A 951,551-nucleotide genomic window follows, 5' to 3' on the forward strand; every position below is an offset into this window, starting at 1 on the left:
GCTGTGCACACTCACTGGCCTCTGGGACTCTGGGATGCTTGGAAACCCACCTCAAGGTAGGTAAGAGTCATCGATGTCCATAGGAGCAGCGAAGTTCCAACTGGGTCACTTGCAGTGTTTCAGGTGCCTGCCAAGTAGGGGGGTAACTCCTTTACCCCAAGGGAGATTTCTTCATTCAGCTGTGCGGCAGCAAGTCGAAGTTCAAGTCTGTAAAGTCCAAGAATAATATGAGGCTCTGGGGACCCTGTATTCACCTTTATCCAAGGATTAGGGGAGTGTCCAGATCAGAGCCCACCAATGAGAGTTCAGGCGGGAAAGGGTGGCTACACCCTCTCCCCTTTGTGTGTTTTCCCGCCCGGGCAGGGGACAGGATGCCCCTGAACTGGTTTGAGGCGGTGTATGCAGAAGTAGGCACTGGAGAAGCCTACGTGCAAGTCTGAAAGACATCCTATGGTGCACCCACCCAATTCCAATCCACATAGTCTGTCTGGGAGGTGGGAGCACCTCCCTGCAACAAGATCCCTATTGTCCAGCTGCCATGGCTGGAGTTCTGCCCAAAGCAAAACCAAAGGAAATGATGGACGGAGTGTTGAACATTGCAAGCACTCACCCCCAGTCAACTGATCTGGGTTTAATCCATCACCGTTCTTTAGCCCACTCTGCCACCCCAGTTCAGACATGGCCATATGCAAATCAGTCTGACCCTGTACCTCATGGGAACAGTCCAGCACAAACTGCCAAGTCATGTCTTCCCTGGACCGGAAACAAGCTTCCTAGCACCGGTTTCTGGCATTTCAGCCATCTTCAGCCAGGCTTGCTTGAATCCAGTGGCAAAGTGAGCAAGGGACTCACGTCTGAGCATACCCTGCCAACTTATGGCAAACAAAGCAAAACCAAAGGAAATGATGGACGGAGTGTTGAACATTGCAAGCACTCACCCCCAGTCAACCGATCTGGGTTTAATCCATCACCGTTCTTTAGCCCACTCTGCCACCCCTGTTCAGACATGGCCATATGCAAATCAGTCTGACCCTGTGCCTCATGGGAACAGTCCAGCACGAACTGCCAAGTCATGTCTTCCCTGGACCGGAAACAAGCTTCCTAGGACCGGTTTCTGGCATTTCAGCCATCTTCAGCCAGGCTTGCTTGAAACCAGTGGCAAAGTGAGCAAGGGACTCACGTCTGAGCATACCCTGCCAACTTATGGCGAACAAAGCAAAACCAAAGGAAATGAAGGACGGAGTGTTGAACATTGCAAGCACTCACCCCCAGTCAACTGATCTGGGTTTAATCCATCACCGTTCTTTAGCCCACTCTGCCACCCCAGTTCAGACATGGCCATATGCAAATCAGTCTGACCCTGTGCATCATGGGAACAGTCCAGCACGAACTGCCAAGTCATGTCTTCCCTGGACCGGAAACAAGCTTCCTAGGACCGGTTTCTGGCATTTCAGCCATCTTCAGCCAGGCTTGCTTGAATCCAGTGGCAAAGTGAGCAAGGGACTCACGTCTGAGCATACCCTGCCAACTTATGGCGAACAAAGCAAAACCAAAGGAAATGATGGACGGAGTGTTGAACATTGCAAGCACTCACCCCCAGTCAACTGATCTGGGTTTAATCCATCACCGTTCTTTAGCCCACTCTGCCACCCCAGTTCAGACATGGCCATATGCAAATCAGTCTGACCCTGTGCCTCATGGGAACAGTCCAGCACGAACTGCCAAGTCATGTCCTCCCTGGACCGGAAACAAGCTTTCTAGGACCGGTTTCTGGCATTTCAGCCATCTTCAGCCAGGCTTGCTTGAATCCAGTGGCAAAGTGAGCAAGGGACTCACGTCTGTGCATACCCTGCCAACTTATGGCGAACAAAGCAAAACCAAAGGAAATGATGGACGGAGTGTTGAACATTGCAAGCACTCACCCCCAGTCAACTGATCTGGGTTTAATCCATCACCGTTCTTTAGCCCACTCTGCCACCCCAGTTCAGACATGGCCATATGCAAATCAGTCTGACCCTGTGCCTCATGGGAACAGTCCAGCACGAACTGCCAAGTCATGTCTTCCCTGGACCGGAAACAAGCTTCCTAGGACCGGTTTCTGGCATTTCAGCCATCTTCTGCCAGGCTTGCTTGAATCCAGTGGAGTTCTGCCCAGCAACAGGCAGCCAGAGTCGTGTGGGTGGAGGGTAGCATCCATTTTGTACTACGTGTGCACTTTTAAATTGGTGTCTAAAATCTGCCGCTTTTACCATATCGTCCCTCTAGCAGGGGGGAATCATGCCCTCACTCCCATGGTTGGATTGGGGGTATGATTCCTACATGTTTGACACCAAACACAACATGGTTCTGTGCAGCCACACTCAAGTTATCACGTATCGCGATTACTTATAATGCGGTTAAGAGTATATGGTATGGCTGCACTACAAACAACCCAGCAATAGTTTTACGAAGGTTGCAGAGGGGCCCTACTCAGGTAGGGGTTCCCCCTCACACATATCTCAGCACCCTGCCTTTTAGAATTAGCAAGGCCTGCCTTAGGGGTGACATATGAGGATATATGTGTTGTATTAAGTGGGATACAGGATACCTATATCTCTGTAAGGGGTGCAAGCACCACCTTACCCAGACTACAGTAGTGGTCTGGTGGTATCAGTTTGTATGGCTGTCCCAGGGGTGGCACAATAAGTGCTGCAGCCCCTGGTAGGCCTCTGAGGGACCCATGCCCTGGGTACCTAGGGTACCATCTACAAGGGGCTGATAGGGTGTCCTCAGTATCCGATTGGGATGTACCTAGGGTACTCACATCAGTTTAGAGAGGAAGCAGATAGGCTGGGGTCCTGGATAGCAGGGCCACGGCCTGGCTAGAGTCAGAAAACAGTCAAAACATCAGCAAAAAGTTGGGGGCAACTATGCATTTGATGCCACTCTCCTACATAACCCCCCCCCCCCCAAACGCAGGGACATCAAACTAACCTTGACCAGTTGAGTCTTCATGTTCTAAGTGGAAATATCTGGAGAGGCCATCTGCATTGGCATGGTTGCTCCCAGGTCTATGTTCCACTATATAGTCCATCCCCTGTAGGGAAATGGACCACCTGAGTAGTTTGGGGTTTTTACCCTTCATCTGTTTTAGCCATAGGAGGGGCTTATGGTCGGTTTGAACAATGAAGTGAGTGCCAAACAAGTATGGCCTTAGCTTCTTCAAGGCCCAGACCACAGCAAAGGCCTCCCTCTCTATAGCTGACCAACGTTTCTCTCTGGGGTCAACCTTCTGCTAATTAAAGCTACTGGTTGATCCTGGCCCTCTTCATTCAGTTGTGATAATACAGCACCTACCTCCACCTCAGAAGCATCAGTTTGAACTATGAATTCTTTGGAGTAGTTGGGGCTTCGGAGCACTGGAGCAGAGCACATTGCCTGTAGTAGGTCATCAAAAGCTTTCTGACAGCTGACAGTCCACTGAACTTTCTTGGGCATCCTCTTAGAGGTTAAGTCATTTAAGGGGGTCACAATGGATCCATATCCCTTTACAAATCTTCTGTAATAACCAGTCAGGCCTAAGAAAGCTCGGACCTGAGTCTGGGTGGTTGGAGCAACCCAGTCCATGATGGCCTGGATTTTGCTCTGTAGTGGTTGAACCTGGCCTCCACCTACAAGGTGGCCCAGGTACACAACCTGACTCTGCCCTATCTGGCACTTAGTAGCCTTGATAGTGAGTCCTGCCTTTTGCAGGGCTTCCAAAACTTTCCTCAGGTGGATCAGGTGATCTTCCCAGGTGGAGCTGAAGACAGCAATATCATCTAGATATGCTGCACTAAAGTCATCCAGGCCTGAGAGGACTTGGTTCACCAACCTTTGAAAAGTGGCAGGTGCATTTTTCAAACCAAAGGGAATTACAATAAATTGATAGTGCCCACCAGGGGCAAAAAATGCAGTTTTGGCTTTTGCAGATTCAGTTAACCTTATCTGCCAGTAGCCAGCTGTCAGATCAAATGTGCTCAGATATTTGGCTGAGGCCAATTTATCTATGAGCTCATCTGCTCTGGGAATGGGATGTGCATCAGTCCTAGTGACGGCATTGAGTCCTCTGTAGTCTACACAGAACCTCATCTCTCTCTTGCCGTCTTGGGTGTGAGGTTTGGGTACCAGGACTACTGGGCTAGCCCAAGGGCTGTCTGAGGGCTCAATAACTCCCAATTCCAACATCTTTTGTACTTCTGTACTTATGCAGTCCCTGACTTGATCAGGTTGCCTGTAGATATTATTCTTCACAGGGAGAGTGTCCCCAGTGTCCACTTCATGAGTGCACCAGGTGGTCTGACTTGGAGTCAGTGAAAACATATGCCTGAATGACTGGAGAACTTGTCTGTAGTCAGACTGTTGCTGGGCAGTGAGGCTGCCTGCCAAGGCTACACCATCTACTGACCCATCATCAGGGTTGTGAGAGAGCAGGTCTGGGAGAGGGTCACTCTCCTCCTCCTGTCCCTCATCCGTTGCCATGAGCAAGCCCATGTCAGCCCTGTCTACATATGGTTTCAGTCTGTTTACATGAAGTACCCTGTGGGGACTTCTGGGAGTGCCACGGTCCACCAAGTAGGTGACCTCTCCCTTCTTTTCCAATATGGTATGGGGTCCACTCCATTCATCTTGGAGGGCTGCTGGGGCCACTGGCTCCAACACCCATACCTTCTGTCCTGGCTGGTACACCACCAGTACAGCCCTTTGGTCATGCCAGGCTTTTTGCAATTCCTGACTTGCCTCAAGGGCTTTTGTCGCCTTCTTCATGTACTCAGCCATCCGGGAGCGGAGACCAAGTACATAGTCCACAATATCCTGTTTAGGGGGTTTGAGAGGTAACTCCCATCCCTCCTTCACTAGACAGAGTGGCCCTCTGACAGGATGGCCAAACAAAAGTTCAAAAGGGCTGTAACCAACCCCCGTCTGTGGCACCTCCCTGTATGCAAAGAAAAGGCAGGGCAGAAGAACATCCCATTTTCGCCTAAGCTTCTCTGGGAGCCCTTTGATCATACCCTTTAGGGTCTTGTTAAATCTCTCAAAAAGCCCATTGCATTGAGGATGATAAGGGGTGGTGAACCTGTAGTTGACACCACACTCCTTCCACATTGCCTTGAGGTAGCTACTCATAAAGTTTGTACCTCGGTCAGACAAAACCTCCTTAGGGAAACCCACCCTGGAAAAGATTCCCAGGAGGGCCCTTGCCACCACAGGTGCTGTGATGGTCCTAAGGGAAATAGCTTCTGGGTATCTGGTGGCATGATCCACTACCACCAGAATAAATCTGTGCCCAGATGCTGTTGGTGGGTCAAGGGGACCAACTATGTCAATCCCTACCCGTTCAAAGGGAACCCCCACCACAGGTAGTGGCATCAAGGGGGCCTTTGTGGATTTACCTGCCTTGCCACTGGCCTGGCAGGTAGTGTAAGAGCTACAAAAGCTCTTACAGTCCTCACTCATTTGAGGCCAATGAAAGTGAGGGACAATTCTGTCCCAGGTCTTATTTTGGCCTAGGTGTCCTGCTAAGGGAATATCATGGGCCAGTGTGAGTAGAAACCCCCTAAACTTCTGAGGTATGACCAACCTCCTGGCTGCACCAGGCTTGGGGTCTCGACCCTCAGAGTAAAGGCGTCCATCATCCCAATATATCTTATGGGTTCCACTAGCATTCCCAGCAGCCTCAGCAGCAGCCTGCTGTCTGAGGGGTTCAAGAGTGGGACAGCTCTGCTGCTCCAGGCTCAAGTCTGCCCTAGAAGGTCCACCTGTCCCCCAGAACTCAACCTGATCAAGCTCAAGTTCATCTGGGACAGTTCCTTCTTCAGGTGTCAGATCCTCTTCTGCTATAAGAGTCTCTTCAGACTGATCCTGGGGGGAAGGCACTGCCTTACCCCTGCTACTCCTTCTCTTGGAAGGTGCTTGGTCCATTTTTCCAGGATCCAAGGCCTGTTCAGTTTCTGTCAGCTTAGCTTTTGACCTTGTCTGGGCAAACACTTCCGCAGGGATATCCAGCATTGCTGCATGGGTAGTCAGCTCCACCTCAGCCCATGCTGAGGTCTCCAAATAATTCCACAGCAAACATTCTACTGGTAGGTCTGCACTCACCACAACCTTCTTTAGGCCAGTTACCCCTCCCCAAGAGAAGTTAGCAACTGCCAGAGCATGGTTAGTACTGACATTGCTTGCATTGGTCACTTGGTAAGTTTCCCCAAGTATGATCTGGCTAGGGTCCACAAGGTCCTTAGTCACCATGGTGACACTAGCCCCTGTGTTCCTGTATGCTAGAGACTCCCTTCCATTTATCCTAGGCTGTTGTTTGTATTTGCCCAGACCACTGAAACTCACCAATAGGGACAGGTCCCCATCACAAACTAGCACAGCCTGAGTAGGTGTTCTGACTAGGCCAGAGTCCTCTCCAGATCCCAGGGTCAACCCTACTATACCCTTATTCTGTGTACCACCACCTATAGCTGAACTAGGGGGAACAGATGCCTTAGGGGCAGGTGGAGTGGCAGTTGTGGAGTCTTTGGCCTTGTTACAGTCTGAAGTCCAATGGGTTTTCTGCTTACAGATTTTACACCATGGCTTCCTTGGCTGTTTAGCTTTGTTGGATTGGGAATTATCAGATGCTGCTTTTTGGGGGCCTGTTGAAGACTGCTTGTATTTTCCCTTTTCCCCACCCTTCTCAGAGTTTTGGGCATCTTCCTTTTTAGTTGCACCCCCCAAGGGCTGGACCTTTTGCTTGATCCTGGTTCTGACCCACTTGTCTGCCTTCTTTCCCAATTCTTGGGGAGAGGTCAGATCTGAGTCCACCAGGTGCTGATGCAATAGCTGATTCTGACAATTATTGAGGATCTGCTCCCTCATGATGAGATTGTATAATCCTTGGTAATCATTTACTTTACTGCCAGTTAACCAACCTTCCAGAGCCTTGGTAGCACAATCTACAAAGTCTACACAATCTTGATTCTGTGCTTTCTGGGTATCTCTGAACTTTAACCTGTATTGATCAGTGATTAGACCAAACCCATCTATCAAAGCATCTCTCAAGATATAATAATCATCTGCATCCTCTTCCCTAACAGAGAGGAGCTTGTCTCTTCCTTTGTCTGCAAAGGAGAGCCACTGCCACTGCTCTACTGGGACCCTCTGAACTTTACAGGCCCTCTCAAGTGCAGTGATCCACTTATGGATGTCATCCCCTGTCTGATAGGGGGGCACAATCTTATGCAGGTTCCTATGGTCAGGAGCTTTCTCTCTAACTCTAGGGGTATTATTACTGCCACCAGGGGTCTCTAGACCCCACTTTCTTGAAGCTTTCTGAAGCTCCAGGGACTCCCTGTCTAATGCTAACTGTTCTCTCCTGAGCTGAAGCTTAGCTTGCTCAAACTGGATCAGTCTGCTTTTCCTCTCTTGGGAGGACTCTCTTCTCTGAGAAGAGGCAGAGGTGTATCTCTTAGAATGGTTAGATTCCTCTGAGGGGGATCTGTCCCTTCTGTTTGGATCCACCACTCTCCCATTAGGGATGGAGGGAGTGCCTCTTGGGCCATCACCTCCATGTTGTGAGTGGTCTGGTTCATCCAGGTCAAGTTCATTGTCCTCTTCCTGGTCCTCATCAGAGTCCACCACCTGGGTGTCCTCTTCTGTGGGATGCCCACCCAACCTGTCTACCCCATCAGACACTAAAGTCTGCTTGAAGTCTGCAATGAGCAGAATTTCTCTGAGACGTTGAGTGTTGGCACCTTTGGTTGTCTTCAGATGTCTAGCAGTGCACATCTCCCTAAGCTCAGCAAAAGTGAGATTGTCATACCTGTCGACTGGGCCCTTTGAAGGTCCTTCCAGGGCCTTATGGGCTCCTGATCCTGAAGACATTTCTAGTGTAGTGGTACTGGTGTATCTACCTACACTAGGTGTGGCCTACTGAACCCTTTCTTGAGTTGTAGTCAAGGTGTGCTAAGCCCTCTACACACAACTCCTAAATTCAGTACAACTTATTGTAGTCTAAGCTTAAATGTATATGTACCTTTAGTACCAAGTGGCTTTCACTTTAGAAATTCAATTTGTTATTTGGTAAAACAATGGCAAGCTTGAATCCAACCGCTGCACACCAATGTGAGAAGTTGGCCTGGCATATGCTGTCCACTAGTTATAGGGGACACCTTGCACCAGTCCAATTCCACTCTTAAGGTGATAGGTTAAAAGACAACCTTTAAAGAAAGCTATCCTAGTGGTAGCTGTGGAGAGCAGCCTTCAGGCTAAGTCTTGAAGGAGTGTTAAGCTTATTGTTTTACCATAGATATACTCCTGAATAACCAAATGAAAGAGTAGTCCACACAGGTATATATATAAAATATATGTATTTATTCTAAGAATAATCCCACTAGTCTCTTTATGAGGCTGGAGGTAAAGATACAATTCAAACAAGCATTGATAGTTACAATAAATAGCACTGGAATCATAGGGCCCCAGATGGGGACCAAACCATATATTAAAAAAGTGGTATAAGAACCACGACAATTCTACAGACAATGCCTAGGGCATTTAGGGTCGCTGGCCCCTTGTGAAACCACCCAAGGTAGTGAGGAAGGGGACACACGGGAGACGCGTGCAGTGGTATAAGCTACTGTCGGGATCTCTATTAAAGCCTATGGAGAATGTCGCGGTTTAATTTTACAATATTAAAAACACTTCTAGCAGGAGTTCAAGTTCAAGAGTTTAGAGTTAAGCTTTTGAAGGGCCCACACCCACGAGAGTACCGAGGTACCAGTGTTACCTGCCCCAGGGAAGCCGGGTGCATAGGTCGTTTTCGATGTCGGGTCGCGGGCTGATTTTCAATGGCAAAACGTGAAGAACTGCTGATAGCAAGAAGCGTCATCGATGTCGTGAAGATTGAAGATGTAGATCTTGAAGAGAAGGACCTGAAAGCAGAGGGGACAGAGTCTGGGTCACGGAACAGTGACCAGGGGGCTCAGGAGAAAGAGCCCTTCAATGTCGGGTGCTTCCAGGTGGTCGATGTCCATAGGAGCAGCGAAGTTCCAACTGGGTCACTTGCAGTGTTTCAGGTGCCTGCCAAGCAGGGGGGTAACTCCTTTACCCCAAGGGAGATTTCTTCATTCTTCATTCAGCTGTGCGGCAGCAAGTCGAAGTTCAAATCTGTAAAGTCCAAGAATAATCTGTGTCCAGATCAGAGCCCACCAATGAGAGTTCAGGCGGGAAAGGGTGGCTACACCCTCTCCCCTTTGTGTGTTTTCCCGCCTGGGCAGGGGACAGGATGCCTCTGAACCGGTTTGAGGCAGTGTATGCAGAAGTAGGCACTGGAGAAGCCTACGTGCAAGTCTGAAAGACATCCTATGGTGCACCCACCCAGTTCCAATCCACATAGTCTGTCTGGGGAGGTGGGAGCACCTCCCTGCAACAAGATCCCTATTGTCCAGCTGCCGTGGCTGGAGTTCTGCCCAGCAACAGGCAGCCAGAGTCGTGTGGGTGGCGGGTAGCATCCATTTTGTACTACGTGTGCACTTTTAAATTGGTGTCTAAAATCTGCCGCTTTTACCATATCACCCCTATAGCAGGGGGGAATCATGCCTCAACTCCCATGGTTGGATTAGGGGTATGATTCCTACATGTTTAACACCAAACACGACATGGTTCTGTGCAGCCATTCTCAAGTTATCACGCTATCGCGATTACTTATAATGCAGTTAAGGGTATATGGTATGGCTGCACTACAAACAACCCAGCAATAGTTTTACGAAGGTTGCAGAGGGGCTCTACTCAGGTAGGGGTTCCCCCTCACACATATCTCAGCACCCTGCCTTGTAGGATTAGCAAGGCCTGCCTTAGGGGTGACCTATGAGGATATATGTGTTGTATTAAGTGGGATACAGGATACCTATATCCCTGTAAGGGGTGGAAGCACCACCTTACCTAGACTACAGTAGTGGTCTGGTGGTGTCAGTTTGTATGGCTGTCCCAGGGTGGCACAATAAGTGCTGCAGCCCTGGTAGGCCTACTGAGGGACCTATGCCCTGGGTACCTAGGGTACCATCTACAAGGGGCTGATATGGTGTCCTCAGTATACAATTGGGATGTACCTAGGGTACTCACATCAGTTTAGAGAGGAAGCAGATAGGCCGGGGTCCTGGATAGCAGGGCCACAGCCTGCTAGAGTCAGAAAACAGTCAAAACATCAGCAAAAAGTTGGGGGCAACTATGCAGTCGATGGCACTCTCCTACACCCATCCATCCTTTTACTGATCCATCCACCCTTTTACCCATCCATCTTCCCTTCCACCCATACATCCATCTATTTACCATAATCCATCCATCCTTTCTCTAATTATACATCCATTTACCCTTTCACTCATCCATTCATCCTTTCACTAATCCATCTAGCCATATACCCATTCCTTCACTTGTTCACTTACCTACCTTTTCACATTAATTATGAGCTGAGCCTTTGTCTACTGAGTTGCAGACAGAAGAGACCCATAAAGAACTTCACCCTCGCTGTAATTCCTAAAGCAAGGTGTGAGGTGGGGGAGGGTTCACTATGCCCCTGCGCATAGGCAATCTGAAAACTTGGAAGTCATGAGACATGCATGATGCACAGTGCAAGACGTGAGGTGACTATGATATGGTGTTGTTTCCAGGGCTTTAAGTGGAATAAAAAAAACTGAGGGTCTCTCCAAGGGGCGTGTCTGATGTAATTAAGGGCGTGGCTTAAAAAACCTAAGCTAAAAATATGTGCTAAGCATAATGTGTCGCCCTACTGGTATTTTGCTGCTTACATCATTGCATCCAGTAACATAAGACCTACAACATGCCATGACTATTGGCTCTGTCAATGGATGTCGGTTGCATAACATAAATAAAAAGCAGCAACTATGTCTGTGTAAGAACTATAACCTCTTCTTTTTAATTTCTTTCGCCAGCTTCATTTCATTAACTGGCACATAGCAGAATGGGCGTTTTTGTACATTTGCATTTCTTTTGTACATTTCTTCCATCTAACCCTAACAGAATGCCCTGCCCTAGACCGCGGCAGGAGGAGGCCACCACATGCTGTAACAGCTCAAACTGCCCCATTGTCATTCTGTATGTGACAACCAGCCAGCATACAGAATGACAATAGGCGGGTTGGGGCTGCTCTTGTGCCCTGAGGATGAGGGAGAGGCAGCCCCATCAGGGAGCTGAGGCCTCTCGCAGAGGGAACAGCTCTGCTCCCTGCAAAGCCCAAAATTACAGACAAAAGGCGTCCGTAATTGGGATCCTCACAGACATGAGATCCAAATTACAGATGGTCCGTGAAATTTACGGATGGTTGGTCAGCCTATTCAAATCGAGAAAGTTTTAATAGGGAGAAAGAATTGATTTTCGCTTCAAAATCAGCCCGCCTCTAAACTGAGGTGTTGGTACCAGGAATGTAAAACAGGATCCATATTCCCCATGGCGAGAAGGCCCCTTGCCTACTGGTTGTGAGATACCTTAGCTACCTGTCATCTTTACCCCATACTGGATGCATATATTGTAAAAGCCTTCTGAGACAAACTTTTTAATTTTTTTCAATTAAATTCAGTGTTGCTGTGGGGCATTCAACAACCTACCTCACAGCCTCCGCTCCCTTGGGCTTCATTACTCCCATGGTTGTATGGGAAATTTTTGTGCATTTATAAAATTATTCATTATTAAATGTGCATAATATGGGGACATTTTTGTGTATTTATAAAATTATGCATTATTAAATGTGTAGAATATGGCTGTACACATGAATGTACATGTATATACTTATATTATGTGATTGCCTTTGAAACGATTTTGCTATGACATGTTAAAGTCCTTTTTAGGTCTCGGCCTAGGCAGCGCATGAGCTGTCTGGTTGAGAGATGCTGTATACAGTATAGTGGGGGAAGCTCCGCCCACTTCCGCCTATCATTTTCATTGGCCGCAATTCTAAATGCTGTGTTTTGATTGGTTTTCGGTAACTTAATCCCGCCTCCTCACGGCCATGTCGAGGCTATCGGCCCCTTTACTTCCACAACAGTTTTGTTGCCCAGCCTTTCCCCGCTCCCTCCAGTAGTCCGTAACTTCTTGGACCATCACCACCCACACCACCCCCTCCCGTCCATGCCTTCTTTCACGCACGCACTTCTGTTGAAAATGCAATAGGTCTCTCGTAAATACGCGTCTTATTGCATTTTCAGTGCTTGGTTGTCCTGTGATTGGTCCATGGATTCGCACTCTTTGTTGGACAAAACAGTGAGCCCGCAGCGCGTGCACCCACCCCTCAGCCACAGCCGCTCCATCCCAGCGTCAGCCTGCCGCAGCTCTCCTGCTGCATAATGCCAGAGGCACAAATTAAAATTCGGTTTGCCACAGGCGACACCGAACACTTCCGGGTATGTTGAGCTGTGACGCCTTGTTGCCAAACAACTTTGAGGGCATATAATCAGGCGACATTTGTCCCACCTCCGGAGCGAGACTTTAAACTGGTCGACCCATTCCCTGTTCCCTTGCTTAGTTTCTGAGAAGCTAGCTCATTAAAGTCATCGGAGGCGCACTTACTAAGGAACCGCCGTGACTTTTGTACCTGCAGGCTTGGGTTCTGGGTGCAGTCACAAACCCTGACATAATAGGAAGGCGGACCCGGTATCGGACATGCCGCATGTATGGTGGTTGTGCCGGCCCCCGATGACCACATAGGGGAGGGCCTGTCACGCGCAAGGGTGACGCGACAGGCGCGCCCCGCCAATGGTTGGTCTCCGGGTTGTTGGTGCGTGCCCCGGAAGTGATTGTCATCACTTCCGGGGCACGCGTCGCATCAACGCTAGGCCGGTTAGAACCGGCCTGGCCTGATTAGGTTTAGAATAAAAGGCTGGGGAGCGGCGGAGTCTACCTCTTTGCTCACCACTCCCACAGCCTGCCCTTAAGGACAACAGCCTCGCTAGGAGGCTGTATTTTAATTTCTGTCCTTCTCTTTGCAGGTTTTTTCGTCTCGTACAGAAGGAGGCATTTTCGTCTCGTACAGAAGGAGGCATGTGGGGCGATCGGCGTGCTGTGTCTTCCAGCAGGAGTGATGTCTTTGGATCGACACCGGAGCGGACAGCGGCTACTTGGGACTCCACCAGCGCTAAAATTTCCGAGGGCGCTTTACTGATTTGCGTTGGGAGCGCGGTGATTGAGGTCCGGTATAGTAGATCTGCCTGGTGCGTGACTATGTTGCATGGAACCTCTTTTTATCCTTCATTGGGGACAGAGGATGGTTCCTGTGGGGTATCAGGCACTTGCAGCCTGCAGGCAGCACACCTCTACCTGGTGTGCGATTCCTGGGTCACAGAGCGCGGGCGAATGGGATCGCGCCCGAGGCTGATTGAGATTTGCACGCAAGAGGTAGCGTTTCGGTGCAGGCGAACGGCCGCGAACTCTTGCGGGGTAATGCAAGTGGAGTGATGGAGGGGTGAATATTTGGTCATATAAAAGTGGCAACTGCATGCTCTGTGTGATTTGCAGCGCGTCCCTGGGCTTCCTGACAAGCCCCGTGTGTCTGCTGTGGGTTCTGTTCTGAAACTTGGCAACCAGCGCCATGAATTTAAAAGAGTTGGTGCAATGAATTAGAGGCGATTCTGTGAATTATTAACTGATTATAGGGCGGCGATGAATTTTGTATGTGCGAGTGTTTCCAAGTACTTTCATTATGACTGGAACTTGGGCATTAATTAGGCCAGAGAAATGCCCTTGCCGGCTTCAGCGCAGGATAATTGCCTCTGAGGGAGTGGGCACCCCGAGGCCAGGAGATATATGGCTTGGTTTGTAAAGAGCTGCGTCATCATTTGCAGGCCGCAACACACACACGTTTTAATTATGAATTATTTCGTTACGGATTGATCAATTATTGCTCTTTTCTCTTTTGTAAAGCAGTGCTAGTGCAGTCATGCCTGCAAAGTAGAGCATCACAGCACAGCCTGTCATGACTTGCTTGAGTGGTAAAAGTGAGGGGCCATTCGGGTGAGGTGCGTTTTGTCTCTCGGCCCAGGAGGGAACCGTGTGGGCCAGAGGCTAGTGCCCTAAGATTTTACCCATGCCAAGGGTCTCAAGCTCTTGTGCGGCCCTCATTCCATTCTTGGGGAAAGATTGGGGGCCAGGGAGCTGCACAAACAGTAGCGCATTTTTGTAAACATTTTGCAAAATGCAATAGTAATACAAAGCAATCACATGAACTTCAATGGCCCAATTCGTGTTGATAGTACCAGACCTATTTTCTATTGTTTCGCGTTGTCTGGGGCACAGTGTATCATAATAATATCCTGCATAGAAAGTTTGCAGGCCTGTAGGTATGAGGAAGGGAGGCCATTTATTTCACTTAATGACTTTGGAAGGTTAGTTGCATTTGCGGAAAAATGTCCATCTTCTTGCCTCACTGTGCTTCTTCCCCTTCCTCCTATACATATCTTCCCTTCACATCTCTAACTGGAAGATCCGGAATGCGTGCATTTGTTATTTAAAAAGTTTAATAAATAGGGTGTAACCATGTTTGACACAGGATACACATAACACATGGTACATAGTACGTTGGTGTATGTGTCCGTGCACCAAACACATGATAAACATGTGTAAGGTTGATAGTGAATTGTATGTTTTAAGCACAGGATAAAAAAGGAAACAGAAATGGGCGCACTCCGTATTTAGACAATGTAGGTAATTTAACCAGGTAATAGGTGCCAACGAGTATATCCCCCTGAGTTGGGAATTCAAATGAAAATTGAGTAAGCACACTCCTGGGAGAGGAGGGTGTCACCCGCGAACTTCAATATCACCGCAGCACCCTGCGAGCGTTCTTCCGTTAAGTGATGGTATCTTGATTCTACAACTTTACCGTAAGTTGATGCCCGACTAACCACCCGCGTTAAGACCTCTCGATAACAGTTCCCTACCCACCTGCTCTTTACTCCTTGGTTTAACGGGTCTAAACCTCACGGATATCGGAACATTACTCTTGCAATTTACCACCCACTGGGCGCCACAAACTCTGGACAACAGCACGTTCGTTCGTTATTAGGAACCTTTTTCTTTACTCACGCGCTCACCAGTTTGTAGCACTACCTTCATCTGCACATTGACGTTTTGTATACCCGGTTGTTTGTAAGCACATGACACACGTTGCACCTTGAATAATTTCGCCTGTACTCAGCTTGGTTTTTCACTCTTGGTTTAGAAAACTTTATTGTTCACCGCATTCTCTCGCACAACCCACGCTTTACTCTATTATGCTCGTTTAATTGTGTATGATTCGACAAATGAGTCCTGCTTCCTTGTTTCCTCCGCAGTGCCGCCCCTGATGAAGGGCTTGAACGGCCCGAAATGCATTGGGCATTTGATCAATGGACATTTGATCAATGAGTTGATTTGACACGAATGATGATAATTCTACATCCTTTGATGAATATTATGAATAAACTCAATTGACCCTGGATTACCGTTTCATTTCTTGGAACAAAACCCTTGGACAAGGAGAACCTTGATTCTCTTTTTGAGTGCCACGAGTGACACCCTCCTCTCCCAGGAGTGTGCTTACTCAATTTTCATTTGAATTCCCAACTCAGGGGGATATACTCGTTGGCACCTATTACCTGGTTAAATTACCTACATTGTCTAAATACGGAGTGCGCCCATTTCTGTTTCCTTTTTTGTGCATTACTCCCTTCCTGAGTAACACAGAAAAGCGCACCACTATCCCGATGGATGAACTTGAGAATACCTCCGATCGGAGAACAAATACCTTCATGTACACCAATGAAGAAACTCAACGTATTTACGCACTTTTCGAGGACACTACAGGACCCAGCACCAGTACTACATCCATCCAATCAAATATCAAACAATTACTATACACATCCAAACGAGCAATCAACCAAAAGCTACATGCGAGTACTCTCATACGATACCATAAAGTTCAACGAATTCCAAGAGGACTCAGAATCGCCCTAAAGTCCACCCTGTGTAAAAACAATCCACGTTTTTCCGAAAAATGGGAAGCAATCCTCAACAAATGCTCCTTGGATTTAATACTACTTATCGTGGAAGAATTATCTAAACTACTTGAAGACCTCAACCAAGAACTTGACGAACTTCGGCAGGAAATCTCTAACAAAATGTCAGACACAGATTGGAATGCCACTTTAGGAGATCTGAATAAACAACTGGATGACTACACCAGAGAGATTAATGAAAGAAAAACAAGAAAATTCAAACGCGATAATTTGGATTACAAATTAGGAGAGGTATATACCTGGGCTGAGGCTTATGCCTATAAAAGGCAACAACGTAAACAAACTGGACAAAGATCAGAGACAGACGCAACATCTTCTGATGACTCTTCATCCAGGGATAGGACCCCCCGAACCTTCTCGACCTCACACTCAAACCTAGGATCAGCTGAAACAGGAGATCTACAACCAGCAGCCAGTGAGGAACCCACCACCAGTGAACCAAGACAACCGCATTTTTTAGGGGCAGGCACAAGGCCACTAGAAGATCCAGGAGGAAAAACACACACAAAATCTGTGGCGAAAAATACACGCAGCCAGAAAATCTTGTGATCAACATTTCCAGTCATGGTCTTACCAAACTTGAAACTCTGACTCTACAAAAAGGAACCTCTTTTGTTCCCACTTACCATTACAACCAACTGGAGACTGAAATCAGCCTCTTTAAATTCATGCGTGTACTCAGACTTAAGCATTATTTCAGCAACATACTAAAACTGCCAGACATCCCAAGACAGAACACCTTATTAGGACTTCGAAATAAAAGTACCTACACCGCACCCACAAGTCACAAAGTACTCGACGCCTTCGAGACCATTGTTCAAAAGGAGCTCCAAAAAACTGGCTATCATAACAAAAATAAATTTAAAAACATCACCAAAAAAGAAGAACAAATCTTGAATACACTAGCAAACAGGTCTGAAATAACCATACGTCAAGCTGACAAAGGAGGGGCACTAGTAATCATGGATACAACCTTCTACGTAGAAAGTGTGAATGAACATGTTAAGGATGCACGAACATACATGCCTATACTTACTGATCCTACAAACAACTTTCTTGACATTCTCAAAACCATCGTCAACACTGCTCTCGAACAAGGAACCATTTGTGAAGAAGATAAAAAATACCTCATCAAAACCAATCCATCCACTCCCTACATCTACATGCTGCCTAAAATCCATAAGCATGCCACAAAACCTCCCTTCAGACCCATTGTTTCTACTGTCAATTCACTCCACGAACCAATTGGAAAGTATTTGGACAAACATCTACAGGCCTCAGTACAATCAATGACCACCTACATAAAGGACACCACTGATTTCCTCAACATTCTGGAATCCATCCGTGGGTTGATAACAGCAAATACCGTTTTATGTACAATCGACGTCAAATCACTTTACACCTCCATTCCGCATGATAAAGGGATTGAAGCCATCGAATCATTTCTGATCAACACAGACAAATCTAATGACCTTAAAGTGTTCCTCTTGGAACTGATGCACTTTACCCTCTATCACAGCTACTTTGAATGGTCTAACACTTTTTACATCCAATGCTCAGGTACCTCCATGGGAAATTGCGCTGCCCCATCATACGCGAATCTCTTCATGCATAGATTTGAATTGGACAACATCTTAACTAACAACGACTGGACCGAACATCTGATCCTTTATAAAAGGTACATAGACGACATCTTTCTTCTATGGAATGGTCCAATTCAACAACTCGAATCTCTCATTACCATTCTCAACACTGTCGACCAACGCATCGAATTCACACATCTTACCAACACAGAATCCATAACTTTTTTGGATACTTGCATTACCATCCAACAAGGAAACCTCACTACACAAGTGTACACAAAACCCACAGATCGTAACAACCTTCTGCACTTTCACAGTTTTCATCAGCCATCGCTCAAAAATCACCTGCCATATTCACAACTTCTCCGACTAAAAAGGATCTCCAGCACCAATGAACTGTATGAGTCCAGTAAAAACATGTGTATTTCCAAATTTAAACAACGGAAATATCCAAGCGACATCCTTGATAAAGCGGTGTTGAAGACAGATAGATTTCCACGACAAATACTCCTTCAACCAAAACGACCTATACCCACACCACAGAGAATGACATTTGTGTCCAAATATTCCACCCAGAGCTTTTCCATCAAGAAAACCATACTGAGATACTGGCCCATGTTAAGTACAGAGGCGGACTTCAACAACGTTTTTGAGACACCTCCCAGATTTGCATATCAAAGATCTCGCAACCTTAAACAAATTCTTTCTAACACCAAAGATTCCGCCACAAGTTCTTACAAAGGCACTCAGCCCTGTCTTAATTGTGGAAATTGCAATTGCATCACCAAGGGAACCACAATCCAACACCCACTATATGGTTACCCCATTAAGCTCAGAGTAACAGCAACTTGTAACAGCCAAAATGTCATTTACTTACTGAAATGCCCATGTGGCCTGGCATATGTGGGAAAAACTGAAAGAAAAATTCGTATTCGGATAAACGAACACAAAAGTAACATCAGAACTCAACAGGCCAAATCACCCATTGCCACTCATTTCCATGAACATCAACATAACATATGTCAACTCCGCTTCCTCATCCTTGAACAGATTCCTGTATTGAAAGGACGAGACAACAACAAATTCCTATTACAGAGAAAAATCTTTTGGATCCACAAACTTAATTCTACCCAGCCTAAGGGTCTCAACGAACGTTACGATTTAGGCTGCTACTTGTAACCCGATCTCCCATACGGTTGAGAAGATGACTGTATATAATTTTTACCTCTGGAATTCATTGTTCATCTACCTACAATCCTTGAAACGACAACGATTTCCTTTGATTTGACTGACTTTGCTTTTTCCATGTATCATATCACTGTTCATTACGTTTTTTTATGTGACACTTGTGATTACACTTCATTTTTGGTTCCTACTTAGTACACCCCTTGAATACACAGGTTACATTTACTCTCTCTCCGCTCCTTCGAGCACATCCTTTAGACGAACTACCAGTCTGTTTTTTCTGTCTATCTTTGTAGTTCACGTATACGTACACTCACTTTCTTTAAATGAACACGCCCCCCTATCACATGATTACGACCCGCGAACTTCAATATCACCGCAGCACCCTGCGAGCGTTCTTCCGTTAAGTGATGGGATCTTGATTCTACAACTTTACCGTAAGTTGATGCCCGACTAACCACCCGCGTTAAGACCTCTCGATAACAGTTCCCTACCCACCTGCTCTTTACTCCTTGGTTTAACGGGTCTAAACCTCACGGATATCTGAACATTACTCTTGCAATTTACCACCCACTGGGCGCCACAAACTCTGGACAACAGCACGTTCGTTCGTTATTAGGAACCTTTTTCTTTACTCACGCGCTCACCAGTTTGTAGCACTACCTTCATCTGCACATTGACGTTTTGTATACCCGGTTGTTTGTAAGCACATGACACACGTTGCACCTTGAATAATTTCGCCTGTACTCAGCTTGGTTTTTCACTCTTGGTTTAGAAAACTTTATTGTTCACCGCATTCTCTCGCACAACCCACGCTTTACTCTATTATGCTCGTTTAATTGTGTATGATTCGACAAATGAGTCCTGCTTCCTTGTTTCCTCCGCAGTGCCGCCCCTGATGAAGTGCTTGAACGGCCCGAAATGCATTGGGCATTTGATCAATGGACATTTGATCAATGAGTTGATTTGACACGAATGATGATAATTCTACATCCTTTGATGAATATTATGAATAAACTCAATTGACCCTGGATTACCGTTTCATTTCTTGGAACAAAACCCTTGGACAAGGAGAACTTTGATTCTCTTTTTGAGTGCCACGAGTGACACCCTCCTCTCCCAGGAGTGTGCTTACTCAATTAAGCACAGGATAGACATACCACACTGTTTAGTGTCTGCGTGTGTGCACAAAGCACCTGACAATCATGGGTAAAGTTGACAATTGTCATGTATGTTTTAAGCACAGGATACCCATAAATCATTGTTATAGCGATTTTATGTGTGGGTGCACTAAGTACAGGATAAAGTTGTATGCGCTAGATACATCATGTTTCTGGTACGTCTGTGGGTGCACTAAGCATATTGCATATGCACTAAATACTCAAGGCAATCACTGCCATGTTTACAGTTTGTGTGTGTGTGCACTAGGTCCATGAGATAGCACAGTTGCATGTTTACAGTCTGAATGTGTGCAAAACAAAATCCGAGGAACTACATAGTACGGTATTTATATTTGGACAGGTTGACTCAGGACATAATGCACATACTACCATTTGTATAGTCTGTAAGGTGCACTGAGGATACAAGAACATACATAGTCCGTGTGTGCACCAGGCACGATACCAAATGACATACTCTGTTTGTGTTACACTGGGGACAAGGAGAAGCACACAGTGCCGGGTTTGTAGTCTGTGTATACACTGGGCACATGATACATGCATACTTAACCCCATGTTTATGGTCTGTATGTGCAATATGTATATATACACTTAGTGTCATATTTACAGACTGAATGTGTATGACTAGATCTGACGACAATAAAATAGTTACGCAGGGAGGGCCTCCTCCCCATGCACACGATGGTGGGTTGGTATTTTAATAGGTGCACTGAAAGGGCACGCACGAGGTAACCCCTCATCTGTGGATTCTGCCTTGATTGGTACCAAGCGTTAGGAAATATTGTGTGTGTTTGGATGCATTTACGTTTAACAAGGATTTGGCAATACCAATAGCACCGGCTTGGCAAGGAATGTGCATTTCGTGCCATGGCTTCAGCCTTTATTAAGTAACCATGAATGCGCTATCACACTCCACTCTATACCCCATACCTTCCTTAAGTAACCATGAATGTGCTATTATATTCCACTGTATACTTCTATTCGTTTATTAGTGGGGCACTCGCACACGTGGAGTACACCTTCGGGAGGGCCGGGTACATGATATGCTGTTAAATATAAGCCTAATCTGTAACAAAATTAATGGATTGCATTCCCCTCTAGTCGGACACAGGGGTTAGCCATGAGCATTTCACTTTGTTGCAACACTTCTCATAAGGGTCCAAGATGGGAGATGGTACTTGTCCTTCCCCTTCAAAGGCTTCATTTATCGGGTCGTATCAATGACATTGACACGGGTAATGCTGAGAAAATCATTTAGTCTCTTGCGGAAATATATGAAGAGGTCCCCATGTATGCAACAGGTGCTATGCTAGCCACCCTCACTGTAAGCCTAATTTCAATGTTCCCCAAGTAATACAATTGATGCTATGCTAAGCGCTCGCAGTTGAAAGTCTGTGGGTAATACAACTGGTGCTATGCTAGGCGCTCTCATTAAATGTCGCATTTCAATGATCTTTATGTAATACAACTGATGCTATGCTGGGCCCTCGCAATAAAACGTTAGGGCAAGGACCATTCACGGTTAAATTGAGTTTGGACCGGTTCACTAGAAACACAAGCTATATATTCAGCTTATTACCGGTTACTCTTATGGTTGCTCCATGAACTAACCTTTGCGGAAGCAAACATCTCTTCGTTCGCTAAAAATATAGGGGTCTGTGTCAAAAGCATCTAGGCACTCATTGTAGGTACACCTATGCTTCAGAAGCGTGTTATGGCACGCAGTGCCTCTACACCGGTCCGTTCATACAGGTAGGCATTCTATGCCGGTGGTTTGTCACATTGGTGCATGTGCACCCTCGTGCCCATAGAAGTATGCACAATAATGTATGAATGTATGCACATGTATGGGTGCAGTATCTCTGTACCCATGTGCCTGAGCGCTTGTGCATGAAATGTCCGGGGGGCGTCACACGGTACCAGGGCACCCCTGTGCTGGTACAATGCAGCATTATATGCCTGCGGTTTGTCACGCGGTATCTTTGCAACCTTGTGCCTGAGCGCTCATGCGGTGAGATGTTTCTGGGCATGTACAATTCAGCATTCTACTCCTGTATTGTGTCACACTGTACCTATTCCCTTGGGGCTTGTGCACATTTGGTGCACTCGGATGCCTAGGTTGTCAGACAGTACCTGTGAACAATTGGGCGCGTACAATTGCACTGGGTACATGTGTAGTAACGCACAGTATCGGCATCTGGTTGCCGGCACATTACATGTCCGCGTGTCGCAAAGTACCTATGCACCCTAGGCTGGGGGTGTGGGTGGAAAGAAGGGGGGACTGTGTCACGAAGTAGGACTGGCATGTGCACTGTATCTGTTGTTCAATGGCACAAGCACTAATCAGTTGTGTTTGATTTTCATTTATGTACGGTGGGACCCATGACGGTGATACCTGGGCAAGTGCTCCACACCACAATGACTGCAAAAGTGGACAGCCAAGGGGTCCGGAAGATTCGGAACGTGAGTGGCAAGTGAAGACATCAAGCGTGATGGGCGAGCAAGTCAACGGCTCAAGAGGTGCCAGCATGCATGGGTAAGATGGCGCGGCCCATGCACTGTTTTGGTAGGGTATAGGTATGACAATCATATCTTGTGTCAGCTAGGTAATTTAGCGATACACTGCTTTACGGGTAGTGGGCGGATGCAGCACCTCAACACCCCTGTCTTGGAAATGTATTCTGCTTCTACGGCGCTTGTGCTCACAGATGCCACTCTAGCGGACACTGCAGGGTGTTGGGATGCTCCGCAGTAGGGGGAGAAGCCTGTTCCAGAACATAGTGACCTAGGGTAGGTTTAGGTTGTTCGCGCATTCCTGATTGTTTATGGGAGATCTTGGGGCCTCTGGGGCACTCCCTGTGTAGCCTTCCAAAGGTTACAATTTTGGGAGTCAGTCGATCATTCCAATATGGCTTCCACTCTCTTGAGATGGGTGCAGTTGCACCAGGAATGAGTATCAGTGTCTCGGGCAACGTGCCACTTAGGGGCTCTGGGATGGTATGTCAATCTCCCCTTAGTCAGCCAGCCCTAGAACTAGTATATCACACTTGGGTGGGGGAACGACATGGTATGCCTGCGTATAAGGGGGGGGGGGCGGGTCGAAACACCCATTACTGAAGTAAGGATGGTTGGCACGTCTATGCCTCGGGGTACACCCTGGTCTAGTAACAGATGGTGCAGAGATTACACTGCTGGGAGGGGAGTTTATGAGGGCATAGACAGCACTCGCTAAAGGATTTATGGACACAATTTTGTGACTATCTAGGGCTCTACATTTGTAGACTATAGCTCATGGGTGCATCTGGGGGGAGTCGGGCTTCTTAAAAAGACGACGCCTATTTGTCCAAATGAACCTAGGGGGTTGTTTCCTCGAGGATGAAATCTTCAGAAAGGTTCTTCTGGCCTGGTTAGTAGTGTATAGGGATAGGGCATGACCTTTCAGTGAGCTTTTTGGGGGTGCCTGATAGTCGGGCAACTATGCAGGCCTGTGGCGGTAAGGTCATGATTGGTGAGCAGTAAATTTAAGGTCCTTAGAGGGCGGCGCCATTCTTGAATAGGGTCGCCCAAGGGGGAGGGACAAGTGGTCTCTCATACTCTCATAGAACTCCAGGGGCAGTTACAGCCGGGTGGATGGATGGGTGCGGGGGAGGGGAAGTCACGCTTTTCCAGTAGGCTGCTTGGCCACCCCGCACAGCACAATGGCAGAAGTAAATGGCGCATAACTGCAAGGACCCCTTATGAAGATAATTTACAGGACGTACGGGGGTGACCTGGGTGGGAGTACCCTCGTGGAGAATGGGCCCTCTGCGCATGCGCACTATGGTTGGAGGGCGGGCATAAGGGCGTACAGGGGCGACCTGGGAGGAAAGTACCCTCACGGTAAACGGGCCCCCTGCGCATGTGCACTCTGTTGGAGTGCGGTCATAATTTGATAAGGATCTGGCACCAGTTAATGACCTTGCCGTAGGCTCAAAATAGGAATAAGCAGAAAATGAAATGTTATTGTTATGATTATTGATTATGGAATGTTTAGATTTGGATAGGAATATATTTGTATTAGAGATATGTTAAGGTTAGCAAAAATTACATCTATACCTATCCAAGTAATCAATGTAATGGTTTTTTCTGCGTATTGTTTAAATATTATAATTAAAAATTGTTGATTTAATTTTATGTTAATAAATCCGGCCGGGGTTTACGACTTCCTGATCCCAAAAATTCCTTGGGCTAAGCGTGTTACTGTCTTAGTATTGATAAGGGAGGAGGGGGTCTAGGCTGTCCCTGGCCATACAGGTTCCTGTGTATTCAAAGGCACAGCATTACCCTCCCTGGAGGGCTGGGCAAGCCATGGAGATATCTCTATGGAAACGACAGAAATTTCAATGGAGTTTGCCAATTAAGTCAGAGGATACTAACAATAGGTCTGGGTCGGTACACCTGTGGGTAGGGTAATGAAAGGTAATGAACGCTCTCCCACACAGCACAGTATCTGGCCAGGGTTCATATTTCTTAAACTCTGATTCATGTTTCTCAACTTTACGCCGTAGAGAGAGAGCTTTTTGCGCGAGGCATTACAGCCGTATAAACAACAGGTGCACCGCTGAAAGGAGATGAATGTCTCTTTCCATAAGCACAGCATGCACTCTATTAAACGATAACATTGGTACGGACCCAGCCAGAATATAAAACAGCACCCCAGGGCAGGGTGTGAAATATGCTGCCCCTGACCCTCTTACAGAACTTTGACCTGTCCAGCTTTCGATAACTATTTTGTTTACTCCGGTTGTGCTAGCGCTCGTGTAATTCTGTGCTCATTAGCATGTAAAGAATCGGAGAGGAAATATTAAATTCACTTCCTGGTCTTAGCTGCCAGTCCTATGGGCCTTACAGTGCGTTCAAAAGAAGCTTAAATTCAATCTTGGTTCATGGCTTTCCCAGTCCACCATGGCAGGGCGAAGGCCACATATGACTGTTGTTTTCTTATCCCTGTAAATGCGTATAGAATAAGAACTTGCACAACATCTGCAAGTGGAAGGGAAAGGGCATAGTAAATATATTAGTTAGACAAGCGAGAGCTTTATATATTTGTGGGCGGCATCACTATTACCCTAGAGCATCTGAAAGATATATATATATATATATATATATTTAATTGACAGTGACTAAACATATTTAGAGAACAGCAGCACAATAGTAAGGTGGGTTGAATGTATGTTGTATTTTTTGTAGCTTTATTAAAAATAAAAACAGTGTTTTTTGTTTGAGAACACCACAAATTAATGTTTAACTGTATATTTTTGGTTACAAAAGTTTATTATTAAATAAAACATTACCTCTGCACCACAAACACATTTATCGAGAAAGTAAAACACACCAGCTTCAAATAATCCAGTTTATCAATCTCATGCATATATAAGTGCAGACAATACCATCACTCCTTCATCCTGCAAGGCAGTCGCATGGCTGAAGCACTGGCACTTCCATCTCCAGGGGCTAAATTTAATAGTCCTACAGCTGTAACTGCACAAGTACACTAACAGGCCCAACAACCAAGACAACACACACCCAATAGGCGTAGAAGAAGGCCAAGAATGATCAAGAGGTATCTCAATCCTTTAAATGTGTCCAGGGACTATATCCTTAACAACTATCTCCTTGACGGGGACACCATCCTCAGTTTATTGGATGGCAAAGGGACTGCTTCACAGTCCAATATTAGAACAAACTCTGCCTTTCCACCACTTTTAAAATTGCTGGCAGTGCTAACTTGTTTGGCGACAGGTGGGGTTCAAGCTCCACTACGAAGACTTCATGCAATGTTACAGCCTACCTTATCAAAAGTTTTGAAGCAGATGATGGGTGCCCTATTCTAACTTGCACCACAATACATTGTTGCTCATTGCTGTGCCTGTTTCTCCGTATCAATATAGGTTTCCATGATTTTAAGAAATATTCAGATGCCTTACACCATGACAAGATATCACTCATAAAAAATACAAAGAATACGGCTGTTAGGTGAGTATAAAGCCACACATATTTATTTTTTATTTTTAAAGGGACAGGCTATTTCTACATATGATATCTATAATATTTTTAACATGTACTTGTCTGCTTAATTTTGACTTAGGTGACTGTTTATCCTATATGTGAATACTTATGACACCCGTGCGTGACCACATCATTCAATCTCAAAGCGGAGATAATGAGATGCACTCTAGGACAAGAAATGTAATTGAGTTTGCATTTGGACTTCTTAAAACCTGCGTTAGATCCCTCCACTGTAGTGGTGGGGTATTAGCATTTACACCAGAGAAAGGGAGTAAAATTACAATCATATGCTGCATGCTGCACAGTGTTGTTTTGCCTTGACGCGTGGCCATGCTAGAAGATCTAGACAAGCCAGATTATAGCTCAAGTGACCAAGAGATTAGCACAGATGGTGTACAGGCCATACAACATTTACAACTAAAACTGCTGCATTACTATTCTGCTACTTCTGAAGCCATTGCTAACCTGCTAAATTATTCATCTGATACTAAACACAGTATATTAATATATTTATAATAGTAACTACACCACTAAACTCATTAATATGCCGAGACCAATTGGCATTGCCAATGCTTGTTCTGGTTTATGCTAACTGGGCCTCAGTTAGACCTCAACACCATTTTATTTAAAAGGATGCCTCTTCCTGCATGTTCACTGATTATTATTTCTGCAGCACCCAGTCAAGTAAATGAATTTTTGTTTATATCCATTGACATGGTTCTCGAAGAAAACTTTTCCAACATTCAACTGCTCAAGGTCTCTTCCATCTGCTCGCTGAACTTAATTCATTCATAATAGTTCACTGTTGTTTCATGACTACTTTGTCCTGCCATTTCCAGGTGACATTAGCATAGAAGGACTGAATCAATATTCTTTTAATGGGATAGCACTTGGATGGTAAGGCAATATGACGTTTAATAATTCTGTGCTCTGATTTGTCGAAATTATATTTCTTTTGCTCACACCTTGATGGATTTTCATGTTTTAGCTATGTTCTATGAGAAGATATCCTATAAAAACTGTACATTTTGCGTGTAACCCAGAGACCCTTCCGATGCTACTAGAAATGATATTCAATTTCTTACAATTTTGCTGCTCATTTTGGGACATATAATATTTTTTATTTTGACTACTTAATGTACTGCTGATTTTATTCTGTCTAGGTTGAGCGGACAAGATTTTTATTTTTTATTTCTCTGTGCTCAGTGAGTAAAAGGATGTACATTGTTCTCCCATTCAGATGCGCTGTGATTGGGTGAATGACCTGAGGAGTCACACTGAGATTAGTGAGACATCACTACAGAGTAGCACTGTCATTCAGAATCAGAATAAAGTTTATTGTTTTAGTTAATTAAAACCATAACAATGTGCGATAAAACGCAATACATAGCACCATTAAAATGTACATTAAAATATATGCTTAAAAAGTTTCTTATCGCAGAAGTTCCCTCTACATTCAGTTACGAATAAGCGAGGTATAGGATAACAGATGAGTTATGGTTTCTAGAGTGCCATCGTGCTACTCACATGACATTTTATAATTATGTACAGTGATAGCTAATTTATTAGTTGCGTATGCACAGTTTTAACATGGTAGATGGTTTATGCAGTCCATTATACATTCTCTCAAAAAAAGGCCGTTTTGCCATGCCACTAGCCTTGTTTCAATACTTCCTCGTGATTAATTACAAATTTTATTAAACAACAGTTAAGCTGTAGATCATTCGGATCAAGACATTTTAATATTGCAGTTCTACTAGAACGAATGCCTCCTGCATTAAATGGGCCCTTTGGCATTTTACGGCGATCCTGGCTTAGAGCTGGGCAGATGCAAATTAAGTGAATCAAATCCTGTGTTGGTGATCCACAAAGACTACGGACCAGATATACGACCGTTTTTGCAGGCGCAAACAGGTTTGCGAACCAATGAGGGTATGTACCATTCTAAAATATCGAGTCGCAATTTATTTGCGACTTGCTATTTTGGAATTGCGAGTCACTATTAGGAAGGGGCGTTCCCTTCCTAATAGCGAGCGCAACCCCATGTACAAATGTTTCGCGACCGCAATTGCGGTCGCAAAACACTTGCAAATTACCACCATCTTCAAGAGGGTGGTAATGGTGTTGCAAAAGGGAAGGGGTCTCAAGGGGAACCATTCCCCTTTTGCAAATGCAGGGAAAAATATTTTTTAAAGGTAGGCAGTGGTTCCAGGGACCAATGCCTGCCCTTAAAAAATTAAACAAAAACTTATAATTTGTACTTTTTTAAAAATGCCTCCCGTTTTCCTTTAAGGAAAATGGGTTGAATTAAAAAACAAGCATTGGCATAGCCAATAGGTCTCGCTTTTGGGACCTTATAAGTATTTAGTTATGCAGCACAATATCCTTGGTGCACAACAACTGTTGCATGGCTAAACACTTATAAGCTCCCAAAAGCGAGACCTATTGGCTATGCAATGCTGTTTTTTTTTGCTTTCCCCTGAACAGGTACACATTTGACACTTCTAGAGGAAACCTAGCCATCTGGCTGGTGCGGCCTACTGCGCCTTTCAGTAGCTTTACTCACACAAAGAAACATCACCCATTGCAGGTTTTTGATTAACGGCGACCGCCAAATTCATATTTTGCATAATTGCATGCCACTGAGAAACCGAGCCTATTTTAGCAGCAAGGGTAACATGGGCAATGAGCAAGACAACCACGTGCACAAGTTTAAGCTAAACTCAACTGATAAACTTATTATTTTTGACATTGTTTTATGGTGATACATTTGATTATGCGAAAGCTATAATGAACAGAAGCAGACCGGGAATTCTGTTTACAGCGACTTATCTTGCATAGGCACCTAGTGCGAGGACATTTCAATCAGTGCATACATTTATATAAAGAATTTGGGACCACAGAGCTCACTCTGCATCGAGGCCGGTGATGTTTGTTGGTGCTCCAGCCGGACACCGACCCCTCAGCACTCGACATCCTTTGTGAGACAGCTCACCTCCAGATTCTGGTTATCCTCAACGTCTCCTGGTCCGCGTGGCTGCAGAGTCAAGCATCCCTTCTTAGCACCTGAAGCACCCGACATCGGTGGGCATTCGACTACCGAGCCCCCGGTCACCTGAAGTGACCCAGACTCTGTCCCTCCTGCTTTCAGGTTCCTCTCACCTAGGATCCAGGCTTAGATTCCACTGGACACTCTTCGCCTTCCCGGCAGATGCACTTCTTTGCAACTCCCCATTGAAAACGACGAAGGTTTCCGACACCACCTGATCTCTATGCACCCGGCTCCTCTGGGATAGGTAACACAGGTACCTTGGTACTAACTGGTGGGTTAGCTCTAGAACCTCTTAAGTTCCAAAGGGTTTGCTTGAAGTCCTCGCAGAAGTGTCCTTAAACTTTAACTTTGCAACCGCGACTTTCCCATAGAGTTGTACGGAGCACGTGGTCGTGTTTCCTCACTGCACCCGTCCTCCGTGGGCGCCCTGTGTCATTACCTTGGGTGGTTCCTTGGGGTCCCAGCAATTCTATGTGCTCTAGGCACTGTGTCTAGTCAATTCGTGATTGTTATACCATTTTTTTAGTATATGGTTCGGTCTCCCCCTGGAGCCCGCTGTGTATTGTGCTTCTTACGAATGTTCTATTGATTCAGTATTGTGTGCTTTATGTTCTAATCTCATGTAGAGATTAGTAGACAGTGTTATAGTAATAAATACATATTTTTATATAACTACTGTGTGGTTCTCCTTCATTTAGTCATTCAGGAGGTGATATTCTGGTAAATCAAGCTGTTTTACATTCCTTCAAGATTAAGCCTGAAGGCTGCGCTCCACAGCTGCCACTAGCATACCTTTCTAAAGGTTATCTTTGACCTCATACATCATAAGGGTCGTGTGGACTGGTACAAGGTGCCCATTTTAACTAGTGGACAGCATATACCAGACCACCTTCTCACACTAACCACCCTCCCCTGGTAAGAAATAGTTTATTATAAAAAAGAAGACCTCTGGGCTTTATCAGCAGACCCCATACCTCAAGGCCTAGATGAAAGGTTTACATCATAGGAACAGCACAGCTCTTCTCTCTTCAAAGATCTCTCTTCAAGTGTGTTAACAGCATGCCTCGCTGTAATATTAAACACGTGACTTTCAGTAGTGCAGCTGTGTGTAGCATGTTATTTCTAGGTGCTATGGACTGACCAGAACAGAATAACAAGGGGCATGTTTATCAACCATGTACATTGTGTTCAGACTAAACCCCAGAGAATAGCAGAGAACGTGAAACGCAGACAGTTCTCATGTGAAAGGCATAAACAGAGTCTTGCAAAACAAAGTCGTGCAGTAACGTGTGCAAATGCAGCCTCATGGCAGCGAAGCTCATCCTAACTTAGCAATGTGGACAATGACCTTCATCAGTCTCACAACAAAAGTGGGTAGAAGTTTTGTTTTCATAGCTTTCATAGTGCCAAAAGTGGGGTGAAAGAGGGTCCTTTTAGACTTTTTGATATTGAACAAAATGCCAATGTCAGGCCATTTCCCTTTTTTTGTATTGCCTCATTCTGCTTTTGAAAGCTTAATCTTTTGTCCAAATGTATCCCTAGATATTTGTAGCTGCTAACTACTTCGAGTTTCGCATTACTGGGTTTAAATGGTGATTGTTTATGGATGGCACAACTTATAATCATAGCTTTAGTTTTTATAACATTTATCTCTAGCAAGTTCTTCTTGGCGAAGTTCCCCAGTTTGTCGCTCGCTCTTTGCAGGCCAATTGTACTGTGGCTTACAAGGACTATATCATCGGCATAAGATAAAAGTGTAATCCGTAGTGTTCCCAAGCGAGGGGGATGCGAGTTGATTTCATCTAGCCTTGGTGATAAATCAGCCACAAATAAATTAAATAGGTGTGGTGCTAGGACTCCTCCTTGCTTTAGGCCCTCATTTGTGTAGATTTTTCTGGTGAGCCTCTTTCCGTCAGCTATTTTCACTTGCATCCATGTGTCAGTGTATAGTTCCATTTTTGGTCTCAGTCTTGCTTCCGGCAGGCCCCACTGCTTTAGCTTATGCCATAGGATGCCTCTGTTGACTCGATCGAATGCAGCTTTGAAATCGATAAAGCATAAAAACAGCTTATTAGATCTGCCAAGATTAGTGAGGCGTAATACTTTGCTTCAGCATCAATTAAGGGTATCAATCGGTAGTTGGCTGGGTCAGTTCGCTCCCCACCCTTAAATAATGTATTTATTATTGAGCCTCTCCAACTCTATGGCAGGCGGTTTATGGTGCTCACCTCATGAAACATGTTTTTGTTGTTCATTATTTTCACTTTCACAAGTGTATGTTTAAAGTATATTAGCACTTTTTGAGTTATGTATCTTTAAATGTCTCAGACAAAATTGAAATGTTTTATAAAAAGTTGTTTCTAAAAGTGTAAATCATGGAGAAATGATTAACTAGGCCCAAAGACTAAATGTATGGGCTTTTAGTCTGCTGAAATAAATGCAGCAACTAAAATTGGTAGCCAGGTCTCTTTTCCTTTCAAACTTTAATCACGTCCTACCTGGCCACCAGTTGGACGTAACCCCCCCAATTGATACTCACCTCATGAAACAGGCGGGATAACGGTACTGGCCAAAAATTGGGGTCTTGAATGTATGGGCTTTTAGTCTGCTGAAATAAATGTCAGGAACTAAAATTGGTAGCCAGGTCTCTTTTCCTTTTAAACTTTAATCACGTCCTACCTGGCTACCAGTTGGACGTAACCCCCCCAATAGATACTCACCTCATGAAACAGGCGGGATAACGGTACCGGCCAAAAATTGGGGTCTTGATTGTAAATTGCTTGGGGTATGCCGTTCGGGCGTGGGGTGCTGTCTGACCTGCCCTTGGTTATAACTTTGGCAATTTCGTCTTTGGAGTAGTGTATGAATGAATGTTTTATACTTCCTGAGTCATTGGAGGTCTTGATTGTGATATACGATTTGTCCTCCTGTTTTTGTGTTCCTGCAAACTCTATTATTGATGTTTTTTTTCCTTGATTAGTTGGACTCGAATGTCTTAGTGTGATTTGTTCGTTTGCTGGCAGGGAATATGGAAATACCTACGCTGTAGTCACTCTCTCAGATGTTATTGAGAAGGTGGTGATTAGATGATGTGCCCAGGCTTGTTCTGTCATGCAGGTCATATTTATCACTTTTGGAGTTCTTACAAGGGAGCTTACTTCAACCCAAAAGGCTCTGGGATTCGGTCTTTTAGCTTCATACAAAAGTTTCAACCAAAAAATGTTCTGATGCGTTTTGTTATCATCCCAGATTTGTGTTTTAAACCGCTTTTTAAGTTGTTGTATTTGTTCCCATTTCATTTTTTTAATTTTTTTTTAAAGAAACCTTTATTACACAATAAAATACATACAAGGGCCTACAACCACCAAGGCCGGCCGCTACAGAGCCCGAGGGCCCGCAATGAAACGCCACACATTCAAATAAACCAGAAGCGAAGCTCCTGGCAGTTCGTGAGCACATGCAACAGGCCGTGGCCATAGGCCAAGAGCAATCGGGAAAAACAGTTTCATTTTCTGTTAAATGCAAAACACACTCAAGGCAATGAGAGTCCGAAATAGCAGCGTGCGCTTCCCAGGACGGGGGACAACGTAAAGTATCAGAAGCGGTTCTTGACAGGAAGTGGAAGTGGGGGGCAACGGGAAGACAAAACCTGGAACACACTTCACATAATCCCGCAGAATGCGCGGCTAGGGGGACAAAGCAATATCGACCTCTAACGGCAGAGGCGGGGTGCAGATATGACCACGATATGAATTCCATGGGCCCCATACCTTCGTCCACTTCCCAGGCTTGCCTCTCGCCACATACACCTTCTTTTCCCTAAACATACACCAGTCCATATTCTCCTTCCATACCGCGATCGTGGGCGGCCTCGGGGAGCCCCACAGCTGTGCTATGTTACGCTTAGCCACCATGTACCCCAGAGTCACCCACTGCGTCTGTGCCACATTATAGTCATTCGGTTCCCAGACATTCAACAAACAACTCCTAGCCTCCGGCGACAGAGCAACGTGCGTGACCTCCTCCATTACGGTGTGAATACCGTTCCAAAATCGCACAACCTCCGAACATTCCCATAGGATATGAAGAAAGGTACCCGACAGGCCACATCCACGCTTGCACATTCCATCCCTCGAGTAACCCATACGTAGCAAACCGGGCCCCGTAACATACACTCTATGGAGGATCTTCAGCTGTACGAATCGTAAGCGGGCCGGGATCGCCACCTCTTTCGGGGAGGCCACCGCCGATACCCAGTCCTCATCGTCCAGTTCCAAGCCGTCGCCCGTCCATGCCTCCCGCAGACGGATCAGCAAGTCCGCGCGATCATTAATAAGTTTTTTGGAGATCAGAGAAATAGTGCTGTCGGGCACAAAGCCATCCAACACTCTATCCTCCAGCGGGGAATATTCGGGGATAGCAGCAACGTCCGGAAAGACCGAACACAGCGCATGGTAGACTTGTGCATACCGGAAGTACTCTCTATCATTTAATTTGTATTCAGTTTTAAGCATTTCAAACGTTTTGAAAGACCCCTTCGTCCAAAGATCACCCACCTTACATATACCAATCATATCCCATTTCTCAAAGCCTTTCGTTTTCCACAAACAACCCAGCCGCCCGGAGGCGTACAACGGCGTCGCCCGAGTCAAGCGATCCCTCCACCCCATCGCAGCATTTGCCGCATGCCACACACGTACCGCGACCTGCGTGGGTCCTGTCAACCGCGCATCCAGGGTCACCGAATACAGCGCCCTATTATAATCCCCACCCGGGAGCAGTAATTTATCCATCTCGAAGGCCGGATTTAAGGCAGGACCGTATATCCCGTGGTTCACCGCCGCCAATTGAGACGCCCAATAGTATCTTTTAATATCGGGGAGGGCGACCCCCCCATCGTACCAAGGGAGCGTCAACTTGGCGAGAGCGATCCGCGGCCGCCCGTCCCAAAACAGTTGGCGCTGAAGACCCTCCACCTCACGAAAATAACGGGCTGGCACGACATCTAGAGTGTTTTGCAAAGCATACAAGAAGCGAGGTAGCGACATCATTTTAAACAATGCCGCCCGTCCGAGCGGCGAGAGCGGCAGTCGTCGCCACCTCGCGACGTCGGCCTTCAATCGCTGGAGGGGAGGGAGAAGGTTTCGCTCATAGCGGACCGCGGGATCCAGAGAGATAAAGATTCCCAAATATTTGAACCCCAGTGTAGCAATCTGGATAGGGCAATCCCGCGGTAGGAGGGGGGCCTCGCCCGAGAGGACGTAAACACATGACTTGGCCCAGTTGATAACCAGGCCAGAGTTGCGACCAAAGGAATTCAACACATCCACCAATACATTTAGCGACTGTCGGGGAGAGGTAAGATACAGAAGGATGTCATCCGCGTAAAGGGAGACACGGTCCTCGAACTCCGGCGTCCATCTAATACCCCGCAGCGACGGCTCCCAACGCAACCAAGCGGCAAGAGGCTCCAAAGAAAGTGCAAAAAGAAGGGGTGATAACGGACAACCCTGCCACGTACCTCTCCCCAGTGCGAAGGGAGCCGACACCCTACCATTCACAGCAACCGGAGCCAATGGGTCAGTATACAGTAATTTTACCCAACCAATAAACTCAGGGCCGAACCCGAATTTCGCCAACACGGCCCAAATATACGGCCACTCCAAAGTGTCGAACGCCATAGTAGCATCTAAGGATGCCAAGATGGCCGGCTCATGTATAAACTCCGCTCTAGCAAGCACGCCGTGCAACCGCCTCAAATTCAGGGCGGTATTCCGATGGGGTATAAAACCGGACTGATCCTGATGAATCAGGTCACCCACGACCCGAACCAGCCGATTAGCCAATACCTTAGCCAGGATTTTGGGTTCTGCGTTCAACAGCGAAATGGGCCTATAGGAGGCGCAGCGATCTCGCGGCTTCCCCTCTTTGTGTATCACAACTATAGTGGCGAGACGTTGGTCAGGGGGAAGGAAACCCGCCGCACGTGCCGCGAAAAACATGTCCCGAAGATACGGTGCTATCTTATCGGGACGCAACTTATATAGTTCAATGGGAAGACCATTGGGACCCACAGCCTTACCAGACGCGATCGAGCGAGTGGCCAAAGCGATCTCATCTGACGACAACTTCGCCTCCATCAGTGCTGCATCAGCCTCCGATAGGGTTGGCAGTGCGATGTCTCTAAGCAACAGATGAGAATCCTCCTCCGAACGCACAGAAACCGGAGAGTATACCCCGCGGAAGTAATCCGCGAAGCAGTCAACAATCTCCACGGGGTCAGTCACACGGACTCCATCCATTCTCTCCACCACGGGCACCACCCTGCTCGCTCTCTCCTTCTTATACAACCAAGCAATCAGCTTTCCGGCCTTATCCCTCACATCATACAGTCATCCTTGCTGCTCTCTACTCATCCCTTTAGCGGCATCCGTGACTAACGCTCTATAATCTGATTGTTTGAGGCTGAGAACGTGCAATTTCTCGTCAGTGACCCCCCGCGCCAAGTCCTCCTCCATTTCAGCTATTTCAGTTTCCAGGCGAACCACCTCTGCTCTCCCGCACCTCTTAACATAGGAGATAAGTGACACGGCCTGCCCTCTGACCACCGCTTTATAACCCCCCCATAGGGAGACAGCCGACGATACCGACCCCACATTATCGTGGAAGTAGTGATCGGTGGACTTGACCATCTCCGCGCGGATCTTAGGGTTACGTAAATACAAGGGGTTAATGGGCACTACTCTCCCCTCTGTCTCAGGGACAACCTTCAGTTGCAACCATACAGGGGAATGGTCAGAAATACCTCGGGCCAAATGACGCACCTCCCCAATCATCCCAGCTTGGATCGCCGGCATGAGCATGTAATCGAGTCTCGAGAGACTCCCGTGGGCCCCCGAGTGAAAGGTGTACTGCGCCTGTCCCGGGTGCATCAATCGCCAGCAATCCACAAGCCCCAAAGCGTCCAGAAAGCCACCCAACCAGGCCTGAGCCCTAGGGAGATCCCTGGGGGGGCGACGGTCCTCCAACCCGGATACAACAGCGTTAAAGTCACCCCCCAACACCAGAACCCCCCCCAGGGAGTCCCAGGACCAGACGCCCCAAATCAGCAAATGTAGCCGTCTGTAACCCCGGAGGTACATAAACAGCAATGAGCGAAACAGTCCTACCCTCCCATCTCCCCACCAGTGCCACATAACGCCCCCTATCATCGTGAAGGACCTCGTCCACCTCCAGTGGGAGAGAGGCCCTCACCAAAATGCCCACTCCCCTAGAGCCAGAAGTGAAACCAGAGTGAGCAGCAAGGCGATAGCCCCTCCTATTTAGGGCATGGAAGGAGTTCCCAATCAAATGTGTCTCCTGCAGGAAAACAATGTCGGGTGAAATCCGTTTCAAAAACTGCAACACCACCCCGCGCTTGATCCTGTCCCCCAATCCATTCACATTCCACGAAAGGATTCTCAATCCCCTACCCCCCACCCCAGCCCCGTGCATGGTACCCACATCCCGGAAAGCACAACCCGGACAAGTCAGCAGAGAACTTCACATTGCCTTGCGAAACAAACAAACAGTCCCCAACAACCCCCCTCCCCCACAATCCCCAAACCACAACTCCCCCCTCCCTGCACCCCTGCTTGAGCCCAAACAGCCCCCCCAACTCGCAGTGTGCCTGTCGCCCTAACATATACCACGAAAAGAACCCCAGAAGGAGGAAAGGGCCCCAATAAGCTCCCCACAACCTCCAGGCATTTGAAGGGCATATTATGTCTAACTAGCGTCCAGTGGAGCCAAGGTACAAAACGTCACCAGTCTAGTCCATCCCCAGGAATCAAGTTCTAGTCCTGCTCCACCAAATCCTCTCCGCTCTCCGCCATCCGAGTGTCTCGATCCTGTCCCCGAGGCAGGGCATCCAACCAGTCTCCAACCGCCTCCGGCCGATCGAAGAAGTGTGAGCGACCCCGGAACTCAACCCGCAGCCTAGCCGGGAATAACATTGCGTATTTCAGCTCCATGTCCCTCAAGCGCCGTTTGACGCCCAAAAATCCCAGCCGTTGTTTTTGAACCGCTTGCGTGAAGTCCGGGTAAAAGCTGACATTAGAGTTCTCAAACTTCAGCGGCCCGGCCACCCTCGACGCCTGAAGGATAGCATCCCTATCCCGAAAGTTAAAGAGTCGGGCGATTATAGGCCGCGGGGGAGCACCCACTTTGGGCGCACCACCCGGAATCCTGTGGGCCCGTTCCACCGCAAAGAACTTGCTCAGTCCCTTGGGCGCGAGGCGATTGAGCACCAGATCCTCAACAAAAAGATCAGCAGCAGATTCCTCCGATCTTTCCGGCACCCCAATAATACGAACATTGTTCCGTCTAGCCCTGCTTTCGGAGTCCTCAAGTCGACGATCCGTCAGGTCACTGGCTAGCCGCAACCTACGGACCTCCGTCTGCAGGGCGGCCACATCCACAGTTAGGCTCGACGCCGCTTGAGTCAAGGAGTCGACCCATTCGTTAGTTTTGGACAGGTCTGCCCTGACCAAATTCACATCGATCAGGACCGCGTCCAATTTATGAGCCAGGGTATCAAACCGCTGACCCACAGCAGCCTTCATCTCCTCAATGGCGCCCATGATGTCCTGCAAGGTCAATTCTGACGATGGGCCCGAGACCTCTTTGGACCTCTCAGGCGATTTATTCGAGCCACTAGGGGATCCCTTTGGCTGCGCATAACGATCCATGTTGTTGACCTGAGTATAGGCGCCCCTCCGGGTTGACTTAGGTTTCGACTTGTCTCCGTCTAGTCTCGCCGCCATCGTCCGGAGGCCACCAAGGCCGGCACCCGCCAGCACCAGGGACAAGGACCAGGTAGTTAATTCAATGGAACACAGCAGTCGCAGACAGGAAGCCCGTGTATAGTCCGAAAGTCAGGCCAGACACTCCGCCATCCGCGCTCCTCTGAAACACCAAAGTCCCTCAGCCGGTATCAGAAAACAAACTTGAAAACGAAAGTGAAAGTGCGGGGTACGTGGCAGGTCAAGCCCAGCATGCCGCTGTTGTTCACTTCGTACCCGGGCACCTCACCAACTCGAGATCGGGACCAAGGCAATAGCAGGCCGCAAACTTCGGGGCGCAACCATTCGGGTTCCCGGCGTCCGATCTGAATTTGGAAAACGGGTGGCACCTCAGCGCAAGTTCATCAGCAAAAGCCCGTCAAATTAACCAGGATTTAGTCAGGATAGACGTGGGAGGTTGCGGAGGCCCTCGAGAGCCGTAAGCCTACGCGGCCATCTTGGTTGCGCGCTAGGCTCCCCCCCCCCCATTTCATTTTTGATACATTGTTACCCCTTGTGGATCTGCTCGTAGTTTTTTTCTTAAGTTTCTAGCTGTCAGACTCAACAATCTGCATTGGTTGTACATCGTACTTCAATGTAGATTTGTTATTTTAGAATCCTCAGGGAGATTTGTTAAAAAGGTAACCCAGGTTTCTATCATCGAGCCTTTTTGTGAGTCATGAGATGCCATCAGTTCCTTTGCCCTCTCTGCAATTTGGGGAAGTGTGCTACTAGACCATCGTAATCGTTTAAGATTTATCGTTGTTGTGGTACCGACCTTGAGTGCTGCTTTCACATGCCTTGGAAATGAGGTTAGCAGTTCGAGATGTTGACTGGAGTGGTCACTTTCTGTGGAGTTTACAATTGAAGATGCCTTTATTTGCACTAGCAGCGGTAAGGTACCAATTGTATAGTCTAAAATAGAGCTAACATTGGGGCCGTGATAAGTGCAGATAGATGGTCTTCCCTGCGCCAATCTGCCATTTAGTACTCGAATCCCCAGGTGTTCAAGGTCTGTCACTAGTTGTTGCCCACTCCGATCCGTCCGTGTGGAGGTGGGTTTCACTTGATCTTGTACTGCCCATATTGCATTGGCTGCAATTATATTATCGTCTTTCTCTGGAGTATGTATCAGGTTTGAATTGAAATCTCCTGTTAGAATTATTTCCCATGCGGGATGCTCGAACCGGAGTTCTTAGATGGTGGAAATTAGAATTTTGAATAATTATTTTTTCATCTTATGTTTTCGAAGTGTGTAAAGATTGAGAAGAATAATTGTGCTTGCATCTTTGTTAATCTTCCAACTTATTCTGAGGAATACATTTTGAAAATTAAGAGTGGACCTTCACTTTTGGGACCCACGGCCATCACACCTGTTGTAAGTGAGGCCCAAGCATTGCTGGATGAATTGGAGCAATGTAGAAAGAAGCATGTTCGCACTACTCTTCATGCTTTGATGATGACAGAGTATTTGAAAAGGGATACGATCCCAGTGGGTTTGCTAGTACGCAATGTACCTCTGATTTTTACTAACGATCCCAAGTTTAGAAAGGGGTTCAGCCATATAGGGGTGACTTGTTCCTGCCTTTGTCTTGTCCATGGTATAGATACGGTTTTGGAACATAGTAAGAAGGAATTGGAGATCATTGCCGATCTGGAAAGGAGTCTAAGTGAAGGCAATGTGGTTTCTGATGCGAAAGCTGCATTAGAAAAAGTTAATAAAATCATTGCGGAATTTGAAAACATTGAACGTACTAAAAAAATTAACAAGATTCAAAAGGATATTGCTAATTTTGATAAAGTCAAGGCACATCCATACCTTCTTGACGAATTTCATTCTCAGCCCAAACAACAGTACTCCACGAGCTATCAAACTTGGGGTCGTTTCAGGAGAAATACGGCTATTACATTCTCCGAATCCTCTGCAAGTTCTGCTGAGGAGTCTGACACTGGCTCTAACCCAGGGCAGGGACCCTCAATATCAGCCTACAATCCTTTTTTAGGCCAGCGCGGCCATGGGAGGGGTCATGTGAAAACCAGACCTCCAACCCAACAATGGAATTTCCAGGCGGGAGAATGACAAACCCGCCGGAAATTCTATCAGTGGGGCCCCCTCAATAAATGATATAACCACAGATAAAACAACAATTGACACCATTCCGATTTTTTATTTATTGGAACATATTTTATCCTCTGCCGAATTTACTTTACTAAGTAAAGGACTTAGTTTTGTACCCACTGACAGGACTTGTCTTTTTGACACACAAATTGAATTATTGCAATTAATTCAGAAATTGTGCTTGAAATACTTTTTTCGGGACACTGATTATATTGAGAATTTTAATCCCTGAAAATTGAGACCTCCTTCAATGTTCAATCCTCCAGCAAACAAAATGCCGGTTGAATTACTGTCCTTCAAGACCATGCTTTTAAAATTTGTTACGTCTTTGGACAAGTGTTTTGAGTATGTTCCCCACAATATCTCTTTTTTGGAGCGACAAGCGTTATGTACTCTGAAAACTAATCAGGAGGTAATTATAAAGCCCGCCGATAAAGGCAGTGGTATAGTGATTTTACCTATGGACAAATATAAGGTTGAAATTCAAAGACAGCTTTCTACTGTACATCACTATACCATGTTGAGATCTAATCCTCTCCCTGAAATCCAAAGAATCGTCCTGACAGTGACATCTGAGGCCAAATTGGCTGGTTTCCTGAGTAATAAGGAATTTGATTATCTTAACACCAAAGCTTCACGGACCCCAGTCCTGTATACCCTCCCGAAGGTGCACAAAAATCTTACTTGACCCATAGTCTCGGGCTGTGGGTCGGTCCTGGAACCACTCTGTTAAAACATAGATGTTTTCATCAACGATTTGGCCCTCAGCACCCTTAGTTATGTACGAGGCAGCGGTGATATTATTACTCAGCTGGAGCAAATGCACTTTATGCCTGAATCTGAATGATCGGTGTGTTTGGATATTGAATCCTTATACACCAATATTCCTCAATAGGAGGGTATTGAGGTAATCAGGCGGGCCTTGGACACTAGACCTGGTCCTGCAAGTGTGCCCACTAGTTTCATTATCGATCTGTTGACCATCTCCCTCACTCTGAACTATTTTGAGTTTGATGAGAACTTTTTCCTGCAAATCAAGGGAACTTCGATGGGGGCTTCTTATGCCCCCGACTTTGCAATATTGTACGTTGATAACTTTGAAAGGACTTTCATTTATGATCCTGACAATAATCCTTACTTTGAAAATGTCCGCCATTAGCAGGCGTTATATTGACAACATTTTCTTTGTTTTGACTGGCAATACATCAAGCCTTGCAGTTTTTTTAGACTGGCTTAATTCACATTCTTTGGATCTTAAATTCACGTCTCATTCCAGCAATGAATTTGTGGACTTTCTCGATCTTACCATCGTTCCCATGAAGGTAAATTAGCCAAAAAACTTTACACCAAACCCACTGCCCGGAACACATTGTTGGAATACACCAGCCAGCATCAAAAAAGTTTGAAGGATGGCCTTTCTTATGGGCAGTTTCTGTGGATTCACAGAAACTGCCAATTTCAGGAGGATTATTTTCGTGAGGCAGACATTCTATCTAAGAAGCTGCAACATCGTGGCTACCCTAAGAGACTTGTCAAACGTTCTTTAAAGAGGGCCTGGTACAATCACCGGGAATTTTTATTCTCACCTCGGACACCCAAAACTATTGAACGTATACCGTGTGTTACAATATTCAGCACACAGAGTAACAAGATAACTAAAATAATCAAAAAAGATTGGCCTTTGATTCAATCCACTAGCATCCATAAGGAGCAACCCCTATTCTCCTTCAAGAGAGGAAGGAATATAGGTGACCATTTAGTTTGTGCTGCTTTAACTACTATTGATCCACCTGATTTGACCACACTATGGAGTCTTAGTAAGATTGTAGGCCACTATCGTTGTGGCAACTGCCTTATGTGTGACTCAACTTTTAACACCAAACAGTTTGTACACGGTGCAATAACCTATGATTTGCGTGACCACACTAATTGCAATTGACATAATATGGTCTATGCCATATGGTGTCCCTGTCAGCTCATTTATGTGGGGCAAACTACTCAACGAATTAAGGTTTGTTTGTCTCAGCACAAAAGCCGCATTAGGTGCAAAAATTGACATGTGCCCCTTGTATCTCATTTCATTGAACACAACCATACGCCTTACGAACTACGTTGGCAGGTGATTGAAATGGTTAAGAAACCATCTAGAGGTGGTGAATTGCAAATATATTGAACAAGCTGGTGGGACCGGGCAAAGCCAAGAGGGGCCGTGAGTACTATTCTGGCTTATCTTGCTTTAGTTTTTCTTTGCTAACTATTTTCTGCTCCCTTTGTTGCCATCTGTTATCGACTGCAATAAGTCGTATCTCTTCCCTTATAAAATTCAGGAGGGGCTGGTTCTTGTCATTACTTATTTTCTGCACTTTATCGGTATGGCATACTTCGTTATGATTATTGCAGTATGAACATCCTCCTTACGAGGTTGTCGTATTCATACCCTCTCCTATCCCAGATAAGTCTAATGCTGGAGTGTTTTCTTTATGCTCAGTACCATTTTTTTTTCAAAATCTGTTTATTGAATTTTATTGAAAGGTTACAAACATTTTGTAAAAATCATAGTGCGTTCAATCCTTTTCCACAGGAGCATAATCCAAGCAGTAGATAGCTATATTACAGACACAGTTTTGTAACAAGATTCGGATTGTTCCCATGAACAAACCGGAGAGGAGAACCCTGCGGTGAATCCGAATGTGAACATATGAATCTCCGAACCAGTGGAGCACAGGGCCAAAGAGCTGATTTCTAAATTATTTGAACGTCTTCATGTGTAGCGAAACAAAACAGCAGTAATAAGTGAAAAGAAAGAGATGAAAAAAGAAAAAAAAAAACCAAACCCAGGGAAACACAGGCTTATAGTCTTATATGTGGAGAGGAGTCGAGAAGCAGTCTCCCTGCGACCAGCGCAGGAGGGCTCACATGTGGGGGGAGACACCTGGGGCCCCTACCTCGGTGGAGGGGAATTCTTTTTTAAATCAGTAAGATATGTACTGCCCTTAGCCTGGGGCTGCATGCAAATAGTGGGAGTCCCTCCGATAAATAGCTTACTAGCGGGTTCCAAACATAGTCGAAGCCCTTGCGAGTGTCATCAACGATGTCGGACAATCGTTCCAGGGCCAATGCGCGCCATAAGCGGGCATGCCATTGTGTGATTGAGGGAGCTTCAGGTTTCTTCCAAGCTGCCTCCAAAGCCATCTTGGCTGCACCTAGACATAGGATTCTATGTAAGATAGCGCACACCAAATTTCAAAAAGTGATAGTCAATATAGTTACTAATAAGTAGATGAAGCGTGCAACTCAGACACGAGGTAGCCCACCTCGTAACTCAACATGAAAACTGCTGGTGTGCATACACCAGTATACTGAGTGCACTGCTGGATGTATATACAACACAATTACAACATGTTAGCTAATGTAGAAACAAAACTCAAACAAAGCAGTGAACGATCTGAATAATATGACAGTTTGATAATCCATTGAATCACGAAAGTTTGTAATAAAAGACTGTATTTGTCATGCAATCGCATGAGAAACATAAAGATGTACAAGACATTGATTGAAAAGTAACTCAAACAGAAATCCGCATTAATACAATCAAAATATCTGCGCTAAGGCAGAGAACTTAGTCGTCAGTTCTTGCAAGGAAGCCCAATGCATTTCGGGATGTTTTACATCCCTTCTTCAGGGGCAGCTGTTGGAAAAAAAGAATGAATTTCAAACCTTTTACTTCAGGAGGTAACTGAATATAACATAAATGGATGGCAGTACAATACAGGGTGCAACAAGTCGGTGGCCCAAGCGGAAATACTGCTGGTCTATTTCAAGCTAGAGCAATAAAAGAAATGAACCCAATGTCATGCTGTTTATGCTTTAAGAACCGCACCGAGGAAGTGAAAAGGAATAAAAGTGTATGTAACGGTCATGCACCTAATCATTAAAGTGAACCTCCAAGAGCATGAATAAAAAAGAAGAAACGACATGACAAGTGAGTGATAACGCTAATGAGCTAATAAAGACCTGGAAGGTTCTTGCCAGATGAATAAAACGGCTGTAACAGAAACGGAGTACACAGGAGTGGTTGAAGAGGCTGAGCTGGGGCTGTGTACCTAATGAAGGGAAACAAAGGGAAGCTGTGAATAAGAAATGAAATGAAACTGACAGTGAAGCCAAGGGTTAGCGGTAAAGTCGGGACTTACTGGAAATGGTTTCAGTGTGAACAAACCGCTGGAGTGGAGGAATACTGAGGCACAAGTATTCAGGGAGATGGGAATGGGTTCAGTTGTGTGTGGAGGAAACCATCGTGTAATTGAAAGCTCCACAGGCTCTGCAACCAGAAAGGGGAACCATTAAAAAAACCAATAAGAATAATGTAAGAACAACGGGCAGGGCGCTGTGTAGACTGCTTACCAGGCGTGCTTGACAGGCGAGGAAAAGAAAAACGGTTGCGGCTCCTATGAACATCCGAGAAGGTGTGTGTCCAAGACGAGCTCTACCAGGAAGTTAAATGCGTGTACGTAGTCACATGATTAGTGTGAATGAAATCATAGAAATGGGACTGCTGGTGCCTCTGGGAGTGAATACACAGGCTGGTGCTACGGAATCGAGCCGAGCACAAACTCGAGTGGAGAAGACCACTGAAATTAGGAATTGAGGAATGGGGTAAATAATCGTAAATATGTGGAAAAAAAGAAAAAATGATATAAAAAAAAAAAGTGAGGGTCTGAAGAATGTGATGGACAAAGGATCCAGAGAAATTAATAACGAACAAGTTGATCTGGGAAGCTAGTGTACATGGAAAAGTAGCTCAGGCATGCAGGACCTGCAGGGTGATAGTTCCCAAATAGCAGAAAAAAGTTGAAGTGTGCTGGTGAATAGAACAGAAAAGCTGCGAGAAATGATAAAATTAAAGATCCCAGAATATGGAGGAATAATTTTGCTCAAGCTGAAAAAAACGTACAATCTATGCAGAGAAAATGGAGGCAAGTTGCTAGTAGAAAAGAGAAGAGACATGACTGTGAGATAATATGCTTGGTGGGAGAAAAAGTGGCATAAGCTGGAGCGAACAAACAATCTGGAAATCAGATGACAATTACTGACGTGTTTTTTATAAAAAAACATTGCATTTCAAGTTTGTCATTGAGCCCAAATGGTAACAGAGTATGCAAAAACTTGGTCCACCAAACTTCTCTCTGAGATAAAAGCCTTTCTGTATTAAACTGTGTATTACGGGGCATCATCTCAAGGATGGTGAATCTTAGCTGTGCGATGGTGTGGCGATGTTCTAACCAGTGTGATGTGAGAGGGGATTTGAGACTTCTGGTCCGAATAGAACTTTTGTGTTCTGAGATCCTCACTTTCACTTTTCGGGAAGTTTTCCCCACATACATGAGTCCGCAAGGGCATTTGATGGTATAGATAACATTGGTAGTGTCACATGTACCAGTGTATCTGAGTTGAATGGTTTTGCCTGACCGTGGGTGGTGAATGACATTACCGGTGATGACATTGTGGCAATTAACACAGTTCTGACATTTCTGCATGCCTTTGTGCTCAACGACTTCAATCGTGGGTGTGGCTGACAATAAATCTTTGATGTTTCTGCTGCGAGTGTATGCAAAGATGGGATCGGAGGAAAATAATCCATTGAAGTCTGATTCGTATTTGAGAATGTCCCATCTGTTTCTGATGATCTGTCTAATACGTCGTGAGCTAGTAGAGAATGTGGATACAAAGACATGTTTGTTTTGAAGATTCTTGACTGGAGGAATAAGCAGTTCAGTACGTGACTTCGTGTGAGTTCTAGACATAGCGGACTCGAGAACTGATTCAGGATACCCGCGATCTCTGAATTTGATGACTTGGTTTTGGAGCAATGGTTCAAGATGTTGACTCTCGGAAACAATTCTCTTTGTTCGAATTAGTTGGGAGTACGGTAGATTGCGAATGAGTGACGGAGGATGAAAACTGGAATACTGAAGAAGATTGTTTCTATCAGTAGGTTTAGAATAAATTGATGTGATTACTGTATTGGATTGTTTTGTGATCAGTACGTCCAGGAAAGACAATTGTACGTTGCTGATGGTATGCGTGAACTGAATGCGGGGATTCTTTTTGTTAAGTTCACCAATGTGTTGAACCAAGGATGCTTCAGAGTTTTTCCAAACTAGAAAAATATCGTCAATGAATCTTACATAAAATGCAAGATTATCATTCCAAGTGTTGTTTGTGAAGATGTGGTCGTATTCGAACTTTGCAATGAATGTATTCGCGTATGCAGGAGCACCGGAAAAACCCATGGACGTACCGCTTATCTGCAAGTAAAAATCATTCTTCCATTGTAGATAACTGTGTTGGAGACAAAAAGTGAGAATCTCCAAGATGAAAACTTTGTTTATTGTAGTTTCTGGTAACTGGAGAAGTGCCCATTCGCAAGCTTCTAAACCTTCAGATAAAGGAATCGATGTGTATAATGCTGTCACATCAATCGAGCAAAGTAACCATGTTTCCGAGAAATTACTGTGTATCTGCTCAAGTAAGGTTAGAAAATGAGTGGTATCTTTAATGAAACTTCTCCATGTTTGAACAAACTTTTGTAGAAAGTGATCAACTAGTTGGCCTGCCGGCATGAAGATGGAGTCACAGCCGGACACAATAGGTCTAAATGGAGGATCTTGTAGATTTTTGTGTATCTTCGGCAACATGTACAGTCTGGGTCGTCTGGGATAAGGTACTGTAAGAAAACTGCGAATTTTCTGGTTAATCCAATCCATTTCTTCAGCATGGTCAAGAATATGCGCAAGTGTATTTTGGAATGAAGTTGTCGGGTCTTGATCAAGTTTGATATAGGTGGTGGTATCTTGTAGGTGTTGGAAGACTTTATGTTCGTAAAATGTACGGTCCATGATGACCAAGGCTCCGCCTTTATCTGCTGGTTGAAGTGTAAGCCTGGTATCCTTTGCTAGGTTTTTAATAATGGCTATTTCATGTTTCTTCAAGTTGGTTGGACGTGGTTGACGAAAATTAACTCGAGAGAGATCATTCCGAATGAGCGTTTCAAAAGAATCCAATGTTTTGTGAGACACTGGTGGCATGAACGCTGATTTAGGTTTAAATCGTTGTAGCTCAGGATCAACATCTTCTGTTAGGTTATGAGTGGAATCTTGAGAAGGTACCACGTTGGAAAAAAAGTGCTTCAGTCTTAAATTCCTCATGAATTTAAACAGGGATATCTCTACTTCTAAGGGCCTTAGCGCAGATATTTTGATTGTATTAATGCGGATTTCTGTTTGAGTTACTTTTCAATCAATGTCTTGTACATCTTTATGTTTCTCATGCGATTGAATGACAAATACAGTCTTTTATTACAAACTTTCGTGATTCAATGGATTATCAAACTGTCATATTATTCAGATCGTTCACTGCTTTGTTTGAGTTTTGTTTCTACATTAGCTAACATGTTGTAATTGTGTTGTATATACATCCAGCAGTGCACTCAGTATACTGGTGTATGCACACCAGCAGTTTTCATGCACCTAGACATAGCCACATGATGGATCAGTCCCACTGGGGCTGATATTTGAGAATTGGATTGCGATGCTTCATGGAGTCGCCAATCGGGTACCCCAGCATTAGCTTAATCTGGGAGAGTATTTCCTTCCAAAAGGGCTGTATAGACGGGCAATCCCACCATATGTGTTTAAAATCCCCCAGAAGGCCAGAACCTCTCCAGCAGCGATCATTTGTGTTGGGAAAAATTGAATGTAGTTTTTTCGGGTAGAGTTACCAGCCTTATAACGTTTTATAGTGGGCCTCTCTCAAAGACATGGATCGATTGTATCTTGCTATATCTTTATACAGGTTTCCATATTGCTTGTCTGATGGCGCAGTTGGCAGAATGCCCTCCCAAAATGCTTCGTGGCACAGTGATAGCTGAGAGCCCAGTGTAAGCATGAGTGTATAGAGAAAGGAGATGCAACCCCCTCCCTGTGTTGCCAATTGGACACATTTCTCTAATGGGAGCAGTTCTCTAGTGGCTGCCTGTCGCAACTGTGTATAATTGAAGCCTTCAGTTGGTGGGAGCCGAAAATGGTTTATGCAGTCTGGGAAGGAGCGAATCTTCCCTCCAGTGAAGAGGTCGGAAATCATGAGGCAACCTCCCTCCATCCAATGATCAACGGACCCTTCATGTAGCGCTGGGAGGAAGGCAGTGCTAAAGTGGATGGGAGGATAGGGTGATGGAAACGTAGTCACCGGTAGGGTTTTGGGCACCGTGACCCATACCTGGAGGGTCGTTGCTGTGGGTATGCTCAAGTAAGTGTTGGCTGACCGGTCTGTTCTCTGTCGCCAAGGTAAGTCCCAGATGGTTCTACCCGTCACCTGCCTCTCTATGTGAAGCCACAGTTTCTCCGACTCCCTCAATGACCATTTGCCCAGAATCCTCAGCTGGGCTGCTCTGTAATATATTAAAAAGTCTGGAAGAGCAAGCCCCCCCTTGAGGTGAGGCCTCGCCAAGAGGTGGTGAGAGAGACGCGCCCTTTGCCCCTGACAAATAAAGTTAATAATCATGGACTTCGGTTCTGGAAATAACCCCATTTCAGGTATGATAGGGAGCCCCTGGAAAAGATAGAGGAGGCGTGGAAGCACGTTCATCTTTACTGTGTTGATTCAGCCTATCCAGGAGATATAGGCTGCGCTCCATTTTTTAAAATCAGTTTTAAGCTGTCTAAGCAACGGGGGAAAGTTAGCCTTATAGAGATTGCTCAACTTGGGGGTGATTTGTACCCCAAGATATGTAATTGCCTTACGTGCCCAGCGAAAGGAAGACATCCCCTCAACCGTTCTTTGTAACTCCGGGGGCAGAGTTAAGTTTAATACAGAGGATTTAGAGAGGTTTAGAGAGGTTAACTTTAAAGCCTGAAGCCCTTTCAAATTACAGTAGCTCCTGGTGTATTTCGATCAGTGAGGCCACCGGGTTAGTTATTGGCAGGAGTACATTGTCGGCAAATAACGAGATTTTGGGATGACGCAATATCATTGAATAGCACAGTGAGCTGAGGGGCTAAGTCAGTGGCAAAAGTTCGATAGAACTGCGCCGTGAACCCGTCCGGGCCCGGGGCTTTATGTCACTTGAGTGAGTGAATGGCTACCGGCACTTTTTCTTGGGTTATAGCGCAGCCCAACTCCTCGTTGGTTGATGCTGGGACCTGAGGAAGCTCCAAAGTACCTGGCTATTGCGTCTGGTCCGACTCTCTGGGAAGTTCTGCCTGGTATAGTGTGCTATAAAAATCATGGAACACTCTGACCTTCCCCTCCTCACTGGTATGTGTGACCCCATTCCTGTCAAGGATTTGCTTAACATAATCTTTCTCCTGTTTAGCCCTTAGTTGCCTCGCCAAGGGAGAGCCCACCTTAACTTTGCCCTCGTATCCATGGGCCTGGAGCCGCAGTATTGTGTTTTCCGCTCTATTAGTGTAGATGCATTCAACTTTTCCCTGAGGGCTGTGACCCTTCTAAGGGTCGGAGCTGAGGGTGTAGCCTTAAGTGTGTCTTCCGCTTTGAGCAACTCTTGTTCCAACTCCAACTGTTCCTTCGTTTGGAGTTTCCTGAGGGAGGTGACTAGGGAAATGTAATGACCCCGTATATGTGCATTAAAAGCATCCCAGTTGTTTGCGGCAGATGTATCGGCGGGATCGTTAATAGTTAAGAAGTAGCTAATAGCTTTACGAATGTCATCTCTGTGCAGTCTATCTCTGCACAACACCTCTGGGAAATACCATCTGGTCAATTTAGAACATGGGGCTGGCCAATTTAATACACAGGTCACAGGAGCATGGTCCAAGATAGCTATGAGGAGGAAGAGGGAAGCCGTACACGTATAAATGAGTGATTGACTAAGAAAAATGTGGTCTATCCTCAAGTATGACTTGTGGGCGTGTGAAAAGAAGGAATAGCCACGCATGCTGGGATACAGGGTCCTACAGATGTTTAGAAGGCCCAATTGGTGCATTAATAGTTTCAGAGCCTTGCTGAACACCCCTCCGCCGGCTCTCTGTGGATGCGTAGTGTCCATCTGAGAGTCCAAGATGAGATTAAAATTACCCATGAGGACAATTTCTCCCGAGGTGAATCCCGCTAGGGACAAGAGAAAGGCCGAGACAAACTCTGCCTGTCCTATATTAGGTGCATATACTACGGCTATCGCGCAGGGCCTTCCCAGTAGCAAGCTCCTCACCATAATAAACCTCCCCTCCTTGTCGCTTTTCGAGGCTTCAAGGAGAAAATGAGCTGAGGAATGGAACAACAGGGCAACTCCATTTTGGTTTTTGGGGTTAGTTGCCCGAAATAACAAGGGACAGTGTTTGGGCTTCAGCCGCACTTCCTCCCCCTTTTTAAGATGTGTCTCCTGCACAGCCACCACCTGCAAACCCTGATCCCCCAGAAACGTCCAGAAGCTTTGCCTTTTATTAGGGGAGTTGAGGCCCCTAACATTCCACGACATTATTTTAACCACATATAAGCAGTAGCGGGGAACCCCACCTTCACCCCCCCGCACCTCCCCATCACGTTTAGGTTGTGATCCCTGGGTAAAACATGTAACAGCACAACTACATGAACGAAAAACATGAACTGTTCAAGAGTCTGCAAGGTCCCTTGGGACCGCATCCTCGGACAGCTACTGGGGCAAGATGACTCCCGCACCCAGAGCCCAGTGAGAGATCTCCGGGAGAGGGTTCAATATCGTCCGTCGCCTGTCTGGGCAGACAGATGCTTCTGTAGGCTGAGCAAAGAGTGAGATGGGCATAGAATCTCATCACAATGACTTCTTGTTTGCTTTCCTAGGTGTCTGCCAGGCCCCCATAGCTCCCCAGCCTGGGGGCTTGTCAGTAGGGGCTTCCCTCGGTGCTGTCTCTGTGTGTGATGAAGAGCTCTCCAGACCAAGCAGGGCCACCGCCCCCTCCACCTCCGTGAAGTGCTGGTGTTTGTTATTGTAGGAGAAAGCCAGACCGAAGGAGTAGATCCACCGATATCTAATGTGGCGCTCCCGCAGGGCAGACGTGATCAGTCGAAATTGTTGGCGTTAACGCAGATCTCTTGACTGGGGATGAATGTTTTGATTTGTTCTGCATTCCATCCATCAATTGTGTGTCTTTTGCTTTCTCGCCCTAAGTGCGCCAGGTGTGCCCAGACGTGGGTCCTGGGCTCACTGTGCCACTAGAATCAAGCTATCCTGGCTGAAGAGGGGTGAAACCCTGAAACCGGTCCTAGGATGCTTGTTTCCGGTCCAGGGAGGACCTGGCTTGGCAGTTCGGGCTGGACTGTTCCCATGAGGCACTTGGTCAAGACTGATTTGGCCAGGTCTAAACTGGGGTGGCATGGTGAGCAAAAGAATGATGGATTTAACCCAGATCTCTTGACTGGGGGTGAATGTTTTGATTTGTTCTGTATTCCGTCCATCAATTGTGTGTCTTTTGCTTTCTCGCCCTAAGTGTGCCAGGTATGCCCAGACGTGGGTCCTGGGCTCACAGTGCCACTGGAATCAAGCTATCCTGGCTGAAGAGAAGTGAAACCACGAAACTGGTCCTAGGATGCTTATTTCCGGCCAGGGAGGACCTGGCTTGGCAGTTCGGGCAGGACTGTTCCCATAAGGCACAGGGTCAAGACTGATTTGCATATGGCCAGGTCTAAACTGGGGTGGCATGGCGAGCAAAAGAATGTTGGATTTAACCCAGATTTCTTGACTGGGGGTGAATGTTTTGATTTGTTCTGTATTCCGTCCATCAATTGTGTGTCTTTTGCTTTCTCGATGCATCTGCGTGGCATGGGCTACATCCTGGAATAGTGCACAGGTCGCACCTTGGTATTCCACCAGGTCTCGGTCTCGGGCCTTCCGGAGCACCAGTTCCTTGACCTTAAAGGAGGTGAATTTGGCTAGAATGTCTCTCGGGCGTTGATTCCTCCCCTGCAAAGCCGGGCCCACCCTGTGGACACGTTCCAGAAGCACTTTGCGTGCCCCCTCACCTAAAATGCTGGTGAATAGGCCCACCATGTAGGTTTCTATGTCCGTTTCTTCTTTCCCTTCCTCCAGGCCCTGCACCCTTATGTTCTCTCTTTGGGAGCGGTTCTCCAGGTCCTCACACTTGAGAAGCGCTGAGTTCAGCTGGGCAGTAAGGGATTCCGCCCCCTACTCTAGCGGTTGGATTCGGCCTTCCAGATCTTGGCATTTTGCTTCTAGGTCGAGGGTGCACGCCCCAACTGAGTCCACATCTGCCTGAAGTGCCGTAATTATAGTGCCCATTTCCAATTTGAAAGACTCAAAGGGGGCTCCTATAGCTGCCTTTCTGTCTTCTCTAAGTTCTCTTTTGAAGTGAGCGCCATCCTTCCCATCTCCTGAGTATCTTCCTCTCCTGCTTTGGATGCCCCGAAGTAGCTGGAGAGTGGCATAGGGGCAGCTCTGTGTCACACCTCGAAGCCCTCCACTCTAAAGTCACAGGGTCAAAGGGGAGAAAGCGGCTTTGTCGAAAGCAATCTGTAAAGGCACCAGGTTCAAAGCACCCCCCCACCTCCAGGCGGGCCGTGTGGTTCTTTGGTGGCTGCTCAGGTATGGCATCTCCCCTCCCGTGCGATGCGTGGGCTCAATGATCACGCTTCGCGCTGGGCTTCGCATGTGTCAGCCTGGCACCATCTTAGGCCGGCGCCATCTTAGGGTCAGGCAGAAGGCCAGGCATCACCTTTGGGGGTTCTCCCCTCCCTCGACACACAGTGTGGCCCAACGCAGCCGGTTCGGGCAGATCACCCTCTTCTCTGCCTGCCCTTAGCTACGCTTGCTCATTGCTTGTAGCCCCAGCGATTACTCGCGCCCCAGGAAAGGGGCCCCTCTCACCTTCCTGCGCCGCCTCGGCCGGAGGGCCCGTTGGCCGCCCGTGGTCACACATCAGCAGGTGCACTCGTCTGGGGGGCGAAAGCTCACCACGTGACCCCCTCCAGGGAGCCGACGCGGTCCGCACCTCCGGGGAGCCTCCTATGGCTGCTGGGTGTTGCTGCTGTGCGCGGCCGCCATTTCAGGAGCTAATGGACTCAGTCTGGTCACTTGTGCCGGTCGCCTTCGCAAAAGTGGAGTCCCCAAGCATCCGCTAGGCATCCGGTGTCCTAGGAGAGCCATCCAGCCGCCCGCGCCCCTTTCGATCAGTGGGAAGCAAGCAATTACATCTGCAGAGGGATCCGTTCCCCATTTTGACTAGGCAGCCACGGTCCCGATAAGATTACAAAAAACGCTGCTTCGGGTCTCCGCTCACCCGCATTGGCTGCCAAGGGAAGATCTCTGCCAATTTAAAGTCCAGTCCCTGCTCTCCTTTGGCATCAGTCCGGGACTGGACCCAGCTATTCTCACTCTCACGGGGCTCTTTCACGGAACCAAGCAAAGTCACGTCTTCGCGGCCATGATGGTTGGCCACGCCCCCCTCGGTACCTTTTTGTACATTTCTTTTGCACCTTTTTGTACATTTCTTTTGCATTAATATAAAAATAATTTTTGACATAATTATCGCAGTGTGAACATCCTGCATTATGAGGCCGCTGGGTTCCTAAATCCACATTTATTTATGCTGAGTTTAGTGCCAGAGTGGCCTTTGTATACTTAGTACATCCTTTTAAGAACACATACACTAAATGATAATCCCCTTGATAGTTCGTCCACCTTCTGACATTGGTCTTTGTACATTTTCTTGTTAGGTAAGCCCATCGCCTGTGATCTCCTATACCAGCCCGGTTGTTTAATTCTTCACTAATTACATCCACTAGTAGGTATAGTATGTTTTGATTGTCCACTTCAGGGTAGCACTACTGGTTATTATGCAGTTCTTTATTTTAATTGTATTTACTTTGCAGTTTTGGACCCGTGGAGAACAGCTCATTTAGTCCTGTCACCTTCAATAATTTTTACGTCCTCTGAACTACTTTGTCATCTTTGGCCCCATGAATTGTCATAATTCAATGAGGCTGTAAGTATTTAGTTTAGACAGCCCATTATATTGTGTTCCGGGTTGTCATTTTCTTTATCGTTCCTTCATCTTTTTCACTTTGCAGTTTTAATACGGAACGGTTCAATTTGTATCCGTACAGAATTTTGTCTCTTCATGTGATTTCTCATCTGTATTAGTTCCTGGATAAATCATTTAGTAGGTTTCACTCAATTACTTCTCTCTTTGGAAATGGATTGTCTGACTTGACTGACTCTTCTTTTTCTTTGCACATTTATTCTAAACTTTCTTGCGCTATATTTTCTAAATAATGACTGTTGCTATTTTAAATATTCCTGATACCCATGCACATATTTTCTTTTTTAGATGTTTTATTGAAAATTGCTTGGATGCTCCTAAGTTTATTGTCTTGTCCTGATGATGTCCTTCTAAGCTAATTTTTGGTCGAAATGCCGTTGACGCTTTAATGTGGCTCTAAATGAAGAGGACACATTCTTTTGCTGTGTGCTGTTTCTGTTTTTTTCGGAACCCCGCCTTTGTATTTTGTCCCTCAGCCACTTTGTTTGATTATACACTGTATTTTTTGTACTATTTGTGTAAACCTATGAGCGCCATTATTGTCTTACAATTGTTTGTCTAACTTTGTTAATAATAATAAACCAAAAAAAATTCTACTTCATTGAAATATTGTATATATGGGTATCCTGTGCCCAAATAAAATTGGGCTGTCTTTTCTTCCCTCTCTTCCCCTTTTTAGGTCTCGCCTGGCGTTAGCAGCGCACATGCGCTACCCTCGCCATGTGAGTGCTTCTTGGAATCGATACGATTCCAGAAGCTTGCTTTCTGCTCTGCCCGTGTTTTATATTGGTGCGCGTCATTTTGCGTCACCAATTATGCAAAATCGGGTGTTATGATTGTCCAGGAGGCTTTTGAGTCCCTCCTGGCTACCACTCTGTCCGCTTTTGGCCCTGCCAACCGGGATTGCATCTTTTACTGGCAGCAGGAGACAGTGTCTCCAAATTAGCCGCTAAGCACTTTTTTCTGTTCTTACTGAGCTACTGTCACTGCAGGCATGACGTGCTCCTGCAGCTGTTTTTGAAAAATGTATTTAACCAGCTGACCTATTCTTTATTGGTCGCTCGCTATATTCAGGCTTACAGACAAATGTTTTTGTTTTTTAAAGCACTGCACACGCTGCAGTTTTAACATGGTGAGCACACTTTTCATTTGTGCTGGGGCTCGCCAAAATCAACTTACAAAGTCCATTCTTATCCGTTGTAATCCTTCTTCAAAAACACCAGTCTGCAAATTAGCAGCTTACTGGTAAACTTCTTTCACCATGGAGGAGTTACAAAGCAGAAAATTACACGGAGTTGCTGCTCAGCGGGGATGGTATTATCGGAAGGAGGGGAGTCCGGACAAGGGTGGCGAGGGGGAAAAGCACTGACGACCGGGTGCATTGTGTAGCCCGATTAGGATACTGGACTGCTGGGTAAGCATCCCTTACCCTGTTCCTTCAAAATTCCACTTTGCCAGTCATGTGCTTTTCTATTGGATATCGTTTTTATCGGGTGTATTATTCCAGCTGATTGAATGAAAGCAAAGTAAGATTGCAGTTCCTAGAGCGCATAGGTTGGCCGATGTAAAACGAGGACTGGAATTAAGGTGCTATGGCCACCTAGATGTGGAAAACATTTCATATGAAACTTCACAGTAGTAGCGTCTTTGTGGCAATTTCGGCCTGTCGTTTTATCCTACTTTCACGCTACTTTAGTGTCTTGCTGAAGGTCAAATGGGCTCCACCACATGTGGGAATATAGACATCCATTGAACCTAGTTATCTGTGTGGCAAGACTTGTTAATTTGATGTTTCCGAGCTTCCCAGACCTGTCTTGTGATAGTTCTGGAATTCTAACAAAGTTCTGAAACTTGCAGTCTTGATAGTTAAATTAAATGCGCACAAAGTGCTGTTGGTTTAAAATATTAGTTTAAGATGTCACACTTGCCATTAGTCCACTTGGCAGCTGTACCCTGAGAGTGCTCAGTTTGTATCCATCATGACCCCCATTTCAGTGCATTTTTTATTTGCAACACAGGATGAATTAGTGTTGTCAATGGGCCTTGTAACACGTTACATATTATGTTTTTTTTATATCAAATGCTTTTTGTTGATATTTACTTAGAAAAACCGTTTCCTTCAATGTGCAACTAACAGTGGCACAGTTAACTGGAAAATGTCACTTTTACACCTTCCTTTGTTGACTATGTTTATATATATTTTTTGTTATTGCAACTGTGTCAGAATCTTGTGAGACATGTTCCATTTTAGAACAAAACCGTACTTTCTGGTGTCAGCTAGCGCTGAATTCCGTGTTTGCAGCATGGATGGTGAAGGGTTGGGAGGAGGTCCAGGGCCTCTGGGTCTGCTGCTCTAGATGTTATGGTTGAATTCTGTTCCTAATGAGTTTTTCATGCTCCTCTGGGAGGTCTTACTTTAACGTGTCCTTGTAGTCCTAGATTACAGGGATACATAAACAAGCATTTGCAATTCTATAGGTCTCACATTTGCAACAGTTTGAGCTCTTGGCATTGTAAATAACAATGCCTTTTATGTGTTGGTTTTTAAAACATAAATAAAAGGCATTATCATTTACAATGCCAATAACTTAAACTCTCGCAAATGCGAGATCTAGTGCATTGAAAATGCAATAGGTCTCGCCTTTGATTAAGTTAAAACCATTTGCTTTGCTAATGGTATTGTATAGCAAAGCAAATGGCTTTAACTTACTAAAAGGTGAGACGTATTGCATTTTCAATGCTTGTTTTCTTATATGTCTCCTTTTTAGGTGGTTTAATTATTTGAGTTTTATACTTAAACCCTTGTTTGGATTCCTGCGTCTTTATTAAATCACAAATCAATTTTTATTATTTGCATGTCAGTTGTTGTGGTGGGCAATTGGGTGGATGTAATGTTTAAAGTTGTCAAAATATAGACTGCTAGGCCACTCTTTGGTCTGCCATATCGCTGGGGCATTGTCGCCTTTACATGGTGGAGGATGTGCCATGGGATCTGGACTTGAGGTATTAGCCATGTGTGGGAGGGCAGGTTTGATATGCAGACGAGGAGGCTGTATATATTTTCCAAATGAAATACTTTTATTTTCACTAGTGGCAATGAGAGGTCGTGCATATACAGTTCGTTTTGGTTCTCCTCCTGTTGCTCCCTGAGCTGGACCCAAAGGTGATGTTGAACCCGAGGGGTAGGACTCCTCTTCGTCGCTCGTATTGATGTCTTCCCGGAGGCTCATAGGAGGAAAGAGAAAAGGAGCCGTCAGTTCTACGCTGGTTATACTCTTTTGGGTATTTTACTCTAACCGTCACCACACCCGGAAGTGCTCTCTTGGATTCTCTTTTCCTAAAGGGTGTGCGGGAGGCGAACGTGCATAACACAAAAGGAAGGCAACAGAAAACAACTGCGACTTTATCGGGTTCGATAGTTAGGTGGTTTCTTTTGTCTCAGAGGAACCGATAACATCAGGAGAGGGTTAGGGGTACGCTGAGGCCGTTCGTCTCTATGGCCAAGATACGTTCTACTCAGTGTGAGGCTAGGAAGAAATATCTACGGGTCACACCTTGTCAGGCCAGTTCCTCCCCCCCCTCTCTCCTCTCGCCTCCCTGGATCCCTGGGGATGGTTGTACTCACAGGCTCCGCCGCAACTCTCCAGAGTTGCGGCCGCTCCCCAGCATCCTCCGTCGGACACCACCAGTCCTCGCACCACTGCTCGTCCGGGTCTCCAACGTCGCCGCCTTCCTTCGAAGCGTCCTGGTTTTCGCCTCCGCCTTCCGCTGCCGTCGTACTGGGTCCGCCTTCTCTCTGTTGCTCGTCGCGTCGTTCTCCGTCTTCTCTACCACTGTTCTGCCACCCCAGCTCTCTGCTACCGCCCTCTTTCATTGGGTCTGGGATACAACTTCCTGGGTCAACCCCGCCTACTTCCGATGGCTCCCGGATCTCCTTCTGTTGAGAGACAGGGGGGTTGTATGGGTAATGTAGTCTTTGGCAGTCCCGTTTTCCTGTAAGACCGGGAGGATGGTGTTGACTACGAAACGAACCCTCCCCGGGTGCTCTACGGGTATGTCCGTCCTGCAATCTCTCACATCCCCTTTCCCTTGCTGTCCTTCTACTAAGAGTTTGTTCTTGGGGAAACCTGGACAAAAAGTCTACATTTCCTTGTTCACTCCCTTTTCGGTGCTTGGTGTGGAATCGATAGGGTTGAAGGGACAGGAACCATCTAAGGACTCTTTCGTTGTGTCCCTTGTTCTGGGCTAACCATTCAAGTGGGGCGTGGTCGGTATACAAGGTGAATTCGCGACCATCTAGGTAATAGCGTAAAGTATCTATGGCTCACTTAATGGCCAGGGCTTCTTTTTCGATAGTAGCGTAATTTCTTTCTCTTGGGAAGAGTTTCCGGCTAAGGTATAGGATGGGCTTTTCTCCTTGTGGGGTCTCTTGGGACAAAACAGCCCCTAATCCCTGGTCCGAGGCGTCGGTTTGAAGGATGAAGGGGAGTGAGTAATCCGGACTGATCAAAACAGTGTCAGAGGTAAGTGTGGTTTTTAAGGCCTGGAAGGCCCGTAGAACATCAGGAGGTGGATTCTGTAATATCTCTTCGGTTTTGACCTTTTTCTGGAGTTAATTAGTCAAAGGGGCTGCCAGGTGGGAAAACTGAGGTATAAATCCGCGATAGTATCCTAACAACCCTAGGAAGGCTCGAAGATCTTTCTTAGTTTTGGGTAGGGATATTTGAGAGATTGCAGCTAATTTAGACGATTGTGGTCTAATAACCCCCTCCCCCAATAGATACCCCAGATACTGAACAGTCTGGGCTGCAAGATGGCTTTTGGCGGGATTTATTTTAAGACCGTATTGTCCTAAGGTTTGGATGACTTGGAAAAGATGTGATGGGTGTTGTTCCCACGTGTCGCTATATATGATTATGTCATCTATGTAGGCACCTGCATAGGACTCATGGGGCTGTAAGGCTATATTCATTGCTCTCTGGAAAGTCGCTGGTGCCCCATGAAGTCCAAAGGGTAACACCTTGAATTGATATAATCCTTCCGGGGTGGAAAACGCCGTTTTCTCCCTATCCTGTTTTCTCAGGGGGACCTGCCAATAGCCTTTGCATAAATCCAAAGTGCTGATATATTTCGCTTTACCTATTCGTTCCACCATCTCATCGACTCTTGGCAGGGGGTACGTGTCAAACTCCGATATTTTATTGACTTCTCTGAAGTCGATGCAAAAGCGCACCGATCCGTCTGGTTTCGGTACGAGGACAATAGGTGAATTCCATTCACTTATGGAAGGTTCAATGATGACCATTTGTAGCATCTTTTGAACCTCTTCTTTTATGACTTGACGACGGGCTTCGGGAATCCGATAGGGTTTCAAGCGAACCCGTTTTCCTTGGGGAGTTTTCAGGGCGTGCTCTATAAGGGTAGTTCGGCCAGGAGTGGTAGACAAGGTATCTTTCAGGGGTTGTAAGACTCGTGAAAGGTCATCCCGTAAGGTAAGAGGCAGGTCGGGGTCGATGCACTGGTCGAACAAGGGAGATCGTACAACCGCTGTACACATTGAGACTGGCAAAGGACCCTCCCATTTCTTTAGCACATTAATATGGTATATTTGGGTCGTATGTCTAGCGGGATCAAGTTCAAGACGGTAAGTCACAGGGGTTACCTTTTCTACTATTCGATAGGGACCCTGCCATTGTCCTAACAGTTTTTGATCCGAGAAGGCCATCATGAGTAACACTAAGCCACCCACTTGGAATGTCCTCTCTTTGGTTCTCTTATCGTATTGGTTTTTTTGTGACCTCTGGGCGTCTTCTAAATTGTTCCGCACTATAGCCCTGATCTGGCTTAAGTGAGTACGTAAGGAGGCTACATACTCGGAAAGGGGTTTAGAATTGTCTTTTTCTTGTTCCCACCCTTCTTGGGCCATGTCTAAGAAGGTACGGGGTTTATGGCCATATAACAACTCAAACGGCGAATAACCGGTGCTTTTCTGTTCTTTGCACCTAATGGCGAATAAGGCCAGAGGTAACATGTCTTCCCATTTCCTTGCTTCAAGAGCTAACAGCTTCTTAAGTGTGGTCTTAATGGTGGCATTGTACCTTTCCACTAAACCATCGGTTTGTGGATGGTACGCCGCTGTTCTTATCTGTTTGACCCCTAGCTGGGAACAGACCTGCCTCATCAAGCGGGATACGAAAGGGGTCCCTTGGTCAGTCAATATTTATTTGGGGAAACCCACCCTTGTGAAGACTGTGATCATGGCTTTCGAGATATTAGAGGCATCGGGTCGACGTAATGATATGGCCTCTGGGAATCGAGTGGCGTAGTCTACTAGGACCAGAACATACCGATAACCACTGCGAGAGGGTAACAAGGGACCTATGATGTCCATGCCGACGCGGTGGAAAGGCTCGTCTATTATAGGGAGGGGTCGAAGTGGAGCTCGGAGAGGATGGTATCTACTGTTCTTTTGACACACTGTACACTCTCTACAATATTTCTTGACCTGCTGGTAGATTCCTGGCCAGTAGAACTACTCCATTATCATTTTCTCCGTTTTCTCCGCCCCAAAATGACCCCCTAACAAGTGGCTGTGGGCAAGAAATAGTACTTTTTCTTTGAATGGACCTGGAATCAATAACTGGGCCTTCTGGTTGGGGGATCCCTTTCTATATAGTAAACCCTGTTTCTTAAAGAAGTAAGGACCTACGCGTTGTGGATCTTCTTGGTCTAAGGCTTGGTTCCATGCTTCCTGTAATACTGGATCCTCTTGCTGCGCGGCATGGAAATTTCTATCGGCTTCCCATGGATTTTCCTCCAGAAGGACGGGTAATGCCACGGGGCTCCTGGACTTTTCGGCTCTCCGTTGTTTTCTACTTTTCCTCTCTTTGGAAGGGAGCCACTCATTATCGGTGTCTTGAGAAAAAGGGGCGGAGGACCACCACTCGTCCTCCCGGGAACTGGTCCCGTGTAATAACTGAGGCAGTTTAGGGTAATCATTCCCAAGTATTGCTTGTTCTGGTAAGTGTGGTATCAACCCTACAGTTAGGGTTGTTCCTGAATCGTGTGGATGTTGGATTTGTACTCGAGCCGTGGGATACGGCTTGGTATCTCCGTGAACACAACGAATGGATACAGTTCCGTCAATGGGGCCGATTCGGTCCCCCAGTTCTTGAGGTCGTATTACGCTGTGTAAGCACCCCGTATCAGCTAGGGCAGTCATTGATTTACCATTCACGGATACATTGCACCGATAGGGGGCTTTTCCTTTTTCAAAGGGAGAGCAGTAATAATTACCCGCCATCCCTATTTCCATTGGTTTCTCTTTCAGGGGACAAAACCGGGCGATGTGTCCCATCCCTCCACACTGGAAACACTGGGGTCCCATTGTCGGGGCCCGAGGGACTAATCCTCCAGGAACGATGGTTATGGGGTCCGGTCTTTTTACCAACGGAGGCCGCAGAGGACGTTGGGCCCCATGAGCCGTGGGTTTCCCGGTAGCTTCCTCGCGACCCTTCTGTGCCTCCTGGGCCCTGTTAAAGGCGCTAGCGATTTCCACTGCTGTTTCAAGTGTGAGGTTGGCCTGTTGTCGAACCCACTTTTGGATAGGAGGGTGAAGAGATGACAAATATTGTTCTAAGTATATTTTTGCCATGATTCCCTCCTTATCTGTGGTGGCTGGTTTTAACCACCGATCGGCCATATCTTTTACCCTAAAATATAAGGCTCGAGGGGTTTCTTGGGGTCCCTCCCTCATTTGTCGTAGTTTCCGCCGATAGGTCTCATCATCCACTCCCAGCCGTTCCATAATACAGCGTTTGATGTCAGAGTAGGGAACCACCCCCTGTACCGTCGCAGCCTGGTATGCGGCCTGTAGGTCTCCTGACAGGAGGGGACCCAGGTATTGGCCCCACTTATCGACTGGCCATGAGGCCGCAGTCGCCATCCGTTCAAAATTGGTAAAGAAATCGTCTGGATCTTCTCCTGCTACGTAGCGTTGTAAGACCACAGAGGGAAGGGTGGCAGGGCCTCTCTGGTGTCCAAGTACCTCTGTGATTTTATCCATAGCTGCCCCGTGTGTTTGGTTCTGACCCGTAAGTACTTGTTGTAACTTGCCCCGGTCTTCTTATACAACAGTCAGGAAGCGTTCCATTACTTTCCCTAGATGTTCCTGGTTTTCTGCCATCTTGGCTAAGGCAGCCTCCATATCGCCTTTCAATCCCACTTCTGACACCACTTGTGGGAGGGCAGGTTTGATATGCAGACGAGGAGGCTGTATATATTTTCCAAATGAAATACTTTTCTTTTCACTAGTGGCAATGAGAGGTCGTGCATATACAGTTCCTTTTGGTTCTCCTCCTGTTGCTCCCTGAGCTGGACCCAAAGGTGATGTTGAACCCGAGGGGTAGGACTCCTCTTCGTTGCTCGTATCGATGTCTTCCCGGAGGCTCATAGGTGGAAAGAGAAAAGGAGCCGTCAGTTCTACGCTGGTTATACTCTTTTGGGTATTTTACTCTAACCGTCACCACACCCGGAAGTGCTCTCTTGGATTCTCTTTTCCTAAAGGGTGTGCGGGAGGCAAGCGTGCATAACACAAAAGGAAGGCAACAGAAAACAACTGCGACTTTATCGGGTTCGATAGTTAGGTGGTTTCTTTTGTCTCAGAGGAACCGATAACATCAGGAGAGGGTTAGGGGTACGCTGAGGTCGTTCGTCTCTATGGCCAAAATACGTTCTACTCAGTGTGAGGCTAGGAAGAAATATCCACGGGTCACACCTTGTCAGCCCAGTTCCTCCCCCCCCCTCTCTCCTCTCGCCCCCCTGGATCCCTGGGGATGGTTGTACTCACAGGCTCCGCCGCAACTCTCCAGAGTTGCGGCCGCTCCCCAGCATCCTCCGTCGGACACCACCAGTCCTCGCACCACTGCTCGTCCGGGTCTCCAACGTCGCCGCCTTCCTTCCAAGCGTCCTGGTTTTCGCCTCCGCCTTCCGCTGCCGTCGTACTGGGTCCGCCTTCTCTCTGTTGCTCGTAGCGTCGTTCTCCGTCTTCTCTACCGCTGTTCTGCCACCCCAGCTCTCCGCTACCGCCCTCTTTCATTGGGTCTGGGATACAACTTCCTGGGTCAACCCCGCCTACTTCCGATGGCTCCCGGATCTCCTTCTGTTGAGAGACAGGGGGGTTGTATGGGTAATGTAGTCTTTGGCAGTCCCGTTTCCCTGTAAGACCGGGAGGATGGCGTTGACTACGAAACGAACCCTCCCTGGGTGCTCTACGGGTATGTCCGTCCTGCAATCTCTCACACCATGTTTCCTGAAGAACTATTATTTCGTAATTATTCCAGTACTCTGGGGATACATTGTCCTGCAGGTCGCGCTTTGCTCCTGCTATATTCCACGACAGGATGTTTATCGGCCAATGCTCAGCTGTGCTGTGCATCCGTCTGGGTCATTCTCTTCGAGCTGGCGGTAAAGGGTCCTTATTGTCCTCTTTACCTCTTGCACCACGTTATACAGAATGAATTGGCCTTATGCTGGAATGGTTGATCGTGATGCTTTGCTGCTGTAGCAGGGGTAGGGATAGACAAAGATATACCCCAAGCCTCAAATTGAGGAGCGTTGTTTAAAATGGTTAAAACAAATTCTTCAGACTTCCAAGTTGACAGAGTTTTTCCATTCCTTTGTTGCCCTCCTGTTGGATGAACTCTATTGATAGCAGGACGGTTGAAGATAGGTGCTTTAGGGCCTCATGTAGGTAAATAAATTTTACCGTTTCTTAAATACCGAGCCGTACCGAATCGGTAAATTAGAATCGGTAAGTTATATGTAGGTAAAAATTCGGTAACAGTTACCGATTCGGTAACATTCGGTAATCACGAATCGGAATTCACTGAATCGGTAAATACCGAGGTGGTATTTACCGAATCGGAAAATACCGAGGTGGTATTTACCGAATCGGAAAATACCGAGGTGGTATTTACCGAATCGGAAAATACCGAATCGGTATGTACGGAATCGGTAAATAAAATCACATGACTTGACGAAACAGCTAATCCTGTGCAACCACAGCCCACCCAACCAGGAAGTGGCCACACCCAGGCAGGTGTACATAATTAGCCGACCCTGGAGAGGCTTGGAGTGCAGAGGAGAGGCAGGGAGCCGGTGCCTGTGCGAGCGGGAAAACGAACATCATGTCCAGCCAGAGAACACAGAGAGACGGAGGGGAAAGGAGGAGGAAGCTGAAATTTAGCCCCAAGGAACTCCAGGTGCTGGTGGAGGAGGTGGTGAAGCAGCACCAGAAGCTGTTTGGAAGGCAATCCCTGCAAGTGCCTGAGGCTGAAAAGCGCAACATATGGCTGGCCATCCAGGCCCATGTGAATGCTGTGGGAGTGACCCACAGGGACATAGAGGTCCTAAAGAAGCGCTGGTATGACCTGAGGATTGTAACCAAGAGGAAGATGGGCGACATCCAGAAGGAGGCCAGCCAGACTGGAGGTGGAACCAACAGGGCACCTGCCCTCACCGAACTGGAGGAGCTGGTGGGGGCCACAATCGAGCAAGAGAGCGTCGTGGGTCTTGGGGACGCCGACAGCTCTGCCAGAGCCGCCACACAACAAGGTAAGACGAAAGCACAGCAATGTAGCACCCCCTATCCCTATCCCACATCCCCCATTGTGAAACGAGAATCACACTGCAGTCCACACGTGTCAGTGCAGACAGGCAATGCATTCCGGGAGATGTAGTCAGGGAAACACCAACCATGACGTAAATGTTACAGGGCAACAAGGCATGTCACGCACTCGAGGCACAAGGAGACAGAGGACATTTTGGAATGTGAAATTATTTATTGTGACGCTTTCAATGCAGCCCTTCGGGGACACTGAGCCAATGTTGTATTTCTGTCCACAGATGTGACATCATGCAGGACAGGGCATGCTGCAGGAGAGACGGCACACCGGCCACAAATATCACCTCCAGCCAGCACAAGTTCAGACCAGGGAGCAGGCCCACTGGCAGCCGCACCACCAACACAGGCAGCCTCGCCGCAGCCAGAGCCAGCATCACCTCACCCAGAGCCAGCATCACCTCACCCAGAGCCAGCATCACCTCACCCAGAGCCAGCATCGCCACTCATGTTTGAATCACCGGCCACATCTCCGCTTGCAGGTGTGGGAATGAGGAGGCGTCCAGCAGCCAGGCTACGAGCCTTAGACACCTCGTCAGACGACAGCATGGGCCCTGAAGAACTCACCAGGCCCCAGGAAGGGAGCCATGCCACTGTGCCCCACACCTCACAGGCAGCACAGACGGGAGCAAGAGGGCGCCGCAGGTCGCGTGTCCAGAGTCCACCAGCACCCATTGACGGCCATGGTGTCTTCTTGGGTCTCGAGGGCCAAATGTTGAAACAACAGCGCCTGCAAACAAAGGCAGTCATGACAGTCCAGAGGCACATGCGGGTGATGAAAACTACATTAGTCAACATGGACAATAACATCAGCGGCATGGCTGCGGGCATTCGGGACATGTCCCAGTCAATCCAGCAGTTGTGCAGCAAATTAGATGCTGACATCGAGGCACGGCGCCGGGAACGGCAGAGAAGGGACACTACCAACAGGGCACTCAACCGTCTGGCAACTGCGACTTCTCTACTGTGCCGGCGCTCTGTGACGATGCAGGAGGGCCTAACACACTGCTGCAGCGACCTGTCTCGGGGGATGGTGCAGGTGACAAGTGCACTAGGGGTGCTATTTACTAGTCAGGCGTCGACAACTGCTGCAGGGGATGCTGCGGAGAGCATCGACACCAGCAGCAGGAGCAGCATCACACCCCCCGTCCCAGAAGGACGCAGGAGCAGCAGGCGGCTTGGGGTTGGCTCTAGTGAGGATGCACAGGCCGTGCCATCCACCACTGCAGCGCGTATGCGCAAACATTGATGTGGCCCTGCTTAGCCACTTCCCAATGGGTGACGTAACCCTGGACATACTCCTTGTATAGATGGTATATTGCCAGATTGGCTTGTTCATGTGTTCATGGCGTGGTGCCACATTAAAACTACGTCATGACTAATCACAACTGGCTGTGTCCCCTTACTTACTCAGAAATAGTTGCATGTGATCTCTGTCCGTCTCTCTCTCCCATCGATTGCAGTTGGCACTCTAGCTGCGTTGCCCTGTGGCTGGCCTGACTCATCCTCGTTGTCCTCAAAATATGTTAGTTCCACATCTGTACCTTTTTTCGTGGCAAGGTTGTGCAGCATTGCACAAGTGGCAATAATCTTGCAGCAGGTGATGGGTGTGTACTGGCGTGCGCCTCCGCTCTTGTGGAGGCAGCGGAACCTGCTCTTCAGTAGTCCAAACGTGCGCTCCACCACATTGCGTGTTGTTTTGTGTGCCACGTTGTATCGTCTCTCACTCTGGGTTGCTGGGTGTAGGTAGGGAGTGAGGATGAATGACCGGCATGCATATGCACTGTCGCCTAGATGAGTTAAAGGGAAACATCAGTCACATGCTTCTTTACACTATGATTTGCAGGTTGCAAGGGGCGTCACTGTTATTCACCTAGCAGGTATCCCTCTCCAAATTCTCCGGCACTCAGTCGTGTGTAGATCCCACTATTCTGGAAGATGTACGAGTCGTGGGTGCTCCCAGGAAACTTTGCAACAATATCTGTGATGATGTTCCCTGCATCACAGATCACCTGCACATTGATGGAGTGGGTGGACTTCCTGTTCCTGTAGATGTGCTCTGTGTCAGCTGGTGGACAGATTGGGATGTGTGTACCATCAATACAGCCGATGACATGGGGGAACTGTGCCATGTGATAAAAGTCTGTTTTTGTTTTCTGCAGTGCAGCCTGTGTGTTGGGGAAGCTGATGTAGTGGTGCATTCTCTGCATCATGGCATCCAGGAACTTCCTGAAGAAACGTGACAGGCAACTCTGGGATACACCACCCACCGCAGCTATCACCACCTGATAACTGCCGGATGCCAGCAGATGTAGGCTGCAGAGCACCTGCACATGTGGGGGTATGGCGTGCGCCCTTCTTATTGGCTGGTCCAGGAGTGGGTGAAGGTCCCTGATTAAGTCCATGATGGTTTCGGGGTGTAGCCTGTACCTCTCATGTATCTCTGCATCAGTCAGGTGGAATAGTGTGATGCGCTGTCTGTAGATGCGTTCCTCCCGTCGCCAAACCCTCAGTCCTGCTGCCTGTAGACGTAGGCGCCTTGCAATGACATACATAGCGGCCATGTTGTCCACGCAGTTGCATTTTGGGATTGCTTATATGCACTGTTGATGGTTACCACCTGCTTTCAATCCGTGTTAATTACCGACTCTTATTTACCGATTTTCTTGGATTTCTTAATTACCGAGTGCTCCTACATGTCATTTTAATTTTTACCACTTCATATTTACCACTTCATATTTACCGATTCGTTAAGTATGTATTCGGTAAATCTGATTCGGTATTTTAGAATTCGGTAAATATGATTCGGTATTTACCGCCTCATATTTACCAAAAAGTCGTTTTTGGACTCCTACATCTCACTTGTCTGAATACCGGTCGGTAACGGCATATTTACCGAAAATCGGCCGTTACCGACCGGTATTTGGCTACCTACATGAGGCCCTTAATGTTGGAATAGCTGCCTTTAGGCTCAGGACATTTCCTCTATTTAAGTAGTCTTGTGGGCCTTGTGAGGTGTAATGTGGGGTTAATAATATCTGATTGTTTGAATGTTGTGTTCGGTCATTGGTTCTTGGTTGAGCTGTAAGGGCTGGGCTACTGCTTTGATTTCAGGTTTCCCATTCAGTTCCTGGCTTCTCTCTTTAGCAAGCTGTAGATTTATTCTTATCAAAACCTGATCACTCGGTTCTCTACCAGGTTGGAACCCTTTCTGTAATATGATTTCTCGCTTTCCTCTATGGGGGATGTTCGTCTTAAAGCGAGGACGCAAATCATGAACTTGACTTTTAGTCTTGGGCCTGGCCTTTTCTACGTTTTTTTAGCTGTTTTCCGGCGTAGGTTTGTAACTCCGCTGCTTGTTCTATTTGATGTGTCATCAATTGCTCTTATGCTATTCGTGGAGGGTGACCTTTTACTAGCCATTGGATTCCTTGTTGCTAAATGAGTTGCATTTGACATGGGCCCACTGTTCGGGCAACACTTCTTGTGTGTCTTTTTTAAGCCGGATGAGTAGCTTAAAATAAATGAGTCTCCAGCTGATAGGCTTGATGTTTCCAATGTCACCTGTTGATCTTTGAGATGCTTCGCCCCTATTGCTTTGTGACCTCTATTTGTTGCAATAACGGTTAAGGACTGATTTTTTTCCTTCTTAAAGTTGAAAATTGGATAAAGTCCGTTCACCTGATGGTCGATTTGCTTGCGATTGTGGAGGTGCTTTCTGGCGTTCCTAGCACACTTCTTCTGTCTTTTCGTTAGAGCTGCTGGAGGTTTATTTGAATGGTCAGTCTTGGGGTTTGTTGGCCGGTCCGCTAAGTTTCTGTGCTCATTGTCACGTGTAACAGGTGGTAATGAATGTGGTTCTATAATGAAAACCTTGTTGTCCCTTCCTTGCCTGTGTGTCCCTTTATCAATTCATGAGAAATCATTGTTGTGACTTTTTCGCGAAGCTAAAAGTTTAGGCATTGTTTGCCCGTTCAGTGGGGCAGCCACTGCTGTATTGTGCATCACTGTTGGTTGTGTCTTATTCCCATATGGTGAATATCTCACAGCTGTACGTTGTGACTCTGGTGGCTGGGCAGACTGTTTGAGTTCCCTTGGAATATAGCCTTATAGCCCGCCGTAGCGGGCTATACCGGCTGTTAAAGGCCCGCTGCAGCGTTAAAGGCCCGAGCCGAACGCGAGGGACTTTAACAAAGCAGAGGGACTTTAAAAGCCGGTATAGCCCTGCTACGAAGGGCTATAAGGCTATTAGAACATACCACCACTAGAGGGCAGAATGTTCTAGCAAAACAAAACCTTCAGGGAGCGCGAGGGGATTGAAATCCCCTCAGGCTCCCTGAAGTCTTTGTTCACAGCCAGAGCTGTGAACAAAGAAGCATTGGAATGTTGGCGCTCCAGGCTTATACCAGCCATTATAAGCCCGGAGCGCTCCATTGTTTTCAATGGAGTTGCCAACATTCCAATGTTCTAATATTAATTAAAATGCTCGATAGATCACTCACTTAGATTTTCAACTATAGAGCAGCACACACAGTTAGTTACAGGAGCTGGTATAGGTGTGCTGCTTTTAGCGATCATTTGGTTTGTCAATGAGTCTAGTTTGATATTTATATCAGTGATATAATCTGCTATGATGTCCATCAAATTAATTCAAACATTGAGATTGTTTGACTGCATATTGAGTGAGCTAATTGACGTTTGCAGCGTTTTATATTAGGGAGGTATGCAGGTTTGTGAGGTCTTTTATCTTTTCATCGATTTTGTGACTCCTTCCCATTGCCCGATGACTGGCGTTGGAGTGCCTTTGTGCATTTAGCTCCAGTGTAAACCCAGCAAGTTTGGGTATGCAGCCTTTGTCAGATGTGTCATCCTGGTTACAACTAGGTTTGTTTTTTTCCGTTATTGTTATTTACTGGGCTAATGACGTCTTTGTTGGGGTGCTCGAACGAGATTGACATTTCTATTATTGATTGTTGTTGGGCTTCCTGTTGGGGAATCAGTTTTTTTCTAGATTGTACATTACCTGGATTCGTGATGATAGTTCAGGATGCCTGGGATACTTCTGTGTTCTTCATAATTGTGCATTGCTCCATGCTATCTCTGTCAAGTGTGTCCTCCTGGTTGGGCTTCTGCTCATTATATGTTTTGTTTGTATTGTGATTATTATTTACAGGACTTGTTACAACTTTTTTAAAGTTCTCAAGGAAGCTTTATATTTCTGTTACTGATTGTTGTTGGTCTTCCAATTGAAGTGTAAATTGTGCCTGACATGGGTTCGAAGTGATGGTTCCAATCGCCTGCATTAAATCTGTGTTATCTGTTATTGAGAGAGACTCAATCCAGGAATCGCTAGGATTTTGCACATGATTGGTGACTGCCTGGGTGTTGTTTTTCTCTAGTTGTTGTCTAGGAGTGGAGTGGTCATTAGGTTTACTGGTGTTGCAGGTAACTTCCAGAATTTTATCTGTCACTAGTTAAAACCTAGGCGTGGACCGGGCTGTATTGATAGTATGCACTTGAGCTTGGACGATTTGCTTATTACTGCTGCAATGATTTATTTTGTTCACGTCTGGCTGTGTGTCAACTGCCATTGGATTTAGATGATGGTGGTGGCTTGAGCCTGCCCCCTCTTCCATTACTATCGGTGTTGTTACTGTGCTACCTTTTAAAACCTCCTCCTGTGTAGATTTTAGTTTATGCGGCGTCAGAGGTTTGGGAAGACCTGTGATTTTGACTGGTGTAGAATAAATAACTGCTGTTGGATCCTTTAGGGACGTACATTTTCCAGTGTGATTAATTGATCCGAAAATTGAGTACGTTGGTGATATTAGCATAGCTCGAGGAGTTTGAGATAATTCTGTTGAGCTTCCCGATGGGCTCTTGGTGGTTTTTGGTTTTTGTTTCGGCTTTGGTTGCTTTCTGATCCTACCCAATCTCTTTTTTCATCAGCTAAATAGTAGCTGAATGGTAGAGTTGTCTGACGATAATTATTAAAATTGCGAATTACTTGTTTTCTTTCCTGGACTGCTTATGTGTGTTCAACCATCCCCCCCCCCTCATTGGTACTTGATGGACTGCGTCCACTCCTTGCTTGCCGCTACAACAAAATGCAAATGCTTCTGCCAATTCACCCTGGGCTCTCTCTCAGCATCTGCCCACTAATGCTGGCCGTGCTCGCTGCCCACAAACTACACCAACCACCTACCGGTGTGCTCGTTGTTCACTGTTGTTGCTTGGGCTTGAGGCTACCACCTCGCAGCTCCTCCGGCGCTCCGCCAGCACTGCCCTCTGCTCTCCAACAACAGCACGGCACGGGACAGGGCGAAGTGTGTACAGATGCAGCGATGACAAAATGTGAGATGAGGCTGACAGGAGCACTGCGGGGGGGCGAGACTTGGTCGCGCTCGTGCTAGATCGCGCTCGTGCTAGATCGCGCTTGGCTTTCCGGCCACCTGCTGCTGGATGGTTGTTCGTTAGGGCCCCCACTGTAAGGAAACAACAAGCATTGCCATAGCCAATAGGTCTCGCTTTTGGGACCTTCTAAGTATTTAGTTATGCAGCACAATATCCTTGGTGCAACCACATCAACTGTTGCATGGCTAAACACTTATAAGGTCCCAAAGGCAAGGCCTATTGGCTATGCTAATGCTTGGTGTGGTTGTGTGTGTGGTTGAGTGTGAGGTTGCGGTTGTGTGTGTGTGTGGTTGTGTGTGTGTGTGGTTGTGTGTGTGTGTGATAATGTGTGTGGTTGTGTGTGTGTGGGTGTGGTTGTGGGTGTGGTTGTGGGTGTGTGTGTGGATGTGTGGTTGTGTGTGGTTGTATGTGTGTGGTTGTGTGTGTGTGGTTGTGTGTGTGGTTGTGTGTGTGTGTGTGGTTGTGTGTGTGGTGGGTGTGGTTGTGTGTGTGTGTGGTTGTGTGTGTCTGGTGTGTGTGGTTGTGTGTTTGTGTGTGTGTTTGTGTGTGTGTGGTTGTGTGTGTGGTTGTGTGTGTGTGGTTGTGTGTGCATGGTTTTGTGTGTGTGTGGTTGTGTGTGGTTGTGTGTGTGTGGTTGTATGTGTGGTTGTATGTGTGGTTGTATGTGTGGTTGTGTGTGTGTGTGGTCCTGTGTGTGGTTGTGTGTGTGTGGTTGTGGGTGTGGGTGTGGTTGTGGGTGCGGGTGCAGTTGGGGGTGTGTGTGTGGATGTGTGGTTGTGTGTGTGTGATTGTGGGTGTGTGTGGTTGTGTGTGTGGTTGTGTGTGTGTGGTTGTGTGTGGTGGGTGTGGTTGTGTGTGTGTGTGTGTGTGTGGTTGTGTGTGTCTGGTGTGTGTGGTTGTGTGTTTGTGTGTATGGTTGTGTGTGTGGTTGTGTGTTTGGTTGTGTGGTTGGTTGTGTGGTTGTGTGTGTGTGGTTGTGTGTGTGTGTGGTTGTGTGTGTGTGGTTTTGTGAGTATGTGGTTGTGTGTGTGTGTGGTTGTTTGTGTGGTTGTGTGTGTGGCTGTGTGTGTGTGGTTATATGTGTGGTTGTGTGTGTGCGGTTCTGTGTGTTGTTGTGTGTGTGGTTGTATGTGTGGTTGTATGTGTAGTTGTGTGTGTGGTTGTGTGTGTGGTTGTGGTTGTGTGTGGTTGTGTGGTTGTGTGTGGTTGTGTGTGTGTGATTTTGTATGTGGTTGTATATGTGGTTGTGTGTGTGGTTGTGTGTGTGGTTGTGTGTGTATGTGGTTGTGTGAGTGGTTGTGGTTGTGTGTGTGTGGTTGTGTGTGTGGTTGTGTGTGTGTGTGTGGTTGTGTGTGTGTGGTTGTGTGTGTTGTTGTGTGTGTGTGTGTTTGGTTGTGTGTGTGTGTGTGTGTGTGCATGTGTGTGTGTGTGGGTGGGGGTGTGTGGTTGTGTGTGTGTGGTTGTGTGTGTGGTTGTGTGTGTGTGCGTATGCGGTTGTGTGTTTGGATATGTGTGTGGTTGTGTGTGTGTGGTTGTGTGTATGGTTGTATGTGTGGTTGTGTGTGTGTGGTTGTGTGTGTGGTTGTATGTGTGGTTGGGGTTGTGTGTGTGGTTGTGTGTGGTTGTGTGTGTGCGTGGTTGTGTGTGGGTGTGGTTGCATGTGGGTGTGGTTGTGTTTGTGTGTGGTTGTGTGTGTGGTTGTATGTGTGGTTGTGTGTGTGCGGTTGTGTGTGTGGTTGTATGTGTGGTTGTATGTGTGGTTGTGTGTGTGGTTGTGTGTGTGGTTGTATGTGTGGTTGTGTGTGGTTGTGTGTGTGTGGTTGTATGTGTGTGTGGTTGTGTGGGGGGTTGTATGTGTGGTTGTGTGTGTGTGGTTGTGTGTGTGGTTGTATGTGTGGTTGTATGTGTGGTTGTGGGTGTGGTTGTGTGTGTGGTTGTGTGTGGTTGTGTGTGTTGTGTGTGTTGTTGTGTGTGTGGTTGTGTGTGTGTGTGGTTGTGTGTGTGGTTGTATGTGTGGTTGTGTGTGGTTGTGGTTGTGTGTGTGATTGTGTGTGTGGTTGTGTGTGTGTGTGGTTGTGTGTATGTGTGGTTGTGTGTATGTGTGGTTGTGTGTGTGGTTGTGTGTGTGTGGTTGTGTGTGTTTGTGGTTGTGTGTGTGTGGTTGTGTGTGTGGTTGTGTGTGTGTGGTTGTGTGTGTGGTTGTGTGTGTGGTTGTGTGTGTGTGCTTGTGTATCTGTGGTTGTGTGTGTGGTTGTGTGTGTGTGGTTGTGTGTGTGTGGTTGTGTGTATGGTTGTGTGTGGTTGTGTGTGTGTTTGTGTGTGTGGTTGTGTGTGTGGTTGTGTGTATGTGTGTGGTTGTGTGTGGTTGTGTGTGTGGTTGTGTGTCGTGTGTGTGGTTGTGTGTGTGTGTGTAAGACCAGCCTCGTGGCGTGGGCCCTCCCGACCAGCAAGCCACCCTGCAACCGCACCAATCCTCGATGTCACAGACTTCCGGCCACCATGGGCCAACATCCCGATGGCCGGCCAGACCCAACACGCATGCCCGGCCGAGGGAGAGAGAAACCCCCCAAGCCAGACCGAGAGGAGCCGACCCTGTCACACCTCTGGTCTCTTCCCCAAGGAAGGTTTCGATCGGCCACCAGGCCCCCGGTGAGCGGGCGCCTCGCCTGCTGGGTGTCTGGAGTCCCTCCCGGACCCACCTGAACAGATCAAAGGGCCGAGCGACAGGAAGCCCCGACACACCGCCCCCAGGCACCAAGACCCCTCTCGGCGAGGACTCCGGACTTCAAAGAGGAGGGGAAGTATAACAAGGGGTGCGGAAGGGACGGGAGGCAGAGAAGACCTGGACTGACGAGAGCCTGCTGACCTGGTCGCGGCTCGATCGCTCCCCGAACCGAAGAACGCTACCCGAACTCTGAACCATATGAGCCCTGCTGACGCTGTCGCGGCTCCCCGAACTCTGAACCATCTGAGCCCTGCTGACGCTGTCGCAGCTCCCCGAACTCTGAACCATCTGAGCCCTGCTGACGCTGTCGCGGCACCCCGAACTCTGAACCATCTGAGCACTGCTGACGCTGTTGCGGCTCCCCGAACTCTGAACCATCTGAGCCCTGCTGACGCTGTCGCGGCTCCCCGAACTCTGAACCACCTGTGCCTGCTGAGTGACTCACGGCACTCTCCTCCAAGAGAAGCAACATCCCCGCAGGATACTCCGCAGAGACACTGACTCAAAGACTGTCCCGCTACCCCCATACCCCCATCACGAGATCTCCGCTGATTGTGGCGCTGTACCTGCATTTCGGATCATAAAGGTCCCTTACGTCTACGATAAAGTACACTGTCTTACGAAGAACTACTGTGTGGTGTCCCTCTGTCAGAGAGTGCAGGCGCAGCGTGTGCGATCCTAGGTACGAGACCCTTCCAGGAAGGGCCTCCCCGCCCTTGCTCGGCTCAAACTCTGAGGGAGGTGGGTCCACGCGTGGTCAGGAACGTATTCCGAAGCCCCCCCGGTGAACTCCTTCCAACATTTGGTGGCAGACGACGGGATCCGAGCCAACACCTAGAGATCGTGCAGTAAACGGCTGACGCACTACCGGAAAGAAATGGAAGGAGAAACCTCCCTAGGTGCCGCAGGTACCAACACAAGCACGACATTCCGAGAGGACCAGTTGGAATGTTATACGCACCGAGAACTGAAACAATTCTGCAAAGACCTTGGAATCGCTACCACCGGATTAAGCACGAAAGAGGATTTCCAGGGAGCATTGAAGACCTGGGTCGAGGCAGGAGCTTCCCGGGCACAAACAGAAGGAGAGCCGCCAAACGAACCACGAAGCACCCCGGGGAGGAACAGCGCCCCAGAGGGGGGCCTATCCCCGGAGGAGCTAGCGGACCGAGAAAGGGGCCGCAACCACGAACTAGAGCTAGCAAAACTACAAATCGAAGGAGAGCTAAAACTGGCCGAGAAGAAACTGGCGGTAGAACAATTACGCCTACGAGGAGAACTCGAGGTATAAGAAGCGACAGAGAGAGAACGAAGAAAGAAAACTCAAACTAGAACACGAACGCAGCCTGAAAGAGATCGAACTCAAGGCTAAAAGTGAGGAGGCCAGACCCTCGGGAACTCAACCCCTCTCCTCCGTCGTGGAACCAATGGTCCACATCCCCAAGGATGTGGTGAAGGAATACTACAAGAACGACGACATCCAGCAATGGTTCAAGGCCTACGAAGTCGCCATGACCTCCCACCGAGTCCCGCAGAAAGACTGGGGGGCTGGGTTGTGGGGCCGGTTCCTGAGCGAAGGGAGAGATACCCTGCTAGATCTACCCTCCACGGTGCTGAACTCCTACAGTCACATGAAGGAGGCCCTAGTAGCCAGATATGGGCTCACCCCCGAAATGTACCGGCAACGATTTAGAGACTGCAAGAAGATACCCGGTACCACATGGGTGGAGTACGTGAACTTTTACAGCAGGGCCTTGGACGGGTGGATCAAGGGCAGCAAGGTCTCCACCTTTGAGGAGCTGTTCGACCTAATCGCGTGGGAACACTTGTCCGCCAATTGCTCTGTGGAGTTACGCCAGCACCTCCTGGACAGCAAGCTCACGGACCCTCGAAAACTGGCCGTCGAGGCTGATCGATGGGTGAACACCCGGGCCTCACGGGGTCCCGTGGGAGACTACGGTCGCCACAGTCAGGGACCCCCCCGCCAGAGGGGCGGAGGGAATCAAGGCCGACCAAGAGAGTTCCCAGGGGGATCCCAGCACAGTCCCCCCAGAGGACAACCTCCGCACTTTCCAGCCCCACCTCCGGCCAGAACCGGGCCACCGGGGAGGTGCGGGCCCCGAGTGTGGATCACCTGTTTCCGCTGCCAACAGACCGGACACTATGCCAGTGACCCTCAGTGTCCCATGTACCAACGACCCGCCACGACAACCCCGCCGGCTCGACAAATGGCCTCCGTAGCCCCGGGGGAAGAGATGGAAGACTCCGAAGAATGGGAGCCAGCCGCCATGGCCTTGGTCTCCCTAGGGGACCGAGAAATGGTCCCCGGAACGTCCCTGCCCACCAACACGAAGAAGTACCGACAGCAGGTGACGGTCAACGGTCACCGCGTCGAGGGCCTCCGGGACACGGGGGCGAGTGTCACAGCGGTCCACTGTCACCTGGTCTCCGAAGACCAGATCCTGCCCGACGCCTTTTGTCCAGTCATATTGAAGGACAATTCCGAGAGCCTCTGCCGGATGGCCCTGGTCCCCTTCGAATGGGGGGGAGTCACCGGCAAGTTGAGGGTGGCAGTCCGAACCTCCCAGCCCGTAGACTGCCTCCTGGGCAACGACCTTGAGAATTCCCCGTGGGGACAAGAGGAACGAAGAGCCCATCTAGAAATGATGGGCCTACCCGAATGGGTATGCGCCACCACGTGCTCTATGACTCTCAGATTGCCTTCCTCCGAGGGAGGTGAGGCCATCCCGCTGAACACAGTCGCCATCCCCGAGGTCCGGGACGCACTACCCGAGCCCGACGACCCTCTTCCGGAAGAAGCAACCATTCCCGATGATGGGTCGGTGCCTCCAGATCCCGAACCCCTGACCGAGCTCGGGGACCTGCCAGAGATGGCCCAGTGGCACTGCGAGGGAGGTCCCTCCCGAGAAGAATTCTGCCAGGAACAAACCACCTGCCCTTCTCTCATTGGACCCCGACAGCAGGCCGAGGCACAAGCTGCAGGCGACTAGTCCGGAACCCACTGGGTATACTGGGAGAACGGCCTCCTGTACAGCGAACAGAAGTCGGCCAAGTTGGGATCGGCCCGAGTACTGGTGGTACCCCTGCGCTTCCGAAGTCTCCTCCTGGGCCTGGCCCATGATGTACCCCTGGCCGGACACTTAGGCCAAGATAAGACCTACCAGCGACTCGTTACCCACTTCTATTGGCCCAAGATGCGAGCAAATGTGGAGGCCCACTGCAAGTCCTGCCTCACGTGCCAGGCCAGCGGAAAGAGTGGGGGGGAAGCGCAAGGCTCCGCTACAACCCTTCCCTGTCGTCAGTACCCCTATTGAGCGGGTGGGAATCGACATCGTGTGACCCCTGGACCCCAAGACCGCCCAGGGCCACCGGTTCATCCTCGTCCTGGTGGACCATGCCACCCGCTACCCCGAAGCCATTCCCCTCCGCACCGTGACGGCCCCCGTGGTAGGCCGGGCCTTGATGGGGATCTTCTCCCGCGTGGGGTTCCCTCGCGAAGTCATGAGTGATCGTGGCACGAACTTTATCTCCAAATACATGAGGTCCCTATGGCAGCAGTGCGGAGTATCATACAAGTTCACCCCCCCATACCACCCCCAAGGGAATGGCCTAGTCGAGCGATTTAACAGGACCCTGAAAGGAATGATCATGGGCCTCGAAGAACCCCTACGCCGGAGATGGGACGTCCTCCTCCCTTGCCTCCTGTTCGCCTACCGAGAGGTTCCACAAAAATCTCTGGGGTTCAGCCCGTTCGAACTACTATACGGGCACCCCGTCCGGGGACCCCTGAGCCTGGTCAAGGAGGGTTGGGAAACGACTCTCCGGGGGACCCCTCCGGATGTGTTCCGATACATCCTGGCGCTCCGCAACCAGACCTGGAAATTCCGAGAACTCGCAGAGGCAAACCTCGAGGCTAGCCAGGAAGAGATGAAGCGCTGGTATGACCAGAATGCCACGCTGGTCGAATTTCAGCCGGGCCAGCAAGTCTGGGTCATGGCCCCGGTGAAACCCTGCGCCCTCCAAGACAAATGGACTTGTCCCTTCAAGGTGGTCACCTATCTCGTCGATGTGCAGTCCCCACGGAACCCCCTCCGGGTCCTCCACGTGAACCGCCTCAAACCCCACTTTGTGAGAACGGAGTTGAGTTTACTCCTGGCCACCGACGATGGGACTGAAGAAGACACCGAGCCCTTTCCAGACCCCCTGGGTGCTAAAGAGACCGATGGATCCGTGGAGGGGGTGAGACTGTCAACCGCCCTCACATCCCAACAGTCCGACGACTGCCGCCAGCTACTAAGGCAGTTCACGGACATCTTCTCCCTAACCCCTGGGGTCACCGACTGGTGTGTCCACGACGTAAACACCGGCGACAGCCCGCCAGTGAGACACAGAGCCTACCGGGTCCCTGATCGGGTCCGAACCTGCATCCAGACCGAGGTAGCTAAGATGTTGGCCCTCGGGGTGATTGAACCCTCCGACAGCCCCTGGGCCAGCCCGGTAGTCCTGGTCCCGAAAGCGGCTGCCCCTGGTGTCGCCCCCGAGCTGAGGTTTTGTGTGGACTACCGAGGACTCAATGCGGTCACCCGAGCGGACGCTCGCCCTATCCCCCGCGCCGACGAGCTCATCGACCGCCTCGGGGCCGCTCGCTACCTCAGCACCTTCGACCTAACCTGCGGATACTGGCAGATTGCCCTCACGGAGGGAGCCAAGGAGCGCTCCGCCTTCTCCACCCCGGATGGGCACTACCGCTTTAGGGTGATGCCGTTTGGAATGAAGAATGCCCCGGCCACCTTCCAGCGACTGGTGAACAGGGTCCTGTCCGGACTAGAGGGGTTCAGCGCAGCGTACCTCGACGATATAGCAGTATTCAGCTCCCAATGGACCGAGCACCTCCAGCACCTCCGACAAGTCCTGCTGGCTCTGCGCCAGGCCGGCCTCACCATCAAAGCCAGCAAATGTCAAATTGGACAAGGCTCCGTAATCTATCTGGGGCACCAGGTGGGAAGCGGGCAGGTCGCCCCCTCCAGCCGAAGATCGACGCCATCTTGTCCTGCGAACCCCCAACGACCCAAACGGAAGTCCGGGCCTTCCTGGGCCTCACCGGTTACTACCGGTGGTTTATTAAGAACTATGGCAGCATCGCAGGCCCCCTAATAGAGCAAACATCCAAGAAACACCCCAAGAAAATACAATGGACTCCCCCATGCCAAAAAGCGTTCGACGCCTTGAAAGCCGCTATATGTACTGCTCCGGTACTTAAAGCCCCCGACTACTCTCAGGAGTTTGTGGTCCAGACGGACGCCTCGGAACACGGCATCGGGGCAGTCCTCTCACAGTTCAACGACAAAGGCGTAGATCAGCCCATAGCCTTCATCAGCCGAAGGTTGCTGCCTCGAGAACAGCGGTGGAGCACCATTGAAAGAGAGACCTTCGCAGTGGTCTGGGCCCTCAAAAAGCTACGGCCCTACCTGTTCGGAACACACTTCCGAGTTCAAACAGATCACCGACCATTGCGGTGGTTGATGCAGATGCGAGGAGAAAACCCCAAGCTGCTACGCTGGTCAATCTCCCTCCAGGGGATGGATTTCACTGTGGAACATCGCCCCGGGATGGACCACGCCAACGCGGACGGCCTGTCCCGATTCTTCCGCTTCAGCGAGGAGAACCCCCAAGTAGATGGGTAGTTCTACCCGCCTTTCAGCTGGGGGGGGCACGTGTAAGACCGGCCTCATGGCGTGGGCCCTCCCGACCAGCAAGCCACCCTGCAACCGCACCAATCCTCGATGTCACAGACTTCCGGCCACCATGGGCCAACATCCCGATGGCCGGCCAGACCCCAACACGCATGCCCGGCCGAGGGAGAGAGAAACCCCCCAAGCCAGACCGAGAGGCGCCGACCCTGTCACACCTCTGGTCTCTTCCCCAAGGAAGGTTTCGATCGGACACCAGGCCCCCGGTGAGCGGGCGCCTCACCTGCTGGGTGTCTGGAGTCCCTCCCGGACCCACCTGAACAGATCAAAGGGCCGAGCGACAGGAAGCCCCGACACACCGCCCCCAGGCACCAATACCCCTCTCGGCGAGGACTCCGGACTTCAAAGAGGAGGGGAAGTATAACAAGGGGTGCGGAAGGGACGGGAGGCAGAGAAGACCTGGACTGACGAGAGCCTGCTGACCTGGTCGCGGCTCAATCGCTCCCCGAACCGAAGAACGCTACCCGAACTCTGAACCATCTGAGCCCTGCAGACGCTGTCGCGGCTCCCCGAACTCTGAACCATCTGAGCCCTGCTGACGCTGTCGCGGCTCCCCGAACTCTGAACCATCTGAGCCCTGCTGGCGCTGTCGCGGCTCCCCGAACTCTGAACCATCTGAGCCCTGCTGACGCTGTCGCGGCTCCCCGAACTCTGAACCATCTGAGCCCTGCTGACGCTGTCGCGGCTCCCCGAACTCTGAACCACCTGTGCCTGCTTTGTGACTCGCGGCACTCTCCTCCAAGGGAGTCGGCAGAGATTGCCGAGAGAAGCAACATCCCCCCAGCTCAAGGATTGAGAGCTGTGCGCAGGATACTCCGCAGAGACACTGACTCAAAGACTATCCCGCTACCCCCATACCCCCATCACGAGATCGCCGCTGATTGTGGCGCTGTACCTGCATTTCGGATCATAAAGGTCCCTTACGTCTACGATAAAGTACACTGTCTTGCGAAGAATTACTGTGTGGTGTTCCTCTGTCAGAGAGTTCAGGCGCAGCGTGTGCGATCCTAGGTACGAGACCCTTCCAGGAAGGGCCTCCCCGCCCTTGCTCGGCTCAAACTCTGAGGGAGGTGGGTCCACGGGTGGTCAGGAACGTATTCCGAAGCCCCCCCGGTGAACTCCTTCCAACAGTGTGGTTGTGTGTGTGGTTGTGGCTGTATGTGTGGATGTGTGTGGTTGTGTGTGTGGTTGTGGTTGTGTGTGGTTGTGTGCAGTTGGGTGTGGTTGTGTGTGTGGTTGTGTGTGGTTGTGGTTGTGTGTGTGTGGTTGTGTGTGTGTGTGGTTGTGTGTTTGGTTGTGTATGTGGTTGTGGTTGTGTGTGTGGGTGCAGTTGTGGGTGTGGTTGTGGGTGTGGATGTGTGGTTGGGTTTGGTTGTGTGTGGTTGTGTGTTCATGTGTGGTTGTGTGTGTGGTTGTGTGTGTGTGGTGGTGTGTGTGTGGTTGTGTGTGTGGTTGTGTGTGTGGTTTTGTGTGTGTTTGTGTGTGTCGTTGTGGTTGTGTGTGTGGTTGTGTGTGGTTGTGTGTGTGTGGTTGTGGATGTGGTTGTGTGGGTGTGGTTGTGTGTGTGGTTGTGTGTGTGTGGTTGTGTGTATGGTTGTGGTTGTGTGTGTGGTTGTGTGGTTGTGTATGGTTGTGTGGATGTGTGTGGTTGTGTGTGTGGCTGTGTGTGTGGTTGTGTGTGTGGTTGTGTGTGTGTTTGTGTGTGTTGTTGTGGTTGTGTGTGTGTGGTTGTGTGTGGTTGTGTGTGTGTGGTTGTGGGTGTGGTTGTGTGTGTGTGGTTGTGTGTGTGTGGTTGTGTGTGTGGTTGTGTGTGTGTGGTTGTGTGTGTGGTTGTGTGTGTGGTTGTGTGGTTGTGTGCGTGTGTGGTTGTGTGTGTGGCTGTGTGTGTGGTTGTGTGTGTGTGGTTGTGTGTATGTGGTTGTGTGTATGTGGTTGTGTGTGTTGTGTGTGTGGTTGTGTATGGTTGTGTGTGTGGTCGTGTGTGTGTGTGTGTGTTTGTGGCTGTGGTTGTGTGTGGGTGTGGTTGTGTGTGTGTGGTTGTGGGTGTGGTTGTATGTGTGGTTGTGTGTGTGGTTGTGTGTGGTTGTGTGAGTGGTTGTGTGTGTGTTTGTGTGTGGTTGTGTGTGTGTGTGTAGTTGTGTGTGTGTGGTTGTGTGTGTGGTTTTGTGTGTGTGGTTGTGTGTGTGGTTGTGTATGTGGTTGTGTGTGTGGTTGTGGGTGTGGTTGTGTGTGGTTGTGCGTGTGGTTATGTGTGTGGTTGTGTGTGTGGTTGTGTGTGGTTGTGTGTGTGGTTGCGTGTGTGGTTGTGTGGTTGTTGTGTAGTTGTTGTGTGTGTGTGGTTGTGGGTGTGTGGTTTTGTGAGTGTGTGGTTGTGTGTGTGTGGTTGTGTGTGTGGTTGTGTGTGTGGCTGTGTGTGTTTGGTTGTATGTGTGGTTGTGTGTGTGCGGTGCTGTGTGTTGTTGTGTGTTTGGTTGTATGTGTGGTTGTATGTGTGGTTGTGTGTGTGGTTGTGTGTGTGGTTGTGGTTGTGTGTGGTTGTGTGTGGTTGTGTGTGGGTGTGGTTGTGTATGTGGTTGTGTGTGTAGCTGTATGTGTGTGTGGTTGTGTGTGTGGTTGTATGTGTGGTTGTGTGTGTGGTTGTGTGTGTGGTTGTGTGTGGTTGTGTGTGTTGTTGTGTGTGTTGTTGTGTGTGTGGTTGTGTGTGTGTGGTTGTGTGTGGTTGTATATGTGGTTGTGTGGGGTTGTGGTTGTGTGTGTGATTATGTGTGTGGTTGTGTGTGTGTGGTTATGTGTGGTTGTGTGTGCTTGTGTCTGTGTGTGTGGATGTGTGTGGTTGTGTGTGTGGTTGTGGTTGTGTGTGGTTGTGTGCAGTTGGGTGTGGTTGTGTGTGTGGTTGTGTGTGGTTGTGGTTGTGTGTGTGTGTGTGGTTGTGTGTATGGTTGTGTATGTGGTTGTGGTTGTGTGTGTGGTTGTGTGTGTGGGTGCAGTTGTGGGTGTGGTTGTGGGTGTGGATGTGTGGTTGGGTTTGGTTGTGTGTGGTTGTGTGTTAGTGTGTGGTTGTGTGTGTGGTTGTGTGTGTGTTTGTGTGTGTCATTGTGGTTGTGTGTGTGGGGTTGTGTGTGGTTGTGTGTGTGTGGTTGTGGGTGTGATTGTGTGTGTGTGTGGTTGTGTGTGGTTGTGTGTGTGGTTGTGTGTGTGGTTGTGTGTGTGTGTGGTTGTGTGTGGTTGTGATTGTGTGTGTGGTTGTGTGGTTGTGTGTGGTTGCATGGATGTGTATGGTTGTGTGTGTGTGTGCGTGTGTGTGGTTGTGTGTGTGGTTGTGTGTGGTTGTGTGTGGTTGTGTGTGTGGCTGTGTGTGTGGTTGTGTGTGTGTGGTTGTGTGTGGTTGTGTGTGTGGTTGTGTGTGTTGTGTGTGTGGTTGTGTGTGTGGTTGTGTGTGTGTGGGTGTGTGTGTGTGTTTGTGGCTGTGGTTGTGTGTGGGTGTGGTTGTGTGTATGTGGTTGTGGGTGTGGTTGTGTGTGTGGTTGTGTGTGGTTGTGTGTGTGGTTGTGTGTGGTTGTGTGTGTGTTTGTGTGTGGTTGTGTGTGTGGTTGTGTGTGTGTAGTTGTGTGTGTGTGGTTGTGTGTGTGGTTGTGTGTGTGTGGTTGTGTGTGTGGTTGTGTGTGTGGTTGTGGGTGTGGTTGTGGGTGTGGTTGTGTGTGGTTGTGCGTGTGGTTGTGTGTGTGGGTGTGTGTGGTTGTGTGTTTGGTTGTCTGTGGTTGTGTGTGTGGTTGTGTGTGTGGTTGTGTGGTTGTTGTGTGGTTGTTGTGTGTGTGGTTGTGGGTGTGTGTGGTTGTGTGTGTGGTTGTATGTGTGGTTGTGGGTGTGGTTGTATGTGTGGTTGTGGGTGTGTGTGTGGTTGTGCGTGTGGTTGTGCGTGTGTGTGGTTGTGTGTGTGACAGTAATACTAAAAGCATATCAAAATAAAGGAACACAAACATCGAGTTTGTGGAAAGAGAAAGCACATTGTGGTTGTGTGTGTGGTTGTGTGTTGGTTGTGTGTGTGTAGTTGTGTGTGGTTGTGTGTGTTGTGTGTGGTTGTGTGTGCGGTTGTGTATGGTTGTGTGTGGGTATGTGGATGTGTTTGTGTGTGTGGTTGGGGTTGTGTGTGGTTGTGTGCAGTTGTGTGTGGTTGTGTGTGTGTGGTTGTGTGTGTGGTCGTGGTTGTGTGTGTGTTTGTGTGTGTCGTTGTGGTTGTGTGTATGGGGTTGTGGGTGTGTGTGGTTGTGTGTGGTTGTGTGTGGTTGTGTGTGTGTGTGGGTGTATGTGTGGTTGTGTGTGTGTGGTTGTGTGTGTGGTTGTGTGTGTGGTTGTGTGTGGTTGTGTGGATGTGTGTGGTTGTGTGTGTGTGTGTGTGGTTGTGTGTGTGTGTGTGTGTGTGTGTGTGTGTGTGTGTGTGTGTGGGTTTGTGTTACTATCCTTGTGGGGACTTGGGTGTGATAACACACTCGCGCTGTGGGGACTTGATTGCACTGTGGGGACCTGAACCCAGGTCCCCACAAAGCAATGTCTTCTTAATGATAAAAAATGACTTCAGGAACATCTGTGCCAATTTTTACAACTTTTAAAAAAAATTACCTTGTGGGGACCTGTGTTTCAAGTGTGTTTATATTTCTGCTCAGCTCTGCCCCCGTAGACACTAGGCGGTACTGCAGTCTTAAACACACTTTGCATTTAAACACACTTTGCTGACCAGAAAACACCCAGTAGCAGCAGAAAGGACAGATATTTCGAAGGAAAAGCTCATAAGTTGTGTTTATCCAAATATTTTTCATCCATATTAAACTTTTCTCTATTTATTTAAAATAAAACTTTATTTACATGAAGCTATTGATGTTAGATTTTTTTGTATCTAAAAATTATTAGTGGTTTTATGAACATTGCTAAAAGTAATTTGGGTCAGTTTCAAATCCCAACATTCTTTGCTTTTGCCATTTGATCCTTATTTGTAACTAAACAATGATGGTGCACTACACTGTGATTCAGTATAAACTGAATTGATAATTTTTGTGCACATAACCTACAGGCATCAATGCCTATTGTTACATGTTAATGTCTGTACCAGGAATTCAGAATTGTATGTTGCTTTTCCTCAGTTTACATATTTATATGCACACTGTAATATGTTTTTTTAGATGATGGCTAGATAAGCGAGTGACTAAGCTTCCACTTTGCTATGGGTTACATTCTTGCAGACAGTGAACTGAAGTATGTTCTTATAAAATGAATGAACTTCTTAGAAGATAAATATTCTATTATTATCATATTATGCAATTACATTTAAATTGTTTGAATTGCTTAATTTAAAAACTATTCCTAAAGCTTTACAAATAAGCATTGGCAAATCCAATAAGTCTCACCTATGCGATTGCTATTGGCTTTGGCAATGTGTTTTAGCCATGTTGTACACCACTGCGTCTGCTGTTCAGCAAGGCTAAAAGTTCATGGGGTGGGGTAGGATAGACTGGAGAGGGGTAGATTGGGGTATAGTGGAATAGGCCAGATTGGGGTAGAGTGGAGCATGGTAGACTGCCATACATTGGAGTGGGGTAGATTGGGGTAGAATGGAGTGGGGTGGATTAGGGTAGATTGGAGTGGGGTGATTGTAGTGGGGTAATTTAGAGTGGTGTAGTTGGGTAGATTAGCGTGGTAGATTGGAGTGGGGGCAAATTGAAGTGGGGTGGGTTGGGGTGGAGTGGGATAGATTGGGTTGGAGTGTGGTGGATTGGGTGGAATATTGTAGACTGGGGTGGAGTGGGGTTGATTGGAGTGGGGTAGATTGGAGTTGAGTAGATTGGAGTGGGGCAGATAGGAGTAGGGTAGATGGGGTAGATAGGGTGAATTGGAGTGGGTAGATTGGACTGGAGTGGGGTAGATTTGAGTGGCATCTGGTAGTATGGAGTGAAGGCGAGTGGGGTAGATTGGCTAGAGTAGAATAGAATGTGGTATATTGGGGTAGACTGGTGTCAAGTAAATTGGGTCGATTGGAGTGGGTAGATTGGACTGAAATGGGGTAGATTACAGTGGCATTTGGTAATCTGGAGTGACGTGGAGTATGGTAGATTGGGTAGAGTAGAATTGAGTTTGGTTGGTTAGGGTAGAGTGGACTGCAGTGGGGCAGATTGGATTGGACTACATTGGACTGGTGTGGGGTAGATTTGAGTGGCATGTGGTGGTATGGAGCGAGGTTGAGTGGGGTAGATTAAACTTGAGTGTGGTTATTGGAGAAGAGTAGAGTGGGGTGGATTGAGGTAGATTGGAGTGGAGTTGGCATGTGGTAATATGGAGTGTGGTAGATTGGGGTATAGTTGAGTGGGATAGATTGGGTGGATTGGGGTGAGTAGATAGGATTGGAGTGGGGTAGATGTGAGTGGCATGTGGTATTATGGAGTGGAGTGGAGTAGATTGGGTGGATTGGAGTGGGTTACATTGGACTAAAATTCAGTAGATTTGAGTGGCATGTGGTAGTATGCAGTGAAGTGGAGTGGGGTAGCCTGAGTAGAGTGGACTGGAGTGTGGTAGATCGTAGTAGAGTGGAGTGAGGCAAATTGGATGGATTGGAGTGGGGAAGACTCGACTGGGGTAGAGTGGAGTGGGATAGATTACAGTGGAGTGAGCTAGGTTGGGGAAGAGAGGAGTAGAGTAGAGTAGGATAGACTTGAGTGGAGTGAAATGGGATAGATTAACATGGAGTGGAGTGGGGCAGATTGGGTGGATCAGAGTAGGGCAAATTGGAATGGAGTAGGGTAGATTGGAGATTGCCAGACCTTCACTTGACCAAGACTGGTCCTACCCATGCAGTGGGACACACACTGGACCTAATTTTCTCTACTCTCCACTCTCTTCAAGCTAACACCCCAATTTCCCTAATCTGGACCGACCATTTCCTGATACGTTTTCAGATTCCTACCAGGATCAGATCTGCCAAACCTACAGTTCAGAAGGGCATTAGTTTGAGACAATGGAAGCAGATTACTATGGAAACTTCCCAATCTGTTTTTACTGCTCCCAATTTAGACAATTCACAGGACATAAACTCAGCTTTGGCCCTATTCCATGACACCTTTTCAGGAGGCACTTGATATCGCTGCCACTTATAAGTAACTTCCCGCAACAATGTCTAGGCCTAATGCTTCGTGGTACAGAGCTGATCTGAAAAATGACAAAAAAATGCACGGAAATGGAGAGCTACTAAAACAATTACAGACAAACAAACATATAAATCTGCCCTTCGAACCTACCACTGTTAAAGATCACCCTGAAGGCATTTCCTTGTCAACCAAATAGAACAAGCAGGCAATTCCTCCAAAGAATTATTTAAAATCTTATACAACTTTGCTAAACCTCAAGCCTGCTTAGCGGCCATACCTGCTTCTCAACTACTCTGTGACACCTTGCAAGACATTTTCACACTAAAATGGGCAATATTCACAATAGTTTTAATATACTGACTAATGCACCAGACCTTTCTATAACCAATGGGTCACCTCAAACGACTGCATCAGTAATATTGGAAAGATTTAACCCTATCTCTAATACACAGACGCATGACCTGCTGCATAATGCAAAATCTGATTCTCGTTCTGACCTCTGTCCCCCTTATATCATTGCCACTCTCTCTTCTCTTGTTGCTCCAGTTATCACAGTTCTATGCAACCAGTCCCTGACTCAAGCCTCTATTCTGCAACATTGGGAAGCAGCCCAGGTTACATAAATACTGATAAGAATAAATGCAGACCCGAGCAATCCAGCTAACTATTGCCCGAAATTCTTCCTCCCTCTATTGGGTAAAGATCTGGAGACCCACATCAACAAACAATTGTCTTCGTATATGGAGACTTATGGCCTGTTGGATGCTTCTCAAACAGGTCACAGACCTTCCCACAGCAGGGAGACGACCCTTCTTGCCTCAGCAGATACTATCAGGCTATCCCTTAATGCTGGAAATCCAGCCATGTTGGTTTTGCTTGATCTGTTGGTGGCATCCAATACCATCTCACATTCCATGCTAACACAAAGGTTTTGAACAGATTGGCATCAAGGGTGCCGCACTCAACTGGCTGAAGGACTTTCTTATGACAGGGTCTAGACTGTCTCTATTGGCCCTTATCACTCTAAACCACCTGCTTGGACAAGAGGTCCCTCAGGACTCCTCCTTGAGCCCCTCACTTCCTTCCCCTGTCCCATATTTAATACAGATATTTGCCCTTGCTGTGCCTCCCTTGGAAAGGCATAATGTTTTGGTGCATTCTCAGGTTTACCAGTTTTGGTAAATCTGGTGATGCATCAAAAACCATGGGAGTTGCATGGGAACAGCCAGGCAACTCCTTCCCAGGGCAGAGTAATGCAACGCAGCTATTCGCAATTTCCATTGTGTTACTCCAGATTTTTGGAACCACTCAGCCATGCAAAGTGGCTTTGCATGGCTTCAAAAATCTGACTTGCCACCCAAAAACCCACACAAACACTAAACCCTAAAAGATTATTACCACCCAAAGACCCATACCCACACTAAACCCTAAAAGTTCACTTGCCAACCAAAACCTATGCCTAACCTAAACCCTAAAAAATCTCTTACTACCCGAAAACCTATACCCACCCTAAACCTTAAAAAATCCCTCTCCACCCAAATACCCATAACCACCCTAAATCTAAAAAATTCAGTTGTCACCCAAAAATCCATACCCACCCTGAACGGTAAAAATTATTTTGCCACCCATAACCCCATACCCACCCTAAACCCTAAAAAGCCCTTCTCACCCAAAAACCTATAATCACCCTAAAAAATACCTTACCAGCCAAAAACCCATACCCACCCTAAAACATAGAAATTCCCTTGCCACCTCAAACCCCATACACACACTAAACCCTACAAAAGCCCATATCACTTATAAAAATCATACCCACCCTCCAACCTAAAAAGTCCCTTGCCACCCAAAAACCCACACCCACCCTAAACCCTGAAATTCCCTGGCCACCCAATAACCCATACCCACAATCAACCCTAAAAAGGCCTATGGCTCCCCAAAAACCTACACCCACCCTAAACCCTAAAAAGCTCCTATCACCTAAAAACCTATATTCACACTAAAACCTAAAAAAATACCTTACCACCAAAAACCCATACCCACCCTAAACCATAGAAATCCTCTTGCTACCCAAAAAACCATACCCACCCAAAACCATAAAATTTCCCTTGTCCCCAAAAAACCCACACCCACTCTAAACCCTAAAAATTATCTTGCCAACCAAAAACCCGTACCCGCCCTAAACCCTAAAAATCCCCTTGCCACACAAAAATCCATACCCATCCAAAACCCTGGAATTTCCCTTGCCCCCCAAAAACCCATACCCACCCATAACCCTAAAAAATCCGATGTCACCTAAAAACCCATACCCACTTAAACCTAAAAAATCCCTTACCACTCAAAAACCCATACCCACCCTAAACCCTAAAAAATCCCTTAAGACTCAAAACCCTATACCCATCCTAAACCCTAAAAATTCCCTTGCCCCTAAAAAACCCATACTGACCCTAAAAAAATCCATGCCACCCAAAAACCCACACAAACACTAAACCCTAAAAGATTATTACCACCCAAAGACCCATACCCACACTAAACCCTAAAAGTTCCCTTGCCACCCAAAACCTATGCCTACCCTAAACTCTAAAAAATCCCTTACCACCCAAATACCCATACACACCATCAACCCTAAAAAATCCCTTACCACCCAAAAACCTATATTCACCCTAAACCCTAAAAATTCCCTTGCCACCTAAAAACCCATACCCATCCAAATCCTTAAGAATTCCCTTGCCACCCAGAAACCCGTACCAACCCTAAACCCTAAAAAAATCCCTTACCACCCAAAAACCCATACCCATCCGTAACCCTATAAAATACTCTTGCCATACAAATGCTAAACCCTAATAAAATCATTATCGCCAAAAACCCATACCCGCCTTAAACCGTAAAGGCTCCCTTCCCACCCAAAACCCATACCCACCCTAAAACCTATTAAATTCCATACCACCAAAAAACCCATACCCACCCTAAGACAGCTTACCACCCAAAAACCGATTACCACTCTAAACACAAAAAATTCCTTATCACCCAAAAACCCAAACCCACCCTAGACCTTAAAAATTCTCTTGCCACCCAATAACCCAAACACCCTATAAACCCTACAAAATTCCTTCCCACTAAAAATCTCACACCCACCCTAAACCCTAGAAATTCCCTTGCCACCCAAAAACCCATACGTGCCCTAAAACGTAAAAATGTCCATATCACGTAAAAACGCATACCTACCCTAAAACCTAAAAAATCCCTTGCCACCCAAAAACCATACCCACCCTAAACCCTAAAAATTCCCTTGCCACCCAAAAACCCACCGTAAACCCTAAGAAATCCCATATAACCTAAAAACCCATACCCACCCTAAAACATAAAAAATCCCCTACCACACAAAAACCAATACCCACCTTTAACCCTAAAAATTCCCATGCCACCCAAAAACCCATACCCACCTTTAACCCTAAAAAATACCTTACAACTAAACACCCATACCCACCCTAAACCCTAGGTGTACCTTCCTGCACAAAAGCAATCCTGCTTTCAACGCACGCACCCTTGCACCATGACGCAAAGGTGACTGCGTTTGTGTTAGGCAGCACATTGTGCGCCAGCACAAGGAAAAGACAGGAATGCATCATATAATGTTAAATACAGCGCATTCCTGCCCTTTCCCTATCGCGCAGAGCAGCAAGGTGGGATGCTGCGCTGCTTGATTTCTTGATAAATGTGAACCCAAGAACGTGTGTGTCTAATGCCCTCTTGTTTAGCTGTTCAGTATTGGGAACAGATTGAAAGCAAAGTAGACCTAGATTTACTAAACTTTAATGAGCGAGCACATGCGAATCAATTATAGCAGTGATAAAGTTCCTCTTTAAAAAGGAATTTCTATGTGAAAGTTGATGCAAGCACAGTGACAAATGCAATGCTTTGTATAGCAGGGCAATATCCCTGTGCAAAGAGAGAGGAGGTGATAACAGTGAAATCACCTCTCAGATTCCATGGAAAGCAAGATCAGCCAAAGTCTTGATAAGTAACGTAATGAAATCAGGTGCAAACAATGGACAAAGGAAATTGTACAAAAACGGAAAAGAATTTATGCTGACAACAAAAAAATGTGTTCCTTAGCTGCTCCATTTTATGTACATTAGGTCATGAATTTTAGTGTTCCAGTTTCATGCAGCATGAAGAGTTGCACACTCACAATATTTTATGAAGGATGAATACTGATTTAAATGTAATGCAGACTCTTTAGTTTCTCGCCGGAGTATCCCGCCATTATTTGTATTTTCTTCTACTTGTTTAAAATAAAGAGCCAGGACAAAAACATGTAGGAATGAGAATAGTTTACAGAAAACAAGCCCTGACCAATGCAACTGTTCCTATTGACAGTGAGAACCCCAAGCAGCGCTTAATTTAGCCCAGCCAGCGACGTGCAAATGCACGATCGCGCATAACAAAACACTGATTAGCATGACCAGAGGCCATGGCTGTGAAAGTCCCTGAACTTGCTGAAAACCGGCTGGGGGAAGGGCCCTGCTGGAACTGAGCACACCTTTACAAAGCTGGCAGACAGGGCAGCAGTATGACTATCTGGTAAATCTGACAACAGCAACGATGGGGCCGAGTCAATGTATAATAGGCCCTCCCAAATCACCGCTCGGACCTTTTTATGCTCTCACGAAGCAGAGACAGTAAAAATGTCAAGTGGCCTGCCAAACTTTACATTCACCTGGTCACTTAATTGTTGTTTCAATGCTACCTGGTAAATAAACAACGCTTTTCTCTTGCGCAAGCAGCAGCTGTGTTTGTGGTAAGGCTCAGTGACAGGAAAACGTCTTGGTAATAGTTTATTGGAGATATGTGATTGTTTGTTTTGAAATGGGTACATTTTGGATGATTTTCTAATAACTAGATCGTAGCAGTAGCTGTTGCTTTTCTATATTGGCTTTACTAAATTCCCCTGGAGAGAGCGCCTAGCCTTTCCCACCTCCTTTTCTCTTCAAGGGACGGAGAGCAATAGTGAACGATTATACATCAAAATACCTGCGTGGGGTGGTGGCATTGAGGGTGGGGGGATGACATAAATACAATAGATTTCCTTGGCATTTTTTAAATTTAAACAAGAGTATAGATGGAGTGAAATGGGTTACAGAGAAAGGTATGTAGGGAAGAAGGAGAAGTCGGAAAAGTCGAAGTGGAAAATAGAATATGAAAATTAAGATCCATATAGAGGGGAAAGACGAAGAAGGAGGAATTGTAAAGACCTGGAAAACTTACCTCCTAAGAAGAGACGTGATAGTGAGGCACGGACAAAGTGTATATTACACTTTGGACAAAGTGTATATTACACTTGATTAATCGTCATAATTTTGGGAATTTCCGATTACACTTTTTATGTAAAATTCCTTAAATTACTCTGTGATGCCACTTAGCATATTCACAAACCATTTGTGGGAAAAAGTTACCATAAACGCACGGTAAAAACAGGACGTGGGTAACTGCTCTTCATGGTGCTATAGTTGTTTTGCACTATTTTTTGCACGAAATGCACTTCACATCAAAAATTGATGTGAGGACACATTTTGAGAAAAAACAATATAGCATAGGATGAAAGATTTGCACTTAATGTAATTTTGTGTAATTTCACAGAAATTTCACATAGTTAAATGACAGCAAATTTCTCACACCCCTATTGATGGCACAGATAGTAAAAAACAGAACCCGGTGAGTAAAGAGGCAGGTGCAAATTAAAGGTAAGGGAAGGAGCAACTTCAGGGAGAAAGAAGGGTAGTCAGGAAACAATTCATGTGTGTGAGCCAACAAACTAACAGGGAGATCCGAGCCAGAACCGAGCCAAGGGTCAGCTCTGGCTCCAAGTGCCCATGCATGAGTTGAGCCATGAAAAAAGTTGGCATGCAAATCATGTAACAACAATATAATGCAGTCTCTCCAAAATGCACTTTTTAACATACTGAAGGGTTTCATTTTACATTTAGATTATTTCACTAAACAGAGAGGCATTTACTAAAAATGATAGTTATTGAACTTGAAATTATAAACATTCCTGCCCTCTCTTGACCAGTCTCTTCGGGTAGCCCCTTTGTACAAGTCGGTCGCTCAGCTCCTCAGATTCCTGCATGAAGTCTTCTTTCTTGGAGCAGTTCCAATGGATCCTCAGGAACTGCCCGAAGGGCAAATTGTCCCATAGGCCCCTCAGGTGGTGGCTATTGTAGTGAAGTAATGAATTGCGTTCCGATGGCATCCGATATAATGTAGTGTATAATAAATTGTTCTCATTCCTGATGGTGATATCAAGGAAGTCAATCTTGTCTGAGTCACAGTGTATGGTGAACTGAATATCCTTGCTCCTCTGATTCAGCCATGAATGAAAATTGCCGAGCTCAACTGAATCAGCGGTCCAGATCATCAAGATGTCGTCTATGTAATGCCTCCACAAAGTAACCCGAGTGTGATAAGGGTTACTTGTGCAGAATACGTGTGAATGTTCAAAATGGTCCATAAAAATATCGCTAGGTCTGCAGCAAAGGCCGCCCCCATCAGTACACCTTTAGTCTGAAGGTAAAAATGGCCTTGGAAAAAGAAGAAATTCTGCATCATTGCGATACAGAGTAGTTTGATAATAAACTCAGTAGGTACAGCCACGGGTGCTATTCTCCGTTCCAGGGCTATCTTCATCACTTCAAGGGCCTGTTCTTGGGGTATACTGATGTAGAGTGACATGATGTCTAGGGTCACTAGAAGTTGTTGGACCAGGTCGATAGGTTGCTGGTCCACTAGGTTGATCATCTCCATCGTATCCCTTACGTATGCCTTAGTTGTTTCTGCAATGGGCTTAAGAAAGAAGTCCACGTATCTACACAGAGGTTCGAGCAGAGATCCGCAACCTGAAACAATGGGTCATCCAGGCGGGTTCTCCATATCCTTGTAGATCCTAGGTAATGTGTAAATCGTTCGGTGGAGAGGCTGCTGTTGATTTAGAAACAGAAATTCCAAGTTGGAGAGGAATCCTTGCTCTACACCCTCCTTTGTGATTTCCAAGATCGCTTTCTCCAGTTGTTTTGTGGGGTCTGACCTCAGTCTCCTATAGCTGATTCCATCTTGCAATTGGTTGAAGATCTCAGTTGTGTATTTGGTAACATCCTGCACTACAATAGCACCGCCCTTGTCAGCTGGCTTAATCATGATTTCCTTATTCTGCTTCAAGGACACTACGGCTTCTCTTTCCGTTTTGGTGACGTTGTAGTTAACGTTTTTTTTTTGTCTTTAAGAACCTTGGAAACATCTCCCAACACAACGCTCTCATAAGCTAGAATTTTACTGGTCATGGCATGGGACTGTTGAAAATTGAAACAACGATGTGATTAAGCATTCACTAAAGACATGAATTCCCCTTCTAGATCGAGTTTCTTCTGTTATGTTGGCTAAAGTCTGGACTCCATTTTATATTGTCATGTCTCCACGTGCTCAGCACGAGAAGAGTCCTATCTTCGTGTTAGTTGCTCTTGTAATCTGCCTAGTAACAGTCTATAAATAGCTCCTTTGTCCGTCTGGCGCATGCCCAGACTTGACCACATCTGTTATCAGTTAGTCCTTGCTTGACCATGTTTTCGCGGGCTCAAGGAGTGTGTTAGCTCCGCCCATATATTGATTCTGTATCGAAAATGACCATAAAAGGTAACGAATGTTGCCTCATGTTGTATCCACCCACTTATGAACCCCTCTGTTGTGTATAAAAGGGGACCGTGTACGCAAGTTTTTTGTGCTACTCTATGCAATACTGAAGAGTGTTGTATGGATTGTAGGACCACCCTTAAGGGTTAATAAACTTTGTCTTTGTACTTTGCAGTTTCCGTGCCAACTTCCTTGTAGATTCCATTTGCAGGAGAGCGAACCCTTGTGTCCTGCGGGCCTAGCTGGGGCCTGTATTCATCAGGACGGTGGGACAAAAGTAGATGGTATCCTCAATCCTAACTGGGAAGTCACCCCGGTGCAGGAGATTGTCTGAAGAAATAGCGTAAGCAAATCTTCCTCAAAAAACGCTGGGGCCAGTATTCATCAATTGGCGCCCGTCACGTGGGGCTCATCGGCGACTCGGATGCTCGAAGGACTGGTCGTGACAAAGGTGAGGAATTTGCCGGGGATGTGATCACTGCCAGAGGCATTTTAGTCCTGGCATCCCGAGGTTTTCTTCCTTCCCTTCCGAACTGACCATCTGGGTGGCGCCGGTCCTCGACTGAGACCTCTTCTGTCGGTCCTGCCGTGACAGCCGTTTGGGCGAACTTTGGAGCTTGGCAGTTGGAATCTGGACACTCTTGATTGGTAAGAACCGTTGTACGGTACTTGCTCCGAGTTTTTGAAGCCTGGGTTGGCTATTTGAGTTTGATTTGTGATGACCGGTCATATCTTGTATTGATTACTGTGAGGATATATGCGTTGCAACACATATAGGCAGGTAATGTGGAGATATTTCTCCGGAGCTGTGTAAATTTGAACGGCGCAAAGTTTAAGTGCCATTTTTGATAATACTGCATATTTTGCATTATTTTTGAGCATGCCTGCTTTTAGCGCACTCCGTAAGTGGTGCTGCTGCTTTGGAAACCGGTTAAACCTCGAGGACTCTGCTCCAGCCCCCCCAGAGGGGACTCCTAATAGGGATATGTATGTGAAGCATGGTCTTTCCTCTATAATGTACAGCACAGTGTGGAGGAAATACACCAAAAAGGATCCTGAGTTACGATGGCCTTTGTATGGATCGTTTGATATGCGTAAGATTGAGTATGTGGAACAGTGTATGTGTAAACGGCGTGCTCGTCAAGATATGTTTGAGTGTGTGCGGTTATGGGTGAAGGAAGTGCGTGAGTGAGAAAAACGTGAGAAAGCGCTGTTTGATAAAGAGCAACGGAAGAATGATCATGTGCGAGCGCAGGAAGCGAAGCGTCGGGAGGAAAAAGAACAGGCGGAGAGACAAGAGAAAGAGCGTAGGCTGCAAGTGTCGGGTCAATATGCTGTTCGGCAGCCTCTTTATCCTGTCCTTACTAATCTTGATGATGATTTTTTCCTATTAGATCGTTCCCCGCCACCTTATGTAGGTGCGTCTGCTCCGACAGTTCAGGATTCTGGATCGGGTAAAGATAAGATAGACACGTGATCCATGTTATCTCTTGAGCGCTTGGGTGAGCTTCGGAAACTTTGTTATCGTGCAGTTTCAAATAAGCTGTCGTTTGCAGAGCTGTTACCGGATCTGGAAGGATGGCAGGATAGGGAGAAGTTGTATTTTGCTGCCATTTTTTTCTGATGAAGTAGTTGCTGCCTTTCGCAAATATTCTGATGTTTTTGAGCCACAGGAGATAGTGTCGGATTCTAGAGCACTACGTAATGGTACTTTCTCTCCCTCTCAGGTGCCTGATGCGGTCCGACGTCTATTTGCGCTACGGGATGAGATGCTTTGACTGCGGGACAAAGCGCGCCGGAACAAGGAGGAGGAGAGCTTGACCTTGCAGGCGGACGACCAGCAGCCGTCTTCCTCCCAGTCAGATAAGAGCGAGCTAGTGCATGCTAAACCCATGCGAGAGGCGGCACCTTTGTATGTTCCTCCTAAAGGAGCGGGAACTAGTGCGGATATTACCTCTGCCGATGCTAAGGGATATTTTGTGTACAATTGGGTTTATACTCCCTGGCATAGGGCTGATGTTATGGCATTAAAGAATGCATTGCCTGATCCCCGCAAGAATCCAGCGGCCTTTTACGAAGAAGTCGAAGGGGCCTTGAATTCTTGTACTATGACCTTAGCGGATATAGATCTGTTCTTTGGGCTTATCTTACCACCGGATATGTGGCGGTCTGTACGGAAGGTGGATGATCAAGCCGCTTTTAAGGCCCGGTGGTCTGAGCTTGAGGATGAGGATAGGGAGAGAAAGCCCGCGCAGAAACCGCCTCAGATTATCTTAGATCTCCCCGCTGCTATTTTGACCAAGTTAAAAACAATCATTCCCCCTAAAAAGATTGACTGGAACATGTTAGCTTCGTGTAAACAGAAAGTTCATGAATCAGTTGCGGATTTCTTTACGCGCTTTGAGGAGACATTTCATGATTTTAGTGGACAGTCACTTACGGATGATACGGGTCGGCACCTTTTTGCTGATAAATATGTGGCGAATTTATTACCGGCAATAGCAGCTCGTCTAAAAGCGAGTGAAAGTTCTTGGTCCACCGCGTCTCCGACAGCCCTCCTGACTATAGCTCAGTATTATGAGCGTCAGGAACAAGAAGCGAAGGGGCAGGAGGAGAAGAAGTCGAAAGATTTAAAAACGAAGGTGATGTTAGCGCAAGTGTATGGTCCGCCCCGTCGGGGTGTCAATAGAGGTAGGGGAGGATTCTATGGTCCTCCTTCGGGTCGATCAGATTTAAATAGGAATCAATGTGCGTATTGTAAACAATCGGGACACTGGGCCAGAGATTGCCCGGCGTTGTATGCATCGCGTCAGGGGCATAATCAGGGTGGACCGAGAGGTAGAGGGGGTTCCTCGAATTTTAGAGGGAATTCTAATGATCATGCTCGTTTTGAACCTACCGGGCAGCAACGAGATAGACCTAATATCTTTGATCGACAGCACCAGTATCAAGTGTCAGGGACTGACCGCTCTGGGTACCATGATTCACAGCATGCATAGGAATGCGTTGGATGGGGGTTAGAATCAGTTGAGGTGCCGGTTGATCAGAAGGGTCCTTATGTATCAGCGAAGGTTTTGGGTTCTACTGATCAGTTCCTAGTGGATACAGGGGCGACTCGTAGCGCGCTGTCTAAACAATTGGTTCCGAGGGCTCCCCCATCTGGCTTAATGGTTACATCGGTAGGGTTTGATGGTACACTCTCCCGAAGCCCTCTTTCTCGACCCCTTACATTCCAGGTTGATCCCTTTTCTGCACCCTGTCCGTTTTTGCTTGCCCCGAACACGCCTGACAACATTATGGGTCTTGATATGCTCAAGCACTTCAGAGCTACGATCCGCTGCTCCCCCGCTGGAGTACGTGTGATATTAAACGATAATCACCCTCTGACTGAACGGATGTGTGTGGTTGCAGAGGATACTGTGTTAGCTTCTCTCCCTCGTACTTTGTGGGCCATTTCGGATACCGATGTGGGACAGATGGTGATTCCGCCTGTCCATATTCGTGTCCAGGAGGGGGCGGTGTTACCACGCCTCCCGCAGGATCGTATTTCCCAGGAGGGGGAGGAGGCTCTTATACAGATTGTGCAGGATTTGATTAAGGTGGGAGTAGTGGAGGAAGTTCCCTACAACGTCTGTAACAGTCCGATTTTACCCATCTTGAAGAAATATACGGATGCCAAAGTTTATCGGTTTATCATTGATTTGAGGGAGGTGAACAAGATCGTGATACCTCAGTATCCAGTGGTTTCTGATATCACGACGTTGCTCACTTTGGTCCCGCCAACGGCGACCACGTTTTCGGTTATTGATTTGAAAAATGCCTTCTTTTCGATTCCTATTCATCCTGATAGCCGATACCTTTTTGGTTTCACACTGAATAATAGGTCTTATCGATTTTGTAGAGTTCCTCAGGGCTACACAGAAAGCCCTAGCATTTACAGTCAAGCCCTGAAAAGGCAATTGGACTCCTTTGTTCTGCCCGAGGGTGTCGCCCTCATACAATATGTCGATGACATCTTGTTGGCGGCTGACACTCCTGAGTTGTGTGAGGAAAGTACGTTATCCTTGCTTTCCTTTTTGGCATCGCACAATCACAAAGTGTCTAGGAAGAAATTGCAATTCTGTAGACCAAAGGTGACTTATTTGGGTCACCTTTTGTCTAAGGAGGGGCGTGCACTCACACCAGATCGTATTCAAGCAATTTTGGACACGCCAGTGCCTTCCACGCAGAAGGACATGCGCGCATTTTTGGGTCTTGTTTCTTTTTGTAGGCAATGGATATTAGGGTTTTCACACATAGCTAAGCCCTTATTAGCCCTATTGACAAAAGACACACCTATTCCTCTTCCCTGGTCACACGAGTGTGACATTGCCTTCCAGCAATTGCGACAGACCCTTTGTTCAGCACCAGTGTTAGGGACTCCTGATTATACAAAACCCTTTTCGCTGTATGTGCATGAGAAAGATGGATGTGCATTATCAGTTTTAGTGCAGATGCACGGCGACAAGCAGCGCCCTTGTGCATATTTTTCGGCTGTACTTGATCCTGTTGCCCGAGCATTACCTGGTTGTTTTCGCTCGGTTGCAGCGACAGCTGTGTCAATACGCCAAAGCGAGGGAATTGTGTTATCTCACAAACTGTTGGTATTAGTCCCCCATGCTGTTGATGCCCTGCTTAATCAGACAAAAACGCAGCATTTGACCAGTGCCCGTTTAACGGGATATGAGTTGACGCTTTTGGCTCCTCATATTACGTTAAAGAGGTGTGTAACGTTAAATCCGGCCACATTGTTGCCGTTCCCGGAAACTCAGTCTGAAGCACGAAAAGCACATGATTGTATTCTTGTGACTGAGGAACAGACAAAGGGTCGTATTGATCTCCAGGATACGCCCTTTCCAGATGTAGATGGAGAATTGTGGGTGGACGGATCATGCCTGAAGCTACCAGATGGTACGACTTCAGCAGCGTATGCAATTACCACACTGCAAACAATAGTGGAGACAGCACGCATACCACAGAAATCAGCTCAGGCAGCGGAACTTATAGCATTAACACGAGCATGCGAGCTCAGTACAGGATTGTGTGTGAATGTTTATACAGATAGCCGCTATGCCTTCGGAGTAGCGCACGATTTCGGCCTACTCTGGAAGGAGAGAGGGTTTCTAACGTCGCATGGAGTACAGATAATGCATGGAGAGTTAGTTCACAACCTTTTGACTGGATTGACATATCCGAAGAGGATTGCTATAATTAAATGTAGTGCCCATAAGAAAGTGGTTGACAAAGTTGGAGAAGGGAATGCTTTGGCAGACCGGGTGGCATGGGAGACTGCAATGCAGCCTGGTACTACTGCCATGTACGTAGTGAAGTCGCAGGTAGAAAGATGGCACGATGCGAAAAGAGAAGTGCTGGAAATACAGAGGACCGCTTCTGACAAAGAACGGGAGCAATGGTCCAATGATGGAGAATTGGATGATGAGGGTTGTTGGAGAAATAAGCAGATGGATAGGTGGAAGTTACCCACAGCTTTTGTACAACCTATGGTTCAGATGGCACATGGGCTAGCACATGTTGGAGCTTCCGCAATTATAAAATTGCTTACTCAAGTCTGGGAGCATCCAGAGATTGCTAGCACGGCAAAGAGGGTAGTGCAGACCTGTATGATTTGCCTGAGGTACAACCCAGGAAAGGGTACTCGAACTCCAGCAGGAGGATTTGTGACACCTACTGCACCCTTTGAGGTTTTGCAGATGGATTACATCCAGCTTGAGCGCTGTAACAATTTGAAGTATGTTCTAGTAGTGGTTTGTGCCTTTAGTAAATGGGTTGAGGCATACCCTACGAAAGATAATACTGCAATGACTACAGCCAAGATGCTATTGAAGGAGTTCTTCCCTCGATATGGCGTTTGTAGACTGCTGTGGAGTGATAACGGACCCCACTTTATAGCGGATGTTATAAAGTATGTCCTGAAGGGTCTGGGCATCACCCAGAAGTTTCACGCAGTGTTTCACCCTCAGTCTGCAGGACTGGTCGAGAAGTATAATGGTACACTGAAGCTCAAGATCGCTAAGATCCAAGCTTCGACTTCTTTGACTTGGCCAGATGCTTTACCACTGGCATTATTGTCAATTAGATCGATACCGCATTCTCGAACCGGTCTTACACCGTACGAGATTGTTTTTGGACGCCCAATGAATATTTGGGGTCCACCACGGCCTAAGGCTGTGTATGATGTACCTTGTGTAATGATGAATGATTATCTGGCACAGTTAACGGATAACTTGGTTTCTATTCATCAACAGGTCCGAGAGGCGCTCCCTGATCGGTCCACAGGCGAAGGTCACAGTCTCCGACCTGGAGACTATGTTATGCTGAAGATTTTCGAAAGAACGAACAGCTTGGAGCCGAGATGGGTTGGTCCTGAGCAAGTCCTACTTGCAACGAGGACGGCTGTGCGGGTTTCCAACCGAAAGAATTGGATCCATTCCCTGCACTGTCGCAAAGTGCCGTCTGGGTTGGTGGAGCCTGCTGTATTGACCGACCATCGAGAAATTCTGACTGCAGAGAAAGGCCGTGCCGTGGAACCGAACGACACTGAGGAGCTCTTTCCGGACCACGTGATTCCTGGAGGAAGACGATATCATCTCAGACCAAGGAAGTGAATTCTTCAGTATCAGGACAAGTTGTCGGAACGGCCCTTAGGTTAGTGAAACGGAGAGCCGATGTGGCAAGGGGGGGGGGATCAGCCCTGCATTAGTGTAGCGACACCCGTCTTGGCCCGCTGGTGAAGAAATCAACCGCTGCCTAAGGGGAAGAGTTCTGACAACCTTTTAGTTTCAGGAAGATATTGACTTTTTTTTTTAATTCTAAAATGGAGAAAAAGAAAATCTTTTGTGCAACAGGTTTTATTCTTACAGTAGCTATTGTTGGGATAACCACATGGTTTGTGGAGGATGTGACTCCTGTTCGAGAGTTGCTTGTTTTGACTACTCCAGTGCCTACGGAGCACTACTTTTATACCCTTCCGTATCAAGAGTTGAAGCATCGCCAGTCTTATTTGAATAACACTTTCATCCAGATGTTGCATCATACCCATGTTGCCACTAATGCTACGAACTGTTGGATATGTGGCATGATGCCGGCTCACCAGAAGAAAGGAGGAACTCCGTTCATACCTCTTCCTTTTTCTCATAATGGCTCTTGTAGAGCATGGTACACTTTGCTTTTTGCCACACGGAAGCCTACAGTGGGACGGTTACTCTTCAGACTTAATAGGGAATGTCATCAAGATAAAGATGGTTATCCACAAGCGAATGGGACAATTTGGGAATGGGAAGAGTATCGACCAGACAATGAATCGATTCCCTATATTTTCACGAACACTAGAGACACTGTGGGGAAAGACCGATTCGTGATTCAAGTGGCACAAGCTCAAGCGGACCTGTGTGTCCAGAGTGTGGGTTATATTCCTGTTGGTGTTAGTGATTGCATCACTACCTTAAACATCGACGGGTTGAATAACAGTACCTTCTTAGCATCCCATAATACATACTTCGTATGTGGAAATAAAGGTTATTATCGTTTGCCAGCCGGTTGGTCTGGAGTATGTTATGTAGCATTCCTATTACCTCCTGTATTCTTGGCACCTGCATCTTATCATAAAGATTTGAAGTTGTTGAATAATGTGACTGTAAATAGGTATAAACGTACTCTATCGATTGATGACGTGGACCAGACCGATACTAGCCTGCAGCAGTATATTGATTTTAATTTAGGATTGTTCTTCTTTGTTGGAGCTGCCCTAAATAGTAGGAAAGTTCGCAGGTTAACAAGAGTTGTAGAGGCTGTGACAAATCAAACCGCTGCTGCTCTTGGGAACCTTACGGAAGAATTGCAAATTACTAGAATTGTTGCATTGCAGAATCGTATGGTGTTAGATGTTATGTTAGCTGACCGAGGTGGAGCATGTAAAATTATCGGAAGTAGTTGTTGTGTGTTTATTCCTGACCACACGCCATCAGTCTATAATGCTATTAATAAATTACATAAAATTGCAGCTGAAATCCATACAGGAAATGGCACTTGGACCTTTTCTGGATGGTTTTGGGCATTGATCACCACATGGGGATGGAAGGTTTTAACTGGTCTCTGTATTATTGTAGCGATTTTGTGTTCCTGTTGCATTTGTATCCAATGTGGTCCTTTACTCTGTTCCCTATGCATGTCACTCTGTATTCCTGATAAGAAAGCTATTGCCAATGTCACTTACCAGAAACATTTGACTGAAGAAATAGGAGAAATGATGAAAATTGACATATACGATGATTATTCTAATAAACCGGATGTCTTCAGTAAATGCTGAAAGGGTCGTCTGTTGAAAATTGAAACAACGATGTGATTAAGCATTCACTAAAGACATGAATTCCCCTTCTAGATCGAGTTTCTTCTGTTATGTTGGCTAAAGTCTGGACTCCATTTTATATTGTCATGTCTCCACGTGCTCAGCACGAGAAGAGTCCTATCTTCGTGTTAGTTGCTCTTGTAATCTGCCTAGTAACAGTCTATAAATAGCTCCTTTGTCCGTCTGGCGCATGCCCAGACTTGACCACATCTGTTATCAGTTAGTCCTTGCTTGACCATGTTTTCGCGGGCTCAAGGAGTGTGTTAGCTCCGCCCATATATTGATTCTGTATCGAAAATGACCATAAAAGGTAACAAATGTTGCCTCATGTTGTATCCACCCACTTATGAACCCCTCTGTTGTGTATAAAAGGGGACCGTGTACGCAAGTTTTTTGTGCTACTCTATGCAATACTGAAGAGTGTTGTATGGATTGTAGGACCACCCTTAAGGGTTAATAAACTTTGTCTTTGTACTTTGCAGTTTCCGTGCCAACTTCCTTGTAGATTCCATTTGCAGGAGAGCGAACCCTTGTGTCCTGCGGGCCTAGCTGGGGCCTGTATTCATCAGGACGGTGGGACAAAAGTAGATGGTATCCTCAATCCTAACTGGGAAGTCACCCCGGTGCAGGAGATTGTCTGAAGAAATAGCGTGAGCAAATCTTCCTCAAAAAACGGTTGAGCTCTGTCTTTATGGTGAAGTGATTCGGATGGGCAGTGGGCACAAAGGAAAGACCTTTGCTCAACACCTTAGTATCTTCTTCTTTGAGAGTGTAAGAGCCGATGTTCACTATTGGGTTCTCCGGTTGTTTTACCACCTGTAGACCCGGCGGCGGGTTTGAATCTCTCCATGGCTCTCTGGTTGGAACCGGACCTGTTTCTGTGCTCTCAAGCAGCCTACTTTAATTTGGGGTCGAAACGTCAACAGTGTTTCCCTTGTGTGGCAGTTTGGTCAACAGTGATTTTTTTGCTGTGCATGTACAAACAATGGCTATGTATTCGCTATCTGCTAACAGTGAGGCTGATGAAAGCCGTTTTTACAGTAAATAATGGTGTGATGCATTTATTGTCACTACTTCTTCTATTCCCTCCTTCAACCCTCACTTGATGCGCACTACCTTTCCCCTTTCTCCCGCCTTTTTACGTGGGGCACTTGTTTGGTACAAAACTATATTTTGTGTTGATATATGAGCATCAGTTCAATGTGATTAAATAACATTGGACTATGAATTATGGAATTCTAAGAGTGCACCCACCCAGCTCCAAAACACTAAATCCTGTCTGGTAGGTGGTGACACCTCCCTGTGACAGGATACCTTTTGTTGGGCTTCCTCCACTGCGAGTTTCGGTCAGCAGCAGGAGGGCAGCCCAGTGTCTGTGCTGGTGGCATCCATTTTGTGATGCCAGGGCTCTAGGAGATTTCTACCGTTTAGTACAGTGGGTACATGTCATCCCCTGTAGAAGGGTGGGATCATACTCTCACATCAGTTACTGGTGTGGGGGTATGATTCCAAGTTGTTTGACACCAAACCCGACATGTTTTGATGCTGTCATTCCAAAGTTAGCATTTACCGCGAGGTTATAATGCACTTAAGAGTATATGGTTTAACCGCATCCAAAAACAGCCACAGAGAATAGACTCTGCCAGCTGCAGAGAGGTCCTGTTCATGCAGAAGCACCCCCTCACATAGTAAACCAAGAACCCTGCCCTCCGGATTGTTAGGGCCTACAATAGGGGTGGCTGATAGGTTTATATGTGTGTGTATGGTGAGATATAGGAACCTATACCTCAGTGAGGAGTGCTAACACTACCTCACACAGGCTGCAGTAGCAGGCCTGTGGTGTCAGATTGAGAATGCTTCCCAGGGGTGGCATAATACATGCCGCAGCCCCTGGTAGGCCTGTGAAGTACCAATGCCCTAGGTACCTAAGGTACCATATACTAGGGGCTCATAAGGTACCACAGTATCCAATCACTAGTGCATCTAATATGCACACCAAGTTGTTTAGAGAGATCAGTGAGGCTGGGGCCCTGATTAGCAGGGACCCAGTCAGACTATAGCCAGAAACCAGTGTATACATCAGAAAAAAAGTGGGGGCAACATAAGTGCAGATCCTACTCTCCTACACAGATGGCTATGTTACATGAAGAGGGGTCGACACAGGTCAGGATAGAGGTAAATAGAGAGACACATTGCTCTAGATAGAAATGCATTTAAATTCAATTCAGAGTATCTTTCCTTTCTTTCTTTCTTCTTTACTCCTTCCTGTGTTTCTAGTATGTCTCTTCAACCTGTCCCTCAGCTTATCTTACACTTTTCCTGTCTTTTCGTGTCTCTCCCCATTTCTATGTTATATTTCTCCCTGTTTTTCTCTTTGTCTTTCTTCCTGTCTTTCCATCTATTTCTGTCTTTTGCCCACTGTTTTTGTCCCCCTTCCTGTCTCTCCCTCCTTATGACTCTGTCTAACTTTATTTCTCTCTCCCCAATTCTAACTCTGTCTTTCCTTGACTCTCTCACCCATATGTCTCATATCTCCCAATCTATCCCTATTTTCCCTCTTTCCTTGTCTCTGTTTCTGTCTTACATTTTCCCTGTCTATTGCTGTATATCTATCTTTCAATGTCTCTCACTATATTTAATTTATCTGCCTCTCCTGTCATTCTTGCGTCCTACCCTGTCTCCCCCTATATCTCCAACTTTCTCTCCCCTGTCTATCTCTCTCACTGGTTTTGTCTGACTTTCATTATGTCTAAATCTCTCTCTCCTGTTTATGCCTATCTTTTTATTTATCTCTCTGACTTTTACCTCACCCTTCTCTCCCCAAAGCTGACTCACCTTGGTTCTCTCCCAGTCTCTCTGTGTTTTCTCTGATGTTTTCCATTTCTCCCTATGTTCCTCTTACTTTATGAGGCTGTTTTCCTCCCTCTTCATTCTCTCCCCATATTCCTTTACCTGAGCCTTTCTTACTGTCTTGGGCGAAATGCACATTAGAGGCGCAATGCTTTATTTTCAGGTACTCAGTCATTTATACTAACTGAAAGGAGATGAAGAGGATGTGGCATTACTTCCAGAGCTGCCGACTGCAGAAATGGGAAGCCAGGTTCGATTCTCGGCGTCCGCTCAATATCCTGTAATTATGGGCAAATCACCTAACCTCCCAGTGCCTACCAAAAATGAACGTGTCTTTGTGTAACGTAACTGATGGTCATTTAAAGCACTCCAATACCTCACGGGAGAGTTGGTGCTATATAAACCTGCAAAGGTTTCAGCCCTGAAAGGTTAGAACTGCAAAGCTTTGGGTTTAGTTGCTTTCTATCTGTGTTATACATGAACTGAAACAAAGTGAATAGCACGACTGTTCGCAAGGGTACCAGATTTATTAGTTTGTCACTTTGTTTCCGAGAGTTGGTCCAGAGTTGCCGGGAGCAGGGGATAGTGGACAAGTTGCAAATAAATACATGCTTACATTGAAGGATGAATAGCTAGAGTCTTGAATTGTCAGCACGTAGTGCACCAAAGTCTTCCCTCTCGTTTGCTTCACTAACAAAAATTACGAAAAAAACAATTTATCAAAAACGATTGACTTTAGTTTGTGCGTTGTCAATCTGGGCATTGCAGTGCATAATCATATGGTTATTGGTAGACTGCAAAGAAATAAATTGCAGTTTCTTCTTTTCGGGCAGCCCTTGTCAAACGCCTATTAATTGTGCAAACTGTCACTTGCAAAATACATTTTTTTTCAAAAGGGTTCTTCCGTGGTTCGTTGTTAAATTCAGTGTCTGCACTAATTACAAACCCCTTGCGACACCGATGCGTCACTTTTAATTTGGAAAAATGTGAGTACCGGCGGCACAGGGGGCTTGTAAATAAGCCCCCATGTTTTCAAGAGTTTTTCTCATTGCTGCAATCAACCTGTGTTTGGATGTTGGGGGGGGGGGAGAGGTGTTCCTTTCATTCCTAACTTAAATGCTCACCTCTGTGATCAGCCGAAACACAAAGGCTGCGATCTGCATACATTAACACTTTGACGGCTGCTCAGGAAAGTGCTCTACCTAGAAGGAACTGCGAACCACCTGCTCTTTGACCTGTCGCCTGAGAAAGGATAAAGATTTAATTTCTTAATTTTCTTTAAAGCCGATTTGTAGGGCCCGCATTATGACGAGCATGTTCTTGCTGTTGAAATTATTACTTGCTTTTAAACGGTGTAGCATGAGCCAATTTTTCTGTTTTAGTGCTTTTAAACATTATACGTCAGTTTGTTTGACGTAATGTAACTATGATAGATAAAAAGACAATATCACGTACCCTCAATGTATTATATTTTACATTTTTCAAACTATGCCACCTACTGTTATTTAGCATTGTAAAGAGAAGGAGACAGATGTTGGAGGAAACGTCGAATTGTCTCTTCTCATGTGTGATAATGCAGATTTTGAGATCAATGTTACACGCCCCAAGGCCTCACATTCTGTGGGAAGTGGATAGAACTGTCTTTTGTCTCCCTTTGAAGGGACAAGGCTGTGGGTCTGACAGCACAAGTGCACTGTAGCACCTTTCAACTCGTGATAGAGATCATTGTAAATGTTCTGAAGAATCTTGCTGCAGGTCTGGTAAACGTGTTTGCAAGGGTTGAGTAGATGTTTACTTTATGAAAAAGGTGTGCTCTGCAAATGGTACACTTCTCTCAAGGCATAGATTAGGAAAATACTTTGCAAAGATGTAGACGTATTTGGGACTGAGTGCTTTTGAAAAACAGCACTGTGAGTTGTGTAGCTTAGATGTGTTGCAAGTGATTGTTTTGCACTGCCTAAATGGTAGGCTGCTAAGATAGTTCAGAGGGCTGAGCGTCTCTCCCCGGAAACATACGGGTCACTGCTGGTTTAAGTCCTGACAAGGATGTCTATACAAATATCTAGAGTTATGGTGGCATCTTGTACGTAATTGGCTAGTTTTTTTTATTGCACACTACATGAATAAGAAATATTGGTCACCGTTCCAATATTAAAACTGTGGTTGCACCAACAACAAAGGAATGATGGATTGACTAAGGCAACAGTATATACTTTTATATAGTAATATGGTGCCTCGAGCTGATCTCATGCACACAAACCCTGATAAATTTAATCTCACAATTCGCAGGTTCAAACTGCCCAAATAGCGAAGCCACAAATGTGTGCTTCCCTACGGCATAGTACTTATTGGTGTACAATTTGCATCTATTTCTCATGTGCATCACCCAGAATGGGAAACTATACACAACATGCATATAATTCATCAACTCCCAGGTTCAAAAACTGGAATTTCAATTATATACACACCTTGAACCTGCAATTTGTGTCAGGTTGTACCTAACACAAATCACAGGTGCAAAGTCCTGCTTCATACCCATTTAAGATTTTGTGCCCAATGTGCTTATCTAGAAATAATGTATGGCGTTTGAAAAAATCGACTACGTAAAGAGTATACCTATAATTGGCCTTTACAAACAAAATCTTAAAACTACACCTTTATATGCACTCCGAGATATGGACATATGTTTTTTTTTCTTATTCACAGAAAATTCCATTGTTCATTTGGCAAGCTGCCCAAGGTGCAGGTTTCAAGCATACATCTGTACATGTCATGCAACCTTTTTTTTTGTAGGCCTTTCACCAGTGCAGAAGTTTACACTCAATCTGTATCGGAAACACTTTTAAAAAAATCTCTATTGGGGAAATATTTCTCTGTGTGGCAAAACCTGCTCTGAACTAAAATGACCACCATGAATCTGCTCCAGTGTGTATAGTCCTATATTTGAATTAAATAGATATCTTTTTTTCTTTCAGTAATTTATTCGTATTTAGGATAGAATACGTAATACAGGCTATTTCAAGAAGAAAAGTACATGGCATTCATGCTCATTAAGGCATTTTGAGACGACTGTTATCTTTATTGTGATATTATCAGATAAATCACTTAATTTATGTAAGTGTGTGAGAGAGAAAGAGAGAGAGAGAGAGGGAGAGAGAGAAAGAAAGAATAGTTCTAGAGGGAGAGGAGAATAAGGGGTACAGATGTTTAATACATGGGATTCTGCAATTCCTGTGTATAAATTCATCTGTATAAACTCATCTCCAATTTCTTTATAATAGGCAACTTGTCACGCACCCAGACATCTATTATAAAGAAATGATGTCAGAGCTCAACTGTACGAACTCGTTATAGTTGAGGTCTGGCATCACAATGCTTGTTAGCAGGCGAGAGGAGAGTCAAGTTAGCTCACAGAACATAACTAAAGCGGCTGTTTAAAGTAGTAAACAAAAAATATTGCTTTTATTTCTTCTGCTTTTTTTTCTAGCTGTACAGGGGCAAGCAGACCGGCAACATGTTTAAGTCAGAATCTTAATGCATGTTTCAACATATTCTGAGCTACTGCGCCTTTTAAAAAAAACTGATTCGTATTAAACTGATTCTAATATCTTCTTGTAACAAATATGCAATTAATTTCTTCATGTTTAATTTTGCAACTATTCTTCATGTTTGCAAACATTCTTTCTCTTTCATATGAATGAGCTACCACCAATGAATCAAGTGGTTTGTGGAAATAGTGATGGTGTGACCATTGGAAAGAATAAAGTACCCCTTGCTGTGCATGATAAGGATATTGAAAGTCACCTTGGATTTCCATGACCTTACAAAAAAACTCAGCTTTCAGCCTTATATCTCTATAGGCAGTGGCGACTGGCAACATTAATTAATGGTGAGACACTCACCATAAAGGCTGGCGGCTACCGGGCACTTCAAACCGATGCTCCTCTATCCACGCCGATCCTGGGGGTGACGAGGAGCAGGAAGGAAAGGGAAGGATTTCCCTCCTTGCGCAACACAAATCCAACCAATCCTGGAGCAGCAGAGCAGTTCCAGGATTGGTTGGAGCAGGCTGACCCAGCACTCATTTTGAGGCTGGGGGTCTGTGCCTGCAATCCCTCAGCTGTTTTACACTGCTGGGATTGCGGGCATTGAAGTGCGCATGTCAGATTGGCAGGCGGCAGGCAGTATTGAGCACCTACAACAATGTCATCCTACAATCTGCAGGAATCTGCCCCCTCCCCCCCATTCACTCACTATGGCCAGCAGCAAACAGAATAATAAAATAGTAATGACCATTTTATTATTATGCGTTTACCACTGCACTCTCAGCAAGTAGAGCAACACCGTTCCGCCCACAAAGTGAAGCCACCCTTGTCTAAACAACCAAGGAACTAATCAAGGACTTGCAACATCTCCAGTTGAGATCAATTAGGGGCAAGAGGGTAGTAATCAACACTTTTACAGTGGATTAGAGTTTCGGCTGTGTTAGACCTGTCAGCCTTAGGGTGGTCTTCCCCCAAACCTTCTGCTTTTGTCCTCCATTTTTTGCAGATCTTTCTTTTTGTTGGTCTTAGGACTTTGCGCACTTTACGACTGCTAAGCAGTGCTAAAGTCCTTGTGTTCCCTCTTTTAAACATGGCAAAATTGTCTTACACCCACTTGGCACATTTAATTCACGAGTAAGCCCCTACTAAACTGGTACTACATGTACCAAGTGTTGTATTCCGCTTTAGGTGTCCGTATATAGGTTTTCCTGAATCATGTCCTTAGATAGGCACAATTTGCATTGCCCTTATATAGGCATAAGATCCCAGTCCTTATTTAGGCATTAGCCATGCTATCCAAATACAGACATGGTCACCTACATCCGTTCACCCAAACGTCACAACGAGTTCCTAGAAACCAGACTTTTATACAGTTGGGAGTTTCCCTAGCCCAGGATTATTGATTTATCCAAGAACTAATTTATTATGCATGAACCGCTATTCCTTAAGGGTTCATTCATGACGTCTTCCCCTGCCTGACTTTACGTCAGTGCAAACATTCCTAAGCACCTTCCAGATATAAATTTACCTTCCCTTGCCACGGCAAGGAGGGCAAGTACGGAGGAGACCTCGACTTTAGAGGAGCCCTTGTCCCAGCCTGACGCACCGACAAGAGATGCGGTCATCCCTGCCCGCAGAAAATCCAGCTTCCAGTGTTCTGACTCCCTTCGCGGGGTGTTAGAGTTCGAGACCCGGAAAGAGATTCCCACCTCTCTCATTCTCAAGGTATGGAGCTGACTAGAACCTAGAGGGACTCTTGGCATTCTATACTGAACTATAGAATAACATCCTATAGAATACAGCACCTACTTCTTACATAGTACTACACTTAGGTTAGGTACACTGGGGTAGAACTAGTTAGAGAAGCATCTCATGAGTACTCACATTTTTAGCCTATGTTATTTATGTATATGAATATATGTGTCATAGCTAAAAGATAATGCTAGCGCAGTATTATTTCTTTCTACTGCTTACGCTGTACATAATATATCTTGCATACTGTCTTGTGATTATAACAGCTCATATCTCTTACACGAGAAACAACTGTTCAATAAATCATTTTATTGAAACACCCGTCTATTCTTTCTGTGTAACTCTGAAGAAACTAAGCATGCACGATTAGCTGAGCGAAACTGTTATCTGCTGTTTCCACGATTCTGAGAGTGTTCCGATTCTAAAGGGAAACAAAGTTGTCATGTTTATGCGGTAGCCAGAAACTACTCCCTTCTTGTTTACAGGGAGTTTCCAGTGGCCCCTGAGTTAGCTGGTACAAATGAATTAAGTTTAATATACTCGATAGGGGCATACTGATCTCAGTCCTATGCCAAATCTATAGGGTATATTATTCCAATGCGCAGAGCCTATTAGAGAAATAGGAACTATACTATACCAGGGCCTGTAAATTAAATGCTTGTAGTGGGCCTGCAGCACTAATTGAGCTACCCACATAGATAGCTCTTTTAAACAGGTCATAAGTCTGATAATGCAGCCTGTATGTGCTGTTTTAATTATTCTATTATAACCTTGCAAAATAAACCTCCTTTCAAAACATATGTCACCCCAAGGGTAGGCCCTAAACAGCCCACAGGGCAGGGTGGAGAGTATTTAAAAAGTTGGACATGTACTTTTAAGCTTTACATGTCCTGGTAGTGAAATTCATCAAATCCGCTTTTCACTACTGCTAGGCCTACCTCTCGTAGGATAACATTGGGTTACCTTAATGCTTTGAACAAGCGATAGCTTTCAATTGGGAGCAGATAGGGATATTGACTTTGGTGTCTAGAGAATAGAACTTTAAAGCCCTTTTTAATGGTAAAGTTGGATTTCAATTCACAATTCTGAAGATGGCACTCTTAGAATGTTGACGTTTTCTTATTCCAAACATTTGGTGTCTGCAGCCTTTATCCTGGATCACATGACTAGGTGTAGTTGGCAATTGGTCTGTGTGTATTGCTCCTAGACAGTAAGAGAAAGAGGAATAAGTCAAGTCAAGTCAAGTCAAGTAAACTTTATTTCGGAGAATCTCCATAAAAGTACATAAAATGAGTATAAAAACGTTTAAGAACAATTGATAAAAATGGTTACAAGTTATTGGTACAGCCGCAAGGCTAGATTCCTGGCAGTTACATACAATCATGTGCCTTAATAACAGAGAACAAGACAGATCATGTTGACATATTTAAGTACCGCTTCCGTTTGTGCCATAAAGCCCCCAGAAATTTTGCCACAGAAAACACAATGTGTGGAGTCATTTCACATTTAAGAATTCTAAAGGCTTCGTGGCATCTGGTAAAACCCAGATTCCTGCAAACGGGAATGATCCATTTTCTGCGCGCCTCAGTATAACCCGGACAGAAGAATATTAGATGCAGCTCAGTTTCATCGCTTGCACTGCATGCCGGGCAAATACTGGATGTCGGCGCGGACCAGCGGCTAGTAAGAGCACGAATTGGTAAGGATCCATGCCTCCATTGCAAAAAAAGCTTCCTGATTATTGCAGGGTGAACATTGTCGAGGGCTAGCTCAAAACTATATGTGGTCTTCATGTCAAGAAATTGATGTGTTAGCGACCCTAGCGATTTTGGAGGTTGAAGTAAGGGAGCCTTGGAATCATAGTATAGTTTGGTAAGAGCTTTTTTAGGAAGCTTAGAGCAAGCATTCCCAGGGTCATTCCAATGTGCATCAAGACCCAGGCTCACCAAACTATTCCTTACAAACTTGAGCCAGGGAATGTTCCCCGCATTTGGGATGCCAAGAACTTCCTGCAGACCCTGTCTATAGTGGATCAGTTCAGGCACCGTCCATAATCTACGCCAATAGATCACGGGGCGAAGCGCCAACTCTTCCTCCAAGGGTCTAATGCCCAGGTCAAGTCTTAGAGGCACTAGAGGTGTACTCGGAGGAAGAGCTACTAAACGCCTAAGGAATCTGTTCTCCTCCTTTCCCATACTGACCAGGACTTTGTGACCCCATAGTTCGCTGCCATATGTGACTGCTCCTCTGGCTTGTACTCTATAAATATGAAGGGGTGGGCCTATAGGTTTGAGGGTCGACCTATTCCTCCCTATCATCCTTAATATTCCACTGGTATGTTGCACTAGTTTCATCCTGGCTTTCTCCTGGTGTGGACCCCACCCCAGTTCCTCGTTAAGGGTAACACCAAGATATTCAAAGGTGTTTACTCGTTCAAGTATGTTGTTCCCTATACGTGGGATGCGGCTAAGCCTGGGTGGCGGATTGAAGGCCATAAATTTAGTCTTTAAAGTATTGATCTCGAGTCCATGCTCCCTACAAAAGTCCCCAAATCCATCCAACACACGCTGGATTCCCATCGGTGACTTGGAGAGAAGGAGGGTATCGTCCGCAAACATAATTGCCGGAACCCTCCTTCCCGCCAGCTTCGGGACATCCGAATCGGGGACCCCGTTGAGGTGGTCAATGACACCGTTGACAAAGAGGCAGAACAGGGTTGGTGCGAGTACGCACCCCTGTCTTACCCCTCTGTCAACGGGAAACTTATTTGACAGTACTCCATGTCTACCACACCTCACACGAGCATAGGTGTTTGTGTGGAGGCGGATGATCATGGTCAGGAGGTCAACTGGCACCCCAACATTCGCCAGCACTTCCCAAAGCTTACCGCGTGGGACCAGGTCAAAGGCTGCCCTTAGGTCCACAAATACAGTATAGAGACTGCCACCCTCCAGCTGTATTGTTTTCCAGTGTATAAGGGACAGACTAAAGACCTGGTCTATGGTGGAGGTCTTCTGGCGAAACCCAGCCTGAAAGGGACTTAGAATGTCCCTTTCTTCGATCCAGTCTAATAGTCGATCCAACAGAAGCCTCGCGAAAAGCTTCTGTGTGACGTCAATCAGACTGATCGGTCTGTAGTTGACAGGGAGCAGAGGTGAACCCCTTTTAAAAATGGGCACAATCTCCGCCCCGAGCCAGGTTGGAGGGACCGCCATCCCATGGATGATAGCATTAAACAATACCAGGAGGTATGGTGCCCAAATTTTTACCTCATGCTTTAAGAGGTCACCTGGGAGCTTGTCAAGGCCTGGCGCTTTTCCTGTGGAAAGGTGAGTAATTGCCATTTCCAATTCCTCCAGGTTGAAATCTTCAATCTCAGAGGAATTGTCCATGATTGTAGTGACTAGGGTCCCAGCCTGGTTACCTATTTTGTCTGTCTCGGTCCTGCAATAGAGCGATGTAAAGTGTTCCTCCCATACTTCAGGCGCAATGTTGCCCTCTATAGCCATGACAGGTTCCACTGAGCCATGTTTGACTATATGCCAAAATTTCCTTGAGTCTCTGGTTTTGAGAGTAGTTGTAATTTCTGCCCAATTCTCCCAGTCCCAGTCGATTTTGGCATTTTCAAGGAGAAGCTTGTAAGCCACCCTCTTTTCCCTAATTACCGAGGGGGCCTCCTTATTTTTGAACGCTCGGAGGAGGTCTTTCTTAGCTCCCCTGCAGGTGGCATTGAACCATGAGGCTCTTTCTCTCCTCACTTTCCTGTCCTGAACCACGGGGTTCAATACCTCGGCTAGATTGTCACAGAGGGTCTGGTGAATGTCCTCAAGGGGGGAACAACCGTCTTGCGAGGGCAATTGGGAGAGGAAACTTTCCACTTTTTCAAGGGCTAATGCCACTTGCTCATATATGCTCCTTAAGCAAGTTGGTTTCTCTAACAGTTTGTCCCACCTTATTCTTCGCCTATTACTGGATAAGGTGAGGCTGGGGGCAGATAGTCTGTTTCCTAAAACAGCACCCTTTAGGAAACCGTCAGCGGCTAATGAAAGGATTAAGGGATTATGGTCGCTTTCTGCCCTGGGGACTATTTTAAAGTCTAAAACCAATTTCCAATCCTTGATTGGGAACATTATATAGTCTATCCGAGACTCCTGGCCTGGTCTATTAAAAGTTGGTTGCGGCGGTATATCCCCTTGGAACCTACCATTGCAAGCTCTAAGAGAGTTTGCCAGAGACAGTGTTAGAACTTGCAGTAAGAGAGGTGATGATGACCTAACTGGCGGTCCCACAATACTTGGGATTTCCCAGAGGTCGTCCTCTTCACTGCTAATCCCATCCAGATGAATCGGGAGAGGTTCGAACTGGATATTAAAATCCCCTCCAAGCAGCAATGTTTCTGAGCCAATAAAGGAATCGAGAAAAATCATTAAGTCCTCCATTGTCCCTGAGGTTGCCGCGATTCCAATCGGTCTAGAATATATATTTACCAAGGTCAGGCCCGTCCCAGTGGGCCAACGCAATGACACACACAAGATGTCGGATGAGTTGGTTTCTACCATCTCAGCCGTGCAGCCTAGATGGCTAGCGATCCATATTGATAAGCCTCCAGACGGGCGTCCCTTCCCACCCCATCTGGCTGGGACATTGAAAGTTGCGAACCCAGGGTAACAATGGTTTTCTCTGGCCCATGTCTCTTGAAACATACATATGTCATATTCTTTAATAAAGGTTTCCCAGTCACTATTATCCAACTTATTTGGTAGCCCTGCCACGTTCCATGATAGTATTTCCAATGACCTTGCAGCCCTACATACGGTCGTTGGCGTCTCAGTCGAAATGCTTCCTGCCGGCCGTGATAGGGCACAATCCCCCACATCATCACGTACCTTAGTTGACGAACCCTGTGCCAGAACAATCTGTCCTGCCGGACAACCATCCTGCGCCTTTGTTGTTGTTTCTTCTGCAAATACTCGAGCATATTCATGGGGCGCTGTATGGAACTCAAGTAGGGGGAGCCCAGTAGTGGAGTGTTGTGGACAAATAATCTGCGGCTTGGGGATCAGATCCATGTCCCCAGCCTGGAATACCAGAGTGCTGGGCCCGTGATGGAGAAAACTCCTATGTCAGTCGCAGTCATCAACTCCTGAAAAAGCCCCAAATCTATTTACGACTTCGAGGGGAGTAAATAATAGGCCTTGGTTTGCCTTCCATGAGCCATATCTGTGACTCCCAGGGCGCATCGTAACCCAATCTGATGCGTTCCCATGAGTCGCAGTTGTAGATGCATAGGTATTGCAATGTTTAACAGAGGGGACAGAGGTTACAGAAAATGTGTGGGGGCGTGTCATCATTCGTACTGGGGCCCTGGGATACACATTATAGGAGACTACAGGTCTTGGATAAAAATAGGATAATTCACGGGGGTTTATGGACCCACAGATGTTACCCAAAGGGTAGTCTAAGATGTAATTGACTGCTCTGGGGTCTCTGAAATTGATGATTATTACCTCCCCTGCAAGATCCTTAGTTCTACGCCCTAGCCAAGTGAGTCTCCGGACATGTAGTATCTCCCCATTGATGTTAGGAGGGAGAGGTCTGTTTGACCTAAGCCAATGCATGGTCTTGTTCTTTAATTCATAGAAGCCTTCAGTTTTGCCCTTTTCCAAGGGCGGGACTTCTGTAAGCACTACCACATACGGAACCGCCTCTGGGGGTAGATCAACTAGGTTGTTAGGTTGGTCTCTTGCCCTAGCTAGTTGCTGGTTCCCACCCCTCTCATTTGGAATCGTTTCTGAGTTGGGATTTGTTACTTCCTTAGTTTGTTCGCCCACATTGCTTTGCCCGTGATGTTGGTGAGCTGCAGTGTTGGGGGACTTGGCCCTATGCTGGCAATTAGAGCTGCCCATGTCATTTTTCCTGGTGTAAGTAAGAGATGGAACTAATACGGTAGGAGGGGGCAAGACAGGGTGTACAAGATCTTTACATGGCCCCGGATGTTTTGTAATTAAGGATTCTAGGTCCCCCAACCTATGCTCTATATTTTTTAATCGTTCAATGATGGGTAGAACAAATGACCTTATCAGTTGCTCCATGCCCTCGAGGTATGGAAGCATCAGACCTGCATTGGGCATGGGCAACGGAGAACAGGTCAGATCAGAGGGGGGGGTTCCAGTGTGGTAGAAGGTGTTGTGGCCTTAACATGTAATAATGGTGATGTAATTATAACCTTTGTACGAGATATTGTACCTGGATTATGGATTGGGCCTTTACCAAAATCAGTGTGTTTAATCTTATCTCTTGGTATATCACCTAGCCTCTTTCTTCTTTTGGAGGGAGGGGGCCTTGGGGCTTTAGACGTCAGCACCCTCCCGACCTTCTTGCTAGAGGCCTTAGCCTTGGGTTGAGATAAGATAGTGACGATGTCCGTTTCCTTAGTAAAAGTACTAGAGCTGGGGGGGTGTAGATCAGTTGAGCGAAGCGAACAGGTTATATTGTCGGATGTAGGATCAATAGTTCTGAGCAACACAGGAACATTGACAGTGTCTAATGCCTCCTGCGTAAGAGTAGGAGAACCTAACATAATATGAGTCAGATTTGTAGGAGACATGTTATCCAAAGGTAGCCTATTTTTGATACACTCTATGGAGCGACGTCGCTCAGCCCTACGTTCGGCGAGCGTGGTCTCCTTGACCGATGCCGCAACAACCTTTTTAAAATAATCGTCCAGTGTTCCTTTAGTTGGGGTACCAATTGTAATAGGTGCATTAGTAGGTACAGTCTCAGCCATGGTGATACTCAGAATAGTGAACACACAACTCACGGTTGCTGGAATCTCCAGGGAATTCCCTCGGTCCGGTCTCCTCGTGTCTCTGAGGGCCTCAGAGGGCCCGCTCTTTGCCCGGTCTTCGCCCGAGCTGCGACCGCGCGCGTACCGCTAGCGCGTATGGGCGGGGACCTTAATAAAGATGAGGGGGCGTGTAGGAGGCGGTGCAGGGAAGAGGTTCCAGGTGTGCTGTGCAAGGTTGGAGGCGTGCACCCTGGACCTCGCAGTCCCGTGAGCCTAGCCTCCTCGCCGTTCCTTCCACGCTGCTCAGGGCGACCTGGCCTGATCCAAGGGCAGAGAGTCAGTTGCAGTCCCAGCTCACTCGTTTCGAGGGCAGCAATTAAATAGTTGGCGCCTTCGAGCGGCCCCCGCTTCGCGAGGCGCGGGATTGGTTGAGGCGGTGCAGGGAAGAAGTTCCAGGAGTGCTGTGCAAGGTTGGAGGCGTGCACCCTGGACCTCGCAGTCCCGTGAGCCTAGCCTCCTCGCCGTTCCTTCCACGCTGCTCAGGGCGACCTGGCCTGATCCAAGGGCAGAGAGTCAGTTGCAGTCCCAGCTCACTCGCGGGGGCCGCGAGGCGCGGGATTGGTTGAGGCGGTGCAGGGAAGAGGTTCCAGGTGTGCTGTGCAAGGTTGGAGGCGTGCACCTGGACCTCGCAGTCCCGTGAGCCTAGCCTCCTCGCCGTTCCTTCCACGCTGCTCAGGGCGACCTGGCCTGATCCAAGGGCAGAGAGTCAGTTGCAGTCCCAGCTCACTCGTTCCGAGGAATAAGTGAAAGCAGGATGGGCCACCTCTGACTTGATGAGTGGGAGTACACTTTTGTTGTGTATATTTGATACTAACAGTGAGTGGTAAACATATATGTTTGCCTAAATATGACACACTATGTATATTATTTTCATGCTGTTACTGACTGAATAACTGTTAACTATAGACTTTGTTCCTTTGTTTTGTTGCACTTTGATTATATATTTCACTTATGATGACCTTTACAGGTTGTTGGTGATCTTAAATTTTAGAGATTGCCTTAGCATGTTGCATATGTAAGATGAATTCCGATAATTTGGTATAGTATTAAGTGGCTTGGTTATTTGTTGTGTGATATGCCTGATAGATTATCTAGTTATTTTACCCTGCATAGCTTTTCGTGGGCTTGTAAATATGGCCCCTTTTCACACTGCACTTTGTGTGAAAGGAGCGTGCCATGGGTGTTCCTGTGTGTGTTCCCACACAACACTCAGGGTTTCTGCGGCATTCCCAGATTTACAATGTTTCATAATCCTGGGAATGCGTCAGAATCTTACGCCTCTCCAGGGGAGGTGTAAGGAGGTGCAACAATGAGAAATACTTTTATTTCCCCTCATGTTTTCCTCTTTCAATGCTGCACACATAGAAAGAGGAAAACACCTCTGTGATTGTTTTTGTGCAGGAAGGGATACCATCCTGCACAAAAACAATCTCCGCTAAAATGCAGACACCCTTGTGCCATGGCGCAAGGGTGACTGCATTGGCGCATGGCTGCCAATTGTGCACCGGCACAGGGAGAGCTCAGGGATGCCTCATGTTGTTGTAAATATGACGCATCCCAGTGCTTTAAAAGTGACACAGCATGGTGCAGCCAAACGGCTTGCGGTTTCCCCGCTGCATCACTTTCTTGTAAATAAGGCCCTATATCTTTTCTAAATTTGTCCTCCCCATAACATAGCGCTTGGGTGGCCACAAGTCAGACTATAAGACTTAGAATAATTTTCCTGCAAATCCAGGTCTTCCATATAAGTAAAACATAAATCTAGAAGACATGTAGGCCATTTACTTTGTGGGCAAGAAGCACTGCATCATCCGCATATAAGAGAATTGGTACTGGTTGAGATCCCATGCGAGGAGTTCTTTGCCTTTATCCACTAGATGTTTGTTGAATCCATTTATAGAGCAGGAAAGTAAAGAGCGCCAAGATGCATCCCTGTTTAATACCCCTGGCGGAACTAATATGAGGAGAACATTCCCCAGAGGGGCCCAAAACAGACCCTAACTGTAAAGTCCTGATTAAAGCACCTTATGAGGACAAGGAGTTACATCACTTCATTCTATGTCACTCATCTGTACGGCAGCACCCAGTGCCAGGAACCCTGGTCCAAATACCTCCCGCAGCTACACCACTGACGAGCTCCACCTGCTCAACCCTGGACGCCGCTACAAATGTTGCTGCCGAGCCGCACCTCAGTCCACAGTGGGCCACTTTGTCTGCTCACATTGCCACTTCACCTGTCTCCACACCCCCGCGCCCACCGCCCATGCACATGCTGCACTTCTCAGCAAGTAGGAACAAAACAATTTAAGGTAAGTCCTAATTGGGCCGTGGATCACGCGAAAAGGCATCATAGATGGGAGAGTAGCCTATGCTTTTGATGGTGAAGGTGTGAGTGTGACCTGAAGGGTATATCAAGCTTCTGAAGTAGTGGTCCTAAACGCAGGAGGCTGAGACACCCTGTGGGACCCAGGGTTGGTGAAGTATAAGCACAAGGGAAGTACAGCTATGGCCTGTCAGTTAGAGGAGGTCATCTGCTGTTTGGGTGGTAACCCTGAGAGGTGACCCCCATCTCCTGTAGCACTCCAGAGTAAGTATCTCCATTTTCCAAGGCCTCAGAGGAGGAACTCCATGGTCACCAGAGCATTTGTGGAATGTAGCTGCTGGCACCTGGGTTAACTGCCTGACGCTATGGACCTACTTGACCCCCAAGGCATGCAATTTACGCTTGACTCCCCAAAAAGAGGCCATCTGTCTCGGGACTGTCAGTGTATAGAATGCAACATGCAGTGATTGTCCACAAGTATGGGATCAGTACTCAGTGTCCTATCTAGTATTGCATCCCAGTCATTATAATTGAGTATTTGGGCCACTATGAAACATGGAGGGCCTCCCGCTGAGACCCTCCATGCTCCATGGGTGTGAAGCTGTGGTGGGGGACCAGGTCTTTTTACCAGGTAGTCAATAATATTGCTGCTATGGAAACATTGTTGAGACATGAGCGGTCCTCCGAATCCTCTGCTCTTTGTTCCAGAGTACGAACCATGTCCTGTAAGCCCTGTACCCAAGTATGAAGGTCAAACATAGGTGGCTGTAGCTCAGCCAATGTTCTCTCAGAGTTGGTGACGCACTCCGCAAGGCACCTGTGATTTTTCAGCAGGAGTTTCACTTTGGTTGCCACAGAATCCCACTGAGAGGGCTTGCAGCCCTAGGTCGTGGCTAGTCTCTCTGGACTGCGGCTCTGCTGACTTGCTGTATGGGTACTCTGACTCTCGACAGTGATCAGCAGTAGGGGACCACAGAGCACCAGGGCCTCCTGGGACCAATTGATTTCCTCCCGGAAGCATTCCGCGGGTCACTTTACCCAGCTGATAGGGGCCTTGCCAGGTCGAGGTTTCCCCGCTTTGCCCACAGCAAAGATGGACAAAGAACCAGGCAGTGTTCCACCCCCAGACCCTCCAGCACTGCACCACAGACCTGGGGATGAAATCTCCCTTGCATGGATAGATAATAGCCTGATTAAAAAAGCTTTGAGCTGTGAGGCTTGCTTCAGGTGTCTGTCGTGTTTGCCACGCAGGCCATGCCTCCTAGCATGAACATTGGTGTAATCACATGCACTCTTTAAGGGGCCTTTAACTTTACTATATCAACACACTATCTGTGTGGGTACTTGATCATGATTTCCTTCAAACACTGTCTCTGAGGGAATGTGAACATTCTTATCATTACACACAAATCTGTTTGGACCTGAGCATCATTATCTTCAAACGCTCTGTGTGAGGATTTAAGCATTGTTTTTACACACTATTTTTAGTGGGGACTTGAACACAATCATCTTCACACTATATCTCTGTGGAGACTTGAACATCATTATAATAACACATCTTTGTGGGGACTTGCAAATCACTATAATATCATACTCTCTCTGTGGGTGCTTGAGCCTTCCTATAATTACAAAAAACCTCTGTCTGGACTTGATCATCATTAACTTAACACTCCCTGGGAATTTAATCTTTGTCATTACACACTATTTCAGTGAAGACTTGAATATAATCACCTTCCCACACTATCTCTTTGGGGACTTGAACATCATTATAATAACACTATCTTTGTGGGCATATGAACATTACTATAAGAGCACACTATCTCTGTGGGACATACACATCACTATAATAACATACCATCTCTGAGGAAACTTGAACATTTCTATAATTACATACAGCCTGTGTGCAGACTTGCACATCATTAGTTTCCTACTCTTTGTAATGAGATTTAAGATTTGATAATACACACTATTTCAGTGGGTACTTAAACACAATCATCTTCACACACTATCTCTGTGGGGACATGAATATCACTATAAAACACACTGTGTTTGTGGGAACTTGAAAATCACTACAGTAACACACTATTTCTGTGGGCACTTGAGCATTCCTGTAATTACACACAACCCTTGTTTGGACTTGAACATCCTTAACTTCACACTTACAGTATGGGTATTTAAGCTTTGTCTTTACACAATATTTCAGTGAAGACTGTAATACAATTATCTTCCCATGCTGTCTCTGTGGGGACTTGAACATCACTATGATACCACATTATCTCCACAGGGACATGAGCATCACTAAAATGCCACACTATCTTTGAGGGACTTGAAAATCTCCATAATAACACACTAACTCTGTTAGGATTTGAACATCACTAGAATAACATACCATCTCTGTGGAGACTTGAGCTTTCCTATAATTACACAAAACCTCTGCGTGGACGTGGCCATCCTTAGCTTCACACTCTTTATAATGGGATTTAAGCTCTGAAAGTACACACTATTTCAATAGAGACTTGAACACAATCATCTTCACACACTATCTCTGTGGGGACTTGAACATCACTATAATAACACACTATCTTTGTGTGGACTTGAAAAAACACTGTAATAACAAACTATATTTGTGGTGACTTGAAAAAACACTATAAGAACACACTATCTTTGTGGGGACTTGAACATCTGTATTATAACACACTATCTTTGTGGGGACTTGAACAACACTATAATAACACACTATCTTTGTGTGGACTTGAACATCTGTATAATAACACACTATCTCTGTGGGGACTTGAAAAACACTATAATAACACACTATCTTTGTGGGGACTTGAGCATCACTATAAGAACACACTATCTATGTGGGGGCTTGAACATCTGTATAATAACACACTATCTTTGTGGGGACTTGAAAAACACTATAATAACACACTGTCTTTGTGGGGACTTGAACATCACTATGATCACACACTATCTATGTGGGGACTTGAGCATCACTATAATAACATACCATCTTTGTTGGGACCATAACATTACTGTAATTACACACAATCTCTGTTTGGACTTGAACATTATTAGCTTCACATTATCTGGATGGGGATTTAAGCTTTGTCTTTACACACTATTTCAGTGGGGACTAGAACACTATGCACTAATGCTGGGGACTTGAACATCCCAATAATCAAACACTAACTCTATAGGGACTTGGATATGATTACATTCAATCATTATCTCTGTAAGAACTCCTATAATCATTTGCTATTTCTATGGTTTACTTGAATAAAACTATCTTAACATTCTAACTTTGTGGGAACTTTCATCACGGCTGAAGCCACCATCTCTATATAGACCCTGGTGCTGCTATAATCACATAAACCTCTGATGGCATCATCACACACCATCCCAATCCAGTGTGTTAGAGTGTTTTAGTGTTTTAGTGTTAGAGTGTTTTAGTGTTAGAGTGTTTTAGTGTTAGAGTGTTAGAGTGTTAGAGTGTTTTAGTGTTTTAGTGTTAGAGTGTTTTAGTGTTAGAGTGTTTTAGTGTTAGAGTGTTTTAGTGTTAGAGTGTTTTAGTGTTAGTGTTTTAGTCTTAGAGTGTTTTAGTGTTTTAGAGTGTTAGAGTGTTAGTGTTTTAGTGTTTTAGTGTGTTAGAGTGTTTTAGTGTGTTAGAGTGTTTTAGTGTGTTAGAGTGTTTTAGTGTTTTAGTGTTTTAGTGTTAGAGTGTTTTAGTGTTTTAGTGTTATAGTGTGTTAGTGTTTGTGTTTTAGTGTTTTAGAGTGTTAGAGTGTTGTAGTGTTGTAGTGTTTTAGTGTTTTAGAGTGTTTTAGTGTGTTAGAGTGTTTTAGTGTTAGTGTTGTAGTGTTTTAGTGTTGTAGTGTTTCAGTGTGTTAGAGTGTTTTAGTGTTTTAATGTTTTAGTGTGTTAGAGTGTTTTAGTGTTTCATTGTTTTAGTGTTTTATTGTTTTAGTGTTTTATTGTTTTAGTGTTTATTGTTTTAGTGGTTAATTGTTTTAGTGTTTTATTGTTTTAGTGTTTTAGTGTGTAAGAGTGTTTTAGTGGTTAGAGTGTTTTTGTGTTTTAGAGTGTTTTAGTGTGTGTTAGTGTTTGAGTGTTTGAGTGTTTTAGTGTTTTATTGTTTTATAGTTTTATTATTAGTGTTTTTGTGTTTTTGTGTTTAAGAGTGTTTTAGTGTGTTAGAGTGTTTTAGTGCTTTAATGTTTTAGTGTGTTACTGTTTTAGTGTTTTAGTGTGTTAGAGTATTAGAGTGTTAGCGTGTTTTAGTGTTGTAGTGTCTTAATATTTTAGAGTGTTTTAGTGTGTTAAGAGTGTTTTAGTGTTTTAATGTTTTAATGTTTTAGTGTGTTAGCGTTTTAGTGTTTTAGTGTGTTAGAGTGTTTTAGTGTGTAAGAGTGTTTTAGTGTGTTAGAGTGTTTTAGAGTGTTTTAGTGTGTTAGAGTGTTTTAGTGTTAGTGTTTTAGTGTTTTTGTGTTTTAGTGTTTTAGTGTGTTAGAGTGTTTTAGTGTTTTAGTGTGTTAGAGTGTTTTAGTGTGTTAGAGTGTTAGAGTGTTTTATTGTTTTAGTGTTTTATTGTTTTATTGTTTTATAGTTTTATTGTTAGTGTTTTTGTGTTTTAGTGTTTAAGAGTGTTTTAGTGTGTTAGAGTGTTTTAGAGTGTTTTAGTGTTTTAATGTCTTAGTGTGTTACTGTTTTATTGTTTTATTGTTTTATTGTTTTATTGTTTTAGTGGTTTATTGTTTTAAGTGGTTTATTGTTTTAGTGTTTTATTGTTTTAGTGTTTTATTGTTTTAGTGGTTAATTGCTTTAGTGTTTTATTGTTTTATAATCACATACAACCTCTGATGGCATCATCACACACCATCCCAATCCAGTGTGTTAGAGTGTTTTAGTGTTTTAGTGTTAGAGTGTTTTAGTGTTAGAGTGTTTTAGTGTTAGAGTGTTAGAGTGTTAGAGTGTTAGAGTGTTTTAGTGTTTTAGTGTTAGAGTGTTTTAGTGTTAGAGTGTTTTAGTGTTAGAGTGTTTTAGTGTTAGAGTGTTTTAGTGTTAGTGTTTTAGTGTTAGAGTGTTTTAGTGTTAGAGTGTTTTAGTCTTAGAGTGTTTTAGTGTTTTAGAGTGTTAGAGTGTTAGTGTTTTAGTGTGTTAGAGTGTTTTAGTGTGTTAGAGTGTTTTAGTGTTTTAGTGTTTTAGTGTTAGAGTGTTTTAGTGTTTTAGTGTTAGAGTGTGTTAGTGTTTGTGTTTTAGTGTTTTAGAGTGTTAGAGTGTTGTAGTGTTGTACTGTTTTAGTGTTTTAGAGTGTTTTAGTGTGTTAGAGTGTTTTAGTGTTAGTGTTGTAGTGTTTTAGTGTTGTAGTGTTTTAGTGTGTTAGAGTGTTTTAGTGTTTTAATGTTTTAGTGTGTTAGAGTGTTTTAGTGTTTTATTGTTTTAGTGTTTTATTGTTTTAGTGTTTTATTGTTTTAGTGTTTATTGTTTTAGTGGTTAATTGTTTTAGTGTTTTATTGTTTTATTGTTTTAGTGTTTAGTTACCGACCGGTATTCAGACAAGTGAGATGTAGGAGTCCAAAAACCACTTTTCGGTAAATATGAGGCGGTAAATACCGATTCATATTTACCGAATTCCAAAATACCGATTCAGATTTACCGAATACATAATTAACGATTCGGTAAACATGAAGTGGTAAATATGAAGTGGTAAAAATTAAAACGACATGTAGGAGCACTCGGTAATTAAGAAATCCAAGAAAATCGGTAAATAAGAGTCGGTAATTAACACGGATTGAAAGCAGGTGGTAACCATCAACAGTGCATATAAGCAATCCCAAAATGCAACAGCGTGGACAACATGGCCGCTCTGCATGTCATTGCAAGGCGCCTACGTCTACAGGCAGCAGGTCTGAGGATTTGGCGACGGGAGGAACGCATCTACAGACAGCGCATCACACTCTTCCAGCTGACTGATGCAGAGATACATGAGAGGTACAGGCTACACCCCGAAACCATCATGGACCTGATAAGGGACCTGCACCCACTCCTGGACCAGCCAACAAGAAGGGCGCACGCCATACCACCACATGTGCAGGTGCTCTGCAGCCTACATCTACTGGCATCCGGCAGTTATCAGGTGGTGATAGCTGCGGTGGGTGGTGTATCCCAGAGTTGCCTGTCCCGTTTCTTCAGGAAGTTCCTGGATGCCATGATGCAGAGAATGCACCACTACATCAGCTTCCCAAACACACAGGCTGCACTGCAGAAAACCAAAACAGACTTTTATCACATGGCACAGTTCCCCCATGTCATTGGCTGTATTGATGGCACACACATCCCAATCTGCCCACCAGCTGACACTGAGCACATCTACAGGAACAGAAAGTCCACCCACTCCATCAATGTGCAGGTGATCTGTGATGCAGGGAACATCATCACTGATATTGTTGCGAAGTTTCCTGGGAGCACCCACGACTCTTACATCTTCCAGAATAGTGGGATCTACACACGACTGAGTGCAGGAGAATCATAGTGTATAGAGGCATGTTACTGATGTTTCCCTTTTACTCATCTAGGCGACAGTGCATATGCATGCCGGTCATTCATCCTCACTCCCTACCTACACCCATCAACCCAGAGTGAGAGACGATACAACGTGGCACATAAAACAACACGCAATGTGGTGGAGCGCACGTTTGGACTACTGAAGAGCAGGTTCCGCTGCCTCCACAAGAGCGGAGGCGCACGCCAGTACACACCCATCAACTGCTGCAAGATCATTGCCACTTGTGCAATGCTGCACAACCTTGCCACGAAAAAAGGTACAGATGTGGAACTAACATATTTTGAGGACAACGAGGATGAGTCAGGCCAGCCAGAGGGCAACGCAGCTAGAGTGCCAACTGCAATCGATGGGAGAGAGAGACGGGCAGAGATCACATGCAACTATTTCTGAGTAAGTAAGGGGACACAGCCAGTTGTGATAAGTCATGACGTTGTTTTAATGCGGCACCACGCCATGAACACAAGAACAAGCCAATCTGGCAATATACCATCTATACAAGGAGTAAGTCCAGGGTTACGTCACCCATTGGGAAGTGCCTAAGCAGGGCTGCATCAATGTTTGCACATACGCGCTGCAGTGGTGGATGGCACGGCTTGTGCATCCTCACTAGAGCCAACCCCAAGCCGCCTGCTGCTCCTGCGTCCTTCTGGAACAGGGGGTGTGATGTTGCTCCTGCTGCTGGTGTCGATGCTCTCCGCAGCATCCCCTGCAGCAGTTGTCGACGGCTGACTAGTTAATAGCACCCCTAGTGCACTTGTCACCTGCACCATCCCCCGAGACAGGTCGCTGCAGCAGTGTGTCAGGCCCTCCTGCATCGACACAGAGCGCCGGCAGAGTAGAGAAGTGGCAGTTGCCAGACGGTTGAGTGCCCTGTTGGTAGTGTCCCTCCTCTGCCGTTCCCGGCACCGTGCTTCTATGTCAGCATCTAATTTGCTGCACAACTGCTGGATTGACTGGGACATGTCCCGAATGCCCGCTGCCATAGCGCTGATGTTATTGTCCATGTTGACTAATGTAGTTTTCATGACCCGCATGTGCCTCTGGACTGACATGACTGCCTTTGTTTGCAGGCGCTGTTGTTTCAACATTTGGCCCTCGAGCCCCGAGAAGACACCATGGCTGTCAATGGGTGCTGGTGGACTCTGGACACGCGACCTGCGGCGCCCTCTTGCTCCCGTCTGTGCTGCCTGTGAGGTGTAGGGCACAGTGGCATGGCTCCCTTCCTGGGGCCTGGTGAGTTCTTCAGGGCCCATGCTGTCATCAGACGAGGTGTCTAAGGATCGTAGCCTGGCTGCTGGACGCCTCCTCATTCTCACACCTGCAAGCGGAGATGTGGCCGGTGACTCAAACATGAGTGGCGATGCTGGCTCTGGGTGAGGTGATGCTGGCTCTGGGTGAGGTGATGCCGACTCTGGGTCAGGCGAGGCTGCCTGTGTTGGTGGTGCGGCTGCCAGTGGCCCTGCTCCCTGGTCTGAACTTGTGCTGGCCAGAGGTGATATTTGTGGCCGGTGTGCCCTCTCTCCTGCAGCATGCCCTGTCCTGCATGATGTCACATCTGTGGACAGAAATACAACATTGGCTCAGTGTCCCCGAAGGGCTGCATTGCAAGCGTCACAATAAATCATTTCACATTCCAAAATGTCCTCTGCCTCCTTGTGCCTCATGTGTGTGACATGCCTTGTTGCCCTGTGCCATTTACTTCATGGTTGGTGTTTCCCTGACTACATCTCCCAGAATGCATTGCCTGTCTGCACTGACACATGTGGACTGGAGTGGGATTCTCGTTTCACAATGGGGGATGTGGGATAGGGGTAGGGGGGGCTACATTGCTGTGCTTTCGTCTTACCTTGTTGTGTGGCGGCTCTGGCAGAGCTGTCGGCGTCCCCAAGACCCACGACGCTCTCATGCTCGATTGTGGCCCCCACCAGCTCCTCCAGTTCGGTGAGGGCAGGTGCCCTGTTGGTTCCACCTCCAGTCTGGCTGGCCTCCTTCTGGATGTCGCCCATCTTCCTCTTGGTTACAATCCTCAGGTCATACCAGCGCTTTTTGAGGACCTCTATGTCCCTGTGGGTCACTCCCACAGCATTGACCTGCGCCTGGATGGCCAGCCAAATGTTGCGCTTCTCAGCCTCAGGCACTTGCAGGGACTGCCTCCCAAACAGCTTCTGGTGCTGCTTCACCACCTCCTCCACCAGCACCTGGAGTTCCTTGGGGCTGAATTTCAGCTTCCTCCTCCTTTCCCCTCCATCTCTCTGTGTCCTCTGGCTGGACATGATGTTCTTTTTCCGTTCGCACAGGCACCGGCTCCCTGCCTCTCCTCTGCACTCCAAGCCTCTCCAGGGTCTGCTAATTATGTACACCTGCCTGGGTGTGGCCACTTCCTGGTTGGGTGGGGTGTGGTTGCACAGGATTAGCTATTTCATCAAGTCATGTGATTTTATTTACCGATTCCGTAAAAACCGAATCGGAATTTACCGAATCGGTAAATACCGAGGTGGTATTTACCGATTCGGTAACTACCACCTCGTTATTTACCGATTCGGTAAATACCACCTCGGTATTTACCGATTCGGTGATTTCCGATTCTTGATTACCGAATGTTACCGATTCGGTAACTGTTACCGAATTTTTACCTACATATAACTTACCGATTCTTAAATACCGATTCGGTACGGCTCGGTATTTAAGAAACGGTAAAAATGATTTACCTACATGAGGCCCTTAGTGTTTTAGTGTGTTAGAGTGTTTTAGTGTTTTAGTGTGTTAGAGTGTTAGAGTGTTTTATTGTTTTAGTGTTTTAGTGTTTTATTGTTTTATTGTTTTATTGTTTTATAGTTTTATTGTTAGTGTTTTTGTGTTTTAGTGTTTAAGAGTGTTTTAGTGTGTTAGAGTGTTTTAGAGTGTTTTAGGGCCTCATGTAGGTAGCCAAATACCGGTCGGTAACGGGCGATTTTCGGTAAATATGCCGTTACCGACCGGTATTCAGACAAGTGAGATGTAGGAGTCCAAAAACCACTTTTCGGTAAATATGAGGCGGTAAATACCGATTCATATTTACCGAATTCCAAAATACCGATTCAGATTTACCGAATACATAATTAACGATTCGGTAAACATGAAGTGGTAAATATGAAGTGGTAAAAATTAAAACGACATGTAGGAGCACTCGGTAATTAAGAAATCCAAGAAAATCGGTAAATAAGAGTCGGTAATTAACACGGATTGAAAGCAGGTGGTAACCATCAACAGTGCAGATAAGCAATCCCAAAATGCAACAGCGTGGACAACATGGCCGCTATGTACGTCATTGCAAGGCGCCTACGTCTACAGGCAGCAGGACTGAGGGTGTGGCGACGGGAGGAACAAATCTACAGACAGCGCATCACACTATTCCAGCTGACTGATGCAGAGATACATGAGAGGTACAGGCTACACCCCGAAACCATAATGGACTTAATCAGGGACCTACACCCACTCCTGGACCAGCCAATAAGAAGGGCGCACGCCATACCCCCACATGTGCAGGTGCTCTGCAGCCTACATCTGTTGGCATCCGGCAGTTATCAGGTGGTGATAGCTGCGGTGGGTGGGGTATCCCAGAGTTGCCTGTCACGTTTCTTCAGGAAGTTCCTGGATGCCATGATGCAGAGAATGCACCACTACATAAGCTTCCCAAACACACAGGCTGCACTGCAGAAAACAAAAACAGACTTTTATCACATGGCACAGTTCCCCCATGTCATCGGCTGTATTGATGGTACACACATCCCAATCTGTCCACCAGCTGACACAGAGCACATCTATAGGAACAGGAAGTCCACCCACTCCATCAATGTGCAGGTGATCTGTGATGCAGGGAACATCATCACAGATATTGTTGCAAAGTTTCCTGGGAGCACCCACGACTCTTACATCTTCCAGAATAGTGGGATCTACACACGACTGAGTGCCGGAGAATTCGGAGAGGGTTACCTGCTAGGTAAGTAACAGTGACGCCCCTTGAAACCTGCAAATCATAGTGTATAGAGGCATGTTACTGATGGTTCCCTTTTACTCATCCAGGCGACAGTGCATATGCATGCCGTTCATTCATCCTCACTCCCTACCTACACCCAGCAACCCAGAGTGAGAGACGATACAACGTGGCACACAAAACAACACGCAATGTGGTGGAGCGCACGTTTGGACTACTGAAGAGCAGGTTCCGCTGCCTGCACAAGAGCGGAGGCGCTCGCCAGTACAAACCCATCACCTGCTGCAAGATAATTGCCACTTGTGCAATGCTGCACAACCTTGCCACGAAAAAAGGTACAGATGTGGAACTAACATATTTTGAGGACAACGAGGATGAGTCAGGCCAGCCAGAGGGCAACGCAGCTAGAGTGCCAACTGCAATCGATGGGAGAGAGAGACGGGCAGAGATCACATGCAACTATTTCTGAGTAAGTGAGGGGACACAGCGAGTTGTGAGAAGTCATGACGTAGTTTTAATGTGGCACCACGCCATGAACACATGAACAAGCCAATCTGGCAATATACCATCTATACAAGGAGTAAGTCCAGGGTTACGTCACCCAATGGGAAGTGGCTAAGCAGGGCTACATCAATGTTTGCGCATACGCGCTGCAGTTGTGGTTTGCACGGCCTGTGCATCCTCACTAGAGCCAACCCCAAGCCGCCTGCTGCTCCTGCGTGCTTCTGGGACGGGGGGTGTGATGCTGCTGCTGGTGTCGATGCTCTCCGCAGCATCCCCTGCAGCAGTTGTCGACGCCTGACTAGTCATTAGCACCCCTAGTGCACTTGTCACCTGCACCATCCCCCGAGACAGGTCGCTGCAGCACTGTGTTAGGCCCTCCTGCATCGTCACAGAGCGCCGGCACAGTAGAGAAGTCGCAGTTGCCAGACGGTTGAGTGCCCTGCTGGTAGTGTCCCTTCTCTGGCGTTCCCGGCGCCGTGCTTCGATGTCAGCATCTAATTTGCTGCACAACTGCTGGATTGACTGGGACATGTCCCGAATGCCCGCAGCCATGCCGCTAATGTTATTGTCCATGTTGACTAATGTTGTCTTCATCACCCGCATGTGCCTCTGGACTGACATGACTGCCTTTGATTGCAGGCGCTGTTGCTTCAACATTTGGCCCTCGAGCCCCAAGAAGACACCATGGCCGTCAGTGGGTGCTGGTGGACTCTGGACACGCGACCTGCGGCGCCCTCTTGCTCCCGTCTGTGCTGCCTGTGAGGTGTGGGGCACAGTGGCATGGCTCCCTTCCTGGGGCCCGGTGCGGTCTTCTGGGCCCATGCTGTCGTCTGACGAGGTGTCTAAGGCTCGTAGCCTGGCTGCTGGACGCCTCCTCATTCTCACACCTGCAAGCGGAGATGTGGCCGGTGATTCGAACATGAGTGGCGATGCTGGCTCTGGTTGTGGTGATGCTGGCTCTCGGTGAGGTGATGCTGGCTCTGGGTGCGGCGAGGCTGGCTGTGTTGGTGGTGCGGCTGCCAGTGGGCCTGCTCCCTGGTCTGAACTTGTGCTGGCTAGAGGTGATATTTGTGGCCGGTGTGCCGTCTCTCCTGCAGCATGCCCTGTCCTGCATGATGTCACATCTGTGGACAGAAATACAACATTGGCTCAGTGTCCCCGAAGGGCTGCATTGCAAGCGTCACAATAAATCATTTCACATTCCAAAATGTCCTCTGTCTCCTTGTGCCTCGAGTGCGTGACATGCCTTGTTGCCCTGTAACATTTACGTCATGGTTAGTGTTGCCCTGACTACATCTCCCGGAATGCATTGCCTGTCTGCACTGACACGTGTGGACTGCAGTGTGATTCTCGTTTCACAATGGGGGATGTGGGATAGGGGTAGGGGGGGCTACATTGCTGTGCTTTCGTCTTACCTTGGTGTGTTGCGGCTCTGGCAGAGCTGTCGGCGTCCCCAAGACCCACGACGCTCTCTTGCTCGATTGTGGCCGCCACCAGCTCCTCCAGTTCGGTGAGGGCAGGTGCCCTGTTGGTTCCACCTCCGGTCTGGCTGGCCTCCTTCTGGATGTCGCCCATCTTCCTCTTGGTTACAATCCTCAGGTCATACCAGCGCTTTTTGAGGACCTCAATGTCCCTGTGGGTCACTCCCACAGCATTGACCTGCGCCTGGATGGCCAGCCATATGTTGCGCTTTTCAGCCTCAGGCACTTGCAGGGATTGCCTTCCAAACAGCTTGTGGTGCTGCTTCACCACCTCCTCCACCAGCACCTGGAGTTCCTTGGGGCTAAATTTCAGCTTCCTCCTCCTTTCCCCTCCGTCTCTCTGTGTTCTCTGGCTGGACATGCTGTTCGTTTACCCGCTCGCACATGCAACGGCTCCCTGCCTCTCCTCTGCACTCCAAGCCTCTCCAGGGTCGGCTAATTATGTACACCTGCCTGGGTGTGGCCACTTCGGCTAATTATGTACACCTGCCTGGGTGTGGGCACTTCCTGGTTGGGTGGGCTGTCGTTGCACAGGATTTGCTGTTTCGTCAAGTCATGTGATTTTATTTACCGAATCCGTACATACCGATTCGGTATTTTCCGATTCGGTAAATACCACCTCGGTATTTTCCGATTCGGTAAATACCACCTCGGTATTTTCCGATTCGGTAAATACCACCTCGGTATTTTCCGATTCGGTGAATTCCGATTCGTGATTACCGAATGTTACCGAATCGGTAACTGTTACCGAATTTTTACCTACATATAACTTACCGATTCTAATTTACCGATTCGGTACGGCTCGGTATTTAAGAACCGGTAAAATGTATTTACCTACATGAGGCCCTTAGTGTTTTAATGTCTTAGTGTGTCAGTGTTTTATTGTTTTATTGTTTTATTGTTTTATTGTTTTATTGTTTTAGTGGTTTATTGTTTTAAGTGGTTTATTGTTTTAGTGTTTTATTGTTTTAGTGTTTTATTGTTTTAGTGGTTAATTGCTTTAGTGTTTTATTGTTTTAGTGGTTTATTGTTTTAGTGTTTTATTGTTTTAGTGGTTTATAGTTTTATTGTTAGTGTTTTGTGTTTTAGTGTTTAAGAGTGTTTTAGTGTGTTAGAGTGTTTTAGAGTGTTTTATTGTTTTAGTGTTTCATTGTTTTAGTGTTTTATTGTTTTAGTGTTTTATTGTTTTAGTGGTTAATTGCTTTAGTGGTTTATTGTTTTAGTGGTTTATTGTTTTAGTGGTTTATTGTTTTAGTGTTTTATTGTTTTAGTGGTTAATTGTTTTAGTGTTTTATTGTTTTAGTGTTTATTGTTTTAGTGGTTAATTGTTGTATTGTTTTATTGTTTTATTGTTTTATTGTTGTAGTGTTTTAGTGTGTAAGAGTGTTTTAATGTTTTAATGTTTTAGTGTGTTAGTGTTTTAGTGTTTTAGTGTTTTAGTGTTTTATTGTTTTATTGTTTTAGTGTTAGTGTTTTTGTGTGTTAGAGTGTTTTAGTGTTTTAGACTGTTTTAGTGTGTTAGAGTGTTTTAGTGTTTTTGTGTTGTAGTGTTTTAGTGTTTTAGAGTGTTTTAGTGTGTTAGAGTGTTTTAGTGTTAGTGATTTATTGCTTTAGTGGTTTTATTGTTTTAGTGGTTTATTGTTTTAGTGGTTAATTGTTTTAGTGTTTTATTGTTGTATTGTTTTATTGTTTTATTGTTTTATTGTTTTAGTGTGTAAGAGTGTTTTAGTGTTTTATTGTTTTGATGTTTTAGTGTGTTAGTGTTTTAGTGTTTTAGTGTGTAAGAGTGTTTTTGTGTGTTAGAGTGTTTTAGTGTTAGTGTTTTAGTGTTTTTGTGTTTTAGTGTTTTTGTGTTTTAGTGTTTTAGTGTGTTAGAGTGTTTTAGTGTTTTAGTGTGTTAGAGTGTTTTAGTGTGTTAGAGTGTTAGAGTGTTTTATTGTTTTAGTGTTTTATTGTTTTATTGTTTTAGTGTGTTAGTGTTTTAGTGTTTTAGTGTGTTAGAGTGTTTTAGCGTTTTAGTGTGTAAGAGTGTTTTGTGTGTTAGAGTGTTTTAGTGTTTTAGAGTGTTTTAGTGTTTTAGAGTGTTTTAGTGTTAGAGTGTTTTAGTCTTAGAGTGTTTTAGTGTTTTAGAGTGTTAGAGTGTTAGTGTTTTAGTGTTTTAGTGTGTTAGAGTGTTTTAGTGTGTTAGAGTGTTTTAGTGTGTTAGAGTGTTTTAGTGTTTTAGTGTTTTAGTGTTAGAGTGTTTTAGTGTTTTAGTGTTAGAGTGTGTTAGTGTTTGTGTTTTAGTGTTTTAGAGTGTTAGAGTGTTGTAGTGTTGTAGTGTTTTAGTGTTTTAGAGTGTTTTAGTGTGTTAGAGTGTTTTAGTGTTAGTGTTGTAGTGTTTTAGTGTTGTAGTGTTTTAGTGTGTTAGAGTGTTTTAGTGTTTTAATGATTTAGTGTGTTAGAGTGTTTTAGTGTTTTACTGTTTTAGTGTTTTATTGTTTTAGTGTTTTATTGTTTTAGTGTTTATTGTTTTAGTGGTTAATTGTTTTAGTGTTTTATTGTTTTATTGTTTTAGTGTTTTAGTGTGTAAGAGTGTTTTAGTGGTTAGAGTGTTTTTGTGTTTTAGAGTGTTTTAGTGTGTGTTAGTGTTTGAGTGTTTGAGTGTTTTAGTGTTTTATTGTTTTATAGTTTTATTATTAGTGTTTTTGTGTTTTTGTGTTTAAGAGTGTTTTAGTGTGTTAGAGTGTTTTAGTGCTTTAATGTTTTAGTGTGTTACTGTTTTAGTGTTTTAGTGTGTTAGAGTGTTAGAGTGTTAGCGTGTTTTAGTGTTGTAGTGTCTTAATATTTTAGAGTGTTTTAGTGTGTTAAGAGTGTTTTAGTGTTTTAATGTTTTAATGTTTTAGTGTGTTAGTGTTTTAGTGTTTTAGTGTGTTAGAGTGTTTTAGTGTGTAAGAGTGTTTTAGTGTGTTAGAGTGTTTTAGTGTTTTAGAGTGTTTTAGTGTGTTAGAGTGTTTTAGTGTTAGTGTTTTAGTGGTTAATTGTTGTATTGTTTTATTGTTTTATTGTTGTAGTGTTTTAGTGTGTAAGAGTGTTTTAATGTTTTAATGTTTTAGTGTGTTAGTGTTTTAGTGTTTTAGTGTTTTAGTGTTTTATTGTTTTATTGTTTTAGTGTTAGTGTTTTTGTGTGTTAGAGTGTTTTAGTGTTTTAGACTGTTTTAGTGTGTTAGAGTGTTTTAGTGTTTTTGTGTTGTAGTGTTTTAGTGTTTTAGAGTGTTTTAGTGTGTTAGAGTGTTTTAGTGTTAGTGATTTATTGCTTTAGTGGTTTATTGCTTTAGTGTTTTATTGTTTTAGTGTTTTATTGTTTTAGTGTTTTATTGTTTTAGTGGTTTATTGTTTTAGTGGTTAATTGTTTTAGTGTTTTATTGTTGTATTGTTTTATTGTTTTATTGTTTTATTGTTTTAGTGTGTAAGAGTGTTTTAGTGTTTTATTGTTTTGATGTTTTAGTGTGTTAGTGTTTTAGTGTTTTAGTGTGTAAGAGTGTTTTTGTGTGTTAGAGTGTTTTAGTGTTAGTGTTTTAGTGTTTTTGTTTTTTAGTGTTTTTGTGTTTTAGTGTTTTAGTGTGTTAGAGTGTTTTAGTGTTTTAGTGTGTTAGAGTGTTTTAGTGTGTTAGAGTGTTAGAGTGTTTTATTGTTTTAGTGTTTTATTGTTTTATTGTTTTAGTGTGTTAGTGTTTTAGTGTTTTAGTGTGTTAGAGTGTTTTAGCGTTTTAGTGTGTAAGAGTGTTTTGTGTGTTAGAGTGTTTTAGTGTTTTAGAGTGTTTTAGTGTTTTAGAGTGTTTTAGTGTTAGAGTGTTTTAGTCTTAGAGTGTTTTAGTGTTTTAGAGTGTTAGAGTGTTAGTGTTTTAGTGTTTTAGTGTGTTAGAGTGTTTTAGTGTGTTAGAGTGTTTTAGTGTGTTAGAGTGTTTTAGTGTTTTAGTGTTTTAGTGTTAGAGTGTTTTAGTGTTTTAGTGTTAGAGTGTGTTAGTGTTTGTGTTTTAGTGTTTTAGAGTGTTAGAGTGTTGTAGTGTTGTAGTGTTTTAGTGTTTTAGAGTGTTTTAGTGTGTTAGAGTGTTTTAGTGTTAGTGTTGTAGTGTTTTAGTGTTGTAGTGTTTTAGTGTGTTAGAGTGTTTTAGTGTTTTAATGATTTAGTGTGTTAGAGTGTTTTAGTGTTTTACTGTTTTAGTGTTTTATTGTTTTAGTGTTTTATTGTTTTAGTGTTTATTGTTTTAGTGGTTAATTGTTTTAGTGTTTTATTGTTTTATTGTTTTAGTGTTTTAGTGTGTAAGAGTGTTTTAGTGGTTAGAGTGTTTTTGTGTTTTAGAGTGTTTTAGTGTGTGTTAGTGTTTGAGTGTTTGAGTGTTTTAGTGTTTTATTGTTTTATAGTTTTATTATTAGTGTTTTTGTGTTTAAGAGTGTTTTAGTGTGTTAGAGTGTTTTAGTGCTTTAATGTTTTAGTGTGTTACTGTTTTAGTGTTTTAGTGTGTTAGAGTGTTAGAGTGTTAGCGTGTTTTAGTGTTGTAGTGTCTTAATATTTTAGAGTGTTTTAGTGTGTTAAGAGTGTTTTAGTGTTTTAATGTTTTAATGTTTTAGTGTGTTAGTGTTTTAGTGTTTTAGTGTGTTAGAGTGTTTTAGTGTGTAAGAGTGTTTTAGTGTGTTAGAGTGTTTTAGTGTTTTAGAGTGTTTTAGTGTGTTAGAGTGTTTTAGTGTTAGTGTTTTAGTGTTTTTGTGTTTTAGTGTTTTAGTGTGTTAGAGTGTTTTAGTGTTTTAGTGTGTTAGAGTGTTTTAGTGTGTTAGAGTGTTAGAGTGTTTTATTGTTTTAGTGTTTTATTGTTTTATTGTTTTATAGTTTTATTGTTAGTGTTTTTGTGTTTTAGTGTTTAAGAGTGTTTTAGTGTGTTAGAGTGTTTTAGAGTGTTTTAGTGTTTTAATTTCTTAGTGTGTTACTGTTTTATTGTTTTATTGTTTTATTGTTTTATTGTTTTATTGTTTTAGTGGTTTATTGTTTTAAGTGGTTTATTGTTTTAGTGTTTTATTGTTTTAGTGTTTTATTGTTTTAGTGGTTAATTGCTTTAGTGTTTTATTGTTTTATAATCACATACAACCTCTGATGGCATCATCACACACCATCCCAATCCAGTGTGTTAGAGTGTTTTAGTGTTTTAGTGTTAGAGTGTTTTAGTGTTAGAGTGTTTTAGTGTTAGAGTGTTAGAGTGTTAGAGTGTTTTAGTGTTTTAGTGTTAGTGTTTTAGTGTTAGAGTGTTTTAGTGTTAGAGTGTTTTAGTGTTAGAGTGTTTTAGTGTTAGTGTTTTAGTGTTAGAGTGTTTTAGTGTTAGAGTGTTTTAGTCTTAGAATGTTTTAGTGTTTTAGAGTGTTAGAGTGTTAGTGTTTTAGTGTTTTAGTGTGTTAGAGTGTTTTAGTGTGTTAGAGTGTTTTAGTGTTTTAGTGTTAGAGTGTTTTAGTGTTTTAGTGTTAGAGTGTGTTAGTGTTTGTGTTTTAGTGTTTTAGAGTGTTAGAGTGTTGTAGTGTTGTAGTGTTTTAGTGTTTTAGAGTGTTTTAGTGTGTTAGAGTGTTTTAGTGTTAGTGTTGTAGTGTTTTAGTGTTGTAGTGTTTTAGTGTGTTAGAGTGTTTTAGTGTTTTAATGTTTTAGTGTGTTAGAGTGTTTTAGTGTTTTATTGTTTTAGTGTTTTATTGTTTTAGTGTTTTATTGTTTTAGTGTTTATTGTTTTAGTGGTTAATTGTTTTAGTGTTTTATTGTTTTATTGTTTTAGTGTTTTAGTGTGTAAGAGTGTTTTAGTGGTTAGAGTGTTTTTGTGTTTTAGAGTGTTTTAGTGTGTATTAGTGTTTGAGTGTTTTAGTGTTTTATTGTTTTATAGTTTTATTATTAGTGTTTTTGTGTTTTTGTGTTTAAGAGTGTTTTAGTGTGTTAGAGTGTTTTAGTGCTTTAATGTTTTAGTGTGTTACTGTTTTAGTGTTTTAGTGTGTTAGAGTGTTAGAGTGTTAGCGTGTTTTAGTGTTGTAGTGTCTTAATATTTTAGAGTGTTTTAGTGTGTTAAGAGTGTTTTAGTGTTTTAATGTTTTAATGTTTTAGTGTGTTAGTGTTTTAGTGTTTTAGTGTGTTAGAGTGTTTTAGTGTGTAAGAGTGTTTTAGTGTGTTAGAGTGTTTTAGTGTTTTAGAGTGTTTTAGTGTGTTAGAGTGTTTTAGTGTTAGTGTTTTAGTGTTTTTGTGTTTTAGGGCCTCATGTAGGTAGCCAAATACCGGTCGGTAACGGCCGATTTTCGGTAAATATGCCGTTACCGACCGGTATTCAGACAAGTGAGATGTAGGAGTCCAAAAACCACTTTTCGGTAAATATGAGGCGGTAAATACCGAATCATATTTACCGAATCCTAAAATACCGATTCATATTTACCGAATACATACTTAACGAATCGGTAAATATGAAGTGGTAAATATGAAGTGGTAAAAATTAAAATGACATGTAGGAACACTCGGTAATTAAGAAATCCATGAAAATCGGTAAATAAGAGTCGGTAAATAACACGGATTGAAAGCAGGTGGTAACCATCAACAGTGCATATAAGTAGGGCTCCCGGATTTCCGTATTTACGGATTTATACATATAAATACAGACGGAAATCGATATTTCCTTTGTCTGTATTTATATTTATAAACGGTAAAATACGAGTAAATGTTGCCGCGCTAGTCTCCCGCCTCCCGATTCCTGCAAGCAAAAACCCGATGCCTCTGGGTTTCAGCTGACAGGGCAGTATTGTGTAACGTGCTAATTCTTCCAGCAAAAGTCGAAGTGGCGATGCAGGGGCTCTAGAAGGGGTGAACAACTAACAAAGCCCCATTAACAAGCGAATGGTCTTTTAAAGACCTGTGAAGTGCTCGGGGGTGGCTGTATGTAAGCTGTTTCAGCCCGGGCTGCCATAAACGTGGGGGGGGGGGAGGTACGCACTTTGCTCCTCTGATTCATAATAAATGACACCGGGCTCTGAAGTGCAGGCCGAGTGCATTGTGTCTGGTGTCCACTTGGTGGTGCATTGCTGCCTTTTGACGACACACCGAAGAGCAGGAGACATTAAAGTTGGCAGTCTTCTCTTCTGTAAAGCCTGCAAGTAGTTTGAAAAAAAAAAATTTCCCTCTCTGACGAGAACCACACCAGGCCGCACCAGAATATAAACTCCCACAGCCCCGAAAGAAATTGCCAGCCGCACTTGGGCCGGATAGCAGGCTACACCACAGCATCTTTTTACTGAGTTAGCTGTAAAGGCAAAGTTCTCACAGGCTGTAGTTGCAGATTCCACCGCAAGCACTGGAGTGGCGAATAGTCAAATCACCATAACGATGAAAACAAAACATACTGGTCAGTGTCTTCAAAAGACACGCAAGCTGTAAACTCCCATGGACTAGCACGTTGCCATTCATGTTTACATGCAAAGTGTACGGGTCTTGCACCATTTCTGATTACTTCAGTTTTCCGTCACCCCATCGATCTGTGCAGCGCCTGAACCCTTGGAGTGACAGAGCCAGATTACTGTGGAGCTTTCGACAGCAACCAACAAGGGCAGAGAGGAAGAGGAACTCCTAACATTTAAAGAGCTGCTGTTCATTTTAATTCAGAGGTAGGGGCGAGTGTGAGCAGTTGTTACAGATGCTTAGCCCATCAAAAGTGAGCAGATGTTTTGATTCCCGCAGTAGAGTACTACGGAGCGGTTATTTCGAGAGTTCATGTTAAAGCCTGCATTGACCTCTGCAAGATAAATTGGGGACGTTTAACTGATGTACAACAGGGTAAAGAGAGTCTTTTAAGTGTAAAAATGCATATTTAAAAATGCGTATTTTTCAATTGTTTTTTCAGTTTACCTTTCTGTGTAAATTCTTGCTTGCAGGACACTGTTCTGGAGCAGAAATATTTGGTGGAAACTTAGAAACTAAGAGAAGTGGGTGCTTATCACAGCGTGGAGTTTCTTCTATCAGCAGGGGTCAACTAGTGAGGTCAATGATCAGCCAGGAGATTTAATTGACTCAGCAGCTCAAAGCTGGCTCTCTTATTTTTAAAAGAGAAACAAAACACGATATTCCCCCGAAAAGAGCAACTCACACCTGTACACTAGCCTGTAATGAAACTTTACCCATGTGAGTAAGTGGCACACCTATTTGCAGTACACTGTTTTCACACACAATAAGTACATGAGCATAATTTATTTAAAATCCAGATCTTTCATAACAAATAAAACAAAGAATAGAGATGACAAGCTTTTATTTGTTAGCCTACATGCCGGATTTCTTTTGGTACATGAACCAATTAGTTCTTTAAGAGGGAAAGGTTTGATGTGAGTGGGAATGAAAAGGGGCAAATAAGGCATAGGAAGACTAGGTAAAGTGAAACCAGTGGACATGTTCATCTGAAATGGTAGAAGAACAGGTACAGTAGTGGTTCCCAAACTTTGCACCGCAGCACCCCGATGTCCCTGGCTGGTTTTGACCAGGATTAAATTGAGATTTGTAATTGATGCAGCAGCTGATTTTCAAGGTGTGCCAGTGGAGTTCCAACAAGTATGTGAATGATGTTGTCATAGCTCTTAAGGCCCTGTGTTAGATTTGCCATTAAGCAGCAATTTACCATCATCCACGTTCAAGAGTACCAGAACTTGAGCAGACGTTCTGAAGTGTCTTTCTGTGAGGAATAGTTGAATTTTCTTTAGTAAAAAGACCTGGTACCCACACAGTGATATTACCCTTCTTTCCCTCTTGAAGCTTCCTCTCTCCTTGCTCAAGCCCTATTATTTCCCATTTCCACTTTCCCCTGTAATCACACTCCTCTCCTTGCCTCTTTCATTCCCTAACCTTGACTTCCTCCTTCCCACACACTCCCTGCACTTGCCTTCACACCTTTCCTTCTTCCCACTACCTCCTCTGCACCTGCGTCCTTACCTCCTATCTTCCAGTCTTCTTTGTAACTCCTTCTGCAAAGGCCTCACCTTCCCTGTGCTTGGTCTGGAAAAGCACAAACTCAGAGTCGAAAAAGAAAAAGCATAGTTGGGAGGTTTTTTTCAATAACAATAATCGAATTCTAGCCAAATTAACCCTTTATACAACATTAATCAATGTTCTAATGTATACTTTGCAGTGGGCATGCAGTCCTATGATGAAAGTTAATAGCTCACTGTTGAATATTAGGACTTTAAATTATAAATTGCAAGTAACAAAAGGATGTCTTTTTTAAAAGCAGTAACCTGCTGATCTGTTTACATTATATGCACTCTGTAATGTACTTGGTACACGTTCTTTGCAGCAGGCATGTTAACCCTCTGCACTAACTTAACATAAGTTAAAACCTCAACTATACAAAACACTGATCTCTCTCCAGGAAGATAATTAATCACACGAGTTTTCTTGACATTTTTGTGAGGCCTGGTAATTACCAGAAGAAAGAAACGCTGCAGCAGGTGCTTGAAAAACATACTAAACTTGCAAACACGGTGCCCCCAGGAAGGCAGCACCCGGTGCGGTGGCACCAGTCGCACCGCCCTAGAGCTGGCCCTGTGTGCATTGTCAATTTAAATAAATGTGCAAAAATACTAGCTGTAGCGTTGGCTTTTGTTTGTGGCAAAAATAAATGTGGATAAATACAGAAAAAATGCCCAAAAAATAAATATGGATAAATACAGACGGAAATGGCAAAAAAATAAATACCATAAAACCGGGAGCCCTACATATAAGCAATCCCAAAATGCAACAGCGTGGACAACATGGCCGCTCTGTATGTCATTGCAAGGCGCCTACGTCTACAGGCAGCAGGTCTGAGGATTTGGCGACGGGAGGAACGCATCTACAGACAGCGCATCACACTCTTCCAGCTGACTGATGCAGAGATACATGAGAGGTACAGGCTACACCCCGAAACCATCATGGACTCAATCAGGGACCCGCACCCACTCCTGGACCAGCCAATAAGAAGGGCGCACGCCATACCCCCACATGTGCAGGTGCTCTGCAGCCCACATCTGCTGGCATCCGGCATTTCTCAGGTGGTGACAGCTGCGGTGGGTGGTGTATCCCAGAGTTGCCTGTCCCGTTCCTTCAGGAATTTCTTCCCCCATTACATTGGCTGCATTGATGGGACACACATCCCACTCTGTCCACCAGCTGACACAGAGCACATCTACAGGATCAGGAAGTCCACCCACTCCATCAATGTGCATACCGAATGGAATGATATTGTGAATGGTCCCGTGGGTGGCAGAACCAAAAGGTGCGCGTATGCTATTTACAACGAGGTCTGCAAGTTGTCGCACAGTGAGGCGGCTTCCAGACTGAGAGCTATTGACCAAGCAAACATGGAGAAGGCCTAAGCCGTTATAGATATTAGCTCTAGCACTCTCACTTCTAGGATTCATACATGAGACAATAGGCACATGCAAGTACACGGCGCATGCAATGTACAAGCCCCGATTTTGGCGTGCGTCCTACGAGGTATCCCAGTGCCTGTGATTACACCTTCTTTCACTGTGCTTGCAAACGGTATTCATTTAATTATGATTAATGAAGTTTGCTGCGGGATGTGAGTGGTAATCCCGTACATAACTGTCTCGCATGAAGTTGTCTGCTGCAATACTGTTCTTTTTCCACCCCCGCATGGGCGGCGGGATGTTTCCATCTGGCCTTCGATTCCAACCTTGAAAGCAGAGTCCAACAAGTTGAGCAGAATAGAGCGCCATTGTCCCACAAAGAGGTGCCTTTGACTTCCTCTCGTGAAATATTTGTCCTTCACGTTGCTACTACGCGCACTGAGGAACAGGCGCCTCTGAATACTGACCTCCCCCTGCATTTCGGCTCTTTGATCCAAAGTATTATCAATGCCTCGTCCACGACCGGCCTGGCTCAATTTTTTTTAACATGTGGGGCTCGGGTCTCGTGACCTCTTTCCAAACTACTTTTGGTGTAATTCCGGCATTTGTTCATTCACTGTTCTCGAGCATCTTTGGAGGTGTTCCGCTGCTTCTGGCGCTGGTGGCAGGTGTGCTGCTTTTACTTTTCATACTACGGAATGGCTGCTCCTTCTGTGCCACACGAGCACCTGTCCCGTCTGCATCTTCTTCGTGATAGGATGCTTGACTTCTATGGTACTTTGCCATTGGCGACTTTGAGCCTGGCTTATGGATTATCCTTCAGGTATTCCTACTTCACCTGCGTACAACCTGTATTACACTGCCTGGATTGTCCCTTTGAATGGCCTCTGGATTTGTGCTTGACCAACATGGTGTCTCCGGTGCCGGATTTCGATCGACTGATGCGGCCCTTAGTGTCTCACGAGTTGTCCTGTTCTGGTGTCCGGATCATGGCGTGTGGAGCGGCGCATGGTATCCTGGGTAATTGGGACATCTCAGCGGCAGCCTACGACTTCTTGTCCATGAGCTATTTGGAGGAACATTCCGGGTGCCCTCTGATTGTGCTAGAGGCTCCGTTGGTTGGAGAACACGTATGTTCCTTTTCTTTACTCAATTGGATGGCTGAGACTTTTAGTGGCCCTGAAAACGATTGCTTGTTGGAAGCCGTGGCCACATATGCTGCCTATACATTCATGGATTAACTGGATTGTCGTCCATTGCGCCTGTGCTACTGGACAGCACCCTGGCGCAACATTTATTTCTTTTATTTCTCGTTTTTCTCTTCCTGATGGTCTGCTTGAGTTTTTTACTATACTTGCATTGTGTTTTTTGGAATTGTATGCTGCAATTAATTGGACTGTAGGACTTTGGCGCTGCATTGGTTACGCCCTGTTCTGCTCTGACGAAACTGAACTCTGCGTTCTCTCTTTTCTTGCCTATTACATATTGCTTCGCTCAAGGGGGCGTGTAGTGAGTTCTCCCTGAATACGTACATGCATTGTTCAGTTGGCATAACCACGTTGAATGTTATGTAGCCATATTTGTGTCTTTGCACACGACACTGCGTTTACATGTTCTTTCTTGAATAAACTGCTGACTCGAGACTTCCTTCAGACGAGTGCATTCTGTTGTTCCCATCCCAAGCTCTGCGCAGCGACCTTGGTCTGTACATGCTGTGACACACAGTCTGGAATTTTACACAATGCATGTTTTCCACTCTAGGTTGTTCGACCCACGATTTAGCCATGGCACACGCGCAGCTGCACATACCTGACAGTTGGTGCTTTTCATATCTCAGACATCATGTTTATTATTCAGACCGAAGACGAGCCTTCCTGCGAGGAGACTCCTGATGCTCCTGTGATGTGATTTCACTAAGCTGATCTTTGAGGTATGGGGTCCCCTATTCAAGCCTGAGAGACCTTCTATAATGACATGATTATGATATTGGCTACTTAGTTAAGGGAAGGTGGTAGTATCCTCGGTATTTTCCGATTCGCTAAATACCACCTCGGTATTTACCGATTCGGTGGATACCACCTCGGTATTTACCGATTCGGTGGATACCACCTCGGTATTTACCAATTCGGTGAATTCCGATTCGTATTTACCGAATGTTACCGAATCGGTAACTGTTACCGAATTTTTACCTACATATAACTTACCGGTTCTAATTTACCGATTCGGTACGGCTCGGTATTTATGAACCGGTAAAATTTATTTACCTACATGAGGCCCTAAGTGTTTTAGTGTGTTAGAGTGTTTTAGCGTTTTAGTGTGTAAGAGTGTTTTGTGTGTTAGAGTGTTTTAGTGTTGTAGAGTGTTTTAGTGTGTTAGAGTGTTTTAGTGTTAGTGTTTTATTGTTTTATTGTTTTATTGTTTTATTGTTTTATTGTTTTATTGTTTTATTGTTTTATTGTTTTATTGTTTTATTGTGTTAGTGTTTTAGTGTTTTAGTGTGTTAGAGTGTTTTAGCGTTTTAGTGTTTTAGAGTGTTTTAGTGTGTTAGAGTGTTTTATTGTTTTAGTGGTTTATTGTTTTAGTGGTTAATTGTTTTAGTGTTTTATTGTTTTAGTGTTTTATTGTTTTAGTGTTTTATTGTTTTAGTGGTTTATTGTTTTAGTGGTTAATTGTTTTAGTGTTTTATTGTTGTATTGTTTTATTGTTATATTGTTTTATTGTTTTAGTGTGTAAGAGTGTTTTAGTGTTTTATTGTTTTAATGTTTTAGTGTGTTAGTGTTTTAGTGTTTTAGTGTGTAAGAGTGTTTTTGTGTGTTAGAGTGTTTTAGTGTTAGTGTTTTTGTGTTTTTGTGTTTTAGTGTTTTTGTGTTTTAGTGTTTTAGTGTGTTAGAGTGTTTTAGTGTTTTAGTGTGTTAGAGTGTTTTAGTGTGTTAGAGTGTTAGAGTGTTTTATTGTTTTATTGTTTTATTGTTTTATTGTTTTAGTGTGTTAGTGTTTTAGTGTTTTAGTGTGTTAGAGTGTTTTAGTGTGTTAGTGTTTTAGTGTTTCAGTGTGTAAGAGTGTTTTTGTGTGTTAGAGTGTTTTAGTGTTTTTGTGTTTTAGTGTTTTTGTGTTTTAGTGTTTTAGTGTGTTAGAGTGTTTTAGTGTTTTAGTGTGTTAGAGTGTTTTAGTGTGTTAGAGTGTTAGAGTGTTTTATTGTTTTAGTGTTTTATTGTTTTATTGTTTTAGTGTGTTAGTGTTTTAGTGTTTTAGTGTGTTAGAGTGTTTTAGCGTTTTAGTGTGTAAGAGTGTTTTGTGTGTTAGAGTGTTTTAGTGTTGTAGAGTGTTTTAGTGTGTTAGAGTGTTTTAGTGTTAGTGTTTTATTGTTTTATTGTTTTATTGTTTTATTGTTTTATTGTTTTATTGTTTTATTGTTTTAGTGTGTTAGTGTTTTAGTGTTTTAGTGTGTTAGAGTGTTTTAGCGTTTTAGTGTTTCAGTGTGTAAGAGTGTTTTTGTGTGTTAGAGTGTTTTATTGTTTTAGTGGTTTATTGTTTTAGTGGTTAATCGTTTTAGTGTTTTATTGTTTTAGTGTTTTATTGTTTTAGTGTTTTATTGTTTTAGTGGTTTATTGTTTTAGTGGTTAATTGTTTTAGTGTTTTATTGTTGTATTGTTTTATTGTTATATTGTTTTATTGTTTTAGTGTGTAAGAGTGTTTTAGTGTTTTATTGTTTTAATGTTTTAGTGTGTTAGTGTTTTAGTGTTTTAGTGTGTAAGAGTGTTTTTGTGTGTTAGAGTGTTTTAGTGTTAGTGTTTTTGTGTTTTTGTGTTTTAGTGTTTTTGTGTTTTAGTGTTTTAGTGTGTTAGAGTGTTTTAGTGTTTTAGTGTGTTAGAGTGTTTTAGTGTGTTAGAGTGTTAGAGTGTTTTATTGTTTTAGTGTTTTATTGTTTTATTGTTTTAGTGTGTTAGTGTTTTAGTGTTTTAGTGTGTTAGAGTGTTTTAGTGTGTTAGTGTTTTAGTGTTTCAGTGTGTAAGAGTGTTTTTGTGTGTTAGAGTGTTTTAGTGTTTTTGTGTTTTAGTGTTTTTGTGTTTTAGTGTTTTAGTGTGTTAGAGTGTTTTAGTGTTTTAGTGTGTTAGAGTGTTTTAGTGTGTTAGAGTGTTAGAGTGTTTTATTGTTTTAGTGTTTTATTGTTTTATTGTTTTAGTGTGTTAGTGTTTTAGTGTTTTAGTGTGTTAGAGTGTTTTAGCGTTTTAGTGTGTAAGAGTGTTTTGTGTGTTAGAGTGTTTTAGTGTTGTAGAGTGTTTTAGTGTGTTAGAGTGTTTTAGTGTTAGTGTTTTATTGTTTTATTGTTTTATTGTTTTATTGTTTTATTGTTTTATTGTTTTATTGTTTTAGTGTTTTAGTGTTTTAGTGTGTTAGAGTGTTTTAGCGTTTTAGTGTTTCAGTGTGTAAGAGTGTTTTTGTGTGTTAGAGTGTTTTAGTGTTAGTGTTTTAGTGTTTTTGTGTTTTAGTGTTTTAGTGTGTTAGAGTGTTTTAGTGTTTTAGTGTGTTAGAGTGTTTTAGTGTGTTAGAGTGTTAGAGTGTTTTATTGTTTTAGTGTTTTATTGTTTTATTGTTTTAGTGTGTTAGTGTTTTAGTGTTTTAGTGTGTTAGAGTGTTTTAGCGTTTTAGTGTGTAAGAGTGTTTTGTGTGTTAGAGTGTTTTAGTGTTGTAGAGTGTTTTAGTGTGTTAGAGTGTTTTAGTGTTAGTGTTTTATTGTTTTATTGTTTTATTGTTTTATTGTTTTATTGTTTTATTGTTTTATTGTTTTAGTGTGTTAGTGTTTTAGTGTTTTAGTGTGTTAGAGTGTTTTAGTGTTTTAGTGTTTCAGTGTGTAAGAGTGTTTTTGTGTGTTAGAGTGTTTTAGTGTTAGTGTTTTAGTGTTTTTGTGTTTTAGTGTTTTAGTGTGTTAGAGTGTTTTAGCGTTTTAGTGTGTAAGAGTGTTTTGTGTGTTAGAGTGTTTTAGTGTTTTAGAGTGTTTTAGTGTGTTAGAGTGTTTTAGTGTTTTATTGTTTTATTGTTTTAGTGTTAGTGTTTTTGTGTGTTAGAGTGTGTTAGACCTGACATCCTTGGCGTGGGTTTTTCCCCTATCTTTTGCCTCTGCTACCTGGATTTTTGATGCTGTGCTGGATTTCGATTTGCTGGTTTAGATGCTTTGGACACTCTGTCACTGCTAATCAGTGCCAGAGTGTAAGTGCCCCCTGTGTAAAATATCGCATTGATTGGATATACCTGATTGGCACATCTGTATCACCATGAAGTCCCTAGTAAAGTGCACTGTGTGTGCCAGGGCTGGTGATGACGGATGCTACTAGTGGGTCTGCAGCGCTGATTGCGCCACCCACCTGTGTAGCCCTAAAACAGTGTCTCAGGCCTGTCGCCGCAGGCCTGCCTGCAGTCCCCGGACTGCCATGTCCCCCCTGGCCAGTGTCCACACTGGCCGGGCCTAACCCTTCCCTTTTCATACACGTCAGTCATCCCTATGGAAGGCCCAAGGTACCCCCCTGGGCAGGGTGCAGTGTATGTAGAAGGTAGAGCATGTACTAGTGCAGGTAACATGTTCTGGTAGTGAACCCCGGCCATTTTGTGTGTTCACTACTGCAAGGCTATCTTGTTCCATAGGCTAACATGAGGGAGGCGGGTGCCAATGGCTATCCGCCTATCTTCTCATACGAACAAGATAAGACATGAGTGTTTGATATCCCTGAGCTCAGCATTTAATAACACATCTTTTAGGAGAGATTGTTTTTAAATCCTGAGTTGGAGAACAGTACTTTTTAGAGAGTAGCTGTTCTCTTGTCTGACCCTTCTGTGTGCCTGGGCGCTTGTGGATTGACTGTCTGGTTTGAGAGTGACAGGGGCTGGGGATCCCCCGGGAGGTTGGCCGAGTCAGCCCTCTGCTGAATGGCGACAATCGCAAGGAGAGTGGAGGGAGGAGATAGCACCTGGGGTTGAATAGGGCTGTGCCTGCCTGCCATTCCGCTGGCTCCACCTCCTGCTGGGCGGCTGACGACTCTGCCCCTCGCTCTGAAAAGAATGTAGAGACCAGGAAAACAAAGTGCTCCAACAACACCCAGAACTGGATCAGACCGGGCTCAGGACCCACTTGCACAAAGACTTCAAAGACTTTTAGGGGTATAAGTACAAGACCCCTGACAACAGATTTTTAGATTCGACCATCAAGAGGAACCTCTGCTGAAAGACGGACCGCTGAAGAACTAAAGGAAGATTGCCGTGCTGTGTGCTCTAAAGGCTGACCTGTTCTGCTGTGCAACTGAAGCTGAGGAGGAGAGGGGGTCTTGCTGTGTGCTGACCCTATCCACTTGACCAAACAAGACTTTGCTGTGTGCTGTGTCTTCAACTGAATCTCCAAGGGCCTGAGAAGAGCTGGCCTCCTGTTTCGCAACCCAGGGATAGAAAGGTTGCCAAGAACTCAAGACTCTGCTGTGTCCCACCTGCGCTGCTGTGTGCCGCAGGGACCGTGGACTGTTCTACCAAGCTTCTCAACATCTGCCTGTGAGGTGGGCTGGCTGCTCTCTGTCTTGTTGGAGAGTACCGCACCGAGCCGGGCCTGACACCGGTTGCCGCATCAAGAAGATCGACGTGCTCATCGGCACGTGCCTTGCCGCGACCCGGAGGCCTGAAGCAGACCGAGAGTCGTATTTCCCTGCTCTACGAAGCCGCGCAGTGAGTGGCTGACTCCGGTGACGTCGACATCGTCACTGGGGGCTCGTCGAGGGAGTTGTGGAATCCCTGCATCGAACAGCCCGAGGAGCGCTTGTGCAACGAGCGCAGTGACACCGCCGGAGCAACGTAGCTGCCTAACCATCAAGGGCCTACAAATTGATTCATTCTCAGTGAGTATCGAATCACTCAAGAGACTAGAGACTATCGTCTGACGATCCCGACCAACCAAGAAAGCGATTATTGTGTAAACCTGTGATGCTTGATTTCAACTGCGGAAACTAGATAAAGATATATTATTTTTGATATAACTCACCTGTGTGGTCTAAGTTTGTGGTGTGCGGAGGGGGGGATCATTGTGGTGTCTACGTGCAAATACCTTACACATTGCCTTGGGGATAAGCCTGACTGCTCGAGCCAAGCTACCTAGAGGGTGAGCAGGGGTTATCTACCGTGTGTGTCCCTGTACCCTGACTAGAAGCAAGGGTCCCTATTTGGTCTAAGGTGAATACCTCTGCCAACTAGAGACCCCCAGATCTAACATTGGTGGTCAGCGGTGCGGATTAGAACCAGTATTTGCACTTGACCTACAGTGATTCTTCGTACATCACTAATCTAGTAAGCAGTTGCATCGCACGAAGTTTTTTTTGCGAAGACTATTCTTGGAGGATCGACGAAGCATCATGTCTCTGAACGGAGTAGGCGAGGAGCCGGAGTTGCAATTCGAGGTGAAAAAGTTGCTCGAGTATAAGAAGGAGCAACTAAAGCAATTCTGCAGGCAGCTTGGATGCCCAGTGAAGGGCAGCGCCAACAAGACGGAGCTACAGAAAGCTCTAAGGGCCTGGTGGGAGGCCAAGAATGGCGCAACCGAGGAAACTACGGAAGGGGATGGCACACCGGAGCACGGATTTGGATCCGATGATCTGCCAGTGAATAGGCCAGCGTCTAGGGCTGGCAGCACCCATTCCAGTAGGAGCCTCTCTCCAGAGGAGCTGGAGGAAAACCAAAGGGTTAGAGCCCATGAGATTGAACTTTTTAAGCTCAAAGCTCAAGCGGAAGAAAGGAAACTGCGCCTTGACAGTGAGAAAGAGGCGGAGGAGAGGAGGAATGCTCTTGCTTTGGAAGAGAAGAAACTCCAGTTGGCTCATGAGTTGAGCATGAGGGAGCTGGACATTAAAGCCAAACAGGTGGCGTCCAGTCCGAATGGTGGCAGCGCACAACCAGTACAGGCGGGTAAAGTATACATACCGAAAGATCTGGTGCAGAATTATCAGAGGGGTGAGGATATCTATGCGTGGTTTAGATCCTATGAGCTTGCCTTGATGATGAATGAAGTGCCCGAGAAAAGTTGGGGAGCGGGTTTGTGGAAGCATTTTGAGGCCTCTGGGAGGGATGTCTTAGCACCCTTAGAAGCAGCAGGGACCTTAACCTACCCCACGATGAAGGAGGCCTTATGCCTCAGGTATGGGCTTACACCAGAACAGTACCGACAGAAGTTTAGGAACTTCAAGAAACTTGATTCGAGTACGTGGGTGGAGTGTGTGAGTATGTACACGCGTGCACTGGAAGGTTGGATAAAGGGCAGCAAAGTTACTGATTATGTGGGGTTGTGTCACTTGATTAGTTGGGAGCACTTGAGTAGTCTATGTGTTCCAGAGCTGCGCCAGCATCTTTTAGACAGCAAGTTAACTGATCCCAGTGAGCTTGCTAAAGAGGCAGACCGCTGGACTAGCACCAGGGTCAACAAAGGGGTGGTAAGTATGCCAGCCAAGGGTGGACAGGGTCCCCAGCAGAAAGGTGGGGAGGACAAGGGTAACAGTAAGGAGTTCTCTAAAGGGCCCCAAAACAGTTCCCAGGAGAAGGAGACCCAGGCCCCCAAGCCGAAGAGGTCCTGGCCCCCTAAGGGCAACAGACCACCGCCTACTTGCTATGCTTGTAGGGAAGTGGGGCACATCGCCCCTAAATGTCCCAACAAACCCCCAGCACCAGCTGCTGCTCCAGTCCCAGGGTTAGCTAGTGTAGCTTTGGGAGGGGATTTGATTTCCCGTGGGGAAGAGGGATTAGCTATGATGACCCTTGTCTCGTTAGGAGACCAAGAGATGGTCCGGGATGCCTTGATACCCGCTAACACTAAGAAATACGGGCAGAAGGTGACCATCAATGGGAGGGAGATAGAGGCTCTGAGAGACACCGGGGCTAGTGTGACATCTGTCAGGTGTCAGTGGGTGTCTGAAGAGCAAGTCATTCCCAATGTGCTCCGCCCAGTAGTGGCAGCTGACACTTCAGTTCGCCTCTGCAAGATGGCGCGTGTTCCCTTTACATGGGGGGGAGTCTCTGGTACCTTGGAAGTCTGTGTCAGTGATGCCTTGCCGGTAGATTGTCTGTTGGGTAACGACCTGGAGAGTTCTCCATGGAAGGACGTAGAGCACAGAACTCACTTGGAGATGTTAGGACTGCCAGCGTGGATCTGCGTATCCACACGTGCCATGACAGCCAGTAAGGGTGAATTAGTAGAGCTGGAGCCTGGAACAATGGCCCAGGAACCTGCCAGGAGAGGAAGGGGCAGAGGGCGCGGGAAACCGGCCCCCGCTGTTCCCACGGTCCAGGAGGAAGCAGAACCTGAGGGGGATGCCCTGGAACCTACAGGGGAGCAGGTGGCCGAACTGGGGGAGTTGCCTGAGCTGACCCATTGGCAGCAAGAGGGTGGCCCCTCCAGGGAGGAATTCTGCCAGGCTCAGAAGGAGTGCCCTTCTCTCATTGGTGTGCGGCAGCAGGCTGCAGACCAGGCAGCAGGCCTAGGGTCCAAGGAACATTTGATCTACTGGGAAGATGGCTTACTGTATAGTGAGCCTAAGTTCGCTGAGCCCGGTGCAGCCCGTGTGCTGGTGGTACCCGAGCGCTTCAGGAACTTCTTACTGGGTCTGGCTCACGACGTGCCTCTCGCAGGACATCTGGGGCAAGACAAGACCTATCACAGGCTTGTCACCCACTTCTACTGGCCCCAGATGAAGAAGCACGTCGGTACCTTTTGTAAGTCATGCCAAACCTGTCAAGCCAGTGGTAAGAGCGGAGGGAAGTGCGTGGCGCCCCTCCAGCCGTTTCCTGTAGTGAGCACCCCTTTCGAGCGGGTGGGCATTGATATCGTAGGGCCCCTGGATCCCAAGACCGCCTTAGGCAACAGGTTTATCCTGGTCTTGGTGGATCACGCCACTCGGTACCCGGAAGCAGTCCCTCTCAGGACAATCACAGCCCCCGTGGTGGGCCGTGCATTGATGGGGATCTTTTCCCGTGTAGGGTTCCCTCGAGAGGTGGTCTCCGACCGGGGTACCAACTTCATCTCTAGGTACATGAAGTCTCTGTGGGAGGAGTGTGGAGTAACGTATAAGTTCACCACTCCTTACCACCCTCAAGGAAATGGGTTGGTATGATTATGGGCCTAGCGGAGCCCATGAGACGGAAGTGGGACGTCTTGTTACCATGCCTGTTGTTTGCCTACAGGGAGGTGCCCCAGAAGTCCTTAGGGTTCAGCCCCTTTGAACTGCTGTATGGCCACCCTGTTAGAGGACCTCTCACACTGGTGAAGGAGGGGTGGGAGAAATCCCGTGGGAAGACCCCCCGAGAGGTGTTCAGCTATGTGCTGGCCATCCGCAACCAAACGCAGCGCTTCAGGAAGCTCGCTCAGGAGAACCTAGAAGCCAGCCAGGAGGAGATGAAAAGATGGTACGACCAGAATACCACTCTGGTAGAATTTCATCCCGGGCAGAAAGTGTGGGTAATGGCGCCGGTGGAGCCCTGTGCGCTCCGTGACAAGTGGACCGGGCCATATGAGGTGGTAGAGCGCAAGAGTGAGGTGACCTACCTGATCAACATGAAGACTCCTAGGCAGCCCCTTAGAGTCTTGCATGTAAACCGCCTCAAACCCCACTTCGAGAGGTCTGAAGTGACGATGCTCATGGCTACCGACGACGGTGGGGAAGAGGATAGTGATCCTCTCCCTGACCTCCTGGCAACCAAGGAGCAAGACGGGTCAGTGGATGGTGTGGTCCTCTCGCCCACCCTGACCCCAGAGCAGCAGAGCGACTGTCGCCAGGTGTTGGGTCAGTTTGCCTCCCTGTTCTCCCTGACACCAGGTGTCACCAATTGGTGCGTCCATGATGTGGACACTGGAGATAGCCTGCCTGTGAAACAGAAGTTTTACAGAGTAGCTGACAAGGTCAGGGCCAGCATCAAGGAAGAAGTCTCCAGGATGTTGGCGTTAGGGGTAATTGAGCCCTCTAGCAGTCCCTGGGCTAGCCCAGTGGTCCTCGTTCCCAAGAAATCTGCTACACCCGGTGGCCCGTCAGAACTTCGGTTTTGCGTGGACTACCGCGGGCTCAATGCGGTCACCAAGACTGACGCGCATCCCATCCCCAGAGCTGATGAGCTCGTGGATCGGTTAGGAGCTGCCCGGTACCTCAGCACCTTCGATTTGACTTCAGGGTACTGGCAGATTGCCTTAACTGACGGGGCAAAGGAGAGGTCGGCATTTTCAACGCCAGAGGGGCACTTCCAGTTTCGAGTCATGCCCTTTGGATTGAAAAATGCCCCTGCCACCTTCCAGAGACTGGTCAACCGGGTACTGACCGGGCTGGAGCAATTCAGCGCCGCATACCTGGATGACATTGCTGTGTTCAGCTCCACTTGGGAGGAACACTTGCAACACCTCTGTGAAGTGTTGAGGGCGCTGCAGAAGGCAGGCCTCACTATCAAGGCTAGTAAGTGCCAGATAGGGCAGGGATCAGTGGTGTATTTGGGACACCAGGTGGGGAGCGGCCAGGTGGCGCCCCTACAGGCGAAGATCGATACCATTCTGGCTTGGGAACCCCCCAAGACGCAGACAGAGGTGAGGGCCTTCCTAGGACTCACCGGGTATTACAGACGGTTCATCAAGGGATACGGCACCATTGTTGCCCCCTTAACGGAACTAACCTCTAGGAATCAGCCCAGGAAAGTGAATTGGACCGAGGCCTGTCAAACTGCTTTTGATGCCCTGAAAACTGCAATGTGCACAGCACCGGTGCTTAAGGCGCCTGACTTTTCGAGTGAGTTCGTAGTGCAGACAGACGCTTCAGAGCAGGGCGTGGGAGCAGTACTCTCACAGATGGACGACGAGGGCGGGGACCAACCCGTAGCTTTCATTAGTAGGAGGCTACTTCCCAGGGAACAGAGGTGGAGCGCTATTGAAAGGGAAGCATTCGCTGTGGTCTGGGCCCTGAAGAAGCTGAGGCCCTACCTGTTTGGGACTCACTTCCGTGTTCAGACCGACCACAGGCCCCTCAGATGGTTAATGCAGATGAGGGGTGAGAATCCAAAACTGTTGAGGTGGTCCATCTCCCTACAGGGAATGGACTTTACGGTGGAACACCGTCCCGGTACAGAGCACGCCAATGCTGATGGTCTGTCCAGGTTTTTCCGCCTTAGCGATGAGAACTCCCAAGAGGGTGGGTAGTTCTCCCCGCTTTCAGCTGGAGGGGACACGTGTTAGACCTGACATCCTTGGCGTGGGTTTTTCCCCTATCTTTTGCCTCTGCTACCTGGATTTTTGATGCTGTGCTGGATTTCGATTTGCTGGTTTAGATGCTTTGGACACTCTGTCACTGCTAATCAGTGCCAGAGTGTAAGTGCTCCCTGTGTAAAATATCGCATTGATTGGATATACCTGATTGGCACATCTGTATCACCATGAAGTCCCTAGTAAAGTGCACTGTGTGTGCCAGGGCTGGTGATGACGGATGCTACTAGTGGGTCTGCAGCGCTGATTGCGCCACCCACCTGTGTAGCCCTAAAACAGTGTCTCAGGCCTGCCGCCGCAGGCCTGCCTGCAGTCCCCGGACTGCCATGTCCCCCCTGGCCAGTGTCCACACTGGCCGGGCCTAACCCTTCCCTTTTCATACACGTCAGTCATCCCTATGGAAGGCCCAAGGTACCCCCCTGGGCAGGGTGCAGTGTATGTAGAAGGTAGAGCATGTACTAGTGCAGGTAACATGTTCTGGTAGTGAACACCGGCCATTTTGTGTGTTCACTACTGCAAGGCTATCTTGTTCCATAGGCTAACATGAGGGAGGCGGGTGCCAATGGCTATCCGCCTATCTTCTCATACGAACAAGATAAGACATGAGTGTTTGATATCCCTGAGCTCAGCATTTAATAACACATCTTTTAGGAGAGATTGTTTTTAAATCCTGAGTTGGAGAACAGTACTTTTTAGAGAGTAGCTGTTCTCTTGTCTGACCCTTCTGTGTGCCTGGGCGCTTGTGGATTGACTGTCTGGTTTGAGAGTGACAGGGGCTGGGGATCCCCCGGGAGGTTGGCCGAGTCAGCCCTCTGCTGAATGGCGACAATCGCAAGGAGAGTGGAGGGAGGAGATAGCACCTGGGGTTGAATAGGGCTGTGCCTGCCTGCCATTCCGCTGGCTCCACCTCCTGCTGGGTGGCTGACGACTCTGCCCCTCGCTCTGAAAAGAATGTAGAGACCAGGAAAACAAAGTGCTCCAACAACACCCAGAACTGGATCAGACCGGGCTCAGGACCCACTTGCACAAAGACTTCAAAGACTTTTAGGGGTATAAGTACAAGACCCCTGACAACAGATTTTTAGATTCGACCATCAAGAGGAACCTCTGCTGAAAGACGGACCGCTGAAGAACTAAAGGAAGATTGCCGTGCTGTGTGCTCTAAAGGCTGACCTGTTCTGCTGTGCAACTGAAGCTGAGGAGGAGAGGGGGTCTTGCTGTGTGCTGACCCTATCCACTTGACCAAACAAGACTTTGCTGTGTGCTGTGTCTTCAACTGAATCTCCAAGGGCCTGAGAAGAGCTGGCCTCCTGTTTCGCAACCCAGGGATAGAAAGGTTGCCAAGAACTCAAGACTCTGCTGTGTCCCACCTGCGCTGCTGTGTGCCGCAGGGACCGTGGACTGTTCTACCAAGCTTCTCAACATCTGCCTGTGAGGTGGGCTGGCTGCTCTCTGTCTTGCTGGAGAGTACCGCACCGAGCCGGGCCTGACACCGGTTGCCGCATCAAGAAGATCGACGTGCTCATCGGCACGTGCCTTGCCGCGACCCGGAGGCCTGAAGCAGACCGAGAGTCGTATTTCCCTGCTCTACGAAGCCGCGCAGTGAGTGGCTGACTCCGGTGACGTCGACATCGTCACTGGGGGCTCGTCGAGGGAGTTGTGGAATCCCTGCATCGAACAGCCCGAGGAGCGCTTGTGCAACGAGCGCAGTGACACCGCCGGAGCAACGTAGCTGCCTAACCATCAAGGGCCTACAAATTGATTCATTCTCAGTGAGTATCGAATCACTCAAGAGACTAGAGACTATCGTCTGACGATCCCGACCAACCAAGAAAGCGATTATTGTGTAAACCTGTGATGCTTGATTTCAACTGCGGAAACTAGATAAAGATATATTATTTTTGATATAACTCACCTGTGTGGTCTAAGTTTGTGGTGTGCGGAGGGGACGATCATTGTGGTGTCTACGTGCAAATACCTTACACATTGCCTTGGGGATAAGCCTGACTGCTCGAGCCAAGCTACCTAGAGGGTGAGCAGGGGTTATCTACCGTGTGTGTCCCTGTACCCTGACTAGAAGCAAGGGTCCCTATTTGGTCTAAGGTGAATACCTCTGCCAACTAGAGACCCCCAGATCTAACATTGGTGGTCAGCGATTAGAACCAGTATTTGCACTTGACCTACAGTGATTCTTCGTACATCACTAATCTAGTAAGCAGTTGCATCGCACAAAGTTTTTTTTGCGAAGACTATTCTTGGAGGATCGACGAAGCATCATGTCTCTGAACGGAGTAGGCGAGGAGCCGGAGTTGCAATTCGAGGTGAAAAAGTTGCTCGAGTATAAGAAGGAGCAACTAAAGCAATTCTGCAGGCAGCTTGGATGCCCAGTGAAGGGCAGCGCCAACAAGACGGAGCTACAGAAAGCTCTAAGGGCCTGGTGGGAGGCCAAGAATGGCGCAACCGAGGAAACTACGGAAGGGGATGGCACACCGGAGCACGGATTTGGATCCGATGATCTGCCAGTGAATAGGCCAGCGTCTAGGGCTGGCAGCACCCATTCCAGTAGGAGCCTCTCTCCAGAGGAGCTGGAGGAAAACCAAAGGGTTAGAGCCCATGAGATTGAACTTTTTAAGCTCAAAGCTCAAGCGGAAGAAAGGAAACTGCGCCTTGACAGTGAGAAAGAGGCGGAGGAGAGGAGGAATGCTCTTGCTTTGGAAGAGAAGAAACTCCAGTTGGCTCATGAGTTGAGCATGAGGGAGCTGGACATTAAAGCCAAACAGGTGGCGTCCAGTCCGAATGGTGGCAGCGCACAACCAGTACAGGCGGGTAAAGTATACATACCGAAAGATCTGGTGCAGAATTATCAGAGGGGTGAGGATATCTATGCGTGGTTTAGATCCTATGAGCTTGCCTTGAAGATGAATGAAGTGCCCGAGAAAAGTTGGGGAGCGGGTTTGTGGAAGCATTTTGAGGCCTCTGGGAGGGATGTCTTAGCACCCTTAGAAGCAGCAGGGACCTTAACCTACCCCACGATGAAGGAGGCCTTATGCCTCAGGTATGGGCTTACACCAGAACAGTACCGACAGAAGTTTAGGAACTTCAAGAAACTTGATTCGAGTACGTGGGTGGAGTGTGTGAGTATGTACACGCGTGCACTGGAAGGTTGGATAAAGGGCAGCAAAGTTACTGATTATGTGGGGTTGTGTCACTTGATTAGTTGGGAGCACTTGAGTAGTCTATGTGTTCCAGAGCTGCGCCAGCATCTTTTAGACAGCAAGTTAACTGATCCCAGTGAGCTTGCTAAAGAGGCAGACCGCTGGACTAGCACCAGGGTCAACAAAGGGGTGGTAAGTATGCCAGCCAAGGGTGGACAGGGTCCCCAGCAGAAAGGTGGGGAGGACAAGGGTAACAGTAAGGAGTTCTCTAAAGGGCCCCAAAACAGTTCCCAGGAGAAGGAGTCCCAGGCCCCCAAGCCGAAGAGGTCCTGGCCCCCTAAGGGCAACAGACCACCGCCTACTTGCTATGCTTGTAGGGAAGTGGGGCACATCGCCCCTAAATGTCCCAACAGAGTGTTTTAGCGTTTTAGTGTGTAAGAGTGTTTTGTGTGTTAGAGTATTTTAGAGTGTTTTAGTGTTTTAGAGTGTTTTAGTGTGTTAGAGTGTTTTAGTGTTAGTGTTTTATTGTTTTATTGTTTTATTGTTTTATTGTTTTATTGTTCTACGTGGTTTATTGTTTTAGTGTTTTATAGTTTTAGTGTTTTATTGTTCCACGTGGTTTATTGTTTTAGTGTTTTATAGTTTTAGTGTTTTATTGTTTTAGTGTTTTATTGTTTTAGTGGTTAATTGCTTTAGTGTTTTATTGTTTTAGTGGTTTATTGTTTTGGTGGTTTATTGTTTTAGTGGTTTATTGTTTTAGTGTTTTATTGTTTTAGTGGTTAATTGTTTTAGTGTTTTATTGTTTTAGTGTTTATTGTTTTAGTGGTTAATTGTTGTATTGTTTTATTGTTTTATTGTTTTATTGTTGTAGTGTTTTAGTGTGTTAGTGTTTTAGTGTTTTAGTGTGTTAGAGTGTTTTAGTGTTTTAGAGTGTTTTAGTGTGTTAGAGTGTTTTATTGTTTTATTGTTTTAGTGTTAGTGTTTTTGTGTGTTAGAGTGTTTTAGTGTTTTAGACTGTTTTAGTGTGTTAGAGTGTTTTAGTATATTTGTGTTGTAGTGTTTAGTGTTTTAGAGTGTTTTAGTGTGTTAGAGTGTTTTAGTGTTAGTGTTTTATTGCTTTAGTGGTTTATTGCTTTAGTGTTTTATTGTTTTAGTGTTTTATTGTTTTAGTGTTTTATTGTTTTAGTGGTTTATTGTTTTAGTGGTTAATTGTTTCAGTGTTTTATTGTTTTAGTGTTTTATTGTTTTAGTGGTTTATTGTTTTAGTGGTTAATTGTTTTAGTGTTTTATTGTTTTATTGTTTTATTGTTTTATTGTTTTATTGTTTTAGTGTGTAAGAGTGTTTTGGTGTTTTATTGTTTTAATGTTTTAGTGTGTTAGTGTTTTAGTGTTTTAGTGTGTAAGAGTGTTTTTGTGTGTTAGAGTGTTTTAGTGTTAGTGTTTTTGTGTTTTTGTGTTTTAGTGTTTTTGTGTTTTAGTGTTTTAGTGTGTTAGAGTGTTTTAGTGTTTTAGTGTGTTAGAGTGTTTTAGTGTGTTAGAGTGTTAGAGTGTTTTATTGTTTTTTTTTTTTTTTTTTTTTTAAAAACCTTTATTCGTGCATCTTAAAAGAACAAATACGGGCCTACAACCGTCAGGCCGGCCACGATACAGTGAAGCACTGATACCCACATTACATCCCCCGTGCGTCAATGGTCAGGATTAACAACGAGTTATGAGTCACATACTGGAGATATTGTGTGTTAGAGTGTTTTAGTGTTTTAGACTGTTTTAGTGTGTTAGAGTGTTTTAGTGTTTTTGTGTTGTAGTGTTTTAGTGTTTTAGAGTGTTTTAGTGTGTTAGAGTGTTTTAGTGTTAGTGTTTTATTGTTTTATTGTTTTATTGTTTTATTGTTTTATTGTTTTAAGTGGTTTATTGTTTTAGTGTTTTATTGTTTTAGTGTTTTATTGTTTTAGTGTTTTAGTGTTTTAGTGTTTTAGTGTTTTATTGTTTTAGTGTTAGTGTTTTTGTGTTTTAGTGTGTTAGAGTGTTTTAGTGTGTTAGAGTGTTTTAGTGTTTTAGACTGTTTTAGTGTTAGTGTTGTAGTGTTTTAGTGTTGTAGTGTTTTAGTGTGTTAGAGTGTTTTAGTGTTAGTGTTTTATTGCTTTAGTGGTTTATTGCTTTAGTGTTTTATTGTTTTAGTGTTTTATTGTTTTAGTGTTTTATTGTTTTAGTGGTTTATTGTTTTAGTGGTTAATTGTTTTAGTGTTTTATTGTTTTAGTGTTTTATTGTTTTAGTGTTTTATTGTTTTAGTGGTTTATTGTTTTAGTGGTTAATTGTTTTAGTGTTTTATTTTTGGATTGTTTTATTGTTTTATTGTTTTATTGTTTTAGTGTGTATGCGTGTTTTGGTGTTTTATTGTTTTAATGTTTTAGTGTGTTAGTGTTTTAGTGTTTTAGTGTGTAAGAGTGTTTTTGTGTGTTAGAGTGTTTTAGTGTTAGTGTTTTTGTGTTTTTGTGTTTTAGTGTTTTTGTGTTTTAGTGTTTTAGTGTGTTAGAGTGTTTTAGTGTTTTAGTGTGTTAGAGTGTTTTAGTGTGTTAGAGTGTTAGAGTGTTTTATTGTTTTTTTTTTTTTTTTTTTTTTAAAACCTTTATTCGTGCATCTTAAAAGAACAAATACGGGCCTACAACCGTCAGGCCGGCCACGATACAGTGAAGCACTGATACCCACATTACATCCCCCGTGCGTCAATGGTCAGGATTAACAACGAGTTATGAGTCACATACTGGAGATATTGTGTGTTAGAGTGTTTTAGTGTTTTAGACTGTTTTAGTGTGTTAGAGTGTTTTAGTGTTTTTGTGTTGTAGTGTTTTAGTGTTTTAGAGTGTTTTAGTGTGTTAGAGTGTTTTAGTGTTAGTGTTTTATTGTTTTATTGTTTTATTGTTTTATTGTTTTATTGTTTTAAGTGGTTTATTGTTTTAGTGTTTTATTGTTTTAGTGTTTTATTGTTCTAGTGTTTTATTGTTTTAGTGTTTTAGTGTTTTATTGTTTTAGTGTTAGTGTTTTTGTGTTTTAGTGTGTTAGAGTGTTTTAGTGTGTTAGAGTGTTTTAGTGTTTTAGACTGTTTTAGTGTTAGTGTTGTAGTGTTTTAGGGTTGTAGTGTTTTAGTGTGTTAGAGTGTTTTAGTGTTTTAATGTTTTAGTGTTTTAGTGTGTTAGAGTGTTTTAGTGTTTTAGTGTGTTAGAGTGTTTTATTGTTTTATTGTTTTATTGTTTTATTGTTTTATTGTTTTAGTGGTTTAGTGGTTTAGTGGTTTGTTGTTTTAAGTGGTTTATTGTTTTAGTGTTTTATTGTTTTAGTGGTTTATTGTTTTAGTGTTTTATTGTTTTAGTGGTTAATTGCTTTAGTGTTTTATTGTTTTAGTGGTTCATTGTTTTAGTGGTTTATTGTTTTAGTGGTTTATTGCTTTAGTGTTTTATTGTTTTAGTGTTTTATTGTTTTAGTGTTTTATTGTTTTAGTGGTTTATTGTTTTAGTGGTTAATTGTTTTAGTGTTTTATTGTTTTAGTGTTTTATTGTTTTAGTGGTTTATTGTTTTAGTGGTTAATTGTTTTGGTGTTTTATTGTTGGATTGTTTTATTGTTTTATTGTTTTATTGTTTTAGTGTGTATGCGTGTTTTGGTGTTTTATTGTTTTAATGTTTTAGTGTGTTAGTGTTTTAGTGTTTTAGTGTGTAAGAGTGTTTTTGTGTGTTAGAGTGTTTTAGTGTTAGTGTTTTTGTGTTTTTGTGTTTTAGTGTTTTTGTGTTTTAGTGTTTTAGTGTGTTAGAGTGTTTTAGTGTTTTAGTGTGTTAGAGTGTTTTAGTGTGTTAGAGTGTTAGAGTGTTTTATTGTTTTTTTTTTTTTTTTTTTTTTAAAACCTTTATTCGTGCATCTTAAAAGAACAAATACGGGCCTACAACCGTCAGGCCGGCCACGATACAGTGAAGCACTGATACCCACATTACATCCCCCGTGCGTCAATGGTCAGGATTAACAACGAGTTATGAGTCACATACTGGAGATATTGTGTGTTAGAGTGTTTTAGTGTTTTAGACTGTTTTAGTGTGTTAGAGTGTTTTAGTGTTTTTGTGTTGTAGTGTTTTAGTGTTTTAGAGTGTTTTAGTGTGTTAGAGTGTTTTAGTGTTAGTGTTTTATTGTTTTATTGTTTTATTGTTTTATTGTTTTAAGTGGTTTATTGTTTTAGTGTTTTATTGTTTTAGTGTTTTATTGTTCTAGTGTTTTATTGTTTTAGTGTTTTAGTGTTTTATTGTTTTAGTGTTAGTGTTTTTGTGTTTTAGTGTGTTAGAGTGTTTTAGTGTGTTAGAGTGTTTTAGTGTTTTAGACTGTTTTAGTGTTAGTGTTGTAGTGTTTTAGTGTTGTAGTGTTTTAGTGTGTTAGAGTGTTTTAGTGTTTTAATGTTTTAGTGTTTTAGTGTGTTAGAGTGTTTTAGTGTTTTAGTGTGTTAGAGTGTTTTATTGTTTTATTGTTTTATTGTTTTATTGTTTTATTGTTTTATTGTTTTAGTGGTTTAGTGGTTTGTTGTTTTAAGTGGTTTATTGTTTTAGTGTTTTATTGTTTTAGTGGTTTATTGTTTTAGTGTTTTATTGTTTTAGTGGTTAATTGCTTTAGTGTTTTATTGTTTTAGTGGTTCATTGTTTTAGTGGTTTATTGTTTTAGTGGTTTATTGCTTTAGTGTTTTATTGTTTTAGTGTTTTATTGTTTTAGTGTTTTATTGTTTTAGTGGTTTATTGTTTTAGTGGTTAATTGTTTTAGTGTTTTATTGTTTTAGTGTTTTATTGTTTTAGTGGTTTATTGTATTAGTGGTTAATTGTTTTAGTGTTTTATTGTTGTATTGTTTTATTGTTTTATTGTTTTACTGTTTTAGTGTGTAAGAGTGTTTTGGTGTTTTATTGTTTTAATGTTTTAGTGTGTTAGTGTTTTAGTGTTTTAGTGTGTAAGAGTGTTTTTGTGTGTTAGAGTGTTTTAGTGTTAGTGTTTTTGTGTTTTTGTGTTTTAGTGTTTTTGTGTTTTAGTGTTTTAGTGTGTTAGAGTGTTTTAGTGTTTTAGTGTGTTAGAGTGTTTTAGTGTGTTAGAGTGTTAGAGTGTTTTATTGTTTTTTTTTTTTGTTTTTTTTTAAAAACCTTTATTCGTGCATCTTAAAAGAACAAATACGGGCCTACAACCGTCAGGCCGGCCACGATACAGTGAAGCACTGATACCCACATTACATCCCCCGTGCGTCAATGGTCAGGATTAACAACGAGTTATGAGTCACATACTGGAGATATCGTTGACACCCGGGGAAGGAGAGGTGAAGGTTAATTTTAAGTTTTTTAGATAATTTTATCGGAGAAAAAAGTCAGAGAAGGATAAGAACAAAGGAGATTCGAGTCCGCAAGATAGCTTCACCACACGGGAGAGCAGCAATTTATTGTTTTAGTGTTTTATTGTTTTATTGTTTTAGTGTGTTAGTGTTTTAGTGTTTTAGTGTGTTAGAGTGTTTTAGCGTTTTAGTGTGTAAGAGTGTTTTGTGTGTTAGAGTGTTTTAGTGTTTTAGAGTGTTTTAGTGTTTTAGAGTGTTTTAGTGTGTTAGAGTGTTTTAGTGTTAGTGTTTTAGTGTTTTATAGTTTTAGTGTTTTATTGTTTTAGTGTTTTAGTGTTTTAGTGTTTTATTGTTTTAGTGTTAGTGTTTTTGTGTTTTAGTGTGTTAGAGTGTTTTAGTGTTTTAGACTGTTTTAGTGTTAGTGTTGTAGTGTTTTAGTGTTGTAGTGGTTTAGTGTGTTAGAGTGTTTTAGTGTTTTAATGTTTTAGTGTTTTAGTGTGTTAGAGTGTTTTAGTGTGTTAGAGTGTTTTAGTGTTAGTGTTTTAGTGTTTTATAGTTGTAGTGTTTTATTGTTTTAGTGTTTTAGTGTTTTAGTGTTTTATTGTTTTAGTGTTAGTGTTTTTGTGTTTTAGTGTGTTAGAGTGTTTTAGTGTGTTAGAGTGTTTTAGTGTTTTAGACTGTTTTAGTGTTAGTGTTGTAGTGTTTTAGTGTTGTAGTGTTTTAGTGTGTTAGAGTGTTTTAGTGTTTTAATGTTTTAGTGTTTTAGTGTGTTAGAGTGTTTTAGTGTGTTAGAGTGTTAGAGTGTTTTATTGTTTTAGTGTTTTATTGTTTTAGTGTGTTAGTGTTTTAGTGTTTTAGTGTGTTAGTGTTTTAGTGTGTAAGAGTGTTTTTGTGTGTTAGAGTGTTTTAGTGTTTTAGAGTGTTTTAGTGTGTTAGAGTGTTTTAGTGTTAGTGTTTTAGTGTTTTAGAGTGTTTTAGTGTGTTAGTGTTTTAGTGTTAGTGTTTTAGTGTTTTTGTGTTTTATTGTTTTAGTGTTTTATTGTTTTAGTGTTTTAGTGTTTTATTGTTTTAGTGTTTTAGTGTTTTAGTGTTTTAGTGTGTTAGAGTGTTTTAGTGTGTTAGAGTGTTTTATTGTTTTAGTGTTTTATTGTTTTATTGTTTTAGTGTGTTAGTGTTTTAGTGTTTTAGTGTGTTAGAGTGTTTTAGTGTTTTAGAGTGTTTTAGTGTGTTAGAGTGTTTTAGTGTTTTAGAGTGTTTTAGTGTGTTAGAGTGTTTTAGTGTTAGTGTTTTAGTGTTTTTGTGTTTTAGTGTTTTATTGTTTTAGTGTTTTAGTGTTTTATTGTTTTATTGTTTTAGTGTTAGTGTTTTAGACTGTTTTAGTGTGTTAGAGTGTTTTAGTGTTTTAGCAATGGTCCAATGATGGAGAATTGGATGATGAGGGTTGTTGGAGAAATAAGCAGATGGATAGGTGGAAGTTACCCACAGCTTTTGTACAACCTATGGTTCAGATGGCACATGGGCTAGCACATGTTGGAGCTTCCGCAATTATAAAATTGCTTACTCAAGTCTGGGAGCATCCAGAGATTGCTAGCACGGCAAAGAGGGTAGTGCAGACCTGTATGATTTGCCTGAGGTACAACCCAGGAAAGGGTACTCGAACTCCAGCAGGAGGATTTGTGACACCTACTGCACCCTTTGAGGTTTTGCAGATGGATTACATCCAGCTTGAGCGCTGTAACAATTTGAAGTATGTTCTAGTAGTGGTTTGTGCCTTTAGTAAATGGGTTGAGGCATACCCTACGAAAGATAATACTGCAATGACTACAGCCAAGATGCTATTGAAGGAGTTCTTCCCTCGATATGGCGTTTGTAGACTGCTGTGGAGTGATAACGGACCCCACTTTATAGCGGATGTTATAAAGTATGTCCTGAAGGGTCTGGGCATCACCCAGAAGTTTCACGCAGTGTTTCACCCTCAGTCTGCAGGACTGGTCGAGAAGTATAATGGTACACTGAAGCTCAAGATCGCTAAGATCCAAGCTTCGACTTCTTTGACTTGGCCAGATGCTTTACCACTGGCATTATTGTCAATTAGATCAATACCGCATTCTCGAACTGGTCTTACGCCGTACGAGATTGTTTTTGGACGCCCAATGAATATTTGGGGTCCACCACGGCCTAAGGCTGTGTATGATGTACCTTGTGTAATGATGAATGATTATCTGGCACAGTTAACGGATAACTTGGTTTCTATTCATCAACAGGTCCGAGAGGCGCTCCCTGATCGGTCCACAGGCGAAGGTCACAGTCTCCGACCTGGAGACTATGTTATGCTGAAGATTTTCGAAAGAACGAACAGCTTGGAGCCGAGATGGGTTGGTCCTGAGCAAGTCCTACTTGCAACGAGGACGGCTGTGCGGGTTTCCAACCGAAAGAATTGGATCCATTCCCTGCACTGTCGCAAAGTGCCGTCTGGGTTGGTGGAGCCTGCTGTATTGACCGACCATCGAGAAATTCTGACTGCAGAGAAAGGCCGTGCCGTGGAACCGAACGACACTGAGGAGCTCTTTCCGGACCACGTGATTCCTGGAGGAAGACGATATCATCTCAGACCAAGGAAGTGAATTCTTCAGTATCAGGACAAGTTGTCGGAACGGCCCTTAGGTTAGTGAAACGGAGAGCCGATGTGGCAAGGGGGGGGGGATCAGCCCTGCATTAGTGTAGCGACACCCGTCTTGGCCCGCTGGTGAAGAAATCAACCGCTGCCTAAGGGGAAGAGTTCTGACAACCTTTTAGTTTCAGGAAGAGATTGATTTTTTTTTTTTATTCTAAAATGGAGAAAAAGAAAATCTTTTGTGCAACAGGTTTTATTCTTACAGTAGCTATTGTTGGGATAACCACATGGTTTGTGGAGGATGTGACTCCTGCTCGAGAGTTGCTTGTTTTGACTACTCCAGTGCCTGCGGAGCACTACTTTTATACCCTTCCGTATCAAGAGTTGAAGCATCGCCAGTCTTATTTGAATAACACTTTCATCCAGATGTTGCATCATACCCATGTTGCCACTAATGCTACGAACTGTTGGATATGTGGCATGATGCCGGCTCACCAGAAGAAAGGAGGAACTCCGTTCATACCTCTTCCTTTTTCTCATAATGGCTCTTGTAGAGCATGGTACACTTTGCTTTTTGCCACACGGAAGCCTACAGTGGGACGGTTACTCTTCAGACTTAATAGGGAATGTCATCAAGATAAAGATGGTTATCCACAAGCGAATGGGACAATTTGGGAATGGGAAGAGTATCGACCAGACAATGAATCGATTCCCTATATTTTCACGAACACTAGAGACACTGTGGGGAAAGACCGATTCGTGATTCAAGTGGCACAAGCTCAAGCGGACCTGTGTGTCCAGAGTGTGGGTTATATTCCTGTTGGTGTTAGTGATTGCATCACTACCTTAAACATCGACGGGTTGAATAACAGTACCTTCTTAGCATCCCATAATACATACTTCGTATGTGGAAATAAAGGTTATTATCGTTTGCCAGCCGGTTGGTCTGGAGTATGTTATGTAGCATTCCTATTACCTCCTGTATTCTTGGCACCTGCATCTTATCATAAAGATTTGAAGTTGTTGAATAATGTGACTGTAAATAGGTATAAACGTACTCTATCGATTGATGACGTGGACCAGACCGATACTAGCCTGCAGCAGTATATTGATTTTAATTTAGGATTGTTCTTCTTTGTTGGAGCTGCCCTAAATAGTAGGAAAGTTCGCAGGTTAACAAGAGTTGTAGAGGCTGTGACAAATCAAACCGCTGCTGCTCTTGGGAACCTTACGGAAGAATTGCAAATTACTAGAATTGTTGCATTGCAGAATCGTATGGTGTTAGATGTTATGTTAGCTGACCGAGGTGGAGCATGTAAAATTATCGGAAGTAGTTGTTGTGTGTTTATTCCTGACCACACGCCATCAGTCTATAATGCTATTAATAAATTACATAAAATTGCAGCTGAAATCCATACAGAACATGGCACTTGGACCTTTTCTGGATGGTTTTGGGCATTGATCACCACATGGGGATGGAAGGTTTTAACTGGTCTCTGTATTATTGTAGCGATTTTGTTTTCCTGTTGCATTTGTATCCAATGTGGTCCTTTACTCTGTTCCCTATGCATGTCACTCTGTATTCCTGATAAGAAAGCTATTGCCAATGTCACTTACCAGAAACATTTGACTGAAGAAATAGGAGAAATGATGAAAATTGACATATACGATGATTATTCTAATAAACCGGATGTCTTCAGTAAATGCTGAAAGGGTCTTCTGTTGAAAATTGAAACAACGATGTGATTAAGCATTCACTAAAGACATGAATTCCCCTTCTAGATCGAGTTTCTTCTGTTATGTTGGCTAAAGTCTGGACTCCATTTTATATTGTCATGTCTCCACGTGCTCAGCACGAGAAGAGTCCTATCTTCGTGTTAGTTGCTCTTGTAATCTGCCTAGTAACAGTCTATAAATAGCTCCTTTGTCCGTCTGGCGCATGCCCAGACTTGACCACATCTGTTATCAGTTAGTCCTTGCTTGACCATGTTTTCGCGGGCTCAAGGAGTGTGTTAGCTCCGCCCATATATTGATTCTGTATCGAAAATGACCATAAAAGGTAACGAATGTTGCCTCATGTTGTATCCACCCACTTATGAACCCCTCTGTTGTGTATAAAAGGGAACCGTGTACGTAAGTTTTTTGTGCTACTCTATGCAATACTGAAGAGTGTTGTATGGATTGTAGGACCACCCTTAAGGGTTAATAAACTTTGTCTTTGTACTTTGCAGTTTCCGTGCCAACTTCCTTGTAGATTCCATTTGCAGAAGAGCGAACCCTTGTGTCCTGCGGGCCTAGCTGGGGCCTGTATTCATCAGGACGGTGGGACAAAAGTAGATGGTATCCTCAATCCTAACTGGGAAGTCACCCCGGTGCAGGAGATTGTCTGAAGAAATAGCGTAAGCAAATCTTCCTCAAAAAACGGTTGAGCTCTGTCTTTATGGTGAAGTGATTCGGATGGGCAGTGGGCACAAAGGAAAGACCTTTGCTCAACACCTTAGTATCTTCTTCTTTGAGAGTGTAAGAGCCGATGTTCACTATTGGGTTCTCCGGTTGTTTTACCACCTGTAGACCCTGCGGCGGGTTTGAATCTCTCCATGGCTCTCTGGTTGGAACCGGACCTGTTTCTGTGCCCTCAAGCAGCCTACTTTAATTTGGGGTCGAAACGTCAACAGTGTTTCCCTTGTGTGGCAGTTTGGTCAACAGTGATTTTTTTGCTGTGCATGTACAAACAATGGCTATGTATTCGCTATCTGCTAACAGTGAGGCTGATGAAAGCCGTTTTTAAAGTAAATAATGGTGTGATGCATTTATTGTCACTACTTCTTCTATTCCCTCCTTCAACCCTCACTTGATGCGCACTACCTTTCCCCTTTCTCCCCCCTTTTTACGTGGGGCACTTGTTTGGTACAAAACTATATTTTGTGTTGATATATGAGCATCAGTTCAATGTGATTAAATAACATTGGACTATGAATTATGGAATTCTAAGAGTGCACCCACCCAGCTCCAATACACTAAATCCTGTCTGGTAGGTGGTGACACCTCCCTGTGACAGGATATCTTTTGTTGGGCTTCCTCCACTGCGAGTTTCGGTCAGCAGCAGGAGGGCAGCCCAGTGTCTGTGCTGGTGGCATCCATTTTGTGATGCCAGGGCTCTAGGAGATTTCTACCGTTTAGTACAGTGGGTACATGTCATCCCCTGTAGAAGGGTGGGATCATACTCTCACATCAGTTACTGGTGTGGGGGTATGATTCCAAGTTGTTTGACACCAAACCCGACATGTTTTGATGCTGTCATTCCAAAGTTAGCATTTACCGCGAGGTTATAATGCACTTAAGAGTATATGGTTTAACCGCATCCAAAAACAGCCACAGAGAATAGACTCTGCCAGCTGCAGAGAGGTCCTGTTCATGCAGAAGCACCCCCTCACATAGTAAACCAAGAACCCTGCCCTCCGGATTGTTAGGGCCTACAATAGGGGTGGCTGATAGGTTTATATGTGTGTGTATGGTGAGATATAGGAACCTATACCTCAGTGAGGAGTGCTAACACTACCTCACACAGGCTGCAGTAGCAGGCCTGTGGTGTCAGATTGAGAATGCTTCCCAGGGGTGGCATCATACATGCCGCAGCCCCTGGTAGGCCTGTGAAGTACCAATGCCCTAGGTACCTAAGGTACCATATACTAGGGGCTCATAAGGTACCACAGTATCCAATCACTAGTGCATCTAATATGCAAACCAAGTTGTTTAGAGAGATCAGTGAGACTGGGGCCCTGATTAGCAGGGACCCAGTCAGACTATAGCCAGAAACCAGTGTATACATCAGAAAAAAGTGGGGGCAACATAAGTGCAGATCCTACTCTCCTACACAGATGGCTATGTTACATGAAGAGGGGTCGACACAGGTCAGGATAGAGGTAAATAGAGAGACAGATTGCTCTAGATAGAAATGCATTTAAATTCAATTCAGAGTATCTTTCCTTTCTTTCTTTCTTCTTTACTCCTTCCTGTGTTTCTAGTATGTCTCTTCAACCTGTCCCTCAGCTTGTCTTACACGTTTCCTGTCTTTTCGTGTCTCTCCCCATTTCTATGTTATATTTCTCCCTGTTTTTCTCTTTGTCTTTCTTCCTGTCTTTCCATCTATTTCTGTCTTTTGCCCACTGTTTTTGTCCCCCTTCCTGTCTCTCCCTCCTTATGACTCTGTCTAACTTTATTTCTCTCTCCCCAATTCTAACTCTGTCTTTCCTTGACTCTCTCACCCATATGTCTCATATCTCCCAATCTATCCCTATTTTCCCTCTTTCCTTGTCTCTGTTTCTGTCTTACATTTTCCCTGTCTATTGCTGTATATCTATCTTTCGATGTCTCTCACTATATTTAATTTATCTGCCTCTCCTGTCATTCTTGCGTCCTACCCTGTCTCCCCCTATATCTCCAACTTTCTCTCCCCTGTCTATCTCTCTCACTGGTTTTGTCTGACTTTCATTATGTCTAAATCTCTCTCTCCTGTTTATGCCTATCTTTTTATTTATCTCTCTGACTTTTACCTCACCCTTCTCTCCCCAAAGCTGACTCACCTTGGTTCTCTCCCAGTCTCTCTGTGTTTTCTCTGATGTTTTCCATTTCTCCCTATGTTCCTCTTACTTTATGAGGCTGTTTTCCTTCCTCTTCATTCTCTCCCCATATTCCTTTACCTGAGCCTTTCTTACTGTCTTGGGCGAAATGCACATTAGAGGCGCAATGCTTTATTTTCAGGTACTCAGTCATTTATACTAACTGAAAGGAGATGAAGAGGATGTGGCATTACTGCCAGAGCTGCCGACTGCAGAAATGGGAAGCCAGGTTCGATTCTCGGCGTCCGCTCAATATCCTGTAATTATGGGCAAATCACCTAACCTCCCAGTGCCTACCAAAAATGAACGTGTCTTTGTGTAACGTAACTGATGGTCATTTAAAGCACTCCAATACCTCACGGGAGAGTTGGTGCTATATAAACCTGCAAAGGTTTCAGCCCTGAAAGGTTAGAACTGCAAAGCTTTGGGTTTAGTTGCTTTCTATCTGTGTTATACATGAACTGAAACAAAGTGAATAGCACGACTGTTCGCAAGGGTACCAGATTTATTAGTTTGTCACTTTGTTTCCGAGAGTTGGTCCAGAGTTGCCGGGAGCAGGGGATAGTGGACAAGTTGCAAATAAATACATGCTTACATTGAAGGATGAATAGCTAGAGTCTTGAATTGTCAGCACGTAGTGCACCAAAGTCTTCCCTCTCGTTTGCTTCACTAACAAAAATTACGAAAAAAACAATTTATCAAAAACGATTGACTTTAGTTTGTGCGTTGTCAATCTGGGCATTGCAGTGCATAATCATATGGTTATTGGTAGACTGCAAAGAAATAAATTGCAGTTTCTTCTTTTCGGGCAGCCCTTGTCAAACGCCTATTAATTGTGCAAACTGTCACTTGCAAAATACATTTTTTTTCAAAAGGATTCTTCCGTGGTTCGTTGTTAAATTCAGTGTCTGCACTAATTACAAACCCCTGGCGACACCGATGCGTCACTATTAATTTGGAAAAATGTGAGTACCGGCGGCACAGGGGGCTTGTAAATAAGCCCCCATGTTTTCAAGAGTTTTTCTCATTGCTGCAATCAACCTGTGTTTGGATGTTGGGGGGGGGGGAGAGGTGTTCCTTTCATTCCTAACTTAAATGCTCACCTCTGTGATCAGCCGAAACACAAAGGCTGCGATCTGCATACATTAACACTTTGACGGCTGCTCAGGAAAGTGCTCTACCTAGAAGGAACTGCGAACCACCTGCTCTTTGACCTGTCGCCTGAGAAAGGATGAAGATTTAATTTCTTAATTTTCTTTAAAGCCGATTTGTAGGGCCCGCATTATGACGAGCATGTTCTTGCTGTTGAAATTATTACTTGCTTTTAAACGGTGTAGCATGAGCCAATTTTGCTGTTTTAGTGCTTTTAAACATTATACGTCAGTTTGTTTGACGTAATGTAACTATGATAGATAAAAAGACAATATCACGTACCCTCAATGTATTATATTTTACATTTTTCAAACTATGCCACCTACTGTTATTTAGCATTGTAAAGAGAAGGAGACAGATGTTGGAGGAAACGTCGAATTGTCTCTTCTCATGTGTGATAATGCAGATTTTGAGATCAATGTTACACGCCCCAAGGCCTCACATTCTGTGGGAAGTGGATAGAACTGTCTTTTGTCTCCCTTTGAAGGGACAAGGCTGTGGGTCTGACAGCACAAGTGCACTGTAGCACCTTTCAACTCGTGATAGAGATCATTGTAAATGTTCTGAAGAATCTTGCTGCAGGTCTGGTAAACGTGTTTGCAAGGGTTGAGTAGATGTTTACTTTATGAAAAAGGTGTGCTCTGCAAATGGTACACTTCTCTCAAGGCATAGATTAGGAAAATAATTTGCAAAGATGTAGACGTATTTGGGACTGAGTGCTTTTGAAAAACAGCACTGTGAGTTGTGTAGCTTAGATGTGTTGCAAGTGATTGTTTTGCACTGCCTAAATGGTAGGCTGCTAAGATAGTTCAGAGGGCTGAGCGTCTCTCCCCGGAAACATACGGGTCACTGCTGGTTTAAGTCCTGACAAGGATGTCTATACAAATATCTAGAGTTATGGTGGCATCTTGTACGTAATTGGCTAGTTTTTTTTATTGCACTCTACATGAATAAGAAATATTGGTCACCGTTCCAATATTAAAACTGTGGTTGCACCAACAACAAAGGAATGATGGATTGACTAAGGCAACAGTATATGCTTTTATATAGTAATATGGTGCCTCAAGCTGATCTCATGCACACAAACCCTGATTAATTTAATCTCACAATTCGCAGGTTCAAACTGCCCAAATAGCGAAGCCACAAATGTGTGCTTCCCTACGGCATAGTACTTATTGGTGTACAATTTGCATCTATTTCTCATGTGCATCACCCAGAATGGGAAACTATACACAACATGCATATAATTCATCAATTCCCAGGTTCAAAAACTGGAATTTCAATTATATACACACCTTGAACCTGCAATTTGTGTCAGGTTGTACCTAACACAAATCACAGGTGCAAAGTCCTGCTTCATACCCATTTAAGATTTTGTGCCCAATGTGCTTATCTAGAAATAATGTATGGCGTTTGAAAAAATCGACTACGTAAAGAGTATACCTATAATTGGCCTTTACAAACAAAGTCTTAAAACTACACCTTTATATGCACTCCGAGATATGGACATATGTTTTTTTTTCTTATTCACAGAAAATTCCATTGTTCATTTGGCAAGCTGCCCAAGGTGCAGGTTTCAAGCATACATCTGTACATGTCATGCAACCTTTTTTTTTGTAGGCCTTTCACCAGTGCAGAAGTTTACACTCAATCTGTATTGGAAACACTTTAAAAAAAATCTCTATTGGGGAAATATTTCTCTGTGTGGCAAAACCTGCTCTGAACTAAAATGACCACCATGAATCTGCTCCAGTGTGTATAGTCCTATAGTTGAATTAAATAGATATTTTTTTTTCTTTCAGTAATTTATTCGTATTTAGGATAGAATACGTAATACAGGCTATTTCAAGAAGAAAATTACATGGCATTCATGCTCATTAAGGCATTTTGAGACGACTGTTATCTTTATTGTGATATTATCAGATAAATCACTTAATTTATGTAAGTGTGTGAGAGAGAAAGAGAGAGAGAGAGAGGGAGAGAGAGAAAGAAAGAATAGTTCTAGAGGGAGAGGAGATTAAGGGGTACAGATGTTTAATACATGGGATTCTGCAATTCCTGTGTATAAATTCATCTGTATAAACTCATCTCCAATTTCTTTATAATAGGCAACTTGTCACGCACCCAGACATCTATTATAAAGAAATGATGTCAGAGCTCAACTGTACGAACTCGTTATAGTTGAGGTCTGGCATCACAATGCTTGTTAGCAGGCGAGAGGAGAGTCAAGTTAGCTCACAGAACATAACTAAAGCGGCTGTTTAAAGTAGTAAACAAAAAATATTGCTTTTATTTCTTCTGCTTTTTTTTCTAGCTGTACAGGGGCAAGCAGACCGGCAACATGTTTAAGTCAGAATCTTAATGCATGTTTCAACATATTCTGAGCTACTGCGCCTTTAAAAAAAAAACTGATTCGTATTAAACTGATTCTAATATCTTCTTGTAACAAATATGCAATTAATTTCTTCATGTTTAATTTTGCAACTATTCTTCATGTTTGCAAACATTCTTTCTCTTTCATATGAATGAGCTACCACCAATGAATCAAGTGGTTTGTGGAAATAGTGATGGTGTGACCATTGGAAAGAATAAAGTACCCCTTGCTGTGCATGATAAGGATATTGAAAGTCACCTTGGATTTCCATGACCTTACAAAAAAACTCAGCTTTCAGCCTTATATCTCTATAGGCAGTGGCGACTGGCAACATTAATTAATGGTGAGACACTCACCATAAAGGCTGGCGGCTACCGGGCACTTCAAACCGATGCTCCTCTATCCACGCCGATCCTGGGGGTGACGAGGAGCAGGAAGGAAAGGGAAGGATTTCCCTCCTTGCGCAACACAAATCCAACCAATCCTGGAGCAGCAGAGCAGTTCCAGGATTGGTTGGAGCAGGCTGACCCAGCACTCATTTTGAGGCTGGGGGTCTGTGCCTGCAATCCCTCAGCTGTTTTACACTGCTGGGATTGCGGGCATTGAAGTGCGCATGTCAGATTGGCAGGCGGCAGGCAGTATTGAGCACCTACAACAATGTCATCCTACAATCTGCAGGAATCTGCCCCCTCCCCCCCATTCACTCGCTATGGCCAGCAGCAAACGGAATAATAAAATAGTAATGACCATTTTATTATTATGCGTTTACCACTGCACTCTCAGCAAGTAGAGCAACACCGTTCCGCCCACAAAGTGAAGCCACCCTTGTCTAAACAACCAAGGAACTAATCAAGGACTTGCAACATCTCCAGTTGAGATCAATTAGGGGCAAGAGGGTAGTAATCAACACTTTTACAGTGGATTAGAGTTTCGGCTGTGTTAGACCTGTCAGCCTTAGGGTGGTCTTCCCCCAAACCTTCTGCTTTTGTCCTCCATTTTTTGCAGATCTTTCTTTTTGTTGGTCTTAGGACTTTGCGCACTTTACGACTGCTAAGCAGTGCTAAAGTCCTTGTGTTCCCTCTTTTAAACATGGCAAAATTGTCTTACACCCACTTGGCACATTTAATTCACGAGTAAGCCCCTACTAAACTGGTACTACATGTACCAAGTGTTGTATTCCGCTTTAGGTGTCCGTATATAGGTTTTCCTGAATCATGTCCTTAGATAGGCACAATTTGCATTGCCCTTATATAGGCATAAGATCCCAGTCCTTATTTAGGCATTAGCCATGCTATCCAAATACAGACATGGTCACCTACATCCGTTCACCCAAACGTCACAACGAGTTCCTAGAAACCAGACTTTTATACAGTTGGGAGTTTCCCTAGCCCAGGATTATTGATTTATCCAAGAACTAATTTATTATGCATGAACCGCTATTCCTTAAGGGTTCATTCATGACGTCTTCCCCTGCCTGACTTTACGTCAGTGCAAACATTCCTAAGCACCTTCCAGATATAAATTTACCTTCCCTTGCCACGGCAAGGAGGGCAAGTACGGAGGAGACCTCGACTTTAGAGGAGCCCTTGTCCCAGCCTGACGCACCGACAAGAGATGCGGTCATCCCTGCCCGCAGAAAATCCAGCTTCCAGTGTTCTGACTCCCTTCGCGGGGTGTTAGAGTTCGAGACCCGGAAAGAGATTCCCACCTCTCTCATTCTTAAGGTATGGAGCTGACTAGAACCTAGAGGGACTCTTGGCATTCTCTACTGAACTATAGAATAACATCCTATAGAATACAGCACCTACTTCTTACATAGTACTACACTTAGGTTAGGTACACTGGGGTAGAACTAGTTAGAGAAGCATCTCATGAGTACTCACATTTTTAGCCTATGTTATTTATGTATATGAATATATGTGTCATAGCTAAAAGATAATGCTAGCGCAGTATTATTTCTTTCTACTGCTTACGCTGTACATAATATATCTTGCATACTGTCTTGTGATTATAACAGCTCATATCTCTTACACGAGAAACAACTGTTCAATAAATCATTTTATTGAAACGCCCGTCTATTCTTTCTGTGTAACTCTGAAGAAACTAAGCATGCACGATTAGCTGAGCGAAACTGTTATCTGCTGTTTCCACGATTCTGAGAGTGTTCCGATTCTAAAGGGAAACAAAGTTGTCATGTTTATGCGGTAGCCAGAAACTACTCCCTTCTTGTTTACAGGGAGTTTCCAGTGGCCCCTGAGTTAGCTGGTACAAATGAATTAAGTTTAATATACTCGATAGGGGCATACTGATCTCAGTCCTATGCCAAATCTATAGGGTATATTATTCCAATGCGCAGAGCCTATTAGAGAAATAGGAACTATACTATACCAGGGCCTGTAAATTAAATGCTTGTAGTGGGCCTGCAGCACTAATTGAGCTACCCACATAGATAGCTCTTTTAAACAGGTCATAAGTCTGATAATGCAGCCTGTATGTGCTGTTTTATTTATTCTATTATAACCTTGCAAAATAAACCTCCTTTCAAAACATATGTCACCCCAAGGGTAGGCCCTAAACAGCCCACAGGGCAGGGTGGAGAGTATTTAAAAAGTTGGACATGTACTTTTAAGCTTTACATGTCCTGGTAGTGAAATTCATCAAATCCGCTTTTCACTACTGCTAGGCCTACCTCTCGTAGGATAACATTGGGTTACCTTAATGCTTTGAACAAGCGATAGCTTTCAATTGGGAGCAGATAGGGATATTGACTTTGGTGTCTAGAGAATAGAACTTTAAAGCCCTTTTTAATGGTAAAGTTGGATTTCAATTCACAATTCTGAAGATGGCACTCTTAGAATGTTGACGTTTTCTTATTCCAAACATTTGGTGTCTGCAGCCTTTATCCTGGATCACATGACTAGGTGTAGTTGGCAATTGGTCTGTGTGTATTGCTCCTAGACAGTAAGAGAAAGAGGAATAAGTGAAAGCAGGATGGGCCACCTCTGACTTGATGAGTGGGAGTACACTTTTGTTGTGTATATTTGATACTAACAGTGAGTGGTAAACATATATGTTTGCCTAAATATGACACACTATGTATATTATTTTCATGCTGTTACTGACTGAATAACTGTTAACTATAGACTTTGTTCCTTTGTTTTGTTGCACTTTGATTATAAATTTCACTTATGATGACCTTTACAGGTTGTTGGTGATCTTAAATTTTAGAGATTGCCTTAGCATGTTGCATATGTAAGATGAATTCCGATAATTTGGTATAGTATTAAGTGGCTTGGTTATTTGCTGTGTGATATGCCTGATAGATTATCTAGTTATTTTACCCTGCATAGCTTTTCGTGGGCTTGTAAATATGGCCCCTTTTCACACTGCACTTTGTGTGAAAGGAGCGTGCCATGGGTGTTCCTGTGTGTGTTCCCACACAACACTCAGGGTTTCTGCGGCATTCCCAGATTTACAATGTTTCATAATCCTGGGAATGCGTCAGAATCTTACGCCTCTCCAGGGGAGGTGTAAGGAGGTGCAACAATGAGAAATACTTTTATTTCCCCTCATGTTTTCCTCTTTCAATGCTGCACACATAGAAAGAGGAAAACACCTCTGTGATTGTTTTTGTGCAGGAAGGGATACCATCCTGCACAAAAACAATCTCCCCTAAAATGCAGACACCCTTGTGCCATGGCGCAAGGGTGACTGCATTGGCGCATGGCTGCCAATTGTGCACCGGCACAGGGAGAGCTCAGGGATGCCTCATGTTGTTGTAAATATGACGCATCCCAGTGCTTTAAAAGTGACACAGCATGGTGCAGCCAAATGGCTTGCGGTTTCCCCGCTGCATCACTTTCTTGTAAATAAGGCCCTATATCTTTTCTAAATTTGTCCTCCCCATAACATAGCGCTTGGGTGGCCACAAGTCAGACTATAAGACTTAGAATAATTTTCCTGCAAATCCAGGTCTTCCATATAAGTAAAACATAAATCTAGAAGACATGTAGGCCATTTACTTTGTGGGCAAGAAGCACTGCATCATCCGCATATAAGAGAATTGGTACTGGTTGAGATCCCATGCGAGGAGTTCTTTGCCTTTATCCACTAGATGTTTGTTGAATCCATTTATAGAGCAGGAAAGTAAAGAGCGCCAAGATGCATCCCTGTTTAATACCCCTGGCGGAACTAATATGAGGAGAACATTCCCCAGAGGGGCCCAAAACAGACCCTAACTGTAAAGTCCTGATTAAAGCACCTTATGAGGACAAGGAGTTACATCACTTCATTCTATGTCACTCATCTGTACGGCAGCACCCAGTGCCAGGAACCCTGGTCCAAATACCTCCCGCAGCTACACCACTGACGAGCTCCACCTGCTCAACCCTGGACGCCGCTACAAATGTTGCTGCCGAGCCGCACCTCAGTCCACAGTGGGCCACTTTGTCTGCTCACATTGCCACTTCACCTGTCTCCACACCCCCGCTCCCACCGCCCATGCACATGCTGCACTTCTCAGCAAGTAGGAACAAAACAATTTAAGGTAAGTCCTAATTGGGCCGTGGATCACGCAAAAAGGCATCATAGATGGGAGAGTAGCCTATGCTTTTGATGGTGAAGGTGTGAGTGTGACCTGAAGGGTATATCAAGCTTCTGAAGTAGTGGTCCTAAACGCAGGAGGCTGAGACACCCTGTGGGACCCAGGGTTGGTGAAGGATAAGCACAAGGGAAGTACAGCTATGGCCTGTCAGTTAGAGGAGGTCATCTGCTGTTTGGGTGGTAACCCTGAGAGGTGACCCCCATCTCCTGTAGCACTCCAGAGTAAGTATCTCCATTTTCCAAGGCCTCAGAGGAGGAACTCCATGGTCACCAGAGCATTTGTGGAATGTAGCTGCTGGCACCTGGGTTAACTGCCTGACGCTATGGACCTACTTGACCCCCAAGGCATGCAATTTACGCTTGACTCCCCAAAAAGAGGCCATCTGTCTCGGGACTGTCAGTGTATAGAATGCAACATGCAGTGATTGTCCACAAGTATGGGATCAGTACTCAGTGTCCTATCTAGTATTGCATCCCAGTCATTATAATTGAGTATTTGGGCCACTATGAAACATTGAGGGCCTCCCGCTGAGACCCTCCATGCTCCATGGATGTGAAGCTGTGGTGGGGGACCAGGTCTTTTTACCAGGTAGTCAATAATATTGCTGCTATGGAAACATTGTTGAGACATGAGCGGTCCTCCGAATCCTCTGCTCTTTGTTCCAGAGTACGAACCATGTCCTGTAAGCCCTGTACCCAAGTATGAAGGTCAAACATAGGTGGCTGTAGCTCAGCCAATGTTCTCTCAGAGTTGGTGACGCACTCCGCAAGGCACCTGTGATTTTTCAGCAGGAGTTTCACTTTGGTTGCCACAGAATCCCACTGAGAGGGCTTGCAGCCCTAGGTCGTGGCTAGTCTCTCTGGACTGCGGCTCTGCTGACTTGCTGTATGGGTACTCTGACTCTCGACAGTGATCAGCAGTAGGGGACCACAGAGCACCAGGGCCTCCTGGGACCAATTGATTTCCTCCCGGAAGCATTCCGCGGGTCACTTTACCCAGCTGATAGGGGCCTTGCCAGGTCGAGGTTTCCCCGCTTTGCCCACAGCAAAGATGGACAAAGAACCAGGCAGTGTTCCACCCCCAGACCCTCCAGCACTGGACCACAGACCTGGGGATGAAATCTCCCTTGCATGGATAGATAATAGCCTGATTAAAAAAGCTTTGAGCTGTGAGGCTTGCTTCAGGTGTCTGTCGTGTTTGCCACGCAGGCCATGCCTCCTAGCATGAACATTGGTGTAATCACATGCACTCTTTAAGGGGCCTTTAACTTCACTATATCAACACACTATCTGTGTGGGTACTTGATCATGATTTCCTTCAAACACTGTCTCTGAGGGAATGTGAACATTCTTATCATTACACACAAATCTGTTTGGACCTGAGCATCATTATCTTCAAACGTTCTGTGTGAGGATTTAAGCATTGTTTTTACACACTATTTTTAGTGGGGACTTGAACACAATCATCTTCACACTATATCTCTGTGGAGACTTGAACATCATTATAATAACACATCTTTGTGGGGACTTGCAAATCATTATAATATCATACCCTCTCTGTGGGTGCTTGAGCCTTCCTATAATTACAAAAAACCTCTGTCTGGACTTGATCATCATTCCCTGGGAATTTAATCTTTGTCATTACACACTATTTCAGTGAAGACTTGAATATAATCACCTTCCCACACTATCTCTGTGGGGACTTGAACATCATTATAATAACACTATCTTTGTGGGCATATGAACATTACTATAAGAGCACACTATCTCTGTGGGACATACACATCACTATAATAACATACCATCTCTGAGGAAACTTGAACATTTCTATAATTACATACAGCCTGTGTGCAGACTTGCACATCATTAGTTTCCTACTCTTTGTAATGAGATTTAAGATTTGACAATACACACTATTTCAGTGGGTACTTAAACACAATCATCTTCACACACTATCTCTGTGGGGACATGAACATCACTATAAAACACACTGTGTTTGTGGGAACCTGAAAATCACTACAGTAACACACTATTTCTGTGGGCACTTGAGCATTCCTGTAATTACACACAACCCTTGTTTGGACTTGAACATCCTTAACTTCACACTTACAGTATGGGTATTTAAGCTTTGTCTTTACACAATATTTCAGTGAAGACTGTAATACAATTATCTTCCCATGCTGTCTCTGTGGGGACTTGAACATCACTATGATACCACATTATCTCCACAGGGACATGAGCATCACTAAAATGCCACACTATCTTTGAGGGACTTGAAAATCTCCATAATAACACACTAACTCTGTTAGGATTTGAACATCACTAGAATAACATACCATCTCTGTGGAGACTTGAGCTTTCCTATAATTACACAAAACCTCTGCGTGGACGTGGCCATCCTTAGCTTCACACTCTTTATAATGGGATTTAAGCTCTGAAAGTACACACTATTTCAATAGAGACTTGAACACAATCATCTTCACACACTATCTCTGTGGGGACTTGAACATCACTATAATAACACACTATCTTTGTGTGGACTTGAAAAAACACTGTAATAACAAACTATATTTGTGGTGACTTGAAAAAACACTATAAGAACACACTATCTTTGTGGGGACTTGAACATCTGTATTATAACACACTATCTTTGTGGGGACTTGAACAACACTATAATAACACACTATCTTTGTGTGGACTTGAACATCTGTATAATAACACACTATCTTTGTGGGGACTTGAAAAACACTATAATAACACACTATCTTTGTGGGGACTTGAGCATCACTATAAGAACACACTATCTATGTGGGGACTTGAACATCTGTATAATAACACACTATCTTTGTGGGGACTTGAAAAACACTATAATAACACACTGTCTTTGTGGGGACTTGAACATCACTATGATCACACACTATCTATGTGGGGACTTGAGCATCACTATAATAACATACCATCTTTGTTGGGACCATAACATTACTGTAATTACACACAAGCTCTGTTTGGACTTGAACATTATTAGCTTCACATTATCTGGATGGGGATTTAAGCTTTGTCTTTACACACTATTTCAGTGGGGACTAGAACACTATGCACTAATCCTGGGGACTTGAACATCCCAATAATCAAACACTAACTCTATAGGGACTTGGATATGATTACATTCAATCATTATCTCTGTAAGAACTCCTATAATCATTTGCTATTTCTATGGTTTACTTGAATAAAACTATCTTAACATTCTAACTTTGTGGGAACTTTCATCACGGCTGAAGCCACCATCTCTATATAGACCCTGGTGCTGCTATAATCACATACAACCTCTGATGGCATCATCACACACCATCCCAATCCAGTGTGTTAGAGTGTTTTAGTGTTTTAGTGTTAGAGTGTTTTAGTGTTAGAGTGTTTTAGTGTTAGAGTGTTAGAGTGTTTTAGTGTTTTAGTGTTAGAGTGTTTTAGTGTTAGAGTGTTTTAGTGTTAGAGTGTTTTAGTGTTAGAGTGTTTTAGTGTTAGTGTTTTAGTGTTAGAGTGTTTTAGTGTTAGAGTGTTTTAGTCTTAGAGTGTTTTAGTGTTTTAGTGTTTTAGAGTGTTAGAGTGTTAGAGTGTTAGAGTGTTTTAGTGTTTTAGTGTTTTAGTGTTAGAGTGTTTTAGTGTTTTAGTGTTTTAGTGTTTGTGTTTTAGTGTTTTAGAGTGTTAGAGTGTTGTAGTGTTGTAGTGTTTTAGTGTTTTAGAGTGTTTTAGTGTGTTAGAGTGTTTTAGTGTTAGTGTTGTAGTGTTTTAGTGTTGTAGTGTTTTAGTGTGTTAGAGTGTTTTAGTGTTAGTGTTGTAGTGTTTTAGTGTTGTAGTGTTTTAGTGTGTTAGAGTGTTTTAGTGTTTTAATGTTTATGGGCCTCATGTAGGTAGCATACAAGTTACCACTTCTTAAATACCGAACGTTACCGAATCGGTATTTAAGAAGTGGTAACTCGTATGTAGGTAATCATTCGGTAAATATTACCGAATCGGTAAAATTCGGTAATTACCGAATCGGTATTTACCGATTCGGTAATGAGGCATCCCTTCCCATTGATGGGAAGGTATGCCTCATTACCGAATCGGTAAATACCGATTCGGTAATGGGGGGAACACATGCAAGGGTGGCAGGGTGTCACATTGACACCCTGTTGCACCCCTGATTCCTGCATGTGTGCACGTGTGGCACACATACATGCCCTAAGGGCATGTATGTCTGCCACATTGCTCACTTGTAGGCGCTTTAAAATGCATTTTCACATCCATTCTACATTTACCACCAACTATTAGTTGGTGGTAAATACCGACTCATAAAAACACCCACACACTCCCCCTACATCTCATTTCTGTATTCGGAATTTACCGAATCGGTAAAATTACCGATTCGGTAATTTTACCGATTCGGTAAATTACCGAATACAGAAATGAGCCCCCTACATCTCAAAAGCCAAAATACCGGTCGGTAACGGTATAATTACCGAAAATCGTCCGTTACCGACCGGTATTTGGCTACCTACATGAGGCCCTTAGTGTTTTAGTGTGTTAGAGTGTTTTAGTGTTTTATTGTTTTAGTGTTTTATTGTTTTAGTGTTTATTGTTTTAGTGGTTAATTGTTTTAGTGTTTTAGTGTTTTATTGTTTTATTGTTTTAGTGTTTTAGTGTGTAAGAGTGTTTTAGTGGTTAGAGTGTTTTTGTGTTTTAGAGTGTTTTAGTGTGTGTTAGTGTTTGAGTGTTTGAGTGTTTGAGTGTTTGAGTGTTTGAGTGTTTTAGTGTTTTATTGTTTTATAGTTTTATTGTTAGTGTTTTTGTGTTTTTGTGTTTAAGAGTGTTTTAGTGTGTTAGAGTGTTTTAGTGCTTTAATGTTTTAGTGTGTTACTGTTTTAGTGTTTTAGTGTGTTAGAGTGTTTTAGTGTGTTAGAGTGTTAGAGTGTTAGCGTGTTTTAGTGTTGTAGTGTTTTAGTGTTTTAGAGTGTTTTAGTGTTTTAATGTTTTAGTGTGTTAGTGTTTTAGTGTTTTAGTGTGTTAGAGTGTTTTAGTGTGTTAAGAGTGTTTTAGTGTTTTAATGTTTTAATGTTTTAGTGTGTTAGTGTTTTAGTGTTTTAGTGTGTTAGAGTGTTTTAGTGTGTAAGAGTGTTTTAGTGTGTTAGTGTTTTAGTGTTTTAGAGTGTTTTAGTGTGTTAGAGTGTTTTAGTGTTTTTGTGTTTTAGTGTTTTAGTGTGTTAGAGTGTTTTTGTGTTTTAGTGTGTTAGAGTGTTTTAGTGTGTTAGAGTGTTAGAGTGTTTTATTGTTTTAGTGTTTTATTATTTTATTGTTTTATAGTTTTATTGTTAGTGTTTTGTGTTTAAGAGTGTTTTAGTGTGTTAGAGTGTTTTAGTGTTTTAATGTCTTAGTGTGTTAGTGTTTTATTGTTTTATTGTTTTATTGTTTTAGTGGTTTCTTGTTTTAAGTGGTTTATTGTTTTAAGTGGTTGATTGTTTTAGTGGTTTATTGTTTTAGTGGTTAATTGTTTTAGTGTTTTATTGTTTTAGTGGTTTATTGTTTTAGTGTTTTATTGTTTTAGTGTTTTATTGTTTTTGTGTTTTATTGTGTTAGTGGTTTATTGTTTTAGTGGTTAATTGTTTTAGTGTTTTATTGTTGTATTGTTTTATTGTTTTAGTGTTTTAGTGTGTAAGAGTGTTTTAGTGTTTTAATGTTTTAATGTTTTAGTGTGTTAGTGTTTTAGTGTTTTAGTGTGTAAGAGTGTTTTTGTGTGTTAGAGTGTTTTAGTGTTAGTGTTTTAGTGTTTTTGTGTTTTAGTGTTTTAGTGTTTTAGTGTGTTAGAGTGTTTTAGTGTTTTAGTGTGTTAGAGTGTTTTAGTGTGTTAGAGTGTTTTAGTGTTTTAGACTGTTTTAGTGTGTTAGAGTGTTTTAGTGTTTTTGTGTTGTAGTGTTTTAGTGTTTTAGAGTGTTTTAGTGTGTTAGAGTGTTTTAGTGTTAGTGTTGTAGTGTTTTAGTGTTGTAGTGTTTTAGTGTGTTAGAGTGTTTTAGTGTTTTAATGTTTTAGTGTTTTAGTGTGTTAGAGTGTTTTAGTGTGTTAGAGTGTTAGAGTGTTTTATTGTTTTAGTGTTTTATTGTTTTATTGTTTTAGTGTGTTAGTGTTTTAGTGTTTTAGTGTTTTAGTGTGTTAGAGTGTTTTAGTGTGTAAGAGTGTTTTTGTGTGTTAGAGTGTTTTAGTGTTTTAGAGTGTTTTAGTGTGTTAGAGTGTTTTAGTGTTAGTGTTTTAGTGTTTTAGAGTGTTTTAGTGTGTTAGTGTTTTAGTGTTAGTGTTTTAGTGTTTTTGTGTTGTATTGTTTTAGTGTTTTATTGTTTTTGTGTTTTATTGTTTTATTGTTTTATTGTTTTAGTGTTAGTGTTTTTGTGTTTTTGTGTGTTAGAGTGTTTTAGTGTGTTAGAGTGTTTTAGTGTTTTTGTGTTGTAGTGTTTTAGTGTTTTAGAGTGTTTTAGTGTTTTAGTGTTGTAGTGTTTTAGTGTTTTACAGTGTTTTAGTGTGTTAGAGTGTTTTAGTGTTAGTGTTGTAGTGTTTTAGTGTTGTAGTGTTTTAGTGTGTTAGAGTGTTTTAGTGTTTTAATGTTTTAGTGTTTTAGTGTGTTAGAGTGTTAGAGTGTTAGCGTGTTTTAGTGTTGTAGTGTTTTAGTGTTTTAGAGTGTTTTAGTGTTTTAATGTTTTAGTGTGTTAGTGTTTTAGTGTTTTAGTGTGTTAGAGTGTTTTAGTGTGTTAAGAGTGTTTAGTGTTTTAATGTTTTAATGTTTTAGTGTGTTAGTGTTTTAGTGTTTTAGTGTGTTAGAGTGTTTTAGTGTGTAAGAGTGTTTTAGTGTGTTAGAGTGTTTTAGTGTTTTAGAGTGTTTTAGTGTGTTAGAGTGTTTTAGTGTTAGTGTTTTAGTGTTTTTGTGTTTTAGTCTTTTAGTGTGTAGAGTGTTTTAGTGTTTTAGTGTGTTAGAGTGTTTTAGTGTGTTAGAGTGTTAGAGTGTTTTATTGTTTTAGTGTTTTATTGTTTTATTGTTTTATAGTTTTATTGTTAGTGTTTTTTTGTTTTAGTGTTTAAGAGTGTTTTAGTGTGTTAGAGTGTTTTAGAGTGTTTTAGTGTGTTAGAGTGTTTTAGTGTTTTAATGTCTTAGTGTGTTAGTGTTTTATTGTTTTATTGTTTTATTGTTTTAGTGGTTTCTTGTTTTAAGTGGTTTATTGTTTTAAGTGGTTTATTGTTTTAGTGGTTTATTGTTTTAGTGGTTAATTGTTTTAGTGTTTTATTGTTTTAGTGGTTTATTGTTTTAGTGTTTTATTGTTTTAGTGTTTTATTGTTTTTGTGTTTTATTGTTTTAGTGGTTTATTGTTTTAGTGGTTAATTGTTTTAGTGTTTTATTGTTGTATTGTTTTATTGTTTTATTGTTTTAGTGTTTTAGTGTGTAAGAGTGTTTTAGTGTTTTAATGTTTTAATGTTTTAGTGTGTTAGTGTTTTAGTGTTTTAGTGTGTAAGAGTGTTTTTGTGTGTTAGAGTGTTTTAGTGTTAGTGTTTTAGTGTTTTTGTGTTTTAGTGTTTTAGTGTGTTAGAGTGTTTTAGTGTTTTAGTGTGTTAGAGTGTTTTAGTGTGTTAGAGTGTTAGAGTGTTTTATTGTTTTAGTGTTTTATTGTTTTATTGTTTTAGTGTGTTAGTGTTTTAGTGTTTTAGTGTGTTAGAGTGTTTTAGTGTGTAAGAGTGTTTTTGTGTGTTAGAGTGTTTTAGTGTTTTAGAGTGTTTTAGTGTTTTAGAGTGTTTTAGTGTGTTAGAGTGTTTTAGGGTTAGTGTTTTAGTGTTTTATTGTTTTAGTGTTTTATTGTTTTATTGTTTTAGTGTTTTATTGTTTTATTGTTTTAGTGTTAGTGTTTTTGTGTTTTAGTGTGTTAGAGTGTTTTAGTGTGTTAGAGTGTTTTATTGTTTTATTGTTTTAGTGTTAGTGTTTTAGACTGTTTTAGTGTGTTAGAGTGTTTTAGTGTTTTAGTGTTGTAGTGTTTTAGTGTTTTAGAGTGTTTTAGTGTGTTAGAGTGTTTTAGTGTTAGTGTTGTAGTATTGTAGTGTTTTAGTGTTAGAGTGTTTTAGTGTTAGAGTGTTTTAGTGTTAGAGTGTTTTAGTCTTAGAGTGTTTTAGTGTTTTAGTGTTTTAGAGTGTTAGAGTGTTTTAGTGTTTTAATGTCTTAGTGTGTTAGTGTTTTATTGTTTTAGTGGTTAATTGTTTTAGTGGTTCATTGTTTTAGTGTTTTATTGTTTTAGTGTTTTATTGTTTTAGTGGTTAATTGCTTTAGTTTTTTATTGTTTTAGTGTTTTCTTGTTTTAGTGGTTTAGTGGTTTATTGTTTTAGTGGTTAATTGTTTTATTGTTTTATTGTTTTATTGTTTTAGTGTTTTAGTGTTTTAGTGTGTAAGAGTGTTTTAGTGTTTTAATGTGTTAGTGTTTGTGTTTTAGTGTTTTAAAGTGTTAGAGTGTGAGAGTGCTAGAGTGTGAGAGTGTTAGAGTGTGAGAGTGTTAGAGTGTTAGTGTTTTATTGTTTTAGTGTCTTATTGTTTTAGTGGTTTATTGTTTTAGTGGTTAATTGTTCTAGTGTTTTATTGTTTTATTGTTTTAGTGTTTTATTGTTTTAGTGGTTTATTGTTTTAGTGGTTAATTGTTTTAGTGTTTTATTGTTTTATTGTTTTATTGTTTTAGTGTGTAAGAGTGTTTTAGTGTTTTAATGTTTTAATGTTTTAGTGTGTTAGAGTGTTTTAGTGTGTAAGAGTGTTTTTGTGTGTTAGAGTGTTTTAGTGTTTTAGAGTGTTTAGTGTGTTAGAGTGTTTTAGTGTTAGTGTTTTAGTGTTTTAGTGTTTTAGTGTGTTAGAGTGTTTTAGTGTTTTAGTGTGTTAGAGTGTTTTAGTGTGTTAGAGTGTTTTAGTGTTTTAGTGTTTTAGAGTGTTTTAGTGTGTTAGAGTGTTTTAGTGTTAGTGTTTTAGTGTTTTTGTGTTTTATTGTTTTAGTGTTTTATTGTTTTAGTGTTTTAGTGTTTTATTGTTTTATTGTTTTAGTATTAGTGTTTTTGTGTTTTAGTGTGTTAGAGTGTTTTAGTGTGTTAAAGTGTTTTAGTGTTTTAGACTGTTTTAGTGTGTTAGAGTGTTTTAGTGTTTTTGTGTTTTAGTGTTTTAGTGTGTTAGAGTGTTTTAGTGTTTTAGTGTTGTAATGTTTTAGTGTGTTAGTGTTTTAGTGTTTTAGTGTGTTAGAGTGTTAGAGTGTTAGCATGTTTTAGTGTTGTAGTGTTTTAGTGTGTTAGAGTTTTTTAGTGTTTTAGAGTGTTTTAGTGTTTTAGAGTGTTTCAGTGTTGTAGTGTTGTAGTGTTTTAGTGTTAGTGTTTTAGTGTTTTAGTGTTTAGTGTTTTAATGTGTTAGTGTTTGTGTTTTAGTGTTTTAAAGTGTTAGAGTGTGAGAGTGCTAGAGTGTTAGAGTGTGAGAGTGTTAGAGTGTTAGTGTTTTATTGTTTTAGTGTCTTATTGTTTTAGTGGTTTATTGTTTTAGTGGTTAATTGTTCTAGTGTTTTATTGTTTTATTGTTTTATTGTTTTATTGTTTTATTGTTTTAGTGTTTTATTGTTTTAGTGGTTTATTGTTTTAGTGGTTAAATTGTTTTAGTGTTTTATTGTTTTATTGTTTTATTGTTTTATTGTTTTAGTGTGTAAGAGTGTTTTAGTGTTTTAATGTTTTAATGTTTTAGTGTGTTAGTGTTTTAGTGTGTAAGAGTGTTTTTGTGTGTTAGAGTGTTTTAGTGTTTTAGAGTGTTTAGTGTGTTAGAGTGTTTTAGTGTTAGTGTTTTAGTGTTTTAGTGTTTTAGTGTGTTAGAGTGTTTTAGTGTGTTAGAGTGTTTTAGTGTTTTAGAGTGTTTTAGTGTTTTAGAGTGTTTTAGTGTTTTAGTGTTTTAGTGTGTTAGAGTGTTAGAGTGTTAGAGTGTTAGCGTGTTTTAGTGTTTTAGTGTTTTAGTGTGTTAGAGTGTTTTAGTGTGTTAGAGTGTTAGAGTTTTATTGTTTTAGTGTTTTATTGTTTTATTGTTTTATAGTTTTATTGTTAGTGTTTTTGTGTTTTAGTGTTTAAGAGTGTTTTAGTGTGTTAGTGTTTTAGAGTGTTTTAGTGTTTTAATGTCTTAGTGTGTTAGTGTTTTATTGTTTTAGTGTTTTATTGTTTTAGTGGTTTATTGTTAGTGGTTAATTGTTTTAGTGTTTTATTGTTTTAGTGGTTTATTGTTTTAGTGTTTTATTGTTTTAGTGTTTTATTGTTTTTGTGTTTTATTGTTTTAGTGGTTTATTGTTTTAGTGGTTAATTGTTTTAGTGTTTTATTGTTGTATTGTTTTATTGTTTTATTGTTTTAGTGTTTTAGTGTGTAAGAGTGTTTTAGTGTTTTAATGTTTTAATGTTTTAGTGTGTTAGTGTTTTAGTGTTTTAGTGTGTAAGAGTGTTTTTGTGTGTTAGAGTGTTTTAGTGTTAGTGTTTTAGTGTTTTTGTGTTTTAGTGTTTTAGTGTGTTAGAGTGTTTTAGTGTTTTAGTGTGTTAGAGTGTTTTAGTGTGTTAGAGTGTTAGAGTGTTTTATTGTTTTAGTGTTTTATTGTTTTATTGTTTTAGTGTGATTGTGTTTTAGTGTTTTAGTGTGTTAGAGTGTTTTAGTGTGTAAGAGTGTTTTTGTGTGTTAGAGTGTTTTAGTGTTTTAGAGTGTTTTAGTGTTTTAGAGTGTTTTAGTGTGTTAGAGTGTTTTAGGGTTAGTGTTTTAGTGTTTTATTGTTTTATTGTTTTATTGTTTTATTGTTTTAGTGTTTTATTGTTTTATTGTTTTAGTGTTAGTGTTTTTGTGTTTTAGTGTGTTAGAGTGTTTTAGTGTGTTAGAGTGTTTTAGTGTGTTAGAGTGTTTTAGTGTTAGTGTTGTAGTATTGTAGTGTTTTAGTGTTAGAGTGTTTTAGTGTTAGAGTGTTTTAGTGTTAGAGTGTTTTAGTCTTAGAGTGTTTTAGTGTTTTAGTGTTTTAGAGTGTTAGAGTGTTTTAGTGTTTTAATGTCTTAGTGTGTTAGTGTTTTATTGTTTTAGTGGTTAATTGTTTTAGTGGTTTATTGTTTTAGTGTTTTATTGTTTTAGTGTTTTATTGTTTTAGTGGTTAATTGCTTTAGTTTTTTATTGTTTTAGTGTTTTCATGTTTTAGTGGTTTAGTGGTTTATTGTTTTAGTGGTTAATTGTTTTATTGTTTTATTGTTTTATTGTTTTATTGTTTTATTGTTTTAGTGTTTTAGTGTGTAAGAGTGTTTTAGTGTTTTAATGTGTTAGTGTTTGTGTTTTAGTGTTTTAAAGTGTTAGAGTGTGAGAGTGCTAGAGTGTGAGAGTGTTAGAGTGTGAGAGTGTTAGAGTGTTAGTGTTTTATTGTTTTAGTGTCTTATTGTTTTAGTGGTTTATTGTTTTAGTGGTTAATTGTTCTAGTGTTTTATTGTTTTATTGTTTTAGTGTTTTATTGTTTTAGTGGTTTATTGTTTTAGTGGTTAATTGTTTTAGTGTTTTATTGTTTTATTGTTTTATTGTTTTAGTGTGTAAGAGTGTTTTAGTGTTTTAATGTTTTAATGTTTTAGTGTGTTAGAGTGTTTTAGTGTGTAAGAGTGTTTTTGTGTGTTAGAGTGTTTTAGTGTTTTAGAGTGTTTAGTGTGTTAGAGTGTTTTAGTGTTAGTGTTTTAGTGTTTTAGTGTTTTAGTGTGTTAGAGTGTTTTAGTGTTTTAGTGTGTTAGAGTGTTTTAGTGTGTTAGAGTGTTTTAGTGTTTTAGTGTTTTAGAGTGTTTTAGTGTGTTAGAGTGTTTTAGTGTTAGTGTTTTAGTGTTTTTGTGTTTTATTGTTTTAGTGTTTTATTGTTTTAGTGTTTTAGTGTTTTATTGTTTTATTGTTTTAGTGTTAGTGTTTTTGTGTTTTAGTGTGTTAGAGTGTTTTAGTGTGTTAGAGTGTTTTAGTGTTTTAGACTGTTTTAGTGTGTTAGAGTGTTTTAGTGTTTTTGTGTTTTAGTGTTTTAGTGTGTTAGAGTGTTTTAGTGTTTTAGTGTTGTAATGTTTTAGTGTGTTAGTGTTTTAGTGTTTTAGTGTGTTAGACTGTTAGAGTGTTAGCATGTTTTAGTGTTGTAGTGCTTTAGTGTGTTAGAGTTTTTTAGTGTTTTAGAGTGTTTTAGTGTTTTAGAGTGTTTCAGTGTTGTAGTGTTGTAGTGTTTTAGTGTTAGTGTTTTAGTGTTTTAGTGTTTAGTGTTTTAATGTGTTAGTGTTTGTGTTTTAGTGTTTTAAAGTGTTAGAGTGTGAGAGTGCTAGAGTGTTAGAGTGTGAGAGTGTTAGAGTGTTAGTGTTTTATTGTTTTAGTGTCTTATTGTTTTAGTGGTTTATTGTTTTAGTGGTTAATTGTTCTAGTGTTTTATTGTTTTATTGTTTTATTGTTTTATTGTTTTAGTGTTTTATTGTTTTAGTGTTTTATTGTTTTAGTGGTTTATTGTTTTAGTGGTTAAATTGTTTTAGTGTTTTATTGTTTTATTGTTTTATTGTTTTATTGTTTTAGTGTGTAAGAGTGTTTTAGTGTTTTAATGTTTTAATGTTTTAGTGTGTTAGTGTTTTAGTGTGTAAGAGTGTTTTTGTGTGTTAGAGTGTTTTAGTGTTTTAGAGTGTTTAGTGTGTTAGAGTGTTTTAGTGTTAGTGTTTTAGTGTTTTAGTGTTTTAGTGTGTTAGAGTGTTTTAGTGTGTTAGAGTGTTTTAGTGTTTTAGAGTGTTTTAGTGTTTTAGAGTGTTTTAGTGTTTTAGTGTTTTAGTGTGTTAGAGTGTTAGAGTGTTAGAGTGTTAGCGTGTTTTAGTGTTTTAGTGTTTTAGTGTGTTAGAGTGTTTTAGTGTGTTAGAGTGTTAGAGTTTTATTGTTTTAGTGTTTTATTGTTTTATTGTTTTATAGTTTTATTGTTAGTGTTTTTGTGTTTTAGTGTTTAAGAGTGTTTTAGTGTGTTAGTGTTTTAGAGTGTTTTAGTGTTTTAATGTCTTAGTGTGTTAGTGTTTTATTGTTTTAGTGTTTTATTGTTTTAGTGGTTTATTGTTAGTGGTTAATTGTTTTAGTGTTTTATTGTTTTAGTGTTTTATTGTTTTAGTGTTTTATTGTTTTATTGTTAGTGTTTTTGTGTTTAAGAGTGTTTTAGTGCTTTAATGTTTTAGTGTGTTACTGTTTTAGTGTTTTAGTGTGTTAGAGTGTTAGAGTGTTAGCGTGTTTTAGTGTTGTAGTGTTTTAGTGTTTTAGAGTGTTTTAGTGTTTTAATGTTTTAATGTGTTAGTGTTTCAGTGTTATAGTGTGTTAGAGTGTTTTAGTGTTTTAGAGTGTTTTAGTGTTTTAGAGTGTTTTAGTGTTTTATTGTTTTAGTGTTTTATTGTTTTAGTGGTTTATTGTTTTAGTGGTTAATTGTTTTAGTGTTTTATTGTTTTATTGTTTTATTGTTTTAGTGTGTAAGAGTGTTTTAGTGTTTTAATGTTTTAGTGTGTTAGAGTGTTTTAGTGTGTAAGAGTGTTTTTGTGTGTTAGAGTGTTTTAGTGTTTTAGAGTGTTTAGTGTGTTAGAGTGTTTTAGTGTTAGTGTTTTAGTGTTTTAGTGTTTTAGTGTGTTAGAGTGTTTTAGTGTTTTAGTGTGTTAGAGTGTTTTAGTGTGTTAGAGTGTTTTAGTGTTTTAGTGTTTTAGAGTGTTTTAGTGTGTTAGAGTGTTTTAGTGTTAGTGTTTTAGTGTTTTTGTGTTTTATTGTTTTAGTGTTATATTGTTTTAGTGTTTTAGTGTTTTATTGTTTTATTGTTTTAGTGTTAGTGTTTTTGTGTTTTAGTGTGTTAGAGTGTTTTAGTGTGTTAGAGTGTTTTAGTGTTTTAGACTGTTTTAGTGTGTTAGAGTGTTTTAGTGTTTTTGTGTTTTAGTGTTTTAGTGTGTTAGAGTGTTTTAGTGTTTTAGTGTTGTAATGTTTTAGTGTGTTAGTGTTTTAGTGTTTTAGTGTGTTAGAGTGTTAGAGTGTTAGCATGTTTTAGTGTTGTAGTGTTTTAGTGTGTTAGAGTTTTTTAGTGTTTTAGAGTGTTTTAGTGTTTTAGAGTGTTTCAGTGTTGTAGTGTTGTAGTGTTTTAGTGTTAGTGTTTTAGTGTTTTAGTGTTTAGTGTTTTAATGTGTTAGTGTTTGTGTTTTAGTGTTTTAAAGTGTTAGAGTGTGAGAGTGCTAGAGTGTTAGAGTGTGAGAGTGTTAGAGTGTTAGTGTTTTATTGTTTTAGTGTCTTATTGTTTTAGTGGTTTATTGTTTTAGTGGTTAATTGTTCTAGTGTTTTATTGTTTTATTGTTTTATTGTTTTATTGTTTTAGTGTTTTATTGTTTTAGTGTTTTATTGTTTTAGTGGTTTATTGTTTTAGTGGTTAAATTGTTTTAGTGTTTTATTGTTTTATTGTTTTATTGTTTTATTGTTTTAGTGTGTAAGAGTGTTTTAGTGTTTTAATGTTTTAATGTTTTAGTGTGTTAGTGTTTTAGTGTGTAAGAGTGTTTTTGTGTGTTAGAGTGTTTTAGTGTTTTAGAGTGTTTAGTGTGTTAGAGTGTTTTAGTGTTAGTGTTTTAGTGTTTTAGTGTTTTAGTGTGTTAGAGTGTTTTAGTGTGTTAGAGTGTTTTAGTGTTTTAGAGTGTTTTAGTGTTTTAGAGTGTTTTAGTGTTTTAGTGTTTTAGTGTGTTAGAGTGTTAGAGTGTTAGAGTGTTAGCGTGTTTTAGTGTTTTAGTGTTTTAGTGTGTTAGAGTGTTTTAGTGTGTTAGAGTGTTAGAGTTTTATTGTTTTAGAGTTTTATTGTTTTATTGTTTTATAGTTTTATTGTTAGTGTTTTTGTGTTTTAGTGTTTAAGAGTGTTTTAGTGTGTTAGTGTTTTAGAGTGTTTTAGTGTTTTAATGTCTTAGTGTGTTAGTGTTTTATTGTTTTAGTGTTTTATTGTTTTAGTGGTTTATTGTTAGTGGTTAATTGTTTTAGTGTTTTATTGTTTTAGTGTTTTATTGTTTTAGTGTTTTATTGTTTTATTGTTAGTGTTTTTGTGTTTAAGAGTGTTTTAGTGCTTTAATGTTTTAGTGTGTTACTGTTTTAGTGTTTTAGTGTGTTAGAGTGTTAGAGTGTTAGCGTGTTTTAGTGTTGTAGTGTTTTAGTGTTTTAGAGTGTTTTAGTGTTTTAATGTTTTAATGTGTTAGTGTTTCAGTGTTATAGTGTGTTAGAGTGTTTTAGTGTGTTAGAGTGTTTTAGTGTTTTAGAGTGTTTTAGTGTTTTAGAGTGTTTTAGTGTTTTATTGTTTTAGTGTTTTATTGTTTTAGTGGTTTATTGTTTTAGTGGTTAATTGTTTTAGTGTTTTATTGTTTTATTGTTTTATTGTTTTAGTGTGTAAGAGTGTTTTAGTGTTTTAATGTTTTAATGTTTTAGTGTGTTAGAGTGTTTTAGTGTGTAAGAGTGTTTTTGTGTGTTAGAGTGTTTTAGTGTTTTAGAGTGTTTAGTGTGTTAGAGTGTTTTAGTGTTAGTGTTTTTGTGTTTTATTGTTTAAGTGTTTTATTGTTTTAGTGTTTTAGTGTTTTATTGTTTTATTGTTTTAGTGTTAGTGTTTTTGTGTTTTAGTGTGTTAGAGTGTTTTAGTGTGTTAGAGTGTTTTAGTGTTTTAGACTGTTTTAGTGTGTTAGAGTGTTTTAGTGTTTTTGTGTTTTAGTGTTTTAGTGTGTTAGAGTGTTTTAGTGTTTTAGTGTTGTAATGTTTTAGTGTGTTAGTGTTTTAGTGTTTTAGTGTGTTAGAGTGTTAGAGTGTTAGCATGTTTTAGTGTTGTAGTGTTTTAGTGTGTTAGAGTTTTTTAGTGTTTTAGAGTGTTTTAGTGTTTTAGAGTGTTTCAGTGTTGTAGTGTTGTAGTGTTTTAGTGTTAGTGTTTTAGTGTTTTAGTGTTTAGTGTTTTAATGTGTTAGTGTTTGTGTTTTAGTGTTTTAAAGTGTTAGAGTGTGAGAGTGCTAGAGTGTTAGAGTGTGAGAGTGTTAGAGTGTTAGTGTTTTATTGTTTTAGTGTCTTATTGTTTTAGTGGTTTATTGTTTTAGTGGTTAATTGTTCTAGTGTTTTATTGTTTTATTGTTTTATTGTTTTATTGTTTTAGTGTTTTATTGTTTTAGTGTTTTATTGTTTTAGTGGTTTATTGTTTTAGTGGTTAAATTGTTTTAGTGTTTTATTGTTTTATTGTTTTATTGTTTTATTGTTTTAGTGTGTAAGAGTGTTTTAGTGTTTTAATGTTTTAATGTTTTAGTGTGTTAGTGTTTTAGTGTGTAAGAGTGTTTTTGTGTGTTAGAGTGTTTTAGTGTTTTAGAGTGTTTAGTGTGTTAGAGTGTTTTAGTGTTAGTGTTTTAGTGTTTTAGTGTTTTAGTGTGTTAGAGTGTTTTAGTGTGTTAGAGTGTTTTAGTGTTTTAGAGTGTTTTAGTGTTTTAGAGTGTTTTAGTGTTTTAGTGTTTTAGTGTGTTAGAGTGTTAGAGTGTTAGAGTGTTAGCGTGTTTTAGTGTTTTAGTGTTTTAGTGTGTTAGAGTGTTTTAGTGTGTTAGAGTGTTAGAGTTTTATTGTTTTAGTGTTTTATTGTTTTATTGTTTTATAGTTTTATTGTTAGTGTTTTTGTGTTTTAGTGTTTAAGAGTGTTTTAGTGTGTTAGTGTTTTAGAGTGTTTTAGTGTTTTAATGTCTTAGTGTGTTAGTGTTTTATTGTTTTATTGTTTTAGTGGTTTATTGTTAGTGGTTAATTGTTTTAGTGTTTTATTGTTTTAGTGTTTTATTGTTTTAGTGTTTTATTGTTTTAGTGTTTTATTGTTTTATTGTTAGTGTTTTTGTGTTTAAGAGTGTTTTAGTGCTTTAATGTTTTAGTGTGTTACTGTTTTAGTGTTTTAGTGTGTTAGAGTGTTAGAGTGTTAGCGTGTTTTAGTGTTGTAGTGTTTTAGTGTTTTAGAGTGTTTTAGTGTTTTAATGTTTTAATGTGTTAGTGTTTCAGTGTTATAGTGTGTTAGAGTGTTTTAGTGTGTTAGAGTGTTTTAGTGTTTTAGAGTGTTTTAGTGTTTTAGAGTGTTTTAGTGTTTTAGTGTTTTAGTGTTTTAGTGTGTTAGAGTGTTAGAGTGTTAGCGTGTTTTAGTGTGTTAGTGTTTTAGTGTGTAAGAGTGTTTTTGTGTGTTAGAGTGTTTTAGTGTTTTAGAGTGTTTAGTGTGTTAGAGTGTTTTAGTGTTAGTGTTTTAGTGTTTTAGTGTTTTAGTGTGTTAGAGTGTTTTAGTGTGTTAGAGTGTTTTAGTGTTTTAGAGTGTTTTAGTGTTTTAGAGTGTTTTAGTGTTTTAGTGTTTTAGTGTGTTAGAGTGTTAGAGTGTTAGAGTGTTAGCGTGTTTTAGTGTTTTAGTGTTTTAGTGTGTTAGAGTGTTTTAGTGTGTTAGAGTGTTAGAGTTTTATTGTTTTAGAGTTTTATTGTTTTATTGTTTTATAGTTTTATTGTTAGTGTTTTTGTGTTTTAGTGTTTAAGAGTGTTTTAGTGTGTTAGTGTTTTAGAGTGTTTTAGTGTTTTAATGTCTTAGTGTGTTAGTGTTTTATTGTTTTAGTGTTTTATTGTTTTAGTGGTTTATTGTTAGTGGTTAATTGTTTTAGTGTTTTATTGTTTTAGTGTTTTATTGTTTTAGTGTTTTATTGTTTTATTGTTAGTGTTTTTGTGTTTAAGAGTGTTTTAGTGCTTTAATGTTTTAGTGTGTTACTGTTTTAGTGTTTTAGTGTGTTAGAGTGTTAGAGTGTTAGCGTGTTTTAGTGTTGTAGTGTTTTAGTGTTTTAGAGTGTTTTAGTGTTTTAATGTTTTAATGTGTTAGTGTTTCAGTGTTATAGTGTGTTAGAGTGTTTTAGTGTGTTAGAGTGTTTTAGTGTTTTAGAGTGTTTTAGTGTTTTAGAGTGTTTTAGTGTTTTATTGTTTTAGTGTTTTATTGTTTTAGTGGTTTATTGTTTTAGTGGTTAATTGTTTTAGTGTTTTATTGTTTTATTGTTTTATTGTTTTAGTGTGTAAGAGTGTTTTAGTGTTTTAATGTTTTAATGTTTTAGTGTGTTAGAGTGTTTTAGTGTGTAAGAGTGTTTTTGTGTGTTAGAGTGTTTTAGTGTTTTAGAGTGTTTAGTGTGTTAGAGTGTTTTAGTGTTAGTGTTTTTGTGTTTTATTGTTTAAGTGTTTTATTGTTTTAGTGTTTTAGTGTTTTATTGTTTTATTGTTTTAGTGTTAGTGTTTTTGTGTTTTAGTGTGTTAGAGTGTTTTAGTGTGTTAGAGTGTTTTAGTGTTTTAGACTGTTTTAGTGTGTTAGAGTGTTTTAGTGTTTTTGTGTTTTAGTGTTTTAGTGTGTTAGAGTGTTTTAGTGTTTTAGTGTTGTAATGTTTTAGTGTGTTAGTGTTTTAGTGTTTTAGTGTGTTAGAGTGTTAGAGTGTTAGCATGTTTTAGTGTTGTAGTGTTTTAGTGTGTTAGAGTTTTTTAGTGTTTTAGAGTGTTTTAGTGTTTTAGAGTGTTTCAGTGTTGTAGTGTTGTAGTGTTTTAGTGTTAGTGTTTTAGTGTTTTAGTGTTTAGTGTTTTAATGTGTTAGTGTTTGTGTTTTAGTGTTTTAAAGTGTTAGAGTGTGAGAGTGCTAGAGTGTTAGAGTGTGAGAGTGTTAGAGTGTTAGTGTTTTATTGTTTTAGTGTCTTATTGTTTTAGTGGTTTATTGTTTTAGTGGTTAATTGTTCTAGTGTTTTATTGTTTTATTGTTTTATTGTTTTATTGTTTTAGTGTTTTATTGTTTTAGTGTTTTATTGTTTTAGTGGTTTATTGTTTTAGTGGTTAAATTGTTTTAGTGTTTTATTGTTTTATTGTTTTATTGTTTTATTGTTTTAGTGTGTAAGAGTGTTTTAGTGTTTTAATGTTTTAATGTTTTAGTGTGTTAGTGTTTTAGTGTGTAAGAGTGTTTTTGTGTGTTAGAGTGTTTTAGTGTTTTAGAGTGTTTAGTGTGTTAGAGTGTTTTAGTGTTAGTGTTTTAGTGTTTTAGTGTTTTAGTGTGTTAGAGTGTTTTAGTGTGTTAGAGTGTTTTAGTGTTTTAGAGTGTTTTAGTGTTTTAGAGTGTTTTAGTGTTTTAGTGTTTTAGTGTGTTAGAGTGTTAGAGTGTTAGAGTGTTAGCGTGTTTTAGTGTTTTAGTGTTTTAGTGTGTTAGAGTGTTTTAGTGTGTTAGAGTGTTAGAGTTTTATTGTTTTAGTGTTTTATTGTTTTATTGTTTTATAGTTTTATTGTTAGTGTTTTTGTGTTTTAGTGTTTAAGAGTGTTTTAGTGTGTTAGTGTTTTAGAGTGTTTTAGTGTTTTAATGTCTTAGTGTGTTAGTGTTTTATTGTTTTAGTGTTTTATTGTTTTAGTGGTTTATTGTTAGTGGTTAATTGTTTTAGTGTTTTATTGTTTTAGTGTTTTATTGTTTTATTGTTAGTGTTTTTGTGTTTAGGAGTGTTTTAGTGCTTTAATGTTTTAGTGTGTTACTGTTTTAGTGTTTTAGTGTGTTAGAGTGTTAGAGTGTTAGCGTGTTTTAGTGTTGTAGTGTTTTAGTGTTTTAGAGTGTTTTAGTGTTTTAATGTTTTAATGTGTTAGTGTTTCAGTGTTATAGTGTGTTAGAGTGTTTTAGTGTGTTAGAGTGTTTTAGTGTTTTAGAGTGTTTTAGTGTTTTAGAGTGTTTTAGTGTTTTAGTGTTTTAGTGTTTTAGTGTGTTAGAGTGTTAGAGTGTTAGCGTGTTTTAGTGTGTTAGTGTTTTAGTGTGTAAGAGTGTTTTTGTGTGTTAGAGTGTTTTAGTGTTTTAGAGTGTTTAGTGTGTTAGAGTGTTTTAGTGTTAGTGTTTTAGTGTTTTAGTGTTTTAGTGTGTTAGAGTGTTTTAGTGTGTTAGAGTGTTTTAGTGTTTTAGAGTGTTTTAGTGTTTTAGAGTGTTTTAGTGTTTTAGTGTTTTAGTGTGTTAGAGTGTTAGAGTGTTAGAGTGTTAGCGTGTTTTAGTGTTTTAGTGTTTTAGTGTGTTAGAGTGTTTTAGTGTGTTAGAGTGTTAGAGTTTTATTGTTTTAGAGTTTTATTGTTTTATTGTTTTATAGTTTTATTGTTAGTGTTTTTGTGTTTTAGTGTTTAAGAGTGTTTTAGTGTGTTAGTGTTTTAGAGTGTTTTAGTGTTTTAATGTCTTAGTGTGTTAGTGTTTTATTGTTTTAGTGTTTTATTGTTTTAGTGGTTTATTGTTAGTGGTTAATTGTTTTAGTGTTTTATTGTTTTAGTGTTTTATTGTTTTAGTGTTTTATTGTTTTATTGTTAGTGTTTTTGTGTTTAAGAGTGTTTTAGTGCTTTAATGTTTTAGTGTGTTACTGTTTTAGTGTTTTAGTGTGTTAGAGTGTTAGAGTGTTAGCGTGTTTTAGTGTTGTAGTGTTTTAGTGTTTTAGAGTGTTTTAGTGTTTTAATGTTTTAATGTGTTAGTGTTTCAGTGTTATAGTGTGTTAGAGTGTTTTAGTGTGTTAGAGTGTTTTAGTGTTTTAGAGTGTTTTAGTGTTTTAGAGTGTTTTAGTGTTTTATTGTTTTAGTGGTTTATTGTTTTAGTGGTTAATTGTTTTAGTGTTTTATTGTTTTATTGTTTTATTGTTTTAGTGTGTAAGAGTGTTTTAGTGTTTTAATGTTTTAATGTTTTAGTGTGTTAGAGTGTTTTAGTGTGTAAGAGTGTTTTTGTGTGTTAGAGTGTTTTAGTGTTTTAGAGTGTTTAGTGTGTTAGAGTGTTTTAGTGTTAGTGTTTTAGTGTTTTAGTGTGTTAGAGTGTTTTAGTGTTTTAGTGTGTTAGAGTGTTTTAGTGTGTTAGAGTGTTTTAGTGTTTTAGTGTTTTAGAGTGTTTTAGTGTGTTAGAGTGTTTTAGTGTTAGTGTTTTAGTGTTTTTGTGTTTTATTGTTTTAGTGTTTTATTGTTTTAGTGTTTTAGTGTTTTATTGTTTTATTGTTTTAGTGTTAGTGTTTTTGTGTTTTAGTGTGTTAGAGTGTTTTAGTGTGTTAGAGTGTTTTAGTGTTTTAGACTGTTTTAGTGTGTTAGAGTGTTTTAGTGTTTTTGTGTTTTAGTGTTTTAGTGTGTTAGAGTGTTTTAGTGTTTTAGTGTTGTAATGTTTTAGTGTGTTAGTGTTTTAGTGTTTTAGTGTGTTAGAGTGTTAGAGTGTTAGCATGTTTTAGTGTTGTAGTGTTTTAGTGTGTTAGAGTTTTTTAGTGTTTTAGAGTGTTTTAGTGTTTTAGAGTGTTTCAGTGTTGTAGTGTTGTAGTGTTTTAGTGTTAGTGTTTTAGTGTTTTAGTGTTTAGTGTTTTAATGTGTTAGTGTTTGTGTTTTAGTGTTTTAAAGTGTTAGAGTGTGAGAGTGCTAGAGTGTTAGAGTGTGAGAGTGTTAGAGTGTTAGTGTTTTATTGTTTTAGTGTCTTATTGTTTTAGTGGTTTATTGTTTTAGTGGTTAATTGTTCTAGTGTTTTATTGTTTTATTGTTTTATTGTTTTATTGTTTTAGTGTTTTATTGTTTTAGTGTTTTATTGTTTTAGTGGTTTATTGTTTTAGTGGTTAAATTGTTTTAGTGTTTTATTGTTTTATTGTTTTATTGTTTTATTGTTTTAGTGTGTAAGAGTGTTTTAGTGTTTTAATGTTTTAATGTTTTAGTGTGTTAGTGTTTCAGTGTGTAAGAGTGTTTTTGTGTGTTAGAGTGTTTTAGTGTTTTAGAGTGTTTAGTGTGTTAGAGTGTTTTAGTGTTAGTGTTTTAGTGTTTTAGTGTTTTAGTGTGTTAGAGTGTTTTAGTGTGTTAGAGTGTTTTAGTGTTTTAGAGTGTTTTAGTGTTTTAGAGTGTTTTAGTGTTTTAGTGTTTTAGTGTGTTAGAGTGTTAGAGTGTTAGAGTGTTAGCGTGTTTTAGTGTTTTAGTGTTTTAGTGTGTTAGAGTGTTTTAGTGTGTTAGAGTGTTAGAGTTTTATTGTTTTAGAGTTTTATTGTTTTATTGTTTTATAGTTTTATTGTTAGTGTTTTTGTGTTTTAGTGTTTAAGAGTGTTTTAGTGTGTTAGTGTTTTAGAGTGTTTTAGTGTTTTAATGTCTTAGTGTGTTAGTGTTTTATTGTTTTAGTGTTTTATTGTTTTAGTGGTTTATTGTTAGTGGTTAATTGTTTTAGTGTTTTATTGTTTTAGTGTTTTATTGTTTTAGTGTTTTATTGTTTTATTGTTAGTGTTTTTGTGTTTAAGAGTGTTTTAGTGCTTTAATGTTTTAGTGTGTTACTGTTTTAGTGTTTTAGTGTGTTAGAGTGTTAGAGTGTTAGCGTGTTTTAGTGTTGTAGTGTTTTAGTGTTTTAGAGTGTTTTAGTGTTTTAATGTTTTAATGTGTTAGTGTTTCAGTGTTATAGTGTGTTAGAGTGTTTTAGTGTGTTAGAGTGTTTTAGTGTTTTAGAGTGTTTTAGTGTTTTAGAGTGTTTTAGTGTTTTATTGTTTTAGTGTTTTATTGTTTTAGTGGTTTATTGTTTTAGTGGTTAATTGTTTTAGTGTTTTATTGTTTTATTGTTTTATTGTTTTAGTGTGTAAGAGTGTTTTAGTGTTTTAATGTTTTAATGTTTTAGTGTGTTAGAGTGTTTTAGTGTGTAAGAGTGTTTTTGTGTGTTAGAGTGTTTTAGTGTTTTAGAGTGTTTAGTGTGTTAGAGTGTTTTAGTGTTAGTGTTTTTGTGTTTTATTGTTTTAGTGTTTTATTGTTTTAGTGTTTTAGTGTTTTATTGTTTTATTGTTTTAGTGTTAGTGTTTTTGTGTTTTAGTGTGTTAGAGTGTTTTAGTGTGTTAGAGTGTTTTAGTGTTTTAGACTGTTTTAGTGTGTTAGAGTGTTTTAGTGTTTTTGTGTTTTAGTGTTTTAGTGTGTTAGAGTGTTTTAGTGTTTTAGTGTTGTAATGTTTTAGTGTGTTAGTGTTTTAGTGTTTTAGTGTGTTAGAGTGTTAGAGTGTTAGCATGTTTTAGTGTTGTAGTGTTTTAGTGTGTTAGAGTTTTTTAGTGTTTTAGAGTGTTTTAGTGTTTTAGAGTGTTTCAGTGTTGTAGTGTTGTAGTGTTTTAGTGTTAGTGTTTTAGTGTTTTAGTGTTTAGTGTTTTAATGTGTTAGTGTTTGTGTTTTAGTGTTTTAAAGTGTTAGAGTGTGAGAGTGCTAGAGTGTTAGAGTGTGAGAGTGTTAGAGTGTTAGTGTTTTATTGTTTTAGTGTCTTATTGTTTTAGTGGTTTATTGTTTTAGTGGTTAATTGTTCTAGTGTTTTATTGTTTTATTGTTTTATTGTTTTATTGTTTTAGTGTTTTATTGTTTTAGTGTTTTATTGTTTTAGTGGTTTATTGTTTTAGTGGTTAAATTGTTTTAGTGTTTTATTGTTTTATTGTTTTATTGTTTTAGTGTGTAAGAGTGTTTTAGTGTTTTAATGTTTTAATGTTTTAGTGTGTTAGTGTTTTAGTGTGTAAGAGTGTTTTTGTGTGTTAGAGTGTTTTAGTGTTTTAGAGTGTTTAGTGTGTTAGAGTGTTTTAGTGTTAGTGTTTTAGTGTTTTAGTGTTTTAGTGTGTTAGAGTGTTTTAGTGTGTTAGAGTGTTTTAGTGTTTTAGAGTGTTTTAGTGTTTTAGAGTGTTTTAGTGTTTTAGTGTTTTAGTGTGTTAGAGTGTTAGAGTGTTAGAGTGTTAGCGTGTTTTAGTGTTTTAGTGTTTTAGTGTGTTAGAGTGTTTTAGTGTGTTAGAGTGTTAGAGTTTTATTGTTTTAGTGTTTTATTGTTTTATTGTTTTATAGTTTTATTGTTAGTGTTTTTGTGTTTTAGTGTTTAAGAGTGTTTTAGTGTGTTAGTGTTTTAGAGTGTTTTAGTGTTTTAATGTCTTAGTGTGTTAGTGTTTTATTGTTTTAGTGTTTTATTGTTTTAGTGGTTTATTGTTAGTGGTTAATTGTTTTAGTGTTTTATTGTTTTAGTGTTTTATTGTTTTAGTGTTTTATTGTTTTATTGTTAGTGTTTTTGTGTTTAAGAGTGTTTTAGTGCTTTAATGTTTTAGTGTGTTACTGTTTTAGTGTTTTAGTGTGTTAGAGTGTTAGAGTGTTAGCGTGTTTTAGTGTTGTAGTGTTTTAGTGTTTTAGAGTGTTTTAGTGTTTTAATGTTTTAATGTGTTAGTGTTTCAGTGTTATAGTGTGTTAGAGTGTTTTAGTGTGTTAGAGTGTTTTAGTGTTTTAGAGTGTTTTAGTGTTTTAGAGTGTTTTAGTGTTTTAGTGTTTTAGTGTTTTAGTGTGTTAGAGTGTTAGAGTGTTAGCGTGTTTTAGTGTGTTAGTGTTTTAGTGTGTAAGAGTGTTTTTGTGTGTTAGAGTGTTTTAGTGTTTTAGAGTGTTTAGTGTGTTAGAGTGTTTTAGTGTTAGTGTTTTAGTGTTTTAGTGTTTTAGTGTGTTAGAGTGTTTTAGTGTGTTAGAGTGTTTTAGTGTTTTAGAGTGTTTTAGTGTTTTAGAGTGCTTTAGTGTTTTAGTGTTTTAGTGTGTTAGAGTGTTAGAGTGTTAGAGTGTTAGCGTGTTTTAGTGTTTTAGTGTTTTAGTGTGTTAGAGTGTTTTAGTGTGTTAGAGTGTTAGAGTTTTATTGTTTTAGAGTTTTATTGTTTTATTGTTTTATAGTTTTATTGTTAGTGTTTTTGTGTTTTAGTGTTTAAGAGTGTTTTAGTGTGTTAGTGTTTTAGAGTGTTTTAGTGTTTTAATGTCTTAGTGTGTTAGTGTTTTATTGTTTTAGTGTTTTATTGTTTTAGTGGTTTATTGTTAGTGGTTAATTGTTTTAGTGTTTTATTGTTTTAGTGTTTTATTGTTTTATTGTTAGTGTTTTTGTGTTTAAGAGTGTTTTAGTGCTTTAATGTTTTAGTGTGTTACTGTTTTAGTGTTTTAGTGTGTTAGAGTGTTAGAGTGTTAGCGTGTTTTAGTGTTGTAGTGTTTTAGTGTTTTAGAGTGTTTTAGTGTTTTAATGTTTTAATGTGTTAGTGTTTCAGTGTTATAGTGTGTTAGAGTGTTTTAGTGTGTTAGAGTGTTTTAGTGTTTTAGAGTGTTTTAGTGTTTTAGAGTGTTTTAGTGTTTTATTGTTTTAGTGTTTTATTGTTTTAGTGGTTTATTGTTTTAGTGGTTAATTGTTTTAGTGTTTTATTGTTTTATTGTTTTATTGTTTTAGTGTGTAAGAGTGTTTTAGTGTTTTAATGTTTTAATGTTTTAGTGTGTTAGAGTGTTTTAGTGTGTAAGAGTGTTTTTGTGTGTTAGAGTGTTTTAGTGTTTTAGAGTGTTTAGTGTGTTAGAGTGTTTTAGTGTTAGTGTTTTAGTGTTTTAGTGTTTTAGTGTGTTAGAGTGTTTTAGTGTTTTAGTGTGTTAGAGTGTTTTAGTGTGTTAGAGTGTTTTAGTGTTTTAGTGTTTTAGAGTGTTTTAGTGTGTTAGAGTGTTTTAGTGTTAGTGTTTTAGTGTTTTTGTGTTTTATTGTTTTAGTGTTTTATTGTTTTAGTGTTTTAGTGTTTTATTGTTTTATTGTTTTAGTGTTAGTGTTTTTGTGTTTTAGTGTGTTAGAGTGTTTTAGTGTGTTAGAGTGTTTTAGTGTTTTAGACTGTTTTAGTGTGTTAGAGTGTTTTAGTGTTTTTGTGTTTTAGTGTTTTAGTGTGTTAGAGTGTTTTAGTGTTTTAGCGTTGTAATGTTTTAGTGTGTTAGTGTTTTAGTGTTTTAGTGTGTTAGAGTGTTAGAGTGTTAGCATGTTTTAGTGTTGTAGTGTTTTAGTGTGTTAGAGTTTTTTAGTGTTTTAGAGTGTTTTAGTGTTTTAGAGTGTTTCAGTGTTGTAGTGTTGTAGTGTTTTAGTGTTAGTGTTTTAGTGTTTTAGTGTTTAGTGTTTTAATGTGTTAGTGTTTGTGTTTTAGTGTTTTAAAGTGTTAGAGTGTGAGAGTGCTAGAGTGTTAGAGTGTGAGTGTTAGAGTGTTAGTGTTTTATTGTTTTAGTGTCTTATTGTTTTAGTGGTTTATTGTTTTAGTGGTTAATTGTTCTAGTGTTTTATTGTTTTATTGTTTTATTGTTTTAGTGTTTTATTGTTTTAGTGTTTTATTGTTTTAGTGGTTTATTGTTTTAGTGGTTAAATTGTTTTAGTGTTTTATTGTTTTATTGTTTTATTGTTTTATTGTTTTAGTGTGTAAGAGTGTTTTAGTGTTTTAATGTTTTAATGTTTTAGTGTGTTAGTGTTTTAGTGTGTAAGAGTGTTTTTGTGTGTTAGAGTGTTTTAGTGTTTTAGAGTGTTTAGTGTGTTAGAGTGTTTTAGTGTTAGTGTTTTAGTGTTTTAGTGTTTTAGTGTGTTAGAGTGTTTTAGTGTGTTAGAGTGTTTTAGTGTTTTAGAGTGTTTTAGTGTTTTAGAGTGTTTTAGTGTTTTAGTGTTTTAGTGTGTTAGAGTGTTAGAGTGTTAGAGTGTTAGCGTGTTTTAGTGTTTTAGTGTTTTAGTGTGTTAGAGTGTTTTAGTGTGTTAGAGTGTTAGAGTTTTATTGTTTTAGTGTTTTATTGTTTTATTGTTTTATAGTTTTATTGTTAGTGTTTTTGTGTTTTAGTGTTTAAGAGTGTTTTAGTGTGTTAGTGTTTTAGAGTGTTTTAGTGTTTTAATGTCTTAGTGTGTTAGTGTTTTATTGTTTTAGTGTTTTATTGTTTTAGTGGTTTATTGTTAGTGGTTAATTGTTTTAGTGTTTTATTGTTTTAGTGTTTTATTGTTTTAGTGTTTTATTGTTTTATTGTTAGTGTTTTTGTGTTTAAGAGTGTTTTAGTGCTTTAATGTTTTAGTGTGTTACTGTTTTAGTGTTTTAGTGTGTTAGAGTGTTAGAGTGTTAGCGTGTTTTAGTGTTGTAGTGTTTTAGTGTTTTAGAGTGTTTTAGTGTTTTAATGTTTTAATGTGTTAGTGTTTCAGTGTTATAGTGTGTTAGAGTGTTTTAGTGTGTTAGAGTGTTTTAGTGTTTTAGAGTGTTTTAGTGTTTTAGAGTGTTTTAGTGTTTTAGTGTTTTAGTGTTTTAGTGTGTTAGAGTGTTAGAGTGTTAGCGTGTTTTAGTGTTGTAGTGTTTTAGTGTGTTAGAGTGTTAGAGTGTTTTAGTGTTTTAGAGTGTTTTAGTGTTTAGCAGCCTCATGCATCAAGCCAAAATCCAGTCGGTAAAATACCGATTCGTTATTAGCTCCCGGTAGCGAGTCCCAAATACCCAATCCCAATGCATCAACCCAAAACGTGAGCAAATAACGAATCGCAAAATAAATATCCGCTAACATACCGAATCGCTAATACCCAAAATGCTAAATTATCGAATCGCTATATACTGATTTTGCAGTTACCGAAACACTAACAGCTCCCGGAAAGTGCCAATAGCAAATAACGAATCGCACCCCAATGCCAATGTTTTAGTGTTTTAGAGTGTTTTAGTGTTTTAGAGTGTTTTAGTGTTTTAGTGTTTTAGTGTGTTAGAGTGTTAGAGTGTTAGAGTGTTAGCGTGTTTTAGTGTTTTAGTGTTTTAGTGTGTTAGAGTGTTTTAGTGTGTTAGAGTGTTAGAGTGTTTTATTGTTTTAGTGTTTTATTGTTTTATTGTTTTATAGTTTTATTGTTAGTGTTTTTGTGTTTTAGTGTTTGAGTGTTTTAGTGTGTTAGTGTTTTAGAGTGTTTTAGTGTGTTAGAGTGTTTTAGTGTTTTAATGTCTTAGTGTGTTAGTGTTTTATTGTTTTAGTGTTTTATTGTTTTAGTGGTTTATTGTTTTAGTGGTTTATTGTTTTAGTGGTTAATTGTTTTAGTGTTTTATTGTTTTAGTGTTTTATTGTTTTAGTGTTTTATTGTTTTATTGTTAGAGTTTTTGTGTTTTAGTGTTTAAGAGTGTTTTAGTGTGTTAGAGTGTTTTAGTGCTTTAATGTTTTAGTGTGTTACTGTTTTAGTGTGTTAGAGTGTTAGAGTGTTAGCGTGTTTTAGTGTTGTAGTGTTTTAGTGTTTTAGAGTGTTTTAGTGTTTTAATGTTTTAGTGTGTTAGTGTTTTAGTGTTTTAGTGTGTTAGAGTGTTTTAGTGTGTTAGAGTGTTTTAGTGTTTTAGAGTGTTTTAGTGTTTTAGAGTGTTTTAGTGTTTTAGAGTGTTTTAGTGTTTTAGTGTTTTAGTGTGTTAGAGTGTTAGAGTGTTAGAGTGTTAGCGTGTTTTAGTGTTGTAGTGTTTTAGTGTGTTAGAGTGTTAGAGTGTTTTAGTGTTTTAGAGTGTTTTAGTGTTTAGCAGCCTCATGCATCAAGCCAAAATCCAGTCGGTAAAATACCGATTCGTTATTAGCTCCCGGTAGCAAGTCCCAAATACCCAATCCCAATGCATCAACCCAAAACGTGAGCAAATAACGAATCGCAAAATAAATATCCGCTAACATACCGAATCGCTAATACCCAAAATGCTAAATTATCGAATCGCTATATACTGATCTTGCAGTTACCGAAACACTAACAGCTCCCGGAAAGTGCCAATAGCAAATAACGAATCGCACCCCAATGCAACAAAACTCGCTAATAACGAAAATCCCAAAAATCGCTATTTTGCAAGAGCTAAATAAGGGGAATCAAAACCTGGAGGTAAAGTTAAAAAAAAAAAAAAGTTAAAAAAAAAAAAATTCTACATGTGCAAATGATTGAGGCAATCACTAAACCCTTAAATGTGGCCCAGGAGACCCTGTTGGCTCCCACAAAATGGCTGCCCTCTACGTGCTTGCAAGGAGGATGCGGATCAATGCAGTAGGACAGCGCAGGAGAAGGGTCCAGGAGCGGGTTTTCAGACTGCACATAACCTTGCTCGGGCAGAATGAGGACGAGGTGTACCAGAAGTATCGCCTCAATCGTGCCATGATCATGCGCCTGATTGCAGACCTGGAATCATTACTGCAGCACCAGACACACCGGACAAATGCAATCCCTGCGCACGTTCAGGTCCTATGCAGCCTGCACCTACTGGCCTCAGGGAGTTTCCAGAGGGTAATTGATGTGGCCGGAGGTGTTTCTCAAAGCGCACTGTCACGCTTCTTCAAGAAATTCCTCGATGCCATGCTGACAATGCTCCACACACACATCAGCTTCCCCACAACCCCACAGCAGTTGGACCGCACCAAACAGGCTTTCTACCAGGTGGCACAATTCCCACATGTGATTGGATGCATCAACAGCACGCACATCCCCATATGTCCTCCCGCAGCAAATGAGTACATTTTCCGGAACCGCAAGTCATACCACTCGATCAACGTGCAGGTTGTGTGCGATGCCAATAACATCATAACGGACCTAGTGGCACAATTCCCAGGGAGCACACACAACTCCTACATCTTCCGCCACAGTGGAATGCACAGGCGACTAATCAACGGAGAATTTGGAGAGGGACTCCTGCTAGGTACGTAGAAATACGCTTCCCCACACCAACACCACACATGTATGTACATCACCAATGCTAAGTCTATGCTTCTATCTTCTAGGTGACAGTGCTTACGCCCTGCGTGAATACATACTCACCCCATACTTAAATCCAGCAACCCCGCAGGAACATCGCTACAACGCTGCACACATCAGCACTAGGAATGTGATAGAGAGGACATTTGGGATTCTCAAGAGCCGCTTCAGAATCCTCCACAAGACTGGCGGCGCCATGCTATACCAACCTGAAACATGCTGCTGGATAATTGCTGTATGTGCAATGCTGCACAACATTGCCACCAGAAGGGGGATACCCATAGAGGTGGACAGGGATGCGGAGCACCGGGATGACCAACCACCCGCCCAACAACGACAGGCACACATCCCAAACACAGCAGAGGGCCATAGGAGGCGGACATACATAATGCTAAATCATTTTTGAAACATTGGAAAAGGAGACATTACAAGTTAGTTTGGGGTGCAACTGTTTAATGCACAGTAGCACAGAGGATTGTGCAACAAAACTAGCATTGTAAATCATGCTCCATTTGCATTAATGTAAATTAAAGGTGCCTTAAAGTCACGCATGTGCATACACAGTATTTGGATGGCCATGGTTGCCCCACCATGGTCCTGCATGCATGTCCAACTGTCTAGTGGCACTTCCCACGTACCCCAAGCCTCCGCTCAGGTGTATCCAATGCCTCACCACGGCCTGTCCCCGTGGAGGCACATGAAATGCGGCGCCTGGTGCTGGCCTGTGCCAGTGACACGCTGCTGACACTGGAGGCAGCCTCACTTGTGTCATCCCCTCCCAATGCAGCAGCACTGCATGTGCTGCTCTGTAGGTGTTCCATTGCAGTGGTGATGTGTCCTAGTGACTTAGCGACATCCCCGCAGAAGTGCCCAAGGTCCACCTGCAGGGAGACTGAGCGGCGTGCCAACACCGCGGTGCTGTTGCTGTGCCGTGTTATGGCCTTGGTTGCGGCGGCGGAACGCAACAGTTGCTGCCGGTGCCTCCTCTTATGGCACTCATGGCCCTCCCTCATGGCACGGGTGAGATCATGTACCTCCTCCCTGAGCTGCGCATTGCCCTCTGCAACCGCAGTGGTCATGTCCCTGACCGCCGTGCTCATGTCCGTGACTGCTGCAGTCATGGCGCGCATCTCCCTGGCAAGGCGCACGATATTGCAGCTAATGCTAGCCACATGTCGTCCCTGCAGGCGCTGTGTACGCAGCATCCTCTCCTCAATTGCAGAGGTTGTTGGGACATCCTGTTCGGCTGAGGAGACGGAACTGCGACGAGCTCTGTGCCGCCGTGTGTGTCTTGCGCCTCCAGGTGGTGCATCAGGTGGTGTGTATGTGCGCTGCCTGGGTGCCAATTGCGAGGAGGGTGTTTCCATCTCCTGCAAGGGCGCAACTTGGGACCTGTGCCTCTGCGCTATTGTGGCTGTAGTAGCTGCAGCCTGTTTGGCTGGTGCCATTGCTTCTGGCGCTGGTGCTGGTGCCGTTGCTTGTGGCGGTGATGCTGGTGGCGTTGCTGGTGGTGCTGGTGGAGCTGGTACTGTTGGTGTGGCAGGTGTTGGCGATGCATGCGCGTCCTGCGCTGTCTCCTGGTCTGACTCTACGGGTGTTTCCGAGATGATCAGCTGACCGCTGTCGTCCGAATCCCCAGGTGATGCATCTGTGTGTGAAACAGTGCATGGTTAGTGGGATAATTACAACTACATAGTGTTGTACACATTAATGTCCCTCTGTGGTCCACTAAATGAACAGTCTCCATCCATGTTCAACTGCTGTGGTGTATGGTCATTGGATTTACGCCTGTACATGCACACTGGGCTGACTAGACTACAACTCCCAGGATGCACTAGTGTCATGTGTAAAGCTGTCTGTGCCAGCGCTGCAGACACACTGAGATCGGGCTGGGGGCATGGAAATGGATTTACGCTACGCTGGGTGTGGGCACAGGCATGCATCTTACCTTGGGCACTTGTGGCTGCGCCGGACGTGTCCATCTGGGTCACCCCCACGACGGCTTCCCGCTCTATCGTCCCTTCCACAAGGTCCTCCAGGGCTGTGTTGGATGGTGCTGTAGATGGTCCGCCTCCAGTCCTGCTCGACTTCCGGAGCCTCTCCGCAATCCTCTCTTTGGCACGCTTCCGCAGGTCGTACCACCTTTTTTTGAGGTCGTCGATGCTGCGGGTGGTGACGCCAACTGCATTCACCCTCTCACGGATGCGCAGCCATATGCGCCGCTTCTCCTGCTCAGGCACCTTGAGGGACAGCTTGCCAAAGAGGCGATCATGTTTGTTGGTGACTCCCTCGATTAGGTACTCGAGCTCCCTGTCCGAAAACTTTCGCTTTCGCTTGCGTGCTGACTCAGCGCTGGATGGCACTTCCTGCGCCATGATGTGTGTTTCCTTGGATTTGCTGAGTCGGTGTGGCCTCACTCTGCACAGGCAGTCCTCCTTCCCAGCTCCTGTCTGCTCCTCTGTCGAGGCTATGTGGGTGGGGCTGCAGTATTTCCTGGTTGGTGATGTCATCTGCACGTTCCCGGAGCGACGCGGCAAATTGCGATTTCGCTATTACCGATTCGGTAAGAGCTAACTCGGTATTACCGAACTCGCTATTAGCTAATTCGGTATTACCGAACTCGCAATTTGCTAATGGGAGTTTGCATGCCCCGCTATTGAGAAATCGGTAAATTTAGCGATTTTTAAGGAATCGCTAAATTTTACCGATTCTGTTGATGCATGCCATATACCGATTCCTTAATGGCGATTCCTTATTTTTCGCTATTAAGGAATCGGTATTCCTTTGGTTGATGCATATGCCCCTTAGTGTGTTAGAGTGTTAAAGTGTTAGCGTGTTTTAGTGTTGTAGTGTTTTAGTGTGTTAGAGTGTTTTAGTGTGTTAGAGTGTTAGTGTGTTAGAGTGTTAGAGTGTTAGAGTGTTAGAGTGTTAGAGTGTTAGTGTGTTAGAGTGTTAGAGTGTTAGTGTGTTAGAGTGTTAGAGTGTTAGAGTGTTAAAGTGTTAGCGTGTTTTAGTGTTGTAGTGTTTTAGTGTGTTAGAGTGTTTTAGTGTGTTAGAGTGTTTTAGTGTGTTAGACTGTTTTAGTGTTTTAGAGTGATTTAGTGTTTTAGAGTGTTTTAGTGTTTTAGTGTTTAGTGTGTTAGAGTGTTAGAGTGTTAGTGTGTAAGAGTGTTTTAGTGTGTTAGAGTGTTTTAGTGTTTTAGTGTGTTAGAGTGTTTTAGTGTTTTAGAGTGTTTTAGTGTTTTAGAGTGTTTTAGTGTGTTAGAGTGTTTTAGTGTGTTAGAGTGTTTTAGTGTTTTATTGTTTTAGTGTTTTATTGTTTTAGTGTTTTTTTGTTTTATTGTTTTATTGTTTTAGTGTGTAAGAGTGTTTTAGTGTGTTTTAGTGTTTTAGTGTGTTAGTGTTTTAGTGTTTTAGTGTTTGAATGTTTGAGTGTTTGAGTGTTTTAGTGTGTTAGAGTGTTTTAGTGTGTTAGAGTTTTAGTGTTTTAGTGGTTTATTGTTTTAGTGGTTTATTGTTTTATTGTTTTAGTGTGTAAGAGTGTTTTAGTGTGTTAGAGTGTTTTAGTGTTTTAGAGTGTTTTAGTTTGTTAAGAGTGTTTTAGTGTGTTAGAGTGTTTTAGTGTGTTAGAGTGTTTTAGTGTTTTATTGTTTTAATGTCTTAGTGTGTTAGTGTTTTATTGTTTTAGTGTTTTATTGTTTTAGTGGTTTATTGTTAGTGGTTAATTGTTTTAGTGTTTTATTGTTTTAGTGTTTTATTGTTTTAGTGTTTTATTGTTTTATTGTTAGTGTTTTTGTGTTTAAGAGTGTTTTAGTGCTTTAATGTTTTAGTGTGTTACTGTTTTAGTGTTTTAGTGTGTTAGAGTGTTAGAGTGTTAGCGTGTTTTAGTGTTGTAGTGTTTTAGTGTTTTAGAGTGTTTTAGTGTTTTAATGTTTTAATGTGTTAGTGTTTCAGTGTTATAGTGTGTTAGAGTGTTTTAGTGTGTTAGAGTGTTTTAGTGTTTTAGAGTGTTTTAGTGTTTTAGAGTGTTTTAGTGTTTTAGTGTTTTAGTGTTTTAGTGTGTTAGAGTGTTAGAGTGTTAGCGTGTTTTAGTGTGTTAGTGTTTTAGTGTGTAAGAGTGTTTTTGTGTGTTAGAGTGTTTTAGTGTTTTAGAGTGTTTAGTGTGTTAGAGTGTTTTAGTGTTAGTGTTTTAGTGTTTTAGTGTTTTAGTGTGTTAGAGTGTTTTAGTGTGTTAGAGTGTTTTAGTGTTTTAGAGTGTTTTAGTGTTTTAGAGTGTTTTAGTGTTTTAGTGTTTTAGTGTGTTAGAGTGTTAGAGTGTTAGAGTGTTAGCGTGTTTTAGTGTTTTAGTGTTTTAGTGTGTTAGAGTGTTTTAGTGTGTTAGAGTGTTAGAGTTTTATTGTTTTAGAGTTTTATTGTTTTATTGTTTTATAGTTTTATTGTTAGTGTTTTTGTGTTTTAGTGTTTAAGAGTGTTTTAGTGTGTTAGTGTTTTAGAGTGTTTTAGTGTTTTAATGTCTTAGTGTGTTAGTGTTTTATTGTTTTAGTGTTTTATTGTTTTAGTGGTTTATTGTTAGTGGTTAATTGTTTTAGTGTTTTATTGTTTTAGTGTTTTATTGTTTTAGTGTTTTATTGTTTTATTGTTAGTGTTTTTGTGTTTAAGAGTGTTTTAGTGCTTTAATGTTTTAGTGTGTTACTGTTTTAGTGTTTTAGTGTGTTAGAGTGTTAGAGTGTTAGCGTGTTTTAGTGTTGTAGTGTTTTAGTGTTTTAGAGTGTTTTAGTGTTTTAATGTTTTAATGTGTTAGTGTTTCAGTGTTATAGTGTGTTAGAGTGTTTTAGTGTGTTAGAGTGTTTTAGTGTTTTAGAGTGTTTTAGTGTTTTAGAGTGTTTTAGTGTTTTATTGTTTTAGTGTTTTATTGTTTTAGTGGTTTATTGTTTTAGTGGTTAATTGTTTTAGTGTTTTATTGTTTTATTGTTTTATTGTTTTAGTGTGTAAGAGTGTTTTAGTGTTTTAATGTTTTAATGTTTTAGTGTGTTAGAGTGTTTTAGTGTGTAAGAGTGTTTTTGTGTGTTAGAGTGTTTTAGTGTTTTAGAGTGTTTAGTGTGTTAGAGTGTTTTAGTGTTAGTGTTTTAGTGTTTTAGTGTTTTAGTGTGTTAGAGTGTTTTAGTGTTTTAGTGTGTTAGAGTGTTTTAGTGTGTTAGAGTGTTTTAGTGTTTTAGTGTTTTAGAGTGTTTTAGTGTGTTAGAGTGTTTTAGTGTTAGTGTTTTAGTGTTTTTGTGTTTTATTGTTTTAGTGTTTTATTGTTTTAGTGTTTTAGTGTTTTATTGTTTTATTGTTTTAGTGTTAGTGTTTTTGTGTTTTAGTGTGTTAGAGTGTTTTAGTGTGTTAGAGTGTTTTAGTGTTTTAGACTGTTTTAGTGTGTTAGAGTGTTTTAGTGTTTTTGTGTTTTAGTGTTTTAGTGTGTTAGAGTGTTTTAGTGTTTTAGTGTTGTAATGTTTTAGTGTGTTAGTGTTTTAGTGTTTTAGTGTGTTAGAGTGTTAGAGTGTTATCATGTTTTAGTGTTGTAGTGTTTTAGTGTGTTAGAGTTTTTTAGTGTTTTAGAGTGTTTTAGTGTTTTAGAGTGTTTCAGTGTTGTAGTGTTGTAGTGTTTTAGTGTTAGTGTTTTAGTGTTTTAGTGTTTAGTGTTTTAATGTGTTAGTGTTTGTGTTTTAGTGTTTTAAAGTGTTAGAGTGTGAGAGTGCTAGAGTGTTAGAGTGTGAGAGTGTTAGAGTGTTAGTGTTTTATTGTTTTAGTGTCTTATTGTTTTAGTGGTTTATTGTTTTAGTGGTTAATTGTTCTAGTGTTTTATTGTTTTATTGTTTTATTGTTTTATTGTTTTAGTGTTTTATTGTTTTAGTGTTTTATTGTTTTAGTGGTTTATTGTTTTAGTGGTTAAATTGTTTTAGTGTTTTATTGTTTTATTGTTTTATTGTTTTATTGTTTTAGTGTGTAAGAGTGTTTTAGTGTTTTAATGTTTTAATGTTTTAGTGTGTTAGTGTTTTAGTGTGTAAGAGTGTTTTTGTGTGTTAGAGTGTTTTAGTGTTTTAGAGTGTTTAGTGTGTTAGAGTGTTTTAGTGTTAGTGTTTTAGTGTTTTAGTGTTTTAGTGTGTTAGAGTGTTTTAGTGTGTTAGAGTGTTTTAGTGTTTTAGAGTGTTTTAGTGTTTTAGAGTGTTTTAGTGTTTTAGTGTTTTAGTGTGTTAGAGTGTTAGAGTGTTAGAGTGTTAGCGTGTTTTAGTGTTTTAGTGTTTTAGTGTGTTAGAGTGTTTTAGTGTGTTAGAGTGTTAGAGTTTTATTGTTTTAGTGTTTTATTGTTTTATTGTTTTATAGTTTTATTGTTAGTGTTTTTGTGTTTTAGTGTTTAAGAGTGTTTTAGTGTGTTAGTGTTTTAGAGTGTTTTAGTGTTTTAATGTCTTAGTGTGTTAGTGTTTTATTGTTTTAGTGTTTTATTGTTTTAGTGGTTTATTGTTAGTGGTTAATTGTTTTAGTGTTTTATTGTTTTAGTGTTTTATTGTTTTAGTGTTTTATTGTTTTATTGTTAGTGTTTTTGTGTTTAAGAGTGTTTTAGTGCTTTAATGTTTTAGTGTGTTACTGTTTTAGTGTTTTAGTGTGTTAGAGTGTTAGAGTGTTAGCGTGTTTTAGTGTTGTAGTGTTTTAGTGTTTTAGAGTGTTTTAGTGTTTTAATGTTTTAATGTGTTAGTGTTTCAGTGTTATAGTGTGTTAGAGTGTTTTAGTGTGTTAGAGTGTTTTAGTGTTTTAGAGTGTTTTAGTGTTTTAGAGTGTTTTAGTGTTTTAGTGTTTTAGTGTTTTAGTGTGTTAGAGTGTTAGAGTGTTAGCGTGTTTTAGTGTTGTAGTGTTTTAGTGTGTTAGAGTGTTAGAGTGTTTTAGTGTTTTAGAGTGTTTTAGTGTTTAGCAGCCTCATGCATCAAGCCAAAATCCAGTCGGTAAAATACCGATTCGTTATTAGCTCCCGGTAGCGAGTCCCAAATACCCAATCCCAATGCATCAACCCAAAACGTGAGCAAATAACGAATCGCAAAATAAATATCCGCTAACATACCGAATCGCTAATACCCAAAATGCTAAATTATCGAATCGCTATATACTGATTTTGCAGTTACCGAAACACTAACAGCTCCCGGAAAGTGCCAATAGCAAATAACGAATCGCACCCCAATGCCAATGTTTTAGTGTTTTAGAGTGTTTTAGTGTTTTAGAGTGTTTTAGTGTTTTAGTGTTTTAGTGTGTTAGAGTGTTAGAGTGTTAGAGTGTTAGCGTGTTTTAGTGTTTTAGTGTTTTAGTGTGTTAGAGTGTTTTAGTGTGTTAGAGTGTTAGAGTGTTTTATTGTTTTAGTGTTTTATTGTTTTATTGTTTTATAGTTTTATTGTTAGTGTTTTTGTGTTTTAGTGTTTGAGTGTTTTAGTGTGTTAGTGTTTTAGAGTGTTTTAGTGTGTTAGAGTGTTTTAGTGTTTTAATGTCTTAGTGTGTTAGTGTTTTATTGTTTTAGTGTTTTATTGTTTTAGTGGTTTATTGTTTTAGTGGTTTATTGTTTTAGTGGTTAATTGTTTTAGTGTTTTATTGTTTTAGTGTTTTATTGTTTTAGTGTTTTATTGTTTTATTGTTAGTGTTTTTGTGTTTTAGTGTTTAAGAGTGTTTTAGTGTGTTAGAGTGTTTTAGTGCTTTAATGTTTTAGTGTGTTACTGTTTTAGTGTTTTAGTGTGTTAGAGTGTTAGAGTGTTAGCGTGTTTTAGTGTTGTAGTGTTTTAGTGTTTTAGAGTGTTTTAGTGTTTTAATGTTTTAGTGTGTTAGTGTTTTAGTGTTTTAGTGTGTTAGAGTGTTTTAGTGTGTTAGAGTGTTTTAGTGTTTTAGAGTGTTTTAGTGTTTTAGAGTGTTTTAGTGTTTTAGAGTGTTTTAGTGTTTTAGAGTGTTTTAGTGTTTTAGTGTTTTAGTGTTTTAGTGTGTTAGAGTGTTTTAGTGTTTTAGTGTGTTAGAGTGTTTTAGTGTGTTAGAGTGTTTTAGTGTTTTAGTGTTTTAGAGTGTTTTAGTGTGTTAGAGTGTTTTAGTGTTAGTGTTTTAGTGTTTTTGTGTTTTATTGTTTTAGTGTTTTATTGTTTTAGTGTTTTAGTGTTTTATTGTTTTATTGTTTTAGTGTTAGTGTTTTTGTGTTTTAGTGTGTTAGAGTGTTTTAGTGTGTTAGAGTGTTTTAGTGTTTTAGACTGTTTTAGTGTGTTAGAGTGTTTTAGTGTTTTTGTGTTTTAGTGTTTTAGTGTGTTAGAGTGTTTTAGTGTTTTAGTGTTGTAATGTTTTAGTGTGTTAGTGTTTTAGTGTTTTAGTGTGTTAGAGTGTTAGAGTGTTAGCATGTTTTAGTGTTGTAGTGTTTTAGTGTGTTAGAGTTTTTTAGTGTTTTAGAGTGTTTTAGTGTTTTAGAGTGTTTCAGTGTTGTAGTGTTGTAGTGTTTTAGTGTTAGTGTTTTAGTGTTTTAGTGTTTAGTGTTTTAATGTGTTAGTGTTTGTGTTTTAGTGTTTTAAAGTGTTAGAGTGTGAGAGTGCTAGAGTGTTAGAGTGTGAGAGTGTTAGAGTGTTAGTGTTTTATTGTTTTAGTGTCTTATTGTTTTAGTGGTTTATTGTTTTAGTGGTTAATTGTTCTAGTGTTTTATTGTTTTATTGTTTTATTGTTTTATTGTTTTAGTGTTTTATTGTTTTAGTGTTTTATTGTTTTAGTGGTTTATTGTTTTAGTGGTTAAATTGTTTTAGTGTTTTATTGTTTTATTGTTTTATTGTTTTATTGTTTTAGTGTGTAAGAGTGTTTTAGTGTTTTAATGTTTTAATGTTTTAGTGTGTTAGTGTTTTAGTGTGTAAGAGTGTTTTTGTGTGTTAGAGTGTTTTAGTGTTTTAGAGTGTTTAGTGTGTTAGAGTGTTTTAGTGTTAGTGTTTTAGTGTTTTAGTGTTTTAGTGTGTTAGAGTGTTTTAGTGTGTTAGAGTGTTTTAGTGTTTTAGAGTGTTTTAGTGTTTTAGAGTGTTTTAGTGTTTTAGTGTTTTAGTGTGTTAGAGTGTTAGAGTGTTAGAGTGTTAGCGTGTTTTAGTGTTTTAGTGTTTTAGTGTGTTAGAGTGTTTTAGTGTGTTAGAGTGTTAGAGTTTTATTGTTTTAGTGTTTTATTGTTTTATTGTTTTATAGTTTTATTGTTAGTGTTTTTGTGTTTTAGTGTTTAAGAGTGTTTTAGTGTGTTAGTGTTTTAGAGTGTTTTAGTGTTTTAATGTCTTAGTGTGTTAGTGTTTTATTGTTTTAGTGTTTTATTGTTTTAGTGGTTTATTGTTAGTGGTTAATTGTTTTAGTGTTTTATTGTTTTAGTGTTTTATTGTTTTAGTGTTTTATTGTTTTATTGTTAGTGTTTTTGTGTTTAAGAGTGTTTTAGTGCTTTAATGTTTTAGTGTGTTACTGTTTTAGTGTTTTAGTGTGTTAGAGTGTTAGAGTGTTAGCGTGTTTTAGTGTTGTAGTGTTTTAGTGTTTTAGAGTGTTTTAGTGTTTTAATGTTTTAATGTGTTAGTGTTTCAGTGTTATAGTGTGTTAGAGTGTTTTAGTGTGTTAGAGTGTTTTAGTGTTTTAGAGTGTTTTAGTGTTTTAGAGTGTTTTAGTGTTTTAGTGTTTTAGTGTTTTAGTGTGTTAGAGTGTTAGAGTGTTAGCGTGTTTTAGTGTTGTAGTGTTTTAGTGTGTTAGAGTGTTAGAGTGTTTTAGTGTTTTAGAGTGTTTTAGTGTTTAGCAGCCTCATGCATCAAGCCAAAATCCAGTCGGTAAAATACCGATTCGTTATTAGCTCCCGGTAGCGAGTCCCAAATACCCAATCCCAATGCATCAACCCAAAACGTGAGCAAATAACGAATCGCAAAATAAATATCCGCTAACATACCGAATCGCTAATACCCAAAATGCTAAATTATCGAATCGCTATATACTGATTTTGCAGTTACCGAAACACTAACAGCTCCCGGAAAGTGCCAATAGCAAATAACGAATCGCACCCCAATGCCAATGTTTTAGTGTTTTAGAGTGTTTTAGTGTTTTAGAGTGTTTTAGTGTTTTAGTGTTTTAGTGTGTTAGAGTGTTAGAGTGTTAGAGTGTTAGCGTGTTTTAGTGTTTTAGTGTTTTAGTGTGTTAGAGTGTTTTAGTGTGTTAGAGTGTTAGAGTGTTTTATTGTTTTAGTGTTTTATTGTTTTATTGTTTTATAGTATTATTGTTAGTGTTTTTGTGTTTTAGTGTTTGAGTGTTTTAGTGTGTTAGTGTTTTAGAGTGTTTTAGTGTGTTAGAGTGTTTTAGTGTTTTAATGTCTTAGTGTGTTAGTGTTTTATTGTTTTAGTGTTTTATTGTTTTAGTGGTTTATTGTTTTAGTGGTTTATTGTTTTAGTGGTTAATTGTTTTAGTGTTTTATTGTTTTAGTGTTTTATTGTTTTAGTGTTTTATTGTTTTATTGTTAGTGTTTTTGTGTTTTAGTGTTTAAGAGTGTTTTAGTGTGTTAGAGTGTTTTAGTGCTTTAATGTTTTAGTGTGTTACTGTTTTAGTGTTTTAGTGTGTTAGAGTGTTAGAGTGTTAGCGTGTTTTAGTGTTGTAGTGTTTTAGTGTTTTAGAGTGTTTTAGTGTTTTAATGTTTTAGTGTGTTAGTGTTTTAGTGTTTTAGTGTGTTAGAGTGTTTTAGTGTGTTAGAGTGTTTTAGTGTTTTAGAGTGTTTTAGTGTTTTAGAGTGTTTTAGTGTTTTAGAGTGTTTTAGTGTTTTAGTGTTTTAGTGTGTTAGAGTGTTAGAGTGTTAGAGTGTTAGCGTGTTTTAGTGTTGTAGTGTTTTAGTGTGTTAGAGTGTTAGAGTGTTTTAGTGTTTTAGAGTGTTTTAGTGTTTAGCAGCCTCATGCATCAAGCCAAAATCCAGTCGGTAAAATACCGATTCGTTATTAGCTCCCGGTAGCAAGTCCCAAATACCCAATCCCAATGCATCAACCCAAAACGTGAGCAAATAACGAATCGCAAAATAAATATCCGCTAACATACCGAATCGCTAATACCCAAAATGCTAAATTATCGAATCGCTATATACTGATCTTGCAGTTACCGAAACACTAACAGCTCCCGGAAAGTGCCAATAGCAAATAACGAATCGCACCCCAATGCAACAAAACTCGCTAATAACGAAAATCCCAAAAATCGCTATTTTGCAAGAGCTAAATAAGGGGAATCAAAACCTGGAGGTAAAGTTAAAAAAAAAAAAAGTTAAAAAAAAAAAAATTCTACATGTGCAAATGATTGAGGCAATCACTAAACCCTTAAATGTGGCCCAGGAGACCCTGTTGGCTCCCACAAAATGGCTGCCCTCTACATGCTTGCAAGGAGGATGCGGATCAATGCAGTAGGACAGCGCAGGAGAAGGGTCCAGGAGCGGGTTTTCAGACTGCACATAACCTTGCTCGGGCAGAATGAGGACGAGGTGTACCAGAAGTATCGCCTCAATCGTGCCATGATCATGCGCCTGATTGCAGACCTGGAATCATTACTGCAGCACCAGACACACCGGACAAATGCAATCCCTGCGCACGTTCAGGTCCTATGCAGCCTGCACCTACTGGCCTCAGGGAGTTTCCAGAGGGTAATTGATGTGGCCGGAGGTGTTTCTCAAAGCGCACTGTCACGCTTCTTCAAGAAATTCCTCGATGCCATGCTGACAATGCTCCACACACACATCAGCTTCCCCACAACCCCACAGCAGTTGGACCGCACCAAACAGGCTTTCTACCAGGTGGCACAATTCCCACATGTGATTGGATGCATCAACAGCACGCACATCCCCATATGTCCTCCCGCAGCAAATGAGTACATTTTCCGGAACCGCAAGTCATACCACTCGATCAACGTGCAGGTTGTGTGCGATGCCAATAACATCATAACGGACCTAGTGGCACAATTCCCAGGGAGCACACACAACTCCTACATCTTCCGCCACAGTGGAATGCACAGGCGACTAATCAACAGAGAATTTGGAGAGGGACTCCTGCTAGGTACGTAGAAATACGCTTCCCCACACCAACACCACACATGTATGTACATCACCAATGCTAAGTCTATGCTTCTATCTTCTAGGTGACAGTGCTTACGCCCTGCGTGAATACATACTCACCCCATACTTAAATCCAGCAACCCCGCAGGAACATCGCTACAACGCTGCACACATCAGCACTAGGAATGTGATAGAGAGGACATTTGGGATTCTCAAGAGCCGCTTCAGAATCCTCCACAAGACTGGCGGCGCCATGCTATACCAACCTGAAACATGCTGCTGGATAATTGCTGTATGTGCAATGCTGCACAACATTGCCACCAGAAGGGGGATACCCATAGAGGTGGACAGGGATGCGGAGCACCGGGATGACCAACCACCCGCCCAACAACGACAGGCACACATCCCAAACACAGCAGAGGGCCATAGGAGGCGGACATACATAATGCTAAATCATTTTTGAAACATTGGAAAAGGAGACATTACAAGTTAGTTTGGGGTGCAACTGTTTAATGCACAGTAGCACAGAGGATTGTGCAACAAAACTAGCATTGTAAATCATGCTCCATTTGCATTAATGTAAATTAAAGGTGCCTTAAAGTCACGCATGTGCATACACAGTATTTGGATGGCCATGGTTGCCCCACCATGGTCCTGCATGCATGTCCAACTGTCTAGTGGCACTTCCCACGTACCCCAAGCCTCCGCTCAGGTGTATCCAATGCCTCACCACGGCCTGTCCCCGTGGAGGCACATGAAATGCGGCGCCTGGTGCTGGCCTGTGCCAGTGACACGCTGCTGACACTGGAGGCAGCCTCACTTGTGTCATCCCCTCCCAATGCAGCAGCACTGCATGTGCTGCTCTGTAGGTGTTCCATTGCAGTGGTGATGTGTCCTAGTGACTTAGCGACATCCCCGCAGAAGTGCCCAAGGTCCACCTGCAGGGAGACTGAGCGGCGTGCCAACACCGCGGTGCTGTTGCTGTGCCGTGTTATGGCCTTGGTTGCGGCGGCGGAACGCAACAGTTGCTGCCGGTGCCTCCTCTTATGGCACTCATGGCCCTCCCTCATGGCACGGGTGAGATCATGTACCTCCTCCCTGAGCTGCGCATTGCCCTCTGCAACCGCAGTGGTCATGTCCCTGACCGCCGTGCTCATGTCCGTGACTGCTGCAGTCATGGCGCGCATCTCCCTGGCAAGGCGCATGATATTGCAGCTAATGCTAGCCACATGTCGTCCCTGCAGGCGCTGTGTACGCAGCATCCTCTCCTCAATTGCAGAGGTTGTTGGGACATCCTGTTCGGCTGAGGAGACGGAACTGCGACGAGCTCTGTGCCGCCGTGTGTGTCTTGCGCCTCCAGGTGGTGCATCAGGTGGTGTGTATGTGCGCTGCCTGGGTGCCAATTGCGAGGAGGGTGTTTCCATCTCCTGCAAGGGCGCAACTTGGGACCTGTGCCTCTGCGCTATTGTGGCTGTAGTAGCTGCAGCCTGTTTGGCTGGTGCCATTGCTTCTGGCGCTGGTGCTGGTGCCGTTGCTTGTGGCGGTGATGCTGGTGGCGTTGCTGGTGGTGCTGGTGGAGCTGGTACTGTTGGTGTGGCAGGTGTTGGCGATGCATGCGCGTCCTGCGCTGTCTCCTGGTCTGACTCTACGGGTGTTTCCGAGATGATCAGCTGACCGCTGTCGTCCGAATCCCCAGGTGATGCATCTGTGTGTGAAACAGTGCATGGTTAGTGGGATAATTACAACTACATAGTGTTGTACACATTAATGTCCCTCTGTGGTCCACTAAATGAACAGTCTCCATCCATGTTCAACTGCTGTGGTGTATGGTCATTGGATTTACGCCTGTACATGCACACTGGGCTGACTAGACTACAACTCCCAGGATGCACTAGTGTCATGTGTAAAGCTGTCTGTGCCAGCGCTGCAGACACACTGAGATCGGGCTGGGGGCATGGAAATGGATTTACGCTACGCTGGGTGTGGGCACAGGCATGCATCTTACCTTGGGCACTTGTGGCTGCGCCGGACGTGTCCATCTGGGTCACCCCCACGACGGCTTCCCGCTCTATCGTCCCTTCCACAAGGTCCTCCAGGGCTGTGTTGGATGGTGCTGTAGATGGTCCGCCTCCAGTCCTGCTCGACTTCCGGAGCCTCTCCGCAATCCTCTCTTTGGCACGCTTCCGCAGGTCGTACCACCTTTTTTTGAGGTCGTCGATGCTGCGGGTGGTGACGCCAACTGCATTCACCCTCTCACGGATGCGCAGCCATATGCGCCGCTTCTCCTGCTCAGGCACCTTGAGGGACAGCTTGCCAAAGAGGCGATCATGTTTGTTGGTGACTCCCTCGATTAGGTACTCGAGCTCCCTGTCCGAAAACTTTCGCTTTCGCTTGCGTGCTGACTCAGCGCTGGATGGCACTTCCTGCGCCATGATGTGTGTTTCCTTGGATTTGCTGAGTCGGTGTGGCCTCACTCTGCACAGGCAGTCCTCCTTCCCAGCTCCTGTCTGCTCCTCTGTCGAGGCTATGTGGGTGGGGCTGCAGTATTTCCTGGTTGGTGATGTCATCTGCACGTTCCCGGAGCGACGAGGCAAATTGCGATTTCGCTATTACCGATTCGGTAAGAGCTAACTCGGTATTACCGAACTCGCTATTAGCTAATTCGGTATTACCGAACTCGCAATTTGCTAATGGGAGTTTGCATGCCCCGCTATTGAGAAATCGGTAAATTTAGCGATTTTTAAGGAATCGCTAAATTTTACCGATTCTGTTGATGCATGCCATATACCGATTCCTTAATGGCGATTCCTTATTTTTCGCTATTAAGGAATCGGTATTCCTTTGGTTGATGCATATGCCCCTTAGTGTGTTAGAGTGTTAAAGTGTTAGCGTGTTTTAGTGTTGTAGTGTTTTAGTGTGTTAGAGTGTTTTAGTGTGTTAGAGTGTTAGTGTGTTAGAGTGTTAGAGTGTTAGAGTGTTAGAGTGTTAGAGTGTTAGTGTGTTAGAGTGTTAGAGTGTTAGTGTGTTAGAGTGTTAGAGTGTTAGAGTGTTAAAGTGTTAGCGTGTTTTAGTGTTGTAGTGTTTTAGTGTGTTAGAGTGTTTTAGTGTGTTAGAGTGTTTTAGTGTGTTAGACTGTTTTAGTGTTTTAGAGTGATTTAGTGTTTTAGAGTGTTTTAGTGTTTTAGTGTTTAGTGTGTTAGAGTGTTAGAGTGTTAGTGTGTAAGAGTGTTTTAGTGTGTTAGAGTGTTTTAGTGTTTTAGTGTGTTAGAGTGTTTTAGTGTTTTAGAGTGTTTTAGTGTTTTAGAGTGTTTTAGTGTGTTAGAGTGTTTTAGTGTGTTAGAGTGTTTTAGTGTTTTATTGTTTTAGTGTTTTATTGTTTTAGTGTTTTTTTGTTTTATTGTTTTATTGTTTTAGTGTGTAAGAGTGTTTTAGTGTGTTTTAGTGTTTTAGTGTGTTAGTGTTTTAGTGTTTTAGTGTTTGAATGTTTGAGTGTTTGAGTGTTTTAGTGTGTTAGAGTGTTTTAGTGTGTTAGAGTTTTAGTGTTTTAGTGGTTTATTGTTTTAGTGGTTTATTGTTTTATTGTTTTAGTGTGTAAGAGTGTTTTAGTGTGTTAGAGTGTTTTAGTGTTTTAGAGTGTTTTAGTTTGTTAAGAGTGTTTTAGTGTGTTAGAGTGTTTTAGTGTTTTAATGTTTTAGTGTGTTAGTGTTTTAGTGTGTTAGAGTGTTAGAGTGTTAGCGTGTTTTAGTGGTTTAGTGTGTTAGAGCGTTTTAGTGTGTTAGAGTGTTTTAGTGTTTTAGTGTTAGAGTGTTTTAGTGTTAGAGTGTTTTAGTGTTTTAGTGTGTTAGAGTGTTAGAGTGTTTGAGTGTTAGAGTGTTTTAGTGTTTTAGTGTTAGTGTTTTAGTGTGCTAGAGTGTTTTAGTGTGCTAGAGTGTTTTAGTGTTAGAGTGTTTTAGTGTTTTAGTGTTAGTGTTTTAGTGTTTTAGTGTTTTAGAGTGTTAGAGTGTTTTAGTGTTTTATTGTTTTAGTGTTTTAGTGTTTTATTGTTTTAGTGTTTTAGTGTTTTAGTGTTTTAGTGTTAGTGTTTTAGTGTTTTAGAGTGTTAGAGTGTTTTAGTGTTTTAGAGTGTTAGAGTGTTTTAGTGTTAGAGTGTTTTAGTGTGTTAGAGTGTTAGCGTGTTTTAGTGTTTTAGTGTTGTAGTGTTGTAGTGTTTTAGTGTGTTAGAGTGTTTTAGTGTGTTTTAGTGTTTTAGTGTTTTAGTGTGTTAGAGTGTTTTAGTGTTTCAGTGTTTCAGTGTTTCAGTGTTTTAGTTTTTTATTGTTTTAGTGTTTCAGTGTTTTAGTGTTTTGGTGTTTTGGTGTTTTAGTGTTTGAGTGTGTTAGAGTGTTAGAGTGTTTTAGTGTTTTAGTGTGTTTTAGTGTTTTAGTGTGTTAGAGTGTTTTAGTGTTTTAGTGTGTTAGAGTGTTTTAGTGTTTTAGTGTGTTAGAGTGTTAGAGTGTTAGAGTGTTAGAGTGTTTTAGTGTTTTAGAGTGTTAGAGTGTTTTAGTGTTAGTGTACAGGGCCTCTAAGGGTGGCACAATGAGTGCTGCAGCCCTTAGAGGCCATTACTGGTCACAAGGCCCTGGGTACCTAGGGTACCATTTACCAGGGGCTGACATGTGGCTAGGGTTTGCCAATTTGGGTTTTGGCTGTTAGGCAGTTTTTAGGAAAGGAACACAGGCCCTGGGCACCTGATTGGCAGGAGCCCAGGGCACCACAAGGAAAAGTGCATCAGCTATTAGGCAAAAAAGGGGGGGGGGGGGTTACTGCAACAGAAACCCACTTTCTTACAATCATCACCAGGCAAAGCGCGGGTAAGTAGCAAATCTGCACCGCCAACGGCACAGGGGCGGCTGGGTGCAGGGTTGAAAATTGGAATATGGCACCAATGTAATCCAATTGAGAAAGGGGATAGTCGAAGAGATTCTGCTCACAGGTGAGTAACACTGTTTGGTAACCCATTCTCCAGGACTTAAGGTAAGCATGGGGAGGGCCACAAGGCAGCACCAAACTTACACCCACAGCGGTACAAGGGTGGCCGGTGCAGAGTGTCACCAGAGAGTTGGGTGCCCATTTCAATTCACTTGGGGAGATCAGTTTTGAAAAGAGGCTGCAGGCGCTGGCCAGGAGGCCGGAGGAAGAAATCCCCACAGCTGGCCAGGTAAGTAGTGATGCTATGGGATGTAGGGACACTGCTGGTCAAGTTCCCCAAGGCCCAGGGGCTTTGGGTGCAGGGCTGTCCTATGGCGTCGGGAACTCTTACCAGAGCAGATCGTGGTTGGGGGGAGTCTTTGGATTAAGGCAGCAGGCTCGGGACTGAGTCCGACAGGGGTCTGCCCATGGCGGACTCTGGCTCAGAATCACTGTGGGAACCTTTGCAGGACCGGTGGGCCACACGGTTCCTCAGGGCAGAGTTCTTTATCTTTTAAAGTTGGTTTCTTCTTGAACAGGTCATGTTCTCTGGAGAGCTTGATATTTGTCGAAGGCAAGCAGTCCTCCCAAGGATTTGGAGGTCACTGGGCTACAGGACTGGTTTTCTTTTGGTGCAGGATCATTGGGGGCTGCAGACAGGCCGGTAGGGCTTTGGCCTAGTCAGTTAGTTTCTACAGTCTTCTCTGCAGGTGCAACGCTGTAGTGTCCAGCTTTTTTTTTTCTTCAAACTAATTTTTATTGTGGCCTTACAAGTGACACATATAATATCAATCAGTATAGACACAGTCGTTGTCAACGTACAGATTAACATCCAAACAACCCGTGGCCATTTTATACAATGAGGTGTACATTTTGACGGACTTAGCTGGAAGGTGCGAAACATTTTTATACATTGAGCAGTTGTGTTGCATCAGTTAGTGTGTTGTGTTCCCTCGTACGTAGATATTGCAGCAGGGGTTCCCAAATATCTTTGGGTCTGGAGGTGGTCGGGAGCTCCTCTGCATATAAAGTTAAGGTTTCACGACAATATACCATGCCTTTCAACCACAGCTCGGATGTAGGGCTGAGCTTGCTGTCCTATACCATGGCCACCCTTCCTTTGGCTAGTAGTAGCGCAATTTTCACAAGTCTACTCGGATTACCCTTTAGAGATGGTATTAACTGCAACAGGCATACTTGGGGTGGGGGGGGGGCGGTGCAGTGAAGCTGTAACATGGTCATTTCTTACAAAGTGACAATGACCCCTTCCCAGTAGTCCCTCACTTTTCCGTATTCCCTTGCCAGATGTCTGCACCTGCGCAACCACATCTTTTACAGGTGTCAGTGTCTCTTCAGCCATATTTGAATAATCTATGTGGTGTGTGATACATTTGATGCAGATATTTGAAATGTATGATGCGTAGGTTTCCATTGGGTATAAGTGAATTAGTTAATTGACCACAATGTTCCCAGTCTTGTTGCGTTAGTTGCGTATCTAGCTTCAGGTTCCATTGCCCTGTTATGTGGTAGCAGTGTTTCGTCTCTTGCAGCCCTATATAGCTTAGTTATCATTTTGTGCCTCGTGGGGCTGATAAGTAGGGCATGTAAGGAGCTTAATGTAGGGGGTTCTGATGGGAATGTGAGGTAATGCGCTTGCAATGCTTTTTTTCTTCTGTGTAGTGTGAAAATGAACAGTGGGGTTTGATTCTGCACATAGCTAAGATCTTCTGTTGTTAAAAAGGTTCTGTTTGGGAAGAAGTACTGTATTTTTTCAAGCCCTACAGATGCCAATATACGCAGAGCCACTCGTTCATGTGTGACCGAGGCAGCTGCATGATGTGACCAGGGTAGAAGCGGTAAGTATAATGGCAGTTTCATCGCTCTTCGGCCAAGTGCTTGCCAGGCTGCAATCGTGGAGTCAACTGAGTTAATTTCTATCTTGGGTGTACCTCTTTGTGTATGAGTCAATATGGAACCTAAAGGTATAGGATGTGTGTCTCCGTCCTGTATGGCTACGGATAAAGTCATGTGTATTATACCAGTTGAACGCGTATTGAGCTTGAGCGCATAGATAGTATAAGTATATATCCGGCACATTGAACCCTCCACTTTAATAATCCAGCATGAGCGTCGTCAGGTTCACAATGGCCGGTTTGCCACCCCATATCAGCCTGAGTAATAGCGAGCGAACCGCCTTAAAAATGGTAGTAGTCAGCTGTATCGGGATATTACTAAAGAGATATAAAAACTTGGGTAGTACTACCATTTTTATCAGTGCCATGCGGTCAGCCAAGGACAGCGGTAACCGTATCCTCTTATCCACTTGTTGTTCTAAATGAGTGCAAGCTATTCCATAATTTTCACGGTTAACTATCTCAGGGTCACGGTGAACCCAAACCCCAAGGTACTTCAGTGGCTCCAGCGACCACACAAGGGGGAATTCAAGCTCATACTGCGAGGTGACTTCAGTGAGCGGCACCACCACTGACTTTGACCAATTGATGGTAAGTCCCGAGAACCTCCCAAATCGTATATATTCGCGTAATATTGGGTTCACATATAAATAACTGCATGTCATCTGCGTAAAGGGAGATGCTCACTGGGCGGTGAGCAAAGCGCAGCGTTTTGTGCCGTTGTCTGATGACGCAGGCAAGTGGTTCCAGCGTAATCGCAAATAATAGCGGTGATAGAGGACAACCCTGTCTAGTTCCTCTTCGTATCTGTATAGGGTCTGAGGTGATGCCTTCCACGCGTATCCTTGCAATGGGGGTATGTGTACATTAATTGTATCCAGTTAATAAAAATGAGGGAACCCCATAGTGTGGAGTATATAAAATAGGTATCCCTATTCGATGAAGTCGAAATCTTTTGGGCGCATCAAGCATCACAGCCACTGCCTTTAACTTTGGATCAAGAATATGATATATGTCAAAAAGGGTGTATAAATTATGTGAAGTAGATCTCTCGGGGGATAAAGCCAGATTGATCCGGCAGGACCAATTTAGGCATTAATGGCTGTAGTCTAGTCGCTAAAATGTTTGCGAGTTTCTTCGCTTCCATATTTATTAGTGTGAGTGGGCGATACAAATCGCAGCTGGTAGGCGGTTTATCTTCTTAGGTCTCGCCTAGCGTTGCAGCGCATGCGCTGCTCGCTCTGTGAGATCTATTGTCGTCGAGTTGATTTCGGAAGTGGAGTGCAAACTCCGCCCATGCTTTTGATTGACGCGTGTCACACTTTATGCTAAACGCTCGCTTTTGATTCAGAGTGAGGCTTGTTTGTTCCCTCCCTGTCTCCTTTTCGGCTCGCCCATACAGACTGGATTTTGCAATCGAGGCGTAACATGGTTGAATGTATATGTTGCTTCGGTACTATTTTATACACACATTTGCCGGTATGTAACTTCCTCACACTTCATGGCGTTTCACGTGTTTTTTTTTTTTGCTACATCAGTGTGCAGCGTTTATTGTGTGTTGTATAACGTTTTCCATCTGCGCCAGCCAACCAGTTTATTTACAGCACGTTTCTCACTGGGCCGTTGAGCTGTTTGCCAGTACATGGCACGCTGCCTCGCTATAATAATTAAACGCGCCTCACTTAGTTCAAATCGTGTCAGCTGCTGGTGCGGCCGATCCTCCCCACATATGCCTCTGCTGTAACAATGCCGCCCAATAGTTATAGTTCGGGTGGCCGCTATGCTACGAGCTACCTGTCGTGTCGCGTTATCTCCAGGAGCTCACCCGGCGTTATGATCACCGTCAGCGGCCCCCGCGAGGGAGTCCTCTTCCTAGGAGTGCTCATGTTGCAGCTCGCTCCGGTATTGCTGCTCCCCAGCCGCACACGCACGTGGGGTCCTCGAGCCCGGAGGCTTGCTCGACACAGCAGGCGTTTCACTGGGCCGTGTGCGCAGTATACTTCGGGTCGGTCTCCTCTTCGTGCTAGCAGGATTCTCTGCTGGACATCGATGCAGAGCCCACCAGTTCTTAATTCCTAGCGCGGGGCACTAGATAAACGGCGGCGCCATCTTCAGACCACGGTCCGCGCCTTAAATGTTTTTTTGTTTCCCCCTATTACGGGCGGTCACCGCTAATATCTGTGGATCTTCAGCCGCCAGGGGCAATCCACAATCAATACACTTGGTTTATGGCTGACATAGGAAGCAGGAACTGCAGAATTTTTAACGATTATTGTCTCCGTCCGGCGGAGCTGTGCTTTCACGCCGCCATCTCGCTAAGCGCCCTCTAGCACCCCCGCTGTAGTTTCCAGCTCTTCTTACCTAATCACAAACCTGATTTTTGAGTCTGGGGAAGCCACCTAAATACTAGATTTAGGGGTGTTATGGGGGTAACAGGTAGGGTAACCTGGGGTATCTATTATGGCACCCACCTGTGGGAGGGGGCATAGTCTTATCCCCTGTCCCACCATTTTCAAAATGGTGGGCACTGAAAAATGTGCTTCACTTCTCCTCCAGCACCTGAGGGGTGGAGTTGACAAAGGGGGGCACACCTCTTTTTGATTAAGTTTTCCTGCCAAAAGTAGGGGTTTGGACCGGGGACTGCCATCTGCTGCTAACAGCAGAAGCTGGGGTTGCATTACAAAGGCAACAAGGTCTTTGAAGCTTCCCTCTTGAGCAGTGTGCTCATCCTAGGGGAGGCGGTGTGACACCACTGCCCGGGATGGGCTTTGCTTCTGGCCTCCAAGAGCACAGGCTCTTGACCCAGGGGTCCACAACATGTCTGGTGGTGGCAGGCTGCCTAAAGTTGGTCAGAGACCACACCAGAGTTGGAACGTGTTCAGGGGGCTCCTCTAAGGTGCACTCTGAGTGCATATTTTAATAAATCCCACACTGGCATCAGTGTGAGATTATTAAGAGGAGTTGTCTGGTACCAAACACTCCTGGGTTCAGTGAAATCCTCATGGTGCTGGAGAACTCAAGTTGTCAAGTTTCCATCCCAAGCACTCTCTATGACAGCCCTTTGTGTGTGGAAAGGGCACCGCCTGTATAGATGTGAGGCTGTGCCCAGCTCCTTCCTCCCATCCTGTCAGGATGGCCCGTCACTTCACACCTAAGCTCCCATTTTCTGTGGCTGTCTAGGGGGAATACACAAAGCACAACTGCCAACTACACCCAGACATGTAATCAGAAACAGTCGGCAGGCACCAAATGGCTAAGGCAAGGAAATGCCCACTTTCTAAAAGTGGCATTTTCAGAATTTCAATTTTAAATCCAACTTCACCCTATGTTAGGATTTTAAATTTGGATTCCAGAGACACCAACCGTGAACTAGTTATATCGTCCACTTGGAAATTACACTTCTAAAATATAATAAGGTAATCCCAATGTTATCCTATGGGAGCTATAGGCCTTGCAGTAGAGGAAAATTAATTTTGGAGTTTGTCACCATCAGGACGTGTAAAACTTAAAAGTACATGTCAACTGTTTAAATAATGCACCCTGCCCTCTCGGTTGACCTGGGCCAACCCTGGAAGTGACGTAAATATATATGAAAAAGGAAGGGTTGGGCCTGGCAAGAGACTTATCTTGCCAGGTCGACCTGGCAGTTTAAAACTGCGCACAAAGGATCTGCAATGGCTGGCCTAAGACATGTTTAAAGGGCTATTTAAATGTGTGGCACAATCGGTGCTGCAGGTGTTTAATTTACATGCCCTGGGCACAGGTAGCGCACATTAATAAGGACTTATAAATAAAATAAATATGCTGATTGTGAATAAACCAATGTTACCACGATTTACGGAAAGACCACAATCAATTTAGAAATTTTCACGAATCCAGCAAATAGTGGAGGGAAAATGCAAACAGTTCGGGGGGTGACCCTGGAGAAAGGGCCAATTCCAACACCTATTAAAGGATTTATTTCTTCTAGAACTTAAATTAATACCAGCATATTTTTTGCAGAAAGTTACAATTTTGAAATCAATACAAGGAGACATAGCATTGTTCGTGATTTTGAACTAGATAAAAATGACCGCTTTTAAATTAAATAGAGAATAAACCACTAGGAAAAATTACATGGGAAAAATATATGAAGAGAAATGGGATTTTGTTTAAATAAATGGTAATTAAATTGCAGAGAAGATATTAAATATTGCTTGGCCTATGTAATTTTGTTGCAAAGATATTTCACAAGTTAAAATAAATAGCAGTTGCGGTTGACTGTATAATTATTCCTTGTAATTCAGTTGCGTTTCTGATTTGATGCTAAATCTTCTACTTTTCTCTTACAAATTCAGAATGCCCTGGAGGCTCGGTGCATTGCTGAAGTCACTCCTCAGACTTGTATATGATGTGGCCACTGACTGCAGTCTCACCCCAGGAGAGGTGAAATTGATTCTACTTGAAGAGGCTACAGACTGTCTTATCCTCCTCGACCGATGCTCACAGCGACAAGTAAAGGTGAGTGGAGAGAAGTGAAAAAGAATGAATGTTCATAAACCCAAAGAGGCCACTTTTACCATTGAACAAGCAGGCAGGGGTTGTAATTTTGGGCCTATATGTAGAAAATGTGGGCATTGCGAGTTCCTAATTGCAATTCTTGCCGAATCGCAATTCGGAAATCATAATTCCTGATGTATGACAAAGTGCAAGGCTTAAATAGTGATTCCCAGTGGGTCACAAATTGACCTACCTTATGAATATAAATGAGGTAGGTCACAGTTTGTGACCCATTATGAATCGCAACCATGACAGGGATGGGGGCCTGCTGGAATCGGCAGACGACCAGGTCTATGATTTCTTTTAAATAAAACAATATCCCTTTTTTTTTTTTGTTCTTTGAAAATGCAGCCAGTTTTCCTTAAATTAAACCAGGATGTGTTTAAAAAAAAGAAAATTTAAGTTTTCAGTTTTTTAGGTGAAAAATGAATGTTTCCGTAATTTGGTCGCAAAACATTCAGACATACCACTGCAATTCGATATTTGGAAGGGAAGCTCTAAACATGTCTCTTTCAAATACTGAATCACTAAACGAAATTGTGATTTGTTAACAATATACCGACTCGCACTTTGGTATATGTACATTAGAAAAAAAAGTTTTCGGTCGCTAATAGGTTGATTTCAACTGCAAAAACGTTTTGTACATATGTTCCTTGCTATCTTAATAGTTGAAAATGTTTAACCTCTTCGGAATCTTTTATCTTCTTGTGCCTTAAATGCATTAGCAGGCTGACTCAAGTATTAAGTGATATATATATATATATATATATATATACGAAGTGGTGGGAACAAAAATCTTTGTCTAAATATGTGGAGGCAGGAAGAGTCCCAAGAGGTCTAAGGATTTTATTGGCACCAAGCTACGAAAGCCCTAACCCAAACATGCTAAGGGAGTGGGGCAAGAGCAATTTACAGGCATCAACAAATTTGGTGAAAATATTGGTGAAGTACGCAGACATTGACAGAGAAGCTCTTATGCGAGAAATTGAACAAATTAATGAGAGCTTAAGCAAAATAGAACCTAACGAGTTTATTTCCAAAACATGGGCAGAAATAAAGGAGCGGCTACAAAAGAAGGAAGATAAGATTAAGGCTCGCAAAGCTTTCAAGTTCGCCAGGGATAAAGCGGATTATGAACAAGGCAGCATTTATACTTTTGCTCGAAAATACGAAACAGCTATGCGAAATAAGATCAGCAATAAAGGAAATAAACCACAAGAACAAGGCTCCAGCAGTAATTCCAATTTTGAAATAAATGAACCAACAGTCATATCAGATATAGATTCACTAACAAGTGAGGAATCATCTGATAGAGGAAGCAGTGGGGAAGATCAAGCACACAATAGGGTGCTAGATCTGGGAGAGGAGGTGGATTTTTTAGCATTGGATCGGCGCCAGACGTTACGACCGAGGCAACCAACGAGGAGAGAAGAAGAAAAAGAAAAAACATACGAAGGAGGAAAAGGCGGAAAAATTACAAAAAACACAAAAACGCAGAAAATAAATATGAATGACAACACCATCATTAATCTGTCCACCATAACTCTCACGGAAGCTGAAAACCAATTACTAGCGTTAGGACTCTCATTCTGTCCTGCCAGTGACTTCAACTACACTCGCACTAGAGTCGACATATTTTGCTTTATCCGTAAGCTTAAACTTAAAAAGTTCTATGCTATAAAGGAAGGTTTGAAGAATACACAAACAGACGAAAATACCAACAAGGCCGAAACGGAGCTACAAGCCAAGGATGTTCCAACTCTTTTAACCTTGCATCATCTGTTTGAGGACAGGCCCAATGTAGTACAGGAGGACATTGAAACTTCTACTACACAGGAAAGTTTGACTGCATTTGAGATCAAACAAATCGGAGCAGGCATTAGTCCTTTCAAACCCAAATCACAGTTTATTCCCATGATGCCCAAAGATGCCATTGACATTTTCCATGAGGTCATAATAGAGGATATCAAAAAATTGCATCATCAAACTAAACACAAAAAACGCCATAGGAGCAATCATGAATTGCAGTACTCCCAACTTATGAAGAAACTTGGGACGAATCATGAAATCATTGTTAGACCTGGCTCCTTGGCGCGAGTTTCCTTTCCACTTTTTGCTGATGTGCCTCATGTGTTTTGTTGGTGTTAGCTGCTCAGGTCACTGTGCCACTGCCAACCAGTGCCACAGTGCAAGTGCTCCCTATTAAAAGTGTATACATTGATTGGTGTCCATGTTTGGCTTATTTGGTTTACTATCAGCCCCTAGTAAAGTGCACCAGGAGTGCCAGGGCTTGTAAATACAAATGCTGCTGGTGGGCTTGCAGCACGGTTTGTGCCACCCACAGAAGCGGCCTAGTAAAATGTGTCTAAGGTCTGCCATTGCAGAACCTGCGTGCAGTCTGGTACTGTCATGCTGACTGCGCAAGTGCACCTACTAGCCAGTCCCTAAACCTTCCCTTAACTACATATTAGTCACCCCTATGGTAGGCCCAAGGGCAGGGTGCATTGTAGGCATAAGGTAGGACATGCCCTGATGTGTGTGGCATGTACTAATAGTGAATTACAGCCATTTTCGTTTTTCACTATTGAAGGCTACCTGCTCTCCATAGGCCAGAATGGGCTGCTGGAATTATTACACTCTATAATCCCAACGGACTCAGAGAGCATGGTAGAAAGTCAAGTTTAGTATGCCTGAACTCAGAATAATAAAATACTTCTTTTAGTAAAGTTTATTTTAATATCCTGTGTTTGTAAATACTACTTTTAGAAAGTTAGTATTTACTTGCTTAGCCATTTCAGTCCGCCTCTGCTGTGTGTGTGTGTGTGTGTGTGCGCTGCCTAGTTTCAGTGAGGGGAAGGGCTGGGGAATTCCAGGAGACAGGCTGGCTGCCAGGTGGTGGGTAGAGAGATTACACCAGGATGGGTGGGAGGAGTACAACTTGACTCTGAACAGACCTGTGCTCTGCCACCACAATGCTGGCTCCGCCCCCTGTGGAGCGGCTGATGTCTCTGCCCTGTGCACTGAAAGGAAAGAGCAGAGTCACCACAACAAAGGGCTCCAAAACCGGACTGAGACAGGCACAGGCCCCCTGGCGACAAAGAACAAAAGAAACTGTGTATAAAAGAAGGAGCCCTGCTCCTAAGAAATCAGATCCTGTTTACGCCAAGAAGAAACTCTGCCTGAAGAGGAGGACCTGGGAAAGCTGCATGGAGGAGTACTGTCTCTAAGCCTGAGAGACTGGCCTGTGGTGGGTGCCTTGCTGCAAGAAGGAGAGGAAAAGACTGAGAGAAACTTTTGAATCAACTTGTGCTGTGTGAACAATCTCCAAGGGCTTGCTGGTGAACTTGCCCCCTGAACTGCGCCCCAGGAACAGTGGGCGCTACCCCTCCCTGGAAGAAAGGAAGCTGCTGCTGGTGATTTGCGAACGCTGACCCCAGAGAACTTGTGGGCCCCCACCTCGCCGAGCAACGTGACCTCTGCCCGACTGTGCTGCTGTGAGCACCGTGACGGCCTGCCCCGCCTGGCCTGATCAAAGTGAACTGCTGCCCCCTCGAGCCAGAGCTCGCACCGTAAGGAAAGACTGTTTGACTCCAAGCCCCGAGCCTCTGTGGCCCCGAGCCGTAGAGACCACTGCGAGGATCGACGACCCTCAAGTTCGCCATTTCTGGAGGATGCCGACAGCGCTGCGCCGCTGAAATCACCCCCGAGCCGCCCCTCGCTGTGGAAGTCCCGAGGTGCCCCCCCAAGCACCGTGGTCCTCTGCAAGCGAAAACTGCGACGTGGGACGCCCCTCCTCTGACTGCCAAGGCCACCACAAACTCTCTCTAAACAAATCAGGTACTGTGCGCTCCGAACGATCCTGTGCGAAGCGTACCCTCCGCTGTACGGTCCCTACTGCGCTGTACGCCACCCTCCCCGTACGCTGCTCACACGGGAAGCGTGAAGCTTAGAAGGACTCGTACCCAGCCCGTACGGAGCGTACTTGCGACTGTACGGTCCGTACGGTTTAAATTTCTGTACGCTTGCTCACGCGGGAAGCGTGAGGTAACGAGGGAATCGTATGTGTGGTGTACGAAGCGTACCGAAGCCGGTACGACGCGTACCAACGCCGATACAAAGCGTACAAGCAGTGCTACGGTGCGCACGAACCCCAAAGAAGCAGAAATTGCACCAAACTTTGCTATTTTTAAGAACTGTGGCCTCCTGAAAAGCAATTACAAGTAGCTGGAACCTCATTGCAAAGTGAAAGACTGTATTTAAAGCCTGCCTAAGAGTTTTTATATAAAGAACCTTATTTGTATAAATACAGTCTTGTGTCTCTGTGTGGTGGGTTAGTGGTTGTTGTGTGGGACATCTTAAATGCTTAACCTTATGCCCTCTGGGATTTAACCTGACTGCTCGCGCCACGTTACCTAGAGGGAGAGCAGGGGTTATTTTTCAAGAGGTAATCCTTTGCCCTGACTTAGAGGACAGGGTCCCTGCTTGTCGCAAGTGCATACCTGCGCCAACCAGAGACCCCGGATTCTAACAATCATCATTACCAAATCAGACAAAGGGGGCAATATTGTCATCTGGCCTCAAAAAGACTACAAAGTTGAAGCTCGCAGACACCTTGATGACCAGTCATGCTATGAAAAGTAGATTTAAAAAAAATAGCCAAGAACAATCTAAAAACTAAGCTGCTACAATGGAAAAGAGATGGGTGTATATCATCTGAGGAATATACATTTTTACATGTTGAGCATCCAATATTACCAAGGCTATATTTGATTCCAAAAGTTCACAAATTAACTACCCCGGTGCCAGGAAAACCAATCATAGCAGCTATTGGCAGCATGGGAGAACATATCACACAGTATGTGGACTTTTTTCTACAGGGCCTAGTCAAAGAACTTCCTACCTTTATAAAAGACACCGGAGATCTATTGAACTAACTGACATACAATGGGCAGATTATTTGTTGCTCATAACGTTAGATATAGAATCTCTATATACTAGCATCGAACATGAAACGGGTCTAAATGCCCTAGCACATTTTTTAGGAAATGTATACTCATAATAACATGCTATTAGACCTAGTAACCTGGTGACTTTTTAACAATTTTTTCATGTTTGGTAATGAAGTCTTTTTGCAAAAGAGAGGTGTGGCGATGGGGGCCTGCTTTTCCCCCAGCTATGCATGTTTACATGTGGGCTGGTGGGAGGAGCAGGTCCTCAAACACACCTTTCAGGATGAGTACCACAACCACGTAGTTCAATAGTGGCGGTATATTGATGATGTTCTTATTGTCTGGAGGGGGGATGAGAAAAGTGCCAATGATTTCATTGACAAAATTAACATCAACTCTATCAATCTTAAGTTCACCTCACAAATAAGTAAACATCAAGTGGATTTCTTAGATGTTAAAATCTTCGTTAAGAACGGTCATATAGCTACCTCTCTCCATAGAAAGGTTACAGCGGGAAATACCAGCTTACATGCCAGCAGTGCGCATCCTCACCACACTATCAAGAGTATACCTCTTGGAGAACTAACTCGCCTCAAACGCATTTGCAGTACAGAAGAGGACTTTGAAGTCTGCAAACAAGAGGCTCTAGAAAGATTTAAGAACAGGGGTTATAATAAATCAACACTGACTGAGGCTGTATTAAAAGTAGATACTAAATCGAGGGAAACACTCCTTTCTACTAATGACCATTTGGAACAAAATAACACCATTAACAATACACCTAGACTCATCACTGCCTACAATAAACAGGAAAGGAAAATTAGAACGATCATCAAACGTAATTGGTCCATCATTATGACGGATGGAGTTCTGGCTCCTATCCTACCGTCTCAACCCACAATTACACATAGGAAGGGACCTTCCATGACTACACAGATTATTAATACTTTCCCCGAACTTGCTACAACAAGACAATGGTTACAACCTAAGCAGGGGTTCAGTAAATGTTCCTCCTGTAGAGCTTGCAGGTTCGGAGTCAACACTGCCTCATATTCTACTCCTTTTAGTCCTGATTTGGTTAAAATTCGAGGCAGTTTTAAATGCAAAACTGAATTTGCTGTGTATGTTCTGACGTGCACCTGTGGCCTAAGGTATGTGGGTAGTACCAAGCTGCAGGTGCACGTCAGAATACTACAGCATTTGCGAGCCATTGTGAATAACGACTCCACGTATCCTGTGGCTAGACATTTTAAAGCTATTCACAATAATGATCTGAGTTGTTTAAAATATTTTGTCATGGCAGCCGTTCCCAAACCCCACCGAGGAGGGAACAGAGAAAAGAATTTGAGACAACTGGAATCCAAAATGATTTTAGAGCTGGACAGTAAAACACCGAATGGCCTCAATAATACAGATGAGATGTATCATTTTCTATAAAATATGTTTCAGGACAGAGTTTTCCCATTACATGTAAGGCTCGTTGAAGGTACCAGAGTGACTACTGTTCTAGAAACGTGGTTTTAGCCCTGTTTTTAACTTTGTTGAATAGGGTTTTAAACTTTTTTTAACTCAGGTGTTTTTAGCCGTAACACATTTTATTATATAGCTTGTAGCACCAGCACTTTATTGGGATCCATTAAGGATCGTAGGATTTGCACTTAAAAATACTCAGGTATGATACGTTGCGAGCTTTGCACATTGTAGTCATGGAATTATTTCTATTTATTTACAGCATTCAAGCTGAAATTAGAAGACAACTTAGGTTCTTATAGGACTACCTTGAAAGAACAGTTACTCTTATGCATTCATATTATTTGCAGTATTTGCACATGTTTTAATTTTATAAGCCTATGCAGGAACATCATGTTGCCATCCAAGTTAAATATGTAGCACATGATGAATATTTGCACAATGGTAACATTTTCTATAATGACATTGCAAGCATCAAATGTGATTTATGCATAAGGGATTTGCACACATCTTATTCTATTTATATGAATATTTATATGCTTTTAGAACAAATTCAATATTTATGTATTTATTTATTTGTTGATTAGTTCTAAATAGATACTGCAATAAGAGAATATCGCATTAGTTGCATTTAAGCAACAGTGATTTTGATTTGTGACTAACTGGCAATGATCTATAAAGCTATGTTGTTTTCACGGTTTGGAAAACAGACTCATGACAGCCTGAGCAACAGCCAATAGAAGTATTTTTTCTATATTGTTATATCACATGGTGTTGGCACTTGAATACTGATTTGCATTTAAAAACGATGACTTACATGTTTCAAAATGACTTGTGAGCAAGGGCACTTGTTGCCCGCAACGCGTCAGGTTCGAGGTTCTGAAATAAATATCTTTTGGCCTCACATCGCTGGGTTCGCGTCTCTGTTCGTCAGTGCTCGGCGGTGCAGAGAATCAGGATTTATATATATATATATATATATCTGTTTAAAGTCTAAAAACTATAAAGAGCCACCCACTTTACACCATTACTTTTCATAGCCTGTGTATTATACATCAATGAAGACCTTTCTGAGGAACCAGGCATGCTACAGATTTTTTTTAATTGCAAATTCTCAGGGACACCAACAGACTTTTATTATCTGTTGTACTTTCTAATGATTGAAGTTAGAATAAGATCGTAAGTAGTTTGATCGGGAATAAAACTAAATATTCACACACAAATGAGACCAGAGGCTCGTTACCATATCAAACCACCAGGGAACAATACAACTCAAACTTTCATCCAAGAAGATCTCTACCTAGAAATAGTCCGTAAAAAAGGGAGGAAAAACTTGCCTTCCTGGGCTTTTCTCTTGCGATGTTCCTATATTTTGTCATGCTGTTGTTTATACTAATTTAGCAGTGTAAAGCAGTGACAAATCGCACTTGCGTGTCATCCGAGTATTGTTGTGAAAGTTTACATAATGATATTCTTGTGTTTTTTCGTTCTTCAAGTTCTGCTGGAAGGAGTTTCCAACACCTGTACAGACCAACAAGTATTAAAATGTTTGGCAAAAGTTCAACAAGATGTATGATTTGGAGTATCGCCAGGAAATCTAATTTGATCCACACTAGTAAATTTTATTTTTGTACCAAAATCGAAGTTGTCCTGGAGATTTTGTGCAAGTGAAATAACTGAATGAAGAGTAACACATTTATGTAAATTTAAGGAGGACATTACCGCATTGAAAGATTTTCCTCCTGCTCTACGTCCGCAAAGCTCCCTTGCCCCTGTCCATCATCTTCATACGTGCACTGGAGAGATTTGGTTTTCATATTTTCCTGGTAATGGTAAGATTATATATTCCCCAAGGGAAGTACCATTGCCACAAATGACCTGATAGAATGTTTTCACATATTGTTTGTACTTCCCCACTATTATGAGTGAGACTAGCGTAACTTTATTATTCTTTTTTTAAATAAAACCATGTAAAAAAGAAGATACCAAATTTGCAGTGAAATCTGAAGTGTGCCATTTATGGATACTTGCTAACCTTGCCAGAAGAATGAGCAGGTATCAAAGGAAGCAATAAGCCAGCTGCATACAATTCAATCTTGAAGAAATGCAAACTCTTTATCCGTCTGCGGGAAGGGACTCCATTGGAATATGCTGGATAGAGGCACTTGACCCAAGAGTGATTTCCCATATGGACTCATGCTTAACCTCTTGTGGCAGGAGTCCCAGGTCAGACCAACATAACCCCAAACCCTTCTTCAAACCTTACTGTAAATATGGAGCTTTCTCAGATGCCTGATTGCCATCAATCAGTGTTACTTTGAGTTGACCTGTGCGTTCCAGACAAAACACAGACCCACTTTAAGTACAAAAATGCTGAAACTGGAGCATTTCATTGGGTAAATATAGTAGATGGCAGACCAGGTACATTAAAATAGAAAAAGCGAGGCTTGGTTAAGGAAAGACGGGTTTGAAAATTTGACAATGTTGCAAGAAGGCAGTCTGTGTATGAAGATCACAGTGCATTGTGTATTTGCCCTACTGATCCTCCTTGTGTTGGAGTGATCTTGCTGGAAGAGACTTTTCAATATATATTTCTATTTGTCCATACATATACCTTCACTGTTTTCTCACTGCTCATTGAGATCATCAAGATCTAGGGACACACCTTCAGTGGATTGGGGTCCAGCTGGTTCCATAACTCTTCACTTCGACCTATTTATAAGAGGCATTTATACCTGGTTTATCTAGGAAAGATACTGTACACTCTAGGTGGGTGAGGCCACTCCAGTGGGGTTTTATTCAGTGTAGACCAATATGGCCTCCACCTCATTAACCCCTGCAGAGAAAGTTTACTACTGGATACTGTGGTAAACTGTTATTGGAATAGTGCATCTTCAAAGTACTATGGGGCATATGCATCAACCAAAGGAATACCGATTCCTTAATAGCGAAAAATAAGGAATCGCCATTAAGGAATCGGTATATGGCATGCATCAACAGAATCGGTAAAATTTAGCGATTCCTTAAAAATCGCTAAATTTACCGATTTCTCAATAGCGGGGCATGCAAACTCCCATTAGCAAATTGCGAGTTCGGTAATACCGAATTAGCTAATAGCGAGTTCGGTAATACCGAGTTAGCTATTACCGAATCGGTAATAGCGAAATCGCAATTTGCCGCGTCGCTCCGGGAACGTGCAGATGACATCACCAACCAGGAAATACTGCAGCCCCACCCACATAGCCTCGACAGAGGAGCAGACAGGAGCTGGGAAGGAGGACTGCCTGTGCAGAGTGAGGCCACACCGACTCAGCAAATCCAAGGAAACACACATCATGGCGCAGGAAGTGCCATCCAGCGCTGAGTCAGCACGCAAGCAAAAGCGAAAGTTTTCGGACAGGGAGCTTGAGTACCTAATCGAGGGAGTCACCAGCAAACACGATCGCCTCTTTGGCAAGCTGTCCCTCAAGGTGCCTGAGCAGGAGAAGCGGCGCATATGGCTGCGCATCCGTGAGAGGGTGAATGCAGTTGGCGTCACCACCCGCAGCATCGACGACCTCAAAAAAAGGTGGTACGACCTGCGGAAGCGTGCCAAAGAGAGGATTGTGGAGAGGCTCCGGGAGTCGAGCAGGACTGGAGGCGGACCATCTACAGCACCATCCAACACAGCCCTGGAGGACCTTGTGGAAGGGACGATAGAGCGGGAAGCCGTCGTGGGGGTGACCCAGATGGACACGTCCAGCGCAGCCACAAGTGCCCAAGGTAAGATGCATGCCTGTGCCCACACCCAGCGTAGCGTAAATCCATTTCCACGCCCCCAGCCCGATCTCAGTGTGTCTGCAGCGCTGGCACAGACAGCTTTACACATGACACTAGTGCATCCTGGGAGTTGTAGTCTAGTCAGCCCAGTGTGCATGTACAGGCGTAAATCCAATGACCATACACCACAGCAGTTGAACATGGATGGAGACTGTTCATTTAGTGGACCACAGAGGGACATTAATGTGTACAACACTATGTAGTTATAATTATCCCACTAACCATGCACTGTTTCACACACAGATGCATCACCTGGGGATTCGGACGACAGCGGCCAGCTGATCATCTCGGAAACACCCGTAGAGTCAGACCAGGAGACAGCGCAGGACGCGCATGCATCGCCAACACCTGCCACACCAACAGTACCAGCTCCACCAGCACCACCAGCAACGCCACCAGCATCAGCGTCACAAGCAACGTACCAGCGCCACAAGCAACGGCACCAGCCAAACAGGCTGCAGCTACTACAGCCACAATAGCGCAGAGGCGCAGGTCCCAAGTTGCGCCCTTGCAGGAGATGGAAACACCCTCCTCGCAATTGGCACCCAGGCAGCGCACATACACACCACCTGATGCACCACCTGGAGGCGCAAGACACACACGGCGGCACAGGGCTCGTCGCAGTTCCGTCTCCTCAGCCGAACAGGATGTCCCAACAACCTCTGCAATTGAGGAGAGGATGCTGCGTACACAGCGCCTGCAGGGACGACATGTGACTAGTATCAGCTGCAATATCGTGCGCCTTGCCAGGGAGATGCGCGCCATGACTGCAGCAGTCACGGACATGAGCACGGCGGTCAGGGACATGACCACTGCGGTTGCAGAGGGCAATGCGCAGCTCAGGGAGGAGGTACATGATCTCACCCGTGCCATGAGGGAGGGCCATGAGTGCCATAAGAGGAGGCACCGGCAGCAACTGTTGCGTTCCGCCGCCGCAACCAAGGCCATAACACGGCACAGCAACAGCACCGCAGTGTTGGCACGCCGCTCGGTCTCCCTGCAGGTGGACCTTGGGCACTTCTGCGGGGATGTCGCTAAGTCACTAGGACACATCACCACTGCAATGGAACACCTACAGAGCAGCACATGCAGTGCTGCTGCATTGGGAGGGGATGACACAAGTGAGGCTGCCTCCAGTGTCAGCAGCGTGTCACTGGCACAGGCCAGCACCAGGCGCCGCAGTTCACGTGCCTCCACGGGGACAGGCCGTGGTGAGGCATTGGATACACCTGAGCGGAGGCTTGGGGTACGTGGGAAGCGCCACTAGACAGTTGGACATGCATGCAGGACCATGGTGGGGCAACCATGGCCATCCAAATACTGTGTATGCACATGCGTGACTTTAAGGCACCTTTAATTTACATTAATGCAAATGGAGCATGATTTACAATGCTAGTTTTGTTGCACAATCCTCTGTGCTACTGTGCATTAAACAGTTGCACCCAAAACTAACTTGTAATGTCTCATTTTCCAATGTTTCAAAAATGATTTAGCATTATGTTTGTCCGCCTCCTATGGCCCTCTGCTGTATTTGGGATGTGTGCCTGTCATTGTTGGGCGGGTGGTTGGTCATCCCGGTGCTCCGCATCCCTGTCCACCTCTATGGGTATCCCCCTTCTGGTGGCAATGTTGTGCAGCATTGCACATACAGCAATTATCCGGCAGCATGTTTCAGGTTGGTATAGCATGGCACCGCCAGTCTTGTGGAGGATTCTGAAGCGGCTTTCGAGAATCCCAAATGTCCTCTCTATCACATTCCTAGTGCTGATGTGTGCAGCGTTGTAGCGATGTTCCTGCGGGGTTGCTGGATTTAAGTATGGGGTGAGTATGTATTCACACAGGGCGTAAGCACTGTCACCTAGAAGATAGAAGCATAGACTTAGCATTGGTGATGTACATACATGTGTGGTGTTGGTGTGGGGAAGCGTATTTCTATGTACCTAGCAGGAGTCCCTCTCCAAATTCTCCGTTGATTAGTCGCCTGTGCATTCCACTGTGGCGGAAGATGTAGGAGTCGTGTGTGCTCCCTGGGAATTGTGCCACTAGGTCCGTTATGATGTTATTGGCATCGCACACAACCTGCACGTTGATCGAGTGGTATGACTTGCGGTTCCGGAAAATGTACTCATTTGCTGCGGGAGGACATATGGGGATGTGCGTGCAGTCGATGCATCCAATCACATGTGGGAATTGTGCCACCTGGTAGAAAGCCTGTTTGGTGCGGTCCAACTGCTGTGGGGTTGTGGGGAAGCTGATGTGTGTGTGGAGCATTGTCAGCATGGCATCGAGGAATTTCTTGAAGAAGCGTGACAGTGCGCTTTGAGAAACACCTCCGGCCACCGCAATTACCCCCTGGAAACTCCCTGAGGCCAGTAGGTGCAGGCTGCATAGGACCTGAACGTGCGCAGGGATTGCATTTGTCCGGTGTGTCTGGTGCTGCAGTAATGGTTCCAGGTCTGCAATCAGGCGCATGATCATGGCACGATTGAGGCGATACTTCTGGTACACCTCGTCCTCATTTTGCTCGAGCAAGGTTATGCGCAGTCTGAAAACCCGCTCCTGGACCCTTCTCCTGTGCTGTCCTGCTGCATTGATCCGCATCCTCCTTGCAAGCACGTAGAGGGCAGCCATTTTGTGGGAGCCAACAGGGTCTCCTGGGCCACATTTAAGGGTTTAGTGATTGCCTCAATCATTTGCACATGTAGACATTTTTTTTGCATTAACTTTTTTTTTAACTTTACCTCCAGGTTTTGATTCCCCTTATTTAGCTCTTGCAAAATAGCGATTTTTGGGATTTTCGTTATTAGCGAGTTTTGTTGCATTGGGGTGCGATTTGTTATTTTCTATTGGCACTTTCCGGGAGCTGTTAGTGTTTCGGTAACTGCTAAATCGGTATATAGCGATTCGGTAATTTAGCATTTTGGGTATTAGCGATTCGGTATGTTAGCGGATATTTATTTTGCGATTCGTATTTTGCTCACGTTTTGGGTTGATGCATTGGGATTGGGTATTTGGGACTCGCTACCGGGAGCTAATAACGAATCGGTATTTTACCGACTGGATTTTGGCTTGATGCATGAGGCTGCAAATGTTTTGCTAGCATACTACAATAACTAAGTACTCCCAAATAACACCGAAAGGCCACATTATTTTCTTTGTTATCCTAGTGAACCTATTCTACATCTTTAACAATATTGGCAGCAATCCTTTCTCTTCTTGATGGCATCCTCACCTTGCAGGAGATTCTAGCACATGAAGCTATGAAATGGAACACTCCTTTTAAGTAAACTCAATTCTGATCCTTAATCTACAAGAAGCTGCATAAGAGCCTCATCACCACCTTGGATGTCACTTGTTAATTGGTTCCCTGAGCCGAAAATGGCCTTCTTTCTGTCATCGCTGTTAAAAGCTAAGTTGCTTAAGATGTTAGGCTGCCAGAGCATAATTAAGCCTTTCTCTGAGCAGACCAACCTCCTGATTATATAGTAGTATGAGTGGTAAGGAAGCACTTTTTATCCGCCACACCAACTGTGCCGATTGACGAGGAGTGCAGCTCGTCTAAGGCCTTAGGATAGAGCCCTTTGGAAGATGATATGAAGATTTCCTGATGATTTAGAATAAGCAAACCATCAAGAGTTCACAGAATTAATGCTTATTTGCAACTAAGTACAACAGCTGATGTGGTAGACGTAGTCACTGGTGGATACTGCCTTGGGCTATCAATATATGGATCAAGGCTTCAGTTGCAGATAGATAGTTCTTTCTTGAGCGATTAATTAAAATCATTACATTTGAGCCATGGTTTCTTCAGCAAAATGTGTATATAAATAGGTGTGTTAGACAACGGTTAAGTACAAATTAAACAACTCCGGTGTCAATATATGCTTACACTGGCAATTGTCAAGATCTTAAAGTACAGATTCGTCCTCTTGGTAAAAAAAAAAAAACACCAACTCTGAAGCTCAGGTAAAATGCAGAGAGCTATGTTCATCCACTTTCAGCTGTGCTTGCAGAACCATCTTGTAGATGCTTAAAATGCAAGTTAGGTTCTGCTAAGATAGCCAGCTCTGAGATGGCCATGTAATTTAGAGCAGATCACATACAGCGGCCGTGCCACTGTCAGTCCTCCCGCAGGGAGTGCAAACTCTGCCAAGTTGCTATGGAGCCTTTCAGGAATTAAAAAACTCTAGCCACTAGTTGAATTGATTCTCCTTTTAGACATGCTTGCACAGCATCTTGGCAGGTCCTGATGTTTATTACCCTCCATATTGGGTACAGCCAGAACTTTCTTAGCGGGAGCAACTTTTCTCAAATCCAGAGAATGTGGGAAAGAGATTCTTCTTCCTTTGCACAAAATCTGAATTGTTTATTATCGTCCTCCTACTCCATCCAGCCATACCAATAGGCTTTGTAAGAAGGGGATTTTATTTCCTTGCTGAGGTATTGTGAGATGTAAATGTATGTGTCTTGTAAAGCGCACTGCTGCCCTGAGGTGTCGTGGCGCTGTAGACCGCTGGGGAACCTGTCCTGGATATCCCTGTGAGATGGTCCCTCCTGGGTATCTCCAAGGTGAAACCAGGCATCCCCAGTGAATGTGGGGGGCCGTTGTGGAGATGAGGCAAGCTAATGCCCAGAGTTGCCGAGTGTGATCCCTGGTTAGAGTAGGCAACGAGGCGAGAATTATCGAGTCCGCTGGCCCTGATCCACAACCCTGCCGCGTCGGGAATTGAACCCTGGTCCTGGGCAGTCCTCTGCTTCCGGGTCTGCTGCCTCTAACCAGTGAGCCACACCACTCCACTCCAGAGGTAGAATGGATGACGATCTGGGCCGTACAGACTTGCTGCCCAACTTCCATGAGCTTTGAATTAGTTTTGCCTGTCTGACCAGCAACTTCGATACTGAAGCCACAGGAAGATCACTCGTCCAGATCTCACAAGCGTCGAAAGCATTCAATGAGCTGTTCAAATAGCGATGCCATCTTGTCTGTGGGGTATTTATTACTTCCCAGATTTTGTATGCTGAAATGTACCATTCTTCGTTTGCTTGGCTTTTAGGCAATAAGCGAAAACATTGCTTTTAGTGTCAAGTGCTGCAAGAACAGGCAGAATTCTAGCCAAATTTGGTTGTGTGAAGTACAATCTGGTAAGGAGAAGGTTCTTCTATAGCAGATCGATTGAGGCCTGTCTAGCCAATCTGCTAACTTATCTTGGAACATCATTGCTCCGTACGAAATAGTGTGTAGGAGATTGTACCTTATCATTTTTAGGAAGGCTGTAGATCTGGATTCACCATTGGCTTTTGTAGTTTGTGGAAAGACCACATCAGGGAGTTTGTAGCAGCTTGCTAGGCCTGAATGTGTGGCGCCGTGCCACCCCCCTCCTTTACAGTCCAGCCATACCCCTAAATATTTGTAGGTGTCCACAATTTCCATCTCAATTCCCTGAATGAACCAAGCTCCCCTTTTTGTAAGCCTGCAGGATATGATCACAACCTTCGTTTTTGCAACGTTGGTCTTTAAATTATTGGGTTTGCAATCTGTGGCACATGCATTAAAAAGTCTCTGTAGGCCTGTTGGTGTTTGATTAAGAAGAATCGTGTCATCTGCATAGGGGAGGACCTGAATTCTAAAGCTGGCCATCTTTGGTGGAAAAGCCCTCTCCTTTTCAAGATGATCTTTTAGATTGGCCAAATAGGGATTGAGTTACCTCCGAGCATGCAGCTTTGCTGTAGACCTTTATTGGTTGCAATTTTTGGAGTTGTGGACCACCCTGAGCTTAATTTTATCTTTACCCAGGTATTGGAGTACAGTGTTAATGATTGCCCTTAATAATTGAGGTGGAATACCCCAGCCATTTAACTTTGTCCAAAGTTTTGCTCTTGGGACGCTGTTGATTGCGGTTTTAAAGTCTATAAACCATACATATAGGGTCTTTCTCTTGTACGCAATTGTTACTTCGTTCAAGTGAGAGATGCATATTAGATTGTCTACAATATGTCAGCCCTTTTTTAATCCTGTATGATTTAGAGGGATATTTTTTTTCTTTGATGCTTGTAGTTTCCTATTGAGGAGGCTTGCATGACATTTCCCCTCTTTATCCAAGAGTGCAATCACCCGATAGTTGCATGGGAAGGAATCGGGCCCTTTCTTGTATAGAGGTTACAAGAGTGAAAATCACCATGACTCGGTTATGGTTGGAGGCCGGCCCTGGCTGATGAGCTTGGAATATGGAGGTCATTACTGTGGCTCATCTTTTGAGAGCCTATTAAAATATCACTACTAGAATGCCACTTGGACCTGGTTCTCCATTTGTTCGCATAGTTGAAGACTTTTACCACTTGGTCCTGGCTAAGTTGGATTCTATCCACATAATTTTTGCGGCATGAACTACATATACAATTTCAATGTAGCACTCAGTTTGCTGAGACCACCTGCCATTTTGGGGCTAAGGTGCTGTTTGTCCAAATCTGGGATTTCCTCCGGTCTTCCATGCGATTGAGCCTATATGATTGTTTCCTCCTTTTTTTTTTCCTCCACTGAAGAGAGCTTTCTTGTATCTGGTTGTCATCAATGAGACCCTACTCCACAGCCACTTATTATCCTCCTTGTCGTGGTTCTGTGCTTTGAGAGCTGTATTTAATTCTTTCTTTAGGGCGGCTGCTTGCGCCTTAAGATTGCTTATATATGCCATGGACTTCTGCAGTCCAATGCCATTTCCAGTTGCCTGGTGCCAACTGCCTCCATCATTCTCCCTTATGAAGAAGGCTAAAGACACCCATCAATTTGGATTACGGTTGACATCTGTTGTCCTTCTTGATATTTCTTTCAAAAACCGATCCACTCAAACTCCCTGCCCTGTTTGGGCATCCATATTCCATTCTTTTTATGGGCTCTAGCCCCTCTTGCTTTCCAGTGTGGGTTACTTTCAATCGGCAGGTCATTGGGGCCTGGACTTCACAATTCAAATTGCATGGTCACTACCCAGAGTTAGTTAGACTTGAAAATTGCTTGACTACCGGAAGTGGGCTCAGGACACCCAAATGTAGTCCAGGGTGGCCAACCTGAAACACGAACAGTGGGTGCAGGCGGAAGGCATGTCTGAAACTAACCTGTCATTTAAGACACATAGACCTAGTTGAATTGAAATGCTGCCTAATACTTTGTCCTGTTTATCCGGCCTTTGCTATTGTTTTTGAATCTGCGGTATAGCCCAGATTTCATCTTCAAAATCCAAGAGCATGTCAGTCGGCCCTAAGCTCATTCAATCACCATTAAAATCTCCTATAATGATCCACATTTCCTCAGGATGGGATTGATTTAGCCTTCTCATTGTTGGGTGCAGTGATGAAAGTTTAGACTCCCTTTTGTCCTTAGCAGGATGGAGATAGATGCTTCCAATAATATAAAAGATGTCGTGCTCTGACTTGTTATTTACTTGAGCTGCCAGGAGAAAAATAAACTCTCCCTTTCTCTTACTGTCATTTTTACCATTAGCTTGTTTTTCATGCAGATTGTGACAAGTCTTGAGACATGCCCATTGCCTAAGATTTGATTGCTGGGGCTGCATATACACCATCCCACCAGACATCACCTTCTTTACAGAAACATGAACCGACACCTCCTCCGCCCCGACATTGCCACTGCCATCCCCGGCAGATACAAGATCCAGAGGAAGGACCGCCCCAACCAACCAGGAGGAGGACTCTCCCTTACACACAAGAGCTCCCTCCAGACCAGCCCTAGAACAACACTTTGCGGCACCCTTGCCTACAGAGCCCCTGCTCCTCGCGCCTCATTCACCACGACCCTCGCAGATCTCATCGCACCCCATGCCATTGCCTCCATGGACTACCTACTCATCGGAGACCTGAACTACCACCTCGACAACCCCAACTCCACCACCCTCCTGGACAGCCTCTCCAACATCGGCCTAAAAGTCACCACACCCACCTACAAGGCAGGACACACCCTCAACGCTATCTTCGCAGGAAGCAATAACATCCACTTCAGCCACACCATGCAACCCCCATGGACAGACCACCACTGCAGACACTTCCACATCAAAAAAACCACTCAGCCCAAACCTGCACTCGCCCTCCATGAAAGAACTGAAGCAAAATCACTGAGGAGCTGCTCAATTCCACTCTCAACCGCGACCAACCTCGCAGCCAAAGAACTCCACGGATGGATCTCCCAACTGCGCAGACGAACTAGCACCCCTACGTAACTCCGACAGACAGCGCCCCAGGAAGGCCACCTGGTTCACCACTGACCTCCAAGAATCCAGACGCAACTGCAGAGGTCTCAAGAAGAACTGGACAGCACCACCTACAAGAACGCAATGACAGATTACCACAAGCTCATCAGATCCACCAAAAGGACCTTCATCCAAAATAAGATCATCGCCAACTCCAAGGAATTCTTTACCTTCATCCAGGAATTCACCAAACCCCCCCCAGCAAAACCACTGATATCACCCCCTCCCAGGACCTCTGCAACAAACTCTGATCCTACTTCTATCTGATAATCAATAGCCTCTACGATCACTTCAATGACATGATGCCAACACCTTCTCCTTCTCCAGCAACACCAGCCAGTCCACCATCTTTTCCTGGACCCTTCACCACCAAAGACACCATTTCAACCATGAAACGCATACATGCAGAAGCCCCCATGGACCCCTACCCGCCGCACATCTTCCACAGAGCCGCTGCCACCATTGCTCCAGAACTACAATGCACCATCAGCGCCACCTTCAAAACCAGCACCTTCTCTGACTACTGCAAACGAGCAGAAGTCCAACCCCTGCTCAAGAAACCCCCAGCAGACCCCCACGGACCTCAAGAACTAACAACCTATCTCCCTCCTCCCTTTCCCGGTCAAAGTCACCGAGAAGATTGTCAATGCCCAGCTAACAAAATTCATTGAAGAAAACTCCATCCTCTACCCCTCCCAATTCCGCATCAACCACAGCACCAAGACCGCTCTACCCACTGGCACAGACAACATCTACACCCTCCACGACCAAGGAAACACCACGGCACTCATCCTGCTAGACCTCTCCGCAGTACTTGACACTGTCTTCCCACCGCACTCTCACTGCCAGACTCCATGACGCCGGCATACAGGGAACTGTCCTCGACTGGATCCGCTCCTTCCTCACATGCAGAACCCAAAGAATCAGATGCCACCCTTCTTCTCCGATCCCACGGAAATAAACTGTGGAGTACCCCAAGGATTGTTACTCAACATCTACATGGGCCCTCTTCCCGCCATCGTCAGACAGCATAGTATCCTATGCCGACAACACCCAGCTCATCCTCCCCCTCACCAAGGACCCAATTAGCACCAGACTTAACTTCCAGGAAGGAATGAAGGACGTTGCATCCTGGATGAGCAACAGCTGCCTGAAGCTCAACTCGGAGAAGACAGAGGTCCTCGGACCCTCCCCCTCTTCATGGTACAACACCTGGTGGCCTACCGCCCTCTGCAGGCCTCCCCCAACTGACCACGCCCAAAAACTCAGCATCATACTCAACTCCTCCCTCTCCATGACCCGCCAGGTCAACGCCTTCGCCTCCATCTGCTTCAACACCCTCCGTATCCTCCAAAAGAGCTTCAAATGGATCCCCACAAATCAAGGAAGACCATCACCCACGCACTCTTAACCAGCAGATTGGACTAAGGAAACACCTTCCACGCCAGGATCAATAAGTCTCTGCTCCGAGAACTCCAGACTATACAGAACACCGCAGCCAGACTCGTCCTTGGCGTCCCTCGACACGAACCCAATACCTGCTTAACCTCCACTGGCTCCCCGTTGAGAAGAGATTCACTTTCAAGGTACTCACCCATGCCTACAAATGCCTCCACAACACCAGACCCCAATACCTCAAAGAGAGACTCTCCTTCCACGTGCCCAAGATAAACCTCCGATCCGCCGTCCTCGTCGAAACCCAGCGCATCAGCAGAGCCAGAACAGGTGGAAGAACCTTCTCCTACATTACAGCCAAAACCTGGAACGAGCTCCTGATCGACATCTTCAGGAAGACACACAAGACCTGGCTCTTCAACTGATAGTTTTAGTATTTTAGTGTTTTTGTGTTTTAGTGTTTTATTGTTTTAGTGTTTTAGTGTTTTATTGTTTTAGTGTTTTATTGTTTTAGTGTTTTGGTGTTTTAGTGTTTTAGTGTTAGTGTTTTTGTGTTTTAGTGTTTTTGTGTTTTAGTGTGTTAGAGTGTTTTAGTGTTTTAATGTTTATTTGTTTTTGTGTTTTAGTGTTTTTGTGTTTTAGTGTGTTAGTGTTTTAGTGTTTTAGTGTTTTATTGTTTTAGTGTTTTATTGTTTTAGTGTTTTGGTGTTTTAGTGTTTTAGTGTTAGTGTTTTTGTGTTTTAGTGTTTTTGTGTTTTAGTGTGTTAGAGTGTTTTAGTGTTTTAATGTTTATTTGTTTTTGTGTTTTAGTGTTTTTGTGTTTTAGTGTGTTAGTGTGTTAGAGTGTTTTAGTGTTGTAGTGTTGTAGTGTTTTGGTGTTTTAGTGTTAGTGTTTTATTGTTTTATTGTTTTAGTGTTTTAGGGGTTTAGTGTTTTAGTGTTTTATTGTTTTAGTGTTTTATTGTTTTAGTGTTTTATTGTTTTAGTGTTTTAGTGTTTTAGTGTGTTAGAGTGTTTTAGTGTTAGTGTTTTAGTGTTTTATTGTTTTATTGTTTTTGTGTATTATTGTTCATTTTAAAATAAACTATTACAATAAAATCATTCTTTATACACCCTAACACTTTTCTTGAATTATATGTCCGAGCTTCAGCAAATGCAAAACATGACATGGCAACAGGATAAGGGGAGAGGAAAGTATACGGAGATTGGACATGGAGTTAGAGATCTCGGCATCGGCTCAACATCTTTTGATTCTGGGCAAATAACCTAATCTTCTTGTGCCTAAAAAGTGAACGTAACCTTGTGTAATGTAATTGGGGCTCAAATAAAGCACTTAAATACCTTTGGGTATAGATTGTGCTAAATGCAAGTACAAATTAAAAAAAGGCAACAGAACTTAATTTTGCTGATTAGTTAAATTCAAACACTGGAAAAAAGAACATGAGGAGTCATGACAAGGAGATGACGGAAGCTTGAAATGGAGGCACATGTGGGAAAACAAAGACAACACAAACCATGCATTGACAAAGCCAATAGGTCTCGCCTATGCAAGAGTTATTGGTTTTGCCAATGTTTTTTTAACCATGTTGTACACCAGCATGGCTGCTGTTCAGCATGGCTAAAAGTTAGTGGCATAGAGAAGAGCGGAGTGAAGTGTCACAGAGTTGAATAGTGAAGAGTCGAGAAGAGTGTTGTGACATAGAGTGTCATGAATTGGAGTGGCGGAGTGGAGTCACTTAGAGTCTCGTTCACTGGAGGGTTGTAGCATAGAGTGAGCTGGTGTGGAATGCGTTGGCATAGAGTGTTGCAGAGTATAGCGGCATAGAGTGCAGTGGTGTAGAATACAGAGGCATGGAATTCAGCAGCATACAACACAGTGTCATATAATGAAGTGGCATAGATTAGAGTGTTGAACAGTAGAGTGCAGTGGTGCAGGGTGAAGTGGTGCTGAGTAGAGTGGTGTAGAGTGCAGTGGTGCAGGTTAGAGTGGAGCTGCAGAGTGTAATGGCATAGAGTGGTGCAGAATAGAGTGGCACAGAGTGGCGCACAATAGAATATAGGGCTGCAGAGTGCAGTAGCATAGAGTGGAGTAGAATGGAGTGGCCGGGTCTGGTGACTTAGTGGACTGATGTATCTACTGTAGGGGCCAGTGTTTGACCATATGGTCACAGGTTCAAATGGTGGTTTAGAGTGGAGTGGCATAGAGTGCAGTGGCATAGAGCAGAAAGGGGCAGAGTTGAATAAAATGACATAGATTGCAGTGGCATAGAGTGCAGTGGCATAGAGTAGATTGTTTTGGAGTAAAGTGAAGTGGCATAGAGTGTAGTGGTGTAGAGTTGCATAGAGTGCAGTGGCATAGAGTAGATTGTTTCAGAGTAGAGTGAAGTGACATTGAGTAGAGTGGAGTGGTGCAAGGTAGAGTGTCAGAATGCAGTGGTGTAGAGTGGCATAGAGTAGAATGGCAATGGGTACAATGGGGCAGTGTAGAGTGCAGTGGTTTAGAGTGCAGTGATGTAGAGTGCAGCTGTTTCGAGTAGAGTGACGTAGAGTGCAGTGGCGCCAAGTGGATAGAGTGATATAGAGTGCAGTGGCATAGAGTAAAGTGACGTAGACTAGATTGTTGCAGAGTAAAGTAAAGAGCCATATAGTGTAGTGGCACAGAGTGAAGTTGAGTGGCATAGAGTGCAGTTGCATATAGTACAGTGGCGTAGAGTGGATTGTTTCAAAGCAGAGTGAAGTAATGTAGAGTGGAGTTGTTTAGGTAGAGTGCAGTGGCATAGAGTGTGACAGCATGGAATTATGCGGCGTGCAATGAGCGTCATAGGATGCAGTGGCGTAGATTAGATTGGTGCAGAGTGGAGTGTGCTGAGTAGAGTGGCATAGAGTGAAGTGGCATAGAACGCAGTGGTGAAGAGTAGAGTGGCAGAGAGTGCAGTTGCAGAGAATGGTGCAGAGTGGAATGGTGCAGAGTGCAGTGGCATAGAGTGGAGTGATGTAGATTGCTGTCATGCAAAGTAAAGTGTCATAGAGTTCATTGGCATAGAGTGCAGTAGTGCAGAGCAGAGTGCCGTAGAGTGCAGTGGTGTAGTGTGGTGAAGAGTAAATAGGTGTAAAGCACAGTGGCATAGAGTGCAGTGGTGCAGAGTGGAGTGCATTGGCGTAGAGTGCATTGGCGTAGAGTGCATTGGCGTAGAGTGCATTGGTGTAGAGTGCAATAGTTTTGAGTAGAGTGGCATAGTGTAGTGGCATAGAGTGGAGTAGAGAAATAGAGTGCAGTGGCATAGAATAGATTATTTCAGAGTAAAGTGAAGTTGCGTAGAGTGGAGTGGTGCAGGGTAAAGTGCTGCAGCGTAGAGTGGAGTGGATTGGTGTAGAATTAATAGGGCAAAGCGTTGCGTGTTACAGAGTAAAATGCATTGGCATGAAGTCTATTAGCATTATGTGCAGTGGTGCAGAGTGGTGTAGAGTGGAGTGGCATAGAGTGGAGTTGTGCAGAGTAGATTAGTGTGAGCTAGATTGTAGTGATGTAGAGGGCAGTGGCGAAGAGTGCAGTAGTGTAGAGCAGAGTGGCATAGAGTGCATTTGAATAGGGTAGAGTGCAGCAGAATAGAGTAGAGAGGTGTGGAGTGCAGTGGCGTGGAGTGCAGTGGCATAAAGTGAAGGGGTTTAGAGTGGAGTAGAGTGGACTGGCACAGAGTGCAGAAGCATGGGGTGGTATAAAGTGGAGTGGTGCCGAGTAGAGTGCATTGAAATGGAATGGTGAACAGCAGAGTGGAGTGGAGTATGCATGGTATGGTAGCACACTGCCATTACAGACAACACATTTTCAATTGAAATGTCCATTACATTTGCACAGACATACCGTTTTACAAATAAAGCTATACAGTACACAAACAATATTGTGTGGAAATTCCATCACCTAGTGTATTGATTTGTTTTGACCTTATTAAAGAATTTGTTTCCAAAACACTTCAGAATTAACAAGAAATGTGCTTCATTTGTATGTTGCTATTTTGCAATATTCTGAAATACTTGCAGTTATTTTAAATGTTGTTGTGTGCTAGAAAAAACCTTTCTTACATCTAGTATCCAGCATGAGTGTCACATAAATCCTCTCACTTTTATGTCCGAAAAAGAAAAGTAAACACTAAGCTCCCTCAGAAGACAGAGCCTGACATTTGACCTCTGTCTTTGAATGCAGAGCAAATGGGACGCATCCCTATAATCCCGTACTATCTCTGTGGGACCTGGGCATCAATATAATCACACACTATCTTTGTGGGGACTTGAACATGGCTATCACCATGCACTAACTCTACAAGGTCTTCAACATGTCTATCAAAAAAGATTATCCACACACAGACTTGAATTTGACAGTCATCAGACCATTTCTCCACAGGTCTATAATCGCTAATTCTATGAGGATGTGACCTCCCTGTAATCCTCATTATCACTGTGGGGACCGGAGTTTCACTATAATCACACAATATCGCTACAGGACCTAAACAAGAATATAGTGACACAATATTTGTGCTTAGATCTGGCCTTCACTATGAAAACATAGCATCTCTGCAGGGACTTCAGTTTGACTATTATGAACCAGTGTCTCTACTAGGACTTGAACATGACTAGCAGAACACTCTCTATGTGAGGACTTGAATCTGCTTAAAATCACACACCATCTCTGTGGGTATTTGAACATAACTATAATCACATACTACTACTTCTGCGGGTACTTGATCATGAATATAACCCAATACTATCTCTAGTTGGACTTGAGAGTAACTTTAATTAATTGTATATTTGTGTGGATTTAGTGTAATAAAACCCTATTTCGACCTGGGATTTTACATGACTAGCATAATACACTATTTCATTGGGGACTTGAACATGACTAAAATCAAACAATTAATCTGTGGAGACCTTGGCATGACTTTAATAAGTCACTATCTCTTGGAGAAGTTGAACATGACTATAATCACACACTATATGTGTGGCGACCTGAACATCAGTCTCATGACATACTACCACATATGGCTTCAACATAACTATCATCACACACTATCTATGCAATAACTTTAATATTACTATAATCACACACTATATCTGCAGGGACTTGAACATAAATATAACCACACACTATGTCTACGGGGCCAGGAGAGTGAGTATAATTAAATGCTATCTCTGTGGGGACCTGGGCATCAATATAATCAATCACACACTATCATTATAAGGAATTGAACATGACTATCATCACACACTATCTCTGTGGGGACTGGGGCATCAATATAATCACACACTTTGTGTGGGGACCAGGGCATCAATATAATCACACACTATCTCTGTGGGGGCCTGGACATCAATATAATCAATCACACACTATCTTTATGAGGAATTAAACATTACTATCATCACACACTATCTCTGTGGGGGCTGGGGCATCAATATAATCACACACTATCTGTGTGGGGACCAGGGCATCAATATAATCACACACTATCTCTGTGGGGGCTGGGGCATCAATATAATCACACACTATCTGTGTGGAGACCTGGGCCTCAATATAATCACACACTATCTGTGTGGGGACCTGGGAATCAATATAATCACACACTATCTCTGTGGGGACCTGGGCATCAACATAATCACATACTAGCTTTTTGAGGAAATGAACAGGACTATCATCACTCATTATCTCAGTGGGGACCTGGGCATCAAATAATCACACACTATCTTCGTGAGGAATTGAAAATTACTATTATCACTCACACACTACCTCTGTGGAGACCTGAGCATCAATATAATCACACACTATCTCTGTGGGGGCCTGGATATCAATATAATCAATCACACACTATCTTTATGAGGAATTAAACATTACTATCATCACACACTATCTCTGTGGGGGCTGGGGCATCAATATAATCACACACTATCTGTGTGGGGACCAGGGCATCAATATAATCACACACTATCTCTGTGGGGGCTGGGGCATCAATATAATCACACACTATCTGTGTGGGGACCTGGGCCTCAATATAATCACACACTATCTGTGTGGGGACCTGGGAATCAATATAATCACACACTATCTCTGGGGGGACCTGGGCATCAACATAATCAAACACTATCTCTGTGGGGACCTGGGCATCAACATAATCACATACTAGCTTTTTGAGGAAATGAACAGGACTATCATCACTCATTATCTCAGTGGGGACCTGGGCATCAAATAATCACACACTATCTTCGTGAGGAATTGAAAATTACTATTATCACTCACACACTACCTCTGTGGAGACCTGAGCATCAATATAATCACACACTATCTTTATGAGGAATTAAACATGACTATTATCACTCATTATTTGTGTGGGAACCGGGCATCAATATAATCACACACTAGCTCTGTGGGGACCTGGGCATCAGTATAATCACAAACTATCTGTGTGGGGACCTGGGAATCAATATAATCACATACTATCTCTGTGGGAGTTTTGGGCATCAATATAACCACACACTAGCTCTGCAGAGACTTCAACGGGACTATCATCACACACTCTGTCAGCTCTAGAAACATTACTATAGTCACATGCCATGTATTTTGTAACTATTATTGCAGAGTCCTATAAAGAAGAGGAGGCCTAGTGGTGAAGGTAATGAAAAAAAGCAGGTTATGCCAACTTGGCTTTCCCATTGGACCACAATGTAGGATCTTTGGCATCTAATTTAATTTAACTATGTGCTGTTTCCTCATTCCTTAACGTGTGTGAGCACACAACAATAGACTAAATATGCACTTGATATGCTATTGTTTTCTCCTGAAAAAAATGCATTATCATTAAAATCAAATGTATATGTCCTTATGACACATAGGGTTGTTCCTATAAGACTAAAATATCATGTAATTTAGGTATAGCACTGAAAAATTCTATTTAACAATTTGCCCATGACTGTATTCAATCACAAATTAAAAGTTTGGAGTAAGTCCTCACAAGGATAGTAACGCGCGTTTAAGTCCCCATAAGGATGGTACTGTGCGCATGCAGAAATAAAGCTATATTTTCACATTTGAAGCAGGAACCTGTATCTTGATTTTTTTCTTAACAATTTTCTGTAATTATTATGATTTGAGACCATTGGGAAAGGTTAGTCCCCACAAGGCAGGTATCCACACATAGTCCCCACAAGGATGGTAACACGTGTATGTGTGTGTGTGGTTGTGTGTGGTTGTGTGTGGTGTTGTGTGTGGTTGTGTGTGTGGTTGTGTGTGTGGTTGTGTGTGGTTGTGTGGATATGTGTGGTTGTGTGTGTGTGTGTGGTTGTGTGTGTGGTTGTGTGTGGTTGTGTGTGGTGTTGTGTGTGGTTGTGTGTGTGGTTGTGTGTGTGTGGTTGTGTGTGTGTGGTTGTGTGTGTGGTTGTGTGTGTGTGGTTGTGTGTGTTGTGTGTGTGGCTGTGTGTGGTTGTGTGTGTGGTTGTGTGTGTGTGGTTGTGTGTGTGTGTGTGTGTTTGTGGGTGTGGTTGGGTGTGGTTGTGGTTGTGGGTGTGATTGTGGGTGTGGTTGTTTGTGTGGTTGTGTGTGTGGTTGTGTGTGGTTGTGTGTGTGTTTGTGTGTGGTTGTGTGTGTGGTTGTGTGTGTGTAGTTGTGTGTGCGTGGTTGTGTGTGGATGTGTGTGTGGTTGTGTGTGTGGTTGTGTGTGTGATTGTGTGTGGTTGTGGGTGTGGTTGTGTGGATGTGTGTGTGTGTGGTTGTGTGTGTGGTTGTGTGGTTGTTGTGTGGTTGTTGTGTGGTTGTGTGGTTGTGTGTGTGGTTGTGGGTGTGGTTGTGTGTGTGTGATTGTGTGTGTGGTGGTATGTGTGGTTGTGTGTGTGTGGTTGTGGGTGTGTGTGTGGTTGTGTGTGTGGTTGTGCGTGTGGTTGTGTGTGTGTGTGGTTGTGTGTGTGGTTTTGTGTATGACAGTAATACTAAAAGCATATCAAAATAATGGAACACAAACATCGAGTTTGTGGAAAGAGAAAGCACATTCTAAGTCAAACGGGCGCAGCAAAGCATTAACACAACAACATGTTCTTTGATGTTTGTTGTTCTTTGAACAAGAACATCAAAGGGGCGCCGCGAAAATGATTGCGGGCAAAAGTGAAAGTGATCGCGGGCGCTTAATGACCATGACGAGGTTTGCCATATGGTGCCTCTGCTCCTAAGCGTGCGCTCGTGCACATGCACTGTAGCTCTAGGCTGGCCATGGTAGCATTTTTTGAGCCCTCACTAAAAGTCTCGCCAGACCAGCGCATGCACTGGGTCTGGCGAGACCTAAAAATCAGCGGGAGCCGCGAAACAGCAATTCCTCCTCCCCACTCGCTTGATTGCAGTCTTGCAGTCAGTGTGAAAACAGTACATGACGCACTGTTCTCGGTTGTTGTTCGTTTGTTTTTGTGCAGTTTTTAGAATATTTTGAGTAAGAATAATGAGTGCTGTGTTGAAGTCTAAACTCCTAGTGTACATACAAATGCTGACAGATGTTGAGCTTTATATGTGTACCTAGATTTGTGATTGGCATAATTATACTTCGGTGAAAAGGACTAGTAGTTTCTTTTCTAGGGTACTTTTAATATTAGAAATCTGGATTTCCTGAGACACACAATGAATGAGAGAAAGCCACTACATAGGCCCACATAGTTTGAGGCATAAAATAGATGGGATCATATAGCAACAGATAAACAGAGAAAGAAAATTAAGAATCAGTATAAGGGTTTATTGAAGCAGTGGTTTGAAAAAAAAGTGGGATATTCAGGAGAGATGTTGGAGATAGGATATGGTAGAGGGAGTGAGAGGTTTTCCTACAATAGTTAAAGGAATAACAGACACGAAGAAGGCTAAAGAGAGTGACAGGGAGAAGCAAGACAAAGAACAAGATTCAGATGAGTAGGGTAACTTTTAAAGTTATCTTTTGAATTCCAGCCCTCCTTTGTGCACATAGGTACCAGGGGTTTTTACTCTGGTACCTGATATGGGTCCATTGAATGAAACGAGTATGAATGCACAGGGATTGCAGCACTTACAGTGACAAGGCAAGTACAACAGTGAGTGCAAGTGCCACACCTGAGAATGCAATGCTAGCTTTGCCAAGTACTAATAGTGATACTAGTGCTGTTTCAACTTTTGTCTAAACCGATATGTCTGCTGCTGGTCATAACCCTTCGAGAGAAAGGGAGGTTAATATTGGGCTCTTAAAGATTGGAACAATTGGTTTAAATAGACTGATATCATAATATGAAGATGAAATGAGATCTGATCAGAGAAGCAGCAAGATGTGTGAAAGAAGCACATGATAAATGTGAAGAATTAGCTGATGAACACTAGGTTCAGCAGAATGAGGACTCTACAGAGAAATTACAAAATTGAATTGGGTGAAGTGGAGATAAAAGAACTGGGCTTCGTGACATTGCGAGCTTGAATATAGATTTAGTTGAGAAAACTAAAGACTGGGGAGACCTAAATAAATACAGAGAATAGTGGAATAAGAAAGTTACTAAGGAAAAGGAAAGTACAGGGACAAAGGCAAGACACAAACAGTGTCAGAATTTCCTTTGAGAGAAGCGCATCAAGGGAATGATGTGCTTGTGCCTTGGAACAGGAGTGATCTTTATGCCTTTATGACAAATGTTTGAAAATTGAGAGAGGAACCTGACAAGTGGTACAGCGAGGTTCCGAGATTGATGATGATTTTTAAAATGCATTCCATTGATTTGGAAACACTATTTGAGAAGTGAATTTGGCAAAGATTATGAGCGCTACATGAAAGGTGAAAGAGTCAGAGCATGCTTCTTATGAGAGTCTTGTGCAGATCTATAGCAAGTACTGCAGAGTAGAAGAGCCAGAGAAAGAAGGTGTCAGCAGATTCATATCAGCTTTCAGTTTGGGTGTGCATCTTCAGCTAAGTTCTCAAATTCAGCAGAGTATGATGTGCTGGCAAACCAAGGGTAGTGATGAGATCTTGAAATACACTAAATATTGCAGTGACTGTTTTGCCGCTAAGTGGAAAAAGCACAAAAAGAAGTTGATGATTGCACAGACAATGCAGATTCAGAGAAACATCAGAAGTGAGAAATTGAGCTCTGATTCAAATTTTACTCTGCTTGAAAAGTTGGAATTATGGTAAGGTTTATAATCACTCTATGGAAACTTTTAATAGATGGAATCGATTACACCTCTCTACAAGCCCTAGGTGCACTCTTATTAAAATGATCATGTTACCTAAGTATCTGTATCTCTTTAGATGTATGCCATTATATCTCCTCAAGGACTACTTTAAAAAGATTGAATCACTGTGGCAATGGTTCATATGGAGCTATAAAAAGGTGAGGTGTAAGATGCATTATCTCCAGCTGCCATGGGAGAGCGACAGGATGTCCCTACCTGCTATCCGAACCCATTACCTAGCATGTTTTATTTTCCAACTTACTATGGTCTGGGCAAGGAGTAATGGACGCTTGGATCAATATTTTCAGACTATTTAGCGTGGGGGATAAATGTTGAACCACACACAGGCATTAAAGACACAGTCTACTTCAAGCAGACTAGGTTTAAGACTCTATGGGTTTATCATCAAGTCTGGGTTTATTTTAAGAAGTAATTTCATGGTGCCCCCCAGTATAATCAATATACACTATTAGGTTTTAATCCGAATCGTTCATTATCCTTACATGAAAGTGTACTCAGCTGCTGGGGGAATCTGGAACTACGTATGTTAAAGTAACTGTTTGGAGGCACTAAGACAGCAGTTCTCTCTTCCACTTTAGAGCTTTTTTAGATTTCTTCAGCTTCCTCATTTTCTGCTGGGACTGGAAGTGGGAGTGATTTATTTTGCATAGAATGTATTTCTTAGAGTGGAAGGGAGAGTCAACGACATATGTCAATTTAGGGCCCCAAAGCCTCTATGAGAGGTATGGTGATGCTGAACAAAATTCAAAGTAATAATATCTTGGCACATACAGTCCACAATGTATCTCGAGTCAAGGTCCACCATTTTACGTTTCTCAATGATTTATACTATACCCTATACTGGTTACATAAAATGAGGATAAGGCAGGTCGGTCAATGCTTTAGGTGTGGGGTTGACGGTGCTGGTGCAGTTCATATACTAGGGGTATTTGGACACTACTTTCTGGAAGCTGAATGGGCTATTTTTTTTGTTTTTTTTTGTTTTAAAGTTCTTTATTGTTTTAAAGCAAAGACATCCTCAACCCACCCCCCACCCCCTCTCAGACAAAATAATACATTATAATAGTATTCACATATGTCAAATAGGGAACATAGAGGAGAAAAAAAAAGGTATACATACATATATATATATTAAGTACTTAATTCAATATCATTAGAATTTTATCCATTGGGTTAAAGGATCCCATATCTCTAATCCTTTTAATCTCTTATTTTTCCCCTTTCTTCTATATATAGCTAATTCCAGGCTATGTGTCGCTAACATTCGATAACGCCATTGTTGAAACACTGGTGGTGTTGGATCTAGCCATGCCGAAGCTATACATATTTCGCTTGATCGATTATTATCATCAATGCCCAGCAAGATTTCCCCCACAGAGATTTCAATTTTAGTATGAAAAATTTCGGATAAAAAATCAGAAATATCTTTGATCAGTCCCTGTAGGGTGTTACATGTGGCGAATATATGTACAATGTCTGCTTTGTAGAGATTGCATCTAGGGCATCTTGTTCCCATTCCGGTCCACCATTTTGATATTCTGCTAGGTGTATAATATAACAGAAAGAATGTTTTATAATATTGTGCTTGTAGTCTGGTGGACATTAATAATGTTTGAGAAAGTTCGAATGATTTAATCACTGTGGTGGCCGACATATCTAAAGTTTCCTGCCATTTTATATAGTATTTATCCATATCATCCGGACATAGGCCCAAGAGGTGATTATATATTTCTCCTATTTTAGTCCACTTTCCATGTTTCACAAATTCTATGCATTGAATCTTTTCAAATTTCGATCTGCCACCACCTTTCCTTGATATAAAGTCCCTGATTTGGAGATATTTGAAAAAGTCTCTATAACTCATCATATATTCTTTTCTAATTTCTTCGAAAGATTTTATACCTGTAGATGTAAAGAAACAACCCAGGTGTGTAATCCCTGCTTCTATCCACCTTTTCATATATATATCTCTAAATAGCTCTGGTAGGTTGTTGTTATCTAATAGTAATGTATAGTAAGAAAACCTTCCGATCCCCAATATTTTACGAATATTACTCCATGCTTTATGTATTCCTAGGAGAGTTTTAAATCGTACTTTTTTATAGTAGCTGTCATATAAGTGTAACCAGAGATACCCTCTAGTTTTTTCCCCTAATATTATTTCTTGTGGTGTTGGGATTCCGTTAATTGGTCTATTTCCTTGGGTGATGGATAATAGCTCTCTACAGTATGTCATTATAGTTGACCAATAGTATAGTTTGATATTAGGCAGGGAAAGTCCCCCCCCTGTCTTTTGATAGTGATAGAAATTTGGATGATCTACCGGATCTCTTGTATCCCCAGATAAATTGCGAAAACATACTTTCAATGCATTTGAACCATTGAGGTTGAAAATCAAGACAGATGGTTCTAAATAGATATAAGAATTTAGGCAGATAAATCATTTTAATCATATTGCACCTACCTATAATAGATAGATGAAGATTATTTAATCTTCTTAAATCTTTATCTCTTCGTTGTATTAGTGGATCAAGATTAATTTGAATAAGGTTGTCTAGTTTCGCTGTAATATTAACCCCTAAATATATGGCATTATCCACTACTCGAATATCATTTATTTTAAGGTTTTCGTTAAGCACTATCTGTGTTTTGTTTTGGTTCAGCTTGTATCCCGAAATCTTGCCAAACATTTCAGCCTCCCTTTCTATGGCCTGAATAGAGGCTGAAGGGTTTGTTGTTACCACCGCTATGTCATCTGCAAAGACAAGTGTTTTAGTTTCAATATCTCTTATCTTGATTGGGTTGATTATAATATTATTTTCGAGTCTGTTGATAAACGGATCAATGAAAAGTGCGAATAGTAAAGGAGAGCATGGGCACCCCTGTCTTGTCCCTCTAGTTATATTGAATTTTCCAGAGGCGGATCCATTTACCATGACTACCCCCTGAGGTTTGATATACATCATTTGGATTGCCTTGATAAAAGTTGCCCCGAGTCCAGCTCTTGACATGACTGACCAGAGATAGGTCCAGGAGACCCTATCAAACGCCTTCTCAGCGTCTAGCAGTATAAGCGCCATAGGGTCTCCTGATACCTCGGTCATGTCAAACAAGGTAATTACTCTTTGTATGTGATCCACGGTGGATCTTCCGGGTATAAACCCATGCTGTTGGAGGGACACAATCTTATTGATGATCGGAGCTAAGTGACTAGCTAATAGCTTTGAGTATATTTTGGAGTCGCCATTAATAAAAGTGATAGGGCGATAAGATCCGAGTTCTTGGGCCTCCTTATTTTTTTTTTAAAAAACGACAATTTTTGCATTAGACCATGACTCAGGGGGCCGTTCACCTTGGAAGACGTGGATAAATAGATCAGTTAAAATTCTCTTTAGGGGTGCACTAAAGGTGACATAGAATTCTGTAGGGATTCCATCAGTTCCAGCTGCCTTTCCATTTGTCAAATTGTTCATAGATAGTAGTATTTCATCCCAAAATGGTAGGTAACTAAGGCTATCTAAATCCTCTTGTTCTATCTTAGTAATGGAGAGTTGATCTAAATATTCATCGATCTCATCTTGTTGTTTACCCTCTTCCTTATATAGCTCTTGATAGTATATTTGAAATGCATGTTTTATCTTATTTATATTCGTTGTGAGTCCCTCTCTTGGATCGTTTATTTCTTTTATTATATTGGCAGAGTTTTTTTGTCTGACTTGTACCGCCAATTGGTGCCCTACTTGCTCACTTAATTCATATACTGATTCTCTATTTAATGTTGCTTTAATTATTGCTTTCTCGGTATAGATATCTATGATAGCATTTTTAGCTATTGCCACCTGTCTTATTTGATCTTCAATATCTTCTCCTATTTGTACTGCCATTGCTAGGTGTTCCTCAGCATTTACTAGAATATTATGGAGAGTCTCCATATGTTCTTTTGCCCTCCTATTGTTATTAAATGAAAACCGAATGGTTTCCCCCCTGATTCCAGCCTTCAGGGCATCCCACACTACCTCAATCGTGGTGCTACCAAGGTTGTCCTCCAAAAATTCGGGTATCCATCTATTCATATGCTGACAAAACTCTTTATTCAGCAGCAGTGCTCTTTCGAATGTCCATTTTTGGATCTCCCTACCCATTTCTCCTTTCTCTAAATTAAGAATTAGGGGGTTATGGTCTGACAGGACTCTTGGTAATTTATCTATTAAGCAATTTTCTATCAAAGAACCAGACATCAGCATATAATCTAATCTAGAATGTTTTAGATGGGGATTAGAAAAGAAAGTGAAGCCAGGGTCATCTGGATGTTTGATTTGCCAACAGTCTATTAAGCCATGTGTTTGACACATCTCTTTAAAGGCCTTATATACTTTTGGTTTCCTACCCTTAAAAATATATCTGGTGTCCATTGACGAGTTGCATGAAAGGTTCAAGTTAAAATCCCCACAAATGATTATTGGCAGTGGCCATTGTACCAATTCGTTAGAGACGGTTTCCAAAACACTTGGATCGTCACTAGTATTACCATAAATAGTACATAGAGTTATTTTATTGCCATTCCCCTGTGTACATTCTGTAATTGCCCAGCATCCTTGATTATCCGCTATCGATTTGGAAAACTATATCTCACCCCCTTTATATAGGATTGCCACTCCTCGTGTTTTTGATCTTTGCATTGAGGCTGTGATTAATTTATATCCCAGTGTATTTAGGAGGTGCTGTTTTGAGCCTTCAATATGTGTCTCTTGAAGACAGATAATATTGGCCCCGGTTGCTTGTAGTCCTATCGCCACCCTTTGTCTTTTATTTTGGTCATTAAGACCGCATATATTCATAGAAAGAATCTTTAGCCTAGCCATATATACATGGTTTTCTCTTTTCCCTTTTTAGTAATTTTGTCTGGTGCAGTATTCAGTTGTGTATTCAGAAGCAGATGTATAGGAGTGTATGGTTCCTCTTTATACCTTTGTATTACTTCCCTTTTTAGAGTTAACTTCCCATTTTTGTCTGAGATTACTCTCCTCCACCCATAGTCCCCCCCCGCCCATACCTCCCCCACCACCCAAGGTGGCAATCTGGTTCAGAAGGAACCAGTGTGATGACGTCTGTGCAGACGCGTGCCCGCGTCCCGTTCCCCCCCTCACTCCCATTCCACCCAACTAGATCTGTACAAATATACATATTATAGAAAGTTTTCTCAGCCCTCTAATTCTTTTGAGCTATAACTTCCAGTTTAGGAGAAAGTTTTACATATATCAATTTGCGTGTTAATAGAATGTCGCTATATACAGTCTACAAGGTCCATTCTAAGATTATTAATTATTGTTCTGTACTTTTCAGTTTTAGGTTGGACCTTTATAGATACCCTTGTGGATATCTTTTAGTTCGTTTAAATATGTTTGAGCCTGGATTTCCGAGATAAATGTCCGTGTTGTGCCATTGATAATAATCTTTAATCGCGCTGGGTTTTGTAGGTACACCGTCGCACCAATTTGTTGAAATGGTGAAAAAAGCTGACGCATCCGCCACCTTCGTTCCACTGTTGCGTGGGCAAAGTCAGGTCGACTAAAGAAGGAATAACCATTGTATTCTCTCTTTTTATTTGGTCTTGCAAGATCAAAAACTGATTGGCGTAATAAAAAGTTGCCAAAGTAGATTAGCATGGCTCGTGGATATTGATCTGATGTTTGTTGGCGTTTTGGTAGGTTTAGAGGAAAACGATGTGCCCGTTGGATCTCCCGATCCCATTCCCATGTTTGCAGCTCTGGGAATGTTGCTTTAAGAAGTGTCACAATATATGTCCGTGGGTCGTTCCCTTCTACTCCTTCAGGGATTCCCAGCAAGCGTAGATTGTTCCGCCGTGCCCTGTTTTCCTGATCTTCCACTTTGAACATGATGTCCTTAATAATGCCATCGTGTTTTGACTTTGTGATTGAAGGGATGAAACATCTTTTTCTATGGACTCAGTGCGGGCTTCCACCAAAGCCATGCGATCCGATATTTCAGTGCAGGTACTGCCCACTTTCTTTAATTCAGCCTGTACTTTACGAATTGTTTCCTGATTTTTCCTGCTATCAGCTTTGATATCTCCATGAAGGCTTTTTATAGAGTTCAAGATATCTGTCAGAGAAGGCTCATTTTTCTTGGTGCGATCTTCTTTCTCTTCTCTTAGATGTCTCTCTATGATTGAGTTATTTTGTGAGCACAAGGTCCGGTCTGAGGGAGTGGTAGTGATAATTTGTGATGATGAGTAATTCCATATGGGGCTATGATCTCTGTTACTATCACTCTCACTTTCTTTGCCAATGGACCCTTCTGTCCGACATTGCTTGTTTTTTTCTGTTTCTTCCGTTTGCTCTTTTTCTTCAGCTTTCTGCCTCGCTCCTCAGGTTTTAGCTCCCGCCTTAAACCATCATTTTTAGCAATTATGTCCGTGCTGTTATGGTGGTGATTGAGGCTATTGCTTGACGTGGAGATCCCTGTCTCGTATCTCTCAGAGTCATCGGTTGATGTGGCAATTGCTGTGGCAATATCAAGGGCTATGGGATCAGCTGATGGACCAACAGAGAGGTCCGTGCCATCCTCATCTTCATCCTCATCTTCATTGTCATCCTCATTTTTTCTCTTCATCTCTAAGTAGGATGGTATCCTGCTGATGGTCTCTCTGGCCTCTCCAACCTTGATAGATGTGTCTTTTCTTGTCCCAGTACAACTCTCATGTATCTTGGGAGTGATGATAAAGGATTCCTCTCCATATGATTGGCTTATTGCTTGTAGCTCCTCTGGTAGTATAGGTGGTATAGATATTGTCTTTGATGTTGTCTTTGATGTCTTTGATGTCTTTAATATGGCAGGCGTGGTTCTGTCCTTGTGGGTCAGAGGATTTACTGGTACAACCTTATTTGCCCCCTTTGAGGTGTCTATGCCGCTTCCCATGACCATGGCCGATTGATCCTCACCAGTACCTCTCTCATGAGCCGCTATCTTATTACAAGTTTCAAATCCAGCTTCAGGGGCCAATGATTCCCTCCCGTGTACTGGTGTAAACGTGTTAGTTATCAGGGTTTGCCTGTCCTTTCCCTGTTCGGTAGTAGATCGGGGGGTTGCACTTTTCATGTTTTTTATAATCTCCACTCTCTTTGCTCTTTTGATCGTTAGATCTTCTTTGCCGTCTGCTTTCCTCCTGTCCTGACCATCATTTTCCCTTCTGCTCTTTAAAGCGCGTGTCTCAGGTCGTCTTGATTCTGGCTCTGACTCTAGCTCTGGCTCTGGCTCGGGCTCTGGCTGTGGCTGTGGCTGTGGCTGCTGTTGTGGCCGTGGCTGTTGTGGCTGTGATTCAGGTTCAAGGCTTGTTGTTTGCTCCCCCTGTAAATATTGGCCGCTCCCGACTTGTAGTTTGAGCTTGCCTGCCTTTCCTGGATCTTTTCCCGTCATGACCAGTCGTCGCTCTCTCTGTGTCACACCCCTGTAACAGAATAACCAGACTCTGATTACCCCTGAGGAGCACAGTCCAGCTAATCCAGCTAATCTTGCCACTTCATACCCTCGTTTGTATCTAAAGTCGCGGTTATATTCTCTGCCGTTTTTTTTTTCTTTCCTTTTTCTTCTGCCTTTTTCGCCGGTTGCTATGGTGACTGTCAAGCCGTTTCGCAGATCGAGTGAGTGAGCACGTAGGCACTGCTTCTGACTCTGCGTCCGGTGAGTATACAGAAATCGTTTCTCTCGGTTGCTGGAGGAAAACTGGGGATTTGCCAGGACCCAGAGAGTATGCAGGGGGTTTGTTATCTGTGAGGGTTGTATGGACTGTCGCTCTAGCTCTGGCATCAGCGCATACAGCATACCCAGCATACCCAACGGCGGGCGGGCGTACGGGGCAGTCAAAAAACCAGATCTGCTAGTTGTTATGTTGTCCAGCTCGTTTTTAGCTCGTTTTTTTAGCCTCTTTGGGCTATTTTCTATTGATTGTCTGATGGGACTATAAGATGATAATTCTTGAGTATTCACCTTGGATCCCATCAGCTCTATTAGGGGTTTACTTTTCTGCTATCACTTTGGCTAAGCTGGTCTTGGCACAGCACTGGTTACTAGCCAATGCCCCTGATCCTCAGATGTGGTTGCAAGAATTTCAGAAAATGTGTTTGCTTGAAATGTCAATTCTTGAAAATGATCAGCACAGAATGAGATTAAGTCATATTTCGGACCCATTACGAGGTTGGGAGTCAGAGTCACTATGGGATTGACATGTCAAGGCCAGCCAATGCTGGCCATGACATGTCAATCCCATAGGGTATTATCCTATTATTCTATGGATTTCTTCTTCTATGATGAATGTATTTATTGATATGTATACTGATGCATGCAGCACTTTCATGAATTTCACTTTTGATATGTGTAAATATTCTTTTTTATCATGTATGCTTTCTGGTGCCCTAAAAAAAAAGAGATTGTTGGAATGAATGGAGGTGGTTTATCTTGGTCATTACATTGAAAAGGGAGCAAGAAAAGTCTCAAAGAAATGCTTTCCTGCAGTCCTTGAAGATGTATCATCCAGCCACCCAGAGGAAGATTAAGATTGTTACATAATCACCCAGACTGATATTTACATGCATGGTAAGAAGAACTCCAGGAACCAGGATTCACCTATACAATAAACTGCTTTAGAACATCCCATGTTTACTGTCAAATCTTTGTTCATTATAATCTCCCAAAAGGTACTCACATAAATACATTTGTAACTGTATCACAATCTTCTTCTTTTTTTTGCAATAATAGCCCTAAAGTATATATATTTTCAAATTTTACGATTCACCACTACGTGAATTCCATGCATAGTTACACCCCCCTATTCCTCCAGTTAGTATCTAATCCCAATCATACCCTCTAGTCTATCAACACAACAACAAAAATCACACACAGTAAGGTCCATGAATTGAGCACAACCCATGCAAGAAGATAAAATGGGAAATGAGATGGTGCAGACTACGGGCCGTGGTAGAACAAATGTGAATTATTCTGGAGTGAATGCAAATGTTAGTTTGCAGAAGAAGAGCACTGCTTGTCATTTCTATGGTAAAATTGGGCACTAGAAAAGCGAGTTTTCGCAGATTTCAGATCAAATCCAGAATGATTTTGTTCCCCAAATGCACAGAAATACAAATCAGATGGTTGGTTGCCCAGACCAATTGACTTCTGCGCAGAATGTGCAAAATCAAGGGTGATTCCATATGAATATGCCTGCAGCACCAGTGTTGTAGCAAAACATATGAAACAAGGGGCCAGATGTAACAACATTGGATTTTGCGAGTCTATAATAGCGAATTTTACCGATTCGCTATTATAGACTCGCAAAATGCAATGTTGTAGGTTTTTGCAAACATTTTGTAATTCCTACATATTTCCTAATAGCGAATCGCAATTTGCTCCCCATTCATTCCTATGGGCCTAGAGGCCCATAGGAAGGAATAGGAATTGCATGCGCAATTTGACAGTACCAAATAGGTACTCGCAAATTGTGCATGCATTTTCAAGGGTGCAAGGCCACCCTGATGCACCCCTGAAATATGTATTTGTGCACATGTGGCGCACATATATGCCCTAAGGGCATGTATGTGTGCCACATGGCACTTAGAAAAATGCTAAAAAGTGCATTTTTCAAGGAATTAGCAAATTAACACCAAATAGAAGTTGGTGGTAATTTGCGATTCCTTAATACTAATTCTCAATTTGTGATGGCTACAAGAATTGCATTTAGGGAATTCTAAATTGCGATTCCCTAACTGCATTTGCACTTTAGGTAATCGCAAATAATTGTGATTACCCATATTGCAATTTAAAAATGTTTCATACATTGCAAAGCATATTTTTGCGATCACAAACGGGCCGATTCTGCGAAACAGCCCGTTTGCGATGGCAAAAAGCGATGATACATCTGGCCTAAGATGCGTTACAATCCAGGGTACAAACAGAATTCACTGATTCTGAATAATGATTTTCCTCAGTTCTCACCAAATTCACAATAGTGGTGCCTGAGGTGGGAGGAGGATTTCATGCTTGGTGCAGTCCTTGAGGTAGGCCAGAGTGGTCCTTATGTAGATAATAAGGTGAATGACCACCCTGTATCATTCTTGATCAATACTGGTACTGCTCAATCTACAGTTCTTTCTGTGGAGCCTCCATATCTACCCTTCTCTGGAAGAGAAGTCCAAGTTGTAGGCATTGGCAATAAACAGATTGTTAATCAGGTTACAGCAGCTGTCTCAGTTAAAATAGGGTCAATTGAGAACAATCATCAGTTCATATTGTGTGATTCGAGTCCTGTAAATTTGCTTTGCAAGATGAACTGTGTGATGTACTGTATACCTGATGGTGTTGCAATTGAAATCCAAGATGAAGATTACGTGTTTAAAATCACGTTAAAAGACTCAGGAGTTCAGTTGTTCCCAATTGTTATAAAAGATGACCGTCCTCTGGATTTAAAACACACTGTCAAAGAAAAGGTAGGATATTTCTCAGGCAAAGGGAGAGGATTGAATAAAGTGCCAAACCAGTCTGAATTCAAGTCTAACCCAATGCTGTTCATCCTAGGATTAGGCAATACAAACTTTCAAAACAAGAAGAAGCAATGAAGCCAGTCAAAGAAAAAATTATAGAATGATTCCTGCAGATGCAGAATGGTATACAGTTATTGACTTATACCAAGCGGTCTTCTCCATTCCTCTGCATGAAGATAGTCAATATTTGTTTGCATTTTGGTTCCAAAATAAAATCCTTGCTTGGTTCCAAATTTCACAGGGGTATATGGAATTTCTCTCGACTTTTTTGGCAAATCCTGAAGAAAGATTAGGAGAATTTGAAGTTACCCTGTAATTCTGTCTTGGTCCAATATACTGATGATCTGCTTGTGGCATCCAGGACAAAAGAAGACTGTAAACTAGACACAATTGCACTTCTAAATCATCTTGCTGACAATGGTCACAAGGTTTCACATACAAAGATGTAGTACTGTAATAAAGAGGTGGTTTATCTTGGTCATTACATTGAAAAGGGAGCAAGAAAAGTCTCAAAGGAATGCTTTCCTGCAGTCCTTGAAGATGAATCATCCAACCACCCAGAGGAAGGTTAAGATTGTTCCTGGGAATAGTTATCTACTGGATTCCAAACTTTTCCCTGACTGCGAAGCCTTTAATTAGACTGACTCACAGTGATAGCAACAATGCAGTACCATTTGATGACAAATGCATGATGGTCTTTAAGAGAAAATTTGTGTAGTGCACCTGCTTTGGAATTTGCAGTTTTAGTTATTTTCTATGAGAAGATTTTCCATATAAACCCTCAATTTTGGGGGTGAACCAGAGACATTTCCAATGCTATTAAGGAGGCTGTCCAATTCTTATTGATTTTGCTGCTTGTTTGGTACTTAGAATATAATTTTTTTGCCTACTATTTTGTATTGCTCTAATATTGGGAGCCTTCATGGCAATTACTTTATGTATCTGCACTATATAATTTCTGTATTGTTTCTTTTGAATTTTTGGATACATCCTTCTATAGTTTCTAATTCCGTCGTAGAACTCACTTATTGAATCTGTCCTTAATTAATTGATTGTATTTTTGATATATCGTGTTGGGCCTTATCTCGAGACACATTACCTTGTTGAATTCCGCTTTAGGTGTCCGTATATAGGTTTTCCTGAAACATGTCCTTATATAGGCACAATTCGCATTGCCCTTATATAGGCATAAGATCCCAGTCCTTACTTAGGCATTAGCCATGCTATCCAAATACAGGCATGGTCACCTACATCCATCCACCCCAACGTCACAACGAGTTCTTAGAAACCAGACCCTTAAGCTCTTGGGAGTTCCCCTAGCACAAGATTATTGATTTCTCCAAGAACTCATTTAGTATGCATGAACCGCTATTCCTTAAGGGTTCATTCCTGATGTCTTCCTCTGCCTGACTTTACGTCAATGCTAACATTCCAAGGAACCTACCAGGTATAAATATACCTTCCCTTGCCCAAGCAAGTAGGAGGAGACCTCGACTTTAGAGGAGCCCATGTCCCAGCCTGATGCACTGACCAGACGCTGTCTTCCCTGCTCGCAGAGAATCCAGCTTCCAGTGTTCTGACACCCTTCGTGGGGTGTTAGAGTTCGAGACCCGTAAAGAGATTCCCACCTCTCTCATTCTCAAGGTATGGAGTTGACTAGAACCTAGAGGGACTCTTGGCATATCAGACTTGGCATATCAGACTTAGCATATGAGAATATAGCATACCATACTATATTATACAGCACCTACTTCTTACCTTGTACTACACTTAGGTTAGGTACACTGGGGTAGAACTAGTTAGAGAAGCATCTTATGAGTACTCGCATTTTTAGCTTATGTTATTTATGTATATGAATATACGTGTCATAGCTAAAAGATAATGCTAGCCCAGTATTATTTCTTTCTACTGCTTACGCTGTACATAATATATCTTGCATACTGTCTTACGATTGTAACAGCTCATATCTCTTACATGAGAAACAAGACTGTTCAATAAATCCTTTTATTGAAACACACGTCTATTCTTTCTGTGTAACTCTGAAGAAACTAAGCATGCACGATTAGCTGAGTGAAACTGTTATCTGTTGTTTCCACGATTCTGAGAGTGTTCCGATTCTAAAGGGAAACAAAGTTATCATGTTCATGCGGTTGCGAGAAACTACTCCCTTCTTGTTTACAAGGAGTTTCTAGTGGCCTCTGAGTTAGCTGGTACAAAATAATTAAGTTTAATATACTCGGTAGGGGCATACTGACCTCAGTCCAATGCAAAATCTATAGGGTATATTATTCCAATGCGCAGAGCCTACTAGGGAAATAGGAACTACACTACAACCTCATGAAATTGAGGTTTAACACCATTCCCGGCCCATCCATCTGTCGGCGTGCTATTGAGGTGACTTTTTGGAGTGTAAGAATTTAGGGATTCTCCATAAATAGTCCTTATTGTTTAAAATGGCTATGTCGTCTTGTCTGTGTTGTATCAGCTAGTTATTGGCCATCCACTACCAGATGTAACGCATAAGCTTTGAAAAGTTTCCTGATGGGCACTAAAACCCTCCAGCCAAAACAGAATCTGAGAGTCACAAGCATAGTTGCATAAAATACAAATTGTGGCCCGAGTTCTTTGATGAGAGGCCTCACATAAAGATTAAAGTGGTGGAGTAGAGAAGTTCCCTGAGGCACCCTACACTTAACCTGAACTGCGGTGGCTTTACATGAGCGCAGATTTGTTTAAGTGTAATTATTTGAATAAGATCTGATCCACTCAAAAGCAGGACCTTTGATTCCTACAGCTTCCACAGGGCCGACAAGTATTTTTGTGGTTGATCATGTCGAAAGCCGCTGATAAGTCCAGCAATATCATGGCTACTATTCGTTCAATGTCACCTGCCATAATACACATATTGTCAAGTACGTAGCAATGACCTGACTTGCATTATAGGCTGGCTGAAAACCTGCCTTGAGATGATCAAGAAAGTTGTTTTTCTCTAGGTGGCAACATAATTCCTGTTCCACATGCACTTCCCTAACTTTAGAAGGAAACTGTATTAGAGAAATAAGGCTGTCATTTTTTTTTAAGAAAGAGGTCTTCACCTTGTGTTTTTTGCAGCTGTATAACAATAGCTTCTTTAATGGAGTTAAGTACTTTCCCTTGAGAAGAGATTGTTAAGGGCTATCAATTTCAGATGGAAAAAGTTTTAAAACGCATGAAGGGCAATGGCCTAAGGGAGTACCAGATTTCATCTTAGATATCAAAAGAGCTCAGCATTCTTTATCAATAGGAGAAAACCCATGCATAGTAGTGATATTTCTATCAGAGGACGGCTGTAGCATCTCAGACCCAATAGGAATGATAGGGATACTGTCTGTAATTTCGTTTATTTTATCTATAAAATAATTGTTAAACGGGTCACAAAACTCCTGAATAGATTCGACTGTATGGACTATTCTGTCAGATGCTGACAGTTTATTTACTGTGTAAAAAATATTTTCTTACCTATTAGTAGGTGCCATGATCTTATTGGTAAAGAAGGAGACTTTAGTTTGATTTAATACAATGATATATTCAGTCATTCCTTTCTTTCCTAAATATCATCCTAGATTCCGCACTATAATCAATGATGCTTTGTTCTGCTTCCAGTGACCTGCGGAATCAGTACTGCTGCTTCTGGCACAGTTGGAAGAATTTGGAGTGGAGGGGTAACAGGTCTGCCCATTAATAGGGAAAAGTAATTGCTGATTCCTCTGGAGGTGAGATGAGAGCCCACTTCTTTCCAGTACCTTGGTATCATGGTGGGACATACACTGGACAGTCAGAGCCAACACTGCATTGAGCCACTAGTGAATGATTGATGAACTCTATTCGCTTTTGGAACATATTGCTGCTTTCTATGGCAGGGAGATTAGCGGCGGCGAAAATGGTGTTCCTCCCCAGATGTCTGTATCTCCAAAATGCTCTTTATATGCTGCTGTGTAGTCTGTTCAAGACACTGTACAGCTTCATGATCTCCTTGGTGTGGGATGGGAAGATGAGTCGGGTATCATTGCCATAGCGCAAGTGAGACCGGTTGGATGGCGGCATGGGCCTCCCGGACCAGGAACTCTACTTCTACGCTTCCAAGCTGCAGCATACATCTAGGTGGATGTAAGGGGATGACAAATGGGAGACAAGACTACTGCGCTGGACTTACATGGCAGAGGTGTGGAAAAGAGTGGTCACCAGGGTATTCAAATGACCACCCTTCATTAGGGAGCTAGTCCTATGGATGCTGCTCCCATTAAGCCATATGCGGGAAGAAATGTCTGGGGTGAGATCGAGAGAAGGGGGTGTGAGATGCTGGGTGAGTGCCAGAGGGTACATGGTTATTGGTTACAGGTGGTTGCACATTTGAGGGAGGTGACCACATTGACAACTGAGGAGTCACCCCAGGTGTTTCTGCTTGGTATCATTAAACGATCTAGAGGGGGTAAAACGTATTGGAGGTTCCCACAGGTGGCATTAGTTTTGGCTAAAAGGAGGGTGGTCATAGGATGGCTTGGAACAAGGGCCCCTCCATCAATCTGTGGTGTAAGGACGTGGACAAGTGGGCAATAGCCGAGGAGGTGCAGAGACCTCTTCGGGATCGAGGTGAGTGGTAGGACCTAGGAGAAGAGGTGGAATAGTGGCATTCACCTATTAAGTGTAGCAGGGCCTGATTGTCTACGTGTTGGGTGACAAATTGCTGTAGAACTGGTGACACTGGAGGGAGTCCCTGGGGATGACACTAACTGGAGGTAGGAATAAGACCAACATCTTTGTGTATATAATTGAGGATGATGAACATGCACAGCAACTGTACCATTAACTGTTATTGTTTTACCTTTCATTGGAAGGGATCCGGATACACATGCAAATGTATCCTACTGATTTGATGTTTTGTGTGGCCCTACTCTTGGGCTAATTGCTGACCAATGACCAACAGAAAGAATTACAAAAAAAACTGTTTCCGAGTGCAAATGAGAATGTATTGTTTATATGCCTTTTCCTTTGGGTCTCATAAACTGTAAAAATAACATTTGGGGTACTCTGCCATGACAGCAAGAGAGGCCGCAATAGTGGTACTGCCTAAAATTGGGAGAGACCCTTAAGACATTAGATGCTACAGATCACTGTGCTTTAAAATATTGGGGGAAATGGTAGCTAATAGACTTTCACTTTAGGTTATTTAACATCCCTGTTATCCGTTAGTAGTTAGGGTTTTTTTCGGAGAGAGGGTCATCCTAATAATTTTGAGAGGTCGTCTCACCCTTAACTTATCAAGGTATATTCATCATTTGACATCCTCTCACACTGGAGTAGGAGCAATGCCACCTCGGCGGACTCAACCGAAGCCAGCTACTCTTACTCCTGGGAGTTCTTAGAAATCTGTTGCCAGTCCAATCAATATCTTAGGTCCTGTTGATTCGGCAGTAGAATAATTTGTTAAAAATACCTAGAGGTATACCCAAAACCTACTTTAAAAACAGGTACCTCTGGTATGGTTAAAAACACGGACGTTGGTTCATTACGTGAAAACCAATGAATCACTTGACCCCAACCTATTAATCTATTATTAACATGTTTCAGCCCCTAGGCTAGCCTAAAACAGGTCTTGGGTCTTCATCAGGGTAAAATAATTATAGTTAGTGATATAAACATACTGTGTATGCAGGTTAAGTACTAAACCCTATCAGTTCCCTTGTGCTACTAGTGCAACCTTCATAAAGAAATTATAAGAAAATAAGGGAATTGTTAACATTAGATGGTCCACTCCTTCACTTTAATTTTTGTATTTCAAGGATTTGCAATACAATTAGTAAATATTTCCACTAAGCAATTGTTTCCAAAGAGATATCCCCCACCAAACCATCATCAGCAGTCATGAAACCAACCCATAGTGATATAGTGCCATCACAAACAGTAGTACTTTTTTACAACAAGCATATCTAAGTGACAATATTTGCTTTGTTGTTGACACCATTCATAGCCAGAACTCTAGATATTGGTTGAATATAACCTTAAGTGTTACCCTGTATCTCAGATGGCAACCCAGGACTGTACTATTTAATTAGTCATCCCAAACTTGCTCCATGCAGAAGGATATGGTAGATTACTTACCAGAGGCATACTTTACTACGGGCATCATGGTACATTGTGGGGGGCGCCGCCTGCCTAGTCACACACTAATGATAAAAACCGATTAGCACAGAGAGGCTAACTAGTGTAATCTCAAAAATAGCACTGTAGCATTAATTTAGTGAAATTCATGTGCATTTAGTGAAGGAGTAAAAATATTGAGGACCCAGTCATGCCGGTCTCATAATCATACACCCTAGTCTAAATTCAAGGTGTGCGTGTGTATCATGTGTCAACCATGCTGGGCGAGTATATGTTCTCTCCCTTCGTATTGCCCATCGGTAACGTCATGCACCAGTGACATATTATGTTAAGTTGCTGCTATGTCAGCATTGGTAGTTCATCATAGAAGGTGTCAGCAGATTCATATCAGCTTTCAGTTTGGGTGTGCATCTTGAGCTAAGTTCTCAAATTCAGCAGAGTATGATGTGCTGGCAAACCAAGGGTAGTGATGAGATCTTGAAATACACTAAGGGCCATATGTAGGAAGCCTAATACCGGTCGGTAACGGCCGATTTTCGGTAAATATCCCGTTACCGACCGGTATTTAGGCTTTTGCTATGTAGGGGGATCATTTCAGGATTCGGTAATTTACCGAATCGGTAAAATTACCGAATCGGTAATTTTACTGATTCGGTAAATACCGAATCCTGAAATGAGATGTAGGGGGAGTGTGTCGTTGGTGTGGGGATTCGTTATTTACCACCAACTAAAAGTTGGTGGTAAATGACAAATACCTGTAAAAAGGCATTTTTTTGCTATTTGAAGTGTGCCATGTGGCAGACATACATGCCCTTAGGGCATGTATGTGCGCCACATGTGCACACATGGACGAATCAGGGGTGCAACAGGGTGTCAATGTGACACCCTGCCACCCATGATGATGCCTCCCCCATTACCGATTCGGTATTTACCGATTCGTTAATGGCAACTGGCTTCCCATTCATTCCTATGGGCCTCCAGGCCCATAGGAATCAATGGGAAGCCAGTTGCCATTACCGAATCGGTAAATACCGATTCTAAAATACCGACAGACACCGAATCGGTATTTATTTACCTACATTACATTTACCGATTCATAAATACCGAATCGGTAAAATTTGGTATTTAAGAATCAGTAAATGTAATTTACCTACATATGGCCCTAAATATTGCAGTGACTGTTTTGCCGCTAAGTGGAAAAAGCATAAAAAGAATTTGATGATTGCACAGACAATGCAGATTCAGAGAAACATCAGAAATGAGAAATTGAGCTCTGATTCAAATTTTACTCTGCTTGAAAAGTTGGAATTATGGTAAGGTTTATAATCACTCTATGGAAACTTTTAATAAATGCAATCGATTACACCTCTCTACAAGCCCTAGGTGCAATCTTATTAAAATGATCATGTTACCTAAGTATCTGTATCTCTTTAGATGTATGTCATTATATCTCCTCAAGGACTTCTTTAAAAAGATTGAATCACTGTGGCAATGGTTCATATGGAGCTATAAAAAGGTGAGGTGTAAGATGCATTATCTCCAGCTGCCATGGGAGAGCGACAGGATGTCCCTACCTGCTATCCGAACCCATTACCTAGCATGTTTTATTTTCCAACTTACTATGGTCTGGGCAAGGAGTAATGGACGCTTGGATCAATATTTTCAGACTATTTAGCGTGGGGGATAAATGTTGAACCACACACAGGCATTAAAGACACAGTCTACTTCAAGCAGACTAGGTTTAAGACTCTATGGGTTTATCATCAAGTCTGGGTTTATTTTAAGAAGTAATTTCATGGTGCCACCCAGTATAATCAATATACACTATTAGGTTTTAATCCGAATCGTTCATTATCCTTACATGAAAGAGTACTCAGCTGCTGGGGGAATCTGGAACTACGTATGTTAAAGTAACTGTTTGGAGGCACTAAGACAGCAGTTCTCTCTTCCACTTTAGAGCTTTTTTAGATTTCTTCAGCTTCCTCATTTTCTGCTGGGACTGGAAGTGGCAGTGATTTATTTTGCACAGAATGTATTTCTTAGAGTGGAAGGGAGAGTCAACGACATATGTCAATTTAGGGCCCCAAAGCCTCTATGGGAGGTATGGTGATGCTGAACAAAATTCAAAGTAATAATATCTTGGCACATACAGTCCACAATGTATCTCGAGTCAGGGTCCACCATTTTACGTTTCTCAATGATTTATACTATACCCTATACTGGTTACATAAAATGAGGATAAGGCAGGTCGGTCAATGCTTTAGGTGTGGGGTTGACGGTGCTGGTGCAGTTCATATACTAGGGGTATTTGGACACTACTTTCTGGAAGCTGAATGGGCTATTTTCTATTGATTGCTGATGGGACTATAAGATGATAATTCTTGAGTATTCACCTTGGATCCCATCAGCTCTGTTAGGGGTTTACTTTTTTGCTATCACTTTGGCGAAGCTGGTCTTGGCACAGCACTGGCTACTAGCCAATGCCCCTGATCCTCAGATGTGGTTGCAAGAATTTCAGAAAATGTGTTTGCTTGAAATGTCAATTCTTGAAAATGATCAGCACAGAATGAGATTAAGTCATATTTCGGACCCATTACGAGGTTGGGAGTCAGAGTCACTATGGGATTGACATGTCAAGGCCAGCCAATGCTGGCCATGACATGTCAATCCCATAGGGTATTATCCTATTATTCTATGGATTTCTTCTTTTATGATGAATGCATTTATTGATATGTATACTGATGCATGCAGCACTTTCATGTATTTCACTTTTGATATGTGTAAATATTCTTTTTTATCATGTATGCTTTCTGGTGCCCTAAAAAAAAAGAGATTGTTGGAATGAATGGAGGTGGTTTATCTTGGTCATTACATTGAAAGGGGAGCAAGAAAAGTCTCAAAGAAATGCTTTCCTGCAGTCCTTGAAGGTGTATCATCCAGCCATCCAGAGGAAGATTAAGATTGTTACATAATCACCCAGACTGATATTTACATGCATGGTAAGAAGAACTCCAGGAACCAGGATTCACCTATACAATAAACTGCTTTAGAACATCCCATGTTTACTGTCAAATCTTTGTTCATTATAATCTCCCAAAAGGTACTCACATAAATACATTTGTAACTGTATCACAATCTTCTTCTTTTTTTTGCAATGATAGCCCTAAAATATATATATTTTCAAATTTTACGATTCACCACTACGTGAATTCCATGCATAGTTACACCCCCCTATTCCTCCAGTTAGTATCTAATCCCAATCATACCCTCTAGTCTATCAACACAACAACAACAATCACACACAGTAAGGTCCATGAATTGAGCACAACCCATGCAAGAAAATAAAATGGGAAATGAGATGGTGCAGACTACGGGCCGTGGTAGAACAAATGTGAATTATTCTGGAGTGAATGCAAATGTTAGTTTGCAGAAGAAGAGCACTGCTTGTCATTTCTATGGTAAAATTGGGCACTAGAAAAGCGAGTTTTCGCAGAATTTAGATCAAATCCAGAATGATTTTGTTCCCCAAATGCACAGAAATACAAATCAGATGGTTGGTTGCCCAGACCAATTGACTTCTGCGCAGAATGTGCAAAATCAAGGGTGATTCCATATGAATATGCCTGCAGCACCAGTGTTGTAGCAAAACATATGAAACAAGGGGCCAGATGTAACAACATTGGATTTTGCGAGTCTATAATAGCGAATTTTACCGATTCGCTATTATAGACTCGCAAAATGCAATGTTGTAGGTTTTTGCAAACATTTTGCAATTCCTACATATTTCCTAATAGCGAATCACAATTTGCTCCCCATTCATTCCTATGGGCCTAGAGGCCCATAGGAAGGAATAGGAATTGCATGCGCAATTTGACAGTACCAAATAGGTACTCGCAAATTGTGCATGCATTTTCAAGGGTGCAAGGCCACCCTGATGCACCCCTGAAATATGTATTTGTGCACATGTGGCGCACATATATGCCCTAAGGGCATGTATGTGTGCCACATGGCACTTAGAAAAATGCTAAAAAGTGCATTTTTCAAGGAATTAGCAAATTAACACCAAATAGAAGTTGGTGGTAATTTGCGATTCCTTAATACTAATTCTCAATTTGTGATGGCTACAAGAATTGCATTTAGGGAATTCTAAATTGCGATTCCCTAACTGCATTTGCACTTTAGGTAATCGCAAATAATTGTGATTACCCATATTGCAATTTAAAAATGTTTCATACATTGCAAAACATATTTTTGCGATCACAAACGGGCCGATTCTGCGACCCAGCCCGTTTGCGATGGCAAAAAGCGATGATACATCTGGCCCAAGATGCGTTACAATCCAGGGTACAAACAGAATTCACTGATTCTGAATAATGATTTACCTCAGTTCTCACCAAATTCACAATAGCTGTGCCTGAGGTGGGAGGAGGATTTCATGCTTGGTGCAGTCCTTGAGGTAGGCCAGAGTGGTCCTTATGTAGATAATAAGGTGAATGACCACCCTGTATCATTCTTGATCAATACTGGTACTGCTCAATCTACAGTTCTTTCTGTGGAGCCTCCATATCTACCCTTCGCTGGAAGAGAAGTCCAAGTTGTAGGCATTGGCAATAAACAGATTGTTAATCAGGTTACAGCAGCTGTCTCAGTTAAAATAGGGTCAATTGAGAACAATCATCAGTTCATATTGTGTGATTCGAGTCCTGTAAATTTGCTTTGCAAGATGAACTGTGTGATGTACTGTACACCTGATGGTGTTGCAATTGAAATCCAAGATGAAGATTACATGTTTAAAATCACGTTAAAAGACTCAGGAGTTCAATTGTTCCCAATTGTTATAAAATATGACCGTCCTCTGGATTTAAAACACACTGTCAAAGAAGAGGTAGGATATTTCTCAGGCAAAGGGAGAGGATTGAATAAAGTGCCAAACCAGTCTGAATTCAAGTCTAACCCAATGCTGTTCATCCTAGGATTAGGCAATACAAACTTTCAAAACAAGAAGAAGCAATGAAGTCAGTCAAAGAAAAAATTATAGAATGAGGAATTCTAAGGGAGGTGCTTGGTAGTCCTTGCAACTCTTCTGTAATGTGCATTAAAAACTGAGTGCTAAGTAGGGGATAGTGCAGGATCACAGAAAAGTTAATCATATAGTGATCCATTGTTATTTGTGGTACTGAATCCTGCTTCAATATTGTTTCAGATTCCTGCAGATGCAGAATGGTATACAGTTATTGACTTATACCAAGCGGTCTTCTCCATTCCTCTGCATGAAGATAGTCAATATTTGTTTGCATTTTGGTTCCAAAATAAAATCCTTGCTTGGTTCCAAATTTCACAGGGGTATATGGAATTTCTTTCGATTTGTTTGACAAATCCTGAAGAAAGATTAGGAGAATTTGCAGTTACCCTGTAATTCCGTCTTGGTCCAATATACTGATGATCTGCTTGTGGCATCAAGGACAAAAGAAGACTGTAAACTAGACACTATTACACTTCTGAATCATCTTGCTGACAATGGTCACAAGGTTTCACTTACAATGATGTAGTACTGTAAAAAAGAGGTGGTTTATCTTGTTCAATACATTGAAAAGGGAGCAAGAAAAGTCTCAAAGGAATGCTTTCCTGCAGTCCTTGAAGATGAATCATCCAACCACCCAGAGGAAGGTTAAGATTGTTCCTGGGAATAGTTATCTACTGGATTCCAAACTTTTCCCTGACTGCGAAGCCTTTAATTAGACTGACTCACAGTGATAGCAACAATGCAGTACCATTTGATGACAAATGCATGATGGTCTTTAAGAGAAAATTTGTGTAGTGCACCTGCTTTGGAATTTGCAGTTTTAGTTATTTTCTATGAGAAGATTTCCCATATAAACCCTCAATTTTGGGGATGAACCAGAGACATTTCCAATGCTATTAAGGAGGCTGTCCAATTCTTATTGATTTTGCTGCTTGTTTGGTACTTAGAATATTATTTTTTTTGCCTACTATTTTGTATTGCTCTAATATTGGGAGCCTTCATGGTAATTACTTTATGTATCTGCACTATATCATTTCTGTATTGTTTCTTTTGAATTTTTGGATAAATCCTTCTATAGTTTCTAATTCCGTCGTAGAACTCACTTATTGAATCTGTCCTTAATTAATTGATTGTATTTTTGATATATCGTGTTGGGCCTTATCTCGAGACACATTACCTTGTTGTATTCCACTTTAGGTGTCCGTATATAGGTTTTCCTGAAACATGTCCTTATATAGGGACAATTCGCATTGCCCTTATATAGGCATAAGATCCCAGTCCTTACTTAGGCATTAGCCATGCTATCCAAATACAGGCATGGTCACCTACATCCATCCACCCCAACGTCACAACGAGTTCTTAGAAACCAGACCCTTAAGCTCTTGGGAGTTCCCCTAGCACAGGATTATTGATTTCTCCTAGAACTCATTTATTATGCATGAACCGCTATTCCTTAAGGGTTCATTCCTGACGTCTTCCTCTGCCTGACTTTACGTCAATGCTAACATTCCAAGGAACCTACCAGGTATAAATATACCTTCCCTTGCCCAAGCAAGTAGGAGGAGACCTCGACTTTAGAGGAGCCCATGTCCCGACCTGATGCACTGATCAGACGCTGTCTTCCCTGCTCGCAGAGAATCCAGCTTCCAGTGTTCTGATTCCCTTCTTGGGGTGTTAGAGTTTGAGACCCGTAAAGAGATTCCCACCTCTCTCATTCTCAAGGTATGGAGTTGACTAGAACCTAGAGGGACTCTTGGCATATCAGACTTGGCATATCAGACTTAGCATATGAGAATATAGCATACCATACTATATTATACAGCACCTACTTCTTACCTTGTACTACACTTAGGTTAGGTACACTGGGGTAGAACTAGTTAGAGAAGCATCTTATGAGTACTCGCATTTTTAGCTTATGTTATTTATGTATATGAATATACGTGTCATAGCTAAAAGATAATACTAGCGCAGTATTATTTCTTTCTACTGCTTACGCTGTACATAATATATCTCGCATACTGTCTTACGATTGTAACAGCTCATATCTCTTACATGAGAAACAAGACTGTTCAATAAATCCTTTTATTGAAACACACGTCTATTCTTTTTGTGTAACTCTGAAGAAACTAAGCATGCACGATTAGCTGAGTGAAGCTGTTATCTGTTGTTTCCACGATTCTGAGAGTGTTCCGATTCTAAAGGGAAACAAAGTTATCATGTTTATGCGGTTGCCAGAAACTACTCCCTTCTTGTTTACAAGGAGTTTCTAGTGGCCTCTGAGTTAGCTGGTACAAAATAATTAAGTTTAATATACTCGGTAGGGGCATACTGACCTCAGTCCTATGCCAAATCTATAGGGTATATTATTCCAATGCGCAGAGCCTATTAGGGAAATAGGAACTACACTACAACCTCATGAAATTGAGGTTTAACACCATTCCTGGCCCATCCATCTGTCGGCGTGCTATTGAGGTGACTTTTTGGAGTGTAAGAATTTAGGGATTCTCCATAAACAGTCCTTATTGTTTAAAATGGCTATGTCTGTCGTGTCTGTGTTGTATCAGCTAGTTACTGGCCATCCACTACCAGATGTAACGCATAAGCTTTGAAAATTTTCCTGATGGGCACTAAAACCCTCCAGCCAAAACAGAATCTGAGAGTCACAAGCATAGTTGCATAAAATACAATTTGTGGCCCGAGTTCTTTGATGAGAGGCCTCACATAAAGATTAAAGTGTTGGAGTAGAGAAGTTCCCTGAGGCACCCTACACTTAACCTGAACTGCGGTGGTTTAACATGAGCACAGATTTGTTTAAGTGTAATTATTTGAATAAGATCTGATCCACTCAAAAGCAGGACCTTTGATTCCTACAGCTTCCACAGGGCCGACAAGTATTTTTGTGGTTGATCATGTCGAAAGCCGCTGATAAGTCCAGCAATATCATGGCCACTATTCGTTCAATGTCACCTGCCATAATACACATATTGTCAAGTACGTAGCAATGACCTGACTTGCATTATAGGATGGCTGAAAACCTGCCTGGAGATGATCAAGAAAGTTGTTTTTCTCTAGGTGGCAACATAATTCCTGTTCCACATGCACTTCCCTAACTTTAGAAGGAAACTGTATTAGGGAAATAAGGCTGTCATTTTTTTTTAAGAAAGAGGTCTTCACCTTGTGTTTTTTGCAGCAGTATAACAGTAGCTTCTTTAATGGAGTTAAGTACTTTCCCTTGAGAAGAGATTGTTAAGGGCTATCAATTTCAGATGGAAAAAGTTTTAAAATGCATGAAGGGCAATGGCCTAAGGGAGTACCAGATTTCATCTTAGATATCAAAAGAGCTCAGCATTCTTTATCAATAGGAGAAAACCAATGCATAGTAGTGATATTTCTATCAGAGGACGGCTGTAGCATCTCCGACCCAATAGGAATGATAGGGATACTGTCTGTAATTTCGTTTATTTTATCTATAAAATAATTGTTAAACGGGTCACAAAACTCCTGAATAGATTCGACTGTATGGACTATTCTGTCAGATGCTGACAGTTTATTAACTGTGTAAAAAATATTTTCTTACCTATTAGTAGGTGCCATGATCTTATTGGTAAAGAAGGAGACTTTAGTTTGATTTAATACAATGTTATATTCAGTCATTCCTTTCTTTCCTAAATATCATCCTAGATTCCGCACTATAATCGATGATGCTTAGTTCTGCTTCCAGTGACCTGCGGAATCGGTACTGCTGCTTCTGGCACAGTTGGAAGAATTTGGAGTGGAGGGGTAACTGGTCTGCCCATTAATAGGGAAAAGTAATTGCTGATTCCTCTGGAGGTGAGATGAGAGCCCACTTCTTTCCAGTACCTTGGTATCATGGTGGGACATACACTGGACAGTCAGAGCCAACACTGCATTGAGCCACTAGTGAATGATTGACGAACTCTATTCGCTTTTAGAACATATTGCTGCTTTCTATGGCAGGGAGATTAGCGGCGGCGAAAATGGTGTTCCTCCCCAGATGTCTGTATCTCCAAAATGCTCTTTATATGCTGCTGTGTAGTCTGTTCAAGACACTGTACAGCTTCTTGATCTCCTTGGTGTGGGATGGGAAGATGAGTCGGGTATCATTGCCATAGCGCAAGTGAGACCGGTTGGATGGCGGCATGGGCCTCCCGGACCAGGAACTCTACTTCTACGCTACCAAGCTGCAGCATACATCTAGGTGGGTGTAAGGGGATGACAAATGGGAGACAAGACTACTGCGCTGGACTTACATGGCAGAGGTGTGGAAAAGAGTGGTCACCAGGGTATTCAAATGACCACCCTTCATTAGGGAGCTAGTCCTATGGATGCTGCTCCCATTAACCCCTTCGGTGCTCATGACGGAATGGTTCCGTCATGACCCACGGTTGAGCTGTGCTCATGACGGAACCATTCCGTCATGACCACGCCCGCGCAAGATTCCGCCAGCACAGCGGCGGAATCTGCGCAGCATCGAAGGGGTTAAGCCATATGCGGGAAGAAATGTCTGGGGTGAGATCGAGAGAAGGGGGTGTGAGATGCTGGGTGAGTGCCAGAGGGTACATGGTTATTGGTTACAGGTGGTTGCAAATTTGAGGGAGGTGACCACATTGACAACTGAGGAGTCACCCCAGGTGTTTCTGCTTGGTATCATTAAACGATCTAGAGGGGGTAAAACGTATTGGAGGTTCCCACAGGTGGCATTAGTTTTGGCTAAAAGGAGGGGGGTCATAGGATGGCTTGGTACAAGGGCCCCTCCATCACTCTGTGGTGTAAGGACGTGGACAAGTGGGCAATAGCCGAGGAGGTGCACATGAAGATCAACCGTCAGGATCATACATTACAGGAAGGACCTAGAAATCTTGGCCACACTACTGGAGAACATTCACACGGGTCGGAATGGGGATGATGAACAGGGTACGCAGTCCCAAGGCACGGAATCTTCTAACACACAAGTACACAACCTAGAGAGTGCGGGGGCAGCAGAGACCTCTTCGGGATCGAGGTGAGTGGTAGGACCTAGGAGAAGAGGTGGAATAGTGGCATTCACCTATTAAGTGTAACAGGGCCTGATTGTCTACGTGTTGGGTGACAAATTGCTGTAGAACTGGTGACACTGGAGGGAGTCCCTGGGGATGACACTAACTGGAGGGAGGAATAAGACCAAAATCTTTGTGTATATAATTGAGGATGATGAACATGCACAGCAACTGTACCATTAACTGTTACTGTTGTATTTATTGTTTTACGTTTCATTGGAAGGGATACGGATACACATGCAAATGTATCCTACTGATTTGATGTTTTGTGTGGCCCTACTCTTGGGCTAATTGTTGACCAATGACCAACAGAAAGAATTACAAAAAAACTGTTTCCGAGAGCAAATGAGAATGTATTGTTTATATGCCTTTTCCTTTGGGTCTCATAAACTGTAAAAATAACATTTGGGGTAATCTGCCATGACAGCAAGAGAGGCCGCAATAGTGGTACTGCCTAAAATTGGGCGAGACCCTTAAGACATTAGATGCTACAGATCACTGTGCTTTAAAATATTGGGGGAAATGGTAGCTAATAGACTTTTACTTTAGGTTATTTAACATCCCTGTTATCCATTAGTAGTTAGGGTTTTTTTCGGAGAGAGGGTCATCCTAAGAATTTTGAGAGGTCGTCTCACCCTTAACTTATCAAGGTATATTCATCATTTGACATCCTCTCACACTGGAGTAGGAGCAATGCCACCTCGGCGGACTCAACCGAAGCCAGCTACTCTTACTCCTGGGAGTACTTAGAAATCTGTTGCCAGTCCAATCAATATCTTAGGTCCTGTTGATTCGGCAGAAGAATAATTTGTTAAAAATACCTAGAGGTATACCCAAAACCTACTTTAAAAACAGGTACCTCTGGTATGGTTAAAAACACGGACGTTGGTTCATTACGTGAAAACCAATGAATCACTTGACCCCAACCTATTTATCTATTATTAACATGTTTCGGCCCCCAGGCTAGCCTAAAACAGGTCTTGGGTCTTCATCAGGGTAAAATAATTATAGTTAGTGATATAAACATACTGTGTATGCAGGTTAAGTACTAAACCCTATCAGTTCCCTTGTGCTACTAGTGCCACCTTCATAAAGAAATTATAAGAAAATAAGGGAATTGTTAACATTAGATGGTCCACTCCTTCACTTTAATTTTTTTATTTCAAGGATTTGCAATACAATTAGTAAATATTTCCACTAAGCAATTGTTTCCAAAGAGGTATCCCCCACCAAACCATCATCAGCAGTCATGAAACCAACCCATAGTGATATAGTGCCATCACAAACAGTAGTACTTTTTTACAACAAGCATATCTAAGTGACAATATTTGCTTTGTTGTTGACACCATTCATAGCCAGAACTCTGGCAACCCAGGACTGTACTATTTAATTAGTCATCCCAAACTTGCTCCATGCAGAAGGATATGGTAGATTACTTACCAGAGGTATACTTTACTACGGGCATCATGGTACATTGTGGGGGGCGCCGCCTGCCTAGTCACACACTAATGATAAAAACCAATTAGCACAGAGAGGCTAACTAGTGTAATCTCACAAATAGCACTGTAGCATTAATTTAGTAAAATTCATGTGCATTTAGTGAAGGAGTAAAAATATTGAGGACCCAGTCATGCCGATCTCATAATCATACACCCTAGTCTAAATTCAAGGTGTGCGTGTGTATCATGTGTCAACCATGCTGGGCGAGTATATGTTCTCTCCCTTCGTATTGCCCATTGGTAACGTCATGCACCAGTGACATATTACTTTAAGTTGCTGCTATGTCAGCATTGGTAGTTCATGCAGTATCCCCCTGATTTTTTCAGTCTGTTTTTCCAGGGTTTAAGGAAATTACAAAAATATATGATGAACCGTCTTGTACTTGGCGTTTGCATCCTCCTCGTCTACAGATTATTTGGTGGTAAAGGGAAAGCAGGAGAAGAAAGTGGAATAAGGCGAAGAGATGTCCCAAGACCCCGGTATCACTGCCAATGGCTGGGAAGACCATGTAAGGAACCTCTACGCAACAAAGGACACTAGCTCACTTAACAAAACGCTATGGGCAACAAACGAAACGGACCTAGGTAACCAAGTGGGTTCCCAGGAAAGTTTAAAAAAGCTTACCGACCTGGACAAGGAAAAATGGGAACGCGATCAGCCAGTACTGACATCCTGTAAAAGTGTAACAAAACTTATACAGAAACTAAAACCAAACGGACTACCGACTGCTGTATTTAAATTGAACGAGGACTTTTGGTCCAACCATCTAACAGCTATGTTTAACCAAATTTTTATCCTTGGCCGCATGCCAACATCGTGGAAAGGAAATATTATCCACCCCATCTATAAAAAGGGCAACAGAAGAAACCCAGGGAACTATAGGCTGATCCCTCTTATAGATGTGGAAGGAAAATTGTATGCCTCATGTCTTTTAGAGCAGGTCCAAGAATGGGTAGAAAATAACAATCTTCTTCCCATTTTCCAAATTGGTTTTAGACAGGGGATGGGGACAACAACAAACCTGACGACATTGGCTTTGCTAATGGAGAGAGCCGAGAAAAAGAACCAACGATTGTATGGGTGTTTCATTGACATAAGAGCAGCCTTCGATCGAGTGAGCAGGTCAAGACTATGGAAAAAGCTCAAAGACTGGGGGATGCCAAGGATGCTACTAAACGCAATAATCCGCCTATACACCGACACATGGGCAAGGGTCAAACTTGGCCAGGGACTGAGTTTAATATCTATAATTAAAACTCAGGATGGCTTAAAACAAGGCTGTGTCCTGGCTCTGTGCCTATTTAACCTGTTTTTGGCAGACTTAGGTAGCAATATAGGGCAAGTAAACAGCCACGCACCTAAACTAGGGAACAATTATATTCCAATATTGCAGTTTGCCGACGATATTGTTTTACTAAGTAAAACGCCAATAGGTTTACAACGTTTAATAAACAACCTTCAATCCTACTTGGAACAAGAAAAACTGGAACTAAACAGGGAAAAAACAAAAATACTGCGACTAGTGGAGCACAAGAAGATCAAATTTAAAAGGACGATTGACAAGTCAGCACTGGAAGAACAGAACTATTACCGGTACCTAGGCGTGACGATTGGGAAAGGCAATTCAAAAAAAGAACACATTAAGGCCATAAAAGCGAAGTCCCAAACGCTAATCTATGCATATAGACAGCTCCAACTAAAAATGGGGGGTCCTAACTACACGCACCTCCTTAGGGTAATGTCTGCCCAAATTCAACCTACATTATCATATGGATTAGTGACCTTGCTCGGAGGCGAGGCCAAAATCTTAAACGAACTACAGAACAAAATATATAAATCTGTGTTCAAACTGCCAAAATCAGCATCTGCGGCTCAAATCCGCCTCGAATTTGGTTTACAAAACCAACACCAACGTTCAATGTCAATGTTTGTAAAATGGTAGCCCAATCCAAGTCCATGGACCACGTCTGTTGGCAAGAGAGAAGCATTGAAGACAGAGAGCCTACCGGAAACTCTTGGGCAACCCACTTGAATTCCTGTCTGTTCGAACTTGATCTCCTTGATACTTGGAATAAAGAAATAGACCACGTTTCCTTTTGTAAAATAGCCAACAGAGTGGCAAAAAGAAAATCTTTATTAGAGGATAAAACAACATTGGCTAGTCGACGCCACGCTTGGACCGTAATTTCCTCCTACACTTATCAGAAACCGCAGATTTACTTAGCAACCCACTTTAGCCAATACTTTAAAAAAAATCTTCATCGACTACAGACTGGGTCTGCATTACTCAAAAGACCTAAGACCGTCTTGGAAACATCAGAAAGAAAGTCTCCAATGTAGACTATGCGGATACCACAACGAAACTCTAAGTCATCTGTTTTGTGTGTGCCCAGCGCTAATGAAATTAAGAAGGAAATATTTATGTGCTATTTTGATCAACCTGAACATAAAAACATGTCGGCAAGCGATAAGATCTTGGTTGAGTGGTTCTTCACCCATTTTAGCTTGTCGGGGACTCAAATTTATGACAGAAGCAAAAAAACTATTCCCGGGCAAATGAGTAGTCCCACATTAGAATCAAAGAGGAAAACAGTGATTAAGGCCGGATGTCTAACCACGTGATTTTAACTCAAAACACAATAGACTAAGACTCAGAAATTAAAAGAACAATCTTTCGGGGACCCTGTGATATGGTTTAAAAAAAAAAAAAGAGAGAGATGAAATTAATTATTTATGAATGTAAGTTTTTATAATACGTATTGCTTTTATATTAAATGTGGATTGTAATAATTTTGATTAATTATGCAATAAACTTGAACTTGGACTTGGAAAGTGGAATGGGAAGTTTCAAACAAAGAATGGATAACACTTTACCACACACAAAAAAGTGACAAGGAATTTCGGGTTTATATTCACACAATTTAATTGTTTACACCAAACCTACCTGTCGCCTATGATGATAGCCCGATTGTCAAAATCAATGGGGAATGGATCACTTGTACCTGCAACAAGGGTCCGGGTGTTCTAGCGGTCAGTACTTAAAAAAACCCCATTCACGTGGACAGGTGGTGGGCAAGATGGCAGCCGGCGGCTGGGCTGAATAAGCGCTCGCTGCAACTCTCCGTGTTCGTCTCCTCTGATGCGGTAGCATGGGCGTATGAACATATGGCTACGGTTAATTAGCGAGATATCAGTAGGAGTTTTGACCGGAGGAGAAAAATATTGCAACTACTCCATTCGGTATGCTGTGGGTGTTTCTTACCTTACGGCGTTCCTCACTAATCGGCTCACCGCGTCCGCTGCAGCCCTGGTCCTGGCCGTGTGATCCCCGGAGTGCTTTGCTGCGGTGTCTGGCGCTACATGTGTACACCTTTGGTCTTGCAAGAAACAGGATGCCTCCGAAGAGTGCGAGAGCAGGGAAGACCCGAGCTGCTGGGGGGAATACACCGCTACCCTCCAAAGCCATGGGAAAAGACCAAAACGATCCAAAATCACAACGAGGTGGATCAACTACAAAAGATGCTCAAACAACCAGCTCTGAGGCTCCAAAAAAGACTACTCCTGCAATTTTCTTGGTGCCAAAGCACAGAGGGAAGCAAAACCTGAACACTAGTAACGCTAAAGACGGGGAGGCTCTGGAGAGATCTGTGGAGACGGAGGTGAGCGCAATCCTGAGTGGGGCCACAGTGCAAAGATTAGAGGGTCATTCTGATGATTTAATTAACAGACAGACAAATGAGGGCTTGGCAAAACCTAAACCAAATAAATTGGACCCCTCGAAAATTGGAATGGAGGAGGTAGCCGGTGAGCATAGACTGTCCCAGGAACAGAGAGAAAACTTTATTGGGAGGCTAGAGAACGAGACAATCAATATACAAGAGACAGATATAGAGGGTCCCTTTTTTTCATTGTCCGATCACTCAAGCTCTTCTGGGGATGAATCCCTACAGGTATCTGAGGATCCCCTTAATCTATCAAACAGACGCTGGAGCAATACTAGTAGCATATGCCTGGAAGAGGAAACTCTGAGAGGTAGTGATAGAATATACACTACCGGGACTACCGGGACTATACGCAAGAGAACAACCCCACAGATATCAGTTAGCAATCAAGTGGATCAAGCAGTTTCAAGCGAGCACTCTGTAGGAGGCGTCACTGAGCAATCAGGAGGGATTTCCCTAACCCTTATTTATGAGACAATGATGGCCCATAGGGAAGAAAGTCGGGCAGAAAGCTTAAAAACACAAGGTGCTTGCAGAAAGCTGCAGAACTCTGTCCGACGGATGACTAAAACATGCTCTGAAATTGGTGAAAGAATAACAGAAGCAGAGACTCGTATCTCCACTTTAGAGGATGAAATTGTGGCACAGAGGATGTCCACAGAGGCACTAATAACTCATAGGGATGACTTACGGTGGAAGATTGAGGACATGGAAAATCGCCTGCGGCGGAATAACTTAAGAATTTTGGGCATACCCGAAGGGGTTGAAGGGGCAGACCCCCCACAAATTTGTCGGCAAACTTTTCACCGAGGCATTTCCTGAGTTAACCCAATGGTCCTGGGAAAGTGAGATACAACGGGTCCATAGATTTCCGTTCCAAGTGAAATACCATCAGGCCAATACTAGACCCAGAGCTATATTGATATGCCTTTCTAACTATTTGGCCAGACAGGCAGTATTTGACCTAGCTAGGGGAGACGCAGCGCCAGCACCGGGGGACTCAGCGGAGCCTACAGTGTGCAAAACTACATGCCCCAGACAGCCGAGGGCCAGCACCAGCAGCAGAGGTCCCGCCCCTTGTTAACGGGGACTGTATTTAATCACCTCGCGCCTCCCGCTTCGCGGGAGACGCAGCGCCAGCACCGGGGGACTCAGCGGAGCCTACAGTGTGCAAAACTACATGCCCCAGACAGCCGAGGGCCAGCACCAGCAGCAGAGGTCCCGCCCCTTGTGAACGGGGACTGTATTTAATCACCTCGCGCCTCCCGCTTCGCAGGAGACGCAGTGCCAGCACCGGGGGACTCAGCGGAGCCTACAGTGTGCAAAACTACATGCCCCAGACAGCCGAGGGCCAGCACCAGCAGCAGAGGTCCCGCCCCTTGTGAACGGGGACTGTATTTAATCACCTCGCGCCTCCCGCTTCGCGGGAGACGCAGCGCCAGCACCGGGGGACTCAGCGGAGCCTACAGTGTGCAAAACTACATGCCCCAGACAGCCGAGGGCCAGCACCAGCAGCAGAGGTCCCGCCCCTTGTGAACGGGGACTGTATTTAATCACCTCGCGCCTCCCGCTTCGCGGGAGACGCAGCGCCAGCACCGGGGGACTCAGCGGAGCCTACAGTGTGCAAAACTAAATGCCCCAGACAGCCGAGGGCCAGCACCAGCAGCAGAGGTCCCGCCCCTTGTGAACGGGGACTGTATTTAATCAACTCGTGCCTCCCGCCACGCGGGACGCGCGCGGGCGGCGCCGGGCTAAGCCCGGGCAAAGGGCGGGCCGTCTGTGGCCGTCAGGGGCAGAAGGAGGCAGGGCTGGGCCATCCCTCTGAAATTTGACATCAGGGCATCTGCCCCATATCAGGTACTGCTGTTGTTTCTTCCATATTGCTCCAGGTGTGTTGCTGCGGAGTCGGTTCGTGTTAGCGTACATTGGCAGTAATCTGGATACTGTTTGCGGTAACCGCTATACACCTTCTTGCCTGCTTGCAACTCCTTGATTTCTGATAATTGCTATGCAAGAGCAGTGAAACCAACTGCACTAAGATCCCGGGAGAGTTAAACCGCGCCTTATTACCCGGAGTAGTCTGGGTTAAAGGCTGTGTGACTTTGCAGGCTCATACCCGGGTAACTTGGCCTTTTGAGTCTGCTGGCAGTTAGACTGTAGTTAAAGCTGACATTTAACCACGTTCCATTTTCTACTATGTCAGGCTCCAAGAAAGACAAGGTGGTCACGGGGGCAGGCTCCATGAATAATTTCCTCGTCAAAATGGTGAACAAAATTAATGATGATAGAAGGGCCTCTTTGGGTAAAGTAGCTGCTCTAGACTATGACCCCCCTCCAGCTAGAGCTGCTACACCGGAGGATTCCCAAGAGGGCGAAAATAGTGCGGACTGTACGTTAGGAGACCAAAACGCAAGCAAGCCAGCCAGCATTATAGTAGCTTCCATCCACCGGGAGCCTGATACCTTAACGATTGATCCTACAATGCTTGACAAGGTATACTCTGACTCTGAGGAAGAGGCGGAAGTAATGGAAGAAATTAAGGGAAAGCGACCTGTCAGAACATGCAGAAAGCAGCAAAGCAAGAGGGGGGGTAAGACCATCCACAGGAGAAGAGGGGAAAACCACCTGCCTGATAGCCACATCTCCCCAAAATCCAAATCAAATGTAGCGATCACAAAGGAATCCAGTATTACACTGAGCCCTGAGCAGTTTGGTTTGCTAATAAAACGTATAGAGGCTGCTTTTGATCTAAAACTTAAGGCTTCCATTGACTGCCTTGCAGTCAAATTGGACACCGCGAATGCGGAGCTTAAAAGACTAGGAGGTCTTTTGGACCAACAGTTGGCTAAACTATCCCAGGTGAATCCCTCACTCCCTCCAACTAGTTCAGTGAGCCCCGAAGTCATAGGAAAAAGTGCCACAATAGCCCCCAACCCACCCTCCTTGATTCCTCAGGTTAACTGCACGGTTAACAATCTTACTGTTCCCCCAGCCATCCATCCCCCACCAGTAGACTTGGATGTTGATCAGGCTGGGCGCTTTCAGAGCTCTGGTCCCTTATATAACACAAATGCCGTACAAGGCAGGCGCAATAATACTATTAATCTGCCCCCGGATTGCGCCCCCTATGTCGTTGTACTAGCCAATGTTCCGACGTATAGCCCAGGCAATTCTGAGCCACAAGAGGAAGCGCATGATTCTCTTAAAAACAAAGTGGTGGCTTGGCTAGGTGCTAAATGCGGTTTTCCCACTAAACGTGTTGGAGATATCATCACGACGAGGAGAGTGAACTGGATTGGCCCATCGAGGAAAACATGTAGAGGGGATTGTGTGGTCGTGAACTTTAAATACCCACAACATGTGGCCACAGTCCTCCTACGGGCAGCATCCCTGTCGGAGGACAGTAATGGTATCCGAGTGCGCCCGCTTGGGTATTTCTACAACCATGTCAATTTTCCCTCTTTGTCCAGACAAAGACTAAATCCATTTACCCCGGTGGGGCCCAGTTTGGCTCATCAAAGATAGTTGCAGGGCCGAGATAACCCCTGTATATTTGGTCCCCCCATTACAACCTATAATAGATTTAATGCGCTCTCAGGCCTCGACCTCTGTGATTGACGGGGTGAGGGAGAGGGTACAGTGGACGACGCCGTAGCGGTCCCAACACCAGCGGTCCTTGTATCTTCTTCTGAGGCGGTCAACAACAGTTCATCAGAGATCACTACTGATAAAGGGGACACGGTTAGACTGTTATCTTGGAACATCGCTGGGTTGCGGTCTAAGAAGGGAGACCCTAATTGGGAAATTTTTGTAAAGCGCTACGATATCATCGCTTTGCAAGAGACTTGGGATCTGGAGTGTGATTACTGGTTAGACGGTTTCACATCTTATTTCGTACCTGCTTTGCCTTCCCCTGCAGGCCGGAACAAAGGAGGTCTTATGACGTTGGTTTCGGTGAACATAAAAGGTAAAATTATCCCGATAGACTGTGCCTCCCATAGTTTCATTATTCTGGAGTTAACTTTAGAGGATGGTTGTAAACTACTTTTGGTTAACTGTTATAATGCTCCAAACAGCAATCCAGAATCTAGGCATTTTAAATGGCTATCAGACTTTTTAAATCTCTACGGAGACCAGCAATCCACTCTGTGTCGATTCATTTTAATGGGTGATTTTAATGTTCATTTGTGCTCACATTGTGTCCTAGAGGAAGCAGACGGGCCAGATAGCGTGTCCCCCCCACATTTAGAACATACACAGAAGGGTCGGGCGCTTGAATATGTATTGCAGGAAAACGAGCTATTTGAACCTGAATTTTATGATAATAGTACACGGGTTGCCACCTACACGGGAAGGGCTAGCGATTCGATAATTGATTTTATTTTTGTCTCAAGATATTTTCTTAATTATGTGGTTTCATATAATGCAATTGCTATGCCTATGAGTGATCATAACCCTGTGGGATTGGTGTTAACGAACAGCTCCTTCTTGTCAAAATCTGTTGCTCTCCATCGGACTATATTGCCTATAAAGGAAAAGGATCAGGGGAGAAGAATTAAATGGGAGATGGTCGTACCGGACAATTTTTTCTTAACTCTATCCACCTCAGTCTCGGAAGAGCTAATTGTGTGTGCCAATCCGTCAGCTGGGAACAAGGACATCATATCTTCCTTTGAAGATATTTGCCGGTTTGTGTCTAGCAGTCTCTCAGCCAAAGGGCAGGGGGCCAAACAAAATCCGGTTAAAGGTTGGTTTGATAAAAATTGCAGCAAAGCCCATAACCGCCTTAAAAAAGCCCTCAATACTCGCCCAAGGGACAAGGCGCTAGTGGCGCGATTAAGAAAGGATTATAACACGGCCACTACTTTGCGTAAAAACGAATTAAAAAGCAAAGCCTGGGAGGATTTTAGGGATAAAGCCACTCTAAAAAACAGTGCTGAGTTTTGGACAATAATAAATTCCCCATTACTTACAGGTGTCCAAAACTCAGTGCAGGAATTAAACATTTCAGAGGAGGACTGGCTTCGACATTTCGAAAAAATTTATGACAGTAACAGGGAGCCGGAATCTTCCACAATCCCTGCTAATGAGATCCCCCTGGAGCCCGTGAGATTTGATACCAGTGAGGTACTTAGAGCCATAGAGGAGACAGCAGGTCGCAAGGCCCCGGGCCCCGATGGAGTGCCAGCGGACATGTTCAGGGCAAATCCGCTGTTTTGGGCTAATATTTTAACAAGAGTTTTTAACGCTGCTGCAGTAGTGGGATTCCCTCAGACTTGGTCTTTAGCTACAATTGTCCCAATATTCAAAAAAGGGCAGAGAGGAGATCCAAAATGCTATAGACCAATATCGCTGCTGGACTCCTCGGTAAAAATCTTAGGAAAGGCTGTCCTGGCGAGGATTTCTGCGTGGGCTAAGGGGAACAACATCCTGTCCGAGGCACAATTCGGCTTTAGGTCAGGGAGGAGCACTGAGGACCAATGCCTCAACCTCCACCTCATACTCTCTAAATACACCAGAGCAAAAGGGGGCAGTTTATTCCTTGGTTTCATGGACTTGTCCACAGCCTTTGATCTTGTCAATAGATCTAAGCTGTGGGCAATGCTCCTGAAGATGGGACTCGACAGTTCCTTGGTACACTTTCTGGCGGAGCTCCACAAAGATCTGAGGGCCCGCATCAGAATGACCACCGACGGAAAGTGTACCGAGAGTTTTAGATCAACTAGAGGGGTCCGCCAGGGATGCATCCTGGCGCCAATGTTGTTCACGCTTTACGTGAACTCTTTGGAGGGCTACCTAACGTCTGCCACAAAGGATATCCCGAGCATGGGGGGCGCACTAATTCCGGTGCTCCTCTATGCCGATGATGCGGTGCTTATAGCTAGGACCCCAGTTGCCTTACAAAAGCTACTCGATGCCTTTGGTAATTTTATGTCTAGTCTTGACCTGGTGATCAACAAAAACAAATCGCATACCATGTCAGTAGGATGTGGTAAGCGTAAAGAAAAAACCTTTTTTTGCGATGGAGAGGTGATCACAAGTGTCAAAGTCTTTACTTATTTGGGTGTGATTTTTGACCAAAGGGGAACTTGGACACCGCAGTTAACATCTAAAATGAATGCGGTAAGAAGTTCATATGCTGCAATTCTGGGGTTTGCTAAGAGATTGGGGGGGAAACCTATGGAGGCCATTTTGGCCGTCTATAAAGCCAAGACAGCCGCAATCGCTAGATATGGTGCAGCTGTCTGGGGTTATGTTAATTCAAAAAACATCCAGATTGAGGAAAATACATTTCTTCGTTCATTGTTGGGTTTACCCCAGTCAACTGCTACCCACTCAGTACATCTTGAGCTGGGGATGGGTTACATCCTAGACACTATCAATCTAGCTCCACTCTTGATGTGGATTAAGGTCTGGCTTAACCCGAACCTTAGCCTTAATCATCGGATCATCAAAGATTGTCTTGCACTTGATCACAGGAGGGATATTCAGTGGCTGTCTTACATTGAATCTATGGCAGCACTTCTGGGACGCCCTGAAATTTTTAGTAGCCCAGAAGCCCTGTGTAAAGCTGATTTGCCGTGGGTGAAGACCAATTTCTTTAGAATACGTATGGCCGAGCGCGAAGCTTATGATTTATGTAAACCCTCTGTGAGGGCTCATGTATTGATAACCCCATCTTGTGAGCTGGCTCCTTATTTAACAGTGGTAACTAATTCTTTTCACAGATGGCTTTTATCCAAATTTCGGTTTAATCAAATTTATACGGTACTGTGGGATGAGAAAGACTGGTGCAAGCTCGAGGAATCGTCTCCATGCAAATGCGATGGTTTCTCTATTCAGGATAATGCCCATTTTCTGTTCTTTTGTTCCTTCTATCACGAACCTCGCACCAGATATTTAAAATCTATTCTGAAGGAGATGGGTTTTATCCAGTATAAGCCTGCTTTGTTATATTTACAGATGTTGCTTTCTCCATTAATCATGTACTGCACTGCTAGTTTTCTGGCCGCATCCGTCAGATGCAAGAGATCAAGGTTAAGATTGGAAGAACAGTTGATGATAGATACTTGAATCCTCGTTTATCGCTTAGCTGAGTGCAATTTGTAATGTATTTTGTGTAAATAATGCCTTTTTAACCCGCTTTTTAAATTTACCAATTGTTTAATACTGTTTTATATGAATTGTAAGATATTTGTTGTAGAATACTTTTATGATTTTAATTAATTGAATAAAGTGGATTTTGACTTGACTTGACTTGACTTGACTTGACCTAGCTAGGCCAGCTAGACAGAGGAAAGCGTTAGGTACTGAATTGTTTGTTCGCCCGGAGTTGTGCCCCACTACAGTGGAAAAACGATGGCAATTTAGACAACTAATTACCCCTTTTCAAGAGAGGGGGGCACAAGTATTTTTGCTAGCCCCTGCCAAGCTAAAAATTATCTACAAAGATAAAACAAGATTTTTTTCTTCCGAGCTGAAGGCGAAGGAGTATTTGCAAGAGATTAAGCAATAGGCAATAGGGGAAAAAGCATATATGCAGAAATTATAATCTATAAATTGTTTGTGCCACCATTTCAAGATAATTGATTGCTAATGAGGACTTTTTTCCCCCTTTACCTTATTATATGTCCATGTAATGCGGTTCTTAAGGGGGAAAAAAAGGGGGGGGGGGAAAGAGGGGTATCTCTTTTTTCCAAATGTGTTACCTACAGGAGGAGATAGTGGTAGTATGCATCGGGGGGACACGGGGAGCAGGGGAGGCGGCGAGGCTATCCATCACAGTAGACCTTGGGGTCTATTAGCCTACATATTGGGGAAGGGGGGGAACTGCTTTCTGCTGGCAGGGGAGGCAGGCAAGGGAAGGGGGGTGGCCTTTTAGTGGTGGGGAGGGGGGAGGCTGCCAGAGGGGGGTGTGTTTGGGGGTAAAAATGGTGATAAAAGTCAGTGACCGTCTTAGGATCTATGAGGGAAAGATAGAAAGAGAGAGAGGCAACCAAGAAGAACAGGAAGGGCTATATGCTAATTCAAAATCAGATCGATGGCATGGTTAACAGTGTGCACATTTAATGTGCGGGGTCTTAATGATAGGGGAAAGCGGCAAAGAGTGGCGTACGAAATAAAGAATATGTCGCTTGATATAGTTTGTATCCAAGAGACACATATTCCTTGGAACAAACATAACTTTTTGAGAGAGCTCGGTTTGGAGATGCAGGTGTGTACTACACAAGGGACTACCACTCGTGGGGTCGCTATACTCTCTAAAAAGGGTCTCTTAAAAATAACTAAAAGTGCTGCAGATAAATATGGACGATGGGCCATGATGGAATGCATTGTTGCTAATAAAATGTATACAATATGCTCTGTCTATGGCTCTAATCATGATGAGGAGCATGTAATTCAATATCTTAATATGGAACTAGCTAATTGGACAACTCCAGTGATTCTGACTGGCGATTTCAATATTCAATTGGAAGATATTATTAAAAGTTCTGGGGATGGTAAATATAGTGGTAAAAAACCTAGAGTCTATAAAGCTCTACAACAGCTTCTTCATGAACACAGCCTTGTTGACGTGTGGCCTAGGCTGAAACATCCTGAACCAGGCTATACGCATTATTCATGCTCCCATCAAAAGTTCACCAGAATAGACTATTTCTTTATATCTAAAATGCTCCTAAAAGATGCACAAATATTTATTTATCCCCGTATAACTTTGGATCATAATCCAATTATACTGAAACTTGCAATATCTGGTTTAATCCGACCTAGAAGTACATTCTCCTTTGATAAAAAGTTACTGTTAAATGAAGAGTTTGTTGCTCATATTCGTAAATGGGTGATAGAATTTTTAGCTATAAATCGCGTCTCTACTAAATTAGGGATGGTATGGGATGCGATGAAAGCCGGACTAAGGGGAGAGATAATCGGGTTTGGTCTACGCATTCAGAAACACCTTAGACAACATCAGATGCAGTTATACGAGGAGTTACGTTGTTTAGAACGCAGACTAATAGAAACTGTGCGGGATAAGGCGGACATCGCACAGGCACAAACAGAGGTGGCCTGGGGTAAATCTAAGATTAATGAGGAATGGGCTAAAGATATTGCCCAAAAATACCATTTTTTCAGGAGAGATTGTTATGAGTTTGGGGAAACAACTGGCAGATGTTTAGCGAAAAAGATCAGATGCAAGGAAGTTAAAAATTTTATAGAGACAATTGAGGATTCATCAGGGAACATAATAGAAACACCACAGGGCATTTTAGAAGTATTTAGAACATATTATGAGAAGCTGTATTTTGAGGAGGACCATAGTATAGATGATCAGGAGGAGTTATATAAGGACCCATACAGGATAATTCTAGATGAAGAAGATAGGAGGGCATTAGAGAAGCCAATATCAATACAGGAGTTAGTAGATGCTGTGGGCTCATTGGCTATGGGAAAAGCTGCCGGGCCAGATAGACTCCCATTAGAAATATATAAGTTATTACTATCTGAAATTAAGGTAGATATGCTTGAGGTGTGACGGGAGGCACAAAAAAGCACTGCTCCGCTACCCTGGGATGAAGCAAGTATTATAGTATTTTAAAAAAAAGAAAAACCCCCTACACTCCCAGGATCGTTTAGGCCAATATCGTTAATAAATTGCGATTGTAAAATTTATGCAAAAATTTTAGCGACACGATTATCACATGTTATTAAGACTTTGGTTTCAGCTCACCAGCACGGGTTCATACCAGGTAGAGACACGGTCAATCATATAAGCAGAGTAACAACTTTGCTAGACATTGCCAACACAAGTAAGCTGCCATGCGGGGTAATATTATTAGACGCAGAAAAAGCGTTTGACCGTGTCTCATGGGAATTTCTATGGGCCACACTTAGGTTGCATGGCGTAGGGGCAGGGTTCATTCAGGCTATAAAGACCATGTATAGATCCCCGAAAGCACGTATATGTACATTAGGGTTAGAATCAAAACCATTAATTATATCAAGAGGAACTCGCCAAGGATGCCCATGCTCCCCGCTGTTATTTGCGATATATATCAACCCGCTCTTGAACCTATTAGAGCATAGATTAAATGAACAGCTGTCAGGCCCTAGGCTGGAGCGGGTTGATATACTTGCTTATGCAGATGATAGTGCAATAATTACACCGGATCCTGCAATCACATTGGTGCAGACGGAACAATTGGCAGCAATATTTGGGAGAAGTGCAGGTTACAAATTGAATTTAACTAAGACACAGGTAATTTGTACTGGTCAAACACAATTTAGGGATCAGAGAGTTCAAGAGGTGACCATATATTTGGGAATACGCCTGAATGCGTGCCTAGATACGATGGTTAAACTTAATTGGGAACCCCTTCTTAATAAGATTAAAAGAGATTTGGACAGGATGGAAAATTTACACTTGACATTACTGGGAAGATGCAATGTCCTTAAAATGAATGTGCTTCCAAAGGTATTATACTTTTTTAGGGCAGTACCGCTGGAAATAACAAAAAAACAAATGCAGAGACTGCAATCTATCTGCAATAGCTTTTTATGGGCACAGGGGAAACCCCAACGGGCACAAAAATTTATGACTCTGCCACGGGATACCCAATTTTCAATTTTATTACTGGGCTTGTTTATTTCAACACATTGGAATCTTATTGGTGGGAACTTGGGTGAAACTCTAGGAGATGTACCTCATATATATAAGCTACTATTAGGTGCAAGGACAGAGAGAACATTCTTTAAAATTATAGAGCCAAGTTACTATAAGAAGACTCGTTTTCAAGTCCTCCAGGTAGCCTATAAGGTCTGGCGCCAAATAAAGAGGCAGATAAATATGGGTAAAATAAACTATTATACACCCACAGATGCAGTGACACTACTTCCTTCTATCTTCTTAGATGGCATTATGAATAAATGGAGAAGTAAAGGTATTATAACTTTGGGCCAGCTGGTAGATAGTAATGGTGTTAAAACTTACGATACATTGATGACCAACTATGATCTGCCTAAAGCGGATTTTTTAAAATATTTGCAGATCCGGGACTTCCTGTGCCGAAGGAGGGATATCTTATGCTTAGCCGAGAAAAACAATCTTTTAGAAATTGTGAAGGCCCGGGGTAAAATTGGGGATATATATCAGGCACTTATTAACATACAAAAGGACGATGTTGAGGCACAGAATGATAAATGGAAATTGAGAGTGGCCGCAGAAGGTAATTTTTTGCAAGAATCCATTTATCTAGCTGAAAAACTTTTAATATCCTCAAATTTGAAAACCCAACAATACAAAACCATGTTTAATCTATATTATACACCGGCCAAAATGGCACGTTGGGGTGGAGTAAATGAGGACAAATGTACCCGATGTGGCGAGGAACAGGCGGACATAGTCCATATGTTTGCTACATGTTCAGAGTTGAAATTATTGATAAATAAGATACAGACATTTTTACAGGAGAACATATTGAGATAACTCCATTAGTTATGATGCTGGGGGTCATAGAAAATAAAACACCTATACATGGAATGTATACATATAGATATTTTATACATATTGCGGTTGCAGTAGCAAGGTTATGTATAACTTCATTGTGGCGTTAGAAAGATCCCCCTACATTTGAGATGTGGAGAGGCAGGTTATTTGCTATTAGTAAACTTGAGACTAATTTGTATGCCATCAAAAGCTCACGTAAACTTGGTGAAGAGATTTGGGGGGCTCTAACGAAACATCTCTCACCGACAATATAAGATCTCAGTTCAGCCCCGCTCGGTTGGTAGAGACTTTATCCTCTCTCTCTAATTCAAACAAATATTTACCCTTTATGGTTTTATGGGAGGCCTATTGGATAATCAGTATGTATAGATGTAGATGAAATTTACAAGTAAACAGTGTATAGGAGGCTGGGCCTCCCGGAAAGGAAGCCAAAAAGATAGATACATATTAAGACTCTTGCATTAGAATTGCATTTAGCAGTACTTTACTTTATGATGTGATATATGTACACTTCTTCTGTATTGTTTGCTCCTTCCTGTTTTATGTCAATTTTTATATGATTTCACAATGCTCGGTTCTCTCCTCTGGCAATTTAATATGACTGTACAAAGTTTCTATTCTCTGTTATGATGAACAAACCGTGTGTTTTCCTATGATTTGCTTTATTGTTCTGTAGCGGTTTACTGACTTAATAAAAATTTTTACAATTTTTTAAAAAATTCACGTGGACAGGTCGTTTGGCGGTTTATCTTGATTCTCCGCCTGTATCAGATACGTGACAGCATTATCATTGGGTCTCTTTTTGTATGCTTCCTCCACCTGGAGTGAACCACTGGTTATTTCATTAGTGATCAGTAATGGGTGATGAGTGGAAGTGCTCAAGTGGGGTGAATTGGTTAAAATGTGATCCTCATACTACCTAAACTGTAACTTTATTCAGTTCGGTGCATGAGGAGAGTTTAAAAACAGTGTTGTGCAAAAAGGACCTATTTATAAGTCTACTGCACTCAATAGTCCAGATAGATGGTCAACATGTTTCAGCCCCTTTGGGTGCCATTGAGGGGTCAGGGGGCTTTCTTCAGGACCTAGAAATCGATGTGGGAAATGGGTGATGTCCTATCCCTAAGGCATATAGTCAGAATATTATTTATCTGAATGTAAGGTCAATAGTACCTTACGGAGTCCTAATTAGGGCTTCATCGGGAGACTGGCAGCGCTAGGCCCTGCTAAGTCAGCAGGTTGCACGACTTGTGCTGCTGCTTCTGTCAGGAGCCCGATTGAAGCAAGGAGAATCTGATGCTATACAAGCAGATGTCATAAGGTGTGGGACTGTAATGTGTTCAGGCAGTACTGGCTAGAGACACTTGAACTTACCCCACTAATATGTCTGCTAGAACACATTCCCAGGCCCAAGCAACGTGTGCAAATTTGTGGACTTAGCATTGGTGATCGCCAAAAGATATATAACAATGAACTGTAAGGCAAGCAGAGCTCTAAGAATTAAGATATGGTTATATGATATTCAGAAATTGAGCAGAGCTGAATTAACAAAGCCCCTGAAACAACGTATGCCAGGAAGGGGAAGGATAGCAAGTGATCGGGACACCATCCTGTTGGACATATCAGCTAATGGAAAAACAACCACCTTGTGGGTCCTATACACAACTCAGATCATATATTAAAGAATTTAAATATGAACTCTCGACTCTACAAACATAAGGGGTCACGTGAACAGTAGCTTATATAAGTACTGAGTACTGAGAAACACTGCTCAATAAGAGCTACCATGGACTTTCGAAAGTCCGGAGGATGAAGTGCCAACTTTGTCGCTGTATCTAACCAAGGATACTGGCTGCTACAATGGCCACCTGAATTGTGGGATGCTGAATGAAATATCGCAACTTAGAATCACTTTACAATTTATGTCAAGATCGCAGGATATCTTCTATTTTTATATGGTCCAAGAGTACTTTGTGGCTCCAATATAAAGGCAGATCGTGCCTGGAAGATAATAGCTAAGCCCTGATGAAGTTCCAGCTGTGGAGCGAAATGCGTTGGCTGATGTCCAATTTTTAAACTTCAACGACAATAAAGATATACTTTTTTGGATAAGCTTGGAGTTAACTGACTTTGTTCTGGTGCACCTTCCCTTCTACACAAAGTTTAACTATCTGGTTTCAAGTGGAGCGGAAGTGCGGTGAGCTCTGGAAGTAGTTGCACAGACTCTCTAATTATTTATATTCACTTGGGAATTGTAGTGCTGAACTGTGGTCGGCCGCACTTTGTTTTCTTTTGTAAATTAAAAAAATTATATCTGGGGTGGATAATTATCTGCACCCTTGTGATTCTGCAACAATTACCCAAAGACCAGATTGGACATTGAAGAGGCAACAGCGACATTCTTCCCTTCTGATAGCACAGGCCACCCCAGAAAAACCACAGAAAATCTGTGAAACTTGTTCTCCTGGCCAATGGTTTTTGTATAAACTAACATGCTAAGTGGAAGTAAGGCCTATGTGTGTATGTAATAGAACGCATGAAAAAATGAATGCACTCTGGAAAAATCTTATTACCAATTTTTATATATAACATACCTTTACAGCGTGCAGAGAGCCAACTGTTGGTGCAGGAATGTCCTGTGCTTTTTTTGTTGCAGTTTTATATAGTGCACACTTGACCTAATGGTATTGGAGCACTTTCCATAAGCACCAGATTCGTTACACAAGGACACATTCATTTTTGGTAGGCAGGGGAGATTAAATGATCTGACCAGAATCACAGGGTGTTGAACCGATGCGGAGGCTTGAACCTGGTTCCCCAGCTCTGCAGCCGGCAGCTCTGACCATTACACCACATCTGTTCTAAGTGAACGGATGTATCCCCTGCACTGTGTGCCCATCTGCGAGCATCTGGTATTCCATTTGTGGGATTTTGATACCAGCCTCATGCTCATCTGGCCTGTACATGAAGGCCTAGGCATGTACTTTCACAAGAGTTCAGTCCTGACCCCTCCTGGACTTAAAGGGACATGCCAAATGCGCTCTTGTAGCAGATTATTACTGTCCTTGTAACGGGACAGTAATCCCCTGACATTAGTACAATTGTGGCAGCAGACTGTGTTTTGGGAAATCCTAGTAAGACCTTTTACCTGTGTTACAGAAGCAGAGGCCTAATGGCCCATTAAAAAAAGTTACACTATTACAGAAAAGACGGAATCCTTGCATTAAGATCCCAAGCACATAGGTGTAGCTAAAGTGTATGTGGTCTGTGTGTTACACACATAAGCAGTGCTTTGAATGGGAAAAGATAAGTGCAGGTACTCATTAAAATGAGTTAGAGGTGTGGCAAATGGGCGGGGCTAAGGGCAAGCTATGATGATACATAATGACTTCTGTACCAGTTGTAGCATATATCAAAACGCATGAGAAATTGGTTTATGTAAACAAATCAGGTTAACTCATTAGACAAAATGAAAGCCAAACAGGACAATATGTTAACATTTCCTTGTTTTGTAATATTTGCTGATTCTTAATGCCATATGTTATTTGTTGTTGTTTGGCACAATACTATTTATTCTCAAGCGTGCACACACACAGAGAGCGAAACAAGCTGAGATGAACACAAAAGCATTCCACCCATTCCCTATAAAATATCTCCTGAGTGTTTTGATTTTCTTCCTCTTTCTCTCTCTTTTCTCTCACACAAAAATAGGCACACACAGGTCGGCAAGCACACAGACATATAAATATGTATGTTTAAACGATTATTACATTTAACAAGAAATGCCCAGGATTTTTGACTGTACACAAATTTGTGTTACAATACCATTTCAAAGCTCATTCATGATTTCAGAACTCAACAAATATCTGGTATTTTTATGAAAAGAGTGGCAATCCTAACTTCACCTGTCACCTCACTTCTATACATTCATCCCTCCCCCTTCCTTCTATGCTCATCTTAACTTACACTCAACCAAATCCATTTGCCAGTTGTCCTGGAGCTCATTCCTGGAGTGCTGCAGCGTTCCCTGCTGTTCATTTCTCTATGGGAAGGGCCAGTACTTAATTTGTAAAAAAACAAGTGCCAGGGCTCAAAGTTTTATCTCAGAACCTCTTTCCAGCGCTGCCGAATGCGAGGTAGACATTTGTTTCATCCACCACTAAAAACTCTCTTCCTCTTTATCTCAGTTTTGCAGGTACTTTTGACTCCTACTTTTCCCCCTTGTCTCTATTTTCTAGTTGTTACCTTCTTGCATCTTTACCCATTTTTAGGTCTTGCCTGAGACAGCGCTTTAGCGCTGCTCTCGCGAGAGCTTTTGTTAAAGGGGGATCTGGAAGTGCAAACAAGTGCTTTTCAGGCCTCCAAATACAGTGCATGTGCGGCGGGCGAGCGCACCATTTGGCAGCCTGAAAAGCACTGCGTGATCACTTTCACTCACGGCCGCTTTGATGTCCTCAGTGAGCCGCGCGGCCACTGAGGACATCAAAGCGGCCTTGAAAGTGCACACCATTTGCCACCCCCTTCCTGCTTGTTTTATCAGGTTGACTGCAGGCTGTAAGACTTTCACCAGGTGTGTGGCAGAGATGCTGGGTAGGACAGCATTGCCTCTGTCGAGGTGGCCGGAACCGGTCTGAAAACCAGCACGGAAGAAAGGACTTGGCAGCAGTGACATTTGATGCCTGGTGGCTTTTGTCGTGTCTGGATCTCGAGGCAGAGATTGGTGGCAATGTCATTATACATTACTTAAACTGAACGATACTCCTTTTTAGTGATCCCAGAAATAATAAAACAGTGAGTCCGCATTGCCTAACCTATTTTTCCCATCGCGCACAAGAGGCAGCCAGCCTATGGGAGGTGGTGTTGTTATTGAGAAAGCACTCGCTCCCCCGCTGACCCCCCCCCCGCCCTGCCCACTCACCCGTTCTAGAATCCTATTGTCTATCACGGAGGGAGGTAGGCTTGTCTGGGAGGGGGTTCTTCAGAGGGCGTGGGCGAGGTCAAGGGTCAGCTATCTCCTTCCTTACTGCTGTTCAATCTATCCCATCATGACAAACGACCGCCATGAGATATTTGTTGGTGGTGTTGAACAGAGGAAAAACAACCCCCCTCACCCGTCCTTCCCTCGCGCCTTCTCACATTCGCCTGAGAAAATTGTGAGGATTGTAAAAACCCAGTAGTGTAAGGATAGGATCCCAGCCTCGCCGTGGGAAATGAACCCCATAAGGCATTCTCTACTGGGGTGCTTCCAGCTGTCTCTAGGACGAAACCTGCAGGCTGCTGATAGCACGCATCATGCTTTTTCGCATCGGTGCGGGCATGTTGCTGACCCGAATACGTCGGGTACCTGACTAAAGGTATAGCAGGCGTCAAAGCCGAGCTGCAAAACACCGAGCCGTCGCTTTCAGGAGATGTATTTATTTATGAATGCATTTATTTATGAGTTTTTATATAGCGCGTACTTTACCCGAAGGTGTCGGAGCGTTTTACTATAGCACCATTTACATTACATAAGCACTCCAGAGTACATGAATTACAAATAGGATAGGAAACCGATACATGCGCCTAAAATCAAAAAGAACGGTGGGTAGTGGCAGTACATGCATCTACTACAGTTGCTCATGGTGAGAGTTACAGATATACAAGTTGCAAATTCACTCAAGATTACTTATTAAGAAAAGTTGAAGCAATTAGGATTGGACACATATATATATATATTACATATTCACAGAGCATGATCCTCTCGCCCTTGCCGGGGTTCTTGCGGTGCTCGTTCAGCCAGGCCTTCAGGGTGCTGGTGCTCTCATGGGTGGCGTTCTTGGACCTGGAGGGATCCCCGAACTGATACTGGCCATAAGGGTAGAAGGCCGGGTGGTGGTGGGCAAAGGTTCACTTGGGAACATCCTTTTTATTTTTATTTTATTTTATTTTTTTTAACTTGTTTGTTGTCTTTAAAAGCACAAATTTCACCCAACTGGCTTCCAGTATGCATCACGGAGAAGATGTAAAGGGAGGCAAAAAAGTTAATCATTTATGAGCTAACGTAATTGAACAATTTATTTTTGCACAAAAAAACCACATTTGTTACGCTATTTATTGAGGGAAAGAATATTACACTAGACACAGAGATGCGAAACAACATTCCACAAATAATATAGATTAATTACACTTTCTGCTTCAACAAAACGATCTTGCAAAGCATCAACAGATAGCTGAATATGCAAATGAATAATAAAAGATTCACGCAGAAAGTGTTCAGTTCAGCATCAACGTTAACTGCTCTTGCAAAGCACTAACTTCTTGAAACTTGAAGTCAAGAGAGATCTATCTTTCCAACACAGGAAAGCTTCAGCGAGAGATATTTTGGAGATTCAGAGCTGTGACTGTCAAGAAAGCAGTTCTCACGAGGCTGCATGCCTCGATAGGGAGCCATTTCATGTAATCAGAGCCACTGTCATAATTCGATTGTGCAGGCGCAGCGATTTTCACATAATTATAGATTAGCAGTATTTATCACATAATCCATCATCTGCTGCATTATCTGCTGATTTTTACCACCAAAAATGTGCTTCTAGATTAAACTGTTCAAAAGTTACTGATAATGCGGCAACACATGTTGCTGTGCAGTGGAAGGTGTTTTGGAAAGGTCACTGGTTGATTATTGCAATATGTGGGTGTTAAATTGAGGTGCAACCAATGCCCAAACAGAGTTAACAAGTGTAACAAGCATTTGCAATGCAATAGGTCTCGCATTTACACGAGTTTAAGCTATTGGCATTGTAAATGACAATGCCTTTTATTTATGTTCAAAAAACAAAAATAAAAGGCTTTGTCATTTGCAATGTCAATAGCTCAAACTCGCGTAAATGCGAGACCTATTGCATTGCAAATGCTTGTTGCCTTTCTGTCTCGTTCTGAACCAATCTCTAAAAATAAGTGCTACTGGGCATCACCTGCAAACACCAGCTAACATTAAGCACTGGAAATAGGATTTGTGGTGGTAGTGTGGGCCTAGACTTTGGCTCTCTGGGCCTGTCTTGATTTTTAATATAAAAAAAACACACACATATTTGTTACCGAGGCTAAGTTGACAATAATTAGTTATTGAAAGGTTTATTTCTTTCTGTGTAGCCGAGCATGTTCAACCAGGCCTGTACAGGAGGAGGCAGAAACAGACATTCACTGGCAGAATCACAGTGAAGTGCATCCCAGCGGTCACATCCAGCCCATCTCCCGCAACAAAGTGCCCACAAGGCTGTCCCAGGAATTAGATATATGCAATGGCAGGTCACCACTGCACAAGACGGCGAAGGAAACAAGAGGTCCAAAGTTAAGGCACTATTCGTAATTGAAAAAAGAAGGCACAGTGATATTTATCCGCCTACCTACCCTCACCCACTACGTACATTTCTGTAGCACTCATGACACAGACAGTGTCTGAGGGGTGAGAACAGGGCACAAGTCTTAAACAAGCATTTACAATGCAACGGTCTCGGCATTGGTAAAGTTAGAGCTATTGGCATTGCTCATGACATTTTTTTTGTTTATGTTTTTGTTTTTAAAACATTTAAAGAAACGGCATTGTTATTTACAATGTCAATAGCTTAACCCCTTCGATGCTCATGACGGAACGGTTCCGTCATGAGCATCGGTTGAGCTGTGCTCATGACGGAACCGTTCCGTCATGGCCCCGCCCGCGCTAGAACCCTTCAGCACCGCGGGGGAATCCGCGCAGCGCTGAAGGGGTTAATCACTCAAATGCGAGACCTATTGCATTTGCACCCACACAGAGCCACCCACACACAGAGCTGCGGAGGCATTAACAATGTGGAAAAGTCAACAATTATCCCGATGCAGCAGGAAAAAAAACACAATGTCTACAAATAAACACACGTACAGCTGGTAAGACGAAAAGGAATTCAAGCTTACAACAGGTGAGACACAGACTGTGTACACAACTATATTTATAAAAGACCTTCGCAAAACCAGAAGGAGGAGCAGATAGATACCAGTGATGACCAAAAAAAAGGTACATTTACACGCAATGAAAAACAAACAGAGGAAAGGCATGCATATTCAGAGGCCGTGGGCCGGGTATCTGTGTTCTGGTATACACAGCGCAATATACATGTAGTTCTTCCATTGAAAAAAATACCATAACATCTCCAAGAACATACCTAAAGCAGACCAAAACATACACCGACAATAGTGTGAAGGACTGTTTCGCGTGCTGACAGGCCCGTGTACACGGACACTACAGACAGTTGCACAAAGCACTGGGAAGCCTCCTAGGCTACAGCTGGTGCCACCAAGGTGCAGCCTCGGTGTATAACCAGTGGTAGTGTAAGGAGTGAAGATTGCGGGCACAGACCGGCATGTAGAGCCGATTAAATGCAAACAGCAAGGACAATCCGCATAGGAGCACAAACATTTTGTTACCATATACAGATGTAAAATACATGACAGCAGTGGAGGCGCAGTCTATCAAGGCACGCACTGCTGAGGCACACGTATACTGCAAAATAAAGGTCTGCAGTGTACACTATATATATTACCTGTGTGTACATATATTACCTGTGTGTACAGAGACTTGATACACACAAGCAGCCTGTATTTTAAGGCCCACAGAATCAGCTCAAGCAGCATGTGGGCACAGAGAGTACATTTGCACGCAATTTAAGAGGAGTTATCTGTGGGAGTAGCGGGTACACGAGACACAGGCGAAGCGTTAACATAAGATATGCGCATGAGATCTACGCTTGTGCACAGCCACGCGATCTATGTATGTGCACAATGTATAAGTGGTTAGCACATGTGCAGACTGAGCCTAAGGAATGTATGAGCAGAGAGAAAGTTATCTGTGCATGTTCAAGATGAAGTAGCAAGCTGTAAATATACAAACTATTACAGTAATCGATACTTGAGCATTGTATCAAACATAACCAAAGCATGAGCAATCGGTACGGAGAAACTGAGCTACCGCAAGCAGACACAATAGCCCAGTCCGTCCATGCATTAAACAGAGAAGTGACACCCTGTGCTTGTAAATAAGGAGCTTTTGCCGCTTGTACATGTCTATAGGTGTGCACATTGTAGTAGCTGTACGCACTTGCATGGCTTGTAAAATTAAGATACTCGGCTGTGGCTAGTACTCTATGCTTGAATGCATGGCTCATTAGCAGTACGTACACATGCATTCTGTATGTACATGCACTTTTAGAACAGTCTGTGCATGCGCTGTTTACAGTCGTAGGTGGTGCGAGGCAAGTTCCACACGCTAAAGGTGCTGTAATAGACCCTAAAGGTCGGTCTCATCGTGACAAAGTGGAGTGTGCGTGCATTTGGGGGCCATAGCAATCAGTGCGAGACACACTGTGCTTTGAACAGCGCCTGCAGCCAGGAAGATGCCAGAGAGCCGCACAACGCGGCTCCGGGACAAAGGCAATGGCTCCCTCCAGCTCTCAACTCGCCCGAAAGTTCCTGTGAGTGCTGTAAGGTGACACCACGGGCGCGGGAAGCGGCTTCCGCAGCCGCTTCCCCAGACATCTCCCTGTTGCGCCCTCACGTCTAAACATAGCCCCCCATTCCCCGACTGTAAACCGGACTCACCGCCAGCGAGCAGCAGCAGGCCGCAGCTCCCCAGCACCAGCAGCGGGAGGCACGGCTCCATGGCCGCCTCAGGCCGGGGGCTCCATCAGGCTCTGCCAAGCTCTGTGGCCTTTCTTAGCGCAGTTCCCGGGACACAGGGCAGAGGGGGTCGGGCCGGGCTGCTGTGGCAAGAGAGACCCGCCCCTGACACCAGGACACGCCCCACTGCAAGAGCCCCTCACAAACACAGGCCCCTTCAGCGCTGCTTCTGTGCTAACCACGCCCTCTAGGGTACGCAGGTCGCTGAAACCCGAACCCGCCCGCCGTAACCTTCCTGAAAGACAGCACCTCTCTTTATTTATCCAGTTTGCTGTAGCGCGAACATGTTCTGTGGGCATCACAGTGCTTTCACAAGTGATCTAAAGTCCAACAAAAGGTTGCAAATGTGCGTAAACAAAAAGGTAGGGTCAACTATGGCGCTAGACTTAGCCTTTTGAACCTACTGGATACTGGCCCAGACGCCCCTTTGAGTAGAAGCGCTGCCTACTCAAACTTTGCAGTTGTATTCGTAACAAGTCGGTCTGTCCCCACCTCTCGGTTCTTGCCACACCCACGTGCCCCACCTACACGCTGGGACACCACGCCCCGCACAGAGTAGACTGCGCCTGCCTTTTTCCGATTTTAGCCACGCCTCTTTTAGCCTAAGACACTCCAATCTTTCTCCCTTGAAAGCCGAAAACTTTTTGTGCTGGCGGAATCTTCCTATGGAAATGACATCTCGCGAGAGTAGAAAAGGCGTTTCAGGTCGAGACAAGAAGACTTCCGGCGTGCATCTGTTGCGCTTATATTTTCGTAGCAAAGTGAAGTGTGACGTTTGTCAGAATAGTAAGTCTGTAGACCGTTCACCATCGCGTTTTATGTGTTTTTTGGGCAGTTTTATACACCGCAACCTCGACCCGAAGGTATTGGTGCGCTTTAAGTGAGCAACAATTATTTTACACAAGTGTGGTGACCTGGGCAGGCCACGCTATCAAGACGCTTGACGCCCGACACCTGACACTGCGTTATGCAGGGATTATGTAGTGAGTGGGGAGAAAACGCCGCCGCCTTTCTCCGAGGCGAAGCAGAAATGCCTCGGAGAAAGGCAGCGGCGGTTTCGGATTCGGGGGCGTGTTTTCCTTTCTCTCCTCTTGCCATTGGCTGGAGGTGAGAAAAACACGCCTAAACAAAAGGCGTGGCTAAAAAGTGGAAAGAAGAGCACGGAACACACCCCCGAATCTGAAAAAAACGGAGCCTATTTGGAGGGACGGCTCTCTCCTCCAATGGCTGGCCTCCGTTTAGGAAGCCAGCCAATGGAGGAGAGGCAAAAAGAGAGGCGGGCTAAAGAGCCACTCTAAGGATCATAAGATCTCCGGACTTCCGGTTCTGCCTTCGGCAGACAGGACGGTCCTTCGACCTAAAAAAGAAGTGGGGGGACACTGACGTCACGACAGGAAGTGACGTCATTAAAGGGGGCTTGCACCATCAGACTCATTGCCTCCCCTCGCTCACCCCTTAGATGCGATTGCATCAGAGAAGCCAGCGCGTGAGCAGCGTTCTGCATGAGCTCCGATCTCGCCCCAGAGAGGCCAAAGAGTAAATGTGTTGCTCCAGTTATCGAGATCCCGGTAAAATAAGTGGGGGAGCGCCGTCCATCCATGTGGTACCCCGACTCGAGCCCTGGGTGAGAAGATCTGTGGACTCCGCCCTACTGCCGGCTTAGCTGAGGAGACACAGCCCTAGGCCTCTGTGCAATATTTTATTGCTAGGTGCTAAGCACACAGGCTACCGTAATGTACACATTTTCGTGTGTTTGTCACTTTCCTTCATCGTCATCGGCTTGCTGTTTTCAAGCTTGCCTCGCCCCAGCTGAGTCACAAGCCAGCCCCTGGCAATAATTATCCCCAATTGGAGGCTCAGGCAGGGTGCAGGCCTTTTGATGAAAAGGGTAAAAGTGAAAGCACCTCGGAAGATGATTTAGGAAAATACATCAACCCTGCTGCGTTCATTCCTCTTTGAAAAATGATCTGCACTACAATTGCCCGCATAAAAGATAGCTATAGTTTCGGCCCTGGAAATTAAGTGCCGGTGCTGAGCACCAGAAACCACAGGCACAAATTAAGCACTGAAGGGCTACGTTTACACCCATGGAGCCAGTACCCAGGTCAGTCACATTGTCATGCAAAGGCAGTGATTAGTGTTGGAGGGGCACACAAAGGAAAGCAGCCTCTGTGCTGAACAAAAAGAAAAAAACTGGCTTTGGGGGAGGTAGATGATTGTGTGGTGCTGCCGCTCACTTTAGTACGGCCAGTGCATTTCCCTAAATGGGACAGGATTACTGACTGGCAGCCCCAGCCCATTTCACACGCCGGAAGGGGGTGGGCCTTAACACTTTAAGGCTAACAGCCAGGGCGCAGCTGATCGACAGTGCAGGATCTGTCTAGACCCTGTCCTGTTGATCACAGCATGACGCAAGGCAAGCCCTCTCAGACCCCTGCAGTCTGGGGCCATTCAAGTAAGCGCTGCTGGAATCTCCAGCAGCGACTCTGCAAAAGGTCACTGAGGGGCTCAGTGACTTGCAAGCTCCTCTGAAGCAGAGCAGCGTCTGCCCTGAGCTGGAGGACATACCTAACCGGAGCCTGCTGTGCTCTCAATGAGGGTACCGGTACTCTCCCTGACCTAAGAAAAGTGCCGGTACTGAGGGCCAGAAAATTCGGTACTCAGTACCGGTGAGTACCGGCCTATTTAAAGCACTGCACATAAGTGAGTGTCTCAGTGAAGCCGAGGGACGGGACTGCTGGTTCCATTTTGGAAATCTCTGGCCTGTTAATGGGCACAGAATGGAGGTGAGATTAATTTCACTGACAGTGTAAGTGTATTGCTGACTTTCCTGAGACTGGAGGAAGAGAACCTAGACAATGTAATGTGGAAAGAGGAGACAGGCTTTCCCTTTGAAATTTGACTAGTTCCTTTTGATTCAGAGGGCTGCTGATTAGCCTTCCTGAAACTGCCATTTGATAGATGCTAGTGGTGAAGTGTGAGGCTGCAGTTCCTGTTTCCAGAGTATAAAGATCCCTTTAGAAGGGGGTAGAATTTTGTTTCTCTTCCTGATCACTGTAAGGTATGACTGTTGATAGTCAGGTGCAGAATGCTCAATGTCCACCCCTTTTGTGCCTCGACTGTGGGAGTTCCAGCATGGAGACAACCTTGCTATGAGGATCATTAATCTGGACAAAATATGAGTTTGGAAGAGAGCCTGAGAAGGACACATGAAAGAAGAATTGACTCAAACCTGTTCTGAAAGTGCAGAAAGTATATAAACATCCCCGGTCAGACATTCATGTATTAAAATGTGAGCTGTTGATCCGAGTGTTTTTCCGGTTCCAAATTCTCTTTGACCAAAGAAGGGGTGTTTTTCACAGAGTACCCAGAGGACTACTGTACAACCAGAGCTGGTGTCTGCCTTGCAGCTGATTTACCAGGGGCAGGGAACATCACCTGTAGTCTGATCTAGAGGAAGAGCTGTTTCCCAGTCCCGCAATGCCTGGAAAGTCCTGCCTGCCAGAAGGGGGAAGGAGTGATCTATCCCTCCAGAAGAAGATGAGTACTGCTGTGCCCGAGAAGAGTTGACCCAGTGCTTTGCGTCCTTCCAACAAACATTTGTGAAGAGTGTAAATGGCGTGGTACTGGCTCAGAGCCAGTCACTATCTCCAAAGCGGAGAATTCAGGCACTGCCAAAGTGTGCCCAAGCAGACTGCCACATTGACCCTACTATCACAGCTACCGCACTTGCCTGAGGATGCCTGAGCATTCTGCGCTGCTGAGGAAGAAACATTTCAAGCCATGGCACTTGCACCAAGTGTTCTGGATTGAATGATGATGTGGTTGGCTCCGCTCTTGCCAATCGTGTGCCATACTGATTATGCCACTGGAAGAAAAGCTGCCACTCTGAGGGACTTGTCAACGTGTGCTGAGGAACCGAGTGGCAGCCCATAGTGCTATCGCAAAGGCCTGATCTAACCCAGCAGCCACTACCCCATATTGCCTTAAAGCAACCTGGCGGCCGACCCCCAGACCTGTGCCTGAAAGAAGACTGCTTCTACACTTCAGTCAAGGAAAGCCTAGTGGCTGAACCAAAGATTCACCCAGTCCAAAGGCGGGAAACCCAACTGTGACCTAAGGGTTGCGTGGACTTTCATGGGCCTTAGAAGAGGGCCGCTGCCTGAAGACAGCCATCCGCCACCTCCAGAACACAGTGGAGCGGCCCACATTTGCTTGCCAGGAGCAGAGCAGCTGCTTGGCACGATGCCACACGTCCTCACCCGTCGAGGAAGGAACACCAACTGAAGTGCTTGAGGCCAAAAGGAAGCTTACAGCGAAACCAAACTGAGAGTAAGAGACCGAGTGCTTGCAATTACTACACAGGACTACTAACCCATCAGGTTAAATAAAGGTAACTATTAACCAAAAGGTGAGAGCGTTGCACCTGCACTGACACTCATACCTTAGGTACCTACTACTTACGATGATAGTGTGGAGTATTGGGTTTTACAATGTAATAAAGTACATTTCTTTTTAAAGGATAATTGCTAGGCTGGACAATCATGTTATGACTCTGATGGGTGTCTGTTGAGGGCTGAGCATTTTGTACTCCCTCACAATTTTTGGTCAATTACGATCATTAAAGTACACAAAAAAACATTGATATAATTCATTACGCACATACATAAGCAATACAAAGTGCAATTTGCAGAGTGAAAGTTATGATGCAAAGGATGATTTACACAACTGATAGAGAAAAGAAAAAGGTAATTGCTATCAGATAGACTTGAACAACACAAGCCTTTCAACAAAAACCTCAGCGTGGTTCTGCAGGGGTGTTTGGATCCACCGCATGAGCCATCATATTCTTCATCATTGGTAATAAGTTACCTTTCAGGATAGTAAGGTGTACTGATTCATTTGATCTCCATTATCCATAGGTGTCCAGTTCATTCTAAATGATCATAAACACACTTGTTTAGGCTTGTGCAATTGGCAATTAAAAGATACAATGGCTACAGTCTACTGTAGATGCATTGCAGTTTTACCTTAATTAAATAAAATCATTTGAGGGCAATAAAAGTACTCATCCACTAAAGTATGACATTTCATTCGAGGGCCTCCTGTAGTGGCGCCCATGATCGATTCCTATGTGGCTCCCGCTTCCTTATGCATTCAGATACTGGTTTAACAAATATGTCTTAATCACAGTAAAAATAAAAATAGGGCAGGAATGCACCATAATAATGAAATACAGCGCAGCCCTGTCCTCTCTGCCTGTACACAAATTGGTACCTAGTACCAATGCAGGCACCCTTGCACTATGGTGCAAGAATTTCTGCGATGTTGGCACAATTGTTTTTATGCAGGAAGGGACACGTTCCTGCACAAAAACAATCAATGGAAGTTTTTTCCTCTTTTTATGTGTGCTGCAGAATGCAGTACTGCGTGCTAGTATTATTTTGGAGACATACCCGTCTATAGATAAATGGCGTTCCAATGGGTGTCAAGTGGGAGACCCTTCTGTATGGGGAACAAACCTGATGTAAATATTGTATATATTTACTGCAAGACCTTTCCTGCTCTTAATACTTACTGAGGATATCCTGTCTTTCTATTGAATGCCGCTTTATGTGGCAATCAAGTGCAATTCTAAGCCAAATTAATAGGCCACCAGATGGGCGACCGCCTTAGATGGTGTTACCTCGATACTGATTTAGGGTTTTTCAAGATCAATTTGATTGTGTCAAAAAAAATTAAATTGTGTTCCTGCCTCTGTGCAAATGTGAGGTCGGAGTGTATCAACCAATAGATTTGCGGTTGTTGCATATCCAATGCATGACCTTGTTAGTGACTCTGCATTTCTCTCTGTCCAGCCCTCAGAGTGGGGACTTTGATCATTAATATAGGTGTTTCGCTTGGCCTGTTTGTGCTTTCGGGAGCCAGCGATGAACACATGCCGTAGGAGTAGAATTATTTTGCACTGCCCCCACTGACCGCCTGTTGGAGTACATTCACCGGGCCCTCATACCTAACAGGATGGTTTTATAGCAGGGCAAACCATTGCTGTCTTTGGGATTGGATATATGCGCTGCTGAAGATTGGGTTGAGTCACTATGGTTATTGTGTCCTCCTTTGTAGTTATCGTTGAATTCAGTTGTCTCCATCATATACATCCCTGGTACCTGCTAGTGGTTGATGATTTTCTGCCTATTTTAGTTTTATGTGAGTTGAGGAGTTTAATATTTATTTCCAATATTTCAGCTAGGATTTTGAAGACGGCTAACTTTATTTCATTTAGGTCTCTGGTGACTGGATTTAGTTATGTGTGCATGTTTAGATCTCCGGACCCAGATTGGATTTGCATCAGCTGGAGGGTGGAGGGGGAATCTGAGTGTCACTTGTGGATTCTGCTAATGGTGCATAGCAGTTGGTGCAATATATGGTTGGTAAATAAACCTGGCTATCTGTTTCAGGAATGGACGTGGGTTCCCTGCTGGTTGGGTTATTGGTCTAAGAGGTTATCGTTTGTACTTGGGACAAACCTAAATTAGGCAGTGACTAATTGATTGCCTGAAGCACTGGGCCTACTGAGATGCACTCCCGCCTCCACAGACTTGTTATGGTTGTCGGTGTTTCCATGTTTGGTTTTGGCCTGCCCTTATAATACTTTGTTATGCTCTTGGATGGCACTTTTCTAGCAGTTTCGGGCAAGTGTTGAGCATGGTTTCTATTTCTGCTATCAACACATCTATATCTTGTGGGGTGCAGTTTTCTGCAGCACACCTGGCAGACTTTGATTTATTATTCACCCCTGCGGGGGCTTCCAGAAATTTCCATTTCCCCATTGTGCTGGAAGTTAATTGAGACGTTTTATGCGGTTTTCCATTTTGAGGTTTCGCCTGCACATCGTTTGCGCTGTGATTGTGAAATCTCTTGTACATAATATATCTTAAATGGGGGCTCTAATCAGGTCCCATAGTCGAATTACTGTGTTCATTCGCTTTTTGTGGAACTTTCTTTTTGCTAACTTCTCCTGGCTGCAAGCATTCACGATACTTCTACTAAAGCTGTTCACACTGGTTACCTTCACTGTCAAGATAAGATCTCTTCCCACCGAAAAGACAGAGAGCTTCTTACAGAAATGCTGGAATGCTTGCTTTTTTATTACTTAGTTGTGTAAAGCAGATGCCTTAGCCTTAGAACGTTTGTGGCATTTCCCTTTCATGCCTTAGTACCTTTCTTTGCACTTTGTAGGCATTATCGGATTGATTTTTCCAACTTAATCTATTAGGTTATTATGATCAAATCCTAAATGTTGTAATAAACATTGCACGCTAAAAATAAAGTTAATATACAAGAGCTGTGCTATATTTTACTACTAAGCAGACAGCCACAAGTGCAGTTACCTTGCAGACCACAGGGTCATTATATGAATGGTGAAGCAGGTGTAGTGGCACCGGCGACAAAAGCTCTAGGGACCCCACTAAACCCAGATTATTGCTCAAGTTTAAAACTAAACAGGCAGTCACAAGTGCAGTTATGTTGCAGACAACAGGGTTATGATTTAAATAGTGCAGCAGGTGTAGTGACACCAGTACCAATAGCTCTAGGCATCCCACTAAACACCTAAAATAGCTATATTTTACGACTGTACAGGCAGTCACAATTGCAGTTCCCTTGTAGTTGAAGGCTTGATTTAAATGGTGCAGCAGGTGCAGTGGCACCGGGGCCACGAGTTGTCATAACTCCACTAAACACCAAATATTGCTATATTTTACAACTAAACAGGCAGTCACAAGTGCAGTTTTCTTTCAGACACTAGGGTCATGATTTGAATAGTGCAGCAGGTGCAGTGGCACTGGGCCAAAAAGTTGTCAGAACTTCTCTAAACACCTAATATTGCTATATTTTACTACTAAACAGGCAGTCACAATTGCAGTTACCTTGCAGTTGAAAGGGGCTCGATTTAAAAGATGCAGCAGGTGCAGTGGCACCGGGGACAAATGTTATCATAACTCCACTAAACACCAAATATTGCTATATTTTACTACTAAACAGGCAGTTACAAGTTACGTTATCTTGTAGGCAACAGGGTCATTGTTTGAATGGTACAGCAGGAGCAGTGGAACCTGGCCCAAAAGTTGTCAGAACTCCTCTAAACACCTAATATTTACATATTTTACTACTAAACTGACAGTCATCAGTGCTGTTACCTTGCAGTTAAAAGGCGCTTGATTTTAATGGTGCAGCGGCACTGGGGCCATATGCCCTAGGGACCCCAATAAACCCAGATTATTGCTAACTTTTACTACTAAACAAGAAAGTCACAAGGGTATTTTTCTAGCAGGGAATAGGGGCATGATTTGAATGGTGGAGCAGTGCTGTAGCATCAGGACCAAAAGCTCTAGGCACCCCAGTTAACACCTAATATTGCTATATTTTAATACTAAAGTGGCAGTCGCAAGTGCAGCTACCTTGCAGACAACAGGGTCATGATTTGAATGGTGCTGCAGGTGCAGTGGCCCCGGGCTTAAAATTTGTCATGACCTCCTCAAAACACCTAATATTGCTATATTTTACTATAATACAAGCAGACATAATTGCAGTTACCTTGCAGTTAAATGGCGCTTGATTGAATGGTGCAGCAGATGCAGTGGCACCAGGGCCAAAAGCTCTAGGGACCCCACTAAACACAGAATATTGCTAAACTTTACTACTGAACAGGCAGTCACAAGTGCAGTTATCTAGCAGGCACTAGGGCCATGATTTTAATGGTGCTGCAGGTGCAGTGGCACCTGGGCCAAAAGTTCTTACAACTCCTCTAAGCACCAAATATTGCTATATTTAACTAAAAATAAGCAGTCACAAGTGTAGTTACCTTGCAGGCACTAGGGTCTACATTTGAATGGTGCAGCAGGTGCAGTGACACCGGGGACAAAGCTCTAGGATCCACTCTAAACACCAAATATTGCAATTTTTTACTACTGAACAGGCAGTCACAAATGCAGTTAACTTACAGGCAATAGGGTCATGATTTGAATGGTACTGCAAGTGCACTGGTACAGGGTCCAAAAGTGGTCAGAACTCCTCTAAACACATAATATTGTTATTAATTACATCAATTAATTTAATTATTTCCCTCTTTCATTTCATTTTTCAAAATGTTACTATTACTTACCTGCACTATATATACCACTAGTAACAGCACATTATATTGCCTTTTTGTACATAAACAAGTCATAACACTTTAACAGACTTTCTGTAATTTATATTGTACAACTACTCAGCAATCTACATCTTACAACAAAAAACAGCTTATTAGTAATCACGTAGGCAAAAGCTAATGCATTTACCAATGCTTATTTCCCCTTGCAATCGGATGGAGACTAATGCACAAAAACAACTTAGTATATGTATACCATTAAACGCAACTCAAAATGTGCCAATACTTCTTAAATCCAAACATTTCAGGGTCTCCGGTTAACCTCACACATCTCTCGCACTTCTACAATACGTGGCATGCAGCAATAGCACAATAGGTTGTACATAACCAGTCGCCCCAGCAGGTAAGTTTCAATATGTTAGACTTTGTAACCACAATAATGATAGTGCAATAGGTTTGTGTAGTAAGTGGAAAGTATCACAATGACACAAGGTTACTTTAGGGTTGCCGAAGACACAGAAATGTTGAGCTAAAGGAACGGGGCCAGGGCCGGACTGGGAACCAAAACCGGCACGGGCAAAGTGCATGGCCAGCCCCCCCTCCCCCGCCCCACCCTCCAAGAGCCAAGGCTGGTTTTGGCCGATTTCTTTACAGGGGCTGATATTGCAGCAAAAACGGTCCTGTAACAAAAACGGCCCCCAGGGGCCTAAAACCATCCCCCACCCTGGCGGCCCACCGGGGAAACGCCTGGTGCCTGCCACAGCCAGTCTGGCCCTGGACGGGGCCCTGCCTCTTCCTCTAGCCTGGATGCAGGGGGAAGGGCTTTCCTTTTGTACCCCTGCTTGAAGAGGCAGGGGGATTTGGGGCTTGTAGTCCACCTTTTGCCTTCTCCTGTGAGCCTGAGCCAAGTGCTGAAGGGGTTGTACCTTGCTCAGTTTGCAGTCATAGTAGGACACTCCCCGGGACATTTGCCGCTGTTAGCCCCATGACCCACCTGAATGGGGTCTGATCCCATCACTATCCTGGCATAATCACCTGGGAACACATGGCCATCACTGCACTGTGATAGGAATATTTTGTAATGCATTTCCGAAATTCATGAAATCATTATTATTAGGAAAACGAATCACCTTAATTACATAATCGAGCAGGTTAATAAAGATCACTCAGAATCTTTAGGACTATAGACACTCTCCTCCAATCACAGCCAGTAATACAAGTTATTCTATGTCATACTGTAGACTACTGTACTTCCAGGAAATAAATATAGATTTTCCACTCATTTAAAAAACATAACATAAAGCAATGGATGATGTGTTTTTGGCCACAATGATGTTTTTCATAATGTACAGTCATGCCCGCCCCCCCTTCTTAAATGATAAAGTCGAAAGTTTGGAACTTTATTTTTGGAGAATCAATTTAGTTATTTCACACTCTTCATAAAGAAGAGTCTTCATAAAAAACATAATGATCATGAAATAAAATATTAATTTCTCAGTAGTTGAACAGAAAAATATAATAACTTAATATTTTCAGCAAAGCAAGTTCATTTTGCAGTTACCTGTCAATCTTACAATTGGGAGTGGGTTTGACTTCATCAAAAATCCTGAAGTCATCCTGTTTTCAAAGCGCTGCCAGTCGCTGTAACGAAGGTAGTACTTACTACCAACATTGATCTCAAATCCAATCAAGGTACTAACTGCATTGATTGTGTCATCATAAATCAAATATTCCCAACTCTGTGCTCCGTTTCCGCCTCTGACTCTTGACACCCAAGATGAAATAAAGGATGAAATAGAGCCACCCCATGATCTTTCCGGCCTACAAAAAAACGCCAACAGTCTCCAGTTCTACCTGACTCACCCTCCCACTCTGTCTTTTTCGCTTTTTTTCCCCGCCCTTTCTTCTCTGCTTCCTAACCGCTCTTCCGCGTGATTCACACACCGATGGACATTGCTATCTGCATCATTGACAAAGCCGAGCATCTGATGGTCAGGAACAAGTTCTCCTTTTGGTGTAACACTTTGAATCATTCCATGGTTGGGAGGTGGTTTTGTCACAACACGGTGCACGTGGACGATTTGGCGCCAGTCTTGGATCCTTTGCCTTTGGTGGACCCCTCATCTTTGGCTGCTGACGCGGTGTCTGCTGGAGTTGGGCTGCTGGCTTGGGCTTCCAGTTGTGCCTCTCTGTATTCTGCATCTTCATTATTTCCTTGGTAAGCTTCATGTTCTGCAACAAAGAATACATTATTTAGAATGCTGCCTGGCTGTGCTGAATATGTGTACTGAGGGCTACGTCATGGTCTAGGGGGAAAGCCTAATGCCAGAGTTTCAAAAGTACAATATCATTTTCAAACCGTGCATTTCTTGCTGATCCGTCAAATAATAATTTCCACTGCCACGATGAATTCAGTGCAAATAGTACAGCTAGTTTACCAGCTGCAAAACAGCATGTTAGATTTGTTCTAGAAGTAGGGCTATCATGCTGAATGCTTCTGATTCAGCACATCATATCCAAGCGCTGAGTAGTGGTGTATAGAAGAGTAATCTCTCCGGAAATGGTGAATTGGCAGTTAACCAGGATAACCTGACCCTGGCTTGTGATAGTCAGAAGAGAGGCTACCAAGGCGGATGGATAGCAGAAAGACAATCTGTAAAGGCCAACGAGATTTCAAGTACCAATCCCAGGCACCAGGAGAGGTGTATTCCTACTAGGCCTGGGCGGAGTTCGCAGAGTTCCAGTGACCAAAAAACTCCACCACACTACACGGAGTTCCACAAGCGGCGGTGTGCGTTAGGTCACGCCATTTGTGCTGATTTTTAGCGCCGGGTGTTTGTCACATGCTGGAAAATCAGCGCAAACTGCACAATGAGCAGTGTAAGAGGGTGCCCCCTTCTTTCTGCCACTTGAGTAAATGTTCTACCTGAGTGGCACCTTCCTCAACATGAACGGATGCTTTCTCAATGCGAGTGATCGCGACCATCCGTGACCGCCCACGTTGAGAAATCCCGCTGGGAGGGGGTCTAGTGTTGGATTTTCCTTGCGTGCCAAATTAACATTGGTGAGCGCGTGCAAGGAAAAAACTCAGTTCTGCTTTGCAGAGCAGAGATTTTTGGAACTCTGCATACTCCGCAGAGTGCAGAAAACTTCGAAAACTCTGCGAACGGAGTGGCGTTCACAGCCCAGGCCTAATTTCTAACAGGGACCCTTCACCAAAGCACTTGGTTAGAGGACGTTTGAGTGCTGGCCACTGCCTGTGTATTTATACAGTGAAGCTGTCACTGTTTATTCTGGCTAGTGTTGCTTACCCTCTATACTGACTCAGGCCAGTTTGCTTTTGTTACTAATGTCACTGTGAAAACAAACCCTGAATGGTTTCACCAGTGAGGATTTTGTAAGTTTTTTCAGGGGTTCTACTTCCACACAAAAACAGGGAGGAGGTACTGAAATCTGTTTAATTTTAATAATGATACTATTCAGTACAGCAAACCCACTGAAGCCTGTTTCAGTGGAATAACAAGAACCAACAACCTAGACCAATTCATTTTTCATGCACAGTTTTTTTGTATGCAGATTTTGTTTGCAGCCACACACTCGATGCTAGGTAAGCCCCCTGGCCACTTACACGTTCTTGTCTCCTTGCCATGTCAGCACGCACCATCCATAGGCAGTGTGGCGGAGGAAGAAGGTGATGTGGGCAGGAAACCACTGTTTACAAAGGGTGAGATGGGGTTTGGAGTATCCTCATAATACCTTCTTAATAAATATCTGTTTTTTTAAATGAGTTATTGGAGAGGCGCTCTACAGAAGCACATTTAAGCTTCATTTCCGAGTCGGTGCTCGCCTCCATATACCCTGGTAGAGTCACCTCCTGCTCTTCACAAAAGGAAACAGAAAAATTCCAGGGAATGGTGGCATGTCGAAAAAACAGGTATGCATGAGGGATAATATGTAGGAGGGTCCCCTTACAATAGAAAACATTTTTATCAAATTTCTCCGGCAAGCTGCTGCCTCAATGAGTTACAAGCAGTAGGAAGTCCTAAAACCACACGTTACTTGTACGTAAAAATCTGAGTTTGTCATTGAGATCTTATACCGCTCAGATCTTAGTTGGGATTTTTGGTTCCAATTAAATATCTTGGGAGTTTAGGGCTTGATGTAGCAAGTGTTTTGCACTTTCAACCCCTACGATTTGACAATTCAGGGGCTTTGCGACCTCAAAAAAGCAAGAACTAAAGGACCATTGAGAGTCAGAAATGCTCTTTATCAGTGTGGATCATTAAATACATTTGGTAGGGTTTCTGGAAGGTTTTTTAGGACACAATGAGACATTCTGCCATTTTATCTAAACTTATAATACATGTCAAAAATAATTATACAAATCTCAATCTATAACAATAGAAATTAATGTTAAAGGTTCAACTATAACAACAAATCTTCTTGGGACCAGACAGGGCTGTCTCTCATTCCTATTTTTGTTTTTCTTGCATTTTGAACTTTTGGTATTTGGTTTGTCATTGAGAATCAGAACTTAAAGGATTATCATGTAAAACATTTGTGTGCAAACAGCTAGGTAAAGATGTGTATTTTTCCAATTTGGGAAGGGACTGACTTGGAAATCAATGAATGACTTTGTCTGTGTATCAATATATACATTAGATGCAGATAAAACTAGTATTCGTAAATTACTATTTGGATTAGCAAGAAAATGAATGTAGAAAATACAAACACATTTAGGTATTTTGCTATTCTAGTCCCATCCGACATTTGTAGCAATGGTACGACTAATAGATTATAAATCCTTGACCAGTTAATCAGACTTTGTTTGGTGAGACAAACTGAAATTCTCCATAATCAGTCATACATTTATTAAAATGGTGGCCTTTCTGAGACTGCTGTCCCTGTTTGAATATTTATATATACTCACTTAAAGTATGCTCTCAACAAAACATGGATGCAAAAAGAAGAAGGGTCCCCACTGGTGAAATGTTATCTATGTTGGAGCCAGGAAGGGTATGTGCGTCTAAAGCATAGGGAAAGGTGGGGAAGACCTTTTCTTAAAGAGAACCCTCACTCACCCTAAGGTGACATGCTTCAATTTAGGGTTCCCTTCTCACATCAGGGCTGCAAGGTCCCTGGTGTGGGCTACAACTCTTCTGGTCTAGAAGTGGAGATGAGGTGTTGTATATGGAGAAGGGACCAGAGATGGGGAGAGTGAGGGGCAGAGTGCGGAAAGAGATTTTTTTAGAATAAAACTGGCTCTGGAAGACTAATGTCTTTAGTATGCGGTCTCGCAGGACAGGATTAAAAGAGAAGAGGACTAGGGGTTATCAACAAATATACCCCTAAATTAGGTCAACGTGTTTCTGGCTGTATGTGACCCTAGCCAGGGTTCAAAGGCATTCATCAGGACCAAAAGGGTTAGTCACTCTGCAATCAAATCATTAAGATAGTATTAAAATTGTGTATCAGTGTATAATGGCCATAACAGAACAATCACCAGTCTTTGCGAGCGATTGGCCCCAGGGTCGTTGTTACCGGGGTATACCGTTGCATCTGGTAGGCAATTTTCAGAACCTCTCTTCGGCCTAATGGGTACCCCACTATGTACATGGTCGTAAAGCAGTCCGTATTTTCAGGTAGTGAGGGGTCACTTTTTAACATTAAAATGAACAAACAGAGAGTGGGCTAAGGGATGAGTCAACATGGAGGAGAGAAGGGCAGTAGAGAATGACGTGGGTGGGCAGAGGAGGACATGCAATAGATAGTTGGGAAGTATGGAGACAATAGAGGGTGGCTGGAAGGTTCTTGAGAGGCAAACAGACAATGAGGAGTGGGAGGGAGGAGATGGGCCAGCAAGTTCACAAAGGAAGGTGGCAAGAAGGGATAGGACAGCAAGCTGAGAACCGAGGGTGGGCAGAAGAAGATGGAGAAGGTAGTGGACAATGGAGTGTGGGTGGGAGGGGATAGGGTAGCAAGCTGACAACAGAGGCTTGGCAGGAGGAGCCGAGGCACCAAGTTGGCAACAGAGGTTGGGGGAAGGGAATGGGGCAGCGAGCTGACAACAGATGGTGGGCGAGAAGGAATGGCTCAGCAGGCTGACAGCAGAGTGTAGGCAGGAGGGGTTTGGGCAACAATCTAACAATAGACGGTGGGTGGGAGAGGATGGTGGAGCACACATACAATGGTGGGTGGGTGAATTGGGCTGGGAAAGCAAATTGAGAATTGATGGGTGATGGGGGAAGCACTCTGACAACAGACAACGGAGGGTGGGTGAAAGGAGCTGGGTCAGTACATGGTCAACTGAGGGTGGGCGGGCAGGGAACAGGGGAGCACACGGACAAGAGAGGGTGGGCTAAAAGGGATTGAGGATTTTAACTTACATTTATATTATTGCTTGACTTACAAAAGATGTGTCCTTAAATTGACCTTTTGTCCTGAATGTTGACCCTTTAACTTGTATTTTTACAGTCCTTCCCAAAATGTGCCTCTGTGGCAGGTGGGTCAACCTACTCATAACTAGTGCCTTTGTCTTCTTCCGCTTGTTTTGTTTCTCTCCTTGCTGTCTTCCTTCTCCTACCTGCTCCTCTGCACATGTCAATTTTTCTCTCTCGCTTCACATTGCCAAGTTGCTTCCAGCCCTCCCACCTGTATCTCTGTCACTTTTCATGCTAACTCAACATCTCGGGCAGTCAGCCAGCTTTCCCGCTTGCACTGGCTAAAGGGCTCATCACTTACATATACATCAGACAGTTCATGCTTTCGGAACAAGCCTTTGCCTCTCTAGATGATGAGCATAGGTGTGTTAAACAACTTTAATACACCTTAGGCTGTTACAAAAAAGTTGACTTTAAACCTAGGAAATATGGATATTATTACAGGTGTTTTCTCACAATCATGCTCTTTTTCTTACCTGATTTTCTGGTGCTGGTTAGATCGTCTTCTTGGTCGTTTTTCAGCTTTTGGGTTTTGACATCTGGCCCAAAACAAAACAAATTCTACTAGTTCATAAATTTTTTGAAATGTTAACTGGTTTTAATTTCCTTTCTGAACAGTGACCTATACCAGCTCTAAAAGAGAATTTTGTTCTGTGGTAAAGTGTGCATTGTATAAAACAGAAAGTGCAAGATCCTGACAATAGCCTCAACACTGAGAATGTATCCTTCCTGGCACTAGATAATCTTCTGACTATGAAGAGATCTGATAACTCGGGTAGATATCCAGCCAATGCAAAAACTATGGAAATGACATAAATACCTATAAGTCTTTAGAAGGCCACTGTTTAAGTCCTTACCTGGTTTAATCTGGAACGGGAGAGAAACTCTTCAGCTTGACAGACTCTTCAATCAGTGGCAGCTGGCATCTGGGGGGGGGGGTGGGTTGTTGCGGAAAATATTATAAATAAATAAATACATATAAAACTTACCTGATGTGATGTCCTTGCTCCGAACCTATTTATGACTGGACCCGAATGCTGGAACTCCCTTGCCCAGTCCTGGCGCTGCTCACGTGCAGCACGTGAACAGCTCCAGCATTGGTGGGAGCAGCCTCACTCGGCGCTCCACAGCACCGAGTGGAGGCCTGCACTTACTCTCAACCCAGTTGTCTTAAGACAACTGGGTTGAGAGGCATAAAGTACGCATGTGTGGCTGGCCATCCCAAGACTGTCGGCCAAAAAGACATGCACACTTTAAGCAGTGCATTAGCCAGCCCACTCTCCTCCCTGCTGCTCCGCTTGGCACGGGGGATGACAAATAAAATGGTAATAAATTAAAATTTAATTTTTCTTTTCTGGGGCTTTGGGGAGGGGGAATTTTAAGTGAGGTGACACCCCTGTCTTCAATGCTAAGAGCCACTACCTCACCAGACCTGTGCTCCAGAAATGCAAGATAAGGAGAACTAGAAGCAATTCTTCGCCCCTCGTAATCCCTCCTGCTAATCAGAAAGGAGCTTAAACTTGGCGTCTTTAAGAAGCATATCTACCAAACCATATACATTTACTACTCTGCAACTAAACTCAAATGCCTGCTTCCAAGAGACCCTGCCCTGATAGCTTCTTCTCTGTTGGCCACCATGTAACCCTGGCCTGGCTCTGTACCTGCTGTATGTCTTTCTTCTCTTATCTTTGCTTGTGCTAATTGTTATTCGCCTCCTACAGCATTTCATTAACTTCCCACAGCTAGGGTTGCAGTCAATAAACATCCATAATAAAATCAGTATGTAAAAAAGAGTTAATGTGGCAGATAAAATCCTTGTCATATTCTGGACCCTCAGTGAAAAGAAATTTTGCGGCCCTGAAGCAAAACAATGTAGGACCACCTCTCTAGTAACTCACGCATGACACCAAAATGCTTCCAAAATAGGGACACATGAAATACAACATGCTGCATATCCAAAAGTTGTGCTTTGGTGGCCCACATCAGGGTATGAAGCGCTGTATAAACACTGCACTACTACTTCATCGTGAAATTGTTAGCAATAAGGTTACTGCACAACAAAGCATTAAACCAGAAGCTCCTGATCTTCAGAGATTACATATGCTACTATGGAAAGTAGCTTGGCCCTTAATAACCACAAACAGTTAATATTATTGCTAGAATATAACAAATTAATCTGGAGTGCTACCTGATTTCCTCGGACTTGCTTGATCTTGATGCTGTTCATTTTTCCGTTTTGGGGTTTTGCCATCTGTTCCTAAACAAAAATAAGTTGTTTGTTACTTTACAAGCCCTCAGAGAATTGCTATCACAGGTATATATGATTGTTTTTGTCCTTTTACTGATGCCTATGAATGACTGCCTTAAAAAAACAAAGCTGTTTCCTGGTTTTAAATCAGAATTTGATAAGTCCGCAAGACTCTGGTATAAAAAGGCTGCACTCTGGTTCACTGTCAACATTAAAGATCGCGTGTGGTACTGCTTGGGACTAGTGATGATCCAAGACGTGGGAAGAAACCTCTGCTGGCGTTCAGATAGACTGCATTTTATGGCCTTGTCAGGTTTAACTTACACTGAGCCTAATTCCCAACTACTCTAACAGGCTCTGCCCGATCTGCATATATAAATGTAACCATGTTTTTTTCCAATTGGTGAATTGGTGACACTGTTCTTTCTTAGCAAACCCATTGGTGTACTCCGCTCTTGCATACTATGTTTATCTTAAGCTCCAGAAATAACATTACTGAATCCTTTCTGAGCAGAGGTTGTGCCATAAGGACTCATGGGGAGATTTACCATTGAAAATGGAGCAGTGTAATATAGGCTCCACCCATTTGGGATTTATTAGGCCACATATAAGTTTACGTATGGCCTTATTTTCATGTGATGTATCATTTATTCAATGTAATATAGTGCACTTGAATAGTTACAGAGAGTGCATTTACTGTGTAATCTCAACATCTATATGAGCTTGCTTATTAACGTTTCCTTTACAGTAACAACAAATTGCCGTTCTCACATATACCTGCATTTGTGTGGTTTGAATAATGTTCTTGCTTCATATATAAACATACCTGTAATACTTGAGCAAAATTCTCACCATGTGAGGAGGGGCAGGGCCTCGTGCCGATAGAAGTTCCTAAGAGGCACTTTTATAACCCACCCTGCTCCCAAACCCCCTTCTCCACTCAAAAAAAGTGCTTACTGAGACTGGTGCTGATGTCCTTGGGTGTTTTCACACTCCTTAATGGAAGTCGGCAGTTCAAAGCCTCGGAAAACAAGCTGGAAAACCACTATATACAGTGATTTGCAGCCCTTTTTCCCTGCCACTATGTGATATCGGCTCCACACCGGGTGACCGTCTGATGGGAACCGATATCATGAGTCACACGGCGGTACCATGTGAGTAGGCAGGTATGTCTATATTTACGTACTCATTTGAATAATACTTGCATTTATTTTAAAATCGGAAATTTATTCATTTACTTAGCATTTTACATTTATATTGTAACCATATATGTATCTGAAATCATGAATTTAATCGTGCATTTAGATGCTCGCTATACTAAATTGGCCAAGGCCTTATGCTTTTGGAATTCACAACGTCTAGCCTTCAAAGTGAATGTTGCTTTGGATGCAATGTTTTTCTCCCTTCTAAAGGTGCAGGTAAATGACCACATGGTTAAAGAAAGGCACATTAGAAGTATCCTATGGCAAGGAGGAGAAGTTTTAACGAATGCAGGGAGGACTACTGTCCATGCGCAAGGAAAGATGGGAGAAACCCAAGGACGATTTGAATGAGCAGTCTAAAGGAAAATAAATCTCGAGTGTAGTTGCCAAAATTTATAGTGTTAAGATGAGAATGAATTGGACATGTGACTTAGGATTCTCGAATGCGCTATTGTAAGTTTAATTAGAGAGCACACTCCAGCTAGATTTAGATTCCCCTATAGATTCTAAGAGGTAGAGACCTCTTTGTGACATATCTGTTTTGTGGTTTTGTGCTATACAATATTCTTACCTTTGAGAACCTCTACAGAAGTTCTGCTATGCCGACACCTTTCTCTGCTTCCCTGATTTAATATGGTCTCCCTGATCCCTAGCTAGAATAGGGTTTGGTGGGTCTCCTTAGATAACCTAATGTATAGGCAAGAGGATTGAAACTTTCAATCTACGCATCAGACTATATTCCTTATTCTGTGTATTGCAGCTACAGAATTTCTCATTTGCTTTCTGTTATTGAGGATCAACTTTACCCACTGCTTTGGACACCCTTTTGCGATTCAGTATTTTTACGCTATGTTTCTGCGACTGATTTATATCAGCTTGGCTTTGAATTTGTAATAAATCCATGCTTATTCCCATCAATCGACTCTGAGCTTTACTGTGTGACCAAATGTGTTGCACTGTAAATTGTAGTTGATCCTAACTTCTTTATTCCACAGGCACCTAGACCTTTCCATTGCAAGGGGCCAGGAAGAAGGAGTGCACAATTCAATGCATTCTCCAAAACAATGAGCCATACACAATGCTTCAAATCTAGGATCCAGGGGAAACAGGAAGATTGCATTTAAACACAGTTTCTAAAAACTATGCAAATTAAAGATAAATTAAAGACAAATTGAGATAGTAAAAACTGAACAGGGAAAAAACAAAAAAAGAGAACAGGATTGGTCCTTTTACTATTTCTACCACAACTGAACTTGGGGTTGCATAGAAGGAAGGCAGAAGAGCCATGTAGAAACTGGAACAGGTGAGTCAGAAAAGGCAAAGGCAGAATGAAGGAAGGAAGTAAAACGGTAAAGGAGAGTTATGGAGACAGGATGAGAGAACAGAGGGGGAAGCTAATAGGAGGAAGAGAGTAGAGAAGTTGTAGGGGGTGCCTTGATCTGCAAATGAAGGAAATGGGTGCAGACGTGTCTGAGGGGCACACACCCTCAAACACAGTAGAGGATAATGAATGAAGAGTGGTGGACAGAATAAGAGGACATGAACACAATAAAAGGAAGTAGGGAGGTGGCGGAAGCAGCTAGTTGGAAAAACAATTCCCTCAATCACAAACGCAAAAACACAGGGGTAGTGGGGTATGGCTGTGTTGAGATACAAACTCTTCTGAAAGGAAGTAGTAACGAGAAAAAGAAGTATATGTGTCCTTTCTCATAACTGAATTCTATTTAAGGCAGATGAGAAATCTGACCCGATATTGATAAATAAATGATTTTTTAGGCCGTATTCATCAGGATCGATTCGTCCAAGAGGAGATTCTTGAAGCTGATTTTCACCAATACAACACAGAAGGGAATCCATACAAACAACTGAGTAAAAATCAACAAACCACTTTTAACAACGTTTATGTAGAAATATTTGCATTTACCATAATGGTTTAAAAAGTCTTTACAAATTGCTACTACTTTTACCTCTGAAACAAATCCTCAGAACTTCAACTAATCCATTTAGGGATTACTTTTAGTCCCGTAGTTGAATTTAGACTGCTAAGATAACAAATTAAAAGGGCATGATAAATGGAATGAAAGAACGTCAGATGTATTTTTTAAAATAAACTAATATCACAATATTTAAAAAATAATACCATCAGAGAAAACACATATCAAAGGTACTGCCTAATCTTGCTTGCAATTTAATTAAAACAAGAATGGTGATACATTTGTACTTGAGGGGTTTATTTCATATATATTTTCCAATGTCTTTAATATAATTTTATTTGACTTTAAGTCTATTTAAGAAGTAACTTCCCAGAAATTGGGGTCCGAATGAGTTCCCTTTGTAATAAAGAAACAATAAATTAATTATTTCCGAAAATAAGCATATTAGGTTTTGATTTTGTGGATTTTCCATTCCCACCAATTGTTTCTAAATCAGGCTCTTTATCATGTTGCCACTTTTCTCATTCATAACAATGCATTCTTTTCACCCAATGACATTGATCTTATCTACATAAATCAAAGTCAAATAGTATGGCCAGCAACTGCTCCATCGAATCATAAAGTTATCAGCATGCTGCATCTTAGCTTTGTAAGTGCCTTTATGGAATGAAGATACAAAACGATCAAAATATACCAGATGAGGAATGCAAGCATGTTGAGCTAATCTCAGTACAAAGTTAAATGTGGTGTGACACGTTGAACAAGCGCATAGGTGTCTCACAAATTAGATTTCGAAAAATATAACATTATGACAGCACGTAGATAGGCAAGTAGCTTGTGAAGTAAGCATTCATGGGAGAAGCCAAGAGTTAAGCTACAAGAATTAGATGTCCTGAATAAAAACCCCAAACAGTATTATGATACATTTCTCATGAAATTTGTTTAGGTTTGTTTACGTTTTGTGGTAAGTTATGAAAGCTTCAAAGAAGCTGTAGGTTTTTAGTAGTCACAGGAAAATAGAGAATCTGGAGATGGACTGAAGGGACATAGTATTTCCGGCTGGTGCACGTAGCAGCCAGAAATTCATGTTAGCTCAGCACGTGGCGTCATCTGATGCAGGTACTACAGTTGCAACAACCATGTTTTTGAGTTAGAAAAACAAGTTGGAGTGACATTACACAGAGCATGCACTGCCAATGAAACATGTTTACTCTTTGGACACTAAAGGTTTAAGGGAAATGACAAAGAAACAAGCAGATTAACTACTCAGGTCCAATTCACAAAGTGAGTTTTAAATTTGCACTAGTAAAAGCACTGGTGTCCAAAGGTGCAGATTTTTTTTTCTACTCACGAAACTCAGCAATGCTGCACCTAGAAAGTCGTCCCAGTCACAGCTTTCTAGGTGTATTACTGAGTGAGTCGTGATTTTTAAAAAAAATAATGCTACTTCCCCAAAGAAGAAACGGGAGAAGGGCCTAATTATGTAATAAGGAAAAGAAGCTCGTTGTGTAATTGAACTTTTTTTTTCTGGGTAAAACATTTTCCTCTGTGGACAAACTGCTCCCCTCTAAATCCCCACAACCTTGGAGCTGTTGAACTTTCCTTCTCACCATGGAAGGGGATTTACCACTGCTTTTGCTGGAGTCAATCCCTGACCGTTTCCAGGGTGGGAAAGGGTCGTAGAAAGGTTGGTGTATGTCCACAAACTCACAAGTTGCTGAGTATTTATAAACTCTCAAAGAAAACCACATATTGACCCCCCCCCCCCCCCAATTCCCTATCCCTTCTGTGGAGTTTACTTCTGTCCATTCTTTTTGTCAACCAGGCTGGGCTGATGAGTGGGGAGCTGAGTGGAGATGCGCTGACAAGTAAGGAGACCTGCAGATGATGACGCTGTGATCATCGATGCCAGACACCAAGGCAGCATTGCATTGCATTTGCAATACAGGAAGCAAAAGGCAAACATTTCTATGAATGCATAGAGTTTTCAGAAGATCCTACAAGAATAGAAACTGAAATACCATCTGATCCTCAAGATGTTCCCACATTTTTAACAAAACATTTCAGCTTGGTTCATTCACAACTAGAACTACCTCACCTTTCCTATAATGCCTCTTGGAAGAAGAAGAAAGAAACAAATGGAGGCACTAATTCTACTGGAAGATAAATAACTATATCTGTGCGAAACAATTTATTGGATAAACTTAGGTGGAAGTTATCCACTAACTTAAGGATTCTGATTTGGAATATTTCTGGTTATATGGCCCTTCTTAATTTGAATTTATATAAATCTATTCTTGCGAAATATTCTATTCTAGTTTTTCAGCAAGCTTGGTGCTGGAGAGCCCTTCGTTCGACAATTATGTCGTCTGGGCAAAAAAGTGCTTAGCCATCAACTTGGTGGCCAGCTCATTTTGATTTCGGCTCTTTGTGAGAAGATAGTTTAAATGATAGAGACATCATGTAATTGGTTGCTTGAATGTTTCATATTGCAGAGCAATCTGCTTAGTGATAGCTGCTACTTAGTTTGTTTGAATGTTTATATTTTAGCAAATGCTTTACCTTTTATGAAGAATTAATTAAAGATCATGATCTGGCAGACTTACATTGCCGTTTTCAAACTTCGATATTCATTTTGACAGGAGATATTAATAAAAAAATGTCACTTTGCCTTTTGGATGAATTCTTACAATATTAACTTCATTTGTTTGAAATACTACATTTGGTATCAGTTGAGGTGAATAGAAAGGATAGATCTAATCAGGTGTTCTAGTTTAACATAACCTAATCAATATCAATGGTTGTTTTATAAGCGCCTTCCCAGGAACTGCAACCTTTCGATACTACAAGAGCAGAGTACCTATAGACTATTCATTTGTTTCTACTGAGCATTTCAATTTAATTAAATACATTAAGGTTGTTGAATCGGAAGCTAGTGATCCTATGCTATCTATGGCAGTAACTTTGAATGAGCATTACATAAAAGAGAAAAACTCTACATTTGAGTTGAGCATGGTTTATACCCATAGAAATTGGGTCTCCAATAGCAAAGATAATTTGCAGGATCTATTTAGGATTAAAACTGAAAAGTCATTCCTAAGCCCTATTGGCTTTTGTCAAGTGGTGTAATTGGCTCATTGAAAGAGTGTTGAACTGTTTGAAAGCGGAGTATAAATTTAGGCGCAAAGAATGCAATTGAATAGTATCTATTGCAGAATAAAAAAATAGAAGCAATGTTATTAAACGTGAATTTATTTATCTGTAAAAGAAATACAACTCATTGCTATCACTGAAAAAAGAGTTTCATGAGTTTAACTGGTGTGAAACATTAAGGGCCATATGTAGGTAATTTTTTTTTACCGATTCATAAATACCGAATTTTACCGAAGTTGTATTTACCGAATCGGTATTTACCGAATCGGTAAATACCGAATCGGTAATTCAAATACACATGACTTGATGAATCAGCCAATCCTGTGCTACCTAAACCCCACCCAACCAGGAAGTGGCCACACCCAGGCAGGTGCACACAATCCACAGACTCTGGAGAGGCTGGGAGTGCAGAGGAGAGGAACAGAGCAACTGCCTGATTCAGCCCTGGAAACTGCAACAATGGCCAGCCAGGACACAGAGAGGGATGGAGGGGAGAGGAAGAGAAAGCTGAAATTCAGCCAAAAGGAGCTGCAGGTACTGGTGGAGGAGGTTGTGAAGCAGCACCAGAAGCTTTTTGGCAAACAGTCACAGCAAGTGGCTGAGTCAGAGAAACGTGAGATCTGGCTTGGAATCCAGGCACAGGTGAATGCCATGGGAGTGACCCCCTGGGACATAGATGTCCTCAAGAAGCGGTGGTACGACATCCGTATCATCACGAAGAGGAAGGTGGCAGATTTGAAAAAAGAGGCCAGCCGGACAGGAGGTGGACGCAACAGGGCACCAGCCCTGACAGAACTGGAGGAGCTAGTGGAGACCACCATTGAGCCAGAAAGCATCGTGGGGATTGGGGACGCTGACAGCTCCGGCAGAGGCACCTCGAAACAAGGTAAGACGCTTGCACAGCAATGTGTCCCCCCCTACCCCTATCCCAACTCCCCAAATGTGCAATGAGAATCCCACTCCAGTACAGGTGTTAGTACATGCTAGCAATGCATTATGGGAGATGTAGTCCCTGAAAGCCCAAACATGATACGATTAGCACAGATTAACAAGGCATGTAACACACAGTAGCGAGAAGCAGGCAGAGGACATTGAGATACTGTTTAAACAAGCATTTGCAATGCAATAGGTCTCGCATTTGCGGGAGTTTGAGCTATTGGCATTGTAAATTACAATGCCTTTTATTTATGATTTGAAAACCCGCAAGCGATGCATAAACACGCACTTTGTATGTATAGTCATTGCTTATGAGAAGCAAAGCTGGCAGTAACTGCACCACTTTTACTGCCAGCCACGCTTCTCATAAGCAAAGACCAGAAGTACAAAGTGCGTGTTTACGCACCCCTTGCAGGTTTTTAAACACACAAATAAAAGACATTGTCGTTTACTGTGCCAATAGCTCAAACTCTCGCTAATACTAGATCTATTGCATTGCAAATGCTGGTTAGTATATTATTACTGCTTTATACTTTATATTTTATAGTTAGCTATGTTTTACATCTAGCACTACACTTCCGGTGTGAAGTACTCTGTTGTCTATTGGATCCTGTCTGTGGTATATGAGAGCGTTAATAAATAATATTCACCCGTTTTCACTACATTTGGGCTGCAGCAGCTGCCTTATGGCTTTCTTACAAGAAAGATGGTGCCAGATCGCATCAATAGCCATAATCACAGCATTTCTGGTGGTGAAAGGGCGCTCCAAAATAGCAATCAATTATATGAAGATCAGTAAATATTATTCATGACTATCATTCATTTGTAACTTTCAAACCCCTTGCACTGGCCCTGCTGAAATCTGACAGAGCATCGAAACATTATGTAACTGGCATTGAAGAAAGGGGTCACAGGGCTTGACATGAAGTAGATGAAAACAAGTCGAATTCTAGGAAGCTGTTGACACTTCATCCCAGACACGGGCTATGCAATTACTGACAAGGCAGACAACAGAACTCAGTGTGCCTGCAAACACCAAACAAACTCAACAGCCTTAACTCATTCGGTTATTTCGAGCCAGCCTCGTCGCCACCGAGTTCCCCCTCCCCCCACGGGTTATGCAGCAGCCATGTGAAAATAGACCCAGATGCTGCAACACGGTTCCTATTTAAACACGAGCTTTAATTAATTTCAGCCAAAAAAAATCACTTTAATTGTGATAATTACTACGGCCATAATAACTTTTTGTTTACCTGTTTACTTACACGGAAGGTCAGGGGCCGGGGTGTAGATGTATTTGGAAGTTGATCTAACAGATTCCATCTTTGACGTGCCTCCAAAGCTCTTCGCTTCTACCAACGCCTAATAGAGAAATCCCTCTGGAGTTAACGCACTTTATCAACCAGAACACCGAAGAGCAAATAAACACTGGAATGAATTCCAAGATAAGACAGGAAGTGTCCCATAAGTGTCGATCCTTTGTCACCACTCACACAGAAGGACGATCCTTAATGTTTGGAAAGTATTCCCTCACAGTGAACAGTTTAAAGAAAACAAGCCGAGCTCTGTGAGTGATTGCAAAGGAGGGGAGGAAAAACAGAGAGTGGGGTGGAGGAGCTGGGAAAAAACACAATGAACGTAATACCAGCGCAGTGTTCGTGAAGCAGATGCCCCGCTGATTATGTATGTCAGTAAGCTCCTTCCATCAACGAGAAACGGTGATAACTGCTTCTCGGCTGTAAGTTAATTCTCAAAAACACGAGGAGCGCATTAAAAGTCATGACTTTCAGAGGTGGGTGTGCATACAGCTCATTCATGCAGCGTCGAGATTGGCTTTAAAGGAAACAAGCGACACAGCAGAATTTAATGAGGCGTGAATGAGGGCTGCGACAGCCGGACAATGGAGCTCTTCACTGAAGGGGAAGGGAATGTTTAAAAATATCTATCTATCTACATATCTTTGTATGGAAGATGGCGAGATCCCGGAAAGCAGTTTACACTCAATTTTAGTAAACTATTCTCCTTCCTACCTCCACAGTACTCCGCTGCGTGTTCCAGGGACCGCAAAGCGCAGTTCGCCCTGAAGTACACGAAGACGCTCTCGCCATCGAAGGAAACAATGTGATGACTCTGGGTAGGTTTAAAACAGTTTACTTTGTGAAATGGCGCTGCGCGGGAGTCTACCAGCCAGGCTCGCCGTCTGTGCACTCTGAAAGCACCCCAAGCCCTGCACCTTCGCCGATGGGGATGCACTAAGCCACCAAATCTGGTTAAAATTGGACTCAGCATACATCCGAGAGCCCCCAGGACAGGGGCACTCACTCACAGTGTCCATCCCGCCTGCCTCTCTCGGCCGTTTCTGGCTCAAGCACACGGAAAGACTGAAGCTGAAAACAAATCAAACAATTTATAAAGGGAGCGATTCGGAGCTGGAAGCGCTCACACACCCAAGAAAGAGCAGAGGCGGGCCGGCGCACTGCTTGCAGGAGGAGTGAGACACTCCCACGGAGGCCGGCCCGGTGGAGCAAAAAACCCTCCAGACTCCACGAGTGGATGGAATGCTGAGAAAGGGTCCATGAGGAGGCACCAGGCAACAACAAAGTAGTCCCTACATTCAAAGATACTGCCTTGCAGGGTAAGGTAACTGTAGTTGGTCGATGCTGCTTCCTCCGAAATCGGAAGAAAACGGAAGTGACGCATCGGCCCATCAGCCAATAATAAGCGAGTTTAAAAGAGCAATGCCACATTAAAACCAATGGCAAGGGACAAAACAAAAAAAAACGCAATGGGTGGAGTTTCACCCTTAATACTAATTACTTGATGCCTCGTAGAGGCAGCGCATGCGCGCTACCCATGCGAGACCTAAAAATGTATTGTCATGGCAGCAAATCTATGCTTCAGGTACACTTAGCTGATGTTGCATTTCTGTCCACAGGCACTACTGCGCACAGAACTGCCCATGACAAGGGAGAGAGGGCACACCACAAAGACAGCGCGGAGAAGGCCACCACCAGTTCTGGCCAGGGAACGGCACCACAGGCAGTCACACCACCCCAGCCAGCATCGCCACTCCAGCCAGCATCCCCACTCCTGCAGGTGTCACCACCATCTTCACCACCTGCATTGCACAGGTCGAGGAGGCGTGCTGCTGCCAGGTTGTATGTGACAGACTCATCCTCTGAAGACTCGAGGGGGGCGGAAACGTCCACTGTACCCCTGGATGTAACCCATGCCAGTGTGCCTTCCGACTCTGAGGGAGCACACACAGGTGGCAGACGGCGCCGCAGGGCTCGGCCGCAGAGTCCACCTCCCCTAGGGCTGGGCCATGGAGTCTCCACAGGGCTTGAGGCCACCATGGTGAAAATCCAACGCATCCAGGCAAGGGCAATGGTGTCCGTACAGCGACAAATGCGTGGCCTCAATGAGACATTTGTTAACATTGACAAGGGCATCAGCGCCATGGCAGGGGGAATGGCTGAGATAGCAGCGGGCATGCGGGACATGTCCCAGTCCATCATGCTGCTGTGCTCAAAGTATGATGAGGACAGGGCAGCACGGCGCAGGGGACATCAGAGAAAGGATCAGAACTCAAGGGCAGTGAACCGGCTGGCAACTGCCACTTCGCTGCTCTGCAGGCGCTCTGTGGCGATGCAGGAGGGCCTTGCGCACTGCAGCACAGATGTGTCAAGGGGGATGGTGAGGGTCACGAGTGCACTAGAAGTGCTGCTCACCAGCCAGTCTGCAACAACTGGCGCTGTGGATGCTGGTGACACCGAAGACACGACCAGCAGGAGCAGCATAACCCCCCCTGTCCCAGACACACGTCGGAGCAGCAGGCGGCAAGGTGGTGCCACTGGTCCCACAGCCTGTGAGGACGCTCACTCAATGCCATCCCGCACTGGTGCGCTTGGGCGCAAACACTAATGCGTCAGGAAAAACAAAGACACTATTGGGTGAAGTAACCCTTGACTGACATATGTTTATTTCTCAATGTTGATGGTAAAGGTTTCCCTTTGTGTTGTGGCGTAGTGCTGCCTGATTAAACTACGTTATGGCATCCAACTACTGGCTGTGTCCCCTTACTCATTCAGAAATATTTGCATGTGATCTCTGCCCGTCTCACTCTCCCATCTGTTGCTGTTGCCACTCCTGCTGCGTTGGCCTCTGGCTGTGCAGACTCATCATCATTGTCCTCAATATATGTCATTTCGACCTCTGTACCTCTCTTCGTGGCAAGGTTGTGCAGCATTGCACAAGTGGCAATTATCTTGCAGCAGAGGATGGGTGTGTACTGGCGTGCACCTCCGCTTTTATGGAGGCAGCGGAACCTGCTTTTCAATAGTCCGAACGTGCGCTCCACCACATTGCGTGTAGATTTGTGTGCCACATTATATCGTCTCTCACTCTGGGTTGATGGGTGTAGGTAGGGAGTGAGGATGAATGACCGCACGGCATATGCACTGTCGCCTAGGTGAGTAAAAGGGAACCATCAGTCACATGCCTCAATACACTATGATTTGCACTAAGTATTATGGAGCGTCACTGTTACTTACCTAGCAGGTATCCTTCTCCAAATTCTCCGGCAAGCAGTCGTGTGTAGATCCCACTGTTCTGGAAGATGTAGGAGTCGTGGGTGCTCCCAGGAAACTTCGCAACAATATCAGTGATGATGTTCCCTGCATCGCAGATTACCTGCACATTGATGGAGTGGGTGGACTTTCTGTTCCTGTAGATGTGCTCAGTGGCAGCTGGTGGGCAGATTGGGATGTGTGTGCCATCAATACAGCCAATGACATGGGGGAACTGTGCCATGTGATAAAAGTCAGTTTTAGTTTTCTGCAGTTCAGCCTGTGTGTTTGGGAAGCTGATGTAGTGGTGCATTCTCTGCATCATGGCATCCAGGAACTTCCTGAAGAAACGGGACAGGCAACTCTGGGATACACCGCCCACCGCAGCTATCACCCCCTGGTAACTGCCAGATGCGAGTAGATGTAGGCTGCAGAGAACCTGCACATGTGGTGGTATGGCATGCGCCCTTCTTGTTGGCTGGTCCAGGAGTGGGTGCAGGTCCCTTATCAGGTCCATGATGGTTTGTGGGTGTAGCCTGTACCTTTCATGTATCTCTGCGTCAGTCTGTTGAAAGAGTGTGATGCGCTGTCTGTAAATGCGTTCCTCCCGTCTCCAAATCCTCAGACCTGCTGCCTGTAGACTTGCAATGACATACAGAGCGGCCATGTTGTCCACGCTGTTGCATTTTGGGATTGCTTATATGCACTGTTGATGCTTACCACCTGCTTTCAATCTGTGTTAATTACCGACTCTTAATTACCGAATTTCATGGATTTCTTAATTACCGAATTTACCTACATATCTTTTCCCGTTTTACCACTTCATATTTACCACTTCATATTTACCGAATCGGAAAATATGTATTCGGTAAATATGAATCGGTATTTTAGAATTCGGTAAATATGAATCGGTATTTACCGATTCATATTTACCGAAAACTGTTTTTTGGCCTCCTACATCTCACTTGACTAAATACCGGTCGGTAACGGGATATTTACCGAATTTCGGCCGTTACCGACCGGTATTTAGCTACCTACATATGGCCCTTAGTGCAGTATAACACAAGAAACGCTTGGCGGCTGGTCAATACTGAGCTAATTACTTCCTCCTGAAATTTGGAGGCCCTAGTAGGTGAGACACAATTAGTCGAATACATTTGGGGGGGGGGGGGGGAATTCTTTTTTATTAACATTTTGCTCAAAAGACCACATACAATCATGGTTATGACAATAAGCCCCCAGTTGCAATTCAGTCCAATCACCTGCGATTTCCTGCAAGGCAGAAGGTTGTCCATAGCATTATTTGCAGTAGGTGCAAGGCCCATCTCATGTGTACATAAATCAGGTTAAATCCCCCCAGTAGTAATGATTGAGCTTCTTCGTCTCATGTCCCCACTTCACAATTGATCATTGCCCAGATCCAAACCCGCCTATAGTTTCGCCACAGAGCCCATATTTTCTCCCACTTTTTGCTACATCCTCTCCCTTTATACACCATCTTTTTTGCCCTCTGGCACCAGTCCATGTCACACTTCCATTCTCTCAATGTGGGCGGCAGGGGAAACCCCCATCTACGTACAATGTTCCGTTTGGCGATGCCCGCCGCCATAGCAAGCCAGATTTCAGTATACCGTGACCAATCTGTATCCCCCTTGATCATTGGGAGTAACCATTTTGCGTCCATGGGGACGCTTGAGCCGGAGACTCAGAGTCGAATATATTTTCGAATTAAATAAAACCTCATCTGTTAATGCCACAGCTCGGCGCAATGCTGATATTTTCATGAATCTTCACTTAATGTTGCAGCAGGTAGTTGGAATAGTTTTTGAAATAACTGAGAATATGAAGTTGTCACATACAGGAGTCCTGGAGAGTCACACTGCAGCAATATTTAAAGTAGATCCCGGGGGAGATACTCAGTCCTTTCGATAAATAAATCACACTTACTGGTACGATAACAGATTTCTAGGTGAATCTCAATTATTAAGTTGATCCATAAGAAAGGTAGTTAGATAGATCCTGCAAATTGTAGTCTGATTTCTTAGCTTGACCCCACATCTCAGCAAAAACTCTTTTGGACCATCTTGAGAATTCGGGAATGGGAACAGGGTGGATTCAGAGAAACTACTCCACTGTGGATCCTTTATTGGTCCTCTGAAGAGGTCTAAGAAATCGATTGTAACAGTAGGCAATCTGTGCTGCTGTTTCGAGGTTCCCTCCAAATGATGGTGTGGCGGATTATAGGCAATGCTGGATGCTCCCAGGCCTTTCGCAACATGCTGAGTTCCTCCTGTCCAGGGCGGGGGCGGATAGTGCTACAAAACGATACCATTCTTCCCAGATGAGATGGGTTCATTGGTGTCTGTGACGGGGTCTGGATCCCATGGCCGCATATATAGTAAAGGTCTTGATTTTTCTCTCCAGCCTGATGGAGAATGGGCTAGTGTACCATTCGATTAACGCAATGAGGTCTGCCATATCTGCAGGGCATGCCCCTGTCGACGAGGCTCCAGTGGAAGAATATTCCTTTGTTTGATGGCCACTTAGAGGCATCCACCTTTACCTCCCCCCAGAACTACGTTATTCAGTACTGTGGGATGTGAACCTGAACCTTTTTCTGTCCTGGCAGCCGAACAGGTTTTTATCCAGATAGGAACTTTAGGCTAAATTAGCGATGCTGCTATGCCTTCTTTCATCAGATAGGTCTCGGATGTGAAAGCCGTGGATATTTCAGCCAGGGTATTTTCCTAGGACGTTGTAGTCTTTACTGTAAGTAGACGTACCAAGTTGAATACTCGTGCAATCTCCTACGAGGAAATGACTCAAGAGGCCCGCCCTCCGGCTGAAAAGCAGCTTCTCATAGCATTAAGAAAACCATATGTGGTATCCTCCCCTACAATAGCACGATGCATCAGATGGGTAGTGCAAGAAGTGGGTATGGATACTGATGGAGCAGGGTTTTCGCGAAATGAAACCTGCTCAAATTGAACCCTCAGTAACACTTATTAATCGTATGCTGTGAAAAACTTATGCGTAAAAAAGGCCCAACATGACGGAAAATGCTACTGCGTAAGTGAAAACTAAAGCACTGGAATAGGCTGCAAATGCTCTTAACTAAAGTAAGGTAAATGGACTAATGCTGCTTTAATGCATTTATTAATATTTGGGCGGAAAATAATATTAACTCGGGTTGCGCATGGGTAAATGCAACACAGGGTGGGTGTGTTATGGTATAGCATTTTAAGTGATTAATAATGCCTGTGTTTGTTTTCCATAGAAGTATGGTTTTCTGCTCTGCAGGAAACGTTTGGGTTAGTGAAAGAAATAAATGCAGTTTAATTCTGAGCGAGAAGGGGAAGGTGGAAGACAATTGTCCTTCACGGGTCCTATGTGCCTGCCAAGAGTTTGCATAGAGAAACAAAATAATTTTCGAGAGAAGGAATACTTCCTTCGAGAGCGGCGCAAATGGACAAACGTGACACAGAGTTTGTTACATGACCGGGATCGAGGAAATGTATACTATGACAAGAGCTCGAATTTTTATTTCCTGGGCTGGAAGTTGATAAGACCAATAAATGAACAATGAGGTCCCTGAACAAAGTGACATGACGAGAGTGGTGTGACAGTACACCCACTTCCTTAACCAATTGAATGAGGAGAAATTGTCAGTTCTGACACAATCGTGGGTTGGTCTTTTGGGTTTTAGGGTATAATGGAGGTTCCCGGTGGGAGGGGTTGTGGTTGTTGTTGTAGGGTTAGGAGTTGCTTGTTTTCTTACCTGCGTGAGGAGAGGCCCGTGTTGCAGTCTCCTATTCTTGAGCTGGCTGCTCCTGTCTGCTGTTTCCTGACTTAGTATTTGCCTCTTCAAACCTTCCTGAGGGGCCTTACTGCTCTCGTGGCCAGAGAGTAGTTTTTACTATTTCCTATTGGGTTAGTATAGACAGAAAACTGCATTTGCATAATCATTTGCAAAGGTATTTTGTCTCTGAACCTTTTGTATGTTCGCCTTTTCACTCCTTTATGCACAATTTATTGAGATGTGATCTATTGTTATTTCTCTATACTTGTTTCTCATGATGGTCTAGGATTCATACTATATTTAGTATTGATGAGCATTTTTTTCACATTATTTGGATAAAGTATTATAAATATACAAATGAGTTTGCCTTTTTTAGAGGTGTTTATTCTTTATTTATAAGTACAATAAAATCAGGTATTAGTTTGCCAAACCCCATCAACATAAATAAAAATTGCATCGCCACAAATTATATGCAGAGATGACGAGAGAAAACTTGATTTTGGTAAGTTTGGTATTTCACTCACCCAGCGTGAAGGAACTTGTTGGGCCTTGTCTGTGAAAATTTACCAGCCCCTAATTGCTGGATCAATACCAAAGTGCTTGGAGCACACCGTGCAAGAAGAGGAATGGCCTCCACGGCAATCTGTCTGGGGGCACGTCCGGAGGACATAATGTGTCCGCAGACTCAACCTTCAAGTGCCTTTACTTTAAGCCGGTGGTGCAAGTGGCCCTTTTGGTGGTGAGTAAGCCTTGAACTAGCATAATCCTCGCCTCCGGTCCTGACATAAAATGAACATTTGTGAAGGTAAGTTTCAATTCTTTTAAGGACACAGAGGCAAGGATTATCCCACCTGGCGATTATTATGAAGCAGACTCTAGCGGTACTGTACTAAGTACATTTGTTTGTCATTGGGGACATTTCAACTGAACCTTCTGGTTGTTAATGTTTTGAAGTTTCTCTGTCTTTTTACGAAACAAATGTTTGCGAGGTGACCTGTTGAGACAAATTACGGTCAAAAATGATTACTGACACTGTGTGGAAATGTTGGACGTAACAGGACTCATGAAACTGAACATGATTCGTGTGAAGAAAGAGGGGGTCCAGGCAGCAACGAAGGACTATACGTGGTGTCATGTTTTGGACATTATAGATAGACTCATGAACTGTTTGTTGTTTTCCCTGATGTTCATGGGAAAAGGAGTTTTTGAAAATCATAAAATGGTGCCATTTGAAGATATGTTATTAAAGCGAAGGAAGATGAAGTATAATCCTCGCCTCTGTGTCCTTAACAGATTTTAAACTTACCTTCACTTTGTTGGGCAAATGTTCATTCAACACAGGACAACACTTTTGTTGAGGGATATGTATGCACAATCGAAATTTTGGCAGTCTAAAATTACGAGTCTAGTTCTACAAAAGATATATTTGCAGGTTTATTTTCCTAATTGAAGAACCATTCCTACATTTCAATTGCAAGTATTTCACACACTCAATGCTAGTACGTACCTGATTCTCTCTGGTTTTCCTGGTGCTCCCGGTGTTGATGTTTGTGTTTTTGTGTTTTCACATCTGCTCATAAAAAGAATTGTCATCTTACTTATATATACATTCTAAGTAAATGATTTACTATGCTACAGAATGCAAGCAATCCATGAATCACATTTTACAATGCATCACAAAGCAAAAAATTAAGAGCATATGGGGAGCATGGCTGTTTGGTGGGCTGTTTTAAGGACCTTCTGGTGCAGAGCTTTTAACTGCGTGGCCCGTGTTCCGTCATTGCGGGACTCTGGTGCACAGAAAAATGTACTGTCCGGCAATAAGGAGGCTGCCAGGTGATGTGAGGTGAGTGAGAGCTGGGCTCCGAGTCCTTCAAAGCAGCTCCTCAATGTTATTGTAAGTAACAAAAGTTACATAGCAAACAACTTCACTGGGCCCAGGCTGATTTCCATAGCAACCAGTGTCTCTTCTGCTACACTTCCGCCTAGTGCCGGACGTCAAGCACGCTCTTGGGGGGAGTTCAGTTACCAGAGCTGCAGCGCCTCGTCACACATGGACTGGAGCTCACTAGTTATGCGTGACCGTAGCATTTTAGTGCGGTGATGTGGATACAAGCACTAACATGTGTTAATCTAACCCATGATGCGTGGTACTTGGGAGGGCTGAAGCAGGGGGAACACACTTCGCTTCACAGGGTAGGGTGACGGTGCATATCAAAAGGGTGGAAACTGACCTCTGTCTTCCTGCCCAAAAAATTAAAAATGATGCTACATGATTTGCAAAACTGAAAATAATGGACCACAATATATAAAACACGATCACTAGCTCACTTAGCTCATGATAAGGTTGCAAACTAGTTTGCAAGTTTCACGTATGTTATCAGAGGACACTGATGGCAGAGGGTCTGGGCAAGGCTACATATTGAGCTGTAGACGAAGTGGAACTGGGCACAGGGTGTAGCCAAAGGCCATGCCCAGTATCAGGAGCCCCTTATGCACAAGTGAAGGGCGTGCTCTGCGGACACGGGATACAGGGGCTCTAAATGTAGGGCATGGGCAAATGCCATGAACATTGTCTAGTGATAAATGTGCATGGCAGATGCTGTGCCCTCTGAGATCTTCGAGTGTAAGGACTAGGTGCAGGAAATCCATAATTATAAATTTCATCAGCAATACCTTTACTGGTGAAATGACATATCACAACAGCATTGAAATCATCAATGACATAATTGAAGCTACAAATAACTGCTCTTTTACACATCTCGTAATTGTCAATACAGCCTTGGTTTTATTTGCATACTTTGATTTGCAGACTTTAAAAGGCCATAGCCAAAGGTCATGCCCAGTAGGCTAGGAGTCACAGGCACAAAGTGCAGGGCCTGGTCACTATGATATTTTATCACTTCACTATTCCAACACTCAATCTTAACAGTGCATTCCATCCATTAAACTATACCAGACAAGGAGAGTAGTCATTTTTCACTACTGTTCATCACAATTGTAGACCTTTCTGAAGCACATTATATGTTAAACATTCTTAAATGCCTCCAGGTGACTACAGGTCTTTGTCCGTGCAGCAGGTGCCTGACCCCGAACGATAGACTGTAAAAAGCACATCCCCTCTACAGGTACCAACCTGCATTTATTCCTTTGCCCAGGGGTGTGGCATGTGTCACTGGTTTCAGAATTGATCACAGAGAGACTTACACTTCACTTGTGTCCAACGAATCACAGGTCTCATGAAGATAAAGCTTCTTACCTGCTCCAATAGACAGATCCTTAATAGAACCTCTTAAGGTTGTCTGACATTAGGTTTGCTAGTATTTCAATCCCTGGTCCTCTCGGATTTGCCACATATTCATGTTGTTGATTTTTACGCATTTGAGTTTTTCCATCTAGCCAAACATTTGTAACAGAAGTACAGTTTGCTAATTCATTACTATAGCCTTTCCCGCCATAGCAGGCTATACTAGCCATTAAAGGCCTGCTCCCGCGTTAAACAAGGGAGCGGGACTTTAATGCGCACTTTTCCTCGTAGGGCATGATACATTTCAGTAGTCAGGGTTCTACTCACTAGGAGTGTTTGCCTGTATCCCCATGTCAAAGACCCCTCCCGGCTGTCTACCACTGCTCCCCAATCGGCTGCCTCTCTGCATGGTCACCAGTATCCAGCAGTTCGCAAAATTCCGACTTATCATCCTATATAACTTTATTTGATATTTTGTAAAATCATACAAGTTTACATAAAAGCTCAAGAGTGCAAGAAGAATACAAAACTGAGCAATAGCAGTGTTAAAAAACGTTTTCATCAGTAAATAGAAAAGAAGAAGCAGCATCATATACAAATCATCTGTAGACAAATGGCGATAAATATGATGACTCTCCTGGAGAATCCTTAAAAATAGATGGGATGAAGATAGCAGCGTCATACAAGGAATACACATCAAAATAAGTTAATATCTACAACTAAAAACCCCAGCCAGAAACCAGGAGACATAAAAACAAATTGTAGGTGTGAATAAAAGCTGTAAATATAAAAAGGTGGGTCTAACCTGTCTCAAGTCAGTGATTGACAGGAGGGGCCTAATTACTTTACGGCGAAGGGTATTAAATCTTGGACACAAATGAACACTGTGCAAAGTATCTGAGGTCCAAACCTCCTCGCAGACACATACCGAGAGATCAGTCTTTTTGAACCAGGTACCTTTTGCAAATAAAAACTGATGGAATAACCCAGTCCGAAGTATGTCAGGAGACGCCAATGATGACTGGGCATCTCTAAGAGGTCATACAGTTCTATACCTTCAACAGTTTTCACCAAACAATATAGACCCATCAACTATTCGACTAAGGCAGCGGCCTCCCTCTCAGCTGCCAAGCACAGGAGAAGGCCTGCATCAACCAAACAATATCAGCTTTGGTAATGCCCTTAGGGTTAGTAAATAGCTCTGGCTTCCCTAGAGCTTTGAAATGTAATTGTATGTAGTGCAGCCAGGGTATATTGGACATATTGTCCAAGGTTAGGCAATCTCATATGACCAGCCTATTTAAACTTAACTCCTCCTTAACCCAAACTGAACACCACAATAAGAGGGGGTAAAGGCAAATAAAATCAGTGATATAGCCCATGTCCAGTCCATCATGAATGATCTCTGGGTGTGCCTTGCCCCACACCTAGGAGGCCCCTCATAAACTTGCTTTTCCCCGCCTGAGTTGTGGCAATATTTGCATAGCCCCAAATCTCACAGCCAAACATTGCCACAGGGATATACTTGGCTTTAAAAACATTTACCATAGTCTTAATTGGTTTGTTCCCCAGGCGATTAGAAAATTAATTTAGACTGGCACTAGCCCTCTTAAGACAACCTATGTTCTGTTTAATCAAGGACTGGCAGCTACACCCTGAATCTAATAAAATCCCGAAATAAGTCAAATTGTTGACCTTACGTAAGACCTGCCCTTGTCCTGAAAAACTGGAGGATTGTGTGCTCCTAGGGCCTACCACAATAAAATGATTTTTTTAAATTACTTACCGGATCCAGACTATCCAGAAATAAAAACAAATCTAAAAGTCTGACGAGGCTGCTGGCTGGAATTACAATCAGGACTGCATCGTCTGCATAGAGAAGAGCAGGGAGCAGACTCCCACCTGCTCTCCGAATGTCAAGGCCCTGTTCAGATAGCAGCCCTTGCAACCAATTGATGTACATAATAAAAAAGAAGGGTGTGAGGATGGAACACTTGTGCACTCCTCGGTTGAGGTTAAAATGCTTAGTGCATTCCCCCTCCGCATTAAAGACCTTAGGGATAACCTTGTCCCATCTAGGTCTCTGGCCCTGATCACTCACACTGCCTGGTGTTTGGAAAGAAGAGTTTGTGTCCTTCTGCTTCTTATCCAAATAAAATGTAGCAGAAAGTGGGTTATGGTCGCCCAAAGTGTTTCAATCCACTGACAAACTGATCAGAGAGGCATCTAATCCTTTATGGGTTCCGAAGTAGCATGCTACTCGCCGAAGAAGCACTTCAACACCCCATCAAGGGTAGCAAGCGCTGTATAAATACTAACCTTTTTTCCTCTTCTATCTCTCCACTATCCAAATAACTAACATATCCAACACTCAAAGTACTTTCATATTCTCACTATACTAATTCACCAATTATCCTTTATGGGTTCTGGAGTAGCGTGCTACTCGCCGAAAAAGCACTTCGACACCTCGTCAGAGGTAAAAGCACTATATAAATGCAATTACAATACAATACATTATAGACCTGCTGATCCGTAAATATAATCAATGTAAGAACCTATACCAGGACTTTCAAAAGTTAGGGTTCTAACATCAGAATTCAGTACCTTTAAACTCAGGAGAGGTTCACTAGATTATGGTCCTGGGCCAAGCTGTTCATCAGTACCCTCTGGGACGTATGTTTGAGCTGTACCTGGTCCACTAGATTGTTATCCTGATCAGACTGGAAATATAGACAACAATCCCTGCATGGATGTATATTGAGATCTTCCAGAATCACCAAAGCTGTATACAGCGGGGACAAGGGGTGTAAATGTCTTTGAAATGTCTATCAAATAGTGAAAGACCATCACAGCTAGGGACCCTCACTGCAAGCCAATGAGCAAACTTATTTTTAAGGGAAGAGGTGTGGCGCGGCGGCCAGGGTGACTGACTCCGGAATCTGGGGATCACAGTTCGATCCCCAGCGCCGGGGGCAGATTAGCCCAGCACCATGTGACTCTGGGCAATAGCTTGCTTAATCTTCCCGACGGCCCCCAGTGCCTAGAGACCCTTACGAGTGATTGATCGCGCTTTACAAAATGTGGATTATTATTATTAAGCTGCGGGATGGTACTTTGACCAGAACTAATATGTATGGGGTACAGGCTAGGGGAATATACAAGATAACATCTGAGGGGGTAGTACCGCACATGGGCCCAGGTGAGGCAAGAAGGATTCTCCTTTGGGCCTCTTGCTCCAGAGCTGGACCCAAGAGACATACCATAGCTCTTTCCCCCACATCCAAGTTAATAACCCTCATTGGTGCTGGTTGGGCTGGGAGTAGGGTGGTTAAGCAGTCCATGGGGTTAGGCAAATTATTACCTGAGGTGCCTAAGTCACCAAGCCCTGAAACAGCCTTAGATGTTGGAAGAACTCTGGGGCTATGAGATCCAGTGCTAGCAGGAGCGTCATGAATGGGGAGTGGGTTATCGGGACAAGAATTCTACTAGAGGTGGCATCATACTGCATCCGAAGAAGCCCCACAGAGTTTCCTGGAGCCCCTACTATTGCCTCCACTTTTGTGATTCTTTTTGTTAGAGTCTCAAATGCGGAGGAGATTTTTAGGTCCAAATTACTTAACATGTCCTGTGTCAAGCAGTTCTCTGGGTAGGAGTTCAATTAGCCCATTTTTGGCCCTCTGTTGGTATCAAAGCTCGCTGAGAAGAGGGTCCCTTTTTATGCTTAAGCATCCCTCTTCTTTGATTCCCCCAGGCAATTGTTTTGAGGTAGAAGCTAGATCCTGTTATGACCTGTGTTTCCTGTGCTCCCTGCTGGTCCCCGATATCAGAGGGCTCCTGAGTGCTGCCAGCCAAGGTAGAACGATCCCCTTCTCTCAATAACAGGTCTGACTCCTGGCGAGTTTGTGTCAGCTGTTCTTCAACATAGAAGATTTCTTCAGAAAAAGCACCCACTGCATTGATTAGAAAAGATAAGATGGTGCTGCAATTTCTAGGGTGTTTGTCAACCACATTAGATACTTCAACTTTTCTTTTCCCCATGATGAAAGAGAAAAATCAAACCACAGCAACAAGTAGAGTGGGACCCCCTCAAAGTTCAGAGTTACCATCTCCACCGTAAGCGGCAGGCAGAGGTAATGGGCAAGATCAAATCAAAATCTAGCAATACCCGAGCCCATCAATAGCTGGGCAGGGAAGAAGAGGTTTAAAGAGCCACAGCACCGTAGGTGCCGAGCCAAAAAGGGGGGTGGCCCCACCATCGTTCTTCCTGCTGCTGACGGGCATAGGACGAGCCCACCCTTGGCCCTGCCTGTGCCCACATGGGGCCCGCGCGCAACCCACACTCCAGGGGGGACATGTACGCCATATTGCAATTGCCGAATCACCAGGTGGCAACAATTACGGGGCCCTCCTCCACAGCCCTCGGGTAGCTGGGACTCGTGGTGCGTCTGGCAACAGGAATACTGGCACTGACAAAGGCTCCTGAAAATTCCTACTCCATTTTTCAGTGGACTAAACAGGGCTGATGCACCCACTCTAGTCACTGAGAAGGTGCAGGGCTTGATGTGCCCAGTTGCACTGGACAGCAATGAGTTTGGGTGGGCTCGGAGAGACAGCAACTAATGGCACATTCTCTCACCAGCCCTTGGGTATAGCAGGGCTAGGCACCAAAACCTGCCAGGTCTGAACTCCTGGTCCAAGCCCCAGGGCACACCTGGGGGGAGGGGTGCAGGGACACAAGTAGGGGCTCACAGGACTCGTGACTGGCTTGAATCTGGACCAACCATTGGGCATGTCAGAGACCAGGTCTACAGGTATTCCAGCTGCTGATGGGTCATGACTAAACTTTTTAGCATATGACAAGGGGTTTCAAGAAGCTACCTGCATCATCGAAACATTCCAGGCCCCCTTCACATTTAATCCCAAATGAACCTGTGAGAAGTGGGCTCTTTACAGCAAGTGATTGTTCAGTTCCCTGGACTAGGCCAGGCCAGAATGCTCCCTGTGCTCCTGATGGACCTGCATCGGGCGCTGGGGGGAATATTGGATGCTCGACAAAAGCAGGGGCCAAACGATCTAAACCGGTACCCAAATAAGGAAATGCTGGAAAGCAAATGGAAGCGTCAAAATCCCCCAAAAGTAAAACAAAGAGGGGATAAAGCATTGCAGGGTGCTGCTACTGGATCGCTTCGAGCTGTCTATAAGAAACTCGCATGGGAGCAACGCACTAAACGAATAGAGGACGCCTGGCTTAAAATGTTCGCTCTTCTCAAGGAAAAAAATCCAGCTCCATTCTTGAAATATATTAATCAAGTCAGCCATAGTGGCCAGTCGAAGGAGAATGGGGTACCCGAGAATGTCTGGGTGAATCACATCAATCAGCTTTACAGCAGCGGGACGGGGGTGCTGCCTGCCCTCTATTCACTCCAAGCACCAAATCATGAAAACATTCAGGGTCCGGACATCTTTGAAGCAGAAGTAATCAAGATCATTAGTCACATGAGGAACGATGGCGCGCCAGGGCCAAATGGAATACCCGCTGCAGTCTTTAAATCAAATCGATCCTTTTGGGCCGAGCTCCTCACACCGCTCTTTAAACAAGCCTTTCTTACAGCCACAATTCCATCTACCTGACAGGGCTCAATATTACATCTAATCTACAAAAAGGGCAACAGCTAAAATCCGGCCAATTATAGGTTAATAGCGTTATTGGACATCGAAGTTAAGGCCTACGCCTGTGTCCTGCTGGCAGAACTCAAAAACTGGGTTACAGAAAACAGCATCCTCCCCTGTACTCAGTCAGGCTTTAGATCAGGCTGCTCTACAACAGCTAACATAATATAGCTGTCTTACTTGTCCTGGAGAGCCACTCTGGCCAATCATCTACCTCTATTCTGCTGCTTTGTGGACTTTAGTGCAGTGTTCGATAGAGTCGATCGAGGGATGTTATGGAACAAGTTAAATTCCTGGGGGATACCCTCCACACTTCTCTCAAAGTGATGTCACGAAATCAGAAAACTTGGGTAAAGATGAAAAACTAGCGCTACAACAGTATCTGCAAAAATTGCAACAAAAAATGGTCTAAAACAAGGCTGCGTATTAGCCCCACTACTTTTTAATCTTTATACTGCCGACTTGCCTAAAGCATTGGCAGGTGCAACCTTGGTTGCCCCAAAACTGGGCAGCGCACGACTACAGATCATGCAATACGCTGATGACATTATCATTATGGTTCATACAAAAACAGGACAACAAAAAGCGCTGTCTTGGCAAGTAGGTGGTCTACAAAGAGCGACCTTCACTGTCTATAATTATCTAGAAGTGTGGTTCAATGAAATATCAAACCAAGTGGCCCATCTCAAACATCTTCGGCCCAAGGGAGCTAGGGTTATACATAGTCTGAGGCGCTTGAATCGGCATTTGCACAGCCCCACTGCGTGCCAACTTTAAGGGTCTTACGCGCCAAACTGCTCCCTGCATTGTCTTATGGTCACTTGGCTTTCCCTGGCAAAATGGACTCATTCCTAGTGAATTATCATACAATGGCCTATAAGAAAATATTTTCGGCTCCCCAGCATGCAAGGAGGGCCAGGTTGAGACTCGAGCTGGGCCTGGCAAGTGCAGATCTTCACTGCCTAGGAGACTTAATTAAATTTTACATCTACACTCTGCGCGCATCAGCTCAATCCATGAAAGAACAATTGCAATCATTGTTCACGGACGAACTCTCTCCTTGGTACAGACAGCTGCACTTGGCCATTTCCACACTGAAGATTGAAACCATAAACCTCCCAATCATTCCCCTGTCAACGTGGAAAAAAACAATAAAAAGCCAAATTGCCCTAGTGTCATTTGAGAGAGACATCGCTCGGCTTCCCAAAAAGCCACTCCTCACAGCTCTGGATGCCTCGTATATCAAGGGGAAATCTCAACCATACTTTAATTACTCTCTCCAACCACAGACTCGCAATAAAATTATTTATATGAGGCTGCTAGCCCTTCCAATTCACGATTTTAACCCGCTGTGGGCTCGGAGGAATGGTCAGCTAACTTGTAGGCTCTGTAATTATCCACATGAGTCCTGGTTACATCTGCTATGTTGCTGCCCTCATCTTGCTAATGACCGTCGACGTCTACTGGTCCCAGTCTATTGGGAAAAGTTACTGAGGCATTGCAGGGAAGCATCTTATTTGTGCTTCAGTAATAATTCAGCTCAAGTTCAAGCAAGGGCTGGGAAGTTTGTTAATATTATTTTAACTGCATTGCACACAGTCCAGCACTAAGAAATGGACAAGTTCTATTTTATATTATTATTGTACAAATTAACTTTGATGAAAGTTAGCTATCGGTATCTGTAACAAGCATTGGGACATTTTTGTTATTCGCGATGTCAAATCTCAAAACCAACAGAGACATCACGATTAAACCAGCGGATAAAGGTGGGGCCACAGTGATCCTGGACACAAACGCATACGATCAAGAGTGCCTGAGACTATTAGTCGATGCAACCAGCTATGAGGTTTATCAGACGGACCCTACTGGACGCCTAATGACCAAAATAAAGTCCATCGTGGTAGAAGCCACCGCCAACAACTGGATTACACAACATGAAGCAGACTTCCTCATTAATGAGAACCCTAGGATGCCCAGGTTCTATACCCTGCCCAAGATACATAAAAACAGGGTCCCACCACCAGGAAGACCCATAGTCTCAGGGATCGGTTCCATATTAGAACCCCTATCCCAGTTCTGTGACTGGTTCCTGAGACCTATTGTCCAAAATTCAAGAACCTACCTACGGGACACCAAGGATGTTCTCTGTCTCCTACGTGACATGCCTATCAATCATATGGAAGACACCCTGGTCACCATGGATATTGAAGCGCTATATACCAGTATACCACAGGAGCGCACTTTACAAGTGGTAGAGCAAATAATTCTAAACCAAGATTGGAACTATGTCACACCACAACACTTCATAATGGAATGCGCAGAACTGGCACTATGTGAGAACTTTTTTGAATTCAAGGACGTGATATACCACCAGATCAAAGGTACTTCAATGGGGAGCACATTTGCTCCCAGTCTGGCATGCCTCTACGTACACCAATTTGAGGAGGACCATATCTTTAAGGAAACCAACCCCTACCTTGATCAAATCAAAATGTGGAAGAGGTACATCGACGACGTTCTGATCGTCTGGAGGGGTACCAATGAAGAAGCACAATCATTCGTGGAATGGGTAAACAGCATTGATCCACATTTGAGATTCACACATACCATCGACAAAGAAAGAGCAATATTCCAGGACCTTGAAATCAACCTATCTTCAGAAGGCCTACGCACAAGAGTTCACAACAAAGCAACCGACAAAAACAGCCTTCTGCTTTTTGAAAGCTTCCATCCCAAAGCCCTAAGACAAAACCTCCCGGTAGGGCAATTTCTGCGCATCCGCAGAAATTGATCAGAAATTTTAGACTTTCATGAACAAGCAGACACCCTGGAAATGAAACTCAGAGCAAGAAATTACCCCAAAAAATTGGTCAAGAATGCCAAAAAAAGAGCTCGAAACAACAACCGGGCAGTTCTTTTAGAAAATACGCCAAAGGAGCCGGCGAACCGGATGGTGTGTGTCACCACCTTTACCCCAGCGTCCAACAAAATTCAGAACATTATTCAAAAGAAATGGCGCATATTAAACACCACCGACAAAGTCTGGACCCAACCCCTATTTGCGTACACACGCAGTAGGAACATCAAGGATGAACTAGTCCATACAAAACCACCAGCCGCTACAGATGACAACCAACTGACACTATGGGGCCACCAACGACCAACTGGACATTACCCCTGTGGCGATTGCGTATCATGCCAATTCACGGCCACCACAAAAGAAGTGGACATAGGTACTGAGCGGCCATGGACTCAGAAGAACTTCTCTAACTGCAACACAGAAAATGTAGTGTACCTACTCAAATGCCCTTGCCAACTCATGTATGTTGGCATGACTACTAGGCATGTAAAGATCAGAATTAGTGAGCACCGGAGCACTATCAGAAGGAAGAAAGATAACACCAAATTAACAAAACACTTCCTTGAGAAAGAACACTCTGATAAAGATCTAAGATGGACGGTACTGGAAGTAGTACAGAAGCGCAATGGCTGCCTCTCACATGTCTTACATGTTAGAGAACAGCGTTGGGTGTTTCGCCTTGGGACATGGAAAAACGGATTGAACGATGATATCCCATGGCTACAAATGAAGTAACTTCCCTTAGCGCTCACTAAAACATACACTTTAACAGTACCCATTATAAAGACAATAAACACAAACAATAGACACAGTAATACATGTGAATAGAGCTACACGCAGTTTCCCTTACTCCCTAAAACTAGAATCATCTTGATCAGCAATCATGCGGTAGCTGTAAAATCAACTTGTGCACTAATTGTAGGTGTATGGCAGGCGATCTCATTGGACCACAGCTGGTCCCGCCCCACCCCAGGAAATCATCTGAGGTAATGACGGGACACAGGAAGCGGCGTGTCATAGAGCAGCGCCATGTGCTGACACACCCCAACGAGGGTCAGGCAACAAACAGGCAACGTGCAGTCCTTTCTGCATGCTTCGGTCAGGACACAGGAAATGCAGCATCATCACTGTGCGCCACGCTCACCTGAAACCCATATCGCATGCCACGACCCCACCCAACAGTATAAAAGCTTGCTGCGCACTACACTTAATGTCACCGGGGAGGAGGCTGGACGCATGCAGCACTAGGTTTTCTAGCGGTGAGTACGCCTTGAACTGTAAGTCATTGTTCTGATTTCTTCTTCCAACAGGTTGAAACTATAGTAGACCAAGCACGCCCTGACGGTTTTTTTTCTGCTAACTAATTCAGTATCTTTGATATACCTTCCCAACCAGTCTGGTTTTTAACCCTTTTGTCTTCATCCTTTATCGTCTCCCACCAGAATGTGGCCACAAGGATTTCCCCCCTACCCCTCCCATGGGGCAAATAGGTTTTTCCAATAGGGTAAGACTTCTATATTTGTTTCACATGAATGTCAGAGTGAACACAGATGCCTGACACTCATAAACATTTTTCACCTTTTCACTTTAGGAGAGAGCAGTAAGTATGGAGCGTGACTGTGACACATCAAGGTCTACCAAATGACAACCATTTTGAGTATTTTATGTTTGTCTCACCCCCTCTCTCTTACAGGTTTCTCTAAACAGGTGGCAGCTGGCTATAGGCCTACGCCCCCAGTGGTAAGATTGGAGCCCAATATTTAAGGTCCTGACGAATGCCACGTACCCAAGTGGACAATACAGGCAGAAACATGTTGACCCCCTATTAACAATCACTGATTCACAGCGGCGACGGGATGATAAGGTCCCCACTCACCGCACTTATATATTTTAATCCCACATAGTAACCCCATAGAATAAAAATTGTTCAGGTATACTATGATGGTTTTTAAATTCACTCACTCCTTTTTTTGTTTGGGCCCCCACTTAGTCTAGAAGTGCATCCCTGTCTTCAGGTGTATGCCCACCCTCTATCAAACGCGGTTTTTAGAGGGCGAGGACTGGCAGATGATGAAGCATGACACCTGGTGGTGTGTGATGCCAGTCCGTCAATTTTTGTGATTTGCCCCCACTAAATTGGGCATCTCTTAAGACACAACTAGGGACGGTCCTTTCTGTGGTTCACATTTTTGTTATTGCCTTCTGCACTACACACTTCCCTTTTGGACTAAATGGCTAATTGTGATATATTGTCATCAACCTGAAATGCTGTTTTTGGAATTAACATGTATCTTGTATTGCTAGATTTTATAATGTGTATTCAACTTTTAATCCTTAATTTTATAAGTACCAATATGATGTTTGTATGTTACGGTTTTAATTAACTGTATAATAAAAGAGAGAGATACCCTAGGAGTATAAATGTATAAACGCTGTAAAGTAGCTCAGGTGGTTTATAATTATAAACTTAGCGCATACGTCTATGCGTAATCTGTTCGTCAAAAGTTTATTTTAAATCGTAATGAAGGAGCTTAAAGTGTTAGGACGGATGAGACTACCCATTTATAGGGTCTTCGCAGCAAAGGACATGCTGGTGAGGCATATGTCCTGGGTTACTTATTAAGAGCAGGAGTGCCCCAGGTTCCCACCTGGGTAGACTCTAGGAAGGCGGCCTTACTAATTTAGTTCCTTAGTCCAGGATAGCATGACCCAGGGGTATGCCCCATGTACACCTTTTTGTGGTTCATATTTAGCAGCGATGGGACACCTCCCAATGCTCTCCCTCTCCAGCTAAAGAGACATCTGTCTATGTCTCCAACTCAATCTGCATTTTAAGTGACCTCTGATATCCAGCTGTTCTTATTTCCCCGGAAAAATTATATAATCTGCCATCCTGTTTACCACCCCGATGTGGGAGGCCATATGGGCTATTAGGGAAAGGCCAGAGGTGAGGATTCCCATTTGGGCGAATAGACTATCCAGATGCAGCAAGATGTTGAAAAGAAACACACCCCCACAGACTATTTTCTTTATTTGTGACTGTGCTCTTCATGTCCTGGAGTGTTTGTAGCCACTCATCACAGGGCGCAGTTCTGTTTTGGGCATATTATTTCTCTGCATCTTGCAAGGTACCATTTGTATCAGAGAGTGGTATTAAGCAAACCTCCAGAGTTTCCAAAAAGGCTAGCTGATCTCTGGGGCCTTAAGACTGTATTTAATCTGCAGTCTTGCCAGACCCATCCTCCCTATTGTCAGTCTGAGACCAGCTTCCTAGCCACCATCAACCAATAAGATGTCCCTAGTGTTCTCCCAACTCGTTTTGCCGCTTCTGCATTGCTCACGCTCTCCAGCTGTCACGTGTATTCACCTGTCACATCAGTTAGAGCCAAGCACCAGTGCGCTTCAGTCCCAGAGGGGGTGCAGTTTTACATCAGGTTTGCACCCTATCATGTAACCAACATGCTTTGTTGGTAAGACTTCTGTCCAGACTGTGAGTAAAACAGCATGCGCACCAATGGGCCTAATCATTCCCAGAGTGCACTCTGGGTGTGAACTTTAAAGAAATTCCCAAGAGGCTCCATCTCACCAAGGTACTGGTATGTGTATAATTGCTAAGTGTACAGACAATGTACATAATACAGTATATATCTTATCTAAACTGATTTTCCAGACAGAGGGACTGATTTAAGCCTTGGCGGTCTTTAAGCCGTTCACCAGGGTGGCATTGGACTTTATGTTCACCACCCTGATGAACAGATGGCTGCCATATTTCATAGTTCTGGCTGGCCTGGCGGTAATCTCTGTGAGATCACAAGAATATGGACTGAATCAAGTAGCTTCTTATTTCATTTTTCACAGACTGGGATGATGAGATCCCTGAGGAAGGGTCATTAAGGACCCGAAATGCATTGGGTTTGAGACTAATTCACAGTCTTAACTATAAGAATGACCAAGACATTATTGGTGCAGAAGCAATTTCTTTAATGTAAATAAAAAAGAAACCATGCAGCATTGATCATTTTGGATTACTGAATTCGTTGGAATATATTTTAAAAAACGCTGACTTAAATACAGAGAAGAAAACAAGATAGTTTACGTGATAAGTGCTCCCGTCAGCCAGGCAGCGGTTTCAAAACCTGGCACTCTTGCTTTCATCAAAACACAAAAGAGGCCACGGGTCCAAAGAGAGTGGTGTAGAGTCCAACAAGGTCTACTCAACCATGTACCGGAGAGGGATCCCTTTAAGGACGGTTCCCCTCACACACCAGAGGAAGTCTTCTCTCCACCTGACATGCGTATGATCGGCACTACTTAAATACGCCGGTCAAGCACCCAGTGTTTCTTGCCTGCGGATTTGTGCCGTGCGCTTCAACGCTACCATAGAGCGGTAAGTTGGCCCTCCTGCCACCCGGAGCCATTCTGCCAGCATACTTTCCACCGGCTCCCTGTCACCCTTGCAGCGCCATTATGATGTAAAACTCTAGCTCACAACATGTCTCCATGCCCCTCCCTGGGTCTAGCAAGCACCCTGTCCAACTCCCGCTACGCATCCTAACCGTGAGGGCCATATCGGTTGGCCTGGCCAGTACCCGCGCCCCATTGTGCCTCCCCTTATGCGGGACACACCCGTTTGATCAACTCGGGCCCCCATTTACGGGACACCAGCAGCGGCTACCCAGCCCGTTCTAGGTCCAGCGAGCACCCTGGCCTTCCTCCGCCACGCGCTTACACAAAGGTGGTTGCTTGCCGGCACCCACGCCCCACCCAGCGGGACACCAGAGCTTCTATAGCAGGTCAGTGCCGATGCCTCAATCTCGGTCATTTAGCAGACCAGGCCCTCCTGCGCAACACCCGATCTCTCGGTGTGTCCACAGATTGGCTGTGCCCTAGGTTCAGTACATCACTGCACAGCACCGGCCCTTGTTAATGGGATACCCCCTGCGAGTTGCCATCCTCGACATGTCTACGGGACACAGCACAGCGGGTTGGTGCCTTTTCTATATGCAAGTCTGCATTCTTGCTCACCTGCGCCCACCGGCCAGCACCGGTCAATGCTTCTTACGCATGACAGTGCCTCCAATCACCTGCCATTTCTCCCTTGCCAGCCCCAGAAGTCCGCACCGGCAGCTGAGATCTCCCTTTGCTTCCGGCCTTGCAACAACTGGGATGTCGTTGTTGATGCTCTCACATGCACCCAAAGCCATCTACCACACAATTTGTCTGGGTCAATTGGATCCTCTTGCTCCACGTCACACTTGCCACCAGCTTTAAGATATGCGCAAACAGGATACATTATCCATCCTCTCCTCCTCGCATTCTGAGCACCAATTGAATGCGTTCATTTTGCGGGCACACAATACTGGTTTTCTTCAATTACTCTATTTTGATCTCCTTCTTCCACTTTAACACCACAACCCTTACTATTAGGTTGGCTTGGCGCATGTACCCTTTGGCTAGTATGCCAGGACAGATGCGGCGAATTCTCTAACCAATGAGTGTGAGTCACACATCTTTGTTCTAATTCTCATATGTACTTAATAGTGGTATGTTGTCCAGTGTTGTGACTCATAAGCGGATATACTGCATTTCTGCTCAACTTAGTCTTTCATGCACTGTCTAAATTGCACTTGCTTTACTGTAAATACTGCATGTTTTTTTGGCTCACCGCAGGTTCCAAGGTGAACATACTGAACAGCAGGATTACTGGTTCAGTATAACACACCGTTAACACTGCACATTAATTTTTACATGTGCTTGTATTTCACTCAGTTGCAGTAGCTGTACACTTGACCCTGATGAAGGCCATGACACTCTAAACAGGTCCCCAGGCCGAAACATGTTGGTTATACACTAACACAGAAGCCTCTAATGACGGCAGCTGTGTTATCGGCTATTTGTTTTTAATTCTGTCACAAGGTAGCCAATTAAAGTTGTTACATAGCTAACCTTGTAGCCAGTTTTAACCATGTTCACCTTAGCACTGCACTTTTCACTATGCACACCAAGCTCACAGGGTTTAAGTTCATCCCGCCTCAACCATACCAAAACATCCCTGTGCTCCTCCCTCGTAGCGAGGGGGTTGTAGCCCGCGTCGAGACTAGGTCTTTCACGCGAGGAGGCACCCCGATGATGAAGCATGACACCTTTGGTATTTGAGGGGAACCGTCCTTAAAGGGATCCCCCTCCGGTACATGGTTGAGTAGACCTTGTTGCACTCTACACCGCTCTCTTTGGACCCGTGGCCTCTTTTGTGTTGTGATATTAAGAGGGGGAGGTGGCCCACGCAGGTCCTTAAATCTTTAGCCCCCCTAGTGTGTATTCACTCTTGCTTTCATCACAAGAATCACCGCCACGACACTAAGTGCCAAATTACAAGTCTGGCGATCCAAGGACTTCCAGATTCAAGGGGGCGCGGCAGTGGCGATCCAGCCAACGCTGCACTTACAGTCTGACCGCCCCATTACGAGTTGAGCGGTCGGACCTCCATTGCACCACCGCAGCCGCCAGGGAACTGCCATTCCCTGGCAGTGGCGTGCTGTCAGGGCCTCAGTAATATGCTGGTGGTGCTGCTGTGGCACCACCATGCATATTAAGAGTTTCAGGACTGCCAGTGGTGACTTGGAGGTCTTTACTCCATTAAACATCTGGTGGTTCTGAAACACAGGGGGCCCTGTCCATTTGCATGGGATGCATGCAGGGGGCACAATATGTGCCCCCATGTCTGCATGCATCTCAGTTCCTGCACAGCATGGACTTAACAGTCCAACTTTTTGGGGTGTTGCCATTGCGGTGACCATTTTCAGAGGCCCCATCGTGGGACCACCCAAAAAAGCCCATCAGACACGAGAAAGATTTTCTGGTGGGTGGGAGGCAGCGAGTCTTGGCAGTGCAGGAGCACAGCAGTGGCATACCACCTGCACCACAAAACTCGTAATCAGGCCCTGAATCAGGCCACCGCCACGCTCCCACACCACCAAGACTTGCAGCTGCCCACCAGATTACGAGTGTTTCTCATGTCTGGCAGGCCTTTTTTGGCAGTCCCATGGCGTGCCTTTGAAAATGGGTACCGCAATGGGAACACCCAAAAAGGTTCCTGCACGGCATGGACTGCAAAGTCCATGCCGTGCAGGAACTGGGGTGCACGTAGACACGGGCACATGTTGTGCCCCCCTGCATGCACCCCTATGCACATGGGCAACAGGGTGCCATGTAGGGATCCCTTTGTTTAAGGACCAGCAGCCTTTTCATGGAGTAAACAACTCCATGACACAGCTGGCGGTACTGAAACTCGTAATATGCATGGCGGTGCCACAGTGGCACCACAAGCATATTACTAGACCCTGACTACCACGCCACCCCCAGGGAACTGCAGTTTCCTGGTGGCTGCGGTAGTGCAATGGCGGTCAGACCGTTCAACTCAGAATGGGGGTTCGGACAGCTGGTGCGGTGGTGGCTGGACCACATCCATAGTGCCCCCACGAGTCAGCCAACTCATAATTAGGCCCTAAAAGTTTACTCATTACTGCAGTCTTTTAGGTGACAGCGCACCAAACATTTTAGTTTTTCAGAAACAAACTCTCAAAGTGGTTTTGTTTCTGGAAAACATAAAACAAATAACTCCACACCCCCTGTGATATTTCTCCCATGGGTGTGTGTGTTATACTTTTTTTCTGCTCCTGAGCGCCAGGTTTGACCGGGGGGTGACAAACTGAAAAAAAGCATATTAGAGGGCCACTCTAAATAGAAGAAGGTGGGCAGCCAATGCTCTTAACCCACTGTTGGGAAACTGATGGTCCACCCGACTCAAAACAGAGCATGTGGACCAGGGATTTAGCAGGCAACCCCATCACGTCTGTCCAGTCCACCAATCTCTACACTTATTTTTGGGGACTGGCACTTATTTTTCTGATCAGCCTTAGACCCAGAGCAACAGTGGGAGCAACACACAAGGGGAAAAGCTGGACGAACAGGAAAACAGAAAAAAGGCACAAAGGAAGAAAGCAAGACTGAGATAACGAGGCAGGAAGTGTCTGGTGAGGGGTGAAAGAGGGATGATGTGGAATCAAGACTACAGAGTCTCGGCACGCAGCACTCCCATCATTTGATACCGCTGGCTGCAGGATTTTAAGAATACTTTGGGCCTCAACTCTTATTCCTTTACAAATTAAACATTGGTATACCCAATTAGGTACATTCAGGTGCAAGAAGAAAGTTGGGGTTGGTCATCAGCAATAGACAGCCACTCCTATCGGTAGCAGCCCCCACGCTATGGAATCCCTGCCCACCTTTATTTTCAATGCAGACTCTTATCTAGTTTTCAAAAAGCATCTGAAAACCTGGCTCTTCACATCTTGAGTGGCTGTAGATGTGCTTCGTCTCTGCTTCCTTGTCTTTGTCTGTTCAGCCCCTTGACACCCTCGGGTATAAGTGTGCTCTATAAATATTATCCTATCCTATCAAACAAAACAGAATGTCCCTCAGCACAGGGTAAGCGAGAATGTCAGTTCCAGTTGCAGATTTTGCATTGTCTGCTGTCATGTGAAATGTTCCCTCCCATGGACAATATTGTAGTTCTTGGGAACTCATCACTGACAGGTCTAATGAAGGTTTATGCCATGTTGCAGACTGAGGTAGAAACTGTGGATGTCCACTATTTGACCGTGTTTTTGACTGGGACCTTGACTGAAGATATGTTGGAAGGCTGCTAGAGATGGATGCTTCCCAATTTCTTGTCCTGAGTTAACATTTTTTTTTTGCATTCTTATATAGCGTGATCTCGACCCAAAGATATCAGAGCACATTACATCAGCACCAGTTGCATTACAGACGGACAGATTTGCAGATCTTTTCCGATATGTTTCATGGGGATCGTTATATACTTGATGTATATGTTTTGATGAAAGAGTCTGAAAGTTACATGAAACAATTCTAGATGTTCGTATCACATTAGATACACATGTCAACAGTGATGACATCACATATTACATCCTCTCCACTCCTCTCTCATTATAGGGCCACAGGAGAGACTTCTCCATGACCTCGCCCAGGTTCCAGTACAAGTAATTGAGCCCTTCTCCTTGCAGTACAATAGGAAACTCTGCAGCAACACAAGATGGCTGCAGAGTCCGCTCTGCACTGTACTTCACTCAATAAAATGGCGTAGAAGTATAGACTGTTTCATGTGTGCTCTCCACTTCAGTGGGTTAGTAATGGTTGTATTGGCAGAGAAATGTCATGAGTGGCCTCTACTAACTTTCCTGTGTGATTGAACTGCCAGAAGTGAGACAGCACTGCGAATGATTTCCACCCTACACCCTCGTACATATTGTTTCTCTACTGCACTTTAGCATCAGAAGCCTTCTACAGACAGTCAGACCTGTGGGTTGGTGCTTGAATGAAAGTGGCAGGCAGCCAGGATTGGCACGCTCTATGCGCAGCGGCATGTAAGGACCGACAGAGTGAAATCATACAAACTGTGACATCAAAACCCAGTGCCATTTCAAAATGGCTTTTTCACTAAACGTGCAAGTAGTTGATGCTATCATTTGTGATGCGGAAAGCATTGACATCAATGAGGACTTTGAAGGAGCCTCACCCCACTGCTGCACCCAGCAGAGGCAACAGCGAAAAAGAAAATGATAATAAAATAATTTTATTATCATGTTATTTGTCACCGTTGCGTCTGCTGAGTAGCAGAGTCACAGGGCGGGTCCGGGCCATCCTCCCGAGCTTCAGGAGGAGGAGTTGTGGGCACTAATAGGTGCACATGATGGTTTGGCCAGATGTTTTAGGCCGTACAAACCAACATGCGCACTTAGCATTTCTCCACCCAGCTATCTTCTACAGCCGGGAGGAGAAAAGCCACAGGCTCCCACGCACTGTCTGAGCTGCAAACTAGGCCACTAAGACCAATCCCAGGGCTTCTCTCATGCTGAGAATAGCATTCCCAGCATGACAGCAGTGCTGGAATTGGCATCTGGGAGCCTGCGTAGTGTGCGCCAGTCGAGGGTCAAGAGAGGAGGAAGATGGAGCGGACGCACCATCAGGTCAGTCATAATTTTTTTATTTTATATATTTTTTTATGTATTTATGCCCCCCTTGCCACCCTACCTAGTTGCATCATGAGCAGCAGCCACTGAAAGTCATTGGTAAAGTTGGGGTAATTAGTGTTTTTTGATGCCATATGTTATGTCAGCGACAGTGCTCATTAAGAACCTGAGAGTAGTGGACTACTCAGGAGTCATGTAGTAGCTTTGCGACATTCCTGCCCTTCACGTCACCACATTCTCCGGTAGGGGACAAACCCTCAGAAGGGGTTTTGATTATATTTCCAAGTATACTACTTGGGAGGCACCACCTTAAAGCAGTGTAATGAGAGAGAGCAGCTTGAGGCTTCCCACAGAAAGATGAAAATGAGAAGCCATGAATATAATTCTCTACATTGTTGAAGGGCACCTGAAGAAAGTAAATCACGAGTCTCTTTCAGCCAAAGCGCCCAATCTCTTGGGACTGTACACAGGATTAACATTATTTTTTAAGCTCTTCTGGAAAGTTGCATCACATATACTAACCAATGGCAGCTTACACTGTTAAGGGCATTTAAGATGCCACATTGGGGTTCACACCTGATATCCTTGGACTTCCTGCTCTTTCCTCCTGTTGGATTTTCCGCTTCGGGGTTTTGCCATCTGCTGAAAAAAACAAGCTAGAGTTATTTTTTGATTCTTGCATCCAGTATTGCAGAGAGTACTTAACATGTGTGGGTGGCTGCAGGTGGTGGGCACAAGTGCTTATTTTTTGGGTCCGGGGCTTATTTTTCATCATCAGACTTTGAACACAGAGAGAAATAAGGAGGAAAATAATTATAGGAAAACAGTGACAAAGGAGGAAAGCAGAGATGAAGATGGGTCTGCAAGACTGAAATAAAGAGACATAGAGATGGGGGTGGTAGAAGAGGCATGAGGTGGAAGCACAAGCAGGCAGCTTTGGTATTTGTTAACCCTGGCATTCCAGTGGCACCAGTAACATTCTCCTGAGAAAAACTTTAGACTCCTGCACTTACGTTTTTACAGATTGGGAGCGGCGTACAAAATAATTAGCCATGTTATGGATTGAACTGCCCTGCTGGTTAGATCTTTGAGATGAGTATTATTTTTAGTACTAACTGAAGGTAGTAGGTTGGAAAAGGCCCAACTAACGGTAACAGTGGAAGCAGTGTCATAGCGCGGGGGCACAGGTGAGGTCGCCCTGGGCTCAAAATTCCTACTGGGATTTTTAGGGGGGCAAACTTTTAATAGGGCTGAAAAATTTTAAAAGAAGAGTGGAAGGATACTTGCTTTGCCCCGGCGCTGGGAACCCATGAATTTCTTACTGTGGATATTAGGAGCTTCCGTCAATCTGACTCGAGTCCTAGACACAGAAAGAACACGAGCATGTGAAGCTCCTCTGGCCTTAAATCGCCCTTAATTAAACCAATCTCAATAAATGGTTTAGCCAAATCACAACGCACATGCCTTAAATAAAACCCGGCTGGTAGGCAGCATCGACTTGAAGAGATTTCAATGTACATCAAGATGGAGATCATAGCAATACGGAAAATATAGTGCGAAAAATGGCAAATGTCTTTGTCGGGTTCTCCATCCCTTTCGATTGTGGATGAATGAAAATGGCCTTATCCTGAATCTGTGCTGATGAAGCTTCTGCTGATTCATAACAAGGTCCACATCATTATCTGGGACAAGAGTTTGTGGCCCAGTGCCAGAGGCAACTGTTCTTATTGATTCACACTTGATTCTGACTAATCAAATGTCTACAGTGAGAAAAAAAACATTTTAAAGCCATTTCAAATTCTATTCCCTTTTCAGATTTTGCACAGAAGATCCTGGTAGCAAAAGCCTTCATTCAGTCCCGTTTGGATTTATTTAAATCAATTTTAAGCCAGCCCTGCAAATCATGAGTAGATGGCAAAACACACAAAGAGCTCGATTCCCTTTTGGACTCCATAATTGTGAATAATCTCAGCATAGATGCCTAAATGCTTTTAAATCTTCCTTCTGTGAAGCAGATTTGTTTAAATGTATCTGTGTGATGCACAGACTTTTGCACTGCATAACCTTTCTTATTAAACGAATGGTGCAATATCATCTTAAGACATTGTGTGCTTAGCGTCTCGTCATCTATTTGCTGTCCCAAAATTCAGCCGTGGATTATGGGTCAGAGTATCTTTTAGATTACAAGGTGTGAAACTCTGGAACTCCCTGCCCATTCAAATTCAGTTGATAGCCAACCACTTGTTCTTTAGAATACAAAATAGACCAACCAATCTAGTCCAGTACATCTCTGCGAGATCCTCTAGGCAGTTTCGATTTTCAATAGCACCAAGAGACCATCATTGATTGATAGATAGATAGATAGATAGATAGATAGATAGATAGATAGATAGATAGATAGATAGATAGATAGATAGATAGATAGATAGATAGATAGATAGATAGATAGATAGACTCACGAGCCCATCATAGCTATCAAATATGGGGGCGACCTTGACATAGTTCAAAATGATAAGCCTTCGGATAGCTTACTGTAATTCATAAATGCATCTTTACTGCTGTAACATTGTATTATATTTACTTTTGAAGTACAGTTACCTTGGCTATTAAATTTAGAATAACCTAGAACTTTATTTGCAAAAAAAACATTAAGTGCTGGGGCTTGAAGTTTTACTTTGGAACTCGCTGCCCATGCTTATGAATGCCGAATTTATTGACTACCAAGGCAGGCTAGTCTTGATTCTACCCGATACCTCTTTCTCCCACCATCATACAGCTCAGCTCTCATTTTGTCTCCCTTGCACGTCCATTTCATCCCTGCCTTTTCCCTTTGTTTTATTTTCCAGTTATTCTCTTTACAGATCTTTCAGTAAGGGTTCTAGCATCAGGGCTGTAGAGGAGATGCTTCAAGTCTCAGGTGCACTGCGAGGTGTAGGGATTTGTAAATCTCTGCTGGGATTTGTGAGTTGATGTGTCCTTTGAAACAGAAGAAGTCAAGAGACACTCAGAGGCGTTTCATTATTTTTAATAACGGGTATTCCGCTCTGGCATTATGCACCAACCATCCCAGAGGTGCTTGAACAATTTTCAGAGTGGGGGTGCTACCATCAATGTTAGATCACTGAAGTTACAGGGATTCTGAAAACTCGAAGCATCACACAAAGAACAAGTGTCGCAAATGAGCCACGCCCATTCAGCATGAGCCTGATAAGGGTGCATTTTAGAGTACGCCCTCACAAATATATTACTAAAGCATGGTGTGGTAGCAAACGAGCATTAACAGCACATTTTCCACTGGAATAATCACAAAATTTGCACAGACATACAGTTTTACCGATAAACCTATCTAGTGCGCAAATGATAACGTGTGGAAATCGAGTTTCAGAGAATATTTGTCATTTGCGCATCAGTAAGTAAGTGTCGTAATATCTTTTGATCCTATTAAAGTCTGTGTTTCCATCACACTTCAGAATCACAAAAAAGAGCTTATTTTATGTTTTTCCAACTGCTTACTTATTTTGTTGTGTGTTCGAAACAATGACATCCTGCAGTCCCTCTTTTCACACCAGCAAGGCTGTCATAGTTCACTTGACAAAATCCTCTCAGTTTGTAGTCAGAGAAAGAAAAGTAAAAACCAATCTCCATGTAAAAAGAATACACAGCCATTTGTGAGAACACAAGCTTGGCATTTGACTTCTGTCTCAAAACACACATAGCAAACCTGACAAGATAAGAACAAAATTTAAAGTAATCTTTAATGCTCATTCTCTTTCAGAACTCTAGCATGGTTATTTGGGGGGTTCTGCAGCACCCCTACTTCCAGCTACTATGAACCAACCTGAATCCACCCAGGCCGTTATGGTTTTATAGTGGTTATTTACAGTTTAGGTGTCCTTCTCTAATGTACCAGAGAGGTATAATCAGCTTCGCATTGATAGCTATTACTAGCAACAAATCATGCACGAGGTACATCTAAATACTGAAAAAATAAGGCAATAGTTGACGCCTTTGAAAGTCCTTGACTAAATGCAAACTAAACCTTTCCTGTTTCCAGGATAGGGGAGAGCCAACTCATTACTTTAGAAAGGCCTGCATAATGCTTCCCAAGTATGCTAATAGAGTCTTCTAGTCAGTAGTACTAAAAATAGCAAAATAAGCATTGCCACTATCAGTGATGCACCTCCTCCGCATGCCTCTACAAACAACTGATCCTTAACATCAAAGAAGGACTCTAACTTGGTGTAAACCAAAATGGCAGCCCCTTTACAAAATGGACGCCATCTATTTGACCTGTCCTCAGCAGCTAATTAATGATTGTGACACAAGAAAGAGGCCAGGATCTGTGATATTTCAATTCTCTTGAGGATGTATTTGTACAGATAGCCTTCACCCTAGAGTAGTCCTAAATTTAGAGCACTACCTCTCTCGTAATGACTTAGGTTGTATTGGTAAGTCTGAATCCAAACCTCTATATATTGCTGTGGGTTAGGAGGTGAGTCTTGTAGTTCTTTGGCACAGATGAACAACAAAGATCCCAATGTAGATGCATAGTGAAAAGGATGCCATTTCCTAATTATAACGAGAAGAGTGTGGGTAGAACTGATTAATAAGTGAAAAACTATACAACACTCATTATCTGTTAGAAAATGTACTGTATGTTGACGACTGATAGCAAAGAATTGTGAAAAGATCTCGTCATAGAAGAAAGGAAGCAGAGAAGATGCCTTAGGATGATTCATATTCTGTTTATTACATTTCAGGAGCATTTTGCTTTAAGGGAGTTTTTCCATTAGGAACGGTGTTGACGGGGGCGTGGCCAAGCAACATGGCCGACAGGACGTGAGCTCCTTCGGCTCCCGACCGTCCAGCCGCCAAAATCCTTCATTATCCGGCCTCGTGACGCCCGCGACAGTATCCCTTGAGCGGCGGGGACACTGAAAGGTGCGGGAGCACCCTGCAGAGGAGTGGGCTGGATGGACGGCCTGGAACCGGCCAAACCAACCCCGTCCTTCTCGGCCCGGTCGGCCATAATCATGTGAGGCCGGGGATGTGGCCTGCGCCCGCCTGAAGTGTGCACGGGCTACGGGGCAGTCCACTCCCTCTCCGCTTGTCCCGCGGACCCGGCGTCTGCTGAGGGGGCTCCGTACATCATCGAGAGCCTCCAGAGAATTTCCACTGTGGCCTGCGTCATTGGGACTGGATGCGAGTGAGGATCCGCAAGGGACTGCTTTGGGCATCTGGGGCCAGGCCTGCCTTCGCCTGCCCCAAAGGCCCGGCACTCGTCGAGGAGATGTCCGTTGCCTTTGGGGGGCTCTGGGAGTGAGTGGTGATCCTGCGCCTTCCTGCTAATCAATCAATCAATCAATCAATCATTTCTAAAGCACACTACATACCCGTGAGGGTCTCAAGGCGCTGGGGGAGGGGGGGGAGGGGTGGGGGGTGAAGCTGCTACTGTTCGAAGAGCCAGGTCTTGAGAAGTCTCCTGAAGGTCAGAAGGTCTTCAGTCTGCCGTAGGCGGATCGGGAGGGTGTTCCATGTCTTGGCGGCGAGGTGGGAGAATGATCTGCCGCCGGCCGTCACTCTACGGATGCGGGGGACGGTGGCGAGGGCACGGTCTGCGGAGCGGCAAGACCTGCAGTAAGCTACGGACAACAACCCGGGCTCCGGGGTGATCCCGAGAGAGGAGGCCGGAGAGACGGTGATCAGCAGTGACCGCCCGGTGATATCGAGCGGTAGTGATCTCACCCCTGTTGTGTAGAGGAACCTGTGGAGGTGAGGGGGTGCGATCGGCCACGTTGGACCAGAGTATCCACACCTCCTGAGGTGCGCCGCGACTGGCTGCTTTGCCTCATCGGTGAGTCCTCCCCAGATCTTCCTGTTGGCGTCCAGTGGCCCCCTGGGGTCCCCGAGGGACAAATAACTACTGACAGCCTGTGGCCCTCCTGGGAGGTGGCCGCCTTGCGGCAGGGGGACTAATCCTGCCCGGGCCCCTGTATTCTTTGCCTGGCCTGCCTGGTGATAGTGGGGGTGTCTGACCCCACTGGGGACCCTCAAACGGCCTTCCTGCCTGGGGAGGGCCGCAGACGTGACGCTGGTGTCCGAGTGTACTGCAGACCCCCTGGCTGATGAGTGTGAGGTCCGACTGCATCACGCTGGTGGCAACATCGAGGTGAGAGGCCTTGGGATCTTCGCTAGACCGCCTGCTTGGCCCTGTCCTGAGGCGCCACGGCCCTGGGGCCCCCCGGATGTGTCGGCTGTAGACGTATGCCCTTTGGCCCCTGACCTGGTGCCCTATAAACAGAGCTCAGTGCTTGCGCCCTTTTGGGGTCCCCCTGAGTGCTTCGTTGCTGCCTGAATCATGGGTAAGGATAGACTTTCTCGCACCTCCAACCCAAACACCATCACACAGTACACCACACAGCACCTCTCCACCCAACGAATCATGCGTCAGACGGGCCAAGATGGTGAAGGCAACACCTCCAACGAGCCGTCCCAAGCTGCGCTCCTGGAGGTGATACAGGGGTCCCGCACCGCCCAGGAAAAACAAATAGAGACAGTCTCCATTGACATAAACCTATTACGGGCGGACTTGCGGAAGGTGGCAGACAAGGTCTCCACAGCAGAGGGGGACATCGTCCAGCTCAAGGGGGAAGTGGCTTCCCTGAAGCAACAAGTGTCTCAGCTCACCCATACTACTGGAGCACTGGAACACCGAGTGGAAGAGGTGGAAGGAAGGGCCCGTCGAAGCAACATCAGGGTCCTGGGTATCCCGGAGCACTCGGAGCGGGGCAATGCGGAGCGGTTCCTGGAGAACTAAATACGGACTACGCTGTCGGAAGTCTTTGTGGTAGAGAGAGCCCACAGGGCACTGGTCCCTCCGCCGCCGCTGAGGGCCCCCCCTCGGGCCCTCATAGCCAAAATCCTGAATTATCGGGACAGGAACTGTATCCTGAAAGTGGCGAGAGAAACGACAGACCTCACTTTTGTCAACGCCAAGGTCTCCATTTATCTGGACTATACCCGCCAGGTGCAGGAGCAGAGGAATCTTTTCTTGGCGTCAAGCAGAAGCTACGCGAACTTCACCTACAGTACATGTTACTGTATCCCGTGAAACTTAAGGTGATATCCCAAGAAAAGGCAAATTTTTTCGACGCACATGAGGAGGTATGGGAATGGCTTGAAATCAGGGGAGAGGCCCTCCCCCCAGCGCGAACAGAGGAAACTCCGGAGTGCTTGGGGGACCAGACATCCGGGGAGCCGCGGAAGAAGGTGCAAGAGTCGAGTCGAGGGTGATGCTCAGGTGGAGCGACAGCGGATTACAGTGGGGGACGATGGTGCCCTGCGCGTGGAATCTTCGGACTCCGACGACTCTCCCCCGCAAACTGTGTTGGAGATTCCCAAAGAGAGACTGGTACCAGAGACTCTCCCGCCAACCTCTCATGTGATTCCAGAAACTGTCATGGACCCACTTACACCCACTACAGCTCCGATCTGAAGACTATATCCTTTTTATTTATTCTCTTTTCACATTGCTGTGGTAAGCAGGAGCCGTTCATTTGAGGCCTAGTGATCATTGACTTACAGTGACTTGGGAGAAATGCTTATTGAGAAACTGTTGATGCCATATGTATCTTGGGGGCGATGCCGCACAATCTGGACCCATTGTTTCGCATGTTTAAAACAGGGCAGTTCAGGTCATTGATCTATACCAGGTGGCGGCTGGCCTAAGTCGAGAGTTGGTTCGAGGGGGGGTGGGGGTTCTTATAGTTTTTTGTGGAGTATCTTTTAGCCGCGGTTGGGCTAATGGGACAGCTGTGCACGTTCTGGCACCAGCATGGGAAGGGCATTCCTTCATATTTTGTTGTCAGTATATTGCTCGTAGGAGGGGGGGGTTTAGGGGGTTGTTTTTTCAGGCATCGTATGTACGGCATTTGGGGCTCAGGGTCTATGTAGCTCGAGGGACGTGAGACCCACGGAGACTGGTTACTTTACCATCCATGGGGTTTAAATTTTTAGGCTGGATTGTGAGGGGGCTGGGTTCTTGCACCAAGAGATATAGGGTCCTGTCCTTCCTCCGCAGACATCAGGTCTCGATAGCATGCCTCCAAGAAACTCACCTTACTGAGGTAGGAGCCCAGAGGTTGACGAAGAAATGGCGAGGACACGTTTTCCACTCTTCATTCTCTTCCTACGCCAGGGGTGTACTTGTGTGGGTGGCCCCAGGGACCCCATTAGCCATTCAATATGTAGAAGCGGACATTAATGGGAGATACCTGCTCCTTAGAGCTAAGCTAGATGGCAGAGATGTTGCAATAATGAACACCTATGCCCCAAACACAAATGACCCGGACTTCTTTCAGTCCCTACAGGAGGTTCTGATATCGGAACTTGAGGTCCCATTGCTTTGGATGGGGGATTTTAATTGTGTCCTAGACCCCGACCTTGACAGGTTCCCGTCCCCCACGGGTACGAAACCTAGGATGACGACGAAACTCCGAGAGGTCATGGGGAATATAGGGGCTCACGATATATGGCGCCAGGGACACCCAGCCCAGAAAGTGTATACTTGTTTCTCGTCCACCCATAATACATACAGTCGCTTAGACAGGATTTTACTCGTTAACCCGGATGCGGCTATGTCCTTTGAGGTGACCCATCAAGTACGATTCCTATCTGATCACTCCCCTGTGGCATGTGTGGTTGACTGGGGGGCCCGATAACTCGCCCACGGACTTGGAGGTTGCCAGCAGAGGTTTTTGAGGATCCAGTAGGGAAGCATCACATAGAAAATGCCATAACTGATTATATTGGGTCGGACTTATCACAAGCCATGAAGTGGGAAGCCCTCAAAGCGGTAGTAAGGGGGGCCTGCATAGGCCTTACATACAAGGTTCGGAAACAGCTCCAACGGGAATTGCAGGAGGAAGAGCGTCACCTCTTGGAAATACAGACTCGTGAAGTCCCTGACGCAGCGGGGAGGGATGGGGAGCGTGGCATCCAGGAACGTATCCATGACATTTGGGACAGGCTTGACAAATACACCCTCACACAGTACAGATAATGCCTTCATAGGGAAGGAGATAAATCGAGCCGGCTTTTGGTTTGGATACTCCAGAGGGAACGTGCCTCTGACACGGTCGTGGCTTTGCGGGAGCCCACGGGAGGATCGGTCCACTCAGTGGTGGGACTTCTCCAGGTCCTAAAATCCCATCTGCAGACGATCTATACCGTGGACCCTGCGATTTGCGAGGCATGCTATCTCCCTTACCTCCAAGACCTGACACTACGCGCTATCCCCAAATCAGCACAGAAAGAGCTCGATGAACCCCTAACACTGGGAGAGATACAATCTGCTCTGCAGCACCTACCACGCGCCAGAACCCCGGGGAGCGACGAGTTCCCCCCGGAGTTTTATCAAGCCTTCATGGGCACAGTTCCCCGCCTCCTATTGCAGGTCTACCTTGAGGCGTTTGAATGCGGAGTTCTCCCCCCAAGTATGACACTGTGGGAAATATGCATGATTTTAAAGCCTGGAGGGGATGCTCATGAGCCTTCATCATATCGTCCAATTACGATGATGAACACAGATGTTAAAATCGTATGCAATCTCTTGGCTACACGATTAGCGCCTTACATGCCTCACTTGGTCCATGAGGACCAGTGTGGGTTCATACCCGGACGCAACACAGCTATGAACCTGCGCCAGCTTAATCATATCATGCATGAGGTGCGTGATCGAGAGGAGCATATGGTCTCGGTCTCCATTGACCTTGCCAAGGCGTTCAACACAGTGGATTGGGGATACCTTCATGAGGTCTTACGCGCTGTGGGGTTAGGCCCTACATTTTGTCACTGGATTCGCATCTTGTATACAGCACCCCACGCAAGGTTAAAACTTGGGAGAACGAGATCGGAGGACTGGCAATGGGAAGGAGCACTCGCCAGGGGTGTCCCCTCTCGCCCTTTTTGTTTGCCCTGGCCATAGAGCCCTTCGTGGTCCGCATCAGGACTGACATGGAACGGTGGGGAATTACATTGGGAGACACGAGTCATATCATTTCCCTATATGCTGACGATGCCCTGTTTTTCTTGACTTCTCCCCGGGACGCACTACCGGTCTTGCTGCACCACTTAGACAGATTTGGTGAGGTCTCTGGCTTGCGACTCAACCGCGGTAAGTCCCTGATCTTTCCGTTGGTGGGATTGGCCTCAGTGCCCCTGGGGGATCTCCCAGAGCTGGGACTGGGCTGGGAACAGGTGGAATTCCGTTACCTTGAGATACAGGTGGCCCCGACGGACACACAGGCATTAGCCCGGAATGTAGACTGCATAATCGAGTCTCTACAACAATCGGTGACATTTTGGAACACTCTTCCACTGTCATTGATGGGTAGGCTGGCCATCTCTAAGATGGTGATGCTTCCCAGGACACTATATGTACTCCAGAATTCCCTATGTCCGCTGCCGCCACGTGCCTTCAAAACCCTCAACATGCTGCTCACATCCCTGCTCTGGGCAGGCGTGCGCAGTAGAGTAGCTCTCAACACACTTACACGCAGCTATGAGGATGGCAGTCTGGAAGCCCCATGCTTTGACTTTTATTATTTCGCGGCCCAACTGCAACATGTGGCACGCTGGCTGACAGACGCGGACAATTGGCAGAAACGCCTTCTATCCGACATGGTGGATACTCAGGCACTGCAGGAAGCACTGATGCAGGGCAAGGGGTCCGACACATCTCTTCCCTACACAGTGCGACATACAGCCGGTATATGGCAGCGTTTTGTCGAAAAAGTCCTACAGAAAGCACACTTTCACAGGGAACTCTCGATTTGGATACTGGCCCGCTTCATAAACATGGGACGATACATGTCCTTTCAACCTTGGAGGGAAGGTGGATGCGAAGTTCTAGCCGACCTTTTTCCCAATGAGACCTTCATCACTTACAAGCAAGCAGAAGAGAACTTTGGCCTCGTACGGGGCCAATTCCTACACTTCCGGGGAATTCAAGATGTAGTGAAAACCACCTGGCCACAGTTCCCAGATATTCCACCCCTCACACACACCCTAGATAGCCTGCTCATGAATGGTACAGGTCGCAAACTGATTTTCTCCTCTACAAGGCTATGAAACAGGACTCTGCCCCCCCGGTGCCGCTATCTCCGGCTGCATGGGAGAAGGATCTTGCACTCCAGCTGGAAGAGAAACAATGGGCATGCATAGGCGCCCTCACGTGCAAAGTTTGCTGCAATGCCAGGTTTAAATTAACACACTTTAACTTACTGCATCGGACCTACCTAACCCCGGTATCCCTGAACCGCATTTCGCCTGCTAAGGGAGATAGATGCCCTAGATGTGCCACAGAGAAAGCGGGCTTTTTACATTTAGCATGGGATTGTCCACTGGTCAAGCAGTTCTGGGTGGAGGTGTTGGGCAGGATTGTTGCGGCCACAGGCATTCAGATGCAGCTTGAACCCTTGAATTGTTTACTTGCATTTATCCGGAAGCCTAAGAATAAGAAACTCCCATAGAAGCTCCTACAACTAATGCTAGTGCTTGCTAGGCGAAGAGTAGCTATAACCTGGATGGGCAGAGGGGCCCAGAAGTGCCCATCTGGCTTAAAGATGTTCAAGAGTGATCCCTAGCTGAAGAAACACACATGCAACTCGCCCGAAGGGACGAGAAGCTGCAAGAAGGCCTAATGGTTTGGTGGGAGTTGTGTTCCTCTGAGTTGGCGGAGAGGGATTCCTCCTCGCAGGACATAACTGATGGTGAGGAGAGTGGGTTGGATGTAGAAAGTGGGCCTCCCCTTAACACAGAGTGAGAGGACTGACCCCAGTTATATATGCACACCGGGAATCGGTGCTATGCCTCATGCTCCGTCCTCACTGTAATATGCTTCTGAATACTCATGTGACCCCATAGTACCTTTCCTCCCCGATGTGACCATCTGTGCTACGTGCCATTGATAATACCAACAATATGTCTATGTACGCTGTATTAATGCCACTTTCTTTCTGTATTTGTAGAATGCAAATTCAAAAATAAAGTGTTGACAAAAAGTACGGGACTGAAAGGGATTTCACTTATTATTGGGACCCTGCTTGGCGGAAGCTGCAGTTTCCTTCATTCCATTTACTACCGTGGCTTGTTTTTTCATGGGGCTGAACAGGTAATATTTCCTTCTTAGTTAAATCCGGAGTTAAGTGTTAAAACAGTTAGACACGTGGACCAAAGTCGTGAACAAGAGTTTGTTTTAAGTTTATTACAGAAATGCAGGGGAATGTATCAAGACTTCCAAATAGTTCAGATCATGAATCCTTATGAACTAATGTTAATTGATAGAAGTAAAGATGTAATCTTTAATACTATTAGCATCATGTACTTCGCTGATCTGTTAAAGTTAAATAGAATGATATAGGCCTATTTTGTGAGTGGACAGTATTTTGTTGACTGCCACGAAGTAATGAAATTCAAAGGTATGGTGATGTCTTTGCCCATCACTATATCTTGATCTATAGCTATATCAGTATCAGTATCTATTTATCTCTCACTCTCCCTCTCTACACACACACACACACATATATATATATGTATATTCACACAAAAAACAAAGGTTCAGGTATTATTGTTAGGTTCAGATTTTACACACACAAAACCATATAAATTCAGCAGTTATAGTTATATCAAGTAACTATAACTTGTGCCCTAAGGTAACTATAGCTCAACCCCTTCACCAGGCACAGTTTTCTGATCAATAATTTTACAGCAAATGTTGCAGTGATTTCTTCAATGATGTCACAGAAGATCTCATGAGTGATGTAATATGCGGTGTAATTAGCTGTGCATGGCGAGGGCACGAGTTATAGTTGTGTGAGATAACTTTAACTACACCTGCTGGATTTGTATGCTTTTGTGTGTTTATAATCTGAACCTAACTATAAAGCTCCTGTAACCTTTTGTTTTTAAGTGAATTTCTACATTAAAAAAAAAAATCTATTTCCTATCTATAACGTCCCTGTAACCTTTGGTTATTTCATCGAATTTCTACATTTTTTTTTTTTACATTAAATAATATTTAATTACCATCTGCTAAAACAACCACTGCTGCGCATGGCCTTTGGCCATGCACAATGGGGAGTTGGCTGCTGGGCCTGGCCCCATGGCCCAGTGTATTTTTTAGTTGGGGGCACAGGGCCCCCTTCCCTGGCAGCATTTGGCCCCAGCGACCTCATCACCCTGGGCCACATGCCAAATCCAGCAACATATTTCAGGGGGAGGGGCACACAGCAGTCACTGAAGGAGAACGATATGCACCACAACTACCAGCATGCCATTGTTTTGGCCACGCCCACTGAAGCGGAGTAAGTTGAATATTTAGGTTGCCGCCAAAAAGTGCCTCACGATTGACTTTGATCCCAGAGCCCCTGAAGAAGTGTTTTTAACATGAAACGTGTTGGGAGGGAATTGAGCATCTCGTGTGGCGAAATGTACCTGTTTGAGTGGCGTCTTCTACAGCAGGCAACTCTTCGTGATGGATGTTAGCGGCTTTGCCTGAGCCCCAGAAGACTCCCCGGTGCTGTTTACAGCATCCCAGCGAGTTTGTCAAACGGCGGACTTGCCTACGGAAACAGGTGCCATTGTTGTGGGGAAAGCTAGCAGCACGAGTAACTCTGAACTGGGCCACTTGGATAAAAACTTTTAATTATGCAAAGCAATTTGTGATGCCGCTCACTGAAGGAGAACGACGTGCACCACAACTACTAGCATGCCATTGTTTTGGCCACGCCCACTGAGGCGGAGTAAGGTGAATATTTAGGTTGCCACCAAAAAATGCCTCGCAATTGACTTTGATCCCAGAGCCCCTGAAGAAGTGTTTTTAACATGAAACGCGTTAGGAGGGAATTGAGCATCTCGTGGGCTGGTCCCTGGTTCCGTGTTGCTTCTTACAATAAAGAAAGTGTGGCGAAATTTACCTGTTACAGTGGCGTCTTCTACAGCAGGCAACTCTTCGTGTTGGATGATAGCGGCTTTGCCTGAGCCGCGGAAGACTCCCCGGTGCTGTTTACAGCATCCCAGTGAGTTCGTCAAATGGTGGACTTGCCTATGGAAACAGGTGCCATTGTTGTGGGGAAAGCTAGCAGCACAAGTAACTTTGAACTTGGCCACAATCCACTTGGATAAAATCTTTCAATTATGCAAAGCAATTTGTGATGCCGCTCACTGAAGGAGAACGAAGTGCACCACAACTACCATCATGCCATTGTTTTGGCCACGCCCACTGAGGGGGAGTAAGTTGAATATTTCGGTTGCCGCCAAAAAGTGCTTCACGATTGACTTTGATCCCAGAGCCCCTGAAGAAGTGTTTTTAACATGAAACGCGTTGGGAGGGAATTGAGCATCTCGTGGGCTGGTCCCTGGTTCAGTGTTGCTTCCTACAATAAAGAAAGTGTGGCGAAATGTACCTGTTTGAGTGGCGTCTTCTACAGCAGACAACTCTTTGTGTTGGATAGAGATAGATAGATAGATAGATAGATAGATAGATAGATAGATAGATAGATAGATAGATAGATAGATAGATAGATAGATAGATAGATAGATAGATAGATACTGAAACAGGAAAAGTGGTGGCACTATATTTAATAGAGATCACATAAATTACGCAATGTATGACTGTTGTAGAGAATGCCACCTTACACACTGGGATTGCCATGTGGATAATAGCTCATGTTAACTGAGCCAGAAGGAACTCGGAGCATGATCCACTCTCCAATACTGTGCAGTTTTTTAGGTTTACCTTTGTTTTTATTGGCATTCAGCAATAAAATAACATACAGTTCCAGAATTCTGTGCTATGCTTCCGCAATACGGAACCTTTTGTAATACATACTAATTCTTGACGAGCAATAAATGGGCGCCCCCAGTATGGCCCCGAGTGGACCTTCTATAATGTCTGTATTGTCTCTATGCTTTTTGGAATCTTGCGCCGACTCTTATACAGCAATGCCATGGAATAGGAAAAATGAAGGAAGAACAATAAAAGAAGAGCAAACCGCCCCCCTCTCACCCTCCCTCAAACTGGTGTGCTTGGGTGCGGCTGATCTAACCACTATAAGCGACGCAAGCATAAATGTACTGTAATGTTACTAGGTCGGTGATAAGGGGTCCGGGAGGCGGAGGAGGCGCAGGTATCTAGGGCATGTGATTTCATTAATTTCAGTTGACAAAAGTGAGAACAGCGGTTGCCAGATTTCGTTAAAACTTGTCATTGAGTTGGTAAGTCAGGCCTGTATGCGTTCCATACCTAGAATGTACCATAGCCTGTGCAGCCACCCTAAATATGTCAGTTTTACCTGTGTTCCCCAATGCGATAAAATGTTTTGGAGAGCCACCCCCAATGCTAGCCTCATGTGCTTCCCTTGCTGGGATCTTAATGGATACGTCAGCGGGTTAGGCAGGCCCAGCACCACATAAGCTGAGAATCTCGTGATCTGCGTGTCAAACTGGCGATCCACATCGTCCAGGATCACCAATAGCGCGCCAATTCTGTGCACTCCCACAACAAGTGCAGTAACATGCCGTCTGCTCCACACCCACGCCAGCAGGTTGGGCTGCGTTCAGGGTTGCCCCTATTAAGCTGGACCGAAGTCAAATACCAGTACATAGCTATCTTAACTGCCGTTTCTCTGCTAGCTGTATTGCGTGCGGTGTGGGTAGCACGATAGTAGAGGTCTGTCCACTCCTTAGCTGTGAGGTCTCTCCCCAATTCTCCTGCCCATTTTCTCTGTCCTGGCATGGGTTCTTTTGGGGCTTGAGGGCGTAGCACCTCACTACACTCAGAGATAATTTTCTTATCCGTGTTCTTTGTATAAAGCCATTTCTCAAATTTCGTCAACTTCCGAGAGACCTTTGGTAGCACCTCAGCATTGAGCAACCAGTGCCTAAGTTACAGATAGTGAAACCTTTCAGTCTCTGGGAGGCCATATTCTGCGCGCATGCCATGGAAAGAAAGGATCCCCTCTAGGTCAAAGAAGTGCCCTACTGCCTTGCTGTCCGTCTCTCTCCATTTCGGGGAGGCCCTTTCGTCTGCCCCCGGTGAAAAGTCCTTGTTGTCGAGAATGGGAGTCATGGCCGAAGGGAAAGAGGACAACCCTTTTTTGATGACGACTCCGTCCCAGACCCTAAGCAATGAGTGCGTGATGGGGAGCCCCTGAGATTATGGGGTCGATCTCCGCTTTTAAGGAATGGGACCTTCCAAAGCGATAGTTTGGCCAGCGCTCTGTCTTGGAACAGCCATGCAGGTTTTTTAAACTGAAAAAGTAATGTGACTTGGGCCTTTTTGGTAACATCATTCAGAGACATGTTGGTGTTATTAGGATGTAAGTGTGATTGATGTCACAATATTTCTGTTAGAGGTGCAGCAGAGGAGAAGGTGCTGAAATCACGTCAGCGTTTTGATGCAATAAAACCACTTAAGAGCCATAGATAGTTATTCACACAAACTTAGAGCCCGATTCACCAAGGTAAACTGAGACAAAGTCTAGGTTTACGACTTTCGGTATTCACAAAGGGCATTTAGAGTAGGAAAGTTAGACTTTTGGCTCCGTTTAACTTAAGTGTTTGCTCAGTTTAACTTAAGTTTTTTATCAGTTAGAGTTAAGACCAAAACTTAAGTTAAACTGACACAAAAGTCTAACTTTACTACTCATAAATGCCCTATGTGAATACCTAAAGACATTAAGTTAGACTTTCATCTCAGTTTACCTTTTTGAATCAAGCGCTTAAAGTTTTAGCTTAAACATGTTGGCGGAGTATCAGAAGCTCAGACACTGTTATTGGAAGCCTCTGGTGTCTCTGAAGAGCAATGGGAGGCTGTCACATCGCTGTGATTCCTTCTTTCAGCCACTTAGGGAGAAGGTGATACTAGGATGGACAGAAAGCACTGGGCAGAAACCAAATATGGCTACCTCACACAAGGTAGGAGAAAGATAGGTGTTCATTTGCATTAGGAGAAAAGGTGTAGGTGTATTGGCACGACTATAGGCTGTGCATCTATATAGCGACAATGTACTCAATCCATTTGAGGCAGAAGACACCTAGGCTTGCATGGAAGATCTGCCGCTCCTTTATGTGAAACACTGCCTTCTGGGCTTTCCTGACCGATAAGTGATGATGGTGGAGTTGTATGTGGCCCCCTGAAGAAGCCTGGGAGTTGCGAATAAGTGTACTGCCTCATAGAAGATCATTTGAAAGCGAAGGGATAGCAATCATGGCTATAGCCGTGAATCATACTGAGCAAATAACACAGCAAGGAGGCAATGCCTTCTCCTGGACTAGACCTAAAACTCACATTGGATCTATATCCCCCAGGCGTGGCAGAATAATAGGGAGAGAAGTGTACAGACAATGGACTGCGCATGAGATCATCCATGGCGAATGGTGAGGGTGGGCATCAGGGAGCATACTAAAGATATGTAGCCTGCGATGAGAAGGGCCTAGGTCTCTTTCCCCATGTGGACTTTGGTGCGGATCCTCACGTTACAAGCAGCCAATGTTTTAGTATGTGAATGTGGGTTGACCGACAAGCGTGTGATTGCCAAATGTAGCTCTGAGGATGGAGGTGTGCTGGCTGGGATTGAGGGTGTGGGAGGAGGAATACCTCCTTGGGCCTGTTGGACACCACATGATTCTTTTGCTGACGTTATATAGCTCAAGTAATCCTAGAAGTTTCTGCCAGTTAGATGAAATCGAGGGACAAAACTGCACTAAGTCAAATTGGTTAAGCCACACCTTGCAGCCATCTGATACTCTGCAATGGCAAAAGCTCCGAGAAGGTCAGGAAGTTGCACGTTTTCAAAATTAGTGTCTCAGCTTCTGCATGTACTTTTAGATGGAGCTATAGAAGTAAAACAATTCTTGTAGATTCATTTTCTACAGCCTCATGAAATGCTGGGTGGACTTTAAATACTGCTTGCTGGGTTCTACTACATCTTTACAGCACAGCAGTGGGGGTTCAATTGATGTGCCAGGGTCAGCACCGTTCTGTATAGTCGCTGTGGACTATGTAGAAATAGCTTCCAGGCACACAGCTGCTTCTCTGCTGGGATCCTGTCTGCAGTAACTCGTCTTAGCCACCAAACATTTTCGGAGAGATCTCCAGGCTCTAGCCAGTGCAGCAAGTCAGGGATCATGTCTCTTGAAGAAGAGCCAGTACTTGGATAAAAAGAGGCAGTAGTCCAAGATGGTACGAGTTGGATGTGGTACAGCTTGGCACATTTATATAGAAACCTTACAAAGGTGGATACCCAAACAAGTGCTTCATTTTGACCTCTTCACCTTTGCACTGCTGTGATTAATAACCCTTTGTTAGAGGAGGGGTGTCAAGATACCAGACTGAACCGCAGGAGTCGAGGATGGTCCCAACGCCCCTCCGCTGCTACACCCTCCAGAGCAAGTAAATTCTGGAATGGCGCAACCGCAGGGGGGAAAGGGGAAGTGGACAGAAAGAGAGACTGCCTTAACACGAAGACTCGGAATGCTTCTCCTGGTCTCCACTACTCTGCTTGGGTCTGGATACTCAGCACCTGTGTAATGACAATGCATTTAACATTCTACTCTAACATCTCTTAAATACATATATATATACATATTAGAATACAATTATGAAATTACCCATTTAGTCAAGGCTTTTGCTTCTCTCTATTTTAACTTTTCTGAGGTTGTAGGAGGATGAGTATACTGTTTTAATGTTCTTGTAGCTTGGATGCCAAGAAACTCTCCTCTGAATATTACAAAAATAAAGTCTTGTATCACAGCAATGAAACAATGAAGAAAATTGTTGTACCTTATCTTCTTGCTGAAATATTAGCCTTTTGAACTGCTTACCAAAATGTTCAACTATGCTTCTTCCGAAGAAAAGAAGGTAATTAGTTATGCAAAATATTTCAGTTAGGAGAAAAACCCTACTAGCGCGCTAGCATAAAAAATGTTCTTCACAAACTTCTGAACTTGGTTAATGTGCAGTGAAACCTTCTCTTGCTGTTTAGTGGAAAAGTGACTACTAGAAAATAATTCTTTCGAGGGTTGCAGTGTACACACATTAACACTGAATGAATTCCAGGCGAAGTCCAGTTTGACAGGAACCTCATAAAAGTGATGAAAGCCAGATGCTTGCCTGAATGTCTTTTTCAAGTTTAACTGAATGCGCTTTAAACTGTGAAATTATTATTTCCTAACTTCTCTTGACAGGAACCAATTAGGCATGAAGAATGCCAGACACCAGTTTAAATGTCTTTTTCCAGTTTTACTAAATATGTGTAGAAAATATCCGGAAAGATTACTTAGCTTTTCAGAGCCAAAGCGGTGACAGGAAATAGTCGAAAATACAGCTGAAATCTTCTTCCAGGAATTTCTGTCAGAAGCCAGAATGCAGAGAGACGTTATCGTGTCTCAAATGTCAGTTGAAGTGCACTGAGAGTTCGCAGCGCGAGAGCTTTTCTTCCAGCTAGAGGGCGCAAGGGTCAAAACACTAGACTGCTGACCTAGCTTTATCGGTCTTGACCTGATTCTTTCTCCATTTTGCTTCTGAAGACAAATGACCCTTGTCTTCAAGGTTTGACTGGTTGATGATCGTAATCTCTTCCATCTTGGGTATTTGCTTGCCTTTTTGAGCTCATTACTGATTTTCCTTACCTGACCTCCAGACGTAATTACGACTGCAGAGGTCTTGACAAGGGGGTACAAAGCCCTATACGAGACGTATTCTGAGGAGTGTGCTTTTAAAAAACAGAATCTCACATTTGTAGGAAAAGAATTCTGTCATTTTATGTCTATATCCATTTATGTATGAAAAGAAAAAAAACTGTAATTTTTATATCCATTTATGTAACAATCGGAAAAAAATCTGTAATTTTTACATCCATATATGTAACAAAAATAATAAGGAACAAAAGTCATTGTTTGCTGCCCTCCGGAAACAAATATTTAATAAAGTTATAATAACAGTGTGGCTGAAGGCTGGTATCCAGGGCCGGACTGGCTACCGGGCGATTTGGTGTGCTGCCAAGCTGGGGGCTGATTTCACTGCGGTGGGGGCTGATTTCGTTGACGCAGGTCCCCATCAACGAAATCATCCCCCAGCTTGGCAGCTCACCAAAACGCCCGGTAGCCACACCTGCCCTGCTGGTATCGTCTTCATGCAGTGCAGCAACTGTGTGATACATAAAACTAGGTTTAATGAACATATAAATAAGAATGAATGAATGCCAGGCATCCATTTATAAATGTCCTTTTTAGGTCGAGCCTAGCGCAGCGCGCATACGCTGCCCTAGACAATTACCTCTTGCAATCACTTCAACTTTTCAGCAAACTAGTGTGTGTGGCTAAAAAAAGCAACACACACAAATTTGCTGAAAAGCTGAAGTGATTGGACATTGTGTGTGGCTTTCAAAAATGAAAGCACGCAATTGGCCAAAGGCGGGTGCATGTCCCACCTTTCCCAGTAAATGTTTAGCCGCCATGCTTGTCTTCCTTACAGCGTGCGCGCACCACTCGCGGGAGGCTGCAGCTGCATTCCTCGCATCCCACGGTGTTTTGCCTGCGGGAACAAGCAGCTGCAGTGCCTCATTGTTTATTACTGCTTTAATGTGCAGACTAGCACTGCGAGATGTGATTGGGTGCCGACAGGTAGTAGGCGCATCCTCCTCTTGTGGCTAAGGGTCTGCATACATTCTGCACCACGATCGGAGTTCAAACGTAGTGGATGGGGGAGGGGTGGGGATAGCTGAATGGGCCACAGACCCTCCAGCCAAACTTTGTTTTGTTTGAAAGAGGGGTCTGTTGTCCTCTTTGTGCACGTCCATCTGTTGCGGGTTGTGCAGTCTCTGTCTGCTGTACTGAAGTGTACAGAGCCCCCCCCCCCCGTGACGGCGAGGAGCGCTTTCCACAGTAGAGACTAACATTCAAAGTCACCCCCACATGCCGAGGACAGTCTCTGTTTGAACTTGATTATCACGCTGTGATATTTCTCTTGGCAGCCGGACTTGCGTGGGTCACAAGCAGTTGTATTCACGTTCTTTTCAGAGCCCGCTGTGCAGGAAGGCAAACCCAGGCGATTGCCTAGTGTAGTGTGTCACCCTGCCACCAGCAAGAGGGCACATACCGCATGCTATGTGGCACCTCTGTCTTGCACGCAAATCCACATTTGCTTTTTGCGACCAAGAAATCAACTTATTGAGTGTCAAAGCGTTCCTATTTTACACCTCGTAAACTTCGAAGCGGGCGCCTCTCAGGCCTCGGGAAATGGGTCGCACCCTCTCGCATGGAGGATGTCTTCGTGAAGTAATCTCAATGCACGGTTCGTTTTAGAGGTGCTTCAACGAATATTCCATCGTATATCCTAACGTTTCCTGATTGTCTGTGTCGATCGTTTAGATTGTTAAAATAAAAACGTTTGCAAGATGTGCACCTCATTTGCATTATTTATTTTCAGACATAATTGTTTCCATAATCGGGTAAAACAATCCAAGATTGTATCTATACAGTTTTAACAGCACCAACCTTGTGGGATATCCCACCAGAAAGTGGCCTCTAACATGGGCGTCGATTCACCAAAATGCCAGGGGTAGCGGAAGTGACATCACATGTTTTGACCCCAGTGACATCACAGGAAGTGATGTCATATGGCTTTTGACAAGGTGTCACCCTCCCCTCAGCTATTTGTGATTTGTCTAACTTTTCTATTAGCGGTCAGGTCTTTCTCAGCTGTTGTTGACTCTTGTTCACCCCTTCTATCTATCTTAACTGTCTTTCTCTCTGATCTCCTTATAATACGTGTTTTCCCCTCTCTCACTGATCTCCTTTCTCACCGGTGCGGTCTCTTTTTTCACTCTATTTCACCTTTCTCCCTCTTCTCCTAATCCCTTATCTGTTCTTTTGTCACTTGTCTATGTCACAGTATTATTGCCGTCTTTCATCCCTCTTTCTTTCTCAAGCATCCATCCTCCTGTGTTTCTCTCGATCTCTCACCCATCTCTCTGTAGTGTCTTCTTCCTTTCGTTATTTTACCCTTATTTCGCCTCTAAGTCTTTTAACTTTACCTCCTGTCTCCTTCCTTCGCTCCCCTGCATTTGTTTCTTACTCTCTCCACAAGCTCAGGAGCAGCGTGATGCATGTAGATGATCCACACCACTTGGACCAATACATTATTTGTTAAGTTAGCTACTGTCCTTTGTGGTCAGAGAGTCGCAGTGACAGTGCTAGGTGTCGCAGGAGACAAGCCAAGGGTTGCAGCTGCGACCCCTAAATGACGTCCATGACCTCTAACCACTAGTTAGAATACTCTATTAACCCCTGATACATCTAAGTTAATATAATGTGTGATGTCAGTTTAGACCTTATATGGAGGTAACATTACACAGGAAAAACACAGCTATTTATGTAGTTATACATAATCAGACGCCCAACATAACTACCCACCCTTTAATGTCTGCTAGTCCATGATACATGAGATCAGTTTGTTTTTGACCAGTCCCTTAGCTGTTTGAAATGGCAGTTGACACATATGCAATCCCCAAACTGGAAGCATGGGAAGAGGAAGGACACTGTGAGAAAGGGGAGGGTCTACACTTTCTGACCATGGTTCTTGTCTTTAACGTTGCTCTAAGCCAAGTTATTGCCTCATATGCAGTCTCAGAAAACCCTGGTGCCCTTACAACTTCTACTGGTCCTGTTGTGATTCATAAGCCAATCGCGGCAAGGACATCCTTTGAGAGACTCCCTGCACTAAGATATCCTTCCTCCATCTTTACCGGCCCTGGGTAGGGAGGTAGGTTCTGGCCAAAACTCTATAGCTCTGCCCTCACGTGGCATAATTTGATGCATCCGTGCTTTGGCAACCAAGTGATCACATGAGCTACTGATGTCATCGGTCAAACCCACCTTTGCGGTACTAATTCTTTTGGGTACTTTGGGAAGTGTCAGGGATGGTTGGCATGCTCATCTTATGGCCTGTTTACGATGAGGACCCGATGGGATTTGCCACCTGAATCAATCTCTTTTGTTTCACTCATATGATGGCCATTCCGTTTAGTCTATGGCTGCCGGTGCAGCAAGCCCTTTCGCTGGTTGTGCTTGAAACCTGTTTGAGCTTTACTTTTCCCCTCTGCTGTAGGTGCAAAGACACAACCATCTCTGACCAGAATAACCTGCAGCTATACCTATAGTTACACTCAGTATTACATCAAATGGAGGAAAATATTCTGCAGGAGCAGAGGGATGGAAGAGAGATGGTCCAGCGTGGAGGAGAGGGATGAAGGTGGGGAACAGAGCCAGCAGGAGAGCAGAAAAGGTGAACACATGAGGGTTAAGATGAAAGTTGACTACTTGGAGGAGAAAGAGGAAACATCCAGAGTGAAGGTGCAGTGGTGCACTCCTGTCTCTTCTAGTTCATCCACCTTATACTCTATTGGATGATTTCACATGTCCTAATTTTGATTAATTTGTGTTTTAAACACGACTAACACAGACATGCAGCCTCCAGTTGTCAGTTTGGAAGTTATTTTCATGCACATTTTCCATAAATTATTTAAATAAATAAAAAACCTGATATGCTTGCATTATTACTTTGTCGATATGATACTTTTAGGTTGAGCATGGCTGACAGCGGTGAGTCCTCGTAGATGCTGGGTCATGTGCTTGTGGCGCGTGTCCTGAGGATGAGTCTGGCTGCGGGGTTCTGGATGGTTTGGAGTTTGTGTAGAAGAGTTTTGTTGATTCCGGCGTAGAGGGAGTTGCCGTAGTCCAGTCTGCTGGTGATGAGTGCGTGGGTGACAGTCTTTCTGAAGTCGGGGTGGATCCATTTGAAGGTCTTGCTGAGTATGCGGAGGCAATCGAAGCTGGTGGAGGCGACGGCGTTGATCTGTCGGTTCAATGAGAGGGAGGAGTCCAGGATAATGCCGAGGTTCCGAGCATGGTCTGTAGAGGTGGATGGGCTCCCGAGGGCAGAGGGCCACCTGGTGTTCTCCCAGGCGGTAGTGCAGGGTCCGAGGATGACGACCTCGGTTTTCTCTGAGTTAAGCTACAGGCAGCTGTCCTTCATCCAGGCTGCCACGTTTTTCATTCCTTCCTGGCATCCTCTGGATTCTTCGTGAGCAAGAGGATGAGCTGAGTGTCGTCGGCGTAGGATACGATGTTTAGTCCCTGCTGTCTGACGATGGTGGCTAGGGGGGCCATGTAGACGTTGAAGAGCGTGGGGATGAGTGATGATCCCTGGGGTACTCCACAGCTGATTTCCGTGGGCTTGGAGAGGAAGGGAGGGAGTCGGATCCTCTGGGTTCTGTCTGAGAGGAAGGATTGAATCCAGTCGAGGGCGGCTCCTTGTATTCCTGCGTCATGTAGTCTGGCTGCGAGCGTGCGGTGTGAGACGATGTCGAAAGCTGCGGAGAGGTCTAGAAGGATGAGGGCCGCGGTGTGTTCTTGGTCCAATAGCATACGGATGTCGTCGGTGGCGGCGAGGAGGGCGGTTTCAGTGCTGTGGTTGCTGCAGAATCCGGATTGGGAGGTGTCCAGGATGCAGTTCTCCTCTATGAAGGCGGTCAGCTAGGTATTTACGATTCTCTCAGTGACTTTGGCTGCAAAGGAGAGGAGAGAGATGGGCCGGTAGTTTTTCAGGTCTGTAGGGTCGGCCATAGGTTTCTTGAGGAGGGGTTTAACCTCTGCCCGTTTCCAGTCGTCTGGGCAGATGCCTGATCTGAGGGAGGCGTTAATGGTTCTACCTAGTTCGGGTGCGATGGCGGCCCTGTGGAATATGTGCAGTGGGCAGGGGCCCGTAGGGGCTCCTGAGTGGGTTTTCTTCATGGTCGTGATGATGAGTTCGACGGTAGCGGGGTACCAGGATGTGATGGTAGGCTTATCGGCGGTGGTCGGTAGGGGGGTGGTGTTCGTCGTTGGTTCAGTGAAGTTGTTGTAGAGTGCCTTGATCTTGAGATGGAAGTAGGAGCTGAGCTTGTTGCAGAGTTCCTGGGAGGGTGTGATGTCCGTGGCTTCACAGGTGGGTTTGGAGAACTGCTTTATGACGTTGAACAGTTTCTTGGCGTTGGTCACAGTCTGGACCTTGTCTCTTATGAAGGTCCATTTGGTGTCTCTTATGCGTTGGTGGTATTCCTTCAGGGCGCTCTTGTGGTTGTTCCGTGATTCCGTGGTTTTCAGGTGTCGCCAGGTTTTTGCAGGAGCATCTGGCTTCTTGAAGTTCTGTGGTGAACCAAGCGGCTTTTAGAGGGCGTTGTTTGGCAGGGGGTCGGAGGGGTGCGAGTTTGTCGGCGCAGCAGGAGATCCAGTGGTGAAATTCCCTGGCTGAGGAGTTGGTGTTGCGCGTAGTGATGGGCAGGTTTTGATGGAGGGTGGTGCTGAGGTGTTCCTCTGTGACCTTGTTCCAGTTCCGTTGTGGTGGGCGTGGGGCGGGTTTGGGTGCGGTGGTGGCGTTGAAAGTGAAGTGGACGCAGTGGTGGTCAGTCCAGTGGGGCTGGGTGGTGTGGCTGAAGCGGATGTTAGTTCTTTCCCGCGAAGATGGGGTTGAGGGTGTGACCCGCTTTGTGGGTGGGCGTGTTGACGAGCTGCTTCTGTCCAAGGTTGGCGATGTTGTCTAGAAGAGTGGTGGAATCAGGGTCGTTCCCATTGTCGAGGTGGAAATTCAGGTCCCAGAGTAGAATGTAGTCCATAGAGGTGATGGCGTGGGGTGCGGCGAGCTCAGTGATGGTGGTTGCGTGGTGCGTGCGAGGTCCTGGCCACCTGTAGATGAGGGTGCCACGTAGCGTGGTCCTGGGGCTAGTCTGGATCTGGAAGTGGAGTTGCTCTGTGTTTGAGAGGGGGGTCACTCGTGCTGGATGTGGAGAGTCGGAGGGGGTCTTGTATGCGATGGCGAGTCCTCCTCGTGGGCACTGCGGATGGTCCTTTCTCTGGATCTTGTATCCATCGGGGATGGCCGTTGCGATGTCGGGGCCGGAGGTGGCGTTGGTCCAGGTTTCTGTTAAGAATGCGACGTCGGGCGAGAGAGTGTCGATCTGGTCTCAGATCTCTACGGCGTGATGGTGCAGGGAGCACACCTTGAGAAGGATGCAAGTAAGGGTTTCGGTGGTGCGTGCATCAGGTGTGCCCTCGGTGGTCGTGCGAGCATCGTCGATGGTCAAGGATCTGCGGCAGGGTCTGCACGAGAACTGCCCGTGGGTGGTTTGGCCGCGGCTCTTGTGCAGTCGGCAGTTCTTCTCGGGTTTAGTGTGTGGAGGGTGGTAGTCGTACCGGTGGGGACTCCGAGAACCAGGGTTCCTGGCGCTGGCTGCGGATTGGCTTGCCTTAGGCACGCCTTCGGCGCGCCATCGGCGTGACCACACTGCCGTCACCATAATGTAGGGGAGGGACGTGCAGCTGGTGGGGGGAGGGGTCAGAGGTCAGCGACGGCGGGAAACGGAGGGGGGACGAGGGGGAGCACCAGTGAGGGCAATGGGCAGATAGGGAATAGAGGAATCAGGCACACTGAGTACAATTACAGCAGAGAAAATAAGATCACAAAATAAAAACCAGAGAAAACAATATCACAGAATGCGCTAAAGATTAACCTGACACAGGGTGGTCTCAAACCCTGCTACTGAGAGGCGGCTACCAGAGGCAACGCAGAGTACCGCGGAGCTGCCGGGAAGAGTGCGATCCAAGGACCGAGGTCTGAGGATTCACACGCGCTCCCCTGCAGCGGTCGCCATAATGTAGGGGAGGGGGGAGGGATGTGCAGCTGGGAGGCGGGAGCAGGGTGGTGGGGGGAGGGTCAGAGGTCGGTGGCAGCGGGAAACGGAGGGGGGGAAGAGGGGGAGCACCAGCGAGGTCAATGGGCAGATAGTGAACAGAAGAACCAGGCACACTGAGTACAATTACACCAGAGAAAATAATATCACAAAATAAAAACCAGAGAAAATAATATCACAGAATGCGCTAAAGATTAACCTGACACAGGGTGGTCTCGAACCCTGTTACTGAGGGGCGGCTGCCAGAGGCAACGCAGAGTACTGCGGAGCTGCCGGGGAGAGTGCAATCCAAGGACCGAGGTCTGAGGATTCACACGCGCTCCCCCGCAGTGGTCGCCATAATGTAGGGGAAGGGGGAGGGACGTGCAGCTGGGAGGCGGGAGCGGGCTGTAGGGGGAGAGGTCAGAGGTAGGCGGCGGCGGAAAACGGAGGGGGGACGAGGGGGAGCACCAGCGAGGGCAATGGGCAGATAGGGAACAGAAAAACCAGGCACATTGAGTACAATTACACCAGGGAAAATAATATCACAAAATAACAAGCATTAAAAATGCAATAGGTCTCGCCTTTTATTAAGTTAAAGCCATTTGCTTTGCCATACAATACCATTATCAAGGCAAATAGCTTTAAGTTAATCAAAGGCGAGACCTATTGCATTGTCAATGCTTATTACTCACATTCCTTCAGCTATCACTCTTGATCCGATATGTCTCACCACTTGACTTCTGAGGGCTCCCAGCACACACTTTACTCGCCATCCTGTCACATGAATCACTGCATATCTGCGAACAGTTTATCTAACCAGGGGTATGTCTTGTGCAGGAGGGAGCTCTGGTAACGTGCCACACTTGACAACAGGAAGTCCGCGTGAGGTGGAGTCCTGAGTGCCATCCTCATGGCCGTCCCCGAGTAAAGACAGGATTAGTCGATGAGGTTTCTCACCTCCGAGGAAAGGTGTCCGCATTCGGGTGGATAATTAGAAGCTTTTTCTTTTTTTTTAGAAACACATCTACTTGCTACGAAAATAAGACAGGAAGTGCCCACTCGAAATGAACACCCCCGGCGCATCCGAGATTAGAACCCTGGTCTGCTGCTTCCACATGCAATAAGAGAAGCGTAACCACACCCCCTCCCTCTGGTGATCACCTCCCTCTGAAAGTGTCCATGAGAGCTTGATCAAGGCTATTCTTAGAAGCGTGGCTGCCAATAGTGCAACAGGTGTAGGGGCACCAGTACCCAAAAGTGTGATGGGCTCACTACACCCCACCTATGGTTGTTAGCTACTTTTCAGCTGTGAGAGGGTGGAGGGGGGACTACTTTCCTTGCGCCATGTCACACCACTGACTAATCCAGCAAACAGCTACACAGGAAATGTCTCATTATTCTGTATTACGTCTACAGCTGTTTATGCCTCATGCTAGCAGAATCAAAGTGCTACGCATGTTATGCACCTAAAATCAATAGTAGCCATTTTGTGAACTAGAGAAAGATGACATAATTCACGGCAGGACTTGCAATTTTCACCTAGACTGCAATATTCAACCTTGTGGACTATTTTACTGTTATCTCCTGACTGTAATTGCTTATTTTTATATGGTGGTCTTTCTACTAAACCTTCGCCATCTCCTGCACTGGAACGACATGAGTTTCTGATAACGAATTCACCTGACTTCAATTTGTCAGCTCGACAGGGTGAAAGACTGATTCAGTCGTGGCAGAATTTGTGATCCGCAGGTTTCACGTTGATATCAGCTGCAAACACTGAATTCACTGAGCTGTCTTACCATCACGCCCGACCGTTTTCAAATTTTAAGACGAAGAAACGCCAGCGCTCTACACAACCCATTGTCCATATATCTAGTAGGAAAATGTGGACTCATCCCTGCCAGATCAAAAACGCGATTATGTACAGGTTTTTCCCTAGCAGTGACCTGCCGCTGTTTCTGCTGTGGGCCACTAGGCTGCAACTTGCCTCCTGAGAAGCCATAGCGCAGCGACCTCATTAATTAACTTATTAATTGGGGGTGGGGGGAACTTAACGGGGAGGTAAGGCCAAATATTCCATTTTAAGGATTTTTGGGCCCCCTGACAAATGACAGGTTTACATTTCGGTTTTTCCTCTCGCACACCACCGAGGCCATTTTTAGTCTATTACTTTTTATGTAAATACCTCTTGAGGCGTCTGACAGACGTGGCCTCGATATGCCTTTTCCACAGCTAGCGAGATAAGAGAAACACAAGGTTGAATCTGGTGCATTTTTACATTTATTCTGAACAATATTTTGAGAAAATCTAAAAAGTGGGCGGTCCTCTGTGACAATTTGCATACCCACATATTCCTACTGCTTGATTCGGGGGAACTGCTCGAATTGTTAAAGTCCTGCTGAGAAGCTGTATAGCTGTAAAGTCATGGGGAATACGCAATGGTCACTTTACACTGTTCCTTACTTTAATGTATATCACCATATCCTAGAGGGAGTTTGAAAACAATAGGGTGACACTTTTGTGTATTACTTTAAGTAAGGCATCCAGGTAATTTCTAAGCCTTTGCACAGGGAGGGGTTTCACCTCTGCGCTTTGTTTACTATATGGCGGCACAGTGATGGTGCCGCTTCAGATCTTTTGCAGTGTCCTACCTGGAAAGCGTGCGCAACTCTTGGCTTTTCAGGAACTGGAGTCGAGCGTTCGCCAAGTAGCAATGGTCTATATTTGAATCTATTTTCACATAATATGGAGAGGCCATGCGGCTGGTTCAGATCTCCAAGCGCCTTATGAAAGAAGCGCTCGCGATGACGTTTTCATTTTGCTTTTTTTCTGCCGTCCCACTTGGACGGCCTCGCCTGCCAAAAGGTTTCTTATCTTTATGGGGCCATGTGTTTGGCCCCATAAAGATAAGAAACCATTCACGGCAGAAGGAAGGCAGACGAGCCCGTCCAAATGGGACGGCTCAGAAAGCCGAGCAAAGACGTCACCGACACCTCTTTTCCAATGGCTGGCCATCGTTTAGCATAAACGGTGACGCCGGCCAATGGAAAAGAGGGGCGGGGCTTAATGCCCCTTACAGAAAATACCCCATCTCATTAAATCTCGCCAGCGAGACTGCACATGCGCGCAGCCTACGCCAGGCGAGACCTAAAAACCAGAGAAAATAATATCACAGAATGCGCTAAAGATTAACCTGACACAGGGTGGTCTCGAACCCTGCTACTGAGGGGCTACTGCCAGAGGTGACGCAGAGTACCGCGGAGCTGCCAGAGAGAGTGCGATCCAAGGACCGCACAATGACACAGTGTGTGAAAATGATGGATTGGAATTCTACCCAAGCGATTGCCACTGGGTAGACTACTTGCAAGCATTCATCCAATGCCTTTTTGAGTGTTTAATAGCCAGACGTATTCCTGGAAACGTAGATTGGCACAGCTTTCCAAGCCTACTACTGTCAGTATTTGAGAATTCCAAAAAGAAGTAAATTTGCACCCATTCAAAGAGTACTTCTATCGGTGCAGATTTACTACTTTTTGATAAACTGGTAACTATAAATACTTAAGGTCTTGATCGAAAAAATAAACACGTTAAAACCTCCTACTGAAATGAGAATGTCGAGAAAAACGGACACAGATATAGCAGACCCAACTCACAGGCCCCCGGACCAAACTACCACACCAAAAATGTACTTGAAGAGTATCATACCAAAAACACCCCAGCTGATGCTACACCTCTGCCTGCCAACCTGTTCCACGTTTCTAGTCCTCGTCTTTTACAAATCATTTTATCAAGTAAATGACAGCCCCATGTACCAAGCCCCAGTCGCAAACATAGGATGTCGTGCAGGCAAAACTAATAGGGCGAGCTGACATGAGCTAATGGTCTGGCTTGTCTCTAAGAGTCCATGCACGAGCCGAATCATGAGAACGTTAGGCATGTATATGTGGCAAAACAATTTAAGATCGTTCCTAACGCCCACTTTTAGCTGGCAGCAAGAGCCATCACAAAACAACGAAGATTCTGTAAAGTGCGCGAAATTAGCAATAAACCAATTTACATACATTGTTCCTAATTTTTTGTGCAAAAACCAGGTGAAAATGCTTCTCGTGCCTAGGTTGTGCTTGCGCCTCATTTTTATATCTGATTATTGTGGTAAATGACATTCTATACCATAATGTGTTCCCGTTACGCTCCACTTTGTTGGCTCTTTTCTGTCTCTGTTTTAGCAACCTCCCCTGGTCTTACTGTAAATTATTTACAAGAAGGGAAGTCCGTGTATTATTAATCACGCCTTAAGAATCCCTTTGTTGTGGGTCTGCCGGAGTTTCTGCAAGTCACTATAATTAAAGATGGCTTTAGGTGGGGCTGTTCGACAAATCAACGTTAATGATATACCTGCAGACACAGTAATCCATTGTGCCACAGTAAGGACACTACACGGCCCATTCAGGATTATATATTGTCCACTGTTATTCTTAGACGCCTCGAGGTACTTCTCGCATGAGGACATGACGCAGTTGTGTTGGTATGTATCTTGATACTGTCCACAAGAGGCCGCAATTGTCTCACTAAACAAAAACGTCTCTGCTTCTTGTGTGCCTGGTAAACAGTTCAAGTGGAAACAGATTTGAAAGCAATCAATTACAGGTATCAGACTGCCGCACCCGACTAGCAAAAGGAAACGAATGCTTGATTAAGTGAGGTTTTTAAAGCAGAAGGAAGCGGTTTTCTAGTCTCCATCTCATAATCAAAAGGATTAGTAAAGTCCATAGTCTGGCTGTAATGTGGGATGTCTTGGGGAGTCTCCCTGCTCGACGTCTGAAGCCGGGTAGAGTTATGAATTTCGTCTGCAGTGCAAGCCAACGCCTAACATTATGCTTCAGTGGCGTAACAACAGCCCCCGCAGTGCGGGAGGCGGCGGGGGTGGGGGTGGGATGGGGGTGGGGTGGGGGTGGTGGAGGCGTGCGAACTACTGGGGCCCTTCAGGCACCGAGCACGGGTGGCAGGTGAGAGCTCCTGACTGGTGTAGTGAGCCACACGGCCCCTACCACAATTTGTAACACACAACTTCCTGGGCCGGGCGCGGACCAGGGAGTATAAATAAAGCTGACGTCAGGGGCACGTGACCTGGTGACACAGACGAACGGAGAAGTGGTCGTGTCCTCTATGTCCTGCGCCGCATGTGTTAGGCCCCATATGACCCCCTACTAAAGTTATCACCTCACGACCCACCTGATCTCCAACAGTGACCCCGTAAGATCACATTGGCGACGAGGATGGCGATCGCCCCACGCGTTCGCACCTCGCAACTCGAATCGGCTTTGAGGGAGCGCAGGGCGAGAGTCGCTGCCGGTGAAAGTGAGCGCTGAGCCGTGCAGTGCTAACCGCGACCTGCTGTGACGGCGGTAAGACAGCACAAAGGGAGCTTAAGATCTGGGGAGTGAGCGGCCGGCGAGAGGCAAGTCTCTGCGAGGTGCAGGCGACTACGAGGGCTGCAGGCCATTCGTGAAGTGCGCGCTTGCGCAGACGTCCAGCTGTCTGGAGAGCCGCGTGTGGCTGAGACATGCGTGTTGGGGTTGCACAGGCCTTGCTGCAGCGATGGGGGAAGGCACAAGGGGCCCTGGAGAGGAGCCACTGACGCCGCGGGGCAGCAGGAGAAGTGCATCCTCAGTGCCCTAAAAATACAGTTGAGCAGCCAGCTGAAGGGAGTGTACTGCCTATCCTGAGCACCAAGAGTGTTGGTGTGGTGCAAGCAGAGGAAGAGGGAGTGTTGCAGAGAGGCAGTGGGGCAGAAGCACGTGGGTGCAGGTGTGGACGGCTGGAAAGGAGCAAAATCTTTCCACCATGACTACGCCACAGGCCCAGGCGGCTGCGCAGGAGGTCAGTGCTGCTGGAAGACCTCCCAGTTCACGCATGGCGCTGAAAACACTCCCGCCTTTCAGCCAGTTGGCAGACCCAGCCACGGCAGCGCCTAAGTGGCGGAAATGGATTGGCCAGTTGGAAAATTACTTTGTGGCCAACAGGGAGACTGACAATGCGGTCAAGCGCTCAACCACACTGCTTATGGGAGGTGATGAACTCTTCGACCTGTTTCAAGATCTGCCCGACACGGGGGATGGCACGACTATGACAAGACCGTGAGGGTGCTGGATAGGCACTTTGACCCACAGGTCAACCCAGATTTCGAATATTTCAAGCTACGCAAGGCGAAGCAGAGGGAAGATGAGTCCATAGACATGTTCTTTGTGCGTTTGAGAAAGCTGGCGAGGTCCTGTGTGGGAATTGACCGTCCATTTGAAACCAGAGCACAAATGATTGTGGGGTGCAAGTCATTGGAACTGCGCAAGTTAATACTGCGCCAACCAGGAATATCACTGGATGACATCCTTATCCTAGGAAGGTCCCATGAATTGGCCGATGCGAGGGCTGGAAAAATGAAATCGGCGTTGGCGCGACGGTCTGCTACCCCACAACTTATTTACCCGACGCCGATAAAGGAGGAACGAGTGGAGGCTATAAAGAAGGCATACAATCGAGGAGGAGCCAGCTCTGGAGGCACTAGTGATCGTCAAGGGAAGCCAGGGTGCAGGAACTGTGGTATGGCAAACCACTCCTAGAGAGGATGTCCAGCACAAGGCCGGCAGTGCCTGAAATGTAACCGCTATGGGTATTTTGCAAAGGTTTGCATGGGATCAGCCCACGCCGGATTGGGACACAACAGGGGCACGAAGAACCAGCAGAGTGCAAAGACGGTGCAAGAGGTGGAGGATATGGACAGTCGGTGCCAGAAAATGCACATCACGGACTACGACAAAGATGATGAAGTCTTCGTAGTGTCAAATATACGGGACGTCAACACCAATAAGAGGCCTCCGCCCGTGTGCCAGATATGGATCGTAGATAACAATGGGAAGGCCTTGATTGACACCGGCGCATCGGTAAATATCCTCGATGCAGATCAATATAAAGCGTTGGTACCCAAACCAACCATGCTAAGGACAAAGGCCAAGATATTCACCTATGGAGGTGATGTGCCTATTCCTCTTCAAGGCGTGATAGAGGTGGATGTCAGGCACGGAAACTGGTCGATACACACGAGGTTTCATGTCACCTGTGATCGGGCTGGATCCGTTATTAGGCTGTCACTCGGCGGAAGACCTGGGACTAGTAGTGTTTGCAAGACACATCCATCAGTCGCAGGCTGAGGGCATCCTGGCTGAGTTCCCGGAGCTGTTTCGGGGTTTGGGATGCATGAAAGGTGTCGAAGTGCAACTCCATATTGATGACACTGTCAAGCCCATGGCCCTGCGGCACAGGAGAGTGCCGTTTCATCTACATCCCCTGGTTGAGGCTGAGTTGGTGCGGCTAGAGAAGGATGGCGTAATTGAGAAGGTATCGGGGCCAACACTGTGGGTGTCACCATTGGTGATCGCGCCAAAACCCAATCAGTCCGGGGTGATAGGCCTCTGTGTAGACATGAGGCTGCCGAATAAAGCGATCCGAAGAGAGATACACATTACATCCACCATCGACAAAATCATAGCCGACATTAACGGAGCCCAATGGTTCTCGAAGGTGGATCTGAATGCGGGATACCATCAGCTGGTGTTGGCACAGAAAAGTAGATACATAACCACCTTTTCAACACATGTGGGACTCCGACGATTCAAACGTCTCAGTTTTGGAGTTTCCTTGGCGGCGGAGGTGTTCCAAGATGCGGTGAGAAAGGCCCTCTCAGGATTGGTGGGCGTCCTAAATGTCAGTGATGACATTCTAATCTTCTCTAACTCTCTGGAAGATCACCACACTTGACTCAGGGCTACCTTGAGGAGACTAGTAGAGCAAGGACTGACGTTGCATAAGGCCAAGCGCAAATTCTCTGCCAATGAAGTGGAGTTTTTTGGATATAAGTTCTCGGCGAAAGGTTTGCAAGTTAATCCTGCTAAAGTAGAAGCCATTAGAGCGGCACCAATACCTTAGACCCGGTCAAAGGTCCAGAGTTTTCTGGGAATGGCCAATTACTGTGGCAGATTGATATCTCACCTCGCCACGCTCTCAGAACCACTTCGAAACCTCACAAAGAAGGATGTGCGTTGGCAGTGGTCCAGCAAAGAGGCAAAAACGTTCAACGACATCAAGAAAGCATTGCTGCATGAAGCCACAGGGGCATACTTCAAGCCTGGACAAGCCACAGCGCTTGTGGTAGATGCCAGTCGCGTGGGTCTAGGGGCCGTGCTGCTCCAGAAAGATGAACAGGAGGAGAGGGTGCCCATTGCATACGCCAGTCGGGCGTTAACCGCTGTGGAGACCAGATACGCCCAAATGGAACGCGAGGCATTAGCTATTCGTTGGGCCTGTCAGCACTTCGACATTTACTTGTGTGGGCATACCTTCACCGTGGTTACGGACCACAAGCCTTTGGTGCCGTTGTTTGCGGGCACTGCTCGGGGAGGACCACCCCGGATTGAACATTGGGCGGTGCAAATCCAACACTACAAGTTCGACTTAGTATATCGCCCAGGGGTCAACAACCCGGCCGACTATCTATCAAGACACCCGTTGGCAATCGGCCCTGGGACCCGGGGTGAAGTCGATGAAGGCACGGAGTCATTCGTGAAGCAAGTGGTGGAAGAGGTCCAAGGAGCAACCAAAGAGGATGGGTGTCTGCAAGCCGTGACACAAGCATTATGCAACCATCAGTGGAAGCTATTCCTTCAGGGGTCTGGCGGATTCACAGAAGCTGAGAAAGAGTACCGACATGGGCTGTGGAGGTGTCGCAAGGAACTAAGCAAAGGATGTGAGGGTGTCCTGCTCCGGGGTGCCAAGATGGTAATTCCGGCCAAACTGTGAAAGACGACAGTGGATCTGGCCCACCAAGGCCATCAAGGAGTCGAGAAAACCAAGGCGCGACTCAGGGCGAAAGTTTGGTTTCCAGGGATGGATCACATGGTAGAAGAAAAGGTCCGAGGATGCCATGTATGTCTGATCACCGGGGCTGAAGCACCCCCCGCCCTGATCATCACTGAAGCACCCAGCATGACACCGTGGAACCACATCAGTCTCGATTTTGGCAGCTTTCCAGACGGAAGACACATGGTGGTAATGGTAGACACTCATTCCAAATTTCCAGTGGTGGAAGTGGTGGCGTCGACCGCATTTGAGAGCATCAAGCCCGTACTGGAGAAGATGTTCGCACTTCTAGGAATGCCCACGGAAATACGCACTGATAATGGCCCTCCATTCCAAGGATAGGAGTTCCGAGAATACATGGTCTTGAATAACATCCACCACCGCCGAATACCTCCCCAATGGCCTCAAGCTAACGGGGATGTGGAGAGGTTCATGAGGACTCTCAACAAAGCACTGAGAATTGGAGTGGATCAGGCCGAAGACCTTGAAGGGTGTTTACACCGGTTTCTGCGAGTCTATCGCCAAACTCCACACTGTACCACCCGGTGAGCACCTAGTGACCTACTTATGCAGCGGGCCGTGAGGGATGTAATTCCCACCAGTGAGGAATTTTCACCTGCCGAAATAGACCCCGTGCGGACTCAAGACAAAAGACAACGCACGAATGACAGGGCAAGTCAAAAGCGGAGAGCCAGGCCCACGTGGATCCGTCGGGAAGATTATCTTGTTGTTAAGGATCGACACCCGGGATCTAAGTTTCGGACACCGTTTGAACAAGAGCTGTGGGAAGTGACTTACGTGAAAGGGACAATGATCACAGCAAAAAGAGGCTCGTACCAGTTGGTGCGGAATGGGGCTTGGTTCAAGAAGGTTCCCGCGCCGGCAGCTATGCTGGAGGTAGAAGAAATTAGAGAAACCGCGAGGAGCCAGAGCCAACAGAATCCAGCAATCCCCGAGCAACCTGAGCCGGCATCGAGTGTGGAAAGGAGCGAGGAACCAGAATCTCTGACAAGCGAGGGAACAGAGATAGGACCAGAGGAGAGCATTAAACTGAGAGGAGGGCAGCGGTACCAGCTAAGAAGCAACCCCCAGCCCAGCACTAGACTGAAGGGCTTTGTGTGTTGAAGGACTCACGAGCTGGGAACAGCAGCTGTCTGGCTGCGAACATTTCTCCATGGGGCCATGCCCGTTTGTTACGTTAGTTCATTGTTTTAGTTTGTTGTTTTGTTCGCCCATTGGGTAGATGGGATGTAGTGAGCCACAAGGGCCCTACCACAATTTGTAGCACACAACTCCCTGGGCCGGGCGCAGATCAGGGTGTATAAATAAAGGTGATATCAGGGGCACGAGACCTGGCGGCACAAACAAACAGAGAAGTGGTTGTGTCCTCTATGTCCTGCACTGAATGTGTTAGGCCCCATATGACCCCCTACCCAGTCCACCTCATGACCCACCTGATCTCCAGCAGTGACCCCATAAGATCACAACTGGGTCCGGAGCATGGGGTCCCCTTATAATGCACTTTGCAGGGAGGTCCCCTCCAGTTTCGTTACGCCACTGGCTTCAGTTACAGCAATATAACAAGCAGGCACTCTTTCTGCGTCATTGAGAAGTATGTCGTGGTGAAACACACAAACAACCTGAAGGGCTGACACAAAAGGAAAAAAATATTTTGCTGAATGTAAGCAGTGGAAGGAAGGGTACACGTTAGGGACGGAAAAACCCACGAAGAGGCAAGAAAGCCATCCCCTCTCTTTAGCTCAAACATAACTTAATTACTATTACAAAATTAATAGGAAAACCAGGTCTGGATTCTTCACATTCTCAACGCACACTTTAAGTTCCACATAGGTACTCTCACACTCCACGGGACACCACACTCCCCAACATTCTGCTGTTCACTTCCCCATCCATATAAAATATCTTCCTCCTTAAAATAAACAACACAGACAAACTAAAAGATGCTAAGGAGCTCCCAACAATATGAAAAGCACAAAATCCAAACTAACATCCCATTAAAAGGAAATTATATTTACAAGGCAACCTCCGGTTCCTGCAGCCGCTACAACTCACACTACACTCTGCATGGTAAGTAGATTAAACACATACATTCTTCATCACCACCTCTACCCTAGGTGCACATTGCATTCCAAGGTAACTTCCTTGCACATCATCCAGTTCATGGAACTTATCGTCACCAACTAACTCCTTCCTCCTCTTTGTGTTTACTCACTTGTCCTCTGCTCATTGATAGGCTTCCTAGATCCCAACTCCTACCGTCTTCTAACGTTAGCTCACTTACTAATGCTTCAGTCACTTTAATAGGATGTGACCACCTCAATCACCCTTTCCCACTATCGGAGTACTTCTTAATATCCAGTTTTCTCTTTAATACCACACTTTTGACTCACATACTTGATCATTCTCCTCTATTGTTTGTCAACGCTTCCCAAAATGTCCTTATGCCATTATGCTTCATTTAACAAGATCTTTCAGACAACCACCAAGTGCACAAATCTGTTGCAGCCATCCTGTCCTCAACAATTCAAAGGGTATCATTCTAATTTCAGAAAATGGTGGTGTACTGTGCGCCAAAAGTGTGATTTGAAGTGCTTTCCCTAGCATAATTAGATTTTTACATCTAATTGCATAGCTTTCGTAACGACAGAATTCATACACTCAACTTGCCCATTACCTTCAAGATTTGTTAAAAAATGTCCACATTTTCCCAGAAACCACTTGAACACCATTATCCAGAACAATTGCCTGAGGGATACTTTCGAAAACCAATCTCCAAAAACTGAATTACAGTGTTAGTGTCCACGTCTCCTACCATCTTGACTTTGGGCCACTGTTTGAGTACTAATCTATAAACACCAAGGCTTAAAACACATTTGGTGTCAATGTACCTAAAGGAGAAATTATATTGATTGCCAATTTATGCCATGGGCCCGGCAAAATCAACTGCCCCTGTAGGGACTTTGCAAGCATTAGCAGACTTCTCAGTCATGGCACACATTCCACAATTCAATGTCAGGAACTGAGGCTTCATATTATGCAGCCTCATCTTCACTGTTTATTCTCAGCAGCCATAAAATCTATAAGCATAAAACAATATATTCATGCAAAAAGTAAAAACAGCAATACCCATGAATACAATAAAAAACAAATCCCAAAGGTCCAATGAATAGAGGCCAATCAGCATTCAATGACCATATAACCCGTAATGCCCAATACAAATCACCCTCTTCTTTGCTGCTCAGTGGTCAGACAACTCTTTAGGCATCTTATGTCTTTTAAATACATGTTTTTAAGGATCACGCAGACTTTTATCGGCGATTACACTTTATTTAAATATTCTTTTTTTATTGTCCCTTTGATGGTCAGGTTGAATCATTCCAACGTGGTCATCGCAACTGGTGCCATTTTACATGTGCATTTGTTTTGTGGCATTCGGTCATGGGTAACATCAAGAGTCAGCATTTTTAGTATTTTTTCCTCAACTTCATTTTTTTGTATATCGACTTTCATTGTTAGACATGTTAGCATCCTTCAAATTCTGGCAGCGCATACATTTTTTTTACACCGCTGCATGATACAGCTCCTATGCTTGCCAGCCCACTTGTCAGGCCCCTCCTTAAACTCTGCCTTGAAATCCCCTACAAGAGCAAATATCCTCCCACTTCATGCCTACCAGGCATTCAACAGATATTTACCTTTTCATTACCTGCTTTTCAAATATTCTTGGGGACGCCTTGAAATGAACAAGGAATTTCAAGATTGAAATAATTATTAATTTATTGTATTTATACATTGAAGTGTTCTTGGTAGATAAACATGTCACAATCTGGCATTTAATTGTTTTCTCTTGAATTTACAGATTACATCTGTAGCAGTAGTGAGATATCCTTTTTATTATACGGGGTGTTAATACATCATAAATGGCTTGAATTGATTCATGCCTAATAGCAGGATGTATGACGTTACAACGCACACTTTTACAACGCATGCACTTACAACGCATTTTTTACAACGCATAATCCATTACAACGCATAACATTACAACGCATGACACTACAACGCATTTTTAAAAAATACCTTTACAACGCATTGCCATTACAACGCATACTACCTTTACACCGCATACCATTACAACGCATTATATTAAATTACATTTAAGGTAAGTATTAGATAGTATAGGGGTAAAAATTACTATTCTAACTCCAGGGGGTGCAACAGTAGGGTAAGTGTTGGATAGTATAGGGGTAAAAATTACTATTCTAACTCCAGGGGGTGCATCAGTAGGGTAAGTGTTGGATAGTATAGGGGTAAAAATTACTAATCTAACTCCAGGGGGTGCAACAGTAGGGTAAGTGTTGGATAGTGTAGGGGTAAAAATTACTATTCTAACTCCAGGGGGTGCAACAGTAGGGTAAGTGTTGGATAGTATAGGGGTAAAAATTACTATTCTAACTCCAGGGGGTGCATCAGTAGGGTAAGTGTTGGATAGTATAGGGGTAAAAATTACTATTCTAAATCCAGGGGATGCATCAGTAGGGTAAGTGTTGGATAGTATAGGGGTAAAAATTACTATTCTAACTCCAGGGGGTGCATCAGTAGGGTAAGTGTTGGATAGTATAGGGGTAAAAATTACTATTCTAACTCCAGGGGGTGCATCAGTAGGGTAAGTGTTGGATAGTATAGGGGTAAAAATTACTATTCTAACTCCAGGGGGTGCATCAGTAGGGTAAGTGTTGGATAGTATAGGGGTAAAAATTACTATTCTAACTCCAGGGGGTGCATCAGTAGGGTAAGTGTTGGATAGTATAGGGGTAAAAATTACTATTCTAACTCCAGGGGGTGCATCAGTAGGGTAAGTGTTGGATAGTATAGGGGTAAAAATTACTATTCTAACTCCAGGGGGTGCATCAGTAGGGTAAGTGTTGGATAGTATAGGGGTAAAAATTACTATTCTAACTCCAGGGGGTGCATCAGTAGGGTAAGTGTTGGATAGTATAGGGGTAAAAATTACTATTCTAACTCCAGGGGGTGCATCAGTAGGGTAAGTGTTGGATAGTATAGGGGTAAAAATTACTATTCTAACTCCAGGGGGTGCAACAGTAGGGTAAGTGTTGGATAGTGTAGTGTAATATTATGCGTTGTAATGGTATGCGTTGTAATGGTAGTATGCGTTGTAATGGAATGCGTTGTAAAGGTAGTTTTTAAAAATGCGTTGTAATGGTATGCGTTGTAATGTCATGCGTTGTAATGGATTATGCGTTGTAAAAAATGCGTTGTAAAGGTAGTGCGTTGTAAAAGTTGCGTTGTAAAGGTTGTTCCCCCTAATAGCATATATTTATATATACTGGGTATGTCAAAAACAATTCTTTCATCTATTCCTGGGTATTTATCCTCTGAATCCATTCAGAATTTATTTTTGGGTCTGATAAATCAGTGTTTGAAAAAGCTTTAAAGAATTATATTCATAAATCTGTTTCTTCGGGACCTGTGACATATCAAATAAAATCTTTGTTGTACTATGTACAAGACCCAGTTGAAGAATTTGGCATTTTAATTTTGAAGTCTAAAAAGCTTGTTTAAAATCTGGTGCTCTAGAAAATCTAAAAAAAAGTAATTTAGACACATTTCCAGATACTTCTGAACAAGAAGATGATAATAATTATTTGAACATTTTTCCTTCAGGGAATATTTTTGATGACAATTGTGACTGATTTTTCTGACAATGAAAATAAAAAGTTTTGTGAAGTTAGCAATGCTGGTTGAGGCACTTCCAATTCTCAGTCTTCATTTCTACTTTTTGATACTTTGATCCAGAAGAAATTATCCATCCTTGTTCTGCAGCATATGTTGAGGACAGATTGAGGAAATCTTTTCCTAAAGAAGTTCACAATAAACTCTGAGCTGAATGCCCAACTTTATCACGTCATGTTGCACACGCAACTGATATTGATCCTAAATTGGTGTTTTTTCTAGGAAAATTCATTAAAGACCCCAAAAAAGTATATACATGTCTTGGAAAATCTATCAATACAAACTATTAGATTTCAAAGGTCCTTTTTAAAAATGTCTAGACCTTGCCTTCATATCCAAGGATCAAGGAATGTGCCAAGCACCTGGGCTCAGATAGCTATTTGCGTTCTGGGGAATGCAAATTTTGCTTGATCTAGTGAATGAAGAAAATACAGTCTTCTGCCTACTGACCCCAAACCCTGTGATTTAACAACTAATGAAGCTTGTCCATCAACTGATGGTCTTTTATTTGGAGAATTATTTGTCAAAGTAGACTCCGAATTCACCAATACCTTTATTTCACTAGACAAGGCACAATCGGTATTGAGTAAAGTATTTCTACTCCTTTTCATAAGGGCTAGCAGAGGCTGCTCCACCAGCCATTTCAAACATCAGGCTCCAAACATAGGATTCCCTCGATGGAGAGGATTTTGCTATGAAAGCCAGAGTAACGTTCCCTTGTTTCCCACCTGAGAAATAAGTTACAGAAGAGACTTGCCAAGTAGCAACTAATGTGCAAATTTATCACACAATTCCTTTCAAGGTAAGACACCTGGATTGTAACAGTGCCTCGTGAGTTTGTTGAAACCTATTTCTTCTGTTTAAGGATTTATAGGGACTGTTCGGGCGCTTCCGCTAGTGTGCTATGCATACGGTGCCATGACCACTGTCAGTTAACAGCAACTGCCTTTAGGAGTGTTATCATCTTAGGCAGGGTCCCTGATACCAACTTTAGGTAAAGGGGAGGTACTCTCATGGGGCTTGCATGTCAGACAGTTTTAGCTTATCGTCTGGAATTCTATTTCACTCCTATTCGGACAAAACTCCTCAAAAAGATATTCTTCACAGAACTCAAACAGAAATTCACAGATCAGTAAATATAATCCCTTATTCAAGAAGAAGCTATCACTCCATATTCTCTTAATCTCAGAGAATTACTCAGCAACATTATTCTTGTGGACGAAAAAGGAGCAAGATTTTGTTTAGCATTAAATCTCAGAGATCTCAGTTCTTAATTTTCATATTTCAAGATGGAAGGAATCCATCTTCTGAGGTACCTTTCAAGAGAACCATATTTAATTGTCTGACTGGGTTGGAAAGATGCTCACTTAGGAATTCTAATTTATATCCCCCCCACCGGAGTTTCCTCCAATTTCAATTGAAAAATCAGATTTATTAATTCTCAACCCTTCTCTTTGGTCTTTCTTCAACACCATGGTGCTTACCAAATTGTTGGAACTAGTTGTAGATTCTCTGAGAGCCAGAGGACTTTTACTAATTATTTATTTAGACAATATACTCATAATGTCTCAAGATCCCTTCAACAACAATTGAATTTGACTGTAACCCATCTTTAGAATCTAGGTTTTGTAATAAACAAACACAAATCAGATCTAATTCCAGCAAAGCAAATGACTTTCCCAGGTTTTGCCATTGACTCCATTTACATTTCTTCATCCTTACCAATTAGGAAGTTTCAACTATCAAAAAGAAGATTTACAAAGTTCTAACAAAGAATTGGATTACTCTTTGTTGGTTAGCAAGAATAGTGTGTCTTATAGCTTCATTAATCCAGGCTATTTTTCCGGGTCCTTAACCTTATTGTGCCCTCAAAAGATTAAAAGTCATCCGTTTGGGGAGAGGCTTCTCGTATTCAGATTAGATACAACTTCCCTCACACATACAGAGAGTTATAGTTGTGGCTTGATCACATGAATGCATGGAATGGCAGAACCATTGTAGACCTCATTTCAGACATGATGATCGAATCAGTTGTCAGTTGATTTGGCTGGGGTGCAAGATATGAAGAACTAACAACAGAAGGCAGATGGTCTCTGGAAGAGCCCTCTCTTCATATTAACTGCTTGAAACACTTAGCAGGTTATTTTGCAAATTCACATTTTCCAGCCAAAAGTCCCATTGTTGTAGTCTTTTGAAAATGGACAATGTGTCGGCAGTCTAATACATCAACCATTGTGGAGGCACAAAATCTCGCCTTTTGGCAGAGATTTCCAAGGAGTTTTGGCATTTTAGTTTTTCACACATTATTTCAGCCATAACAAGGCATCTTCCAGGGATAAAAAATCAAAATTGCAGACTGGAACTCTAGACATCTCAAATATTCCAGGGAAGGACATCATCAAAACGAGGGCTGAGTCCAAGACACAACACATATCATTGAGCATGAAGCAGATGGTCTAGCTGATGTTTGGAAGGGGGTTTGGATCCAGTGACAACAGACATATCCATTATAGTGATTTATTTGGTGTCTTTGGTTTCTGAAGGTCTTTCTTATATAACAATAAATTCTTACACTTCAGCCATTTCTGCAGGCCATTTACGGATAGCTAATCATCCAGTTGGTAAATATCCTTTAGTTTGTAAGCTTTTGAGAGATATCCAGTTTTATTTTCATCCTTGTCCTAAATATTCAATGTTATTGAATGTTTCTGTTATTTTAAAATTCCTTAAAAAAAGCCACATAATAGATACCTTTCCATGAAACAATTATCAGCCAAAATATCTATCTTACTTTGCCTAGTCTCTTGTAAAAGTGTAAACTATATTTGTGCTTTGGATCTTGCAGATATAAAATGTATCTCCTTCAGGAGTAAAATGCCTATGTCCAAAATAACAAAATCTGCTTTCAAACAAACATCTTACCATACTTTTCCCAGGAGATAAGAAATTATGAGTTTAGAATCTTCTGAATGTGTACCTGAAGAGTTCCAAACTTCTCAGTCTGGACAGTGACTTCAGTTTCATGTCCTATGTTAGCTAGCTGGTTTAAGTTGATTTCATCTGAAACAGGCATTGACATCTCTATATTTAGAGCTCGTTCTGTCAGAGGAGTAATCGACTCAAAATATTTTAATGCTGGTATTTTGCTTACATACGTTATCTGTAGATTGTTCATCAGACTCTATGCTCAAGGAATCCTATTTGAAACCTGTAAGTAATGCTTTTTCTATAATTTCTGGAAAGCTTTAAACTTGCCTAATCTGAAGCCTCTGGTCCTGACATAGACTAGAAACTTTTATAGCATTTGTGACCAAGAATTTTCAGTTCTATATTTGTTTTTAATAATTTTGACTCATAATTCTACCTTTCATATTTTGACTATTTAATTAGTTAACAGCTTCTTAATTCTCCATTGTGTTCAGTACCAGATCATAAACAAAAATAAACCTTACAGTCACAATTTCCCGAAGACTCTGGATCCTCTCAACATGAAGAAGGAGATTTATATTGGACGTTCATGATTTATATGTTCACCTGAATGCTGATTGGCCATTATTCATTGCACTTTTGAGATTTGTAGTTTTATTATATTCTTGGTCATTATAATTTTTTACATAAATACACTATGTTATTTGTATATGTTTATGGCTGCTGGGAATAAACAGTGGAGAGGAGAGGGCATAAGCTACGCCTCCATGTCCTTAGTCGACCTGGAAATTCTTGGTCACGAATACTATAAAATTTTCAACTCGGCACCTCCCTATATACTTCAGCATCCAGTCAGTGCAGGCCACCAAAATATAGCTGAATACAGCATTTCAAACACAAAAGTCCAAAATGTACCTTATCTTTAATCAATTTCAATATTTCACAGGCTTGAACAACATACTGACCTGAACAACCGTATCGTTTTCCAAAACCAGTTCACCATTAATCATTGAAAATAATTGAAGCTCTCCTCTTAATCTCTCACTTCGTCATAACCATTCTTAATAATTTCCTTCACTTTCACCGAAGAGTGACTTTCAGTATGATTTCCAATCGTTTTTTGAAAACTCACTTCCTTTGCCAACATCAATTTCTTCTCAACCAATACTCTTGAAGGCCACTTGACACTTCTACTCATCTTCCCAGCTGTCATCGCATGAAGATTCTACAGCTCACTGAGACATAAAGTCACTGTGGACTTTTTTGATCTAGAAATATACTCAATAGCTAAGGAAAGCACTTGCATTCTAGCTGCAAGTTGAACCAACCTTAACATTAGTCCTGGCCTCACATGGCGAAAGAACACTTTAAAAAGGGCTTCTGAATAGGGCAAACCATGAAGGATGATTTCCATAGAAGGCTTGAAAATGCTCAGCTGATGAACATGCTAATAATTCTTTCTTAATTCTGACATTATTTCTTTTACTGATATCTAAAGTTCATGACCCAAAGGCCACAGTCCATTCACTTTCACCACATTTCTGGGACAAAAATGCTTCCAACCAACAGTTGCTTGCATCTTCGGATAAAATGCATTGCTCTTCAATCAGAAAGGATTTCAAGGATGGACTATTTATAATCCATTTTTCTAAAATCAGAAGCATCACATTGTTCCTGTTGCCACAGAAGTGTTTCATTCTTCTTAAGCTAAAGTTAAAACAGTTATGCTTAGCTTGCAAAATCCTTTACAAACTTATAATAGATTCTGCTAGTCCTAAGAATGAAACAAACTGTTCTTTAGAACTGCCTTCTTGCACTTTTAAAATGGCATCCGCTAAACTCTTCTTTGGCTCTATTCCCTTCCCTGAAACAGTCTGCCCCAAATATTCCACTAAACTTTGATCCAACTTGAATTTACTATGTTTTACAGTAAGGCTGTTAATCTCTAGGATACCCAGAACTGACTTCAAATTATTTTTATGCTCTTTCTGGCCTTTGCCAAAAAGTCAATGTCCTTGAAAGCTAGAGATCCTTTCTGACTGTTTAAAATGTTGTACATACATCTCTGAAATACAGACATTGCACTGGTTAGTACAAATGGTAGATGTTGATACTGAAATGAACCGACATGTGACATGAAAGCCGCAAGTTGCTTTGACTCTTCCTCGAATTCCACGTAGTAATAGGAGTTTGCTAAATCCAAGGTAGAAAACACAGTTGCCCCAGGCAAAGATGACATCAGTTAATGAATGTAAGGCAAAGGATAATTATTCACCCCTATGCACTCATTCATACTCGTTAAGTCAACACATAGGGACCGATTAAAATGTTGTGCAGAAACTTTCAGCCCTACTCCGTCTCGGAATTGGGACCGACCGACTTGCGGTCAGCGGTTCTGCCTGACTGTTTACGATGCGACCGAACACTGTTTGGTCAGAGTCCCATTGATTCCTATGGGAGCCCGTGTTCCGCCCGACAACACAGGCTCCTATGGGGAAATGGTGGGGTGTGCGGAAAACTCTGCACCCTGTTGCAGGCACCCCTGACAGACAGTGCAGGGTTTTATAGGAGGTCCCATAGATACCCCCTTGGCCCCCAACCGGAGGCCGCAGGATGAAAGGGAGCCTGCCAGGGGCCCCATAGACAGGCTGTCTCGGAAAGGCTTTGTAAACCGACATTGTAATTGCTCAGTCGGAAACGCTGTCTGTAGAGCTGTACAATGCGGGTCCGACTGACAAGAATACTCTGAGAGCCAATTGGAACCGATTCAGAAAGACCGTGCGGTTTGCAATCCGACAGCAAACCTCATAATCTGTCGGGCAGATTGGAAACCGACCGAGTCAGGCGGAAGGGTTCCAACATGGTCTTGGGGACTCCGACTGTGGTCAGAGCTTTCTGCACAACATTGAAATCAGCCCGATAGTGTCATATCACTTGACAATTTAAGGGAAAGTAAGACTGGAGAAAACCAGTCAGACGACTCAACAGGCCCTATTATAACTTTCATACAAAGATCGTATAAATCTCTTTCGATTTGTAATTCAAAAGCTCATTTCTAACATGGCGTCTCACAGGTATGGCATCTCATTTCAAAATGATATGATGTTTGAACCCCACAAACCTGCCTAAAAATCCACTAAATGTGTTCTTGAATCCCTTTAACTGATTAATTGTAAATGCTTATCAACCTTCCACCCCATTGCTATAAGACTTCTGTTCAATGTATAATTCATCATTGACAATGTAAACAGGAGGGATCCTGGTAAGCTGACCACCCTAACCATTTCTACCCTTTCCTCACAAATAAACTTTCTTTTGGTCCTCCTGTCTTGAAATGTAAAGTCTACTGACAAATACCCAGTAAATTCCAGCTTGTGCCTATGTAGTTACCTGGGCAAATATCTACAAGATATGAACTCCTGGACCCCCTAGCTTGTTCACCAGATCCTCTTATATAATGATATACCAAGTCCTTTGGCATCTAGTTTGTTCCCATGTCCTTCTATATAACAGTGAGGTCTCTTGCCATTCCTATTACTGGCACCAATGCATAAAACAATACTATTAAAACTGCTATCTTCAAGACTACTGCTTTCTTCTTGACACTGTTCATTCTCAATTTTTTCATGTCTATACAGAATCTTCCAAAATGACCACTGCATTTCTGGGCAAAACCTATAACTAGCTAAATGTGATTGAGTGTCTCAACGATAACCTATATCTTTCTTCCTGTGATGAAAATATGAATCTTTTCCTTTGTCCATTTGATCTTTGCTTTTTTCTGAAACCTTATTTGACACAGCCTTAATCTCTGATCAACTTTTTGCTTGTATTTCTTTGAAATAATTTTCAAATTGTTCAATTCTTCTAGCTGTGTTTATAATTGAGTTTAACATATTGTCAGCCCTTCAGCCCCTAACCTCTCTTGAACATTCAAACTCATGTTTTTTATTAGGATTTAATCTATTATTACTTGTTCGTCTGAGATGTTTCTAAAATCATGCAATGCTACTAACTTCTTCAGAAGAGCTATCTACTCATCAATGTCTTAACCTAGTGTTTGACAATGAGAAAAAAGCTTGTTATGTTCTCAAACAATGTTAATCTTGATCTACTTTTCAAATCGTTATTGCATTTGTTGAACTGCATATTCCTACACACAAATTCCCTTCTCAGCATCAACCAAACGAGTTAAATGTTTCAACTCCTTGAGACCTTTAGCCCAAAGACGCAGCTTCACTAGACAAATGTCTTCCCATATTGTTGTATGTCTTGGCGAGAAATGTCTTGTAGGCCACCTTCCGATGCTCTGCACACAGGCAGTTGTGTGGCCTCGCAAGTCGACTTACAAGCCAACTTTTTAATGGCTACTTCTCGTTCATACACACACAGCTTCTAACAGTTTGACTCTCCAGGTCAGGGTAATATTGCTGTCAAATTTGATCAGCTCCTTTCTGCAGTACGAAATCCAAAGAAAAGGGAAGTCCAGACTACTCTGCTACAGCCACAGAAATACAGGAGTCCAGCCTAATAAGTCGCAGATCTTTTGGTTGGTCCACATGATCTTCTGGTGCCCGCTCCTTGCCAATATTATAAAGTGAAAAGGCTCACAGGGTTGGATTCTTCAACAAATAGGTCATATAGTATTTGAAGCAAGCAGGCGACGCACCTTTTGGCAATGTGCTCCTTTTCAACTATCAACATACGTTCTCACGTAAATTGTAAGTTCTATTCCACATTTATCTTGCACTCCCCTACACAAAATACAACACTCACAAACAATCCGTTGTTCTCTCTCAGAAGCCACAACTACCTTGAGAAACACTCAGCGGAGTTGAAATAGTGCATGTAAATATGTATGGCTTTCACTGTTTTGGGTGCCTTTTCCATCCTACCATGGGGTATTGTTCCAGTTACTCACTCATTACCAGCAATGAATCTGAGCCTCCAACATTTGTGAAGGTGGTGAACTCCACAAGAGTTTTGGACCTAACGAAACCCTCTGAACAGAGTCTGAGTCGAAGGTAATCTTTAAATTTGTCCCAATCACGATGTATTTCTCTTAACGCGGTAATGTGATTTGTAGAACCATGCTGAGGGTCACAAAAAGATTTGCCATCAGAAATAATGGCACACGGGTGGGGGAGGGGGAATGCAGTGACTGAGACACCATTGCACAGACTCAGTGCTCAGAAGAACTTGATGACTCGTGCCTGGAATCCTTTGATGCTTTGGGGCATTGCTATACTTCCCGTCACCACAGTCTGCCACATCAACTAAATGTTACTTTGTTGTGTATGATGTGTTTATTTTGCATGTGGTGTGTTTACATTTGCTTGAAGGTTAGCTTGCACAATACATTGGGAACTAACTGTATCCAGGGCATGGCCAGTTATGCTGAGACTGATGGCTGCCTCTGGTTCTGCCTTTGCCCCCTGTGGAAATGTTAGAGTGGGAAGATAACTCTCTTTGTTCTGCAATGATGATCTTGAATCTGAAATAAATTGTTAAGGCCTATAGGTTAGATTCCCAAAATAGGCCAATGGATAACCCAGAAGCCCTGTGATTCATTTATTGGCAACAGAGTAGTCCCTGTAAGTAAAAAAGGTGGAACCCTTCTATGTCAAGACTTGGCTGAACTTTACAGTCACAACTTCCCATTTACTATTGTCAAGAAGTTGGAACGGGTAACTACAAATGGCAAATTGTGTAAAGGAAAACACTGGTAAATTTTGCTCCAAACAATGTATAAGTGATGTGAGGGCCATAGTCCTGCTGGGCTCTCAAATCCCAATTACAAATAGTGGGTCAAGCAATCAAGATTTCCAAGGATGCATTGTATTTGGGAGAGCAATACCACATTGTCAGATTCTTGCACTGTTTGAGGAAAATGCTTCTGAAATTATTTGTACTTCATGCTAGATTCTGTCTTAAAAATGAAGGTATGAATTTGGATTGACCTGTGTTGAAGGATGGGTGATTTTCGCACCAAAGTGAAAGGAAAAAAAGAGGAACCGTATTTATGCTAGCTAAATATGCGTTATCACTTAGAACGCCTGCTGCTAACTTGTCCTCCATCCAATTAACAGAAAAGTTGTTTTTGAAAACACCTAATGCATTTTGCCTATAGGTCCTTTAAGGAAGGGGTTGAAGTACAATTTATTATTAGCATAAAACGAAAGATTAAGATTCTTGGTTTGAACGTGGCCATTTAAAAAATAAATATGTTTCACACTGTAAGGAAAATGTTTTATGAGTGAATTATTTATATTTTATTTTTCTCAACCAGTTGGGCTTAAAGAAACAATTGTATACTACTGCTGGGCGAATACATCCTCTGCAGGGCATATCTTTGCAAGATTTTTTTGAGGTAAAGGATGTCCAAAACTGATAAAATTCACTGAATTTTTTTAAAATTTCAGTTTAGGTAATCGCTTTCAGAATACCTTTCAAATTATCCTACGTTTAGAGGAACTAGTGGCTACCAGGTCTCAACCATTGTGCTGGTGCCGAGACACAAAACTATTTGGAAGAGCTGGAAGTAAATGCCTGATGTTTTGAGAATTCAAGCTTCAATTGTAAATCCAGTCTCCTGAACTTCAGACACAAATAATCTTTGCTTCCCATCTCAGCCTCTCTAAAGCGGTTGCCATCTTGCTTGCCCTACATTGTCACCACCTCCTGCTTCGCTTCTAAATCACCATCAGTGCCCCATGGGTGACAGCACACACCTCCTCCTTACCTTTTGTTGTGTTTTGATGGTTGGTAACAAGCTGCGAGTCCTCGGTCTCCAAGAGAGCTTCATGGTGGTTCGCCCCATCCTTTGAGAAAGAGAAGAATAGGTTTACTCCCGTGGCCAGTACCAGGGCTAATGGTATAAATCTTTAGGTGTGGATCATGTGGCAAGTGGTGGACCATTCTGGCCGACGTGTCGTTTGCATCACAGAGGCAAGTTTCTTACATAATATTTTCTATTGCCACATTGTACTCAACATATATAAGAACTATGGTCATGTCGTGAGGACCCACCATCCTTCCATTACCTCAGCATTCTCGGATTTTGTTACATAGGAATGAGCAAAAAACATGAAAGAAGAAATCTTGAGGTACCCAAGGACAACTGGTTTTTAGACCGTTTTAAATAGCCATAATGTGATGAAAACATTGAAGGAAGAACGCTATTGTGTCAAGTGCTTATCTAGGAAACAGACGTTTTTAGATAATATATGTCAACAGGTAGATGGATGGGTTTGAGGTTTAGCAGAACTAGCAGTCATAGAACATTCAGCGCCATAGTGTTCACACATTCACTCATCATCTCAAGGTTGATAACTACTGTTGAAATGTAATTATATGACTGTTAAAATGTGTTTCACAATTAAATATGTGTACAGCAGAGTGCTAGTCTGGTCTTCCCAACGTAAAGCAAGTAATCAAAAAGCTAGATGTCATTCAGAATCGACAACCAATGTAATGGCAATAGATTTTTTGAATGACTTTGAACATAGAATATTTCTGTCAGACAATATTTTTGCATAACCATATTTTGACACACAATCCTAATAAATGTACCTTTCCGATATTGAAATAAAAGTCTGTTATTTCACAATGTATAGCTCTGAATGGACAGTGACTGAATATATTGTGTGTGCTTACTGTGTCTTATTGTGTCACAGCTGCAAAGGTACCACTACCAGGAGAGTTAGGGGTACAGAGTACTTAAATTGAGACATGGTAATGGAGGACCTAAGACACCAGTGGTAACAGCAAAGGCTTGGATCCCAAAGTGAGCATCAGCGCGCCAGAGCTATGACCCGGAGAAGGCTAGAGAGCACAAAATGTGCACACAAGGGTCCCTGAAGTCTGCTGGCTCCAAAAACAAAGGGATGAGGGAAGAACATTAAAATTCCTGCCAAAGGAGCACCCGAATGAGATTAGCCAGCAAAATCAATATATAAATTTTAAAAGAATTAAAAGTGCACAAAGAGGTCACCTTCCACCGGGCAGAGAAGAATCCTCCACTTCACGACAAAATAATTCCCCACACATCTAAAACAATGAAATGGGTGTGAAGGGCATGATCAAAAATGATTTAAGTCGCAGTAGAATAATAGTAAAGAGCAAGTAAACACTTCGGGATAAAGACTGTCTGGGTCACAAATTCGCCAGAGAGAGACCATACATGAACACAGCAGGCCTTCGGATGCCAAAGGGCAGGGCCAGCTGGAAAACAAAATGATGAGTTACCTCCCAAAGCAGAGATGGCACTCGCAGCCCAAACCTGCCTGGAGGCTGGCGCGCAGGGACAGGCTGATGGTCAACAAGCTAAGCCTAGAATCTGTAGGAGGTATCTACCAAAATATAAATCAAAGACATTCACATCATGTATTCCAAACGAAAGGTGAAGTTTATAATTAATAAATGTTGCTTCATAATATTTTAATGAAAATTATTAAAATGATTAACCATCTGCGAGTGGCCACTTGAATTGCTTGCTCTGATAGATCTGCGACCATTCATCTGCACAATTTGCCTCAGCCATTGCACAGGTTGGCAACATGGGGTTGATGGACAAGAGTGGCGCAAGAGCTCGGGTTACTGGTGTCACGCATCACAGATAACGTCCAGCTCCAGCTGACTGCACCAAGACACGGAATACAGACCTTACATTAGGTGGGTGGGGTAGGTGCAGGACTGTGGCCATTTCTGGACAGGACTCCCAACATATTTAAGTTAACACCCACAAACTCTAGGTTTTATGAGCAATGAAATACCTCTTATAGGTAATTTCACACTAGGGAAATACACAAAAATTTGCTCCTGTGGAAGGCATGAGTAAGTGTCTTTGTAGAGCGGGAAAAGGAGCGTTTTACTATTTAATGCCCTCTTGAAAATGAGGTTTCATTAAAAATATTTTAACCATTGAGGAAAAAATTGTAAGCCCTTATCTACATATTAAAGTCATGTGGAATTTACCACCGAGCGAAAATTCTACATATTTTTAGGTTTCACCAGCAAAGCACTTGCGCTGTGTTTGAGACATCTATTGTTTTTAATATAAACTTAAAAGGGACTTACATCCGGCCTCCTCTCTTTCCTGGCTTCTTATGGGTGCCTGTGCGTGCCACTCACCCTTGCTCCATTTCTATTGGCTGTGCATGTTTTCCTGCATTTACCAGTGCTTGTTCCTCGTCTGCTTCTCTTAGTTTCCCGTGGCCGAAATACTGTTAACATCGCTTTGGTGGAACTATATTTTCATATAGTTTCACTTTTTACAATTGCAGCACATTCATATAACAATTTATCACCCGAAGAGATTAGTGATTTGCATGGAATCCAGATGTGTTGAGCAGCACCACCGAGACTTAAATCGGGAGGTCAGCAGCTCTGACCGCTGTGCCACATCCTCTCCACTCATGTGTTATCCTAAGGGATCTCTTTCCTTCTACTGGACGATGATTGTTTAAAACTGTTTTTTCATTGATTACATAGGTGAAACCGATGCATAACCAATGTTTGTTACACAGTGTAATACTTTCCAAAAATCGATGACGTCATGCTTGTTCTGGGTTACCCCTCGAGTCCTTGAGAATCCCTACAAACGTTCTTTCATTACAGCAGATAACCGACGTTTTATTCCAGGTGTTTGCAAACGAGGACTGTTGTGGTTTGGGGCCTAGAGTTGGTAGAGAAGAGCGCCTCTAGTCCTGACCCACAGAGGCAAAACATGCTTTGTCTAAAAGGATTGAACAGGACCACTAGAAAGGAAAGCGTTGGCCTGGAACCGATGCCCAATCAGGAACACTGACATATCCCACCTCTTATAACATGGCAGGCACAGACAATCTATTCCATTCGCCACTCACACTACCATCGATAAAGGAACAGCAGAGGAAAATAGAGTGCCAGGTTATTTATTTATTTATTTAATGCAATTTTATTTAGCGCGGACTTTACCCAAAGGTGTCAGAGCCCTTCACAATAGAACCAAGTACATTAATTACATGAGGAAATTTACATACTTACATATGAAAATGATAAACACTAGATGGCATAGGTTAGCAACTACTACCCGAGGTACATGAATCCTTCCGCGCCAGCAGGGAAACGCGCGGGCAGGCGGGGGAGCCGCATCCAGCTGCTCACGCTCGAGGCATAGGTGCCGCTAATTAAAAGGCCCTGGTACGCAGCTCCGAGTCATGAATATTTATTGAGGTAAACAGGTGTACCGTGTAATACAAGAAACGGGCGCGAGCGCAGCGTCTCCGTGCTTGGAAGCTGCGCCCCTTCGACACAGCAATGCGCTTATTTATAAAAAAAACTGAAAGTCGTGAGTGATGCTCAAGGGCCGATGGTTTTTCTCAGGCATTTCATAAAATAATTTAGGATGGCCTTAAAAACCAGGCTTTTCTCGCAATATCAACAATCCTCGTCCCATCTCCTTCTTAAGCCACTTAATGCAAAGAGACTTCTAAGGAGTGATAGTTCTACTTTAAAACAACATTAAATAAACAAATAAAAGCCCCTGTAAAAGGGTTCAGACTCATTTCTTTCAGCTTTCCTTTTGTAGAGCGATCCAGAAAAAGAGACTGCGAGTTCCCCTGCTATTCCGTTTCTCTTCTCCGATCACTCTGTAATGAAGGCATTTTCTCTCTCAGCTCTTCGTCTTCAGTAATTTCACAGGCATGTTGCTGGAAATATGAATCATAGTGCCAGATGTACTGCCAGTGCTTAATTTGAGCCTGAGGTTGCAGGTGGGGCCACCACTCGCATTTTTAAGAAACCATTTATTTTTCCTCATCAAACTTTGACCCAGAGCAAAAGAGTGAAAATGGCGGACAGCAGAAAGAAGAGAAATGCGGAAACATGCGACAAAGGGTGATAGAAGGAACCTGCAAGAATGAGATCCAGGGGCAGGGAGTGTCTGGTGCATTAAAGAGGTATGAGGTGGAATACTACCTAGCCTTGGTGTTCAGCACGCTGACATACAAAAGTGCCACCCGCTGGCTTTATTTGTAGCAATCAAGATCTTACGTCAGAGGTCAGAGCTTCTCCATTCACATAAGTGACACAACAGTCTCTAAACAGCACTGTAGGAAAAGGTTCATTACAAAAACCGGGGCAATTGTGTGGCAGTGGAAAAAGAGTCTAGGGGGCATTGTCTCCTACACTGGCCACAGAACCTCCCAATGATTAACTTACATAAGCAAATTTAAAAATGAACCCATTCACCATTATTAGGTTAACTGAAAGACTAGTGCCTCCATGCAAAAATTGCGACTAAGACAACAGCACCATATATGTTTTATCCTGCCATCAAGCTATGCATCAGTTTTTAACATGCCTATGCAAGTGTGTTCAAATGCATTTTTATTGGATTGTGTAACTTAGAGTTTTGGACATACTTGTGTAAATTATGCACACATGCAGTCAGTTTGCAAACGTACTGAGTATACAAACAGTGTAATCCACTAGACAGGCTTGTGATTAGCTTCAAAGCAATTAGGGTAGCCATGTTCATTTCCTGGCCTGAGTTAACGGTATTTTTTGGAGAGTACCTTCTTGTGACTATTTATTTAATATTTGCAAATCTTTATTTCTTAGATATTTCACAACGAATCCTTAACTTTTTTGGTGTGCAAGGTTTTGAGCCTTTCTGTCACACAGAACGCAACCCCGAACTGGGAGCGGTCGAGGGGATGACATTTTAGAGGCGGACACAGTTCCCCCCTTTTTTTTGTCTGTCTAGATGGGTCGGACCCACTGGGATATGTCTGCATAACATTTAGCCTTAAGAGGGGTGAACGTTGTTGGCCATCAATATACAATGAAACATTAGCATTATGCGTATTTGGCTGAGCATTCATGTTTTTTAGAAATTGGGGGTATCGGCAGTATTAGTTAGGTTGTTTTTTCGTAATTAAAGGTTATATGAGTATTGTACCTAATTTGATTATTATGGATGATGTCCAGTACCATTACATGTGCAGTCATAAAAGAGTCACATGTCACCTGTAAATGAGTAGATAGAGGTAATAGATATGCCTGAGGTATGAACTAATATGGAAGTATGGTCTCCTTCCTTTTCTTCTATAGGTGAAGCTGTGGAGGCATTTAGAAAAAATATTCTTGTAGGAAATTTGTCACAGTCAAGCAATTTATACCTCCATTTTTTGAAATAGTCTGAATTATGACCATAGCTCCAGTGGTCTGGACACTTTGGATCAAATATGCAGGTATGAGATGGTCCATATATACAGAAATGCATAGTTTCTATGATCAAAGTATTGATGCTCATGAAACCTCATGCACAATAGTAGACTTAATATTGTTTGATTTTATTTTAGTTCTAACCTATGAGGCTGTGGTCCTTGGCTAACGCTGCTTTTACCTTGGTTTAAATATTTAACGAAACCAAAAAAGGATTCGATAAGGTAAAATGTTTAACATATTCAAATGTATTTCCATATAGTCTCTATATGGAGGATACATATTTTTTTCATGAATCAACAAGGGATACTATAGGGAGTCAACTTTGAGAATAATATTATTCTTAGCTCATGATTATTATTCTTATTTCTCAGGGAGGATATTCTGTACCTCCGAACTGAGCAGCTAAGTCTCGGGTTTATCCCTCAATGAAACTGTTTTGTGTAAAAGAAGAGACAGACTGTCCTCCATTACTCCTAAATTCGGGTGGGTAATACCCCTGATAATGTTTGACTGTTGTATGGATGAATGAGGTTGTCAGTTAGTTAAATTATTATGTGAGTATGGAGAGCACCATTTGTGAAATCTAGACCGTAAATGTTGAAAGATTTATATATTTTTTTTAAATTATATTTTTTAATGTTCTTTTGAAATAAATTTGGCATTCTTGTCAAATATGTAATGGAACGTATGAGGAACATGTATTCCATGCAATGTATTTAAATGAAGGTTGTTGTGAAGAAATTTATAACGTATTTTTTTGTTATTATCTTTTAGATATAATGATCTGGGAGATGTGTTAGTATTTATTGTTAGCCTGAAGAAGGTGGTGAATGACTATGATACCACCGAAACGCGTTTCCCTTTTTTTATGAAACATTCTGATAACATCTGGTTCTAATACAATAGGCCTTATAAATATCCGGCCTGAGGAGAAGACACGAAATGGACTTAGTACACTAAATTGGTATTAATAATAATACTCAATTCCAAGTATTTGGAGTGCTCTCTGAGATTGAGCAAGCCGTTGGTAGTTTGACGTGCTTTGAACATCATAAGGTTCTCCCGCTGTATTATGAATGTATGTTTTTAATATATGTGAACAAATGTGATTAATGAATTATATGCCTTTTATACATTTTATGATATTTGTCTATTGAATAAAGATACAAGATATATTCTTTTACATTATGCTCTTGGTTTCTATTTGGTGCTGATAAATGGATATTGATTGAATGTAGTTGGTTTGAATTGGTTTGCACTGTATGCTATATAAGGAACCTAAAGGGACCCTTTCGTTTGACCTATTTTAGAGGATGACCCATGGCATGTTCCCCATATGTCTAATAAAAGCAATGGGTTTCTCTATTTGCAGCCCATGCCTGCCAGTCCAGTTCCCAACTACATGTCGGACCGTTTGTCCTTTAGGTATGTGGAAACACATGAGGTACAAACTTGACAGGATTCACTGGATGACAGTCCCTTTAAGTGTGATGAACAAACCAGTTGGAAGCATGATGATGAAGAAGTCAATACGGAGGAAGAACCAATGAGAAGTAGGATAAAAGCGGAATCGTGTTTGACGGAGGCGTGCAAGCAGGACGAGAAGGCGACGGACAAGGGGACGGAAGGAGAAACCCTGCAAAAAAGGCCAGAGAGTGAGATGCTGAGTTCCACAACACGAAAACGGCAACGTGACTGCAAAGAGGCATGGAGGCAGCCCAAAGACCTGCCAGGCTCCTGGAGGAGCATGGCCAGCCCAGGTGCGTATCCCTATACAGGGATTTGGGAGCTGGGGAAAGGGAAAATATGGCATTGCCAATAGCGGGGGTGCCCGATTCTACCAAAAGGATAGACCAAAGAATCTTCTCCACATTGAAGTATGCATGAGCAGGACAGAAAGTGGGTCTAATACAGTTCTAATTCACTGGAGTAACCAAAGAGTGATCCATAACGAGAGTATCTAAATATCTAAATGATTCTTTACTACGTTGATTTTTTTGGGAATAGAAGGAACACCGAATGATTATTCTCCCCCCCCTACTATTCGAGACTGCTAATTGCAAAGAAAGCTTTATTTCTTTTGTACCACTGGATGTCGGGTTAGGTTTGGTGGCATTGCTCTCACAACCTTTCCCCCAAGAAGAAAACCTATTAACATTAAACAACAACCTACTCACCTGTGGCACTCGCTTTGTTCCTAGGGGTTCCTGATCTGCCTGGTGGTCTTGGACGCCTCCTCTCTGCAGAAATAAGGAAAGGCAGAATTACTTTACGGTGATTGGGACTATATGCCACAATAAAGACATACATTATAATTAGGGCTCCCGGTTTTATTGTATTTTTTTTTTTACATTTCTCTCTCTAATTATCCATATTTCGTTTTTGGCCATCTAATTACTATTTATCCATTTTTATTTTGTGAACAGATGAGGTGATCACTCGTATATTTCTGCATTTATTTAATGGATAAACGTGCACTCATATTTTGATGCCTGTCAGGTCTTAGCATATTACACAGCCACCAATAATAAAACAAGAAAATAATAAACCCGCATAAAAAAATTGTATAATAGCACATATACATGTTGAGATATTCTGTAATTTAAGCACATCTCATTGAGTTTTGTAGCTCCCCATGCTGCCATTATGTACAGCTATTGGCCTGAAAGTCATTAATCTCAGCATGGTGAGTCACTCAAAAGAAGCCAAATTGTCTCTATTTTTCTGCTTTTAAAATAAATACAGACAGGAAAGACAGTGTTTTCTGTCTGTATAGCTCTGTAAAAATCGGTAAAAACAGAAAGCAGGGAGCCCTAGTTATAATTACAAGTGAGTTTGTCAGACTAAACTATACCGCCAATTACTAACACAGCGTGGAGAATGTGGAAATAGCTCCATTGGTACCCGAAATGGAGAACCTAGTACAACAATTGATACAGGGCAAGAGGAAGCGGGAGTGGGCCCTTGAGCGTCCGACTCATCGGCAAAGGCCGATTGAGAGATATTTTGTGACACCATGAAGTCGCAGGTAGAGGCTATACATAAAGTAGCGAAGCACCAGTTACAACTGGCCTCTCCTGTGCAAGGGACTCATATCTCCCACCCTGGAGTGGCATTACAGAAATACGCTCCAGGAGAAGACCCTGACGCATTTCTCTTGAACTTAGAGCGGGAAGCCAGAGCATGCACTTAGCCCATATAAAAATGGCCTTTCTTCCTACCCCACTATTAACCAGAGAAGGCCAGGCTGCCTATCAGGTAGCAAATCTATGTGGCACTACATCATATGAGGAGATCAGGAATATTCTGTTCAACCATCTGGGTATGCACACCTAAGCATATAGGGTTAGGTTCAGGAAAGAAAGAGGGTCTACTGGAGATAACCCAAAGACTCTATTTTTCAAATTGAAAATGGCCGCAGATAAATGGTTACACCCTACCGAAAACTGTAAAGAGGAGATTATCAACTTGAAATATCTGGCCCTCCCCTCTGCAACACAACAATGGTAAAGACAGCATCACCACCTTCTCAAGAGCACAACCTGGCATTTCCACTGGGAAGAGTGATAAAGGCTATCGCCAGAATAATTATAGAGGAAAGCCTAAAAAGAAACCTTGGAAAGCTGCTACCGAGCCTGTGATTCCCAAGGGAGCCGGTGATTTATAGAGGGCCTCAATGTTTTGATTGTAGTGAATCAGGCCATATCGCTAGAATGTGTCTCCACAAGAAACCCACGGAAGAACCCATGGATATCAGCTATATTCCTAAATCAATTTTGTATACCAAAGAATTGGGGCATTGTTATTATATAAGTGTGCATGCTAATGGCTGTTGGGTCACTGCCTTATTAGATTCAGGCTACAGACTGTCTGTCATACAAGGGGAACTGATTAAGTAATCTCAAGTTGTCCCGGGAAGATTTGCCAATATACGTTGTGTACATAGAGATGTAGGAGTAAGGGGTTAAAGATGCACTCCTAAATAAATCTATTGGTTATCTAGTTATTTGGTATTAACTAATTGGTGCTATGGTACTTCAACCGCTGTCAAGACGGATAATTGGGAAATAGACACAAGAGATGAAGCAGGAAGACCTGCTAGTACCATGCACTGTTCACTAGGTTTTTTGCCAAAAACCCTTTTAATTTAAAATCATAAAGAACCAAGCTAAGCGAATAAATTAACTGTCGCTGTAATCAATTTGTACAAAAAATACATCAATACATGACAAAAGATAACATTTGTAATACAGAACAATGTTTTTGCGCTTAATGATGCATTTCATTAATCATTCTTAATGATGCAAACAAAACAAATGACAGTTTTAAATGAGTCAAGAGCGTAGTGATTCAATTCTTCATCCGTATTTGGCGTACGGCCCGATGCATTTCGGGACACAGAGTCCCTTCCTCAGGGGCAAACCTATAACAAATATTCTTAAATTACTCTAGATGTCAATCAATTAAAGGTGGAAATTATACACTGAATAGCTGATAGCCTGATTGGCCTGAGATCAAGAAGAAAAAGTGTGATCAACACTGAAAGTCTACACCTGTGGGTCTAAAAAGAAACCCCTCTATGCATATACGAGGGCCAACAACTTACGAACATTATTGTCATCTTCCTCACAATCAGCAATTTCTGTTGAATACCATAGAACCACTAAATGTAACAATTGCATTCATTGCAATAATGTAATCACTGGTAATGTCCTTACTCATCCACTAACTGGTAAAAAGATCAGCCTTAAACATACAAGTGACTGCAACTCTAAAAATGTAATTTACTGCATCAAATGCCCATGTGGCAAGGCGTATATTGGCAAAACAGAAAGAAAACGTAAGATCAGGATAACAGAACAGAAAAGTAAAATTAGAAATCACAGTTCTACGTCTTCTTTAGCAACACATTGGGACGAATCTAGACACGTAATTTCCCAACTAAGGTTTCAAATTGTAGAATCTTTGACAAAAAACCCAGGGGTAGATATGACCAAAACATTTCTTCAAAGAGAGATATACTGGATTAAGTTTCTTAATACCATGACGCCCCTCGGGTTAAATGACCGATTAGATATGAGTTGTTTCCTATGAATCGAAGTCATTATCATAATTGTTTTGAGGTTCATTGCATTAATGTTTATACTTAATGGTTTTATGGTGACATATTGGAGTTGTTTGTTCATCTACATTTTTTTTTCGGATGAAGAATTGAATCACTACGCTCTTGACTCATTTAAAACTGTCATTTGTTTTGTTTGCATCATTAAGAATGTTTAATGAAATGCATCATTAAGCGCAAAAACATTGTTCTGTATTACAAATGTTATCTTTTGTCATGTATTGATGTATTTTTTGTACAAATTGATTACAGCGACAGTTCATTTATTCGCTTAGCTTGGTTCATAGAGATGTAAGGACATACCCCATGGCTATCCTCTCCATAACACCCCTTAATGGTTCCCGACCACTATAGAAGTAGGAGTCCTAGGCAATCTTCCAGAAGACCTTATAATAGGAACAACAAGCCAGCCATTCTGGAAATGTTCTTGTCTACCGTAGGAAAGGTACCAGCAGACAGGGACAAACAAAACAATGTTAAACCCAAAACCGCCCTTATAAGTCAAGAGCCCTGGTCCCTAGATAAGAATTTTGGTCAGACCCAATTGAATGATGCCACGTTGTACAATACATGGCAAGAAGATCAAAATAATGAGAAGAATCCTAGTAAGTGATACCCTCAATTTATAATAAGAAAATGTCTGTTTTATAGGATAGGACAAGCTGGAGACAACCACCAATTATTAGTTCCCTATGAATTTTGGGATCAAATCCTATTCTTTGCCCATTCCCACCTTCTGGCGGGAAACATGGGCACTCATAAAACAACCCAGAATATTTGTATACATTTCTACTGGCCTGGAATCTATGCAGCCATTAAGTCATATTGTCAAACGAGAAATATGTCAGAGAAAAAATCCCTATTACCGGGACCCATACCACTTCAACCACTTCCTATTGTAGGGAAACCTTTCAAATGTTTCGGAATGAATCTTCTAGGTCCCCTCCCAAAGTCCAGTAAAGGGAATACCCATGCTCTAGTAGTGATAGACTATGCTACCCATTATCCGGAGGCTTTTCCCCTCAAAAGCCACACTACCAACAACATCGCTGAGGAACTGATGGAATACTTTTCTAGAGTTGGGTTTCCACGTGTAATACTCATGGATCAAGGCTCCCCTTTTGTCTCTCATCTTATCAATCAGGGGAATTGTAAGTGCGCTACTTACCCGTGAGGGTCTCAAGGCACTGGGGAGGAGGGGGCGGGGGGTTAAACAGCTCCGTTCAGTCGAAGAGCCAGGTCTTGAATGTCTTCCTGAAGATGATCAGGGAGGGGGCATGTCTGATGTTGAGCGGGAGCTCGTTCCAGATTTTGGCTGGGATGTAGGAGAAGGTTCTTCCACCTGTTCTGGCTCTTATAAAACAAGTCTGTAAGGTCTTAAATCTAACCCATAGGAAAACTTCTGTATATCGTCCCCAAATGGATAGTTTAGTCGAGAGATATAATGGGATTCTCAAACTTACTTTGAAAAAAATGCTAGCAGGAGAAGGAAGGCAATGGGACCAAATCTTTCCTCTTGCCCTCTTTGTTATTCGAGGACAAGTACAGACTAGTCTTGGCCATTCTTCTTTTGAATTGCTGTATGGAAGTCAACCCAGGACCCTATTGGAAATGACCCGAGAAGCCCGGGAGAAAGACCAAGGGGAGGAAGCGGGGAACCTACTAGAATATACTAAACAATTAAAATCCAGGATAGGAAAACTTAGAGAGCAGGCTCATTCCAATTTAGAAAAAAGTCAAAAAAGAAAAGTGGCATTTTAAAATAAAGGGAAAATGTGGCACCATCTCCAGTAAACGATAGGGTATTAGTACTCTTACCCACATCCCCAGCCAAGATTTGGTCAGAGTGGAAAGGGCCCTATAAGATAGTACCGGAAATCAGGAATACAACCTACTGACTACACATGTCCCCACAAAAGCAACAAAATTATCATATTAACCTACTTAAGAAATGGTTAGGTCCACCACCGGAGACGCTCAGATGATTCCAACTACGTACCCACCTCAGTGTACCTTAGACAACCTGGTTGTTAACAAAATGTTATCCACTAATCAAAAGACCACCCAACATGAGATTCTCCTCCCTTTTTCCTCTCTGTTTTCAGATAGACCCAGTAGGACAGGTTTTGCTCAACATTCCATAATAACCTCTCTGGGATTGGTAGTTAAGCCAAAGCAGTACTGAACAGCGGTTGCCCGGAGGAAAGCCATTAAAACCAAGATAGAGACATGTTACAGATGGGGGTCATAGAACCTTCACAAAGTAATTGGTCTACACCTATTGTCCTAGTTCCCACATCAGATGGATCTATAAGGTTTTGTATCGATTACAGGGCAGTGAATTACATCTCCAAATTTGATGCATGTCATTTTCCTAAGACAGATGAGCTTATGGAAAAATTAGGAAAAGCATAATACATATCCACACTGGACTTACCAAAAGGATACTGGCAAGTACCCCTTAGGCCAGAAGACCAGGAAAAGACAGCCTTCTCCATACCAGATGGTTTATATGACTTCACAGTTCTTCCCTTTGGTATGCATGGAGCCCCCACAAACCTTTCAATGAGCTATGAACCAAATTCTTAGGGAACACCACTCATATTCCTCAGCATATTTGGACGACATTGTAATTTTCACCCCTGCGTGGAAAGGCCATCTTATACCTTGTTGCAAGATACTCCAGACATTATATGATGCCAACCTCCATATTAATGCCAAGAAACCCAAAATGGGATTCCATAAAGTGAAATATCTAGGATACCTACTTGGAAGTGGGATGATGGAACCACAGGAGGAAAAAGTAAAAGCCATCTTAAACTCCCCCTTCCCCACTACAAAAAAAAGAAATAAGGGCCTTTTTAGGATCATTAGGATATTATAGGCGATTTATACCCAGTATTCGAAAATCGTAGAGCCTTTGATGGATCTCCTAAAAAAGGGGGATTTCGAAACAGGTTAGGCATTCTCACAAGCCTGGAGACGGTCGCGGATTTGAGGCGCGAGTCAGTCTAACCCCCGGAGCTCTTTAAAGTTAAAGTTATGTTCAACGCTATTGGCATGGAATCGCATCAATTACCTTGACGCCACCGGGATCTATTCATTGAAAACTAAGCCTTAAGATTACGTTGGATAAGCATATCCACTCTGTTGGATTCACTAAAGGAACCATGGACTCCAGTTCTTACCTTTAAATGACGGGTTGCCCCGCCCTGTCCTGATGAAGATCCGCAAGGCCGAGTAATTAATCGCCCTCTTGACTACAAGTCGGATCGAAACGTCGACGCCCATCTAATTCAGCCTGGACCCTTAATCTTATTTTTCACGTGCCATCCTAGAATTGATTTCTAGTCTGAACTGATATAAAATCTTTGTGATTGTATTTTGGCCAGGTTATTTAAGGACGGTGATTTGTAACCGGTCTCCTTTTGCTTTTGCTTTGACATATCAAAATTTCTTATGTATTTCTGTTGAAATATTTCTTCTTATCACTTCACTCTCGAGCACCCTGTTTCTCTGCACGTCTCCCTCTGGAGCAACCCGTTTTCAAATTGCTATTTGTATTACTTACTGTCTGGTTTTCACCAATTGATTTAAATAAATACATGGTGATCCAGAATGTGGTCGTTTTTGCACTTTTTATGTTGAGTACTTAATTTACAAATATGCTGAATCATAATCATTGATTGATTTAAAATATAGGTCCAGGACCATTGTCTTTTGTACCAAACATTACCCAGGTACTTGACTATTTTGGGTTACCCCGTTCTTTGTAATGGTAATCCCTTGCCCAGAGCTCGTGAGGCCGTCCACCTCCTAAAACAAGCTATCACCACTAGTCCAGTATTAGTCTCCCTGGATTTTGATAGACTCTTCATCCTATAGACTTGATGCATCTGAGATAGGGGTGGGGGCTGTCTTATCTCAGATATTCAAAGAAGGTTCAGAACAACCCATCCTTTACATCAGTCGCAAGTTATTCCCTCATGAACAATACTAACCAATTGTAGAGAAGGAATGCCTGGACATTAAATGGACAACAGAAAAACGTTGTTATTACTTGAAAGGTCGACCTTTCATACTTTATACAGATCATGCTCCACTGACCTGGATAAGTTGTAATAAAAGCAACAATCCTTGCGTGCTTCGGAGGTTTCTATCTCTTCAACCTTTCCAATTCGAGGTTCGACATCCAAAGGGTTCGAATGATGGCAATGCTGACTTTCTTTCTAGAATCCCTCTTTTTCCCAATCAGAAAAATCTTAGCGGGGAGGTGTGTCACACAGAACGGGACCCAGAACTGGGAGGGGAGGACATTTTAGAGGATGAACCATGGCATGTTCCCCATACGTCTAACAAAAACAATGGCCTTCTCCATTTGCTGCCTGTACCTACCAGTCCAGTTCCCGGCTACATGTCGGACTGTTTGTCTTTAAAAGATGAGGAAATTCGTGAAGTACTAACTCAACGGTATTCACTGGACATAAGTCCCTATAAGTGGGACGAATAAACCAGTTGAAAGCATGATGACGAAGACATCAATACGGAGGAAGAACCAATGAGAAGTGGGATAAAAGCAGAAGCATTTTTGACAGAGCAGGATGAGAAGGCGATGGACAAGGGGATGGAAGGAGAAGCCCCGGGAAAATGCACAGAGAGCAAGACGCAGAGTTCCATGTTCCAAAACCTGTAGCATGCCCGTGAAGAGGCACAGAAGCAGCCCGGAGACCCAGGACCCTCCGCATCGCCCCACCATGCTCCTAGAGGAGTATGGCTGGTCTAGGTTCGTACCCGTATGAGAGGACTTGGGAGCTGGGGAAAGGGAAAGGACGGCATTCCCAAAAGCAGGGATGCCCGATTCTAACAAAAGGATAAACCCAAAAATCCTCTCCACATTGAGTATGCGTGAGCAGGACAGAAAGTGGGTCTAATACAGTTGTTATTCACCAGAGTAACCAAAGAGTGATTTATAATGAGAGTACCTAAATATCTAAACGATTCATTAATATGTTGATTTTTTGGGGATAGAAGGAACACCAAATAATTTTCTTTCCCCATACTAGTCAAGACTGTTAATTGCAAAGAAAGCTTTATTTCTTTTGTACCACTGGGTGTCAGGTTAGGTTCGTTGGTGTTGCCCTCACACCCTTTCCCCTAAAAAGAAAACCTATTAAACAACAACCTACTTACCTGTGGCACTCTCTTTGTCCCGAGGGGTTCCTGATCTTCCAGGTGGTCCTGGACGCTGGCTCTCTGCAGAAATTTGGAAAGACAGAATTGCTTTAAGTTGATTTAGACTGTATGCCACAATAAAGCCATACGTTATAATTACAAGTGACTATGTCTGTCTAATGTATCCCGCTAATTTCTAACACCTCCCTTTGCAGTGTTTTGTATATCCCAAAATTCTTTTTTGTTTCCCCGCTAGTTGTGTACTATTAGTGAACTGTAAACACTTCACACTTCTAACACCTGTAGTGTCGTGGGACGGCCAAGCAGGACACCGACACGTGATTACTTCTGAGGTATTTTTATTTCGTTCTCTCCTCTGCCATGCTACTACACTAACTGACTCTCCCCGTCTCCGCTCCTCCTCTTCCATCCCTGGCTATCCTCCCACCTCGTGGGCTGGTCCTAGCACCCAGCCCTATCACGACATTATATCTTCCCCCTTCTTAAACAATTTGAAATACTTAAAGTGTGTCCATGCATGTCAGTGTATACAATAATAGAAAACACCATAGTTACAGTTCTTCAATCAGGTGAGCGGGTCTTCGATGAGTTTGCTGCGGCCGGAGGGATATTTCTTGAGCCACCCGGAGGCATCGCAGGTCGATGATTACTTGCTGACTCAAATGCATCTCCTTGAACCACATTACGGGGTGCAGTTAACGCTTCTCTGACCTGGGGCGTGCACTTCTGAAAATGCGTCACATTCCTAGTGATTCTCTTGTCTTCCGATTCAACTGTGATCATGGTCCCTTTTTGTTTCGTCACCACTAGGGGGCATGGGTGATAGCGATAGTCTGCTTTTCTCTGTTGTTCTTGTCATACTAATACCCAGTCTCCTTCCTGGATACATGGTTATGCAGCGTTTCTGCATCTGTCTGTGTATTCCTTCATCTTCTCCTTTTTCAGTCTGTCTCTTGCTGCTAATTCTTCGGGCTCAGAGTCTTGAGACATGCCACTGGCTGCGTCTTCCCAGACTGGTATTCTTGTGCGCACGGTGCGACCCAGCATTAGTGTTGCCGGACATCTGCCTGTGGTAGTATGCGGTGTGGTTCGATATGCACTTAATACCTCATTTAAAGCCACCTGCACATCACATTTGGACAGTTCTGCTTGTTGAATGGTCTTCTTTAGAGTGGCCATAAATCTTTCCACCATTCCATTGGCTTGGGGCCATAAGGGAGTAATCTTTGATCTACAGTGCACAATAGCTTGCCATGCCTAAAAATGAACGCACATCTCCAGCGTCTCGCGGCCTGGGGCTAATCTTTCAAAGCAGCAATCTTTTCTGGATCAGGTTTCATTCCTGCTCCTGAGAAGATGAGTCCGAAGAATTTTAGTGTGGATTTGTGAAATTCACATTTGTCTTTGTTTAAAGTGAGGTTGGCGCCCAATAGAGCATGACAGACTCGGTCCAGCTCCGTGTCATTTTCTTGCAGTGTCGCGCAATAAACGAGGATGTCATCACTGTAGTTCAGCGTGTTGGGAATGTGATGAATTACCTTCCTGATGGTCTCCTGAAAAATCTCAGCGGCAGATGAAACCCCAAAGCTGAGTCTTTTGTATCTGAACAGGCCTTGATGAGTCGAGAATGTGGTGATATATCTCGATTTCTTGTGTAGCTCCAGCTGGTGATAGCCTTTGTTAAGGTCTAGTTTGGAGAATGGAGATGCAATCATCTCACTGATGTGAGGCCCTGGGTGCCGTTCTCTTTCAATGGCGGTGTTGGGTGCTCTCATATCTACACAGAGACGCACTTTGCCAGGTGAGCCCTTTTTGGCACTACAACCACTGGAGAGACCCAGGGAGTGGGTCCTGTTGTCCTCTCGATGATGTCAGCCTGGAGAAGGTCCTGCAGTTCCTCCTCGACAGACTGTTGAAGGTGAAACTGAATTTTCCTGTGATGTTGAGCTATGGGAGTCACACGTTCATTTATGTGCAGTCGAACCTGACAATGAGCCATCTTTCCAAGTCCGGTGAATAGCTTAAGAAACTTGTGAATTATGTCAGGTTCATCATCAACTTTGTACAAAATTTCAACTAGTCGAAGTCTTTCCGCCGTTGGTAAGCTAAGAAGACAATCTGCTTCAGGACCATCAATGACATGAATGCGGGCTGGAATAGTCCTACCTTTGTATGTGAGATTAGTCGGGAATTGTCCCAAGCACGGGAGAGGTTCCTTTGACATCCAGGTGTACACCCGCACAGCAGCTTTATGCAAGTGCGATGGCGGATTCATTTTCTTGTATTCTGCAACTGAGATATAGTTGAGAGATGCCCCACTGTCCAGCACAAACTTGGCTAAGTGCGTGTCCATACTAAGGTTTAATCGCGGGTATTCCTTCAGCCGGTCCGGATCCGCAACCATACAGACATACTCATCACTGTCTTGCGATATTGGGGACAGCGACCTTGACTCGCGAGATTGATATCGACGGGATTGGTATGTCCCATGAGAATGACGGCTGGACTGTGAAGACCCAGTGGACGAATCTCTGCGGTCCCACACTGCCTTGGCATGATGACGAGTGTTAGCCTGTCTGGACTGTCTGTACTTGTCTCGGTGATTGTCTTTGCGTGGTGCTCCGCACACATTCTCAAAGTGGTTGTCCCTTCCACACTGCCTGCATTTTTGGCCCAATGCGGGGCAGGTCTCCATGTGAGGGAAGTCATATCCACAGCGATAGCACTTAAGCTGGCGCTCCTGTTTTTGTCAGTACGACGACGGTAATTTGTATAATGAGACTGCACTTTGGATCTGGATGATCGTTGCCTTGCAGGGGAGGACCTTTTAGTGTCACGAGATTGGAGCCTAAATGCCCGTTCACGTTTTTCGCCTCTTCCAGCTTCCATTCTCTTGTCATGTTCTTCTGCTTGATCATGTACTCGCTTCATTTCTTCAATTTCATCCAGAGAGTAGCTTTTCTTTAATAGACGTCTACGTAGCGATACAGACTGGCATCCTTCTATGATTTGCAGGCGAAGGGCATCTTCCGTCGTGAAGGAGTCAAATTCACAGTAGCGAGCCAAACGTCGCAGTCGCGTAATGAAAGTACTCATGGGTTCATCTTTTTCTTGAGATGCCAAGTTGAATGTGTATCTTTCATAATCAATGTTTCGTTTGTGAAGAAATTTTCTTGCCAGCGAAGACCCATGCCTCCCCCGATATGAGGACTAGGGTTTCCGGCGGGCGTAGAAAAGGGACTCCAATCATGCCAAGTCTGTGTCCACCCATTTGCACGGTGGACATAGGCGACTCCGGCCCGGTGCTGGTACCCACAGAGGCATGACCCTGTCGCAATGTGGGTGATCTGGACATGATATACATCTGTGTAACAAACAGTTGAACCACTCCCTTGTAGTGGACAGTCTAGCACCGGAGTCCTCGCAGCACCTGTCACTCGGCGTAAATCACTGTATGTGACGCTTATTCGCACTTGTAAATTGTGTAGACATACCAGCAGGGAGCCCAGGAGCGATGCAGACCACATATGATGCTACTGTGGTCCTGTAATGTAGTGCAAAACATGCAGCAACTCTTCAGCATAACATTTGCCAATGCTTAATGCCATTTGTAGCCATTGCCTGACTCCAAAATGGCCACCGGGCACTTCTCACAAGGGGATTGGTGGAGATGCCTGCCTCAAAGATGGCCGCCGTGAGATCTCGCTCCTCGCGAGACTAGCAGAGCCCAATTCACACGGTGGCAGCAGCTTGTAGCAGCAGGGACAGAGACAGGCATAGGTACCTCAAAGCAGATGAATTCAGCTACTGGGCGCCTCACGCACTCTTCCCTCGATCCCTCGATGTCAGCAGCAGGACGGGCACTCACTGCCCAGACCACGCAACTGGGGTGGACGCCTGGGTCGCGAACAGCAAGATGTACCTTCCTGGGCACACACGCGACCGGGTTGGACTCCCGGATCGCGACAGGAACAGTAGGACCCACAGGAATGACATGCGGATGGGGCGGACTCCCCAGGGCACGGCAGAGCTCAGAGGCAGCGGAGCCGATGAGCAACTCGGCAGGGGGCACGACCCGACCGGGGTGTGCTCCCGGTCCACGAAAGAGGACAGGTCCAAAGCAGCGGAGCGCACACAGGATGCACGTAAGGGAGGCAGCGTCCACGACCACTCCTCGTCGCCAGTTGTAGTGTCATGGGGCGGCCAAGCACGACACCGACACGCGATTACTTCTGAGGTATTTTTATTTTGTTCTCTCCTCTGCCCTGCAACTACACTAACTGACTCTCCCCGCCTCCGCTCCTCCTCTTCCGTCCCTGGCTATCCTTCCACCTCGAGGGCTGGTCCTAGGGCCCAGCCCTATCACGACATTACAACAGATACAGACATTCAGCAGTAGGGCTACATACATGTATGTGCATGCTGGGTGCCTTTCATACACTCCAACCTCTCTTTTATCTGCTCTTGCTGGGTGGGAAGATGCAGCTATTAGAACAAAGTCAGGAAAAGCATCTCAAAGATACACGAATGAGATCAGGGTCCTAGCTAAGAAGAAAAGAGTCCTGGAAACCACTTGAACATGGAATTTTCCACTTGGGTCTATCGAAGGAGAAGCACATGGAGGGTTTTATAGTTTGCTGGGGCTTCATCATCAGCAGAGAGGAGACAAGCTGATTATTAGCAATCAGTGGGCATCATTATAAGTATCCAGGTAATCCTTCTTGCACTCTGTCCCCTCGAGCATCAATACTGTGGTACTGGGGGTACCAATAAATCCATGGGGTTACAGTTATACCAGGTGGCCATTACAAGTGGAACCCTGGGAGTCCCCTTAGAAATCAAGAAATACTGGGTCCAATTCCCCCAGTAATTCCTCATTCTGCACTGGAGTTCCACCAGGAGATTTTAGCTGCTTTCAGCCACCAACATTTCCAGACGAGACCAAACAGATCTGTGGTGTTCCATCTGATCTCATATTTCCGAAGGGGCTGGTTCTTACCCGTGTCATCGTAACTAAAAGGGACGTCTGAAGCCCTCTGTCTCGGCAAGGATGAATTTGTCTACTGAATAGAAAAGGTACATGAACATTGTGTATGGCACAAGCTAACTACAACAGGTACAGAGGATATTAAAGTAGTGCTCTGACTAATTTATAACCCAGAAAAGTCTTTCAATGTCCCCAAACAAAAATACTGTTTTCTCTAACTTTGCACACAGATTTGATTCTCTATGCGAACAGTTACGGCTACTGCCGCTATGGAGTGGTGGGCGGCAGGGCAGCAGGAGCGTCGAGGGGGGGGTGAATAAAAAGTAAAAAAAATAAACCTACCTATTCCTGTGGCCGCCTCGTGCTTCGGTGCTCCTCCATTCTGCCGCTCCCAACAGTCCCTGGGACCACAGACTCTCCATCCAATCTAGACACTGCTCTCATACTGCTCTCATACTATGAGAGCAGTGTGGGGATCGGCCTGAGCGGGCTGCTTTTACGTTCCACTCAGGCTCAGGGAGTCTGTGCCTTTCTGTAACACAGCTGTAGGATACAGCCAGATTACAGAAACCTAAGTGCGCAACAATCCTCCTCCGCCCTCCCATGGCCTGGCCCCGCCCCTCCTTACGCACGCTGGCTCAGAGCCAGCAGCCGAAAAATAAAACAATAGTAAAATATTGTTTTATTTGTCATCCAGGGCCGGCTTTAGGGCAGTGCGACTGGTGCGGCCGCACTGGGCGCTGACCTGTGGAGGGGGCGCTGAACTCATGGGGGAGGTGCTGTGTTTAACCATAACTTATGAATGGAGAGATGTGGAGCACTTATGCCTGGTGGTAGTGAGAGAATCAGAGGAGGTGGTCATGGGGTGTGGGGGGAGACAAAAATGATTCTCTCACCGGGTGCCACCAGCACTAAAGTCGGCCCTGTTTTCAGCTGCTGGATCTGGGCTAGTGGGGTAATGCTCTTCCATTGTGGAGGAACTGCTGCTGTATGCAAATGTTAGTTTGAAAACATTTTGCCACTATCCAATTTCTTTTTAAGTGCTCACGTTTTTTCAACTCATTTTAGCACATACATGCTTCCAATCATAAATCCAAGTAAAGCTAACGATTAATTGCTTCTTTAACAATACAATAGTATTTGGGCCATATGTATGAAGGCAATTTTGCAATCGCAAACGCCGAAATTCGCAGAATTTCGGCGTTTGCGATCGCAAATCAGCAGTGTCCAATGTATGACACAAAACACCCCTCGCAAAATAAGGAATCACAAATTTTGCGATTCCCTATTTTGCAATTGCATTTAAGGAATCGCAAATTGCGATTCCTTATATACAATCTAAGAAGCACAATAAAAGTGCAATTTGGTCATAAGGAATCGCAAATTACCACCAACTTCAAGTTGGTGGTAATTTGCTATTTCTTTGAAAAATGCACTTTTTAGCATTTTTCAAAGTGCCATGTGACTCACATACATGCCCTTAGGGCATGTATGTGTTCCACATGTGCACACATGCACATTTCAGGGGTGCAACAGAGTGTCCTTTTGACACCCTGGCACCCTTGAAGTTGCATTCTCAATTTGCGTTTCTCTAATTGCGAATCGCAAATTGAGAATGTCTTCCCATTCATTCCTATGGGCCTCTAGGCCCATAGGAATGAATGGGGAAGTATTCCTTAATTGCGAATCACAATTTGCGATTCCCAATTAAGAAATATGTAGGATTCGCAACATTTTTTGTGAATCCTACATACATAGCGTTTTGTGATTCTCAAATAGCGATTCGCAAAAAATAGCTATTTGAGAATCGCAAATGGACATTTTCATACATATGGCCCTTTGTTCGATAGTAGACTTTAGGGATGCCCAAATCATTTTAGATGGACTAGTAAAGTTTGCTGGTCAACATTAGTTAACTTATGAACAAGTAGATATCACAAGTGTTAATGTTCCATCTGATGAGCATCCAAGCCTTTCCATTAGTCCCCCCACTGACATGCTGCGTTTGGCTGAGCCAATCATGATGCTTGGAACGCTGGTCATAAATAATCATGGTTACCTGCACTCTGTTCAGTGAAAGTGTGAAGCAAGGTCATGGAACACAAAGGAGCAGTTGGCCGGTTAGTTTCACTGTGTTAAATGAGATTATGTATATTAACAGCTCCTGATTGTCATTTCTGTATTTGGAGGTGGGCAATTAACAGTGGTCAAAACTCTCTGCAGCGGGCAACAGGGCCAAATTATATCATCTCCGGCAGTACCTAGAAATGTTTGTCTGACACTAATACAATTAAGAATGAGAAGGTGAGTCTTAATGAAGATGTAAGGAATTCTTTATTAATAGCATGCTTTCAGAATTAATGGCATGCATAGGTTTGTTCCCGTAAATACTGTCCATGTCAGATCTTGTTCGAGGGGTCAAAGAGCCAGCTGATGCCAGCTAGCCGTAAAGAGTCAGAGGTAAAGGTGGCTCGCTCAGTTAATTCAGCAGCAGAACTCAGCCTTCCTATGATCTATTGAGGCCTTGTCCACTGGGGTCATCCTAAATTACTCTGGATGGGGCACCAAGGGCTATCTTGCTATAGGAGTATGTGCCCACTATGAGGCTGAAGGGTGTTTGTGATGTAGACCCCAGAATGATATCATTACAGAGTAAACATCAGCATTCCCTTTTGTCCCTGCTGGCATCATGGTGGCATTTACAGTTGACTGTTTTGAAAGCATGGTGCAGGAATTTGCATTGCATTCACAGGGTTAGCAGATGGTTTGTTGATTCTGTGGCCAAGCAGCTAAACTAGTATTGCTAGAATCTATTTTCAGATCTTGTTGACATTTGTTTGATTCCCCCTAGAGCTGCCAGGAGTGGGAGGGCGAGCTGCATAGGTCACCACCATAAGCAAATATAGTAGCTTCTATATTTGCTGCAGGGAAGCCCAGCAAAGGAGTTTATCGTCTTTAAAAGAGCCTAGTGGTGATTAGACTATGTTGTTAGCAACAAGCTAGCATAGCAAGTTCTCAGTACGCATTTGCCGCATAGTAAAGTTTGGCTGCTTGACATGAATAGAAAGTATCACCATGCACTCACAGGATGAGGATTTGATTGGCAGCAATAAGGAGAGAGAACCCTTTTGAGTTGATGGTTTCTGAACAACAATACAAAGAGATGCAGTGTAGTTGGGAAACATAGTTAACATCGCAGTCAGTACACCGCGATGCTGTTACCACGCGATCCCATTACAATGCAAGTCTGTACATCGACTTGCGCTAGATGGCGTGCTAACATTACAAATAGTGTAGTTTACTATCCCAACACCTTCCCTACTGTTAAGTGGACTGGAGTTGGAATAATAAATTACGCTTTTCTAATGTTAGCACGCCATCTAGTGCAAGTCGATGTAAAGACTTGCGTTGTAATGGCATAGCGTAGTAACATCGCAGTCGTTGTAACGACCGCGATGTAACTGCACGCGTTGTAATGACTCGCGTGGTTACGTCATACATCCAGTGTAGTTTGGTTGTGAGGCAGCCCCATCAAGGAAATGAAGGTAATGCAGAGCACAGCGAGCATACCAAGGGCCCGATGTACTATTTCCATTCACAGACCTTGGTCGTGCAATTTGCAAACCAAATGGTTTGTGAATGAAAATGGATTTTGAGATGTGATCTATTTACAAATAGGGCACATGGCAAAGTGCCCGTTCGTAGCAGGCCACAGAATGATGAGTATTCATTAGACAGGGCTCATTTATCAACCCCCTGTGATTGGCTGTGAATGCAGGGATGGAGGGCTGCAAGGAAAAGCAACCCTCTATCTCTCTACTCGTACTTCGAAAAACATTGTTTATTTTCCATTTGGGAAAACATTTTCTGGTAGTGGACCTAACAATCCATCAACCCCCTGGCCCAGAGGTCACATACACCATTCCCAAAGTAGGAACTGTCCAATGGGGACAGCTTCCGCCCCCACATGATGCCTCACATTTTGAGGTGTTGGTATCTGTTTAATGGTTTGCGATATCCCATAGAAAATTACAAATAGGAGTGGAAATACCTCTGTTATTTGCAATTCAGAACATTTTGCAAGCGCCCTTTTATGAGGCGGAAAGACTTATTCCAAATTGTAAGAGTGTTTTTGGAAACAGTAAAACGATGTTTCGACGCTTTAAATCCGGAATCACGGGCTATAAGACCCCAAAACTCATTCATACATCAGAATCCTGCCTAGGAGTGGGTTCGGATACATTTTTTCTAGTATATTATTTTTATAGAACAGCCCAACCATACACTGGTAAGATATTTCAGTGAATTAAACACTCGTTGTTGAGATCTGTGGCAAATTTGGAAGTCACAAGTTTGAATCCCAACAGGACGGGGGTTGATGAGGAAGCAAGAAGTAGAAACACGACTTGTTGTTACTATTGCTTCATAGCATGCACACCCCCAGCCCCGGTACTGCAACTCAGAAATAATTAAATACCTCTGTGAATGCACCTCAATCTTTCTGCAGTATCCAGAGTGAGTTCAGTACCGGGTCACAGTCATGACAAAGCACCTCAATCCTGACCTAGACAACTCTGTAATCCCAAAACTAGGACACAGCTCTATCCGAGCTCCTTAACGCTGCCCTACAGCACTTCCTGCTATTCTTATACTAGGACAGCAAATACAGCTCCATCAAACGCTTCGATCACGACTAGCAGCACTCTCCGACACATAACAGAAAGACACCCAAAACAGCTCTTTCAAACGCTTCGATCATGACTAGCAGCACTCTCCGACACATAACAGAAAGACACCCAAAACAGCTCTTTCAGTGCCCTTAAATGGTAGCCCAAACCACTCAGTTACCCTTTCTAGTGCACCTCAAACCTGAAAAGCTTCCCTCTCACCGTTACCATTTCTGCTATACCACACAGGCCCTCATTAGGAGAGACCCCCTGATGGGGCTGTAATCTGTTTAGCCAGCAAAGTTACGGGGGGCCTGTCACATTTCCCATAGATTTTGACTGCTGAAAGCATCTGAAATCTCTGGGAAAAACGGAGGGTGAGAAAGAGGAAATACTCAAGGAAATCAGACCCAGAGTTACAGATTCCCCCAGTAATTCCTCATTTGGAACGATCTTCCCAAACACCTCAGGGCCGCCTCATTGCTCCAGGAATTCAGGAAAGTACTCAAGACCTGGCTGTTCGAGTGAACAGATCTCCTCGAAGCAGCTAGCAACTCCAGCGCCTTGAGAATCTCACAGGTGGTTTGCCGAGCTTTATAAATCCTGATTGATTTTTCCCTGGAGTTACTGGGACACTTGATATATTTAACACTGGAGGTGAGGGATTAAACCCCTGCCATCTCTCCTCTCTGTCTCTCCCACCCCACCCCCTTTCTTGGGCACTCGTACTGACGCCAATAGAGCTCTCCCAGTGAAACTGAATCTTGAACTTGAGCACACCTTGCTAATCTCCTCAAAACTTGAAATTACCAAAACAATGTGAAAAAGTCTGTTGAGGGATGCCAAAATTACAATTCATATTTCAATTCCTGCTTCAGTGCTTGTACAGAAAATTGAGAAATCTTAACTTTATCCCACTTGAAATTTACCAGCAACGGCTCCTCGGCTATGGCGGAGCATTGTCAACCCCCCCACACCCCACCAGCACCCACAAAAACATGGAAAATAAAATGACAATAAAATAGGTTTAAAACACGTTTTATTTTTCTTGTGCTGAGTCTTGGGGGCGGGGTCAGGGGGATGACAGTACTGGAGGCGGAGTGGTGGGCACTGTTATCCGTGCGCATGACGGTTTGGCGAGCTGTCTCAGGCCGGCCAACCAGTCATGCACACTGAAGCTCTTTCCAACCCGAGCTGCTTTGCCAGGTTGAAGAGAGCAGGCACAGACTCCCATTCTGTCTGGGAGCGTAAATTCACTGCACTCAGGCCAATCTTGAAGCTGCTTTTATGCATGAGAGAAGCTTCAGGATTGGCCGCAGGGCAATCTAGGAGCCTGTGCCTGCCTGCACTGGAGAGGAGAGGAGCAGAACAGAGTGATGCTGAAGGATGGCAGGTAAGTTATTTTTTCTTTTTTTTCTTTGTCTCTGTCGTTCTCCATCCACCCCCTCCACCCGGGATCTCTACCCCCGTCCACCCCGCTCCTGAAATTTACATTACTTTTATGCACTTAAGAAGAATAAAAGCATGCCAATGAAGAAGCAGCAACTTCAGTTTTTGATATCACATGTGGTCAACATTGCAGAAAACAGATAATACGTCACAAGGGTGTGAACCTTGGTCCACCTCTGCTTTGGGTGGGAGTGTAGCACCTTACCTGCAAACTTCCCTCGATATATCTTTTTCGGGCTTGAGGGAAAGATTCCAAGTACCTTTGAAAAAAGCAAAAGATCACAGAGTTTAGTCAGACTTTGTATGTGAGAAGAAATCAGGGGTGCACTCTATTGGCTAAAGTACCACATGAGAGAGATTCTGGCCTCTCGCTTGGGAGAGGGTAGCCTAGGGTGGTGATTTTTAATGGTAATTTCAAGAGAAGAGATGTCCATATTCAGGGTCGAACTGGACTATGAGGCAGCCTGGCAGTGGTAAATGGACCAGTGTGACAGGTCAGTGTCTGAGCCAGTTTTATCTCTGTGTAAGGGCCGCTTTTATGGAGAGGTGGGGTGGTGCTGTAAACAGATTTAAATGAAGACAAGGTGGCAATAGGTAGCAGCAGTGTGCAGGCTGTGGATGCTGTTATCTCATCGCATGCAGCGTGGATAGACCAATTGAGCTTTGTGGGTAAAAGATCAGAGATGTGTCAATGTGTATATCTGTCTGATAGAGAAGGGGTACGGTGAATTTCACTGCCGCATTTCTCTAATATTTCCTCACAGATTGGCCATGGCCAAGCAAAAATGCCTGCAGTTCCCCACCACTCAAAGAACACTCAGACAGCATGTCTGAACAAATTCCTAAGTTTCTCGCTTTACAAATGCTGGACTCCGTTTTTTTACTCCCCAGTTCATAAATGTGGGCCACTTTCATTTTGGTCTGCAGCCTATTTTCTGCTCCAGTCCGACTGAAGTATGGGGGTATTATTGTTATTATGTTCGATTTTCAGTTATATGTGTCTTTAAACATTGTTGTGTATATATTAGAATGTTCTTCAGTCATGATGTTGGGGATATCATTCGACACCTACCCTGCCCACTTACATATGAATCATTTACTAATCTGGAGGCATTGAGGGGTGCAACAAGTTGGGTGATAGCAGGAGAGGTCTGGGTGGTGTTGCTGGGACTGTTGCCTCTACCTAAAAGTAAGAACCTCAGTCGGAAGCTAGTCCTTTTGGGGCTGGCACTCGCAAAGCGGCGGATAGCCATATCATGGATGAGTCGACGTTCGCCCAGCTTGTCACAATGGGTAAGGGACATGAAGGAATGGGCGACCACTGAGGTGGTCCGAATACAGCAGACCAGCTGCGAGGAGAAACTAGAAGATGATGTACAGGCTTGGAGAGCAATGGTGGCGGAGTTGGTAGCCGGGGGAACAGACGGAGCAGACAGAGATGTAGCAGGGGGGAGTATACAATCAAGACATGAGAGAAACAATACAGAGGAGATGAGAGAGGCAGGGTAGCACAGTACTGTTGGAGTGGGTTACGAAGGAGTAGAGACGCTAGGTCCAATAGGGTACATCAACAGGGAGGTCACACTAGACATGGATGGGGGGGTGGGGGATTGAATTGTGCTGGGGAAGGGGGGTGCGGGAGGGAGTTAGGTTGGCTGATCCATAGTACATAAGCCTGGGGAGCATGCGCCACAGCAGAGATCTGCGAGAGTGTTCAGGATCAAGACATCAAATATAAGATACAAGGGGGGAGATGTCCGAACTCGGATGAAGCTTGATGCGGCTGTATTTGGGATACGGCCGATCATATTTGGAGTGTGAACAATTGGCATTGTATGCACATTGATCTGGCACATGTCACTATTTATGGTGTTTGCCTGTACAAAAGATCAATAAAGATATATAAAAGGAGACAAAACTTGCTCTGTATCAGAGCACAATAAAACATTAAACGTTTATGACATAGGTATCAAGCTTCTACACATTAAAATCTTTCCAAATTGAAAAAATAAAAAAAAATGAATCATTTACTAATGTATTTACTATTCGGCGTAGCCCTGCTGGCCAGCATCCCAGAGTCCAACCTCACACCTTTGAAGATTGTCCTACCTGCGGACGCACATCTTGTTACAGCGTTTTATTAACACAACAGAATCACACATCACTGACCGAACTCCAATGGCTACCTCTACCCAGACACATCACATTCAAGACCTGCTGCATCATCTACATGGCAGGCAATGGCAACACTCCAACATAACTGACAATCAACACGTAGCATGGCATGACTAGCCTGAACAGAAGCAAAAGCAAGAAGGAAAAGAGAAAACACCAAGCCTTCTCCTGCTATGAATCCAGAGCTTACAATGACATCTCATTTGCCAAGACCCTTCACTTCTCCACTTTCAGAAGGAGCTGAAGACCCATGGTTTCAAACAGCACTATGCCGCAATATACCCACACATGGTCTGTACTCTCTATGGAGCACTCCACTATTAGACCCTTATAGCTGAAATCTGCCCAATGCCCGTCTCTGCCTACCTGATCTTCTCCCACTCGACCCCATGAATGTGGTGCCTTCTGGATATCACTTCCTAACAGCCCTCTTCAACTACCCTCCTCCTATTTGCTCACTGTGCCCACCTGATTCCTGTATTGTACATTGTCTCTTATTTTATTTATTTAATATTTTTTTAAACTGTTTAAACCTTAAATTGCCCTGTTAGAACAATCTTATGTAGCTATCACTGCTTTATAGTTATGTTTTAACCATACAAGTCTACTACCCAGTGGTGGCTCCTCCGCTATGGCGGTGGAGGTTTGCCCCACTGCTTTTAAGTAATGCCAAGTAGAAACATAAAATGATAATGCAAGCTTATATGTCCCTATATTGCCTTTACCATTAAAGAACACTATAAGTGATGGATGGTCCATAGAATAACATGGGCTGGCACCCGGGCAAACCCAAGGTTGGCAACTCCATTGTGGTTTCGCCTAAATATGTCATGTTTGCTATCAAACAATGTGCCTCGTCACCCCTGACATGAATGTTGTGTCGTGGATGATGCAGCATGCACCCAGGGGGCTACCTTATAGGTTGCCCACCTGGTTGCTCCAGCCTTTTCTGTGCTCTGGCAGACAGCCCAAGGTTGCGAGAACCAAAACAGGAACCTGACCCATGCCTGGAGGTGTGAACTCTCCCAGGTGAGAAAATTAGGTATTCAGGAGGTGTACAGCCCCAGAAGGCTAGCCACACCTCTAGGGTGGGCCACCTGGTCTGTACAGCTAAGGAAGACTTCTGTCATTTTTAAAAGTGGTAGAATAGTGGGTTCAGGGTAGAAAAGGTGACCTACAACCCCGGATGTGGTTATCTCAGGGGTGAATTAGCCACCGGGGCTAGTAGCTCATTGGCCACTTGCACCTACACCCCTAAGACCCCTAAATCTAGGATTTAAGGGCTACCCTGACACAAAAACCTCAGTTCTGAACCAACCTGCATCAAAGAGGCCAAAGAGGAGACCCAGGACTGCAACAACCAAACTTGCAAAAACCAAAAGAGAAATACTCTGTTCCTGTGGCAACACTCCTGGAACTACATGACTGAGACTCGTCCTAGGCTAAAGCTCAGTTCACCCAGACAGAGGAACCCTGCAAGAGCTAGAAGTAACCTCAGACTCCCGTAGACTAGTGACACTAGTCCCCTGCAAATTGCAGGTAAAACAATGCACCAGATCAAAAGAATTGCTGGCCATCCGGCCCTCCAAGAAATCCCCCAAATCCAGATGGTCTAGTGCATTGTGGGAACTGTAGTCATGCTCTCCATGAAGTTTCAGGCAGCTACCGTGTTTCCCGGGACCTCTGGACGTCGAAGTAACCATCTGCTGTGCTTACTGTTGCCAAGTCATGTTGGTCGCCAGTCCGGCAACTGACCCCTTCAATTGATGCTGCATCTAGAGGGACCTCCATACATCTATATTCCAACATCAGCAGCAGCCACGTTGCTGAGATTTTGCACCCTGTTTGCACTTTGTAAACGGTAAAAGCAGCTCTCCCACAGCTTCCATTCAGCACCATGGACAGCCAGGACAACTCTGCATCCATGCTCTACGGGCCAGGTAAAATTGAACTGACTTTTGTGGCTTAGTCCTTGGACCTGCATCACCTTCACCCTCCTTGGGTTCCACGCAACTCGACCTGCAAGTGACCAGTTGTCACTATCACTTTTTCCTATTGACCACAATGCACAAGTTCTGCAGTATTGAATTGCTGTGATTTATGTTTTCTTCTAAAATCCATAACTACAGTTATATGTATCTAATCACGTTTTTTTGGTGTCTAAATGAATATAAAAATCTGCCTTCTTTTTGTAAATTGGTGTTGAATTTAGTTTGAGTTGAATTAATTACTTATCGTCCATGTTGGTACTCTGAAATGCTTAACACATGTTCCCTTAGTAAAGCCTGACTGTTCTTTGTCACACTACCAGGATTGAGATAAGGATCTATTATTGGAAATCCAAGGACCATCTTTTGGGTCTGTGAAAGTATTGCATGGGGAAGCCTAACAAGTATCACCACATAATACTCCACCTTCCTACAGAGACTGAATTTTAAAGTATGTGAAAACTGCTAGACAGAGCACACTGTGTCTATCCATGTGCCCTAATCCCCCTTTGGAGAGTACCATTACAATTCAAAGGATCACTGGTACAATCAGGTCCAAATCAGTGTCCGCTCCTCCACCAGGATGGAGGATTGTCGCCCCACTGCTTTTAAGCAGTGCCAATTAGAAACATAAAACAATAATAGCTTCTTTGCGGGTGGGTGTTGCTGCTCTGCTCTCGGAGCAGGGGAGGAGTGGTTTGCCCATTCCTAAGTGTGTAGTGACTGTTTGGTTGGCCCTCTTGGGCCGCCCAAACCAGTCATGCACACTTTCCTCGTTCTCCATGCAGGCTTCATTACAGCCTGCATGGAGAACATGCCCACCCCTCAATGATCCTTCTTCTATCCTCTAATTCATCAACAAGTTTCTTTTCAATTGGAATCAATGAACAAGTTAATTTCTGTCTATAGACAAGGGCAGTGTCAACCTCAGTTGTGGACCTACAGAAACTCCAAACTGTCTCCATTTCTGTGGCATTTGGATGGGGGTTCAAATGTTTATACAAAGGAACCTCTGAAATGACTAAGTCATAGTTTGGAGAATAATACGCAAAGTGACCCTTTCGGTACAAAAGGGTAAGCAACATGCTACAAGAGACACCATAGGTAAGGAGAATGTGATAATAAGTGATACCCTCAGCTACTGAAGTAGGCAACTGTGTGCAGACATAACAATCCTTGGCACCCATTGAGTCTTTATTCTCTTAAAGCAATCTGAAATATGTGTTTGTTGAAAAATCCCCATTTGAAGCATTCTTGTGTAATAGCTTAAAATCAAAACTGTGTATAGGTGATGCATGGTTACTGGAGTAGGTGTAGATCTAATGGGCCCAGTGTCTACTGTGAAACTTAACCCTATAAGCAAAGCAGCCATGAATATGATAGCAACTATTAATACTCCACCTACTATTAACCTACACTGATCAGGGGTGAGGACACCCATGACTTCTCTAGAACCAGACCTATAAAATTAGAGTTAGCAGCAAGCAGATTTAGAAACTCTGCAATGTTTCTACTTGTGCAAAAATTATCTTCAGTGAGATGATGAGATTAACTTGTGTACAGTAATCTTCGTGAGACATCCCTAGCCCTACTCCACTTTCCCTTATATTGATAACTCTACTCTTCTATAACAGTTTTGGCACTAGGAAATCTTCGTAATTCAGTAAAGCAAAAGTCCATCAGACTTTAGACAGTTGAGATCAACAAAAATCAATTGATATACACAGTTCATTTTGTTTGTTGTACATCAATCCAGTGACACAAGCTTCTTATTTTTGGCATCCGAAATCACAGATTGGTACTGCACTTATACCACCCACATTATAGATGACCTGATCAAGTTCACTAGTTGTGTAATAAGTCCACTCAAAGGCAGAATATCTCCTGCAAGGCACTCTTGCTCCTTTTGAACTCCTGAGTCAGTTTCTTTGGCGACAGTTCAGTGTATGAGCTCGGCAGACAAGCTCGGTCTCAATCACCCTCGGCCATTTGGCCACTTGTTTCCTTCTCGGCTCCCTCTGGTTAGACCACTCAGCCGTTCGCCAGGATCAATATTGGCAACCACTTGTGCATGTCGCTGGTCCTGTTTAGTGACTTCAGACGTACTCACTACACTACGGGCTGAGGACTCGCCTCAATTAAACTCAATTTAGGATCTTGAACCACATATGGACTCTGAGGCTTTTGATCACTCTCTTCACCCCCCTCTGCTCCTTTGAGGTGATCTAAAAGCTGTGTTTGTGGATCAGAGACAGGCATTGTCACTTTCTCCTGCAGACATCTCACTCACTGAGTATGCAATGCATGCCTCCAGGTAGGCAGTCCACCACACTTCACAGCTGTGTTAGTCAAAAGGATCACCTGGAAGGGTCTCTTCCAGTGGGGCTCTAGGCACAACTTCCAAACATGTTTTTTTTAAGAGCACCCAGTCTCCTGGACAAAGGTCATGACACTGCTCCTGGTACGGGAGAGCAGCAACAGCTCCAACCTGATCAGAGACAGAGTGCACCACATCAGCCAGCTCTTTGCAGTAGTTAAGAATCATATCATTTATGATATTCGTAAGTGCATAAACAGACACAGTAGGTACTCTCATAGCTCGGCCCATGAGAATTTCATCGGGCGATAATCCTGTTTGCCGGTCAGGAGTACTTCGAGGACTCATCTACACCAATGGCAATGCATCCAGCCACTTCAAAGAGGTAGACACACACCCCTTCAAGCAGCAGGGACATTAGCATTTCACAGAAGGCTGAAAGTGCAATCTTTCATTCCCACCATAACAGTTCCAGCAGGGAAGACTGGTACAAGCTTTCACCGGTCACAGAATATGTACATTTAAGGCATGAGTGACATGCAGGTTAAAGTGACAGATCTCTGGAGCGGGTACTTAACTCACTGAGGGGAATGTTTAGCTGGTTGATTAAATGAATATGTGAGTTCTGACACCATTCTAACTTGGGTGATATTAAACATCAATACACTGAAAATACCAGTTTTCCACATATTGAGAAGTGGCTGTTAAATCATAAGTCATTGTTATTTGTAGCAGCCTAGTCACAGCCAAAGGAACTATGCTCTATACAGGCACACGGGGAGCAACCTCTTCAAAATGCCTTTCAATGTGTGTGCATCAGGTGCTATCAGGGTCAGAGTTGCCTATATGGCAATCAGGAAGTGCTCAAAGTGCTGTCCTGACAGGTCAGTGTGTGGGCAGTTTTATTTGGCTGTTTGCGGGCCTGCCTTGTGGTATATTGGGCCGTTTTTATGTCGCAGCCAATCAGACAGTGCAGCTGTGAGGTATACAAAAGATATCTTGGGGAGCTTCAGAAAGTTGACCTGGGAATGCATTCTGCCTGTTGCTTACCATTGGCTTTGTGGTTTGCAACTCACATTTTCTGGCTATCAATTTGCTTGTTTTTTTTGCTTTAGGCTGTTAGATTGAGTTTGTACCTCACAACACCAAAGCTGTGTTTACAGTACTCTCCCATGAACTTGTTTTCTGTAATAGCCAGGCCTGTACATCTTGATCTTATGTCATCACATTTGCTAGGCATTCAAAGACTGAGATCAAATGTCAAGCTGTGTCTTCCAGGGAGCATGGTGTTTATTTTGCTTTCCACTGATTTCAAGGTGAGAGCGTTTACAGGAAAGAGGAATGCAGAATACTTTCTCCATGGAGCCTGCTTGTACCTTTTTTTATTTGAGACATAGTCATATCAAAAGGTATCTCGTTATTCAGCTGCACAGTACATTTGCTTTTCATTTGTGGGGCATGAAGTTCATTATTAGCATGGTCAGAGTGGGTGGAAGCATGAACGTTTCTAAAATCATGTTTGAAAAGTGTTACTTACATACTAGTTACTTGCTTTCTTTCAAGTGGATTAACTTGTAAATAAATGCTTGCCTGTTTTTAACAGGGGACCGCATGCAAAGTTCGGAAGGGCACTTGCAAACCGCACTGATTTAGCCTGATGTACTAGTATTACTAAGATAAAACAGTTCTGCATGTGAATGAAATACTTTTTGGGAATCTTTGCAGAGACTTTTTCATATTTAACAATTTTTTTGCAAAATTCCTCTTCTCTGGTGAGTCCATTTAATTTATGAAACTGCCTTTTAAGGAATAAAATACAACACTGCATTTCAGTTTCAGCATCAGCCGAACATATGGTGATCTTGGGCAATATACACTGTTTATGGAAAATTCACTGTCCAGCACAGAATAAGATCTTTTCACAGGAAAGAGCCAGCCAAATTGTAACAATTTAACAATGCTTGGTTTTCACTTTGTTGATTAGTCATATGCTTTATGAAAGCGGTTGTGTTTAAGTTTAGCTACACAATAAATATGTATTCTGTCTGCAACTGTGCATTTTTCCGAACACATATATTACTGGATATGAACAATTTTCTCATTTGCCCATGCAGGCGCTAGGGTCATGATTTGAATGGTGCAGCAGGTGCAGTGGATCAAGGACGTCAAGGTCTCAGGTACCTACTGAACACTGAGTATTGCTCAATTTTACTACTAAACAAGCAGTCACAAGTGCAATTACCTTGCAAGCACTAGGGCAATGATTTGACCGGTGCAGCAGGTGAAGTGGCACAGGGGCCAAAAGCTCTTAGAAACCCACTGAACACTGATTATTGCCATATTTTACTAATAAACAAGCAGTCACAAGAGCAGTTACCTTGCAGGCACTATTGTCATGATTTGAATGGGGCAGCAGGTGCAGTGGCACAGCGGACAGAAGGTCTAGGAAGCCCACTGAACACAGATTATTGCTGTAGATTACTACTGAATAAGCAGTCACAAGTGCAGTTACCTTGCAGGCACTATTGCCATGATTTGAATGGGGCAGCAGGTGCAGTGAGCCTAGGGCCAGAAGATCTAGGAAACCTACTGAACACTGATTCTTGCTCTATTTTACTACTACCCAAAACTCTGAATCAACTCTAACTGATATCTGCTCTCTCCCTACCGACCGTCTGCCGTCCCAGTGCTCCCTGTGGCGCAGTGTGAGCTCCGCCTCCTCCATCGCTGCGCTCCTGACCCTTCCTCAATCCCTTCACAGACTTCCTCCCTTACAGGCTTCCTCTTCTCCTCACCTAGGAGAGTGGCACACCTTAAAAGTGTTCGAATCACCATTTTTCACATTATGAGTAGCTGTTTAAAAAAGCACTTAAAAGTTCTATCATGATTTTCAGCGTTTTATAAGAACACCAGTTATATTGCACACAGACACTTTTTTATGGCACTGGGGAGATTACATGATTTAGCCAGGATCACAGGGTGTTGAGCCGATGCCGAGACTCGAACCTGATTCCCCAAGTCGACAGCTCTTTCAGTTATTTCATATCTTTATTATAGTCATCTGCAACATGTACCAAAAACATTGACAAAGACAATAGATTTTACGTTGGTGAAATCTATTGGCTTTGCCAATGCTTCTTATTTATTATTACATATATTATGATCTTAAAATACATACCTTTAGGATGTTCACTGTACGAGAATGTCTTCAACATTTGATTTTACTAAAATGTTGTCCATGTGTAATAGCAACCCAGGCCATCCAAAGGGTGCACATAACTGACTTGCTATAGTTCACTATTGACATTGTCAGGGTGGGAGGAAGCATGAACATTTCAGAATTCATGTTTGAAAAGTGTTAAAAAAAAATAAAAAATACTTGCACTGATTTAGAGCCTGATTTAGATATTGGCGGATGGGTTACTAAGTCCCGTTGGTCAAAATCTAAATACCATAACGTCCTGTAGGATTCCGATTTCAGCGGACAGGCTATCCGTATCCGTTGTGACGGAGTAACCCGTCTGCCGATATCTAAATCAAGCCCTTAGTCTGATGTACTACTATTACTAAGATGAAACAGTTCTGCATGTAAATAAAAGACATTTTAGAAATTTTTTAAGAGACTTTTTCATATTTTACACGTTTGTTGCAGAATGTCTTTAAAAATGAAGGTAGCCCAAAACTTAACTGTGCAGGACACCCTAGTTACTCGCTTTCTTTCATGTCAAATAACTTCTAAATAAATGCTTGCCCGTTTTGAACAGGGGGCCGCATGCAAAGGTCAGGAGTGCCCTTGCGGCCTTCAGAATATAGATCTACAGGGACGTGATAGTATAGATTATACAGAAGGCTCCCTGTTTTCCGTTATTACAGATTTTTACAGATAAATACAGACAGAAAACAATGTGTTTTCTGTCTGCATTTATTTTTAAACGTGGATAAATACAGAAAATAGTGTTTCTTTTAAGTGATTCTCCTGGCTGTCTTTCATGAATTATAAATTGTTTCTACTGTTCCGGGTGAATTTATAGAAGTGATACGACGCTCAATAGACCAGTGTGATATTATTGTAAATCTGTAAAGTGTGTTGCAGTGCTTAGAGGCTGGGAGATCACTCTCCTCCCTAGTAGGTTTAACAGTTTCTGCCCTCCCACACACGGTAGTTTGCTCATGCAATTATCAATTTATTGATGTTTCATCTGCCCCCAAATTATCCAAAAGTGCAACCATAACACCGTTTCCCCTATAAAACATGCTTGTGTAGAGCCCTATGCTCCCATGCGTATGAAACAACTTTCTTTTATTGTTACAGTTGTCAAGTGCTTTTCCAAAACCCTAAACATCATGGGTTCATACCTGTAAACATATATCGTGATAATCCTTATCTAAAGTAATTAAAAATATATAATCAAGAGATTCCTTAATATAAGGGCATCAGTCTGTTTATCAAACGACCGATACAGAGCATGTTTTATAGAGGAAATTGTGTTATGGTTGCACTTTTGGATAATTTTGGGACAGATGAAACATCAATAAATTGATAATTGCATGAGCAGATATGTATATGCACAGCCACATCAAACAACAATCTCGATGGTCATCGTGTCCACAAGGACGATATAATGGTTCTTTATAATTTGTCTACACAGTCAAAATGATTTTAGACGCACAATTATCAATTTATCTGATGCATGGATTGCCACCAAACAATTTGGACACCATCTGCTACAGAATCATTTTACTCACGCCAATCATGTCTCTCAAACTATCAATAGAGGTTTAAACCGACAAGAATGTCACCTTAATATAAATGAGTATATGATAATCAATACATCAAATCGCATAAGTGTACATTTCCATGTATTTTAGACCTGATGAAGTTGCGGGATTGATTCCCCGAAGCGACGAAACATGTGTTGGCCAAGGCCAAAGAACATAACAAGAAAATAAAGAACAGATGAATGAAAGAGTTTGGACAATTTCGTGTAATTAGTGCTAAACAACTATATGAGGACACTTTCATGAATTATAGGCCTGCAGCTGAGCATATGGACAGCATGGGTAATTAAAACAAGCATTGGCATAGCCAATAGGTCTCGCCTTTGGGACCTTATAAGTGTTTAGCCATGCAACACTTGATGTTGTTGCACCAAGGATATTGTGCTGGATGACTATGCGTTTACCCATACTCTGGCTAAAATTAAGCCCCTTTTATAACACTGTGGTAAAGGTCTGAAAGTAGAGAGGACAGGCTTATGGGGGATGGAAGTGTTAGCAAGTAATCGTAAACAAAAGTCTCCGCTGAGGGGAAACAGGAATAAAGGAGGATGGCTATGTCTGGCTTGTGCCACACTGGTGCCGCTGGTCTGTTTCCTGCTGACACTTCTAAACTTAGCATTCTAATGTAAGTGCGGAAAAGCTGCGCTATCTGCATGTTTGCACAACTAACACTAAATAATGGTTAGGCGACCTTGCTGCAGGAACACAGGGAGTGTCTTAAAATGCATCCATGTAACAAATAATGTGTGACAATAGATAGGCATGGAAAAGCTTGATAAATACCTTAGTGATTTGAGCAAAAGACACAAACTTTGAGTTATATGTTATAACTACACAGCACTCTAATGAGACCGCTCGAGAGGCTCCTTGTGTGCGGTGTAGATTTTTACAACCTGCAGGCCAAAGAGGAGGAAAGTGGAGGAGCCACTACGAGAGAGAAAGAATGGAAGAAGGAATGGCAGATGGAGCTCAAGTGGGAGAGTGAGTGAGAGAAAAGAGAGAGTGAGAGGAGAGAGAAAGAAGGGGAGAGAGAGAGAGAGAGAGAAAGAAGGGGAGAGAGTGAATGAAGGGGAAGAGAGAGAGAGAGAGAGAGGAGAGAGAATGAAGGAGAGAGAGAATTAGAGAGGGGGGAGAGTGAGAGAGAGAGAGAGAGAGAGAGAGAGAGTGTGTGTGTGTGTGGGGGGAGAGAGTGAGAGAGAGGGAAGAAGTGATGCTAAAAAAGTATCAGCCAATGTTGCCTTGTCCTGTGGGAGAATTAAAAAAAAAAAAAAGCAAGAGATAAATTGCGAGCCAAATAGAGTGAATAAGGAGGGGAACAAAAAACATAAAAAAATATCGAGAGAAAGTGAAAGCAAAACACAAAGTGAATGTTAAAAGAAAAAACGAGAGAGAGTGCACAATGGAAAAAGTGATGCGAAAAATATAACAGCTAATGTTGCCTTGTCCTGTGGGAGAATAAAATAAAAAAGCAAGAGACAGAGTGCAAGCATAATAGAGTTACTAAGGCGGTGAATAAAAATATAAGACAAATAGCGAGAAAAGGTAAAAGCAAAACACAAAGTGAATGATAAAGAAAAAGAAAGCAAGAGAGAGCACGAGGGAAAAAATGATGAGAAAACTGTCACAGCTGCTTGTTTCAGGAGACAGCCGTGCACAAGGGAATAACTAATGCTGCTGTCTTAAAATGCATCCATGTAACAAATAATGTGTGACAATAGATAGGCATGGAAAAGCTTGATAAATAGTTTAGTGATTTGAGCAAAAGACACAAACTTTAAGTTATATGTTATAACTACACAGCACTCTAATGAGACCGCTCGAGAGGCTCTTTGTCTGCTGTGTAGATTTTTACAACCTGCAGGCCAAAGAGGAGGAGAGTGGAGGAGCGAATACAAGAGAGAAAGAATGGAAGAAGGAATGGCAGATGGCGCTCAAGTGGGAGAGTGAGAGAGAAGAAAGAGCGAGAGGAGAGTGAATGAAGGGGAGAGAGAATGAAGGGGAGAGAGAATGAAGGGGAGAGAGAATGAAGGGGAGAGAGAGTGAATGTAGTAGAGAGAGAGAGAGAGAGAGAGAATGAAGGGGGAGAGAGAGAGAGCGAGAGGAGAGAGAATGAAGGAGAGCGAGAATTACAGAGAAAGAGAGAGAGAGAGAGAGAGAGAGAGAGAGAGAGAGAGAGAGAGAGAGAGAGAGAGAGAGAGAGAAAGCGTGGGGAGAGAGAGAGGGAAGAAGTGATAGGAAAAAAGTAACAGCCAATGTTGCCTTGTCCTGTGTGAGATTTAAAAAAAAATAAAAAACAAAGCAAGAGACAGAGTGCAAGCAAAATAGAGTTAATAATGCGGTGAATAGAAATATAAGACAAATAGCGAGAAAAGGTAAAAGCAAAACACAGAGTGAATGATAAAAAAAAAGAAAGCAAGATAGAGCACGAGGTAAGAAGTGATGAGAAAACTGTCACAGTAAAAGCAAAACACAGAGTAAATGAAAGCCGTGCACGAGTGAATAACTAATGCTGCTATTTTGAAGCACACGCGTGCTTGTCACAGTAAAAGCAAAACACAGAGCAAAAGATAGCCGTGCACGAGTGAATAACTAAAAGCAAAACACAGAGTAAATGATAGCCATGCACGAGTGAATAACTAATGCTGCTATTTTAAAGCACATGTGTGCTTGTCACAGAAAAAGCAAAACACACTGCTGGCACTGCAATCGCCTGCTCGCTCCCGCAAGGTGGATGCCGCCACAAGCACGAGCATGTGCTTCCAAAAAGAGCACAGCGACAGCTAAAGGTCCTACTACGTAGCGCGGGCAGCGCATGCGTGCTGCGTAGGCGAGACCTAAAAAGGAAAAATAATAATTTTATATATATATACAATCCTCACCCATTCTAATAGTGGCATGATTCATCATCGGGTGCACCCTGACCCCTATAAGTCAGGGAGGGCTCAACCATGTTCCAGGGAACTCTGTATATTAGCGTGTTGGTGGAAATAATGTGTAAATAAAAAATCCTCATCCACTCCCATGGTATCCCTTTATTAGCGAGATGGATGGGAAATTATTAAAATAAATTGTAGAAGGGGCAACAAGAATACAATGGTCTTATGACCCTTATAGTGCCAACATATCTCTGCCATACACTGATGGCCTTACACAGTCTTTGGCATTCGTCAGAGCGGGTCTGTTTTACTAATACTCCACGGGGGACGTTTCTGTTCTCACAAGTTTCTTATTATAGCATGCACACTAAATTATAGGCATGCACAGGCAGTTAATACTTGCCAGTCCAAATGTACCCTGGCAGAGGGCATTGTCAAACTCCTCAGGAAGGTGGAAGCAGGTTGGTCTTGTTGTCAAACCTTCGTCAAGAGTTCCTACCGTCCGTGTACCTACTATGGTCCTCTTGCACCGGGCTTGAGGACAATGCCTATCAATTCTCAGTCAACTATGTAAGATGTTGCCTTCGGTAAATTCAGTTTTTAATTTGTTGACTGGGAATTGATGGGTCTCCCCATAGGTAGGGAGTTTGAGGGGAATTTCTCATCAAAAGCTGCTGAAATAAGGGTGGCAGGTTCTCCTGCTTGGCCCCTGCTTCTTGCTCCCATTTATTTTTGTTTAACATATGTCTGTGCTGTGCTTTTCCAGCGATTTGTTTCTTTAAAATTAACTGCTACCTGTTGTTTTACTAATAATGCGTTTAACTTTATAAAATCATTACACACGACTTTTAACATGTGATTAAAAGGTTTGGCCCCGTGCCTAAAGTGTTATCAAATGTATTTATCGTAAGCAATGCGATCAGTTAAAGAGTTTTTCTAGATATTTACATTACTCGCTGTCATTTTTTTTAATGGTGCTTTTCACAACCATAATAACACTGCTATTTGCTTCCCTGGATTAACTTCAGAAGCATCTGCATTTGAAAATGGATGTACCTTAAAAAAAACATTGCCATAGTGTTAGTTCAGAAAAAAACATTCAAAGTACTTCAGCACATTTCAATTTCAAGAACTATCCGACAATGTAATTTAGCACACAGGTATTCACAGACCAGACTAATTATAACTTCTATTTCATCACATCATGTTAAGACGTGGATTCATATTTTCACTGAGGGCAAAGTGTATGTTTGGAATTTGAATATGGCTGAAATTCTTTTTCGAATTGGCAGAGGTCACGACTGCGGGAATTCAGGTTTTGTTTCATACTTCCCTCTCCTGCCACTGTATATTTACGACCTAAAAGGCAGGGTCTCGATTGTGTTCCATCCTTCCCCTCCAGCCCTTGTATACTCTAGGCCCACCTTTAACTGCCTTGTTTTTGTTCCCCCTGCCGCTCCCATCCTTCTGTATAGGAAATATAGTGGAGAATCTTGTACCTGGTTCACGCTACTTTCTTTCGACCTGTAAACTTAAGGCGTGCATTAAGAGGCACATTCCTGCCACCTACATAGAACTGCGGTAACAAGGAAGACATAGCTCACCACCCATTAGCACTGATTAGACTTTTCAATATGCCCCTCAGTAAGCCCTTATTTAACCTGAGCTTCCATGTGCACCACAGACAGGTATCAGATGAAAAATGCATAACATTAAAGGCAGAAAAGAGCGATTCAGCACGTGTATATGGTTACGTAAGAGGAGTGCATGCATGTGCGTTGTCTGAAGAGGAAGTGTTCTGATTGGTAGGTATAAATGTGTGTTGTGAGACACATGGTTACATGAAATTTTAACACGGAGTGAAAGAGTGACAATCAGTATTTATTAAGGATAAAAACATATGGAGTGCAGAACTGGATCTCAGGGAGACCACGATTAAAGCATTTACAGGGGGAGGGGCTCCACACTGTGTTCCACAATGCATATGTTCCAAGATGCGGTCCTAGAATAATACAAAATTATATTGCCCAAACATAAAATATGTTAAGAAACTCTATGGATTTCACACATCTACAGAATAACTGATGGAGGTGTCACTAAAACAAAACACTTGGTTATATGACAATGTATTTCTCACTTCCTGCCAGTGTCTGGTGTACTCAGGATTGAGAACAGTGGGGTTCTCACATATTGGCAGTGTCTGGTACCCTAGTTGGATACTGTTTTGAGGGTCTTTCAAAAGTGGTAGACCCTGTCTACTAACACAACTCAGGGTGGGGTAAGGCACCATGCCAACCTCAAGGGCATATGCCAACACACAACTTATGAAATGCTCGAGAGACCAACACTGCTAATTACGGTTTAACACGTGCAGGATGCCAAAAAGAATTTCACACTGGCATATGTTTACGGACTGAACTGCAGATATAGCTATGCCAGTGTGCTTTATGAATGAGGAAATAATTACAAACTCCTTGATAACGAAATGAGAGGCCTATTTAAGGGTCAACAATAAATGGTTCAATAACTTCTCTTACCAGTGGATATGTTTTTTTTTTTTTTATTTAAGATATTTATGGAGTGAGAAACTGACTCTGAAAAGAAAGCGCAGAGCTATGCAAGCAAGAGTGGATTTATGACAATTAAATACCTGTCATCACAGGTTCACAATTCGGAGACAATAACTAAACCTTATAGAAATTCAGAAGTAGAGAAGGAAAGTGCCAGAATCATTATCCTGTTCCAGTGTTAAAAAAAAGTCCCAGTCCGCCATGTTGTCTCCTGGCTATAACAAAGGCAGGAACATACTGTAGTAATAGAATGTGGTCTTTATAAGCATACAAAAGTGTACATTTCACATCAAAAGAACATAGTAAAAGGTAAACAAGCATTGGCCACGAAAGTCATCGCGATCACGATCGCTGTGAAAGCGAAAGTGATCGCGATGACGCGCTAAAACATGCAAGGGATGCGCACGCAAGTGCGCATCCTTGTTGCGCGTTCTAGCAAGCTGGCTAAAAAGCTGGGGGGAAAAATGCTACCGCCGGCCACAGCTTGCGGGCGCCCGCGCACATGCACTGCAAGCTGTAGCAGGCGGTAGCATTTTTTGAAGCCCTCACTTACTAAAGTCTCTCCGAGCAGCGCATGCGCGCTGACTCAGCAAGACCTAAAAAGGATGACATTTCGTTAAATAAAGGCATATGTCAACATACATATATGGTATAATGCTAGTGTTTACTAGTGGATGTATTGTTATGTAATATTTGACAGCTTAAATAGCTAAAACACGACAGACATCAAAGTATGAGTGCGTGTCTATCAGTTAAATAAATATGGAAATGTCGTTTTTCAAATTCATTTATACGCAAAACACAAAATAAATATGGATAAATACAGATAAAATGGCCACAAGAAAATGGATAAATACAGACGGAAATGTTAAAAAAATAAATACGTTAAAACTGGGAGCTCTAATTATACAGCAGTGCTAGCTTCAATGCTGCATAGCTGCAAGTAAAGAAAGAAATGCTATAATGCAGTCAATACTGCTGGCTGTGTCATAAAGTTGTTTTTATTTACTTCATCCATTTGCAACATGGCTAAAAAACATTAGCAAAGCCTAGATCGCACATAGGTAAGACCTATTGGCTTTGCCAATGCTTGTTTTCTCTGGTATTGCAACAAAATTGATTGCAAAAAGCACAAATGCATGCAGTTGCCTAAACACATACACAGCTTGTCTTTACAAGCTCATAATTACCCTGATTTGCAAATGTGGGCCACTTGTTTAACTACATGATCAGCAATTGGGGGCCACTTTGATTGTGGTTCCCGGACTATTTTCTTTCCCAGTTCGACCATGGGTGCTCTGAAATCCAAGCCTTGGTGTTGCACTTGGTCAAAATGTTGAAGGCTGCTAGTGCTACCTGTCCAAAAACTCTTGAAACAGTAAGCATTTCAATATTAAGGTACTGACACATTACAACACCTGTATTTAACAAGTTTCTATGACGAGAGCAGGCTGTACCTTACAAATGCATTAAATGCGTCAAAAGTTATATTTGTAGGCTGAATATCAGCCAATGTCCACCTTCTTTGCCTTACACCCCAAAATATCGTATTGCACAACCGTATTAATATCACCTATCATGGAAATTTAGTATTACATTTTCAACTTTAAGATTTGGCCAAAGTCAATAACTGAATTAATGGACGGGCTTGTAAAGAAGGGGCATTGCTGCAAAGTGTGCACGTGCACAGCGCAAGGTTGTTTCTCTCCAAAGCAGTAGTTGTCTACAGCGCCCCCTGGAGGTGGGTGCTGTATATGCGGGCATTGAACCGAGGTATAGCTACCTGGGGCCAAAGGGTGTGGTGATGCTAAAATGTCTAAGACGCTAAAAATATCTCGAGACAGCCCTGCGCAAGTGAGACCAATTTAAAACGCAAACCGCTGTTGTTTATCTGGTATTGCGTCCTTACGGGCTTGGTTGCTGGCTGGCAAAGTCCTCCCTGGAGGCAGGTTCACAAACGGTAAACATTCCATTCAGACCATGCGCTGTGTTCAAGCTGCGCAGTCAGGCGCCAGGAAGCTGAGTGGGTAAGAACCACACACCCCTGCCTAAACTTTGTTATTAGTGTCTAATAAAATTAGACACTTACATTACGAAATTGTGCAGGTAGACCGTGTGCGTTAAGGTCACTCATCTATTTTAAATGTTCAATCAATATATGTCTTTCAGACCAGTAACTTTGGATTTGAGATGTAACCTGGTTTTGTCTTGATTGTATGCACCGAAAACTGGGCTGTAATGTTTAAAGCATTTTCGTGAAGCAAAAGACAAATCCCCTCATGAGAACACAATAGCAGTGCTTCTTAGAAGACTCTTTGATGAAATGTGGCCTGGGTTTCTGCCTAGCTATCAGTGCTCCTGCGCGCGTCACGCGGGCCTGCAGGTGCAGCGACTCTAGCGAGATGAAGACTTGGGAGTGCGTCCTTAGGATACTGCCTGTGGAGTGTGGACTCAACCCATTTCCCCCCCTCAGGAGACATGTTGCAGGCGCGCCTGCTGTCGGTGGCACCGCTCCTCTGGTAGGACGCCCCTGTGCCCAGCGAGAGAGCGTTACCGAGCAAAACCAAGGACCAGAGAATTACTCAGACAGTTAGACTATACCTTTTCTGAAGTTGTAACGGATCTAAACAATATGGCACCAGGGCAGGAAGGGGCAAGCAGGAAAGGGGTGTAGGCTGAGGATGCGTTGGTTGGGCCCACAGAGGCAGAAGAGCAGTCTGTGATCATTGTGTTCCCATGGGGCTCAGACAGCTATGACGTGGCATACAGCGGAGGCCCCATCCACAGTCCCCACAAAGGGCCCAATGCAGGGGACTGGAGGACGCTGTCTGCCTGAGAGGCACAATGTCTGCTGTGGGGCTTTGACAGACAGTGGGAACGCTGGTCTCCAGTCCAAGCTGTCTTACAGCACTGCACCGCCATAGCGGACAGGGAAATGCATAAACCAGAGGCCAACATTAAAGTGAAAGCGCGTATGGTGCGCTTTCACCCAAAGCAAAAAAAAAAGAATTTAAAAGGTTCTGTAGTGCAACCGCTAAAGTGAAAGCAGCCAGTGCTGTTAATTAAATAAATAAATAAACGTGGCCCCTAAAGTGAAAGTGGCCCGTGCTGTAAATTAAATAATTAAATAAGTGTGCTGCTAAAGTTAAAGCGGACTGCGCTATAAGTCAAATACAAATAATATAAAAGCAGGTGACCTGCTGCAATGCCGTGGGTGGAATATGGGAAGATCATTAAAGAAAATAGTGCTCAGTGACTTATAAAGCAGACCGTGTAACAACAAAAGTAAAACGTGAAGTCGTTATGGGAGTTTACAAATGTAGACGAGGCGGAGACGAGGGACTATTAAGCCTATTCACAAATAAAAAGCAACAATTTTGCAAGGACAGTAACAGGAGCCAATTGAAAAGATGGGCAGGGCTTCTATGTCATACCTCAATACAGCATGCCTTGCAGTGCAGCGCATGTGCTGCCTAGGCTCGACCTAAACAGGGCAGTGCACTCTTCTGGGAATAGGTGAAATGTTTTGAAATCAACTTTCAGACTACATGGAAACAAGGCAGCAGAGACCAACAAGATAGAAAATGTTGTGAAAGCTGCAACCGGGAAATTAGAGGGTCTCGCTGGCAGACTGCATAGAATGAAGCAAGAACAACATTTTTTTTTGTGTATTTTATTTTTGGTAACAAAAAGAAAGAAAAAAGAGTGCAAAGTTACAGTGGCATGGAACTCAACACCGGGAAAAAATACCTAAGTGAGGGAAGGCACAAATGGGTGTCAACAATTAATTGTGACATGCACATCATCCAGCCAGTACAGAGCCTAGCACAAGCAAACTTCTGGCACATCAGTGGCACTGCTGGTTGCAGCTATAGTCTGATATAGCCTGGGCTGACACCTAGTGCCCAGGCAGCAGCGGTTTCTCTTCATGGGTGGAAGGAAGTGTCGCCCCACATGCTGCCACCGCGGTAAACACAGAATAAGGACATGGCCATCAACATTCTATTATTCTGTGAGCTGCCGGCCCGCACTGCTGGAGTGTGAGTGTGGGGGCAGGGCAGATTCCTGCGGATTGCAGAATGTCTCCCAGGGCTCTGTGCGCATGTCAGATAGGCCTACTGTCCACAGCCGGCCTATCAGACATGGGCACTTCAGACCCAGCAAACCCAGGGCTAAGAAACAGCTGAGGGATTGCTGGCACAGGCTCCCAGCCTCAAAATGAGTGCTGGGTTAGCCAGCTTCAACCAATCCTGGAGCTGCTCCCATGCTGAAAAGAGCATGACAGCAGCTCCAGGATTGGTTAGACTAATGCTGCACTTGGTAGGAGGTCCTTCCCTTTCCTTCCTGCTCCTAATCACCCCCAGGATCAGCACGGGGAGAAGAGCACAGGACGGAGGGCCCGTAGACCAGTAGCATTTATGGTGAGAGCCATACCATTTATAAATGTTGCTAGCCACCACTGGAGTTACCTGCTTCTTGAGCCTGGGGGGCAGCATTCCAATAAGCTCAAACATTAAGTTTATCCAGTACTGTGCCTAGAGTTAACCAACTGACACTTCCTGCTAGCCCACATTTTGCAAGAGGTATGTTTCGAAGGTTTCCAAATCTCTCTCGGTGTGGAGGAGGGAGGCACCATGCTGCATATATTTCAAATTTTTCATTGCAGTACACCAGGTCCACAATCATCTAGTTAAACTTAGGGGCTTGTCCCCTGTCCCACCTACAGACCACCAGTCTCTTCGTCAGCAGCAGTCCCCGTGCGACAAGCTTTCTATTTGCAATGTCCACATATTTCACATAGCCCAGGAGACCCACATGTGGATCCACCTCCATTTCACAGCTAGTCATCGTGAATAGGGCAGCAAAGACCTCCAACCCAATATTAATGTACCCATGCTCAATGCAAGAAAAACGCACCCAACCTCCCACATCGCAAACAGTGATCATCCTGTGTTAAGCCATATCTGTGTAATGATATCTAGGGGTATGGTATGCGCGATGCAGGAATTTATAATGTATGATACGAAACCTGCTGCTGCTGGAGGAGGCCTGACAAGTGCAAATGGTCTTGACAACTCCCCATTGATCCTGACGTTTGCTATAGGGTTTGTGTGTAGGCGGTGTATCCATCCCATGAAGGGTCCAGGGAGTCCCATTCTCCCAAGGATGCATAAAAGATAATTCTACTAAGGGAGTCAAATGCCTTAGTTGCATCTTGAAATATTGCTGCTGCTTCTAGGTGCGGATCAAGTGTCTACAGAAGTGTAAAAAGGGTGTGCAAATTATACACTGTGGAGCACCCTGGTATGAATCCAGAATGATATGGTCTGACCAAGTGAGTCATAAGCAGCGCAAGTCGGTTGGCAACTAATTTAGCTAATATTTTGTTAACACTGTTAAGACGCGATAATGGCCTATACGAATCGCATAGGGTCGGGTCTTTATTGGGCGCGATAATCACTGCTTCCCACATAGTTTGGGGGAGGGAGCCCCTCTGCCGGGCCTCCTCAAACACCAACAAGAGCCTGGGACCCAAGAGCCCACTGTAGAGTTTATAAAATTCTGCTGCCAGGCCATCTCAGCCCGGCGTCTTACATGTGGGCAAGGAGTAGAGCAAAGGTACAGCAACAGAAGCTCCTGACTGGGACTCCCTGAGGAAGCATATAATGTTTTGTAGTATAGTAAGGAGGCATCTCTAATACAGACAGGGTCCTGACAGGACCCATCCCTCTCATTAAGTATTCCTGGTATGTCATTAGCAGGTCTTGGGTGCCTTATCAGCGTGGCCAATGATTTTTCCCCCTCACCATACCTCCTAGCTCACACATATTTGCCTCTAAATTTGCATTCTTGTGTGGCGGTCTCATTGTATTCAGTAATTTTAGTTCTGATTTGCTTTAGTGTTCCCCTCCGTCCATCCTCCTCCAGTGTCCTCTCGAGTATCTTAACCTCATCCTCCAGCTGCGTGAGATGTCCAGGAAGGGCATGGAGGATTGCACGGAGTTTAGCTATACAGTTACCTCGAATGGTAACTGTGAAAGACTCCCAGACCATGCCATAGGAGGTAAATTTGCCTTAATTTCGCTTAAAGAAATCCGCTATTTCCCCTGCAGCTTATCTGCAAAGACCAGGTCAAGTAGGACCACAGAGGCGAGGCTCCACTGCTACCACAATCAGGATATACAATGGACCTCCAAGCTCAACAACACAAGCGAGTGGTCAGAGAGTGTGTGTGCAGCGTGATGTACGTTTTGCACCCACGTGGCAATCTCTCCCGTTAGCAACCAATAGTCACTAAGTGACCATCCCCGTGTACCCAGGAGTAAAATGTGCCTTCATGTACAGTTGGGTGCCTGAACCTCCAAATATCGCACAAGTGGTGCTCTTTTATTGTCTCTTGTAAATGCCTGGATGCTAAGCTACGGCAACTAAGGAGGATGTGCGATCAATCAAGACCTTCGTGGAGCACACAGTTGAAGTCCCCCTCAGATCAATGAGAGCGGGTCAGTGGAGAGAATTTTTCCTCATAAGCCGTCAAAGAAACACGGGTCATCTGCATTCAAGCCATAGCAAGTGGCAATCATCGCTCTCCATGTGCCCGACCTACCCCAAGTCAAGGCACAGCGCCCTAGGTCAACTATAAGGGATCCAAGTTTCCACTTTGTGATCCCTTGTTTGATTATTATGGTCCTTCCCTGGCAGTATGATGAATACAATGACAGCAGTCAATATGATGCCCATTCAGTAGCAAAGCTATTCACCGTGGCAGGTGTTAAGTGCGTCTCCTGCAGGAGAGCAATCTATACCTGGTGCCTATCCAAGTATGATAGTACTTGCCTAATGTTACAGGGATTATGCAATCCCCTAATGTTCCAGGATTTACATGTCAGTGGCCTAGGAGAAGCCTATGTTTGCGCAAATTCATGGTATGAGCTGCAGGGTGTCAACATCTATGTATGATCTTTTTTGCATGTACTGTGCCCAAAATAAGTGCCATGCAGCAAAACATCTATGAACAATTGGTTTTACTCTCCGTTAGTCCTTCCCCAAAACCTCAACCACCCTCACCCAAAGTGGGAGCCCAATCCAATAGAACAAAACTCCCCCCATCATACGAACCATGCAACCTACATATAAATCATAATCTTGACTTTGGAATGGGCAATGTAACCATAATGTGAGGTTAACCCAATGGAGAGACCAAAGAGCCTGTAAACAACCCCCAATCCAAGTTGGAGGCATCAGAGAAATCTATAGAGCCTCCTCAGTCCGCCATGACATGCCATCAATGTCTACAGGGCTGCCTTTTGAGTGAGACTTTAATGCCAAGCATACCACCACCTCTGCTGGACTGCTTCTTAGGAGCCCCATTGCAGTATGTCTCTCAATTCTCTCACCCTAGAGGGCACAAATATTTCTATTACCGCATCAAGCATCAAGCAAATTGGGGAGGATCCTCACCCTCCACTTCCCTACAACTAACCCTAGCCAAGCAATGCTTAATCTGGATTAGCCAACAGGAACGAGGCCCGGGACCCAGTCGGTGAGTGGGCTCCCCAGCATTCATTCCACAACAGCTTACGCAAATAGCCTGTAGCCTGCTGCAGCATTTGAAATATCTTTTGTTTTCCCTGGTATGTGACACACAGCCATGCCGGGTGTAGCATTGCGTATTGTATGTTGGCTTGTTGCAGCTGCTGTTTGACAGTGGTGAATTTCCATCTCACCTCCTGTACTACAACAGTAAAGGCAGGGAAAAGTCATCAAAGTTTAATGTCTTTTTCTCTCTAGCCATAGGAAGGGCAGTGTTGCACACAGGGCAGTGGTCTACTGGCCAAAGATCTATGTGCTCTTTCCACCACCAGGACCAGGGAGAAAACATCTGAGCCAGAGTGATCAGCATCTTTTCCACATACTCTTGCATTTTTTCCATGATTGTGGATTCTGGTACTCCCAGTATGTGAATGTTGTTTTGGCATGATCTGGCCTCTAAGTCTTCATTGTTTTACAGCTATCACCTCTGGTACTTTTCCCACATTAAGAAGAGACTCACCCTTCATTGCAATCTCATATTCTGTGTTGGATATACGCTGCTCAGCTTCCTGCAGCCAGGTGTCATGCTGTTCCAGTTCATAGAAAATCATGTACATTCTAGAACCCAGCGCATCCACTTTTTTAATGCCAGACTGCCCTGCATCACACGTAGGAGAGTTTTCACATCCACCTCATCATCATCCCATTGTCCTGCATAGCTGCCTGATCCGTAGATGAAGCAGATTCAACACCTGTTGTACACTGACTCTTGCGTACTAGAAACTGCAGTTTTAGCTGCTTGCCCTCTACCTTCCCCATTTCTGACTCGTTCGTCTCCATGGTTCGTACCAGCATTCAGCACAAGGTGACCCAGGCAGTAATATAGTTCCGCAGCGGTGTGGCCCACTGTTATCTGAGAAGCAGAGGGATGCCCAGCACACCAGGAATGTTGGGGGGGTGTCCTGAAATGACAGTTTCCTAGTGGCACGTGGGGTGGTCCCACCTCACCACCTCACATACGCATTTCTCCACTATCTACAAAAGGGGGAGCACAAGCAGACCGTGTGGAGGTCCCATGTCTCAGGAATAGGTGCGTCAGATGTGCCATCACAGTGTGGTTACCTTACTTTAGGCTCATACCACCCACAGGGCTCCAGACTGAACGCGGCTCATGATTGTTCCCCGTGTAAGCATTAGGGCCCACCGCATGACCCAAAGGATGGTCCCGCCTCACCACCTCACAACATCACTCCACTGGCCTCAGGAGGTGGGGCACGAGCAGACCATTCTCTAGTACGATGGGCTTAGGGCCAATTGCAGTAAAATGAGCCGCGCAGGATGCACTAAAGTGCAGACCTCAAGCTGCCAGAGATTGTGAGGGAGATTGTCTTCTAATATGCAGTTAAGAGTGCAGGCCGCCCCTACAGTAGTCCACCTGCACCACATCAGTGTCTCCAGTAGCAATAGAGGAGTCCTCTGACCACCAGTATTTATTTATAAAGTTTTATATAGCGTGAACTTGACCCAAGAGGGTATCAGAGTGCTTTACATTTAGGATCATTACGATAAGAGTTACATCAGTTACAAGAGCATAGAAAGGTACAGTACACAAAAATAATGTTGCAATCATTCGTAGGAGGAAGGGAAGGAAGGAGTCAGTAGCGGGCAGACGAGGAGGAACTGTGCCCAATGTCCGGCTGGGTAGGTGACGGTCCGGGGGAAACCAGGGCCCCTCTCCTCAATACCTGTCTAGCAGCTCCACCGGATATCAGCCATGTTGCCCAGGTCTCAGCGATCAGGGGAACCAATTTTGAGTTTATTTGACTTGATAAGTTTATATAGCGCTGGCTAGCCCCAGAGGTATCAGAGCGCTTAACCAGAGGATCGTTGCATTAAAAGGTACATCTAAAAAGATTATATATAGCGCTGGCTAGACCCAGAGGTATCAGAGCGCTTTACCAGAGGAACCTTGCGTTACAAGTTACATCAGTACCATAGCGTGGTAACGTAGTAAGGTACAATAAACAAACAACGAGGTCGAGAGAATTTGGAGGAGGGGAGGAAGGAGCCATAGCAGGAAGACGAGGAAGAACTGTGCCCAATGTCCGGCTGGGTAGGTGACGGTCGAGTGGGAAACCAGGGCCAATCTCTTAATTAGCTGTCTAGCAGCTCCACGGGCATCAACCATTTTGCATGTCTGTGCGTGCTGCGTGATCCAGTGTGGCGACTCCGTCCTCTCCAGTCTCACCGCCGCGAAGGCCACATGCCAAACAAGTCCTCCATGGCCTAGTCCCGGCCCGAGGTCTGCCATCTCCAGCATCTGGCGCCTCCTTCCAGGAACTGCCAGAAAAGGTCCCACATCGAGCAGCCTCACCTCCAGCAGAAGCGGGCCCAGCAATCCAGTCCAGTGTGTCTCCATCTTCCAGAGCTAGGCTGCAGGGCCTGCCACAGTAGAGCAGGCATGCCACTCGCTCCATAATCTGGCTAGTAGTGTTTTTAGTCAGCAGGTTGAATCTCATCCCAGTGTATTCAACAATAGTGTACGGGACACAATGCGCTCCCCAGTATGGCCCCCAGCATATTAAGGAGTGCAGATTTTTTCAGATAATATCCTCTGACTGCAGCAGCCTCAAGAGTGTGAGGCCATCATGAACACTGGTTTTCTGCCGTCCACACAGCCAAAAACAGGAGAAGTCAGCACACAAGATTCAGAGGCTTGGATGCCAGATGCCTGTTCGGGAATACATCATACAAGACAGGACTTCATTTAAATCATGTGGTTGTGAACATCACCAAGTGAGAGTAAAGAATTCAACTTATGAATAATTTAAACAGAGGGGTACTTAGGCTGTTAGTATTCCCAGTGCAAATCATGTGTCACTCTTTGTTGGGGGAAATGTCCCAAAAGCTTTTGGATCTGAGTGCTGCTAGGAGTTTAAGCTGGGAATGAGCAATAATTCATAAGGTCTGAATATAGATTGGCGCCAAAAATTGTAAACTCAAACACAATCAGAATAATGAAGCTTTCACAGAAGTTTGTAAAATGAGGGGAAGAATCTTGTGAGCAGTGGTGAGACAGAAAGTGGTGCAGAAGGGAAATGCCAAGCTCTTAGTATTTCCTGATCCGATTCTTAGTAGCTTATCAATGAACACGTCATCAATTACAAACAAATGGTGGTGAAAGGGATGACCGCATCAGCCGGCTTCTCATTGAAGCTCACGTTGGTGCACTGAGGGAAATGTAAGTCTTTTCATAAGCAGAGGTGCCAACAGCTATTCTAGAAAATGTGAACTTGGATTCTTGGTCACTGTAAGTGAGATGAAACTAATGATCCTGCTTTGGGGGCCCTCTGGGATGTTAGAGGCTGGGGGATTCTAGTTAACATGGTCTGGGCATCCACTCTTCTGCAGGAGGTGTGAAAATTTGGATGATAATCAATTACAAATTAGAATGTCTTCAATTTCTCTTTTTTTTAAATGTTGTTTCTCTGCCCCTCATATTCTCTACTTTTTCACTCATTAGGGCCTGTTTAGACCTGGTGTGTCATGTTGTGATGGGCTACACATGAAACATATTATTTCTTTTTCCTTTTCAGTATGCCCAAGAATGAGATTATTTATTACTTAAGGTATATTTAATGTGTTATCAATTATGAATCTTGTAAGGTAGTAATCAATCAATCAACCAGTAGATCTGTAGAGCACTTCTTGTCACCCGTGAGGGTATCCAGGTTCTGGCAGGGTCATGTTGATTAGCGGAACAGCCGGGTCTTCAGGTACTTTTTGAACTCTAAAAGAGATGGGACGGTGCGTAAAAGACTTTAACTTTAGACATATAAAGTTAAAGCGCAGAATATTGCAAAGGCTGCAAAAGCCTAAAAACAAAATGCTCACGCTCGGTCCTTAAGCCACTGGGTAACAGAATTTCAATATTAGGTCTTAATGAAAGGGTGCAGTACCAGAGGCTGTAACTAGGTGTCCCTTTGGTACTGCACCCTTTCCTTCATTAGTGAAGTTTATTTTCTTATTATGCTACTACTGGCATAATTTTAAACGAAAGAAAAATGTGCATTTGCAACGCCGATAGCTCAGATTTTCACTAATGCGAGACCTATTGCATTGCAAACGCGTGTTCTGGTGTAGCTGCCAAGGTGACTGGGCTTAATGATCAGCATGACCTGAGCAGAGGTTCCTGGGCGGGTGACAGGATTTCATGACTTTATAAGATTAATAAAGACAGCAGCATAATGTAAACATTGCACCGAAGGCACAGCTGTGTAATAGCAAATTACTGTTTTGAGAGATGCTGTTTTCTTCGAAATTATTGTGAGCACTTCATGAGAGGCATTATTCGATTCCCGCTCCCCTTTCTACACATTTATACTCATTGCAGGGGGCATGTTCCAGTAGCTGAAGAAATGTGCAGGAAATACTAATGTGATACTTAGCCCACGTGCAGACAAATTTCCGCAATAAAGGGACCTGTTGGGACGCATTACTCATAATCTTTAAAGTGTTTGGAGGGAGGTGGCTGTACAGCATGCTGGTGGTGTAATATCAGTATGGGGTTGAAATATGAGCAAAATAAGAAACCCTTACCCAATCACTGTTTACAAGCCTTCAAAGTGTGAATTTGGGAAATGGATCTTTATTTATATTAAAATAACCAAAATTAATTTGGGGGTAGAGAAGCAAAATTGCATTTTTTGACTGAACTACCCCAAAAAGAGAGAGGGTGGGGCGGGAGGACTTTTGGACGGGCATACTTGAGAGGGAGGCACAGAGTAAGAGAACTGGGGTGAGGTGAAAGAAAGAGGAAAAAGGAATGGCAAAAGAATATTGCCAAAAAAACAAAGAACAAGCATTGTCAAAGCCAATAGGTTTGGCTTTTTAACAGCACGTGTATACAGTACACAGAAACACACAACACCCATATATACAGTGACATTGATTACATATGCATACACACATAAAGAAATTAATTCACAAACAGAGTAACAGAAAAACAATGACGCACAAATGAGGAGGGGATGTGGCCTAACTAGAGCGGTCGACCTGAAGGTATGTATTTTAAGATCATATTATATTTAATAATAAAGAACAAGCATTGGCAAAGCCAATAGATTTCACCTACGTGAAGTCAATGTTTTTTGTACATGTTGCAGATGACTATAATGAAGATATGAAATAGCAGAAAGATCTGCTGACTTGGGGAACCGGGTTCAAGTCTCAGCAGGGACGCTCAACATCCTGTGATTCTGGGCAAATCACTTAATCTCCCCGTGCCTAACAAATTTAGGGGCATATTATCAAGCACGGCGTTAAAATTATCGCCGCTTTAGCGGCAGAAAACTGCCGCTAAAGCGGCGATAATGGGCTTGATAATATGCCGCAGAGAATTCCCATAGAAGCCCATGTTGACACCAGAACATGGGCATCTATTGGAATTCTCATGGGCATATTATCAAGCCCATTATCGCCGCTTTAGTGGCAGTTTTCTGCCGCTAAAGCAGCGATAATTTTAACGCCTGTTTCTTGATAATATGCCCCTCAATGTGTCGGTTTGTAACGCAACTGGTGCTCAAGTAAAGCGCTCCGATACGTTAGAATCTAGTTCGCCTATATAAAACTAAAAACAAAACGAACAAGCATTGGCATAGCCAATAGGTCTCGCCTTTGGGACCATATAAGTGTTTAGCCATGCAACAGTTGCATAGCTAAATACTTATAAGGTCCCAAAAGCAAGACCTATTGGCTATGCCAAGCGGCCGCGAAAGTGAAAGTGATCGCAATCACGATCAAACATCAAAGCGGCCGTGCAGCCGCGAAAGTGAAAGTAATCGCGGTAAAGCGCGGCGCGCGCGCACATGCACTGTAGCTCTAGGCTGGCCTGGTAGCACTTTTTGGAGCCCCCTTGTAGGAACCTGGGGTCACCAGGCCCTATAGGCGGTAGCGTGGCGCGAGCCGGTCGGGCAACCAGAGGGCTATGTGTTAAGCAACCATACACCACACGCTTCTCATGGACTAGAGTCACACACAATAAGGGACGCCACACCGTTTAAATTATGCAAATACTTCAAGTTTATCCAAGTATAGCTGGTCAGATGCAGTTCAGGAAATAACAAGGTAATACATGAATCATAATACCATTGTGACATTACATTCGACACTCTGGGTGATATCTATGCAGTGCCTAACCTTGTTCTAGCGCCGTGCGCGCTTACGTAAAGTCTTTCCCTGAACCGGCCGTCTAACTAAGCGTAATACCTGAAAGGGGACACATTGGGTTCACTTAACATGGCGCCTGTAGAACTGAGCGCTCCTCGTGATCAAGGGCCCCTAGTACTGTGAAGCAAGGCATATAAACATAGCGCTACGCGCACTCAGTTGCATGTGGATACGTTTGCGTAGAACATTTAATACATCGCGTAACTCGTAATCAGTCGCATGTCATTACCTTTGAGCAGAGCATATAACACAGTGCGCTACTCGCATTCCTGGGCATGTGACTACTTTCGAGCAGAGCATATAACACCATGCGCTACTCTCATTCCTTGGCATGTAATTACTTCCGAGCAGAACATGTAACACAGTGCGCTACTCGCATTCCTTGGCATGTAATTACTTTCGAGCAGAACATGTAACACAGTGCGCTACTCGCATTCCTTGGCATGTAATTACTTTCGAGCAGAGCATATAACACAGTGCGCTACTCGCATTCCTTGGCATGTAATTACTTTCGAGCAGAGCATATAACACAATGCGCTACTCGCATTCCTTGGCATATAGTTACTTTCGAGCAGAGCATATAACACAATGCGCTACTCGCATTCCTTGGCATATAGTTACTTTCGAGCAGAGCATATAACACATGGGGTTACTCGCCGTCCCGGTCTCTCCGGCTGAGGAAGCAGAGTCGGTGGCGTGAAGCGCCACACAAGAGTAATGTTAGTCAGTACTTTGAACGGCTTCCAGCGGGGAAGATTACTGGACTTGAGGAGCGAGTCCCTATGCTCCGGTGCAGTTCACAGAGCACCGCGCTCAGTAACACAGGAGGGGGGACACGGACAGGATCCCTCGGCGGGGTCTCTCCGTCGCGCAGGCAGGGGAGGGGATTCCCACGGAGGGGACAACCCGGGCCAAGTGCGGTGTGGTTTCCAGACCAGCAGGGGGCGCACCAGGGGGGATCTTGGCCTCCGGGCTTACCTCCGTCTCGGCGTCAGCAGGCGTCCGTCCTCACGACGTTGGGGGAGCTCGGCCCGACCTTGCGCTTCTCCTCACACGGCTGCGACGGCAGCGACGGGGCCCCGGACTTCGCCTGGGCCTCGCGACACAGCAGGGCACTCCTCCAGGCCTCCAGGCCGCGGCGGTGAGCGCGCTGGCTTCGTCGTCGCAGGGGGGGGGCTCAAATTAAGGATGGGGGTAAAGTGCTCAGCGGAGCACGCTGCCGGGGGTCCCAGACCAGGACAGGGAGCGCGGGGGACACAGCGCTAGTACCTGGTCGATCCCCGGTGACTTGGCAATCAGCTTAGTATTTTGTTCACTAGGGTAGCTTGGACATGCAGTCTCAGCTCTGGCATTCAAGGCTTACAGCTCGCTCTTGTCATGCAGTCTCAGTTCTTAAAGTTAGGTTTCAGTTCTCAGTTCACAGATGAAGTCTTTTGGCGCAGATGTATCTGGCGCCCTTAAGGGGTTCTGTTACAGGGGTAGGGATGGAGAGGGCGACTAGGTCCTTCCTAGTCAGGCTGGCAGAGAGTCTCTGGGTCCTCCTACTACTGGGCAAGATCAGTGGGATTCACAGGGCACCTCACTCACTTAAGAGGCAGTACCTAAATCCTGTCACTCTCAGAGGCATAAGTCCCTGGCTAGGCCCTACCGCCTACACTCCTGGTGGATTCTTCCAGCTCTGCTTCACCCCAATGGCCAACTCACCACACAAGTTTCCCTCCCACTCTTAAGTAGCCCTAGGTCAGGTGACCTCTAGCCAAGGCGGCAAAAGTAAAACCCCACCTCCCTTCTAGAAGGTTCCAGCTTCTTCCAGGAGCTTCCCCACTCTAACTATGGGACAAAAAGGCGGGCTGGTATCGCAACATTGTTGTGGGTCCCAGCCAGCTCCTGGCAGCTAGGGTGCTACTATGAAAAACGACCACCCTGCAGTAGCAGGGGTCTGTGGCAGCCATCTTGGGAGAAGTGAGCACCTGCACCTTAACACTGCAAAAACGAAAAAAATGAGGGAAAAAGGGCCAAGTCCAACATAACCCCCTTCCAGCCAAAAGCCAGGGTAGACCGATCAATGCCTTGATGGTCTTCCCTGCTTGGGGCGAGAAAAGGTGGACGCAGGCCCGCAACGGCAGGAGCACCCGCAGGTTCTCCGCCGCTCTGGAACCCAATGGTTCCCTAACAAACCTTCCTGGACCAACGAAACCACCCCACTGGGGCTCCCTAGCTAGTTGTGGCCAGGACCGGCCCCTGGGCCGTCCAGATGTCTCTGGCCCGGGTGATCTCGCGGAGTGGGGGGCAGTAGCCCCAGGCCTGTAGTGCCTGTTGACCACTCCGGTCCTCCTCCTTGCAGTCCTAAACTGCCTCTGGTCCTTCCTCCTGGGGTTCACACCCTTAGGCTGACCAGCCTTCAGGGGCGAGGTTCTCCTCCCCCTAACTCTCCTTCTGGGGTTCCTCACCCTACCCTGCGAGGCACCCTCAGACCACCACTTCCTCCTCAGTCTAGGGCCTTGACTCCTCAACTGATCCCTCAACCTAGGGTCTAAACCCTTAGGCTGAGTCGGTGCCCGAGGCGAGACCTTCCTCCCTCTGCACCCCCTCCCAGAGTTCCGCACCCTCCCACCGGGAAAGGTACCCCTGGAAGTCAATCCTGGGGGGACACTGCTGATAGATGTCCCACCCGCCAGGTCAGGCAACCCCTGAGCCTGGCACCCCAGCACAGGATCTAAACCCTGAAACTGGGCCAACCCCAGAACCTCAGGCGCGCTGGTTACAGTCGCCCTGGGTCCTCCTGACACTAGGGGCTCCCCTGCACTGGATGGCACATCGGGACAGCCTAGGCTCCCAACCTGGGGCTCCCTTGCGGAACTCTCCAGGCCCTGAGACTTCGGTTGGGGCACCTCGGGACACCTCCCCGTCTCACGCCTTCCTACAGATAGGTCGTGAGGCCCTACAACCCTCTCTCCCTGGGACCTAGCTGGGCTATCTGCCACTTCTCCCACCTCGCTGGGTTGGGAGATCCCTGCACCAACCCCTTCAGGTTCACACCCCAATGCCTCCTCAGACACCCTGGTGATGTCATCCTGGAGTAAATAAACTTCTAGCTCCTGTGGAGCTTCCGGTATGCTGCCACCAGTGTCCTCACTGGACACACTCATCTGGAGGGCACGCAGCTCCAACTCCTTCATCCGAAGCTCGTGCGCCATCCTCCTCTCCTCCATTGCCCATTTCTTATTCTCCCTTTCCCTTTCTTTTTCATGCTCCAACTTGGCTAGTTCCCATCTTAATTGCCTCTCTTCCCTTCTGTCCTCATACTCCTTTGGAGACGCGCTCCTACTAGACCCTGTCCTACTACTGGCCCCAGAACGTCTTCCTGGGGGCACATTCTCAGACATGTCTACATTCAAGATGTCTAGGACTTCCTGGGCGCTCTCCCCCTGAGGTGCGTCTGGCGCCCCCTGTCCCTCATCCCCTCTCCCTTCTGGGTGGGCTTCTACCCATGCCCTAATGGCGGTACGGAGTTCCGGCGCTTTAGCCTTCTGCATCCCGGGCACCCCCAACTCCTGCGCGAACCCCCTTAGTTGCTTCACTGTGTACCCCTCGAGGTCAGCTAACTGGGATTCCATTCTGGCAGGTGGGGACCTAGACACTAAGGAGAAAATTCCTAGGGTATAGGCAACAGTTACCGGCTCACCAGGCTTCTTGCACTCTCAACCTGGACAGTGGAACTAACAATGCAGCAATCAATGTTTTTAGAGCTTTGGAACACAACAGGCGTTTAATTGTGGCGCCCTTCGCCTCACGGAAGGGTGCTGTATGGTCACAAGTCCCAAGGATCCCACCGCTGGCCAACAATGTAGGAACCTGGGGTCACCAGGCCCTATAGGCGGTAGCGTGGCACGAGCCGGTCGGGCAACCAGAGGGCTATGTGTTAAGCAACCATACACCACACGCTTCTCATGGACTAGAGTCACACACAATAAGGGACGCCACACCGTTTAAATTATGCAAATACTTCAAGTTTATCCAAGTATAGCTGGTCAGATGCAGTTCAGGAAATAACAAGGTAATACATGAATCATAATACCATTGTGACATTACATTCGACACTCTGGGTGATATCTATGCAGTGCCTAACCTTGTTCTAGCGCCGTGCGCGCTTACGTAAAGTCTTTCCCTGAACCGGCCGTCTAACTAAGCGTAATACCTGAAAGGGGACACATTGGGTTCACTTAACATGGCGCCTGTAGAACTGAGCGCTCCTCGTGATCAAGGGCCCCTAGTACTGTGAAGCAAGGCATATAAACATAGCGCTACGCGCACTCAGTTGCATGTGGATACGTTTGCGTAGAACATTTAATACATCGCGTGACTCGTAATCAGTCGCATGTCATTACCTTTGAGCAGAGCATAGAACACAGTGCGCTACTCGCATTCCTGGGCATGTGACTACTTTCGAGCAGAGCATATACCACCATGCGCTACTCTCATTCCTTGGCATGTAATTACTTCCGAGCAGAACATGTAACACAGTGCGCTACTCGCATTCCTTGGCATGTAATTACTTTCGAGCAGAACATGTAACACAGTGCGCTACTCGCATTCCTTGGCATGTAATTACTTTCGAGCAGAGCATATAACACAGTGCGCTACTCGCATTCCTTGGCATGTAATTACTTTCGAGCAGAGCATATAACACAATGCGCTACTCGCATTCCTTGGCATATAGTTACTTTCGAGCAGAGCATATAACACAATGCGCTACTCGCATTCCTTGGCATATAGTTACTTTCGAGCAGAGCATATAACACATGGGGTTACTCGCCGTCCCGGTCTCTCCGGCTGAGGAAGCAGAGTCGGTGGCGTGAAGCGCCACACAAGAGTAATGTTAGTCAGTACTTTGAACGGCTTCCAGCGGGGAAGATTACTGGACTTGAGGAGCGAGTCCCTATGCTCCGGTGCAGTTCACAGAGCACCGCGCTCAGTAACACAGGAGGGGGGACACGGACAGGATCCCTCGGCGGGGTCTCTCCGTCGCGCAGGCAGGGGAGGGGATTCCCACGGAGGGGACAACCCGGGCCAAGTGCGGTGTGGTTTCCAGACCAGCAGGGGGCGCACCAGGGGGGATCTCGGCCTCCGGGCTTACCTCCGTCTCGGCGCCAGCAGGCGTCCGTCCTCACGACGTTGGGGGAGCTCGGCCCGACCTTGCGCTTCTCCTCACACGGCTGCGACGGCAGCGACGGGGCCCCGGACTTCGCCTGGGCCTCGCGACACAGCAGGGCACTCCTCCAGGCCTCCAGGCCGCGGCGGTGAGCGCGCTGGCTTCGTCGTCGCAGGGGGGGGGGCTCAAATTAAGGATGGGGGTAAAGTGCTCAGCGGAGCACGCTGCCGGGGGTCCCAGACCAGGACAGGGAGCGCGGGGGACACAGCGCTAGTACCTGGTCGATCCCCGGTGACTTGGCAATCGGCTTAGTATTTTGTTCACTAGGGTAGCTTGGACACGCAGTCTCAGCTCTGGCATTCAAGGCTTACAGCTCGCTCTTGTCATGCAGTCTCAGTTCTTAAAGTTAGGTTTCAGTTCTCAGTTCACAGATGAAGTCTTTTGGCGCAGATGTATCTGGCGCCCTTAAGGGGTTCTGTTACAGGGGTAGGGATGGAGAGGGCGACTAGGTCCTTCCTAGTCAGGCTGGCAGAGAGTCTCTGGGTCCTCCTACTACTGGGCAAGATCAGTGGGATTCACAGGGCACCTCACTCACTTAAGAGGCAGTACCTAAATCCTGTCACTCTCAGAGGCATAAGTCCCTGGCTAGGCCCTACCGCCTACACTCCTGGTGGATTCTTCCAGCTCTGCTTCACCCCAATGGCCAACTCACCACACAAGTTTCCCTCCCACTCTTAAGTAGCCCTAGGTCAGGTGACCTCTAGCCAAGGTGGCAAAAGTAAAACCCCACCTCCCTTCTAGAAGGTTCCAGCATCTTCCAGGAGCTTCCCCACTCTAACTATGGGACAAAAAGGCGGGCTGGTATCGCAACATTGTTGTGGGTCCCAGCCAGCTCCTGGCAGCTAGGGTGCTACTATGAAAAACGACCACCCTGCAGTAGCAGGGGTCTGTGGCAGCCATCTTGGGAGAAGTGAGCACCTGCACCTTAACACTGCAAAAACGAAAAAAATGAGGGAAAAAGGGCCAAGTCCAACACCCCTCAATAAGTCTCGCCAGACCAGCGCATGCGCTGGGTCAGGCGAGACCTAAAAAAATCATAGGACATACACGCACACAACTGACACACCATCAAGCGGCAAGTGAATATTCTGGGCACGCCCTGACAACTACTTAGCAGTAAGTGGCACATGGTGCTGCCATTGAAGACTGCTGACTGATGGAGCACACATCTGGGTACCTACTGACTATTATTACTGTGCGATTCTCACTGTAATGAAAACTGCATGTTTAATTACTGGAAGTGCACTCCTAGAAGTAGACAGCACCATATGGAAGGGCGGGTGAGAAGCTCATGTATAACACTGGAACGTGTATTCACGGAAAGCCAGGCAATTGTGTATGACCTTGTCCCAGTCACAGTGGTAGAAAAAGCATGACATAATTCAGAAAGTTCCTGTATATTAATAAAAAATGGAAATAGTAATTAGAAAGAAAAGTCACGCTTGCGACTAAGGAGGGTTTGTGAGTCATTTTCATTTGCAGGCAGGAAATGAGAATAGCAGATGGAAGTCATAGTCTTTGAGTTACATTATACACAAAGTGCATGCCTAAATACAAACGTGAATAATGACTGAGCAAGAAAAGGTAAAACTGGAACCAAGCAGGGCCCATTACGTGAAAAGTCAAGTTAACAGGCGAAAGTGAAGGCACCAGCCGTCTTTCTCTGCTGGCGCAGTCTATATTTTTCTGTTACTAGTCAATCACTTCTTCTAAAGGTTGGCATATTTGCATGCTCTTTCTATATTTGGCCTCTTTGCTGTACTCATTTGTACATATGTAGCCCTGCATTTTGTGCATGCGCCACTGAATGAACATATATCCGTCAGTGATAGGCTTGTTTCGGGTAACAGCCTATAAAACAATATTAAAATACAATAAAGCAAACATTTAATAAAACATCACAAACATAGAATAGGCTAAAATGCAATTTGATCAAGAATCAATGGAACAGCATCCAATAATCCTGGCAGCAAAGAGGTAGCGTGACTCTGCAAAGACCAAAATTCTTATTGTATCCATTTTACTAGGTCCAAAGCCAGCCTCGAATTGCAAACCCCCAAATTTCTCATCGGTGAAACAAACAAAAAGTGCATCTCGGCCTCTACCCAAAGGAGACAATTATAAAATGTCCTAGTCTGGCCAGTTAAAGATCCCCGCTATGGGTAAAGCAGTTCTAAGGTATAATCCAGCCGTAAATTTAACATACAAGACCTTTTACAATGTAAGATAAGCCTCGTTCAAATAGCTTGGGAAGATGGGCATACATTTTTTAGATAAATACACTTAAGCTGGGCTCCCTTGGGGACACTTGCAAATTATATTTCTAGGAGCCATAGTTTATACATAGCTCTGACTTCAGTTGCTAAACTGATCATAATAAACTCATTGGAGTCCATGGGTGATGCAGGCCTATGATAGGCCGCCTATCTACTCATGTAGTTCACTGACAGAGTGACCCGCCACCCGTAGAATCCAAGAATGACACTGGGGCTCCCCAAAGTGATTCATCTCGGGCACCCCCCAAAGCCTGACCCAGCAAAAAAGATGTCTTATCTTAGAGTGGCAAAGCTTGCGATGCCAGGATCAGAAAGCAGTGGGATGGTGCGGGTACTCGGTGGCAGCCTCAGTGGAGTAGCAGCAGAATTAAAGATTATCTATTTTAGGATTTTAATCACAAACTGGTTTCCCATTCTTTATTTTGTAACTGGATTACACTGTACTGTTTTTTGATCACCTTTGATTTTATTAATGGTCCCCCTGAGTTTTGTCTTCAGCAGGTTTCCAACGGCTTGCCAGCCTGATCACTGAAAAGGACCGTGTAATGTGATGTGGACCTCTGGTCTGAGATGACCCCATAATCATCTAGAACTTGGCAATAAGTGATCAATCCTCACAGGATGCAAACTTCTATTTTCACTTACATCAACTACAGTGGGGTCACTGGTAGGGGGGAGGGTGCCCCATCTGTAAATGTCCTGCCCCCAACACACACGTGGGCGGCACCCCCAGTGACAGCCAGAAAAACCATACTGTCCTCTCAGCATGGGAAGAGCGATGTTGTTCGTGTTTACATTTCACATTATATTTACTGTTGCATTCCCTAAAAGCATTTGATTTGTGGAGGATGGCGTGTTTCTGTAGTTTTTTTCATTCAGAAACTTACTCATGTATAGTGCACAGGGTGAAAAGGTTACTCCTTTATAGCTGTGTGAGGTCAGGTTGTGAGTGGACCAAGACGGACTGCTGTGGAGTCAGTGGGTGATGATGGGTCTCAGAATACATGTTAATAAAATCCCTAGACTCTCCGCAGAGCACACAGAGCGATGGTCATGTGTGGCAATTGTAATTGTGATTCTTTGTGAAGGTGAGTTAAAGGTACACAGCTGTCAAAATGGTGACAGGGCAAAAGTTTAAAAAATGCACTGCGAGTGGTGAATGGGCGCATTTTGTGTCTGGGGGTGTCACAATTCGCTCCCTGCGCTCTCGTGCCCACCACCAGGGGGCTGCATAGTGGGACTTTCCAGTGTTCTAATACGCTTCCAGACACTCCCCTGCAGGCATATCCTGACTTCCAGCTATTTGGACACTACTTGGGAATTGACATGGATTCGCAATCCATGCTGGGTTTTGTGGAAGCCAGTCTGCTCATGCTGGAAACCCCATTACCTATAATCCCTTGCTCACTGCTTCGTCTCCACCCCTGCTGGTCAAGGATGGGTCGAGGAATTCAGCTCGCCTGTGGCTGGCTGCTGCTAGCCTGCTCACACCTGATGCATGTGATTACTGTGAGCTCTTTTAAGCCCCAGCTCCCTTTAATCCAAGGTTTGTCAATGTAGCCTTGTTCCGGTGAGAACGATCCTTGTTTCCTGAGCTTTTGATATCCTTGTTTCCTGAGCTTTTGATATTCCTTGATTACTGAGCTGTAGATATTCCTTGTTCCCGAGTTGCAGCTATTCCTTGTTCCAGACTAGCACTGCTTGCAGTGCTCTCTTGATTCCTGAGTATAGCCATCCTTGTTCCTGAACTAGCACTGCTTTCAGTGCATCCTTGATTTCTGTTCCTGAGCTGTAGCTATCCTTGTTCCTGAACTAGCACTGCTTTCAGTGCATCCTTGATTTCTGTTCCTGAGCTGTAGCTATCCTTGTTCCTGAACTAGCACTGCTTTCAGTGCATCCTTGATTTCTGTTCCTGAGCTGTAGCTATCCTTGTTCCTGAACTAGCACTGCTTTCAGTGCATCCTTGATTTCTGTTCCTGAGCTGTAGCTATCCTTGTTCCTGAACTAGCACTGCTTTCAGTGCATCCTTGATTTCTGTTCCTGAGCTGTAGCTATCCTTGTTCCTGAACTAGCACTGCTTTCAGTGTTTCCTTGATTCCTGTTCCTGAGTTGCAGCTATTCCTTGTTCCTGATTGGCACTCCTTGCAGTGCTCTCTTGATTCCTGAGCTATAGCTATCTTTGTTCCTGAACTAGCACTGCTTTGTGTGTCCTTGATTCCCGTTCCTGAGCTGTAGCTATCCTTGTTTCTGAATTAGCAACTGTCTGTAGTGTTACCTTGATGCCTGTTCCTGACCTATAGCATTCCTTGTTCCCGAATTAGCACTGTCTTCGGTGCTACCTTGACTCCTGATCCTTAGCTATTCCTTGTTTCTTTGATTCCTGAACTAGTACTATTTAATGCACACTTCAATCCGCTCTCCTGTATTTCCTTTGTCCTAGTTCCTGCTTTTCTTCCCATTAACTCTGTTTCAGTCCTTAGTTGCTGTCTTCCTGTTCTACTGTCTTGCTTCTAGTTTTCTTGTATGTTTTTTACTTGCTTTCTGCAAAGTGCGTCCTTGTTTCCCTTCTTTCCTGTTCAGCACCTCCTTGCTTGCTCCTTGTCTATTGTGCTTGTATTTAGTTCTACACTCTTGCTGTTACCGCCTTGCATGTTCCTGTTTGATTGCCAGGATCCGTGGGCAGAGCTGACAACATAGGTGGAATTTCTTGTCTACTGTGACTATTGCCTTTGAGTTACTCTTATAACACCACCTTAAGTATCAGCTCCACAGACCCTGCCTTTGCATGTATATCCTATATGTGGGTATTTGCAATCAGAATCTGTAACAGCAATTGTGGGTGAGGAACTTACTGAGCTTCGGTCTTACTGTGTTAAATCTCAAACTTGATTATGTACAGATACACCATATGTTCAGATAAAGTAGATCGCATATAAAGGGACAATCATAGTCCCGATGGCAATAGTGGAGAACCGTCCAGCAATAGTCCCTCAATCCGGCGACGCCATCTGGCCAGGCTCGTTTCATTCACACCAGATTCGAGATTTCGCAAATGTATAACTACAGGACTGTCTAATGAAAGGTGATAAGGAACTTGGAGTCGTGGCAGGACTTTGGTCAATTTCGCGCTGATTGATTTCCACACTTTGACTATAGTGCCCTGAAGAAGCCCTGGTTTATGGGCGAAATGCGTTGGTTGCATTTGTATGCCTGATAAGTTCAAAGGACGTACCTAAAGAATAAAGAAATATTATACTAAAACTGGGAGTTATGGACTAAATTTGTTTGAAAGCTTACTTTTTACTAGACAGAACTAAGTGTGCTTTTTATCCCTTTTTATTCGTGCCTAATTTGTATTTGTTTTTAAACTCTGCAAGTGCACCTTAACATTTGTTGTTCTATAGCGTTTCACTTACCCGCACCATAAAATCAATCTGCACACGCTATTTTAGCGTGATAATCCTCTGCTTCTTACAGTGCCGCCATCTTGGGTGTGTAACTCTTTTCCATTGTGCCACTACTCGCCGCCATTTTGCGAGGCGCTCTAGCGGTTGGGAATCTTTGCTGAGCACCTATATAAAACCACCCGATGCAAGCGCGCAGCCTAACCGACTGAGGCTTTCACCGAGTGGTAGAACGAGCGACTGTTGTTTTATACACTATTTAGTTAGGGCGCCGTGTGGTGCTGCTTTTTATCCCTTTTTATTCGTGCCTAATTTGTATTTGTTTTTAAACTCTGCAAGTGCACCTTAACATTTGTTGTTCTATAGCGTTTCACTTACCCGCACCATAAAATCAATCTGCACACGCTATTTTAGCGTGATAATCCTCTGCTTCTTACAGTGCCACCATCTTGGGTGTGTAACTCTTTTCCATTGTGCCACTACTCGCCGCCATTTTGCGAGGCGCTCTAGCGGTTGGGAATCTTTGCTGAGCACCTATATAAAACCACCCGATGCAAGCGCGCAGCGGGCGCGCGCAGCGCGCACGCCGATGGCACGCCGGAGGCGTGCCAGAGGCAAGCCCGTCTGCGCCCGTCCGCGTCCCGGACGCTCCCAGCGCCAGCAACGCTACTCGCCAGTTAGAAAGAATGACATACAGCAGAGCACAATTATTATATCTAAATCCATCAAAGGGTCATAAGTCAGTTAGTGCTGGTCTCTCTTGTGGCCTAATTAATAGCCGCTCGCTTGTCAAGCACTCTACTGAAGTGTTTAGCTTACTGGAAGATATGGAACTGGATGCACTTTTCGTAACAGAAACTTGGGCTACTACGGAGTCTGCTGTTAGCCTGAGTGGGGCTTGTCCCAGCGGATATAAAATCCTTCACAAGCCTCGCAGTTCGGGCAGAGGGGGGGGAGTGGGTCTGATTTTTAAGGATACTTTGGACCTTAGACCATGTCAGATTGACGAGGTTGGGGGCATAGAAATTTTGGGCTTCTCACTTCAGGCCCCTAGCGGAAATCTACTCACGGGGATGCTCTGCTACAGACCACCGGGCGCGACCACACAATTCCATCTTCTCGCCGAAACCATCACCAATCTAAAACTTACCCATACCAACATGGTTATCCTTGGTGACTTTAATCTCAGTGAAGACGGAGGCCTCTGTAGTCAGCTGAGAGACCTCCTGTACACGTGCTCCACCTTGAACCTCTGTCAATTGGTGTCCAGCCCTACCCACCAGAAGGGACGTATTCTGGATCTGGTTTTCGCCAATCCAGCAACAACAAAAGTCTCTAATATAATACCCTTGAACTGGACTGATCATCGTCTTGTCCTCCTAAGTTTGGTGTTGCCCTGCCATAGGAATCTGCCTAGCCAGCGGCACTTCCACAGGATGGACAGAGAATGGGCCAAATTGGCAAGGATTGATTCTATAACTACATCCTTTGATGTCAATCTCTTCTCCTCCAATAAGTCCGTGGAGGATAACTATAGGTCCTTCATGGAACACATCACTAAGCTTTTAGACCAGTGTATCCCTATAAAACCTTTAAAGAGGGCAAGGAAAAGATCAGCGCCCTGGTACAATGAGAAACGACATCATCTCAGACTCTCTCGCAGACAAGCAGAGAGGAAATGGAGAAGAAATTACTCTGAAGAAGATAAAAAAGACCTTAGACTAGTTCAACTGCAATATAAAACTCTCATTCTGAGATCTAAGGCAGATTTTTACACCAACTCTATTACTCAGGCTTCCAACGGGTCCAAGGCCCTCTTTAATATCGCCCGGGATCTCTCCAACCCAGACTGCCTGAATAACAGAGTCGCCCCCTCGCAAACTCTGTGTAGCGAAATCGCCTCCTTTTTTCAGGAGATTTCCAACATTGTGAAGAATCTGCAGGACAACACCCAGAACAGTCCGGAGGAAATAACCAGGCTGGCTGACGGAGATCAAGAACCAACTGCTGTCCTAGACAGTTTTCAACCTCTCTCTCATGAAGTCTTCGACATCCTGTCTGAAAGCGTGTCGTCTGGTTCTCCTTTAGATCCTCTTCCTCATAAGATGTGGAAACTGTATGGACGTAACACCTTTCCCTGGTTAAGGATGATCTGCAATCAATCTTTGCTGGCTGGATCGGTCCCCGTCTGCTGGAAACTAGCAGTGGTAACCCCACTGATAAAAAAGCCGAACCTGGACCCTTTGGTGCCAGCTAACTTTAGGCCCATTTCCCTCCTGCCTTACCCGGTGAAAATACTGGAAAAGCATGTGAGTAAGACTCTATCTCAGTTTCTGGAGGAGAATTCTTTGCTAGACAGGGACCAGTTCGGTTTCCGTCCTGGCCACGGAACCGAAACAGCGTTAACCACCATGCTGGACCACCTTCGAATGCGTGCCGACAACGGGATGCCATGATCTTGGTGCTTCTTGATATGTCGGCAGCCTTCGACACAGTGAGCCATCCAGTCCTGTTAGAGAGGCTGAGACAGTTAGGCATAAAGGGTGGAGCGCTGCAATGGTTTCATTCCTACCTAGAAGACAAATCAACAAAGAAGGGGGGGGGGGCCAAAAGGGCTTTTGGGAAGGTCCAGCTAAGTATGCCCGAAGTATACAATATGAAAGTGACAAAGCTGTTCCTAAAGGAAAGGGGGGAGCGTACCATGTAGAGGAAGATGTATTATGGATATTGGAACCCTCACACAGCCATCAGGATATTGTGAATCACATACCCTTCAGGATGTAATGTAACATCATCGGGCTGCTCCTACGTCGAGTCGGCTGGTGCAATACCCGACGGGCTCTTGGTTAGAGAGCACTCTTGTGGAGATCTTTATATCCAAGACAGCCGATAGTTGAAGTGGAGGTATGGGGCTCGTTGATAATGTAGATGAATATTAAAATTAAAATAGAAGACAGACAGCAGGTTGTCACCCTGCCACCGTTCTCCTCTAGCAGGTCTCCAGTTGCGTAAGGGGTGCCGCAGGGGTCCGCTATTAGCCCCATCCTTTTTAACATCTACCTGCGGCCCCTGTTCCCATTAATTAAATCTTTTGGAGTCAGCTTGGTGAACTACGCTGACGATACGCAACTGTCCTTCTCTTTAGAAGGGGATGATGCACTATCCATGGACCGCTTCCATCAGTGCATGAACCAGACTACGAACTGGCTCAGAAGGAACTCTCTTCAGTTTAATAGCGGTAAAACTGAGGTGGTCCTCTGTTCGCCTTTCAGGATCCCCAAACACCTCCCTCCCGATTTCTGTCTCACACCGGAGGAAGGACCCCTCACACCAGTTAGGAAGGTTCGCAATCTTGGGGTGATCATCGATGACGACCTTCAGATGGTGTCCCAGGCCAGTAAGACTGCCAATGTCTGCTTTGCCTTGCTGCGGGTACTTCGGAACATTCTTCCTCTGCTCCCTAGGGAGTCGCGAGCCACGGTGGTACGCAGCACGGTATTAAGCAGACTTGATTACTGCAACTCCCTCTATTTAGGGGCTCCGCAGTATATCTTCCAAGGTCTGCTGAGGATTCAGTCAGCCGCAGCCAAGCTAGTGCTCGATAGGCGACGTCGCTCTTCGTCGGCCAGAGCACTAAGGGACCTACACTGGCTCCCCGTGAGGGAAAGAGTCGTCTTTAAGTCTTTATGCATAACTTTCAGAGCATTACATGGACTAGGCCCAGCCCCTCTACAGGACAAGTTTGCTCGCTATTTACCAGGCAGGCAACTTCGCTCCTCTTCAGCTGGTCTCTTGATGATTCCGAGATTTAAGCGTTCTAGGGTAGGCGAAAGATCCTTTAGCATAGTAGCATCCGGCTTGTGGAACAAGCTCCCCGTGAACTTGCTACAGTGTAACTCCCTACTTGAATTCCGTAAGGGTCTTAAGACCTGGTTATATCCTACAGCCTAAACCTGGCAGGCTCTCTTCCCGACTCTCCCTCTGTCACCATTTGATGCTGTCTTTAAGTCAAAAGCGCCAAGATGCCCGTAGGGCGATAGTTGCGCTATAAAAGTTCCACATCAATCAAACAATATTGCCACTCCTCCATTTTGTGTTATTGTCTCTTGTTCATGACCATGTGGCAGCTGGTCATTTGAGGTGGGAAATATTGTTAGTCAATTTTGTAAATTGTGTGTGACTACACTGGGTGGTGCAGTAACTATTCACCTAGCTGCCATTCTTGTTTTATATATTACCTACAGGTGGTCGCCAGTAGGTAGTTATAGTTAGAACCTAGTTACCATAGGAAAAGGTTTGTTTTATTTGCCAATAACTGTGGCGCCGCTTGTCGAATCTTCGCGGAAATTTAAAAACTAATGAGGCGGTCACGTCAGCTGCTGTAGTTATAATTTCAGAGAGATCCATCAAGCGGGGTCCAAGAAAAAGGGAGGGTCCCAAAACGCTTTTCCTACATGTTAATTTCCATCGGAAGCGGTTGACGCAGCTACAGCACGAACTGCCTAACCGAATGACACCAAAATTTGGCAGAAAGGTAGCTCTTGGTCCAGAGAGCACTCTTTGTTAAACGTTGTAAATTGGTTCAGTAGTTCCTGAGAAATTTAAAGATTTCTCAGATATACAACTGTGTCCATGGTAAATCCGCGAACCCTCCCGATCTCGTGCCTGATTTCTGATTGGCTGCCAAAACTTCAAACCAGGAAGGGTTGGCAGCCATCTTGTGACTCAGTTGAACCGAGTCACAAGGAAAAACGTTAAAAAAACAAGAAAAGGGGGCAGGGTAGAAACACCCTGACCCCCCAGGCCTGTTCAGGGGGGCCATAAAAAAGCATTCAAAAAAAGAAAATTCTGCGGGTTTCGCAGTGCATCTGCGAATACGGCATAATCTTTTTTTTTTTTTTAAATGAAGTACGGGCTCCTGTGCTATGTTTACTTCAGGCCCCCGGGTGGGCCAGATCCCAGGGGGCAGTAACAAATAAAGATGCAGGGGCCCGCAAAGGGCCCTGCAGCCGCGGAGACAACCACCTCCTGGGGGCTAATAGTTTGAAGTGCGGGGGTGCACTGCCTCCCGCAGCCCCAGGGACCACCACCTCCCATGGCTAAGTTTTATTGTAATGCGTGGGGGGCTCCAGCCCCCCAATTGCAGCACTGGGGACTACCACCTCCCTGGGACTAATTTTTTTAATGCTGTGGGGCCACGTGGGCCCTCCGCAGCCCCAGGGACCGCAACCTCGTCAGGGCTATTTTTAAGTACAATGCGTCGCAGGGCTCCAGCCCCCCCCCTGCAGCCCTGGGGACCGCCACCCCCTCAGGCTAGTATTAAAAAATGCGGGGGGCACTCGTCCCCCCCCCCGATGCCTTCGGGACCACCACCTCCCCGGGGCTATTTTAAAAATAGGAGGGGTGCCGCGTGGCCCCCCTCCTGGAGCCCTGCATGGCCCTAATGACCGCTACCCCCCAGGGCCAGCTCCAGCAATGACCGGAGTGCCCACCCCCAGGACATTGTAGTTTGCTATGGGATGACATCCCACAGCAAACAAGTGTGCTCGCTTTGAACAAGTGAGAGCATTTTGCTCTCACTTGGTTAAAGCGAGCACACTTTGATTTTATCCCCAGGGAGCTGCATCATAGCACCCCCCTATGGGTAAAAAGCATGCCGGCTCCTGCAGGAGGCGGGAGCTGGTCGGGACCGCGGGGGCTTCAGGCACCCGCCATGGTCCCCAAGGAGATGGCCATGCCAGTGGGATGGGATCCCCGGGCCGAAATCGACCTGGAGAGGGGGCCCCGGGAGGAACGGGGGGGGGGATGGGATCCCTGGGTCCAAAATCAGCCTCGGGAGGAGACACGCAGCCCCCCTCCCTTTTTATTTTAACAAAAAAATAAAAATTGGTTCTGGTCCCAAGGGTGAAGTGCCTGGGCCTCAAATACCCCCTTCCTAAAATAAAAAATAAAAAAACGAAGCCGCAACTCCCTGTAGGCCTGCCCACTTTCTTCACTACCCTGCAAACGCTCCTCCTGGTGCGCTCTTGGTTGGGGGATGAAGTCCCCTCTGTTGGTGAGGGTCCTTAGGGGCCAACTAGCCCACCTGTTACCTCCAGTGAGCACCACACAGTGGGATTGCTGAGAGGTGATCAGAGGCCACGCCCCTTTTCCACCACTCTGCAAATGCGCCTCTCGGTGCACTGCTGGTCCCCACCGGGGCCTCAGGACTAAAGTGGACTTCATTCCCAAGCAGCAGTGCGCCAGGAGGTGCATTTGCGGAGTGGTGGAGAAAGGGGGCATGGCCTCTGACCACCTCTCAGCAATCCAGCAGTGTGGGGCTTACTGGAGGTAACAGAAAGGCTAGTTGGCCCCCAGGGACTTCCAAGGGGTAAAGGGACTTCATCCCCCAAATAGTAGTGCGCCAGGAGGCGTGTTTACAGAGTGATGGAGAAAGGGGCGTGGCCTGCGGCCATCTCTCAGCAATCCCACTGTGTGGGGCTTGCTGGAGGTAAAAGGTGGGCTAGTTGGCCCCTAACGACCCTCAGCAGCGAAGGGGACTTCATCCCCCAACCAAGAATGCACCAGGAAGCACGTTTGCAGAGTGGTGGAGAAAGGAGGCGTGGTCTATCAGCACTCAGCAATCCTACTGTATGTATGAGACATATTGGAGGTAATAGGAGGGGTAGTTGGCCCCCAAGGACGTCCTTGGGGGCCAACTACCCCTCCTGTTACCTCCAGTAAATCCCACACTGCAGGATTACTGAGAAGTTGTCACAGGCCACGCCCCTTTCTCCACCACTCTGCAAATGTGCATCCGGGTGCACTACTAGTTGTGGATAAAGTCCCCTTGGCTCCTGAGGGACCTTGGGGGCCAAGAAGCCCTCCTGGTACCTCCTGTAAGTCCTACGCAGCGGAATTCCTGAGAAGTGGTTGGAGGCTCAGCCCTCTTTCTCCACCACTATGCAAACCTAAACAAAACTTTTAAATTCACTAAAAAACAAAGGTTAAAGAATTAATATGGTTAGCAAATAGAATTTAAAAACCTTAGAAATTCACTTTAAAAACAAAGGTTACTGGGATGCTATAGTTAGCAAATAGAATTTGGGAAACCTTAGAAATTCACTTAAAAATCAAAGGTTACAGAGGAGTTATAGTTAGTCTGACATTTCACTCATACAAAACCAGAGAAATTCAGCCGTTATAGTTACCTGAGTTAACTATAACTTGCGTCCCCCCAATGCATTTAACTATAACTTGCGTCCCCGCAATGCACTGCTTATGACCTCACATATTATATCCCTCATGACATGGTCAGTGACATCACTGATGACATTTCAAATGGCATCACTGATGACATCAGTGATGACATCATCCTGTGACTGAGTCTTTTTTTAAAGTTTATGAGTGTTAAATATATATACCTAGGTGTATTGGTGAATCAGTGGCTGTATGGGTGACTGTTTGGATGACTGAGTGGGTGCCTGACTGACTGTATAAGTGAGTGATTAGGTGTCTCAGTGAATGTATGAGTGAGTGACTGGTTGTGTGAATGTATCTGTTAGTTGGTGTCTAAGTGAGGGCATGAGTGTGTTAGTGGGTATGTGAATGGCTATATGGGTGATTGTTTGGTTGACTATCTGTAGTGCTAGAGGCACTCTTATGGTCTGACACCCTGTGATGACCTTTGACTACCATTATTTTAATTGACTTTAGTGTGTTATTTTATCCTAGCCTGAATGTACAACGTCCTGCATATGCCTGTTTCTCTTAAAAGTTTCTTTCTTGTAATCTTGCAGTCTTTCAGTGTGAGCTGTTATGGAGTAGGACAGCCTTGCCAAGAACAGAACGTGTGGGATGTGCATTTGAAAGCCTGAGAGGGAGAGAGAGGTGAGGAATGTACTTTTTGGTCTCGAAGTGCAGTGTTGTGGACAGTGATGTACACATGTGCTCGGTGTTGTACATTGAGAGATGAAGTATGTATTGATATAGGACATTGAGAAATGAAGTATGTGAATCTATAAGCAGTTGTGCACAATTGTGCATTGTGTTGTACATTGATGAGAATTATGAAGTTCTTACTATTGGCTTTGTCATGGCCTCATGTCATCCTGAATTCTGACTCTGCCTTGCTTCAGTTTTTTTCTGCGTGCATAGCAGTGCTTGCAAGTTGTTTGGGGTAATCACGTTCAAGGATTGTTTTTGTGAAAGATTGTTTAATGTGCCCGGAAGGCTTTGTGGGCTTCGTCAAGATAAAGGCTGGAACATGTGAGATTTGGAGTAGGGGACGTGGGAACTCCTTCCTGCCATGGGAATGCTTGCTTGGAACTTGGCCAGTTCTGGTAAGATTCCTCTGGCGCGGGGGGGAGGGTCTCACTCGAACCTTCTAGTGTGTTTTGAGATTATAAAGCTGAGGTTGTTGACTTAGAAACCGGGAGTGTGGAATCTGAATGGGGACAGACGGGTCTACTTCGGAGCATGGAACCCTGGTTGCTGAGGCTCTGAACCCAGGGTGTTTAATTCCCCCAGTCAGAAGTGGGCTAAGATGCAGTGTTTTCACCAGGTGAAGTATTGAGTTTTGACTAGTGCCATTGTGATGCGCGGTTCCAGTGGCTGTGGTCATTTGAGGTGTTTTCTTTGTGAGTGAGTTGAGGTGCACATCCAAAGTAATCATTTGATGTATATATATATCTCTGATGTCTTGCAGGACGTCCCAGTATATTTGCTTGAGTCTTATCTCATATTATTTGCTGCTTGTTTATTCATCAGTATTATTCATGCATTTAGCTGTTATATTATTGCTTGCATATAAACATATACATCTCTACATATATTTGAATGTTCTGCAATTGGGATCTAGGAAAGCCTTTTTGTTAGAGAGCATTGTGTTAAATAAAACCCCAAGCCTTATTCTAACAGAGAGAGTCCTTGCATTTTGTAAAATTAAACCCTTTTCTAAAGGTGTTTTGTTATGTCTCCTGCTTCGCCGAGTGTTGAGCCACCGTGTGGAAGATTCTGTATTATCTGATAGGTGGAAGCAAAACACTATCTCTGTGGTTGTCTGGGGGTCTGTGTGTGTGGTGGTGAGGAGGTATGTGATTGTCTGTATGGATGAGTGAGTCAGTGCCTGTATGGGGTAGTAAGTGCCTGTGTGAGAAGCCTTATGGGTGAGTAAGTGTCTGTATGGCTGTGTCAGTGATTGAGTGCTTGTGTCAGTATGGGTGAGTAACTGGGTATGTGAAAGGTAGTATAGGTGAGTGACTAGGTATATAAGTGACTGTATGCATGAGTGAGTGAATGTGAGAGTGGCTATATGGATGAGTACATGCATCTGTCAATGAGTGTATAGGTGAATGAGTATGTGTTACTATTTTTATGAGCAAGTAAGTGGATGTTTTTGTAACCGTTTGGGTTAGTACGTATCTGTATGATTGACTGTATGGGTGAGTGTGTAGGTGTGTGAGTAGTTCTATGGGTGACTCACTCTGTGTGTGAGTGCCTGTATGAGTATATGAGTGGATCTGTCAATGGCTGTATTGGTGACTGACCAAGTGTATGAGTGGCAGTATTGGTGAGCAAGTGGATATGTGTGTAGATCTATGAATTAGTGAGTGGCTGTGTAAGTACTGGTATGGCTGTGTCAATGGGTTTGTGAATGGTCGTGTGGGAGTGGCAGGGGCAGTTTAAAAGGTTCTATAGGGGTGTGAGTGGGTGCGTCAGAGATGATGTGGATGATGTCAACACTGATGTTATCAGTGATGTAATTTGAGATGTCGTCAGTGATGTCGTCAGTGATGTTACTGACCATGTCGCGAGAGATGTAATATGTGAGTTCATAAGCAGTGCACTGCAGGGGCACAAGTTGTAGTTAACTCTGGTAACTATTCCGGCTGAAGTTTTCTGGTTTTGTACGAGTAAAATGTCAGCCTAACTATAACGTCCCTGTAACCTTTGTTTTTTTAGTGATATATATATATATATATATATATATATATATATATATATATATATATATATATATGTCTCACGTCCACTCTGGGTGTAGTTATTCTGAATGCTAAATCGTCTCTTGAGTGCCCATCCTTTCTGAGACTTAGACATCGTTCCCTTGTACGGACTTCCCCTTTGAATCCCTTTTCTCCTTTGACTTCCTGTGTGATCCTGGGCAGCGCTGTACTCCTCTGTCTGCTTACATTTTTTACGCAGTCACCAGTCCTTGCCAAAGTCCCTGACTGTGTTCCAGACAGTCCCAGACAGTCCCTGACAGGGGGTTGGTGAAATAAAGGAAATGCAAAGAAGTATGTGCAGGAAAGAAAGTAAAAATGATGCTGAAGAGGAAAGGGATGAGGTGTGAGATATTCATGGTGAGTGTTTCATAAATGATTTGGCTATTAAATTTAAGTTCAATCCCCCACTATCATCATCAGCAGATTCCAGTTAGCATTCTCTTGGTAAGAACACCAGACGACAGCCACAATTAACGTTGCTAACAGATTTAGCATTGAACGAGGTAGCCTGAGGTTGAGTGCCTGCTAAATCGGTTCAATGAAACCATCAAGGAAATTATAGTGATCTTGTGTGCAAGACAGATGGCTGTGCCCCTGTGATCAATTCAACTGAGGGCTATGAGGTCAGGGTCACCAAATTTAGACCAACACTTCCCCATCAGTGGTTATGCGCCAGGTTGTCAGGGGCCTTATAATCCAAATTCTACAGAGGAATATAATTTCGCTACATCAGCTCTCATTATTTTGTATTGGAATGTGGCTGGACTTAGTTTCATGCTTCCTGATCCATTGTGGGTAGATTTTATTGGGAAATTTGAAATTTGTATATCTTAAGGAACCTGGGATACAACACGGTGTTCTCGTCAGGATATCTGAGTTTTAATGAGGAATCCATAGCGACTGCTGTGGGATGTCTGTCAGGCAGACTAATTATATAGGTGAAACTCGCATTAGATTTCTAGGTTAGGAATTTAGCCATATGTTTACCTGATTTGCTAGGATTAGCCACCGATTTTGGGAAAAGCTTCTCCTTGGAAGTTCATAATCTCTATAAATGTTCCACCCCCAAAAATAATGAATTATCCTTATAGAGTAGCCTTGGGAAATAGTCAGACAAACAATCTGTTAACAAGTACAATAATAAGTATGTCATATTGGTGAAAGACTTTACCACAATTTATGAGCCGATTTATATTGTGACTATTCTGTCTGAACATGAGGAAGATGTATGGGGAATCCTACCCCTGGAAATATCCCCAATGAAAAAATGGATGGTTATATCACTCCACTTAGGTTTCCTGACTCTGCCCCAGGGTCTCAGGGCATGCTACGGGTGCACACATTTTGATAGAAGTGGGGTCTACATTTAAAAAGGAGGGTTTATTCCAGAAAAAATGATTATGTTATAATAGATATACACCTATGGCCTAACCTTATAGACATGGAAGTCATCTGAAGATATGATGGCGTTCACAATGCACTATCTTTGACCTGGGGGGGGGGGCATTTTTTAATTTGTGCACTTCAAGCCCAACTCTAGGGTTCAATGCCACTCTGATGGTCACAAATAACCGCCGTAGTATAAAATGGGCAGCCATTCAGAGGTTTAAAATAGCCATGGGAGGTATATATAAAAAGATTGTATTGTATTGTATTGTAATTGCATTTATATAGTGCTTACAACCCCTGATGAGGTTTCAAACCGCTTTTTCCGCGAGTAGCATGCTACTCAGGAACCCATAAAGGATTAGTGGTGAATTAGTATAGTAAAATATGAAATTAATTTGAGCGGTGGATAGGTTAGTCTGTTATTTGGATTGAGAAGGACAGTGGAGGGATAGAAGAGGGAAAAGGTTTGCATTCAAATAGCACTTGCTTCCCATGATGAGGTGTTGAAAAGCTTTTAGGTGAGTAGCACGCTACTCTGGAACCAAAAAAGGATTAGTGGTGAATTAGTCTGGGGATATATGAAATTCATTTAAGCGGTGGATGTTAGTCTGTTATTTGGATTAAAAAGGAGAGTGGAGGGATGGAAGGGTTTGCATTTATATAGTGCTTGCTACCCCTGATGAGATGTTGAAGCGCTTTTTGGCGGCTAGCATGCTACTCCGGAACCCAAAACAGGATTAGTTGTGAATTAGTATAGGGAAATATAATTGTAATTTGAGTGGTTGACATGTTAGTCTGTTATTTGGATTGAAAAGGAATAGTGGGGGGCTGGAAGAGGGAAGGATCTGCAAAGTTTTTTTTTTTTTACGTCTAACCATACCTTTACCACTTTAACAAAATATGCTGATGATAAATGCTGCATTACAATCTGTGCTTAGCCCCCAACAGTGTCATACCCCTGGGGACAGCCTTCTTTGCATCTTCCTATCAGAACCACCCCCACATCAGTGATCTAGTGGGCATTTTGGAAACTGGAACAAGGGAAAATGGCTTTTAATCCTGGTCTCCAAATAGGACAAAGTTGTATGATCTTAGACATTTATTTTCTGTCTTTGGTTATCTTTACAAGATTGGAAGGATTTAGAATTTGGCTTTAAGTTTGTAGAAGTGTGTGATAATAAAACTGGATTGGAACCCAACACATGCTCATTGATTATTATGTCTTTGAAGACTGAACCCAGTCTTTCGGTTCACTCATCAAAATAAAGTGGGAAAGCCAAGATACTGGAAACAAGTAACGTTTGTAGTTTTGGTTCTCGACCACACCAAACTGTCTGATCTTGTGCAGATATGCAAGTTGTATAAGCATTTTTATGGTCGCAAACAGTCCAAATAGCTGTGTACGCCCACAGAAATATGTTTTGCTATTTAGTAAACCCATTTTAGGAATCAGTAATATTTTAACGGCTTCTAAAATGGGTTTGTACTCCATGTCGATTCAGAACTTGGAAGGCAATATATGGAGTGTCCCTTTCAAAAGCCCAATTGATTTGAGTTCAGACCCATTTACTTTAAGGAAAATGGGGTGATTTAAAAAAAAAAAAAGAATCTCCTGACTCTTCCAGATCATTATCCCTCTGATTGTGTTCAATCGAATCAAGTCACTATATGCGATCTACCTCATGAACATTAATTGTGGCTCATTCAGATTTGGAATTTGTACATAGTTTGGGTCCACACAGGCAGGAAAAATACTGGTTGTAAATTGAGACTACTTTATGCGATAAATAGTACACCTGACCCTTAGTTATCCCAATGCCTTTGCTCTTTTATCTTTTGATGAGAAGTTTGAGACAGGCTCACTACCAAATTTGAGTACCAAGGACAAACAGTAACTGTATTAGTACCTTATGAAAACATCCCCTCAGCAGAGATCCTGTTTGGTCGCATTCACTGCTTAGTCTTTGGAAAAATCAAGGAGTTTTTTTCTGAAGGAATCCAAACCTCGATTGCTGGATAACAAAAAAACCTTGGTTCAATAAAAATTGTACAGGATCAAAAGTCATATTGCTTGGGACACATACGATGCATAATAGAACAGCCATTGTTGTAGCGAAGTCAGAATATATCTCAGTGTTGCATGGAAGCCAGAAATCATGGGAAGAGAGCAACTGTGTGGACATGCTTGAAGCAGTAAAGGATAATAGGGGCTTTTGACATATTGTTCCTCAAGGCGCCTGGACACAAATAGTACTGTATAGTTTCACATTGAATCAACTTCCTGAGTCCAGCATTTTGCTGGCCTTTCATCTGAATCCTCCCTAGTTGATAATAATTCAACAAAGGATAAGCATAGCCATCCAGGCATTACTGCCCTGTTACAGGTAGCTGTACAGGAAACTATTCAGGCCATTCAGTCCATGAAAAGTGGGAACGCCCCTGGTCCTGATAGGATCCCGGGTGACCTTTATAAATCAGAACCATAGATAAGGATGCCATCTATAAACACCTCATCAAATGCCATTCTGGGTGGAGCAGAAATCCTGTACACCTACAAAGGGGCAGACATTATACCATCTATAAAAAAAAAGTAGAAGGGACATATTGGGGTAGGACAGGCTATCAGTTTGATAGATAATCTTAAAAAAATATTCAGTATGCAGATCTTTGGCCATTTACAGGAATGGATGAAGGAGTTATGCATTTTATCCAACCTCCAGGCAGGATTCAGAAATAGTATTAGCTCAATACACCAGATTTTTCGCCTGATGCTAGTATATTGGATACATGTTAGGCTGAAGAAAGAACATCTGTACTTGGCTTTTGTCGACCTAGGAGCTGCTTTTGACTTGGACCCTAGAGCAAAGATGTGGAAGACCTTTAAACAAATTGGAGTATCAGATGATATGTTGTCCATCTTAACATGCTTACACACCAACAACTACACACAAGTGAGATGGGGTAGGAATGGGCAGTTGTGTGACCACATCCAAGTACAGAGGGGAGTTAGACATGAATGTGTATTGGCACCTACACTATTCTCCCCCTCTACATTAATGAAGTGCTTGATTACCTCATTGGGTGTAATGATGATTCCCTGAAAATGTTAAGTGCTAAAATACTTGCCCTTTTCTTTGCCGATGATACCACCTTGATCTCCAAGACATAGATGGAATTATTCATCCTTCTTAACAAATTCTTAGAGTTCAGCAACGAGGGTTGTAGGTTAGCATGGCACAGGCTACGTTTATAGATTTAAATCCCCATAGGTCATTTAAAGGGGGGTATTTTGGGAGGACAGCTTTTGGATTGAGTTATTAGTTTTGATTACTTGGGGGGTAAGATTAGCTAATACCCTCTGCTGGTCACCTCAAATTACAAAGAGCTCTCAGATAGTGCATCACAGTGCGGCGGCTGTCCTGAAACTGCAGCGATGATCATCTTGTAGACTGGTGTCCCCAGCCTCACAAACCTATTGTGCAGAGTATCATGGGCAGCTCTGTAAGGAGGGTAGTTTAGGGGGGAATTGTAAAAGGAATGCTTTGACTAGAATAGAGAACAAGTTTGAGAGGTTGTTGATTAATTTGCTACAGTGCACTTCTATGTTCCCACTTTTTTGGGCTTATGGCTTTGGTAAATAACCCATTTAGCCAATCTTAGACGGCTACTCTATTGATTAAGAATTTGGTCCACTCCAGGACTCAAGTTGTATAAGGATGCTGCTATGCAGCTCAGAGCCCTGGAGAACAAATGTAGCATACTATAGCTCAGATTTGTGAAGGACTGCCTCCATTCCTTGAATTTAGGAGTGATGTGAGACACTTTGTCCTTTATCCCCACTAGGGCCGGCGCAAAGAGTCTGGAAAAAAAAAAGGTACCAGTCCTATGTGCAGGATTACTCGTGAAAAGCAGCTCTTCAAGGTGGTATAGTGGACAAATCTTTGGATCGTGAAGTAATTCCTAACTTTGAGGATCATTCTGATAACATCATGCCACCAGCAGCGAAACCCCTATATGTAACATTCTGAATGGGGACCCTACCAATCTATAGTTTCAGCTCAAAGTGGCTATTGAATAGCATTGTATTCCAATATATGTCCGGCGTGCAAACAGAAAGCAGAAACTGAGGAACATCTGTATTATCTCTGCAACGCATATGACAATATCAGGAAGAAATGGATTCAGCCTCTTTGAAGACTATTTGGAGTAAGGCAATATCGGATAGCACTGAGAATACCTAAGACAGATACCAAGACATTGTTGTGACAACATTTTTGTTCTCTGCTTGGTGCTTCAGGTCAATTTTTAGGAAATTATGTGATGGATATAGTACTGTTAATGAATAATTAAAAATGTGAATGCCGTAGATGATGACCATATTATATTATTGGATGATTTTAAAGCAATGATTGTATGATTTGAATAGTTGTTCTCTGTTTGATGGAACTAAACAGTGCGGCTCCTCCGCTATGGTGGAGGAGTGTCGCCCCCACCCCTCTGCCAGCCTCAAACCTTGAAAATAAAACGGGTTTATTATAGTTTTATTTCTTAAGTTCTAGTCTTGGGGTGGGGCGATCACAGGACAGTCAGGCGAAGGAGTGGTGGGCACTGCTATCAGTGCGCATGTCGGCTTGGCTGGCAGTCTCAGGCCGGCCAAACCAACATGCGCACTGAGCTATCTCCAACTAGGCTCTGTTGCGGGGTTGGAGACAGCAAAGCACAGGCTCCCAGTCTCTCTGGGAGCGCAAATTCACAGCGCTCAGGCCAATCCTGCCGCTGCTTTCAAACATGAGAGCAGCGTCAGGATTGGCCGCAGGGGAGCCTGGGTCACTGTGCTGCATGAGGACTTGGAGAAGATGAGCGGTGGATTTGCATTAGGTACGTTTTTTTCCTTTCTTTTTTTCTGTTTTCGTCCATTGTCCCATCCCCCACCCCATTCCTCCCCCGTCCCGCCACTCTACCCGCACAGCAGCTGCTACTGGAACTAAAATGTTTACACAGTGTTCTCAATAGCCATTTTTTATGATACCTTTTGAATATATAGCATAAATGGCATAGCTGTTTTTATATTTGTATTTATATGTATTCATGATGGATGCTATGTATTGATTTTTTGTACGTTTTGTGGGGGTATCCCCGAAATAAACTTGATGAGTATTTCAGAAAGTTATAAGGAGAAAATATCTAGGAAAGACACTGCAGATGAAAGTGGTGTGAAGAGAAGAACGGGTTTGATTGAGAAAATCCATTTACATTGCTTCTTCCACAGACCATGTGCCACTCCCTTATAAATCATGTCTATAGACGCCACTGATCAGTTAAGATTTGTGCTCAAACCGAAGGATAGTCAGCCCCATTATGATCGGGTGGGTGCAAATGAGGTATTTGTAAAAGCTAGAGGTAAAATGAAGGTAACGTACAAAGCAAATATTTTTGGGTCGCTTGTAGTGTTTTTTTTTTGTTGTTTTTTTTTAAATAAAAAAACAGGGTAATTTGTAAAGTTTGCTTCTCTTGCTGCCATATAAGACATTTGTTCTCGAGGTTTCCTTCTGGTGTTTGGTTTCATTTCCTTTTTTTTTTAAACAGACTATACCTAACAAATTTTGCTCTACCCGCTCGAAGAAAAAAACAGCAAAACATCAAGATAGCAAGTTGGGACGTATAAAAATGCAGAATAACCAGTTTATCAACTGAAATATCCCTGATAACATAAACCTAAGGCTGTATTATTTTATTCAAAATGAAAAAAATCAAGTATGCTTGTGCTTAATTTGATGAGGGCAACAAGAGTGATGTGACATGCAAGAGCATAAGACATCACATTAATGTATATGCAATATAGTGAATGATTTGGGTGAAAGGTGAACGTATGACTGATAACATTTCAGATGTGGAAGACAGACATTTCTTAGAAAGGATGAGGATTGCTAGTGAAGCTTTGATTCTGCGACAGGGCTTATAACAATTATACATATTCAGGCACATGCATCAAAAGAAAAAACGGTCAGAATCTGCCCCTTTGCAACCGGTATTTTTGCATTTGGGATGCAACATCCCAAATGCAAAAATCGCAATTTAAGTAATCTCTAAATTGCGATTACTTAAATTGTGATTGCATTTAAGGAATCGCAAATTGAGATTCCTTAAATGCAATGCATTAAAGTTAAAAAATTAGCGATTTCGCTAATAGGAGTTGCAAATTACCATCAATTTGTACTTGATGGTAATTTGCAAAAACTTTGAAAAGTGCACTAAAGTGCATTTTTCAAAGTTCCATTTTACACACACACATGTCTTTGGGGTGTATGTGTGTGCAAGATGTACTCATATGCAGATTTTAGGGGTGCAACAGGGTGTCCTTTTGACACCCTTGCACCCTTGAAATTGCTTGCGGAATTTGGGAGAACCTATTGGGTACTCGCAAATTGCGAATGCAATTCCCATTCATTCCTATGGGCCTCAAGGGCCATAGGAATGAATAGGAAGACATTCCTTAATTGCGACTCGCAATTTGAAAAACGCGATTAAGGAATGTTTAGAAATCGCTATTGCTCTAGTATTTCTACATGCATAGGCTTTTGCGATTCCTTAATTGCGATTCCTTAATAATCGCAAATAAGGAATCGCAAAAGTCTACCTTGATGCAGGTACCCGATTGTTATTGTTTACAGACCACCTTCAAGGGTGGGAGAGCTGAAGGTGGAATTGGCTTAATCACTTAATGAGATACTTTAGGCGGCTGGTGAATTTTGAAAGAGGTGTCCTTATAATTGCCTCATCCTGCACCAAACGGGCCAGTGAAGCGAGCAGGCATGACTTCCTTCATGGGAACTTAAATCGTTTCTTCCAGTGAGGGTTTTTTAATGATGCATTTTACAGCACAATTTCCCCATGAAATGGCTAAACATCCAGAATTCCAAAGGGGTACTGATGAAATATTTCAGTGCTGTCATGGTCTTCCTGCCAAACCTTAGCACTCCCAAGAGGTTCACCCTTCTCAAAACACTCTCAACATTGCTGGCAAAAAAGTGCATTTACAGCAGAGTTACAAAGAAATTGATTAAACTACGGTTCAAAAATCATGGGTTTACAGTCTCTAATGGCCCATCATTCTTTCAAAATGTATTTAGTATCTTCCTTCACTTCTACTTTCCTCCTACGCACTTTTTTACACTGTGGCACATTGAAGTCAATTGTCATTCACCTATCTAGGATTGAGAATTGACTTAGAAAAGGCAGAGTGAAATAATCGAAAGTGTTAGAAATTTTACAAACTCAAACCATACACATCAAAACTAAAAAAATACTAAGGGCAGATTTACAAGCCCCTTGCGCCTCTTTTACGCTGCCGTTGCGTCACTTTTGTGACGCAGCGGCGGCGCAAATCCAGCACCATGCTGCGGGGTATTTACAACGTGACACATCTGGGAGATGTGTCACGTTGTAAAGCCCTGCGCCAGATGTAGGCGTTCGTACGCAGGGGGGCGTTTCGTCGCAGGAACGCCTCTTAAAAGTGGCTCAGTGAAATCTACAAGATTTCACTCAGTCACTTTTGAGCCCATGCTGCGTCAAAACCCTGCGCCTGCTTGAAGCAGGCCTAAGGATTGACGCAGCATTGTGAAGATAGGGCACCCCAGAGCCTCGCTGGAGCTGCGTCGGGCTTGCGACGCAGCTCCAGCAAAGAGCTGCCTTTACGGCACAGATGCGTCACGCATCTGTCCGTTTTTTGCCCCATGGTGCGCCGCATTGTAAATGCGGCGCATCCATGGTGGCGGTGCCGTGACGCACAGTAACTGGCGCATCCCTGCTGATATGCAGGGATGCGTCAGTTATTGTAAATCTGCCCCTAAATGCTTGTGCAGCTGTGCTACATCTCAATTTACACAGACCTACAGGATCAGACAGCAGATTAGCTAAACCAATTTTACACAGACCTCAAACATCAGTAGGGAAAATAACATTAAAAAGGTTGTATTGATATAGATGATGAAATTTGTCCAAACAAATAACAAATTAACAGACTGGGCAGTACGTGCCCTCTGATACCAAGCGCCCAAGTTCAGAAACCTGTCCTGAAATATCATTTAAATATCACCAATAAATACATTCAATGAATTGCAACCAATTTGTTTCCAAATGTACCTTTAACATTTTATGCAATTAGATATTTTTTTATCAAACTCAAGTATATATGTATGTGAAAGTTTTGTAGAGAGAACCAAGCCAAAAGGCAGTGGAGCTCTGTAAATGTAAGCGTGCACTCAACAAATGATAGCAGCGGTAGCTGGAAGCAGTAGTGTACATTTTCTGCTTTGTGGTTAAATGTTCTTCAAAAAGGTGTGTCTTCAACTTTTCCCTAAATTGGAGCAGTGCTGGTGTGGTCCTGGTGGATACAGGGATGTTTTGCCAGATAGTGGGTGCAGAGATAGAAAAGGCCAGCTGCCTTGTTTTTCATTTTACGCATCTTAGCCATCTGTCTGATGGTGTCCTAGCTGCAGGTATTCCCAGAGCCACAAAAGATGCTGAGCTTGTCTGCAAGATAAGCGGGATGCTGGTTGTAATGGCTTTGTAAATGATACAGCTGATTTCGAAGATGGTTTGGACTGGGAAAGGAGGCCAATCGAGTTATTCCAAGATGGGAGTGATTTGATCAGATTTATTTAAGCCCTGGATGAGAAGTACTGCAGCATGTAAGATGCCCTTACCGGGGCAAATGTAAAGTCTAGGAGGCCCTGAAGCAGGGTGTTACTGCCATCCAGGTGTGAGAGTAAGAGTAAGTTCAATAAAACACAAAGAAACCTCACTATTTTAAAGAATAATACTATTTGTTGTCTTCCACTACCAGTTTTTAATTTTTAGTATGTACATGTTTGGCCCCCAAACATAAGCTTGTCATTTTCAACAATTACAGACATGTACTAATAAAACAAATGGACTACCTTTCATGCCAACTTTTCATCATCTAATAACAGAGATATCAATCGTATGGCAAGGATTTCCTGCATTAACCAGGCCTATCCGCAATCATTTCAAGAATACCCACAATAGGCCAAGGATGAACACCATCATGCGAGGTTCACTGTTATGCCAGGTATAGTCACAGAATCAAGAATGGCCACGATATGACAAGGATAGGCACCATCATCCCAGGTACCATATCACGCCACGGCCACCGTTACATCAGGAACCATAAGAATGTCCAGAATGCCCCGAAAAGAAAAGGCATGGTCGCCATTGTGCCAGGGCCACCATGATCTGAAACATTTCCTCAAATATGCCAGGAGTATTCACAATATATTAAGGAGGGTGGCATCATCAAACTAGGGTTGCCATTATGTCTGGGAAAGCCACATCCACATTCTAAATGCCTCAATATGTCAAAGATCAACACCCTAAGGTCATGGCCTTTATGCCAGGGCCCAAGTCAAGTCAAGTCTGCCCACAATATGTTAAGGAAGGCACCATTATGCCAGAGCCACCGCTATATGCCAAAGAAAGGGAAGGTGGTACTTATGGATAAACAACAGTTAAACCAGATAGCACTGGCTCTCCTCACAAACACATAGTGCTAGCCTTTTACTCAAACACAGACACACATGCCCAAACACATATAAACAAGCATGTGAACACACAAAAAACATACACTCATGCAGACACACAGACTTTGCTGTCTCCCACGCCTGCAGTTTACTTGCCGACACCAGTGCGCATGTGTGCAGCAGGGGGCCCACTAGCAGCTCCGCTGCTTGTTCAGGATCCAGAAAAAGACAGCAGCAGGAACCGGCAGGAGCTGTCATGCCCAAGAGATCCTACAATGGAACAAACATCACTGAAGGGTCATGATGGATGCCCTTAGTTTGTCATTGTAAGGGTTTTGTCAATGTATTTTTTTTATAAATGTAATTTCTCTTTATCTATTATTTCTGCACAGCATGTAACCTGAAAACAGCTTTCCGGTGCCCGAGCCTGTATGAGCTCTGTATCCCGAGGGAAGCACTGCACTCAAAGGCATTGACTTTTACCTTATGTGTAACCTGGGAGATAACTTTTCTCTCTGACAACTGAGTCTTTAGGAGATCTGTAGAATGAAGGGTGGGTCATCTGTCTGAGACTGTGAGATCTGTGTAATCTGATGAATAGTTTTTGTCTGAGACCTCAGGGCCTGGTTTTGAGTTTGGTGGATGCGTTATTCCACCACAAATGTGACAAATATCCCGTCCCCTTACTATAAGTTCCATAGGCTATAATGCACTTGTAATACGGCGGACGAATATACGTTACGCTAGTGACAGAGAACCAGTCGGCTAAACTCTAAATCAGGCTCTTATTCTGTATTATCTCTGCCACCGGAGGAATAGGACTGCCGTCCAAGCACTGAGTGATTTCTGTATGAGGCGTTTCGGCTCCTCTGTCTGAAGACTGAGCCTGCACAAACTCTTCAATTTGAGAAAATGTTCGAGTTCTGAGCATATAAAATCCCTTCATACTGATGGATTGGTTCTTGAACCTGAAGAAAACTGTAACCTCAAAGAAACTCTTCCCACATAAAGATAAACTCTAGCCTGCATGAAGGCACATTTTTAACCTGAGGAATGGCAGTGCTGTCAATAGATTTTGTGTTGTTCAACCTGGCCTAGAGATCTGTTGTCTAACTTCAGAGGCTCTGACATGTGTTGAACTCCCAACAAACTGGAATGCTGAAAAACTTCTACTGAAACCACAAAGGTTCAACAAGAAGAAAACTTATAAACAATCCTTCTCAGGGATGGCGCCCAAAATCTGGAACTCTCTTCCCCCTGAAACCAGACTGAATGCCTCTTCCGCTTCGTTCAAAAAAGAAGTTAAAGTGTTGCTCATGGTAAAATTTACATGAGTACCATCTAGTCAGGCCCGAGTTCTTTAGAGCCTGTTATATAATACATTACCATGATTATTCCTCCTATGATCTCTTGCACGAAATGTTGTTATTGTATGATGGTGACCTGCACATTATTGTTTGTCTAACTTACAGTTGGTTGTTATGTAAAGCGCTCTGATATCCGCAAGGATATTGTTCGCGCTCTATAAGACTTTCTAAATAAATAAATAAACTTAGAGACTGTTGGCATGCCCCTCACTACTTTAATGTAAATCTACACCAGCATGCACCGCCTCAGCACATCACTGTAACCACGACGCTTCCTCTGCGGCAGTGTCAAGAAGCAATCAAGTTATCGCACATAACAAAGTGCTTAGAAATAAACAAACCGCGCTATACATTTTTAGAGTATTCTGTATAGTTGATATAAAATGTCCCTGAATGAGCCTATATGTGCCATGCAATTTGCAATTAAACATATCCCCTAAATCTCTGCCACTCCAGCCAGCCGTTCTTCTGTGTATGAGGCCTGGGATGCAGGCACGGCCGGTACAGGTAAGAACAGTGGGGGCGGGGGGTGAAAGGGGGGGGGGGGGGGGAGTCGACATACTGAGGGATAGAGAAAATAACGAAATAAAACCACTTACCTTCAAACTCGGCGATACAGCGAATGCAAGGCAAGTGATTCATTTATTTATTTATTTTATTTTCCCTATCCCGTAGTATGTTGACTTACCCTCCCAGCCACTCCCCTCCACTGCTCTTACCTGTACTGACCATGCCTTCTGGGATTACAGCCATGTATGTGTTATTTCGAACACTGCTAAATCTAAATATTCCCCATAGGAGGGCCCAAAAATGCCTTAGCCGAGGACACCACAATCTTTAAAGTTAAGGTGGCCAGGCGTCTCGGATTTGCCTGGATAGTCCCATTTTTTCAACAATAGTTCCAGCAGATTTCAGTCAAATTGGCTCATGTCCCGGTTTTTTGAGACGGTATACGGAAAACAGTGAGAGGCACTTTTTTAGGTGTTCCAAAGCAGGGCTAGTTAGCGGCTGTTATGAGTAAGTCTGGGTGGCAAACTCCGGTCCGCTTGCGGAGTTTTCGGCACTCCACATTACGCAGAGCTCGGGGAGTTCCGAAACACTTCACCTCACGTTGCAGAGCGGAGTTTTTTTTCTTGCTCGTGTTCGTCAACGTCAAGTTGGCGAACATGAGCGAGGAAAATACACCTCCTAGCGAGATTTTTCCTCGTTCGCAATCATCAACATCAAGTTGGCGAGCGTGGAAAATCAACCTCCCGGCGAAATTTCTCAACACGGGCGATCAGATTTCTCATTGCGAGTGGTCGCTTATGCTTGCAACCGCTCACGTTGCGAAACTGTCTGTACGCGTTGAGAAAAGCTGCAGCTCGAGTAAAAATCTCCTCGAGTGGTAGAAAGGAAGCAGTGCCTGCTTGCACTGTGCATGGTGCCGTTCGCGATGATTACACAGCGCGAACAAGCACCTGGCACTGAAAATCACCGTGAACTGGCATTTATCTAACACACTCCGCTGCTCGCGGAGCTCCGCATAGCGCGGCAGAGGTTTTTTTGCACTTCGCGGAGTTCTGCGGAACTCCGCGAACTACGCCGAGGCTTAGTTATGAGTAAGCAATTTAATTAATAGATATGATGCTGGTTTTAACCCCTTGTGTGCCCTTGACGGAACCACGCCGTCATGAGCCACGGGCACTGTGTGCTCATGACGGCGTGGTTCCGTCATGGAGCGGCCGCTCCTCCCACGCGGCTCGAATTCCCCGCCTGTGCGGGCGAATTAGAGAGTGGGCGGAGTCGTGACGGAACCACGCCGTCATGAGCACAGCTCGCCCGTGACTCATGACGGCGCGGTTCCGTCATGAGCACCGCGCCACCGTGCTGCCCCCAAACCCCCCCAGCGCTGCGGCGGAATTCGCGCCGCAGCGAAGGGGTTAAAAATTACATTTTATTTATTTTCTTAGTGCCTCTTTTGTGTTTCTAGGTTGATGAGCACTGTTATTCTTTACCACTTTGTTGATGTAAAATTGTAGTCCTTCCTCTATTTTTGCAAAATGTCCCGGCTTTTGGGTTGCACGATCTGGTCACCCTATTCAAAGTGGAACTGCTGCAGTCCATGTGCTAAGCAGATGTGTTGACAATGTAACCCATGCAATTGCACCTGCTAACCTCATTCACTGTTTTCATCGCCTCTCATCCAAAGCCGCGCGGATTACTAATTAATCGCCAAGGGATGTTGCATTGACTGTCAGTGCATTGGTACTATGTTGCAGAGTTATTATAGCAAAATGTCAAGTAAGGACAAGGAAACCCTCACCTGATAAAAGAGAAGCAAAAAATGGCAAACGTTAATACATGTGCATGTGATGTGTAGTCTTGCAGACATGCAGTGCCTTTTCTTTAATCCTTCGCATCACCATCACCTTTGTTCTTTTCTTGAGGTGCGTCAACAAAGCAGAAAGGACTGCTTCAGTTCTGGAGACATTTTATGATCAGTCAGACAGTCTGTTCTGTTATCCAACTTGATAATATCTTTTTACCGGCCTTAGAAAGATAAAGGGCTGACTTGACGTGTTGGTGTTTCAACTCATGATATTCCAATGACTGTAGATGTCATCACTTAGAATTTAATTCAAGGAGCCATATAGCTTCCATGTAAACACATCTGTTTAAAAAGACATGTTCAAAACTGAAGAAATTATGAACATAAATAATATTACTTAACCCCTGATTCGAAGATCGCGATTGGATGAAACAATTCCAAACAAGCACTGGTAATGCATCGGTTTCGGTTATGTAATAAATACAAAACTGTTTTCATCAATTATCGACGGGCAGAAGGAAAGAGCTCTCCGACATAACACGTGACTGGAGAGGACGTGGTGCAGTGACCAGAGCTGCTGACTCGAGAGCTGGGGATCCCGGTTTGAGCCGCTGCACAACATCTTGTGATTCTATGCAAACCACGTAATCTCTTTGGATGATAAACTGTTATATAAATATGCTGTAATAGTAAAAGGCAACATTTTATGAAAATATAGTTCCACCAAAATGGATGTTTACAGTATTTCAGCAGCGGAAACTGATAAGAGCAGCAGACTAGGAACAAGCATTGGTAAATGCAGGAAAATATGCTACAGCCACTAGAAATGGAGGAAAGGTAAGTGACACGCATATGAACCAATAAGAAGTCCCTTTTAACTTTATATTAAAAACAGTAGATTTCTTGAGCACAGCGCAAGTGCTGTGCAGGCAAAACCCCAAAAACGACTTGATCTGTGTAAAACAAAACAAAGTCTGCATCTAGCAGATAAAATTCAGAAAGAGTTATGAGAATCTGACATTACAAAGCATGTTCATACCCAAAATCACCTTTAGGAAAGAAAACCTGCACTGTGCAATTACAAAAAAAAGACATGCATATCCTATTGGTGAACGTTTGACAATAAGACGTGGGTGACATCTTGGATGTGCTAATGCCACTGCTTAATTTGAGGGGTGGTTTCCTGTGCTCGGCACCGACAATTAATTGTCAACACTGCAACTTGTGACAGTCTGCCATAAGATGGCGCTGTCTGGCTAACTTAGTAATGAGCACAACAGTAGTTTATTAATTCAATATACATTAAAGAGGACTAATACCTGCCGCCTACGCCATGCTTATCATTTAGGGCACCTAGGATAGTCAGAAATGTCACACTTGTAGAAGAGCGATGGTTAGCAGTTCTGTTGATATTGTCATTGGGCAGTGCTGGCATGACAACGGGTGGTGCGAGTTGCGGTGGCCTCATGATGAAGATGGTATAAGAATTTTCGATATTGTATGGTTTTTATTAACTGAAACAATAAAGACTTTCATTCATTTATGATGAAGATCTTGGCACTTATTATTATTATATATATATATATATTTTTTTTTACAAATAAACACTTGTTAATGTATCAACAAAGGAAACACTATTTTCAGACATAGGCCATCATAGCAATGATTTGATGTGGACTTCTTGAACAATGTACAATACTAGTCACATGGACTTTTATCAATGTTCTCGCCACCAAATTCTGGACAAGTTTACCACAAGAAGCATTTCAAAACCAACCTACTAGATTTGCCAGCTGACAACTTTCTTTTTGGTTTACTTCTCTGTAGAATTCTCTACTCCACATATTATTTGCATTTTATTTACTTCCTTCATTTCTTTTTAAGATTACCTCCTCCCCGAAAAGATGTTCTTCTGTTTAAATAGACCCGAGACAGACCATGATTATTCTATTACATGACAAAGATTTGAAAAAGCATATTTTTTTCATCTGCATACTTGCAGACGAGGAGATAGAAGCATTTTTTTACATTATCAAAATTACAAAGAGATTTTTTGTATGTGCAAAATGCCACGCATGCACCCAATTGCTTAGAAAGTATGCATCTTGCCTACTTTCAAAATGTGTTTGTAATTCTGGGCGGCCAGGCTGCAGCCGCGTAAATCTGTGCCCAGCACTCACTCACAGACAGATGCACACAGATCTCAACCAGGCGCATCTCCAATATCACGAAGAGAGAGACCTGACTTTCATGGACATCGATTCACCAAAATGCATGGGGTAGTTGCAGTGACATCACATGCCCTTTCATGTGGGACAACATCGTAGGAAGTGACGCCACATAGCATCACCCCTGGTAGCATTACAGGAAGTGAAGTCATGTGATCTTTGATCCTGATGATATCATAGGTAGCAACATCACCAACCATTTTACTCGTACTTTTCTTTTGTCCATCCTATTGCCGGCTTCAGAAGAAGCGGATTGGCACTATGTAAGAATCTGGGCACCAGAACATACATGGAAGTGTTTAGACAACTGAAAACTGATACTAGCAGACTAGTGGTCTTGAGAGTAGCCAAATATCTATTTGTGCTGTGGGTAAGCCGTAAAAAGTATATAAACGGAAACCACTGCTCAGCCAGCACGCAAGGGAGCACTGGTATTTAGTGCTTCATGCAGGCTAAGTATTGCATGGGTTTTTAAACCGGTAATAATATTTCAGTACTGTACTATCTGTGGTAGACATGGTTTTCCCCATACTACACATTGCTATTCTGATATTCCAATGTACCTATGCACTGGTCACTTTATTACGTCTGCGTTGATGCACTTTGTTGTAGGATGTCTATTCACTGCTATGGCTCTTTTAGTCCTACTACGTCACCAATCTTCCTCTTTTTTTGGACCCATGCTTTCCTTGCTGCTATTATGATGCATTTGCTGCTAGCTCCTAATTTTGTTTTTCCAATTTTGTGTAACCAGCACTGTTTTAACTTTGCTTTGTTCATATTGTACTTTGATTCTAAAAAAATTATATTTATTTGTCCATGATTTTAAATGTTTTATGTGATGTATTGTGATGTACTTTTATGATCCTAGTGATCAATAATAAAGTCTTTGATGATGATGATCCCCTGTAACGTGAGTTGATGATAAAAAGCAATTTGGACATTGTTTTCCAAATAATGCCGGTCCCAATGTGCCTTAAGGCTGGATTGATGAATTGCACAATCCTACATGGTCAGCAAATTAAGGGCTATTCCTTCCTTTCTTTTTCTTTTGCCCTCTCTGGGATTTCCATTCCTCCCTGATCACGCCACTATAAGTACAACATTGCAAGAAAAATGAATCGCTAAATGTTTCCTACAGGTCACAACATAGGAAACGAAGTGTAGAAATAAATGAGCATCTTACACAAAACATTCAAATCCCATAACTTGCAAGAAATTAAAATGCAACAATGAACTATTATTTCAACCATAGATTAGCATCCTTACTGGATTTGAATTGTTTTGAGTTAATTTAATCTGAACTCACAAAGGTCGTGCATAAGGTTTCTCTTAAAATGTCTCCTTGCTGCATTGCTCTTGGAAACAACCAGTCTGTGATATTGTAGACTTATTTATTTACAGTAGTGGCTGCTAACAAGCAGGAGTGGTGGGGTGGGAGGGGTTAAACAAAAAGAAAAGGGGAAAAAAGAAATACAATTAAACTTACCTTCTGAGCGGATGCCTCTCCTCTGTCCTCTTCGGTCCACGAAGCAGGAAGCACCCAGGGTCCGAGATTCTCCTAGCCAATCACAAAGCTGTTGTCAACATGACAGCAGCATCATGATTGGTCTGAGCACCGTGGTTCAGCGCTCAGACAGGGGCTGGGAGTCTGTGCATGTTCTCCACCCAGGCTGTGCATTACAGCCCAGTGGAGAACATGCTAAATGTGTTTGACAGTTTGCCGGCCCAAGAAGGCCAGCCAAACTGTCATGTGCACTTCAGAGATTATGCCTACCACCCCTCTCCCTGCTCTGTGGGCAGCACAGCCCCGCCCGCACCTTTACAGAGACAATAATGAAAAATAAAATGATAATAACATTGTTATTATCATTTTTTTTTTCCTGTGGGGCGACGCTCCACCACCTTAGCGGAGGAGCCACCGCTGTGTTATGTATGGTGCTTTGCAATGCACAGCTATCACCGCAGAGGAGTCTGTTGATGCTAAGCAGCATACTTCAGATGTAAAGGGCTTTAGAAAAGTTAATCAGCAGGAAGCCATGTTTTTAAAGCTGGCAGAAGCTTTATAAGCTGAGAGAGGCAGTGGGTAGTCTTTCAGTTTCGCATATGTCCGCCCACGTGTGTATTACGCCACACTCCAGTAAATGCACTGATTTTTCAATTGTCCTCTAGAAGTCTCCTTAGCTCAAACTATTTCGTGCATCAAGTTTTCTATACCTAATCATCCTTCATCAATACATATGTTGCCACTCCTATTTATTTCTCAAATGCTTACCAAGGCGCTTAGGTTGTTGCATCCTCAGGGCGTCTGTCCCAAATACGAATTTGACAAGAACGTCTTTCCTAGAGTGGGGACATTTTCTTGTGACGTCAGGTCTAATTCGGCAGCCTACGTATATTTCTCTACAAAAGTGCCCTACAAAAGGGCCTTTGACGCCTTTTACCACGGCTTCTGCAAGGGTGTTTACACAAGGCTCAAGGTGGTTGTGGGCACCTCCATTCTTTTTGGGGATTCAGCATTTATTTTACATCATCAACAAGAGAGAACAATGCAGATAAGGAAGAAAGAAGGAAGAGAACGATAGGAAAACAGTGGCATAGGGAGAAGGCAGGAATAGAAAAGAACCTGCAAGACTGTGATAAAGAGACATGAGGTGTACGACTACGACTGTGAAAGAAAGAGGTGTGAGGTGAAATTAAGACTAGGCAGCCGTGGCTCAAGGTAATCCTGAATTCGGCAGCAACCTGCACTTTTTTTTAAATCAAATAAATAAATTATACATTGTGCTTACCAACCTAAGAAGTGGCTAGTGTGAGATATTGACCACCGCCAGGCAATGTGACACTTTGCCTCCTCTGTCAATGTGGGCAGATGTGTTGCTCTGGGAACGGTCCACTGCCACCCTACTGGTTGCACCATAGGTGTCCTATCATAGCCCTAAGCCATACATACACACTTCATCCAGACATCCACTTCCCGCAACATGGTGGTGTCCACCAGTGACGTCACTTTAGCCGCTCACTTCTGGAACCCCGTGAGAACCCCCAAAAGAGGAACGAGGATACAGTGCCTTTTGGTATCGTGCCCCAAGAAGATCCGACTCTGCACCACTTGTCACATTAGTGAAATGCGTTTGAAGCAGTACCCCGTCTAAGTGCGCGGCTACATTGCTTTCATGGGAGGTTTGCCACAAAGTAATGAACCATCCGCCTTGCTTTTGCAAGTAGTATGACAAAGTCACTGCCTTCTCCCTGTGTGTCAGCTTCAAACATTCTATTATATCCGTGAATCGATGGTGACCCCTAGTGGACGTGCATAAAGTTGCCATGGACCATCAAGACAAAGTGTGCAGGCAGGTACCGTGAATTTTGAGAAATAACAGAACACCTTCCTCGGAGGGTCCCTCGTAGGAGAAATAATTAAGGGAACGCCCCACGAAACCCTAACAACAAGCAAACTACATATCCTAGATTCCCGCCCGCAATGTATATACTTCAAAAGCGAATGTGTTTTCTTAATTTGAAACAGTCGAGCGCAGCATGTTTTTCGCAGTTTTATATAGCGCGAACTCAAGCCGAAAGCATTGTAGCGCTTTACATGAGCGCCAGTTATATAACACAAGGACACATTCTTGTTTTAGACTTTAAGAAACTGGGAGATTAAGTGATTTGCCCAGAATCGCACGATTGTGAGCCCACGCCGAGCCTCGAACCTGGCTCCTCCACTTTCAAAGTCGGCAGCTCCAGATGTTAAGACACATCTTCTCTATTTTTACATTGTTCAGCAATCTGCCCTGCACTGTAGTGAGTCAAAATATTGCCCCAACCTAATGTGTTGTTTCTGTCTGTTTGTCACGCGTCCTTTATGAAAACTAAAGTGTCAGAAGATGGAGAGACGAGACAAAGCTTGAGTGACCAGGGCAGCGTGGTTAACTAAATACTTTCAGATGTGGCACATTCTATTTTTGGTGCCCTAACAATTGTCACATAACAGTGTCCCCAGTGAACCACACGAGAAACGTAAGCCCTCCAGCATGGGTGAATTTAACGGGACACTATTTATTGAGAGATCTGTGCGGCCAAGAGTGGCGTGGCTTCCATTGGGGCAGCAGGTGCAGCGGCAACTGGGCACATAGGCCTGAAGGGCCCACTGAACCCACATTGTCGCTGTATTTCACAGTTCATACAACAGCCAGACCTGTTCCCTTCCTTGCACAGGGGCCCATGACACTATACCCATGCCACTGGCGACCATGCCCCAGTGCAGCACATATTATCATTTTTACTTTTGAAAAAACATTCTTCTTTGCACTTTTCATATATTTTTTATTCGCGATATTTTATATCAACAGTACAGCCAGGAGGCTCCCAAATGTACAGCGTTCACTATCAATACATCTTTATTCGCCTATTTGCCCTCGCATTCTGTATTGATAGGAGATAGCCGAGCCGCTGCTCTACTAAAGGAAACGGTTGTATGTTGACATTTGGTAACACAATCCAAGCACCCTGATCAAAGAAAGAATAACTGGCACTTGCTTTGTCTTTTTTGTGGACTCGGTTACTGTGTTCAATGTACTATGGTGTTTTGTAGCCAACCTTTTCCTAGGCATCCTGCTTCTATCTATATAGATGAATTGAAAGCTGTACAATACACATCAAAATAACACAATGTCTACATAAATGTAAATGCGAAAATAGGTGAGATCTTTTGTTACTGTTAAAGGAGGTGGCACTTTATTTTCATTATTCGAAGCTTGACTGTGTGTGATATATATAATATGTGGTACCTATGCACATTTTAGTTAGCGTAAGTTCCCAAGACGCAGCAGCAGTCCCAGCCTTCAGTGGCTTACCTTTGCAGGTAGGAGTTAACGTCCCTAGGGGTCTGGAAGTCTGTCCCTCCGTCAGGTATCCACTTGATGGACGTGTCCACCCCAACGCCCACATGCCCTTCAGCCCCGGAGGAAATCGGCATCCCTCAAGCGCAGCCGGCACAGCAGACAGACAGCACGTAACTCAAAGACAGCCCTGGCTGGAACCTTCCGCTCTTTCCCCCATGTGATGCTCGCCTTGGATGCAGTACCTGACTGCAGCCACCCGGCCTCCCGCCGCGCGCTTTTGTTTGCCATGCTCGCATTCCTACGGCGGCCGAGATGCCTCTGTTTGTTGTTGTTGCTATGGGCGCAGGGAAAGCCCAGTTTGGATCAAAACAAATACACTGAAAACCCTGCAGGCTACATGTAGTTCAAAACGCATGAGTTACTGGGGACTGGAGACCACTAAGAGGCCACGTGTTTATTTGTAATCCCGATAAGCGAAAGTGTTCTTTGCTAGGTGCCATGGTACACAAATAGGGAATTAATTACTTTTGAAAAGGATTAAAGACTGGTATTCTGTATTTACCCTTCCTATGCACGTATACGTTCTGTACTTGTCGCCCTTAATAAGGACTCAACTGGGATACACAATTCACCTTCTTCTGTCCTAGTTTGCATCCTTTACGTGGTCGGCTGGTCACTTCGGACTGGTCAGTTTGGAATTGTACTGGTTGGTTTCGGGCTAGCGTCTGCTCCCAGATACTTCTGTAGTGTCGCGCTCTAGTTGACCGGGCACTACGTAATCACGCGAATGCGCGTGGCGGCCATATTTGGCACGTCTGCGCATGCGCGACAGAGTGGAGACGCGCGAGGGATAAACGAAGCGTTCGGAGGCGGCTGCCCGGCGCTCTTAGGTGTTAGCGACGTAATTACAATAAAGAAAGGTTAAAACTTGCATTGGCTGCTGTCCATCACTGTGAGGGAAAGTAATACATTACAGTGGCGACGAGGCTGGGACGCAGAGGACCCTGAAGGTCACCCAGGACAGAGGAAGCCCCCAACAGCAGGAGAACCGGAGGAGACGACGCCCTACAGGGGCAGGAACACCAGGGGGTCGCAGGACAGACTCCAGGACACCGAGAGAGCGCGGCAGTGGCAGACGCAAGCCAGAGGGAGGCAAGAGAATACGCAGGAGTGCCAGCCAAGTGCAAGGATGCGTGGTAAGCGACACAGGGGCGAGAGATAGAAGAGGCCCTGGCGGAATCAGGGAGGGACGGCGCAGAAGGGACCGAAGAGGCCCAGACGACCCAAAGAAAGGGAAAAGGGACGGAAGCACCAGGTAGTCCCAGGAAACAGGCGGAAACCAAGATGTGCGCACAGGCATCAGCGCTAACGACGCCGGTCCCGTTCCTACCAAGACCAGGGGAGCCTCAAATGAAATGGGAGGACTGGAGAGAATATTTCAAAAATTACCTCGAAGCACTGGAAGACGAGAATGAAGAAGCGTTCTCCAGCAGCCGGAGGAAAAGGATACTCTGGCATAATCTGGGACAAGAGGGCATACGAGTATTCCAAAACTTAACACCGGTCACCCGTCCACCAGCAGACGATGATGTGTTCAAACATGCCATTGAAGACTTAGATAACCACTATCGCCCTGCAGTCTGCACATCTATCGACCGCTACAATTTCCAGCAGAGGAAGCAAGAAGCGGGAGAAATGATAGACGACTACGTGGCGGCATTAAGGAAGCTGGCGATAACGTGTAAGTTCAGAGCTCTTCACGACGACTTTATAAAGGACCAAATTGTCATGCACACGACAAGCAAAACGGTGCAGGATAAATTGTGGGCAAGCGGAGACGCTACGTTAAAAGACGTGATAGCCATCGTGAAAAGAGCAGAACTGACCAAGCGCTGCGTAGACGCAGCGAAGAGAGACCAGGCCCCGAGACCAACGATAAACAAGGTGGAAGACGCCGACCAATATGGTAGAGGAAAACCGGCGCCAGGAGAAAATAAGGGAACGTACAAAGGGAAAGGAAAGCCGGGACAGACGTGGAAACAGGACAAAGAAGGAACGTCGAAGTGCTACAGGTGCGGGAGCCCGAGCCACGCGGCACACGACAAACGTTGGCCCGCCTTCAGAGCTAAGTGCGCGTTCTGCGGCCTGGTCGGCCACTACGAGAAGGTGTGTCGCAGGAAATGGAAACCGCGCGCGGTGAAATATGTGGCACAAGACCCAGGAGAAGAAGAAGAGGGCCAGGAAGAAGATGACGAAGTCCTGTGCGTGGAAGACCAAGTACTAGGTATCGACGGCAGAAGAGCTCGAAAACCCCAGTGCGACATCCACATCGGAGGGGTGGAAATCACCATAGTAGCGGATTCAGGGTCCCCCTACACGATCGTCCAAAGGTCGGTGTGGGAAGCGAAATTTGAACCGACAGTAGGCCCACATCTGGAACCACCCGACATACGGCCTGTCACCTACACGGGGGAACCTATCCCAATGGTGGGATTTAGAAGACTGCTCTTCCAGTTCAAAGAACACAGCGCCCAGTGCAAATTGTACGTTGCAGAGAAGGGACCCTCGGTCCTGGGGTGGATGGACCAAGGGGAATTGGGCATACAACTGCATCCGGGAGGAGACACACAAGTGTTAGTGGCGTTGGAAGGAAAATGGTCAAAGGCAGCGGGACTGCGAAGCGCGCACCCGAAGATATTTGGGGACAAGATAGGAAAATTGGAAAAGTTTACTCACAAAATCGTGCTTAAGGAGAACGTCCAACCGGTCACACACAAAGTGAGGAACATACTGATCGCTGTGAGAGTGGCAGTGCAACAGGAGTTACACCGACTGGAAAAAGAAGGGATCATTGAACCCATTGATAGCGCGGAATGGTTGGCGCCATTAGTGGTGGCCATGAAACCGTCAGGCAAGGTGCGCTTATGTGTGGACCTCAGAGAACTCAACAAATGTATTGTGGTGGAGAAGTTCCCGCTACCACGTATAGAGGAGATGCTGGCACGAACAAGAGGAGTGAAGTGGTTCTCCACCATCGATCTAAAGTCAGCTTACCATCAGGTAGTCCTGCACCACACAAGTAAGAAACTGACGTCCTTCATAACTCCCTTTGGTTGCTATCAGTTCTGCCGCATGCCCTTAGGGTTGGCATCGGCAGCGGCGGTCTTCCAAAAGCTAATGGCCCGACTGCTCAAGGACATAGAGGGAGTACAATACTTCCAGGACGATATCCTAGTGATGGGGAAGGAACAAGAAGACCACGACGAAAAGCTGGAGGTGGTGCTCAGGATCCTGGAGGATAACGGACTAACAGCAGAATGGGAGAAGTACCATTTCGGCATGTCGTCGGTCACCTACCTAGGGCACGAAATTGGAGAGAGTGGGATAACACCAAAGAAGGGGAATGTGACAGCCATATGCGATGCTCCTCCACCCGCCACCAAGGAGGAAGTACGATCCTTCCTAGGGATGGCGGAATACTAAAGTAAGTTCGTCCAACACTTTGCCACGAAAACGCACCACATGAGGCAGCTCACGAGGGAGAAAACAGCGTTCGCATGGACGGAAGAAGCGCAAGAAGAGTTTGACAAAGTCAAACGAGAAATAAGCCAGGCTATCCCGCTACAAGGGTACGATCCCCTAGGGAAGTCGATACTGATGACAGATGCCAGTGAAAAGGGGTTGGGAGCAGTGCTCATGCAAGAGAGACAAGATGGCAAGAAGGAGACGATCAGCTTTGCATCGAGATCACTGACGAATTCAGAACAAAAGTTCAGCGTGATTGAGAAAGAGATGCTGGCCGCAGTATGGGCCATGGGGAAATATCGCCAGTTCTTGTGGGGCACGCGATTCCTGCTGAAGACAGACCACAAACCCCTGGTGAAGGTATTAACGTCCAGTGGCCATGCCGGCGCGACTCCCCGAATCGCGAAGATGACACTGAAACTATTGGAATATCACTATGATGTGGAATATATACCAGGATCGAGGAACAAGATAGCGGATTATCTCAGCAGGGCGGCGGCAAAGGAGAGTGCCACAACGGGCACGGAAGAAGATGAGGAGATGGTAGCCTTGACGGAGGATCCGGAAAGGGCAATAAGCAGGAGCGAATGGAAGGAAGCCTACGGAGCAGATGGAGATCTGGAGGAAATCAAGAAATGCATAATGCAAGGGTGGCCCGATAGGAGACACCAGAAGACCCAAATTTGGCAATTTTATGGAGTCAGGGACGAGTTGTCAGTGGGAAATTATGGGGTGTTTGTATACCGAGGAAACCGGGTGGTACCACCAGCAGAAAGAATACCACACCTTCTGAAGATAATACATATGGGGCAACTGGGAATCGTGAAAACGAAAGCACTAACTAAACAAACATATTGGTGGCCAGGCATGGACCTACAGGTGGAGAGGCATGTCAGAGACTGTGTGCAGTGCCAAGGAGCTGACAAAATTCTGAAACCCATGAGACCAGCTCTAGGGAGGTTCACGAACCCTTGTAATCCCTGGGAAGAAGTGGCGGTAGACACCTTCGGGCCGGTCCTTGACAACATAGGTATTCCGAAGTACATATGCGTGATAGTGGACAAATACTCAAAGTGGCCAGAGGTACACATTCAAGAAGAAATGGACACAGGCATAATCATTCGATTCCTTACAATGGTATTCCTCAGGGAAGGCATCCCCAGAGCCATTATAAGCGACAACGGACCCCAGTTTACTTCGGACAAATGGAACCGATTCGCAGAAAGAAATGGCATACGACTTAAACACACGGCGGTATATCACCCTGCCAGCAACGGCCAAGTAGAAAGGTTCAATAGGGTGATAATGGGCTCTATACAGGCAGCTATCTCCGGAGGCAAGGACTGGGAAAAAGAGGTACTAAGCACACTATGGGCATACCGCATCACCCCCACTAGCACGGGGTACAGCCCGTTTCAAATTTTACGTGGAAGGCAACCCTTCACGAAAGACAATGTCGCGTGGCAGGAGAAGACAATCACAAGCAAGTGGTCACCTGCAGTGGTGCAACACAACCTGGAGAAAGCGCGGAAGATATATACTGACCATTACAACAACAGAAAGAACGTGAAGGAGACAGCTTTGGAAAAAGGGGAGTGGGTCAGGGTAAAGCTGGCAATCCTCAAGAGGAAGGGAGACAGCAAATACTCCCCACCCCTGAGAGTGGAAGAGGTGTATGACAGAGCGGCACTACTCAGTGATGGGAATGATGGTCCCAAGACCGCATGGCCAAGTGCAACAAAATCCTACAGTGGCCCCGAAAGGACAATGAAGGAGTGACAGCCCCAGAGGACATGAGGGACGAAGAAGGAACACCGAACGGAGAAAAGGGAGAGAGTATGCCGGAAGATCAGATCAACGAAGAGGATGAACGAGAAGGACTACATAGGGAAGAAAGGACCCGGGAAGAGGGGGAGAAAGGAGGAAGAGAAGGGAAAGGTACCCCAGAAGGAAGAAGGGGAAGCCCTGTCGCAGCAGAGGGTCGAGAAGGACACGCTACCCCGGTAAGATACACCCGAGTGGGGAGAGCGGTGGTGAGACCAGCCAGGCTTAAGGACTATGAACTGGAGTAATAGACTATGAACGGTAACCTAGTCTCAGTTATGTAAATAGTATTGTGTGTGGTGTAAAAAGGGGAGATATGTAGTGTCGCGGTCTAGTTGACCGGGCACTACGTAATCACGCGAATGCGCGTGGTGGCCATATTTGGCACGTCTGCGCATGCGCGACAGAGTGGAGACGCACGAGGGATAAACGAAGCGTTCGGAGGCGGCTGCCCGGCGCTCTTAGGTGTTAGTGACGTAATTACAATAAAGAAAGGTTAAAACCTGCATTGGCTGCTGTCCATCACTGTGGGGGAAAGTAATACATTACAACTTCACTACGATTTTTACAAAATATTCCGTATTCTTATATAAACTTGGCAGTTCTACCTCTTAAACAATGATTTAGGAAATTAGGAATAATCCAGCTGTTTGCATTTTTCCTGAGTGTAATTGCTGTAGTTATGAGCAGTGAGGCGTGGTCGTCCATGAAGTTTTGAGGGCTCCGGGGATGTAGGCATTATTCGCCTTTTGGGCAATAACAGGAACGGATCAGGTCTCAGGTCTCAGGTCTTGTGGTGAGGTGGCTGCAATGGTATTGGCTTGTTCTACCCCAAGACCTCAACTGCATACACTGCAGAATTTTCATGCTTAAAAGGAGAACAGGGATTAAAAGTATGGGGTTGGAGGGCAGCACCAGAAGGCAAAGTTGACATCAGGATTGCAAGGATAGGCTCTGACGGTCCCTAATGTGGAGCAGGAATTGCGTGGAGTACAGAGACTAAGGAAGGAAAGTGTTGGCGTTCTGGGATGGGAGCATTATGCAGTCAGTGGAATTTGTACAGCAGGTGTCCCTGGAAACAAAGGGAACGCTGCAGTCAGGTGACGCGTTGCCCGCTTGGAGGCAAAGATCATCGTCTCATGCATGTGTAAGAGCGGCCCCTTGAGTGCCTCTTCTGGTCCACCGATAGTTAAAATCAGTGGTCAAACAGCTGGAATAGGTGAGAGGTGGGTCTCAAGGGCCCCATACAGCTACTAAGGCTACAGATACTAAAGCTCACAGATGCCACCCGTGGACCGTCCAATAAACTGGGTGGTGATACAAGACATGGGACATTGTAGGAGGTGGTATCTGAATCTGCCACCCATATAAGTGGAGTGCCTGGGAATGTGGATGGCATAGAACTGCAGAAGTCACAAATAAAGGGAAAGAACAAGGGCCAGTAGCACCCAACATATTATTACTGTAGGCGATAATGTCCATTTTAAAAAGAAATAACAAGCTCCGCGACAGTCTCTAGAGCCCTCTCCCTTCTTTCATAGTGCCTGGGCAACTTATTTCATTATTATTATTGAAGTGGAGCATGGAACAGGAAGTCACTGTGTATTTCACCTGTTCTGCATGGAAACAGTGTGCATCCATTCATACTGAAGTACTCCTGACACACTCCTACCTTTTTAGGAAGATTGAAGTTGACACTGTGCTTCAGGGCAGAGCTAGGATTGTATGTGCACCTACAGCACTACCAGCACACTACCTATGCTCCACACCCACGCCATCTTTACCATATGCTCTATACCACCACTTACACCCTATACCAGCACCACACTACACATTACACCAATAACACTACCTACATCTCCTCTTCACACCTGCACCACTACCCACACCCTTCGTCTACCACAACACTAACACTCAAAGCATCACCTGTATCTTTTCTACATTTCCCAAATAAACATTTCTTCTGCGGAACGATACATGCGCTATGCAGTTATATTACAGGTATGCCAAAGCCTATATCACAAGCACTCATTTAAATTAAAAGTGACCATCGTTTTCCCCAGCTTGGACTGCTACCATTTTCAATGACAATTAGGCAAAGCCCCAATTGTCAGTTTATCTAGTTGGATGAAATAGACAGCTCAGTTGGGTTTGTGCGCTTTTAACCAGTGGTTAATCAATGGTTCAAGCTTTTTTTCTCCAGATGTTGGTAATTGAAACATCCCCATAGAGCTGCACCGAGTGACTCGGGGATACCCAATTCTCCATGTGAAGTTTTGCCTGAGATGCGCAGGACACCCCCTCATGCTCCTGTTCACCATCACAAGGCTGTGAGATGCATGGCCCCCAAAGGATGGAGCTGAATAATCAGGACAGACTCCCTGTGGGGAAGAAACACCCACCAGGAGTCTGTACGCGCTATATCAATAAGATGGTTATTGCGCATTGTAAGGTGAAAGAGAGGAATATGTGACGTTATCCCGCAATCAATTACCCCGCAAACCATCACCCCGCATTTTTTATAACGCAATTACAATGACCCCGCAAATTATCACAGCATAAACTTTTCCAACGACTATGCCTTTACCACTCATGCCATTACAATGCAAAGGCATGCGTAGTAAAGGTATACTCATTGTAAAAGTTTTAAAGGTAAGTGAGAGTACCCTACCCTACACCCTAATGTAGTACCCTGCACGACCCTCCCTCGACACCCAGTCCTTTTCCTACATTTACACTACCCAGCACGACCCCCCTACACTACCATAAACCACTACTCTGCACTACACAAACACTACAACAGTACCCTAAAACACTACCTCCAGCACGACCCTACACTACACAAACACCACAACACTACCCTACACTACACAAACACTACCCTAAACCCTAAAACACTACTCCCAGCACGACCCCCGACCCCCAGTCTGGTCCCTACACTCAAACACTACCCTGCACGACCCCCAACACTACCCTAAACCCTAAAACACTACCCTACACTACACAAACACCACAACACTACTCTAAACCCTACCCCCAGCACGACCCTACACTACACAAACACTACAACACTACCCTAAACCCTAAAACAGTACCCTACACTACACAAACACCACAACACTACCCTACACCCTAAAACACTACCTCCAGCACAACCCTACACTACACAAACACCACAACACTACCCAAAACCCTAAAACACTACCCTACACTACACAAACACCACAACACTACCCTAAACCCTAAAACACTACCCCCAGCACGACCCTACACTACACACACACCACAACACTACCCTAAACCCAAAAACACAACCCTGCATGACCCCAACACTACCTTAAACCCTAAAACACTACCCTGCACTACACAATCACCACAACACTACCCTAAACCCTAAAACACTACCCTGCACGACCCCCAACCCTACCCTAAACCCTAAAACACTATCCTACACTACACAAACACAACAATACTACCCTAAACCCTAAAACACTAACCCCAGCACGACCCTACACTACACAAACAGCACAACACTACCTTAAACCCTAAAACACTACCCTACACCACACACAAACACTATCCTAAACCCTAAAACACTACCCCAGCACGAACCCCCACCCGTAAAAAATTAACCCAATCCCCCTTTCCTCTCTCTCTTCATGGTTCGTCTCTCCTCCTGGTTCCTTCTTCACGAAGTCTGTTGTCTGTCTCTGAGAGGCGGTGCACGTCGTAGTCAGGAAACGGAAGAGCCTCTGTTTCCTCACAACGACATGGATCGCCCTAATCGTTTTTTTCACAACGCGTGTGCATTTACCATACATGCCTTTACAACATAATTCGTTGTAAAGGCATGCGTGGTAAATGCACACGCGTTATAAAAAAATGGGGAGTGATGGTATGCAGGGTCAAAGTCCTCGCGGAGTAATGGTATGCGGGGTCAAAGTCAGCTTAAAAAAGTTTTGTTGTAAACGTGGATTACCGAAAGAGAGACATGAGATAAGACACAACAGCGTTTAATCTGACTATTCAGGTTATTCACTTGATGCAGTAGTGCCATGTCAGTACTGGGTGTCCGTGATGAAATTCACAAGTAAGGACAAAGTTGTAAATACGTCTTATTTTCTTGTTCCATCTGGTGTACTTTGAGAGCATGATTGAAAATCGGCAGGGTGGGTGAGGCTCTAAGTTTGACAATTAGTTTCCCTAAGTAGGTTCTTCCAAAGTAGTTGTCCCAGTTACTAAAGCACCCTGAATGTAGAAGAGGCGAATTTATGACGTTACTACGCAATGCATTACCCCGCAGTAGGTTACAACGCGGACGTTACATCGTCCGCGTTGTTACCACACATGGCTTTACATCGCAAGTCGTTTCTATGACTTTCTCTAGATGGCGCGCTGGATTTAGGAATAGTATAAATTACTATTCCTACTCCAGTAAGCGCAACAGCAAGGTATGTGTTGGATTTAAAATCCAACACATTCCCTGGTGATGTGCGCCATCTAGCGCAAGTCGTTGAAACGACTTGCGATGTAATACCATGCATGGTAACAACGCGGGTAACCTACCTGCGTGGTATTACCAGCGTTGTAAACGCTGTTTCCCAGAAGAGGCACGTGGGTCTTTGGATCTGACAGGATATACCAATGCTGTCCTAGGCAAGCCTTTCATAGCCTCATTTTCTGAGGCAGCAGAAGGTTCCTTACTAGAGGCAGCCAGTGTTTAGGTTGCCAGAGGCTTATCCTAGTGTATATCTGTGCTAATGATAGGCATCATGACAATGGTCTATGATATATCTGGTGGGGTTAGGGTGTAATTTGATGTGTTTACACACTTGGAGGATAGTCTGGGAAGTGGAATGTGCTTCTTGAAGATTACTACAGGGCTTGGTTAAAATGAAGATCATGATCAGCAGTATGAATCGACACGCTTAAACAGACCTGCAGCTGAAAAAAATTGGAAAAAAGGTTTTGGAATGGGATGGAGGAAGGGTCTATGCGTGGAACTGAATGTTGACCAAGGTGGTCATTTGCTAGACAAGGGGGGGTTTCAAAATCTATAGCTTTCGTAATGAAATGTTGCACCATTGTTTTGCAAATCATAGTGAAGCAGGATATTTGGCTTCACATTGTGGAATTCAGACTTGATTTTATGGCAAGGCCCGGAGGCCAATATTCCAATATTATGCATCATCACCTTTATTGCTCCCCAAGAACGCTGAACATGCATATATTGACCGAACAGGCAGCCATTTTCCTCTTTTGTTGCTGCTCAAACACAGATAAGTCCCTTTCATATCTGATTTCTTAATGAATGTGGTATTTTTGGGTATGTTGTGTTATTTATGATATTTAAATGAAAGCTTGTTTAACTGGTATTTATGAGGACTGTGTGGAGTTGAGACAGTTTGTTGAAAATTATTGATGAGTTTATTTCTGGTAGTGAAAGTAAATTATTTAATAAAAACGGTGTACGCATAACGCGTGTCGTTACTGTTTTAAAAACGGGGAAAGTTACTGCTAGGAGTTTGAATCGTCGTGCATAGGCTTTTATGAGCGAGGCTTCGTAAGCGCGAGCTACTCTGGTGAGAGCCCTCGAGTGCGTCTGTTAGCGAACGGTGTCTGCGCTCGAGCGCGTCTGTTTCCTCTCGCGCCTCCAGTGTTGTGGAGCGCGAGAGGGAATTCTATTTTGAAAGAAGTACTTAAGAGGACACCATACTTATGTAGCGTACGGCGGCCATCTTAGGTGATTGGGCGAAGGCCCATTGAAATGTATGGAGCATATGGAAGCCATATTTTGGGGTAATTATGAAGGGTCTGTCAGAACGAGAGTCAGTTTCTGACAGACTTCGGTCAAGAGTTGAGAGACAGGTCACTCATTAGTCAAGTGAGGCGAATTTATTGTAAGTGATTTATTTGAGGTTTCAGTGCTTTGTGGTATTTAGGAGTGTTGTTAGGTGGATAGTTGAATTGGTGTGAGGAGAAAAGAAGGTTGTTAAAGGATAACTTTGGAAGGTTTAGTGTTAAGAAGACCATAAAGATAATAAAGATGGAAAATACTGAGTTGGTTTTGAAGAAAGGATGAAAGTTTACATGGAAAAAATGTTTGGTGAGATAAATGCATCTCTAGAAAAGAAAATAGAAAATTCTGTGGAGTAGTCTTTGTTAAAAAAGGAGTCTAGACAGAGACAAGCTGAAGATGAGAGCTTCTTGACCACTAAAGAGGTTGATGTGGTCGCAGGAGGGTCCTGTCAGGGAAAGAAAAAGGCCATGAAAAAAAAACATGTGGAAATGGTAAAAAAAGGAAATGAACGTAAGGTTCAAAAAGAGAGCGCTATAAAGGCGAAGGGAAGTGCACATGGTGGTGGTCTGCGATTCTAGCTCTACAAGTGGAGACGTAGAGATAACTTGTAGTTCAAGTTTCAATGATTCAGATGTAGAGGAGGTGCCTCTAAAGAAGAAAAAGGGGAATGATAAAGAAATAAAATTAGAATTTGGAGATTTGTTGACCCCCAAGGAGAGGAGATGTTCGATCATGTGGTGAAGTACGTAAGGTACTGGATTCGGAGAGAAATTCCAAAGGATGTTAGAACCAGACTAAGGTCTGAATGTCCTAGACCAACTCTGGACAGTAAAGTAGCCTATACTCCGGAGTTGGACCAGAAAATGATGGCTATCATAAACAAGACTGGCAGGGACCCTAGAAGAGGTCTTGACAAAGGTCTAAAAGGCTGCCAGGACAGGCTTTTGGATGTCTTGGGTCCACTTACGAAAATATTTGATATGTTTGAGGAGGCACATTCTAATAATACAGGCGTGGATGTGGCAGAAATGCGGCAGTGGATACAGAGGGCAATTTACCTTTTAGGTAATTCCAATGCTGCGCTTTGCATAGAAAGAAGGAAGAGTATTCTTTACAAAATAGACCCAAAGTTGGCTGATCTGGCTAATAAGTAGCTTGGAGAGCTTAGTGATGGACTTTTGTTTGGTGATGATTTCGTTAAAGATATGGCCAAATATGTGGGTACGTTCAACTCACTTCGGAAAGCCCCAAAAGATATGCATAGAGTTTTTGGTGTGGCCGGGCGAATGCGGGGTCGATTCCCTGGCCGGCGACAAGGTGTGTCCAGAGAAAGCTTCGGAAGAGGTTTCAGACCCTATGGGGCCGGTTTTGGGTCAAACTACGGCTTTACGAGGTCAGAGCACGGACGTTTTTTCCCCCAAAGGCAGAGGGGAAGATCGAGAGGCTTGCGTTCAGAGAGGCGATCAAGGGGTGCATCAGGTAAGATGTTTACAAGACCTTATTTCTATCCAGTTAAAATTGGGCGGCAAACCCAGTTTTTTACGAGGTGGAGAGAAATAACAAAAGATCCTTGGATTTTGGAAACAGTGACAGGTTACAGAATAGATTTTTTACAAACTATGGTGCGGGAGAGGCCACTAAATATTTTGAGGTTTTCAAAGGAAATGGAGGAACTTGTCATGAAGGATGTAGAAGCGTTGGAGGTGAAAGGGGAGATAGAGCCAGCGCAGATTGTGCAGGTCAGTTTTATAAGCAATTTGTTTTTGGTGGAATTGAAAGGGAAAGGTATGAGGCCAGTAATAAATCTGAGGGAGTTAAACGATTGGGTTTGTTACAATAATTTCAAGATGGAAGGTATTCACACGTTGAGGGACCTGTTGAGGAAAGGAGATTGGTTGACCAGGTTGGATTTGAAAGATGCTTATCTGACGATTCCAATGGGCAAGGAGCAAAGTGATTTTCTAAGGTTGAGGGTGAAAGAGAAGCTCTGGAGGTTCAAGAGTCTTCCATTTGGGTTGACATCATCCCCGTGGTGCTTTACGAAGGTAATGAGGCCAGTTGCGGCTTGGTTGAGATCCAGAGGGATTCGTTTCATAATTTATCTGGACGATATATTGATAATGGCAGAGGGAAGGACTTTAGCTATGGAACAAACGGAGTTGGCAGTGAGCGTTCTGGAGGATCTAGGATTTGTGGTGAACAAGGAGAAGTCTTGTATGGAGCCGATACAGGTGATGCAATTTTTAGGTTTTCAGATACAGACATTGGAATGTGTGTTGAGGTTACCTATGGAAAAGGTGAGAAAAATCAGGAAGGAAGGTAAAAGAGTGAAGAAGGCAGATTGGATTATGTTGAGGCAGTTAGCTCGGTTGCTGGGTCTGTTATCTGCATCGATTCAGGCGATCTTTCCAGGTCCCCTTCATTACAGGGCATTGCAGAGGTTGAAAGCTTATTATTTGAGGAGAAGAAAGAATTACTCTCAAAAGGTGAAATTGAATCAAGAGTCGATAGACAAATTGGATTGGTGGTTGATGAGTCTGGAAGCTTGGAATGGGAAGGCAATTTTTGGAGAGGTTCCAGAGACAGAAATAGAATCAGATGCAAGTCTGCACGGTTGGGGAGCACGATGTGGCATGGTGTCAACAGGGGGACAGTGGTCCAAGGAAGAGAGAAGCATGCACATAAATTGTTTGGAGCTGCTGGCAGGGTCCTTTGCAATAAAAAGCTTCTTGAAGGATCAGGTGAAATGTTGTGTTCTCTTGAAGATGGACAATTTGTCAGCAGTGAGGTATGTGAACAAGCTGGGGGGGGGTCCAAGGTCAAAAGGCTTAGCTGAATTGGCGAAGGATTTTTGGAGGTTTTGTTTAGAGAAGAAGATTATGGTTCAGGCTCAGTATATTCTAGGGTTGAGCAACGTAGAAGCGGACTGGTATTCGAGATATCTCAAGGATGTGAGCAACTGGAGGTTGAACAGGAAGGGTTTCAAAAGATTGCAACAGAGGTGGGGTCCACTGCAGGTGGATTTGTTTGCAAACAGGTTGAATTGTCAACTAAGAGATTTTTACAGTTGGAGACCAGATCCGGAAGCCAAGGGAATAGATGCTTTTCTACAGGATTGGAAGATGGGGAGGAATTACGCTTTCCCTCTGTTCTCTATGATTCAAAGGGTATTGACGAAGGTCAGAAGGGAAAAAGCAGAGTTAGTGTTAATAACGCCTTTTTAGAAAACTCAGATGTGGTTCCCAGATGTGATGAGTGTTTTGTGGGAGGATCCGGTGTTGCTGCCGGATTTAAGAGAGATAATTTTGGACGTGCAGGGAAATATTCACGAGTTGGTGATGTCAGGTCAGTTAAGGTTGATAGCTTGGTTGATTTCAGGAGAGTTTGGCAAGTGCATGGACTATCAAAGGAGGCTGCAGATCTTATCACAGAGTCATGGTCAAAGGGGACAACAAAGGCCTATAGGTCAGCATGGAGAAGATGGTCTAGTTGGTGTCTTGAGAGGGATTTGGATCCCGTATCAGCTCCTGTAGTCGAGGTGGTGAATTTTTTGACAAATCAGTACAGCAGTGGTTTGGCTTACAATACTGTTAATTTAAGCAGGTCAGCTATTTCAGCCGGACATGAGTTGGTGGATGGTTTGCCAGTGGGGCAACATGCCTTAGCTAGAAGATTGGTTAAAAGTGTAAGAGTGGGTTTACCACCTGGTGCTAGGTATGCAGTTCTTTGGGATGTTACGATAGTTCTGAAGGAAGTACTCAGTTGGGGTGATAATGTTTCCTTAGATCTTAAGTTATTGTCTTGGAAGCTGGCGATGCTTCTCTGCTTGGTTTCTTTTAGAAGGGTTTTGGATATTAGGGCTATGGAAGTGGATTCAATGTTTTATCAACCAGAAGGTGTGTGTTTTGAGTTAAGGAAGAGGATGAAGACAATGACTAGGACTATTTTCTATCCTCTTTTGGAGGGGTGTGATCGGTTTTGTGTGGTTTGTTGTCTTAAAGAGTATGAGAAGAGGACCGTTGGTTTGAGACAGGGAAATTGTTCTCAACTTTTGATCTCTTATAAGAAACCCTTTAAAGCAGTTTCTTCGCCTACCTTGGCTATGTGGGTTAAAGGAGTTATGTTTAAGGCAGGTGTGGATGTGAGTGCTTTTGGGGCACATTCTGTTAGGGGAGCAATGGCTAGTGAGGCTTTTATGAGACAGTGGAATCATGAAAGCAGCAGATTGGTCTAATGATTCAACTTAAAAACAATTATATTTTAAACCTGTGGATAAGGTTATTGGTGAACTTTGAACATGCATAATATTGGCCTCCGGGCCTTGCCATAAAATGCAGATTTTCCACCGTTTTAATGGGTAGAAAATCATGATTTTATTAAAGGCACGGAGGCTAATACTATCCCTCCGCTGTTCCCACCCAGTTTATTAATTATTTATTTGTTATGCAGGTTAAAGAAGACGGTTTGATCATCTATCGTCAGATACAAGTTTGGAAGCGTTGGAAAGGTTTGGGAATTTGAGTTATGAAGATGGACATTCGCTGTTATTGGACTTTGTTGTTTTTTTCGCAGCACCTTAAGAGGAAATTGGCTGCCTGTTCGGTCAATATATGCATGTTCAGTGTTCTAGAGCAGCAATAAAGGTGATGATGCATAATATTAGCCTCCGTGCCTTTAATAAAATCATGATTTTCTACCTATTAAAACTGTGGAAAATCTGCATTTTTAAGGGATCTTTAGATGGACAGTTGGTCCTGCAGATACGGTGGAAAGTTGTTGCTTTTTGTATTTATGATAGCTTTTTGGAAGTACCTCATTTGTTGGTTTCATAATAGTTTGCGAACTGAATCAGTGATGAACTTCCAATTCCATTCCAGCATGCAATTCTTTGGTAAACCATCTAGGGCTAAGAGTAATATGGCTAGAGCTTAGGCGGAACAAGGAGTCAAGGGCATGAATATTCACTGGTAGACGGTGCTGCCATTGCATGCTCCATTAAACAGAATGCTAGCAGTAGTAGAGCTTGAAACTTCATGAGGTATTTCAGGCTGGAGTATTGTAATGTGTTTCATGTTTGGGAGAAGGTGCAATGTGAGAAACTGTGTTGTTGGTTGAGGGGGGTGTGAGCCCTTCACAGTCACAATCATTGTCAGGGTGAACCACAGAAGTTACTAAATTGACTCTTGCTTAACCCTCTGGTAGTTTGGCACAAAAGCAGTCAGACCTAATTTAGAGGCAATGTGTAAAGTATTTATGCAGCACTCAAACAGCAATAAACTGAAAACTCAACACAAGAAAAATCATTCAGCAATTTAGAAAAAATAGAGTAAATTACTTGACACCAAAAGGACAAAAACCCAATCAGTAGACCCAGTGATATGCAAGTTTAAAGGTTTTGGAGAACAGTAGCACTTAGAAGCAAGAAGCCTGAATTGGCTTATCTGGTTACGGTGGACTGTGTCCAAGTCACAAGATGAGTAAAACTGTGATGGAGCACAGGCCAGATACTGGACTGAGTTCAGCCTGTTGTTGAAAGTACCTTGTGTCCTGGGCGTCGAGGTGTGAAATCCTACATCGGCTTGCACTGGCGCCAAGTAGGCTTCAACATGAGCTGTGATGCGAGGTCCTGCGTTGAGATGTGTTGCGCTGGGTCGGTGCCGGGGGAGCTTCAGAAAAGGTGCTGTGATGCAATTGTCGAGAGGTGTCACATTGCATCAAGGTCAATGAAGCAGCTGATGCTGCGATGACTTCCATCAAGATGCGTCGGTGATGGACGCAAGATGCGTGGAGCTAGGCTGGTTGTTGGCATCGAGATTCATCATACTGGGTGGGTACTTGCAAACCCGCCAAACAGATGCTGCAAGGTGCAGTCCTGCATTGCGATGCATTCGTTGTGTCACCGGTGAGTAGCCTGTTGTGTCCCTGTAGCTCATAACAGGAGGTCAGTCGACTGACCCTTGGAAACACTCTCGAGGTTCTGTGCCCAAACAGGCAGGCTGGGCTCAGCAGGACAATCCACATCAGAAGAAGAGTCATTGAGGAGTAAAGCAGGCCTTGGGCAGCAGAGCAGTCTTTGGTCAGCAGGGCAGACTTTACACAGCTGGACAGTCCTTCTCCTGTAGAGATCACATGTCCAGAAGTGGTCTTAGGAGTTGGGTCTGAGGGTCCAATATTTATACCTGGTGACCACTTTGAAGTCGGAGGAGAAGCTTTTAGAATTTTCCCCACAGAGGTGTCTGGAATTGTATGGAACTTTTAGCCTCCTTGCCCTGGTCCTAGTCTGCCTCTGGGCGCAATAGGCTAGTGTGAAGTCATTTGTGTGTGTGCAGGGCCGGTGCCTTTGAAGTGCAAGGGTGGTAGATGACAGCTCTGACCCCAATCCTGCTAGAGGGGGCCCATCCTGCCAACAACCAGGCCCTCTATTGTGATGCTGTCTGGAAGGAATACAAAAAGGCCAATTGCCAACTACACCTAGTCATGTGACCCAGAAACAGGTTGCAAGCACTAAATGGTTGGGACAGTGAAATGCCAACTTTCTAAAAGTGGGACTTTCAAAATTGTGACTTTAAATTCACCATTACTATTAAAGAGGGTTTTAAATTACAATTCCTCAAACACCAAACCTGACTTTCCTACCTGCTTCCAATAAAAATGCATGACATATTAAATGTAACAAGATAACACAATGTTATCCTAAGGGAGAGGTAGACCTTGCAAGAGTAAAAATAGACTCTAAAAGTTTTCCACTAGCAGGACATGTAAAACTTAAAATTACATATCCAACTTTTTAAACGCATTTCACCTTTCCCTATGGGTTGTTTAGGGCCTACGCTAGGGATGACTCATATGCATTAAAAAGGAAGGTTTAGGCATGCCAAAAGGTTTATATCGCCAGGTCGAAATGGCAGTTTAAAACTACAACAGGCTGCAATGGCAGGCCCGAGACAGGTTTTTAAAGGGCTAATAAAGTGGGTGGAACAATCACTGCTGCAGGCCCACTAGTAGCATTCAGGTGGAACACTAGGTGGTGGGCATGTGCAGTACCATTTTACTAGGAACTTACAAGTAAATTAATTGTGACAATTGGGTGTAAGTCAATTTTACTATGTTTAAAGGAGAGAGCACAAGCACTTTAGCATGGATTATCAGTGGTTAATTGCACAGAGTCCTAAGGCCAACTAAATGTCAGATCTCAGATCGGTTAACAGCATACAGCCACTAACCTTCAGGAACAATTCCAGCAGGGACAATGCATAGGTCTCAATTCCACCCCGTACTACCCTTCCCAGGAAGCTTGTAAGCTCCTCCTTGGCTGGGTAGCACGCAAGAGAAAGGGGAAAGTGGATAAAATACCTAAATGTAGCAGTCAACTACTTGAAAAGCCTTTTTGATCCTCTATTATGGGAGCAACCCTTCTTAATCCGAGAATTCCTTAGCGCCTGGAAGTATTGCTGGAGCAGGGTTTTCTATTGAAAATTTATTGAGATTTAAACTCCAGTTTATGTTATATGTCATGATTAAAATTTCTAATTTATAATCATTAATTATTAATTTTGTTAGAAGTCTTGATTAACCAACATTACTAATGAAGAGAAAATCACACGTGGGAATGCATATATGTTGCTTTATTAATATGTGAACTAAATTGGTGAGCAAATTAATTAAATGAGTGTCGCAAAAGTGCTATTTGTTTCGTGTTTGTGCTTTTAAATAACGTGCTCTAATGCTTCTTTGTGTTGCAGACGGCTAGATAATTACATACACATAAGGGTATTAGTGGGAATTTACACTGTATAATCATTACGATGTGGTAACGTTGTTTTGTGTTTCTTTTAATTAAGATGGTCCGTATTGGCCTAAACCAAGATGGCCGCTATTTACAGCCTGAACTCGAGTGACTGAGATTTGACGAGAGGCCTTGCTGAACATGGTTGGAAGTCACCTGACCACAGCCTCTGTCTGAATTAAAAGTTTCCGTGAGGACAGCAGCTCCGGGCTTGCTTCCAACTGCCCTTGGAAAAGAATAAAGCCACAATGAACTGAGATAACTTGCGGTGGCTTCACTATGGTACCAAGGAAGAGCATTCATAAATGTATCGTTCCCTCAGCTCGAGTTTCCTTCTTCCGTGTTTTTATTTTTGTGTTTTTTCTGAGCGGAGGTTTTCTAAATGTTGCCAGACAACATCCTTTCCTGCTCGCTCTGCTCAGCGGCTCAACAGACGTTCGGAGTTTGTTTGTTACTTTTATTTTGCAAGTTTTATTATAAATAATGTTAGACTAGGGAGGGTCTAAGGCCACTTCTTCCTGAACCTATGTTCGTGAGGATCGATGCTGATCGTGAGGACGGCGACTCTGGAGACTTTACTGAGAGACCTGTCCTGACCCATTTAGCTAGAATAGGTAACTATGAGAATAATGTTTTTGCTATTGATTGACTTTCATTTGAACTAATTTAGATAAAAAGTTGAAATTGTTTGAATTCCAGTGTCGGGTGGTTATTTCTTTGTCATTTATTGAGTTTCAAATGTATTTCCTATGTTTAAAATCATGACTCAGGACAATTTCTTTATGGTCGCATTGAACTCGCTTTAGATGCAGATTGGTTTAGTTTTCTCTCTTATATTCAGTGTGGATAGAGTAATAGAATGAATGTTAGTGTGATGGGCCCTAGCGTATGATGAGTGTATGTGCGTGCGACTGTGGATTTACTCTGTCCGTGAAAGTAGGGAGATTTTATATACGCCGATCTGCAGCAGTATCCTGCACATGGAAGAAAGGACAGCAATTACTTCAATTAGACTAACAAAGATATGCCTGGAAACAGTATCAACTTCCTACCATCCCAAAGATATTACTTACTCTCTATACCCAGTGAATGAGTAGGGTATCAGGTGGGCTGTGAGTGAGGAATATAACCTGGAATCCAAGGTACAGACCATCCAAAGTAACAAGGTCTCCAAAGAGAAGTGTAGGAGTGATTGTCGCTCTCTCCCATAAAGTCCACACTAGCTGTGCGTAACTAATCTCTCCTACACCAAGTAGGATGGCTATAAAACAAGTTAAAACAAATATGCCAGCTGGGGAGTGATAAGTCACACACTGTGTAGAAAAAGAGTCACAATTCAAAAGAGCAATACTGCCTAACCACAGACTTGTGCACGGAATGGAGGCATGTAGGCATTCAGATGTGGAGTTGGTGGAAGGACAGATGCTCCTCTCCACGGTGCGGTCCCAATCACCAATCCGTAAACGTGTCACCCAAAAGCAGGCTATCTAGCTTGCTTCAAATAATTCACTGTCTTGGCATAGGAAGTCGTAATAGAAAAAAGACAGCGAGACGTCATCTCTCACGGCCTGTGAAAGTTCTAACTGTAACATGTAGGCTCCCATCCGTTCACGGAATGTTCCAGGACAAAGGCTCATAGATGAAAATTGACAAGCATCGGTGTGTCCCAAGGGAAGGGCCTATAAAGGCAGCCTTGCTTCCCTGGGAAAACCGGGTGATAGTCCTGAGGCATGCTGGGACATGTAGTCATCCGGTCCTCGTATGTCCATTCAATCCTCGGAGGATCATGACACTAACTGAATTCAGCAAAACAGGAGGGGGGAAGACCACCCTGAGGCTGACAGGTCTAGCATGCAATGAGTCTTGTTGGACACTATAGTATCTCAAGAAAGAATCCAGATAAAGAAGAGAATGGCATAGTGTTCCATTAGAATGTTATTCCATGTACATAATTTTATCTTACATGTTTCGGCCCAGTCAGTTTAACTCTCTTTTCTGAGTTTTGGTTGTAAGTGGCACTCAAATGCTTAATAAAAATGTATTCTACTGTTGCATTCATTAGCGCCTTACAGTTCATGTGCAGTGTTCTTCAGAAGGCCTGCTAGAGAGGAGTGGCAGCTGACAGGAGGCCGGAAGTCTGAGGAGGTTGAGTCAAGGTAGAGTCAGTTTGATTGGACGGAGATGGATAGATAGCAGAAAAAATAGGGTTGGGTGTAGGATTTGTGTGGGTGTTGATTATGAGGCAGATAAAGGGTAGGTAGGAGTAGAGGTCCCACAGAGATGGTAGGTCAGAGGATTGGCCAGATGTGTCAGAGGAAGAGGATAAGTGGGTGGGAGAAGAGCAGGATGGTGAAGGGGAGGTGCAACAAGGAAAAGGAGCAGGAGAAGAACATAGAAGGTCAGTACACAGGAGGAAACTGAGGGACAGAGGGGGAGATCAGGGGAGGCTCCTCCGCTATAGCGGAGAAGCGTCGTCCCACTGCCCGCAGAGGCAGACTAAAAATAAAATGATCTTAATGCAGATCATTTAATTTTTTGTTTTGCAGCACTGCAGCAGAGGGAGTTGGAGTGGTGGGCCCTGCTGTCAGTGCGCCTGACGGTTTGGCCGGCTGTCTTAGAACGGCCAAACCGTCATGCGCACTGACATCTCTCCAACTCAGCTGTGTTGCTGAGTGGAGCAATCAGCAGGCATATGATCCCCGCTCCTGATGGAGCGCAAAACAAGCCCCTTCCGCCCAATCCTGACACTGCTCTCGTGGTGAGAGCAGCCTCGAGATTGGCCACAGGGGAAGCTGGGAGCTTCAGCCTGTGCCCAGATGAGAAGACCGGCGAGCAGAGCGGTGAGCAGAAGACCGGGAGATACGTTTTTTTATTATTGTTTCAGCCTCCTCGTGCTGTCCCCCTGTGCTGCCCCCAACCCCGCACTGCCACCACATTTCCCTTACACCAGCCGCTACTGGTGAAGATAGTGGGTTATGAGGGTAGAGATGGATAGAGAGGAGAGGCATTTGGGGGCAGAGGGTGAGATGAGGAGCTTTGGATTTGGTTGCAAGTAAAGGTTGCGGAGGGTGACTTCAAAAAATGTTGCGCTTGTGTGTACTAAAGATGGAGTAAGGGTATAAGGATGAGTCAGGGAGAGTGAGCAGTGCACAGGAGTGAGTAGATGGTTGGGTAGGTAGGGTTGGAAGATATGGCGGGGAGTGAAGGGCAGACTGATAGGTGGGAAAACTGATGGGCATGTCAGCAGAGGGAAGGGAGAGAGTTTAGCCGTTCAGCTAGAAGTGAGGGCACTGATGTGGGTGAAGGCACGCTTGAGAGTCAACCACTCCATGAGACAATGCTGATTTGAAGACATGGCCCTCAGGCCTTGTCTATTTTTTCATTGGCCTTGGGCTGAATGAAGGCCCCCGGAAGTGATGGAGGCCCCTTGAAGGGTTGAGAGCCCCCATGCACCGCAGGAGCTGTAGGGGCCTGCGTACATCCATGTTAGAAGTATTCAATTTCAGGCAGGTTTTCAACATCCACCAAAGTATAAGCTGAAGGCCATGGGAAAGGGCCGCGGTGGCTGAATAATTCCTTGTGAGACCATCACTCAACTGGGTCTTCTGCAGACATATACAATTTCTTCGCGGTTTGTCCTAGAAGCTGAGCAAGGTGATGCATGTGGATATTAAGTAAATGGGGGCTATAGAATGGAACGCTGAGGAACTCCACAAATGAGAGCTTCTGGTTCAGACTTGTAAGGGAACGCGGCTACAATCTGATGGCGACTTGATAGATGATATGTCAGCCACATCAGAGCCGAACCTAAAATGCCAATGGACCTGAACCTAGCAGTTAAGATGGCATGCACTAAGGTGTCAAACACCGTCAAAATGTTTAATAAGACTAAAGATGTCTGTCAAGGTCACCTGCAATGAATAATACCACAAATTTGGTGCTTCTGCCCGAACTGAAGCCAGCCTGTGCAGATTCCAGGAGGCAGTTGTCCTCAGTATAGTTTTGAAGTTGATAGAAAACAGGTTTTTCACAAACTGTTGTATTGAAAAGATGTCCAATAGTCTAGGATAGAATATGTAAGATGATTTATTAAGATAGATGTTAAGATCAAGAGCCCCACCAGGAGCAGCCTTGCTGCTTCTCAGCCCCTTCCTTCTCCAACTGCCTCTCTCACTCACCCAACATTCCACAACATCACGCACACCAACATTCTACACCCCAGTCACACTAGCTGAACAGCAGGTATAACACTTCTCCCTCCTTTACATAAAATAACAATATAAACTATTGCATGCATGGTTACACTGAAGCAAACAAGATGCAATAAAGGTGCATGAGAATAAAAAGTGGAAAACATTGCGCACATGATGCATATCTGAAAAAATGAAGAAAATAAAGCTAAACTACACTCATCTTCTCCCTTTCTAGCCAGAAAACAACATACACTCCACCACAGCACAAATCCTCTATCAAACCCCTAATGCCACAAACATGCCAGCTGACCACACTGACATAAAAGACAGCACGCAGGGAACCCACCGCCAGATAAGCAGAAGAGAACGAGAACCCTCCATAACGACTGGGGGGAAAAAACATGGGGAAAGGTGGAACACCTTGGCTCAACACTGCCTCTCACCATACCACATACTAAGGATGGAACTTCACTACAATCACATGTCATATGGCTTAAACACTGCCCCTTACCCTAACCCATAGTAAGGGTGGAACAACGCTTCAAACAGAAAGCATTTGGCTTAAATAATGCCCTTCACCCTAATCCAAAGAAAGGGTGGAACAAAAACTACCATCACCAGTCGTTTGGCCTAAACCCTGACCATCACCCTTACCCCATAGGAAGGGTGGAAAAAAAATTCAAACTACAATCACAAGTTATTTGGCTTAAACTCTGCCCTTCACCCTTACCACGTAGGAAGGGTGGAACAACAACTTCTATCATCAGTCATTCGGCTTAAACCCTGCCCTTCACCCTTGCCCGTAGGTAGGGTGGAACAACACTTGCATGACCATTCATGACCAGAGCACGGTTTACTTCAGGACCATAGGACCTTTATTTCAGAACCCTCCCAACTTGGCCCACATATGTGTGTATCTTATCCCGGCAACAACACTGTGGCAGAAATATTATATGCGGAACCCAACACATCCTTACAACACAAAAGCACCCATGCAGACAGGGGCGTAACACAGGCACCCGCATCCCCTGCAGTGCGGGGGGCCCCCACGCTCCATGGGGCCCCCTCACCACTGCACTTTGGCCAGGGAGCTCATGATAGAGTCCGGAGGGGGCTCTCCACATACCTTGCAGGGGGGCCCCCTCAATTATCGTTACGCCACTGCATGCAGAATATACATAAAATGTATATATATATATATATATATATATATCACTAGTCCCCAGTAACGCTCAAGATCACCACTAGAACTCATACAACTGACCCGCTAAACTCAAAACCTCAATGTCATTACAAACACACTATGAATACGCAACTAATTTCCAAATACCACACACGCGTACTCATTAAGCATAGCACTAGCTCCATGAGGTTTTCATCATTTTGTTTCCTCCTTTGTCTGGATTTTGCCTTAACTTTGGTTGGCATAGACATAGTCTAGGGGTTTGCCAGAGTTAGAGGGTGCACTCCAACACTATCTCTGCAGTCGAGTGATTACACCTTCAAACAAGGGCGGCAGCGATATTCCCAAAAGCCAAAACCAGTAAATGCTTGACTTTACAATCAGCATCCTCATCGAAATGACACAAGGAGGCGCAGCCCTCACCAGATTTCCATGGCTATGCTGAGTCGCATACCACCACAGCGATCTTGTTTGTCTCTCTACAACATATGAGAGTTAACCAGAGTCAGAGGAGCAAATATTTCTGAGTGACCCATGCCTCTTGAACCATCACCAGATGAAAGATAAACAAATCAAGCATTCTCCTTCATTTTCCCAAATGAAACTAGTGCAACCATTGATCATGGAGATTGTAACTGTCAACAACAAAGTTTGAACATTGTAAAATATCACCTGAGAGGGGGTCAAAGTTCACTGAAAGTCATCATCTTCTGAAATCCAGGTGCGTGAGACCACACAGGGGGCAGCGCCACAATCCACAACTTGCAGCGGGTCTCAACAGCTCTCTGCAGTTCACACAAAATTAGGACTTGCTAAAGATAGAACCCAAAACAAAAGATTCTTTCCCTGAGCTGTCCACTTGTAAGAGGATACTGGTGGGGCTGGAGGGCATTCTGTTTTTCTCTGTACTGTTAGTTTGCTTAAGAACCCTTTACATTTTCATTTTTGTTTTTTGTGCTCTTTCTTCAGACTTTATTTCTTGAAGTTTCAACAGATTTGTTTCCACAGTTTCTTCTTTCTTCTGGTTCGCATACAAAGGTTCCTCTTCAAAATCGTCGCCAAAGTATGTTGTATTGAAAAGATGTCCAGTAGTCCAGGGTAGGATATGTAAGATGATTTATTAAGATAGACGTTAAGATCAAGGGCCCCACCAGGAGCAGCCTTCCTGCTGCTCAGCCCATCCTCCAACTGCCTCTACCTCCACAAACACCAACATTCCACACCCCAGTCGCACTGGCTGGGCAGCAGGTATAACAAAAACCTGCACAGATAATGAAGAAGGGAGATAAGTCTGAAATTATTCAAGGCGAGGGGTCCAAGATGCTTTCGTTTTAGCAAAGATTTTACTATCGCAGTTTTCCAAAAATCTGTGATAATTCCAGTTGTTCCAAGAATTACGTCCTGTATGCAGGCACCAGCATTTTGGCTTGGGTGTTCCTTATGGCAAGAATTACCTTTAGTGTGCCAGTGGCAACATTTTTACACAGGTGGACCTTAAGAGTTACCTTGAATATTCTAGCACCAGCATTTTGCTATGGTTGGCACTTATGCCAAGAATTACCTACAGTATGCCACACCAATATTTTTCCTGGGGTGTCCTAAGTGCCAAGGATTACCTTTAGTGTGCAAGTGCTAGAATTTTGCCAATGGTGCCCCTTTGGCGAAGTATTACCCCTCAAATGCCAGTTACAGCATTGTGATAGCTAACCCATGAGCCAAGAATGACCTCCATTATCCCAGGCTAAGTGGCAGACTCACACTCTTAACACACTGACACCCACACCCTCCTTCATGCTCACTTCCCTTCCCTTACATGTACTCACAGTCTTTTACACTCATTTACTTGCTATCATCATCATCATCAAATCTTTATTTCGGTCACTATGGACCATAAAAGATACAGAGAAATACAATGTCAATTTATCAGTAAAACATGAGCAGTAGTAATTTCATGATAAAATAAACACTTTATAGGTGTAATGTTAACTAGCATTACATGAACAATGAAAAACTCATAAAAATAGTCGTAAAAACATTTAAAATGGAGTGTTATCTAGACATGAGGCGATTGCGAATAAACCATGCTGCGGTTAAAAATTTGGCTACGGCACATACAGTAGGGGCAGACAGGTCAGATTTTAAGATTCTGTATGCAGGACGGTATTCCTTGAAGCCTAAGTTCCTGAGGAGGGGCACAAGCCAGTATTTACGTGGGTTGTTATATGCAGGACAGAAAAAGATCATATGTAAGTCGTCTTCTCTCATAAGAGGGCAAGCCTGGCAATTAGGTGTAGTCTGCATATTAAGCCAGTGCTCTGTGTGTGCCCTCAGCGGGAGTGATCCATAGCGCCACTGCAAGTACAATTTGCATGTTAGTGGTGGAGCAACATCATCGAGGACCTGCTCCAGATGGTAATGGCCCTTGACAGCAATGAAATGTATGGACAACGAGTCTTGGCAAAGTGATTCAAGTGCTGCCTGTAACTTGTACTCGCGGTAAGCGTTGGCCAATGATCTACGAGAGATCCTTGGACAGGCGCTCCGCGGGTCAAGCCACAACTCTGGCTTCCCCATCATTTCAAAGGTGTTCTTGATATATTTAAACCAGGGTATATGCAGCACCTTAGGGAAGCGCAGAATTTCTTCTAGTTCTGCTCTATAACTAGACAACTCTAGAGAACTCCAAACTCTGCGCCAATACATCAAGGGCCTCAGTCCCAATTCTTCAGAAATTGGTCTTAGGCCGAGATCCAGTCTCAACGGGAGGAGCGGGGTGGTTGATGGTAGGGCGGTCAGTTGTCGGATGAAGTTGTTCTCGGTTATCTGCAACTTCTGACACGCTACATGTCCCCATATCTCGCCCCCGTAGATTACTGCTCCTCTAGCCTGTGTTTTGTAGATGTGGAGAGGTGGGCCAAGTGGCTTGTAGGAGGACCTAGAAATCAGCCTGGTTATACCACCTGCAAGTTGGGCAAGTTTCAAATTTGCTCTGGTAATATGCGTATCCCAGGTCAAAGATTGATTCAAGGTGACACCTAGATATTCAAATGTAGAGACCCGGGCCAAACTTTCTTGTCCAATCGTGGGGTTTGGGCGGGTTGAAGGGGGTGGGTTGAAGGTCATGAATTTAGTTTTGGTCGCGTTCACCTCCAAGCCACGGAGCTCACAAAAGTTAATGAATCCATCCAAGATTTTCTGGAGGCCCATTGGTGATTTTGAGAGCAGGAGGGTATCGTCCGCAAACATAATTGCCATTCAACACTGGGGCATCAATATAGCTTAGCCCTGTCAGGAAGTCTATAACACCGTTCACGAAGAGGCAGAACAGGGTCGGTGCGAGCACACAACCCTGTCTGACCCCCGTGTCCACGGGAAAATCCTCTGTTAGTGCACCTCCCTTGCCGCATCTGACTTTAGCATAATTGCCCTGGTGGAGCCTCATCAGCATAGTTAAGATGTCGCCCGGAACATCTAAATCTTTAAGTACCATCCATAATTTGGCACGGGGGACCAAGTCAAATGCTGCCCGCAGGTCAACATAGACCGTATACAGCGTGCCTCTGCCCGCAGTCACAGTTTTCCAACATAAGTAATTGAATCGGAAAATCTGATCTATTGTAGAAACGCCTTCCCTGAACCCAGCCTGGTATGGGCTCAATATGTCCCTCTCTGCAATCCAAGTTTGGAGGCGATTCAATAATAGTCTACCAAACAACTTTTGTGTGACATCTATTAGGCTAATTGGTCTATAATTGGAAGGGAGCATAGGGGACCCCTTTTTGAATATTGGGACAATCTCTGCTCCCAACCAAGTATTTGGGACCTCCATGCCGGCCAGAATGGAATTAAATAAGCACAGCAGGTATGGCGCCCAGACGGCTGGTTCATTTTTGAATAAGTCACCAGGCAGTCCATCAAGCCCCGGTGCCTTGCCTGGTGCTAATCTGTCTATCACCTCGTGTACTATACTTGCTATCACTCTTATTCCCTCACGTATGCAACATCTGACAGGCGTGTATACACTGATCCTGCCCTACTCAGCTGTTCTTGCATGGATCCTCGGAGCTGACACAACTTCCTCTTCCGCCACAGGCCCTGGAACAGGAAACTGAAGGCCGAGGCCTGCACAGTACACATAGCCGAGCTTTATCATCCAGCCTCTTGTTTGTCACATCATCTGCTCCTGTCTCATCACAAGGTGACGTCGAGTCAGTGAGGCTCCTCACTCCACGTCACCCTGTGATGACGTAGGACGGAGTGAGGTGGCAGGCTGATTCGTGCCCTGGGGTCTGCATGGTGCAAACCTAAAGTATAAGAGAAAACAGGGCAACCCAACATCCCACAGGGACCCAGGAAAGAATATGTCACATATAACAATGTCCTGTACGGGAAATGCTCTCATATGGACTGTCAGAGGCATTTTTTTAAATGTATTGAACACCTATCTCTTCTCACTGTGGCGTATGCTCTTTGTGATATTTATTACTTCCCACCATTCATATTTAAACTTGCATATGTAATACATTTTTAACATGAATAATTAAATAAACTAGAACCAGGGAACAGCACATGCCCTCGCCATTGGTTTACTGTGTAGAATTACATCTAATTCTCAGGATTATAACATTTCCCATATTGGACATTATTTATGACATGGTGCAAGCCTAAAGCGCCGGCGGTTACCTGCATGGGTGATGCTGCAGCGCGTCACATATGGGGTGGCACCTAGATGTGTCCCAACCCTGAGTCTGGGATTGGCTCTCTCAGGCTGCTGCTCGACCCACCAGGACCATCCTTCTTTTTAATTGTGCGAATAGTGAATAATAGTAATATTCACTATTGATGTATTAAAAAATGGGACAGAACACAAAGATGGTGGAGCCTGATGGCCATAATGGCAGTCTACCAGTATTTTGCTATATATCGCCTCTGAATAACTATTAGGTCTTAAAAAAAACCCTCTCTCAGTTTCACCGTAAGTTTACGTATGTGTGACTCTGCCCCCATCCGATGCCACTTCTAGCAAATCAGAAGGCACACTGTTTAAAATATATATATATATATGTATATATTTTTTTAATTTATTGACATTTGGTGTAAAGGACAATTACAATGACATATCGAGCTATCACTCGACCGTTATTGGTGCGTTTTGATGATCGTGCTTTTGAAATACATAAATGACATACACAGTCGACCCCAAGTGTATTCATGCATAGTGTCTGGCACATCGACAGATCTATGCCATAAGGGATGCATGTGTGGTGCTATGGACTATGGTATTTCTTTGGCTTTTGCCAATATTTTCTATAACAATAACCAAAACAGTGGAAAACAAGTGAAAGTACCTGGTGGTTATGGGATGATTCAATATGGGAGGCATTAAGACATTTAAGTCGCTGAGAGAGGCCTCTATGTATAATATATTAGCATTAACCACCCCCCCGTTTACAAAATATTTTATTTCAAATTCTAGGGAGCTTGGTTGTTTGAGTCCTTCCCAAGACTGGACGACTGGAGTTTCCAGAATTCCACCCCTTTCAATACATGACTTGGTCTGAGCTGTCAATGCTGCCTTCCCTACACAAGCACACAAAACAAACACTTGTAATCTTCTCCTCTCACTGCTGTCATCTAAGGAAAGGCCCTGACCTTCACCCTGCACTACTTGGCCCTCAAATTCATGGAAGCAATACTCTACCTTACCCTCTCTACCTTCCATCACATGCTGTTGCTGGATGTCTGCACTCCTTTTCAGGGCTCTGTAGATCAAGACTGCAGGCCCTGAAGACTTTTCAGTCATGGAGACAATGCCTACAGTGCAGAGGAGCTAACCTCCCTTTGCACAAGTGAGGAGAGTGGCTACCTTTAAAGCAGGAAGTGGACTTTGGGGTTCAGCTGTCCAGTGATGTCCAAGCATCCATGTTAGGAAGGCAGGGTACTATGCAGGCCAAAGGCGGCATTCCTCTTCTAGGAAAAGGCAGCTTAGTTCATTTCTGCATGGCACCAAAAGATATATGTTACATAGGAAAAACTGTATTCCACAGGAACAGTTAAGCAAGGCAACTCAGAAACCACTGTCTCCTCGGGTATGCCATGTTAATACTTTGCAAGACATGTAGGGCCAGTCCTGGCAATCGTGGATTATGTGTTCTACTCTGTGTCTTGTACAGATCTGCCCTCCAACTGTATCAGCAACTTACAAGTCAGATCAGATGTAGTAAACCTGTGTTCTTGCTGCTGCCCTAGAAAATTTGAAGCGAAACAGGAATGGCTTATGGAACTCCACACTCCAGGTTCTAACCTAGACCCATCTTCTCCGAGCAAAGCTAAAAGCACATGGCTTCAAAAAATGAGGCATCTAGGCAAGGTAGAAGGAGATCTTGGAGTCAGTGCCACTGCCCAGGCCATGCCAAACCTGGCAAGTGCTATGGTCAAGTTACTGAGTTAGCCTCCACTTACTAACAATTCTTTTGTGATCCTGGAAGCTCAGAAACCTACTGAAACGAGTACCCCGTTAACAGCACACCCCTTCACCTCCCTTTTCAGCTGTGGTCACCTAGGGTAATGTATCTACCAGGGAGACGGTGTATAAAAGGTCTTACTTCAGACACTGAAAAGAACAGGGAGAAGAAGGCTCCTGCCTCCCATGAAGCACCTTCTGGCCTATGCTATACTGTCTCTTGAGCAGTTTACCATTCATTCAAACTCTCTGTTAAGCTCTGATATCTCCCTCTGTTACCACTCAAAACACCATTAATTCTATTCCTCCCTGATCAATGCCCCCATTACTTTCACAGCCCCAATTCCAATCTGCAGAGCAGATGCTTAAGATCATCTTTGTTATTATCTCTAATTTCCCCCTACATTCTTGTCTGCTTTTTTATCTCTCTTGCCTCTCCATCAGCGTGGTGAGTCAACTTTTTAGACTTGCAAAATCCTCTACTGAATTCACGACAGCACTATATAACATTGTGTGCTGGGTCCAAGAGACCCCACTCCCCCTGAGTGTTGTTGCTCAATTCTCTTTGTGGGATTTGTTTTCTGTTGCTTGTCATGCATCCAGTACAAGGACTCGGTCAGTTGAGGTTGACTCAAACAAAAAGTCATAACCTGGGAAACGGGATCTGCGGCCAAGTGCCTCTTCTTCTAGCCTCAGTGTTCTACCAAAATATTAAGGTTTCTATATTGGCACGCCTTATATCGACTGCATAGTATGGACTGCCAACATACTGTCTAGTTAAGTACAGATGAGGTTAGGAAAGAAAGAAAACCTATGCTACCCCATGTATGCTTACCTTGATGATATTTGGATGTTAATATTGTGCAGTCGATATTAGTTCAGGTCAATGTTTTTTACCTTGATCTTTTGACGTACAACCTCAACGGTAAGTCTAAAGGCGAAGCGCCACAGGACTCACCAAACCTCACGGGGGGAAAGAGAGGTGATGTTTTGAGACAATTTCCTACAGGATCAGCATTGGACAATGATGTGGCATGCAGTGTCCATGTTAGGGCTAACTTGGAACCCGAGGCACATGCAAAAGTGCCCAAAGGAGTGATCTAAGATGCGTTGGATTAAGACAATGAAACACATAAAGCAAACCCTTATATTGTTTCTTTGTCTCACTTTTAACAATTTAATTTATGCCAAGGCGTGTCTTATACACCATCTCTTTTCAGTTCCTATTTATGGTAGTATTACAACATTAATTACAAAGCATTTGTCGACAAGAATACTTTTAGAACATTTAAGTGCATCATAGACATATCAGAGGCCCTTCCCTCTTATCCTATTGTCACTGTATCAATGTGTTTCTTCTTTTCTTGCATACAGTATAAAAATGAATCTGACCTTGTGTAATGTAATCTGGTGCCCATGTAAGGCGCCCCAGTACTATTAGGCCGAGTTCCACCAGGGGAGCCGGCAGGAGCTTTGGGGGCCCTGGGGCTCCACTCTCGGCCCCCAACTTTAAAAAAGGGCAAAAATATTTAAACAAGGAATAAAATAAACAAATAACAAATGAGCGTCAGGAGCCGCTAATTTATTATTCACTTCTCCAAAGAAGGAACACCTATAATGAGCTTTTTACTTATATTGTTTGGAGCCTGGTGATGCTGCTAGAAGGGCCAAGGGTACCACCAAACTTATTTTAAATTGCCGGGTGGCTGCAAGGAGCGCAATAGCCTTCCATCATCATTAAATAAAATACAGTAAGTCTCCTAGGGTAGGGTCCCCCCTTTGGTGGGAACTGGGAGCTGATGTCCATCGCCGTGTGCAGCCTGGCACTTAGGACTCAGGAGCAAGTCCAGAGTTCTAAGAAAGGCTGCCTCCATATTGTTGTTCATGTGGTGGCAGCCAAACAGATCTCATCTTAAGATCTGTTGGTCCACAGATTTTCCGAAATGTGAATTATACAAAGTTTTTAAGCCTTAATTGCTCAAAAACTACTAAATGGATTTACCCAAAATTACAAAAAGCACCCTTTCTTGACTTAGATCTAAATTTCTGCCAAACTTGATGTACATTCATTCAGTCGTTTGGACTGCGAGTGTATCTAAAGGTCCTTTGGAAAAATAAATGGTTTTGGGATCTCCTCTTTCTCAGCCCTGCTACACGGATAACCTCAAAACTTTCCAAAAAGGACCTGAGGTGGAAGAACTTTTTTGGGGGAAAGTTTTGTGATGAATCATTAAACTGCACCAAAGTTATTAGGAAACAATGAATGCTTTTCCTATGGAAACATCATTCTAACTATAACTACCCAGTGGTGACTGCCAATGGGGTGGGTGTGTGTGTGTGTGTATGCACGAGCACGTGCGTGTGTGTAATATTCACATCTGTTCCAGTGGTCAAAGTGGGTGGGAACGGCAGGGCACGGCGTGCCCCTACTTCTTTAATTCTATAGATTCCGTTCCCCTACTTTTTAGGTCTCGCCTGGCGAACGCAGCGCTAAGCGCTGCAGTCGCCAGCGAGATCTATTGTTGCTGACTTGCCTCGGAAGTGGGACAGGAGATGGGCACGCGCAGGCTTTGGTGGATTTGAGTTGGTGTACGCGCACGTACAGCCACACGGTGTGCACATCTCCTGTCCTCCTTCCATCCTCGCAAGCCTCATGCAGCGTTACTTTCACTTTCCCCCTCACACACAACAACCACACAAGACCCCAGTCTCAGAGATCTGAACTCGGCTGTTGTGAGAAGGGTGCACTGAGTTTATGAAGTTGTTTCTACGGGTCTGTCCACGTGCTCAGCCTTTGACTAAAACACGTTATACCCGTAGTCATCATGTCATGTCCCCATTAGATGAGAAATGTCCCTGCCCCATTATTTCCAGTCTCAGACCACCCGTATACCTCTTCTAAGCGCCAATTATTTTGATATTATTAGAGTGCTATAGAAACATCGATATGTAATTTAATATAACTTTTCACGTACGGCGTACATGAGCATGCTATTACTGAGACCGTACTATATGCACATGTAACGCATTTGAACACAGAGCACTCCTGTTAAGTCACTTATTATATCTCCGATTAAAATGACATCCCATAAAATTCGCTTAAATCCTGACCCTAATGCATGCGTTGCAGGCGAAAACTGGGAGCGCATCGAAACTAGCGAACTCCAGTACCAAGCGCTACATGATCGCAGTACCTGCACATTTGACACGTGTTTTCCATGTATGTACTTTTCGCCTTGGGGAAAAGCGCTTCATTGAGGACATGAATTCCAGGCGCCCCCTTAGACTAGTTAACGCCCGGACACTTTTCCTCACATTATTTTAATACATGCTCCATCTGTCCCTGTGGGATCTATTGCACACAGTTGTTATAGAAGCAGAATAAAGTTACAAATGCTTCCACAATAGCAATCTGGGTCTGGCAACAGTGACCCTAGCTGCTAAGGAAGAACATTTCGCCACCGGTAGCGGCAGTTACTGGATTCCCAAATATTTGATACATACCATACATTCCGTCCTCGCAAGCCTCACGCAGCGGTACTTTCACTTTCACTCCCCCCCCCCCCCTCGGCTCCACGGAGACAGCTTTTCACATCGGTTTCTGTAATAAAAGCACGCGTCAATGGCTGCTGAAAGTGTCAAACCTAACAGGGGTCAATGACCGAGGCTATGTTAGCCTCCCGTTGCCGGTCCATCAACGCGCGCCGAAGTAAGTGCTCCTCTCTGGCAATCACAGCACACCTTGGCAGCATTCACAAGTACCCACAACACTCCTGATCAGCAGCAGCATCTCTGGGGTTCTTACCTCCGAGTCCTCTCCAACCCGCGCAAGAGCAGCTAGGAATTCCAACTCAGCTGCCATGTGTCCTCGCCTTGGCCGCCAAGGCGGCCCCCTCCCTGGGCCGTACGAGCTGCACAGCACCCATTCGAGTACGGCGAAGTCTGCAGGCGCCGCCACTGGGCACGAGTTGCAGGCCGCGCCGATGTGCACGCTCACGGCGCGCCTACAACGCGCGCATGCCGCTCCCCCACTTTCAGCACACAGCACTTAGTAGTGTACAGCGAGCCCACCACAGACATCAGTCAGTAGTTTAGTGCTGAAATGTTTTCACAACGCCAAAGGAACGTAGTTCACCTCTGGGCTATTCATAGATAAGCAATGCAGACATGAGGCACGATCACGTACGTCGCACTGGTGCCAGCAAGATGACATCAGCTCCTGGCTATTTAGTATCGGTTTCGAGCAATTTTTTCCTCTGTGCCAGGCAGTTCTGCAGTGACGTTTGTAGTGATGGTCAGTGTAAGCTTTTGAACCACTCGGTTGGTATAAACCAAGGATACTATAAGTGTGGTGCAAATGCACGAGGAAACAAGCATTTGCAATGCAATAGGTCTTGCATTACTGAATGTTTGAGCTATTGGTGTTGCATTATTATTAGCAATGCCAATATCTCAAACTTTAATAATGCGAGACCTATTGCATTGCAAATGCTTGTTTATTTTGAACATGCGTCCCTGGACGTAAGAAATATAAAAGGCCTGCAGAGAAGGATCGGCATTAGTGGCTGTTCGGGGACGGGCGGGGAGCAGGAAAGGAAAAGGTCTCCATCTCTTGCGTGTCCGCTTCTGCTCTGATGCTGGCAGCTGCCCCCCCCCCCCCCTTTCTTACCCTTATTCCCTCTCTGTCTGTCTAACTCCTCCTCACTTTCCTTTTCACTGAGTACTTTGTTTTGCTGACTAACAAAAGCGACCATCCTACTTTCAAAACCAAGGAGTCCTAAATTCTGCTCCTCTTTGGCCCTCTCAGCTCTTTCCCTGCTTATATTAAGAGTATGAAGGTGCTATTTAATATATTAATAAAATAAGTGTGGATGCACCCCATCTCTACCAGCGCCGGTCCGCTTGCTATATTTTACCTGCCCCAATCCTCTGGCGGGGCATTTCTTGCATTAGTGCTTCTTCCAACAGAGGCGATGCACTTTCATCAGAAATGTAATTTATGGAGCGGGGCACTATTTCTCGACAGCCCGCTTTGCATTGTTTCTGTTTTGAAGAAACAAGCCACCAAAGCGAAGGCTTGTTCCTGAGAAACAAAGGCCCCGATGCCTGACGAGTTTTCTCCCTACAAGTGTGAACTATAGATCATTTTCCTGCACAAGTGTGTCATGATTTGCATGGCTGTCCAAAGCAGGAAAAATAAATGACCAAAGGTCTGCAATAAATAAAGTGCATGGCCTGCTGGGTCATGGGTTTCTGAAATTGGAGCCAGGGGAGGTTTCACCATCAAACACCTGGCAGTTCCCCTACCTATAAGTAGGACCACTGGAATTATGCAGCAGGGGAGGAACAAATTATGCGGCAGGTTTGAGAAAATTATGCGGCAAGGAAAGGCAAATTATGTGGCATTTTGGACAGGCCCGGTTCTAGCGGGTGGGCCGGGTGGGCCAGGCCCACCCAAACATGAGCCTGGCCCACCCAAACATGAACCGTGGCCCTCGCAGTGACGTCAGGAAGGCCAACAGAAAATGGCCACTGCAATTTAAAATGTTCCTCTGAACGCTATTTTTCTAGGAGCTGCGTGATTGGGCCTGGGCTCTTTCTCACAGGCAACCCCAATCACGCATCTCCTTTTAGAAAGGTGGGTTGTGTCCCGCCCACTGGTGCAGGTACAGGGACATGGCGAATAGGAGAAATCCTCTTTGGTACCTGTATTCTGTGCGTACCGTCCTGCTGTGTGGATATATCCTTCTTTTCAGAGCCGGAGAAAAGGAGTTTGTTGATCCTGATTCACCTTTCCAGACCCCTTCAGCTGTTTATCAGATCCGGCTGTGACAGAGTTTGAACGTAGCTGTGGCTATTGTTCTGTTTTTTTAAATCTGCACAGGCCTAGGTAGATACATACTTCGTTTATGCTTCGAGGATGTGTGTATATTAGTTAATATTTAAAAAATCTGTGAGGGCCCAGCAAGACACATACTTCGTGTATGCCGTGGGGCTATTGTTCTGTTTTTTTGAATCTGCACAGGCCCAGGTAGATACATACTTCGTTTATGCTTCGAGGATGTGTGTATATTAGTTAATATTTAAAAAATCTGTGAGGGCCCAGCAAGACACATACTTCGTGTATGCCGTGGGGCTATTGTTCTGTTTTTTTGAATCTGCACAGGCCCAGGTAGATACATACTTCGTTTATGCTTCGAGGATGTGTGTATATTAGTTAATATTTAAAAAATCTGTGAGGGCCCAGTAAGACGCATACTTCGTGTATGCCGTGTGTATTTAGTTTATATCATTGTATCGTTATCATGACGGATGCAAGACACAACTACTAAAATGTCCAGATAACTCTGGCGATTAATGATCCTGCTGGAGAGCAATATTTTGTATGTTCATAATTTTTAAATGCAGATAGACTGTATTTTATGTGGATAGCTCAGTGGGTTACTTGCAGTGAAGAAGTTACAATCCTAAAATAGGACAGTGACCTATGAACTGACATCAAAGAGCTGCATACAAACCTGAATGGTATAATTAGAACGTATTGTTTTTGTGTTGCAATATAGTTAGAATTTTCCCAGTCTTTCATTACTCTAATGTTGCTATAAAGAGTTTGTTTTGTCAGATATACATTTTAATTAGTAAAGCCAGCCAACCCCGTAACCACTGAGGTATGCTTTAAATCCTGCGTTTGTGCGTCTCCAGACCAAACTCTCTTAAAACATACTGCCCACCAGTATGGATGACGTGATTCCTACACCTTGTAATCCTCATTGGCTTATGTGACATTCCCTATAGGCTGATTTACATACTTGTAGGATTCATTGTCTCTGCATAATGTGTGCATGATGTAAGTACTGTGACACCCTACACTATGAGTAGCGCTATACAACAAATTAATTTGAATATGAGAGAGGGGCTACAGAGAGATGAAGAACATTGTTGGAGGATGGCAGTGAGGGAATCCAAGGAGGAGGTCATGGGAGCGCTACGGAAAGATGAAGTGCACTGTTGGAGGGTGGATTGAGGGAGTCTGAGGAGGAAGTGATGAGGGGGAAAGGCTATGGAGAGATAAGGGGCACTGGTGGAGGGTGGTAGTGAGGGAGTCTGAGGAGGAGGTCATGAGGGGGCGGGGCTATGGAGAGATTGTGAGGGGCACTGGTGGAGGGTGGTAATGAGGGAATCCGAGGAGGAGGTCATGGGGGCAGGGTGGGAGATACGGAGAGATGAGGGGCACTGGTGGAGGGTGGTAGTGAGGGAGTCTGAGGAGGAGGTCATGAGGGGGCGGGGCTATGGAGAGATTGTGAGGGGCACTGGTGGAGGGTGGTAATGAGGGAATCCGAGGAGGAGGTCATGGGGGCAGGGTGGGAGATACGGAGAGATGAGGGGCACTGGTGGAGGGTGGTAATGAGGGAATCTGAGGAGGAGGTCATGGGGGCAGGGTGGGAGATACGGAGAGATGAGGGGCACTGGTGGAGGGTGGTAGTGAGGGAGTCTGCGGAGGAGAGGATATGGAGAGATGAGGGGCACTGTTGGAGGGTGGCAGTGAGGGAATCTGAGAAGGAGCTCATTGGGGAGGGGCTACAGAGTGATGAAGGAACCTGTTGGAGGGTGGCAATGAGGGAATCTGAGGAGGGGGTCAATAGGGGCTAGAGGCTATGGAGCGATGAGGGGCGCTGTTGGAGGGTGGCAATGAGGGAATCCAAGGAGGAGGTGAAGTGATGACCAGAACAGTAGTTGTTCGTGTAAGAGTTTAATGGAGAGATACAGAGAGCCGTCCCAAGCACCGCCGAAGCACCGGAGACAACTGTCACATTAACATTCAAAGACAGCCCTAGAAAACATTCTAAATGACATCACAGACCATAGGCATTCTAATAACTGGATCACATCACCACAGGAGGTCATGGGGGAGCTACGGAAAGATGAAGTGCACTGTTGGAGGGTGGTATTGTGGGAGTTTGAGGAGGAGGTTAATAGGGGGAGAGGCTATGGAGCGATGAGGCACACTGGTGGAGCATGGCAATCAGGATATCCGAGGAGGAGGTCATGGGGGCAGGGTGGGAGATACAGAGAGATGAGGGGCACTACTGGAGGGTGGTAGTGAGGGAGTCTGAGGAGGAGGTCGTGAGGGGGAGGGGCTACAGAGGGATGGAGTGCACTGTTGGAGGGTGGTAGTAAAGGTATCTACAGAGAAAGAGGTCAGTGGTGGGGCGCCAATAAATAACTCTCCACATGCTCTGTATACACACAGAAGCAATCCTTGTATCATAGTGACTGTTTGCAAGTAGATATGATGTAATCTAATACTTGTAGACTACCTCCTGAAGCGACAAATTGGGCCAGTAGTGGCCCACCCAAATGCCCCCTTGGCCCACCCAAACAAAAATTCCTGGAGCCGGGCCTGATTGTGGAACACATTTTGGCAGTGGCGTAGCTAGACCTTTTGCCGCCTCTGGCGACCCCTGCTTTTGCCGCCCAGCGGCCGCAGGTTTTTGGGAGGGTGCTGGCAATTCCTGCATTCGCCTGCTGCCCTGCAACAGCTGCAGTTACGAGCAGGAGGGCGCAGCCCCTGAAACTCGTGACGCCCGGGACTGATGCCCCCCCCCCTTGCTACGACACTGCATTTTGGGATAGTATTAGTTCATTATTTTGTGATTTTTAAACTTTTTTAAGACTGTCTGGATACTAGTTGCAACTCATTAGTACCAGTTTAACACCCAAACACATCAGTAAGCTACAGAAAGGAGACTAGGCAACCTTTGCAATAGCCCTTCTATTTTTTGGGGTTAAAATCTGCAAACTATGCAGCAGATGGTGGATCATGCGGCAAATGCAGTTAATGTATAATTATGCAAAAATCTCAGCAGCCGCACAATCCAGTGGCATAGCAAAGGGGGGCGTGGGCGGTCCACCCCAGGCGGCATGAGTTTTGGGGGCGGCGACCTCGCTCCCGCCTCTTACCTGCAGCCGTGTGAGGCGGCAAACGCAGGAATTGATCGCCAGCACACCCTCCCTGCTCCTACGGCCACCACAGGCCGGCAAAAGCTGGGACCGCCACAGGCGGCTAAAGGCCTAGCTATGCCACTGGCACAATCGCATAATTCCAGTGGCCCTGCCTAACCCTAAATGACTCCTCGAGTCTGGCAATATCTTTCAGCCAGTGGACCTCTCTTTCTGCGATTAAAACGAAAAACGAAATATATTTCTAACCTCTTTAGGAGCATAATTGACAGAATTCCAAGCACCGGAAGCCACAGCAAATAAAAAGAAGCTCACAGGGTGGCTACCTCAGTCCATGTCGTCATTACATCAACATTCCTGTCCTTTCATTTGGCTGGCTGATATATTCTGGAAGTTGTAGTCTTGGATTGCTTTAATTAAATCTACTGGATTAACATAACTGTTTACAATGTTTTTTTAAGACAAAAGCTTAGTTCTGTCCAACCTGACATGGAGTAAGGTGGAAACTCTAACTCTGCAGGGCTTAAAAAATAATAATAATAATAATGTTAAATAAATATCTGAATAAAAGTTTATAGAAAAGCATCAATAAATCAAGCGAGGTCTACATCTTTTCAAGGTACAGTGTATATGAAACTTTTTTTTTGTTGAGAACAGTACTTTGCTGTCCCTTACACAGATTAAGTGCGCGCATATTTCATGCCAGCTCAATAGCTCAGCTGCTGCTAAAAGCCCAGTCTACATTATTTACAGCTCGAAGCCTTTTTTTTCATTTTTTTTGCAGAGTGACATACCCCTACCATAGTTGAAGCACGAGCACTATAACTCTCCCCGAGGAAGCAAAATATTTACCCTGGCAGCAGATTGGCACAATTTGTGGAAACGCTTTTAAAGTAGCAGAAAAGTGCATGAATAGACATAGAAGAGATGAAACGCATTCCTCCCCGGGCCAGGAGCGCTGCACACAGTGTTTCCTTTTGTGTTGGCTGCAGGGAAACAGACGCATTCATTGACAGTCTCTTCAAAGCTTGAGTGTGCCTCTTGCCTCAATTACTTCCGTGCGCTGCGTTTGGAAATTATTTTCTGGATGGAGGGGGGTTGCGGGGGGTGAGAGGGGGTGTCACAGATTCCTTCCTCATAAATCTTGGGTGAAGCAGGTGCTGGACCCCTGCATGTTTTTTCCCCCAAAATTAGACATCATTTGTAATCAATGTATATATCAAAGACACGTGTTGTCCGAAACGCGTCAGAACGGAGGCTTGTGAGAAATAAAAGATCTTATGCCATTTACCCACTGGAGTTTGTGACTCTCTTTTCGCTGGAAGGAGGTTTGGAGAGTCTGAGGTGCTTCGAGATATATATATTTATATTTATGCTTGAAATGAAAAAAAGAAGTGCAGGTACTCTGTAACAGAGTACCTGCTTGTTTCTGAGAAGTGCAGGTACGCTCCAATTAAAAGTATTACGTCACTCTTGAGAAGTGCCGGTACTCTCACTCTCAAAATAAAAAAGTGCCGGTACTCAGTACCGGAGAGTACCGGCCCATTTATACGTGTTGAATAGAGCGCCAAATGTTGTCGCTGTCAGCCACTTCACAGTAGGTATCAAACAAAGAGATGTTTCCCCAATTACAGCTGACCAGTTGTAAACAAGACCCACAGGATTGATTTTTCGATCATTGAGCCAGAGAGGACGGAAAAATCAAACTCTATTGGTGAAAAAGAACTAAAACGAATCTCATTTGCTCAAACCAGCAGATCATGATTGCGTCTTCCATGAAAGCACAAGTCCCAGTGCTTAATTTGAGCCAACGAAAAAATGAAAGAGAGAGACAGAAATACTGCACAAAGGGAGAGCACTGGGATAAAGGGTCAGGGAGTGTCTGGTAGAGGATTGAAAAGGCATAAGGTGGAGTCTAAGGCTACGCAGCCTTGATATTCGGAGCGCCGACATTCGATAGCGCCGGCCGTGGGCTACTGACCAGAGATTTGGCCACCAATACTCATTCTTTTACAAATTAGGCACTGAACACTGGTTCTTCTAACTCCAACTACAATGTTGCATGAAGTGGGGAACACACCTAAATGTACACCCTTCTTGTTAAAAAAGGAGTGCCTCTTTTATTTTACATATACCCTTTTTGGCTTTACTCACTGCCCACATTTTGGGCCGTTGGAAGTACTTTTTCCACCAAGAAACAAATTTGACAGAACATTCATGTAAATTACCCATGTGTATCATAAGTGTCACACTAGGAGGCTTTGTCAGTTTCAAAGCGTCAGAACTTAAAAAGAGAAGGAAAACATTTGGGTTTTTTCTGACAGCCATCTTAAAAACTTTTTTAAAAAGAGTGTATGTGGTGCAGTATTAATTTGCACAAAAAATAGAACAAATCGTTTTCATGACAAATACAGAATCCTAATTTTCACACGGATTAAAGGACATTTAAAAATAGACGGATTTTTCCAAGCAGGCTATCAATTGGGGGCGTTCACACTGCCTGGGCAAAAACATTGATCATTGAACGATCTGAAAAAGTAATCTGCAGCTGGAAGTTAAACAGTCAACATTTGCAAAGTGTCTGCTTCTGCCCTGCCCTTCGCGTACCAGTCTTTTTGTCACATTTGAACTACTTGACTTCCAAACAGCTTTTGTTAAAATGTACAGATGGGAGAGCATTTGGCAAGTGTGGCACATCCGTACTTATATGAAAAAAATGCAGCAGTGCTTAATTTGTAAAATATTAAGTGCCAGGGCTCTGACAAGGAGTCCAGTGCAGCTTGCACCACACACCGCCCTTGTCATTGCTACCAAAACAACTACTAACCATCTCTCTTGCATGTTATTGCGACAGTTCAGATTATTTCAGGTCCCCAAAGCTAAAGAAATGGCTGGGGAGGCAGGTATTAATAATTTTAATGTATATTGTATTCCTAAACAACCCTTGTTCTGCTCTTCTCTAAATTAGATGAGCAGCGCCACCATGTGGTAGACTGTTGTAAGTATGGTGTTGACAATTAGGTGCCGGTGCTGAGCACCGGAAAGCACCTGCTCAAATTAAGCACTGAGCAGCAGAATTACTTAATTACACTGACCTGGGGCCTCATTTACAAAGAAATGGCGTAGGGCAGCACTGCAAGTCTTTTTGCTGCGCTGTCCTACCCCACATCGAAAGGGCAGGGATTTACCGTATTTACGAGATATGATGCATTCCTGTCCTTTCAGCCAGCTCCAGCACACAATTTGGTGCCTGGTGCCTAGCGCCAACACAGAGTGAGGGTGTCTACGTTGTTGGCCGGATTGTTTTATTTCCTCCTTCTATTCTGCAGCACACATGGAAAGAGGAAAAAACGAGGAGTAATAAAAACTTTTCTCCTGATTATGCCTGCTCTGGGGAGAAGTAAGGTTCTGGCCCTGCCCCAGCTTTACGTGATTTTGTAAATCTGGGGCAGCTTCAAGATCCGTGGGTTTTGTGTGGGAACACTGACCGCAATGCGCATGGAACGCCTCCTGGATGCAGAGTAAAGCAGCGCAGCGCTTTGCGCTGCCTTGCCTTACTCTATATCTACGAGGCCATGCAAAGCCACGCAGGGTGGCTTTGCGTCGCTTCATAGATATGATTTAGAGGCCTGCGCAACCACAGCATCACGAAAAGACACGCTCCGGTGGTGCAGGACTCTTGTAAATAACCGCCTGGACTATAAGCTAATGGAGATGCAGACCTCTCATATAACACCATGTACCTATGAAATGTCTTCAGCAGACAGTGAACACTGGTGAGCGGGAAACCTTCACAACCCCTCAGGATCACATGGTGCAAATTCATGCCGGAAGGCAGATCTGTTGTGGGTTTTGCATCGCCCCTGATGTTAACATGCGTTCCTGTGGTTGATCAGTGACTCCCTGTCCTGACGGTGCTTTGAGGCCAGCAGTGCTCTGCATTCAGGGATTGTAGCATATGGGATTCCCGGAGTATGGAAGGCTTGTGGGGTCGCTGGCTGGGTGGGAGTGTTGCGTATGGCATAGGCTCCCCTGACAGAATTTTATTTTCTCAATGCAGGTCATGAGAAGTTAAAAATCAACATTTGTATCAATCTTGACAGGCCCGAATAGGCTTCAAATGCTCTTTGCTCAGCAACATTGAGGGTTCTTTTGTTGCTAGCCACAAACTGATGGTCGCAGTTGTCACTTTTCACAGAGAAGTAATTTATTTTCAAGGCAACCGGAAGTGCTGCACTGAGAAATGGAGAACACGCAAGGAAATGAGCGAATTAAAGCTTTCTGTGTTCAATGTTTTGACCGTGAAAGCGCACCCCAGTGGCAGTACTTTGTGTTGTGAAGCCAACAAAAAAGCAATTCACCTTTTCCTTAGTGGTTTTAAAGTCTGAGTGCCCGCTTTAAACTTAGTCTGGTGATGCTCCTAAAGGTCTCCCCTGGGTGCCATGCACATGGCCTATCTTATGTTATGGGGTGAGGATCCAGACTCTACCAAACCTCACCTCTCTGAGGCTGGTTGATGTATCAAAGCCAGGCCGTATACACATGAAATGTCCCTGCCATTGCCCCACCCACACACTCGTATGATAGACCGCTCACTGCCTCTTGTGTTTGTTTCCTGTGTTCACAGCATTGATTGACATGAAGCATCTACTTGTGTTCAAGACTCGTTAGGTCTCACCTACAGACAGCTTTGAGGGGACTGTTGTCAAAGCGCATACTGTGTACAATACCTATGCCTACATTGGTCTCTTGGTTAGCCCATTGCTTTTCAGCGTCTTTTGGGATTATTTCTTATTGACTGGATTCGCTTTTTCCTCTTCTTGTGTTTTTCCTTTCAGTGGAATACAGCTTTATACCATCCTTTTGATTGGAATACTTGTACCCTTCCACGCCTGACATGAAGGACTACTCTTTTATTTTTCCCAGCCTTCATGCGAGTTCATGTATTGCCTCTCACACATTGCCCCGTGCCGCCATGTGTGAGAGGTAATCCTGCACTGATGTTGCTGGAAAGTGGGCACCAATAGAAGCATCCCAGTGCCTTGCGGTGGATCTGTGGGAACAATTCAGAAGGCTCCACCATGCTGTCTTGTGTGCCTGGCAGCCATGGAGAGAGGCCAAAGAGGAGAGGGAACCGGCTAGATGGTCATGGCATGTTAGTGTTTGTGTGTAGAGCAAGGCGGTGTGGTCTTATATGCAGTGGCGGCACCTCGATGCAGCGCACACAATGTAATTCGTTTTATTTATTTATTTATTTACTTAACTCTTTTCGGCCGTATACCGGAGTTTACTACCCCCCAGCCTGCCCCTCCCCCGCCCTGCCCCACCGCCCCGCAGCACTCCCTCGAGGAGCCGCCACTGGTTATCTGTGTTGTGAGCATTCTTGTTTCTTGTTCCCCAACACGCAAGGAACATAGAACTTTGTGAAAGGTGTTTTAGGGATGTGTGGCTTTCTGTAGTGCTGTCTTTGAGGAGGACGGTTAGAGTTCAGTTGTCTTTGCTATTCTTCATAGAAGAATGGAGGTGTGTGACACACAGTGTTGTGCTGGGTCTTCTGTACGTCAAATACTATGTCCTAGTCTCAGAATCTCTTTCTGCTCAGGTTGGAATGCATGACGAGAGAGTGTCTCTTGGTTGGGTGTTTTCTATTGTGGACAATGAGAAAGTTGATCCTAAAAACATCTCCATAGGAGTCTTTCATGCATCCTGCTGACATCTAAAAATTATTAGAGAATATGTGTTATTAGTTAAAGTACATTATTACAACTGGTTCCTAAGGAACTGATCCATGAATCCCTCTCACACTTCATCATAGTTCTAAATTGTTTTAAACGCTCTTGTATTCAGAAATCCACCCAACTTTATTAACGTGGTTCTGAAGATCTCTAGGGTTCTGTTGCAAGCCTACAGAAGCCCTCCATTCCTCAGCCAATCCCTGAGTTGGGACGAGGAGGGAAGTGAACTGTAACCTTTCTCTGCCCATGAAAGGGTCTGGTTAACAACAAGAAATATCCTCTGTGTATCCCTGGATAAAGCTAATGTTAAGTCAGGGGCAAAATTAGTAAGGCAGCCCACACAGGAACATACTCTGGCAGACTCACCATACCACTAAAACTCGGCTCCCATTGAGGGTTGTGCTGGAGAGGCATCATCATATGGGGTATATTCCCTAACAAGCCTGCCTGGTGACCTGGGCTCTGGCACAGTGCCTGCTGTGGATCCCCCGGCACACTATGTGTACGGCTCATCAGAATCAGAATTAGCAGCAGCTTTGACTGTGTGCCCGAGCGTGCCTGGCCCCATCATTGGGGGTAGGAAGAATGCACAGTGGTGCCTGCCAGTGGCCAAAGTGGGTGGATCTGAGGGGCACGACGTGCCCACACTTATTTAGTTTTATAAAAACAGTTCCCCTACTTTTTGTGAAAAGACAACCGTCCCAGGACAGTTGATTCTGACAGTTGAAATGCTTCAGATGATGTGTATGGCAGGGAGTCCACTGTGAAGTGAAACGAAGGAGGGGCAGACAGATAAACAAGCCTTCTTGCCCAGGTGCCTGCTTCCCTGATAGAAATGTAAATGTGAGCAACTGGTCAATCTGCAAATGTAAAGGGTGCTTGGAAGCAGCTATTATAAGGGAGTTACCAGCTGCGCTGTTAAGTGTGTGCTTTCAAAAGACAGTAAATACAAAATTTGATTCCTGATGACACACATTTATTCTTTTTAGAGGTATTGTAAGGGAGCTACCACCTAAGCCGTGAAGTGTGTGGTTTTCAAAGACAGTCAAAAAAAATGCGCACCATGTACAGTCGCAGTATTACTAAAATCTTTATTTTGGAATCACTTTATCTTAAACCTTTTCACACATTTTGTAGCAGCCTATCTTATAATGTATGTATGCAAGTGTAAAATAATGACTTGCATTTTCACAGTGCTTTCTGTCACATAATGGAAAATTGTAGCACTAAACATGCACAAGTCACTATTCTCCACTGCACCAACCAGGATTCAATTATGTGGCTCTCTGGGGCAGTGCATTAACTATTAGAGGTTTCATAATGTACAATAGTGCATTTCCCACTGATTAACATAACTTGCATTTAATTTTCATTTAAGCTGTGCATTAATTTATATTTAGCAACCTAAAGCTGAAAGATAGTTACCTGAAGGTGAACGACCAAAACAAGTTACAGAATATTTGGTTATTTAGCCACGCCTTTGACTCACTTGACCTATTGCGCGCATCATAACAGTTCTCATACTTTTTTTTTATGCACTTCGACCACTGGGGCCTGCGGTTGGTCATCATATGCCAGCTGTCAAGAATGGTTAATGAGGGCTTAATGATAATAGGCCAGAGTAGATAGCAGTAGTTGCTGTAACCCCAACCCTCCAGGCCTCTGAGGGACATCTGGGAGGCTAAGCCTGGCAGGCTCTGCCCAGCCAGAGCAATGGGAGCAAGTCAGGTCTATTTTCGTAGTGCAACAATGCCAGCGAGATGTCCCTTTGACTAAATACGTAGGAATTTATAAAGCACTGGAAGACAGGCTGTGGTGAGTACATGGGCTTTGTCGGAGATCTGTCACTTTTGTGGATGGTAGCAAATCGCTTGGCAATAAGAAATTGTTTCATGCTGCGATTCACACCAGTTTTTGATATCCAAGCACTATACTTAAAGTTGTTAGTAATACCCATTTTAATTGTATTGATGCCTAATCATGATTCTATTTTTACAATCGTGGTAGACCTGCGAACATCAGATATTTTTTTTTACAAAAGGATACCACTTATGACTCAAATTAACAATTGAAACAGATCTTTTTTCATGTATTGCTTCCTGCCGCAACCATATTCCCAGTGAGCTATAAATAAAGCCCTCGCATTTGCCATTTAGCCCGAAATAAGTTTTAGAAGTCCCATTTCTATTCGATTTTAACATGTGGTTCGGTGGTGTAAGGCAAAATTATAGCCCCCACTCCCCCCTACAGAATGCGGCGATGGACCACTGAGCCTTCCTGCTGATGTGTGGGCCATGCCTCGGAGGTGCTGCAAGGGCCTCCTTTACCTTTTATGCCCTTGGTGGGGGTTTACTCGGGTCCATGCATGCATCGTCCAGTGGAAGGATGAGGTGTGTCGTGTTGGGCCTCAGGCCCACATGATGTGAAAGGATGGACACAGACACAAGTAGTATCTTACTACAACTGGCCACAAGCACTTGCACCCAGGCCCTTTTATTGATGGGGCCACGTCACTCGTGGCACCCGTGATGGATGGGTGTGGGGGTGCGGTGTGTCCAGCCCTCAAGGGAGTGGCTGGAAGTACAGCTTCCTGCGGAACAGTAGAATGTGTCCCGCAGGACATTACATTCCTCCCCAACTTTATTGAGGAACAAACAAAACGTTAGTCCAACCTGTGGGGACAAAACAAACAGTTATCTAAATACCACAGGGTCCATCAGTCTTCTGAGTCAGGTGGCAGGACGACGTCAGACAGGAGCTGGTGACTTGGCTTGCAGCAGAACTTTCTCGGCAGACACCCGTAGTTTAACCTGAGGTGTTCAGGACACGACCGCTGGCTTGGAGACGTCCCCTGCATACCGTCAGTTCGCTGACGATGACATGTCTTGCTGTCTTGCATGGCTTCCACTTTGCTGATGTCGGTGATGGTCTGTGGTGAGTTCTAACAGTTCCTTTCTTTTTGTGGGCTGCGTCGTGACCATGGATGGAGTCTCAAGTGAGAGTTCACAGAGGTGTTGCTGGACCGACTGTCCATGTTGAACTGCCTGGCTTTGACCTGTAACCTGTCAGTGGGGCAATGTTTCTTCTCGCTCTCCCGCCTGGGGAGGCCCTTCGTCGGGGTTGCTGCGGGATTGTAGGAGGGCTGCGCTGGGGGCCGCTGGTGTGCCATCCGGGGGCAGCTGCAGGACCGCTGAGGAGCCGTTACTTAGTCGCACTCACAACCCTCACGGGTGGATGAGTCTTGGTCAAGACTTGGTCAAGACTTGCACTCGCTGTCGCGGTTCCGGTGTAGGCCAGGTTCTCAGGTGGCTTCTGATTTCTTTTAGTCGGCTGGTTTGGCAACGTTGTCGGACTCCAGTCCATCGGTACTCGGGGAGTGGTGTTTGACGCAGGTGCTGAGGGCTGGCGTGATGACGGTTGCCAGCCATGTGGTGAGTCGGACTGACAGGTGGTGGTGACTTGCTGGGAGAGTTTGGATGTCAGGTTGGACTTAGTAGCCAGGTGTCTCTGCTTTGTCGAGGTTGACCTTCGGTGGCGGCTTGACATGTAGAGTGTACGGATCCTCTCTTGCCTGTTTTGGGGCCACTGCCGACTTCCTCTTGAGGCGGTGTGAGGGCGGGCACACAGTGCTGATCTTCACCCGTGGCATCTGCGGACAGGAGCAGAGATGCCGCTTGACTTTAGACTGCTGATGTTCGGGGATGGACGGGTGCCTGGGGAAGCGTTGGGATGAGACGCGGTCTGCGCTTGCTGCGGCTTATGTTCGGTTCATCCGTGAGGCTGTATCCTGGGACGTCGGTCCACCTTGGTGGCTGTCTGGTGTGTCAGCGTGTGCTCTTGGCTTGCTGTGAGTCCTCGGTCTTCTCCCTTTTGCTGGTCTGTTCAGCCCACCTGTGTTTATCCAGTTTTCAGGGTGACAGGGCTGTCGCTCTCTTCTTTCTTTGAGGGCGTTGCGCTTGGACCTCGAGGCAGCGCTGTCATGTCGCCGGCTTCTGCCTTCACTCTGGCGCGCTCCTTGCTTGCTGGGCGACGTGACGTCCGGTCGCGTGTCGCTAGTTGTTGGAGCGCATGTAGCTGTGGCGGCTTGCCAAGTGGGGTGTGCAACTCCTCTCTTGCCTGTCTTGGGTGGCGACCGACTCTGTCTTGAGGCAGTGTGAGGGAGGACACTGTGTGTGGTCTTTGGCCCACTGCGGGGCTTCGCTGTGGTGGTGGAGATATGGATGTTCTCCTACCTGCGTTTAGCAGTGCTTCTTAGTGGAGATGTCTGCTAGGTGCTTGTCTGTGCAGTCAGGTTCACTGGCGCGGCTTCCTGCGCGCTTCTGGCTTGGCGGTTGTGCCTGTTCACCAGTAGGCATTACAACAAACAAATGATGGACGGAATGCTGACAATGCAGACATTCTCCCCCAGTCAAGAGATCTGGGTTAAATCCATCGTTCTTTTGCCCACTACGCCACCCCAGTTCAGACATGGCCATATGCAAATCAGTCTTGACCCTGTGCCTCATGGGAACAGTCCAGCCCGAACTGCCAAGCCATGTCTTCCCTGGACCGGAATCAAGCATCCTAGGACCGGTTTCTGGCTATCAGCCGTCATCAGCCAGGATAGCTTGATTCCAGTGGCGTAGTGAGCACGGGTCCCACGTCTGGGAATACCCATCCCACTTAGGGCGAAAAGCGTTACAACAAACAAATGATGGACGGAATGCTGACAATGCAGACATTCTCCCCCAGTCAAGAGATCTGGGTTAAATCCATCGTTCTTTTGCCCACTACGCCACCCCAGTTCAGACATGGCCATATGCAAATCAGTCTTGACCCTGTGCCTCATGGGAACAGTCCAGCCCGAACTGCCAAGCCATGTCTTCCCTGGACCGGAATCAAGCATCCTAGGACTGGTTTCTGGCTATCAGCCGTCATCAGCCAGGATAGCTTGATTCCAGTGGCGTAGTGAGCACGGGTCCCACGTCTGGGAATACCCATCCCACTTAGGGCGAAAAGCGTTACAACAAACAAATGATGGACGGAATGCTGACAATGCAGACATTCTCCCCCAGTCAAGAGATCTGGGTTAAATCCATCGTTCTTTTGCCCACTACGCCATCACCAGTAGGAGCGGGTGATGCGACCTCTTCACTGGCGGTGGCTTTGGGCAGCCATGTGTGTGGTGCATGCTCTGCATCAGTCCTTCTTGCGCTATTGCTGGGGGCAGCTTCCCTTGAGATGTCGCTGTATTAGCTGGTCGTCCCTTCTTGTTGGTGGTGGCTGTCCATGGGTAGCTCTGAGTTCCGTTGACTGCTGTTGGCGATTAGTTAGCAGGACGCTGCAAGGTGCTCTGGTGCAGCTGGTCCGTAGGGTACAGTGCAGCTACGCATGTCACTGGTCTGCTGACGTCGGTCGCGGTGGGCAGTCAGTGCGCTGGACCGCTCTTTGAATGCGCCGGTGCAGGTCCTCCTGCTAAGATCACCTTACAATCTCCTTTTGCTGATCCTGCTACTTCGGGCAGGGTAATGAAGTGTCAGGGCCTCTCCTCCGGCCTACTTGGCTGCGTGCCCGCCGGTCATGGGAGACACAGCTGGCTATCTGTCCTGGTGCCGGGTCGACTTGCTGCCATTGTGAGCCCACGCTGGGATGATGATGCCGGTGTGGGGCCGTGTGCAATGTTGGTGGGTCCCAGTCTTTGCGGGATGCTCTCCCCTGTCTGGCTGCTCCTTTCAGTGATTCGTACTGCCCCTCTGGATGCCAGCTTCCCTCTTCGCTGAGGTCGTGTATAGTTGTGTTGGCTGGTAGCCAGTGGAATGGCGTTCTTGCAGGGAATGTCTGTGGCTACATTGTGGAAGCTGGGAGCACTGTGCGGTTCGCTTGGTGTTAGGGTGAAGTGGGTCGTGCCCTATGCTTGTGTGAGGGTCTGAGGCCTTCACACCGCTCAGCCTTGTTCCTAGGCCTGGGGTCCACTGGTTTCAGCAGCTCTGTGGATGCATGGGCCTGTGTCTTCTTGCTATGATTTTGCACTGCAGGCTGTTTCTCCCCTCAAGTGCTTGCCTGGGGCGGGTGGCTGCAGTACCACTTGTGGCCGCTAGGTGGCAGTGCAGCGCTTCAGTGCACAGGGCCAGGCAGTCTTTTCTGGAATTTGCAGGCCTCGGTGCGGTGTTGCCTTTGTCTGCTAGACGATGCAGGCGTGGCAGTCTTTCACCTGCCGCCGGTCCTGTGGTTCCTCAGGCATCGTGGAGACAGGTGACAGGACACTTCCTGCAGTATACGCTGTACGGAGGACGCCTTGGCTGGCTGGAGCAGCGCTACTGGTGTGGCAGGTATCTGGGGGTATGTGCAGGGAAAACAGACTCTTGCCGGTGCGCTGACTGGGCCGGTACAGCTGGGTGCAGATCCCTTGCTTTTCCAGGGCTGCAAGGCGTCGACTCACTGTCAGGGGCGCCGCGGTAGCTTCATGCATGCAGCTGCCGGGAAGCCGTGACTCAGAGCGCTGAAGGGAAGGCCATGACTCAGAGCGCTGCAGGGAGGCCATGACGCAGAGCGCTCTTGTCCCCCCATGGCCGCAGCGCAGTGTTATCTTCTGTCCTCACGTTAGGGGGGGCCGCCGAGGTGAGTGTCTGTTAGCGCACTGGTACCGGTGCAGGGACCAGGCTAATTGCGCTATGTCTGGACAGCGTTCCTCGTCTCCCGGTGTAGGAGCGGCGGGTGAGGTAGCCGGTGGGCGCCTATGGGCAGGGGGCTTCGAGGGTCCACAAGCACGGCTGCCTCCTGTGCGGTGCTAGCCGTGGTGCCTCCTTGTGTGTCCGTTGTTGCCACTGACCTCTCGCAGTCGGGCCACAGCAGCAGCAGTGTGTGGGCACCTGAGGTGCTGGGTCGAGCACTGGGTGACCTCCTCCTTCACTCTTGGCACAGTCTCCGCCGACGTGCTGGCAAACAGGCCTGTGCGAGCCTCCCAGCGGGCTACGCCGATCCTCTGGGTCCTAGGGGGTGGGGGTGGGGGCGGCAGTCGAGTGGCACGAGGTGCTCATTTCTCTCCGCAGGCGCCGGTGGCCAAGACTGGCACGACAGGGGGGGGGACGCCGTCTGTCGGGCCTATTCCCTCCCCACGAGGGACGATGAAGCAGAGCAGCAGGCACTCGGGTGAGCGACCCGCCTCGTCGCCAGTGTCGTGTTGGGCCTCAGGCCCACATGATGTGAAAGGATGGACACAGACACGAGTAGTATCTTACTACAACTGGCCACGTGCACCCGGGCCCTTTTATTGACGGGGCCAAGTCACTCGTGGCGCCCGTGATGGATGGGTGTGGGGGTGCAGTGTATCCAGCCCTCAAGGGAGGGGCTGGAAGTACAGCTTCCTGCGGACCACTAGAATGTGTCCCGCAGGACATTACATTGTGGGGTTGTCCAAAAAACACTAAACCTATTCCAGGTCAACAAGCACCGGTTGTTATTTTTATGTAACCTCTTAGACTTCGACCTTTTCCCGCCATTGTCTCCATGTGATGAACAGAGCAGCATGACAGATGCTAGGCCATCCTTTAAACAAAGAGCTGCTATTGGATAATTTCAAGTCAGCCAACCACTGTACGAGTTCAGAAAGATGTCAGGGAGGGAGGGGCGATGGAAGTCACGTGGTCGCCGCCCGTCAGGTTTTGATGCAAAGAGCTGAACTGTTGTGCTGGAAGACTCCTCAGCACGTGACCCAAAATACAGCGTGATTAGCGGATAATGACAGAGATGACTTTCACCTGAATGATTGCCTTGATAAATCCAATCCTTTCTACTAAGCAGCAAATCCGGATCACAGACAGACTGGCGGATTTATTCAGTTGAGCAGAGAAGATGATAGAGCAGGGCGAGGAGTCATAACTAATTCAATTTGTGTTCACTCATCTTTTGAATGTTTTACTTGTATTTGGCGTTCACAGCCATGTGGATTCAGGGTTGTGAGCTGTGTCGGTGTATCATGAGGAGAACCACTGCAGGATACCCCACAGTCCTGTTTTCAGAGCTGTGCCTTATGTCAGTGATACATATTTGTATTGCATGTGTCTCTAAGAGTGCAGACAAACTCCACCCCCATGTTTATAGAGTATGTGTGAGCAGCAAAGACTGCCTGGATATTTGTGTGTCTAATGAGTGTATTGAGGTTAGCTGGAAGTGGTAGTAACACAGTCATTGAAGGAAGGAGATATGACCTACAGACAGGGCCAGTTCTAGGATTTGCGGGGCCCCGGGCGAAAGGGATTGCGCGAGGCCCCTCTAATTTCCATCAGTGGCACCTTCTGTGCTCTGGAAGCTGCTTTGTGCAGACTCCTCCTGGGCAGCATTTCCCCTCTCAGCCACCTTCAAGCACCTCTGCCACAGCTCATATCCGGCTGAAGGTGTGAGGATAGCTTGGGGGCTGAGAGTTAAAACAGCACAGACTGTACAGTGCCGACAATGGGTGTCCCACAGTGTCTCTCAACGGGCAGCCAGGCTGGAGGCCTCACTGCAGGACACACTTGCAATTAGGCCTCCCTGCAACTGGCACAAGATGAAGTATCCCCCTCCCCTAGGCCTCCCCACACCATCCCTGAGAAGCTCAGGAAGGGGGCCCCTCCCATGGACCCTAATTGCAAGGAGACACATTTCTTTCAAACGGATCCCCAGAGAAACAGAACACACCACCAGGGCGAGGCCCCATGCTGGTGGTCTGAGTGTGAGGCCTTGGGCAGCTGCCCACACTGCCCATGCCCAGCGCCAGCCCTGCCTACAGAGCTACAGATTTTTGGAACCAGTCTCAGCTCAACATCCTGCAAAGCAAGGCCTGATTTAAAGTTTGGCAGATGGTTTACTCCATCACAAACATGGCAGCTATCCCATCCGCCGTGTTACAAATGTATTATATCTAACAACACTTGTAATACCGTGGCCTGGGTATCTGTTCTATTTACGACGGAGTAACCCATCCGTTAAACCCTTAGTCTCCCTGTTTCAAAAAAGGTAAAATGTGTAATGTAATCTGGTTCTTTTGTAAAGCACCCTAACACCTTTGGGCCAAGTTGGCGCTATTATAAAACTGCAGAAAAAATGCAACTCCTCAGAAAGATAACCACATGCTAGAGAATGTTCTTCCTATGAAAAAAACAGTAATACTACAAATTTTTCACTAATGCTTCGTGAGGTAAAACAACTACGGCAGACATCCATGAGATTCTCTGTTGGTTTCTGGCACACATGACAGCCAGATTCTTCAATAATGTTAGGACGCAGAAGTGATCAGGTTCTTCCTTTATTTAACTGACCCCACTGGTGCACCTATGGCTTTCGCATCAGGAGCTGGACCCCTCACGTCTTGCTTCCTCTCTTGCCCTTGCTCTGCCTCCCGTCCTTCCTGTGTCATCCCTTCACAGGAACTTCTTCTTAGAGGACCGCAGCTAGACTGCTGACCTCCCCATTTCTTGTGTCATTCATAAGCGACATTACATCTCCCCCTACTGTGCAATTTCATCTTTCTCATCCCCGCTTTCCTCTATGAGTCTTTTGGGCTTCTTGATTAATCTCTTCGACTGGTGGATGTTGGAGAAGGTCTCTGGTGATGTGTGTGCTTTGTTGGTGAGCTCATCTTCACTCTCCTACTTGCTGTCTGCTTTGATCCTTCCGCCGACTGCCTCTTTCAAGTTGTGATATGGTCTGCTTGAAGTTATTTGCCTGCCTCAGTCTTTGGCAGTAATCATTGTCCCTTTCTTCTCCACTACTAGTAAGGAACTGGGGTCATACGTGGCGTCCAATTTCTTTATTTGGTGTTGCCTCACATGGTCCCAGTTGCCTGTGCCGATGGAGCAGTGTAATTTTGGCTGCACCCTTTTGTGTTTTGATCATGCCATATATACACATATACACACAGTCTCGTATATTTGTGTGATTTAATATCATTAACATAAAGTGATGCACTTGACCAGATACTGAATGTGTTCTTACTGTATAATCCCGACATTTATATGAGTGTGCATACTAATGTTCTTCGTTACAGTGCCACCGAATTGCATTTCTCATATATACCCGCATTTGTGTGGTTTGGATAATACTGTTAACTCTTATATAATCACACATTAATTTGAATCGTATTCTGCATTTATTTTATAACTGTATATGTAACTATAACCATGCATTTAAATGTGTACTGAATTATTTGCCACATTAACTTGACCAAAGGCCTTAAGCATTTGGATTCTAATGATTAACCATCAGCGTGAAAATTTGCTTGGGTTGCTATGTTTTCTTCTTCTTACAGGTGCGCTCCTATGATCTCATAGTTAGTGAAAGGCACATTGTGTATGAGAGATAGTGAGGCTCGGGAGGAGTACTTTTGGCAAGGATGAGAGGCGCTAACAAACAAAGAGAGGACCATTGTCCATGTTGTATCTGGAGATTGGAAAAATCCTAGGACGATCAGAAGAGGGGAGTTTCGAATGCAACAGGCAAGTTTTACCATGAGAAGGGGAAAAGTACTGAGACACATGATGTGGGTCCTCGAACGTCCTGTGTAATTTTAATTGGTGGTCACACTAGCTTTAGTCAGATTCCTTTTAGACTTCGAGAGGTACAGACATCCTTGCTATATTTCTGTTGTGAGGCTTTAGGCTATGCAATACCTCTGATTTGGAGAACTTCTACAGTAGTCTCTACAATGCTGACACTTTTCTGTTTTATTAGATCTAATTAGGGTTTCCCCATTAATACTAATTGGTTTAGGGTTAGTTAGTTAACTCAGATTTCCTCATGCATATGCGAGAGGATCGAAATCCATATACTGACCATCAGACTGTATCTCTTTTTCTGTATTGCCATTACTGATTTTCTGTTATGCTTCTTGCTACTAAGATTTAATTTTGTTCAAGTAGTGGTTCTGTTTTTTGTTTTTTTTACAACGTATTCTTGAGATTAGTGTATATCAACTTAGCTTTGAAGTTGTAATAAATCTATACTTAACCCCATTTTCCAATTTGTGGGTCTTAACTGTGAAACCAAATGGGGTGTACTGTATATCAAATGTGTGTATGATGCGAACTTCTCTTGACTCCTCAGGCACCTAAAAAAAGTAATTGCAGGAAAATTTGGATATATGGCTGTTCTGCTTGGGTTTTCGGATCAGATAGAACCCGCTCAGCAGAGCCTCTCTAACCCAAACCAGAACGTTACCCCCTCCCTAGGGCCTATTTACACCTAAATAACCACATATATGTACCACCTAAGGACAGGGAATTCCTACTATATATACCAAGACCTACAAGTCACAGCCTCGCGGTCCCAAATGGACCCAGGACTTCCTGCCCAGACGGCAGCCACAGACTTCCTGCCCAGACGGCAGTCACAGCCTCGTGGTCCCAAATGGACCCAGGACTTCCTGCCCAGACGGCAGCCACAGCCTCGCGGTCCCAAATGGACCCAGGACTTCCTGCCCAGACGGCAGCCACAGCCTCGCGGTCCCAAACGGACCCAGGACTTCCTGCCCAGACGGCAGCCACAGCCTCGCGGTCCCAAACGGACCCAGGACTTCCTGCCCAGACGGCAGCCACAGCCTCGCGGTCCCAAACGGACCCAGGACTTCCTGCCCAGACGGCAGCCTTAGACAAGTCACAGCCTCGCGGTCCCAAACGGACCCAGGACTTCCTGCCCAGACGGCAGCCACAGACTTCCTGCCCAGACGGCAGCCACAGCCTCGCGGTCCCAAACGGACCCAGGACTTCCTGCCCAGACGGCAGCCTTAGACAAGTCACAGCCTCGCGGTCCCAAACGGACCCAGGACTTCCTGCCCAGACGGCAGCCACAGACTTCCTGCCCAGACGGCAGTCACAGCCTCGCGGTCCCAAATGGACCCAGGACTTCCTGCCCAGACGGCAGCCTTAGCACGAGTTCATCATCAGTGTTACTATATATCAGATCACACAAAGACAGCTAGTTGAGCACAACTTGTTCCCCAGTTCGAGGGGCTCCTTTCTCCCTTATTCAGTTACCACCTCCCTGATCAGGACTAGAAGAATAGGCTACCCTCTTATACAAGACCAGGACATACAACAAGGGCACACAAAGACTGCTAGTTGAGCACAACCTGTTCCCCAGTTCGAGGGGCTCCTTTCTCCCTTACTCAGTTACCACTTACCTGATCAGGATTAACATCTGTTCATGTCAAGTCACAGCTGACTAGAAGAATAGGCTACCCTCTTATACAAGAACACGCAGTACATGTTGATTCACTATACTTACCAGGACATACAACAAGGGCACACAAAGACTGCTAGTTGAGCACAACCTGTTCCCCAGTTCGAGGGGCTCCTTTCTCCCTTACTCAGTTACCACCTACCTGATCAGGATTAACATCTGTTCATGTCAAGTCACAGCTGACTAGAAGAATAGGCTACCCTCTTATACAAGAACATGCAGTACATGTTGATTCACTATAATTACCAGGACATACCACAAGGGCACACAAAGACTGCTAGTTGAGAACAACCTGTTCCCCAGTTCGAGGGGCTCCTTTCTCCCTTACTCAGTTACCACTTACCTGATCAGGATTAACATCTGTTCATGTCAAGTCACAGCTGACTAGAAGAATAGGCTACCCTCTTATACAAGAACACGCAGTACATGTTGATTCACTATAATTACATCTAGTTGAGCACAACCTGTTCCCCAGTTCGAGGGGCTCCTTTCTCTCTTACTCAGTTACCACCTACCTGATCAGGATTAACATCTGTTCATGGCAAGTCACAGCTGACTAGAAGAATAGGCTACCCTCTTATACAAGAACACGTAGCACATATTGCTTTACTACAAACTGAATACTTTATTTAGTTATTACATGCACACTCACGGAACATAATACCTATCACATAACCTGCAAAGCAAAGTGGAAGATTAAGTTGTACACTCTAATAGTAAGGGGTTGACATCACCTTGGTCGTATGTAGCCTGCACTCAATGGTCATCTAGGTTCCCTTCTCGTCTGCGCCTCGGCTTCGCCTGGAAGTCACACCTCCGCAATCACGGATTTACTCCCGTCTCCCTCTCCGAGTCACTGGGACCTCTTCCTCATCGGCTACTCTCTTCTCTTTGGAATATCTATCTCTCGGTTTTTCTCCACCTCCAAGTTTGTCATCTGTCTTCCCTGGAATAAGTAGCAGCTTTACTACTAACGGCCAGGTGCCGCCCATGGACAAGAAGCAAGTGCCAGTATCTGCCTCAAACTTTCACTAATATAGATGTGCATTTCCTCATGGAAAATTCCAGCCCGTAACCTGCCGCCCACCAAATTCTTGTACCTCCCCGTGCCAAGGACACGTTCCCAGCCGGCCGGCCTGATGTAGTGTCTTCGGCATGAAGAAAAATACAATCCTTCGATAAGGGCCGGCCTGAACCGGTTCTCTCCAAGCGAATAACACCTCCTAACTAAAACACTGCTTATGACCTAGAAACATCCCAAGCTGCCAGAGCAGGAGGAAAGATGGAGTCTCTCCCGTTTAAGGCCTACCAGGCCTGAATTCAGCACGGCTCCATGAAATACCCTCACTACAGAACAGATTACCCCTAATGCTAACGAATCTATCCCCTAGGATATGTATGCAAACCCTGATCTATGGGGAAGAACACAGGATCATGTCGAAGTGCCTAATAAATAGGCTCTATACACTACTCTAACCCTTAGACTTGAATGGAAAGAGACTGAAGTCACCTAAATCACCCTTCAACACAACAAGACCGGAAAAATCGAGCAGTACAATGGCTCACTGCTCTGGCACCAATATTGGAGTTTTTGGCCCTTCTTCAGCAGCCGCGGCCCGTGCAGGTTAGAGCGGTGATGCTGAGGGGGGGGGGGGGGTATTTCGACAGACGATGCAGAGGGGAAATTAATTGTTTATTTAATTTTCCCTCGTCTGTCGGAATACCCCCCAAATCCCTCCCCCTCCTTCTCTGCATGGACCGCAGCTGTTCTTCAGTCATCTGTGTGTAGTTTCATTTTCTTCTTTGTCCTTGTGTCTTTTGCTTGTTTTATTTTGTGTGTCTGATATGTGCACTCCTGGTTTGACTGGTGATTCCAACTTGGTAATCTCGGTCTGAGTTTTCATCCATACAAGGCTGGCACTGCCTTGTGGTGCTGTGTTGCAATATGCTCGTAAGACGGTGTTGAGTGTTTGTTGTAGTGATGTGCAGTCTTGATTCGCTTGTTGTGCTACTTTCTTTAGAGTTCTCATGAAACGTTCCACCACTCCTTTGACCGGTGGTCAGAGAGGTGTGATCTTGCAGAGTTTGAAGACTAAGTGGGCTGCAAACTCAGCAAACCATTGTTCATTGAATTGGGGCCCATTGTCTGTTTCTGAAATGCCAGCTTCCGCAAATATTTCATCAATTTTAGGTTACTGTTTTTGCACTAGTGGATGAGATTTGTTTGGCAATGGCAAATCTTAAATATTTGTCTATCACAACCAGGACATGTTTCCCTGATGCTAGCGGTCCAAAGAAGACTACGGCTACAATGTGGCACACTACTTCTGGTAGGGCTAACATTTGTAGTGGTGGCGGTCTTGACTTTTTCGCTTGTTGTGTGGCACAAGTGCCATTGCTTGAGATCACTAACTGATCTAGTCCAAGGAACCACACTCGGATTTGCAGTGCTCTTTTTGTTGCTACTATTCCTCTGTGTCCCTCATGTGCAAGGTCTATGACTTTAGTCTGAAGTGATTGGGGTATGGCTAGCCTAGAGTCTATGAGGACTATTTCCCTAGGGGTCGTGGATAGTTGCTCATGCACCTCGCAAAATACTGATAGATCTTTCATGTTTGTTCCTCTTTCTTCTGAATTATTTTACAAATGTCTCCATTGTCCTTGTTGACCAAGTCGTCCCACCTCTTTCAGAGTTAGGTATATTCGAGTAGCTTCTTCTGTTATGTGAAGTGACAGCGACAGTGGTGCTACATGGTTCATCTCAAGGTTCAGATATTCCTCAGCGGGGAACAACGTGTTTTTTTTAATGAGTGTACATGTACTCTGCCAGGTTGTTGTTTTTACCGGGTCGATGTCAGATGGAATACAAGTTTTCTTACAAGAGCATTCCCCAACATTCTATTATCGGTGCCATCGAAGCTCCGGGGTTTCCAAAGCTCGTCAGTAGTGCTTGGTGATCTTTTATTATTTTGAAGTGTTTCCCCGACATGAAGATGTGATAATGCTTGCATGCCCAAACTACAGCTAATCTTTTCTTCCCTGCTTGGTGGTATGATCGTTCAATGTCTGATAAACTCTAACTTGCGTTTGATAATATGCGTCTTTCCTTGCTGGGTCAGTGTTGGGCTAGAATCACTCCTAGGTTCACTGGACTCTTGTCCACAGTGAATTCTGTGTGCCATGACTGGTCAAAGTATGCAATGCTGGTGGCAATGCTGACTCTTATTTTGGTTTCCTGAAATACCTTTTCACATTCCGGGTTCCAATTGAACTTGTGGCTCTTCTTGGTTAGTTCTCTAAGAGTGGTGCTGATTGTGGCATAGTTCTTGATGAAGCGAGCACAGTAGCTCGCCATCCCTAGTAATAACCTCACATCACCTAAGTCTTTTGGTGCTGGTGTCTCATTTAGTCCTTTGACTTTTTCTGGATATGGCTACATGCCATGGCTGGAGAAAATGTGTCCATAAAATTTCAGTTAGGTCTTGTGAAATTCACATTTGCCTGGATTAAGTGTCAGGTTGGCGTTTTGAAGTACTTGGCGTACTAGTTTTAATGCTCGGTTGTATTCTTCTACTGTTGTTCCAACTATCAGGATGTTGTCACGGTAGTACAGTGCATTCACTATGGGGCTGTTTATGTGTCTGATGACCTCTTGAAAGACCCTCAGCTGATGACAACACTCCAAAGCTGAGCCATTTGTACCGAAATAAATCTAGGTGTGTTGTAAATGTAATATATCTTGAGTCTTTGCGTACTTCCAGGTGGTGGTATTCTTTGTTAAGGTCTCGTGTTGAGAGCATGCAAGCCCCATTTAGGAGTGGCATCATGTCTCAGTGAGGTGGAACTGGGTGTCACTCTTGTTGGATTGCATTGTTCAGTATTCTAATGTCTACACCCAAGTGAACTTACCCTTCTAAGTTATGCTTGGGGTCTATCATTAGTGGTGACACCCATGCCATTGGTCCTTGTAATTACTCAATGATGTTGGCTTCAAGCAGTTCTTGTAGTTCCTCTTCACCTGCTCTCTGGAGGTGAAATGGTATCCTTCTGGGGTGCTTAGCTACAGGTTTGACTTAATCTTTAATGTATAGTCCAACTGTGAAGTCTTTCATTTTCCCCAGGCCTGTTAACAGTTTTTGGTGCCGGTTCACTGGCATCATTCACCATGTATAGGACTGAAATTAGTTTTATTTGTTCTGCCGTGTGTAGGTTGAGTAGACATTCTGCTGGTCCTGAGCCATCCATTACATGTTTATCTGCCTCAGTGGGTTGATCTTTACATGACAATGTGGTTGTGAATTTTCCTAGGCACAGTAGTGGTTTCTTCGCCATCCACATTTATATTTGCACCATGTCTGGATGTAGCTTTCCCTCAGTTTTCATCTTCCTGTATTCTTCGGCACAGATGAAGTTTAGTGTTGCCCCTCTATCTAGGACAAAGTTAGTGCGGTACTTACCCCTGATGATTTGGATGCATGGACACTTGTTCTTGCCTTTTTTGTCAAGAGCTACCATGAGGATGATGTGGAGCTTTCGGTTGATGACCTGGATGTTGACTGCTTCATCCAAATCATTGTCCATAATGTGCTGGATATTGACATGCTGCTGCCAATTTTGCGATTGTAGCATGTCCGGTTTTGTGATTGTATGAGTTTGATTGTCATTTCTTGTGATGCCTTACACATCTTTTTTAAATGATTTATTTGCGGTATTCTTGTTTCACTGTGGGACATGTGCCATGATGAGGGTATGCCTTGCCACAGCAATAGCATTTACTTTTTCTTTGATGTTTTGATAGTCCCTTCTGTTGTATCAGTCTTCTGATTTCTTGATTCACAAGTTATTTCTCATTGATTGTTTGGGACGGATTTTGTAGCCAGTATGCCGGTTTTCTCTTCTATGCTTTTTCTTCTTCAATCCTTTTCACTTGTGCTTTCACTTGATTGTTCAGCTGCATCAGCTCTTCGATCTTGTCTAGTGTGTAGCTGTTTTGCGATAATCATCGTTGGATCGATTCAGACTGGCATCCTTCTATAGCATAGGCGGATTGCATCCTTATCAGAAAACGTGCTGGATTCGCAACATTTGACCAACAGGTGCAATCTGGTGATGAAATCACCCCTTGATTCCTCATTTTCTTGCAATGAAGGATTGAACATGTGCTGCTCATAGTCAATGTTTTTCTTTGGTTGCAATTTTGCATACAATGACGCATACACCGATGTGTAGAACTGTGATTGGGTGGCCAGTATTTCTCAGATTATTTTGCATATCTCTTTTCCAATGAGGTTCTTCACTGTGACTAGTGTTTGCTTCTCCAGATGCTTCTATGAATTTCACAAAGTCATCTAACCATTCCTTCTATTTTGGTCCCATAATGTTTCTGGGCTAGAGAGTAAGCTGTTTTGGAGGTCGGAAGTATGTTGCTGCCCCTCTCCTTGGTTTCATCTCTGTTGGCACTTCCTCTTCATTTCTTTGGCTCTGAGTTATCTTTGTACAGGTTTATTTCACAGTTCAGAACATTGTTTGACATTTGTTGAGTTGTGGTCGTCACTTGTTGTGGATTCGTCCAGTTTTGTAATGGTTTGTACACTTGTTTTCAGTGCGTGCCAGACTGTAAAATGGTGCTCCAATAGACTTAAATAGGTTTTTCTTTGGCTGTCTGTCTTCAAATCGCCCCCCACAGACTTAAATGTATTTGTTTCAGTGTCTGACTCATGATGGCTGCTCTATTGGTATCAATTGAGGGTCCTGTGTGTGCCTGTCTTTCAAAATGGCCACTTGCAAGAGAACTGACAGGCTGGTGCTCAGTTTGATGACACTGTCAGCTTTCTTCCTTCTGGATGGGGTTTTGTTTTATGCTGCTATCTCTCATTTATTAACTTTTTTATTAATTTTTAACATGTTGGTGGGTACACTTAGGACTTAGCTGACTCACTGTTGGGTCGTGCTAGATTTTACTTGTATATAGTGTGGCCATGCTTTAAACTTCAGTTGGGTCAAGGAATGTGCAATAGCACTGTCATACTTTAGTGTCATTGTTAGACCTGGCATCCTTGGAGTGGTTACCCCTGACTTTTTGCCTCTACCCCCTGTATCTTTGACACTGTGCTGGATTTCGTTTTAGTTGGTTCAGATGCTTTGGGCACTTTACCACTGCTGATCAGTGCCAAAGTGCAAGTGCTCCCTGTGTAAATTGTTATTGTGATTGGTTATCCATGATTGGCATATTTGTTTTACCAGTAGGTCCCTAGTAAAGTGCACTAAGTGTCCCAGGGCGGGTAATTCAAATGCTACTAGTGGGCTTGCAGCACTGATTGTGCCACCTACATAAGTAGCCCTGAAAAGAGGTCTCAGGCCTGTCGCTGCAGTGCCTGTGAGCAGTTTGTTAACTGCCATGTCGACCTTGCCAGTGTACCCACTTGCCGGGCCTTACCCTTCCCTTTTCTTACACATAGGACACCCCTATTGTAGTACCCTGGGCAGGGTGCAGTGTATGTAAAAGGTAGGACATGTACTAGTGTATGTAACATGTCCTGATAGTGAAATACTGCCAATTTCGTTTTTCACTATTGAAAGTCTATCTTGCCCATAGGACAGAATGGGGAATGCTGTGAAACATGTTTACCTGCATATCTTCCCATAGGAGTGAGATAGAAACTTGGAGTCTGGTATCCCTGGACTCAGAATTTAATAACACATCTTTTAGGAAGGATGGTTTTTAAATTCTGTGTTTGAAAATAGCACTTTTAGAAAGTGGCTATTTTCTTGTTCAACCTTTCTGTGTACCTCTGCCTGTTTGTAGATTGACTGTCTGGCTTGAGAGTGACAGGGGCTGGGGTGGCTCCAGGAGTCTGGGTGAGTCAGCACTAGGTTGAATAGGCCGATCTGCATTTGGAGTGGTGGGAGGAGTAGCACCTGGGCCTGAATAGGGCTGTGCCTGCCTTCCACAATGCTGGCTCCACCTCCTGCGGTGTGTCTGATGACCCTGGCCCACACTAACAAAGGAAGAAGTTGTGCACTGGCAGAGTGCACCCAGAACTGGTTTGGACTAGGTCCAGGACCCCTCACACATAGAGAACAAAGACTTTTGGGGTATAAATATTATAGCTGAAACCCCTGAGAGTTAGACTACTTCGTGATCAAGAGGAACCTGTTGCCAAAGAGGACAGTTGAAGAGACTGAGGAGAAGGACTGCCCTTGCTGTGTGTCTGGGGCTGGCCTGCAGTTTGTTTGTTCGTTCCACTGAGTAGAGGACAAAGGGACTTTGCTGTGTGCTTTGTCCCCTGCTTGCAGAAGGACTTTGCTGTGTGCTGTGTTCATCTGAAGAAAAGTCTCCAAGGGCCTGAGAAGAGCTGGCCTCCTGTTTTTGAAGTTCCAGGAACAAAAGGACTTCACCCCCAGCTTCCCTGAACTTCCTTGCTGGGAGTTCTGACCTGCCAGGAGGTGCCTGTAACCGTGTGTGAGGCCCTTGCTGTTGGGAGCTGGAAGCGCGACGCAATGAGGGAGAAGCGTGTCGCTGCCTCAGCAGCCGCCATTGCACCACCGAGGAAGCATGCTGCCGCTGTTCGCCGCCGCATCACCGTAGAAGCGTGTCGCAGGGTCCGTCGCATCGCTGAGGAAGTGTGCCACCGCCGCTGATCGCTGCCGCATCACCAGAGAAGCGTGCCGCCACCAACGAAGGTGATGTCGCATCACCGGAGAAGCGTGTCGCAGGGCCTTTCGCGACTCAGGAAATCACCGATTTCACCGAACGGCCGTTATGCGTGCACACATCGCCTCCATGTTGACGCATCGCATCAAAGACGCCATTTTGTCACATTGCACCAGATCGTCGCAACGCATCAAGGCACCATCTTGTTGCATCATAACCGGAGCTCAGGAAGAATCGACGCATCGGCTTCTCTGTGACCCTTTTGTTTGTTCTGCGTTACGCACCCAAGGTACTTTGAGAGTATAGTGTCGCATTTCCCATCTACAAGCTTCTTTTTGCAACAACCTTCTTAAAGACATTCTACTGAGTATCTGTATGTTGTATTTTTGCCGTTTTGGTCTTGTTTAGTTTAGATAAAGATATTTAATTTTTCAAAACTGGTGTGGTGTCCATTTGTGGTGTTTTCACTGTGTTACTGTGAGTGTTGGTACAAATACTTTACACATTGCCTTTGGGATAAGCCTGTCTGCTCGTGCCAAGCTACCAAGGAGGTGAGCAGGTATTACCGAAAGTGTGTATCCCCCTTACCCTGACTAGAAGCAAGGGTCCCTATTTGGTCAAAGGTACCTACCTCTGCCAACTAGAGACCCCTATTTCTAACAGTCATTAAATGTGGCTGCAGTGGCTTGAGTTGCTTTCATTTAATATTTCTTATAGGGTCGTGCTGAGTTACTTTGCGAATATCACTGGCATGCTATTATCTCTACTTGCCTCGCAAAGTAAGTCCTTATGATATGTAATATTCGTAGCCAGTGTGAAATTCTCTATTTCTGGCAATCACATCAGCCATATTTTTTAATAATGCAAGGAAGAAGGGACGATCAGGTTCTTCCTTAATGTAACTCATGTCACTATAGTGGTTGACCTCGAAGCTGGGGAACCAGGTTCGAGTCTCGCCAGGGCTGCTCAACATCCTGTAACTCTGGGCAAATTGCTTAATCTCTGTTACCTAACAAAATGAATGTGTGCGTCTGTAACGCAACTGGTGCTCATGGAAAGCGCTGTGATACCTTTGGGTCGAGTTTGCGCTATTTAAAACTCCCCCCAAAAAATGTCCTCTGCATCAGGAGCTGGTCTCCTCATGTCTATTAAACTTCTGACTTTACAATTTCCCATATCATTCAGAAGCGGCATTACAACTAATATACATGTTAGAAATAAACAAAAATACTAAACAAATCTTCAAGCCAGAACAAAGAAAATCTTTTGGTTCAGCAAACAAAGTAGCATTTCACTGCCATTATAAACACCTCTCTACTTCACCCAAGAAGATATTGTTCATGTTAACATATTGTCTCTGCATAGCTCCAGGTTTATGAAGAAATGGGCAAAGCTGGCATTTTCGCATCGCTCACAGTCAGTATTGAGTGGGGGTTTGCAGGAAGTGGCCTGCTGTTTCATGTGGGTGCTTCCCAACACTTCCTCATGTAAAATACAATTGAAGCATGTGCTTGTTTCCAGCGTACAGAAGATGTACTGTGAGGTTTGGTACTTTAATGGCAATAGACAAGTTACTCACCTGTAACAGAAGTCTTACAGCTTGTCTCTATTAAGGGTTCAAGTACTGTGCATAATTCCATCATCTAGCCATAAATATAATCAGAATCCAATCTTTTCCCCCCAAAGTATGTTTTTTGTAGTTGTCGACCATGTGTAATAAATTGAATTCAAAGGTCTTTGGTCCTCTAAAATGCAGCAGAGAATAACAGGAATATAAGACTAAAATGGGCAGCGTTTCTGTGACAACCTGTGCACAAGACAAACTAGAAGAAAGATAACAATACACCCCCCCAGGGCATGCTTTGGTGATGTATATACACATGTATTCTGGATGGTCTCTTCTCGCTGCTTTGGATCATAAATGTAGATGATTAACTCCCAGGGTAATGTGATAATATACAAACATATCGCTATGCACTCTGCTTTCACATGACACACCGCTGGTTTGTTTAGACGCCTAACCCAAAACAAGCGTTTGCAATGCAATCGGTCTCGCCTTTGGGACCTTATATGTGTTTAGCTATGCAGCACATAAGCCCGGGTGCTGAAACATCTACTGTTCTTTAACATGGAGGGAAACCAAGCACCAAACTGCGTGACATGCCAGGTATAGGAACACATAGAGAGAAATATTGCCTTTCAGCGGGAAATGGTAAAGTCCAAAGCTGTTTTTAATTAAAAATCAGGGCCTTCGGTGGACAAATCACAGAAAATACAAGATTTGAAAAAAATATATATTATTGTCTACCGGTGCTCGTGGAAGACAATTTCTATGGACTAGAATCTAGAGAATGCTAAAGTGATTCTGGTATTTTACTGACCTCTGCTGGTCGTTTTCTATCAAGAAAGTTAAATAGAGGCAGTTGCCAGAAAAATAAAAAAAGACAGTCCCTCAGCAGAATGCAATTCTGGTATGTTACTGAACACTACTGGTCGTTTTCTATCAAGACAGTTAAATAGAGGCTGTTGAACAGAAAAAAAAGTCCCTGACCTGAAGCTGTCAAGTCCTAGGGCTTATCTCCAGAGCCCACAAAGTACATACACATATAAGTATATACTAAAGTATATACAAGAGTTCTTGAATGTTCGACCTAAAATGGATGTGTCCTTTAATCAATCAGGGAATTGTAAGCGCGCTACTCACCCGCGAGGGTCTCAAGGTGCTGAGGGGGGGGGGGGCGCAGATCTGTTTAGCCGAAGAGCCAGGTCATGAGGGTCTTCCTAAAGGTGTTCAGGGTGGGGGGCGCGTCTGATGTCTGCCGGTAGCTCTTTCTAGGTCTTGGCTGCAATGTGAGAGAAGGATCTTCCGCCTGCTCTGGCTCTGTGGATGAGCGGGGTTTCAGCCAGTGCGAGGTTGGAAGATCGGATGTTTCTTTTGGCTACGTGGAAGTTGATTCTGTCGTTGAAGTATTTGGGTCCGTTTTTGTGTAGGCATTTGTAGGCGTGAGTGAGGATTTTTAAAGTGACGCTTTCTCCACGGGGATCCAGTGGAGACTTCGCAGGTGTTGGCTGATGTGTTCGTATCGGGGGGTGCCGAGGATGAGTCTGATGGCGGTGTTCTGTATTATCGAGCTTTTGCGGAGTAGGGACTTGTTGATACCGGCGTAGAGTGCGTTTCCATAGTCCAGTCTGCTGGTGACCTGTCGGTTCATGGTGAGTGATGAGTCGAGTACGATGCTGAGGTTCTTGGCGTGGTCTGAGGGGGTAGGTGGGCTTCCGAGGGCGGACGGCCACCAGGTGCTGTCCCATGCAGAATGGGTAGTACCAAGGACAAGGACTTCTGTCTACGGTGTTGAGCTTCAGGCAGCTGTTGGTCATCCAGACTGCAACGTCTTGCATTCCTTTCTGAAAGTTGAGTTTAGCAGTGTTGGGGTCTTTGGTGAGGGAGAGGATGAGCTGGGTGTCGTCGGCATAGGATACGATGTTGAGGCCGTGTTGTTGGACGACAGCTGAGAGGGGAGCCATGTAGATGTTAAAGAGGGTGGGGCTCAGGGATGAACCCTGTGGGACTCCGCAGATGATTTTTGTGGGGTCGGAGAAGAAGGGTGGGAGTCTGATCTTTTGGCTTCTTCCAGTGAGGAATGATCGGATCCAGTCCAGGGCTGTTCCTTGTATGCCTGCGTCGTGTAATCTGGGGACAAGTGTGCGGTGGGAGACGGTGTCAAAGGCTGCTGATAGGTCGAGTAGGATGAGGGCTGCGGAGTGGCCTTGGTCCAGGAGGGTGCGGATGTCGTCTGTGGCAGCGAGTAGGGCGGTCTCTGTGCTGTGGTTGCTTCGGAATCCGGATTGGGACGGGTCGAGGACGGCGTTCTCTTCAATGAATCATGTCAGTTTCCTGTTGACTGTTTTCTCTGCATCCTTGGCTACGAAGGGGAGGAGCGAGATGGGCCGATAGTTCTTGAGGTCGGTGGGGTCGGCTGTGGGCTTCTTGAGCAGGAGTCTGACTTCTGCACGCTTCCAGTCTTCTGGGAAGGTGCCTGTTTTGAAGGTGGTGTTGATGGTGCGTTGTAGTTCGGGTGCGATGGCGGCCGCGGCTCTGTGGTAGATGTGAGGGGGGCAGGGGTCGGAGGGGGACACCAAGTAGATGCTTTTCATGGTTGAGGTGATGTCTTCGGCCGTGATCGGTGTCCAGTTGGAGATGGTGGGCTGGCTGGTGTTTCTGGGGTGCCTGGTGGATGGTCGATTAAGTTGTTGTAGAGGTTTTTGATCTTGAGGTGAAAATAGGTTCCAAGCTTGTCGCAGAGGTCTTGGGATGGGGTGACGTCTGTGGCTTCGCTGCGTGGGATTGGTGAATTCTTGAATGACACTGAAAAGTTCCTTGGAGTTGGTGGAGTTGGCCAGGATTTTGCTGTGAATGAAGTTCCTCTTGGTGGCTCTGATCTGGTTGTGGTAGTTCATCATGGCGTCCTTGTAGGTGGTGTGGTTTTCGGTTGTCTTGGTGTTTCTCCAGTTCTTCTCCAGGCGTCTGCAGGTGTGTCTGGCTTCTTGGAGAGCGGTTGTGAACCAAGCGGCTTTCCTGGGGCGTTGTCTGTCGGGGTTGCATAGCGGGGTGAGCTCATCTGCGCAGTTGGAGATCCAGGTGTGGAGTTCTCTGGCTGCGTCGTTTGCGTCGGTTGCCCAGGTGTGGTTGTCTCGGGTGAGAGTGGAGTTAAATTGCTCGTTGGTAACCTTGCTCCAGTTACTTCGTGGTGGGCGTGAGGCTGGTTTGGGTGCCTTGGGTTTGTGGATGGCGAAGTGTACGCAGTGGTGGTCGGTCCATGGCGGCTGCGTTGTGTAGCTGAATTGGACGCTGTTTCCTGCCGCGAAGATGGAGTCGAGGGTGTGTCCTGCTCTGTGGGTCGGTGTGTTGAAGAATTGTTTAAGTCTGATGCTGGCGAGGTTGCCACGAAGGATAGTACAGTTGGGGTCGCTGGGGTTGTCGAGGTGGAAGTTCAGGTCTCCAATGAGTATGTAGTTTGTTGAGGCGATGGCGTGGGGTGCGATGAAGTCGGTGATGGTGGTGGCGAAGGGTGTTCAGGGGCCGGGGGTCTGTAGACGAGGGTTCCTCGGAGGGTGGCTTTGGGGGTGGTCTGGATCTGGTAGTGCAGGTGTTCGGCGGAGGAGAAGGTTTCGCTGGAGGTGGTGAGGCGGAGGGTACTCTTGTGGGCAATGGCGAGGCCCCCTCCTGGGTGGTTGGGGCGGTCTTTCCTCTGGATCTTGGATCCATCTGGGATGGCGGTGCTGATGTCGGGGCGGAGGATGCGTTGGTCCAGGTCTCTGTGAAGAAGGCGATGTCGGGCGAGAGAGAGTCGAGTAGGTTCCAGATTTCCATGGCGTGTTTGTGTACAGAGCGTACGTTGAGGAGGATGCATTTTAGGGTGTCGCCGGTGCTGGCGTTGGTGGTGTTGGAGGCCGGGGTGGCGGTGAGGGTCTAGCGGCAGTGGAGGCAGGAGAACTGGCCGTGGGTCGTGTTTGGCGAAGCCTGTTGGCATTCTCTAAGTCTTCCAGGGTTGAGTGCGAGGATGGTGGTGGTGTTGTAGCGATGGGTAGTGGGAGGTCCAGGGTTCCTGGCACTGGCCGCGGTCGGGTCTTGGACGGGCGCAGACGGACTTGTCTTTTGTAATGTAACTGGTGTACATGTAAAGAGCTCCAATGCCTTCGGGTCGAGTTTGCACTATATAAAAACTGGTAAAAAAACAACTCTATAAAGGCTTCACATGCCATTTGCATATAGTATCTACTAGCCCCTGGCACAGTCTTTAAAAACAGAGCTCAAAGAGTGCACTAATCTGTTCACTAGTGCAGAGTAATCTGGCTTTGAAGAGCAGGTTGTATGGTGATTATTAGGGAATGGGTTTTTGACATTCCTTAAAATCAGAAAATAAATAGCAGCAGTGATATGTGTTATGGTGGGCTCATTGCTTTTAGCACAAGAGAATTGAGCATCACAAACTGTAGTTAGGAATTAATCAAACTAGTGGATCAAAAATCGTCTTCCATCACATTTTTGCGAAGGTTGGTGTAACAAATGCAAATTGACAAATTACATCAGATTATCGTTGTCTGCAGCCTTTTGATTGGCAGTTAGTTTCTGTATGTCAGTACACTGATGAAACTGACTATTCCCCGCATTACTTCATGAATACTGTGTTTGGCAGATTTTGTAAAGGCGCGCCACAGTATAATCTAGGCCACACTAATTAAGACCATCATTGCGCGCTGCAATATTTGTCATCTCATTTTCCAGCTGACCTAGTGCTATTGTTTACAAACATCCTGTTTACACAAAGTGGTGCAAGTGCCCTCCCTGTTTCAACGCCTTCGCCTCACAAAATCTGGATTCTGCTGTGTGTCTCCAGAACATTTACTGTAATAGGAAACCTGGCAATTCTTATATATTAGGATGTTATATCCCCAAACATCACCACTCTGCAGGGGTCAAATATACCCCAAAGAACATCTGTTTTCATGAGACCTCAAAGTAAATAAATCTACCTCAACTCTATTAACAGTTCCATGTGCTAATACATTAAAACTCTCCAAAACCTGAAAAACATATGTCCTCTACCCTTGCCACATTCTTGGTTCCTCTATTTCAAGTTTGGGGGTTTCCAAAAGCAGGTACTCTCCCATGAAGTTGGAAACAAGAGTCGCGAGCTGCCTCTGTATGGGCTTCCATCACTAACTATCTCAGTGATCTGCCCTTGGTCCACTTGTGCCCATCCAACATCACCAAATCCAACCAGGGGACAGAGCACGCAGTGGCACCATAGCTGGTGCTGTAGGATGAACTCATCCCAGACTCACCATAATGGCATCAAACGTGTGCTAGGGAATCAATGAGGCACCACTGATGGGCAGATATGGAGCTCTAGGGGAGACAGCATGGCCGCAAGTGGGCAGGTTGCACTGCTAATTTCAAAAGCAAGCTCATTATCCCAGTAACCCTATGACTTGGGGGGGTAAAGGTCCTAGTGAAGAGGGTCTAGGATTATGGTGGGACTGCATGTGAAAGGAAACTAACAAATGTGATTATTACTCTGGACACTGGACACAGAGGAAAGATGCAAAACAGATAACGCTGGTCCAAACTAATCCTGGCTCTTGCTCGAATCTAAGCATGCCATGTTGGGATTTGTTAAAGAAATGAAGAATTGTGGGAAAATATCTCAGATCTTACAATCTAAAGAATTTCCTTTCCAAAGGTGAAGAAATACAGCCAGTCCAGTAGCATTCACCATAAGCTGCTTGGGAGGGGAATAAGCTGCTTGGGAGGGTGAGATGGTGAATAAGCTGCTTGAGAGCGTGAGAGGGTGAATAAGCTGCTTGGGAGGGTGAATAAGCTGCTTGGGAGGGAAATAAGCTACTTGGGAGGGTGAATAAGCTGCTTGGGAGCGTGAGAGGGTGAATAAGCTGCTTGGGAGGGTGAATAAGCTGCTGCTTGGGAGAGTGAATAAGCTGCTTGGGAGGGTGAATAAGCTGCTGCTTGGGAGGGCGAATAAGCTGCTTGGGAGGGTGAATAAGCTGCCTGGGAGGGTGAATAAGCTGCTTGGGAGGGTGAATAAGCTGCTAGGGAGGGTGAATAAGCTGCTTGGGAGAATGAGAATTCAAACATTCTGGAATTTTTGTCAATGCGTCTTGCGTTCTATGCCTGGAGATCCCAGAGGGGAAAATAGCTAAACATTTTATACTTACATGCTTCACATGTTCTGATAAATCCAACATTTCACCGCTCAGAAGTCCTAAACTATCAGCAGTTGAGAACTTCTTTCAGCCGCATGGTCCACAGAATTGCAAGTCATTTTTGAGATACCTCTACCAGTACTGACTTGGTCTGCTGTGGGTTTCCCTAAACGTGAAATAGTTGTGATTCAGATTTCCTTCATCCAAAAGAAGTCATCTAAGAGATTTATTGCATGTACTTGGAGCCCATACTTGGGATGCACTTAACACGTTACAGCAATCTGTACCGTCCATCTCCTCACCTCTCTTCTGTGCAAATGTAAGATGGCACCTTGCCCTCTGGCATGTGCCAGTTTCAAATCAACACAATAGCTTTCAGTCAATGAAGTGGTTATTTACCAAGAGATGTAAAGATTGCAATTAATCACTTTAACAATGGCGCCCCCCCTTTATTACTCATAAGTGATGCTAATGTAATTAAACTTACGTTGTGATCTCAAACAACGTGGTTTGCATGCAACCACATGGTAACAGATCCCTGAAGCTTTACGTGGTAAATATACCAATTTGCCGTTTTGTTGCCTTATAAAAATAGAAGCGCCCATCCAATTTTGTGTTTCACACTTTGTACACAACAGTCTGACGCTTTCCTCTAACCTAGCCGAGATCAGAGTGAGCTGAATACTGTCATCCGTAAAGTCTTTGTGGGTCCCATTTATTGAGAATTGTTCCCTCTGCTGTCAAATGCGTGGAAAGTCTTTAAAGAGTGGGGTCTTATGGCTTATATGTGTATAGCAGGCATAGTCCCTGACCAGCGACAGATGGCCCCCACAAGCAGGTGCTTCCTGGTCGAAGCTAGTCGAGACGGTTGGGTTGGATACTGCAATATGTGTCCATGAACGCCCTCAACAGCCTCCGCCTACAACGGTCCTCCGCACTCCTGCCCACCTGAAGTTTCCAATGGTGAGAGGCAAAGGCGTGACTCTCTCGCTGGGCCCAACGCATCTTCCATATATTCCTTTTGTTCATCCAGATACCTATGCATATACAAATTGGCTTCTCTGGGGCCTTCCTGCGGCGTACTCCCTGCAGAAGTGGAAACAAGATACACAGCATTAGAATACGAGTCAAGGTTCAACTTGCAGCTGAAATCCAGTCTTGAGCCAGTATAAGTGGCACAAGTCTGGGCTTGAGTAGAACACAGCCACACACCTACCATGGGGGGAAAGGCACTACACAGGGAAGACCTGCATGTTACACTGCTAACTATTCCCTAAAAACTTGCAGATGTATGTCTCTTTTGTCTCGAACATACCATTACCTTATTGACTTATTCTAGATTAAAATAGCCATTAATCATAAACGAGTTTACGGCTTTTGAGGTACGATTGGCACCCATTATTAAAAGTCAACAACTCAATACAAAATTAGCCATCAATAAATATATAAAAACATATACAGAGCAGCATCCATAGAATAACATTGTTGAGGATTCCAAACAAGTCTTGCCATCCATTAGCTACAGAAAATAAACGTAAGAGCCATGAGCAAACACTATTTCTATCAGTTGCGGCCCAAACCTACTCACCAGTCAACATATACTTGGTATACATCTCCACTTGGTCTGCATGATGTTTAGATGTACATCAGCTGTGAAGTAACCGACTTTGGCAGACTATCAGTAGTCCATTCATAATAATCTTGCTCTCTTCCTCCAGGCCCTCCACATACAATACCAGCATTAAAATGAATATGACTGGAATCTTTGCATAACATGAAAGCTTGGGTTCTAAGTCTACCCTATGTTGACATAATATTGATTTTAACCATTGGTTATCCAACTCCAAGCAAACGGTGGAAACAAAATAAAAGTGCATGTCACCTTCTTGATCACCGGTAAGACCATTTCTAGGTACAGTTTTTGAGTGAGAGAGTTCCTGAGATATATAAAGCGAATGCACGAATGGGGGTTTAGCCCAATTTAAACTGATCTCCCTTTTGGTCAAGGTTTTATAAGAGGGGCCCAAGGATGTTGCCTACATTATGTTCTTCTATTGCAAGACTGATCTTGAACCTGCTTCAAAGCATTTTTAGGTCTCAACCTACCAGACAGCGCAGCTTTGTGGCGTACTAAAGACATCTTGGGGAGTTTCTGAAAGTTTACATGGGAATGCATTCCGCCCATTGCTTGCCATTGGATTAGTTGTTTGTAACTCACATTTTCTTGCTTCCCATTGTTGTCTTTGTTTTCTCCAGGCTGTCCAGCTTGAGTTCATACCTCCCCATGCTAAAGACGTGTTTGCAGTATTCTTTCACAAACTCGTTTTCTTTAATAAACAGGCGTGCCACTTTGGAGAAGAAATGTACATGCGAGCGCCCGGTTTTTGGTAGATGAAACCTGCAATCTAGAATGCCGCACTATGGGGCATATTATCAAGCACGGCGTTAAAAAGTATCGCCGATTTAGCTTCAGAAAACTGCAGCTAAAGAGGCGATAATGGGCTTGATAATATGCCCTTGAGAATTCCCATAGAAGCCCATGTTCTGGTGTCAACACGGGCTCCTATGGGAATTCTCTGCGGCATATCATCAAGCCAATTATCGCCGCTTTAGCTGCAGTTTTCTGCCGCTAAAGCGGCGATAATTTTAACGCCGTGCTTGATAATATGCCCCTATGTTTGCTTGCTCACTTTCCAAGCATTTTTGGAAAAAAAAAATTCTGCTGGCAGGTGTGTGTAGGTGGATCTCGCTTTCAAATAGCCTAAACTGCCCAAGAATCCCAGGTGTGTGTATAGCCAGACCTCTCTGAACTATACCTGGAAAAAATGGGCAAAAACAGGATTACTTTTGTCTGCTTTATACGCTTGCTTATTGCTGGTTTTCTTCTGCCTTGGATACCGGTAGCGCTTCTGTGAAGGATACGGCCTTCAAGTTTAGATCACAGGCTGTAAACAAACCCTGTGCTTGAAACATCAGGCACAGGAACAGTAATACATATATAGCTCATTTTCCTGATCAGCAGTCTGTTTTCTTCTTGTCATCAGTTGTCCCGAAGCAAGTTTTGTTAGTACATCAGGCACTGTAGGTATGTTTATTACAATCAGGTTCTTGTCTGTTAATGTTGAGGGGGCGGGGTTGGTTTTGAGTCGGACCCTCGTGTTGCTGTTTTGATTGTTGCTAGGGTACACAAACATAGCTCTCATGGTTAACAAAAGCCATAATTTGGTATGATGTTGCACTGCTCTTCCCTATGAAAGAAATTGTTTGGTTTTCTTATAATTGAAAATTGAAGCTACTGTTTCTTGAACTGGGCGAGGGGCTCAAGGTCCTGGGAAAGATTTACCTGTGCCAAGAAATGTTGGTTGTAGCGAGTGACTGGCGCCCACATGCACCGCTACTATCATCAGTAAGTGTGTATCAGTTGTGAGTCAGCACTCGAAGATCACAAGTTGCCTGGCGTTAGTAGCACATGCAGTCATTTTTTCCTTAGTCCTACTTTCTCCTGGAATACTAACTTCATTTTTGCTGGCAAAAGCAACAAGCATTTGCAATGCAATAGGTCTTGCATTTACGCGGGTTTGAGCTATTAACACTGCAAATGATAATGCCTTTTATTTTTGTTTTCGTTTTTAAAACATAAATAAAAGGCATAGTCATTACAATGCCAATAGCTTAAAGTCGCGTAGATGCGAGATCTACTGCATTGCGAATGCTTGTTTCTCAAGGCCCCGCAGTCTAAGGGAAATAGGCGCAGTTGCGTCCTCCCCGAAAGATTGGAGCGTTGGTATACGTGAGGGAATCTATCTTTTCCTCTATTGGCGGTGGCTGATTTTTATCTCAAAGCCCCGCAGATGAAGGGAAATAGGCGCCAATGCGTCCTCCCACTATGCCTTTAAGAATTCTATATATCTAAATAATAAAGAATACTATAATTTTTATATTATTGTTTTGGTCTCTTTTTGGTAATTTGCCACAAGTGTCAACTAATTTCGACCCACCATTACAAGGCTCAGGAAAGCACAACTGCTGTATAAGGGGCCCTGCCCAATGAACAAGAAGGGGGAAGGTTAGCAGATTGTGATTATGAATGTGTGTGTGTTTATGTATGTGTGAGTATGAATGGGGTGTCTACGCGAAAAATAGTGAACATCATGAGATTGCTGGTGCGTGGAGGAACTGGGCACACAATTGCATGGAAATGGATGCATCGGGGGCTGTGGCTGGCAATTGGGAAACCGTGGCAAAATATGTTGATAGATGGAGAAAATTGTCACATCTTGGCATGGATACATGATGTCTGTGGGCACACTGAGTTGTGATAGTGTGCTTTACATGTGGGAGAAACAGGGACATTTGTGACATGTCTGGTATAAAGGGGAACAAGGCACGTCATAGTATGGCTAGTACATGAAGGAAATTAGCACATTATATCTTGGCTGCCATAAGGGCAACATTGTGGCACGAAAAACATATGGAGAAAAACACATCACAGCATTGCTGGCATATTGTGGAAACGGGCTCATAACTGCAGGACTGGCATGTGAGCAAATGGGCTCATCACGGCATAGCTGGCACACGAAGAAAAAGAGGCGCATTGCATTACAACCAGCATAATGGGAACAGGATCCATTATGCTCTGGCTGGAACATAAGAGAAGTTGATCATCATGTCATTGTTGGCATATGAGGAGGCAGAGAAACATCATGGCAGGACAGGCCTACTGGGGATAATTAAAGCATGTAATTTCAATAGCTGTAATATGATGACATACCTGAGCACATGATGGCACTGACTAACAAGAACAAGTTCTCGTTCACAGCTTAGGGGACAGTGGGATTTAGACAACAAGCGGGACTGAAAGCAATCGCGAAAGTGATCACTATTGAAAAAAAAAACAGGACCGCGAGTGGTGCGCACGCGTGCCACAGCGAACATGTGTTTTCAATTATCGCGCCCGTGTCTGGGCACGATAATTGAAACCACATGGCCTTTTGTGCGCGTAATAGACACCAATAGGCCATGGGCGGAGCAATGCGTCCGCCTTTGGCCTATTGCGTGCCATCTTTGGGAAAAACACGCACTCAAAGGCCAATAGCGGAAGCCAAAAGGAAAAGCACACGCACGAGCGTGTGCGATTCCAGGCTCCGTTTTAAAACCCCCTACAAAAGGGCTCTCGCCTGCGCGAGCAGTGCTACGCACTGCAACGCAGGGCGCAAGCCCTAAAAACGGCTGGTTATGCAGGTGCTTTTCCAGATGGTAAATACACAACTACATGTACCAAAATACAGAAGGAAACACTCCTGGGGGAAAGTCATTCACACCTGACATGTGACCACTTGGGAACTCGGTTCTCAGGCATGGTCTGTGTTTTTCACTGTTACTCAGGAAGTGCTCCATTTTGATTCACAGGGGCATATTCTCAAGGATGCATCCCCGATCTAGCGGCACTTTTCCCCCACGAAATTGGCGATAGATTCATCGCCCTATTCACAAGCCTGCACTAACAGCCGACATCACCAGTTTACCTGTGATAGCTGCCGCAAAAAACATCGCCAAGGCTGACAGCGACAATTTAACGCTAATCATATGCAGAGTAGGCGTTCCCGTCCAAAAACTCACGATAACACCACTCCGCGATATTCTCAACGGCCAGCCAGATCGTCGATGCAGGCCAAAAACAGGAGATAAGAAACGTTAGTAGCAGGAACTGAAGACCTGCCTTTACCTGGTCTTAAGTAGGAAGAAAATCTGCAGTAGAATCGGAGCACAGCCCAGAGCCACATCTGAAGAGCAACAGATGCCATGGACCCACCAATCATGCAGCTCGGAGACCCAAGAGGGCCACAACACCCACCGCCACCCCCCCTTCCCCGGACCACCCGCACCCCCAGGACCACACCCCCCAGACTACCACCCAGGAAGCGCAGAGGAGGACAAACATCCGCCCTCTCATACTTGTCCACAATATGAATTATCAGAGTCACCAAATAAGCTCAAAATGTTAATTATGACTACAGCGATACATGAAACAGCATGCGATCCACGAGCAGCAGCAAAATGAATGAAGCGAGCACCATCAGCTTTGTCACAATACCATAGAATACAAAAGGAGTCGTCATTCCATAAAGACAGTAAGAAAGGGAAAATTACTAGGCCCATTCACCCTCCCCGGCAGTAAGAAGCCACCTCACATTGAAGTACTGGGAATTTTAAGCCCAGCGGTGCAGGGGAACACACCCTAAGACTTCGGGTTCTTCCTGTTTCAGACCTACAGAAACACAGAGTCTTCTGGGTGAAGTCAAAGATCGATTTATTGGCTGCAGACCAATTACAGGTATCCGAGAAGTACAACACAATGTATGTTCTCAGGAGACTGCTTAAAGTTACAGAAACGGGCTTCTCCTTAATTACAAAATATCATGCTTCAGGCACACATTCCTTGTTTTATGGTATGGTCATTCACATGTATACATTACAAACGAAAAGGCAGAGTCATGATGACCATCCCACATTCCAGTTAAGCCAGCCCACAATTATTTACCCAGCGAGGCTCAGATCCCACATCAGATGTCAATAGGCCCCAATAAACACGGGCATCTCCTGTTTGGAAAACAAGCCATAAAGCAGGAAGAGTCAGGTGTGAAAGAGATTAGCCGGAGGCTCGTGTAAGATGAAAAGGCTTTATGGTGTGTCAAACCCTGATGCTAATCACAGGTGGCCGCAGGACGGGCAGCTCGTGGGACCGGACTGACCTGGGGCAGCGGAGCCAAGCTGCACAGATCACAGAGAAGTCAAACAGAAAGTACATGTGTTCTAAAGGCCCGTACTTGTTCGTAATGTGTAGCCTATGTGAGGGCGTGAGTCCCTTGCTCTCCATGCCACTGGAATCAGGCTATCCTGGCTGACGACTATTTGCATATGGCTAGGTTCAAACTGGAATGGCATGGTGAGCAAAAAAACGATGGATTTAGGCCCAGATCTCTGTACTGGGGTGAATGTATGACATTGTTCTGCATTCTGTCCATCAATTGTTGATTTTGCATTTGTCACCCCGAGTGGGAAGGGTATGCTCAGACGTGAGTCCCTTGCTCTCCATGCCACTGGAATCAGGCTATCCTGGCTGACGAGGGCTGAAAGCCCGAAACCGGTCCTAGGATGCTTGTTTCCAGTCTAGGGAGGACCTGGCTTGGCAGTTCGGGCTGGACTGTTCCCATGGGGCACAGGGTCAAGACTGATTTGCATATGGCTAGGTTCAAACTGGAATGGCATGGTGAGCAAAAAAACGATGGATTTAGGCCCAGATCTCTGTACTGGGGTGAATGTATGACATTGTTCTGCATTCTGTCCATCAATTGTTGATTTTGCCTATGTGAGGGCAACCATAAGATGGCCACCGCTCTAAGATGGAACCCACGTAGTCAGTGTATAATATTATATACACAGTGCATTCATAGCTAAAACGTTATACAAAGCACTTGTACATACCGCATTGACCATTCGCGGTTCGCCAATACCGGAATAGACAGGGGTAGGGCCCTGCCTCCTACGCGGTCCCAAATTTCAAAGTACCACAGACCCTCCTTTTGCCCTTACATAGGCAATAACTATACTCACATCAATCCGAGTCTAGGTCAATATTCACGAAGTCATGGAGATGTTGCTGTAGCATCATCTTATTACTTAGCTCGTCCCTTGATACAGGTTTCCTTACACATAATGTAGCACAGAGGCCACATATCGCAGGAGCACACTGTATGCACAGACAGAACAGGGAGTAGGCATCTAGTGCAAAGAGAAACATGGTCTGGAATGCCCATGACGATCCATTGTAACTAAACGGCAGCACTAGATAAGGAATACCCTTATTAATGGTATGTGGCATTAAACCACACACCCAGCAATTGGTTGTATTCATGACTAGTTGGTGCTGATGCAGGAGCTGAATAAACGAGTTATTTACAAACTCTGATCGTCTGGGTTGTTCATGTTCAGGCAGAGGGTGAAAAGAGTGTGAGGAGACAGTAGGAGGAGGTATAGGCTGTACAGTGGGTGCAATAGGCTCTTGAGAGGAGAAGAATACAAATCCTACAGTAAACACTATCATACTACATAGTATAAACAGACATAAAAATACAAAACGTTTGCTCTTCATTATTTTACATATTTTTGCTTTAAAGTTCATTTCCTCAGCGGGTCTCTCCATCTTGAAAAACTCCATCCTCTAATCATGCCGCTCGCGGCGGGTGAGTATCTTCTGCTAAGGAGTACGCCTGTCAGTCCAGGGAACGCCCTAGACCAACCAGAACCGTTGACCTAACGTCTTCGGCCTGTACCCCAAAGTCTTGGCACCGCGACCCTGCGGCTGAACCCGGATGGTGGTTCGAAAAACAAAAATCAAGAAAGTCCTTCAGATGGGAGAGCTTATAATATCAAAAACAAAAAGGTAAGGGAAAGGAATATTTATTTGTCCATAGGCCTTGGTCTCAGATTGTAGTGGAAACGGCCAGGTACTGTCTGATCTTGAAACAAGAGTTCAGGCTCTGTGGTGTCCAATCGAATTGACGGTGGCACAGCTTCTTGCAAAATATCGTCACTTTCTTGTGCTGAAGTTGTGCCTCTTACACGTGCATCACTGAACGGCACAAAACGAGGTACTGTGTCTGTTTCAGAGTCAGCGATACCCTCCTGGACCCACTGGTCATACGGCAGAGGCAAAGGGATCCTTTTGATGTGGGCGCCGTGAATCCAATTCTTTTTCCCCTTTACTCGAACCGCTGACCTTGTAGACAGAAGTACGAGGTGAGGGCCAATCCAATGGGGCTCATCGTTGCTCTTTCGCTGGAAATTCTTCACCAGAACCCACGTGCCAGGGTCGATAGGGTGTCCTGGAGCTTCAGAGGCCTGGGGGAGAGTATCATGCACCTGTTGGTGTAAAACACGCAATTTAGCCGTCAATTCATACAAGTAATCAAGCAGTACTGGATGTTCGATTTCGCTGAATTTCGTCGGTCTTGGCACACCCCATACATTGGCCGGGCGGCCAAAAATAATCTCATATGGGCTAAGTCCCACTCGTGAGTGTACGGTCATTCTGGTGGACAGGAGCGCTAGAGGCAGAGCGTCAGGCCATTTAAGACCGGAGCTCGCCTGGATTTTGGCCAGCTTGAGTTTTAGAGCGCCATTGTAGCGCTCTACTAATCCAGCTGATTGGGGGTGATTTGCAGCGTGGAACTTTTGCTTTATCCCTAACCCCTCACACACATTCTTCATCACTCGACCCACAAACTCACTCCCATTATCACTCCACACCATTCTCGGCATTCCAAACCTAGGAAAAAATTCCTTCACAAGGGCTTTGGCTGTGGATAAAGCAGTGTTGTCTTTTAGGGGATATGCTTCTATCCATTTTGAAAAAGCGCAAACAACCACCAATACATATTTCAGGTTGCTGCACCTTTCCATGTGGATAAAATCTAGCTGCAAAACTTCGAATGGATATGATGGAGGCGCAAAATGACCAGCTGGAGTTGGGGTTCCTCTACCAGGGTTGTACTTCAAACATACCATACAATTCTTGACCACATTCTCTGCACACTTGGGAATTCCAGCATTCTGCCATACTGGAGCCAACAACTTACAGATTCCTTTCATACTGATATGTGCCATTCCATTTGCCATAGTAACCACTGGAAGCACATATGCGTCAGGTAACAACCATCGCCGATGTTCTGACAAATCAACCCAACAACCATTCTCATCCAATTTACCCGTACTTTCTCTCCACTTGCTCAACTCTTTCTCTGTGGCTTCAGCTTGAAGGGACTTTACACTCTCTATCGTGTTTTCACACATTCCAACATCACCAACCCATCTTGCAGGGCCTGCAACATACATTCAAGTCTTCACATCTTTTGCTGTTTCTTTCGCGATTTCATCAGCAAACGCATTACCACGACCAACATCATCAGTGATTTTCTTGTGCACACTGCATTTCATAATCGCGACTTGCAACGGTAGGGTCAGTGACTCAAGGAGATCATTCACCAACTTGCCATTCTGAATCTTAGCTCCATGCGAAGTCAGGAACCCACGTTCTTTCCACAATCGCCCAAAACTATGAGCCACGCCAAAGGCGTACTGGCTGTCAGTATATATGTTCACTTTCTTTCCTTCAGACAACACGCATGCTCTTGTAAGGGCAATCAATTCTGCTGCTTGAGCCGAATTATGTGGCACTCGTGCAGTCTCAACAACCGTATGCAAAGTCGTGATAGCATATGCAGCAGTCGTATCACCATTCGGAAGCTTGAAACACGAACCATCCACCCATAAGGTACCATCACACTCAGTCAGGGGAGTATCTTTAAGATCTATTCTCCCTTTTGTCTCTTCTTCTGTTCTGAACAGACAATCATGTTGCTCAATCTAATCTAGGTCTGCTGGAATCGGCAATAATGTAGCTGGATTCAACGTGTTGCATCTCTTTATGTGTATATGATTTGCTAACAGTGTTAATTCATATCCTGACAATCGCGCACTAGTTAAGTGCTGTGTCTTGGTCCTGTTTAGCAATGTGTCCACAGCATGTGGCACCATAACAATCAATGTATTATCCATCACTAGTCCAGCAGACTGTCGAATAGACATAGCTGCGGCAGCTGTAGCTCTCAGACAACTTGGCAATGCCCTCGCTACCGGGTCCAAGGTTGACCAAAAATATGCGCATGGACGCGGTCTGTCGCCAAAAGGCGGTGTTAACACTGATAATGCGCAACCGTTCTTTTCGTGAACATACAATGTAAAAGGCTTGCTGTAGTCGGGGGTACCCAACACAGGAGCTGAACATAATGCATTGCGCAATTCCAAAAAACTTTTCTGACACTCTTCAGACCATGGAATAGGATTCGGTGTGTCTTTACATGTTAATGCTAACAAAGGTTTTGCCAGCAAGGAAAAATTCGGAATCCAATGCCTACAGTATGAAGTAATGCCCAAGAAAGCACGCACTTCTCTCTGTGTTCTTGGCACACTTAATTGTGCAATGGCTTGAATTCTCTCTGGGGTCAGTTTCCTTCCCTCCTTCGATAAGAGATGACCTAAATAGGTCACTTCTTGTCGACAATATTGCATTTTTGAGAGAGACACTTTGTGATGAAAGGCAGACAAATGACACAACAATGACAATGTAGCTTTTTTGCAAATCTCTTCAGTATCCGCGGCGATTAGTAAATCGTCAACATACTGAATAAGGATAGCGCCACTAGGCAAAACAAGTGCATCAAGCTGCGCTTTTAAAGCTTGACTGTATATTGATGGACTTTCACAGTAGCCCTGGGGAGCGCGTTTAAAGCGAAAGCTCTGACCTCCTAAACTAAAGCCAAAAATGTCTCTGCTCTCCTCTGCAATTGGGATGCTAAAGAAAGCATTCTTCAAATCGATCACTGAGAACCATGCAGCGGAAGCTGGAATCATAGTTAACAAGGCGGTTATATCAGGGACAACTGGAAACTGTGGCACAACAATCTTATTAACCTCTCTAAGATCAATCACAAATCTGTAAACAGGTGGCTGTGAAGGGTCCGTTCGTTTTAAGACAGGTAAAACTGGACTATTGCAAACGTTGCCTCTTGTTTCTTCAATTACATCCTTTTTAACCAAATCGCTGACAATTGCTAACAACGCTTTCTGACCTTCATTGGAGATCTTGTACTGGGGAATGCGTGGCAATCTGACATTGGCTTTTAAAGTGACCACGTATGGCGGTATTTCCAAGAGACCCACATCATTTGGACCAGTAGCCCAAAGGACATCCGGAAGGGATGACAACTCAGGTGGCATTGCATTCTTAGACAAATACATTGGGGAAATCACTTTCTTACCTAATGTAAGTTGTACTCCTGAGGGAGAACAGTATAGCGTTGCATGCAATCTTTTCAACAAATCTAATCCTAGCAGATTTTCACCGCATCCTGTCGTTAGGATGAGGGGTGCTTTTAGCTCACAAGGTCCAACAGAAAGTGGCATAGGACTAGAAATCGGGTTCCTAACTGGGGCGCCAGAAAAACCTACTGAAACATTCATTTCGCCAGACAAAGGCGCGCCAGGGAGTTTTGAATGCATGATTGAACTCTTTGCAGCACCAGTGTCCAACAGAAAGGGCTCCGTTACATTTGCTGTAGTCACCTTAACATACGGTCCACTCTGATCCACTGGTACTGAAACAACTCCCTCTCTCTGTCTATGGCTGTCCTAGTAATCATTACCTTCCACATTGTCGTCTTCTGCATAATAATCATTATTGTAGTACTGAGCTGTACTACCAGTCGCGTTGGCTTGCTGATCAAAGCTATTTATGGTATTTTGAGGCGGAAGAGGACGCGCGTTCTGGGGAACATTTCCACACCCTCTACCTCTAGGAGCTTGCTGACCACCCCTACCTCTTGCGCCATACGCATTACTGTTACGCTGCATTAATTTAGGGCAACTATATTTAAAAAATGACCTTCCTCTCTGCAATATGAACATTGATTGGGACCTACAGGGATACGTGGTTGATAATACCCATTCATTTGCTGATTATTCTGAAACTGTTGGGGCTGCTGATAGATACCTTGGGTTTGCCTATAATTGTTCTGTCCTCCACGTGGCGGATAAGCCTGCTGCAAGAGGACCTTCGTTTTCAGTTCTTTCGTTTTCTTATCTGTTCTATCCTTCTCATCTTTATCTCTATTTTCATAATACTGCGCAGTAGCCAGTATTTGCGCTGAAGAGGAAACAGCCCAAGAAATTTCTGAATCTTTTAATTTCTTACACAACTCGGGAAGTAGATTCTGCACAAATTTATCCACAAATAACCGTTGGCCACCTTCAGTGCTCATGTCTTGACCACTGTGGTCGATAAACGTTTCTTCAAACCTTGTAAAGAAATCGGACACTGTCTCATCTTTCTTCTGCTTGCATGCGGACAGTTTATCCCAATTCACGCGCATCGCGGGCATTATAGTTTTCATGTATGTAATAATTCTACCAGGGAGTTCTGCTACCAAAGGGTCAGGCTTTGCGCCACCAACTTGTCTAGCGTCTGCAGCAACGATATTAGCCCATGTGCCCCCTAGTTCTGCAGCATGATCCGTATTACGGATGGATCCCCATAAAGGCTGTGGAACAACATTCCCAAATAACATATCTATGTCAGCCAGATTCATGACACACGATTCTGCAGTTTGGGATAACTCCTTATAATATCCTGTAGGGTTTTTACGGGGTTCAGGCAATGTCTGCTTAAGCGCTAACACCTCAGAACGCTTCCAAGGGACATGCACCCAAACACGCTGAAAATGTGGTAAGACAGGTGGATTAGCATTTGGATCAGCAGGTCTCCAAACTGGAGGAACCTCACGCATCGGGTATTGGCGCGCTTTTACCTTCTTCCCCACAGGTAATTTCTGTTCGAACAATGATTGCTGACAATCGCTATTCCTGAAGGACAGTAAAATTGCAACTGCTTTATCTACATCGGGACCCACAATTATACCTTTGTCGAAATCGAATCGTACTCGACACAATTCCTGCGGGATTGTGCTTGAACCATGATCCTCCAATTCCTCATAGAGGTATTCACACATTTTGTCAAAGACATATCTCTGTTTTGGGGCATCCCATTGGTCGAAAACGTTAACAACTGATTCCACATTATAGAGTGAAGGGAAACCAATCCACCTACACGCCAGATGATCTAACACCTCTTTCTCGTCGGGACCAGGCAGCTGACTACGCAATTGCTTATGTCGTAAACCAGGAGTTGCACTAGATGACCCAAAGAGAGGCGACATTAAAGTAGTGACTACATTAGCTAGTCGTTGTTGTGCTGAAGGAGAAGTTGAGGCAAAAACGGGGGGATAGACAGAGGGAAGAAAAGCGGTTTCAGATACAGGTACCGGGATAGTGCAAGAAGGAGCGCAAGGGGAGGTAGCCGATGTGCTAGGCAAAGTCGCAGGAAGCGCGGGGGCAATAGGTAACACAACTGGCGGCCCTTGAGAGGGCTGCACTGCAGGGATAGGAGCCAGCCGAGGAGGAGCTGGCGGCTGTGGGAAGGCTTGCGGCATATTTACTCGAGGCTGCACATTTACAAGCTGTGGAGGCGCTGTGGCATTTTGCGCATACGGGGGTGGCGAACTTAGCAAATGGGACATTAGGGAATCTTTCTCTTTTACTTCATGTTGCACAAGGGGTGACAAAACAGGGTAACATTTATCGATCCCTAGTTTGTGCTGTCTATGTAATTGCTCATTCATTTGTTCCTCCTCATTATCTTTAAATTGCACAGCTGCTTGCATCATTGACATACCTCTTTCTCTCTTATTCCTTTTTGCTAGCTTAATTTCCTTCTGTTTGGCTTCCTTTCGCCATAGGCGGAAAGAATCAAACATCGCCGGCCGGGCTTTCTTTTTAAACAATTTCACTTCCAAATTATTTAAGATATCTGTATAGAAACTACCATTTTGGGGCCATTTTAAAACACCGTCCTTTCTGGTGTATCGGATCCATACTTCATTATATGCAATGGGGCCCACGCCATGTTTTACATAAAGCTCATAGGTTGGAGTTCCAATTGGAGGAACCGGACATGAATCCTCTAACTGGAAATCCCTTCTACAACTCAAATAAAATCAATTACCAAATACACTAGAACCAGGCATCTTCGCTCACTAGTCTAGTTTCAAACGTCAAAGGATTATCGATTACGATAGTCTCGTGAATACACGAGTCCTCTGGCTTTGGGACTTGCAAGCTCCAAATCAAAGCGATCCCGAAGGATATCAAAAATCCCGAAGGATACCAAACAAACTGGGAGACGCTCCACTTATACTTAACTGAATATCGATGATCGATGGCGTCACCAGAAGACTCTCTTGATTGTTTCGCTCTACCAAAATCGTCAAGGGTCCAAAACAGGGCGATTAATCAGGGCAGCAGTCCTTCGTAGCCGTCGGGACGCGGGGAACCTCGCAGAAAAGACTTTCGGACCACTTCGACATGCAGGGGTCGATGAAGTGGCGGCCTTCCTCCAGAAATTCCACACGAAGCTCCTCACGAACCTCTGGCTTGGACCGGTACCGCTGAAATCGTTCCGAGTTGGGCGCCAACTGAAGTACTGGGAATTTTAAGCCCAGCGGTGCAGGGGAACACACCCTAAGACTTCGGGTTCTTCCTGTTTCAGACCTACAGAAACACAGAGTCTTCTGGGTGAAGTCAAAGATCGATTTATTGGCTGCAGACCAATTACAGGTATCCGAGAAGTACAACACAATGTATGTTCTCAGGAGACTGCTTAAAGTTACAGAAACGGGCTTCTCCTTAAATACAAAATATCATGCTTCAGGCACACATTCCTTGTTTTATGGTATGGTCATTCACATGTATACATTACAAACGAAAAGGCAGAGTCATGATGACCATCCCACATTCCAGTTAAGCCAGCCCACAATTATTTACCCAGCGAGGCTCAGATCCCACATCAGATATCAATAGGCCCCAATAAACACGGGCATCTCCTGTTTGGAAAACAAGCCATAAAGCAGGAAGAGTCAGGTGTGAAAGAGATTAGCCGGAGGCTCGTGTAAGATGAAAAGGCTTTATGGTGTGTCAAACCCTGATGCTAATCACAGGTGGCCGCAAAACGGGCAGCTCGTGGGACCGGACTGACCTGGGGCAGCGGAGCCAAGCTGCACAGGTCACAGAGAAGTCAAACAGAAAGTACATGTGTTCTAAAGGCCCGTACTTGTTCGTAATGTGTAGCCTATGTGAGGGCAACCATAAGATTGCCACCGCTCTAAGATGGAACCCACGTAGTCAGTGTATAATATTATATACACAGTGCATTCATAGCTAAAACGTTATACAAAGCACTTGTACATACCGCATTGACCATTCGCGGTTCGCCAATACCGGAATAGACAGGGGTAGGGCCCTGCCTCCTACGCGGTCCCAAATTTCAAAGTACCACAACATAACAGAAGATCCCAAGGAGTCATTAGCAGACCCCCTACCTGGAAGCCTAAACGCAAAGGTCTACATCATAGGAACAGCAGAGCTCAGCTCCATGGAACGGCTTCCTGCGAGTGTGTCTCAAAAACATGTAACCACGTCGTATCAAAGCACGATCCGTTAAAATTGCAGCTGATGCTAACATGTCCTGTCTAGGTAATCGGGACTGACCAGAACATAACAACAAGAGCCATTGTTGACCAATCATGCACAATATGTACAGACAGAAATTGATGATAAAGCTGAGAACGTGAAAAACAATCTGTCACCATGTACAGGGCAGAGGTGAAGTGTCACGAAAACAATCTCTAGCAGAGGTGTGTGCAAAAGCAGCAGCATAGGGGCAAGCAAACTCAGGCTAACTTAGCAATGTCGACAATGGGTCCAAAGGGCCTCATAACCCCATATAACACCCTCCCCCTGGTGGGTCAGTACGACATAGACAGAAGACCAAAAACAGAGTTAAAACGTTAGGCAGTTCTCAAAAGATCGGTGATGGACTTCCCCCCAAAAAGTAATAGACCATGAAGGTACGTGTGCAAAGAAATGCAGTTCCCTCCAACAGTTCATCCATGTCATTGGTAGAAAAAAGCGATGATATCCAATTAAGTAAGTCAAAGGAACAATGATGTATCTCATATGCAGGAGCATCCAAAACCAGACATGGGAAACTTGCGTGTTATTCAATGAAACTACATTGTAGGAAAGTCTGCGCAGCCACACAGATATCCCATTAAACCAAGATTCCAAGTAAAGCTGCACGCATCATCTGACCATCCCCAAAACAAACCAGGTCATGAGCCTCCAAGGGAACCATCAACCGGCTGAAATCAGGGACTGGACACCACGTGTTCGATAGGCACAGTACCATCGCCCAGGTGAAATGACATTTCTTGCAATGGAGGACAGGTTGAACACAAGTATAGTATGCAAATCGAAAGGTCAAGTCATAACTTACATGAACCAGAGAGGGTTTTGGAGACAGGATAAATGGCGCTAAGGCAGATGAACGGACAGATGGAGTCAGAAGAACAAAGAACCAATGCTTAACGGTGCAATCAGGTCAGGGGAATACCCAAAACCCCTGTATAAGGTGTGGACAAAAGCCCATACCAAAATAATTATAAGCAAATCCTGTGCACACGTGACAATGAGATTAAATTAGATCACAGAAATGATAACAGGTTTCAAAGAACAATGGAAAGATGTTTTTAATTCAAACGTTGTTTTCCATCAGTACAAAGAGCGCCAGCCGACACGTGTTTCATCAACAGTAAACAACTGTGAATCTTCAGGGCTGGGAAACAATATGATATTGGATCAAAAACAAACCACAATGCAAAAGGAGTGACAATAAGTAAATAAAAAACATGGTTGTAACAAAGCATGAAACAATAGGTGTAACTCTATGTGAGAAAAAAAGAGCCAATTGAAAAAGGGGATAACAACAAAAAGGACAATGGCACGAGAAACTGAGCCAAAGGAAAAGGTTCAAAATGGAGACTTAATGGCAAAAGTCATGTAAGAGAAACACATATGGGAGAAAAAAGTCTCACCAAGTGGTGTTACCAAAAAAGACATAATAATTACACGAAATGGTAGAGAAAATCTAGACAATTCAACATTGTATCCAGCAAAACCAGTTAGAAAGACAATTGTATTAAATAAAACATCCTCAATTAAACAAAATGAAGATTCGAGAACAAATGCAACAACTGAGAGGCAAAAGGGCAAAGAAAACGGGCAAAAAAACGAGGTGACATGGCGGAGTGAAAGAAGTACATAATAGTGCAATACGATAAAGGCACTAATGCATACCACTAAAAATGCGGTGAGTAACACTATGTACAAGTGTTGAAGCATGCAACTAATAAGGGTGCGTAACACTATGTAAATACGAAAAAACGACAAGTCTAAGTCGAAAGTGAAATAACAACTATGACTTCCAAAAGAGAACGTCAAAACCTGCGGAGCAAGCTGAGAACATGACATAAGGATAAATAAACCGTAATGTAATGCGGAAGGACAACAGTTACAAAACTCACCCAATTGAACAATGTCATACGGAAAAAGAACGAAAAGCCGTCGGGAATACGAGTGAAGTAGTCTCCCATGGGTCGGTGCGACCAGGAAACCAAAGGGCTAGAAAAAACGGTAGGAATGAGCAACTAAAGGGCACAGTATAAGTACGGCATGAAAGCCAAAGCGTAAGGGAAGTAGACACATACCTGTGTAAGCCAGTGCGTTATAGCTGAACTTGCTTCCGAAGTGCGGGAGGATGGCGGTGAAACCGGAAAACGGTTATAAAGGAAAAAATCAATGAGGACTAGAAGGCTAACCTTCGTGAGATTAGCCGGAAGTGTGGTTCGTGATGACAAGGGTGAATTAAACACAGAAAAGAGACTATGCCCAATGGATCAAGTTGTTGCCAAAAAACGTGAACAAGTGTTGAATGGAGCAGAAAAGCATGATTGAAAACGCAAAACAGTGAGCAATGTCACATAAACAGTACAGGTGTTGCAAATAAAGCAAAATCAATTACGAGCAAATAAGACTGAAAATACATTCCATGGTAGGCAAAAAAAGGGGGGGGAAAAAAATTGGCGCGATGAATGTACAAAGAAAATGAAGAGGAAGCATAATTAGAGTAATCACGAAGCCCTACTGTTCCTTATACTGCCTCCACACGCTCTTGGCTCACACCGCACACCATTGGTTTCCACAAATGTGGATGCTGTGGTGTTTGCAAATGGGCATTGAATGGAGTCAAGGATTTCTCCAACCATCACAAACACCGTTTTGAAATCAGAGTCAACATCAACTGCAACACCAAATTCGTTGTGTATGTGCTTGAGTGCACATGCAAGAGCCAGTACGTGGGCAGTACCATCAGAGCACTAAAAGAAAGAATCAGCGAACATGCCAGAGCCATCAACACCAACGACTCAAGATATCCTATGGCCATACACATAGGATCTTGCCCTACCCAAGGGATTCACAAGAGATTCTCTTTTTTTGGGATTGACATTGCCCCACCCAACATAAGAGGCGGTAACCGTGAGCTAAGACTAAGACGCCTTGAAGCAACCTGGATAATGCGTCTTCATACAGTGAGCCATGGCCAAAATTCTGACCACGAACTTCAATATTTCTTGGGTTCCTAACTCGGAGTGATCGTCTTTCTCCACTCATTAACCTTTTTTGCTGTAAACTCTTCTTGTGTTTTTCATATTAAGCTTTCTTAAACTTTTTTCATTACTTTGCTGTCCACTTTTACTTTCCACAACTTGCTCTCTCTTCCTTCCTTGTTTTTCACAACTAGCACTTATAGCTTTATTTTCCTATGTCCTAAACTTTCGATTATCTTGTTCTTTTATATACTGTGATATACACACTACTTCTAAAATACATGCTGTTTCCTTATTTTCACTTTTTCTCAGTACTTGCATTCTAAATACGTATTATTCTCTCACACATATTCTTATTACTTCGTGATTACTCTAATTATGCTTCCTCTTCATTTTCTTTGTACATTCATCGCGCCAATTTTTTTCCCCCCCCTTTTTTTGCCTACCATGGAATGTATTTTCAGTCTTATTTGCTCGTAATTGATTTTGCTTTATTTGCAACACCTGTACTGTTTATGTGACATTGCTCACTGTTTTGCGTTTTCAATCATGCTTTTCTGCTCCATTCAACACTTGTTCACGTTTTTTGGCAACAACTTGATCCATTGGGCATAGTCTCTTTTCTGTGTTTAATTCACCCTTGTCATCACGAACCACACTTCCGGCTAATCTCACGAAGGTTAGCCTTCTAGTCCTCATTGATTTTTTCCTTTATAACCGTTTTCCGGTTTCACCGCCATCCTCCCGCACTTCGGAAGCAAGTTCAGCTATAACGCACTGGCTTACACAGGTATGTGTCTACTTCCCTTACGCTTTGGCTTTCATGCCGTACTTATACTGTGCCCTTTAGTTGCTCATTCCTACCGTTTTTTCTAGCCCTTTGGTTTCCTGGTCGCACCGACCCATGGGAGACTACTTCACTCGTATTCCCGACGGCTTTTCGTTCTTTTTCCGTATGACATTGTTCAATTGGGTGAGTTTTGTAACTGTTGTCCTTCCGCATTACATTACGGTTTATTTATCCTTATGTCATGTTCTCAGCTTGCTCCGCAGGTTTTGACGTTCTCTTTTGGAAGTCATAGTTGTTATTTCACTTTCGACTTAGACTTGTCGTTTTTTCGTATTTACATAGTGTTACGCACCCTTATTAGTTGCATGCTTCAACACTTGTACATAGTGTTACTCACCGCATTTTTAGTGGTATGCATTAGTGCCTTTATCGTATTGCACTATTATGTACTTCTTTCACTCCGCCATGTCACCTCGTTTTTTTGTCCGTTTTCTTTGCCCTTTTGCCTCTCAGTTGTTGCATTTGTTCTCGAATCTTCATTTTGTTTAATTGAGGATGTTTTATTTAATACAATTGTCTTTCTAACTGGTTTTGCTGGATACAATGTTGAATTGTCTAGATTTTCTCTACCATTTCGTGTAATTATTATGTCTTTTTTGGTAACACCACTTGGTGAGACTTTTTTCTCCCATATGTGTTTCTCTTACATGACTTTTGCCATTAAGTCTCCATTTTGAACCTTTTCCTTTGGCTCAGTTTCTCGTGCCATTGTCCTTTTTGTTGTTATCCCCTTTTTCAATTGGCTCTTTTTTTCTCACATAGAGTTACACCTATTGTTTCATGCTTTGTTACAACCATGTTTTTTATTTACTTATTGTCACTCCTTTTGCATTGTGGTTTGTTTTTGATCCAATATCATATTGTTTCCCAGCCCTGAAGATTCACAGTTGTTTACTGTTGATGAAACACGTGTCGGCTGGCGCTCTTTGTACTGATGGAAAACAACGTTTGAATTAAAAACATCTTTCCATTGTTCTTTGAAACCTGTTATCATTTCTGTGATCTAATTTAATCTCATTGTCACGTGTGCACAGGATTTGCTTATAAGTCATAACTTACGCCAATCGTTGCCAAGGGCAAGCATCCAAAAGCCTCATACAGGCGATTGCGGTAGAGTTGGAGCTGGTCCGGCCTGTGCATAGCCTCAAAGTGAGCAGCCATTCCGAAGCACAAAGAGGAGGGGCAGGATACCAGCTTCAAGCGCCAATATGAAGTGACACCCACCGAAGACGTTGGAATAGGTAGAATGAATGAAAGATGATATTACCCCCGAATACAGTTTGGACAGAACAGACCATGCCAGATCCCCCACATTAAAAAAAATGTGCAAGGCCTATCGTCTCAGATGCATTGAATATTTGGTGAATTGGTTCCCCCAAATGAAGTGGGAGGTCAGTGTCAAAAAGCGACTGTATCTGACTCGAGGTCCGAGCCACCTGCAAACCTTGAATCATTCTCTGGAGGAAGTGAGGGCCACCTCCTGTTGAAATAAAAGGGCTTTGTGCCCGCTCTACTTTTTGAGCTCTGCTTACAAAGTCGGAATGGAAGGCCAAAGTTTAGAATCTTAACTCCCTTGCGTGGGCGGGAAAAGGACCTTGCTACAGCAAGTTATGCCCTGGGAAACTGTTACCGAGTTATGGACTCCAGCCCGCAAGCCACAGCAGTCTTGTTTGTGTAGCATAAGTTAGCTGCCGTAAGTGGGCACTGTGAAGACAGGCGTGGAGGATGGTCTTGGTGTCCCCTTCAGTAGGCATGCTGGATTCTGCTCAAACACGTTACATTCGATGTGCAATTGGACGTGTTTGCACAGAAGAGAGTGACACACTGTCGATTCACACTCCTCCCCTGTGAGAGAAACTGCTTTATCCTCCCTCAGACACCGATGAGCAAAGGGTAGCTCCCATGATTAATGCAAAAAAGTGCTACCAAGCGGTTCCAAGCGGCAAACAGGAAAGTTTTGTTGTCAGGTCTGCAGACATGCGCAGACAGGCATGGCAATGGTATGCCGTAGGAGTGCAAGTGATGCAACTGCGCAGCGCACACAAGGAAATGGGGTCGGGGGAGGGAGGGTGAAGCAGCTGTGAGGCTCCGTAATACACATGGATCCCACACATTTGCCAGGGGCAGAACATTGGAAACATGAATCCCAAAGACGCACACATCATACGCCACATAACTTGTAGGTCTGCCAACACAGCATGCAGAGCCACAAATTCACCAATGTCTCACTTGCCTCTCACAGGTGAATATGGGTATGCACTCTGTCCATGGATGATGACACCCCTCTGAGCCCCGAACACCCCGGACCAGAGGCAGTACAATGTGGCCCACAAACACACCAGGGGCATTGTTGGTCGCACATTTGGTGTGTTGAAGTCACGATTCAGGTGCCTGGGCATCACAGGTGGAAGACTCCTGTACAGCCCAGATGAAGTGTGCAAGATGATCATTGCATGTTGTGTATTGCACAACATCTGTGTACGCGCCAATGCCCCATGGATCCAGGTGCCAGATGCACCAGACGATGATGAGGGAGATGTGGTAGGTGGACCACGCCCCACGGCGCTGCTTATCGCTGATATTTTTATCGCTGTTGGGCCCTTTTCAACTTTCTTCACGTTCTGGTTTCCTTTATTATCGGCGTCCCGGTAAGTTTCCCGCGGACATTTGACTTGTTATCGGGAAACTATCGCCTGTTGCTGGCATGTTGAGAATACGCCGTTGACACGGCGTTAGATTCCCGCGATAGACACGTGCGTTCACCTAGGTTGGGGTCGATTATCGCACGTTCTTGAAAATATCCCCCAGAGTGTTTATTAACCACTTCAGCGCGGCGCGGATTTCCGCGCCACGCTGAAGGTTCTGAGCGCGGGCGGGGCCATGACGGAACGGTTCCGTCATAAGCACAGCCCAACCGACGTGCATGACGGAACCGTTCCGTCATGCGCGTCGAAGGGGTTAATACATTCATCTCAACGTTTAAATGGGAAGTAATACACTCTTTCAGCTTGGAGGCGCACAAACAAAAAAGAAAAATAAAGAAAATGACTTTACTAAATGGGAGAAGTTATTATTGTAAGCAGAATTAGGAATAATTGCCCCGGTGGCATGGTAGTCGTGCCAGAAATGCAAGTTCTTTGGCTAGTGTACGCATATAAATAAACAAACCCGGCTCAAACAGTAATGCTGTTGGCAGCTTTTAAAAGTGTGTTTACGTTTTGTGTGTGTAGTGAAGTGATCTTATCTCTGTTGGTGGTGCGGTATCTCCTGTTCACATCCTGGTGAAAGTCCCAATCTGTGACCAACTTCCCGTTGTATTTAGTCTAGTTTTACCGACTCTGCCTTGTTGTGCATTCAACTACTTCAACAGCTTTTTTGTATGCTTAATGCTTTCATTCTCCAGCTTCCATTACTGTTTTTCAATTATGTTTTCAAATTCTCTGTGCTACTAATTAAGCAGTCACAAATGAAATTACCCTGCAGGTGCTAGGGTTATGATTTGAATGGTGCATTAGGTGCAGTGGCACAGGGGCCAAAAGGTTTATGATTCCCACTGAACGATTATTGCTATATTTTTCTACTAACCAAGCAGTCACAAGTGCAGTTACCTTGCAGGCACTAGGGTCATGATTTGGATGGTGCAGTGGTACAGGCGCCATAGGCTCTAGAAACTCACTGCTCTTGAAATCTAAAATCACCAAGCTCTTAGGGCGACCCTTTATGGTGAGGAACTCGGAGGCTACATAGATGCTAGATCACTGGAGATTGTAGAAAATCGCTTTATGCAATATCTTCTTAATTTGACGGTTAGTAACCCGCTTATTCCTTTACAGCTTGACTGCGGTCTTAGATGTGTTGTCTACAAAGTGGGTCTCAAACATTTATAATGTTGGCGGAGACTCTAGGTGATTCCTGAGCGATTGCCATATCCTCGGGGTTGGAGGAAGTTTTGGGGCAGACCAGGGCATCTGCGATCTCCTTGCTCAAGTTTGTTAAATCACGTCTGCTCCAGATTAGGCATGAGAATTTATGCCGTTGGAAGCCCCTAAAGTTCCCAAATAAACGTTAAATGGTTCTTACTGGCGGCATAAACATAGTTTGATTATAAAGCCTGGCAGGGCTGGTACACTCACAGCTTCCTTTCTGGAGTACAAGGATGAGTACAATGATGATTGCAGATTAGAAGGTTCTGGATTAGATTGGGCCTTCCTAGCCAAGTCACTTTATGCAACATTTCGCATGGGGAAACTGCCACTCTGCCCTATTAAAGCAAAATGGAAGCGTGTAATTAAGGACCTAGATGTGTTTTGGCCTTTTTGTTGTCAGATAGTTGAAACCATGTTGTCTTATTCTGTCTGATTTATCATGGGTACAGAAGGAAACGGATCCTCCAGGTATGCCATAATCTGGGACTCCGAGATTACAGAATAGTGATCAGAATATTAAGAAGTGACCCGCGACAATCTATTGTATTTGCTGTTTCACCGTTTTTGCGGTTCATGTGCAGGCTCAGGCAGAAACGGGTGGCTGGTTGATGGGCTTGTGTTCATTGCCCAGAACTGAATTCACATTTTTGACTTCTGGAAGTATAGAAGTAGGCCCAACGCTCACTACAAATGCCTTTACTAAAAAGATAATTTTATATTGGGGTGTTACTTTGTTTCTGGCTCTCCTGCACTGCATTTGTTGCTTTCTTGACACCATGTTACACCCTTACAGTTAGTTGAAGTTTCTTGGATAGCTAAGAGGGACTTACCCACTTTGACTTCCCCATAAATCGTCATTCTGTTCTTTGGTACCCTCTTTGAGGCTTTCACATTCCAGCCCTACATCAAAAGACACAAGATATGAAGGTGCATGCTGACCAGGCCCATCGGCCCACACCTTCACGCCCAAGTGTGGCACTCGCCGCATATTCCAATCCAAAGATTCCTACATGATTAGTACAATATTTTTTAAAGAATTAGCATGTTCGTAGGTTTTTTAGGCCATCACTTTTACAAGTTTTTACCCGTCTGGGTCGACTTTTCTGTAGCAAAACGAGTAACTTTTAATTTTTTCTGCAAACAAAAAGCCCATTGAAATTAGGCACCGCTGAAGCTACAAATTGAGCTGAGTGACACCTGAACCTCTGAGTAAAGAAAAGTGTGATTTACCAAGTAGAGCCGTTTGTTATAAACTAGGGAGTTCTTTTATTCAGAGTTTGCAGCATTTTGAACCTATCCCTTGGAGGCCAGGGTGGGGTTTATCAATGCTGATGCTTCAATCAGCTCCACTTTCTAGCAAGAGAAAAATCTCTGCTGATTACTGATGAACCGGAGTACTTTGGGGGATGCTCTTGATGAGAAACACTTTCAAATTGTAGCCCCCACACCTTCAAATAGAGATGTGAAATATTTTAGTACATACAAATCCTTTATTTTTTTTACTTTTGAAGAAACAAATAGAATGCAGTAATGAAATAAACATTTTTTTTTATATAGCGCGAACTAGACCCGAGACATCGGGTATCAGAGCGCTTTACATGAGCACCAGTTTCGTTACAGAGGGGAGATTAAGTGATTTGCCCCGAATCACAGGATGTTGAGCGTCGCTGTAGAGACTCGAACCCGGTTTCCCAGCTCCAGTGGCGGCTGGTGGACTTGGAAAGTGGTGAGGCGAAAGAAAATGAGGGCTGGTGGGGGGGGGGGGTCATTATTTTAGGGCAGCTCTCAAGCTGGGAACATGTGTCCTGACAGAGGAAAGCAGCAGTTGTTCTCACCGGTAACTATAAAGGTAAACATGGCACCATTTCCGATGCTGCACATACTCTCCCTGCTACAACGCAGAATACGTCACACACGGTTTGCAATTACATGCATCTTATCAAGAAATGTTGTGCTTTCTCCTCAAGAGGTCTTCCAAGACAGACATCCAGCACCAAAGAAGACTTAAACAGTTGTACATAGTACTTGCAAAGCGTCACACCTTTTAAGATCTTCTTTTATTGGTAAACAAAAGCTTTCACTGTAGTGCACAATGCAGAGAAGCATTTAATGCTGTAATCTCTAGGCAGAATGCAGGCACTAGAATTATTCGATTCTACTTCTTTTTTCCACATATGGGGCAGCCACACAATTACATAGGCCAGGAGTTGAACATAATAAAATGATCACAGAAGTACGTATAGCATGTTGAAAAAACAGGTGTCATTTAACAGCTGGCTACGTGCCATGCATTACAATAACTTTAGTTCGGCATCTTTTAGTCAAATATCAGAGGTTGGCAAACGACCGTATGCCACTCCAGCCCCTTGTTTCCAGGCCTGAATTTTCATTAATTAAATCAGTGCACTTTGGGCTTTGCAGTCCTAGTTTAAAACAATTGAGGAACAATTAGAAACACATAAAAGTAAACATATGCAAATGAAAGGTTGTATCCGGGTGACACCGAGTCATTTGGTAACACGATGACTGACTGGAGAGGCAGATGACATGATGGTAAAATAGTATACACCTTAAGTGAAGCTGTGCACATTTCATTGGTAGAAGTGTTAGGAGTTGCCAAATGTAAGAGGGCACAGTAAAACCTGAGAATTCGTTCAGCATTACAGGGGGTGAAAGGCATTGAATAAATGCTAATATGGCATAAAAGCTTAGTGCATAATGTACACTCCAGTTACAATGCTAGTCAAGGGACAGCATAGATGCCAAAGACTGAAGAAGCAATGTTTACTTTTGGGGCCAGCGGCAGCGTAAATCCTCCATGTCCTGGTCCGCCCACGCCTTGCCAGCGCCTGCTGTACTCACCCACCTCTGCACGCATTGGACCTGAATCTTTTGCTCAGGAAGTTGGCAATCTGCGCCATGAACCTGTCCCTTGCAGACAGCGACGGCCGGCATGCTCGACGGAGGGGGGGTCGCGGCCCGCGGGTGGGCAATAAAACACAATTAATTTAAAATAAAAGAAAACGTACCTGAGTGCCGCCGGGATACCGCACTGCCTCCGCTCGGCCTGTAATGGTGGGTCCGCGTGTTCCTGCTGCAGGAAGCAGGCAGCTTCCCTCCACTACGCAGCAAGGGAAGCCAATCAGAACGCTGGTAGGCGCAGCTGACTAGCGCCCCAGCCAGGACATTTTCTCTGCATAGAGAAAGACGGAGAGTGGGCGGTCCTGCTCGAGGGCCGGGGGGAGTGGCTTACCCACTGTTGTGGGTACTGACTGTTTGGTCGGCTCAGGGCTGACCAAAGAGTCAGTACCCACAACAGTGGGTAAGCCACTCCCCCCGGCCCTCGAGCAGGACCGCCCACCCCCTCCGCCCCCAACCAGGCACAGAGGCACTTCTGCTTTCTCGCAATGCGAGAAGGCAGAAACATAAATGGTAGTTTATACCGTTTATGTTTCTGCCTTCTCGCACTGCGAGAAAGCAGTGGGGCAACGCCCCCACGCCCCAATGGGGGAGCCACCACTGCCCAGCTCCGAGGTCGACCGCTCTAGCCGTAAGGCTACATCCTCTTCCCAAAGGGATATAAAAAAACTGAGTTTAAATAAATGATAGATATAGAATCAATCAAATAATTTGAGGACGTCTCTATGAGTGTATACATCTGTTCTGGTGTTCTTCACTTCTGTTACTGATCAGTCTTAGTATAGAAATTGTGTTCCAACGTATGATTAAAGCACTTTTACACAGAAGAGCAGACAAAGCCAGGAGGTCTGGATTATGTATAGCACATGCTCACAAAATTCAGGGTGGCTAGCACACATGGAGACAAAGCAAATGAGCTACAAACTTCAATGTACATACAGACCAGCTCACATTCAGACACCCCATACACACAAACAACATGGGAAGGCAGCCATAAACATCACACAGGGGTACGTATATAGGCACACTACCTTCACACAGGCACAGGTCCGTAGTTACTAAGTGGTCCTATTATATGTGTGAAACCTTCAGGTAGTCTTGGGTTTTGGGACAAAAACATTTTCCGTTCTAGAATTTTTACTTAAACTAATACAGTGAGAAACTACAAGCTATAGGAGGTTCACTGCAAGAACTTCATAGAGCTTGTAATTTCTTGAGTGCACTATGCCCCAATTACATTACGAATTTAAACCGCGTTTACATAATGTGCTCAAAATATGGCAGCATGAATAAAGACCCACGTGCACAGGGGCATGGCTTTAGTGGGGGTTGGGATGTGCCCTGAACACCGCACAAACAATAAAAGCATTCTTAGCTTGGTAGTTGGTTCTGGAGGCCTTGAGTTGGGGCTGCTATCTCGGTGTTGTTTTTTTAGGTCGAGCCTGGGAAGTGCATGCACTGCTCTGCGAGGTATGCTGCATTCAGGTGCAGACTTGAAGCTCCACCTACTCTCCGCCCATATTTTTCATTGGCTTGTGTCATTGTCCACTGTAAACTGGCTTTTTAGCAGTCCCTCCTTAGCACCGCCTTGTCTTATTTTGTAATCTCGCATGAGGACACCTCCTGTTACGTGTGTTGTTACTCAGTGGGCTTTAATTACAGCCTCCGAGCACTATTTTCTCAAATAGCTTTGTCCAGCCTGCTGTTGCAGGCAGGACACGCTCTCTCCTGACACTCTTTTAAAATCTTTATAGCACGGGTGCTGAATGCATTTACAATGAAATAGGGCTCGCATTTGCAAGAGTTTAAGCTATGGGCATTGTAAATGACAATGCCTTTTATTTATCTGTTTTAAAAACAACACATAAATAAAAGGCATTGTCATTTACAATGCCAATAGCTCAAACTCTCGTAAATGCGAGACCAATTCCATTGCAAATGCTTGTTCTAGTTGTGAGCCAAGAAAAATAGACAAAACTGTGACCTTTGATGTAAATACCCATCTGGTGGCTGAATTTCAAAGTGTGAAACCAGTTAACCTGGAATCAATACCGACTTCCCTAATTCTCTAAATTCTGTGTTCCTAAGCACATATTTAAGTTTATGTAGCCACCTTTTTCTTTATTATCTCATATGCACGCACTTCTAAATACTTGAGTTCAGGATGTGCGATGTACAATAACCTTGTAAACCTGATATAATATTACTGCATCTATAATAAGAATATAGGTCATGTTTAGGGTTTACATGACTACTGACTTGGCTCTTAGTTCACTAATGGCGTTTGGCATTGGTGGTCGAGCCATGAATGTTTCTAAAAATGAGAACTTTTAATAGATGTCTCTCTATGCAGCAAAATAGTCTGATGTATTAAGGTAAAATGCTTCTGCATGTTAAAGAAATACAATCTCTATAAAATTCAAAAAAAGTGTATCACATTTTTACATTATGTTTGTTGCACGATATACACATGCCAAACATTTTCCTGGTTTGGCTCGTACACAGATTCCTAGAATCAAGCCAGACCCATGGCTCTGCTTTAGCTAGGCTCACTCTGTGTCATTATCACTCTAATAATTTGCATGAGTGCTGTCTTCTATTTGCAACTCGGGCTTAGTACATGGGGCTACAGTCACTCGGTAAAATGATTTGCAAAAGGCAAGGTCAGGGAACATGGAGTCCTGCCCACATGCACCAGTTTCACAACTCTACCATCAAGGCTTCTTGTAGAAGAGACGAAGAAAAGTGGGTGCAGTAAAAATACATTTAAAATGAGTGATCCGCGGCCATTGTGTTATATGTGACCGTAGTCATCAGTTCCCAGGGAGAACTACCAGGCACAGGTGGCACTGCAGGGGGCATCACTTCAACGGGTGTGTTAGGGGTGGAACACCCTTCGAATGCCTTCTTGGTTTGGTAGTTGGGTCTGAAGTCCCAGAGTCGAGTCTGCTATGTCTGTATCAGTTTTTATTGTTGTTCTCATTTCACTAAGAGATTTTAAATACGTTAAATCTTTGGATCGGGAATTTAAATATAAGTAGTGTCTGGTTTACCAAAAAAGTTAAAATTCTGCACCCATAGAAGTACGTCTTCAATGGGTGCAGATGTACTTCTCTTTTGAATTCACAAAGATTAACAGGTGTATGCTTGGAATGCTGCTCCAAACCCAAGTTTCCAGATATATTACTGGCAATCAAACACTCAAAAGGTGAAGGGATGCACGCTAGCAAATATTCTAACCAGTAGCAATCACTCTGGGTAACATTCCAATCTATTATTTTCTGCCCACTGTGCTACTCTAGACAGGGGCCTACCTAATGAAAATCAGTACTGACCCTATTCCTGTTGAAGACAGTCCACCCCGAACCTTGGACATTTTACCCCTCCACCCTCAGTCCACTTCTTTTTTAATTGGGAAACTTGAGGCTCACTTTGAGCCCCCTGCCACCCCTCCTCCCCCACCCCCCCAAATCTCACTGAGTAAGCTACGCCCCTACATGTGCAGCTAATTTAAAAGTTGACATTATAGGAGATATTGTAACATGACTAATGCTGAAAGTGCATTTCACTTAAATAGTCGGAACAACTAATGAATGTGTGGCCCGGAAGAAGAGTAGGATGTTTGCTAGAAATTTTGAATTGCTTTATAGTAAGTTAGTACGTTTGAATTTATGCCCCTGAAATGATCTTGAGTTATTTGATGATTTGAGGTATACCTGAAAGGGCAAGTCGGTATACAAAGAGGGTGTAGAACACTGGTCTAGTCTTTCGCACTTACTTTATTGGACTTATAAAGTTCTAGACTGCAAAGATCTGTTGGCCAAGTCACCAAAGTTGACTGTGGATGTCAAACATGACTCAGAGACACTGGCCTGCTATGCCCATGCAAAAATGTGCATATAAACAAAGGCAAAAAAACCCCATATATTTTGCCTCTGTCATGCTAACAAATTGATTTAATTTTGCTTCGCTGGTTTTAAAGGAATCCATGGGTTTAGTATATGTGAACAAGAGAGATTCTGGGCTATAGAAATCTTAGTTTTTTTTTGTTGAGTTTTATATAGCGCAATCTCGACCCGAAGATATCAGAGCGTTTTACATGAGCACCAGTTGCGTTACAGATGGACACATTCATTTTGTTAGGCTGGGGGAGGTTACGTGATTTGCCCGGAACCACAGGATGTTGAGTGTCCCTACCGAGACTCGAACCCGGTTTCCAAGCTTCAAGGTCGACCGCTCTAGCCTTTAGGCCACATTGTTTCTGTTTCATAGCGGCCAATGGGTTCCAGATAGAAATGTTTCAAATGGGACGTGAATATTTCTTGTAATAGCAGGTCATGTAGGGTATGGGTAAGAAAATGCCCTTTTTGCATGGTCAAGCGCCTCCTCCATTCCGACTCACTCTCTGCTGGATTTTATTGCTGTTGTATGGATTCTGGACACTAGGGAGCTACCGTCCAGTGTAAGGGTCATTTTAAGGAGTTTGGGGGTCCTGGCCCAAACTGATTTTGGTGGCCCCTGTTCAGAACAGATTTGAATGTATGATCCAATTTCAGATGTTTCAAGCCCTCTTTGACCAGGTCACTGACAATGCAATGGCACGCTGGTCCAAATTCTATTCAAGGATTGTGACAGGTGTTTTGAATATTATAGCACACTAGCTGCTTACTAATATTACTGCAAATAATCTTTGTGATGCCCTCCCGGTTCTCATATGTGAGGTCCTGTTTTGATCTAAAAGAAACTTTTTATGGATGTTGTATGAATCAAACACATTTCTCTGCAAAATGTCTGTGATAGACTCTCACACAGCACCAACATAAAATAAAAACAGTAAAGGAAAACGGTATTTAAAATAACTTGTTTAAGAATTATTCAAGATCATCAGGGCAAGGTTCTGCAGAACAGAGCTGGCTGTATCAGGGGGACTCCTAAAAAGGCTGGGGCCCTGGACCACAGCCCACTTTGCCCATGGCTTAAAATGTCTCTGTCCAGTGTATGGGCTCTGTCCCCTAAAGACATACAGAATTGGCTAATCCCTGATTTGTATATTTAAACTACATATATATCCCTAGTATATGGTACTCTGTTTAATGTCAGATGTAACTCACACCTAGGCCTACCACTGCAATTGTCCAAGTGGCACCAATCCCAGTGGGGAAAACCTGTTTCAGAACTGGTTTATAGGGCGAGTTCCTCATTTCTCTAGACACATCTCAGGAGTGTGCACAAAAGTTCTGATCGAGCGAAGAAATGTTCTGCCAAGTTGTATTTTGGCAGAGCGAGGAACTGTGGGATGGTTTAGGGCCACATTTCTGGGAAATTAAGTCAAAGTGGGTAGAGCTATCAGGGTGTTTTCCACACCCACATGCTAGTGCCAGGCATAAAAGTGGTACCCCAGGGTACAGTCTTTTGAACACCTCAAGGTCTGTCTAAGACAGACGGACTGCACCTATTGTTTATCCTATGGAGAGAAACCCCAATGGCTGGACATGCTCCCCACTTGTACCCAGAACAGAAGAATGGACTCCAAGGACTATTTGGCTAACCTCCAGTTAAGCTTGAGGAACACAAAAGGTGCAAGAAGCCCACAATGTCAAGAGCCTAGTTCCAACTGGATTTGCCCTGGACCCTGCTGGTGGTGGTCTCTGGGAGATTGAGTCCTGACCCACCAAGTGGTGCCGAAAAGGTCCTGGACCCTTGGCTAGCATTAGAGTGTACTCTTTCCCCTCCAAAATTGTAAATCTTTTACAGAACTTTTTGTCAAAACAACCAGAGGCTACCACTGGACCACCACCAATCCACTGTCACTGACGCCGAACTGGCGGCCAGACTTGACTTGCTGGCTTGCTCCTCTGCAAGGATCCTGACTTCCAGAAAAGTTTCTAGGTCAGAATATAGAAGATTTCACCAGGACCAATGCTGAGCAGCAACCCGGCAACGAGTTCCTGGTCCGCAACCTCAGATTTCTCCCGCTTGGTGCTTCCCTCCTTCAATGTCAAGAGCCTCGAACTGCCTGCTGGAGCCGCGGCTCCCACCAAGTTCAACGCTTTGGCAGTCCAAAGTCAATGAGCCCCTCTTCAGATCCAGCCTGCACCTCTACCTGCCGCTGCAGACTTTTCTCCAGCAAAACGACTAAGTCATACAGTAAACTTTCCACCAGGGTTAACCTGGTTCTGGTATCCGACATGTGCTACATTGCAGTCAGTGTATGTTTAGGGAAACAATGGTTCAATTTGGCCCAATCGGGTCCTGTGCAAGCAAGTGGGGTCCCCGAGGGGGACAGAGGGTCAAATGAAAGCTAGACAATAAATCATTGAGGGAGCACGGAGGAAGTAGGGGAACATATGTGGTGTAAAATAGACATTTGATTTTACACAAGCATAAATAATCGAAATAATCAGGTGCTCACATAAAAGTGAAAAGTGCGTAGTGTGACAAAGTGAGGTGAACTTAAAAACCATTACATCGTATTGACAACAGAAAAGGAACTACACATAAGTAAGTACAATTGAGAAAGTTCCAGTTGTAGGGGTCGACGGCGTTTCGATCTTTTAAGGACTTAAGATCATCTTCAGGACAATAAGTGAGCAACCTGAAATCTTAAACAGGGGCCAAGGTCCCTGGGGGGGATCGTCGATGCGGTCTATGGCAGGTATAGGATTATTTCTCTTGCCATGGAGTTCTGTACTTTTTTACTCTTGTAGAAACTAATTCTGGCACGAATTAGTGCGTGAGAGCAAGCTGACCATGTCTGCTCTCAGAGTAATCTTGGACCAAGTGTTTTAAAGCTTACTGCTATATAATTGAGAGGTATGGGACTTCTTGCAGGCAGTGGAATTAATGCGCCGGCAGGGCAGTCCTCATTTAAGGTAGCCGCGAGCGTGCGCCGTCAGTGAAAATGCGCCCACTTATGTAGTGCCTCGTTAGTGGACCCGTAATTTATTCAGACTTCCAAACGGGAACAAAACACCATCCTGGTCAGCGCGCGGACATTGCAGTAAGCCTTAAGTTTTGACTTTCACCTGGTCTATTGTGACCAGATACTTGCAGTCAGCGCTTTGTGCTATTTGGCGCTAGAAATAGCAAAAACTTTGAAAAATCATATCACCATTTACCTACATCCGAATTTGTATTGTTTTGGTGTCTAGCTGTTCATTAAAATTCCTTTATTTTCATAAATTCGAGTGGATTTTTTTTTATTTTTCTACTTTTTAACTGTTTTGGTACTGATAAATGCTTTACACATTTCTCCTACATTAAGCCTTCCTGGTCTGGGCTATAGCTTCCAAGGGTTGAGCTCAGGTTTAAATAAATTGAGACATAACTGGACCTAGTAGGGAATAATGGCATCGTTACTATAAGAAGACAACCATCCACCTCAACTAATAATCCACTTTCTCACAGTATGGATAACTGAAGACACAGAAATATTGTTACACAATGTTCTGGCTTCAGAGTTCTTTTGTGATGTTCTTGTTAAAATGCCTCTAAAAACCTCGGATGACACATTATTCTAATAAGAAGGTTCAATTCCATTTCTAAATCAAAACACTTGCATTACTCTTTTTTTCAAACAATTGTAAAACCAGCAATTCCACGTAGCACACCCACACCCCATATTCTTCTATCTCCAAAATAATTTGGCCTGAATTATTGCAGAAAGCTGCACTCATGAGTCAAAACCTAAAATTAAATCATTTGCACCTGCTATTAAATGTACATAAACATATACAAGTTTTGTTTGTTGCTCAATGCAAGATACAAAATCCCCATCACCTTCCCAAAGCATTAATGGGTACAATTCTGATATTAGCACCTCTAAGAGAATGAGTCTTTCCTCTTCGAGGTCTGAATAAAGTTTTTTAGAGCAGACGGACCACTTCTGCATCGTCAAAAGCTGCGCTGGATTTCGAACATACAATTCTTGTAATCTTTGATACAGTGAAGTTAGCGACTCAAATGTTGCTGACATGAGCACATAATGTAGCAGGCAATGAATTGTATGTCAAATGCTGTAAAGGGTGGTATTTGTCACAGGCCTAATATCACACTAATCCTTATGTGTTCCGGAGTAGCGTGCTACTCGCCAAGAAAGTGCTTCATCACTCCATTAGGGGTAACAAGCGCTACATAAATGCAAACCTTTTTTCCCTCTTCTATCCCTCTGCGACCCTTCTCAAACCAAATAACTGACTAATATCCCCCACTCAAATTACTTTCATATTTCACTATACTAATTCACCGTTAATCCTTATGGGTTCCGGAGTAGCGAGCTACTCGCTGAAAGAATCGGGTAACAAGCGCTATATAAATGCAATCCTTTTGTCTCTCTTCTATCCCTCCGCTATCCTTCTGAATCCAAATAACTGACTAACCTACCCACCACTCAAATCTCTTTCATATTTCACTACACTAATTCAACACTAATCTTTTATGGGTTCCGGAGTAGCGTGCTACCTGCCGAAAAAGCGCTTTGATGCCTCGTCAGGGGTAGTAAGCGCTATATAAATACAATTACAATACAATACATCAACCCAATAGCACTGAATATGAGGTCAGCGTGTGCAGGTCTAGAAACACGTAAGTAATGTCTGTGTACAGTTTACATGTTCTTTTTTCCATTTATAGTTCCATGTGGCTCAGGTGTATTGTATGCAAGTTCTTATCACATCAAACATGGATGCTATTAAACGAATTTTCAGCCATGCTCCCAACCAGTTTTGTCAGTTTCATCTTTACCCATGCAGACAGGATTGATTTTTGTTTGTGAACTATTTTGACCATTTACTTGTTTTTTTAACCTGCTTATCAATGCTCGTGTAAAAACGAAACAGTGATTGGTGAAAGGTACCACATTCTGTGAACTATGTTCACCAAAGCCTTGTGGGTGTTCGTAGGCAAGTGCACGGGTACATGTTTGGGAATGTCTCAAAAGTTATTATTAGGGGGGTGCACAAATTAGCATTGCACGGCCTCGGGCGCTGCTCTGACGCTCCCTTAGGTTGCCAAGTCTGTCAAGTGTTTTTGGTCCATGGGTGAGTGGCATATCCAGTCCAAACAACATCAATTATAGTGTCTTGGTGACAGAAACCTAGTCCAAACACAGCACCTAGGGAGGAGTCAGTGATAATAGATGCACTGGGGTGGATCGCCTGGGGGCTCTAATCACCAGGATATTCAAATATGTACAAAGAAATTGCAGTTAATGAACATGGAAGGGTTTCCTGTTGAGCACATGCCAAATGTAAATAATCAACATTAACAATAATCACTGCATTAACAAGTAACCTTGGGGTTCGGACCAGCATGCTGCACAGCGCATAGCACTTCAGTGCCACGTCAGGGGTAGTAAGCGCTATATAAATGCAATTACAGTACATTAAACTCAAAATAGGCATCTTGTCCTGATGCTACACAGGTTATGCATCTTGCTGTACAATAACCTGCCATTGTTGCAGTCACGTCCTATCCCAATTTCTGCCTGTCCTTTGGCTAAGGATCACTAATCGCCAATGCCGCACACTGGCAATGATCCACCATTTTGCAGGTCCGTGGTCAGAAAGGGACTTTGGGATTCATTTGAACATTAGGTCTAATACAGCGGGGGCTAGGGGACGTGAGATGCTACAGGAAATCCAATGGAGCACGTCTGCCTTTTGGTGCACATTTCCCCATGCTTTTATTCGGAATCCTTAGCCAGACACACTCAGGAAATTTTCGGGCGTTCATCACAAATGGTCACCATTCCGGGGGGGCCAGATCAAGGATGGAGACAGAAAATAAAATAACCCCCGCTCAGAGAGAACGGATGAGGCAAGTGGACCCAGCAGTTGATCGGGAAATTTGTCCCGCTGAGGACATTCCTAAATTTCCTCCAGCCGTCGTTTGCCATCCTTATCTTCACTCTTCCTGCTTATCACCGTGCTTTCCTCCCATCTGCATGTACTTTTTCATCCATCCATCCTTCTCGCCATCTTTTTCCATCCTTCCTTCTCTCCATCCTTCTTTGCCTTTTTCCCTTCCTTTCTTGTCCATCATCCATTCTTTCTTCTTGCCACTCAGCCATACATTCTTTGCTTCATCCATCGCCCCTTCATTGCTTGCTTCCACTCCTCACTTTTCCCTCCCCCTAGCCACCCCTATATCCATTAATCCCTTGATCGTCCTCTCCATTCTTCATCCCTTCTTCTCTACATACATCTTTCTTTTAATCATCGCTCCATTTTCTTCTCCACCCTTCCCTAATTTCATTCACCCACCCTCTCTCCATCCTTCCAGCCTTGATTTCTTCTCTTGAAATCTCACAACCTCCTTTCCTTCCGCTGCAAGAAGTCATATTTATGAACTTCTTGGAGCCCACTGTCTCCAATAAAAATGAGAAGAGCCATAAACAACAATTTAAATGTTTCTTGGCATACAAAATGCCCATTGACACCAACCAGAGACCTCCCAAGAGGAGAGGATATGGCCTAATGGGTAGAGCGGTCCACCTCGAAGCTGGTGAATGCATTCGAGTCTCAACAGGGACGCTCAACATCCTGTGATTCTGGGTAAATCACTGAACCTCCCCCTGCCTAACAAAATGAATGTGTCATCTGTAACACAACTGGTGCTCATGTAAAGTGCTCTGATACCTTCGGGTCGAGTTGGTGCTATATAAAACTCCCAACAAAAAAAGTTCAACCCCCCCACCACCGAAGTGAGCAAGCTGGCCGAAGGAGGGAGTAGAGAGTTACCTGCTCCACCACATGCTGACTGACTTACATACCTTGTCTCTTTGACTATTTTTCTTCCTAGAAGTTGCACAACGTGTTCCTAAAATAGGTGTGTTGTGCCTCCTGGTGACAACATGTCATGATATGTGAAATGCAGCTCTTCATTTCTTACCTGCCAGCTCCGGGTGGGCAGTAGATGTTGTGGGCAAAATGTTTTTCTGTCGGAAACAGACTGCATTTTAAAGCAAGTGCACCATTTTATAAAATAAATGATTCTCCTGGTGATACTGGGACCTATTCAGAAAGGTGAATTTGGTTGTAAATGTATGTCCTCAACATTAACCTTGTTTATGTTTTCCAGGAATCCACAATGGCATTCTAGAAAATGTATTTGCAACTACAGATTTCTCTGCCACAAGTGAGAAGAAATGCACAGTAGCAAAGCCCTCTCGAGAGGTGGGAAGGGGGTGTTTCTTGGTGGGTTGCCATGGAAGGCTTGGAGCACCCACTAACGTATGTTTGTGGGCATTCCCAAACTCCTTGCTGACCCCTTTCCACCCTGAAAATGGTCAGAGAGTTATGTCAGCTGAGGGCTGGAGAAATTCCATTTGCAAGATGGAAAGGGGAATGAATAGCTGACAGACTTGCCGGGCGTTCAGGAGAAAAATAGTGCATTTTCACAGAAACTTTATTCCTCCATTGAGGACGCCACACAGGGAATGGAAGCCTTTACAGAAAGTCACATGAATTCCCAGAAATATGCCTGGAAACCTGCACCCGTCACAGCTTTCCAGGCGTGTTTGATTCTAATTTATTATGAGTGGGTGTGAGTTATTCTTGTAGTAATCCTGGCTTACTCATGGATTTCCCCCTTAAAAGCCAGAAATACTCTTTGAAGTGAGGAATAAGCCATGAATTAGTCAAAGATAAATCCTTGCAAATCAGGCCCTTCATGAAGACAGAGGTGTCCGTTTTTAGTCCCGCCTGCAGACAACTCATGTTCTGTCACCTCAAATGGCATTGTTTACCCATTACTTACCGTTCATTGGCATTATCATTATTGTCACTGTTCTTTGCTGTCTCCTAATTGGCCAGTGCGTGTCAGGTGTAATTTCCTTTCTTCCTATGGAGCACCGACCAAGCGCAGATGAATTCATCTTAATTAATGTCCAGCCACTTCTTGCGGTGTGATTTAGGTACAATTTTGTCTTACGCTCTAAACCCTTCCCTTCTCAGTGTTGCATCTTCCTCTCCCATCTGCACCCCAACATATGAGAAAATCGTCATAGAGCTACCCCGATTTTCACCTCTGGAAAATCTTCAGTTTAAACCTCCGACAAGTTGATGCTACTCACTATCATTCTCGATCCTGATTGAGTATTAAACATGCCTGCTGCTGTTTGGAGACAAATTTGAACATTTGTAGCTCCACAACACTGCCCATTTCTCTTATCCCCAACCAGTACAATATATGTTGCTCCCTCACCCTCTAGCCCCTCACAGTCCAAAACACATTTATTTGTAAACAAACCAGTTCTCACAGAAGCATTGTACATACTAACGAGCTTCTTCATTGGGTCAAAGGTACCAGATGTTTACACAAATCGTTGGCCGACATAATTGGTAACATATTGGATTATAATTGCATTTAAATAGGCTTTCAAGACTTATAAAGCAATTCTGTGGCAATTCTGGCAACATTCCATACCACGCAGTGCCACTTCACGCCACACAATACTACGCCACTTCACCCACCATGCCACACAATGCTACTCCACTTCACACATCAAGCCACACACTAGTACTCCACACCACACAATGCCACTCCACACAATTCCATGTCACACCATTTCACTCCAAGCCACACAATTCCTCTTCATGCCACACAATTCCACTCCACACAATGCCAAAGCGCAAACGACCTTATCGAACATTACAACAAATCCATCATCGAAGTTCTGGACCAAATAGCCCCAGCCAAATTAAAACTAAAAAAAAATAACCCCGCGAAATCCTGGTTTAATGCTGATCTCAACAATGAGAGACGCTCCCTTAGGCTGACCGAATGTACATGTAGACAACACCCTTCCCCCTCTAATCTAGCTCTCCTTAGAGCAGCAAGGGCTAATTACTAAAAACACATCCTCAATGAAAAGGCCACCTTCTTTCGTGCCCAACTTGACCAGGCTAAAAATAGACCCAGGGAACTATTCAGCATTATCAAAACCAAACAGCTGCCGCCCCACCTAAATTGGTGGCATCTAGTGCAAGATGTGAAGAAATCGCGAACTTCTTTTCGGAACAAATCGCCATGATTGACCAGTCCTTTGCCTTAACTCCCCCTCCACATTGCTCTTCACCCGTCTATGACATTTCCGCCAAATCCCATCTCGCCCATACTCCTTCTCCGGATGCGGTTCATCTCCCCCTCGCTGTTGTCTCGCCTGTACCCGACTTTGCTAACCCCCAGCTAAATAATAATGCATCCTTGCATAACTTCTGCCCAGTGACTGAGCAGAATGTCCTCAACATCATCACTAAGCTTAAACCTTCCTCTCATACCAGGGACCCTCTCCCTTCAAACCTTGTTAAAGATTTAAAATACATCATTGCCCCTTTTTGGACCACCATCATCAACGACTCCTTGTCCTCGGGCTGTGTCCCTGCATCCCTCCAAATGGGGCAGATCACTCCCATCCTCAAAAATACCACAGCTGACCCTAATGACCTCAACAATCTGCGACCCATCTCCAACCTTCCTCTGCTATCTAAGGCCCTTGAAATATGCGCCCAGCTCCAACTGGACAAACACATCGACTCTTTCAACCTTTTGGACCCACCACAGTCAGGCTTTAGAAAGGGCTGCAGTACAGAAACTGCCATGCTCAACATTATGGATGACATCCACCACTCCCGCGACAAGGGGGAGTCCTCCCTTCTCATTCTCCTTGACCTCTCTGCTGCCTTTGATACTGTTAACCACTCCGCCTTACTCAACATGCTCAAAGATCGTTTCGGCTTCAACGGTCCTGTTCTCAAATGGTTCACCTCCTTCTTCCAACACCAAACCCAACAAATTAAACTCAAGGACTGCCTCTCTAAACCTATGCCCGTCTCCTTAGGTGTCCCCCAGGGTTCAATACTCTCTCCCGCTCTATTCAACCTCTTCATGGAACCCCTCACCCTCATTCTTAAGCAAGCAGGAATCAACTTCCAGCTCTACGCGGATGATACCCAACTTTACCATAAGATTAAATCTCATGCTGACATTCTACACCTCAATGATACCCTGACTAAAATTCAACACTGGTTCCATCACAACCACCTCAAACTCAACCCTAAAAAAACGGAAATCATCCCACTCTCTCCCAAAAACAACCAGCTCCCCATCCAACACTGGATCTCTGACCTTAAAGCTCTCAACTGCACTCTTTCCATCTCTAACTCAGTCAAATCCCTTGGAATAAGCATTGACCAAAACATCAGCCCTACTCCCCACATAAAAAATGCAGCGAAAGGAGCTCTCTTCATTCTCCAACACCTCAAGAAAATGAAACCCTTCATTCCTGCTGATGACTTTAAACTAGTCGTGCAATCATTGGTATTGTCTAGATTAGACTATGGTAATGCCATTCTCGCTGGAACGCCGAAAGTCCACTTAGCCCCAATTAAATCGGTCCTTAACCTTGCGGCCAGACTTATCTTGGTTTGTAAGCGGATTGATCACATCTCCCCCATCCTCAAGGATCTTAAATGGCTTCCCATCGAAGGCAGATCCATCTACAAGACCGCCTGCATTACGCACCAAGTCCTCCATTAACACACCCCACTGTATCTCTCTGATAAACTCCACAAAGCTGGCTGCTCTAGAGCAATGAGGAGCACCAACACCCTCATCCTTGTCCCCCCCTTGTTAAACAAGAAATCTACACAGTTACGCTCTTTCTCCGGTAATGCGCCTACCATCTGGAACTCGCTCCCTAAAGACCTACGTTGCAACCCCTCCTACCTCAGCTTCAAAAAGGACCTCAAGCTGCATCTTCTCAACAGATTCTGGGGGTTTGATCCTGTTCACCCAACATAGGTTATCATTGAATCCATGACTATATGAGGTTTCCTCGAATGATTGCCTGTCCCACTCCCCCCCTGCTCATTCACACATATTCGACTGCCTCCCCCATCTATTTTCTCTTGTAGTTACCCTTTACCCCTTCATTCTATCACCTCTCCCATCATCCTCCTCAGCTCCACTGCCACCCCCTCACCTCTAACCATCCTTTACTAGTTTTATTATCCAATTCTTGTTTTTGCCCAATGGTATTCTTTATTTACGACCACATGTAATATCTGCAACGTTTATAATGTCATAACTGTCTTGTATTTTTATCTCTTTATACAAATGTTATTTTGTAACTTTTTTTCCCCCAGTCCTTGTAAAGCGCTCTGATACCCTCGGGTCTAGCCAGCGCTATATAAAACCTTTTAAATAAATAAACAATGCCTTCCCACCAATGGCACTCCACATCATGGCACTCAACAAAATTCCTCACCACTCCACACAATTCCACTCAATACCACTCTATTCTACACCACACAACTTCACTCCACACAATTTCACACCATGCTACACAATTCCACTCCACATAATTACACACCACACAATTCCCTGACACACAATTCCACTGCCATCCACACAATTCCACTCCACTCCCCGTAGTGCCACTCCATGCCACACAATTCCCCTCCAGACAATTCCACTTCTCACCACAGAGTGCCACTCCAATCACAGAGTAAACCAGCACACTACACAGTGCCACTCCACAGAATTCCCTGCCACATAGTTCCACTGAACACCAGGGTGACGCTCCACATCACAGTGCCACTCCACATTACACAGTCCCACTCCACAGACTGCCATGCCACTCCACAGAATGACACTCCACACAATTTTCTGCCACACAATTCCAATGCATGCTACACAATTCAAATCCAATCCCTACAATGCCACTCCATGCCACATAATTCCACTCCTCAAAATTCCACTCCACTAAATGCTACACAACTCCACTCAACACAAATCCATGCCACACAATTCTACTCCAAACAATTGCACTCCATTCCATGCTGCTCGACACAATTCCCCTTCACACAACTTCACAGAATTCCATGCCACAAAATCCCACTTCACGCCAAAGAATGCCAGTCAACACAATTCCATTCCATGACACTTCACACAATTCCACGTCATGCCACAAAATTACACTACACCCACCACAATTCCACTTCACAAAATACCACTCCACTCAATTCCATTCCATTCCACTCCACTCAAATCCATTCCACTCCTTTCCAGAGAATTTCTCTCCACGCCACACAGTTCAACGCATCAGAGCAAACCACATATTATTTTTACTAGCTGACCTAATGAGTCCCACGACCAGGGCAACAGGCTTATGTCTAAGGCTCAGCTGGGACATCAGTACAAAAATTCACAATGTTTAATGAGTTTATTTTTTGTGTCCACCTTATGTTATTATCATTCTGGGAACTGTCCCGCCTGTTTGACCTGAACTACTGCTTTACACCTGGTCCTCTCGGGCCCGTTTTATATATCCCGGATCCTGCACATATAGTTTTAGTCTTGTTTTTAATTTATTTTAATTTTTATATTGTGTTTTTAACTTGTGTGTGTAAAAGGCAGCTATGTTTGTTACTATGGGCCAAAAGCACTTTAATAAATATCAACTATCAATCTCAACTCCACTGAATGCTACTCCATGCCACACAATTCCATTCCTCCGCACACACTGTCACACTGTCACACCAGTCAGTTGCAATTGTATTTATATAGTACTTACTACCCCTGATGAGGCATTGAAGTGCTTTGCAGCATGCCACTCCACTCAATGTCACTCCACTCCATTCCACACAAGACCATTCCACGCCGCACAATGGCACCCCACACCACACATTTTTACTCCAGGCGACACAGTTCCACTCCACACCACACCACATTGTGCCACTGCACGCCACACATTGTCACTCCATATAATTTATCTTCAATCCATGCATACAATTCCACTCCGTCATACAATTCCAAGCCACACAATTCCACTCTATGCCATACAATCCCACTCCATCCCACACAATTTCACTCCACACAATTCCCCTCCACAGCAATCCATGCCACACAATTCTACTACACTCCATAAAATTACATTCTCCACAATTCCCTCAACGCCATTCCATCCACTCCATTCCACTACGCTCAATTTCACACCACCCCACACAAGTCCACAGCACACAATTCCACTCCACTCCATGCCACACAATTGCAATCCAACAATTGCACTCCACACAATGGCACCGCACTTCACACCACATGATGTCAATCCACACCACACAAGGCCACTCCACTCCAACAAAGCCAATTGTTCTCATATAAGCGAGACCAATTGGCTTTGCCAAAGTTTATTCTCAAAGCATGCATGTGTACCACTGTGTGCTTGACTCTACTCTGTGGGCTTGCTGCTTTGAAAAGAAAAAAAAAAGTCAAATTGACTCAGATTGTTCTCATTACTGAGGAAAGCTCCATGTGGCATGTCTGCTTTACTCTTGATTTATTTAAAAAAAGAAAATGAACCACACCTGCCTTGGCCTGCCCAGTATGCACTGTGCCCTCTACATCTTTCACGAGGCGTAATGTCACGTCACTTCCGGGCAGCTCTCTTTTGCGTGCGGGCTCGGTTTGCGGCCATTGTCTCCGTCTGCCATTTGGTCTCTGACAGCTGGCCGCGCATGCTCCAAGAATGCGCGGAATCAAATCCTCTTTCCCCAGAGGGAAGAACAAGGAGCATTTCCAGACGACTGTGTTTGAAGTGCAACTTTTTGGCACCCTCATCTCCCTTTGTAGTCCAGTAACCAATGTTAACAGAGACAATGGCAAGAGTTACTCAACTGTATTACCCCTAATATGTGTTGGAATTCCCGACTGGCTGGGACCTGCTGCCCCCCACCCATCTTAATGCTATTGTAATTGTTAACATGTGGAGAAACGCTGCCATGTTGTATTTTGTATTCTAATTTGAAAATCTGAATAAACAAATTTTGGAGGTAAAAAACTGTTACCCCTGCTGTTAAACCGAATATATTAGACCAATGCAAAGTGTAACAGTTCTGTGCAGGGCATAGCCTGGGGTGTTTTAGAACCCTTGACCTTAAAAAGCATTTGGCAACCCCAATAAATTCAATCACTGCTGAGTATCTGCTCAGTAAGTCATCATATATGCACTCTGTCCCTAGTCCATACACTTGTGCATCCAAGCATCCACCCACTGACTCATTCTTGCAGACCAAAAATAAGACTTTTCATAGGGCAACTCTCAGGCATTTAGTTGTAAATTTACAAATGTGTACAAAATTACAGTTGGCACACAATATGCAACCACTCCTAAGATGGTGTAACACAGTACTTTATTTGTAAAAAAAAAAAAATAATAATAAAAAATAAGTGCCAGGGCCCTCATCAGGAGGAGGCCACTTCAGCTTGCACCACCCTTCTAGTGCTGCCAGTGACACTACCAACACAACTGCTGACCATCACACTCCTACAAGTGTGACAATTCAGACTATGCCAGGCCCCCAAAGCTATAAAAATGGCTTGGGCAGTAGGTATTATCCATTTTTAATGTATTTTGAATTAATATTGTTGTGCTCATCTCTAAATTAGACAGACAGTGACACCATGTGGCAGACTATCTTAAGTGCCGGTGTTGACAATTCAGTGTCGGTGCTGAGCACCAGAAATCACCAGCTCAAATTAAGCCCCTGTACAATAATTATCGTACTGCAGATCTTTTACCACCAGGGATTGTCCGAGAAAGTAACACAATGAAAATCCTTGACTGCTGCAGGAGTTTGTAGGATTCCACATGTCGAAATCCCTCTCTACATGTATTAAAACAGTATAATAACAATATATACTTAAATGCCTATTGCATTTAGCGTATGCTTTTCACAACAAAAATGTCCTGCTCAGTACCTTTGATGTAACTTTTTAACAAACACATCAGATCAATGGCATCTCAAACTAATTTTCTGACCAAACCTATCGAGCCTTAGCCATGACTATTGGTTTGTCACCGTGACCAACTGAGTCCTGCTGTACTGAGCATGAGTTTTCTAACAAGGAACAACTGCAGGACATGCACTCTTTCTTAGTCGCAGCACACATGTCTGCACAATCAAATGCTGTATTCAATGTAAAGAACATGTGGGCAGAGTCTAAGACCTTTTCTGAGTAGAGCGTCATAAAGCACTTATGATGTTGATCCCATAACGTACTGTAGCAAGCAATGCAGTCAGGCCACACCTAGAAATGACACAGGGGACTAAATCACATCTCTCACAACAAATGATCATCTTCTATGTTAGAAACATCGTGTGCCAGCTTTGTATCTTCTTCCAGTCATGTCAGCGCCATATTGTTAGGAACCGCATATAAGATAATGCAGTGTTTCATATTTTGAACATCATGATTCACATCAGCTGGGGGATGAGCCATGAGATGAGAAAGGTGAGGGGTCTCTGAAGATACGGTGGTCTAAGAGCAGTGGCAGCAGACATGGCTCGCGGGTGGGGGGGGCAGGCGGTGGGGGGGGTCGCAGAGGAGGAGTCGCAATTGCTGAAGGGAGTACGCATAATACATAAAAAGAAAAAAAAAACGTATCTTGCTGCCGGACGCTGCGTCTCTGCTCCTGCTCTCAGGAAGCACAGCAAGGCCCCACTGACCAATCACAATGCTGCAATGCAGCGTTGTGATTGGTACACACCCAGGTTCCCCTGACCAATCACAACACTGCAACGCAGCATTGTGATTGGTTTTTGAGCGTCCTGTTTTGACGCTCAACCAGGAAATTGGGGGCCTGGGCATGTTCTCCACGCAGGCTGTAATGCCGCCTGCATGGAGAATGGGGAAAGTGCTCATGACTGGTTTGGGCGGCCCAAGAAGGCCGACCAAACAGTCATGCGCACTTAGGAGTGGGCAAACCTCTCCTCCCCTGCCCTGCTCTGAGAGCAGAGCAGCACCGCCCACCCGCCAGCCTGCAAAGCAGCACAAACATAAAATGATAATAACTAAGGGTTATTATAATTTTATGTCTTTACTTGTCGCACTGATTGAAAGCAGTGGGGAGACGCTTCTCCGCCACAGCGGAAGAGCCGCCACTGTCTAAGAAGTGAACATAAGGAAGCTTCAAAGGAGGCATGGCCTATTGAACTGAAGACTTGTCGGCAAACTGTCAAACATCCCATGCTTCACACATCCTTAATTCGAACCTTCCTTTACAGAGAGAGTATCTGTAGCTGCTAAATGTGGGTATTAATGGTATCATCCTTTCAATGTGCTTCCCACTCACTTAGTTTGTGCGCTTCAGCAGTGAGCCTTGCTGGTTGCATGGATCTTGCACCCCAACCTCTCTCTCTAGGTTATCTGTAATTGTTACACATGGTAATTGTTGACTAATTAGTAATCATAAAAGTAATATTTTAAGACTGGATTTTCCGATTAGTGCTGAGTCACATCTCCAGTTACTATGGGTGTCTTGTCTCACGTTGCTTGATACTCATTAACTCCTGGTATTTACCCCTGTTTTACTGTGCCTGCCAGGTGTGCTTTAGAGGTGTTTGGAGGGAATACTGGGTTGTGGGTTGGGCTCATTTCTCTACGCACACTTGTTAACAGACTTTGTTAAGATGTGAAAAAGGCTCAATGTACGTTGAGGCCACAGATAGATACTTCAGTGGCATAAACTCAGCAAACAGTTAAATCTGTGTAATGAAACGCAACCTCTGGCACACATGCGCATGTTGTTGTGGCTGCATGCACACAGGCACAGCTCCTCTGTAATAGCAGAGGAGCGTCGCCCCCACTTCCGGAAAATGAAAAATAATATGATAATAAAACAATTTTGTTATCATTTTATTTATTCCTGCCTGAGCTATAGAGTCTTGGGCAAGGCCAGGCCATGGCAGGGAGGAGGAGTGGTGGACACTTATAAGTGCGCATGTCAGTTTGGTCGGCTGTCTTAAGCAGGCCAGACAGACATGGCGCACTTATATTTCTCCAACCCACTTATATTTCACCAACCCAGCTGTGTGTTCAGCCGGGTTAGAGAAAGCCACATGCTCTCTGTGCCTGAGGGAGTGCCAGCCCGCTCAGGCCAATCCAGATGCTTCTCTCGTGCTGGGTACAGCACGAGAGCAGCGTCTGGATTGGGTCGGGAGCCTGTGCTGTGGCCCATGGACTGCCGGGAAGAGAACTGGAGAGGAGCACCAAGGCAGCTGGCAGCATCAGCAGCAGGGACGTTGGTTTTTTTTAGGTATTTTTCCCCTTACCTAACCCCACTCGCCTCTCCACTTTAGTTTGACAGTGACCGCCACTGCATGCCCATTTGTGCCCTGAAAGTGCATCTTGAAAGAATAATGGCTTCTTTCGCCATGTGCATGTCTTTGGTGCAATTGGCTGTGCACTTGACAAAGAGCCCCTTCCTCCCTCACGATTCACGGAATGGATCCCATTAGTCCTTCTTCCTGAAGGGCACTGTAACCAGGGGCATAACATACACCCTCGCAACCCCCTCAGTCTGGAGGGTCCCAGTCTGCTAGTCATTGCAAGTGATTTCCCAATGTTTCTAATAAAGGATCTGAATAGCGCCCCAGAGTGTCAGGCAACATTTGAACGTAACATGCAATACATATAGTATACAACTAATTGACATATATAAACCAATAAAAGCACAATACTGAAAAATGAAAGTGAGCAGGTTTACTTAAATAATTCCAAGCACTTTGTGTATTTGTTTTTTAAACCAAAGTAGTCTACAAAGAAAATTGCCTTTGTTTTACATTAAAACATTCAGTGAATTCAATATTTAAACGACCATTTTAAGTTGCAGTATTGTAAAGCAGAGATCTCAACCTCTCTCTTGTCAGATGTATTTTTTTTGCAACCTGTTTCTTGTTTTTTTTGCTTTTCCTATTATAGACAGGACTGCAAGTACCAAAATGCAATGAATCAACTACTTACACCTGAAATAAAGAAAATATGAGGTCACTGAGTAGGGTCTAATGGATGATTTATTGTACACATATACAGCATGAAAGCCTTATCCTTCATTGTTACCACAAAGTATGTTTGTGTTTTCATACTGGAATTACAGAAATGTTCAGCAGCATTGCAATTTTAGTTATCAAACTAAAATCCTTCTTCCATGTATAACAAGGGAGTCCGTGATACGAAAGCATGGTCTATGGGCCTGGAAGTGAGGGGACCAAGTACATGATTTTATTGGACAGATGATGATAATGCCAGGTGCCTGTAAGGGAAATTATTGCTGAAAGGGGAGTCTGAAAGTCTTTACTGAATTGCAAAATATGTTTAGTGCATATTAAAAAGCTATTTTGTGTTTGCAAACCCTATGACTTTGTGAGTAGCAGGGACTAGGAATCCAAAATATGTTGTTTTTTAGGTTCTATATTAGGTAAATAACTTATATTCATGTGGTATATTGCTGTTAAAGATGTAATGTGTTTTAAGTTGGACTTTTTTAAAATCCTTTTTCAGTAAAATAATAACTTTTCTGTTTTGTGTACCTGACAACACAATTTAAATATAATAAATAGAACTTAGGTATGCTGGTTTAACTATGGGCAATCCCATATCTAGACTATAATTCCTCCTACAATTATTTATATTTACTGGATTTATTGAAGTGGGGAAACCCTTGGTACCAGCTGATCTCCTTGTTTTACCCTCGGCTCCTAGTGTTTAGTAAGTCAATCATGGTAGGTGAAGTGCATAAAGCCACCTGAGATCAGCGACTGGTAAGGCACCGGGACTAGATGGGGTCCCAGCTGAGCTTTTTAAACTTAATTTAGACTTCTGGGCCCCTCTGGTCATGAATGTCTTTACAGCTGCAGTTAATGTGGGCCAGTAGAGTCATGGAGGGACTCCGTAATAGCAGTGACGACTGCTCTCAGGAAGCAGTAGTGGGGTGGTGAGGAACGAATGGGAACTGGGGGAGGGGGGTTTAAAAAAAAAAAAAAAAGATTAGTTACCTGAAGGCTGGCCAGCTGGCTGCCGCCTCTTCTCCGTCCTCTTCCTGGCTTCTGTGCATTCAGAAAGCCGGAAGTACCCAGGCTCCCCTAAGCCAATCAAAATGCTGCAATGCACCGTTGTGATTAGTCTGAGCGTCGTGGTTCCGTGCTCAGACAGGGAATGGGAGACGGGGCATATTCTCCAATACAGGCTGGGTGGAGAACATGCAAAGTGACACTATGTCAAATGAAAAAGTTCCCCTTGGGTTTCTTTATAAAGCATACATTGAATCACTCACATTCACTCAAATTGAACTAAATGCTCGCACCAAATAGAGTCCGAAAATACAATATAAGGAAAATATATAATATATTTTTTATTTATAAATGTCATAAAATCGTTAAAAACATCTTATCCACATAACAAAAGGGAGAACCTAAAGATCCTTAGGGAAGTAAATGGACAACGATGTATTATATGTTGAAGGCACTACAAAGTACATGAACCTAGATGGTAATGTTCATAAATAGCTGTACAATGAGCATTTAGTCTTCTTCTTCTGCTCAAGTCCAAAATTGTACCATTCCCTTCGTGAGCCCTAGATTCCTTTATTATAGCAAATCGTTGTTTAAATTCTTCCTATAGGTCTAAAAAGAGAGAGCGACACGTTTCGGTGGTATCATATAATTCCCCACCTTCTTCAGGCTAGCAAGATACTTATAGTAAATCTCCCAAAAAAGCTTGGATCTAAAAACAATATAAAAAGATATACATATCAAATATATATACAAAAACTGCATTGCAAGTCATAATTTACAATTTCATATTGTTAGCCTATTGCTTATCATCATATCCTTTCTTTGCAGCAAACTAACCGTTTCTCAATAGTTAAAAAACCTAAAAATGAACAATTCCAAATATTGTACTCTCGGTCCCGAGATTAATGCTCAACATATTAGTTAAAAAAACAACTTGCTGTCATTCATATCCACACATTATCTTACATATCTTATCTTCCATTCCCATAATGGCTACCCACCTGCTTTAGGGTAGATCGGAGGCTTGGATATCTCTCCTTTACCAATAAAAACTTCTAAACACAGAATATACCTTGCTTGTATTTCTCTGTGTGGGGGGACGCAGTCTCTTCCCTAGAAAAATATATACATATATGTTCTATAATTGCTCTGTATAATAAAGGCAAAATCATGATTTTTTTAAAAACCACCCCCCTCCATCTTTGTACCTTTCCTAGGGTCTTCGAGGGTGTCAATAATCCTTGAGTCACTCGATTAAAAATAATTAATACAGGGCCCAGCCTTGTCCGCTAAACTGCAAGGTAGACAATTAATAGTTAGCCCTTTATTGAGTCTAACATCGAACATGCAAAGTGCACATCGCTGTTTCACCAGCCCAGACGACTGGCCAAACATTCAAGCGCACTTACAGAGTGCCACCATTCCTCCACCTGGGCTGCCCAGCCTCGCCCCACCATGCAGCACTGCCTCAGCACAGAAAAAAAAAATAATAACCTCACGTTATTTTTATTTTATTTTTCCTTTATTGCAGTGCTGAAAGGCAGTGGGGCATCGCTGTTCTGCCTTAGCAGAGGGGCCGCCCTGCGTAATACTCCCCATCTTTAAACAAGCATTGAAAATGCAATAGGTCTCGCCTTTGATTAAGTTAAAGCCATTTGCTTTGCTAATGGTATTGTATAGCACAGCAAATGGCTTTAACTTAATGAAAGGTGAGACCTAATGTCAGTCAGTGTCAGTCAGAGTCAGTCAGTGTCAGTCAGTCAGTGTCAGTCAGTCAGTCAGTGTCAGTCAGTGTCAGTCAGTCAGTCAGTGTCAGTCAGTCAGTGTCAGTCAGTCAGTTTCAGTCAGTCAGTGTCAGTCAGTCAGTCAGTCGGTGTCAGTCAGTCAGTGTCAGTCAGTGTCAGCCAGTCAGTGTCAGCCAGTCAGTGTCTGTCACCGGGACTGGATGGGGTCCCAGCTGAGCTTTTTAAACTTAATTTAGACTTCTGGGCCCCTCTGGTCATGAATGTCTTTACAGCTGCAGTTAATGGGGGCCAGTAGAGTCATGGAGGGACTCCGTAATAGCAGTGATGACTGCTCCCAGGAAGCAGTAGTGGGGTGGTGAGGAGTGAATGGGGACTGGGGGAGGGGGTTTAAAAAAGAAAAAAAAAGATTAGTTACCTGAATGCTGGCCAGCCGGCTGCCGCCTCTTCTCCGTCCTCTTCCTGGCTTCTGTGCAATCAGAAAGCAGGAACTACCCAGGCTCCCCTAAGCCAATCAGAACGCTGCAATGCAACGTTGTGATTAGTCTGAGCGCAGTGTTTCGGCGCTCCGACAGGGAATGGGAGACTGGGCATATTCTCCAATACAGCCTGGGTGGAGAACATGCACATCGCTGTTTGACCGGCCCAGACGGCTGGTCAAACATTCAAGCGCACTTACAGACTGCCACCATTCCTACCCCTGGGCTGCCCAGCGTCGCCCCACCCTGCGGCACTGCCTCAGCACAGAAAAAAATAATAATAATAACCTCACGTTATTTTCATTTTATTTTTCCTTTCTTGCAGTGCTGAAAGGCAGTGGGGCAATGCTGTTCTGCCTTAGCGGAGGGGCCGCCCCTGCATAATAGTCCCCATCTTTAAACAAGCATTGAAAATGCAATAGGTCTCGCCTTTGATTGAGTTAAAGCCATTTGCTTTGCTAATGGTATTGTATAGCAAAGCAAATGGCTTTTACTTAATGAAAGGCGTCAGTCAATGTCAGTCAGTCAGTAAGTCAGTCAGTGTCAGTCAGTCTGTCAGTCAGGCTGTCAGTCAGTGTCGGTCAGTCAGTCAGTCAGTGTCAGTCAGTCAGTTTCAGTCGGTGTCAGTCAGTGTCAGTCAGTGTCAGTCAGTGTCAGTCAGTCAGTCAGTGTCAGTCAGTCAGTGTCAGTCAGTCAGTATCCGTCAGTGTCAGTCAGTCGGTGTCAGTCAGTCAGAGTCAGTCAGTGTCAGTCAGTCATTGTCAGTCAGTCAGTGTCAGTCAGTCAGTGTCAGTCAGTCAATGTCAGTCAGTGTCAGTCAGTAAGTGTTAGTCAGTGTCAATCAGTCAGTGTCAGTCAGTGAGTGTCAGTCAGTCATTGTCAGTCAGTCAGTCAATGTTAGTGTCAGTCAGTCAATGTTAGTGTCAATCAGTGTCAGTTCAGTGTCAGTCAGTCAGTGTCAGTCAGTGTCAGTCAGTCAGTGTCAGTCAGTCAGTGTCAGTCAGTCAATGTCAGTCAGTGTCAGTCAGTCAGTGTCAGTCAGTGTCAATCAGTCAGTGTCAGTCAGTGAGTGTCAGTCAGTCATTGTCAGTCAGTCAGTCAATGTTAGTGTCAGTCAGTCAATGTTAGTGTCAATCAGTGTCAGTTCAGTGTCAGTCAGTCAGTGTCAGTCAGTGTCAGTCAATCAGTGTAAGGCAATCAGTGTCAGGAAGTTAGTTTCAGTCAGTCAGTGTCAGTCAGTCAGTGTCAGTCAGTGTCAGTGTCAGTCAGTCAGTTTCAGTGTCAGTCAGTCAGTGTCAGTCAGTCAATGTCAGTCAGTGTCAGTCAGTCAGTGTCAGTCAGTGTCAATCAGTCAGTGTCAGTCAGTGAGTGTCAGTCAGTGTCAGTCATTCATTGTCAGTCAGTCAGTCAATGTTAGTGTCAGTTAGTCAATGTTAGTGTCAATCAGTGTCAGTCAGTCAGTGTCAGTCAGTGTCAGTCAATCAGTGTAAGTCAATCAGTGTCAGGAAGTTAGTTTCAGTCAGTCAGTGTCAGTCAGTCAGTGTCAGTCAGTCTCAGTGTCAGTCAGTCAGTGTCAATCAGTTTCAGTCAGTGAGTGTCAGTCAGTGTCAGTCAGTCAGTGTCAGTCAGTGAGTGTCAGTCAGTGTCAGTCAGTCAGTGTCAGTCAGTCAATGTCAGTCAGTCAGTCAGTGTCAGTCAGTCAGTCAGTATCAGTCAGTCAGTGTCAGTCAGGCAGTGTCCGTCAGGCAGTGTCAGCTAGAGCAGCTCTGCTGACCTGGTTCTCTGGATCTAAAGCAGCTCTGCTGACCTAGTTCTCTGGCTCTAAAGCAGCTCTGCTGACCTGGTTCTCTCCCTCTAAAGCAGCTCTGCTGCCCTAGTTCTCTGGCTCTAAAGCAGCTCTGCTGACCTGGTTCTCTCCCTCTAAAGCAGCTCTGCTGACCTGGTTTCTCTGGCTCTACAGCAGTTCTGCTGAACTGGTTCTCTGGCTCTAGAGCACCTCTGCTGACCTGGTTCTCAGGCTCTAGAGCAGCTCTGCTGACCTGGTTCTATGGCTCCAATACAGCTCTGCTGACCTGGTTCTCTGGTTCTAGAGCAGCTCTGCTGCCCTGGTTCGCTGGCTCTAAAGCAGCTCTGCTGACCTAGTTCTCTGGCTCTAAAGCAACTCTGCTGACCTGGTTCTCTGGCTCCGGATCAGCTCTGCTGACCTGGTTCTTAGGCTCTAGAGCAGCTCTACTGGCCTGGTTCTCTGTCTCTAAAGCAGCTCTGTTGACCTGGTTCTCTGGCTCTAGAGCATCTGTGTTGGTCTGGTTCTCTGGCTCTAGAGCATCTGTGCTGGTCTGGTTCTTAGGCTCTAGAGCAGCTCTGCTGACCTGGTTCTCTCCCGACCTGGTTCTCTCCCTCTAAAGCAGCTCTGCTGACCTGGTTTCTCTGGCTCTACAGCAGCTTTGCTGACCTAGTTCTCTGGCTCTAAAGCAGCTCTGCTGACCTGGTTCTCCGGCTCTAGAGCAGCTGTGCTGACCTGGTTCTTAGGCTCTAGAGCAGCTCTGCTGACCTGGTTCTCTCCCTCTAAAGCAGCTCTGCTGACCGGATTTCTTTGGCTCTACAGCAGCTCTGCTGATATGGTTCTCTGACTCTAGAGCAGCTCTGCTGACCTGGTTCTTAGGCTCTAGAGCAGCTCTGCTGACCTGGTTCTCTGGCTCCAAAGCAGCGCAGCTGACCTAGTTCTCTGGCTCTAAAGCAACTCTGCTGACCTGGTTTGTAGGCTCTAGAGCAGCTCTGCTGACCTGCTTCTCTGGCTCTAAAGCAGCTCTGCTGACCTGGTTCTCTGGCTCTAGAGCATCTGTGCTGGTCTGGTTCTCTGACTGTAGAGCAGCTCTGCTGACCTGGTTCTTAGGCTCTAGAGCAGCTCTGCTGACCTGGTTCTCTCCCTCTAAAGCAGCTCTGCTGACCTGGTTCTATGGCTCTAAACCAGCTCTGTTGACCTGGTTCTCTCCCTCTAAAGCAGCTCTACTGACCTGGTTTCTCTGGCTCTACAGCAGCTCGGCTGACCTGGTTCTTAGGCTCTAGAGCAGCTCTGCTGACCTGGTTCTCTGGCTCTAAACCAGCACTGCTGACCTGGTTCTCTCCCTCTAAAGCAGCTCTGCTGACCTGGTTTCTCTGGCTCTACAGCAGCTCTGCTGACCTGGTTTTCCGGCTCTAGAGCAGCTCTGCTGACCTGGTTCTCTCCCCCTAAAGCAGCTCTGCTGACCTGGTTTCTCTGGCTCTACAGCAGCTCTGCTGACCTGGTTCTCTGGCTCTAGAGCAGCTGTGCTGACCTGGTTTCTCTGGCTCTACAGCAGCTCGGCTAACCTGGTTCTCTGGCTCTAGAGCAGCTCTGCTGACCTGCTTCTCTGGCTCTAAAGCAGCTCTGCTGACCTGACCTGGTTCTCTGGCTCTAGAGCATCTGTGCTGGTCTGGTTCTCTGACTCTAGAGCACCTCTGCTGACCTGGTTCTTAGGCTCTAGAGCAGCTCTGCTGACCTGGTTCTCTCCCTCTAAAGCAGCTCCGCTGACCTGGTTCCAGAGCAGCTGTGCTGACCTGGTTTCTCTGGCTTTACAGCAGCTCTGCTGACCTGGTTCTTAGGCTCTAGAGCAGCTCTGCTGACCTGCTTCTCTGGCTCTAAAGCAGCTCTGCTGACCTGGTTCTCTGGCTCTAGAGCATCTGTGCTGGTCTGGTTCTCTGACTCTAGAGCACCTCTGCTGACCTGGTTCTTAGGCTCTAGAGCAGCTCTGCTGACCTGGTTCTCTCCCTCTAAAGCAGCTCCGCTGACCTGGTTCCAGAGCAGCTGTGCTGACCTGGTTTCTCTGGCTTTACAGCAGCTCTGCTGACCTGGTTCTTAGGCTCTAGAGCAGCTCTGCTGACCTGCTTCTCTGACTCTAGAGCAGCTCTGCTGACCTGGTTCTTAGGCTCTACAGCAGCTCTGCTGACCTGGTTCTCTCCCTCTAAAGCAGCTCTGCTGACCTGGTTCTATGGCTCTAAACCAGCTCTGCTGACCTGGTTCTCTCCCTCTAAAGCAGCTCTGCTGACCTGGTTTCTCTGGCTCTACAGCAGCTCGGCTGACCTGGTTCTTAGGCTCTAGAGCAGCTCTGCTAACCTGGTTCTCTGGCTCTAAACCAGCTCTGCTGACCTAGTTCTCTCCCTGTAAAGCAGCTCTGCTGACCTGGTTTCTCTGGCTCTACAGCAGCTCTGCTGACCTGGTTCTCTCCCTCTAAAGCAGCTCTGCTGACATGGTTTCTCTGGCTCTACAGCAGCTCTGCTGACCTGGTTCTCTGGCTCTAAAGCAGCTCTGCTGACCTGGTTCTCTGGCTCTAGAGCAGCTGTGCTGACCTGGTTTCTCTGGCTCTACAGCAGCTCTGCTGACCTGGTTCTCTGGCTCTAGAGCAGCTCTGCTGGCCTGGTTCTTAGGCTCTAGAGCAGCTGTGCTGACCTGGTTTCTCTGGCTCTACAGCAGCTCGGCTGACCTGGTTCTCTGGCTCTAGAGCAGCTCTGCTGGCCTGGTTCTTAGGCTCTAGAGCAGCTCTGCTGACCTGGTTCGCTGGCTCTAAAGCAGCTCTGCTGACCTAGTTCTATGGCTCTAAAGCAGCTCTGCTGACCTGGTTCTCTCCCTCTAAAGCAGCTCTGCTGACCTGTATGCAAAAGAACAAACTACGGCTGACCATAAGTTAAGCACTTTAAATCCCAAATTTTTAGTTAAAAATTCAGTTCCTGTGCACAAATCTTCCAGGAGCACGCCGTAGATCGACTCCACTGGAGACCAGTTGTGTAAAATAGAGCAAAAGAGGAAGGTGCACCAGTAAAAAGTCCAAGTTCAAACAGATATTTTTGAAGTATTCTTTTAATTTTCCGGCACTTTGCTGTTACTTTCTCCGAGGACGGGTTGGGGATAGTGGATTCCGAGAGTATTGGAACCCATTGAAACTTGTGTGCTCTTATCATGGAGCCGTTATTCTGATCATATTGGTCACCATTTACAGCTACCCACGCTGTCGCGGTGTTCTCTCCTGTTTCCAACTCGAATTTTAGACGAAGCCACATTACTTTTTTACCTTTGCCTTGAAGAAGTTCCAGTGTGGAACGAAACGCGTTGGCTGCGAGTCCCTTTTACAAGAAAATTAAAAGAATACTTCAAAAATATCTGTTTGAACTTGGACTTTTTACTGGTGCACCTTCCTCTTTTGCTCTAGCTCTGCTGACCTGGTTTCTCTGGCTCCACAGAAGCTCAGCTGACCTGGTTCTTAGCCTCTTGATGCACAGCGAGTGTGTGTACATCAGGGGGTCTCGTCTCCTCCAATCGTTAAATACAGCACTGAGCTGCTGCCCGACAGAGGGTCACTATAATGTACACAAAGGCCGAGTACCCTCCAGGCGCCTCTGTTCCCGCAGCTCTGCTTCCCGCGGCCCTGCTTCCGTGTGCACAGCACCAGGGCACAAACGCGGAGTCACAACAGACGCACATGCGGGGTGCACAAAAGGCATTTGTGTTCATTCTGTGGTGTGTCTGCATCACCTCTAAGCAGTGAGTGTCCCACTGGGGCTCATTGTATCCTTGCCGTGCAAGATCTACGATGACGCTGCACTCCCTGTGTGACGAGAGCCCACGTTTCTTCCAAGGCTTGGCTAACTACCCCGAAGACCACTGAGTTCATGTCCGCAAACCAGAACATGTATTACAAATATACATTGTATCCTTAACTAGGACCATTCAAACATACCTCTGTAGTCCAACCCCGCCACACACGATATATACTCGTCAGTTCATCATAATGCGGAAATTAAGGCATGAATAGATTGCTTTAAAAAGCTAAACACGAGAGAGATAAGGTGCGTTGATGATGCAGCAGAATTCCACATTTTGCGAGGGTGGGAGGCTGACGCAGGAGAGGCTGTCAGCGACCATTAAAAGCGTGTGGACGGCGCTGCAAATGAGAAAAAAATAGTGCTTCGAGTCCTTTAATGGAAAGAGTGTAAATCCGCCCGTAAACGATCCAATCCCGGTGGGCGTGCCTAAAAGGAAACAGGGTGGCAACAAGGAATGATTGGCATGCCTTTAGTGCAATCATTGCACTGCCTTTGGCATAATTTGTGACGCCAAACGACGCGTACGAATGAAAGCTGAAGGCAGAGCTGGGACAAGGCTTCTGGAATCGTATCGATTCCAAGAAGTCTCAGTATGACGAGAGCAACGCATGCGCTGCTGACGTCAGGCCGAGACCTAAAAAGGGGACAGAAACTCCCACTCAAACTACTGGCTTAGTTTGTTGCTCGATGCCTTAGAGAACATATTTTGCCAAAATTGGAAGCTTGGGAGGAAGAAAAATCTTTTCTCTCAGAAGGCCAATATGGGTTTCGCTCAGGCTTGGGTACAACTGGGCAGGACCTAATTTTGTCCCTGATTCTAGGTAAATATGTGAAGGCCCGGGGAGAGACCATACACATGGCTTTTATGGACCTCTCCTGTGCATTTAAACTAGTGGACAGAGATGCCCTATTTTTTTTCACAGGGCAAGCAGGGGTTGACCATGCCAAATTGCACATTTAAAAAAGCCTTCACTGAGACACCTATATGCAGGTACGTTATACCCAAAATAGAGACCATACGCCCCTCATTCAAGTTAGTTGGGGTGCCAGGGTTGTATATTAGCTTCTTTTTTATTTTTATATTAATGCCCTGCATACCTTTTTTATTTTTGTACACTTGTCGTCCCTAAAATTGGCTCACATCTAGTCCCCGTACTTTAGTAAGCGGACAACACGGTTTTAATAGCTCATACAGCAAACTGATTACATGCACTTTTAGATGGTTTTAATAATTTTATGCACGGGCTGGAGTTGAAGGTTAACCATACAAAATCCTATGTTATGACCTGTGGTTCAATAAATACCCTGTTGAAAATTGTTTTCATCGTTCAGACTCCAATTTTAAAGACAACTTTTTTATGTAATCTTGGTATCTTGTTCAATGACAAAAGGAAGCGGGAAAGATTATTAACCCAGAGGTCTCAATCCATGGAGGCGTCAAGTGAATCCATTTTTAGGGTCACCAAGAAATGAGGACAAAAGCACCCAAAATAAATGATTATGCTTTATAAAAGCATCACTGCTGGCACATACAGGGCTGTCGTTTTTGGGGTATACGGCAGCTAAGCTCCTACAGCTGGTGGAGAACACATTTTTAAATAGGCTACTAGGATCTCCAAGATCTGCCCCAAGCCTTATATCTCATAATGGATTGTGTGTACGCTACCTAGAAGATAGGGTAGGGCTGGCCCCTATTTTACTATGGATCAAAAATTGGTCCACTACTGAATTGGCTTTTTCACACAGAATAGTAGAGGACTGTCTAGCGCAAAGTAATTGGACAGCTGTTCCATGGCTTAAATATGTTAAAAATAGCTTTCAAGGCCTGGGATTGAGTAATCTTTTTGAAAATCTGGGTAAAATAATGCACACTGTAAGGTCCAGGTTAAGGAAAAGCTCTTTATATATAAAGAGGATGCTAGGATCGTGAAAGCACTCGATCTGGTAACCATTTAATCATGCGTGCAGTTTTCAACCACCCAAGACACGGAGCCTTACTTAACATGGATAAAGGTACTGGATTTTATCTTACATGGTTAAGAGTGAATACAATTAATTACCTAGTGGCCTTCCCTATAGCTGCCACCTGGTTCGTGTCACTATTGTTTTGCAGATTGGATGGGAGGCCACTCCAGTCAACTAAGCACTTTATACTATTTCGCACCTTGTATACTTCTTTTAGAATATGGTTCCTTCACCCGATACTTGGTGGAGGATCTTTTAATACTCATCAAGAGGGCTTGCACTATTTACAGCGTCTTGAGTCTCCTCTGCTATGTTTTTCAGTCCTGAATTTTATTACTCAAGCACTGAGATTAAGGAAGAAATATGCATTGTGATATGCGTTTTTGACTTTGATGCAGCTCCGCTTGATTGCATAGTATAGATTTGGCTGGAATTAATGGATTCCTATTTGAAATTTGGGTACGAACAATTTTGTAGGGCCATTTTTATCAATTATATTTTAAGGAGGGTAAAATATTTTAGCTTAATTGTGATATTGTATTACGATTTTATTGGTGTGAAATTGTTTTGTATGTGATTTTATTGTGCTTTTCTAGTCAATATTAACTGAATAACGATGATGATGGAGTGGGGAGGTATGTGGCGGGGGCTCCATCAGCATTTGTTGCCGGGGGCCCCCTCAAGTTTTGCTACACCACTGCATGTGACTATTGGAGGGGTAGGGGGATGCATTTTCTACCCTGAATTGGGGGCTGGGGTTGGTGTAAATAATAAACCTGTTTGGAATTATCTTGGCAAACACTGTGATTTGTCATGACGTGTAAGATATGTTAGTCGGGGTTTTTATTTGCAAAAGCAATCTGTACAACTTGTACCAAACATTTTTCGGTTATGTTTTAAAGAAAATCTAAGTTATGTCCTGCCTTTGAATACCACAAACTTCTTATGTTTCCATCTCTTCTAACCTGAAGTCGAAGGTTGGGTCTACAACATTGTACATACATGTGCGTTACCTTTAAATACAGCACTAGCCGTGAGACTTTTGTGTAATCTGCCTACAGGTGGGGGTCCTCAAAATAGCTCAAATGGTTAATACGTCAGCTACAGAGCAGAGTATGCGTAACATGTATGTCACAGGTTCCAATCCTAGTAAGAGAGAGCAGCTAGAATTATGTATTTGTTGCAGAGATCGATGTGTAACCTGTGAATCACATGGTCCAACTGTAGTAAGATCGCTCAGAGGGTTGGGTGTATGCAGCAGAAGCAACTGTGGACAAACTGCATATAACAATAACTTGTTTTAATATAGACCTTGATCTGCTGTATATAACAGATACTACACAATGTATCATAAACATTTATCAGAGTTTACCAGCTGAGAGAAAATGCAACACGGTAGAGGTTATTTACAAACTAATACTACTTTGTTTAACAGGCAATGCACTAGAATCAGTGTTAGCCACTATGTTTTAAACAAGCTGATCCAAACACATGGTTGAAAATTAAAATAATGTTACATTTTGATACAAAATAAGAGGGGGGTATCCTGCCTAAATTGAGTGTCCCACCCACCAAGCTGCCGCCAAAGGTTGAGAGCTATGTTACGCAATATAGCCTCAGACCACATGACTGGGAAGTGGAGTGTAAGGCATAATGACCTCAGTTAACTTTTGCAGGTTGACACACAATACCTTAAGTACGATGAGTTTGATAAAATATATCTTGCATCAATTAGTTTTATTAAACTGAGTGCACATATGAAGCATATTTAGGTTTGGAATAATAATTATGATCGGAATACATTTTAAGAGGGACTATATATCCCAGCATAAATCATGTTGGTTGAACACATGAGCACTAGCACTTTTTTAATGCATTTTTGAAGTAAAGAATTGTATTTTGGCACTCAAAATGCACTCTGTGCTACTTGATTTAAAAAACACTTGTGAGATAATGGCTGAGACAATGGTAATGATAAATAACTTGTGTGAGACCTGGCCCTCTCTGCTGGCTCGCCTCAGATTTTTGCCTTCCTGTGCTGGACCCATTTTTGTTGGCCTTAGGACTCTGTGCACTTTAACCCTGCTAACCAGTGGTAAAGTGTGTGTGCTCTCCCTTGAAAACATGGTAAAATTGTCCTACACTGCATTGGTACATTTAATCAACTTGTAAGTCCCTAGTATTTGGCACTACATGTACCCATGCCTTGTACATTAAATGCAACTAATGAGCTGTAGTACTCATTGTGCCACCAACGAAAGTAGTTTGTAAAACACATCTCAGGCCTGCCACTGTAGCCTGAGGGAAGTTTTAAAGTGCCATCTTGACCTGGTAAAATAAATCTTTTGCCATACTTAAACCTTCCTGTTTAATATGTATGTCATCTCTAAGGTAGGGCATACATTATCATAGTGCAGGGAGCATGATATTTTAAAAGTAGGACATATGCACTTTCATTTTACAGGTCCTGAAAGTGAAAAACTCTTAAAGTCATTTTTAGGTCAAAGCCTACCAGACAGCTCAGCTGTCTGGTTGGGAAAATACATTTTGTGGGCATTCTAAAAGCTTCACGGGGAATTAATTTGGCCCATTGCTTACCATTGGCTTTCCAGTTTGTAACTCACATTTTCGGCTTTCTATTTGCTGGCTTAATTTGTCTGAGGCTGTCCAGCATGTCTAAGTCACTCTTTTGAGCAAACCTTGTTCACCATCACTGCTTATATTCTTGGGAGTTCTACGAAGGGTTTTGAGTGTACAGGAAGATTGGCGCTTGAAACTGGTAGCGGTGGGTTAGGTAATAGAAAAACAAGAAGTTAGTACGGTGCTACAAGGTCAGAGGAAACCCGATATAACCCCTGAAATGAAGTGGCAAGGGCCCACTTAGTAACTGAAACAAAAGTCCTGTGCACACGTAGGATGAGTATTAATAAATGTCTATGAAAAGCATGGTAATGTTCAAGCAAGAATGGAGACAGGGTCAAAGAACAATGAGTGTTTCTTTTTGGTGAAATGTATTTTAAACCTTCATCAGAAGGGAAACATCAAAAGAAGAAACCAGCCGACACGTGTTTCGTCAATCGGGTAGTCACCCGTGACACTTCAGGGCTGAAATTTATGTAAAAGCGCAAGCAATCGTTGGACCGGTGATAATTCCAACCCGGCAGATCGTGTTAAACACAGTAAAGGGGAAGGCCAGTGGTGGCAACAAGGGTATGCAGAAACGAAGGGAGGACCAATCCGTCACTTCCCTGGGTGGCAGCAACAATAGTAGACGGGCGGGTACAGCCGTCACACGGGAATCTTCATAGTCAAGGCGATGTGAAAAAGTTGCTCTTTCCGGTTGCGTCTCCATTCTTGCTTGAACATTACCATGCTTTTCATAGACATTTATTAATACTCATCCTACGTGTGCACAGGACTTTTGTTTCACTGCTTATATTCTTCCACAAGTCCTAGCTGTCTGTAAATAGGCCTTTAAATTTAGCTCTTATCTTGGCACATTTGTTGTGCATTTAAATACAGAGGTCAAATGTCAGGCTATGTCTTCCAAGGGAGCTTTGGAATTTACTTTTCTTTCTCTGACTTTAAAGTGAAAGGATTTATGTGACTATCTAGTCGGGTACTGGGAATGAAAAGGTTTTCTCTAGCACACAACAAAATGTAAATGTCTGTAATTGACCTATGCAAATATTTCAGAATGTATCAGAATTACTGAAGCACAAATGAAGCACATTTTTTTGTAATTCAGATGTGTGGTGGAAACAAATATTTTACTATGATCAAAACAAATCAGTGGACTAATTGATGCCATTGCCACACATCATCTTTTGTGCGCTGCATTTGCAAATGCAGTTGTCCTTTCAATAACAAATATGTTATTTGTCATGGCGCTACCACACCATGCCTATTCCACTCTATGCCCCTCCACTCTAAGCCATGACATTCTACTCCAAAACACTATGCCACTTCATACTAGGCCACTATACGACTCTCCATGTCACTTCACTCCACTCTACTTCACTCTAGGCCATGCCACTCCATTCAACGACTCTACTCCACTCTATGTCACTCCACGACACTGTGCTCCTCTCCTCGCCACTCTCCTCTACTCCACTTGCTTTTAGCCTTGCTGAACAGCAGTCACAATGGAGCACAACATGGCTAAAACACATTGGCAAAGCCAATAGCTCTTGCAAAGGTGAGACTGATTAGCTTTGCCAATGCTTGTTCACTTCTGTAAGGCTATCTCTCCTATAGACAAACACTGGGTTACTTTATCACACTTAATAATTGATGTCTTCAGTTGCGGAATAGTTAGAGAAATGCTTCTTCTACTCAAATGAATTGTCATTTAAAATCCTCTTTAATTGCAACGTTTGATTTTAAGTTACTACTCTGAAAATACCACTTTTTGAAAGTTGGCGTTTTTCTGTCCAGACCAAATGTGCCTTTCTGCCACTGTCCAGAATCACACAACTGACTGGCTCTCCTGTGTCTTTTTTTGTGTATTCCTTCCAGATATTGGGATAAAGGGGGCCTTGGGTGTGTGGCAGGGTGCTCACCCCTGGAGCATCTTGTCCAGTTGGGATTGTACTCAGCCTTCCTGAGCTTCAAAGAGTAGCCTTAGAGCTTGCCTACCCCCTTCCTGACTTCTAACGGCTGCCTGCTCTGCCACTTACAAATTACGCTCACACCTAGGCCTGCCTGCCCTTTGCTACCCTAGACAGCTTGGAAGCAAAAGGGGAAGGTTAGATAAAAGGTGCACCCCCCCCCCCCACCAAAAGGCTGGCACTTGGAATAAAAGTGGCACTTTCAGAACCACCTTGCTGTCTGAAAAAGGAAGAGTATGCCTGCTTGCCTTGAACCCAGGCTCTTCAGAAATGACTCCAAGTGTCAGCTGGCCGATCTCTTGTTGGAGCTATAGAGACAAAACTAGCTTCCAAAAGCCTCCCTGCAACTGCCTAGATGGCCAGCACAAACTCGATCCTGCCTGAACCCTGCTGCTGCCCTCTGCTGGAGTCCGTCCTGATCCCCAAGAGGGGCCCACCAGGTCCTGGACCCTTGGCTGTCATAAAAGTGTACTCCGCCTAAACTCAAGGTAAAAATACAGACGTTTTTGGCTTTTTTGTGACCACAATGTGCCAAGAAATGACTGCCCAAGAAGACCGCAAACATGAAACTCCAGCAAGACCTGCACTTCACGCCAGTCTCAGGATACCACCCTGGACATGACAGGAGAGTGAGTTGAAGGAGGGTTCCTAACACCAAGGGCTGTTGCCCCCCCCCTCTGAGAAATCTAGGAGATCAGGGAAACCTCAGGAGCAAGCAGGGAAATCCTTGCCAGCCCCGAAGCTGGAAGGAAGGCCTGTCCAAGGCTTTAGTGGATGTCCCAGGGCCGGGCTTTTGACACTGACAGCTGTCAGTTGTTTCAATGGTTGGGAGTCTCCCAGATGAGGTCCACAGATGAGGAGATGGGTTCGCCATGGGTCATCCCAGTGGTTCAGGAGTGTTAACAGAGTGGATCCAAATAGGTTCAGAAGGGCATAGGACTGACAAGTGCCACTGCAGAAGAGTGCCGCTGTCCATGATCTGTCATCGGAGCATGGAAGCCCATCAAATTATTGATTAGTCTACCCTAGCTTTTGACTTAAGGGGAGCCGGGGTCATGCCTGTTCTTCCACTGAAAAAGGCGTCTCACACCTAGGACTGCCTACCAGTGGCTACCACAAACAATTTAGAGTGAAACTCAGGAAAAGGAGAAGGTTAGATAAAGGGGTCATCCCCCACCCATGGGCTGGCACTGGGGATAAACCTTTCATCAGACCACTCCAGGACCTGTGGAAGATTCAGAAGAAGAGCAGGCCCGCCAGTCTAAAGAAGGAAGATTGGACCTGCTTGCCTTGAACCCAGGCTCCCCAGAAGTGACTATAAGGGTTGGTTGGTTAGACAGGGAACCAAAGAGCTCCCAAAGGCCTCCCTGCAACTACCCATCTGACCAGCACCAACTGGACCTGCCTAAACACTTCTTGCTGACAGCCTGTGTTGACCGCCAAAGTGAAGCTGAAGTGACAACCGCCTGCAATGTCTGACCTGCTCCTCGCTTTGACATGGACTGCCTCACGGCCAATGTGAACTACAGCTTCCTGCGCAGACTTGACAAGGTAACTCTTAAGCAGGATGAACCTGGTCCATATACCAGACCAGCGCTCCATCCTGGTCTGCCTGAACTCATGACTATACTCCAGCCCTGCACACCAGATAACTGCGAGTGGAGCTTTGTGGCACTCTTTTCACCTGAAACTTTACAAATTAATTAATCTGGTTCTACTGCTTAGATTGTTGTCATTTTTATGTCATTTTAGTTATTAAAATTAGCTCGATTTTCTAAGTTGGTTCGGGATTTTTGTTGTGTTGTGTTTTCACTTTATTACTGCTGGATTGATTTATAAATACTTTACACGTTACCTCTAAGTTAAGCCGGACTGCTTTTGCACCAAACTACCAGTGGGAAGTACAGGTTAATACAGTGACTTTTGTAGCTCACCCTGACATGGACTGTGTCTACTTCTTGAGTAGGAATTCCAATGTTCTAAACTACTAACCCAATTTCTCACTGTGAGAAGGTGGCCTGATATATGCTGTCCACTAGTTCTAGTGGGCACCTTGTATCAGTCCAAGCAACCCCTAATGGTAATAGGTTAAATACAACCTTTATTGAAAGCTATCCTAGTGGTAGCTATGGAGAGCAGCCTTCAGGCTGAGTCTTGAAGGATTGTAAAGCAGCTTGTTTTACCAGTCTATAATCTCTTGAATGATCAAATGAAAGGACAACCACACCAGGTATATATTCAAAATATATGTATTTAAGATAAAACACACCCCTCTAGTCTCTTTATGAGACTGGAGTTCGAAGTACTTAGGTTACAAGTCAGCAATTATCAGTAATAGGACAAATACACGTTTGGGCCCTAGGGGCGTACCAAACCATATACCAAAAAAATGGTATAAGAACCACGACTGGATTAGACACTAGGCCTATAGCCTGTATAATCGCTGGGACCCCAAGGAACCACCCACGGTAGTGATACAGGGGACCCACGGGGACTGTATGCAGTGTGTAAACACAACCTCGGGTTCCCGTTATCTTCTATGGGCAATGTCGCGGTTGGAAATTTAAAGATTAGGGACACTTCTAATCGAGTCAGGACCAAACACTTTTGGACTTAAGAAGTTCTAGGGCCAGCACCCATGAGAGAACCGGAGTACTCGACCTCACCCAGGGAAGTGGGGTGCATAGGTGTCTTTTGGTGTCGGGTCCCATCGTCAATTTCAATGGGAGCCTGCAAAGAACTGCTACTGCCGTGAAGAGAAGAAGTGCCCGAAGAGATCCAAGCCTGGATCTAGGAAGGAAGAACCTGAAAGCAGAGGGGACAGAGTCTGGGTCACTTGCCAGTGACCGAGGGCAGGATGGACCAATGCCCACAGATGTCGGGTGCTTCAGGTGAGTTGATGAGTGTCTTGACTCTTCAGCCACGAGGTCCAGTAGGCGTCGAAGTCCACAAGCCGGATTCGAGCTGTCCCACGAAGTCTGTCGAGTGCTGCAGTGTCGGCGACCAGAATGGACCCAACAAGCCTTGGCAACGGCAAGTCACAAGAATTTAGAGAAAGGACTGCGGTGCAGACCAGCAAGGTCTGAGGGACTCACCCAGCAAGGTCTGAGGGACTCACCCAGCGAGGGTAAGTCAGGGCACGTCTGGAACAACCAGGAAAGCCCAAGCAGAAGAGGAGTTGCCTTTGTGGGGACCTGCTAGCCAATGGGCTAGTGATCGTGAAGGAGCCTCGAGCGGTCGCACTTGAAACTGGCCCACGGGTCACTCGTGGAGTGGAGGCCAGCAATCTTCGGTGCAGGAGGTGCTCAAGGCTGGGGCTACTCAGAGCCCAAAGCACAACTTTGAGGAGGACCAAGAAGATGCTGTTGCTGCAAAAGATCACGGTGTCCAGGGGTCAGGGTTCCACGTCACCCACGATAGCCACAGGCCTCAGCTTTGCTGTGGACTCAGGGTAGCCTTGGGGAAGTCTGGAAATCCACCTCTGGTGATGCAAAGACTTCGGCGACCGGCGGGAGCTTCAGCGATGCAGACGGGTCAGTTCCTTCTTTGGTGCCTGCCAAGCAGGGGAGTCACTCCGTGACCCCAAGGGAGATTTCTTCAGTCTTCTAGTCAGGATAGAATGTTGAAGGTCCAGGATATATGTTGCAGAGTTTCGTCCAGGGTAATCTAAAGTCCTAAGGACTGGATTCCTATACTTATGGTAAGTTTAGGGGATGTACTAACTCTAAGTCCCCACCTATGGATAGGCTTGGAAAGAGGGGTGGTTACACTAATTTCCTTTGTCCAGTTTCACGCCAGAGCAGGGGCAGGTAGCCCCTGCAACCGGTTTGAACTGGGCTATGCACAGGGACAGCAGACGTGCCCCCAGTGCAGGACTTCAAAGCACCAGAGAGTGCTCCCGCCCAGCCCCAATACACATCTGCCTGTCTGGGAAAGTGGTTACACCTCCCTTCGACAGGAAACCTATTGGCCAGGCCCCCCCCCGCCGGAGTTTCGGTCAGCAGCAGGAGGCCAGACCCGTGTCTGTGGCAGAGGCATCCATTTTGTGATGCCAGGGCCCAGGAAAGTCCTACCGGGTTTAGCCAGTGTGAACATTTCTCTCCCTCTAGAAGGGTGGAATGCTACCCCCGCTGCCAGAACTGGCGGGGGAGTATTATTTCAAAGCGTTTGACACCAAACACGACATGTTTGGATGCAGCCATTCCAAAGTCAGCATTTACCGCAAGGTTATAATGCACTTCAGAGTATATGGTATGGCTGTATCACAGAACAGCCATAAGGAGGTATTTCTGAAAGCTGCAGAGGGGCTCAGCTCATGCTTGGGCACCCTCTCACATAAAACCAAGCACTCTGCCTTCAGGATTGTCAAGGCCTGCCATAGGAGTGGCTTATAGGTTTATATGTGTCTGTATAAGAGTAGTGATATAGGTAGCCTATACCACAGTAAGGGGTGCAAGCACACCCTTACCCAGGCTGCAGTAGCAGACCTGTGGTGCCATTTTGGAGTGCTTCCCAGGGGTGGCATAATATATACTTCAGCCCCTGGTAGGCCTCTGTGGTACCTATGCCCTAGGTACATAGTATACCATATACTAGGGGCTTATAAGGCACTCCAGAACCCAATTAGATATGTCCCTAATGTACATGGAAACAATTTTCGAGATGAAGCAGCTAGGCTGTGGTCCTGATTAGCAGGGCCACAGCCAGACTAAGGTTGAAAAACAGTGAAATACCAGCAAAAAGTAGGGGTACCAATGTGAAGCAGATCGTACTCTCCTACATTGACACCTTGAATGTTTACTTTCAGTGTCTCGTTCTTCGCCTTTTGTAGGTTTAAATGCATCTTTTTAGACAAGCAGAATTTGCAGAAATCATTTTGCATACCTAGCAAAACACAAGCTAAACATGTTCCAGTTGAACAATATCCGAGTTATCATCAAAAGCAGTGCGGAAACTCCCCCCCCAAAAAAATAAATATATATAAATATATATATATATATATTACCTACTGGCGGTCGCCAGTAGGTAGTTATAGTTAGGACCACGTTTCCATAGGAAATCCGCAACATTCTATTTTGAATAACTTTGGCGCCGGTCGACGAATCCTCGCGAATTTTTCAAAATAGGTGGGGCGCTACGCTCCGCTCCTACCCTGAAAGTCTCGGGGGGATTCGTCAAGCGGGGGCTGAGATAAAAGGGGGGTCCCAAAACGCGTTTTTCCCATGCATTTTTCCGTAGGACCTTTAGACAGGGCTACAGCCCGAACGGCTGAACAGAATTACTAGAAATTTGGCAGAGAGGTAGTCCTCAGGTCAAGGAAGTGCCTTTTGTAGGTTTGGTGTAAATCTGTTCAGTAGATTCTGAGAAAATAGCCTTTAAATCAATATCTATATCTGAGCCAGCTTACGGTGCGCTTACGGTACGCTTACCGTACGCGTACGGTGGCGTGCGCGAGCACGATTCTGATTGGCTCTTAGATCTTAGTAAACATTCGAATCGGCCGAAACCAGGAAGCGGCGGCCGCCATTTTCTCTCTCGCACTGAGAGTGATGATGAAAATACAAAGCACAAAAACATGTAAAGGGGCTGTTTAGACAGCGCCCACACACATAGCAATGTTGAGGGAGTACCCAAAGATCCCCCAAGGCCAAAAACGGAATTTTTATTTTTTCGCTAATTTCGCCGATTACGCTTACGGTAAAAAAATATAAAATAAAAAAAATTATCCACACTCTCCCCACCCCGTGTGCAAATGGAGTCCGAAGGGCACCATTTGGGCAAGGCCCATATAAAATGCGAAAACTAAAATATAAAAAAAAAAAATATAAAAAAAAAAAATAATCCACACTCTCCCTACCCCGTGTGCAAATGGTGCCCGAATGGCACCATTTGTGCATGGCTTATAACTGGTGCGAAAAAGTAAAATATTACCTTTCAAAACGAAGTGTATCATATGTCCTCCATGTGCGCACGGTGCGCGAAGCGCATCGTGCGTACATGGCCCATCTAGCATAACGTGGGCACGCGGTGCGCATAGCGCACCGTGTGCCCACCGTGCGTGCACGGCACTAACTGCGTAAAGTGGGCGCGCGGTGCGCGAAGCGCACCGCGTGCTCACTGTGCGCGCACGGTGCGCGAAGAGCACCGTGCGCGCACGGAACGAACTGCGTTAAGTGGGCGCACACGCCACGAATGGCGTAAAGTAACTTAGCATTTAAAAAACCGTACAAATTCACTGAAAAAGCCATAGGTTTCACACACGTTATAGTTAGGAATTAGCATTTAAAAAACCTTGCAAATTCACTGAAAAAACCATAGGTTTCACACATGTTATAGTTAGCGGAAATTTTACTGATAAAAAACCAATGAAATTCCCCCGTTATAGTTAGTGCAGGCAACTATAACTCACGCGACCGCAATCTTCTGCTGATGACATATGTGTCTTTATGAAAAAAAAATATTTGTAATATATGTATAGCTAAAAATGTATGGAAGAAGACATGGGCAAATAAGTGTCTAAATACAGTATTAGCATCAGCAGAGGATTGCGGTCGCGTGAGTTATAGTTGCCTGCACTAACTATAACGGGGGAATTTCATTGGTTTTTTATCAGTAAAATTTCCGCTAACTATAACATGTGTGAAACCTATGGTTTTTTCAGTGAATATATATATATATATATATATCCATCCATCCTTCCATCCATCCATCCATCCTAGTGGTGGTCGCCAGTGGGTAGTTATAGTTAGGACCAAGTTTCCATAGGATGAACATTTTTTGTTTTGCTTATAACTTTGGCGTCGTTTGATGAATCTTCATGAAATGTTCCAAACGAATTCTTTGTTCATATCAGCTCCTATGTTGAAAGTTTGGAGGTGATTCGTCAAGGGGGTCCGAGAAAAAAGGGGGGTCCCAAAACGTGTTTTCTCTATGCAATTTCCATAGGAAACTTTAGACAAGGCTACAGGTCGAATGGGTGAACGGAATTACCCCAAATTTGGCAGGGAGAAGGGTCTTGGTCTAGAAAGCACGCTTTTGTTTATTTGGTGTAAATCCGTTCAGTCGTTTTGGAGAAGTATCGAAATTTACAGATATCGATATTTGGGAATTCTGCCATCTGATTGGCTGAGGCGTTACGAGCACGAGCTTTCTGCTTATTGGCTGTGAGCGGTGCAAGCGGTTGCAACTAGGAAGTGTTGGCAGCCATTTTGTGATTCTGTTGAAGCGAGTAAGGGCATAAAAGGGGAAAAAAAGTAGGAAAGAGGAGGGTAGGAGCACTGTAACCTCTGTGGGGTGTTTAGGGTGTGCTATACAGGGGTGCAAAGCGAACTACTCATCCCTACCGGTCTGAAAGTGCTGGGCTATGGAAATTAAGTGAGGTATTGCCTAGAGTCTGATGCTGCTAAGGTGAGCTGCTGCGGGACTCGGGGATTAAAGCGTGAGCCCAAACTGTGCGTCTTATGCTGTGAAGTCATGTGCCCTCTCCGTTGCACCACACCTGTGGAAGTAGTGTCAGCATGTGTTTATACCTACTAGGACGAACTACTGACCCCTACTGGTCTGAAAGTGCTGGGGTACGGAAAATATGTGAGGTATTGTCTGGAGTCTCATGCTGCTAAGCTGAGCTGCTGCCGGACTCGGGGATGAAAGCGTGAGTCCAAACTGTGTGTCATATGCTGTGAAGTCATATGCTCTGGCCGCTGTGCCACATCTTTCCAAGTAGTGTCAGCATGTAGTTATACCTACTCCGAGGAACTCTTGTTTAGAACATTGTAAGTTGTGTATGGTGCTTAGGAGGTGTTATACAGGGAGTGCGAAGGGAAATTTGCGCGTATCAAATCAATTCAGTATTTGTAAAGTGCAAACTACTCACTCGTACGGGTCTGATGACGCTGGGGGCATAAGCTGAGCTGCTGCCGGACTCGGGGATAAAGCCGCTGAACTACTGATCCCTACCGGTCTGAAAGTGCGGGGTACGGAAATTAAGTGAGGTATTGCCTAGAGTGGCATGCTGCTAAATTGGGGATGAAACCGTGAGCCCAAACTGTTTGTCCTATGCTGTGAAGTCATGTGCTCTGGGCGCTGTGCCACACCTGTCCAAGTAGTGTCAGCAATATTTTATATGTCGTAGGAGGAAGTTTTGTTTGGAACACGTAACTTGTATATGGTGCTTAGGTGGTGTTATACAGGGAGTGTGAAGGTAAATCAATACGGTATTTGTAAAGCACAAACTACTCACCCCTATGGGTCTGAAGGCCCTGGAGTCTGGCATGGAAATTATGTGAGCTATTAATTGAGGTATTGCCCAGAGTCACATGGTACTGAGCTGAGCTGCTGCCGGAGCAGGGGATTAAACCGTGAGCCCTGTGCTCTGAACTCATGTTTTCTGGCCGCTGCGGCACACCTGTCCAAGTAGTGTCAGCATGTGTGCATACGTACTAGGAGGAACTTTTGTTTTAAACAGTGTGACATCTGTAGGGTGATGGGGGTGCTACAGAGGGAGTGTGAAGTTCAATTCTGCCATTTCCAATCAATCCGGTCTTTGTAAAGTGCAAACTACTCACTCGTACGGGTCTGCAAGCGCTGGGGGCCGGCGTGGAAATTAAGTGAGCTATTTCCCAGAGTCACATCGTGATATTCTGAGCTGTCGCTAGAGCCGGTGATCAAAGCCAGAGCTCTGTGCTTCAAAGTCAGATGGTTTGGCCGCTGCGCCACAGCTGTGTGGAGAATACATTTTGGCGAGGGTCCGGGAGTTGCCGTTACCTGGCCCTAAAATAGCGGGCCTAAGTTGTCAGTTATAGGGTGGCTCTAAAAAGAGCCCTTGTGTATATTAGTTGGAGCTACAAATAAGTGCGGATGCACAGCTTCAGGTTATTCAGAAAAACTCGATTTTCCTGATCTGTGAAGTGTACTCCATCACTTCTGTAGATATCAGCCATATCAAAACGTATGCTGTTGTTGTAGATCAACCCCATTCTATGGTCTCGGAGGTATGCAGACACAGCTTTGTTGACATTCTTCCTAGATTTTTCAATCTGAGGACAAAATTGGTTTGACCATTTCCACTTCTGTCTTTGGCATATATTGGAATATACAAAGACAGTTTGAGGCAAAAGCAACATCAATTGTCGAAAGGTGTCTTTCATTAGCATTTCCAAACCTACCCCAGTCAATGTGCCTAGGTCGTTTCCACCACAGTGCACAATCATGAGGTCAGGGTGTTGGAGATGCAAACAGGTTTTAACCAAAGGCAACAATTGGTGCCACTTCAATCCTCTCTGTCCAAACCATTTAATGTCCACATTTTGTAAACCTAGGTCTAAGTCAATACGTCTTTGTTCTGCATACCTCTTGCACCAGATAGCTATGTCCTACGATCCACACTAGCATTTTGAAGGTATGGCTGGGAAGTATGGATAGAGGTCTGTTGCTCATGCAGTCCGTTCGTAGAATAAGAGATATGTTTAAAGATGGGGAACTACCTTTTTTTCTCATTCAAAACGATAACTGATTGGGAGATGAAAAGCATTGTTTTTTTTAAAAGTAGGGTGCACATTAGTTTTGTGGAAAAGCATCTTTGTGATTGGTTAAGAAAAAGCAGTTTAAACGTGGAGTACATATCATAAGATAAAATTTGGTCAACTCAACCACACCTGCTACTTGCATTTGGAAGGCACTGTTCGAACTTAAAACAATCGTGAACCTTTAACCTGCACGTGCCGTTAAATGTTCGAGAAAATGTTGCAAAAAAATATCGTTATGTTTTTAAAAATGTATGAACTTTTAACCTGCACGTGTTGTAGAATGTTCTAGAAAGTGTGCTGATAGAATACGTTGCACTTCTGACTTCTATGTGTCCTTGAATATTAAAACAACTGTTTATATGGAAAATTCAAAAATAACCAATAGAGAGAAGAATCAAGGAACTATTCTAATTTGTTCTTTGCATGTATTTATGTGTGGAGTAACAAAATTACAGACACAACAGTGCCAGGAAGAGGAACAAGCAGGGAGTGGGGGTACAAGGGGAGATGGGCACAATGGCACACATGCACAATTAAGTACAGCACAACTACAGACAAACCATGGCCAAAATGAAACACAGCAACAAGGAGCACAAGTCATACAACCCGCCAACATCACACCACTGAACAAGCTCAGAAGAGAAAACCGCACTGCCTTAAAGGGAGAAGGGTGAACAAAACCTCACATGAAGGGACATCTCACACACAATGCAGCACACACATATAAGAAGCAGAGCACACCAACATCCAACACAATGTTGTCCAAACACAAACATTCGCACAATCGGACACAAGACACAAATGCACTTGTCTGCGGCAGATAAACATCCAAAAGTATGAAACAGGGACATGAGAACGCATAAGTACAAACCCACAGTCCAGATGGGGTAGCAATTCACGTATGGCAGGCAGCCAGAGAGTCCATGACACACACATTGACATACAAATGGAGACACAACACATTTGGAGACAAGTGAAAATGTGGAAACTTTATTAAAAAAGTGCGTTTCTGTACGGCCAAGAGTAGTGCCACGATCTGCAGACAAATGCAGAAGCATGCCTGAATAAGGAACGTAGGAAAATGTCCATGTTCACCTCTGGGTAGTCCATCACCAACACAGGTCAGTGTCAAGCATCGTTGGTTGTCCGCCCCTTGGACATGAGTCGATGCCAATGCAGCCATGTTCACTGTCATCTTGGGACATGTGACCAGATGCACAACGTGCAATGATGAGGCGAGACACGTGCAATGTGGCACATCGAGTCGTGGTTGCAGGTACCTTGTCACTCGTCCATGAACGCGAGTGCAGCTGCGTAAGCCAATATCTCTAATGAGTGATGGTTGGCCACAATATTTGACATGTCGTCGACGTAATCCATCAGCTGACCGGGACAGATGTGCTGACTCCAACCACTGTACCCAATGTGCACCAAAGCAGAATCGGGAAGTGGGTCAATTTGCTCACTGCAGACTACGACACGTGCAATCTCCCAGGCCCAGTTCCCAACATGCATGCCAAACATCCATGCATGCCATAAACGGGCATCACCATGACACTTCTGGTCGTGGGCCAACAGGGGGCGCACACACCCGTCGTAATCCATGTCAGCTACCCACACGTTGGAGAGGCACTCGTCCATGCACCACTCGGATAGGCACGTGCGACATTGCAATACAGGTTGAAGCTCGGCCGATAAGTGATCTGCAGCACTGCCAAAGGCAGTGCACCCAGGACATGCAGCAGATGTGCAAGGTATAGGTGGACGTGAATGGAGTCGACCATGTGTTCGGAATGCCCTGCTATGCGTCAGTGGCTCTGCTTGTAGCTGCACTGGCTTGCCATGTGCCAGTCTTGTGGATGAAATGGCACAGCTTAGTGTAATGAGTTGGGTCTGTGTGCAATGGGTGCAGGGCAGGGTTGTGGTGGGAGTACGTGTGAAGGCCATTTCACGCACACTAACTACGACAAAGGAGTTTTGAGTGTGGGATGTCCACTCGTTCTCAAATCGGGCAGTGAGTAGTGTGGGAGATGGATGCAAATTTTATCGTATCTGTCAGGGGGGCTGGCCACTTGCAAGTTCCTTCTCGGAGCAGCAGATGTGTTAGCGCAAGATAGCTTAGACAAAGAACCTTTCATCCTTACAGTAACTTCTCCAGCTGCATTCATACAGGATGTGTACAAAGGCCGGTCGTGGGTGTTGTGGGATGTCTGCGACCCTGGTCATCATGGATGAGATGCCCAGCACGTGGCACATGGGCGGGTTCACTGTGTGTTTGCGTTGCCAAACAGCTGCTCCTCCCTCTCACGAGCCCCCACACTTTTGTGCGCTGCACTGTTGTATCCCGTGCACTCCTACGGCACACCATTGTAATGCCTATTCGCGCATGTCCTGCGGCATTCCAATCACACCGTGACACTGCAGTTTGGAGGTGGAGCATGCCACTTTACAACATCGACTGCTGCGGCCCTTGTGGCGGCCACACCAGAACACAGAGACACACTTACCGCACTTCTTGCACACGGACATGTGTGACACACCCCGTTCCCTTTGCCGCTTGTGCATGCAGGAGGATGCGTGCGTAGCTACATCTCCAGGCTCACTGCCAACGCTGAGGTGACATGGTAACGTCCACTGAAGACAGCACACTGTGATGTTGCAGGGCCCGTGCCTATCATGCTAACACAATGACCACACGGACATACTTGCTCAGATGCGGGTTCGGGGGGCGTTGGAGGTCCTGGGGTTGTTGCGATGAGTGTTATGGCCCTCATGGGTATCCGTGTATCATGCTGATTGACTCAATGGCACCTGTGGGTGTTCAGGTGTGACTCTTGGCTGTGTTCCCTTTCATGCTGCAGGTAGTCATCCTGCATAACACCAGCAGAAAGCAGGTGTAAAATCTCTGGTGCTAACATAGCTTATCGCCGGAATTTGTTTTGCATCGCAGTTTTTGCCTTTCGTTTTGAAAGTTGTGATGTGGTTTTTTCGTGTACAGAAAAATAAATGAACTGGGCAGTGTATCCCATCAAGATCCAGCACCTGACCCACTATTCCCAATCAATATAAATACAATGAGATTTCTTCATTGATTTTGTGTGTACATTGTAAATGCACCCACTACCACAGTGCAATTCAATACAGGATTTTAGTATTTAAAATAAATCGCAAAGGTGCACCTCGTGTGTTTTTGCACGGGAACGCCTACTCTGCATCTCATTATCAGCACTTTAATGCAACTACAGATGAGATAAATCTAACACACTATTCAGAAACTGGTGCAAACTGCAGAGATCACCAGTATTCCCGCGATAACTGCCCCAAAATTTAACACCATGGTGGACCCCACCAAATAACAGTAATAAGAATGAGAAAGAGTCACACAGCACTTAAGTAACAACCAAAAAGGTAATAGATTTTTTTTTTCTTCAAACTTTATTTTTTGTAAAGGTATATATAAAGGATCAACTAAATTTAACAAAATGAACACAAAACAACAAGGCGGAAGACTCCTGTCGGGACCATGAATGTCGAGGACAGCCTGGAAAATAAAGCACAAAATAAGGACGTGTGTAATGCGCATATCAAAGGAGTGAGACACAAAAAAGCCAGAGAGAAGAAGAGAGGGAAGGAAAGAAAGGGAGTGAGAAAGGGAGAAGGGAGATAGAGAAAGAGAAGGAAAGGAAGGAAGAGAGTGAGTGAGAGAGTGAAGAGAGGGAAGTGAGAGAGAGAGAGAGATACTGCCGCCCCTGCGCATCCATGACCAAATAATTACCTGCTGCCACCGGAGTGTCTACCAGTGGGCACTCCATGTGCCCGTCAAAGCTTCGTGTCCCAGCAGATCTCACAGATGTAGCTGAGTCCTGAGCCAGGAATGGCGGAGACCACATCAGCTTCTCCGCGGCCCGGCAGATCTCACACATGTCGCTGAGTCCAGAGTCATCAATGGCGGAGACCACATCAGCTATGGGTGCCGCTAACCCTGTGCAACGCAAGTCAGCGCCACGTGGTGGTAGGTCGCTGACGGCCATACAACTTAGGGTGCGACTAACGCTGTGCAACTCAAGTCCGCGCCACGTGGTGGTAGGTCCCTGACGGCCACATCAGCTTCGGATGGCACTAACCCTGTGCAAGTCAAGTACGCGCCATGTGGTAGTAGGCCCATGCTGGCCATACAGCTTAGGGTGCGACTAACCCTCTGCGCAACTGTTCATGGACTCTTTATGATTGAGACTCGTGGAGCGTCCGCCATTCAGTCACCACCGGCAATAAAGGATGTGACGTTGTCGATGCATTATATTTGCGTGGTCACATGGCCTGTGACGCAAGTGCCGGATGGGTGTGGTGTGTGTGCAAACCTGCCCTCAGGGAGTGGCAGTGACACGTTGACAACTAGACCACTGACCTGCACACCAACAGCGAGTACGCCTTCGACAGGTAGCTATGTGGGGGTGAGAAAACGTGTTTTCTGAATGGATTTTCCATAGGAAACATTAGGCAGGGCTATAGGTCAATCTGCTGAACGGAATTACGCCAAATTTGGTAGGGAGAAAGGTCATGGTCCAGAAAGCGCGCTTTCTTGCATCGAGTGAAAATATAAAAGAAAGGTCCCAGGGGCAATTTAATATACCAGAGCTCTGTCTGTGCGAGATAACCCTTTCACGCTCCCTCTTCCCAACATCACCACTTCACAGCTATAGCGTTAGAAGCCAGTCTGTCGGCTCGCAGCTCTCTACCTTTGTGAGCTAGTACGCTGCTGTGCCTGTACCTCTGCGAGCTACTATGCTGCTGTTCCTTTGGGAGGGGGCGGCTCGTAGTACTTCGTCTGTGACTTGTCCCTCTGCGAGCCTGGGTGCAAACTGTTCATAAGTCACACTACATAAGCATTGAAAAGCCATTTTGTGATTCAGTCCATCAGCTGACATCTTTCCGAGGCATTTCTGAAAACATACCGGAGTTCTTTCTGTGAGAGATACCCATTTTCACGCTGCCTCTCCCCACATCAGCAGGTAACGCACCCTCTTCCCACATTACCAACATACCCCCAACAATCTTCTTGGGCCCAGAATTGTCCCTGTGCGGTTGGACAAACAAGAATATTAGTCATGTATAGATTTACATATAAAACATTTTATTTAAACAAAATAGCAACAAATAAAACTGAAGGGAGTCTGGTGCTGTGGTCGCTGCCACGAAGTTGGGGCTACTGTCATTCAGGACTCAGGACACAGTTCCATATGTGAGATCGGCTTGTATTGAACAGGGTTAATGGCACCACATGTCGCGCCTTGTGTTGTACAGGGTTAGTGGCACCACGTGTCGCCAACTTTGCATATGGAAATATGCCTGACTGATCAAAGGGAGTCTGGTGTTGTGGTCGCTGCCACAAAGTTGGGGGGGTCACAGCCATTCAGGACTCAGGACACAGTTTTACATGTTGGATCGCCTTGTGTTGAACAGGGTTAGTGTCACCACGTGTCGCGGCTTGTGCTGAACAGGGTTAGTGGCACCACGTGTCAAAAATTCGAATTGCAAGCTCTGTTGCCCGCAGACTGTTATTGAGTGTTTGTTTGCACTTGAAGATGAATTTGTTGATTGTACTAAAGCTATAACTGATATAAAAAAGTTCTTGAAGCAAGGATACTAAAAGGATATTATGTAGGTTTTAGTCCTGTGATAGTTACTTGCCTAGTGGACGTAATTAATGAATCAAGATTTAATTTTAATTGTGAGCCCTACTAACTGCAGTGTAGGCGTATCATGAAAAGATGAAATATGTATAGAATACACTGTCGAAGTGTATGAGCCTGTGATGCTGCTTGGTGCGGACGGGCCGCAGTGAGAGCTATGTCTCTTGCCTACTGCGTCATCTGCAATCGCGACTGTATCTGAATTGTGAGCCCTGCTGACCGCATTGTAGGCCAGACGTAGCGGTGCGCAAGGGCCCACAGTCACATGCATAGGTTGGTGGCCCCACCAGCCTGCGTAGTTTAGGTTCAGTGGCACCACGTGTCGCCGGCCTTCCATATGCAAATATGCATCACTAATCGAAGGGAGTCTGGTGTTGTGGTCGCTGCCACGAAGTTGGGGTCACTGCCATTCAGGACTCAGGACACAGTCCCACATGTGGGGTCGGCTTGTGTTGAACAGGGTTAGTGGCACCACGTGTCGACGACCTTGCATATGGAAATATGCCTAACTGATCAAAGGGAGTATGCTGCTGTGGTCGCTGCCACGGACTTGGGGTCACTGCCATTCAGGACTCAGGACACAGTTCCACATGTGGGATCGGCTTGTGTTGAACAGGGTTAGTGGCACCACGCGCCGTGCCTTGTGTTGTACAGGGTTAGTGGCACCACGTGTCACCGGCCTTGCATATGGAAATATGCCTAACTGATCAAAGGGAGTCTGGTGCTGTGGTCGCTGCCACAGACTTGGGGTCACTGCCATTCAGGACTCAGGACACAGTTCCACATGTGGGATCATTCGGCTTGTGTTGAACAAAGTTAGTGGCACCACGTGTCGCCGGCTTGTGTTAAACCAGGTTAGTGGCACCATGTGTTGCGGCTTGCGTTGAATTCTGCCTCACTAAGTCCACATGGCGATGACTTGTGGTGCAGTCAGTTAGTGGCACCTGAAGCACTCACTGTGTGCGCACCCTGCGATGATGCGTGGTCCGGGTGGGCCTCACTCGTAGCAATGTCTTTACATTCTTTGAAAGAATCTTCATAGCAGTCAAAATCTCCAAGTAATTCCATTTCAGTCCTCCAAGGTTTGAAGAGTTGCAGAAGAGCTAAATAGAAAAACTCTCTCTTTTCTGGAGTATCACAACTTAATTTCCTATGATTAATCAAATTTCCTTTGGCATTCTTTAAGAAACATCCATCAGATCCAATAACAGCATATTTCCCTTCATTTATTTTTTCTGTAACATTTTTTCTAAAACTATAATGTTGCAGTATTTCATATAGACATATGTTTTCCAGGTACGGACTTCTATTTGGATAGTATGCGAGGAACAGTAATTGAGTTATCTGCAACATATTGTATGTCCATATTTGCATTCCACATCTTCAAAATTACTGGATTGTAATCATTAATGTACTTCGATTCTTCTGTTCTTTTTATATTATAAGTATTTTTGGGTGATTTTCGAGTGATAGTATGCCTCACTGCTGACAAAAAACTGTTCACTCTTCCATGCGATGACTTATGGTGCACTGAGTCAGTAGTACCTTTGGCGCTCAGCGTGTACGTACCCTGCGATGATGCGTGGTCCGGGAGGGCAGCACTCAGATCAATGTCTTTTGTTTATTGAATTCAGCCTCAATAAGGCCACGTGGAGATGACTTATGGTGCACTGAGTTAGTAGTACCTTTGGTGCTCAGCGTGTACGTACCCTGCGATGATGCGTGGTACGGGAGGGCCGCACTCAGATCAATGTCTTTTGTCTATTGAATTCTGCCTCAATAAGGCCATGTGGCGATGACTTGTGGTGCACTGAGTTAGTGATACCTTTGGCGCTCAGCGTGTGCGCACCCTGCCATGATGCGTGGTCCGAGAGGGCCGCACTGGGAGCAATGTATCTTGCGTACTGGACTGCGTCATCTGCAATCGCTACTCCATTTGAATTGTGATGCCTGCTGTCCGCAGTGTAGATTGAAGGCAGTAGTCTGTACAGACATAAGTCTGCGGTGCTGTGCCGCTGGGTTCGCAGGAAGCCTGTGTCGAGGAGACCTGCGGTCATGGCGGCAGCCTCCTGGCAAGGTGAGGCCCGTCGCTCTGGCACAGTCGTTGGTCTTCACAGTTCACAAGAGAACCACGCCCAGAGCCCCGGCCTATTTATTCACACTCCTACACTGAAGTGGCGTATGTCGGACCAGCCGACTCTGGTTACGCTTATGCTTACAAGGGGGACGATACAGCTACATGACTGAGATAGTCCCTAGTGTTTGACGTAACATGGCTGGGTCCACTGTCCACAACACTACAAGCACAAGTAGTATTTGTGCACATGGAGAGGTGTGTGTTCTGCATACTGAGATGTGTCCAGCACATCACCGCTACACTTTGCATTGTGTGCATTGTTATTCATGGGTGAATTGCTTCCTTCACATATAGTTTGTTCACACCTGTCCCAATATTCAGCTACTGTGTGGCTGAGGGGCCATGCCGTTTTCGGAAAGTTCACTGTCTTGTTCTGTGCTGCCTCGGTAGTGGGGGGGGGGGGTCCTGGGTGTGGTGGTGGGTGTTGTGGCGTTCTTGGGTGTCTGAGCTGCTTGATCAGTAGGTCTATGACATGATTTGGTCTTCAGATGTGGCTCTGGGCTAGGCTCCCTTTCATACTGTAAGTAGTTGTTTAATATTTAAAAAACAAGAAGACATTAAATAATAAATAAAAAAAATACAAAAACAATTTTTAGGATATTAATGTTACAAAATATCTGAGAAAAACATAGGTTTTATTAGCATTATAATTAGAAATTAGTATTTAAATACCCTTTGAAATTCACAAAGAAACATAGGTCTCAGGAAGATTAAAGTTAGAAATTAGTATTTAAAAAATAAATAAATAAAATTTACTGAAAAAACGATTGCCACATTTCCCAACATTGAGCTATTATATGGCTAAGGGACCATGCTGTTTTTGGAGGGTTCGCTGTCCTGTTCTGCCTTGGTGGTAGTAGGGAGAGGGGTTGTACGGGGGGGAGGTCCTGAGGGTTGTGGCAGTGGGTGTTGTGTCCTTCTTGGGTGTTGGAAAAAACTATAGGTTAAATGAACATTATAATTAGAAGTTAGCCTTAAAAAAACATTGAAATTCACTGAAAAAAATAGGTTTCAAGCACGTTTGAAATTCACTGAAAAAACCATAGGTTTCAGGCAAGTTATAGTTAGAAATTAGCATTTGAAAAACCTTAGAAATTCACTGAAAAAAACATAGGTTTCAGGGACGTTATAGTTACTTGGACATTTGACTCATATAAAACCAGAGAAATTCTCGCGCGCCCGCAATGCACTGGTGATGACGTCACATGTTACATCACTCATTACATGGTTTTTTCAGTGAATATATATATATATATGTATATATATATATATATATATATTCACTGAAAAAACCATAGGTTTCACACATGTTATAGTTAGCGGAAATTTTACTGATAAAAAACCAATGAAATTGCCCCGTTATAGTTAGTGCTGGCAACTATAACTCACGCGACCGCAATCCTCTGTACATTTGGTGGCCTGCGGCCACCTAAAGCACAGGGGGTGGGGAGAGTGTGGATAGTGTTTTTTTTATTTCTATTTTTTTACCGTACGCGTACGGTAAGCGTACGCGGCGAAAATGCCGAAAAAAAATAAAACCCGTTTTTGCTCTTGGGGGATCTTTGGGGACTCCCTGAACATGACTATGTGGGTGGGAGTTGTCACAACAGCCCCTTTACATGTTTTTGGGCTTCAGATTTGATAAATAACACTCAGTGCGAGAGACAAAATGGCGGACGCCGCTTCCTGGTTTCGGCCGATTCGAATGTTTACTAAGAGCTAAGAGCCAATCAGAATCGCGCTCGCCCACGCCACCGTACGCCGTACGCGTACGGTAAGCTGGCTCAGATATATTGATTTAAAGGCTATTTTCTCAGAATCTACTGAACAGATTTACACCAAACCTACAAAAGGCACTTCCTTGACCTAGGGACTACCTCTCTGCCAAATTTCTAGTAATTCTGTTCAGCCGTTCGGGCTGTAGCTCTGTCTAAAGGTCCTATGGAAAAATGCATGGGAAAAACGCGTTTTGGGACCCCCCTTTTATCTCAGCCCCCGCTTGACGAATCCCCCCGAGACTTTCAGGGTAGGAGCGGAGCGTAGCGCCCCACCTATTTTGAGAAATTCGCGAGGATTCATCGACCGGCGCCAAAGTTATTCAAAATAGAATGTTGCGGATTTCCTATGGAAAAGGGGTCCTAACTATAACTACCTACTGGCGACCGCCAGTAGGTAATATATATATATATAGTGTGGCAGCGTAAAGGGGGTGAAGTCACGAGAAGAGAAGCGGAGTCATGAAAAGCAGGGTCTAACGGTCAACTTACACACTTTTTAAATTATTTTTTTTTATTTCAGCAAAGAAAAGGGCAAGAAGGAGCAACACAATAATGATTCTGTTCTGGATTAATTGGTAATAAAGGCTGCATTTTAAAATCTTTGATGGGGTTAAAACTTTTGCTGCAGAAATCTTAGGTACCCAGCAAATCTCAGGGGCTAATGATAATAAAAGTAAAGATACTCGGTTGGTTAATGCAGTTGCTGGCGAGGTCTGTGCTTTATCTAGCATTGCTTTATTATTCATATTCCGGCGGCCTCCATCCAGACACAAGTGCCGCATCGCCACAAAAAAGGCCGTGATTGTGCGGCACATAAAGAGGCGATCAGGGCACGAGTCAGGGGTACACGCGGGTGAACAGCGTCCATGCACATTTTTGACAGGGTGGACGCCGTCCACCATGCCTAGAAGTTGGGCCCCACTAAAAAAGATGCTGAATTTGTCCCGGTGTAATTTTAAAACACCTGGACACATTCAGCAGCGTCTGCACGTTGTTGTCTGCTTTCGATCGGCAACAACGTGCAGGCTGGGAGGGGCTCTCTTATTTCAGACTCCTGCTGGGCCCATCACAAAGGCCGAATTTGAGGAGTGATCAGGCTTCCTTTTGTTCGAGTCTCCTGGCTGGCAGCAGTCAGGGGCCTAACGCCTAAAAGCAAATGGAGCAGAGGAGAAACAAAGGCTCACACCTTAGAACTTCACACATACTTAAGAGAGGCAGCTTTTCACTTTGTTCAGGCTCTGTTTAGGAGATATGCATGCACTGTAAGAACTTCAGATGTGTTTTATTCTTTCCCAGTATTTGCACAAAATAAATAGCATGTATACACGCTTACTACCCTTGAGGAGGCGTTGTAATAATTTAAATATCACTATCTTTTCTTTTAAAGCACTATAGATAGAGGAAGCTTTACTCTGCCAAAAGGCAACATTGGTTTACGTGCAGCTTACAAAAGTGTGAATCTTCTGCCAAAATCAGGAGGGTTTGCAAGTATACTCGAAATGTGCTCAAATGTATGCTAAACATATATGTGAGGGCTTAAGATCTGATGTCACTTCTCGTGATGCCACTTCTAGTGATGTCACGCGCCTCACGTGTCATGATGTCACGCGCCGTGATGCCACCTGCATACTGATTAATTAGGTTAGTCCCCCACTTCTGTTTTTTTGGACTTGTGCCCTGGAGGCAAGTATCTTAGGGTAATATTTTGTTCCTGCTCTTCCAGCGCGACGGTTTGGCATTTCTTTCAATAAATCATGCTTATCTGACTGCTTTCTGACATCTTCTGTAGATGCATCTTGTGGTTTTAGCTTTCAGGATAATGGGAAACGGATTCTTGTTTGACCTTCAAGATGGCTGAACACAGTTCTCCAGGATGGGTGGGAATGCACATTGATTGACTCCACCGGTCTGAAAGAGTTCTGTTTTTGTAAACCGCAGGGAAGAAAAGCAGCATCGACCCTCGTTTAAAATTCAGCTTTTCCGATTGGCACTGGACTCGGCTCTAGCCCCTCTCCATTAAAGAAACACCCAGTGTTTTATTTGTGCCAGTGTCAAAGGGACTCATTTTTCATGGAAAAGGACTTATATTTAAAGTTGGGGGAGGTGGGGAAGGAGGGGGGGCGGGTATATAACAGCAATGCAGTGTAAGAGGAGAAATCACAGATGGCAAAGAACCACCTAGGTGAGATAAAAGGACTGGAAGAGCAGGGTGGAGAAAGAAAGGAAAAAAACCTGAGAAGGAATAAAGGCTAGGCAGCCTTATTTTCAGCAACCCTGGCATGGCATTCGGCAGTGGGCTCGTAGGAAAAGGTTTGGATTTCGGGGCCTGCGTGTGTGTGTGTGTGTGTATGTATGTGTGTGTGTATATATACATATATATATTTTTTAAAGTTCAACACTTAAGAAACCAATGATCGTAAGCTTGCAATTTTCTAAATGGTATGTTAAAGCTAGCTCATTATAATAGTGTTTTTTGCATTTTAGCAACGGCAGCCAAATCCAAAAGACTGGCCACAGTGGAGCTGAAATCCGCCAAATTCAACTGCCAGCAACTAGAAAGAAAGTGGCACACCAGAAAAGAGACAGGGGACCATAGCACTTTCAAGACAGCTCTCAACTGTTACCACTGCCTCCTGAAAGAAAGTAAGAACGACGCCGTAGCAGACCGCATAGATGCCAGTGCAAACCACAGTAAGGAGCTCTTCGCCGTCATGAAGGAGCTCTCCAACCCTGCAGCCACCGGGAACCACATCACCTGCTCCCAAGAACTTTGTAACACCTTGGCGGACTTCTTCCACCACAAATCTCAGCCATCTACGAAAACTTCAAACACCAACCCTATGCTGCCGACAGCATCAGCTTGCTCACACCTACAAACCCAAACCCCTGCTCATCCATTGGGACCCTCTCACTACTCAAGACTAATCTTCATCATGAACTCCATGCACTCGGGAGCACCTACGAACGCCTGTCTCCACCACGTCTTCAACCTTGGGAAAAGATGATTGGCAACGAGCTCAAGAAAGTCCTGGACACCTCCATCACCTTGGCCTCCTTCCCTAAAGACTGGACTGGAAACCAGCTGATGTGAGGCCCCTACTGGAAATACCATCCACCAACCCAGCAGAACTGAAAAACTATGGGCCCATTTCTTTGCGCCCCTTTCCAGCAAAGGTTGTCTAGAAAGCAATCAACCAGCAACTCACCGAACACTTGGGAAACAACAACCTCCTGGACTCCTCTCAATCCAGATTCTGAACCAATCACAGCACCGAGGCAACCCTGATTGCTGCCACAGACGGCATAAGGGCCCTCCTGGACCACAGCGAAATGGCAGCCCTCATTCTCCTGAGCCTGTAAGCCACCTTCGACACTATCTCTCATCACAACTTGATTAACAGACTCCATCACATCAGAATCGAAGGAGACGCCCTCAAAAGGATCGCCTCATATCTCACCGGAAGATCCCAGAGTATCAGTCTCCTTCCGTTCACCTCAAAACCCAAGAAAGTCTCCTACGGTGTCCCGCCAGCCCAACCCTCTTCAACACGAACATGATCCCTCTGGCCAAAACCGTCCGAGTGCACAGACTCTTCATCACCTCCTACACCGACGAGACCCACCTCAGCCTCTCGCCGTCAGAAGATCCCTCCTCCAAAAGAGCAAACCTTCACAGATACATGAAGAATGTTGACGACTGGAGGAGGGACAACTGTCTCAAGCGCAACACGGACAAGACATAAGTCCTCATCTTTGGGAACATCTCCCCATGGAACAACACATGGTGGCCTACCGAACTCAGCCATTCCCTGCCCCGACAGCCCACGCCTGCAATCTTGGCAGCATCTTAGACATCAAGTTATCCATGAAAAACAGGTCAACACAGTCTCATCTGTCTGCTTCCACACCCTATGCATGCTTTGCAAGATCTTCAGGTGGCTCCCAGTCAACACCAGGACAGTCATGCAGGCCCTCGTCACCAGCAGACTGGAGCACGGGAGTACAGTCTATGTAGGAATCATCACACACCTCCTGAAGAGGCTACAGACAATACAGAACTCAGTGGTACGAATCATCCTTGACATCCCCAGACAAACCCACTCTCCCCAAGAATCTACACTGGCTCCCGATCTAAAAGAGATGCCAGTTCAAGATGTTGACCCACGCATACAAAGCCATGCACAACGAAGAAACAGCATACATCAACAAACGCATGACATTCCACCAACCGTCCAGACACCTACAGGGGTGTCTCCCTCTTCCTCGCAGACACCCCCCAGATCTGCCAAAGCAACAGCGGAGGACGCTACTTCTCACACTTGGTGGCCAAAGCCTGCAACGACCTTCTCCTACACCTCAGGACTGCCTCATCGCCGCAGCAATTCAGGAAAGGACTCAAGATGTGGCTGTTTGAATTAACAGATCACCATGGAGCAACTTGCAACTCCGGCCCCTTAAGACCCACACGGATGATTTGCTGCGCTTTACAAATCCCTGGTTGTTTGATGCCAATTTAATGCACAGATCTAAACAGCTTCCTGCACCATTATTGTACTGTTTGGGGGAAGAACTGAAAAGTCGCATGTATCCGTTGTACAGGTCATCCTAAAATAAACTGAATGCAAAACCAGAAAATATCTGATTTTACTTACAGCATTTTCCCCTTCGATAGTGGTGTAGTATCACCCCGGCTTGCAAGCTTCAGCTTCCTCTTACGAGCGCCAAACACTAGGAGTTGCAGTCATCGCCAGACCATCTGCATTCATTTCACAAGTCATACTTGGAAAACTATGCTGTGAGGAGTCTGGCAGACAATATGTGCCTTTTAATGCAGTTTAAAAAAGAAACAAGGCAAACCAGTTCGAACCAGCGTAGATTTGTGAATGTTTCATGAGGCGCTCCTACAAATACAGTGCCTGTCTGGGACACGAGCAATCAGACAGCTACTCCATCTTGGAAGCAATCTTGCACACAGAGAAGCCTGATTTGCAATCACATCTCCATCCAGTCTCTATTTCCCACTTCCACAGAATCTGCCTGCATGCATCATTGTTTTAACCTTCAAACAATTCCCTTGTATTAAATCAAGCCACAGCTAATTAAGTTACTGATGGATGGATTAGCTGCTTCTGAAGTAGAAGTTCATTTTTAATCCAGATCCTCTCCTGACACGGGTACTGGAGCAGCAGACACAGAGGCAGCCTTTGTGTTGAATTGAACTGTTGTCGCTCTAATGTGCCTGGTTTCCCAGAGCCCCACAGCACACGGTGTTTTTACTGAGCCACAAGAAGTTGTAGAATTCTTGCAGGGGACAGCTGAACCTCTCCACCTATCATATCAGTTTGGAGGGCGAGGGCCACATTCCATGCCCCTTGACCCCACTGATGTCACAGGAAGAGCAGGCACGTGGTCTTCGACCTACAAAAACATCGCCGGAAGTTACTTGTATGTGATGCTGTGCGTCATAGGTTGTGACCTCCGTTAAGCGATTAACAAAGTTCTGCACTACTACAATATTTGTAGCTATAGAATAGGCAAAGATAGGTGGATACTTTAGAACGGACGGATTAATGGCCTCTTCGGATCAGCCCAAGAGGTTAAAGCGTCAGGGGCATATAGTCCACAAACTCCATGATTATTGTGTCCTTTCCTCTGTGCACCAAACCGGCCTCCTCCCTGTGAAACATGAAACATCCCAAGCAGGAGAATGGCTGGAATGCTCTTAGCTGGCTGACCCCACTCTGACACACTGAAGACTTCTTTTTCCTGTGCCGAGGGTTTGGAAATAGTAAATATACAGATGGATTCGAAGAGCAGTGAGGGAGGAGAGGGTGATAGGGAATAATCCAAGTGGATAAACACGCCTCAAATGCCTTGTCTGATATGAGACAATAGAAATGAGAAATAACCGAATAGCCATATTGTGCTCACAGTGGAAATGGGGAATAACCCATAGTGCCAGGGCACTGTTCGAGCTGCTGTGTCTTTGGTGGGTGAAAACACAAGTTGGAAGATGAGCAAGTGAGAAGAGGTCAATGACAGGGGACAGCAGCCAAGTGGGGGTCTTCAGAGGTATGGGGAAAGGACGCGCCAGCGGACCCCAGGACTCTATGTCATGCACTGCCTTGCTCTGTCCCTCCCTTCTCCCCAAAAAGAAGGAATGTTGGTTGGTGGGCCAGACTGGACCACTGCAGCCAACTCAAGCTTAATAAAATCCTATTGGCTATAATCAACCAGTTCTGAGAACCTGTGGATTTCACATTGCTTTTGAGATGGGAGAGAAAACAAATGCATTTTTGTTAAGGGTCCCCGTTCACTGTTAAGTTCAAGGGGGAACTGATGGGGAGGGAGGGAGAGTCTGAGGCAGCCACATTGTCTCAACCACCAAGTTATTATTAGCTATTCCGTATTTATTAGCAGTTTCCTTCTTTTCACCAACATGTTCATCTGGGTCTCATAAGGACCGTGTGTGGCTGTGGTGGTGACTCACCATAGGAACTTGGATTATGCAAGTAATCAGACCCATTGACTGTTACGCAATGTTAAATATACTATGGGAAAACAGCACATGTCACTCGTGTGTGTAACCGAAGAACACTGGATTCATTAAGGAAATGATTGTTGCTCTTAATTCTCAGCCTGTTCTCTGCGGAGGAACACAACACATCCAGATGAGCCCTTTCCTTTCGACTGCTGCTTCCTTGCAGTGAGGAGAGCCACAAGGTTCCCCCTTGTCCTCTTTACTATTTAATATATGCATCCAACCTCTGGCCAAGCCGCTAAACCAGTGTCCGCGAGCATCGCCCCTACCTGCGAGTAGCCCAAAAAAATCAAACGATAATAAACCCTTGCTTATTATAGTTTTATGTTTGCTCTCAGAGCCAAGGCTTGGGGGCGGGGCCAGGGGATGAGAGGCTGTTGGAGGGGTGTTTTGCTCTATTCAGTGCGCATGACGGTCTAGCCGGCTGTCTCGGGCCGGCCAAACCGTCATGCGCACTGAAGCTCTCTCCAGCCCCCAGCTGCTTGCTGGTTGGAGAGAGCAGGTACAGGCTCTCAGTCTAACTGGAAGTGCAAATCATCGACGCACAGGCCAATCCTAATGCTGCTTTCAGCAGCATGAAAGCAGCATCAGGATTGGTCGGAGTGGACTCTGGAAGCCTGTTCCTGCAGTGAAGGGCGCGAAGTGGCAGGTAAGTGTTTATTTTACATTTATTTTATGTGTTTCTGTCATACGCCCACCGCTCCACACTACCCACACAACAGCCACTACTGCACTAAACAATGTAAACATCACTACTATCTTTACGCTTATGACACAGAGATCCCCCTCAGTTTCAAAGAATATGGAATAACTTCAATGATTGAACTTCCTACCATTCTTATTCGATCTGTGATTGGATGAAAGCAAATTTAAAATACAACATCACTAAATCTGAAATGTTCCCAGTTGGCAATTTTATCAACCAATGGAGCAATACCTTCTGGCCTTTCCAATTAGGAGACTGTCCCCACAAGGAAGTGGGATGGCCTCGCTTTTCAGGTTCTGGGATCCACAACTAGGGATTCTATTCCTGTTGAAATCTCTCTACCACCACTGTTGCATTTTAGAAACCTGGCTTATTAATAGGAGCTAATAAGCTCTCAATTCTTTCTTGGTTGGCTGCTTCTCTGAGCGCCAAGAGACCCTATGGAGTGATAGTGATCTACACAAAAAAAGATATATTAATGGTGCCACTGTGAATCATAGATTTCAGAACTGTCCACAAAATAGAGTGAAGAGGCTTTCACAGGGCGAGCACCAGGGGCCATATTACATATGCAGCGTTTTTCCTGTTAGCGCTGGGCGCACCTTTCAAAAGGTGTGCCCAGTGCTAACAGGAAAGTGTGCCGCATTATAATGAATGTGCTGGCCCGAGGGCAGCTGCGAACTTGTGCTGCTCCTGGGGTAGCGCATTCAGGTGAAAAATGCTTTGAAGCCGCTCCGTGTTTCACAGTGCAGGTGGCAGTTTTAAAGGGGATTAGAGATCACCTTGCAGGTGGGTACAGTGAGTGACTGCACCCACCTGCAAGGTGATGTCTAAGGGGTTCATGGGACCGCCCCACCCCCCTCCAGAGGGCTGCCATCAGAGGGCACGCTGACAGCACGCCACCTTTTGGGTGGCGCACTGTTAGTGCACCTTCTGACCGCTTCTTTGCCTCTGCGCCCACGTCTGTAATACGGCATGGGGGCAAAGAGATTCCCTTAATTGCATGGGGCCACACTCCCATGCAAATGAGGATACGTCCTCGGATGATAGGGCTGCCAGCGCTATAGGTAATATGGAAGGGGAAGTACAAGCATCTGCACCCCCTTCTGTAATACCAAAGTGCCCCAGGGGCACGCATGGCGGACGCAAACGCTTGTTGCGCCCCCGGGGCACGCTGGTAATACGGCCCTCGGAGAGCTAGAAACCCCTTCTGTCTTTGAAAGCTCTGCACGGTTGATGTCTATTACGGGTTCTGAAAAGACCACAGATATGGCGGCAGCCTCATTAAGCATTGTTTTTTCTTTGTGAGGGGTAAAGGTGTTTGGGTGAGTGGCGTAAAAGTGCCTCTAAGGCAGCTTTTGGCACGAAGCCACGCACCCTTCTTTCACAATGTGACAGATTTTTTTTAAAGTGTGCTGTAAAATATACTACTCTAACATGGCAGGCGAGTATGCGCTTTGAGGCAGTGCTAGGTGTCGTCAATATTAGAAAAGTCTGGGGAACATGCACGTCTTTTATTTTCAGAGATGGAGTGATGGAATGTGTGCATCACGTTGCTATTATAGCATGGCAATTATGGAAAAGGACATTTGGGGGAAACAGACAAGTGATCAATTGGAATTCTTGCCCAGTTTTCATCTATTTGTAATTTTTAGGTGTCTTTATTTTTCCTGTTCTTTTTTCAAATGGCAGGCTTAAACACACTTGGAAAAAGTGTCTCAACAACTACAAAAAGTGATGGCGTCCTTGTAACAGAATTGTTGAACTGTACTTGGTTTGTGGAAGATAGAATTTTCAAACAGATAATGCAGTTAGCAAGCACGTGAAGAAACACTTTTAACGAAGGCCCTGCAATTTCCCACGGAGTAACAATGAGGCCGACTACCTTTGGCAGGACAAAGGTTACTGAGGTTGAATGTGAACTCTTGAAACGTAAACAAATGGTTTGAGAAAGGGAAAGAAAATCCACAGCGACTAACTGGCTAATCTGCGAAATCATTTTACATGCATTAAATTGGAGTTTGAGAACAGGTACTTTTTACAACATTTAGTTAATGTGGAGAATGAGAATTTATTTTTTTTTATCCACCGGGTACAGTAGTGGAAAATACTTGACGATGGTAGATGTGCCACAGTTAATTAAAAAAGTGTCCATGAATCTGGTTTAATTTATTATTTCTTTTTCTTCTTCTTTTCATTTGATCCAGAGCAGAGACTGGGCATCAGAGAATTTTACAGCAAGATTTCAATACATGTATGTAGGTAGCGGTTAGAAATAAAATAGAAGACTGAGTGGAACAGTGCTAGTGCAGTTTGTTTAGGAATGCCGGAGTACTTCAGAATTCATCTGAGGGGGTGTGGTTGCTAGTGGTGATTGCTACGCGGGCGCCATTTGTATTGTGGATGTATGCATATTGTTCTACCGTTAACGTTAGGATCTTTTTTTTTTTTTTTAATACAATTTTTTTTAATTATAATTATTTTGCAGACAACAGAAAACAGAAAAGCTACCAAGGAAAGAGGATACAGTAAAAGATGCAAATTATTACATACTGTGCTTAACAGGAAAAAAAAAAGATGCCAACATTTGGCAGACCTTTTCCCATAAACAAAACCATATTCATACAGATTCAGCCTATCCAGTCTATGATATGATGACGTTAGGATCTTGCTGCTGAATTGGTCTCCTGGATCATGTTGCGTCAGGAACATTATGAATAACAATTTTGGGTTCCCACTTAAAATGGAACACCCATACATACCCCACACTTCTTATATTTCAGAGCAAATGGAGAAGAAAATCTTACTTCCAAGTTGCTGGGGAACCTCAAGCACCGACTACCATCCTACCCATCTGAAGTTGTACTCGCATCAGCTGTCAGTAACGTGAACATGGCCAAAGAGCTTCCTGCTCAACGTCGACTCTGTTTAGGCACTCACACAGTTCACTGTGCTGCACTGGGCGCTCACCAGCCAGGCTGTGCTGCAATCATGCTGTCCCCTCTATGTTGGCTCCAGGTCAATCATGGCTCACTTGAGGATGCCTGGGGTAGAGAAGATGCAATCCCACCCACCACGTGCCAACAGAAAATGGTCTTTTTTACCTGCAGTCAAAAACACATCCAAGAGCTGCAGCTCAGCAAATGTATGTGAGACCTTATTTTCAAAATGTCTAACCAAGAACGGTGAACCCAAAGCAACATGCTTAAATCACTCACCAATGAAGCGACCCAGAGGCTGGCGTTCTTTTAACACCTTCCGTGGCAGAAGTTGTGTTTGAGAGCTTCACAGGAAAAACTTTGGCTCAAACAGATTTTAAAGGAACCTTGGTTTTGAAAAGGTACACGCTGTTTCACTTTCCATCACGTCCGTGCAGATGAAAACAATATGGCCAAACTACTATGAGTCCGTAATATGGAGGCTGCATGTGGAGAATGTGCATTTGATATAATTGTCCCTTGTACTGAATACAAGCTGATGGTGCAAAATCTGGATCCAACTATTGTGAGGAGACTCATGCCAGAGGAGAAAACAAAAGTTTTCTTGTAAAACCCTCACCCACCAGGTTTACCCCTGGTGGCATGCATCATCACTGGGGCCATCCCGTTCTGCTAAGGAACGGGGCGTACTGTAATCTACGAGATACGCAGGAGCACTTTTAAAAGATAAAATGATAAAGATGGCGGAGACAAATAGGAGTGGGGGTATCTATGTAAAGGTACAGCATATAAATACCTGGCTAGTAAGTGCAACCTACTTATTCTGGCCTCTGGTTGGTATGGTTAAAATCAGAGGGGGAATGCGCATATACTTTGGTTGGAACCTAGGTGTAAAATCTGGCACAGGTTTCACTGATTTTGTTATGCCACGGCATGGGAAAGTTTATGCTGCGCCAATTGTCAGAAGAGTGCAAGCCCAGTCAACTTAGCCTTGCGCTTCTTGCTAGGAAAGCAGGACAGTCCACGAACCAACTGAGTTCATGGGCTACACTGTTGGTCTAGGTCCACTCTCTCCCCACTGCTCTGCTGTGCCGTCTCTAGCCTCCAGACCCCGACCTCCTCCTTGGGAGGTTCGAGGCTGCTGCCCGCTCCAACTGGGACCAGACTCCCTGCAACCACCATAACCTTTCGCAGCCATTTGTTTTCTTAATTTTTCCCTGTTGTGCCACTGTTATTGTGCCCATCTGTGTCTTGCTCTAATTCCACCACTGTTTTTATTTTCTCGTGCCTGCCTGTTCCTTTTGCCTCTGCTGCCCCTGCGACACCTACCCCCCGGAATTCCCCCGCTCCCGGTTCCCAGCCTCTCCTCCCTCCCACCTCCCCTACTTAATGGCGGCCGCGCCAAAGGCTAGCCCATCTGCGCCCGTCCGCGACCCGACCGCGGCCAGCGACAGGAACCCTGGACCACCCACAACCCATCGCTACAACACCACCACCCTCCTCGCACTCAACCCTGGAAGGCTTAGAGAATGCCAACAGGCCTCGCCGAACATGACCCATGGCCAGTTCTCCTGCCTCCACTGCCACCAGACCCTCAATGTCACCCCGGCCTCCAACACCGCCAACACCCTAATATGCATCCTCCTCAACGTACGCTCCATACACAAACACGTCATGGAAATCTGGAACCTACTCGACTCTGTATCGCCCAAAATCGTCTTCTTCACAGAGACCTGGACCAATGCATCCTCTGCCCCCAACATCAGTACTGCCATCTCAGACGGATACAAGATCCAGAGGAAAGACCGCCCCAACCACCCAGGAGATCAGAGCCACCAAGAGGAACTTCATCCACAACAAAATCCTGGCCAACTCCAAGGAACTTTTCAGTGTCATTCAAGAATTCACCAACCCACGCAGCGAAGCCACAGACATCACCCAATCCCAAGACCTCTGCGACAAGTTTGGAACCTATTTCCACCTCAAGATCAAAAACCTCTACAACAACTTCATCGACCATCCACCAGGCGCCACAGACGGCCCCCGCCCCTCAGAAATACCAGCCAGCCCACCATCTCCAACTGGACACCGATCACAGCCGAAGATACCACCTTACCCATGAAAAGCATCCACTCGGGGGGGCCCCACCGACCCCTGCCTCCCTCACATCTACCACAAAGCCGCGGCTGCCATCGCACCTGAACTACAATGAACCAACAGCACCTTAAAAACAGGCACCTTCCCTATCGACTCGAAGCGCGCAAAAGTCAGACCTCTGCTCAAGAAGCCCACAGCTGACCCCACCAACCTCAAGAACTATCAGCCCATCTCTCTCCTCCCCTTCGCAGCCAAAGTTGCAGAGAAAACAGTCAACAGGAAACTGACACGATTCATTGAAGAGAACGCCGTCCTCGACCCGTCCCAATCGGACTCCGAAGCAACCACAGCACAGAGACCGCCCTACTCGCCGCCACAGATGACATTCGCACCATCCTGGACCAAGACCACTCCGCTTCCATCATCCTACTCGACCTATCAGCGGCCTTCGACACAGTCTCCCACCGCACACTAGTCGCCAGACTACACGACGCAGGCATACAAGGATCAGCCCTGGACTGGATCCCATCATTCCTCACCAGAAGAAGCCAAAGGATCAGACTCCCACCCTTCCTCTCTGACCCCATGAAAATCACCTGCGGAGTCCCACAGGGTTCATCCCTGAGCCCCTACCTCTTCAACATCTACATGGCCCCCCTCTCAGCCATCGTCCAACAACACGGCTTCAACATCGTATCCTACGCTGACGACACCCAGCTCATCCCGTCCCTCAAAGACCCCACCACTGCCAAACTCAACTTCCAGAAAGGAATGCAAGACGTCGCAGTCTGGATAACCAACAGCTGCCTGAAGCTCAATGCCGAGAAGACAGAAGACCTCGTCCTCGGTACCACCCCTTCTGCATGGGACAGCACCTGGTGGCTGACCGCCCTCAGAAGCCAACCTACCCCCTCAGACTATGACAAGAACCTTGGCATCGTACGCGACTCATCACTCACTATGAACCGACAGGTCAACGCCGTCACCTCCAGCTGCTTCAACACCCTCCGCAAGACCTTCAAGTGGATACCCCCTGAGTCAAAGAAGACAGTCACCTACGCACTCATCACCAGCAGACTGGACTATGGAAACGCACTCTACTCCGGCATCAACAAGTCCCTACTCCGCAAACTCCAGACAATACAGAACACCACCGCCAGACTCATCCTCGACATCCCCCGACACAAACACATCAGTCAACACCTATGAAGTCTCCACTGGCTCCCCGTGGAGAAGAGAGTCACTTTCAAAATCCTCCCTCACGGCTACAAATGCCTACACAACGGACCCAAATACCTCAATGAAATAATCAACTTCCACGTACCCAAAAGAAACCTCCGATCTTCCAACCTCGCACTGGCTGAAACCCCGCGCATCCACAGAGCCAGAGCAGGTGGAAGATCCTTCTGTCACATTGCAGCCAAGACCTGGATCGAGTTACCGGCAGACATCAGACCCCCCCCCTCCCTGAACACCTTCAGGAAGACCCTCAAGACCTGGCTCTTCGGCTAAACAGATCTGCAGACCCCCCCCCCCCCCCCCTCAGTGCCTTGAGACCCTCACGGGTGAGTAGCGTGCTTACAATTCCCTGATTGATTGATTGATCCCAAAACCTCTCCTCTATTGTGCCTTGGCTTCATCCAGCTCAAAGGCCCGCCCACCTAGTCAGCCTACATTTGCTCAGACATCTGTACAGAAGTTACCAGGGACAGTAAATATTTACCCATTGTTGGTTTCTTTAGCATTCAAGCAGAGATTAGAGAGAGCTGTGTAATTACTTTCTTCCCTGTGGTATTCATTGCTGCACTGCAAGCAGGATATGGGAAGCCATTTTTGAAGTTCTGGCTTCTGTAAGAATTACATCCAAAATGGGAGCTAGTCTTCTGGTCTGTCTGTAATCCCAAACCAGCTTTGCTACTTGATACTTCAAGGAATGAATCACCAACTTTCTAAACCACAAGTATTTGCAGCCATTGTGGTTTCCTTGCAATAGTTATAGCTTTGTAGTAATTTTCAGGTTATTTTTATTTTTCATTTTGCTGTAAAAATAAAAAAAATACAAACATGCATATACACACATAGATGGGTTGATAGGCAGTCATCTTCAGCCACTGGTCTGTTCGAGGGCCCAAGACAATAGGCTGCATAAGGCGATGAGTCAGCCCACTACTACAGCCACTGTCTCTACTGCCCACTGAGTGACACATATCCCTGTTCATTTTAAAGTGCTACTAGCAGCTCTCCAGACAGTGTTTTCTATGCTGTTCATTTAATCTGCAAGACATCCTGTTCAGCCACTGCTTCTGAAGTGGGTAGCTATATTGTAATAATATTGCCCATAGTGTATAATTGTTTTATCATTCCAAGATGGTTGCTACACTTCATAGCAACATGTGGGTCATCCTGCAAACAAGTTACTTAACGTTCCGTAATCCCCTTTCTGGTGAATAGTCTATGTAGCTGCCGATAACTCATCTTTAGAATCCTCCCACGCACCAGAATGGATTCAGAACACTTTCTGAAATAGTTCACGCTTACTGGCAGGTGGTGCCATCCTACTCTGTGGCAGCACCATCTCATCTCCAAAAGTGATGGCACAGAGATGCATTATAGATGCCACTCCTGCACACTGACATCAGTATGTTAACCAATCATTTTCTTGCACTCAGATGCAGACCAACTCACAAATTAGGCTGTCAATCATGTGCGATCTCGAACGTGAAACTTTATGACCTACCAGAAGTCCACTCCACAGAGCAGGAAGGTGGGCTGGCAGTAAAGAATCAGCAGTTAGATCCATGAGAGACAGAGCGCTAGCGAAGGTAAGTAACTTATTCTGAATTGACCTAACTGCAGATTCCTCACCTTTTCAATCAATACCAAAGCAGTGCCCATCCGATTCTAGGTGGGTCTCAGACATGGACTCAAGACCAGGGAATCCTGAAGGAATGATAAACTAAATTACTCTCCCTAAGGACCTGAGAGTCAATAGTAAACTGCCTGTCGAAGGTATGGACAAATGCCCATTTAGCAGCTTGGCAGACGTCAAACAACAGAATGCCTCTAGCGAGATATGCAGGCTTCACCCTTTTGGAATAAGCTTGAAGGCCACCAACAGGATACTTTTAGTCCAGAGCACCGTACAGCTTAATACTATGAACAATCCACCTCACTAAAGTGGTTTACTGGACTGCCTTTCTTTTCTGTGTGCCAGCAGACCCCACAAAGAGTTGATAATCTACACAGCATTCCACTAGTCCTGTCGTTGTGGAACTTAAGGGCCTTGTTAGGCTCAAATCACTGTGATGCACTGCCCCACATGAAAAAGCAACACCACTTTCGGAAGAAAGGATTCTCGGTTCCAGAGCACAAAACTTTCAGGGGGAAAGGTGGTATGCAGTGGATGAAGAGACAATGCCTGCAATTTACTGACGCGATGTGCAGAAGTGATGGCACTGAGAACAAGCATTGGCATAGCCATAGGTCTCGCCTTTGGGGCCTTATAAGTGTTGAGCAATGCAACACTTGATGTTGTTGCACCAAGCATATTGTGCTGGATAACTAAACCAAAGGCGAGACCTATTGGCTATGCCAATGCTTGTTTAAAAGTGTATTGTATTTAAAGAGTAATGTTGTTGCAGGAAAGGATTATGCTTGAGATTTCCTCATGGCCGGTCCTTATGTAGTCTATTTTGAGCTCATGCCTCACGCTTAAATTAAAAAGGGTTAATATGAAGAGTTCTCGGCCATATAAATGGTGCTCAAGATTACCATCTCCAGTATATGCTCATTTTATTTTACAGGTTCACAGCAGGAATCTTGTCATTTGTCGATTTAAAATTAGGCCTATGAATTAGATCATATAAGTGGGTATTCATTAGCGTTCTGGTCAGCTGCACCCCTCCCTTCCTCCTCCTCCTTAACTCCCCATCTATCCTTGAGGGTGGGCTTCAGGAGTCTGCATCATCTCTTGACCTGAATTCATGGAGCAGATTGCAGAAAGCACATGTACTGCTTCATGGGATCTTGGTGCAGTGTGGACCCCTGGCACTAGTGACGGCTGAGGTCTTTGTTGAAGGGCATCGTCACTGGGACCTATGTGGTCGTGCTGTTAAAAGTTCGCTCCAAATGGTATTTCTAACGCGCAAACCTAGTCCGAAGGCAGCAGAGTACCCTATCACTGCAAATACTGAGGCCGCTAAAACAGTATTTGTTGCAGGGAGCGCATTGATGGACAGCAGGCACAGTCACTTCACTCAACAAGCAGCGAAGCTGCGCCCTGCTAATCCGACTCCACCATCACCAGTAAGAGCTGATCTTTTTAGCTAGTGGTTCTGGAGAGGAAGGACAGCCTCGCAAGCTAGCACCGGTTGGTGTCATAACTGATGATGCCCCTACTCGAGGCTTCTTGCCTACCACAACTATCAGAGGGTGTTCTCGCCCCCTAGAAAGAGGATAAGGCAGCCTTCGCTGCCCATTGGTGGTCTCAGCAGGCACCGGATTAGCATTAAACTATGTTATTTATCGTGGAGCAGCCGTGCTCTTCTAACATGTGAAAGAAGCCCATAATTTCTTCATGGATGAACCAAAACTGCTTCATGTTACCCTCTGCGGTGTGGATTTGGAGTAAGAATGTTAATAACAAAAAACATTTTTTTTTTTTTTAATATGGCACTAGCTTCTGCAGTTTTTAATTTTCATAGCGTCGCAGATTTCTGGTTGCTTCTGCCCAACTCAAAGGCACTCATTACTTTGGAAGAATGAAAAACTAGATGCAAACAAGGGAACTCCTCAGCAGGCGTGGTCTGCTCCCCTGTACTGTTTACAGGCTCAAGTCTTAAGGATGGATGCATTCATGCAAGCTCAAGCAACATGTGCATTTGGAAGTGTTGCACGTGCGCTGGATCTTGGCGTTGTTAAGTCTGTCCTTTGCTAGAGTCTGCAAAAAGTATTTTCTCAGATGAGGTGTATGTGCACCACAGGTCATAAAATATACACGTTCTTTGCGGTCAGTGCTCGGAGATGCGAAAAAAGTATTTCACAGTGCAGAGTAACAATCCTAAAATCCTGGCTGAACAGATCAGTCTGCAGTTTCACACGTTACACTTGTGTTAGCTGCATTATGTCATGATCTATTGTCAAAGGTGACCTGCTTTGTTTAGAAGAAACTGAATACATTCTGATTTAAATAGTGTATTCTGCAAACATGACCCAGCTGTCTCCACTGCCCAGTGATATGATCAAATGCTTTCAGATGTTAAGTCTACAGAAAGTTAAACACTCCATTAATAGGATTCTCGTAGAATGGCCTGTTATTCATTTGTCCTACAGGTTCGGAGGTTAGGAAGCATTCTTGAACTGCAGGAGGTCAGATGTTTACCTTTCGCTTTCGTCCCCAAGTCAATCTCTCCGCTCTTTAGCCCAGATTCAGGGTCGGCTTTAGTGCTGGTGGCGCCCTGTGCGACAATGTTTGTTGGCGCCCCCCCCCCCCCATGACCTCCTCCAGCACGGATTCTCTCACTAGCACCCTTTAACAGTGACCAAGTCTCCATAACCACACCCTCTCAGATGCATTGAATTAGTTCTATAGCGCCACTCATACCAGTGTAGGGTGTCCGAGCATTTTGCATCACACACACATTACACAGCGACAATCAATCATATGTGTGTAAATCAGTGTATAGGAAATGTTACATAAGCCAAAGGACTAAAAGTGTAGGAGTCACGTCATCCATACTGGTACGCAGTATAGTTTAAGAGTGCTTGGTGTGGAGAAGCACAAACTCCGAGTCGAAAAAGAAACAGCATATTTGGGAGTTTTCTTTAATAATAAGAAACCATTTCTAGCCAAATTAACCCTTTTTGCAACATTAATCAATGTTCTAATAATGTATACTTTGCAGTGTGTATGCAGTTCTAGGATGAAAGTTAATAGCTCACTATTCTATATTAGGGCTTTAAGTTATAAATTGCAAGTAACAAAAGGATGTCTCTTTTGAAAGCAGTAACCTGCTGATCGGTTTACATCACACGCACTCTGTAATCTACTGGGTACACGTTCTTTGCAGCAGGCATATTAACCCTGTACACTAACTTCACCTAAGTCAAAACCTCAACTATACAAAATGCTGATCTCTCTCCAGGAAGATAATTAATCACACTTGACATTTATGTGAGGCCTGGTAATTGCCGGGGGAAAGAAGCGCTGCAGCGGGTGCTTCAAAAGCATAATAAACTTTCAAACACGGCCCCCCAGGAAGCCAGAACCCGGTGCGGTGGCACCTGTCGCACCGCCCTAAAGCCGGCCCTGCCCAGATTGAAACTTTGACGAAGCTCATCAGTTTTACCTTGCATTTTCTTTTCAGAATTGATGAGGATTCGATGCATTTCTCCAAAATATTCTCCTCAGTTTTCTTTGTGTTTGAAGTAATCTTTTTCCAAAATTTTAGGCTTTGACAAATTTATACTTTCAAAAAGTGGGATGTTTGTCTCCATGTTGGAAATGAATTTTTTAGGACTTACAACTGAAGCTGACGGGTGCCTATGATTTTTGATGACCTAATTTTATTGGTTTTTATTGCATGTAAAACCACAGACGAAAATACAATCACGTTTAATGTGGCACAGTGAGCACATGCATAAAATGTTTAGTCCTACAGCTCCAAACATAGTCCCGCCATTTACCCCAAATCTTCTCATGTTTCTGATGGCATGGATTGGCTTTTCTTTTTGGACACACAAGTCCACTCCTGCCCGCCATTCTGCTACCGAGGGAGAATTTCTGGAGTTTCACTTCCAAGATACTAAACAGGAGAGATTGTTATGGACAATAGGAAAATTAATTCTGCTGAACCAAAACATTTTGCAGGTCTCGGTGCTGCCCTCACAGGTTAAAGGGTGGAATAGTGTATTTGAAAGCAGCAAAAACATAACTATAAGTAAAGCGCGGGTGCTGCGATTATAGCAAAAGTAAAGAAATAGAAAAAAAATCTATTTCTTTACTTTTGCTATAATCGCGGCATACGCGCTTTACTTTTAACGTTAAAAGTAAAGCGTGGGTGCCGCGATATAAAGACAGATGGCGGCTGCGCGCATGCGTGCGAAAGAAGGAGAGGCATAGCTGTGCACGTCGTGCGCACTTGTGCGCGTAATAGCAAGCTGGTGGCCGGCAAAAGCCTGTGGGTAGCACTTTTAAAACCAGCTACTAAATTTCTCGCCAGAGCAGCGCATGCGCTGGCTCTAGCGGGACCTAAAAAACATCTTGAAACTTTCATGGTCTCAAATGGCAAATCTCATCAAAACGATTGGGAACATTAAGGTCCTACAGAGGAGACGGACACCCATATGAAAGCCCTTTTAGTGCGTCATAACAGGCGACTCAAGTAGAGGGCTGATCAGGCAAAGCGTTGGGCATTGGGCAAAAAGAAAACAAATGAGACGGTTTGGCTTGAAAATAACACCTGTATTCACACCAGGTGACAAACCTAGACCAGCGGCGCAGCAGATGGATGCAATTTTGCTGTTCATCAACAAAGTCCACCACATCCAGCAGGAGGAAAAAAATATAAAGATTATTCCACTCAAACTCTACACCTGGAAGTGTAACTTGCAAAAGTTCGGGTGCAGGACTCTGCCCTTCTGTTGATACAGCATGTCCTCCCAAAGAGGCAGCCGAAGTGGAGGAGAGTTGCTCAGATCCATCAGACAGTTGTTCAGATTTGGTTGCATTACCAGACTCTCAGCGTCCAATCTGGGGCTCTCAAGAAGAGTTGGGGCCAGTACCTCTTGACCTTTTTCAGGACCTGTGGGATCAGCGGTAAGGGCGGGAATGCATAAATGAAGCCAAAGTCCCACTGCCGGTAAAATGCACCTCCTACGGAGCCGCGAGAGCTGAACTAAAGTGCGTAAAATGATAGACATTAAGCATTCTTAGCAGTAGTGAGCAGATCTACTGATAGCATGCCCCACTGTGTGGAAAATTCCTGAACCACCTATTGGATTAGATGCCATCTGTGGTAGGCAGGATGACACCTGCTGAGTTTGTAGGCAACCTCCTAGGTGACACACCATCAGGAGATCCTGCGGGAAATCTGCCACAGCCTCTAGACAATACACAGAATTGTACTTGTCCCTGGTTGTTGCAGTACCACATAGCAGTTGTGTTGTCAGTGCGGACATGATGTGCTTTCCACCAATGGAAGGCAGAAAAGCCTTTAAATGTCAAATGGATTGCCCACAGTTTCAGATGGCTGGCATGGTGACACTGGTCCACTGAAAACCAGAGGCCTCCACCTCACTCAAGTGAATTCCCAGCCCCAGAGATGAAAAATCCTTCACCACCGTGAGCTGTGGATGGGGCAAGCAGACTGGTGTGCTGCATGTCAGGTTGACACTTGCCATCCACCAATGAAGGTCCAGGGCAGCCATTTTTGATGTGTGGATACTGTTCTAGAGGTACCACCAGAAGTTGGGGCTGTTAGAAGGAGAAGCTTTCACTGCAGAGTGCACATGTGCCAAATGGCATGAGGCACCAGCAGTATGCACAAGACCAAAAAGCCTCAGAACCACCCAGGTGGGAACGAATGCATAAGCTTGAAATGTTGGGATCGTAGCTTGAATTTCCTAGACTCGCTGCAGAGAACAAGAGGCCTTCAGAGTCAACAAGTCCAGGATGGCCCCCGTAAAAGGAATTCCGAAACTGGTTTATGATGGGATTTGGGCTCGTTGATGGGAAAACCCAGTGTGGACGGCAATGAAACCCCATTTCCATGTGGCCAAAGAATAATTTGGGGCCAGCCCCCTTTACCAGAAAGTTGTTTTATGGGAATTTAGGTATGCCTGATCTACAAAGATGAGCAGCGTCCACAGACCTCACTTTGGTGAATGCCTGAGGGGTCGGGATAAGGTTGAAGGGCAGGATGGTGAACTGGAAGTGCTTCGACCCTACATCAAACTAAAGGAAACACCTGTGGGACTGCAGGATCGGTATATGAAAGTATGCACCCTGCAAGTTCAAAGACACTATCTAGAGTCCAGGATACCAGCCTGCAAGGACCTTAGTCAATGTCAACATGTTTAAGTTGTCTTTCTTGATGAAGGTATTTAGAAGCCTGAGATCCAATATTGGTTAGAACCCCATATCCTTTCTGGGAACTAAGGAGGACTGGGAGTAGCATCACAATTCTATGGTACCCTTCGTGAGAAGCGTCTGGACACCTTGGGCTAGGATGGTGGCATGTTAAGTTGACATCTAGCCACAAACTGGTGGAATATCTGGAGGGGTGGACAAAAAGAGGAGGGTGTAACAAAACTGAACAATTTGAATGACCCACTGGTCCAGAGTAACTGCCAGCTAGAAGGGCAGGCAAACTCATTGTTTGCCTCTTACCAGTCCCATATGATCCTTAGAAGGGAAACTAAAGTGGTTTGGTGACAGATGCCACTGGTGAGGAAGAGGATGATGGCTGCAGCATCTGGTGGTGTTCACGGCCTCTTCTGCCACCTGTCCCTGTGGAGGACTGCCTTTGTCTGTAAACCATGCAGTGGAGGAAAGTAGTTCCACTGAGCAGGTAGCAGTCCCACTATCCTTCGCGTGCTCCAGTGCTGAATATACCTTTGCTGTGGAGAGTCTGGCTTCATCAACAGGCATATCCATCAATGAAGTTTGGACGTATCCAGAAAACCTCGCAGCACAATCAAAACATGGCTTCCAACAACATTCATGCCGATGGCACGAGTGAAAAAGTCTGGAGTGCCAGACCAGCCAAGAGGACGTATTTGGCTACAACCTTGCCTTCATGTATATTTTCATCAAAATAAGCTTGAAAGTCTTCAGGGAGAACCGGCAAGCTCCTACTATGTCCCAGGTGAGTATGTATAACGGCCCAAGAGGCAATCGGCGTCTAATGAATGGTGAGAGAAACTAGCTGAAGAAAAAACTTTCGCCTAGAGCATCAACCTTCTTGGATTGTCTATCAGAGGAGCAGTAGGGAAAGCACTAGGGTTCACCTTGCTCCCCGAATGTTGAATGATAACTCTCCGAAGACAGATATTGTGTCAGGAAGGAAGGGTCTCCAAGAGCAGGCCTGTGGCACTGAGCATTCGGGCAACTCATAGGTGGTGCAGCACACAGTCTGGGCCAGACAGCCATAACACTCAGTCAGGTCCTCGCTAAATGGCAATAAGGATTCAGGAATTGATGGCCTGGTTTATAAAATTTCAGTGACTACGTTTATTTGATTTCCACCATGGGCAACTGTAAATCCTAAACCTTAGCAGCCCTGTGAAGTCTAAATCCAGTGCCTCTTTCGTCGAAGGCCAGCATGGAGCTGGGCACTACCGGTAGGCCTGCGGCAAAGGTCTGGCGGCAACAACGGGCTGCTCCCAGCTTGACACCTCTGAGGCCAAACTGGGTGAGTTAATGCTGGTGGAGAGCCAACAGGCAAAAGCCGAATTGGGGGCCTCAGTGGCGTATTAGAGGGACAAGTAACCATTTGTAATAACTGCATTGTCTCCCCAAGGGTCTTAATCTGCTATAGAGCTGGCAATAGCCTAGGAAACTTAGGGCACATCGGCTCCAATCTTGGAAATGGGTCCAAACAGGAAGATGACACCAGAGTTGGAGCTTTCAAGTGCAGACTGCTCACAGGAGCAGGAATGGCAAAACGGCTAAACCCCACTAGGCCTTTTTGCGCTTGTGTTAAGATGAGTCTTTGGACTTAGTCTTAGACCTAGCCGAGAACGGTGATCGGGTCCAAGACTGGGCTCAAGGCCTCAATTTTGCAACAGTGTTTGGCCTCGCACCCCCCAATGGCCTTCGGAAGCATCAGGGAGCATTTATCTCAGGTCTTGAGTTGGGTTTGGAGCCAAGGCATCAAGCAGATTTTGTGCTCGTCCATTAAAAATATGTGTTTCCTTCAGCTTCATCACAGCTTAAACCCTGTGGTTTTATGGGGAGGAATCCCTGAACACTGCAATTTTTGGCAAAGCTTGTGAATACACTGAAAAAATGTGGAGCAGAGCTCCACATCAGAATTGAAGAGCATGAAAAAGAGCTACTGCTGTCAGCATCCTAGAGTGGCACCTATATTTAGCTGTGTGTTGTCACTTCTAGCGGTGTGATGAAGCTACTACGGAGTCTGAGGGCTCCAGCTGCTGTGACCTGGGAGCTAGCTTTCGCAGAAAGTTTGATGGATCCATTATGGCACCTGCGAGGATTCAAAAGGTGAGGAATCTGAGGTTAGGAGTATCCATCAGAAACAATAACGATGTACTATGCAGAACACCATTCCAAATGACCCGCCCAGTGGACTGTTTACAGAGCAGCAATTTTAGAATGGCATTGTGCATTGTGTATCATTATTTTACCATTTCATGATGGTCAACAAGTTGCTTCTAAATGGGGCGGGCATGTTAAAGCAAAGATACACTAAGCACAGTACTGCTATGTTTAATTTTTTTTACGTACTTTGATGACAATCATTTGCCCATCATATTCAACCAGCAGCATTTTTTGTTATTCCTACTTTTATTCTTTTATCTTGTATATGGCCGTAAAGTTGCATTGTGTGTTTTGCTGTTGATGGGTGAGGGGAAGTGCAAAGAATGAGTGACGGAAAGAATGCATGATGAATTGTGAACGCCTAAGCTCAGAAGTGACTGAAGAGGCACTTTACATTACAAGCCAAGCTTGCTGGCATTACCTATGCTTGTTCTCAATTAGGTTTTGAATGTCAATGTGTGTTTGGCATGGTGAGGGGTGACAGACGTCAAGTAATTCTCTTCTTAGATGATGGACCGGTTTCAATCAGTGTGTGAGAGTTCCTGAGAAACAGCTACTGATATATATATATATATATATATTTTAACAATGGTCTAGTACAGGGCCGGCTCTAGCACTGGTGGCGCACAGTGCAATAATCATTTCTGGCGCCTTCAAACCCCATGACCGCCTCTTCGGATTCTCTCAGTACCACCGGGCATAAGTGCCCCTCATCTCTCCACTCATAAGTTATTGCTAAACACAGAGCCCCCCCCCCCCCACTGAGTTTGGCGCCCCCTCCACAGGTCAGCGCTCAGTGCCGCTGCACCAGTCGCACTGCCCTAAAGCCGGCCCTGGTCTGGTATGCTCTGCCACACTTCTTTCAGCCTCTCCATAGGACTTCGTGGAGGTCAGTACCTTTTGAGCCCTAAACAGATCTGTGAACATAAAGGTATTAGTTTTATTTAATCCATAAAACTCCTAGAAAAGAAACCGGGGCACGGATAGCCATTATTCTATTTGAATAGTCCATGAAAAAGTGGCGTGTAGGGAACGGTGAAGGCCAATATCAACCGGGATGAGGGAATAGGGGATGAGGGAGTAGGAAAGGAGGGAGTAGGAAAGGGGGAATAGGAAAGGGGGAATAGGAAAGGGGGGAATAGGAAAGGGAGCAGGAAGTTCAGGGTATAGTAGGGAAAAGGGGTATGTAAAATTATGGTTAGAGTGAAGGTGTGAAAGGATCAAGGCACTGGAGAGGGGGTGGGGCGAAGACGATGGGCAATGAAGCCTGTTGGTGTAGAGAAAGGAAAAGCTGAAAAGGGAAAAGTTGGGAAATAAAAGGTGAGGAAGAAACAGTGAGGACAAAGAGCTAGAGGGGAAAAGATGAGGACGGTGGATAGGAAAGTGATGTGTTAAAATGAGGAGGCTACACAAGCGAACACAGTGGGATCAGAGTACTCAGAAAGGCTAAGTACTGGACTTTAAGATGAGTAAGAACAGTGAATGGTGTGCATTACCCAAGGTGCCAGCATTTGGTGTCTCAAATACAGGGTCACTGGAACTAAGCAACAAGGAGGGACCAAATTATGCAGCAGGGTTGACAATTATGTGGGAAGAAAAGGCAAAATATGCCACAGAATGCGGCACATTTTGAGATAACCTTACTTCATTATTTTGACATTTTTCTGCAAGTTAACACTTTCTGGGCAAGGATTTCACGCCATTAGTACCAGTTGAACACTTCAATCCAATGACAAGAGAACTTCTGCAAAGGTCCTTCCACTGCACGGCAACAAGTGCTGCCGCATTTTGAGAACTTTTGATCCGTTTGAGCCAGAAACTATTCAGATAAAATCAGAAAATTATGCGGCACATAATTAATTATGAGGCAAGCGTGGCACACCCATAATTACCTGGAAAAAGGCACAGCAACAGAATCGCCTAATTCCAGTGGCCCTGCCCAATGCCCAGATGTTTACATATGTCAGAATTTTTTTTTTTTTTAATGAAAATCAATATAAAATCTACCATTTCCCTACATAAAGGGATAGTCCTATTGTGCACCTGATAAATGACACATTTATCACTCCTATTTCTCCAGTATCTGCAGCTACCTGCCTAATTCTTCTACAAACACCATTTACATAGAAACGCACAATGCAAAGACCCTCTTATAAGTGTGACTGGTCCACTATAGAGATGAGAGTTTTAGAAACGCAGCTGAGGGAATAAAAGGTCAAAGTCAATAATTAAGTAAAACAAATGAGTATTTCCCCCTTTTACTAAACGGGCAAGAAATGCCAACAGCAAAAAAAAACAAAAAAACACAAGTTGTAAAATAAAACTATGGCAAAATGTTTTAATAATCATCAAAGAATCAATAATATACATTTTATTTCAATAATAAATTACGTCGTGCTTATTTTAGGAACTGAAAAAGCGAACAAGTGTTCATCATGTAGTCCGCAACGCAAAGAAACATAAAAGTGCCCCTGTTTTCTTTTTTAAGTGGAAAGAAAACGTTTGCATTCGCTATACCTTCAGATATAAAATTGGAGGTGGCAGTCTCACTAACAATTTGGCCTGTCACTGGATGTCATGTCTGGAAATGCTTCACAAATACTGCATCAGTATTGATTGGTTGTTGCCTCTGTGGTTCATTTCGGACTTGACATGCCCTGAAGAAGGAGGTGGCGGGTGTGAGAGGGGAGTAGGCGGGATCAGTGCATCTTCTCAAAGCTCACTTGGAGCAGGGGCTGATCACTGTCGGGGTGGGCGGGTACACCAAGGCAACGTTCACTCGCTCGCTGCCGTTCTTCGGGCAGACGATTTCCGTCACTCCTTCCGGCCTGGGTTGACTCAGTAACTCTCCTGTAACCAAAGAAGAGACAAAGAAAAGAGAAGATGTATTTTATTAAACACCATAAACGCATCAGTCTAATAAATATTAACTGCAAGCTACGTCAAGTTGTGAAAAAAACGGTTATAATCCATAATAATTAGTGGTGTGTAAAATTTACATAATTTGCTTTCAGGCGATAACACAAAACAGGGGAAAAATGTCAGCCCTGCCAAGTACCACGCATCCGGCGTTAGACTAACACATTTTAATACGTGGTCCGCATTAAAATGCTTTAATCACGCATTTTCGGCACCTGCGGGTGAAGCAGGTGGTGACTGCAACCTAGATCAGAGCTGCATTTACAGCAGCGGCTAGCGCGGCTTTCAAGTGCTCAAGGTATGAGGGTGGGGCAGAGCCATGAAGTGGCTGCATAGCCGGCTCCTGCACTGTGGGACTCTGGGACAGGAGCATGTCTGTGAGCCCTGGAGTCAGCCCTGGGAGCCACTGCCTGCCCCCTGCTCTCTGTTAGCACCACAATCGCAGCAGAAGGCGTTTCCAGCCTTCCCCCAGCACTGCCCGCTCCGACCCTCTCTCCACCCCCATTATGGACCTTTAAATAGAGTATATCACTCCACTGGCCGTCCGTCTAGTAGTAAACTAAGCGTATCACCCCCCCCTCCCTTCAAGACTCGAGCAGTTTTAAAAGCTCATGAGCTGGACTCACGTTCTAGCGCTGTGTTATTCGGCTCCATAAGTTAACCTGGTGGCCCCCTCCCCACTGCTTCCGCCACTGGCAACTGCGAGTCAAGACAACTAAGTAAGGCATAGGTGATGACCTTTGGAAGCAAGCAGCGAACAGTATCCATATCTTCACAACAATGAAGATAGTTATGCGCTATATAAATGCAATTTAAATGTATCAAGCCCAGCCACCGCTCAGTACAACCAGCTGCACAGACCCTGTGGAAACGCCAGACACTCTCAGAATTCCATGGGAGGGGTGGGGGAGTAGAAGCGGGGGGAGGGGGGCCGGGGAGAGTGAGACCATGGCCCCTATGGGCTCGGCTTTGGCCACCGCATAGGCCCTGTTCCCCAAATGCCGAGGTAAGTAAGTCGCCCGTCAGTCATGTGAGGTTAGTGCGACACCCAAGCATGAGGCGCTGCAGCGGGAGAAACCCTGCCAGAGCAGTCATGGTGCGGAGCCTGGCACGCTTTAGGCACGTCCGCTGCCATGAGGAATTTGGCACGGGCAGTGCAGGTGAATGCGTATTAGGACGTAAACGTGAGGCCTAGGGCTAGAGGACCCAACTTAAGGAAGGATTAAGGGCTTCTGAAAATGAAAGTAGGGGTGCAGTATCCCACACCTCTTGTGCGAGAAAATGTGAAAAAAAGTGTGAGGCGCGGCACCAGTGCAGCCTTGCTAATGTACTTCAGTTCTGGCCTGCCTTACATTCTGCAATGCAAACCAGGCAGATTCACACACACTACTTAATTAATGTACGCAATTCATTCATAATTTCTCCAGCCTGCAGTACTGTTTAGTTTGCGGCTACATCTGAGCCCTGGTAATGTAATTGCAGCGGGTGCTGCAGGTAAAGGTTATCCTGCTTTTGAAAAGTTGTGTGTAATACTCCAAACTGAGGGGCATTTGCAGAGCTGTGTGTGACTCAATCTTGGAAAAAATTGCACGGTTATAGGAGGTACACTGTCAAGGAGAGTGAGTGAGAGAGAGAGAGAGAGAGAGAGAGAGAGAGAGAGAGAGAGAGAGAGAGAGAGAGAGAGAGAGAGAGAGAGAGAGAGAGAGAGAGTAAGAGAGAGAGAGAAAGAGTAAGAGAGAGAGTAAGAGAGAGAGAGAAAGAGAGTAAGAGAGAGAGAGAAAGAGAGTAAGAGAGAGAGTAAGAGAGAGTAAGAGAGAGAGTAAGAGAGAGTAAGAGAGAGAGTAAGAGAGTGAGAGTAAGAGAGTGAGAGTAAGAGAGTGAGAGTAAGAGTAAGAGAGTGAGAGTAAGAGAGTGAGAGAGAGAGAGTAAGAGAGTGAGAGAGAGAGTAAGAGAGAGAGAGTGAAAGAGAGAGAGAGTGAGAGTAAGATAGAGAGTAAGAGAGAGAGAGAGAGTGAGAGTGAGAGTGAGAGTGAGAGTGAGAGTGAGAGTGAGAGTGAGAGAGAGAGTGAGAGAGAGAGAGAGAGAGTGAGAGAGAGAGAGAGAGAGAGAGAGAGAGTGAGAGAGAGAGTGAGAGTGAGAGTGAGAGTGAGAGAGAGAGAGAGAGAGAGAGAGAGTGAGAGTGAGAGTGAGAGAGAGAGAGAGCACTAAGTGGTTCATGTTGAACTGTAGGGCATCAGGGTGCACGGGCGGGATGTAGGAGAGCTGACACCAGGCCCGGTTCCAGGATTCTTAAAGGTCTTAGACATACGGCCAGTAAGGGAAAGGTGACCTTAAATGTGGATGCAGGAGGTACCAGAGACAGAAAAATAGTAGAAATGGATTATTTAAATCAGAAGCAGTAGAGAAGAGGCACCTCAACTGTCAGATCTGTGCGTTTGGCTCCTGCAGGCCCCCTGCATCAGCAGCCCTGGCCCCCAGGCAGACATCTCTGCCACACAGGTGGGGCCCACGATTATAAATAAGGCTCCCTGGTTTCTCTTTTTACAGATTTTTACTGAACAATATAGACCGAAAACAATGTGTTTCTTCCTGCATTTATTTAAAAAAATGGATAAATACAGAAAATTGTGCTTCTTTTAAGTGATTCGCTGTGCTGTCTTTCATTAATTCTAGCTCAACAGCTGAGCAGATGGGCAGTATGGGAAATTAGAAAACAGGATGACATTTCTTTAAATAATGGCATATGTCAACATACATTTGTGGTATAATGCTAATATTTAGTGGATGTATTGTTAAGTAATATTTGGCAGCTTAAATAGCTAAATCAAGACAGGAATCAAAAAACAAGCATTGGCATAGCCAATAGGTCTCGCCTTTGGGACCTTATAAGTGTTTAGCCATGCAACAGTTGCATAACTAAACACTTATAAAGTCCCAAAAGCGAGACCTATTGGCTATGCCAATGCTTTTTTTTTTAACTGCTGCAATCTATTGAAGCCTCACGGGGAACATCAAAACGGCCGTACGGCCGCGAAAGTGATTGCGATCAAACATCAAAGCGGCCGTGAAAGTGAAAGTAATCATGGTAAAGCACGACGCGCGTGCCCGCGCACATGCACTGTAGCTCTAGGCTGGCCTGGTAGCACTTTTTGGAGCCCTCACAAAATGTCTCGCCAGACCAGCGCATGCGCTGGGTCACGCGAGACCTAATGAGTGCATGTCTATCAGTGAAATAAATATGGGAATGTACAGTTTTACAACTTAATTTCTTCACAAAACACAAAATAAATATGGATGAATACAGATAGTACGGCCCAAAAATAAATATGGATAAATACAGACAAATATTTAAACAAGCATTTGCAATGCAATCGGTCTCACCTTTGGGACCTTATATGTATTTAGCTATGCATCACAATAGCCTGGGTGCTGAAACTTCAACTGTTCTTTAACATGGAGGGAAAGTAAGCACCAAACTGCGTGACACGCCAGGTATGGGAAAACATGGAGAGAAATATTGCATTTCAGCAGGAAATGGTATAGTCCAAAGCACTGTTTTTAATATAAAATCAGGGCCTTCGGTGGTCATATCACTGAAAATACAAGATTTGAAAAAAATATCGTATGCGGGTGCTCGTGGAAGACAATTACTATGGACTGGAATCTAGAGAATGCTAAAGTAATTCTGGTATTTTACTAACCTCTGCTGGTCGTTTTCTATCAAGAAAGTTAAATAGAGGCAGTTGCCAGAAAATTTAAAAAAAGAAAGCCCCTAAGCACAAAGCAATTCTGGCATTTTACTGACCTCTACTGGTCGTTTTCTATCAAGACAGTTAATTAGAGGCAGTTGAACAAGCAGAAAGTAATTCTGGTATTTTACTGACCTCTACTGGTCGTTTTCTATCAAGACAGTTAAATAGAGGCAGTTGAACAGAAAAAAAGTCCCTTAGTGGAAGCAGACAAGTCCTAGGGAGTGATCTCCAGAGCCCACAATGTACATACACATATAAGTATATACTAAATTATATACAAGAGGTCTTGAACGCTCGACCTCAAAATAAATACCATAAAACCAGGAGCCATAATTATAAACAACTCATCAACCCTCTACGTGTGTATGGAGGGCAGCAAGGGCACCGGCTTGTGCTAGCGATGAGCGCTGCATTGCCTCGGTCTTTAAAAGGCATGACTGACAAGTTTACCAAACTCTGCCCACTGTTGACTGCAGCGGGACCCTCTGAGCTGCCTCTGAGTCCAGAGAAAGAGGCTCAGAGACTGCCTACCTGTGTGATGCCAGCAAGGCCAAAGAGTCCAGCACTGAGCAGCATTGAGGCAAATGCAATGTAGCAGAGCATAGCAGTCCACCACTGCTAGAAACCACTTCAGCTGAGCGCCAGCATTTCCCATCAATTGTTAAGTATCCAGTCCAGAAGGGGCGTACACTGGTTAGAGAGTGATGTCTCTTTGGAGAAGTGTAATTTGACATTTACCAATGAAAAGGAAGCGTTTGGATTTAATGATCAGACTTGTGGTAAAGTTTATAGCGTCAAACAGGGTCTTGCATTGTGATTTGCCCATAGTAGTGCAAGCAGGTGCAGTGGAGCAGGTGTCAAATTTAGAATGAGAAGAGATTGTGCAAGTGTATGGAAGCGTTTGAGGAGAGTCGATTAGTGACATTCCATTCCAGGTATTTTGTGGCAGTTTCAAGATCTCTTTAAAGCATCTTGTTGCTCAAGGTCACTGCTGATATTTCTTTCCATACACTTTATTGCTTTATTTTGCTTGCAAAAGTGTCACTTATTGTTGTTGAGTGTCACTCATAATTACACTGAAATTATAAAAATGTCACACCTAAGCAACCTGAAACCTTGGCAGCTATGAATTGTGCAAAATGCAAATATACATTTAGCGCTATATTTTAGGGGAAAATAGGCCTTTGCGTCCATTTTGGAATGCAGTAAAAATAAAAGGTGGCACCAAAAGCACACGTGGTGCGAACGACAGCTGCTCTATTTCTGGTGGTTCGTGTTATTCCTGCGCTCCCATGCTATAAGCTTGCTGTGAACACAGTCTAATTACACAACATAGTATAATGGCATCATTTCAGTATTAAGTTGACAAACAAATATGTTGGGATCCGTTTATTTTTGCAACCTATCCAGGAGTTATCTAAAACAGATCCTCAAATTCCTTTCATTTTTAATGTGAGAGTCTGAGTCTGCCCATCTTGACGGCAAATGGAGGATCTGAAATAGTTTTATTGAAATCACACTAGCCTGTAAGTAGGGCATGATCAGAAATGTTTGGCACAGCAACGCAATTGAAAATATGGTACTTAAACTCACACTAACTTGAGGAATCAGAAACAGCAGTTGCCTAAAAGTGGGGCATGTAGGATATAGGAATGTCTGAGAAAAAGACAGTAGTTCTGGTGAAGATGGCTGCCAAATGTAATTAGAGGTATAGAGGCACTTCATCTATGTGCGCTCAAGCTGTCAACAGTATCTCTCATTTCCTTGCCACTTGGCCTACAATCAAGAGATGGCAAAAACAACAATTGATGGACAGAATGCAGAACAATGTCATACATTCACCCCAGTACAGAGATCTGGGCCTAAATCCATTGTTTTTGGCTCACCATTTCAGTTTGAACCCAGCCATATGCAAATCAGTCTTGACCCTGTGCACAATGGGAATGGCTCAGCCCGAACTGCCGGGCCAGGTCATTCCTGGACACGAAACAAGCATCCTAGGACCAGTTTCGGGGTTTCACCCCTCATCAAGAGATTGCACCTTTTTAAGCAACAAAAAATTGCTTTTCGTGGTTTATTTCATCTACAAACAAATGATTTTTGTACATGATAAAAACACCATTAGCTATCTGATCTAAACCAAACGTACTTCAGGGTGAATTTAAGAACTGGCTATTTCAGCGTGTCTATACTATTCCTTGGCGCTCGCGATGGTTGCACTGAAGACTGCCAGATTGAGCCTTCCCTTACACTGACTAGACTCTTACTACTTTCTAGGCCACTGGACCTTTTTAGGTCTCGCCTGCGAAAGCGCTTGTGCTGCATGCGCTCTCGCATGAAAGCGATATTGTATACAACAAGGGGCTTGTAGCCTGCGCATTGCTTAACATTTGTTGGATTCATTCTCGCTCTTATTTGCTACCTTGTAAGTGGCCAGCGTGTGCTGGCTTGCTGGCTTCACTTCCTCTTCCTTTGGCTGATTGGTTTAGCTTGATTGCGGTCCTTCTGCTTATTGTGCTGTCATCGAAGCACTATATAAATTTTTCCTCCTTCCTGGTCATCCTTGTAGAACCTCTTGCCATTTATAGCTATGTTTTAATATGACACAACCATTTCTCAGAAGTCCTTTTCTCCTCTGAAATGAATGTGTATTGTGACAACAGATGTTCTCTGTTTTTATTGTGATGACAGATGCTATCTGCTTCCAAATGTATTTTCGCTACAACATCGTAATGGGCCGCAATTGCTTTCTTTATGTGATAGGATTTCTTGTCAAATGTCATTTTTTTTTCCTTTTCATGCATGGGGAGATTAATTGATTTGCTCAGAATCACAGGGGTGCCGAGACCTAACAAGCATTGGCAAAGACAATAGGTTTCGCGTTTGAGACTATTGGCTTAGGCATTGGCTTTTCTTCATGCTGTACAGCATGGGCGTTGCCAACTTTTACAATGATTTGTGTCAATGCTGATCTACATGATGACCGTATTCGTACATAAACCATAGCAGGCACATGGGTATTGCACATCAATACTTGATGTATCCCTAAAAAGTAGGTTACTGAAATATTTGGAAACATACCTGTTAATAAACCGGCATTCACCTACGTACAAAGGTCAAATTCAAAATTAATGGCATAATAGTATTGCAGAAAAGGCGCAGGCAGGCAAATTATTCTCAAACTAATAAATTAACAAATGAGTAATCACCATGAACAAACTGTACAAAGAATACTTATGGTGATAGTAAAGAAGGCAACTGTGGATTATGCTGGACTTATTTTGGGAGGAGGACAGGCTAGAACAAACTGAAAGCTTTTTATGGAGAAACAATGAGCCTTTTTTTTTTTTAAAGACACATTTAGAACATTGATTTCAGCACACTGACAACCCAAGGCCATGGAATTCCCAGAAGGGGTGCCTCGTTTCTCATTGGTTGAAATCGGAATGCAGGGCACGTGCAAAGCCGCAGCGGTGCAAACGGTGGCCCTGGGGAGTCCGGCATGGATGTCAAGACCTTTTGAACCCAGCCTGCCAACACTGATCTAACAACGGCATACGTGAATTCATGCGCGGTGAACAAAATGGCTTCCTGCCAAGACTGATAAATATTTTACAGCCCCCTTCAGTAAACAACTTCTATTCCTTTCACGGTCAGCGTGAAGATGAAACGGGAGTTGAGTCAGTGTCCTGGTGTGGACAAAAAAGAAAAGACAAGGCATACGTAATGCAGTAAACAAGAAAATGAAGGACAGGCTTAATGAACATTTCAGCAATTACGGTAAAATTTGAGAAATGCAGTCATTTCACCTAAGATCACGAAAACCGTCAGATGTTTGCCATCTCAAAATGGCAGTGGAATGCATGCCAACGTCTGGAGAGGAAAACAGAGGCAGACTTTAGGGAAATAATTGGATTTATTTTCCCTATTGCCTTATATTTAAGAAGAGACAATTGCAGGCGCTAGAAAGCTAAATGAAAGCAATATCCAGCTTAAAAAATTGTTAGTCTCCCACATGAATCGTGCTTGTTGCCATGTATGCGGAGGGGCAACTGAGTGCTAAAAATGTTATAGAATGAGGCGGTACACGCTCTAGTGCATGCTTTTATCCAAGTTTCTGAAGCTAAATGGTGCACCCTAACTATGCGTATACTAATACTCAGTGTGCTATATCAGTCATCAGGCCTTTGGTAAATCCGTGCACAGTTATTACGAACTGTAGTACTCTAAGATTGATTGCAGTACTCTAAAAAAACATAGTAGGCCCTAATTAGTCACAAACATATTCTTTCACATATTCTTTAACTTGGCCTCACGTCTCAATTAAATACAACACAACACTTTAAAAAAAATCCACAAATGGAGACCAAAGGTTTTACAGAAAAAAAAAAATCATATTGCGCTATATTGACAAATCTTGCATCCAACAATGTACATCACCATTACTACGCCATACATGCGCGGGTGCTGATGGGAGGACAACCACAACCATCTATTCTTGCATTGCCGCAAACAATGCACCTGCTAGGTCCAGGCCTTGTTTAATGCTACAATGAAGAATTAGCAAACCAAGTCTGCGGCAGACTTTTTTAGGTCTGGCCTACAAGATGGTGCAAGCTGTTTGTTTGCAAAAAAGACCTTTAGCCGGTTTACCCTGGGCTTGGAGCCCGCCCATTGCTTATCACGGGTTGACTTTCATTTTACTGCTTTAGTGGGATTTCCTTCTTTCTGCGTTTGCTCTTTCCCTGCAAGATAGCGTCTTTGCTTGTGTCATTTCACTACTCACTTTTCAAGCACAACATTTTTATTTGTGTTTAAACACTCCATAAGAAGGCACACCTGACAGACCTCCTGAGGCGGAAGCCGGGAGTTAGAACTGCCGCTCATTTGTTTATTAAAAATTGTGAATTGCTGCATATTTTTAAAACCCCACTTTCCCCTCTTCCCTCCTTCACGTTTTCAGGGCACTTACCTGCCTGGGGAGACGTCGCGCAGCCGATCTGAACGCTGCCGCGGTCCAAACACCTAAGGGAATATTGCCGCCATTGCCTGCTCGATCGCGGAGGCCACGCCCCCCTTGAGGCCACGCCCACCCCGAACCAGCATTTAAAGCGCTGACTACTAGCGTTTTATCCACACCTGACAGACCTCCTGAGGCGGAAGCCAGGAGTTAGAACTGCCGCTCATTTGTTTATTAAAAATTGTGAATTGCTGCATATTTTTAAAACCCCACTTTCCCCTCTTCCCTCCTTCACGTTTTCAGGGCACTTACCTGCCTGGGGAGACGTCGCGCAGCCGATCTGAACGCTGCCGCGGTCCAAACACCTAAGGGACTCTTGCCGCCATTGCCTGCTCGATCGCGGAGGCCACGCCCCCCTTGAGGCCACGCCCACCCCGAACCAACATTTAAAGCGCTGACTACTAGCGTTTTATCCACACCTGACAGACCTCCTGAGGCGGAAGCCGGGAATTAGAACTGCCGCTCATTTGTTTATTAAAAATTGTGAATTGCTGCATATTTTTAAAACCCCACTTTCCCTTCTTCCCTCCTTCACGTTTTCAGGGCACTTACCTGCCTGGGGAGACGCCGCGCAGCCGATCTGAATGCTGCCGCGGTCCAAACACCTAAGGGAATCTTGCCGCCATTGCCTGCTCGATCGTGGAGGCCACGCCCCCCTTGAAGCCACGCCTCACCCCCCTGGACGCTAGTCACAGCCTTATAAAAATGTGCCTTCCTTGGAAGCGCAGCGGACGAGTGCAGCGGGCGCGACGATTGCGCACCGAAGGCGCGCCTAAGGCAAGCCCGTCTGCGCCCGTCCGCGCCAAGGTAGGGCCATGGGCCCCATTTGCTGCCGGTTTCGACCCTTTATATCAGGATCAGCTTCCGTCAGGGCCTCCATACTCCAGAGAGGTGCTTATCCAAATAGGTAAGCAATTTGCCGACAAAGGAATACTGTCTTTATCACCCTCCTCTTGCCCCCGAGCTGATGTACTTTGTGATGATGTTCTGTATTGTGGGCTTTTAAACGTCAGGTCTCTGCCCGAACACTGCACAGAGATCCAGCTTCTGATTGACTCACATGTACTTGACATCCTCTTCATGACAGAAACCTGGACGCGTCCAGACTGTCTGGTCGATCCGGGATTCGCCTGCCCCTCCGGGTTTAAATTTATTCACATCCCTAGGCCCATTGGTAGAGGCGGAGGCGTGGGAGTCATTTTCAGAGCCTCTTGCAGCATTAAAATCCTTACTCTTGACCCTATTCTGGGCACCGAGCTATTAGGACTCTCAATTAAGACCCACGCCGGAAACATCGTCACAGGGATTTTGTGCTATCGTCCACCAGGGGCTTTCAGCCTTCAGCAGCAACAAGCACTCATCACTACCCTAACCAATATCGCCCTATCTCATCAGAAGCTGTTGATACTAGGTGATTTTAATTTATGGCAAAACGGTATCCTTGATTTAGCTCTCAAGAACCTACTTTCTACCTGCGACAGCTTCGGCCTCTCTCAGCTGACCCCCAAGGCCACCCATAGAGCAGGGCATCGGCTTGACCTGTTATTTGCGGCACCTGACTTGGTGGTAATGGGTGAAATTCTTCCAATGGATTGGACTGATCATTCATTGGTTAAATTCTTTCTCCACAAATCGATTGACCCTTTCAAGGCCCCGACTCCGGCCAAGGTAATTAAATGCAGAAACTGGAGGGCTCTCTCATGTGCTCATCCGTCTGGTGAATTGTTCCATTTGCAACATCTTTTTGATGTGAGCAAAAGCACAGACTACAATTACCAGTCCCTTGTCTCTAGGATCTCTAGGGTGGTTGACATCCACGCCCCCCTTAAAAACCGGACCTGTAGGGGCAAAGACTCTGCCCCTTGGTTCAATGCAGACCTAAAACTGCTAAAACTGGAATGTAAACAAGCAGAGAGAAGGTGGAGACATGATTACAATAAAACTTGCAAAGACACATGGAAAACCAAGGTCCACGCGTACAAAACTCTCATCAAAAAATCTAAAGCTGACCACTACGCCTCCCTGATCTGTAACACCACCAACAATGCCAGGAGTATTTTCAGCATCCTAAACAGCATCACTAATCCGGAGTCTTGTAAAAATGCGATCATCCCGTCCCAAGATCTCTGTGACAATCTGGCCATATTCTTCAGGGAGAAAATTGAACTTATCCTTAATGATCTGGATATTCCTCTTAATGCTGGAAACCCCCTTTCCTCGAACACTGTCACTCTGGAGAATCCAGCACCTTACTTAGAAGTGTCTCCAGATGAATTCCTTTGCAAGTTTCCACCGCTAACACTCGAACTTTTCACTAAGATAGCTAGAGGGATCGTGTCTGGGTCTCCACTGGACCCGGTACCCCCAAAAATCTGGAAAGAATTCGAAACAGAACTTTTCCCCCCGCTCCATCTAATTTGTCAGCAATCCTTGATGACCGGCTCTGTCCCTATCCACTGGAAACGAGCGCTAGTCTCCCCTCTGCTGAAGAAACCTTCCCTGGACCCTGACTGCTCAAAAAGTTACAGGCCCATTTCATTGCTGCCGTTCCCTGCTAAGATAGTGGAACGGGTGGTCAGTAACACCCTTTCCAACTACCTGGAACATCATACACTATTGGATGGGGCCCAATTCGGTTTCCGGCCTGCTCATGGTACCGAAACTGCCCTTATTATCGCCATGAACGAACTTCAAAGGCGAGCAGACAGAAGTCAGGCATCATTTTTGATACTGCTCGATATGTCTGCCGCCTTTGACACGGTGAACCACAAGATCTTACTGAGTCGCCTCTGGGAGGCGGGAGTGAGGGATACAGCACTGCAGTGGTTCCACTCTTTTTTGCAGGACAGGCAACAAGCAGTATCTCTACCTCCTTTCCAATCTACTTTCTCCCCGGTAACGCACGGAGTCCCTCAGGGCTCGGCCATTAGTCCTATACTTTTTAATATTTACCTTAGGCCACTTATTCTGCTGATCAAAAGTTTCGGCATCCAAACCATTAATTACGCTGACGACACGCAGATGATCCTCTCCTTGGAAGGAGAGGACTCTATCTCCATAGAGACCCTACACAATTGCCTGCGGGAGACATCAAGGTGGCTGAAGATGAATTCACTTCAGTTTAACGCAGGGAAAACCGAGGTGCTTTTTAACAGTGGCTCGAGGACTCCCTGTCCGTTCCCCAGCAACTTCTGGCCTCCGGAAACTGCTTCTAAGGTACAGCCTGCAGACTCTGTCCGCAATCTAGGGGTCATGCTTGACCACCAGCTCAGCATGGAGACCCATGTTCAGAAAACCTCTGCCTGTTGTTATGCCATTCTGCGCTCTTTAAGGAAAGTTCTACCCCTCCTACCCACCCAGGCTCGCGCTCAAGTAGTCAGATGCACTATCCTGAGCAGGTTGGACTACTGCAATGCCCTCCTGCTCGGGGCCCCGGAGTATCTATTAGACAGGCTACAAAGAGTCCAATCTGCGGCTGCAAAACTTGCCTTGGGGCTCCCGTCAAGATCCCATGGACCATCCGCCTTGGCACAACTGCACTGGCTTCCCCTTAGACAGAGAGTGCAATTTAAGGCCCTCTGTATTGTCTTTAGGGCTCTCCACGGTTCTGGTCCTGCCCCTTTTCAATCCAAGTTTGTGTGGTACGTTCCTACCAGAAAACTCCGCTCCTCGGATGCCAAACTGGTGGTCACCCCCAGATTCAAGAAAGTCAGATCTGGAGGTAGATCCTTTGAGGTGACTGCCGCTAGACTCTGGAACTCCCTCCCCGCCGACATTAGACATACCGATGACCTTCTACCTTTTAGAAAAAAGGTTAAAACATGGCTCTTCCCGGGCTAGCCCTAGTCTCCCTGTTTCCTCCCCCCCCCATCCTCCTCAGACTGTCAGCGCCAGGATGCCTGCGACGGCGACAGTTTGCGCTTTACAAATTCCTAAAATAAATAAATAAATAAATAATGTGTTTTCCGGCAGTCTCCCTCGTGGGCTTCTCGTCTCCCCACCCATGCTCCACAATGTTGCCTTTCCACATTGTGTACTTCACCCCCTGCCCTCTGTGTTGTGTCCGCCCCACGAGATCTCTGTGTTGCTTCCCTCCACAGGTCCTCCCTGTTGCTACCCCCCCACCCCCCATTCGCACCCTACATGGGATCTAAAATAAAGTGTTGGTCTTACATGGACATGTGAGGACGGGAGGATACTAGAGACAGGCCAAATCAGTCTTGTTCCGTCAGGGCAGCAACTTTTCAAGCACTATCTATCTCACCATGACATGTGCAGGGTGTCAGTCTGGCTAGCGTCGGAGCCATATCACGACAAGGGATCGGCTGAAGCTCACCCACCATGAGGAGAATGACCAGGACTTGTGACTTAAATCCCTCCTCAAAACTTGACGTTCTTTGGCTTAGGATGAGTTGGTGAAATCGGGGCCTTTTAAAGGTTGCGTGCTTTCGGTTCAGGTTGTCAACTTTGATTGCTCTCTTGAAGTTGACCTCATTCGTGAGGTAGGACTGTACAGCACCGAGCCTTATCCCATTTACTGGAATCCTACATATTCTGGTTGCTTAAAAGAACTTCAAGGTATTGCACCTCAGGGAACTTCTAGGTGGACACCATAATGTGTATGTTTATGTATTTATGAAATGCTTTTTGTATAGCACAAAAAAGACCTCAGCGTATCAGACCAGTTTACATAGGAACTAATGACATTACAGTAAGTCCGACAGAGGCGAAAAGAAGAGGTGTATTAGATTAGGTAACATAAGAGAAGTTAATCTTCAAGCCACCTTAAGATATAGGTATCCAATATATATTTGTTGTCCCTTTATAAGGGATCAAATCTCCTGCAGGACGGTTGCTGGGAACAGATTATACAGAAGAGCAGTAGGTTTGCTCAGTCTTTTCCTGCCACGGTAAAGGACTCCGCATGTAGTGGACTGCAGGTGCCTTGGGAGAGTAGGGTATTCAGTTTCTTTTTGAAAGTTTTCTGCAAGAGGATTGATGTTGCGAGTCAAGGAGTTCCATAATCTCAGTGCACATCCTGAGAAGCTCTGTTTAATCAATCATGATTTCTTTCTGGCAGGAGACTTCAGTAGTAGCGAGTCTGTGCTGCTTGTACTATTAAAATTCAGAGGTTTTTAGTTGAGGTATATAGGGCTGGTCTCCTGTAGTGCCTTGTGAGTTATGCGGCCTACTATGAAAAGGCTCCTAACTGTCAGGGGGAGCCAGGTGAGAGATGCCAGAAGGAGTGAGTTCTGCTCAAATTTTCTGGACCCTGAGATTAGTCTGGGTGCTGTGTAGAATTGCGCTAAAAGGTGTCGGGTACGTTTTGAGGGAGAAGAGAGTTACCGTAATCTAGTCTTGAGAAGACCAAGGATTGAACACCTAGTTTGCAGTCATCAGTTGGGATGAATCACTTGATCCCTCTTAATAGCTTGTGGTGAAATGTTGCTCCATTTGCTAGGTTACTGAATGGTCTTGAAAGTTTAGGTGTTTGTGTAGAGTGACTCCCATGGATTTGACGCCTTCTACAAAGTTTGTGTGCTGTCTAACAGGGAGCTGTCTTCAAGTCACTTAAGAGATGGGGGAGGGGGTGTTGGCAGGCAGGGGTGATCAGAAAAATTTCACTTTTGAGTGGTTTCAGTTTAAGGTGCGCATTGTTATCCAGGACTGGATTTCAGTGACTGTTTAACCCTTTCCGTGCTCATGACGGAACCACTCCGTCATGAGCCACGGGTGCGCTGTGCTCATGACGGAGTGGTTCCGTCATGCTGCGGCCGTTGGCGGCCGCTACGCCCACGCGGCGCTAATTCCCCGCCTGTGCGGGCGATTAGCGCAGTGGGCGGAGACGTGACGGAACCACTCCGTCATGAGCACAGCTCACCCGTGACTGAGTGGTTCCGTCACGAGCACAGCGCCACCGCAACTGCCCCCAAACCCCCCCAGCGCCGCGGCGGAATTCCTGCCGCGGCGAAGGGGTTAAGAGCCAATGGTGATGTTTTCACATGAGGTGATTTTCAAGTAGAGCTCGTCTGTGTATAAGTAGCGGATTCTCTGGTGCTTGAGAATAGAAGTGAGGGGTTGTGCATGGGAGAGAGTATGGATCCTTGAGGAACTTCCTGGTAAAGTGTTGTTATTTAAGAAGAGGTACTGGCTACTGTGGTGTACTGACCCCGAATTTCTAGAAAGGAGGTGAACCTTCCGAGAACTACACCATTCGGGTCTATTCTGGTTTCTACCGTTTTTATGAGTACGGAGCTATTGACTGTGTCTAAGGCTGCCCTTAGGTCAAGGAGGAGGCGGGATTCTCCATTGTCCAGCACTTCAAGAGTTGTCGACGATTTTGAGGACAGAGGTTTCGCACTCGTTAGGTTCTGATGCCTGATTGGAGATTATCACGTAGGTTATTTTCATTGAGGTGTGTTTTGAGTGGCGCTCCCACATTGTTGTGCAGAACTTTGGCCAGCAAGGGAAGGGTGGAGATAGAACAGAAGTGGTCCTCGCAGGGTATATATTGATCCTAGTGGTTTAGGAGTACCTGCAGGGTTTGGTTATCTGTCACTTCTTGGCTCCATATAACTTATTTCCTAGTTGACTCCACCTGCCAGCATGCTACGCACTCTATGACGGTCTCATCTTTAGGTGACTGACCACTCCTAAAATGTAAGGTATGAGTAGCTGCACCTATTCTCCCACTTTCCACAACACCCCATGCTTACGCACACCCGCGTCCTCAGCACCATGTTTGAAGCACATCTTTAACTTTAGCACACCTTGTGCAATACCTTACACATATATGCCAAACGACATCCAAAGCTATACCAACCATGCACTCCATCTGCCAGGATCCCAATGCAACAAGTAGCACCTGGGGCCTCGTTCAGGGCTATGAACAAACTGCAAGGGTAACTGGCAGTCTGCAGTTCACTGGTTCAATTCAAAGTTAAAAAGATCTGTATGCTAAAACTCTGGGTAATAGATGTAGGAAATTCTGCATCATTTACCACATCATACACTATCTGTTCAGTGCGCATTCAGCAATTATAAAGGTGAGAACTTTGCCAAGATGAGGCTAACATCCCCAACTGGTGGGCACAGGGAAAGAGCTAATGCCTAACTTATTTACTAACTAATTCACCCGAATTTGGAATGATCATATAAGGCATAATTTGCCTTTTATGTTGATTGATTTAGTCAACTATACCACATTATCTGGGCCCTCTTTGGCACACATTCTAGTAGGCCCGGTTAATAAAAATACATTTTTTATTGGCATTACGTAACCATGTAATATACACTAGAAGCAAAACAAAATGGAACTAAAAGAAAATCAAAATGGAACTCCTGTTCACCATAACATTATTAAAATATTCCATACTTTCCTACCGTTACTTTGCAGCTCTGGGTCCCCTTTCACAACATGATGAAGCCTCCGGAAAAAAAAATGATTTCCCTCAGTAAGCTCATTTTTTTTCCCCATCAGAGGAACTAGATGTAGAGATATACCGGCTGGATGGAGCCAGGGATGAAAGCTGGTATCAGGCTTAGAGGAAAGCAACTGCAAATCCCTTCAGTAATCATGCCAAAAAGCTGCTGAGCCCCTAGTGCCCCCAAGGCACTGCGGCAGGTGCTTGTCATGGCATAGCATTAACATAGAAGAGGTGCAATCTGTGTTATCACTCGATTTAAAAAATAGAAACACCCCCCTAACAGGGCCGGACTAGGAACAGCAACCAGCCCTGGCAGACTGCTGCTCCACCGGCCCTGGGAAGGGGTAAGGGGTGGGGGGTGCGAGCAAGAAGCACACCGCTCCCACTTTTGTTACAGGGAGCCGATATTATAGCACTGCTGCAAAACCGGACCCCAGTGATAAAACCGGCCCCCCCAAGGGCACAAAACCAGCCCCCACCCCTCCAGGCCCACCAGGGAAATGCCTGGTCTCCGCCACACCTAGTTTGGCCCTGCTTCCTAATTATAAAACCGTTTGACAGTGATATAAACGCAACTAAGCATGCCAAGTGTCTTGCATGTAAATCTTGTGGGTGGCCCAGATTATTATAGAGCAAAATTATAATCTAGTTAGTCAAGCACAATGGGTTTTTGTTATAACTGGTATTGTGAGTTTACATATTGGAAAATGCTTTCATACGTGGCCATGATGAAAAAAGTGATTTGGTGAAATAAAATATTTGCCTCAGGTCACACAATTTAAGAGGGGTAGTCACGATGTATCCAGGGCCGGACTGGGAAGTGAAAGCAGCCCTGGCAAATTTTACCAGACCAGCCCCCATCCGGCGCATTGCGAGCGAGCGCAGCGAGCGAGCCCAACCTCTACTAGGGGGTTGTGGGGGTTCACCCCCCCCCCCCCCCCCCCCCAAGAAAATTTTGGAAAAAGACAGTCCAAAATGGTAAATTTTACAGCACATTTTTATTACATATTCAATTGTATCAGCTTTCAAAGGACAGTAAATAGTAGATGATGACCTTAAAAAGCACCAGGTTACCCACCCAGTCATATGTGTACCCATAGACATTCTTTCAGAGAGCACCAAAAATAGACACAAGTAGTGAATCAGAGAGAACAAAGTAAAAGTGAGACCAGCCACCCCATGTGTGTGGATGGATGGATGTATTGAGGTATGGATGGATGGGTGGCTTGATGGATTAGGTAGGTAGTCATGTAGGTAGATAGACAGACAGATGAAGAGACTCCAAGTCCGGCACCACCAATAAAATGTAACTTTAAATGTGGATAGACACTAGACAGACAGCCTGACTGACTCCGGTAACACCCATAACGTTTACATTTAAATGTGGATAGAGACAGACAGACAGAAAGACAGGCTGACTGACTCCATAGAAACCATAGCATGGAAATGACCGTATATGCGTACAATGGAGTATATCGAAGAAAGAACGTGTGACATCAATATTAAGGTAGAAACAAAAAAAGAGGGGGTAAACAAAGTTAAATGAAGTAAAATCAGGTCTCGACAAATCAATGCATAGAAGTGTTACTAGAGAGACACACCATAGATCACAGAAACAGACCAGCCTCTAACATGGAGAGGGAGGCCTAACTGGTGTTTACCCTGAGCACATTTTCAAAGCCATAAGAGTGACACATCATGGCATTTAATTAAGGTCATCAAACATATGCCCTTAAAACTACAACTAGAGTAGTCCGTCTTGTGGCCTGCTTGGCGTGAATGTGCGCGCCTTGAGCGCCCGCACCACCCCCAGGTTTTATAGCGCTATGTTTTGGTAACGCAATAAGAAATTGTGTTATTGGCATTTCGCACCATTTTATCCCTTTTTGTGCTCACTTCTCAGGTCCCATTCAAAGTGCGGATAATGGACTCTGCTTCCTTTGCCCTCACAAAACAACTTCAGCTGTATCCGCCGTGCGTGCCGCTCGCCTGGTGATCAGACCCAGGTTCTGGATACTGTACAGACACGGATGCGCGCAAACAGCCTTGCCTTTGGCGCCCCTTCAGTACTTCAAAATTTAAAACAGGAAGAAATTGGGGCAGGATAAGAGGCTATCTTCCAACTGACGTCCAATTGCCACTCACTCCAAATTCCCTCACCATTCTAAATTCCAAAAATCAAGCCATATTCATTCTCACTTTCCCTTTTCCAGTTAGGCAACATTCTAACAACAACTCAACTCAAACAAGTCTCATCATGAAAATTAAGTGCTTTGGCTCTTGGTTATGCACAGATATAGATTTAGAGCTCAGGAATGGGCTGGACTGGAAGATGTTTAAACCAGCTCCAAACTACAGGGGGGCACAACTGTAATGGGGATATGCGGCTATGTGCAGGTAATGGGAGCCCATCCTGCTCTGAAAGCAGCCATCTAGCCTGTAGTCTATTTGGAAAATGACAGTGGTACTGTGTTCAGCTCAGCCCGGGCTCAGAATGTTATCCTACAGGCCGAGTGTACTTATGAGCACAGTTCCCTCTAATCTGAGGGTGTGAGTGGCCGCCTATACTGTGCTTTTAATCTGCGCAGTGAGCCTGAGGAAGCGCAAACCACACTGGATGCAATGACAGCCATAAATTACTTCATTAGTCCCTACGTAGTGGAGAGCAGTGATAAAAAATCTGATAGTGTATTTATTTTCAGCTAAGTAGTGCACTGCACAAGGCCTACATAGTTGATTGGGGAAATAGAGAAGAAGTGGCTGCTAGGGACTGTTTATTTGTAGGGATGTGACCAGAGGGGGAAGCTTAGAAGCTACAGCACATATGTATTGCCATGGCAGCTTTAGTTGGTGATTCTACATTTAGACATGCCAATAGGGTGAATGTGAACACCTGGAGTGAACCAGTCCTGACTCCGCAGGAAAGCATCCCCAAATGACTATAGAATCCAAGCTAGTTACCAGTTTTCAATTAGTAGCGAGTACAGTATGGCAATCCAGGCTCAAGCCCCCTCTTATTCCATCAGAATGCGCGAATACGGCGTCTGCTCTGCTCCGAGTCCGACCTCATAACCTAGACTAGAGGCAGGAGGTCAGCCCAGGCGAGGCCCGAGCCAGTGCCGCCACCACCACCATTGTATCCCTCTCTCTTTTACTACAAAAACATATACCTCCATTTGTGGAGATCTACACTTCCATGGTTGAAGTCTTTGCACATAGGACATATATCCCTGGGTCATGTACTGTTCAGTCCAAATTCCCTAAGGTATATATTTTTTAAATATCTCCAGATTCTGTTTATCAACCTTTGAAAGGAGTGGTATCTTAAAGTACCATTGTGAGAAGATGGATACCCCTTTAGAGTCTAATATTAAAGGAGTTCTGCAATAAATGAAGCAATAAATACGATTTCTACATTACAAAGTCGTTCATCAAGAGCATTTCATAACATAGAAGCCTGCTGATGTCGTCAAATCTGTGGATGTAACATTATTTTACTGTACGTCGTTTATACAGAACATCTGCCAATCTCTGTAATGAAATGCAAATGTTACCTCAAATTGTAATAGATGCAGGGTGGATGGGGACAGCTTGTCTCATGGCCTTAACAACCTATCCCTCAACAAATCTGTTTGACATTGCATTTTTTCCACATGTTGGATATACGTTGTTGCAATGTCAGGAGAATGGTACATGTGATTCTACTGGGCAATGATAAGCATGTACAAAATTAGTCAGCAGTATCTATATTTACTAATATGGGTATTGCATAGCTTGTAACTTCCAGAGGAAGAGGGAGTCCGACCAAGTCATTTGCAGTGATCGAGCACGGCCATCGATTGCTTTGTAAATTAATACAGTATAGTCGACAAGAGAGATCAGAGAGACACTCGGTGCTAAAGTGATGAAATAATGGTATTACTTAGAGAAATGTTAATTAAAGTCAAGGTGCACTTAGATATTTAGTTATTTACGTGAAACTGATTATTTCATAATGTAATGCGTTGCAAATGTTTTGATCTAATTTCAGTGGCGGCTGGTGAAGTTTCAAAGTGTGGTGCTGAAGGGCAGGGGGAGCACAGGGTGAGGGGCACGGACACATGAAACAAATCAACACAAACTCACAAAGGCACACTAACCACAGCCCTGTTAAACATAAAACCTCCATGTGCACGCATTAAACTAAACTAAAGAACCAAGAAACAGCCTGGTCACAGACAACATCAGCCACAGGCACCAACACAGACCAGAGGACTCAAAAGGCCGAAAGAAAGGCAGCATCGAAAACATACTGCTCACAAACAGCAAGACAAAAAAAAACACTAAAAGTATAAACTGTAGTCTATGTTAGCTAGCTAGCGTGTGTACTTTGGCACTGCATGTCTGAATTTTCATGCCAGATCCACGCCTCTCTCTCAATCCCCAATCTCTTTTGCACACACCACAACCCCATCCACCACTCGGGCAATTGCTGCCACCTGTTTGTGCACAACACAAGGCAACTCTGCCCCGCTACTCTCTGCCCTTTTTGTCTCCCTGCACTGGAGTAACACGTCTATATAGTCCACCAGCTCGCTCCGAGCCTCTGCCCTATGCCTGGTTACTTAGGCCCCTGCCCGGTTCCGCGACCGCAGTGGATTTATTTTGTGAGCACTGCTCAGGAAATCCACTGCGCTGCGGTCGCGGAACTGGGCCGTGGCCTAACCCAACCAGGCTTTTACTTTTAATTCCGTCCCGGTCGCGACGCCCCCAGTCCAATGGCCAATTGCCATGAATTGATCAAACAATCACGCAGCGTACCACACCTTTACCAGTCTCCTATTTGGGTGACTTGGGCGAAGTAACATTGATGGCAGCATCCCACTCTGAAAACTGTGCCAGCACCAGGGGATAAAGTAAATTTAAAGGATTTCTTTCTTTCCACTACATCTGTGGCTTCTCTCAGCACTGAAGTGGGGCTTTGAAGGGAGGAAGTGCACTGTGATGGCGTCCCAACAAACTCAGCAGGGCACGAGGAGGAGTTTAGAGTGCTGCGGAGGGAAATACCGTTATCTCAAACTGCTGAAAGTAAGGCGGACAGAGTAGAAAAGCTATTCCTTAAGAATGTGACGATAGAAAGCAGAAGTCCCAGAGCCCTCTGCTGGGCCTCGTTAATTGCCTCTTAAACAGCACGAGTCGCTGTTCTCAATGTGACGTTCTTGCTCTCACTATCTCTCTCACGCTCGCATGCTCTCACACTTCTGCACCCTCACTTTCTCTTTGCGAGAACTGGGCTGAGACCTCGTCGGAGTTTTTTTCTTAAAGTTTTTTGGGTCCAATTTGGAATCATGAGAACGCAGCAAGTAACAAAAGAAAGTCCAGAGGCTGATCCCACCCCTTCATTTCCTAGTTCATCTCAATTTCTGGCAGAAGTTAGGAGGGCTCTGCATCACACTCACCTGCGTACTCCGGGCGGCAGACACACAGGGGTAGGCAGCTAGGCTAGAAATAATTAAATTATCCAGCCTCTCTCTTTCTCTGGCGTAGTGGCGTCCTCTGCCTTGCAGACTCCAGTCACGCGCACTTTCTATTGTGTGACCCCCAATGCGCTTGCGCACGATCATCAGACTCGACCCCACCTTAAGGGTGAATAACTGTATGTACCGCGGCGCGCAGACTAAAAGAGAGCGCTGCGCGCGGTGTGTGCATATCATGAAGCAGAGTACGTATTTTTAAAAAATAATAATTAGTCCTGGTTACAAATAAAATTTGGTTGACATGACATCACGGATATGGACGGAACCTGCCAGCAGCTGCATTTTATGCAGAGATGGTTGTGCTGGTTTGCTCGATCACGCCGCCCTCAGGGTCCAAATCGGCCCCCCAGCAACAAAACCGGCCCCCAGCAACAAAACCGGCCCCCACCCCATCCAGCCTACCGGGGGATTGCCCGGTGCCCGGCATTACCAGTCCGGGCCTGGATGTATCCCGGTTTTGTGGTTTCACTTTGTACAAATCAGACAAGAAATGGGTATTTATTTGTCTTTCTTTATGTTAAGGCATTGTTTTTCCCGCTTTGTGCATTTTTCTTCAGTTTTCAATAACATGAACCAGACCTGAAGGCATAGGAGTGCTTTACATGTGCACCAGTTACATTACACATGGTCACATGCCTGGTTTTAAAATCACAGAATGTTGAGCCCATGCTGAGACTCAAACCTGGTTCCCCAGTTTCAAAGTCAGCAGCTCTGGCTGTAATGCCACGTTCTGGTTGGAGGGAGGGTAGCAGACAGAAGCCACATGAACGCTTGGCTCCTATTGGGCTCGAGGTTCCAACAGGACCTCGAGCTGAGCCAGAGCTAGACTTGAGCATGGCTCGAGATTTCAGCGGCTCGCCCACCTCCAGGAAGCAGCATGCCCCGCAGTGCTTATTAAAAATTATTCTTTTTAAACATAAACCATTCAGTGCAGTGTTTAATGTGACGTAATAATGTCAAAGCTTGACATGTTAAAGAAATACACTTTTTTGAACTTCGAAAAAACGTTATCCTATTGTAAGCTATGTTTATTGCGTGATTTACATAGGAAACCTTTTCAGGGCTTACCTTGTGCACGAGCTCTAAGATCCGAGCCAGACCCTTGGCTCGGCTCTCCCTGTGAATTTGTTGGCTCACCCACCTCGTCTGCTTCCAATGTCCAGTCACCGGAACCAGGACTCTCAGCTCCCCTACGGTATGTCTATGCCACCACCATACATGCCAACATTTCAGAAGAGCAAAGTGGGAGATTTAAAAAAAAAAAATCGGGAGAATGGGGCTTGAATCGGGTTACTGCCATGTATGGGCCTTGGAAGCGTGCTGCTGCATGATCGGACATTTGAAATGCAAATGCACGTTTTTTTCCTTACCTTTCAGTAGCATGGAGCGCAATGGCAGGCAGAGAGAGGGTGATGCAAGTGTTGTGCACTGGCCTGGAGGGTTAGTGGCACTGCATACACCCCATACACCCCATCCCCCTGCAGCCCGGGCTGAGCCAGCTTACACACAGCTGCCCCCCGAGCACTTCACAGGTCTTTAAAAGACCATTCGCTTGTTAATGAGGCTTTGTTGGTTTATCATCCCTTCCAGAGCCCCTGCATCGACACTCAGACTATTGCTGTAAGAATTAGCACGTTACACAATACCAAGCCCTGTCAGCTGAAACCTCAGAGGAATCGGATTTTTGCTTGCAGGAATCGGGAGGCGGGAGACTAGCCTTGAAATCTGTAGTCCCCCGCCTGAATCGGGAGGGTTGGCATGTCTGCACCACGCTTCTTTTAATGCCTGTCAGCAAACCAGCACCTTTACAGCAGAAAAAACATTTCCACATCTAAAGAAAGCAGATCAACTTTTGCAGCAAGTGCTTTCAAATGGCGCCACCTAGCAGTGGCTGCCCTTAAGTTCATCATTCTGAGCAGATTACAAATGCACGTCAAGACGGGGTTTGCTTTATGAAAAGACATATTTCAGCCGCAATGCAGTAGTGCTCTGAAAAATGTGGGGCCTGGGCTGCCCCCCTCCTATAATGGCCCTGATCACATTACATTTCAACACCTTGCCTCTACACCTTGTCCTGTGACTGACACACCCCTCCCACTGCTCTTGTTGGGCTACGCCACCACCCACTGTTGCCTGTCTCTAGGAGTGTCCGTCTGTGGGTGAGCACTAGACACTGGTACCTGCTAGATCATGGGAGTCAAGAGGCCAACCGGCGAACCACAGGGTATGACTTCTTTGTTCTGTGGTGGCACAGGATTGGTAACACTTTAACCCGTTCCGTGCTCATGACGGAACCACGCCGTCATGAGCCACGGGCACCGTGTGCTCATGACGGAGTGGTTCCGTCATGCTGCGGCCGTTGGCGGCCGCTCCGCCCACGCGGCGCTAATTCCCCGCCTGTGCGGGCGATTAGCGCAGTGGGTGGAGTCATGACGGAACCACTCCGTCATGAGCACAGCTCAACCATGACTCATGACGGAGTGGCTCCGTCATGAGCACAGCGCCACCGCACTGCCCCCAAACCCCCCCAGCGCTGCGGCGGAATTCCTGCCGCAGCCAAGGGGTTAATAAATTTTTTTTAAAAAACAACGTGTCCCACCGAGTTTACGCGTACAGACTGGTGGTGGTCCAGAGGAATGAGTGGCCTGTTGACGGGCAACATAATATTGTATATAGATATCTGCAGTCTCTCTTCCTTGAAAGCATTAAGAGGTATAGAATATGCTGCATTTGATGAGATGGCGCATGATGAACAGTAAAATGCACTTTCCGTATTCTCGTTGTTTTAGCCTGGGCCATGAAATTGTGTGATTCTGTGGCCACAGCATTTTCTGTGCACTGTTGAATTTACCACATTTGCTATATATTCTATTATATTGGGCACATTTTGCAGATTTCAACAAAAAGATATACTTTTAGCTCCAAGAGAACAAGAGTTAATAAAAAGAACACACCTGCGTGGTGCAAGGCAGGGCAAACGCTTAGCAAAGGGTAACTGGTCCCTTATCAAACTGATTGCTGTATGCAAGTATCAAACTGGTAGTAATGTAGTGGACGCACCCAGTTGGTATTAATGCACCCATTTTATGGGCTGTCAAGGGGCCTTGTCTGTAGCTTTAGAAGAATCCTGACATATTGAAACATACTTCAGAGAGAGTGGTTTAAAGGTTTTTGTTCATGCAGATTTGTATTGCACCACAAATACTCTCTCACACCAGTTATTTCAAAAATACAGAAAAATCCTGAAAGCTTAGTTTTAGGTTTAAGGTCATAAGTCATTAATCTTACAATACCTACTCCTACATGTTTAAGGTAAAATACTGCTATGCAAGCATGTTTCCTACTCGAAAGCGGGGCTTCTAGAGGCTCATTGTGGACACAGAGTAAAATCAAACTTGAAGGCTAACTCTAAAACACAACAGACATGCAGAATAAAAGAGGCATACTGTGAAGATTGTGGTGTATTGTATGGAATGGCATAGATGCCAACATTTGAAAAAAAATTACCCAGACGCTTTGCGGCACAGGGCTGCTGCAGATAGAAACTTCTTGTTTGCGTACCTGTGTGTAATAAAGAGGAACAGTTTCTGCAACAATATTAGCCGGGAGAGTCTACAACCTGCCAGGACTGTTCCTGCAAAAATGGGACAGTTGGCGACTATGGTGTGGTTGTGTGATCTCACCGTGTAATACACTCACGAAACAGTCTGGGATCCAGTCGGGCTCGTTTGTGAAATCTCTAGCTCAACCCTGGGTAGCTGTGGATTTAAACAGCAAGGCTTAAACAAAAGGAACTAGTGTAAAGCATTTAGACTCATTAAACAACTAAATAAGAAGGCCACAACACACAAAAGAAATCGGACACCAATTTAGAACAATAGATTATATTTGTATTTGTTTTAACACCAAAACGAACAAAATCCACCAGAAGGTTCCGGAGATATCGATTTTTAGGTGCAAAGTAAATCTCAGCTTTTTACTGAAAAGCGCAAACAAGAATTGGTAGTCAAAGTTTGGAAACGTTCTAAAACTTTTAAAGAGTTGTGTTTGACTACTCCAGTCTGGACTGGGCGACCAAGTCCGATAGGGATAAGGTCAGGGGGCCAATAAGGAAAATTTGGACAGTTACCTGGTTAAGAAAGCAGTCTCAAGTCTAGTTTCACACATTATGCAAGGGGCACCATAGACTTCAATGGAATGGTCATGATGTTGGGGATACAGGAAGTCTATTCTCTTGAAGTCCTCTATGATCCAGCAGAAGTCCAGTAACGACTGAGTTTCTGGTAGCAGCAGCTCCAGTGGTTTCTTTTGGTGAGGGTTAGTGTCAGTCTTGGGCTACTAATCTGCATTCTGACAATGCTCCCGGGTCCAACAGACTCGGTGCAATTTTGGCATGTCGAGGAGCGGTCTTCATGACTGCAAGCCAGCAGTCAAAGCTGAAGTAGCTGGTCTGGCCGGTCAGTAGCCAGATTCATCAAATTGCCTCTATGACCTTGGTGCTGGAACAGGAAGTTAGCTGACTGACTCTTTGAGTTTATCTTTTCTAACTGGGCCTCTGAAGCCACTTTTCCATTAGCCAGGCACCACGGGCACAGTCCTCTCTTTGCTAGCCCAAGGACAGGTAGGTGCAGTCCAGCAGTTGGTGCACCCTCTCCTGCTAGGTCCTGTGGTCAGCAGGGCAGTCCTTCTTTGGTCCTCTCTCCAGTCCAGATGTGATCTCATGTCTTGGTGCAAAGGGAGCCATATTTAAGCCCAGAACTTGTCCTCAGGGGATGAAGTGATCACTTACAAATTGGCTACCAAGTTCCTTACTTCCTTGTTATGACTTCCGGCTATGTGTGGCATCTAGCAATCCCAGAATGCACTATTCTGTCCACTCTCAAGAAGCTGGAACCCCTCTCTTGGTTTGTGGCGCTTGATAGCCTCACCCCAGAGGTGTGGCTACCTGGTGGCTACATAACCAGAGAGAAAAATATTTTGTAACTGATCTCTCCTCTTTGTTACTGTCCGCAGCCCGCCTACCTGAACAAAGGGGCAGCCCTTCTAGAGTGTGTTTGTCATTTGCCCATCTCTTTTGAGACCACATAGAAGGGACTTATAAGTAAGCAATGCCAATTGGGAGTAGACAAATCAACATACACTTTGTAAAGGGTTAGAAATCTTACACTGAGGTCTGGTTAGCAGGATTCAGTGTACTCAGAGTCAAAAGCCCACTGCATCAGTTCAAAACTGATGCAACTGATCATTGAAAAAGAGGCTTTCCTTACACATACGTCTTACTAGAATGACTCGTTATATGAAGTAAATGCATTATAAATGCAGCTACAATGCAGTACAAAAGCTAGGCTTGTTTGCCCGCTTAGTGCAACATTGCTTGTTTCACATAATCTAATTTACTCTCGGAAGTAGAAGAGATGATGTCAAAAATGGCGATCCTATGCAAGACAATCTCATTTGTAGAAGAATACCATTTGCATACGGTCTAAGGTACAGTTTTGATTCTTAAGGTTCCCATGCATTTTGCATAGCATTGAGATGCTTTTTTATTAATTTGTTTTAAAATGGCAAACTAGAGAAAAATAAACTGTCACAGAACGCGACAATATTTTGCCTTTTTCTGCTGTTTAATTTGTTAGGCCATGACATGAATAATCTAGACCTCAATTGCCACATAATTCCAGTGGCCCTGGTTTTACAACAGTACACAACATGGCTGGTCCAACTATAGTGAGAAGCAGTACTGGCCCGGTGGAACACACTGGCATTTTCTGTCACTCATTCATCTTCTCTTTCCAGCCCCACCTCTTCCCCCCTGCACACCTCAAACACGCCAACAAACAATTGATTCCTTGGTGTACGTTTTTAAGTCTCGCGACCTGCGTTGCACTGCGCAGCAGTGCTCGCGCAGGCGAGAGTCCTTTTGTCCGGGGTTCAAAAATCGACCCTGGAATCACACACGCTTGTGCGATTCCTTTTCTGCTACCCCATTGGCCTTTGCGTGCGTCTTTTTATAAAAAAGACTGCATGCAATTGGCCAAAGGCTGGCGCGTTACTCCGCCCACGGCCTATTGGTGTCTATTACGCGCTTGGTGCGCGTAATAGACACCAATAGGCCATGTGGTTTCGATTATCGTGCCCAGACACGGGCGCGATAATTGAAAGCACGTCTCGCTGTGGCGCATGCGCATCACTCACGGGATTGTGGTGAATATAGGGAGGTTTTGTATAAACAAAATTATTTGTAGGCTATTTAATAACTTGTGCATTGTTGACTGGAGGAAAACACAATGGGATGCCTGTCACCTAAGTGAGCATGACAGCTCTAAATATAGTCCTAATATAGAAATACTGTCACATAAGTTTGTGCAACTCTGTTCTCAAAAACCTCTAGCGCGGTTGTTTGTGCATGCTCATTACACTGCACCCTCAGCGCTTGCTCAATGCACCATGCCTGGATGCCGGGTGTTTTTCTGCGCACGCGACGCGCTGATGAGGCGTGCTTGGTGGTGCGCAGGCGTGTTACTTTCTTTTCTCTCGGGTCCCCTTCTGTGGTGCCGGTTGGGTTTTGACAAGGACTGAACAGAGGCGTGGGAACAACCCCCAGAACAGCCGTGACAAGATGGTGCTCGACCTAGACCTCTTCCGTGCTGACAAAGGTGGAGACCCAGAGGCAGTGCGGGAAACCCAGAGCAAGCAATTCAAGGATCCGGGACTGGTGCACCGACTGTTGCAGGCTGACTGGGACTGGAGACGGAGTGAGTACACGAGGGGGGCATGCACTAGCGGGGCTATATAGTGGTGGGCATTGGGATAGGCTGTGGAGCGTGGATAAGTGGGGATGCTGGGACAGACAGTAAGGTGCATTAAGAGTGTACAAGCGGAACCGATCGCCGCCCTAGGTATTTCGGACCGGTTCTCCCTTACAAACTGGCAAGCGGAGAACCATACGGCGTTCTAACTCCAGAGGATTAACAACCTCTCTACTCAAGTAACCTCAAACGGAGTTACTGTGAGTACCTCATCACCACACTCACAGCACACTTTAGGGTGTGTGCTGATATTTACACTTGGCCTATATATTATTTTTACGGCCATTCACCAAAATTATTTTTATCTTCAATTTTGGCTGGTCCTGACGAAAGCCTCTAGAACTATGATGAAGGCTGAAACTAGTTGACCTTAGTTTCTAGGGATACAAGGAAAATAACATTCCTAATTACATCCCCCCCTTTTTTACATTAGTCCTGGGACCCTTATAATTAAAGTTTTTTCATAGGGCATTTCCCAGAGACTTTTTTAACTCTTAATCACTTCACACATAGCACTCCACTCACTGCTCATAACCCTGCTCCGCTGTATCTCAGGCGTTGTAGCACAACTGGATTGTGCTAGACAATCCAGTTGGGCCCCGATGATGAAGCATGCCACCTACTAGGTAGGTGGGTGAGGGGTTTCTTACTCAGCAGTTGTGCTCTCCCTCCTTTCACGTTGTTTTCAACAATGACAGCGAAAAAAGTTTGCTTTGAGTCATGAAACTTGTCCATTTTGTTTGATCGCATTAAGAGTGTATACAAAGGTACGTGGGCTAAGAAGTGGCCTAAGTATACGAGGCGCACGAAAAGGGTGTTTGTAGGGGGAGGGAATCATTTGGGGGAAGAAGGGGAAAGGCGTGGCTGTTGAAAGGCAGGTATAATAAGGGACCTGTCTAAAAAGATACTTGGAGTAAGACAAGCCTGGGATAAATGAGACCAGGGCAAAAGAAAACCTCTCCTGCAGGTGCTCCCTGGAGATATAGATGCTGGGAGGAGGGTGGGAAAATTAAGGCTAAGAAGGAACTGTCTTCAAGAGGCTGAATGTAAAGGATGCAGCATGAGCGTGACATTCTTTTAGAGAAGCTGAAAAACAGTGTAGCCTGAGTTACTAAATGAGACAAATTTCAGGGAACGTGTGTAGGTGTAAATTCGAGGGTTCAAGGGGCGATTGATGTTGGGTACTCTAGATTAAGGATCTAGGGAGAGAAGAGCTTTGGCCAAAGTTGATATCGGGGCCTGTCACAAGGGGAGATTGGGGAAAGAAGGTACCTGGAAGGCAGAGAGGCTGAGAATAATAAAGCTTGGCACAGACTCTGGAGCAGCCGAGATACTGTGGTCATGGCTATCGGTGTTTAGTGAGAGTGAACGAGAATGGAGAACAGTATGACAGGTCGTCGAGATGATGAGACGTGTGGAGACCCTTGATTGAAGTGCCTAGTGGCCATTGGGTGTTTGTAAAGTGGCCTGGTTTGCACTATCGCTTCCTGTGTCATAATCACTGTGACTGCCGCTGTATAGATGCGATGCCTCTTCCTATCTAGATAAACGTGTCCTCAATCTGGAACCTCCACTCCTCGTCTCATTTGTGTCAGTGTACCACCCAATTGCAATAGGAGTGGGCCTCCGACTTCTGTTGTGATATGGGCGTGAGCTCATTCTTCGAGTTACAATTTTGTGACCCCAAACCCTGCTTTCAGTTTCCCCGATTTATATTTGTGATAGAGTCTGGCACACCCATGCCTTGTCTGTGTGATCTCACAGTCTGTGATATAGTGATGTCACAAGGTCACTTGGAGTCTATCTGTTGGAATCCATCGGTCTCTGCCAACACCTTTTCCCTGTCAAAATGAAATACATTTGTACTACTTATCCAGAATCATTTGTAAAGGGTCGCCCAGAATATTTTTCTTGGCTTTTAAAACCAGTCTGGACCCTGCCAATTTAGCAATTCTACCACAACCGCACACAAATTAGAATTAATTCAAAAACTGAACTATTATTTCATAATTGCTATCTTACTCTGCTTATTTAAGATGCTTTCCAACTGTCCTTAAGACGTATCCAGACCTTTTTTTTTTATAGCATTTTCATTGTACTCTACGAACATGGGATGATGTGCAAGATTCATACCCCATGTGCCATCAGCATTTCCTAAAATGCACTAACACACTTTGGGATAACTGTGGTCCCTAGATCAAGTGGAGCCGCCCACGTGTGCCAAGCTACAGCTCCCACTGACTCATGCCTTTGGATGGAGATAAGTACCAGTGCTCCATTCCATGGTAATGATGCAACATTTCCCTGCACTTATGACATCCCGAAAGATGGGAGAGTTGTATGAGGAAATTAATTGCAGATAAAGATTGGGATGAGGATCTGTGGGTGCAGAGAGTATCCTGATCTGCCAGGTTATAATCTATCCAGTTCAGTAATCTCCACCAAACATATCTGACACCTGGGCATCTAGCCCACATGTTTACAGGGATAAGTTCAGCTCGACCGAGGTGCCATGTAGAGGATGCAAGGTTTTACCACATGGTGTGGCAGTGTCTTTTGATTGAACAGCAAGGGCGCAGGACTCCGGGGGACCTGGGAGGAGATGATTGAGAGGTCGTTGCAACTAGATCCCATGGTATGCCCAGATGGTATGCTAGAAGGTCAAGTGTTACTCATGGAAACATGTGCAGCTTTTGTTCATTATTTAAGTTATGCAGAGGATGAGTTATTAGGTGTGGTGGGACAGGGAGATAGGACAGTGCGGGAATGAGGGAAACAGCTTTGTTGTATTTAATGTGCTTTGTACAATGCTATAGATGTTAAGTATGTAACCAAATCTAATAAAGGGGGGTTGGCATGCAGAATTCGGAGTAGTAGGGGGGACACCAGGAGCCCTTGAATGCAGGAATGGAGGCCAAAATGAGAATTGTGGGCCTAAAATGTATGTTCACTTTTACATGCTGACTGATTTGTGTATCATTGTACCATCGTATTTCATACAGTTATGATTCTGAAAAACGAAAATAAACAGCAATTTAAAAACAAGCATTTGTGATGTAATAGGTCTCTGATTTATGTTAGTTTAAGCTATTGGCATTGTAAACGTCAATGCCTTTTATTTATGTTTCAAAAACCAAAACATAAATAAAAGGCATTGTCATTTACAATGCCAACAGCTCAAACTCTCGTAAAAGCGAGACCTGTTGCATTGCAAATGCTTTATTTTAACAAGAGGTGAAATAAAGGCCAGATCGTGCGGAATTTGCTCCGTCACTCAGCTGAGATAAAACTCTACTGCGGCTGAATTTGTGTCTCTTGAAGGGAGAGCGGGATATCTGCTGAGGGAGGGGGCCTTGGCTGAGGTAAAAATAGATCGGCTGCAGGGATAATCGAGGTTAGCCTTCAGATACAGCACCGGGAATCCGGAAGCCCTTTCACTCACATCCCTGGAGAAAAAAACACACACAATGGATTAAAAACAGAGAGCAACGCTTTCCTTTCGCATGCAGAGGGGGCGGGAAGGCTGACTGCACACGGACTGTCGGCCTTAATTCAAAGTGCGCTGCTGAGTCAGCGACATTCCGCCGTCTCACACAAACGGCGCTGTTTTCACACCGGTCTCGACAGCAGCCAATCAGTGAGCCCGGTGGCAGCACGGCAACCGAGTGACGAAGTCACAGCCATGCAGCCAGAGGTTTCTATGCAAACCGGTTTCCATTGAGACGCACCTGAGTGCTTGCTTTAGCCTCTTAACTTTAGCCTGTTCCCGAATTTCCATCTGAAGCAACATTGTTTATTAAAATGGAAAAAGAAATCTCTGTTGAGGGCGTTGTTGCTTTGGCGGCGGCGGGAGGCCAGTAAACCGCTGGCGAGGCGGGTGCGTAATATGCACTGTCCAACTGAAGGTAGGTCGAAAAATCTGGTAAAGAAACCCGAGGAGGTGTCGTTTTAGGTCCACGTCCATTAAGTGACCTAATTCAGAATTATGGGGTCCCGTTACACAAGGTCAGCCCTAGTACCACGCATCCGGGGTAAGACTAACGGATTTTTGTGCTGATCTCCGCACTGCGTACTAAAATGTATTAGTCACGCATTATAGCTCCTCTCGGACAGTCAGGAGGAGCTCAACAAGCTGTGGGACAAAAAGCAGCTTTACTCGGGTTGCTCTGCCACTGGCTGCACAGCACTGGTGCTCATGGGAGGGTGTGCATTACAAAGTGTTACAAGTTGTTAGTTACAATTTCACATGGCTTCTGTGATTTGCTGCAAGAATGGCCTCTCTGGGCCACGTGGTCATGCTTCGATGAGTCAGTGAGTGAAAAAAAAACAGGATTCATTTGGACCCAGCCTCAAGTGGACCAGCGTCCGACCACACACTATTGAAAGCGACTGATGCTCTGGCATCAGCGGGTCCTTGTTTTTTTCAGATTGCTGAAGGCCAGCCTCCCAGTGTTCTGGGGTGGAGAGGTCGAGCTGGCAGGCAGTGGGCGTGGTGCACAAGATGCTTTCCACTTTTTGCAGCTGGCCTCCCTGGTCCTCCAAACAATTTCGGCTGTCCTGGCAGATTTTTGTGGTTGACTGGAAGCCAACAACTTTGCCCTCGTCTGCAGCCCTTGGTCATGTGTGTTGGGGGGATGAGATCTATGTCTGGTCTGGTATCCGAGCACACACTCTAAAAGAGCCGGCCTGCTGACCTGGCCTGAGTGGACTCGACTCCGTGGCAGCCTCACTAGAAGCAGCCCTGAGGCCAGGAGAGTAGCTTCAGAGGGGGTGTTTGGGGTGTTACACCCCCCCCCCCTAATCGACACATTATTTATTAGATAGTTGGGTACAGGAGCTTTCAGTCGGGAAGGATAAGCTTGCTGCTTTACGTCAACTGTTTGGGCATCCAGATGTTGCTCTGCTGCCCTGAGTGGGGGGAAAGTTGTTTTGTTGTTAGATTTGAGCCTCCCTTCACAACTGCACAGGGCTATTCCCGGGGAACACCATCCAACCCATAGTTACGGAGGATAAGAGACCCACCTTTCTGGCCTGTGCACCTCCCCTTCCTAGGAGAATAAACATGGGTAGAAGTATTGCTTCTAACCTGGAATGCCCAGGCATGGGCCCTGCCAGGAGGCAGCATGCTGTCCACCAATATATCAGGCGACAGGGGGGTCCATATAGCCTTTTTGCAGGAAACACATAGTGCTTGGGGAGAGGATCAGTGACTGCAGAACCACTGGATTGGTAAATGCATTAGACCAGCTTATTCGGACATTGCCCAGGAAAGGGGGGGGGGGGTGTAATTTGGACATGCCCCTCAGTACCTTTCTAAAGCACTGGGGTTGAGGTGGACCCGGAGGGGCACTATGTGTTTTGTGGAAGGAAGGCTGGATGGACAAGAGGTGTTACTGGGCAGTGTGTATGTGCTTAATACGGCACAGTTGCAGTTTCTGGCAAGTATATAGTCGCTGCCAACAAGTGATCCCACCTGCCATGGATAATTGGGTGAGACTTCAACTGAGTAATGGACCCTGAGCTTGATCGACTCTAGATCCCCCACTTTGCTCACAACATGTGCATCGACAGACTTCACACAATGGATTGCACATTGGTCACTGGTGGATAGCTGGAGGACCCTGAACCCGGTCTCTAGAGAATAATCCTTTTATTCCCTGCCAAATGATCTGCATGCCCGGCTCAAGCGCATCCTTTGTCAACCTATCATACAGCTTAGAGACGCAGGGGCGGTATACCTAGGCAAGACCCTGTCAGATCACAACCCACTATTCTTACACACTGCATGGGGGGACCCCGCCCCATCGGTGCCTACCTGTACCTACCCAGTAGTCCGAGAAACGGTCCGTGAGAGGCTCGCTAATTACATAACCAAAAATAGTAATACAGCCACCATACGCCTGGTGGAGTGGGAGGCATTAAAAATAGTGATCCGCGGTCATCGTATTCACGCAGTCATTGGGGCACGGGGCAAACTCAGTCGGGAACTCATAAAGGTGGAGGATTCGTTGGGAGCTTTGACAAGAGGCCGTTGTCAGACGAGTTGCGCTGTTGGATGCATGGGACCACCATGCACAGCTGCTTGAGTCGTTGTGTTGCCAAGACTACAAGGTATACCAAACTAAGATACATGCAGAAGGGGACAAACCAGGCTGCCTATTGTGAGGGTGCTAAGACATGCATCAGACAGCAGCCTTATCACCTCTGTATCTCCACCAATTCGGTCGCCATCACTCAGGAGACAATCCATTGTGCATTCCCTGGGCACTAACGGGTCTGCTACGGACCCATGCCTGTCCAGCGGGGATCTACAATTGAAGAATTTCTGCCCTCGGTCATGCTGCCGAAGACACCTGCAGAACACAGGGAAGCTCTAGACGGCACAATAACTGAGCAGTAGGTACAGGGTGCCATATGTGTCTCCCCTACCTGTAAAACCCCGGGCCTAGATGGCGTACCTATTGAATTCTACAAAACCTACGAGAACTTCCTTGTAACAAAGTTGTCAGAACTTTACTTTACCACCCTGGCGGAAGGGTATCTGCCCCCATCCATGAGGGAAGCGCTTCTGGTGTTGTTCAGGCGCAACCTGGCAGAGGTTACTTCATACAGACAGCTGTCCATGATGGGCAGTGATTTCAAAATCCTTAGCAAGGTACTGGCGGCGCACCAGCTTAAACACATGCCTACATTAATACACCAAGATCAGAAAGGTTTCATACCGGCCAGGTCTATAATGCTTAATATCCTGAGATTGCCCAGGCTGCTGCAGGAGGCCCCATCGCGCCGACCCTACTCGGCGTGCCTGGTCTTGGATGTCAAAAAGGTTTTCAACACCCTCAACTGGGTCTACCTGTTTGATGAGCTGCGAGGGATGAGTATTCGAGGCAGGTTACTACATTTGATTAAATTCCTTGACAGAGCTGACGGAAAGAGTCAACATGGGGCGATGGATCTCACGTTTGTTCCCAATAGGCGGGTCGCGTCAGCACTGCCCTCTCTTGCCCTGGTAATTGGGACAGTGGCACAGAGGCTGCGGTAGTCTGGACAGGCCCGAGGCATAGTGGTTAGTGACCAGCTTCATGCAGTTTCTTTACATGCTGACAACGTCCTCATGTACATTAGGGACATGTGTAAAGGTATTGCCAATGTAATACACATCCTAGACCACTTCAAAGCTGCCTCCTGACTGCCCTGCACAGGTCTTCGAGGTGGGGCTTATGTTCTTCAGTAGAAGCCACTGTCCTTCAAGTATCTGGGCATCAATATCTATCATTCGGCAAGTGACCTGATGGATGGTGATTTCACAAAGCAATACTCTTCCTGCAGCCTCTGATTGCCTTCTGGTGCTTCCTTCCCCTCACAGTGCAGGGACAGGAGCACTTGCAAAAATGGTAATGTTGGCCAGGCTCCTGTATAACTTTGCAAACCTCCCGCATCATGTCTCGCATGGCACCTTTCAAGCCTTGAACACGATACTGGGTGGACTGATCTAGAACAAGCCAAGACTCAGGGTGGCCCGCTCGACGCTGCAGCTGCCGCCTGAGCGCAGTGGACTGGGTGCCCCAGGGTTTGAGCACCATTATCTGGTTGCCCCACTCCAGTGGCCGGCATGGTGGCTCGCAGGGCACAACCTAGCGGAGGTGGATGTGGAGACAGAGGTTAAATCGCAAACCCATATACAGGAACTATTTCTTCCTGGCACAGCGTAGCCAGTGTCCTTAAACAACCTCCTTCGGGTGGCACACGGGAGTCACTATAGAACACTACAGATGTCACCTGGCATTCTCGTGTATGCCCCAGGGATACCCTTTGACTTGGTGCATGTCTTTCAGACCACAATAGGCCGAGCGGGAGAAGAACTTTGGGAGGCTGCGGGGGTTTGCACACTGGGTAATATTTATCCAAGACGGAGCAATTTTCTCATTTGACCTACTGACGGAGCAAACGAATCTCCCAGCAGGTCAGTTTCTGGTACATAGGCGCCTGTTGGCAGAGGTAGAGCAGAGCGCCTGTGGAGCATTACTGACACTGACCCGAACAAGCACCCCCTGACGCAAACCCAGTATATGAAGGTAAATAAGCACTATCTGATTTCCTGACTCACGAAAGCCATCTCCTATACGGCACACAACCCATTGGTGATGCTACAACCCACCTGGGAACAGGATATATAGGCTGTGCGCTATCTGCGGAGAGGCGCAGAGCACTGGGTTACCCACATAGGGTCTCTTGCAATACTCAGTTCCAGTATATCCAACAGAATGTTCTGCACAGACCCTATTTAACACCAGTCAGATTACATAAAATATCCCCCGCAGTGACACCAGAGGTCCGGTGCGGTTACAATCCTTTGGTAGGTATGCTACATATGGTTTGGAACAGTCCGAGCTCCCGCGGGTTATGGACATAAGTCTGCATGGCCCTTGCCCAAGTCACAAGTGGTTCTGACCTAGACAATGTGACCAGCTGCCATGCTGGGCCTCTACAAGCGTAACAAAGCGGGCGGTGCTACGAACTGTGTCACAGATCTGGACGATGGCGATGCATTGGAAGGCCCCTGTGCGAGGTGCAGTGGAGGGGGTTGGTAAGCCGGTGGGGCAGGGTGGAGGCGGCCGCCCTTTGCCAGGAGAAGTTGCGCGGACTGAGGAAGCAGCCCACTGCAGCCGAATGGGACAAGCTCCTTGCAAAGCTCCAGGGAACTGCGAAGAGGTGGCTCTGCATAATGGGGAAGCCCTGGCAGGATGGCTGTGTTGCACCCCCTCTTGGTCTTTGTTTCCTTTTGGCCGCCTGGTCCCACATGGGTGGTTCCGGGAGGGTGCATCCACTGCATGACAGCAGTTCGGCACTTTCATCCCGGACACATCATTAAAACCATTCAGTGGTTTGATGCCTGTAGAATGGTAGAATGGCAAAGTGGCAAAACACCAGTACTAAAAGAATAGGGAGCCCGCTAAGATGGTGCCTGCGCTCCCTTTTGAAAGTATGGGACAGGCTCAAGATTGTTGTTTTTATATTCACGTTTCACAGCTGTTATACCATCTTGATGCGTAGGGCTACATTGGCTTTGAACATCTGTGTTATAGAATACTGAGTATAGTCCTGTTTTGTGATGCTCGTCATGCCCGTTATACGACAATTGTACCAAAAACCCTCAAATACCCAATAAAGATGGTTTTAAATAAAAAATGAAGCATAAACTGGTATAATGCACATCAAAGGATTCAGCGACAAGAGATTACATGCAGTAAAACCAAGCATTCACATCAAACCTATTGCATATGGTGATAAAGAAGCAATTCACAGAAAGTGGCGAATGAATGACGGAGGTGATAGTCTAGAAACACGGTCGGTAATACTGTAGAAATACTGCTGATACTCATATGCCACAAAGAGCTAATACCACAAGCCATCAATAGTCTACACACTGGCAGCTAATGCTGCTGTGCCAGTCTATCACTGGCAGTAACCGCGCTACCAGCAGTCCAGCACCGCTCAAGGGTAAGGGAACCAAAAAGGCGCTCCAGGAACGGGTTTTCCTGAAAAATGATGCACAAGCTTGGGATGTTAGGGAAAGGCATACACACACAGTCCCCTTTCACCCACCTGGTGCTTCCTGCCTAGATAATGCTTGATCGTCTAGGGGATGACTGTAGAGAGCATCACAGAAGGATGAGTCTATGCCCTCCCTCCCCATTCAGGAAAGCTTACAACAACGCTAGGCATGTTCCCTGCAGAGCAACTGGGCTACAATGCAAGGTCATTAACAAAACAGCCACCACCATAGGCATTGGGCATACATGGCATAAAACATCACACAGGAACAAATCAACTAGTGGGTTGGGCCCAGGCACAGGCATCGATCGGTAGCCTGTTTATAACTCCGAGACAAAGCGGGGATCATAACACCCTAGGCCTGCGAGTTCCGCTGACCACAAATGAAGTGTCTGCACACTCCTGTTCACGGGCCCACACCTACTGCATTTCCAATTGTGATAATGTATGCAATGTTTTTATTACAAATGCCAATAAAAAGAGTTTTAAAAAAACAACAACACAGGAACAAATCAAACTGAAGAGGGATTTGTTAAAAAGTACATTTTCATAATGAAGACATGGAAGAGAAGTAGTTCCTTCATGGTATTTATTTTCAGAAAAGAGGTTCAATACAGCTCATCCACCCAACTGCCTCTGGCTCCACTCCTCCACAATTCCACATGAAGTCAGAGCAGCTGTCACCCTTCTAGAACCCACAGATGTCATAGAAATACATGAGCAAACACAGTGAGTAACATTATAACACATCTCCCTCCGTCAACTAACACAACAAAAAACTAAAAAAAAACATAAGTAAAACAAAAGTTAAATAACATATCCCTTTAAAGTACCAAAGGGTTACATGAATGTAAAAGTTAAAACATATTAGGTAAACGACCCGTGGGTCCCTCAAATAAAAAGATCTACCTAAACATAAGAGTAATGACATAGCAATCAAGTAACATAGTCCTTCAAATATGAAGGTTCACGAATAACTCTCTTAGGCCTGTTAGGACCATCCACAAAGCCTTTTCTACCAGTATTGTCACATGGAACAACTCCATGAGTAGAATTACCACACACCGCAACCCTGCTGAGGTTCCAAACCTTATGATCAGAGGTCCTGATTGCATTGCCAAGAATCTTGACCACTTTAAAAGGTTTCGAAAATTTAGAACCAGAATCACCAAAGCCAGGTTTCTTGATTCTTACAAAATCACCAACCTTCACCTTAGTGGGCTTAACCGCATGTCTCACATCAAAATTCTCTTTGCTTTTTAGACAAATGTGATCCTCCTTGCTCTTCCAAGAGCTTAAATCAGGAGTCACACCTTTGTCTACCAGAAATTTGTTCACCCATGGAGGTTCTAAAAATGTATCAGGTTGCCTACCACGGAATAAAAGGAAAGGAGACTTACCAGTAGTAGAATGTGGTGCAAAACGAAATACACAAACTCTCTTAGAAACTTCCTCTCTCCAGTTAAGACAATTTTGCTTAGCTAATGAAATTGTATCCTTTATTACCCTGTTAAATCTCTCAACAGTCCCATTGGATTCAGGATGATAAAGAGCAGCTTTCTTGTGGACAATACCACAATTAGTAAGAAAATCCTCCATCTCTTTGGACACCAGTTGCACTCCATTATCAGTCAAAAGAGATTCAGGTATACCCTCTCTAGAAATTATGCCTTTCAAAAAGTCAATTACAGTTTTGGTGTTAATATTCTTTACAAAAGAAATCTCTGGCCACCTTGAAAATAAATCCATCACCACAATGACAAAGGTATCAGAACCATCCCCATGTACAGGACCCAAAATATCTAGAGCAATGTCCTTCCACGGACCACTCGGACGTGATCTCTTCACCATCGGTTGAGTTCTGATCTTTAAAGATTTCTCACTGAGTGAGCACTGAACACATTCCCTAACCAACCTTTCAATTTGAGTATCCATCCCAGGCCACCAATAGGTAGACCGTATCCTTTCCTTAGTTTTAGAAATACCCAGGTGTGCCTCATGAGCTAGATCTAATAACTCCTTCCTTAATGACACAGGGGGAACAAGTCTATGACCTCTCCATAATATACCTTGGCAATCAGACAACTGATCTCTCACTGACCAAAAGTCTTTCACCAATGGCCCCCCTTGTTCCTTGTACTGCCACCCAACACGAATAAGATCAAATATATCCTGAAATGTTTGATCCTCACGACAAGCAGCAGACCACTGACTCTGAGAAATGACTTTATAGTCAATTCCACACACAAAATCATGAGGTCGACCAAAATTTGGATCATCTTGACCATCAGAGGGGTTAAAAGGAACTAGCCTCGAGAGTGTGTCAGCTACAAAATTTTCTGAGCCAGGAACATACTTCACAGTAAAGTCAAAACCCTGTAAGCCAACAATCCACTTAGATATCCTTGGTGAAATAGAGTCAATCCCTTTACTAGTCAACACCTCACATAGGGGTTTATGGTCTGTCCTTACCACAAATGAATTGCCCCAAAGAAACTTTTTAAACTTCTTAATGGCCCAATACACAGCAAGCGCCTCTCTCTCAATCACCGAGTACCTAGATTCCGCTCCTTTCAAACTTCTAGAAACAAACATTATGGTATTGTCAGGATTGGTACCCCCTTGATACAAAACAGCACCCAACCCTTTGAGACTCGCGTCCGTAGAAATAATAGAACACTTAGATGGATCAAAATTCCTAAGTTTAGGAGCAGCTTGTAATTTGCCCTTCAATTCAACAAATTCATTATCACACGACTGATCCCACAAGAATTTGACGCCTTTCTTAAGCAAATTCCTCATATTATAAGTGACTTCTGCAAAATTCTTAATGAACTTATTATAATACTCCGCCATACCTAGAAAACGCATGAGCTCTTCCTTTGACGACGGTGGAGTTAGGTCTCTGATGGTATTAACAAGTTCAGCTTTAGGAGTAACACCATCCGCAGTAATCGTGTGACCCAAATAATCAATCCTGTCCAGACCAAATTTACACTTCTCACACTTGATGGTAAGATTGTGATCAGAGAGACCATTCAGCACAGAACGAACTCTCGAACCATGTTCTGATTCATCACACCCATACACTAAAATATCGTCCTGATAAACACAGACCCCAGGTATGCCAACTAGAATCTTTTCCATAACCCTCTGAAAAACAGAAGCAGCAGATACTAGTCCAAACGGGAGTCTCACGAATCTAAATGTTCCAAAAGGTGTCACAAACGCAGTCAGATCCCTGGAAGATTGATCGAGCATGATCTGATGGTAAGCGGACGTTAAATCAATTGTGCTGAAGACTTTGGCCCCATGCACCATACTTAGAAGTTCAGAAATGTTAGGTAACGGGTATTTATCCACAAGTACACACTTATTGAGTTGTCTGAGGTCCACACATAATCTTAGAGAGCCATCAGATTTCCTCGCGGCCACAACCGGAGCCAACCAAGAAGTGCCTTCCACTTCCTCAATGATACCCTGTGACTTCAGCTTTTCTAATTCCTTCAACATCTCATCCTTGACACTAAATGGCACATTGCGTACCTTGCTAGATACCGGAATGGAACCCGGGACTAATTTTATCTTGTGGCTATACCCTTTCAAACACCCAAGCTGATTACCAAAAACACGCGGGAACTCTTCCATAAGTTGAGACTGCAAAGAAGAAGTATGACCTACAGATTCCACTACCTTTCTCTCTTTAAGGATTATAGAAGGAGTGCTATTTGGATCTAACATAACCTCCAAATCTTTCTGATGCCACCAACTGATGATGCTATCACCCTTTCTAGAAACGTACACCTTCCCAGAAGTGTAACGACCTTCATACTCTATCAACCCAATGAAATACCCCCTTAAATCAATGGGTTCTCCACCATATGCAGTAGGGTATATATCTGCCTTTAGTAAGTTCACATTCTGACGTAAATAATCATCAAAAAATTTTGAAGAAACAATTGTGATCTTTGCCCCAGAATCAAATAAAACTTTTGTTCTTTTACCTTCCACCAGAATATAATCCAAGGGTCCCTCACCCCCTATCTGAACAACAATTTGGCCACATTCAAAATCATGTTGATCACAAGAACTTTCATAGTTTACTTCATGGACACTTTGCTTGGAAGATTTGATCTTACAAGCTACAACAAAATGTCCTCTTTTCTTGCAATAACTACAAACAGCGTTTAGTGCAGGGCAAGATTTATCATTCGCCCAGTGGCCAGTATTGTTACAGCGGTAACATTTATTCCCTTTATCAAACTGTATGCGAGGTTTCTGTAATTGTTTACCTTTGGTTTGAAACTTTGTCTTAGTATCTTTCAATTTAGTATCAGGAACAGAACTCATCTCCGTACTAACAACTGAAACATCTTTGTTAAGATCTTTTTTGATTTCCTTTAAACATTCTACCGAATGTTCAATTCTCTTAGCCACAACAAGAACTTCATCAAGGGTCGGCTCATCTTTCAACCATAACTCATCACGCACTTTTTCAGACACACAGCCCAACATAAACTGATCCCTAATTCTTTCCTCAATAAGCGTATCAAACTTACAGGTTGAAGCTAACCTTCTCAAATCTGTGACATAATTTTCAATGCTTTCCCCTTCCTTCTGCATTCGTTTCCCAAAATGGTAGCGTTCCAGTATAGTACTGACTTTGGGTAAATAGTGAGAGTCTAACTTATACATACAGATTTCAAACTCATTGAGGCCAGCAGCTGCACTAGTAGGGACACATGGAAGGTGGTCAAAAACATCTTGGCCCTCAGACCCAAGACAGTGCATAAGCAAGGCTGTTTTCCTTTCAATGCTAAGGGAGGTACCACAAACCCGAGCATATCGCTCGAAAACTTTTTTCCACTTTGACCATTTTATTGGAGGATCACCAGGTGTCTGCAAAAAAAACGGAGCAGCAGTGACGTTTTGCATGACTACCCTTGAGCTGACCTTGCAAGGACGAGAAAAAAAAACAATGCAAAATAAAGTGGAAAGAGAAGACAAAACAATGATATTTACGTAAACGGGTTGTGCGTTGTAAAAAAAAAACTACTTGTAAATATTGTGTATGTCTAACACAAATACTGTAAAACCCATATTTGCTTACACATCAACGTCGTAAAAACTGTGCCCATCTGCGTAGAATTAGCACAAGTCTGTTAAAATAAACTTCAATAAAGACCAGAGGACAAAACCAGCAACGAAGTTGAGAGCACTATACTGTGTACATCAGCGTTGAAAAAGAAAAAAAAACGTGTCTTAAAAGATACATGAAGCTGTGCACATCAGCGTGCAGAACGTAGAAAGGATGAACAGGTCTCCTTAAGACTTAAAATTGTACAAACTGTGCGCATCAGTGTGAATATTGCATGTGGAAAACAAGGAAGAAACTGTGAGCACAAAGCTGTGCACATCAGCGTAGTAACCAGCAATAAATAACTTGGAATATATCCTTGAGAGTCACTCTGCCGAGGAGTTGTGGATCGACAACCACAAAGAAGCTGTGAGCACAAAGCTGTGCACATCAGCGTGGGAAATCAGTATGAAATGAACCGTAATGTATTCTCGCCAGTCGTCTTGCTGAAGAGTTGTAGAACGCTTCCTGTGTTGCTTCGTTGCTCAGCAACCAAACTCCGCCGAAGAGTTGCGGATCGCTCGCGTCTGAGCTTCGTTGCTCAGCAACCAAAATAAACTTCCTGAAGATCCATTACGTCGCGTTGGTTACGTCGCGTTGGGAGGCGTGTGAACTTCCCGACGTAACAGAAGAGCGTGTCACAGAAGATGGCGAAAGCAGAGACGCTCAAACAATGCTCCCTTGACAACGAGCATAGAGGTGCCACAGCGCGAGTCTCGCAGCGCGAGCAAAGCCTCGGGGACAGATTCAAAAGTAAGCCACCAACTGTACATTGTCACATGTGCATAAAACGTAGAAAAATACGGAAAATGCAACGTTATAGAGGCTATTGGAGGGCTTTGACGCTATGCTTAGCGAGGGGATGAGAAGAGAAAAAAAAACGCACGGAGAAAAAATTTACAAATTCGATGAAAGCGCAATTAACAGGCTGGATCCATTAACGTTTGGACTAAAACAAAAACGTTTCTTCAATCATCCACCCAGTTAATTAGGGAGCACTTAGCAGTTATTTACAGGACATTTAAGACAGAAAAGGAGCCATAAATGTTAAGGAACAGTCTTACTTCTCACTGAAGAATGCGCAGAAAGTTCTTTTCGCCTAGATTGACGCACGTAGATGAGATGAGGTTAACTTTTCCTTGTAGAAAATGGTAGATGTTAAGTCCTTTCTTTGTAGAATTAGAAGAAAAAAAAAAAAAATTGTCCTTTCTTGGAGTTGAGCTGTTTCAGATCCCATCCTCGTCGCCAGTGTTAAAAAGTACATTTTCATAATGAAGACATGGAAGAGAAGTAGTTCCTTCATGGTATTTATTTTCAGAAAAGAGGTTCAATACAGCTCATCCACCCAACTGCCTCTGGCTCCACTCCTCCACAATTCCACATGAAGTCAGAGCAGCTGTCACCCCTCTAGAACCCACAGATGTCATAGAAATACATGAGCAAACACAGTGAGTAACATTATAACAGGATTCTTCTTTTTCGTCTACATTTTTGACAATGTAGGATGTTAAGCACATTTCATATAAAAACATGTACCTTGCTGCAAAGAAGATGTTGATCTTTGGTAATAGGCCCTAACAAACAGTTGCATACAGCACATGCACATTACATCGGCCAGCACACATGCACCTGTAACTGAGGTAACATGACCATATCCCCACATTCAATCCACCAGTCATGCCCTGAAGGGCACCCAAATGCAAACAGGTTTCTGTCTTCAGTAGGACCGCTTCCTGGAGTCTAGCAGTAGCCTCAAACCTGACGTCATTGTGAACCTTACCCTTTGAATTAGGGAATCTCCAGTGAATTTGGGGCACCTGATAAGAGGCCACACTCCATGCGGCTTCCTCCCTTCCCCTCAACCCCCCACCACCACACCTAGGAGCTCCCACCACACCCCTCTACCTGTGTGGTTCCACAGATAATGCTGGCGCCCATCTGGGTGGGAGATGATCAAAATGTATATGGAGTAAGAATTCTGATAAGAAAAGTAGGATAGATTATTATAGAGAGCAAATAAATTCTTGTAGCCTGTGTGCTTAACAGTATTTATCATCTTTAACATCCCATCACAAGCAATACCGCCCTACCAACAGTTGGTCACAGAAGACAGATGTGGCATAAGATGAACAAAAGTAGAATTAACTGTACTTTGAAGACTACAAGAAGGAAATTACGTAAGATTAACAGAACTTGAAGTCATGTAATAAAGTAATTAGAATTGACAAAGCCAATCGTTTCTACTAGTGTAAGGGTTCCTAACAGCGTACAAAAAGCACAGGAAGTTGCAGTGCAAGCTTCCCCCACACAAATCAAGGGAATCGTACAGGTAGCAGCAGTGCCAATGTCCTCGCATACATTTACAACAAACATAGCTTGTGCAGCAGCATTGCGGCCTTCTCCCACATACATACAACAGTTAAAGCACAGGTAGCCCCTGTGCAAACGGCCCTTATACACAGAACATGAAGGCCTGGACGGCAGCAGTAAAAGCTTCCCTTGCTCTGGAGAAGATGTCAGTTTTTACACAGGAAGGGCACTGTGGATACAGATCAGCAGGTTTTGAAGAACATAAGCAATCCCGGGATACTGAATCAGCAGAAAAGGAGAAGGCCTTGATTCCTGGAGAGAGCCCGGAGGGGCTGGGATAGACACCGGGCTGTGCGTGCCCAGCTCTGTGCAAACGCCACACAATTAACACCATTCATACACGTATTTGGCACGGTCTGTTACTGATGTGATGTAGGCTGTTGGTGAGAGGTCCTCTGCTCACCTGGACTCATCTCTTGGTTTAGGCTTCACGCTGCCAACAGGAGCCCCTAATAGGGCTCAGGGCTTGGGGGTAGAACAGTGGACCCACCTGATGCACACAAAACGTGGGATCTACTATCATACTGTCCAGCCAAAAGATAAGTATCTGCTTGCACGACTACGCCCATTTCTCACACTCGCCGTCATATCTCATCCTTACGTGGAGGGCTTTAAGCACACTGAGCTTCTACCAAGTCGTCCAAACCTCACGCACTCCGAAGGAAACCAGATGCATATTGTAGCGCTTCATGACCTCACCAGGAGGATGAAGCACTATAGAATTAATTAACTCACTCCACTAAGGAAAATGCTTTAAGCCTCGAAAGGGGCATGGAAAGCGCTATATAAATGCCAATACAATGCAATACCTTTACTCCCAGGTGGTTATGAATCAAAGTCTACACCCTTCATCCCCTTATAACAAGGCATAAAATAAGATAAAATAATCCCACAAATCTTTAAACTTGAATCCTTATATTATACACTTTGTCGAATGACACAGATTACAGATGGCCATAAGTGTAAAAGTGTATTTCACGCTCTAAAAACTTTAGCTGGGAATATATAATGGAGTTCCAGAATGGTTGTGCGCACAAATACAAATATTCACAGACTTATGATTAGGGCCCTTGAAGGCCACTGTAAACCCAACGGGAGTGCTATAAAAGCCCAAATACGCAGAAAACCCATCTGCATCAGTGCTGAACGCACAGCGGGTCTGCGTAAGGGTAGGAGAAAGGAGCAAGAAGCACGGTACGGAAAGCAGGATGACGTTCAGAGTCATGCCGCACACCCTGAGCCAGAAAGTAAAAGCTTTTTGCATTTTTACAGCAAAGTCTTTAGGCATAGGATTAGCCAGTGCAATCCACGCAGACTGAAAAACGACAAAAGCCTTTTAGCACGCACGACATAGCTTTGGATTTATAAAATACCATCCAAGCCAACCTGGACAGAATAAAAGTAAACCCTGCCAGATGGGTTTTGCTCCGATTGGAGCTCATAAGGGAGGTATAGTTTTGACCAGACACAAGGGATCAACCAGTTAAGTCAAAATAACGTCCTTTCACTCTCAAAGTGCCACATAAATTATGCAAAAAAGAGTGGGGAACTCTGTGTAGTTCCCAAGTTTCAGGTGGAGAGCAGCTCCTTTGTATGGGACACTCACCAATGCCATCAGTACTGCAAATTATATTTGGTGTAAATGTGTCCAGTAGTTTCTGAAAAATTAAGGTTCAAAATTTGTAGATAGCTAGAGATGCAGAAGTACAGCAGGGCCGGCAAATCAAAAGATAAAGTCAGATTGGCTGTCTCACGTCAACAATGATGTTTGGCAGCCATTTTAAGGCTTATAAACTCAGGGCCCGTCTCCTGAAAAAAAATATATATAGAGAGCATCAGGGTAGGGATACCTTGACCCCCTAGGCCTTGTGGAGTGGTCCTAGAGGGAAACCCCTGTATGTGACCCCTCCCTGAGCCACATAGTGGCCCCAGGGACTCCATCCCCTGGGGCCAATAAGCACTGTAACTCCTGACTCAGACGGGAGCACGAAAGCTCCCACAGGGCTAGAGCAGAAAAAACATCCCTGCCTGCGAAAGCGAAGGGAGGAAACAGTAAATGTGCTCCCACAGCGGCAGCAGACAATCACCCCGGGAAGAAACACATTCACTGTTGCTGGCTCCCACCAGCACCCTTGGAGGGGAGTAGGCTGGCTATCTGGCGGGGGCGTGGGGACCATGGTCATCCTCCCGCTGCCCAGCAACATCATGTGAAGTTGTGGGTGCCCTCAGTGGGACTGGGGCACCCACAAAAAAAGCTACATGGCATCATGGGAGCGGACTCTCAGGCGCTGCCATTTAAAAAAGAAAAAGAACAAGCATTGGCATAGACAATAGGTCTCGCCTTTGGGACCCTATAAGTGTTTAGCCATGCAACAGTTGCATAACTAAATACTTATAAGGTCCCAAAAGCGAGACCTATTGGCGATGCAAAGCGGCCGTGAAAGTGATTGCGATCAAACATCAAAGCGGCCGTGAAAGTAATTGCGGTAAAGCGTGGCGCGCGTGCCCGCGCACATGCACTGTAGCTCTAGGCTGACCTGGTAGCACTTTTTGGAGCCCTCTCAATAAGTCTCGCCAGACCAGCGCATGCGCTGGGTCAGGCGAGACCTAAAAAGGCTTCCCAGAATTAGCAGACGAAAAGTGCACAGGCATCATTAATAATAGAACAACAGGTAACTACAATTTCTTTCATGCACCTATTAGTAAATGCAACTTGACTAAGTCGTGGGCCCTGCGATTTATTTACCTTTTTATTATTTCATTCTATGACCCAGTTATAGAATTAAAAACGTTTCTGGCATCTGAAAGAGTACAGAAATCAGAACTACATGACATTTAAAAAATGAGAACATTTGCCTCTCTTGTTTAAAAACAGACTTTCATCTTAAAATCTCATAGTTTCAGAACAGAAACTAATCGAAACCAGAACTCCCCACAGCAAAACTAACGCTTTATTGTTTTTGCACGAATGGACAGCACATTTCAAAATGATAATGTAATCACAGCTTGTTCTTTCATTCGGGGAGAGCCTTTTCATGGTTATGTAATGCAGGCTCAGATTTGACATTTTGTTTCCTAACCATAAAAGGCAAAAAGCAAGAAAAACAAACATTTACAACAAGTAACGGGCCTGCCAGTGACTGCCTTCAGCCCAATACCATGGAAGGCCTTGGTATATTAAAATGGCGGCAAGCACATCCCTAAACTAGGCCTGCATTCTGGTGTCCTGCTTGGCTCAGATTAACAGTGTCTGCAACTTCCTTTACGATGCATGTATTTTTTTTTATGTCATCTCAACTTGCAGTGTGTCGAAGTACACAAAAGGAACGACCTGTTCCCTGCAACATGAGATGCCGCCCACTGGCCAGGAACATACGAGAGCAGAACAAAGCAAACATAAAGCGAGAGTTACACCTTGCTGGAACCTGCGAGGTATCACTTATTTTTCATGAACGAACTTCACAATGAATAGCTGGTATAGTAGTGGTGGAAGAAATACATAGGTCAAGTTATAGTAGTGGGTGCAGAAGAGCTAGTGAGCAAGTGAAACATTTACCCACAACCAGGGTCCAGCATACATTAACCACCGCCTGAACTTTCACCAACCAGCCAGACAACTAAGCTCTGCCTCCCTCGCCCTTGCGCACATTCTGGGAATCTGCCGAAGCTCCAGCAGAGGTCGTAACTTCTCCTACCTTGCTGCCAAGCCCTGGAACAACCTACCCCTCCACCTGCAAACGTCTCCCGTACTTCGCGAATTTCAGAAAGGGACTCAAGACCTAGCTTTTCGACTGAGATCAGCAAGACCGCAGCATATGGATACCCTTGGGTGAATAACCTGCCCTTTACAAGTAGTGATCAATTGATTGATTGATTGACTAGAGTTCACACCTGGATGTCAGCCTCAGTTATATGTGCATCGAAAAGTTCATCCTGGGCTCCCAGCCCCACTCTTTATGATTCCCTCATCAGCCCCATCTCCTTCCTGAGATATGTGCAGACCTCTTCCTTGTGATCCATCACTGAATCAAAGAGGATCCTTTTGAAGTGTACAGTGGGAGTCTCTCTCTCCTTTTGTTCGGGGAGACTGGCCTAGCTCACAGAAATGCAGCAATCCACAAATCAGGTTGGGGGAATTCCTTTATTCCTCACGTCTTTCAGAAGGCAGGCCTGGGCTTTCCAAGATGGAACCCAGTGTCCTCCATTTAATGTACTAATGCAGGCACACTTGCACTCAGTGCACATACACAGCACAATTACTGTCCAGTACCGTCACCTCCATGTATTGTGCCACCTCAGGCGCTGCTACATTCAACACAATCAATCACTCTGCACTGTATCCTTTCTGTATTGTGCCATGGTCTGCTAATTGCGAGCAAACACACTGCCAGCATACATACACAAAAAAATCAATGGTAGAGTGGATCACTGGTCCTGGGAAACCAGGGTATTGCATGGACAGTACATTGTACCGTATAAGAAACCCTCATTCACGTTTTTGTTGGGATCGAGATTAGCGGTATATCTTGATTCTCCGCTGACTGTGGTCTTCAACGTGATCGCATAATCATTGGGTCAATCCAATGCTTCCTCCACCCGGAGGCTTTTAACCACTGGTTAATCACAGTAGTGATCGTGAATCAAAAAAGAAGGGTGAGGTGATCGTGATAAAAGGAAAAGTGTCTTAAAATTCTCGTAAAACCAGTAGATTTTTTTATTGGTACTGGGTTCGAGACCAAGATAAAAAAGTATTGTCGTTGTGCACGTGTCTGACTGATTATGGTCAGGTGCACTGGTTAAAAACTGTGTCCAAAAAAGGTCGACATGTTTCAGCCCTCGTCAGCCCAAAAGGGTCTAGCGGGCTTTCTTCAGGACCTGGTGCAGAATGGGGGCCCGTGCTATGGGCTCCCTTGTGGATATGCAGGAAACTTATCCTATTTGAATGCACATTCAATCTTGTCTCCTATGTTGCAGGCCACAGCGGGTACTCTAGGGGAGTCGCATCACGCTCTCTTAGGCGTCGGTCTGGGACCTGTGCTGACTCTGCCTCCTTCACCGGGTCCTAGGAGGCAGAGTCAGCACAGGTCCCAGACCGACGCCTAAGAGAGCGTGATGCGACTCCCCTAGAGTACCCGCTGTGGCCTGCAACATAGGAGACAAGATTGAATGTGCATTCAAATAGGATAAGTTTCCTGCATATCCACAAGGGAGCCCATAGCACGGGCCCCCATTCTGCACCAGGTCCTGAAGAAAGCCCGCTAGACCCTTTTGGGCTGACGAGGGCTGAAACATGTCGACCTTTTTTGGACACAGTTTTTAACCAGTGCACCTGACCATAATCAGTCAGACACGTGCACAACGACAATACTTTTTTATCTTGGTCTCGAACCCAGTACCAATAAAAAAATCTACTGGTTTTACGAGAATTTTAAGACACTTTTCCTTTTATCACGATCACCTCACCCTTCTTTTTTGATTCACGATCACTACTGTGATTAACCAGTGGTTAAAAGCCTCCGGGTGGAGGAAGCATTGGATTGACCCAATGATTATGCGATCACGTTGAAGACCACAGTCAGCGGAGAATCAAGATATACCGCTAATCTCGATCCCAACAAAAACGTGAATGAGGGTTTCTTATACGGTACAATGTACTGTCCATGCAATACCCTGGTTTCCCAGGACCAGTGATCCACTCTACCATTGATTTTTTGGATATTGAGACAAGGAAGCTGAGTGGATCTAAGCCCTTCTTTCTCCCACCTCATTGATTTTTGAAGCATACATACACACTCAGAACCTGTGTGCTGCACAACACTTCACCTAACATGCACCCAACATATGGTTTCCTTGCGCACACACTATATAGCTCTACATCGCCCCAGTGATATATTCCTTGCAGGCATACATACACCCAGTACACGCACTAGCCACACATACTGCACAGTACTGCTCTAACCCTGTGCTGTACCCATCCTAGGTACACATAAATCCAGCGCAGTCACCACTCTTCTGCTGCGCAGCACTCTACCTGTACCGGATGTAGGCCAAGGTTGAGTTAAGCACAAAGCAGCAGAACTTTAAAAAGGTGAGCGAGCCTTTAGGCCTCCGTCCAGTGACACAGGGTAACAAGGACCTGATCCCTACACGGCATGCTGCTACTGCCGCGCTCGCGCGGCTGAACTCCTGGCGAAGGCAGTAACCTGCCTCAGCCTGCTCTCTTCTTGGCTCTTCGAAATGTGAGCATGCTGTTCTGGCCTATTTCATATTTGTTAAAACATTTTGTTATACTCTTTATACAGTCCAGATTGGAAAGGGTGCTAATCCCTCAAGGCTGACAAACCCTGTATTAGGAGGAGTTTTTTGCAGGACATAAAACAGAGCAAAGATACCCCATGACTGAATCTGAGATGCTTCCTGGCTAGCAAAGGTATCAAATAATCTCAAAGACAGTTCAGTTGAATGTCATGGTGGTGTTGCTGGATTCCAACTGGACACTTAAAAAGTCATGCACAGAAACGAATCTGTGAACAAAGTGTCAGAGCAATGCTGTCTCACAGGAACATCTCTGCAATGAAGGCGAAACAGAAAAAAGCCAAATCCCTGTGCTTGGTCTACAGCGTGAGGTAGGATTGTAAACAGAACAGTGAATTGTTAGCATCTTTTGCGCAGATACAACCGCATGGGCATTGTAGGCAAGTCCTTGTTTGCCCAAATTTTTCAGCACTTCAGTGTGTGGAATAGCTGAAGGGCGAACCACTGGGTGGCGCCAACAAAATGGAAGTTAACAGCAACTGGTAGGGGGAAGCTATTGCCAAGACATGAAGGTGTTAAACCGTTTTCTCCCGCCAATCTGCTTGAAGAGGGGTGAATCCCCGAAACCGGTCCTAGGATGCTTGTTTCCGGTCGAGGGAGGACCTGGCTTGGCAGTTCGGGCTGGGCTATTCCCATGAGGCACAGGGTCAATACTGATTTGCATATGGCCAGGTCTAAACTGGGTGGCATGGTGAGCAAAATAATGATGGATTTAACCCAGATCTCTTGACAGGGGTAAATGTTTTGATTTGTTCGGCATTCCGTCCATAAATTGTGTGTCTTATGCCTCAACAACAACCCCAGCCATCACCATCCACGTACTCCCCTAAACCACATTTGTTGTTTTACTTTTGCTAAAAAAAACAAGCTGGAAAAGGTATGCTGCTTCAGCCCTTGGGAGACCTCCAGCTGGGATTTGCTAAGAATGCGAGGCCCTAGTGTGTCTGCAGACGTTTATACAAGTCGCCTTGGAAGGCTTGCAACGTGTCTGCATGACTAAGAGCTGGAAACCGGCCTTCCTCAGCAGTCTCTTATTCCAGGCCAGGAAGATAACGAGTTCCCATCTCCTGGTCCAAAATATGAATGAGTCAAACATGCGGAATGTCAAACAAAGCAATGTTCCAGATTCCTCAAGAAATAACTTCCTCCACAGCCTCAAATATAGTAATGTCTGCAGGACTGAATGTGCTGAGGCCAGAATCCTTACTGCTTGGTTTATAAAAGTGTATAGCCAAACACTGCAGCTCTGACCACCCGAAAGATCCCACGCGACATCATCTGACTACTGATCTACACGGACACTGGAAATCACAAAGGGAGCTTTGACGGTGCTAAAACATTAAAGAAAGATTTAATTTCTATCGTTTTTTTCCAGTCTGTAACCACATTCTGCATCTCGAGAAAAAAATATTAAATATCCAACCCGCCGAATAATAGGGAATTAGACTTTCCTGCAGGGAGGGAATAAATGAACAGTTACATTCATGGGCATTCCAACATTTCATAGTGTAAGTGAGAGTGAAGTGGATACATTCATCTGGAGTGCTTGCATTTGACCTCACAACGTGACGTGAAGCGATGTCAAAACAGGTATCACAGTAAATGACACCAGTGGAGGTGACATCCTTGCGGTGGATTTTGGTGACTTCAGATGTTTTGAATGGTTCCGATGTTCAGGCCTAAAAGGAATCAATAGAGTTTGTCTACTAGTCCAATGGACAGCTCAATGTCATAAACCAGTTTGTTTTGGTGCTTGACTAGCCAGGTATCCCAACATGCCTCCTAAACTTTAACACAGTCCATTTTTTTACTGTCTTGGCAACAGGCACTCCATGGCTAATGTGCTTCGTTCATTGAGCCTTCCTGAGACAGCACATATGCTGTTGCTGGAAAACTAAACCCAAAATGGGGCTTGGAGCTCACACATTACTTTCCATTGGTTTGCTTCATCATCAATCTGATTTCCTTGCTTCTCATTGGTCAGTGACTACAGTGTCACTTTCTCTTCGCGTCCCGTCCTCCCTTCGATAGAGCATGAACAAAATACTGGATTGAATTCTTTGTAGGTGTCTTTCTGCTGGTTGCGCTTGGAGTTAGGTACTTTTTTCCCCCTTCCACTTTGTTGCCATTGTCCCTCGCATGCTGTGGCTTGCCGCCCTGTCCATCCCTTCCACTCTCCTCCCCATTGCTTGTTGCCCCATCGCTTGTTTATATGCAGCACAAACAGTAGCCCAATGACATTGGAGCAATTTACATGATCACTAGTTACATGACACAAGGTCGCATTTATTTATTAGGCACTAGGAAATTAACTGATGTGTCCAGGATCACAAGATGCAGAGCTGATGCAGGGACTCAAACCTGATTTCCCAGCCCCAATGTCGGCAGCTTTAGCAGTAACGCCACATCCTTTGCCTGCCATACATTGCTCATCTCATCCATATGCATCTCCATACCCTGTACCTTGCTTTAAAGCATCCCATAGCCCACTATTAGCCCACATTTGGCCCAAGGGCATTAGAGTGCTTTACGTGATCACTAGTTACATTATAAAAGGTTGCATTTATTTATTTATTAGGCACAGGGAGCTTAATTGATGTGCCCAGGACCACAGGATGTTGTACTGACGATGGGACTCGAACTTGTTTCCCCAGTTCCAAAGTCAGCAGCTCTGTCCATAACACTACATCCTTTGTGCCTCTCCTTCTCTCTCGAATTGCTAAAAAAAAAAAAAAACAAGCATTGCCAAGCACAATAAGTCTCAAATGCCCGAGATCTATTGGCTTTGTCAGGAGCGGCTGGTGTCAGGGAAAAGTGGGAGGGCGGCGCGGGAGGAGAGGACGATGACTACAATAACACAAACAAAAACAAATTGAACGTACTTGCCGCATTGCCGCTCTTCTGGCTCCACTGCAGCACACGCTGAGGCTCCCAGACACCCCTATGGCCAGTCCAGAAGCTGCTCTCATTCTGACAGCAGCATGACAGAAGCACCGAGATTGGCCTGAGGTCCTTGGATTTGCATTCTCAGAGAGACTCTGAGCCTGCTGTCGCCAACCCGGCAATGCAGCTCGGGTTGGAGACATCTCAGTGCGCATGGGTGTTTGGCTGTTTAATATTTTTACTTCACTTTATGCACCAACTCCACCCTACACATTCCACATCCTCACATGTACATACATCATTACGGCTAAAAATAAAAAGATCTCCAATAAAGAGACCCTTTGCGGGGCCCGTAGGGCATTGCAGTGCCGGCCCTACGAGGAGCACGCCCTATGATAAAGCATGGCATCCTTTTGGATGTAGGAGGGCAACAACGAATAATCATTAGCATCCCCTAGGATTATCCTACCACTTCTTCTTTCTCCATTTCCACCATAAGAGCAGAACCTTATCGTAATAGTGATAAAGTATGTAAATTCCTGTCTGTAACCAGTGCATACCTGAATGTTGCTCCTCCACCTCTCCTGGGTGGACATACAGCATTTTACCCCGGCTGCTTGCAAACAGTGCATTCTCATAGGTCGCTCCTCTGCCACTCAAGCCCACCCAAGAAGCAGAGCCCATTCCCAAAGATAGCATTATACAACAAGTGCTTTTATCTCCTACTATTCCATTACAAAAGCGTAAGTTTAACTACACACTTACTACACAAGTGTTCTGTTCCAATGCTCCTCATGAGACATTCAAACTACTTCCTACAACAACACTCATAACTCGCATCTTTTAACAAGACACAACAACAATAACCTAAATACCAACTCAAACCCTCCATCACTCACTACTTTTTGCTCCACTGCTTAAGTGCAGGACATAAGCGCCACTCTGGTTATCACATAGGACATCAAAACAGTTGCCACATAGATAAAACTGCAAGTCAGCACTATGACAACCAAGCACTCCCTATGGTATAATATACCATCCATCCTGTCAGGGATATGGAGTCCTATATAGATGAAATGCAACCCAACACAATACTAATCGCGTGTGCAATGGTTTGCGAAGTTATTTGTGCAGCAAAGCTATTTACAAGGATTATTTTTCAACAAACTTTTGAGTAATCAATTTGTGTCAGCGGATTCTGGCTATGGGGACGGTATTCTCCTTAAGGCTGATATTTCCAGCCCATGCAATATTGAGTATATCACACAACACCGCCAGGCTCCACAAAGCTTCCATGAACCTAGAGGGTGTGTTGCTTCACACACCACTGCGGCAAACGCAGAGGAGATTGCCATGGCACAGACAACTCCCATAAATGCACAGGGTTTTTAAAAAGTGCTCATTACTTTTATAAACACAGCAGTTTTCCCATTGCCAATTCAAGCAACAGCACTTCCATCTATATACTGACAGTATGAGGAACACTGCTGCAGCGTACTGTCAGAAAACAAGAGAGTTCCCTGGCAAACACAACTGCCTCTGTTGCTGACCACTGGGCATCAACAAACAGATTTAAATAAGCTAATAAGGGAGATATTTGGAAAGATTTCCTGTGCACAAGTGTGACAGTATCCAAGGGTCAAGGGATCGGCCATTGACATAGACAAGGCAGGACTAGGCTTTTCTCTCATCTGGCATTTCCCTGGTGGACTGGCGCAAAAGGAGCGACAGCAAAGAGACAGGAGGGAAAGAACGCGGATGGTCGGGGAGCAGAGAGAGGGAGAAAAAGAGATAGAAGATGGATAAAAACAAAGACAACAAATGAATGGAAAGAGAAGGGGGAGAACGAGGATGGTCAGGGAGCAGAGAGAGGAAGAAGAGAGATAGACAGAGGGTGGACGAAAAAAAGACAAAAATGGATGGATGGATGGATGGATGGAAAGAGAAGGGGAGGGAGGGGGGAGCTACCGGGGCAGGTTCGAACATTTTTGCAGACTGCTTTCAGTTCCCAGTCTGGCCTTGGATACAGGCAAGGTCAACAAACGAGCCCAGACCGAAACATAATGTAATAATGATACATTGATTTATTCTCAGTGCAACACTGTTCATGTTTTATGTAAACTTTTTTTTATAATGCAGCAGACCGTGTTGTATGTGCCTTTATTGTAACCTGCCTTTTAATATACTACACTGCACAGATTCCTCAACGCTGGCGACCTTGCTGCTGCATCCTTCCAGTGTGGGCCGGACCTAGATTGTAAATTGCATGAAGTTAAGACCTAAAATATCCGGACCATACGATAAGCTTCCAGAAACAACTAGTTGGATAAAAAAGCTCCTGCCTGTATCCCTAAGTTGGCAACTGTACACATGATCTCTCAAAAGTAGTGTTAAAGTTTATTTGTGTTAAATTTAAGAGTGTGAGGGCCATGAAGTAAAAGCTGGACGGACCTCAAATTATGCCTCTAGGTTATTTAGCGACTAATACGTTTGTACTTTTGAATAATTGATTGAGGTGTCTGTCTGATATTACCTAAAAAAATAACAAGAATTACATTAAAAAGTTTTAAGTACATTGGTCATTGGCACCATCGCAATATATAATTAATTTCATATTGTCTGAGTTGTGCAACTCGTCTAATTTTAATAAGAGCGTGGCTTTATCCGTCTCAGGGGCGTAAAGGTTGCATAGGACATTTGTAAAATGAACATCAAAGATATGCCAGTGAACATCACATCCGCCGCGGCCAATATGTTCAGTGCTACAGGGTGCAAGTCCACTGTTGGTCAATGTTCGCAAACAAGATACCATAGCCTTTTGGAAGCTCGTCACTAGATTACGATACCACTTTAGACAGTAACCACTGAACAACAGGTTGAAAGCGAAGAAGTTTTTGCTTTCACTGTAGCGTGTAAGCCACATACTTCGCCGCGTGGTCTTACTAGCTGAATCCCAGCCCTGTAATGCATGTTGTCTAATTTTAAGAAAGCTAGCATAATAATTTTCCTGTTGACAGAACCCTTAATGCTTTATAATCCGCCATACACGCCAAATGCAGGTGCGGTCACCAGTCCCGTTATCATGCATTGCCAATAGCATCAGCGCTTTAATCAATAGGTTTGCTGGCAGGAACTTACCACTGCAATTGGTATACTCTGTTCTGTCCCCCAGTCTCTATGGCTGGCGTCCTTGTCCTTTGTGTATCACCCTCTATTACAGTGCTCAGTTGACATATTGCAAGGTTTATGCTTTATGAATATGATGCATTCAAACAGCATGTGATTATGCAAGTCTGTGGCTTTTCTCGCTGCATGAGAAATTAGATATCGCTCAACACCCTCTACTGGTTGATGGGAAGAAAACAAATATCTGCAAATGGAGACACCACAACTGCATCGCAAACCATTCTGGAGGAACAAGAAATCCACAACTAGATTATCTGCAATCGATGAACCCGTCCTTAATGAATGGATTGCTCAAGACTGATTTAACTAAACAAAGAGTTGGATTGTGAACATCCTTTCAGGAATATAAACAACTTAGAGCATGTTTCACCCCAACTGGACGAGATGATGTAGAGATGGTCAAATCACAAGTATAGGGGTCAATTCAAGAACCATGATTAGGGTAGTCACACATCTTCTAACTCAAGTTAATTGATTAACAAGGCCTCAAGACAACATGAAATGGAATAAGTCAGGTTGCCAAAAGCCACGAGCATGCTACTATACAAAATCACATTATGATCTGTGCAGTGGGAGATGGGAGCCAACATTCTTCTTCAGTCTTCATCTCCATAGCCTGGAGCTGGTAAGGATCTGTGGGTTCATTCCAGTGTACACCTAGATCTAACTTCAAAGATTGTCTATTTCGGTGAAAAATATAGACTGTGAGGAATTGTATATCATCCACTCGCTTCTCTGTAGACAAACGGATTAAGTAACTACTAAATGCATGTGCTATTTTATAACTTCACTATCAAGCCAGATATTTTTAAAATTCAAATTAAGTTACCTTTTTTAGGAAATGTATCTGTACTAGTTCCCAGTAAGACTGGTTAAAATCAGAATGTATTTATTGGAACATTTACACATAATCTTCAGGATTTTTTGCTAACTATGTGGCATATGGGACCATTTTGTTTAATCATACTCGATTTATTGCACTGATCTTGTTTACTTTTGTATTTGTAACATCATTAACATTATGAATACACAGCCATCTAGCAGGGACTTTCAACCAAGTTCTGAACTGTGGATCTGCAGGGATCCAGGTAAGAGTCTGGCTTGGAAAAGCTGTGTCGTCTTCTTCATTTTTCTGTACTACCTTGCTTTTCACCCGTAGGACTCTAGTCCGTTAGATGTATGCCACAGTGTTTGGTTACATTTGACCACAGAACCTAGAATGTAGTGGTATGGGGGTACTTTGAACTATATAGTCAGCAGGTGGCGGCTACCTTCCACATCAGGATATAGCAGAATATGACACACTGGAGGTTGATGGCAGATTTTCCATAACACTTGGGTGCTGGCTTCTTTTTTTACTATGCCCCTCGCGTTGGTCCTTCTCTTTCACAGCAGGTGGATGGAGTGTTACGTTGCATGTTCTGGTGTGTGGGAGCCCAAGAGGGTGCATACAGAGGAAATGGTGTCCAGCAAACACACCATACGAGTCTACAAAATATGGTGGTTCCTTGTAAGTTGCCGTCCTCCTTTGTGCGTGTCTTATGTTCTAGGGTCTCTTCCTCAAAACTGTAGCTGTCTGGTATTGGGGGAGAGGATTTTTAACCTTCCGGCTTAATCATGTTTTCCTCTACTTTAATGACACAACTCTTAATTGTTGAGCTCATTGAGCCGGTCTGAAACCAATATACAAAGCAACCTGGCCCACTAGAACCAAGCTCTCCTCGGTCTCTACGCATTGAACAACCAAAAACCTTGGAAAAGAAGAGGACAAATGAGGATGATGCACTATTTCATAAACTGAAACTTCAAATTTAAAAGAAAGCCATTGCTTTGGCTGACCAACCCATACTGCAGGTGCCCCCCAAGGTATGAGCACAGTATAAATGTAGTAAATCAGTTACAGCCCCGCTTAGGCCAGTAATTTGTAACTTATCAGGACATGAAGGTTATTCTGTGTATGAGCACAGAAGGGACATTTGCAGGAGAAAGGATCTTGCTGATAGCTGTGACGCCTCTAGACAAGGGCCAGCAATGGAAGCTACAGAAACCCTGCTGTTCTGTTAGGAAGAAGATGGAGCTGTACTGCTCAATGAGACAAGAGACACGAGCCCACACCAAGAAGAGCACCAACCGAGACTGTGTTCAATCGGTTGGGCTTATGTCCGAAGTTCATGATAATAATAATGAAATGGCTGTACAAAAGAACCTAATGTGGTGGTGAACTGCAATGGCTTCTTGTCTATAGGGATGATGATTAGTGGAGGCACCAGGCACGGGTGTCCTCTGTCGCCCCTGCTTTGTCTGATGGCCGTGGATCCTCCGGCTTTTGCAATTCCAAGACTTTATTAAAAGGGCAGACACTCGGCAGGCAGTTTTAAAGCAATGCTTTAGGCTGATGATACCCTGATGACCCGATCTTCACCTGGTCACTCAGTACCAAATCTATTGAAGATAACTACTGAGTTTCACCGTCCTCCGGGTATAAAATTTACTGAAGAGTGAAGCAATGCCTAGGACTTGAAACACAACTGGTGTGGAATAAACACAGAGGGTGCATGGGGAGCCACATGGGGAGAGAGAGAAAAGCAACAGAGACAGCTGGAAAACATGCACTCTTGAGTGCCTAAAAAAAAAAAGTAGAGCTAGTTAATGTGGCGGTAGAAGGGCATGTAGCAAGTAAAGCGCCCATGCTCCAGAGGAGCGACACACTCAAGCAGTCACTGCAAAGCACACACAAGCCATCAAAAAGCCAGCATATGAGAGTAACAACAAAGCCAATCAATGATAAGTAATGGGCGGCTTCTAAGCACTCCATAAAATAACAAGGGGTCTTGCCTGCACTGTGTCAGGCGAGACCTAAAAATGGTCCGAAGTGGACAGAATAGTGCCCCATTGTTGATGTGTAGGTGTGTGCAAACCGAGGGTGGGGATTTGAATACAGAGGGAGACTTATTATCCCAGGAGCGCCATAAGGGACAGCAAACACTTTATTAGAATAAACATCAGGGGCCATATTACGGATGGTGCCCCGGGGGCGCAACGGGCAATTGCGCCCGCTTAGCACGCCCCCGGGGAACTTTGGTATTATAGAAGGGGACGCAGAGGCTCGTGCGTCCCCTTGTATAATACCAATAGCTCTGGCGCACTTAACGAGCCAGTGCAAGCAACAGAGGGTGTTCCCTCATTTCCATAGGGGCGTGACCTATGCAAATGAGGGAATTACTTTGACTGTGTCGGGGCCATATTACTGAAGCGGATGCAGAGTCATAACAGCCCTCAGAAGGCGCACTGACAGTGCGCCATTTAAAAGGTGGCGCACTGTCATTGCGGCTCCTGACCCATAATGGGGCGCATTATCATGGTTTGCACCCAGCGCACCTTTTGAAAAGTGCACTGGGCGCAAACAGTGATAATGTCTAATACGGCCCCTGTTATTCAGGGCCAAGATAGCTTTGGACGAACGTGCGCTTTATAAATATACTTTATGTTATTATAACCTATGAGTGGAGGACAAGACAAGGAGAGGGAAGGAGTAGCGCCCACCCGCTCACTTGCCCTAGGTTATTCCCCTGACCGGGGGAAGGTCGCAGTACAGTATTTTGGTGGCATCGAGACTCCATTTACAGAGCACACTGCGGACAGACATGTGCCCTCGAGATTAGCCTGAAGGCTAAGAGAGACGCCATCTTCCTGTCAGCCAGCAGCTGCCCAGCGATCCTGAAACCATCTCTGCCGCGGGGTCAGGACACTCCCGAGTGCGGCTCACTCGGGGCTTCCAAGACCTTCCAGTGACGGGGGTCAGGGTCTGCCGGGGCTGAGGGCAGGCAGGGGCCAAAGTAGGATCTATTTCTACACCCTGGGTACAGGGGCTCGGATTTCCTCTCAGAAAAGGCCAAGGACCGACAAAGCGCAGCAGGGAAGTGGCCGGCAGCAGACTCCAGAGGAAGAGGCGCGCGAGGGAGAGCGAGGGAGAGGCGCGCGAGGGAGGGGAGAGCGAGGGAGGGCCCTCTCAGTGACGGATCAAAGCACGAGGCTTTTGGAAAACGTATTCAGCACGAATTCCTTCTGTCTGACTCATGTCATCTTGGACAAAGGGTGCAATGTACATGGTGAATAATACCAATACCTCACTCAAAAATGTCATACTGCTTCCTTTAAATGCATCATTTAAGCAACAACCGAGTCCTTTCATTCTACCTTCTTCTGAACCATCAGCAAGACTCCAGGGAGTCTACGTCACTAGAATGCGCAGTGAGCGCTGGGAAGGCGTCGGCCCACTCCTGCTATGGCAGGAGCTATTAAGAAAAGCAGACATACTGTTAGCTTACAACATGCTTAGAGCCCGCCCTTTGCTTACTAGTATAACCTTCCTTATATCTCTCATATATGTACTTATTCATTAAGGTGGGTGTGCATTCCTTCCTCCTTTTATGTTTGTCACTTCCCTCTAACATGAACGCATTACTTGTGTCCTTCTACTGCTCCCTTTTCAAGGGCTACATTTCTCTTTTTGTTTAAGCGCTCTATGAGAGTGCATGTGTTTTACAGCTGACTCTCTCAAGTAATTCTCTGACGTGCTCACTCATGTTGCTCTTTTGCTGTCCGAGTAAAGTCTATCGTCCTGTTCCATGACGCCGTTGTGTGCTTATCCCTCTAAATTGCTTTTTTGCCTGTGTGCTTCTCTTTCCCTCTACATGTTACACACGCTCTATCGCCAGTTTGCTCCTCTCTCTCCATTTGCTTACCCTCACCTATGTCCTCCATATTCCTTCCACCTCACCCTCCAAGTTGCTTTTCCTCACCCATGCCTCGGTGTTACTTCATACCCACCCTACTGTTGCTTTCCCAGCCCTCTGTGATTCTGCCTATCCCCTTCCTCTTCATGTTTCTTCCCTCTCCTGTGTTACTGTTTTTTTCCTTTTTGTTTGCTGATCTAATCTGGATCGGCAAACACGGAGGGAAAAAAAGCACTTGCATCATTTTGTAGGTGCGTGTATGCTTTGTGCGTGTGCCTGTAAAGTTAAGCAGCCAGTCGCAGAGAGACTTCTTTTTTTTTCTTTTAAAGTCATACTGCAATATGATTAATTATTCAGAAAGTTTTATTATATGCTTATATATAACAATTTTCTTATATATTTATTGTATGATAATGCAAACAGTTATTATACTATATGTATTCTTTTGTAAATTTCAATAAAAAATTGAAACACTAAAGTCATACTGCAAAGCATCAGCTAGAACCATAGGCAAATCCAACCGGTAACAAATAGAAGACCTACTGGCTTTGCCAATAAGAGAACTGGGCCGGGGGGGGGGGGGGGGCTGCAAGAGGGGCAGGGTTGGGTTGTAGGAGAGGCTAATCAGTCACGCAGATGTATAGAAAATACGAAACAAATTTTTCAAGTGTAAAAATTGTCCCGAAGAGTTGGCCTATCTGCGGATGCAAAATCTTGCATCACCTACTCTTCTGTGGCAGAGGCACACTTGTTCATACAAAGGTCACAAACAGAATGAGGTACAGTGAATGGCTATGTGAGCATCTACCCCTCCCACAAGTGCCAAAAGCACAATGCCATGAACTTCTATCCTTCAATTTCCAGCCTTTCACCCAGAAAAACAAATGAATCCAAAGCGTAATGTATAAACATGGGCAGAAACAACATCTAAACCAAGCAATAGTTCCCAGACTTCAGAACTGAATTCTTTATTTAACTCCTAACTATAGGAGAAGTGAAAATCAAGAATGGCCTTGCCCTTTCCTGCAGTCACACACATTCAGCAGATAGATCTTTCACAGCAAATTTAGTTTACCCTGAATAACAGCTGGAGAGGAACACTCAAACCACAAAAGAGACTCAATAATATCCCATTCGCTAGAGCAGTGGCTCAACCTGATGAACAATCAACCCAGTGCTTTTCTTGTAGCATGGACAATTTACTAAAAAACAAAGTTGCGTATGAAATCACTACAATGAGTTTGACAAATGTTATTTATTAACAAGAATTACCGTGAACCATAGTTCCCGATTGTCTTCTCAACTTTCCTGCTTATAAGGAGATGTGAGAGAATTAGAGGACAAAATGTCTGACTACACAAAAGTCCATAAAAGTATCTCCTGCAACATCAGGGCGTGGTATTCCTCAACAAATTCTCCACACCTGCTTCAAATAAAAGTGTAAAATAAGAGACAGCACAAGTGGTTCTCTGTTCACTTTGAACTTCAAAAACCCCAAACTCCCTCAGCCGAGTCTAGAATCGCGACAAAGGCTGTGCGTGGGAAAGGCACCAGCACAGAACGCAAACAAGAGGATACACATGTACTTTAAGAGATATGTAGACAGAAGCCTAAAGGGCTGTCCACACGTGTAATGAAGTTATTGGTTAGGCCTCGCCTATCAGACAGCTTTTATCTGCCTTGATATGAAAGGCTATTGTGGGCTATACCAAAAACTTAGTTGGCTTAGAGCTCACCCACTGCTCTCCAGGGCTTGAAGTGATTGCCACTTTCATTAGCTTGCTTTGTCGTTCATGGCTCACCCTCCACCATAATTCACCTTCCTTTTCTGTTAGTTCCTTCCCTGGAACATAGCCTATTTACCATCCTGGTCATAGGCTGACTTCCACATGTCAAACGCTCAACATTTTGGGAATCACTTTTTTTATTTCTCACTAAGCATGAAGGTGCATGTGTTTTCTTGCTCTCTCTCGTGTGCTGGTATCTCACCAAAACCCCAGTGTTCTCATTGCATCCCCTTCACCCAGCTTTTCCCCTACTCCTACTCTGCTCCCCTTCCCCTCTTGAGCAAATTAAAAGCTATTAGTAATTTTATTACGTTTTAGGGCTACAATATGCTGCCAGGAAAATCAATTTAACGAAAAGCATTTTGCAATACAAAAATGAAAATGTTAAAAATATATTTTTTTAAATTTGAGAGAACATCAGTACGGTGATCGTGTGTGCATTTATCATCACACATGCGCACACCAGTTGAATGACGTGACTGCCAGGAGTGGCGTGTCATCGCAGCTTTCCCTGCTGTGGCAAAGGCCATAAAATATGTGAATTTTATTAGTCAAATTAATGTATTTCAGGGCCCCATTCAGTCTCTGCCTATCCCCTACAAATCAGTGCTTTAGTTGGGGTGACAAAGGTGGGCGGTCTCTATAGGAAAGGCCTAAGAATTGCAAGTAGGAATCATTTCTAAGAGGCGTGACCCACTTAGGTAAGGGTGTGGCTTAAAACATGTGACCTAAAATCCTGTGCTTCACATAGCATGCCACCTGAGCAGCTTTTGGGTGCCTCTGAGTTTTCCATTTGCATCCAGACATCTCACACGAGAAAGACCTGCCCAAAACAAGCAAGAACCACTGCCGTGGCCCGTATTTATTATTAGTATTAAATACATGACTACCAACAATAATGTTGTTATGAATAATTAGAATTGGAAAGGTTTCGATTCTATAAATATGTGAGTGTGAATTAAACATTACTAAGGTCTGTAGAACATGTAGTGCTTTTCGGAGGGTCTCATTCACTCCAATTCTCCCCTTCTCTACTCTTTCCCCTGCAGTCTGTCACTTCTTAGTCATTTATGGCCCCATATTTCTCCCCACATCTTTCTGAAATCCTTTGTCTACAAATCTCATAATCTCCTTCCACATCGCTGACTTTTCGTTCTGTACTTCCACATATTTCCCCGAGTCATCTACCATCACCGTGGCCTTGCACTTTCTCTCACACGCCCACTCTTTCTCTCTTCTCACCGTTAAACACGTTTTCTTTTGGCACGGTCAGTATTTCGACAGCTGTGTACCTCCAGGGTATTCTTTCCCATGAAACGGTATCTAGAATTGGTACTTCGCACTGCAGAGAGGCCAAGGATTTGTAGAGCAAGTAGTCTGAGCATCTATTATGACTACGGTATTTATTTTTTGGACATTTCCGTCTGTATTTATCCATATTTATTTTTGGGACATTTTATCTGTATTTATCCATATTTATTTTGTGTATACATTAAGTTGTAAAACTGGGCATTTTCTTTATTTATTTAATTGATAAAAGCGCACTTATACTCTGATGCCTGTTGTGTTTTAGCTATTTAAGCTGTCAAATATTACATAACAATGCATCCACTGGCAAATACTAGCATTATACCACAAATGTATATTGACACAAGCCGTTATTTAAATACATTTCATCCTGTTTTTTTAATTTCCATGCTGTCTATCTGCTCAGCTGTTGGGCTATAATTCATGAAAGACAGCAGGAAGAGTCACATAAAACCAGCACAATTTTCTGTATTTATCCACTTTTATAAATAAATGCAGACAGAAAACACGTTGTTTTCTGTCTGTATTTATGTGTAAAAATCCGTAAAAACGGAAAACACCGAGCCTTAATTATGACCCGCTGACTGGCAATGTGGGAAACTCGCTCTTTCAGCCTCAACTCCACAGCTTTCCATAGTGCCCCATCATGAACACCCACCACACCTTAACTCACCAGGCACTTAGAGACGACTCAGTTCATGGCGTGCTCTCTACAGAGTCATATGATGCATAAAACAACATCTGGAAAAAATAAATACTCTTACAGAATGCAAGGTGAAGCAAAACGTGACTTTTTTGCAGCTGGCAGGGCTCCGCACACTTTCATCTTCTAATGCCAATAAATACAGACTGCAGGTCAAATCGTTACAAAAGAAGCTCTCGGTACAATGGGACCATTTGGCCAGGATTCAGCATGGCTAGCCCGCAACACTGCTGTCAGCTCTTAAGTGGAAGGTCGTGCTTGGTATACTTTCTCCTTCTGGTGCAATAAATACAAATCTTGGGTCATATCACTGCAATGAGAAGGGTCATCACCATGGGAGAAAATGCTCCACAATCAGCAAGGCTAACCAGAGGTATTGAAACCTGGCTGAATTCAGTATGAAGTAGTATTTTCTCCAAAAATGTACCTACAGGGCCCAAGGCCAGAGTTCTTGGATGAACAAGGCACGCAAAGGCTCTGCTGTCCCAGGGCCCGCGTGAGCAGCAGTGTTCCACAGGATAAACAAACACTCTGCTCCCTGGAGCTGTCACTCAGTGAAGCTGAGCTCGGATTGGTCTAGGACAGGAAACGACACAGATTGGTTACTCTTGTTTCAGATCAAATGCCTCTTGCTAAGGATGGAAGTAGAGATAATGGAGAAGGGAGAGAACAGGAATGGACCAGAGAGAGGTGATCTGAAAAAAGGTTCACTTGTGGAGATCTAAAAATGTGTCGTTCACAAGGTTCAAAGGTCAGAGGCGAGCTGTGTTAACACTGAACAAAACGAGAACCACCTAATCAGTGCCATGAATGGTGTCCTAACCAAAACAAAGTAAGAAGGCAAGTCTCCTTTCAATACATTGTCTCTTTATACCCTGAAGTGTCATTTTATTCTAATAATGAAAGTGGAATTTGTGTGGGATGAAATTCTAAAGAGTCAGGAGGATGCCTCCTTATATACACTAGAAAGAGCAAAGATCTCTGGTATCTAAGAAATGTGTTCGGCTTGAATGGAGGGGTGAGGACAGAAGTGCAACATGAGCCAGGCCGAACTGCTCGCGAGCTGACAGGGCAGTAATCTGCCAAGTGCTACATCCTTCACGCTTGCGTATGCCGGGTGCCAGCCTGGCCGGGTCTGAAGATAGGCTAAGGGTGCGAGCCCAAGCTCAAAGTTTTGGCTTCATTTGTCCTCGCTGCAGTACATGGAATCTGGGCCTTTTGTGTAGTGTCTACTCAGGTTTCCAGCCTTGGTTGCTCTTCCACTTCCTTCCTCGTTAATGGGGTTTATTTTTTCAGTACGAGGCAGTATCCTTGCCTTTAAAAGAAAAAGTGCATGGCTACTACTCATGTAACCAATTCTAGTTGTTTTGGCATTCTTTTACTTATTAACACCATTTCTGTACGGTGCATATTACCATTTGGCTTACTGGCACTCTATAATTACCCCGCCTTTGGTGTATACATACTGCGCATCCCGCTGACAATATGGTCATGACTGGTGCTATGTAGCTGCCTATAGGTTATTCCTTCCTACATTATAATTTGAGTGACAATCTCTCACATGCCCTTACGCCACACACCGCTAGGTGTTGCATCCAGTAGCACAATACCCATAGCTCGGTGGTTATTGCAAAGAATAAGCTCAAACCAAAAATTAAATACTTGCAAACTCATCCTACACGGTGTAGCTTGCTATCCATGTGGGTAATTTCCACATTAGGGGTGGGTAAGAGCTATACAAATGATACAATACACTACAATACAGCCATTATTGAGGAATTGTTCAGTGTTTTTGCCTATAAATTTAAGGACATGAATCTAGGGACCAGTAGGGTCTTGTTTCAAAGGGAGTTTTTAATTACTATAAGGTCTCAGACCTGGCAGGTCCCATCCCACTTAAAGCCTCGCCTCAAGTCCATCATCCTCTTCACTTTTCTCCAGGATATTTTTCCCTGAGATTAAATGAAAAGGCGTCATACTTCTCTCATCAGATACTCACTATGAAGGAATAATATCAGTCTTCTCTGCATTTGAAAGTATGGTATACCACTCCTTTCTCCTGGAAGTTCTCGGGCCACAATCTAAGCCTGAAACAGCTCAAGTGAACGCATAAAGCTGCTTTTAAGGAGGGTGTGTGGTCGGTCATAGGACAACATTTTACAGATCACTGAGGGGCTTGGGCTGGCCTCAAGGGAGGACATTCTGCTGGCGAGGCCAAGAGATGAGCCGAATGTTCGGTTTTATAGCTGTAAAGGGAAGCATTGATTGTTTACAAGTAAAAAGCACGTATTGCCAGGGGAGATGGGAATGGACGATCCAAAGACAGCAATTGATGTATGATGATGCTTATGCCTTAATAGAAGGCAATGACACATATGAGCCAGGATTACAATAACATATGTAATGCTGTCTCCAAAGAGTCGTCTCCATCTCTCTCAGCCTGGCCTGTCCTTCCTGTTAGCACCCCTGCCTCAATGCGGGCAAGCCAACAATTCACGGAGCCAGAGTCGAGAGAAGGGTCTGGCTTGGCTGCAAGAGCCACAAATCGTTGGCATGTAAATCATGTAACAAACACCATCAAAAAATAAGATGGATTCTTTTCAAAATTAAAATATTGTTTTCCTTTAACAAGTGGAAACATTTCCCCTTAGCACATCAGATTGTAATAGATACTTATTAAGAGTGATCGCTTTTAAATATGAACCTAGAAACGTTCCTGCTCCTCACCCGGACGAGGATGCTCTTAGTGTAGGCACGTCAGTTCATCTGTACCCTATGTGGTCTACATTCATGTTATAGGTGGAGCAACATTATACTCTATTAAATAAAACACAAGAGGTTTTTGCAAAGTGCACATTCTGAACTCAAGTATTTTGAAGATGCTCTCAATTTTTACAATAAGGAAAAAGGAGGCTTGGCAAAATAAAATATTTGCCTAGGATCACACAATTTGGTCAAGCGGTGTTGCCAGGAATGATCCCAGGTTTTCTAGTTTCACATAATGCGATTCGGCCACTAGATGAAGATCTTTCTCTCCATTTAATATTAAAGGTTTAGGATTTGTCTTTAATTCTTGGCACATGAGGTTACAGCGTGAGTGGTAGACAGAAGCCACATGAAAGCTTGGCTTGCTTTGTGCTCGAGGGTCCAGGAGGACCTTGAGCTGAGCAAAAGCCAGGCATCTAGTTCAAGGTTTCAGTGACTCGCCCAACCCTTCCCCCATTTCTTCAGTAGATAATGACTTTCCACTCTCTCACCCAAAGACCAGCAGGAAGTGGCTACTGTCCGACACTTTTTCTCCAAATTTGGATTTTAAATTAATTATTTGTCCCTAAAGATGCAAATGATATCACTTCCCTGTCGGCCTGGCTGGCCTGTAAGTTTTAAAAAAAATGTAAAAGGGAACTATGTGTAGACAGCCTTGCAACAAAGCACCTTGCGGTCACAATTCACAAATCAAATTCTTTGCTGCACAAGTTAAGGGCAGGTAATGGAGCGAAGGCCTTTAGGAGCCCTTTCACCAACGAGCGAGGGAAAGTGGTCGCCACGGTGCTGCTACATCTCAGCCCGGTCTCTAGATCACGCTTGGAGGGAAGTAGGCTAGGCTAACATCACCAGGTACAGGATCAGCGCTCAGCACCTTTCTGCCTTGACAACTCCATCCACGAGTGGAGGATTTAATTCACTGTTGCACTGACGCTTCTCAGTACAACTGTTGAAACATTCAGGAACAACCACCAGGAATAGCTCCGGTGATCGATCACGTCATCAAATGAGACTAATGTTTAATAACATATTTTGGTAAAGATTGAAGGCCCTGGAAAAGGGATTGCAGCTAGGTCTGTCAACGAGAAAGTCAGGAGAAGCAGTCGTTCGTCCAGGCTACTGCCCCTCATTGGCGCCCATGACCGCAGGCCGGGGCGGTTATTTTCATCTTGGTCCCTACCAATGTAGATACACAACTGCTAGGGTCATCCCGTCTGGAGGACTATGTGCTCCGCACGGAGTATGGGCTCATGTAGGTTTATGGAAAAAGAACCGCGCCACTGGTCAGCATCGGATTGAATAGCCCTGTCCTTTATTCGAGGAGATATCTAATCACCCCATGAACATTCAATTACTGCTGCTTGGTACTCCTCTGGGCTGCTGGTAAGGTCCATGGGTGCGACTTGTGGTCATTAGTATGGAGGCCACGCGCAGCTGAAGCTGGGCCTTGACTCCCGCATGGGAGTGCATATGCATGAAAATTAAATCTCTGTTGCTCATTGCAAACATATATGCACTATCTACAGCATATTCTTTTGCGCTACCATTGAAATATTTTCATATCTATTGATAAAAAAAAAGTGTAAATGGCTGAATTCATAAAGGAAATGCAAAATGATACACTGAACTTCCATAGAAAATATTGTTAGTCCACCAGAAATGTGTTTTTAGCCGAAGAAGAGCTTACACATGCATACCCAAATTAAATGTATTATTCGTCTACTACTAACGGTTTGATCATGCACTGCAAAACAGAATCAATTCTAATTGCTTCCCAGAGTAAGTTAGTTTTGTGCAAAACATATACTTTCAAGAGAGGCGTGCAGAAGTCGCGCCTTCCCCTTTGATGTTTACAATAAGGGAGGCTGAGGGCAACTGTTTATGTATTGGAAGTTAATATGTAATTAACTAAAAAAAATAATAAAGAAATGTTAAAAAATAAAAAAAATACTTCAGGCCAGGAAATGGTAATGAGGAAAACAAAAGTGTAATAAAGCAGAACTACCCGAAATAAAAACAATAGCATAAATAACCAAAATAAAGTATTTTTTTAAGTTGGGGGGAAAAAACCACCATCTGCCTCGGTTACTCAATGATCACTGCAAGAAAATGTCCCCATCAGAGCACATCGAAAAAGCCAATTACCTAAAAAACAAAAAAAACAAAAACAAAAGATTCAGAATACAATTCCTGCTCTCGACAACACTGGAGCAAAGATCCCATTGGCTCAAGGCACAGAGCTGCTACACAAGGTATCATTGTTCACAATCTGTTTCTAAAAAGTGGAGGACATGATTCACCTGACCACAATAGGTTGATTATTCATGGACAGGAGAAATTCCAAATTGATTGCAGACACAACCTTGCAAATAGGCAAACTACTGTGTATCTGTGTGCAGTCCTGTCCTTTGGAGCTTTAACACCACTGCACACGCGGCATCATTTGCCCGTCCCTGAACCCAGCACTAGGCAGGACCAATTGTAGAACCTTGTTGAGTTTCATGTGCAGGCGGCTTTAGCTGGCCATAGGCAGACCTACTGCTTCCAGTTTTTATTTCTTTATGTTTTGCAGTTTTTATGCAGCGCAAACGTGGCCCAAGGGCATTACAGTGCTTTATATACGAACCAGACGTTCTACATATGTTTTAAGATACAGAGAGGTGATTTGCCCAGAATACTGAGCTGAGAACGGGATTCAAACCTGGTTTCCAAGTTCCTAACTCAGCAGATTTGGCCATTACTTAGGCCACATCTCTTCCCAAATAAATACCACGTTCTTTAAGTGGGATTTGGGTCAGCCCCTTGCTCATAACTGAATGGCTTTGTTTTCAATCTCAGTTGTTTCCTCTTTATTCAATGGCTTCCCTCCCTATTCCTGTGTTTTTCCCGCTCAGGAGCATTTCACTCTCACAGCATTCTGAGTGGGCAGTTGCATCCTCACACGGCAAACTTTAAGCCTCTCTTTCTTTATTTCCAATTCAGAAGTCCATAGAAATGCATGTTTCCATGTTCTCTCTCCCTGCTTTTTCTTCTCCCCGAGTGCTCCGTCAGTATTGAACATCCCTCTCCCCACGATGTATTATTTTTACATATTTCCTTCTCCCACCGTGCGCTATTTTCAGTCCCCTCTCCCAGATGTTCCCAGCCCAATCCCAGTCATTTATTTTAAAAGATTTATCAATGTCAAGCAGCCACTTGGTGCCATTTTTTCCGCTGGTGCTCACTCATCGTTTTTTACATTTAATGCATTTACTATTGTAATATGGCCATATACCATGTTAGAATAGTAAATAAAACAAGCATTGGCATAGCCAATAGATCTCGCCTTTGGGACCTTATAAGTGTTTAGCCATGCAACAGTTGCCTAAATAAATACTTATAAGGTCTCAAAAGCGAGACCTACTGGCTATGCCAATGCTTGTTTTAACTGCTGCAATCTATTGAAGCCTCACGGAGAACATCAAAGCGGCCGCGAAAGTGATCGCGTTCAGGATCACGATCAAATATCAAAGCTGCCGTGTGACCGCGAAAGTTAAAGTAATAGCGGTAAAGCGCGGCACGCGTGCCCGCGCACATGCACTGTAGCTCTAGGCTGGCCTGGTAGCACTTTGTGGAGCCCTCTCAATAAGTCTCGCAAGACCAGCGTATGCGCTGGGTCAGGCGAGACCTAAAAATGGCTGCCATTCACTATTACACATGCTTCAAGACACATGCATGCACATCGGAAGCTATCTCGTAATGGTCATGAAAGAAAATCCATTGCAACATTGTAAGCCAGGCATGTGCATGTATTTTGATATATTCGATCACATACAAATGGATTAAAAAAATAATCTATAAAACCAATAGCCCTTGCCTTACAGAGCTGAGACTCATTGGCTTGGTCAATGCTTGTTTATTTGGCCCACACTGGCTATGATTCATAACCTGTTTGCAGTGCACCAATACTAAAAGACCAATTCTTAAAGATCCTGGCAGGATAAAGCCACTTGGCACAGTTGTGTCAGTTAAATACTTCCTACATGAGGTATCAACTAAAGGCGCCTTAAGACTCATCGGAAGAAAATCCACCCCATCTTTAAAAACAGCAGAATATTCGAATTTCTTTTATAAAGGGCGCAGCAGTGTGAAACGGTAACTTTGAGCGCACCATGATGGAAAATTAAAAGTGAAACAAAGCAGAACACTTAAATGGGCAAGACAAGCATTCTTATTAAGTTCAAGATTTTGTTATGAAGCCAAGACTGTGTGCATTCGAATGGCTGTGAGTATGCATGCAAGCCTCCGATTTTATATGACTTCCTCCCTCTGTCTTGTAGATGTTAGCATCACTCCTTTGCTGGATTGGTTCCTTAATTACCTTGTCATTGCAAAATAATGACTATTTCCCTCTGCCCTATTGTGAATGCGGGTACCTTTTAGGTCTGGCTTCACAATGTGCTGCATGCTAGACCTGTATTTGACAAGTCTTTAAAACATACCTGAAATGGGTTTTGTCTTTGCCTAGAGAAGTATTGCTCTCTCAACTTATGCCATTGTCTATTTGGTATATCATTTAAACTCCCATGAAGTACTTGCAATGGAATGCATAACTATTAAATTCTTAATCTTACAGATGCATAGTACACAAAACATAATCGTCTTTGATTTGTTCCTTCATTGCAGAAGGCCTTTTGTCAATCCATGCTTTCCTAATGGTGTTTAACTTCGGGAAACAGTTTACTAGCATCTCAACTCTACCCATTACTTTTGAAACAGGGATTCCTTGAACTCTCATCCAGAAGCTGCCACACGCCTCCGATTCCTAGTCACTTCCACTACCTACTTTCAATCAGACGCACCTAATGCCCTTTAAACATTAAATCCCCCCCTGACCAAAATGTTACTACTATAAAAGCAGAAAGAAAGCAACATAGTACATTACTGTAGAAGAGGGCTGTCCAGAGCATCTGCTCTATCCCAGTCCGTTATTGGTGTTAATTACCATTTGGATGGCACACAGTCGGTCACTAGCAGGGTATCACAATACGTTTTGGTGTTCAAGCATGAATGAATGAATGAACGAAGAAGGCTTGTATAGGCTACTACTCGACTGTTCCGGTGCTAGGCGTACAGCCAATTTGGAGGTCAGTGACAATCTAATCTTTAAACTGTGAGTTTCTAACTGCTTACGGGACAGTTTTTTGTCCGGTATGCATCTGAGGAAAAAAGGAAGTTCGTTCCAATGTTTAGCCGCCAGCACCGAACAGGCTGAACCACTCCACTTCTGTTTTGTCGGGGGGGATGGACAGAAGGCAGGCCGTCTGCGAGCGCCGTGATCTTTGCGGGCAATAGCTGGACAGTCTTCCTAGCAGATAGGAGGGGCCCGTTTTGTAGGACTTTTCAAACTTTTCATTGGGGACCAGAGGCTCATTTGGTTTGGTGGATGTGTCAAGTCAGCAGGACAAGTATGTGAGCTTGAATAAGTTATGAGATTTGATGGGTGAGACTGGAGAAATGTACCATATTTTCTGCGTATTTACCTGGTTGTTACGGGCACCCACTCCCAGGGAAAAGTTCATTCATTTTAAGTGGATACCAGTACATAGGTGTAGTTAGATTCCTAAATATCCAGTTCTGTGGCGTAACAAAATGATGGCGCCACCCTGCAGAGTGGGGTGAAGGGCCTCTGATACTCCTGTACCTCATGAATATTCATAGGCTGTATGCTGAAAGGGGTCCCCTGAAAGGTGGGTCCCCACGCAGGTGAGCCAGTTAATTGTATACTCTGGAAGGGTTAGGTGTTTGTTCTGTCTTCATTTTGTTATCATAGGGTTCTGTTATTGTCATATGACGCAGTGAGGTATGTTGTGGATGGTAGTGCTGTTATGAGCGTGCTGATACCTACCTAACAGGGAGAACTGTGCAGAGTTGTGTTCCTTTTAAGGAACATCCAGACGTCAGTTCAGTGCACTTGTAAATATTTTTATTTCTTAGCAGGTAAGAAAGAGCAATAGAAGTAAAAGCCACAACAGCTCAGCCCAACACTACCACCACCTATCGCCTGTCCCTTCCTTCAACTGCCCGGCATAGCATCTCCACATTCAAACAACACACACATTCTGCATTCCATATCCCATCCATTCCACATGGCTCTGCTCCACACAGGGCATCATAGTATTACATGACACCAATATGTGACTCGCTCACCACACACCTTCCCTCTTTAACGACTATGTAAACTACGTTTCTAAATAATGATGACAAAGAACAAGTTAAAATACTGTGAAAGAAACAACCTAGAATGCACAGCGGAACTTGTTCTCGGAGAACAGTGCATAATGCCATAATACGGGTAAAATAAAATCATTGCACATCCTGGGACACACTCTGTTCCTTTGGCCTTGCCCCCTCACCACCAGGTTCCCACAAGACACAAATCTTGATAAAGAAAATGTACTAGGCCTAGCATAATCCCCCTCAATTTGTTGACCCACCTTACAACTCACTAGTCTCACTTTCAATTGCTTTTTTCAATCTCTTACATTTCCTTTAATTCTTGGACTAACCTCCTCTCTAAGATGTTACAAGTGCAATCTTGTCCACCATAACTTGGACTTCTTGCCCATCTAGCAAGATTGAACATTTGGGACGGCCTTTAAATTTATTTTCTGCACTTCCACTTGATACCACATTGGAATCTAACCCTCCGGAAACACTTTGGGGCATATTATCAAAAAACGGCGTTAAGATGATCGCTGCTTTAGTGGCAGAAAACTGCCGCTAAAGCGGCGATAATGGGCTTGATAATATGCCCATGAGAATTCCCATAGAAGCCCATGTTCTGGTGTCAACATGGGCTTCTATTGGAATTCTCTGTGGCATATTATCAAGCCCATTATCGCCGCCTTAGCGGCGATAATTTTAACGCCCTGCTTGATAATATGCCCCTTTGTCTCTTCCAAAACAGCCCTTACTTTACCGGCCTTACACACCCTACTGAAAGGCCCTTCTTCCTGCACTTGTTGCAGTACTTGTCAATCGCGGACAAGACGGGGAATTCCCCCAAGATACTACTGCTAACACATCTGTAGTACGTAATATGGGCCTTTTTTCAGAAATAAATGTATTTCTTCATTTATTTGTTTCCATATGACAACAGCACTCACTTCAGACCCCATTTTATATGATTCTCCAATTCCCTTCACTAATTTTTCAAAGCGTTCCATGCTTTTTGCGAATTCTAATGCTGTAGCGAGCGGGAGGTCAGAAGCAGCCCATAGTCTTTCTCGGGTCTGTTTATTGTTTGTTCTCATTAGAATCGTGTCTCCCTACTCCTGATCATAGTTGACATTCTCAAAGTCTCAGTTAACTGGTAAGACATCGGAGTGCGGAAACATACTCCTCAATGCTTTCAGCTACACCTTATTTTGTTCAATAAAAATTAAACTAGTGTTCATTTTCCAGCCATGCCTGAATTCTCATTGTCTAACAGCAGTCAAATAGGTTTACGTCATTAGCTTCAGTCAGAGGAGGCAACAACGTAAACTGTTTTACACCTTCTCCACCTAAACATTTTTTAAGTCGAAGCCTACTAGACAGCGCAGGTAGGGGTATATAGGGGTGGGCGATCAGTGCAACCAATGAAACAGAAGACACGAGCCAGTAACCAGGGTTTCAAGATTAAATCTGCAGCTAAACTTTCTAAGTAGGTCATTGACCTACTGGCAATTCCGTCCTCGTGCACTTATTCTGGAGCACTGATTGGCTGGCGAGGTGACTATCAGTCTGCACACAGCTGTCCTTTATTTTTGGACCGATAACGTTCGCTTCCTGCTGCAAATGGCTGAAGGCGCCCGACGAGCTGTCGTGTGGCGTCTGCTACTTACAGACGTGAGACGTGCACTATAAAATTAAACTGCGCAGAAATCAAGGCTATGAATTAAAGAACACTTACCCGAGGCAAATGAAAGTTCCAACAGTCAAGTTAACGACGGTAATATTATGTGGAAAAAATGTTGATACTCGATAACATTAAACAATGAGGCAGGTTTGAGCCCAAAAGTGGAGACTGAGCTGGCAGGTGTAATACCTTGGAACCACCAATCTCTGATTTGCAAACAAAAAGATATAAAGCCATAACCTTAAAACGCAAGTGACGTTGAGGGAAAATGCATAATACTAAAAATACTGAAGAAAGTTAATTTTTACTTGTGACCGAGTTATTAACGAATAATTAAATAACCAGGCAGCTATTGAATCCTTCATTAATAACTCCATCGCAAGTACGGATTAACTTTCCCCAGTGTTTTTAGTGTGCTGCACTTTCACTCTCACTCACAGCGCTTAATTTGAGGCAGTGTTTGCAGATTGTCCACTCCCACCGGCACTTGTTTTTGGGCACCGGGACTTATTTTTCGTCATTGGTCATTACCCAGAACACGAGAGAGAGAAAAGCAGAAAAGAGGAAAACAAGAAAGAAGAGAGAAGCAGGAAGAGAGAGGCTGAAAGCTGAGATGAAAATGAACCTGCAGGAGTGAGATACAGGAGCAGGGCAAGTAGGATGGAGGATAAAACAGGCATAAAGCGGAACCCAGACTAAGATAAAACAGGCATAAGGAGGAACCCAGACTAAGATAAAACAGGCATAAGGAGGAACCCACACTTAGATAAAACAGGCATAAGGAGGAACCCACACTTAGATAAAATCGGCATTAGGAGGAACCCAGACTAAGATAAAAACAGGCATAAGGAGGATCCAGACTAAAATAAAACAGGCATAAGGGGGAACCCAGACTAAGCAGCCTTGGTATTTGGCAACCTTGACATTCAGCAGTGCTGGTGGCGAGCTTCTGACAGAAACTTTGGGCTGGCGCTTACTCTTTTACAAATTAAGCGCAGACACTCGTGATTTAGGGTCTGATCTTTGTTTCACTTAGGTTATCCCACAAACGTATTTCCCCTTCTTCCACTGCGCCCTTCATAACCAGCGTTAAACCTTCCTCCGCCGGCTGTGTGAGCACACCTTTACAGGAAGGCCCGGCCTGCAGCCTGCAGCAGTCCTCTTCCAACATGGCGCCAACAAAAAGGTGCATTCAAACGCGGATTCTGGAGGCTGCTGGTGCCCGCCCGTGTTTGCATTTCGACAAGTTTTCATCTCATGGCTCTCCTTTATCTTGCCCGCTCATCTTCCCTAGTCAAACTTTTTCAACAACAACAGATAAAGAGGACGAATGGGAGGGGGCGCCCCATTTGGTTTCGCTCTGGGCGCTCCCTCAGCAAAGGGCAGCTCTGTTTACAGGCTACCGTACATTTTTGAGTGCTTAGAGCTTCACCTCGGCCCACACTGCTCAGCTGATCATTTTGCCCTTCATTAGGGTCTTCTCTTACCGAATATTGCATGATTTCAAGGAGGGGGACTGCTCTCTGCCAAGCATACTTGCCCAAACCACAGTTGGTGACAGCCCTGCGTAGCAGTGCTCAGGGCTGGCTTTATGATGCCCAGCGCGACAATCTTTTTTGGTGCCCCTCCCCCAATCACCTCCTCGTTGTATTCCCTCACTACCACCGACAAAAGGGCCCCTCCTTTCCCCTCTCTAACACACATTTAATTTGTTTTAAAGTGCTGGTAAAGCCTGGCTTTACTAATCCACTGGAGCCACCCACATAAAATACAGATCAATTCTTTGCAGCAGGCATATTAACCCTCTGCGATACTTTATGGCGAGTCAAAACTGCCACTAGAAAAAACTCCACCTCTCTCCCTAGCAGGAACATTAATCACAAGAGTGATGCAATTTGTATTGCTGCCTGAAAGCACAAGGAACTCAGCAGCAGGTACTTTTAAATCTTAAGTTATTGCTAAACGCTGCAACCGCCCCCCTACAGGTCAGCGCCCAGTGCAGCCGCACTGGTCGCCTTGCTCTAAAGCCAGCCCTGGCGGTGCAGGAAACAAAACAAAATGTACTCCTACATCCCATAAATTGGATATGAATGAGTGACGTAGAGAGGGGGAGGGGTCACGAGGGGTGGAGTCATGAGAAGGCAAGTCTGACAGTCACATATTTTACAAACTCTGCCCCAAAGAAATTAGCAACATGGACAAATGTGACAGCACATCTATTAAGGCTTACGTCGGTAACTGATGCATTCTAAAATATTGAAAGGGGCTAAAACACCTGCTGCAGAGAACTCTGTGTACCCAATAATGCCCAGGGGACAAGAGCTGTGAATTAACTGCTGGCTAATGCACCTGCAGGAGCAACCTATCTGGAGTCTAGTCATATGTCCCACTCAACATAAAATTGCATAGAGGGTTCGTGTGCCTTCTGCAAAGCACAGCTTGTAACATAAAGGCCACCGATTTGTACAGTGTGTAGATATTTCGATGGGTAGCTTTTTTGGCAGAGATCCCCCTGTTTCCTGCAGGCCATAAGTTACAATCCCTATAATGTAGCACAGTGAATTATGAATTGGCATCAAGAAAACTTCAAGAACATTGTCTTTTTTCCTTAACCCTTCGTTATTTTAAGGTTGCTAAGAAGGTTTCCTTTGGGTACTAATAAATACTTGTTAGTACAGACATAACATATCGTTCTGTAGACCACACACACGCTTTAAATCCTGGCTTTGGGTTTCTCCAAAACAAGTGCTTTTAACTTGTAATTCTGATCAGTAAGGAAGATATATAACATTCATTTGCCCTATGTAACATTTACCGTACATTGAATTGCACACACTGCAGGATTCATTGCCTTGGTATAATATCCGTGTGATGTAAAGCGCTATAAAACACTACATTGGGATGAGTAGCGCTATTAAAGCAATAGAAAGAAAAATACATTAGTAAGTGCTACACAAATATATGCCTAATGTGATACCTCCTTCACTTCGAGGGTCACACTCCATGCAGCCTTTCATAATTCCATGGCTGACCGGGAGAATGCCTTGAACATGGAGATCTGTCTCACCTATGGCCACTTAGGTCTGGCCTTGCCAGGCTGGTGTAATAGTTATTTTTATTGCAAACAAAAAAAAAATCGTGCTGCCACCTGAATATGGCAGCAATATGCTATACACATTTAACATTTAAAAAAGAAAATTAACTATCCCATATAACTTTAAGAGAACAGCTCGGAGCTTCCAAGCAAGTAGAAGTACTTAGAACAGACACAGAAACTCTTTTTAGTTTTATTTCACTTTACAGAAAAATGATTCTTATTGGTGCAAAGAAAATGTCATTGTGGGTCTGAATTGTTGTAACCTAAAAACAAAGTTTCAACACACAAGTATGATTAAAAAATAGAATAATATTTAAGAAAGGAAAGATAAAGAGCATTGGAAAAGTAAAGAACATACCCACTAACCCCGGCACTGCAGTTTAATTCATTTTAGGTGGCTGTAAACATCTGATCAGGAAACATTGATCTGCAAGAAGCCCATGGCTGAAGTGGGCAGGCCCACAGCCCCATGCTGTATGCTATGGTGGACTGAAGCTAAATGAGAGTGACAGTTGAACAGACGAATGGATGACGGGGAGGGGGTCAAAGCCCCTGTATGTAACTATAAGTATGCCATTTCTTTACACATTTTTAGGTCTCGCTGAGTCAGCGCGCATGCGCTGCTCGGAGAGACTTTAGTAAGGGCTTTAAAAAATGTTACCGCCGGCTACCGCTTGCAGTGCATGTGCGCGGGCGCGCGCTTCAGCAGAGGCGCCATATGGCGTGATTACTGCTGCGTGCGCACCACTTGCGCACATGCACTGCAAGCTGTGGCCGGCGGTAGCATTTTTAGCTTGCTAATCGCGGCACTGGTGCTTTACTTTTAACATTAAAAGTAAAGCGCTGGTGCCGCGATTATAGCAAAAGTAAAGAAATAGAAACAAACATCTATCTCTTTACTTTTGCTATAATCGCGGCACCAGTGCTTTACTTTTAATATTAAAAGAAAACAAGCATTGGCATAGCCAATAGGTCTCGCCTTTGGGACCTTAAAAGTGTTTATCCATGCAACAGTTGCATAACTGAAAACTTATAAGGTCCCAAAAGCTAGACCTATTGGCTATGCCAATGCTTGTTCTGATTAGATGAGGCTGTTGGAACGGCTAAAGGAACTTTAGGCCAGACCTCAAAGTGGAGGCCTGCGAGGCTAATGACGTTTGTTCTGATAATAAAGCAAGATATGGTTCAATGCATGTTTCCTCTGGCAGTACTTCACTCTGCGCCGGGACCCTCTTTTCTAGACACAACTTTATAATTACAAGATAAAAATGACAATGGGCTCAGTCGTTGCACATTCTGGAAGAAGGGCAATTGCAGGCGACTGGCATCCAACTCCTGCTTTAGGTTTGTTGCCGAAAGGGATACAACTGCACGTTTTTGTAAATATAGTTTTGGGAGGTGGAATGAACTGCAGGTGCAGTATTGTTTCTGGTGCTGGCAAGTATTCTAGTAATTGAAGACAATTTTTGGGAAGAAAAAAATAATCATGGTCATAAACGTCACATGTGGAATTCAGAGGTGGTATTTTGTGTCCTTCACATGCCAGGGGTATGTTATTCTGTATAATAAGAGAAGACACATCTGTTTGGATTACCTCACCCCTCTTGCATCAACCGTGAGTCACTGCTGTCACTCTGAAACGTCTACCTGTCACCTTATTTTGTTATCCTTCCTCAGTCTTCCTTCTACACAGCCTTTATTTAACTCCTCTCAAGTTGAATCTGCTCAGATCTTTGAACTGTACTATATTACACTACTGCTACCATAATGGTATGTAATAGCAGTACACCTCTTAGAAATCACTGATGTATAAAGCATAAAGTGAATTATTCGGGTACCACCAATCACCCAATTTTACTGCATGATGTTAATGTCCCTCTACACATGGGCATCCTACGTTACATCATGGCTACCCTTAACTGTTGCATGAGCACACACCAAGTATGACCTAAGCCAGGGGAGCCAAAGATGTCCATTCAGGGATTCAAGTTGATCAGTAAGTAAATGATTCACATTATGAATAATAATCTGTCCAATTATCTTACAGGCATGTTTTAAATAGGAGGTAAGAATTCAGCATTGTGGACCAATTCTGGACATGCCTGTAACATTTCAGACAACATGGTCTGGCACTGGCAAAGCCCAGACAGGTTAGGCAAACGTGTTTCAAGTGAATGACAAACCCAAAGTCAGGGCTCATTTTGCAAAATGAATAAAAACATAAAAAAATAAAGTTCAGGGTCCCCAAGCTTTTTTCGGGAGCTAGCAGCAGACACTGAGTGCTGGTGCTGCTCAATACCAAGACTGTCTGAACTGAATTCCTCCTCTTAGCTCTTTCTTCCATCACCCTACACTCCCTCTCTCTTTATCTCACTACTGTAGGTTCTTTCTCATCTCTGGGTTGTCCCATAGCCAGGTTGTCCTATCTTTTTTTTCACCCTCCTCAGGCCCGTCCTCAAACATAAGTCCCAGTGCACACCACCTGCAGGCACCAGCACAAATGAAGCACTGCAGTCAAGTCATGTATCCAAAAGCTCTGAAGAATACAAACGAACGCTGGAAGGGACTGATGTAATATGAAGAAACGCAACTACATCTCCTACCTACTGGTGGAACAAAGAATACAATATACCTTGCACCTGGCCTGCGGTGTCAGGGATGCATACTATCTATGGAAGCTGGCCCCAAATTTCAATCCTAATATTACAATATTTGCCCGAAAGAGGGGATAAAGAAAGCAAACAGGGGGGGGGGGGGGGGGGGGGGGGGCTGGGGGCTCCCTGTGGACTCACCAGTCAGGGGGGGCATTAACGAATATTCGAATGAGCTCTGTGTGGAGAGTATTTTAGCAGCAAACATGCCCTAGTCCCCCTTCCTATAGTTCGGTCATCCTTTACAGAGGTCCTGTCCATCCGAGTCTCACAGTGACTCGAAATGTACACCACCTACCACAGAGGACGGCACAGCGCCCTACGGGCGAGATCCACCAGTTATTAATTCTAGCTCGAAAGACCCTTAGGCCTCTCCCATGACCTAATCTACGACTACCATCATCTACCTACCATCATCTACCAACCACCATCACAGCAAGCACTTAGAACACGAGTTAAGATGGTCAGTGGTTTCCTCCTGGAAAAGGAACATGTGGTCCATTATTGATGGGTTTGAGAGCGCGGGTGGAATGGCAGGCCTTTATTTATGGGTCTGAAAGCTCCTAGATAACTACACTGATCCATTATTGATAGTTTGTTTTGAGGGCCCCAGGGGAGCGGCATTGATTAATTTAAATACATTTCAGAGCGCCGAGGGAGGGCGCCGAGAATGCCCAGTATGCGTTTAACTATACATGCTAGCTAGAAAGCAGATTCCTCTTCTCTGACAAAACATTTCTTCATAAATGTCCATTTACTTACTAGGGAATAAGGGTTTTACCACTTATTTCAATGATTCTGGCTAGAGAAAGGCTATTCTCTATTTTATTTTATTCAACCCTGACTATATTTCTTAAATATTACAGGCAGCTGTAAGGTAATGATAATGTTTTGAGGAAGCTCAAAAGCAATGATATACATATTAGGGAGATGTATTGCCAAAGTCAGCGTCAGCTGAATTGCACCAATCATGGCGACCAACTTGAGTGGTGGTTAAAGGGTTGTTTTACAACGTAATGTCTGGGGTCTTTAACATTCAACACAACAAGAGAGGCCTCTTCGATTATGTGGCCATTTCATGGTTAGTCTGTTGAAATGTCCAAACGAATCGCAATGTTATGGTTGTTGCAGACCAATGTCATGCTTGCTTAGGAAAACACAATCATCTCCAATTTGTGGCACATCATGCTTTCAGTGTACTGATGTCTGAACCTCTAATGCTGATTTTTGTTGTCATAGGCAAACACGGATCATGCGTGCAACAATGCTCAACTTCTAATGTTTTAAATAATTACTTAGCAGAGAAAGCATGAATCCCCAGGGCAATCAAACCTATGGTGTACTAAATTTTAAGCCGTAAAGTTGTACTGAAGGGATTTAAACATGTATTATTTAGCTTTCTGCAAAAATCATTGAGGAGTGCTTTAGAAACATCTCTAAAATCAACCCTCACTTGGGGGGGGCATGGCCAACGGCAACAAAGATGGCCACACTTTAAGGAGTAGCCGATCCTCCGCCCTTGATCCTCTCTCACCCTGCCTCACCAGGGCATCCAGACAGCCCCCATATCTGAGCGAGAGCCAGGGGGCTGAAGAAAGGTCTTGACCTCCTTGATTGCGCTGAGGCACAGTGCCAAGACACGCACCATCCTCTCAGCACAGCTTCCTGGTGAAGCCGCCAGGGGCCCACGATGGACAGCAGTGACCTGACAGGGGGGCGGCATGTCACACCCCCAGGGCACTCGGAGGAGGCTACCCTGGTCCGACACTGCTGGAGGGGCCAGAGGGATGTCCATCTCACCCGGCGATCCCAGGACGGAGCACCAAAGGACATTGCAGCCTACCTCCGAGACCATCTAAGCCTTTCACTCCCCAAGCCGGAGAGTGTTACAGCACCTGGCGCAGCTTAAGACATTCAGCGACCACAGTGCAATAACTCCAACAGCGTGGGGACCTCTCGAGCGCTCGGTTGGAGCTGCTAAAACTCACATGCCAGGACTGCTGGGAATCACCTCGAGTGCCATGCCCTACCAATAATGCCTTCCTGTGGGCTATTTGTGATCCACCATGTTCCCCTTTTGCGGAGCGGTGCGTTGCAAGCACCACTGAAAAAGACAATCCCATAGCAGTAATGGCCCTTCTGGCCTGCTGAGGACAGCTTAATTTGGACCTGGGGACCTGCCTGACAGTCGAGTGACACCACCCTGAGGAAAAACCATTCAGCAGCAGATAAAGAAACAGCCAGCAGCAGGTAGAGAAACAGGGCTACATGCTGCCCCCTAAAGGGAGAGGGACCCCCACCCCCCCGGAGTGCTCCCACCTGAGCCCACATTTATCAAGCCCTACCATCTGCCAAACTTTGGGCCAGAGGGCCATAAGGACTCAATATTGCCCTGCTGCAGGGGAGGGGGTTCCTTAACCACAGCTGGAAGATGGTTTGGCACGTTGTGATGAGAGACTGGCGTGAAGCTACCTTGGCCTCCTGGGTTCCCCTTTGCTCTGGACCCAGTCGTTGTGTGGAAATATGGATTTTCCTGGTCAGTTATGTCCCCTATCTTGGACCCCAACGGTTCCATGTGTATATCACAAGTACATATATGTCCCCCCCAGTTCCAGTTATGAAGACGCAAATACATGTATGCCCACCGTCAACATGTCCTCTGCCAGATCCGCCATGAATAGGCCGGATATACCATTCTTAAATATGAAAGGCCACCGGCTTTATATGGTTCACTTATGCCATTTTTCAGTCCAGGCAAGTAGGCCCTGATTCTGTCATCAAACTCTTCTTGCCTTCTGCCTCTAAAAGCTCCAGCCCGAGCCTGCATCTGTGACCATGAACTTTGTCTCATTCTCTGCGCGGCTCACGAAGCCTGACATCAGCTTACTCTCTGCCAAGAACTGTATTTCACCTTCGAATTATCTGCTTCCCCCTCAGCCGATGCATTCCTGCCTAGTAGTTTAAGTAAACATTCCTCCAGTTACCAAGCAAAAAGGCCCATCTTCTCTGTCCTCATGCAAGTAATTCATAGCCCTGTTACCATGGAATATTCCTACCCCCTCGCATTCAGTGTAGACACTTAGACGCTTGTACACGCACAGTCAGTATAGAATAGATTCTGTCCGAGAGTCCTTCTTTTATGGATAACATAGTTCTTTAAACATAGGATGTTAGATATGATTCGGGATTAGGTTGACTTGACCCCCCAGACTTCTTGTCTCCACATATAGAGCTAATGTCAAGTCCCCGTCACCCCCTAGTTACACGTCAATTACACGTCATACTGCTGCGCGCGCATCCATGCCAAGTATTATCTTATAGATCCACCTATATATGACATCACAACCAATCATGTTCCTTTTTACTCATTATTACACCCATTTTCGGTTACGCAAACCAAACGTCAATGTCCTTATCAATTGTTACGCCTACTATATTCACTTCATTATAATGTATGGACTATAAAAGTTACTTCTTGTCAATAAAGTATGTACTTCACTTCCTGAACCCCCGTGGTGATGGAACTTGAAGCATCCGATTATAATCGACCACCGGAATAAAGTCCATTCCGAAACTCTAATATCACGGATTCTGCCTCTCATTTTACTGAGCTATTTTATAATGTTTCTGTATCAAATTCAGTCCCGGTAAAGGAGAAAATATTTACCACATGATGGCGCCCGAACAGGGACACTTTCTCATCTCACGCGCCGGCGGTGCGTTGCAGGCCCGGTCTCCTGCCACAGCTGGACGGACAATAACGCGTACCAGCAGGATTTCCTGTATCTCCCTCCGGTCAAGCGGGGGCGACTGAGACTGCGATCAACACCCAGACGAGGCGGTGAGAAGTGCGAAGTATCCCGACCAGAGCCTAGCTGAGAGAGCAAGATCCGAGGTATATAGAGACCCACCAGTCCGAAGTCAAGCCCAGTGTCCGACGAGTCGAGTCGAGTCGAGTCCGGTCCGGTTCAAGTTCAAGTTACTGAGGCCTTCCGTTTCCGAAGCTACCCGGTGAGTACCATTGCTGGGGAGGCATTTCTGACGTGCACATAGGTTGTGCCGGTCAAGACGGGTTTGGGTACACAAATCCGGTCTGCACTGTTTTAGCAGTGTATCTGTACTGTTTAGCAGTATATCAAGTATTCCGAAGTATTCCGAAGTGTCTAGATATTGTCTAGTTATTGTCGAGAATTAAGCTTGGTGATTAGTTATGCAGACGATCATCATTGTTGTTTCAGTTAATGGTTTAATGTTAAATGTTTAAAGTGTTTAAATATGTTCTGAATATCGTGGTATGAATGACTGTTCATTATCGTGTTTATTGTATTAAGTCTGTTCAAATTCAAGTATCAGGTCAAAATCAAGTATAAGGTCAGTTCTCAATATGCCGCTCTTTTCGAAATTAAGACAGATCACTACCAGAAAAGGGGTTCTCGAAGAAGCAGTCCCTATTCCTCCTAGGGACACTCCAGGGCACTTTATGTATCACAAACATGGCTTAGACGCTATATTATTTCTTGATTTATGGGTAGACTATACCAAGGGATTACCAGAAAGTCAGAGGTGGCCCACAGCGGGGACCTGGGATGCAGAGTGCATCATGAAAGTCGAGGAAGAGTTATGGAAAAGAAAAGTCAGACAGTCACAGAAAGACGCCGTTGAATTATGGCGTAAAGAATCACATAGACGAACAGAAAAAGCACGTAGACAGGAGGAGAAGAGTAAAGAGAATTCCAATAAAGTTCGAGAGAATCTATTAATTGAGGAAGGGCTCCGAGTAAAATCAGAACAAGTAGACAGACAAAGAAATGCCCTTATGAATGGTATGTATCCCCTTCTGGCCGAAGGATTACCTAAGGCTACTCCAGAGACACCAAAAGACTTGCCAACCCCATTGTTCCCAATAAAGGTACATCCTAAGGGGCATCCTAGAACCGCAGAAGATGTTTTTCTTTCCTCATATTTAGATGACGCAGCTCCCGAGTATGCTAATTCCGCCCCACATAGACCGCATACCAGGGAGGTTCAACGCCAAGATCCAGTACCCGTATCCCTGCAGCAACAAATCGAGTCACAAGTTCCGGCAAGCACATCTGTTTCTGTATCCGCTCCTACAGCTACTTCTATGGCTGTGTCCACACCTGCAGTTGCTGTGTCACGTTCGACGAATCCTTTTACACCCGACGCCCCAGATGGGGCCGCGGGAGGAGCTGCCAATGTCTTTTCTACGCCACCCAGAATAAATAAACTTACTTTTCAAGAGTCAGCGCATTCACGTACACCCAAACTCCTTAGTGCTCGTGCGCTTAAGGAACTTCTTATAGATTGTAGATATGACCCGGTGCCTGGAAAGGAGGACGAAATGAAACGCGTATTTGTATATACGCCCATATCGAAAATAGAATTGTTAGAAATGAAGAAAGTGGTACCCAGTCATGACAAAGACCCAGCGGGTTTTCACCGAGAAATTACATGTTACTCATGGGAGAGTATACCTACCCCGACATTATGACAATATTAAAGGTGTTGATGCCTGCTGGCATTTATGAGAAACTCAAGGAAAAAGAGTGGGAGATAGGTGATCAAAAGATAGAATGGTCAGCATTAGAAGCAGAAGAAAGGGCCCGAGGTCCAGGTTCGGGGCTTGGGGACAAAACTAAAGCACTACCAGGTCTACTAGTACAGGTACTGCCACGTTTATTAACTACGAAAAAGGAAGATTGGGGTACAATTTCAGCCTGTAAGCAGAAGCAAGATGAAGACACTAGTGATTACTATGCCCGATTTGAAAAATGTTTTGGTATAAATAGTGGCATAAAAGCAAGTAGCGAATCATACCCACATCTGTTTGTAACAAAATTAGTAGAAAATGCTCTGCCCCCAGTAAAGAATAGAGTATTAAAATTCGAGAGTACCTGGCAAGGTAACACTCCAACACAAATGTTACAAATGTTACAGTACCACCACAATAGAATTAAAGAGGAACAAGAACATGAACACAGACGCATGAAAGACACGAAAATGAAAATGCTAGTTTCCCAGACAGTTCCAGCTGAAGGACATAAAAAGGGTATGACACATTCCGATTCAGCAGGACCTGTAAAAGGGACATGTAATTATTGTAAAAAGCCAGGTCATTACGTACACGATTGTCCAGTTTTAAAACATAATATCGCCATAGGTAAAACACAAGAAAGATCACGGCCACTAAGACAAGATCAGAATGAACAAGGAGCTATGCAGCATGCCCAGGCCATGCCAGCCGCACAACAGCCAATACAGTTTGTGCCAGCTGCACCACCGTTGCCTGCTGCTGCCACACAGACAACAACACGACAAATGTATCAGACCGCACAGTATGAATATCCCGAGTATCAGCGTTACGCATGAACAAGCCTAGAGAGGGAAGTTGACTTACCCCTTATCGAGATTCCTGTAGATCAAGAAGGACCTTATGTACATAGTAAATTATTAGGTCAAGATAGAAAATTTTTACTCGATACAGGGGCAAGTCGAACAACTATAAAACGTAGTGAAGTTCCAGGGGCACCCCTCTCAGGCTCACAGAATATTTCCCTTGGTTTTTCAGGAAAACCTATTGTTAATGAAGTGTCACAACCTCTGCCACTTACGATAGGACCTTTGACCCGAACTACAGATTTATTGCTTACTAAATCATGTCCAGAAAATCTATTAGGAATAAAAACGTTAAAAGCTCTAGGAGCTATAATATGTTGTTCTCCGGAAGGAGTAAGATTGTTTTTACGTGATTTTAAAGGTCACTATGTATCTAGAGACATGGATCCCCGACTGCAGACCTTACCTACACGTCTATGGGCACAAGGCCCTACTGATGTTGGTTGCATGAATATTACACCATATCGAGTCACACTAAAGGCAGGAGTGGTGCTACCACGAATGCGACAATACAAGTTACCACCAGATGCTGTAGTGGCTTTACTACAAATCATTGACGAACTCATTGCCCAAGGAGTAGTTGTGGAAACAGACTCCAATATATGTAATTCACCGATAATACCGATTCTTAAACGAACAGATCCTACAGCGCCGCCAGTATATCGATTGGTTATTGATCTGCGCGAGTTAAACAAATGCATTGTGCCACAATTTCCTGTGGTCCCAGATATCTCGTCATTATTGACAGCTATTGATTCCGAAGCAACATTCTTTACTGTAATTGATCTCAAAAACGCCTTTTTCAGCGTCCCAATAGATCCGGAAAGCCAATATTTGTTCGGATTTAGTTTAAATGGACGTAGCTTTAAATTCACACGCGCACCTCAAGGATTTACAGAAAGCCCCAGCATCTATAGCCAAGCACTGAAACGAGAACTTGACAGTATCCACATGCCAGTTAACACTGCCTTGCTTCAATATGTCGATGATCTGTTGATCACCGCAAGAAGCGAACCTGAATGTGAGAAAGCATCACTGACAGTTTTACAATTTCTAGCCGAAAAAGGGCACAAGGTGTCCCCTTCTAAGCTGCAATTCTGTGTCCAGCAAGTTGTTTATCTTGGACACTCGCTGGACAAGGAGGGAAGGCAGCTTACACCCGACCGCATTCAGTTAATAACTAACATGCCAATACCCAAGACACAAAAGGAGGTGCGGGCTTTCATAGGCCTCACTTCATACTGTAGACAGTGGATCCCGCAGTATGCATTTCTAGCAAAACCACTCATTCAATTGACAACACAGGAGGCAGCCACATCGACTGTTCTCCCTTGGACTCAGGAACACACACAAGCTTTTGAAAGCCTAAAGAAAGCTTTATGTCAAGCACCCGTTTTAGCAACGCCATGTTACAGAAAACAGTTTACACTCTTTGTTACAGAACGCGAAGGTACTGCTTTGTCAGTACTCACACAGGATCAAGCAGGAGCACACAAACCATGTGCCTATTTCTCTAGTACATTAGATCCCGTAGCTCAGGCTTTGCCTGCGTGCCTGAAATCAGTAGCAGCGACAGCTTTAGCAATCAGACAAAGCGATGCCATAGTGTTAGGACATCCATTGACAGTTCAAGTACCCCACGCAGTAGAGGTTCTTGTAAATAGAACGCAAACACAACACTTGACTATAGCGCGACTTACAGGATATGAACTTACATTGTTTCAGCCACATATAGAAATAAGACGCTGTAACACATTGAATCCTGCCACACTTTTGCCAGTAACCGGAACAGACCCACTAGCCCATGACTGTATTGAAGTTATTACTGTAACGACAAAACCCAGACAAGACTTGACCGATGTTCCATTGTCAGATCCAGACTTGACATTTTATGTCGATGGTTCATGCATGAGAACAAGTACAGGAGAGTTAGTAGCCGCTTATGCAGTCACAACAGATACTGAAGTCATTGAAACTAATCGTATAAATACTTTGTCAGCTCAAGCCGCAGAGCTCATCGCTCTGACACAAGCCTGTATTCAAGCCACGAATAAAAAAGTCAACATATACACTGATTCACGTTATGCATTCGGAGTTGTACATGACTTCGGCGTGCTGTGGCGAGAGAGAGGTTATTTAACTTCCCACGGTGCCCACATTCAGCACGGACCCCTCATTCACGCATTATTAGATGCAATACATCTACCCACTGAAATATCAATTATGAAATGTAAGGCCCATACGAAGGTTACTGATATCATTTCCCAAGGCAATGATCTAGCCGACAGAACAGCTAAACTGACTGCTCAAACTCAGACCCCCGACATGACAAAGACAATAGTCCCGACACCGACACATTGTATGACCGTTAAAGATCCTACTCTTGACGTAATTGACATACAGACACATGCTACACCAGACGAAATAAAGAAATGGACCGAGTTAGGAGGGATCCAAACGGACCAAGGATGGATGATGAAGGAAAGGTCTGTATGGTTCCTTCCTGATTCAATGGTCCAAGTCGTAATTAACACTATACATAGTCCGGCACATCTAGGAGAAAAAGCTATGCTAGACAGCATTCAACACATTTGGTTCAATAAACATTTACGAGCAGCAGCAAAACAAAAGGTCCGTACCTGTATGATCTGTTGCCAGTTCAACCCAGGAAAAAGTGTTCCCGTAGAACAGGGTGGATTTCATCCTCCTGATCACCCTTTTGAAGTCCTACAGATGGATTATATCCAGATGGAACGATGTCGAGGATTCAAATATGTTCTCGTAGTTGTCTGCGCTCTGTCCCGTTGGACAGAGGCGTACCCGGTTTCAGATTACACTGCCCCGACTACTGCCAAACAGTTGGTTCGAGAATTCTTCCCACGATACGGTTTACCACGTGTTGTCTACTCAGATAACGGCCAGCCGTTCTCATCCGAATTAATGAAACACGTTTCACTTCTGCTAGGATATCAGTGGAAATTCCACTGTGTCCGACATCCCGAGGCAGCAGGTCTCGTAGAAAGACATAATCAGACACTGAAAATCAGACTGTCCAAAATATGCAGAGAGAAAGGGGTCGACTGGATAGTAGCATTACCAGTTGCACTTTTTTACATGAGAATGGTAGCACACTCTAGAACAGGGCTATCCCCGTATGAGGTGATCTTCGGTAGACCACCGAATATGTGGGGGACGCCTATACCACGCAAAATAACTGATATTGACTGTAATATGCTGACAGATTACTTGGCTTCCTTGATGTCTGCACTACAATCTTCTCGTTCACAGGTAGCTGCAGCCTTTCCCGACAACACTGAGGTGAAACCCCATGACGTTGTTCCGGGTAATCTTGTCTTTGTGAGGAATTTCGACCGAAAGACTCAGCTGGAGCCCAGGTGGAAAGCACCCAAGTTGGTCCTGTTGACCACAAGAACAGCCGTGAAGATCGAGGGCCGCAAGGGCTGGATTCATTCAAGCCACATCAAGAAATTTCATGGACTATCTTCGGATATAGACACTGTGCCCTGCACTCCCTCACAGACTGATACAAAACTCCCTTTTGTTGAACCTAACAAATCTGAAAATTATAAACTAAAGCTTAGGCCCAACCAGTCGAGCAATTTGATTGTTTAAGTCCTCTCCAAGGTGAAGCGGTTGAATTGTCTCTGACATGTATCCCTTGGACCTGAGTAGAGAAAATACCCGAAAAATGTTGAAACGACAGGCGTATTGTAAATCACTGCGTAGCCACTGCATAGTGACATTATTAATTTTGTTTTTATTGAGTCTTTTAATAATTATTACAAGTATGTTGTTGCACATATATTACCCTATTTCTAGACATGTTTATAATGTTGCTGCTGAACATTCTTTTAGTGACTTACCTCCGCATGAATTGTCTTATAGACTTGCGCTGCGCAATAACACTTTCATTAGTATGTTACATCATTCCCATCAGACTAGTAATGCCACCAATTGTTGGGTGTGTGGCCGACTCCCTCCCTATCAGAATTATGAAGGAGTCCTGCCTTTCTTTCCACATTCATTCACACATAATGGCTCCTGTGGAGCATGGTTTAGTTTAATTAATTCCATAGACTCAGACACAGCAGTTTACCAAGACCATTGGATATGGGGAAACCTGAACCTAGTTTTACTCAAAGTCTGCTACCCTGACAAGGAGGGTCGCCCCAAAAGAACAGGAACTGATCTAGAAAATGAAGTGTATGGATTAGGTAATTTTACACCTAATCTCATGATTCTAAATGTCGTATCCGAAGTTGAGCTAGTCTTACCCACCATGTCAGTATTCCCAGCAAAAGGTGAATTGTGTGTAAGAAAGGTTGGTTCCATACATATGGGCCATAGTAAATGCACTACTATGGTAGAATTCAGTGATCAAGGAAAATCTTCATTCAGAGCTTCTCGCCACTCCTACTTTATATGTGGTCAGACTGCATATATGCGTCTACCTCTAGACTGGGATGGTACCTGCTACATTGCATTCCTTTTGCCACCTGTTTTCCTAGCTCCTCCTGATTATTACAGAAATATTCATTTAGTACCCAACAGAGAACGGAGAGATCTCCCCATTGTCGATTACACTGAGACGGCATGGGACAAGTATGTAGATTTTAATAAAGGCATCTTTCCCTATATAGGTACTGTTACTAATAGTAAGCTGATACGTAGATTAACTAGAACCCTTGAAGCAGTAGTGAATGAGACTATTTCCGCCTTAGGCAATTTAACGGAAGAGCAGTCTGCTATGCGGATTGTTGTGCTTCAAAATCGTCTTGTCCTTGACGTCATCCTGGCTGATAGGGGCGGAGCTTGTAGGGTCATCGGATCAAGCTGTTGCGTATTCATACCAGAAAATTCGCCATCTGTATATAAAGCCATCACTCGCCTTCATAAGATTGTAAGCCAGATACACCAGAACCCAGGCACTTGGACTTGGTCCAGTTGGTTTTGGAATGCGGTATCAGCCTGGGGATGGAGAGTTCTATCCTTCCTAGGTATTGGCCTTCTCATACTATTCAGTTGCTGTCTATGTCTACAATGTGGACCAGCGATTTGTGGTCTGTGTGCCACATCGTGTATCCCACATCAAGATTTTCATTCAAGATCCCGGAAGAAGAAAGAAGAACAAATGATGCTATATGAACAGATCAATGGATTGATGAAGATTGATATCTCTTGAAGGGCAAGTAGGGGACAAGGAGGGAATGTGGAAATATGGATTTTCCTGGTCAGTTATGTCCCCTATCTTGGACCCCAACGGTTCCATGTGTATATCACAAGTACATATATGTCCCCCCCAGTTCCAGTTATGAAGACGCAAATACATGTATGCCCACCGTCAACATGTCCTCTGCCAGATCCGCCATGAATAGGCCGGATATACCATTCTTAAATATGAAAGGCCACCGGCTTTATATGGTTCACTTATGCCATTTTTCAGTCCAGGCAAGTAGGCCCTGATTCTGTCATCAAACTCTTCTTGCCTTCTGCCTCTAAAAGCTCCAGCCCGAGCCTGCATCTGTGACCATGAACTTTGTCTCATTCTCTGCGCGGCTCACGAAGCCTGACATCAGCTTACTCTCTGCCAAGAACTGTATTTCACCTTCGAATTATCTGCTTCCCCCTCAGCCGATGCATTCCTGCCTAGTAGTTTAAGTAAACATTCCTCCAGTTACCAAGCAAAAAGGCCCATCTTCTCTGTCCTCATGCAAGTAATTCATAGCCCTGTTACCATGGAATATTCCTACCCCCTCGCATTCAGTGTAGACACTTAGACGCTTGTACACGCACAGTCAGTATAGAATAGATTCTGTCCGAGAGTCCTTCTTTTATGGATAACATAGTTCTTTAAACATAGGATGTTAGATATGATTCGGGATTAGGTTGACTTGACCCCCCAGACTTCTTGTCTCCACATATAGAGCTAATGTCAAGTCCCCGTCACCCCCTAGTTACACGTCAATTACACGTCATACTGCTGCGCGCGCATCCATGCCAAGTATTATCTTATAGATCCACCTATATATGACATCACAACCAATCATGTTCCTTTTTACTCATTATTACACCCATTTTCGGTTACGCAAACCAAACGTCAATGTCCTTATCAATTGTTACGCCTACTATATTCACTTCATTATAATGTATGGACTATAAAAGTTACTTCTTGTCAATAAAGTATGTACTTCACTTCCTGAACCCCCGTGGTGATGGAACTTGAAGCATCCGATTATAATCGACCACCGGAATAAAGTCCATTCCGAAACTCTAATATCACGGATTCTGCCTCTCATTTTACTGAGCTATTTTATAATGTTTCTGTATCAAATTCAGTCCCGGTAAAGGAGAAAATATTTACCACAGTTGATAGCTTTGGAGGGGAACAATACCTTAAGGAAACCTCACCTGCGATGTTGGCAACCGCAGAGGCAGCTGAAACACCAGAAACGGCACCATGCATACTTGCCATATACCCTGTGGTGCCCCTGAGACTGCTGCGGACCATGGTCCGAACGTTTGACAAGGAAGAGCAGAGCACGCACTGCACGGAGATAGACTACACCACCGAACACGATGAGGACTCTGGACCCTCCAGCAAGGGGATGGAACAAAGTGTACATTCGACGCTGCTGGAGTCCAAACCTAGTGGCAATCACCTCCACCAAGGACACTCTGGAGGCCAAGCTTGACAAGGTCTCGCCGGATCATGGATTCCTCCACAATGATCACAAGAAATTGGCAGACAGGTAAAAAACAGTGATGTCAACCTTGTGGAGGTGTGCCCCACACTCACCGCCTTGTAACACCAGATGAAGACAATGACGCGCAAAGTGGACACACTGGACAAGAAAGCTGAGGAAGTGGAAGGCCGCAAACAGTCGAAACAACATTAGTATAGTGGGCCTGCCAGAGAGGACTGAAGGAGCAGATATGGTTACATACTTGGAAAACTGGCTGTCCATGACCGTAGCACCCCAAGGACTCTCTCTATTCTTGGCTCTTGAACGTGCCTGCAGGGTTCCCACCTGACGCCCTCCACCGAGGAGACCGGCTGTTACGGTGGTGGCCCGCCTGCTTAGCTATCGAAAGCAGGACCTGATTCTAAGACACAGCTGTGAGAGGTTACAAGTGGACAACTCCCGAATGTCCATCTACCTAGATTATACATTAGAAGTAAAACGTAAACGAGCACTCTTCCTGGTGGTGAAAAGAGAACTTCAAGACGTTGGAGTAAATTACATGCTGCTGTTTCTGGTTAGACCGAAAGTAATGATCAATAGCGACACACTGTTTTTGATTACCCTGAGGCCACGTGGGAATGGTTGTGGGTACACAAGGCAGGTACCGACACTGCATACAGAAGCCCGCCACCGTCGCCCAAGAAACAATTAAAATCACAGAAAGGTGTCAAGGGAGGTTTATTCTAAATATTCGCGATAAACCGGAGACCACTAATTCTGAGGTTTTTGAGCATTTATTCTGCTTAGTTTTGATAATTCAAAAAGACATTCATAAATCAATTGGACATGTCTTTTATAAGGAAACACCACATTTGTAAATCACACAATTGCAACACATTTGTATGCGTGATTTAGAACCATTTCTTTTGTGAGGCAATATATACAACACATACATAATACCAAACGTTATTTGTGACAAAAATATATACAACAAACCAATGATCACAAGACAAACAATCGATAAATTATGTGTGCCAGCCTGAAATTAAACCAGTCCTGCATTTGCACTGAAAACACAAGGCGGACAATTGCTCATTCAAAGACACATGTCTACTGTCCTTCCTGTGGGAGGGTAGGGATGCATATCCTACTTGAGGGTGTTGACAACTTAGAACAAGGGGGCAGACAGGCAGAAGGACATGGTAGATACATTTGTGGGGAACACTTTATTGCCTTGAAGAGACGCAACAACATAGGCAACACGCGAGAATACCAACACGAACGCCACTGCCCTCACATGCCTGGGTTACTAGAAGGAGCTTGATGCTGACAGGGAAACACATCATACAGGGATTACTGGAGTCGCACGCTACTGCCAGAACACTGCAAAGCTCACAATTGCTCGGAAGGATCCAAGTTATGTTTAATGTTAGTGGTTTTAGTTTATTCATATAATGTTATACACAACAGTGCTGCCGCGACCACCTGCAATGCCCCTGGGACTAGTGGGAATATGCATGACGATCTGTGGCCCTTCAACACAGATATTGTTTGCCTATTGAACAGCTACTAAGTTTAATCTCTGTTTATGTTAAATAGCCGTGTCTCAATAGGTATAAAAATCAATAAATATATTTGAAAAAACAAAATCAATCCTCGCTTGGTGCATTGGACTGGCAAATTAAGGTTAGAAATGAATTTGGATTGATTATAGGTGCTGCGTGTTTGTGAATCTTGTAGATTGTAATTTTCATCTTGGCTTCAGGAAAAAAAATGAAAAAAACTTGACAGTATTCAAGGAACTAATTTGTTTTGCTGTGAGTTGGCAACGGGCCTGTGATGCGATCTGTGCATTTTACATGTTTTTCATTCGTCGCTCTTGACAACATTGGCACCATCCAATATCAGGCTTTTTTGGAGAAAAAAATCCTGCCAAGTGATCCAACTTTGTCACACCTTCATTGATAAATGTGACATCACTTTCCGGCTCGTCCGATATCTCGTGACCTGTTTGGAACGCACACACATCTTACTGCAGCCAAAAAGGCACCAGTGTCAAAAGAACCAAAGAGAATCAGCCACCCCCTTTGAAACGCACCACCATACATTATTTATACATTTTCACTACAGTGTTGCCTTTAGATTAGGTATCACAATGAGCAGACTATCGACCCATTAGGTTTTCCTATGTGGGTCTGTGAAGTCGAGTCCCAGCATCGCTATATGCAAATAACCTTGATAAAGTGAATGAGGAGATACATGTCACAGACGTGCAGCTTCGAAGCACTACCATAAGTACCTACTGACAACTATTTCTCTGCTCAGTCTGTATGTGCTAATAATGCCATACTGTTTCTTGGTCAGGAGGGAAAATTAAACTATTTTTGTAAGCGCTGTTGGTAATGGCTAGGTGCCTCAAACTAGGTTAATTTATAACGCGACAGCTAGCCCATGGGAACAAACAAAACAGATTAATAATAATGTCGCACTTTAACTGTCCAGAGTCACATTACATATGATATACGCTTTGCGCGTGTCCGGTAAATCTATAAACTGCTACCTGTCCGCGGTGTTAAAAGAAGCCATCTTTTTTCAATAATTTATTTTTAACCCCCTGTCATCCTGTCACGGACCTCAATATGTAAATGCTGAACACAGAGTACAGGGCTGACGCGCAGAAGCAAGCCAGGAAACTGGTTGCACCTCGCGGTGAACATCCAAGGGGAGTCCTGGGTGGCCGTTCAAACGGCAACAAGGGGGGCTTGGGGGGGGAAGGCGACCGCAGGGAGTCCCCACCCCCGGGCAGTTTGGGAGGGGGCGTGTGGAGGGAGGGGTTTGCGGGCCCCGCGCGGTTTTTGAACTTGGGCTTGCTAGTAGGGAAAAGATAGCCCAAAGGCAGCCCAATTAGAGCCCAAAAAGTAGCAAAATGTTGCCCAGGTATAAATACCTTGGGAGCCCGCCCCCGGCCACCATTTTAGGCTTGGTGACCTGGTGGCCGGGAGCGAGGATAGTGTCGTGTTTTTTGTCCCCTCCCTCCCTCCCTCAAAAAACACGTTTTGTGGGTGTTTTTTCTCCACTTTTTTCGTTTCGGGGTTTGGGTTTTCAGTATACGTTTTTCCAGTTTTTCCCCCTTTTTTGCGAAATTTTTCAGGCGTTTTGTGGGAACAGATGTGCAAGGGGTTCTGCTATGTTTGTACTTTGTCGCTTGGAGCAGGTGCTGTGCGGGTTATGGTGATTTTCTGGTCAGTTTTACCGGAAGTTGGTGGAGTTATTGGGGTTGAGTTGGGGTTATCGACAGGAAAAGGTTAGTTTGGTAAATTTAGTTCGGTTACACAGTTTGGGGGCCGATAGCTGAAAAGGGGCAGGCAGGGGAGTTTTGGTTAACAGAAGGTTTGGATTTAGAGATTGTTGGGGGGTTATACAGGAGTGTAATGTTTTATAATGTTTTATAATGTTTTTATATTGTTGTAATGTTGTAATGTACGGGCGGGGGCGGGCTCGAAGGTATTTAGGGGAGGGGGCGGGGGGCGGGGCTAGGCATGTTATATTTAGTGAGGCCTAGTTTTGGAAGGCGTTTCGGCCAAGGAATTTAATTTGTAATGTGCACCTGTTTCCAATAAAGCGGCCTTTTACACACAACGATCTTGTCAGTGGCCTGCTTCCCCCCCTCCACCCCTCCCTCCCAAACCCGGATATTGTGCGCGAGCTCGGAATTCAGTGATCGCGTGCATTGTATTCCTGAGACGACAAACTGCAGAAGTTCGCGCAGCTTTAGGTCACGTTAATTGAAGAATGAAAGAGTCCATGTCAGTCGCACAGTTAGAAAAGTAAAGAGAGCCAGGTAAAGCGGGCGAACATTAACCAGTTGTTTAGATCCCCCCCCCCCCGCCTTTTCCTTGTAAACCTTTACTCTTTCTATTATCAGCAGTTGTCACGGATGTCCGCCTTTGCTACGTGACGCTCCGCACTGCAGCGCGCGTCCTTCCAGGCGCGGAGGAGGAGGGACTGGTTGCTGACAGGAAGTGTCCGTGTTCAGGTACAGACAGCGGTACAGCTCGGTAATGTGGCCCTGTCGAGCTACACAATGCGTCCCAACTTGCTGCGGTTTCACTGTGCCTTCCAAAGCCATGACATGCTGTTTGTTTCCTCATTGTTACTCAAACACTCGTCTCTCAATCTTTTGTGGGAGTTGAAAAACAAGTCTCCCCTTGCCAAAGACAACAGCCCTACCCTTTGAAGTATAGTTTTCCTATTAATATATCAGAAAATAATGTTTTTCTATGCTAGCTCCACCATTTAATTGGACCACGCTGGGCATGTGCACGGTACTGTTTCTTCTCTTTCTGTGGCTGAGGCCCACACTTGCCCCATTCGGAGGGTAAAATTAGCATCATCTCTTTCTTCCATCCATTACTCTTCATTCTTGCTATATAATTACTATTTTTAGAGCACTAATTATTACTGTTATGGCATCATGACGCATTCTCTTTCTAGGTGCCCTTTCTTCCTGATCTTGGAGTCTCCAGCTGTGCTGGGGGAACAGTTGCTGATCATACCATTTATTTCCTTTCTGTCTGGTTGTGTGTGGTTAGTATAGAATTTGTACTGTGTCAAGATTCAAAATGGCTCCTGGGTTACAGTGAATGTAAAACAACTTAAATCGAGGCAGATCTTAGTGTGTTCCAGGTGTATCAGGGCGGGAGCCGAAGGACCCTCTATTCTTCGTTCCACGGGGTTGTCAACTGCCGACTGCTTGTACAGAGTATAGCTATTCATATACATGCATCATAACTCAAACCATTGCCTTATGATTCAACACTGTGAGCGAGGAGGTGCTAAGCATGTTTCTGGGCTGAATGTCGGTGTAGTGCAAAACAGTGCTATTGATTTGGCTGCTCTCGGCAAACTGGCTTTGGAGAGGTCTGGGGTGCATGACTAAGTGGGTTCTGTCTACCAGGCGCTGTTTGATTGTAATCATGCGAGGGTGAGATTGGAATGATGGTGTGCGGTATTATCGTTGGCTACAGAGAGCTATTGGATGTTAAATGAAAGTGCAAATATGGAATATTGGCAGAGTTGGACTTGGACAGAAAACAGGCCTGGGCATCAAAATGAAAGTGGCCCTTATTAGCGAATTAGAAAGCTAAAAAGTAGCCCATCTTTTCAAAATGGGGCAGTTTTGAACTTGTAAAGACAAGCTGTGAACGTGTTAGGCAAGTTTTGGAAGACTGCATGTACTTGAGCTTGTGCAGTAATTTATGTTTTGACATCAGGCAAATCAACAGTAAAAAGTGGTTCAGCAGACCATAAATTAGTCTCACAAACAGCCACAAAACTGGCCCACACACTGATTTGATAGACCAGGCTATCGGGCAGTGCTTGATTGCCCTATAGGCCAGTTCGACCCTGGCTACTGAAGGTGTGTTGGCTTCACATGATAATGGCACGTAGACTGTACTGAAATCAGGTTGTTTGTTGGTTCCGGATTTAGACGTTGAGAGCACTCAAATGAAAACTATTCTACAAAATCTGAGTGGCACTAATACAAAAGGGTGGTGCCAGGAGTCGATTTATATGGGTGAAAAGCCTCGTTTTTCCAGTGGGAGTAAAGCATAAAGAGAAGCCGAGTTGTGGGCAGCTAATGCAAAGTGATGTAGTGTTCTTTAAAGAGGTAAGCCTTAAGTCTTTCTTATATTGTAGGAGCGTTGGGCAGCCCAGAAGGATACAGAGATGTTGTTCCAGATCCTGTGTGCTTAGATGAAAAAGACACACACACTAGCCCTAGTTGTTAAGTAGGGATGGACACTAGAGGCACAGGGCATAGGGACTAGCCAGCCTCCAAAACGATATGTGAACACAAATGGGGCTGTCTCTAGTTGGGATTCCTACAGGATCATTGGAGATGCGTGTGATGGAGCGGGAAAAATAAGATTTTTTTAGTATACCCAATCCATTTATATAAGTTTATATTAAAATGACTAAATAATTAATTCTAATAATTAATTGAGTGGTGTAATGGTACTAACCAACATGATTAATAAAGAGAATACACGTGGGAAAGCATTTTGCATGGCTGAAATTAATAAGTGAACTAAGTTGTATGCATATTAAAACGATAAGTGTTGCTTGAGCAGTGTTAATGTGATTTGCGCTTAAATAAACGTGCATTAATGGCTTTTAGATGTTGCATATGGCTAGATAAATACACGCACATATGGGAATTAGCAAGGAAATAACACTGTTTTGATTATTTCAATGTAGTAATTACGTTTTGTGTTTTCTTCACTTAAGTTGTCCATTCTGGCCTACCAAAAGATGGCTGACGAATGAAGCCTAAATTAAAGTTCATAAATACATCATCTGAACCATGGAGAAAGGCGCCTGCACTGACTACGTCATGCCCTCTCCTTGAACTTCTGAACCAGGTCTATGAAGACTACTCTGGGCGAAATGCCAATGTCCCTGAACATGGACCAAATGTTGCCATCCGGGAACCAAAAGTCATCTATGAACAATAGACTGATACTTCCCCGACCTGAGAACATCCTTTCCCATGCGCCTAGTTTATACATCATCCGTATGTGAAAATTTGAAGATGTTTCTCAATGTATTTAGACGTGACTGAATTCATCCAATCAATGACCTGGAAATATTGAAATTGTTACTTGTATATGTAAATTTTGGTATAAATATTAGTAGTCTAGAGAGGGAAATGAAGTTACCACCAAGAGAGCTTGAGGCGCACCCTGATCGATGCTACTCTATGCGGCACTCCATGCTGACAGCAGAGGACGGGACGGTAGAACTCTGATGAATTTCTGAGGACCAGTTTTTCTGACTTAGAGAACGACAATTAGCCAGAATAGGTAACTATGACAAAAGATAATATTTCATTGTTAGGATTTAACTGCAAATTTAATTAGATAAAGAAAAAATCATTGTTTTGAAGAAATGTGTCGGGTGGTTATTTCTAGTAATGTTTATTTGCTTTAAATGAATGTTGAAGTGATTTTCAATCAAAACCTATCTTAACTAAATGATCTAGTCGACCATCTGGATGGAGGAACTAGTAGGGTAAAATCGATAGATGTGATTCTCCTCTATCCAGAGTGTATAAAAGGTGTAGTTCGTGGGAGATTGAAGATCTCCTCTGTTAGGCACGGATAGTGTGATTTGAGAATGAATGTTGGTGTTATGGGCCCCACCAGCGTGTGATGTGTGTCTGTGCGTGTGACTGTGAAATCATTCCGTCCATGGAAGCAGGGGAAGATTTTATGCTCAGAACTGCACCACGTGCACAATGGGGGCATCTCTCAAAAAGTGAAGGACTGGACTCACACACCACCTGGTGTCATGCTTCATCATAGGCTGTCCTCGCCCTCTAAAAACTTTGTTTGATAGAGGGCAGGTATACACCTGACGACAGGGATGCACTTCTAAACAAAGGGGTGGCCCGTGAGTTTGTGAGAAGTGATCTAAACACCATTATAGTTGTTCAAAAACTATTTTAATTAAAAGAACAATTGCATGGTATTAAAAGAAGTGAGCAGTGACTTGGGAGCTAATTATCCCAATACCGTGCTAGATATGGTCCATATCTAGCACGGTGATGGGATAATTAGCTGTCGTCAGGTGTATGCCAGAGGCAGCTTTTTGATTGTAAACTATCTGAACCTATTTTACTTGTTAAATTTGGAACCAGAAGATTGTCTGGAAATTATTGACCTTTCTATCTTGAGCACTGAAAGCGTGGGTTGAACAGTGGCACTTAATAAAATGGTAAAAATCTTTTATAAACTGTGCACAACTTAGCACAAATAAGGGGAGCCACCAGGGAGCAAGCTTGAACATACCCCGGATGCCTGGTTTGCTCATGGGGTCTCCGATCGCTTCCACACTGAGCCTGCATGCAGGCTGAGGTTGCCTGAGCTTTGCACTTTCAGGAAACCATTAAAAAAAATATATACATTGGTGCAAGATTTCCCCATACCAGAAAAACACACACGCACATGTTATTTTAATGGAGAGGAGTGCGAGGAAAGCAGCGTGTTCTGTTTTTTAAAACTGTGGAGGGTTAGAAAACCAAGCAAGAGAAGGAACAGAGAGAAACACGGGGCAAATACTTACTCTATAGGGTGCTCGGGGTAACAGTAGTAGCTCCTGATTATCGGACGCAGGAAGGACGAGGAGCTGCTGCTTCCGGTAGCCTGGAAAAATCCAGCATGGGAAAAGGGGGAAGAGGGAGGGGTGAAAGTACAGCAAGTACAAGGATTGAAAGGAGCAGGTACATTTAACAAGCCGGGGCTGCCAACGCCGATGTTAGGTGAAAGTACAGTTAAAGGAGCAGGTATATTTAACAAGCCAGGGCTGCCAACGCCGATGTGGTTAGTGCTGGAGCAGATGGCCAGACCGAGCTGCCGGGTGGGTCCAATGAAGCTGGTCTGGATCGGCTGGTCCAGGGTGCCGACCTTTGTCCAGCGCTTGGGCCAGCTGCTTTTCGAGGAGTTTGTTTCGGCGCTCCAGCTCGTGCACTTTGTCCAGGAAGCAGTGGAAGCACAGGTTGAGGGTGTTGAGGACGCTGATGTTGGAGCCCAGATCTCCTCCAAGCCGAAGCCAGCTCAAAACAAGCTGCTGCAGCCGGAGCATGGTGATCTCTTATCTTTATGGGGCCATGTGTTTGGCCCCATAAAGATAAGAAACTGCTTTGCGACAACAGCAAAGCAGGTGAGCCAGTCCGGCTCGGAGAGAAAGGGCGTGAATAGAAAACCCTCATTTCCAATGGCAGGCCACCGTTTAGCATAAACAGTGACGCCAGCCAATGGTAATGAGGGGCGGGGCTTAAAGCCCTCTTCTGAAAGTTTTTTCTTACAAAATCTCTCGTGGAGGCGGAGCAGCGATTTGCGCTGCAACGCACGGGAAACCTAAAAACTACATTTGGTTGGTGAATCTCTTACATCACAACCCATGGGATGATTCTCATTTGGGTTCATATTTTGGTTATGTTCTTATTCTCTCACAATCGGTCTCTGCTTTCCAATGAGCCCAACATTAGCTACTTTCTCTACCTGTTACTGGGGTACAGGTGAAGTGTGTCTAGGATAAATAATGTGTTTTATTAAGAAGGTGCACAGCCTACATTTTCCAGGAGAATAAAATGAAGAAATAACTTCTGCGGAGAAAATTGAAGGACATTGTGAAATTAGGAAGGTGAATGAAAGTGACGACTGTCAACCATTAGGGCCTCATTTAGGGATAGGTAGATGGTAGACCCCAAATCCTGACGGATACCCCATCCATTGCATTACAAGTGCCATATGCTACAATGCACCTGTAATACAGCAGTCAGAACATCTGCCACATTTGTGATGGAGTATTTGTCTGCCAAACTCTAAATAAGGCCTTTCTCACCGCCACAATTTCTGAGGTTCCTGTCAACAGTAATTCCAGGGCAGGGAAAAAACTGAAATTATTAGGAGCCACTCATGAATGTAAATGTAAATGTAAATCCAGTACTTGTATAGCGCACCAATCGCCCCCGGCGCTGGAGGCCATTGAGAAGATTAAGCAAGCTATTGCCCAGAGTCACATGGTGCTGGGCAAACCCCTGCCGCCAGAGCAAGGGATCGAACCATGATCCCCAGCGTCCATCGCCCTGGCCGCGTCGCCACACCTCTCCTGAAGAACATGGAGACAAAATTCTCTGTCCTGGTACTACTCAATCTGTGTTCTGACTTCAAAGCTGTAAAGGGCTGGTAAAAATTCTCCTCCTTTCGTCCCAGAAAAGTAACAATGTCACCTCACTACAGACTGAGAGCGTGTCTATGCAAGGGCCGTGTCTCATAACCAGGACCCAAGTGAACAGGATGTTGAGGAGAAAGCACAATGACACAGATCGGTTAATAAATAATGACATTTTCTTCTGCTCCGTTATGGGTGGAGAACATCATTAATATGGCTGATTGGAAATGACGTGTTGGCAGAGGGCGACAATGCCCTTAAGAATCTCCTCTATTACGTGATGTGCTGTTTTCCACCGAACCAACCTCTGCCTATTGTCTCCTTCCTCTTCCTCCTCATCTTACAGAATTAATGCTGTATCAGATTGACTTTATTGATCGACTAGGAGCGTACTAATGCTTCGTTTAAAAAAAACATGTGGCCATCTTTGTCTCTGACATCCATCTCCTATTGCCGTTGCTTGGATACTGCTGAGAGTCACAAAAGTAAACTGTTCTATTCATCTTCCATTCCTAATTAGAAATCTGATTGGAGCATTCATTACATTTCTGGATTTTCTAGAGTTGCTTTTCATGGACAAGTATAGTTAATAAAACCTTCTTTCTTACTTACTTCTACAACACTTTGGAGGATAAATAATGTAAAAGAAAAGATGCGCTCTGCCTAAATTCACAGAGCAAATCGACATTATGTGTTTAGTCTCATCAATGCAGGTTTTCTACTTTTTAAAATGGAGGTTGGACTGTTCTGTGTTGCCATTGGTTTACCAGGGCCCTGTGCTCTGTATTAAAGTGTGATCTGCGTGGCAGCAATCAAGCACGCAGCAGCCCAATATCACTCAGCATAACATCTCAAAGACCGGAGATTTTAGAAAAAACACAATACAAGCCAATTGCGATGACAATGGCTGTCCTTTTGTGGGAGTTTGACACGTAGAAATCCCATTGCTCAGCTTTTTGCAAACCACACACCCTACCGTACTCATCAGGACATAACACAATGGTAGATCACATCTGGATTTACAGAAAAAACAAACCTAAATAAGTTACAACAAAAATGAGGAACCTCTTTATATTTAAATGGGCATCAAAATGTATTCTCCACGTTGAAAGACTTGACAAGAAAGAAGACCAATTTACGGAGAACTGAACTTTGCCTTAGGAAGTACATTAACAAGCTCGCAATCATGCTACCCTGTATTGCATTTAGTCCTAGGAGTATGGAGCATCAATAAGTTTTTTTATTTACATCAGTTTTCAAATGCTGATGTTGTTCAGCAGAGGGCAGACAGTGAAAACCAGCCTCTAGGGCAGTGGTCTTCAAAGTTTTTTATTCCGTGCCCCCCCTCCCCCCCCAGTGTAGAAAACAAAAAATCACTGGGTGCCCCCTCAACATTTCCCACAATTATTCTATTTAACTTGCAATGCTTAAATATTTCTGGACTTATTTAAACATTGCAGCTAAGTTCTGTCACTGTTTTAGAAATGCAAACAAATACAGGATTTTCAAACATACTATTCTGGTGAGGCAGGCCTTACTAATGTGTAATAATATCCACAGTGTGATTATTCGACATGGTAGAGGGGGTTTCGGAGAAAATTTGGAGTCCCTTCCCTCTTTACGCCTTTTCCCAGCCAGGATTTAAATGACAAAGGATGTTAATGATGGCCCATTACAGACGAGCTTACTGCCGCACATTTTTTTGGGCTGAAAACAAAGCATAATGTTTCTTCTGGCCAGAGACTGGCGCCCCCCCCCCCTGGGATCACTTGTGTCCCCCCTAGGGAGGCCCGCCCCCCAGTTTAAAGACCTCTGCTCTAGGGCATTAGTTAGTCATGTAGATTTACTTTTTTTTTTTTTGTAGAGCAGAGGACAAAACAGCATTATAATATGATTGGACGTCACGAATAAAAGAAAACTGATCCACACTTTACATAGATACACATGCTGTACATTTGTCAATTGAAACCCATAAAACATGGATAAACATACCCTAATTAATCAATATACTTTAAAAAAAAAAAACCACACACACATAAGTCCAGCAAAGCTATATATTCGTTTAAAAACTACTTAGTCTGGCCTTTAACCAGTACAAAGAATTTCCCCCACTTTATTAAAGTGCTCTAAGTGCAGACTGCCTCTTAAAACACATAATTACAAACGCTATTTACATTAAAGTGCATACATTGGGGGAAATCCAACCTTATATTGTTGTTTTTCCCCAAACACGATAAGAGCCTCTAGCCAATCATAACTCGTATTTGAAAAAGATCAGGAAACGATTGCACCTTCCTGTTTCTATATGAGCCTAAAGTGACTTGTGCCTAGTTACCATCAGATTTAATAGTACTTACTGCATCTTCACATTTACAGCAGAAAAAACACTTCTTCACATGATCATTACGTGCCTTTAAATAAACAATGAAAACAGAAATCCATTTATAGCTGTTTAAAAACCTTCGAACTGTGCAAAAATTGGCATTATTACAGTGGAATCACACTTCCCCTAAATTATAAGGGCTTAAAGTGCAATGTGCTAAAGTACTAGCTTTTTGTCGATATATCCCAATGACAACAACAATGAAACCTTTCAACTATAAAGGCCTAAAGTGCAATGTGCTAAGGTGCTAGACTTCTGTCAATATATCCCAATTATCAAAAAATTTCCAAACCGCTGTAAACGTTTTTGTTGCCCCAACCCGTTTAGCATATGCTTTTTCAAACCTCCTTATCCTTTACATTTTATTTATTCATTTAGGGTAAGATGGAACCTCTTCAGAGCTCCAATTTTGGAGAATTATAGAACGTGCTACTGTGGAGCAAATTGTGATGCACACCTCTTCGACTTTGGTCAAATCTGACCTTGCTTTAGAGAACCCGAAGAGAGCCACTTCTGTCTCAGGTCGATCTTCTTTTTAATGGCCGGGCTTATTGCTGAGAAGATGTTGCTCCAAAAAACTTCAAGCTTCGGGCATGTAAAAAATATATGAAGGCAGTCTCCCTCACCGTGGGACTGGCATCGAAAGCATTTATTGTCCACTTCTGCATGGCGCTTATTTAACGTTTCGGGGTGTAGTAAGCAAGCCACCGTGACAGAAAGGCCATTCTTTTCAAATTGGCTGCTCTCAGGGCCTTACTTCCTAACTGGGCTATAGACTGCCATTCCTGGTGAGAGAAGGTACAATTAGTCTCCTGAGTTATTTTTCCCAAAAATTCCTCAACCAAGGGGAGTGCCTTACGTTTTATCAACAAAGAATACCAGTTTCCTACCCCCTTTAATTTAGCGTTATATAGGGCATTGACCTGGTTGTTTGGCACACCAATTGGCAGAAGATTGTATTTTTTTTATTAAGTTTACGATCTGCAAGTATTCCTGGAACCCAGGCTTTATTCGATTACCAAATCTGCTTAGAACCTCATCCCAAGAAATCACGGTCTTAGCAATTAAAAAATGGCCCAGGTCCTCAAAGCCACTATCCTTCCATCTCTTAAGGCGACAGGTGTGAATTTGAAGACCGAAAACCCTACATTCCTCTAACTTCAGAAAAATAAACTCTGAAGTGTCCGCTTGTTTAAACAAGCATTTGCAATGCAATAGGTCTCGCAGTTACGCAAGTTTAAGCTATTGGCATTGTAAATGGCAATACTTTTTATTTATGTTTTTAAAACGAAAACAAAAATAAAAGGCATTGTTATTTGCAATGTCAATAGCACAAACTCGCGTAACTGCGAGACCTATTGCATTGCAAATGCTTGTTTCTCCTGTGGTTAACCCCGGTACTTCTTGCTCCCTTCACATGCTCAGTGGCATCTGAAGACACAGACACCGTTTTACTTGGGCCAGCTCCACTTGCAACAATAAATAATTATTTTGCAAGTGCGTTACTTTCTTCTGAGGCCTGGGGTTTCAAGCACAGTGCTAGGGGCAAGCCAGTGGTCGCATCACATGATCACATGTAAGGTGTACTGACAGAATCTACCAGCATCTATAGCCCCTAAACAAGATGCACTGAAACAGTGTTTCAGCACTGGCGCTAGCAGTGCAAGATGTACTGCAACAGTGTTACAACATTTTCAAGGTGTGCTGAAACAATGTAATTGCCTATAAAAGTTACATTGAAATAGCTGGAAACCGTGTAACAGCATCTGCACTACCCACGTTATAAACGAAACACCAACAATTGCAAACACCTGTAACAGGCTCTGCACCACCTGAATAAAGTAACAACGTGGAACAAGTGCGACCATCAACAGCTTCACAAAAACAAACCCTGAATGTCAGCACAGCCTGCACTAGGAGTACAGAAACTGAAAACACCAGTTCTACCTCTCGCAAGTGTACAGAAAAAAAAAGAGTCAGACTGGAAATGCAAGCATACTGACAGTGGCAGCACTACCCACACAGGTGCACAGAATGTGTGGCTGCATTAACCCCACCCGTACAGATGAACCTAAACAGTGTGGGAACTGAAACCTCTCCTAACCTATTTGTACAGACAGTAGAAGAAATGCGTGCACAGGGGGTACCAAGGTGAGATAGGAGCAGTGCGGCCTGCGTGAGCTCGTGACCGCAATGTTGCGACATGCATCTGCCATACAGAAGCAGTGCCACAGCAGCAGCTTTGAGTAGGGAGGTCAATGGTTAAAACAAAAACAAACAAAAAAAAAAAACAGAGCAACAGCGGCAATACTTTCTACAAACGGCGTGGAAATACGGTGACGGTAGTATTCTACACAAGATGTTGGGACAATGTATGACAAGAATAATCCCTGTAAAATGGTCCCTTAAAGTAGTAAAAGTAGCTCCTGCACCTGACGCGTATTAACATGATGGGGGTGTAGCAAGGGAGCCAGAGACTCTAATGCAATTAACCAAATGGGGTTCCCCACCCCCTTGCTTGGTTTTAAAATACAGTATTTCTTGGGGTATAACACCCCTAGGCCCTGGTGGCACTGCACCTGCTGCACTATTGATCGCTATACCTTGCATTGTGATAGCATTACTCCTTCCTGTTCCAGGTGTACAGGAGTATTGTGATCACATCCTCTATTAGACGACGGAGCTGCTTAGCAGTTTATTAAAGCTCAGACAGCTCCATTCAGCGCGCGCTCTGTAGAAAGTACTTAGGCGGACTAGTCTATGTGAGAGAAATTTAAAGGGTATGATGTATATTTTAAATGGAAAGAATAGAAGTCTTCATTTTTCTATGCTATTCCTTTAAGTGCCTTGATGTATGAGTTAGGCGTTCGGTACTGATCTGGGTGTGATTTTCAGGTCACTGCCAGGTCCTGGTTGTGTCAACTCGACCTCTCATCCTTCAGAGGTAGAAGGAGCACTTTTTATACAGTGCTAGGAACGGCAAAACCAAGCAGTATATAAATAGAGGTTGGTGTTTGTAAACAGAATAAAGTGACTGAAGGTGAGGATATGCATTCAACTGAGTTCCACGATAGCCCATCTGTGGTTTTTCCATCTTGCTTACCGCTCTCATTTACGGGATACAGTCAATGTCGAACGAAAAAAAAAGGCACGAGTAGAAACAAAAAGTGAAAGCGTGCAATGTGCGCGCTCTGTAACGCCAGCCTCCGGGGACAGGAGATGTGCACGCGTACAGAGTGCACATCTCCTGTCTGTACGTGTGCACATCTCCTGTCCACGCGTGCCATCTCCTGTCTCCCTTCGGCACAGAAAGCGGCAACAATAGATCTTGCGAAGGCGAGCAGCGCGCAAGCTCTGCATCGCTAGGCGAGACCTAAAAAGGATTGGAGTCGATCCGAGTAGTCACGAATTGTCTTATAACGGGACTTTTTAGGTAGTTTGGATGTTTTTAAGAAGATTGAAATTTGTGTGCCGGACTCATGAATCATTCTTTCAAAAAAATAAATGTCTATCCGATCGTTAGGTTCCAGTAAACGTACTGTAAGGTCTAACATAGCTGCCTCGTAGTAGGTTCGAATATTTGGTAAGGCTAAACCCCCTTGGTTTATTTCTAGTTGTAATATGGGCAATTGAACCCTAGAGGCCTTTTTATTCCACACAAATTCCCTAAACATTTAATCAATTTCCTTAAAATACTTAGAATTAATTTTTAAATGTACATTAATAAAAAGAAATATTAATAGCGGAAGAATTGACATTTTTGAAAATGCTACACGGCCAATCAAAGTCAAAGGTAAAAGGGTCCACTTATCCAGTAGGGTTTTAATTTTATTCCGCATGGCTAGGTAATTCAAACTGAATAATTGTTCTATATGGTTAGAAACATAGATACCCAGATATCTAATTGGTTCTTCTTTCAATGCCTGGATTCTTAAATTAGTAGGTAAGAAGTTACAATCCGTATTAAGCATTAAAATCTATGTTTTATTTTGGTTTATTTTGTAGCCTCCTATTTGTTCAAATTTACTAAGTTCTAAAAGAACTTCTTCCAAAATCTGCTTATCCAGGCATAGGTACACAATTATATCATCTGCGAAAAGTTTCAGCTTGGCCATCCCGTCAATTGGGGCTCTAATCAGGGGGTTTCCGCTGATTCTTATAGCCAGCGGTTCGATGAAAAAAGTAAAAAGTAGAGGCGACATCGGACAACCTGGTCTAGTTCCGCGGTTTATTTCCAATACCCCTATTGAGTCTCCATTAAGTATAACCCGGGCTTGGGCACCTTGATAGATGTTTCTCAGCATATTTGACACTTGGACCGGGATGCCAAATTTCCCTAGACCAAAAAAAAGTGCGTCCCAGATGACCAAGTCGAACACTTTTTCAGCGTCGACCATAGTAATAAGAGTGGGTATTTTACTGTTAGTCGCATAATCGAGAGCTTGAATTAAAAACCCGGTATTAGTGGACATCGACCTTCCTGCAACAAACCCAGTTTGATCACAATGAATTAGTGCCTGAACAATGGGGGTAAAGTGTTGTGCCCAGATTTTCATCAATATTTTAAAATCCGCATTAAGAAGACTAATTGGCCTGTAAGAATTGACATCCTTCCTGTTTTCCCCCTTTTTAACAAAACTAACTAATATGGATTCCTTAAAGCTTGGGGGAACACAGCCTCCCTGTTTGATATTATTCAACAGTTTCGCCAAGAAGGGGGTCAACTCTTTAAGAAAGGTTTTTAAAAATTCAATTGGGAGCCCATCGGCTCCACAGGCTTTAGCCCCTGCAATAGATTTTACCACGTTTATCATTTCTAATCATGTAGATTTCCTTTCAAGAAATGTGACCTGAACATGATATCCATCAAACTCATTTTTTCAATGTGTGAAATTGAAAGCACTGCGCGACCTTATAGGCACAGGGCAGAAAATTAAGGGACTTGGCCTCTCCATTGCGAAACAAACCGAAGACCGTTTCACTGGTTCTGACTTTCACTTTCGTGGTATTTATGCGAAGACATTTTCGAATATGACAGACTTCCAAAAGAAAAGCCATAACTTAACTTGGTGTATTTAGTTAAAATTCTGCCATTACAGCTCATAGTTTTAAAAATCGGATTCAGATTCTCAAGATCAAAGGTAGAATTTCCTGGGAAACCTTCAGGAGATAGCTGTCCATACTGGTCAACTCTGATCTCTGCATGGACACCAGGGAAAGGAGTTATGGGTCAGGGTTGTAATGAGACAGGTAGATTCTACAGGGGACCAGAAACGCCTATTAATCCATGATTAGCACACAAGCCACATCTTTCTGTCACTCACTATCGTTGCCAAACCCATGGTGTCTTTCTGCCGCACACAAAACCAGGCATAACAGAGCTCCAGCTGCAGGCAATCTCATTTCACTGAAAAACTAGGCCTGGGCGGTGAACTCCGCTCACGGAGTTTTCCGCACTCTGTGCTCTGTCGAGCTCCGAAAAACTCCGCTCCACACAGGGGAGTGGAGTTTTTCCCCGATCACCAATACCAATTTGGCGAGTGCGAGCAAGGAAAATCCACCTCTGGCGAGATTTCTCAATGCGGGTGGTCAGATTACCCAACACAGGCGGTCACGGATGGTCGGGACCCCTCACGTTGAGAAACCTTCTGTTTGACTTGAGAAAGCTGCCGCTTGACTCGAGTGGAAAGAAGAGAAGCAGCGACCTCTTGCGGTGCGCAAGGTGCTGTTCGCGCTGATTTAACAGCACGGGACAAACACCCAACACTAAAAATCAACGCGAACTTCATGACCAATCGCACTCCGCCGCTCTGAACTCTGCATAGTGCGATGGAGTTTTTGGGTCACATAAGCGGAACTCCACAAGCTCCGCCCAGGCCTATGAAAACCTACTCCCATGAGCAGGCAAGCAAATTAATAAACTACATAGTCCTCAGTGTTGTCTGGCCAACCATTCCTCACAAGAACCCAATCACACACGCAGCCATTATCTGAAGACAATTCCATATGATAAGGCACAATGCCTTCTAGTAGAAAACCGCTAAAGGTAGAAGTGCCATTTCTACAGTCCAGAAGATCTGCTCTCACAAGAGTCAAAATTGCACAGCAACTTGAACAAAATTCCTGGGATTTACTGGTGGAGTGAAGATACTTCGCGTTGAAATCCTACCACATGAAAGCTCTGTATACCCTGCAGGCCTATTGAACACGTACTGGCCTACCACCTCTGCTTTTCATTATCTTGAGGTTGATAAACAGGCCCAGCAAGTTGGGTAATGAAGCACGCGTGGATTAAAGCCACGTAGGAATCGCTACCTAATAAAACAAGCCGCTGGGTCTGGCATTGGCTACCAGCCTTTTGTCAATGCTTGTTTCTCTTTTTGACATGTTTTATGCAAAACGTTATTGTTGGGAAAGCTGAGGGGCCCACACCAATCTAAAAAAAATGTACAAACGCAAAACAATTTGGGGATCTCAATAAGCACTCTTTGCTATAGTAGTCCTTGGCTCCAAAGGGAACTACTCTGTGGGGATGGGCTCATTGTGAAGTGCAAAATTCTGTCATTCACAGTGAAGTTAGCCAGTGGCTGTAGAGGGCTGACCTACTGCCCCATGGGGTATGCTGTAGTGGGCGGAAGAAAAATGTGAATGACAACAGCAGACCAATGACTGCAGGGTGTGGCTGAAAGCCCCCCCCTTCCCCTCACCAAGTATACTATATAGATTTTTTTAGTAAAAACTCAAAAGGTCTTGGCTAGCGCCAGACCTAGACTGAGAGGCGTGCTCCATGCATCACCTGTGCCCGTGCTCTCACCCTTGAAAGACCTTACATCAGGCCTCACTGTATCCCATCATGCCTCCACACCTTTTTCGGGCTCATCGACAGCCTAAGATGAGCTTGTGTTAAGTACTTGAGGGATGACGGCTGCTTTCCACTGTCATGTTCATTTTTCATGAGGCCGGAGAGTGTTTTGACTTTCAGATCAACAGATTCGAGACTCTGAAAGCTTCAACGGCTGCAGCCGCGGGTCTGTTTCTGCCTCAGTCACTTGAGCTCAGAGAATGTGATCACTGGCAGTTTGTTTAAAAGTACGACGTGAACTTTGTCTTGCCATGTTTGGTGAAATGCGCTGCTAATTTGAAGAGAACGGGGGCCATCTGCGCGGAAACTAACAGTGTTCGTTGCGAACTAAGTTAATAAAAGGCCTTATGCAGGCAGGAACTCACACCGCGTCCATTTACATAAAAAAAATAACGGTTCCTTATGTCAGTGCTTAATTTGAGCTGGTGGTTTCCGGTGCTCATCACCAGCACTTAATCATGTACACCAGCGCCTTTCATGAGCACCAGTTAAGGACACATTAATTTACAGGGAAATACAGCAATTTCCCCGGAATCACAGGCTGTTGAGCCAACGTAGAGACTCAACCCTGGTTTCACAGCTTCGAAGTCAGCAGCTCTAGCCATTATGCCACACCCTCTCCCCATTTCCTTAGTTGTTAGTTGGTTCTGTTTGAGGCAGCACTGACAGGCTGGTTGGTGGAAGATCCCTACCGATTTTTTTATTTTTTTACAAATCACTGCATTTTGTGTTCCCATTTGTCGGCCTAACTTCGCACCAAACGACATATCCTTTATACAAAGTGCACCAAAGGAACAAGGGAGCTTACCGCCTACTGTATTACAACTAGACAGCGCTGTTGCACGTGTCTGGTTGAGGGTTGCTGTAGATTTTTTTTAAAGTATTATACAGTAACCCCACAACAGAGAACCAGCACCAGAACTGACGAACTTCAAAGAAATATTACACCTTTTGAGGAGAGTACCAGGGCTTCATGCCAAGGACTGTTGCTTATTGAGGCTTCCACCAATGTTCTGGGGTGTTTTCACACCCCTTAATGGACAGCAGCTTTTTAAAGCCTCCAAAGACCAGCTGGAAACCCATTCAGTGCTGGGGGTTTCCAGCCTTCCATTCCGTGCTGGTGGTTTCCAGCTTGCCGTCACTGCCACCTGGTGATATTAGCTTTGCACTGGGTGACCGTGTGAGGGAAGCGGATATTGGGTGGCACCACACGAGTTGCCAGGCCTGCAGCAGGGGCGGAACAGAAGCAACGTAGTTGTAAAATACTCCCTCATGCAGATCAATGCAACACTCCAGTGGATGAGGGAGGTTACACCCAATCATCCAAAGACATTCGGCGAAAGAGACCCAGGACGTAATTGATAAAGTCTCAAGCCAAGGGTTGGAAGAGGCTGGTTGAAGAATGTCAATAGGTGAAAGGGGTGGCTCAACAGTCTACCCTATGCCTATTGTTAACAGTAGGTCTGTTTGACGTCCTTGTTATCCAACCCAGGCCTAATGAAAGTGCTGCTCTCTATGCCTATTAACTCTGGCTTTCAATAACAGGAAAAAAAACAGTGAAACTTTGAAAATATTTGTACTTAGTCTCGACTGTTATGTAAGGTGCTCAAATTCACATCCACCAATTCAGAAAATGCTTAGCAAATTAATCGAGAGAGAAGTTGTGATTTATTTTAATGAAATAACAGCTGCTACTATTACTCAATTTAATGGTAATTTATCGAACTCAGAAGGATCGAAGGTGGAGCCTGTCCTGCGAGGATTTACACTAGGGGCCTTCAGAGCGCTTCAGATTCCAGTAGCAATCAATACTTCATGAGAAGTAGCACTGCAAACATGTCAATCGAGTCTCTTATTACAGAACTGGTTATCTCTAAAGTATAGTGCCATGATCACACTGCAGTCTGAGGGATGGGTTTAAAATCTGTAGTAAAAACAGGGACTCTGTGCAGCACAGCACAGCTAAAACCATAGGCAAAAGGCGAGACCAAATGGCTTTGTCAATGCTTGCTTTAATTTCTGCTGTGACAGAGGCCTTCTGACCAGACAATAGACCAGGCTTCTCCAACGAGTAGCTCGTGAGCTACTAATAGCTCTCCAGCTACCTGTAAGTAGTTCTCCCATGTTCAGCTCCGGCATCTAAATTAAGAGGCTTTTGCTTAGTTGATTTAACGTGTGTTTCCCAAAATTGAAAAGTGTGTATTCGAGGTGGAAATGTGTGTATTTTCAGAACTCCTGAGATTATGGTTGGAGAAAAAAAGTTTGAATGTACAAAACGTGTTTAAAACTGATATTTGAGTGATAAATCATGTGGCACTGGGAAGGATTATTTCTCTTATAACCTTGGTGCCAGGGGCTCTGCAGCTAGGGCAGTTTTGTCTTACCAATGTGTAGGCATATCAAATCGATAAAGCCTTTTTTGCATTACTCCTGGAAACCTGGTCTGATGCACTGTCATGAAAACTGCATACAGTCTTGCATTCGGGTGGCAACTACTGTAATCTTGTCAGATGTGGTCACTATACAACATTAGTATTAGCAGCTCGGGATGATTTTCATTGAACATAAGTAGCTCTTATTAGAGAAAGGGCTGGAGACGTCTGCATTAGACACAGTTTGTTATTGCTTTTTCCTTGTTTGACCCAGCTTAATCTTTAGCCTATCCCGATACGAGGATGAGAAGGGCAATGTACAGATATTAATAACTAGACCCCTTAGAGGCAACAGTAAGCATACAGGTGTCATATATTGCTGCATCTGAACAAATTATATGGCTGAGGGGGAAAAATACAGACTGCAGCTGCTCAAAATGAATGTGATGCAGCTGACAGATTTGCCCTGGCTGCCATCCTCTCTGTGCTGGGCCGGTCTCAGTCCTCTCAAAACGCATTGATGAGACTGGTGCCTACAGGCAGCTTGGCTTGAAATGGCTACATCAGCAGTCATTACAGCCTTAGAAGTATTGGTTGCCTACGACCAACTTGAGAGGCTAAGCTGGTATGACCGCCTCTCACCTTTTACTGACCCTCCCTGCAAGGTACCAGTCTGCGGCCTCAAAGAGATGATGGGGCATTGTCACAGAAAGGGAGGACAGGATAGCACAGAGAAATGCAAGTGGACAATCTAGAATCCATCTTACCACTCTGCTCTTTCTCCAAAAGTGTTTCTCATCCAGGGTCTGACAGCCCGAATTAGTCAGCTGTAGGAGTTTGTCGCCAAATAATTTAGGATGGGCTGTTACTCAATCTAGTCCAAGTCTATTTTGTGGGAAATTATACACACTCTACCATATACATATTTCAAATTAATAAGAGTATTTCTTCTTTTTTTAATCAAGCAATGTTTGCAATTTTCCATTTACCTTATAATAATCCATATTTGTAAAGCTCAAACATATCACACCTTAAGGGTTAAAGGCCCTCGGGCCGTTAGGGAGATTTAGTGCCCAGAGTCACATGGTGCTGAGCTGAGCTGCCGGCAAGTGAGCTCTTGCCCAAAGTCACATGGTGCTGAGCTGCCGCCGGCAGTAGGGATCGAACCGTGAGCCCCGTGCTCCGGAATCAGCCGCTCTACCCGCTGCGCCACACCTCTCCCCTTCTGGGAGGGAGGCATCAAAGATGCCCAGAAATAGGCTATAGAACAGCAGTTCTACATGTTTCGTGCTTGGTCACCTTTAACTCCAGCCCTTCTGCAGTGACCTTTATGAAGAGAAAGAACACCTAAAGAGGCACATATCTAAACTGCAAATATGCCTCCATCAAGACACGGTACCATGTAAGCGGTCTACACGCTGCATTTGTTTTGCTGATCACTCATCACACATCAGTATCGTTACACAGGGATTCAATCATGTACTGTGTTTTGTGTGTAACCCTGATTGTGCATTATGCCATGTATACGGAATTTGTTTTATACCTTTTATTCTGATTTCAGTGCACATAGACTCCTCTTTGAATACGCCTAGACTGCGTTCCCAGTCTTTGGTTTATGGATGGCGTGCTCGCTTGTCTTGTGTAGATTTCCATGTCACTGACTCTTCTCAGCACTCAACATAAGACGACTGTTGCACAAGCAATGTTTGTGTCATTTGTGACCCTTCCTTAATCTGTACTACTTCTTTTGCACTCCCATCAACAACATGCACACTAATTACATTGCCTGTCCGAGTTTAAAACTGTCCACCTCATCTCATTATTTTAGGATGTAAAAGGTAGCATAAACATGTATTTATTTTTGAGCTTTTGCAAAGTGCTAGAAACCACCCCTGGCCAGCCAGTGCACACAGAAGTTTCCTCCAGCTCTTTCCGTCACTTCAGCTGAGGCGGTATCTGCCAGAAAGACCCTGGAGTGTAACACGAGACGGTTCAAAACCGAGGGCTGAACTTTCAGGAGCACATGTTTGAGATTGTGCCCCGATGAGCCAGTGGCAAGAACGCCCTGCCATCAATTTAACAGCATCAACCCTACCATAGCAACGCAATGTGCTGACGCTAACCTCACATCAAAACGAAGCACTAGCACACCACAAGCAGCGATCCAGGCTCCATCCAAAAGCAGTCGAAGCCCATTTACAACACTCAACACCTGCACTGCATAGCGAAACCTTGGCACAGGATGCAGAATTAACGTAATAAGGCACACGACCTCTCCTACACACCCAGCTGGCATGTCCGAAAGAAGCACACTGACAAGTACAACAAATAGCACTAAAAAAAAAGCTTATAAAGGAAGAACACCACATTTTCAAGCACTCGTGAGCAATTTATGAAATCTCTTTTTTCTGAAAGCAAGAAACATATGAACATTTCAAGGTGTCTCGTAGCGGGGAGCTCATAAGAAATAGCTTTAAAATGCGGGAAAACAAAGAAAGGGAAATATTATGGGAGTGCAGCCACTTCACAGGGCCGGGGTACGGCAAATACAATAAAGGCTCTTTGGACAAAGTAAAGATAATATATTGTGCTACGGGAAAATTCACTCCAAAATAGCATATAAAACCAGAATATATATATATACATTTTTTTTTTTAGAGAAAAAGGAACTCCAAAATCACACCCTTACATAAATATCCACCAACAAAAATGTTGATCTTTATGTAATTGATAAATCCACAAAAATGATCTCCCGTATATCAGGCAGGGCTAATTTATAATGATACCAACTGCCCTATTATTTTTGTGAGCGAGTGCTACATAGAGGAATTAGGTGCTGGGGCCTCTGGGACCTCGCTGGCTAACTGGAGATGCATGCAGTGATTCCATTCCAGCACTTTTTCTTCATTTTTAGGTGTCATCTGAGACAGCACATGTGCTGTCGCTTGCAAGACATTTTGACCCCAGCCCATTGCTTACCATTGGTTGGCTTTTTCATCAGTTATTTCCTTGCTTCTGTTTGGCGTGCCAGCCTTCACTTACTCTTTGAATATGTGTTCCTCCTGTGGAATATGGCCAAGAAATACTTCCTTGCTTGGCCAGTGCGCTTCCACTGATCGCACATTTGAAACCACTTTTTAAGGTTTCGTTGCACCACACCATGAAAGTGTATATGTTTGCAAACTTCTTTCCCCCTCAGTTCCACTCTCCAGCTTGCCCACTCACATCCCACATTGTTGCTTCCCCCTTCCACCCTCCCTACAATGTTCTGCTTGGTCTTGCTCCCTCCACCGCCATGTTGATTTGCCCCCGCCACCCACCCTACACACATTCTGTGTTGCTTTCCTTCTATCCTCCCTTCCCGCTGTCCCTGCTGCTTTGTCCCAATCCTCACTGCCCGTTGTCCATGCTGCTGTGCTGCACCTGTCCATATTGCGTCCAGGGGCCGTCATAAAAACACGACATGGACACCGATGTCCGCATCATATTGCTTCTCCCCCCACCCTTCACAATGCATTCCTCTCCTCTGTCCGTGCTGCCAGCCACCCCGCCATCAATAAAAAAACAAGCATTGGAAAAGGCACTAGGTCTCACCTACGGGACAACTACTGGCTTTGTCCATTTGTTTTAGCCATATTGTACAGCAGAGCAGCTAAAACTAAAAACAATTGTTTAAAAAAAAAAACACTATGATCCAGGCAGCGCTGACTGCATAATAGTGCTTTAAAAAACAAAAACATTTGGCCATGCTTTACAGCAGCCACGCTGGTGTACAAAATGGCACACACACAAAAAACATTGGCAAAACCAACAGTTCTCACATTGGGAGACGTATTGACTTTGCCAATGCTTGTTTATGTCCGGCATTAGTCAAGACCTTTTGATTTTGCAAAAAAATATGTGTATAGTTTACTTACTTATAGGGGCTCTCTGCCAGCCCTCTTCTGCCCACAACAGTAACCTGCATGGGACAATGGGTCAGCCCACTTCAGCCATTCTTTTAGAATGTTGAAGGCCCAGCAGCTTCCCAAACAAAGTTCCGCAAAAACTATGAAAAACAAAAACAAGCACTGACAAGGCCAAAACATTGGCAGCCAGCACAAGCTTTGTTACCTTTGCCAATACTGGTTTCTATTGTACATAAGCGTATGAGCCTATACATTGAGACCCTAAAAAGTCTACTTGCCAATATGAACTTCAACATCCTCCAATGCGCAGATGGCTCAAAGCTTTAACTGATAACCTCCATGGACCACGTCACCCAGACGAAGTTTGCATTATGATGAACCAAGTCTGGATACCCAAGGCTCATCCCAGGTTGAGACCCACCAAGAGGGAGGTTGTTGACATCTTTAGCAAGCGACTCCTCGGATATGCATGTCTTGAAGATGTGCACCTAGATGGCTTCATTCCACAACTTCCAATCACTCAAAAACATGGGCTTCCACACTGATTCCAATCTGAGCTTTAAAATACCCATCATGCTCAAGATTAACACCACCGGCCAACAAGTAGTCATGCTCTGCACGCTGATGGCACTCCTCCAATCCGACAGCTTTAGAATAGTGTCTGCACTAGGAATGCCACACCTTAATGAAAGCAAAACTCAACTGGCCAGAACCCCAGATACAAAAAGTGATCTTCGTGCAGCAGCACACCTCGCAAATGTCCGCGGAGAAATTGAAAGGATAACCCCAAAAAGATCTTTTTTTACCCATAACATCATTTTCATAACATTAGTACTATCCACTTCAAACGCCTCATCACTGTGGAATCCAACTACAGCAGGGCATTCTAAAACACCACAACCTCGCCCAGAACTCACGATGCTACCCCCGGTGCCCACCCCGCTCTCTCTACCTCCTGCTATTAATTCCTTTCTTACAGTACATCACTCCACTGCTCTGTAGCTAGGTTTACACTATATACACCCATAAACATACATAGCAGCCTCCTACCAAAGAATCTGCCAAAACACAATGCACCTCATACAACAGCAGTGAACATTTCTTGGAGGTTGTCAGCTGAACTATCATTTGTTTTCCTCATTTCTGCAATTTCTCAAGCTGTCACCCAAGGTTTGTTGCATTAAAAAAAAGGAAAAAAATACTGCAATATATCAAATGAAAAGTAAATTGGCTGTATGATTATAAAGCGTGGGTGTAGCACACTGCCATCTGCCAAATAAACCTTTGCTCATAAACTACCTGTGCAGCCCTAGGGTACTTTCATGCAATGGCAGCTCCAAGCACTCTATGGCTTATACCTCAGTTAAAGCATTTGTTATAAAGTGTGCCTTGTACCTTCAATCAAGGTGTGCTTTCAGTGGTGTGGCAAGGGGGAGGCGCCTGCAGGAATCATGAGCACCCCACACCCCACCACTGCTCTTACATTCACTCCCCGCGGGAGGAAACCGCACAGGCCGCCATTGGCAGCCCGAGACCTAGCTACGCCATTGCGTACTTTGTTCCTAGGGGAAAAGGAAAATGCCCTTTCTGCTCTGCTGTGCAAAATCTGCAAAATAAGAAAAAAAGGTGTCATTGCGTTGCTGTTAACCCATAATCAGGGGGAGAATCAAACAAGGGTGAGAGCAATATGAAGCACATGGATTAGTACATGAGAGAGCAGCACATGTATGGCACCCGGGGTGGGGTGGGGTGGGCACAGGGGGCAGCACACGAGGGAGAGAGCTGGTAAATACATACACTCTCATAAAGTGCTTAATCAAAAAGAAAAAAAGAAGTTCCCTAACAGTGGAAGTAGAAAGATGTAAGTCAGCTATTCAAAGGGATGGTAATGAGGCTGTGCTCCAGCGGAGGGACAAACAGAAGAAGGACAGGGTGGGACAAGGAAAGCCACATAATAAGCAGCAAGAAAATGAGAGTGACACTATAACCAACCAATGGTAAGTATTTGGCCCCTTGGTAGGTCCACAAAAAGTCTTTTGCAAGCAGACAGCTTGCACTGTCTGGCAGGCAAGACCTAAAAAGTGCTTAATACCACTCCAAACAATACTTTGGAAGAAATGCATGGTACAACTTTGTCAGTCTACCTTTTTTCTCTCATACTGCGTCAGTAGGGTTTTCACAAATCGATTTGAAGGCAAATAACTAAAAATATCATAAATAGGCTTTACAGTGTACACCTTTGAGAGAACAATGACAGCCGTTTCTACACGATTGGAGGTTCTGTAACGGCCGGCATACGATGCTTAAATTGGAATTTATATTAAATCCACTGTTATAATTTTTAACCTACCTTTTGTTTCTCCGTTTAATGATCAGTAAAGGGCCGATTATTCAGCTCTAGAACACTTTTTAAACCAATTTCATCTTGCATTTGTTGTTTTAACTATGTACTGATAAGGGGAGAACAAACCACATTTAGGTGACTTTTCTTCATTAACAGCCTGGGCATTAATATACTTGTAATGCCGGCAAAAATAATAATAATAATAATAATTCTGGCAAGGTGGCAAGAGTAAATTAATGAACGACATTTAGTTTTAATGAAAATATTTAAGAAGTTGGAAGATAATAATGCAAGCATGAACAACAGTTCTTAACTGAAGTTACTTCCTCGTTTCTATGATTTCCTGTCAACGCTGGTACACTTCTTCTACAAAGACACAGAGGTTTAATAAGGACTTAAATCAATGGCACCCACTATTAGTGACCATGGCAGAAAAGCTGTTCCACTACTTCACAGATAAGGAGCCCATAAGGAGGACACACATCTGCAAATCAACCCACATTCCGGTCATTTTCTCTTGTGGCTCCATGTAAGAGGCAGATGAAGAAAAGCAAGAGCTGGTTTGCAGGAGTTCACTGCAAGCGTTCAGACCTGCCCACTTTTTCATCATGTGAGAAGGGCGGGATTAGAGAGGGCGGTGGGACGTTCAGCTCTTCACTGCCTAAACAGCCCTGCAGGTGGCGACAGAACGCGTGGAATGAAGAGGGGACCCAAGGAGCTTCCACTACCCTCTTAAAACTGCAAAGAAAAAGGCATCTGGAACAGCCTCCTCTGTCCTGTGGAGGATTGAATGAACTTTAAGGATACAAAGTCTCCAATATCAGAGCTGGAAAGGTACTCTATTTTGGACTTTCCTGCTACTCTGCGCTCACTGTGTGATACTGGCTCGTCTGTGCACACAGAGTGATAGGGTGACTATGTGAAAAGAGACAGTATCGTGTGACACACGGTCTGCGTGAGTTGGAAGGTCCAAGCATTAATATACTCAGCATTTTCCAACTGCTTTGTCAGAAGACCACTATCTTCGACTTTACTGATCTTGCAAGCACATTATTTTTTTAACTGGAAGAATGAGAATTTATCCGGTGTTTAGTTTCCAATGCAATCACCCAAAAATAAATAAATAAATGAATGAATAAAATAAAGCCACATGAGACTTGAACACATGATGTTCCACATCTGTTGCGCAAAGTCGCATGGACAACACTAGCCTCCCGCACTGAAATGTCCATCGTATTAAAAAATTATTTTTAAGAAATAACTTGTTTTAAAACAAGCACAGCGGTAGCAGATTCTGGCTACATAGGTCACCCGATATTTTCCTTTGATTGTGACTTGCTTGTGAGTAACAAACACAGTGAAAGTTTTCACACTATTTTATTTTAACTCTTGATATCAAACACAGAGTGCTATTTGGGTAACATAATGCACAACTAGAAAGACCTATCAAAATATAACAGGACTCATGCTTTCACATTCGTCATCACCCATCTAAAATACCACTTGCGTCTAAAACTGCTGACCGCTTCTTGCTGAACTGCTCTACACTCAACAAGTATTTTAGCACGTACAACATCTTCATACCTCTAGGACACCACTGGAAAGATACATCAGTACCTGTACTTACCATTCTCCACAAACAACTTGCATATAGCCATGCTCCCTCAATCTGAGTTTCAGTCTCAAAACCCACATGTTTATGTACCTTTGGCTCAGTCCTATGGACACAGGAAACTTGCTATTCAACCATATCCCTTGTGTTTTAATGTAAAGTACTCTAATATTGCCATGGAATATAGAAAACTCTGCATGGATAAATAATATAGTTGGGTTTCATCGTGACCACAACACATCTCTAAACATTTGTCAACAGCCAAAAATACACTTTTGAACAGTACGCACACATCCAACATAGCATATGTAGACGAGTGTTTTACCCAAAGTTTGAGGTTTGCAAGGGTCTCTTGTAAAAAACTAAACTCAGGCCTAAAATCCACAACCACTTACACTGCAAAAAAACGTGTTTGTTTTTGGAGGGAAAACTTGACCTGTACATGTTGCGTTTTGGGGCCTTTCCTATTGCCCACCCAGTACTGTTTTTATTGGGAGGCATGTGGAAACACTGGGCTATAGGAAATCTGTTGTTCCCCACAGATTTCAGAACGTTCTATCATAGAAATATGAGGAAAATGTGTGTTTTTAGGCAGGTCGAGGTTTGCAAGGACTTCTTGGTAAAAAAAAAAAAACAAATAACAGGATCTATGCAAGTCACACCATTCTGAACTCCTCCTCGGTGTATAGTTTTAAAAAATGTCAGTTTGTTTGGTTTCCCAGTGTGACAGCTGAAGTAAAGCCTGAATTCCACAGCTAATCACAAAAAAAATACATAAATTTTGCTAGGTGAAATGTGAGGTATTCAGGTCGTGGCTCGGGGTGGGGTGTGTCGCGGCCACCAGGCCCAGCCGCACAAGTGGGGTACTGTTTGTATATGAATACAGAATAGTAAGACACTTGCTATTACCTATTGGATCAGTAAAATGTTTAGATTCTAAATGCCAATGTGCAAGAAATAAGATATTTCGCAAAATGCCCTCTAATTCATAGCATAGGTAGCCTCAAAAACAATTCACAGGTGTACAAATTGCCACTGTTCCTCAACGAAGTACATTTCAGAACACATAGGTTTCCTTCATACCAATTTTTTATTCCCTATATTTTACCATATGAATTGCTGTATGGCCTGTCCACAATGAAAAATCATTACAAGGTGCATTTCAGTTGTTGGCTTTGAGTATTGCATGTTTTTTGGGGACCCACAAAGCCTATATATCCCGGCCACCAGAACGGTCTATCAGATGTAACAGTACATTGCTTCTATAAAATCGTCCATTGTAACAAAAAAATTACAGTTGAAAAGGGTGTCACTAATGGCTATTGTTTTCCTACTCATTTTCTTTACTTTTTTGCCTTCAACGATTAGTTTATTTGGTAAAACTTTGAGGGATCTATACAAATGACTGCCTGCTAAAGTCAGAAGTCATTTTCAGATCTGAATAGCTTTCTAAGATCACCCATAGGCTTCACACGTCAACCACAAACGGCAAGTAGGTTGAAACAACAACAAAAATAGGACAAATGGACCTCTTAAAAAATGCAAAATGGTGTAAAAAAAATTGCTTTTTGATACTAAAGTTCCTGGAAACTGGGAAAAAGGTGATTCTAGCACAGCAAATCTTTTGTTGATGCCTTTTTCATAAAGAAGGCAAAAGACACACAAATGATGGACACAGTGTGGAACAAATCAAACACTGAACCCCAATCAACAGATCTGGGTTGAATCCATTGTTCTTTTGCTCACCATGCCACCCCAGTTTAGACCCAGCCATATGCAAATCAGTCTTGACCCTGCTCCTCTAGGAAACAGTCCAGCCCGAACTGCCAAACCAGGTCCTGCCCAGACCAGAAACAAGACTCCTGGGCAGTTCGGCTGGACTGTTCCTATGAGGAGCAGGGTCACGACTAATTTGCATATGGCTGGGTCTAAACTGGGGCAAAAGAACAATGGATTTAACCCAGATCTCTTGACTGGGGGTGAATGTTTGATTTGGTCTGCATTCCGTCCATCATTTGTGTGTCTTTTGCTGTTTTGTTTTTTTAAACGCGCTTTCTTGCACAGTACCTTTTCCCATTCCCCCCCCCAAAAATCACATTTTGCTATATTTAGCCTATTTACCCTGCTCCCTCCAGGCGAATTGACAAACCCTGGGTACCTTTAAAATCCTCGGGATATTTGAAAAGAGGACGCACAATTGGCGCGAATACCTTTTGTGGAAAGAAAGTTATGAATGTTAAAGTGCAAACAACCCCAAATGTCTAAAAAAAAAAAAAGAGCAATCAAGAGATATAAGAATATCTTGTTGAGGACACATTGCCTAAAGGGCTTCTGCTATGTTAAGTCACTAAACAACACTACTTCTCAAAGGATCAGGTGAAATGTCCTGAATATCCTTTGAAAGGATGTTGTAAGAGAATTACTTTTTCGAGATCACAAACTGCAAATTCAGAATTCCTTTTAGTAAAAATCCATTCCCTGTTATTTTTGTTTATTAAAACCTCTGTAGTTTTTTGCAGTTTAGTTATTTTCTTACTTCAGAGGAAAGGGAGGTGGCTCCTCCCATTTGTGCATTTGTTAAAATTTCTGATAAACCAATGCAAGTTGTACAGTTCTTACAAGGTTGAGAATTTACGAGGTGCTTGGTGGAGCTGATTTCGCAGCGTCTGCCTAATTAGACTGTTTTCCCATTACAGAAATGTCAGTATTTACAGAACTACAGCTCTACAGGATCTGCCAATAAAGCATTGCCCGGCCTCTGAACTGTAATCGCTTTGTCTAATCTTACACTGATCCTTTTAGCTTATGCTCCAATTCCAACATTTTCTATTGATTGTATAATCCTCCTTGAGAAAACAATTTCACTTTCATTAATCCAGATGCACAGTTAGAGCTGAAACCCATTATGAATATTTTCACATTTGCACAAATACTTGATAACGTTTAGAATCGAATAAAAATGTTAATAAATGGAATTTTCTCAGATTTGAAGCAACAAACCCACCAGTGCTACGATCCTAAACATGGCACCCAGAAGGCTCCGGTCCACAAGGAACACACTACACCTACTCCCAACCCACATTTACTTATGGGCCGGGACATATCTAAGAGCATCGCCCTACAGAGTCCCACTAAGTGCTAAGAAACCAAGTGATTGGTATGAATGCGGTATTCAAAAACATTTTACATTATTAACTTAAAATACGCTTCTCACCAGTAATCGTAAATTTCATGCAGTAGCTTAGACGCCTCCATTTACACAGTGCAGGAAAACTGCCACTTACTAGACAAATGGAAACTAAACCTAAAGTGCATGTAAATTATGGTCAAGGCACATGTACTGCGATTTGTGTCCCTCTGGCCTCCTATGAGAAGTAAATTGTTGAGAATAAAGAAAGCCTTTCAGAATACCTGCCTTCTGCATAAATGTGTGGCATTTCATTTAAAAAAATGTTTACTGAACTCAATCACCCTTAAAATATTAGTTATTTAAACATGCTCTGTGCTCAGAATATAACATACCCACATTTTAGGGCAAAAGACACACAATTGATGGACGGAATGCAGAACAAATCAAAACATTCACCCCCAGTCATGAGATCTGGGTTAAATCCATCATTCTTTTGCTCACCATGCCACCCCAGTTTAGACCTGGCAATATGCAAATCAGTCTGGACCATGTGCCTCATGGTAACAGTCCAGCCCAAACTGCAAAGCCAGGTCCTCCCTGGACCGGAAACAAGCATCCCATGAGGCACAGGGTCAAGACTGATTTGCATATGGCCAGGTCTAAACTGGGGTGGCATAGTGAGCAAAAGAATGATGAATTTAACCCAGATCTCTTGACTGGGGGAGAATGTTTTGATTTGTTCTGCATTTCGTCCATCAATTGTGTGTCTTTTGCTTTCTCACCCTAAGCGCGCCAGGTATGCCCAGACGTGGGTCCTGGGCTCACTGTGCCACTGGAATCAAGCTATCCTGGCTGAAGAGGGGCGAAACCCCGTAACCAGTCCTAGGATGCTTGTTTCCGGTCCAGGGAGGTCCTGGCTTGCCAGTTCGGGCTGGACTGTTCCCATGAGGCACAGGGTCAAGACTGATTTGCATATGGCCAGGTGTAAACTGGGGTGGCATGGTGAGCAAAAGAATTATGGGTTTAACCCAGATCTCTTGACTGGGGGAGAATGTTTTGATTTGTTCTGCATTTCGTCCATCAATTGTGTGTCTTTTGCTTTCTCACCCTAAGCGCGCCAGGTATGCCCAGACGTGGGTCCTGGGCTCACTGTGCCACTGGAATCAAGCTATCCTGGCTGAAGAGGGGCGAAACCCCGTAACCAGTCCTAGGATGCTTGTTTCCGGTCCAGGGAGGACCTGGCTTGCCAGTTCGGGCTGGACTGTTCCCATGAGGCACAGGGTCAAGACTGATTTGCATATGGCCAGGTGTAAACTGGGGTGGCATGGTGAGCAAAAGAATTATGGATTTAACCCAGATCTCTTGACTGGGGGAGAATGTTTTGATTTGTTCTGCATTCCGTCCATCAATTGTGTGTCTTTTGCACATTTTAGGGCAGGCAGGTGGGAGATAAAAAAAAATAAAAAATAGTCTGGATAATGTCGTTTCCTATTGACTCTTATTGAAGCAGAGGCAATGTGCCTGAATCTGGCCTATTGGCACGTATGGTGATAGCATTTTATTTTTGGCAGTTTGATAACATACCACAAACAAAAACTGAGTTGTAAACTCCGCTTCTGAGTGCGCTATGTAAACCTGCCAAAAATAAAATGTTGAGACCTGTCATATGCTCCAATATTTAACCCCCTGCCCCCAAAAAGCATTAACCTTTGCTGTCAGAGGTAATTCTTGGAGGGGGAAGATGGGAGTGTGCGTGACAGGCATAAACATTACACTACTGCCTTGTTTCCAGCAGATCATGATTCAGCAATCCGTATGGGGTTTCTGCATGCAGAAATCTGGAGGCGGGAGACTTGCCTTGAAATCGGCAGGCTCCCACCTGAATCGAAAGGGTTGGTGTTAGACCTGGCACCATTGGCATGGGTCTCCCTTCCATTTTTCGCTGTCGTCTCCTCTGTTTTTGCTGGTAATAGATGCTCTGGGTGCTGTGCCACTGCCATTCAGTGCCACAGCGCAAATGCTCCCTGTGTAAAGATGACATGTGAATTGGTATATCCATGATTAGCTTATTTGGTTTACCTGTTAGTCCCTAGTAGCAAGGCCTGTGTGTGCCCAGGGCTGGTAAACCAAATGCTGCTGGTGAGGCTGCAGCGCTGGTTTGCGCCACCCACGGAAGCAGCTTGTAAAGTGTGTCTCAGACCTGCCACTGCAGTGTCTGTGTGCAGTCTAGAACTGCCATCTTGGCTGTGAAGTGCACCCACTTCCCAGCTCCTGAACCTTCCCTTGGCATCATGCGAGTCACCACTATGGTAGGGTGCATTGTATGTGTAAGGTAGGACATTCTCTGATGTGTGTAGCGTGTGCTGGTAGTGAATTACACCCAATTTCGTTTTTCACTATTGTAAGGCTACCTGTTCTCCATAGGCCAGAATGGGAGTTTTGTCAATTACGTTCTATAGTCCTAACTGACCCACAGAACATGGTAGAAAAACGAATTTAGTATGCCTGAGCTCAGAATATTAAAATACATATTTTTAGTGAAGTTTATTTTTATATTCTGTGTTTGAAAATACCACTTTTATAAAGTAGGTATTTTCTTGCCTAAGCCTTCCGGTGTGCTCTGCTGTTATGTGTATTGGCTGTCTGGTTTTGGAGGGACATGGCAGGCTGAGTCAGACCTGGGTTGAATAGAGAGATCTGCATTGGAGAATGGGGAGGGGTAGCTCCTGCACCTGAATAGGGCTGTGCCTGGCAAGGTGAATGCTGGCTCCACCTCCCACTGTGCGTCTGATGGCAGAGCCCCTCTTTCTGAAAGGAAGGATGCAGCTTGGTAAACAAAGTGCTCCAGGGCTGGGCAGAACTGGTTCTGGCTGGGTTCAGTGACTTGTGACTCTTTAGAACAAAGACTTTTGGAGTATAAATATCTGTGCTGAAACCCCTACACTTTGTATTGCTCCTGGACAACAACAAGAACCTCTGCCCGTGTAACTGAAGGAATCTGCAGGAGAGGACTGTCCTTGTGCTTGTGTGCTGTTTCTTTGACTGGCCTGCATAGGTTACTACTGGACTTGGAAAAGGACTTTGAAGGAACTTTTATTTTTGCTACAGCAATCACCCAAGGGCTAGAAGAGAGCTAGCCTCCTGCTGGAGTCTCAGGCACATCAGACTCCACCACCAGTCTCCTGTTTCCTCCCAGCGAGGATTTCTATCTGCAGGTGAGGCTCCTGTGAGCTCCAGGGCCTCTAGTTCTACTGTGGAGAAGAGATTGCTGAAAATCGTCGCTAACGCCGGTTAGCAAGCCGCCGCAGCTGAAGAGTGTAAAGAAAATCATTGCGCTGCTGCCGCTGAGTGTTCGCTGCCGGAGATCATTGCATCGCCTGTCTGCGGGCTGCCAAAGGCTCGCTGACTTCAAGATTATCGCATCACCTATATGCGGGCTGCCAAATGCTCGCTAACCCGAAGATTATCGCATTGCATGTTTGCGGGCCTCAAAGCGCTCACTAACCAAAGATCATCGCATCGAGTTCATCGCTCACGCTTCACGACATCGCAGCGCGGACACCGAGTGTTCGCCATTTTCGTCGCTCCCTCACGGGGAGCCATTTCTTTTCATCGCAACAAGATCGCACACGCAACAGGCTCTGCGCATCATCCTCCCTTCGCGGCAAGGATTTCATCGCATCGCTGGCTTAGCGTGTCGCTTTGTCCTGCCCACAAATCAGCGCATCATCCTCCCTTGCAGCAAGGATTCAACGCATCGCTGGTCTCGCGTAAGGAAAATCATGGCTACAACTCCTTAGCGACATTTTGGTTGCTTTGCTACAGAATCCAGGTATCTTGTGAGTAAAAGGGTCGCAGAGACCACTGCCTTGAACTGAACTCCTCTTTCCACACCTTGAACTATTTTTGCAGCATTTTAAGAGTAACCCTAATCTTCTAGTATTGTGGATTTTTACTGTTATTGGTCTTGTGTTAAGTCTATATATAAAGATACTTATTTTTTATAACTACTTGTCTGGTGTCCCTTTGTAGTGTTCTTCACTGTGTTACTGTGTATGGTCATAAATGCTTCACACACTGCCTCTGAGATAAGCCTAGCTGCTCGTGCTACGTTACCACAGGGTTGAGCAGGGGTTATCAAAGGGTGTAGTCTGCTTACTCTGACTTAGGAAGAAGGGTCCCTACTTGGAGAGTGGCCAGCCATAGCCAACTAGAGACCCCCATTTTTAACAGTTGGCATGTATGGAATATGCACAGGACCATACCTAGTAAAAGATTTTTTATGAGGCTAAGCGCTAGGAGAGATCTGTGACAAGGACATTAGTAAATGACACTCGCTAGCCACCATTTAAGCAACCATTTTAGACATTATCATAGATTTCAAATAAGACCTTATTCTAAAATCCTTTATGATCCAACCTAATTATTCCAATGACCTTAAAATAAAATAAGTATTCTATTTGGTCACCAGAGACCAGTCCTTGGAAGACCTGCATTATGGGTCCAAATCCCAATGAATGCCCATGACAGGGACACGAATTTCTAAAGGCAATCACCCTCTTTGTACTATGTGTGATCAGTAGCCAATCCAAAGTCAAAGGCAAAAAATGTGAAATATTACTCTAAAATGGTGCAGTGTTTGTGTTACATGTTCATGTCCTCAGACGGGTTTCAAAGGTGGGTCCAAAGGGCCGAGCCATGGCAAATAGTTTAAGAGATTTCTTATGAGATGAATGTGTAAGATTGTACTAAATAAGAGTAATTTATCTAATGCTGTATCAACATTGTTGTGCTGTCACATAGAATTCAAGTACAAGAGGTTGTAGGGAGAAAGCTAACAGCTGAATGTATTTCTCGATATGGATTTGTCCGCTACCTTAACCTCATTCCGCAGTACCGATTCTTAGAGTGTGTATTAAGCCTTATGGTCAAACTAAGGGAGTGTGCAGTCTGTGTGGACAAATTATGCTGCTGTGTGGTTATAGACTAACGTACTAGATGTGTGTCTGTCCTTCTGTCTCTCTGAGTCTATGTCTCTCTCTCGCTCTCTAGGTAACTGAGTAAGGCTGCTGAGGAGAAGACATTTTTAGGTCTCGTCTGAGCCAGCGCTTTAGCGCTGCTCTGGCGAGACTTATAGTAAGCGAGTTTTGGAAGTGCAAACAGTGGCTTTTCAGGCCTCCAAATCCAGTGCATGTGCGCCGGACGCGCGCACCATTTGGCAGCCTGAAAAGCACTGCCTGATCACTTTCACGGCCGCTTTGATGTCCTCAGTGAGCCACGTGGCCACTGAGGACATCAAACTGCACACCATTTGCCACCCCCTTCTTGCTTGTTATTGTCTAGCTAGGTGTCGTCCTTGTTTCCTTTGATCCCTATCTTTCCCTTTCTCAATCTCACCCTCTCCCTGCCTTTTACAACGGCGGCACGCACCACTGTGCCCGCCCCCACTCCCCCCTCCCACTCCCTCCTCGTCAGCTTCAATATACAAAATAAAATTACCGATAGCAACTGTGAATAATGGGGGTGTTATTCAGCTCGTGGTTCTAAGTGACGTCATAGACAGCGCAAGCTTTACTCTCGGCCATTTGATGTCACTCACAGCCTGTCCATGAATAACCTCCTGATATTCACAGTTCTCCAAGTGACGTAACCAGACCTCCTGCCACCCGCGGCGCCCCCGAGTTTGCAGTCTGGTGCAGGTAAGAGCAGGTGGGGGCGACTTGTTCCAGGGTAGGGGGCTACGGGCGACTTGTTCTGGGGGTATGGTGGTAGTTCACAGAAACGACTTGCTCACCTCCTCTGCCCCCCAAAAGAGTGACCCCCCCTCCCAGCTACTGCTACGCCACTGAGTTCTCCTGCTATAATCCTATATGTGACCGTCCTCCCTGGCGCCTAGTGTATTCCGCCACCATCTTGCACATTATCTTTTCCATTCCCTCTTCATAGCTTTTCATGCCTTTGCCGTCAGTCCCTCCTTCTCCCCAACATTCCCTCCGCTTCCTTCCCACCTTTCTTCTTTTCACCCTTGTTCTTTACCATCTTCATTTTCTACTTTCACTTTCTTGTTCCTCCTCACGCCTGTCCTTCCCTTCTCCTCACTTCTTTTCTTTCCCACTCACAAAGTCCGTAGAGCCTTTCCTTCTTACGCCCCTGCTGCTTCCTTTCCTCTCCCTCGTGTCTCCTCCTGTCTTTCCTCTCTGTGCAGCGTTCACCCCTTCCTCGCCTTTCATTTATTCCTTCCTGTTCCTCCAGTTCCCCCTCCCATTTCTCATCCTTCTGCCATCTTCTTTATCTCCCCTTTCTCTCTTCCCCCTCCATTCCTCCTCTTCCCAATCGTCTGTTCTCCACCTCTTCTCCTTTTCTTTGTCCCCGTGTCTATTTTCCTTTATTACTCCCTCCCCTCTCTTCTCTTGCTCCTTGTCCTGCCTTCGCTCCCCGTTATATCCCCCTCCTTCCTTATCTCTCTCCTTCCTTTTCTCCCCTTCAATATTCATCCTTACCTCCATTTCCTTCATTCCTCTCGCCTTTCCTCCTTCATTCTCCCCGTGTTCTTCCTTCTTTACTTTTCCTCCACCCCATGTTATCCACATTTCCATGCGGGTGTTTGGGGGGGGACACACTGTTAGACATATGCCTTTCGATCCTTGGCGCGTCATCCTTGCCTCCCCCCCTCCCCCCCCCCTCCTATCCGGTTACCTCTTCCGGTTTCACATCCTAGTGTGACTCTTTTGAAAGTCCGGCCCTGATAAGGGAGGCGCCCAAGTCCCCAGTTCCTTCCAGCCCTTGGAAGGGCCGCTTATAGTAACCCCAATAAACACGTGGGTGCTCTAAAGATTTGTGTGTGAGATTTGTCACCTCTGAGGAGGCCCAGGCTTTTAGTGTGGGCCTCTAAGTCAGTCATTTAATAGCAAGCATTAGCAGAGCCAAGGGTTCTGGCTTCAATGTGCTAAAGTATGTAAACATCCTTTCCATACGACTGTGTTGGCACCTTAAAGTCAGACTTATTGGATTTGCCAATGCACGTTTATCAGTGTATGGCGCTCTCCTGCTGGAAAAGAGCTAATCCGAACTCAAATATTACAAAAGTGAGAAATCAAATTAAAAAAAAAATCCTTTATACAATGCATGCATGGCAAAGAATTTAATGTGTGTCGATTTAGTGCACTTCTGAGATGTGCAATATTCCAACGTGCATTGAATGCAAGCACTCCATAGGAGGCTGGAAAACACCAAACAACCACTCAGAGAGGAGAGAGACATCCTTGGTCCTCTGGGCGGAGCCATAGTGCACTGTTTGTATGTTTGAAAGAAGTGGCACTAATAGGACTGGCAGACAGACAGCTGTGCTGACAAGCCAAACCAACAAGCATTTGCAATGCATTAGGTCTCGCATTTACGCGAGTTTGAGCTATTGACATTGCAAATAACAATGCCTATTGGCATTGTCATTTACAATGCCAATAGCTCAAACTCGCGTAAATGCGAGACCTAATGCATTGCAAATGCTTGTTCCCCAGGGATTCTCTTCTGGGATTTCCTGGGATCAGGAAGGATTCCTCAGTTAGTGGTAAAGGTCACCATTCCAATATTCTTGTTTAAAGAAGACTTTTACCTCATCACTTCTAAAGCTTAGTAACATAGCTTAAAGAAAGAAATTGGCATGGTCAGAAACCCAGCAGAAACATAATGCCATATAGGAATGGGAAACTCTCTAACACTTTAGGTATATGGTAGGACAAGTTTACTTCACCAAATAATGACCTACGTCCTAACTTAGCTTCAGAGGCAATTATTATAACCCTTGAACACTTTTCAGCCTGGTAGCTTCAACGAAACCACATTAGTTAAGTGACATCGAAGACAACATGATGTATTCGAAGTAGTCCATACCCCAGATGTATATTATATAGTGCGAATGTTATCCAAAGGACTTAAATCACTTTACACAGGCAGGTTACAAAAAGACACAATAGTAGTATGTTTCAACAATAAAGCAATACAACTGAACGTCAGTGCGGAACTGGCATCCCTTAGACCAACCCAATAAAATGACTAATGAAGCTTAGTTTTGACCGATTGGAGAAAAACTACAAGTGCTCGGATCACAGTGCTTTCTGGAATTTGCAGAAGTTAGCCGATTTCAAGACAAAGAATGAACTTTACCTGGCAAAACATAAAGCCGGGAGACTAAATAGAAGATTACGATCAAATAAAGGGTTGTGACGAGTGCCGCGAGACAGTTAATAACAAAATTTACCACACGTATACAGAGCACTCTACCATATGTCTACCTACCCACCTCAATCTTACTTATTTTCTCAAGCTCAGAAAGATGAAGGGATGAGCGGCCTGCTGAGATTCATAGCTTCAATCTTCAGTTTACACACACAATTCTAAAGTGTATGCATTTGTCACTGAACTACCTTACCGGCAAACATGGCAAAAGAGCCCTTTCCATCTTTGACAAGAAAATAAGAATCAGTATGAATATAAAAGTGGATCAAGGATGAATTTGGACTCATTTTAATCCATCTGCAGGTTCTTGCATTAACAAAACTGACTCTGAATTGAAGTTCTATATCTGTTACTAAAACACAAGCATGGGTGCTATTTATTTTTATTTGTATAAGAGTAGTGGTATGTAGAACTAATTGTATGATTAATGAGAACTGATACAATTGCATACATTTATTACATTGTTTAATATTTATGAATAGTGTATGCCTGTGTACAGTTGGAGCCAGATATTTATGTAAGGTGGGCTGCATGCAGAGTATTTCACCCCAGAAAGTAATTAGTATGATAAAGTCGATGTACTTTAGGAATATATGTAAATGTGGAACCTAAAATACGTAATTTTAAACTCGGTTGTGTTCTGTTATGTTGATTTGTTTAGTGTGGCTTATCACCCAGTTGGGTATCCAGGCGTAGGAGCAGGCCTTAATGCATCGGGCTGAGGGTGTTAGGAGTCATCCTGGAGAATTAGTTGAAGAGCGAGGTCTTCAGCTTCTTGCTGAATTCAAGAGGTGAGGAGGAGACCCTGACGTGTAGAGGGAGGCGATTCCAGGTTTTGGGTGCGAACTAGGAGAATGCTAGACCATTGTTTCTTCTTTTGTGGATGCAGGGGGTGTGCGCGAGTGAGGCTGAGTGCGGGTTTCCGGTGGGTTGGGATAAGTGAGGGTAGTTGTTATATGTAGGGCCAACGTTGTGCAGTGCCTGGTATGCATGTCTGAGGAGTTTAAATTGGCAGCCTATATTTATGGGTAGCCAGTGGAGCTCTTGGAGATGTGGTGTTGGTGGGAGTGTCATGGAAGGTCAAGGATGAGTATTGCTGCAGCATTCTATAATCGGTGGAGGAGATGGTTTGGGATTCCAGAATAGAGTGCACTGTTGCAGTTTAATCTGCTTGTGATGAGGGCTTGCGTGATGGTGCGTCTGGTGTTCTGAGTAGCCACTTGAAGAACTTGTGGAACATGCGGATTATAGGGAAGCAGGAGGAGCCGACTGCGTTGATCTGTGCTGTCATGCTGAGCTTGTCGTCAAGAATTATTATAAGGTTGCATGCGTGGTTGGTTGGGTGGTGTGGGTCCAAACTGTGATGGCCACCAGGTAGAGTTCTTGTTCCTGAAGATCACACTTGCGTCTTGTCGGATTTGTGAGTAATGTTGTTAATGTCGAAAAAACTCAGTCCCTCGGACTATGATTTTTTTATGACATTCATGTCATATGGGAATACATTGATTAATACCTCAAACTTATTTTGAAAATTCAGAAAAATGACTCACAGGAAACACTTTTTATTATCTAGGTATTGACCCAGGCTCCTAGGAATACAGGGTTGCCACGTGTAATGTTTGGTAAGTAACGCTCTCTGCCTTTTCCCCTCATTGCTAGGAAGAAAGCCAGATGACCTGTTCCGTTTACTGGGCAGTGTTGCTTACCTGAAATGAAGTAGTAATCCACCAAGTGGGTGAGGGCGAGTAGTTTATTTAGGGCACCATCTTTCGCAATGCTAAATTATTCAGAAAGGCCCGCCAAACAGCCTTCCTTTAAGTATACGGGGAGAGGTCCAGCAGACAAATTTCTAACTTGCTTGGGGAACTAAAAACCTTGTAATGCTCTGAAAAGCAATGCTTATGCAGTAGGCAGCATTACACTGATATATTCCATCGTTACAGCAAAAAAAAATAAACCTGGTTCAAATGTGTGCTATTCTTGGTAAACGCCAATGTACTAAACATCTGTTTCCTCGAAGACATGAAAAAATAAATCGTTAAACTTAATTTCACATACCATCCTACAGTGTTAATTTTGTATTCACTCTCTACCCTTGCTTCCACAAACTATTAAAATATACTTTAATCATTAACATTTTAATATGCATTATTTTCTAAAATAATGAGACCTAAACAACCAGCAACTGAATTCTGGCAAGGGCTGTCAGTAAGAACGACAAATTACTATTCGATGATTCCTCAATTACCTTCTTCTACTAATAACATGGCGACAGCCAATATTAGCCACGGTTCACTACTATAATTATCATACATCCATTATCTGCTGTCATCAACAGAACACCCTGTTTTGTCTGGAATTGCAGAGAAGACGACAAAAAACAATTTTCAAACCTTGTTGTATTTTTGAGGCTTAGAATCGCAAGCAGGGTATATTTCTGATTCTCGAGTGATAAACAAACTATAATCTTAATTTGTGGATACAATTTTAATCGCAAACTAAAACTCAGAAGGCAAGAACTTGTACATTAAATGTTGCTGAGCGTGCACACTAGATGGTGGTATCCTGATTTAAAATACTACACTATGGACTGCACACATCAGCTGTGGGTACCAAGTAGTCAATTAATAAGCAGCAAAGTGATTAATATGGTATCATTGGGGCAAGTGTCCTCCCCTTAAAAAAACTGCGAAACCATTTCAGTAAGAGAAGGCCCGGAGGAAATTGTGTTTATGCCAATGTAATCTCGCACAATTTTGCATTACGCTTACGCGAAATTCCTGCAGTTTAGCTACTACGCTGTATACAGGGCGTACGCAGAAAAAAATTTGAGCGAGCATACAGAAACGACACGAATGACCAGAAAGTGAGCAGCTGTTGTGTGCGCAACACTAGTGTTTTTGTGCTTTTTTGCTACCAAATGGGACCTTGTGTCCAAAATAGATGCAAAGACGCATTTTTCGTTAAAATGTTGCATCAAATGCCATTTTGCATTTTAAGTAACAATGTACGTTATCCTATGATTTGTCTAGAATTTTGAGTAACTATGCAAAAGAAAATTCCACAAATTTTACACACCCCAACGGTCTCTCTCTTTACTATAAGTAGTAAGCCTTATTAATATTTCGTTACAATGATCTGCATGAAATATTTGATTTGTGGCAACTATGTAACATGTGCATGGGAAATTAAATAGGTGTTTGTGCTTTTCAATGTGCAGAGTTTCGAGCAGGGAGCTTCTGTTTCACAGTTGCGGATGATAGGTTTGGAAGGGAAGTGTGCTTCCAGTATTTATTTACCTACCCTCCTCTAAGGTATTTGCACATTGAAATGCAAGTACTGAATCTCAAATAGATCATGAAAAATGACCCTCCACCTACCACCCACCCCCCCCCCTCCCACCACCACGCCTCTCGACAGGTGGTGGAGAGATCACCTATTGCAGAACTTTTCTTTTTTTTTTTTTTTTTTAGCTTTGACATTTTCTGAACAAGAAACATTTTCAATTCATTTAAGAGGGGTTATTCAATAACACACAAAACCAAGAATACTTCTCAAAACATGGAAGAAATTCATTAAGGAGGACATTAGTAAATGCAAATTTGCAGTTAAGGATAAAGTGAGGCTCTTAGTTCTATTTAAAGCGCAAGAGAACGTGCAGTTGCCAACCCCAGAAATTAATCAACACAGTATTCAGTTATATACCTGGAATAGGTAATACATCACAGCTTTGACTCAGTTACTCATTTAGATTAAATTGCGTTCTGTAAAATGCAAACAAATATTTCTAAATTTAAAGAAAAAGAAAAAAAGATCGCCCCTCCTGTCCTTTTGGTATATAGATGCTCCTTATTATAGACTGCATATAACTTGGAGCCACAATTAAAAATCTGGTGGTTCCCTCGATTTCCAGTGATTGGTTATCAGGGAACGCGCTATTTAGATTGCTATATACCACAAGGCCCGTATGTTTCTTGTCCTTAAGCCCAGATATCTAGAGCTGCCCAAGAGTATAGACTTTGAGTCTGGGAATACTGGGGTTCCTACGATATCCCGAATAAACTATCATCTTTTCCAAAAATCCCCTTTGCTTATGACATCCCCAAATCATGTGCTCCCATGTACCCACCATATTACACTTTGGACATCTGTTGGAAATACAGCTGCATCTGACTGAAATTTGCGCACACACACACCCTTAACACCTGGCAGATAAATACAGACATTTCTACATTTAACTTCCAGGTGTTGGGGGCAAACCAATCAAACCTTTCAACTTCTTTCATCCAACTATTTTGGGCAAGTGGAAACATTTTATCAGCTTGATTGTGACACCCAACTAACTCAGTGGCCAATCTTTCTTGTAAGATTTTCTTGAGCTGAACATTTCCACCACAGTTTCTCTTGACCCCTCTATGTGAAGAGGAAGAAACTTCATTAGAACACTTAGTTTAGAGAGAAGTCAAAGCATTTCTGGTTTGAACTAAGAGAACCTTGACCTTAACTGATTCTCAGGATATTACCTCGTTGCTACAAATACAGTTCCTTATTTTCCCCAGCGTAGTTCTTTCCCGTTACCTATACGTTTGTTGGAGATCTGGGGGGAAATAGGAATTTAGGAGGAGTTACAGCATGTATTGAAGGAATACGGAGGTAACGCCATAGTTGCTTTCATTTCTGTTTAAAAGAACTTACAGTTCTATGTCGGACCAGTTTAGGGCTTAAGTAAAGGGGCTGCGGGAGGCCTGGATAAGGGTGGCCGTTTAAGCATCTTTTCCACAGCTTTATTACATTTCTTGTTCTAAGCAATCTCAGTACACTTAAATTATTTCCAGAAACATTACTAAACTGATAAGTTTTCTATGGAAAAAGGCACCAAAAAGAGGGAAGAACGGCGCTCGTAGACTGGGAAGCTTACTACTTGTTTAATCGTGCATTCCAAGTATCAGAATACTGCTAGGGCTTTGACTTTTGACCAATTGCAGAACGATCCCCAAAATGTGGTACTCCTTTGAAACGGTGGTCAGACTGTTGAACCACATCACTGGAGAGATGGGTTGGGCTCAGTTCTCAAAATTGATGCAGTCTCTCCATAAAGAGACAAGTGGACCTCAATACCCAGGAAACCTTTGTACTTGTGTCAAGCATTTCTTGGGGTGCAGATCGTCACCCCAGTGTGGTCTGCACTCATGCCTCATCACAATGAATCCAGTGCTGCAGCCGGACCTACTGGCAGGATTGTACAAGGGGGAATCATAAGGCCAACCCGCTAGAATGCACAAAAATAGTATATTCGTTCAAAGCAGTCAGGCAAATATTCAATTTCTCTTTTTGCTATAAAGTTCATCTTGCAGAACATTTTGCAACAAATAACAGAAAACATACCAAAAGGATTCAAAGTGATCATCAACTGAATAAAATTACAAGCCATGCCTAATGTTTTCGGGTGTTCATAAAAAATATGTCAATATCAACATGAATTCAATAAGGGTGCACAAACCCTAGAATTTGTGAAAGTAGGATTAGAGGTGTACTGCTCGATTTTCCCGGCCCTATTGTGTTGACGGGTGATTAGGGTGACTTCAGTCTCTTACCATTCAAGCCTAAGGGTTAGAGTAGTGAATGAAGTCTATTTACTAGGCACTTCGACATGATCCTGTGTTCTTCCCCATAGATTAGGGCTTGCACACATATCCTAGGGGATAGATTCGTTAGTATTAGGGATAACCTGCCCTGTAGTGAGGGTATTTCATGGAGCCGTGCTGAATTCAGGCCTGGTAGGCCTCAAACGGGAGAGACTCCATCTTTCTTTCTGCTCCGGCAGCTTGAGATGCTTCTAGGTTAAAGGGGATGTTTTAGTTATGAGGTGTTATTCGCTTGGAGAGAACCGGTTCAGACCGGCCCTTATCGAAGGATTGTATTTTTCTTCATGCCGAAGACACTACATCAGGCCGGCCGGCTGGGAAAGTGTCCTTGGTACGGGGAGGTACAAGAATTTGGTGGGCGGCAGGTTACGGGCCGGAATTTTCCATGAGGAAATGCACCTCTATATTAGTGAAAGTCTGAGGCAGTTATGTGGCACTTACTTCAGTCCGTAGGCGGCATCTAGCCGTTAGCAGTAAAGCTACTACTTATTCCAGGGAAGACAGATGACAAACTTGAAGGCGGAGAAAAACCGAGAGACAGATACTCTTCTAGCAGAATTGCCAGAGAGGAGAGAGTAGCCGATGAGGAAGAGGTCCCAGTGACTCGGAGAAGGGAGCCGTGACTACGGAGGTGTGACCTCCAGGCGAGCCGAGGCACAGACGAGAAGGGAACCTAGATGACCATTGAGTGCAGGCTACACACGACTAAGGTGATGTCGACCCCTTTCTTATTAGAGTGTACAACCTAATCTTTCACTTTTCTTTGCAGGTTATGTGTTACACAGTAATGTTATGTGATTGCGTATATAATGAATAATAAAGTATCCAGTTTGTAGTGAATCAACATGTGCTGCGTGTTCTTGTATAAGAGGGTAGCCTATTCTTCTAGTCAGCTGTGACTTGACATGAACAGATGTTAACCCTGATCAGGTAGGTGGTAACTGAATAAGGGAGAGAGGAGCCCCTCGAACCAGAGAACAGGTTGTGCTCAAACTGGCAGTTCTTGTGTGATCTGATAAATAGTAAAACTGATTCCCCTGTTGTATGTTATGGTAATCATAGGATGAACTTGTACTGAGGCTGCCGTCTGGGTAGGAAGTCCTGGGTCCGTCTGGGACCGCGAGGCTAAGGCTGCCGTCTAGGTAGGAAGTCCTGGGTCCGTCTGGGACCGCGAGGCTGAGGCTGCCGTCTGGGTAGGAAGTCCTGGGTCCGTCTGGGACCGCGAGGCTAAGGCTGCCGTCTGGGTAGGAAGTCCTGGGTCCGTCTGGGACCGCGAGGCTGAGGCTGCCGTCTGGGTAGGAAGTCCTGGGTCCGTCTGGGACCGCGAGGCTAAGGCTGCCGTCTGGGTAGGAAGTCCTGGGTCCGTCTGGGACCGCGAGGCTAAGGCTGCCGTCTGGGTAGGAAGTCCTGGGTCCGTCTGGGACCGCGAGGCTAAGGCTGCCGTCTGGGTAGGAAGTCCTGGGTCCGTCTGGGACCGCGAGGCTAAGGCTGCCGTCTGGGTAGGAAGTCCTGGGTCCGTCTGGGACCGCGAGGCTAAGGCTGCCGTCTGGGTAGGAAGTCCTGGGTCCGTCTGGGACCGCGAGGCCGCCACTTGTATTATAAGAGGTCCACTTGTATTATAAGAGGTCTAGATACATATATATATATATATATATATATATATATATATATATATATATAGTAGGAATTCCCTGTCCTTAGGTGGTGTATATATATATATATCGGTGGTTACTTGTTGTGAATAGGCCCTAGGGAGAGGGTAACGTTCTGGCTGGGTTAGAGAGGCTCTGATGAGCGGGTTCTATCTGATCCGAAAACCCAAGCAGAACAAGAGGTAAGAAAAGTGAAGGATTGATAAGAGGGCAATCAAAAGTCTCAGAATACCCACAATGTCAGGTGTTCGAGGTTATTCACAAAAATTATGCAGGGCCTTTGCCATGTAAATCTATCCCCACAAAGTGGCGAGATATTGTATGTATTTCCCTAGCTTGTTTCCAAGACGATGAAGAGCATGCACCCAGCGCATAGTACAGCAGGAAGCACAAGAAGAGGTATCCCATTCTGTAATAAACATGTTTTTCAGGTGGAGAATGGATGAGAGAAAGAGGTGTGAGTGCTAAACCAAATTTCTGCAAGTGTGCAGGAGGGGGTAAGCATGGAAATCTACACAAATCTGCCATATGCTCAGATTTTCAATCACATTCCTGGCAGTGACCCAACGAAACCTAAGCCCCCCCCCCCCCCCTTCAAATTACAATGAGGCTCCCCCTCACCAATATCCCAGCCAGTCTCGTCTCCCACAGCCAGGGCCACTGGAATTATGCGATTGTGTGGCCGCTGCGATTTTCGCATGATTATAAATTTGCTGCATTTGAAACATAATGCATTTGTCACATAATCTGCAGGTTTTAACCCCAAAATGTTTTGTTTCAAGCTCAACGGGCTCAAAAGTCAACAAAAATGCATAGACGCAGTGGAAGGCCCTTTGCAGAGCTGGACTGATCACCTTTCTGTTGCTTAAACCTATATTTGCGTGTTAAACGGGTACTAATGAGGTGCAACCAATGCCCATACAGTGTTACCAAGTTTAAAAAAAATTATGAATTAATGAAGTAATATTACAAAACGTGTAAAAGCAATTGCCTTTTCTTGCTATACAATTTACTAAACCATGCTGCATAATGTGGCCCTCTCCTACTGCATAGTTCCAGTGTCCCTGCCCATAGCCTACCTTCACTTGGCTACCGGACTGTGTTAACCACCTTATCTTCCATGCTGTATTTTTTTTATCCCTGGTTTTGCTTCCTTACTGCCTACTATGTAATGCAAATTCCGTCTGTTTTTAGGTCTCGGCTAGCGATGGCTGCGCTTGCGCAGTCTCGCTCGCGAGACATAATGACTTGGGTGAAGAGGGGCTTGAACCCGCCCCTCTTCTTCCCTGTTCTCCATTGGCTGGCCTAGTAAATGCTGGCCAGCCATTGGAGAAGAGGTCCCGTCACTCCGATCCTGCCCCGTCCTTTTCGGATCGGGGGGCGTGTTTTTTGCGAGAAGTCTCAGGGAGGAGACAACAGCAAAACACGCCCCCCCAATCCGAAAACGAGGCTCCCTTTCTCCGAGGCATTTTTGCTGTGCCTCGGAGAAAGGCGGTGGTGTCTTTCGGTGCCCTCGAATCCGAAAACGACGCTGCCTTTTGGTGTCTTCCGGTGCCCTCGTTTTTTTTAGGACTCGCACTGGTCTTGGCTCCGGTGCGCGGCTTGTTTCTCTACTCTCTTGCCCCCCTCCCCATTTCCGGCTTTTCCATATCAGCGTGTGTCCAAAATGCTTCTTTCCGTCTTGGCTCCGGTGCGCGGCTTGTTTCTCTACTCTCTTGCCCCCCTCCCCATTTCCGGCTTTTCCATATCAGCGTGTGTCCAAAATGCTTCTTTCCAAACTTATTGCTGCCTACAAACCACTCCTGACAGGGGCTGTGGCGCTAGGCTCTCACATACTCTGTCATGTGTGTGTGTCGTGGAGGGTCAGGGTGCTTGGGTGTCGCAGCGAACTGTTTTTGTCTTTCTCTCTGACTTTGGTGGGGGTAGCGCAGGCGTGTCCTGGGAAACTTTCGGACTGTCAGCGAGCGCTGCGCCGCCATGATGCCTGAGACAGGGGTTTGGTGGTCTTTGGTGTGCATTTCTGATTGGAGGGGGTGAAGCGTTGCTGTGATACTTTCCGCAGACTGCTGCCCCAGGAGAGGGCAGGCGGCAGGGGGTGTCGCTGCCCTGCCTGAGATTTACCAGCCCTGGGACTGATTCAGACTCCGCCTGTTTTGTAGATTAGACATCGCTTGACCTCTGCAGTGACAGCAGCGTTCGTACTCTGCCTGTACTTTCCTGTGAAATATACCGCATCCCTGCTGAGAGATTCTGGGGACTGCCGCTTAAAAAGTGCAGACGCCCTGCTGAGAAGTGCTGGCATTCTGTGTCTGCCCTGCCTGGTGCAGGAGTCCTGGCGCGTCCTTCTTGGAAGCGCGGCAGCTTGCTGTGTGGTGCTGCTGGTTTCCTTAAAAGTACAGCGCCGCAGCTGAGAAGGGCGCTGAAGTCTACGTGAAAAAAAATGAATTGTCAGAGATGGAGGCCTGGTGTTTCTTGGCTGCAAAAGGCGCCGCGAGGGGTTTAACTTGGTTGATCCCAGGAACTCTTTCCATCGACGCTCCACGGACCCCGCACTTCTAAACCCCCCCGCCTGACTTCAGCTCTGAAGAAAGACTTTAATAACAGCAGTTATGCATTATGGAAGTCCTTTCTAAGAATGAAAACCTGTGTCTAGGGGAATTACGCTCGTTCCTTGGTCCTCCACAGCCAGATGACCTCCCAAAAATGGTGTCGCACCTTGTGTGACAGGGGCCTTTCCCCAGTACAGCTACATCAGCTACACTGATTGAAAATCTTACAATTGGCAGTCCCCCAGCTGGGAATTTTCCTTTGAATGAACCACCTAAAATGTTTCAAATTTGTACTCTGTGTTTGTACTACAACTTGGTAACGTATCTGCTTAAAAACAGAAAGGAGAAACATTCACATTTCAAAGCGATACAAACGCGTGGATAATGTCCTTGAGTGCTGAATTTGGGTGGAGGGAGAGATGTGGCGCAGAATTTGTACGCAGGGACAGTATCGCAGTATAATGCGGTCCCTCTCCAACCCAAAAGTGTGAAAACAAGCAGAGGGGCCTTAAGTGCTCTATTTGAATAGTCCCCGGCCTGTGAAACTTATCAGGGGAAGCTGACAAGTAAGAAAACACGTTCTCGAGATAGCCATGTGCATCCTGAAATTGGGGGTATCAGTTTAGTGTGACTAGAAGCCCTCTGCCGCACGCTGTGACTCTGATCACGTGCCATGCGGAAGGCGCTTCTCCTTCCAGCCAGGGTCTCCCCCTCAAAGGGGGGTAGGATACTGTCAGAATAGGAACAAGCATTTACAATGCAACGGTCTCGGCATTGTTAAAGTTAGAGCTATTGGCATTGCTCATGACAATGCCGTTTCTTTAAATGTTTTAAAAACAAAAAACATAAGCAAAAATAATGTCATGAGCAATGCCAATAGCTCTAACTTTACCAATGCCGAGACCATTGCATTGTAAATGCTTGTTCTTTACAGTATGTATGTAAAGCGCTCTGATAGCTACGGGTCAAGCTAGTGCTATATAAAACTTTTAAAATAAAATTAAATAAATGCACTACGCTTCAAAAAGATTGGTTTAATGTTTGGGGGGGGGGGGGCAGAAGAGCTACTAATTACCTGAACAAGGAGATTTTGATATATGTTATTCCCCATCACTGGGGAAAGCTCTGAACATGTGCGCTTTTTGTGCTATTTATTGGATAAACTCCACACCCGGGGAGAGGGGGTGGGGGTTGTTGAACTTTATTGGGTGCAATAAATACCAAATACGCCTCTGGGAGACTCATAATCATGGCCCGAGTGCTGTGTTTCCCTTTCACTTTCTCTCTCTGCTCTTTTTCCCGCCTATGTCTTTACAACCTCTCTTTCATTCTTTCTGTGTCAGGCGCTTATTAGTCAACCGAGTTTTCTCTCTCTTCTCTTTCCCCCTCTGATGTCTCTCAATCAATCAAAAATACATATATATATGTTTATTTACACCATAGTAGGCCTTTAAACAATACACCGACTTATATCCAGAACACGATATACAGGTCTCTCTCTTTTCTCTCTCCTGTGCCACAATCAATTACTTTGCTCTGTTCCCTACTATCTCTCATGTGAGAAGTAACAGTCACAATTTTGTATATTGCAACACGGAAATCAATGTGTAGCTACTGTGTTTATTTCAGCAAGCTGCCAAGCACACCTCACAGAGCAGGCAGGGAGCAGGCAGCAGCAGTTGCTGTGTTTGATTTTTCCAGATCTATGGGCATTGCTGAGTGCTTGAGGGGCCTTTTAGCTCCTGGGGCCCCCTGCACCGTGGGTGCTGCGGGGCCCTGGGCTATGCTTCCGATTCCTGGGGACTGCTGTGAACCTCAACCGACGCCCTCCTGTGAAGAATTTTACAATGCATTTAAAAAAAAATTAATAACAAAAAAATCAAATCGAGTGCACGATTAGTGACTTTTTGTGAAAAAACACACAATTAGCATTCGTACCATGCATGGGAGAAGATGTAAAGCCGCTATATACATCAAGAAACAAACTTTAACCACCTGCAGGGTGCGCGGATCTGCAGCTTGTGACCGTCACTTCCTTGAGATCCGTGGGTTACAAGGACAGGGGGCAGGACATGCTGGACTCCGACCCTTGCACAAGTGCATGTCCCGTCTTTAAGACTCTATCATACATCTGATAGGTTGTCAAGGGAAATAGGATTAAAGCGAGCTTTAGAAAATATGCTGCTTATCCCAGGAGATTAGAACGCTCTTAAATATGTCCCAGCATGTGGGATTCCTTGATCTCCAACCTCGGAGGAGAAAGTACCTTCTTGTTCTGCGCACTTCGTCCGTCCCGGGGCTCCGACATGATCCTTCATCATTTGTCGCTGCAGAGCACACCTCCTGGGCCTATCTAGTGTAAACTGAAGTTATTTATTTTTGAAAGATTGTCTCTATTTACCTACAACGGATAACTGAACTATCCTGTAAACGAACATGCTTTGTGCCAGCAGAGTGCACGCTGCCCTCTTCTCAGCTCTTTACCAGCTTCATTGCTGGCATCAAGGTCTAACATTGAAATGTTATTTCGAGCAATTAGCTGCCATGTTGCCACCACACTTGCCTCTAAACTTTGACAGCCACCCCATGGCGGCCACTGTCTATACAACAGAGGACTCACACCACTGAACCCATCCAGGCTCAGGTCTAAATGAAGGCCTCTAGAGGCTGCTGCCTTAGAGTGCCACCGCAAATGGCAACAAGCATTAGTTTACCCAACAGGTACGCCTTGGCAAGCTTTGGCTTTTTTTCCCCCAACAAAGCAATAGGAATTGCAATTTTCTGAGTAACAAGAAGTAAACATTCCGCTTCTAAAGGTGGTGTGCATTTGTTTGTAAAACCAAGAAGTTAAAACATTATTTTTTTTAAAACATGGAGAAAAAGTAGAAACAAAAACAGGTATTACGGTACCAGCCCCCCGCACTGAAGTGGACTGCTTCTGGACAGATATCTACAGGCACACAAGTAAACTGCTGTCAATCATAGTGCTGAGAGGGAATGACTGAAGTGGGCTGGCCCACTATCCCATGCTATACGCTTTATGCTGTGGTGGCCACAAGCAAAATGTGAAAGATGCTTGAACAGACCAGTAGATTAAAAGGATTGACCAAGAGTCACTGTGTGTATATTTTTATTATTTGAGAACGTGAAGCTAGTGAGACTCTAAAAGGTGTTACTAGGCCAGACCGAAAAAGGAGATTGTTCCACATTACAATAATTGGCCTAAAAAAGCTTTGTTGCGATGGGAAAGGAATTTCCCAAAGGGCTAACAAACATTTCGCTTGTGGCCTCAAAAACCTTTGCATGAGAGTTGGTGATCAGTTAGGGGACAGCTGCACAAGCCCCTTTTAACACAAATATCTTCCTGTAAAAGTTTGTGGACTGTCGTCTTTCTCCTTGTTAAGAAGTGTGTGCGTTTGTGTGGCATCACATTTAAAGACATTCTTGTGGGAGATTAAAGGATAAAATTGAGATTTGACTTGAAGCCAAGCACTACCTCTCTGACCCCCAGAAAAGAACTACTGGGATTGCTTAACAAGCATTTACAATGCAATGGTCTCGGCATTGTTAAAGTTAGAGCTATTGGCATTGCTCATGACATTATTTTATTATTCAGATGCAATAACATACAGCTTTCAAAAAGCACCATGAATTGCACTGCAGGAAAGCTTATTTGCCCCAAAGATTGTGTGCAATTTCATCATAAGGAACTGAGATGGCTAGCACGTACCCAACAGGGTCCCAAAACCTTCATTGGCTTCTCTCTCACAACACAGTGTCCCCTAACGCCGAATAAGCTGCCGTTTCTATAAAATGCCACCTTTTGGGGTTCAAAAATCATATCTTCGTTTCTAGCTGGTACTTCCTCACTGGCATGCTCAGCAAAGCATGAGATATTGTCTTCGAGGTCTGTCCACAATGTAAGAGAAGCTTCTGCCAACTGACTGCTCCTTCTTTCGAGATGAGACACTAAAGCTCTTTTAGCCTCTGCGCGCACAATTCACAATGGAACTCTTATGTGGCCCATGTCTTTCATACAAGACCTGAACAATAATACAGACCAATCTATGAATCCCTTTTTACTACACAAACATGCGGATAAATAAACAGTAAATGCAAGGGCACTAGATTTATAGAGACAGTCAAGCGTGACTCCTTGTAGTAACACGCCCCTGTGCTACGGGTACTCGAAAAGAGGTGAAATCAGCTGACCAAAGGTTACTAGTCTAGATCGTACGGAGAAATAACGCGATCGTCCCTCCTTTGACCTCGGAGTACCTATACTACCCAATTCCAGAGGCTTTGATTTACCTCTTGCTACTTGTTTTGGCGCTCCTTTTTTGGTCCGCGCCAGGGCTAGTCCTCTGTGGCTCACTACTTACCCTGTCCAGCTCCAGCACTCCTTCTGTGTCCACCCAGTGCCTTTTACATCCGACTTCAGTTGCCATCATCACTTAGCTTCTCAGAACCGCTCATTCCCACCCCGAACTATTTCTTACTACTCATGATCAACACTACTCCCAATTAGCTTCAGTGCATTTGCTTGACCCACCTTCAACCATTCCCCAATCTGTGTCCCAGTATGTGAACTTCTGTTCTCCCTAATCGGACTTCCAGTACTCTTTCCTGTACCTCTCTAACACCCCTAGTCCTATTTCAAAACCTCAACCTAATATCCAGCCTTAAGGAACGTTCTCCCTTAGTACTTTCTGGCAGAAGGCCCGAGTACCACCTTCGAGTTCCACGCGTTCCTTCTAATCTATATACTATTCTCGACCTTATAATGAACATCGTCTTGGTGTCTATACAGATCTTTTGCCCTTCGTAGTGTTCTCCTCACCTTTATTAGGACGTTTCACCTGCATAAATTATATCTCCCATCAGCTTCCTTCTTTGTTTAACCTCAGTACCACGAGCCCCCTAACTTGCCACCCGCTTCATCAGTAACCGTGGTCTCTTCTTTGCATCACCCAGACTCTCTCCGGCCACAAACTCTAAAGTCAGCCAGAACAGCCTTCCATCTTTCTATAGTCGACAAACTGAATACCATTAGGCAGACTAATAACACATCCAGGGAACTTATAGATGACACAAGTGTGGTATAAGACCTACTCAGAGCAACGACATGTCCTCTCCAAATACCCTCTCTAAGCCAAAGTACCTCTCCCTTCTTGTTCTGGCCTCCTGCTCCTCCCAAACCCGGATGCGCTCCTGCATCTCCTGCAAGGAAGGAAACCACTCGTGCTCCTCTTCTTGCAGTTCCTTGAGCTGAAGCGGGCTCGGCCATAGTACTTCAGGCTGCACCCCTGATACATCCCCGTGATGTCCATACAATCGTGCTTTGAAGCGCGGACCCGTTCTCCAGGGGCACTCCGGATCCTCAGGGGGTACTCCGCCGAGACCATGGCGCCTGGGCTGAGCGTGGTACCCGGCAGCACCAGACAGGAAAAGGGCTGGAAAATTGCGAAAGCACCGGTTGAAGGACGCGAGCGCCGCCATTTTGAAAAGGGCAGAAGTAGCAACACCTCCATGTTACAGTGGGAAAAGGACGACTGTTCCCATCTAATGGTTCCGTCATTGGTAGAGCGGCCATCTGAAAGTGGGCAGAAGTAACAGTGAGGAGACGTAGTTTTACGGGTTAGATATTTTAAGTTGTAAAGCCCTATCTCCAATGTTAGCTTTTTTGTTTTACTGCTTTTGGGTTGCGCAGCACCGACAGTCCGCAACACCTGTGGGGGTCGACACCTGAGGGGGTGTGTATGCCAACACTTGGTAGCAAACAAATATCTTAAGACTGAAAGAGGTTAAACTATTAGCTACAGGCCCGGGTTGGAAATTGAGCTATTTTAGTGACCGAAAGAAGTCTGCAAAATTTGAAAAATAGTAAATGTATTCGTAAGGCAGTCTTAGAAGAATAAACGAAGAGCCAGTATGTGAAAGTTGTTGTCGTGTCTTTAAAGATCACTCGTGCCACGTATATGTTCCTGGAGATTTATTTGATCAGAGATGAGAAACACTCAACTAGATTTCAGCCAGGCATGCATTTTTATCAAACAGTCGCTTTATTCCAATCCCGCAATAATGTCATACACAGCAGTCTCGATCCGCCTAACTGAGACTGCAGCCGTCTCCGCGTGCGCTGACCCGGCTAAGAAAGTCACTGAGAGAAGAGAAGAGGTACCTACCAAAGAAGTACATTGCGACCAGACACGGGAGCCGACAGCAGGGTGAGAGGACGCCAGGAACACCACCGCCTTTCTCCGAGGTGAAGCAGAAATGCCTCGGAGAAACGCAGTGGCATTTTCGGCTTCGGGGGCGTGTTTTTCTTTTTCTCTCCTCTTGCCATTGGCTGGAGGAGAGAAAAACACGCCCAGAGAAAACATCGGAAAAAACACGCCCCCGAATCCGAAAAGGACGGGGCTTGTTTTGCGAGACAAACCTCTTCTACAATGGCTGGCCAGCATTTAAGAGGCCAGCCAATGGAGAAGAGGGGCGGGTTCAAGCCCCTCTTCTCCAAGTCATTAAATCTCGCGAGCGAGACTGCGCAAGCGCAGCCTTCGCTAGCCGAGACCTAAAAAGCATCAGCTCTAGCCATCTGTAGAAAAAGCCCCAGTAAAGGCAGAGAGAATATATAAACTACAAAACAGAAATATAAGGTGCCACTCACTGTTACATGTATGGTGACTTTTCAAAGAAAATAAAAAAAACAGGTGTCAGTAAATTCTATGTCTCAAAATAAATGACCTAGGTGACCGTGGTATGAGCACGTGGTGCGAGCGGCACAATGGCGTAGGGGGCGTGGTGGTAGCATAATCCAGAAAATGAGATTCCCTTCTTCAATTACTTAGCACTTCAAGCAAGAGCACCTCACCATAGGGACTAGTTCACGAGGTCCTCATTTTAGAAATGTACTCCAGTTCAACATCAAAAGAAGTTGACCTACTGTACTATGTATTAATGTCATCCACACCATTTCTACAACCTACCCAACACTAGCCAGCGCAAGAAATCCTCAAATGCTGACTTGCTGGCATACATTTCCGTCTTTATCGCTGCAAATTACATCACAGAATTGCAACTGAATTAGTCTGTCTTTACCTCTGTTATAAACATGAAAATGGGCAAGGTTGAGAATCAACGACCATCCACATAGGGTCGCCACAACCGACCACCCAAGGGAGGCCCTGGGGCATATGTTGCATCTTGGAAGAAATTCACTGCACAACAAGATACAATTGTGTAACTGGTTCATTAGGCAACGAAATTCAAGGTTCTGCCTAGAACTTGTTTGGGAAAGGCCTGCAATATATTTTATTGAGCAAGGGAATTATACACAATCAAAAGGAAGCAATGGGAAGGACTACAATCCAACTTGCCATGAAACCTTTGGGGCGGAAAGAAACTGCTGAAAGACTAGGTAAACTTGTGTGGCACCAACAGCCTTCTTTTGTCAACCCTGCTAACAAGGTTGGCCATGTGACAACTAGAATTCAATATCGACAACGCAATGGAGCGCAAATGAGGAACAAAGGTGATGGGGCAGGGGTCATATTGAGCTACCTGCAGGCTTTCAACAATAGGATGTCATTTTGTCCTAGCTATTGTTTGCATAAGGGAAGTGTTTGCCGTTTCCCATCTGTGTGCGAAAATGTCACTCCATTCTCTCAGACTTCATGTAGTCCCGCCTGCACAGTGCCCACGAGAGGACTCTGGGCACTTCAGCCACAATCTCTAGAGAAATTCTTTCAGAGTGTTGTGGTGGAAGGTTCCCATAAGAATAAGGACAACTGAGACTTAATTGAGGTATCTAGAACTATACGCTGACCTCCACTAAGGTACCACGAAAGTAGATTTCCACTGCAAGTTTCCCAGTTAGAGTTTATATGTTTAATGCCCACAATTCTGTTCATTATTTCCAAGCTGTTGTTGCCCCGAAGTTTGTAAGTTAGTGTTGTCGAGAGACGGGCCCAGCTGAAAGTTATCATTGTATTTGTTCCTGCTGCTTTGCAGGTGGAGTGGGCAGGGATGCTCTGTTCTCAGGGCAAGGGAGGAGTGGTTTGTCCACTCCAAGTTCACATGAAGGCTTGGCCGGCCCAATCGGGCTGGAGTGACAATCATGCGCACTGTGCATGTTCACAATGCAGGCTGCATTAAAGCCTGCATGGAGAACATGCCCAGGGCCCCATTCCCTGGCTAAGCACTGAACTACGGCACTCAGATCAATCACAACACTGCGCACAACACTGCATCGCAGTGTTGTGATTGCTCAGGAGAGCCTGGGTGCTTCCTGGTTCTTGCTCTGGACGAGTCCTGACACGGAGGAGAGACTGGAGAGATGCGGCAGCGTAAGGTAAGCTTTATTTACGTTCCGCCTCGCCACCCCCAATCCATGCCGGCCACCACTGTTCCATAGTAATAACTAACCACCATGCCACCACCAGTCCTGCAAAATCTGGCAAGTCTCAAGCGCCTCTCTTTCTATGATACTTAGAACCGTATAGATTAACCACTTTCTCACACCAAAAGAGCTCGGTGCCTTGGAAACAAACCTGTCCTATGGGCATTAGCGAAATGCCGCAGGACCTAATTTGTAAAACATTTAAGTGCAAGGGGCCCAAAGTTTTTATTAGGAGACCACCACTGACAAATGTTGAAGCTACCGGATAGAAAGGCTGGCTAATTTTGATTCCACCTCGGACACTTTCCTCTACGCCCCCTAAAATGACTTCCTTTCCCTCCATCATATGAGCTCCATATCGCTTGTCACAGCCTGGTATCCTGTGTGAAAGAAAACATGATGTACTTTTGCTAATGTTTCCCCCGAGCTACGTTTTTGTTCTACACTTGAATAAACACATTTTTAGTAGTAGTAATAAATCTATATTCGATTATGCGTCATAATCATAAAAGATAAAAACATGAGAACCACAATTACGTTAAGAACATTAAAATATTCTGTATACATATTGTGCTCAGATCACTCTTTCTTTAAACTACACCTACGAATAAAAAAAGCAGTTCTTTACTGCAATGCCATGCTGCCTGGGCACCAGCTCATGAAGTATGCATCCACCTCATTCACCTTTTCAGGAGTCGATGGTTGAAGGTCGTAAAAGAGGCATGACTGGAAAATAAATAATACTTTTCAGCGGGAGGGATATCTCAGCAGGATAATGCCATTCTTAATATTGCTATTTCTTCTTAAGGTGATGATTTGCCACCCAAAAATTCAATATTTCCGATTTATCTGCAAAGTATAAAAAAATCTTTTAGTTGCCTACTGCACCAAGATGCCCATCCCGAGGCATGTATTTAAATACATAAAGGCCCAGGAAATGCTAAAGAGGGTTGGGTTCTACCTCTGCATGGAAACCTTCCCATGTGGCCATCGCCATTGCATATCCCTCGATCCATCACTTGGGGCCGGCTCAATTTTCCCGCACACAACAGAAAAGTACAGGAGCGCACTTCCAATTTCCCAGGAGTCATCTGCTCCAGATTTTTCCATTTTTTGTAAAGTGCACGTTCATCTGTCAGTGCCGAGTGTCAGATGTTTATTTTTACCTAACTTGATGGCTTCATAGCTCCCAGAAAGATGAAAGGTCGAGTGGACCTGTCCGCATTTGCATCTGTTACCATGAGGTATATAGCAAAGACTTCTGTAGCATATGAGCCATCAGAACCATGACAGGACAATGGTCACTTGTTGACTTTGCTTTAAAATGCCTTTGGAAGACCAGTTTTCTAAAAAGGATGTCGTATAAAGCAGAGAGCGCAAGTCAAGGTGGAACGGTGTGGGCCTCGTCAATAGGCCACTCCTCAACTAGGAGACCGCGGCAGTGCTAGAGGAGGCTGCCCAACATCTGTGGCCACACTTACTCATACACAGGGAGAAACCGCATGGCTAGAAAGTTTGCTTCCGACTGGATCACTGTACTGCTCGATTTTCCCGGCCTTCTTGTGTTGTAGAGCGATTAATATGACTTCAGTCTCTTTCCATCCAAGTCTAAGGATTAGAGTAGTGAATAGAGCCTATTTATTAGACACTTTGACACGATCCTGTGCTCCTCCCCATAGATCAGGGCTTACATACATAGCCTAGGGGATAGATTCGTTGGTATTAAGGATAACCTGCCCTATAGTGAGGGTATTTCATGGAGTCGTGCTGAATTCAGGCCTGGTAGGCCTCAGACAGGAGAGACTCCATCTTTCTTTCTGCCCCGGCAGCTTGGGACATTTCTAGGTGAAGGGTGATATTTTAGTTATGAGGTGTTATTCGCTCGGAGAGAACCGGTTCAGGCCGGCCCTTATCGAAGGAGTGTATTTTTTCCCCTGCCGAAGACACTACATCAGGCCGGCCGGCTGGGAACGTGTCCTTGGCACGGGGAGGTACAGGAATTTGGTGGGCGGCAGGTTTCGAGCTGGAATTTTCCATGAGAGAATGCACCTCTATATTAGTGAAAGTCTGAGTTAGATATGGGCACTTGCTTCTAGTCCATAGGCGGCACCTGGCCGTTAGCAGAAAAGCTACTACTTATTTCAGGGAAGACAGATGACGAACTTGAATCTAAGAGGAGAGAGTAGCCGATGAGAAAGAGGTTCCAGTGACTCGGAGAGGGAGAAGGGAGTAGATCCGCGACTGCGGAGGTGTGACTTCCAGGCGAAGCCGAGGCACAGACGAGAAGGGAACCTAGATGACCATTGAGCACAGGCTACATACGACTAAGGTGATGTCGACCCCTTTTTATTGAAGTGTATAACTTAACCTTTTACTTTCCTTGCAGGTTGTATATATGATGTATTCTGTGAGTGTGCATGTAGCAATTAAATAAAGTATTTAGCTTGTTGTGAGTCAGCATGTGTTGTGTATCCTTGTATAGGAGGATAGCCTATTCTTCTAGTCAGATTCAACTTGACATGAACAGATGTTAATCCTGATCAGGTAAGTGGTAACTGAATGAGGGAGAAAAGAGCCCCTCGAACTAAAGAACAGGTTGTGCTCAACTAATAGTCTTTGTGTGATCTGATACATAGTAACCCCGATTCCCCTGTCGTGTACTACGGTAATAATAGGATGAGCTCGTGCTAAAGCTGCCGTCTGGGTAGGAAGTACTGGGTCTGTTCGAGACCGCGAGGCTAAGGCTGCAGTCTAGGTAGGAAGTTCTGGGTCTGTCTGAGGCCGCGAGACTGTGGCTGCCGTCTGGGTAGGAAGTTCTGGGTCTGTCTGAGACCGCGAGGCTGTGAGGTCTGAGACTGCGAGACTGTGGCTGCCGTCTGGGTAGGAAGTTCTGGGTCTGTCTGAGACCGCGAGACTGTGGCTGCCGTCTGGGTAGGAAGTTCTGGGTCTGTCTGAGACCGCGAGACTGTGACTGCCGTCTGGGTAGGAAGTTCTGGGTCTGTCTGAGACCGCGAGACTGTGGCTGCCGTCTGGGTAGGAAGTTCTGGGTCTGTCTGAGATCGCGAGACTGTGACTGCCGTCTGGGTAGGAAGTTCTGGGTCTGTCTGAGACCGCGAGACTGTGGCTGCCGTCTGGGTAGGAAGTTCTGGGTCTGTCTGAGACCGCGAGACTGTGGCTGCCGTCTGGGTAGGAAGTTCTGGGTCTGTCTGAGATCGCGAGGCTGTGAGGTCTTGATATATATATATATATATATATAATATAGGAATTCCCTGTCCTTAGGTGGTACATATATATGTGGTTATTTAGGTGTAAAAAGGCCCTAGGGAGGGGGTAACGTTCTGGTTTGGGTTAGAAAGGCTCTGTTGAGCGGGTTCCACCTGATCCGAAAACCCAAGCAGAACAATCACCTAATTTGTTTATGCAACTTAAAGACCTTGAACATTGGCAAATACAGTCAGCTGTCCGAACAGAGCCTTTGTTGTTTACCAAGTAAGCTTAACTTGACAACCTAATGTCTGAGTGGCCTAAGGAGCTCTTGGTTGGATGGGGGGGGGGGGGGCACCAATATAAAAATACCATCCTTCTGATTAAGCACAGTTCTAATGCTATTAACTACAGCTTTGGGTGCATTTGCAGCTATCTCCCCATCATGGAAATTAGTTCTCCTTATCACAATGGTTTGTGAATTATCATTAAATGTTCTCAGACCATGCTGCAGGTGTTCTTAGAAACGTGGGATCATTTGCGACTTTGCTTCGGTAAATCACATCCCCCACTCAGAAATTTAGATAAAATTAAGTAGTAATAGAGCTCAATGTACACTTATGCTTTTTCCGCTTTCAGAAGTAACTATGCCATCAAGGGAATCAGGGCTGCACTATTAAATGCACCAAAACCAGTTCTCGCTCGCGGTGCCTGGAAGGCTCTAGGAATGATAAACTTAGACAATCAAATAATTCCAAGTAACCAACCTCACAAGGCGAGGCATAAAATAACTCCCCAACCCCAGCCTCTCTGCCGCCTAAAACCAGATCTCTTGAAGGTAAGAAAATCCTTGCAAACCCACCAATTTCACTTTGCATACAGACTTTAAGGTCTTCAGGTTTCACTTTTCTTTGATTTATGTTCCCCAAACGCTTTTGTTCCCCCTACATATCATCACTCTGATATGGCCTTCTCAGCAACAAGGCACTTTACAAATTCCACACCTTCTTCTGCATGTTGAAAACACTGCAAAACAAGAGAGCAGCCCCTCGGATTCTTATTCTCTTTTTAATCTGACAATGTAAATCAGGAATTTGACCTCTCTCAGTATTTAACTGTCATGGTCCTTCATCCAGAATTTAATTCTGAAAGAAAAGGACTCTGCCACTTAGTGCTTAATTTGAGACGGTGGTTTCTAGTGGTCGGCACCAACTGTCAACACCAGTGCTTGTGACAGTCTGCCACAGAACAACAGTTAATTATTAATTCAATATACATAAAAAATGACAATTACCTGCCGCCAATGTCCATTCTCACAATTTCAGGGGGCTGGAGTAGTTGAGTTGTCACACTTGTAGGAGGAGTGTGATGGTTAGTAGTGGTGTTGTTACTGTCATTGGCAGCATGGCAGGGGCAGTGTGTGGTGCAAGCTGCAGTGGCCTTCTGACAAGAGCCCTGGCACTTATTTTGGTACAAATTAAGCAATGCTGCCACTCTCATCAAACACTGGAAACACAATCCTAAGTCACTCTGTGGTCTTCAACATCTGCTGTTACCCTTAAATGGCTCTCTTTGCCTCCAGCAGCTACTCCTATTGAAACAGCACGTGACAGGAGGACTCCGTAAAGAAAATCCTTTGTCCGAAAATGATTTTGCAAGTTCCTGTATGCATTTCCTCTGTCTCTGGTGACCCACACAGTGGCTGAGCTCTGATTCTCTTAGACCAAGCCCACACACGCCTGATGCTCCCCTTCCTCCTCCTACACTAAGCTAAGCCCACGGTTGTCCTACTGATGGACATCTATTATTTCATAAATGATCAATGCCAGCAGAATGGCTCAGTGAGTTAAAACCTGGCCTCTGACATATGCAGTATTGGGGAGTACGTTCAAATGCATCCAAGGCTGACTCATACTTCGAAGTCGGTAAATTGAGTACCATTAAATGGAGTAGTACTAACACCTGCTATTTATAGCTCTTAAAAGTGGCAGAAAAGTTGAGTGCAATATTAATAAAAAACAAGTTGTTATAAAGGGAAGAACGATTTGTTGTCTACCATGTCCAAACAAAAGAGTTGTGTCCCTATAATCTTTTCGTCAGATAAACACATGTTTAAGTCCTTAAAGCTGCAGTAATGTAGTCTTCAGAGTTTTGATACGTTTATTACTCACTCATCATTGTCAACTCTGTCATTTGTCAGCATTTGAGCTTACTAGAACACTCCTGAAGAGTGCGCTCCTTTCTCACATTCATACTATGAGAAGAAACTGCGATGAGATGCCGCCTATGGTAAAAATAAAACAAGCATTGGCATAGCCAATAGGTCTCGCCTTTGGGACCTTATAAGTGTTTAGCCATGCAATAGTTGCATAACTAAATACTTATAAGGTCCCAAAAGCGAGACCTATTGGCTATGCAAAGTGAAAGTGAAAGTGATCGCGATCACGATCACACATCAAAGCGGCCGCGAAAATGAAAGTAATCGCGGTAAAGCGCGGCGCGCGTGCCCGCGCACATGCACTGTAGCTCTAGTCTGGCCTGGTAGCACTTTTTGGAGCCCTCTCAATAAGTCTCGCCAGACCAGCGCATACGCTGGGTCAGGCGAGACCTAAACAGATAAACAAATCCTTGAAGAAATGTCAACACGGTTTACATCGTATTTGCTGGTTAACATCCTCAAAACCCTCTATTGTAAACAACAGGAACTTAAGAAAATGTATTTTTGAAAACCCCATTGTTGGGACAGGATCTGGCCTTTGCAAATTGTCTGAGCATCTATGGATTGGGCAATGCTGGCAAAGACCCCCTTGAATGCCTAAAAAAAACCTCAATGAGTGTTCTGTGAAGAAACTTTCAAAAAATTGAAAGCTATCAATTCACAATATTCCTCATTTAAAAAAAAATAATAATAAGTTAGTAATTTTTAGGAAGGCATCACTGAAAAATATTAGTTGAAGTACACTTCTGACGAACACGAAAAACCATGCAGTTTTTTAACTCAATCAGTCAGAAACACTATTACAACAGATGTTAGGTTCAATTGCAGTCCAAATATGGACAGATTTATGTCTCCACCCCCATGGAATATACACGTGTTTTTTGCCATGCCTAACCAAGTTCATACATTAGTAATGGAGACGGGCATTATGCACAAAGAGGCGTTGTCTTTACTAGGTAGGTGAAGCTTCCATTGCGTTTTTATTTAGCGCATCCTCCGCACGTACAATTGTAAGTGTGCACATCATTGAGTCCACTCAGCAGAGGCACAGTGCACACAAAGGACACTGGGTACCACAAATGGGTCTCTTGAGCTACGAGGACATTCCTCTGCATGGTACAGCTGTTACCTCACACCAAAAACCCACACTTCATCCTGCACGTGGTCTCTATGCTCCTTGAAATTTTTTGAAAGGGATGCCTTTGTGACTTAAATTAATAGAAATTTAATCATTGACTGATTCAAGTAATATCTAAGTGATGTATAAAAAACATGCTTAGAATGGCCAGATGTTGTTCACACATTACAAAGAGATGAGTCCAAGACGGATCCAAGGTTTTTCGCATTGGAGGCATCTGTGAAACTTAAGGTAGACTAATATGGAGGTAGCAAAGATCACAAATCCTCAAAAGGATATATTACTCCTGTAGTATATGGGAAAAAAATTATATAAATGCTTGTTACGTCTTCAAATCAGGTCAGGGGATATTGTTTTTGTTGCATACACTTCATTGCGTGATGAAGACCAGAAGGTCGAAACATATCAGGTTTCCTCTTGTCGCATGAGCCACTACTGAAGTCAGACTTTAACTCACTATGATGTTCTAGTGCAGTGCCTTCCAGAAAGGAGGGAACTCAATTGGATGCTCTTCATTGCAGGTACACAATTCTTTTCCAATTGCATCTAAGTTGATACGTGTTCCGCCCTGTGTAATAGTTAAATATACATTTTTCTTTTCACTGCTTGAATTTATACAGGAAATTTGGCACAGAGCAATCGAGTCTGCGTAATCTATCCATCTTGGTGAATGAGTCCTGGTCATAATGCAGTCTGCGCCTCATTGTTGTTTATTTCCCATGATGCTATCCTCCTGCATTTGCAGAACGTACATCCTATTGTAATCAAAGACATTTTCAGCAGCAAAAAAATGCAATGAAATATGAAAGGAAGTGCTCGACATTGGTGGCCAGATTCACGGCACTGCAGAGCAGACACCCTGCAGCACTGGGTGAATGAAGCCTGCAGATAATAGATGATGATACAGTCCCACATTTAAAACTATAGTCCACTGAATGACTTTTTAACCCTCCAGGCTCACCACCTCCGACGACCACCCCCCCTCACCGGACATGGAATACCTCAACTTCAACTTCCAAGCCAACCTCAATTAAACTGTCATAGGTACCCTTGCGTACATACCACCAGGACCCTGACCCCCTTCTGCAACACCATTTCCGAAACCATCGCCCCCCCCACACCTTCGAATCCAGACATTACCTCTTCCTCGGCGACCTCAACTTCCAGCTCGAAGACCCCTCAGACAATAACTTGGCCACTCTGCTAGACTCCATGGACAACCGGGGCCTCAAACAGATCATCACCAACCCCACACACAGTGCCGGCCACACCCTCGACCCCATCTTCACGTCCAGCGACACGATCCGGTTCAAGCCCACAACCAAGCTCACCTGATGGACCACTGCATCATCCATTTCACCATTGCCGTCACCCAACAAGCCCTCGTCACCCTTCCTGCCGCAGCTGGAACACCATCACCGAATCCCAATGGACAACCACCCTGAACAACACCACCATCCACACATCCGACGACATCAATCAAGTTGCCGCCCACCTATCGAATGGATCATCACTAGCGCCAACTCCATCGTACCCATCAAAACCCTCAGAAACGGAAGAACCAACAAGCACGCCAACTGGTTCACCCCGAACACAAAGCAGAAAAAAGCAAATGCAAACCTCTGGAGAGAAGCTGGCGCACCAGCAGAGCACCAGGCGACCAAACAGTCTTCAACACAGCCCTCAAATCCTACCACCATGCCATCAGAGAAGCAAATAAAGCTGCATTTGCCACCCGCCTCCAGTCCACCAACTGCACCAAGGAACTATAAGACATCGTCAGAAGATTTTCCTCCCCAGACGCCCTCGAAAACACCATCCAGCCCTCCCAATCCCTCTGCAACTCACTCGTGACTTCTTCCACACCAAAATTACTAGCATCTACAAAAACTTTGAACCCCAACCACCGCAGCTGGACCTCCCCGCTGCTCCCACCAACCTACTGATCTACATCCTGACCAACTGGACACCTCTCTGCGCCAAAACAACAACATCCATCATGTTCACCATCCATTGTAGAGCTCAGACTACCCCCTGCCCCCACCATGCCTTCAACCTCAGACACAAAGAAATTGGCACCCTGCTCACCAGCACCATTAACTCGGTGTTCAGCTCTGCCACCTTCCTGGAAACCTGGAAGCACGCTGAAGTCAAACCACTTCTGAGGTAACCCACCGCAGACCCATCAGACCTCAAGAACCACTGCCCCATCTCGCTCCACCCCTTCCCAGCCAATGTATGGAAAGCCGTCAACCGCCAACTCACAGACTACCTGTAATTCAACCACCTACTCGACCCCTCCCAATCCGGCTTCTGCTTAAACCACAGCACAGAATCCACATTTATATCCACCACAGACGACATCAGAGCCATCCTTGACTGCAGCGAGTTAGCAGCCCTTGACACCATCATCCCCACCTCCTCAGCAAAGACTTAACCACATTGGCATCCATGGCAACACCCTCAAGCTGCTATCCTCTTTTCTTACTGGACACAATCCGACCCGATGAGCATCATCTGCGGCGTTCCCCAGGGCTCCTCACACAGTCCTGCGCTGTTCAACGTCTACATCACTCCACTAGCACCTATCACTCGCAGCACCCATCACTCGCAGCCACAGTCTCAACATCATCATCGATGACACCCAACTCAAACTCTCCCTCACCGAAGACACGGACATCACAGGAGCGTGGATAGGATGTGGCCTAGACCTCAAAGCTAGGGAGTCTGGTTCGAGTCTCGGCAGGGACGCTCCACATCCTGTGATTCTGGGCAAATAACCTAATCTCACGTGCCTAAAAAAAAATAATGTGTCAGCCTGTAACGCAACTGGTGCTCAAGTAAAGCGCTCCTATACCTTCGGGTCTAGTTAGCGCTATATAAAAATCTCCCAAAAAAACATCCAGAGCGCCATGACCTATGTCGCTGACTGGATGAGAGCCAACTGACTCAAAATCAACACTAAAAGTTCACCTCTTCAGAAGACCTCCCTCACTGTGGGACGACTCCTGGTGGCCCTTCGCCCTCGAACCAGCACCCACCACCCATGCACACAACCTCGGAATCATCCTCGACAGCTAGCTCTCCATGAGACGACAGATCAACTCAGTTGCCTCCACCTGCTTCAACACCCTCAGAATGCTCCATAAAATTTACAGATGGATCTCAACCGACACCAAAAGAGCCGTCACTCAAGTCCTCATTAGCAGTCGACTTGAGAACAGAAAAGCCCTCTACACAGGAACCACCACCCTCCTCAAGCGCCTCCAAACAAGCAGCAAGAATCATGGACCTGCCCAAATGATCCCACATGACCCCCACCTCCGTAGCCTGCACTGGCTCCCCGTCAAGAAGAGATGCCACTTCAAGCTGCTCATGCACACCTACAAAGCCCTCCACAACAGGGACCAGAATACCTGAACAACCGCCTGACCTTCCACCAGACACCTGAGGTTTGCCTCCCTGGCCCTTGCAACAATCCCCCGCATCCATCATACCCGAGCCGGAGGACGCTCCTTCTCCCACCTCACAGTCAAAGCCTGGAACGACCTCCCCATCCACCTCCGAACCTCTACTTTCCTCGCCGATTTCAGGCGTGGACTTAAGACCTGGCTGCTCGAGTAGCTCCTCCTCACACAGCGCCTGGATACCCCTCGGGGTGATTAGCGAGCTCTACAAATACGGATTGATTGATTGAACCCGCGCTCAGTTTGTGCCAGTAGTTGCAGGTGGCCCACGCCAACACTCGATTTTGGGGAGCAGGAGTTCTTTTTCATGATCAGACTGACCAAGACAGAGAGTAAAAGGCAGAGAAAGGGGAAGAGGAACGTAGGAAAACAGTGACCTACAAGAGAGATAAAAAAGAGTGGAAATGTAGTGTGGTGGAAGAAAGAGGCATGAGGTGGACTCAAGACTAGAACGCCTTGGTACTTTGCCACCCTGGCATCCTGCAGCAGCAGCTCAGGCTCCGAAAAAACATTTTGGTCCCATGCAGTTATTTATTCTTAATAAATTATGAACAAATCTCAGCAAACCATGAAACTTAATACATGACCTACAGAGTAAAAGATAACCTCAGGTTAATAATTACAAACATTTTCTACACCCATCTCACACGCCTCCTCCTCCACCACACAACTAGGTGCTGCATCCGAAGACAAGATAAGAGCACCACTCAAGTCACTAACGCCCAACACCAAACCACTCCCCACACAGAATCGCAACATATTCAAAACTCTGCCAGCCACACTCTTCACCCACTGTGCTACCCGTCCAAAAATGCGCTGTAGCACCCCACAGCGGTCTATGGAGCACTATATAAATCCTACACTACAATAACATGCATTATTCTGACACAGACCGTTCCATTTCTTCACAGTATAAACTAACTGGATTGCAAAAATTGGACTACGCTTTCTTAATCATTCTTAATTCTCTGGGCTGATCACTGCAAAACCAGTGCTCTCCTTTTCATCGCTGCGTATTCACAGGAGAAAAATAATGTCAAATTAAGAATTCAGAAATGTTAAGTCTCACACAGGCACTCGACTGTCAGCAGAATACACTTTGCCTTTTTTTCAGCCACCATCCCATCGCGCGAAAGTTGCTGGCATCTTTCCGCTGCTAGACATCTCGTCTCCACATTGCATCAACCCAGAAAAGCAAGATTGATGCTTGTATCATTTTTAGGTCTCTTCTAGTAAATCCAGGTAAATTGAGCAAACAACACCAAAAAAATAAAAGATATTGTAAATTTAGTCTTTCAGGCCTGGATGAAAAAAAAAATCAATCTTATTTTGTTGCGTGTTCATTGGAGCGGTTTGTTTCTACTAATGGGGAGTTTAGCCACCACCAGGTGAAGTGAACTGATATAATGGATAGGGAATAGAGCAGGGGCGGCTCCTCTGCTATGGCGGAGCGGTGTCGCCCCACTAAGCACAAAAAAGAAAAGGAAAATTATAATAATGCACCGTTAAAAATGATACGTTATTATCATTTTCTTCTTGAAACCAGCCAGGTTGGGGTGGGGCTGGGCTTGCCTGGGAGAGGGAGGAGGAGTGGTTCCTACTGCACTTAAGTGCATATGAGGGTTTGGCCTGCCGTCTCGGGTCGGCCTAATCCTCATGCGCACTTTGCCTGTTTTCCACCCAGGCTGCATTACATATCCAGCCTCCCAGTCCCTGTCCGAGCATCGAACCACAGCGCCCAGTCCAATCACAACGCTGCTTTAGCAGCGCTGGGATTGGTCAGAGGATTCTGGGAGGCTGGGTGCTTCCCGTTCCTGCGTCGGAGGAGGTTGGCAATAGGCGATGATAAGGTAAGTGTTTTTTTATCTAGACCCCCTCCTCCCATCCCCCCGCCACCGTTCCCAACCAGCCGCCGCTAGTCCACTACTACCGAACTTGTAGAGGTGGGCCACACAGACATTTAAAAGGGAGCGCTAAGGGTGTAACTTGGCTCTAAAAGCCCTAACAAAAGCCAAGCCAGCAAAATATTTGGCATGTAAATTTTGGCAATAGATGTCAATTTAAAATATTATAAAGTCTAATCTAAAAAGTGCGTTTGTTAACATGCGAAAGCGTTACCTTTAGAGCATTAGATTGGATCAATGCATTGAGTGGCATTTATTATAAGTGATGGTTTCTAAACATGAACTTAAAAAGATTCAGGCCCTTACACTGCCAGCCTCTCAACAATGCTGTTGGTGAACCAAGATGCAGGTCAGTTCTCAAGGGTACCATATATGTGTAAAGGTTGTTGTTATAACACTGTGGTCTAACTGAAACATATAAAAGAGGGGTTTCTCTACATTACGCATCCTCAACTGATACATTTATAGGGTCTCTTTATTGTCATATTGAAGGAAAAGGACGTGAGGTGAATTAAGGCAATTGCCTTGAATCACACAAGATTGTCAAGCAAAGAAGCTGGGATTGATCCCAGGTTTCAATGTTGTGCAATTAGATGGGTATCTCTTTCTCTGTCCAGTTTTAATTCAAACATTAATGCTTTGTCTTTAATTCTTTGAGGAGCTCTGTAAGGGTGCAGTGTTAAATAAATCCAAGTCCTGCAACTTAAATAAAGGTGAATCAGGCAGACTTTCTTTAAAAAGGATCATCAAGTTAAGAGGGTGGGTGACAAACCCTGTGAAGGCCCAGCCCCTTCTTGTCTGGAGCTTCTAAAAGGGCTTCGAGCGGAGCCAGGGTTTCTAGACTTATCCTGACTCTGGCCTTCACAAACAAACCAAGTGATCAAAAACAAGCCACTGATCAGCAAAATCCTTAAGATCTCCAAAATACCCGATTCTCTGTGGAATGGAAAACTCACTATATATAGAACACTACTGTCCGGTGAAAACAAATGCTTTAATATTACACCACAGACTATCATTCCAAACCTCGCCAGACTACATTAACTGTAACTGGCCACTCCACCATGCACTGTGCTCGGACAAGTCATGTGATTTCTGATGTCATAAGTGTTGTTATCAATGCTATGATTTCACATGCTATAATTTATGTAATATGCAAGAGTATAACTAGCGCATGAAGAACGGGTGAGCTATAGTTAATGTAGTGTGGCGAACGAGGCGACAAGGCTGTGTATAGTAATCTGAAGGTGGTGCATAAAGTATACATACGTAAAGAATATATAATGAGTAACATGCGTAATAAAGTCCTATATTGCCATTTTGGTGCAGTTGTGGCATTTATAAACCACTGCGCCTTTGGCATCGTGGTGTGTAAATGACACCAAAATACCTTGATGGTGATATAGGTCCATGTCACACGGTTAACAGTTATGTATTCTCTCTGTATTTACCCACATTTGTAACGGTGCTTCTAAGAAGGAATGAGACTTGAGCAGCAAGCAGCTTAGACGTTGCTTGTACTCTAACATACTGAAACAAGCATTGGCATAGCCAATAAGTCTCACCTTTGGGACCTTATAAGTGTTTAGCTATGCACCAGTTGCATAACTAAATACTTATAAGTTCCCAAAAGCGAGACCCATTGGCTAGGCAAAGCGGCCGTGCGGCCACGAAAGTGAGAGTAATCGTGGTAAAGCGCGGCACGCGCGCGCACATGCACTGTAGCTCTAGGCTGGCCTGGTAGCACTTTTTGGAGCCCTCTCAATAAGTCTCGCCAGACCAGCGAATGAGGGAACATGAAAATATATTTTGAGAAAAGGATAAAAGCCTAAAAATGTACTCAACACTGCTTCTGCAGGTGTTTCCAGGCCATTCGTGCAGGGAAATGCCAATGGAGCGGCCGGAAATTGAGTTCTTTATTGTTTGACCAACTTTGTAGAAAGATTGGATTCGGCAAGAAGCAAACCAGGATGTAAGCAACCTACGAGGGCATAGACGGTGGTAAACAATGTGTGGTTCCTGGTCTTTGGGGTCCTACCCGACTTGTCGCGTCCCCATTACACCACATATACTGCCACCGATGAGCAGTCGCCGATAGCCTGCAGAGAGGACAGAAGTCTCCTCTGGTCCGGCAGGGAACACTGGGGATGAATGACATGTCCAGAGACGGAATATACGACTGTTTATGCAAGGTTTATAATCATTAACAGGGAGTCCTCATCCATGAAAACAAAGTCAAATTCAGAACTGAGCACACATTTCTTTTCGTCGTGTGAGGTCAGTTTCGCCACAAAAGAGTAAGTGACCCAAAGGAACATTCACAAGGGCTTAGACTCCGTTTTGCTTCACTGACCAAAATAAATGGGTTACTGAGGCGAGAAAAACTTCACGTCACCGTAAGCACCGAGAGCAGGGGCGCATCCACGCGGCCCCAGGAGCACGCGTGGGAGTCAGGGGCGCGGGTGTCGACGAAAAGGCCACAATACCAAAAACACACCCGATATCCGAGGGGCGGTAGGAGGCATCTGTAAAGAAAATCTCACTTAGGTCGATGTGCAGAGACGCTCTCACGTCATGAAACCCTACAATTAATTGGTTGCATGAGGTCCTGTGTTCAGCATTGCAGTCTGCCTCACAAGCCATTGGGCTACCACACACAGAGCACAACATTCCACCATGTGAAGGGTCAAAAGGAGAAATGAAAAGATTACGGGGTCTAACCAATAAAAAATACTTTGTTCAACTAAGCACTCGATTCAGCGTTTCTATTGCTTCTAAGCACTATAAATAACTGGCGCCACTGTTACCTAGTTTAAAACTACTCAATCTACCAATGGCTACGCTGCCCTTGCCAGTATCTGCATCTGCAGAGCACCACACGTTTCAGCGGTGACTGATTAACTCACTGAAATATTCTTTCACCTCTTGACCTAGCGTGTATCGATAAGGGAGCTGCTGAGTCCACAAGCCAGGCTTGGTCTAAAAGAGGCTTTAACCTCCATGTCATTTGCTTCTTACTGACCAGGTCAGTGGTGAATTACTGCCATGCCACCTGGTGACAGGTTGAAAGACTAGACGCACGGTCACGCAGCCAGATCAAAGTACATCTGGGTAAGGATGGTTCAAATGCGCACAAAAACATCCTGAGAAGGCACTATATTATTAGTCTGACCAACGAGGCAGTATTCCATGAACCTGGAATTTAAATCACCCTCTGGCGAAATTGGGAACTTTAAAGGGACTGACGAACCAAAAAGGATCCATTTTGGCACTGCAGTTCCTCAGGTCACTCCGGGTTCTACAAGCTATTTTTGGTGAAGTACTGGAACTGGAGTAGCTGGCAGATTCGTCACAATTTCCCTATATTCCAGGGATATATCTTTCCCATTACAAAGCATGGAAAGAGAAGTTTAATGCAGTGAAGGTTCATACATTCTTGTTATGTAAATAACGCATTGCCGTGTTGGACAGTAGTATCTGCAATTATTAGCAGATGCAGCGGCCACCTAGAAGAGATCTTCCAATCAGGAACAGGATTAGTTTAGGTGTTTAACAAGGGACAGACTCTGAGAGGAGTGTTTAGGGACAGGCCTCATGACGTTACCTGTGCTGTTTACAGAAGGACTTATGTGTTTGACAGAGAAGGAAGATGGTTGGCTTTTGGCAGAAAGCAAGAGAGAAACCGGATAGTTTTACCTGTGTTTTTGTTAGTTCAAGTCAAATTACTACAGGTCCAGCAATTCTGCAGTAGAGACCAGCTCGGAAGGTCAGTGCTCTCAGCCTACCAGCGCTCCTTCTAGCCTGACCACCCCTTCTTGCCCACTTCCCTTCTCCCAGGTCAGCTTGCTCGCACCACCGATTCAGTCAAGGCTATGAATTGCTTCTCTGCTGGAACCAAGGTGGGCCCAACACTGCGGACAACGGAAGCAAGGTGGGAGCAGCACCACAGGAGGGTAGGTAGGAAGTAACACAGATTGGGAGATGTACACGAGGAAGCCAGCTCAAAAGACACACTCTGGGAGAGTGCTTAAATACAAATAAAAAAGTAGCACCTAAAAAAAAGAGCAGGGGAAGGACACAAGCAATGCATCAGTGCTCCAAAGAAGGGACAAACACACAAAGAGGAAGGAAGGCTGGGGCAGCTGACTAATAAGGAAGCACGCAAATGAGAGCCACAACGGAGCCAGCCAATGGCAAGCAATGGTGGTCCGCCTCTAAGCCCACTGACAGAAAACAATGTGCCTTGCAAGAGACAGTGTGTGTGATGTCTAAGGCAAGACTTGGGGCCCAGACAATGATGTTGATTTTCCAGCAAGAGGGAAATGTAGCCACTACAAAAAGACAACTTTCTCAGAACAAAAAACAAGCGACAGTTGCAAAACCAGTAGGTCTGGCCTTTGAAAAGTACTATGAATTTTGTTTATTTCTTATTTTGTATCAAGCATATTCCACAAACTAAAAAGATGGAAAAAAGGAAACATGTTGCTGCCTAAACAGGACAGTAATATCCTTTCAATGAAAAAATATACATTAAAAAAAAATGCAAATCATTTTACTACAACAGTATGGGTGCTTCCTTGCTGACAGGTGTACTTAACAGGTGTAGAACCCCTTTTTTTGGTTTAATAGAAGTCTCTGGAAAATGTGATTTCTGTTGGTGCATAGAAAATGTGCCATTGGCTTTGAATTACTTTAACATAAAGGCATGGTTTAAACGCACGAGGATGATGTAAAAATAAAAAGGGATAAAGAAGGAAAAGGGTGAAACACATTTGCAAGGTGAAATATTGCCCAAGCAGCCCTGGCACTGAAGTGCACTTCTTTTTAGGCAGATGTGTACATGTGGCTAGCAAAATGCAGTCACTGTGCAACACGCCAGTGAATAAAGTGAGGTGACCAATTTCTCCATGCTATGGTGGGCAGAATGACAGTGGAGCAGACCAATGCGTGAAAAAGGCTGACCCAAAACTCCTCTCTGCATGCATACTGTACATATTTTTTATGATATGAGGCTAAAAAAAAAGCTTAAAGTGGGGCTCTAGGCCAGATCTATAACTCTGCTGTCACAGTGTTTCTACTACAGATGAACACAAACCATCAAGGGTCCTGTGCCCCCATGAACGTTGGTTAGTTCAGACTGCAGTGGGACGTGGGTCATGCTCCTGACTCCCAGGCACCCATAAGTAGCTGCCTGCCTACCAAACCAAAGAAAGAATTGCCGATTCAAATATGTATCACAGAAAAAGCATTTATCAAAGATTCGGTTCTCAGCTGCTCTAGTAAATATCATTTTTTCATGAGAGGGACCTGAAAAGAAACACAGTTTATGGAGTGAAAGCAAGAAGATGCAAAACAATGTCTCTTTTTAGTGTTTTTTTCAGAGTTTGTGCAGTGAAGAACTCTTGTGCTTAGACATGTTAGGGTAGAATCCAAGCCAATGAGCAGCCCGGCAGTGGTTGAAGGTCAGAGTGTATACCGAAGATCTTCCAAGTTACAGCATGCAGGCCATTATCAAACTGTGAGGGAGGTAACACACCAAAGAGTCATTACAAGCTGAGCCCACCTTGTTCCAAAGAAGGACGTGAAAACATGTGTTCCTTATTCACCAAGCCTTTCTTAGGACATAGACAACACCAACGCAAGACCAGTTGAACGAGGCCTCACCTGCAAGGAACTTTTCACAGTTGTAAGAAAATATATAACAGCACCCCAAAAATTGTAATAACAGCAGTTACAACAAGCATTGGCATAGCCAATAGGTCTCGCCTTTGGGACATTATAAGTGTTTAGCCATGCAACAGTTGAATAACTAAATACTTATAAGGTCCCAAAAGCGAGACCTATTGGCTATGCCAAGCAGCCGTGCGGCCGCGAAAGTGAAAGTGATCGCGATCAAACATCAAAGCGGCTGTGCGGCCGAGAAAGTGAAAGTAATCGTGGTCAAGCGCGGCGCACTTGCACTGTAGCTCTAGGCTGGCCTGGTAGCACTTTTTGGAGCCCTCTCAATAAGTCTCGCCAGACCAGCGCATGCGCTGGGTCAGGCGAGACCTAAAAATGGGTGTCTTGCTTGCCCCAATGGGGGTTCAGCAGTGCATAAATGTAGAGCACCACAAATACAGAATTTGACCTCTCTCTCTCTCTCTCTCTCTCTCTCACACACATCAAAGGCATTTTGGGGAATGGGTAAAATAAGTAAGGCCATACAAATCTAACACACTACTTCTATTTTCCAGCACTACGCGCAGTTTGGTAAGGGGCAGCTTCCAAGCATTTCAGTCACATCCAGAGAGACTTGAGCCAGTCATTTTTCATAGCCTCCGACTGCTAGTCTCCATGTTCTGGGTGAGGAACTTAGAAAATGTCAATAAAACTGTTCCGCCGGTGCAATAATCCAGAGTGCATTCCACCACTGCTATTTCTGGTAGTTCTAGTGCCAAAAACCCTCTTGAAAAATGACGGATACGTGATTGCAGAATACTTAAACAGTTCACAGACAAAGAAAGTGTCTGACGCCGATTTAACACTAGCAAAACAGAAAGGCTTCGACTTAGGAAGGCACCCAGACTTTGTTTATACAGTGGGGCTTTATAGTTTTCAACAAACTATCTCAGAATGGACAACTCAGGATGTAACCAGCTAAGTGGATTATAGACAATACAATTAGGGGGTCCAGCAGAGATGCTGGTTTACTCTAAGCCGTAAACTGTATGCCTCTTTCACCATCCTTCATTCATCACACTGCTAGGAGCTGCATCCCATTACACGATAAGCACACCTTGGTGGTCCTCACGCAAGACATGGAAACATTTCCTACACTGGATCAAAACAAAGATCCAGCCACACTTCCGGTGTAGTGTACTACCCATGTCGGAACACGCTCCAGCGCCCCACATAGTGGTGTACTACATAAATATTGCAATACAACACAATTACTACACTTGCATAGCGCACTCTTACATTTGGCTAGTTTGTATGCACTGAAGAAACAAATGTTGGAGAACCCTATTTGTTAGGATAGAGTCCTTTATCCGTCCCCTTTCTGCATCACAAATGATGGTATGGATTTCAAAATCTTGTACATTTTACAGCAACTATTCTTAATTAAATTTAAAAAAAAATGCATATGGTGCCGCAAACCTTCAGAATGTGAATACTCTTGCGCCACTTTTATTTTGTAACAAGGGTAACTCTTTCTATCTTGTTAGGTGTGACATAAGGACTGGGAGCCATGGCTGTCCCACCAAACACTGCCATGGATTTTCCCTTAGACATGAAATTGTAGACACATGGGTAAAAATCAGTAAGGTGCACTTACTTCGCTGTGCTTCTTAAAGTCTGTAGGACTTTCAGAAATTGAAAAAACACTAGATTTTTTATTACGAGGGTTAAAGTCCCATGACACTTGATTGGCTGTGTAATGTAGGAAAACTGGTTTGAATATGGCGTCTGCAAACAAAAACGTTTGGCACAGAACCATTAAGCTGGTCTTGCGTTAACATGCATTGTTATGTTGATTATAGTGGAAGGGTGACAACATGGCCGTTGAGTGATAAACGCGCAGGGAAGGGAATAAAAATACGCTGTAGAGAACACGGGCCTAACAGGTTCTGCAACACAAAGATTACACTGTAACGCAAGGTAAGAAAGCCGCGCCAGGAGCCATCCACTGAAGGCCGCCGGCGGCTCGGGCCCAACCCCGGGCCGCAGCTGTCCGAGCGGCGTGACAGCACCCGGTTGTGGTTATCAGTCCCGGATACGAGGTAAACACGTGACGTTTAGGTTTCGGTCTGAGCAGGTGGGGACATGAAAACGAACATAACCCAGCAGCTGATCACTGGGGTTGTGAGTGCAGGACCCGTCCTCCGGTGCGGACATTTGTTGCCCACGCGGACTTTGATAACTCGCTGGCTGAGAAAGAAGAGCGGATAAAAAACTACTCCCTCAGCCGGATAGATCTGAGCCGCTTTTACGCCGACAGGAAGCTTTGTGTTGTCCTGGGCGATCACTTTTAACGGGGCCTATGGGAATTGTCGACACTTGTGTTTGAGGCAGTGCTGAATGAGCACACAAGACAGAGGTGCTTCACATCTGCCCTTGTAAACAAACAAGTTCCTCATGGACACTCCCGGGCTGCGCTGTCGGGGAAAAGTACGTGATGCGCTGCAGGGAGGCGCTCTCATAACTGAACATGTTACCCGTCAGGGTCCGTGTGGGATTCCTTCATATTGCTCGATGTATCAACAGAGACGGTTGTCTCTTCACAGCACACAGGGGCAGATTTAAAAGCGCGCAAGGGGCTTGTAAATCTGCCCCACAGTACCTCTGATGTGAATGTACGGCCTGTGGCTTCGTTTACGCCAGCATAGTTTAGACTGTGAGGAACGGGCAGACGAGGGGCATTTTGGAAATTCAACTGCCAGGTACACACATTGCCGACGACTGTACGATCTGTTATTGTTCCAGACAGATATCCGTGTGAAAATTAAGCGGTGCACAAAATAAGTAATTCTAAGGGAGCCCTGAAATCCCAACGCAAGAACACCTACAGCCTTGCGTGAAGCCCGTTCCGTATTTGGTGCGCTGGTAACGTTTTCCAGTGCAAAAAAAAGGTCAAAGGTTCGCCAACTGGCAGATTTGGGAGCATATGAGGTAACATAAAAAAATATCAGAGAGATCTCAATTCTACTCCGGGATAACGTCTTTACCTGAATACTTACAAGTTCCCACCCAGAATCGATCATTGAGAAAAAACATTTGTTTAAATATTTCTGACAATGTGGTACTAATTCAAAATGTCCATTTGTGGAACCAGCGCCAAGAATTCACCTGGATGATGGAGACACCAGCCTCGATGCAGGGCAGGCTCAGTATAGTATACCAAACAACGAGAAAAGACCAACCAGGACTGACAGAGATATATGCTACAAAGTGGCGGCTTCATGAACGCCCCTAGTGTCAACACACCACTGTGAAAAGGAAGAACAGAATCTAGGCGGCCATGACTGATGTATGCATGGAGCACAGGTCACCACCAGCATCAGAACGGAATCCTTCCATTGGCTGTTGTGCTCCATGGGAACAAAACTATGAAAACAAGAAAAATTCCAAGAACACATCAGAAAGTCACTGTCAGGCCCTTTGAGGTTGCCCACTTCTTTATGTTCTCCAACACTGTAAGACACCACTCATTGGCCAGGCCCGGGCTGTGCATTATGTGTCTTTATGCACCTCCCGAACCTCCCAGAGCAAAAATCTCAAAAGCGGGCGGGCTGCTGTTAAGGAAAGTCATCACTGGATTTCTGCCCTGTATGACAGCTAGCGGAGCACCCTACAAAACCAAGGGGTGAGGAAAGAGACCGTCACAGTACCCATGTCCTGGACAAAGGACAATGCCGTCTCGCCCAATGTCCCCACTGCCCCTGCATGTGCAAATCCATTCTAGTTTCAGGAGCCCACATGGCTTTGTTATGAAAACTCTGGGCTCTCAATGCCAGTACTGGTGCACGCAGCCTCTGCCTTATTTTCACCCCAGGACAGAAAGGTATGTTTCAATGCTGGAAAAAGATAAATGGAGGGTTCACATACAAAGTCGCAAGAGCTGAACTCTTTCTGCTTCAGTCACTACAGATTCAATGACTTCACAGCATCATTAAGCTCAATTTTGTGTACAATATGGACAATTCTATCAAGAGGCCATAATTTCAGAGTACCAGAGCAAATGATTGCACAGTGCCTGTGTGTCTGGTGGAAGCCATGCCCACTTCCAGCCTTAGAAAGGGACAGGACGAGCATAAGCCCCGGAAACACCTCCCACTGCATGGCAGGCCTTCTGCTTAAAAAAACAAGCATCTGCAATGCAATAGGTCTCGCATTTACGCGAGTTATAGATATTGGCTTTGTAAAAGACAATGCCTTTTATTTGTTTTGGTTTTTAAAACATAAATAAAAGGGATTGTCATTTACAATGCCAATAGCTTAAACTCTCGCAATGCGAGACCTAATGCATTCCAAATGCTTGAAGGCATAGCCGAGTTGTCCCCTTCTGTCTCCCATGGCCCCTGAAGAGCTCCCAGTTTGCTACGAGTTAAATAAGCAAGACAGTGGTCACACCTGCGCATGAGAGACCCTCCTGCAGTAAGAGAAACTCATGAGAAAAAAAATTGTGCTTCCAGACTAAAGACGACGCACCGTGTAACAACTGAAGTAAAAGAGCCAGTCCTCATGGGAGATTACAAATAAAGACAAGGCGGTACCAAGGAGGGACTAACAAGCCTAATAACGAATCAGAAGCCAGCATTCACAAAGGACAATGACACAAATATGGGCGCAGAGTGGACAGGGCTTCAAGTACATACTCCAATACAGCATGGCTCGCAGTGCAGCGCATGCGCTGCCCAGGCTCGACCTAAAAATTTTTTTTAAAAAACACAGGGAGCTGATTTTTTTCTGGTTATCAGAATTTCTAAAAGCAAACCTAAAGCACAAGAGTAAAATAGGAAAGGGTCGCCAAATGCAGACTGGCCACTTTTGCTGGCCAGGACACTGGGCTACCACAGTCATTGCCTAATGAGAGCTGATAGTTGCATGTGGGGCTCACCAGCACTCATTTTAAGGGAGTGGAACCAATTTTTCCTAAGAGGCATGAGGTGGAATAAAGACCATGGGGCATATCAACAACAACCGGCGATAATTATCGCTAAGCGCACTTAGCGCTAGGATAATTATCGCCGGCTAGCGTGGATTTTTATCGCTGAGATAGCGTGCAATTAGCAACGCTTATCTCAATAGCGATAAAAATCCTCTCGCTAAGTGGCTAACATGAGAATATCGCTGGAAACCCAGCGATAATCTCACGTTAGCTTGTTGATAGGGACAGACAAACTTAGCCATGATATCCTCCTTCCATAGGATATCATGGCTAAGTCAGAAAAATACCAGACGTAAAAAAGCAGCGTTAACCGCGGTTAGCGCTGCTTTTTTTGTCTCTAACAGGGTTAGCGATATTCTTGATAATAGGAGAAATGTCGCTTAGCGACATTTCTCCTATTATTTTACTCTGGAACGCCCCCTTTGCATCCCATTAGCGATGCAAAGGGAAACCTAGAGTAAAAGGGTGCTAACATGCAAATTTGCATGTTAGCACCCTGTTGTTGATAGGGCGCTAGTTATCTCTCTGCTTTTTTGGCTTTTAAAGCCAAAAAAGCAGAGATAAAACCCTTGTTGATATGCCCCTATATTCGTACTCGGCATCGAAGAATCACTAGTGCTGGACACCGACTTCTGAGCAAACTCTGTACACCAGCACTTATTCTTTTACAAATAAAGCACTGGCCACAGCTTAATAGCTTTACGTCGACACAAGCAACCTTCCTGCATAACTTGGGCAATAGACTGGAGCCTGAAGCTGGAAAAGGTTTGCCAAGCTGCAGTAAGTTCGATTCTGTTATCATCCTAAGAGCGTATGGTGCGAGTTTCAGCTGGGGTCTCCCTCCCCAGGTGCACAGGGTCAAGACTGATTTGCATATGGCCATGTCTGAACTGGGGTGGCGTGGTGAGCAAAATAACGATGGATTAAACCCACATCTGTGACTGGGGGTGAATGTTTTGCCAATGTGCAACATTCCGTCCATCATCTTGTGTGTTTTGCTGTTTGCCCTATGTGGGAAGGGTATGCCCAGATGTGGGTCCCGTGCTCACTACGCCACTGGAGTCAAGCTATCCTGGCTGAAGAGGGGTGATACCCCGAAACCGGTCCTAGGATGCTTGATTCCGGTCCAGGGAAGACATGGCTTGGCAGTTCGGGCTGGACTGTTCCCATGAGGCACAGGGTCAAGACTGATTTGCATATGGCCATGTCTGAACTGGGGTGGCGTGGTGAGCAAAATAACGATGGATTAAACCCAGATCTGTGACTGGGGGGTGAATGTTTTGCCAATGTGCAACATTCCGTCCATCATCTTGTGTGTTTTAAAAAACGAAAAGAACACAAACTCAGGAACGTGCTGAAAGAAAAAAACGAAACAATGGACTGCAAAATAGGTGTAAATATTGTTCAATGAAAAAGCTGACAATAGCAGCCCAGAAGTCATAAATATACTTCTTTAAAATTATTAAAACAAGCACTTGACTGAAGGTTCAGTCCAACCAGTGTCCAGGCAATGGGAAACGGTTTGCATTGTTACATCAGGTTCCTTGTCTTGGTTACGATTTTTGTTGAGCCAAAATCTGATTTTTTTTGGTAAAGTTGTGGCGGGTGGAGCATATTTGTGCAAGCTCACCCCGAGCCCATTGCTTGACATTCAGTGCTTTCGTCTCCGACAGTGAAGTGCCTTTAGCACTGGGTTTACCCGGTCTAGAAACTTCTTTGTAGAGTTTGGTGTCCACATCTGAAGGGTTAAGCGGCAGTGGACCTGAAATGGAGCATATTTTTACTTCAGTGTGGATGATACACTGAAGTATAAAAAAAATGACACATGAAAATACACACTTTTTTGTATTTTTTAGTTTTGGTCACAAGCAAGCCTCGTCCTTGCTACCCAAAGTTTCAGATCGGGAAGAGCACAGGCAGAGAGGCTGGCTGGTTCTACAGTCCACTCAAGTTGAGTGGACTACAAGACCCGCTTTAGCTAGCCCATGACAATCTCCCTTCAAGCGCACAGCTTTCTGCCACTCTGTGGTGATACTGGCCAAATGTCATGAAGACGCAGATCTCACTCAAATAGTAAGGACTGGATGAAAATGTAGCTACACGTAGCATGACTGCCCATTTTCTCACAAAAACTGAAGAAAAGTGGATCATTTGAACGCTACATCGCAACTACCCTTCATCTGTCTAACTTATTTTTTTAATCATGTTATTGTTACGCTACATCGCAACTACCCTTCATCTGTCTAACTTATTTTTTTAATCATGTTATTGTTACGCTACATCGCAACTACCCTTCATCTGTCTAACTTATTTTTTTAATCATGTTATTGTTGCTATTCTCCCAAATTTTGCTGGAAAGCGGTTCATTGTATTACTTATTCTTGCATTAAAACGTTTATTAATGGCGTTTCTGGATCTTGGAATTCTTCAACAGTCTTACACGGTCACCCACGTTCGCATGACGAACTGAGAAGCAGAAACTGGGTTTATTTTTAACCATGCAAATGATACTGAATCCAAGCAGAAAACACACACACACAATTCCTGGTAGGCGTTACGTGGGCAAGAGCTGTAGAGAACTGTGGCGGAGCGCGCAACTGTAAATTGATGCAAACATAAATTGTTCTACTAAGTGGACTTTAAGGTTGAACACAAATTTATCTTCTTTAAATTATTTACAGAATTTACTCAATTTATATCAATTGTCTGCGTGTATTTCAAATATATTAAATACAGTAAAATGTACTAAACTGAAAAAAAGCCCAGCACAACACCCATTTGTAGTTCAGGTGACGATTATTGCAATGGAGACAAAAGGGGACAAAACAATTACATGTAGGTCAGTAACTGAAGAGTATGCAGCAGACATACTGCTCGAGCAGCAGAGACCACCACACAGTGGAAGCGCGGAAATTTGATATGGTTATCAGGAATGCTCAAAGAGAAAGCTACATGGAAAGCACCTGCCTCTCAAGGGAGACTTTGTGAAGAAAAAATTGCAGTTTTTCAGTTAAAACTCCCTCAACATGTTTCCATTTCCGCTACTGTCTCCCATAAAGGGATCTGTAAAAAATGGTTTCGGAACACATTGCGAAATCCTACTAGCGTGTCTAAAGGCATGATCACCGTTTATGAAGTACTTCATGCATAGTGACTTTACATTCAAGCCCTACACGTATAATGGTGAGTAACTGAGGTAACAGAGCATCACACAGAGGCCACTGGCGCACGCACCAAACCTCGGCCTGAGTATTCCTGTCCACACCCATAGAGTGTTGTATCAAGAATCCACATTTCATCTGAGGTTTTACCACATTTTAACAAGCAGTTAAGGGAGCTACCTGCTGAAGAGGTAACAATGCTGTCTAGTCAACAATTCACCAAAACACCAGAGGTAGTGGTATAATACTTCCAGTAAATCCCCCATGACTTTACAGGAAGCGGAATTACATGATCCTTTACCCCCAATAGCATTCTGAGGGAACCACCAGTGTTTTGAAGTGCTCTATAAAAAAAAACCTAAATAAGTAAAATAAAGGAAGTGATGTTATGTGAACATCGATCATGACAACATCACGGAAAGTGATATAATAAAAGCAAACTACAATAGGAGAAGGGTGAATAAAATAAACGGTTACAAAAGCAGGTGAAAGTGTTTAGTTACCACCTACAAGACAACTAGTTTGCTGCTAGGAGCCAAGCTTGTATGTCTGGTCCTGATATCAGGATGTGTCAGTTGGCGGACTCTGAGGGTGTTGGACTTTAACACCGTAGCAGCGCTGGCATGCCACAGCACTTTAGCTTGGCCATGAGAAGAGTTAATATCAACTTGGACGAGTCAATGACTTGAAGGGCATAGACAAGAAGTTCGAGATGCAAGGTTTTTTTATTTTAAGGTCAAGGCCAGCAGAAGCTTATGGCATCACCTTTCCTCATAATAGCCCCTCTTTGTCTCCAGCTTCAGTTTCCTGTTTAGTAAATGTGGTCTACTGTCTACCCTGCAGACCCGAGATCCAAATTCAAAGCTCAGCCTTGGGTGCCATACCGACAACCACCATAGAGCACCCAGAGGCGTTAATGCTCTGTCTGCACTGCACAGGAAAATGTATCCACTACATGCTGTCATTTTAACAACTGGGGTGCAGGGGTATCTGATCTGTCTGAAACAACCTCTGGGCTACCCTCTCTTTCAAACCATCATGGCATTTCAACTTGCCGGCGCTGTCATGAGCGGCCCCACACACGCTAAGTCTACTCTACTCAGAACCCTTCACTGAAAGACACCGTCCTGGATTATTATAGCGAAGCCTATGGCAGGAAACTGGTCCTTCCTGGACTGTCAGGTAAAATGAAGGTCATTTACCAGCTATGAGACATTAGGCTAGACAAGCACATTTTAATGGGAGAGTTAAGGTGGTTCCCCCAAACACTTTTTAAAAGCAGGAGGAAACTCCACAATCCCAAAGACGTCTCCCTACCTTTGATGACAAAGCAGATTTCTACTTAAAGGTCACTCATATGGTGAGGGAGGCCGTGTGGCACATTCAGCCCATGCTGGTGTCTGCTTCTATTCACTGCACCGCCTCAAGGTCCCAATTAGTACATGGTTTTTAGTGTGATGCAAAATAGTGCAGAAATCAAAAAAATCAAAACACGCACACAAAGTTGTTGCACCGGTGAATCCTCTCTAGGCCTTTAAAGACAATGCGCTTCACTGGGCATGGCAAGTCCCGACTCCTCCTACCGGTGACGATGGCAAAATCTGGAGAAATGGGGGAGGAAGAAGCATTCAAGAGTTAAAGACCGGATCAAGGCCCCACTAAGTGGATGCTGTTGGGTCACCCAAGCGGTTTCACCCTCATCAAAAGACTCGGTATCTTACAATATGGTCTTTGGCCTAATGGTACCACTGCAGCTGGTAGATGTTGAATACCAATTATGATATTTTGACAGATATAGGTTTTTGTAATGAAAACTTTTAATAAACTTTATTAAAATAAAAAGTCTGTATTGTGATAATTTAGCCAGTGCACCCAAGCTCTAAGGAATGCTGTGCTCTGCACACTCTCTCTTCCTGGTTTGTCTTCCATGGTTCCTCTGCAGTCTATACCATAATGTGATACTGATAATTTACACTGAGACCGGGAACTGGTTGAAACTCAGTGTGTAAAAGGGTAAAAAGACTGGGCTTTGTTTGCCCTTTTTGGCCTTAGCACCATTACTGTAAGCCCCAAGCCAGAGGCCTCTGCCAAGGGTAGCAAGGGTTCTGACAGGGGTAGCTAGGCATTAACGCCATACCTGCAAACACAGGTTGTTTGAAGACCCGTCTGCGAGGCCTCTATTGTGCTGTGTCTTCCTTTGCTCTGCTGCAAGGAGCAAAGCTTGAAACAAAGCCCACAACTCTGCACCTCAATACAATAGTCATTGAGGCAAAGGGCCTTTATAAATCACCTTTCCTTCTCTTGTGAAACCTGATGTCACCTCTCAATAGCAAGAGAAAACTTTTTTTATTTTTGCAGTTTTATATAGTGCAAATTCGGCCCAAGGGCATGAAACCGCTTTACATGAGCAACATATTACATTACACTTTGTTTTTAAGTTACTGTGAGAGAAAGTGATTTGCCCAGGATCACAGGATGTTGAGACGATGCTCGAACCTGATTCCCAAGTTCCAAAGTCAGCAGCTCTTGTCGTTAGGCCACAGCTACCAAGGCCGGACTGGTAACACAAACTAGCCCTGGCAATTCAGTTGGAAAGGGGTGAGTGCTTGTGAGAAGCACTGCTGTGAAACCGGCCCCCAGTAACAAAAACGGCCCCCACCACTCAAAAACTGGCCCACACCCTTCCAGGCCACCTGGAAAACGCCTGGTGCCTGCTACTGCCATGTCAGCCCAGACATCTACCTGGCTTGAATAAGGACAAAGTCTGATAGACTATTACACAGAGGGTTGGGCAGGAGATGGACAGAATACAGTTTGGGGTTAAATATGAAAAGCAGTGTTTCTGATATGATAGGAGGAAGGGGCACAGGTTAGGTTTGAAATTAGCACGGTGGAAAACATGTATGTTTTGCATTGGCGAGAGGACACAAGACACATAGAATGTATTGGGCAGGTTGCAGAACAGAAATCATGCTCTAGGTGAGGGCCACAACACTGTTTATATAACACTAGGGAGTGCACACTGCTAGCAATGTTTACATCTGGCATTAGGCAGGACCTTCTGAATGTGCTAAAATTAGACATATAACATATTTACTTGTGGGGCTTCCAGTCAGCCCACTTCATTCATTGGTCTGTTCACATGTCCGTCATGTGTTTCTTCCACTCACCAAAAACACACAACTTTGGGCAATCAGTCTGCCCATTTCAGCCATTTGATAGCTTCACTATGAGTAATGGCATCCTGCTATTGAACTCGGAGGTCATCCATACACAAAGTAGTTCCCTCAAGTTCCGGGGACTACGACGGCAATGTGTACTTTTTGAGACCCCCAAAAATAGTTTGCCTTTTAGTAATTTTTTTTTTTAATTGATGATGGTCTAGCAGCTTTCCCTGACAATTTTGCAAAACCTTGACTAAAACCAAACTTATAAAAAGCCAAAAGACTGGCAGTCAAACCAATGTTTTGCCAATGCTTGTTGAAACTGGAGCGAAACAGGAGAGCAATTATGTTTCAGATGGAGGGGGAAGCAGTACTAAAGGAATTAGAGGATACAAAACTATAGTTTTATAAACAACCGTGATGTCTGCAGGCCTGGGTACTCTTTGGTGACTTGCAAGATCTTAATCATGCATATATTGGATTAATGTGTCCATGTGTTTAAAGAAAATGCAGAAATGAAAGTATACCAATGGTGAGAGCCCGAGGAAACAAAATCATAATCATAAAATATTAAGAATGACAACAAATATCAGCATGTAGCTGTGCATTGGTGAGGTAGGAAAAGAGAGTCCGGTGTCATTCCGCAAACCCAGGTGGGAAGAAGGGTGCAAGATGTTTCCTGCTGCCTCCCACCCACACTTGCATAAGATGCACCAGGAATGGATAGACAAGAGAGCAGTCATTCAGCTACTGGAACACCATCCCTTCTAGCTCCTTGTTGATGGCTTACCTCCCCCGAACGGCTCACAGGCCAGCCTTGCAAAGGGGACAGTCCAGCTCCGTATTTGTGAAAGTATAAGTACCGGGTACAAAGTTTTGGTCATAAGCTCACAGCTACGGCTGTTGAGGTCAGGAGTGCTGAATACCAAGGCTGTGCCGTCTCGATTCCACCACATGTCTCTTTCATCCACCACCAGACACTCACTGACCCGTTATCTCACTCCTGCAGGGTCCTGCTTTCTCCCTTTCTGACAATATATTCCGTTTTTTTCTCTTTCTCTTCGTGTGTTTCGACCACTCTTGCTCTGAGTCAAAGTCTGATGAGGAAAAATAAGTGCTGGTCCCCAAAAGTAAGTGTTGGTGGGCACGTCTGCAAACACCAGTTCAAACTAAGCACTGATAGAGTCCCTTTTATTGCTTCCTGTGCCCGTTGCTTCTCATCAGCAGCTGCATTTATCATGATGGGAAACTTCCATGTTTTTTTAGAAGCATGCCCCGGGGAGAGTTGCAGGATATGGGGTGGTTGAGCAAGGCTCTGGTGGTAGATCTGTAGTTGGCTTACTCTGCTGTGGGTTCTTTCTGGATGCCCTCCACTACAATTTTGAACCATCGCGTCTCTTTCGTCTTTGCATGTACCACAACCCCAAATGGAGAGGACCTGGGTATGCATTCATATCAGATCAGATGAATACTCACAGTGCTGACAAGACATACTGCCGACAGCGGTGGGCTACCCAGGCGTCTTGGCATGCCATCCCCCACCTTAGCAGGGGCCTAACACAGACCCCCGCAGTGCGGGGGCCCCCTTAGCACTGTACTCACACCGTAAAGCTCCAGATTAAATCCGGAGCGGGGGGCCCTCTGTGTACCTTGCAGGGGGGCACCTTCAACTTTAGTTACGCCACTGCACCTTAGCTCAGCCATGCCCTGTAACAGGACACCACTGCCAAAGGCTGCTCCCTTGTGTGATGCCCACTTCACTGTATCCAAAGCCACTGGCAGTTATAAGTGTGTGCTCTTCCGACAAGAAGTCCCGTTCTAATACCATCTTTCTTCCCCTGCTCGCTTCCGGTCTTTCCATTCTCGCAGGATAGAAAAACCTTCAGCAGACCCGGGTCCTTGGTTCACTCTCACGGGCAGCCCTGAAGAGCACAGTTTATCAACCTGGAAGGGCGCGGACCGAACGCCATCCCTCATTAACAGCCGTAGGACGGCTGCTGCGCACATACAGTGAACATTACACCAGCCGAAGCATTATCTGCTTTGGAATGTGACTGCGCTATGCATATCAACTGTGCACCCTTGCACACATATGTGCACACTATTTGAATGAAACACACACAATAATAAATTCATCAGAAACACGTCTAACTACTCGCTCAGACAGGGAGTGTGGGAGACCACACACAGGACGGTGTATGTTCTGCTTTTGGGCCCGCAGACTTGATAGCGTGCTTGAAATTCCGGTGCATACATGTTATTTTTCAGTTGGAACATGCATGCATGAAGGATTTCATTTTCAGGACTAGTTCTCTAACAAAGGCACATTCTTCTCTCGCCTCACTTTAAACCGAACGCATCCTACGCACACTCACGTCAAGACAGCGTGAAATGCAAATGTAGTCCTTTTGACTCACTCACCTGTGCGGAGCGCGGCAGATTTTCTTCCTCTAACGTAAAAGTTCGGTTGCGCTGCATTTATCGTTTACGTCCGGATTCTGAGAGGACAGCTGTGTGACGCTGCATGGCTAATTTGCATATGTATGTGTTGCAGCAGGGACCCTCAATGCTGTTGGTGAGCGTGACTCAGCAAAAGTGGGCGGTGGCGAGCTTGCCCGTTGGCAACGACAAAACACGCCTCTGTCTGGCACACATGCACAAGATCAAACGTTCTGGAGAACACCGCCCTAGGTCATCTCTATGTGCTGGGGCGCCTCTTCCTTTTACTGCCAATTGGCATGTTACACTACTATGGATAATTAACGAGTTTTTTAAAATTGTTATTTTATTTTTACAACTGGCAGTTTGTAAACTGAAGAAAAACTGAGGTGCAGGCTGGACTTCCTTAACCCATCCTAACATGTCAAAACGTGTGTGAGCTGTACATAGAAATATACACGTTATTCAAGATTGTCAAGGGTCAACATGCCTTTCTGAACACAGTATATATATAAATGTGCCAGTGGAGGGTGCACATCCGTCTTGGATGTGAAAAACGCATGTGAGCACAAGCACAGCCCGGGGGCTGTGGCACCCAGAAGACCGACATTTTTTGTGGAGTTGGTGTGTTGCAATCTGACTAAGAGGGATGGGAGGAAAGCGTGGATTCACCTGGCGCAGTCTTGGTTTCTTTTTTAAGGATAGGGGAACCTGCCAAGGTCCACTAGATGCATGCTGGCATCTGCAGGGTTCCAGCTCAGGCAGGGGACCGAATGACAAGCTATGGGGAAGTGACGCTGTATGTGAGGCTCTCGGTCAGCAGGCATGGCCGGCCACATTAGGAGCCCCAAAGGTCACATCACACATGATTCCTGGTGAACTGGAAGCGGGTAACCGTATTCAAGGGATCACGAGCTCGTCTCGAACCCCGCTTGCAGTTTCTGTCATACAATGCACATTCTGCCTGATGCATTTGACGCACTACTGCTTATTCTGCGCTTCTATATTATTAGAGATCTTTGATGTGCTTTGACGCCCAAAAGGCCCTACCTAAAAAAAAGATAAACTATCACATTAAAATTGTCAGAATTATCAACAATATTGCTCATTTAATTGAGCTTCAAGTGGAGGAGTCCCTGCCTATTCAAAGATCCTCACCTGTTCTGGTAAAATTTGTTTAGGTATAATAATCTGCTTACAAATAAATCGGAACCCTCGCGTGACCTTCCGTAGATAATTCACATTACACTGATTTTCTTGCTCAAACACTGAGGAAAGAGGCAGGACCGTGGAGGCGGGTGAATCCGGCGCTTGGAGTATTGTGGTGGGTGTGGTCACTCCTTGAGAGAGGGGGGGGGGGAGAGTGGGTTGGAAGGCACTCGATGATGTCATTTAGGCTTTTCTTAACAATGCCGTTAGAAAGGTGTTTTCACCATTACAAGTTATATTAAATAAAAGAAAGTTACGAGAAAATACAGCTGGCTTTCATCTTGCATGAGTCAGAACGTGCCAGCAGAAATGACGAACAGGACATTACTCTCAGACACGGGGAAGAGAAAACCTTCCTGGTACATCGCCTGCAGAGGGATGAGCTAAGCCATGGGAGACTCCCTTCCCACGCAACCAAGGCTTCCCCGCCTCGTGAACAGTAACACGCGCGGGTCACGTGGTTTCGAAGAAGGACAGGCACGGAGGCCAGCTGACCCGCCGGCACCCTCCGCCGGGACTCCATTGTTCGCACCGTAGACTCCCTGGTGACGTCAGAGCTTCTCAGCTTGCAGCCGGGGGGAGGGATCAGGTGCACCAAAAACCATTCATTCTCGTCAGTGACAGCGACTGACAATCAGAGCAGCCCCGGAAGCTCTCGGTTGCCCTGGCCGGACTCTTCAACAAAGGGACACCTGCATTTACATCCCAGGCCATATAGAGATGAACGTTTCATTACACCGTTAGAGGTCAAGCACACAAAATGCTCTTAAATTTGGGCCGAGGCCCATGACCACAATCTAACAAAAGTCAGGGCCGCTTCTACTACAAGAACCAATAGGAGTTAGGCGTTCCTGGTAAAAGCCCTAAATCAGGAGGGTCACATCCAACCGGGTATGGACTGTCGGCCACCACACTTTGAACTCTGGGACTTGTAATTTCCCAGTTACTATCGTAGAGCGGGGTTACACATTTCAGGATGAAGAGAGATCCTGGCTACATTACCTAGGGCTGGCAAAAGCACGCTATGACTTGGGGCCAGATGGTAGCTGTGACTCAAGAGTCACTGCCCTCGGTAACACATACACTGGAAGTTTCTAAAGGATATGTGTGGAAAAAAGAGAAGGCGTAACAACTAAAATGTACATCTGTATATTGGTGGAAGTGTTCCAGGATTTGGGCTGCACCTTGAGTAAACTAACAATAGTATGAGGCTTCCCTTCTGCAAGCCCATCAACGCAGCGCTCAGTTGTTTCCCAGCTAGGTTGTACTCCACATACATGTAAACAAAGAGTGCATCAATGGATACCTGAATCAACAAGTCGTTTTTCTCGAACCCCAAAGAATTTTCTCCAGTTTTGAAAAATCCATACCTGAGTTAGTAAAACGTATTTATCTGATTTCAACTGTCACTCAGACCTTTCTCAAGGAGAAAACAAAATACCTACCAGGTAATAGAGCCTGCCTCCTCCTACCCAACCCTCATTTTAAACTTTTGGATCTGCCTTTTCCAAAGACTACATAGGTTTCAATTTATCAAATTCTGCAACACACCAACATGTATCAACTGCGAAGCTCTGTAGGAAATGTGACATACCTGGAAAAGCGTGGGGGTTTGGTGATCCTCGTTTAAGGCACTTGGAACACAGGACATGCACCGTGTAGTACAGACCAGGCCACTCCTGAAGCAGTACATTCAGTTCTTCCAGCAAGGGGGTTATGGCCTGCCAAGCAGTCCACATATTTGGTAACGAAGCGTGGCTGGAGATGGACAGTGTATCCGTGTGCAGTGCGCTCCTGGCTGGCTTGTAGCTCACCACGACTGGGACCTTCCCCCTGTAGGCAAAGATTTGGAAGCGACCATCCGAGCGCTGGACCACATGTCGGTTGATCTGGACACTAAAGCGAGCAAAGAGCCCTGGCGGGAAAAAAAATGGAAATCCGTAGTCTATCTGAAGCTGTTCCACCACAAAGGACTGCCCTGCCAGGTTGGTGCCATTGACCCAAGCCTCAGCATGGGGCATCTCGTTCTTCACGTAGCATGGGAACTTGTACCAGGCTGCAGCACCATTCAGTGGTTTACACTTTGCTTTGTTGATGCAATAACACAGGCCCATTTTTTCCAGAAGTTCAAGGATGAGCTGCAGGTCCTGATGGGTTTGGATGTGCGGCTTCAGAAGTAGCCGGAAAATATGAGCTGGAAGGAGCCCGTGGAGAAGGAAGCCCTCCACGTAGTGGTGGAGCTGGGTGGCCCGCAGGTCATCCATGTTTGTATCGCTTAGAAGTTTCTGGAGGAGAACGGTAGCGTCCCTCTGGAAAAAGACATTCAAGATGTCAATCAGTTTTGTAAGGTTGTGAAAAACGTACTCTTTAAGAGTCAGATTATCTTCGAAGTAAAGCAGCTTGCCACTTTCATGTAGATAGGAGAGCGCGCTCTGCAACCGGTCCTCGGTGAGCCCAGCTTGCAGCCCCAGCCTGGCCGAGTCCCACCACGTGAGCCACAGCTCCTGGGGCTTAAAATGAAGCTCTTCCAGCATCTGCCAGGACTTGGGGAGAACTCGGTGCAAATTTGGGAATATTTCCCTGTGCTCTGCCACGGACATCAGCTTCTCCTTTAGCCTCCTGATATTGGAGAAGTCATAGCAGCTCACGCACAAGACGGGAGAGAGGATCTGGAGACGGCTGTTGAGCAAATATTGCAAGTGGGCCTTTTTGCGCCTGAGGTTTTTGTCACTCACCCCACAAAAGGGAGCATGTGGGCTGGACGTGCGGATATCATAGTCCTGGCTAAGGGCCTCGTCCACTGTCTGTGCAAGGCGGTGCAGGAACTCGGAGCTCCTCTTCTCCTGCAAGGCTATCTGATGGTGGATGTCCAGGCATTTCTCTTCGAGGTCCCGCTCCTCGCAGAGGTCAGCATGTGTCCCTACAATGCACACAACCGCATGTGGCACCTTGGCACTCATGAAATGTAAAAAATAACCCACATACGTATAAAAGTGCTGAGAAACATAGGCTTTCAAATTGACAACTAAGACATAAAGGGCACCCGGAGAAAGGAAAAAGGGCTTGATCAGGTCATAACTTTGTTCCCCTGCCAAATCATAAACGATAAAAGTAAGGCCCCGTTCAGCGTCAGCTGTCCAGTTTGTGACCTCTATTCCTTTGTGCCCATGCACTAACAGAGGGTCCTGATGGCCATGAATCAAGCACTGCCTCAAAACAGTTTTCCCTGCATCCTTCAAGCCCATGAGCACCAGTTTTAACCGCGGCTTTACCGCAGGCTGGGAATGAGCAAGTTCTTTCTGATATGCTGCGATATAAGGGATGCCTTTCATACACACCTCGTAGGGAGGTTGTATCAGTGGATTGTCTTTGATTTTCCATATGTTGATCTTCGAAAGCTTCCCAAAGTCGTCAGGAAGGATTGCAATTTGGTTACCCTGCAATACCAGTTCCTCTAGCTGGTTCAGGTTCACAACAGAGTCCGGTAAATACCTTATCCTGTTATTGTCAAGCCAGAGAGTCAAGAGTTTGGTCAGGTCAGAGATGGCTTCAGGAACAACAGTCAATTTGTTGCGACTTAAGTAAAGTTCTTCAAGATCCGTGAGTTGCAAAATGACTGCAGGGAACTCCTCAAAGATGTTGGAGGAAATGTTAATCATTTTCAGCTTCTGCAATGCGCCAAACGGCACGGGCAGCGAGTTCAAGTTGTTGTTGTCCAACATCAGGCTCTCGAGGTTCTTCAGTTCACAAAATGTCTCAGGCAATGTTGTGATTTTGGTGCTGCTCAACCAGAGGATTTTAATGGACTCCAAACCCTTGATTTCCTCTGGGAGGCCACTAATTCTGTTCCCAGAAAAATCTAGCTCCTCTAGGCTAACCAGCTTTAAGATCTGCGGTGGGAAGGTGGTCAACTTGTTGTGGTCCACGTCAAGGGTCCGGAGCTTGGCCAGGTCTGGAAGGGAGTCGGGCAGGTGCGTGATGTGGTTGAAGCTGATGTCCAACTCTTCCAGATGGTGGAGAGCGCCCACCTGGGCAGGTAAGGTCTTCAGCTGGTTGTGACTGAGGCAGAGCTTCTTCAGCTGCCCCAGCAGGCCCACAGCTTCCGTCAGGCTGCTCAGCCGGTTGTGGCTCATGTCCAGCTCGGTCAGGCAGCCCAGCTCAAAGATCGCAGATGGTACGCGGGCAAACTTGTTCCTGCGGAGGATGAGGACATGAAGGTTGGCCAGGGCTTGGCCTTCAAGGCCTTCGGGTGCCTCCTCAAGGGCATTGTTGCCCAGGTTGAGCACCTCAATGTCGCCGAGGTCGGGGGGCAGGGTGAGCTTCTGGTTGTTGGAGGTGCTCAGGGTCAGCTGGCGCAGGTTGCTCCTCAGCTTCCTGGACCTCAGGGCAGCATCCCTCCAGAGCCTGGCCGTCTGCAGGTTGCTGTCAGTGTCAGACATCATCAGCATAGTGATGAAGATGGAGACTGGTTGGGTCCTCCAGGGACGGGCAGCATCGAGCTCCTCCTTTCTGTGACCCTCCGAGGTGCGCTGGAGGGGCAGCAGGGCGAAGACAGGTGCCTCCTACATAGTGAGCGCTGCCGGGGGCAGGGGGTGCCCAGTGGCCTGCGGCAGGACCCACCCCGAGGAGCGCCTAGTGGTGCTGCGGCAGCAGAGGGCGAGAGGTGGGGACGCTCACCGCTGGAGCTCGCGACGCAGCAGAGGCGGCGGCAGCCCGGGCAGCCCTTACCCCTCTTCTCGTCCCGGCATTCAGCGGCGGCAGCGGCCATCCAGCCCGGGGGGCACGGGCGGCCGCTGAGCATCCTTCCCCGCGGTGTGCCATGAAACCGGAGCGAAGCAATAACAACAAAAAATGCAAAATCCCCCTCACCGCGGAGAGGGAAGCAAGGCAGCACTTCCCTGTCTGCTCTCGGGAGCCATGCCCCAGGAGAAACCCCCGAGGGGAAATCAAGGGCCCGGGTCTGCCGTCAGGGGCCCCCTCCCGGCATCGGACACTCTTTGGAGGGGGGGCTGCCGGCAAGGTAGAGCAGTGATTGCAGCTCGGCTGCTCCGGCAGCTGCGATTCGCTCCCCTCCCTCTCCTGCTCCAGACACTGAGGCGAGGAGGGGCCGCTGAGCTCATAGGGAGGTACCACAGACAGTTTTTTTCTTCAGGGAAAAAAAACTTTATTGATAACACTACATTCAGTGACAGCGCCGGTCATTCAGTTCCAAAGCATTGGAGCTTCTCTGTGAAGGTAAATAAAACCCCAAGAGGGTTGACCTGTGTGGTGGTGGAGTGCGTCTATCCAGAAACATAAAAAAAGTCACGCTTTAAGAGGAAGATATATTATCGCCAGCTCGACGTTTTATATATAAAAAAAAACCACAACGGCTCTGCATTACAATTTCAACACATTCAGTGCTTTCGGCAGGCACTCGCAGGTATGCAGTACATGCTCTTTTTTAATGTTAAAGGAGGAGGGGGGGTTCTCTGGTAATGTGCACTATTTTTAATGGGCTATTACGGGCATTTCTCAGTAGCAAACACGTACTCCGGGATACTGAATCCCAGCACTTTCCCTCCCAAAAAATGTTTATTTTTTTATATCGTGTCGCAATTGTGTAGCATGCTGCTGATGATCAGTCATTTCTTAAAAATCATGGTTCTGTAGTTGCCTACCGATTCAGCTTTTTGTGGGGCTTCTACGATGACACCCTAACAGGTTTAGTCATTACCAGGGTCGGATTGGGATCACAATTAGGTCCGGGCACTCCCCCAAAAAGTGGCCCACATTCCAGCAGCGTAATTTTTTTCTCCTAGTTTTATATAGTGTGAACTCGGCCTCTAGCAGGAAAAGGAGAACAACACAGACTCATTTATATACCCCCCCCCCTCCATGATGGGAGAGGGAGACAAATAACCTGATGAGCTCCCTCACTGGCTCTAAGCAGCCTCCCCACCACCCTAACTTTCCAATCTTCCTCCCTACCCCAGTCCTCTGCCAAAGCGAGTGCTAATGGCTTCCCATCAGCTGCTCTTTGCAGCCTCTGTCACACCTGAAGGGAGGCAGGGGCACTTCATGCTGTGACAGAAGGAGCAGCCCATTGTCGTTCTGCCTCTGACAATTAGCCGGTCTGAGGCGGGTCAGGCTCAGTATATGTGTGCAAAGGCTGCAATAACAGCCTTTTACAGTGTGCACTTGCAGGGCAGACAGGGATAGCCCTGGCTGATTGGACTGCTTAGTCCACCAAAAAAACTGCCCACCAACTCAGGCCCTTCGGCTCATGTCTGATTTCCCTCCCCGCATTGCAAATCCGATCCAGGACAGCACTTAATTTGTAAAAAACATAAATGCCAGGGCCCTCCTCAGGAGGTTACTGCAGCTTGCACCACCCGTTGCCCCTGCCAGCACTGCCAATCACTGTACCAACACAACTGCTAACCATCACACTCTTACAAGTGGGACAATCAAGACTATTCCAGGCTACCCAAAGGTTTAAGAATGGCTTGGGTAGCAGGTATTAGTCTTTTTTAATGTATAACGAATTAATAAACAATTGTTGTGCTCATCTTTATATTAGACAGATGGCGCCACCGTGTGGAAGACTGTCATAAGTGCCAGTGTTGACAATTAAGTGCCGGCGCTGATCACTGAAAACCAGTGGCTCAAATTAAGCACTGAGTATAGTCCACTATAAGATATATTTAATTTCAATTCTTGTGTTTGATACGCATACAGTGTGAATCGATCCACTGGGCAAAAGACTAAAACACAACTAAAGCGCCATTTATGAAAGACATCCCAACATTGTGCTTCCTCAAAACAGCCATCCCTTTCATTTCAATATCGCACTAGAAAGTAGGGGAGAGGATGTGGCCTAACGGCTAGGGCAGTCGACCTCAAATCTGAGGAACTGGGTTCTAGTCTTGGCAACGAAGCTCAACTTCTGGGCAAATCACTTAATCTCCTCGTGCCCTACAAAAATGAATGCGTTCTTATCTAACGCAATTGGTGCTCTTTTAAAGCACTCTGATACCTGATACCTGTGGGTCAAGTTTGCACTGTTTAAAACTTTAAAAAAAAACAGCCAGAATGTCAGGGGCCCTAGTGCAGGGAAAGGATTGCACTAGGGCCAGTCCTTTAAATAGGCCACACTCACAGGTACTGAGTACCGGCACTTCTTATTTTTATTACTCTCACTACTGGCACTTCTCTACTGCCAAGGAGGGTACCATTCCCCAAGTAAGGTAGGCTCATTGGCTGCTAGTGCGGGTGAGCACGATGCTGTCAGAGTGGAACCTGTCTGTTGGACACTCTGACTGCCAAAGCGCCCCGTAGCCCTGAGCTGAGCCACTGCTGAACTATTCAGTAGAGGCCTATTTGCATAATGTCTGGGTGTTCACCATCTGGCTGTGTTTGGCAGAGCATAGCTCATTCAGGCCCTGTGCTTTCAATCATATTAACACTATCATGTGCCTTTGTGCACCCACTAGATTCTAGGCAGCCCTGACTGTGGCAATTAACAGAGCTACTGTAGGTAAGAAGTGTAAAATCAATTTAATCACCCGAATCTGTTGTGTGAGTGTCTGCTTTTGTTTGCGTGTTTGTGTTAGAGAAAAGTGAGAGAATGAGGGAGCGATTCGGGACACTCTCAGGAAGTATTTTAAAGGAAATGTGTGGATTGCTTTGTGTGTGCATGTTTGCTTGTTTCTTTCTGTGTGTGCACTCGAGAATGTTTGAGTATTGTGCCAACCATAAGCAAATAACAGTATGGCATTAAGAAGATGCAAATATTGCAAAACAAGGAAATGATAGCATATCACCACGTTTGACCTTCATTTTGTGTAATGAGTTAACCTGTTTTGTTTCTATAAATATATTTCTCACGTTTTGGTACGTGCTACAACTAGTATAGAAGCCTTTATTAATACTGCTGTTCCAGCCAGTTTCCGGGGGCACACCTTCACCTTTCCCTTTAAATGAAATGGACTGCATACATATTTCTGAGGGGTATGGCATCATATTAGCTGTTAATGCCAATATATGTCTTGTACCACACATGCAGAGGGCATCTGCTCGTATGAGAAATGTGAGAATACCATCAAGGGAAAAATGAATACTCGATAAAGTGTCTCATATATCATCATGTCTTGCCCTTAGCTCCGCCCCTAGTCACACCCCTAGATCATTTTAATAAGTACCTGCACTTATGTTTCCCATTTAAAGCACTGACTATGGCCCATGACACTCTGAAATTGAAAATACAGACATAATCAGAGTTCAGTCGGCTCCTCAGGCCTCTGTGCCCCGATACCACTGCACCTGCTGCACCAATGGAATCTAAACCCCTGGCGTTAGGCACCGTATTTAATTTCTTCCGCTTGTGCTAATATGACTATAAGATACAGTTGGGTGAAGGGAATCCTTGCCTTCAATGGCAAAATAAGGAGCTATTACCGGGAGAACAAACATTAGAGCTAGTTAGTTCCTGCAAAAACATCAGCCATAGATGCCAATTTTGCGACTGCACTAGTGTGACAGTTCTATGTTTTGCGTGTGTTTATATGTGGCCTTCAAATGCCTAATGTGTGACACTATGATTGATGTAGGAGAGTAGGATCTGTTTCTTATGGTTACCGCCACTTTTTGCTGATGTTTCACTGTTTTTCGACTTTAGTCTGGCTGCTTCCTCTCTAAATTGATTTCATGTACCTTAGGTACACCACAGATTGGATTCTGGGGTGCCCTTATAAGTCCCTAGTATATGGTATACTATGTACCCAGGGCATAGGTACCCCAGAGGCCTACCAGGGCTGCAGCATATATTATGTCACCCCTGTGAAGCCCTCCAAAATGACACCACAGGACTGCTCCTGCAGCCTGGGTAAGGTGGTGCATGCACCCCTTACAGAGATATAGGTTCACTATATCTCACCCTATCACTGCACATATAAACCCATCAGTCACCCCTATGGCAGGCCTTATCAATCTTGAAGGCAGGGTGCTTGGGTTTTGTGTGAGATTGTGCCCATGCATGAGCAGAGCCCCTCTGCAGCCTTCGAAATCTCTTCTCCGGTGTTGTCTGTGATGCAGCCTGACCATATACTCTTAAGTGCATTATAACTAAACGGTAAACGCTAACTTTGGACTGGCTGCACGGAAACATGTGGTGTTTGGTGTCAAACACCTTGGAACCATACCCCACACCAGTAACTGGTGTGGAAGTATGATCCCACCCTTCTAGAGGGAGAGACATGACAGCACCGGTATACCCAGTACCAGATAACAGAGCCCTGGCATCACAAAAGGGATGATGCCAGCCACAGACACAGGTCTGGCCTCCTGCTGCTGACCGAAACTCCTGCAGGGTAGGCCTGGACAATAGGTTTCCTGTCACAGGGAGGTGTTACCATCTCCCAGACAGGCCTTAGTGGATTAGGGCTGGGTGGGAGCATTCCAGGAGTGCTTTGAAGTCTGCACTGGGGGTACATTTGGTGTCTCTGTGCACAGTCCAGCTCAAACAGGTTGCAGGGGCTACCAGCCCCTGCTCTGGCGTGAAACTGGACAAAGGAAATGGGTGTAGCCACCCCTCTTTCCAAACCCTCCGATAGGTGGGTCCCCAGAGTAAGTACAACCCCTTCCTTGGGTATAAAGAAGGAACCCCTGACTACAGGACTTTAGATTACACCTGGACGAACCTCGGCTACATAAATCCCAGAAATTCGACGATCTACACGACTAGATGACTGAAGAATCTCCCTTGGAGTAAAGGAGTTACTCCCCTGCTTGGCAGGCACCAAAGACGTATCTGTCCGGTCTGCATCTCTGAAGCTCCCGCCGAAGAATTTGCAACACAGGAGGTGGGTTTCCAGACTTCCCAGAGGCTGAGCCGAGTCCCCAGCACAGCTGAGACCCGTAGCCCTCGTCGGTGCTGTGGAACCGGAACCCCTGGACCCCATGCACATTTGCAAGTGTATTAGCTTCTCGACGTCCCCTGAGGCTGTGCATTTGGTTGCTTGTAGCCCAGACCCAAGCACCTTTTCCACTGAAGATTGCTGGCCTACACACCACGAGTTTTCCGTGAGCCCGCCCTTTGTGTGTTCGCTCGAGACTCCTTCGCGATACATGGTCTGTTGACTGGTAGGTCCCTGCAAAAGCAACTCTTACTTTAATTGGGCTTCCCTGGTTGCTCCAAACATGCCTTGACTCTCCATCGCCTGGGGAGTCCCCAGGACCTTGCTGGTCCGCACCGAAGCATTTCTCCTCTTCCTGCTTGGGTTGCTGTTGCCAAGGCTTGTTGTGTCTAATCCGGGCACCGACACTGCAGCACTCAACATCCTTGTGGGACAGCTCGAATCCAGCTCCTGGTTGTCCTCAACACCTCCTGGTCCTCGTGGCTGAAGAGTCAAGCTTCCCCTCTTCGCACCTGAAGCACCCAACATCGGTGGGCATTCGTCTATTGTGCCCCTGGTCACTGGCAAGTGACCCAGACTCTGTCCCCTCTGCTTTCAGATTCTTCACATCTTCGATCCAAGCTTGGATCTCTTCGGACACTTCTCATCCTCACGGCATCAGCACTTTTCAGTCTCCTGCTATTGAAAACGACGACGCGACCCGACACCATTTGACACCTATGCACCCGGCTTCCCTGGGTGAGGTAACACAAGTACTCCGGTGCTCCCATGGGTGTTGACCCTAGAACCATCTAAGTCCAAAAGGGTTTGTTCCTAGTCCACCTCTAAGTGTCCTTAAACTTTAAAATTCTAACCGCGACTTTCCCCATAGAAGCTAACGGGAGCTCGCGGCTGTGTTCCCACACTGCACATGTCCCCCGTGGGTCCCCTATGTCACTACCTTGGGTGGTTCCTTGGGGTCCCAGCTATTCTACAGGCTCTAGGCCTTATGTCTAGTCAAGTCGTGGTTCTTATACCACTTTCTTAGTATATGGTTTGGTCCGCCCCAAGGGCCTAACGTGTATTGTGCTAATTTACTGTAATATTTGAAGAGTAACATATGTGCTTCTACCTCTAGCCTCATAAAGAGACTAGTAGGGTGTGTTTAGGAATAAATACCTATATATTATATATATACCTGGTGTGGTTGTCGTTCATTTAGCCACTCAAGAGATTATAGACTGGTAAAACAAGCTGCTTTACATTTCTTCAAGACTTAGCCTGATGGCTGCCTCCATAGCTACCACTAGGATAGCTTTCAATAAAGGTTGTCTTTAACCTATCATCAATAAGGGGTTGTTTGGACTGGTACAGGGTGCCCACTATAACTAGTGGACAGCATATACCAGGCCAACGTCTCACAATTGATACATCAGCACAAGTAGAGTAAAGTAGTTTTGCCCATGTAGTGAGATACATTTCAGAAATGATTGGGTGACACCTTCAGCCTTTACTTGGGGTTTTTGCCAGCAGCAAAGTTGTATTCTGGAACAGTAGCGTCCCGTCCCCTGCCAAAGTGGTAGCGTGGGGGCTGGAGGATGAAGCTGGGGGGTCGGGGTACAAAATAAAAATTATTAAAAAAAATTACTTACCCGATCGCCCCCGCTGCTGTCTGCTGCTTCGCGCTCTCCCAGGCACAGGCTTCCAGAATGCCCTGCGGCCAATCATGACGCTCCAGGAAAGCAGCATCAGGATTGGCCTGAGCGCTGGGACTTTGCGCTCACAGGCCCACCGGGAGCCTGTGCCTGCTTCCTCCAGCCCCGGCAACGCAGCTGGGGCTTGAGAAAGCTTTGCTGCGCATGAGGGTTTGGCCGGCCTGAAACAGCCGTCCAAACCCTCATGCACAGAGAAGGGACAAGGGAGCGCACTACCCCTCCCCCACCACAGTGTCATCCCCTCGATCCACACCCAACACTTGTCAGAATCCCGGGCGCGGGTCCAGGGGTATTAAAACAAAACCATTATAAAACAGGTTTAAAACCCGTTTTATAATTGTTTTATTTTTCCGGTGTGGACGGCACTCCTCCGCCCGAAAGGAGGGACCGCCACTGTTCTGGGACCTATAGTTTTGTTATTAAAGATTGCTGGAGGGTACAGAAAAGGTACATGATGAAAAATGTACATATGACAGCACCCTGGCTACAGTCTTCCTTTACTTTAAGTCCAGGCACAAGTGTGAGGGGGATCTGCAGCATCATGTATGCCGCTGTAATAGTGCAATTACGTGGAAACTGCAGAGTGCGTGTAAAGCCAGTCAATCCACTCTAGTAGCTTTTCTGCCAATTTTCAAAGGCAAAAAGAAGAAATTTCCCTTTTTTTTTTATACGTTGCACTGTGATTGATTACTACTGCTGTTTAAAATGTTGGAATTTGTTTATTGTTATTCGTTGTGAAATTAACAAAGCAAGAATAGCTTCACAAATATGGTTGAGTGCTAAGATCCATGTGCATATAATAAAAACATGATTCCAGTTGTGCAACATTATTTATAAGAAATACCAGACATGAAAATGTAATAGAACTTAATAAAAACAAGATATATTTGAACTTCGGGGACATTGAAAAAATAACTCATTAAAACATAGGCATGTGTGTGTTTTCTGAAAGGGACAAGCAAAAGATCCCAGCGATGAACACAGAATCACCACAATACTTTAAAAGAAAAAACTTTATTTACCGTTTTAGCATGTTATTGCAGTACAAACATGAGAGCTCACTGTCATTGATGTTTTTAACTGAGTAAGATAAGCATGTCAACCATATCAGCGCCATAATGTCAAGAAACAAAAAGAAACAAGCATTGGCATAGCCAAATGGTCTCGCCTTTGGGACCTTATAAGTGTTTAGCCACGCAACAGTTGCATTACTAAATACTTATAAGGTCCCAAAAGCGAGACCTATTGGCTATGACAAGCGGCCGCGAAAGTGATCGCGATCAAACATCAAAGCGAAAGTGAAAGTAATCGCGATAAAGCGCGGCGCGCGCGCCCGCGCACATGCACTGTAGCTCTAGGCTGGCCTGGTAGCACTTTTAGGAGCCCTCTCAATAAGTCTCGCCAGACCAGCGCATGCGCTGGGTCAGGCCGAGACCTAAAAAAGGAAGAAGAAGCAGTGGTTAATGATTGCAAATACAGTCACGGTGTCCCAGTGGCGCCTTTTAGAGGCTGCCTCCATCAGCCCACAACCCAGTCCTCCCGTCAAAAGAACAAACCCAGACATATGCATGCAATCAGAACCACCACACTACTTAAATGCAGCAGTAGAGGGCAGGGATACTGCTTCCAGCTGAAAGCCAAGAAACAGGAAACACACTGCTAGCACCTTATCTGTCCTCCACTCCAAAGAGAAGACAACACACTAGCTGGCACACTCCCATGCGGAAAGCACCTGGAGCATCGTAAAGGCAGAAAGGAGCTACTACATTGGTGTGACATTGCAGTTCAGTGTGGTGATGCGGAGATCTGCACTGAATGTGTTTGTCTAACCTGTGATGAGTGGCACTTGGCACGGCTGCATCACAAGGCTCGAGATGGGCTTACTAGACTTGGCAAACAGTTGGCTAAAAGGACACTGTTGCATGAGTGATAGGCAATATTTTTGACTTTTGGATAGTGCATGAACACAGACACAGCATCCACATGGTTATTGACATAGAAAACACACCTGTGCAAATAGACAGAGTGAGCAGTTTAACTAGGACATCCATGTATATATGTACTAATGCACCCTGACTACTCACGGACTGCACCTGCAGAAACATAGGTGCATATTTACATAAACCTAAAGGACCCACACACAGAGACCACCTGACATCCAATCATCCATACTCAGAGAGTAAGATACGTGTAAGTTAATGCTGGTTCTTTGTGGAGTAATTTATGCTACTTCTAAGATCACCTCAAAGCACTCGATGTTAAAGGGAAGTGGAAAGGAAGGACCAAGAAAGAGGGAATGAGGAAAGAGCACTGAGGATGGAACGAGCTTCCACAAAATGTAGCAGAAGTTTGTAGCTGCCTTCAGGCATCTGATTGGAAAGAAGAAAGGTGGAGAGGACATAGGCTACCGGGGAGGGAAAAACGGAGCAGGATTACAGCCTCCATTTTAGAACATCCTCATCCCTACTTCTCATCCCTATTTCTCATCCATCATCCCTACTTCTTTTCCTTAGTTCTATTCCATCATTCCTATTTCTCATCCATTATCCCTACTTCTCATCCATTGTGCCCACTTCTCATCCATTACCCCTACTTCTCTTCTATCATTCCTACTTCTTATTCATCATCCTTACTTCTAATTCATCATCCCTGCTTCTCATCCCTACTTCTCATCTATTATCCCTACTTCTTTTCTATCATTCCCGCTTCTCATCCATCATCCTTACTTCTCATCCATCATTCCTACTTCTCCTCCTTCATCCCTTATTCTCATCCATACAACTCATACATCTTCCATCATCCCTACTTCTCATTTTTCATCCCTTAATCATACCAACAAACTTACAATTTTGTGAAACACCCCTTCACACTCACTGGTTGGCAGCAGCCAATCAGATTTAGGAGAGGATGTTGCATTCTATTGGTCTAGCCACTGGGCAGAGTAGAGGAAATACAAGTGGTGTTTGCTTCAAGTGGATCCAAGGCTGTACAGCATTTCATTTTTATTAAGTAAGAACTTTTGTGTTTGCACAGGCCTCTGTGGAAAGCTCTAATGGTTTGGGGAAGACAAGGAGCATCTCATCTGGGCCATAAATCAACAACTGGAGAGAGGGCTATACAGTTAAGAAGGGAAACCTTCTCTGGTTTCAGTTTCATATATAATAACTCTGTCCAGGCCTTGCTCTTCCTAGTTTCCCACACAACTGAAGCCCAGCCCCTGAAATCTGCAAACTGCAAGGAAAGAAAAGCAGGCATTGGCAAAGCCAATAGTTCTCACCTATGCAAGAGCTATTGGATTTACCAATGTGTTTTAGCCATGTCCTACACCTGGATGGCTGTTGTTCAGCATGGGTAAACTTTAGTGGGGTAAAGGAGAGTAGCGTGGAGTGGAGTAAAGTGGAGTGTAATGGAGTGGTGTAGAGTAGAGTTGAGGACTTGGAGTGAAATGGAGTGTCATAAAGTAGCATGGAGTGGTGTAGAGTGTTGTGGAGTGTCATGGAAGGAATAGAGTGTCATGGAGTGGAATGGCATAGAGCGAAGTAGAGTTGAGTGATGTAGAATGGAGTCGAGTGTCAGAGTGGAGTAGAGTGTCCTAGAGAGTAGTGGCACAGAGTGCCGTGGTAGGTGTAGAACAGAGTGGAGTGGCATAGATGGTGTTGGGTAGAGTGGAGTAGAGAGTTGTAGAGTGGAGTTGCGTAGAGCAGGGTAAATTGTCGTAGAGTGGAGTGACATAGATTGGAGTAGCATAGACGAGTGGAATGGCATTGAGTGGGGAAGAGTGTTGTTGAGTCAAGTGATGCAGAGCGGAGTGGCATAGAGTGCCTTAGAGTGGAGTAGCATAGAGTAGAGTGGCGTAAAGTTGAGTAGAGTGGAGCAGTGTGTCATAGAATAGAGTGGAGAAAAGTGGCATGGCATGGCATAGATGGAGTTGCATACAGCGTCGTAGAGTGGAGTAGTGTTGTAGAGTGGCACAGAGTGCATTGGAGTAAAGTGCATTGGCGTAGAATGCAGGAGAGTGGCGTAGAGTGGTGCAGAGTAGAGGGCAGTGGCATAGAGTGGTGTGGCGCAGAGTAGAGTGGTGCAGAGTACAGTTGTGTAGAGTTCAGTGGTGAAGAGTGCAGTGTTACAGAGTACAGTGGTGTAGAGTAGAGTGCATAGCTGTACAGTGCAATTGTGTCGAGTTTTGCAAAGAGGTGGCTGGTAATTTTAGTAGGGGTGCAGATGGTACACACACATACACACTCACTCACACACACTCATTTACACACACATGCACATAAAAACACATTCACTCACAACACTCACTCCCAAATATTCATACATGCACACACACACACCAATTGAATCCATTATCGTTCTATAGACCCAGCTATATGCAAATCAGTCTTGACCCTGTGCCTCAAGGGAACAGTCCAGCCTGAACTGCCAAGCCAGGTCTTCCCTGGACCGGAAACAAGTATCCTGGGGCTGGTTTTGGGGTAACAGCACTCAATAGGCAGGCTAGCTTGAATCCAGTGGCAATGTGAGCAAGGGACCCACGTCTGGGCATACCCTGCCAACTTTGGACAAGCAAAGCAAATTCAAGTTGTTACAAGGACATGCTTTAAGCGACGCATTGCTGAACTGGTGTTGGAGTTTTAGTCCAACACCTTTCCTATTGATACACTGACTGGAGTTGGAATAGTTATTTATACTATTCCAAAGTCAAGCGCCCTTCTAAGTCATAATAATGACTTGCGTGGTAAAGGAACGTATGGTAACACCGCAGTCGGGGTACTTACTGCAGTGTAAAGGCATGCGTGGGAAATACATGCGAGGTTCTGTCATACAACCAACCTTGGGTAAGCCAATGTTGGGCGGCAGCAGTCCCTACCTCTCCACAGAGTGGAATGGAGCCAGTGAGAGTTGCTAACCCCTCTCTGTGAAGAGGTGTCAGTGATTGACACTTGGTCCTGGACACTTCAGGGCTTAAAACCGATGCGCCCAGGTCTAAGGCAATCTGTGACACTTCCCCTCATCACAATGGGGAGGCCTCGAGATGCTTTTCCAGGCTGAAGAGGTCACGCCCACAGGATCTGTGCCATCTTCAGCCCAACAAAGTTCAGCTCAGGTAGCCAGGAGCATGCACAGTAAGCACAAGTCTAGCTCTTGGCTGCCTGACCTGACAGTAGAGAGTGTCTGTCAGGCTGACCCTTTTTTCAGCCTGACAGACACTCTTCTTAATGGGCAAAAGGTGACGGGTGTGGCCCCTCCTCCCATTAGGACAGGATGTGGATGGTGGTGCAGAATAAAGTGACGTAGAGTGCAATGGTGTAGAGTAGAGCATTGCAGAGTAGAGTACAGTGGCATACAGTGCAGTGGTTCAGAGTAAATTGGTATAGAGTGCAGTAGCGTAGAGTGTATTGTTTTTGGGTAAAGTAGTGTAGAGTGCATTGGCTTTGAATGCAGTGGTGTAGAAAAGAGTGCCGTGGAGTGGCGGAGGGTAGATTGCAGTGGCGTAGATTGAAGTGGCATGGAATGGAATGGCACAAAGTTGAATAGAGTGACATAGAGTAGATTGTTTCAGAGTAGAGTGTAGTGGCATAGAGTGCAGTGGTGCTGAGTAGATTAGAGTGGCTTTGATTGGATTGGCATAGAGTGGAGCGATGCAGAGTAGATAGGTGTAGACTGTAGTGGTATACTGTAAATTGGTGTAGAGTGCAGTAAAGCGGCACAGAGGAGAGTGGTGCAGAGTAGAGTGCTGTGGCATAGAGTGCAGTGGTGCAGAGAAGAGTGGTGTAGAGTTCACTAGCAGAGAGTTCAGTGTTGCAGCGTAAAGTGGCATAAAGTGAAGTGATGCAGATTAGAGTGAAGTGGCGCAGTGTAGAGTGCAGGGGCATAGAGTGGAGTGATGCAGAGTGTAGTAGTGCAGAGTGTAGTGGTGTAGCGTGACTTGACGTCGAGTAGAGTGGTGCAGAGCAGAGTGCAGTGGCGTAGAGTGCATTGCAGTGGAGTGCAGTAACATAGACTGGTGCAGATTAAAGTGGCATAGAGTGGAGTGGTGTAGAATTCAGTGGTGCAGAGTAGAATAGAGTGGCTTAAAGTGAAGAGGCGTTGAGTGGAATGATGAAGAGTAGAGGGGAAGGGTGTAGAGTGGAATGATGTAGAGTGCAGTGACGTAGAGTGTTGTGGTGTAGAATGAACGCATAGTGGGATTCATAAAGCACGCGGCTACTACTAGAGTGTCCCGACACTAGGCATAAAGCTGAGGTTAGATGATAGCGCCATGGAGCCTGTCAGAATTGGGTGATAGTGCCTTAGACCCCGTCAGCACTGGATTAGAGGATGACAGTGCCTTAGAGCCCCTAAGCACTGGATGATGGACCTCTGGATGTCAGGCTCTGAGAGGCTCAGATTCTCTGATGAGAGCTCCTTAAATTCGGATCTCTGTGCTCGAGAGGGACTCTCGATAAGTGTTCGGTGCTCTACTCTCTGGTGGGCGCGAGGCCTCTATGACACCAGGCTCTCCTCAGATGTGGGGCTTTCAGTGAGATGGGACTCTTCTCCTGTGGAAATGGCATCTCTCCTCTCTGATGGGGACGGAGGGGGATTTGAGGCTCTCTTCTCCGGGGGGTGGGGGGGGTAGGGGGGCAGGGTTGGTGCTCTCCTGTCTGCTGGGGCTGCCTTATTCTCTAGTGCAGTTGTGGGGGGTTGGAGCTCTATTCTCTGGTGGGGGCTCTCTTCTCTGGTGGGGGTGCGTACAAGGTGACCCTGCAGACCCTCACCCTCACGGATCCCTCCCAATAGAGTGCATTGGCCTAGAGTAGAGTGGTGCAGAGTAGATTAGAGTAGAGTACAGTGGCATAGAGTGAATGGTGTTTGAGTAAAGTGCTGTAGGGTGCATTGGCGGACAGTGAAGTGATGCAGAGTAGGGTGCAGTGGTTCAGAGTATAGTGCAGTGGCGCAAAGTAGAGTGGAGTGGCACTGAGTGGAGTGGCGCTGAGTCGAGTGGCACCAATGCAGTGGTGCCAAGTGCAGTGGTGCTTAGTGCAGTGACGTAGAGTAGATTGTTTCAGAGTAGAGCGAAGTGATGCACAGTAGAGTACAGTGACAGAGTCTAAAAGCGCCGGGACACTCTATGGAGTAGCCGTGCGCTATAAAAGACTAAACTAACATAACAACATAACAGAGTGTGGTACCATAGAGTGCGGAGTAGATTAGAGTGGTGTAGAGTGAATTGGCATAGAGTGCACTGTAGTAGAGTGGAGTGGTACAGAGTAGAGTGCATTGGCATAGGGTGCAGTACCATATATGCAGTGTTGCAGAGTAGAGTGGCATAGAGTGGTTGACACAGAGTGGGGTGGTGTAGAGTGCAGTGGCAAAGAGTACAGTGCTGCATAGTACTGTAGTGTGGGGTAGAGTACATTGGCATAAAGAGCACAGTGGTGTAGAGTATATAGGTTTAGAGTGGAGTGGTGGAGAGTAGAGTGCAGTGATGCAGTGTGGAGTGGCGTAGTGTGGAGTGGTGCAGAATAGACTGCAGTGGTATGGAGTGGTGCAGAGTAGAGTGGAGCCAGGTAATGTGAAGTATGCATGGTGTTGTTGTATACCGCCATTACAGACAACACATGTTCAATTGAAATGGCATTTGCATTTGCACAGACATGGTTTTATTGATAAAAGTATACAGCGCACAAGCGATAATGTGTGGAAATCTCATCACCTAGTATATTGATTTGTTTTAATTGTATTAAAATATTTGTTTCCAGCAGACTGCAGAATTACCAAAACAATATGCTTTAGTTGTGCTTTTCTAATTTTGAAGTAGTCTGAAATATCTCCACAGTTCATTTACAGACATTTAAATTTTGTTGTGTACAAAAAAAAACCCCAAGTAACCTGCATCCTGCATGATTGTCACATAAATACTCTCAATTTGAACTCAGAGAAAGCAAAGTAAACACCAAGCTCCCTGGAAGACCTTAGAATGCACAGCAAATGTGACTAGTTAAGGACAAGATTTAAAGGCCTGTTTACAAAAATTCAGTACTGGTGGATAATACAGTAAATAGGGCTTGGGCAATGGAAGGGACAAACTCAAGTTGAACAGCCTAATACAAATATAGCCAGCAAATAGGAAGCAAGCAAATGTGAGTTACAAACCACAAAGCCAGTGGTAAGCAATGGGTGGGAGGCATTCCCAGGGGAAGCTTTCCAGCTATACCCAAGATGTTGTTAGCTAACCAAACAGCTGCGCTGCCTAGTAGACTTCGACCTACAAAGCAGCTCTCAAAGTTAAAGGAAGCCTCAAACTAAAGCATTTTCTTTGTTACAAATAAAACTGAAACCAGAAAAGGATTCTGGTGAACTGTATTACTGCCTCCAAGAGTTGATTTCGCACATTTTCTTTGTTACATATTAAACTGCAAAAAGACAAGGTTTCTGAAGACCTGTATAGCAGTGTTGATTTATGGCCCAATTCTGGGAGGCCCTTGTTTACCTCAAACCATCAGAACTTTCTGTAGAGGCCTGTGTAAATAGAAAAGCACATAAATAAAATGAAATGCTGTACAGCCTTGGCATCACTGTGTCATGTCCCCCAACCTGAACCTTGTCCTATCTCTCCTCTCATTTGCTTCGATAGCTCTTATGCGGTGACCATTCGCCGAGACTCCGAAAACTACTATTCCCATGAGCCTGGCGGTGGCACGTTGCCATCAACTGGAGAGCGGAAAGAAACAAAAGCTCATCCGCTTCCCCGCGGCGCAGCCGATTATTCTGCATTGCATTGCTGAACCTCTCCAACCACATCGTTCTGCAAAGTCTTGGGGTCCGGTAAGAGTGCAGTTGCACCACTAATTCATAGACGGAACCATTACTATTGTTGATGCACCCGAGCGTCAAGGCAACTCCTTCGGGGAAGTGAATGCTCTTGTTTGAGGTCATCTCCTTCCTAGATACATCCCAGCGTGCTGTGCCCCTCCCCGTTGGTGAGACACATGTGTGTGGTCTCGTGCAGGTGGTAGGGATACTGGCGACCGCTTAGAGAATATTGGCTATATACCTAAACACTTGTCCCGTTGACGAGTTTCCCTGGCAGGGGGGGCTCCCTCTGTTGGTGAATTTGCCATCCGCAAATCCATGCGGAGGGGAGTGAAAGGCTGCATAATCACTTAAGGAGAATCAACCTAGAGTGATATTGTCATTTGTTGATACAAGGCTTAGATACTTACGCTACATGCTCTTCACGTTAACTTACTAACTGTGTGTATGTCCTCTGTGTTCGTCTTTGTCCTATTTGGCTGAACTGACGGAAGATATTTATGTTTCTGTGGGGGACGAAACGTTCCTAAAGCATGGCGAAGAGAATTCGGTTGGATTAACTGAAAATCTCCGTTACATATGCCTCCCTGAGATGAAAGAGGGGTGTTTGCTCATATATGTTATCATTTGGAACCATAGGCATTTATTTAATGAAACTATATCAATTCCTTTGCCCTAAACTAACAGGGGATTGTGGTAGAGGGATTCTCCTCAGCTTCTTGCATCCTCTGTGAAGCGTGGCACAATCACATCTGGGTAGGTTATGAAACCATAGACATATCTAACAGTAGTGAGTCTTACCTTACCAATAGATCCATATATGTTTAAAGTCTCTTGTTTATGTTTGTTTTCTTGTTTCCTATATCATTATTATATTTATGCTCTATCAAGAGAGCCCAAGGATTCCATACTAACTTGATCTACAAGTGACAAGACACTCTTTGTGGGCTCAACTGAACAGTTCTTATTTTTATTTACAGGTAGTTATCCTAGGTATAGCAATTGTGAATACAGTTTAGAGAGGTTATACCTAAGGTGCTCATAGTCTCTCTGTTTTTTCTTCTTGTCGTTTTAGGTCTCCTTCCGCGCTGTCCCCACACTTTTCTTCCCTCGCTTGATCGCTTCACTGATCTGTGCTTTAATAGCAAGCAGATTTGGAGCTATTGAGACGTGGACCATTTTTGAGCATCGTTCCATTCCAGAGGTGTTGGTGATACGACACATTGGGAGAAAATTGCACAGTGTGCAATGAGAAGACTGTGGTTTTTAGTGGCTAGACCAATAGAATGCAACCCTCTCTCTTAACTCTTATTGGCTGTTGCCAATCAATCAGTGAGAAGGTGTGTTTCTCAACATTTAAAGTGTATTGGTATGACTGAGGGTTGAGGAAAGAGAAGTGGGGATCATGGATGAGGTATGAGAAGTAGGGCTGAGACGCAGGGATGATCTATGAGAAGTATTGATGATGATGAGAAGGAAGATGGATGAGAAGTAGGAATGATAGATGTGAGTAGGGATGATGAATGGTGGATGAAATGTATGGTTAACGAATGATGCATGAGAAGTAAAAAAGATGGATTAGAAGTAGGTATGAGATGTAGGGGTGATGGATGAGAAGTAGTGATGATGGATGAGTAATAGGGATGAAGGGTGAGAAGTAGGAGTAATGGATGAGAAGTAGGGATGAGAAGTAAAGATGATGGGTGAGAAGTAGGGATTATGGATGAGAAGTAGGGATGAGAAGTGGGGATGATGGATGAGAACTAGGGATGATGGATGAAAAGTAGGGATGAGAAGCATGTAAGAGCAATGAGAAGTAGGGATGATGGAAGAGAAGTAGGAATGGTGGATGAGACTAGGGATGATGGATAAGAAGTATGGATGACAAGCAGCTATGAGAAATGAGAAGTAAGGATGATGGATAAGAAGCAGGGATGAGAAGTAGGGATGAGAAGTGAGGATGTTCTCAAATGGATGCTGTACAGGAGAGGGTATCACAGTGAAGAAGCAAATAGTGCAAAAATCAGACTTTGATAGATAACTAGGAATGGCTAACCATTAAAGAGGTGCCAGGCAGGCCAGGGCGAGACAGGTATCCATGTCTACCAACCAACAAACAGAGGCTCACAAACAGATAACAAGCACAGGGGCACATGCACACTGTCACACAACACAATTGGATAGCGCTTGGAAGCGGACACACATAGGCTAACAGAGAGACAGACAGTAAGAGGGAAGGGCGGATGTGTGAGTACCAGTTTAATATTAACTTAATCACTTTACTCTTTTCTTTCAAAATCTCTATTAGGGGAAGAGGAAGATTTGCATAAAGTCCTAATCAATTCATGGCCTCTCCGGAGAGAAATTTCTTTGACTGCTTGATGCAATACTTCATCACCTGTGAGCCTTAAAGTTAAATCATACTTCTTTTAACTACTTTGCCTCTAAGGAGAAGTGTAAGAGGGTCACCCCGCAGATACACTTCCTGCTTCTAACATTTTTCCATTTAGGCATTCGTGTAGGTGCTTCAGCATGTGACCTTGGCTGGAGGTTGGAGTTTCTAATGCTGTCTATTTATTGTTCTCTACTTTCTTCTAGTGTACGAGGTCTCTTTAGACAAGCCCACAGTTGGGCTCAGGTTACTGCTGTTCAGTAATTCCTCAGAGATTCATTACTCAATGATGGTGGGTGGGCATGAGTCTCCTGCAGCTCAACTGCAGCGTTTTTATTGCTTCATGCTTCCCATTCCTCCAGTGTCTCCTTTTTGTGGATAAATCTGATATACTCTCTCACCTCCTGGGAAGGTGGTAATGATACAGTTGTTGCAGCTAATCACCTGCTTTGTGATAAGTATGCGCTGATGCAGGATGGGGCACAGTTGAGCCACTTTGCTCTGCATGGTGGAGGTTGCCATTTTGGTTGTTGTAGGGGCAGAGCCTAACAGTAGATGTTCTTGGCATGTGCCTATGCATTTTTGTTCCTTGTGTATATTTAGGACCAGAAGCTGGACTTCGGTTAGTGTTCTGCGGAGCCTTATACCACAGTGTTTCTTCAACTGTTGGTGTGCCACCTCTCTTTGTTGCAAAAACAACAATTGATGGACAGAATGCAGAACAATGTCATACATTCACCCCAGTACAGAGATCTGGGCCTAAATGCATTGTTTTTTTGCTCAACATGCCGTTTCAGTTTGAACCATGCCATATGCAAATCAGTCTTGACCCAGCGCCCAATGGGAAAAGTCCAGTCCGAACTGCCAAGCCAGGTCCTCCCTGGACTGGGAACAAGCATCCTAGGACCTCTCTTTGTTGGCATTTAGAGTAGCTTGCCAAAACATTTCTATAAATATTGTCATCTGGGTGTCAATGGAGCGGAGCCTATCATCAGTGAATAAAAGTATGGAAACTGTGAACCTGAGAGCAATGGGGCGGGGTCAGTGAGTGTAGAGGCAGGGTCAAAGGGGTGGCTCAATAGAACAAGATATTATTTAACTATTTTGTTGGTCTTTTTACCTTCAGGTAACTGTGTATAAAATAACGCGCACCTTAAATGAAAAATAAATACAAGTTAAACTTAGCCGTGCGCAACACACTATATTGTGTTATGAAACCTCTACTGGTTAATGTGATCACTACTCATCTTTAGACCCACAGAATGGAAATCTGGTTGGTGCACTGGGAAATAGGGAGTTGTGTGTTTTTAGTGCCTGCGACAGAAAGCACTGTGAATATGTAAGTCATTAAGTTAAGATTGCGTTATGCACAGTATACACCACAAAACGCGCTAAAAAGATTTAGGTGTAAGTTTGAAAAAAGTGCTTGTAAAATATAGATTTTAGTAACAGACTGAACCCACTGTAAACATTTTTTATAACTGTCTACACTGGTCAGCTGTCCAGAGGTCAGCTGGAAACCCCCCTTGCAATGCCATTAAAAAAGAACACATTTTTGCCCTCACTAAGCTTCTAGTGAACTCCAGTTAAAGCTAGTACCAACATCCAAGCAGCCTTTACATTTGCAGATTAACCAATTGTGCACATTTAGATTTCTTTCAGGCAGCAGGTACCCTGGCAGGCCTGGGAGGCCTGTTTCTTGTTTAGCTGCCTGCCAATCCCTGGACTTCAAAGCACTGGAGACTCCCTCCTATCCGCTCTAGATGAGGCACCTCAACTTTAGGAAGGTCCGGTCAAATGAAAATGAAGGTGAAACCCAGACTAACTCCAGTGCAGAGGGAGGTGGTGGCAGTGGCCTGGTCAGACAGGCATAAAAAACTGCATGAGCAGTAGCAAGGCTTTGTTCGTGCAGCACAGTTGTCTGTTTTCTGTCATGTCCTGCAGTGGACCAGTATCTTGCCAACATGAAGGCCAGGGGTCACCAATGAGGAGTGGGGTTGAAGTTGCATCTTGAGTCTGTGTAAGTTTCACAGGATCCACACCCATCAAATCAACAATAGTTGGTGGGGTCTGACGTACTGTAATGTGCTCAGCTGAATATGTTGGCATTGTAATTTGTCATAAGAAAATCAAATCACGTCTGCAATGTGACTAGTCTGGTTGGGATGCAAGCCTTGCATATGTGACGCAACCATGATATTCATGGTAACTTTTTCATGCTTTCATTTGCACTGCAAGTAGATGTAGTACACATGACACCACTATGGCAGTCACACCTCTTAGAACATCAAATGTTGTTTCCTTGCATGTTTTACTAGATGCTGACTGCATTCCCCAAATTGTGGCAACATATTTGGATAGTGGCGTGAGTAATTTCATGGTGCATTAAACCCTCTCTTGCAGTACTTACACATCAAACACCTGGTAATGATCTAAAGAGAAGAGGAATGGTTCTTCAATGTTTCTGATCTACCACCTCCCCAGTATATTCATCTGGGACAAGCTCAGGTCAATATTATCTTGGCGAGAAGTTGGACATAATTGTCCTTGGACTAAGAACCGTGGTACATGACAGCATGTCTCCCACCTTGCACATTCACTCTGAACTGTACTCGCTCAACTACTGTGTTGTACTTCTTGTTAACTTTTTTTTGGTAGTGTTGCATGTTGCCTTGGATAGCATGTATTGCTTTACATGCCATCTGAGTTTTTTCTCTATTGTCCTGCAGCAGCCTGCTACGGGAACAGAGCCAGCCTGTCGGCAGGCACCAGGCAACACACAGATGGCTACATGGTGAGCCATCGCAACCAACACGGAGGAGGAAGATGAAAAGGAGGAAGAAGAACATGATGACCAACCTGTGTCTACCTGAAGGATATACAGGACCATAAACAAAAGCCTGCCAGGCACAGAGGGAGAGGCAGTTATCGCCGTCACCACCACAGTCAAGGAAGAAAGTGATATGATAGGATCTCCTGAGCTTGATGCCTTCATCGGTTCATTGGCTGGTGTGCCAACATCGCCAAGAGACGTTTGAAGCCATAGGCAACGTGGGCTCTGGCCCAGGGCACCCCTGATGGAGCCAGCTCTGTCCTGCAGAGATTCTTGCCCATGAATAATTCTTACACAGATTGTTTTAAATACCGTTTTCCTTTAGTTAATTTTAATGTGGCTTATGTGTGAGAGTATATTACTGACATTTTGTGTCTACTTTTCATGCAACATTCATAAAAAAGATATTTTTAGATCAAAACAGGACCTCACATATGAGAAATGAGAGGGTGTTACAGAGATTATTTACAGTAATACTAGTGAGCTGCTGCGGTGTTACAATACTGAAAACACACATCACTATCCCTGAATATCAGATCTACACACATTTAGAATTAAATTAAGTGTGCCTGTGCACTGTCAGTGACCTGGCATGAAACAGCTGGAATTGGATCATAAATTTAAAGCTGTTCTGAACAGGGGCCCCAAAATCCTTAAGATGTCCTTGACATCGCCTCACCTTGAAGCCACCTCTCCTGTCCCTGCTTCTTCTCGAACTGCTTCCCACCCAAATGAGGAAGATCTGTGGCAAAGGGTCTCCTATGAGCCTTGCACCTCTGAATCATTCTGGGCTGTTCATTATCCTTTCAGTGCAACCGACACAAAGGGGCTGCCGGGAGGTCTTAGGCTTGTGTTGGCTGCACATAGGGCATGCCTGAAGGCCTTTTGAGAGCACACGTGAGCACTAGAACAGCTAATTAAGGCAATTATGAAGGCGTTTGCTGCCTTTCAGCCATTGCAGGCTGTCCACCATCATGTGAGATGCCTGTTGTCCTCCTCCACAGCCTTTATGTGCTCACCCAAAGCTACCCAACCTGTCCAACCTGTCCTGCCTGCCAGCCCTCTCTATTCATTCACCCGTCTCCTCCACTTGTGTCTCACCACCCTGTAGGGATGCTAGGTGCAGTTCACCTTCGGTGAAGAGAATGCTACTGTACTCCCAGTACTCACCATTTTCCGAGAGGAGGAGTTTGTTTTGTTCTTTTTGGTTTGGGTTTCATTTTCTTTTCTTTCGTGCTGAATGACTTATTTACTTTGGGTTGTGTTTTTTAAAATCTTCCAGTAAAATCAATTCCTTTAGTGGATTTTTTGGACACTGTTTATTTAGACAATGTTTAATTACCCCTCCATCCAAGTATTACTACCATACTTGGAGTCAGGATAATATTATTATTAGTTTGTCTGCATGTCTTACTTTACTTTCTTGTCCCTCTGTCATTCTTCACCTATCCCATCTTCTTTTCCTCACCAACCATTCCTCAGACTGATTGTGGTATTATTAAAATATCGAAACTATAAATCCTGGTATGGTCTCTATTATCTTATTTATTTTATTTATTTAAAAGGTTTTATATAGCGCTGGCTGGACTCGAGGGTATCAGAGCGCTTTACATGGGTGTTAATTGCAAATAAGGCAACATATTACAATGAGGTAGTGTTAAAAAAAAGAAAAAAATCTATGTGTAGTAGTCACCTGGGCATGTCTTTTGGTGGATGGTTGATACATGTCATGTGTTAGGGGTACCACGACGGTGGTGCACATTGTGCAGACAACACAACATACTCAACACAGCACATCTGTTCGCAAGCTCATACTAAGAAGCACCGCGAGTCAATACTCTTTGTAGTGCTAGATTCGGAGATTGTAGGCCCAACTAAAAACCCCTGCCAATCACAAGCATCCAGTCGGACATCCTACTTGTGATAGGAATCATGGGAGAGACCGAGGCAGGGCGAGAGAGAAACACCAGACCGGATCTCGCTGCCAGATAGAATTTTGCTAGACGAGGTATGGCACAACTCTACCTCAGCGTCGAGGAGATAGCTTAACTCTCTACCGGCTGTAAAACAGAGAGGGGTGGGTGACCATGTAACCAGCCATGAATGAGCTATCAAAACACATACATTTCCAGAGCTTACCGGTTTCAGCAGAGTGTGTTGCTGTGTTAAGCCTTGGGGCGACCAAGAATCCAGCTATATACCCCAGGACACTGCAATAAACACACAATGACAGTACAGCAAAACCACGAAAGGAAAAATCACCAATAAAGGGAGACAAAGCAAAAGGGGAAGCTAACGGAGAAGAAAAAGTCTACCAAGAAGGGTAGGACAAAATAAAAAGCAAGGAACAGAAACGAATTTGAACTGGTAAGGAAACGGAGGGGCATATTTACAAAAGAATGGCGGAGCGCGGCTTGAAGCCAAAGTAGCCAACGCCGCGCTCCGCCATTCTGAAAACGCAGGGATGCACTGTATGTGTGCTGCATTGCGCAGCACACATAGAAGTTGCAAATCGTCATTTTTTCAATGATTGTTTATGTGCAGGAAGGGACACCTTTCTGCACATAAACAATCATGTTGTTTTGCTGCTTCTATGTGTGCTGCACAATGCAGCACACATAGAAACAGCAAAAACCAGGAGAAATAAAGGATTCCTCATCTTTCGCCACGGTAAGACCAGGTTTTCCCTGGTCTTAATTTTAGCGCTGCCTTCTATTTATGCCACCCTTGTAAATATGGGGCAGCGTCAAAATCAACGGGTGTTGCGATGGAACGCCCACCGCAACACCCATTGCCCCCCCCCTTTCACGCTAAGTATAACATGAAAGGATGCCTTATTACAAGGCAGCGTTAAGCCATGTTAAGTGGCTTAATGCCGCCTTGTAAATAAGGGGAAGCCCCTATTACCACAGGAACGTCGATAAAAGTGACGCTCCGGTGGCGATAGGGGTTTGTAAATATGCCCCAGAGTGAGTTAATGCAGCTAGCAACATGCTGCCAGGGGAAGACCCTGAGCCCTGAATGGCCTTAAATAGGGCCCTGCCCCTCCTAAGGACCCAGACGTGACCTTAACACCAGGAAGAGAGTATGTGCATTCATGAAGTTAGCGTTCTAGTATTCATTATGAGTTTGCACTGACCTCTCTTCCACCGCCTCCAGCCTCATGCCAGTGTGTGTCCTGAATCCTGCCAGTTAGGAATGTTTATTGCACATGACGTGGATAGGCAGTGACACGTAGGGCATTAACTTGACACATTTATATAGAGCATTATGAGGAAAGTGTGTGTTTAGATTGTGCAAGCACCCATTCCAGCTTGAGGCACCTGTAAGTAAGAATGCCCCAAGCCTATAACAGTCCTTCATGGGTGCAGGAGCCAGCATCTGGAACCTTTTCCCTGTTCTGTTGAGGACCAAACCCACCCGTTTGTCCTTCAGCATTTGTTTAAAAATGTATTTATTCAAGATGTGTCTAGGCCAGCTGTTTTTAATAGTCATCCCTTGTGAATGGTTACCCAACCGCAAAATATTTGTTCTGTCCCTTTACCTCCTGTCACACACCCGCTCCCAAAAATAAATGATAAAGGAATGTGGCAATGGTGCCTGGGAGAGCGCGTGTGTTGTGCATGTCCTCGGGTATCACCCCATCCGTGAGAAAGAAACATACAGGGCACATGACGTATGTTGTAAGCTGCAGGTATACATGGGTATAATTGTTCTACAGGTGTTCTTTGTCAGAATAATCCCTGGACTGTGGATCTGACACCACTGTGGAAGGCATCTGGAAGTTGAAGTTTTTGTAGGAAAGATAGTGCCTTAAGGCACATTAAATGACACGTTTTGAGGTGGCACAGACAGCACATACATGTAAGGCAAGAAGCCATGCAGTGGTCTCTAACTATGGCGGTTGGTCCTCCGCCAGGGAAGTGGAGGTCACAGCCTCCTCTGACCTATGGGGGTGGTGGGCTGCATGATCCCCTAAGTGGCAAACACCACGAGCCATCCACTCTCATTTTAACGAAGCCCTCCTGGCACCTGCATGCATCTCTGTAAATCACAGTAAGGTTTACAAGTAAAAGGAACACTTTACAGAGGAATAGGTGAACAGCTGTCCATCCGAACTAAGGCGTTTAATTACAGATTACACACAGAGCATCATAAGTGCACGAGCCTCTTTAATTAAACATGTGTGCTGCCGTTCAGGTAAAACGGATGGTGAGCAGCTGAAAATGCCACGTGCCATGAGTGCTAGGAAGTGACCTCAGAGGTCAGACAGCAGGTCACCTGCCGCAGCATCCACGGGGAATGTGAAGACGAGCACAGAACACTTTTAGACACGGCAGTTGTGCAGTGATGTATTTATATGTCCTTAGTCTCTTCAGAATGTTGTTTTTAGGCTTTCCTACATTACGTCACTGTTGGTGGGTGGCAGCCTGGTATAACGCCTCCAATGCGAGGCCTCGCAGTAGCCATAGTAACCTGATCTAGTTTGACATGCGGAAGATCTTTGTACCAGGAAGCGGAAGTGTCCCTCCACTGGAAATGGAAGAGGCGCTGCCTGAAGAAGGGTTATGTGCCATGTAACCAAGAAAGTTGTAAACATTTCCTGCTTTGTGCAATAAGCGATAGTCCTAATCGGAGAGAAAATCAGTCGATAGGGGTGAGATCTTGGTTTAGGGACGCCATAGATTGTAAATAGAATATTTTAATCTTATACAGTGACACCTGGTTTGGCATACAGGAGGTGGTGAAGTTACTAGGCCAATACTACGGTGAAGCTTTCATGTGTTCGACAAAAAAGTAGTTGCGTTGTCTCGCCGCAAGGCTTTTGCTCAAATGTAATATCACATGTACGGCTGCATCTCTGCTTGGACTTTGTTGTACAAGAATGGCACATTGCTTCATTGGGCTGCGAGTCTCTTCAAGTTTGGATCATAGCTTCAGGTCTAAGAAAGTCATGTGGTATGCCAATGTAGCATAGTTCTGCATTTGTTTGAAGTCTGCATCTCATGCTAAAGATCAAAGCTCAATTTTGCCTCAGAGACACGCGTGTCATTGCACGGCTTTTGACATATCGAAACAAGAAGCTCACCATCCATTGAAATAACTGAGAATCATCAACATCATTGGGATATGGTGTGTCCATCATAGCTGCCATATTTGTTGGGAGTTGGAATGGATCCAATTCGGAGAGAATAAGTGGCTATAAAGTTTCAACCAATATTGTCTAATACACAGTCATCATGGACACATGCCGGACCTACTTTCTTGTTGATGTTGGCAGCACCCTTCTTTCCCTAAAGCCATCCATACTGGTAGAATGTCTAGTTGTGTTGCTTTACTGATTGGTCAAAAATCCGGATGATCACCATAGTAGATTAAGTTATCCAATGAGCAATTTACTTTTCTTTTTTGTTTTTTGCAAGATTTTTGTGATGTATATTCAGCAATTGTAGTGAAAGGGCGCTCAAGCAGTTAATATACGATAAAGTATATTGAGCACTGAGTTCAAGTTGGAGACATCCACTATACAAATCCAGTTTGAGTCTAAAAGAGTACTTTTGGTGACTTGCTGAGACTGGTCTATTCTCAAAAGACCATATATAATAGACTGCGGTTAGGGTTGCAGGGGTGGAAAATCCCCTAAATGGTGTTGTGAGCATGCACCCCGCCCTGCACAGAGTGTCAAGGAATTCTTGTGATGCAGGGGTAGTGTTGCTGACAGCCAGTAGCCGAGAGGTGAGGGGGCATCACCTGGAACTCTGCATCTACCTCTGGAGAGAGCACTGGGTCTACCATACTATGGAGCCTGCCTTGGTTGCTGAGAGAGAAGAGCTTAGGGGTCTCCCTGATGTAGGAGCCAACCTGAGAGCTGGTTTTGGTCTCCCTCTGTCCCCATAATAGCACCCGGTGCACTGCACTGAAGAGAAGCAAAAAAGAGCAAGACCGTTGACTGTGGTCACCTGTCGTACGGTTTCCACTTTTCAGTAGGAACTGTTTGTTTGTTGCTCAACATAAACGTTGGGATTTGGGCCAGACTGATTCTATGCATCCCCCTCAGGATATGCTGGCCTATAGACCAGTTAGCTCACAGTGGCACCATAAGTGCCCTTAAACTTAGTGAAGTAAAAAACAACAGGAGTATAGCCCATAGACCAGGTTGAGATCTGGGTAAGTAAGCAAACACAAAAATGTCTCAACCGGTATCATTGAGGAAGGCAAGTATATATGCATGTACAAGACATTACAAAAAGGAAAAGGGAGACTTGTGATATGTTTTAGAAAGTGGTCATGGCATCATGTATTTGAAGTAACAAATTATATAGAACAGTTATATCAGCATTGTGGGCAAAAATTGCAAAGGCAACACAAAATGAACTTGATGCACTAATGTGCTCATGACACACAAGGGTGACGGCGCAAGTGACAAGTGAGAGAGCAGCGGAAGGCGCAATGTGACAAAGTGAAAAAATATGTACAGAAATATATGGTTCATCAATTTACAATAGTTGGTCATGGTTTGGCTAGACATTTTTGTGTGAACCATAGTTGAGTTTGCGCCACAAATTGCGCTGAATGGTCGACGGCGTTTTGAACCTATTTATTCAGGACCATCTTCAGGACCGGGTTGCCAAGTAAGGGGCGCTGAAGGAGGCTGGAGGCGAGCGTCAAGGGGCAACGTGGCTTGCCCAATGGAAAGGGAACAATCGTAAACGGTCCAGCGTGGGAAAGCTTGGAACCATGGGCGGGACGCAGCGAGGAAGAGCGTCTGCCTGGTGGTAGGTACCGGTGGTAACTGTGGGTTCCTAACAGCAAGATAAATCGGATTTCAGGAAGCATAAAACAGGGTTGGAGCCCCGATCCACTGTATGGGTTTAAAGACCCCTGCCTTAGCCAGTGGAAAGCAGTGATAAAAGGCCTCAGACCACTTGGTTGGGACCCAGTAGCCCCTGCTTGCCCCGGGACCTCTCAAAGGGGTCTGACATAATCTAACTGGGAAGTCAAAATGATTGGGAGTTAGTTATACAGTATAATAAAAAGACTGCAAATTGACTAAAGGGAAGACAATATTGTCCACTTTGGACAGTGACGTGAAGAGGAATATTAACACTAACCCACTGAATATTACCCTCCCTAATTAAAAGATGAGACATATTTCAGTGCTGAACACCAAAAGTAACATTGAGCTGTACATGCCCACTTTATCAGTGAAACAATAGCAAAATTGTTGTCCCACTTCGAATGTCATGTGGTGACTGCTATATTAATTGGATGAACTGTAGTTAATGCATAATAACATATGAAAAGTCAACCTTGTGCTGAAGAAGGCCAATTATGAAATCAACGGGAGTCTGAAACCGCATAGATACAGTCCGTAAAAACACGCAAATCTTTTGAATTTTAAGATGCATTGAGTAAACTGCACTCCATGGGTTTTGATTAGAAATGTAGTTGATGCGAGTGGATGGGTGTTATAATTTAGTTGTGTACCTTTAATGTGTATGATGTAGTGTGCTTTGAGTTAGGTGTTTTATATGTTTTTTGTACCCATTTGTACATGAGTGGAGTCATATTTGCACCTTTGTATTTTTTGCTAAATACAGGTATTTCTTTTCATCATTTCATCATTTCATTTGTATATGATTTTTTAAAAACTAAATGGTATGTCAATATGGTTTTCTTTTTATAATTACAATATATTAATGAACTGTTCATAAAACATTCTGATAATTGTTTCAATTTCTGGAGGTGTCCTTTGAGGAGCTCCAGATAAGGTGTCACTGTATAGTTTCTTTGCTACTCTACGCATAGGATTTCACTTGGCAAACAACAGCGCCTTCCACTAGTAAAGAAACCAAATTATCCAACAGGGCAGCTCAGATAGACTACTGAGCAAACATCCAACACAGCCCATGTATGCTATACAGAGCAGCATCACCAAGCTCATAGGTGTACCAACCATAATCATACGTAAACACTCACAGTCCCAACAAAACACATTAGTGAGAACAAGCGCACTATTGTGATCTTATTTCATTCACATCAGTGCTTCATTCACATCTTGCCAAGTATTTACCATCTAGCCATGTACATCCATATCAATGTGGAATCTTGATATTGTATGGTTCTGTTGTCATGGTGCTACTGCTTGCTTCCAGACAGTGGCAGTTGCCGCTGGCTGGGAGTGGGAACATCACGCATGGAGAGCTGCTGCTTCAGTAAACTTCTCTTGAAGTAACCTGAGTGTGGAGATCCGTTGATTACAACATAATTTGGTGGCGAAAAGCCAGCCAAGTGGATAAGTAACCGACGCATTGATTGTCAGACAGATAAATAGGCATAAGGCGCTTTATTGTTCGGGCACAGAGAGCTACAAGTGACAGGAGGCAGTAAATGTATTTAGTTGTAACGTGGCACTTGCTTTTAGCAGTGATTCTTACTCCCTTGTTCATGACATACTCAGTGTTCCTTTTGATTGTCTGCTGCATGCATGGATTCCACCAATGGCAGTTTGTAATGAGGCTGGTGTTGGTGGGACCATGCTCTCTGTGCTCTGTCTCCATATGAATAAAGCAGAGCTTCTACCTTATCTGTGTACGAGTCATTACCACATTTTTGGCGACGCTTGCCAGCCGCATGTGGTGTCTTCGTAGGAACTCATCATCAGAGCTACACAGCGTGTCCCGTGAGCAGTTTGTGGCTGTGGAGTTGCCAAGGCGAACTTTGAAAGAGGCAGTCACACTGCCGTGTTGAGGTGAGATGCCGACTTGATTTCAGCATATCTCCTGCACTCGCTTTGTATCGTCAGCCTCCCGCAGCACTTCGTTTTCACCATCGGCTGAATTTACCCTGCGAAGCCCGTTCCTGTCTAAAAGTACCAGTTGTCGCTCCCCGCTTGCGGAGTTAGTTTGTCAACAGCAGTTCAAGTACTCGTTGGCACTGGCTGCGGGAGTGCGGAACAGTTTAGCGCTGCCCGCAACGGTTGACAGACGTTGGGAGCATCGTATGCTCACGATATTAACAAAACTCTCTTTTGTGTCAGTCGCATTCGCCCTACCTATTTGCGATCGTCCAGAACAGCAACTTTCACCATACTGCTTACTCACTGCCGTGCATCACATGATCGTTTAGAGGAAAGTCGCTCTCTCGCATAAAGTCTGCTTTTGGGTTGCTCGGCCCCTGCTGGCCCTGTATGACCTTACAACATTTTTGATTATATAGTTTCTTCTGTTTATACCATATTACTGTTAAAGCATTTTTAAAGCATTTCCCTGATTTTGTTCAAGATCTTCAGCATTTTTACACTTGTGCCCTACCAACATGGCTGTGTCTGCTATTGTTATTCCACCGCCTTTCCTTTCTCAACCTGGTCAACCAACAGTGCTTTGGGAAGAATGGATTGATTTATTTGACAATTATATCATAGCTTTTGTTGGCCTTGAATTCTCATCTGAAAGGAAGAAAGCTTTGTTGCTAGGCACCATTGGTAAGGAAGCCAATCGTATCTTCAAGTACTCACCTCAAATGTTTGGTAATGACAGTAACCCTGTTCAGGATGTTTTTACAGAAGCCAAACTTCGTCTTGAGAAGAGGTTTGCTAAAGAGGAGAATATAGTCATGTCCCGTAACAAATTCTACACTAGGCCACAAAAACCTGGTGAGTCTCTTGATTAATTTATTTCAGTACTAAGGGAGCTGTCGATAAAGTGCAAGTGTGGTCAGATGACTGATGAACTGATCAGGGATCAACTTATAGTTCATTGCCACAGCAAGAAGACTCAGGAACGTCTTTGGGCAGCAAAGAATCCATCCTTGAAGGATGCCATTTCTATTGCGAAAGTTGTTGAGGAGTCCGAACGATGCATGGAAGAGATGAGCAAGGTAGAGAGTTCTGAAGGAGCTGTTGCAGCCATTGGGAAAAAAGAAGAACCCAGCAAAACTTTCAGCATTTCAGCATTTTGCGATGCAGCGCGTGCTACGAAATTCGTTTAATTTATTTAATTGTTTACTTACCTCCAATTATCCATATTCCGGTTTTTAGAACCCCCCACCCTGCCCCTCCTCCGCCCCACCTTACCGCCCCACGGAACTCCCTCCACGGGCCGCGACTGCAGGAATATCATTCTAAAAGCAATCCTTTTAAGTACACTAGGAAAGGAAGGACAACATGTTTTTAAATACTGAACCTCAGCATTGGACAACGAAGGACAACCTATAGAGAATGTGTATTGTGAAACCAGGAAAAAATTTGAGATGAAATTTGCCAAGGGAGCCAATGTGGTGATGAGCAGATATACATTTTATACCTAGCCACAGAGAGCAGGTGGATGATTTCATAACAAGATTACAAGAACTTTTGGTCAAATGCAAATTTGGAAAAATGGCAGAGGAGATGAATATGGATCAACTTATTGTACAATTCAGGAGCAGGAAAATGCAAGAGCATCTATGGGCTGCCAAAGATCCATCCTTAAAAGATGCCATAGAGATTGCTAAAATTGTAGAGGAATCTGAGTATTGTATGAAAGAAATGGAGCAGAGAGACACCAAAGGGGAGAACGAGGTGTCAGCAATGGACAAAGGGAATACAGAAGTAGTGATGACCTCGAAGTGGAGTGCAAAGGGAGGTAAACACGTTTTTGGAAATAAAAGTGTTGGAAATAAAAATGTTAACAAGATGTGTAAAAAGTGTGAGAGTAGCTACCACACTTCTGACTTTAAAAATTGTTTCTCAATTGGGAAAGAGTGCAGGCAGTGCAACCACAAAGGACACTTTGCTAGAATGTGTAGAGATAATGGCAAAGGCAAGGTGGCAGTATTGATAAAAGATATACCTGCTGTAGAAAACAGTACCAGACCTGATAGAGTTTTATATGTGGGAGGGACAAATGTTGAGCAGAGAAGAATAGACCCAAGGCAGAATTTACCGAAAGGGAAAGAAAAGCGGAATTAATTGTTGAATCGAGCTCATTGTACACAATAATGCCCAAAAGTATATTTCTATCAGAATGGCCTTGTGTGAGGTTCTAACCAAAGGACATTCATCCCAGAGGGTATCATGGCTAACACCTATATTAGGATGGTTTCACCAGTATGATCTTCGTATAAGAATTGACCCACATGCACCGGATTAGGGGATGGTAGAAGAAGATTCAACTATGAGAGATATTTTTTATAGAGGGTGCAAAAGAGGTGTTCAGAGGAGAGATGGAGCAGTTGAAGGGATTTGTGCATAAAGGCAAAATTAAACAAGGAGCCATACCAGTACAACATAAAGTTAGAAGGGTACCGATCATGGTGAGGGAGGAAGCTAGGAATATTTTAAATGAAATGTTAAATAATGGAATTATTGAACCCTTTGAGACGTCAGCTTGGATCTCTCCAGTAGTATTTACTGGGAAGGTAGATGGTGAGCTGTGTTGCTGCGTGGATATAAGGAGTCTACAACGACATCACCCCATCGCAAGACCTCTGCAACTCCCTCGCCTCCTACTTCCACAACAAGATCGCGGACATACACAACAGCTTCAGCATTCAACCGACGCACGCCACGACCGCAGCAACACCGCCCACCACCACCCTCCGCGCCTGGACTCCGATCAGCACCGAAGATACCATCCGCATGATGAACTCCATCCACTCCGGATCTCCGACCGACCCCTGCCCTCACCACGTCTTCAACATGGCCGACGCTGTCATCGCACCCCACCTGCGGGACATCATCAACACCTCCTTCGACACCGCCACCTTCCCGGAGAGCTGGAAACACGCCGAACTCAGCGCTCTACTCAAGAAACCAACAGCCGACCCCACCAACCTCAAGAATTACCGCCCAATCTCGCTCCTCCCGTTTCCAGCTAAAGTCATCGAGAAGACCGTCAACAAACAGCTGGCCGCCTTCCTCGAGACGAATGGATCCCTCGACCCCTCACAGTCTGGCTTCCGAACCAACCACAGCACCGAGACCGCCCTCATCGCTGCCACCGATGACATCCGAGCCCTGATGGACAACGGCGAAACAGCGGCCCTCATCCTCCTAGACCTCTCCGCGGCATTCGACACTGTCTGCCACCGCACCCTAGTGCAGCGCCTCAGCAACGTCGGAATCCAGGAGAAGGCACTGGAATGGATCATCTCCTTCCTCGACGGAAGAACACAGAGAGTCCGCCTACCACCGTACAAGTCAGAGGCCACCGGTGTCATCTGCGGCGTCCCTCAAGGATCCTCGCTGAGCCCCACCCTCTTCAACGTCTACATGAGCCCCCTCGCGGCCATCGCACGCCAACACAACCTCAACATCATCTCCTACGCCGACGACACCCAGCTGACCCTCTCCCTGACCAAAGACCCCGCCGCCGCCAGAGCCAACCTTCACGAAGGGATGAAAGATGTAGCCGAGTGGATGACGACCAGCCGCCTGAAACTGAACTCAGACAAGGCGGAGGTCCTCATCCTGGGCTCCTCGCCCTCCGCCTGGGACGACTCCTGGTGGCCCCCCGCCCTGGGCACCGCACCCAAACCGACGGACCACGCACGCAACCTGGGCTTCATCCTGGACTCTTCCCTCTCCATGACCAGACAAGTCAACGCCGTCTCCTCGTCGTGCTTCAACATCCTGCGCATGCTACGGAAGATCTTCCGGTGGATCCCCACCGAGACCAGGAAGACTGTCACCCAGGCCCTCGTCACCAGCCGACTGGACTACGGGAACGCCCTCTACGCCGGAACCACCGCCAAGCTCCAGAAGAGACTCCAACGGATCCAGAACGCCTCAGCCAGACTCATCCTCGACATCCCACTTAACAGCCACATCTCCGGACATCTGAGAGACCTGCATTGGCTCCCCGTCAACAAAAGAATCACCTTCCGTCTCCTCACCCACGCACACAAAGCCCTACACGATCAAGGCCCGAGCTACCTCAACAACCGCATCAACTTCTACGCTCCCAAACGCCACCTCCGATCAGCCAGCCACGCCCTCGCCGCCGTCCCCCGCATCCAAAGAGCGACAACAGGAGGAAGGTCCTTCTCCTACCTGGCCGCCAAGACCTGGAACTCCCTCCCGACCGACCTGCGCCTGACCCAAGACCACCTCTCCTTCAGGAAGAAGCTCAAGACCTGGCTGTTCGAGCAGTAACGCCCCCCCCCCCCCCAAGCGCCTTGAGACCCTACGGGTAAGTAGTGCGCTCTATAAATGTCTTTGATTGATTGATTGATTGTGTTAGCTGTCTATATCCATCTTCTACTTGATCTACAAATTTCTTCTCTACGCTTGTTAGTGAACAGGTCAGATTATGTCTATGAGCATAGGCTGTATCTAAAGTTGTAGTCGGTATGAAATACTTCCCAATCCTATCTTCTTGCTTATAATAATCATACTTGTTCAAGTGCTTGTAAGCTGGTACCTCTGAAAGCACTGCATAGTAATTCGAAAAGAAGTACTCATAGTGGCCTCTCCCATAGAACATACTAAGCAACAGACTACATGAAATTCCATACGTCAGTGGAAGACGATGGTATTTAATACCCTCGTCCACTGAGGCAGGCAACTGCATACACACATAACAATCTTTCACATCCATTGCCTCCACATATTCATATAGCAGCTTGGCATATGCATTAAGCTTGAAATCACCTCTAGACAAATCAACATGCAATCTACGATTATTCCGATCTAGCATAGCCTTTTCAGCTCCCATGATAACCTCTTTCTTGGTTGAAGTACTGGGTGTAGGTGTTCCCTTCACCTCTACAACTTCTACCTCATGTGGAATAGCAACTGACACTATAATTACTACAACTATTGAAACTATCACTCCTCCTATGAGTATACCTATCATACATTTGGGCATACGTTTCAGATTTCCAGCCTCCTTTTTCGTTGTCTGTTTAGTTTTCAGCAAACGAACACTTAGAGTCTCTTTCTCCACCACAAGCTGCTATTTAACAATTTCAACACCTCTCTGGAATTGCTGGAAATTCCCTTTACAGTACTTTAGTTCTTTGTTTACACAGTCCAAAAAGAGTTCTTTAACCCTCTTTTTTCTTGTACGGAAAGTCTGTAAATTTCTTCTTCTTCCTCTCGGGTCTAGGTTATCTTCTTTTGAACACTTATTTACAAAACACAGTTCATTCACAATCTATGATGAGTTCAGATCCAACTGCAGCTAAAATATGATGCAAAAATTCAAGACGAACATCTACCATTTGGTGAGGTGGTGGTTCAAATTCAAACGATAGAAAAACCAATCCGTGCAAGATCAGGATTCGTACCTTACTCAAAACTGGTGGTTTCGGAACCGTGATTGTCAACACCCCTTCGATCTCAAGTCCTGGAACTAGCAGTTCCACATCGATTTTCAGTTGAGGACTCCTGCTGATCACTTTCACGGACCTCAGCCTCCCGGAACTCACTACTCCCGGCATCAATTATTGCGTAAGTCCTCTCCGGGGCAGCGTATCTCTGGCAAGGCACTCTTGTCCTTTTTGATCTTCTCAGACTTTGAGTTTGTTCTTCTTCACTCTCTTCCGATTCAGAGACCTCAGACACAGGGGCAAGATCTCTCTCGGGAGCCATCCTCAGATTCAACCTTCTCTGTCTCCCAGGCCAGGCTTCTTCTGCGCTTCTAGCCCTTCTGCTTTCTTCTCGGTCCCTCTGCGCACCACTTCCTTCCGCTGAGTCTGACTCTATGCCACTCCCAAACGTCATTTTCTTCCACAGAGTCAATATCTGGGTTATGGATAACGTGACCCTCCTCAGCCTGGTCTGGTGAGCAACCAGCTTCGCCAGCAACTCTCACAGCTTGACTTGTCCTCTCTCGGCTGGATTTTCTTTTTTTTTTTTTTGAAACCGTTTATTACAAAATTCAAAAAATATACAGAGATGGGCCTACAACCTTCAGGCCGGCCGCTAGCAAGCAAGAGGAGCATGTGATACAAACAATAGCGCGCATGCCGCGGCAAAGGGAAATGCACAGGAGTTAGAAGCGGTGGTAGCCACACCATCCGGGCACACATAACGGTTTCATTTTAATATAAATAACAACAAAAGAACAAATCCACAAGGCAACCCACAATCGGAAACAGCAGCATGTGCTCCCCTAGCGGGGGGGACCCTACCAATCCAATCGGCTGGATTTTCATTGGTGAGAGGAGCTGTTTCTTCCAAGGGTGCTGTGTGAGAAGCATGTACCCAGTTTGGCAATCCTCCCCACTTCACTGCTGTGTTCGTTACCAGTATTACTTGATAAGGGCCTCGTCACCGAGCATCAAGGCAGCTCTTTCTCAATGTGCTTGCGAACAAGTACCCAATCTCTCGGGCACGAATCGTGGCATAGGTCAGTTGAAGCTGGAACAGCGGTAGCCTGCACATGCTGAGACACAGAACGGACCACATCAGCTAGTCCTTTCCAGTAATCAAGGATTAGGTCATCAGGGATGTTCATTTAAGGTGTGGACAGTACTGCTGGCAATCGCATCGCTCTGCACATCAGGATCTCATGCGGGGAAAGACCGGCCCTCCTATCTGGGACACTGCGAACACTCATCAACACCAAAGACAATGCATCAGGCCATTTCAGAGATTTAGACGAACAAACCTTTGCCATTCGTGTTTTTAAAGTTCCATTTCTCTGCTCCACTATCCCAGAAGCCTCTGGTCGATAGCTACAATGGAGTCTGTGATCAACATTTAGGGCAGCACAAAGCAACTTCATGCTCTTGCTGTGGAAGTGCGTCCCCCTATCCGACTCCGAGGTTGGACAACCAAACCTAGGAATCAGCTTCCTCAATAGCAGCTTTGCCACTGTGAGGGTGTCACACCTTTGTGTTGGGTAAGCTTCCACCCACCGTGAAAAAACACACACCACCACTAGAATATACCTCAATCCATTGCACTTAGACATCTCAATAAAGTCTAACTGCATCCTATTGAAAGGCCCCCCCGACCTCCCAAAATGACTCAGTGTAACCACTGTCTGCTTTCCAGCATTCATCTGTTGACAAGTAACACACCTCTGGCACACTGCTTCGGCAACCGTACGAAACAGTGGATTATACCAGGTCTGTCTGAACACTCGCACCATCGCATCCCTTCCAAGTTGCACAGCACCATAAATCTGCCTCGCCATTGGGCTCATTAAGTCATCTGGTAATACTGCTCGACCATCACTTGAAACCCAAATGTTAATGTCCCTTTTCTCAAATCCCGATTTGACCCATACATCCTTTTCCTGCTCTGAAACCTCTTCCTGCAGGCGCTTGAGTTCATCCCAGGTGTTTGCCATTGCTAACATCGGGCTGAGCTCGGTTCTTTCTTGGCTCTCTCCTGTGTAATTTCCAGTAAAAATACAATCTTGTTCAGCGCAAAAACGTGCAACTTCATCCGCATATCTATTACCAAGAGAAACAAAGTCAGTTCCCCTCCCATGGGCTGCACAGTTCACTACAGCAATTTCCTTTGGACATTGCAAAGCTTCCAGTAGTTGTCTCACATACTTTCCATTCCTAATGGGAAAACCAGATGACATCATGTAATCCCTCTGAGACCATAGCTGTCCGAAATCATGAACCACACAGAACCCATACTGGCTGTCGGTGTTGATGGTGATTCGGATCTGATCAGCTGCCAAACAGGCGCGAGTCAAGGCAATGATTTCAGCCACTTGTGCAGAGTATACTCATTCTAGACAGGCGGCTTCAACCACTCCCGTAATGGTACATACAGCAAACGCTGCTCTCTTTCGACCAACATTGTCCCTTAAGCATGAACAATCGACAAAGAAGATTTCATCAGGGTCAGGCAGAGGTTCATCAACAATGTCAGGTCTTGGTTTGGTGCAAAGTTCAGTTACATCGAGACAGTCATGGTCTTCACAATCTTCAACATCTGCATTCGGCAAAGGCATCAGTGTAGCAGGATTTAAAACAGAACACCTTCTCAGAGTTACATTCTCTGCGGCAAGTATAACTTGCTTGTAACGTGTGAGTCTATTGTTTGTCAGGTGCTGTGTTTTAGTCCTCGTCATCAACAGTTCAAAAGAATGCGGAACATAAACTACCAAAGGGTGACCCATGACAATGCTTTCACACCTCTCAATGCTGACACCCGTTGCAGCAACGGATTTGAGACATCCGGGCAATGCTGAAGCTACTGGATCTAAAGTAGCTGAGAAATAGGCAACTGGTCTACGGACACTTCCGTGACTCTGAGTCAGGACTGACAATGTGCAACCTTCTCTCTCACAACAGAACAATGAAAAGGGCTTGTTGTAATCAGGCATTCCCAGAGCCGGAGCACGACACATGCCCTCTCTCAACTTCAAAAATGAAAGGAGACCATGGCACCGGATCACTTACATCCTTGTGCGTTAGTCTTTGTAAAGGCTTCGCCTTCAGAGAGAAATTGGGAATCCATTGGTGACAATAGCCAACCATCCCCAAGAGCATTCTGACTTCCCTCTGAGTGGTAAGTACAGCCATATTCATGCTCGCCTCAATCCGAACTGGTGACACCTTCCTCTTGCCTTTCTCAATTCGGTGACCTAAATACTGTACCTCACTCAGACAGTACTGCAGCTTATTTGGGGACACCTTGTGTCCATTCTCTGCCAAATGATTCAGTAGGGCAATCATGTCAATCCTGCAAGCATCTTCAGTTTCTGACGCAACATGGAGGTCGTCAATGTACTGCACGAGGACAGAGTTCTGGGGCAATACAAGACTCTCAAGATTCTTTTTCAGGATCTGATTAAAGATCGATGGGCTCTCTGTATACGCTTGAGGGGTACGACAACACGTTAACACACGGTCTTCCAACCGGACGGCAAATAAAAATTGGCTTTCCTCGTGGAGAGGTATCGAAAAGAATGCTTGACACAAGTCAATCACGGTAAACCACGGAGCCTGGCATGGAATCTGGAATAGTATCACTGATGGATTCGGTACCACCGGACAACAATCGTGTTGATCTTTCGCAGGTCCTGCTCGATTCTGAATTTCCCGCTTGGTTTCTGTAATACCATAATGGGTGAGTTGCATGGACTACCCATTATCTCCTTCAGTATTCTCTGCTTAATCATGGAATCAATCACAGGTTTGATCCCTGAGATTGTCTCCAGGGGCAGATTATACTGGGGCGTTCTCGGAAACTCAGCATTCTGCTTAATCTGTCCCCTCTGGTCTACCTCTAAGACTGCCCCAAGAGTGCAGTCTTCCTCCCCCCTCAGGCACCGTCATTTCAATGGGTCTGAGCTGTACTCGTCAAAGTTCTCGAAAAGGGGCATCTGTTGGTACGTTCGATTTCTCTGTGGAATTCTCAGAGGTTGCGGGACTTGCACCTGTGGGACCGTCCCCCCCTTGTATGGATCTAGGTCTTGTTACTGTATTGACAGCTTCAGGTACCTGCACTATCTCTGCCTCTTGTTGCACCTGATGTGCTGGATTTAATCTACACTCGCGCTTCCAATTCCCGGTCTTGTGACAAAGGTGACATCCAGGGGTCTTTTTCAGTGTTGCCACATCCATTCCTGTCTACGGGTCTACACGTTTCCCTTTCCCATGACCCTGTACGTTCAGAGTCCCTCCTTGATTGTTTCCCTGTCTTCTCCCTAGTGTCCCTCCATTTGACTGCGTCTGGAGTTTCCTGTCAGCGGTTTGCATTTGGACTAACATCAACTTATCCTTAAGTTTATTGTGTTTCAAATCCACCTCATCACTGCAGTACCAGGTATACCGCAGTATTTCATCCACTGACTTGTTCTGCCAGCAGATCAAGTGTTGCTGAATCATGTAGCTAATTTCCGGTCTCAGACTCAAAACGAACTGTCCCATATCTTTGGGGTGTAACATGTCTAGCCCACTGTACTGCTTGAAGGCTTGTAGGAGCCTTTCGTAGTATTCATGGATGGATACTTTTGGTTCCTGAACAGTGCGATCTATCTTAACCCAATCAATATCTTGTGGCGAGATTTTGGATTTCAGCCATGTAATTACCTGATCAAACTTTTTCATAACAATAGGTGAATGACCATTTGTAACAGAATCCCTGTCTGTTTCAGAAGTTGGCCAATCAACTGCAACTTTACAGGCTGCCCACAAATCACTCTGTACTACAATGTCAAACAATGCATTCAGATCAATCCACAACACCGAGATTTTAACAAAGCGATCGACCTGCTTGTACCATTTGACGGGCTTCTCCCTCAGCCGAGGAAAGTCATTAGTGAATGCTGTCAAATCACCTCTACTCCAAGGCACATGCACATACCCTCCATTCTGTACTTCGCGTAAAGGGTAATTCTCCACTCCTATTATAGCATCTCCTGGAGGCGGCGTCTCTCCTACACTCTTTTTAGTGTTTTTCTTCTTGGACCATTTTTCCTCCCACTTTTCAAGCATGCTCCATGCGCGTATCTCTATAATCAATTCCCGAATGTGAATTTTCAATCTTATGACTCTCTTCTCCTCTAATTCTTGATCACTGTACTGCAATCTATGACTTCCCTGCAACATTTTTGCCTTGGACAGATCCACCTCATACCTTTTTGCGAGTTCAGTCAGTTTCTCATGTGCTGACCTTGCCTTGCGAGTTACATCTTTCGCTACAAACAGTAACTCGTCTGATTCATGAAGTTCCACTCTTTCCAAAGGCAGGTTCCCAATAATTGTCTTGTCTACTTCAGCTTTCAATCTCACCACATCCAACATCTTTGCTCCTATAGCAACTTTCAGGGTCCCTCGACTAGATGTGCCACTCGATCCTTCATTCTCACTATTCTGATCTCCACATCGGTCCTTTTCCACTACATTCCTAAGGACTGGTCGTCCTCCTGAGTCTTCACGATCCCAGTCTCCTGCCATCCTGTCACTCTGGTTTCTTACTGGTGGTTCCCACATTCTTAGGTCTGATCTTGAATAAAACCAAAGACTTTGGTCTCGCAGTTCTCACATCCACCTGTCCTCTAGAGCAGTATGCAGTGGCTGGTACTGGCATACTCGATTCTATGGGTCTCGGAAGGTGAGCTATTCCACTCACCGTGCCATCCCCTCCAGTCCTAATCCTTTCTCCTTCTGCTGACTGTACCAAACTCCCATTTCTCGCCTGGTCCGGGTCATATACTGACACTATGGGTCCAATCGTAACCGGCACTGTAAGAGCATCCTGTAACCTTGAAACTCCGTTTGGCTCAGCACTTGCTGGTGTCTGTGTCCTCATCCCTTCTGTTCCTGTTGAGATTTTTCCAACTACTCTCACATTAACTTGAGCCTGCGAATCCCCAATCCCCTCTGTCGACACTGACTTTCCCTCTTCTGAGTCTGGGTTATATGGGGGTGGTCTTTCTAATAATAACCTTTCTAACAAGCTGACATCTGTGTCACTATCGTCTTCCTCGGCCCTCTTCTTCTGCGTGTCTCCCACCTTCACCATCAATGGGAACAGTCTATCCCCCTCGATAGTCTCCACCCTCCATCTTTTCTCCAATGCGTCCCATCGCGCATCTTGAAATGCCCTAATCGACATTTTCACCCTTTCCTGACTTCGATCTGGTTTCCTGTCATGTGCTGCTCTAATCCATGCATGTAGCGCCTTGAACTGTGTTGGTCTGGACAGAGGTCGCAATGAAGACATCACTGATTTCAACTGATACAACGCTTCCAATCTGAAAGTACCATAGCACGGAAAAGCCAACTTTCCCTCTTTTTCAGTCATTTTATGCCAATTTTCAAGCCAAATTATAGTATGCAATCCCACATTTGTAGCCATGTAATGTGCCGGGGTACCTTCAGGTGGAGCTTCTTCTCCTTCCCGAGTCACCACCCTTCTATCTCCTCTACACATGTCTCGTAACACTTTAAAGCAATTCATGATGAAATCAACTTTCCTTTATACCCAGCGTTTGTTTTACTTCCTGATGTTAAACCACCAATCCCAGCGCAGCTTCACACCAACCGACCTATCGCAGCGCGGCACCCTCTGACGTCACTCTTCGCATGCAGCAGTTCCCCTCCTTTACAATTTGTCTCTCACACACTCACGCTTCACTTTCATACAATAATATAACTGTTCGTCCACCAAATGACCGGACATGTCTCTTCTCTGACTGCCTGTCCACTAATGAATGGACAGTCCCATACAATTGTCGACCTCAACTCCGGCAATCATCTGACCGCGAAACGACCGGCCAACGCCTCAAACTATCTGCCCACGAACGGCCGGACAGTCATGTACTTAATCGATAGGCTCCAAACGCTCGATGTTCCACATACAGCAACCCATGACCTGCGTCTGTTACTCACGCACTCACACACACATTTCCCTATCACCGGTGGGTCAGTCAATGACGTCTCATGACTCCCACAATCAGTGGTCAGACAATTTCAACTCTGGGTGTCTTCTACACCGCAATCTCTTATCCCGGGATATCGAAATCAAGTCTCATGGACCGCGCGCTCTAACAGTTCGAAACCACAATCACCGACTCTCACACCAACTCTGCAAGACATCACACAATCAGCACAACACTGCAATCTAACAGGCATACATCCCTGTTCATACTCACTCTCCCACAAACTGCTGCTTCCGCCGCACCGTTACTCTCCACCGGCTTCCATCAACACTGTCATCCTCCGCTCACGATCCACTGGATCACCATCACTTGGGCTCTATGGGATCAATATCTACTCTTCTCTACTTCTCCCCATACTACAGCGATAACCATCCTACTCTGCTACCAACTAATAATGCCAGATTCTTATCTTATCTTATTTTACCATTCCTAAGAGTCCTCGGCCAACTGGACCTTTTTCCTTGGTGTGAAGTGTATAGGGGAGAAAACCAATTCATTCAAATGACACCAATAAACCAATCAATTCCGATATTCTGAAGAATCACTAACTCCGAATTAAGTTTTAGGGGATTTATTACAATGTCAAAAATAGCTGAACATACCAGCACCTCATGACGAGGTTAAAGAAATACATGGACACTAATACAAAGTTCATCCTACGCAACAATCTAATCCGATGAAGCATAAAAAGAATAAGAAACTCTAAAAATATTAAACAAGCGATAACTGCTCCTACATCTAAATCAGTCTTCATTAGTAGGAAAAAAAATATCAGTTAACCTGTCCGTACACTATCACTAAAGTGACATCCCTACTTAGCATTACCTAGGCAAGATCAAGAAAAGGTGTCAGCTCGTGAAGACTTCCTAAGAAGTACACTCACGTTTTAAGGGTCAGTAGCCAAAGCTACAAATTCATTCTAAGTCTCTTTCCTCAGTATCGATCCCTTCCTTCTACCTTCTAACGGCTCTCTGCTCCATCTGCCCTCTCCTCCCTTGGGGCACTGTCCCTAATACAAAATGCACAATATGGAGGACACGCCTCTGTAACACCTCCTCTGGCTAAGCACCTCTTGTAAGTAAATTTCCATCAAACTTGTACTTCATCCAGCAACGGTTCATACATCCTTGGGTCCCAGGATTCTTCCAATTATACACAGTTTCAGCTCTCCTCCATACCTAACTCCTAAAGCAAAAACCACCTGTCTAACTAACGAAGACTGTGTCCTTGCACCTGCAATAGAAGCATGAGAACAGAAAATTCTTCCACGCACATGAAATTCGCTGACTACCTCCAAATGAGAGCTTTTCCAGGGAAAATATACTTCGGCCTACACAATTCAGCTAACATAAAAACGAATAGGCTTTTCTTAGCAAAACTTGAACATTCATTTCGGCCTTTACACATCAAGAATTACACGCATTAATAAATGTTACATTAATAACCCTACACTCCATCACTTTAAGGCACAATTAGTCACTTCTACATATGCAGACTTTAATATGATGCACGTTTAAATCTAATGCACTACATTACACACAAGCTAATTCACTAAGCATTTGCGATGAACATCAAAAATTATATAATCACATTTAAATGACATCTTACTTTCTGGAATGGCACACACTAATTTTCTATCATTATAGTCACACATTTCATTATTACCTCTAAAATTCTAATAATCAGTTTTAGTACAACCCGTGATTATATGCGGGTGCGAACTATTTACGATTATGATGCACCCCTACAATTTCCAGAACATCATGATGCTCTATCACACCTCTTAAGCCTAGGTTTACCAGGATGAGCTGACTGGAAAGCACACACTGCTCTCAAAGCATGGACATTTGTACAGGGTTCCCATGAATCATCCTCATCCGATTACCCCTTCCAAGACACTAAATACCACAATTGTCCGTTACGATATTTAGAATCCAATATGCGACAGACTTCATACTCCAACTGTTCAATGTAAGAAATAGCCTTACATCTTGCCTTACCAGCAGGTTTCAAAAGGCTGCAACGAAACACAGGATGGATTCCCATGGTGTTTGGAAGCTTCAGTTTGTACACAACAGGATTGATCTGCTTGAATTTTGTATAAGGACCAATATACTTAGGATGGAAAATGCTATGTATGCTAATATGAATGTACTTGGTGGATAGCCACACTTTATCGCCAGGTTGATATGTTTGCCCCTTCTTATGATGACAATCAGCCCATTTTTTGTATTGATCCTTTGCTTGTTTTAATCGGACTTGAATGGTTTTGTGTACTTTCTGGATTTCCTTAATATGAGCTGTTACAGATGGTTGTTGTATTTATTCTATAGAAAGAGTGATGGGTAGTACCTTGGAATGATAACCATAAGTAGCATAGAATGGTGGTACCCCTACTGAACTATGCACTGCATTATTATATGATAATTCAGCAAGCCATAGTAAAGACACCCAAGACTCTCTGGCTTCCTCAGTATAACACTGTAGATACTTCTTAAGTGTCTGGTTCACTCTTTCTGTTTGTCCAGCTGTCTGTGTCTGAAAACTGGTGGACATAGCTGAAGTGATCTGTAGGGCAGTACACCATGTCTGCCAGAAACAAGACGTGAATTGAGATCCCCTATCTGATATGATAATCTCTGGCAATCCATATAAACAAACCACATTAGTTAAGAACAGCTGTGCCATTTGTCCTGCAGTAAGCAAAGTTATACAAGGTATAAAACATCCCATCTTTGTGAGCCTGTCCACTAAAACCAAAATTGCCATGTAACCCTGATCCCTTGGCAGACTTGCGATAAAATCTACACTAATACTTCTCCATGGTTGTTTAGGTGTGGGCATTGGTATTAGCTGTCCTGAGGCCTTGGTATGTTCCATCTTTGCCCTGGTACATGTATCACAGTCTAATATCTACTTTCTGATGTCTGATCCTATTTTTTCCCACCAGAAATGGCATTGCATCAAATGCAATGTCTTTTGATGACCTGGATGACCTGCCAAAAGTGACTCATGACACCACTTAAAAGTTTTTAATCTTAGTTCTTTGGAGGGCAAATACAACTGATCATTGTGAAAAGGTAATCCTTGTTTGAGGTGTCTTTGTTCATCATTTCCTACCCATTTGTCCCAAGTCGAAGAAGAACTCGATTGCCTAAACTTTTCCAGGAAGTTGTCAATTGTTATGACACAGAGCACTTTGGACGGGGAAATAATGGTTTCCATTTTTTCTACCTTTGAACTACTTCCAAATGATTGCCTGGACAAAGCATCAGCCCTTTGATTCTCACACCCTGGACGATAGGTAACCAAAAAATCAGAATCCGCAAAAAAACATCCTCCATCTCACCTGTTTTTGTGTCAATTGTCTTGCCGTTTTCATGTATTGTAGATTTCTGTGATCTGTATACACCGTGACAGTATGCCGCCCCCCTTATAGATGCTGCCTCCATTCTTGATTGGAACTCTTTATAGCCAACAGTTCTTTCTTGGCTATGGTGTAGCTCACCTCCGCTGGATTTAGTTTTTTGGAATAGTATGCTACCGGGTGGATAGTCCTGTATTGCTCTCTCTCTGTGAAAGAACTGCTCCTATGGCTACATTGGAAGCGTCTGCCTCAACAAAAAAGGGAATTTCAGGATTAGGGTGACTACACACTGGAGCTGTGGTGAATGCCCTCTTTAGGAAGATGAATGCTTCTGAGGCATCTGAAGTCCATACAAAGGGCACACGTTTTCTCAGTAATCTAGTGATGGGTGCTACTACATGTCAGAAGTGCTCAATAAACCTCCTGTAATAATTTGTAAATCCCAAGAAGCATTAAACGTCTCTTACACTACTAGGCTCTGGCCAATCCTGTACTGCTTTTACCTTTCTCTCAGCCATAAGCAACCAGAGGTGCATAAAATCACCCCCAAAAACTCTACCTCCCACACATGAAAGTCACACTTGCTCAATCTGCAAACTAACTGATGCTCTCTTAGCTTTCTCAAAACTGGTACCACATGCATTTTGTACTCTTTCTCATTTGCTGAGTAGATCAATATGTCATCAATGTACACTACCACAAATATTACATTAACACCTCATTCAAGAAAAACTGAAATGCTGCAGGGGCTTTGCACACGTCAAACGGCATTACCGTGTATTCATAAAGCCCATATTGGGATTTAAAAGCCATCTTCCATTCATTCCCTTCTCGTATCCGTACCAAATTGAATGCTCCCCTTAAATCCAATTTATCGTAAATTTTGGCAACTTTAATTATCCAAAAGGACCGAAAAAAGTGGAAGTGGGTACCTAATGTTTTCTTTATTCAACTTGCGATAGTCTATACAAGGGCATAACTCGCCATTAGCCTTTGAGATAAAAAAAGAGGAGAAGCAGCAGGAGAGCGTGAGGGCCGTATGAAACCTATGGAGGAGTAATGATCTAGATACTCCTTTAAATGTTTTGCTCAGGCTCTGATAACGCATACACCCGACAAGAGGGAATTATGGCTCCAAGGATTAAATCAATCTGCCAATCATATTCTCTACGAAGTGGTAAGGAGTCGGTCTTACTTTCACTTAACACTTCATAAAATTGTGCATAGCATTCAGGCAATGAAATTTCTTTTTCAGCTGCAGTGGCTATCTGAAACTGACATATTGAAGCCAACTGAGTGGAAGAGGAGGTCCGTAAACAGTGTGTCTGACAGTCGTCAGAAAGGAATTGAATTGATTTTTGTTTCCAGTCAATCAAATGATTATGTTGCCAAAGCCAAGGCATAGCCAATATGATCTCATATTGAGGGGCTTCTAGAATGTTTTATGGAATGGACTCAACATGCCAATAGATGTATGCATATACCTTTAGAGTAACTGGCACAATTTGTTCTGTGATGGGACCGGATTGCAATGGCTTGCCATCTACCGCCAAGACCTTTTCTGATACAATTCTAGGAATTCTGGACAACGATAACTTGCATACCAGACCTTGATCTATGAAATTCCCAGTGGGCCTGGAGTCTATCATTACCATAACTTTATATTGTTTATCTGTGACTTGTTCGATCATTGTGACCAATATGGGTGCCTCAGTTTCTTTGATCACACATAAAGATAGAGAGGGAACTCTCCAGTCACGCTCCTTGTCTAAGGACTGAAACTCACTGTTGGTTTTCTCTTTCTGTATCACTGATACCACCAAGTTTTTATTCTGATAGGCAGTGGACTGCTTTTTTGGCTTTGTTGGACACTCTCTTACATAATGTCCTTTTTTTCCACAGTAAATGCATTGCCCATGCAATCTACGTGCGTCTCTTTCTTCTTTAGAGAGGGGATATCTGATCGCCACCAATTCCATTGACTCTACATGACTCTCATGGCTTATGGTTGGTTTTTGATAACTTCGATCGAAACGGCCCACTGGTCTTTCTCCCTTTTTCATCTCTGCTATTCACTCTGCCAAACGATGATCTAACAGTAAAGTCAGATTCATTAAATCACCACATGTGGTTGGTTGAGATTCGATTTGAGCCAATATATCCATCATGTCATTTCAAAGTCCTTGATAGTTAAAGACATACTCTTTTCGTCTGGCCAAACCGCCTCCACAACCAACTGGTTAGAAGCATTTAAGTGACCAAATCGTTTTTTTCTTGTCTCAGCTTTGATAACTCTCTATCCGCACTGAATGTGGTTGCCCTCCTATCAAAAACTCATTCAAATTCAGAACGGAAAACATTCCAATGTGACAAAACAGTATTGTTGTTTTTTACCAAAGGTACTGCCCAATAAGCCGCATCTCCTGCCTAATAGGAGATAACAAAAGCCACTCTTGAATGATTATTGGGAAGTGAAGCTGGTTTACATGAGAAATGCAACAGAATCTGAGTTAAAAAGACCTGTACTTTGTGAGGGTCACCATAAAATCTCTCTGGAGTAGCTAGAGGTATTGGAGAGGGAACGTTGACTTGTACCTGAGAAGATGAAGCATCAAAGGGATTCCTTTGCATTTTTTCTAACTTCTCTCTAAGGGCTGCTGTCTCTGCGCTGGAAGTCACTAACTCTTGTTGTACCACCGCCAATGCTTGAAGGACATTGTCCACAGTGACCATGTCTGTGAATCGCCCTGATCGGGAGGAGTATAAAATGCGCAGGTGCGTAATTCTGTCACGATTGCACATATAAAACGTGAGAAGGAACTACTCAGGATCAGCTCGATGAACAAATGGTCCACCTCTTGATATACCCAATTCCGCCTGCAAGAAAGGCACGGAGTTTTAGGGTGATCAGTGAGGGTAAGGGATTAGAGATGGAGCAGCAGAGAAAAGGAAGAAAACCCTTAAAAGAAAAATACAAGAGATTATTAAGTATTTCGAAACTACTCTCATATATTCTTGCTAATTTAAAGGTACATATATTACCTCCTGCATTCATAATAATCTTTCCTCTTAAAGACAACATCCAAACTTGGACTACTTGAAGCTACAAAGGTTATTCCATATTCCCCACCTGTGGACAGAGAGATACATTAGCTTACAACCATCCAAAGAGAATCAAGAAGAAACACTTATTCCCTAGTAATCTAAAAGGAGGAGTACGAGGATGGTGACCGGGGGTGGTGGCTTCCGGAGGGATCACGCCGGCATCGGGGAGGGGCGCCGGGTGGTGGTGTGTCGACGCCCACCGGCCATGAAAAGAAGGGGGGAAGTGCAACGGTTCTAGACTCGTCTGCTGGGTGGAGGAACGGTGCACAGCATACTGAATCCAGAGAATTCTTCAAGCTGCAAAACTACACCAACAGGTAAGAAACTACACGTTATTTGCGAATTATGGCTCCTTCCGTACAGGTCTCACAACTTCTAAGTAGTCTATCTCCCGATGGATTGTTTCCTTCATCTTACTCTGTTACCAAAAATCTAATAAATCTCTGGCTGCTAAGCCTAAAGCTCATTCTACCAGAGGAAAGGCACTACTGCGGCTTTGCTCCGTTATATACCCATTGCAGAGATATGCAAAGCAGCAACCTGGAAATCAGTTCATACATTCACTAAACACTACTGCCAGGACACTGATGCCAAGGCAGATGCTCAAGTAGGGCAGGCTTTCCTTAGGAACCTATTAGCTTTATATCTGCATTCCTTTTTTTCTGTCTCCTCCACCGCATACTATAGGGATGGGCTTGCTAGTCTATTCAAGTGCTTATGAGTATAAATGGAAATCTCCTACAAAAGAATGAACAGTTTCTTACCTGTAAGTCCAGTTCTCTCGTAGGGGTATTTCCATAACTCATAGCCAACCCTACCTCCTCCACGGCGGAATAGACAGCGATTCATCGCACAAAACATACATTCACTTCTCTTCGCCTTCAAAAAGAACAAAGTAACTGCCACTAGCTGTGCATGATGGGATACTGATGTTCTCTGGATTCTTGAAGGCACAGCTTCTTTTTTTGAGAAATATAATAGCAGCCTATGGACCTATTCTGTCCTCTTGCATCTCTCATGAAAAAAATAGTTTTGTGAAGGGGAATCTTATGTGTTAAACACCACAAAAATTGCATAAAATATAGTATACTGGCGCCCTTTTTTCACTTCAAGATGAAGATGTGGCCAGTGTAGCCTATGAATTTAGTATGCATTATTGTCTCTCTATCTTTTAAGTGTCTTTGCATGCCTTTGTGAAGAAAGGTGAAAAATACCCACTTAAGAAGATATATTAAAAGAAGTGCTCAGGGGTCCTCGCACGTGGGCGACACTATTCAAGTGCTCATGAAATATCATGGAAATACCCCTACGAGAGAACTGGAGTTACAGGTAAGAAACTGTTCCATCTTCAGCAGGAAGCAAAAGAACTGCTATGAAAACAGGCAATAGATAAGGTGCCCCTAGAAAAACTCAATCAAGGAATCTAATCAACATACTTCCTGACGTCGAAACCAGACCAGTTGCTACGCTCCATACTAGAACTCTGCTTTTTAAGCAAGTTCATCAGCATATCCAATGCACTACCCTATTTCTCAGGCTATACTTCTTTCAATATATCTTCTAACCCAACTTTCTGACTCATCTTAAACTTCTTTCTACTACTCTTTCCAATGCACTACCCTATTTCTCACCCTATACATCTATCAATATATCCTCTACACCCACTCTTATTTATCCCGAACCCCATACCATTACTATGATCCCCAAAATAACCCTCTCTAGACTCTCCCTTACCCCTCCTTGCATCATCAGACACTTTTTACTAAACCGATCCCCAAAACAAACCTTTCTAAACTCTTCCCTCTGACTCTTCCCCTCAACAACCCCTTTGTACTCATCCCAAAGCCTACTCCTACTGCTTTGACCTCCAAAAAACCCAAAAAACAAAATCCCTCACTCTCCTATCCCTCCACTATCCTTTTCAATCAAAATAACAGACTAACATGTTCACTTCTCAAATTTCATATTCCACTATACAAATTCACCACTAATCCTTTATGGGTCCCAGAGTAGCGTGCTACTCGCCAAAAAAGTGCTTCAACACCTCATCAGGGGTAAGCAAGCGTTATATAAATGTAAAGCTTTTTTCCTCTTCCATCCCTCCGCTACCTTTCTCTATCCAACTGAATAACACACCCACCACTCAAACTACTTTCATATTTCACTATACTAATTTTCAACACTAATCCTTTATGGGTGCCGGAGTAGCGTGCTACTCGCCAATATAGCGCTTCAAACCCCATCAGGGGTAGCAAGCGCTATATAAATACAAACCTCTTTCCCTCTTCTATCCAAATAACTGAATAACATATCCACCACTCAAATTACTTCATATTTCACATACTAATTTTCAACACTAAACCTTTATGGCTTCCGGAGTAGCTTGCTACTCTCCAGAAAAGCGCTTCAACACCCCTTTAGGGGTAACAAGCGCTATATGAATGCAAACCTTTCTTCCCCTTCTATCCCTTCGCTATCCTTCTCACTCCAAATAATTGACCAAAATTCACCACTCAAATAACTTTCATATTTCACCATACTAATTCACCACTAATCCTTTATAAGTTTCTGGAGTAACGTGCTAGTGCCCCCCAAACAAAGGCGCTTCAACACCCCATTAGGGGTAGCAAGCGTTATATAAATGCAAACCTTTTTCCTCTTCTATCCGTCTGCTATCTTTCCGAATCCAAATAACTGACTAACTTATCCGGCACTTAAATTACTTTCATATTTCACTATAGTAATTCAACACTAATTCTTTATGGGTTACGGAGTAGCGTGCTACTCGCCGAAAAAGTGCTTTGACGCCTTGTCAGGGGTAGTAAGCACTATATAAATGCAATTACAATACAATACAGCTCTTTTTATGTGTAATGAAAAATCAAACAAAATAAAAACGTATTCGTTTGTAGATTTGCATCAATATCCGTGTGTAAATCCAAAGAGAATTATGCAATTTTTTTTTGCTTTTTTCCATCTCAGAAAACATTCTATTTAAACAAAAAAAACATCTTTGAGTAACTCCTCTCAAGTTGTTCCTATGGCCCCAAAATAACTAAGAATAGATAGAGGCATTCTTCAACCCCCCCATGAACATGTGAGCAAAATTGAATGTCTCAAAAATAGCTGTTTAATTCCTCACAGCTAATGCACTCGAATCGAATTACATACAGAAAATGTTCGGGTCTTTTTTAGAGTTAATTATCGTCTTAAGAATTTCGGTAACCCTACAGCCTTTTCTTTCCTCCTGAAATAGCTCCCATAAATCTAGTCAAGAGACTCTGCGTCTCTTAAAATCATTTCCTACCTGACTGCCAATCCTCAGCAATCGGCAGATTTATCTGAAAGGTGTCTGCATCAGCACCGGGAGAGTTTCATCCGCAACCAAGATAGGCGGTGAGGAACCCAACAGAAACCGCACTGGACGCCGAAGCCTTCCCTCGCAGTAAACTTTCCAATTCCACTTTGAATTACGCATGCCAGATAACATGCGAGGACGTTTAAATTCCCCAGACTTCCACCTTGCTTGGACTACGATCTCCCATTGACTCATGGGAAAAGTAGGCATATCGTACCAGGGAATCAATAAAACGAAAACTTAACATAAACCAATGCGTGCACAAGGAACCTGCTCGAGGCTTTCAGGGATGATGAAGACGATGATCAAGTAGGCGCATGACGGATCCAACTCCTGACAGCTACTGCCTCAAGGAGGTCGACGTTCCTCCCCTAAGATACAATACCATGTCATCTTCATACAGAGAGAGGTAAGAACAGTTAGAAGTGAGGTTCAGGTCCTGATAGTGTAATCCCCGCCGAACTGTGCAGGCGAAAGGCTCCATGGCCAAATCAAGGGTCGGGGTGAGAGGGGACAACCCTGTTGAGTGCTCAGCTCCACCGGGAAGGCCTCCAAAATCAAGGGCCCAGTACGAATACTGACCAATGAGTCTGTGTAAAAAACCTCATCAAAATGACTAAGGGCAGACCCAAGCTCATGCCATGCATAGTAGCATATAGGAACTCCCAGCGGAGCGAGTCGAACGCCTTACCAGTACCTCCTGAGGGAGTGGTTTCCGATGGTTTAAGGCCAGAAACAATTGCTCAATATTAGACATGGTGCTACACATAGGAATGAAGCCTGTTTGATCCGGATGAACAAGAGAGTACATATGGAGAAGTAACCGAGTTGTCAAAATTTAACTCAGAATCTTATAGTCTGCACTAAGAATGGAAAGGAGCCAGTAAGAATCGATAAAAGGGCCCTAATCCTTCTTAGGGAGCGATACAATGGCAGCCTCTCTCAGCGAGGGAGGGAGAAACCCACGCTGCCAGGAATCATTGAAAAGCACAACTAATCTAGGAACAAGCTCTATCGCAAAGGCAGTGTAGAATTCTGTTGGATACTCATCGAGGCCAGACACATTCTCCCTAGCCATGTGCTTAATCTCCCCCCCCCCCCTTCTGTTTAGTAATATCTCCACCCAGTTGATCCGCCACTGCCGATTCAAGGTAGACCGGCGCAACATCCGCAATATAGTTCAACATGTCCCCCTCTCTACATACCACCCCTGAGGAGTACAGTTCACGATAGTGCTGCAGAAAGACTTCATAGATCTCCTCCTGTGTAAAAACATCACGCCCCAAGGGCAACATGCCCGAAGTATAGAATGTCCTCCCCTGACATCCCGTAAAAGCCATGCCAGGATCCCGCTGAAGTATCCTGCTCCTTATGAGCCCTCACCACAAATGCCTTATAATCAAAGTGGCAAAGGCATTCCACAAGCACAACAAGAGACTCCCCGACGTTTCAAGTAGCCAAAAACACATTGTAATGTCTAGAGGGAGAAACGAGGGCCCGTGCATTCCAAGTAAGCAACTTCATTTGTGTAACAATAAGAGGGAGACAAGGAAGAAAAAGGACCACCTGGTGATCCCGTCATCAGCAGAACCACACAAAACCAGGGCAGCCCCACTGTACCAAACATGCTACACCACAGCACCATACGTACCATTGCCGGCAAATAAACAAATACACAATAAAACACAAAACAATACCCCAACAGTTCCCCCCCCCCCCCCCAAGGACTGAGAGATACAACAATTCTGTACAAACAACACCACAAATGGGCCACAGAGAGGACCCAACTAAAGGCTAAAAGGCCAACTAGTTCCATAATGGAAAATATCACGTTGGGATGGAGCCACCAGCCAGAGGTTGAAAACCAAAACACAGGAGAGACAACAGTGTAATGGAATGCTTTGCAAGTGCGCCCCTCACTTAACACCCCAGAACCCCTTCAGAAGGAGGAAAGAAAGCATACATTAATAAACAGCCACTAAACCAACCTGCCTCATGAATATTGTATATATGAACAAGACAAAACACTGAGGATAAGTCCAGTGGGGCTTCTCAAACCGATTTGTCCATGAACCCCAGGTAGAATGCCTTCAAGACCAGGAGCTGTGTGATTCTTAAAAACTCTCTGGATATGTGTGTTGCAAGGAGTCCCTACCAGAACATATTGTGGCTGCAAACTAGACCGCTTTTGACTTTTCCAGTCCAGCCTGTGCCTTGGAAGCGCAGGTCGCACCTCTCCCCCAAAAACGTTGGTGCTTGGGGCACGAAGAGCAAGTAGGCCCATACGTCTCAGGATGCATCATGCCCCTGTTGTACAGTTCAATCCAGTCCCACGCCGCCCACAGATCAGTGAAGAAATTTACTTTATCATCCGACTGGACCCGCAGACATGCAGGAAGAACCAGGAATACAGAAGCCCCAAATCATGCAGCTTCTTCTTTCGTTCCATGAAGGATGCCCACTGCATTTGAACCTGGAGAGCAAAGTTGGGTACAGGAACACTTTGGCATTATCCACCACAAATGGGCCACAAGCACGGGTCAGCTGTAGAAGATGATCCAGGTTCCTGAAATACAGGAGGTGGTCCACCACTGGAGGTGGTCGGTCCCAGGTGCGAAGCTCCTGGGCCCTCACTCAGTGCGCACGTTTCAAGGCATAGAAGTTAGAAAGACCCTCAGTGGCCACAATCTCCTGTATCCAGGTCTCAAGGAAAGCCAACAGTGAGTCCTCCTCAGCATGCTCAGGGAGTCCCACAATGCAGATGTTACACCAAGCTTGTCTCTC

At 44.5% G+C, this 951,551-nt stretch overlaps 1 protein-coding gene across 1 annotated transcript; it reads right to left on the reverse strand.

The window, feature by feature from the left end:
* Positions 1 to 326,037: 326,037 nt before the first annotated feature.
* MFHAS1 (multifunctional ROCO family signaling regulator 1) lies at positions 326,038 to 897,087 on the reverse strand. The gene is made up of 12 exons (XM_085643040.1): positions 893,571 to 897,087; positions 704,378 to 704,506; positions 521,803 to 521,926; positions 448,974 to 449,028; positions 437,663 to 437,725; positions 429,528 to 429,590; positions 421,880 to 421,958; positions 371,333 to 371,398; positions 350,438 to 350,500; positions 333,279 to 333,347; positions 331,567 to 331,629; positions 326,038 to 326,882 (listed from the first exon to the last, which is right to left on the reverse strand). Exons 1-12 carry the CDS (start codon positions 896,422 to 896,424, stop codon positions 326,707 to 326,709), a joined length of 3,804 nt encoding a protein of 1,267 aa, XP_085499166.1. The 5' UTR covers positions 896,425 to 897,087; the 3' UTR covers positions 326,038 to 326,706.
* Positions 897,088 to 951,551: the final 54,464 nt, after the last annotated feature.

The sequence above is a fragment of the Triturus cristatus genome, chromosome 2_2 (genome assembly GCF_964204655.1).
Source record: "Triturus cristatus chromosome 2_2, aTriCri1.1, whole genome shotgun sequence".
Taxonomy (NCBI): domain Eukaryota; kingdom Metazoa; phylum Chordata; class Amphibia; order Caudata; family Salamandridae; genus Triturus; species Triturus cristatus.

Coding starts and splice junctions, on each gene's coding strand:
- MFHAS1 (XM_085643040.1), bottom strand. CDS start 896,424: ATGCTGATGATGTCTGACACTGACAGCAACCTGCAGACGGCCAGGCTC. Junction 371,399..421,879: donor CCATCAAAACACAACAAAAG/GTAAGGAGGAGG, acceptor TGTTTTTTTCAG/CAGATGGCAAAACCCCGAAG. Junction 350,501..371,332: donor AGGAAGTCCAAGGATATCAG/GTGTGAACCCCA, acceptor TTTTATGAGCAG/ATGTGAAAACACAAAAACAC.